This window comes from Pezoporus flaviventris, unplaced genomic scaffold (genome assembly GCF_033815535.1).
Source record: "Pezoporus flaviventris isolate CSIRO_AGI_PZ_B2104156 unplaced genomic scaffold, CSIRO_AGI_Pfla_v1 ptg000002l, whole genome shotgun sequence".
NCBI classification, from domain to species: domain Eukaryota; kingdom Metazoa; phylum Chordata; class Aves; order Psittaciformes; family Psittacidae; genus Pezoporus; species Pezoporus flaviventris.
Window position 1 is genome coordinate 46228651 of NW_026892550.1, and position 1153433 is coordinate 47382083.

Consider the following 1153433-nt stretch of genomic DNA (forward strand, 5'->3'; position numbering starts at 1 on the left):
ACAGTAAATCTGGGGCAAGACGTAAGGTTTAGTTTGTACTATGGGTTTTTTTTTTTTAAAGGATAGCATGCAGAAAGTAGTGTCCACCATAGTTCAGATCTTGTGTTACAAGAACTTATCAAATGTTTCTGGAATCCTGATGTTAAAACCATGTGCACGTTCACAGGTAAAAGTAATTTTTCTCATGTTGCTGCCTCTACTCAAAAAATTATAGATGGTGTTCAAAGGCACCCAGGAAGGAAAGTGGATAGTTTTGGTGGGGAGTTTTCTGTAATGCAGCTTGAGAAATTCAAATCCATCTTTGGATTTTATGACATATGACCTTCAGAATATGCTTGACTTTCTTATTTCCTTTCCTCTTGAGGAAAGAGACTCAGGGTTTTTGTGTGTAATCAAAGTGTACTGTATTTGTGGTGAGGACTGTTCTGCTATTGCTATATGCATTTTGTGCTGTTTCTGCCACAATGAAATCTTAATCTTGTTAAAATTCCCAATATAACACTAATAATTACTATTAAATAAAGACGCAATAGGAAAATATGTACAGCTTTTACAGGTGGCAGCTTAACCACAGTGTTAAATAACTAGCAATCCCTGCACAAATTCTCTTTCACAAAGAATTAAGTCATGTTTCTGTTAAACCACTAAATTTAACAGTCTTTCTGCTAACTTTTTCATATAAGTAGAAGGATCTAATGTGTCAAGTTTTCCCCTGCTTGAGCCATGGGCTCACAGAGCAACAATAATTCTATTTTCCAACACTAAGCTTTTCAAACTATCCCTTCCACTGCCTGCAGTAGTAAAGATTGAGCTGATTCTGGTCTTGCGTGATACAAAGCAAATAGACAGCATGTGGTATTTCTGGTTCAGTGACGACTTCTGACTGGCCTTTATTTCAGTGTCACAGTTGAAACTCCCTCTTCTCAGCAGCAGTGAAGATGTAGAATGAGATCAATTAAAATGGTTTGCTCTTGGTTGGGTTTTTCACTCCATATAGCATCCAGAACAGCCTGTCCTTCAGCTGCATGACAGTAAAAGGCTACATGAAGAGCTACTCGTATTCAAACTGTGACTTCACCATGCTCTGCCACTGCCCTGCTGCCTTACTTTCATCAAAGCTTTTCAACAGATTCCTCTCCACTATAGCTCATCATGTTCTCAGAGCTAGTTTTCCAGCCTTCATGACTTCTCCTCTGTGCACACCTTCCCCAGTGACTGGTGTATTTGGGATGGTGGCTTCTTCACAGAATATAACACGCCCTTGTTCTGGTTTTATTTTGGCCTGAACCTGTGGCTAGAATGAGCCAAAAGTCATTAATGGTTATTGGCAAAGGAGCTAGGATATGATGGACAGACATCAGACAGAAAACACACACACCGTCCTTCATCAATTGTGAGGAGTGCTGTCTCTGTATTTGCTGTTCATACCCTACCCAAGCTCTTTCATCTGACTAAACACTTCCCATGCTGAAGCGACTCCTATCCTGCTGCCACTCAAAGGTCCACAGGCAGAAAGTGTAGCTGTGGCTGCAGGTGACAATGTATTTCCTTTTTGTCCTGGTTCACCTACTGGCTTTCTCCACAGTTTTGTGACTTGCTTTTTACTTGGCGTAATTGTGAGGTTGCTTTGGCAGACAGTGCCTTGCGTCTCTTTTAGCCTCTTAGAGCACTTGAAAGGAAAGGAAAGAAGGGGTAAAGGGAAGACAGCAGCAAGAGCCATGATTGTGAAATGTGGTGAATAAAAGAAGTAGTATAATAAAGACAGGGAGCTGGGTGCTTACAGAGGCAGGGAAGGATTTGTCATTAAAAGAATTTGGCTTGATACTTAATACTCACTGGGCTGATTTAGCAAGAGAAGGGAGAGTTTATTCCCTGGTTTCCTTTTTACCTAGATAAAATTGAAAAGGTGTTTACATATATAGCTCAAAGCATGGAATTCTCTCCTGCGACAAATACATGAATGACTTGACACCATTCCTCTTTCTGATTTCGTTTTCTTAAAGTTTTGCTGTTTTGGGTTTTGTTTCTTTTATCCCTGTTCAGATTATGCCCAAGAAGTCTTACTGCTATTAAGGTACTTGTCCTCCCTCCAGTAGCATAACAGCTTCTAAGCAAGGTACATAACAGGCTGGTTCAGGCAACACAGGAGATGTATAAACAGGAGTTTAAATAGGAGCAAAATAAATGTACATTAACAGCAGTCCCTGCTAATTCACTCAGATAACATTGGTTTCTTTAAGGGTTGACTTGACCTCATAACCACTTTCTGAGTTTTGTGTAGTGGGGCTAAAAGATAATACATAAGCATGCAAGTATACTCAATAATAATGTAATTTTAAAAGAGCAAAAAGCTTTGAAATTCTTGCTATGTACTACACAAAATATTTCTGATTTCTTCTGCCCAACAGAATAACTCTTGATTCTGGTCTGTTTTTTGTTCCTTTTGTGATAAGACATTTAAGACTAAAACATGTACTGTCTGTTGCAAATCAGTAAGCATTTAATGTTCTCCTTATCTGTATAATGGCCAAATGAAATCACTTTTTACCTATTTATCTGCATGTACACACACACACTCTTGAAGATATTCACACATTCACATGTTTAAGCTGGAAATGCAGAATGAAGGAAACTGGGGAAAAAACATGTAATACTTTGCATTTAAAGAAATGAACAATTAGTTCATTGGTTTGGTCCTCAAACTAGTCCATCAAGTAGAAACAAGATTATCCCCATTATTCAGAAGTGGTGACAGAGTGTACGTGTCACTAAAGGTGTGACAGGACAGATGGAATCAATGTCTGGGCCACCACTTGGAATTCAAATGGCCCTGTTAACTTGGTCCTCTTTCATAATACAGAGAACAACCTTAAAGCTGGCAGTAGGCTAAAGCTGTCATTTAAAGGTTATTTGGTGGTCACTGAAGCAAGTCATTTCCTAATGGACAGATGTCCTCTTAACTAAAGCCCTCCCAGATGACTTCTTGTTTGAAGCTATGCCAGGTAAGGCAAAGACTGAGTAGACATGTAAACTGAAGCAACTTCTCAGAGCTAGTAGCTTTTGCTGAGAGCCTGGGCACCAACTCAGTAGCAGAGGAACGTTTGCTTGTTGCACAGGATCTCTTGGTAGGTCTGTCAGTCAATTGTTATATATCAGCACTTTAAGAATGCATTGTCTGGGGATGGGGGAGGGAAAGCAATTCAAACTGAGGGTTATTTGTCAGTTTGTGTTTTTAAAATTGGGGAAACTCAGTGTTATTTAGATTGAAATCGCATTGCTCTATAAGTTAGGGGGTGGAGGCTTCATAAATTAGGAGGTTGATAGTCTTACTACCATGAAAGCAAGAAAGCAAGGCCAGCCAAGTTATAAAGTTAGGCAGATCTTCTCACAACCTACATCATAATAATCATAAGTAACAAGAATTAAACTATTCTAAATGATAATGTTTTTTTCATCATCACACGTAAATTAGGATATGATCTGGGAATGGCATCCTTACAGGGAGATCCTGTTTCCTCTGAAGTGTCTCTCTGCAGGGAGCTGCCTATACTGATCCAGTTGCCGTATGTGTTTTTTTTTCTTTTAGCGTTCTAGTACTGAGGGTGTTACGGGGTCCTGCATTTCATCCATAATGTTACTGTTTGGTGACAAGTCAGAACTTGCAAATATTGTTTGAAGAGAGAAAAAAGAGTGTGCTTCCATACAGCCATCAAAGAAATATGGAGATTCACAGAATTACTGTTAATTTTCCTGTCACAAGCACTCACTTAAAAAAATGACCACAAAGACTTGAAGAAGATGACAATGCTGCAATGAAAATGAAAACAAATGGCATTAAAATTCCAGAAATAGAAACCAATCTTAGCAATAGTAGGTGGGTCTTCTTGGCCTTTCTCCCATGTTCAGATGGTATCAATAACAATTTGGGGGTGACTGTTACATATTTATGATTAATGGTTCTCTCCTGTAACAGATGATCAGTTCTTTTTAATCCCACTTCTTCAAGCAATAATATTAAACTGTCTTATGGAAGAGAGGGGAGTAAATTAGAAGCAAGTAAAAGAAATGTTATTTTTCATGGCCAGTTGGCACTGCTGGAATTCGCTGATACAGAAGGTCACCGAACTTAATGTTGCTTTTTTTTTAATTATTCTTTTCTTTTTTTCCCTTTTCTCTTTTCGTTTTCTTTTTTTTTTCCTTCTCTTCTCTTTATCTTCTTTTCTCTTTTCCTTTTCTTTTCTTTTCCTTTCCTTTTTTTTTTCTTTTTTCCTTTCCTTTCCTTTTCTTTTTTTTTATTTTCTTTTCCTTTCCTTTTTCCTTTCCTTTCCTTTCTTCTCTTCTCTTTTCTATTTATTTTAATTTTAGGGTAACTCTATGGCTGTTAATGAGATTTATAACTATGCAAGTTATGATGAAAAGGTTAATTGAATATTGAACTTCAAGATAAGAGGTGATGGCTTACTCCAGTCAGGAAGGAATTTCCCCTATCTCCCTTTCCCGCTGTGCACAGCACAGACCAATGGGATGGGTGCATACTGGTTTATTGTTTGTTTGGTTTTTTTTTCTCCTGAAGTAATAACTTATGGGCCTTCACAAAAAATGTGTTGGAACAAATGGACCAGTGGACTAGCCTAGGGTGTAACCTCATTTCATCTCATCTAAACTTTTTTTCAGTTTAAGCAATATACATGAATCACCGTCCCTGGAAGTGTTCAAAAACCATGCAGATGAGGCCCTCAGTGCTATGGTTTAATAGTGGTCTTGGCAGTCTCAGGGTAATGGTTGGACCTGATAACCTTAAAGATCTTTTCCAACCTAGTTGATTCTATGAATATAAAGTATCAAATTCTGATGTGCAAAAGGCATGTTTAATGCTCATGTGTGGGAACAGTAAATACCTGCTATGTAGTTTAGGACTGGTGTTGTAAGGCTCAGCTGTTCTGTTTATCTCCCAACACAGAAGGTTGTAAGCGAGACTGTATTAACACTATATTAATTTCTTTAAATACCTGAGTGATCTCCTGGGACTTCAAACTGACCAAATCAAAAGTTGACTTCTGCACAGTCACATATCTTTGTATGGCCAACCAGATGGAAAAGGAGGCATAGCATTGTTGAAGTTCAGGCTTTAGATAAATGAAAGGCATGTGGGACTTTGATATTTAGCTATCTTACTTCTATAGATACAATCTCGGGTCCCAAGCTGACTTGCTTTAGCTAGCAGAGTGCTCTGCGTGGGTGTGAGGATATAAACATTAGATGGACACTTCCTCCTCCACCCCCCTGCTGCATCTGTTTTGCAAGAACATCTTGGCCGCTCCTCTAGGGATTGCATTAATATGCAACACTGTAATAGAATCATAGAATAATTAGGGTTGGAAAGGACCTTAAGATCATCTAGTTCCAACCCCCCTGCCGTGGACAGGGACACCTTATGCTAAATCACATCACCCAAGGCCTCGTCCAACCGGGTCTTGAACACTGCCAGGGATGGAGCATTCACAACCTCCCTGGGCAACCTATTCCAGTGCCTCACCACCCTAACAGGAAAGAATTTCCTTCTTATATCCAATCTAAACTTCCCCTGTTTAAGTTTTAACCCGTTATCCCTTGTCCTATCACTACAGTCTCTAATGAAGAGTCCCTCTCCAGCATCCCTATAGGCCCCCTTCAGATACTGGAAGGCTGCTATGAGGTCTCCATGCAGCCTTCTCTTCTCCAGGCTGAACAGCCCCAACTTTCTCAGCCTGTCTTCATACGGGAGGTGCTCCAGTGCCCTGATCATCTTCGTGGCCCTCCCTTGGACTTGTTCCAACAGTTCCATGTCCTTTTTATGTCGAGGACACCAGAACTGCACACAATACTCCAAGTGAGGTCTCGCAAGAGCAGAGTAGAGGGGCAGGATCACCTCCTTTGACCTGCTGGTCACGCTCCTTTTGATGCAGCCCAGGATGCGCTTGGCTTTCTGGGTTGCAAGCGCACACTGAAGCCCTCTCATGTTCATTTTCTCATCAACCAACACCCCCAAGTCCTTCTCTGCAGGGCTGCTCTGAATCTCTTCTCTGCCCAACCTGTAGCTGTGCCTGGGATTGCTCCGACCCAGGTGCAGGACCTTGCACTTGTTATGGTCAAACTTCATGAGGTTGGCATCGGCCCACCTCACAAGTGTGTCATGGTACCTCTGGACGGCATTCCTTCCCTCCAGGGTATCAACTGAACCACACAGCTTGGTGTCATCGGCAAACTTGCTGAGAGTGCACTCGATCCCACTGTCCGTGTCAGTGACAAAGATGTTAAACAAGACCGGTCCCAACACCAATCCCTGAGGGACACCACTCGTTACTGGTCTCCTGCTGGATAGCTGATCAGTGGAAACATAAGGTACATCAACCATTAACTGCATTTTAGTTAGACTGCTAGAAAAAAGACAACTACTCCCTGTTATTAGAAACATTGTTTGGTCAATGGTGGGGTTTCTTCCATAGATACTCATGGTGGAGCTGAAGTGTTGAGGTAACTGAGGACATCTTGGGAGGGATGGTGGAAATCTGTGAGACTAAGTTTCCAAAGTGCCTGAGGCAGCAATAACTGAAGTTCCGAGAATGGTGCTCAAGGCTTACTAGAGAGCCCTGCATTCCCCCAGTTTCCACGGTACCTGTAACTCCTGTTCTGGAATTCTTCCTTCTCCATCCTTCCCCCTAACTTTCTGCAAATGCTTAGCATATGTTGAATAGAAAAAGACCATTATCCCTTTTCAACATTTTTCTCTGATACCATGAACAAACCACATAGCATAGGAATTTTTTTCAGTATTTAAATAAATGACATCAGGTTTTGTTTTTATTTGAATTGAGGAGAATGAAAGTGAGGAAGTGCAAATGATTTTATCTCCATGGCAGATGTATATTAAGTCAATAATGTGTTCATTATTTAAAGTAAGTTTATTTGAATTTACTTTTTAAATTTGTTTCAGTTGTCTTCCTCTCAAATTTTCACGTAGTGTTTTTCACCACTGGAATCCTTATTCAGAGTTACACTCGGAAAGCATTTTTTATTAGAGGGTATTTGTGAGGTACAAACTCTTCACTGTGCCTCCTCCTGGCCTTTAAATATATCTACAGGCTTAAGCAAAGATTTCCATTTGTCACATTCCAGTGTGGCCAGTGTAAGGTACTGGATGCTGTAAAGAGTTAGTAAGAATAGCTGGTTTCTAAATAGGAGCTCAAATTCTTAGCATTATCTAAACTGAGGATTAAAAAGTTATAGTTTTCCACAGGTTTCCATTACATTTCCTATTCAGCCTACTGTGCATTGTACATTATTAAACAGTACTGCTCTGACATGCCCCCCAAAGCAGCAAATTAACATTTCTTGTGAACTCTGTTCTTTTGTGGAAAAGTAATAATGACTCAAGCAGCTCCAAAAGTTTCTCAGATGAATCAGAATTTATTACTCGTAAAATGAATGCCCATTACACTTTCTGATACTGTGCATAAATTGTCATTTAGAGAAAAAAGAAGGGCCTTTTTTAGTGTTATGGGTAACAAATCTGTGACTTGCGTGGAGAATATGAACACATGCAACATATGAGTGACATAATTTGTGAGACTTTTGCTTCACTTTGCTCATCAGCTATTGTTCTCTTTATGGACCTTTACTTTTGACTCTTAAAGTAAATTTTACTTTAGTTGTGATTTGTAGTAAACTTAGTAAAGTTTAGTTGTGATTTGTTTCTCTCAGAAGAGAGAAAGCCCATTCTAGTCAGTGAAAAGATGAGCCCTGCCTTGTGCTTTGGATCTGGTTCAAAGCTTTTTGAGTTACCACTTTTAGGGAAGTACTCATGTGCCAACGTCCAACCTAATCAAAGTTGAAATTGCTGCTGGTGTGTTGTTGTTTTGTAGGTTTGGCTGTTGTGTTTTTTTTGTTTGGGTTTTTTGTTTGTTTGCTTTGGTTTGGTTTTCTTTGGAGGAGGGAATGGTGTTGGGGTTTTGTTCGGTTTGTTTTGTTTTTTTTTGTTTGCTTTGGGTTTTTCTGTTTGTTTTACCGATTCAGTTTTCTTCCTCCTTAAGGCTGACTTAGTTTGTCTTTTCTGAAAAATCTTGTTTCTTCCTCGTGAACGAAATACTTACATTTTCTAGGTATACAGGTGTGCCTGCTAACTAGACTCTTGGCTCAAAGAAGACATGCGATCAGGAGAATTATGCAAGGCAGATGTGGTGAACTTAATCTAACTACAGTAACTAAGGAGATGCCTTAAGAAAGGATTCTTTCTGAAGAAAAAGGGTTGCTCAACATCCATTTAAGCTTCTAAAAGGACTCCTAGGTCTTATCAATGACTTTTGTGAATTTAGGATATAACCGCTATGTTGGAGCAACTCTGATTTCTGCATTATGTCTCTAGTGTGACTAGAAAAAAACAAAGAAGAAAGTGTATTAAGACATAAAGTGGGGATTTAGACTAGTCTATAGGAACATACTTAACGTTTCTGGGCAATTCTCTGCCTGTGCAATGGGGATAATGTATTTAACTACAGCACAAGAAGTCTGAGGATTAATCGGTTAATGAATTCCTTGTACCCTGAGCTTAAAAAGTGTGCTCTAAATGTTTTCCCATAGAAATTTCTCCACTACCTGAAAAGAGAGGAAGAAAAAAGCCAGTTCACTGCTTTAAAGAATTGTGAGAATTCTATCAAGAACACAGATAATTAAAATAATATTAATAGATTTTTAGGTCTTCATATTCCCCTTGAGGCCAGGTGTCCCTGTTTTTTATCTTTTTTTTTTCTTTTCCCCTTCAAGCAATGTCCCTGACTCAGTTGTCAAAGACCGAGAAGCAGAAGTGCCCACCTAGCTTTGAACTTGATACCTGCAGTGGAGTTACAAGGTTAAATAAATGGGGTGGTTGTCGTGTTGGTCTTTCTTCCTTTTTTTTTTTTTTTTTAAGCTGAGCATAACAGTTCAAAAAGATCATCTTCCCCCCGCCCTTTCCTCCCCTAATGTATTTTTAGGCTGTATGCACTCCTGCCTATGTCTCTTCCTTAGTCCCAGTTGAAGATTTCAAGGGAAATGAGAGCTCTATTTTGTTTCTCCCTTGTATTGCAGATAGGGGGAGGAGGTGGTTATTAGAGAGAAGCGCTCTCTCTCGCTCGTTCTCTCCGTCTCTCCCTCTCTGGCTGATAGCACTTATCTCTCGCGCTCTCTCCTTCTCCTAGGTGATCCATTTCTAGGCAACGTGCTGGCTGCTGTCGGAGCTGCCAGCTCTCTCCGCATCCCACCAGCAAAGCAAGCTCCAAAAGCAACCAGCAGACCATCATCTGCTCCTTTCCTCTCCTCGCTCCGGTCACTCCTCCTTTCGCTCCTGCCCTGTCCAGCCACTACCTCCCGCGACAGAGACAGCACGCTGGGCTTCCTTTGCAGATTGCCTTTTTTATTTTTTCTTCCCCTCCAGTTGTGGGAAGCAATTTTTCTAAGAGAAGGGTGTGGGGGGGAAACCTCTGCATTACTATCTGCATTACCTTGAAGTTCAGTTTGTTTTTTGGCCTCCGGGGGGGCTTTTCCTGCAGGAATCTGGTTGCTGGAAGCGGGATCGGCTGCTCTCCCGGTTGCCCGCTCCTCCCCCCTCGCTGAGGGCGAGCTCTTTGCTGCGGGCTCCCGGGGCTTCTCCGGGATTTGTGTGTGTGCTTCTGTGTGCGTGTCTGCGCGCGTGTGTGTGTGTGTGAGCGTGTGCGTGGCGTGGGTTGGAAGTTGCTGTGCAGCAGCCGGGACCGAGCGGATCCCTGGACCCGGCGGAAGGATGGGGATTGTCTGACCAGCAGCAGCGGCTGCTGCCCGCGGCGGCGCCCGGGCTGGATGGATTTGCTGCCGGCGCTCCCAGCAACTCCGGTGCTGCCCAGGAGCCCCTCCAAGTGAGGCAGGGGTTCGCCGAAGAGCGAGGCGCTCCCAGCCCCGACCTCGCTCCCTGCCCAGCCGCTGCTCTGCGCCGGCCACCGGGATTTACACGCTTCTCCGGCGGCACCTCAAACTCTTGGGTTTCCTGCGCCGCGCTATCTTCCGCGGTGGCACCGCTTGGTGAAGAGATCTGTTGTTACAAAGCCTGGACCTCCAGAGGAGATGGAAGTTTTCTCCCTCATCCTGGTCGTGTCCGTCTGTTGGACTCGAACCTGGAAAGCGGCGATTGCAGATTCAATCATTCATATCGGTAAGGGGGTGCTGTGACTGCTAGCGCTGCTGGACACTTTTCCAGCTTTCCTTTGCAACCTTCCCTCTCTTGGCAGGCTTCCCCTTCCCTCCCCCGCAGCCCCCGCTCTCTTTTATCCCTTGCTTTTTTTTCTGTTTGTTCTTCTAATTGCTTTCCACCAGGATCTTGGCCGTCCTCTTTTCCCCTACCGCTCTGTGTAAAGGTTTCTTGTCGGCGGGGTATGTGCGTGCTTTAGACCTTGAGGTTTTGCGCAGCTGTTGGTCTGGGGGGGAGGGGGACAGAGCTCAGGCACTTCCCCGGTCCCTCCTGCAGCCCCTCAGCTCCAGCTTGTCTTCCTCCTCCTCCGGCTCGCCCTGAAGCAGGGGAGACCCCAAGCCTTCCCGTATTGAAAAGCCTCCCCCTTGCCTTTCTTAATCCCCCATCCCGCCTTCCTCTGTCGCGGCGGAACAGGTGGTTTGGCAGTGTGAGCGCTTCCCCTCCCGCAGGCGGACAGGGGCGTGGGGCTTCGGCCACCGCACACCTCCCTCCCGAGCCGCTACCCCGCCGGCCAGGTGGCTGCCTCCCGGGGCCGCGGCGCCGGGGAAGGGTAGCGGTCTACCCTGGCGCCGGCGGGTGCAGGGGGGCAGCTGGAGTAATGCTGTGCACAGCGCTGCCCGCGCCCCCAGCCCGGTTTCTTCCCGCCGCCCGTCTCTGTTTTCTCTCGCCATGATCCGGAGTCACCTCCGGCCCGGCAGCCCTCCTCCCCGGCGAGCGTATCCCTGGTAAGCGCCGGGCCCCGCCACCGAGTGGCGGTTTGTTCCCAAGACTGGCGAGAGCCGGTCGCCCCCCTGCGCCGGCCGGGGATGCGCGGGGAGGGGAGGCAGAGGAGGGGAGAGCGCTTCCCCCTCGGCCGCTTGCCTATCTGCAGGCACCGCACGCAGGCGGAGCGGGAGCTTGGAATCGCCGGGAGGTTGGGGGGGGCTGCCCCGGGGAAGGTGCATTTGGGGGCAGGGTCCCGTCAGCGTTTTGGGGAGGTCCCCGGGGAGGTGCCAGCCCCACTATGGGGCAGCTGCCGCTCCCCCCGGGGTTGGCTTTATAAATATGTCTGCCAGTGCCTGCCTTGGGGATGGGTAGCGACTTTCTGTGGAAGGGAACGCGGGAAGAACGTTTGTAAAGCCCGGCTGCCAAGAGCTTTCCTGCAGGACACCGATATTTGGGCAGCGATGTGCCAGCCCCTCGTGTAGCTTCCCCCACCCCCCTTCGTGTAGTCCATGGGCTACCGCTCCGTTTAGGTACTGCAACTTTATAGGGGTCAGTCCTTAGGGCTTGTGTGCGACTGAAGCATCAGCTGCTGCTTAGGGGAGGCAGTGCCTTACGCCCTCCTTTTAAAGGGAGAATGACTTGTTTTAAAAAATTCTTCCCAGTTGTAGACTGTTCAAGCGGCACTAGGTTACGTCTTAGGATTTCTTTCTTAAGAGCTTGTAACACACTGCTCAGGTATTAGGGTTTTGGGGGAAATTTAGACTGTAGCAGATAAGGAATTTCTTTGCAAATCCCCTGTCTCCCAGTCCCTGGCACCGGGAGTGGTGCTGGGCAGGCTCTATGCCTCTGCACCGGCATCGGGGGAGGCGATGGCTTTTCTGTTTTCCTCTTAATGACAATTTCGTTTATTTCACTTGTGGTGCACCCGTCGTACGGAAACATCACTAATGTTTTTTTTTTTTATATAACGCTGTCAGTGATTAGATTCTTCAACACAGTAAATCCTTACTGAAAGCAAAATAAAATACCAAAGTAGTTGCTTCACCCACGATTAATTTGTCTTGAGAGACAATTAGTACAGTTGACAACGGGATTACCTCTTTTTATAGACTGGTTTATGTCGCCATGAAAATGGCAAACTGTTAATTGTTACATGGAACTTCAAAGCTACTAAAATGAATAACTGAGAATAAATGACCTGAAATTAGAAGTATTTTAACACTAAATGGTTAGTCAGCTAAGCATTCCAACATGTACAGCTGTCAGATGAGAATGTGGCCCCTAGTAACACCACTGTATTTTGTGACCTGGCTGTTCTGACCCCTTTTTGTTTTCTTTCAGTTGTGCAGAGTAAACTTATGTGTAAAATATTTAGATATAAATAATAAACTGTATTTATTTATATGAGTTAGCAAAAGCAGTAACAGGGTACTCTGTGAACACATCAACTACAGGAGAATTCATAAAGCCACATAAAAAACTAAAATGCTCGGTTCAGGGGAAAAGAAATACTATGAGAGGTAGTACTGATGCCTTAGACAACAAACGGAATAAATGCATTCTCTTTTTCTCATACAGTGCTAAGTTATTCAAGTGGAAAATATTTTCCCATGTTTGGGAGGGGCAGATGATTGTAAAGAAAACCCTGTGTTACCTGTGTGAACCCTTTTTTTGATAGCATGTACTTTTCCAGTATAATACTCTATCTGTCTTGCCTATGTAGTGGTTGGTGTGTTTCTTGTATCAAAGTATGCTATCAACCATCTCTTAGACAATGACAGAAAATGTTACTATTCAGTGAGTAGAGATTAGCAATGTGTTGATGGCAGTGGGAGGGGTATGGTGGTGACTGGTATTTATCTATGATATGCTTGTTCATATTCCTGTCTTGTGAATGGTTACAGCTGCTGCTTTTGATCATTAGAGCAGGTCTGTGTGTATGGAAATGTGCACATTTGAAAATAAACATTTTCCTATAGCATATTTTGAACATTGGTATGGTTGCTTATATAGTATGTATGTTTCTGCTGCCCTGCTATTATAAATAGGAGCTGGCAGTTCAGAAAGACTACATTAAGCACTCGCGTGAAAATGTTAAAATGAATCGACTCCACCGTAATTTTCCTTACTCCTATACAAAAAAGGGGCAGGGTTATCATGTCAGAACTGTGCAATTCTGTATTATACTGCTTTCTCTCAGCCCATGCATTGATTGAGTAATTTCATCAGCTCCACATTACTTGATTGCTTAGAAGTTTCCTAATGATCTGTATGCTGTAGGAAGAATCTGAAAGTCGTGAGTGGAATGGCAATGATTTTGTGTTTTATGAGGCTATTCAAAAAGTCGCTCTGATTTATGTAGCTCGAAAGCTCCAAAGTCTCTGAGATTAGCCACGCTGCCTGATATTTTCTTCATACATCAGTCGTCCCACACTCCTCACTCCCTAAACAGGGGTTTAGAACAGTGCTTTAATTAAGCAGGGATTGGGTGACATTCCTTGTCAACTGCACAATTTGTACACACTTTTTATCCTCTGCAGCTGATGGTCTCATGCTTTTATGTTTCTTACTTTGTTCTCATTTTTTTCCTCTTGACATGTACATAGTAATACATCTGTATGTGCATATGGATTTCCTATTTTGCCTATAGAAACATATATGCAAATACGTGTGCATTAGGTGCAGGAAAATCACCTAGGATAGCAGTCACACAGAACAGGTACAAGAGGTTTTGCTGAAAAAAATACACTAAAGTATTTTTAAAGGCTAATTCAGTCCTGTGCAGTTGCATACTGCTCCTAGCTTTTTTATTTTCAATGGTAAGCTCAGACATATATTATATAGCTATATATACTATGTGTGCTTTTACATATATTTATACATATTCTTTTGATATATATTTTTATATATACACTATGTTTTTATTTTTTTTTCTGAGAGAGAAGGCTAGATCTGCTCTTCACTTGCACATCTCAGCTTTTAGACTTTGGAGGCCTGGACTGCTGCATTGCCTGTGTTAGAAAAGTTCCCAGCATTGCTGTGTCCTGAGTTTTGGCTTATATTTCAAAGCTGTTCTATACCATAATAATAATATCAGGGCAGTTCCACCATGAGGTCTTACTCCTGTTGATATTGGTAGTGTATTTAAAATGTCTTTTTTTTTTTTTGGTAGGGGAAAGGGATTCTTCTAGCTTGGTGGTATGAACATCCACATTTCTCCTTGTAAGCTGGTGTACTACAGTGCGGTTCGGCTTGTATTGTGCATTGGTAATAGGAGTTTAATTTGCCGTGTTATTGGTAAAGCCTCATTGGAAGATGTTGTAGTGTATGGCACTGTGCATTACAGTATTCTTATATGCAGTTTGTAAAGTGCAGGACAAGCGAGCAAAACTTATTAAAAAAACCCAAATAACTAGCCATGTATCTATAGTGTCTACAGATGAGGGTTCAGGGCTCTGTCTTCCCTGCTGTAGAACCTGCCAAGGTTACTTGCTTATTTTAAACATACAATGAAGACCTGGAGTACAGCATGCTGTGGCTTAGCAGCCAGTGGGTTTTGTTAATAGCTATGTTCTACCTAAATGCTTGGCATGCATGAAGTACTTGGTGTTTCTATGTGCACTATTTCTCAGACTCTCCCAGGTGCTTAAATTTGTGATAGTATTTCAGGCCCTGTAACATGTTTTAGTGCTAGTTACTCTGCAGCTAGAGAGGGATAATTTTGCCTGCCATAGATTACGGCTTGCTATCCTCCAAAGGCATATTTGCCATTAGATGTCACTGCTTTCTGGAGTGTTTCTTAGTGATCTCCAGGGCCTGATCCAGAGCCTGTCATAATCCAGGTGAGTCGCTTAGTTGACTTCAGAAGATTTTAAACTGAGCCTGTGGATTGCTGACTACAGCAGGCAGCTCCTTTTCATGTTCTTAAATAATTCTTAGTGTTATTTCAAGTTCTTTGTCCTTAATAAAGGGGGGGGTGGGGGAAGGGAAGGCAACGATCCATTTTCAGGTGGTGTCCTAACAAATGCCCGCCATGGCAGTAACTGCTGCTGCTGTGTGCTTTCAGATGAGTACTTATGGATGCACAGAGTCTTTATTCTCACAATGCCATCTTTGAAAAAACACACTGGAGAAAAATCTTTTTAAGACTGTGACTACATAAACCTACCAACTAAGGTTCATTTAACTTAATGAACAAAGGCATTAAGTATGGTTCTCTTCCACTCCCTGGCCTTGTAAAGCAAGTGGTATTGGCAGGAGATGACTTTTGTAAGCCATTAGGTTACTCCCTAGATATAGTCTTGCATTTACTTTTCTTTCATGTGATATATAGGTATCTATAATCTGCCATGACAGTCTGTTTTTTGCTGAAATTTACTGGGGGCTTTTGCCTTTTGAGGTTTGTATTTTTGCTCTTTGTTGCTGCCACTCCATTGCCTGTTCTTTTGTCAGTATGCTAACAATGGTTTTAAACATAGTTTATGTGAAAGAGTAGTTCTATTTGGCTATGTGTTTCTAGCTATTTTTTCTAATTACCTGAATTCTATATGATAGCATACACTGTCTCCACACTCTCCAGTTTGTGGTTTACATCATCAGTGTTTAAAACATTTATTACACACAAACAATTACTGTTTGGACTTAAGAACAATCATTGGGAAAAGGAAACAATGTTTATAAAATGATCTGTAATTTGAGGAAATAAGAGAAAATAATCAAATTCAGAAACTAAATTACAATACATGATAGCTTAGTGTGTGGAAAATCTTGATTTCAGGTGGTACACTGGTAATGAAGCAAATTAGTGTACCTTTCTGCATCTATAAACTCAGATGTAACTTTTTTTTTTAATAAGATTTGAATTACTCCAGAAGGAGTAATTTATTATCTGTGTTGGTGACATTGGAAGAAAACTTTGATTTCAGTGGCAGGCTTGGCATGTCTGTGGAAACCTGAATGGCTTCATACCTGAATGGCCTTACAGTTCAGTTCATGGCTCTGGTGATGCTGACACTCATCTCTGAGAGTCCCAGATACACTCATTTGTTTGTGTTATCTAGAAGTGCCAAGAGGCAAGCATGACAATCACAGTAAAGCATAATGTGCAGTTTGCCAGCAAACTGTCATAGTGGGTAGGAATTGGGCATGAAAGCTCATGCTTCTCTGGGGCATTTTGTGTCCTAAACTGACTGGCAATGGGCTTCTTACTGGGCTTCTTGGATAGAGATGCAATTCCTCTGCTGCTGTGATGTTACTTTATCTTCCTCCACAATCTGTTATGTCCATTAGTAAGAAGGAGTTGACCTGTTGCTAGTAGTTACCAAAATGAGCTATATTGGCCTTTCTCAGAGTACTGTTGACCATGGTTTCTTTGCTGATCCAGGCTAGCAGACAATTGGAGATGGTGCAATACTAAGATGATGCAATGTGATACTTGGCACATAATATGTGCTAAATGAATATCCAGTAAGTGTGGTGCTGTTCTAGTTAAACCATCCTTGACACCAGGTAAGGAGGACCTGGGCAAAATCATCTGGGTGTGGTTCTTAGGTGGCTTGTGCATTTGAAGCAGCATGCAGAGAAGAGGAAGTGCTGTTGTCTGATGTTACAAAGTAGAATTTAATTGTGTATTCTTGATGTAATAATTTAAACATAGAGACTAACGTGAAAGTGTTTAGAGGAAGAGTGGATGAGGAAAAGGTATCTTTTCTGCCATATCTTTCTGTACTTTGGTCTCTTCCCATGAGCACCAGTACAGCAATTTCCTCTGCTGTTCTTCATTACAGGAGTGAGGCTTTGGTTTCTAGGTATTGTTGGCTGAGCAGTTGTGAAAGATGGTGGAGTAAGGGAAAGAATCTCTTGTATCTGCAGCCACTATAATTAATAATGGTTTATGTGACTTAGAGAGTTATAACTGATCTGTATAACAGGAAGGACACAGGCTGAAATTGGAGGTTAGTAGATAAAATGTACTGGTGTTTGGATGACAGTTATGAAACTTGGCAAGGGAACAGGCTTGAAATTGTGCAGTGCTGTAATTTTGTAAGGTTTGGAATTTATACCCTAGTTTCAGTGATAATATACTTAATTCAGAGGAGGAGCTATTTCGAATTGTATTGTACCACAGAGTGCACTTCAGCTGAAGTCTTGTTCCTGCTTTGGTCTGGGGTAACCACATCAGCTTAAGGAAGGGCTATGCTGTGAGCTCCAAGTGTTGCACTAAAAGAACAAAACAAACGCAACACATAAAAAGTGACACTTAATGAGAAAGGATAATACATTAACTACAGCATTTCTCTGTAGCATTACAGTGGAAGAGGCGGTACAGGAACATACATTGTAGTTTTAGTCAACTGTAAACGGAAGGATTTGTAAGTACAGGGTTAGATTTAAAGTAGATTTCTATTGCACACTTTAGGTCTGGAATGGTGGGGGATGAGGGTAGAAAAAGAGATAAAAGGAAAAAAAGTTCTCTGAAAGTTTTGCTGGGTTTATCTGACCAGCTATGCTCAAGAGGAAATTGAAAGAGAAAATTAGTAAAAATGCAAGGAGGGGAGGAAAATAAGATATCAAAGGAAAGAGCCAGTAGTTCTTTGTTTCTGTTTCTCTAGGAGCTGTGTAATGTTCCTGTAAGTGCTATGCTAGATGGAAAAATTCTGACCCAGGAAGGGGAAAATGTGACGATACAGAATTTAAATGAAGAATTATATATGTATTTTAACCTATTAGATAACACTCTGTGCTGAAATGCTAATTATTCCTAATTGTTATATTTACTTTACTCATGAATAAAATATCACATATCTAATAAAATATGCAGTGAAAATCACTGTAAAATCCCTCTTGGAGTCTTTCATGCAGATTTAAAGGATTTAATCTCTTTATTTCTTCATTGCTTTTTAAATCATTAACTTTCTATAATCAGTTGGATTGCTAAGGCCAATATCCAGTGAACCTAACGATAATTGCTTGTTTTGCAGCATGATTTTTTGTTAGACCAACCATATCTTTCTCAGAGGCTTAAATTGAGTTGGTGATTTCATTATAATAATTCACTTGTGATAAATCAAAATCAAATAGCACCACTCCGGTGCTGTGGAAGGTAGCTCTGGATGAGAACCTCAGAGAGAGCAGAGGATGACATAGCAGCAGACCTGAATGCCAGGCCTGAATTTGCTATGCTTTCTTTTAACATATATGTCATTCACAAATGAGCACTCTCAGAAATCTGCTTTAAATAGAGAAATGAAAATGTGCACAGGACAGCCTTCCCTGCCATGGGACTCTGCCTGAAAGCCTGCGTTCAGGACCTGGACCTGATGACAGACAGTAACTTAATTTGGTTTTAAAGCATGCAGGAGCACAAGTCTGACTGACTGCCAGTTGAGCTTAGGCGTCTGAGCTATTGATATGTTTTGAGGATGGCAGTTGTCTTTCTGAGGTGACAAGACTATTGCAGAGTTACCTCACTGACAGCAATGAGTACTAAAAGTGGTCTGGTAGGATACCATCGGTTGAAAGCATGCCATGGGGACATCTGCAGACCAAACACTATTAAGCAAGGATATTTGTTGATGTGTAGACTTTGCATTTTTTCAGTCTTTCTAATGTCCAGCTTAAATGTTTCAGAATGTTTTTAAACCATTTCATGTACTGGAGAGTTGTTAAAGGGAAAAAGCAAGTGGAAAAGATCTGGTTCTCACTCAGAGAAGCCACTATAGTGTACTGGCACTGTACAGCCAGTATATGGTACAGACTGTGTGTTAAGTGGCAGGTGGAAGGCAACAGCTCTAATTGGTCATATTAAAATACACATACTCCCCTCTTTCATTATTTTTATCCATTTCTTCCTCTCTTACATTCCAAGTTCATGACAAGAAGTTGTGATGGTTGCTGTGTTCTATACTGTTAAATACCTGGTTTTCTTTTTGGTTTTGTTTGTTTTTTTTTTTTTTTTCCCCAGTCAGAAAGAATAAAGTTAAACATACTATAACACAAATATCTGTTATTTGGACAGAAAAGGCTGCTTTTATTTCTCTGGAATTCCACTTATTTGACCTCTTTTGAGACAAATGTACCTCCAAAAGTTGGTTATCATGCTTAAGGCTAGTCTTTCTTCACTTCTCCCTTTTGTGAGCATATAGACCCAAGCAGTATTGCAGTATATCCACTAATGTATTTGCCATAATGATTTTTTAAATTTACTGCTCAGGTACTACCTAAGTTTCCAGGTCCATGCTACAGGTTAATACAAGCAGTGGGGTGTGTATTAACATATGCATACACAATGTATAAACACACACTTTTTTAGAAATCAGAGGGTTTATTCTTTTTGAAAATACTTCACTGAATTTTCTTTGATTTGGGATGACATTGGTTTGTGCCTTAAGTAACAACACAGAGATTTGGGAGGCTTTTTACTTACAGGCAGGAAGTTATAGCATGAATACAAATAATGAAGTGGCTCCCCACTGTGCTAGAAGCTGCACAAATGTGGAACAAGAAGCTGGCTGTCAGAAGATTTGATGATGAAGTAAGAGAGGGCTTGGATCTCTCTGACTCAGTTTGTACACGAGGAGACAAAGTTGCAAATCTTTTTGTGTCTTCTGGCAGATGGAGTCATTCATTCACATTCTTGAATGATCTCTCTGGCTATGAAGGCCTGAAAGCATGCAGGTATGTCTGCAGGGATGTCCTGAGAGGGCAGGTGCCATACTTCCTGATTTGGGTCATGTGATAATAGAAGTTACAGTGCTGTGAGGTGAGAGACTTGATGGGAAATAAAGGCCAGCAATATGTGTATAATCATTACCTTTAATGCTTTATTGCCAATAACATTGGTTAAATTGGCAAAATAAAAACAGTCATTATCTCATTAGCTGCTGACATATTAGTCTCTGATTTTACTTAGTACAGAAACTAATGCATAGGTATGCACGTGCATGTTTACTTTCTGTTTCTTTTGTTTGGACATACATTTCATAGTACAGTTTTGCAAGACATGACATCTAGGTAGAAAGAAAAGAACCCTTTGTGAGAAAGTGGAACAATGTATGTTGCAAAATGTCTTACTTTATTTAAAAGAGATCTTTAAATATAATCAGTGATTCTGAAAGCATCTACAGCCTTGTTAGCTAGCCTCATGGAGCTACTGAAATGTTATTGAGACAATATAGAGAAACTATTTTCTAAGTCCTTGGAGTAGGTCTCCTGTTACATAATAAGATTGCATCTGGGAGATACATGAGAGTCACCCATCTGTTTGGAAAAATTTCTCTCATTTTGCCATGCTGCAAACGATATAGGGATTATGTCAAATGAAATGGCTGAGGGGAGTGGGCAGGACAAAAGCACATACTGTGTACAATGTCTTTTTTAGACAGGGAAATGATCAGCTGTGCTTGGTGTCGCCATCACATAGGGTGGTGTCTTAGGAATATCGTTGATGCTGTGTCTAGCTGAAGGGGAAAAGTTTGCAGGTAAAGGATAGCATGAGTTGGCAGGCATTAAAGCATTGTTGGTGGTTTCTTTGCAGCATAGAGGCTCTGGGAGCAGGAGTACTGTGGGGAAGGTTCTGTTGGTGCCTTCTACATGGGAGGTTTGGAAGGGGATGGGTGGTTGTGGTTAGCAGTGGTGGGAGTTGGTTGAGTGGTGAAGGGGTGCAGGAAACTTTTGGAGGGGGCTAGCCCAAGAGGTGGGCCAAGCTAACTTTGTAAAAATACAGGATAATTCTAGGGAATAGCATGCAGTTTTACATTTATGTGGGCTGGAGGCTGGGCTTTCAACACTTGGGACAGGCCGTGAAGAACAGTTACATATGTATGCATATGAGGGAAGTTGGGAAATCCAAAGATGCGAGGCACTGGAATGTCCAAAAATATTATAGATTAGAAAATTGGATTGTTTCTTCCCACCCAGCCTCTATAGTTGTACTGTAAAGCATTCAATTTCTGTGGCAGACTTTTTTCTCTTTAGCTGATAATTGTGCCTGGTTACTTTGCAGAAATAAAGATCCATTTTATTTTTGTATTGCGTAGTGCTGTTGTACACAAACAATGAGTACTGAATTATTATCTTCCACCCCTCTCCTCCCAGGATAGCTCTGAGCATACTGTACTTTCCTGTGCCTTAGCATTTTCCCTCCAGTTAAATAATCTTCCTTTGCTTTCTCTGTGCAGCAGTTTATTGCTGGTTTGTACTGTGCCTCTGTGTAAACTCAGCTTCTGTGGCTGGAGAGTGGGAGGAAGGGACGCACACAGCCACAGCTTCTGCTCCATTGACTTTTGACCTAATTTAGGAAGGAAAGAGAGGGAAAATAATGCAGTGTGCGTTTGGATTCAAAGCCTGCTGTGTCCTTTTGTGGATTGAGGGAGAGCTCTAGCTTTCCCTCATCTGATCATTTGAAATAGCTGCATAGCTTGCACTGAAAGTTAGATCTCTCTTCAGTGAAGCTCTAGAGTGGTCTTATCTTGTGCTTATCTTAACCCATGTTCTCATTTGAGCTGTTGAGGCTGAAGTCTGGTTTTCTGTCAACATTGGTCCTGTCCAACCCTCATTTAGTGCAGTAAAGGGGCAGCCACTGATTTGTATTTCCACTAACTGAGACACACTAAGAGTGGGGATAATACATTTTAGAATTTTTTTTGAGATCTTTTGAAATCTTGGTGATCTTTAGTAACAGGGCTGAATCGTGTATGGGAGGAGGAGGTAAATGTTCCTCAGGGGAAGGCAGATAAAGATGAAAAAAAAGTCTCACCTCAGTGCACAGCAAGATCATGGAATAAATCCTGCAAACTGTGCTAAGGCCCATGGAAAATAAGGAGGTGATTGGTGACAGCCAGCATGGTTTCACTAAGGGTAAATCATGGCTGACTAAGTTGGCAGCCTTCTAATAACAGGGTGACAGCATTGGTGGATAAGGTAAGAGTAACTGATGTCATCTACCAGTACCTGTGGAAGGCATTTGACACTGTCCTGCACAACATCCTTGTCTCTAAATTGGAGAGGCATGGATCTGATGGATGGACAACTCTTTGGATAAGGAATTGGCTGGGTGGTTGCACCCAAAAAGTTGCAGTCAATGACTCCGTGTGGAGACCAGTGATGAGTGTTGTTCTTCAAGGGTCGGTGTTGGGACTGTCACTGTTCAACATCTTTGTTGGCAACATGGACAGTGGGATTGAGTGTGTCCTCATGCCCTCAGCAAGTTTGCCAGTGACACCAAGCTGCATGGTGCGGCTGACACACTGGAGGGACGGGATGTCATCCAGAGAGACCTTGACTGGCAAGAGAGGTGAGCCTGTGCCAACCTCATGAAATTCAACAAGGCCCAGTGCAAGGTATACCTGGGTTGGGGCAATCCCCAGCACAAATACAAGCTGGGTGGCGAATGAATTGAGAACAGCTGTGAGAAGGGCTTGGGGGTATTGTTTGTTTGAGAAGCTCAACATGATCTGGCAGTGTGCACTCACAGCCTGGAAAGCCAACCGTATGCTGGAGTGCATCAAAAGGAGCATGACCAGAAAGGAGCTTCTCCCCCTCTACTCTGCTGTTGTGAGACCCCACCTGGGGTACTGCATTCAGCTCAGGCCACCAACACAAGAGGGATGTGGACCTGTTAGAGCAAGTCCAGAGGGCCATGAAGATGATCTGAGGGCTGGAACACCTTTCCTATGAAGACTGGCTGAGAGAGTTGGGCTTGTTCAGCACGGAGAATAGAATGCTCCAGGGAGACCTTATAATGGTAACTAAAGGGGCCCTACAAGAGATCTGGAGAGGGAAGATACTAGAAGGGCATAGAGTGACAGGGACTGGGGGAATGGATTTAAACTGGCAGAGGACAGATGTAGTTTAGATATTAGGAAACAGTTCTTTACTGTAAGGGTGGTGAGGCACTGGCACAGGTCACCCAGAGAAGTTGTGGCTGCCCCATCCCTGGCAGTGTTCAAGGCCAGGTTGGATGAGCTTTGAGCAACCTGGTCTAGTGCAAGGTGTCCCTGCCCATGGCAGGGGAGTTGGAACTAGCTGAGCTTTAAGGTCCCTTCCAACCTGAACCATTTTGTGAATCTGTGACAATGCATTTGGAAACTGCTGAAAATCGTCTTCTGCAGGATTTAGAAATTAAAAACAAGAAAACAAACAAAAAAAACCCCACCATAAAACAAACCCAATAAAAAACCCCAAGAAAACACAGCAAACAAAAAGTTGTTCAGTAAAGTACTGGGGCACAGGGGGGTTAGCTTATTTTTTCTTTTTTTTTTACATATGTTCACCCCCATTTTTTTATAAGACTGCCAAATGTCCTGGGCTAGAATTAATTGGCTTTTTGTGTTGTGTCAACTAAGCATTACAACTATTTTCAGAAAATTCTAGGTTTATAGTCTCCCATGCAGAACATGAAAGGGAGAGAGAGGCTAACTTTTTATAAACAAGGTCCTTGTATCATTTTGTGCTACTAACTGGAGGTAACAAAGTATTGAAATTATTGGTGTTGGTGCTTTGGAAGCTGTTAAAGTTCTCCCTGTAACCCCTATCCCTTCATTCTGCCTAGTCCCCTCTTTAGAACAAGAGTGTGCTGTTTCTTTCCCTCTCACCTCCAGGCATTTGTAATGAATAATTAAATATTTGCTACTTAGGAATAACCAGCATCCAGATTTCTTGAGGCAGCTTGAGGACCAAGTGCCATAGAGAGGTATTTTGTTTTTAGCATTGTGTTAGCAATGCAACAGAGGTTATGGGTTGCAGTTCATTTCACAGACTCCCCCTGACTATTCTGGGTTTGAAGGTATTTTGTAATTTTTAATAAAAATGGCCACTTTTCATTATGGTTTGAAGTCAGTGACCAGCAGCAGATGTAGACGTAAGCTTTGAAATGGCTTTTTTTATGAAAGGGTTTGAGAAGTATGTGTTAGAGCAGTTTCATTAAAATTCCAAAGTGTTAACTTAAATGTAATAATGCTCTGACAAAGTGCTACTACCATCTGCTAGTGAGGATTAGTACTATTTAAATATCACCATAATTCCCAGAACAAGTGAAGGAATCATGGTGTGGAGGAAAGTCTAACTCTAAGGAAGTCCCTCTCCAGCATCTTTGCGGGCCCCCTTCATATACTGGGAGGCTGCTATGAGGTCACTGTTAAGATTCTCATCTCCAGGCTGAACAGCCCCAACTTCCTCAGCCTGTCTTCATACGGGAGGTGCTCCAGTCCCCTGATCATCCTTGTGGCCCTCCTCTGGACTTGTTCCAACAGTTCCATGTCCCTTTTATGTTGAGGACACCAGAGCTGTACACAGTGCTCCAGGTGGGATTCCACAAGAGCAGAGCAGAAGGGCTGGGTCACCTCCTTCAACCTGCTGGTCACGCTCCTTTTGATGCAGCCCAGCATACGGTTGGCTTTCTGGGCTGCAAGTGCCATGGCACTTGGATGCTGGAGAGGGACTATTCATCAGGGACTGAGCGGTAGGACAATGGGTAATGGGTTCAGACTTAAACAGGGGAAGTTCAGGTTAAATATAAAAAAGAAACTCTTTACTGTGAGGGTAGTGTGGCACTGGAACAGGTTGGTCGAGGACGTGGTAAATGCCCCATCCCTGGCAGTGTTCCAGGCCAGGTTGGACAGAGCCTTGTGCAACATGGTCTAGTGTGAGGCGTCCCTGCCTGTGAAACTAGATGATCTTAAGGTCCTTTCCAACCCTAACTCTTCAATGATTCTATCTTGCACAATATTTAAAGGAAAGAGCAAGAGGTGAAATCTAGTCATGCCAGACTACATGTAGCTGTTGATTGCCTAGTTTAGGAAGGATTTTTTGAGATCCATATTAGACGATGTATTTTATAAAAATTCCACTTGAGGAAAAAAGGCCAACCAGAACCATTTGGTGTATTTCTCTTTTCTTTCCTAAAAAGGATTCACTGAGTTATTTATTCACAGTCTTTTGTGGTCTATAGCTAATATTCTTAACTATCTCTGCAGAGAAATCAATCATGTCTCTCATATGCCTTTAGCATATAATTTTCATCAGTATTTCTTGGTGGTATACAGGTTGTGTGTGTGTACGTTTGCTTATTGATACAATGGCTAGTGGTCCATGTAGCTAAGATACACTAAGACCAACTCTCCTGGATGATATGCCAGTTCTATCTTTTATTATTCTTTTTTATTATTTTTCCATTCTGGAAGTACAAGGGGAACTGATAGCCTATTTGAAGAGTCAGGTCTCTTTTACTTGCTACTTTTAAGAGTAAAGATCTTCACCTCTTCCAGACTGCCCCTCAGGACCCCATGCTGTTTTCCTTGTTTTTCACATAGGCTGATTATTCAGAAAGTTACTTGCTTGAAACTAGTCACTCTAAAGCCAGGGTGAATTAAAGATTTCTTGGCTGCCTGTTGCTCAATACAAGCAACTATGTTTTCTTCTGCTATCACTGAGAGGTATTTTGGTTTATCTGATGTAAGAGAGGGCACACAGAGAGCCACCTTCTGTTGTGTTAGCAAGCATCTGTCTGAGGTATGGGGAGCAGCGACTGTTTGTACTCTGAGAATAAGGCCTTATTTTAAGGGTATTCTTGTCTTACTCTTGCTTTTTGCTTAGACAGGTTTTTGTTTCCTTTTATATCTGGTGCGTACAGAGAAGTAAGAACAGATGGATTTTTCCACACATTTACAGTGAATAGTAGGCTGATGAAATAGAATTGGCCAGTCCACAGTCGTCAGTCAGTAAACCTACCCCTTTGAGGGATCTCCATTTATCATGACTGGGTACTGGGTAATCTCTGCCATGACTATAGCATGGTGACCCTGCATAAGAACAAAGTCAGATGTATTCCCACATAAATTTCCTTGCTTGTCTCCTCATACTTAGTTGTTTATCTTCCCTCATAAAAACTGCTTTAGTGTACTGACGGATTCAAAGCATACATGAATATGTGCTTCATAAAGAGGCAACTTGTCATAGGGCTAGGGTGGGCAATTTCCATCTCATGAATCCCTTATTTTCTGTAAGGACTCAGAGCTGTTTCCAGCAGTTATTTCTTTACTGATTTTTCTCATTCTCAGCACTTTGATGAAAAATGGGATGGGTTTCACCAGGAGCAAGGGAAGGAAACTCTTGGCCTACTAACACCAGAGAGTAAGGGGAAAGGGAAGGGAGAGAGTGGTTTGGTTGTGGCTCCATGATGAGTATAAAAACGGTGATATGCTACACAGGGCATGTGTCAATTATCTGCTTCTTCCCTTAGAATCTTTGGGTCTAAACACTTTTTCTAAAACTGTCGGGGGCTTAAATGAGACAAAACTGAGTGTGAGTTAGCCCAAGAATATTCTCATGCAGTTTGCTGAGGAGACACTCATGGTAGCTAAGCCAGCTCGTAGCTTTGTGTCAAGCTGCATGTTATACAGGGTAGGTGTAATGTTGCCCACCTTTCATTACCCTCTTAATTAAATAAGTTAGGACATGCTTCTGGCCACCTCTGCCCATCCTGCTTTGTGTATGCTACTGCCTACCTTTCTCATTCACAGCAAGCTTCTTTTATCTCGTCGCATCCCAGGTTTGCCCTTATACTTCTATCAGAGAAGTCACTTTGAGGGGACAGTTACAGCTTTACTTGCATGCCAGCAGTTTCTTATGCTTATAAAATGCTAAGGAGTGAAGCCAAACAACTGGAGAGTTTTTCTGGCTCTTGGCAGGTAGCTATCACAAGCAGTTGTTAATCTCTCTCACTGTGTCTTGGGCCAGTCCCTCCAGACTGAATTTGATACCTGCAGTGACATTTATCATCACATTATCGGTTGATACCCTGGAGGGAAGGAATGCCATCCAGAGGGACCTTGACATGCTTGTGAGGTGAGCTGATGCCAACCTCATGAAGTTTAACCATGCCAAGTGCAAGGTCCTACACCTGGGTCAGAGCAATCCCAGGCACAGCTACAGGTTGGGCAGAGAAGAGATTCAAAGCAGCCCTGCGGAGAAGGACTTGGGGGTGTTGGCTGATGAGAAAACGAACATGAGCTGGCTTCAGTGTGCGCTGGCAGCCCAGAAAGCCAACTGCATCCTGGGCTGCATCAAAAGGAGTGTGACCAGCAGGTCAAAGGAGGTGATCCTGCCCCTCTACTCTGCTCTTGTGAGACCTCACCTGGAGTATTGTGTGCAGTTCTGGTGTCCTCAACATAAAAAGGACATGGAACTGTTGGAACAAGTCCAGAGGAGGGCCACGAGGATGATCAGGGAACTGGAGCACCTCCCGTATGAAGACAGGCTGAGGAAGTTGGGGCTGTTCAGCCTGGAGAAGAGAAGGCTGCGTGGAGACCTCATAGCAGCCTTCCAGTATCTGAAGGGGGCCTATAGGGATGCTGGAGAGGGGCTCTTCATTAGAGACTGCAGTGACAGGACAAGGGGTAACAGGTTAAAACTTAAACAGGGGAAGTTTAGGTTGGATATAAGAAGGAAATTCTTTCCTGTGAGGGTGGTGAGGCACTGGAATGGGTTGCCCAGGGAGGTTGTGAATGCTCCATCCCTGGCAGTGTTCAAGACCAGGTTGGATGAGGCCTTGGGTGATATGGTTTAGTGTTAGGTGTCCCTGCCCACGGCATGGGGGTTGGAACTAGATGATCTTAAGGTCCTTTCCAACCCTAATTATTCTATGATTCTATGATTATCTAAGTTGCAGACAGTACCTTTGGATCTTTAAGGTAATGTGACTATGTGTTTGTGGATTGGCATGTAAGTATATTTATGTTGGGATCTGGAAGGTGGGAAACGGAGAAGTTTCTGGGACATGAGCTTTTGAGGCAAGAGCTGTCACTGAAATTTGTAGCAGATAGGCAAGAGAAGTGTACCTTGTGTTCCCTGGTGCTATTCATCCAATAGTATTGCCTAGTATCCATGTTGTGGTAATAGTGCCTGCGATCATGGACCTGTTTTATGTGCTGTCTGTGTACATAGTAACAAGCAGTCTGTGGTGAAGTTTCTGTAATCTTTTCTTGTTGTTTCTTGTCAGCTTCATTTACTTCCTCGCATGCCCCAGGACAAAGCTATTGTATTCATGTTTCCAGAAAGGCAAAGGAAAGCTTCAATAATACTTTTAGCCTGAAAATATTTGGGCAGTGTTTTTGCTTCTGTTACCTCTTACTTTTACCCATCTGTGCCAACAGATTACATTTATTAGCACAACATGGTAAGTATTTTGGCTTCAAAAAATAAGATCCTATTTAAATTGCATATTTATTGGTCTGCTCCTTGTAAAAAGAGGGTTTTCAGGTTCTTGTTGTCATCATTTCGATAGTATATTACAATGCCTTTAAATGGTACTGGTTTAGTTCCTAGGCCTAACTTGCCTTAGCACAGTACCAAGATCACTTTTCCTTGGCCTTCTGTTCACTGTGCAGTCTGTATTAAACTGCTTTTATACACCATCAGAAGTGAAGAGCAGATAGGGAAGTTCTGTTTTTTTCCTAACTGATGATCAGAAATAGTACAGCCAAGAAGTTTATGCAGTGGCACAACAAATGCTTTTGCATGCATTTGTTTTTTGTTATGCAAAACAATATTTCTGCCTTCACCTGCTGACCACCGAGGCTGCTGACTCAATGCAGCCTTTAAATTTTCTCAGACTTTAAATTTTTAAGACTCTATAAAGAGTAAAAAAAAATTGCCATAGTCTCAACTCGCCTTCTGAGCAACCCAGACCATAGTGTGCATTTGAACATGTTGCTGGATTTGGATGGAACTATATTCCTGTATTATTTCTTTTCAAGGTAATAGCTCCTACTGGAATGGTCATCAGGATAAAGACTGCTGGCCATGCTGCTTTTTCTCATTTCTAACTGGAATATGACAAAAGGGTTTCCAAAGTTGACTGACACTTTTTCAAGCAGGGCATATAATTCGTAGCTGACATTATTTTCACAGCCCCTGAGGGCTGTGACTGTGTGGCCACTAACAGTCTGACAGACATCGGTATGTGTGGATAGAACGTTTTTTAGGAGATGGGGGGGAAGGAAAGATTTCCAATATCAGATGTTAGAAAAAGCTGCCAGAGCCATTTAAAAGAAAAAAAAATGGGCTATAACTCTCTTCTTACAGATGATTATTTTAGAGTAAAACATAATGTTCTCTGTTGTAGAACATTTGGAGAAATAACATGTCTACCATTAGGCCTGAAATCTGTTCGCTGTGTTTTCAGACTCTGTCTTGCTTGACTTCTGAAGTCAATATGAATCATTCCATTGGCTTTATTGGACTTTGAATCACATCTTCAGTGTTTATGTGATTCCTTCTTGTCCTTTTATCCTTCCTTTCTCCCTTCCATCAACTACTTCCTTGCCTTTTTTTATTTCAAAGTCATTAGTAGCTGCCAATACTTATAAGCAGCCTTTCACTAATGCATGTGGAGTATTTACACTTGTGTGAATTGAGGGAGACTGATTAGGAAAATCTTCACATTACCAGATTTAAACATAGAAAGGAAATCCCAATGACACATTTCTGTTACTGTCATAATCTTTTGTATTGTTTTAAGGTATTTTTGTCTTGAGGCAAAAACCTTATGCAGAAGCTAGTTAGTTTTCAGTGGGCTTAATAGTTTTCTGAAGCATTGTCATGGTTTAAGCCCAGCTGGCAACCCAGAACCACGCAGCCGCTCACTCACTCCCCCCCTTCCTCCCCCTGCTCCTGGAGGGATGGGGAGGAGAATCGAAAGAATGTAATTCCCATGGGTTGAGATAAGAGCAGTCCAGTAACTAAGGCATAAAACAAAACTACTACTGCTACCACCAATAATAATAATGATAAGGGAAATAACAAGGCAAGAGGATACAGCCGCTCAGCACCCACCGACCGATACCCAGCCCGACCTGAGCAGTGATCTAGCCCTTCTGGGTAACTGCCCCCAGTTTATATACTAGGCATGACATGCTGTGGTATGGAATACCTCTTTCGCTAGTTTGGGTCAGGTGTCCTGTCTGCTTTCTTCTGGCTTCCCCTTTGCCCTGGCAGAGCATGAGACTCAGAAAGTCCTTGGTCAGAGTAAACATTACTGAGCAACAACTAAAAACATTGGTGTTATCAGCTCTGTTCCCAAGCTGAAAGTCAAAAACACAGCACTGCACTGCTACTAAGAGGGAGAAAAATGACTTCTACTGCTGAACCCAGGACAAGCATCGATTGCTGTCAAGTACTAAAGACAGGACAAGATGGACCATTGGTCTACACTCATGTCTATCCAGGACAACCGCTGTACATCTGCTACTCCATGTTTTGTTCTTATTGCCACTAGTAGGAAAGGAGACAAAACCCACTTTTATAATTAATGAATAAGGTTAGAATTTGTGAAAGGTGGATTCAGTTTTGGACTCTTTTCTGACCTTGAAGAAGGCATACAATGCTTGAAGCATCTAAGCTGTCAGAATGAAACCATCAGAGCTCCTTATGAGCTAGTGTTGTACCCTGTTCAGCTGTTGACTTGTTGAACCTGTTTTCCATGTGGATAGTTATACCCCCTTATTGAACAAGTTTTGTCTTGTCTGGTGTGTTTGCAGTCTTCAGGTAGAGCTCTGTATCATGCTGTGTTGTATCTGCATGGCCAATCACAGCGATACCATTTCAGCTGAAAGCTTTAAAATTTACTGTACAACTTTAGTTCTAAAAATGTATTTTTTGCATCAGTGACTGGAAAAGCTATGTTGTTTCAAGAATGCAAAATTTGGATGCAGGCAATGAGCTTGTTCTATGATGTTATGCTTCCAAGATGATTGTGAGTGATGGAGCTGGTCTGTTAGCTCAGGTATACTGGAGGGTGGAAAGTACTGATGTGAATTGCTACTGTTATGGGAAGAAATGGGGGGTTAGGGTGCAAGTTTCAAATACATATTTGTATGTTGAAATCAGTCAAACTCTAGCTTGTGTAAAAGTAGTTGTGACAGTGTTTCAGATGGCACTGTAAATACATTGCCAGGTGTAGGAAAGTACCCGTTTCTCTTTTACATATTCATATCCATAGTTGCAGACAAATGTTATTCTGAAGGAATTGCTCTGTTTTGCATTTGCTGCAGTATTTTCAATTACAATCTGGAATATCCAGTTTGAAAACCTAAAGCTGAAAATTGTAAATTATTTTCTGAATTACCAGGGGGTTATTTGTGGCTTTGCTTGGGTTTGGTTCCCCTACCTGTTCACCCCACTGGGGATACAGTACTCCAGCATTGTAAATGCACCAAATAGCCGGCTAATTAAAACCCTGTCATATATTCTCCAATGCAAAGTAAGCATTAGTGGGCAGAAGTGCACATCTGTTCTTGAACTTCTGGTTATATTCCAGGTGAGCTTTACAAGCTTCTTTTGTTTCACACCTTTCTTCTTAGTAAGATCATAGAATCAATGGATCATAGAATTGTTAGGGTAGGAAAGGACCTTAAGATCATCTAGTTCCAACCCCCCTGCCATGGGCAGGGAGACCTCATACTAAGCCATGTCACCCAAGGCTCAGTCCAGCCTGGCCTTGAACACTGCCAGGGATAGAGCATTCACAACTTCCCGGGGCAACCCATTCCAGTGCCTCACCACCCTTAGAGGAAAGAACTTCTTCCTTATATCCAATCTAAACTTCCCCTGTATAAGTTTTAACCCGTTACCCCCTTGTCCTGTCACTACAGTCCCTAATGAAGAGTACATCCCCAGCATCCTTATAAGCCCCCTTCAGATACTGGAAGGCTGCTATGAGGTCTCCACGCAGCCTTCTCTTCTCCAAGCTGAACAGCCCTAACTTCCTCAGCCTGTCTTCATACGGGAGGTGCTCCAGTTCCCTGATCATCCTCGTGGCCCTTCTCTGGACTTGTTCCAACAGTTCCATGTCCTTTTTATGTTGAGGACACCAGAACTGCACACAACACTCCAAGTGAGGTCTCACAAGAGCAGAGTAGAGGGGCAGGATCACCTCCTTTGACCTGCTGGTCACACTCCTTTTGATGCAGCCCAGGATACAGTTGGCTTTCTGGGCTGCAAGCGCACACTGAAGCCGGCTCATGTTCATTTTCTCATCGACCAACATCCCCAAGTCCTTCTGCACAGGGCTGCTCTGAATCTCTTCTCTGCCCAGCTTGTAGTTGTGCCTGGGATTGCTCTGACCCAGGTGTAGGACCTTGCACTTGGCATGGTTAAACTTCATGAGGTTGGCATCAGCCCACCTCACAAGTGTGTCAGGGTCCCTCTGGATGGCATTCCTTCCCTCCAGGGTATCAACTGAACCACACAGCTTGGTGTCATCAGCAAACTTCCTGAGGGCACACTCAATCCCACTGTCCATGTCACTGAGAAAATGTTGAACAAGACCGGTCCCAGCACTGATCCCTGAGGGACACGACTCGTTACTGGTCTCCAGCTGAACATTGAGCCATTGACCACAGCTCTTTGCATGCAGCCATTCGGCCAGTGGTCCATCTATCAGACTGGTGTTTCTCAAAGATGCTGTCTTTAAAAGCAGAAGTATTTTTGGGAACTATATTCCCTTTGGAAATATTAAGAGAAGATGCTGTAATAGTCAGCACAAATAGCTTACTACAAACATTATGTGTTTTTTGAAGGCAGGGCACCACTAAATAGATAATCATAGATAATAGACTAGCTGACTTTCATCAACTGATGTAAGTAATCTGTGGGGTTATTGCTTATGCTCATTTTCCAGATTTTTTCTTTTTTTTTTTTCTGTGGGGGAAATCAGTTCAAAGTTGGCATAATTAACAAGCAAAAGAGGTGAGCCATGTAGCCTGAGCAGAGAAGAAAACATGTATTCTTCCACTCAACAAGACGCATCCAAGGAGGGTGTTTTCTCTGCATATAGTTACTTGTGTGCTGTCAGTTGATCAGCTTCACCATCTCTGTGATTCAGATAATCTCCACTATTACATTCTGAAGGATGTCCTACTGTCCTGGTTTTTGCTTGGAGTTTCTATAATTTGGGGTTCACCTTTGTCATCTGGTTGTCCTAGTGTGTGTGTCAGGATCTCCAGTTGTATCTCTTACGGACAGCAAGCTCCCCTTAACATTCTTTCCCTCTTCCATCTGTGGTTACCTTGTACAGATGGAACCAGTGACTGAGGGGTAGAAGTATAGAGAGTATCATATATTAATCCCTTTATTTGTACACTGAAGTCCATGGGTTTGCAGTGTCGTATACTTAAAATATTTGAAGGGATTAATCTTGAATATGCTTTCAAAAGTTCATGTACCTGACAGTGTATTTTAAAGTAGTTCAGAGTCTTCCTTTGGAAGGCATGTTAAAATAATGAATATTTTATGGTATTTCATGTCAGGCCAAGCAGTGTAAAACTAGGATTTTTTGAGGTTACCCAACAATTGTAAGTCTTAAATGTTACGCATGATTTGACATTTTAGGAATATTCAGATTGTTTATTATGATGGCTGGATTAGTCAAATCCTATTTCAGATACTCATAGCAAGAAATGTTAGCACTCACTGTAGAACTTTAGCTTTAGGTGTATCTTCTGAGCAAACAAGGTCAATGACTAGAACACTTGAGAAGCAAGAATAATGCTGTGGTTAAAGTACTTTCACTGGGGAGATTCACGTGTTTTTTTTGACATTTCCACAAATTCTTGGGTGTCATTGGGCAAGTCATCTGTCTTGTTTTATTGTATGAATAACAGTCAGTAGTGCTGGCACTGTCCCTATCTTCAATTATTATTTGCAATAATTAGGGTTTATAAGAGAACATGGAAAAGTTGGGGCATCCTGAACAGATAAATGTTATCTGGAGCTTCAAAACAAACAAAAGCCTATGCCTTGAGCTTTTCCGTGTCACTTTGAGACACACTCAGGATGTTCTGTTCCCTGTGAATGATATGATCTGTAATATGTAACTAATGTGGTATTGCCAGATCTTGACAAGGTGATGACAGCATCTATATAAAATGTTTTACTGTGGCAGTGGGAATACTTCCTAGACTATTTATACACATATTTACTTACATAGTCACATGCGACTGCATGCTTTACTATTTTGTTCCCCCAACAATATTCAGAGGGAAAATTTACTCGCATCATTACTGGAAATGGAATATTGCTTCTATTTCAACAACTGATTCACAATAGTAATTTGAAGAATTTCCCCATTTCTGATTAAAGTTTTGTTACAGAACCATGGCTGACCTACTTACTAATATTAAAAGTGAGAGGAGTTATATGTGAAGAAAAAAAATCCCATACCTTAATCTTTTCTGTTTATTAAAGACAAATTGCTTTGGTGGGCATCGGTTACTTTTATAGTTTAATGAAAACTTCCTTGTAAGATTTATTTATTTTTAATACTGTGTTGTTTAAAAATGATACCTCAACCCAGACTTTGGCTATATGGGTATCTGTTATACAAATTAATAATGTTAAGACTGTTGTTATTGCAGAGGGTAAACAATTCTTTCTGGCTACAGCTGTGTATTTTTCCTGCATACCAGATATTTTTCCTTCTGTTCCAATATGCGTATGTAGCTCTTCTTCTATGGATAATTCTGCATTCATTTGTATAATCTTAGTGTTTTGTGATAGATTAAGGAGTTTGTATTTCTTCTAATTTTCCTCTTCCTTAGTCATATTGTAACTATGTAGAACAATAACTAAGACAAGAGGGAAGAAGTGTAGTGTGTTGATTGTTCTTTAAACCCATAGCTGCCTATTAAAAGGGACAGTCAGCTATAAACTCTTTATCAGATCAACAGTGTTTATTTTTGAAGGGGGTTGTATGTGTAAAAGCAGATAGGTGGTAGCATTAGTGGGTAACTTGGCCTTCTGTGTGTAACCCACTGGCTTTAGTAGTGTTTTGCTGATACTCTTTAACTAAACTTAAGGCAATATCCAGTTCTGTAGGAAGCAAGTAATTTGGTTTCTGGACCACAGCAGTTCTTAAAACTTCCTACAAGACTCTCTGTCAACTTTACCAATCCACTTTGCTCTGAATGGAAAAAAGATGTATGTTTTGTTACATAAAAATGTAGGAGAAATACATTCCCTGGACTCTGAAGAGGAAGTAAATGGGTGTCCTAGATGAAATTAGCCTATGTTTTAACATTTTAAGCCATTCTGGAATTCTACTGTGAGTTGTTAGATTAGCTGGTTGGAATTGTGCTGGAGGATGATAAATTTTAGTCATTAGCACATTAGAAATGTGAAAAAAAAAAAAGAAACACACTTCCATTAACAGGGCTGATGGACCACTCAAAGTAGCTGGAAACTCATTAGGTGATGTATTTCCATCAACAGCAATTGCAGCAATTGAAAAACACTTAAGGAGTTAGAGACTTCAGATTATGATTCAGACACTTGCCTTCAGTAAGACATTTATTTTTGTGGTAGCTGTTGTGCTTAGAAACACTTCTTCAAATGCTACAGAGACCTACTCTGCGGTTTACCTAATTCCCATGTCGTTGTGCAGCTATTTGACATCTGCAAAAGGCAAAAGAATTTAAGGTTATGAAGAGTGAAAAGACAAATACAATTTGCAGAATTGTTTGCTTGATTTGTGTGTTTTACCAAACATGAGATTGTTGTGGAAAACGATAAATACATGACAAGAATACATTTGTTTGATATGTACTTCTAAAATATGAATATAATTGCATTTTAGTACCTGTTTGCCACAGTATTTGCTGCCTGTGATAGCTTCTGGGCTACTTGCAGTCAAATATGAGCAAAATCTGACTCCATGGCCCCTTGACTTCCAGCTGCTGGTGTGAACACCTTCTGTCTGGCAGGTAATGGCCTTCAAAAGATTTCTCTGCAGCAGAAATAAAGAAAAGCCATAAGGGCTCTAGTTGTTCTCTCCCTCCTCTGTACAGCCTTTTGGAAGATAGCACGCTCTTAATCACAGCTGACAGGCCACTGCTGCCTTTTCACTCTGTTGTGATGTTTTCCAAGGAGAATTGCTGGTCTTCAAGTAAATGGTAGCTGAGGACTGAGAGAGGGATCAGGTTATCAGAATGTGTTCTTGGACTCAAGAAAGTCTGTGGTTTCTTCAGAATAATTTCTTTGCTCAGTTCCTCAGGAGGCAACAGCTATGAGGTAGCCTTCTAGAGTCAGTGGATTTTTGGACTTCTTGAAAACCAAATTAAACTCTTCATGCATATTTCATGAATGCTTCTGTGAAGAAACTGCTTCAGTGTCCACAGCATATGCCAAACTACAGGCTCTTTCTTTTCTATGTATATGTACAAAGTCACTTAATAATTCCCTGATCAGTCACTGAACAGATGCAGTGGTTTAGGATGAAGACACCTGGCTCAGCTACTCAGCAGAGTTTGGTATCCCATTAGCCTCCAAGTCACACCTGAGGTAAATCTAGGTTCCGTCATCTTATTTCCAGTTCCTACTGTTAACTGATGACCTTTTTACAAGAACTGGTGGCATGTAGGGAAGGAGTATGTGTTACTTCAGTTTGTGTGACCAGCTAGTCCAGTCCCTCAGTTTAGCAGAGACAGAAGCAAATATGGCTCCCCTATAATTAAGTGATAAGAAGTCAGTTGAAATATAAATAATACTAACTTTATATATTATTATTAATATATTAATATTATACATATTATATATAATATATAATATATTATATATATTATATAATATATATAATAATATAATTATATAATATATTATATATTAATATTATATGTATTAATATATAATATTAACAATAGTAATCTAATGTATTTGCTAACCCAAGTAATACAGGGGAACCTCACAGAAAAGGACTTCACTTAAATTTCCTGGTGGTGATGAACTTTCTTGCTCAGGTTGGTCCTTTTCCACTGTTTTGTTGACTGAGCTGGTGTTGATCTAATGGCCTGGGAACTAAGTTTAGTTTGTAATGAGGAGGCTGGGGCCGATTCTTTGTGATCCTTTCTGGCCTTGGAAAAGAGTATTCAGGCTGGATCTTTCACAATACTGATGGAAAAGAATCTGTATATGAGAATGTTTCCCATGATTCCAATAATATAAAACTGTAAGAAACTTTCATTATTCGCATAAAAGTAACTTGGGTTAATTAAAAGAGAATGATCATACACTTTGAGTTACCAGAAGTTTAGGGGTTTGTTTCTGTTGTGTTTTAACTTTAATTGCAAGCATGTATTTTACTTGCACTAGTCTGGATAAAAAGTAATATACCTCTCTCCTGGGGGAAACAAAAAAACCCAACAAATTTCATTCCAGTTCCTCAAACCCCTCTCTCATCATTACTGGTGTTGCTTAGAAAGGTCTTCTACTACTAGTGCAGCTGACTTAGACAGAAGTGCCTACAGTATAGGAAACATGCGCATCATCCTGTATTTGGCTTTAGAAACTAATTTTTATCAGAGGATGTCAAAAAGGGCATGGATTGTCTCATCTTGAACAGTCCCTTTCTGTGTAATTTTCATCAGTTTAAGAAATATGATCCCTTTTGTCTCTCAACTTAATGTTCAGCAGTATTAATTTTGGAACAGACTGAGCCATGTATGCATATGCAGAATACTTTTCAGATAACTTCAGCAGGTTTTAATTTACTGACATGCAAATTGAATTTAATATGATTATAAATTTAAATACAAAACAAATACATTTTCCGTAATAATGTATATATAAAAAAATAATGAAAAGCTTTATATGCATCATGTTACTTTTGTCTTTAAACTGCAGACTCTAGTTTTTGATGCGTCATGAATTGACAAAATGGTTGAGAAGAAGGCAAACAGATTCTGCTGAATTAAACAGGAAATTAAATGTACTGTGTATAAGAAGCATAAATTATATGAAGACAATTGATTTTCAGTCAGCAAGGCTGTGTTTTGCTTTGTTTCTGTACAGTACTGTTTGTTTCCAGGTGGGAAATGCACCCTATCTGAGAAGAGGAAAAGTAGCATTTTTACCTTACTGTGCCACATTTGCTGATGCAGAGTAAAAGCAAAACAATTACAGCAAGCTAAAATTCCTGGCGGAGGAAAGCGTTAGGTGTGGAGAAACGGCATGGGAGAAGACAGCTTTAAATTGCTTTTTGAGGATCTTGCTAGTCAAGAATTGCTTAAGAAGTTCTTGTGTATCTGAAGTGAATAAACCATGGTCTATGAATTTCAGTGAGCAGTTGGTGTAAACAAAGCTTGCAATTGTCACACCAGTAGCTTATCCCACAAACATGACTTTTTTTCAGAGGACAGTTCCATGCTGTGGGTGAAAGTAGCTCTCCAGAGACTTGAAACTGTGTGAACCATCTGAACTGTCTCAGCAAACTCACTTAAAGTATGCCAAATCTCACCAGTGCTGCTTGGTTGTAAGGATGACAAGGCTCTGAAGGACTTGTCACACCACCTGTAATGATTTGTGACTTGGGTTCATAGGTTCCCTGGTGAAAGGACCAGATTGAACACACACATGCTCATTTGTGATTAACAATAACATGTAATCAGCAAGAACTGATATCAAATTCCTGAGCTTCTGGTCTTGATCACTGTCCTCTCAGTGCTGCAGAAAGAAATAGGTGTTTCCAGCAACAGGAGGTGACCCTGCCTCTGGCGAAAATGAGAGCCCTTTCAGCACAGCCGTCAGCAACCTTTTCCCAGCCTGAAGGGTTAGCAAAAGCAATCTTGTATTTATATCTGGATTCTCAGCAGGGAGCGCGGGTCATGTGATGAGCTGGTGTTCTTTGTCTAGTGACTGGCAATTTCTTACAGGATTCAGTGTTTCACCCTGGCCTGTTCAATGAGGGGAGCTTTCAAGGTTCCTGAGTTTGGGCGGCATTCAAAGCCAGGGGTGCACGCTTGAGCTCTGTCAAGATTCAAGGCCAGGGATGAATGCATGGTCACACTTGTACAACTTTGCCTTGTTACCTTATTATAGTGCATGTACTTCTGTGTTTGACAGCTTGAAGCAAGCGTGATTAGAGCTTAAATATTTTGCTAAGCATCCTTACTCTTTTTACACGGGATTGCTGTCCCCAGTGGAACACCACAGTAATTCACTACTTAGGATTCTCTCTGTGAGCCAACAGCTGGTGGAGGGCTAGTTACATGTAAGCAATTGATAACTAAGGAAATCAAATGCTATTATAATTATTTAATGCTGCTTAAAACAAGACTTTTAATAGATTAGTAAGTATAAAGTATATAACTTTCTTGTATCAAAACAGTAATGTGTTTTGATTCATATATATGCAATTCTGTTGGTGTGTGACAGTCCCTCCAATAGCATGTCCTGGTTTGGTTGGATTTTCTTATAACAATATTAAACAGGCCACTATAAATCCACTTTAACAGGTCTCCAAAGCCTAGCAGCATTGTCCCAGGGCTTGGCTATAGGGCAAGCAACAGCAACATGGGTAATGATGCTTTACTATATTGTTTTGCTCTCTGAGTTGGCAAGGGACTCTCAGGTTAAGCACGCAGTTGCAGATATTGCTAGTATTAGGACCATTAGTATTAGGAACATTGAGAGCTAGTCATGTAAATGTGCAGTTTTATTGTTTCTGATGGATAGGAATGAAACAGTCTATATTTGAACTTCAGAACTGGGAACCATATGGGCTTGTGCAGAAATCATATCAGTTACACATTATGAGAGTCAGAATATTCTGCTTTCTGGTGGGTACTCGTGGTATCTGCTTAAAAATGTATAATCCAGCTTTATTTTAGAGCTCTAAATTTTGCTTTAATTAGAAGTGACTTGCATGTCAGTGGACAGTAAAATTAATAAAGTTGTTTTACTAAAGATAAGTTTTCTAGTTTCATCTTCATCCTTTTCACTTAGAAACCTTATATGCACTCGATTCTGTTCTTTTAATTTAATTTGTTTATATGCCTACCTTCCCTATACCAAAATTGCCTCTTTTTGAATGCCACGCCTTTGACTTTTATACTGGAGTTTCAAAGATACATGCACAACTTAACAGAAATCTTAATTTCTGTTCACCTTTTGTTTCTTGCTTGCTGATTCATATTATAACGAAAATGAAGATTTTTACTTCCTCTTCTACAGTCATTAAGTGGATGCTGCCCAGGAGAAATTAGTTTGCTGTTGTTGAATTTTTTGACCCCCTTCTCTACAGACATTAACTGCCTGGCTTTTGTAACACATGACTGGTATCTCCTTTGTTTCATTAATACTTCTACAAAGTAATTTCATAATGAGATCAGGGACTGGTTAATTTATAATCCTACTGCTGAGGAGGTTACAGTTTATTACATTAATAGAATAAGTGTTTGCTGCTAAACCACTGAGATCTGCTTAATAAAATAGATGATCTCATGAGGGAAGAAATTTTTCCAGCCATTTAGAAGAATATGTTGAAAATAGTGATCGTGGGCAGCAACCTAGGGATAGGATGGAATCCAAACATCTATTCTGAGCTCAAAGGAGTAGACGAAGATGAGATTTTATGTGTGAATTGAAATCAGGGAGGCTGAAACCTAGAGAATGGTGCTGTCTATTGCTACCAGAGCTTCCTAACCCTTTATGATTTTTCTGTGCCTTATTTTCTTTCTTGATTAACTGTGGATGGCGTGCATGCTAGCACTAAACATGGCACCTTAGTCTATCGGCAGCCATCAGTGAGGCTTTCTCTGGCTATTCCCACAGTCTCAGAAACTGGCATGCTGCAACTCAACCTGAGCAGAAAACGTGATGTACATTACAATGCCTCAGCAGCCTGGCTGCCTTGTGGTTTAATTTCTGGGGCGAGTGGTGGTGACATATAATCCAAGTGTGTGTTTCAGCTCTCTTTTTCATGATGAAGTTGAATGGAATAGATTTATTTATTTATTTATTAGATCATTGCTGATATTTAGATATTTATTAGATCATTGCTGATATTTACTGGTATTTATTACATCATTACAGTTCGCTACTGATAAACTATATTTACAGAAGTTTATATTTGCAACACAAAACTAAACAATTTAGGAAAGCGTGTAATGTACTTGCTGTCATTCTTTCATATTTTTATTTTAAATTAGGCAAAAATTTAGCTTTCAGAAAACTTAATTACAAGGAAGAAACCTAAAATGACTGTAGGAATGATAAAAGCTTTCAGAGAGCTCTACAGAGGAGGAATACTCCAAAGATGGCTCTTTCAAAGAAACAGATTTAGTGTGGGTTTTTTTTTTTAGTATTAATGTACATGTTTGTGTGAAATCTCAGACCACTTGTTATCTTGACAGACGGATTTTGGGTTTATGTTGAAATAATTTTATCAATAGTCAAAGTCAGTCTTTGGAAAAAGTCTTTGAGCTTATCACCCATACAGCAAAAGTTCTTCACTGTCTTGATTTTTGGACAGAAAAGGAAGATAGTATTATAAGAAGGCATCTGCCAGTTAAAAGGAAAACCAAGGAATATAAACCATGCATGAAAAAGAAGTTAAAAGGAACTGAGAATATAAAGCATAGATTTAAAAGATTAAAATTATGGACTCTGTAATAAGAAATAATTGGGGTCTAGCATAAAAAAAAATAATCCTGTAAATTGATAGCATTTTAGAGATTTGAGGAAAAAGTAAGTTCACTGTGTTCATAAATTACAAAGCCCTTCTTCAGTAATAATCGTAATCAATAGACATTATTTGTCTTATAATATCTTACCTCTTTACTGAAAACTGAAGTAATGAGTATTGACATTTCCAGGGACTTCTGAAAGTACGTCTGCCTTTAGTATGCTAGTGTGATCTTAAGTGGTGTTACTATTTTTCCTCTAATAAAAATCTGGACGTAGAAGCTATATTTTTCTTTTTAGTATTCCTAAATATTTGAAGTATTGTGCTTATGAGTGGGTGTATGCCTTATGAAATACTCCAGCAAAAGTTACTGAGAGACAAAAGTAACATTTCTGTATGTTCACACTTCATGACATCATCTCCAGAATGCTCTTAGGCTTCCACATTCAGAGAGCATAATCATAGTGCCTTAAGCCTATCCTAGTTAGGTCTTCCATTTGTCCAGTACGTGTAACCTTCTCCTGCAGCATATTCAAGAATGTAGTTTGAGCTTTTTTTGTACAAGCTGTAAGTCAGTGAAACTTAGGACAGTTGAAAGTATCTCCTCACGTTTTGTACAGCTTTTGACAGATGTGGACTGAGCTTAAAACTGCTTTCAATAGCTTATGCTGTTGCTGTGTTCATTTATTCTTAAATCAGGATACTCGCATGCAGTCAGTGGAGCCTAGCCCATAGCTGAATAGCCATAGCATGGAACCCAGACTTGGTCTGACAGTATGGATATTGGGCTTGTTCGGTGTCAAATCACTTTGCAGCCAGGCTTGTAAGGGGAGGAACAAGGTATGGCAGGCTTTCAACAGCCAAAATCTGCTTATGCATGGACCAGATGTTCAGATCTGTTCTTAGGCATTCAGAGCTCTCCTCTCCTCTCTTTTTCTGACCCACGTAATGAGGAAGTACTCAAGGAAATGAGAAGGCTCACCCATGCCTTGGACTTAGCGTAAGCCATGGATTTACAGCAGCATTTATGGTGCTGGCAAAGATGAAGTTGGGCTTGTTCGGATTTGTAACGCAGACAGACACATTCCTAGCACTAACAGTGTCTAATGTACTCTCAGGAGTCCACAAGGGTTTAATTTCGCTCTGGCTGAAGTCAGTAATTAAACTTTCTCTTCAATTATAAAGTAGAGTGGGAAGAGAACTGGAGTGAAATATATTTTCATATTTGATTCTAAATGCTGCTTGGATATTTCTGTTACCAGTAGCTTTGCCATGCTTAGTTTCATATTACCAATAAGAATAACATATTCACATTCTGTAGAATAGAACTCAAAAATATTTTCTTTCTGGTCACCAGTTGTCTTTGTCAAAGTCTCTGTGAGGTGATTATATTACTTAGTAAAAAAGAATTTTTAAATCTGAATTTGAAAAGTTCATTTTTGCTTTCTTAAAAGATTTGGCTAGACGTTCATCTACAAATGACACATTTTTCTGAATCACAGAGCCATTTTATTGTACATTCAGAGTAGCCAAATCAATAGGATTTAACTATTTATATAGAGTATACCTGATTATTTACTCTTGCAGTGTTAGAAATCTAGACTAACTCTAGAATGCTGTTAAATCAATGAACAGTTGCAGCTACTGGAATTAGTAGTAGTACTGTAGCACTTTGAGACTCTGGTCTTTACCTTCTTTACCTTCTACTGTGTTACTACTAAACTGGTAAAGGAAAAAGATAGCTAGAAATTCTAAAGTGCCTACAGTGTGAATACAAGATGAGACAACAGCTGGATGTAGGCAGTGAAAGAAAGGCAGTGCTAGTGTAGTGTATCCTGAGCTGACATTGATGTGAACAGAGATGTTCACGCATGAAGGACTGAACACATTATCTGTGAGAGATGTTCTTCTCCCAGCAACTTATTTTACCCATTAAAAGTCTCTAAAGTAATTTTAAACCCTATATCAGTGCTCCCCAAATGTAACTGAAGTAGTTTTATAATGGTGCCAAGCCTCCAACTCATCTCGGATTCACTTTAGTGGAAGGTTGTTGTGCTCTTTTGGTTTCGTCTGCTATGCCCGCCCACCCAAGTCAGCCTCCCAAGCATGTGTACGTGTGTGTGTGTGCCTTTTTTTAACTCAAGTAATGTCTTCCAGAATGTCAGCATCAAATAATAGAGATATTATTTTGACAGAAGCTCAGGAATGCTGTGACTGGAAGGGGTATGTCCTTCACAGTCAAATCATGGAAACTTTACCTTCAAACTGATGTTCTTCTGGAGGCAGGCCAAGAAGAGTGCAGTGCTTTACAAGCCAGTATGAAAAAGGAATATAGTAGTGAGGAAGAAGGGATTTAGGACATACAAGTTGTATGACTATCTAGCTGTGTTGGTTTTTTTTTTTTTTTTAAATCTGATTTTGCTATTTTAGTTTCTAAACTGTGCTATGTCAAAACCTGGTAAGTAATTACAATTAACAGTGTGTAGGGGTTTTTTGCTGTTGTTTTGTTGTTCTTTTGTTATGATAAAACTGGGTTGGCTGCAGTGACTGATTTTTACCAATTCTGTAAGTTTCAGTGAGTCTGTTAGCTTACTGCGTTACTTTCTAAAAAAATAAAAAAATGAAAAATGCTAATATTGCAGTCTGTCATTAACCTTCCTTTCAATACAGCTGCTGAGTTCAAGTGAAACACCAGTGTGGAGAATGGAGGATGGACTTTAATACTGCAAGGTGATTTTCTCATGTAGAAAGAAGGGACAAGCATGGGAACTTTGCATGGTGCTATAGCGTATTTTCTTCATTGTTCATTAGTTCAACAGTCCTTGTGGACTCTGTCAATAGCTAATCAATGCCAATTTTCTCTGCTTCATCTTTTGAGATACTAACATGTTGATCAGGTTCAGGAACTCCCGGTACCAACTTTCTGACCTCTGTAGCACATCTACCAAAAGTACTGAAGCATTCATTTGGATATTTTGTTCTTCTTTCCTTCACCAAAGTTTTGGCTACAAGTCCTAAGCAAAACAGAAAAACATTATGGCAGAATGTTGGAGCACAATTGCTTATGACCAGTAAGCTTAAAAACCTTTTCATAATTTGATGCTGATGACATTTCCACAGGCACCAAGTCCTCTGTGGTGCCGCAATTTCTACTACTTGTCGCAGGCAAATCTGCTTTGGCTTGCAGAGTCTCCCAAGGCTGCTGAGTCTTTCAGATGGAGACCCTCTTGTCTATAAAGCTGAGTCCTCAGAGTTCTCTTTTCCATTGCCATTTGGCATCATAATTGTTTTTTATTATCAACTAGTAACCTAACTCCACTGTAGAAGGTAGGATGAAAAAGGCTGGCCTTGAAAAAGTTCAGAAATCTAAAGATGAGCAAAGCTGGACTCACACATGTCTTAATGGTCTGGACTACAGTGCCTACTCAGCTCAGTGGACTTGGCAGGTGGGAATTGACATTCTTAGTTTAGGCATATTCCTGCTGATGGATATTATGAATGTTCTGGTGCTGCAGAATGAATTCTTTCTTTCCAACAGTGAATTTCTGCACTGTTTGGATCTGTGATATGCAAGAAAGACTGAAGTTCCTTTTTTTTTAACTCTCTTTTAAATTAAAAATTCAGACCTTGATGTACTATGGAACTGATTGACCGTGGAACCCTGATATACCAGTTTTGGTTTTGTACTTTAATTATACCCAGCTGTTATCTATGGTTTTATCCTTCATAAGCTTCTTGGAGTAAAGGTCATTGTTACATGTTTGCACTGTAAGTAGTACAACTGACTAACAAAGCACCGACATAAAGATGTTATTCAAGTAACACTTGAATAAGTGTGAAAGGAATCAAATTTCAATCTTTAGAAATTTGTCCTATTGTTTAATTAAAGAGATAGGGTTGGAAAAAAGAAAAAAGCTGTCTCTATTATGAATTCACTACTTCATCTTCAATGGGAGGAATGAAACAGCATTTTGGTCACATCTTTGAAAAATCCAGCAAATTAAATAGAAGCAAGTCCTAAAGATTTGTTTGCAATTGGGAAAATATAAGTCTCTAATTAAACAAAAAGACTTGCTGTTTTAATAAAAATCATTGTCTCAGGCCAACTTTGTGGGCAATGAAACAAAACTGTAAGTCATCAATCTCTCTTCCTCTTTGCTATTAGCTATAATTTTCTTCCCTCCATTCTGGTTGTCTTCTTTCCCATAAGCTGTTAATACAGGTGCAGTTGGGTGATGATTTCTATTAGAAATGTTATTCAGCACTACTCTGCTTCTTTTTGGGACGAATGAAAGGCTCCACTTGGTCTCAAATGTTTAATTCTCTGATTTGAGACTAAGTGGAGCCTTTCATTCTCTGATCCTGTCATAGCAGTGTCCTCAACTGCTGCAGCAATTTTGGTGTCTAACAGAAAATATTACCATCTTCAAAGCAAAAGATACCAAAGTGCTTTCAGTCAGATTGATGTAAGAGGTAGACACTGGCACTAGAGGGCTTGAACAGAGAAGCAACAAGAATTATATGTAGCTCCCTAATTGAAAGAATTGTACAAAGAAGAGAGGACTTACTATTCTGCTAGTTTTCTAGGCTCGGTGCTGATTTATTTTACAAGTTTAAACTTTCTACTACAAGTCTGAGTGGGCTAGCCATCTGAACACTAGGTGGCTAGACTTATGCCTGGGATATTTTTCCTGCCTGTGTCCTCTCATTCACACTAAAGGAAAATACAAATGAATAGGTTTTGGGTTTTATGACCATGGGACTCTTTTGGAGGGTTGCTTGGAAGAGACAGGACCAACCTTACTAAACTGGGAAAAAGCACCTCTGCCATAAGGCTGACCAGCTTGATAAGGAGCACCTTCAACTAGAAGCATGATCTTGGGCAGCCAGCACTAGGTGGCCATGTTTGAGCAGGGCAGTTGGGCCAAATAGTCTCCATAGGTATCTCCCAGCCTCAGCCATTCTGTGATCTTCTTTAACCTTTATATTCAAGTTCCTTCGATTAAAACTGAGCAACTTTGTTAAACAGTTGTGCCTGAGATGATTATTTCCTGTAGATCAACAGGAATTAACTGTTGTAACTGTGTGGCATTTTAAGGGTGACTGGTGACCACAGACAGAGTATTTCTGTTCCGCCAAATATTTAAAATGGTCTTAACACCATGGTTGGAAACTGGCTTTAATCTGTAACTGCTGGTTCTCTGGACTGTTGCAGGCCTTCTAAGCCATTTTCTTTGGGACTTTGGTTTTTTGGGGGTGTTGTTTGGCTGCAAGGAGGTTAAGTAGATAACCTTAGAAAACCACTTTGATTTTAGCAAGTAGCTGTCTTTGTATATGATAAATAAATTTTTCTGAGAGGGGATTTAAAGAAGGTATGGTAAACCTTTGTGTCCTTATAAATTCAAAATTTGAGAGAAGCGCAAAAGTGAGAGGAAGATACAGTGACTGAACAGACTTTTAGGCTTAAGCATGGGGGAAAAACAAATAGGAAGACAGCAAAGGACAGTCAGTGGAGGGGGCAGATAAGACCCATGGTCACATCAGCAGAATTAAGAGTTTGTGTAGAGGCGGATGATTACACATACAATAATCGTGTTTGTTTTCTTAATAAAGTTAACAGGAACTTTCTAAAGGTGTGGAGAAAGTGGCTGTTTTTTTGTGGTTTTGGGGATTTTTTTGTGTGTTTTTTTTTTTTGTTTGTTTTTTGGTTTTGGGTTGTTTTTTTTTGTTTGTGGTTTTTTGGGTTGTTTTTTTTTTTTAAACTTCTCTGCATAACCTGTGCCATGAAGCCATGAACCCCTTTTCCTTCTAGCTGTAGATGTGACTTTCCTGGAGGAAGAGCAAGATTTGAACCTCAGTTTGTCAAATGCCGATAGACCTATTAGTCATTTATTTTCTGTGCTGACTCATTAGGTGACCCAGTCTTACCTTTTCATGCTCATCTTACACAACAAATTAAAACTGAATCCATTACCCAGAAGCAAAATGCGACTGAAAGCTACTGACAGGCTTTCCTTTCAATTGAGCCTTAAAGTTTATCAGCTTTCTTCAGGCCTGGCTTTCTGAAGGCAGATTTTAAGATGTAAATCTGGAATGTTTCTCCGTCCATTAGGTGTAAATCAGAGCTATAGTGAGCTTGCATACCTGTTGAAATGCTTTATAGTTCTGCTATAGAAATGTTTGAATTGCCATGCACTACACTTCACTTACTCATAACAAACTTCATTAGAATAGCCACAGTACTGAGATCTCTCTCTAAGGGTAACCTAATGATATAAACATGCAGCAACTGCTGCTTGATCGGAGTAGAATTAGTCTATGTTCTGCTCAGTGGCACAGCAGATCCCTGGTGCTGTGCGATTAAATGCTGTTTAACCAGGTGATAAATAAATGTGAAATTCTGAATTCTGATCCCTTTTAATGCAGCAGATTAAAATGGGAAACAAATTCTAATAAATTTCATTTTAAAATTTTAATTTGTTTAAAGTTTTATCTTGCTTTTCAGTCAGGGCCTCCCTTCTCCCGACATGAGCAAAAATATATTTATTTATTTATAATTTTACAAATGTTTTCTATTCTGCCATACTTCTTTTCTGATTTGAGAGTGACTGTAGACTTTTCAAGAATTTCTTCACCGTTTGCTTCCATCTTTCCTGTGGAAATTTGGGGACAGGCTTAGCCATAACACGAGAGAACATATTTTGTGTTTCAGCTGTTTTTTCCAGCTCTTGACACCTGGTGCAGGTCAATGCAAATAACATGATATTGCTGTTTAAATCTGTCAGCAACCTTCAGAACAGTGGCCCACTTACCCTTAACTTCATGTTGTCCATTCTTATCTCTGATCTAAATAAGGAGAACAACCCAAACAGTTTATAGAGTTGCACTAAAGTCTCAAAAATAGAAACATTTGATGTTTGTTGCAGCTGACGAGGAACTGATGGGCAAGGATATTGCTTATGGCTGCCAAGGCTACTGATCTCTCTGTTTAGCTGTGTGTAGGTTTAAGACATGGATTGTTAGTTGACACTTGTAATAGACACCAAGATTAATATATATTTCATTAAATGAAATTTAAAAGTTCTGAAATACATTGATGTTAATTTGGGTCCTGCTCCACATCAGGAGGAGAGAACCAGGAAGTACTGAAAAATGGAATTTCAAAAAACTTTCAGATAGTTTCTTTCATATCTTGAACTTTCTAACAAATCAAGAGTGGGAATTACTGTGTAGAACATTTCTCTGAGAGCCTTCATCTTCATCATACTTAAAGAAAAATCCCAAACTATTAAGTATGGATATAACGACTGCTTTGTTAGGGAACAATGTCCTTTAAAGTTCTGAACAAAAGCTTTTATCTGGTAGCAGAATTTTGCTTCTAATAGGTATCAGGAAGACACTTCGCTTGTAGGTCTGTTTGTCCATATGCAGATGTTCCATAAGCTTTTATGAAAATTACATTTGTGTAGTGTCATTGGTAATCACAGGAGTTCAGATTGTTTTCCAAGGTGTCCCCAGTATGTAAGCACAAAATTCCAATGCTGTACAAATAGCATGGGGCTTACTGGTTTTACAGACATATTTGTTGTAAGCAATCTTGTCAAACAGATAAAAAATTATCCAATAATATGAAAAACTAATAGGCCTTGACTGTAGCTTGAAAAAGTGCTGATCCTAGTAAGGATCTAAATCGTTCGTGATTCAGTTGGATCAGCAGTGAAGGATTTTGTGTCTTTGGCTCCATTCCAAATCAAAGGGTTGGATTTTTGAAAGTGAAGGAATTGGTTTTACATGTGACTTACATTCCCGTTTGTTTTGTATTTTTCCTAAGGTGGTAAATGTTTCGGTTGCCCAACTCAATGCATCCTGCTTTTCAGGAGGGCTAACCATCTGCCTTCTGGGTTTGGGCAGAATCATTAGTCCCTTCCAGAAGTACTGACTTTAATCTTTTACTTAGTTCTTAAGCCAGCTAATTATTTAGTGGGAAACTGTAATGTAACAATACTTATACCAGAAAACCAGAATGGTAAACTGATTGTAATACAAAAAGAAAACAAATATAGCAGTGAAGAAGGCAGAAATGTAAGCTGACCTGACCCCAGTAGGCTGCAAGCCAATATGGGAGAAACTGTACAAATCTGAGTAGCCTCAAGAAGTGTAAGTATGATCCTGGCCTTGTTAGTAAGCCAAACTGAGAACAGTTGAAAGAGGAATTGGGTAGTAGTAAGCAGACTAACCCCTCTCCAATACTTAAAACTATTACTTCATTATTTTAGGGTGCTATAACAATTGTTTACTTGATTTCTTTTAATGTGTTTTAGGTTGTAACGGGCCAATAAAAGCTATCCTTTTCCAGGGTATTTACAAAGTTTAGAAAAGCATTTTGTATTACTACTTTAAGTGGAACTAATAATGGAATTGAAACTAATAATGTTCATGGAAGTCATCACCAAAGTGCCCGTTGACTTTAGTGTGTATGATCCATACCTAATAAGTCTGCAAGACAGGATCTGCATTTTAGATATAGCTTTTATGTTGAGGTCATACAAGTTACTTGTCTATGTGAGTGGAATATGTAGATAAAGTTCACACAAATAACACCCATCAGCTAATATAGTTTCAAAAGTCAAGCATTCATGACGCTAGACAAATACTCTCCTTGTGTACCTACATTAATAGTCCTTATTTACATTTTTTTTTTTTTTTCTCTTTACAGCTTCTAACTCACAGTGCTTTGGATAGACTGAATGGATTCCCTCTGTGAGCAACTTTGATACTTTGCTTTTACCTTGAGATTCAGTGTGTATTCCTATATCTTATTTGCTGTATTCCATTTTAATTCTTTCTGAAGTCAGAATTACTCATTTTCTCATGAGCTTTTCCATGGCACTCATTGCCATAGTATCTGAGTGCATCACAAACATTAATGAATTTATTTTCACAACAGTGACTTCCCTTGACTTCAGTCCTTGTTGCAAGTGCTCAGCATTTCTGCAAATCAGACCCTAGGGTCTCCAGGCAGGCAACCAGAAAATGAGAGCATGCAATTGCTGACTGTCTGTGAAAGCCCACTATATCTGGGTTTTCCTCAGATGGGATTCTTAGGTATTTGCTGAAAGCACTGTTAGTGAGACTGGGGATTGTTTGGTTGCATTCCAGGCTCTGCTATGGAATATACTCCATTTACTCCAAATTATGCCATGTCTGTGATTCCACTTTTCTCCTTCCATGTTCTAGGCTCTTTCTCTTTACTTACTGAGACCTTATTTTCATTACTCAGACTTCTTGCCAGCAAGTCCCTCTCTCCCTCCTGCTGTTGTATGAGTCAGTCTCTCCGCACCTCCCTCCCCACCCAAGCCCTGATTCTCATCGAGATTCCTGTACCATTCTCACTGTCTTGTGGATCCAGATCTAGACTTAGTCTCCTTCCTGTTCCATTGTCTCATTCCACCATCACCCCACCTCCCCAGTGGTGCTAGGTTTAGTTCAGATATTTGTTGTTTTCCTTTGTATCAATTCAATTTCTTCCCCTTAGTTTCTCCTTTTTTTTTTGCAAAGCAAATCCAGATTCCAGCTCTACCAATTTTCTACATTTTCTTACATCCTACCGTTCATATTCTTGTTCATTGCAGTCCTCATCCAAAGTGTTATTTCATTCCTGCTTTCTCTGCTTCTCCCAGTTTCTCTTCTGGGACTTTCCCAACCAACTTTTCCTTGAATTTTAAACATTATACACCCCACCTTTCTCCCTTCAACCTCCCAATGCCAGTTTCCTCCTTTTATTCACTTTTCTTACCTGCCTATGACTATCAGTCCCTTTTCTCCTCCCTCATATTTTCTCCTTATTCTCCCATGCCCCTCCTTGAAGTCTGTTTTGTCCCCCTTTTGTATTCTTGTCATGAACGTTCCTTTGCTATGCTCTGTCCCCCTTTTCCAAGAAATTCGGGAAAAGTACTAGAGAAATGAGCTGCATGTTCTCTGCTCCAATTCATGGGCTTGATTTGCCTGCAGTCTACCAAAGCTGCAGCTTGAGGGACAGTCTCGGTCAGTCTAGGGCTGGAGCTCACCGGTGTGGACTAGGTAGTGAATTCAGATCAGAAGAGATCTTGTGGATCAGATGTCTGTTTACATGCTGTTATCAGAAGCCCATAAGGGTGGCTGTGGCATACCTTGGAAATGAAATGTGGGGGGACTGGGAAAGGATGCTGAAATGGCAACATGAGGAATACTATCTCTTCTACAACACTGGTTCAGTTGCCTTTGTTTGAAAAAGATAAATTAGACAGATACTCACTAGAGGGGAAAAAAAAGTGCTCGGGTGACTTCTGTGTACACAGAGAGCTACTCCATCTGTGGCACACATTTCCTAGGTTCTCAGTATTTTAGTTAATACAGACCAGTATAAGGGAATGCGAAACACTTGTTTTTTTCCTTTTCTATTGCATAGCCACAACAATTTTATACTACTTATTGAGAGGTGAATTCTTTTAAATATAAATTCTTTACAGAGAGAATTTTAGGGAAATAGTTTTAATTTTGATACGCTGTTGCAGGGTATAAAGAAAAGTGGAAAACTAGGACTGGAATGGGTTTCAAGAGGTAATACTAGTGCCCTAAGTCATTTTATGTGTATTGTTCCAAGCATATATCTATCTTGCCTGTTCTAATTACAGACTTTCCACATCTTACCAGGCAATTTGTCACAGTCTGTTATTCTTTTCACTGTTTGAAAGTTTCCATTATGTTTAATATGCATTGTTCTTGCTGCAAGTTGAATCCATTAACAAACATGGAAAATAGGCTATTCCCATCCTCTTTGTTAGCAGCTTTTTATGTACCCGTGGATTATCATCTTGCATCTCCTCTAGCTTATCTGTAGCCTGTCCTCAATGCTGCTACACATTATTTTGTTAATCGCTGAGATCTCAGATGAAGGAATTTTGTCCTGGCTTCCTAAGTGCTATTTGTTGAAGCTTATCTAAAATTCTGAAAAGGCACATACTAAACACAGGCAGTCAGATGCATAGATTTGAAGGGCTGAAAATAGCCCCCCCTTGTTTACCTGGAAGAAAATTTCTCTACTACATTTCTGTCAGATCTCTATGGACTCTTTTCATACCCAGCTTGTCCCTTACACACTTTTTTTCCATTGTGTATTGTAGATTTTTCAGTGACTTTTTGTCTGCCTTAAATTGAGACTGTCAAGGTGATGCTACTTACGTAACTGCATAGTGAATTCAATCCATTTTAGAAATAAGTGGGAACTAAGTTCTTGTTTAGACAAAACACTTCTACATCTTAAAAAAAAAACAAACAGTTGTTAAGAAAGTATCTATTTATATGTGTGAGATTTAGACAAATTGGTTATGGTTTGGCAATCAAACCACAGAGGATATAACCTGTTTAGCCCCTTTAAATTTTTTGACCAATGTGAGGAACCAGTAAGAACACAGTTAAATTTTAACATGTGGCTTTGGTGTCTAAGCGCGACTGTCTTTTCAGTTGCTTTGCCCAGTAGCATGAACCTGCTGCACTTACTTTCAGTGCTGCCCATCCTGTGAGCTGAGCTTGTTGCCCTGTTTACATGGCAAGAGGCATATTTAAATTGTTTTATTTCTTCCTTATCTATATTTTAATTAGGTTCCCTGTCTTGGTAGCCTTGGGGTTCACCCCACCCCCGCTACCCCCCCGCCACTGAAGCACAGTAAAGAAGCATGAGCTTGAGTATAAGCAGATATATGCAGGAGAGGAGGACAGGAATAAGCTTGGGGTGCAATGAGAGAGCAGTTGAACTTGTGCGTATTATTTGTCAGAGCCTGGGCTTGAACTTGTTCACAGATGACAGTGAGGATTGGTGGAACCTCCTCTAGCATAGACATCTCATGTACTTCTAGAGACTGTCCAGAGAGAAGGTCTCAGTGTGCTTGTTAGCAGATACTTAATAAACTTATTATATTAATCTAATTATACAATCAGGTTTGGTTTGATTTGTTGTGTTTTTTTTAGATACATGGCAACCTATGCTCTGGGAATGCAGCAAAGTTGCATAGATTGTCATTTGATTTCTTTATTTGATGCAAGGCACATGATAAAAAAGGCAGTGGAACTGAAAGCAAAATGGTCTAGAAAACCTCACTGTAGAAACCCAGCATGTGCTGAATATGCAGGTAGTCATGAAATCTTAAACTTTCATGCTTGTTCTTTTCTGGCTCCCTCAGTTGATGTACATGGTATTTCACTTGAGGAAGTTCTGGGTGGTCACTGAATTAATTGTATCACTGAAAATGTGTTTCATAGAGATATATAGTGGGTTCTAAGATACTGTTTTCTAACTAGCTGGCTACAATTAGTTGACTCATGGGCAGTTTTACCTTTAATTGCTGCCCCTCTGTTCCTTATGTATAATACGGACCACCTTGTTTTACAGAAGAGTTATGAAGTTCGATTAATTATGTTTGTTTAAAAGAGGAGCACACTAAGATAATACAATAAGAGAACCATAGAAAGCCCATGGGGAATGTAATAATTCTGTATTCAGTGCAGGGTTTGGATCACGTCCAGTAAATACACTGTGGGATTACACTCTGGGTAGTGAATGTGGAAAGAAAAGATGAGTAACTATAGAGTACTATCCATACCCTGCTTTGAACAAAAGAGGTGTCCTGTAGAAATATAGTATTTGAATGTAAATAGGGGACACGCCATATGCATACAAGGATGTCAGGGAGATTTTGTTTAGACAGGCTTATTTCTGGAATCTTCCACTGTCTGAGGTACTGAATTTGTCACTGCTGTATTCTGTGCAGGGTTGTAAAATTCGTGATACCTGCATTTTATAGGATGCCTAGCTTTAGCCTATTGCTGTAAAAAGCATACTGGGAATTTTCTGGAAGGAAAGCAAATACTGGGATAATAATGAGATAATATATAAAAGAGTAGGTCATGCATGTGAAGAAATAGTGTTACGTAGTAAATGAAATGCAAACATATGAAATTAATTATGTCAGAGAGTAATTAGGAATCGTTATTGAATTTCTAGGCCTAATTTTAGTAAAAGTAATAAGGCGATTTTGGTAAGTGCTTGACCAGTTAAGACAACGAATGTGGCATACTCCAGGGGAGATCAGAAACACAAAAGAAATGTGTTATTTCAGCTACCTATGATTGCTATCTCCCGATGTCATTTGGGTAGTAGTTGTCAAGTAATTTCAGACTAAACTTTTTAAAGACTATAAATGACTTTTCATTGTGGAAGCTAATCAGAGAATCAATAGAGGGGTGGTTTATTGACATAGTGTTATTACCAAAGTACCCATTCTGTAACAACATGCTTAATTTCAACATCCTTTTAGAAACAGCATTAAGTCAGAAGAACAAATACAGCAGTACTTAATTCCGCAAATGGGAATTTTAGAGAAATAAGGATGTTTGTTAAAAAGAAATTGAGAGGCAGCTAAAAAATCGTCTTTACAGATGGCATAGGTATTGTTTCAAACCACTTTATCTGAAGCTAAAAAAAAATGTGAAATGCATTGAAGCATTTTAGAAAGATCAAATTAAAAAAGTGTCATTGTGAAACACTGAGATTAGAGAGATTACTAAATAAAGATATGTTCTTCGCAAAATTGAATCCCCCTTCAAATGTAAAAAAAAAAGAATATAAAATCTGTTAGGTTAAATGTAAAAAAATACATCAAGGCAGAACAAACCTGATTGAGGAGGAACTTCCAAAGCCTTTTCTCTAGCTCATCAGGAAGGGTGGGTCTGTCAGGCAGTTTGTAAGGCTGATCAGAGTGTAAGAAGCTGCAGCACAACGCGCACACACAATAAGGATTTGTTGCAGTAACAGTGAATGCAGATTCACGCATGGAGATTGTAATTCAGTAGAAGAGTCAGCAGAGCAAACTGACAGAAGAAGGACTAAATATTGGTTAAAAATACCTGAACCTGATGGCATTTGCCCAAGAGTTCTAGAGAGCCTTTAAGGATGAAGTAGTTAAATTGAACTGTATTTACTGTGTTGCCTCTTGCCTAACACTCCTTGATACCAAAGAGTTGGAATAAGATTCATGTGATGTCAAGGTATAAAACAGTGTCTTGAGAGTATCCTGGGAACTACTAACCAGTAAACCCACATTCAGTAAATTGACAGAAACTATAACAAGGCATAGTTACTGGGCATATAAATAAATATATGTTGGGGAAGAGACAACATGGCTTATTTAGTCATTCCTCACTGCTAGAGTTCACTGTGGAGGCTACAGCAGCCCTGTTGATACAATCTGCTGAAGTTTCCAGGGAGTATTTGAAAAGGTTTCTCAGCAAAAATGCTGTTTAAAATAATCAGCTATGAAAGAAAATGAGAGGTACTCATCCTGGAGAAATATCTAAAGAAAACCCCAAACACTCAAACCAACAGTGTGAGAATTAGCATTCAGTTTTCTTAATGGAGAAGATGTCAGGATTTTGCACGGGGGTCTGAATATTCTGGATGATTTGGTTTATATTGACTAATAATGAAGTCCTCATGAGACTGCTGAGCTAGTCAGGATGAGAAAAAGCAACTTGTAAGAGCGGCAAAAAAGATGAATTTCAGTCTAAGTAAATGTAAGTAAAAAAATCGCAGTTGCAATTGTACACAGTGATGGGAACTAATTAACTACTGCATTTTAAGAATGAGATATAGGTGTTGCAATGAATAATTCTAGGTCATTAGAAATTTTGGGGAAAAGAGGGAACATCTTTCCCCCCACTAAATAATTTATGTAGCTTTGTATCCATTCACTGTATGCTCATGTCTTGAAGTCTGTCTTATATATTAGAACTTGTAAAGGTGAGAAGAAGAATGACAAAGTTTATTAAAGAATTGCTTTCTCTGAAGTGGCAATTGAATAATCAAGGACTCTTGAGACTAGAAAAAGATGACTAAAGGATATATGACAGGAATCCAGAAATTATTGTCAGTCTGAGGGAAGACGAATGGAGAATTATTATTTACAATTTCTTTCTCCACAAGAACAATAGGGCATCAAATGAAGCTAGCCAAAGGCAGTCTCAAAACAAGCAAGAGAAGGTGCTCCTCAGAAGACATAATTAAGCTGTGCAAAACTCTACTGTTGGGTCTTAGGAATGCTGAGTGGTTTTCTGAAAATGCAAATGCACAAAATCAGGGAAAGATATTTCAGAGGGCTGTTAGATGTAAATGTACCACCACTGATGGAGAAAGCTCCTAAGCAGTAGATTGCTGATGGTAAGGAGCTTCAGAATGGTCACGCAACTATGGAAAAGGGGGGATACAAAGTGTGGATTTCTGATGAAAGGACTCAAGTAATAACAGTGGGGAAGGATGGGAAGGTGTGAATATGGTTTATGAGAAAGGGTGGATGCAGAGAGGAAGGAAGCTGCAGGTGGCTGAAAGAGCAAGAATGGGAATTTGAAGCCCATGCTGCATAGCACTGATCTCATTTAGAAAAGGAGCGTCATGAAAACCGGAAGAGAATGGCAGAGAGGAAGAGCTGATAATGCATATATTTTGTGTGTATAGCAATATTTCTTGGATTGAGTGTTAGAAAGCATATTGATCCTAATCTTAGAGTGTATGTTAGTTGATTTAAAATGCTTGATTTTTTTTTTTTTTAAACAATAATTATATATAAGATATGTCTGTAGGCCATTGTGTTTAAAGAAAGTAACATATGAAAGTTTGAAAATCAGAACTCTGTTGAGATATAAACTGTTGAGATATAAAAGTTCTTTAGTACATAAATGTTCTTTCATGTATGATAATGAAATTGGGATCATCAGCTAGCTTAAACTCATGGAACCTATACTGTAATTTAATTCCTGGTCTTGTTACAGATGTCTCTTAAATAAGTAGTATATATATTAGTTTGGTTTTATGTTTGTTCGTTCTGTAATTCATTAGTTCTTTCTTTTGTCAGAGTGAAGTTTAGCTTGGCAGGATCAATAGAAACATCAAAATCTTCCAGGTATCCAAGCAAAAGAAAATAGAAATTAATTTCTGTGAACTGCACCATTTAATTGTCTTTAAAAAAAAAAAACAAACCCCAAAACCAAACCAAACAAAACAAACAACACCCCCCCAAACCCCACAAACAAACAAACCAACAAAAAACCTCCAAATAAACAAACAAACAAAAAAGCCCCAACAAACCAAAAACCAACTCTCTAGTGAATGCAGTGATACTATAAGCTTTTCAAAGAGTTGATGACAGAGAGGCTCAGGAAAGGCCGCTGAGTATGAGGTAAGCGGTGATGTTTTGCATTAGGCTGAGACATAAAATTAGAGCTGATAAACACAGCGCTTTCAAAGGCATGTTAAAGTTAAGCTCAAAGTCATAGCTAATAAAAGAGGCAGGGAAGAGGACATTTTGCTTACTGAGTAACTTCTTTTTTACCCAAATCACTGGTTAATTCTTAATATAGTTATTTCTAATACCTAGTTAATTCAGACATGCAAAATACTTCCCAATTACATATTTCATACAAATCAGAAATTATCCAGTAAAATGTCAGTTCCAGGAGTGCTGCTAAATCATGTTCATTGCTCTATAACATCTGCTACTGAAAGACAAGGATTTTGTGGGGTACAGTTTTGCTAGATTTATTTGTCTCTTTCAGATGTAAAAGAGGATTAGCTTCCCTTTGAAAGCTGATTCCTTTGATTACTAGCATGCATGATTTCATTTCCAACCTAATATTCTATGCAGAATGCATTGCACATGACTCCTAAGTAGTTCTGTTATTTATTTGTCCCACTGCAGTGGGACCTGGTTCAGAATGAAAATCCTCTGTTATGTGTTGGACAGGTATTAAAGTGTGAAAACACAGAAAACCAGAATGTTTACCTGATGACTGCTTTTTTTTTTTCTCCAGTTAGCTCAGTCTCAGTGTTACTAATTGGATTACATGTGAAAATGCAAGTAACCGTGGGGTTTCAAGGTTTGCATGAAGCGTGACCATTTTGCATTATTTTTTCCAAACTAGAGAGAGTTCTCGCTGAGGGTTAGGAGAGGCTTAGGCTGTCATTCAAATGGACTTTGATTGGGATTTTGGATCAGCCTAACAAAGTTGTCTGGTAGCTGGTAGTTACCTGCCTCTCTAAATGCTTGCAGCTACTCTAGAACCTTGGGAGGTTCAGGGAGTTTGAGGTTTCCTTGAGGCATGCAAAAACATCTTTTTCTTCTTTCACTGGCTGTATGAAGATTGTTTCTTGCTTCAGAGCTGGCATGTGATATGGAGGTAATCTGTTCCCCTTTTTAGGGCTAAGATTAGGAGAATCCTCTTGTTGACTTTAAGGCGTCCTTGAGGCTGTCAATGAAAGCTGATGCCATGTCATGTAGTTTGCAGGTAACTAATTTCTGTGTCATACAGAACCTTTCAGAAGACCATTTGGTGACTGTTACTTCCTCAGATACACCTTAATAATAGTCCAATTTTTAAGGTCTGATTTTGTGGCCAAATGTGGTGAGTTATTTGATTTGACACTGGTAAATGTACAGAGAACTTAGGTCTTGCCTGACTGGGTTTTCTTACATTTCATTTTTAAATGCATTCTGAATCAAAGCAGAATGCTGGTTTTCTGCAGATGGAGCCTTTTCTGTCTGTCATATTTGTATTTTTTATATTTTCTGTGTGAAGCTAAGGCCTTTCAATGTGTTTAGGCGTTTTACATTGGGCTTGTGGTGTTACTTCTGTTATCAATCATTTCTAGAAATCTTTTTTTATTTGTTGTTCTATGAAATGCTCAAACTGCTTATCTGCAGCAGTTTTATCTGTCTGGCATGGTCTGTTCGTCTAGGAGCACTTATCAGTGGTAGAAAGAACATTGCCTAAGAGCAGTTATCAGTGATAAAAGGACTTCTGCAGAAAAGAAAGGGATATTTTGCAATGAGTTGGAGAGATATTCAGGAGTATGTTTTATATTTGTTACTCTGGGGGCCTGATGCAATTTTTATTGAAATAGTGACTTCAGATGGGTAGTGTTTGGTGTCAGCCATAAAAGGTTTGTCAGAAAATAGCGAACTGAGTTTGAGCTGCATTTTAGGTAAGAACTGTAAGCTTCCTTAGAGACTGAGCTACCATTTCTAGTATACGCTGGGCCGTTTAAGTAACTTCGCGTGTCGGATGCCTGAAGAATAATCAAGTTGTTTCATCCAATTTAGATTAGGGTTTTTTCCTTTATTTTAAGCAATTTGTTGTAATGAACTGGGTAAAGGCAGAGGCACATTTTAGGTCCCCACACCTGTTTGAAGAATTTATATCCTCTGTGCGGTATTGCTGAGAATTGACTAATCTAGTCTTTTATTGCCCTGAATTGCTGACAGGGAATGCTACTATGCGTGCTCACATGCTGCCATCCTTCATTTGGTGAATACTAACAAAACAACAAAGTGCTAATATAATCAAATAGAGTAATGTATAGGTCTCTTGATTGATAGTTTGGTAATGCTTTCAGTTGGTAACTCTGCAGGGTTCCTCCCCCCGCCCTGGGCCCTGCTGATCTCAAATGCACTTGAGTCATCAGGAGAATGCTCAGTGAGGTCATCAAAATACAACTATTGGGAGGGGAATATTATTTTCCAAATAATTTGAAATGATGTGTCTGGAGATGTTACTGTTACCAGGTAACTTGAATATTTAATTTGAACCCTTTAAGTGTGGTATTTATGCAGATGTGTGTTTTGCAAATGAATTTGGTGGTTTTTTCTTTCCTTATGATTCCTGTGATTCTTTTACCTTCAGCTGTGATACAGAATTTTTTTTTTTTTTCACATAAATGGATGTTTCTTCAACCACTTCTGAAATGTAGAGGGTTCCACTTTATTTCAGTTCATTTTGTTTTTATCCATTTCATAAGGACGATATATATACAAGCATGCACAGTAAAGAGCATTTTTTGTGTGCATGTTCTGGTGTCAAGTGACAGTTACATGAAGACTTCTGTGAATGCTATTAGAATAAAGATAAGATTCTAAATGTACCTATCTTTATACACGTGAAATGTTAGACCAGTCATAGATTTCAGTGTCTTCATTTATGTAAACAGAGACATATTTGCAACAGAAAAAAAGTATTTTCATTATGTAATCTTATGGCAAGTAACAATAAACTTCTCTGATATTTCCAGTGGAAATCTTAATTCCTTTGGAGATCGATAGACACAATGCTAAAAAAGACTGACGAATCCTAATTACAGTTCTTTCATAGTTAAAACTTTCAGCTGTGCACTGAATAATAAAATGTTATTCAGCATTCCTTCTTACTGAAGACCTAAACTTGAAAGATTCATTAATGTTTTCTATAATTATATGTGCTTTCAATAAAAATTTGGTTTTACTTGATATAATTACCATTTGCATGTAGTAATTGAAATAAATTTGCTTATGTAAATCAGAATACTTCTTAGCATATAAGCTACTTTTAATAGCCATGTAATTTTATAAAGTTCTTTATTCCTTTAAACCAGATCTTGTTTCCTAATTTGCATATGCCTAACATGGAAATTACTTGTGTTTCCCATATCTCACTAATGTTTTACTTAGTTTTAATTGCTCAACTTCTTTGCAGATTCTTTGAATGGGAGAGTTATACTGTCTTTCACACTTCTGGCATATAGCATTTTATTTTATGAGCCTCTGCATAATAAGGAGACTTCCACTGAATCATGATTTGAAAAGCAGATTAAATGGCAAACCTTGCACTTCTCCTCTTTCCTTCTGACAGTGTCCTTCCAGTAGCAGAGGCAATGGCTTTAGGCATAATTCACACACCTTCCAGTAGTCCTTCTAATTACACAAATGAAGATTAAAGAAAAAAAACAAAAGCTGCTTCTTTTCCAAATTCTCCCCCAACCATGTAGCTCTGTGTGCACAGCAGTGCACTAAAACCAATGGGGTCAACTTCTTATTGCTTTTTTTTCTTTTTATTCATGAATCTCTAGTGCTGCTAATACAGTCTGCCAGTATAGTTGTTTGTAGATGGAATTTGTTGCTTACTGGTGCTGTAGGAAAGAAACTGGGAGGAGACCTTTGCTGAAAAGGAACTTTGAATATTTCGTCATTACCATTCCCTTGCTAATTCTTTCTTACTCAATTCTAAGTTTTATGGTCTTGTTTGACATTTTTGGCAGCTCTGTTAATTAAGCAGAAGTTATCCCTGATTAATGTACTCTAAGCTGCTTGTGAAGTGCTGTAAATAATGTGGTGATTAATTGCTGTATCCAAATACAGTCATCCCTTAGCATACTTTGCAGATGGATTATTTTGGTGAAATGGTGTCCTATTCTCATGCATATTTGAGACACTGATTGCAGAAAAACTTATCACTTAGTTTTCCTGTTTTGTTCCAAATAATTTATGCCTTTTGATCATTAGGACAATCAGTATAAAGAAGCCATTTTGAACATACAGATGTTTTACTTCCCGTGGGTTCTCTGTGAGACCATATACTGCAATTGAAAGAGAATAACATAAAATGACCAAGCTCTGGAATTTTCAACTTTGTTCAGCTCTTATAATAAAGTTTACTAACCATGCACAAATAAAATACACTCCTTGGAGGATAAGGAAAATATTTTAATCTCAGTTAGCAAAACAACTGTGCTTTTCCTGTTCTTTCTTGCAAGTAAGGCACAAAATACGTAGACAGAAATGTGATGTGGTTTTTTTCTTTTTTTTTAAGTTGGTAATGTCCAATTTGTGCTAGAGAAAAGGCTGAATATAATGAACAAAAATCTTATATTAATATTTCTGAATAAATCATCTTTATTTGTTATTCTGATTTTAAACTTCTTAACTGGAAGAAACTAGTAGTGCTAAAATCAGCAGCTTTTCAGAATTCAGAATTCCTTCCCTTTCAGAAGAGGAATTCTCTGTGCCACAACAGCAGAACTGTTCTACTTACTTTTTAGATCTGCTTAACTAATTTTGCTTCAGAAATCATTGACAGAAAGCCAATTATTTCTTCCCACACCTGTGAATAGAGCATTTTAAAATGTGTCTGTATACATGGCATACACGCACAAAACAATCTGTGGGAAAGGGGTGGCACTTGGCAATACAGACAAAGCCCTGGCTTGAAATCAGAGATCTAACAGGATAGTTGGACATTTTCATGCAGATAACTAATTAGAGTAACCTGCTACAATGACTTCTGTACAGGGGTGGACACTTTATTGGTCATGGTTCTGTACTGGCTGTGAAGGCCTGCTTGTTTGCTTCATAGTGCACTGGATCAAACTCTGGCCATGTTTCAAGGACTGCAGCAGTGAAACAATGTGGTTCAGAAATTTTGGACTGTTACTCTGCGTGAGAAAAGGTGTTTGGCCAGATGGGATCTCACTGAAGGGCAAGTCTGTGGGTTTATTACAGAGGAGGGGGTAATAATGACTGCTGTTTATAGGAAATTTCTAGTCTCAAATGCTTTGAATATCACCTTGCAATTGATCTTACTTCCCACTTCTCAGCTAGGACTGAGTCATGAGCAGTTTGTAGTAATATAATAAAATCAAACTTGCATACTAAGCCCCCTCAAAAAGTCTTTTGGTTTGTTTAGGAGTAATTTAAGATTATTACTTTAGCTTGTTGTATAAATATTAGGACTATCCCATCATTTTAAATAAGTTTTTGAAAATTCTTAATCTCCTAACCTCAATTTCCCCCTCAATTTTTCTAGAAACCTAGATGGTAAATCTAAGTGCCATCTCTGTTAAGAGCCTTGCTTATTCAGCAAGAAATTGCATCATCCCTCGTCCAAACTGTGGGCTTCTTTGTTTCTACATGGTCTTAATGACAACAGTGGGATTCTATGCTGATACGAAGAAATGGCTGACAGTCTCAGCCATTGCCTTTGAGCATGGTGTTGAAGAAGTATGCCTAATTTTACCCCATTAATAAAGTTGTCTTGTTTCTAACATAAAACCAGTATTGAACTCATTCTTTGGCTCCACCCTCCCGCCCCCCCAAAAAAAACAAAACAACAAACAAAACAAACAAGCAAAAAACAATTAAAATACTGACCTCTCTTTGTGATTCAATAGCAAAAATCTTAAAGATGATTGACTCTCAATTTGACAACTGACTTCACAGTCCAAATTTGTATCATAATCTTATTTTCCAGCAAAAGAAGAGAAATGTATTTTTGTAATTTGATGAGCAGAGGAAAATGATCTGCTGGCGTGTCCTTTTTTTATAAGTGGTGATATTTCTTTTCTTTACCACTTGGTATTGCATTTGTATTGATGTGTAAAATGCATTACTTGGAGAATGGAAAAGTTAAATTTTCCTACATTTGCAAGCACGTAAAACGGGAAAAAAGGTAGCATGGAAAGCTAGGGAATTCTCATTTTAGTTATCTGTAGGAAAAATTAGATGTTGTGGCATTTTAAACAGCTGCAATTATTATTGATAATTCTAGCTGAACTATTCTTATCTTTAGTCTAATTATGTTAACATACTTTTTGTTAGACAGTGTATGCTGAAGGGTAAACTAATTTCCATTGAAGTCAGTAGGAGCTGGAAAAGATCCCAGTCCTGCAAAGACTCATATATCATGCTTATGTTCAAGTACATTGGAAACTCAGGCATCTACACATGTAGAAAATGATACACATACAAAAGTCTTTGCAGAATGGAAATTAGGACACTTGGAAATTCATGACAGAGTCGGTGTGCTGATCCCAACCTTTCTTTCCTTTCTGTACATTGGAGAAAGTATGCTAGTGCTGCTCTGAAAGTTTTTCACCCCATTTGAATAGAATTTACAACAGATATTAGTAAATGCATAATTACATAAAGAAGGTAAAAAAAAAAAATACTCCATCAAGTATTTCCTGAATTGATGCCAGCAATGTAAAGCTCTTTAACCATTCTAGAATCTGCCCTATATTTAAAAGTACCCTTATACAATATTTATTTTAGATGTTTATAGTGGACTAATGCACTTCTGTTCATAAAGTGTAAACAGATAACCCTGAGAGCACTATGAACGAAGTACAGAAAAATAACATATATATAGGGGTACATTTATTTATATGCTTTTCTAAGCCTCAGGAATATTTTCCTATGCTTTTTACATGCACAATTTAGATCAGTAATTTATGAAAACATCAAATATAGCATACATTCAGACTGCAAACCCAGCTGCTAATAATAAGGGCAGTATATTTGCAAACAAGCACTCAACTAAAAGAATTTTCCTGACTTCAGAGACACCCTGCTCTTTCTAATAGGAATTAAAAACCAGTTCAATACAAGTTCAACTGGTAGGTATTTTTCACCAGTTCTCTGTTGGTATTGACCACTTTTCCAATTAGTGCTTCACTTGTGACCATAGGACAAAATGCTGTTGCTTTGTCAGCCTGTATATAAGAAAGCAGAGAAAAATCCTATGAGTGCTTCTCTTCCCCTTCCTAAGAGAGATACATTGTCAAATACATCCTAGAAGTGAGCCAATGAAATTGAAGTCTAAAAGCACTTCAGTCATTTCTCAGGCTCTGGTTCTCACAAATAATGTCACATGCTACTGAAAGTTTGAGAGAACTGAAATGTGAAAAACTCACTGAGAAGATGTCTTTTGGCTGAGGACAAATCCATAAGAGCAATTATTAAACTATGGTGTCACATTTAGTGGGCAGGGAGATAACAGATGAACTATGAAGAATGACTTAGTGATTTTTAAGACTGTACCAAGGAGAAAAGGGCATGAAAGGACTTGCGGTACATTATATATGATTTCTGTACTGAAATGAACAAGAAGAAATTATGTGAATGCAGCTGATAGCTACTAACTGTGAAATAACACAGGTAAGGCTAAATGAGTAGGAAAAAACAATTCAGAGTGCAGATCTGGTGGTGCTTGAAGAAAATACGTTGTCCTCTAATCCCAGTGCCATTCAGAAATGAACAATATTACACCACTGCAGGAGGGAGGCTATACATAAAACCAGCTTGTCTGTCTTGTGGTGGTGAGTTACACCTTAGCAAGATGTATCGTGTCACTGTACTTATATTGGATGTAATGGGGTAATAAGGAATATGGTATTTTGAAGATGTTAAAGTTGCCAGTTGATCTCTTGTCTCGAGATACGTGCTATCAAGAAATAGAAGAAGCTGATTTAGGTTTTCTAGTTTTGGTTTTTGTTTTGTTTAGGGTTTGTGCATGTGCATGTGGGGTGATTTTGTTTATCTTTAATAAAGCTAGTATTTGATGATCTTAGTTTCGGTGCTCTGTGTTGATGTGTACCTTATATATGTCCTTGCAAGGTTGGGGTTAAACTCCTCCTGATGCAGTGGTGTAGATTCTTCCAATTAATGGCATAATTATATTAAATATGGTCTTCTGCCATCTTGAGGAGCCAGAATTGCAAGCCTATTAAGCTTTTTAATTAACTGCTAAAAAAAAATGTAGTATTTTTAAGTGAATCAATGCAGTGTACTCCAAACTATAGCATATACTTTCCTAAAAGCGAGGGTGGAACACATCTTTCTTTGCCAAGTGTTCTAATTTGTGGTCTAAAATGCAGCAGATATACTGTCAAATATCTATATATATGTTTTTAATGGTCATCCAGAATGAAGTGTTCTATGCTCACCTTTAAGAAATTTAGAATTCAAGGTCAAGTTAATTTTAAAACACAGTATGGAAGTAAATTTTTACTGAAGCAACTTTTATGAAGTTGACACCTTTTATAGTGGCCTTTGTAAATTGAAAGAATGTAAATTACACATTTCTGAGGGCATAAAAGTTATGACCAAACTGCATTTACTGGAATAAGGACACTTAGTTTCTCTTGCAGATGGGAATTTACATTTTGCATTACACTTTTGGAGAGTTGGTAAAATCCAATTTCAAGTCATATTTAACAGTTTTGTACCTATTTTTCTACATAATGGGCAGGTTAGTACAGCCTGTAGGAAAAATAAACTCCAGTGACACATGTAGAATCGTTCTGTTGTGGTGGAAGAAATCTACTTTCCATAGTCAGCAAAAAAAATAGACATAAAACTGGAATTAAATATGTGCTTTTAAATATCTGGTTAAAACAGTTCTGTATCTTATTTTTACCTTTAGGTAAACCACTACCCAAACATTCCCCAGGTATCCTTAAGAAATAAAGGATCAGATCATAATCACCTGGCTTACTTTAAATTTTAAGCAGCTGATCTGAATCATTGAGTTGTTATTTTGAAGTAAGTGGGATTATGTGCTTAAAATTAAAAATGTGTTTACATTCTTTGTAGTGGAATCATTTTCATTTGCAAGAACATTGAAGGCTTCCAACTTTTAAAGACAAAAGTTCATATCCATTATGTACGTCTGCTACACAAGTATGAAAAAAAATTACCATAGCTGCAACGTTGGGTAACATTTTCAAATTTACATGAGAAATTTCTAATGTAATATTCAGTTTGTATGCTCAGACTGGGCATCATATGAGGAGAAAAAGGTATCAGTAGTTGTGTGAGGAGTAATGTTCTCAATTCAAAGTATTGCAGTCAATGAGAATTTGTCTTTCTGTATCTGCAGTGTACAGCTTTCATGTTACTGTTCTGTCTGTGGTGGATTGGATGGCTGCCCCTAGTGGGATAGAACAGGGAGAGAAAACAAGAAAACATGGGTCAAGATAAAAACAGGGAGATCGCTTACCTGTTGTGTCATGGGCAAAACAGACATGACTTGGGGGAAAACAGTTTAATGTTTTACCATTTAAAATTAGAGTAGGATTGTGTGAAACACAAACTGAAACACCTTCTCTCCCACCCTCCCGTCTTTTTCGGCTCAACTTCACTCCGTCATTCCCAGCTCCTCTATCTGCTTCCCCTTGACTGGTGCCAGGAGATGGGGAATGGGGGTTGCAGTCAGTGTATAACAGCTCCTCTCTTCTGCTTCTTCCTCCTCACACTTTTCCCGTACTTCAGTATGGATTCTCTAGAGGCTGCAGTTCTTCAGGATAAACCTGCTCCAGTGCGGGCTTTCCATGGGCCTCAGCATGGATATCTGCTCAGCTGCCTGCAGCACCTCCTCCTCCTCTTTCTTCACTGTCCCTGGTGTTTGCATGGCTGTTTCTCACACATTTTTTCTTCCCTAACCTTTCTCGACCAACTGTTACACAGGGTTTTTACCCTTTCTCAAACACACTTTTTCTGAGGCACCACCACCTTGGTTCTGGGTCCCAGTCGTGCCCTGTGGTGGGTCAGTTAGAACTGTCTGGAACTGTTTCCGGCTGCTCCTAACAGGGGCCACCCTGCAGATGCTGCATCCAACCCCTTCTGTCATCTGCTAGTAGTTTGACTTTCATTAGTTTTGTTACAGAGTTCTTCATTAAGATGATCCTCATCCTAAGCGTTCGTATACAGTGGGGAGCAAACTCAGTCTTTCAGAGCATGATTTGACAACAGCGAAAGCAAGTTGATAGTGTGTTAAAAAACCCCAAACCTCTTTATTTCTTTGATTCTTTTGCATAATCACATATTGACAGAAGTGGGGAAAAAAACCTTTTTTTCTTAGGTGTTTTGGACATCAGGAAGGAAACCAGTGAGTATTTTTGAGAGAAGGTAAAAAGATTTTCCTGTGTTTTTGGAAAGGAAAGAACAGTATTGTGTCATTTGGGTGTCACTGGCTCCTCAGAGTATGGAAGAAAGCATCACCAGTGAATTGACCAAAGCAGTAATTATCACACATATATATTTGAGGTAACTGTTAATATTTCCATATTCAACAAATTGAATACTTTGTAAAGCTCTACTTTTATCTTAAGGTGATGTTAATACTTGTGAAATTTTCCTCCAGGTCTTCTTGCCTATTCAGTGCTTTGCCCAGGAAAGGCTGAGGTGAGATATTATGTAGGTATTTATTTACAGAAAAGATCAGGACCATCAATACAACAGATGCTTTATGATTAGCATATTAATAGCTGTAGATAGATATGGTTAATAGGACACAATCTGATTTTGAAGCTGAATGTCTGAATGCCAGAGATGGTGCTGCTTCTGGGCCTCAGCAGGGCTATAGCAATACTGGCTGTTTCTTGAGGACAAAAGGATGTTGAGGGGTTTATGTGAAAAAAAACCTTTATATTTTGCAAACATTAACTACCTAGAGTTATGAATGTACCAAGATTGTTATTTCCTGAGCTAAACTGTTTTTTTTAAGTAATTGGCAATAAGTGAATTATTAATCGTTAGCTCTAGAAATGAACTTTTTCCCTCCACTGTAAGCACTTATAGCACTGACTAAAACACAGTTAAGATTGAAGAACTTTTACCTTAAAATAACTGCTGTTATTGAAATAATAACATTATTTCCAGTAAATCAAATGCCATACAAAATTAAGAATCATAGCCTGTCATTTCTTCTTTGAGAAGTCATTAATATGGATTTATTATGGTAAGTAATGAGATTTCTCTCCCCACCATTGGACAGCTGGACATAGAATGGACAGCAGTTTCTGTACACAGAGTACAGCAAAGCATAGGTCAGAGTACTGCTTGGTATTCTAGTCTTAGGTGGGAAGGGCTGACAATGCTTTTGGCTAGATGCACAGGGTGCAGTGGAAAATAATGTGCAAAAATGTGCTGGCATTCCAAAATGTGTTTAGGTTTTTTAACATTCTCCCATCACCATCAGAGAGCTCTAGCATGTTTATTTCTAGACAGAAGACAAAATGCTTCTGTTTTAATCCTGAAATTCATGATTCTTCCATTTTGTGTCTGAAGGCAAAAAAATGAGAACTGAGTGCCAACCTTATTAATTTATTTGTGAAATTGTGCAGTAGATTAATATCTTTGTTTCTTATACTGGGATATTTAAAAAAATCAATTTTACTAAAGAAAAGTAATCCTATATAACAAACTAATTATATCAGTATCGTTATTCTCTCTGATGTAAAGCAGAGTATAAACAACATAATTTTTTAATGGATATTTTATGGACAGATTCTGTATTAATCTTTATGCTCATCAGAATTCATCTGTTATGCATTTCTAATATATATATATTAAATGCTCTTTAGTCATGAATTTTTAAATGTGTCTGCATATAAGTTCTAACATAGGAGGGGAGGTGTCAGTATAGGGAGAAGAGAGATACTGGAGAAGTACGGTTATGGATAAATCACTAAAAGCACTTTGTTATATGTCTATGATATGGGACTGCTTTCATAGCTCAGACTGTGTCCAACATGTTTGAGGCTGTGTTAGTTTTTTATTTTTTTTTCTTATTGTAATGAAGATGTAAAATTTGTGACTGTAACTTTGAATTCTTTCCATTAATTATGGCTTTCTAGTTATGGCTTCCTACTCTTTATTTTTTGAACTGGAAGCCCTTCCCCACGATCTGGATGGAAAAAATAGGTTAAATTTAACAGATCAGTTTTTGACAGGTTTTTCATCTGTTGAGTCAAGCATTCAGCCAGAATTCCTAGTACTTGTGACACTACTGCCAAGTAGGGTTGACTGATAAGTACAGGATCTACTTAAACAGTTCAGGCTGTGGGATGTCTTTGGCAACGGGATCTTCTGTGTCAGCAAAAAAAGGGAACATTTCCCAAAGACAGTATTTCTTCACCTGCATTCAGCTATAGCTTATAATTTGTATCACTTAAATACAGTCACTGTATCTGTGTAATATCCATGATGCTATGTAGGCTTGCACAACTTATTTTAATGGGTTTTTGTGTGGTTTTAATAGAGAATAGAAAATGCTTCTCTGTAGCTTCTTGCCCTTAGCATTCTTCGAAAATTCCCTTCCCCCAATAGTAGTTTTAGGAAAAGGTGGTTTTTTAATTTTTGTTTTTTTTCACCTGGACCAAGACAGTGTCTCGCTATGAATTTAATCATACCTTAAAATGCCTAAATACCAATTTCAGAGGCAAAATTAGCTCAGATATTATTACAGAATAATTTGATTCAGGAAACTGGTCATCTGCTTAGAAAAAAATATTGTATCTTAGGAAGGACAGAATGTGCTTAAGATGTTAAAATCCTCATAAAAAAGCTGTTTCTTTCCTGATGATAGTTTTATATAGAAGATAACAGTATGAGATCTGTGATGATCATGTATTAATAATGAAGAGTAAACAGCTGTTCTGCAAAATGGACTTCATGTGAAATGTTGGATTTGTTTAAGGAAAGAAAAGAGGGTTAGATCCTCATCTAATAAATCATTATAGCTCCATAAAAAGCAGTAATGTATATGCTGAGAAAAATAATTCTGTATCTGTGGAGGTCTTTTTAGCATATTGCAGAATAGCAGTAGCATTAAATGGTCAAAATATAATATTATATAACACAACCAGACTTATTTTTATATATGAAATTGTAAAGTATTTAATTATGTGTCGTCTTACTGCTTGATGTGCAGTTGTCCTTACTTCTTAATTAATTTCTTTTGACATGGGTGGGCAGAAGAGCCAGGGAAGTTAAGTCTGAAGTCAAGGCTATTTGTTACTTCAGAGTACTTGTTCAGCAGTTGGTAGTGGCTTGTTTTAATGTACTTACTCCATTTTAGATATTTGCTTGACTGGTACATCTAAAGCTCACACAGTGTGACCCTTATGTATTGTGCTGAGCCCTCCTTTCCTTTTTGGTAGTAAGAGACAGCTTGGAAGTCTTCGGTTTGGCCCTAATTAGTGAAAGACTGTATTTGTTAATGGTATATTTCGACTGAAGGTTTGTATTTCTGCTTCTCAAGGGCTGTTCTTACTTGTATCTGGAAATGTTTTTTAACCTACATAGCTTGGCATCATTGCTGATATATTGTCCTCTAGCTGTATCAGCTACCATTTATTAGTTGTTGGAAACAAATGCAATTCCTGTAATAACCGAATAAATAAAGCCCTACAGCTACTTTCAGGCCATCTCAGCATAATAATTTTGGCTAAAATACAAGATGAATTAATGCTGATTGAATTTAATTATGACTGTACAAGACCTAATCTGCAAGGGCAGAATGACTAAGCAAAGAAGCAAGGTGCCACCACTGCTGTGGCTGGCTTTATGGGGGTATTTTATGTGTGGTGTGTAAAGCTGCAAGTATACGTACATTAATGGAGCTGTGTATGAACTAAAATATACTTTGATTTATTATGTTAGATGGGAAAGAGCAAATTTTGGTCAAAGCGCCCCAATCCGTCAAATCACTGCTCAATTGTTTGCTTGGTGGAATTCTACTGACCCAGAAAGTGGTATTTTTGCCATGTCCACTCTTCAGCTGTATTAGATGTGCATGAAATATATATATATATATAATTTACCTGTTTAGAGTGTTAAGAAGATTACTTCCTTCACATAAAGAATGAAAATAATTCCTTTTTCTTTACAGAGTACGGTAAGTTTTGTGCTTGGGAAGAGAAACGATATCATTTGTACACAAATTATTTCAGTACAGCTTATGAACTTAAAGCCTTTAAACATAGTCATTCAATCATGTTAGTACTATTGAGGATTTTGAATGTGGCCTTCTTAAACTTGGGGGCTGGGGATCACATAATACACGTGTACGAATGCAGTGGGTATTCTTGTCTGTTCTTTTCACACACCCTTGAATTTAGGAGTGGGATGACATTATAGCCTTATGTTCTGCTTAATTGTAAACATCCCAGGAGCAGAAGCAAAACTGAAGGTTACTGTGGCTTTATTATGAAGTACAGTATAATTTAAAATATTATGTAAATGAAGATACTTCAGTTTTAGTGTGTCATTGAAGTCCAGGTATCCAATAAGGCTACCTTCAGTGCAAGCACAGACTAGGCAGTGGAGGAGAGTTAAATGCAGGAGGCAGGGGCGGTGCTAGGGGAGGGGAGAAAGGAAGGGAGAGAAAATTCAGTAGATGTAACAATGGAAAAAAAGAAATCTCCAGAGATATCTATGGTAACAGTTTTAAAAGTAGCCTTTATCTGGATGTGCTGGACACCATCTGTATGGTTTTGGAATGAATTCTCAGGCTCAGCCAGCTGAAGGGTATGCTATCCTCTGCTAGTCCTTCTTTTCTGCCTTTCTGTTTGTACCTCAAGCCAGGTAATGTGGTTTCTTTTCTGCTGACACACACATATCCACATGCACCAGGTTCATTTTTAGCTTGCTTCTCTGTCACCAGCTCTGTATCTTGCCTGGTATGCATTAAGCATCCCACTTACATGTAACTGTAGATTAAATCAAACCTTGCAACTCTGTATCTTGTTTCATAGTTTGGGGTTTTTTACTCCTGTTTTGGTAAATAAGACTTAACCAATGTCTCAGTTCCTATCTGTACAGAAGCCCCCAGTTGTTATGAAACATGCATGGTAAATAAGCTTACTTCTGCTAGGTGTATTCCTGTTAGACTGAGATCCATATATTCATGATTGCTTGTCATGATCAGGTCACAATTGTTAAGATCCACAGTCATGGCAGGATTAGAGACTAAATTTAAATGCCAACTCAAATAAGCATTTTTTCAGCATCTGTTAGGTTGTGTGTGCTCTTGTCTTTTTATTTCTTCAGAAAGTTTATGGAAACAGCACATTAAAATATCATTGAAAATATTACTTACTTTCTGGTGGAATGAATAACTTAAAATGTAGAAATTGGCAATAGGGCAGTGGTGATTTATGCCAGTGGCAAAGTCTTGTCAGAGGAAATCTGACTAGGCAAAGACTTAGTGTATGTTAACTTGCAAGTAGATGCAAAAATCTTTACAGAAGCTGTGTCTTCATAACTTATCTCTGCTAATAATATTATTTGTCTTCCTGAAACACCACCATACTACAGATCTTACGGAATATATGACATATTGAGGTGAAGAAGGTTTGCATGGATTGAATTTTGTGATTAATCAGGCAAGATGACAGTTTCAGTTTTCTTCCTGTTGCTGTTCTCCCCAAAATAAATATACACATTAGCTTGAATGAGATTGTCATTCACAGCCATTGCTAAAGTGCATGGAAAGAATATATTCTAAGCGATTCTGCATATTTTCAGGGCAAGGCTGCTGTCTACCAGCACTGTATTGAAAGGTAGTTGTGGCAGTTGTTCTGTTTGTGACTCATGTGCCCCAGTGTATAAATCATGAGCTACTGCTAGTAAAGTGCACCCTCACTCTGAGATCTGTAGTAATGTTCCCCCTTCCTGACGGCCACTTGCGCAATGGCTCCCCATCCATAGAAGACCCGTCGTAAACATTCTTTCCTGTTGTATCTACTCAACATGCAGTTAAACCCTTCGGCTCTTTAACAGAGAATGCCTATGCCTACACTCTCTTAGCAGAGTCAGTGCCAAATTAACCATGCTGTCTTTATCTTCAAAGTATTATGAATTGCCCTGTATCACAGGTAACTGCATCCAAGCATGTGTTGAGTTCTTTGAGGGTACTGTAATTGAATTAGCAAAATTCATGCTTGATTAATTCATCATCGTAATCAGGTTACTAAACAATTTATAATGCTCCTAACTCTGAGGGAATGATAAATAGCTTTTTATGAAGTATTAAAGAGTAGCTGACCCTGCTTTGGGCAGGAGGTTGGACCCGATGACCTGCTGAGGTCCCTTTGAACCCAAATTGCTCTATGATTCTATGAAAAGCTATTAGCATACATTTCCAAATGTCATGGGCAGATCTTCAGCTGGCTGATTCAGAAGACTTCCTTCAGAAAAAATAAACCCAGGTCACCTCACACTTACTCTGAATTTTTATGTCACTAAGGATTTTTTTTTTTCTTTTAATTTTAGCTAGCAAATTTTAATTGTTAAACTATGTCCTGATGAATACACCTTTCACCTGGGCCCTTAAATTATGCTGTAAATATTAGTTATGCCTCAGGATTCTTTGCAGTATTATAAAGTACTGTAGACTCCAGTTGTAAGATAATCAACTGGGGAAAGAATACAGGATTCCTAAACCTTAATTTCCATCTCTAGTACCTCTTATGAGTTAACTACAATTTTGCAACACCAGCCCTCATACTGGTGTACTGATGTGCTGTGCATCAGGATATGTTCACAACCATCTTTATTCAAAATTTGCATTAGATGTATAATGATATAAAAAAAACCACAACCCAAAAAACTTCATGCCACAGGCACAGCAGCTTTTCCAAATGTGAAAATTGTGTAACTCTGTCATACACTATGATATTCAATATAGTAATTCATGATACACAACATTGGCATATGTGAAAGCTCTGGAAAAAAATATTCAGGAGAAGGGCAAAGACATACTCCTTACATTCTGCTTGTGCTAGTTTTGTATTTTCCGTGTCAAAATTGACTTTGCAGACCTAGAAAGAACGTTTGATGTTTAAAACACACAGTGTGTCAGAAGAACAGCCTTAAGACAGAAATGCAAAAGCAAAAGAAGGATCATTCTCTGTTTGCCCTTTGCATTCATCAACATCTTTGTCTTGTTCTGACTGCCAGCAAAAGTTATGGATAAAATAGCATCAAGATGAAACAAAGCTTTTATGAGTCTAGCTGTCATCCATAACCAGTATCACCTCCTGCAAATTACTATGAGTTTTAGATAACCAATCTGTTTGAATACCTTGTTAGGAGGAGCTGAATGAGCCAGATGGCTTTTATGTCACCTTATAACTACTCACAGCTCAGCCTTAAGTTTTGCCCCTTTGCATCTGAAAAAATTAAAAGTTTACTAACTGTGGCATATGGAGTAGGGATTTTCTAGTCTGCAGGCAGTTTGTTACCTTGGTTCTTAATGAAATGCACTTTGATATGTTACTGTCATCTTTGCCTAAGTCTACACTATGGCTAACTCCAATGAGATACAAAGTTTCTGTTGTCCTCATTCATCCTACAGCATGTAGTGTTTATCCTTGGTAATCTCTGCATCCGTTAATAGTAATGTTTATTTCTGGTCATTTTTTAATTTTTTTGTTTGTTTGGGTTTGAAGGGTTTTTTTTCCTTGTTTTTGGTGCAGATTAACTGAAATAATGTGAAGCCTGTGTTGCAGTCTTCTCAAGTTGTATTTTTGAAACAAGAGAACAAGGGCAGGTGTTACATGATATGGGATTTGGTATAAAGATGCATTAGGGTGTTTGGAGTTACAGAGTTTTCTGGGAAACTGATGGAAAAAATATTCCAGGTGTATGGGGGGGGGATCAAATGAGGTGAAATCTTGTCCATAACAGCATACAAGATACTATTGTATCTGGAGCAAAATTGCCTCAGAACGAGCTGGTTCACTTGCCTGTAAAGACCATTTTTAACTGTGGAAAATTAAAGGACCAGGACTCAGGAGCTGAATTTCATAACAACACAGTCACAATTGATAATGTAAGCTTGATAATAGGCAGAAAACCTAATGAGTTTTCCAAGCTCAGTTGAATGCATCTCAAAAATTTAAATGGGGTAAATGTGTAGGATGGAAATAGGTGGCATCTTCCACCTAACATAATGGTGCTCCTAAGAAGTCAGCCTTTTTTTCTGAAGACATTGGAGAAGAGAAAGGAATAGGAGCTTTTATTAACTCCAGTTGCCAATATGGTATATCACAGAGTACGAGAAAAAAAATTACAGAAGAGGAAAAAAAAATGACAGTACTTTTTTCTTTCTATAGAAAGTGTAAAGAATATTCTTCTGCTACACCTTATTATATAAAAAGTTAAAACGGACCCTTTTTGCTGATTTATTCTGAAGTTTACACTGCAAGCAATGAGATTTGCTTCTATTAGGGGAAGCTTAGCGCTTAATAGCTTACTTTAAACATTTTACTGTTCTTTAAATATCCATTTGCTGTTTAAAAGAAAGCCCTGTGTCACTAGATTTTCTCACAGCATCTCTAAAAATACCAGTGCTTTAATTAATTCCATTTCCACGAACTTCTTTATAGTGTGTTGTTGGGTTTTGTAGCTTTGAAATCTTGGTGGAGAAAAAAAAAATAGTAAAAATAATGTATTTTAATGTTTTCCTCACTTCTTGCTTACTAAAGCTAAAAGCCATGTGAGAATATGTGTTTTGTACCTGGAAGATCATGTTTGTTTATTTTCCTTTTCAGTTTTGTTCTGGGTTTTAGTAGTTAGTGAAGTCAAACTAGTTAGTAGCAACAGAAATTGGTCTCACTTTTATGAAATAAACTCTTCATTTCAATAACAGTTACAGACCTTTCCCTTTAGCATAATTTTTCTTAGTTCTAAATATTGTTTCGTATGTTATATTTGCTGTTGTTGAAGTCCTGGAAAGTTGACTTCTACATTTCTTTCTGCTGTTAAGATAGCAGAATTCTTGCAGATTTTTTCTCTTCTGTGAGGGAGTGGGAAGAATTAGAAATCTGAAAAATATCATTTACATTCATACATAGAAGTGTGCATTTTTTAAATTTTATTTTTTGCTTCCTAGGGAATTAATTATGTCTGTTCCATTGAGAACACTTGTCAACTTAAGGCTCTTAAAGTTTTACAGTCAAGTAATTAACAAGAGGCTTGGATACTGTCAGCTATGTTACCAGTTTTATGATGAATCTTACTTAGTATAAAATTACCTTGCACCATTCCTAGCCGCATCGCTGCTGCAGGAATTTATCCACTTTACAATCAGAAAAAGTAAGCGTGGCTTGCTCCTAGTAGAACAGAACAGTTTTTATAATAACTTGGAAATTTTTCATAACTGTTAAATTTGCAGCAGCTGGTCTTCATCTACCTGTTGGATGCGATGTGGTAGAAAGGCCTTGCTGAAGGTACCTCCCTGCTATAACTTACTTCCAACTCCTATTCAGAAAGTAAGAGACCATCTGAAAAGTGGGTGTTGCTGCATGAAGGGGGAAAGTGATGGAAACATGCTGGTCAAATGGTACACACCATTTCTTGTTAAGTACCTGTAAAGCAATTTCTGCTTTGTAGAAATGGAGGAGGATCCTTTGAGATAAGGCTTAGGGTTGGTTTTGTGTTTTTTTTTTATGGTGACTTCTCTGTGAGGACATAGTTTCTGCTGGTGTAGAAGGGTTGAAGGTATAATGTGAATACACCTCTGAGTCAGCTCATTTATATGAGCATTGTCACAGCTTATTTATGGTGAGTTTTATTATGCTATTTATTTCACTGTCTGAGAGATAAATCCTTTGGTGAAGGCTCCAGAGGAAGGCAAGTTTTGGGGAAAAAAATCAGCTGTCTCTGAGCCTCAGTTGAGTATGTGAAACCCCCTCTTTTTCTAATAAAAGACCTTATACTGCCTATGTTGTATATATATGAATATTACCAGAAGTCCTAACTACTGTGTTAGCATGTATGAAGCAGATGCTTAACTCTGTTGTACGTATTTAGTGGTATTCTGGTCTGAGTCCAAACTGTTTCTTGAAATCAGTCTATTGAAATCTTGCTTACTGACCTCTTTGCTACAAAATGTGAGCTTAGTTATTATATAATTTATTCTCTAGTTGTATTGTTATTTGTGAGGCAAAATAAGACTTGGTGGGACAATGGCTTTTTGACTTTACGCCAAGGTCATGTAAATCACTCCAGCTGTCACTCTGTAATCCGTATGACCAAAAGGCTGTACTGATTGACTTGAAGCACTTTGGTAAATGGCACAACTGGTCCTTAAATTGAGAGGAGTAGGGAGGCACTTTCACAGAAGATGCATTTGGCCTTGCCACATTGGAATCGTAGATAAGCCAAGCTTATTTGCTTTTTCTTGCTGTTTCCCCTGTCTTCCCTGCCTGTGCCAGAAACATTCAGGTGCCAAATTTGCCATTTGTGCCCATCCATTAACTGTAAAATTTACCTCAGCTGTATAATTAACATCGATACCTAGATTACAGCTGAATTAAGTTTAAATTCTTACAGGAGTTTAATCACTTACACAAAGCTATTTTGGCTCAGTTTGTTTTTTTGCCTTTTTTAAGTGACCTGAAAAAGGACCTCTCCCATTTTGGTCCAGGCATTCAAATTAAGTCTACACACTTTAAGTGCCCTTTTTTTTAATTCTTTTTATTTTTTTTTCTTTTATTTTTTTTTCCGTATGGCAAGAATTGTGTCTAATTTATTCCTCTTTAAATAAGCCACAGTCACCCAAATGAGTCAGTTTGTTACTTCTTTCAAACCCTAGGCCAGTGGTTTAAGTTTCCAAGTTAGTTGTTCTATCTGGACCTTGTCTTATATCTTGCAAGGGCAGGTAGTGCAATGCTAGGAACATGGGTTGGAGTCCAAACCAACATCTTTTTTGCCTTGCTCTTCTGATTCATCACATAGTGATTACAGTTCCCTAAAGACATGGAGAAGAAAACCTAGTTCCCTTCCAGTAGTATTTTTAAACAGTGTGACATAATGCTTCCTTTCTTCTAAAGGGGCACTAAAAAAAACCATGTAGACAGTATTTGCTATCAAATACCTTTTCCTAGAGCTATTTGATATATAGTTATATATATATATAGTTAGTATACTACCTCATGAAACATTTTTGGTTAGGAGAACTATTGACTACAAATTCAATTCTGATCTGCTCCAACCTGTCCTCAGACAAGTTTGCTAAAACCTCTTCTGTCTTCAGTTTTATACATGAAATTTGAAAAAAACAAAGAAATTTCCCAGCAGGACTCCAGTTGGATTAAGAACAGACTTAAGTGAAATTAAATGAGATTTTTGTATACTGCCATTGTTGATCATAATACAGTGAGGTTAATTTTACTTAGTGGTACGGTGAAAGTAACATATGTCATCTTCTGAGAATGAAAAACGTGTATTGATCTGACTGGGGCTTTCAAAAGTTTCTTTCAGAACGAAATTATAGTTTTGCCTATATTTGCTCCAATCTCTTGTTTTTCTCTTGTTACCAGAACCGGATATTCTTTATCATTTTTTTTTTCTCCCACTGCTTTGTACAGAAGAAACAAATCACACTTACATGTGTATCAGGTTATTATTAGAATGATTTTTCTGTTTAATCGATACAATTTTGTCCTTGGTAACAGAGCTGGGATTTAGATTGTTTTCTGATAAACAGAAAATTTTTGCTGGAAATCAGTTTTTTGCATTACTTGCCTTGTAGAAGTGTGGAAAATAAATACTGTGTAGAAAAAGATGGCCCTAGTAGTTGCTGCAAGGGATCCCTCTGGGGATACTTTTCTCTGAGTAGAATCCCAGTCTGGAAAGTAAGTGGGCCTAAGTAATATGCAACCAAGCATATTGCCCTAGAGTGAAAGTAAGACTTATTCTCACTTCTACCTCTTTTTTATGTGTCTAATTCAGCAGTGTTTAAGCAACTGTCCAATTTTAAGTACATGAACAGTCAAATTGATTTTACAGGCTGAAGTACCTTAAACTCTTGAGTAACATGCTTGTGCTTTTATTCCTTTTGAGAAAAGGGTGTTTGGGGCAGCAAAATAATTATAATTGTCTTCTAAGGAATTGCAGGCATTCCTTCCAGGAGAATATTCATAAGAATTACATTTCTTGCCTTGAAGTGAGAGTTGTTATTGGCAAGTAGTGTTTGATGTTAGAAATGATTATATTTTATAGAAGTAATTAAGGAATATTTGTTTACATATTTTTCTTACTTTTTAATTTTCCTTTTTACCAAGCAAGCATGATGATATTGTGACATGTTTTAGCTACTGCACTTCAGTTGCCTTATAAAGCAAGGATTCTGCAAGGTCAATGCTGTCTAGTGATTTCTAGTGGGAATAGTGTTCGTCAAGTGTCAGAGAAGATGGTTCTGGGTTTTAGGTTTCTTTGGAGTTTGTTTTTTTTTTGGGGGGGTGGAGGAAGAGAAGACTTCTTGCGTGATTCCTTGAAAAATGTGAGACTTTCAAGCAAGTGGGAATAAGGAGGATTTGAAGTCAATAGGAATATCACAGGATGTAAAATCAGTACACTTCTGTGTTTGTGGAGGGGCATGTTCTGTGTGTTGCTGCAAAGAAGCCAATGTTAAGACAAGACATTCATTCATACTTCTGTAAACATTATTGGTTTGTTTTCTGTAATATATTGAATCACTGAATACTGGTTTAATATAGAATAGCCTTTTTCTTTTTTTGTCATAGTATGAAATAATGTATATCATATATAACTAACCTTAAAGCACTGAAAAAAACCCAAGTGATTTGGTGTATTTCAGGAATAACTCATGTCAACACTAATTAAAGTTTGAGAACAATCTTAGTATTTTTGCATTTGAATAACGGGGGGTGTACTGTCTTCCTGCAGAATATCCACATATGCACTCTGGGGAATTCTGTGGATATAGTGTTCACTTGTGCATTATTGGAAGCAGCTCTGAAAAAACTCACTATTGTAGTAGGTGGATCTAAATATTAGAAAGAGGCAAAAGCCAGTTTTAGTTAAAATGAAGATTTAAAAATTTACTTCCTGTCTTTTTATTCCTGTAGGTTCTTCCTGTATCCCACAAGAAAAAAAAAAAAAGTTGTATTTTGGGGTGAAATACAAGTGCTCTTTTTTTTCTTTTTTCCTCCTTCTTCTTCAGTTTACTTGTTTTACGGACCTTTCAAGTAAGTAGATGTATTCGTGTGTGTGAGTTAGACTGTTTATTTCCCAAGAGTGGGCAGGGTACCTTGCGTGTGAGAGTTAGTAGGAAACAACCTGCTGCTTGTATTTGCTGGTGATTCAGGTGTTTTCTACATATAACATTAAGGATGCTTTTTGTAAATTGTCTTTCCAAACTAAATAATGCTAAAGAAATGATCAGCTTTCTTCTCCTATTTTGATGGTAGTATAATCAAATACATTAGTCCCTGAATCAATTGTTCAGACATCTGAAAAGACTGCTTCATTAGCAGTACAAGAGTTATAAACAATCATGCAGAAAGGATTTTGTCGCTGTGCTTCCTAAGAAGTTTCTGTGTATCTCTTTGGTTTCATGATGTAGAATTACAAAATCACTCAGTTCATAAGAGATCTCAGGAAGTCCCTAGTTCAAGTCTCTGCTCAAATCAGAGTCAGCATTAAATTCAAACCGTGTTGTTCAGGGCTCTCAAGTGTCTGAGGACATACCTTCCACAACCTCTCTGGATTCTGATATTTTATTATACTCATGGTGAAACTCTTTTTTTTTTTTTTTTTAATTTTTATTTTATTCCCCCCCCCTTTATCCAGTTGGAGACACTCGTTTATGGCTGTTGTCCCTCAAGTTTCCACTCTGCACCACGATGAATAATGTGACTCAGTATCCTCCTTGTAGGTAGTGGGGGTCTGACAGTAAGTCTCCAGAGAGCCTGACAAATCCAAGGTTGAACAAATCCTGTTTTCTCTAGCCCTGGACCATCTTGGTGGATCTCCAGTGGATTCATTGGAGTTTACCATAATCTTTCTTGTTATAGCCCAGTAGGCTGTCAGCCTTTATTTATTCCAGAGTCTGATGCTGACTCAGCCAAACATCCACGAGGCCCCCTAGATCCTTATCCACAAAGCTCCCAACCAGGGCCCCAGCAGTACTAATGGAAAGGGTTAGTTCATGCCAGGTGCAGGAATTTGTCTTTGTTGAATTTCATAAGGTTTCTCATGCAATATGTATTTATATAACAATAGTGAATTGTTTAGTTAATTTGTACTTTGTTGTACAGTGTCTTACAATCTGTTTTCAAAAAAAAAAAAACAAACCATAGAAAGGTAGATCACGAAAAAGCTCAGGAAGTTATTAAATTCTTTCTATCTGCTTGGTGCAGGATTATGATGCTATTGTACGCTGATGCTGAGACATACCACACATCTTTTTTTTTTAAATTTCATGCATTAACTGTAAAAAGCATTTACAGTCCTGCATATTAAGTATTATCGCTATGAGGAAAGAGAAACAATGTCTTAGTTGATAAGACATTCACTTGCAAATTACACCTTTCCTGGGTCTATTATCTACTTTGAACAGGTAGATATTTCTTTCCTGTTTTTTTTTACCCCCTGCCAATAAAGTTGTCGGGGCATGACATTTCTCATGACATTTCTACTGAACACATAGTAGCATCTTCTTGCTTTAAAACTTAGTAGAGTATTGAACCTTGATTTGAATGTAATATTTATGTACTCGTGACTTACATGTTGGGATACAGGGTAACACAGAAAAATAAATAATGGCTCTAACTTGCATGAAAGAACACACCCTTATGCAGGTCATGGTTATATTGACATTTAGAAAAACAACAGAAAAATCAGAAATTTCTTCTTTTAATTGACACTGTGGGACACTGTTTTAGGCAACATTTGCAAAAGGTGGTTGCCACTGTGAATAAAATCTTTATTTGCTGTAGAGCCTGTGCTTTTAGGTCATTCATACTGAGTACCATTTTAAAGCAGGTTCTACAAATAACAGTTTTTCTCAAGTTTCTGCTTGGCTTCAGCAATCATTGGCATAACCATTTTTTTGTTTTTCTTTGGCTTTTCTTTCCATTTCAAAGAATATCGAAGGTGCTAAATCATTCTTACAGTGATTAATATCCTTTGAAGTACTAGTTTTTTTACAGAAATAAGTGACCAGATATCTTTGCACACTTGGAAATCCTTGTACTACTGTGTGTAACTACTCTTGTTTGCCTTCTGTCTTTTCTGTCGTTGTTGGAGATTGTGCAAACATGGTACAATGTACTTGTGACAGATTCCATCATGTTGTAAGACTTGGAGGAACCGATCTGCCTTGCAGAATATCTAAGGATCTGAGTCTTCCATGTAAGTGGCTATATCATCCTAGAAATGCTGATATTCTGATATTCACGGAACTGCTCACTGCTAACATATAAGACTCTCTGAAGATGGAACAGTCACTCAGAAAATGAGTGTTACTCTTTCTGAAGGAGAAAATCTTACCTGTAATGGCTGTAGCGCTTGGTTTTCTTACTGTAACCTGGTTTCTTATTATTTGTTCCTACTTTATCTAAAGTGGTGGGTTTTGTTATCATTTTATAGGACACTTTTAAACCCACTCAGGAGGAGGGGAGGTGCTCATAAAGGATTATGGTTTGAATCAATTTTCAGGTCAGGAGTTAATTCAGAAGCCTTAGACAGAGCTCACAATAGCTATCACCTGTAAGCCAGTATGTCTAAATTGACTTTCTTTGGTTTACAAGGCAGTCTTTTTCTGAGAGCTTTGAAATGTTGAGTAAGTGAGGGGGATGTGTTATTCACTCTACCAGTGCTGTATTGACTCAGCAGTATTGCCTTATTTACACAGTGGGCAATTTCAGTTCATTATCCATAACAAGCTTGTGTTTACGCTCTTCTTCCTAGTTAGATATTTTTCTACATTAGATATTTTTGGTACATATTGGCATTTTCAAATTAAAAGGTCTATTTTTGACAGATTGGAAAATGTGTGTAATTTCTTAGCAGTTTTGTTCCCCACTCTTCCTCTTCTGACTGTGTAATTTTTTATTTATTTTCTTTTTAAGCAAGTAGTCATCTTTCTTGTGTTGAAAAGGGAAACAAATAGCAATATGCATTACAGCAGTTGATCACCAAAACAAAATGTAATTTCAGTATGCGGGAACTCAGGAAGGGAGAAATCCTCTGTCTGTATTTCATTCCAGCAGGTGGGAATTCCCTTTCTGGGAGTGCAAAAGCTAGAAATACCAATGCTGGGTACACTTTTTCCACACTCCGTAATTCCTTCCCCCTTCTGACCTGCTCCAAATTTCCAGGGATTGTCCAGGTTATAGGACATTTAAATGACTGTTTATATCCCTATATACATGTTGTACTTAATTAACCTTGTGCATTGAACCAGTTTCTGGCTTGTAGAAGAATCAGCTGCTTTCTGAGACAAAATGGTCAAACAGTGTCACTGTTGATAGTAAAAAAAGGCCCAGAGCAGCCAAATGACTCAGAGCCAGACTTGTCTTTTCCAAAAAAAAATACTTTGTGTCAAAGGTATTAGCACTTACTGATTCTCACTAGATGGAAATGGGAGTGATTGATTAACATAATGTATTTCCCTACAGAGGTGAGTAAGGTTTGGCGTCTTGAAGACCTTAAAATGATGATGTTTAGTACTTTTGATGTATGTGAAAATAGAGGGGAATTTTACAAGTTATCCCAAGAAAATAAAGAGCATGCAAAATATCTGCAAGCAAGATTTGTAGCTTGTTAAACCTGTAGGCTTTGATTTTTAAAATTACTCTTGCAAGCTGTACCATTTTTTTTTTTTTTTTTTTTCAGTCCTACCCCTGGCTTAGAGCTGGTTGCTCAGGACTGTATCCAGTTGGGTTTTGAATATCAGCAAGGATGGAGACTCCACTACCTCCCTAGGCAACCTATGCACAGAGGTTTCAATGACCCAGCAGTGGGCGAGTGTTTTTTATGTTTAAATAAGGTTTCCTGTATTTCATTTTGTGCACATTGCCTTTGGACCTTTCTCTGGTTACTACTGCGAAGAGTCTGGCTCAATCCTTTCACCACTCAACATCCATGTGAATCCCCCTGAGCTTTCTCTTGAGGTCCGTTGCTGGACTCTCTCCAGTATGCCTGTGTTTCTTGCACTGGGAAGTGCAGAACTGCACCAAGCATTCCAGGTGTGGTTTCACCAGTGTTCAGCAGAGACAGCAAGGCTTTTACCTCCCTTGACAGGCTGTCAGTAAACCTACCTCATGTAGCCCAAGATTCTTGGCATGACTGGGTCCTTAGAAAAGGACTGATATAACAAACAAAAATGCCTCAATACACTACTGCTAGCACTTATTGCCTGATTTTCTTTTTGCATTCTGCTTTGAGTTCTCTGTTGAGAAAATGTCATGCTAGGGGTTCTCCTTATGGCACTTGCAAGGTTAAGGGCAGACTGGTGATTTCCCTTCCTCAAGCAGACTTTAACAGAGTAGTGGTAATAGAAAAGAAGCTTCAATTTTTTTTAACAGTGATGGCTTAATAAAAGCTTGGGTTGTTTCAGGAACCATCTAGCTGTTCAAGGTGTCCTTTTTACTTAATTCTGCCAGAGTGTGAAAGTACCTTTTTGTGTGAAAGTGATTCTCTTTGAACTGAAAGATGATCAGCTTTAGGTTAATTAAATCTTTAAAAAATCTTCAAAAGATATTCCTGTCAAATAAGTCGATGCAGTTCACAGAGCATTGTACTTGTATTTGACATGTACTTCCACTTTGTCATAGTTCTAAATTGGCTGTTGTCATTACAAATAATGAGTTTGGGAAAAGCTAATGTAGAGGTTTGCCCAATTTACTGTTGTATGCTAATGTGAGAAGCTCTAATTTTATTTACATAGATCTTGATTTATAGATCTACTTACAGTTTGCTACACAAAACGGGAAATTTTGTTGTTTGACATGAATTGTGAATTGAGAAGGCTTGTGAAGGATGTCTCTGTGGGAATCCAAAATACTCTAGAACAAGAAAATCAATTAACATTGAAATGAAGAAATAATTACAGAACTTCCTATCATAAATACACAATAATTTTCATTGCTCTTTACCATAGAAGTATCTATTTGTGCTTGAGTAAATATAATGTCTACTCTTTCCCCTAAAAAAATTTGTTGTTTGTTCACTTGGAAGGAAAATATTAAAAGAAAAATGTGATGTGAAGTTTGTTTGTCTTGGTTTGCTGTTGCAACGTGGTTACAACACTGGAGAAAATTGTCTTCTATTTTCCTCTGATTTTATTTAATTAATTTAATTTTTATAAAACAGTATTTTAATATTTGACTTTTAAAACTATTTTAGTATTTAATTACATAATCCTTGTTTCACCACTATATGTAACTTCCATAAATTTCTAAATTCTATCTACAGAACATCTATAAATTTCATACTATATATATATGCACAATGTGTGTACACTTGTCCTGGTTTCAGCTGTAGCAATTACTATTTTATTCCTTCCTAGTAGCTGGTGCAGTGCTGTGTTTTGGCTTTAGTCTGAGAGCAATGCTGATAACACACTGATGTTTCAGTTGTTGCTTACTCTAGTTAAGAGCTTTTCAGTCTCTCATGCTCTGCCAGTGAGTAGGGGCACAAGAAGCTTGGAGGAAGGAGAGACAGGACACCTAGCCAAAGGACAGACTAGCCAAAGGGGTAGTCCATACCATGGCACATCATGCCTAGTATATAAACTAGGGGGAGTCACCCAGGAGGCCCAGATCGCTGCTCAGGTCAGGCTGGGTACCAATTGGTTGGTGGTGAGCAATTGTATTGTGCATCAGTTCTGTTTATTGTTTTATTTCCTTCTCCTTTTTAGTTTTATATTCTCTCCCCTTGATATTTCCCTTATTATTGGTGGTAACAGTAGTAGTTTTGTATGGTATCTTAGTTATTGGACTGTTTTTATCTCAACCCTTGGGGTTTATATTCTTTTGATTCTCCTCCTCACCCTACTTGGAATCGGGGGGAAAGAGAGGTTAGGGAGCAGCTGTGTGGTTCTGAGTTACTGACTGGGCTTAAACCACGACAACATTATATTTAGTCCCTATGTATATTAACCTGTAAATTCTACAGGAAGTGCAATAGGGTGGTAAATCTTCCAAGCACCAGTAAGAGTTTCGGGCAGTTATTTTTCAGAACATAGTTTTTCTCATTGTTAGATCTTTGAAAGAGTAATTAACCTAACTGATTTCTTCTGCACTTTTCTCCCTTTCTCAAACTATTTTTATGGAGGTACTGGTCAAGTTAACACTGAGACTTAGATCTACTTAACGTACTGTGAATTACTGTCAGATTTTGCCCTGGGTTATACTAAGGCTTCATGTCACAAGTTATCAGAGTGTGTGTCATGACATGATTGTTGTGGAATGGGTGATTGTTGGACTGGGTTAGGTTCTGTGAGGAAGACCCACTAAGATGATGCTATTTTTGTGAAGTCTTAACACTTTCTGTATTCAAACTATATTTTGTTTAGAAGTTTGCTTCTGTTTTAGTTTTGGAATCCTGGGGATAGCATGTTCAGTGTTTGAGTCCTGCAAAAAAAAAAACAAACCCAAAAAAACAACCAAACCAAACTGAAAAAAAAAAAAAAAAAGGAAAGAAGTCTCCTTTTGTGCCTTATTGTAAATAATCCTTCCTTCACCTTTACTGGGTTAGTGTTATTTCTGTGCAAGAGAAAAACTTTAGCTTTTAACCAGCATTTTCTGTGGAGTTCAGTCTTCCGACCTCTACACTTTTAGGACAGAGTATGTGTATTGAAACACAGTGATTGTAACTTCTGGATAAATTGGGCAATCAAATTGAATATTCTGAAACAGAAATTTGGATAAAGCTTCTCACACTATGCTGCCTTACATTCTTTAGTGTTCTGTCCTTGTAATTGGTGAGAAGAAAGGAAATTTATAAATATGTGCTCATTCATATGGCATTAATTTAAATTCAAGCATATGGTGCCAAAAAGGTAACATCTTGCTTAAAGTTCAGGTTTACTTACTAATGTAAATGAAAATACTGGTATGAAAAGTGGCTGTAAAACTAGAGTTTTATAAATGATCTTATTATACCTAGTGTATCCAAAGAAATGACACAGATAAAAGGTTGCTTCTGACATATTTTATGAGACTGTATTCTGAACCTCAATGGCGTATTTAAGTTGTCTTGGTAAATTACATTTCCATTAGTATAGTACTGGTAACATTGAAAATATATCTCACTATTGTGATCATAAATCAAGAAAGCAGTATTACTAAATGCAGGTGCTTAAATATTGCAGTGGAACTATTTGCTTATTGAATGTTTTATGGTTCATATTTGACTGGCTATTAGATTACATTACAGCAATTGTACATATAAAGCAGTTGGAGGATATCTATAAATGTGCAGCTTTCATTAAAGGAAGCATTTTCATTAAAGATTGTTTTTTTTTAATACAGGGCTACTGCTTTCTAGGGTTAGCCATATTAATTTTTTTTCTAATATCTGTGGTTCTTCTTGCATTTCCACTTAAGTTTTATTAGCTGTGAGGCTATAATTGGATATTTTATGTATTGAGATTGTGCAACTTGATGATTTTTTCCATTTCCCATCTTACTCCATGTTTGTTCATATTCTCAACCCACCATAATGATAGTCTGACAAACTGCTCTTCCTCCTGAACAGCCAATATATGGCTTTAAATTAGGCCAGGAATATATACACAGCCATACAGATCTTAGACTAAGCCTTCATAAAGCATGATCACCACTGCAGAAGGAGGCAAGAGTTGTAATACATATATGGGAGTAGAGAAGTGAAAAAGATGTAGGTGAGAGTGAAAAGAGGAATTGATGGGTGGGAAGTGGAGTATTGAATGACTTAGCTGCTTATCTCTTCCTTTAATTGACATCTTGGAGGTATTCTGACTATATAGTAAATTGATATTCTTCTGTAAGAAGCAGGGTTTCTACTTACATGTAATGAACTTACAGACTGTTAGATCTGCAGATAAGGAAGACATGGTAGGTAAATGAGATAGGTACAGAATGAGGCTTGTCACAAATGTGCTGATGATCATAATTATGAAAATAAAAGGAAATAACCATAACTCAAACATTAAATGACAAACATTAAATTGCATTATTTTCAGTATTGCCTGTTCATGTTTTGCTTGCGTACATTATTATGTGTTTTAGTTTGATGTATTAGCTACAGGATATCCTCAACATCTTGTATAGGTCATGACAGACTGAAGCAGATGAATGGGACAGATTGAGAATGAAAGGTTGTGATGACAATAAAGCACTGATCGTAGATCTCAGCTCAGCATCATGTTGAGGCAGACACTTATTTAGAAAGCAAATAAGTCTTTAAAGTAATTGCAGATGATTATTTTTTGTAATATATGATACTTGTCAAATGGTCTTTGAGTGATTCAATGCTTGTTTTTTTTCATAGTTCAGTAAAAGCATTAGGTGATGATTTTAATCCTGACTGCCAAAATACAAAAGCAAACTATAATTTTAACTTCAGAGAATACTTTCCATATTTGTTTATATTTGTCTTATCTAATAATGTGAACAATAGAATATATGAAGCATCATTCATGCCTGTATTATTATAACATACCTGAATGTGGAGGTCTGGGTACTCAGTTGTAGCAGATCGTTTCAGTGTATCATTAGACAGTAATAAAATCTGGAGCTTCTGAAGTGCAAGTGATATATTTTTCATGACTAACAGGCTAGCAAACAGAGTGTGTAATGATTCATATAGGCAAGGATAAAGCTACATTTTATTATGCAGAAAAAATTAATTTAGAAAAGCTTACACAAGTTGTCAAAACCCCTACAATGAAGGGTTAACAGCTCCTACTCATCTGTGATGAAGTCTATTCTAAAGACCTCATTAAAGAAGGAAACTACAGATGGCAGATAATGATAACTGTGAAACAGGTTTCCTCAGGGGCACTTGAAAACTTTGTCGTTTTCATTTTTTTATCAGGGAAAGTGATGGTCAGTGTCACCAAAATTCATTTTGGTATTTTTTGCCTTTCTTTACAATTTCTATGCTTGGTTGTAGGATTTTTTTGAGGGGTGGGGTGGGTTGTTTTATGTTTGGTTTTTGTTTGTTTGATTTTGTTTCTTAACTGGTAGGTCCTATAAAATTGAATCCCTTCCCCAATAAAATTACTATCATTATACAGCTATTGATATTTCAAAGGAAAATAAGTTTCCAAATAGTTTACTGAAGCTCATTAGGAGATTAAAAAAACCGATGTCTAGAGTGAAAGAAGAGAAAAAAAAAAAATCATGCACCAAATCACAATATTTTTATTAGATGAAAAGTCAGAGTTTTGTCATTTATGCTTTCTGAAATTGACTAGTAATTCCTTATAATAGAAGGAATTTTATAAGAATTTTACCTGTACAGAAATTGTGGTATGCCAAATTAGAAGTGTAGGGGCTTGTCAAAAGGATTGTGTATAGGAGTAGGTTGTTTATTTTGAGCTCTAAGGACTTTACTGAGACCTTCATATATGAGTCACATGGTCTCTGTCTATGACGCCACAATGCTTTTAAGGTCTATTACTGCCAGTTTAACATGAAAGGGGGTGCTGGCTTGCAGACTTGCTGCTTTGGAACAGGTTTTTCTGCTTCTGTGGAGTGACCATCTGGGTGTGCACAGGCAGTTGTAGAAACTCATGGGATTTGTGTAGGGCTTCTGGTTTGAGATGCCAGTGGTTCTTAGGTGCAGCCCTCCATATTCATAGTTTAGAATATTTGACTGTTTTTTTTATTCCTACTGCTTCTCTGATTTACCCAGTTCTCTTCACTCTAAGCCCTTCTGAGGGTATTATGCTACATACTGAAAGTATGATTTGAGAATGGAGGAAAAGAGATCTGACTGATCCTTCTGTGCTTGACAAAGGATGGTACTTTTTATGTTGCAGGGCCTGAAGGTGACAGGACAGTCTTGTAGTGGTCATGCAACATATTTCTCTTGGGAGACAAAACAATTTTGAAATTAAATAATATTTTAAGGTTTTAATTAAGGCTGAGTTTTTCTCTTCAATTGTCATTTGCTGCTGAAGTATTTCCTAATGCAGATTAAAAAAAAAGAAAACTTGCAGATTGTATTGGAAACTTAGATGTAGCAGGAGGCAGTGCAGAAGTAGGAAAGCAAAGGTTGAGAACACCAGTACATAGAGAACAACTCTTGTATCTTGGGGGCTGATGTGATGTGTAGTGCCTAACATAGCTTATAGTCAGCTGGGCTTTGTTAGAGGAACCACGCTTAATGAAGTCTTTAACTCACAAATAGGCTGAACTCAGTGTTGTCTCAGCAATGAAGAGATGCTTTAGATCTCTCTATCTCGTACATTAAAGATGCACTTACCCTGTTATGAATGCAGACAGGCAACTTGTAAGTATGTGGAGAATAATTATAGCAGCTTTAAAAAAAGAGAAAAATTACGTTCCGATTATACTCGTGTAGTCAGCTTTGTAGTGGAGAAGAAATGAAACAACTGGGACTGAGATGAAATAGTACAAGTCCAGTTAAGTGAAACTGTCAAATTATAAAATTGTCTGCAGTACACATCTGTACTTAATTTAATACATATTTGCAAGTATTTTGCTGTGGTATTTTTATTACAGCTTACAACTGAAACCAAGCAAAATTCTGAAGAGAAACTAGAAGCTGTTACTTTAAAATCTTTTGTTAATGCTGTAATACTAGTTATAATGGAAATGATAACTGAGAGATTGTTATAGGTTGTTTGGATTTAATTTGGATTTTAAATTGTGGAATTATCTATAAAATGCAGTTATAATTAATTCATTAGTAGCCATCTTATTTCAGTTTTTCCCTGGGAATAGATTAGCCATCTATAGCTTTTTCTTAAATCACTGTGTGGCCCATGGCATCACTTTAAAATGCCCCAAAGTTTTCAGGCAGTGAGAAATTTGAAGTCAACTGGCAAATTACTGACTACTGATGGGTTCTTGTAGTTTTTCTAAATGGGCTGTCAGAAGAAAGGGCAAAACATTATATGGCAGTGGTTCCTCATGCAATTCCCAGAGCAGCCATGGTGTCTAAACTGAAAATCTGACAGCCATGTACCTCAGTTCTCTGAGGCATTTTCCATGGCTGAAATTAGGTTTAAGGTTTCAGTTTAGTTCCCTAATACTAGTTAATATTTATGCATTTAGTATTGTAGTATAAACTTAGAGAGAGTCTCCAATCTGAATGAAACTGAAGCTTGAGTTAAGGCAATGCTTCCCTGACTAGGAGTTGCTCTAGATTGACGTGTCTGGTACATTTCAGCATTTCACAGAAAAGCGCTGTGAGTATTGCCAAGAGTGAAAATTATTTTTATTGCATACATCATTATTAAATTTATAACTGGTTTTGGTATTTTCTAACCTCTTTTCAGACAAGGCATGTTAACGCTGCTTGTTCATACAGAAAGCTTTCCATACTTTGTTTATGTATAAAAGTGAAGTCGTATTTAGAAACAAGTGACTCTATAGATGTGTGAAAAATTTGCAAGTGCATGCAGTACGTGCGTGTGTGTTAAAAGAAAATACTGTACAAGGGAGTGCATGACAGTGGTGCATCGTACTAAGTTTCATTGACAAAACTCATATCTGTACATTCTTATTGTCATTTTGCAGATTTCTATTTAACAGTAAGTAAGCAGTCATAGTAGTTCAAAATTAAATAGGAGTCATTTGGGAGTTTAGTGATTCAGAGGGGTGACCTTGCTTCTTTCCATTGTTGTGTTTAGGTTTGGGTTGGTTTTTTTTCCATAATTATTTTTCAAAAAAAAGCACTCTGATTGGGAACAGTGTTCTGACATTGCTGTGTCAAAAAAAAAGCCAACAGGATGCTGGGTTGCATGAGCAAGGTCATCACTGTCTGAGATGAAGAAGTCATCGTCCCTTGGCTTTTGTCAGGCCATGCCTGGAATATTGTGTTTAGTTTTGGACCCCACTATACAAAAGAGGTTTGAACAAGCTGGAGAGGGTTCAGAGAAGGGCCTCAGAGATGACAAAAGGATGGGAAGCATGCCATGTGAGGAAAGGCTGAGAGAACTGAGTTTGTCTAGCCTAGAGAAAAGCAGGCTCAGGGGAGACTCTATCAGCATGTCCCAGTATTTAAAGGGTAGCTACAAAGAAGGTGGAGACTTCCTTTTTACAAGGAGTCGTATGGAAAAGATGCGAGGTAATGAGTACAAGTTACTCCCAGGGGGATTATGTTTGGACACTAGAGGAAGACTTTTCACAATGCGAACAATCAGCCATTGGAATATTCTCCCTAGGGAAGTGGTGGGTTCCCCAGCATTGGGTTCAGCTGGACAGGATGCAGGGACATCTTTTCTATACATCTTGTCTAGACTGCCAAGAAAGGTTGGACCAGCTGATCCTGAGGTCTCTTCCAACCTGGTATTCTATGAATATCCTGTGATATGGTTATTGTTGCATAACTGCTTTTCCCATTCTGGCGGAAGAAAAAGAAAGTTACGGTATTCATTGCTTAGCCTAGGTTAGCCAGAATAGTTACTTCACAGAGCAGACCTCAGTATTAATGATACTTATATAAAACTAGAATTTTATTAATATATTGAAGGTGTCTAGAAACAGTAGGTTGTAATAGATTTCAGCTTATTCCTCAAAAAGTGGGGTTGGAATAGAGCAAATGAAAATTATTCCAAATATTTCATAGGCAATTTCATAAAGGTGGACTAACTTTCATATTTGCAACAGACCGAGAATCTCAGTATTTCCCTTTTTCACATTATGACTATTTTTAATAATAAATAAGTGAATTTAAAATATCTTTTTGGTTATATCTAGCTATCTTAGTCCAAATATTTTTTCTTCCCTTCAAGCTAAATGGCACTGAATAGAGACCTGACCACTTGTGAGTGTTTTGAGTATATCATAAAATTTTGCTTCCCTTTTAGCCAACAGCTCTAAACCATCTTTTTGCTTTGGTGGATATTTTCTGGGGATGACTCATCCCAAAATTCCGTTTAAAAATCTCTGAGGAATCTCACATTCTTTTTTGCCTGGGATATTTGAACTTTTGCAGCTGTGAAGAGTAATAGAACCAATATAAAAATTAAGCTGATTGAATGAACCAGAAGGGAACAGCACAGGTCTCTTTCCAGCTATTCTGTGTAGGCTGAGACTGGACTTAAACATACAGTTCTTTTGTGCTACTTCTATTCTGCCACCTCATTATTTTTTGTTTGGGAGTTACGAATAAGTACATCCTGTATGGAGGTAAAGATCTTTTCTGCAGTATCACGAAAAGCTGTTATATTGTTGAGGCACATATTTGTGATCACAGCTTAAATACATGTCCTTCTCTAACTTCAGAAATTCAGCTTACAAGGCCATGAGAGTGATATTTGCTTCCTTCTGTCAGAAAATAAAATGTTGCTTGGACATGGGTAGACTTTTTAATAAAATGCTATCAATCTTACTTGAAGAGCTTAAATACTTCAAAGAAAGGCCTTAAGCTTCTGTGGTTCCTATCTGAAGAATCAGCATTCAATAAATTTTCAAAGTAATTTAGGGAAGTTTGAGGTACCTAACAGTGTAGGTTTAGGCATGTGTTTATTGCCCTTTTTCTTTATATGTTTTTTCCACTCTAGTTACTTTTGATCTCAACTTGTGCACTCTTCATCTATTAGGTTGCTTTTGCTCTCCAGTGAAGGCCATTGTTATGGTTGAAAGTCTGCGCGGTGATGCCACTGTTCTGATCTTTGACACTGGGTGGGTGTAGTAATGTCAGGGTAAAAGTTTCCATGGTGTTTTTATAGCAGGTACCTGACACCTTGAACTGATTCAGACTTTCAAAAAGAATGTTTTCTTTTCAGAGACACTTCATTTAAAAAATTACATGATTTGTGTGAATGCAATTTTGACAATTTTCAATAGCAAAAAATTTCAAATGAGTTAAGAATGTCTATTAAGAGAGAAAGGATAATTTCCTTTGATAAAACATTTCATATTATAATGCCAGAAACTGTAGCATATCCAGCCTAAAATGAAATAAAAATGTTCTATTAAAAATGTTGGAATGAAATGAACTGTAAATACACAGAAGGGGCAGTAGTTTTGTTGGAGTCAAAACAGCAAAACTGAAATGTTGGGATATTCTTCTAAAGGCAGCTTTCTAACAAAGCTGCTGTTGGATTCTTGCTTTAGTCTTTCCACTCATAGGTAGGAATAGGAGTTCACTCTAACATGAGTAGAAGGGACCAGTCTGCTGCTGTGATGATTGGCCTATCCAAATTTTAAAGGTTTTGCAAATGATTTTATGCTAATACCTGGGATTTTTTTTGGATGCATGCATCAGTCTTAAATAACAGAACGGATGAATGCAATAGAAAATTATTTTTCTTGACTATAGCCTTCATTTATTCAAGGCTTTGAAGTTATGTTTGGACTGCAGATTGGAGCAGGGTAGCAGAAGAGAATCAGGATTATTTTGAATGTAGTTTTAAAAAGAAAAATCCAGGGCTTCAAGTTTTGTTTCTGTGTGGGGTGTTTTTGTTGTTTTTTTTTAAAAAGCCCGGAACAACAACACAAAGAAGAAGGAAACTAGGAATTTTGTTACTTACTTATTGCTCAGTATTTTGTGGCTACATTGAGACATCAAGCATTCTGATGTGATGAATTTATTGTAAAATATCGTTAAACTATGTGGTGTATAAAGCTGGTGCATTACTACAGTGTTTGCAGAATTGTAAGAGAGGACCTCTTCTTTTAAGGATGGACTTCTCAGTTTCACTGGGGGAAGTGTAGGCTCATTTTGTTTCTTATAAAAATTATTTGAATGTTGCAGGTACTTGCTAATGAATTACTTGGTTGTTTTTGAAATAAAGTGCTGAATGTGAGAATACTGAGATGTAGATCTCTGCTTCTACCTTGTTGATAATAAAATCCTTTATTTAGCTTTTACAAAAATATTTTATTTGTACTTTTCACATCACAAGTTTATAACTAGTTAAACAAGTTGGGTTTTTTTTTGTGAAAATTTGAGTTATTGAAAACTAATGTTATGGGAATGTGGAGAAAGCTGATGACCTCAAACTGTGGTCTGTCCAACCACTTTTAAAGGTACTGCTAAAAAAAGAAGCAATGGATAAAGCAGCGAGTACAATACTGCATGAAAATTTAGAGTGCTAGTCTTGGCTTTGAACAAAGCAAAGCCGATACTTGCTTAGTCACAGAATAAGGTAAACTTAAGCATGGTTTCCATGAACAAGAGGGCAACATAAAGTGCCTTGCAGATCCTTGTGGACTGCCTCCTGATATCCCCATTGTTTTTGCCAGAAAAAATGCAATGTCACATTCTCCTGCGCTGGAATGGAGCTTCTAACTCTGCTTCACTACTAATGTAGTCAGTGAAAGCTGCAGAACAGGCTTTTCCAATTATAGGTTTCTGGTACCTGAGGTAAGTAGGAATGCATGTGATAGTATACACATTATTAAACTATTTTAACAATTTTGTAAATGCATTTTTCCAGGTGTGATTCCAGAGGTACTGGCTTGTACATGTGTGTGTGTGTATGACCTTTCATTTTAGGATATCAGTGTCGTTTATCATTATACTTGCAGCATCAGTAAAAATCCATTTAAGTGCTGTATATTATCTACATTTTAAAAATGGCTGAACTACCTTGAAGTGATATGATTCTCATTATCACTGGTTAACATACATTCCAGGAAATATATATAGTAAAGTTCATTGACAAGTGCTAGTCCTTTTTCTCAGGAGAAATAACAGTTCAGAAAACAACAGCAGCAGTGTAACGGAAATCTAGTGGTTTGTCCAAATGCAAGTCCAGGATGGAAAAAGTGGTTTGGATACTTCCATGGAGGTATCTGTGACATACATATATAGGGATGTAAATTGATTATGGGTGATTTGGAATCAGAATTTGGCAGTATTGAGTAAGAATAGGGAAGATTGACTTGCAACAGGTTGGCTCTTATATTATCTAATAATTGTCAGGTTTGCAGTCTTTTGGGGTTTGTAAGATGTCAATAGAATTAAAAGAAAGTGGGGAGGGGGGAGCAGGAGAAGAAGAAAGAGCCTGGTTTTTGTGTGATGAATTTTTAGAATGTATAAAAGAACAGATATTTATGAAAGAACAGGTATTTATGATCCTGACTGTATTAATAAGTGGGACGTATAAAAACTCCATATTGCATGTTTAAGCTGTTGGCTACTTCATTTATATGTGGAAAAAGAGGATTCTTTTTTCTTTAGCTGAAAGTAATGATGCCCAAGGCCCTCCCTCCTCCTTCTTTCAAAGAGGTTTTTTTTTCTTCTTAAGTTTTCACTTAGGTCAGTAAAACCTGCATTAATACATGACTGGAAATGACTTATAAAATTATCTTTGTTTAACCTTGTAGGAGAGCAGTTTGTCTTTGCATGCAAACCGTATTCCTCTTCTCCTGTCGACAGTTCTTGCCTCTTTCATGACCCAAAATGAATACCAATGAAACTGGGGTGACTGACAACAGTTTCTCAATGGAGGATGCAGTAGCTTTTTGCTTTCAAATAGGAATCTAAATACACACTTTTAAAGACTCCTAGGCTTCTTACTCTGTTATTTCTTCAGATTCTGTTATTTATGTTATTTTATAAATAACTCAAATTATAAATGTAACCAGTGAAATAATGGATTATAATCCATGTGAAATTAAAATGCATTAATTCTGTTAAATTAACTCAGCTGCTCAGCAAAATATGTAGGGTTCTGTGAGAAAGTGCTATGGCAAAGGATCTTTTCATGCTGAAAAGACAAAGAGCTAGGTAAAGGATAAAAGGATAACACACCAAGGTCTGAAATTAAAAGGTGATAATATTAATGGAGTTTGGACGGAACTTGAGATTTGGAAAACATGCTAATAGTTTTCAGTTTTGAGGAGATTATGGGCATTTAAAAAGCATGATGAGCTAGAATAAAAGAAAAATCTTTGCAGAATACTAAGTGAACTACTACTATGTTCTAAGGATTATGAAATTACCATCATTGTCTTTGTAAATGAAAAAATTCAGCCCAATACCAAGTGTAATTTCAGTAACAAACTTCTATATGTATTAGATTAAAGATTTATTTTGGAAGTCATGGCTTTACTATGTTAAGGGAAAAGCAAGTGAATAGAGACATTTTTTTCCTTCCCAAATTGACAAGGCCTTGGTCAATCACAATTTCTTCTTTTTCCTCAGGGAAATACTAGGTGGGCTGTGTCTGCCTGTATGTACTCGTGTAGTCTCTGTCTGGTGAGACATGGATTGTAAAGACATGGGGGTGTGGATTTTTTTCCTTCTTTTTCTCCCCCCCTTCTCCCTCCCCCCCCTTTTTTTTCCTCTCTTTTTTTTTCTTTTTTTTTTTCTGAAGCACAGTTTAGTTGGGGAAGTTGTAACACCATGGCAAAATAAAATTTGACATTTGCAAACTTTGGTGGAAACTGCAGCCACTCTTAAGCATCCCCACACCCACCACCCCTTTATATCTCTGTGGGACCAGAGAAAGTGGTGGGTCAAATGGACTTCCAAGTTCGTGCACTGCTGCACACTACACCACCAGACTGTAACTGTTCACCTCTACCCAAATCTCCTCTTTCCGTTTCAGGGTCAGTTTCTTTATACTTGCTTTTGACAATGCTGCTTATGATGTCATTGCTTTTTTCACTAAAACTATATCCTGCTGTAGGTGTGTGTGTATGGGGAAGGGATGCTTGATCATGCATGGGTAAAGGGTCTTAGTGTCTTAGATTTGCATCAGTCTTGATTATCAGTCCTCAGACTGCAATTATAAAAATGGGCTTAGCTGACAAAGCTGATGGGGTAATTCCTACCAGCCTAGTTTCCTGAGGTGACATTAAGCTGTTTTTTTGGCTAAATGCTATCCAGCAAAAATAATTTCATGTATCTGGTATATGACACAGTAAATCCTAAAATGCATTGTCATGCTATCTGTCAGAAGCTCTTCATGATATTGGGCTTTGAAGATTAAGAGTTTGGTAGATTACTGAAATTCAGAAGTTCTAGAACTAGAAATAAAACCAAACATAACTTGGCAAGTAACTGGAAAATTGATTCCAGTACCTGACTTTCTGACTATACAAATTCAAGCTTTCATTATTTCACTGTGTTAGAGTTCTGAGAGAAAGTAACTGAACTTCTGGGATGTCTGAAACACTTTTATTAGAGTATAAGAATGTCCTTTTATTACAAAGGACAAGTTTAAGATGCTATTTTTTAGAGGGATAATATGTGCCATCCCACAACGTAAGACTTTTCCCATCTCCTGTGATTACTTATTTCTAGTACCAAAGGAAGAATGAAGGGCTTTGCCATCAGTGCAGCCTAACAAGGGGAGACTCTATCACCTCATGATTGTTTTCTGTGTACCTTAAAAAAAAAAACAAAGCCTGGTCACATTATCTTTGGATTGTTTCAGTGAGGAGAAATTGTTGATGAAGGATGATATTGCTGCTGCAATCGCGGTTAAGTACAAAGGATGTATTAAGTCCAATCTCTCCATGTATTAGTGAAATCAGGTAAGAGGGAGCTTCTTTGTTGACATCAGTCAACATTTTTCAGGAAGCATTTGTCTTAAAATTTACAAACATTCTCTTCCTATACTTTTTGGTAGGTTTTTGGGTTTTTTTTCTGTTGTTTTTTCATTTTGTTTTCCTTCTAAGTTTCCTTTCACATATACATCATGCTTTAGGTCTCTGGGCAGTTTCACCTTTCCCTTAGTTTGTGATACTAATAGTTGTCTAGTTCTACATCGTCTTTAGAGTTGATAGAGTCCTAATAGTTGTTAGAGCTCTACATAGTCTCAGGCATCTCCTTCCACAGTGGGTCTTACTGGTATATTAAATTAGGTTGAAAATTACTCTTCTGTTATGGTACACAATATTAGGCTTTTGGTTTGAGTATTTTTCATTCCTTTCTTTAGGCTGAACAGCCTTCCTTGTACACTGTTTAGGTTATGCTACAGTGCAAGCACAGCTTAGTAACTTTAGGTAAGAAATTCAAAATAGTTAAGGTATTAGGAATGGTATCTCCCCTGTATGACCCCCCTTTTTTACCTCTCCTTTTTAAATTTCTTTTAGTCATGCAGGTTTTATCCTGTTTATCCCATGGATTCAGTGTCATACAATTTATTCTGTCTACAGTTCTGCTATGGGCTCTGTGCTTGACCATAAAGAATATGCGTATAATCTGTCTTGGTCCCCTCGTATAAACAGGATCAGAACTCATCATCTTATACAAGATGTCTATGTTGGACATAAACAAACCTCAGAATGGAAATATAGGGCTTTGATTCTTGCCAGTGTCTGACACCTATGTAATGATCTTGCAGCAGTTTATTGAACTACTAATATAATAACACTGCTCAGAAGTAAAATGTGACAAACATAGTGTTTTATAGAAATACACTCTTTAAACGAGAGTAATTTTGAGTTTTACGAGACATCACCGTTAATTTGTAGTTTCTAGTAGTGCCTAGAATGTGCTAGATTCAAATCTAGCAGGAAGAATTTAAGTCTTAAAGGAGGGGATCCCCCTCCCCCCCAAAAAAGGTGGGGAGCGCTTGTGCTGTAAAGAGAGATGACATGCTAATAGTGAGGCCTGGTAAGAATATAAAGGTTTCACTCTCATAATCCACCAGCTACCCCTAACATTATTAGTTTACGTGGGGCTTGTGGTTGGGTTAGGGTTTTTTGGAGTTAGACTAGTTATTGTGACAAAGTTAGCTGTTATTGATGTGAATGAATTGTTCCGGTGAAGGACAGGGAGTCATTATAAGTAGCCATATGAATAGTCTTCCTCCTTTATCAGTTACCTGAATTGTGTATGATTCACTAACTTCAATTCCGATCTATCTGAAAAGGATTCATAATCCTTTTGAAAAAGAAAGCTTGAATATCACTGGATTACTCCATCTGTACGATGCGCACTTAAACATGAATAGAAATGAGTCACTAATACAAATACATAATTGTCCCAATTAGGTGGCTGTGCATGGCTATGCTTGCCTGCTTGCCTCCCCTCAAATGATGGATTTCCTGAACAAAGAGGCATTTTGTTAATTTGATGACTATACTTACAAACCAACTGTTGTCAGTTTTTTATTGAGCTGTTTTCAGTGAAGGATAGGGTATTGTGCTTAGTGATTTGTCAAGTACTTAAAAGAATGATGGCTGCATGCAGTGAGGTAAGTAAAGGATGCATGTTAGCAGCAAAATCAGCAAAACAGAGTGTGAAAAATTTCATGTTTGTTCTTTCTACATAACATTAATTCTGTAAGTGAACATCTACTCAGGATTCCCTGCAGCTGCAGTGCTCTCTGAGGAATAAATAAAAGCAGCATGTGAATAATTTTGTCTTCTTCTTCCCCACCTGGTTATTCCATGTGTTGGTTTTGCTGCAGGAACTGTGATTGCCTACGACTTTAATTTTTTTATTTCTCAGAAAAGCCTAGCTGAGACTGAGATGGATTGGGATTTTAAACTTCTCTGCTTTCTCTTTGATACTCATTTTGGTTATCCTGGTATTTGACCTTGTTTGTGGCAGGAACTGTTACTGCTTATGTTACTGCAGCTCACCCTTGATATTAAAGTGGTCTAAATGAACTAAAAATTAAAGTAAAGCCAGAATTCTGATTATTCCCCTTCTCACCCTTCTACCCCCAAGTAGGAAGCTCTGATTGGATTTCCTTTGCATATCACCTACCTGGGAGAGGATCATTCATCATAAATACGGTTTAGTAAAAGACTTTTTGCAGCCAGCTGAAAGGGCAACTTCTGTGTTTAAGCCCAAGGGAACTTAAATCTCAGTCTTTCTGTTGATGATCTAGAAGAGCAACAGCAGCAAAACAGCTTGCCATCTTGGCAATGAGAGAGAACTTGACACATGACTTGAAAAGCTCCTGCTGTAGGAAGAACAGTTTAAATGTCCTCACTCATCAATCCTGTATTTAACTCAATGCTTTTGGAGATTGTTAGCAGGAATTGGTTGTGTCATTTGCACATAAAAGATTCCTAGTGTGGGAGTCACTGTTCTCTCAGTGCTTAGAACCAGAGGAAGGAGAGAGAAAGCTGGTTTTCCTCAAATCTTAGACTATTTACCATGAGTTTATCCAATGTATGGTTTTAGTCACATTTATTGAAGCTATTACATAGAAGATTCTTTTAAGCTAGCTGTAAATAGCCTATTGTGTCCCAGGCTACTTACTGGAAGTGAATGAATGTCTAATAACTTCTTTCAGTCCCTGGGTGCGGGTCTCTACAGTCATGTGGGATCTCAAATGGAAGTTGTCTGTGTAAGTGTGCAGATTTGCTGCCACTGGTCTCGTGCCTTGGTTTGTCCATTCACGTTTCTGAGGTGGAAGTACAATTGAAATCCGTATTTCTAACAGTTGTCTTCTGAACCTGGCATGTGTTTGAACAGAGTTGTTTCTCTGATGTCAAAGAGGCAAAAAGGGAAGTAAACCAAAGTGATTTGAGGGTTGGCTGCCCAGGCGAGTTTTCATAAGAAGAAATTGAAGCTTTGTGCTGCAGTTGGACAAGCAGCAATACTGGAGAACTGCTAAATCTTATCAAACATTTTAATGGTCACCAGACCTTCCAAAGCTGTGAAAGCAATCTGGGAAGATTACTAGATATTTAGCACAATTTTCTTAATATCAGGCTTCCCTCGTGGGAAGTGTCAGTCTTTCTGAGTGTTGCAGTTGGCCTTGTTGAGAACAGTCGCAAAACTGTAAAAATGAGGATGATCAATATTTTTATTAACCTATTTTGACTATAGAACTAGATTTGGACTATAGTCAAGATTAAGTTTAAGTATCCAGTATAGTAATGAATCCATAAAGTTTCTCCTTACCGTACTCTCAGCACAGAAAAAAAAACAAACACAACAGTAAGCCATGTCAAACTTGACAGTTTATTTTCAGGAATGGAGCTCCTGCCAGTTTTAGACAATCCTAAGTAGATGAGTTAAAGGCACTTGCTTGCCAACAGAAATTGGAAAGAAGTGACCAAGTAGTTGATGTGCATTAAATGAATATATGCTAATTCTACACAGGGGATGTAGAGATGGCTCTGCTTCATTGCACATGCCTAGCTTTTCTTTAGTGGCTGGCTTTTAGTTTGCTTGTTAACCTAATTCTCTAGTTCTAAAAAAAAAAAATAAAGAAGAAAAAAACCCTCAGACATATTGAAGTAGATATTTTGCTGCAGTGCTTGCACCTGTCACCAAAGCCTTTACACAGCTACATCCATTTGGTTTTAAGTATTGCTCTGGGTTTTTCTTTTCCCATTAGATGAAACAAAAGTGTTACACCTTGCTTAGATCTCATTAGTTTGCAGTGGCAATGTTCAAGAATATTGCCAAGAGCAGTTTATTTACTCAAACTTCTATTTCCTTCTTATTTAAAAAAAAAAAAAAAGAAAAAAAAAAGGGAACTTAGATGACAAATTGATGGCAACTAGTTCCCTGAATGAGCGCTGAAGACCTGTGAATATACCAAATATAATTAAGCCTGCAAATGCAGATACAACATAGGTACACTTCACAGCCTGTTTGTAGTAGCATAGTGAGAACTAAAACACTGACACAATATCCTGGAATACATATATTGCACTTGTTGCAGTGTAGATCTGCAGTTCATTAATGTGTGCTGCAGCCTCCTAATTTCAGTGATCTCAGAGTTGATTCTAGACATCTTCCTGAATCTAATTCTGTTGGTGGGTGGTTTGGTTTTAGTTTTGTTTATTGGTTCCTCCCTCCCCTCCATCCCCCCAGTGTGTCTGCTCTTAGGGTGATTTTGTTTAATGTGAAGACAAACCTTGGTGTGACTTTTTTTTCTTAAGAATTAAAATCCTGAGGACAAAACAAAGAGAGGACTTAATACAGTTGCATAAATATTGTAGCATTTGCTTTGTTTTGTAAGCTTATTTTCTACTCATGCCAAAAGGAATATGTGTGTGCACCTCTGTTTATATGTATATAAATCAAATACATTTTTACTGATTGTAATTTGTCTTGAGCCAAGTCTTGCTGGCTAAGGGTCAGATAAAAATGTAATCTGAACAGTTGACATGTGCTACTCACAAGAGCTCAGAAAAGCTGATTATATGTGCTGTTTGGACACCTGTTTAGGAAATAATTAGTCTCTTTATCAGATAATAAATTAGATTCTTGTCTTTCACTTTAGTAAAGCGGGATAAAATTGCACTTTATATTTCTTAATGCAGTCGGGCACCAAGGCCCCAAATTGCACAGAAAAACAGTGAGGCTAGTAGTATCTATCTCATATATAGCTAGAGGTTTATTGAATTTAGTGTAAAAAGAGTTAAAAGGTATTATTCCCCCATTATATTAGTATTCTTAAGAAAACAGCAGGTAGCACAGCTAATGTCAACAATTTAGGGGCTTTCGAGCTATAAACATCAGAGGCAGTTCTGAACAATCTCATAAAACACAATGTCATTGCTATTCCTCATACAGTATTTGGATTCTCCTTTCAGTGTCAGGATCATTAGGAAACTATGAAGCAATCAAGTAATATAAGCTCAGTAAATGACTCATTCAGTTTCTGTGCTTATAGTGGATAGTGGATGTGTGAAAGTCTGGTGGCTAAGTAGAGCCTGCAGTGCATGGTGAGTAGTCTTCCTGTGAAGACTACGGGGTTCTGAAAACTAGGTATGTGTCAGCTGAGCATGGAAAAGCATGTGCACCCTCATTTAGCTTTGCATTTTTTCATTCAAATGTAATCACAAAGCAGTCTGTAGCTTTAGGACAAGATGTCACTGTGTGAGAAGAACCCAAAAGAGCAAAGAAATTTAGAAATATAGTAATCCATAGTAAATAAGGCTGCCCCCTGCCTTCTGCCTTTTTTATTAGAGCTGTGCCTGTTTTTCCTCCTCTGCATTGTAGACTTTCCAGTCTGCACCTGAATATTTAATTCAGAATTAATCTGCGCACATTAAGAATGCTGTGTTCCATGCTAGAAAGGAGAAAGGGATGCTGAAAGAAGTGATACTAACTCAGGTCTTCAGGTGCTAAGAGTCATTTTTGTGATGTGAATAGGAAACAATGTTTCCGAGAATGACAGTATTATGGTGGAGATGGATTGCTTTAGTTTAGGGAAGCAGACATCTTGTGCAGTTAGGGTTCCTAAGCCTAAGAATTAATTTAAGCATGAGAGAAAGAAATATATCTTCCTGATGTCTATGTAGGTGAAAATGTGACAGCAGAGCTGAAAATTATATAGCCACCTCAAAGACTTGACTAAAAATGTGAATTCTAGAGGTTAGGCGTTTTGTCCAAGAGAAGGTGAGAATTTTAGTATCTTATTCACGCTCAACTCACCATGGAAGAGTTAGAATGAAATAGATGATCTTTGGAAATAAATTTCTCCAGAACAGCTCTTCTGACATGATTAAATTCCCAACAATTCTTTGCAATCATTTAATTTTTAATTCCAAGGAAGAGACTAACAGTGACAGTTATCAGTTTATTTTCTTTGATTGCATTGAATTTTGTATTTCTCTCTAAAGGATTAAAAAGGAGTCCGTGGCACATTAACAACTGATTTTCCGAGCTCCCTACAACTTTAGTCACTAAACTCCACCAGGTTAAATGAAAGAGTTAGAAAGTTACGAAACAGATGATGACCTCAGCATATACTTAGTTTAGCAGAGGAGTTTAAGGTTGTCAGAGGTGAGACACATGCCAGACAGTTTTAGCAGCTTCTCAGTAGTTTCTTGTAACTCTGGACACACTTCCAGCAGCAGTCTGCTTATTGCAGAGGTCATTTTTGACTTACATTTACTGGATTACTGAAAATTATCACTGGAGCAAGTGTCTCACACAAATGCCTGTCCTTTTTTTGATTTGTTCAAAGCATATTCTTTTTATTCTCTCAAGGATACTACTTTACACCAAAAGTCGTACCTGGCTTTTTAATTCTAACTCTTGCACTTTAACAGGGTTTTATTTCCTTAATGCTACAAGTAGTCATTAAGAGTAACTGCTTATCTTGAGAATGCTGTATCACCATGTATCCTTATTTTGGGGATCCTTGGAGTTTTAACTAGTTGCATTAGTGTCATGACCATTCCCGGATCTGTATCCTTGACATGATATTGAATTGCTTACAAGATAATTTTTATTTAGGTACAAGCTGAGCACCCTCAAATGAGCAAGTCTCGAGGTACGCAATAAAAACAAGGGAGCACAGCAGCAGGGGAGCACAGCAGCAGGGGAGAATTATTGCTACACTGACAACAGAAGGTCACTGATGCGGTGTTGGTTCTTAGGTGTTCAGTGATGCTTGGATGGATGTCCTGTTTGTTGTAGATTGGTAATGAGAGGCATTATGATTCTGAGTTGCTAATCCAACAGGTACGACTGCAGAACAGCCAAGGAAACTGTGTGACTATGTCTTAGTATTTCTTGTAGAGGGGCTGCTATGGTCAGATTTTTCATGAAATGTATGTTACATAGAATGGAAATAACATGATATTAAGCCAAGTACTGTAATTCCTTCTTAAAGAGGCAAACAACCTCTACTACAGACTCCTATGCAGAATCACTGTTCAGCTTTTTAAAATACTTGCTTGGAGTTTTTGAGATCCAGGTGATACAGGAGTGTCCAGCTGCTTGAAAACCTGAAAATAAAATCAATGGATAAACTGATCAATCTATTTTTATTATTCATGAACTTTAAAAAAGCGAAGTAGAAGACAGAAAATCTGATTGATCTCATTTTCTGTTTTCTGAGCATTTTATAAATTCTTATTAATCTAGTTATTTAATAATTTCTAGCCAAATGGTAGGCTGCTGAGAGGCAGTTTTGTAGATTCGTCTGAAAATAGGCTTTAGACTGGGGTCAAATACAAGTTTGTAACTTGCTGCGATATTTTATGCTTGCATTAGTCACTCTCTCTACCGCCTCCCTACAGATTTCTTCAATTGCAGCACATATTTAAAAAAAATAGAGTTCTCACTTCCTCACTTCTGGATACAACCAGCCTCATATATAGGGAAAGCTAATCTGGGATTCAGGAATGGGTAAAGTTGGGGCTCCAAGCCATTCAGAGAAAGCTCAAAGTGTGGGTAAAATGTGATGCGTAGATATCACTGAAACATCAGAGGAGAGATTAAGGCACCCATTTGCTGAAAGGGGCAGCAGGGTGACTCTGGCTTTTCTGTAGTGTTGAAGGCATGAGAGGAAATTGCAGAAGAGCCTAGTCTGTAAAAGAGATTTTAGAGCTTTGATTAAAAGAGGAGCTGGAGAATACTCTGTGCACAACTTTTATATAGTTAAATAGGATTTATATTATTCATCAATGATGGTGTTACAGTTAAACCGCAAAGGTATTTTCTGTAGTTCTTCTCTCATCATTAGTAATTAGAATGATGTTTGCTTGTCAATGTAAGTCATCTTCTCACTAATTAGCACACTACTCTGGTGCAATTTGTTCACAGAAGCTAAAGAAGTAGAACTGCATCCATGACTCATCCAAAAATGCAACATGGCTGAGAAAATAGGAGGTCTGTACCAAGATTTAATCTGTTAGAAGAAACAGGTTAGTTCATAAAGGAAAAGGTTTAAGTGACTAAGACCCCAATAATTTAGTCTAATGGAAATCACAGGCAAGGCTGTACTGATTTCAGAGTCATTGGCTAGCCTTTGAAAATCAGTTGTGATGTTAGAAATCTTAACTTCAGGCATTAGGATATTTTTCCTTCGTTATTACAAATAACTGACTATAGTAATGACCTTCCAGTAGGAGTATGTATTTTGATTGGGCGTTATGGTGATATGTATTCATATTCATGGAATGTCATAGGCAGTAGAAAGAGGACTGGTCTGTTTGCTGTTGTGGTTTGAAACTTCTGTGAGATCTGGAAATCTCATTGTTGTATATTTTCAATATACTGCTTCTTCTAACAAAACCCGTTTGTATCCCAGTTCTTTCCATACTTTGATTTTCCTTCAGCAGAAACCATCTTCGTCAGAGTGGTGTGGAGTAAACTGCTTTTAAGAAAAGGGGTTTTGTTCTATCCTTACTGCTTTTTCTTCATATTTCAACTTTCTTTCTCCTTGGAAGGTTGCTCCTCTGAGAGTTGAGATGCACATTATTTGTAATGCTGCTACATTATCTGTTGCTGTGTTTTTTGGTGAAAGGGCTGGGAGCACAGACTTTGTAATGAAATCTTCAAGGTGGCAGGGGGAATGACAGTGGAGATAAACAAATGCCAAAAATTGTACTTAAACTATAATTTTTTCAGCTTCTTAATTGTTGAGATCTTAGTCTTTTACCCTTTGGGAGCAAGTGCTTTCACTTGTTACTCAGTTGTCACAAAATCTTATGGCTACTGATATGTTGTGTCTGAGAGTGCAGCAGAGCCTGTGAGACCCGGATGCCAGACTAAGAGAAAAAGCAAAAGAGGGAGCCAAGTCTTTTTGATTGTCTGGCTGTCGAGGTCTTGTTTTTGTATCTCACACCATGATCTGTGCCCTTGATACTACATTCCTTCTTCCCCAGTAGACAAATGTGACTTAAAAATCTGGAAGGAATGCATATTTCAAAAGTAAAAAGCCTTCTTAGCAACAACTAGCCTTTTTTTTTGTGAAGAATCTGAGGGAAGGGAGGAAAAGAAGGCAAGAGGAACCAGCAATGCCTGTGTGCCTGTACCCATTTAGTGGATGTGGTCACTTCAGTTTCTATCCCAACCTTTTTTCTTCTTCTTTTCTTCTTCTTCTTTTTTCTTTTTCTTTTTTCTTCTTCTTTTTTCTTCTTTTTTCTTCTTCCTTTTCTTCTTTTTTTCTTTTTTTTTTTCTTTTTTCTTCTTTTTTCTTCTTTCTTCTTCTTCTTTCTTCTTCTTTCTTTAAAAAAAAATTAAATAAAATCTCTAAATGAAATAATTGAAATCTCAAGTTCTGAACAATTATGAAAATTCTGTGCTGGATGTTTGACCAGAAGGCTGCTGACCAGAAAGGAAATGAGCAATTGATGTTTATCTGTGGTGTTAAGGAGAGCTCTGAAAAAAATAGGTCTAATGGATGTAATTTTGAACATAGCAAGAATTATGAATTTCACTTACCCTGAAGAAATCCCTAACCCTTGTTTGTGTTCTTCCAATTAAAGCCAGAGGGGAAGAATTTTTGCAAGCAAATAGAAGAGGTAGTGTGGCGTTTGGGGCAAGAAGGAGTATTTTCCTTGAACAAGAAGAAATATATTCCAAGGATGGAGTAGAAAATTGAATATTTAAAAATATAAGCTCCTGAGGTGTTTCTTTGCTTTCTTAATTTTCCTCTTGAAGGTAGAAAGGGTAGTAAAGCTTATAAAACAAAAGTTAATATCCATGGAAAGATATCTAAAGCTTAGAGAGTAATTTCATACAGCGTGTGAAGCAATACATCAGTTGCTAGTAGCAACTGCTGTAAAATACTTTCAGTTGTAACTCCCACATTTATAGTTTTTCTTAACATTCCCTTTCTAAAATAATTTTCTGAGGATTTTCCTTTCACTCTTCACCCAAACAAAAGAAAATGTGAAAAATCTTATCTATATTATTTTTCTACATTTTTTATAGAGAAAATTATTTCTCATTTGAACAAGATGTATTTCAAATTGAAGGTATTTTATTTTTCCAATATAAATCCTAGATGTGGCAATTACAAGCCTTGAGTGGTTGTATGAAGATTAAGATTAGTTCTTTTCTTGCTTTGAAATCTTTCAATGTTATTGAGACAATTATCATATGACTTTTGTGGAAGCTTTTTCGTCTTTAATCAGATCAAATGTTGGTCTTAGATGTTTTAAGAGATCTCTAAAGCATTTGTAAGTATGTTGACGGTATTTGGATTGTGTAAATAAGTGAATTTCTGATGTTTTTTCCCTGGGGGTGATTTCAGGGTAAGGGAGGAAGTTTATTAAGTCATTCTGCTTCTGGCGTACAATGTGGTTATTGTCAGTCTTAGGGTCCTGAGCCATTGTGTCAATGCCCAGGAAATAAATGTTTCATGATCACTGTATCCTCACCCCAAAGGAGGTTTTATTTTGTAAAATCATAATAAATAGGATTGGAAATTACATGAAGAGGTCAGGCACTCATCCCTCCTGAATCTTAACACAAAAGTTGTTGCATTTTTATGTTAGTTAGATAAGGTGAGTTGGAAATAAATACAAATAGAAAACTGAGGGGAATTCCTTATGGATTTTCTTAAACCCAGTGAAAACCCTTCACAGTTCTGTCCTCAGAAGTCAGGAAAGCCAGAATTGTTTTCTTTCATGCATAATGGCTATTTTTACCATTTCCTGAATTAATTCTGTTGTCAGAGAATATGGACACTCCAAGTGTGTAACCACACAAATACAAATTGGAACCTGTCAGGCAGAAACTTTATTTACTGTGGTCACTTGCAGTGTGAGAACGCTGAGACAGTGTCTCCCTGTACGCCACCCTGTCCTCTGCCAGGGGGGATTGGTCTGCACAGACTCAACCTATAGATGGTTTCAGAAAAAAAAAAAAAGAAAGAGGTGAGAAAAAGAGTCGTATTGGTGTGAACAAAGCCAAGTACCCCTCCCTGGGAAGGATGGACTCGAGTAGCTTGTGAACTGCCACAGTTCAAAGAAGGAATCAAACAGTACATAATGTTACAAAGTGGGGATATGGCTCTTGCTGGAACCTACAGTAGCGGCACACCCAGGATTACATTAGCTCAGTGGTGGGGAGCTGGAAACCCTCACGGGCTGTTTGCTTTTAGTCAAAAGGAATGGTACTTCAGTAAAGAGAATATCTTAGCAAGACATCCCAAATATTAAATATCACTAATTTTACCACCGCACTGTCTTTCCTTCAGCCTAAACTCACAGATCAGGCTTTCTAGGTCTTACTGTCCTCACTATGTCCTAGTTTTGTTAGGTTTTTTGTTAGGTTTTTTTTTTTTCTTTTTACAGAAGACCAACTTATTGTTCATCACTGAACTTAAATTTTTCTTTAAGTGATGTGTGCAAATTGGAACACACTTCTGCAGCTTCCTTGGAAGTGCTGCAGAGAGTGAAATAATTAACTGATGTCGTGTATGGGCTAAACACCACTTTGTACAAACACTGTGATGTTTATCTTTCCCAGTAAAAACGTAAGTATTTACTTACGTTGAGTTTGCAATCCATTATGATACGTAAATTGTGTTCTGCAAAAACATTACCTCACTTTTCATTTTTCATCTTCTATTATAGAAAATATCCTGCACCCAATGGAGCAGTAGTCTTTTAAGAGTTCATATGTTTATAATTATGCTAAACAATTAAGAGCTCATATGACTCTTCTGCTTTCAAGATTAGAGCCTTGCTTTCTATGTGTTACCCTCTTTTAACATAGGAAATGATGTTGTGTTTCTGTAGTGGCTCCCATCACAGACCTTAACACATTTTACAAGCATTAACTAGCAAACCTCAGCACTGATTATTTTTCATAGAGATTCTAGGTCCTATGGGGAAATGGTTTCTTTATTATGAGTGCAGGCAGGTCAAACCATTTCCCATATGTTGTCTAGCATTAGTCAGTGATCTGTAAAGTTGAACACCATTTTTACCCGCAGTGAAGCTAATGAGATTAGTTGTAGGAAACAATCTTTCTTAGTTGAAAAGATCATACCTCTGTAAGGGCTTGTGGAACAGTTGAAATCCAAATACAGAGGATTGTGTGATCGTTATCTTGGTACTGTTAATCACATAATTACTAATGTCTGGTTTCTCAGAATCTACCTTCTGAACATCTTGGATTAGCAAAGAAGATACGGGATTAACAAATGAAAACCCCAACCCTCTCAAAAAATGTCTCCGGGGGGTGGGGGGGAAGAGGGGAGGGCAGGGAGGGAGGGAGGGAATAAGGGGTGGGTTGATCCTGATTTTTTTTTTTTTTTTATTATCACTTTATTTTTTTTTAAGAACTGTGGAGGGAATTTTGTGGGTTTTGTTGCTGTTGGTTGTTGTCTTTTGTTTGGGTTTTTCCGTTTGTTTTCTTTTCTTTTTCCTAAAGGTTCTTCTAATGTCAAAGCATGAAAGGCCACCATAATGGCATAATTAATGTGCCAAGTGACTTACATGGGATGGGCTTCATCTAGGAAAACTAAAATGTTGTTATTCTGTCAGAGATATAAAATTTCTTGTAAAATTTTTTCATCCTATTTTATTATAAACTGTTCCTCTACCCCAAAAATGTTGTGGAATTTATAGTAGGTCTGTTGTATCTTCAGCTGGCATTTGTGTCATCAGACTTTTTTCACCAGTGATGGAAATTTCAACTGCTTGAGTAGTGCAAAAGGCAATAAATATTGAACCTGCATTAAGTTTTACTTTTTTGTTGCCACTATGCAGCTTCTCTCCAAAAAAGATGCAAAAGAGTCCAAGTGTTGCAGAGGTCTAGCTGTGGGTTCTCCTGAAGTCAGTTGAGAGCAGTCTGTTTGATACTAAGATTGAAATCTTCTAGATGTCATCTTGGGAGTCATCACTGCATTTCTTCAAATGCATTTTCTTTTCAACGTAGCAGGGATTCATGCAATGACAGGATAATGAATTGAAACAATAGATTGTATTTTAATAATACTTGACCCAGAATGCACCAGAGAGATGCTTCTTGCTCAGTGAAGCGTGGCACTCTGATCCCAGTCTTTTTTCTAATTTAGAAAGCAGTGGCACTGACGTAGCAGGACTGTAATTTAAACACTTAGAATACCAAGATCTGATGATATAAATCCGGCAAAATATAAGTGATACCGAAAGCATGCCGGTTCAGACTGCATCTACTTTCTTCTAATCAAGTTCTGCCATGAGGTGTATTTTAACCTTCTTAGTTTCTTTATGTAATGTTTAATTCAGGCCTTAATCTTTGTTAATGTTGGACTTTTTTTTTTTACTGTTGCTATTTTATTGCAAAATCCTGCGCATAACATTGCATTAGACCCTGTTCATGTAGCTAGGTAGGGTGCTGCCCTATGCTATTCACAGTCTAGGTAAATTTAGAAAGACATTCAAGAATCGGCTGGAAAGAATATGTTGTTTGCTGGTGCCTCAGTCCATGAGTACAGCAAAGTATTTCTTGTAGTTGCTCATTATTATCAATTGCAAGGGGACTAATTTGTTGTTTGCTCAAATATTATCAGTTGAGCAGTGAAATGCTTTGAAAAAGTAAATATTATACAGTTGAAGTTTGACAATGCAGCTGATAATGCACAGATTACTTCTGAAAGAAGCTATCTACAGTGTAATAGGAAAAAAAATGTTTCTTGGTAATTGCCTTTTTCATATACTGCATGCTGTGACAAAATCAGTGAAACAAGGAGTTATTGTTACCACCAGTGTATTGTTAAATCCCAAATACCAAGTATCAGAAATTTTCTTTCCTTGGGAATTCCACAAAAGCTTCCAAATTTCAGGAGGCACTTCATTTTATTGGCCTTCAATGTAAGGAAGTATTGAAGCAAGGTATGGCAAGGTGGGTTACCTCTGAACTTACAATAGGGAACTAACAGGGGCTAATTTCAGCTAAAAAAAAAAGAAAATACAAGGAAAGTACTACTTATTTTGTATGTTAGCAGAAGAGTTCCGATTTCCTCTTTAGAGATGATGCAAATTTTATTTATGAAGATACACATGCTGGATGAGCAGTTTATTTTCCAGTATTCTGAAGTACGTCTTTAATGCTCTACTACTTAAAAATAGGATGTTTTTCTCTAATATATACAGAAATCTGTGATTGAAAAAAAATCACATTAGGGGGCACATTAGATCAGAGGCTTCATTACAGATTCTATGGTTGTCTTTAAGTGTTATGCACATATGCATCATTCCAGCTTAAAAAAAACACAACAAAACCAACAAAAAACAACCAACCAACCAAAAAAAAGAACCAAACCACAAACACCAAAAAAAAAAACCCCAAAAAAACCCCAAACAGAAAAAAAAGAGAACTGAAAAAAAAAAGGTGAGAGATTTCATGTAGTTGTATGTAGTAGTTATAAAATGGTTGATTTTTGCTTGTTCTTCCAGTGAACATGTCACCTAATGTGCTACATGCACTTTACCTTCTCTCCCCCAGTTAACTTTCATGATATAGAAATCTTTGTTTTTTCAGTTTTAGGATAGGCTTTTTGAGATACTGTGATCACAGCTGCATGCAGTATTCAGTAAGTAGCTATACCAAGGATTTGAATATGAAAATATCCACTGGACTTTTTTCATAGAGATTCTAGGTCTCCTTAGGGGCAATGGTTTCTCTGTTATGAGTGCAAACAGGTCAAACAGTTTCCCGTGTGTTGTCTAGCCTTAGTCAGTGATCTATGAAGTTTAACATAGTTTTTACTCCCAGTGAAGCTAACGAGATTAGTCATAGAAAACAATCTTTTTTAGCTGAAACATATTTTATTCCCTCCTCTTGCCTGAAAAATTTAGTGAGCTGCTCTATTCACAGAACTTGCCACAATATTGTGTATTGGGAGGTTCCACAGAGCTTTTAGGAAGAAGTTATGTAACTTTCCCCCAGACGTTTTCCTATGATTTCCTTAAGTATGTGCGATTTACTGTATCAATTCCTGCCTGAAACACAGGAGCAGAAAATATGCATTCACTGTCTAAATGTATTTGCAGAAGTGTACTAAATATTGTGATGGCAGAGTTTCACTCTAAAGCTGGCTCCACATCAAACAGTTTTAGGGATTGATTAAAAAATGAAGGTATATTGAAATAATAAGTGGAAACTTACCATGATAGATTAGTACATGGGAGAGTAGTTGATGTGTACAGTTGAGATCAAAGTATTTGATTTGCTAAAAGACTCAGTGTTTTCTAAAACAGCTTGAAATAATTTTTTCTGTGTGTTTACAGCAAAGAAAGGTGACCTGCCAAGGTGGAGAAAATAACCAAGGGAGCAACTATTTCAGATTTGATTTTAACAGATAGTGAGGCTAGAGCTCAGAGTCTGAAAGCAGAAGGCCATTAGGATGAAACTGTTCTGAAAGCATACTTCAAAGTACCACTTGAACCACTGAGTACCATCTTTCTGACTATAAGAAAAAGAAGGAATGATAGGAGAAAATCAGTGGCAATGAGCATTAAAAGGTAGACTTCAGCCAACTTATAATTAGATAGAAGTTGTCATTTAAGGGGTAAAGGTCTTGGGAAAGGTTCCTTAAAGAGGCAATATCAAAAGCACAACACAAAATTATTTTGATGTGAAACACAGATAGGAAGTATATTAAGAGAAAAATATATTTTAATGAGACCTTTCTAAAATCAGGGAGAACTATAGTGTAAGTGGTAAAATAGCACCATCTTGCTAGTGGCACATACAAAAGGGTGACACAAACACATAGGGACAAATTAAAAAAGAAACAGAAATTTTCAGTGACTAAAGGACACTAAAAGGCCATAAAAGTTTTCTGTTTGCCATATTAGGTGTTAAAATAAAACAAAAGAAAACAATCCATTGTTTAATTTGAAAAAAAATAATGGATTGCTGAAATGAAGCTAAAATGCTCCTTTTTCTTTTGTGTTTCAGGCCTTTTAAGGAAACTTACTTATAACAGTTTAACATAATTAAAAAGCATCAGTAGGATGGGAATACAGGCCATAATAGGAAAAGCATGAGTCGAAGAATATTTATCCCAGCTTGGTGTATTTAAGTCAGCTAGGTCTGATGAGGTTTACCTACAATCCCTCAGGAACTAACCAAATCAATGGCTCAGAAACCAGTGGTGTTTGTCTTTGAGAGCTCATAGAGGATAGGTTGGCCCCAGAGGGCTGAAGAAGGGCAAACATAGTAATTAATATTTCAAAAGAGGAAAAGCAAGCGTGACTGATCTAACAGTCTTTCTTTCCTGACTTCAAAAGTTGAAAAGAGGCTAGAGCAAATTAACAAACAACTGGTTCTAAGAACTTAGAGTACAACAATAAGCCAATATGGTTTTACAAAGAAAAAATAACATCAAAACAATGTGTGTTTCTTCCATGTAGGAAAGCTTGCCTAGCACATGCAATATGACAAGTTCCTTGGTAGCCTAGCACATGACTTTAAAAAAAAATTGTAAATAACGCAAATGCTAGAGGATTCTAAGATAATTATGTCTTATTGGTAACCCTGTTTACAGTAGTCCTCTTGACATTTTTGGTGAGGGAGAATGGTGAGATGAGTTATTGGAGGTACTTTCTAGCAGTATGTTTCTTTGTTTCTTGTTTCTAACTTGTAAAAACAAAGCAGAAGATAGTAGTGTCTCATTCTAAGGGTAATGCATTGTCCTGAATTTTTATTCCTACTCCTTGATGATGTGAGTTAATCCTTGTGTACAGATCATTGTAGCTGGAATTGGCATGGGGGCAGGAGCATACTGTTGCTGAGTACCTCAGAAGGATCACTATGAAGGTGTAGCAGAAGAAAAACATACGCAATCTGCTTCAAGTTCAGTTAAAGCATGGCTTTTTCTGTTCAGTTAACTTCCTGTTGTAATGACAATTCTGTTTGGCCCTGCAGCAGTTGGAATCTAATTGTATTCCCAAGGAAGAGAAACCTGATTTTTTTTTCCTGTAATTCACAGAAGAGCACATTTTTCTAACTGCAACTTATATTTTAATTTTCTCTGCATTTTTGCTTTGACATTATGCTTCAATTTCTTTCTCTTCATAGAGTGATAATGAGAAGTAGCAAGGATCATTGTATGTAAAATTAGAATGCAACATTTTGCTGGTGATTTTTGAGGACCTGCATAGCTTACCTCTCACCCCAGCCGACAGGGTTCTGGATCTGTGAGAAAGAGCAGGGAGGGAGCTAGACATGCTGAATATTTATTGGATATGGTGAAAATGAAAAAGTAGAGATCTCTTCTGGAGGTGGAAATAGTTTACTGCAATTCGCCAAATAAGGAAGCCAAAATCTGACCAAGACCTGAATCGTAGAATCATCAAATAGTTTGGGTTAGAAGGGACCTTCAGAGGTCATATAGTCTGACACCCCAGCAGTGAGCGGGCTTATCTTGAATGAGATCAAGGCAGCCAGGCAAATAGTTCATTACCACTGCTACTCACAGTCCAGTTTAGATGCAACCTCTCTGGTTTGGTTTTATGGAAGTGCATAATGGTATTTATCTTACCTCTTGGGGGAAGTGTAAAGATTATTATCCTAAAAAGGGCATTGTGACTAAGAAGCTTCAGTAAAAGGAGTCTTTGCTAGAAAAAAGAAACCTGCCAGCACATCTTCATGAACTGTCGAGTGTATCTGGTCTAAAGAGTAGAATTAGAGAACACAAAACATAGAAATTATGTAGGCGTTTTTTCACACTCCTTCAGAAGTTTGTTTACTACAATCAAATAGGTATGTGTATACATGTGCAAATACATTCAGAGGTGTATGTATACATACATGTGTGTACATACATACATTTTTTGTGTGTATATATATCTATAGCTGCACACGCATAGAGGGTGTGAGATAAAAAGAAAGAAAACCAGAAAATACATATTAATGGTGCTTCAGCATCAGTTTCCTGCACTTAAAAATAAAGCATCCAGAAAGGGCTTAAAGCTTCAGTAAAGGCCTAGATTGAAAAAGTAAAAAATGTTACATGAAATTAAAGTAAATTCAAGAAATGATATAATAATTGCAAAGAAATTTCAGAAATGTTAATTTTAATGGGCAAAGAGTGATAGAAGTTGTTGTGGAACAGACAGGTAGCATATAGTAGTTTCCTGAACTCTCCACTCAGTGCTGGAAAATAAGAGGTGGTGAAGAAACCAGGTTAGAATGCTACAAATTGCAGCGCAATATACCCAGACAGCAGAATTACTAGTTTATTTTGAATGAAATTTGAAAGACATGTATTAATGACTATGCTCCCTAAGGATCATTAAGGCAGAAGCAATGAAGAAGTTAGAATAATCCTTTATGATTATGCTCATCTACATGATTGGCACAGCAGGCAAACAAAAACAACAAATAACTGATCTATGTAAATGCCCAGAAGAAATATGCATACTTTGACACTGCTGAAAAAGCACTGAGTCTAACCCAAAACATTATAAATGCAGAAAAGCAGGAAGAAAGTGCTTTCTACTTTTGCCTTTTTCAGAGTTGAGGCAAACGTCCTAGTAGCAGAAGATAAACTGCTGTAAGTCATTTGGATAGCTTTATGTGAACCTTTAGAGAAAACAAAATGAAAAATCCTTATAAGGTTTTTCTGTTTGTTTTGGGTTTTGTTTGTTTTTTGTTTTGACATTGTTTTGTTTTAATGTCAATTCAGTGGCCTGTGAGGCTCTGACTTTAAGTTAAGCTTTTTGGAAAAGTTATGAAGAGCATGGAAGTTGTGTTCCCTTCTGGTAACATTTGATACACATTTACACTACAGAAATAACATATCCTTTGGTAAATGAATTTGTTTTAGTTTGGCACCCACCCCAGTAATTCGTTTCTGAAATAGCTACCTGAAACACGGCAAAAGTTGTTTACTTTATTTTAACAATAACCTTCATTCACATGGTCATTCAGGCACCCTTTATCTCCTGTCCTTTCTCAAGGACTTACGTTTTGTCCTGCAATTAAATACCTCACCCTTTGGATACTTCAGTTCCCTCAGTCATTTTTGGCTGTGTTCAAGGCTCTGGTAACCTTTTGCTGTAGTTAGCCAGATAGTTGACATATTGTTCATATAGTAGATGACTGTCTTTCTCTGGTAAGTTGTATATATTTCCATTGTTGCAGTAAAGGTAACTGTTTTTATTTTGTTCTTATGTTTATCAGTGTTGCAAGAGAAGTATTTTCCACTTGGCAGGGCATTTCTCAAGCAGTACTATAGGTTTGACAGTTCCCAAGACTATTGGCCCTGAGATTGGCAGTCACTGTGCAAGGAAGACTGACCTCAGGAGACTGAAAACTCTATAGCTTTTTAAAAAGTTTTCAGAAGTATCTTTTGCATTAAGGAAACTCTGCCTGAATGTTTGTTTAAATGGATTTTCCAGTAGGAATAAACCTTTAAAGTTTTCAAATGACTGTGAGGGCTTTCTCCTTTGGAAGACAGAATTCAAGATAGCTTTTGCTGGCAAAACCATTTTGAAGATTAGGATTTTTTCCAGTAACAAGTGGCGTCCCTCAGGGATTGGTGTTGGGGCTGGTCTTGTTCAACATCTTTGTCGCTGACATGGACAGTGGGATTGAGTGCGCCCTCAGCTGGAGGGAAGGAATGACACCCAGAGGGACCTTGACACGCTTGTGAGGTGGGCTGATGCCAACCTCATGAAGTTTAACCATGCCAAGTGCAAGGTCCTACATCTGGGTCAGAGCAATACCAGGCGCAGCTACAGGTTGGGCGGAGAAGAGATTCAAAGCAGCCCTGCTGAGAAAGACTTGGGGGTGGTGGTTGATGAGAAAATGAAAAGAGCTGGCTTCAGTGTGCACTCGCAGCCCAGAAAGCCAACCGTATCCTGGGCTGCATCCAAAGGAGCGTGACCAGCAGGTCGAAGGAGGTGATCCTGCCCCTCTACTCTGCTCTTGTGAGACCTCACCTGGAGTACTGTGTGCAGTTCTGGTGTGCTCAAAATAAAAAGGACATGGAACTGTTGGAACAAGTCCAGAGGAGGGCCACGAGGATGATCAGGGGACTGGAGCACCTCCCATATGAAGATAGGCTGAGAAAGTTGGGGCTGTTCAGCCTGGAGAAGAGAAGGCTGCGTGGAGACCTCATTGCAGCCTTCCAGTATCTGAAGGGGGCCTGTAAGGATGCTGAGGAGGGGCTCTTCATTAGGGACTGTATTGGTAGGACAAGGGATAGCGGGTTAAAACTTAAACAGGGGAAGTTTAGATTGGATATAAGGAGGAAGTGCTTTACTATGAGTGTGGTGAGGCACTGGAATGTGTTGCCCAAGAAGTTATGAATGCTTCATCCCTGACAGTGTTCAAGGCCAGGTTGGACAGAGCCTTGGGTGACTAGTTTAGTAGGTGTCCCTGCCCATTGCAGGGGGGTTGGAACTAGATGATCTTAAGGTCCTTTCCAACCCTAACTATTCTATGATTCTATGATTTTTCATTTGAAAAGTCAAATTAAGGCTTGCAATTCAAAGGACCATAGGGAGTTTCCTCTTCCTGTGCTTTTGCTCTCAGGCAAGATAGCACACAGAAGAGCTATTGCAGAAATCAGTAGGGGATCTGGATTATTAGTCAGTATTTCATACGTGTGACTTGTTGTTTTTCTTTTTAATTTTATTTTGTTTTTTACTTTAAGACCTATTGCTAGGTAACTCCACTCAACCAACATGGTTAAAAAAATAAAGAATCAACTGTCTTCCTGCTCCTCTCAATAACCAGTTCCTAGAAGATGAGTAGGAAAGGTGTGATTTCTGATCCTCATTCCACTGACGTGGTGGGAGTCTTACCGTGAATTAGGGTGAGACAAAATTCCATTTGTGAAATCATTGTTTGCCTCCTAAAATATAATAACGCTGGTCTTCTGAAAGTAATGATGATAGCTTTGTGTGAATGAGAGCAGGGCAAATAAAAAGCAGAGTAGAATCTTGTCCAGGCTCTGAATTACTCTTTTAGATGTTGGAAGTGTTGGACAATTGTTTTGAGCTGGTCATACTTGATTTCTCTTGGTTCTGTTATTTATATGTAAAAGTTTATCTCTTTGGTTCATGGAAAGTTAAGAATGTAGGTGTTGCATGAGGTCTGCATTTATTCCAATGAGCACCTGAGGCCTTAGTTGCTTGCACATGCATCTTGTACAGCCAAGATATTCAGTTTTGTTATACTCTTTGTATATTTATTACTTAAAGAAGATTCACAGACTTCTGAATGGCTAAAAAGCCATGCTTCTGGATAACCCAGTCTTATATTATTGACACATATGTGGCAAGTATACTTTGCCCTGCATTTTTTTTTTCGCTTGTCTTCCACAACTGCATCATAGAATCATAGAATCAACTAAGATGAAAAAGACCTCTAAGATCATCAAGTCCAGCCATTAAACCAGGACTGCCAAGACCACCACTAAACTGTGTCACTGAGGGCCTCATCTGCATGGTTTCTGAACACTTACAGGGATGGTGATTACACCACTTTCCTTGGAAGCCTGTTCCAATATATGATTACCCTCTCTGTAATACTTCCAATACCTGATTACCCCTCTGAAGAACTTTTATTGTTCTCGTCCTTGAAATTAATTACACTGTTATCTCTTGGTTTATATCACTAAACTTTGTTAAACAAAGGGATTCTCCAGAAAGGAGAGCAATACGTACAGGGGTGCATCACTTGTTTACAGAGCCTGACACTCTCTAACTGAGCTACCTTAAAGTATTCAAAAATAGAAACTCATAACTTGAAAAACCAAGAAGGTATCAAAAGCAATAAAATATTAAAAGAATTATCACTGAAGTAAAGTAATTCACAGCCTGAATTAGAACTATTGCTTCCTTCTTCATAGTCTTTGGTTATCTTGGCCCTTGAATTCAAAGTGACACTGATGATGCCAGCTCTATGCTGCTTGAGTTCTGCTTTGCTCTATGGAAGAGGTGTCTCCACCTACCATATAAATTTAGCATGCTTCACTAAGATACAAGCTGCCAGGCTTTAGTTAATTTACTTTGGTTCTCCTTCAGAGGGTTCATATTCTTTGCATTTTAAGTTTCCTTGATAATAGGATGCTTCTGACTTGAAGTTGCATGGCACCTTTCCATATCATTTGTGCCAGCACATTTCTGTATTCCTACCTGCTCAGTCAAGGTTGAAACACCCTAACATTTCTGTCACAAAAAACCTGGACCAGAAAACTTTGTTTTATATAATGCCAGTGCTTTAAGGAATAGATCTTACCTACAGCTAATGATCATCTGCCATTGCAGACAATTTGAATTTTAATCGGCATCAGATTGCAGGATATTTATGTATTTTTAGTTGACAAAGTGAGCTATGTATGCACATGTAACATACTCTTAGGAACAAACTGTACTGGCCCTTGAACAAAACAAGTAATCAGGTACTCAAATTATGTGTTTCTTTTTTTGTGCACCACACTCTCCCGTGTGAACATGTACCCAGAAGGTACTGTTGACTCATGGTTTTAGAATTACACTGGAGCTCCTTAAATCTGTTTCCCACTGGGCCACTTACGTGTTTTATGACCTTTGGCAAATCATATAATTTTTCTCTCTTTCTTCTTTTTAAAATTTATCTCCTGTGATGGAAAGAGAGGTTTAGCAGGGATGTCCAGGCAAGTGTAATGTATTTCAACCCCATGATTGTGCCATCTAATATTTCTCAAGTCAGTATTGCAATTAATCAATTCCTTTTTGTTTTCTGGTGATTCTTTAAAGTCACAACTATGTAGCATGCACATAAAATTAACTGGTTTGTAATTTTAATGCATCACGGACATTGTGCTCATCTCTGTGCTGTCACACCTAAGGCTAAGTCTGCATTTTCAAGATACAAACTAAAAAGTCTGAGACAAGACCAAGATAAAGAAGTGGTGGTGGTGTTTCAAATAATGACTGCTGATCCATAGTCTGTCATCCAAATCTAATGGATACATTATATTATATTTGGTCTCATTAATATATTCTTTGTAATTCTTAAATAGTACTAAATCAGTCATGAAGATTATAAATTGTGAAAATGAAATGCACTAATGTAGTGGTTTAAATTTTCATAGGAGTTTGAGTACTTGCATGACCTTTCTAAGATAAAATAAGCTTTCTAGGAGAAAGAGAAATCTATCAATCTGCTGGGTGCAGCTAACAGGTAACTTGGCATTTGTGGGCCACCTTATGCATTCAGATGTTGATAGGTGAGCTCTGTAGATGCATAGTCATGTCTACTACTGAGTTTCTAGCAATGCACCTTGGGTTTTTTTCTGCAGATAAAATGCTTGTGGCTGAGGAACCTGTATTAGGTGGAGGCTATTTTGATACTGCCCTGAACTCAGTATGAAAGAAAAAGAGCTGTGTTTTTAAATCAAGGGAACTGACCTATAATTCACTTAATGAAGTTCTACTGATGGAAAAAGGGATTCAGTTTTAGCATGAACCAAGCAGTCTAGGTAACAAACCACTATCAGTGACTCATGCAAGTACTTAATATCTATTGTTAAACTCTAAGCTGGGACTGTGGAAGCTTCTAGAAACAGCAGAGTGTAACTTCAGAACAGTTTCTCTTGTGAATCTAATAGGAGAGTGCCTGCAGAATCAGTCACAGTACTTACCCTTACATATTGTGGGATGTTACTGTATTTCACGAGGTCTTTACATATTCTCAATTTTACTTGTTTTCATGACATTCACTATCTTTTTTTTTTTTTGCATAGCATTAAGCCTCCTGATAATTAAAAGTCTGCCAAGAATTTTGTGATGGATTTTCTTATGAACTGTCACACATGCAGTTCAGTAATTGTTTCTTACTTAAGATCACAACTAAAGAGTATATACATAAAGTGATCATGTTCAGCTTTTCTAGCTGTGTACACAGAGGCAATAGCCATGAGCATCTCAATTTATACATATATGCATGCATTTATACGATTGTTAGTTTGTATTCTTTTCATATTTTACATCCATTTATGTGTTAGAATATGTATGTGATTAAAAATCCAAACAACAGTGGACCTAATTAGTGTTGTAACAAAAAAAAATTTGGTGTAAATCATAGAATGATAGAATGGTTTGTGTTGGAAGGGACCTTAAAGATCATACAGTTCCATGGGCAGGGACACCTTCCATATCTTTGTTTTCTAGCACCCAAAGTTACAAATTTAGATATGGATCAGCACAAACATCAGAGCATTTTAGAAAGTTAAAATCTGTTGATGATCAGTGTGGTCTTTTTTGTGATATTATTGAACTCTTGAGAGAGTAAAGTGCCACTTAACTATCCCTAATTGCCAAGACTTCCGTTTTGATGAAAAGTGCAGTGTGTTTTGAGGCATTAGGGTAGCCTAATATTTGCCATTCTGAGTGATGTTTTCTAGAGAGGACTCTAAGAAGGCTATATAACATCTCTTGCTGCTTAGATACTGTACACACAGCTGTCTTTGTATATCTGGCTTTTTCAGTGTCAGTTTTTCAACAAAGGAAGTTTTGGGGAATTTAAAGCTGCATTTTATTAAAATGATGTACAGGTGTAAATATCTTCATGGCTTTCTGCACAGAATAATACTCCTTTTCTAGCACAGACCAGGTTACTAGATATTTGCCAAAAATCCCTTACATGTTAAATAATGTTGGGGTTTTCTGGTGGTTTGTTGGCATTTTTGAGGGTGTTTTTCTGCTAGTAAAATAGCTGGTTTACATAGATTATAGGTTTCAGTTAAGATTTTCTGGTATGTTATATTCTGGCCCAGGCATCAACCAGTTGCTTAGGGAAGGAAGCCTTGCATAGAGAAAGGAAACATAAACTCTTTGCAGACTGTTCTTTGAACAAGCGTTATAAAACTGTTAGGAGAGGCATTATTCAATGTCTGTCAGAATTAAGATGCAGCTTTATAGGAGAAGAATGTTGGCTTAAACTTAAGAGCTATTTTCGGTCCCCAGGCAAATCAGTTTCTCTTTTATTTTATATTTTAATGGTACCCCTTAGGTTGCATTTCTTAATAGCACATTCTCTGCAGAAGTTGCTTTTTAATGCCAATGCAAATGCAATGATAAAAAAATGGGATGTCGTTCTTCAAAGAAGCAATACCATATAAAATGCATTAGGTAATCTGACTCCCTTTTTTCATTCTCTATATAAGTTTTCTTTAGATATTTTTTCTGATTGCTCTTGAGGTGTCATGAAGAGCCCAGAGGCCTGAGAAACACTAGGTTTTGGACAAAAAGTTTAAAAATGGTCCTAATTGTTGTAAAATTATGTGCTGATTTCCCAACATTGAAAACTACAGTTAAAAATATAAAAGTTAAATAAAGCAGCAAATACATATTTTATAAGATTATCTTGAGAGAGAAAATAGAAAAGGCCCATTCATGCAGTTAATGTACTAAATTTGAGGAGCTGTGAATAAGGAGCTAGTTCCATTTGGCCAAACCACACTGAAGAAAAAGCTCAGTATTTGTATGATTCCTGCCTAGTTTAGTACACAGTAAATGTTTTATTTTGCTTTTAAAATACATAATAAAATGTAACTATTTAAAAATCTACAGAGGAAATGTAGCTAAATTAATGATCAATGTTTATTTCTATATTGTTTATTAATGTTGAATTTGTTTCTATTAAATTTTGCCAACAGTCTTCTCAAGCGATTTCCTTAAAGTTTCATATTAAAGTATCTATAACATTTTAATACACTTTTAAGGGAAGAAATGCATATAAATATCAGTGTACATTTGAGAAACTGTTGAGAAACTGCTGTCTAAAGGAGTGAAATGTTGGGTCACAGACCTTCTTTTGTTTCCCAGTTGCATCCATTTCTTCCCTCAGAACTTTGTATCTTCTACCTATCAAAATCATGTCATCTCATTTCACTCCTTGTTGACCAGGCATTAGGGGTGGATAGGTTTTTACCTTTAGTATGTTAGTGTTTGAAAAGTTTGTTTTTCTGCCTCCAGCTCCTCCAATTTTTTCATAACGTGATTTACCAGGAGCTCAGGCATCTGAGATTATATGTCATTACTTAATTTGGTGAAAATCAGCTGATAACTACCCAGTTTAATGTCATTTTCATTCATAGTTACTTTGGTCTGAGTATTGAGAGATGTCTGAGCTAAAAGTGCGGAGAAAGGTCTTTGTGCTTTAGGGCCTTCAAGCATATCCAGGCCTGAAACCCCAAAGCAAGTGCAGTGTCTTTTTGGTCCTGTGATTATGTATATTGCATGGTGGACAAAATCTCTCAGTCAAGACCACTCCATTGGTTAAAATCTGTTGGAATACTGGACAGATATGTTTTTGGTTCTCTTTTCCTTCTCACATAACAAGCCTCCATTTCTACACTCAGATACAGATTTTAATTATAATTATATCAACATATATATATATATGGTGGTAACTACTGTTTATGGAAGAAGTTCTTGAAATTTCAGGAGTAACTTGAGAGCTCATCTAGAACATGGGGCATTAATCCAGAAATAAAAGAAAAAAAAAGTAATTTAGACAAATGAGTAAAATATTTTCTGCCTGCCATTATCCTTTCAGAAAAGAAAAATAGACCAAGTCAAATATGAGCTTCTCAATATGGTAATATAGGCAACATTTCCAAAGTCCCCTTATGAAATATGCAGTGGCCACAGTTCCTTCTAGCTGCAAGTAATTACTGCTCTGAGATTTTTTCCTCTAGTTTAAGAAAGAAGAAATTATGGTAAGCAAATACAGTGAGAAGCATGCGATGGGAGAAAAAAAAGTTGAGAAAGAACATGATAAGGTTGATCTATAATTGCCAAAGCTTTTTCCAAAAGAATTTTCTTCCAGAAATTAAGTTTTCTTTCTCTTGAATCAGTAGATTTGAGTTTCTCAAAGGTACCTTGGTTTCCCTCGAGCAGCCAGATTGTAGCACTCTCTTTTAGCTTTATTGTTGCCTATAGCCATCCTCTTTTAATGAACAGTTTAAAATCTTGGGCATGAGTTGAACAGTTAGGTCTTTGAAGCCTATCGAGTCTAGAACTCAGCTGTCGAAGAGCTGTTTCTATTGTGTCCAAGACAGATCTAGAAAGTGAAATACAGGTGGGGGAGTGAGCAGTTAAAAACAGTTCCCTGATGCTTTCTTACACCTGTTTGGTTTGGGTTTCATTATTTATTTATTTATTTATTAAATAAGTAAGAATTAAACCTGAACAAGAGGTACTCATGAAGTTTTGCTAAGTGCAACTCAAATGCTGCAGCATCCTCTTCAATGTCTGAAATACTGATGGGTTGAAGAGTTCAGGTTCACACTTGCATATAGTATTTTTGAGTGTTAACCCTGAATTTAATTTCTGACAGCCTTAAATGCCTTAATGGAATACAGACATAAGAGCCGAGACTACTTGCTTTTAACAGCTCATCCTAGGAGGCACAAAAGCCTTGAGTGATGCGTGTAGAAAAATACTCAAAAGGATGAGCCAGTTTTGTTTCCTGCCATTCTTTTGAAGGGAAAGGAAAAGTGTGTTACTATGTAGTACTGTGTCCTTAGGGCTGCATCATTCTGTGATGACATTAAGCCTGATCTGAATCCAAAGACTGGTGATAAAAGCGGTTAAAAAAATCCAAACCTAAAACCAACCCCTAAAAAGCCCCAAATGACCCCCCAAAAACCCAAAACAAAATATTAGGTGGTCAGACTGAGAGAAAGAGCTGAAAATAACTTTAAACCAAAGGAGGGGAATGTAGAGTTTCTATGCTGTTTTTCTTGGGTTTGTTTATTATTTTTTATATTTCTTCTTCTTTATTGTGTAGCCCAGAAGGTTTAGGTGTTTTTTTTGTTTTGTTTTTTGTTTTTTTTTTTCTTCTACTAGTTTTATTAGTTCTTTTGCAGGAGATCTTCCCAGTGCTCATAGCTTCTTTGGCACTTAATCACAAGGATTTCCTTCCAACTGCTTTGCCAGATGTCCGTTAAATACATGTTCACCAAAACAGAATATCTAAGAAACTTGAGCAAAAGTCACTTTCTTGCTGTTAAGTCAAATATCATTTCTTCATGGTTTTAAAGATACATTTCTTATCAGATTTCCAATGTATATTCATCTAAGAAAAAAAAAAATCTTGCAGGCCTTTTGAGCATCTTTCCAGAGACACTTATTACTGATTTACTTTAAAATATGAAAAGATACTTCCCATTTCTGTATATCACTCAGGTATCTGTGTAAAAAAAAACCAAGAAGATCTTTGCCGAGGGATTTTCTCACCTTGCAAGTACCATTAAGGTCACATCTGAAATAAGCAGACTTGGCCCCTGGAGTTCTCAAAGATTGGGTAGACAAGAATCAGGCATTTTAATACATTAAAAAACTCCTTTATTTTAGAGTTGGTTTTTTTGTTTGTTTTTAGTCTGCAATTGAAGAAAATAATAAATGAAAGGGAAAAGCATTTTGAGGTAACCAGTAGGGAATATCACGTTCACTTGTGATGTGAAGGATCCAGCTCCAAATCAGGACTGAGTCTTTAGATCTGTCTCAAGCAGAATTTTCATCCGGGGCTTCAGAAGCTTTCGTAAGTGATCATTGTCCAAGCAAAGACATTGAATCTGAAGGACTGGCCCTATTTGGGAAAAACATGTTCTTGAAAAACTTTGAAATACAGCAGGAGAATACTGTAGACACAACTATGTTAATCATAGCGGCTGATAGCATTTGAATGTCATTGTTTCTCATGTGAAGTATTAAATCCAGGGAACTGTTGCTTTCAGATCCACTTAGCAGATTAAATCTGGTTGGTATTTCAAAGTATTTGTTGGATTTCCAGGTTAGAGTGCAGCATGAGGCATTAAAAAGAATTGAACACTTATATCTTGGCTTGCAGGAAAGCAAGGTGCTTTGCTGTTAAGACTCTGGATGCCAGCTTCCTCCTGTCCTCTTGTCATGGAGGAGAGCATCTGGGACATTGAAGTGGGCGTACTGCTGGCATAAAATCGTGGCAGAAGCCAGGTTCCCCTCATTAGTCTTAGTGGGACTGGTAGAGGAGGTGTTAATGCTGTTCAAGTTTACCTTCCGGGTGGAGAAGTTGCAGGTGCCCTTTGCTCTGTATGCCCACCTTCTGTGGTGCTCTGCCAGAGCTTCATGTCAGCCCTGGGATAGTTACGGGATTTCTAGTATGATGCTCAAAAGTTATCTGCATACCAGGTCTGTGAAGCTTTCAGATATTTTTTGTGGTCTTCCAGAAAATTGTGTGTTTCCATGTCCATTCTTATAATGGAATAGCAGATCATCTCCCAGCTCTGCTGGGACTGGGAAGAAATGAGCTTCAAGACACAGCTCTACAAAGTCGCTATCTTATTTATTCTGTTGGTATTTTTTGAAAGCTCTCAAAAACATTCTCATGGTTTTTCTCAACTCCAAATTTAGTTTGTCAGTGTAGCTGTACTGAAAATGAATGGGAAAAAAAAGAAAAAAATAAATAAAGAACCAAGCCAAAACATAAGAGATCAGGAAACCTGTACAGCAGAAAGGCAATGAGTATGTGTATAGAAAACATGAGAGTCCTGTTTGTTTCACACTGACACTCTGAACTATTCCTTGAAGAAAGGTTTAGCAACTGTCACTATCATTTGAGTCAGTTTCCTGACATTTTGCTGGAGGAGCTAAGAAAATAGATCTCAGTTATAACTCTCTAGCTTTTATTTTGTTCTGGGGTAGTAGAAGCAGTATCATCAAGGTCTCTGGCCTGCACCCAACACCGCCTTTTTTCCTACTGTAAAGTTTGGACGTGAATTTTTTATTTGTTGTTAAAATTTACAGACATCCAACAATGCTAATGCTTCTTCAGGAATAAGTAGGTCTCCTCACCTGCAAAGTCTAGTGCAGTATTTCATAAGATTTTAATTCTTTTTCCCCAGCACTCTTCCTTATTCCCATGAAACACTGTTGACATCAGTAAGCCAGCTAAATAGAATATGTACTTTTGGTTTTACAGTTCCAGTTATGACAGGGAAAAGCACCATCTTGTTTGGATCAGGGAGCAAGTGCAAGGGCCACAGCGTACCACTGAACAGTAGAGAAAAACATTTTTCTCTTCCTAATCCCCATGGGCAGCTTTGCTCTTTCAGTGCTCCCATGCTACACAGAGTTCCAGCTATTTTTTTTTTTTACCCTCTTGTTTTTCACACAATCCAACAAAAAACAGCCACAGGGAAATGTTTTACAATATTCATGTATAATTATTGCAGATCCATAGAAGAATTTATATAGAAAGAAAAGCTGACTTCCTTTTTTTTTTTTTTTTTTATTTTGGGTAATTTATTTCTCATTAGAAGGAAATGTTCAGGTGTCAAGATCAAATTTTACTTACTGTTCAGGTGCCAGTTGTTTGTCTTGCTGCCTGAGACTGTAAGCTGTAGTTTTGAGCTTTGGAGCTGAGAATTCATCACAGTAATATTTACTACCAATTAGACATGTTAATTACAAAACCACATAAGTTTGGTAGGATACAGGCATTTTTGCTTTATGATGCATATCTTCACACCGAATGAATTTTCTTAGATTTGTGTTAATACAGTTAATAAGATAGGAATTAAATACATGCAGACTATTGTTTCTGTGTGATTGTTTGGTGTTACAGAAATTCTGTATTGCTCTTTCTTTTTTGCTTTTCCTGTTCATCTGTATTTCAGGCTTCTCAGACAAAAATCATTAGCTAATTCTCAAAGTGAGTTGCTTCAATTTCCTTCTCTAATTGCCGACCACCCTTTAAGCAAATTTCTTTGTGACCGATACAACCCACCTGACAGCTAACGTGAACAGATGTCCAAAATTTTACCTATAATAGCAGACAGTGATCATCCTTAATCACTTACTGGTGTTGATGATAAGCCATTTTTGTTTGGAAAGAGAAAAAAGGGAAGAAGAGATTTGTCTGCTGTTTGTTAGGCTGACTTTAAGATGATCTTTATTACTGGAATTTTCCACCTCTTGATTTGTTGGTTCAGAGCATAATATCTGTTACCAGTGACAGAGCAGTTAACAAGCTGGTAAAGCCAGTTGAATATTTGGCTTCCCTAAAATGGGATTTCTGTTCCCACCTGAAGACAGTTTTGAGAGGCAAGCATTCTTAACTTTAAGAAGATGTGTGCTAATATATAATTGTAATACAGTGGTCTATTTTTTTAGTTGGTAAAAATGTTGAGAAAAAGAATTGGACAGAGAGATGGGTGGCTTAAGGTCAAGCTGACCGTGGTTGTACGTCACCTGAAGCTGTACGTGCCCCTGACATAAGTACTTTTTTATTAAATGCAGTTGTAAGGGCTGCTGGTTCTAACACCCAGTGGCAGGCAATTAGAAGAGAGAGCTGACAGCAGGATTGATTGAGCATGCAGTGAAATAGCTCTTTTAATTCTCAAAAAAGCTTGTCTGCCCACCAGGCCCATCTCTAGAGGTTCGTGTGTTGTCTATCAGCCATAACATTAAATGTTATGGTACCAGTGCAGGGTTACATTCTTGATCTATTCTTGGACCAACTGAGCAACAAAAGCGTTCAAGAGAAGAAAGAAACATTCTCAAAGCATTAGTAGTTGTGGCAGTGCTCAGGTAAGACGAGTACCCAAGTTCTTTCTGGTTTATGATTGAGAGCTTTTATTAATTTGTTTGTTTGTTTATTTCTTAATAAGATAAGAGACCAAAATTATGACATTAGCTTGCTAGTGAAGTCAATGTAGGAGTGTTTCTAGGGAGAAGGCTATTCATGAGCTGGATTATCCAACCATAGCCATTCTTAAATTGTTTTTATGTGTTATGGTGAGGATTTACACATTAATCTAGGCTATAAGGTGAGAGAAATAGATATCCTCATGACATTCTGAACTGAAGTCTATAAATATTTTACTATAAAGTTTTTCTATAAAACCTTTTTTTTAATATACACCCTTTAAAGAGCTAATGAAATGTGAGCAAATCCTACAGTTTTCCTCTCCTTGGGACTGCACATATTCTGCGATGCAGAAAGGGACATTAGTTGTGTTTTATGCTAGTTATTTTGTGTTTGGTAGGTAGCAGGTGTTTGCTTTACTCTTGTCTGAATTATGTGTTAATGGGAAAGACACATGCCACAACAGTACAGTTAACTGGAAAATAAAGGGCTTTGTATTGCCTTAATAAAGTGTATGAGGGAAATCTGAAGTGCTGTGATTTTTTTTCATGCTGTAACTGGCAGTGGGTGAGCTGCCCTGAAATTCTGTGGATTGGTTAATACCCACATGAGTAGGGCAGGTCTTCTGGCTTTACTTTTCTGGGTATTTTTTAGGGTTATTTTATTTTTCCAAATAGAAGCTGGAATTCTGTATAGTTAGATATTGCAAATTTGGTGCTCAGTTTATTGTAGGTGAGTGAAGATAACTTGATGTTATTGAAACATTTTGCAGGAGAAGGTAGTCATAAATTTTGTGTAGTTAAAGAACAGTGAAAACACGCTGTGCATTATTTCCCATTGTTATAGAGAACCAATATAAACAACTAAATTCAAAGGACAGATCTTTAGCTACTCTTCCCTCTTTTTGATAATTAAAAAAAAATGCCATCAGGGCTTCATAGATCATATTAAGTCCCCCAAAATTTGACCACAATCAGATCTGAATAACTGATGTTGGCTAATCTGTGTTTCATTTGTATTTGGATTTAAACAAACTGTGAACAATATACCCCAGGTGATCACACAAGTTGTAATTCAAGATCCTTGAGTTTTTAGGTAGCTCAATGGTAGACTAATTATGTCTGGCCACATTACACTATGTAGCAAAACTTGTCATATCTAAGTGTGCTGGTCTAATGAAAGTAACAACATGGAAGTATTCACCATTTTTCTTTACTGAAGCTGGGTAACATTGAATGTCTGATTGCTTGTGCCTTGCTGTTTTTTCTTTTCTTTTAACTTTGATTCCCCTTTAACCTTACTGTGACATTTACAGTGCAATTCTTTGTGCCTTTATAACAGGTGTTTATAAGCTTTGGTGGAAAGTAGTAACCTAAAGGGATGTTGATAATTCAAAATCTTGTCATTTTCCATGGTTTCAGAAACTGCATCTGATTCTGGGTCACCCTGCCAATTTTGTTGTGTTCTTATAAATGCAATTTCATCTCGTTTATCTCCGTTGCTGTGTTGTTTCAAATAGTAATATACCAATGAAAATGAAAGCTGACTTCCTGACTATAAAAAGAAGTGTAACAATTACTGTATAATGAAGCATATGTGTAGTTCATAAAGTTAATGTAAGGAATAAAAGAATATCTGATTTCTTTGTTTCCCATCAGTACTTTTAGATAGAGCTAATGTGTTTGTAACACTGATAAAGTGGCACTCACCTCTTCAAATGAACATTGTCCTTTTTGACTAAAGAAAACCTATTCAATACAGTGTGTTCATAAATGAGTAATTATGAGTAAAGATCTTCAGATTGTAATAACGTTCTTTGAACTGGTCATCTGAAAAGAGAGAACTGTTGGCCCCTTTGTCTGGAAACACGAACCTTTATTTCTTGAGCTAGAAGGCAAGCCTGGTAATTTAGACTGCAGTTTCAGAATCATAAAACGACTTTGAGATTTACTGGATAGAGAAACATGTGCCATGTCAGTTGAACTTGTACTTGTTCACCTTAATGCAGAAGCCTTGCAAGTCTCAGTCTGATCCTGTTCTGTAGAAAGAGAGTAGTTTTGTAAGGGTTGAAAGATATTCCTAACCCAGAGCAGTTCACAGTCATTTGAGGCTTGGTAAATTGCAGTCAGCATCAGGATGGCTTTCATTTAGAGTAAAGAATTTAAAAAATAAATAAAGAAATAAATCAGAGTTAATAGTTTCTACAGAAACCAGTCAATTGCAAGATGTATCATTTTTTATAAGAAACTGGTAGTGATGAAAACCACATAGAAGCCAGGTGGCATTGAAACAGAAATGTCCCAATTGGAGAGGAGCTAGCATCAGAAACTGGCTTAGTTTCTTCATGCTTAGCAACTGGCCTGAATGATTGCAAAGTTTATTCTTTGACATAATCCAAATCTACTCTTGGCCAGTCTCCTTCACCTGTACATTCCTCTGATCTGTGAGCCCTTTTCTGGGACTGACGTGTGTCTACTTTTCATAGCCTTGACCTTTCATTCTTCTGAGTGGAGAAACCTTGCTTCAGTTCCTTGAAACCCCTCCATGCCCTGCTGTTGCAGAGCACAGATCTTGCAGTTGTTAGGCTTAGTGTTAGTCAGGCAAGAAAAAAATCCCCCAAAGGTGCCAGAGTTCTCTAGGCTTTGTTCAGTAACATTTTTACACAAGATCTTCCCATCTTGATACCTGTCAGTTTGTTTCAGATGTTCTGCATTTCCTTTGTAAGACAAAGTAAGTTTTTAAGTAAGAGGTGCATGAGATGGTCTTAGTACTGCCACACCTACTTTGGCCAGTGATGCAAAAAGGATAAAGATAAAAACCCAAAGGAGTCTAGCACTGTGTAGATATACCCCAGAATCTGTCTTGACATGGAGGAATCAAAGCAGCAGTGAGCAAGCTCTGCCATGAAACAGAAATACATCTCTTGTAGCTACTCAGGCTTGGCTGGAACAGTGTTAAGGCAAATCAAAGCAAACGGAGGGTGAAAAATGAGCCTAAATCAAATGAAAGAGATTAAATTTTGTAATTCAGTCCTTACTGGAAGACAGCTGTGTAGGAAAAGAAAGTTTCTAAAAAGTAGGCTCTGCAGAGCTTACACACAAGAATTCTTTCACACAAGAATTACTTATGTTCATAACTTTGACTGTGCCAGCACAGAGAGGCCTTTGACAAAAAAAAAAATAAACAAACATTCGCATGCAGTACTGATCAGAGCAATACTGGTTTTACTGAGACTGCTACATGAAGTAAAGTACATGTTATTCTTTCTTATCAGGAAATAAAATGGTGAGTTTGGGTTCATGCTTGTGAGACATAGGGCAGAGCAAGGGAAGTGTTTCAGGTTTCAAGTATGAGGGATTTTGGAGAATAGCAACAAAAATATTTGCAGATAAAGGTATTTTATAAGGAAAAATGCAGACAGTGTCCATACAGCATGATGCAATGCTCCAGAAATTATTTGGTAAATGAGGTAATTCGAGTACTAGAAGCCTTACACATGATTCAATATTTCTTTGGGTTAATCTATCTGGGGAAGTATATGCTCTGAGTTACTACCTTGTGCAGAGGCTATACACTGACTGACTTGCTGCTAATTTCCATTTGTTAGTATCTTAGAAGTAGACCAGAAGGCTGTAGGTCCTTGGTTGCAAAGATTAGTATTAATAGGCTTTCAATGAAGTTAGTAGCTGTTAAGTTAGAGGGGAATCTAAAAGCTTGTCATCAAAGGCAAGTTCATTTTGTAACATTAATGGTACCTGGTTTTGTGTGTATATACATATATATGTGTGTGTGTGTGTGACATTTTCAACAAAATCATTTGTTCCTGAGTGCGTGGAGGCAAATTTTCATGTAATGCAGGGTGTCCAAGCTGATGAAATAAAATAAATTCTATTATAGCAGTATGCCCCCAGGAAGGAAAACCTGAATTTTTTAAGCTTTTCTGTCTGCTGGAGAGGTGAGTTGGGAGGTGGTAAAGATCTATCTTGTTGATACTTTGATTTTGTAGACAGTAGAGAATGAAACTTTTCATAAACTTGGGGTGAAAAATTCCTGCTTGGAATCAATGTTTCTAAAGCAGTGCCAGAATGCTGCCTCTTGGTAACCAGAAATAACAGTGAGTACTAACCTACAATGGATTAAGAAAAGTCACTGAGTACATTTCTAATGACAGCAACAGAATACTGTCTATTTTCAGGATTACATGAAATTGTGCCTGATGGGCAGGCTTCAGTGTTAGATGAGTGCTTTGAGCAATTTTGTCATCAGCTGTTTGCTGTGTGCTGTTCTTTCCCATGTTAACTTCATTAATGTCTGACACATTGAGGAGAATTGCATTGACTGATATGCAGTAACAGCCTGATTCAATGCCCAGTGAAGCTAATGGATGTCTTTAAAGAGGCATAAGTTAATTTTTAGATTCCAGATGCTCTTCATTGCCTATTTTAATTAACACCATTGTTCTCAGAAAAGAGAGATGACATCTCTGAAATAATGGCCTATCTGCAAACAGATAGAAAATTTTCCTTTGCACTGAAACTGTTACATTTCAGTCCTGATGTTGTATTAGTATTCAATTTAATAAAGCCAGACTAAGTCAAATGATGTAAAATATTATTTTGAAATCCTTTTAGAATAAGTCATGACAATGTCTAGAATCAATCATGGCAGTCAGGTGAAGTTCCGAATGACTGGAAAAAGGGAAATATAACCCCCATTGTCAAGAAGGGGAAAATGGATGACCCAGGGAACTACAGACCAGTCAGTCTCACCTCTGTGCCTGGCAAAATCTTGGAGCAGATTCTCCTGGAAGGCACGCTAAGGCACATGAAAATCAACAAGGTGCTTGGTGGCAGCCAGCATGGCTTCACGAAGGGGAAATCCTGCCTGACCAATTTGGTGGCCTTCTGTGATGGGGCTACAGAACTGATGGACAGGGGTAGAGCAGCTGATGTCATCTACCTGGACTTGTGCAAAGTGTTTGATGCTGTCCCTCATGACATCCTTGTCTCTAAATTGGAGAGACATCAATTTGATGGATGGACCACTCGGTGGATAAAGAACTGGCTGGATGGCTACATGAAAAGAGTTGTGGTCAATGGCTCAATGTCCAGCTGGAGACCAGTAACGAGTGGTGTCCCTCAGGGATCGGTGTTGGGACCGGTCTTGTTCAACATCTTTGTGGGTGACATGGACAGTGGGATTGAGTGCGCCCTCAGCAAGTTTGCCGATGACACCAAGCTGTGTGGTTTGGTTGATACGCTGGAGGGAAGGAATGCCATCCAGAGGGACCTCGACACGCTTGTGAGGTGGGCTGATGCCAACCTCATGAAGTTTAACCATGACAAGTGCAAGGTCCTACACTTGGGTTGGAGCAATCCCAGGCACAGCTACAGGTGGGGCAGGGAAGAGATTCAGAGCTGCCCTGCAGAGAAGGATTTGGGGGTTTTGGTTGATGAGAAAATGAACATGAGCCGGCTTCAGTGTGCGCTCACAGCCCAGAAAGCCAACTGTATCCTGGGCAGCATCAAAAGGAGCGTGACCAGCAGGTTGAAGGAGGAGATCCTGCCCCTCTACTCTGCTGTCGTTGAGACCTCACTTGGAGTATTGTGTGCAGTTCTGGTGTCCTCAACATAAAAAGGACATGGAACTGTTGGGACAAGTCCAGAGAAGGGCCATGCGGATGATCAGAGGACTGGAGCACCTCCTGTATGAAGACAGGCTGAGAAAGTTGGGGCTGTTCAGCCTGGAGAAGAGAAGCTGCGTGGAGACCTCATAGCAGCCTTCCAGTATCTGAAGGGGGCCTGTAAGGATGCTGAGGAGGGTCTCTTCATTAGGGACTGTAGTGATAGGACAAGGGGTAACAAGTTAAAACTTAAACAGGGGAAGTTTAGGTTGGATATAAGGAGGAAATTCTTTACTGTGAGTGTGGTGAGGCACTGGAATGTGTTGCCCAAGAAGTTATGAATGCTTCATCCCTGGCACTGTTCAAGGCCAGGTTGGACAGAGCCTTGGGTGACTAGTTTAGTAGGTGTCCCTGCCCATTGCAGGGGGGTTGGAACTAGATGATCTTAAGGTCCTTTCCAGTCCTAACTATTCTATGATTCTAAGTAAAAATGTATACTGCATATTCCTAAGTATTTATATATAATGTGTTTCATTATTAATACCTAATACTGGAATCATTGAAATAACCTGTAGCATTAGGTTAGCAATGCTGCAGGATGTCATAACAACTTTTACAGGTAAAAAACATCTTCTGATAAAACGGCAAGAATGCAATCTCTAGAAGTTCATGTATGGGGCAAGTCTGGTCTAGTGCACCTCTAAAAGAGAATACTGATAATTATGCTAAAGCTTTTCTGTTTTAGCTATTGGATCATAAGAGCAAGCAAATGTTCCAGAGAAGGATCCAGGCTAAGGTTTCCTGATGTTCTGAATTTTCAGTTGTATAGATTCATTTGCATTCCCTTAGAATATGGACATTTACTGATTTTTGTTAGTCAAATCTGAGGTCAAGGCAAATTCTACCTTAGCGCTCTAATGGTGATGGGTAGTACTTAGCCCAAACCACAGTACTGTCAAAAGATTGCACAGTTCTTCATGTACTTATCTTCCTACAAACCCTATGAAATTGGGAAGTGACTATTATCAGAAGCATTTGGAAAAAATGTTTTTTCCTTTCAAAAAATAGGGCCAAAATATAAATTATGACCTATTCTGCTCTTATTTCCTTTTGCAAGCAGCCAGTGATAATTCAGTCATGTTGATTTAAATCTGATATAAGCTTCTGAATTGAGTTAATTTATAAAAACAGAGCTTTCTCCTTAAGCTTGCACTCCTTTCCTGTAATCTCCATTTACTTCACCTACTTGTTTGTGTTTAGGGTGCGAGAAAGTGGATGTAGGAGTGCAGCAACTAGGGCATGTCATGGAAAATGGATAGATATGGAACTCTAAGGTAATACTACAACTAGAAACCAAGGAAACTGAAATCACAGATTTTTTTTTTAAATAGCTTTTGTTTTGAAGAAGTCACTCTAAATGTGTAACTGAGAGTAAAAGTTTGGGATGAAAAATAGAAAACGTACAAAAGTGATTAGACTTGTCTCCTTTTCCTATTTCATTTTCAAGCATTGTGTTTATATTCTAAAGGCAGACTAGGATTTATAGGTATGATTGAAAAACATATTCCTGAGAGCGACTGCAAGGGAATGCAAAAGCTTAGCGGATGAAGTCAAGAATAGATGGGAGATAGTGTGGTAAATGGAGCAGAGAAAAAAAAAAATAATTGGAGCTAAGACTGAAAGGGAAAGAGAGCAGGTGAGAAGAGAGTGCAAAAAAAGACCCAGGCATTAGTAAACACGCTACAGAAAACCAAGATTAAGAAGGAATTAATGAGATTTTTGAAGAGGACCCACACTTGATTGTGTCCTAGGCTGAGGTCACATAACAAGTTTCTTTCAGAAACATTTCCCACGGGTATTATTTGGTAATCAACCCTATTACCCAGTTGGCAAGTTAAAGGTGAAGAATGTGGGTGGTGAAAAATTACCAAGGGAGATGTGTTATTTCCAAACTCTGCAGATGGAGCATCCAAGAAATTTCGGTATATTTTGCTCAATGATCCTTTAAAAATACATGGAGTTTTTGTTGTTTCTTTGCTGGGGGAGTTTGTTAGTTTGTTTGGTTGGTTTTTAATCATTCACAGTGGGGCATGATCAGGGCAGAATGCACTGTCCAGTCTTTTAATACCACTTGAAACTTTTGTCAAAGAACTCAACCTTGGCAAGCCATTTCATTTTACCTTATTTCTTCATGTATTTGTAGAGTTTGAAGTTAAATGGTACTACTCAGTAATCAAGCAAATCTTTCATACTTAAGTGTTGTTATCAGAAGCAGCATTAGGCTGGGAAGCAGTGGCAAAGTTTAAAAATGATTCAGTGTGTAACCTGCGGATCAGGGGTAGCCTGTAACCTTAAGTACTTAAGTACTGTAATCTTAAGTGCACATCTCCTTCTTTCCCTCCTCCTAAGGGTTTATGCTGTTTATTCAATTTCTGGATGTCACTTTTAGGATATCTTGCCGTTTAGAAAATAATACTCTGTTGTTTGCAGGTGTCTAAGCTTTCCTGAAACTGATTGATTGATAGGCCTCTGGGTTGGTTTTTTTTTATCCCACTCTGCCTAACGTCATTTATTTCTTGTTTGATTCCCTGTCATTGCAGTAAGCTATCTCTTTAGATACCTCTCTTCTTCCTAAAGCTTGAGGGTTAAAAAGAGTAATGCAATGCAGTCTATTTGATTGATAAAGAATAGATATCACAGTCTTTCCTATTTTGTCTAGCAGGGTTACTTTCTGTCACTTGACAGCCTCTCCCTGTAGGTAGTAGTTTCAGTCTTCTTTCAAATGTGTGTAGGCCAGAGCCCTAGCAACTTATGTTTTGATTTTATTCATAGTGGCTGCAGCATCTCTTGAGGAAGTTCCTTCACTTGACCGTAGGAAAGGCAAGAGATGGAATTCCCTACATTTTCCCTAAGGGGAAGCCTGAAGGGAACGAGTTTGCAGTGTGCATACATTTTATTGTTGTTGTTTAAGCTCAAGGATAGTTGCCAGTTTAATCTGTTTTGAAAATTAAATAAAACTGGAGCTGCCTTCTGGATTTTCATTGACTTTTAAGGTCCTTGCTCCAGAAGTTCTGAGCTTGAGTCTATGTCAGGTCTCAAGCTTTTCTGGGGGGACAGTTCACCCACATGTTCATTTACCAGTAGGAAAAAAAAAACCATCTGAATAAGATCCAGACCTTACTGAAGTCCTAGACAGTGTTTTTTTTCTCAGGAAATGTGTCCATTTGTGACATTGCAGCTAAAATACTTTCCTAGAAGGTAACACCTTTTTCCTTTCTTTCACTTCATCATTTCTAAATCTTTTTACAAAATAAACCAATTTTTATTAGCATTTACTAAGATTGATTTAATTTTTCTAACATTTTATTGTGACTTACAGAATTATTTCTTTACCTGGATATGAAAAAAAAAATGCAGAAAAGATAGAATTTTTCATTGAAAGTGGTAGAACAGAAATTGTCTCAAATACCTGCAGTGCATTCAGACTTTACCCATATCTGGATCCCAACTTGCACGTCTCGTGTAAAGTTGTCTAACTCAACACAAACTCTGCCTGCCTGCAAACACAGAGCTGGCTTAGGCTGAGTTATTGGTCAAATGGCTGGTTAGGCTGCCTGTCTTCAAAAAGAACATGATTAAATTTTGGGAGGCTTCTCCCTTCAGTACCTGATCGTTGTAAAGCAATAATGAGATATGTGCGCTTCATTAATACATGTATATGTGTGTGTACGGCAGCACACATGCATGCATTGGAGAGGTGTGTTCTCCCAGCAGAGGCCTTCTTTGAAACTCTCTGATCCTTGTAGTGAGAAGGAATGCAGTGAATTTGCCTAACAGATTGGTTTAGTTTCAAAAGGAGAAAAACACTTCCTGCTTCCCAAGGGGTGATTTTTGGAGTCCTTTCATGGAAAAAAAAAAAAAAAAAAATTAAACATGCATGTGTTTCTTTTAAAGAGTAACTCCGGCAGATGCAGCATGTTTTGCAGCATATTCTTCTTGAATCCAATGGGATGAGTGTAAATTGCCAACAACAGCAACAAAAGATTGTGGTGGGGGGAGGCAGAGGGAGAAACAGAAAATGTGTTGACAGTGGATCTGACCGACACAGTCCAAAACAATAGGAGGCATGTTTAGCATGACTGGCTCTATTCATTCTCCTGTCAGTACTTGGCATGCCTGCCTCTCAAAGGCAGCAAAGCTACAGGAAGTGTCTCTTCCTCACACAATATATAGAGAAATTTTCTTGACACTGTATTCCTCAGCTGCAAATGGGTGGTCCTAGTGGGTTTTTGATAAGCATGCAGCTTTAACAGGTTTGGTAACAATAGTTATGATGCTAAATAATAGTATGCATGGATGAGAAAAGTTTATAATATAAATCAGCCTAGTGAATGTTGACTGGGTAAGCTTTTCGCTCATGTTATACAGCACAGTATTTGAGCCTGCTGAAATATGTAGGAAAATGAGTCTTCGTAACCTATAAATGCCATTTTTCTGGTTTAGATTACCTAGGGTGGCGCGTGATCAGCTGCTCTTCAGTAATGTGTGTACCTTGCAGCTGACTTGCAGCTTGTGCCACATTTTCCTTCAAGTACAACCTCAGGCCACTATTTAATCACCTGCCAAGCCCTTTAAGTTGGCAAGGGAGATGCTTGAAAACGACATGTAAAAAGTGAACCTCCAGTTACTCTATATTTGCAGTACTTTAGCACAGTATTTCACTTGCACAATAGTACTCTGTTGTAGAGCAACCGCAGCCACTTCAGGCTGCCTGGATAATTCCTCCAACCCCACTGCAAATCCATGGGAAGTAATGCAAAGACAGAAACTCTTTTTCAGTAATTTGCTTGCCATTTTTTTATTAGTATCATCGACAGCTTCCAGAGCTGCTCTTTTCACATGGACTCCTGTTTGTATGATTTGCAATTAAAAAGGAAAATATATTTGATATATATTCATATATATATAAACCAAATATATATTAAAGTATCTTCAATTCATTTATAGTGCAACTTAAACTAATGAACATATGAAGATTCCCGATGGAGGGTTTCAGTCTATATCTTCTGGTGATTTGTTGCTTCCTACAGTAAGAGCAAGCTCTTAGCGTTGGTTTCCCATGCTTGATAAAAACCTTTCTGTCTGTTTATTATCCATACCCTACAAGCATTGAGTCTCCCATACTTGATGAGAATCTGGTTTTGAATATTGGGTTTTTTTTAAAGATCATGCTATGTGCTCAAGTTGTGCAGAGATATCGAGCAGACCTGCATGCATTGATAATCTGTTCAGGAATGTGGGTCAAATGTCAAGGTCTTCCTGAAATCCACAGAGGTTTTTGAGACTTCTCAGGAAATGTTTCACAAATAATCTTTCTGAAAATTAGTTCTAGTTTCTGAAAGAAGAACTTGATTATATCCCTACCAGGACTGTTTCAGTACATGAAGAGCGTAAGTAGGTGAAAGGCAAGTTAGCTTCTCTGCAGTGATTATCATGATTGCTCTCCTGCTTGCTGCTGAAAAAAACCTTTTACAGGCTTCCTTTTTATTGAAATGGTAATAAATATTTTCTTGAAAAACACAAACACTATTTCCAGTATCTGAGGGTAACCTGGTACTTCTGTTTGCAGTAGAACCATCATGCAGTTGTTGAAATTCGGTTCTACTCCCTTTTACTTTAAGAAGATGATCAAGATTTTGATATGATTACTAAAAACTGAGTATGGTGTTTGATAGTGAAAAGTCAGTAAAAAGTAGCCCAAGATATTTTCATTTATCGTTTAAATGGGAGTGGAGTTGCAGATTGTAATTGATTCTTCAAGTGTTTTTGGTAACATAGGCTGTGAAATATACTGTCAATGAAAGATGCGTGGATAGCTGTTTACTGCTGGATTCTTAGAAAAAATAATCTCATTATGGGAATTTATTAGAAAATATTGCCCCTTTTGCATTTAAGCAGTGATTATGGCTCCTTATTCACTCTTAATTATTATTTGATGATCTTATTTTACATAAATCTCTTACTGTGAATTCATGTATTTGTTTTGTTCCTGTAATTCTCTCTAACTCTTCTGCACAATTCTGAGAATAAAGTAACCTAATAAAACAAGTACAAAAACTTCAGGTAGTATGCAAATTTATATTTGTAATATGGTAAATGGACTCTTCAACAGTCATATGGAACAGGAAGTTGGAAGAATTTATGTGTGGAAATGTAGGTGAAAATTTTAAGGTTTTATAATGACTTAGTGGCATAAGAACTGACCCAAAAGCTTTTTGTCAGATTTGCTACTTTTTTACTTTTGGGTCCTTACTCTTTGATGGTGCAACCATCTCTGAAAAAAATGAAGCTTGAGACATGGACTCATATATCATGTACTATATACACTGAGGAATGGTAAAGGAATAGTTAGTCTTTGTTAGCGTTGTCATTTTTAAATATTCCAGTATAAAGCCTATAAACCTCAAAAGACCTACTTGGCCAGTTTGTATTTCATTTTTGAAGGATCTGCCTTCACTTTGAAAATGCAATGTGCCATTTTCTCTTGGGGGAAACACTCTTTTGCTTCTTCACTTTGAGAGTATGCATGTGTGAGTATTCACAGCGGATAATTCTATACAGTGTTCCCCTTCTGTGAGCTTGTATATGTGTTTTAATTTTCTAATCTAAGTTTCCATGAGTTTCATATTGCAGGGTGGCTTATTGGAGATGCAGATATAATAGTGTTACCTTTTAGAGTGATGTTTTCATTTATATAGAGATATTCCCTGCCACTTTATGTAAGGATGATCGATTGAGAGATTTTTTTTTAAGTCATTAGAAGAGTCAATGAGAGATTATTGAGAGATTTTTTTTAAAGTTATTAGAAAAGCAAAATATGGTAAGTCATTTATCTTTGAACCTGATTAATAGTTCCTTTCCAATTGTCTATACATATGTATTCAGACACAGAGAAAGAAGATACTAAAAGCAGAAATAGATACAAAAAGCTTCTGAGAATAGGTTAACTATTCCAAAGCCAGCTTATGTGAGGTGGAATAGCCAGGTTACCCAGGTATGGAACTTCAGGGTAAAATCCTGGGGCTTAGATCAGAAACATACATGGTCTGCAGGTGTTTATTGTGTTTATGTTTATTTGTTCTGAGATGAAAACTGAAACTTCAGCCACAATGCATCTTGGTTTCTATAAACATAACTGATGACAAAGGTGTGCTTTCAGTCTGGCTCTTTCCTGAGTTGTGAGAAGCAGAGAAGGATAGTACAAAGGTCTTTTGGGATTTACAGCCTTGAATCTTCTACAGGACTGAGATGCATGAATTCTCTTACCTGTGAAATACAGTGGAATGGGGGGGGGGGTTGTGCCCTGCAATTTCCTTTTGTGTGCTGGGACATTATCAAAGAAATTGTAAAAAGTGCCTCCAGATCTCTTAATCAGTTTTATTCTGTCTCAGGAGTTTAAACTATGATGTCCCATGAAAATGTCCTGACCACCATCACAGTGTCCCTGTAGCAGAACATATTTACAGCACTGGTGAAGATGTTCTGTAGTCCAGAAAATTGTTGAAAGCCTAATGATTCAAACCCCAGGAAAGTGAAGAAGGGATTGGAAGAGATGTAGCATGGGAAATAATTAGTTCAATAGAGAAATACCTACTTTTAAAAATGAGGGATTTGGAGTCATGCCTACAGCTGTGATTTACGTCCTAGAACTGCTTTTTCTGTTGCTATCAAATATAGGATATTTAGATATCCTCTTTTTGCTTGGAAACAGGCCAACAGTTTAAATATAAAAAAAAATATCTTCTAAGAAACTAGCTGTGTTTGAAACAGTCTGCTGGGGAATTCCTGTAGGAATGATTAATTTTGCAGGGTTTTAACTGACCACTAGTAAGGAAATCAAGTACCAGGAGTTAATTGGTGGAAGAAGCATGTATATTATGTAGAATTCTAGTGTAAGTCTTGTGGAGAAATTTGGAAAATTAATTCAACATTCTGCCAGATAAAATGGGTCAAAATATACTCAAGGTATTCTGTATAAATTGCTAATACTACAGTACTAGTTAATTAAAATGATGCAGTAATAATTAAGTGATACAGTAATAATGAGATTCAAAACCTATAGACAAATTTTAAAGTTTTATTGTCTAATCATGTGATAAGCCTTCAGGCAAAGTCAGTGTAAGAATAGTTTACTCATCTTTTCCCAAATCACAGAAGGACTTGATTAAGGCAGAAGTAACTGGAAAATGGAGCTAAATATATCCACTGAAGTATTAAAGTGCAAAGGGCAGAATCTGGATTCTAGGGTTGAATGTAACGTGTCCTGCTTTGTAAAATAATTTCCTACTCTCATGTAATGAACTTCATATTTCCTGCGTACAGCAATTACTGGGGTTGTTTTCTCAAAGTTGCAGAAGTAGTTTATATGAAATGTCTTTTAAACCAGTGACCAGGGAGAGTTGCTAATACAAAAAGTATGAATGTTATGCTTCTCACATGGATCTTCCTGTGCATTCGTCACTTAAGTATTTATCAAATGTGACAGAAAATAAAATGCACATTCTTTACAGGTACAGTTCTGCTGACTCAGAGAAAAAAAACTCTTGATCTGTTCCCAGGATGTTGGCAGCAGGAACTGGTTTAAGTTATACTAGTGCTTTGCCAAAAAGTGATTATATTTTTTTATGATAGTGGTGTGTTTGCTTGTTCTTTTTCATTGCTTTTGTAAATTAATAAGAAAATTTTCTCAAAATGGCTGGCTACAACTAGCTGCTGTCAGAGTGCTTCTTTCTCACATTGGTTGACTCCTCACAAACTGGAATTGATCCATAGAGATCATGCAGTAATAACAGGTTTTATCCTTCCACAAGTATCACTTCTGGATATTTTTTTGATTAATTTTCCAGTCTCTACATGTTACATTTGAATGTGGTTAATGACAGAATTTTTTTCTTGTTTTCTGTGTGCAATTTTAACTTTTATTTTCTTTAGCTACTTTCCAGATTGCATTTGTTTTCTTTCTAATTTAATTTAATTCTAATTTAGATCAGATCTTAAAACTTAAAGCCTTTGCCTAAACTACTGGATATCGAGTCCATTCAAGTTAGAATGATTTTCAAGACATTACACGCAACATTTTTGTCACCTTTAGCTTACAATCACTTCACTTAAAAAAAAAACAAACAAAAACCAACCAACCAACCAACCAAACAAACAAAAAAGAAAACAAACCAAAATCTACAACTACTCCTCCAAACAAAAAACCTGCCACCTCTCTTTTCATCTGAAATTTTCAGGTAAAGCAGGATCTACAATAACAGCATACTTTCTGTTATTATAATATCAGTGTTCTAAGATTATGGTATGTGTTAAGTGATGGGAATAGAGACAGGTACTTTGAATTGTAATTTTTTATTAGATTCTTCTAATTTTGACAGGTGACTAATTACTGAATATCTGAGCAAGTCCCCGCACAAATGCTTAATATTCCTTATTCTAAAAAATGGGAATATAATTACTCGCTTGCGTATGGCTTTTTATAAGTTGTTCTTGACAGGGAATAACTTAAACCAAATGCATGCTTCTAGATTTCATTTAAAAAAGAAAAGGCTAGTTTCTCAAAAATATTTGTGTATTTGGGGTTATTTGAGTTACTTGAATTTATAACAAATCTGGAGCTGGAGGTTGACATCAGGCTTCATTTATTTCTTCTATGGTTATTTCTTTAAATTGTAAACGGGTAGGTTTGCAGCCTGAGGTTTGTAAATAACCTATTGCATGGCACTATCTTAGGAAGTCCTCTAAAAATGTGGGAAAGAGGAAGGGAATTTTGAGTTGAAAGAGGTGTCTGACACATCCAGAGTTTATGGAAATAGCTCAGCTGCTGCCTTAATCTTACCTTTTTACTTTGCCTTCTTAGAGCACAAAAATTATAGAAGCTGATGGAAGAAACAGCTGTTCTTCATTCCTCATGCAGTTTCTGTCTTAGAATCAGAAATTATGACTTGATTAAAAAAAAAAAAATTACAGACATATATTGCACCCTAGAAACTACTCTTTAGCAGAACTTGACTACATTTAATTGACTTGCAGTGAGGCTTTGGGAAATGTAAATTCACAGGCATTTCATATTACAACGTTATGATTTTCAAAGAGCTTTATATTGCTGAAGAACTGTAGCGCTATTAAAAACAAAGTGTGAAATCAAATTGCAGCAGAGAATGCTAGGAATTTAAGTTGGGCATTTTTGGTTTTATTTCTTGTATCTCATGTAGAATGACATTAAGCTTTCCTTATTCTCCACTTCTTTTACCCTTTCTGAAATAGAAGCATCATTACCAGAATTTATTGGGTGAATTTTTTGAAAAAAATAAGGTTTAATTCAGCTTATCTGTGAGTTATATTCTGAGAGTCTGGGTTTTTTTATACACACTTGTTAATGCCAAGTTGTGAATGTAGAAGTTATTCTCTCTAACCATGAGTAAGAACTACGAAGATGATATTGCACTATCCTCTATAAAGAATAGCAAGGAATTAAGGTATTCAGCATCTATGATCATGAAGTCACTTGGAGCCCGTAGTCCTGAATATTTGGAGACCAAATTTTGGAGCAACATGGGTTGTTCTTTTACCAAAATGGTGTAATACAGATTTAACAATTGAGGGGAGTGGCACTAGTTTAACAAAACCTGTACTGAGAAGTAAATAATAAACATGCTAATAGAAATGGGGTCATTTATATGCTTTTGAGAAAGTGGCTGTTTCTGAAGGCATTTTTGTATGCATGTTTGTGTTGAAATTGGACACCAATGGCTTCCAGATTTGTTACCCTCTGTGTAACATAAGAATGAAAGAGACTACATATGTTAATTTTCAACTGAAATCTAAATTGCACTCTACAGGACAGTCCTGCCTTGGCAAGAAAATGGGCTAGATGACTATGAGACTGATTTGTTTGGTTTCTTCCAGCTCAGACACTCTAAAAGCATGTTTGTGTGTAGACTTGCTGAATGCCTATCCTCCATCAGAATAAAGACCTGCTGTAAAGAATAGAAAAGCTGTTTAAGAAAAGGATTAATTTCAAAGTCAGCCTTTGCATTTTTAGGTAGACACATAAACCATTTTTTTGCTGCTGCTTTCCTCCCTGTTATTTAATTCCTGACTCTGGCATTCATAACACTGCACATGGTATCAGATTTTTAAAAGCAATATATTTAACAGGGATCTGTCTGTGATACCTGGGGCGTAGATAAAGCTGGACGGAGCTTTGAGCAACGTGGTCTAGTGGAAGGTGTCCCTGCCAATGGCCAGGGGTTTGGAAATAGATGATCTTTAAAGGTCCCTTCCAACCCATAATTCTATGAGTCTATGATATGCTTACTCAGCACCTCTTAATCTTATTTTTTTATATTGGATAGGAGGCTGGATTTATATACTGTGTGGTACTCAAGAAATAACTTCTTATTCCAGTGATACCCTCCTGATGGCAATCTTTAGTGTCAACACCTGTATTTCAGTGTTGTAAACCAGGCTGCTTCTACTGCATGAAAAGGTTCAACTAATTGAAGCAAAAGGCTCGTGTAAATTTCGAAGTGAAATAGAAAAGGAAAAAAAACAACAAAAAACCTGTAAAAACAAACAAAAAAATCCCCAGAAATATGCCCTCCAGAAAAATCTCACACTGTAATCTTTGCACTTTTACATCTGTGTGTGTATGTAGGCATACGTTTGTGTGTTAACATCTCTCGCATATTGGTAATCTTGTTCTTCAAAGTTCAACTGCTAATGGAGCAAGGTGCCACAGCAGCTCTTTGTCATAAAGAAATGGTCTGGCAGCAGTCTTCCACTGTCTCTACCTAGCAGTCTACGTCATTTGATTAATTAAAGCATTAGTTTGTCTTTCAAAAGCTACAATGCAAACTTGCATGTAGATGCAGAGCAGTGAGTGTGAGATCAGAGGCAATAAGCAATGACAAATGCTTAACAACAATTTAGGGGGCTTTTAGGATGCAGTCATCCTTGCTGACATTGCTGTGAGAGGTATTCTTGAATTCATAGGCAGGGGCTAATAAAAGTCATGAAATGGTATATGGAGTGTTTGCTTTGGTTCTAAAACAGCTCTGAATGTACATCATAAGGTTTATTTTAAATCTTTTTTTAAAGAATGCAGATACTATTCTGCAAATTTATGATAATCACACTAACTTTCTCTATGTGATATTAATGTGGCAATAATATCTACCAAACCAGATGCTTTTCACAGCTAGACCCCAACTTGATAGTTATGGATATGACAGAAAACATGAAAACTTCTCATTATTGTCAGCTCATTTGTTGCATAATGAATGTGAAGTTATTATCACTGTAGTTAATCACCACATCAAGTTTATAGTGGAACAGTGTGAAGAAGATGTCTTAATTCTTATCCTGTGAAAGGTACATTGTGTATAAAATGTACTGTTTATATGATGATAATATTGTGCTCTGCTGCATCTACAGAAGAAAATAGCAGTCTCCAGTGCCACAACAGGTGTCTGTGCAGTACTTTTCAATTTTCAGAAACAAATTCTTTGTGGCTCTGCAATTTGTGCAATCAGTTGTCTATAAAAATGCAAGATGTATGTTGATTGTTATTCCTTTGATATAATAGTTTTTACACTCCTTTTCTGCTGAAGGATCGCTTAAGTTAATGATACTGTAGAACAATTGAGAAGGGATTTTATTATTTACCAGGAGTTTTTTTCTATAATTGACTTTTATTGGTTGCATTACTGTGAGACTGGGACATTAAAAAAAAACCATGCTTCAGCAGAAGAATGGAGAGACTTTTCTGTGTTTAGGTGATAGCAGCACTTTTCTTACTTCCATTTTATTTGAAACAGACTTTGCCTCTAGCAGTTTGCCAGATTAAAAAAGCTCTGAAATTTCTCATTCACCTCTTTGTTTCAAATATTTTAAGTTAGAAAACAAAAAACAACAAAGGGAAGGAATTGCTGTATCATTTACATGATGTTCCAGACATATAACTCCACTGAGAACAGGGGGTTAATCGTTTAAAAAGGGAACAGAAATTGTATATTTTTATGGTGTAGCTCCCAGAGTGAGCAGAGATACCTTCTGAATTGGCTAAAGTAAGTGGTGCCATAGAAAGGTGGCAGCACTATATTAAGTTCAGCAAAGAGTATCACTTTAAGGTGTGACTTGAGAGAGGTATATTCATATTCCTACAAATGCATGCAATGCATTTGCTGAACTGAGGTGTGAATGGGAAAACATGATGGAAGACTCCTTCATTCTCCAGTCCAGCCTTTTAACCTTTGATTAAATTGTTCTGTCCAACTAAAAAGGTAGCTACTCCTATTCCTTAAATACCAGTAATGTACTACTTGTTTGTATATGCCCCCCAGAGTGCAGAACGTGATGGCAAGATTTGCAGGGAGGATGGCTTCCCTGGAAAATAATGTAGATTTTTTTTTTAATTTATTTATATTTTGGGGTGGGGTTTTCTTTTTCGTGTGTTCTGATTACAGTCACACTGATTAAGTGTGGACTATGTATTTATTAATTTTGCTAAGTTTTTGTTTAGATTTAAAATGGATGTAGTTATGGTTGATTAAAGAATGTGTTTTAGAGATAGCAACTAGTATGCAAACATATGTAATGTGTGGTCAACCACTGTCAGTGATCTTGGGGAAACTGTCATTGCTCATTGTATGGCTGGGAAAAACATCAATTCTTATCTAACAGAAGCAGACCTTTACAAAAGACTACTGAAAAAAAAAAAAAGTACAGTAAGCCTGTAGTAGTAGAGTTGATCCTGCTCCTCTGCTCTTGTGAGACCCCACTTTAACTGCTGTGTGAAGTTCTGATGTCCCCAACATAAGAAGGACATGGAGCTGTTGGAGCAACTCCAGAGAAGGGCCATGAGAATGATAAGGGGGCTGGAAATCTTGCCTTTACCATTTGGTGGGCAAGGGAACATGACTTTCTCTGCAGAAGGAGCTAGCACAGATGCTCCTCAGCCTATCCTGCTGTCTCTTTCCTTGTTATCATGGGAGCTGTGAAAGTCTTGAAAAATTAAAATGAACAAACAAAGAGTGTTTTCAAAAATTTCAGCTTGGCCTAGATCCACACTGGTGCTAAGAATTTTGTGCTGCAGAATAGGGAGTCTCTAGGGAGCAAAAACATAAGTCTGATGACTTTAGATGCAAGGGACTGGCTTTGCCCTGAGCTACACCACATTGGCCCTGTGTGAGCTGGCCATGGTCTGCAAAGGCTGGTGGGGTTCAACTCCCAAGCCCTGTGCCATGCCTGGCTCTCAGTGTGATATGTGACATAGCTGAGGACTCATCTAGTGGAAACTCCCTCCTAATACAAAGGATTTCCACTCTCTTTGTGCTGCAGTGACAAAATCAAGCTTACTGTGCCCTGTAGGGTTTCTAAAACTTACACAACTTACAAGAGAAAGGATAAGCATGCTGATGTTTTCCCTTCATTGAAAAAATCAGGATACGATCGCATATACTCAATTGTCGATAGAGAAACTTAACAGCAGCTCTAAATGTGTCACAAGAGAAATTTATGGTCTAGCTCTACTAATGCATGCTGAATGCCATGATAATGGGAGTTGCTTGCGCAAGGAAAGGTCTCTGTATATGACCTTCTAAATTCCTGCATGAGCCAGACTCTCAAATGTGTCAACTCTCTCTTGTTCTCATTGACAATAATTCTGTTATAATATAATTTGCCTTCTAAAGCTGTATGTGCATATTCATTCATTCAGACACGATAGTATGTGGTATAGCCAGGCATTTCCCATTAGTTAATAATTAATGTATTCTATAAAAATTTTCCCAACTAGACACTCATAAGACCTAGAAATAACATGGCATTTTATTCTACAGTGTATCTAAAATATCAGTCGCATTGATTTAAGCCCCAGAAATTAATGTCTCCTAACCTTACTTCATACTGGGTAGCTAGACCTGTGATGGTGTGCTCGTAGCCTTGAAGGACGTCTCAGATCAGATTTGCCCTGAGGACTCAAACCCCCCAGCTTCCAGTTCTGAGTGTTAACAGTGTGGCTATCCTTCTCCCAGCAGGTGCATTAAGTTTATCATTCAGAACAATAATGCAATAACAGCAGTTGTGAAAATACGGTGGAATTGGATTCAGACACTAGAACAGGCTGGCAGTATCAGTAGAACAAAGAATTTTCATAGAATTATCAGCTGCCAAGAACATCAGATAGTTGCTCAAAAAGTTACTGTGTTTTACACTTCCTCATTTACTTCCTTTTCTCTCCAAACATACATGGAATTGTGAACTAGTAAATTACTAGGCAAAGTGTATCTTACTTTTGTTGGTGAGATGTGTGTGTAATGTTCTAACGTGAAACGCAAACTTACTTAAATTGAACTGTGACCTCAGTTCGCAATAGCATTTGGTCCACGTACTCTGTCTCCTCTTTGAAACAAGGTGCTTAATTTCCTGAGACTAATATGGGGCACTGAGGTCCAGAAACATCGCACTTTCATCGATAATCAAATTACAATACTTGAAAACACTGCAAGTTGTGGACTTTGTCCTTTCTCACTCAGTAGAAAGATGAACATTGGTTTAAATCTCTTCACACTTCATCCTTCCAGTGACAACACATTTCCCATTTTCACATTTTGTGGGACAGTTTCACTAGACTGCAAATTACTCTAGGCGTAGCTGAAAATATTTAATTTGGGTTATATTTTTGTATGCATGGGTCAGCAGGACAAGTGATCTTTGTGAAAAGCCTTTCTGATGAGGTCACTGGTACTTGGTGGACATATTGAGCGTTTGTATGATTTGGTCTGTATCCATTTAAATTGACAGATTTCTGGTTGACATGGTCAAATGCAGATGAGATAGTTAATTAAGCACAAAGAATTCTCTTCTGAGCTAGAGGACATTATTGATGTGCTGAGGGTTTTTAAAAAGCCAGTAGAGAATTACATTTGTGCTGTCCTCATCCAGATTCTGAAATAAAGCTGAAAGTAACGACATGCTAATAAAACAGGAGGGGGAAGCTAGCGCAAAGTATTTGCTGTGTCAGCATGTCAACTCCTGACACAATCATGTGAATACTCGTTGAGTATAGTTAGAAATGACATGTTTAGTGCAAGGCCTGTTTCAGCTGAGGTGAGCAGTGGGGGTAGAAATGAACAGTATCTATTTTGTATGATTTTGAAGACTCCCACTGTAAATAGTTTTGTCGCATCATTTTCTAGAGAGTGAGTGTCTTACAATATCTGTAGGAATAATTTGCTTCTTCTACTCAACTGTTCATTACATTCTGATCTCTTAGAGACAAAAGTTTTCATTTTGGACACATGCTCCAAATAAATTTGCAGTCATTCCATTTCTCTCATTTTGCAGCTGTACATGAGGAAAAGAGAGAGTAAGAGCTCTCACTATGGGAATAATTGTAAAGTGTGATACCTTTATTTGTTCAGCTGTGCAAGGCTGAGAAAGGGGAGCAAAAGCATAGGAGTTTATTAGGGATATCTATGTGTGAAACAAAGTTTCTCAGGAGATTCCTCTGTTAAGAAACTAGGTGCTGGACTGGCAAGTGTGCTGTCTTGGGAGCAGTTCTCTGCTGCCTGGTGGAAGGGCTACGTGGCCGAATAGGATTTTTTGTGATAGAACATGCAAAAGGAACAGTACATACCTTGTACTTTTCTGTATCCTCTACTCAGTAAATGACCTAGATTATTTTGGGGGCAAAGCCAGACTGAAGATGGCATTTCCAAGCTGTAGAATAAGAAGCTGTACTCCGCGGTATTGGCTGGAATGTCTTTGTTTTGCCATGCTGTTCTGCAACACAGACAGCATCTGTCCTGTGCATGTGCATGAAACCTGTGCATGTTCACTTCCTTCCAGTGCGGCATTTGTTACAGAATTGCTCCACAGGGATAGAATTTGACTAATTACTATCATTATTATCCACTTTTATTTTTTTTCTTCTTAGTTTTAACAGCCTTTCATTTTAGCAGCCTGTAAAATTGTTGCTTCAGATGTTTATTTACAGTGTTTGCTGGGCTATGTTGTCATCAGCATGTGTGGTTTTGGTTTGAACAGTTCCATGTGATTAGAAAGAAACATTTTAAGGAATATAATTGGACAAAGTCTTTTGTACCATTAAGTGCTACATGGATACACAAATAGTCATCTTTGTGGATAAGACATGGTTTGCAGTACCTTGTGTCTTTGCATACCAGAAGTATTCTCAGACATTTGCAGCTCTGCATTATGGAGTGAAATAAAACAAGGAAAATAGAAAGGTGGGCAAGAGAGAGAATGAATATGTTCAGCTGAGATTTGCACAGAGATGACAGGTGAATGAGGTGGAGAGGTAAAGAACAGCTATTCCAGATGGCAGCAGCTTCAGGAGGGAAAATGCTAGAGTCAGAGCGGTCAGATTGTAGGAAGAGATGATGCTCATGTAGGATGAGTGGTGCTGGCAGGGAGATGAGTGTTAGAGGTCAGTGGGAAAAACATGGTAAATACTGTGCATGAAGTTTATTTCTTTTAAAGTAGACACTTCCTATAAATTTATCTTTTTTTCAGTTCTTTTCAGCACTGATTGCAGGTATTTTCTTGAAATCATCAGTGATCAGCATTTTCTATTATCTTTGGCTGCCTCACCACTTACGCTGCCTTAGTTGAGTTTTGTGTTGACAGCAGACACTCAAGTATAAATAAACCTGAAAACTGGAGAAATTTCATAATGATTAAATACAGTTTTCAGAAGTCTGTTTTTGAAGCATCCCTTCTGTCTTTTCTGTCTGGAAATGAAAGCTTTAAAGGTGCTTGAAAATCTAATAGCCCTGATTTGAGGGTTTGAAACAATTAACATTCTTCATAAGATTATAACAGTGTAATACGAGCCATTTCTGCGTAAATAGTTCATAGAAGAAGCAAATGTAAAATAATATGAAATTAGTGATGCTGAAAGAGCACTATAGTTTCAAGAGAGAAAAAAAAACCTAGAATTTCTGGATTAGCCTTGGAGTTCTTTCTCAGCACACCTGTCTGTGTATGGACACCCTCACTCTGCCAACTCCTCCTAAGTTTAAAAGTTTCCAGTTTCTGATGAATCATAGAATGGGTTGGAAAGGACCACAAGATCATCTAGTTTCAGCACCCCTGCCATGGGCAGGGAGGCCTCACACTAGACCATGTCACCCAAGGCTCTGTCCAACCTGGCCTTGAACACTGCCAGAGATGGAGAATTTACCACTTCTTTAGGCACCCTGTTCCAGTGCCTCACCACCCTCACAGTAAAGAACTTTTTTCTTATATCTAACCTGAACTTTCCCTATCTAAGTTTGAACCCATTGCCTCTTGTCCTATTGCTACAGTCCATGATGAAGAGTCCCTTTCTGGCATCCCTGTAGGCCCCTTCTGATATTGGAAGGCTGCTATGATCATGATTGTCAGTTGTAACTCATTTCCTGAGTGTTGCTATCATTTTAGGCTTATTCTCAACTCATTTAAACTTTATATTTTTTAATTGTCACTTGGCATGATATTAAATATATATCCTATATAAGATACATACATATCACCTATAAATAATATTTATATCAAATATATATCCCTAGTAGCAGTCATTCAGTATACTAAATGGCACTGTTGGAATGGTAATTAGTTCTCATTTCTTAGCCATGTTCCTACACAGATAACTTGTTTTGTGTTTAATTAGATTTACCCAATATTTCTAGCTGGAGTCTATGCATCTGTTCAACTTATATCTTAATTTACATAAAAATGTAGAAATTCTGTATATTGTGAAGCTCTGTGTTGAGACAACTGCTTTTCACGAGTGAGTGAAAGGATGATGTTATAGTGTAAAATGTCTTAAATGCTTATGATGAACGCATGGGACACTGCAGGTGAAAGGTGCAATGTGATTTTTTTTGTGTTTTGTTTTTTTTGTTTTGTTTTGTTTTGTTTTTTTAATTTCCCCAGGGGCAATTTTTGATGAATCTGCCAAAAAAGATGAGGAAGTTTTTCGAATGGCAGTTGCTGATCTCAACCAAAATGATGAAATCTTACAAACGGAGAAAATCACGTGTTCAGTGACATTTGTGGATGGCAACAATCCATTTCAGGCGGTTCAAGAAGGTAGGACATCTAAACAGATTTTTCTGCTGTTGTTTCTGCAGAGACATGCAAAATGCTACCTAGCTTTATAAGGAATTTGTAAGTTTTGCTGGCTTCTTTATATATAGGAGATAAAATATTGCATATAATATGATTTAGCCATTGTGGTTTGTGTTGCTATAGTGAGTTCAAGCTATAAACTTGGATTTTATCCATTTTGTAAGCAAAAGTTCTTGATAAAGTGGTAGAGAACTCAGACAATTTGCCTACTCCTTCCTTCTTTTGCAGGCTGCTTTGAAGTTACTGTCAAACCAATAGTCTTTAATTTATGATGTCTTATGCTAGCTTTCAGTTTAATTTCATATATCTAGCAGCACCTAGTTGGAAAACATAGGTTGTTGTGTGGATAACCTTTTCAGCACATGCACCTGAAAAAGATAGCTGTTTTGTAAGATGGATTAGAGACTCAAAAAGCGACCTGTGTCCAATATGATTTCGTACTCAGTCCATCCTTTGTCATTCTCCAATTATTGGTCAAGAGATGAGGATGTTGCTCTGGGCTCCTGTGATAGCAGTAGGATGATAACGGGACTCAATATTTGAAATCCCTCTGAGCTGGATTAGCAAATCACTGGTGTGACTGAGCAGTTTTCATACAACTAAGACAGCTGTATGAAGTCTTTAGAAATATGGATTCAAATTTATTTTCTAAACATTCATTATTTCTTTATTGTTCTGGCACACTAATTTCTGTCTGAGATGGTTGATGCTTATTGTAGGCATATTATTAAACTTTTCTTAATGAGAAAACAAAATTTTGATGCCTTTTTATATCCTTGTTGGCTCTGTATTGACACTTGATGTGGATCTTGAGATTGAGGCAGCAAACACGCACAGTTGCTCTGATACTTGTGAAATCAAAGGTTAGTACCTACTTGGCTTCAGTGGACTGTTTACAAGGCAATGTTAATGACAAAGACTTTAATACTTGATGACTACTTTTTATAGTGACAGTCTTAATTTTTGCGAATTTAAGATTTTTTTGGTTTGTTAAATTTTACAAGTGGATAGACCTATATGATGAGAAGATTGCAGTCTGGGCTTGACATAAGGGTGAGGCAGAAAAAGTTGGAATTTTGAAAATATTCCAGTCAGAATCAAATCTATTTTAATCTTAAAAGACCAACATAAAAACTGAAGCTATTCGATACTTCTAGAATCCAGAGGTAGAAAATGGGTGAGGTCAGTCTTTTTTAGATGATTTCTGAACTGTTAGTATTTAAGCTTTTTTCCAGTTCATCCAGGATGGATAATGTTAGCTGATGCCCTGTGATTAACAGTGATTAACACTGAAATTTATAAATTTATTTCCTTTATCACTGTGGTAGAGCAGTTGCAAAATTCTTCACAGAATGACATTTTAAGCAGCTTACTTATTTCTAACTTAAAGAAAACAGGAGCATCTAGTGAAGTAGAACATTCCAAATGAGTTAATGACCCAATATTTCAATAGCTAATTACTTATTTTTTGCAAAATTTGTGTATGTAATTTCTTGGCAAATATCTTGGTATAGTCAATATTTGAAATGTGAATCAAGTAGCTTTGATATAAATTTTATTACCATGTGTTGGAAAAAAAAAAGATTTTTTGTGATATTGATGAGCTCAAGAAAATATTTGCCAGTAAAACCTGTTTCTTGTAAATGCATGTCATGGCTAGCAAAGCCTCATAATTGCTATTGTTTAAGTGCCCTGTGTTTTGTTCAGCATAATTTGAGTGAAGAACAAAGGCTGCATCTTTTGCATGCATGTATCTGTGAATTTTTGCTTGTTAAAGTGTTTTACCACGGTTAATGTTTCTTTTAATTTGTTTTAAATGAATATAGGCATAAGCTGCACTATATATAACGTTTCAATTACAGTTTTCTCCGTTTCTTCTTTCTTCCACATCTTCATGTCCCTTGCCCCTGGTTTTTAACTGTGTTTCTTACAAGTGTTAATAGCAGAGAAGGGGACCTCTATAACTGTTGCCACATATTTCATGGTTTATCCCTTGGGAAAACACTTTGCTAAAATGCACTACACTAAACACCAGAAAAAAAGATCATTTAAAGACTCAAACCATTTCTGTATTCTATTTCTAGAACAAGTACTAGAATGAGGCTAAATCTCATGTTCTTGAGTGTGTGGTTTTCAGAATGCCAAAACTTACCATTTCCACGCCAGCATGATCCTTTTATTGAGAGCATAACATTAATATGAGTCTGAGGTACCTTTGTCTCTTCTATCAAAGTAGTGCCTAATGTGTAAAACCCATATTATTTATTTATTATATTCTACTCTTTATTTATTTAGATTGTTTTTAATGTAAACTGTAAACTGCTTGGAGTTTATTTTGGTTTAGTTCACAATTTATTTATTTTTTTGTGTGTGTGTGGTTATGGCACTTTTCATCTTGTCTAAATTGCAGAACAGCCTTTAAAAAAAGAGCTTTCAATATTTGGTAAAATGTTAATTTGAAGTATTAAATCCATAATAACAACTTAGAATCAGTCCAAATTTGTCTGAAATATGTCCCTTTTAGTGAATAGGTTCTTAAAAAACTTGCCTAGGATTTTAAATTTTTAAAAAAACAAGCAGTCATAAGCAAAGATCTGAAAGAACAAGACATTAGGTACAGGAGATGTATTTACAAATTTATTTTTCATAATAATCCACTAATGGACCTCATGTATCATTGCTACCTTTTGTTTCATTTTATTAGCAAAATTAGGAAGTAACTCCCAAACAGTGTAAACAGGAACACTCAGATACTTAATATTGATTTTGGAATTTAAAGATAATTAATTTGAAAGGATTGACTGCCTTGTGGTACTTGCTGTTCTTCCCTCTAAATCTGTTTTTATAAATTATTACTGTGCCCTGAAATGTCTTCCATTTGTATCTGAGGGCATCTCATTAACAGTTCTGATTGGCGCACTAAGGCAGTATTGCAAAGCTGAGTGGTTTTATCCTAGAAGAGCTGTGAATGACTTGCGCCATAATATCATTGGAAGTGCCCTGAGGGACGATTTATAGGAATGTTCTGGTGCATGGAAATAGGAGGTGAAATTTAGTTTCCTTAAGTTAGGGAGACTTTTCTCCCCTTCACTGTATGTTCTGTCAGAAAGGGCCAACAGTGAGCCTAGTGCTTTACTGTGCAGCTCATGCTTGAATGTCAACTTCGTGGGGTGTTACAGGCACCCATCAGGATGTGATAAGTTTGAGGTTGCCCCATGAGGTGGGAGGCATGTCCAGGGCAAGCCTGGCTGGTAGGTCAGCATAAGGACCAGTGAGGTGCAGCCCAGTTGCTGGGATGTGTCACAGTGGCATGCATCTGTGGAGATTTCCAACAGAGCATGTTCCTTTGTCTCTTCCTCTTTTCTCAGTGCAAAATACTTCACAATAATTGCAATACTCTTGTATGTGATGTCTCAAAATATTTGTGGGCCTGTGTTACTGTGAGAGGAAGAATATTGTAGCTGTTTTTTTTTGCTGTGGCCCCATAAGATGCTACAAAGGGAAAGCAGGAATTGGAAGTTTTCTTTGTATAGAGAGTGATGGAGGTAGGGATAGTCAGGTTTCGCATGGTAGCAAGTCAGTATTTTAGCCCTAAGAAACAATGAATTTTGATGCCAGAACCATACTGGTGGCAATAATATACATTAGTGTAAACTACTTCCTTTCTTGTGAGACTTCAAATAGGGTGGGACATGCTTTCAAACAGGTTAGAGTTTGACAATATACTTAAAGTGTAATTATTTTTGAAAAGTCATGTTTCTGTATTTCTTTTTAATGGACAGTTTGGGGTTTTTTTGGTTCACTGGAAAATTTGGTCAAAATTGTTACATCACTTCTTTTTTGTGTGTCAGAATGTCATTGTGCTCTTTTATCTCTCATTTTCATTATTCTTGTGCTTACCTCAATACACTAATAATTAAAGCCTAAATTTTGTGTTTGAAATCCTGCTATTTCCTCCAAGCCTTAATTTATTAGTAATATGATCATACGATGGATGGATGGCTAATGTGAAATATGCAATAGCTTGTGCATTTTTGTGGTATTCTCTGCTGAGTTATCTTGGTAGACAGACCACTAAGTATCTGTTTCAAACAACTGCTAATGATTCCCTAAACCTTTCTTGTCATCTAAACATTTTCCACGAAGTCTTGCATATACTTGTAATACTGATTTACTTATATTTGGGGAAAGGTGTTTTCCATTGTCTGCTGGTTTTATTGTCTGCTGTAATTCCTATCCTAAGGCAAATAGACTGAGGGGGAGCTTTGTTAACTGGAACCAGAGGTAATACTTTTGCTCATGCTGATACGCCTCCTCAGGCAGCACAGTTTCTACAGCTCTCATGCTGCCATTTCCACTTGCACACCAAGAGTTACAGAGCAAACTCTGCAGTGCTTGAGGCATCTGCAGCATCTGGAGGGTTGCTGGAGCTCAGCAAGACCCATTTCCAAAGATGTGCAGGGATGTGCAGGGTCTTTGGAGATTCATTGCCAATGTTTTAAGCCTTATAACAAACACTTTACCTGATGCTCATATCTTTTTATCTTGCTTCTTTCTCCTATCTCCTTTTTTTTTAATGTCATATTTTGCCTATCTTAAATAATATTTTTAGTAACCCAGTGTTTTCCTACTATAGGCAACCTATAGCGCATGACAGGTAGATTTGACTGATGCTGTTTGAAGTCCACTTTGTTTGACAGGTTTTCCTATTGTAATCATACATATATGGGGGAGTATTTCTATTTTTTTTAAACCAACCTTTTTGTCATTCATGTTAGTCACCAGAGTATGCTTACAGACACCAACTCAAGCCTTCGTAATGGCTTTTGAAAGCTTATTGTGATCAGTGAAGTAAATAAGGCAGTGAGTCATAACTAAATGGGATTCAGCTGTAGAGCAGCAGAGGTTTGTAGGGCAGCAATAAGTATGAAGGTCACATGCAGGATTTTATTCAAGCAAAGGTTTATGGTCGGGAATTATGGCCTGATGGGTACATCTGCTTTGGTCTTTGGGACTAGATGAATGTAATAAGATTGTCTTTTCCAGTTTCTCTGATTGCTGTAGAGACCTGTTTAAATCCACAGATTTCATGGACTACTAAACTTTCTTTCACTTTGTGTCAGTTATTTCTTCATATTTCTCAGCCTTTCTCGTGCTGTTTATTAACCAGTACATGTTAGGTTTGAGATGAAACCTTTACAGGCTTGCACTTCTTCACTGCCCTTCTGTTTCATTTCAGGTTTGCTTTCTTATTTCCCAATAAAATGGATTTTGATGTGAAATGATATTGCTAATACTGAGGAGGAAAAAATCATTTTCAACCAGGATTTGAACTATAAAAAGTTAAGGGAGAAAAGGAGGAGAAGCATTCAAAAAGTAATACAGCATTCCATTGTAAGATCAGAAACTGCTGGAAATGTTTGCAATTGCAAATTGATTGTATCATTAGTACTTCAGAAAATATGGCAAGATACCTCTTTTGAATTACCTATCCTCTGTGTATCCACATAACGTACCACCATTAGTGGTGCTGTGCCTTGTTCTTAAATACTGGGTGAGAAGCCTGTACTCACACAGGCTTTGTTCTCATTTTAGTCCTGCTAACCCCACAAAATCAATCAGATCTCCAATTTGCATAAATGCACCATGGGAGTCCAAGTGTTGGCGGCTTAAGAAAAAACGTTTTACAACACTGGTGATAGCATCATGACAGTTGGGAAGACAGTGGTTGCATGGAAGAAGATCAGGGAGAGGGAAAGATTGAACATTGAACTAGAAGAGGGCTGTGTAATAGAGGCTTAGTTTAAGAGAAGCAGGATGCGTATATAACACATTTTTAGCAAGAATTTCAAAGCTATTGTGACCTTCCTTTGCCTGGATGCCATATACCCAGAACATACTGTGAACTATAAAAGGGGATCAGTTTCATTTTGAGAAAGGCCTCATACTGTTGCAGCAGTTACAGTAATTGCAAGGCTTCTACCACTCTCCAGTCTTTGAATTTTGGGTTCTAATGTTTTCTGCTTCCTAATTTTTTCTATAGTAATGCTTTCTCCAAGTGCAAGACAACTTACATTACCTTTATTTCCAGTTTGAAAGCAAAATCTGGCAGCTCTAAGCTGCACTAGACTTCCAGGTGCTTGAGGACAAAAAAAACAAAAAAACAAAAAAACTTTTATTTTCATCTCCGAAAGATTCTCCTAAATCTATATAAATAAATAAAAATCAGTCCATCAAGAATGGATTTCTCTAGGGTAGTTTAAGCAATGTGAAATAGATGGTTTGAGGAAAAAAGGTGTAAACCTCAGCAGTCCTTATTCTCAAAAGGCAAATCTAAAATATTTAAACTACTGATATTAGTGCAATTGAAGAGCCTTTTCTGAAATATGCTTTCCAAATTACTGAGCCAAAGCGGGGGAAAAGAGGCTTTCTACAGTGCAGGCTAGAGCAAGAACCTGCCATCTTTTAGTTACTGTTATCCACGTCACCTCACAGAGTACCTAAAACCCACCGAACATACGCTTTATGCCTGCTTCATGTCTTTGTTGTGGTTTAAGGAAAGAATATTAGTGTTTCTATGGAAACCACTTTTCTTCAGGTGACCAGGAAACCCAGGAGCATCCCAGTGTTCTACTTGGCTGCATCACAGCTTTCAGGTGCAGTGATACGGCTGAAGGTACTTATGTGGGCACCACACATGAAACCAAGGAATAGTGTTTCAGAGTTTGGGTTACCTACCCCACCACTACCTTTCTGCAGCCTTTTTTTTCCTTCTGCTTTCTCATGACTTTAAAACAGCAAGAGTGATTTTCTTAACACTGGATGCCATTTGCCATTGCCAAAGTTTGGCTCAGCATTGCCAAGTTATGGCAGATTTTGACATTTGTATCAGAGCTTCCACTTTCAGGTGACAGACATGACTTTTAAAAGGCTTGAAACCATTTTTTTCTCAGGCTTTTGCTTAAAAAGCATGTGACTGTGAGGCAGGCTGTTAAGCTCTTTAGCTCTTTTAAAAGGTGAATCAAATAAATAAATGGACAAGTGGGATGCCCTTTGATGATAGGGTGTAGAGTGCATTTTATCACGTTAATATAAGGGTAGCTACATAGGCTGATATTGTGCAGTACTTGCGCTTTAAATCCAGATTGGGTCATTTCTGATTTTGCAATATGCACATTTCCACTTGCAGTTCACAAGTACCCAATATACATTTTCATACGTTAGACACAGTGCTTCAGTCTGTTGTGTTAATGTACTCTGACACACTGCTAGTGGCTTACTTTTAAGGGAGCTACGCAAATTATGATGTGATTAAATAGTATCAGTAGTGCATTTAAATGTTTAAAGCCGCTGTGCCAGAAGGCTTTTGGGGTATTTTAACAAACAGAAGTATAAAGGCAAAATAAATGAGAGAAGCTTCATCTTCCTAGATGCCAATTATTTAGCTAGCACCCTAGGCTGTAAGTCCCCCAAAGTAATCTCCTTAAATAAATAATGGACACCCTATCTGGATTTCTGCCTCATCTTTTTGTGAAGCAGTGTCCACTAAAATCACTGCAGCAGTCAATCATCACTATCCAACCAGAAATGTATATTCCTAGACATGAGGATACATATTTCAGCCCGCAACCTTGCAGCAGGTTGTGGTAACTACCAAGCAATAAACTGCTGCATTCAATTGTTTTCTGTTTGGTGTAGTCCTCCTGTGCTATCTCATTAAACTGCGTTAATCTGGGGTTTTGCTTTTTCTCACTAAATTCTCTGAATTAAGTGTAAGTCACCAAGTCTTTGTTTCACTTAACAGTTTAGGTAGAAATATGTATCCAGCTGTGTACAAATCTATATTTGCTCCATGCATCTGTATCGGTGTTTGTCTAAAAGTCGATGCAATTAATTAAATGTTATTATTTTAATTAATTAATTGCATAAGTAATTAATTATTTCCTTTAAGACTTCCTTGCTCTTCTTCCTTCCCTTCTCAAATACTTTTTGTTTCATTTACAAGATTTTTTTGCTGCTGTAATGTGTTAGCTCTCTGGGCACAGGCTGTGTTCTTAGTAAGTACACTGATGTGTATTTGAGGCAATTGGGTATTTATGTGATGCAAATAATTTTTAACATACTCCTCTCTCTATGTATATAATCAGACACGAAGTGTACTTTATGGAGGACAGTAGTGTTTTAAAATCTAATTCTGATAATGAGGAAATGAGCCATGACACTCTGGAGGTGAAGCCTGAAGTGAATTATGAAGGTCATTCTCTTAGATGGGGAAATTAATTATATTTTAGCCTGGTTCCCTGTTACTTAGACCCTTTATATTGTACACTACCAAGTAATTTTGACTAAATATCAATTTGTGAAAAATTATCTGAGCAAAAGAGAGCAGTTACAAGGACAGATTTTGAAACTAGGCAGAGTTTTATTAAAACACTAATCATATCAGAATACCATAACCTTTCATGTTCTCTTTTTGAAAGGATGTCTGCTGTGGGATTTTAATACTTATTCTATTTGACTGTCGGTGTGCCTTTGGCTTCTGTGATTACTGGCCCTTTTAAAACTTTTTTTTTTTTTCCTTAAAATCCATTCTTTTGCAATTCTTCATTGTGTAGTCTGAGAGTACTGAGGTGAGCCAAGCCACTTTGAAGGATGCAGTTGTTAAGCAGAGCACTCACGGAGGGAGATGCAACTGGTAGTTCTAATGATAATCAGAAAACATTTACTCTAAGCCTGAAATAGACATAGGAGCCTTGCAGAGCCTCTCATGTGCTGTTGACACACAAGAGAAAGTTTGGCTTTGGGAGAACTAACAACTGGGACTTAGCTTCATGTGTAATTAAAGCACCTGCCTAAAAGCTTTCCTGAGCCAGGATATACTTAAGCAATCCCAAATCAGTGACTTAATTTTATTTGGCAGCTGATATTCTTTATTTTGTTTACTTTAAGGGCATATTTTCTCCAGAAACTTATAGATCATAACAGCATTTTTGCATCCTACACCTCTGCCCAAATGACTGTGTCAGGTGGCTGTAGGTCCTCTGCTATTGCTGGAAGCAGAAAATGTGTCTGCAGGTCATGGCTATGCCTGGTGATATCTGGAAAAAAAGTCTGACGTCACAACAAATCTTCCAGGGTGCCAGGCCACAAACAGTTGAGTAAGTAAAAGCCCACAGAGGTTTTGCTTCTGACGTTATGTTTTATGACAAGAGGGTTATGATGTACTGGGCTCAGTCATCACAAAATACTGGAGAGATGTGTTCAGAAATTGCAGTTTAATGTTGCAGGTAACCAATTTATGTTCACCCCATCCCTCTGTGACCTGGTGCAGGAAAGAAGCCAGCAAGAAGCTACTTTCTTTTTCAAAAAAGTTACATCTCTTTAGTACCAAGCTGTGGCTCAGCAGCAAGCCTTATGAGAGCCAGCCCTTGCAAAGGGCAGAGCAAGGGAGTGAGTGAGCATAATCCCCCCTTCCAGGTGCAGCCAGATGTTGGGCCAGCTTTGCTGTAATGTTGGGTGCCAGAAGCTGAATGCAAACAGTTGTTAATTGGTCAAATACAGGAGCAGCCAGCTGCCCTAAGAGAAGAGACACTTGCATTTCTGAGAAGCTGTTTCAGTGAAAAGGGGTGCCAAAACTTTGTTTCCTGAAACAGAGAAGAGGAATGTTCGGATAAGATGAGATCCACTCAGACTACTGGAAGGAGTTTAAAAAGCAAGTTTTGTAGTTTGTAACAGCTAGCATGCTCTCTAATGGGTTCAGTTTGAAATGTGGTCTTGTCAAGACACTGGTAAAAAGGCTTGGTAGTTCTAATTGAAACATATGAAATTTGAGTTTATTCCCAAGGTCTTTCCTAATTCTAATTATCTGATCGAAGCAAGGAAAAGAGAGTAAATGTGCACACATGAAAGATGAACACAACTTCCACTTGTTTTTCTTGCCTTTCCAGTATTTTCTCTGTTTTTAATAGATTTTTCATCTTAATTTGCCACTGATGGATCAAATATTGATCCAGAATAATTCTCTTCTGTATGCTTGGCTCGTTGAGTTCCACACATCATGGAATGCAAATTACTTCTTCTGATGAGAGGAGGAGACAGTTTAGATGCCTGTGCAGCACGGGAGCAAGTACTACCTTGCCTGTCTTAGTTGTTAGAAAGACACAGTGACATTGATTTAGAATAGCAGTAACTGAGTAAGACAAACCTCTGAAAACAGTAACTTAAAACGTTTTGAAGTAATTTTCTTTGTGGTAGTTCACTTAATGGCATTAAAAAATGTACTGTTCTGCCTTATCTTTATCTTGAAAAAATATATAACTATTCAAAGCAAAACTTTGCTTTGTAGTTTTTGCTAGTAACAACTACTTCCTTAGAGGCAAATTATATCTTTAAAAAAACAGATAACAGTATTATATTGATAGTTCACTGAAATCCTGTAGTTGGAACATTTATTTCATTGACAAAATATTTGGAGGAGTAACCTTTTAAAAGTAGGCCAGCATCCAGTGAAGCCCCATGCACAGGTATTGCTTGGCCGCATAAGTTACATTCGATTCACAATTTTTTAAGCATAAAACATACTTTTTATGTTTTATACTTCCAAGAGCCTTGGAAGAAATCAACATTTTGTTATTTATATTGCAGTACAACCTTAAGAATTTATGCAATGCTGTTTTATTTCTTTCTCTTTGCATAGGATCTCTTAACCCCCATCAATTTGTGCCTGAAAATACATTATTAAGATATATTGTGAAGGGTTTTCTTATGTCAGAAGAGCGGATAAGCAATCATAATGCATGTAAGGTGTTATTTAAACCTTCTGTCAGCTGAGCCTTAAGGTCAATAAGGCTTGCTTGGAGTTGGTTCTGATTCTTCGCAGACAAAATGCCATGAAAAATAAATTGGCAGGTTGTGATGTTATGTAGCATCAAAATTTTAAGAATTGGTTTATTCATATAAAAAGCAGATGTAACAAGTGGGGTTGGGTATCCACTTACGGATGTAACAAGTGGGGTTGGGTATGGCTAGTCTCCATTCCTCCTTCTTTCAATAAATTTAGGTAGCACTGTAATCCTAAAACTCCTAAAACTAGAATTTGAGCACAACTGGTTCCAAAGCTCAGATCACTTTTTTAAATGAAATGTAGCTGCTAAATGTATTTAACCATTTGATCATGCCTTTGAATTTTTAACCCTGACTTCTGTGTCAAGTCCCTAGTCTAGGTTGATAGATGAAATAGATGTGCCAGTTCACATACATTTCACCTCTCTCTTTGGGTGATTTTCTGCTCTTCAGGTACTCATTTCATGTGTAATCTAACTTTATGAGGAAGTTAGATGCTGCTATGAATCAGCAGATGTTGTTTTCTTATCTGAAACTGAAGATGTAATTTATGTTACAAAATTAAAAAAAAAGTTCAAAACTGGATAAGTGATTTTACATTTGATGTAATAATGAAAAGCAGAATTTTTAGTAGTTTTTCTAGATGTGAATGCTTTTTGTATTGCTAAACTATAGTATCATTTTTCACAAACAAATTCTAGAGAACTGTTTGAGCTTTCCTTTAAGGGATAGACTGTGATGTAGACTATAACTCCTTTTTCCTTGCCCAGTTTGTTCCTGTTGGCTATTTCTGGCTGATTATTGGTTATTTCTGACAGTGCTTGTTTTTATCTGGCCAATTCTGATGACATTAATGTACGAGAAACTCAGCTTTAGCTCACATTATGAAAGAACAAAACTTCCAGACTCTAAACTACCTCTGAAAATCAATATGGTTGCTCATTCTTGGATGCGTCAGGCTCAGCAAATCTCTCTAATTCGGTTCAGATTTCTCAGCTTCAGTGAGATCAGTTGTACAATGGCAAGTTGGAAAACATTACATGTAAAAAAATCCCTGAACTCAACAAGGTGCATGTTATAGTGATTTTATTCTAAATTAAGGCTGAAAATAACAGAAACAAAATGGAATCATTGTAACTTATTAGCACACTGTAGTATTTCTCGCTGCATATGATCTCGGTTGCTGCCACTCCTCAGAAGCATTTATTTCAGATTTCAGCTCAGGTTCTTCACAATGCAAAGGGACGTTCAATCTTAATAAAAGTAGCTGAAATTCTTAAATTTCCTATAAGGTCTGTCAAAAAGCAACAGAAGCAAAGAAGCAAATGAGATATATTGCCATCATATTTTTTCAGAGAAGATTTCCCTGTCACAAATTGACAAATTGCGCTGTGCCACTGATGTGTAGGAAAATAATGAGGGATGGTACAAAGTAAAAAATGTGCAAGTAACATTTAAAGATTTATTAGTGCCTTTCCAAACATGCCTAATATCATGCATGTGAATGCAGTGATGTTAATTCCAGAGATTTTGAAAAACTATCCAAAAGTCAAATGCAAGAAGTTCATGGTGGCTTTTAAATGCTTTTTAAAAGATTCAGAAGTGAAATAAACAAAAAAAGGTAGGTGGTCATGTAGTGTAGCGCAATAAAAATGGCTTGAACTGTTCCTTTCCTGTAACCTCCTCAGGTTGTGAACATTACTGGTAATACAGGGCCACTTGTGAAGCAGTGCAGGATTCATAGTAAGACGCGTATATGTATTATATACTTTTATAAACAGAGCCTGTACGTTTTTGGGAAAGAAACATTCCAGCAAGAGTTTTGAATGCAGGCTTTGGTGGTGGCATCTCTGCATTACAGGAGATCTCTACTTGCTACCCATTTGCAGGACTACAGAGTGAATGAAGGTTCTCTTATCTAGAAAGTTGTCACTTTCTCCAGCTTTTCAAATTGTTTTGTTTCTTGAGGTGAATTAGGCTGGCCATTTTGATTTCAAAAGACAAGTGGAATTCTTTACACACACACACTACTCTTTCAGACTTTGCAGAGTTGGAGAGCTTTAGAAGTACTGGGGTGTCTATGTGTGGCTACTGAAGAGGTTAACAGACTTTTCAATTAAGTTAGAAGAGTTAGTACTAAATAGTTCTCTCTCCTCTGTAGAGTCCTGTATTCTATAAGGACAACAGAAAAGATGGAGAAACATTTGTGCATACAAAAAAATATCCATGCTATCTCTTTCTGTTTCTTTGTAAAACCTGAAGAAGAAAGGATTGCAGCCTCTGAGGGTCTCAGTTGTGGTGCACAGAAGAGCACACAAAATTAACCAAATTTATTTTAACTGTAAATATTGCACGCAAGAGTAAATTGTATCATTCAAAGTCTAAAATGCATTTGTGTATCTGGTTCTTTTGTAATGAGAAATGAAACAAGCATTTAGAAAGATGTGAAATGCACTTACTTGTCATGAATTGAATAATTTAAGTCTAATGTGGCTGACTGACCCAGATCTCTTTTTTTTTTTTTTTTTTGCCTCGCAATTTCTACTGAGGATTCTGAAATTCTGTTAATAAGAGTTGAAAAGCTGTCTCCCAAGGGGCCGTGTTATACCTTTTTAATTGGTGTATTGATGACAGAAATGGGAATGAAGGGTTTAAGCCTAATTCTCTAGCTCTCACTTTCAAAATAGGAATTGAGTCGAAACTTTCACCTGTAACCTCTGTTGAACTCTGCAGAAGGCCTGAAAAGTGACATTGCAAGAAGGAACGGGTTTGCAGTTTTTGGTTAATATAAGTAATCTGAGGATATTTCTTCAAATCAGTCATCTGTATTGGTATTTATGCCTAGGAATGCATTATTAGAAAAGAAAGTACTGCAATTAGGAAAAAAAATCAACCCAAAACAAAACAAAAAACCACCGAACAAGTGAACAATTTTGGGTAGAAACATGTGTGGATATGTACAAGATATTAACTTGTAATAAAATTCTTACGGTTACCAAGGCTACAAGAACATACATGATGTCATCTTAAAATGCATCAATAATCTTTTCCATTAAAGCTATCATTGTAGGAGCATTTGAAATGGACATTTCCTAAAGCTTTACCTGGCATAAAAATTACTTGGCAGAAGTTATCTGTCATGCAGAGCCATTGCATCTGGCAGCTGGAATATGCATCTACATAGACTAGATTGCCATTTTAGAAGTACCAGAGCTTTGGGAAAGTAAAATGATTCCCAGGTTGTCTATTATACTTGGATGAAATGGAACTTTGAAATGTTTACTTGCTTTTAGTAACTTGTCTGTTAGTTCTCCTAGAGCTTGCTCAGTCTGATTATTTCTCAAATAGTTATTTTATCTCCAGATTAAGTTAAATTTAATAATAAGATTTCATATCTTGACTGTTGCTATAGAGTTATATAAAGCAGAAGTATGTAAGTGTAAGTGTAAATGTAAATGGCCTATTCTATGAGGTTTACCTTTGCTGTTTCCGGGCTGCCACTTGAAACAATTGAAACAAGTTTTGTCTTTCTGTATAGTGTGCTCTAGAATTCACTATATTTGGAAGGTGCACATGTTCCTTGGCTGGGTTCCTTATGGCAGACGTCCTCCTTACAGATCTGTATGGCTGTGGTCATATGGACTGGAAACAAGAAATCTGCAGTGGGCCAAAGAGGGACGAAGGTTACATTGTACCCAGAGAAATTTATCTGTGTTAAGTTAGGATATGAATTAAAAGGGGAATAACTATTTCTGATCAAATGTTTTTGTGCTCTCTTCCAGTCTGCAGAAGCTATTGACTGTGAATTTCCACAAAGTACTTACTTAATAATAGCTATTTTTCAACAAATTTCTATGCAGGTAGAACCTGAGGAACTCAAATTGCAGACTACCTGATACAAAGAATTCACCATAATGTGCAGGGGGGGAAAACAACCAAGCAAAAAATCCTTTACTGTTTAGTACGCTTTGCTTTGGTTTGTTTGTTGCTTAATATTCTTCTGTGCGTAAACAACTTACTTGGTTTGCAGAACATGGAGGAAGAGGGTCAGGAGGGAGAAGAAAAGAACTTATTAGTGCTCCTGGAGGTAGAATTTTCCAGAATTTTGTTTTAGTGTTTTATTTAGCTCTCTACCTATGCAACATGAGGTTTTGGATAGTATTTAGTTTTCTGCAAAATATGTAACTTATATAAGATTTCATTAAAGGCAGACTGTCTTGTGATCTTACTAGGAGCTGCTCTAGAAACAATTGTCATTTCATGCAGTTTGCCTCTGCAGGTAAAATAGTAATTTATATAAAGCCTAATTTTGCAATTTTCTAAAATAATTATAAAATATGTATTTTCCAATGAGTGTACCTGCGCTGTATCTCAGTCTTAGACAGTTATCAGAATGATTGGTACCAGTTATACCCTGTCTTCTAATTCTTTATCACCTCTATAATTTTTCATTATTCTGGTTTTTGGTGGTTGATACCATAGTGAGAGACCTACACTTACCACGTTACCCTCCTTCAGTATTGAAATAATAACATTTTTAGTGTTACAGAAAATCTCCACTGTCTCAAGTTTTATTTTAAAATTTAGTACCAGCATATTAGAAATAATTTCTTCAGTTTTTAGGATTCTTGGATTATAGACATTTAGCTTTACTTATTTGAAAACATTTTTTCTTGATGAATGAGATTACTTCCAGAAAGTGATGTAAACAGATAACTGAAAATGCATCCTTTTATGACTGGTAGAGCTGTTTTTCCTCACTATCTCTCTTTGCAGCAGGCAGCAGCCCAGCCTTCCTGTGTGATTACAGCATCAGCATTTGGGTTATTCTGAAGGGCTGTCCATATTGTGTAACGATGATCCGTCAGAAAAAAACAAGGCTGCAATAATGCAATGCAGATGTCCAAATAGAAGAGAGATGTGCTTCCCAGACTGAGCTGATACCACTTGCCATTCACAAGTTTTGGAGGCTTCTGAGATTGCCATTTAGCATAATGTGTGATGTTGGAGGCTGAGAAATCCTGGGACGGGGTAGAGGAGGTGTTTCAGAGGACGATAATTGCTATCACTTGAAAGGCACCATCCCTTAGCATCATGAATCTGTTCCATTCCTTTCACCCACTTCCTGTGGCATCACCTTCTGCTTGTTTTCAATAGCTGTTCAAACAAATTAAATCTGTTTATTCCAACTAAAAGTCTGAATACAGGGTATTCAGGAATAGACAAACCCACATTTATTGCCTGATTCACTTTTTGCTCCTTGCTCTGCGTTATTGTAAGATGGCAAGAGTGCTTCATGTTTTATTTGGTTAATATAATGTATATTCAATTTGCATTTTTAATGTTTCTGAAGGTGAAGGATATCAACTTCAGCAGCGCTGAACATGGTGATGTAATTGCTTGTAGGGCAGTCCTAAGATTTTCAGAAATGGCTTTGTTGGGAAATCTTTCAGAACCTCAAACAAGCATACCAATCAAAAGCTCACCTGTATTAAAACTGTCACGCATACTCCATGAAATAGTAGAAAGTTACAGCTGTGCAGCTATCTTGGTGTTGCCTGTTCATTTCACTTCAGATGTTTGCAGGTGGACAAAGAAAATCTTCAGGGATAAATAGAGGCTACCAAGGTATGCTAAACACTAATGAATGCTTACTTTAATTTCTCCATTACTGGAAATGAGTGAGGCTATAATTTTGAAGTTATTACTTGTGTACCTGAGAAATAGAGAAACAAACAAACAAAAAAAGGCTTTTATTAAAGGGAGTATATAAAGCTTGTGATAGTGAAATTTATGTCTCTTAATCCAGTGTTTGACTGCAGGTTCTGGGCTTCTAAAACAGCATTTTTCACCCGATGGATTACATGTTATGAAAGATACCAGAAATAAATTAGACTTCTGGACTTCTGATGGCTAGTGTATGCCTTTTGCATTGTTGTCCCTGACTTAGAGGTGGAATTATATCATGCAAAAGGATCTGCATTCTGCAAATTAGATGCTGAGATGATAATGTTTTCAACCACCTAATAATGTTCTGAAGTGCAAACGCAGATAGAAAAATCTCTTTAATCAAGTTAAAGTAATTAAGATTGGTCCAAAGAGGCTATTTAGCTATACTGTGTAATTGTACCGCTCATCTTTTATAAAGCAGTGATTGCCAGACATCACTTAAAAAAATAAATTAGGTACTGTTTTGACAATGTTACTTCACTATGGGTAAGCTCATGCTTTTTTGTATTAAAGTTTGTTATAAGTTTAAGCAAACAGAGCCTCTGTTTGCTTAAAAAGCTATATGTCAACAAAGCTGGTGTCCTTGTACATACATACAGAAGCACTTTATATGCCTTCCTCTTCCAAGCTCGTTTTTGATCCATTTTATAGTTCTATGCTATCACATAATACATATATTTTACTTTTTTTTTCTTTTCTGTAAAGATTAAATTATTTTGAAGGGTTCCCAAAATACAAGATTTTAGTGTGAAGTTGATAGTTGCAACATGGATATGAAAATAGCCCGAGTGTCTAAGACAAAATTTTTGACCTGTGGTGGGCTAATATTCCCAAGATTCCTCTCCTGCCTGTTCCTATGATGATATAACTTCTTTATTATTTTTGTCCTTCTGGTGTATTGTTTACCATTTGGAAGCCAGGATTATGACTACACTGTTATCTGAAGTTGACAAAGATATTCTGTACAATGTGAAGGAGGATGGCATTTTGTTCATTAACTTTCTCTTCATTAGGCAGGTATTTAGGGTGCTTAACTCTGTAATGCATTTGACATAAGAATTGCCAAAAAGAAATGGTGGGTGTGTTGTGACTCACCAGATCAAACGTCCTTGGCACCTCCTACCACCCAAAATATACACATAACATTGGTCAGGGGGTGATTTCATTAAAAATACTGATTTAAAATTAGGTCACTATAATTTCAGCAGCATCAAGACATAGCATTTGTAAGACAGTTTAATCCTGTATGAATTATTGTTTAGATAAAGGTTATTAATTACCAACTTCCATTCTGTTAATGGCAACATTCCAAGAAAGCACTCAGAGGCTTCCCTGTTCTCCCATCTATCCGTTGTAGTGAGTTGGAGTCAACTCAAGTATTTCGTTTTAGAGTAGAAAACGTCAAAAAAAAAATTGTCTGCCAGGCTTTTAAATTCTATCAGTTATTCTTTCTGTTAATAAAATGCAGATCTGCAGCATAATTTTTAATGTCCAGTTTAGGTAGAGAGGGAGCAGAGAAAATTGATTGGGAATTGTATTAGTAGTATTGTATCATCTCACCTACTAGCAATGATAAAATTATTATTACAGGTACATTCGTTAATAAAGTCCAGTCAGAACTGTCTCCAGTTGTGGCTGCTTTATTAAGTCACTGGTCTCTTTGGAATGTTGCTTAATTTTTATTGCCTATTCAGTTATAATTTCTTCTACCCATCACTCTTTCCTTTTGTTTCCCGCAAGAATATTTGTCATTGCAAGACATTACCAGAGTGTAATGTATTTTTCTCTACTAATTAGTTACCAAGGCCCATTGGAAATTGTAACAGCATATACAATGCAATAACCTATTCACAGATAAGAGAAAATCAAGGGAGAACAAATTTACGTTTATTACACTTAATGCTGTTTGGCACTTTTAATTTTTTCATGTGATAGGCTTCCAGATGGAGATCTGTCAGAGACCGTGTAATTTGTTTGTGTATACTGCAGTGCAGGGTTGTGAAGGAAAAGCAGGCCGCTTCATCAAATGACTCCACAGCAGAAGTGGTAACTTCCTCTTGCCATCTCCTGCATAGCACCAGAAGCCCTGGGAAGAGCATCCACTGGCTAAATAAGCACATAATCCCCAAAGAATGGGAACTTGAGTCCAGGGTCGAAATACACAGAGCTGCTTTAAATGTGCAATTCTTTTATTTTTAATTTTACTGAACAACAAGAGGCCTGAAGGGCCATGCAGAAATGGTTAAATACTTGAGCAAAGGAGTTTATTTGTAATTAAAGAATAATTCCAGTCTAAGGCATTTGGTTTAAAAATTGCATTAGTGAATGTCATGGTCATATTTGAAACAAGTAGCAGAGTCCTGCATAATATTTTGGTAAAAGGCAGATGGTGTTAGGCTCATTCATTCATGGGATAGTTTTTTTTACCCCTGAGATTACCCTGCACAGTTATAACCAAAGAGCTCTCTGATAAATTGTCTAGGTACAAATACAGTTTTACAGGAGATTTTATTATTTAGAAACATTTTTACAAGAAAATGTTGTAAGGCCTCCAGCAGAAGCTCTTAAAGCAAGAAGCTTTAACATTATGTGTTATTAAAAAAAACTATAACCTGTAGAGAGAAACATCTAAAGAGTGGTTACTGAGAATTGTCTTTGAAGCTGTCCAGATAATCTTGGCACCAAATAATTTCTTGCCTTTTTGTGCGTATTTTATTTCTGTGTTTTTGTTTAAGATATAAGCAAGTATTTATACACCAAAATGCATATAGATAAAACATGAGATTGGAGCAAACAGGAGGCTTAGCAACCTTTTGTAATGTTTCATACATGTGTTATGTGTATTAAGACATTAATTACCAATCTGTCATAGATCAGTAGTGCATTAAGCCATTTTTCCAACTTAGGTGTTTACTTTCACTATGTTAATAGGCCAAATCAGCAAATGAGAAAGCACGTTGGGATAAAGAGGAGAGTAACTGGCATGTGGCTTGTTGGCCTTGATGCAGAGCATGTGACAACAGGTTAGCTCCAACAGGAGGGAGACCAACTGTTGATAGTCTTTTCTGCCCATGGTGGTATGTTTTGCTCAACTGATGCTTGCAGATCATAACAGTGTGATTCAGAAAACTGGGGTGTCATACCTGGAAAGTTATAGAAGTCCCCAACACTGTTATTCACTTAGGAATCTTTGAAACTAGTTTGAGTGTGTTCAACAGAGAATAACAGGAATTTATTTATTTCCATAAGAAATTGTAGGGCAAGAGATGGGAACTCATCTGAGGGATAGTTCTATATGTACTTTCACTGTAGGTCCACATACTGAATAAGCCCCATGCCCCTGGGAAAGAACTGAACCCAAAGCTTGAGATATGTAACAACTTTCTGTGAATGACTGACATTCAGGATATCATTAAATGTAACTGCAGGCAACTTTCTGTTATCTCACTCTTCCAGTGCAACAGTTTTAGGCTAGAGGAACGTATTTTATGACATCTTCTCACCTCATGATACTCCTACACTGAAGGAGCTGCTGTTTCCTTTCATCTCATCACTTCATTCATTGCTTTATGTGGTTGTAGGAAGACTACATTCAGCTTGGTACACATGTACCTGGCAGCAAAGGGCAAGCATCTGAGGATACAAAGAGCTGCTGGAAACTGAAGAGGTCCGTAGTATTCTCCCTGTGGGGAGAGAGAAGGGAAAAAAAAAGCTGTGACGTACTATTTACAAAAAAGTGGAAGGGACAGGGAAGAGGTACTCACAATCAAATGTCTTGATTCCAGCAATAGAAGGAAGAGGAGGTATAAAATGGTGACTGATGAGAAACTGTTAAGAATACTTAACATATTTCCACTTTTAAAAACAAGTAATGTTTTTCTTCCCTCCACTAAGGTAAAATGTCCAGTGTCCTGATGTAGGTACACCATGCTGCTGAGATTAGCATTCCTGGGAAGGAGGTAATTTTTTATGCCTTCAAACCAATGCGAATCTAGATTTCCTTCCAAAGTATTGTAGGGATAGATGCCTCAGCTCTACACCGTATCAGTAGCAGATGTGCACACAGGAGCAGTGCTTGGCAATACCTGTATTTGCTGCACATAGCTCCCTGATCTTGCTTCCCAAGCTCCTCTTTGTGGTTGTTGAGCAAAGCATTCAGTGACAAGTCTCCACAAGCTGCTGTCTTGTTCTTTTTCCTCCAGACTGGTTGTTCTTGCCTGCTCTGGACTTTCCATACTTGTTGATTCAGTTAGCTCTGTTTCTTTCTTTCTCTCTACCTATCGCTGTTTCTCACTTTCTCTCTACCTGTCATACTGTCTCTGGAATTAAAGAGCAAAAAAAAAAAAAAATGTTTGAAGGGGTAAATTGAGCTCATCTTATCTAACTCCATATGTGATTAGATAGGATAAGAATTATGCTTCCTGAAGTCTGTAAAGCATTACTATATATTATCAAATAGTGTCTTTGTTTTCATCCACAAGTGGATGGATATTTACTTTGAAAACTGATCCCTGAACCGGTTTGGTTGGGTTCTTTTTTTTCACTCTATGAGGTTTAGGTTGTATTTGAGCTCCTATTTGATAAGACAAGCTATGCAGAGAGAAGCACATCATGTGGGCTTTATTGATGTGTAAAAACTGGTTTCTTCCTTTTCTGCTTGTGGTATAATGGTCAAAGGGGAATTTGTTAATGGTTTCAGAAGAATGATATTGCTGGGTTAGTAACAGGGGCGTGAAGTAGAAAACATTTTTTTGCCTGGCTAAATGGCCAGCTTTCATGCTTGGTCCACTAATGTTCTGTTCCACTAATACCTATTGGGGAATTCAACAACTACTTTATTAGGAGAATCATAAAATTGTACTCAGCCTACCCAGCCTACCCCATCAAACTTGTTTGATGAGATGTTAATGTGCATGTGCTTGTTCTCATTGTCTGGTTTGTTGTTAAGATGATCATCCTCTCCTCTCATAATTACTGTAAGTGGAAACAATGAGTCTTTGCATCTGCACTGATAAGTTTTCACGGTGATTTTATAAGTCTAATTTGACCGTCTATTTTGGAGTGTAGGGATTTCTTAATTAAACACAGCTAGGCTTCAGCATATGTTTTATATTCCTTGTCAGAGACAGCATCAAGCACTGTTACAGGCATGTAGAACAATTGATGCTTAATTGTGGAATGAGATAAACACGCATAAAATCCCATTTCTATTGTTATTGATCTCCCATATACTTCAATGGGATAATTTATGCCTACATATAGATGAGTAGGTCAATTGGAGAGCAATTTACACTTTTTTCTGAGGTATCAGATCTTGCCAGAGGAGCCAACAGACTGCAGATATCAACTATTCCTCCCTTTAGCATGGTAATAAGAAAATCTTCGTTAATGGACTTGCTGGATTTATTCTTTATTGGCTATTGCCATCAGTCTGGAAGCACGAATAGAGATAGTTGCATGATGCCAGACTTCATTTAAGCAAGCTAACAGTAATACTTAAAATAGAGCAGGAAGACTTATTCAGTCCCAGTTTGGTGTGTGACTTGAAATCCCTTTCTGAAATACATCTATTTTGTATATGCAGGTTTTTTTTGTTAGTTAGTCTATTGAAGAGTGGCTGTGTTTCTAAAATGTGATAAGCGCTCACAGCACTGCTTAAATAAGATTGTGGCAGTGTTATATTTGGAGCAGAAAAACCTAGGGCACAGTGCTGTGATGGGTATGGATTTCACAGTTGCGGGGGTTCTGAAGGGAAGAGCTTTCATTTCTGTTCTGCTCTTATACTTGGCAGCTTTTAGCGTTATGCCTATTAACTTTTATGGATGTCATACATTTTTATGTTAATGGTGCAGCTTTGAGTATAGTGAGAAGCTCAACTTCTGTTCATCAAACTAGTGTACAAGCAAAATTATGACTCTTCAGAACGGTTAAAAAGCTGATTTTATTATTTATTGTCAATCTATTGCGTGTTTTTAAGGTAAGAATGGATTTTTTTTTTTTTTTTAGTGTCTCAGGACTTGCAGAACTTTGCACCTGTTTAGTAGAAGGATTTATGCTTAATTTTATTTTTAGTAGGTGTCAGCACTAGCAATTTCAATTTCGCTGAGGCTTGTGCCAGGTTTCACAGTAAGGTAGTTGAAAAGCACCTGTGTTTCTGTGGAGCTTACTTTCATCACTGTATAATGAGTATTCTAGCAGTTGTGTGTAAAGTCCCACACCCAAAGAGTATAAAGCCTTGTTTTCTTTTCTTCACTACAGCTAGAGGTAAGTTTCTGATTTCATACAAAATCTTGTGTGATTTGTGGAAGGAAAACATCATTTGTACTGTAGGCTGATGTAGCCCAGAAATAATTGAGAGCCAATCTGTATTAGAAATCTTCCCAAAAAATGAGGTAGCCAGTGAACCGTGCAGAGAAAGAAAAATGAGTCCACCTCTGTTCTGCTGGGGAAGCTCCTTGCACAAAGGAAAGCACACCAGCAGAAGGAGGCTTTTGTAAGTCTTTTGTCCTTTTCTGTGTGGCTACCTTTGGCAGAAGTTTCTTCCACTGACCTGTACCGTTTCCTCACTTAGCAGCTTTGTTTCTTCCACTGTTCTTCTGGTACCAAAAACCTAGACACTGTGCTTTTGTTCTGAGTAGGCTTAGGGTTTCTTGCATTTTTTTATTTATTCATTTATTTATTTATTTATTTTTGTCCAGAGAGAAAAAGGAGACAGATGTAAATTTTTGTTATAATTTCTTTACCTACCTGAAAAGATGCTAAGAAGAAACAATGTTTGTTTTTTCCCTTGTTTGGTTGCATATCCAGCCTCACTGCTAGGAAAAGCATCCTTATTTACAAGTAGATTTCCATCGGATTCAAGAAAGTACAGAGTGGAATGCAGTCCATTGTAAAATTCAGTTATAAAGTACTGTAGCAGTATTTCAGTTTAATGTTTTGCAAGTGCAAGTTACACTCACAAAGTCAGTATTTGTTATAGGCTACTTGCTGGTTTATCTTGCCCATTTAACTTTAGATAGTCCACCTATGTTTCTTGTGTGACCCTTGTTAAATCACTTAAACACAACTTCCTTGAGATGGAGAAAGTTAAATAGCGACAGTAGAAATAGTTCCTTAGGTTTTACAAAATGTTGGTAACTGCTGAATATGGTGATGTTGATCCGAAGCTACTTTTCCTTTTATTATATAGTGACCTAATCTAGCAATGGACCTCAACTAAATTGCCCTTTCTTTTTTTTTTAATATATGTGTGTGTTAATCTGGACTTACTATAAATTAAACTCATGAGAAAATTCAGTATTATTTCCAAATGTTGGCTTCTCATTTGATTACATACTTGCAATAGGGTGTAAGATTTTTATTTTTATTTTTGTTTTCCTCTTTTCCCACAAACCAGAGCAGTAGTTGCTATTTCTCCATGTCCTTCTAATCAGCGTGGATTTTGTTTGTTTTTTTTCCCTTTTTTTTTTTCAATTTACAAACCATAGTTTAAAATCATTCCATATGGACCTTTCATAGCAATATGGCATTTTTTTTTCATAATACAAATTCTAACCAAATATATGGTAAATAGCAGCATTGCCAGCATCCCAGCTAAAGATGGCCCTCATCCAAGATAAGAGATTTTGTTCATTTGAGCAGTGTAGAATTTTGGAAGTTCATATTTGTACAGCTGAGCTATATAACCTGACCAAAAATCTTATAGATGCCATTCAATGTACTCAGTGTTGCAAAATGTTATCTGTGGCTTATTTAACCATTTATATCTTTAAGTTTACTATATGTATGGCTGTGATTGTCCAGTGATTTACAGTACCTATATGCATCTCCACATAATAAACAAGGGAATGTTAGGATTATTTATGTGAGATAGCAGAAGCAGAAAAGAAGGCAGTGCTTCTCTGAAATCTTTCAGAATTAATTATTTGCAAAATCTGGATGGAAAACAGTACCAGATTAAAATGACAGTATTTTCTGATCCACTTGGCATAATTTATGAAGGACCATACACAGGTGGTAATTAGGAGAAAATCAGCCCCTGTCAGCCAGGGTGGAAATATCAAAGTTGAGCAGCAGATCCAGTGAAAAAATGTCTGGTATTTCTGCCAAGTAGGATTTAATTTTTATCTGATGTCATATTTGTCTGTGACTTCCAAAAGGAGAGCAATGATGTTGTTACGAACACTGATGGGGCATAAGGAAGACGGGATAAGCACTGCTGAGCTGCATGACTAGGTCAAAATAACTCAGTAAATTTAGTTTCCCTTTGGTAATACATTCAATAAACTTATTAAGTGCAGTTAGAGCAAAGGAAAAACAGGAATTATATATAAAAATAACAGGAATGAATGGAGTTTAGTCATGACCTGGTACCATAGATATGAGAGGCCTGAGATTAAAGGATTCTTTTTTGAGAGCATATCTAATCAGTGTGGTGAATATTAGTCAGTGAATTTCTCTTCACTTTGAACCAGGGCCATGTAATTTATTCCTGGAATTATTGCAGTAGTACTAGTCTCAATTAGTACTAATCCCTCTCCTTTGGGATATAATGCAAAAAGTGAATTTTTCAAGAGGGTACTTTTAAGTGTTAGTTATTTTTACATAGTCTTCGCTGTTTATTATTATCGTTTGTTTCTTGCCCATTATTCATTAAGAAATACAAATTATAAAGGAAAAATATTCCTCAATATTCAGAAGCATTAACAGATCTCAGGTGCAATATGAAAAGTAAAATGTGTAAAATCTGTATCATGATTCATATAACTTAGGTGTACTGTAGAATATATCTATTGTACCATCACAAATTACTGTTAGATATTTGTTAAGGATAGTGATAAAGGCTCAGATCCACTAAGGTATTTAGCTTCCTAATTTCTGCTAATATTCTTTGAGGATATTGGAATGAGAGCTAGGCCTTTGAAAATCAGTGCCATAACTTCTTCTGAGGTAGTTATGCATAAATTACATTTACTTCTGTTGAGTGGCATCTTTTTAACGTGATATACAGACAGATCAAGGAGATGCAGTTCATGTACAGTATAAAAAAAGTGGAGAATTTAACAATATTTTTGTTAATTCTCTTACTGATTAAGTTGCTTAGGCTAGGAAAATAAGAAAGGTGTTGAATCCAGAGAAGTTTAATTTAGAACATCAGGAATACTGTATAGACTGTAGGATATATTGCTCAACAAGAAATTACTGAAAGAGAAAAGCAAAGGCTCATTAAATATAGTTAGGTGATGATTTTGCCTCCTCCTTCCTTCTCACTCAGAAAAATCACATTTTCTTCAAAAGGAAAAAAAGCAATCTGGTATGAGAGCCAGTAAGGTAATGCGCTTTCTCTACTCTGTGTCTAATAGGTTCTCATTAGCCATCCCATTTGGCAGTCTGCACGTAGACTTCAGATTAGTTTGCTTTGCAGTCATTGAAACATTAGTTAGGAGCTGTTTGCTATCAAATAAATTAGTAAAGTGACTTACTTGTCTAGTTTGTCTGTTAAGTAGGAATCTGAATATTTTTCTATTATTAGAGGCTGCTGTAATAATTTACATATATATATGTAAATAAGCCATATTTATTTTAGATTTTATATTTTCTCTACCTGAAGAAGTTTTCTGATGTGGGCTGTCATAAGCAGCTGAGCATTTCAGCTATCCAGAGTTGAATCCTACATCAAGTGTAGGATGGGTGAAAAACTCAGTTCGAGATTTTCAAATCAGAGCATAACTGGCTCTGTTTCTTTCTTTTTTTTAGTTTCCAGCTCCTACAACCATACATGTAGTGAATCCAGTACTGAGGAGTAAATTTCTAGCCAGCTTTTCCTCCCAGCACTGTACAGCAAAATACCTTTTTTTTTTTTTTAAGTGAATTATAAAGAATTTTATATATATATATCAATATTCACACACCTTATAAATCTGCACTTTTCATGGATATGTTTTTGTATAGTATAGTGACCATGCTGGTCCAGGACTAAAACTGTAAAGGACAAAAAAGATACAAATTAAAAGCTAGAGAGGAGCTAAGAAGTTTTGAATTTGACTGCTGACAGAAATAATCAACATTAGTTCAGGGCTCCATAAGAATCCTTGTGCTGAACACTTGAAAATCTCACAGTACCTTTATTTTCTTACAAAAGCAAGCTTGGCAATCACAGTTATCTGTAGGGAAAGCACTTTAAAGCATTTCTTCCAGTTGGTGAGATTGGAGGTGGGGTGCGTTGATTTTTTTTTTAAATTGATTCTATATTCCAGTGATTGAAAACTCTTTCCGAATAATTGGAAATATCTGTGTTTTACTGCAGCGTTTAATATTCTGTTTATCTCCACATGCACAAACTTTCTAGCTTCTCTCACACTGCCTAGCCAACTGGTCCTCTCAACATGAATTGAAGCCCCATTAGTTCTAGCACAAATACCTATATGCTTGCAGGAGGTTTGTAAATAATGTTATTATTTGCTGCCTCTGACATGAGGGGCAAGCGGTCAAGTGCAAGCTAATATTTTTGCATATGTTGGTATTACAAAGTTCGTTCAAGCTTTCATACAAGGTAGGATGCGAAGGATCACTCACGAGGATCACTCGTTGGTGAACCGAGTGTTTCTTAGTGCTTTGCACAGGTTGCAGTTTTGTGCACTAACACACGTCCTTTCCAGATTGTAGTTTTTTTTCCTCTGCCCTGGCACAGCAAGCTGCTTTATGTCCTGTCATTCCATATCCATTGCACCCTTCAAGTCGGGGGAGGGGTTGCATTTCTTTCCCTTGTTTCCTCAAGTCAAAGTCTGTTACCCCGCTACTCAAAGATTGCATGAGGATGAAGCTCAGCAGAGGCTATGAGAGCTCCTCATACTGAATTAATATCACTCACTGAGCTCTGTGCCATCATAGCTGTTTGAATTTGCTGTTTTAAAGCTAAATGTTCCATTGTAGGAGGATCTCAGAAGTCCAGCTTCCTAACTGCTGCATGCCAGCATAAAGGCCTTTGACCAGTATCTGATTAAAAAGACTTAAAATAGGTTATTTGATCAGACACATTCAGAATGAAGGGAGAAAAATGTAACCTTTGGAAAGGCCTAAAGACCTCCACTTCAGTCAGAGTGCAGCATTGGGATATCTGTACATAAGCTCTGCAAATGTGGCTTTAAGATATGATACTAATCAAGTTAAGTAAGCTAGGAGGAGGCAGAAAAAATCTCCCAGGTGTCTTTTTGTAAATTGTGCTAACATAAAGGAGATACCACTCACCAGATTTAGAGGTTGGCAGGAATTTTCTCTCTCAGGTCAGGTCAACAGGATACTTCAGAAATTATTTTAGGAAAGAATAATCTTTCCCCTTCTGTGTTGCACTTTGTTGTGCAGTTAGCCAGCTCAGCATCAAGGAAGTAAACTGAGGTGAAAGTAGTATTTCTACAGAATAAAAGGGATTACGCCCCCATTCTTTCCAGTGTTGCACCATTTGTGTGCATTCTGTGGTGTCCAGTTGAAAAATTATTTGTTCTTTCGGCAAGTACTGATTGCGTCTGTCAACAATACAGATGTGGTGACAGCAGGAGAAATGATACAGATTTTAAGTGCTTGACAGGATGGTTATCCCGGCATCCAGGCAAGCAGGTGCAAAGCATGTCAGCTCATAGATGAGTTAACCTCCTCCCCTGCTTTTTGCATTTTTTTCACACTTGCATTAGCGTGTTGCTTAGGAAAGTGTTTACTCACATATGGGACTCATGTTGAGATGAGAACAAGAACCACAAACAAAATTGATGGGCCCATAATTATAGAATAATTTCTCTACATCTGGGTTGCTACTGTGTTATCACTGGCAGAAAAGGGATAGGCTGCTGGGGCCATTGTTCATCCAGTTTTAATGCAGGAGTGAAAGGGACTAGTGGTAGATGATCAACTTGAATGTCCTTTGATTTTCCAGCTCCCTGTTCCTAGGACTGTGGTCCCAACTCAGCTAATAATATTATTTTGTATATGTGAAGAATCAAAATTGTCTTACTGTTTAGAAAAGGAGATACAGTTTTATTGACTTTCTAGGTGGCCTCATGGGAAGCTCACTAAGTCCAGTGGGTCAAATGGGGTAGGGGGGGGGGGGGGATATAATACAGATGATATACCATTATGTTGCCATGAATTGCTTTCAAAATTAGCTCTATCGTAACAAGATTGTGTCAGGGAAATAAGCATGTCACTTTTTGTAATATAGTCTGAAAAAATGAAAATTTCAGAGCCAATTGTGTTCTAGATATCATGTGCCAGAAAATTAAGATGTTTTTATGAAAGCTTGAAGAAGACATTTACTTTCTATTGCAATGTCTTGCTTCTTCTAGAGTCCACTTAAGGTCAATAGCTAACACTCTGTAAACAGGATTATTATCTTAGAAACTTTATTTTACTGTACCTTGTTGCTAATGGCCAAGTTCAGTGAACCACAATCCTTAAAACAATTTGAGTAACAGAATCAAAAGGAGTGTTTCATTTCAGTGTCACTGATTATTTCTGGTGACAGGTTTTAAGCAGACCAAAAGAAGATGGAAGTAGGAATTGAGATTATGTTGAAAGAGGGGAGTAAGTCTGTGCTCTGTCCCCTTCCCAAATCAAGGCCAGTTGATTAACACAGCAGTGCTGAAACCTTTTTGGACAAATGTCAACAAATCAGGATACAGGGCTTGTTCTGCCTGTAGTCTAAATGGGTAATAACTCCCAAGTGCCTTGAAGCCAGACAGCTTTTCAATCCCCAATCTGAATTACTGCTGCAATTTTAACCTGGTTACGTGAATAAATCATTCTAAAAAAATAAAAGTAAGAGGATATTGAACATCCTAAGTATTTATGACCTGTGGTTACACTGGTGCTGGACACAGTGCAAGAAAACCAATTTCCAGGGGTGGCCTACTTCATACATCACTAGTCAAGTATGCTAAAGTGCTGATAGCTAGGAACACCTAACTATGCATGATTAGACCACAGTGGCAGCACACATTTTTTCCTTTTATGTTCCTTGGCTTGAAATTTAGAGGACACATCACTCTTCAGCTTAAAAGATCAGAGGTCAAGAAGTTTCAATCTCATCCTTCTCACATCACAACCTTAATTTCATTTTTCTGCCCAAAACACTAGTTAGATCCATGATTAGATGCTGTGGTGAAAAGCACTAAAATACCTGTTTCTTTTGTTTGCCATCTATCTCAACTAACTAAATACAAAATACAAACTAAATGTGAGAAAGGCCTAAATAAGAACAAGTCATTACAACTATGTCTCCTTTTTCTCTGTTGGATGTAAAGCAGACTAGAACTAAGGGGAGTGACTCAGTAGACTATCCAGGTGTTTGGATTATCTTGCATAGGTGTGGTGGTGGCACAGATCAGGAAGTCTGAAGCATAAACAACTGCAAAGATGAGATTGCAGCGCCATGCCTTAGGCCAGTGGCTGTAATACTGAATCCATGCCCTAATGGCATCCTCTCAAACATTTTGATCATGGTAAGTTGCATTACTGGGTGGTAAGCAGGTGAGAAAAAGTTTTGCCAAGACTCAATATAAATTCTTTAATCATGGTGATCGCTTATTGACTTGTAGGTAAGAATTATATCTCAAACTGAGAAGAATGCTTGCATTGATTAATTACTGTTGGGTTTTTTTGTCCTTGTCCAGTGCCTAAGAAGGGATCAGTCATGGTTGGATTATCAGCCAAGTCACCTAGGTCAGGATCTTTGAGTTTCATGCTTCTAGTAGCCAAGATTTGCAGTTTTGTCCAGCAGTATATCAGCTGACTTGTTAAAAATACATATTTAATATTTCCTACCAGTATGGCCCAGACCAGTGCATTACATGCTCATATCATCATTAAAATTGTGAAGAAGGGATAGGAAATCCCCCTAAATTTGATGGCAGTCCCTTTGTGCAAGTGTAAATGAATGCAAAAACTGCCAGGTAATAAATAAGAAGGTCTTGCAGTCATTTCTCAGATCTATTTGAGGAGTTGGTTATTACCTGAGAAGGTGGTTCTGTGTTATCTCAATCTGGCCTGGGAGTGCTGGGATAAATGAGGTTGTTTGTTTTAACAGCTTCCCCCCTCTCTCCACTCCTGGCCACATGCTTATTCTCCTCTCTGAATGATTTCAATTGGTCACTTACTCCCTTGGCAAGGCAATTCAGTTTACTGATCTAGGAGAAAGCAAACGGCCAAAAAGAAGCAAGTGTCCTGTTCAGTGGAAATACAACCATGAGTAGGAGTCCAGGAGACTGGGATTTGGTAAGTGCCTGTTTTCATAAGCAGCAGCTTGTTGGATCAGCTTTCATGTGAAACTTCATGCTCAGACCAGATTCAGGAGTCACAGCTTCATCACACCCTGGGTGCTCAGCAGAGGTCTTCCTCCTGGAAGTGAAGTGCTGCCCAGGCTTCTATAAAAATAATTTTTATTAGCTCTTGCTTACCTTTTAAAAAATAATTTAAGAAAATCTCTACATGATGATGAGATTTACTAAACTCTGGATGTGACTGTAATCCCATGAAATATTTTGGACATAGGGAATCATGTACATTAATTCAGTTGGTATGGGGTCATACTTCTTGGGATAGGAGGTTTTATTTACATGTTTATGGGGAAGACCAACAGCACTGTTGATTCTTAAATCTGCTTTGGTCTTCATACTTGAGAAAATCAATAGCATCAACACGTGCAAAGAAATTTTCTTTAACAGGTTAATGGTGTACAATAAATGTACAATTTTCTATAACAGGACGTGCTGCTGAGTTTTTGCTCTCTTCTGATCTGTTAAAGGTGTGGTGAAGACAAGCTATCATCATCCATTTAGTATAGTCTCCTTTGTTCTTTTGCACTTTGCAGCAATGAAGATGGGCAAAACAAAATCAGCCTGTAATACAAGGACCTGTTTTTGTGTTCAATAATGTCTGCTTACTAACAAAAAATAAGCAAGACCTATCTTTCAGGATACATAATAAATACTAGAAGAAAACAACAGTTGTCCAAAGCAATTGGGTAGATACTGCATGGTCAAGATCCCTGAAGCTTCTGTCACTGGCTAACTGGTTTGATAGACCAATAGGCTGATGCAGACTGGTGGACTGTGTTATTAAAGACTTCAACAATGCAGTTTCCATATGGGTTTTAAGATTCACTTAGGGAAAAATGTACTTGAATGCATTTTTATGTAATTGTAAATTATTCATTTTAGCAAATTTGTAATCTCCTTCTCTTCATGACAGTGACCTCTCTATTCCCTTCATACACACAGCTGAATTCTTCTTTTCTTTGCCCTCATCTCTGTCCGGTTTTTATTGCTGAAAATGTAGCAGGCATATCAGTGCTTTGTCACTGCCCTCTGAGACCCAGAATTGTATAATGGAAAACAAGGTAATGCCATGGATGAATTTAATTTCAATTTATTAATATACATATGAATACTATGAATTATTTGAAATTAGATCAAGCTCTTAAAGAGGCGAGTAGAACACAATTTGTACCAAGGAGAATATGAATCAAAATCCTATTTATTTTTTTCTTTTTTTAATTATAATTAAATAATAATTTTGGGGAAGTACAGAAAGTTGGCCAGAAATGCCACTTGATTAGCATTTTTTTTTCAATATTTTCACATACAAAGCTGAGCAAGCAGTTCAGATATTTGTGGGGATAAACGAACTTTGCTGAACTTCTTCAAACAAACTCTATCCTCTTTTCCTTATACACTAGTTCTAGCACTCAACTTTGCTAGTGTATTAGTATGTTTCTAATGACAGTAATGATCTGTGAAGAATGCGACTTTAAATTGCTATACTTAATTATAGCTATTTTCCCCCTCTCTGCTCTCCTGCAAAATTGTTTCCTTTTTTATTTAATAGCCAGCGATCAAATGATTTAATGAAATGTTCTGTGGAGAGTTTCTACTGAAAGCAGATTTGACACCTCTGATAGTTCAAGGGGTTTTGGCTCATTTCTTAGGACAAATGGCTTTAGAGCCATCCAGGGCTTTATTATCAAGTTCCTCTTGTAATCTAACTTTTGGATACTGTTTTTAGAAATGCAGTCCCTTCAAAATTGTGTTCATTACTATTTAAAGCCTACTTTTCAAATGATCTAATGAAATTATTTTTGGAGGTCCACAGTGATGTAAAGCAGTTTCTCGTGATAGACTTCAGCTACCTTTAGATTGAGCTATAAAATGTTACATTAGTTACTAGGTTTCAGGAAGCACTGTCTCCATCCAAGAGATCTTATTAAGATGTATGGACCATATTAGCACCTGGATTAGCTGCCAGTGCTCTGAGTAAATATATTTGAAAGAACAAGGAGGCTAGTGTCTTTTCTCTGAATTCCTCTTGGCCATCATCTCAGGTGTCAGTAAATTGAATATAGAAATTTGTGGTAGATATGCACTATTCCTTCTGCAAGTGAATGTTTCTTTTGCCTGTAGGGCACAATGTGAAGCCTACTGTCTTGCTCAGGGGACATGTCGCTTGATGACAGCCAAAGCGGGGTATATTTATATTCTTTTAAATTCTAACTTCAAAATGCTTTTGAATTTTCACTCCAGACAAGGGTGGGAAGAAGTTTAGGGCAGGATGGCAGGGGAATCAGAATTGCTATGAGTGGATTAGAATAAAGCTGCTGAAATGAAAGAAAAAAAAGTATGCTAACTTATGCCTCCTGTTGTCACATTATGATCAAAATAAGTTATACAGAAGATAGAAGTTTGTGCTGAAGTTATTGTAGCAGACGGCAGCATCTTTCGAGTGTATGTATGAGCTTGTGAACTACTAGAACATCTCTCCGAGGGCAGAGGTATTGGCAAAAGAAGTGTACATTGCTCTCTTTATCCTTTTCCAGTCCATTAGTGCACCAGTGTAATGAAGTTTAAGTGAGGTAGTTTGTTAAGATGGAAGCTCTGCCTTGGTGCTAACCCATAGCGTAGAGGAGGTTATGCACTGCAGTGTCAAAGAAAAATCAGTGCTAATAGAGTAACGTAATTAAAATTAATTGGGTATGAATCTGTCTCTTAAATGTAAGATTGATGTAGGTTATTTTCAGCTGGTGTTTTGCTTAAGGTTAAACTCAGTTTGCTCAAGATACTCTATGTTCTTTCTTTACTTGTCTTATTGATATACTTGTTGAAGTATGGTGAAATGTTTCAAATATTTGGAGAACTTGGAGTTGGGAAAGACGTACCAGTCCACCTAAGTCTGTTCTTCTTCTAGATCTCATTACCATCTATTCACTCCCTCATTCCTCAGCATGTATGTTAATTGATGTCACAATAAGGATTGTGCTTATGAGACAAAAAAAAAAAAAAAAAAAGATTACATGTGGCAGGACATGCTGCATGTTATGTATTACCTGAACATAAAATCTGGGCTTTTCTCATCCAGTGACATTTTCAGCACTGCCTCAACCTTGATATGGTAGCTGCAGATTATGGCAGTTCTGGTGTCCTCAACACAGGACGCCAGAAGGGGGACATGGAATTTACATGGTGTAAGGGTGAGGCTTTCCTGCCCATGGCAGGGGTATTAGAACTAAATGATTTTAAGGTCTTCTCCAACCCTAACTATTCTATGATTCTATGAAAGCGTATTTTCCATATCATTCCATGCAACTGGCAAATGTATGCCAATGAGAGATGAAAAATGGGTATTCTGCTATGTCTTTTGTGGAACAGTAATTTAGCTGCTTACCTGGGTTTTGTGTTGTCTTTGGGTAAAGCCTACAGAATGTGCTATTTATTTGTGGATAGAGAAAGAAAAAGGAAAGGTAACAAATATAGTTGTCTGTATTCTTGTTGAAAATGGTATAGCACTGATTCATGTTATCATTCCATTTTTACTGTAATGCATTCCAGGGAAGATCAAATTGCCTCTATTCATGTCACTGTCACCACAACTCTGGAGCAGTACCTGTTTGTACCATGGACTGTATAATTTGCCACAAAACATTAGCTAGTTTTACTGCATAGTTGACACTTTCAGAAGTAGAAAAATAAAAAAACAAATGGCAAAATCATGGCAGCCCCCAGTGCATCTCTTGCTTATTCTTGTACAAAGCACTTGCACCTTAAAGAGCTGTAAATTAGATTGCAGAGAATTTTTTGGGTTGCAACTCAAGTTAAATGCCTTCAATTATTAAAAGACATGCCACTACAATCAAGTGTGCATTGCCTCAGAGAAAAAGAGCTAAAAAATTTTAAAACCCTCAGATGTAAAACACATGCTCAAATGTTGCTTTCCTCCAGAATTTAAGCAAACATTGTGACTCAAAAACTGAATTTGCACATATCTACTTTCCTGCTGCCCCCCTTCTTTTAGCTGATTTCTAATATAATTATGATATTTTGTTGCTATTTTGAGACTACCCCAGGGAAGTGAATAAGTTCTTACTTTTGAGAAAGTCTGGTGATTAAAGCACCTGCTTTTCTTCGTGTGTGTTTGTGGCCCCAGGGGTACGCGCTATGAACGTGTTCATTCTTCAATATGGTATTTTCCTCACAAGGTGTAATAGTTTGCTAGGATTTTGCTAGTATGAGCTAGCACTAGTACGTTTTTTTCTTGGACACCTGTAAGCTGCTGGAGATACCTCTCAGTTTTCTACTGAAAACCAATGAATCATTAACACCACAGAAGAGATCTGTAATAAATTCTGATTAATCTGTAACACACCACCACTCTAACATTCTTTGTTAATAGAATTTTCAATAAGATTAATATTTGAATTACAAGGATTTTGATCAATTCCATCTGTAAAAGATGTACATGCAGGTGGCATTGCCATTTGGGAGTATTTAGTTGGCAGAAACTATAGGGGAGCAGTCCCATCTTGACATCTCTGTCCGGAGTCTGCAGGAATCTGTTTGTTCCTGTAATGGTTTTACTCAGCTTCTCTTACAAACTAAATATAGTGACCAGTCACTACTGCCAAGATGTTTTCCCTACCTACTCTTTTCACAGACTGATGCTTGCATTTTATTCCTTTCTAGGCAGATACTTTCAGCTCCTTAGCAGACTGATTGAAAGAGGGTCAAGTGGGAAGTGTGGATCTGGACCGCGTTTTGGTGTTGTAGTGTATAACCTACTGTGCCAGAGGCTGAATCTGAAAGTAAGGGAGTATCTCTGATGTACTCCAACAGTTCCCTTGTAGGATTTGCTGTCCTGAACAGGTTTTGTTTAAAATTTTGTATCTGATGCATGTTTCGTCCGAATTTTCAGTGTCTTCAATGAGACAGAACCTCAAAATAGTAATTCCCATATCTCTAAACATTTAAAAAAAGCCTGTGCTCTAAATCCTTGGGTTATTTTTATGAAACCTGGAAAAATAAAAGTTCTTCTAGTTCTGCAGGAAACGGAGAGCTTCAGTAAAAGCTTTCAGGTGATGGTAAATAGCCTTAATTTTTGAAAGTATTCATACTGCAAGAACTCTGTAAGCATAACACCAAGCCTCCCGTAAGACAGCAGAAGGTAAAAGCCCAAAGATTCCTCAAAAACTGCTATGGATCTGTCTGGAAAATTTATGGATTTGGGCAGCATTTACATAATACACTAATAAAATTATTTTGAGAGATTATAAAATAGATCATATATAAGGTAGTTCCATGTTTGTATATACCTCTCCTTTATTTAACAAACACTTTGGTTATTTAACAGAGAAAACTCAATTGTACTTACCAAACAGCTTTTTGATGTATTTTGTGTATTGGTATATTTACCAAATATAAAAGGGATGATGTTTCATACTGTATTTCTTGAAGCGCAAATAAAGTTCTAGAGAACACCTTGCTATAAAGGCACACAAAAGGAAATTTCATCAAACTGCTTGATAAACTAGAGCAGTTTTTAATTATGCAAAGTAAGATGTTACTACTGCTGAAATTACGAGAGGGAACAAGCATTACTGACACGAAAGGTCCAGTGGGTTCTACTTAATAACAATAAGTCATTAAGGAGACCGGCGCTGAGCAGAACAGGGAGAGTGTCTCAGAAATTAGAACTTACTGTACACAGGCCCATATTTAGAAAGCTAGCTCTCCAGTGAGCATACATAATAAATATTAAATAGATGACTGCAGTTCCTACATGCAAGAGTCATAAATTTAGGAGGCTTCCTGGCAGAGTTGTGGTATCTATGGGAGAGAGGGTGCAAGCAGAAATGCAAGTTTAAGTTTGTGTGTGGGTAATAAAGCTCTCAGTCTTCAGATGAGAGCTCATGAGTTCATACTTTGTGTGGTAGAAAAGTCTCACAAATATTTGGCATTCTGTAGATGTGATAAGACTGAGTGAGCTGCATCTTCTAGGTGGGTTTGCCTACTCTTCTCTGTAGCAAGTGTCCTGAAAGACAAAAATAGCTTTAAATCCAAAAGCCAGACTCACCTTGAGTATAAATTATAGCTATTACTACTTTGAGGCAGAAAAAAAATCAAACACTCAAAATAGCTATGTAAACTGAAACTGATGTTAAAAAGTTAAAAATTTTATTCTGCCCAACTTTCTTCCACTTGCAGTCTTCACATTTGTTCCCTGCTGCCACCACAGCATTTATTCCAGACTTTGTTGCACCCCATCAATTCTGTGGCTGATGAGCAATGCTTATGCCATCTCTTTGGGGTCTCCAGATAATGGCTTTTATCCGTTACCTCTGAGGCCTGACTGTGTGTCAGCTTCTCACTTCTCAGTCATTTCTGCTGTCTAGGCTCATGTCCCTTTGGTAAGCTTCCATTCCCAGTTTTCCTTCTTCCTCCCTTCTTTTCACTCTCCTTGCATCTTGGCCACAAGGAAATACTTCCTGTTCCAAGAATCTTCACCATGACCCAATATGCAACAGCAGGACAAAGCAAATAACAGCTTTCTCCCCAGTGTGCACCCCCAATGTATGTTATAACATACTTTATATAATATACATTATATAGTATATGGCTAAAATAAAACAGATGGTTATCACAGCAAGACATTGCACATTTGTAGGAGAATGCAAATACATTAGAAAATCAGCAGAAGTTTGAAAGTGCTGGATGTGCTGTGAAGACTGAATAAAATGCAGATGATAAAGTACACAGCTTTTATTCACTAACAGCCAATTTATGGAAATACTAAAGTCAATGGCAAAGCTTCCTTTTATTTCATTAGAACTGGATTTGGCTCTAGTTACTTTTGCTTAAAACACCCTTAGGAATAAAAAGAATAATTAGAATTGCAGTGAAAAGGATATTGCAGTGGATTCAAAAGAGAAAATATCAATAAAGTGGAAATGTATTTAGCATTATGATATATGGTCTTGTTAACATCAGACCTGAAATACTATGCGTTATTTTGGCTAATATCAGCAAGTAGAAAAGCAGGACCATACATGGGTGGTGATTGGATCAATGCAGATAACAAAGATTTGTTTTATAAAAATCAGTGCAAAGATAAAACTTAGGATGAGGGCTAAGAGACTGAAAGATGACCTCTCTTTTTTTTTTTTTTCTCTCTACACACATTAAGTATTATATACTGCAAAATAATATGAAATACCACTTGTTCTTTCCTACTTACAGGAAAGACCTGTAATTGTAATTCACAGTCACAGCTGGAGGCAGTAGAAGTTTGGGCTAGGTATATGATGGGCTTTATTTTTCTTAGTTCTTAAACATCAGAACAGTTTGTCATACAGTGCTCAGGCATTCACATGTGACTAGCAAAGAATGACTTTTAAAGGAAGATGTCTTCTCTCTATATTCCTGGTAAAAGATACAAATAAAAGTACTCTCTCTTCCTTCTGCTATATTTTGCCTACCTTCATCTTTATATCAGAGCTGTTCTTTTGTGTGACTGTAGTTTTTTTGGAAGTCTTAAGTGTATTCAGAGGTTTCAGAGCTGACATTTGAGGGTTCAAATGTGTTCAAATGCAATTTAGCAATGCTAAACGGAACCAAAAGAATTTAGACAATTCATTAATTACAACAACAGGACTCTCCCATGGGGTCATTTGATGGCATTGGTAATGGCAAGTCTTTAGGAAAAGAATCAACACGTATTTTGGGTTGTCCTGCCACCTTCCTGCTACAGCTGCTTCTTTGTGTTTGGCAGGGTGGGCTTCCATGAAGTTGGCTAATCTGTTTTTAAATGCACATATGCTTGCATAAGTAGCCTGTAAAAAGACCCCCACCTCAAACTAAAACCAAAAAACCCGACATTTTTATTGCACACATAATTTCCAAGAATTCCTTTCTCACCTCAGTTTCTGTGGCATGAATTTCCAAGACAGCAAAACTTAGTCATTTTAAGTGGAGGTGCCAAACAACCTCTCTCTACCTAAAATACCATCAGAAAAAAAATATGTGAGTGTACTTCATAGTTACATGAAGCAAGATGGATCAGAAATTCAGCTGTAAATTGTTCAGGGTCAACTTTAAAATCTACATGCATGTATTTTGCAGATGAAATTGAGGTCTTACAGACACACAGGTGTACTCATTATGGGCTAAGCAGACTGATGTTCCAGAGACATGAATCTACCAAGTATGTATCTATTTATCTTTCACCTTGGATAGACAATTCTGGTTTAATTTTTCCTTATTTGCTCTTTCACAAAACACAATTCTGAAAATGGAGGTTTAGTGATACTGTAAGTAGCTGTGCTCATTTTTAGTTAATTAAATGAAATTCTAGGATGCTGCCTGGCTTTAAGGAAAGCATAGTTCATGAAAGTTATTTTCTTTCATGTATCGTGATATTAGTCTGGTATATGTTTACATGCATTTAATTTTCAACTGCAAGATTATTTTGATCATTTAATCTTTCAGTAGCATGGGAAGGGCCATTCATCTTCATACTACTTTATTTAAACAATAAAATAATGAAGCTTCTTACATGAATAGCACTGACAATCAGATCCAGTAAGAAAAGCACAAAGAAGAACTAATGGCCAGGCTGAAAACATAGTTGATTCTTTCCTCTGCACTTTTAATTAGAAATGTATACATTTCCACAGGTTCAGTTTACTTCATAAAATGAATCATCTCTCTCAAGTTCACTTTCATAGTTGTGTTTTTTTTTTCTCAATGCAGTCTAGTTTTCCATGCATTTTTTCACACACTCCTGTAGATCCAAGGCTGTTTTTCACATTTTATGTATTTTTGTTTGGTTAGGTTTTTTGTACACAAAACCCTATATGGAACTTTTAAAAGTAGAAATACTTAAACATCAAGCCTTGGGCTGTATGGACATAACTTTCCACTCACTACTTTGGTGCTGGTCACCACTGTACCCAAAGCTCAACAAACAGGGTGGAACATTTCCCTTTTTGCCAGTTCAGGAGACTCTGATTTCCAGGGCTTTGTCTCCTCGCTAGTTTGCTCAAGAGATAAATTATGTTTTGCTGTTTATTCTTTTCAGTGCAGGTATATCCAACTATTTTACAAAAGCTGAACATCTAGTCCACTGCAATTATGGCAAATAGTTTTTGATTTTGTTATTTTGAAATGGGATGCTATGTATGTCACATTTGGACAGCTACTAACAATCATGGACCTATGACTGTGTCTGACACGCAAAGACTGTGCTTTCTTTGGTGCTTGGCCTTCAAATTGTGTATTGGGTGTAGGTGTCTTGTACATTTGTTTTGTCTTTGCTTCTCACCATCCTAGTCTATTTTTGATTGGTAGTAAATTAAATGACTCTTCCCCCAGTCAAGTCTTTTTTACTTACGATGCTAACTGGTAAGCTATCTCCCTGTCTTTATCTCAACCCATGAGCTTTTTAGTCTCATTTTCTCCCCCTGTTCTATTGAGGAAGGAGAGTGAGTGAGCAGCTGGGTTTGCATGTGGCAGCCAGCCAAGGTAAAATCCACCACAGGTTGTAAAGTTAGTTATTTTTAGAATGGCACAGTTTTCTCTTTGAGGGAGTAAAGAAGTACAGGGTACTGGGAAAATATGCAGAGATCATGGAGGAATGCACCTTCCCTATCCAGCCTGGGGGCCTGATCACTGGGAACTGCAGCAGGTGTGTTGCAGAGCTGCATGACTAATATGGTAGGGTCTGAATTTGTTTTATGATAGAAAAGGATTCGTTAAACATTATTTTCTAATGAAGCAATGTGGAAACTCCAGACTGTTTCTTTGAATATTAGCTACGGAAACTGTAATTGCAGCTATAATGAACTTATAATGTCTCTGCTTGTCTGAAGATAGAATAACAAAAACTTCAGTAGAAAAGCTTCTGGGAACTATTTTTAATCTGTAGTCAAGAGGCAACTGTAGTTTGGGGGGGGTTCAGGAACATCTGGATACAGATGAATCTGTATAGTACCATTGGGAATTATTCTATTCACCTGTTCCTGAACTCCTACAAGTTTTTTCTTATTTTCCAAACAAACTGGAACAGAGTAGATAGATACCTAGAGAGATATTAATATCGGTTGCTTTGCCCAGTCATGCAAAGTATGAAGTAAGGAGGGAAGGGGGAGATGGGACAGTTTTCTGACTTCCAGGTTTGTGCTTTCTCCAGTTAGATCTTTTGGCAATAAATAATTAGTAAAAGCAGAAATATTTGCTATCAAGCACTACTGATGTGCCTCACAGAGCAAGAAAAACAGAATTTGTGAATGCTGAAGAATTGCACTAATTTTTCCTCTTTTTCATATTCCCCCTGCCCCGACTGTAATGGTGTGTGTTAAAAACTTGTTATTCCAGCCTATAGAAGTGAAATGTGCCACTTGAAATGGCCGTAGTTCTGTATGTTAAGTGTCTTTAATTTTCTTTCTTTATCTCTGGCTTTCTCAAGTGCTTGTTACAAATTAGAATAATATCCTTACTCCTTTTTCTTTATTGTATTCTCTTTTTTTCTGCACTTTATAGCAACTGCTCATGAAGGCATGTTTTTCAAATACCTTTCCGCATTTTACTTTCTAATTACATGACAAAGGTGGAGTTATTGATGCTGTAATAAACTATCTGACTGAGTTGGCTGGAGGGAATTCCATTTTTGCTTAACTTCTAACATTTATCAAACCCTAAACTGCTAAAAATTAAATTGGGCCCTTAGAGATAACACTTCCTTACCAGTGTTGTGTTGAATCTGACACCAACATCCAGGGGTTATATTCAGTATTGCTTGATTGGCATAAGTAAAAATCAAACTAAAAATTGCATCACATTTCTAAAACACGAGATTTTATCTTTGCTTATAGGCATTGCTTTTGCCTCATTATAAATTAAAATTATAACTAGATGCATCAGTATTCCGTACAAATGATGCCTAATATTATCAACTGTCAGGTCTAGCAGATATCAAAGGCAATTCTTGGCCCATGTTGCCTTGACAACACATCTTAGTTTTGGTCTTCTTTGTCAATCCAAATTCTTGAGTTCATAGAATTTAATTAAGCTGCCTTTTTTTTTTTTTTTTTTCTTTTTTGCCTGAATAGGAATCATTCAGGGATGTCACCGAATTTGAAACACATTCAAAGAAAACAATTAAGAAGTGGATGCTATAACAATTTTTTACATTATACGCTAGAATCTGTATGTATTTTACCTTATCATCTGCTTTGCTATGAAGTTCCAGTGTGCAGGGCTATCGCCTAATTGAGACCCACTGGCCCATTCACTGCAGTTGTTTCTCCCCCTGTCCCACAGTCATTTCTCTAGAGTCAGTGCTGGAGGTTGTGAGAGGTTGTTACTGCAGTTTAACCAGACACCTTTCTTTGAGGAGCTCTCACTGAACTATAGAACTGTGCTTTTTGGAAGGCACTGAGCTTAATGTTTCTAATGCTGCAGAGCTGATGTCAGCCCATGATAAGGTGCTTCAGTGGTTCATTGCCTCCAGTGTTAAAAATACCCTCCTTATTTTTAGACTGTATTAATCTTACTTCAGGTTTTGGCCATTCATTTGTGATTCTTCCATTATCAAATTTTTCTGCTTCATGTAGTTCTTAAGGACTGTAATCAAGTCACTTCTTCATGTTCCTCTAGATCAGTGAAACACATTACTGCTCATTTTTTACGGCATACTTTCCTGGTTCTTTAGGCTCAGGGTTTGACATTGCTGTTTGAATCTTCAGTCTTCAAGAATTTTTCTGAAGTATGAACAGCCAGGCAGGACCCAGCAGTCCAGTAGCACTTTGATTCAGCGATGGATTCAGCGGTACCAGGGCCCTCCTGAGCCTACGCAGTATTTACTTACCTGTACACATCCAAGGTCATTTTTTGATCTACACCATAGTAGAGACTTGCTCAGGTTCATCCTGACTAGGTGCTGTAACTTGTAAATCTTCATCTTCAGACACTGTTCCCTAGGAGAGTGTCAGCATTCAGTAAATCTACTCTTTGCTCTTGACTCCTGGGAACATGAGAGTATAATAGTCTACATGAAAACCAACCAAACAAAAAAAAAAAACAACAGATGGTTTAGTTCAAAGCTGTCATTACAAAATTAAATTACATCTCAACTTTGTATGAGAAGAGAAGAAAAATCAGACTTTGGTATTTGTTTTGACTCCTATCTGTACAGAATGTTTTCCTCTAATTTACTTGAAATTCTGGGTTTACTGTCACTCAAAGTCACTATCTATCTGTTGGTCTGCTGCTTAGTAAAAGGGTAGTAAAAGTGACACATCATCAATCAATCTGGAGTATAAGTGATCTTTTAATACAGTTTTGTTTTCAAAATAGATAAGTGTTGAATGACAAAGCAAAGGACTTGTCTATGTAACATCTTGGTTATTGTCTGTTTCTAGCAATTTCCTTTCTGCTGGAAATTCAAACTTCCCATCTTTCTGATGCAACGCAGCCCACTTGCTACTGTTGTAGCACAAAGCTGTATTTGTTACTGCATTCATGCCTCTAAATTACTCACTTTAATAAATACCTGATAGATCATGTTACAGTTTCTGAAGGACCTCTTAAAGTTTAATTTCACCATTTTCATGAATATACATTTCAGGTGGAAATTTTTTCAAGAAGGTGTTTTGTACTCATTTCTTCAGTTCTATTCAGAGAGCAAATGGACAAGTACCTTTATGGTGTGTTATTTAATCATTGCCACTTAGAATGGGAATGCACATTCATTTTTTGGCTTCAAGAAGATGAAATAAAGAGGTTAAAAATTATTACAATTGTTTACCTACTTTTATCTGTGTTTAAAGAAATATACCAGTTGTGTTATTCACATAACTCCCAACAGTTTATATGTTTCCTGTAGCCATTTTGATCTGGATGGAGCCAGGGTTTTTTACTTCTTTCCTCTTTTATGCTGATATTGGTTTTATGGGTTTGTTTGCAATAGCACCAAAGGTCCCCAGTCAAAATGAGCTGTCATTATCTGTTCTGTGCTTATCTGCCTTTGCCTATGAATAGGCCATCTCATCTTGTACTCCCATTAAAAGGAAAACACAGTAATTAGGACTGAAAAAAAAAGAAGGGACAAATGACAAAGTTGAGCATAACAAAATATGACCATGATTTAAGATAGCTTTATAGTTTCAAAGTATTGCTTTACATGTGTCAATAAAAAAATTATACCAGTTTTCCACAAGTGGCACTCAGCTTGGCCATAATTTATTCAGTAATAGCTCTTATGAATCATAGTCAAGAATTAATCCTGAAGAGAGATTTATTGGAGAAAAGGGCAAATTGCATAGAAGAGCAAGGTACCCAATTGAAATAAATAAACAAAGTCAAAACCAAACAAAAAAAAACACCAAACACCAACTTGTGCAGTACACAACTGCCTTAGAAACAGCTTGCTTCCCCCCCCCCCCCCCCCCACTACATACTTTACTCACTATGCCAGATTAATTTGGCCTGCAAGGGTGAGACAGCTGCCACTGTAAACTCTATCTCAGCATAGGGAAAGCTGCCCTTGGCACAGCAGACTAGGGGGATTCTGTAGGACAGGGGACAGCTTGTTGCATTCGTGTGCACAGAATTTCCTATATTCAAAGCTTCTTGTTTTACTCCCAAACTTCTCTCTTGCAATTTTAAAAAGCAAATATTTGCTTAAAATATAATTTTTTTAAAATGCACATATCTTTAAAAAGCTTTCTGCTTTTCCTCTACAAATATAGCTGTTCCACAGAATTAAGCTTCTTCCTGACATATGTATGATTTTTATCTTTAGCTTAGGAAGTATTGTGACAGACTTGAAAGCATGTTTAAGATACTTTTGTGGAGCACAGGTCGTCTCTGAACTCTGAGATATTTGGAGCAATTTTCGGTTTGCAAGGAATAGTTATAAGAAGGCTCTATCTTAGAAACTGGGTTCAAGTAGCCCAGTGTAGATTTCAGGGAGCAAGGAAACTATTAGTGGCGATTCACTTTTCTGAACTGGGAGTCTGAGGAAGTCTCAGATTTTAGGTTGAAAGAAGTATTAATAAAGTTTGTCTCCCTTTCTCCTCTCATCCTTCTCTTCAAAGGTACTATTTAACTTTGCAGCAAAGGGCCCTAGTTCAGGTTGTGGAGCTAGTCCATGGGTGATAACTTCTTGTTATTGGTGATGAAGAGTGATACCCAGGTGGTGAAGGGCTAGAGAAATCTTCCCAGACTGGCTTCTCTGGTGGTCCTCCTCTACTCCACAGCAGGCAATGCATATTGGTTTTGCAAATGCATTGGTCAGTGAACTCAAAATTAGGGGGAAAAGCAGAGCAATAGTGGAGCCCGGCTTTGTCCTTAAAATTAGGCGATGCATGTTGCACTGTTTTTTTTTTTATATTTGTTTTAATAGCTGTGCACATTTTTCTTTGTTACTTAGATACTGAGAAAACGTTCTGTATGTGAAAAAAGGTGGCCTTTAGTCTGCACAAAAGGGTTAAGACCTGCACCCTGTTGCAAAATTGGGATTGTGCCAAAAGTATGCCCAATATCCTGATTGGAGCTAAGAAGAAACTGGTAGCACCATCACAGAAAAATGCTAGAACTAGTCAGAGTTACAGACTTTTAATCAGCAACTAGTATTTCTGCACATGGTTCTTCTGCATATGCCTTTTCACTCTGTGCAGCTCAAGTAATAGTTGTTCATATTTATGCAACTTCATGAAGCATCATACAACTTTCAGCTGAGAAAACGCACAAAACAGAAGCAAAGAGGCAGTCTCAAACTGCCAGGATATAAAAAGGAGCTGAATACATTTTAGCGTAGGTTTTTAAAGAAATAAAATGTTAACGTGAGAAAGTAAAATGCCATGACACTGCACCTTGTATTCACACATGCTAAAGGCAAACCATGCCTGGCCATGGAGTTCTTCACTCGAGGACTCCTACCTTTGTGATCAGTTTTTTGCAACAGTTCCAGAGTCAACTTTACAGTCACGTAACAGCTTGGAAAATCTTCAGAGACTCAAGTAAAGGGCGATGAAAAATACTACTGTACAGTGGCAGTGCATATCTTTCCTTTTTTCAGTGGCTTTTCACTTTCTGCATAAAGCAACAGCTAAACCTAACTTTTAGGGTTAGGTTTAGTGGAGAGTCCCATAATTTTTTGCCATTTTTTGAAAGTTTATTAACTACAATGTGACAATAAACTAAATCAATTGAAACCTGAATAGTTACCTACAGACAGACTCTATTCTTGTAATGAAACAGGAAGCCTTCAGTTTTGTCATACCCACTAAGCAACTTAGCAAAGAAAATCACAAGTTACTGTTGTTGTGCAGCTTCACCTTAAGACCTGTTTTCCTAATGATTTTGTGCTATGCTGTAGAACATCTTGTAAGATCAAAAGCAGCTTCCGTATTTCCTGAGAACTCAATCTATCTCCTATTATTAAGAAAATAACCTTTCTCAGCAACTTTTTTTGGCACATTGGTGGTGTGTTCTTTCTCTTAGTTGCGAAATACATCAGATTGCCATGCACAATTTACCCAACAGTTTCCCCCATACGTATGTTGTACAGACTGTTACGTCCTGAAGATATTAGATTTTGCCTCAATTTTTATTTAGCGGGGGAGTAATAACCTGCCATGATCTTGGATTTGTATAAAGTAAAATTTTGAATAATAAGTTGTATAAGCAGAGGTGGAATAGATCTTTGATACTTTTCATGGGTCCTCTAGGAAACAATAGTGAATGTCCCGTCATGTTGATTGATTATTTCTTTGAAATGTTCTGTATATTCTGTGCTGCCAATGCAGTATAATTTAGAGAGCTGCCATTTAAATCCACATATCTTACTGTGATATTAAGTGTATTTAAACCCCATAAAATGCTTTCTAATTTATTTTTCATTTAGTCCATTTAATAAAATAGCAATAATGTTCTTTCAAGTGAAGGTTATGGAAGGAAAATTGCTTCTACTTTTAAAATATACTCCTCAATTTGCTGTACCATTTATTGCACTGCAGAAGTCATTTACCCTCTGGAACATTCACTTAGAATAAAATTATTGCTTAATTTTAAAAAAAAAAGAAAACATGGGAGATTGGTCATGTTCTTCGTAACTTTAAATGAAATTTTGTACATTGTTAATGCTTCACAGTTATGCCTAGCAATAAATGTGAAATTTAATTTATCCTTGGTATTGTTTTTGATGTTGCTTTCTGGAAGCTTTGTCATCTTCTGCAGTCTTTGGAGAGGTATTAAAGAATGACAAAAACTGTTACAGTGGTGATGCTTAAGTTATCTTAAAGTGTTTCATCATCCACTGCTGTTGCTCTCAGGTTTCTTCTTGTTACAGAAGCCAGTTTTAATATAGCCTATATTGGCTTTGAAGATGTATGGGGGAGGCACACTTGGTTCACCAGTGCTGCTGGGAGGTCATGCGTTTCTGATGTTCCCGTATGCTTGGAAGGCATCTAGGAAGAAAGGTGATATTAGCTCTAAGCCTCTTGAGTCCAAGCACCATTTCTGTGTCAGGAACCTTCTGTTTTTTTCTCTTCTTGCATCTCTCTGTGCCAGCCTTTCCTTCAAGTCAATATTGCATTCAGAGGGTGAAGGTGCAAGACTGAGAAGTGGATCTGTAACCATGACATTTGAGAATTTAATTTATTTCTTTAATATTTCTTATAAAGTATTCACAATTTACAAGAAACAATATGTGTTTTCTAAACTGCCAGCCCTAGAGAGTACCTCTGGGAGCGGTAAATCAGGCTATGCTGCAACTTTAATGATGTTGCTGTGCTTAAAAGTTATTTTTCATTGTATAATTGCCCCCCACTTACACCTGTGCAGTCACGTTATTTTCAGTCAATGAGTAGTTGTAGCTGTTTGGAGCTGCTGATTTGTTACATAAAAGCACAGCTAAAATCACTAGTTTGCCTTTGTTGTCCTGCAAACTATGGCCTTGGTTTATGCATCCTTGTGGAACAGTTTTACTGCTGTCTAGGTGAGCACTACACTTGCCACAGTATTTTATGGATGAAAAAAAAAAAAACAGTTCTTCCCCCACACATCCTGGAGAAAGATACTTGCTAGATCAGTTCAGTTCAGGGATGTGAGGAAACAGAAATTACTCCTTTAGGGCTTTCAGCTTGGATTTAAGATGTTAGTCTCAGGCTACTTGCTATTGTCTTTGATCAGTTCTTTTCTTGAATCTCTGAGATTTATGTCTGAGGCTCTTAATACCTTCACATATATCTGTTTAGTCCCAAAGATGTACATGTTGGTCCAAGAGAGTTCAGGAGTATGGAGCTTGATTGGCTGCTTCGCTCTTAGGTAACTTGGGATTCTTACAACTTTTATTGCAACTAAGAACTGTCTGTCTTAATTTCCAAAAGAGCAAATTAATCAATTTGTCACACTTTTTCCAATCTGAAACATGATTATTCTTTCACAGGTATTAAATACTAGTAATGATTCTAATAATTTCTACTTATTTAGTTACAAGAATTGATGGTACTATGTGGGTTTCACTTAGGAAAGTTATCAGTCGTCCTTACAGTTGTCCTATTATTTGTTTATCTTGCATCTAAATGTTTTGTCATTCATAGAATGGCTCCTAAATATTTTTTCTCAATATAATATCCTGCCAGGCATTAGAGCAAGTAAAACTTGTAAGATGTAGATAACTGGCTTAATAGTGCCTTAACAAAGTAATTCTGCTGCAATAGCAGAAAGTAACCACACATGCTGCCTAGAATAAAGATAATGTGATTTTATTTTTTTTTCCTGTACATGGCCATGTATGTTGGTGGAGGTCATGTGCTTAGCAAGTATGTGAAAGAGGGTGGGAAGTCACATAGTAGTCAAATGTAACCACAGAGAGGTTTTGGTCAATCTGGCTAAACAAATATATTGGATTACTTTGTTATGGAAGTTTGTGTTAAGATGGAGCAAATGTGATCTAAGAAGCAGAAAAGTACTGGGTTATGCATGAAGTGAAAATGAGAAAATAGTAACTAGTAGCAAAAACATACATATGAAGGAGCCACTGTTTGGCTCTCATGTGGTGTGTATGGTTGACCTTAAATCTCTACCTGGGTAATGAATATTTGAAATGCAGAGCCTTTCTTCATATTCTGATGAAATATTTTATTAAAGAGATATTTTTTTTTTAAAAACCCACCTGTGATTTTCAAATTGTTTCCAAAGGACTGAGCACATTGTGAAAGCCACTGCTTTAGCCCCACAGTGTGAAAAGGCGCCTTTGAAAATGTCTTAGAATGATGATGAAAAAGAGGAGGATCCTTTATCTTTGTGTGGGAATATAATGCAGAAGTGTTGTAGCAAGTGTATCTATAATTACTCGTGATGGTAAGACAAATGCCTAGATTTAAGTCTTTAGAATACCTTACTGAACTTACATACAGTCAGAAACACCTACAAATCTACTTTCAGGATGACAGTGTGGCTTGTGCTGTAGGGTAGGTAAGAACATATTGTTTTAAATATTTCTTCCAGTTTTAAAATTAACATTATTGCATTTTGGCAACACTTAAGACAGCTTGTTCTGTTGTTCCTAAATTATTCATGAACTTGCTGTAATACCTTTCACTTTGTTTGTGGTGCCATTGCAAGCTCCACAGATGGGCTCAGATTTAATTTAATGAGAATTTCCTGCATGTACAGAGCAGTGTGGGTGTCTGTTTAGAGATGCACAGAATTGTGTGGGTTTAAAAGCATGATGATTTGTTCTTTTGGCATTTGAAAATTAATGTTTAATTCCCAGGCTCTTAATGGGTTTTACTAGGCAAGTCTGAGCACTTTGGTAGGGTCTGCATGAACACTTGATTTCATATGGCTTGTGAACAGAAGTTTCTTCTAAACTGTCTTGAAGGGGAATTAGGCATTAGCTGGAGTCAGAACTGTAGATAGACTAGATTGGCACTTGCTCACTTCCTCTTGTCAACCTATTAATCCCACATGTCCATTTGCCCATCTTACCCCCTCTCTCCCTGCCCTGCCTTTGCAGTCCATTCTTACACACAGTGAAATCTCCATGTATTTCCCAGAAGGGGATTTTGGTTAAGCTAACCTTTGCTTTACTGAACCAAAAGGCATCATGGGAATTTTCTCCTTTTTTTTTTTTTTTCTTGAAGCCTAAGTACTTACAAAATGTAAGAAAAACAGTTTGTGGGAGATGCCACTTGTTTAATTTATTCAGCTCTTAAAATCTGCAATCTAGCTGCCTCAGGTCTCCTGGCTTTTATGAGGTATTTACGATTGTTTGTTTGACAAATTACATTTATGGTGTTTTCAAGTTTACTTGGATTCCTGGAATTAATGCCGTCTTTTCTTGAGGATTGGAGTGGGCCAGCACTTCTGGAGATTGCAATCACAGTCCCTGGGGATAATTTCATATTGCACAGTAGTAGTTAGTGCTCTTGAGTCTTTTGAAAGGATGATAAGGATGCTGCACCCTGCCCTCTTCAGCTTGAGAAAAAGTTATCTTGGAGATATTCTGGTGTTTTGAAAAACATGAAGACAGTGTATCTGAGTTAAAGTAGAGGTGGGTAGGAAATTACTTTGCACACCCCTGGTCCCCATAAGAAGTATTGCAAGAGGAGGCTTGCCTTCCTTTATCAATAACAGTCCAAGTAGTGGTTGAGGTATTGGTAGGATCTATAACAGCCTCTTTCTTTGAAAGATAGTTTTGTGAGAAACAATTAACACATTGATAGCAGTGTTGTTTGTTTCTTCATGTCCTTTTAAACTGTTTAATTTTCACCTGGCATTGGTTGTCATTTCAAAGTTGCTAAAACAGAGCTCTCTCCATTAGCACAGGGTACAGCCTTCCTAGTCCCTTGGGCAGTATCATGTCTTTTCTATTTGGCCTATAACCTTGATCTCATTCTCAGTTTTGATTACCTTTTGTATCCTGGCATCTGCTTTCTTCTTACATGATGTTGGTTTTATGTGACAGCTCTACCATACAGCTTTTGTTAGCCATGTGCAAATCTTAAAAGTCGTAACATTTCATATCCCAGTAATGCAATATTCTGTTTTCTGGTCTTGGCAGATGCCATATTTTTTTGATCCATATCTATTCAGAGCTGCTGTCAAAATATTTTTCTTAACCTGTGACTTAGAGCATTTTGCATGCTCTTAGCTAACATGTCTCATGGCCCTCCCTTTCTCTATCATGCAGAATAAGATGCTTATTTTTGTCAGTTAATGATGCTGAAGGCCTTTCCCAGCCTATGTTTTTTTTGTGTGATATCACGCCATTTCAGACAGACCAGAATTTTTTCACCTATGTTAGTATGCTGGTATGCTTCCTCCTTCCCTGCTTAGGAACTACTTGCATCGACACAGTAAAACAGCCACCAACTTGTTTCTCCATTATATCTTATTTTAATACACCCTTTGTCTCTAGAAGAAGTTTCACAACAGTCAGGTGACTGGTGAGCTTGTCATGCTGACTACCAATAACTTGCTGTTTTCAGGTTGTACCTTCTTCTCTCCATCAGTTGTCTTGTGCCTTGTACTTGGACCAGCAGGTCTTTAGGACAGAGACTGCCCTTTTCATTCTGTGTTTGCAGTCTGACAGGGACTCAGGAAACTCTCCAGTTAGTATGAGAGGATAAGAAAAAAAAAAATGCTACAATTACAGGAATTATGTATATTGAGAAGCACTAATGTCCAAGTTGGTAGTTATAGAATGGCTACTTTTAATAGAAGAACCATGCCTCTAAAGTCTGTTATTTCTGAGGAATTAGTAATTTTTCTCTTTGTCTTTTCTCCTTTTCACACACCACCATTGCTTTAAAATGTTCTTATCTGTATCTACTAAGAGGATTGTTTATTTGCCTTATTTATCTACATGCTGAACTTCTACGGGAAAAGGAAGAATTACGAAAAAACCTAAAATGTTGGATAGATTTCTAAAATTTGAGATGAACCCTATGAAGTGAATTCTGAAACTGAAGAAAAAAAGCTTACAAAGTTTAGAAATTGCTATAAAGGAAGTTCCACATAATTTTGCCTTGAACTATGAAAATCTGTATAAAATTTACAGCTTTGTAGTCAATATAACTTAACAGAACCAGGCATCTGTTGAAAATTTGTTTGCTTACACACTTGGGAAATAGTTGAGTAAAACTCACTGTTCTGGCTAATCTGATAAAATGTTTTACTTGTAATAATATCCACTTAGGATAGAAGAAAACAGGGTATAATTCAGGCAAATTAAATTTGTCTTCCAAATGTAAATATCAATGCAGCTGAACTTTTTCAGTTTTTTACTTTCTGGCCTTTCTAAGTGAGACCTCTCCAGGCATCCTGGAGCCTTAGGAGCCAAGCACTGATGATACAGTTCTCCACCCTGCGGGGATTTATTGATGAGCATCATCTGTGATCTGAATCCTCCTTGAGCATTCCTCTTTTGCAGTGCCATCTTCTTCTTCCACTTTTTCAAGTTTCAATAATTTGCGGCAGCATTGCTGCTTTCATTACTTTTTGGAAACAGAACTACAGCGATATTTCTAATCTATCAAGTGTAATGTCATTTTCCAGTGTTCTCCAGCTGGTTTTTGGTTCCTGGTTTGTCTTGGGTTCTTTTTAATGCTCTTTTTGCTCTTCACCACCACTGAGTAGTTACGCAACTTGCTCTACAAGGTAAAGCAACTGGCCTGTTGAGGCAAAGATCCTGCTTGAACCAGTGACTAACATTTGATGAGTTACAGGTAAACAGGGCAGGAAAACATACATCATATCTTGCTGAAGGTCTGAAGCTATTTCTAGAAGTATTCTTTTGTGATCTCTGTGGTGAAGTCCTAACACCCAAGAGTGTGACATTGCCTCTTCACTCCAGCTTTCTTGCTATAAATGAGAAAAACTGTTTTCAACTTTTATACATGTTACCAATTAAAGACTCACAATATAAATATCTTCTGCAGAAAACAAATTGAAAGTGAAGTAAATCTTATCTCAGTGTACTTGTAAAACAAACTATTGTATTTTATCTTAGTAATTTCTCCTTACATTTCCTATACCAGTGAAGTAGCTTGAAGTTATTAAAATGACTGTGCTACTGTGCTTGCAGTTATATTTTTGGTAGTATGAAATTGCATTTCTACTTGAGGCCTAGTTTTAGCAGTAGATCATATGAAAATCTGGCTGTTATATTTGTCATCATGTTAGTAAACAGGTATGGATTTGTAATTATACCCATGTCCAGTACTTCTGTTTCCCTGCCACACATACAGCATTGCAATCTGTAATATTTCCATTTGAAATATGGCTGGCAAAAACATGGGAAAATTATTTATCCCAATGTATATAAATTACTAAGCATTTTCATCCCCGTTCATTCATTCCATTATAGTGATAATTATAATAGTTTAAAAATTACTTAAATTAATAGGACTTGTTTGTGCTGATTGCTGGCACCTGCTCTTTAATGCAGCATCTCCATAGCCATGCTTCAGCTGAAGGGTGAAGGACTGGTATACATTGAGAGCAAAGGTGTGCTCACTTAATGCAATGTAGAGACAGGTGGCCTGCAGTTGCTTCCTTTTTTCCCCCTAATACTAAGGCTGAAATGACCTGTAATTTCAGGCTGAGCAGCAGTATGAACTTCACTAGATCAGCTCTGTTGGTGGGACCTAGTGCTGTGACATCACCTAGATCTCCTTTCACTGTCTTCCTTCCATCTTCCTGAAATACTTCTTTAAGTCCACATTTTGGTATTGGAATGGTAAAGCTGAATCTTAAATGGGGCAAAAGATATAGCTCATCATTTCTGAAATATTCTGAGCTCTGCATTAGTCAGTGAGGGCTCACATGTATATGTGCATGAAGCTCACTTTCTTTGAAATTTACCCTTCTATATATTACAGTGTTTAGTAGCTAAATTTGAAGCAGTGAATTTGGTTCAGACTATTTCAGAGTCCCTCGGGATGCACTTAAGAAATAGCAGATAAGTAATACCCGGGCTTTCTAGACATATTTAGGCTGAAGAAATGAAGATTTGGTATAAAGCGGTACTGGACTAGAAGCAAAGATGCACTCCTGTACGTATTTACTGACTTGTTACTCTTCTGAGTATTTCTGGAAAAGTCAGTCACTCTGGCCAAAGGGGGTGGGGAGAACTAGGACATGATTCATTTAGGTGTGTGATCTTTACGGTCTCTTCCAACCCAAACCATTCTATGATTCTGTGAGGTTTCAGAAAGCTCATTTGAATTTCTTGGGCATCTCCTGTCACAACACGTCCTTTCAGAAAAGAGTGCAGGGACTGTAGTGTTGGTCTGCAGTTAAATATTTAGTCACGAACAGCCTTCCCCTGTGAGATGCACTTTTCAGATTCTCGGTTCTGGGAGTGCTAGTGTGGGTCATCCCTTCCATTCTCTTTAATCACTGCTTATCCTAGGCTGCACATGCTGTATTTGCAGAACAAAAGCTTTTGTCCATATTTGACTGGAACAAAATGGAGGGTTAAGCATGGGAGATTGAATTTTCAGAAGCATACAAGTAATCTAGAAGCAGTTTCTTGGAAAAATCAATGGGAGTTGTGCTCCCGTGTCATATTGGTATTTTTGAAAATCCCAGTAAAACATTGAAGGCTTTGTAAAAAGTAAACATTCTCAGAGTCACTTAATGAATCTTAATGAAGGTGTAGAAAGAGAGACTCTCTTGGCATCTGTATTTTGCATTTTCCTGCATGCAATCAATTAACTTCAGTATACTCATGTGACCAAATTCACCCATTGTTTAGCTCGTGCGTTATTTGATTCTGTGGTGCATGCTGCAGTAGTTAGTTTTATCCAAATGAAGGAATGATAAACATAGGCTATTCTTGAGTCCTCAAGGCTTGGTTTATGTTTTGGTCTTCTTGCTATGTTGTTAGCTAGAAAGCAATCTTTTCTTATGAGAACCACATTCAAACCTTACCCTACTCATGCTGGAAAGTTCATTGGAAAGATCATAATTCTTTCCTATATAGAACTTTCTGGGGATGAAATAACAGTAAGGAGGAAAAAAAAATATTTTAAAACTGCTTTATAGTGTTGCTGTTAATGTCTTAGTACTTACTTTGTATTTGAAACCCAGGATAGGGGATTATTGGCTCTACAAAATAACATACTGGGTTTGGGGATTATTGTTTTTCTTGTGCTTTTGGAGAGTGGATGGATGGATGGAAATGGATGGAAAAAGCTGCATGATTTTTAAAAATTGCAGTGCAATTGAGAGCTTGACCCTAATTTTCCAGACAGTGGAAGGTTTGAGCAAAATCATCTTGAAGGAAAGATAGTGTGGATTTGAATCAACAATATTGATAGAAAGTGCAAGCATTGCTAGGTTCAGTAGAGAAAGGATTGTGCATTTATTGCTTAAAGAAGAACTATTCACTGACAACTCCTTGATTCCAGCCACTTCCCCAACAAACGCTCTCTCAGCTCTCTCCCCATCCACGTACATCCTAAAGCTCAGTTTGAAAGAGAATCCTGTACAAGCTGTCTTCTGATTCTTTTCCTTCTTCCCACTCCTATTTTCTTCCTGTGCCATTAGATTAGAGCAACAACTGACCAACCAAACTAAAAGGAAACCAAACAAAGCAGTCATTTTGCAGGGTTAGAGGGATGAGTCATGAAGTCAGAAACTTATGAAGTGAAGCCCTGGTAATGAATAGTGTAAGTGGAGTTGTATAAAAGCAAGGAAATTATTTTCCTTTTAAATAATAAGAAATTCAAAGGATTTAATTTTAAATTTCCTCCTGGATTTGACAGTGACCAAGAGTTTTCTTGTAGTACCAGTTCTGCTTCCGTTCTCACTAGCTACTCTGCTTCTGAGAGGCTCCTACCATCAGTATTTGCTGTTGGTAGCAGAACTAGCTATCAAAATGGGCTAGCACATATAACAATCTTTCTGCAGTGCCCTAGCACCTAATTTGGGGATTTCTTCGATGAATTAAAAAAGAATAGAAATTTTGCTGGCAATTGTGAGAAAACAAATATCGTGTAGTTTACAGGTAAAAGTGGAATTAGATCCCTTATGGAAGGAATGAATTAATTTATTTTCAAGACTAATGCATGTCGGTTTCCATTTAATTGAAAATAATACTTCCAGTGCAAAGATCACGTCTGAGCTCTGGTTATAATATGTTAATGATATAAAACCATCCAGACTAAAGCACTTTAGAGACTCCATTTTCTAAGCTGTGGTACACTATGGTAGTGCCAAGTAGTAAAAAGATAAATCAACTGCAGTTTTTCATCCTGCAAAGGTTTGTGCACAGCACATCCAGTATTTTGATAAACAGTAGCTAATTGATCAGAAAAGATCTAATAAGACTTCTAAATCCCAACAGAAATCTGACCTCTGTCGCATTCATTGTTTGCCGTCATTTTGAACGAAATAAAATTAGGCTGTGCCGTGAACATAATTTTCAAAAACATTACATACATTTATTTTGTGACCTGCTGATTTTGATCTGGGAAAAAACAGTTTTCTTTAGCTACTGCTTATCAAGTTTTAGGGACATGTATGTGGGTTTGGTATGTTGCACCAAGTAGTTGTTTTCTAGAACAGAGGTGCAAAAAAGCAGCGTTGGTGGATTGTGAAAAATGATTAATGAAGTCCTACTGTGTGATAGGTCTCACAGGCTGAAAGCTGGGTATAGATGTCAGTTGTGTATTTTGCACCTTTTCCAAACAGAAAGCAGGAGGATGCTTATTCTCTTTCTGAAAGGTTCTGGGCACAAGAACTGCATCTTCTGTTCGTTGCATATCCTCCTCCGTTAGCAGGCTATCCTTAACAATGAGGCCAGAGCCAACAGCTTCAGACAGAATGTGATTGTTCATTGTTTCTTAAATTTAGGACCTGTGTGTATATGAAGGCTGGAGCTGATGACAGACATCAGCCCTAGCTGAACCACCTGTCTGTGTTCACATAAACAATAGACATGCTAGGAGGATTATGAGATTAATGTTTCTACCATGTGCTCTCTAATTCTTCAGTATTTATTTAAAATGCGCTAAGCAGTGCTTATTTTATGGTTGAACAGTTGTAGCAGTGTGTTGGAAGTTACATCTGTTGCTGGCTATTTAACCCCAGACATTATGGAAAGTAGAGTGTGTCATACCTGTCACAAAAGTACAACAGCAAAGACAAGACCAAGCACCAAACCTTTTATATTATAATTGTTATTACCAGTACATTCCGCAGTCAGTATCAGTGGCCTAGATTAACACAGGGTGAGAGATAAGCTCTTTTGAATTGATGCTAGCAAAGTACTGGGGAATTCAGAGTAGCACATTCTCCAGGTATTGCTTATTCCATGATACCAAAGTGCTTGTCTATTGTGTTTTTATATTACCCATTTCCCAGTGATTGATTTTTAGAGTAACAGAGTATATTCCTTTCATATAGTAAAGAGCTTAAATATGTGCATGGATATTATACAACAAAAAGCAGCAGACTTTTCTACAAAAAACAGCTGAATGATGTAAATAGTTTTGGGGTTTTGGGGTTGTTTTTTTTTCTTTGATTAAGAATCACTTACTGAAGTAATTGTTTATACACACTGTACAATTCAAAGATTCTCTCTGCTCAAGAAGGCTGACATATATCAGACAGGGGACAAGTCAAGTAGTGTTTCTTAAGATCAATATTTATCAGCAAAAGCAATGATTATGAATTATTTTCCTTCTCAGTTATTATTGAGAGTTTCTATTTTATCAATTTCAATGAGGACTAGTAGCAAAGAGGGGAGGAAATGAACCAGACTGTATTTATTCTGTGGGAATGTGCAATTTCAATCTGGTCTTTCAAAAAAATGTGAAAAGCTTGCATTAAAGAAATCACAGAAATGTGCTGTGAACACAAGAGCCATAACAACCAGTCAAGAGCACCCCCTCTGCTTGCTTATATACTTCTCAAATCTTTTGCCATTCTCCAGAAGGATGCCATTTCTCTGGTCTCCAGGCTAAACCTGCTTTATTGCTTGTGTGATCTGGGCATGGGACTTGGTTTGTATTCATCTGAGGTTAGAGATCCTTCCCAGTTCAATTTGTTTTCTGTTTAAATTATTTAGAAGTGCTGGTAGTTGTCTGTGTTGATCTGAAGTGTGTATCACCTTTTTGTCAGACAGTCATCCCAGAAAGTTTCTAATTCTTGCAGTTCAAATTCACAATATCATTTGGAATAAGTTTGGGAAAAGAAAAATTGTTGCTTCTGCTTTTAAGTTCAAACCAGAACTTCTTGCAGGAATACTCCTGCCAGTTTTGGGTGTGTTAAGTCTTCCCATCAAAAGTAAAGGCCCAAAAGTACAGATATAGAAAGCCAGGATGCAAATTCCCGCCCTACCTGATTCAAACCCTGATCTCAAATATGCCATATTACTGCTTTGTGTTCTTCGAAATCCTCTAATTTATAAGTGTGCCACATTGCATTGGAAATTCAGTACTCATTAGATCTGGATTTTGAGCCTTGCTGTCCTGTGCTGTAGGTGACTGACATTAAATAATGTTTACTTATTTGTAATAGTGCCAGGCAGAGGAAAAAGTCCATCTCTACAGCAAGGCAGCAGCTCAGACACTGTCCTCTGTTGAAGGAGATGTAGGTTCAAGTGAAGCCAAAATTGGTCTATTCAGGGCCTTGTCTTGGGATCTCCCAGGAGAGCATGGGATGATTGGCAGGTCTGCTTAGCAGTATGGCTTTGCTCTTTTTTGCTTTATTCAAGCAAGAAAAAAAACCTTCATGCACACATAGGAACTTCGATAGCCTTTTAGCTTTTGTGCTGAGCAGTGGAGACTCTCACAGCACAGAAGTAGAGTGGCACAGCTCATCATCCCAAACTGCTAAACCTCATTTATCAGCAAGGAGGCTTTACACTGAAAACTGCTATTGTCAAAATAATTCCATACAAACAGTAATAGTCTCAAAGACTAAAACTTTTCCCCTCAAATCATCATTGAAATTGCAATGAAAAAAAAGCCTATGGGATATATTAGATACATAATTTGATTTATAGGTATATATAACAGAGGTCTAAAGAAACAATTCAGAGCACCTCTGAAGTTGAATAGAGAATAACACCCTTTGTTGCTTTCTTGAACCTTCCCACAGTGCTCAGTGGGAGGCATATAATTCCCTTTTAGACTGCAGGAAATTCTGCTGCATAGCAAGCTGAGGGATTATTTATGAAAATTTTTAATTACGTGAACAGTTCCTTATAGCTCTCCTTTATCTCTCTAGTTCTATTCTTAGCAGAAATTTACAAAATGCAATTCTCTACCTTCAAAGGAAATAGATTTGAAACATTATATACAATTTCTGGAAAGACAGTGCTTGGAACCCTTCCTTCAGATCGGATTTACTTAAGGATGTGCGCTCTGTTTTAACCGCTTTTTTCACTTACACTGTGTAGATGCCTTGCTAGCAATGTCATTTAAAATAACCAACAGCCATCACTTGGATCTAGCTAAATACTGCTAAGGATTCTGGGAGTGCTAGTCTTGGGGGCCATAGTCAGAGGTATCTCAAATGGCACATCACTTACCTTGAGCAGGATGCTACTAGAAATACTGCTAATAGTACTTGGGAGTCACTGAAACACTCTCAGCAACATTTGTTTTGTTGTTTTTCTTTGTGTTGTTCTTTCCACCTTGCACGAATTGTACAGGGGAACGTGTCGCATGTAACGGTGTCCCTGAGGTGAACATGAAGACCAACTGCTAGTTTGTATTCTCTGGGATGTCAGAAATGGCCCATCTTATTAAGCAGTTTTTTATTTTGACTTTTGCGTACTGAAACAAAATATCTTTGGAAATTTCTGAAGTGAAAAATGTTCACTCCTTCTCCAGTGCCACACTGAAGGATGTAGTTCAAACTGATTAGAGAGCTCAGAAATGAAGTGACTATATGTCACAGCATACATTTGCAGAGAGAACAAGCAAAACAAAGGGGAAAATAGGTAATGAAAATGAAGTAGAAGCGAGTGCCGTTTTTGTAATGTAATGTAATGGACTATGCATGCACACCAGTTTTTCTCAGACATTTAATTTTTCATAACTCATGTTTCTACATATTGCTTCTTTTAATGTTATTTTAATGTTCCACATTAAAAACCCTGCACATCCAAGAAGATGTCATACTCTCCATATTGAATGAAGAACACTCAAAAGTGACCCGGTATAAAATGGTCACGTTGCTCCGAAAGACTGAAATTAAGGGTCAGTGTGGTTTGAATTGGTTTGCACAAGGACACACTGGATCAGTGGAATCAAAGGACAAGTCTTTCAAGTTTTGCTTTCACAGGAGAGAGTAAATATGTCACAGCCTGAATCCCGCCATTCATAAAGAGCTATGAGAAATCAAGGCAAGTTTGGATGCCAGTTAATTAAAATATAAAAAGGAAAGTAATTATGAAATGTAAATAGCCTAATGAAGTGAAAATTGGAGGATGCATGGCTTTTGAGTTAATAAAACTGGAAATTTTGAACATTATTTTTTTTGTACTACATTAAGCCTTAAATCATATGCATTTGACTGGCTTAGCTTTGCTCAAAGATGTACTAGTCCCAGTAAAAAATAACCTGCCTGTTATTACTGTATTTTTATACACTTCTATATCGTTAGAAACCCTTTGCACGTGAGATTTCCCAGAAGTAAAATAAACGAGTTTAGTATTTGAATTACTAATTAAATGAAAGAGGATAAGTGGAATTTCTCTGAGCAACTTAGATTGAAAAATTCTCTAGGTTTACAATATAACTTTTAAGTCTTCATGGCTGTGGAATTTCAGTACTAAAAGTATTATGCAACTTTTTAAAATATAAAATATTTATAGTAAAGAAAAACTTCAATATTTAATAGGAAAGTTCTCGTAGTAGTTGTTCTTGCAATTTTTTAAAGTGGAGATAATTCTGTATAACATGGCATAGCTAAAAATAAGGCATATTTTAAAGCTGTAGTCTGTTGAATCAAGAAATTTAGATGCTAATGGTAGAAAAACAAAGGATGTGTGTGATGGTTTGCTGATGGAGACTGAAGTAATCAGTAACTTGTCTCTGTCCCTTCTTCCCTTCACACCCTGACCTATGCATTGCTCTCCTGTTTTGCTCAGCTCTTTCTGTGGCACCTCTTTATCTGTGTCTCTGCTAGCACAGCTTTGTGTGCTGGGGGAACACAGGTTCCCCCAGCCTGTGCTCCGAGCTGCCCCCAGGCTGTATGAATGTAGTAAGCTCGGTCCTGAACCTGAGCTAGATAGCCCGTCTCTTTGAACAGATTGTTTCCTCGATCTCAGGCTTTGCTAAAGGCAGCCTCTCACTCTTTTGTGGGGGCAAACAAATGCCTGTCTAAAAAAATACAGTCTACTCTTTTATGTGTCTGTGCTACAAGCTGAGTCACTCTGAATTTGCTCCCTTGTCTTTAGTTTTATACTGAGTGATGCTGGGTTCGCTGACACTGAGTTTGCACACATTATAAACTCTTTCTTGGATTGTTTCTTCCTAGCATTAAGTATGTGTATATGGTTGGTGGAATACATCTTTGTGTTTGAAGACCTTTGCTATTTCTAGCTGTTGTAATCTGTTGTGGGTTTTTTTAATTTTCTCAACTGTATCATTGAAAAATCATCTTATTTCTTGAAATGCATATCTAGTTGCTAGAAGTTAAGATTTTCATACTAGCAGAATACATTCACAGTATAGTGAATTAGCTCCACTCTGAAAAATACTGTTAAAACATCCCAGTTCTAGCTGGGCTCTGTGTATAAACTTATTTCTTCTTCTGCAGTATGTGTGTGTGATATTTCAGTTGTGCCTAATTTCGGTGATCTAATATGGAGAAATACATTCCCTTGGTTAAGATCTGTCTGCAGGTAAGCTCAGTAGTCTTTTTTAGCATTGGAACTAGACGATCTTAAGGTCCTTTCCAACCCTAACTATTCTGTGATTCTATGATCACCATAATGAACATTTCAGCTTTCAGTCAGCCATAAGACCTATTGTGTGGATGTTCATCTGAATCTTACTATTGGAAAGATCGCTTCAATTTCAAAATGCAAAGTGAGCATATCATTGCGGTGATTTACAACAAAGTCATGGGGTAAATGTTTAAGATGGAACACAGCATTAGGCTTTTGGTACACAGCATTAGACAATTTACCTAAGTGATCTGCAAAAGGTATTTTTGCAGTAAAATTTTGAAATAAAATAGTAACTAGATGCAACATTCAGTGCTAAGTAGTAATTCTGTAATATCTTAAAAGCTGTGATCATACATTGAAGAGGCTGTAGCAGCTGCAGGTTTCTAGGAATTGTGTGGTGACAGTGGAGGTTTAAATGGTCAGGTGAACATTGGGCAATATTCATCTTGCTAGGGAAACAAACTATTACAATGACCCGATGAAGATTTACTACTTGATAATGTGATGACATTGTTAAAGCACCTCTGAATCTGTGAAGTCCTGACTCATTGTGTGAAACTGCCCACTGTTTGAGACTTCTTTTCCTGTGGATAAAAAGAAGATGACAGACAGCAGTCTTCTATTCCAGGCATTTTATTTTGCCTATTCTTTCTGGGAAATATAAGTGGCTTAGGATAGGATCTTAAAAACAAACAAACAATTCTGAATTCATAGAGGCCAAAATCAATGGCCTGTTTTTCTGTATGGGAGGGATGGAGGGGCCAGCAAGATGTCTGGAACAGGAGCCCTGAGGAAGTGAATTAATTTTGAACGTCTGGACATTTATGCAGGTGATTGTTTTGAAATGTATAAGTGTTAGATAATTAACACTCAGATTATTAATATGATCTCTGCCACCCTACCATCTGGATGTCTCCCAAATGCTAATGAATGCATCCATGCAGCATGGTAGTTAAAGAAAAAAAAAAAGAAATTATCTCCAGTTTTCAGGCAGAGAATAAATTTTGAGTATTGCTGCATTCCCAAATTTGCCAAAGACAGTAGAGAAATTATCTGTGATTTGCCTAAAGTGAAAAAAATAGGAAATATGTGACAAGGCTGGGAATTAAACCCACAACATTTGGGTTCTGGGGAGGACCTTACCTCTGTCTTCCTCAAGAAGTTTTGAGAACTATAAAAGCATTCTGTCATCCCACACTTTTCATCTAGAGGTATCAGAGGGTATTTAACATTGCTAATGTGAATTCTAATTCATGTAAATTACTTCACAAGTGTGGCACATTTCTACCCAAACAGTTTTTATTTCACTGAGTACTTAGCATTTAGTTCAGCTCTGAAGGATGATGCATGCTAAAACATACCTGAGATAATATGAAAACAGCAGTATTTTATGGAAGTGATACAGGAATAATATGTAAGTAATAGTGCTCTGGTGATAGTGATACATAACAGCCACTTGTTTTTCTTCTAGTGAAGTGAATACAAGCTAAACATGTTCATTTTATGCTACTAAAAACTCAAACGACACCATGATTGTTTTAGTCTTTCCTTCTTATTTTCCACATACTTCTGGTTGGTAAGTGGTATGTTAACCTCATTCAGAGGATTCCCCAGTTCCTATCCAAAAGAGGAAGCAAGGATTTAATCAGCCCTGTCCTCATTAAAATCTTTCTAATGTAATCTGTTGTTCTCAAAAAGCTTAGCCTCAAATCTACCGAATGTATTTTAATTATGTTCTAGATGGATTGTGTCTGGAACCACGTGGTTGCTGAAGCAAATTAATCCATTACATCAGCCAGTTGAAATTCTGTCTGTGTGAGAATATTTATGAAAGATTCACAGAAGATTCACGGACTGGCTAGATACTCAATACAGTTTTTGGGACAGTGGTTTCTTATGCTATTAAAAAAAAAAGAAGAAAGAAAAAAGAAATAAAGACAGCATATGCTTCAGTGATGCATACTTTTAGCTCACAGAAATAGATACTAGGAATGATACTTAACACAGGTGCCCTCAGCAGCGAAGCTATATTCATTTATCTAATTCTATCTAAAAATCTCTATAATGCGTAATAGAATTGCTACAATTAGGAATTTACTACGAAAAGCATGCAATAAACAGTAGCTGCAGTATATGATGTTAATCAAAAAAATAAATTTTCGGTTAAAGTGTGCTACCCTCGAAGAGTTCATTTTCCACTGCAAATGAACACTTCCTGTTTAATAAACAAACATTAAACAACCAGGGAAGTCATTGTGTTGTGTGTTGACCAATTCATTAATAATTTTTTAAGTCTTGCTAAATAGTTTATTGTCTTAAAATACCCTTAATAACCTCAATTAGCTTTGAAGTGTATCTTTTTTCTCTCTGACTATGCCTGTAATTTTGAGCCCGAGAGGGTTTTCTAGTCTTCAGTTGTGTTTGTTCACCATTTCAAACTAAAATCTAGCCCCAGGCCTTCTCTAACTGCCTGTATCCATGAAAGAAATCTGGAACATGGTCACCACTTTTCTTTCTCCTCCCACGTGGACCCCTTGGGTTAATGGGAATCTGTAAAACTGGTGGACCTGTTGGTGTTTGGTCAAAAAAAAAGTATGGTTGTGGTCTCTGTCTTGTGGGTCTTTGTGAGGAATGATGGTGAGCTCACAGTTAGACTGAGATTTTTAAAGAAAAATATTTGAGTAAATAGACTGACATTGAAAAATGTTGAGCATTCAACAGCTCATGGGTTGTTACTCTATACTTGAAAGTCAGGCCTATTCTTTTGGCAGCTAAGTATGTATTTAGGCACTCATCTACAGGGTATAATTTTCTGGAAACCAGAATGAGATTCTCAAGGAATCTGAAATACCGAACCTCATTCCAGTAACTGTTCTTAATCTATTATCATCTTCAAGTCTTGGAATAGGAATGTCATCTAAGAAAATTCAAGGCAGGGGAAAAGAGGATAAGAGGAAAAGTCACACTTAGAGATGTAGTGAAAGGAGGAAATACTTCACACTCATTATTTGTGCTCATGCTTTACTATATATCTTTCTTCTCATTCCTTCTTGTCCATTTATGGGAGCAGGATGTTTCCAGACAACGAGGGTGCTGTAGGAATATGAAGTAGCAAGACCATTCAAGACACTGTTAAAGTTCATTTGAGAGGCTTAGTTACCTCATTCTGAGCATGCTCAAAGTAGACACATCCATTTCCTTATTAGTTAGGGAATGCTTACGCAAGAGAGAGTTTTCCCCAGCTTCAGATAGCTTAAGAGCCCTGGTCCCCTGTGGCCCTGCAAATAGTACTGAAAGCTCAACAGAATTTGGCATTTAAATGCACTTTGGCCTGTGCTTAGTGCAGCTTAGTGCTATGGAATAGCACAGACAGAAAGCTCAGCTGCAGAAACAGTGTCTTGCTACTCTGTTTTTCTTTTTTCCAGCATTAAAGTGTCAGGAGATTCTGTACATGGACTCATGGCTAACTGATCATTTGTTTTCCATAGCTTTCATATTCCTGTGGCTTGCAAAGTTAGACCTTCAGAGTTAGACCTTGCAAAGTTAGAGCTCAGAACTCTCCTCTTGGAACTGATGTTTGTGAATGTTCCCAGTGATGTCATGTGAAGAGGTGAAGGGTTTCTTGTAAAACTGGCATCCTCAGCATTTCGTATTGTCTGCGCTCTTTTTCTCTTTTTTCTTTTTCTTTTTCTCTTTTTTCTTTTTCTTTTTTCTTTTTCTTTTCCCTTTTTCTTTTTCTCTTTTTTTTCTTTTTCTCTTTTTCCTTTTCTTTTTCTTTCTTCTTTTTTTTTTTCTTTTCTTTTTATTCTTATTTTAATTATTATTATTATTGTTATTTTCTTCCTGGTAAAGAAAAATCATGTGCTTGATAGGATAAATGACTCCATTTTCATTAATACTTTTCTTTTTTTTTCCTGTCTGTAAAATACTTTGGAGTCAAAAAGCTGATTATCTCCTTAATAATCATGGGTAAGATTTTTAAAGTAGGCTTAAATATATTAGAGAGACAGAAGTGGAAATAGCTCATAGCCATACCTCCAAACATATTCCCATGCCTGAAGTCATCTATAGCGGGGGCATTTCAGTTCTAAATATAAACAATTTCTATGTTGTGTTCTGTCATACTTAATGAGAGAAATTACAGCTGTGACTTGAAAGAAGCCACTTATGAGATACATAAACTCAATTGCAAGATAATTTTTATACTTCCAAATACTTGTATGAACATACTGCTCTAACCTTACCATTGCTTTGCTATGGAGTGGGTAAAAGAATGAAAATATAAATTATAAAAGTTAATAACAGTGTATATGGTCTTACAAACGTTGCTCAAAATTCATACTTAAGGTTACTGTTTAAGTTGTATTCATTTATTGAATTGATTCTTTCAAACCAACTCAGCTTTGCTTTGACATTCACATTTGAAAAATGAACCCCATTTAATACTACAAAATCTTACATGATTTGGCATTAACAGCAAATGTTATTTCATATCAGTTACATTGTGTACAGCCTTTAGATTGCTAAATTAGGGAGGAGCTCGAGGTCTGTGTTGAAAACATGAAATTGATGACATTTAAATTGTTAGCTCTTTCTTAGGTGCACCTTTCTAGACGTCTGAAGTTTACAAGCTTTTTCTATACCATGTGTAAGCTTTCTGTGTCTTTGCTCTGATTTAAAGAGAAAGTGTTTTTTCTGATGCACATTAGCATTGTCCTCGGTGAGGTTGTCTTACATTGCAAGACAACAATCTGTTACAGTAAATTCAAATTAATTAGAAGTCAGTGAAATTGTTTGAGCATAAATTTTCCTTAGCATTTCTAATATCCTTTCACCCATCCGTTTCTGTGAAAAATGCTGGAGAAGGCTTATAGGGGGGCATGTATAGTGCTTGTCTGTGTATTATCAAACTTTATTTTTTTTTAATTCAAAATGTTTTGCCTGCAGGCTGCTCAATATGTTTTTTGACCTGTTTTCTCAGCTGATGGTTGCACCTTCAATCATAGGAAAATTGATTAAATATGTTCTCAAAACTGAGAAGAAAAACCCCACAGTTAAATATTTTAAAAATACATATATTAAATCTATGCACCAAATAAAGGTTACTTATCTGCTGTGGAAGCATTTTTCTAGCAAGATCTTCAGACTGAACTGATGTCTACAAAATCAATAAGTACTTTTAACTATAATCAAGTCTTGAAAAATATTGGTCTTTTTTCTATACAGAAATATGTCCTATTGCCATAAATATGTTTGAGAAAATGAAACCTTCCTCCCTCAGCTTGAGGAAAAGAAACTTATTTGGATTATAGCTTCTTTGAAAAAGGCTTGAATAGCCTTTTAATGCTGGCAGTATTAAAATCAGTTACTGATTTAATTCTTGGAATATGATTACAATTTTTTTCTCTTTACTCAGATTAAAGGGGAGGGAAATTAAATGTTTCCTTTAAGGCAAAAAAAAATATACAAAACACTAGCCTTTCTCTTGACTTCAGAGACAAATGCATTGTGTGTGATATTTGCTGACTTTACAGCTTCAGATCTCGTATATTTGAAGTCTCTGACTTACTGGAAATTTGTTATTCAGGAGCTGAGTAAAACTTAAAGAGGTGTTGAATGATGAATGATTACAGATTGCCCAAAGAAGTGGTAAATGGTCCATCTCTGTCAGTGTTCAAGGCCAGGTTGGATGGAGTCTTGGCTGACATGGTGTAGTGTGAGGTGTCCCTGCCTATGGCAGGGGGGTTGGAGACAGATGATCTTTCAACCCTAACCATTCTATGATTCTGTGAATAGTAGTACAGTTCTTTTGCACAGCAAAGCAGGAGGGTGTTGCATGATGCTTTTTTTTTTTCTTTAATGAATGGATCAGGTATTTTTCCTGACTGATACCTTTCAAAACAAGGGTTTGTTTTTTTTTCAAAACAAGTAGTTTCTACCTGCTTGTCTAAATGAAAATGTGAATGCTTTTGTTAAATCTGGAAGGCAAAGGAAAAAAGAAAAGGGTGATGAACTGAAAGGAGGTCAACCCCATAAAACTTGGTGGAAAAGGAGTACTTTATAGTATTGCTGTTTTAGAACTAAATTTTCATTTTATCACAAAGGTCTGATACACTTAAGAAAAAATATAGACTATATATAGACTGGAAGAGAAGCTAATGCATAGTCTAGATTTGTTTTGAGGAACGTAAATGTAAAATAGTTCTACAGTTAAATATTTTGGGAACTGCTGACATAATCAGTGCATCTAATTTATGCAACACTTTCCTTTAAAAATGTGCATTTGAGTCATTTTTTATTTCTGTTATTTTGGCATAACTACAGAACAAGTCCATTTTTTTCTTAGCTGACATCAATAATTAGGCAAAAGGTTCCTTATTTAAAGCAAAGTTATTTCCAGCAACTTTCCCAGTTAAATGGTCCCCAGCTCTCTCAACTATGCATGATTCTCACCCTAAGAAATTTACATTTGTTGGAATGAGTCCTTGGTGTCACCTGGATCGGAGCACTGATAAATCTTTGAAGGGTAAACTGTCATTTGAAATCTGGAAGAGTATTCTGTGGAATTCTGTTAGATGGGAGAATGTTCTTGGGTTCTTCAAAATCTTTTATGAAAAAAAAAAGAAAGAGGTGATATAATGTATTAATTTCACCCCAATTGATCTGTTGTGTGATGTGATTCTCATCCACTAAGGTGTGTTGCCTTGTGTCAAAGTTAAATGTAAGGTAAATTACTAAAATACTGTGAGTGGCAATCATTTTGGGGGGGGAACTATTAGCATCAAAAACTATATTGGATGAGGTATTAATGCATGTGTTCTCTCTTTTGATCTTTCTAGATGTTGTAGCACTAGCCATGGTGTTTGCAATATTTCTGTTTAATTTTTTTTTATTAAGTTTACAAAGCTGGATGTAAGCATTGAAGGTTCTCAATGGAATTAAATATTGAAGCACCCTGAAGCTAACTTTTAGTGCTGCAAAATGAGAAAATGGAGATAAGAAGGAAACAACATGCTCAGCATGTAAATTTAGGTTTCCAAGTAATAGGATTTGGCTGGGAACCAGTTTGTTGTAATTTTTTCTTTTTCCCTTTTTTTTTTTTTCTCTCCTCGCCTGTAGTGTTTAAAGCAGTAAGAATGTGCCAAGGAGTATTAGGTTTTTATAGCAGTGCTATACCACTGGAAACAGGAAACTAACTCAGCAGGATAGCTTTGAGTATTGTGTGCAAGGTTTCTGGACATTTCTTGAATGGGAATTGCGTGGCTAACAAACTGCTTTTGTCATTTGTTTGGAACAGATGGTATCTGCTGCAGTCTCATTACTGTCTTCCAGTTATATGCATGGAGGAATTCAGTGGGAATTTTGGCCTGTTTATCCTATGTAGATCTGTTTGAGGCATGTGTGACCTTCCTATCTCTGGTTTCCTACTGAGTCCACGGTTTGGTTGTTGACTCAAAAAGCTTTTGATAACAAGCCCAGTTATCTCAAATCACATATCTGAATAACCGTGAAGCATTTCTGCTCAAGATATCACATTCCCCATGCAACGTGAAAGAATTATATTCCCTCTGATTGCCTGATAGCACTGAAGAGCTTCACTACCACCCTTCCTACATCTCTTCTTTCTATGAAAGTTTCCACATCTCAGAATCACGTGAAGGCTTTGGACAACTTTTGTCCAACCTCTGCTACATTTGTGTATTAATATCCATTATAATCTACTTTATTCTAGCTGCTTCTTCTGTTTGTGATTCATATTCTTTCTGGAATTTTTACGATAAATTTCAGAACAAAAATTGAGTTTTATATTTAGAACTTGTAGCTTACCATGGAAAGTGCTGTGATTATCCAACTGAGTAGTGCAATAATGAAAATTCAGTGTCAGTATTCAGTATTGGTACTACAAATTGAATTTTCTGTTGGTTAAACACAATTGAGAAACACATTTTTAAGAAAAAGAAACTGTGGGAATAAACAGTGGGTTGAACGGAAATTTAGTGTTGTGTTGGACTGCTAGTACAATTTATATCTGTGAATTTATTTCCAAAGCAAATGGATAAATTCTGGTCTCACTTCAGCTTTACTTATTCCAGACACTAATTTCTGAGATTGGCATCAGAGGTAATAATTGTGAGTATAGGATTTTGTGTACACACTTCTAGATCTTACTTGTAGCTCTTCATTGCTTGTGCATGAGTTGTTTCCTTTGTTAATATTCTTAGAGATAGAAATAAAATCAAAATAAGTAAACTGAAAGACAAATATCCAACCGAATACAGCAACAAAAACACTGTTATGAATCTTAATTACTGCTTTTCTTTTACTTTTTTCTACAAAATCAACAAACCATTAAAACAGACAAAAATAGGACCAGGCAGTATTGACAGTGGTTTCTGCTGAGACTGAGTTAATTTTGGCAGTAAAACTACTCTTTTTCAATCCTTGAGAAGACAGCCTTGTGTTTCTTCTCATTATGCATCATTTCCATTGGACAAGAATCTGAGCCAAGATCCTCAATTTCTCTGTCATGTTCCAGGGAGAGTGAGAATTGGATGCTTAACTTCTGAGGTGATGAATATGATACCCATCCTAAAAGCAAGAGTGCCTGGAGTTCTTTTATATAGACTGCTTAGGCAAAACCAGTTTCCTTCCCTGTCCTTTTTCTTCTTAATCTTTGAAAGAGATGTCTATGAATATTTGGTTAGAGTCTTATCTACAGTGCAGTAAGGAGCAGAAAACAAAGAGGGCATTCTGATTTCAGGCATATTCAGTGCACCTGAAGTCTAAAATGCCATTCTCTCTGCATGAGTGTAAGTTTCACTGGCTGAGTGATAATTAGATTCAGTCTCTTGTAAGGGGTTTGAGGAAGGTAATTTTGTCTTTAATTTCTAGCAGTAACAAAAAGAGCAAGAGGCATAAGAAAACAGTTTTTATGGCAATACAATGTAACAACACTCTGATGAAAGAGCTGATCTGCATTTGTGCTTGCTATTGCAGAGTCCAGTGAATGTTACACATTCATTTTAATGTTGATAAATGTAAAAAGGACTACACAAAATCTACCCTTCCTTATGAATTATTTTACAGGTTCATAAATCTGTTTTGATATTATTACTTTGTAGTAAGATATAGGTGTATTGGTGTATTGCCCTTAAAAAAATGTGTGTTAAGATTCAGACAAGGAGACTGCTTACTTAATTACTGTCAGGGGAAAAAAAGACTCAAGAAAATTGATCTCATTTATTGCCAATTAAAATAGATGTTCAGTGATAAAAACACAAATTAAAAAACTGCCTCCCACTCTTTCTCAGATTCAAATTCAGTCCTTCATATCAGATTCCCCTACTCTCTTCGCCACCCTGAGTCATACAGGGGGATGCGGGTTAGCGGGGTATCTTGCAGTACCTTGCTCTTTAGTAACTATGAAAAGGTTTTTCCTTATGGAAAACATTTTGCTTCCTAAATGTCTTCCACAGCCTATTAGCTCCTGGAAATCCCCTTCAGAATCTGACATGACAGAAGCTGTGATGAACTGTCATGGTTTTGCATTTGAACTTGAAAAGGATGAATTTGAGCATCATGTTGTTTAATGAAGCAAATCTTTTTCCAATAGGTGTTTCAGATTTTCATCATATCTTACCTGCTATTTCTGCTTTTGCCTTCCGAGTTCCCTCTAGAAGGGAATGTTTGTGGATTGATCAGTTCCCTTCTTTCCCTTCTTTCCCTACAAGCTGTCATTTTCTTTGACACTGACTTTTATCTCTAAGTCAGCATGGCATGAACTAGTTTATATAAGAATATAAGTTCATATAAGGATATAGCTTTGGAGTCCTGATTTTAAAAAAAAAAAAAAATCCCAAAGAAAGGCTGCCTGTTTTTTTTTGTTTGTTTGTTTGGTTTTGTTTGTTTTTTTGTTTTTGTTTTTTGTTTTTGTTTGTTTGTTTTTGTTAAATTTTGCTATTGCAGTTCAAATAGTGGAAATGTTCAGGTTGCCTATTTATAGGATTTTTTCTTACATTTGTCCAAGTAAAACAATTTCTGACGTAGTAGTATTTTCTACTGACATTCTCTATTCTTTTTTTATTTTTCTTAAGTCATCTATTTCTAGTATGAAATTAGATGAGTATTTCAAGAAGTAATAATTTGAAAGTTAGAATTAATCCAGAGCTCTGGATCTAAATTCAGAATTTCATGCTACTTCAATTTCGAAGAGATAATTAGGCAATCCTTATCTCATATGTCTTAGTCTGACATATTTTCTGCAAGTCAGTTCATGAAGAAAGTAAATGGTCATTTTGGCTTCATTAGAAAAATATAACTATATACAATTTTTTATGATCTCAGTATAGGTTGTCAGGTTCTCGTGGTGAGAAGACACCACATTTTTTTCTTTGAGATCCTTCCAAAGGCTTCAGTTCAGAATTGTCATCTTTACCCTCTCTGTCTCAAGCGAGCAAGCTTTTATATTTCCCGTGCATCAAAGACATTTTATAGTGTCAGCTGTAGAGACTATGTCAACAGCCTTGATTTGCTTTCCCCACAGAAAGTTACCCATTGATTTTTTTTCATGTTGACTCATAGGTCTGAAATGAACTGGCTTACATGCCACGTAAGCTTGCTTGCCTTGAAATCCATCCCACTAGTACCCTCTAGCTTCTTGAACTGTTGAAATTTAATGTCTAATAAGCATTAATGTTTAATAGCTATGACCTCAGAATTAATTAAATTCAGTTGTCATTACCTTATTTTTTATGGGAGCATATTTTAAGCTTGTGTTAAAAATCCAGGACTTGATTTTTCTTTCCGAAAACATTGTCATAAATAGAAATATTTTCAACAAAAAGGGAAATCTAGGTGTATTAAGTGGCACATACTGCTTTTTTTATTTTTTTATTTAGTATGATGTTATGACTAATGCTTCACTTTGAAACTAAGCACAAAGGGGAAAAAAAGCCTTTTTATTTTCCTGTAGAAGCAGATAGCATGGAAGGCTGTATAGACCAATTGTTTCACTGTTTTCTCTATACAGTTAGTGTAACCTCCCACCCTCCCTAAAGAAAGAAAAAAGAAAAGAAACCCCAAAAAAACCCTCAAACCCTCCCCTCCAAACAAGAAAACAAAAAAAAAAAGTCTTCCAAACGATTATAAAATATGAAACGCCAGTGTTGATTTACTCTGTATTCTGGGCTTCCCGGGGTCACCTCAGTTGTGTCAGAGTTGTCTGTCTGAAAGAGTTTTGAGACTCCGAGATTTAGCATTCGTATGCGAAATGATATTTCCTTTCTTTCAGCTGCATGACTTGGAAGATCAGAAGTCTTGTGCTGGTATGGTAGAAAGTGACTTTTACTTCATTCTATTTTCTTTTTTCTCCTGTGCCCATGCAATGCAAAACACATGCAGCCTTCGGACTGTCTATATAAATTAGATCAATCTGTATTGAGGTAACATACATGCTTACTGTATGCAAACTTGTACTGATTTTCTTCTAATCTGTCATTTTCTCCAAAATTTTTGTTGAGTTCTGATAGATAAGAAACTATTTCTAAAGAAGACCTTTAGAAATGGGTTGAAGGGGTTACTAAATTCTTTTGTCATTGTTCTCCAAGAGGAACGACACAACTTTCTATTAAAATATTTTAAAAAACGACTATCTTTCTCTAAGTGCCTGTTGTGTGTGTTGTGTGTGAACACCCGTTTCTGGTCCTATGTACATTTGCTTCCTTTCCCTTAAAGAAAAAAAAAAGTGAAAAAGAAAATTGCTGTAAATCTCCATGTGGTATTAAAGCACCACTTGGCTCACACTGATTACGATAAATTAAATATAAAGGTAATCAACCTCAGCGTTTAGCATGCGATATGGAAATCTGTGATTTCCATTGATTGCGGTGAAATTATACGTATGCTATTTATGCAATATGCGAATAATGCAAAAATACTTTTTACCACTGGCATTAGTATATTTTGCAATTAGGCTGTATCTTTAGTCCTAGGAGGGTACAGAGCAGTTCACAAATTATGACTCTTGTACAGCAACAGCGATTAAATGCATACTTAACTTGAAGCACTTAAACAGTTTCTGTGAAATCAGTGTAATTACAACTGAAAAATTGCATGGGATTTGAGTATGTCAGTACCCACAGTATACAGCCAGTGCTATCTATCTTGCATGTACTGGTAATCTTGTTGACACCCAGCTGCCATCGGGGGGAGTCGAGTTGTATGTGCTAGTACTTCTGGTTCTTTGCAAACTAATTGAACACACTTCTTAAAAACTTCTGTCTCTGAGAATGAAGATGTTTCAGTAGTAGTCATCTTGGCTTTTTCATCAGTTTTGCTTCCTCTTGTTAAACTGAAGAATTGGCTTCGTGGCTGGCTTCACCAAGATCTTACCCAGCTGTTAATAAACACATGTACGTTTTTCAAAGTATGTGTTTTGTTAAATGAATATGAAAAAGTGAGGGGAAAATGTGTCTTTTCCACTCTACTAAACTAATGAAGTATGTGGACTTTAGGTTGTGACAATATTGCTCATTCCTGGAGGAATAGCATTCCTTTACAGCAAGTTAAGTAATTGTGCCACATTGATGTTCTCTTGTCATTTTAAAGTGACGTTTTAGTTTAGTTGCAAATCTGTCACTGTAACTCTAGTAAGTTATTTAATTGCTGATATAAAAGCTTCTCTGCTTATGTATGTTTTTCATTTCTTTCAAAAAACATTTTCCTCTTACAGATAATAACTCAGCAGGTAGATTGCTCTGAGGTCTAAAACAAGTGCATCTTTAAATAAGGATAACAAAATTCTAAGAGCAACAAAATGAGTGAAGCTAAGCATTAACTGTAGGAAAACGGAGAGGAATGTCAAAATGCCCAGTTGCTGTAGCCACTTAGAGAACCCTCTAGACAGCTAAAGAATTGGGGAAGCGAATATAAATTGGGGAAAATAAGAATAAGATACTACAACCACAAAAGAAGTCTTGTCAAGAAGAAATTTTACAGAATATGGTAAAACCAACTTAAACATGCATAATTCCTTCCAGCCCCCCAGTTCTAAATTGCTTTGCAGACTAGTGATGACACTGCCAAAAAGACATCCATACATGGAAAGTGGCAGCTTTCTAAGACACTGATAGAAGAAACAAGTAGTTTTTGAACAAAACAGAAAATTGAGTAAAGTCGCTAACCCATTTCCTGCATATGAACTCCAGACAGTCCAAACAGTCTGAGTTTGGAGTTAAAAATATTGCTGAAGGATTTTGCTACTCAAATATTGCATCATAAAAGCATGAAGTGACTAAGTATGTGCTTTCTGGTTTGTACTATTGTGACATAGAAGCTTGAAATCAAAATGTAAAAGTGAAGTATTGGAATGTAATTTAATATTTTTCTTCCTTGAATTAAAGCTAATTAATTTGACTTTGATACAAACTTTATTTCCAGTTTTGAATATTAATAATGTAATAAATTTAAATACAGGCATGTACCTTGTGGGGGAAAAAAAATCAAGAGCAAAAGAAAAGTCATTTAACTAATCAAAATTATGTAGAAATTTGGAGCATGTTTAATTCTGGTTTTACACTTTGAATGCTTTCCTTGTGACATCTTGTTATGAAAGTGCTCTTAGAAATTTCTTTGGAAGAATGATGGAGTGACCTCTCTCAGCTTTTTGCACGTTGCACTTATCATTTATAAATTTAAATCAACTGGTCAGAGTTATACCCTTCTGCAAAGGACTGCTGGTCTTAATGCTTGTATTGGTGAAGTTATGGGTCATTAAAGTATGCTTAAATCTTGGATTAGAATCTGAATTTGGGAATTCAGCTACTGAACAGGTCTATTGAAGAGTCTTGGAAACCTGCTAGAATTAAGGTGGTGGTTAGCATCTGAACCATGCTTTACTTCACATGCCTAATAATTATAGTCTAATGATTTAGACTATAATTAAAACAAAGGTTAGGGGTGGTTTGAGAAAACAGCTACTGAAGACCTTTGATTGTTGATTTTCTTCAGGCTTTCAGAACTAAAGTCTCTGCTTTTGTAAAGTTAAGACCTCTTCACCTTATGGTTGGGGCTGCAGTTAGGAGCAGGATTCCAGCAATTCCCGGTAGAAGCACTGTATTTCTTTTTGTGCTGTGCCAGTGCCCCAGATTTTGGATGACAGCTGGTATGAGGAGGAGCAATAGCTGACTTCTGCTCTCACTATGTAAGAAAAGTATGATGCATTGTTCTGGCTCAAATTTCCAGTAAAAGTAAGGGATTTGGAAAGTAAGAACTTAAAGGTATTGACAACTATGAAATAAAGGAATACCTACAGGACTACCTGCTGCTGGTTCTGTTTGATGATAAAACTAGAGGTCAGGTTAGGTTTTAGGAAGAAAGAATTGAAAAACTCAGTTTATTGCAGGTTTTTTGCAGGGTCTTGGAGAATAACACAAATGACAGAATTTTAATTTTGTTGTCATTTTGGTTCATTGCCATTTTGTTAAGCTTGCATTAGAATTACAGGAAGAAAAGGCTTAAAACAGTCATGTAGTAGTCATGTAGGATGAAGATGGATATAAAAGCAGATTACATAACTTTATTTTGGTGCACAAGTGTGGACAGTGGACTATGATTAAATACAGAATTATGGTTAGTGTCAGAACACAGGAAATCAGTGAATGAAGTGCTCTCTTTACTGCAAGACTATCCAAAGCATTGGGTCCCAGTCCTTGTATTGGAGGAACAAGTATCTTATATTTCTAAATCAGGGTTGGAGATTGGGATATTAAAAAAACTAGTAGGCCAGTTTATTGAGCAATCCTGGAGCAATGTAAGCATGGTGTGGTGAAAGTGTGGTCTGGAGAACTTCAGTTAAAGCCAAAGTTATAGTTAAAACTCAGAAGAGCAAATGTTTATGGACTCAGTGAGTATTTCAGGAAAGAGTAATGTTCCACTAAGCAAATGTGGAATAAAAAACATGTCCTCATTAATTTTTTCTTCCAGAAGCCAGCATCTCCCCAAGCAGAGGTAAGCATTTAAATTCTAACAATGACTCGGTCAAAGATTAAATAGTACCTAAAGACTGATTAAAAGCTAGATAACTAAGTAGTTCAGTACAGTGGTCGAACTAAAAATGTATTAATTCTACCTTAAAAAAAAAGTATGATTATAAGCCTAGAACTTGGATATAGACCTGAAAAAATGTAGAGACAAGTGACTGTTTCGACTCCCCCATGAAAAACAATATTATGCACATACTGTTAAGGTACACCTTAACATAACATACTTCATGTCTTGCAACTGTATCACTTTTTAACTGTACATGTTAGCATTCATCATCAGGTGGATGCCAGAAAAGGAGTGGAGAAAGGATTGATGCTGCATGTATATGTAAGTAGCAAAGGCGACAGAAACAGAAGTGTAGGTGAAGCTGAGAGTTTGTGCTTTAAGCCATTATACTTGGAAGAAGACCCCAGTGTATGAAGACAATTGTTCTTTGCACAGTGCCTTGGTAGCAAATGCGGTGGGACTTCTTTTTTTTCAATTCAAAAATGAAATATGTTGCTATAGTTGCCAGACCTTTGATCACTCTTCACTGTGATCATTTCTGGGCTCACAGAGCTCCTACACAGATGGTAAAATAGGGTGATGTTGTATGTCTCTGAAATGACAACATTTCTCATGGTAGAAAGAAGCACGATGTGCCTCTGTGAGGGATATCTGCATTGCTCTTGCGAAGCGTTAGTTTACAGGTAATGCTTTGGACCTCTTTTTTTTTACTTCTTTGGGAATTGGTGTACACATAGGAAGGGAAAATATACACCAGCATTGTCTGAAGGGGTATGATTTAAATAGAGACATTGTAAGTTACAAACATGACATCTGTCTTTCTTGGCAAGAGAACTGAGAACCTGGAATGAGAATGTTTTCGAACTATGGGAATTCATTTCAGAACAAGGTCAGAGACATAAAAGCAAATTACATGGGCTAGTCTGAACATTATTTTTCATTAAAAATCAGTGCCCAAGCTTACTGTTAGATGCATTATTATGACCATATGTTAGGACTAAAGAAAAACAAAATGCATTTGGAAGATGCCATTGATCTTTAATGAGCATGCTGTCTGTGACTTAATGAAGCATACAGGTTGTCCAGCTCATGAAGTGGAAGGGATTTTCATTCGGGACATGTTGACATGGCAAATGCTTGGTATGTTTTAGCCTTCTCATTGTCATTTTTACAGTATGGTTTCCTGCATCACTGAAGATGCTTCGACCTTTATAATGCAGCAAAATGACAACTGGAAGTTGAAAAGAATTTCCAGTGAAAGGAAGAATTGACTCACTGTGGCTGCATTGCCTGTTTGATAATTCATTTTAAACTGAATTTAAGTCTTGTTGTGTGAGAATGAGGTATAATTGCTAATCTTGTGTGTAACATAATGGTATAATCTCTTCATGCTATATGCTTTTTTAAAATAATTTCTTCTAGAATGATGGGTGCCAAAATGCATGTGGAATCTGGAAGTTGGTATTTAGGTTTATCAAGTTTTTGAATAATTTAATGTCATTGAATTCAGGAAGTTCAATTTCCAGAATTTCTAGAATTCCAGAATTCATACAGATTTCACTGTGAATGCTCAAGCACATGGAACATGTCTGAAAGAGAAAAAGCTGCAATTGATTACCCAGCTGTTTAGGATTGTCTCGAAGGCCAGCTTGGTTACTCCTGTTCCTTGCTACTCACAGGCAAGGGTGGGAGAAGTGATATGCTGTGGGCCCTGAAGGGAATGGACATCAGGGTAAGAAAGCACTGAAATAATGACCAAAAATGGAAAAAGAAGAGTTTTATACCTTGTGTTTGGGGGTTCACCAGCCTGTTGCTTTTGGCAGTGAGAGGTTGGGTAGTGTAGGCCTCTCTCTTGGCCCTACACAGGCATGTCATGGTATTTCAGGTATCTTGCACCTTTTCGCATGCCAGCCAACATGCAGAATAAATGGCAGAAGCTATTACAAGTAGTCCTAAATTTTTGCATTGTCTTAATTATTTCATGTGTAAACATATAATCCACAGTAAAAGTGCCTTAGGGAACTGAAATTGAATTCAAGTACATGTAATTGTTAAGCATCTTTTCTTTACTGGGCACAGAAGTGCCTGAGACATCCTATATCTTAGCTAATATGATGTTTCCAGCAGCTTAAGATTTTTCATATATATGTGTGTGTATTTATATATGTGCCTTTCTGTTCCCTTTCCTTTCTCCACTGCCTAATTTAAGTCACCTACTTCTTGAATATTAAATTTTTGGGAGTTGCGCAGTGTGTTTGGTTTAATCATTATATTAATCATGAAGTTGAGTATACAGCCTTTCAGACAAGCCTCAGTTTTTTTCCAACCTAACGTCAAAACCCTGAAAATGATGAAAAGAATTGACAAAAAAGCAGAACTCACTTGTAAGCAACATACAAGTGTCATTGATTTTAGGCATTATTTATGACAGCAGGCAGTCCCTTTCTGAAGAGGTGCTGTATTAAGAATTCATTCCTTTATATTGTTAGATCAGAAAAATTAAGAGAAGGTACTGTACAATATATATTCAGGTAGTATAAAAAATCAGCACTGAAATGACAACCAAGGCTAAGTTCTGTTTTCAAAACCAGGAGGTCTTATAGGTGTGTAAGACAAATTGAAAGTGAAATCCAAACCCCTAAGCCATTGAAAACTCTTCTTAGCCTTACGATAAACTCAAGCAAAGGGACTATTCATGTATGTCAAGCTGGGCATATGCATAATTCTTTTTGCAGACTCAAGGCCTAAATTTGTTACTTTAAATAGCACTGGCCTGTTTTACATGCACAGTTTAAACTGACTCTTTCTTCGAATCCCCACACAGCAGGAGCTTGAGCAACTCCGTGCAGTCCAGGTGCATAAGTTGCCTCCTCTGTGAAGCAGGAAAATAGAATTGATAATAGGCAAGAACTGGTAAAGGGAGTTAAAAAATTAAACATGATGACTCTGCTTGGAAAAATACCTTCTAGATTTTAAAACATGTTTTGATCTTTGAAAAACAAATGCCAATAATCTGAAAATTAAAGGCTTGACCTCCAGTTGCAGAGAAACTCCAGCTCCCATTGACGTTTGCATCTCTTCTCACCCTATTGAAAAGAAGCCTATAGTCAAATCATTAACTGCTCTTATAAATTGTACATACAGATATTAACACAAGGCCTTTTAATGTTTTTATTTTTGAAAGGAAAAACTGTGTCCAATTTTTCTTGTTGCTTTAATCACTGGCACATCATGTTAATCTCATGTTTGTTCAGCTGTCACCTAAATACCTGAGCTGTTTTACCTCACTTCAGGGTAACATTGTACCTGACAACTTAAAGATCAAATGGCTAGCCTATAGGGATGCTCATTATGTCCCTTTAGCTATTGGTCATTGCAAATATTTGGAAAAGCTGTTTGCAGTCCACAGAACCGCTAATAATAATCAAGTATGTGTTTAGAGGAGGGCAAGACTCTAATTCCATTTTGCTGGGGGAGAACTGTGTTGAATATAAGTGGTGGGCCTTGGCAAAACTCCTGCTGGGGAGGCCAAGGGCTCTCCGTTGACTTCTAGTGTTTATATCAGAGGTTGTGTTGGTATGGTGGTGAGGGTGAGGCTAGCTCAGTTTCATGACGTGGTTTTGGAGCCCTCAGCTTCAGAAGCTTGAAGTAAACAAATCTGTAAGTCTGGCTGTACAGGTGCTTTTTAATGCTTCCAACTTAAAAATAGTTTGAGCTTACTGCTAAACTCTTTAAGAAATATCTGCAGGGAGGGAGCTGCCCTTTGCATGTTAAATGCAGTGTGGCCACTTCTCCCCATTACCTTTTGTATGGGGTGATGCAGACACGGAATCCCAATTTGCCTTAGTTTTGCCCATTTCTTTTTGATTTTGTTTTTTTCCCCCCACTGCTGTCCTTTTATGCAAAGTCTGGCACAGTTTGAGCACAGGAAGAGCTTTCCTCCTATAGAGGAGAGGCAGGGAAGAGTATTGCTGCACTTGGTATACATCATCTGCATAGCTTCTCAATGGATAAGTCATAATCCAACATTCATATTGACTGTTGATGTGTTGATACTGTCCTTGCGATACTGTGGATTCTCGTAAGTTAATGAAAGATGAAGAGAGGAATGCCAGGATTTCCTTGGATCTCAATCCTGTATATATATGTGTGTGTGCCTCTCTGTTACAGTGATGGGCTCTTTTCAGTCATATTCCACACTCTTCTGCTAAAAGCTGCTAAAATGCGTAATGATCACATTTCAAAACTTGCCATTATTTTTAAAACATTTTGAGACTGAAAAAGAAAAGGTGCTTGAGAACACCTAATACTGCTATGGCTGTGTGTAAATTTTTTATATCATAAAAATCATCTCACTGTTTAGAATTGAAACTATTTAAAGCCACATAACATTTTGTAGATGTGTTGAAATAACTGTCAGACAGAATCTATGCAGATTAAACTGCTCAGTGGTAATGTGTAATTTTGGTGGTGATCCTGGTTATCAGTAAACTAGCAAGTCACTTGCAATTAGTTCGCAATTCTGCACGCTCTTCATCATTGTTCTGTTCCACGCACAAGCCTCAGGCCAGTTCTGTGACCAGAAATTTGAACACCGTCCTGTTTTTCTAGCATGATGAATAACTGAACCTGATTTCATTTTTTTAATACATATTGAACCGCTCTGCACGAGACCGCAGTTCTGACTAGCTCATTGGAACAGACCACGATATGTAGATAATATTGTTTTCTGACTGTAGTGTTATCGCTGCGCTTAGGTTTTACACAAATAATAAGGCGAGTCCTGCCCTAAGGAGCTTGTGATCTTATTAACTACACTAAATCTTAGTAACAGGGTGGTAGGAGGTCCATTTGGCAATGAAGAACTAACTCAAGAAATATAGCAATAACTGTGTTAGCCAAACCTTATAGAGCCAGCCATTCAAAGAAAGGGAAATTGTATATAATGTAATTAACTACTCCACACAGTACTTACCTTGAAGCTCTTTTTTTTTTTTTTAAGTCATACTGTGGTTTGAAGGATCATGATGTAAGCTAGTATAGCTTTCTGAGGCATAATTTAAGCAATTTAAATTTGATAATGCAGTTGTGAATTATGGGGCATTTATCACCTTTCTCCATCTGTATTGTATCTGGAACTGGATAATGCAATTCAAAAGGATGTTTTGACTTTATCAGTTTTATTTCCACATTGAAAATTGTTTTGATTGGTTTGCAGGGAAGAGAAAAAACCTTGATAGTGTACAACAGTTTGTGTTCCTTAGAGAAAAACTCACCAAAACCAAAGACAATAAATTATTGGGCAAAGGTTGTCTGTCTTTGAATCATACATAAACTCTCTTGCTATCTCCAGAAAAGATCAAACTGACAATTTTACAGTAAATACAGTGAAAGCTTTGTCATTAAAGCTTATCACTGTTCTATAGTATGATGGAGAGAGACATTAGATTCCTGTCTCATCATAATGATACCAGAAAGTAACTATTCTAGTCTGACATACCATTCTGAGAATGAATTAGCAGGATATCTTTTAGACTGCATAGTGACTGTTTTGCCAAAAAAAAAACATTTTGGTTTAGTTTGGTTGCAAGCTATTTGTCTTCTGTGTTAATGTTACAAATCAGCAAAGTCCACCTGAATTTTACTTGCACAGTTAAAAATCCCAGACAGCATACATTTGTTTTAAGAGAAGCCTGCAAATTTTTTCTCATTTTGGCCTATCTTTGTCTCCCCTTGTTTAGGAAACAAAGCCTTTATCATACACTTCTTGTGGTGCTGTTTATCTATTGTTTATTGCTTGGGTTTTCTCCTTCTGTCTTTTTTTTCACCCTATATCTACTGATTTTATACTTTTTTGTGTCACCACTGTTCTTTGGTGGAGCCATTTTTTAATATTTTTATGCTCATGAAAAATGAAACCAGGCTTAAGGTTCTGTAAAAAATGTTATTATTCTTACATGTAATATAAAAACATAGAATTAGTATTTTAAATGAAAGTTAAATTTAGAAATAACTTTGCTGTTGGTTGGGCCAGTGGAGCATGTGTATGTCACAAAATCATATGCTCCATCCCCTTAGGGAAGCATTGGAAAGACAGCTGTTTTAAACATCCTTGAGAATATTGTCCCTTCCTTCCCATGGACTACTGCTAGCCAATTTGTTCTTTGAAGGTGGAGGATGGCAATAGCTGAAGCTGTAGCTTGCTTCTTTCTGATGAAATAACAGCAAATTTGGCACACCTCACATTAGAATCATATTAAAGCATATACTTAATAGCAGCTCACAGTAGTTACAACAAAGCCCCCTAATCAACCAAAATGTCAGTGGAAGATGCAGAACTAATTTCGTCCTGAGAACCAAAAGGCCATCCCCCAATAAAACCTACTTAATCTCTGCAGCATTTGAAGCAGGTGCAGAGTTATTGCTGTTGTGTAGGTGGAGTGTGAAGCATGGGGGAGGGCATGTGATTTACCTGGCATCTCACAGCAGCCAGCACTTCAGCTGCAGACATGCTGAGGAGTCCTTTCCCACACAGTAAACAGCAACTCTGATTTTGAATCAAATGGGAGGAGCCTGATATTGCCAAAAAATACGATCTTGTGGAAGATGCGAGTGGGAAAGTGGCAATAATGTATGCTGCAGTACGTGGCTTACTCAAGTTTAAAAGAAACATGATAGAAATCAAATAAGAAAAACTAGTCAAGCGTATTCTCTTTCTCAGCATATGCTCTTAGTAAAGTGGGTTTGCAAGGTCACTGCTAAAGTAGCATCACTTCACAGTCTAAACAGAAAGTGCCCTCTGTCACCTTTTATCAAAAGTTCACCCTAGGAATCCTAGGCACTTTAATGTCCTTAACAGTTCATAATATAATCAATGAAATTTGATCTTTTTTCCCCCTTTTTGGTAGCTGGAGGGTCACATGTGGTTATTTGAATAGAATGTGGCAAGTTAATCTGAGACCTAAGACAAACAAGCGAAAGAAAATATCTGTATTGCTGGCAGCATCCCATAAAAGTGGTAGCCATGAGCATTTAGTTACGGGTTTTTCTCATATAAGTCATGCATAACGTACAGTAGCTCTTACTAAAGCCAATGAAAGCATGAAGAGACACTGCTAGAAAAGATTAAGTAATATGCTGCAAGGAATGGAGCTTCTGAATAAGAAGCAAATGTCTAGAGTAGATAATGATAATCTATTTGCATTCTTTATGATGCATTTTAATCTTCGAAGATTGGTTTATAACCTGTAGTCTGGTCTTCAATGACCTTTCAGCCTTATTTTTGTCTCTCAGCATTTTGATCTGTTTTTTCATTTCTTTATTGGTACTGCTAAGTTGGTAGAGATCAGTGTTGTTTACTACTTTCATTTTAAGCTGGGTATTTCCAAATGTCTGGAAGGGCTGCAACATCTTAAAGGCTGGGGAAGAAAAACATATTAAAGACTGCACACTTCTAATTTTGCTCATTCTTTATCCTTTTATATGGGAAATTACACAGCCTGTTCAAAAGCAGCCTATTCTCAGCACCAGATCAAATTTAAAGTGTCAACACAGTTTGTATGCTTTCAGTTTCTATTTTTGATCTGCCCAGCCTCTCATTGTAGGATCATGGCTACAGGCCAACAGATCTGCAATTCCAAATTCCTGCACTTCTTGATAGTTTTTTTTTCCTACTCTTTTTCTGCGAAATTCTTCTTCATAAAGAAGACCAGAAAAAAAAAAAACAAAACGTTAAACAGTGTAAGGGGTGCTTCAGTGGCCCACAGGTATAGCTGTGGTGCTTTGCAGAGTTGAAGCATATGTGCTACAAAACACGTTGATAATTTTTGTAGACTTCACCTATGCCTGAAATGTGTAACAGCATATGGGGGAGACTGTGTACATTCACCAGTTGATACAAAGGGTTTTATTTTAAATTCAGTGTGCAAGGTAGTTGTCTAAGCCCTTCCAAAATAAATTCAAAGGTTGATACTTTCCAAGGGTAGTTCATCCTATTTTAACACAGATGAACTCAACAGCCTTTTGGAGCTACCTCTTTCCTTCCATTGACTAAAAAAGAGTATTTGTGAGTGAACTTAGATTTAAACAACTAACACTTAAGCATGTAACTAAACTGTTTAAATCTGGCTAAAATGAGTACAACAAAGTATGGCTTTGGTCCCCCATCCTCTTTTTTAGAGGCTTCCTTTGACATGATGCTCCTGTCCTGAATGCCAGAGTCCAACTAGCACAAATAGCATTTGTGTCATACTTGCCACCTCAGCCCTTTCGAGGAGACAAATAGTATACAGTTCAATTTTTATGGGGGGTTATTAATTGACTTTGGACTGTATAGCATTAAGTATGATTCTTCAATCATCTCCTCTGAAAAGTAGACAACTTTTTTGTTTATCAACAATGCTTTTGGCACTTGATAACATACTAAGGGATTTTTTTAATCTTAAATTTTATCCTTCTGAGACTTTTAATTCATGGGAATATGATCAGAAATCTACTGGGAAAAAGTTTTCTGATAGCTCCTTAAAATCATAAGTGAAGCAGAAAACTTGAGTTTTCAATTGCGTTTATAATCTTGTTGCTTCAAATCTTAATTCACTTGGGAAAATCAGGCAGAGGAGAAAAAAAAACAACAACCTCTAAAGCAAAACTTTTAAAATTTCAAAAATGGGTAATTTGTGGTCTGTGATGTTCCTCATTTTAGTTGAACCAGTCTCTTCATCTCTTGTATGTAATCACACCTCAAGTTTTGCATTTTCAACTTTTGCTGCAGGTCCATTAAAAACAACAGAAGGAATGCATTTTCCTCTCTCATTCTATGTGTATTATTTTAGAGCTAGAAGATAGCTAGCTCTCTTTTTAAAAGTAGTTATGTCTAGTTTACCAGCTCATGCTGGTATATACTGTTTAATTCAAGGCAAGGTAACTGTTGCACTTAGTATACAGACTTCACTTAGCCCGTACTTAGTCTTCAAAGTAGGTTTATAGGTTTATATTTAAATTCCTAGCAGTCTGTGACTTTGATCAAATGAGTTACTGTGGTTGTTCTCATCTGGTTGTTTATTTTAACCCCATAGGTATCAGAAAGTAAACAAGGATACTGTATTTAAATTTGGACTGTATTACTGTACAGTAATGGTCCAATGCCTGACAATTTAGGTAAGAGTGAGGTTACTGTTTAGTTAAACAACACAGTTCTATTGATGTGTATATCTGTACTATCTGTAAAATTTAGCAATAATCAGATATAAGTTACTTCACTTATTTTTATGTTTTTTTTCCTGATCTTCCCAGTCAATCTCACTTATCTGTACTGTTTTCACAAGTACTTATAAGGTGGGTTGGTATGTAATATGGTGTAACCTACTTGTCATATGCTTTTTGTTGTTAGGCAAGTATATGTTTCTGGGACGCTTGCTTGAAAGAAAAAGAAGTTGGCCAATCTTCATAATATATATTTTGGAGCATTTCACAAGTTATTTCATACTGATGGGAGTCCAGATAAGCATCCAGCAGTGTCCTGATTCCACAGTGTGCATAAGCCTTCCCTTCCTGCCTGTGTTGCTATTACACACTAGTTGCTTTTCACAGAATTCCTAAGGGTATGGCCCAGATCCAGTTTGCATGGATGCCATCCCAGGTGATCAGGAATCCATGTCATACATCATACAAGAATGGAAAAGCAGCTCAAGAGACTGTACAGGTATTATCACCATCATGAATGGAAAACATCCTCTTGTGGTTTCTAAATTAGGTGACATTGGTGATATTAGAATATCCTTTAAATATTGACTAGTCCAAGTAATTTCACTGTGACTGTATATATGATAAGGAAGAACTGTAGTACTGCCAAGTGCTCAATGGTGATCATCAGTTAACAGCTTCTGGTGCTTTAGACAATTTATAAACAATGAGATTATGAACTTAAGGAGCTGAATAAAGCATTATCAATGGATATATTTTGTGCTGCAGGTTTAGCAGATGTTTTACTAGCAAGAGTGTGATAAGGCTAAGAAGGATAAGATTGCCATTCCTGCTCTGCTATTTGTACTGCTATAAGCACAGAAAGAATATGATTTTTGTGGGGTTTATTTTTTGTAAGACAAAAGATTTAATGAAACAAAAAATGTTTTACAAAAATATGTATTTGGTGCACTAATTTAGCTCAAATTAATTAAGCCTTAGTTTCTCACTTTTCTGCCCAGCCAAGATAATACCCTACTGATGATCTCATTTATTTAGTATTATTTGATCAATATAAAATAACCCCTGGCTCTGAGACTAGTGCTGATAGTATCTCAGAGCTGATGCTTAGACTCTTGTATGTTTATGACTGGTTTTTTTTCAAGAGAATAATAGTCTAATCCTGGGTGGATTTCCCTGTAGGACAGGTTTTAGAGACATATAAATAAAATGAAGTTTGCACTGGAAAAACTCTGTTGCATCCAGCAGACAGATTTGTCTTTCCCATAGCTTCAGTTTGTCCTTGCTGAGGAATTTGTTAGGGAGATTTACTTTTCTCTTGGAGCAGATAAGATTTATGTACACAAATGTATGGCCATACATCCTGCAGACATGTACCTTTAAGAGTAATGCAGAATGCTGCTAATCAGAGAAGTTTTGCTACCAGAATATCTCTCTTTTCCCAGGTTCAAGCTTTTTGTATGCATGTGCAGTGACAGCATACTCTATTCCTAGGCTGCAGTGGTCTGTGATCCTCTGACAGTGAAACTCACTGTTGCCACTGCTAAATAGTTCACATCAGACTTACTCACTGAGTTTCTTCAAGAAAAATTATTTACATCAATTCCTAAAGAGCTTAAAGTCCAAGCAGGAAATAAGGTGCTATTCAGAAGGGCATTCAGCATTCAGCAAACTCAATCAAAATATGCCAAAATCAGGAAAAAGTTTAGGTAAACGTTACCAGGAAGCCTGAGACTGAAAGTTCGGGGGGTTTTGTAGTAACTGATTACGTAAGTTTTTATGCATTCAGCTCACCTTCATTTACATAGTGCCATGAAGTTTTTTACTGTTTCTACATCACTGCTTGAAGGTCAATAAAAAGATCAGATAAAAGATGACTTTTACTTACCTTTATCTCCAGACAGATTATGTAAATCTGACATTAAGATAGCTTTCTGATAGAATATCCAAATATTCAGCCAAATTTCTTAATATTCTTTGTGTTGGGAGCTTCCTAGTTCTTTCAATTTCAGATTTCTTTATATAGTGGTCAGTCCAACAGAAAACTGAAAAACAGAAGCACATTTGAGACAAACGTTCTTCATTCAGCAACAGCAGTGAAAAATACCCATTGAAAAGGCTGTGTTAACAAATAATACTATAGAAAAATATTTAGCTGCAAGCTATGTATTATATATCAGATTTTAGAAAAAGAAGTGTTTCAGAAAACAAAGTGTTGTAATTGAAAATAACTGAAATGAAAAATACATGTGTATATAACACACTGAGCAGCCAGGAAGGGAGAAATTAGTAGCTCGTTCACTCTTGCAAACTTACTAGGGTGAAATTAATTGATCCCATTAGAGGGAGAAAAGCATTTAAATAAACATCACTGAGATCAGAATTTTACTTGTTTGTAGTTCCCCTGTATCTGCACTCCTCCCTGCCCTCTCTTTCTGTCAGGGTTTCACTCTGTTCCACGATAGCTACATTAAGGGATGTGATGCAGGTTTACATAGGAGAAAATGATTATGTTCATAGATTATTTGTGCTCTGCAATTATTTCTTAGCAGGCACTTTCACTTTTCACATAGGAAGCCTGCTTTGGCTATTAGTGACATTAGGTTTAACTGTTGTGTATTCTTCAATTGACTAATACCAGATTAATATATCTCTGCCAGATAGAATTCGACATAAATTGCACAGTTGTGACTTTGCTGCTTTTCCTTATAGCAGTCTAAAATAAAAATCCACTTAGATTTGTAAGTCGGTTTATTTTAAAAAATCCTCTAATATAACTAATACTCTCTGACTTCCGCTATCCCAGATGTGCCTCCTGCCCCTGGATGCAGTCCAAGGCTGCTTGTCACTTATTCAGGCAGTTTGTAGCACATTTAAACCCTTTCTTTTAAATGCACAGACTTCTCCTAAATTAGGTAACTAAGATCCTCATTTTAGTAAAACCAGTGTAAATACAGAGAGACAGATTCCGTACAGGTATTTTTTGGATTTCATAGTTCAATGACTATCATAAAAAAAAAAAAAAAGGTAGCCTGTGCCTGTAGTGTTTACTCTGCTGTTTTTCTCATTTGGCAGAAGGGGTTTAGAGCAGATGCAGCAACTAAACCTATACTTTTAACTCATTTTAAGAGTGACATATTTTACAAATTTTTTGTTTCAGACTTGTAAAAGCCTTTATAAGCATCTATACCAAATTTTGTATGCACCCTATATACAAAGTATTAAAGTACCATATAAAATACTACAAATTCTGCACAAATATCTTGCAGCTAACAGAATACTCACCTTGTCTGCTATTTCATATTATTAGTCCTTTCTAGTAACACTGTACGTCTGAAACCTACGTGTGATTGTCTTAGACTGTCAATGCCAGTTTGACAGAATTCATTGTAATTGTTACAGATCAGTCAACCAATGTACATTCTTACTCTAAGCAGACTGAATGTTGAATAGAGCCATATTTCTCTGTGCCTAATCTTGGTTACACTGATAGAAATTTTGATGGTGAAATTATTGTATAGTGCTGTGTAATGTGCACATAGTACATATTTGGTAGAAATGTAACATATCCTCTGATGACAAGGTAACAAAATGCTCTTGGAAATCTTGGTGCAAACTGGAAAGGATGTGGCATTAAATAATTCTGGTCTCTAGATGAGCAAGCAACTTGTATTAATGGAGGGAAGGAATCACATGAAATGGAAGGCAAAGTACCAGAAAACAAATGGACACATGAATTCAGAAGCTCATTGCTGTACATGCCATATAACTAAAAATGAGCTGTAGGGAGAGGAATCAGTGAGCTGTAATACGTGTGGTCAAGGTGAGACATGTTAGACACTACACCGAATCTGCATGGAAAACTATTGGAATGATATTTAATTGGAACATTTTTATCTCTTTATAACTGGATGGCTGTGTACCTATCTTCTGAGAACTCAAAAAGATTTTTAGCAGCTCTTAAAAATATGGTGGTAGCTATAAGTCTGGAAAAACTTCTTGAAAAGTTTGGTTTTTTTTTCATTCAGGCTGTATCTTGAATACTGGTAAACGGACAAATTTGTGGAAAGAGCTATAATATCAGTAAACTTGGTTTATTGACTTGCTTTAAATAGCTGCACAATAATGATACAAAAACTCTGATGCATTAAGAAGCTCTAATCAGAGGTAACTAGTCAGGGACCTCCTGCATTCCCCAGAAGTTAGACTTCATTGTCACTACTCCAGCAGAAACATCTGCGTAGTTTTTAGGAACTATAAGAACCTTAAGATGCATTAATAAAGGAGGAGAGACAAGTGCTGAAAACATTATAAAGCTATTGCATGTATCACCGGTGTAGTATTTTGTGGAACATGATGTTCACTGTGCCCCATTTTAGACAAACCTGTATCTACTAGGGTAAGCATGTAGGAGATGTGGATTATAGGTGGTGGAAATCTACTAAATGCTCTTATTTTTATCTTAGCAAACATCATGGCTTATTAAAAGAGATTGTTAAGGCTTTCTGCCCTTTAAGCTTTGAGAGGGACTGAATGAATTAGTATTTAGTATCAAAATCATGATTTCCAAGGAGAAAGCCTTGCAATGAAATATCATTTGGATTCCAGAAAACCTGGACCTTAAAAAATTGACAGTCAGTGCTGAGCATGAGCTACATAAGCTCTCATTATAATTTGGTGTCACTCACTTCAGGTGCCTTATCACTTTCAAGTTGGCTGAACGCAAGATGTGAATTTAGGCAGCTTTTTTTTTTCCCTGTAGGCGTCATGTAGTCTCCCTTAATTTTAATAGTATTAATGCTACTTTTCATTTGTGCTCCTATTTATCCTCACTTCTGTTAAGAAATTTGAAGCATCACAATAAAGACTAGTTATATTTCAGCTTGTGTATTGTTATAGTTAAATATATTAATCAGAGACTTGTTAGAGGACGTAGCAGTGACATATTTATTGAAGTTACAAATGCTCTTCTCTTCTCCCAGAGCAACAAATACCCATTTCAAAAGTTTTAGAATTGTAAAACTGCAGAACATCAGCCATTGGTTTGTAATTCAGGAAATCATAAACACTAAGACAATCCTATATCTTCTGTAAATCTGCCCTTGGGACAGATTACCGTGACTTCCACACAGCCACCTTAGGAATTAATTTGACCTGTAATATTCAGAGCATTAAAAATATTTAACCTCTTCTTCACTATCTACTAGTTTTGGGAAATGTCCTGTGTTGTAAGATCCCACATTCCATTTAATTTTACCACTACCTGAGGGAGCTGGCTTTTTAATTACACTTCTGGCTAAGAGGACACGAACAGAATGGAACTAGATAAACGATATTTCCTGGAAAATCAATGGGCTAATTTTAGAGAAAAAGCAAAGCTCCCTTTCATTTCTGCTTGAAAGTCAAATATACTGCCCTTACAAGATACGACTCTTGCTTATAGATAAGGTTCCTTCCTTCATTTATGAGTGACATTAATCAAGATGCTGTAAGACATGGCAACAGAATACAAAGGTCAGGGAAAGAAGACGTCCCGGTTTTAATTTTGAAATCAGCCATGGGCTCAGTCAGGGTTCATATGTGAAACCTTTGTATTTTCCGGATGGGGCAAAATTAATTCCTAATTTTATAGAAGAATATTAGAATATTCAGAAAGACAAATAAAGTTTTGTGCCATATTGTAGAATGCTTTACTTTTATGGATTTAAAATAAAAATAAAACCAAACCACAAAACAAACAAAAAAATCCCACTAAAAAAAGAACAAACCCCAAACAAAAAGCCCCAACCAACCAAAAAAACAAACCCAACATGAACTCTTTCATCAGATTTTAGAAATGTTTGATTGTAGCCTTCCTCTGAATAAAATCTCCTATTGCTGTGAGTTTCTTCTGGCTAAGTGTCAATATTGATTATGTATAAAGTGAAGATCATCCCCCTTCTAGTAAGATCTAGTTGATGTGATTTCTGAGGGTAGTGTCGCTATTAAATGTATTACGATTTGAAGTTTCATGGTACAGCTCATAATGATTTCTCTAACTCTTCACCATCTTGCATAGCTTCAATAGCTCTTCAGTTTTCCTGTTTGAAGACTTACCACTCAGTTAATCAGAAAAGTGTGTTAAGTTGCTGCAGCTGAGGTTTTTAGGGAGTTTTTTTTAGCTGAATTGATATGAAACAAACTAAAATAGAACATGGAGAAATTCCCAGATCAAGTACTTGGATCAAACATATTTGAACCTTTAGAAGCATCTTATTACTGCTTCTGATTTTATCTGTAATGATAGGTTCTCAGCTTTCTAGAATGTTACATGCAATGAAAGCTGCTGTTCAGGTCATTGTGTGAGTTAGGCAGAAGAAGTTTCTGTGTTTCTGGCTTCATGTACTCCACCCCTACAAAGCCTGACTAGCAGCCCTCAGGGTATGGTGCTCTTACAACTCTCCTAATCAGATACCATTACCTTTAATCTGTGATGTATCCTATACCTTTGTCAGTTCTTCTAGTGAATTTGGATCCTCTAATTCAGAATTAGTTCTGGCAATATGTCCTTTGGTTTGTAGTCTAGTCTCTCACAGCCTCCTTATGTATGCCTATTACAAGAATACTGCTGCTCATCAGAGTGTATAAGAAGGAAGCAAGCAACGAATTTGCAAAAGAAATGGTAAGTCTGAGGCATCAGCAGCCAAAATCAACACATTAAATGTGATTGGGGTTTATTTTTTTCTTTTTCAGGACAGACTCTACCTTCTCTGGGTTTCATTTTTCCCATCTTTAAACTTGTCATTGTAACGCTTTTCAGCTTGCAGAGGAACAGTGTTAAGTTTAATTAAATTTAATGAACAGCTCTGTAATCCTCCTGTGACATTCACTACAGGAACATCTTGTATCATTATTTATTTTCTGAATGTTTTTACCTGGTTAAAGGGAGGGAAAGTAAACAAATAGCATGTACAGAAGGAAAAAAAAAAGATGGTCAGTAGAAGGGTAAAATTATACAAAGAAAAATGGTAAGAAGTAAATGAGATTTTTAAATAGAAATTGTGAGAATAGCTTACAAAACATAAGATAATGAAGAGAAAACTGTATCCAAGTGTTCTTTTATGCAGCATATGCATTTTGTTTGGTAATACATCTTAATATATGCCTAGTATGCATATCTTCCATATTAGAAATATAGATTAATTATAACTGCATTATATGTATGTTATCTTTTATCTGCCATATCTGAAGCAATTTAATAGTAAATGAAAAATGGTTTGTTTTTTTTTCTGTGTGTGTGTCTGTTTTTTGTTTTGGGGGGTTTTGTTTTGTTATTTAGGTTGGGGGTTTTGGGTGGGTTTTTTTGTTTTTTGTTTTTTTTTTGGTTTGTTTGTTTGTTTGTTTTTGTTTATTTGGTTGGTTGGTTTTGTTTGTCTTTCCCTCAAGGTTTATTTTCCTATTTCTGTTACTCTTCCTTGTTTGGAATGACTTTCTTTGTTATTTATTTCAGAAACCCAGTTAACATTTTTGTCATTCTTTGTATTTTTTGTGGATGACTTGCAAAATTAGTATTTGGAATTCTTTGAGTGCAGTTCACTCCCTGACAGTTTTTCTTTTTTTTTTATAAGCTTTGTATGATGTGATGATGTGTCACGGTTTATCAACTTCCTAAGAACACAGATGTTAGAAGTCATGACTTGCAGTGTTTTTATATAAATCTGTCTTATAATGTCTCCTGAAAGATTTCTGTCTCTTAACTAAAGCTATGATTCTAACAATAAACATTTTGGAAAGTCAGAAATTCACCACATACTTGTTTCCTAATCCGGTAGGAAGGTTAGTCATACTTCCTGCATCTGAATGCTTTTTGGGAATGCATTAATGAGTGTGCAGAGGTGTGAAGATCCACAGCGTGTGGTTATCTAAACTGCTAGTGTTATTTCTGCTTGTTTTCAGGCCACTGGATGGAATACGTTTTGAAGTTTTGCCCATGGGAACCAACTTGTTTGACTTCATACTTATGGAGGGAAATGCTGTACTGTTTTTGCAGCTGTTTATTTTCTGATGATCTCACACTTTATATTCTTGACAGTTCTAGGCTGGTCTTGTACACAGGAGAGGTTATACTAAATGTGATGAAAGCATGTGTTTCTGAGTAAATATCTAGACTGAAGTTCTGCAATGCTCGAGATTTGCTTTTCATCCAGAATGCGCTACCCAGGTCCTTGTGTGGCCATGAGTAAGGGATCAGTAAGGGCTCCTCAGGCTTTAAAGAATGTACAAAGAGTTCTTTCTAGTCATCAAAATATCTTACATGTTGCTCAAGAGAACATGTGGACATTATTTCCTTTTTTAAAAAAAGAACCGAGAGATGGATGGAAACTGAAAATGGAGAGCAGAGCTTCCTGGGATAAACCAGGAACATGCTAGCTCTGTTGATATTTCTCCATAAGGTGACAAGATGATCTGTGTAGGTCTGCAGAAGTCTATAGGACAGCAGACGGAAAAATAGCTATGAAGGTGAGTTCAGAAATATTACATGTAAAAGGTCTGGTGGTGAGAAAATAATAATGTATTGTATACCTAATCTACATAATCTCATAAACAGAATTCTGTCTTGGATGAATTAAGAGGCCCCAAAGAAGATAGTCAGAAATGGGAAAGCATTCGAGACATTTGGTCCAGGCCTTCACTTTGGGTTTTGAACCTGACCCCGATGTGTGTCATTAGCTCTTGAAGCTTTTTCCAGTATTGTTTGTTGCAAGATGGAGATCACAAAGTATGTTTCAGATAGTAGCATGAAAATTTGTGCTTTCTGCAGCAGACTGGAAAGGGTACTAAGGGGTCAACAGCTATAGAGAAGGCAAACATTTATCAGTAAAATGAGGGTACAGTAGCAAACAGAAGCCTTCTTGCTCCAGGAGTGAGGTCGTGCTGTAAGAGAGACTTGAGAGACTTTAGTTAAATGCTAATTGAAGTTCTGGTTTGTCAAAGGGAAAATAAGTTGACAGGAGAAAGCAGGAAGGTTTTTAGGAACCAGAAACAGTATTAGTCCAGTAGGAACCATGAAGTTGTATTTGCAAAAGAAGACAGGGCATGTATTAGCAGCTATTATAGAATCTTGACACTGACCCTTTTAACTGGCATCAGGGGACATCTGAAGAGTGTGGTTTGAAGGTCACCCAGTCATGACAAGCGTTTCATAATATTTGTTAAATGGTGTATAATATGAGAAACAAATTTTCCACAGTGGCTTTTTTCAATGATCGTGGGGGAGAGAACAACTGTGGCATTAATTGTAGTTAGTAAGATTCATGCTAATGCGATAGAGCATGCATATACACCCATATAAATACATACCATACAAATTGTTGGCAAGTTATCTGAGCTTTCGTCACTTATGTGAAGAAAGGCCCTACTTTAATAGATGCGCAGTGAGACATGGTTGCCATGGGAACTGCTACTCTACGTGTTGTGAGAATGTGCTTATTATTAAAGTTGCACTCATATTGAGATTTTAAAACAGGCTTTTTTATTCTAATTGGGCTGGTTGTATGTACTGCCCAGCTAAAAATCAACTCAGAACAAGTAAGTGTTTTTATTATTAGATGATTATCGGATCCAGAAACAAGAAGAAAACTGCTTTCTGTCAGGGCAAGGGGAGAGAGGAGAGCCACTGAGCCTTTGTCTCATTAATTTGCAGGAAAAGAAGAGTAGATTGCACTTAGCACGTGAAGATATTGTCTGTTTGCTTTGGTAAACCTTACTGGAAACTTGATAGGTTAAATTTTAATACAATGCTTCTGTAGGCTGTCATGAGAAAAAAATTGAGTATGGTTTTATTAGAGAGATTTTTCTGATCTTATTTTCACAAGCTTTTGGACAGACCTTAAACAGAAAAATCTGTTTCAAATAAATGAATTATTATGCTGAATTTTCAGGAAAACCTTGGAAGCTTTAGAGGAGAATGATCAAGAGACTTGAGATTTTGTATTAGTGGGATGATTATGACAATTATGAATGCGTTATTCTAAAGGGACAGTAATCTTTTGTTGAAACTCTCTTCTGGTAAGTGTCCAGAATGTAATTTGTTTGGCTTACTGGGAGCTCTCTAAAAACTAATTGTTGCTATCAGAATGCATTCCTTAAATTGATACAGTGAAGTTTTTAATAAAACTTTTATTGTTTATAAATAAGTAAAATCTTCTTTCTGCTTTCTCAAAGGTGTGTCTTCCTAACTATTTTATGTGTTTGTGTATTTTAAATTTAGTTGTGTACAAATGTTTCAACCTTAGTTGACATGCAGGTTCTAGACTGGGACTGTAAATAGAGAGACAACATAATAGATATGTGTGCGTATATTTGAAAGTAAATAAAACAATTTTGAAATTCATTGTGGATTTTTTTAATAGTTCTGCATGGCTAAGTAAGGACATTTTGGGGACTTTCTGTAGTAAATTTTTGTAATACTTCATTCATGTGGTACTTTCTTTTGGATTCTTTTCTTTATCAGAGGTTTACACTCTAAGAAATTAAATCCTAGTAACAGAACTGGAGGCAATTAATTACTCTGTAGTTGTAACGTTTTCCAGCAGTGAAGATGGTTTGGCTGTAGTTTCAGTCTTCTTGCAGTAACTTGTTTCAATAGCACAGACCCTCTTAACTAAGAATGAAGTAGTAAAAACAATGAGGTTTTAAGGAACCTGTTAAAGGAGCTGAGATGAATGAGAATCAATTGGGCTTCTTGGAAAGCAGACTTTGGGTATTTTTTTTTTTGACAGCATAAGGCAGTTACAGGTTACAAATATGCTCGGAAGTAGTCTGTTAGGCACTTGTGAATGCCTTCAAATAATTCAGCCAATGGGAGACAAGATGTAATTTCCTTTCTGTTAAAAACAGAGCATCTTGAAGCTGATTATGATAGATTTCAACATTTTGTCTTCCTCCTCTGCTCTGTGTTGGTTGCTCAGTGGCTTCCTAGTCAAGATTTCCATTAGGAGATCTGGTAGGCATGACTACAAGAAATATTTTGTGCCTTTTTAAAACAGAGTCTCATAGAGGCAGGATACTGATGAATGAGTCCTGAGCTGGGCAGCCTGAAGAGGGGAAAGGTAAAGGTGTAAGAGAATGTGGTGGTTCACTTTTCAAAGCAAAGTTGACATTTGTCTTGGAAGTTTTGCTGGACAGTTATTAAAATATTAAGGATATAGGGATCACAGACTAAAATTACACATATAAGATATGACTCTAGCAAAATGAGATCATAATTATTTTCTGTGAGAGGTTATCTTATTAAGAAAAATAAGTCTCTCTAATCTGAATCTTAAACACACAAGGATGTCAGTAGAGTCATACACCTGGCTGAGCCCTGTGCACTTTGCCATTCCAAGGCTTAGTGAATTTCCTTTAGGAAATATTGGTGTGATATTATGAAGTGATAAAAAATCAATGAGGCAATGATTTCCCAGTCAGATGGAGTGCTTTGTTGTTAAATTAATCCTTTCACTTGGGGCTGCAAGGACTAAAAAAGTTGGAAAATGTTGATGAGTGACTTGATGGAGATTTACTTGCTGTGTTATTCCAGAGAAGGCTAAAATGAATCTGCAAGCGATGTTTTCGACTACAGTAGGGTACCTGCAATTATTCACTTCCCCACTCATGGAAGACATTATTGATTAAATTCCAAAGCCTATTTACTGCAGTGGTGCAGCTGAACTTATTCTTGTGTTGAGATTCTGCATTTACAGGGTGCACTTAAAGTTGTTTGCTTGGCTGTGTTGTTTGGGTTTTTTTCTAATGAACAATAGATTTGGAATGTGTTCACTATTAAGAGAGCTTCCCTCTGATTTATTGGTATTTTGTTTCAGGAAGATAAAGTGCTAGATTCAGGTTTAAGAGGTAAATAAGAAGTAGGTCTGTTTGCAGTGGAAGAATTATTTCCTGTATCTTCTGGTAAGATGGATAAAACTGAGCATAAGGTAGACAGGAATTCCTCAGTTTTCCATGTCATTTGTGTGATTTGCTGTCAGTTATGACACTTAGAAAATTACGAAAATATCATTAAAATGCTGTACTGAAAGTTTCAGAACAATCTGAGTATCATTGGCTTTCTCTCAAAAGTGAGAGTATTAAAGGCTTTGTCATAAAAATTAATGGGAAGTAATGTAAAAATGAAGCATGTTGATGTTATCCTGGAAACAAAGGAGAAACTGTTGAAGTCTGACTGTCAAATTAAAAAAAAAAAAAAGTTATTTTGTTTTCAGTTATTTTATCAGTAGAAAGAGAGAAAAATCTTTAAAATCCTGCTCTCCAATAAGTGTTGAAAAGAAGTGATTCAGAGCAGCCCTGTGAAGAAGGATTTTGGGGTGCTGATCAATGAGAAGCTGAACATGAGCTGGCAGTGTGCACTCACAGCCCACAGTATCACAGTATGCTAGAGATTGGAAGGGACCTCGAAAGATCATCTAGTCCGATCCCCCTGCCAGAGCAGGAACACCTAGATAAGGTTACACAGGAATGTGTCCAGGTGGGTTTTGAATGTCTCCAGGGAGGGAGACTCCACAACCTCCCTGGGCAGCCTGTTCCAGTGCTCTGTCACCCTCACTGAGAAGAAGTTTCTTCTCAAGTTTAAGTGGAACCTCTTGTGTTCCAGCTTGTACCCATTACCCCTTGTCCTATCATTGTTTGCCACTGAGTAGAGCCTGGCTCCATCCTCATGACACTCCCCCTTTATATATTTATAGACACTTATAAGGTCACCTCTCAGTCTCCTCTTCTCCAAACTATAGAGACCCAGCTCCCTCAGTCTTTCCTCATAAGGGAGATGCTCCACTCCCTTAATCATCTTCGTTGCCCTGCGCTGGACTCTCTCCAGCAGCTCCCTGTCCTTCTTGAACTGAGGGGCCCAGAACTGGACACAATACTCCAGATGTGGTCTCACCAGGGCAGAGTAGAGGGGAAGGAGGACCTCTCTCGACCTACTAACCACCCCCCTTCTAATACACCCCAGGATGCCATTGGCCTTCTTAGCCACAAGGGCACAGTGTTGGCTCATGGTCATCCTGTCGTCCACTAGGACCCCCAGGTCCCTCTCCCCTACACTGCTCTCTAACAGGTCGTTCCCCAACCTATACTGGAACCTGGGGTTGTTCCTGCCCAGATGCAGGACTCTACACTTTCCCTTGTTATATTTCATCAAGTTATTCCCTGCCCAACTCTCCAGCCTGTCCAGGTCTCGCTGGATGGCAGCACAGCCTTCTGGCGTGTCAGCCACTCCTCCCAGCTTAGTGTCATCAGCAAACTTGCTGATAGTACACTCAATTCCCTCATCTAAATCGTTGATGAATATATTAAATAATACTGGTCCCAGTACTGACCCTTGAGGCACTCCACTAGTTACAGGCCTCCAACTGGACTCCGCCCCATAGATTACAACTCTCTGGCTTCTCTCCTTCAGCCAGTTCACAGTCCACCTCACTACCTGATCATCCAGACCACACTTCCTCAATTTAGCTGTGAGGATGCTGTGGGAGACTGTGTCAAATGCTTTGCTGAAGTCAAGGTAGACCACATCCACCGCTCTGCCATCATCCATCCACTGTGTTATTTCCTCATAAAAGGCTAAGAGATTGGTCAAGCATGACTTCCCCTTGGTGAAGCCATGTTGGCTGCCCCTCATAACCCTCTTATCCTTGATATGCCTTAAGATGGCACCAAGGATAAGGTGTTCCATCACTTTCCCAGGGATGGAGGTGAGGCTGACTGGTCTATAGTTACCCAGGTCCTCCAGAAAGCCAACCGTATCCTGGGCTGCATCAAAAAGATGCAGCCTTTGACCAGAAGTTTGTCCTTCTACTCTGATCTCGCAAGACCCCGCTTGGAGTATTGTGTACAGTTCTGGTGTCCTCAACATAAAAAGGACATGGAACTGTTGGAACAAGTCCAGAGGAAGGCCAAGAGGATGATCAGGGGATTGAAGCACCTTCTGTATGAAGACAGGCTGAGAACATTGTGACTGTTCAGCCTGTAGAGAGAAGGCTGCATAGAGACCTCATAGCAGCCTTCCAGTATCTGAAGGGGGCCTACAAGAATGCTGGGGAGATACCCTTCATCAGGGACTGTAGTGATAGGACAAGAGGTAACGGGTTCATACTTCAACAGGAGAAGTTCATGCTAGGTATAAGGAAGACATTCTTTACTGTGAGGGTGGTGACGCACTGGCAGAGGTTGCCCAAAGTGGTAAATTCTCCATCCCTGGCAGTGTTCAAGGTCTTGGGCGACATGGTCTAGTGTGAAGTGTCCCTGTGCATGGCACAGCAGATTGGAACTAGATGATCTTAATGACTTTTCCAGCCCTAACCATTTTATGATTCTAAAAAGTCTGGTATATCAAAAATTTAGTATCAGTAGAAAAATGTCTTTGGTCAGGAAGTAGTCTCTTCAGATAAGTTACAACAGGCACTATCATCACACATTAGTTTTTATCAGCAGACATCGAGCCATTTTCTGTGAATCTGTTTTGTTCTCTGCCTGTATGTTGGCCATTACCTCTTCAATTTAACACACAAAAGCAATTCAGATGCGTACCCCTGCACACGTACAGATAAGGTGAAGAAAATGACAAAGGCTAGATGACCGTGGCCACCTTAAATAGCCCATGAACTCTGCAGTTCTTACCATGAAAAGAGTAATTTTAAAAGTTTAAGTCTATAGTAATGTATTACTGAGACTCAGTGGGAGAAAACTGATAGTTTGAGGAGGAAACTGAACCTTGGTTTGTCTTGTATGACTCCTTTTTCTGCTGAGTTATTAGGTAATTTAGAGGAATAGTGACATTCTTTCCTTTTTTTAGGTAGAAAGTAGTTTAAACACCTGACTGGTAGAAAGTTAGTCTTTTGGAACCTAAAATTCTTTGCATCTCTCATAATCCTGGGAGTGAAGCTCAGATTCTACTGATTATTTAACTTGTCTTGAGATTAAGTATATTGAAATCATGTTCAAATCACTACTTTTGTTTCTAAACCCAACTTTGATGGAATTAGATTTTATTTTCCTTAGGTTTTTTTTTGGCTGCCATAGCCAGTGTCCTAACTACATGTTGGCTGTTTCTGATCCTGTTTTGGAGCCACCTAAATTTTCACCAGAGTCTAGGCAGGAGATTAGTATGGGTGGCACTCACCTCCACAAATTCAAATTTCCTTGGTTGGTCTAGCTCTGTGTTCTCAAAGCTTACTGACATTGCCAGCTGTGTAAGCCTCGGGAACCTATGGAAGTGGAGTAACTAGTGTTTATCAAGATAGGCTTGTTAATGGGCTTGTTTCCTGTCTTCTGCTACTTCCTTCAGATAGGAAAGGGTGACTTTAGGAAAAGTTAGAGATTAATAAGGAAAAAAAAAAACCCACAACAAAACAATAGAGCTTTGAAAAAGTTAAGCGTTTTTAAAAAACAACCACCCCAAACCTGTCTGACAGTAGCTTTTCCTGTCTTAGCCAATGCTTGTGAATTACTGCACTAGGCTAAAAGACAGGAACAATTTTTTTTTCCACAAATCTACCTGGTTTTCTCCTGTAAAAGTGACTGAGGTACAACATGCACACTTTTTGTTTTAACCTAGCGTGGGGTTAAATGTGTAAACAGTCTGCTTGCAGTAACAGAGTGTCCTGGGTTCAGCAGTAGCAGTCATTTTTCTCCTTCTTAGTAGCTGGTGCAGTGCAGTGTTTTGACTTTCGGCCTGGGAACAGAGCTGATAGTGATGTTTTGGTTTGGCCAAGGACTTTGTGAGCCTCATGCTCTGCCAGGGAGGAGGGGAAGCCGGGAGGAAGTAGAGACAGGACACCTGACCCAAACTGACCAAAGAGGTATTCCATACCACAGCACGTCATGCCCAGGAGGTAACTGGGATTTAGCCGGAAGGGCTGGGAGACTGCAGGGTTGGAGGAGGTATCGGTCAGAGCTTGGTCGGGCTGGGGGGGGCGAGTTATCGGTCGGCTGGTGCTGAGGTGTTGTATTCTCATCCCTTGTTATTTCCTTTATCATTATTATCATTGGTGGTAGCAGCAGTGATTTGTGTTATACCTTAGTTACTAAACTGTTCTTATCTCAACCCATGGGAGTTGCATTCTTTTCGATTCTCCTCTCCGTCCCTCTGGGAGTAAGGGGAGGGAAAGAAGGAGGGGAGTGAGTGAACGAGTTACCTGACTGGGTTTAAACCACGACACAGAGGTAAATTAGTTTCTGTTCGATTCAATCATCTGCTAGTGACAATGTTGGGTTAAGAACTGTAAAGGTTTGTAAAAAAAGTAACATTGCTGGTAGTCATCACTTCTTTCTTCGGGAAATTTCAACTCCTTTGTGCTATAACTGAGACATCTTAACCCAAGCCTTTTCATGGTATTATGGTCTCAAACTTGAAAGCCATCAGCTGCATCTGTAAAATGCTTAATGTGGAAAACTTGTCTTGCAGTTGTTTTCATATTCTTGTAATTTAGAAATCATTGTTATCCATTTCAGCAACTGAAGTCTAGCTATCAAAGAGCTTTTTTTTTGATGAAGGAACAGCTGAACAATTATTACTTGCCAGTAGTGTTTTAGTGCTGCTGACCCTCTTAGAAAACAAATGAGCTAATAAACCCAGTTTGAAAATACTTTATATTTTGCCTTACTATAAGACAGAAAGCCTGTTTTATTGGCTTTTCTGTCTTATAGTAAGACTTCTTTCACAAATGTGTGGGATAATATCAATAGCAAGGGGAACACTGTTAAGTGTTGATGGTGTGGTTAACTGGTAGATTTTGCTGCTTGGGAGGTTTTAGATGATAACTTACAAAGTGTTAAGTTAGACTTTAGTGTTTCTGAGTTTTAAGGGCAACTGCAAATGAGACTATATATTCTCTCCTCCTTTGTGTTCATAAACCATACTGAAGTAAGATGCAGATACCACCCACTATCTGAGAAACTACAACCCAAAATGAATTGGAAGTTTACTTCAACATGTCATTTGGGGATCTCTGTTACAGAGTAATGGCTGGGGAGCTGGAAATAGCCATCAGTCTGTAACATTAATAAGAAATCTGAGCTCTGAAAAACCTCTTTAGACTGTCTTAAAAAATGAAATACTAATTGTAAGTTTTCAAGTATAGCTGTGATATATGAATTTAATTTGTTCATGCAGTGATAAGAATAGACTCAGAAAAGAATCACAGGCATTTTGGGTACTAATTACATATATTTTTAAAATGTTTATTTTGAAAGAGCTGCTGATATGATAAGAAGTTAAATCCCTGTTGGTGTTGAACAAGTAATATGACAGATGTTGAAATAAATAAATTGCTCCTGAGATTTAGTAAAACTCATGAGCACATGTTGAACATAGAAGCAGCATTCTCATCGGTTATGTATTAAAGTACTTAGACAGGGTCTTACTTTCAAAAAGGTATGTTGCTATTCTGAATCTCTGAAGTGTTTCTGCCACTTTCAGCAGCGCAACTTGTGTATCTGTCAATCTCATAGAAAAAAATATTCTGCTTGCCTAAAGGCTTTGAAGATCTGAAGTTCAAGTTGAAAATAAAGGAAGGGTATTAATTTCTGGCTGGAAAGCAGGACTTTTTTTACTCTTGTTGTATTTACATCCTTTCTTAACTGATTATTGATTCTGGAAGAATCCCGAGATATTTCTTTATATTTTAGACTGCATAAATGCCTGGGGCTGTGCTGAAGAAAGCATCATTTATTATAAAATTTATTTCATCTGAATATTCTTTTTTTGAAAGGCAGACACATAATGGGAAAAAAAGAGCCTTGTAGGCAAATCTGTTACCTGTCTACAGCATTTAAAGGAATGGCTTTTCAGAGGAAAAGGCACATTTCAGTATCCATCTGGATATTGAGGAAACGTGGCGATTTGAGATCTCAGTTATAGTCTTTGTAGTTTCTTAAAGCTGCTAGAAGTACATCTGTACTTGGATCTCAGTTCAGCTGCCTTTGAAGAGATTACACATCTCAAATTGTATATTTTTTAAGTGCATAAACTGGTTTGACTTTGCATAAGGGTATCTGTATGTGCAGTAAAGAAACTTAGAAGTTCTCATGATGCAAAAAGTTACTTCTGCTTTCTGAAAAAAATCCAAGAAGCTGATGAAGAGCTAGTTCAAGCTGAAAGTGTAGTTTTATATTTATTCAGATGGTATTATATTTATTTTCTAGCTTTGAACTTGTTTTCTGCATTTCAGTCTTCAGATCATTCAGACTTTCATTTCAGGACATAATGAAATAAGATACTTCTGCATGAAATATTTAAAGCAGTAACTTCCCAAATACAAGGATATATTAATGCACAGAATTAGACTTGCTCTTTCTCAGTAAGAGGAACTTAAGTATCCTGTGAATGTGCCAAGAAATGAGATTTATATTACAGCCTGCGAGTACCCCAAGAGTTTTGGTGTGCAATGGTAGATAGGTTTATGGGGCAGAAGGGCAATGGAATACTGAAGACTAAAATAAAAAAACACAAAGAAGAGACAGACGATTTCAAACAAATCCAACCAGATGCTCTAAAGATCTAACCAGTTTTCAACAGAGGATGTGGATCATAAGGAAGCGGAAAAAAAGCTCTTCTAAAGTGCTTATATTTAAATGTTTCACTAACATCTGGGTTTAGTTAGTTAACTGTTAAAAATGCTTCTGAGATTACTTTTTCAGCAAATAGCAATCAGGGCAAGGTGACAAACAACATTATAAGCTCTGATATTTTACTTAAATTGCTGAAAGGCAGCAGTCTTCCAGTGCTGGTGAGGAGTATCAGTCCTTTGTGGCAAATCATTTTAGAAAGAAAGTTCCATATCTTAATAAATGCTGAAGTTTGAGGATCAGTATTGCAATATACATGAGCCTAAGCCATGTTTAGATATTTAAGTGGTTTTGCTGTTTGTTTGGGTTTGTTGGTTTGGGTTTTTTTCTTTTTTCCCAGTGCAGCAGTCAAGATATTTTTTTTCCTGGCTTAGGCTGGATCTAGACACTTTTGTCAAAATGAGAATTTTACCGCTATAGTATTGATTTATCTGTACACTGTAACCAATTCTGCATGCATCTTTCCTGTAACTTCTTCAAGAACTACTATTTCAACTGTGTCTCATCCAGGGATCCAGGGTCTTGCTCCAATACAGCCCAGCTACATGACCTGGGCTCAGATGTCTGAGAAAATTGTAAAGTTATGAGACAGAACTGTGAGAAATCCTGTCAGAAAAATAGTAATAATAAAAGTTAAAATTACAGTTAGAGTTAGAATTGTAGAGACAAGGATTGTTGGTACCTCAGAGAATCGAGAGGAAAAGAGCCAATGTGGAAAAGTATAAAAAACTAAAACTAAAGAAAATGGAGAGGCTGGCTGGAGGTCAGCAGATGTAGCTGTGAACCAGGCAGGACCTTGGAGATAGCAGAGGTGGTGGATGATGGCAGCTTGGCTGCATGGGGAATCTGTTCCAGGAAGATTCAAAGGCCAACTCATTTCCTTTGGGTTTGGATCTCCCTGGCCATCAGAAGTCCTTTGAGTCTTTTATCAAGGTAGTGACTTTAGTCACTACTAACTCTTAAACTTGCTGGTTTGTGTGTGTGCTCATCAATAAATAATTGCTTTATATTTGTAAGCTGTGTGTATACTGTTGGTGCAATCTCTTTGCACATGTCCAAATAAACTGACACAAAAGAAGGCTGTCAACACTCTCACCCAACCAACCGACAAGGCAATTCCAACAAGGGGTCTAGGTATATAAAGAAAAACAAAACCAAAACAAACTGAAAAATCTAATCCACTTTTTCAGCTCAGTATTTCCCATGATTCTTTTTCTTTCCTTCCTCAGTGATACACAGATAGTTCATCTGAAGAGGGAAAAAAGTATTTCAGGGCTCTTGAAATGCAGTTGCATTCTTACTTGACGTTAAAGATGTGGTTCCAAAGACAAACCGTACCATTGCTGATGACTCTCAAAGTATTTTGTATTAGCTACAATTTATCTTGCTATTGTTTCAATAACAATTGTAGATGGAGTACAGTTAATCAATATTTCCCCAGCAATTCAGGGTTGCATAAGGTGTTTGGGAGATGCATTTTGATATTTCAGATTATATGTGTTTTGCATAATTTCTTGGTTTATAATTATTTCAAGTCTTAATATCTGTTAATCCAACTTAATTTGTATCCTGACTTTCAATATGAAAAGCTTAAATCACAGTTTTGATAGCTGCTTAGGACAAGAGTTAACATTCTGTTTGGTTTATTTTCTTATCTCTAATTTGGTTTTGCATTTTGATTTCTCTTTTTTTTTTTTCTGAAAATGCAACTTAGTTATGAAGAGACTTATAAAAGTCTTAGATGATAAAATATGTATCACTGGAGATCATATTTTCTGCTTTGAAATCTGTGTACTTCCTATGTTAGTTAAATCCACCCTCATTATATCTTTTGGATAATAGATTCTTTCATGTCCTTCTTCACCCAGCCCCTTCTCCTTTCTTCCTCTCTCTCTAATGTAATGTTCTCATTGAAATTAAACCTTATGCAGTAATAAACCTTTTCAAGACATAATTGCTAAAATGTACATATTAAGATATTAGATTTATTGACAAGAATTAATCCAGTCAAAAAAGGGTGATAATGATATCTTTTTGAAGACCACAGTTAATGTATATGGAAACCAGTATTTTATTTACCTCATGGTATGTTAAAATACTTTGTGAGCAACACAAGGTGAATGGTTTGGGCCTGATTGTCATTGTAAAAGCTGAAATTAGTGTACACCATCAATTTAACTAATAAAAACGATATTATTGGATGCAGGCAGCTGGTTGGACTTCTAAGACACGAACAGAAAAATATTTTGTTTGGTCTGTAAATTCAAAGTTTTCTTAAAAGTGCTGCTACTTGGTGCATCCCTGAAAAACAAAGAGCCAGGTAGAAGCAAGACAACTCCACATGGTATCTTTGTAGACACCGACACAAAACCATAAAAGACAGAAATAAATAGAGAAGTATCATTGGGCATGGAAAATACACCAGTTCCAAGAGCAGAAATGTTTGTGTTTTGGTTTGTTTTTTTTTAAAAAAGAGAAGATGAATTTTCAAGTTAACAGCCATGTTTTGGGACAGAATCATGATGAAACAGTAGCACTTTTGGCCATTAAAGAATGCTAAAGCCTTACTATAGTGGCGTTGAGAAGGCTGGAGCCAAGAAAGGGGGCAAGACAGGGTTAAGGGAGAAAGTAAAGAAACTATAGGATAAAGATTTCAAACCAATGTAGTTGTAAAGCCTTACTATAGTGGCATTGAGAAGGCTGGAGCCAAGAAAGGGGGCAAGGCAGGGTTAAGGGAGGAAAGTAAAGAAGCAAAAGCATAGGATAAAGATTTCAAACCGATGTAGTTGTAAAGCTACTGGCAAGTGATTGTGGCAGAGCCGCGGATGGAGAGAAGGGTAGTCAAGAAATGTAGTAAATGCTGTGGGGCAGTGGTACTCTTAAGTCCTATATGAAAGCTTCTTGGACTTCTGTAATTTTAAGCTAGTGCTGTGTTCATTGCAAGTGTAGAACATCTTTAAAGCAGGATTTATGCCTGTGTTAGCAGAATTAACTCAGTGGCTAGATGCAAATCTGTTCTACTCTGGACTTTAAAAAATGCAGCTTATTGAATACATAGAACTAGACAGAATAATGAAGAAAGAAAAATGTCAAATGCAAAGATGAAGGGCTTTTCCTGGAGTTGAGCTAAAGGTCTCTGTGTGTGTGAATCTGATGAAGAGGAAGCATATTCAGAGTGAAGACAAGAAATAAGCAACCTTTTAAATCTAAGGATACGCAACACCACAAAAACCAAACAAACCCTACTGGGAGGGTTAGATTTTCAAGTAGCCCTACATTGGTTTACATTCCTATCAGAAGCTAAGCTTCATTTATGTCCAGTGTTGAAGTTTTAAACCTGGGTTTTTCAGTAAGGGACCTGAAGAGTTAATGTTTAAGACCTACTTTTTCAGCAAGAAATTATCGATCCTGTTTCAATTTTGTGGGCTATTTTTAATGAAGCACTGCTGCTAGAAGCAATGTATACATATAAGCTTTCTGCTTCTCTTTTCAGAACACGATAAATTGGAAGTGGTTGAGCAGACTCTGGTCCATATATTTGCTTCCTGCTTGCTTGCTTCTGTCACATACCATCCATCTGGGAAGCTTCAGAGAGCATTCTCAGCATAGTGTGCTTATAGGAATAGGAAAATGCTTAGTAGATAATTGAGTCCTCATGCTAGAACTGATAGGCAACTTGAAATAAAGTGACTACAAGAAGTTAATATAAAGGTTTATGACTGACTGCAGCTTACAAGCAACTCTTCGTCTATGAAATATTAGTAACTACAACAATGCACAGCTTAAAATGGTCTCAGACAAATGTGATAGTTTCATAGACAAATTGAAACAACATAAAACTGTGCTGCTATGATTTAGGGGGACTAAGAAAAAAGGACCATAGACAATTATGTTCTGAATTGTTCTGCTTTCAACTTCTATTGGTATCTACATTTTTATTCAATTGAGCAAGTGTCAGCTAAATGTTCTATCAATGGCTTACAATGGTGATTCATACAGTCTCCTTCACAAGAAGAAATCAAGTGATTTTAAAAGATGAAGCTGTTAAAGTGATTTTTCCATAGCACAGTAGTTGATAAGTGTGTTTTTATGTGTATATGTGGCTGGTCACAGCCAGACTTGGTAGTGTGACAGAGGGTCTCCTAAGTAATTAACTTGCAGATTTCCTCCAAGTAAAAGCAGGTGATGAGAGATTCCCTCAAACATTTCTCAGAGGGTTTTACAAGGTGAAGTTAAGCATGTGTGTGTGTGTGTGTGTGTGTGTGTACAAGACTGAGATTCCCAATGCCAATTTAGGGAAGAAGTAAAATTGAGACTTCGTGATCTCAACCGTAGGTTTAGACAGACAGAATAGGACAGCACAGACATAGGTGTTAAGGTTGTATCTTCACTTTTGCAATGTTACTGTCATAAGTATAATTAGTCTATTTAGTACATGGATATAAGGTGAGCACTCAAGATGGTGAGGATATTAAAAAAAAGTCCTCGGGACAAAAGCCCTCCAAGGAGATGCATTCAGTTGAATTTGAAATGCTATTCTCCTCCTGTCCTAGATCATGGTCTGCCAGCTTGGGTTCTGTAATGGGTTTTCTAAGTCATGGCTCAAGGGCCATCAGGTTGCTTCTATATCTGCTAATTGCAGGGGCTAATAACTAAAGCTCACCTGAAATGTCTTTTGATAGTTTGCTAATTTATTTATGATCTATTTATGATATAGCAGAGGAACACCTGCTCTGGGCAGCTTACTTTCTTTTTTCCCTGATGCTGTGGAAGAGTATGTGGTTAGTCCTTGTCCATCAGGAAAGAGCAGTATTGCTGGTCTGCTGGTCTGCTGTATTGCAGGACATGCTTGCAGCACAGATGTCTCTGCTTCTGTTATGGCCTGCTAAAGCGGACAAAGGAGCTGCTATTTATTTTTTTGTAATTTGCTAGCTTGAGTGAGTTCAGACCTATGTATTCTTGTGCACCTAGCATGCAATCATCTTTCTTAGGGGGGCTCTGATGAGGGTGGCCATTAGTGAGTCATCTTCCTGCCTGGCCAAATCTTTCACTAGCGGGAAATCTTCTTTTAAAAGTTTCTGGGAAGAATCTGGGCAGGGCCCAGAAACTGTTATTGTTGCATGCAGCTCTTTGAGACCAGGCACATAATTGCTGAGAGCATCACAGAAAGTACCACTGCCATTGAGTGATCAATAACAGCAGAGTCCGGACTGAATTTAGCACTTTCCAGCTGGTCATAGTCAAGAAATGGAATTGCTAGAGTAACTATCTTACGCAAAAATATCAGGGTTTATGTCTTTGCATTTTGCTTATATATAAAAGTGTTGCATGAATGTATTGGTTGTCACTAAAACTATGAGCTTTATTCTTAACTATATAGTAGCTGAGCCTGTATTTCATATTAAAAGGTAAAAAAAATAAACTTCAGTAGAAAGCCTATACTCATGATCAACAATAGATTTTTACTGGAATGCTTAATTGCATTCTCTGTGCCAGTATTTGAAATTGTTTGAGTTTAGATTATAGCATGATATAACTTGACATTGGTAACTCTGTGGAAATTTTAACTATGTAAATGCATATGCATGAAAATCTGCTCAAGTGATTTTCTATTCACTGCAATATGCTTTGGATGATCAATCATTAATAATAATAATAACAACCCAATAGTTTATGCCCTTCTTCAGTTTTCAGGGATTGCAATGGCACCTGTGGGATTTTACCATGTACCTCTGAAATGAGTAGCAAAACTGCTGTTGACTTTGGAGGTGACCCTGTTAGTATTTACAGCATGCCTGCTGCTTCTGGGCATCACAGATAGTATACCCACATTGAGCCTGGAAAGATCCTCTTTGACTTCATTTGGGTTTGGACAATGTCCCACCTTCAAAACTGTTGGTTAATCCCAGTGGCTGGAGGTCACAAGAGGGGAAAAGGTTTATACAGTGTTAATACAAGATGGATTTGAACTCTAGGGTCATGCCCCTGAAATTGCTTCCTATAGCAGAATCTGTGTGCGTATATGGTGATCTTGAAAGCTGGGCTAGATGTGGATGTGAATGACCACCAGTTCTCTATTATTATAGCTTATTTGGAGTGCCTTCTAGTAGGCCAACAAATCTTTGGCAGACATATCTGTACTTGTTTTTAGACATTACTGAGCTTTGAGTTTCTCTGATAATTCTTCTCCATCCCCAGTGTTTTAAATATTTGAAGGCTTTATGTGACTAAGAATACAGTGCTGCAGAGCCCAGGCTATATTTCAATGTATGCTATAATCCCTACAGATTTTTAGAAATATTAAGTGAAAAATCAGTCAAAATAAAGTTGAAGGAAAATGAATTGGTGCTAATGAATACAGGAGGAAGAAAATTATATAAACTATAAATTGTATAAAGTTAATTGAGAATTAAGGACTTGCAGTGGTATTTATGCATGCTCTTTCTTTGTTGTATGAAAAGACATTCAATTTTCAATGTATTGCATGTGACAGTTTATGGCAGGTGTGTTATTTTGTACAGCAGGATAATATGATTCACTGAGCTATTTGCAAAGGATGGGATGAAATAATAATAGGAAATAATGGGTGATTAATTGTCAGCTCAAATTCAGCCTTAGATCTTGATGTAATTTTCTCATTTGGATACATGGAAATTTTGAAACTTGCCCACTTTCCTAGGGTGATAAAAGCAGCATTGCAATTGGGCCTTTTTCTCATACTTTCCTGTAAGATGAAATTTGACTACTTTCACTACTTTCTTATTTCTAAGTCAGAACATTTTGTTGTACACGTATCTTCCTTCCCATCAGCATGTAGCCGAAGTCCTGGAAACTGATCCCCTCAGTGAAGTATCAGCTAAATTACCTGGTCAGTAGCACAGAGCTGCTTATGATGTGGACATGTAATACAGGCTCCTTCCCCCAGTAACCATCTCAGTTTACAGGTAATCTATGGCAAGTGGGGAGAGGGCAGGATTTCACATCTGGAAATGAAATTGAACAACTGTATGGAACACCTGCACTCATCCACTGGCCTGACAGAGTCACAAGAGGTACACTGTCTTCTGGGAGCTAAGGTCTAAGAGGGTGCCACAACTTGTCAGGAGCACAGACTACTATCCATTGCGTCTCTTTCATGTGGGCATGAATTACAGCATAAGCCAGAGCCTGGGCAGAATCAAGGAAAACTGCAAAGCCCCGGGGGTGCAAAAGATAAATATCAGTGCCCAAGTTATCTTTTCTTCCATTTTATCAGTTAGAAGAAAGGGTGCAGCCAGAAATAGACATAAAATAAAGACCAACTTCTGGTTCGTGGCTGCTGCTGTCATGAGGGTTTTGGCTTTTATGACAATGGGACATTCTTCAATGACTATAGCCTCTTACGGGGGGGGGGGGGGGGGGGGGGATGGGATGGGATCTACCTTTCTATAAGGGGCAAGTCATTATCCTGCTCTACTCAGCTTTTGTCAGGCCACACCTGCCTGACCCTTGTGTGCAGTTTTGGTCCCCACTATGCAAACCATATATAGACAGGCTGGAGAGGGTCCAGAGAAGGGCCCCAAAGATGATCCAAGGAATGGGAAGCCTGCTGTGCGAGAAAAAGCTGAGAGAACTGTGTTTGTTCAGTGAAGAGAAAATGAAGTTCAGGGAAGACCTTATCACCATGTCCCAGTTCTTAAAGGGAAGAAGATGGAGACTTCCTTTTTACAAGGAATCACATGGAAAAGACAAGGGGTAATAGGTACAAGTTACTTATGATGAGATACAGGTTGGACACTAGGGCAAAATTCGTTGCAATGAGCCATTGGAATAATTTCCCTAGGGAAGTGGTAGATTCCCCAGTGTTGAATACTTTCAAGATTCTGGTGGACAGGATGCTGGGACATTTTGATTTGAATGTTCTTTTTGCCAGGAAATGTTGGACCAGATGATCCTTTAGGTTCCTTCCAGCCTGGTATTCTGTGAAGCTCTGAAACATCTGTATTTACAGAAGTTTTGCACACATCCCACCCCCACACTCCCCTCACCCCCCATCCTTTTCTTTTCAAGTGGGTTGCTATTAGGATGTTCTGACATGGCTTGCAGCCTTTGTTAGGAAACAGTTTCTCTTCAGGATTTGCTTTGTGAGGAACAGTAAGATGCATAATGGTTTGGAAGTCTAAGCCTGGAAGGAGCTGGAGGCCTTGAATGTCTCCTGTTGAGGTACAGAAGCTGCTGCAAAGGGGGTGTCACAAAGGCAATGTTAGTTTAATTTGTAAATGGGCTGAGAAGGAATCTTAATACTGAGTATGATTAAATTAAATCAGTGTACAAAAAAAACTTACAAAAGAAAACAACAAAAACTGATGTACTGACGATGAGATCTGATTTCACATTAGGACTGTATGGATAAGTACTACTGAACTTGGTAGGAGAGTAGAAGATCTGTCATGGGAGGTCTCTATCTTTACGTTAGTACAGCATAATGAAAACTAAACATCTGGGCTTAGGGTGCCCAAGTCCTAGGAGGCAATCTTAGCCTTTTTCTTACCACTGGGAGAGCATTTCTCTCCTCTCTGGGTGTTTGGATGCCTTCTGAAAATTTTGCATTGCCAAGTCTGATTCCCTGTCACTTCTTAGAAAAAGCTTCGCTCTGCTTTTTCTTGTCTTTCTCTTCATTCCTTGACATTGCTTAGATCCTGAAGTATTTGTGAAGATCTAATTCCTGTTCAACTGAGAGTGTTTGAAGTAAGCATATGTATATTTAGAATTTACTGATACTTCTTTGAAGAACTGTCCTTGCACTCTTTGAATAGTTCTAATGAGTTTCCTTAGTTTGATTTAGAAACATAACACAGCGCAATGCTATTGTAAAAACTTCAGGTGTGTTTCATAATACATCTCATATAAATATTTGATGCTGCAAAAGAAATAAGAGAAAGTCTGGATCTGGGGGATTTATTTTGTGAGTGAGCTGGCAGACAAAAAACAAACTGAGAACAAAACCAAGCTATACCCTACTATTTGGTGTGACAAATATTGTTTAAAGAAGTGTGACACCAACCAGATGCACTGCAGATAATAGGCTTAGTATAGGAAATAATTCTTTATTTTACATGAGGCTGACTCAGCACTTTATTAAAATCTGGGACCTATCACTCAGTTAATGCAATTAATTAAGAAAATCACTTTCAGATACTGCCTCGGGGAGGGGGGGGGGGGGGGGGGGAATGTCCCTGGTCCTTTTTTCTTTTTCTTCTTAAGCCTTCATTCAAGTGAAGGGCTTGGAATTGAGCACAAAGGCATCGACACAAGAAAACCTAACTATCTTTCATCTATAGTTCTTAGGTAAATGTGTTAGGAAATCTTTGGTGTGTGTTGTCCTTATTTTCTCATTTCACTGTGCATTGGATCACCAGGTAGAATGGAAGTCCTTAAAACATGCTAGTGGCAACAAAAGGGCTACATGTCAGAATTGAGTACATCGGTTCTTCTCCTGGATTTGACCTCTCTTCAGTCTTCATCTGAATACTGTATTAGTAGAAAATACTGACTCTAGTTACAGAAATACTTCTGACTGACAGTGAACAAAAAAAAAATTAGTCAGTTTTCTTCAAAATTGCATGGAATGTCTGATAAATATCAGCTGTGGTTTTTAGAAGTACCATCCCTGAAACTCTTCATAGTCTGAGAACTTGATAAAAAATAAATCATTTTCCTTATATTCTGCCCTGTGACATTTTTCCTTTTGGAAAAGGACGTGTAGTGGCTTTTTCAGGTTTTGTGGGATGATGGGGTTTAGGTAAGTTTTGGTTCTTTTTTTCTCTTCTCTCTAGCTAGGAAGAATAGTCACAGCCAGGTGAAGTAGGGGTAAATTTGTAATTCACTAGTTAGCCTGTGGTTGTACTCAGTGCAGATACTCTCAGTTCTTTACTCCATTGCAGAGAGATACTTTCTAATTATGGTAAGAATCCTTAGAAGAGAGGAAGTAATGTGATATGCAATAGTTCCTTGCCTATTTATATGCAAACTTATCCTATCTAGAGAAGTCCCAAAAGTATTACCAACAATATATATTCACTTTATTCTTTTTACTTGAGGAATAATATATGAAAATCAAATAATTTGCAATTTATGTTATGAGTGATTTGTCCACTTCTGTTTTAGTGTTTTCTGCATTAATTTTGTTTCTTTGCTTGATTGTTAAACTTGTTTTGCTATTCTGGCGAAATTGTTCAGGGAGAATATAAGACATGTTGATGCCATTTGTTTAGTGTTGAATTTTTGTCTTCAGAGGTAATAGATTGGAAGAACAGAAGTAATAGACAGGGAGAACCAAAAAACATTTCAGAATGTAAGAAAATACATAATTATAAATATCACTTCCTCTAGGTGGATTTGCAGGCATTTGCCTTCGTTACTAAGCTTAGAGGAGACTTTCTTTTAGAGGAGATGTCCCGGAAGTGCTCAGCATCTGCAGTTCAGAGGTGATGGGTAACGAGTACGCTTACACATTGAAGCCAGGGGAGTTATCTAATAATGTTAGTGTTCAACTCCTGTGAGTTTTTTCCACTGAAAAGGCATTCACCAAGAATTTGAGACCAGTGTCATAGTGCCTAAGTAATGTATGTAAATCTGCATAGTTACCTCTATGCTTGTGTGCATTCTCAGACCTATTGGTGAGCCACAGTGACTGCTTACAGGCAAAGAAAGTGTTTTGTGCTATGTGTGGGGAAGACAGTGTTTTTCCCATGCAATTGCCAGTTCTAGCTGGGAACGTGGGTATATAATATCTGAAAAAATGCTGTTCATTCAGTGTCAAATCATCAGCTATACACCTGCAAAAAATGTCTCACTCTAGTTTTGTTGAGTAAATGTCCCTGATTATTCCCAAAACATGTGAAAAAGTGGAATTGCTACTTTTCTTGAGGATAGGGTCTCTGTAGTTTTTATTGATTTTTTCTTTAGTATTACTTTTTTAACTTTATTAGTTTAAATATTATTAAATAATATTTATTATTTAATATGTTTTTCTAGTAAGCAAAAGCAAAAATTGCTGTGTGCTTTTGAGCTAGTTAAGTGTTTGTGGCAGTAAGAGAAGCTCCCATTTGGGAACAAGGGTATTTAGGAATTGTCGATTTTGTTTTCTGACTTAAAATTCTTTGTTGAGTGATGGTGGAGGAAAAAAAGCCACACACAAAAGAACCATTAAAGGCCAAACAAGACAGGGTTGCAATAAAGCAAATAAAGCTGCTTAGCTTATATTAACCAAATACCATAGGGAGCAGCTGCGAATGAACTGTACAACTTATTCAACTATAAATACTCTGAAGGGGTTTCTGTTGAGTGTTTTGCTTATCTGGAGAAATATGTCCCAGGAAAAAAGAATCCTAAAATTCAGAAAACTGCACCAGCATCTGTGAGTTCATGTTTGCATATATAACTTGTGAGCAAGAACAAAGATACATGCAAATAAATTGTGCGTTTTATAGTTCAGGAGTCAGTGAGGAAAATGGTCTGAAAGATTAGGCATTAGCTAATATATGAGAGATGTGGCAAACCTAGCTACATCACAGATTAAAAAATATTAACAATTTGCCTGCATTTTATTAGTGCTGTTGCTACTAACTGCTCTGAGAGGGATGGTGTTGAGGCAGTACTGAAGGAAGAGTAAGAAGAAAGCAAGATCAAGGGAGGGTGGAGGAGATGAAGGACAGGAGAGGTGGATGTTGGAGAGGAAAGGAACATCCAGACAAGGTGGAAACAAAAGGATAGGGCCATGAAGGAAAGGAAAAAACAGGCCCTATAGGGTTTGTTATGGAGAAGTGGTGGTGGCTGGGAGAAACAGTGGATGACACTGATGGGGAGGATGGAAACTGGAAGCCAGAGAGTTGAATTTAGGATGTTAATCTTAGAATCATTTAGGCTGGAAAAGATCCTTATGATCATTGAGTACAACTGTTAACTTAGCACTGCCAAGTCCAACACCAAGCCATGTTCCACTTCTTTTAAATACCTCCAGTGATGGTGACTCAACTGCTTCCATGGGCAGCCTGTTCCAGTGCTTGATAACATTTTCAAGTGAAGAAGGTTTTCCTAATATCCAATATAAACCTCCCCTGGTGCAGCTTGAGGCTGTCTCCTCTTGTATAGCTCACTGTTTGGGAAAAGAGACCAACACCCACCTTGCTACAACCTCCTTTCAGGTAGTTGTATAGAGCGATAAGGTTTCCCCTCAGCCTCCCTAGGCATTTGTATCTAAACGCATCTAAGCCATCTTTGGGAGGATATTTTGCTTTCTATTTTAGCATTATTTTTATTATTAAAACTTCTGAAGCATCTAGGGAGGGGAGAGGCGGCAGGAAAAAACAGGCCATTCAGATCCAGAGTGTGGCTGGCATGCTGACCTCAGGGTACCACAGAGCAGGACCCAGCAGGTACTTAGTAAAGGGGCAAGTTGTTTTTTCACTTCCACAAAGAGGATGTGCCAGGGGGAGTGTTATCTACACAGCATCACTTCTTCACAGAAAGAGGAAAACCTGCTCTGTTGGTACGGTATGGTAGGGCTCAGGCTTCATCACAGCAGAGGGAGAGACATGTCAGTCTTCATATTGCTTTCTTCATATTGCAGCTGGAGCAGATTGCCCTGTATTATTCCACACTGAGGATGTGCATCTCTCATGTTCAGATACACCTTCAAGCTTGCAGCACTCCTTCCTCACACCATCCCTTGCCCCCACCCCCTTAACTTATAAATCTAGGCTAGCAGCTCTCCAATGCAGATAGTCTTTATCTGTGGTCATGACCCAGAGGCTCATTTTTTCTGCTGCATGCTAGCATCCAAAGGGTAGGAATTCTCTGCTTTTGGTGTCTGATGGTCTGCTTGAAAAAATTCAGATGTATGGTACTGTCTTGGGGGGCTCCCAGGGTAATAGGCTCATCATTATTTCAGGTGTATGGAGCCGCTTTCCTTAATGCTTGCAATGAAAAGCATTACAGTATTTTGGATACAATTGTTGGCTTCTTTCTTGGTTGATGGGGTTCTGCCTGGCCATTCATGGAAGCTGTGGCCAGCTTGACACAAAACCATAGGCTAGCCTTTTCTCATGGCATTGATGCTAATGAAGTTCTGTAGGACCTGAGCACGGTCGCATGGGTCAGGCTCTGTGAAACTGCGTATTACTCCTGTTCATATTGGATTACCATGTTACAGAATTCCTGCAAGGTGATGTGATTCCTCAGATGCTTTGACTGATACTGGTACTCTTGAAAAAAGAATTAATGAGAAGTAGAAAAGGGAAAGTAAAGGTCTTCAAGCATGCAGTGATACTTTTGAGAAACATTAACATGTGTGGGACTGGCTATCCCTAGATCTTTTCAACCATGAGCCTCTTCATTTCTAAAGTTGGCATTTTAGATCCTGAAGCACTTCAAAAGAGCTTTTCTGAAAAGGATGAAACATTTCTGCCCTTAGACAAGTGAACTTTTATCACATTGAACAACATCCCTGGCCACCAGAGGTGCTGTACAAGTTCAGTTAACCATGACTCTCTAAACAGAAATTTCTGTGATCAGATCTCTTGATTTATAGCCAGGTTTAGAAATTTAAAAAAAAAGGTTGTATAGGAAATCACTTATAACTCTTCTTTTTTTTTTTTTTTTTTTGTTTTGTTTAAGTGACAGATTAATTTTCCTACCTTGCCTTTCTGGAATAGATGGGAACAATCCCAATCAAAACTCTTGTCAGGTTAACATCAACAAATAGCATTTCCTCCTTCCCCACCAAGAACAGCAGCAGTGCTCTCCTTTCTGCAAAGTCATTAGACAGAAAGGGAATTTTCTTCCTTCTCTTGTCTATGAGAAAGAGAGGTAGGGGAAACCCAAGTGTTCTGCAGAAGCTGGACACCAATTATATTTGTCTAAGTAATCAGCAGAGAACAAATTTATCCTTCTTAAACGGAGACCCATATGCTCACTGACTGTAGACATACTGTACAGGCTGCTGGTTTTCATGCGCTGTACTAGGGGCTAAAGAAGGCTGGAAGGAATAAATGTGTTGGCAATATTAAACCTTCTATTGTATTAGCAGAAGGCATTTGTGATCACTGAAGCTGTCAGGATTTACTGCAACAAACTGAAACATTCACCCAGAATGATCTGTGACCTAATGATTGTATAAATGTCTTATCAACCAATACAGATGCTTTGCAGGTTTAGATATTGCTGTATTAGATGCTGCTGAGTCACATAGAGACATTATTTCCTTTCTTATTGTTAAACTTTCTGCTGAGCAGTGATGGCTTGAAATTACATGTGAAAGCTGAAGGACAAGGCTTAGATAAATACATATCCTGGAAATAGCAAGCATGCTCCAAATGTTTTTCAGTAATGTGAAAACTTTCTTTGCTATGTAGTTTGGTACTTGTAAGAAAATACATTGTATCTTCACTTTGTAAAATGCTGCATGTTATTCAGAGATACTGGGTGTTTGAGAAATTAAGTAGTTCTAGAAAAGCAAAGATATATGGATTTTGAGGAAAATCAACTGTTTCGAGAAGTGCTTCAACATGTAGAGGAATGTGTGTTGGACTTGTGGCTTTAAGTGCTACTGAGGCTTGCCTCTTAAAGCTTTTTAGATGTGAGGGTTACAGAATGCTGAATAATATTAGGGAAATTTTCAATCAGTTTTTCACTAAACTTTAGATTTCTGGAATAGCACAAAATATCTTGGTATTTACTTGCTCATCAAAGTATCTGTCATAACAAATGCAACTGTTACTTGCCTGTATTTGTGGGAGCATGAAGAGAATTTTAGAATGTGTTTTTAATCAAATATGTTTCTGTTCCGTATGTCAATAGCATCTGTATGTTGATAATTAATGCTAATTCAGGTGTCTCAGGACAAAGCTGATCTTTGTAGTTCTAAACATCTTGGAATTTATTAACTGATGTGACTGTCATAAAGCACTATTAAGCAGGAATTTATTAAACTACTAACAAACGCTTAATACCTCAAAGGGGACTGTCAGAGGGGTGCTATTATCTAACCATGTCTAGACTACTTGTCAGACTAGCAGAGGAATTGTCAAGTCTGTTATTTTTGGTTAGGATTAAAAGAAATTACTTGAACTAGAAAGTGAAGTTTGTAATATCCAAAAATAGCAGGTAATCAGCATATGTTTTATCTGTGAATATGACCTCTTTTTGTCATACGTACAATGTATGAGTTCTGTGAGGTTAACTTTAATCAAAGATGCTGTGGGAATCATAGTGTATTACCACTGAGCAGTACTGAGTAGTACAGCTATTTTTATGTATTTATTGTTAGTTTTTTGAAACTAGCTTGAGTTTAGATTGGCAATAATATAAAAAAAAAAGTAAAATTTCTGAAATGACCTTTCCTGAGTGACTATAGTCAAGTCCCAAAGTTTGCCAAAGTCATTATGAGTGTCTCCTTTGATCCCTGTGACCTTTGGATTGGCTTGTAAGCATTTCATGTTTTCCTCTAATTTCTCTCTTGGTTTTTTTTTGACATAGTGACATACTTGGGACATATCCTGAAGTGCTCTGGGAACTGAATTGTTTTACTTCTGAAAAATTTATCTTTACTGGATATGTGTTTGGATGCTCATTCATTGCTCTGAAGAAGTATTTAAGCATCAGGACATTACCTAGCTCCAACAGACATGAGTAACTAAGGTAGCTTGTCTCAGTCAGGTTTTTGCTGTAAACATTTGCTATCTATTTAAAAAATATCATCGTTATCATGACCAAAAAAAATAAATAAACAGTATTTTAAGCTGTTAAAACTGGCTGATGTTTTCTTACACTGAAGTAAATCACAGTGATCAAAATTCAATTACAAAAAAGGAAAAAGTCCTATTCACCAAATGCTTTCTTTGTGCAAACAGCAGTATTGCTCACAATTAGTGTTCACTCCAGGTTTACTATTTTGAATATCAGGAAAAGTTAATTATATCTCTGTACCCAGCAAGGCATCATGTTTGCTGAAATTCTGTGCTATTTAGCACACAAATTACAGTAAAGAGCTTGTGGGTTCACTGCGTATTTTTCTACCAGAAAGTATGTTTCTCTCACAGTTGGACCTGATTGAATTCCTTTTATAGGACTACAGGGAACGCTGGATGGGGGATGTTAGAATCATGTTTGGTTTAGACCTATATTTTGTCTTTAGATCTGTACATTGGGTTTCCACAGAAACTTTTATGTGTCCACTGGTAATAATAGAAAATCTCTACATGATACTATAGCTTCAGGTGGATTAGGATATGGTTACCTAAGAGACTGCTTCTTTTGCACAGCCATGTTTCTACAGCTGTTAACAGCACTTAGCAGAGATTGTGAATGGGAAATAGAAGTCAAGAATGTATCAGCTTTTGCCTTCCCACTTGGTTTGCAATGTCAGCATTTGCTGGTGGCTTCTTTCTTACCATCTGTGAGTGTATGTAGGTCTCATGCTTTCTTCTTGTGGCGTCCAGATATGGAATCGGCATCTGGAGTGGCTGATCTAATCTCTAATTAAAATAAAAACCGATGCAAACTGCTAAGACAACCCTGCAGCACATTTCTCACTTCAGTTTTGACGAATTTAGTATGGTTTTTTGTTTTAATATTTTTAAGAGGAGTGTGTCTGTCACTGTTCTTCTCTGCATCCAAGGAGTAAGCTTCAAAAACTCCGAAGGAAAAGGCACAGTTATTAAAATAAGTAGTAAATAAGTAGTTAGTGTCTACCAAGTTTTGGTAGCATCTACCAAGTTCTGCTTAGCATCCTTTAATACTTCGAGGCACATATAAATACTGTATTATTCACTGTCACTGTACACCTTCCTACTGGAGAAGAAGGATTTGTCCCCATGCATTTGCCTGCTGTGTTGATTGAATTCAGATACTCATTCAGATAAGAGGTGTGCTTAGGAGCTGCAAAACATAGGCTTTGGCTGCTTGTTTCCAGCTGTGGCATCTGGGTGATTGGCTCTGTCCTCCTCTCCGACCTCTAGTCCAGCTCTGCTGCTCAGAACTGTAGCAGCTGTGAAATTATCCATAGGGGCTGAGGAAAGGGTTAGATGGCTGCTGGGTAATTATGCAGATGTGACTTTCGGGAATCTAGCTCCCTGTTTGGTGTCTGGGAACATGCAGCAAAACAGCATTCTGATTTTTTTTCACAGTCTCTCTGTAGACCATGCATTTGTAACAGTTTTAAAAGACAGCCTATGTGTGTTTTCTCAGAACATAGAAATAAGCTTTCATACTCTGGCCCCTAAGCCAGTATATCCTCTTCTACTACTACTGCAGAGTGCTTTTTTGTTTTATTAAAAAAAAAAAAAAAAAGAAAACAAGCTTTGTTTTTTCCCCCAAATAAAAGCATTATATTATATTATTGGGACAGTGAAAAATTAATCAAGGCCAGTAAGATGGTATTTTATACTATTAACAGAATAGGGGTCTGCACCAAACCTCAGAACAGAGAAGTAGTCCATAACCAGATGGGACTTTGCCTGACTCTGTCATTTTTATAGCAGGATTTGCAACCCCTAACCAGCTGTCAGCAGGGCCCACACGTCAATATCTGATTCCTTTCTGCCCTGGTATCAGTGGGTGCCGAGGGCTTGCTCTCTGCCGGGCCCTGCAGCTCATGCTTTTCTCCTACTGAGATCTGGAGTGTGCTGCACAAGGAAAAGAGGGTTTTAAGATAGAAGTCTTGCAGAGCTTACAGATCCAGCACAGGCTGAAGTCCCTCTGTTGTACAGTCCCAGCTGTCTGGGATTTTAAGTCTAGAAATGTTAGGGGATTAATTGAGGTGATCCTTCATGAAATATTTGAGAAGCCTGGGCCAGGTAGTAAACTTGAGATCAAGATAATGGTGTGGTGTTTTGTGACGACTGCTCTATCCGGTGCTAACAGACAGCTCTAGTAGTTACCCCTCGTGCCTCAGTGCCGGTTTACTTTGGCGCCATGTGGTGTTAAAGAATAAGTATTACTTATGTCAGATGTATCCTTGTGTGGAGTCTCTTACAAATAACTTAAGCCAGCTCTTCGGTACCCCTCCAATGAGTTACACCTCACTTACAATTAGATCCACCGCTGTGTATTTACATGGCAAATTACAAGGTGACAAATAATTCAGAATAATTTGCCAGTTACAGACAGAGCTGTAACTGTCAATAGTCAATAACACAAAACCAGTTAGCTTGAGTACCAGTAGTGATGTAGCTGTGTCAGCTACAGAGCCCGCTGCAGCCCAAAATGCTAGTGAGGTTAGGAGTAGAGGTGTCAAAATCCTGCTCTGCACAGGAGAGCAACTGTAGGAGGGAGCCCACAGGAGGAGTTGCCCTGTGTTTGTTGAGACACATAAATATTCACAGGAGAAGTGGTGAGTGTGTTGCTCCTCATCAAAAAGTTTCTGTTTAAAAGTCAAACAACAATAAAATTTGGCATGCTGTCAGAACTTGATCTTATGATGGCAATATTATAATGATGTTGACTTTTAATTAAATGAAGTTGACATATTTTAAGTCTGCAGATTAACCATCTGTTGCTGCATTAATGAATAGCCTTCATGGCATCAGATCAGGACCCATGTTTTGTTTTGGGTTGGTTTTTTTTCTGATTTCCCCAGATAGCATTCTGAAACATATATTTGTTGATTAAAGCATGAAATATTGGCCAGAATCAATTTGGAGTAGGCATTTGCCTACTGCTGGGAAATGAACCTTGTGCACAGGATTGTATTTTCTGTATTTCTGAACTCCTTCTAGGTTAAAATGTTTCTGAGCAAGATTGTTTGGTAGTTGTCTTTACTACTTCTCCATGCCAAATACCTTCCTTTGAACACCTTCTGATTTATGGTTTGTGAGAAATCCCTGTGAAAGTACATATCTTCTTCATAGACATTAAACTTGGAAGCTCTGGTTTTCTTTATGAAGGTGGGATGTTTCACAAGTCTGTGTTAACTTAAGCAAAATATCTTCATGTATGTTTTGTATATTGAATTTTATCTTCAGCACCAGACATATTGTGCATAAAACAAATATTATTTTGTAAAAATGACTCCTACAACCAGCAGCTAAGCAATATGTTTAGTTCTATAATGACAAAGAAAGTAGCTATAAAGATGTTATGCCATAATTTGCAGCTGCATCTTGTTTTGCTTTAGGTGTTTATACTGCTCATTACTGATATGAATTTACTGTTTATAAAACAAATGAATTTTACTATAACTTAATCTAGATGAACAATGTTTGTCCTCTATCACCCTTCTGTAGGGAGCTGTTTGGATATTGGATGTGCTTCCTGACTTAATTTCAGAATGTCTTGTGGTTTGGTTTTTTTGTAGATTCTTGCTGTTTTCATCTTGTACTGAGATCCTTTTGTGAACACCAGTTAAGATGTCTTCCTTTCTCTGAATGCTGGCAATCATTCAGTTTTCTCTTGAGGGGGAGTATAAAATGATGACAGTGGTCAATCTGGTTTTTATGGAGCACTTTACTCTTACTGGTGACTGTGGACATAGGTATAGACAAGTTTTCTGTGAACAGCAGGTGAAGCACAAGTGGTCTCTTAGATAAGACTGTTATTGTTGGTCCCATGCAGAAAGCAGACCATGTTGTCAGCTGGAAAGAACAGGTCTGGTACTCGATTTTGCAGTGTATTTTTTCCAGCCTTGTGTTACAGATCTTAGGCCTTGTGTTATCCTCAAAAAAAATTGTTTGGCTAATCAGAGTTGAGTTTTGTTTTGTTTGTTCATTTTATTTTTGTCTCATACTTTAAGGAAGTATGGTAGCTGTCAGGAGCACATGAATAGCTTGATACACATCATGAATTCTTTTTATCATGCAGGGTGAGGAGATTCTTCAATAAGGAAGACTCTTGTGTTTATTACATGAAGAATGGAAGTAGAAAAGGTGAAAGCAATAATAGAAAAGGTGACAGCAATATTACATACTTTCTGATGTTAAAAGAAGTAGCAGAAAAAGTGATATTAAGCTAAAGTCCCTTTTGATGCTGGGAACCTTGCCTATTAAAACATCAGATGAACGCTATCAAGTTGATCCCACTACGCAGATCCTGTCCATGATGAGGTTTTTTGGCTTTGTGATATTTTGAGGTTTCATAGGATTTTCTTAAAAGTAAAGAAACTTATTCATAGTTCTGCTGTAGGGTAAAGGAATGTTATGTGTAGGTATGCTGCTTAATCTAAAGGTAAGACATAGTATATATAGATTATGTCATGCATATGGACTATGTGGGAACCACATACAGGCTTCTCCATTGCAAATTCATCAGCTAAGTTCATGTAGCAGCCACTGAGATCTGCTGAAAGTAGCATGTTCTTATGTGTCTCCACAGGAACCAGTTAAAGACAATCATAGTATATTCTCAGGTTATACAGTGGTTACTCACGCTAACATATGGGTCTCCATAAGCAAGTCCTGTGGTTGTACTCTCCCTAGGTTCTCTCTGAAATCACTGACTCCTCATTATAATATCTTCTGCAGCAGCACGCTACAAATTCCTAGCTGGTTTGCGAAATGGACAGATTTAGCTAAGGTACCCTGGAGCAGCCATTTGTGTGCCATGGTGTTTGCCAATGAAAACCTCATAGTGTGGTCCAGGCATTTTCCCTGATGCATGAAATAACTGAATGATGAGCAGCTTTGATAGATGTCCGGTTTTACTGAAACCACCTCTGCAGCAAGGGTCACAGTGTGACTCCTGAGATTAGGGACAGAGCGAGGAAGAGCCCTGTGCCTGAAATGCTGATCATTCAGAATCCTTAAAAGTCAGATGCTGTCTGAGTCAAGATAGATGTCTGGCAAAATAATGTGGAAGTAAAGGCAACCCTATCTAGGGCTTTAAATTCAACAGTGCCATTTTAATGTTAATTTTTCATTTTAAAAAACAGCCTTTGAAAACATCATCTTCTATATATCTACAGGGATATGGCATGATATCTCCCATTAATTTGATTAATTCCACATTTAATAACGTTCTACTGCAAACAGAACTCACCAGTTAACTGCTGGATTTATTCTAACACTTGAAGAAAAAAAAAAGCCCTCTTGAGTGTATAAGAAAAATATTAGAGAGGTTTCTTTTCAAGAAGGGGAAAAGAGGTTTGCACTTTTGTTAGTATAAACATTATTAGGCTTTGATACACACATTTTTCATGCCTAATAACTGATTGATATCATTCATCTGTATAATTTGAATCATTGTTATCCTGAAGGGAATTGCCTGATTAAAAATATTTATCTCTTGAGAAGATGAAAGAATGCCAACGTATAAAAGATTAGCAAGTCAAATTTTCTGAAGTCTATGCGAAACCAGAAAGTAAAAGGTTTTCTTTTCCTCTTGCAGCAGCAGAGGGTGAGGAGCTAGCCTCCCCCTCCCTGTATTTGCCTTGTTTTGAAAGAAAGAAGCTTAAGCTACTTTGTGAGCACTTCTAGTTCTTGAGATGTTCCTAGTAAACAAGCTGTCAATACTGATCAATCCAAATGCCAGTTCAGCTGTGAAAGGGTTTATGCCTCAGCTACTATTAATGACTTGTGATAGAAATTGTTAATATTCTTGTAGGTTTTCCTTCTCATTGCTACCACCTGCTCAGACACATTATGGCAATTCCTCTGGAAGCAAGGACTTCACCCTGTGTCTGTCTGTCACTCTCTCTAATTCCCTCCCTTCAACTCTTGAATACCAGTTCATTTAAATAGACTGCCAGCTGCACAAGGGAGCTGGCCTGTAGCTACAGCTCGTATCTCTTTGGAGGCAGTTCAACCTAGTCTGCTGCTGTGTGGTTTGACAACCTGAAGCTATGAGAAAGATCTGTGGAAAATTAATTCGGTTTCCACCAAGAAGGCAAGGTCAAGCTTCAGAGCCCTAATGCTTTGGTAATGGGCTCTACAGCCAGCTGAAGGTCAGCAGCTGTTGTGAGTAGTGGCAAAAGTGAGCGTAGCTCTGTCCAGGCTGTGTTGGTCGCACTGTGTTGCAGGTGCCAAGGTGATGGTACACTAAAGCAACCTGTGGAGGCAAAGCAGTGGAGGTTGCTAGGGAAACCTGATTTCTTGAATCAGAATGAACATAGAGTATGAAATACCAACATAAATACGGTTATGCTTCATTTTTTGAGGATGAAAAAAAAAAGTTGGCAAACATTATTGTTTCTGTCTACTCTGGAAATTCTGTTAATTTTAGTATGATGAGATCTTGTTGACAGAGCTTATATTCAGATGTTGTGTAGCTCCTGTGTACAAACATGGAAACCTAGAGAACAGAGCACACTGGTTTATGGTTAAAATCATAGAATCATTTAGATTGGAGAAGACCTTTAAGACCATTGAGTCCAACTGTTAGCCTAGCACTGCCAAGTCCACCACTAAACCATGTCCCTAAGTACCACATCTACAGGTTGTTTAAATACCTCCAAGGATGGTGACTCAACCACTTCCCTCGGCAGCCTGATTCAATGCTTCACAACCCCTTTGGTGAAGAGATTTTTCCTAATATCTAATCTAAACTCCCCATAGTGCAACTTGAGGCCGTTTCCTCTCATTCAGTCACCTGTTCCTTGGGAGACTGACAGCAACCATGCTACAACCTCCTTTCAGGTAGTTGTAGAGAGCCATTAGGTATCCCCTGGGCTTCCTTTTTTCCAGACTAACAACCCCATCTCCCTCGGCATTTCCTCATAAGACTTATTCTCCAGGCCCTTCACCAGCTTCATTGCCCTTTTCTGGACCCACTCCAGCATCTCACTACCTCTCTTGTAGTGAGAAACCTAAAACTGAGCACAGTATTCAAGGTGCGGCCTCACCAGTGCCAAGTACAGGGGGCTGATCACTTCTCCAGTTCTGTCGGCCACGCTATTCCTGATACAAGCCAGAATACCATTGGCCTTGGCCACCTGGGCACACTGCTGGCTCATATTTAGCTGGCTGTTGACCACCCACCCCCAGGTCCTTTTCCACCAGGCAGCTTTCCAGACACTCTTCTCCAAGACCTGAATCATTGTGTGAGGTTCTTGTGGCCCAAGTGCAGGACCTGGCACTTTACCTTATTGAACCTCACTCATGCAATTGACCTTGGCCTATCTATCCAGCCTTTCCAGATCCTCTGTAAAGCCTTCCTACCCTCAAGCAGATTAACCTTCCAGCCAAAAATGTGTGAGGCCTCCAAAATGGCTAGGTTAAGACTCCACATACAGCACATTTTTTGTTACTTTAGCTTGTGCTGGTAAGTGATGAATTATTGATTTATGGGCGGGGAAACATATTGGAAAGTGATATTTTGTAGTCAAAATTCACCAGCTAGTAATAATATTTTGGTGAATAAACGTGACAATGGAAGTATGAAAGTTGATCCAGAAAGGTTACGTTAAATCTGTTGAAGTAGTATCTATCAGTATGGAGGTGTGCTGGTTCAGTGTTATACCTTATTTAAAGTATACAACATTGTTGCATCCTTGTGTGTGACCTTTTTTTTTTTTCTTTAAGCCTGGGGTTCTGTTTTGCTTTAACAAAAAATGTCAGGGTTGATCTGCAGACTTCTGGTCAGAAAGCAAAACATGTTGGGGGGAAATAATATAAAGTGCTGCAAAATTTGGTGGACATAGGTGGATGCAAACTCTGCTCATAGACTGTATTCTCTGCTTGTTTGAGCTTGTTTTTCCTAGCAGCTCCCTTTTCCAGTGACTGAAGCAAGAGGAAAAAAGTGGTAGGAGTGTGCTAGCATGGTGTGAATGTGAAGCCTTAGCAAATAACCCCTGCCCCAAGAAGGGCAGTTTTCATCTGGGAAAGAGCCCTGACTTAAATAAGGGCTATAGTACATGTGACAACAATTATCATTTGATTGTATGATTGTCTGGCCTCAATTTCTTCTATGCCCCTTTTATCTTCATATGATGGAAGCTCAGCATGAAAGGAAATAATGTAATGGGAAGTTGCTGCTGCAAGACTTTGACAGCCAGAAGAATTTAGATAAATCCTTCTTGTAACCAGGCAGAAATAAAGGTGATGCAGAACTACATTTCTAAATGGGGAGAGCTATAAGGAAAGTTCAGACTCTTATTTTAAAATGTAGGATTGGAATAAAAATTGAAATTCTAAGTAAATTAAGACAAGCTAGCACTAGCGAGATTCTACTACACTAAAGCTAGTGGATGTGAATGTACTGACTCAGGTAGTTTTGCCCTGTTCTCATTGATGAAACGTAGACATGCATGAAGTGGATCAAAGTCTGCTGTCACAAATGTGAATATTAAACTAAATCTATGTAACATTAAAAAAAAAAACAAAACCAAAAAAAAACAGCAAACCAAAAAACACTACTCCAGGACTGAACTGTGGTAAATAAAGGTGATCAGGCACTGTATTATGAAAGCTTACAGTACTGGCTAACAGGGTTGATAGATGAGCACAGTACTTCCATGTTTGTCTCTGTAAGGAGCATAAACAAGAATTTGAAATGCTGCAGATGGAATTCTGAAGCTGGGGATCTGTTACCATTTTCACTGTTAAGTGTGTGTAAATACGAAGAGGACTTGTTGCCAATACATCCATCATTCCATTTTCTTCCAGAGATAATTGTCTTAAAATAGATGATATTACAGTGCAGTCCTTGACTTTTATTTTTTAAAATTATTATTATTCACTTTGATTGGGAAATCAATCAAAGCATGCAGGTCTTGCACTTTAATAAAAAAGGCTGTCTCTAATGCCAGCTTTCTTCTGCTACATGGCTTTTGGTCTCTGGGTTTGTAAAGAGTTACACAGATATCAAATGCAAACTCAGAATAGCATGAAACATGTCTGGTTTGCCTATTACTGAAGTTTTCCTTTCAGAATGTAATATATCTATCTGCCTGATGTTTTTTTTTCAGAATTGCCACTGGCAAATGTGGACCTCCATGACCCGAATGAATATATCAAAGTCTTGCTTAGTGCATGACTTCAGCTGAGCACAGCTTGGTCAAAAGGTAGAAGGGTGTAATGAGAAGTACATCAAGCCATGGAAAAGAAATCACATGGAAGTGATTTGGGTTGGAGTTTCAATATACGTAAACTCTATCTTAATAGCATTGCTCAGTGTTTCTTAGCTACATGGGCTTCTCTTTCGCACTGTATCCAAGCCACAAGGATTTCTCTGTCCACATGACGTATCACATGGTAAAACCTTTTTTCCACTTCTAACTCAGGATTTCAAAAGCATTCATCATTTCTGACAATGGCAGCTATTTGGTTAGTAGTTGTGTATAATTGGAGCTGAGCTTGATTGATTGTCTTGTATTAAGTGTGTAGGAATCATGCTTTGGTTAATATTACTGATATGAAATTTCATTCCAGTTTGCTGTAATTTACAGTTTATCATTCCAAATTCATCCTTCTAATGTAAAACTCAAATGAAAACTGACAGTTCTTCACACAGTGCTTCTTCAGAAACTATCACTTGGTGAATACCATTATCAGCAGAAATTTAGGTTGTTGAGTTATTAATAGAAGTTTCCTAATATTATTTAAAATAGCCTGCAGATGTAATTACGTTGGCTTAAACAGTATGTAAATAAATAACCATGGTTCTCTTTGTAAAGGAAGAAGGCTTTTTACAGAAACATTAAAAAAAATACCTTAGATGTAGAAGTTGCTAATGGTATTTCTTGCTTCTGACAGACTGACAACTGCTCAACCAACTCTTGCAAATCTGTGCAATCTGTTCATTATCTGCTAATAATTACGTATTAACCTGTGTGGTCTACGTCACTAAACTTTAGCCTATTGCAGGCAAAGGGAGGAGAACACAAAACTCTTTTCTGCAAACTAAGAGCTATAGTTTTAAAAGCATTAATCTGAAACATCCTGAATATGAAATGCAGAATGGGAATTACAGCTTTCTTTAAAAAGATATCATGGCCTAGATCTTCCGTCGTCTTTCATGCTGCTTTGCGCTGTTCCAGCAGATAGAAGCAGCAGGGCAGCTGGCACAGCTTATTGCCCAGAAACTGTGCTGGAGGGAAGAAAATCCCTTGGTGGCATTGTGCCAGGAGAACTATTTTATTTCACTCCTCTTTGCAGCCTGCAATATGAAATATGTGTCAGAGGGCACCTTAGGGAGCAGGGAAAGGGAAAAATAAAACAAACCTAGAGTAAATCCGAGAGTCTGGAAGGGCTCTATCACAGTTGAGCACAATTTAAAGCAGCTTTGTGGTGGCCCCAGTGATTTGACGATAAAAGGACAAGGGGAAGGCCAAGGTATTGCCCCCAGCATGTCAACAGGATCAGGATAAGTGCTACTGTGAAACATTCATCTTGAATTTACTAAACGTTGGTGTAGAAAGACAGCATGCATAAACTGTAAAGACAAAATTGATAGAGTATGTCTACAAAGTTTGAAAAATAGGGATAAAAGTTCCATTCCTGTTTCTCAGTGTGAATTAGGGTTATGGCTAATTTCAGAAATAATTCAAGTGGACTAGATGAGAACAGGAAAACTGTGTGCCTTCTACTGTCAGCCAGCCTGATGTGTGAAGGATACAACAAAAATTGACAGAAATTGCTCATAATCTCATAGGAGCCCTATTGCTGCACCTTGTGGTATATTTCCATTTTTAGAGTAAAAGGATATTGAGCGGTATTGAAAAGTTAAATTTCAACACAACTTCAGAAAGAGAAGGTCAAGCTTGCAGCCAGCTGATCTGGTTAAATTTAGTTGCCAAGGCAACAGTTACAAACTGATATGAAATTTGACAGAAATCTTTCTGCAATGTATATGCATTCATGTAAGTACAAATTGTGTCAGAGAATATGAATGTAAAATGGTAAAAATCAAATATTTGGAAGATAAGAGATAACAGAATTAAGCTGCTTCTATTGGTAATCCATTACCTTTTTGTATATAGTTATATTGTAAAACAGTTTTTCCTCTGGGCTCACACATTATTTTTTCAGAAGTCTTACATTGTGAGGAAATTGTCAGTTGTTGGTGCATTGTACTTGTACTTTTAATCCTCCCCATTGTGTATCTAAATGTTGTATTTAGTGCACTTCTTTGCAGTTTCTCACTAAATACTCTGCATCAACAGAATCAGTGTCATATTGGGAGTTTTATATTAGAGGGCCATGGTTGTGAAGTGCTGCATAAACTTTAATGAATTTATCCTAACCATACCCAAAAGGAAGTTATTGCTTTATCTCCATTTTAAAGATACACAATTGACTCTTCAGATTATGACCAAAATTGTCAAGCAAATATTTATTTCAAGAGGCATGATTCAGAAGTATCAAGTTTTTATGTCACTGCTTCCATTCAGAACCCCACTTCAGTCAAGTATAGTTGCAGTTTGAATGCTTAACACTTTTGCAAATCTGGCCTCAGGTGTCGCCCACTGTGAATGCAGGAAATGAAAGACACAATTAGTAGCCATCTGTGAAATGTTTGCCCAGCATCAGAGTGGATCTCGATGGCAGAGATAGGGATGGAATCCAGTTCTCTAGAGTAGCATTCAGTTGTCTTCACCATCAAACCCTCATTTCTCTTCCGTCTGTCTCCAACTCCATTTATTAACTCCTTGCAGCACTGGCAGCAAATGAGGCATGGACAGCAACCTTCACTACTGGGTCCTGATTCGTCCATGTGAAATGGTCCCATACTACACACTGGATGAAGCCTGTGATTCCACGAGAGGAATAAAAAGTATCTTTGTGAAATTAAAAACTGATAGTGTAGAGAGAACTGAATACAGACATTTTGCCTGGGTTTTGAGTACCTAACATTACATCCTTAATATTCTTCTACTTCAGGTCTTTTGAGTGTGAAATACTTTATACATATGTGTTTGTGCATTTGTGCGCTTGTGTATTTAAATAATCTCTGTAGTAATGCCAACTATTTCTAAAATCATCTGCAACTTAGATACACGTTTGAAATATTAGGCTTATATGTGAGTTTGGGAAGAAGTTGAGATTATTAGTTAGCAGTTGTATTTTAAGCTTTGATTTAAGAGTAGAAATTAACAGTTCCTAATCTGGAAAATGCAGACCAGAAAGAGAAAAGGAATCGATGCACCTTGGGAGTTAATTCAAAACAGAATGTCAAAATGATAGTACCAAGGAAAAATGTTTCAAAAACAGAGCTGAAGAGTGAATTCTTCTGCTAAATACCTGGAAGGTAATTTGAATATAGAAAGTCAGTAGTTTCATATTGTTTACTGTATGAAGCATGCCTTAGTTTCACAGATTTACTCTTCTACATGAGACAATTTGCTCTGTTGCAGTGCCCATCAGGGAGCATTAAGGTCTGGATGTAAGAGACAAAGATGTGGGGATTTGGTATCCTTCAAGTTTGCCGAGGACCTGATAATAATAGGTTCTATGTCAAGAAAGTGTCAGGAAAACAGCTTTAATCTCAGACACTCAGATTGCTGCTTAATCTAAATCAGTTTGCCAAATACATTTTCATCAAGATTTAGAACTTGAAAACAACCCCATAGATTTTCTAGTCAGTAGGATGTTTGGAACTATTACACTGGCTATCACTTAAGACTTCCTGTAGTAAATTTCTTCCTGGAGCAACTTGGTCATTTCTACAGATATATCTATAAAGACAATGTAATAGTGACAGAAAGCACCATTAGGAGTATCTGTGAGTAAGTAGGATGAACACAGCATTGTTATATTTAGTTGGCACATCTTGGGATCAGTAAGATTAAATGCTTTACAGGAAAGTTCTCCGTACTGTAAATTTTATAGTTGGATTCTGAATATTTGAGTTTCAAAGAACAGTTTTGACTTACATTTTTCATTGTCTGTATCCTCTGTTTGGCTGGAAAAAATGGGGGAGGAAAACCCTAGAGGTAAGAGATTCATATGTGCTGAAGTATGAATTACTGTTCATGTAACGTGAATTGTCTGTTGAACTGAAGTGACTTACATTTTTGTCTCATGATTCCTGAGGGTAATTGCCATTTCAAGTGGTAGACAAGTAAAGTAATAGTATAAAGCTCTCTGGGGAAAAAAAATAGTATTGATTCACTCTTGTTTGGAATTAATATAATGGGTTTTTTTCCATATCTGCACATGCATTTGTTGGTGACCTACAGAATACCTGGGAGCTGGTACCAGAGAGTAAAAACAGCAGAACTGGAGCTTATATGTTAAATCTTTAATAACACTTTAAACCTTAGGCAGAAACCACATATAATCAGCAAAATGACCTGAAGTTTTGACATTATCAAACCTGAATTAATCTAACTAAATCAGAATACTTCTGGGTAGTTTGGCTACAGAATAACTCTATTTACTACTAGTAGTCTGTGTAGTGCTTCTATGGGATTTCGTAAGTTTAGCAAGGTTTAGCCACGACTTCTGGTATCATCATGGGCACTGCTATAAATAATGCGAGATGTCCTATTCCTTTTCATTTTATAGTGTAATGGGGCTTAAAAGTACTGTGCTATTTGCACTCTTGTACTTACAGTGAGAGGTGAAGCTAAAGAAATGAGCAAACCATTTTAAAATCTGTTTTTAAATTAAACATCTTCAACAAATTCCAGTATGAGTAATTTAAACCATTTTCCTGGAATTCTGGTATGACCTGTACAATGCACCTTTGTTTAGGGATTTCTTTTTAATTTAATTTGGAATGAATCTAAGAGTCTTGATGAAGTAATAAGACTATTTTGACAAATCTCAAGAAAACCTGACCTGAATTAATGTTTTATTCTGGAGACAAATAAAAGTAATTTCTCGTATGTTGTGGGAGCTCAGGATGTTTTTGAACTTAGATGAATTAAAACTGATAAATCAGTCTTATTAAATGCATGCAGTGCTTGGATAGATCAGTTTCTTCTATAGTTTCCATTATGCAAGGCACTGTATGAACACTACTATTTTGTTACAGGAGTCCATAATTTATCCCAGAAGTGATTAATTCATCGTGTTAGGCAGCAAGCCACTAGAAGACTTAGGTTTTTTCTGTACTGCAAGCGTTGGACATTAGAGTTACACACTTGCCATATGTAGCTGCATAGTGTACCGTGATTTTTGCTGTATGTTCTATTTAAGGTATACAGGCTAACCGAAACTTTTAAGTTCACATAGGAGCATGAAAAATGCCCCTTTGCAATCCTAACTCCTAACTTGTTAGCTTAGAACACTTATTGACTAATGCCTTCGGATACTGAAGAATCACTGTCCTGGGTTCAACAGCACAGGACAATCGTTTAAAAATGTATAGCTGGGGAACCTCTGTCACTACTGGATATTAGAGTCTATCCCATGCTCATAATCACCACCTTGGGAAAATGCCCAAGAAAAAGCACTTTGGCTGTTTCTGCTGTGCAGTTATTTTATGAAATGCTATAAAAGCTGCTAAGGATTTTTACCAGTCATCACCATCCACCAATTTTGAAAATGCATCTATTATGACTTCAGGGTCCGTGGGCACATCTGTACTGCACTGATAGGTTTTCTTAGGGATTCATTTTCCCTGGCTGGTGCCTAGTGGTGACCATAGGGTGTCCTATCTCGTGCATGTGGGTGGAACCTCAGGAGCACCCCCCCTCCAAAGTGTGTGCAGACAGTCTGGATGACTTGCACCTCACAGGGACCTACTTGGAATGACCTGGTTCTGCCAACACATCTCTCTAAGGGACATACGGCGTGACCCATTGTTCCGGGTTTGGCTGTAAAAATTGTTCTTCCCCTTCTTGGTAATTGGTGCAGCGCTGTGTTTTTGACTTTAGTCTGAGAACAATGCTGATAACACTGATGTTTTGTTGCTAAGTAATGCTTATTCCGATCAAGGATTTTTCAGTCTCATGCTCTGCCAGTGAGGAAAGGCACAGGAAGCTGGAATGAAGCAGAGACAGGACACCTGACCCAAACTAGCCAAAAGGGTATTCCATACCACAGTACGTCACGCTAGTATATGAACTGGGTGGAGTTACCTGGAAGGCCCAGATAGATGCTTGGGTTGGGCTGGGTATCAGTCAGCAGGTGGTGAGCAATTGTATTGTGCATCACTTGTGTTGATTGTTTTCCTCTCCTTTTCCCCTTTTAGTTTTATATTCTCTCCTCTTATTTCCCTCATCATTACTATTATTGGTGGTAGCAGAAGTAGTTTTGTGTTATGCCTTAGTTACTGGACTGTTCTTATCTCAGCCTATAGGAGTTATATTCTTTCGATTCTCTTCCCCATCCCTCCAGGAGTGGGAAGAGAAGAAAGTGGGGAGTGAGTGAGCGGCTGTGTGGTTCTAAGTTACTGGCTGTGCTTAAACCATGACATCCATACCATCCATCTCCCACTGCTGCTGGGATGCTTCCATGTATGGTGTGCTTCTTTGGAGAGCTGCTCTGTCCAAAGCTTAAGAAAAGTCATCAAACTTCATGCATATCTGTACAAATTGCAAGCTTCCCTAAACCAGGTCTTTAAACAACCTTAGAAATGTCATACAGCTGGTGGAAAGCCTCTTTCTGAAGAGAATGTGTTTCATTCCATCTGTGGACCAGCAGCTGCCAAAATATGTTCACCTGGTCTTCTCTAGAGCTGTGAGGTAGCCAGAAGGAATCCACAGTGAGCTACAAGGGTTTACCAGGATCATACCTTTTTTGCTCACCGTGAATGAAGGGGGAAGGCCTGTGTCAATAGTCTCCGTTAGGGAACCTACACCAGCCCTTTAAGGAGTAGGATCACAATGTCACTGAATAAGTTTCTGGATTGCTTTATATTATGAATAAGTTGACTCTAGGTAAGGGATCCTGAAAGAGGACTGCAGGATAAAGTTAAGAGGCAGTGACTATGCAAGGGCTGTTCCCTGAGCCAAACCTCACGTAAGTGCTTTGTCTTCCAGACTGGCATATGGTTTAAAAAAAAAATAAAAATGAAAAAGCTGAGGAATACTGGTGAGTGACAGCCTTTTTCATCTTTTGTTTCCAAAATGTTGCATATTGAGAGCAAGGGTTTATCCTGACATCATCTCTTTTCACTCTAGTGCAGGAGACTAAAGAAAATGTAATGTTTCCTTATTGTGCAGTCCTGGCTTGCTGTGACTCAGGGTGGACTTTAATCTGGAAATAAAATATGGAGAGCTACATCCTAGGCAACAAATGCTTCAGAGGATGTTTCAGACTGCATAGGATACAAAGGGTGTCAATAACAGGAACATCAAGATTGTCATGCCCTTCTAGAGTGGTAGCTGCAGGCTGAGAGCCCTCAGCATCTGAACTGCCACTGGGACATAACACTGTGGCTCTCTGGCTACTAAAGGTCAGGACTGGAAAATCAGCCATTATCTCCTCTTCCACTACAACTGTACTTGCTCCCAGAATACGTCCTGAACTCTCTGAATCTGAGTTTAGCTGCGTGATCATGGCTTGTCATGATGCCACACACAGGTGAGCAGGGATGAGTTGTGCGATAGCAAACATGTTCTGAGTGCATGGCTCATATTTTGTTATCTTCCTTTTTGTGAGTTATTTGCCCATCCATGGACTTAGCCTCTAGTATAGAAGTAAATCTGAAAAAAATCTTGAGGGATCTTTTTCTCTGGCTAAGTGCTCTCTTTTGGAATAATATCAGTTTGTATTGGCCATAGTAAATAAAGGTGGCCTGCATAAAAATATTTCTTAGCAGTCTTTTGAATATTGTGTACTAGTCCAGTAAGAAGAATAAAAAATAATTTTATCTACGTAATCTGGCTGTGCCCTGAGTAAAATAACCCAGTGTCTCTGCATAGGGACTTACCTTTCTTTAAATGTTCTCTTTTGTATCTGTTTGTTTGTTCTCTCAGTAGAAGGGTTAATCCATGCAGTGCTGCTGAATGTAGAATCTCTTTCAAGGTGAAGTAGTCCCTTTGCAAGGCCAGTACAGTTTGCTTGCAGCTAGCGAGATATTTTTTAATACTTGATAAAGAGGTGTTTCTGGATTTATTGCCCTGTATTCAAGTGTGGTGGCACCACAATGGGACTTCACAACTGCAGGAGTTTCCAGTAGGGACTTGGCCTGGCAGACAGGGGACTACAAACATTCAGGAGAGAAAATGAAGAATGAATTCTGGGTCCAGACTATGTGGTGGCACCATGGGTAGGGAAATATTTAGATAGCATATGGATACCACTGTACACATGCCCTGTGGTGAATGAGTATGTGGGCAGCCTGCTTATTGCGCCCCTACTCCGCCATTCCTCCTTCAGCACCTTCATTGTGGCCCTGGGCTGCCAACTTGAGTGGGAGAGGCTGGGGAAGGTGTGTGAAAGAGGCAGGGACTTCAGTTCTGGGCCCCTCAGTTCAAGAAGGACAGGGAGCTGCTGGAGAGAGTCCAGCGCAGGGCAACTAAGATGATTAAGGGAGTGGAGCATCTCCCTTATGAGGAAAGACTGAGGGAGCTGGGTCTCTATAGTTTGGAGAAGAGGAGACTGAGGGGTGACCTTATCAGTGTCTATAAATATATAAAGGGGGAGTGTCACGAGGATGGAGCCAGGCTCTACTCAGTGGCAAACAATGATAGGACAAGGGGTAATGGGTACAAACTGGAACACAAGAGGTTCCACTTAAACTTGAGAAGAAACTTCTCAGTGAGGGTGACGGAACACTGGAACAGGCTGCCCAGGGAGGTTGTGGAGTCTCCTTCCCTGGAGACATTCAAAACCTGCCTGGACACATTCCTGTGTAACATTATCTAGGTGTTCCTGCTCCAGCAGGGGGATTGGACTAGATGATCTTTCGAGGTCCCTTCCAATCTCTAACATACTGTGATACTGTGTGACTTCCTAGGAAGTCCAGCAGGGCAGTCTTGTGTTAGAATGAAGTATTCACCCTGACACAGGCTTACATGGGCTGAAGCTGTCCTATGATTTTAGGAGAAATTACTTTTGTCTGTGTGTTTGTAAGGATTTAAGGGGGAAGGGTACAAGCAGTCCTCTTCCCTCCTTTATGCTGCTGGGCTGTAAATCCCTGGCTTTAAATTCATTTTTTGTTCTTCAGTGTTTCTCCATTTCTCCATGAGAATGTTTCTGGCAGTTCTTTAAGTGTCTGTTAAAGGTGTCTTAACATTAGCTGGATCAGATGGACTAGAAAATTCTCTACATATCCTCTAACATATTCTTTTCATTCTGTGTCTTACACACTTGAAATTGATGTTGCTTACATTAATTCCTTCTACTGCTTGTGATTTCTTTTTACTCTATCTTTTTCCTATTTGCATTTGATTTTGTGACTTGGATTTCTGGCTTGTACACCAGCCTCAAGCTATTGTTTTATGCTTTAGTTATTGCAGTCTAGTTTCTGTTTTCTGATGTGCTTCTTTCACATGCTTAAAGTTAACAGAGAACTCACAACGTAGCCTAGGTGGCATCTGATGCTGTACTCCTAATTAATGTCTGTTATATCCCTCAGTCTCTTGAGAAGATCAGTCTTTTGATCCTATGCTAAGCTAAAAGCTCTTCCTGCTTCAGGGCAAGCTGAAACTGTTACCTATACTGAGGGGTGTGATTGCACTGTGATCTGGCATGCATACAGCTGTGACCTCTTTCTCTGCATCTCCCTCTGCAGCATCCCCAGCAGCAGCACCACTGCCTCGGGTGCAGAGGTGTGGCACTGGGGCTTTGGCCATCCCCACCAGCCTAGTGAGCACACACAGGTAGCTCCCTGCTGCAGTGGGGAGGGATGGATCTCCATGGGAGGTCCTAAGAATGGAGCCCAAAGGAGGTGTGAGATGAGCTCACAGCTACTGCCCCTGACAGAGTGCATCTCCTTCCATAGCTGAGCTGAGCACTTTCAACTAGGAACAGGAATAACTCAGAAATGTGAAATCCGTGATAATTTAGGTATTGTTCCCTTTTTCCTTTTTTTTTCTTTCCCTTCTTTTTTTATGGTGGGAAGGATAAGAGGATATGCAGATAATAATGTTTTTTTGAGAGATAACTGTGCTGTCCAGAATGCAAATGCTAGTGGGTATTTGTTTTTTTTTTCTTTCGTACTCATCTTGCTGTATTTTGATGTACTACAACAGCTTCCAGTACCCAAGATGTTGTAAGCGCTTAACAAGCTCATGACTTGCTATGCTAAAAGTGAATGAACAAACAGAAATTGTGATTATTGGGTTAGTCCCTTTCTTATACAAAACATCAAAAACAATCAGTTGGCTGAAACAATTTGGTTTATTTTAAACAAGCTGTTGGCTCTCTTTTTAGTAATTTGCTGTTTCTTTGATAAATTAAACTTAGCTAAAAGAAGCTAGGAGAGAAAAGTTTTAAATAATGAGCAGGTTTTCTCATTATTCCACAGTGGATTCGGGTAGTAATTATTATTGTTTCTATTAATTGTTTTTTAAAGGAATTTAGAAATATTATTAGAGACTTCTTGACATTTATTCAAAGAAGTGGGTTGAACAGATTGGTCTTATTCTACCTAACAGACAAAAACCCCATGTCAACATCACTGACTAATGCAGAAATGGAAGTCCCTGGCTCTGAGCTGATTTGGGGTTTTGTTTCCTACATATCCATTGCTGTGATACCAAAATAAAATGTTAATTAGTACACATATTTTAGTCAAGGGGAAAAAAAAAATGACTTTTTAATTGCATTAAAATGTTACAGCAGTGTGCTTTAAGTTTTAGAGTCTGACAGATTAACAGCATTAGATTAATACCTGGTTACAGTAATTGGATATTGGTAACAGTGTTGTTAGCAGAGAGATCCTATTAACTTGTTTATGGAGCTGCCTTACACAGCTAATCCAATTTGGAGCTTAGCATTAATTATAGCAATGTGGAGATGAATGGATATTGGGTGCAGCACCTTTCTGCAGGGAAGATAGTTCTGGTGAGATAGTGCTAGTTAAGTTGCATGGATCACCAAGAAATGTCTGAGTTTGATAAGAGCATACTTAGAGAAAGCTAATTTGTGCAATCATTGTGCCTGGAGATCAGGTTTGCCAATATGTCTGGAAAGGAGCAGGCTCCAAAGGAATGTCCTTGTTCCTTGCCACAAGGTGAAAGAGGAGGTGATTATGATTTGCATCTGTGGGAATGCAATGCAAAGGTTTGTTTGCACGCTTTTATTCTGTGTTTGCATACAGTGTGCTCTAGGTGTTTACTTATCTGTATGGGCAGAAACGTACAGCCTCACAAAAGGTCTTGCCATTGGGACGTGTGACTATAATAGTTTGGCTGAATTTGAGAGCAGAAGGAAGGAAAAGAGCCCCTTAGCCTGTCATGCATGATATGTACATACAAAATTTGGTTGACCTTCTACTAAAGTTGCTGAACTGGTTGACACAAGTAAAACCAGGGCAAAACTGGGTAACTTCCTTTGCAGTCCACCTGAATGTAAATGAACTGTGTTGATGACTGTGGGATTAGCTTACTTTCCACTCTTGTATCCTCTCTTCTACATGAATCTGTAGCCTACATGTTAGTGAATATGGCTATAAAACTGTTATTCTGATTGTACCACAGTCAAACCAAAATAGAAAGTTCAAATACTATAAAGTGTGGTTTAAAATGTAGTGTTGCCCATGTGGGTTGTTTTATTGTTGGTTGGGTTTTGGTTTTGCTTTTTTTTATGCAAGTATGGTTGTGTTTCTTGCTTGAGTGAATTTTGCTCAGGTGGTTTGTTTTTTACAGAGCCTCTTTCTAGGTGAAAGCTTACAGCAGACTGATTATTCATTGGAAAGATTTGCTCATCGTATTAAGTGAGGTAAAATGTTTTCCCTGAAAATTACAGGATGAACAGAAAGGTGGCCATAATTAAAATTGCATTTCTATTTTCTGTGTGGCATCTAGTGATGAAAAGGATCTTAACCAAAATCCATATGTAAAGATTTTTATAGAAGAATTTACTAGCTCGTAAAATAGTACTGATTTTCACATGCAGTGTGCTTACAATGCATACATGAAGTTGATAGTCAAGTAAATTGCTAAGGTTACAGCCTTTCTGGTTTCTCCCTTATTTCTTTTTGCCCCTAAACATGGCCTCTCACTCAAGTCCTCCACAGAGAGTTGTTTCCGTCTAAACCAAGTGTTCCATTTTTCTCCAGTACTTTTCCTACAGCATCTCCTTATACTTAGTATTTCAGAGCTGACAGAATTGGGTATTCATGGAAAACATATGCAAGATTCACCAGGCAAGGATTTTAAATTTCACAAGGTGAAATTATAGCACTTTTGAAGTCAGTGACAAAACTCCCTTCAACTACAGCAGGACCTAGATTTTATCCTCAATTTCTAGGCCCAAATAAGCATTTCAGATATGAAATTACCTGCTTTGGAGTTAGCAGTAAAAAAATGACAAGCAGAAATAATGGCTGTTCCAGAAAAAGAGTTAGCAATTAGATAACGATGAATTAAAAACTGTGTTGTGTATTCTTACCTGCTTGCCAAGGTCATACTATGTTTTCAGCTTCCAGGCTGGTACTGATATATGATAGGTCCATGCAATGGCATGTAACCCACTTTACATTGCAAAACACAAATGCAAAAATGGTGTCATCATGTTCTGTCTATCTAGTGCTAATGTGGAGTGACCAGGTTATTGGAATTAAAATCTGTTTCTGTCCTTTTATAATCAGACAAGCAAGTTTAATGATTTTATGTCAATGTTGAGTGAAGCAGAAATGCAGGGTTTAGTCAAAGTGACTTGGAGGACATGCTTTCTTTTTCCCTTTTTTTTTCCTCCTCTGTCCAAAACTGTTATGCACATGGAGCAGACTACCAAGTAAACATACGTATTTCAACTATCCATGCCAAGCTCTCAAAGCATGAAAGCACAGGTACAGTTTAATTAAATTTATCCAAGAAATCCCCTGGCTAAAAAAAATAAATAGATAAATATACAACGCTAATGAGACTGTTCTTCTCCCCATTAATATCAGTGGAAGTGTGTGTTTATGGACTTAGAAAGACACCCCTCTGCCAATGTCTATAATGATCAGTTTGTATTCAGGACTCACAGACATGTTTCATCTGATTGATCTCTTAAAGTGTTCTTTTTGGAGGGATGAAATGTTTGTCAGAAATCTTCAAAGTCTGAATGACTCTGATTTACAATACTCAAAGAACTTTTGTTTATTAAATTGAACTTGTCACTACTACTTAGATCATGCTTTCCTCTTTTCCCTTTTAGACTTTGTTGTTGAACAGGAGAAATAATGTGATTTGAAATGAGATTGCGATGTATAATGTAGTGGTAATAGCTCATTTCAGCAGTACAGACAAGCTCATTTCTATCCAGGATGGAGGCAGCAAATAACTGTATTTCCCTGCAAGCTCCCTCTTGGGCAGCTAGAGAAGCCTGTTTGATGCCAGGTTTTCTGTGAAGTGCTAACCACAACTCAGAGAGAATATCCTTTCATGATAATGTCCTGCTCAGGCAGGAGCTAAGCATGTGAGATCTGTTTCTGTGAGTTATGTGATAGGACTTCTCATGAGCTGTCACGGTGACCTACACAGCAGCAATGACTCAAATGTCAACAAGATTAGGCATCAAAGGAGCTTCATCCTGGCCTTTTTGTTTGCTATTGCAGATTTATATATGTAACGCATCTGTATGGGACTGTCGTACATTGGCTGTCAGCCACCTTGGCAAGCAGTCTTTGTAATGCAGATGGTATGCATAGAATATATGGGGGATGACCACTTCAGAGGTACAATGAATAGGGGAAACCCATCTTGCTTGAAGACATATTGCTTGAAGTAGATACATGTGATCTGTGCCATACAGGTGGTGGTCCTCAAAATGAATGGAGTCAGCACACATACAGTGCCACAGGAGCCTTAAAAAAAGAAAAAACTAGAAAACTTTTTAAAGAGATAAAAGTGAATTTCCAGAACATAATCTTAGCTTTGCTATATAAAAAATAAAGCCTGCTAGACCTTTCTTGAGCTTGGGATGTACTACTTAGGTAAGAGGGAGTATAATAGGTCATTTGCCATGAATCCACTTGGAAGTGTATCACTGCGTGCTGGCACAAACTCACTGCCCTTCCCTTCAGTCTAGTTATAATTATGGAGTCTGTAATGCCAATGGGCCTCACTACATTAGGGGTCTGTCTCAAGTTCTGTTTAAGCAGTTGTGTGGACTTTGGCTGCAGGTTCTCTTTAGTTTTGGTGATAGCTACATGGGGGGCCTGTAGGGATGCTGGAGAGGGACTCTTCACTAGAGACTGTAGTGACAGGACAAGGGGTAATGGGTTAAAACTTAAACAGGGGAAGTTTAGGTTGGATATAAGAAGGAAATTCTTTCCTGTTAGGGTGGTGAGGCACTGGAATGGGCTGCCCAGGGAGGTTGCGAATGCTCCATCCCTGGCAGTGTTCAAGGCCAGGTTGGACGAGGCCTTGGGTGATATGATTTAGCGTAAGGTGTCCCTGCCCACAGCAGAGGGGTTGGAATTAGATGATCTTAAGGTCCTTTCCAACCCTAACAATTCTATGATTCTATTCTATGATAAAATATAAGAGCAAATTTTACTATTATGTTAAATTACATTTTAAACCTAATGCAGATAATGTGCTAAAGTCACAGTTACAACACATTGTAAATGAGTTCAGTAATTATGGTCTACAGAAGCAATTCTGCAGAAGGGTTGTTTGGCTTTCTATACAAAAATTTAGCGAAGGTTTGTCTTATGAACATTGAGAGAGACTGAGGAAAGTATCTGGTATTGGAGTGTCTAATTCGTGTATATATCTTGGTTTCAGTTCGTGGGAGAGGGAATGGGCACATTCCCTTCTTGGTGTTTGCGTAAAATCACTTTCACCCTTTAGGAATCAGGTGCTCCTCAACAGTTTTTGCCTACAGATATGGTTAATAGGCTCTCTCTATTAGCCATATTACTCTCTTAATTGGTGGAAGTTACAGTAAAATTTGTGGTATTTCAGAAGACTTCCTAATGACCCTCCTCAGCTACAAATGTCTTTCTGTATACTAGGAGTACAAATGACTTTCTGTGTACTAGGAAGAGATTATGAAAAGATGAAAATTGTTATTTAAAAGGAGGCAATAAAAAGGGAGCAGATATACCATTCTCATCTGTATTATGCCATTGTTTGGGGGAGTGGTGTGTAGGGGGGGGTTGTGTTTTTTGTTTTTTATTTTTAATAATTTCTGTCTTCTTGTTCAGATATCTGTGTCTTTTTTTGATAGAGGGAGCCTTTTTATTTTGCCAAAACATACTAATTTAACATTGCTGTGGTCTTGCTCCAGAACTGTGGATTCTGGGACAATAGCATGAACCAATAATAATGATGCTGAGAGTTGGTCCAGATGTTTATCCTGAGGTTAAAAATCATATCAGCAACGCAACCGGACATGATTTGCTTTGTCTTCTTCCTCCTAAAGCAATAACATATATTTTGACAAGTCAGAATGGTGAGCAAAGGATTTTCTTAGTCACTCTCTTAACCCATTCAGCATCCCTTTTGCTCATCCATATAGCTTCACCTTGCAAACTGGCATCAAACAAAAGAAATTTGGGAAGCCTTTATTTCATGAACCATTTTGTGAATATAAAATGAAAGCCTTTTCTAGTAAGCGTTCATATCTGAATTCATGAAATATAGCATGAGTTTTGTCTTTTTTTCCTTAACTGCATTTGGGATATTGGTAGCATTTATTAGGAAGACTGTTGTGGAGTTCTGTAGCTGACTTTCTATAGAAATTTTGGGGTTTTTAGAAGAAAAAATAATCTCCCCAAACCATCATTGGCCATTTACAAAACATGGCTGAATTGAAATGTTTGTCCAGAGACAACATAGCTGGCAGCTGCCTGAGGCTTAATTGCTCTTTCTGCAATTGACTGGCCGTTTCCATTTTGCAAAGAAAATGTCATTCTTCTTTGCATAAACCATCAAGAGAGCAGATTGCAGGAGTAATGTTGTTTTCACTCTCCACCCTTCCCACTGCCCCTGGAAAGTGGGTGCTATACAGAAAATCATTGTCTTCCCATTTGCATGAAGATCCCACTCCTTAAAGGTGCTGATGCTCTCCTGAATGTTACTCAGTGGTAGCAATGTCCATGTGACATCAGAGAGGACTGCTGACATGAGACAGTTCTTGAGAGGTACTTGATGTCATCTCCTGCAGGATAGCTCTAAAATGCATGAGGGATGAAATCCTTTCTTACTAATTATAGCAATAACATTTTTTTTCCTCGTGTTTTTCTGTTTTGTAGGCTGTAGGTTATGAGAGTGAATTGTTTAAAGGAGCACCTTATCAGAACAGTATCTTCGCTACCAAAATATGCTTGGTTTACTCTCATATGTAAATGATTGATTTAATTATAACTTACCCTTAAAATAAGAAAGGGGGGAAAAAGAAAAAAAAAAAAAAAAAGTAGGACCTCCCACCTTCTAAAAAGAGCAGTTTCAAAACTGTGAGTGGATAAAAATGGTACTCTATTAAAATATGTATGCAGCATTTTCTTCTTTTGCCCACAATGTCTTGTCATTAAATACTTAGAATGACCTGAAATGTATTTAAGCAGATAAGAAACAACAATCCCTGCCGTTTTTTGAGAAATTCAGGTACCGTAATTTGGTACGCAGGAAGTATATAGACACTATGTGTCTTGAAGTAAAGATCATTTTAAACCTGCATACCTGCATATATCATGCTTTGTTTTTTTCTGAGTTACACTTTGGTTTGCATTAGTAAAATTGGTCCTGAATCAGGAAATGATAAATTCATGGTTTTCCTTTCCATTAAGTTAGGAAAAAAAAAAAAAAAAGAAAAAAAAAAGGAAGAGAAAAAGATTAATGTTGTACAATACTGGCTATAAAACTTCCCAGAATTATTCCTGTATGAAGTGAAGCAACTTAAGTTTGCAAAAACATAGCTTCTCATCCAAGGTTAAAGAAAAGCAGAAATCTCTCACCTCTGGAGTTATGGATATTATTACATGGTTACCACTATAATTATAGAAGGTGCTTCCTAGAAAACATACCTATGTTTTCTAGAGCTAAGATGTTTCAGTCAATTCTTCCTCTATTATTAATGTCTTTGGATATAAGTTGCATCGAAACATGAAGCCTAATATGACAATGTTTCTTTAAATTAACAATATAGCAAAGATTTTTTAAATAGTTTTGTGAAAGAGTATAAAAATGCTAGGATTTGGGTTTTAAGGAAGAGATCTTAAAAATATGAATACATTAAATATAGACATTTATTAGTATGATCTCTAGAGTAAGCAACACTGGCTTATTCGTGCATATTGAATATATCTGTATCTAGAAACAACAGTGAGTTAAGCAGGCTTAGGGTCAAGTGGATCGAGAGCAAAACTGACAAAAAATTCACTGAAATTTTAAAAATTATTCTTTAAACTTCAGTATTGCTATTAAAAATAAATAAATAAATGCTTTTTCAACTGGTTCTGACCTAAAAGACAGTCTGATTTACAAGCGGTAAATAAGAGGGAGACACATTAGATGGGCAATAGCTGAAATCAGTAGCAGAAATAAGAAATCTTCCTTCAAGTCTTGTGAAACAGGTAGATTCCGCAGGGCTGAGATCTTTGTAAACCCATGCTACTTCCTTTCCACTTGTTAAATTTTCTTTGCTCTTTGGGTTGGTTTTTGTTAGCTTAAAGATAAATGGCTTTCAGGCCTAAACTAATGTATCTGCCTCTGTGGAGAAAGCAGTTTCTGAAAAGAACACTGTCTAGTTGCCATGTGCTGTTATTTCAGTTACTGTCACTATTGCTTGAAGTGTTATGACCAGCAGCTAACTGGTGATCATCAGTCTAGAATTTAAGGTCTTATGCATTCTCCTTTCAGAAGAATTCATGGGGAAATTGTTCTACCTTTCATCATGGCATTTGATTAATGCAGTTTAAGCCTGATTTTTTGGCCCTGGTATTGCCTTCTTAAAAAGGGTCACAATTAATGTGCTGTTTCAGAAGAGGGCTTTTATATTATTGTTATTGCACATAAACTTGTGGTGGAATCCAGCTGAAAATTTTTGAAGCGTATTAACCAAAGTTGTTAAGAGCCACGCAGACTACATGCCCTAGCTTCTAGGAAATGATCAATAAAATACAAATATTTTGGGGAGCGTCCCTGCAATTCTGTGATTAGGCTGACTTCCATAGCTATAAAATTCTTCTATTTGGTTTTATGAGTTTTATAACTAAGCAGATTGGCTTCTCTGGCTTATATGGCTGTTGCATATTTCAGCCAAATTTCTGCCTTTTTGAATCCACTTTTTAAAAGCTATACTTGCTGCAATTTCTTCTAAGAGAAAGTTCTGATAAGGAGGTGACCCCTTTGGCTTTAGATCCTTTTCCTTGGCCATGTATTTACTATTTTCAGAAGGAATTTAAAGTATCCAACCAGAAAGAAGGTGGGAGTAGGGTCAATTTCCAAATTAATTTTAGCCCATACGATAACATCTACAACCCTGGAGCTGAAGGCCCATATGTCACCAATTCTCCTTTTTTCACAGCTGGCTATATGCAACAGGAAGGTTTCTAAGTAGGCTTTTATCATAGCTGACTTGGTTTCCTGATGGAGAAAGCATGTCAGAAAAACATATTAAAAGGTTATCAAAGCACACGACAGGGCCACTTTATGTGGACACCAGTGGCTGGCCCTAAGAAGGAAATGGCAGGATAAGCACAGGTGGCTTTTGAGCTGTGATGAGACTCTCTTGCCTCCTTGGTCAGCATGCTTCTGAAAGTGGTGTCTGAAAGTTGGACGTTTAGTTTTAGTTCAGAGAAATGGCAAATTAAAGTGAAGGCAGTAGAAATATTTGTTTGTTTACAAAATAGTTTTTTAATTTATTAAAAAAAACCAAACAACAAAACAACCATCCAATCTTTATATATTTTTAATTTGGAAAAAGTCAAATTAATAGCAGTTTTAATAACTGAAACATAATATCATTTAATTCCAGATTAGGAGGGCTATTTATTTTCTCCCTTTTTCTTTACTTTTTTTCCCCCACTACAATAAATGGGAAAAGAACCACAGACTGACCTAAAATCATACACACAAATTGTTAAGTATTTTTGGCTTATATCAGTAAAGCAAATAAATGTATTTGTTCATCCCTATCTAATCCAATGTCCTTGTAAACCTATACATAACCTTTGACTTTTATGCTTCTGTGTTCTCACTGAGAAGAAACAGAACAGTTTGTTGTTTAGCAGATGAAGTGGTTTGGAGTCAGTTATGCTAGAAGAATGTTTTGAAGACAAACTGTGCAGCTAGGAGTAGACTATTGAAAGGAAGCCCTTGAGAGCATGCTGAAGTATCCCCTCCCCTTTGCTAAAGCTGCACATTCCCTTTTATGTCAAAGGGATATTTCTTTTAATGTTGAAAACAAAGTTCAAATTAATTAAAAAAAAAATAGAGATGCATTTTAAAATCACTTTGCAAAGCTTCAGTTGTCTAGAGCAGGGGGGAAGAGAAGCTGAGAGAGCTGTAGCATTAATTTGTTCTTTCTCCTCCTTAGGCTTCCTTTGTTACCTGTGGTAAATTGCTTAATCCCAAGAAGCTGGAGTTTCTGTTTCTTAAAATGGGGATAACATCCTCACACTTCATGGAAACTAAGAAACAGAATTTATTCATATCTGCAGAATGTATTGAGATTCCTATAAATTAGGCATTATAAAAATGCAAAGTATTTTTTCTTGCTAGCAATTTAAATATGAGTGCAGCATTAAAATTTAGCTTAACATTTTCCTTTAAAAAGAGGAGCCTTCTCTGCAGGGATCTTAACTCATTCTTACTGAGGTGTTTGTACTCAAGTACCTTAAGTCCTGCAAAACATTTTTGCATGAGATTGATACTGGCTAACCAGTTACCTGACTTGGGTGCATTGGTGTATGGCCAGGAACTTGGGTTCTGCTTCACTTGAAGTAGGCAGCCTAAATGCATTGCAACTTCCTATAATTTTTCATGTGTTTCCCCCTTTCTATTTGCATTTCAAATTTCAGCACATCAATTTGACAGAAATTCTCCAAACTGTTGTGCAAACAGGTTTAGGCCTCTGATGTTTATTTTTACTTTTATTGTTCCAGCTTAAAGAAATGGTAAGCAAATAGATGACCTGATAAAATTTTGTTGATGATTTTGCTTATATTTTTGTATTCACTTATAAAGCAATCTTGAGACATGCAGAGGTTATTCTGGCATAATGTAGAATTTAAAATCAAGCTTTACTCTATCATTTGAGGTCAAGTCCTTAGCAGCAATAGAGTCCTGCTGCAGTGGTGTGTTTACTTCATTTCATCATTGTTTTCAGAGGTATGACTAGCGTGCCTTCCAGAAAAGACAGAAATAGCTGTGAAGATGTAGCCCAATACATAAAGCTCTGTTCCCAGAAAGAGGCCAGCAGTTCTCTTGTTGCTTCTGCTGTTCACAGAGATGGGATGAATGATGTGTACCTTGGATTCTTCCTTTTCTTTATGTACCAAGTTACCTCTTTCTTTCTGTCCCTTTGAATTTTGCAGTATTTCTCAGGCATTTGTTCCATTTTAAGAGAAAATGCACTGAGGGACCCAGTTTAGATTTTTGTATTGACCAAAAGTGAAAAAAAAACAGGAGGTTTGAATTGCTTCTGGTAGGGAAGAGTTCAGCCGACAGTTCTTTAGCTGCTAGCAATAGCGCAAAGCTGCATATTTCTTTTTTTCTCCTACTGTGTTTCTTCTGCTCTACTTTGCACTTAATTGGGTGTTGTGAGCTTATGTCAGGTGTGTGCTGAGCTACTTACAATATATAAGTGCAGTGGCATCTAGCTTACAAAGACTAACTGGCCTTATTCTGTAGGAGTGCCGTGGTGTTCAGGTTGGCCAATATTGCAGTGCCTGTAGTTGTGTGCAATGAAAAAATGTAACACAGTATGATTTTCATAATATTTCTAGGCACTTGCAGACACTTTGGCATATAAGCATCTGGGCAGGAGTTTTTTTTAACCTGGTGTTTAAAGCTTATCAAGATGATAGCTAAAATATGAGTGGATCTTCTGTGTATAGATCTTCAGTTATTCTGCATGAGGAAACAGTATGTGTGCACGTTCGCACAAATTGTGGGTGCAAACTGAGAAAGTGGTATCACACAAACTTGTGCACGTAACCACTAGGCTTCTGGTCTTTTTAGCTAGCTTTTGAGTCTCAGAGGTAGTTTGCATGAAGAACTTGACTGTCATAGGGGTCTATCACCAATGTATTACCCACACATAGGGTGCCAGATGTAAAAATGTTGAAGCAGCAGGGTGGGTTTTTCTTTAGGATTGTGGCTTAATGATGGAGGTTCATTTACAGCTCATCAAGAGATCTTGATCTGTACTAGGCTTTGATTATGAGCTAAGTGCTGAATGTGATACAGACAAAAATGCTATTATCTAAACTTAGCCAGGTGTGCTTCATGCACATTTTCTCTGAAGTCTACTGCATTTTAAACCATATGGTCATTCACATTAATCTTAAAACACATAATTGTAAAAATGCTGGAAGTGAAAGATTTAAAAAGAAACCATAATTGGAAAATATCACAGCAAAACAGGTATTAAAACTAAAGGTGAGCTTCCTATAACTTACAGGCTATGATAAAGTGGAAATACAGTGCCATCTGAAATCAACTGGTCCATTAAAAATGCTAAAGCCTACTTTATACTGTATGATAAAACATCTTAAGCTTCAAACTCATTAGCCGCATGTTTGCTTGGAGCAAAACCAGTTTTATCTACTGAATAAACATAGCAGATACTGTGGAGTGGGATAGATTTTTATTATATCTTACATTGGGCAACTTGCGAATCTGGGAGGTCTGTTTTCCAAGTAGTAAACTCCTTTCCTAGCCAGTACTTTTGATGGTCTTTTAAGATCTCAGGGCCTTTGGATCTTGCTAGCTCACTATGACTGCAGCAAGCATGAATGTTTCACAGTGTATGCAAGCATTCAGTGCATTGTCAATCTACTTGGGAAAAAATGTTGCAGAGCATGGCTTTTTTGAGCAGCACACCTTCTCTTATTTGAGGAGTCAGAGATTGAAAGCTTGCTTTCTTCTGAATTTCAGTCCATCAAAGGAAACAGAAGAGTTTCACTATGGGCAGGAGATTTCCTTCTAATGCTACCGAACAATGCACTTCCTGATTTCTGTAGCTTCAATGCGAAACAGTTACAATAATGCTGGCAAGTGAGGGAGTGGTAAATGTACTTGTTCTTGAACATCAGCTGGAGTTTGAGGAAAGTTTCAGTAAGATCTTAGAATGCTGTACGTAGCACTTCTCCACTGTTTGCCCTTTATTTATTTTTAAAGGCATTCAAAAAAATCCTTTTTTCATTAAGTGTCTTTAGCATACCTAGTGTTACTTCTGGCCTTAAAACACTTGCTAGTAAAAAACCTTCATCTCTAAAACTATCGACAAATGCTGTAGAGTGAGAGTAGAGTGTGCAACACAGAGCTTTCCCTTTTATTTTCTAAAAGCATGTATGCAGTTGTGCGCATATGTGATCAGCGGGAGTTTTGACTTGATTCTATGCAGATTTCATTACTGACCCTTTCTGGTGTGATAGATTAATTTTGGTAGAGCTTGAGTTGTTTGTATAGCCTTTGTTCCCAGGACACAGCATTCTTGTCTACATGGGCAGGCACTGTAGGTTTTAATGGGATTAATAATGACTTTTCACTGTAAAATAGTTGCCAGTTCTCTTTATAGGTGACTCAAAGTATTAAAAAAAACAGCTGGATTAAACCAGCATCAGCTTGCATATCAAACCCGGTGATCTTCACCTGTCTAACTCTTTCCAGTGTTCATTTACGTAATTATGTCAAAGGAAAACCTGACTTTCACTCACAATCAATTTGAACATTAATTGTACATGAATGCAATCATATTTTTTTTTTTTTTTTTTTTTTTTTTTGGTGACTGGAGAGATTAATTGGTAATGCATAAGTGAACAGTGATAAGAAAGATGAGCAAAATAGGGAATTTGCCCCTGGAGGGAAAGTGTGAAAATAGGTATGTCTCTTGCCAAGTTTCACTCTTCTTTGGTTCGTGAGGTTAATGACTATATGCTAGAGATTTGCTCTGGGTTACTGAAATTACAGGCAAAAGTCTCAAGTGCAAGAAGGGTCAGAAAGGGAATCTTCTTCAAGCAAAACTGCTCTTTGATTTCAGTCAATGCCAGAAGAGACATCTTTGCTCAGTGGCTGGAATATATTATCCTTTTCAAAAGACCGGTTGAAAGGGATTCAATAGATAAACTAATCTTAAATCAAAAGCTGTGTGATAGTACATTAATCTCCCCTTGTCTGACACTGTCCACCTAGGAAAAAGAATTTGAACCACCTACACAAGCTTCAAGGAGAGAGAAAGACAGTACATGCCTGAGGGCAAGATCATCAGGGACAGCTGAGAAGAAGCCCAAGTCTTGAGCCACTCGACTTTGTGAAGTCCCACAAAGCAGTAACAAATGCACTTAAAACAGCTTCAGTTAAAAGAAGCACCATGAGGGTGTATATTTCTAAAATCAGCTTTCCCCAGACAGTGCTTTCCTTACTGAGTGAAATTAATTTCTTCATGTCTACTTTCTTTCCTCTGGTCCTCAGTAAGGGAAGTGGCGTATGCTGTGTGAGAAGTTTACATCCATCCACATTTTATGGTTGGGAATCACTCTTGGAGGTGAGTTGGTGATTTTTTTCTCTCTTTTCAGGTGGTTCTTACTGAAACATAGATTTGCAAAGTTTAAAGACCACAACATACCCTGCTTGGCATTTCTGCACATAACCTGTACTGTGCATGTCTCAGATATAACCGGAGCTCTGTACTTGCCAGTTGAATAAATTACACTACTTAAAGGCAATTTGTCTCTCAGAACTCATCGACCCAATTGGCTTAAAAGTGAAGAAGGGAGAATCAGGGGTATGGTTTAGGAAGTCGGAGGCAGATAAATTATGGAATTCTACTTCTGACTTGGTTTGTTAAGCTGCAATTTTTATGTGGCATTGAGCAGACTGTTTCTCATTACTTGTCGATTATTCCTAATGTGGGAATGGATGTAGCAGGAACCCCTTCCTGGGAGATTCCTGGTAAATGGGGAATCTCTTTTTAAACATCTCATTATGTATTCTGTAAAAAATGACAGCTCTCTCTTGTTTTCTACCTGGTTTTGATTAATATCTTGGCAGCTCAAGCTCAGTCACATTTGTAAAGCAGAATAGTAATCCCAAATTTAATACAGGCATTACAAACACATGGTGTGTTTGTGACTCTGTGGTGTTACATCTCAGATCTCCAATCTCTCTCTTTTCTTATAAGGCCCTGACTTGTTTTTTGTATGAAAGATGAAATAATGCAGCTGTTACAGAAGCAGATCACCTATGAAACAGTTTCCAGCAGGCAGCATCTAAGAAAATTTGCAAGCACAAGCAGTACTTAATGCAATCAGCTGAATTGTTTTAACTTCTGTAAACATGTTATCTCTTATTAGTGCTTTAAGCTCACTGGATGTTGTCTGTGCATTTATTTCCATACTATGAAAATAAGAAGCCCTTTCCTCCAAAAAGCAGTTATTAGAATTTTTGCACCTTGTCTTAATTTGAGCGATAATTAGTAGCCATAATCAAATGTTTAACTAAGGCATGTACCCAGACCCTAATATTGGCTATCAAGAACCAGGATAAAATCCTGTCCAAGGCGATATATTTTTCTAAAGATATATAGCATGTAAAATGCAGTGCTAGTATATAGCATTAATCAAGATGTCCCAGCTTCTGAAATGAGCTCATGTCAGGGAGCATATATCGATGCTCTGGCTGATAATAGCCTTGCTAATTTATGACAGAGTACCATGTCTGTAATAATAAAAAATCTCTTCCTTGTTCTCTTTTGATATTTTCCCATTGATGCATGTCATTTCTTGAACAGGATAAAACAGCTCTGTCAGAACATATAATATCTCTGTTCTATAAATGCAGAATATGCTATTATACAGAAGGAAACTGTTATAATGTGCTTTGTAAGCGAGATAATATAAACAGCTTTGTATTGTGGTTAGGTTTGGGTAATGAAATAATTTATACAGTCAAATCTTCCCCTCCTTTGTTTTGAAAGAGGCTTTTTAGAAAAATATGCAAAAGGTTTAGTTCATCTAAAAATGAATTTCTGACTTCAAGAATGTAGAAGTTTTTGTTTCAAATCAGTAAATTGATCTATTGGTAAAATCACAATTTTGCAAATCACAACAGATTATAATAATGGCTTGTTGGTAGTAAATCTCTCTTGGAAGGAATTCTTTATCTGAATCTTAAGCTGCTTTGTTCTCAGTTTAGACTTATCCATTATATGAGTGGAGCCTTTTTTATCAGTGAAACAATTACTGAAAGCCCTTTGAATAGTCTGATTCTGAAAATATAATTCACTATGCCTAATTAGAAGATATTTAATAAGTTTATTCCTAGTAAGTTCTACTACTTGTAATTTGAGTGCTAGCTTTTCATTTTTACTAGCTTTTTAGAGTTTACTAGTTTTGAAAAATCTGTAAGTATTGCACAATATATGGAAAGTCACATTTATGTACTTACAGTGTTTGTATTCACAGTGTGCAAGAAAAAAATTGCTATCCAAGTTGCATACCATAAGATGGTTTGAAGAGGTTAAGATATAAACTATTGATATATCTCATCTATTTTTAAGAGAAATCAAAGGGTAGTCCCTGAGAATTCTTGCCCAAAAAACTGGGTTGCTTTTCAAGGCTGTTTCGGCACTGGGGGAAGTGCAGTTGGATGGGCTAGTGTTGCTTCCTGTGAAGATGTAGAGTAGCTCTGAAATTTGAGCATGCTCAAATACTTTGCTTTAAGCCTTCAAGTTAAAAAGGTCTCTGAAGTACACCAGGCAGTTCACGCCGACTTCAGCTTTAAGTTTAGGAGATAAAAAATACTTCTCTTAGTACTGAAAAATGATAGAGTATTTTCATGCTGAACTTTCACAGATGTGTAGTGCCTCACTTCCTATATACATAATTTTCCAATATGTGTGAAGAATATGGCACAGGATGGTCATAAGACACTGTTTCAGTCAGAAGCTACTGGTGGAATCTCAAATTTATTGATCTTGCTCACCCACTTCATTGTATCATTACTCTTTCTTAAAGGCTTGGCAAATGTCCTGCCCACTGGATGTGGATGCATGCCCAGAGATTCAAATGCTTTTCTTCACATCTTCCTTTCCTACTTTGTGGTCCAAACATGATTAACAGTTTTTTAACCTGTTGGGGAAGTCTCAAAGGACTTCTTCCAACCCTCTGACACAAAGACATTTCTTGCGTCCCCTTCTTAAATAATTAATGAGCACAGTGCTGAAGGGATGAGTGTCCATGCTGAAGATGGTGTCCTCTGCAACACAGACTTGTGGTATGCTCCACCTGTTCTGGAAAGCATCAAAAATCTCTACTGGGTATTTTGTTCTGTCACTGGCATGGACTTCCCAGGGAAACTGGACAAAGGGAAAATTAGGTCTTTCCAGTAAAAAGATGGAGACAGTAATAGAAAAGATTCAAGCATTCTTAAGTAGTCTGAATAAATCGCTCTTTGAAATACAGGGCCATCTTTCTGTCCATCTACCTCTCTGTGAAATTTCCTATCAGTATGGTATTAAGGGGCTGTTTGAAAGCCATCATAAATTTTAGGATGTCATCTAACAAGCCAATCTAAAGAAGTCAAAGTTCCCTAAAGTTTTCCTCTAGCCGTTTTATTCTTCTCCCTTCCTGTCATGTGCTATGACTGTTGGCCTCCATCAGCAAGAGGTGCTGTTTTTGTTATTGTCCCTGAATGTGTCAGCATGAGGATCAAAGTTTATTTTTCTACAGGTAGTACAGAAGATAGCCCATATTACCATTGCTGGTAATACACACAGACACACAAAAATATTTGTATGTAATCATAACGTCAGTGAAATTTGCCCATAATGGCTATAGGAAATGTAATGCTAGAAACTTTATTCACAGGGGTCCAACAGACTAGAAGCCTTCTGAAGCTTAGTGGTCCAAGAGACTAGTGAGTGTTCTCTCTGTCTGAAGTAAAGCTTCCTAATCTGCTCTTACCAGTATGAGAACTATCATCAGAAGCATTATTGGTACATACCATATTTCTATATGAAAATTTAATAATTTCCTGTATGAGTTACATGGACAAAAAATGCCTGTGCATTTGTGGAAAGTTCATGTCTTTTGACATGAAAATTCTCATATGATAATGCTGTAAAAATGGAAGGCTCTTATAAAGAAAGATAAGAGTTAAGAAGGCTTGAGTATAAGAACCAGCAGATTATTTTAAAAGTTATTTTAATTACAGAATAGAAAGCATACTGCATAATGAAAGGAATTTGCTGAAATTGTTATAGACTTCAAAGGCCTAACATTTTTTTACAGAAAGCTGTTTTGTAAAAGGTGCTTAATAAGCCCATCAACTTCTACTGGGAAAAATGCATGTTGAGTAACGTCATAATTAAGAGGCTTCTGGAAGGTAAACATAGAACTGACCTCACTCACACCACTGGAGAAGGAGGCTTGAAGAGCTTTAGTGAGACTGTGGGCTGGAAGGGTACTTCAGGAAAAGGAGTGCTGACACACTGATTGGTGCTTGATTTTTAGTACCTAGGAGGTCTGACTGCTATCCTGGCTTTGCTTTAGACTTCCCAGGTAATCAGTTGTTGCATGATGCATGTGAGCAGCCTAAGGAAAAGGGATTAGATGACTTCTTTCATGTGAGTTCTCAAGTATGAAGTTGCATTCCTTCCTGTTTTGTAAACCTTGTATTATTTTCACTGTGCTGTGCTTCCTAGCTCCTTAATCAGCATGCTGCGTGGGGCATTTTTCTCTTGGTAGGTCTACAGTTAAGTCCCCATCTAGCAGACGAGCAAGAATAAACCAAGAGCTGTCCTTTCCTCACTGCGAATTCCCAGCATTAGGCTATTGTTTATGCAAGAGGGAGTAAGAACAGCATCACTATAGGCTCTTCCACTCTTTGCTGTGTTTTGCTATGAAACTGTAAAAATGGACATTATATAGACTTGGGCAATAGGTAGGTACCTTACAAGGAGACAGCTTTGACTGATAGACTGTGTCATTTCAAGGTGCCTCACATTATGGAAGATGCACTGTGACAAGGATTGACACCATTTCAGCTTCCTTCTGCTGGTGAGCTTTTGGCAGTTGTATGATCAATCTGCAGACTTTAGACTGTTTCTTGCTGAGATTGTAGTGTCAGTGGAATAATGGAATCTGCTGATTTTTGGGGAAGGGTACCCTGAATGTTGTCTGTGCTCTGTGACACAGTCATTGGGAAGTTAAAGATGCACAAGTCCTTCATTGGGTTTGATCTCTCATTCCCAAAGGAAGCAGTGCAGTTCGTTTTGTTCCTCTCTGCTGTGTCCCACAGCTGCTGATGAACATTCAGCTCATCGCTGGTTAAAAGTATGTAAAGAAAAATGCCTTAAAGCAAAACACATTGATTCACAGTACAAGAATAAAATTCATTATAAGAAAGCACTGAATTTTTTTTTCCTCTTTGAGTGAGGATTAGACACAGAGGGAAGTATTCAGATCAGTAATTAGAAAAATGGAATTCATGGTAAACAAAAACAAGACAAATGCAGAAGCCAAATCCATAGCCACTTGAAGAGGAATGGAAGATGGCAGTCTTTTCCCTTTAAAATATTCAAGCCCACTTTTTAAAAGAACAGTGTCAGTGGGAAAAACTGGGAACATCTTATTCAAGCCTATGAGCTATCTGGGCGGTTACAGTGGCGGTTACAGTGGCAGATACAGCTTCAGTCAAAAGGGAGGAACCTGAGTTTCCTGTCCTGTGAAAGCACCCTAACTATTGGCAGTGAGAACAGCACTGACCAGCATCATCTGTGACAGTTTGCAATCAAACCTCTAATATTAAAATCTGGTGTCCAACTATCATTCAGGTAGCATCTAATTTCAGAAGTGAAAAAAAATTTCCTCAAACAACCTAGTTGATGAAAAGCATTCATGTTTTCTTGGTTCCACAGTCCTCAGTGAAGGAGAGTAGACAGAGGTTCCCAGCTTATGCCATGCCACCTTTTATCCAGCTCTTAAGCTGGGTATGAAGCTGGGAGCTAATTGAACTAATCCTCCATGGTGTCTGATTGATAGGCATCCTTTGATAAGGAGCCTGCAAGAGATTTGTGCACTTCAGTATTCTTTAATTTTGAGGATTTCACTGGGGCTTACATTATACACAGAGAGTTGCAGCTCTGCCTGCTCCTTTTAAAGAGCCAGACCTCTTCTGTCCACCCAGTTTGAACAGCCTTGACAGGACTTGTGTTGAGTGAATAAGATATTTGAATGCTGAGATCTCAAAAGCTTATGTAGGGCAACAAGATACTTCAAAGGTCTGAAACAGTCTGGTTTTGAAACTAGCATTTTTTTGCCTCTTTCTAGCTGTCAGCTAAACAATAGTGATGCAATTCTAGACATGCTGTGTAAGTATTTTTCTATAAGCAAAAATAGTATTGTGAAACCTTGGAAGAATAGAAGATTAATTGTTTTTCCTCCTTTTTCCTGTATTGCCTTGTGCTGTATTGTTTTGAACATTGTTTTTTTTCTTAGTAGATCAGTCTGAGACGATGGAGTGCCTTTGTGCCAATAAAGATCAGCTGGTTTTGTCTTTTCTGCCTAAGACATATGGAGTCTGAAAGGAGCTGTATACAGAGATCAATAGTGGACCATTAAGAAGATGAAAATGTGGAAGGGGCAGCAATGGACTGGGACTTGAAAATCTCTTTTCTAATCCTGGTGCTGCCAGTGGCTGGATGATTTACTTATTGTCTCTTTCCCTTACTTCCATCACATATAAAATGATTATATTGGTGCTTTTGCAACAACGACTATTAAGCTTATTCCTATGACTGTGCAGTGCTAAGGGAATAGTGCGTTATTTCACGCCCAGCATTATAGGAACCCAGACAGTACGGCTTCTTGCCTGCAATTAAGCTAGATACTATATCCAAGACAAGGGGCTGCCATTTTCTGTGTAGAAATTGCTGACCTGCTCAGAGTAGGCTGTCATATGTCCATGTGGCACTACATTGGTAGAAAAACATTGGACAGGATGTAAGGGATATTAGTAAGAGTATAAACACTTTCCTCTCTCTTCCAGATCATTGTATATGGCATTTCATTTCCAGAGAAAAATACTTGTATTTTTAGTGGATGTCAAGAGGTAAAGCTCAGTGGAGATCTGGTGATTTACAAAGGCTAAACAATTTGGTCCCATATTTTTTTCTGCCTAATCCTAATTAAATGTGAAACAGTGGTTTGATTCTGTTTCCTTACTGAATGTTGACTGATGCTGCAGTGCCTTATCTCTGATTTTATAGCTACTAGCCTTTTCTGCCAGCAACTCTTTTCCAGATAAATGTGGGGAATTTTTATTGACAGCTTATTTTAACAGATCTTATGATGAAGGATGTTTCTGTTGCAGAAGTAGAGAGCAGCTGTGAGATGGGTTTTACTGGCTATGATCCAATTTATCTAAGTTGTCTCCTTTGCTGTGACTCATCAAGTACTAGAAAAAGTAGATGCGAAATGGGAAGGGGAATAAAAAAACAAACCCACCTCAGAGTGAAAAGGCACTTTATGTCATGGTGTTGTGTATTAAAGCAGGGCAAGAAGAGCAGACTCATGGTGCCAGAATCACTTCTCTTTTAGGTAAAGCTGTGTGCAGTGAAGGTCCTGTCTAAAATCGCAGATGAATTACTACATTGAGTTCAGGTGTGGATCTTGAAAAAGGATTGCAGTCATAACACCAAAGACAGCCAGCATTTGGAACACTTGTCCTTTCTAGGTAATAGTTAGTTTACACGTGTACTATATCTTCCTGCCTAGAAAATGTCACAGCACAAGTTTGAGCTAGTTGTCCCATTATACACAGAGCCTTAAGATTAAAAGACTGACTCACCAGCTGTATCTGATGATAAGAGTTAATGATTTGCTTTGCTTTCCTGCCCTTTGCCATCTCCTCAGCTGCATGAAGGGAAAGGAGGAGGTTATTTAAAGCAACCCATTGAAGAGTTATGCATTTGCAGTAGGTGCAGAATGGGAGAGGAACAGAAATAGGCCATTTTGGAAAGTACAGCCTTTGTAAATATGTGTTTCTTGAAGCTGTTGTGGTGCTACAGGCAACAGTAAACAGTAGCAGAAAAATGGTCAGGGAGTAACAGTTTGACAGTTTATTTTGCTAGCTGAGTTAAAATTAACTCATTTCAGCTGTACAGTCTTCTTGAGAAACAGTAAGTAGATAATAGTACATACAGTGTGTGTGTTTGTAATTTTTTATATATACATACAGGTGCATATTTTAAATGTTATATAACTTCTATATAGAATATTACTGTTAAGCCTATTTAATTTCATAAGATTATGAATTATATTCCTTATAAGTGGATGTGGCCAATGCTTATAACTGTGTCTGATACCTAATAACTCATTTTTCAGTGTGGTGAAAACCTGTGATTTAATATTTCCAAAGGAAACAACTCAAAGCCTATTGGTATAATGAGAAAACATGGATTTCTATGGGCTCCATCTCAGTCTCTAAACAATTAGTTCAAGTCTGGAGTTTCTAATGGGAGAAGGTTGCTCTAATGAAGGAGAAAAAGCAGATGAATGCTGTTTCAATGGAAACTTCTTGCAATAGAATGGATAACCTTAAATAACTCATTTCTAATATCTGCCTTGTTTTTATGCTTTAAGCACTAGAGTTTTTGTTATTACAGTTTTTTGTTATTTGACCTAATATTATTTTCTTCATTTTCCATTAGCAGCAAATATGGTAGGAATCTGGAAGGACAATAGGCTTCTGAGCAATTTACCAAATTTAATACACATCTTTTCAGATTTTACCTTAATTACATCCTAATCACTCATTTTAGGTGTTAATTCAAAGCCTATTTATTTTATTCTGATTAGTTGCAGATAATTCTTTAGTGACTGTGGCTATGAAAAAATAGCTTAAAAATTTTCTTATCTCTGTAAAAAAAAAAAATAAAATGCAGTATGAGCAGCTTAAAAAGTTCTTCAATTTTTTGTACCTTCTTTGACCTGAAAGAAGGGTACCTTCTTTTCCCTTCCCACAGCAGTATAAGGTATCCCAATGTACAGCAAAAACTGAAAAATTTATCAAGCTTTAAAGATGCACACAAACCCCCATAATCAGAACAGTAATTTCTTTTGGATTACATGTTAAACCAGTATCTTTTGGAGTGTGTTAGCTCAGTACATAAGGGTTTTGAAGTTGACACTGGCTATTAACATCTGTGATCGTTTCATTGTTCCAATTTTAATAGCCTTTGTAAAGAAACAAGAGGTTGAATTATTTCTGGTAGAAATAGGAATAAAATACTTTTGAAGTCCTAAAGTTCTCATTCATTTCTAGAGATTTCTGTTTACATCATGGTCTTTGGGGGTTTGATTACTTTTTTTGCTGCAAACTGTTAAATGCCAGCAAAACATAAAGGCTAGGTCAAGATTGAGTCTTTTCTTAAATCTCTCAGTAATGCATCTTTCATTATTTTAGTGACAGTGGGGTCTTTGTTGTCATGGTTGCACCATTAAACAGAACTGTCTCACATATGACACTCTTCTAGGGTAGTGAAACTAAGATAAACCTTTTCTATAATTAGTTACGATTTTATTTATTTTGAAAATTTATAATGATTGTTCACCTGAAAATGGTAAACTGTTTAAAGGTGCTTTGCCACACTTGATCCTTTTTAGTTTGTCATGGATAAGATATAGTGGGTAAATGTACTTAATTTTATGAAACCATAGTAAAGGCTTCAAATTAGTAACGTACAAGAAATAACCTACTGAGGAAAGAGAGTGGTAGTAACAGCCACTATTTTATTTGTCCCTTGAAAGGTATGAAACGATTACCTCTGTGATGGCAGAAATTCATCAAAAGTTGATAGCTAGCACCCAGCTTTGTGTGCTTGAAAGATTTATAAACTGGGGAAAGAAGCAATTGTCCTTTTTAGATATTTGGAGAGGTGACCCTTGAATTTGCAAGGTTTGTGAAGAAGTTGCTTAAGTATTGCTGTATGACTGATTAATCCCCCAATTAATAACATTTATACTGAAATGGCTTCTTATATCAGTAATGGCACCAAATGACCTTGGCACATTTATGCATAAAACAGCTTACTATATATAGCAATGATATTAAGGAGTTTTTGCAATTTGAAATTAAATAGCTTAAGGAGGCTTTTGTACCCTTATTGACTGTTTAAGCATCAAAGATATTCTACAGCATGTTTTCATACTTTCAGCAGTTATCCTTGAATTTACATGTTCAGACTGCTTGTAACACAGAGTAGGCTTTAATTAAGGTATTCCTAGAATTCTCTGAGTTAGACTTAAAGGCAAGTTTCCATAACGGGGAAAACAAAACCAATAAAAAGCCCAAAACAGTTTCCTGGTTTGTTTTTGTGGTTTTGAAAAATCCTGTGTGATATATTGATTTCTGTAATCATCACTGAGAAACAAGTTTCTTCTGGAAGCTTTCTGTACCTACTGTTTTACAGAGGGATTTTTTTTTTTTAGGAACCTTTTTAATTAGCCTGAACACATATTTCATGAAAGAAAACTGTAGTAAAAGTAGAAGGCTGTTAAAGTGTATTTTGCTGCAAACTTGAATTTTAGTAGAATTTTTAGTACTTGAATTTTATTAGGAAGAGAAGTGTGGATATATTGTAGGTGAGTTTTTCACAAATGGTAACATGTCAACCTGAAAGCTTTTTCCTTTTTTTTTTTCCCCCACTTTTTTTTTTTCCTTCTTTCTCCTGGAGTGGTGATTTTTATTTTCACAATATTGTTTCCACTTGATTGGCTATTAAATACTGCAGCTCCTCAAAATCTGATCCACAGTTCAGACTTATGCCTGGAAAGAAGACTAAATGGCTATTAAATCAGGCTTCAACTCGGGTTATCCATGTAGTTACAGGTTCTGTTTAGTTGCCCTTAGAAGATTCAGATCATGAGCTGTCTGCTAGATTGGGATAACAGAGTTCAGCCATTTTGACTGTTAAAATCGTAGCATTTTTTAACCCACTGAGGAGCTGTTTTAGCTTTGTGTTTCATTTTGACTGAAACTTTAAAAAGGATGAAAGTGGGAGAAATTACTAGAGAAATGCTACAGACCATCTTACTGGGGACTTCTGAGGTTCTTAGAAATGTCACACTTCCTTTTCTTCAGTCATCCCATCAGTATCTGAAAGGAGTTGCATGCAGTCATCTTCCATTCAGACAATATATTATGCACATACGATGTGTTCCATCAAAAATGTTCAGAATTACTCTCATAACTCTGAGGATTTTTTTAAATATGCTTTTATCATAGAATGGTTTGGGTTGGAAGAGACCTTAAAGGTCATCTAGGTCCACCCCCTGCCATGGGCAGGGACACCTTGCGCTAGACCATGATGCTCAAAGCCCCATCCAACCTGCCCTGGAACACTTCCTGGGATGGGGCATCCACAGCTTCTCTGGGCAACCTGTTCCAGTGTCTCACCACCCTCCCAGTAAAGAACTTCTGATAGCTGATCTAAATCTACCCTCTTTCAGTTCAAAACCCTTGCCTCAGTCCTATCACTTCTTGCTCTTATAAAAAGCCCCTGTCCAGCTTTCTTGTAGGCTCCCTTTAGGTACTGGAAGGCTGCTTCAGTGTCTCCCAGGAGCCTTCTCTTCTCCAGGCTGAACAACCCCAACTGTCTCAGCCTGTCTTCATAGGAGAGGTGCTCCAGCTCTCTCATCATCTTCATGGCCCTCCTCTGGACTTGCTCCAACGAGTCAGGTCCATGTGCTACTTATGTTGGTGGCTGGATGCAGTACTGCATGTGTCCGTCTCCAGTTTAGAGACAAGGATGTTGTGAGGAACAATGTCAAATGCTGTGCACAAGTCCAGGCACTGTTCTTCCCTTACCCACCAATGCTGTAACGACATCATAGAAGGCCACCGAATTTGTTAGGCATGATTTGCCTTTAAGTGAAGTCATGTTGGCTTTCACCAGACACCTCCTTATTGTCCATGTGCCTTAGCATAGTTTGCAGGAGAATCTACTCGGTCATCTTGCCTGGCACAGAGGTGAGAATGACGGGCCAATAGTTCCTTACTTTTTTTCCATTTTAAAAATGGGGGTTATATTTTCCCTTTTCCAGTCAGCAGGAACTTCACCAGACTGCCACAACTTCTCAAATATGCTGGATAATGGCTTGGCAACTTCATCCACCAGTTACCTTAGCACCCATGGATGCATCTCATCAGGTTCCAAGGACTTTTGCACATTCAGCCTCCTTAGATGTTCTTGAACTTGATCGTCTCCTACAGCAGGTGTTTCTTCATTCTCCCAGTCCTTGCCTTTGCCTTCTGTGACTTGGACAGTATGGCTGGAGCTTTTGCCAGTGAAAACTGAAGCAAAAGAGTCATTGAGTACGTTGGCCTTTTCCATATCCAAGGTAAAGAGGTCTTCTGTTTCCTTCTGGAGAGTGCCCAGATTATCCCTTATCTTCCTTTGTATCCCTTATCTTCACTGATGTACCTATAGAAGTTTTTAAATCATAGAATCATAAAATTGTTAGGGTTGGAAAGGACCTTAAGATCATCTAGTTCCGACCCCCCTGCCATGGGCAGGGACACCTCACACTAAACCATGTCACCCAAGACTCTGTCCAACCTGGCCTTGAACACCACCAGGGATGGAGCATTAACAGCTTCCCTGGGCAGCCCATTCCAGTGCCTCTCCACCCTTACAGTAAAGAACTTCCTCCTCATATCCAATCTAAACTTCCCCCGTTTATATTTTAACCCGTTACCCCTTGTCCTATCACTACAGTCCCTAATGAAGAGCCCCTCTCCAGCATCCCTATAGGCCCCCTTCAGATACTGGAAGGCTGCTATGGGATCTCCATGCAGCCTTCTCTTTTCCAGGCTGAACAGCCCCAACTTTCTCAGCCCGTCTTCATACGGGAGGTGCTCCAGTCCCCTGATCATCCTCGTGGCCCTTCTCTGGACTTGTTTCAACAGCTCCATGTCCTTTTTATGTTGAGGACACCAGAACTGCACACAACACTCCAGGTGAGGTCTCACAAGAGCAGAGTAAAGGGTCAGGATCACCTCCTTTGACCTGCTGGTCACGCTCCTTCTGATGCAGCCCAGGATATAGCTGGCTTTCTGGGCTGCAAGCGCCCGCTGCCAGCTCATGTTCATTTTCTCATCGACCAACACCCCCAAGTCCTTCTCCGCAGGGCTGCTCTGAATCTCTTTGCCCAGCCTGTAGCTGTGCCTGGGATTGCTCCAACCCAGGTGTAGGACCTTGCACTCGGCATGGTTAAACTTCATGAGGTTGGCATCAGCCAACCTCACAAGTGTGTCGAGGTCCCTCTGGATGGCATTCCTTCCCTCCAGGGTATCAACCGAACCACACAGCTTGGTGTCATCGGCAAACTTGCTGAGGGCACACTCAATCCCACTGTCCGTGTCAGCGACAAAGATGTTAAACAAGACCGGTCCCAACACTGATACCTGAGGAACACCCCTCGTTACTGGTCTCCAGCCGGACATTGAGCCATTGGCCACAATTCTTTTCGTGCGACCATCCAGCCAGTTCTTTATCCACCGAGTGGTCCATCCATCAAATTGATGTCTCTCCAATTTAGAGACAAGGATGTCGTGTGGGACAGTGTCGAACGCTCTGCACAAGTCCAGGCAGATGACATCAACTGCTCTATCCCTGTCCATCAGTTCTGTAGCCCCATCATAGAAGGCCACCAAATTGGTCAGGCAAGATTTCCCCTTAGTGAAGCCCTGCTGGCTGTCACCAAGCACCTTGTTGGTTTTCATGTGCCTTAGCATGCCATCCAGGAGAATCTGCTCCAAGATTTTGCCAGGCACAGAGGTGAGACTGACTGGTCTGTAATTCCCTGGGTCATCCATTTTCCCCTTCTTGACAATGGGGGTTATATTTCCCTTTTTCCAGTCATCGGGAACTTCACCTGACTGCCATGATTTCTCAAATATGATGGCCAGTGGCTTAGCAACTTCATTTGCCAGCTCCTTCAGGACCCGCAGATGGATTTCATCAGGTCCCATGGTCTTGCGTATGTTCAGGTTCTTAAGATGGTCTCGAAGCAGATCCTCTCCTACAGTGGGCCTGGAGTCTTTGTTTTCTTGTTGCCCTTGACATCCCTGGCCAGGTTTAATTTTGTTAGGCCTTTAGGTTTTCTAATCTGAGACCTGGCTGCTTGTACAATTTCTCTGTATTGCTCCTAGGCTACCTGTCCTTGTTTCCACCAACCGTAGGCTTCCTTTTTGTGTCTGAGCTTGTCCAGGAGCTCCTTGTTCATCCATTCAGACTTCCTGGCATTCTTGCCTGACTTCCTGTTTGTTGGGATGCCTCGCTCCTAGGCTTGAAGGAGGTGATTTTTATGCCACAAAGTGCACAGTCTGCTATTAAGCAGGCTTCCAGGGAGTGTACAGATTTGTCTCAGGTAATTAGGGGATTAAGAACTCACCAGAAGTAGATTTTGTTTGTTTGCCTGGTTGTTTATTTATAGGAGCCTAAAACTGTTCAGATAAGCTGAAGCTTCAGCCTTGGCACATGTCAACTTTTTAATTATTCTTCTGTTAAGTAAATTCTTTCTTAATCCCCTTTTGCTGTTCTGTATTCTTCATGTATTCTTTCTTGGTCATAGAAACCTTACAATTTTTAGCTCTGCATAGTCTGTTTTTCACCTTATTCGGAATAGAATCATGGAATCATTTAGGCTGGAAAAGACCTTTAAGATCATCAAGTCCAACCCTTAACCCAGCACTGCCAAGTCCACCACTAAACCGCATCCCTTAAATGCCGCATCTGCATGTCTTTTAACCTTAAGATTTCTTTGGATTATAATGAACGTGTTGGACTTGTTTCATAAAATCAATAAATAAGATATGGATCAGTAATAAAAGCCATTTCAGTGTTTCCCTCCCTCCCCATCTTGGGAATAGTCCGTGCTTTCTTTTGGTAAATTAAATGGTCTGCCTATTTCATGGTAAACTTAGAAGAATATATGGACAGAATGAAAGAGGTGACTAACACTGCTGATAAAAATCTGAAAAAATAAATGCAAATGGCAGTCCTTTTTTAAAAAGTTTTTTTAAAAAACCTGGCCAAATCAACTATATCAGAAGGTTGTTAAAAGCAAGCAAACTTTTCCTTCCCCATGAAGTCTCAAAATACAGGATAACAGAATAAATGCATAGTATTGGCTAATACACACCTGATTGGAAGTTTTAAAAAGATGTGAGTCGGGGTCCTGGGTGTCTCTGTCCAACTTCAAAAGCAAAATTCTCTTCACTTGTTTCTCATCTGAAATTGTGAAAGAAAATATGTTCTTGCTACTAAAATACTCCTAGAATTAAGTAATATTTGTGCATTATTTTCACAACATAAACCACTATTTGAGGCTCGAATACTATTTGTATTTCTAATTATTTTGTGATTCTCACTGTTTTCCATATTTTCACACCTCCAAGAATAGAAAAATACAACTTCTGTCATGTGCTAAAATTTTGGTATCTGTTGACAGCATTGCAAGAGGAGACAAAAGCATTTTTTTACTACAGGTTGCTGTTGTCACAGGAAGAAGCTTAGTTTACATTCACTTGAATAAATTATCAAGATCATAAGTTATTTTGTTAGTATTCAAATGCCTGATTATTTTATATTCTAATACTTGACTGTGATAAATATGTTGCTGTGCTGTCAGGTTTCTTGTGTTAACAGAGGAGTTTGAGCACACTGAGCACACAGCTGCTCAGTGGCTGGCAGTCTTAAGAGGGTTTATGAGCACATATTCATACAGTGCTCTTACTGTTGAGCCCCTGCGACCCATGCACAAGTAGGAAGTGAAGATAGAGGGCATGCAGTTAAAAATGTTTATTGCTTTGTTAGTTTTTCTTCTTTCTGAATTCTTCAGCAAGTTGAACATCTTCTAGGACTATGCCCCAGGTTTGGTATAAATCTTTAGTATGTGGTAAGAAGATGAGAATAATCCTAAAGAGTGATTTGCTGGGGTGAATATCCAGATCTCTGTCTGTTAGTTACCCATCCTCTGCGCCGGTCTGCTTTGAATTATACTCAGGCTTCTTTCACCCAGGTTGTACTGTGCACCTATCGTATACTGCCCCTGCTGTGGGGTTTCTTCTCCCCAGGGAATCATTGGTTTATGAAACCAGGGAGACACATTGTTTTGTCTTGCATTGCATCTGCTGATGCCTCACAGGTTGTTTTTTCCACAGAATTTTTGGTTTTGCTTCCGTTTGTTCACTGGAATGATCCTTGCTCACAGAACAAGGAACACAGATTCTTTTCTTTAAATAAGCAGTTTGGACCATCCCGTTTCACCCTGGAAGGAAAATTCTGGCTCTCCATGCACTTTCCAGGGAGGATTCATCTTAAATACCTGCTCTTGTTGTTGGGCAGAGGTGGACATCACTATGGGCCGAGTTTTTGTTCCTTTTCTTTTCCCAGGGTCTAGCTCGTAAAAGACTTCTGAAATTGACAGAGTGACTCTGGGACCAAGGAATTGTTTCCCTGGTATATGATCATGGTGATCAGCTTCCAGTAGAGGAGAGATCAGTGTTGTGATTTTAGTTTTCTGTTCTTGAATGAGTATGGATGTTGTTTTGTTTCTTTTTACCCTCAAGAAATATTTTTCAATACATAATCATGCGTGATCTCCCTCCAAAGCCTTGGAGGACAGTTTAGGTCCCTGTAGCCCCTATCAGCTACTGAGAGGCACATTGGTTAGTTTCAGATGATTGAAGAAAATTTCCCTCAGTGTGGCATGTTGCTTTGCTGTGCGCTGGTATGAAAGGCAAGGTTTGATGGGAATTTCAGCAAAATGGAGATGGGAAGGTGCAAACAGTTTTTACCAAATGTTGTCCACTAGTTCTAAGGACAATTGTTTTGCCATTGAGATGCATCAGAATGAAGTAAATATGCAGAATGGTGGGTGGAACAACCGTGGCTGCAAAGAACAGAGATCCTCTTCTGTGAAGCATCTTATTTATTAGTATGCAGATATTTTAATCTGAGGGCATCCAGAGGTTCCTTTACCCATGATGAATGGTGAAAAAGGAAAGGTTTCTCCATGCTGAGAGTTTGATCCTTCCATTGCCTTTGGCCCTTGTTCTGAAAAATATAAAATGCTTAGCATATTTTCATTTGCCAATAAGGCAGCATGTACCTAAGGTTAAGTATGCAATTAGATCTTCTCTAATAAATGTGCCCTTTGTCAATGCATCCTTTTACTCTCTGGAATCTAATAAAAGCATGTATTTTCCTAAAATTTGCAATAAACGACCTTTAACAGTTCAATAGATCAAATGATGCTGCCTCCTCCACTGTGTTCAAAGCAAGTTAAACACAATGTATTCAGTCAGCAAATGGTGGGCTGTGTAGCCATGTAGAGCCTCAAAAGCATAACCAGTTACTAGAGGTTCTTTTGTTCATGATCTTTCTTCAAGGTAAATATACAAAGGAGATGATGGGCTGGATTCTCTGCCTTCAGGAGGGCCAGGAATCAGATTTCAAGCTGCAGTGAAATACTGGAAACCACACTCACCTGCACGAGCCATGGAGCTGGCTTCAGCTCCTAGCGTTACAGTTTTTCTCTAACCTGTTCATAATGTGGCTTTTACTGTAGTTTCCAGGTCTCACACTCGAAATACAGCTTAATTTTAAATCTTTGCATTTCCAATTTTCCAGTCTTTTGTGACCGTGTTCTCCTAGATATTTATGTGTAATTTGCTGACGGGAGCGTGGTTTGTGACTCAGAACTGCTTGTTTGCTCTGATTTGCAGTTGAACAGGACACCATATAATGACACCAGTATTTCCATTCAGTATGTGAGATGTGAAATCCCTGACACCTGATATAAATTGTATGCAACTCTCCACTGAAGACTAAGTATCGCTTTTTTTTATCCCCTCTGATTTAACTTCTTGTCTAAAACTTGCATGCTTTAGCCACAGCATTTGCAGCTTGTTTTTATTAGGAGTGTTGCATGTGTCATTTGGAGCAGTGACATGCTCCAAGGTACTGTATGTGAAACTGTCCATTTGGTTACACATTCCAAAGTTAGTCTTGGATCTTTTCAGTTGTTTCCTTGGAACACCTGGGAATAGTCTAACTAAAAGTTACCAAAATGCTCTTTTCTTAAGAAATGATGAGCAAAATAAGCTGAAAATAAATAAATAATCCTTTTGAAATCAGTGGGAATGTCCACCCTCTTGCTGCCTGTGATTTAAAACAGAAGTATGTATTGCTGAAACACAATATTCTGGTTTGTGTCCTTCCTTAGCTCCCAGCAGAGGGAAAAAGAAAGGAGGGGGAGGAGAGTGAGGGAATTGGGTCCTTATGACTTCTGTTGTTGTACAGTAAATACAAACTCATTGATTCTAAAATGCTGTAAGCACCCCCATATTCTGTAAGCGCATGTTTCTCTCTAGAAGCAGGCTACATTTAAAAGAATAGTGAGGTTCAAATTTCCACATCCAAGTTGTAGTATTTCTTTTTGAAGTTTTACCTTTCATTTTTGTTCATTTTAGCTTGGTACTAGAGAAAGTAAAATGTAAATGTGCACTTCTGGGATCACTGGCAGCGATGTGATTTAATCTTAAACAGAATATGTACATACATAGAAGTTCAGCTGCTTTTAATACTGATATTAAGAGTCAATATCTATTTTTGGCACTAGGCAGACCACTACCGTGAAATAAATTGTGAAAGTAACAAGTACACCGTAGCTGTGTTGTCAAAAGAAAAATGTCTTTGGATGAAAGCATGTAAGGTTGGTGTAGTTGATATAGCTCATGAATGATAATTATAGGTAATTAGTCCCTTGAATATTTAGCATCAAGGTAGTTAACGAAAAGGTCTTAGTGTTTTGCAATGCAGCTAAAGAGTCTGAAACAAATCTGGTGTATCCTAATAGATTCTGTCTCTGAGTGTGGTGAAAAGGTTGTGTTGTGATTGCTAATCCAAACCGCATTTCTTGCAGGCAAAGGGACTAAACTGACTTGGTTCTTTTGAAGAAATTCATCTTCTGAGCTGATGCCGCACGACTGCAGATAGTAAAGCACTAGATCTTAAAGACAGATACGACCATGCAGTGCTCTTGCATGAGGGTTGATTCCCTAGCTGTACTCATTTCTTATAGCCTGGAGAAAGGGAAAGCAGTGTGACAGAACATGGCATCTTCCTAAACAACTGCATCAGTAGAAACCCCCTGCAGAATTTTAAGTCATTCGTCATTTTCCCGCCCTTATCCCTCCTTGCTGTGCTGATAAAATACTTTGCATCCATTATTAAAACACATCTTTCTGTATTAGAATGGCCCTGCAGCCAAAGTTGTTCTCTGCTTTGCTGTGTGAGGCCAGAAACTGTGCAAACTTCTAATTTAATGTGCTTTCTGACAGTCTGATATTGTCAGACTGCTTTTGGCAACTAACTTTCTTTTTTCCATTGTTCTTGTGAATCAAAAATCTGCAAGTTAAAATGAGGTGACATATTTGGGTTTGGTTTGCATAAAATTGAACCAAAAGACTTAGATAAACTTTGTTACAATGAAATGCAAGACTATAATAATGGGTGCCCAAAGCAAGCCACCCAGTGTTACTTCTAACACGATGCAAGTTATAGACTTAGTAAAAATGTTGCCTGTGCCCTGCCATGCTGTATCTGGTATACAACATCATACATCTTACTTTAGCTCAGTCTTAAGATTGGTTGCTATTTAAAGTGAGTACGATGCTCAAGATTTATTTAGTTTTTGTGTGAATCTAAACAGAGTGGGCTCAATGTGTGACCATCTGTCTAAAGGAAGAAAAAATTACATTAGAGGTGTCATATGTATTTTTAAGTCTTATTGAAGGCTTCTGGTGGTATGAAATGACATATGAGATTAGTATATAAAGGAATAAATTGAAAGGGAGAGTGTGAGCAAGGTCCTCAAGGACTAACCCAGTATTTCTCATATAAAAGACTTGTTTACGTCGCTGGTTTTGTTGTATCTGAAAACAGCAAAGATAAGACAAAAAGGTAAATCTCTGAATATTGATGAATTCTTCCCTGGAATGGTGTTAGCCTCTGACAATAGGGGTTGTCATACCGTGTTGCAGTGGTAATTTTGGAGAATACGCAGACCTTGTAGGAATTACTTTGGGTTCTGCTTTGGTCTGTTTCATACACACTTGCTTTTAGTGTCTTTCTTTAAGTGGGACAGGCTAAAATCTCCTAACAACCTGCCATGAGCACAGTCAACTGTGACTTTCCATAAACCTGATGGTGGCAGAGTTGTTTGTGCTGGTATCACAGGTATTCTGTCCCCATGTAGGGTGACTCCATCAGCCCCGTTGTCAGGAAATCCTCTCTCTGTCACTGATGGAAGCCCTGAGAATTAACATGCTACAAAGAAATTTATATATACCCATTTACAAATGTTTCCTTTTATACTCAGAAGGAGGGAGCAAGAGAGATTTAGGAGCATTTTCAATACTTTTCAAAGGAGGTCTTGAGGGAGTAAAAAATGATTTAGTTGAAGTTTTGCAAAACAAATACTGTTGCCTTTTGGGTGTTTGAGTACAAAAGAATTAAAACCAACTCGCTGTTTCCATTAAACAGCCAATGAAAGGCAACAATCCTACCTACCAGTAAACTCTAAATGCTTTTTCAGTTACAAATTTCCAAATCCTTTGTTGCCAGGCTGTCACAAGGGTCTATCCTGCTGCCATAAGTGTGTGGGGAATTCATAGAGCTAATTCCCATAACACTAGGAGGAATTTTGCATGTAAATCTTCCGCAAGATTTCATATGTACTTGATTGAGACATTGCATTGTATCTTACCAACAATCTACAGGCTTAAGTTTTTATTAGTATTCTCTAATGACAGAGCATGACAAAACACTTAATGGTGACACAATGGCTCATTCACAGCTGTTACAGTCTATTGTGCTGTATGGCATAATTGGGGAATGTGTTAACCCGTTGATGGTCTACTCTGTGGAGTAGAGCCATACTGTGGTAACATGGCTTATTGACATGCTAAACCATGGCAGCACTTGCTACATGCTAACAGTCAAACATCTCCAAATGTTCAACAAGCTGCAACATATGTTGCACATATGCAACAGAAGATAGAATCATAGAATCGTTAGGGTTGGAAAGGACCTTAAGATCATCTAGCCCCAACCCCCTGCCATGGGCAGGGACACCTCACACTAAACCATATCACCCAAGGCTCTGTCCAACCTGGCCTTGAACACTGCCAGGGATGGAGCACTAACAGCTTCCCTGGGCAACCCATTCCAGTGCTTCACCCCCCTCACAGTAAAGAACTTCTTCCTTATATCCAGTCTAAACTTCCCCTGTTTAAATTTGAACCCATTACCCCTTGTCCTGTCACTGCAGTCTCTAATGAAGAGTCCCTCCCCAGCATCCCTATAGCCCCCTTCAGATGCTGGAAGGCTGCTATGAGGTCTCCACGCAGCCTTCTCTTCTCCAGGCTGAACAGCCCCAACTTCCTCAGCTTAACTTCATACAGGAGGTGCTCCAGTCCCCTGATCATCCTCATGGCCCTTCTCTGGACTTGTTTCAACAGCTCCATGTCCTTTTTATGTTGAGGACACCAGAACTGCACACAGTACTCCAGGGGAGGTCTCACGAGAGCAGAATAGAGGGGCAGGATCACCTCCTTCGACCTGCTGGTCATGCTCCTTTTAATGCAGCCCAGGATATGGTTGGCTTTCTGGACTGCGAAAGATGTCTTATAACAGCTACTGATAGACAGTAGACTTCACAAGACAAAAAGTCTTCACAAGAGTTGTCCAGTGGGTGCTCTTACACACCAGTAACCTCAAAGTGTCAGCCCTGTGTTTTGTCTTGGGGGACAGTGGAAGACACACACTCTCCTGATTCTGCAGCACTGTGTTATGTTATGGAAATACACTTTTCCCCTTGGTGTTGATTTCAGCCCTGTCTTACCTAAAGGCAGAAAACTGTGTTTTCATGAATTGGAAGTCATCTTTGGTGAATTGTAGTTATCTTTACATGCAAAGGTATGTAAATATTCATTTAGGCTAAAATGAACATGGTCATCCTTGAGATCTGACATTCACTCGGGGAAATGGCAGGTTTCACCACCTGTATAATTGACTTTAGCTACAGAATAACTAGTCGAAACCAATGATGCTTCCAGGTTATCATTACTAGGTTTCAACTTTGCACATTTAAATATAAATTTAAATGGTATCTTCTCATATAGAAAGAAAGAGTTAAGAATGCTATGGTAAAAGAGCAATGTTGAGTGTCCCAGAGCACTGTGTAACCAGAGTAAACAAGGGATCATGTTAATTCTGGAAACTTGAGAATATGGGAGAAGCAAGAGGAGAAACCCACACAGTGCTTTGAGACTCTTTTTTCCTGGCATATGGTGCGCAAAAATGTTGATAATAGACCTCTTATCATGTATTGGGCATCTCAAAGTGGTTTAGCACTGGGATAGGGTTCCAAAAGTCTGGAGCAGATGTAAGCAGACAGGCTTTCAGAGGGAGTTTTCTGAAAAGGTCAAATTCAGACAATGGGTTAGGGGTAAATAATTTAATATATAGAAGCACAAATTGTGTGACAATCTAGTTGGTGGCATCATTAACTTCCAACATCAAATGTCTTTGGTAAATGATTAAACAGCAAAGCATAGAGGCAAGTGTATTTTGCTGGTATGTATTTCCAGATTTGAATAATTCAATAATCTTGACATGAAAAATAAAAACAGAGTTTGTCTGTCTCACACAAGTTTGAAACTCGAACGTGCAGCAGCCTTCCAAAGAAGCATGTTAGAAATTGAGAAGCTTATTCAGAGCTTGGGCTGCCAACTGAATCTGCAGTAGGCAGGAATTTCACAGGGACAGCTTGTTTTGCAAAGTATCCTGCTGTTGCTTTCTTTTCTGGGATGGAAATAACCAAGACTAGATTTCCAACCCTACTCCCATATTTTTGAGCTTCAGATAGAAACAGAAAATGCGAAGGAGTACAGAATTATGTATTCTCTTAAGGTAATAAGGCTTACACGCGTAGTAAGAAAGGATGTGCACATGGTATGTGTAAACAAATGCTGGTAATATGCGAGCCTACAGCCTCAGGCCTGTTTGCTAGCACCTGAAAATGAATTGTCACAAGCACTCAAAAGTGGCTTATGTTCAAAGATAACTGTGTACAGTGAGATATATGTACTTTATACTGCACTGTATGTATAGAAACATAGAGTCATTTAGGTTGGAAAAGACCTTTAAGATAATTGAGTCCAACTGTTGGTATATTGAATAAATGCAGTACATAAGTAAAGACTGTCCAGCAGTATGGAATCCAGTTTGGCCATTTCCCAGCTCTGAAACCCTTGCTCTGTCACACTTAACCACCTATCAGCAGTTGTCTTTGCTAAGATTCCCCCTTCTCACTGCCAGAGCTACGCCCTTCTGAAGACACTACCTTTTGCTCTTCACTGAGCATGCATGAGGCCAGGGGATAGTAATGGATGTATCAGCCTGTCTTCCCCTGGAGGATCAAAGCTAACCTGATTCAGCACAAATATTTGCTAAGTTAATTAAATGACTTTTTTAATCTCAGAGTAATATCAAGTTAGGTTTGGGTTGATTCTTGTAATATTTAAGTGGATGGACCAGCTCCTGCTTTTTTCTTACAGTTTCTAGTTTTGTCATAGTGAAGCTGTCTGGTAAAAAAATGACTTTTCAGTCAATTATTCATATATTTTTTATGATACTCTTATAGATTTATGTATGGGCTGTGCTATATTTCTGGAATGACAAAGTAGCTTTGTCTACCTGAGCCCATGTAGGGTGCAGCCCATGGAGCATCTCTGTAGTAGAGAAATGGTTACTGGAATTTGTTCATAAATCTTGCATAGTTTCTATTTCATTTTCACTGAGCTGATCAATAACAGTCTCTCATTTCTCTCATGCTTCCTGACGTCTTTAGGAAGAGACAATGTTGTCAAAATCACAAAAGAACATACTTCAACTTACATCACCCTGGTGTAACAGATTGGAAAATTGAGATCTCTCTCAAAATGTTCTTCAGATCATCTCCTAAAGATTACCTTCCTAAAGTTTTCGTAGATTTTACATTTTTTTATCTGGGTGATTGAAAGTGGAACGTGTTTTTTTCTGTCTCCTCGAAGACTTTGAAATTGATATGACATATATTTATAAAGTTTCTGTAACACAGAAACTTTAAAAAAAAATTTGTCCCTACAGCTGGTGGCTCATAAGCCTACTCTAGGAATCAGTCTGACAAATGGAAGATTTAGGGAATTTCTTTTCCCCCAGCTCTTTTAGTTTTTGTTTCTTAAAGGAATATTATTGAGTTTTTAGAAGCAGAGTTTCAGGACTAACTAAATTTATGAGAGAATGATAACAGTACCAGCAAAAGTCAAGTCCATCTCTTCTACAGCTCACTGTTTTTCCATCTACACTACCTGTTCCCCCACCTCACCCAGCTTCTTTGTCGAGGGAAAAAAAGCATGTCTGGGTCCAGAGTTCTGTTTTGGTTACAGGCAGAGCACACTACATTAGTTCATAGCCTACTTAAAGTGTTAGTAAGGTTGAATGGCTGATTTACATTTTTCATACATGTGGCTTAGAACTGAACACTTCTTTTTCCTCTCTTTAATCAATGTCCTAAATTGCTCTGAAGTAAAAGTCAAAGGTAATTGTCCTGTAAGTGCTTCTGAGTAGGCTTTTGTATGTGATCAAAGCTTTTGATTGCCTTTTGTCAATCAGCTCATATTTAAAGGTATAGACATATTTCAAATGAAGTATTTCATGCCTCCTTGAGCATACGCATTATATTTTGCTCTCCTGTCCCCCTTTTCCCTCCCTCTTCCCCCTCTCCTTCTGTGATTTTTGAAGTGAATTTCTTGCCAGGAGGATTATTTCATTTGAATAATAAGTTGCTGACACTGTACATGATAGGAGGCCCCACATCACCACATCAGACAAACAGTGGTCTTTCTGGACTTACGACAGTACTCCACCTTGTTTTCACATTCATGCAAAATTACGTGATTGCTTTAATGTAATTGTAAAAAAACCCCAAAACCCTAATTTTGCTTCAGTAGCTATTTCAAAAGGAATTTATTCAATAGATGATGAGTACTTATATTTTTCCCTAGTTGGGATTTTCCTTTAAAATATTGTTCGCTTAGTATCATCATATTGCAATTACTGTTAAGCTTTCATTGCTTCCTTTCTTTTGAGGAGATGCAGCAACTTTTCTGTAAAAAGAGTGGACAAAAGTTGATTTAAAGCAAACTACAGTTGTTCTCTCCTAAACAATAGCCAGAGTTTGGCAATTTTCTCCATTATCTTTTTCTGACACTTTGGGCCTTAACGAGGACAAATGATGAAGAGGAGCAAAGTTCTTTTCTCTCTTGTGATGTTTAATTTCTAGATTATTGCAAAGATTGGAAAGATCTGTTAAGAGATAATCTGAGTCAATATTAGTATAATAATCATCAGTAAGATTTCAAGGAAGTCTTGGAATATATAACTTAGTACTGAATACGTTGGCTTATTTCTTAAACAGAAACAGCATTAATATAAACAATATGCTGCATAGTCCACCATCTGAGATATATACTCACACACATATTTTGTATTTATTAAAAAAAATTTCTTGGCAAATGATAGGTGCTGTATGTCTCCCTTTACCGGTATACTCAAGCCAATGAATATTTGTTTTCTCACTTGAGAAATATATCCAGAAATTTTAGACATTTGTAAACATAACCAAGAGAGGAAGATTGAAGGCCATACTGGAAACACTGTAATTTTCACTTCTTATTTTAAAAGTAGAAGCACTTGATGTGGGCAATTTTCAAAGTGCTGAGAGGAATGTCTTATCTTGGTATTTAACAGAATCTGTTGATGATCTGTATCTCCCAGTTCTCTTCCGAAAATCTACCTCATTGTGCTGTACAAGTAGAAATATACATAGTGACCTGCATCAGTGGAAAAGTGATTGATTACAGTCTGTCCTATTGCTTATTTAACCTGTGTAAAAATAACCAGAGTGGATCTCTGTCTTGTACAGTATCCTCAGCTCATGACATACATAATGTTGCATTTGGATAATGGCAGAGCTGGAAATCGGCTTCCATTGCAACCTTTGGCAGAGCAGCTCACCAGCAGTAGTGTGAATGCAGTCGCATTTCCATCCCCTCTTTCTGGCATTCCATGCATTGCGCCGCATGATACTATCTGAGAAATGCACTTTTTCAAAATGTGTTATGTTTGCAAGATTTTTGGCAACATATTATTGGACTTACAATGCACTTTTTGAATGAAGATCAAAATTATTTGTATGATATTAGCGTATTACTTTGAATAACTTACTAAATGTTAGAAATACAGTGAAGGTAACTTTTATCCATAAAGTTAATGATTAGTTGTAATTTTTATTCTTTCAAAACCAATTATGCAGACTTACAAGCTAGGTTTGAATCAACTGTTAGATATGTCCCCTGTGAAATATGGGCAAATCTGCTGAAATTACCAAACTTAGACAAATTAAGTATAAATTATATAAATAGTCATGCTGCTTTAAACAGTTATCTGCTATTTCTAAAATATAAAATGTTTTTATCTTTGTATAAAAATATAAAATCTTGCCTGTATTTTCAGGCAGGATTGCTATATGCAGTGTTTGTGTTAATCATCATTGAACACTTCTGTTATTAATAGGATTTCTAATGTGGTAACATGGAACCCTGAGTTCTTAATTTTGCTTTCCTCAAAATTTTCCTATGTTCTTACTTGACAGTGGGTCTTAATTTGAAAAGGTGAATGAGGAAAAGTTATCTGCAGACTTTTAACTTATTAAAGTCTTGAGTCAAGTCTATCTTCAAGCTGCATCTTGTAATCTAGAGGTATCTTCTAATGTGAGCATGGAAATAGTGTAGCATAAACTGGCATCAGTGTATAAGTGTTTTCCTGCAAAATATGATGTCGTTGTTCACCTAAGTACGTGTAGTATCTGCTGTAAAAGATTGTGATGAGGAGATGGTGATGACAAAGTTGATCTTCAATCGAGGTGATTGAAGGGAAGAAGGTGAGAGTGGAGGAAGGTGGTTTAGTTTTTATCTTTTTCTCACCATCCCATCTTGTGTGGCCATGATGGTGACTAGTAAATAATCTTCCTGTCCTTATCTCATCTCAGAAGGTTTTTCATCTTAGTTTGTCCCCCTGGCTTGCTGAGGAGGGAGAGTTATAGAGCGACTGGGTGGGCAGTTGGTCAAGGTCAGCCCAGCACATACAAAGAAAATGAAGATGTAACATCAAGTCTGAAGTATATTTAACCCCATAGTAAGGCCAGCAAACAGACCTTTCTGCAGAGGACAACATTTAATCTGAAAACAGTTTTTCCACGAGCATACTTGCTGAAATTCCTAATAAGAGATGAAGGAGCAGGAGTCAGTATTCAGACTACCTAAGCTTGTCTTTTTCAGTTCTTCACTGAACTGACAAGAATAAATTGTCTTTCAAATTCCAAACTCTGTTTAAACTGTAGGCTATGTTAAGATCGTAGTTTTGCTAATTACATGAATTCAGCAGTTTACCAGAATCAGAATGTCCCCGCTTAATTCGTCCACACTTTATCATGACTAACTAGTTACAAATTTATTGTTTACTTGCCAATCAAAACATTTTTTTCATTGTTGACAGCATTGCATATATGTAATATTTTTCCTACACAGTAGCTTGTACTGCTGCATTTTATCTAGTTACTGTATCAATTTGAGTTGTAATGGAAAACACTGGCATTACTAAGTTTTATCTCTAAGCAGTTACAAGTTTTGAGAGATTGTTCACCTGTAAATGCATGTGCATGGGAATACTGAGCCTAATTCTCCAGGTGTATAAGCATTTACTGGTTTTGTAAGTTTGATCAAACAGAAGCTGCCATCTTCAGTACTAATTAGCATGGTCAAGAAATTAAAATTTAGCAGTGGGAAATGCTAGTTCAGGACAGTAATAATTAATCTGAAGTTGTCTGTCTCAATTTGTAGCAGTTCATGGATTTATGATGCTCTTGAACCAGGCTAGTTGATAGTAGCTTTTGGATTTATGAAATGCTGAGGAACAGATTTGTTCCTTTTTCTTGGGTTCAGAAGAATAAATGGCTTGCAATTTACCTTTTACCTGCCAACTTCTGAATAGTGTGAATAGTGGTGGTGGTTTGTTTTTTTTTTTCTAATTGCCTTTTTTAGTCCTACACGTGCCTGAAACTTTTTTTTCCTGTCACTGTAGGTTTACAGGATTGACTTCTGCTTGTAGATTTTTCCCTCAACTGTTTGTGATCCTGGCTTGCTTACAGACTGGACTCCTAAAGTGAAAATGAATTCAATCCTTCGGGCTTTATAAAAACAGCTGAGTTGTGTACAGTCCACTTACTAGTTTCATCTATTTTGTTAGCCACAGGAAATTTCTGGTACAAATAGTCTAACCAGAAGCATTTGTCTTCCCTTGAACTTGATGTTGCTTATTATGTTCTAGTTTCCAGTTGGTGTGTTTTAGACAGGGTAAAGATACTGTTGCTTATTATTCCATCTGCATGGTTAGGTCTATGTAAATAAACAGTGACAATGCTAACAGTGTGGAATCCCTAAGAAGTTCATGATCTTTCTGGATCAGCTAGCAAATAATGCTTGCTTACAACTGTCACAAGCAGGCTGTAAGTGCATAGGAAAACAAACTATATCTTGGGTGTCTGAGACCTTTTTCTTCTTTCTGAAGCTGATTAAATAATGTGACTGCATGCATACATACATAATAAGCATCTGCGTGGTTGGACTGCCAGAAACAAACACATTTATCACCATTGCTGGGACTTGTGTCATGCAAATGCCTTGTCTAAGTCAGATACAGTGGCAGCCCTGTGACAGTTTTAACAAGATTAGATGACCTCCAGAAAAAGCTTTGCAAAGCACTACAGATAATACTATGCAAATTGACAAGCAGCACAGACAAAAAGCTTAATAATTACTCCTTCTCCTTTTAAAACATTTTTCTCTTTCAGAGGCCAAGCCAGGTTAATTTATAGAGTCCAAAAGTGTCTGTTACACACACTATAGTTGTTTTTCAGAAAATGAAGGAAAAAACCCAAGCGGTTTAAATTGGGAAAAGTGATCAGTGCAGATCATGTTAACAGGTCTTCTCTGAGCCTCAAAGGTCAGGGAATTTCAGCTTGCATTTGGCCAAGCTCCAACAGAACCAGCACTGAGAGTTAATATGACCCTGCTGGGTTAGAAAATTATTTAAAAGGACCAAAAAATGCCCAACAAACCACTGAAAAGTAATTGCTCTAGCAATGATACAGTCCTACACTGAAGGATTTCTTCTGCATATAGTCAGTGACATCTAATTTATGGGTCGTAGTTCCTGTAGACTTGTCTCACAAATGCTTTCTGGCAGCACAACTGTTCTCATCAGAGTACTTCATCCTACTGAGGTGTTTGCAGAATTGTGCCTATTGGGTTGAACTTGGATCAAACATTAAAACTTTACTGAAAAATCTAATCCCTTTCCTTAAGCCTACAGGCAACAAAGTGATTAACTTTATTAGTCCTGCCAGCTTCAAGTAATTAATTATATGCAAGTTTCAACATCTTAAGAGGATCCATACTAGAGCAAGTACAGCTTGTGTAAGGTGGACTTGAGCTTGTGGGGTAATTGGTTATACTTCACGAGATCAGTGTGAATTGTAAATCCACTGCAGAATATGGGATACTGAAAGTTGGGGTCTTTTAAGAAGGACACAGGCATGGTTGCATTCTGCTGCAGAGGAAAGAGTGGGGAGCTGGGTGCTGTTGAGTTTTTAATTTGGGTGTGGATTTTGCTGTCAAATACCTTCTAATCATCCTCATCCACCTCCTAGAGTACACTTGGAGCACCCTGACTAGATTTCTTTCAAGCGAGTTTCCAATGCAGATCTAGCACCTTCACTGCAGGACATGCAGTCCACAAGTTAATCACCACCCAAAACATGGGAAGTGCGGACACTGTCAAATGTGTCTCTGCTCTCCAAGTTGGCGCTTGCTGCGCCTTGCTTATAGCTAGTGGGGGCTATTCTCTGAGATACACTGGGAGCTGGAAACTGTGCTCTGGAAGCTGTGCCCATTTGCGTAACTGCTTTTCTTAACATGGACTTATTAGTGTTACTGCATTGGCCATCTATAAGGCTTTCCAGGGTCAGTCAGCTGTAATACTGGCGACGCTGTGAGCATGTCAGATTGTGGCTTTCTAGACCATGACTAAGCATGTACGGCAGGTGAGCGTATAAATTCCTTAATGTCTAAGGCAGAAGATTTCTCACCAGCCTGAAAGACAGTCAATAGCCAGCTCAGAAGTAAGTTTAGTAGTGGCTTAGGACAAGATTCTTCTGTGACATTTTGAGAACTTCTCTTGGAGTCACCTTTAGAAATGAGGCCTTAATGGCTCAGTCCTTGACACAGTTTTGAGAAACCCTTGCATGAAAGTGGTATGAGCAATAGAGATATTGATAAGTAAAAAGAGAGCTACTGATGCATTTTTATGTAAGACTCTTGAGGCAGTGCAAAAGTACGTGTAATATCATGTAGGTGAATGCTTAAAATTATTAAACTCTGTTAACCTTCATGTAATTTCCAACACAGCTGTAAAATCCATTTTGCAGTATTTTTGTTAAAGATTAACAGGTTGTTAATTATGGATCATGATTTTAAATTTTCTGTGTTGGGTTGTTCTTGTTCTATAGAACAATGAATCTTGCACCTTGAAGATGTGTACGTTGTTGCTTGTGTGATAGTAAAAATAAACAGATCAAACTTCAGAAAATATAAGCCAGTTGATGTAAGAATCAGTTTGAAAAAACAACCAACCAAACCAACCTACCATCAAACAAACAAACCAACAAAAAACCAACCCTCCCCTATGTGCAACACTGCATGGGTTGCTAAATGTATTGCAGTTTTATTTACTGTGTTATAAAGCGTCAGCTTGGTCACTGCCAGAGACAATTTGTTGCATTAGTTCATTCAATAGATGATCTTTTGTCACAAATCCTCTGTTTCTTTGAGATCAATAGGATGGCAGGACTGCCTTCTGCTTCTGAGTTTTGTCATGTTCTGTAACAGAATGACTCATTTATAAATATGCATTTTTTTCATGTTAAGGAAACTGATAATTTAAAAATTGGCCTTTTCCTCACCTGTGCAAATGTAAGAAGAAAGCATCATCTGCTAAAATTAATTTAGGGTTAAAATACAAATAATCCTCTGATATCTGAAATTTCATTGCTCTCAGAAGAGAAAATACTTTTCAGTTCATGAACCCCAGCAAGCTATGCAACTGTTTACTTCTCCCCATCCCCTTTTATTCCCTTGATTAGATATCAATTTATAGGAGTTTCAACAAAAAGACTACCCAAGGGAAATTAGTCTGTGAAGTCCATTTGAACACTGTAGAGTTCAAATACCCTTTCTACTGAGCAAACAAGAAGAGGAATAATGAATATTAAACAAGTATGTCCTCATTACAGTATGACACCTGAGAGTGTGTAGCTATAGTCCACAGGACATTGGCATTGTAGATCTGTGTCTTTTTCTAATACGAAAGGGTCAGGTCCTCCAGCACATGTGAATCATCGTTGCTATAGTCACTCTTCTTATTTTCATGTAAGCTAAACATTATAATTTTTCATTCACATATAATAACCATAATTTCAAACAAAAAGTCCTCCTCAGTCTTAGTTTTGAAAAGAATATTTACTGTTATCACAGTAAATTCAGGTCCAGGTATTAACTATAGGCTCCCAGTGGTAATACTTTATAGCAAGATATTCTCCAGAATAGAATGAACCCAAATTATCTCAACTATCTGTTATTTGGCCCAGTTGCATATTTAGAATCCTTTAAATAATAGCTGATAACTTATACAACTTGAGCACATACATTTTGTACACAAAAGATGGTTACTTCTTTGTACACATATACTTATGTTGTCCATCTTCTTGCCAAATGATCTAGATACTTAAAGTCTGTGTAAGTTTTAAACAAAATTCCAAAGCAATTGGACAAATTCAGGGAAGAGACAATCCCTGGAAAACCATTAAGTAGGATGATGAGCTCCAGTTTTAGCCAACAGTAGCTGAAGGCTGGGCAAATATACTGTTGGGGTGTTTACTTTCTCATTATCCTGTGTCCTGGGCTTTCTCTGGATCTTGTTGCTGGAAGAGTACATTTTAAGTCAAGCAAGGGCAGCCCCAGTTTACATCAAAAAAATCCATTTAGAAAATCTACTGAAACCAGTATGCTATCATGCATTATCTAAAATATCTGACACTTGGATGATTCCTGATTATCTTGTATGCTCATGAAATTATAAGATTTCATTTGTACTTTGAAGGAAGAAATATTTCCGATTCAGTTGATAAATTTAATGTAAAATTTGAAAAGTAAGCCCTGCCTGATAGTATTCTCCAAGTACTAAAGATCATGTAAGAAAACATTTATCTTGGACCCAAGGTTTGTTATATTTTATAAGTCAGTGGAGTACAAATACCGAAGGAAAAATACCCCCCCCCCCCCCATCCAAAATTCCCCAGGCTTTTCTAGTATGATGCATGAATTGGACTACAGTGAAGTTGAGGGCAGGTGTACAGTTCAGTTGTTAGCATATGGCCAGCTGGACCCTTTGACTTTATTGTGCACATTAAATAAGCATGTTCATGAGTTAATTTTAAACAGATGAGTTTGTAGCATAAAATGTACATGACTTGGAAAATATGGCCATAAATGTCTAAAATGCCTGTTTCCAAGATTGCAGTGAAATGGGTTTTGTTAGTAACTGATGAAAGCAGACTGTTCTATGAATATAAATTCCTTTAAATGTTCTGGAGAGTTTGCAGTCAGAAGATAATTTTGCATTTTTACTGGCTTCATTAAACGTCATCTTCAACTGGGAATCATAAATATTTTCCAGATTGATAGTTCTACTCTCTGCAACGTAAACACTCTCTGCTTGGTGTTAAGTCCTTCCAATGTTGAATAAGAAACTTGCCTTCAGCACTGATAAATATTTTCTAGTTTGGAAGCTGAATAGACTGGTTAATAGAGATATTATTTTGACACATTACCTCATGATAGGTATTTGGACTATGCTTTTTTGATTCTGACCTGGTTGGTTTGGTTTTGTTGGTTTGTTGGTTTGTTTTTTTTTTCCCTGTGGTTGTTTAAATCCTCACCTCTCTGTTTCCTTGCATATTTGGCAGTTGTTTATCTATGCAAAACCCAGTCACCCAGATGCTTGCACTCATCTGCTGCATGTTGCCATGCGCAAAGGGGAAAGAAGTGGCAAGAACTACATGTTTTCAACATGATAGTGCTCTAGAAAGATCTAAAACCACGAGCAATTTTAGACAGATTTTTAACATACAGGTCATACTAGAGTCCTAGCTGGTCAATTCTTGACATCCAGCTCACTTCATTGCTTGAAAGTTATCCTTTGTGGTGATCTTTGTCACACTCTTTGCATTTTTGCACTTCTTTTCTTCCTTTTTTCCTTCCTTCTCTTTCCTTCCTTACTTCCATGTCATTTTTATATAGCTGCTTTTTCTAGCTGGAGTGGAGTTGTACAGACAAGGCAGAATTTTGCAGCTGTATTTCATCTCTTGACAAGTCCATCACTTACACAGTGACTGGAGCTTGAATTTTCTATCAAACTCTCCTCTGTGCCCAAGCCTTGTGTGCTGTTGGGGAATGCAAGCAAACAGGTAGGCAGCTAATGATCAGATCAGATGCTGCATCTTGTCTCCCTTGTAGCAATGAATGCCTTTTGTTGCACCAGTACTTAAAACTGGCAGCACCCCAACAAAATCTCCAGCAAGCCTTTCCACTCTGTGGTAATTGTCAGCCAGCTTTGGCTAGAGAGCCTGAGGAATTGAGTTATTCCCAGGATGATATTTCTAAAAAATATGTTTTATATTGACTTATTACAATGCAGTTTCTAGCAGTGGTACATTTTAAAATACCCATATGATGGCTCTGGGGTCTGGTCATGTGTCTCGGTGTGTAAGTAAAACTTCAATCCTCCTTCTTAGAGTTAGATGATAAATCTTTCTGTTTGCTTATAAAAATTCAAATCTCTGTGTTAGTGAGAAACCAAGCACTTTCTACGAGTACTCCACGAGCTTATTTTAAATAAAACATCCATAATTGTTAATAAAAAGAGCTGGGAAAAAAGAGTATCTTGCATAAGCTGGAAATAGTGATTTGTTCTGGCAGTTATGTGCTGAATTCAAGTGAGTAATGCAGACAAGATGCGGGCATGGCTGTGGTCCCTGATCTGTTCTTCTCACCTGACATGGACAGTCCATATATTCTTGAGTAGGTCAGATCAAACTATTACGTTAGTAATAGAGCATATAAATGTAATGTAAAAACGTAATATAAACAAGAAAAGCCTGGAAGTTTATTTCGTATGACCACTGAAGCTTTGTCCCAGGTGTAACATAACAGTGTATTAAAGTCTGCTCACAACTGAGATGAGGAGAGATGACATGCAGCGTGGTTGTTCTCTAGGGAGACAGAGGTGAAAAACCTTCACTTATTTTTTGTGCTTTTCTAAATGAAATCTTAGGAACCCTTGACATCTATGGCTAAAAAGGCATTTTGTGGCTCCTTGTGGGTATTGAAAACAATAAATGCTGAATAGGCAACGGCATGTAGTGGCATAATCTGAAAGTTGAAATTGTTTTTGAGAAAAAATTCTGCAGCTTTTACTGCCACCACTGAAAGATAAATGGCACCTGAAAATAATTTTGCCTTGCTTTTGATGTCTTAGTAATAACAAGGTTTTTAATGCCTTAATAATACAAATGTAGCCATACTACATTGGTATTTCATATTGTTTGGCCACTGCTTAGCTAGTGGGTATGAAGAAAAGAGCACCACAAGAATTTATAAGGCAAATAGTGATTTTCCTGTAACTGCAGTAAATCTAGTCCCATAATGTCTGATTTATTTGTCTATGGAAGATACCATATTTCAGAATGAAAAAGAATTTACAAGGGCTGTGTCCTTTTAGACAATTAATAGTTTTCATGACTTGTCATACCTTGACTTGACTATCTAAATGCCCTCTACTCTAGCAAGTGAGAATTTTTGAAAACAGTTTTTTAATGCTGGTTTGTATTTTTCATTGGAAGTGGAACGAAAGCAAGGATTTTTCTGTTGCTAAAAGCTGAGATTCTTGGTTTTTTTCTGCTTTCAGCTCCTGACAACTGGCTGAATGTACGCATGCAATGCTTCATTTCTCAGGAATTTTCCATATCATAGGCAGAGGTGTTTGGGAGATAAATACTTATCTCAGGGATGTTTTTCAATGATCATAACTGGCCTGATAGCCTCATATGTATGTCTGGGTTTTTTTAAGCTGGTTGCAACTAATTACTCATAACTCAATGCATATACAAATATGTGTAACAATGTACGCAGCTGGGAAATCTGCAAAAATAAAAAAAACCACACTGGCTATCACTGATTTTGGACAATAGAGGAAAGAGCTAAGGCTGTATGACTGTAGATACTAATTAATTTCTTCATTTTCAAAAGTCCATTTATTGAAAAATAATTTTACGTAATAACTTGATAGCCATAACTCAATGAAGTTTTGCTTTTGTCATTATCTCATTTGCTCAATTTACTTATTTACCTTCTGCAGAAAATTCCTTCATATCATACAGGTTATAATATCAGCCGGGATATGTAAGTCAAATATTTAGTCTAATCCCAACCAGAAACTTCTAATAGCTGGTCATACCCAGTATCAGCCAGAAGTGTTCAGACATATACGTGTATGCAAGCTGTTTCTTTCTGCTGCTCAGTAGTATTACAAGTTGCACAAACTTCTAAATCTAAGTCAGGTTTCAACTAAAGTAACATCTTTCCCTTGATAAACCTTATTTGTTCAGAATAGTTTTAGAAGGGTAGAGGTTTGGAATGATTAGTCTGCAGAGATATTTTTCCATTCCTGTACTTTTGTTTCTTCTTTGTTGCTCTGTTGCGCTTCCCTTCATCTTAAGGAGAAGGCCAAGTTTAAAACCTGACTCAAATGTTTATACTGGGTTTCAGAGGGGCTTTAAGAAATCCTAACCAACTCATGACAAATTTTTGTATTTCTGTGCACAGTCTTAATATTCAAAATGGCTCTGAGAAGGTGGAAGAATCACTACTTTGCCAAGAGCTCTTGCCAGGAGCTAATGTTTTCTCTGTAGATTTGTACCCTATGTATCTAGTGGGGAAGTAGTATAATTAAGATACAGAAATTAACATCAGGAAGATTTAAAATCTGGGCCCAATGAGAACTGAAAGTTGAGGAGAAAGAAATAACCAGGTCTTATTTGCAGGTTCTTAAAGGATAAAGCTTATAGTACTTTATAAGCAAGACTGCATTGTGTTTGTGCATCTGAATATAGCTTCTGCTGCAAAGAAAATGTGTAATGATTAGACTGCTGTGGGCTAGATTCATTAAAGGGATTAGCTTGTGCTCTGGCATATGTATTTATGTAGCTATATGGGTTATACATGTATATAGATCTATTCCCACACAGAAGCCTTTGATAGCTTTAACTTCAGATTGATAGGCAACATAGCCCACCAACGCAACCTGTAAGGAGAGGGGAAAAAAGAAAAGCTGTTCTTTCCTGTATTCCTCAGTCTATGTTGTATTCATTAATTATGTCTTTTAATTAATAATTACTCTCTCCATGTGTTGTACAGAAACTTTGAATCTCCTTTTATTCCTTATGATAGGGAAGGAGTTCAGACTTTGCCAGTTTTCTGAATGATTTTTTCTGATGATAGCTGAAGCTGTTATCAATGACATGATGTCTTCTCCAGCATGTTATTTTTCAGAGTTTGTAAACTTACAGACTTTGTAACTTCCAGACTTGTTTTTTGAGACAGGACCACAGATGGAATTTGCAAAAGAAAACTGTCTTTAGCTGCAGTGTTCTAAAAATGTCAGTGTATCATGTGAGTGATCCTTTGTTCTCAATTTGCTTGTATTTACATCAAATTTTTCCACTCTGCTTTCAATACAGTCTGAGGATATGTATTGTGTTAATGGTGACACAGGGATAGTTTATTTAACATCAATCAATGAACTGCTGAGATTGAAATGGACAGCTGAGATTGGTGGGTAGTGCCAGTGCTTTACCAGGACAGCTCTTACTGTGGTGATGCCTCAGAAATCCTTCAGTCCAAATATGACTCCCCTTTAAAAGTTCTCCCTTCCTATTCCATTTCTATTTTGCTTTACAGAAGATATTCTCCTAACATTCTCAGAACCTTATTTTTTTCAGAAGAATGGGGCTGTAGCCATCTATTGAAGGATTGTTCCCTAGTGGCTAATCTAATAAAATGTTTTTTTTTCTGGAAATGTCACATATAAATAAAGGCCAAAGATCATTTGGCATCTCTGCCAGACCCCCTCCATCATGCTACGCTTACTGTCATAAGACGTTTGGTTTCATAAGAGAGAAGCTGTGCCAAGTATTCCTAATAGAAAATGAGTACCAGTCAAAACTGCTTTGGCTTTGACTGCAAAACCTGCAGTTTGGGATGGGGTCATAAAAAACATCCAAATATGCATCAGAAGTCAGCAGCCAGTATTGCTCCCATGCTGTCTGTGGAATGGGTGGGCTTTCCCTCAGGTTACCAGTGCTCTATTTACATTACTCTCCTTGCATTTGCCAGGGGTCCTCTGCTATTGGAAGTCAGCATATGGGCTTCTGCCATGGCCATAACCTAGTCTCCTTTCCAAACACAGGGGAAGGCTGGGAGACTGCTACATCAAGGACACAGGGTTTTCTCTAATGAATGGAACACTTGCTTTTTAAGATTACTGGAGTTTATGGAATTAAGGAGCATAGCAAGGTTGGCATCTTGAGTCACATTTTAATTTAAACTATGATGAGGGAATTATACTGATCGAGTGTAATCAGCTTGCTTATATATTCTGTGACACATGGAATTACATGTTATCTGGGCTGGGGTAGATTGGTATGTCACTCTGGGGTCCTTTTTCTTACCCACCGGTTTATACACATACTACATGTGAAGACAGCAGATGAATAACATGTTCTTTAGTCTAACCGTATATTTGCTCTACCTAATTTTTCTTGCTCTTTCCAGGTCTCAAACTCCTCTCTCCCCTTGATTAGTAACCATGGTGCTTGTAATGTGCAGCAATTATATATTGGAATGTATGAGCATAGTGTAATTTATGCACAAGTAATTACTTAAATGACTCTTCATTATATCGCAATCAAATCCTAGATGCTCTGGTATAGATGTTACATATCCGATCTCAGCATGCTACTTAAAGTCTTCTGAGTCCAATTCTGAGATGATGTAAATCAGTGCAGCTGATCTACGCAGCTCCAGTGCTTTGAGAAGGGCTGCATAGGCTAGTGAAAACTGATTTACAGCTATAAAAGAAAAGAAATTGAACCTAAAAACTAACACAGAAAGGTAGGTCTGAGTGAGGCTAAAGTATCTCGAGAACAATAGTCTCCATAACAATTGTATTCTTGCTTCTCTGAAAGCCTGTTGAGATAATTTTCTGCATTGTTACTTTAGCCACTGAGTTAACCATGAAGTGGTGAGTGATGCTTTTGTCAATTTAAACTGTATTGGGTGTTTGCATTGTTTGGTGGGGAGGAGGGATTGCTGGCTGGCAGAAGACCTTAGCCATCTGGTAGACCCAATTTATTTTTCAATCTTGTTTAAGCTATATAATAGCAAAGTTGCCTTTGACTGTTCTCTCGACAATTTTAGGCAAATCTGAGAATAGCTCATTTGGAGGAATGCAATATGAGATATATAACTGATGCTTCAAAATGTCTTAATGAAATTAGCATGTCTACATCATACTATAGGGTAATGATGAGTGTTTGTAGAGATAGATGCTTTAATTCAAAGCATTATAATTGATTGCACTCTGAGTAATGTGGAGACAACCTCATTTCCTCTGTAATTCAGAGTCAAATCTAAAAACGCCTGAATCTTCTGATGATGCACAGAAAGGTTACTGTCCACCATGAAGGTTTTGTGCAGGCAATATTTCTGCATTTTACACTGCATAGCTATGTTTTCTGTGGTTTGAGAAAAGGAAAACCCTTTTTGCCGATTCCAGTTTTCTTTATAGTCAGAGATTTGCATAGAACGCATTTGGTTCTATCAAGTCTATGGAAAGTAATTCCAGGAAAGTCTAAAAATCATTCGGCTATGGTACTTAATGTGGTCAGCAGGAAGTGCCTGTGAGAATCCATCCATCTTTCTGGTTCAACTGCTTTGTCATTAGATAAACAGCATGGTATCTGTGTTTCACAAAAGTATTTCTTCCAGCAAGAAACTGTTTCCTGCTTTGTATGAAATAGTTCAGTGCTAAATGTCTTTATGTCTTTGCAATTCCACCTCCTGCCCTCCTTTCTATTTATTATGAGACAATAGCAAACTGATCTCAATTTGTGTGTGAAGAGGTGATACCACATATGAAACATTTTAATGTGTACCCTCGGCTAAATTTGTTTATATTAGAGCTGCTACTTCTTTGATTTGATTTTATTAGTTGTCTAGTCTGTGGGAGATTACTCAGGCTTTATTTACCTGTTAGCATGCATGTGAACTTCTAAGCTATAGCTGCATCTTGCTCTGTGTCTAAATAATAAATTTAAACTAGGTGCTGACAGAAACATACTTTTCATAAAAGTTTACTTTCAATTCCTACATTGAGACTACAAAAACAGGCATAAAAAATGAGAGGTTTGATAAGATGCTTGGTTTATTTCCATTCCCCCCTACTTTCCGGATGTTTTCTATGTCAAATATCTTGTTTACATACAATAGTGTACTGTTTCCCATTACTTAGAGGACTGGTTTGGTAAATAAGCTTTTGTTCTATGAAAACACTTTAATTGTTGGTAAATGACCTGCTAACCTTCTGTTCATCACAGAAAGGACCTGTCAAAAAACACTGTGGTCTAGAAGAGATTGTATAAAAATGGCATCAGAGTGGCATGCATCTTGAACAAAACTTCAGCAGCAATTTTAATGATGACTGGAGAGACAGTACTGCCACAGTAGTGTAGTGCTGCAGTTGGATTACTAACCCCAAACTTAGTTATTTCATTTCAAAAACAAAGCTTTATATGAAGAAAGGCACTTGCTATTATTTCGTTACCATGACTTTTAGATTACCTAATCTGCAGATTGTCTTGAGTCTTTACTTAAATTTGGATGCAGAGATCTGAAAGGTAGGTTACCCAGAACTGGTGACTAGCTTGAATTATAAAAACACAGATTTTAATTCCTCAAGAAGAAAGGGTGTACATCACATACATGACATTTGAAAGCTGTTTCCCTTTTTTACAATACACAATCTTACAATTTCAGACTCTACAGGGTTTATTTATGTAAAGGATTATCCATTTGTCACTAGTTCTTAGCATATTTAGCACGTATTACCACACTTGGAAAGACAGTGTATATCTGAGGCAAAGATTTTTTCGGTTTTGAGGATGTATCTTTCTAGTAAATGAATATATGATCACCTCTTACGGGACTACTAGGTCATTATTTTCGCCTGCCAAGGAAGCAGGACTACTGAAAGAGCACAGTTTTCCATAGTCTTTAGCCTGAAGTAGCTGGCATGTTGACGGATGAAGGCCACACCTCTGGCTTTTCTATTTTCCTTGTGATAGTTAAATGAAAGCTAATATGGGGCTGTCTTCCTGGGTAAAATCCTGCTGTCATGTACACTGATCAACTAAGATTGTTATGCGCTGAAAGGTATTAAAAAAAGCATTTGTACAACAGATACATGTTCCCATACAAATGCAATTGGTGAGAAGTGATCATTCACGAAAGCAGACTACAGTGGCACAATTGTTGCTCACAGCCATTTCTCTTCTAAACATACATCATCAAGGCCAGAGTGTCCCTTTTCCTTTCCTTTTTTTTTTTTCTTTCTTTTCTGGATTACCTGTTTTGCTAAAAGAAAAAAAAATGAAAGAAGAACAGCTTTAAAAAAGGGTGTATTTCTTGGGTTATTTTGAAACTTTGAAACTGGATTAGAAATACATAAACCATGAAAATTAGTCTTTTGAAATGTGTGCCTGGGGTCAAACTTGTGACTACTGAAAAAGCATATATTAGCTTTACTTGCATCCCAGCTGAGCCTGGGGGGGGGGGGCAGGGTGGTGTTGGGGGTGGAATGGGGGCAGAAAACAGTATTCTTTTGTTAAAAATTATATAAAAATACAGCAACTTCATGGTCTTTATTTCAGATATGGGCCAGATGTTGATTTTACAGTCCTACCTTTCATTCTTATGTGATGCTCCAGTGTAGTAAATAGGTCACATTTCTGTAAATTCATCTTAGTCCTATTTGTATTCCTTTGTGTCTCTTTCTAAATACTCACGTGAGTGTAGGGATTGGTGTTTCAGATCTGCTGTGTCACTTTGCCTACTTTGTGGGCATGATGAAGGTAATTAAGTCTATAATAATAATAACAGTATGTATTTAGAACCAGTGACTTTTTATTGATGGTAAAATACACAAGTAAAAAGACCTTCTGTGCTTATGAGGAAAATCTGAGCTGAAGAGTTCTTTGTGAAGTTTGTAATTTTGAGGGGTTTTGTCTCTAGTTTAAAGTTGTTCTCTTTCTGGATTCCTTGATTTTAATCTTGGCAAGAAACAAACCATTTCTTCTGGGGTAAGTATATAATTGTATCTTGTACTGAGGCATTCAGGAGTTTCATTTATTTACTTATGGAAAGTGTCTGTCATTAATTTACCCTTGTCTAACAGGGACAGTGGATGTTTCATCAAGTAAAGCCCAAGAGTCTATGTGGAGGATGAGAATGAAAAAAAAAAACAAAAGCATGAGCTCCTTTGTACTATATTTTGCCAGTCGAGTAGTTACTTTCAGAAGTCACCATATTGAACTGGAAAGAGCAATGAATTTCCATTCTTTTTTGGAGATGAAAAGACGGAGGAAAGAAAACCTTTCATGTTATCATGAGCTGTCATTAAAGATAAATTTTGTACTAAGGAACACAAATATGAGTGGCATGATTTGGGTACTTTCAATGTTGGTGAGAAGGATTATCTGAAATATATAACTAATTAAAACTGAGAATTTAATGATTAGATTTAATTAAGCAAAACTGCATCCAGTTTTGACAACCTGCAAAACCAAGTTCTCGCAAATTATCATTTTTGTGTTTCTTTATTTCAGTTCACAAACTGGCAAATTGACTAGAGAAATAATTTGCATTGACATTAGAAACCAATTAAGCATTACCAGTAATTTCACATTAAACAAACCATATTTGACAAACTGACAAATTATAACTCTAAGGCCAAGATTTACATGGCTACATTGATTTTGACTGAGCAAGCATCTAAATTATTCTTTTTTTATCTACCCCATAGTTCTTTTATTTGAAAATTGCATAGAATTAGCATTTACTTTTATTTCTTACTTACTAAAAAGCTTGTGTTAAAGTGCTGAGGTCTTGAAAAGGTCTGTTGAGATCTGTTTTAATTCGTAAGTACTAAATTATTCTTGAAGTGTTAGGGTTTCAGGTATTATCACAGTAACGCATCCTTGTCCCAGAGGACCCACAGTTGGTATGTTATAATGATCCACTTTAGGTATCCATCGTAATCTTTGTTTTCTACAGATACAATGTTGGCTTAGCCTTCTACTGTAGCAATGCGAAACCTACAGAGATGGCAAAAAATGAAAATATTTGAATGCCTTTATCAACATTAACCCTAATAATGCAATTCAGCAAGCTATTTTCTGTAGCCCTGAGCTTCACCAGGAAGCTCATGGAAACACTGAGAAACGCACAGAGCTCTTGAGGATCTTGAGTTACTCCAGGGATAACAGTTTGTCCTGGGTTCAGCAAACCACGACACAGTTATTTGTTGAAAACGTGATTCTGCTTATTTAACTTTAAAAAGCTTCACTTCATGACTACAGAAAGTATTACTCTAATTTGCTCCATGAAGTTGTGTGTCCTGTCTTCCAAGGTATCAGAAAAAGATCTGGTATTTCAGAGGTGTTCTGTTCTCTTAAATAATGTTAAGCTTTGCAAAACCAACCATCTTTCCATAGAATTCTCAGATAATACTGTTTTCTATTATGCTGATAAAAACACTTACTGGGGCTAGGACCAAGGGAGGCAGAATGTGGCAAGGCTGTTAGCAGCTCTAGAAGAGCCAAGTAACAGTCGTCTTGGCATAAGAAATAAGCTATCATAGGGAGAATAAAAAAGCTGGGGCTTTTTGGAGAAGAAAATGCTGTGCTGAGGATATGACTGAGATGAACAAAATCATAAAGTAGAACAGGACTGCATGTGCCAAAACTATGAGAAAACCATTTACAATGTAGAAGATAAAGTACTTGTTTTGTTTGTTTTCTTTAATAATGGTATTACACTTCTGGAATTTGTTGCCAGAGCAGAAAATGCAGATGGACAAGAGTGGGAGGTTCACAGAGGATTAGTCAAACCTGTGGGCAGAAGGTTCATAGCAGACATCATGGAGAATTGGGTAGGGAAGACTTTTCCATCCAACATTCCTGGGTGAGTGACAGGAGTTGCCTGGGAAAGGGCAAACTGCAGATAATCTGCTCCCAAATAGCTTTTTACTACTGCCTGGGTTAGAGAGACAGGGTAGATCAGTGTACTCAGTTTAATTTGTGGTAGGGCTATCACTGGTCAAAAGAGAAGGCCCAAAGGATATTTCTTACCCTCTTGAATAAATCTGCAAAATACCCACAACGTGTTGTAGGAGTTGCTGAATTTGAAAGATAATTTCTTTGAGCTATTTGCCTGTCTCATGGTTTTCTTTTGCCTTTATCACTTTTAACATGTGCTCTCTTCTCATACATACACCAAAAGAAAATCTCCAGCAGACTTCATTCACTCCCTCGCTTCCCCCCCAACTTTTCCCTTGTGTATGTTTACCCAGTTATAGTTCTGTAACAGAAGGGAATGTGTATTGCATATACATGTATTTGAATCTTGCACAGTTCTGAATCATTTCATAATTTTGTGGTAAAATCTGTGAAGCATTATTCCAGACAAATCATAAACTCCAGAAGTCCTGCCTGCTGCCAACCCAACACTGAACACTACCAGGTTGTATGCTGTCCATCTAGCTGTTTAACACGGCTGGACAGTAGCTTTGGAGGAAACCCAAACCACATCCATTTCATTATGTTTTCCCCTGTTCTTGCTGCTACTGACTTCCAATATGAAATGTATTCTTCAGTTAGAAATGCAAGTGGATGTTAGTTATGGTTCTCTGGTGGTGTGATTATGGAAATAAAACTAACAAAAGCTAGTCTACACCTACACTCCACTGTGGTCGTCCTGTTTTGGTAACACAGTGCAAATAGTGGGCTTCAGTTGACTAAAAGTCTCTGTATAGTTTTCCTTCAAGTCTGCAGGAAAGTTCAAATGAACCAAATGCACAGCTCTGGTAGACAATAAGATAAAGGATTTGGATTCTATGTAAGTGGTAATTCAAGAAGCATTATGCAGTTTAGTTTGCATTGACCAGTGCTTGCAGAATATTGATTATCCAACTTCAGGATGACATGATTAAAAAATACCTTGCTACAAAATGAAATACGACACACTCACAAGGGGTATAAAATCTAATAAAATCTAATTCTAAGATCTAGAGAGGAATTCCATGGATAGGAGAATAACAAGAAATAAACAAATAGCTTAAAAGCTAAATTAAATGAAGTTTAATGAATCTTTAAGAAGAATAGTGTAGTTAGTAAAAGACATGATCTTATCAAAGATCAAACCGTATAGTGGATAAATGACAAGTTTACAGCTTTGCATTGGATAGGCAAGACCGCATTCATTTATATAACTCGGTGCTGCCCTTACTTCCGTCTCTGTACATTTGTCAGGAGGGCATAGAGAGAATTGTTTTATTGAGTTGTTGAGTGAAGCCCTTGCTCACTGAAGTTATTCCATTCAGTACTAATATAAGTGAGAAGCAAGTTTTGTAGTATGTCTTTTGTAGCATTGGATGAATACTGCGTATGTGTTCCCAGAATGTTCTTGTAGACTAGAATGCTAAACTTTTTCCTTCAAATACAGGGATAGAGGTGTGTTTTACGTACTGCAGGCACACCCAAAGATTTTTCCAGCAACCTGAAAATGTTACCAAGTTCATAAATGAGCATGGTATTACTATTCCTTTATCCAGTCTAACCAGGATACTTCATGCATAGTGTTTATCTGTGTAAGAAAGAGTTAGGCTTGTAGTACAGAGAAGGACAAAAATCAGTAAATGAATATTTTTTTCCATGCAGAATCTTGCTTAAGGGGCATGACCCCAAATTTCTGTCTGTGACCTCTAATGCTGTAACACTGTAAGTGACATTTGCATCTCACGATTGCTTCTATATTTTTGTCTCTTTGTCCTCAAATCTCCATCAAGGATAGAATAAATTGAATATAAAGACTGCACACTGTCAATATAACGTAGTGATGTAAATACAACTTGCATAGTTTTTCTGGGGATAAGCAGTGTTGACGTGGTGTAGGAATTTTGTGAAACATCCTAATCCAGTTCATCCCTGAGCCTCTCTAGAGAGATTAAAATATCCCATTACCTTTACATACTCCCTTTCATTAGGATTAGAGTCACGTTCCTCCAATGAAAAAGAATGGTGTCATGTCATTCATGTTGACATGAGCAACAAACATGATAACCAAACAAAGCAAGCAGCAAATACTCAGTGTTCTATAAAAGACCTCTGTATAGAAGTTTATTTCAGAGCAACTAAAATCCTACTTAAAATGAATGTAGAGGAAATTAAAATAGAATCTAATCTGGAGCCCGCTAAAATTAACAGAAGAGTTTGTGCCTGTTGCAGTTCTGTGTGGTAATGGATACATTCAGAGAAACTGTGATCTGCTCACAAATATTTTTCTAAAGAGATGAATAATATGCATTTGCTTTGAATTATTCACTCTGACCCAAGGTTGGGTGATTCTCATGAAACTGTGCATAACAATTATTGGTAGATCCTGAAGGCAGATTTTACCGAGAGATTTCTGAAGAGGTTTTGAAATCATAAATAGTCCCGTAGAGATCAGCTCTTGCATACCTTCACTGACAAGCTAGAAAGCTTTGACAATAGTCAGAACTAATTAAGGGCATAATTACTGATGAATGGCAAGACATTTCACTTACAATTTAAAGTATGTTTCCTACATCAGCCTGAATATTTTAACTGTTGTGTATAATTTAATAAAGAATTAAATCCCTCCTGACAGATTCTAGAGAATCATAAAAAGAATCTGTAGAAAGTTTATCTCAATTTAATAATTCAGTTCTGGTGTCTGTAAAAGCTTTTTTGCCTCTCCACAGAACCCTGCTGTTTTATTATAGGACTATTTCATATGGCATTCATCAGCTAAATTTAAAGTAAATGTTAAAGTATAATATCAAGTGGACTACTATAAAAAAGTGAAAGAAGCTATACAAATAGGAATATTTGTAGGAGAAGGACCTGAGGAGAAGAATTTGGGGGTGTTGTTTGGGACGAAGCTCAACGTGACCTCGCAGTGTGTGCTTACAGTTCAAAAAGCCAGCTGTATGCAGGGCTGCATCAAACGGAACATTGCCAGCAGGTTGAGGGAGGTGATCTTCCCCCTCTATTCTGCTCTCATGAGACTCCACTTGCAGTACTGCATTCAGCTCTGGGGATCTAACACAAGAGGGATGTGGAGTCCAGAGGAAGGCCACAAAGATGATTAGAGGGCTGGAGCACCTCTCCTATGAAGACAGGCTGAGACAGTTGGGGTTGTTCAGCCTGGAGAAGAGAAGGCTCTATGGAGTCCTTATAGTAGCCTTCCAGTACCTGAAGGGAGCCTACAAGAAAGCTGGAGAGAGCTTTTTATAAGAGCAAATAGCGTCAAGACAAGGAGGAATGGCTTTAAACTGAAAGAGGATAGATCCAGATTAGATATTAGGAAGAAGTTCTTTACTGTGGGGGTGGTGAGACACTGGAACAAGTTGCCCAGAGAAGTGGATGCCGCATCCCTGGAAGTGTTTAAGGCCAGGTTGGATGGGGCTTTGAGCAATCTGGTCTAGTGGAACGTGCCCCTGCACCAATCATTGTAGAAATCATTATGTTTACTTCACAGGTAAATGATGTTGGAGAAGTTCATAATACAAAGAGATTCTTTGTGCTGTGTCCTTAAATACAGTATGTCTCTAATCCATTAAAATAATCCAGTACTGCTTTCTATGCCAGTAGAAGCAATACTGGATTATTTTAATGGATAAGAGATAAAAAAGTTTAAAGGAAGATAAAGCTGAGACCCGAAAGTAATAATACAGCCTACTGTATTATTACAGGGAAAGGGGGAAAAATACAGATTTAAGAAAATTATTTGTAGGTAATACAGTCTGCATAGAATACTACATAGCAGCAGAGGAAGCACATCTTGATATGGTGTTCTAAATAGACAATTATGCTTATAATCCATTTTAAATTTTTTTGGCACAAATTGAAGAAATAATAAAATTGCAGTTGGAGTAATTTGTGCACTTCCAGTGACCTTATAATAAGAAGACATTGCTGAGATTAGGTTGCAGCAGAGACCTCTAATTTACTGTCTGCAAGATGTGAAAGATTAGTCAAATTTGATCTGTGAAGCTCTGGGGCAGCTAGAATAAGGGGGTTATCAAGGTGTATAAAACCCGGTGAGAGCGGGAACAGGATTGATGCTAATATGCTGTTATTAGAGATAAGTAATTTAAACCATCAAGATGTCTAAGATTTTGTAAAGTGAGAAGAGATTAATTAGTAAGAAATTGAATCACTTTCTCTATGAAGAGAGCAAGTGAAAAACAGACCCAGTGTTCTGAGTTCAGTAAATTGGTCCAGAAGGGAGCCGAGCAAGATTCTGAAAAAGTTAGCTTATGGACAAAGTTGGGTTTGTACAGCCTTGTTTTCTACTTACCAAGGTTAAAGCTAGAGCTGATACCTAGCCATCACCGTTGCCCAATTGATGGAAATAGCTCTTGTACTTGGGGATGAGGGGCGTATACCCACTTACCTAAACACCTTTTCTTTCCCAGGTAAGACAACACTGATTTTTGCCCTTCCATGAATGATGATGGTGAAGGAGTGCCTACATGTGTGAATGGGTTGCAGTGGTCATTAGTCCATTTGCTGTTTCCAGCTCTGTCTGTTGAAGATGTCTTTCTGTCAGTGGAAAACAGTTGCTAAAACATTCCCAGACATTATTTTCTCCTATTGGATAATATATAAGGTAGAGAGACTGTCATGTCTTCTTAAAGATCACAGTGCCATAAACAGCACCTACTCACAGGCTATTCAACATTTCCAGCTGTTAAAAAATGTAGATGTATAAAGGCAAAGAATTCTCCAGGTGCTGTTGGGTAATAAAACTGGCAGTAATGCCATTACTGGCAATGTTGCTTTGTCAGAAAGAGCTGTTCTCTCAAAGGAAGCTGCACTAGACTGTTCTGCAGATCTTGTGGGTGATTCATCTCTAATTCAGTTGGCAAAATAGTTATGGGTATGGTAGTGAAATCATCAAGGGCTCACCTGCTCTTCTAGGCAACTACAGAGAGATAATAATGAAATATCATTGGCTTAGGTGTCATTACACTTATCTTTGAGATCCCTTTCAGCATTTATCAATTTTATGGCAATTGCAGGCTTTTTTTTTTTTTCTCTTGCTTTTTGTCAGGCTTCATTCATTTGTATTATTTTTTCTCATTGGAGAGCTGTGTAATTTTTCCCAAAGCAGAGCTATGCGTCTTCCAGCAGTAATAAAATTCTTGTCTCTTTTCATTGCAGCTTGTCTCCAGAGCAGGGCCTTCTGGCATACTCTGCAGCACAGGAGATAAAATAATCAATAAGCCCGGATCTGAAAATGAAATGCAACATTTGTTTTGTTACTGAGCTCTGCATGGCCTAAAACAGATGGCTTTGTGATGATGCTTTTAGTGTGCTCATAAGGATTTTTTGAGTCATGTATGATTTTTATTTTGAAAATACAAATTGAATGCATGGTTACTAGAACAATGACTTGACATCTATTATCCTCCTTCACAGATCAAGAGCTGTAAGTGATGTACAATTAGAGCAATGCTTAATAGAACTCTTGAAATTAAACAAAACTGTAGTATATTGAGTGCACAAAGCTCTCACTATTTTACATTGAAAAATATTTTGGTCTTTGTCATTGCTTGTATGGCTGCTTCCATATGTTAGCTTGTGCTTCTCAGCTTATACAGTGGCAGATAGTAAGTGTATGCGTATCAATATGGTTAGTAAACATTATTTATCTGATAGTGGCAGGTGCAAGACAAAATGTGGGATTTGTGTGGATTTATCCTTTCTATATTCTTCTGATTAATTTTTCTTGCCAGAGTATATTAGAATTCAGTTTCTGTCAGATATAGTGTGATAGTTTAAAAAGAAGAAAGAGCATCTTTGTACTGCTGCATAACCAAAGAGGTAGTGTTCGACTACGTAAGAGGTATCTCTTATCTGGGTTGAGATTTACTCCATTATTACTGGCATTCAGGAACAGTAATGTTACAGCAGTCTTCTAGGTAATGTCATTTTTAAGGTGGATAAAAGGAATAGCAGAACACATTAGTGAGTGAGTGCTATTTGATATTCTCAATTGGTAAGAAACTGTATCCACAAAGAGCATCCCCTCATACATCCATGTATATCTGCAGTCAAGTAAGTCCTGATGTCTCTTACTCAGTTGTAGGGCAGCACTTAGCTGCAATGCTCCTAGCTCAGGCAGATGGCCATTGTCCTTTTATTAGGACACTGACAGAGGCAGCCGGCAGAAATGTGGTAGCCAATACACATGGGCTTAAACAGTCCAAAGAGATTTGAACCTCTTCTATAGCCTGAGATATGTCTCAAAAAAATTTGCAATATCCACAGTACAGTGTAGGAAGCTTAAATGCATGTGCAGAATTCATTCTTCTCTGACATCATCATATAGAGTTATTATGGTCAAATAAAAAATTAGTATCAGCAATCTATAATTACTGTACATAGGATAGAATGCGTTTTGATCAGTCAGCTAGTGAAAACTTACTGCATTAACAAATGTAAAGGGTTCTAAACAAAACTGTTCAAGTTTTTTGTAAACTTTGGCAGAGTCAGAGAAACTTTGTTTGCCAGCTTCTTAGGATCAGTGTAACTTCACTTTTGTTGAATCTAAATGAAACAATTGGTGAAGAAACCTTTCTAAAACTTACAATCTTGATCTTCTGAAGACGAAAGATCTTTCAGAAAGCCATCGGTCAACTGATCAGTCAGTTACCTTCAGGAAGCCATGGAAGTGCTCTGGTTCCATCCATCGCCAAGGGTTTAATTTCCCCGAGAGGAAAGAGATGCTCTAATTGCAATATGTGGGAGGTAATGAGTGTGCTAGCATTTGGCCAGAAACCAAAAGTGCTATTGATTTGGAATGGATATTCCTTCTAGAGGCACCCAAAGAGCACTCTAAAGTGGTTGAATACCCACTTTTTAAAAACACAGTATCCTCAACAGCAGTCAGTCAGATCATGTCAGGACTTGGAGGAGGAAGAGGGGGGATTTGCATCAGGCTAATCACATTTCAGTATTTAGGGATATCTTTTTGATTTATTTTTTTTTCAACTTCACCTCAACCTAAACATCAAATCTAGAGTGTAGGCTGGCAATACAGACAGTATGCCTTAGAGTTTGAATGGAGATAAAACACAAATGGGACAGTGAGAATTTGCAGGGAGAGGTACAAGTGTGTTACTCCCAGTTTGTAAAACTGGCCACCTTTTTTGTGTCCTGAAGTACGAAGCAGTTTTTAATGTTGCCTTCTGTGCCACTAAATTGAGCAATTTCCTGGAATTACAGTGAAATTGATTAATTTATTGCAGGGGTGTGAAGTAAACACCAACAAAACAAAGGCATCTCCTTGAAACATTTTATGTTTGCTGTAAGCGTTCCTAAGAGGCTTTTATCATAACTGTTGCATCATGAAATTTATTTTGCATGCTCAATGAACTAGAATTTCTTTGGTAGGAGGGATTTTGTTTCAAATTTTACAGCTGAACCATTTCCCAAATATTATTTTCTGTAATGTTGCTGCTTCATCTCACTGATGTGGAGATGTTGTCTGCTGATAGTCATTCATCTTATATGCGCTCCACAGGTCACTAGCATTCATTTTTGTTACCAGAAAATAATGCATGTAGTCCTAGAAGTAGTATGTGTAACTACAGTAAAAGCATTTTCTATTCAGAACTCTTGACTTCTGACTTTGTGAATCAATGGACTATGATAGCTCTAGATATGTTCTCAAACCTAATACTCAAACCACCATAAACCATTAACAGAGTTGCATTTGAACATATTGTAATGGTTCTGCCATTTACTATAACCTCACAAGATCATGTCTTGTAAATCACAGAAAAACTGGGAGTTAGACTATTTAATTGAATAAACACAATAAAACAAATTGTAGGTTCCACTGACATCCACTGGAACAATACTGGAAATGCACATCTTTTCTCCATGCAGTGGAGGCAGTTGAGCCTTAGGGATTCACCTGTGAAAGATTATGAGAAATATTCATAGTTCTGCTCACTTTAACGGCTTTGTGAGGAAAAAAAAAAAAACAAAAAACCCTCAAACAAACAACAAAAAAAAACCAACCAAACCAACAAACCAAACCAACCAAAAAAAAAAAAAAACCACTAAAATTTGCAAGCAACAGAGATTTAAGCAGTACTCTGTGTTATCTTGGCCATATTCATTTCTCTGTCCAGCAGAGGCTGTGTAGACTTGCTATACAAACACAAGATATAAAGCCTTGTATTTTTTCCAGTGAAAATTCAGGAGAGCATAGCCCTAAATGTAGAATAGGTTCATTAAGTTTGGTTTTAACATTTAGAAAAGCAGAGGATTTATTTCCATTGCTAAAAAAGCAGCTCTGATTACTTTGTGAAACTCTGCAATTATGAATGCAAGATCTCTGTTGATAAAAATTTTCTTAATTTAAAAGAGCTAAAACGTCAGATGCTGAGTACCTTTAAAGTGTTTTCCAACCTTTGGAATATGAGAGCTGTCCTCTTTCATTATGACATTTGAGTCAAACCCCAAAAGAAAGGTCACTTCTGTGGGCCTGGGAGTTTAATGATTTGCAGATCAAATGGCAATGCAGCTGGTTGCTAACCAGGTCGTCTTTCTTTTCATACTACCACAACTTTTAGTGCTCATCTGACTTGCTAGCTACAAAACAGTATTCCTGAGCAAGCACGTTTTCTGTCCCGTCCCCCCCCCCCCTTTTTTTTCACTTGAGTTTTAATCATATGTGTGTACTAAGCCAATTCAAGTACCAGTGGAAATGATTTCTGGTTTTGACTATGAGTATCACTGTTGATCTTGTTTTACAACAGAGGACAGAACCTTCACAGTAATACTCAATACTCTCTCTGCTAATTTGTAAACATTTTCACTAGTCTTTGTAAGGCCATACAATTAAGTTCTCCAAGTTCATCGCGTCAAGGAATATTCTTTGTGTCTCCAGAAAGGCCAGTTGCAGTCGTTAAGTATCTTGATGGCCGTTCTTCACTTGCATCTCCATTTCATAGAAATCTTCAGGAGTTATTGCAAAGATAAAAATTTATCTAGAAGGATTTCAGCTTCTTTATCTGCCGTAGCTGTTAGATATAGTGAATTGGTAAAGTACACCTATGAGAGAATGCCTTCGGCATTCTTGTGGTGTTGGCAATCTCGTGCCACTAAAAGAAAAGATATCTCTTCAGTTATCCATCAAGAAATCAATGGAGAGCCACAGTCTTGCCAATGTGGATCCATGTTGTGTACTAGCTGTGAGTTTCAACCGTAGGAATTACCTTATTGATGTTACATCATTATGGAGCTTTTTTATCGATAACGCATCTTCCAAGAGATATGAAGTCGTTATGTTAGATCAAATAAGTTGCTTAAAAAAAATAATTCAGGGCCTGATGAAAGTGCATTTAGAGTGCTTTTTATTTTATTTTGGTTTTCAGTACAATTGCCTAAAGACTTGATTATTGACTGTGTTAGATAATCTGTACTTTGCAGCCTTCTTCCTCTCCTCCTCCCCCTGATCCATTACTGGTTTCATACGTTAACATATTAGAAATATTTTTTTAGGACCGCTAACTGTGAGTATAGCTTCTAGTCTCATCATACTTTTGAAGAGAGAGAAAACGATAACCTCCTTCTGGTTATCATTTATGATGGAATTGCGGGAGATGGTCTGAAAAACTCTGCAGCCACAGGAGAACATCTTCATTCTTGTCTTCAGCTCATCAAAGCTGATGTTATAAAAAATGTCTTCCAATAGCCTAGCTTATGGAATGTCAACAAGATCTTTGGATAAATGAAGATGAAACTACCTTGCCTTATCTGGCTTCTACTTCAGGCAGAACAAAGGCAGTGAAGAATGTACAACTGCACCATTCTTAAATTATCTTTTTATTTATGCTGCTTATGCTGCAAAATGAGGCGAATGTGCTGTCTTGATACTTTATCTTCCATTGCAGGGGGCATAGAGTTAAAGCAAAAACAAAACAAGCTAGTGAGATTTTTCTTTGTGACAATTTAGTGTAAACTGCCTTCCTGACTCTGTTAACAGAATCAGAATTTTCCTACATAATGACAGTTTTTCTGAACCAAATCCGCTCAGACTTTTATTCTCAACAAATATCTTGGAAGAGATGCTAATACATATCTAATTAATTACTCTTTTAATTAACTGACTTTGAAAAGTTGAAAATAATTATTTCAGAAGCACTTGAAACTACAGGCAAAAGCAACTGTCCTATAACTGTGAAGAAATAGTTTAGCTTGCTGCAGAATTTTTACAAATGAACGTAAATCTGCAAAGGCATATCAAGATAAACAGAAGGATCTCTCTTGGGACAGATTCTGCGCTGGAGACAAAGCCTCACTGCCACTGTTTTCAGACCACCAATACAAGTGATTATTTTTTTCAGGTTCTGCTCAGGACTTGGTCTTCATGTTGCATGTTATAGGGGAGGGGGAGCAGTTTCTTTCAGTTTTTTCCAAACTTTCTTAATATTTTGTTTTGGATGAAATTCTGATAGAATGTCATATTGACTCTTCATTTCTTTTGCCATAAGCTAATCCAATATCTAACCCAGAACAAAATTCAAAACAGAATAAAACCAAACACACAAATCTTATAACTACCTCCACAATTGTCTGGAAAAACAAGCACAAAATTATTTCTTTTTTTAAGGTTTTCTTATCTTTAAAAAGGCAGGGTATGTGAGTAAAATTAGAGATTTACTGCAATGTATTATTGATTTCGCAGTTGCTTCTTGACTTTATTCAGAATACTGTTTTGGGGGAGCAATGGAGAATGAAGGAATAAAAAAGAAACAACAAATGTATGGGCTTTCCCTCATAGGCATGCAGCTGCTTCTTGGCTGAAGCACAAAAAGCTGTGTGTTAATAGCATATAGCAACAGTGTAAGGTTGGAAATAAAGAATAATATCATGCCTAATGAAAACGGCCAAGGCAATTTGTGCAGGTAGGATGCAATTACCCAAATTGGAATACAGCCAGACATGAAAGCATCATACTTTCTGTTTCAGCAAATGTAGTGACTACTTATAACAAGCAGGAATTCTTTCAAGACATTCGCACATCTAAACCCTAGTATATTACATGCAAATGTAAGGGATTTCTGTATTGCTGCCTCAACTGCTGATGTATTTTTGTGATTTTAACACACTTAAGCAGAAGAGCTAGGCAGTTATTCCCCTGAATCTTAAAACAAACAAGCAAGCAAACAAAAAAATCCACTTCTGTGATATGTTATTCTAGATGTTTTGTTGCTCAAAGTCTTAGAAGGATTTATATAGCTCAGGCACATTTAAATACATGACCACCAGATTTGCTTTTAAAAAAGGCATTGCTGTAAAAGTATGTTCAGATCAAAACCAGAATGTTTCTTTATACCTCAGTCTTGTTGCAGTTCTTTTCTGAAGAGCCCAAACAGTATATAAATACTGAGCAAATTATTCTAGTCAGTATTTTTCTGAAGGTTACTGTCGCAGATGATAATAATGCAGTAGTCATTTGAGGTCGAGTTTGGAATTGATATGGGAAGTGATGTGGTTGAAGACTTCACCTCCAGTATTACAGCGAGTTACACTTACCAAAATCCGTATGCTCTTGAGCCATAAAAAAAGAAACACTGAAGTTATGTTAGACCAGGTTAGGAAAGCCAAGGGCCAGTTAGAATTAAACTTGGCTAGGGATGTTAAGGATAACAGAAAGGGATTCTACAGGTACATAGAAAATAAAAAACAGACTAGGGACAATGTAGGTCCCCTCAGGAAGCTCTCATGTGAACTGGCTACACAGGGTTTGGGGAAGGCTGAGGTTCTGAATGACTTCTTTGCTTCGGTCTTCACTGGCAAAGGCTCTGACCAAACCACCCAAGACTTGGAAGGCAGATACAGGGACTGTGAGAATGAAGACCTTGCGCCCACTGTAGGAGAGGATCTGGTTCAAGATCATCTTAAAAACCTGAATGTGCACAAGTCCGTGGGACCTGATGAAATCCATCCACGGATCCTGAAGGAGCTGGTGAATGAAGTTGCTAACCCACTGTCCATCATATTTGAAAAATCATGGCAGTCAGGTGAAGTTCCCGATGACTGGAAAAAGGGAAATATAACCCCCATTGTCAAGAAGGGGAAAAATGGATGACCTGGGGAATTACAGACCAGTCAGTCTCACCTCTGTGCCTGGCAAAATCCTGGAGCAGATTCTCCTGGAAGGCATGCTAAGGCACATGAAAATCAACAAGGTGCTTGGTGACAGCCAGCAGGGCTTCACTAAGGGGAAATCCTGCCTGACCAATTTGGTGGCCTTCTATGATGGGGCTACAGAACTGATGGACAGGGGTAGAGCAGTTGATGTCATCTACCTGGACTTGTGCAAAGCGTTCAACACTGTCCCACACGACATCCTTGTCTCTAAATTGGAGAGACATCAATTTGATGGATGGACCACTCGGTGGATAAAGAACTGGCTGGATGGCCGCACACAGAGTTGTGGTCAATGGCTCAGTGTCCGGCTGGAGACCAGTAACGAGTGGTGTCCCTCAGGGGTGGGTGTTGGGACCATTTTGTTTAACATCTTTGTCGCTGACATGGACAGTGGGATTGAGTGCGCCCTCAGCAAGTTTGCCGATGACACCAAGCTGTGTGGTTCAGTTGATACCCTGGAGGGAAGGAATGCCATCCAGAGGGACCTCGACACGCTTGTGAGGTTGGCTGATGCCAACCACGTGAAGTTTAACCATGCTGAGTGCAAGGTCCTACACCTGAGTTGTAGCAATCCCAGGCACAGCTACAGGTTGGGCAGAGAAGAGATTCAGAGCAGCCCTGCAGAGAAGGACTTGGGGTTGCTGGTCAATGAGAAAATGAACATGAGCTGGCTTCAGTGTGCGCTTGCAGCCCAGAAAGCCAACCGTATCCTGGGCTGCATCAGAAGGAGTGTGACCAGCAGGTCAAAGGAGGTGATCCTGCCCCTTTACTCTGCTCTTGTGAGACCTCACCTGGAGTATTGTGTGCACTTCTGGTGTCCTCAACATAAAAAGGACATGGAACTGTAGGAACAAGTCCAGAGAAGGGCCACGAGGATGATCAGGGGACTGGAGCACCTCCTGTATGAAGACAGGCTGAGGAAGTTGGGGCTGTTCAGCCTGGAGAAGAGAAGGCTGCGTGGAGACCTCATAGCAGCCTTCCAGTATCTGAAGGGGGCCTATAGGGATGCTGGGGATGGACTCTTCATTAGGGACTGCAGTGATAGGACAAGGGGTAACGGGTTAAAACTGAAACAGGGGAAGTTTAGATTGGATATAAGGAGGAAATTCTTTCCTGTTAGGGTGTTGGGGCACTGGAGTGGGTTGCCCAGGGAAGCTGTTTATGCTCCATCCCTGGTGGTGTTCAAGGCCAGGTTGGACAGAGTCTTGGGTGATATGGTTTAGTGTTAGGTGTCCCTGCCCGTGGCAGGGGGGTTGAAACTAGATGATCTTAAGGTCCTTTCCAACCCTAAGTATTCTATGATTCAGTGTGAGAAGGAAGTTTTCCACTTTTGTTATGTTTACTAAATCTATGTGCTTTAGTGATTTCTGATAGCTGCATACTTTCCATGTGCTTTAGTAAATCCATAGATTTACTACATCTATGTGCTTTAGTGATTTCTGTTAGCTGCATACTTTCCATGAGTTTCTTCTCTGGTTCACTTTGTGCTACTTTTCACAGTGTATCCCAGTCTGCATCATTAACAAATGAATGTGAAGCTGAAGCCCAAGTTGATTTCACATATGACTGAGGGCTGGAAAAAAACATACAAATCGTATATTTTCATATTCTTTATGTGGGCTTATTTGGGCTTGCTTAGATCCACTTCTGAATATTGCTTCATGAACAAGTGTTCTGGTTTATAAAATTAAAAAATCTTCTGTAGTCTTAGGCTTGCTTTGAAGTTTAATTGAAACAAGTGGGACCTATACATTGTTGCCTTACATAAGTGCATTCCTACCATCATGATTCTGAACCTACACAGATTCCAGTAGTGCAGCTTCAGTTATTTTGCATGTTTTCAGGCATATAATTAGTGTGGCAGGAAGAAAGAGACTGAACTTTTTGTCTTTTAGTAAAGACTTACTTTGGATTGGTTTGACTGAGCTTGAGAGTTTGATGGTGAAATGGCACTTTGGAGAAATGCCATATAAAAATAAATCATTACGAAATAAGCTTAATTTGTCCTTATCTGTGCCTCTTTAATCGTATTATGAAAGACTAATTAGTGCTAATGCATATTTTGGAACTTTTGAAATGGTGGGTTTTCCCCTACTCATCATGCATTTAAAGTTCACATTCATCTGACATCATTTTTGCGTAACTAAAAGATAATATGGCAAATGTACATTTTGAATTTTCTTGTGTAACATCCATTCATGGTATCATTCAGATGTTGACTCTTTCTGAGACTAATCAAGGTGATTTCATTAGCAGTACTCATTTGTTGAAGAGGGGGAAAAAAGAATGAATTTACCTTAAGTTGACATTTGAGCCTTAGTGCAGTTCTCAGATCTTTGTTGTCATTGTTGTCCTTAATTATGAAGTGCTGGTTCCAAACAACAGACAAAGCAGGCAGTAGCATTAAAGACAGCAGCAGATTGACTAGGCTGCTGAAGCCAAAGGAGACAAGTTTTGGATGTTTCAAGCAGGCAACCAACCTGAATGTTGCCTTTGGCTAGCCCTTTGCACCCGCCAATGTCCTGTGCAGCAACAGAGAGCAGTCTTCCACTTTCCACTCTTTTTCAATTGGCTTGTCCTGCCTGTCCTATTGTAGCCTAGCAGCAGACTCTCACCATTTCCCTTCCCATGCTAGAAAGCTATGGATGTGCTAAAGCTGACTTAATGGGAAAAATAAGAAGCAGGGCAGGCAGAAATAGTGTCAATGTAGACAAAGGTGTAGAGGATACTGACTTGTCTCCAGGCACAGGTCAACTGACATGTCAGCCATTGTGTACTCCAGTGAGTCTCCAAAAATCAGGGCCACTGAATAAAAGCAAACTTTGGGAATGGCCCCTGGAACTTCTTAACCTCTGCACAATGACCGGGTATCACTGCTAGCTGGTGTGGTGACTGTTTCATATCCTACTGTGGGCATAACCTAGGAGAAGAAAAATTACACAAAAGTGGCTGGGGAAAGAGAGAAAGAGGAAGACATCTCAAGTTAGAAGGGAAGATGACTTTTGCAGTAGTGGGGTAGTACCATTTTTCATTATCCAGACCTTCCCCAAACCAGTCTGTAAGATATTTTACACCCCCAACATTGCCTCCCTGATCTCAATGACCATTTGAGTAATCCTCTGAATTCAGAGCATCCTGAGCAGAGCATCTGAATTCAGAAAGCATCCTGACCAGCTCAATATTTACTCCTGTATAGTTGTAATAACATTTTGTTTGCTTGATTGTAGTTATGTAGGGTATATTTTAAGCATTTAAATAATATTTTCCTGAAACAGATGATTTCTTTTTTAGTATTCAAGCACATTATATTGTTTAACTGTCTAGTTCTCATTTAAATCAAAGGGAATTAGATATCTAAGCACGTTTGAAGATTTGAAGTTAAATCTAGAAAGATTTTTGAAAATGTAGGGCTCTGTGGTACTTTAATATAGGAGATAACAGAAATCCAAATGCCGAAAGTGTATAGGCTGGGTAATTAATTTGCATCAGATGACCATTTTCAGAAATAAGTGACAAATTTAGAGCTGAAGAGGTTGAAAACTGTACCCACATCCTTAGTGTTCTGGATGGGGGAATTGAGGTCACGACACTGCTAGAGCTTCACACATATAGCAAAACAGACAGGTCTGAAGACTTTCTTATTCTTTCTGCAATATCCTTATGGTCTCTCAAATACTATGTATAATACTATGAAATTTCCCTTTCTAAAATTAGTATCTAGAATAAATTTCAAATTATTTTCTTTTTAATCTTTTTTGATCATAAAACATTTACCATGTTACCATAATGTTCATTAAAAGAATATGTAAGGGTTTGAGGAAATTTTTGGGGAAAAATAATTTTTAAAAAGGTAAGGATAATAATATCTTTGAAAATACAATTTATGAAGGAGTAGCAATGAAGATCACTGGGATTGTGAAAAACCCTTGTGAGTTAATATTCCACTTCTCTAAAGAAACCAATCTAAATAAAAAGTAGAGTTGGAAAGAATTGAAAAGCACAGAAATAATTTGTCTACAGATTCAGGTAAATCTGTTATTTCAAACTTAAGTTCCTTTTTCCCATTCAATTTTCTTATGCACAGACCTTTTTCTATACTGTGATCATCTTATAAAAAGATTCATGATTAGGATATAGAAAACATGGAGGCTTTGATTTATCAGCTAAAGCTTATAGTGAAGGCAGTTCCATAGCAAACCGGTATGAGGCGGTATCAGTATACTGGACTACAGGAGCCCTTTTTACTCATCATTGCCTAAAAACTTCTGGCCTTTGATGTTGCCTTACTTATGTGCTTGGAAGCCATTATTAAGAAATTTTCAAACTGTTCCAGACACATATAACTCCTCCAACAAATTGGTACTGTGTTACTGGGTAGTAGTCAGTCTTTACATTTTGAGATATCTAAGAAAAAGGGATACACCAGTAGGAGTGTCTTGACCCCAAGTTATGCACATACCTACCTGTTGTGGCACATGATCTTTTAAGGAAACAGTAACATAGTTTATGCAGCATGGTCTGGGGTCACAGAGTGGCAAGACACAAGTTTTAGTTCTAAAAAAAGGCAGATCATCTCTATTATTCTGTAATCTTGCTGTGCAGAAGAATTCTTCTGCCAGGGATTGGACATCCTTAAACATAAATCTTTGTAACTGCTTGAAAATATGGTCAATGGACACTCTAGATGCCACTGTATTTTATTGTAATGCTTGTATCATAATGCTCATCAATGACATTTCTTTTAAAAATATTTTTATAGTCTTTTGGAGTGGAAGCAAAAGACGGTTCACAACTGTTTCTAAATCCTACATTTCCCTCCTCCTCTTTCCCTTTGTAAAGCAGTAGTCAGACATTGGAACAGCTTGAAAGTGTTCCCAGTCAAGCCTAATACAATCAAGGTAGCATCAACTAACAGGGAAATGGTTTCAAATGTTATTTCCATAAAGTAAGCATCTGTTGTTGTGCCTCAGGTTTTGGCACAGACACAGGAAAAATGATCAATAGTGGAAGTTATCTGTAACTGACCTGATGTGTGAATGGAAGGCACCTCACCAAAAAGAGGTTGCTGTAGCACTAATTACGTACCCCAAGGGAAATTCTGCAGACGTTTAGAAAAAAAAAAACAACAGCACGAATAGCATTCCATATAGCCTGCCACCTGAACAACACCAGTGGTAAACTCAAACATATTTCAAATAGAATTGAAAACAAAGCAACCAAACAACAAAATTGCTAGTATTGCTAGTAATGGGTCATACTCCAAGATGTTTTGTAGCATTGTAGGATTTACTAGAGTTTTTTGGGGCCCTGAGTATAGATTGGTTTTCTGTGCCGTATGTGTTATTATTCTCATCCTCGCTGGTTACAGCATGCATGTAATTTTTTTTTTGTTTGATTTTCAAGTATGAGTTTCAACAACAGGCTTAAATTATTGTTTTGAACTAGGATAAATTGGTATAGTTCTATTAAAATCAGTAAAGCTACAGTGATTGATATCAGTTTTGTTTCTCAGCGGGGTTTTTTTGATGGTCTGATGAACTTGTTCCTACGATAATTAAGTGAAGGATGATAGCTACAAGCTGATATAGAAGCATTTGATTGCTGCTGCAGAACAGACTCTTCCAGAAGTAATTTTTCAAGTTAATGCATTGCATCTAATACACATACAAGTTTCCTCACATGCAAACTTTCCCTTAAATTCCAAAACACTTGGATATTATTAAGACGTAATACTAAATAGTTGAACTGCTTGCCTATTCAGCTTTTTGAAATGTAGCATTCACCAAGTTGCCCGAGTACCTTTCACAGATGCTGAAAAAACTAATGCATTAAGTCGTAGAAAATCCTGTTAAGCAGGTAGGTGTTACTGTTTATGGATTAGTGACATGGCATAACCCAGGTTTCTCAGCAAGGCATGTGCAACACTCTGTATTGGGATTGATGAGAATCTCTGCTCCCAGATGCAACTGGTTCCTGTGCAAAATCATTAAGATCCAAGTTTTGCTAGTCTTGGTAAAGTATGAAAGACACAGTCCCACATCACTGTTAAGGTAACTCCTGAGCTGACTCACATATTTGTATGCATATTTGCCTCAAATGCACATCAAAGTGCTAAGCTTGTGCAGAATCACGAGATTTTGTTTTCCCAGTGTCTTGCTGACTTATTGTGCATCTTTCTCCCGAGTTAATATGTACTGCATGTCAGACTGTGATACTTGGGAGTGGCAAAATGGACAAGTTCTGTTACTTCCCTTGTGTGTCAATGCAGGCTAGGAAAATAGCAATCCCATTTTGTGCAGCTGCTGCAATGCACAGCAGAAACTATGTATTTCTAATGGGCCTGCATCTCACACAACCACACAATACCCATTTTAGTATAAACCAAAAAGCACAAGCCCTAACTGAGGGTGTTTGGGCAAGCCTGCGAACAACCCAAAATACTATTCCCAAGAAGTATAAAATTCTCCTATGCATAGTAGTAAGATGCTGATTCCAGAAATCAGTGTCAGCCCCAGAGCATACTGAGAAAATCATGCAAGAAAGAAACCAGGAAAAGTCTTTGAAATACAGCCAAGTGCATGAGAGAGATGCCTATTGCTAAGGGACAATGAAGACTAGCAACCTTCTGACATATACATTTCTATTTTATTTTCCTCCTCTTTCTACTGGCATTTTTCCATATTTGGACAAACCTCTTGCCTCACATGTATTAAGTCCTGTTCAAGTGGCCTGTGGCTCCCACTTTATAAAGAAAACTGACTGCAGTGACTTCTGTTTAACTTCTAAACTTATCTTTTTAATGGAAAATTCCCTTTCTAACCTCCCCCCCCCCCGCAGTTGTCTTTCAGACACTTCTTGCTATAGGAAAAGTAATCCTGTACATGACCTTCATGATGTTCTTTATTTCCTACATAGATGTTGAGGATTATCTGGCTGGGCTGTTCTCTCCTTATTAATTTCTTTTGTCATCTTGTCCATTCTTCGGGTGTTATCTGTTCTTCTGAAGTTTCTCACTGGTGTCCATCATGTTCACTGAAGGAGCAATAAGAAAAGATGTAGTGAAAATAGCAGTGTAACTTACATATTTCAGCTCTTTTTTTTAGACTAATGCTAAATGAATAGTGTTATGGCCTTCCTTGTCTCTTCTACCCACTGTTTCATACCTTGTATTTATTAAGACTGTATGATTCAATAACAGATAAAATATATACCTTCTTAGATTTGAAAATATTAATATCTTTATTTGAAAATATTAATATTTGACTCTCAATCATGATGGAGGACTCTGTTCCTTTTATATTTTTTGCTTATTATTAACTCTCCCTCGCCATCTTTCTTCAATACAAAGGCAGGCAGATGTCTGCTGACAGCTGTATTTAGAAATTAAAATGCTTTCCAGATTTGAATCCAGGATCTAGAATTTTAAGATCAATGCACAGATACTGTGGAGGTGAAAACTGTTGTATTCAACTGGGTTTCATCTCAGTACTACATTGATTTATCATTCCAGTCAGTGTTTCATCATGTTCCTTTCCTAGGAAAATAGCAGCAGGCAAAATTGCGTTGGTTCACAGAAGCTCAGCAAGCTGATATTTATTTTTGAGAAGATGCCATATTTTCAAGAAATACAATACAAATATATCTGACTGATGGTGTAGTAATCCTTATCTCTGAAGAAGTCCACCCAGGAGAAATGTTAAACTGGCTTCATATGTTTTCAGCATTAATTAGCATTCTGGATAGATAACTAGGTGTTTGAGCCCTTAGGTTGCACCAACACAGCATCGTATTTCAGAGCTGTGTAAGCACAGTAAAATTTCTAATCATGTGTTTTGTGCCTCTACCTCTGGCTCTTGTAGTCAAATATCTGTCAAACAAGTCAGTCAAAAAAGTTAAACATATTTGTAAAGGCTTAAAGCTATTTTCCCAAGTGAGACCATGAATCTTATGGTGTAGAATTTCAGATCAGGGAGAGATTTTATATTATTATTACCTACCTGTTGCAGTATTTGTGCTGCAGCATCTAGGTTGAAAAGAGGCTCCTGCATTCCTCATTGTGACTATGGGGGGAAAAACTTGTTCTTGATTGTAATTTCAGGCTATCTTGTGAGAAATAAAAAATTGTTCCTCAGGTGGTTTGGCCCCAGCCAGCAGCCAAGCACCCTCCCCCCTGCTCATTTATTTCCCTCTCCCACAGGCTAGGGGGAAAATAGAAAGGTGAGAAGACTGAGGGACTGAGATAAAGTTGGTTTATTAAGTGAAAAATAAAAGCTATGAGTGAAAAATAAGGGAAAGAAAATGAGGAATTTGTTGTCTCTTCCCATTGGCAGGCAGCTGTCTAGCCACTTCCTGGAAAGCAGGACCTAAGCAAGAGTTGCTAGTGGAAAAGCATGCTGTACCACAAACATCCTGAATTCTTCTACCTTCATAGACTTATAGAATAGTTTGGGTTCGAAGGGACCTTCAAAGGTCATCTAGTCCACCTCCCCCCCTGCAACGAGCAGGGACATCTTCGTCCAGATCACTTTGCCCAGAACCACATCCAGCCTGCCCTTGAATGTCACAAGGGATGACACATCTCTGGTCAACCCGTGCCAGTGTTCCACCACCCTCACTGCAAAGAACTTCTTCCTCACATCCGACCTGAATCTCCCCTTTTCCAGTTGAAAACCATCACTTCTTGTCCTATCACAGCAGGCCCCTCTAAAACGTCTCTCCCTATCTTTCTTATAGGCCCCCCCCCCCCCCCCCCAAGAACTGAAAGGCTGCAATAAGGTCTCACTGGAGTTTCCTCCAGGCTCAACAGCCCCAACCCTTCCTTGAGCTTTTATGGCTGACTACATCATACAGTATGGAATAGCCCTTTGGTCAGTTGTGGTGAACTGAATTCCCTCCCAGCTTCTTGTCCATCCCAAGTCTACTAACCAGGGTGTCAGAGTGGGAAAAACAGGAAGCCTTGAACCTGCTCAAGCACTGCTCAGCAATGACTAAACCAGTGGCGTGTTACCAGTGCTGTTTTAGCCACAAATGCAGAACACAGCACCACACCATTCAGACTGCTACAAAGACTGTTAATTCCATTCCAGCCAGTTCCAGCCCACTTTGTAATCTCCTGATGAGGAGCTGTTGTGCCTTTCTTTTGGGAGACCAGCAGCAGTAGGCAGTTTTTCTCTTCATTTAACCCATCTCAAAAGCATGCATCATCCTGGCAGCGAAAGGTCAAAATTGGTGAGGATCACTTTAGGTCAGCCACTGCTAGTGGGCAGTGCTTGACTTCCAAACAGTCCCCACCTTCCTTTCAACCCATGTCTAATCAGAGCGCTCCTTGATGTAATGGCAAGGCTTTTAACTGCCCTCAAATTCGAGCATTGCCTTAAAACTCACCACTCGACCCTGAGTGTATTACTGTTGTACCTTGTGTCACAGCTTATTGAGCCACAAAGTAATTCTGCATGCATCACCACTCCTCTCATACCAAAAATGCTTCACATTCAGGGATGGGATTATGGTAAAGGTGGAGTGTGTGCTTCAGGAACAAAGGTCCTAAAGGCTAAGAAATAGATTAGTAAAAGCTATAAAAGCAGCTGACATATTATATACATTATGCAACGTTTTTGTGATGTATTTGAAATTCTTGTGGGAAAATTAGCCCCTAAACTGTAGTCCGTTTTTAAACAGTTTTGTTTCTGATAGTATATTTTAAATTCTATTTAAACAATTTATGATATGCCTGCAAGATAAAACAGCTTTAATCACTGAAGAGTTTTCTTCTCTTGAACCTATTAAAATTTCAAGTATTAAACATTCCGAGACCCTGAGCCTTTTGATACATTATTTTACATAAACAAACAGCCGTTGTGCCATGATGAAATAATTTTGAATATGTTGCATTCAATTCTTAGATTCCCTAGTTGCTCAAATAGGATTCTTCAGTTTGCAGGATTGTCTGGTTCTACATTTTGTGTGATGCACTAAATGATTAATATGTTCTTCAGATTAAAAACCAATCCCACTCTGAAGAACTTCCCCCCCACTCCTCCTCCATTTGCTGAAAGTAATCAACCCATGTCTTTCCTTTTCAAAGTAATTGAAGCACTTTTAATGTGAAAGTCTAGATTGTCTCTACACTGCCTCTTCAATTCTCCCACGCTACTTCTTCCCCTTTCCTAGCACTTTCCAATAGCTTCATTGCCTTTTGTTTTCAGTCTAACACCCTCTGTTTCATCTTAATTTTAGCTTGTCTGAATGCCAGCTCTTATTCTTTCTTCCTGATGTTGCTTTGCCTGCTAGGTTTTCAGTTGCTGTGATTTCACATGATCTAGTCTTCTTCTGTACACCATTTATCTTTTTCTTCATTATTTTCCAGTACTGTCTCCTCTTACTTGCTCTTCCAATATGTGTATCTTTCTTAGTCCTATTTCTTTCCTAAATTCACTTTCATATGTGTTTCAAGCCCGCTTCATTGATAACTTTTCCTCATTTTCCCACTGTTCATCCTCTATGCCATGTTTTCTTCTCACCCATATCTCTTCCTCCCTTGTGACTTCAGAACACTTTGGCTGGACCTAAAAGAGGATGCTGGCCAAGAGGAAGGTTTGCTACGCCAGCTTCCAACCTCTGTGTTCAAAATGAAAGTTTGATTTTTTAATTTATTTTTCCTCTTCTAAGTAAAAGAGTGCTTGCTCCATAGTAGAGGTCTGGGCATCAACCAAAGATTTTTACATTTCTCAGTTTTCAGCGGCTAAGAAGCATGTCCTTTTTTGTGTGTGTGTGAACTATTACTTAGAAAAAAAACAGGAAAACATCAAATAAGAACTTTTTAGAATCTGATTACAGTAAGCAAGGAATTTTCCTCAAGAAAAAATAAATTACATCAATAACAGATATTTTGGGCAAATGGAGGCCACCAGGCCAACATTTGCTTTTGTTTCTATTTAGTGCACTCATTAAATATAGATTTAGGTTGCATGAGCTGCTCAGAAAACATAAAATATTTACCTGTTACTCTGATTTTAATTTGTGGTCACAGGCCCCATGTGTGTAGTGGGAAGTGGTATTACAGTATTTGTTCTGAAGACCTGATAGAAGATGTGATGATAGACAGCTCTCATGCTCTGAAATTCTTCCTAAAAATGGCACTGGAATTCTAACCATAGCCTGTGACATTTCTACGTGGGCAAAAGTCTGCCTGCATGAAAAAACACACAAGCATAACGAATTTGTGACTCTGATTAATTGCACAAAAATCTTTATTACATCCAACAAGTACCTGCCATAGTGGCTGAATTTCATCTGGTGTTACGATTCTTTGTAGGGCTGTATGTGGAAAGCCAAGGATTTTTCAGCAGCATCCCCCAAAGAGTTACGGGCTTTTCTTTACAGGGCTGTAAAATGCCTTTCAGTCTAAGGACAGAAATACATCGTCAAATGGTGTATACTGTTGTTCTGAGTATTTCAGTTTTCCCTTGGATTGTTTGAAGAGAACAGAAAGTTTAATTTCCCTTCTCCGGCTATCATAATCCAGCCAAATAATTGTGTAAGCAGATGGCCAAGACTAGAAGACGTTGGCTTGGCTGAAGTGGTGGGAGAAGTAGCTCAAATGGTAATGAGCTGGGGACCAGGAAATGAGGCAGCATTATAAAGCAAGATTAGGTAATTCCTGTTATTAGTGATGGCCAGATGGATTAAAGTTAAGTAGCCAAAGATAGCTGCTGAAGTTTGAAGCTGAAGTTTGAAGTTTATGCTCCACGAAGCTGAAGTTCACAGTTAAGTTTAATTTGAACAGGCAGAGCAACACAGATGATAGAGAAGGCCATGGTGGGAGGAGCTATAATAACCTCAATTTATACTGATGAAGGCATAAATAGGAATTTTAGCTATACGGAAAGCAGGAGAAAAGGGAAGTTCATGGATGATTCTTAGTAGAAACATGCAGTACTGGCTATCTCTTCTACAAAGTACCTTCCTTGAAACTACCTTTTTTCCTGCTTTCTTTATCAGAAAATACCAGTCCAACCAATCCTCAGTGAAAAGACAGCTAAACTGAGAAGGGGCTTTGGAAAATATAAAAAAAAAAAAAAAGTTTCTTTTTGCCGAAAAGACATGAAATCTTTTGCTATGTTAAGCTCAAACTTGATAGCAATTCTTCCAGGAAGAAGCATCAGAGAGATGGTCTCAGTATTATCAGTCCTGCATATTCAAACATAGTTCTAACGTGGGCACAATGAGGGCATTTTCTCCCTCTCCACTGACATGTAGTCTATTTTCAAGATCCTGTCTGCAGTTATTATTTTGAATGCTTTCTTTCACTTTAAAAAAAGTTTTGCTTAGATCTGCATGTGATCCAGCCTTAAAGAACTACACAGTGTTGAAAAGCTTGTGGTAAAATTACCTGGTTGTAAATTTCCTCACAAGTTTGATTCTGTATCAATAACAAAGTTGAAATTTAAGTATAATTATGGAGCCTAACTAAGGGCATACTTAGAACACCCACATATCTGTTGAATTGTCCAAACAGTTTAGAGATGTATTTAGATACATCCTGAGCTGTGTTATCTTTTTAATAGAACTGAATAGCTTTAAATGCAGACTAGTCTACTGAGGCAGCTGGTTAATGTGCCTTTGTCATGTTCAACTTTTCAAGGATCATATTTCAAAGAGAGTTTATTTTTAAATTGCATTTTAGTCTGCAGTTTAGAAAAAAAATCAGCAAATGGAGCTAAGTAAATGCAGTCACTTTTATCCTGTCAGTATTAATTTTCCACACAATATTTGGAATGATTTCATATTCTGTTTAAATTAAATACTTTGAGTTCTCTCAGTGAAAACATAGCACATCTTTTGAATATATGCATTGCCCTCTTTGCCTCTGTGTACTGCCACTGCCTGTACTTGCTTCAAAAAGTTGTATCTAAGCATAAAGCTGACTCTGAGTGTGAGCAGGTTTTTGCTTTTAATTCCTCCACAGCGAGGGCTGGAGAGGCAATAATAGCTGCGAATACTGCAGCTCATTCCTGCAGTAGCTTTAATTTTGAAAGTGGAAATGGCAAGTATGGTTGTCTCTTTGTTATGTGCAAGACAGATGAATATAGGATCTTGTTCAATAAGGTAGTTGAATGAATTACACAAATTCCAGGAGCTTGAATTCCTCTAAAATATAAAAGGAATTGGATTATGCGTATTATATTTTCCATAGCTAAAGATAGCATAGTTGGTGTCTCAGGAAACTATCTTCCTGTTTTGATGTGTGTACATTTTAACTAGTCTGCATCATGACAGTGCTAACTGTCATACTTGGAGCTTTTTATATTCTACAGAAGAAAGCAAAGAAGATGCTGCTTTTTTTTCTTTATTTGTTTGTCTTGTTTTGTGCTACATAAAATGAGGCTGGAAAAAGAGAAATAAAAGCAGGCAGATTTTGATTTTGTCTTTAATCAGCAAGGAAGCTATTTTAACAAAAAAAAAAAACACCACTCAACTTGTAGGGTCGTGCTTCTTGTGGAGTCAGCGCTTTATTGAGTAATGCTGTGATGCAACTGCCAAAGGTTGGGGAAGCTTCTTGGGTATTTCTTCAATGTAGCAGCAAGGGCAGCCCTTTCACCCGGCATCTCAGGCTTGTCCAAATCACATTTAGTGTAAGCTGGAGTGCATGTCTAACAGGGAAGAAGATCTTGTTTGAGAATATGATGAATGTCTCTAAGATTCATTTGCCGTATCTGTAGAAAAGAAGCAATTCAAACATGATGTTAGGGCACTATAAAATGAATGGCATTGCCGTCCTCTGCAGGCTGACCACAGGCAAAGATGCTGTTTACACAGGAATATTTATGTATTGCGTTTTCTTTTGCTGTCGGTAACATTTTCTGAGAAGAACATTTTTCTCTTTCTCCTTTTGCCATTATATAACTTGGATGGTTCTAAGAGATGAAGTTCAGTTTTCCCACATGCATTTTGTCCTGGTTTATATTGAGGAATAGCCAGGGTAGTTTAAATGAATTTCATTAGCACGAACATAAACTGAATTTTTTGATTTGGACTTGGATGAACCAAAATTTGTCTATGACTGAGATTCACCGAATTAGTTACTGTAGACAGATTTGGGTTCTTTTAGCAAGTCAAAGTATTAAAAAAAGAGGCAATTAGTAAATACTGTGGTGTGTAGGGTATTACTACATCTAAAAATATCATGAGTGATGTCATCAGTGTACACTAGATAGATCTTGTATCTGTCACAATAGATGTAAAATTGCAAGTCCCTCATGGCAGATTGATGGTGATCAGTCTGGGGTAATAAGATTTTATTTTTTTTTCAGTATATTGGAGAAAACCTACGAAGGTAACACTGGGAAGGAATGCTGCTCATACTGATATTTGGGTATTTGCTGTAACGTTTTGGATCCTGACTATTATCTACCAATGAAATACATATTCAAACACACCCAGGTCTTGTACTGTTTCACGCAGCATTTCCAACCTCTATTTGTAATAAACTAAACTAACACTTGAGTTTTACTTTCATATCCAGATCGTGGATATGCTAGGCAGGACTCAAACTGAAACTGGAGCACAAACTGGATTGCTTCTCATGCAAAGTGCTTTTCACTGACTTTTGCAAGCAAAATTTAACCACATAAGAGGTTGTCTTGATTAAAGAAACTGATTAGATATTTCTGGGTTCATTTTAACTCTTCTTCAAAGTAATTTACACATTAGCTGTATTTACATATTAGCTATGGAAAAAAATTGTTTACAGATTAAGACTACTACTTGTAGTCTGAGGTCTGGTCTGTACTTCATGCATTATGTCCTCATGGGATATGTTATGGAGTTTATAGATGAGAAAAATATCTTCATATAGACACAACAAAAAGTGCCTTTGCTTGTATATTTAATCTTGAGGTGCTGGTGTAAGTTATACCAGTAAGATACATGATCTTGCTTTAAAGATTCATTAAAGGTACATAATGATATAATGAGATTTTATGAATGGAATTTAAGAATTAATCTGTGAGAAGGAGGTCTTTTCCAGATGCCTAGATATAATACAAGACTCACAAGACATCTTCCATTTGTCCTCTTCCATATTGTTCAGGGAAAAGTGACATATGATTGTAATAAGAGCCATAAGATCATGGAATTTTTAGCCTCTGGTGGATAGATCCTCATCTCCCACCAAATTTCTCAGAAAAATATATGCAACTCCAACCTTAATGATATTTTTGAGCCTTCAACACCACAACAATAAGAGCTTCCTAAACACATTGATTATAAACCAGATGTGTATCTCTTAAGCTGCTGATACTGAATTTCAGAGATGCCTCTCCTAATTTTTTATGTTGTGGTTTTTTTTTTTCGCATAGGAAGAAAGGACAAACTGTACTGACACAGAATTTTAATATAAAAAACTGCCTATATCACCTTTTGTTCTGTGGGAGCAAAGTTATCACTTCCCTGAGGGGATGGCTCTTGAGAACATGATCATGTGCTTAATTACTGCTGAATCTGGACACCTCAACAATAGCTTTATATATTATTTTATTCCAGCAATATTTGACAAAACCATGTAAAGCTATTTATAGTGGGAACTTAAGGTGCTTTGCTACCATACAAATGCTGTCGTTAAGTAATTCTTAAATACAATTTCTATATTTTTTTTTAAGGGAAAAATGTGTATGCAATAGTACATTCAGTACACGATATGACTGACTGTACAGAGTCAGAAGTTTCTGTATATTAAATGCGGTGGGTTTACTTCATTTACAGGAACTCAAAATCTCTTAAATGACCCATTTAAGTAAAAAAAAAAAGAAAGTGAAGAAATTAGAAAATTAATTGCATAATATATTACTGTGATGTTGCTGTAATGTCTATTCAGGATGTATAGTTCTGAAGAAGCTATCACATTGTTTTTCCCTGGTTTTTGAAAAGCAAAAGAATTGATTGCCCTAAGGTAAGCCCATGGTATTGCCATCCTAATATTAATATTTCCATTTACAGACTTCATAATAGAATACTGTTGTATAACCTGCTGTGCATTCAAGCAAGAAGAGAATGTATCATGTAATGTGACTGAAATAGTTTTAAGTAATTTTACATGGATTTTTTTTATGGACTGTTGATTTTTCCTGTTGTGCTCTCCAGTATCCATCAATTTCTTGTGAAGCAAATGACAACTGCATGTGGGTTCAGAATTCAAATTAAGCCCTAATTCTGTCCCTTTTTTAGCTCAACTATTTTGCTTTTCATTCTTTTCCCCTTCCTTTCTACTATGTGCCCTAGAAGGGGGCAAAGATATGGTCAGATTTGGTGCCCTGGATGGCTTTATGTTTGGCTGAGGACTGGAAGCAGTCATCTCTGAAAACGCTCTTTCTAATCATTTGGAAACTCACTGTAACATCCCTTTGGTAGAAAATTGAGCAGGCTTCACAAGGAGAGTTATCTGTGTAGATTCCCTCGCCTGAAATTTCCTTTAGGTCTTCCCAATATAATCTTAAATATATATGTATGCTTTACCAATACCTGTGATAGCTTTCAGTGAGCTAATTGAGCATAGAAAGGATATAGCTCTGTGCAGGTTAGTTAAACACATTTCTATTTCTTACCTTATAGTCTATGCTGAAGGGTTCAATGGTTGAAATGGTTCTGTTGCCTGACCTAGCTTAAGCCTGATGCCTTCTGTAGTCTTGAGACAAAGACATTTGTTGTTTGGGGGGTTTTGCTGTTCTAGAGAAGGGATTATAACAAAAGACTTTGTCATACACAGACTTTGAGAATGTATATGCAGACAAAATTTGTTTACTAGTCCTTTAAGGCTAATACTAAAAGAAAGAAATGTGCTAAGCTGCATCACATTAAACTGTAAAAAAAAAAAAAAGAAGAAAAAAAGTGATCCAAAATAGAAGAGTAAAAATTGTTTCTTTTCTGGTGCTGCAGTTTCAGATATTAAGATACCAGCATCATGTGCTTTAAAGTTTGCTACAGTCCTGTGAGAGAGAGAGAAGTGAGTTTTGGAGAGATGTTGGTGTGTGGCTCTGTTTAGCGAGCAAGTCTGCACTTTGGTATTTATTGTTAAGCAATACTGAAGTACACATTTCTACAGTAAATCATAGTTATTCCTTTATTTACTTCTTTAAAGAGTTCATTCATTGGTGGTTTTAAATGGTGCCGTATTTGGCTAAGGTGGTTAAATATCTGAAGGGGTGGCTAATATGCATTTCCATAAGTAGGGATAGAATATATGAAAAGATAAATATAAGCAGGAAGTGTATACACATGATAAATATGTCAGTTTACTGCCAGAATTAAAACTTAAAAAAAAAACGGAACCTATGCTTGATTTATTAGCTTTTGAGAACTAATTTTGTGGAAATCAGCATTTCCACACTAACTCATCAGAAATGCTTGTTCTGTAGCATAGGGTAGTAGTTGTAGCACTGTAGATGAAGGATACTCAGAAGATGGAGACTATCACTGTTGCGATACTCCACATCTTGCTGTAATTCTGACATCTCCCTGATCTAGGCAAGACGAACTGATATGGTAGCATGTTAATGATGTCTTTGATTTATGGTTAGGCTGTCTCAGTATTTCATGATGCTGTTTCATTCGAATGCAGCCCTGCTGTGCTTTTGTGATACCCAAATAGGCAACAAATATTTACCAAAGAACAAAAGTGCATGTAGAAATTACTTGAGTAATGCATGACTTGCACCACTAACACCGTAGTGATAGCTTTTAATGCTTCTTATTACCAAACCACACTAGTTACATGTTTTAATCTCTTTCTTGGAAGTTTGGTGTTTTTTTTTTCTCTAAGCACAACAGAAAGGATGAATCCTCCAGTCCCATTGCCCCCGGTATAAGTGGCATAACTGCTTGCCCTGTTCTCACTCTTCCCTCAGCATTTGCTAATGGCCAGTTGGAGACAAGATGTTGTGCTAGGTGGTCTTGTTGGTCTGAACCAATGTAACTGTTACGATACTCACAGGGGCTGCTTTTCTGGGGTAATGTCCAGACTGATAACAGTTGTCTTTATTGTGAATGTTTTTCTCAATGTCTGTCAATAATGTCTGTGGGCTTAACTGCATAGACCCTGTTCCTCTGTGTTCCGGTATAGTCCTCACTTCCACAGAGGTAAAACTGATCAGTAGACTTTTGTACCGAGTAGTTCACAGGTTGGCATTTCTCTTGTGTCCAAGAAAGTTTGTGTTAGCTTATCAGTATTTCAGAGGCAGACAGATGAAGTGATGGCATTTCCCAGAGCTGTGGTAGGCTTTCTCATGGGAATGCCGTTTTTAGTCCAGGTGATGAAAATGGCATACATCTGTCATAGGTACAGAATAATTTTGGGACTGACTTCTGGGGAGAATGTAGTGTATTTTATCGCCATGTCATTTCCTGAAACAGTCAGTGTAATTGTCCAAGGTGAAATTGCTTCTTTCCTGTGTGTCTTGTTCAATGGGGTTTTTTATTGTTTTCCCTGAGATAGTTAGAAGAGAACCAGCTTAGAAGTGAATTCATTTTGCCTGTAAAGATACTGAGGAGGACTTAGTGGGAAAGTTTCTACCTGTATTGTTGTCAGGCTGTTCCTTTGGGTAGAAAAAAGGGTTAGTGGAAAGGATATATAAGTCAGATAGATCATGAATTGGTTTATGTACTGATAGGACAGAAATATTGAGCAGTGGCCTCTTGGTAGGTAATACTGAAGTCTTGAGTGGTAATGGTGCTTTTTCTTCAGTATGTATCTTGATTTTGAAGCAGTTAATAATTTTGTTCTTTGTAATGTGAATGGCTTTCACTAGTAAAATCCAATCAGCAGCAAAATAAGCCTGGCATATTAGCCATTTTTTGACATATTGTTTTCTTCTAATATGCTGAAGTATGTGAGGGTTTATTGTCTGATTTTATTTCTTTTTTGAGTGGGTCAGGTGAAGAAAGTATTTTTCTGTTTTTCTGGAGCTCTGCTGCATATTTAGAATTGTTTAGATGGTCAGAGATTTGCAAAGGGTAATCTTTTAATGATGAGATATTTGTCGTTAGGAAGGAGACACTGCTTCCCTCTTGAACTAATTATGTTAATCGCATAATATCTAGACTAATTATTCTCATTAATATTTAAACTGTCATTTGTTGTTGTCATTGTTAGGGTTTATTAAGAGTTTTTACGTTTTATTTTGTCTATTCAGAAATGCTGCTTCTCCTTATTTATAAGCCTTGCTTCACTAAAACATTTTCTGCTTGTATTTGGTAGGTCTATTAAAAAGTAAACAGGCTGTGATTTTTGTCATTTCTCAATCTTTCAAGTAAATTACAGCATGGAGATTTTTTTAGTATTCTACTGACAAACAGTTTTCTTTTTGTTTCTCATCAGTTTACATTTTGAACTTTCCAGATTATCAGTGTCTTCTACATAAATTGTGGACAGTATAAAAGAGAGTATTGCAGTAAAAGTTCATTAGTGTTGTATGCAATACAAAGCCATTTCCCTTCTATGCAAGACAGTACTCCTTGATGTTCTCTGGTCTTTCTGCTCTTTGTTTTGAGATTGTTTTCCTCCTGTACACAGAATTTTTAGTTTTAGAGTAAAAATATTTTAAAAAACCCAACCAAAATCCCACCCTCCAAATAATGGAGAAACTCTTTTCTGATCATGTGTGGAGACTGTATACCCACGTAGCCAATGCTTTTAAATGGTGATTATTTATGGTGATTTAAGCTAACCCGTTTTAGCTACATTAAAATGGAGTAGGAACATTCCCGTGGTTTTGTAAGCTGAGAAAGCAGTAAGAACAAGGAAATAGTCATACCTTTTATGGGACAGTTACATTTTAATCCAAGTATAAAAGTACTGGGAAATGTTGGCTAGACAATGCTTGTAATCAAACACTGACCAATAAGGACAAAAAGAAAATGTAAATAAATATATATATTATTATTTATATTTTTATATATTTTTTTATTTATATTTATACATATATATTATCATTATTTGTCCTGTGCATTAAATGAGAATTGTATCTTTGGTAAAAAGCCAGCATGTGGTCAGGCAGTTTAAGAGCCTGTTACACTACATGTGCAGAAAGAAGGGATGAGTAGCATATCTATTCATGGACGTTCTGTAGGCAAGTAGTGAAAAATCCATTCAGCAAAGTTCTGGATACCTTGTCCATATATAATATATCTGTAAAAATTTTGCCATCTCTTTTATCTCCCAGAAAGTATAGGAAGCCCTGAGGATGAGTTAAAATTAATCTTTTACTTTGCAGATGGCTAGCTGGATCTAAATGATAATGCTATACTCTGTAAATGGATGTTTCTGGGGGTGGAAGTGAATAATGGTATTTGTCTTAACCTCACATTGGCTATGAGTAAGGATTTTCAGCAAAAAGTTTACTTGAAACTGCTCTCTTGTCATAAGACTTTGAATTCAGAATGTAAAGACAGATAAGTAAAGCACAGACATATGTAAAACACAGATAAGTAAAACACAGTTTATGATGGCAATTCAGTTTATCCCTCAAAATACCTATGATTAGATATAGTTTTGGACTAGTTGTCCTGTGCTTGTCTATCAGATTAAGTGCAGAGGATTCAAGGAGTGTACTTCTCATCATGAGTAATGCGTCGTAGATGCTTTATTGTCCTAGCGGTCATTGGTAAGTCAAGCACATTGAAGAGGTAGCTTTGTCCAAAAATTACTTCTTCATGCTATGCATAGTGAAATACATCCTGGGAACTAACTTTCAACTAGACTGTAGCAAACTATTTTTTTCCCATGTTTTATGAATGTATGTTAAGTTACATTTTCACTTCATTCAGCAAAGGGAAGACCTAAGCATGGTTTCATTCCCATTGATTTACCACTATGCATTCCCTAAATTATTGCTTCAGGTGATAATACTTTTTTCAGTATGTTATAGGAGGGAGGTGTATTGCACATGAACACTGCTAACTCTGTTTAGCTGCCATATGCTTACTGAAAAAAAAGGTATGTCACTAATATTACTCAATACTTTGAAGATATTATTAAGCATGTAGACGGAAATTATTTGGTTCAAATTTGTGCTGAAGGTTCAGATAATACATAACAAATAAAAAAGTGAAAGCTTTGGCATGAACTTTCTTCAATGATATTTAAAGATAAAGGTATTAGAGGAAAAGTCCTCCTATAGGTTACTAAAAACTGGGAAATAAACTGTAGGAATGCTTTGACATTTTTCACTGACTACTGAGAACATCAGTAGTCTGAGAGGGATTTTTATTTTCATAAGTTCTCTGAAAAAATGGATGCATCCTAGGATGAGCCTAGGGAAGTGCTTGCCCCCCTGTACTCGGCACTGCTGAGGCTGCACCTCGAATACTGTGTTCAGTTCTGGGCCCTTCACTACAAGAAAGACATTGAAGTGCTGGAGTGTGTCCAGAGAAGGGCAACAAAGCTGGTGAAGGGTCTAGAGAATAAGTCTCATGGGGAGTGGCTGAGAGTACTGGGGTTGTTTAGTCTGGAGAAGAGGAGGTTCAGGGGAGACCTTATCTCTCTCTACAGCTGTCTGAAATGAGGTTGTTGCATGGTAGGTTTTGCAGCATAGTGGAGTCAGTTTCTTCTCCCAAGTAGCAAGTGATAGGATGAGAGGAAACAGCCTCAAGTTGCACCAGGGGAGGTTTAGATTTGATACTAAGAAAGATTTCTTCACTGAAAGGGTTGTCAAATATTGGAACAGGCTGCCCAGGGAAGTGGTTGAGTCACCATCCCCGGGGGCATTTAAAAGATGTGTAGATGTGGCACTTAGGAACATGGTTTAGTGGTGGACTTTGCAGTGTTAGGTTAATGGTTATGGTTGGACAGGATGACCTTAAAGGTCTTTGCTAACTCAAACAATTTTATGATTCTATGATCTTTCTTTATATCCTCCTTAGGAGGAGGATATAAACCTGGAGGTTTTCCACACCTATCAGGAAAATGCCCTGAGCAACCTGATCTAATTTTGAATTTAACCTGCTTCAGCAGGGGGTTGGAGTAAGTTAACTTAAAAAGTCTCTTCCAACATATATTTTTCTGCTTTTCTGTGGTTGTTAGAACTGAGTGAAGTTTCTTTCAGGATAATATAAAGATCTGTTATATAGCCCTGAGACTGATCTGTTTTGGCACAGGAGTGAGTGGTGAGAGTATATAATTAATTTCTAGAGCAAGTTTTTATTACCATTCTTAAATTCATAATCAGGGAATTATACTTAGGGACAATTAGGGGGGTGGGATGGTTTAAGGCTAAAACAGCAGGACTCTAGGATATGATGAAATAGCTGTCTCTAGTGACTGGATTCTTTGCCTCCTGTCATTTGTTTCCTTTTTGCCAACCCAGTGGAATTTGGAATGATGACAACTGTTTATTTTCTTTTGTTTACAACTCTGACATGTTAATATATTTTCTGGTTGCATCTAATGTGCAACTATACAGTATTCCTAAAATTAATATCTTTCAGGTAACTGTTCATCAAACTGCTTACAGAATAGTTAATGAATGACCCTATCTAAGCTTTCATAATGTCTTTAACAGGTGGTTTACAAGGAGGTCAAGGATTGTATTGCGCCTTTATAGAGCGATCTCAAGAATGTGACTTGCTACTTTTGTTGCCTAACAAAAGAGGTTGGAGGAAATGAACTTTTGGTTAACCTTAAAAATATTTATCTACTGTTGCAAAGAAGAATGTAAACACCATTCACAGTTCCCCTTGTTTTATCAGCCTAGAAATGCTGTCTGGCTTGTTACCAATTAATAAGTGGGGAAGGTATGTTAGAGCATTTTTTTTAAGATAGTATTTCAGAGCAGTTAAGAAGATCCCTGATTTTATTAGTCTGTGGTATTCACAGCTCTAAGTTAGAGTTACATCTCCAGGTTTTAAAACATAAAGCTAGTCATCCAGATGAGGCACCCTGTTGCCACCATTGATCTCGTTTGCACAGAAGCTGTAAGACTGCTCCAGAATGAACTTCTGTAATTCCCTGTATGAGGGGAGTAGAGCCTGTATTTCACAGAAGCCTCAGGAGCTGCATTTTATAGCAAGGGTGCCACATTCAGTGAAGCACGTGGGTGTACCTTTGCACAATTTTTCCTTCTTTCCTTCTCTGACTAGTGCAACCTCTTCATAAGTTTTTAGTAGGAGAAAAGAAGGTATGTACTAGCAACAAGACTTGCTTAAGTACATTGTCCCTAGTTTGCTGGATTTATTCCAGAAAAACAGCTCAGTTAGTGGTCTAGTAAATTGTATGGTTGATTTAATCAGTTTAATGTAAGTTTGAAGATTCCTTTGTTGTATACTTCCATCAACTAATCTTCTATACAAAGGATATAGAAGAGAGGAACTAAAAGGACTGTCCATATGAAAAATATGAATATATTTGGCAAGGTGAAAGAATTTGTTTTATTTAACTTTAGGAAACTTAAGGGTTAGAGTTAGGGTTAGGGTAACCCTAACTGTTTATGATTCTATCTATATGAGAAAATGGTTTTAAAGAATTGTTGAAAAATAAACAAACTATGGTCTTTTATGTCTCACCATGACCAGAATAGACCAATTTATTTGGCCTGCAAAAAGCCATTATGTGTTCTGGAAAGAAGAAAAGTACTGTCTTGGTGTGCAGTATATAGTTTTGGAGTAGCAAATGAGGTGACAGTGTAGGCAGTTACCAATTTTGTAATGTCTAGAGTTGGCCATTTAGTATTTCCTGTGTTTTCTGGAATCTCTTCTTAATGTGTGACAGCAACAGGCACATAGACCTGGGTAAGAGCAGGGCAGAAATGTTGGAGGAGAATGCTGCTGTAGGTTGGCAGCAAGAGTACCTAAGTAGCGGTCACTGTATATTCAAATGTTTTAATTGCTATACCTAAATGTGATTGTTTAAGGTGCAAAGGCACATTGTTTTGCTAGATTTGTATTGTGATGATGGCAGTATGTGTGCAGCTGCAGCACCTGTTTCTGCAGTGTGAGGAACTTAAAGAAGAAAGTCCCCTTTTATTTTTTTATTATTTTGTTTTGGTTTTTGAAAGTACTGTGTGAAGCTGTAATACCTAAGCTGGACATCTATCTCACAACTGTTAAACTGTTGCAGAGTCTAGTGAAGGTATGATTCCTTCATGTGCTATTTAATCAGCTGGTGGGTGGCTGGACATTAATTACCGTTATTGTAAGATGGGGGGAGATCAGAAGTGGATAACAGTATAAAACTACACTGTTTACTGGTACCTTTTCCAAGTTTAAAGCAGTGTAATTAGAAGAATACCTCAGAGGGGAATGGGAAAATCTTTTACTTGCTTTCGCTGATAAAGTTTTGCAGTGCTCAGTGTTTTCTGAAGTTGGGATCCTAGTTTGAAGGGAAAAAGAATACTGTTTTCATTTATATTGGCTTTGTAATGAAATACCTGTGGCATTCCCAGGTAATACTGAGACCTGTAAAAGCCAGTGCTTTAGTGTGAGCCCATCTCACAGGTGTGAGCCTCATTGATTGATATAGAGGTAAAAGTTAATTAGTGTTTTTCATTGCTTCACTCAGAGTAAAGAGCACAGGGAACTCTGGAGAGCTACTTTTTCAGAAGTGGAGTATTTTGTGCTTTCTGAAGGCAAAGCTTCCTTATGAAGTCTCATGTTGGGCAAATAACAAAAATACGTTTGATAAAAATGTCTGAAGTCAGCAGAAAGCAAAGAGCAGCTTCAGTTGATTTTTGAGAAATACAAGTGTGTAATACTTCACTTGGCTAAAAAAAAGCTATTTTGGTTTGTTTTCAAGCACAAATAAAACTTTGAGTGTATATATAATTTTTCCAATAGGTTGAGGACCAGGAAAATCCAGAGTTGTAGTCTGACAGTATTTTGAGACTTTTTTCCCCCATTACAAAGTGAGGATTTGACTCTTTAGTCTGCAAGTGTTGTCTTATATAAATCCTTTTTAATACACAATATATTGACATGATAAGGGAGAGTGACTCTTTTGAAATGCTTCATAATAGTTCAGTTTAGACACTTGACCCTGGTGAAGGCTTCATTGTACCAGAACCTTTAGAATTATAAAATATTTGCAGAAGGAGGGAAAAACCTTTAGATCATAAAATCTGGTTTTCTGCTGTCTCTCAGGCAGAGGATATGTCTGATATTAAACTGCTCTTCAACTTGATCTTAGCCAAAGGGGGTTATTTAAGCTTTGTAATAACTCACATTTTGGAGTTTTCACTGTGGTATGAACACATCATTGTGGCCATCTGTAATAATTTCATTACAGGTAGCTTTCTGAATCACAGATAAGTGTCTTACAACTGTTTTTATTTGTAAGAAAATTCTGAGAGAAAATTATTGTATTGCGCATGAAAGAGAAAATGGCATTTCAGAAGATAGATGCCTCCTTTCAGGCTTGATTTTGTTTATATTTGTGAACCATAAAAGTAACTTTTATTCAAACAAATATTGAGACAAAGGAACAATGACATTGTGGTAATGAGAAAAAGAGAAAAGTGTGTTTTATGGAATAATGTGTAGTAAGACCTCATATAGCACATATTTGCTAACTGAGGAATGTATGGAAACCAGTCAGTTCCAAATACTACTGCTCCCTCCCCTACACCCTCCCTCCTTCCCCCTGCTTTGTTAAATTATGCAGTTAAAACATTAATTGCCATATCAAGGCCCATTGGTTTATACCTTCTGCTTATGTCTTTACATCCTTTGAGGGGAACGAGGCTACTTATTGCTGAGAGAGTCATTCACATTGTAATAAAATGTAGTGGTGCATATGTAACCTTATATCCTAAGGTGAAAAGCATGTGCTTGTCTCATTTTCCTGTTGCATTTTTTCTACATAATTTCAAGTTGGCTGAGATCAAAGCTTAATGTATAGTCAGTCACAACTGAGAAACTGATGTTGAACTATTGGGATACACCACAGGAGGTATTCAGAGAGTTTTGGTGCTGTTGGAGAAAGAAAAGAAAGGGGAAGGTACACGGGGATATTGTCATTGTTATAATACAGGCATTTAAATAAAATGTAACATCTGGCTCATTGCCAAGCAGTTCATTGGGCAGATGTGGGATTATTTTAGCACTGCAGTTATGCCAAGTCGTATTATTTTTTCATACTCTATTTAATTACCAAACGGGAACATTTGTGAGAACTTTACTATATTAACTTTTGGGTGAACATGGATTTTTAGGATAGTTTGCAGGTTCCAACCATTTTTTTACTCTGCAGTGTGTACAGTTTTGCAGCATCACTACTGTGTAGTGTTTCTAAATAAAATCAAATCACTATATTTCCCTATTTGTGAGTATAGTAGTAAGAAATCCTTTTTAAAAAAATGTAAATGGGGATTTTGTGAGCCTTTTGTCTGTGTGAGCCTGCAGTAACACATCTCTCTCTGACCTTCCCAAAAATTGGAGTTCTGCTGCAAGCTGTGCCTGAGCTTGTGTTATGGCCTCATGGATTTCTATAGTAAAAAAGCACAATTATTTCTGATGCAGAATGGCAGAATCTCGCCACTAGAAATTAAACTAGTATCATCTCCTCTTTGCTTGCTAAGATATTCCCTTTGACATTGATCTTTACACTTTAGCTGTAGCAAAAAAAATGGCAAAGTGTACGGCAGGAGGGAATGTCCCTCGGCAGCTGTGGGGCAAACCTGGACCTGTGATGTGCATTTAAGAGCTGAGTTCAGAACTGAGGTGCTCTATTTCAACACCACCCCCACCCCCCTCCCCAGATGTGGTGACTGGGTGCTTTGTTGAACTGTGAATGTTATTCTAAAATCTGTAGGGAAGGGATAGCAGCAGCATCTCTGTCAGTGGCAAGTCAGCTTAAGTGATCTGGTTTTCTGGGCTCAGTATCGTATAGAACACAAGACCAGTTCTCTCTGTGGTTAAAATTGTTTGTGGGAATCCATTGATGTATTTCAGATTGCCTGGTAACTGCAGGAAGGCTGAAAATAATTAATTCTCTAGGGCTTTTACTTTGCTTCTGTCAACACCGACCATCCCACTTCCAGTCTCACAGCCACAATAACCAGATGTCTTGCCAAACCAAGCTGTCAGAATAGCTTGTTTTGAATTTCAGTTGGTTGCATAAGGTGGAACAGCTGTAGATCATTTATGAAGGCAGGATGATGCAAAGATTTGCTTTAGAACCATATTTTTCTGGTCCTTATCTTACCTTTGCATCATCCTTTCCAAACCATGCATCATGCACTTGGTCACATGCAAGTTCTGGGGAATTTGATGGATGGGATGTCAGTGGCATAGGTATAAAGGAGGTGGAGATTTGAAGGGGACCCGTACTGAGATCTAACAAGGCTAGGCAAAAATGTTATAACTCCAATGCTGTAGTAAAGGTCCAGCAAGCAAGGTGGTTTGAGGACACTTTGGCATGTGATGATGGTTGGGTTTTAGTTGTTTGATTTTTTATTTTTTTTCCCCTAAAATAATCTGAATGGCTTTTCATGCATTGTCTTATTAAATGGGCAAGCTTGTCCTTCAAAGTTCAGGAAGTCGCACTGCTTTTTAGCAAGAATCTGTCTTCAGAACAGGGCTGGCTGCTAACAAATAGTAGAAGATAGGAAAAAAGTAAGAGCAGATGAGAAATGAGTAGCTGTATCTAAATTTGTTTGAAAGTCAGCGTCGGTGGTCTAATCTGAACTGGAGGGCACAAAAAGTCTCTTGAGCCATTTTGGTGGCTTTCAGCTCAAATGTCAAATGTCAAAAAGGGAAATAACAAGGGGAGAGAATACAACTGCTCACCACCCGCCAACTGATACCCAGCCTGACCCGAGCAGTGATCTAGCCCTTCTGGGTAACCGCCCCGTTTATATACTGGGCATGATGTGCCGTGGTATGGAATACCTCTTTGGTAAGTTTGGGTCAGGTTTCCTGTCTCTGCTTCCTCTCAACTTCCCCTCCTCTTGACAGAGCATGAGATTCACAAAGTCCTTGCTCAGACTAAACATTACTGAGCAGCAACTAAAACCATCGGTGTTATCAGCTATGTTTCCAGGCTGAAAGTCAAAAACACAGCACTGCACCAGCTACTGAAGGAGAAAAATGACTGCTACTGCTGAACCCAGGACATCTATGCAGTGAACTGGTTCCACAAGATTCTTGTTAATTTGAATTCTGTCTGATTTCAAACCCTGTTATTCATGTCTCATAAGGCTTCATAAGATCCAAATCAGAAGATGCATTTAGAGCCAGGAATTAAAATGTAATGCCTTTTCTTTTAAAAAATGGAGAAAGACTGGGCGTGATAACTTTTCCTTTACTCTGGCTCTCAAGGATGTTGTGTTTCGTGAATATTTTGAATGAAGGGCATTTTTTTTTTTTAACTAATTTTCGCTCACTTTTAGCAGCTGTATCTTTAATACCAAAAATAAATTACTTGAAAAACTGCAGCGAAAACTGAAAACAGGGTTTGGGCATTTAGTTTGCATCAGTGAGCTATAGATCTCTTTCAGCAGCTCAATACCAGCTGAATGCTGCAGGTAGTAAAATATGGCAAAAAAGAATCAGCAGTGAGTATGAGAGAGGGGTTTGGTAAAAAGATTTGACTTGTTGTCCTCAGTAACATAAACCTTAGCTCAACTGTATTAGTTGTTCTGTATTTTACTTAGCATGTATATTCATATTGAACACCATATTTGATTTATTGACCACTTCCAATTAGCTTAACTCATGCTTGTCCTTCACTGTTTGAATAAAGTGTATTGAACAAATATGTTTTGTTCCCATCACTTTTAGTGATGTTAATAGGATATTATTATCATGTTCACATTCCTTTCTGTCATGTATATGTATCATGTATATGTTTCTTTTGGAGTATATTTCTTTTGTGAAACAGCAAAGGGACAGGGGACTAAACATACCAAGTTCTTGTTGCTAGCCTAAGGTTTGCTGCAGTTAAATGAAAGAAGCCTTTTTATAGACATTTCAATTGAATATAAAAATCCATAGTGGCAGTATACAAATGCAGTCGGGTTCAGTTGAGGCTTTGTGACTTACTTTTCAATCACAGCACTATTAAAAAGATGGTCACTTAAAAAACAGATTACCTGAGCTCTGCAATTTTTAGGCACAGAGTTTAAATAGAACAGGATTATTGAGGACAATACAATCATGTTGTCAAAAAATGTGAGAGCTGTAAACAAGATGAAGGATTATACATTTATTCACGCACTGTTTCTCACTTCAGTGGGGGTTGTTTGGGGAAAAGTCCATAAAATCACTTCAGAGAGTGTCTAAAGAAACAAAAGAAGTCTATAGGCAATGGGACTCATTGCTCCAGGAATCTTTTGTTGGCAACAAGTTAAAGTGAGTTCAAAATCTGGATTTTTTCACTCTTACCTTGGTATACTCCCTGCTGTCTGTGAGGGAAGAAGCACAAAGAAAAAGCAGATAAATCTGCCCATTAGGTAGTGAAATGGTGGGTAAGTTAATGCTTTTATCCAATTTATATGCCATAACCAGATCCAAACTGTGTAGCATACTTTTCAGAGTAGTGTGCTAATGCCTCTTTAAAATCCTTTCAAAAATCTAGCTGGAGACAAATGAGACACAAGGTAAAATGGCAGGCTCTCAACCAGCTAGTGTGCTGAACAGATATTGCACGTTTGTGTGAATTTATCAGAACAGTAAGAACAAGAATTTGTTAATTGGAAGGTATGTGTGTGTGTTGTGTCATAATATGTATTATATAGGATGATGTATGCATAGCAGTGTTAGGTTTACAGTTAGACTTAAAAGTCTTTTCCAACCTACACGATTTTATGATTCTGTTCTATATTGAGTCTGGTCCTTAAGCCTTGTTCAGCGTAGATGGTGCCTTGCCTTATGAATAGCCTGGTTATCACCCCAAGGGAAAAGTAATGCTGTTTGTCAGTGTGGCAAAATCTAGTTCCTTGAATCCAAACTGGTGACATATCTTGTTTACTTTATCACTGCTTCCTTTTGTAATCGATCTGAAAGTTCAGCTGCTGCAGCAAAGTGACAAATGGTTGGTGGCCTGTATCTGTAGAAACTATCTGGGAGGCTTTGTAAAGGTTGGTGAGGCTATAGCTGGTAAAGATGTAATCTCATGAATGGCAGAGCAATTGCAATCTGAGAGGTAGAATGGAGATCTTTAAGAAAATAAAAGAAAGATTGGAGAGTGCTTGATGAAGTCAGATAAAGCTGTGATTTATTTCAAATGGAAAAGATGCTGACCTTAGTGTTTGGCTGCAGGTTTGCTGAAGCATTTTCAAACAAACACCAATGGATTTTTTTCCTCTGGAGCCTGGTGTTTCTTGAGGTGTGTCTGAAACATACTGGATAGTTCTTCCTTACTGCCCTCTTACAACATTTAGAGGAAAGGTAACCGTGGGTGTAGTCACGATTGCGTTTTAATTTCACCCTCGGTTCTCCAGTTCTTTTAAGAAATAGCTTTTATATAAATAGATAGTGTTCTATGTGTTTAGAAAAGTTGCATGAAAAAATTGTCCTTAACTTTTAAAAACAAAGGAGATGGCCTGAGTTCAGCGGCTCTAAGTGCTAAGAGGATGTTAAAAAGCCCCAAACAAAGCAAAAAAAAAGTTACACCGCCACCTCGCCTCCCCCACTTCCACTCAAAAAAGCTGTATGTTGTTGATCCTTAACTGAGGAGGGAATTATGGAGCAGTGTATTTAAATGATTCTACCTAAATAGTATAAAGGCAGGGTTAAGAAAGAAGCCTAAGACAGAAAGAAGACTGAAGTTAAGTCCCCGGTAGGATGAGTGATCTTTACAAAACAGAGCTGTTTTGAAAGCATTCAAGGAGAACACAGAAGATGTTCCAAAGCTATCAAGAGGTGCTGTTTGGAGTGTTTCTCTAAGGCTCCTGTCTGAAGCCTAGTTCCCAGATGAGTTTCTCCCTTCTCCCTAGAGAAGCTGCAGGAGAGGTTAGTGGCCTTGTACTGTGACAGCCTCTGTGTGTTAACAGTCATCACTGAGTGTGGAAGGTCAAGGTCAGTCCCACTGGGAAGTGATAGCCATAAAACCAATTTAAGTGGGCTTTAAGCACTTTAAAAACTCTCACAGAGGTCTCCTGTGGTTTACTCATTTAAACCAATATTACATGCTGATTTTCCTCTGTGGCACTGGGATAAGGGATCATCATTGATATCTTTCTAGGTATTTAGATTAGGCACTGTTTGAAAATTTCCAAAGTATTATGTAGTTACCATTGCTTTGAAGATGGCACATTCCTGTATATAACTCTGACTGTGTGCTGTGCATTTGATCGTTTTGAAGATTAGCATGGAGATGGGCTTTTCAAACAATGTATAGGCTGAACAGGTTTTTAAATCTATTTCAAATGTATCTCTGTTCAGACCAAAATGAAATCCCGCACATTCCAGGAAGACTACATGGACTTTTCAGATTTTTAAATTGCACGGAAATTATTTATAATTTTTAGAAAATAAAATCTTATGTAAAAATAGAACTCTCTTCCATGTAAAACTAAATTAAATAGATAAACCTTTCTACCAGAATAGGGCAAAGAAAAACCACGGTTTATTCATGTGGCAAGCTGCTATTATTTTACACTGATGAAAGTAAAACTACATGTGAACTAACAGCTGCTCTCAGACAGATTGTTGCATCTCACAATCTGCTAAGGCAGCACAGCTGGAGAAATCTGCAGAACGTTTTTATCTGTAAATCAAACATAAACTAGGAAAACATTAAGTACTGTAAATGTAATAACATCAATGTTTACAAAGGGTTTTCTCATGCTGTACATAGGGGAAGTTACGTCTGGTTTTAGACTGTCCTCTAAAAAAACATTCGGCCAACTCATAATTTTCAAGGTACTCATTCATACCTCAAGCACTTTCCTGTCTGTTGCTACCTTACAGGTGTTTTACAGGGCTTGTACAGGCTTATATTTTGTCTGACAGAATATGAATGTGAATATAATTTTGACTGAAATTGTTTTGTGTCCTCCCTTTGAGTAAGATGTAGATCCACAGATGGGCAACAGGCACTCAGAGAAATCCTCATGTCAACACAAAGAGAAGTTACTTTTGACTCAGGGAAGGAGTCAGATCTGTCAAACAGATTTGGTGCTTGTTTTGTGGTTTGAGAAGGCAAACTTTTTTCTTTCTTCTTGTGCATAGTTCAGACCTTTAAGGAAAGCCATGGAGGTTGGATCTGTTTCTAAAGGGATGAGAAAGAGTTACACCTCAAGCATTCTTAATGTTAGAAGTGACATCTTCTGCCTTAATAATCAAATAATAAATAAATAAATAAAACCTGCAAATTACTCAGTTATAAATTGGGAAATACAAGCCTATAGTGCCTATCTGAGTATTTTCTTGGCCTCCTCCCCAAAAAAATAATTTACCAACAGAAAAAGGTAAAACTGTTGCTCATTGGCCTTGACCATGGCAGTATATGAGCATGACCATTTTGACTGTCAGGTGCTAGCTGGTAAGCTGAGCCAAGAATCAGCATGGGAAATGATGAAAAGGGAGCCGTCTGACATGGTTAGTTAAATGTATAAACTTCAGAGGCTGTTAGGCTACTGGTTGAAAGTGACATCAGTGTATTAAGCCTTTGCGCACTGGGGATTTAAGGTATAAATGTTTGTGGAATTGCTGAAGACTGAATAGACTAAAGAATACAGACATATCAGTCCTGAAAAAAATCCAAAACACTTAGCTTCTTATCTGAGCTGGAATCTTCATCATGTTATGCCATAGCAGAAGAGCACAGCCACATTTGTATGTAAGAAATGTATAGTGAAAGATAGAAAAGAAAGCTATAGAAGAAATGTAAAGTGGTATATTTGAAATGCTGTAAAACATTGCATTGTTTACAGCTAAGAACTTGTGCAAGGTAATTGGTTATGCTTAAATATTTACATAACTTCTAGCAGCAGTTAAGAGTTTTGACTGGAAAAAAATTATCTTTCAAGCACTTTTAAAGATTTACCTTTGGTTATATATATATCTATTTATTTTTTTCCTTAATATACCAGGTAACTTTCCCTCTCTTTAACTTCAAATGCTTGTTTTCCTTTCATAGATCAGTGCTCTAAGTGCCTGTAAGTGCTGAAAGGGCCTGATTCAGCACAGCATCCTAACAGGAACATGTAAGCTTTGCTGCATCAGGAATATTGCATAGAGAACTACAATTCTATTTAGTTCAAATAGTTCAGAAATGATTATCTAAAGTCAGTGCCTGATGCTCAGGGCCAGTTCTATCCCTTGAACCAGAAATTATTTCTTTTCACATTACGGTGTGAAAAAGTTGCATTTGCTCTTAGCGGTTTGATAAGTAGCCATGGTACTGTGGCATTTCATTCACTTCTGTGTCCTTTGATTGTTTTGATGTGTTTGATTAGTTATAAATAGCATTTATTTATGCTTATGGTAACTTCCTCCAGGCTAAGTGGAGAAGGGCAAAATTCTGCTCTTCTGTGGAAGAGCATGTGTCCATTAATGTGAGTCTCCTGATTGCATATGTATACTGGAATGTAGCTTTTAGGTAACAGAGGTACGTCAAGAAATTTTGCAAGTGAAGGAAAACTTACTAATGGGATGAAAGTTAAAGTGTCTCCTTCTGTGGTGAAGAGTGTGGTTTTTTTTTCTGGATGTCTTTGATGTGTCATTAGGGTCTTTGTTCTTTTTGAACTTCTGTAGCTTGCAATGAAAGTTTTACTTTTATTACTTAAATACTGCTTTAATTTCCTGTTAAAACAAAATGAGTATAGCTGTAATGAAGCATTATCTGCAAAGACTGATTTTGAGTTTTAAATTCCTTTTTTTGGAGGCACTAGAATTTATTGTTTATTTTACCGTGCCATGCTTTTATCTACATAAAAAACTATCTGAACTTATTTTGTATTCAAGCATTGCTGAATTCCTGAATAAGAGGCTAACTTTGTTATTAAAGAGGACAGCTGAAGCACATAAATAAGAAACCTAGAAAGGCAACCAAAAAGGAAAAATATTAGCAGTTTCTGTAGGCACATTAAACAAGATGCAAATAAATTGCTTTGTTTTCTCCTCACATAGATTAGAGCTTTCACTTCTAAGAGTATGCAAATACAAGATGAAACAAACAAGCAATAATTGTGGAGTATATAAAAGCCATTTAAGTGTCCTAAACTTGTCTTATGATACCGATGTGTCCCTAAACTCTACTTTTATGTCAGATAATTCCACCCAACTCTGACTTACAAAAGTGGCTAGAAAAATTTGATTTAATGAACTAGACTTGTTAAACTAAAATTATTTAAACTATTTACATTGCATTGGCTGTACTAATTGTAGCTCTGAACTCCCAGAAATGGTAATGAAGCCCCACACTGCTTTTACTAGGAATTCTGACATTGTTATAGCTTGTGTTGCTTATCAGCTGTCTTAGTTACTGAGAGTGCAATATATATTCATCCCATTAATTCTAGGGAAGGAGAAAGGGGCAAGGATGTCTGATAGAGAAGCGGCTTTCTGCCATAAGAGAGAAGTGAAAGGTGCAATTTTTTGTGAATCAGTCAGATAAGTAGTTGGCAAATGCAGATTTCAAGTTGAGCGTTTAGAGTGTGGGTTGTTTTGTTGGTGGTTTTTGTGTTGGTTGAGGGTTTTTTTAATTTGACCTTGCAATTGGGTTTATGCTGCTTGAAATAACATTCCAGTTATTTAACTCAAGCATTTCAGTACCTTACACACTATTCTCCTGCACTGGAAAATTGACAGCTGTACCATCCTCCTTTACATTTCAGAATAAGAACAATAGATACATTATTTTTAAAACAACCCATTTAATGCAGATTATTCCTGGAGGATGAAAGTAATCCTGTTGAAATTGCAGAGACATGCTTGATCAGAAAGGGAAAATAGAACAAAATAATTTTTCATTACACTGGCCTTTGCTTTTAAGGTGACATTTTATTTCAAGACAAAAATTGAAGACTATTAGATTAAAAGAGTAACTGGCTTATTTTGGTACTGACAGGGAAAGCAAAGCCATTTCAGAAGTTAAAATTGAAGATATATAACAATTAACGGTGAGATGACTTTTGACATCTTGCTCAGGCACATGTGTACTAAAAAGCATTTATAGTAATTATTATTACATTCTGACTTCATTTTGAAGGGTGTATTTTCTTCACAGCCTGCTTCATGTTCTGATGCAAGACGGATAATTTTTCCAATCAAATTTTACAGGGGAAAACGAAGGGTTCTTTTAAAAAAACTGAACTGGAATAAATAATCTTGTGAGATTTAAATGAGCTGAAGCTACCTGAAAAGGGCACAATGTAGTTAAGCCTAAAAATATTTTTTTAAAAAAGTTCAGAACAATTTTTCTCTATTTACTATCCCAATGCACAGAAAGAAAATCACGGATATACATTTTGTATATGTCTGTTGGGGGCTGGACTAGATGATTTCTGGAAGTTAATTCCAACTCTTAACAATTCTGTGATTCTGTAAAATTAAATAGTTTTGAGACATTTCTAGGGGAAACATGCCATAACACAGCACTAGTACAAACTAAAAACATGAATTTGTTCTAAAAGCAGAGCCACGTATTGATTTGAAGTTTTCAGAATGCGAGAAAATACTCAATAGAAGTAAATGATGCATCTTTTACATCTGGTTTGTGCAAGTAAAAAACAAAAGAGAAATTATTCTACACATAGAATTAAGTTTTTAAAAGTTTAGCTCTACATCAGTGAGTCTTCTTGAAGAAGAAGACTGAGTGAAGTCTTAAGACTTCATTGCTTCAAATGAAAACAGTAGTGGTTTTACCTCTTTTTAACAGATCATGAAATGACTCAGGAACTTGTCTGTGTCTCAAACCAATAGGATCAGAATGCAAAACACTATAAGGGGTTCAGTTTCTAGGTATTGTGTACAAAGGGAATGAGTGAATCGCTAGTCATTGTTATCCAGTTGAAGCTTCAGGTGATTTTCAGAAGGCAGTGTGTGATGTGATTCTCTACAGCTTTCTTTTAGTGGGGGTGAATTCTTTGTGGTCCCACAAGGCTAGTTTTAGAGAATAGACAGCAACAGAATGGTAAAAGACATTGTAAGAGCTGGGTGTGCACTACATGTCTTGCTTACAAGAGCATAAAATGTACGGTGCTAACAGAGTCTTGCAAGTAACTGCAGGCAAACCTGATTTAAAATTTCATACCTAGGAAGGAGACACGAGCATCTGGGTTTGGTTTTGAAAGAATGTATTAAGCCAGAGTGAGAGTAAAAAACCAAGAGCAATAATAGCAACCTTTGGATAAAATATAGTAGTGTAATTAGAGGACATGGATTACAAACATACAACACTAAAAAGTAAGAGAGAAAAAGAGCTCATAAGCCCTGCAGAGGCAGTGTTGGCATAATGGTAGGTACAGACATCATGTTTTATCATGGTTAATGTTCTAGATAGATAGAAACAAATTGTAAGCTGTAAAGACAACGACAGAGTGCCTCCATTAGTTTTGTGATTACTATTTGTTTTCAGACAGATGGAGTATTATTATTAAGAGTTTGGACTTCCCAGTTTAGACCTTCCTCAACAAACCAAATATGTGTAGAGGTTGGTGCATTGCTGGTTTGCTTTGTTTTTAGTAAAAACTGGAAAGTAAAATGCATTTTCAACCTGTTTCACCTTCTTCCCCATCTTCCCCAACTCTGCCAGAAAACAGGAAACCTGACCACCTCAAGGAGGTCCTTATACTAATGATATTCTGTGCTTCCTTCATTGGAGAATCATACCTAGTCAAAGAAATTCAGAAGGAAGATAGACACTTTATAATTCCCTCTTATTCTTTTTTCCCTCTCATTACCCATTATAGTCATTCCCTTTAATTAATTTTCTTTATTTTTTAGTATCTGTCTGTCTTAAGACAATGGCTGTCCACAAAAGATTGCAGTGTTAGATGAATCTGCTAGATTATATTATGTTTTTTTGCTCACATCAAGTTTTATACCAATGCATAATATTTTTATTTGGAGTAAGCATCTGGTATAAAGCCAGGAAGACAGCCAAAACAAGTGTCATTTTAATAGGGTATCAAAGCAGTTTCTTCTAAGATTGCTTTTCTTATTTTCTATCATCTCTTATTTTGATTCCATTCTTTTAGTGCCTATTTCTTTGTTGTCTTCAGTGCTGAAAATAAGGTAAACATTCAAGATAAACTCTTAAAGACTTCTTGCTGCTGTGGATGTTCAAAAAGCAATCTGAATTTACAGTTGCCATCAAAAAAATACTGTATAATGACAACAAAGACCTCATACTATGCTTCATAGGCTTTATGTAGCCAATGTTTAACAAGCACTTTGAATATCAAGCATTCCTTATATCCTTAGGGCCTCCTAGTTTCTTCCTGTGACACATTTTATTATATGAACTGTTAGAAAGCACAGTGTTCTGTTCAAGGACTTGCCTTTTTTGTCTTCTTTGCAAGTATGCTGTATGCTGTACTCAGCTCTCATATGATTGAAAGAGGAATAATGATATTATAAGAAAGTAGCCATATATGGTTAATTGTCTGATCAAATTTCAAAAGAAGGAGCAAGCTGGTTCTCTCTGTATCCCAAAAATATAATTGGGAATATCTTAGAATGCAATTCACTCAGCAGGGCAATGTCGTGTACTTCACTTTTGCCTTCTCCCAAAATTGTGCAGTGGCATCCTGTGTGATTTACTTTTGTTTCATTAGAACCAGACTTATTGGAGTTGGGGTATCAGTGAGACATCTCTGATGAGACTGATTTGGCATAATGAGAGTGACTGGAGATGACTGTGGCCTAATTGGGACATTTTTACAAGGAATTCCACTTAATGAAGATGAATTCAACAAGTGCCAAAGAGTAAAAGCGCTGTTAACCAAGTCTTAAATAAGCATGAAATTTTAGACTTTGGCTATTTAATCTCGTTTCCAGATAAAGCTTAAAGGAAATAATGGGTGATTTTTGTATTTATTATTTTGGTTTCATTTACTTTCTTGAATGTGTGTATATGTATATATGCATGTGTGTGTGTGTGTATATATATCCGTTTGTAAGTTTTTTAAATATCCAGTTGCCTCACTCAGGAAAATAGCTGTCCCCTGAAGACTCTGAGTTTGTAAGATTATAGGGTTTCTTATATATTTATTGAAAAATGTAATTAGTGCTGAATGACTGAGGCATATTTATAGTTTGTTGAGTTCAAGTGCACTTACCAAAAAACACAAAAGAGTCCATCATTTATCAAATGCTGGCCAGAAGCTCCAGCTGTCATAAAGCACATAGGAATAAGACAAAACTGGTCATAATTATGAGATACTTCCACTTCTTTAGACCTTGTGTAGTTTATCTATCTTGTGTAGATCTGTAGTTTAACCAGGCTTCTTTGGGTATTTTCAGAACAATCCAACGTCATCCCCCCCCTCAATGGAAGCAGTGGGCATAATCTGTTCATGCCCTAAATAGAAGAATGGCAAGAACCTCAGCAAAGCAGTGAGTAGGTGGAAGTGCAGGATGTTAAGAGAGTTGTCCTGAAAATCATATAAATAGTTAATATGGTGTATGTTTATTTGAATATATTAATAGTTTGGCAGCACCACTGAAAGCTTTGGCTCTCTATTAAGAAAAAGCTACTAAGCTTTGATCTGAGTATTGAGGTGTATTAAGGTTACATGGCAAGGTTTTGGTAATGGGGAGAGCTATAAGGTTGGCTTCTATGAGAAGCTGCTAGAAGCTTCCTGATGTTCAATAGAGCCGGTGCCAGCCGGATCCAAGATGCACCTGCCACGGGCCAAGGCTGAGCCCATCAGCAACAGTGGTAGAGCCTCTGGGATAACATATTCAGAGGGGGAAAAAAAGATCACTGCAAAGAAAAAACTGCTGACAGAGAGAGGAGTGCAAGAACAGCCCTGCAGGGCACCAAGGTCACTGCAGAAGGAAGAGAGGAGGTGCTCCAGGTGCTGAGGCTGATTCCCCTGCAGCCCACGGTGCAGACTGGTGAGGCAGGCTGTCCCTCTGCAGCCTATGGAGGACCCCAGACTGGAGCTGAAGATACCCAAAGGACGTTATGACCCCGTGGGAAGCCTGTGCTGGAGCAGGCTTCTGGCATGATCTGTGTCCCCGTGGAGACAGTAGCCCATGCTGGTTTGCTGGCAGGACTTGTGACTCTATGTGCTGGAGCTATCTGTTCCTGAAGGGCTGCACCCCATGGAAGGGGTACACACTGGAGCAGTTCATGATCCCATGGGAAGGACTCACATTAGAGAAGCTCATGGAGGACTGACTCCTGTGGGAGGGACCCCAGACTGGAGCAGGGGAAGAGTGTGAGGAGTCTCCTCCTGAGGAGGAAGGGGCAGCAGAGACAACGTGTGATGAGCTGACCACAGCCTCCATTTCCCATTCTCTTGTGTTGCTGAGAGAGAGGAGGTAAAGCATTCAGGAATGAAGATAAGCCTGGGAGGAATGGAGAGGTGGGGAGAAGGTGTTTTTTACTATTTGGTTTTATTTCTCATTATTCTGCTCTGATTTGACTGGTAATAAATAAAATCAATTTCACTGAGTCTGTTTCGCCCATGAGGGTAATTGGTGAATGATCGCTTCCTGTCCTTATGCAGCCCATGAGCCTTTCATTATATTTTCTCTCTCCTGTCCAGCTCAGGAAGAGAGTGATAGAGCGGCTTTGATGCACACCTGGTATCCAGCCAGGATCAGCCCCCCCTTCCTAAGGGCACCATAAGACCTATGGGAACAGTGCTATGGACATATCTGTGCAGTTTTGCTATACTTTGCACCTCTTTTTCCATAGAGTAACACCAAGATAAAGGTAGTTGAAAGCCTCTCTCTCAAATTAAAAATGTTTGTGTTATAATGTTGCAGGAACAGCTGTCTGGTTTCATCTCTTGTTAATAACTGGACTAAACTCTAGCTCTTTTTAACTTTGGCAGCATCATTAGTTGCTAGTTTCTTCTAAAATGTGATGGGCACTGTTGATGTAGTTGATGATATACTTTTACAGACAAACTCATAGAATAGAAAGGATTCATGACTTCATGTGTATTTTTCTGTTTGTATCAGAAAATTCCTCTGTCTTTGGACCTTCAAGTTTAAGTCATTCAGACCTTTCTAGAGAAATTTAGTAGGACGGCAATAATGTAATTTCTCTAGATGCTGAAGTGAAAAAATTGTAGCACGTCTGATTGAGGAAGTGCCATTGCAGAGATACAGAGTATGGGTGAGTGGTTGCCTCTGGCAATCAGGACCCTTGCTTGGTACCTATGAGCTACGGGATGATGCTCAGCATGGAGGACGAGCACCTAAGCCACTGCCGCTGGTGGTTGATTTTGTGTGTAAAAGACCTTCATGTTGGTGACCATTTGTTGTTAGATCAGTGGCAAATATTTGTTGTGAGATGTTGCATGTTCCAGGGAAACATACACAGTTTGAAACTGAAGGGAATGAGGGGTGGTGGAGGGAATAAGGCAAAAAGGTATGTATGAGTTCTCCTCTGGTCAAGGACTGACTTGACTGTTCCTATGGCAACAGAGCTAGGTGCTCTCCTTAGGCAGCTGCTGATTGCACTGTGAATTTTATTTGCATTCATGATTAAGGAGGAGCATGAAAGGACTGAGGTAAAGAATTAAAAAAGCAATAAAAGGATAAAAGACTTCTCAATCAGTACTTTTCAGAAACTTTAATTAAAAAAGTGTAAGGGGGGGAGGGGAAGAAACAGATGAAAAATGATGGTAAAATTAAAAAAAATTTAATGGGTGATTTACTGTTTCCAGAGGTATTGGAAGGATTGCTAGCATGGCCGCTGAACAACTTACATTTTGTAGTTTTATACCATGTAAAAAGTGGAAGATTTCTTCATTATAGGGAGTGCTACTGTGCTACAGTATTAAAAAAATTCTGAAACTGTACTTAAGTCAAGGATTTACGTTACATTAAAACATCTTGGTTTTTTTAAACCTGACCCTACTTTTCATAAGTCTGCTCTGATAATGCATGTCACCCTGGCTTTTTAGTTTGTTTTATTGTGTCTTGCATTACTTTTATCAGTTGTTGGAGACTTCTATATGATAAATACATGCCAAGTATGTACAACGTGTTTGTATGTGTATAATACGTATGCATTTATTACACCAAGGTAAAGAGGATGAGGATGCCACTGAAATTCAGAATGAATGGCAGTTTACGTAAGTCTTCCACCCTTAATAATTTATGTACAACTTGGTCAAATTTTTGATGTTACTGAAACAAAATTCAGGATTTGGTCTTTCAGGCATAGTTTGGAGTAGGTGATTGTGAACGTTTTTGCATTCCTTCTAATAAAATAAAACCTTATAAGAGTCTGACAGTAAGCAAACAGCCCCTTGCTTTCCAAGAAAAGGGAGGCTGTTGATAAGAATAGCATTTACGGTGAAGCTGGGTTTAGCCATTGCCTTCAGGAGAAGTTTTCTCTATGAATCTTTATTATCTTGCAAGTGCTGCAACCCAGTCATGAAAAATTGCATTTTTCATGACAATGGATATGTTTGTATGAAATCACCAAGACCACCAAGTTAAACAATGGTAAAACACTGCAATAGTATATAATAATACAGCTAGTTAATACACTGATTATTACTGAACTGCTATAGGATTTATCATGTCCAGATACAGAAATCTGACTCTAAACAGTTTTGTTGTCCAATTTTTGCCTTTGTCTATAAATCTCTCTCTAGCCAAATACTTTCCAGATTGCAGTTATTGTTGTGGCTTTGTGTGCCATGGACTAAACCAATGTGACGCCAGGGAAGTAAGACATTTCTCATTCTGAACCAAATACATGTGAAGAATCAGATAGTCAAGCAGTGAGGGAGCCTGCGAGTATTCATACACAAAGGCAGGGAAATTTGGGCTTTTGTGCCCGTATTTTGCACCAAGTTGAGATGACTGTGTCCATGGATACTGTTTATGGTCTTGTCTGTATTTCTAGCCTGCTCTGTATGGTAAGCACTATCCGTTAGAAGGAGCTGGTTTTAGATAGCAAGCTGTGCCTGTAGCAGTTGTGGCTGTTTGGTTAAGTGATCATGGTTAACAGGTAATCATCATGTCTGATACACTGCAGCGTGTTTTTAAGCTTATTTGCCAGCTGGTGGAAATATTCTTTGGAATTATGTATGGCAAAGGAGACTTAGGGTAACAGAAATAAACATACGCATCTAACCTCTAGGTAAAAATACACAAATACAGTTTCTTAGAGTTTTTGAAAGCTTTGAAGTTACTATCGTGTTTCAAAATTAAAAGTGATGCATTTTGATATTAGCTGTCAGAACGAGGAGTGTATAAGTATGAAAAACTGGTTGCTAATATTAAATCCTCATACTTGAAAAGAGGTACGTATAAGGACTGAACAAAACAAACCAAAATATATAGCTTTCTATTGGGAGATACTTGTCTTTTAACAGGCAGTTATAAAGTAAAATGGTTCACCTCTAGAAATTCTTTCAAAAATGGGTTGGGGTTTGAATCAGCCTCTCTTTTCAACACTAAACAATCTGAGCTTTTAAAATAACTGGATTTGGTGTAGTCATCCCACCTATTGAATGCCTCTTGCCCTCCTCCACTAGTATTTAAAGTTTTGATCCTGCAAGTTTTAATATTTTGTTGTTGAACCACTTGCTTGTCTATTATGTCTAAAGATGACTCAGGCTTTTAAAGGGTACTCAGCAGGGAATACTGAGGAAAATGGGTATTGAGAAGATGAGTGAGAAAACACTGCAGAGGGTATCATTTATCACTGCTGAAACTCATTACTGATGTGGAAGAGATCTGTGAAGAGCTGAGCATTTCTACTAGGAAATGTCAGCATCATGTTTAAGTGAGATTTGTAATAATACACTTGATGAAAACAAATGTTTACCACTACTGTGCTGTGTAAAACTGATGCTACAAGGAACCAGGCTACAAATATGCCCATAGCAGTGACCCCTGTGTCCCCAGTCTGATCCCTTCAGGTATCGGGCATTCATCTTGTGTGGATGCATGAGCCACAGTCCCTCAGGAATGCCTGCTCCACCATGGAGCAACTTCTAACCCTCCTGCTCCAACCTTCACCTTCTCTGCTGATTTCCTCACCCCTTCCTCCTCCCCATGCTCCCTCCTCTCTCCCATGTTTTCTGCCCTTTTCTAAACACACTTTCCCTGAGGCACTGCCACCTCAGCTGCGGGTCCCAGCCGTGCCCTGTGGTGGGTGGTTGGAACTGGCTGTGTCTGGCAGTTCCTCATAGGGGCCACCCTGCAGCCCCTGCTGCTAGTGCCTTGTGACATGCACTCATTGTATTTTTAGGTATGTATTTTTAGATACAGTTGCTCTCACCTGCACTGCACAAAGCATGCAGAGTGGTAGATCCTGGCAATACAGCTTTCATCAGTCCAAGGAGAATATTAGTAATGAGAAGTTGTCCATGTTAAAAAGACAACAGATATCTTTCTGGATCTGTCTTTTTAGTTTACTGTCATTTTTCATTCTAGGAATCAAGGAATCACAGAATGGTTTGGGTTGGAAGGGACCTTGAAGCTCATCCAGTTCCAACCCCACTGCCATGAGCAGGGACACCTTCCACTAGACCAGGTTGCCCCAAGCCTCGTCCAGCCTGGCCTTGAACACTGCCAGGGGGAAAGCAGACATATATTCTCTGGGCAACCTGTGGCATGGCCTCACCGCCCTCACAGTGAAGAATTTCTTCCTAATATCTAGTTTAAATTACCTTCTTTCAGTTTGAAGCCATTCCCCCTTGTCCTGTCACTACATGTCCTTGTAAAAAGTCCCTCCAGATTTCTTGTAGGTCCCCTTTAGGTATTGGAAGTATAATGGGAAGCTGCTGTGTCAGGAAATGAGCTCAGCTGTGCAAGTTTCCATGGAGTACCACATAGTTCATGAAGATAATCTGATTTTTTTTCCCTGTATTTTCCACCTAAATCAAAGTTGTATAGGAAAATACTAAACTAATGTGACTGCCAGGTAAGCTGAAGAATAAGCACAGACTACCTTATAAATAAGGCATTTAAGGAAATGTTTCCCATTCCTGAATAAGGAATCTTGTAGATGTATTAGTTTCTGAAGTGAGCATAGATGTTTTCTAGGCTTTAAATGAATTTAAATTGATGTGGTCTGAATGATTTGCGATGTACATTTGCATGCATGAATGTGATAAAAATAACCAAATAGAGCACATAAATGCTTGAGTAATGCATGTTGTAATTGTAATGCCTAGCTTTAGCACTCACAAAATGATTGCAATATACATGAACAACGGAAGGACATATTTTAAAATTTGTGGCCAAAATGGACCACAGTCAAATTTGAGCTAGCTCTAAAGCGTTTGGAAAAAGTTCAGGTAGTTGGCAAGCCATGAGCTGGCTGGTAATGAATGCAGATACACTGCCATCTTCTTTTGGGCATGTGGATGTTTCTTTCCGTACATTGATTTTAGTGAACTTTCGGGATAATATATGTGTTTACTCGGTTATATTCCTGTCAGTTCCCCTCCCCTGTTCCCAAATTCTCTATATAAGGGAAAAATATTTGTCATTCTGTCAAGGAGCCCATTACATATTTCACATCATGGTGGGTGTGGTGTGCTGTTTGAAAATTGCGTTCTGATGACAGCACACGTTGGCTTGGCAGCAACAGGTTTTTAATTTAATTTCTTCCATGCTAGATGCTATGAGAGTGTATAATCTAGATGCCCCTTCTCCTAGGAAATCACTTATTCTGAAAAGTTAACATTTCTCCTGTGCTGTAAATATAAGGTGTGTTGACAAATCATTGCATCTGATGAACAAGGTTGTCTCTGACATCTGCGAGTCATTAGCAAGCCCCAGTCTTGAGGTCTCTGGTTCCAATGCTTCCCCCCCCCGCCTTGCTTCTCTTCTCCCATTAAATTGACAAATGTGATGTAATGGGAAACTAATGCCTCTAACACAGCAGCTTGCACTTAAATTATAATGGATTGATTGGCCTATGCTCAGGCCAACAGCCATTCTTACAAGTTCCTATTTTTTGTGGGTTTTGCCCAGATAAGTTGGGACGGCATTCATAACCAATACATGATTTTTTTTGTTGTTTCTCTTTCCCCCCCCTCCTCTTTAAAAATAAGCTAAAAATCAGTGCAGTTTTCTGTTATTTTTGAAGGGATGCAGTATCTCCACTTTTGCTTTCTGTCTGATGTTGCCACTGTAGTACTTGTGGTCAAACATCAGTCAGTTTCCCACAGGGAAGATTTTGCTCTTGAAGCTGAACTTGGCACAACACAGCCAATCACCCCACAGCCAGTGAGCTTGCAAGAGTAGTTACTGTCTGTGTTTGCTCTGCAGGGGGCTGTTATCTAGTGAGATCACCTTTGCACATCACTGCTCTGTAGCACCAAAAATAATTTATAACTAGAAGACCTATTTCTATGTTCACTTCTGGCTAAAAACAACATAGTATCTTGTGAATGTGTTTAGTGTTTGGTTTTTGTGGGTTTTTTTTTGACAGCTTCTTAACACTTTCCAGCTGATGACTCATGCACTTCCCTATTTCCAGGCTATTTAGTCAATGTGATGGCTCTCGGGTAGCTGCTGATATGGGCTGTCATTGTGATCTGACATTTCTTTGGTGGAGCTAAAAGGAAGTCTGCTTCTGTAAAGGTGATGAAATCTGGACCCGCTGCTTGCTTTTCTTACAAATCTGAGAATATTGATTCCTCCAAAACCTATCTACAAATGCTGAAGGGGGTGGAACAAAATAAACATTTTCTTCCCCACTCCACTTTTTTTCTCATCTGTGTTTCTCTTAACCTGCTGAAGTTGTTTAGATGAATGGATCTCTACAATTTATATAAGTCTTCGAGAGAAACAATATGAAGCAAAAAGCGTGGCAGTACCTTGCAATCATAAGAAACTATGGAAAAAAAAAAACACAAAACTCTTCTTCTTGTAAGGTGGGGTTTTGTTTGTTTTTTGGTTTTTTGTTTGTTTATACGTATATATTTATGTAAAATATAACTGTGTTCAGGCTAGGGACATTCCCAAGCCACTTAGGAACATAAATATCCCTTGTGGTAGGGTTAATTTTGGCAGACGTGAAGAAAGATGCCATTCTGAGGTTTGATATCCAGGCTTTCATTTGATGAAAGAAGGATGACAAATAAAGTAAGGGGAAAAGAAAATTGTAATTAAATGTGATGTTTTAAGGATGGTCAGATGGCTTAGATCCTAGAAGTGTCTCAGCAACCTGAAATGGCCTGTGTGTGGTAGGTAAAGAGGAAAGCATCCCTGATGATATCCCCTGCTTCCTGAGGGATAGCCAGGAGTTGTGCAACCTCTTTGTTAGGATTAGAAGTGATGTTGCCCCCGGCAATCTAATATCATTCTTCTGATGTTACATAGTGCTTTTCTTAACCTCAGAGTGCTGAACAGTACATCTCGATACAGAGCAGTGCTATCAGGTGGGTTTAGTAGTTCTCTTATCTTTCTAGGAAGTGTTATGGGATAAGGCAACTTTCCCCTAGGAAAAGAAATAGAGGGCAAATAAAAGCATAGTTGATTATTTTAAAAACAATTCCATAGCAGCATAGGTTGCCATTTGCTTATACTAGCTTTGAATTTGACCGAGTTTTTCTAATCAGAACCAATTCATTATTGCTAATGGGAATTACGCTGACACATTTTTTCCATTATATGTAAAAATTGAGCTGTTGTGCGTGCTGCAGCAGAACTTCTTTGGAAATATTTATGTAGGTGCACAATGGATAATTTTTTTTTTGCCCCAGAGTAACCAGAGAGGTTAACATGTAGACAGAGTGTAGAATATTTGCCTTCTTATTTCTGTTTTCAGTTATTTTTAGATCAGCATCTGTAACTTTTGGTTTCCCCTTGTGCCACATGAATGCCATGAACATTATTTCTAGCTTATTGTGGGACAACCTTGTTTCAGTCTTTACTGTTGCAGCATTTTTAGTTCATAAAGATAAATACTTATCAGTCCTTCGAACTTTGTTCTTTTTCACTTGCACTCTTTTAGTAGATATAGACAAGTTTTCAAGGCTGGTCACTGTGATTTTTGTGGTTTTATTGTTTTTGACAGCAAAGCTTTTATATGTATTGGATTTGTTCAGATGCAAAGCAGTAGAGATTACAGAAATATCAAAATACGTGGATGAGGTAAATTGTTTCCCATGTAACTCTTAAGTTCAATATTTGTTACCACCGTCTCATGAATAAAGCCATGTGTGCTCATTTGTGTTCCCTGCTTTTAAAAGTTCATCTTCCTCATAAACTTCATCTATCTCATAAAGCCAACAAATTTCAATTTCGGAAAGAATAAAAGCAAAGCAGAGTTAAAGGAAGTACAGGGTAGACTCCTCTGTCTAAAAATAAGGCTTTTCATCTTTGTTTTTTTTGTTTTTTTTTTAGCATGGTGAGAAGTTTTTCTATAAGATAGTTTTTGGGATGGGAGCAAAAGGTTTGAGGGGTTTGAAGCTAACGCATAATACTTTGAAACGTTTTATGTATTTAGTTTCTTTTTTGACTGTGAGAGTGGTAAAGCACTGGAACAGGCTGCCCAAGGAAGTTGTGAATACTCCATTTCTGGCAGTGTTCAAGACCAGGCTGGACAGAGCCTTGGGCAGCCTCGTCTAGTGTCCGGTGTCTCTACCCATAGCAGGGGGGTTGGAACTAGATGATCCTAAGGTCCTTTCCGACCCTAACCATTCTGTGATTCTGTGATTCTATAATTTTACTGACTTGTTTGCATTTCCTCTTTGCCTGGCAGGTTTTCACTTGGGTTGGGTTTTGGTTTTTTGTTTTGTGTTGGTTGGCTTGGTTTATTTGATTGTTTTTTTTTTTAATTTGAATAAGATGAAGAAGTGAGGTCTTTAGGAAATTCCTCATAAGTACTACTCTCTCTGGCAATCTAAAAAATGGCAAAATATTGCTTAAACATCAAATCTTGCCATGTACTTATTTTGATTTTATATTGCTTTTTACTGTAAATTAAATATTGCACATTTGTCTTTCAAATCTATATAAAGTATCACCACATGATTCTTTATTTTGCTGGATCTGAAGATTCTGTATCAGGGATTTTTGTGCATTGATTTCAGGGGGACATCTCCTTTACATTTGAAAAGAAGATTATGAGACTGTGGCACAGAGAGTTTGTTACTGGGTACTAGGATAGAGTGTAAGTTTTTGATCTGTCAAATGCTCTGTGATCATCTGCAGTACAGGGGACATGTTACCTTACTGTTCTCACAGGTCATCCCAGGATAAGATTAAATACATGAATTGCAATGGTAGCAATGTGCATTTACCCTATCTTACCTGAGTGCCATGGCATTTGTCATTAAGTGGAGCAAGGCAATTGTAAATTCCTTTCCTTTAAAATGCTTCCTGGATATGTATTCGATATATCTTCTCAGCAGTGTACTAAAGACAGCTTGGATGATGTGGGATTTCATGCCTGTGTGCAATGAGACTTCTTGGTTTGGCTGCTGAAAATAGATTAAAAGAATAAAACAAGAAAAAAGCTTTATTCCAGTAGACGAGAAATATCTGTTCTACCTGAAGCAAAGTGGTTTTTGTGACGTTTTTGTAAGAAGCAGGAAGGGAGGTGAGAGTCTAGAGTCACAGAATTCCTAAGGCAGGAGATCTTCTTCTTTTACATGATAGCTGAGGGATTCATGCAAGCAGTCGGGATATAGGAGCACAGGTTTTTTTTTCTGCCACAAAAGAACTGAACTTGTATCTCTTGATAATCACTTTTCTATAAGGACAGAGTGTTTGATGTGAGAGTAGTAAGCTGCTGGACCCCTGGGTTACAGTCCTTGTTCAATTACATGTTTGACAGCCTACGCAAAGTGAAATGGTCTGAGAGGCAGTCTGGAGCTTCGCCACCCAGCATATTCCTGTTCAAGTAGCAACTGACTCCCTTGGTCTGGGGCATATGCAGTGGTGGTGTTATGTAAAGAAGAAAACTGGGTCTAAATCCTGCACATCCTGAATGATTGCCTTAATCACTTTGTGTTGATTATGTGTGTGGGCATTGCTCACAAGTGGTAGGTCTTTCCAAGTAAGAGGGGCTTAATATTAATGAGAAAAGAAATAATTTCCTAGTACTGCAGGCCCTCAAGGAATACCTGCAGTTGGGCTGCAAGGGCTATATCCCATAAAGGAAAAGTAATTTAGCAGTGTGGCTGAGCAAGTGGGTAAAGAGCCCAGATTCACATGAATCAATTTAATTCTGGAATTTGAAGACATCAGCAGCCTTCTGGATAAAAAACTGGTGACCTTTGCTTGCAGAGACAACTGTTGGTAAGAGTTATGCAGAGGTACTGTCTTAGGTCTTCTAAAACACTGTGCCTGTTACATGATAGTTAAAAACCTACTGCAGCCTGTCTATGCTGGTGTGTTACCCATCCTGCTGGGTACATCACTACCACAACTCTAGTGGTAGTAATAGATTTTCTGAAAAGTTTAAGTCAAGGCTTTGTATTCAATTCCACCTTCTGTCATAAAGCCTTAAATGGATCTGTACTGATTGACCTGAGTTGATAAAATTCATAATGCAACTGTTATGAACTGTAATATTTCTCCTTTTAATATTCTTTTACAGGGTAGATGCATGGCATACAATGTAAACACAATACTACAGTCTGCATTGGACTGTTTGGAATTTTTTTCCCTGTAATTTAGATTGCTTTGGTGTGTGTTAGTTCAGTTTAGTTTGTAAGACTTGGTCTTTAGTTTGTTTAAATTGCAGCAATTTATGGTGTATCTGACAGTGACTCCTTCCTGTTCATATCATCTTGGAAAGCTAAGTGGTATTGTAGATGGAAATTACAGGGTGAAAATCTAGAAAGGTAGAGTGCCCCTTGTCTGGTGCTTTAAGTAAACGTGGAAGGAAGTGTGGCCATCTGTAACTAGAGGCAAAGTCGGTCAAAATGCAAACTTTGCTGGGCAGGCAGTTCCTCCTCACTCACAGATGTCTGCCTTCGCACTGCCAGGCTGTCTGTGTGTAAAGGTTTCTGTGGTTTAGTTTGTCCAGACTTACTTAACACCATAAGGCTGTGCTATTTAAAAATCCCTTCACTTGAAGTAGTCAGGCTTCCGACTCGTAGAATTGCTAATCCTCTTTATTTCAGCTACGGGAAAGTGGTCATAGCCTGTACTTTAAAACAGTTGCCCTGCTAATTTTACCATTCTTCACATAGGAAGCGTCCTCTATAAAGTGTATTGCTTTGTCTAATCTGTTTTTTGTAACAACAGTACTGTTAACAATTCCCTTTGCAGTTGTACCTATTAAAAATAGAACAATGGTATTGGGCTGCTGGAACAGTATTATGTGCTACGGTCATCCTTCATGAAAGGAGGAAAAACTTTACAAGTATCAGTAGTCCCTAGCTCTGCAGCAGGGTGTGCTAGTATGTATCCCTGAGCCTGTGACAGCATCCTATTAACAGCAAAAAGGCAATAACCGAAGGCAGTGGGCAAGTTTACATATTCTGCAGCCAGAGGGGTTGCTATTTCTGTTATATATATATTCCCAGGTATAAGAAATCTGCATGTGAAGAAAGCTGTCCTTTAGCTTATAGAAACAGGAGATACAGTGACATCTCAGTACATATGTGATTGCGAGGCAGTAGGATATATTCAGTTGGAGACTGTGTTGCAGAAATAACCATGGCCTGAACAGCACATGTTGTCTTGGAGAAACAGCTGAATCAGATCCTAGAAAAGGTGATGTATGAGGATGGTTTGAGATCTGCAGCCCTTTGGAACATCCACCCACCTCATAGGAGCTCTTATGATATATTTCATTGTTGTTCTCCAGTGAAATATGCAGATCTGGCTTTTGGTGATAGATTTGAACACCTTCCTGAGAATCTATACATGGAAATACAAGGGAACTGATCTCCCAGGCTCCTCTGTGGAAGGAGGACTTCCAATAGAGGACTTTACTGCAAATCACAATATAGACAGAGGAATATCTATATAGTTAATTATAGCAAACATCAAAAACAAAGTTAACACACAAGTTCCATGGTGAAACTGTGGCTGAAGTTTGTTCCATTGGAGAGGGTAGGAACCCATTTTGTCAAAAATGGATACTAGGATGGAAGAGCTTCATATACATCTGTTCAAGGCCATATACCTGTATCTCCTTTGAAGTGAAAGAAAGTCTTGGGAAAACAAGGCCTCTCACAATGGAGCTGGGATAAGGCATGTTGATGATGCGAGACCTGGGGGGCATTCCCCAGGCATTTAATGGAGTTATAATCACAATTTTAGATTGCCACCAAAACCTCAGAATCTTAGGATGCCTTAAGTGCTGACTGGCACCAACCAGTCCAAAAAACATGAGGTTATAAGGAAAAAAAGTGTTTCCCACTGGAAGAAGCTGTTGAGGCTGTTAAATTAGTAGAAAAATTGCTTTAAGCAGGGGTTTTACTGCATTTCGAGAACCATGTTCTTATTTTTCATACAGAGACTTGAGGCCTTGGTGCATTTTGGTGTTAATTTGATGTTGCTGTTGTTGGGGTTTTGTTGGTTTTTTTTTGGTTTGGTTTTGTTTTGTTTTAAATATTCCACCAGGTCCCATTGTTTGCAAATCTTAGAGAGGAATGAAGATACTGGGATTACTCTTGGTCATTATTTTAACACTTTGGTTTTGGCTCTAGAAATGGCACTCATACTGATAGTAAGACGATTCAGGGTTGGTTTGGTTTTTTTTCCTCTCCCTTTTCTGCATCCCCCTTTTTTTCTTACTTTGCAAAGTGTAATTTGACAGTCCTTATATGTGTTTCAGACTTCTGTGCATATCATCTTATTCTGGGGTATTTGACATTGCTCATCTGCCTTCATAGAAAATAACGAGGAATGAAAGCTGCATTAGTTCAAATATCAATTTCAGTCTAGAAAAGGCTTTCATTTTCTATTGTGGGGACAAAATCACTGCATTTTTGGTCATCTTTTGTACTAATACTAAATATGCATCTGTGTTAATTGAAGCTTTATGAAGCACTGACCTTAGACTTTTTCTGTGGTTGGATGACTTAAAGGCTTAGAAATGCAGGGAGCTTCCATAAATTATGGAGACTAGGTTCTTAATGATGAAAGCTGTCTTTTGCATCTGGCCCATGCAGCTTGTCCTGGAATATTGCTGTGCACAAGGAGAAGTTGGTGAGCCTTGTAATATCGTCTGTGTATACATATGCGTTTGTGTGTATGGGTGCTGCAGACATACCAAAGAAGAAAATGCATGAATCCAATTCCTAAGAAAAAAACAAAAGCAAAAAAAACCACCCAAAATAAAATTTCTGATGTATTGACTACATTCCTCTTAAAGATTATCAGAATCAAAAGCAGCAAGGAGGAGAGAATGAGAGAAAAATACAGGCTAACTAACAGTGCCTTGGTATATAGAAGCCTGAAATTCCCCTGCTAACAAAAGGAAATAATTGATTGTATGAAATGTGAGAAATGGCAAAGTTTACTTGGCTCTCTCCTCACTAATGCATTAGCGAAAACCAGGCTCTTGGAAAAGTCAGAAAACTTCACACCTTTCAAAACTGGTGAAATGAGATCAGGGCTATTTGCTAAGCTTAAGCCTCCTGTTTTATACAAGTTCTGCAGAAGAGAAGTTACACACAATGGAATAACGTACTATAATTATGCAAACTCATGCGTTACAGTGCATTTTGAAATTATTTACTCTTGGCAGCTAGTCAGCTGTAATTAAATTTCTGAAAGCTGACCTTCTTCCTTCTTTCCATGGAACACCTCTTGCAGCACACTAATGAGATGCAGTGGGAAAGGAAGGCATTGTCTTTTCTTTGATCAGACCTACCCAGTGGCAGAAAGAACATGTAGGCATTACTGCAGTGCCCTTGGCAGTGCTCACGTTATGAAGGAAGTCATACTTTACACAGTCCCAAAGAAACAATTTGGAAATTTCAGCATTTTTCTATTGTGCACACAGGATTCAAACAGCAGACTTAGGCATTTTGAGTGCCGCTTACATATATATATGGACCAGCCTTTTACTGCTTACCTAAGTGCTGGGCAGAAAAAGACACTTGTGTTTTGTAACCCCAGCTTTTCAGATGTGCTGCTTTATCTGTTATGTACTTCAGATATTTTGGTAAAATGGGAATAACTATTCTTCCTTGCTTTCATAAAGGATTAGACATGCCTGTATGAAAAGAATACTATTTATGTCAGTTCTTTTCTCTATTTTTGCCTCTTTGCTCTCCTACAGCATGATAGCTGTAGTACTGAAGATCAGCTGGGGGTAGCTAGCGCTCTGGTTTAATGTCAGTTTCAGGGCATCATTGCAAGCTATGTAAGCTAAATGATGGTGGGTCGTTTTTCCAAATGGGCGCAGGACTCAGTACTGGAGCTAAACACATAGGTGTGATGCCTCAGAGGAGTCTGACATCTGAAGCAAACAACCCCGAGTTTTATGCTTCTCCTGTGATGTTGCATAGAAAAAATTATGCTATTTGCAATGCACAGCCACGAGCTCTCTGTATACACTATAAGCCTGATTCTTCCCTCATTCACATCCAGTAGTGACAGACCAACTCACTTGAAACTTGTGAACCATGATACCAGTGCAAAATGAATAAATGCACCAAGAAGGCAGAATTCTGTAGTGAAGTCAGTACTCTTGTTGTATGGAGTTGTATGGAGTTATTGTGGCAGTGCCTTTTATGAAAAAGTTGGAGAAAGGGGAGAAAATCACTTCAGTCACTCTATGAAATGCTTCGTCCGCAGGATTAACACTGCAATAAAGGGATGAAGTTCCTGGTATCTGGAGTAACTCGGTGAGCACTGGTGCTTAGATCCAAAAACAGTTAAAAGATTTAACAGAGATAGGAAAAAAATTGTAACTTCATTTGAGGGAAAAGCAAGCAAGTAGACTCAGCAGTTCAACTGCTTCACTCCACATGGTGTTCCTGCACATAGTGCTGCTTCCTTGCACTATATAGGCTGTGGAAAACTGTATCTGCTTCAGTTTTGGAGCTGAGATCATTGTTTTTTTCTTCCCACATGGTTTTGTGCTTGTTATGGAGAGATGCAGTTCTGAAATGCTATTTATAGGCAAAGGGAAGCTTTTCCTCTGATTCCAAGTAGGATTTGAGTCAGCTGATTTCTGGTAGTTGATTGGGTATGCCTTTTGTTGGAACATGTCTCTTCATTGTCAGAGGTGGGTTTTCAATCTGGCAATTCTGTTTTACCATGGTGTACATGGTTTAGAACAACTGCTGCTTCCAGTTAAGGTTAAGTGTTTATTGCTACTCAAATACTACTTATTCAAAACATATATTTTCCATTTTTGATTTATGCAAATTTCTTTTCCTATGACATTGGAAAAAGGCAAAAGAAAATCAAAGCTGCATTGCATTCTTTTCCTGGCATCTCTCGCAACCAGTCCAAGTAATCTCAGTAAAAGGTTACAACTGGCACCAAAGGAACACTGCACCATTATTATTCCTGGAGAAAGAGAGCAAAATCAGACTCTCAGACTTAGGCACATTTTGCCTTCTCTCTCCTCTTCACTCCCTGCTTCACTCACTGATGCTGCTGTCAAGCCCTGCTGCTGCTTTGCCTATAACGTGCACCAATTTGAATTTTCTTCAGTGTCCTTTTAACTGACACATTTACTGTCAATGCATTGGCTATCTACCACATCAGCTGTTACAGTATCAGAGTCACTGGCCTCCTTGCTGTATCTTTTGCTCTCTTCCATTAATCCCATATTACAGCAACTGCATTCTCCTCCTTGATGTCTAAACTGATTTATTACTTTTCAGCTGCAAATCTCACTGCCTCATCACTTGCCATCTGACATTTAACATCCTTTTCCATGATTTGAAAGCCCTGATTACATCGCTTTTACTCATATTCCTTTATTGTTCCTTGCAAAAGCCCATGGCTTCTCTTTTTTGCTGTCCCCATGATTTCCACTAGTAATGCTTTAGCGTGTCTCAATGCATATATTCACTATATGAGAATTGTGCCCTCAACCCTTTTTAAATGTGTTTCTCTGGGTTTCACCATCTTACCTCAATACTTCATGATTTTCCTTCAGTTGAAGACTGTCATTTTCCCTGTGAAATTATTACTCTTTTATTGAATACTTCTATTTGTAATACATTCACCATGTCTTCTGGCATTTCGTGTTCTCCAGAAAGACTTTGTCTCCCACCTACAGCTCTGCTTTTATTTACCTCATTCACCCCCCCTCCATTAGGTACCTGCTGGTGTCTCAATATTGTGGCACTTGCCCACCATCCCCCGTAATCAATAGTGCTCTTGCTCTGGGGTCCCTATGCATCTGGAGCTCTTTGTCACTTAGTTCCATTGTTGTAGGTCACGTTGCCTAGCCTTTCAAATCTTTACTTTTCATGAAGCTTAGTTATATTGAGCTCAGAACATAAAACACTTTCAATGGCAAGCTAATGCTCAAAACAAACAATGAAAAGCTGCAACAAAAGACTTTGTTTTCAGTCTTTATGCATGTTTTAGCTTGGCATAGAAAACAATTTCCTTGCTTTGCTTTCTGACCTTGGGCAAGTAATTCCCCTTGGGCATCTGGGTTTTTTCTTCTGTGAAATAGAGATGAAGATGCTGAGCTTCTTTGAAAAGCATTTTCAGAGCTACAAATAAAAAAAAACATTCTATAAAAAGTAGTTGTTATTATTATTCTTATCATGATTGTTATTCTGTGTGTCAGTGAAATAAGCACAATGTCTATTCTTAGCAAATAGTGATGGTGATAGTTGTTTTGACTCGTCTAAGGCTTTCTTGAGTGGCTAAGTTGCTAATGGAACTGATGTTCTATACTCCTACAGACTTCTCAGTTTTTTCACAAGCATGTATTTTTTGCAGCTGATGTACTGTCTTTCTTGCCTTTTTTATTCTCTTACAAAGCTTTTCTTATCTTGATGTGGAGTCTTGTTTCCTTCTTTCTTGGCAAATGCAAGGTCTGGCCTTAGTATTGTTTGCTCTTCAAATTGCTCTGAACCACTTGTCTAGTAGAATTGTCTCTTTTTTCTTAAAGAAAAAGAAGGAAAGAAAAATAAGGGGGGGGGGGGGGAAGAATTAAATGTGTGCCTTTTTTGGTTTATGGAAACACTTTTCTCTCTACAATGCCACATTAAAAAAAAAAAATTAAAAAAATATTCCACTGTCCCCTTAGCAGAACATTCCCTGAAATTTTGCCATTTGCACTGTAGGAAAGAAAGCACTCTCAGGTTGCTGCTCACAGATTTCTTTTCCTTTGGGGGATGGTCTTATTTTGAGTGTATTTCTTCTGTAATATCTATGCTTGGGAAAATGCCAAGCTCATCCAGGGCAGCGCAGGCAGCTCTTTCCATTGTAGGGCTTCCAATTAAACTAATGCTACCAGCTGTGTGTTCTTTTGTCTGCTCTGGACTAGGTTGTGGTATTGTGCTTTGCACTGCATCTCTCCAGCAGAGCCTGTTGTCTCCGTATTAATTGTTTGGGCAAGAAAGGGGGGGCTATGAAACATGAACACTCAGAAAAGAGGGGTTGTAAAGGAACTTTCAGGCAATATGAGTTAAGCTGAGAAATGGGCCTTCTAACCTTGGGAAAAATGTTTAAGGAGAAAACAGAGATGTAATCCTTTCTATTTACATCATGCAAAAGTGTTTCACAAAGGTGTCAAAGATTCATAATCACCAAAGTATAAGAGAAATCAGATTATTCATCCAGAATTAGTCACACGATAAAGTAATGGCAGAGGTGGGACCAGGATATGAGCCTTCAGATTCTCAGTCTAGTGCCAAATCATCTGCACCTTGTTGTTTCTTGATACTGGAGGAGATAGGGTGAAGCAAATATTTGGGGTTTTGTTTTGTTTTTTTTTTAAGAGATGGAGGAGGAAACATGAAGAGGGAGCGCAAGATGCTTTGCTTGGTTGGAGCAAGCAGTAAGGGCAGAGTGAGAATAGGCAATGGGAGGATGAAAGACAGTGTTCTGCAATGCTCAGGGGAAGAAAAAGCAGATAGGAAGTTAAAGTTAGATCCAAGATAGAAAGGCTGGAAGGGAAAACTGCCTGACAATCTGACTGATAGGTGGCAAGGAAAGTGTAATTTTTGTCAAATGGCATAAAGTTCATTGCTTTATTCTCTTAACAAGACTGTTGCCCTAACTTGTTTTCAGCAAGTCCATAAAATAAGAATTATTGAAGCTCAAGGTTTAAACAGGTTTTGTTGTTGGTATTTTTTCCCCAACACTTATACACAGACTTTCAGAGAACACTGAACTAGAGTAAATCCCTATGATTTTATCAGGATGTTATCTTTTGCTAAAATTGTCTCTAATTTTATATTAAGCTGCTTTAAGACGCAGCCTTTTTGTTTCCATATAATTGTTGCTATGCAGCAATTGTCTGCTCTGCAGCAAGCAAGCTAGCTATTAAAAAGGGTATCAGACACTATGTGCAGCTTAATAACTTCTCGAATGGTGCTGGGTAGGGATGCGAAAATACTCAGCAACAGTGCAAGGGCAAGGATGAGCAAAGTAAGGGATGGAGGAAGTTGCACAGTACTAAAGTAGTATCTGCTTCATCATTAAATAGGTAATCAAGTGTAATCTACCTGTGGTTACAAATGAAATTAAAAGTCTTCATTTTGCTGAATGGGTGAATGGAAATTGCTCATGCAATACTTTGAGCAAGGATTCTGGCAGGTGTGGTTTGGTTTGAGTCAGTGAGGGGTCAGCACAAGAAAAGGGAGGATTTTAGAGTAATTCTTGGAATCTAGGCGCTTATTTCTTTGCATTCCTTATTTTTCAATGGGCTACATTAATTTCACAGATAGACATCCTTGTTGGGATGCCAGGATCCTAGAGGTCAGTTTTGTGATGCGCCTCTAGCCCTTCGTCCAGTGACTGTCACGGCCTGGCTTTAATTGATTTAATCTCATTCTTTCCCTGCACCTCTTCACCCATTAGCACTCATATCAGAGTCTTCTACAACAGTGCTAGCAAGGCACAGTGTCCTCTGGCCAGATCTATCAACACTCCATCCTCTTTTTACTTTTCAACCACAGACAACCTGAAAAGCTGTAGCATTTGGGGGGGGGGGGAGCATATTAATATTCACATGCTAGAGGAGATGGCAGCTAAAGCCATTCTTTAGATGCAGATTTGTGTCTGTGTAACTTCTTTAAAATGCTGGAAGTTTTGTAATGTTTTCCAAAGCAGTTCAGGCTTCTTGAAAGGCTAGGAGCCATCCCTCCTCTGAGACAAAACGTGGCTGCTTTTGTTGAATATTGAGTGAAACAAGATTTGAAAAATATAAGACATTTTACTGCTGTTTCTTTGCCTGCTGTGGTAATCTGCCAAGATACGTGCCCTCTGTGCGCCTCTGTAGTATTGAACAGAAGAGCTGAAGGTTGGCTTGCATGGAGCTAAAAAAAAAATACATCTGGACTTTTGTCCAAAAAGAAAACTTTCAAAGCCTTCAATTTGGTGGCCTTTGCAAGCTGTGTTTCTTTCAAGCTCTCTCACTGCATCCTGCAAAAGAAGGTGTCAAAATACCTTTTGTGTATAAATCATGCCTCCCTTCAAACTTCTAGTTTATGTTTTCAATGCTCAGATGAATTATTAAATTTTAATGTGATGGATTTAACATTACCATAATTGACAAAGCCTGCATACAGAAAGAAATCTGACCCAGAAAAGACTCTCACAAAATGATTTCCAGTAAAAACATCCAAAGGTTGTTGTGGTGCAACAGTGATGCAAATGTGCTCTCTGGCAATATTTGTTACTCTTAGATATCAGAAGTTTGGATTATTTTTCCCAAACAAAGAAGTCACAAGGCTTAGGAAGCACAGCTGTTAAGACTCAAACACAAGTTTGTTTTACAGTCAGGACAAACTAAAATCCTTTAAAGGTTAATTGCAAGTGAACTTAAAATACTGTTAATAGTCTGAGTTGCGGAAATGTAGTGGAGGGGAAGGGGAGATTGGCTAATGTTTACAGAGAAGATGTAAATGAAGTGGTTTTCTATAACCTTATCAAGAAAAGGAACAAGATAGACTCTATTATCTTCACTGCAGAGGAGAATATTCTTTAAATCCAATCAATAATGCTCCCCACCCCCCATCTTCCCCTTATTTCCTTCTGAATAATTTTCAGGATATATTAAAAATGTGCTGCCACTCATCTCAAAATAATTCAGTTCTAAGACTGGGATAAACCATTGTGTTATAAAGGAAAAATAATTTGCAAGAATGGAATCGCAATCCAGAAGTGACTAAAAAGATTTATTGAAAATTGGAGGCTAAGCTCACTTAATCATGGATCTCATAATCACACTTTATCCTTACTTCTTGCATCTGAGATTATGAACACCAAACAAAAGGACCTGTAGTTTATTTGTTTAAACTTCTTGTAAATTTTATGGAATCATAGAATAGTTAGGGTTGGTAAGGACCTTAACATCATCTAGTTCCAAGCCCCCTGTCATGGGCAGGGACACCTCACACTAAAACATGTCACCCAAGGCTCTGTCCAAACTGGCCTTGAGCACTGCCAGTCTTTTCATGTCTTTTTTTTCATGTGAATACATTCTCTTTCTACAGTAAATTCATGAAAGTTTTGGGACTGTTGTTTTAAGGTGGCAAAGACCAGAAAATTTCATTCTGATTAGCATGGCCACTTCATAAAGAGGGAGCTTGAAAGAAATCCAGACTTTAACCTTATTCCTTACCTTTTGCAACAGGTAATTTGAATGCTAGAGTCCCTCAGTCTTCACTAGCATCCCGAAACTAAGAAAGGATTTGAGGAGCAGCCAGCAGCATATTATTCTGAAAGTAAACAAGAACTAATAGCTTGTATTTTCAAAGCTGCATAGAAGTTCTGATTGCCTAATGTCCATTTAAAGATGCTGAAGTCACCTGCTATTGTTTTTTTTCCCCTTGAATTACCTGTTTATCCTGATTTGGATGTGGATTAGTCCAAATGGGGTGACTCACCTTCTACAGAAATCGAGGGAAAACTAATTTGCCCCAATCATATGGAACCCTCCTGGTTTCAGAGTCCTTGGAGCACTTCCAAAAGACAGAGCACAGGTACCGGGAAAAAACTGTTTATAAATTCTCACTCTCCATCTGAAACAGAAATATCAGTGAAGAGAGGGTTGGTTTTGTTTGTTTGTTTTTTTTCTTCACATTCAGCTAAGTATTTCTGAGGCAATTCTCTATGGGGTAATATGCGGAAAAAATCCAGGAGTAGTGAGGTTGAAATGATGCCAGCTTTGGAAAGGACATCCAGGGGATGTCCTTGGGGTGTCTAAGTCAGGCCCATGGGACCAGGACTCTGGGAAGATGGTTTAGATCTAGTTTCTGTTCATTCAACATATACTCAAACAACAGTACAGTTCTGGAAGGAGCCTGGTAGTTTTTAAATTGTAGAAGATGAAAAGGACCCTAAAATACATCCCTGATTATTCAAAGGGATAGAGTATGGAACTCTGTCTGGGGACAGGTAAGCAGTTAACAGAGAGTTTGTGGGTCAGGGTTAAAGGGAAAACAGCTATGGGAGACATTACTGTGGGGATCTGTTACAGACCGCTTGATCAAGGAGAACCTGCGGATGAAGCACTCCATAGACAGAGGAAAAGCCTCACACTCACAGGCATTTGTTCTCATGGGTGACTTCAACACCCCTCACATCTGCTGGAAGGACGGTACGGCCCGGCACAAGCAACCAGGAGGTTCCTCGATTGTGTAGAAGACAACTTCCTTCTGCAAGTAACAGAGGAGCCGACAAGGAGAGGTGCCGTGCTTGACCTCGTGCTCACCAACAGGGAAGGGTTCGTTGGAAATGTGACGCTCCAGGGCAGCCTTGGATGCAGCGATCATGAAATGGTCGAATTTGAGATCCTCAGGACAGTGAGAAGAGCGTGCAGCAAGCTCACTGCCCTGGACTTCAAGAGAGCAGACTTTGGCCTCTTCAGAAACCTGCTTAGGAAAGTTCCATGGGATAGAGCCCTAGAGGGCAGGGGGGCCCAAGACTGTTCGCTGATATTCAAGGATCACCTGGTACAAGCTCAGGAGAGTTGCATCCCAACTAGAAGGAAGTCCAGCAGGAGGGCCAGGAGACCTCCTTGGATGGATAAGGAGCTCCTGAGGAAAATTCAAATGAAAAAAGAGGCTTATAGTAAGTGGAAGCAAGGACAGGTGGCATGGGAAGAGTACAGGGATGTTGTCTGGGAAGCTAGGGACCAGGTTTGGAAAGCTAAGGCCCAGTTAGAATTAAACTTGGCTAGGGATATTAAAGATAACAGGAAGGGATTCTACAAGTACATAGAAAATAAAAAACAGACTAGGGACAACATAGGCCCCCTCAGGAAGCTCTCAGGAGAACTGGCTACACAGGATTTGGAGAAGGCTGAGGTTCTGAATGACTTCTTTGCCTCGGTCTTCACTGGCAAAGGCTCTGACAGCACCACCCAAGTCTTGGAAGGCAGATGCAGGGACTGTGAGAATGAAGACCTTGTGCCCACTGCAGAAGAGGAACTGGTTCGAGACCAACTTAAAAATCTGAACGTGCACAGGTCCATGGGTCCTGATGAGATCCATCTGTGGGTCCTGAAGGAGCTGGCGAATGCAGTTGCGAAGCCACTGGCCATCATATTTGAGAAATCATGGCAGTCAGGTGAAGTTCCCAATGACTGGAAAAAGGGAAATATAACCCCCATTGTCAAGAAGGGGAAAATGGATGACCTGGGGAATTACAGACCAGTCAGTCTCACCTCTATGCCTGGCAAAATCTTGGAGCAGATTCTCCTGGAAGGCATGCTAAGGCACATGAAAATCAACAAGGTGCTTGGTGACAGCCAGCAGGGCTTCACTAAGGGGAAATCCTGCCTGACCAATTTGGTGGCCTTCTATGATGGGGCTACAGAACTGATGGACAGGGGTAGAGCAGTTAATGTCATCTACCTGGACTTGTGCAAAGCGTTCGACACTGTCCCACACGACATCCTTGTCTCTAAATTGGAGAGACATCAATTTGATGGATGGACCACTCGGTGGATAAAGAACTGGCTGGATGGCCACACACAAAGAGTTGTGGTCAATGGCTCAATGTCCGGCTGGAGACCAGTAACGAGTGGTGTCCCTCAGGGATCGGTGTTGGGACCGGTCTTGTTCAACATCTTCATCGCTGACATGGACATTGGGATTGAGTGTGCCCTCAGCAAGTTTGCCGATGACACCAAGCTGTGTGGTTCAGTTGATACCCTGGAGGGAAGGAATGCCATCCAGAGGGACCTTGACACGCTTGTGAGGTGGGCTGATGCCAACCTCATGAAGTTTAACCACGCTAAGTGCAAGGTCCTACACCTGGGTTGGAGCAATCCCCGGAACAGCTACAGGTTGGGCAGGGAAGATATTCAGAGCAGCCCTGCAGAGAAGGACTTGGGGTTGCTGGTCAATGAGAAAATGAACATGAGCTGGCAGCATGCGCTTGCAGCCCAAAAAGCCAACCATATCCTGCGCTGCATCAAAAGGAGCGTGACCAGCAGGTCGAGGGAGGTGATCCTGCCCCTCTACTCCGCTCTTGTGAGACCTCACTTGGAGTACTGTGTGCAGTTCTGGTGTCCTCAACATAAAAAGGACATGGAACTGCTGGAAGTCCAGAGAAGGGCCACGAGGATGATCAGGGGACTGGAGTACCTCCTGTATGAAGACAGGCTGAGGAAGTTGGGGCTGTTCAGCCTGGAGAAGAGAAGGCTGCGTGGAGACCTCATAGCAGCCTTCCAGTATCTGAAGGGGGCCTATAGGGATGCTGGGGATGGGCTTTTCATTAGTGACTGTAGTGACAGGACAAGGGGTAACGGGTTAAAACTTAAACAGGGGAAGTTTAGATTGGATATAAGAAGGAAATTCTTTCCTGTTAGGGTGGTGAGGCACTGGAATGGGTTGCCCAGGGAGGTTGTGAATGCTCCATTCCTGGCAGTGTTCAAGACCAGGTTGGACGAAGCCTTGGGTGATATGGTTTAGTGTGAGGTGTCCCTGCCCATGCAGAGGGGTTGGAACTTGGTGATCTTAAGGTCCTTTCCAACCCTAACTATTCTATGATTCTCTGATACTAGCCACTCTTTATGTACAGTATTTAGCATTTTCAAATAAATAATATTAAGATTTGGTCTGACTGTGTTTACCCTGGAATTAAATGGGAGGAAATTAGGGCTGTTACTGAAGTCTCCTGAGATCTTATGCTAAATTTTTTGGTTGCCTTATTTTCAATTTGTGGTGTATGAGGGTGGTTTGTAATGATTTATTATCAGGAAGAAAAAGGGAAAAATCAGTAAAAAAAATGTTCACATTTGTAGAAATAAATCTCAGTAGTTCTTTTTGGTGCCTCTTATTTATTCCTGCATCTGTTTTTAAATTTGCTCTTTTATATATAATTTTTTTTTCTAAATTACAGCAAGTAGTTATTTAAGAACATACCTTTGTTTCCATTTCACAGAGAACAAGTTTTAAAGACACATTTGTAACCATAGCCATTTAAAATCTGCTTTCCTAAAAGTGCTTATACAGGCTGATAGCCTAGAAGTAAATTATTTATTTCAAGTTGAATTGTCTATGCTCTTATTTTAAAAAATACCATACTGAGCACAGAAATAAGGAGTTTATTTTCTTCAGATGCTGTGCCAAAGTAACCTGTGAGACTGTACTCTAAAACATGGCTCTTTGTGCTACTGTGATCAGCCCATCAGTGCTGGAAATTCAGTAACTTTGCATTTGGAGAAAGGCATGATAAGCTGAAGGGTTAAATGTAGTGCAGGGTGCACACCAGTGTGTGCTATACGTGCTATGTGCTACATGTGCTGTGTATATCTACAGTGGAGAAACATTTTAAATTATCAAAAGGAGCATGACCAGCAGGTTGAAGGAGGTGATCCTGCCCCTCTACTCCGCTCTTGTGAGATCTCACTTGGAGTATTGTGTGCAGTTCTGGTGTCCTCAACATAAAAAGGACATGGAACTGCTGGAACAAGTCCAGAGAAGGGCCACGAGGATGATCAGGGGACTGGAGCACCTCCTGTATGAAGACAGGCTGAGGAAGTTGGGTCTGTTCAACCTGGAGAAGAGAAGGCTACGTGGGGACCTCATAGCAGCCTTCCAGTATCTGAAGGGGGCCTCTAAGGATGCTGGGGAGGGACTCCTCATTAGGGACTGTAGTGGTAGGACAAGGGGTAACAGGTTCAAACTTAAAGAGGGGAAGTTTAGATTGGATATAAGAAGGAAATTCTTTCCTGTTAGGGTGGTGAAGCACTGGAATGGGTTGCCCAAGGAAGTTGTGAATGCTCCATCCCTGGCAGTGTTCAAGACCAGGTTGGATGAAGTCTTGGGTGACAAGGTTTAGCGTAAGGTGTCCCTGCCCATGGCAGTGTGGTTGGAAGTAGATTCTCTTAAGGTTGTTTCCAACCCAGACCGTTCTATGATTCTATCCTATTTTATAGACATTCTAGATAATCTGTCCGTGCAATGTGTAAAATTCTGTGATCAGTTTTATTCCTTTAGCCAGTGAGATCCAGTTTTTAACAGCAGCTTCTATCTTTTGGTTATGAGAATGACTGAATATCTGGACAACTTATGTATAAACATAGCTTGTAGTGTGGAACAGTAGTGTTTTATAAGCACTGTCACTAATATTCTGTTCCTTCTTTTTTAAACTTGCAATGTTTTGTTGAACTTGCAAAGCTGTGTACAAGTCCGTTTGAATTTGACATTTCTACTGTCCTGACTGAATAGACACAGTAATATTTTCCTTATTGTAGTTGATGGCAAACTAATATTCCTTGATTGTATTGGCAGTAGACTGCATACCTGCTTGGAAATACAGTCTCTAAGGAGGTCATAGTAAATGAAATTCCAGTAGAGTTTTGAATGCAAGATAGCATTTAAGTACTTTTACATATATATGCCTGTGTGTGGATTTTTTTAATGTAGATGGGACAAAATAAACTTGGATATCTCAGGCTCAAGAAGAGAATGCAAACAGGATTTCAAATATGTTTGAACTAGAGCTTTTAGCCAATTGATAAGATACAGTCAAAAATTTTGGATCACTTGGAAAAGGATTTAATAGAGCTTTAATTTGTAAGGGTGGAAAAAAAGGGTTAAGAAAACATCTAAACCTTAGTCTTATGCTTTTTAGCAATCAGCTCTTCTGCTTAAGCCAATGGAAGTTCTGCTTGGCTAAGGAATCTATAAATATTATACATGATAGTTTGACATGTTGTACAGGCTTTACTTTGTATGTGTTTATATTGTAGAAATTATATTTCTGTTCAAAGAATAATCCAGTCATACTGAGTCAGACGCAAACTCTGCAGCTCATGCACTCATTTTCTAGAAAGGCCTGCCTCTGGGATAACAGTCCTTTTTCCAGGAGCTAACTCTGTGTGTTAAATAGCCGCTAAATGTGCAGGAATAAGGTCTATTTGTGAGCGTAATGAAGTGCATATTGTCCCAGGCCAGCACACACGATTCTCATAAGCATAACATGGAAGAAAGAACCACACGGGCAACTTCAATCCTGAGGCTATTGTAACAAATGTGGTGCAGTGTCAAGAGAAAAGATTTTAATCCTTTATTCAGTTTGTTTGCCAGTATTAGCATTTGGCCCTGTGGAGGTATATGTTCCATGCTGCTTTCTTCCCCTTCATATTTCAATAACAATTTTCACAAAACACATTTTTCCCACGTCAAAACATTATGGGGAACGTACTGGTTATGCTTAGTCTGAAAGCATGCCTGGAAATTTAGGCATTTTCAAGCAATTTTTGTAACAAAGTTTGACTCTGCTATATTTTTAAAGGTCGTGTTTGACACACTAAGGTTACACTGCATATTTGTTTTTAACAGGTGGTATCAGGGCTTGTAGACTTAAATTTGCATTGATTTAAAAGCAGACTTTTGCAAAACCTAACATTGATTTTATTTGTCTATTGCTGCATAGTTATAATCTATTGACATATAGCTACAGGTATTTATTGGTGGATATGTTGATATATCACTAAAAATAATTTGCTTCGCAAGCAGTAGCATACTCACTGGGATGTGCAACCTAGATATTGCAGGGCTTGGTGCAGGAGAACCACATAAAGAAAAAGATTCAGCATCTCCCTACAAAGATAACTTGACAAGCCTTTTATCTTTGTTGAAAGTGATGATGAAGAATGTACCAAGCAGCATAAAAGATGAATACTTAATAAGATTGTTTTGAAATGTTCTGAATTTTAGTAACTTGTGAGATACTGGTAATTTTTTTGACCAATTACCAGCAATCTTGGTACTTCTCTGAAAAAAGACACTTGTGTTTGTCGAAAATATATTCCTTTCAACCTGAAGCTGAGAAGCTGGCCCAGAAGCTGAGCTATATTCAAAGCATATACAGAGGGAACACTTTATCCTAAGCCATAACACTTTGAAACCTCTCTGTGGAAACACTTGCCCTCCATATTTATCTGCATGAAGGAATTCAGAAGTGTTTCCATCAGACAGAGCCTCAACAGCATCTGCATGCTATGGGGGTCCACCGCGGCATGTTCCAAATCCCTGTATCTCAGAAAGAATAATGCACTGGCATTAGAACGTAGTTCTCTGCATTCATGAACTCCTGTGCTTTTCTTTGGCTATAAAGTCATTCTCCACATATGCCTGAATTCCTCACACTGTAAATATTCCCATTGAAATCAATAAGTGTTTGTGAAGTAAAACATTAGTCACAGTAAGAGCCATATGATATGAAGCAACAGGTCTGGCACTAAAATATGTTTTCATATTTTTAGGGGAATATATTCTCACATGTGGGTTTCTTGGTTTTGCCTGCACCTGTTGTGTGCTCAGAATATTCCTGCAAAATAAGTAATTGCACATTTTAGTATTAGATATTAATATGTAAATACATATTACTCTTTACTGTCCCATTACCTAATTTACATGTAGAAATGCAAGTTAACTGCAGGTGTAGCTTTGCCAGTGGCAAATTGAGTATTTCAAAATTTAGTCTTAGGTGTGTTCTGGGGAATTATGGTACAAGCCTGTGCTGTTTCTTCATTTGAGTTCTCAAGTCTGTTAGAAACACAATATGAACACTCGACTGTGCTTTATTTCACAGGGCAATCCTTCAAAATTGCAGACCTAATCATTATTAATTAAGTTGATAATTAGTAATTGCATTAACTTTAACAATTATAAACACCTTTGGTATTAATGTGGATATCATTAGTATTGTACTTCAGACTGCTGTTATTTGTGTGTTATTTTTGCGTAAACAATTCCATGCTTTTCTTACAGAAGTGAGGAGAGTAAATGTATAGAAATTGTTTACTGAATTTTGAAAACAGCTATATATAAGACTAGATTTGGGGATTTTTTCATTTGTTTATTTTAAGAAAAAGAATAAGTTAGAAAAGATTATCAAATAGATCCCCTAAAACCCAGAAGCAACTCAGTTTTTCTTGGACAAGTTAATGTCTGTAATCTTATTCAGTTGTCTTCAGACAGCAAGCCTGAGCTGTTCTTTCGTCAATTTTTCTCTGTATAATGAAAAGATCCTATTCGTGGAGTTGTTGTGCTAGACTTTGAAGAGTGTTTATCTCCTTGGGTGGTCATGCTAATTCAGCAGCTGGAATCAGTTCTTAATGTTCCTCACAAGGCCCAAAGGTGGGTCTTGTTTTCAAGTGGTAATTGGTTTCTAGGCAAGATGGACATGGCAGTCTTCCAGCTTTCGCCACAAGACAGCTGAAATTGAATCAAGAAGCTTCATAATTTTAATGAATTTCAGGTCTGATTTACTCACTGTGTAAAATTTGATCCATATTTCACTTGATTGAACCTGTTGTGTTTCAGTTCCCAGTGTCTGTGTTTCAGCAGCAAAATAGGCCCTATGCACTGAACCTCTCTCACCTCAAATATTGCTGTGTTTTCTTACAGCCTGCGACCTGATGAACCAAGGCATCCTGGCTCTTGTTAGCTCCATTGGCTGTACGTCAGCAGGATCCCTGCAGTCTCTGGCAGATGCCATGCACATCCCTCACCTCTTCATCCAGCGCTCAACAGCAGGAACGCCAAGGAGTGGTTGCGGGCTCATCAGAAGCAACCGCAATGATGACTACACGCTCTCCGTCCGCCCCCCTGTCTACCTAAATGATGTCATCTTCAGAGTGGTCACAGAATATGCCTGGCAGAAATTCATTGTTTTTTATGATAGTGACTATGGTAAGTATTTATTTAGCAGGGTGACTTTTATTAAATCCATAATTCTGTTGAAAGCAGTCACATTACATTTTTATAGTCTTCCAATAAATTATGTTTTGCTTGTGAACATTTACGGTTCTGTCAGCTTTTCATAACACCTCAGAGAAATCTATTTCTAAAATCCATCAACATTTACGGGTTTACTTGATAATTTCTTTGTTAGAGTTAGCTGATATATGGAGAACTTACCTGGCTTTCTATTCTGCCAGTGTTTATGAAGCATAGAAGTACAGGTAGAGAGTGCTTGGTTCTGTAGGACAAAGAACCTGAAGAGGAGGGACTGGAGAAGACAAGACAACGTTCCTTCTATTTTGAGTTCATTCAGTGCTCCTAAAAGTGATGAGCTGATGGTTGTGTGATAGGGTAAGTGTGACACACATGGTGGCATCACAAGGCTGTGCTGTCCAGCCTGGTAACTCAGCCAAGTTCGGTACAGGTATTTTCTAAGGCTGAGAGGAGAGCTTAACGGATTTCTCTAGTGTAGGTGCATTATCTAACAAATGGTCTTGTTTTCTATGGAAAATTGCTTTGAAACCAAACCTGTTTTCTTCAGATGCATCCATAATTCATGAGTAACCATGACTGGTTTGGATGAACATTTTATAACTTATTTTCAAAGTTAAATATTTAAGTTATGGAAAAATGCTCACTTCAGCAACTTGCTGTGCATAATATCTGGTTCATTCAGGTCAGATGTTATTGATTTTTCTGTTCCCTGGCTGCATAATAAATTCTTAAATTAGAAAGATAGAAAATGATGAATAGGAGAACTCCTATTTATAACTAAGCAGCACCTAAAAGCACCAGCTATAGGATAAAGAACACACACCAAAAAAACCCATCCGAAAAGCTTGCAGCAGATTATTTTTGTTCCTGTTTTATGAGTTCCTGTGTTTAAGTACTAGTGTACTTATGAAGACCATAATCTTGCCAGCTAAAAGATATCTTTTTGCATATATTTTTGAGTTTAAACCTCCCCAGTATGATTCTGGTTTTGAATAATTATATCTGCAAACATTAGTTTTAAGTTATCCAAATTTCATTATTTAATTTGAGAATGAAGTTCAGACATCATGTCATTTTGTCCTTGATTTCTGGATAAGAATCTCACTAGCATGTGACTTACGTAAAATGGATGCCTGCCTGCAAAGGGTAAGTTTCAGACCAGTAGCTCATTCAGTGACATATCACCTTCAGACATGACATGTAGCAGATACTTTCTACCAGCCCTTATGGTGTTCTGACTTCAGCAGTCTACAAGTAATGCCATACTAGTCAAAATATATAGGTAATCTGAATCGAATCAGTGGACATCATCATGTACATCAGGAAAGGGTGTAAAAAAAAATATCTGCATTTAGTAGATGTTGATCAGTCTATCCCCTTTCTAACCATTTGTGTGGTTTGGGTATTTTGGGTGGGGTTTTTGTATTTATTTGGGGGTTTTCTGTTGTCTGTTTTGTTTTGTTTGTGTGTGTGCATAGTTTGGGGCTAATACCACAAAATAGCATTGACATACAACCTGAGTTTCAAGTTAAGCTAACAACTTTGAATAGGGCTATTATATTTCTTTAAATTGTGATAAATCCTTGACTTCATCAGCCATCTGAGGGCAGCAAGAAGTTTCTATATTTTCTTTTTGATTCCTGCAGGGTTTTTTATAAAATTTTGTTGCTGATTTCACTGACTGTCTCCTCCTCCACTTGTAATAAGGAACAAGAGAGCAGAAGTTTCAGAGCACCATCTCTAACCCAAGGCCTCTCTTGTTCTTTCCATTACCCTGAGAATTGTTCTCTGTCTCTCCAATTCCTCTCCTTGCTCACAGTGAAATGCCTCTTTAATTCCTTACTACCCTGTTTCAGGTGAAATCATTAGGTTTGACACAGTATTTTGCCTGTTCTTAATTCTCTTAGCCAGTTTTTGATCTATGGGAGTAGTTTTCCTCATACCCATGATGGCATTATTTTCTTAGCAGTGCCTAGAGATCAATCTTGCCATCAGTTTGTTGTAAATCTTAAAAAATTACGTCACTTTCTCCCTTTTTCCCCCTATTTCATTAATATACTCAAAGCATTTCCAGTCTGGTAGCAGTGCACATTTTTCCAGGTTCTGTATTGACTGAAGAGGGTCTTGCACAGAGGGAGGGGTGGAAAAATTTTGGGGCATGAAAATAGAAGCTGGAATCACTTGTTAGTGGATTATAGAGTGGAGAAGTCTGAATTCAGTATTCACCCTGCTTTGTCCAAGAGTTTGGACTAGGCAACCTCCTGAATTTCCATCCAGCTCTAATTAGTCTATGATTCTGTAATGTTTGGGGGCATTACTATCAGCTTCTGTGCCTGTTCTAGAAACCAAGACTGGACATGCAGACATGGGATGGAAGTCCAGGGGCAAGCCATCCTGTCTGTCACTGTCAGTGCAGGTAAGGGTGGTTGTTAATTTCCTCTGGAAGATCCTAGCTTCATTTGTCAGCTTTCTTAAGAGGATCTGCTGCAGGGAGAGATTTATTTATTTTCTCAGCTCACACAGACCTGAAATCAAAATATAGTTGGAAGCTTTGCTCAGTTTAACTGCTCGCAGCAGTTAGTATTAGACACTTTAATGTAACATTTAGTATTAAACATTAAAGTTAGGTGGGAGACCAACACTTGCATTAGAATTAAATTCATATTAGGGAGGGATTATTAGTATGTTCTTCACAGTCCTCTGCAGACCTGATGCTTGTGCAAACAGAGCTATTTCTTGCCCTGCTGGTCTTTTTATTTGTATGTGTGCTTTCCTTCCTAAGGTGTGTATTATAATATTAAGTGGTGTCTCCATAGCAGTAAATGACACTTGAGAAGTAATGGGAATGTAGATTCTGATATGTGTTAATCCATATTTTTTCCTCTTGTAATTTTTTTTTTTATTTTGTAAGCTAAAAACATGAAAATGCTATTAGACTGGTTCCAACAACCAGCAGAATTCTAATACTCCTTTCTGAGAAATTATGTTGTATAACGATTTAATGTAACAATTTATAACAAAATTCCTCAGTTGTATTACTGAAATTATTTCCAGTAATAATTTCATTCTGTGAAATAAAAATGCCTTTCATATTAAGAAAAATGAATCCTACAGTAAAATTTGGCTTATATCCAAAGTAAATACTATGCTAAACCAGATTCCTTGATCATTTAAAAGAGGCTGCAACCATTTATGTGTCAATTTATCAATATCATAGTTTTATTAGTGGAATTAATTTTGATTTTATCTTGCAGTCTATCATAGATTCCTTGTCATTATCAGAGAGTTGGAGAATTGTTTATAATTGGAAGTGTGTCTTTCTGCATGGCTGAGAGATATTTCTTTAATGCTATCCTTTTTAAAACTCTCAAATTCTTTCTTGGCTATAAATAGACAAGTATATTCAGTTTTAACATTTTAATACTTCCAACTAAATGCTAGAAGATTCAAGTCTACTTATAGGTTCTTTACCAACAAAGAAAGTTAAAGTCTTTGAAGGAAGTAATTCTTTCATTAAGTCATAACCAGTTGGGCACTGAAGAAGTGATGTAGAAATAATTGACATCTGTAGTCAATTGATGGGTTTTTTCCAAGTAAAATTGTAGGTAAGCTGACTATTCTAACACAAAACAAAAGGAACCTTGATAATAATAATAAAAACATTTTGTTGCTGTTACTTAATTAGGCTGAGTAACTAGTGAAATATTTTAGTAAAACCATAGTCTTATGTCAGTGGTAGAGCATGGCCAGTAACAAATGTGAGGCTAAAAACTAATAACATTTAATGAGTGAAAAGGTGAGAAAGAGAACACTAACTTGTTTATTTTATTTACTACGATTGCATCTTTAGCGTATAAACACAAATGAACTTGTGAAAATCAGAATGAGGTGTATTGTCTTTTCCCCCCTTTCTTGTTCTCTCCTGTGGTGATGTAGATCAAACTCCCAGTGAAAATATTGCAGTCAGTTTTCTTGTATTCAGTGTGTTTTGTTCCTCGAGGTAAAACAAATTAAAGGCCTGCCTAGGACATGAAATCTGATTTTGTTTAAGAAAATTTCATATGAGAATATTAAAAGTGTTCAAGGACAATTCTGTGCTTCTTCAAATTCCATTAAGCCTTCTCACAGAGTTAAAAAGTATGTGGCATGAAATGCAGCAAAATTATGCGGTAGATTGATGCCGTTCTCAACCTGCTATTAAAATTACAATCCACGCAATATCTACAAGCCACATTTAGTTCATTTCAGCGGCCAAATTGGCTCTTACTCTCTTCATTCTTGACTGCTCAGCTCAAACCGTACAATCATGTGATGCAGAGGTAGCTGTGCATCTCCTGCTTAAAAGCCAGTGTGGAGACTGGGGAGTCCTTCCACTCAGTCTCCGAACTCTTCCTTAGGACCATCAGCACTCTCTTCAGTGAAGGCATTTTCAGATTGGACAGCTTAAGTATTTAACTTATACCACTGGAAATTGCAGAGTTTAGGTTTGTAAAAAGAGCCAATGACATCTGTAAACATTTTGAGCGAGCTTTGCCAGTCTATATTACATTTTTACTTTATGATTTCAAGTTCAAAGAAATTAAAGCACAGTTTGAAAAAGCCTCATCCGTGGGCTGGCATTTGTCAAGGGTCAGTCCCCGAACAGTAATGTGAAAAAATACCTTTAGACATTCAATTGCAGAGGAAAACGAAAGTTATTTGAGATGTGGATGTGTGAGCCAGGGCTATATAAGCAGTGTAATTGACCTAGAATCCCAGCATACTGTTGGTTTTTATCTCTGTGGTGTATCAACAAGGGGCAAGCTTTTGCAATTTCTGTCTTAGTCTTCAGGCAGTTTTCAGTTCACTGCATTTTCCAGGAATGCGTAGGTACTTTTCTGTAGTGGTAAATTTGTTATGAAGAAACCAGTCAATCATTGCAAGAACATAATTGTGAATTTAGTGCAATTTACAGTGTTGGTATCTCTGCATCTCTAAGATGAAAGGGAGAAACTCTAGCTGTTTGAAAACATGAATTTTTAATCTTTTGTTGGTTGCAGAGGAGATAGAAAAATGCTGCACTTTCTCTAGAAAGGCTGGGGGAATTAGACTGTTTCTGGTGAATGATTTTTGTCTTATTTCCTATTCTCTTTTGTAGTAATGGCAGTAATACCTTAAAACCCCTCTGTATTTTATATATATGAAAAAAAAAGTTATGAAACCCCACTTCTCTGTCCAATTTCTGGCCTAACCTCATGTTTTTCGGCCTAGTGTGCCTTTGATATGCAACCATCAGTTAATTTATGTGCTATTTACTTATTCTGGGACTAAGCTATCTTTGCTTACAATTTTTTGACCTTCTTGCTAATACTATGCGTATTTGGCAATGGATATTTGCCATTCTCTTAAGTGGAAATTTAACTTTTATAAAGAAAAGAAACATAACCAGCATTAAGGCTATGAAGGGAATTTGCTTTGTGAGGGATTCCGATAGCAAATGGAGGTTGAAGTAGTGATTGAAGAATTCACTGAAAGGAAAGGGAGGAGGTTAGCACTAGGAAGGGGTTTAGAATGCATGTGTCTCTCAAAACTTGCTCATGGAACTCGCCTTCTGCCCCTCAGCATACACAGTGGTTTCAGATTATTCATGCACCAGTAAAGGATGAGGGCAGTGGTGTAAGGTACCTGGTCACATCACTAAAAAAATGTCTCAAGCTCAACCTGAGGGAGTATTTTGGAGAAAAGCACAAAATACAATCTGAAGGACGAGGGCAGTGAGATCTGTATTTCTGAGGATTCCAGCCTGAGTAAAGGTGTCTGTGAAACTAAGAAGATAGAAGAGACCATTTTCCCCATCCCTGCCCCAGGAAGGTGGTGGTTTTCAAATGGATTACATATAGTGCTATAGGATTAAGAGTATTGTTCTTTAGTAATCCTGGAAAAGAGATTTTACCTGAAACTCAAAAGGCTGAGCTGCTTGCAGAGAGGCTGCCTCCTGTTTAGTAAGAGGGCTGATGTTCTAAGATGGTGCCCATCTGTACTTATGGGCTCTAAACTCCTAGTATCTCCTTTAAAAAATACGTAGAATAAGTAATTGGTGGATAAGGGAAGAGCAGCTGATGTTACCTACCTGGTCTTGTGCAAGGCATTTGACACTGTGCTGCACGACATCCTTGTCTCTTAATTGGAGAGGCATGGATGTGATGGATGGACCACTTGGTGGATAAGGTATTGGCTGGATGGCTGCACTTAGAGAGTTACAGTCAACAACAAGGCTTCAGGGAGACCTTTAGAGCAGCATTCCAGTACATAAAGGAGGCCTACAAGGAAGCTGGAGAGGGGCTTTTTATAGGAGCAAGTAGTGATAAAACACAGAGGAATGGTTTTAATCTGACAGAGGGTAGGTTTAGATTAGATATTAGGAAGAAGTTCTTTACTGTGGAGGGTGCCCAGAGAAGTTGTGAATGTTCCATCCCTGGCAGTGTTTAAGTCCAGGCTGGACAGGGCTTTAAGCAGCCTGGTCTAGTGGAAGGTGTCCCTGTCCATGGCAGTGGGGTTAGAACTAGATGATCTTTAAGGTCCCTTTCAACCCAAACCATTCTATGATACTAAGTACTTCCACTGACACTTTCCTGCACACACATTTTCCATATATATGATTGACCACTGACAAAGATGTGTTTGAAACCATAAAATTTTCAAATAATTTAAAGTCTTAATGCAAATTTAATAAAAATTTATAAAAGAATCATGATCTCTTTAATCGATTGCAAATGCTTATAATTACCCTGGGGCTGTTTTCAGCTGCCTAATGACTGTAATATTCTCAAGTCTGTCTCCAGACAGTCTTAAAACTGTTTATTACTCATCTGGCTCTTTGCCAACTTCCCATACTCATTTACTTCACTGTGCCTCAGTAAACATATAATTAATTGAAGCTTATTATCAAACTTTTTTTTTTATTAGTATTTATTATGTCATCCATATAGGGAAAGGAATATGTATTTTTTGTTTTTGTAACTTCAATGTGTCTCTTAGCTGCTAACTTGTGATGTAATTGTTTGTGAAACCTTTATAGCAACTTGCTTTTGCTGGCTGACATTACCACTGGAAATTGAATACATGTTTTGGTTGACCCTAGAATTATCCAACTTCTGAGATAACTGAACTGTTCTATAAATATCTCTAATGGAACCATGGCCATGTTTCTGCTTTTTAACCACATAATAGTTGGGGAAATGCATTCCAGAATACAAGTGAATATATAGAAAGGTAAGAGTGTTTGTCATTTGTTCATACTGCTGTCTTTAAGGATGGAATGGATAAAGTATTCAAAGGCTTAGCCTGACAGCTCTCTGTGTTGTGTTAGTAAGGAGGTAGACCAAATTTTTTATTATATCTAGAATTACAGTCCTGAGGTCAAAATAAAACTGTAGATGTTCTAATACCTGTGTAATGGGTAATTGCTATAAAGGAGGTGCTGTCTCAAGGTTTTGCAGAGAGATGAGATTTCTTTCATATATGCACAGTCTGCAAATGTCAGATGAAAAGTGACTTATTTGAAGATTTTTGAACACCTTGTACTGAGCTCCACTAGAGATTGCTAATTAGTTTTCAACTCTCAAGGCATTGTTTTAAAATCTTCTTAGAAGTATTAAAATGGATTTTGTAAGTGATATTTTGGCAGCTAAATAAATTAACAGTTATCAAATGAAGAAACTATTGAACAAAGTACTTTGCATGTTTAATGGAAGAAATTATACCTCCATTGGCAAAAAGGCATGAGTTAGGCATAATAGCATCATAAATACCAGGTAGTATCATAAATTTAAAAAGAAAATTTCTCTCTGAGAGTTCTAACAGGTCAAGAAAAAGAGGAAGCACAGACAGGAAAAAGCTAGAAAATATTTATTACAGTATTTCTCAATCTTAGTTTCAACGCAGCTTTTGTAGCTTATGTTCTTCACAGCATCAGTCCACTCATATTCCTGTTTCTTTAGTATAAACTTTTAATCAGCTGAAAACATTGTGGAGCAAAAGGACACACAGAGACCAATTTGTCTGAAGTAAGATTATAACACTCATAGTAACACTGGGTTTATTACCAGAATGTCTGCAAGAACAGTAGGTCCGCGAGTGCTCAGTTTGGCAGCACATATACTAAATTGGAACAACACTTACTTCACTGTTCCTTGCCACCTCCTTGGAAGGGGGTATATAGCTCCTCATGCTTATGAAAACCAACAGGGAGCAGTGGTGATTGCAGGGAGAGTTGATGTATCATGCAGACAGAAGTATAGATTACTTGTTATTAAATAAAGGTATATATCTAGGCAGAAGTATAGAGCTCTGTTGTACAGTCGTATAGGATTTAAGTACAATTTTTCAAGTTTGGTGTGATTTTAAAGAGAGTAAATGCTGAAGGTAAACGGCACAGCATTCTAAATCATTATCATTGGAGGCACTTGGCAGGGAAAATTTATCTCTCTGCAAGAGGTTGTTTTGCTCAAAGACAACTCCTAGAAACCTTTTGGAAATCCCTGTTGCAAACTATAGTAAAGAAGAAATTGAATGAAGACATGGAAAGCAGGTTACACAGTCAAAATTGTGTGATTATAGAACATATTGCCTTGTCAACCTTCACGAGTGAGGGGTAATCACAGTCTGACTCCCTATTTCCAAGAAGCTAAGGTAGCAGCTGATACTCTTAAGGGTTAGTTCTAGCTTCAATTTGATTTATCATTTTCATCCTTTGGGGTTTGTTTTTTTTTCCTTCTTTCCAGTTAAAAACAAGGAAGTCAAAGGAACAGTCGTGTGTCAATCACCAGTAAGGTTGGAAACTTAGTCCTGCATGATTTGAAAACTGTCTCCCCCAAACATTGATTCAGCTACTTGAGACAATCTGTATTGATTTTTCATATTTAAAGGGTAATCTCTAATAACTGACATATGGCATGAAACAAAAAGCTAATGTAAATGACAGTTGGATGATCCATTAAAATAAGGATTAAATAGATATTTCAGTAGTGCCACCATAGTTCATAGCAAACAAAATTAAAGTTACTTGGATTTATTATGGTTTGGAATAGAACAATGTAAAATATATTTTTCTTCCTTTTTCTCAGTCGGATGATGTTAAGAAATTTGAGAAAATTTGTTTTCTCTCTCTTTTTTTTTATGTGTGAAATTTCAGAAAATTGCAAGCAAGGGATGTGAAAACCCATCATTCTTACCATCTACAAACTCAGTTTCCCCCAGGAAATGTCATCCCCACTCGTTAGGTTCCAGAAATTTTAATTATATGAAGATTTCATACATAATTAAACATTTGAGCTTGAATTTACATGTAAGTTTGAACTCCTGCTATACTCTCTGAACCTAGATTTTCCAGCTGAAACAGTTCAGGTAACTGCTCCCTCTCAATTCCCACATGTTAATATGAAAGCTATGTAGATTTGGGATTTTTTTTAATGTTTTTGTTTTGCTTTGGAGAATCACTGATTTACATATAAGCTGACTAATGAGAAGGAATCCCACTGCTGTGAAAGCAGTATGGACTGTTATTGAGTCATCGTGCTAAATTGTTGTTTTTCTGAGTGTCGATCTTAACAGTGTTAATAAATATCAACATGTGCGCAGGAATGCAAACACTTTGCTCAAGGCTTTAAACAGAGCACTGGCACTGTCAGAATCTGGCTGGAGCTGAGCATCTCCCTTGCGTACAGTGCATTTTCATAATTAACAATTGCTGTCATGTTAACCATCATTGTGTAAGGAAGAATCACTGTGCTAGACTTACAAAGCTTCCTTGATAAGAATTTGAACAGTGTCATTTGTTATACAATGCCTTTTCTCATCGACTGTGCAAATAAAGTGTTCTTTTGTATAAATCAGCCAGTGAATATTTATGACAGGTGCATTCACCTTTACTGCCGCAGCTGAATCATCTGGATACTGTGAGGAAAATGTTCACGGATCTGAAATGGTATCAGATGGAGGATGAGCTAATGACTGTAAACCAGGTTTGAGATAATCAAAGTGCTGAGTAGAGTGCCTTGTAATTTAGATGAAATACAGTGATAGAGGTGGATGGATTAATTCGTTACTGCTGGTGAAGAGTGCCCTCTTTTTCTTCTTCTGGCCATAATGTGATTTGAAAATTTTTTACAAACTTTGCATCTACTTCTAACTTTTAGATTTCTCATTTTTAATCAGAGTATAAGAGGTACCCAGCATGTGAGTTTATTTAAGATTTGCTGCTCTTTTTGTACAGGTTATAAAATCTGTATGTGTATATATATATATATATATATATATATACTGTTTTTTCTATATGACATGTCTGAACCCCAGCATATTTTGTTCTAGGCTATCCTGATCATTAGGCTTTCCCCAAGATGGATTTAGGGGACTTGCTCCCTCTGAATTTTTATATTCCTCTGCATAGAAACAGAGATGGCAAAGGAAAGTTAGGTTGGACCAGAGAGAAGAAATGCGAGGAAAATCTGATCCAGTGATCAAAAAGAAACCCTTGTGGAAGAACTACTTTTAGGGGTTTTTTATGCTAAGATGAGGCCATGGAAGTCATATATGCCAGTTAAAGACTTCGATGAAAAGAGAGCAAAGACATAATTTCGCCTGTAATCCAGTATTGAGGAAAGCTGCAGATTTTAAATCCTCCCAATCTGAAAATACTGGCTTCTTTTCCCTGCCACCTGACTCTGCATATTTTCTGCCGCACAGCTGCTGAGCTTTCCAGTAAATGGTGCAAATGTTTGTCTTAGGTGAGGTTTGAGTGTTGCTGCTGGGTTGGTCATTTAAGGAGATTTAGGTATAGGTCCTGCAGCCTGTGAAGGATGCTTGGGTCTGCCCTGAGTATGCTCGGCAGCAGCATTTAAGATACTTGTTTCTTGTGGTTTCTCCAATATTGAAAAGTTGCTTGATGAAAAGGCAGTGTGACTTTAGATGCTTGCGTTTGATTTGACTTATACTTTATTTCCTAAGTTCTTTCTTAGGTTAGTTCCATAATAACTAACACAGGAATGGTAAATTTGTAGTAAAGCTGGCACCTGACTCAGATCTCAGTTTGCCTAGTATTATGCTGAGTACCTGCATTTGAATGTATCAGTCGGGTCTTGAGACCTTAGGAGGCCTTGTGCTCACCCATGCAGGATGCTCTTTTCACGCACCTTAGCTGTGGCTGCAGCCAGTCTGATGCATCCAGTGTTGAACCTTTTGTGCACCAGCAGTCTAGACCATAAAGCCTTCATACAGACCTCTGCCTTGTTGTGGCATAGTTATGTATGGGTAGTCAGGGAAGGTAATTTCCAACAAGATCTTTGATTTGCTTGCCTTGCCCTTTGTTTCTTACACTTTCCAAGCCAACTTCACAGTCACTTAAATCAGCCACAATTTTGGTTCAGAAGAGAATGTTTGTAATGTTTCTTTTAAATTTTCAGTCTGTTTTAGCCCTGTAGCTGATGCTGAGTACCTGACTGCAGAATGGTATTATGTTCTTGTGCACACACGTGTAGAGTGAAAGTGATGGCTTTACAGTGAGAAAAAAAAAAGAAAACATAATACTAATCAGTAGCAACAGTGAGTTGGGAGGGGACTTTAGCAACTTTGGCTCTCGCATTCGTCTGTTCTGTATGGTAACTTTGGCTTTCATCAGCAAGGAGTATAATTAATACTGGTGATAATGGGCAGCTCTTCTGTGTTTCTGGAAATGACTGTGACTCATCTGATTTAAATAGAAAATAGAAATGCGTCTTCTGGCTGGGCAGCAGGTTGGCGAGCAAATTCAGGGCGAGAAACACCTGTGTTCCAGACATGAACAGTCCTGTGTCTCCACAGCAGAGCCATCTGTGACACAGGTTGCTTGCCAGATTTTTCTGCAGAAGGAGTTTATCTATTAGAAAGATGATTCCACAGTGCACTGTGGATATGTGCCACTTTCAGACAATCCACACAGGAAAGATAATGCTGCCCATTCAGTGGCAGCATCTGTTCTTTGGCATACACTTTGAATATGATCATTGCTAGTGACTTGCTGCTGAAATATTGGAAGCACTATCATGATTTAAATAGCATTTAAATAGCAGAATGTTTTATATGTGCTCTCTGCTGGTTCATAGCAGCAGGTGAGCATTCCAATACCTCCATTCTTCTACTGGATAAGATGGGGTAGACATGAAATGTGCATTTATTCCTGCCCACAGCTTTGTGTTGTATCAGTGCCAAAGACAGAAGTAGTAAAAAAGTTTTATGAATGGTCTGATACCTTTTCCATTAGAATTGTGTCCATTTCCTAAAATTGTATTATACTGATACCATACTGTTGGTATCAGTGATAATAAATGCAGAACTATATAATAGTATCAGACCTCTGTCCCTTTTGCCCCTTCATTTGGTGAAGATTCAGTATCATTGTTGCATTGTTTATATTTGCAGATATTTGTGGAAAACAAAGCCATTTGATCCCATAATCTGTCTTCTAGGACAACAGAGATTATGCAGAATATCAAACAATAACGCCAGTCTGCTTATAAATTAAGGTCAAATGATCCTGTTTTGAAAGGACACATAAAACTTGGGATTTTGACTCCAGTTGAACAGTTTGACCCAGGTTTTTTTTTCTATTTGTCTAGATGTTGAGTGACTGAGTAGTGAGCCTCAGGAACATTAGAATGAAGGGGTTAAAGTGGAAAGAAGTTATTTTGTCATTTGCATAAATCTAGGCGTATTTGTAGCAGTTCAAATAATCTTGTTGGTATTTAAAGTGCCAAAAAAATCTAACATCTCTGATTAGACTGAATTTAATTTTCCTGATTTAGATATTAAATAGAAGCTGTAATTAGTATGTGATTCTCTTATGGAACTTTATTTTTAGGGTTAGCATGTATTTTATTCATGTTTAAACTATTCTTCAAGTGTTCAGTAATACTGGTATTTCAGCAGTGTCTGAAGAATGGGGTTGCAGTGCTGAGTGCCTAAAATATCTTAAATACCTAAAATACCATTTCTTTCCAGTTCATGGCATTTTAGAGCACTTAGATAAGAGACCCAACTTTCTGATTGTCGCAGTCCAACTTCCAAGGCTAACCCTGTTGTTAGTTTTTGTTAACTGCTTGATTATAAGGTCTTACATGGTTATTTCTCTGTAATTTGAAGTATCTCAGTAATCTGGTGTTGGAGGAGGATGGCTGTCTAACACTCTCTAGTAAGTACATCTCTCCTGGGGAGACAGGAAGAGTGTCTTCTGTGGAGACTGAACTTAGTTTTCCTTATGGAACTGTTTGTGCCTGGAAATCAGCTAATCAGAGTGTGAATGTCTAAGCCTCAGATCTTTTTGATAGGACTGGTTGGACTTCTGTGAAACACAGAACTACCCAGATATCTTATTTTGCCTTAACCTGATGTCAAATGCTAAGATCACTGGTGTTTGTCAGAACCTTTAAACTTTCAGAGTATGTTGGGCCCCCCCAAATCTTCAAATGTGTAACTTCATAAAAAGAGTATTCATTGGGCTTGGAAAAGTGGAAAGCTTAAATTTAGTTCTGGTGCAGTTTTTCCAGCAAAGGTGGCAGAAAGATATAACTTGGGTATTTTAATTATTTCCTCTGGTCTTAAAATGATCTTTAGCTCTCCTAAAAGCTGTTACCTGTCAGTGTACCCTCGAGAAGGTAGATACTGCAATCCTGATAAAGTAAACAATAGCTACATGCTCCCCTGTTCTCTGTGGCTTGTCTTGGGGTTACCCTGAGCTGTTATCACAATGTACCAGTGCTGTGTCTCTTGTATCACCTGCAAAATAGACCACCCTAAGGGCTAGCCAGAAGCTCTTTCCTGATAGAGTTTATGGCTGTTCATGTAATAGCTCTTCTAGGGCTTACAGTCTATTGTGCTTAAGCATTCCTCCAGTCTACTTTCAGTCTGATTTTCCAGATTTTGCTGTCCTCTCACATCATATACCAACTGCATCTAAGGTGTTTTCAGTAGTATGAACCCTTTTGAGGTTCTTCATTCCATGTTTATTCATTCTATATTAGGATTAAATAGAGCCTCCCTCCCCAAGTATAAGGGCAGGGAGTAGGAAAGATGATAGGTGAGAATAAAAGATCTCAGAGTAGCCAAGCCATTATGAATATCTAGTTGGAAGCTTTCTCAGATATAAGATGTTTCATGAAGAAAGATGCATAATCAGCTTGTGGCCTCAGATCTGACCATTCCCCTGGAAGGCAAGGGACTGGCAGGGCACCAAGGATGTAGGAAGGAAGCAGAGCAGGAACTGCAACCCCCCAGGGATGGGATTGACCACCACACACCTAGGAGAGACAAGATTTAGTATTCTAATGTGAAAAATACTTTTTGGGGGAGTTTTAACCACAAATGCCCCTAAACCCTGAGAAACCTTTCTTGCCAAAGAAATGTTTCTTGAGGAATTTCTTTCTGTAGTGGGTTACTGGTTTCCTTCTTCTCACTCCCTTCTCCACCCCCCCCCCCACCCCCCCCCCCATAACTAGTGCCTGTATCAGAGAGTGTCTGTTTTGTTGGCTCTAAGGCTGTATCTTGCTCCTGTAAATGAGATTGGATGGGTGTGTGGGAGGCTGGCATGCCAGCAGAGAAAGAAGGATGTCCTGCTGAATGTCTCCTGGGAGAGCAGGTCTGAGCAAGTGCTGGGGAGAGGAGTCGTATCAGGGAACTGGTGACTTAGCTTCAGAGAAAACATTGAGAAGCTGCAGTGGTGTGTAGGGGTCAGACAGTGAGGACTTCCTGAGGTTGGAGGGATTTTCCTGAGGTCAAGGAGACCCTGCTCTGCCTTACAAAGTCATTGAATGATTTTAAATCTAAGCTTCCAGTTTGGGGTTTTAGATAAAGCCATTCAAAAGAGCAGTGTAAAAAAAAAAAAAAAAAAAAGAGCTTTTTCTTTGCTCTTGTGGAATTCACTACTGGAAAAGGCCTTTCAAAGGGCCAGCATCACAGTGTAAGGATACCTAGCCATTTCAGTTTGGGGGACATCAAAGATATTACAAGCTGCGTGGTGAATACAGTATTTTGCTGATCAATTCTTCCAAGTTATTTTTAAAGAAGGATTTATTCAGAATTAGCCAGAAAGCTCTATTAGGGCAGTTTGATATGGAAGGATTTTTAAAATTCCACCAGCAGTGGCAGTACCACATGAGTCCAGGCAGTACCACTGCAACTATTCTATCTGGGTTTTGGTTTGGTTTTGAAGGAAATAAATAGCTGTGCAATTTAGAACAACATTAAGACTTTTGGGTAAGTGGACAGCCCCAAGCTTCACTCAGATACATTAAACTACATAATGTTGCATAAAATAATCTGCTTTCTACCTTTCTCCCCCCCCAACAACCCTCACTAGAAGGAAGCACTGTCATCATACAGTCACCATAACTTCACTGCTCATTATGGATTTTAACATGGAAGTCAGTCCTTTAAGAAAAATAAAGAACAAGCGTGGTGATTGAAAGAACGAATTAAGAAACATGCTAGAAACATTTGTAGGCTTGTTTTCTCGTGGTTCCTTTGCACAATAGCTGATGTGTGCCCATTATTTCTCCTCTTTTGGTGCTTTAAAAAATGCTGTGAACATAGCACAGGAGGAGCTCCAGTGAATATTAAGTTAAAGCATAAAGGGGTCTGTCTACCTGACACTGAACAAAACACTTACATGAGATGAATCGAACAATTGTTTCTGTCTTTTTTCCACATACTAATTAGCATCTTGTTTGGCTTTTGATTTGCCTAGATATCCGTGGAATACAAGAGTTTTTGGACAAAGTATCTCAACAGGGAATGGATGTAGCATTGCAGAAAGTAGAAAACAACATCAATAAAATGATCACGGGGCTCTTTGCCACTATGCGAATAGAAGAACTGAACCGCTACCGAGACACTCTGAGACGGGCTATTCTTATAATGAACCCCTCGACAGCCAAATCATTCATAACAGAGGTATGTGTTTATCACTGGTAACTTCTTGTTTTGATGACCAAGATTCCAGCTGTTTGTCAAAAGATTCAGTTTATTTGGCTTCATAAAAACAATCAAAACAACCCCAAACAAACAAACAAAAACTCCAACTAAGAATGTAAATATTTTCATTTCAAAGACCATCATGCAAGGGTGTGTTTTCATGCTCAACAGTGTGCACACTGAATAGTATAGCTGCATTCTGCATGAGCAAAAGCATCTAGGAAACATGAAGCAGAATCTGCAGTCCAACTTCTGCTGAACCTTATTGATATTATATTGCTATTTCTTTGCTCATTGTGTCTCTCACTACAAAACCTTTAAAAATGACAATTTTATTATTATTTATATGAATATATGTCATATGTCTTTGTAGATAAAATGTGTCTACCCAATTGGCATTCCAATTTTTACTTAGATAATATTTGATAATGATCTATTATGTACCACTGAGTAGTGGAATTTATGAAGAGCTGGATCTGAATGAAGAACTTAAGACGATAGGCTTACAGTTGTGCTTATGTATTTAAACAAAAACTGCAAACAATATGGACAGAATTTTTAAATCCTCTTCAGGATTTAGTGACAGAAAACTTTCATATCACATTTGATTGCAACATGTCATTTTTTTATTAGTGGCATAGTTCTTTTTACACAGCACTGTGCTGTTTCTGTTATGGTTTTCAACATGTGTGTATACACTTCATCATCAAACACTGGTTAAAAATGTATTTGTTTTCTGTTCCATAGAAATACACTTCATCTCTGCAATAATTTTTCTTTGGATTTATTTGTAACTTGCATTACTTTTCTTTTATGCTTTCCTATTGCCAAGGTCTTCAGAAATTGAGGCTTAAAAACTATGTTGCCTCAAGTGAATGTCTTTTAGGAACATTAGTTAATAGAGGGCTTTTTTTGTTTCTTTTTGATTTTTTTTTCCTATTATTTATTTGGCAAGGGAGTCTGCTGTCCTTATTACACACTGTAGCTTGCTAATTCTGAGAAATGAGGGGTTGCAGCTCTAGCCAAATGTCTGCAGTGCATTCTAAGATACAAACAGTTTGTGGGCATGTTTTAGATTATTCTGCACTGTTTTCATCACCCAAGTCACAAGTGGTTTATTTTACCATAAGATACTTCACATTACAACCTCAGAGCAGCAGGGTTCAGGGCTCTAACTACAATAACTTAAAGCACCAACTCCTGTTGTTCCTCAAGAAAAATGCTATTTAAAAAAAAAAACAACACTTTATCGTTTATTTTTACACATTCAAGCATAGTAACAAAGTCATTGTCATCTTTTGAAGTATGTTGTCAAGAAAGTAAATAGTTTCTTTCAGAACTGTCACTTTGGCATTAGCCACTCAAATCCTCTCTCCCCCCCAAAAAACACCAACAAACCCTCCAGTTAATCCAAACCCACAATCCCTCTCCCCAGCTAAATATCCAAAACCACCCCCCCACCCCCCCCCCCAAAAAACAAAACAAACAAAACACTCTCAATGTTTCTCCTTTCCTGGAGACTGTAAGACTCCAGGAAAGGTCATTATCTTCTTTTGTGAGTGAGGCTCAAAGAGAGTGTCTAACATCAGTTACAGTTTTTGCCAGCATTTATTTGAAGCAAGATGTGTGACTAGTAAAGCTGACACCAGGAACCTCTCAATAGAAAGAGCTACTCAAATAGGTATATGATTACTGCCTTACTATATTTCTGTTGGTGGTGTGGAATGAACTACTCAACTGCACTCAGTCAGTGTCTGTGCAAGGAGAAACTTGCTGGGATAGTTTTGCCACGGGATATTAAAAATTGTTGTTTTGCAGTTGAACCAGCAGCTGTACTTTATAGACAAACAAGTTCTAAAGCCTATGGACTGACAATGGGTTAAGATATTCCAAAACAGCTCAAGTGTAGACATGCTTATTCCAAAGACTGTGCCTTGTGCATTGTTAGTTTAACTTGGAAATTCAGTTTAGATAGATTTAGATGATAGATTTAGAAGAAGTTTATAAGAAGCAACTGCTTACGTAGACAAGCTCTTGGGTTTTTTGTGGCCTTTCTGCCCAGGAGATGCTTTTGGCTGTCTAGTTGGATTCAGCTGTCGGTGTCTTTCCCCAGACCTCACATGGTCTTTGCTGCTTTGGTCGCTCTTAGATGGCTGATTTGGCTGAACCCCCTCATTGTTTAGCTGAGAAGAGGGTTTATTCACTCTGCAACAGCTGTAGTAAGCATAGGCTTGATTACTATGCAAGTAACAACTTTTCCAGAGTAAATAGTCAGATACTGGCCTGTGTAAATAGGCAGTCTGTAAATTTGAGATTCCTTGCAGTAGAATTTATCTCTGCTCTGACTCTGAAATTCTTATTTTTAAGTAAGAATACTGGGTTTAATTTAATAGTGTTTTTTAAGTAGCATTTCTTTTTTATGTTAGATCACTTCTTTCTTTCCAGCTTTTGCATCTCTAGAGCTCGCAGAGATGAGATCTATACTTATATACTCAAGAAAATGGGGATTAAGATGTAAATACGCTGTTCTGGCTGTAGAGATAAAACCCACCTTCTCTTTAACCATTATGTATTAATTTACCCTCTGTAGAGTGTTGAAAGGCAGGAAGAATTGAGAGCAGGTATCACAGCATCTCTCCTCACTGACTATAGGATTAATGTAAAGTGAGAGACAGGATCCAGCCAAATTCCCTGATGTCCTTCATTGCTTTGAGCTGGGGATGAAGGGGCAAAAGGGGAAAGCTCTGCTGAAATAGTGACATTTAGTGGGAGTAAGGAGTGTGGATGTATGGAGATGGAGGAGATTGGGACCTCTTCCCAGATCAGTTTGTGGCAGCATCTGGGAAAATGCTTTGCCAGGAATATATTGGTGGCTTATGATTTTTTTTTATTTTTTTATTTTATTTTTTTTTTTTCAGTAGGTTGAGATCTTTCTGTACCCTCAAATAATCACCCAGGTCCCACAGATGAAGCAAAATATTCCCACTGAAACTTTTGTGATTACTGAAAAGCACTTTGGAGTCAACCATCTTGCACAAAAATTGCTATGCTGTCTGACAGCACTGGTGACTGGTGTGAACAGTATGCCTCTTGTTTTTTTGGTTTGGGGTGGTTGTTTTTTTTTTTTGCACATGTTCTTCTGATCTCTGATGAGCTTGCAGGATATGAAGACAAATAGAGAAAAAGGAATAGGATGTCCTTGCCAGCTCAGCACTGGAGCAAAAATCCAGGGTCAAGTGACAGAATACAAAAGTATTAAAATTCACCTGGTGCTTTAGCAAAAGAGCAGGGACCCTTTTGTCCAAGAAAGTCTCTATCACCTTGTTAGTCTTGTCAGAAAGGCATCTCAAAACACTAGAAAAGGTTTAGGAAAGGGCAGAGAGAAACCACCTCTGTGCTCAGACTGCCTTGCAAAGCAAGGATTTCTAAAGCTAAGGATGAGAAGGCTGGGTAGTAAGAGGAACAGGCCAGGAAACTCAGGTTGCAGCAGAGATTCTGGGGACAGCAAAATGACTTAGAGAAGCAAGACTTTAGGAAGCAAGACAGGTATTCTCACTTGGGTCAGTATGCTGTCAGGACATCTCTGTTTACAACTTTATTTCTGTTTAGCTAAGGAAACTACCTTATGAGCTATGTGCAGAAATATGAATGTGATGTTTTGTGCAAAGACTGCAGGAGCAGATAACAAGACGACAAGGGATGCTGAAGCTGATTCAGTTTCTTAGATACAGAGGAAAATAATGTTGATTAGCAGAACACTGTACACATTGAAAATCCAGTAAGCTGTGGGCAGAAGAGCTTTAGCATCAGCCAGGGGTTTTGCTGGAGTTTTGACAGGCAAGCTCTGTAAGGCCTTGGTCTAGGTGCTGGAGACAGTGCCACCTGCAGCTGTCAGTTCTTCCCCTTAACAGAGGGATTCCCACGCCAGCAGCAAGCTTGGCAGATGTGACTGTACACCTTGATGCCCCTTGCTAAAGTCCTTGGTTCTGTTGCAGGGGCAGTGACCTCTTAAAGAAAGGGGTGAGAACACTTTTTAACTGCAGCACCAAGATTCAGCAGCTTGTCAGGCAGAAATTTCAGAGCATTGGCAATGTATATAACCATCAAAGGTGTTGTGAGGACTTGAAAATTTCAAGCCATCAATGCAGTGGGCATTGTCAGTTCCCAGACTGGAGAGAGTGCTGCACACTATATGTTTGTGTAATTAAAAAATATTAGTTTTTAATTATTCCAAAGGCTTCATTCTGCAATCAGCTTGAAACTGCTGAGCCCCATAATGTCAGGACTTCATGCGTGCAAGTGATTATGCTAGAGATATTGGCAATGTTTACTGTTAAACAGGTACTTAAAATTAAGCTACCATGCATCACAGAGCTAGGTTATAATTATTTAAAATGTATTAAAATTCAACAAAACTAGCAGCTGCCAAATCTGAGAGTTTTAGCAATAAGTCCGGCATGTTGACCTGTGAGTATGCAGACATGCTTATTGTACCAACCTATGTAGGTGCCATTTTATTTGTCTATATTAATTTTCAAAGAAAATTAAAATCATGTAGCTTTTAGGTATTAGTAAGAACTGCTGCACATGATTCTGGTGAATTGAAATGTTTGGGTTTTTTTCTAACCCAGGCTGATGTGGGACCGTACTAAAATAGGTTATCTTGAATGAAGAGAAGCTACACTACTGCTTCATGAATAAAAGAACTCTTTATAAATTAAATATTAAAATGTACAGGGAAAATAGAATGAAGAATGTAAATGAAGTACTGAGGAGTTCTTGCAATGTAGTGGGCAAGTGAAAAAGAGAAGGTGAATGTTTTAGGAGCAAATGTAATTTAAAAATGCCTTATGTTATTGAACCTTCACCATGTTTTTTCTAATGGTTACCATGAATAGAATGTGGAGTAAGACTTATTCTGTGCTATAAGATTATTCGTGGTGGCACATGTCCTGGTATTTATTATATTTTATCACTATTTCTCTATTGAAAATAACAGGTCATTTTAAACCTAAGTATTTGAAAAAGTATATATTTTTTTTCTTTTTCATAAAGTGACATGGTTATTATTTTACCAGATTTTAGCTTTAGATGTGATCATGCAGCAAATCACAGATTGTGACAGGGATTTGCTTTAGTGTTACATAGCACTTCACATAGGCTTATTTTGTTAAACAACTTATTTGCTGTGAATTAGGAAAGTTTACTCAACTTCTTCTCCACAAGGTTTATTCAGCCTTTGTGTGTCCAGAGTTCATGGAAGCTCAGTCTTTTTTACTCGTTGTTTGTTTTGTTATACCTTATTCTATGACACTGTGCTCATTGGGTTTTAAATGTATCCTAAGGAATGTTACGCTGACATTTAACTGTTTTTTTCTTCTCTTTTTATTAATAAAGAAAATTTAGTTTTAGTTAAAAGCATGATCTATAGCCATGTATATATAAACGTGTGTACACAGGTGAATGCAGCTGAGAGTAGGAGTTAGGAATCCAATGCACCTGGGTGCTACTTCCACTGAAACCTATAGCAAAAATTCTGTAGTTTCCACTAGAACTAGATGGTTTTTGTTTAGTGGTTTTTGTTCAGATGTGAACAGATAACATACATAGAGAGGTGGAAGACTCCAGATAGATACCAAGTCCATATAACCATCCCTAGATAAAAGGTAGAGCCTTTGTATAGTGCATATGAGATAAATAGTAACATTATTTTGTGTACATCCATATGTTTCCTGCAAAAGTAAAAGCATATTCATCTACCATCTAAAACCCACCCTGGTTTTTATGGTTTTTTTTAATGAGCTGTACTGCCTGAAGGATTTCTTCTTCTCAAGCAGCTTGGAGATAGAGCAAGAAAGAATTTGTCAATTGAATTCAGCAGTGATGAACTGATCCAGTGATAGACTGGAAAAGCTACCACAGGTCTCATAGTAAGCATGCTGTATATCCCATTAGATGACTTGATGACTTAGCACATTTGTATGTACATCATAATTTTCTGGGCACTGCTGAATATGGCAGTGGCTGGTAGTTAGCTGATGCTAATAGTAATGGAAAAGGTAATTTTTCCATGATGCAGATATTAATTATTATTTCCCTCAGAGATTTTCAGCATTTTCTTTGTAAAAATTTATTTGTGATCTCTGGGAATTTCTAAACAATCCTATTTACATAAAATGCAAGTCTGAAGTCTCTAAAGGCGAGAGTTGTTCAAGCAGTTTTCTTTGATAGAAGTGAGGAAGGTGAAGGATCAGCAACACCCATATGAACTTGCTTAATGCTATTTTTACCTCCTTTGCCTGTCATCTTATCATACCTATATATATTGGTTATATTGGGATTTACGTAGGAGAGCTGGTCTTCAGAGGCTAAAAACAAATCTTGCACTGTTTATGACTGTTTGCTTCTTTGTCTTTCTTATAAGTAAGCTGAATGCTCTGATCTTTAAGGTTGTCTTTCTCACCAGTTGTTTTTTTGAAAAGCATCTGAGCTTTGTAGACCTGCACACTCCTGTAGACCATACTTGCTTTTTCCATAGCTGGAATAAATCCCATTTGGCATACTCCACTGTTATTTGTTGTTGTTAATGATAATATATATAATGAAATATATTTTCTTTTTTTTGTCTTTCTCCAGCCTTAAAAACAGAATTTATAGCTGCAAACTGAGCTAGAGGCTTAAAAGGCTTTTTACTTCATAGGATCTTCCAAATCTCTAGTAAAGGGATGCTTAGAAAACTTGTTCAGAATGCTGAACAAGTTGAAACTTTGAGCTTTAAATGTAGCAAAAGAGTCTTTTTGAGTTCTTTCAAACTGCAAGAATTGAAGCGGGGTCTTGGAGGACTCTAGATTCTACCTTTCAGAAAAAAGTCTGAGAAAGTTCTTGAATTTACCAGTTAGTCAAATTCCCTGACTTTTTATGCTCTTGCAGCCATGAGTGTAGGCCATCCAGCTGATGGCTGAACGATGAAATGAAAATTCATGCAGTTTTCCTACGCTTGATGAATGGTGTGATGGTATCAATTCTATATGCACTCACTTACCATAGGGTACAAGTGTGAAGATAAAGCATTTTAGTTACAGAAAAAATGAAAGTGGAAAGTAAGTCTCACTGGTGAAATAAATCAGCTTCAAAGGGATTTGTATCAAATGTGTCATTACTGTGTCTGTAGCCTAAAGCAACCCTTTTGGTTCCTGTATTTTCAGGGAAGTATCAGTAGGAGAGTGAAATCCAGGTTCACAATGTAGTGTTTGGGTTCTTGGGGCAAAATACTGTGCTTGCTGTTGCTAGGGTAGTTTATTTTAGTATCTAAAATTAAGAGGAAACATAATGGGAAATCTGTCCCAACACAGAGGGTCGAGAACTAAAAGAACAGGGACTGGTGGCCATCTGCATGTCCTATGCACTGTTATGAATTTTGGAACTAGGGTTGTACCTTGCTGTTCCTGAAAAGCAAGGTTGTGTATTAGTAGTCAGGAGCTCAGGTGGGACATTTGTGTTGGCTGCATATTGGTTTTGTCTTTTAATTAAGGTTTTACAATATCAGCAGCTGAGGAGAAGCAGGATATGGGCATGCTCATCTTGCAATACGCTTGCAGTGTGAAAAGTGAGACAAATGCCTGTATGATGTTACAAGCCTGGTGGTAGCAATATACCCTGCGGCTCTTACCATGACTGTCTGTGATTTTACATCCTTTACTATGGTGCTGATAGTCTGAGACCCTTATTGAACTTTGAGTCCAAAGCCAATATGAACTGGAGCATTTGTGTGGTCTACAACATAAGAAAGTCACAGCATATCTCTGCATTTTTCTTCTTTCTGGATTTTCTTCATTTTGGCTTCATGGTGTCTAGGCATTTACTATAAATGGATATTCACATTATGCTGGTTTCTAGCCTATGCCGGAGGGTAGCACAGTTGTGAGATGTGAATCAGTTCTACCTCTGTTGTCAACAGCAAAAGCTGTAGTGTGTTATTTTGTTTTGACCAGTATTCTAGATTTCTTCTCTTCTTCAAATTTTGGAGCTATCTAGTGAGCTTTTAAGTATCCTCTTCTATCCTTAATTCTCTTTCTATCACAATCTGTAACTTGGAATGCAGCAGATTAAGGGGTCTAAGTGCAACTCTTTAGTTTCACTACATTTTTATACAAAATTTATTACAAATATTTATGAAAATTATAGTTAAGTTCTTAGTGTGTTTATCTGAGACAAGAGGAGCTTTAGTGATTAAGTACCGAGTAGATATATTATGTGCTTTATGAGAATGTCATAATATTTGCTGTTGTGCAGACAGTTGTTGGATTATGCTTTCCTATAAATTTCTTTCTGCTGCTCATGGCTTTTAACAGCACAGTCATTGGCATTCTTTTCTTTGGGATCTTGCTGGGTATGCTCTTTTCTGGACTAAAACAAATAACTGAGGGGCTGGCCTCCCATGATCTTTAGAGATGTAATAATTCTTTTCTTCTTCTATTTGTGTTGGTTATTCTTAGTCCTGGTTGCTTAAATTGCTATCAAAGTTAATTATATTCCCCTGTTATACCAGCTATTTGAATTGGATCTGATACTCTTGGTTATTGTTTGTTCTTCCTCCCTGCATTTATAGCTTCACTATAAACACCTCTGTTGTGTTCCTCTTGAGAGACAAATGTCTTCCCATACAGAGCAAATTGCTTCAACCAGCCAAACAGAATTAAAAAGAAAATAAAACACATTAATGAAACAAAGCTATCATATACACATTAGTAGAGACAGTACTGTATTAAAGTGCATATTTTCTACTGGACTCAGGGTGGCTGATTCATATAGTTGTTACAAAAAGTCCACTCCGAATATCTGCAAAACTAATATGCAATTGACTGCCACAGAGTAAGTGTCTTCTTGAAGTAAAATGACAGCTAGAGAGGATTAACTTAAAGGGGAGATAAGATCTGACAAAACTGTTTCTAATCCAATTCTTCCTCCAAAGTCATGTTGCCTAACTGGCAGAACTGTTCTGCCTCCTTCCTTCACACCAGTAAATAAATAGACATATAGCCAGTGCATTAGCTTACCTACGTTTCCCTAAAATAGAACCGATTTCCTAGCTAACATGAAAATCTAGTATTGAATGTTTCTAATCGTGAAGCACAATTAACTGAATCCTAATCAATATATGAATTGTTTTGCCCATCTGTTAGAATGAAATGAGGAGAACTAATAGTTGTTTCTTCTATTTTAAAAACATTCCCTGTGGCACTGATGAATCTCCCTTATTAGTTTGCTCAAAAGTAAAATAGACCTTTATACCCTATCACCCCTTCCATAATGTTTGTTGGGAGTTTGCTTATGAAATTTAGCTGAGCAGTCTCTGCTTTTCTTCTTGTTTCAGTATGTGTGTTGTAATTTTATTCTGGCTGTAATGTTTGTTGCCATGCATGCTTCAGTAATCTTCATGTCAACTTAAATTCTTCTTTAAAAATTTGGTCAACAAAATTGGACAATTATCTGCAAAAATATTAACACTTCAATAAAAATGCTTAGTATACCATTAGAGAAAATTGCTGTAACGCTGGGTACCTCAAGATTCACCTTGCTTTTGTGGACACTTCATAATCAGCAGTCAGATTTTTGAAGACTCTTGTAAGACAATTTATTCTATTTTAGAAGTACTTAGCAGACAGAAGCTGACTTTGTAGTCTCCACAGAGCTTAAGGAGTTGCAGACTGCAGCAAGTTGGGTGATGTGGTCTAGGGTGAGGTGTCCCTTCCATGGCAGGGGGGTTGGAACTAGATGATCTTAAGGTCCTTTCCAGCTGTAACTATTCTATGATTCAGTGATTCTATGATATCAGGGGCTGATTTTAGCTTTAGGCATTATTTGTTTCTTACCTCCCTACATAATTTTTCCCTAGTTAGGACTTTTAGTACTTACCTTATTTATAAATGGTTTCAAAAGATATTTTTTTTTTTTTATTGTCCTGGATGCTCTGATTTCAAATGGAAAATTAATTAATGGCTATGACTAATCTCAAAATTTCCATAAATGAAAATAACAGCTGCTTCTGCTGATTTTGAGAATGGATGTAAAAAGTCTTGCTTTGATTTTGAAAAGACATGTTATCTACTGGTTGCCTATGTCATCCATTCTAAAACCTCATCTTTTAATAAGAGTCCTAAGCTATCTTGGTAGGGTTCACTCATTTTATCTCTACTTACAAGTGACAAGGCAGTCTGTGCTGCTAAAGCTGGTTGCTGAAGGGTTGGGCTAGATGATCGTTAAAGGTCCCTTCTAACCCAAACCATTCTGTGATTCTACAATTTTCTGAAACAAAAACTGAAAATTGATACCATACTCCATAGTGTTAGGGTTTCTTGAAATGTAATCTTGAGAATCACATGAGATTTGCTTGGGAAGGGAGTCAACATTTATCTTAAGGTAGATAAAATTTTTATCTTACAGAATTTCCTGTATTTCAGAAGAAATAAAGAATGAGAAGCAATAGGAGTTTATGCTGTCAGCACAATTTAAGAAGCAGTGGCTGGACATGAAAACACAAGGAGAAAGAAAAAAAGGAAAGGGAAATTTGATGATGCTAGTGGCCTACTTTGTTTAAAAGGGGAACAAAGGCTGTTTTGTTTGGTCTTTTGTGTTTTATCTGTCTTATGAGCCAGCATTCCTGTTCAGTTAGATGGACACAAATTCAGAATAGATTAAATGAAGAAATACATTTTTGCAAGCTTTCTTCAGGAAATCAGTAAATAAAACATCCTTAAAGAGTGCTTTGCATGAGACATTCATTTAGTTATAAAGACACCAGGGGCACCTTTTGACTCCTTCTGAGGTATTTGGAGACAGGCCACAAGAAGGGCCTTCAGGCAGTGCCAGCTTGCTTTAGCTTAGGGAAGTAAATTGACTCTCATTATGTGGCTGGACATTTCTCTGTGGGATTATAATGGAAAAAAGTCTCGTAAGTTATTGCATCTCTTGTTCACCATTTTGCATTGAGAAGAAATGAGATATGCTGAAAGGAAATAGGTGAAGGGAAAGGGAAGTGGATGATTCAAGCTTTCTCCAGTTTCAGTCAACCAATGGTGAAAGCAGCTTCTTACAAGCTTTAATTTAAACAGAGAGTTTCAAAAGTAACATACTTGGCACTTTGAGATGCTCTGAGGAATGAAAGCTTTTCATGTGTGATCTCACAGCTCATGTTTGAATTGCCTGGATGTGTACTAACAAAGAGAGATAATGCGTCCTTGCAGTTCAGAGGTAGGTATGTTTTTCATAAATAAATACTGGATACTGAAATTTTCCATTCTCGGGAGAGAGGAGCTGTTGGGTCTGCAGAATTCCTGCTTCAATGAGAACCCTGCAGCTGGGGCCTATGGCATCTCCAGCATCCCCAGGTGATAGCATGGTAGAGACATTCTTCATGAAAGCCCCAGGGTATTTTGTGTCAGAACTCTTCCAGGTGCTTTGATGTTCTGTCAAAAGCAAAATATAACTTTGTCTCTCTAGCTGTTGAAATTTGTGTGAGCTCTTCACACCTGAGCTGTACAGTAGCTCCTAGTCCCCTTCAGAGTGTGATTCAATTTGTCAGTCAGTGACCATAAAGCATTCTGTGGTTTATAAAATATTTGAGTAATTTTTGCCTTCTCAATGAAGGTCTGTTTCTATGAATGCTCTGCTGGTTTGGTCTCAGACAGGTAGTTTGGAGGGTAGGTGGTATATGCTCAGCACTTCATCAGTGTGATTATCTCTCAGATTCTAAATTGGGCAGCTTTGAAGAACCAGTGTATGATAACCATCAGCCAGGTTTGAACTGTGCACCTTAGAGGTAAGAGCATGAGCTAGTATTGGAAAAGCCAAGTCACAGGTCTGTGCATATTCTGCAGATCAGCACAGAAATGTACCTGCAAAGTATAGGTGGTTAAAATGTATGCCTAAAATGTGTAAATTACACCACACTTCATACCCTCTGTTAAATATTTGGCACATCCTCATGATAGCACTGTAAATGTGAATCTGATTTGTGCTGTTATTTTTTATTTATTTTAAATTAATAATTATGAAATAAGACTGTTTTGTTTATATTCTATTTCACAGATATTTGTCTAACACATACACAGCCAAAAAGTATGCTCATATTGCACAAATCATGCCAGCAGTATACTGCTGTTGGAATCAATATTTAAGGAATAAAGCTTGCAGTTTCTGTTCAGTAAATAAGTTAAATGTTGGAAAAACTTCAATGACTTCAAGAGTTCAGATCCTGACTGAGGCCAGCTACAAGGTTTTTTCCACCAAAAAATTTCAAGTTTCCTGTGGTCTGTGGTTCCAAGATAGACATACTACCTGAGAGCCTAGGCTCTGAAATCTCTTTCATAGAATTTCAAAACTGGGGTTTCATTCCAAGCTGGAATAAACCCAGATTTTCAAATATCTGTATCCTCTGCAGAGTTATATGACCTTTTTTTGTGCTGCTCTTCTCCTGACTAGCTTTTAAATTTACTTCCAAGCCGAGTGCTTTACATTTCAGCCTGGCATATTATGCTCATGGGTCTTTCATTATAAGGAGAGCATTACTGTCTTTGCTGTTAAAACATCCGTGTTAGGGCATCCATATTGCCAACTGCTAATGTTGGCTGAAAGTACTTTTTCGTTGTCTAGTTCATCAGTCTCTATTTTGATCTTGTTTAGGTAGTGGCTTCCAGCCTGCCATTACTAAGGATGCTAATTAGTATTGCAAGAGTGAATCCAAGCAGACTGTCAAGCCAGTGTTCAAAGAGGACGCAGAAAACCAAGCACTGTCTTAAAGCTAGCTGATGGACTTATGCATGCTAAAGTGTGCAGCTGGAGTGTGCAGCTACCACACACGAATTGAATGAGGGAAAAGACAGAACAGGGTGAGAGATCCCATAATGTACTTTCACTTTCCCATTCCAGCTGTCTGGTCACACCTCAAGTGCAGAAAAAGACAAACCGCTCAGACTAAAAGGACAAAACCCCTACCTTTGCTGTTGCCTATGTGCCTGAACCACCGCATGAAACTTGGTGGACCACATCAAGTACTGCTGACAGATCCAAAAATCAGTATTTTCATCTGACTTCTGTCCATTATCAGAGGAAAATGATATTAATATCTGATTTCTTACAGCTATGCTGCCACAAGCAACATTATTTATAATATACATAGGTATATATGCTAATAGTAGAGAAGTTAAGTGAAAGAACTATTAATGAAATACAGGGTCAGTTCTGATAACTTACAGATGCTTTTATTTGTGCTTTTTTTTTTTTTTAAATCTCATGTCGGAGAGACATGAGATTTATTTTCAGAAAACAGTATTAACATATTAAATTAACTGAATTTTTATTGGAATCCAAATTTAATCTTAATCTCAAATAGTTGTTTCTGTTCACTATCCTCATTATATAAAGCAGCCAAATCAGAGGCTTACAAATATATTGTCTGTCTCTGTCAGTGCAGTGTTGTTCCCTGAGGTATCAATGCTAAAAAGACGTGTATATTCAAAGTTTTTTGATACTTCTAATGTATGTTACAAAAAAATAAGGAAAAAAGGTGTGTCTCAATTGCATAAGGCTTGCCTTTGGGAGAAGAACAGAGGCATAGAATTACCCTGGGAGAAATTGTTGAAGCTGCTTTCAGTTTTGGCAAATGCTTTGACTGGATTTTAAAATAAATTTCACAGCATTAAATTTGTTGAGTTCAAATATACATGTACATAGTAAGAGTGAGAAATACAATTTTAAGCCTGGTACAAATGTGCATCCTGTCACAGGACTGGGAGGTAATATTGCTTGATACGAAAAGCTACTTTTCTGATTGAGGCACTCTGTTGCAGAAAGATTTGAGAAAGTGAAGAGTTTATGAAGGGTAAAGAAAACTAATGGTTGTTGAGGATCAGTAAAAGTGAATAGATTCAAAATAAACATATTTCCATAGTTTGCTTTCATTCTGAACACTTGATATAGTTTATACTTTAATACAATTAATATAGTTTTCACTTGGAAGCATTTTATTCTTTCAGCTACTCTTTTGTATATATTTGCTTCTTTTTAAGGTAAGTCTCACTATAGTGAATTTTCCCTTTACCACAATATATTATGAAATTCTTTTAATGTTTAACCTGATAAATCTTCCACTGAGCAAGATATTCAAGATGCCCCATACATCAATTGTGACTTAAAATTAGATGTATCGCTTCATCCTTCTTGCCTTGTTGACTTTCCAAGATTTGCATGGAAATGTACATATAACATGGCCGTATCGGACTCCTTTTGTATATCAAATTTAGGGAAGACTTTTGCCACCTCCTATTCTTAGGAATACAGTTTGTCTGTCTTTAACTCTTAGTCTTAAGTGATTACTGTTTGATTTCACATTGCTTTGGACAGATAGATCCTTCTGCACATGGCTGCCTTCTCTCCCATTGTCACTAGTGCCCATATGGACCACAGCCAACAGCTTGCTCGCTTTGTGGTGTCCACTGCATACTGTCAGAGGGAAAGTCAACATACAACTTCCATTTATTTTGACAATAAAATTTTCCATATCTTGCCCCTTGTGATTACACGACATCCTGCTTTTCATGGGGTTACTGAGTCAGATCCTCCTTTGTGCGATGATCTGGTGGTGTTCGTAGTCTCATTTGTAGTGTTTGCTGGTATTTTTACCTTGCCAGGATTTAATGTACTGATGACTTCGGATGCCCTTCTTCCTTAGGAGCACACAGCCTGGTAGGGTGAAAACATAACTGTTTTATGATGTCCCTGCAAACTTTATCAATATTCTGCTTTGTCTTTTTGAATTTATCCAGTTCAGTCAATCTGACCTCAAGACAGAGTGTTTGGGATTTGAAGATGATGAGCTGTCTGCCTTCTGCACACATTTCTTGCTTGCCCGAGGCAATCATATCTGCTGCACTCAGTAAGACTAAACTGGGACTTTTAGCTTCTAGTTGCTTGAAGATTTTTGGTTTTCTTTGTTTTATCAACCTATCAAATTTGTTTTCATATTCCTCAAGAGTCATGGTAGAGAACTGTGTAACCTCTGCACAGCTCATAGTTCTACTTCCAGTGCAGCCTACTTCTCCTTTACTATGTTGACTTGAATTCATTCTGCTGTTTGCTTAGTCCTGCACCTCTACTTGCTAAGGTTTTCCCTTCTTGTCCTGGTGGGTTTTGCTGTTTTGATTTCATTTTCTATGATACGCTAACATACCGGATTTTCAGCAAGGAGAATTCATCACTTTTGCTAGAAAATGCAGCGCTTGGTGAAAGTTTATTCTGAGGCAGAAGACAGTTCACGAACTTAAGACGTAGGGAGTATTAGAAGATGTTTTTCACAAGAGCATATTTCTCACTAAAGCATACCTGTACAAATAAATATAATTTTTCTACTTTTCCGCAAATAATGTGTTTCTCACAAAATGTGTCACTGATTCCTTTTGTATGACTTTTAACTGAATTTCCTGATGGTGTTTATTTGTTCAAGGAGCTCATATCTCACATGATAACTGTAGGGTGGATTTGTTTGGTACAAGTCACTGCTGTTACTGTATTTTGTTCAAAATGTACAGATTGATCCTTCCATCACATTTCTGTGCATTCTGCACATGGATGTTTAATTTTTTTCTACATTAGTGATAGGTATTATTTTTTTCCATACTCTTAATTTCCTATAAAGTTCTCAATTTATTAATGGTAATAAAGGTATAAATATGTATTCACATCATCCTTTCAGCACATGGTAATTTTAAAATATGAAAAACCTTACTAAGAATTTAATGGTAATAGTTATTAATTGACAGAATTTATCAAAATCAGTAAGTCCTTGTCTCTCAAATGTAATTATTGTGGTGAGTTTTATCAAATAGTTTTTAGTAACCCAAAATTTCATCCTATGGATGACTCCAACAGTATGGATGCTGGTGATTTGCTATTGGACATAATTATTTCCTGCCATTTTCTCTATGTATGTAATGTCCGGAAAATTTAGGATGTGGTCTGTATTGGTGACTCACAGTTTTACGCTCTCCCTGGATCTTTGTCCAACTTAAATACATCCGCTGTCTTTCAGACATCTGTTCAATGTCTAATCACCCAAACTTGAGCAAGTTTTAATGTTTATTTGTTTAATCATTCTGGGCAAGCTGTTACCTTCTCATCTGTCCGTTATGGCTCGATTTTGCCCTTTCTCAGGATCTTCACATCTGTCTCGTGTTTAACCATAGCTGCTTCTGTCTAGAAAGTAACTTTGAATGCAGACTTTCTCAGTAGAAGGTGCACAGGTACGGCATGTACCTTGCAATTGCTCTTTCTTTTGATAAATACAATCAAACCCAGCTTGAAGCTATTCAAAGTACTGATGAAAGGTTATTTTTCCAGCTTGTTGCTCTAATCATCCACCTGTTCTTGGGCCTGCCTTCTTAGTGGTGTAGAACACAAAGCTTTTACTTTTTCTCAGAGCTTTTTTTGAAGTATTGAATGTTGCCTTTTGTATTTTAGATGGTGTTCAGGTGTCAGCTCTTGTTTGCTTTGCCCATCTATTGTTCATTGCTTTCTTTCTCAGTGATCTTGCTTCTGCAGTGACTTTCCCTTGCACATGGAAAGAGCACACTACTAATGCATATTAAACCAATTCACTATCCTGCTTCAAATCTTTCCTACGTACTTTCTGTCACCTTGCCTATGATTAACTTGACAATATAAAGGCAGCTGTTATGTTGAGACAGCTGAGTACTGTAGTGACTAATATTCCCTTGCTTCTTTGAACTCCTCATCCACCTGTCTACTTATCTGCCTGTCTACTACATAACCTACCTAGCTTCTTTTTACACTTCAGATGCTAACTTTCAGAAGGCAGGTTCTCTCTCTTGTCTTTCTGCATATACCCAGATGGGCTTTGACCTGTGGGACTTCCTTGTGCAATGTGCAGTGCTGTTAAGAATGTACTTGTGCTGAGGGCCCATACTAACCTAATTTCCCGACTGCTGTGGTCCTACCTCTTCTCTGTCCCTAATTGCATATTGCAGCTCCTTTGTGCCAACTCTCACTAGTTAGATTTTTTGCATAGTTGTTCCAAAGTGCTATGATTCTGTGATTCTAACTCAGCAGATAATTATCCACTTTTTTTGGTAAGGTGGCTACAATGTTACTTTCTATTAACAGTCTTCAAATAGATGAAAAGCCTCTCTTTTTTTACTGCTTCTGTTCCACCAATTAAAGCTTGAAATGTGAAGGGTGTTTCCTACTGCTGTCATAAAGCCATGAAATAATAAGAATATTTAATGTAGCTCTAGTCTGAATTGCTTGGTACAAAAAATTATTAACGTGTATGTAGAATTCACAAACTAAATTGTTCTGAAAACCCTGGAAATAAAATAGATGGTGAAAAACCATCTCAGGTACACAAAATATGACAAACACCCTTATATTTAGAAGTGAAAGGAAATGTCAATAAAACTAGCAGATTAAATTCTTATACTATTGTGAAGAATTAGATTTCATTTCCCATATTTAATGCATTCAGATATTTTGTAACATGAAGACTACTACTTGAAAGAGCTGAGTAATACTGAATGCAGAAGAACATGCAGTTGTAGTGACTGCACCATGCAATTTGCATCTTTTCTGATTTACTAAGGTTTTGGTCATTGACACTTACCTGGTACCTGACTGGTTCATAATTACTCGTCTTCCAGTAGCATACTCTGACACTCTGATACCTCTGGGGTGGGATTTTAGCTACAGAAGATGCTGTATGTTATAATTTTATAACCAATATTTGTAGCTTAGTCCTGCTGAGTGCCTACTTGTATTAGTGACTGTAAAAGCATAGGAGGGATAAAATTCTTCTGCTTTAAGACTTAGTTCAGTACTTCAATCTAAATCATAGTTTGCTTTATTTGTACACATCAGATTATTATATATATATATGAACTGCTATTCAGTGTTCACATTCTAATTTAATTTCTTGAGCTGTTTTACAGCCATAGCCACTGAGGTGCAAAATTATCGTCTAAATCTTCCCTCTATCCATTGTGATTACTGAAAGGAAAAAAGCCCGCCACAAATATTTGTTCAGATTAAATCCTAGGTGTTTTTCATAAACCAAGCTATCATAGAAAATTTCTTAAGTTATTGGTAAAGTAACAACATTTAATTTTCTTCAGTTTGAACACATTGGTTACATGTGAGTTTCTCTCTATTGTTAGTCTCCCAAGGATAGTTGCATACATTTTGATGTATCTAGTGCAACATTACCTCCACATTTGGCCTTCTGCAGACACACATTTTTGGAAAGAGAAATTAGCCTTTTGTGATCTCACTTTTAACATTTTCTAGGAATTAGTGTGTTCTTCAATACCTTTATATTCCTATAAAGAGACAACAATGCATCTCTGACTCTAAGGTTGTGTTTCTTTCCCTTTTGCATCCCAGATGAATTGTATTTGACATTTCTAGTTTTGGTGATGATGGAACCACGGATCTTTCATTTATTTAAAGATCACATTATCCACAGCAATTAATTCCTCATAGAATGTCAGGAACACTGTTTTGTATGATAAGTGGAAAACATTTTTCCTTGGTTAACGAGCAACAAATGTTGCTGGTAATGTAGAATGCAGGGGCATCATTTAATTACAGTCTTCAAATCTGTTTTGAGGCATACATTTATTTGATCTTTGTTAAACTTTCTGTATTGTTTCCGTCTCACAAACAAGGTGAAACTGGCATAATAAGACTGTACGGAAAATTTTCAGAAGTGGTGAGATGTTAAATGACGTTAAGTCTCACTCCAGGTGTGACAGGCATTTATGCTTGTAAACTTCAGCAATGCTGATGTTGACTTACCATCTCAAATACCGAAGTCACTCTAAGGGACAAGTTAATCAGAGGTGAAAGTCGGTATCACACAATGCCTGAGTATACATGCCAAAGCACGGGACCATATTCCTGTTTCCACTGGTGCAGTGGAGAATCTTTCATTTGTCTGAATATGTTATTTGCCTATATGTATATATAATCCCCAAACAGTTTTTGAAATTATTTTTACATAACGTACCTTTTTTAATTAACAATTTAGTGTTTTCAAGTTATATCAGTTTTGATTATGTTAAAGTAGTTTATTTCTGTAGGACAGTACATAGTGAGGTTAACATATCAACTAAGAACTACTTACCAGTATGAGAAAGAGACTGGAAGGTGGCCTAAAACGTAAATCTTTATTGCCTAAATTAAAAATAACAGAAAATTCACAGTTAATAAATAAGAGGTCATTTGCTTTTTTGTTTATATGGCCTTAGTGACGTCAAGTCATGCATAACTTAGAAAAAACAGCAAGCAGAGTTCATTCAGGTAGCATGTGTGGTCTCAAAATAGGCTGTCTCCTTACCAGAAAAACAATTATTTCAAGGACATGGTGTTGAACTGGCTTTCCTAAAGATGCTTGCCATGATCTTCAATGACAAGAGAGCATGTGCTGCTTTTGCTGTTGCAAACTGGAAGCTGTGTTAACCTGTGCCCACTCACCCTGAAGAAGCAACTGCTATTTCTGGAACCAGTTGTGCCATTTAGTATGTGACACAGGGAACCCTTGTGCTGGGGAGGTTATTCAGACAGTGTCCATCTCTTGGAGAGTTTGATTCATTGTGTCCTGTGACACTGGAACTTGGTTTCTTGTCTGTGTAGCGCTAAGCACATGCCTGATAAAGTTTTTCATTTTACATAGTGATTTCACAATGTCTATCTTTCTTTTTTGAAGCAATTAGATGTAAAATAAGAAAATATTCTATATTAATGAGTGCTGATATCCATTGCCCTGTAATTATAAATAAATGTATGCCTCAAAATAGATTGATTTAAAGACTGTATTTTTAGTAAAATTACCTTCCATACCCATGTCTCTTTACATTTTCAGAATAATTCACATTTTTTAATAGTTTAATTAAGAAATCCAGTGTTTTGCATTGCTGTTGTAGCAGCTTTCTCGCTGTGTAATAGGGACTGATTTTGGAGGCATTAGGAAAAAGACGGTAAAAAAAAGTGCAAGAAGAAATGATGCAGCTTAGAATATGCAAAGTTCATTATAAAAGCAGCAAACATGAGATTCCCACTGTTTTAACTATGGTAGCTCAGAATTGTATCAAATTACCTTGTCTCAGTCCTTGAACCGGTAAAAGACCTCACGATTACAACAGTAAATTGTGTCCATCATCCTGTATTAGATGAAAATAATCTCTTCACTGGAGCTGAGACTTCCAAATTTTTGTTTGGAGACTGCAGAGTGGATGTGGAAAACTATTAAATGAAAAAATCATTTCAATTTTTCATTTTTTTATGAGTAAGGAATAATATCAAAGAGAGATTTGTTCATAAGTAAGAAATAGTTGTGGAGATGATTACTCTGATGACAGCTCTCAGGCTGTGTTTGATACCTCATGCATGCTTTCCTGCAGTTTTCTTTGCTGAAGCTCGTTCCTTGTCACTAAGTTGCTGGAGCTTTTGTTTCTTTTTTTTTTATGCTTAGACATGAAATAAAAACATACACAATTAAATAGTGAGTAAATGTAAAATGGTCCTTTTTTAATATGAATTCGTAATGTCCTAGAATCCTAGAATGGTTAGAGTTGGAAGGGACCTTAAAGATCATGTATTTCCAACCCCTCTGCCATGCTCAGAGACACCTTCCACTAGACCAGGTTGCTCAAAGCCCCGTCCAGCCTGGCTTTGAACACTGCCAGGGAATTGGACAGCCACAGATTCAATGGGCAAACCTGTTCAGTGTCTCACCAGCCTCATAGTAAAGAATTTATTCCTAACATCTAATCTAAATTTACCCTTTTTCAGTTTAAAACCATTCTTCCTTGTTCTACCACTACATGCCCTTGTAAAAAGTTCCTCTCCAGATTTCTTACAGGTCCCATTTAGGCACTGGAAGGCTGATCTAAGGTCTCCCTGGAGCCTTATCTTCTCCAGGTTGAACAAGCCTATCTTCGTAGATGTGCTTCAGCCCTCTGATCATCTTCATGGCCCTCCTCTGGACTCAATCAAGCAAGCCCACATTGCTCATGTGTTTGGAGCCCCAGAGCTGGATGCAGGTGGAGTCTTGCAAGAGTGAAATAGAGGGAGAGAATCACCTACCTCAATCTTCTGGAAATACTCCTTTTGATGCAGCCCAGCATATGGTTGGCTTTCTGGGCTGAGAAGCAGTGTATGCTTGCAAGTTGAGCTTCTTGTCAGCCCACACTCCCAAGTCTTTCTCCTCAGGGCTGCTCTCAATCCAGTCTCTGCCCAGCCTGTAGCTGTGCTTGGAATTGCCCCTACCCAGGTGCAGAACTTTGCACTTGGCTTTGTGCCTAACTTTCTCTACTGTAATTCTAATAATTGTCCTTTTTCCTTCATATAATAGAACAGCAACAATAATTAAACCTTATTAAATGTCGAAGGTGACACTTAAAGAAGTACTAAAATGTACATCCCTGAGATGAGGTCTACTGTTTTGAGTAGTATTATGTAGCAGAAATCAGAAATATTCTGATTGGTTCAAGCTGTGGAAGAAAAATATGTTGATTCAAACTGATATTTGACATCAAATTCTGAGAACCTAAGAGAATTAGACATCAAATTGCCTTTAAAATTGGGAGTTTACCAGTCAGCACTTGGAGTTCCCAGAAGAAACTGTTTTTCACAGTCAGAAATGGCCAGGACTTCAGTCACACGTTATATTTGTATGATTTTATGTACATTATTTGAAATCAGTTTAGAAAAGATTTAGGACTATGAGCAGACTCATTTAAAAACACCAGACACAATTCAACAAGCTTTCACATTGCAACAGGAAGATCAAGATAGGTCATGCTTTTAATTTCAGAAGCAGAAAAGGACAAGATATATTCCTGCATTTGGCTCAGAGAGCAATGAGGTTTCCAATATCAGTGTTAAGGGAACTGCTACTCTGCAAGACAGACAAGGAAGTAAGCTTTCAATCTAAATTTAGATAGTCATGGTAGGCTACTGATGTTATGAAATGGCAATGCTCCATCAAGCTATTCATATAGACTGAGTTAAATCATCTAGTTTCAGAATCTGTAGGCAAAATGACTTGAGATGCATGCCAACATTCAGTTTAAATTCTTAAATATATTAAGCATTTTAAATGTTACCATTAAATCTATATTGATATCTGAAAATCAATTGCTGACATACAGGGAGGTTAAACATTTATAATTCTCTTTGATTTTTTTACCCACAGTTTTCCTCAGAAGAAATTTATATGTAGACCTTTTTGAATCCCAGCGGGTGAGGTAGTGTTCAAGTGTGCACTTGTGTATTGCTTTGCCTGCACTCTTTTAAAAAGGTTAGCTTTATGGTATTATATTTTGGTGTCCATAAAGTATCACACAATCCCATAGGTTTCTCTTAGACTTAAAGATATTCCTGTGTTTTATTTGGTGTATTTCTTTTTTATGTAATACGTATATTTATAACAAAATCATTATTGACAACTCATGTAATGTAGGCATGAAATCCATGTGGTCAGAAGTATCAAGTCATAAGGATGTATGGTCAAACTGCTACTATATTATATTGGCATACTGATGAAATAACAGTACAATATGTATGGAAATAGCAGAGACTGGAAAGAGAAAACATGCTCCTCAAGTAATAATAGGCAAGTTCAATAGGCAAATTGCTCATTCAGAATATCTGAAAGATAATTCAGTTGCAACTTTAAGCATTTATAAAGAAGGGAATATTTTCAACTTTAGCTGTAAAGGGACTTGATCAGAAGAGATAATTTTTGAGACCTCTAAACTTTAATGAGCTTCAATTAAAAGCTAGTATTTGAAAGTTTCTTTTGGAATGTAAAGTTAGGAAAAGAAACCTTTCTTGAACATTTTCTTTTCATGATGCTAAAATACAACTAAAAGTATAAATACAACACCATACTAGTAATAATACATTTACAGGCATAAAAGTATGAATTCATAGCAATAGCAGTATCTAGAGGTTTGAATGTGGATGAAATGAGAAAGTAAATTTTTTCTGATATTTCTGAAGAGAAAGCGTATTACAACTAGCACACTGTTATAAATTGTTCACACTCAGAGGAGTATTTGTAATGTAGGTAATTGCTTTAGTGTTTGGGGCAGGAGGCTGGTAACAGATGAATTTTCGATGGGTTGTGCCTATGGAATACATTTGAGGCAGACATGAGCTTTCTTTGTTTGCATTTAGAGTGGGTAGGACACTAACTGAGTTCAGATGGTATAATGTTGAATATCACTTAATTATCTTTGCTGACAGGAAGGTTATATGAATATGGAGTGTGTACTGCTTCTGACTTTCATTCAGGTCAGAGTGTGGGTGGGGCAAGCTCATGTTTGTTCAAAATATGTTGTGCAAATGCACAACCTGAAATTAATCAAAATACCATTTGGAAATACTTTTAGAGGGCACGTGGCTTTGGGTCACTGAGGTTATGATCAGATTAAGTGGATCTTTGGGTAGTTTTCTTACCTTAGAGAGATAAAACTTGAACAAATTCCTCCAGGTTTTTAAATCTCTCTTCTGCTTACAACCAGTGTATTTATAATGGAAATTTCAGTGGTGTTTTTCAGGAATAGAACACTTCACAAGTCTTGATTTTCATAATGAATATTCATCCATATTTACAGAAAGGAATATAGTCTTGGGAGGTAATGTGTTATAATAGAAAGGAGAGCATGGAAATCTAATTGCATAATTAGAAGGTTTTATACTTAATGGACTGTACCACAATTTCATTTAATGTATTTATTTCTATTGCCTAATAAGTACCGTTATTCACCCTCACTCCCCAGATCACTTCACTATCTTGAAACAATGCTGTAAATCCAGTCTGGGAAATTAGATAATACAGAAAGAAGTAGAAGACTCTTTTAGAGTACATTTGCTCTACTAGGCACCCTTTTAAAATGTTTAAATATGTTTTCAAGCTGTTCTCAGGAATCTTTTTTTTTTCTCATCTTAGGAGCCATGGTCTACTGTCTTCTCATCTCTTTGTCAAAATTACTTGTTTGTGGGGGTTTTTTCTTGACTTTTCAGTATTAATATTTTAAAGAGAGACATTTGGAGGAGAGAAGGAAGGTCACAAACTATTCAATAAAGCTTAGGAAAACAAATCAGTTTCAAGGCTACAGAGAACACAAACCATGTGCTATAGTTAAAGCCTTTAAAATTATAAAGTAGATAAATTGGATTTTTACGGAAATTTCACAGAAAGGCTCACATTCCCAAACACCAGTATAATACCTGAATTGAGGTGAAATCCGCCTGAGATTTGCAGACTTTAAAATTCAGCACTTTCATTTTATGCCATTGAGCAAAAAACCTATTTTTTTTATTCACATTGCATAAATAACAAAATGAAATTTTACCCTCTGCTGACTGGCAATACTTTGCATTAGCAGGGGTGAAGTCATTGGAGAAGCATTACAGTTTTGCTGTATTTCAGGGTCTGCTGATGTTTTCATTTACAAGCCCTGGCTCTCAGGGTTATGTAAAACCAGAAGTTAAAATTTATTTTCAAGGAAAATTGGAAACTTCTGTTATCATGGAAGCAAGAGGTTTTAAAATAAAATAGAGAAAAGAAACCTTGAAGATACATGATGACCTGTTGTATTAATTGTAGGAGTCACTAATCTAAATTCCTAAGCCTGATAATGACTGGCTCTATAAAGGTGATCAAGTCCGTTCACTTCTTGGTGACTGCCACACCTTCTTTTTGAAGTTCAGGTACTTGAGAAAGGATCCTTATGCTATGGATTTTAGTCACTTGGTTTAGTTTAGCCCAGGTAAGATGACCTAATAACAAAGCTGTTCAGTGCTGAGAAATGCAGCAGCATGTTTATGTTTTCAAGGGTAATTGAAGGTCTGGAAGGTAGATTCATCTTAAATGACATTTGCTTGAGTAATTTCAAGTTGGACTGATTCCAACGCCAACAAAGGCTGGACCCTCAGCTGTATCTGCTACTAAATAAGCTATGTTGGTGTAGGTGACTTAGGGATCTCAGTCCCAAATTTTTATCATGCGGGATAAACTAGATCAAGATTAATGCAAAAACCTGTTTTGCATTCTAGCAAAGTGTCCTTGTCTTACATTCTACTTTTGGGTGTTTGAAAGATACAAATGTGAAATATAATTTGTCTTGTAATAGCTTACCTGACACCTTTTTCTCACGCAGTTCCAAAGATCTGTGCTCCAAATGAGGCAATTCAGGGGATATATCATCTTTGTATCTTCAGATTCCTAAACAGCATTTGGAACAGTCACGGAAAAAAAAAACTATTTAAACTTTATAGTCAGAACTGTGTGTGTAGTCAAGATGCACCAGTAAATACTACTGAATAGCTGCCTTAACAAAGCTTAAGTCAACACTGTAATTCAGGAACTTTTCCATCATCTTCACAAACTCCTAGAGGAATGTCTCATTAGCCTAGTGTCTGAAAAATGTTATTTTCTAAAGTGTAAAAAGCATTTGAAATATTTACTTGGTGATTCAGGCTAAAATGCTGCAGTGAGGGAAGTCCTTTCCATTTTTTTTCTCTTCATTTCTTTTTGAGTAGCATGGCTTCTACGTTAAAGTGCAAGCAAAAAAAGAAAGTGGAAAAAAGAAGGGATTCTTAGGCCCTGTTCTGGTATTCCTGTTGTGTTTCTATTTTGTACATCAAGAACACAGGGCTCATGCTCGTATAAGCAACTGAAAGGTCCTCTCAGAAATAGTAATAAGAAGAACACAAATAGACAATCTTAGGATTTTAGAGGAAATGTGTATTTGGAGTTCAAACCTGAGTAACTGGTAGAGACAGTCTCAGCAGCTTATGTGTTTTTCTATATAATGCTCTTTCCATCTTAAGAAAATACTGAGCTGCAGTACTGGAAGGTCCAGCTAAAGAAAAGCCCTGCTGTGCCTTTATCTGAAAGATGGCTGCTAACAGCAGAGAGAAGAGCTAAGCAAGGTCTTCTGGGTCTTCCCTCTCTTTTAACCTGAATGTAGCTAGCACAGTGAGCTACAAGAAATGGTCATGACATGCTCAGACACTGTGGGAGAAGAGACATGGGCATGATGCTGTGATGGTACAGGAGTCTGCTGTACTTGCCTAAAGGACATGCTAAGATGCTCCTAGCAAGTTATAATCACTCTCAAAGGCTTTTGTTTGTTGTTTGTTGTGGTGGGGGTCGTTTGGGGAAGGGTGTGGGGGAGTTGGACTACAAACTAAATCAGCATTTGTTTCTTACAGATATAAAGTACTGTGTATAGGCTATTAGAATTTCCTCCTGTCTTTTATGCTGTCAAAGGAAAGGTCATTCTATTGCATCTGTGCCCACTAAAGGTAGAGAAGAACGAAGCAGTGCAGAGGTCCTCCTTTCTTCTTTTATCTTATCTTGGCTGTGTTCAAGGAACAGAGGGCTATGAACTGAAACAGTCCCTTCAGAATGAGTCCTTTGCTCTTCTCCTTTCTTCTCTGTGTCTTCCATTTTCCATCCCCTGCATCAGCAGATTGTCTAATCTGACCTTTTGTGCTAGGTAATAAAAAATATTTTTCTTAGTAATTGGATCAGTTGTTAACTGTTGTTTTTTGGTTCCTTCTGGCAAGTGTAGTTATACAAAAGTAAAACGCTGTGTAGTTATGCTGTTTATTTCTGCATGTGATATAAATTTTGACCAATATTGATATTATATGCATGTTGAATACCCTGGAAAGATCCTGTAAATTAGCAATGAGTGTCATGTAAAGAAGCTTTCATTAATGGTAGCTCAGAGAAAACAGAAAAAAAGAAACATGCAAACCCAATTGATATTATATGCATGTTGAATACCCTGGAAAGATCCTGTAAATTAGCAATGAGTGTCATGTAAAGAAGCTTTCATTAATGGTAGCTCAGAGAAAACAGAAAAAAAGAAACATGCAAACCCAGAGCAAGAAATTAATTCTTTACCAGTAATCACATAGGAAGTTTTTTGAAGCTGAAAGCTAGAGAGATATTTTTATTAACACATTTTTTTTAAAAGCAACACTCCTGTATTTTTATCGTATAGATTGTATCTTACCTCAGAAAAAATTCCATAGTAAGTATTCGAAAAAAAAAGATGCTATACTATATAGAATCTTCACTATTAAAATGTCAAAAATTGCCAACCAAAGCAATAGCTTTGCATGGACTATGGGTGTATATATAGCTATTTTTCTTCATAAACACAGCAGATGAATTTAGGAGAAGTCAGATATGTAACTGATTTGCACCCTGAAGAATACTGCTGAACCATATATTGCAATCACAGATAACACTTGATTTATAGTGAAATCTGGAAAAAAAAAAAAAATGCAGAAGCAACATGTTCTGCCCCTGGGGAAGGTTTTCAGCTTGGCTTTATTATGATTTACAATTTAAGCCTGGTGTTTTATTGGCAGAGCTGGACAGTGGAGGGGGAAAGAACTGAACGAGCAATCAGGTGCCCTGAGGAGACCAAAACTACCTCTTATTTTTTCATATTCCACTCAAATAATTTTAGAGACTAAGATATAAAGATAACAATGTAGATGCAAATGACCATTCAGAAAGTTGAGATTTACGTTGCTCTTTGAATTAATCCTGTCCTTAGGCATTTTAAGAAAGATTTTATCTACAGAATTGTTCCACATTCCACAAGGGGAAAAAAATCATCTTTTGCATAGATTTGAATATAATGGATTTTTACTAAGATCAGAACATCAGGTTCATATAATTGTCTTTTTCAATAGTCAGTAAGCTGGGAACAATTATATTGTTACGATATAAATCCAAGGGCCTGAGGAATTAGGTAATGGGTTTTCATGAGGTTTCCTTATTTCAGGAAGAGGCAATTCAGGTAATGCAAACAGCTAAATGTATTTGCCAAACAAAAAAAAAAAAAAACATAATCTGGTAAACTAAATATTTTTGAACATATTTTGAAAAATAGTTGGTTGTCAGATTCTCAGGAAAGAAATGCCAAAATGAATACATCTTCCTCTGAGATCTCCTGGCTTCACTTGCAGCATCCCACCTAAGCAATGACTAAAATTATTATCCAGAAATTGGCAATACCTTACAAGAAAATATTAGCAGAAATCAAAATATATCTAGTAAACACCTGATGAGAGAATAGGATCAAATCTCTTTGAAATATTACACCAGTGGAATCAGAGTAATGAAAAGTACGTAGACTACAGAATGAATTGTTGCATTAAACCATCTGAAATAGTTGTATGCAAAAAATTGCAACCTAATTTGACAATGTGTAACCCCTTAAACATTGATACAAATAATTATTACTTTTAGAAAATGAGCATTATGACTATCACCATCCTCAGGCTACCATTCTAGTCCTACATGGTTTATTTCTTACTGTCCCTTTGTAAATTCTATATTACGATCATGATGGAGAGAACAGGAGCAGGGTTTGGGAATTTCTATTTAGTTTTTTTTGTTGGCTTTGATGTTGGGTTTTTTTGGTTGCTTGGTTTTGTGCCCTTTTTTGTTTGCTTGTTTGTTTGCTTGTGTTTGATTTGGGTGGTTTTGTTGTGGGGTTTTTTTGTTGTCATTGTTGATTTAGAAAAATCTAGGATACAGCATGAAAAAGTACACAAGCAAGAGATCTACCCCAGAGGCAGTCAAGTGTCTACACAGTACAATATGATGTGCATGACATAACTATGATACTGTCCTGGGATACTGTGCATAGCATGCCACCCCCCCACCCCCCCCCCCCCCCATTCATCTGCCCTTATCTCCCTCTACTTGGACATCAGTTTAGTAAAGTGAATGCAAGAACCTTCGCTTGTTAACTGAAGTGCCCTTTTCACTATTCTGAGTTTCTGTCTGATTAACCAAGGAATTTGCCAGGATTTGTCAGGAGCCTACAGAAATGACACCATTGTCTTGTCTTCTTTTTCCCCATACTTTCTTATTTAATTTTACAGCTACAGTTAAAGCTGAGAAATACTTTTAGGAGACAAGTTCTGTGTTTTTTCCTCTTCTCATTTATATCTGAGGCCACTCTGCTTAGTTTTACTTTTATATTAAATTTCTTTTATTCAGTGGTGACTGAATATCTAAGAGGGGAAGGGGACAGAGTAATCTGTATGAGATTTTTTTAAGTTTTTTTTCTATCTGTACAGTTGCTCCAGGAAAGCTGTTCCAGAATTATTTCTCTACAATCCACTTTTCCACTTGGAATAGAATCTTTTATTCTATTACAATTAATTATCTCTGAAAGCAAAGGTTTCTGATGAAACCAGAGATGATAACACATAGATCTTGGGCTTACCTCTCAGAGCCATGCTGAGGTATACTGTCTATTGTGCATTTTATAAACATTGGACCCAATGCTAGTTGAATTTCAGGCATAAATACACTGAGTCTTATTTTCCTGGACATCACTTTTGTTCTTTGATGGTTGTTTCATTCCACTGAGCTGGGTCATGGCATCTTAAAAGGAGAGGAACTTTAATTTTGGGTCAGTTTAGGACTTTGGTTATGGAAACAAAATTTGAGTCTTAGAGCTTATGAGAGACTAATGCCTGTACATAATGCAACTTAATCAGTGGAAGTGCACATGAAGCTATCCCTTCCTGTATGATGTCAGTTCCAAACTTTTCCTATGATTTCCGTAATACTGCTTTTCTAAACTGTCTTCCTCTTTTTGTGATTTATAGCTTTAATAGTAAGTACTTGTGCTGTTAAACTGCTCCTTCCCATTCTCATACTCATGTGGAGCATTACAGAAGCTGATACTGGTCTCGTGAAATCAAGTAACTCTTTCCACTCAGCTTTCTAAGCCTTTTAGAAAAGTGCTTCCCAGCTTGCTTTTACTGCAACTCCTAGGAATTGCTGAATTTAAGTTCTTGGGAATATGGGAACAGACTTTCACAATTGCTTTAAAATGGCAAGGCAACAGAGCTTCTGAGATCCCCTGTCCTTAAAGTATAAACAACCAGCACATGAGGAAATGGGAGAATAAACCCTTTGAAAGTTTTTGTTTGCTAGCCCTTTCTTCAAAATGCTAATAGCTTATAGCTTCTAATAATAGAAGGTCTGATCCTACAAATCGCTGTAAATTCAAACTGCAGACAGTGGGAATTGTTCGCATATACGCTTCACAGCACCTCATTAGCTGGTGTTACAGCAGCTCTGCTATTGCTTATTTAAACTGTCTCCTCTTAGACACTCTCCTGGACATAGTATGTGGGCATTCAGAAGAAAATATTTGCTAATTAATGAGCCAGGGAAGTGAAAGAAATCACTGCTGCTACAGAGGGTTCCTCCTTATTTCTCAGGATAGTAATTTTATAGCTTGCTGGCATTTATGATTCAAACAGTGTACTAAGAAAGAGGTGGGAAAGAATGGGAATTGAGGTGAATTTTCATAAGCATACATTAGAAGCAGAAATTTTGCTGGTCTCTGGAAGTTGCATGACCTATTATTATCCCCATCTTGCAGTTCTGTTTGTTTTCCTGGTGTCTTAAACCAGTTTAGTTTCAATATGGATTGCATCAGCAGCCTTATTAGGAATGCACCAGACGGGCAAATGAGGCTCCAAGGTCATAGAATCATAGAACGTAATCCTAGATCGGTTTAGGTTGGAAGGAATTTTTAAAGATAATCTAGTTTCAGCCCTCTTGCCATGGGCAGAGACACCTTCCACTAGACCAGGTTGCTCTCTTAGAGACCGTAATAAAAATTATAAGTAAATGTTTTAAAGCAAATATGCAGCGTTGTTTAGGGAATGGTTTTGGTTTGTTTTGTTGTGTTTTTTTTTTTTTTTTTGCAGAAAAGGTTATAGTTATGCTGAGATTTTTGACAACAGGTAGTTATCAACATCCTGTCCTTGTCCTTCTCTTCTGCTTAATTTACTGCCAGCTTTAACTTCTATACAAGATGCAAAAATGACATAGTCCCTGCACTGTGACAGCCTTTTAACCTTAAAAATCCAGGTAATATGTAATGCAGGAGATTTAAATCAGTCACCAAGCAGGCTGCACTCTGCAGTGACACGTGTCTGATGCTATTAACTGACCAAAGAGAAAGGAGCTCCTCAGCTGTCATTTTGTGCAACAAATTTGACACATCATCTGGTTCTTGGAAAATACAAACAGTGCCGAGGGAAGGCAGTTGAGTCTGCAGGTTCTCGCTGCCCTAGCACCCTCCCTCTCCTTCGCCCTCCCAAGGGAGGACCGTGTTTCCACAGAGACCCTGTAGCCCACAGACGGACAAAGCCACGCTCTGGGGGTTTTGCACTGTAGGACCAGCAGTGGTTCTGTTTTCACAGACAAAGTAAAAGAAACCATGGATTTGAGAGGAGAGGTGGATCACTGGTACATTTTGTTCTTTTTCCACATTACAGTGCTGCTGGCTAGAGCTTCAAGAGCAGCATTTCTCGGCGCTGATGTTTGAGGGTGGGGTGGAGGGGGTGGTGTCAATTCAATGCTGTTTACAGGAATTGCAAGTAGGTACCCTGGCACAGAACAGTGTTCCAATTGCAACACTGCAAGACTGTCTTAAAATAAATAAATAAAAAAAGAAAAACATTCTTCAGGTATGAGTTTAATGCTGATTTATCTATTTTAATGAGGGGTGACAGATCTTATACTCTGGCTCTTCACACAGTCTGCCAGGTAGCGCTTATGCTGTAATTTTCACAGGGTGAAGAGACTTGCCCTCTGTATATACTTTGTAAAACAAGCCAGAAAAATAATATCTCTGCTCCTCATTTTGTCCTTGTGGGTGTTTTCTTTTTGTAAACCTGAGGCATCAGAGATGTTTCCCTGGCAATGGTGTGTCCCATTTCAAGTAGGATTTTATACAGGTTCTTCACAGTGAGTGAGGCAGCCTGTTGTGGTGATGGGGATTTGGGAACATATCCATTTCTATAAAGAAAGAGGGGGGGAAAAAACTATACCTGAAATATCTTCATTACCAGTGTCTGCACAGCAGACTAATGATCAAGAAAATTGGATGTATTCCATCTCTTGTCTCAGCTGTGAAAGCTGAGGTATAGGGATATACTTGAAAAAGCTCTCGTTTATTCCAGATGGACATACTTATCTATTACTGGGTTCCTGCTTTTGATAGATGCCACTTTTAAATGGCACAATGTCTTTAAGATACAATAGAAATGTGTGGGATTTTATGTATATATGTCTATAACATATATATATACTGAACTGGCCTTGTCAGCTCTTTCATTTACTCTTGACCAATGCAGTCTTTGTCTACTGACCTGCAAGCACCTCTTGTGCAGGGAAAAGAAGTAAAAATTTAACCACAACAACAAAGAATGATTGCTTAGAAATTCCACATAAAGAGTTCTGTAATCTTTTAAACCTGACTCAGTTCTTCTGACTGTTCACCAAAGTAGGACAAGAAAGGAGACACTTTAGGAGGGGGCTTTCTGACAGGTGAACAGACTGGGTTCATGGGCAAGTGTCATTACTGTGGCAGAGCAGCCAGATAGCATCTTCCCTATTTCATAGTTGTCAGTTAGTAGTTTCATAGAAAGACTGGGTCTGTATTTGGAGGTTTAATGAACTGCAGTCAACAGGATGTGTGTATGTAAGGAGTGAATAGGAACTTTCCGCTGGCTGCCAGAAGTGTCCTTTTTGCCACAGAAAAAGGGCTTGTTACAGGCTTTTATCAAGTTGTCGTGAACGCTGGAGCCAAAGCACAACAAATGTTTTCATAACTACTATAGCAAGTAAACTTACAGATCCTTAAGCATTTGAGTTGTACCTGGTATTATTTATATAAGATTTAGGATTCTTAAATAACCTCATAGTTGCCATACGATTATTTCTGTATTTCTGCACTGAATACCAACTATGTGTTTTACATATAATGGGTAGCGTACATTGTAAATTAATATGGACAGCAGGCTCTACAGAATATGGAGCATAATCTATTCCTATCCTGAACTGGAACTATTAATTACGTAAAATAATAATGTCATAGTAACACGTTCAGTGTGTATATATTTTGCAGGAGACAAAAATGAAGGAGAGAAATAAAAATGTGGTTATTGCCTTGACATTTTGTTAATGCAATTTTATTCTGAGCTGGAGTTCAGGAAGAGCACAGCAAGGGAAACTAATAGAAAATGGGAAAGAAAAGAGCAAAGGTTGGAAGGTGCAAGGGGGAGCTTTGATGAGCCACACAATTATGCTCATCTCCTGCATTGAGCTTCCCCTGCTTGCCTGCCTGTTTCTGACAGCATCAGCTCTGAGGTGGGGGGAGAGCATCGCTGCAAGTGGCTAAAGGCATCCACTTAATAAACATCACCATAAGCACAGACATCTACATTTTTGTGCGTGTCACTGTGGACTGTCTAATGGCATTGTTTCGAATAACAAACCTGTGGGAATTATTACATGTGAGTAGATCATGTAAGGGGAGGCCGGTCCTACTCCCTCTTACTTGGTCAGTGTCACAGATGCCACCTATCTTGCTTTCTTATGAGTCTTTGCTTCCTTTGCTCGTATTTGATTTTAGGCTAGCTGAGGAGTGGGGGGGGGGGCACTTGGTCATTTTGTGGGTGTACTGGCTACACATCCAATGTTTTCCAGTTTCCTTATTATAAGTTTAGATGTTTAGTATGCACATGAAGACAAGTGCACATGTTCTTGCATGTAGTTATGGAACTAAGTATGCATTTCATACTAATTAATTTCTTGTTTTGAAGGTAGTTTTTTCTAAGATGCCCTTTGAAAGCATACATGCGAAGATCTCGGCATGGCCATCCTTGATTCAAGTTGTGGGAAATCATACATTTTGGTGTTATGAAACTTTCACTTTGGATATATAAAATTTGTTGTGAAAGTGCAGCATGCTGGTTCTAGCAAAGAAGAGAAGTGTTTAGCAACAGGTAGCCTTGTGATTATAAAAGAGCAACTGGGCCAAGGCAAAAGTCATTTTACATACTTAACGGGGGTTTATTTTAGCCAAGAGGTTTATTTTGGGCCAAGAGGGGTGTCCGTCTTTCTTGTTTTCTCTTCTTGTTTTAAACTGTCAGAACAGTTAAAATAAAACTCCCAAGATAATTTATTCTTATATTTGGATTAACCAACTGCCACAACAATTCAGTGGGGCTATAGAGTATATATGGGACCCTATGTATAACTCATTTTGGCTCAGAGCCCCAGAGACACTTTTGAATAGGATATATGGATGCATGTAAGATTTTTGCTTTTTTGTGCTTCATTCAAATAGTTCTTCGTTCAATTACTTTTTTTTTAGAATTATTCTGACTTTTCTCCATTTCAGCTGCAAGTATGTCATAGAAATTAGATTGGTTAGCATAAAATGCGCCTTTATATACATATCTGCAGAGCTACTTCTTCCCCTGTAGCTCAAAAGTTTTCTCCAAAAGCTGCAAAATTAAGATAGCATAGTTACAATTTTTCCTGGGAAAAGCTCAGTTTCTCAACATTACCTAAAAGCATAACAACTTCAGTCTGTATATCAAGACACTTCTTCAGACATAGTTTTGCAGGATGTGTGTGCGTATTGCCTGTAAGAAGGAATCAGTTTCTGGCAACATATTCATATGCTTTTTTAATGAACATAGTTAGCTTTAATATGTTTGTGTTTAGTTGGTATAACTTAGGTATCTCTCTGCAGCCTTTTCTTTTTTTTTCAGTGCTGGTTAACTACTGGTCCTCGTAAGTGCTCAGGGCTTCTAACATTGAAGCCGTTGCTGTGTGTTCAGCAGTATGCCCCTGTGGATTCTCCTGCAGGGCTAGTCTGAGAAGCAATTTTCATGGTGAAAGAAAACCTAGAAATAAAGCTCTGTTTTTTTCTTATTTTTCAGAGTGCTTTTCAGTAGGTGGAAATATGAGGAGGTAAACCACAAACAGTCCTAAGTTTGATGAAAATAAGTTCTGGGGGCATGACCAGCTAGTTGAACAGTCTTTAATCTCAAAAACACCTAAGAATCAGTTTTCAATAACTGTTGTAATATTCCTAGGTTCGTGCAAAATCACAAATGCTACAAGAATAGTTGTGTCTTCTCAGGGTGTGCTTTAAAACCTTAATTCAGTCAAATCCTGGAAACTGAAAATCAACTACTGTTGAAGAAAACTCTTTTTCAAAACTCTGTGGAATAATTTGAATTTAGTTCCATTTACTGTTTGGTTCAGTCAGACTGCCAGTTTGTTACATGAAAGCATCTTCGTTGCTGTAATTACTTTATACATGTTTTTTAATGAATACAGATTTTAAAGGCAGTGGATTTGTGAAAAGAACCATAATGAAGCATTTTAGTAGAAGAACTGTTAATTGTATGTTCATTGGAATCACTAGTGTTATGTGAAAGTGGTAACTAAACAAGAAATAAATAAAAACCCTCTCTATTGTCCAAAAAGTTAATGGTTTCATCACAAATACTATGTGCAGTGGCTTAGTCTTGGTTAAACTTGCATCTGTAACTCATTCGTATTTGAAATGAAAGTTTTCTCATAAAGTTATTTATAGTTGAGTTGTAGATTCGTTGGTAAAATTTCATGCTTTCTCTAAATTAAAAGGAAAACTGTCTTATTAATGGGAGTGAAATGAGGCTGGCTGTTCTGGTTGATGTGCTAATATGCTGTTAAAAAAAAGAAAAGGAAAAAAGAGCAAGAGAGAATTAATTTCTTGTTATGATAAATTGTTAATTTGAAAGCAAGACAGATTATACCAGTTCCATAATTAACTGTAAATGCTTCACCCCAAGGACTTTTAGTACAGTAACTGATTTAATAGAAAGGATTGAATAACTGCAAGTAAATCAACAGGTCTTAAATTGCTTGTGCCCAAACTTCTGTTTTCCCAAGCATTGCCATGGTACATCACTAATTAATCTTCTCTGAAGGAGAAGGTGTACTCTTGATTTATTTTGTAAGATCTAAAATGGTATATTGATACCGTTAAGGGCTCTGATGCGCAACTTTCTGCAACCCATGGGCTAAGGACTTTGCTTGTTTAAATCAAAATTCACACAGAGCTTCGTATCTCATTGAGAAATGGTTCACAGGGAATATGCTAGTCTATCTGGGGGCTTAATTTCAAGCTATTTGTGGTCACTGTAAGAATGCTGCCTTTTTCACTGTAGCACTTATAGGTGATCTGGTTTAAATACAGCAAGTTTCTATGATTTATGAGTTGGAAGAGGGTGAGGTGGCATATTGTATCAATGCACTGCACTGCAAAAATTTGGTGCTTCAGTAGGAAATTGGATAAATCAAGAAAAACCACAAACCTAATAAAATGAGACATGGGCACATAGGGATGTGTATGCCTCGGACTGATTTCTATACCTTTATTTATTTAAAATAAGCTTGGTAGAGGTTCACTTTTTTTTTTGTTAGTATTTGGTGCATGCTTTACCTACCTTAATTACAGAGCCTGAGATGCTTTAAGAAACTCATTTGTTGTAGTCCCCTCTTTCATTGGTCATTGCATTGGTATTCATCTATGAATGACATCTAAGAAAAGACATGTTAACACAAGAAAGGTGAGTTTCCCTCTATCTTAGTGTGGGAAGATATTCACTGTCACAAAAGCCAGGGCATATAAGAGCCCTTCACACTGAAACTCTGTTGGTTTTGGTTGGTGTTTTGATGGATTTTTTTAATTATTTGCAAAAATAGGGTTGGGTTTTTTTTTTAAGTATCTCTGTATGATTATTTTTCAGAGATGCTTTCTCTCCATTCCCATAAGCAAGTTGCTTCTGCCCCAGTAAATCCCTAATATCATCCTATTATTCTGGGAATGAAGTGGTATCACAGTATCACAGTATGCTAGAGATTGGAAGGGACCTCAATAGATCATGTAGTCCAATCCCCCTGCCGGAGCAGGAACACCTAGATAAGGTTACACAGGAATGTGTCCAGGTGGGTTTTGAATGTCTCCAGGGAAGGAGACCACAACCTCTCTGGGCAGCCTGTTCCAGTGCTCTGTCACCCTCACTGAGAAGTTTCTTCTCAAGTTTAAGTGGAACCTCTTGTGTTCCAGTTTGTACCCATTACCCCTTGTCCTATCATTGTTTGACACTGAGTAGAGCCTGGCTCCATCCTCGTGACACTCCCCCTTTATATATTTATAGACACTAATAAGGTCACCCCTCAGTCTCCTCTTCTCTAAACTATAGAGACCCAGCTCCCTCAGTCTTTCCTCATAAGGGAGATGCTTAATCATCTTCGTTGCCCTGCGCTGGACTCTCTCCAGCAGGTCCCTGTCCTTCTTGAACTGAGGGGCCCAGAACTGGACACAATATTCCAGATGCGGTCTCACCAGGGCAGAGTAGAGGGGAAGGAGGACCTCTCTCGACCTACTAACCACCGCCCTTCTAATACACCCCAGGATGCCATTGGCCTTCTTGGCCACAAGGGCACAATGTTGGCTCATGGTCATCCTGTCGTCCACTAGGACCCCCAGGTCCCTCTCCCCTACACTGCTCTCTAACAGGTCGTTCCCCAACCTATACTGGAACCTGGGGTTGTTCCTGCCCAGATGCAGGACTCTACACTTTCCCTTGTTATATTTCATCAAGTTATTCCCTGCCCAACTCTCCAGCCTATCCAGGTCTCGCTGGATGGCAGCACAGCCTTCTGGCGTGTCAGCCACTCCTCCCAGCTTAGTGTCATCAGCAAACTTGCTGATAGTACACTCAATTCCCTCATCTAAATCGTTGATGAATATATTAAATAATACTGGTCCCAGTACTGACCCTTGAGGCACTCCACTAGTTACAGGTCTCCAACTAGACTCCGCCCCATAGACTACAACTCTCTGGCTTCTCTCCTTCAGCCAGTTCAGTATTAGGCAGCACTGGCAAATAACAGCAATTGGCTGAAAAGTCAGCTTCCAGTGTATGAAGCAAGGTCAAAGATCCTGAGGCTGAAGATGAGGATTTGTTCCTACCTTTAAGATTGAGGGAGCAAACAGACCTTTGGGGGAAGCATTTCCTTGCACCTACTTTCCACAATATAGTATGTATATATATCAAAAAAATACAAAATCTTATCTCATTTAGCTCTTCATAATAAAGTTTAGGTATCTAAGCTCAGCAAGTATAGATTGGCTGACTTCTGCTGACTTAGCTCTTTTTAGGGAGATCAGAAGCTCAGATGGCAAAGCAGTATCTTATCGGACCTGATTTACAGCACAGTACTGTGGAAAATAGGAGTCAATTGTTTAAATGAACATCACGCAGCAGTTTTCCGGGTTATGTAAGGATGAAGGCTGAATCAGTTTATATTGGCTTCATTATCTCACTAGGTGACACAAATCCTTCGCTGCTGAGTTTTGGACACCAACATAAATAATGCACAAAAATAATCTAAGCTCTTTTACTATGATTTTCTGTGCTGTCATAGAAACAGCACCATTTGTTTTAGAATGAATAAAAGCTTCTTAGAATTATCTTTGTCAGGGTTATAATTTGGGATTAAATTTAATGTGGCCATCTATCCTTTTCTGCTGTTTTTATATTGTCTTTGAGAGAAGAGGAAGGTAGAGGGCTGGAAAAAAAAAGGATACAGACTGAAAGATTTGTGTTCCCTTCCTGAGATTGAAATACAATTCAAAATAATCCAAGTAGGTGTAAACTGCAAATGATTCTTCTTTCTCTGAGGCTTTTTGTTGTCTGACGTTCCGTGCTCTACGATTCAATATCCATGGAATTTTCCTGACATTTCCTTTTCTTTAGGAGGGTGTCATTTTTGCTTTATTTTATAGGCCACATTTTAAAAATCAGATATATTTTTTTGGATGTATTCTTTCATATCTGTAGTGGCATTTACTATACACACTGAGTAATAGTATTTCAGTAGTGCCTTTCCAGAACAGGTATCCAGGGTTTGTTGGTGTGCATATTTAATGCAGAGGTAGTGTGATGACTGTGTGTTCATTTTCATCCTCTTCCTTTTTCTTATGGCTTCCTTCATGTTTCCTCCATGCTTACACATCAGAGGTGGTAAAAATCCAGTTAAAGCGCTTAAGTTTACAAAGCTTTCCAGAGTAAAATGTAAAAAATGTGTTACAATTGTATCAATGTTGGTCACTGTGTTACCTGATTGAGTGCTTCTGTAGGTGCATTCATACTAGCACCGCCACATGCTCTAATATAGACAGACCTCAGGCAGTGTTCATACAGCATTAATAAGGTCTGAATGCTACTTATGTGCTCACTTGCACCCACCAGCTCAGATGCAACAGTGCTGGGAAACTGGATATTATTTTTGCTAGTGTGAATGTAGCTAGATAATGCTGCTGCTTGGCTCATATAACTGGTAGGCAGTACATTCTGTGTTACTTTTCATGCAGGAAACTGCTTTCAGAAAATTTAGTCCTTTTTTTAAAAAATTTTTTTCCACCTCACCATTATTATAATTTGTTTGTAGTAATGTGTTTTCTAGCTGAGTCTAGGACCAGAATCCCATTGAGGACAAAAATGTATTAAAAATTAATAAAAACTATTCCCTCTTATGCTATGTTCCATGAACCTGTTGTAGCACATTTCACAATTCTTCAATATGTTCTACCCCTGGAAAGGAGGGTGCAGCTGTACGTTTTCCCTCTTCTTTGCCGTTTATATGTGCCCTGATCAGGAAGGGAATGATTGCGACAACATCTGAAGTGAGTGCAGTGGACCTAGCACCCCTATGTAGACCCTTTTTGAGTGGCAGTTGCAAGTGGTGTAAAGCCCAGGCTCCATGCCTCAGTGTGAAAGAGCACCCATAGCTAATATGCAGCAGAACTGGTGCACGTTCTCCATGCCTGCATGCATGCACCAAAACATATCGGCAAAGCACTGCCCCGTCTCTGTCTCAAGCGCAACAGATGGGAACTTGTTGCATATGAAATATGGGCTTGTTTATAAGATCATGGAGTGACACCTTACTGTGATTTTAATTTGCCCCTAGGACCAGAGAAAGAGCAGGGGAAAAAAAAAAAGAAAAAAAAAAGTTACCATGATATTTTTACTTGTAGTACTTAGACTTACAGGTCTGATTAACATAGCATTATGTTTTCAGTGCCTCTATGTCCCCGAATAAGTATGCACTTGCAAAAAAATCATCATCAGGTTTCAAGGAGCACACATCCATAAACTGAACAAAGCGTCAGAGACCACCGAAAGAGGTAGTCTCTGCATTTTTTTCCCACTAGGAGATGACAAATACATTTGTATTTTAAAAGCCTTTTAAACAACTGAAACAGCTGTGGGTGGCTGTGGGGAGTCTTGGTGCATGTATAAGGGTATGCTACAAATGGAGTGGGTGCTGGAACGTAATGAAAAGCCTGGTGCCTCCAAAAAAAGGCTTTGTGCTTATAACAAGAAATACTCCAAGACGACAACCCTATTTTAGTTGAATTAGGTGAAGAAGTATGACTCTTCATTCCTTTCCCCATATCCCTCCTTACACTGAACCAAAGCAGGAGTTCTTGTCATGCTACTTCTAATCCTGGCTACTCTCAGATCAAATTTGATTTTGGGGTTGGAATGAAATATGCAGAACTGTATCTTCCAAGTTTTCTGTTGCATTTGTAAAGTAAAGGCAAATATTATAATCCTTGCTTCAAAATGTCAATGTATAATCATAAGAACAGTGATAACTTCTTGCTAGGAGGAGTATCTCATTTGTTTCAGTTATTGCTCTGTCATGTGCCAGAATGCTATTGTTAGATATCATACAAGTGCAAAACGGTAGTGATAAAAATATCTTTTATTGCCATAAATGTAAAACAAAAAACAAAGAAACAAAAAGTCATCTATTGCTATTGTAATGTACACTCAGGAAGATTCATATTTTGACAGAAATATGATGCTGCTCTGCTTTTATCTTCTTTTGCTCAAGGGAGAGTGAAATAGATACATAGCAAGCAATTGTGATAGCCTCTCTTCCATTTTGGAGACGTTATCATGTGCAGAGGGTCAGGGATCAAAGTCTGAATCTTCTTCTGTGGAAGAAATTTTCTGTGATGTTTATGAGGAAAACTTTCTGTGTTCCAGGAAAGGGTTGGTTTGGGAAAGAAATTTAGGGACTGGATTGTAATTCATGTCAAGGACATTTTCACATGTACAAAGATACATTTCTGATCCCTCAGAAAAAGCTGACAACATCTAGGATGAGACAAGATGTGGTGCATGCATATATGTATATATGAATTGTGTGTGGTAGGACAAGAGGAAAATAAGCTTGTTTTGTTCAGTTGGCACAATGTTAGGTTTTCAGATAGCTGTAGTTTGTAGCCTATGTTGCAAGCATCAAACATAACAGTAATGAAGTTTTGTAACATGCTACCAGAACACCAGTGCAGAAAATGATCTGAACTTGAATTTCTCATGGTTCCTTAGAGCTTTTGTCTCTCACTGAGCTTTAATCCATATCTGTCACTCATGAACATGCATACCTATAAAAAGTCCATCCCTTCTCCAAATTTGTTTGATTGCAGCTATATTACTTTTCTTTCTCTTTTTTTTTAAATAATCATCTTGATTCCTCTAGATATTATTCTTAGTGTGCACATAAGAAAAATTTCATAAAAAGTCATGCAGAAAGGCACCACCTATGCAAGTGGCAAGAAGTGGGAGCAAGTGTGTCACAGCATCCCTTGCTGCTCTTGCTCTAACAGCCAGGGAGAAGGCTCAGTAGGGGAGCAGCAGCCAAAAATGCTGAAAAAAGAGGTGAGGAATACCCAGAATAAAGCAATAAAATACCCAGCAAAGGCTCTGCTAGTGTAGTTTTCCTCTGCCTCTGAAATCTTTGTTCTCATCCTGATAGTGCTTCAGTGATGGAGATCAAACGTGGCATTGGCAGATGAGAAAGCATGGTGACTCAAGGCAGAGATCTGGGGCTGACAAGGACATAAGTTCCATCCTTAGAGTAGGCAGTGCCATTCATCACATAGAGGGAATATGACATCTCTGAAAGCAGCTGTAGAAATGCATTCAGATGCAGTTAGTTAGCAGTGTCTGAGCAGTTATGTTTAATTGCACTGCAGTGTTCAGTGGTCATGTTTGCTTCTTGCGTGCATTTGAGGTTCCTGTATGGGGAAAGAATGGGGGACATCCTGTTCCTGACTCAGCTTCGAGAAATGGCTCAGGAAGTTGTGTGAAATTTGACACAGCTCTACCTGGCAGTGGCAGCCTGTAAGTAAGTTGGGATTTGATTGCACTTGAGAGGGGTCATAATTACACTCACACATTCAGAATTTTCTTATGTGAGCAGCAAACTTCACTGTAATTTATTTCTTCATGACAGATGTGTATTTCTCCTATTTCCTGCATCACGCCAAATAATGACCTTCCTAAAATGTTGTGATTTTATCTATTTTTTCCTTTACTTTCTCCCTTTCTTCCTTTTTCTTCTTTTTCTTGCTTTTTATTCTTCTAAGTGGCTCAGCTTTGCACTCTATATACATGCGGGCCTACTTCTGATGTACTTGCTCCCAGCTGAAAGTAAGTCTTATAGCCAACTTGGTTTTCCTATCAATCAGTTTGGAGAGAATAATGTTCTATCTTGTTCATCATTCTTGTGTAAAGCTCGGCTATCACTTCAAGGATTGTCTGGCTATTGGTTCTGTCAGTTTGCTTCTATCACTGTCCAAAAGCAAAGACCATGTGGCCATAATATTAATAGTCGAAATAGGAGAGATATATCGCTGCTCTGGTTCAGGTTAGTCAAAAAGGATGATTGAAAGAACGCTACAAAAATGCAGTGCTTAAAGGTAAAAAGATGTTTGACAGTACTAGTGGGAAAAAGAAATGTGATTCTAGAAAAATTATGACATTCTGTAATGTGCCTTTCATAATTTACATCAAGGTACCTGTGCCTGTAATCTCTTATACATATGAATTATTTTCCTCATATGAATAATTTCAACTAATTACACTGACTTTAGAGAGACTGTTACCATAAGAATGAGCCAAGTTACTGATGTTTATCCAACTAAACTAAGCAAATAAACAAACAAACAAAAAAATGTGTTTAGCCTCCTTTTCAAGAAAAACATACAGTTGGAATCTGGGCTTAGACTTGGATGGTCTTCAGTATTTGTTTTTGCAAAAGTTAGAAAGGTCTTCATTTTTTTTTTATAGCTCATTTGGCTAAGGCTATCATCACTTTCACAAACTTAAAATGCAGAACTAATTGTATTTTTAACAAAGTGCATGCTGCTTTTCCTTTTCTGGAATGCACAAATCCTGTTAAAGTTCTCCCACCCTTTTCACTTTTCTCCATCACATCTTTCCAATTTATTTTTAAGAGATGGTAGCAAGGATCTAATTTAAGCCTCTTTGTTCAGTGAGCAAAAAGAAATGGGTAGCTGTTCCACAATGAAAATTTGAGATACAGTTCTTAGCAAGTTAATCTCTATAAATTATTAAAGAACTGTATGGAATGGCTCAAATTACACTATATATGCTAAATGCTGATACTTTTCTGGTTTTCTTATGATTGCAGTCTTTGCCTCTTCTAGAATACTTTTGCGTTTCCTTTTCAGTACCTTAGAGCAGAAGTGGTTTCGAATATCTACCCATACTTGATGGCTAGAAAGTTTCATCTTCTGTAAAGGAATAAGTGCCAGTTGTGCTATTCTTTCACTGATAAAAGTTCTTTCTGTTCTTTTAGGATCTGACCCATATTAGAGCTGAGCTACTGCCCCAGCCACAGCTGTCTTTCAGGTGTGCCTGAGTCTGCAGTTCTGGCATGTTTGTATCCCCAGTATCTGTCCCTCAGAAAAACAGATGCTTCTTGAATGCTTTGGATCAAGATGCAATTACTTTCAAACCAATATCAAACAACAATGAAAAAAAAAAGCACATCTTTTCTTTTAGGGGCTGGAATAGAATTTAACCGGTATCAGTTTCACTGAGTTGTTGTACTTATGTTAGCTTAACCATTAGCAGCTATAGGAACATGGTAATACACAGAGTACTTTGTATTCACCTTGAACCTTATTTTCCTAATAACTTCTAATGTTATATATGAAAGATTTCAGATCTAAGGTATACAAAAAGATTTCTGGCCAGCAGTTTCTTGGAAATAAGCTGAAGCTGAACTGTGTTGCATGTTCGGACACTCAACATGGTAGGACAGACATTGCTTCTCATAAATATGTTACGGTAATATTAGAAATATTTAAATTCTGACTTAGGCTCATGCAGTTGACTGGTTGAAAGTAGGGTAATACCAGAATTTCCCAAAATATAGTGGTACTTTATTAGGAGAATTTAGAACCATTATGGAAAAAGCTGCTGTTTCTATCCATGTCCTCTCTAAGACTCAGTGAGTCCTGATGCAGATCTGGGCTTGTGATGCATTTAGACCTTTAGTAAAAGTGATCCATTTTATTCATCTGTTGTGAAGCACAAAAACCAAAATGGCTGATGGGCTTCACATTTGATATTGCAATTTGGTGGTCAGAATATTTTCAATATGTATAGAATAGATTTTTGTCTTGCTACACTTGCTTTTGAAAGGATTTTTTTTTCATAGGGAGCTTCAAGGCTGCAACCAACTAGAACTCTATTAAACTGCTCTTGATTCTTGAACTCCTATTACCAGAAATAATGCTTTCAGCCTGCATACTTGGAGAGAAACTGAATGCTAAGTTTATGTGCAAGTCAGAAATACAGGCTATTTTGCTTGAACCGCTGCCACTGTTGTTCTCTACAGATACGTGAAGTGACAGGAGAGGCACCAGCATAAAGGCGAAGAGCAAAAAAAAGAGCTGATGGCTTTAGTGATATTTTGTCACTTGAATGATTACTTTTGTTAATAACACCTGTGATAGGAAAATTAAATCCTTTATTTCAATTACGTCAGTTTGATGCTTGGCAAAAAAAATGTTTTTAAGGTGGGGAGGGAAGAAAAAGAAAGAGCAGCACAGTTATCTTCTGTTCTGTATGATATTTAACATTTTCCATGCTACACATTCAGACTAGATGTGTTAGGTTTTCTAACACATGCAGAAGGATTTGAAACCTTATTTCCCTATCACTAATAAAATAAACAACATTCTGCCAATATAATCAGGGATGGATTTTCAAGGCACTCACATTTAAAAACCTGAATGGAATGGGCAAGTTTTCAAAAGCACTCAGCATCCTGTAGCCCCTACAGGGGGGGCTACATTTGAGGAAAATCTGGCCAATTTACGGATGCAGAGCTATTCAGAGGGTCTGGCCCTAAAATATTCCCTTTATACTCTTGGAAAAAGAAAGTGAACTAAGCTTTGCATTTTCAATTTGAAGATATAAAACCATCCTACATGTTTAGTAGTTCTTAGAATTTTTCAGAACTTTAAAAACAGTAGCACCCATACCAAGTAACAGAAAGCATCCACAAAACTCAGGTTAAAGGAATTTTTAATGGAAATTGGCTGCTCTTAAGAAAACTGCTGTTTTGTCTTAGGTTTTTTTGTTTGCTTACTTTTAAACAGTGTATTTTTTCACACTATCAAATCGCTTTCTGACACAGTTACCCTGTTCTTGTATTGCTTGTATTGCTATTCTCCACCTCTTTCCTTCAAGTTCTTCCTTAAACCCCATATTTTTCACCCTTTTCCTGACAGTGGTTTCCATCCTAATTAACTATTCTTCTTCTCATTTAAACTATTGGAAAGCAAGAGTAACTGCACTACAATCTGTAGAATTACTCAGGTGTAAAATCAGTTATGGATGAGAAGGGCAAGGTTATTTAAAATACTACCCTTACATGATTCCTTTACATGTTTCATTTGGATCAATGTCCTTTTGCTGAGCTGTCAACCCATACTAATGCATACTGGGAAGGAATCTTGTTCCTCACAAGTGTATTTTTCTTTACTCTTAACCGTTCACTGCTTACTAAAGAGATAATTTTATCTGGTTAATCATGCTTCCCAATTAGAAACATTATATATATATTTCCAAATTGGCAACGGGTTTAAAGAAATAGTAAATATGAATTTGCATATTTTATATGAGATACAGAAAGAGCAAATGTTGAAAATATGACAGATACCATTTTATCATCTGTATTTTTTTTCCTGCAGCCTCCAAAGCTCTCTTCAGTTGAAGCCTAATTACCTAAAACATACATTAAGAATGATCCATTGTCAAACTGACATTCCTTTTTTCTTTACAATTTAAAGCCTAAAGGTAATGGCTGTTTGAGTGTCTCATGTCATGTTAACAGGTTGAAAGATTTCTTCCTATTAGTAAGGCTTGGCAGAAACCTGTTGCTGCCCATCAAGTATGCAAAGGGTTAAATGTAGGAATTGAACTTCTAATTCTGCTTAGAAAAATAACTTATGAATAAGAGCAGAATAAATATAAATCTATGGAAAACCTTCATTAAACCTCATCTTTCCCTGTTGAAAAATTCTCTTCTTGGTGGAGCTGCTTACAGAAAAGTCAAAATCAGCAAGGCAATTATTTTTCCTCTGTTGCAGGTCTTGTCAACAGCCTTCACTCTACAGTGGATTCTCTGAAAGGTTAACTCCTGAACGTGTTCAAGTGTGGGAGATAGCAAAGTGTTTAAAAAAATAGCACGGCTGGGAAAAATCTCTGACTCCAGCTCTTAATTCATACAGAGGAGGAAATTTTGAGACTTCAGCATAGATTTAGGCTTCTTTGGTTTGATTCTTCACAATCAGTGATGATGACAACAAGTTTGATTGAAAGCCTATGTACAAACCCAAATACTCAAAGTTTTCTGCTTGGATTTCAAACTTCCAAACGGAATTCAGCTTTAAAAAAAAGAAACCCAAGCAAACAAAAAAAAAACCAGCAAAATGTCAGCAAAGGAAAACAACCACCACTACCACCACAACAACAGAAAAACAAATTGTCAACAAAAAACCAACCACCAAAACAAAACAAAAAACAGATAAAGATCAGGAGATCATCAGGTATCAATTTAGTACTATCGCTATGAATAAAATCTACTTAAGAAAGCAATGTACAGGTAATTGTACAACAGTAATGAATCTGAATTTCTGAGTTTACTTGAGGGGTTTGAATGACTTTGTACTTTGAAATAAGCAGTTTCTAAGTGCATACGTTATTGTTCATACTTATACTACATTATAGTTACATTATGTGTTATATATGTTTTCATAGAATCTTAGAATAGTTAGGGTAGGAAAGGACCTTAGGATCATCTAGTTCCAACCTCCCTGCCATGGGCAGGGACACCTTCCACTAAACCATGTCACCCAAGGCTCTGTCCAGTCTGGACTTGAACACCGCCAGGGATGGAGCATTCACAGCTTCCCTGGGCAACCCATTCCAGTGCCTCACCACCCTAACAGTAAAGAACTTCTTCCTTATATCCAATCTAAACTTTCCCTGTTTAAATTTGAACATTCCTTCCCTCCAGCGTATCAACCGAACCACACAGCTTGGTGTCAGCAGCAAACTTGCGCATTCAATCCCACTGTCCATGTCAGCTATGAAGATGTTAAACAAGACCGGTCCCAACACCGATCCCTGAGGAACACCACTCATTACTGTTCTCCAGCCGGACATTGAGCCATTGACCACAACTCTTTGTGTGTGGCCATCCAGCCAGTTCTTTATCCACCGAGTGGTCCATCCATCAAATTGATGTCTCTCCAATTTAGAGACAAGGATGTCATGTGGGACAGTGTTGAACGCTTTACACAAGTCCAGGTAGATGACATCAACTGCTCTACCCCTGTCCATCAGTTCTGTAGCCCCATCATAGAAGGCCACCAAATTGGCCAGGCAGGATTTCCCCTTAGTGAAGCCCTGCTGGCTGTCACCAAGCACCTTGTTGATTTTCATGTGCCTTAGCATGTCTTCCAGGAGAATCTGCTCCAAGATTTTGCCAGGCACAGAGATGAGACTGACTGGTCTGTAATTCCCCGGGTCATCCATTTTCCCCTTCTTGACAATGGGGGTTATATTTCCCTTTTTCCAGTCATTGGGAACTTCACCTGACTGCCATGATTTTTCAAATATGATGGCTAGCGGCTTAGCAACTTCATTTGCCAGCTCCTTTAGGACCCGCAGATGGAGTTCATCAGGTCCCATAGACTTTTGCACGTTCAGGTTCTTAAGATGGTCTCAAACCAGATCCTCTCCTGCAGTGGGCCTAGGGTCTTCATTCTCACAGTCCCCACATCTGCCTTCCAAGTCTTGGGTGGTTTGGTCAGCGCCTTTGCCAGTGAAGACTGAGGCAAAGAAGTCATTCAGAACCTCAGCCTTCTCCAAATCCTGTGTAGCCAGTTCTCCTGAGAGCTTCCTGAGGGGGCCCACGTTACCTCTAGTCTGTCTTTTATTTGCAATGTACGTATAGAATCCCTTCCTGTTATCCTTAACATCCCTAGCCAAGTTTAATTCTAACTGGGCCTTAGCTTTCCTAACCTGGTCCCTACCTTCCTGGACAATATCCCTGATTTCTTCCCAGGCCGCCTGTCCTTGCTTCTACGCTTTATAAGCCTCTTTTTTTCCCTCAAAGTTTCCTCAGGAGCTTGTTATCCATCCAAGGAGGTCTCCTGGCCCTCCTGCTGCACTTCCTTCTAGTTGGGATGCAACACTCCTGAGCCTGTAGCAGGTGATCCTTGAATATCAACCAACAGTTTTGGGCACCCCTGCCCTCTAGGGCTGTATCCCATGGAACCTTCCTAAGCAGGTTCCTGAAGAGGCCAGAGTCTGCTCTCTTGAAGTCCAGGGCAGTGAGCTTGCTGCACACTCTTCTCACTGTCCTGAGGATCTCAAACTCAACCATCTCATGATTGCTACAACCAAGGCTGCCCTGGAGCATCACATATCCAGCCAGCCCTTCCCTGTTGGTCAAGCACGGCACCTCTCCTTGTTGGCTTCTCTATTACTTGCAGAGGGAAATTATCTTCCACACAATTGAGGAACCTCCTGGATTGCTTGTGCCGGGCCGTACTGTCCCTCCAATAGCTATCAAGGTGGTTGAAGTCCCCCATGAGGACATATATATATATATATATATATATGTTATAGTTACATTATATGTTATGGTACATCATGTTATAGCACATTATTTTCATTGAGAATAGTATTCTTTTGTTTCCTAGCAACTCTCTTCCAGTGCAGCAGTGTAATATGCTCATGGTCCTGAGGTGAAGCCAAGTAGTTTCAGAGCAGATCTGTGGTGGGGTTTTGGTTTTGGTTTGGGTCTTTTTATTTTTTCAGAATGGATATTAGAAATACTTTCTAAAAGATAATTGGATTATAAATCAAAAAATAAATTTGGAAATAGCAGAAAAGTGACTCTAAGAACAGAATAATCCTTAAAATGAAAGATGCTTAAATTATTTATTGGTATTGTTTTAACATTATTATTATTGTTTTAAACCTATAGTCTACTGGCTGACCTCAGAGGAAGATGTATGGCTTCAGGGTCCTATAAAATAAATACATTAGCTTTTCTCAATAATGAAGGAAATGAAAAATTCAAAAGGGACATTTCTACCAGACAGAACATTTTTTGGGTGTTTTATCCTCAGTACAAGCCTATGGTCATACTCACTGAAGTATTAATGCTGTGTTTATTCACTTTTATTTAACATTTAACCGTTTACTTGTTTTCTTTAGCATGGGGCTGATTTCTTTACTTGAACTGCCTCAATCTCTTACAGTCTTAGGGCAAGGGAGATGAAGTCTTCCCTGGAGCTTTACTTGTTTCAGATATAATTAGAATGGCAAGCCAACTCAATATAAAACTAATTATTTAGGGGAATAACAGAATTCTTTTGTTTAAAATCACCTTTTGAAATAAATCTGAAAAAAGGGAAAACTGATCAGTACTTCAACTATTTCTTTTTCAAGAAATGCTCTCTATGAGACAAGCAAATGAAGCCATGTCAGTCATTTCATCTGTCCTTAGGAGGAACCTAGAAAACATCTTTCCCCCCAAGTGCTATAGAAGCGTGCTTTTATTGTTGGTAACTAGATGACTAGTGGCCTAGGGATTTTTCTGTCAGGTTTCACCCAATGTATTCAGCTTTTTGTTTAGAAGGAACTTGAGGGAAAGGAATGACAGAAAGAGACAATTCTCCATAAGAATAAAAATAGGTACTGCCATGCGTGGTCTTTTTCCCTCTCAAGAGTCAAAATGGATAGAGATTAAAATTAGATTCCAAAAATATTGCCTTCAGTGAAGAGAGATTTTTATGAGCTTTAGTTTCTGGTGTGCAAGAATGAGCTTTATAAATCAGCAACTGATTTCCCTACTGAGAAGCTCAAAGGCTAAGAGCAGAGACACAGAAGAGGTCTTGCTGTGGCACCAGCAGGAAGAAATGGTGTAGATACCCTGACAAAATGGTGATGATTTAGTGAACTAGCAGCTAGAAATAAAAAACAAGGGGGAAGGGGAGGAAGAAAGAGAGGCGGGCATGGGCAGAAGTAGACACACACAATTAAAAACTTGGAGACAAGCTCAGGATTTCCATGCACGGGTCCTGCAGTGCTTGTTTAGCTCAGTATGACATACTAAATAGCATTTAGCCCAGCGCAACATACTCAAGAATTTACCTTTCCAAACTTAAAGTTAGTTAAGGTAGCCTTCAGTTTATCCCCTAACATTCTTACTACTACCCATACAATAGCTATTTAATAGTCTAACTTTTCATATTTTGCTTTGCTTGAGAAGCTGTCAGTACTACACAAGACTGCTCTAGGTACCCAAACTAGTCAAATCGCATCTCTTCAGTTAAAGAAAATGTTAAGAAATGGCATCTGACTTCTATTTGTTTTATAGTTTGATGGTTGGCATTTGTTTTGTTTTGTTTGCGAGGGGAAGGGGTTCTGTCTCACATATATGTACAGGAAGCCTGGTTTTTATCATATCTTAGTGATCAGCAAATTTCTTTGTCCCTGGAAGAGAAAGTTAGGTTGAGTTATATATTCAGCTATAAAACAGCAGTGGTGACTCCAAGAGGTTGGTCTGGGAAAAGACATCATCAACAAATCTAGTGCTATTGGAACAAAGTAATTTACCAGTCTTCCAGCTGGAAGAGTGGAGTTCAGATTAGAAGACCACATAAATGGGGCATATTGTAGACAGAGGATGTTTAAAAGAGGTTAGCATGGAGTTTGTGTCCCAGCTGAACTCTGGGTAAAGCTAACTTTCTGAATCACTTTCTAAATTATGTCAATACTAGCCATTTCCAAAGCAAAGGATTATACAATGCCATCTGTTGGCTTTTGTGGGAAGAAGACCTCATCAAATGGTGATGGTCCAGCAGAAAGAGGTTCATAGTCACTACCACAGGAAGGCCAGCCAAGGCAGCTGGGTGGCTTGTTGTAAAGCAGTCCCAGCTGTAGCAAACATAAAACTGGAACCCAGGAGCTCTCCCCTATGTAGCAGATACTTGAGATGGCCAGATTTTGTGTGGATCTTTTTATGCATGCAACGTTACTGCTCATTAGATGTTTGCAAGACTTGTCTGACTTGTTGCACGTGTGTGGAGATTAATTTTGCAAATGCAGAAGTTTCCTTTGTAAGGGTTCTGATCTCTGTCTTGTAGGTTGGCCCACACCTGTGGGTCCATATGTATGAGAAAGAAGGCATGTAGAGAACCTTTTATATCATTTTCCATTAATTTATATGCCCTTTTGGTTGGGAAACTGTTTTTCTTGCCTGCTTATTATTGCACAGATGAAAAGCTTGCATTCTGGCACTACTGTTGGTTTATTTGTTTGTCTTGCATTTATCCCATTCAAAGGTTAAAATGTAGAATGTTGAAATAGTTGTGATAAATTGCCAGGCTCTTCCAAAGATTCAGAAGTTCTGGAGTTACTGCCAGTGACAGATGGTTTGTCCTTGCTCATCACTTGTCTCCTTGACAGCATTTTTTTTTTCTCTCTGCAAAATCTCCTTTGGTGTGTAGTTGAATTCTTTAAAAAAAGAGAATTATTTTCTGCTTCATCCATGTTCTTGCTCATCAGTTCAATAGCATCTGTGTTTGACTAAGCGGAACACCTTCCTCATGAAGCAGAAGTTTCATTTACTTTTAGGGTGTTAGGAGAACTGCTGGAGTTTGACATGAACACATTTCTGAAGTTACAAAGATGTTAAGAATGGTCTTTTATATCTGTTGCTGTGGATTTCTATGATGGCGTATGAATGGCACTGCGTACTCAACGGGCTGAATCATTTGCTGCAAGACTTATGCAACCAATGACACAATGTTTTCAAATACTCCGATGTGAACTCTGAGCAGTGGTTGAGTGGATAGAGAGTGAATTTCTTTTTCAGTCTTTCTGCAGTTTTATGAAGTCTATTTGAGAACTGGCCTGCTAACTTGCTGCTTTGATTCTTAGTACTGGAGAATTACATGATATCACATTAAAAACAGCTAAATGCTAACAGCCTAGAGATGAGAAAATGCTGAATTCAGAAAAAAAGTTGTTCTCTGAAGTTGTTAGCTATATTGGCTGTCCTCTGCTTATTCTTTGACACCAATTTAGTTGTGTAAGACAGGAATGTTTGCGTTGCTATGGGCATTAAACTGCAAGATGCAAGCTCCCCTGTTCACAATCGCATTCATCTGGTTACGTATATTCCTGCACAGTGAAGGTAATCAATGGCACAACAGAAATGCCATCTCAAGAGCATAAATGTATATTTTTAGTATTGTTTCAAATATTTACTGTTTCAGAAAAAAAAAAAACAGCCTGAACTGCACAACAGTTGATACGGGATTCATAAGTTTTTGCTTCTTTTAAGTAGTTCTAGCGTGATTCATCACAATTAAGAAAGCAAAATATATTTGGAAGCACAAAAACAGACATTTTGGCTTGCTCAAAAAATGTTTCAGTGTCTTATTTCCAAAGATGGCTGTAAGAGAATACCTGAGGGAGAGCAGATACGTTTAGCTTGAGAGAGCTTTCTGCATTGAATATAGCTTTGTGTGTTTAGTAACCCACAGCTGAATTCTTGTACGATTTCCCCTAGAGGAAGTGTGAAGAGGATTTGTCAAGTATGTGAATGGTTTTCTTTGTTTTGGGAAGGGTCAACTACCCTCAATTTAATATCTCAAGGATTTTGGTGTTTGAATGCACGCTCATTTTTCTCAGTTTTAGCTTAAGAGATGAGCTGTCTGAGCAATACGTTTACCTGCCTTCTATCTTATATGAAAATTTCCAATCTGTCCCTTGCCTTTCAGGAGCACACAGAGCTGCTTCCTGTTGCAGGGCCAGCAGAACCAGTAGATGAATCTGAAACTTGCTTTGTATTCACGTGCTTTGGGTCTTGAAGCCCCTACTTCCTACACACCCCCATCAAATTGCTTTACTGCTTCTAATGTACAGGCTATCAGATTCTTTTCATTACTACCCTTATGCCTTTGCAAGCATTATTTTGTACATTCATTATTCCCTGGCACAGATCAGAAGTTCATGCCAGCTCACTTGATATGCCTGTAAATGTGAATTTCAACTAGAAAAAGATTGTCACTCACATAACTAATACGTGTTTTAACTTTCTGATCATATTAGTCATAGAAACTTTCTACACAACTGTATTATATATTTTTATTGAAGCTGTGTTACATTCATTTTTAGGTTATGATCCATTTTAGGCAGAACCAGCAGTGTTCTTTTGTGGTTGGTTTTGGTTTTTTTTTCTTTACTTTAATCATCTTGTTTGCTGTCATCCCTTCCAAGTGAATATGCAGTGGCTTTTTTAAGTAAACAAAACAGCAGATTCAGTAGGCAGACAAGGGCATTGGGGAGTATTGTGTCATGTAAAGGCTTACTATGTCTAAGTAATGACTGCTTTACTGACGAATAATTGGATCTAGGCTGTGTCGCTGCTGGCTTTAGGTATTTTTATATGTTTATGTATTTGGACTGATATTCTCAAACCTGTAAACTCATGCTTAATAACTGCTGATCAAGAGTATCTTCTGACTGTAAGATTATGCATATGATTACTGTTAGTGTTTGAAGAAAACTTTAGGATTGAATGACCTTTTCCTTTGCAAGCATCAAAAGCGAAGGTTTACATAGCATTGTAATTATTTCCTGTAAAACAGTGTAGGTGTCTGTGCATTCTTTTGCCCTGAAAATCATAGAAAGTACAATTGGAAAACATCATGAGCCTATTAATGATGATAATAATAGTATAAGCAATTAATGCAGACATAGAGTGTGCACTGCCTAACTTCAGTGTCACTTACAATGGACAATGTAGGCCATACAGGGAGAAGAGATGTTCAGAAGTGAGGGAACTGAGATGGAGCACCATGATCCTGTTGAAATGGACAGCTTTTTTAAGAGTGCTATCAGTGGGGCTAGGATTTCATCAAGTAAGACCAAACTACCTAAGGGTGAAAAGATGGCCTTGAAATCTAAATCTAATGATGAGTCCCGCTTTAGATATAGATCTATATTTCATCAAATAAAATAAAATGTGAAAATTTGCAAAACCCCTAGCAACTTTCTCAGGGCATCATTTGTCATCTTTTTAAGCAACCACTGTCAATAGTAACACAAGCTTTGGATGGACAGACTAAGGAAAATGCCAGAAAGCAGCTTTTTTCAGGCAGACTGAAAGAGAAAGTGAATTCTTAAACCAGGGGCTATTCCTGGCCCACCTAAACTTAGAATATCTTAATTTGAATGTCTCTGAGTGCATTACAAGTTCATCTCAATTAGATATAAGCTTTTTGAAAATGGCTTTAGTATCAACTAGATTCATGAATGCATAAACTTTAATGTATAAAACATGATCTTTCTGCTGAGGAGTTTCAAGTGAAGCTAAAAAATAAATGCATTTTGTTTTATTGTTTGCAAGTTGTGAATAAATCCGTCACAGGTAGCCTGACATGTTTGAAATCAAGAGTGACTTGTGAGACCAGTAAGCTCTTTTCACAGTCTGGCTGAAGCAGTGTATGAGTTTGACACTTAGAACCCTGCTCCTTTAAAAAAAGCCTTGTTTGATTGAAATTTGAGAGCCTGAACAAGGAAGATACACAGAACCAAGTATTTCTAAAGAAGCTAAATTAACTGAAACCAAAGTTTTAATGGAAGATAAAGTGCATTAAATGTGATCAGCTGAAACTTCAGACACAAAGAAGAAGTCTTTTACTCTGTTATTTAAAAAAAAAAACAAAACAGAAAATGTGAATTTTCATTTTGTCGATTCCTTCATTCTGAAGTTTATGTTGACTGCCATTCTGAAACAAGGAAAGAGCTTAGGAACGCTTTGTGGAAAATAATTATCTTTGTCATTCCCCTAACACCACTAGAAGCCTTGACTCTGAGGGCATCCCTCTGGCAGGCTGCCTTGGAGCCACAGGAATCTTAGGAGACCTCATCTTGAGCAAAAGTAGTTAAGGCAGGGCAAGTATTGCTAGTGGGACATCTTGGAGCCAGAAGTTAGGAAGGACTAGGCTGCTAGGAACCTGACAAGAAGCCAGAAAATATGTCAGATGTTCTGTTTTGGGAGGGGTTTTGAAGTTTGCTTTTGTTTTATTGTGTTTTAATTCTGATTGCTTTCAGCAGAAATGTATGTAGATTGACTGACAGAATTGTCTGCTTCATTATCATATGGAAAATTTAAATGGCTTCCCTTGTGTTGTAGATGGGATAAACTTCCTATGCTTGGGAACTTTATATAAGCAGCAAATGCTTCCCTGAGAACTTTGTTACTATCCAGTCCATTTTTAAACTTTCTGGGTTCCTGAATGTGTTTGTCTTCCAACTGGCTTGATATGAGACATCTGATTAGAAGAGCCATGCTCCAGTTTAACCATCCTGGCTGAGCCTTTTGTAATGCCTCTCATTACTTACTCAGTGATCTTACTCAGAAACTTACTCAGTTTCTGTCCTTTTCTATATGTACAGTATGGACACCAGTTTCTCCAGATCAGAGTTTCCAATCTTGCCTATCATTCTACTGAATAAGCAGTGACCCCCAATTTTAATTGCCTCTCAATTAATAAAGAAGGTTATCAGTACGGGATCTTTTGCTGCTCTTAAGATTTGTGGTCAGATAAATTGTTTTCCTTTGGACATGTGTCCTGGGTTCAGCAGTAGCAGACATTTTTATCCTTCTTAGTAGCTGGTGCAGTGCTGTGGTTTTGACTTTCAGCCTGGGAACAGTGCTGATAACACCAATGGTTTTTAGTTGTTGCTAAGTAATGTTTACTCCAATCAAGGACTTTCTGAGTCTTATGCTCTGACAGGGAGGAGGCAAAGCCAGGAGGAAGCAGAGACAGGACACCTGACCCAGACTAGCCAAAGGGGTATTCCATACTGCAGCACGTCATGCCCAGTATATAAACTGGGGGCAGTTACCCACAAGGGGTAGATCACTGCTCTAGTAGGGCTGGGTATCGATCAGCAGGTGGTGAGCGGTTGTATTCTCTCCCCTTGTTATTTCGCTTATCATTATTATTACTGGTGGTAGCAGTAGTGATTTGTGTTATACCTTAGTTACTGGACTGTTCTTACCTCAGCCCGTGGGAGTTACATTCTTTCAATTCTCCTCCCCATCCCTCTGGGATGCAGGTGGGGGAGTGAGCGAGTGGCTGCGTGGTTCTGAATTACTGCCTGGGCTTAAACCACGACAACATGGCACAATATAAATTGCAATCACCCTTGGAAACTGCTGTTCGTGTTGGTCAACATTAGAAGCCAAATATGACTGCTGTGCAATGGTCCAAGTAATAACACTCAGCCCTAGTCCTCTATTTTACTTTAAAACATTGTAAGTCCCAAACCTTTTTTCAATTTTTCATTTTTTTATGTGTGGGATTCAATGCACTTTTAAGAGTCCAGTACTTTTGAATTGTGACTCAAGGTGAACATGGTGATTATACAAATAAAACAGGATTAATTTGGGTTTAAAACTATTTCAAGGTCAATGATAATTTAATTTAATTTAAAAAAAAGAAAAAAAAAGTAAAGGTGTCCAGCTTTCCCTGTAGTCTTTCTCTGGCCTCCTTCCTGTCGATGATTTCTTTCCTAGCTAATGAAAGCAGACCAAATGTATTTTTCCCTGCTTACTGTTTCCACGGTGAAGGTGAATCAAACATGACTCGCCACAAAACCGTAGTGGATTCAAGGAGGGAAAGAATAGGGCTGAGTGAAAGATGAGTTAGGAAGTACACTTTAAGTCCAGCATGGAGACAACCCCTGGAAATAATTTTCAGCAAAGGAAAGATCATGTGTGGGAGGAGGATTAGAGGCCCTCTGTGCATGGATCCTGTGGAAGGTGGTCATTCATCATTCCTGTGAAAGCCCTCTTTTTCAAGAGGACCCTTTCCTCCCAGCAGTTTTGCATTTCTGTGAACCCTACCATTTATGGCGTGGGTTTATTTGGGTTGGGTTTTTTAATTCTCAGGCTTTGAGGGTAGCTATACACTGAAAACACCTTAGGGGCATGAACTACAGAAATCTAACAAGAGTTGCTTGATATTAATTTTCTGCCTTCCTCTCTGTTGCTCCCTCTCAACACATAATGCTAAGGCAACAACAATTTCATTTTCTCCTCATTCAACTGAAACACATTCTTTTCTTTGATGCCAGCAAGGAAATGTATTTTCCAAGTTTAATTAGCAAGTCAAACAATAACACACATGCTTCTGCAGAATTTCTTAAAGGTTCTTCAGCCTCAGTTGAGTAACAGGTCTTAGAGAGCATGTGCTTCATGTTTTGTCATTTGCAGAGAGCATCCACTTAATTTTTTTCCTGGCTTTCACAAGCAAGCTGACTGATAGCTGGTTTGTTCTCTATTTCAGGTCGTGGAGACTAATTTGGTTGCTTTCGACTGTCACTGGATCATTATAAATGAGGTAACTGTCAAGTGAACATTGTTGTGCACCATTAATCCTGTACGAATGTTTCTGAAGAAAAAAAAAAAAGAAAATTAAATGGAAATTCTATTTTTTAAACTGTGAAATAGGTTCTTCCATGAATGCTTGTCAGCTAAAATATGGCAAGTCAGTATATGAAGTAACTTTCTATATAAGACATTGAACAACACAGTTCATATATTTGAGGACATTCACGTTTTCCATTTGTTTTATGAAAAGCAGAACCCTTGAATTCCCTGGGGAATCTCTGTTGGAGAAAATAAAAAATGAAACTGCTTTCTAAGCATTGTTATTTGCACATTGCAGCAGATTAAATGGCAGCACAATCAAAGTGGTTACCACTTAATTGCCTTCTTCATTCCAAAACTCTTCCTCTGGGCTGTGGTCCCATCATTTAGGAGAGCTGAATGATGTATGCAGAGAACCATACATTGTCCCTTATTAGTTTTATAGTCTTATATGTGAAATGGGTGAAAGCCACAATTAACTTCATTCTGACAAACTGCTGTAAACTCTAGTCATTAAAATCTCTGTATTTCGTTTAGTCATTCCTGCTATCTGTTTTAAAGAATGTGAACATGCTTAATGCCATCTCCGCTTAATCTGCTTCTGGACGTAAATCCATATTCCCACTTAAGTAACTTACTTTTAACACGTGTTTCAAAATGTTAATAATCTCAATATTTTGCAAACACAGAAATGAGATTAGCAATAAATAAGATTTGTAGGTAAGGTTATGGAAAGTATCATGCTTTGTCCTGTTTTTCCTTATCATTATGTTCAAATTACAACAGAAGCTTGAATATTTCCTGAATGGTGAAAGTTGCATAACATTGCTTGCTTATGGCAACATCTTACCAGTTCAGTAATGAGGTTACAGCGCCCCCACGAAATCAGTGCAAGATTTGGAAATGCAGTTATTTAGGGGCCCCTTACTGTGTGGTGCGTAACATAGCTATCTTTATATTCAAGTCCATTTGATGTGGTTGTCCATTTGCTGTTGATGACCTCAGAGCTATGTCCATTTTGTTGCTTACATGAATCTTTGACAATTTAGCTATCTCTGTGTGTGTGCCCGTTTTGGCTAAATTAGACTCGTGACTAAGTAATTGTAACACTGCTTCTCTGGCCTCCTAATTTGAAAATTTTAGATGATTTATTACAGTCAAAATGCATTGTTTGGCAAAATCCACATATGGTTCAAATAATTGATATACCAAAATAGGATTGAATTGATTTCCTTTTCCATCACTGTGCTAAGGGGATACAACACACTTACAGAGTATAGTGATAAAGAAGGAAATACCACCTTCAGTTTTGTGATCAGGAATCTGCTTAGGCTTTTCGAGGTAACATCTGTTACTTTAATTGCTCACTCTAAATGCTATAATGCCTGGAAAGAGTTCCTTAATTTTTACAGTCCCATTAGTTGCTATTTAATGTAACACAGCAGATTTGCTTGAAGACTGTGTATCATAATAGCAATGCGTGTGTAGGGGGAGGGGAGTTGTTCCTATAAAATGAAAGGATTCATAATTTTCTAAAGCAGAATACATTGTATTAGACCTTTGCAAATAACACAAATCTCCTCTGATCAGTGCAGTCAGCTGAGGAAGATAATTATTCCTGTTTCTTCAGGACCTTAAAGCAGATGGTGCAATTCTTTATTTAAAATTTGCAGGAATCATAGATTTGAATGTAGTCATGATCAAATATGCCTTAAGAAATATTACAATGGATTTCTAACACTCTGTCTGTTTCTGCTTGTTTCTTTTTCTCTTCACAATAGTAAATATAACCTCAAAATACCAAGATAGTAAAATTATATATGTACTATGACTCTTAAATCACAAGTGTACAGTAAGCTTAGATTTTATTTAATAGAACTAAAAAAAGGCGCATTTGTATGATTTTCAGCACTTTCTTTTGCTCTTTTTAAATGAAATGAATGTCCTTTTTATTTTAAATTCATGTGTCTCGAGTGTTTTCCTTCATTAAACAGTCAGGGTCATCTTCCTATGCCCATTGCTGCCGCCAGTTCTCTATTACTATTGTTTACTCAAGGACAGCCCAAAATACATTGCACTGCCTACAGCTACCATACAGGAAGTGAAAATATTAATGCTACTCTACAAAGGATTGGTTGGATTTCATCTGCAATAATGTGCACAATTATGACCAGCTGTATTAAAATTACAATGGAACTGGTGCACAAAAAAGCTGATTTGTGTGAGAAAAGACTGAAAAGGTTGGCTTGATTAGCCTATGAAAACAAAGACTGAAAGAGGGTACGCTCTCTGTTTATAAACACAGAGAGAGAGTGAATAAATGCATCATTGTCAAGGTCCAGAGGACAAGGTTGGCACAAAAACAAATGAGTTCAACTTGACCACGAATAAATTCAGATCAAAAGTTAGTAAAAGGTTTCTAATTACCAGATATATCAGTCTCGAAAAACTCATTCTTTGAGGGAAAAAACAAAACAAAAACCAAAAACAAAACAAAAAAAACCCAAACCAAGCAAACAAAAAAAAAAAACCAACAAACTTTTTTAAAGAAAAGTTTATGGAAAAAGATCCAACAAGTTTGCCCATCATAGCAAAGAGATGACTGGGAGACACACAGGGTTGTATTCAAAGGCTGCTTTCAGATGAACACGTTTTTTCTAGGGGAGGGCTGGTCCTTGGCTGATGAATTCATCTAGTTCCACCATGTTTCAGCCCAATGCGCTCCACCATGAAGAAGAGCATAAAGCTTAATTATCTTTTAAGCCCAAGAAGCTAGATCAGGTCCTAAAATCACAACTCGGTTCTAGGAGCTCACATAATTCTACATTTTAATATGGATAATAGAATAATAATAGCATTATAGGTTCATTTGAACCCTTACATTTTCCAGTGGTGATGGCAGGTCAGGTGTGAAATGCCACTCTCTCTGGTGCAGATTGATAATCAAGCTGCCAGCTCTTTCTTTTTCAAAGGTGAGAGCCAATGGACAGACTGGCTTAGTCCTGTTATCTCCAAACTCCTGGATTTTCTTCCTCTGTGAAAGCTAAAAACTGATTTCTCCTTGTCCTATCAATTATTCTTCTTTTTTTTTTGCATCATACTCTCCAGAACCTAAGGAAAATAAAGGAGATGTAGAGAGCAAATTATTATGAAGTTCAAGATCTCCCTTTACTTGTCTTGGAACTTCATCTAGTTATGCCTTTCCCATGGCTACTTCTCTTTGGAAAGTGATGAGAAATTCAGGAAGGGCATAACACAAGTGTGCTTTAGCATGGGCAGTGGCAGCCCATGAGCCATCCTCAAAAGGGTGTACAGTGCCCACCCTTTCCTGCTGTGCCTCTTGCTCTCTGCTGCTGGCTTTTGGAGGAAGAAACACTCCTCTCTTGAGTGTCTTGAAGAATGTGATGAAGACATGGCATGTACTGAAAAATAGGACACGTCCAGTATATGATAAAAATACTTGGACCCAAGTTAAGATGTCTCCATAAGCAACTGCTGCCTTTGTCTGGTGCTTATTACAAGACTTAATACATTCTTTCCCTGCATGTCTCTGTCTACTTGTGCAGTTGCTCTGTGGTGAATGGTCTCTGCCTATGCTGCTTATCTTAAAATAATGAGAGAATGAAAACTGAACAGCAGTGTATATTAGGTCTTGCTTACAATTGGAGTCTCTGCCTGATATTTGGTGTGATCCTCTTCAGTTGCTTTTCCTAATTCATCTGTAAAGACCTATTAATTTAAAATAGCACTTCTTTCCTTATTTATTTTCCTACTCAGATGAAATGTACATCTAATTTCATCTTTGTTCCATTTGAAATAGAACTACCTCCCCTTTAGTCCAAGTTCAGACCAGCAAAAGAAAGCTTTGAAACTATATATTGAACTTCTGATAAAAAAAAAAAAAAAAAAACAAAACCACATAACCTAACCTAAAATTTATACAGGTGACAATTCAGTTCAGCTTGGCCAACTCTGTAATATATTTTTACATTTGGTTCTTGTGTAACAGATCATCTGCCATTATTATATCATTATACTGTATCCTCCTTTGAAATGAAAATGAAAATTGTTTCCTCTCATACAATGGTTGCTTTATATAGTTTTCTTAAGTCAGATCCAAAATTCAAGAATGAGAGATGATGTTGGAGAGTCATTATATAAAAAGCTTGTCACTCAGTCAATGCCAAGTATTAAAAAAATGACAAAGAAAGATATAGCAAATTACTCATGTTGAATTTTTCTTTGCATGGCATTGCTTTGTTGTTAACCTAAAATCTGAATATATGATATGATCAGTGGCATTCACAGCATTTTAAAATAATAGCTGTCATTAATCTATTGATGTATATACCTCCTTGGCAACCAGACAAAAATCTCTTTGGTGTTTTGATTCTGTTATTAGCTCCCAAGTGATGTGTAAAACTATGAGGTAGCAACCTAAAGGTTAAAATGAGAACACTCTAATTAAAATGTACCAAAAATGCTGAGTATAGAAAAAAAAAAATACACTTTTGAGGCAGAAAAGATAAATGTTTGAGCAGCTGAAAGTCAAAATCCCTTTTAAAGTATTACTTAGCAATATAACATGGCCATGCAAGTATCAGGCTTTACATTACTAGAACAAGTCTAATAGTCTTGCTGTTACAGTTTGGGAATGGTGTATAATGAAACCAAACTTTTTTTAAATCCTCTGAGAAAGGATATCATTTAAAATCAGGACAAGAAGTTTCTTGAGCTCTCCTCTCGGATTATATTGAAAATTACATGCATTTTGCTAAAACAGCATTTTTTTTTTTGTTTGGTTTGTTTTTTTTACCTTGCAGTTAGTGAAATGATACAGACTAAATGAAAAGACGGCTTTTTAAGCTGAGAGTGAACCATTATCTGTGGTACATTAAGAATTAATTGACCAGAAATGCAAGATATTACACTGGACACAGCTGTTGCCATGTGGTTTTTTTGTTTGTAGAAAAATCTATATTTCATAAATGACATTAACAACAGATTAATTCAGAAACTATGACAATCTGTGAAGAAGAATAAAATACTTGTAGTCAGGAGAGGAGAAGTTAAAATTTTCATCTCATGCATTTTTCTTCCAAACTTTAATGGGATCACCAAGATTTAATTTCAATACCAGTATGTCCAAAGAAGTTGCTTCAAAATAATTAATTTAAAGAATGTTAACTGAAGCCAAAATTACCAAGATAGTTGCCTTAACATTTCAGGAACTGCTTTTTTGAAAAGCTTAGCTTCCTTTTCACAAGAAAAATTCCATAATTTGAGTTCAAGTCTATCTCCTGGTATCTCCTAAGGACTTGATTATGGGCATAGATCAGGAGGCTAGAGGCATTTAGATACAGTCATAACAGCTAATGGCATTTAGTTACAGGTATAACAGTGCAAACTTGATGTATCCTTTAAAAAATGAAAAGCTATAAATACACAAATGAGAATCAGAAATGCTCAATAAACTGTGGCTGTAAACAAGGGTATGTTAAATGCAAGGCTCCTTGAGCACCTCCCTTACTTGGAGAGACAAGGGGGCGGAGGGTATCCAGAAATTTAAGCATCTAAAAAGTTCAGGGCATCAGCCTCTGTAGTTAAGACAGATTATGGGCAAGCAGTTCAGCATGATGAAAAATTCTAGTTAAAAAGATTGAGCAATTTTGTAGATTATTTCTCTTGCTTTACAGAAAAATACACATAATTGCCTTGAAAGCTACTAGTTGACCCTATTTGAGTCACCAGAAAAATGCTGTTTAACTAAAGTTCAAGTTCTTATGTGAAGATTAGAGTCAGTTGCTGTAGCTTGTGACACCACACTCTTCTCACTCTGTGTTCCCCGAGGGCCTCATCATTCAATGGTGTAAAGGACCATGTTCCCAAACTACAAGAATTTATACTGTGTTAAAACTGGGTTTTTTTGCTTTCCCTAACCTGCCTTAAAGTTAATATTTTAAGGTTAATATTTCACATATTGGTGTATTTAATTAGGGTTTTGTTTTTTCTTTAAGATATGTCCATAGAGATGAGTGTTCAGCTGTAAGCCTTCATAGGTGCTCCATGGAGTAAAAAGTTGGGTTTAAATTAAGTCATGCTATAAACAAGCATGTACACACAGAGAATTATCTGATGCATTTTCTTTACCCTTTTGGTAAATCATGTTTGCTAACTTGCACATTGTTCATAGATTGTTGATACTTGTTTTCCAGGAAATGAACAATTAAGGCCTGAATAATTGTCTGTACCTTCACAGGTCCTAAGTAATGCTACACTTAGAAATACATCATGACTTCCTACTGATTTACACTGCCAAGGGTGCTGTGAAACACTTTTACTTAAAAGATCAAAGGTAAAAGGAGAGGGAGAGAAAACCCAAAATGAAACAACTAAGCCCAGTTACGTCTACAGAGATTTGGTAAAGTTTGGGCACAGTACATTTTAAACTTGGCAACTGTTGTAAGGGTGTTAAGTCAGTTGTTTTAATGAGCATGCATATGTTCTTTTTGAGGTTATGGCAAAGCTGGACAATATCTGCGTAGCAATCACATGCCTCTTAGTCCTATCAGTTATTTTTTTTTGTTTATACTCTGTTGGTAATATTTCTGATTTTAACTTTTATGTATATTCTCTCTCTTGCCTTATCTTCCAGGAAATAAATGACGTAGATGTGCAGGAGCTTGTGAGAAGGTCAATTGGAAGGTTAACAATTATTCGACAAACATTTCCAGTCCCCCAAAACATAAGTCAGCGCTGTTTCCGTGGGAACCACAGAATATCTTCATCACTGTGTGATCCGAAGGACCCTTTCTCCCAAAGCATGGAGGTAGTTCATGTACCTGTCTATTCCCACCCAGGAACTGTCTTTCTAGATCAGATCAAGGTTTTCCCTCAGGGGCTTAGTGTAATTCAATGTTTATTTTTATGGTCTTTCTGACATATAGTTTAATGGCTCACGGCATGGCAAGAAAATACTTGGGCAGTGGGTGAGTGAGACTGATTGCCTATAACAAGTCCCCTACTCCACAACAATTGAGAAAAAAGTTCCCAAAAGCCACCTAATCTCCAGGCAGTAAGATAGTTGTTTTGTTGTCCTGTTAAATTTTACTTTTTTGCCATCTCTCTGAGGAGAATTTCATTTCCATGGCCAATGTCTCATGTCTTCTCCAAACCTCAAAAGTGTTGTGAATAGGAGACCCTTCCCGGGAGCACCTACATCATCTCTTGCAAGTGTCTTGGTTTACGCGCTTAGATCTATGCCTATGTTCCAAAAGAGGCCTTCTTTTCAGTTTTTTTATTTGTTAGTTACAAATCACAATTAAACTCTAACAGCCTTCCTACCACATGAAATTAGCAACAAGATCATGGTCACTGGCCTCCTGGCTTCACACAGTTTTCCAGGAGCAGCTCCTCTCTCTCTCTCATGTATCTGGTTAGTCTTCATCATGACAAAGCTATGGCAAATCAGGAATCTGAAATTGGCTTAAAATACTGATTCTACTTTTGGGTTTTTTTTGCATAGTCATTTATGAAGTTGTGAAAAGATGGCTGCATTGGCAGCTGTGCAGGAGGAGCGTATCTGACTTAGCAGCAAAAGAGCAGTCATCTTGTGATGCTAAAATTAATGAGTGAAGGAAAACACTGGGAGAAAAATAGGGAGGTATTAAAGATTGTCTTTGCTTAAAATAAATACACGCGAGAGGAAAAAGAGAAGTGTGACTGGTCTTGCTCTGTTTTAGGTTAGCTGTAAGAGCTTTTGTCTCATAATTTTTCACAAAGCATCCAATAAACAGCTATTGATGACATGAATAGCTGGCTGTAGCATACTGCATGGTGTTCCCATTAGAGTTCTTAAAATAAAGGGCCACGAGGATGATCAGGGGACTGGAGCACCTCCCGTATGAAGACAGGCTGAGGAAGTTGGGGCTGTTCAGCCTGGAGAAGAGAAGGCTGTGTGGAGACCTCATAGCAGCCTTCCAGTATCTGAAGGGGGCCTATAGGGATGCTGGAGAGGGACTCTTCATTAGAGACTGTAGTGACAGGACAAGGGGTAACGGGTTAAAACTTAAACAGGGGAAGTTTAGGTTGGATATAAGAAGGAAATTCTTTCCTGTTAGGGTGGTGAGGCACTGGAATGGGTTGCCCAGGGAGGTTGTGAATGCTCCATCCCTTGCAGTGTTCAAGGCCAGGTTGGACGAGGCCTTGGGTGATATGATTTAGTGTAGGGTGTCCCTGCCCACGGCAGGGGTTTGGAACTAGATGATCTTAAGGTCCTTTCCAACCCTAACGATTCTATGATTCTGTGATTCTATGTAAGGTCAATAGATGCACAGGATATTTCTAGAGGTTATTTAAGAAATGTGAAATTCTTTAGGTTCTACCATTCTGTTACGGCGCGTGGTCCTACTAACTACAGCAAGGCAGAAAATAAGAATCATGTATCAATAGGAGGCTTCATATTCAATGTATTTTTCTCTTCAACTTCACTTTCATTTTCAGTTCAGTAGTGAACTGACTCTAGGGAAAAAAGGGTTCTAGAAACCAAAGTTTATTCTCTACAAATTGGCAAAATCCATTTAATATGTTAGCTTGGACCTTATACCTTAACCTATGCCTCTTTATCAACCTATAGCTTGGAGAGCTATAATAATTCTGTTGAAAGCTTTCACAACATTCTGGTTCAAAGGAATGATGGAAGCTTGACTGGTTTAAGTGTTCTACACAGCTGAGTTGCTTTTTTCATATTTTCCCTGAGATGGCTGCACTTCATTAGTGGCTGAGGGACACAACACTAAGAAACGAAAGGAAGAAAAACTCTGACACAGTTTCCCTTGTGTGTTCATGTGATGCACAGACCATTGAGTAGCTGTGGGGTTTGTTTGCTGCTTCTTTGTTCTCCCCAACAATATTATAAATTAACTTCCATTCCAGTGGGGATTTGAAACAGTTCATAAATTGAAATTTCCAATGCTTTTTTTTTGTGCCATCGAAGTGTAACTAATCAGATATATTCTCTGGAAATTCTGAGGGTGAATTTCTTGATTTTTATTCTTACTGCCCCCGAAGTCCATGTGAATAATTAATATTTTCAGCATCTTTATTAAAACACTGAAAAACATTTTGGTGAAGAACTCTCCTTGTGTCAACTGTCCTAGTTGAAACAACAATTTCTATAAATTTGTATCATTTTGGAGGCAGAAAGTTAAAACCTGGATTCACGTAAGTATTTAGTACCATAACTCTTTTGTTTAAAAACTCAGTGCAATGGTCTAGGCATACATAAAGTAAATGCCATTAGTCCAGATTAATGACTCATACTTACTCTGATTGCTAAATACCTTTCTTCTACACTTTGGAAAAAAAAAAAAATCACATCCGAATGTTTAATTACACCCACAGGAGGTTATGCAGTTATATACTGCTTGCTAATGGAAGTGTCCAGCCATTAGTTTAAGATCAAATAAAGGACCAGTAATCAATACCAGGCAATGTATTAAACGTCCCAGTAAATTTACTTGGAACATGAATAAAAGTGTAAAATGATTTGAAATTACAGCTCCACTCTGTGCATCAGGACAGCTACTAATGAAGCGTACTTCTGGTAGTGATAGGGAAGGGTGATTTTGAGTAGTAGAAATTAATTTTAATGTTTTTATCATTGCATTATCCGTGACTGATTGCTGTAAATGTTAAGATGAACTGTTAGTGAAGGAATAACGATGCTTAATAATTGCTGAACTCTGTACTCCTGAGCCCTGTTAATACTTAATGAAGACCCAGCTATATTACTCTAAGACTAGTGAATGCATCCTTCCTCATGAACTGTGACAATAATCTTCTATTCCCATGATATCAGGTTATGGAAGCTACCTTGAAAGAACTGTCATTTTGTTGAGAAATGATGACTTGGCATCTGTAGCCCATCATCTACCAATTTAGTCTCATTAGTGACCTTATTGTCTCTGCTCTCTAGAGGTGGTTTGTTTGGGTTATTTTGTTTGGGATTTTTTTGTTGTTGTTGTTTGTTTTGTGGTTGTTTTTTTTTTTTAATCTTGTTTTGGTTTCATTTTTTTCCTTTGGCAAAGGCTTATGTAAAATAAACTTGGCTCACAGCATAGTAATAATTTTTTCAGTCTCCTCTGAATGTCCCTGTGCTGCTGACTTCTTTGGGGATATACAGTTTTAGCTGAAACGCTTTGAGTTCTTGGTAGGTTTGCAATACACAGAAAAATAATCCAAGTTATTTTCAAAATGCTTGATTAATCTGAACCCTGATCCTCAATGCATGCTTTTAATCCTGTCATGCACAGAGGTGCCTAGCCTGTGCATCTGCAGAATGTAAATTAGTTCCTCAGTGAATACTGAAATGGAAATATTCACAGCCATTGGAGTCATGGGAGAGCCTTGAGTAAGAATAAAGAAGCATGTTTGAGAAAGAGGGGATAAAGAATCATTGCCTTTTAAAGGAAAAGGGAAGTAGAAATCAAAATTTCTGTGCATTTATGGTACTGCCAATGAAGTTGTAAAGGCAATGGATGATCCAGGGATTTTACCAGGAGGGATATCAGCACACTATTAGATCTTCTTCAATAAAGTGTGGAATTAAAAATGTCCCAGGAAATTCTAGCAAGGTAAGGAGCAAGACAACATCTTTCCTGAATGCAAGGCAGGGAAGGAGTCTGTCACAAAACCTTCCTAAGAACTGTACAGATCAGATTGAGGATGACACAGGCAAAGACAGTATAAAGATGGAATTTCCATAAGAAAATAAAAACATACAAAATATATGGAAACAAGAAATTAGGCAGAAAGAAAGGCTTCTTTTTTTTCTTTTTTTTTTCCCCCTTTTTTTCTTTTCTCCTCCTTTATTTTAAGGTGATGGGTGGATTTGCAAATCAGTGTCTCAGATCTTCTGCATTATTGTGCTTCCTTCCCCTCCCAGTAGCTGCAGGACTTCCCCAGTCTTTGGATATTTTTGAGAGGCAGAATAGGGGTATTTTCCACAATGCTGGTGTACTTTCCTTTTGACAGCTTCCTTCTTTTAAGGTTTTGAGCAGACCATCTGTATGGAGAAACCTTTACATGGAGCAGTCAGCATATTCCACAATCTTGGAAATGTCTGTTGTCTTGTCTGTGACTGATGGAGTCAAAAACCCAGCAACCTTGCCTCAGTCTGCAAATTGCTGCTGGCTAATTGATTTTCAGGCACTAGGTATATTCTACAGTCTCTTTCATAGTGAAGCTGAGTAATCTGAGTTTCCCTCAATAACTTAAGGCTCCATGGCTTCAAATGACCAATAGGTTATCTAAAAATAATATTCCCAAAGGTCCTTGCATTTCTGAGTATCATTTCTCTTCCCAAGAACCTCTCTGTTCAGGAGAGCTGAGGTTTCTCCTTATGATAGTGACTGAAATGTTCCTGCCATTTGACGACAGAAATGTCTGAAATACAGCTGTACTGTAAACTACTTGTTTCAGAAGTGTTCATGAATTCTAAGCTTCTGTTCTTTTACATTAAAATGTATCTTTCACATCTGACTTTGTACTATGTGTTTTTAAAAGCACATGTATAGAAATCATACATGGGTAAGTGGGTACACAAATAGTTTCTTTTCTTGAGTTCAACTGTTATCTCTTTAATGCCAAACTGGAACTTCCTCGCACAGTATGTGTTTAACTATGCTCACTGTGAAACGTGTACACATTTACTCAGTAAGAGTTTTGTCCTGCAAGGAATCAACAGCCATTGCCAAATACTCTGACAGGAATCACTATAAATTGCAGAATCAACATGCAACTGCACACTGAGAAAGATTTCATCGGGTCATATTTCATTTCAGAAATTGTCTCAATCAGAACTGATTTTAAAAACCGGGGGAAAAAAAAAGCATGATGAAATGATTTATTTTAAATTTTTAGTTTCTGTTTTTCAAATGAATAAAACAATCTTGAAGAAAATTTGATGCTGTCCAAATATCTAGTGGCTGAAAATTGAAAGTTGCAGGTAACTGATTAAAAATAAAAGAAAGTCTGTTTACTTTCACGAGTAGGGCTTTAAATCCTGCAAATGGAGCTGTGCCAGTGATTGGGCTGCCTGTATTTCATATGTATGTAGTTGTTCCTTCAGATCACTTGTAGTGTGACAGCCTTTAGCTGCAGTTCCTAAAGGAGCTGAAGATATGGCTTATTGACTCTTATAATTTCTTCTTAATATCAAATAAGTCATTTAATTACCAGGATGTTATGGGCAAAGCAAAATAAATGACAAATTCTGGCTGCTGACAGGAGACCAAAAATAATAATGCTAATTCTCCCATTCTAATATCTTTGCAGATTTCAAACCTGTATATATACGACACCGTCCTCCTGTTGGCGAATGCTTTTCATAAGAAGCTGGAAGACAGGAAGTGGCACAGCATGGCCAGCCTCACCTGCATCAGGAAGAATTCTAAACCCTGGCAAGGAGGACGATCAATGTTGGAAACCATCAAGAAGGTACGTCTTCTTTGTATTTCCTCGTCTTTGATTTCTAAAATAGTTGTATTAGGCAGTACTCCCTTCTGAAGTGCGTACTGTTCTTGCCAGTACTAGCAGTGTCTTTTCAAAGCAATAGTTTTGATATATGTACAGTTTCTGAATTAAAATCATAGAATCATAGAATGGTTTGGGTTGGAAGGGGCCTTAAAGCTCATTTAGTTCCAGCCCTACTGCCATGGAAAGGGACATCTTCCACTAGACCAGGTTGCTCAAAGCCCTGTCCAGCCTAGCCTTTAACACTGCTGGGGATGCGGCAACCTCAGCTTCTCTGGGCAACTTGTTCCAAGTTCCTCACCACCCTCATAATAAAGAATTTTCTTTCTAATACCTAATCTAAATCTACCCTCTTTCAGTTTAAAGCAGTTCCCTTGTGCTGTCACTACATGGCCTTTCCATCTTTCATATAGGCTTTCTTTAGGTACTGGAAGACTGTTATAAGATCTTGTTGGAGAGACTTATCATTTACATTGTAAATCAAAAAAAAAAAACCCAGAGTAGTATATATATATATATATATACACACATATATGTGTGTGTGTATAACGGTGCTTTATCTATGGCTTTCATTAAAAAGAAATAGAAAAGAATTTAAAATATAATGTTATTTCAAGAAATTGCCATTCTGTATTAGGTCTTTAACCATCCCAGAAGTTATGATTATGCAGGCAAAATGGAAGGCTCCGTTAAACCCTGCTTATTTTTTCCCCAGTCCTGAGTCAATCTGCGCTAGGTCCAAAATAACAGTTCAAGGCTTTCTTTGATGGCTGTCTCTGGTTTCCATTCTAACAATTTGAAGTCATGAGACTGCAAGGATAATCCAGCACACATTTCAGGGGCAAGATACAGCTTTCAGGGACTCTAAACTGTATTGCTTTTAACCTATCAGCACAATTTCAAATTCACATTTGACATTTCCCTGTATTTTAAGCTATGTTTCAGGCAAGGCTGGTTTTGGAACTTTTCTTCTCAAATTACATTTTGTAAATACTATTGCAAACTTTTTCATTAATAAACTAAAAGCTACTTCTACTTACTGAATTCCAAATAGGACGCTCGAGCCATAGAAGTAAAGATACCCACTTCCCCTTTAGAATTAGAATTTAGTATCTGAGCTGGAGTTCCAGGCAAAGTCTAGTAGCCATACTAGCATCTCTAAAATTAGAAGTGCTCCACCATTGAAAGAGCTGCTGACTGTTTTACATTATGATTATTTGCTTGTTTCTGTTGATTTTGGATGTGAGACTGACCATAATCTCCTGCATAAACATCATTTATGCTCTTTCTTACTACTATCTCATCTCTTTGCATGTCAGAGTTTATTCCTTTCATTGTCATATCATTCTATCTATCCAGTTTATCGTCTTCCTCCTAAAATGATGTGATTAATAAAACAAACTCCTTCCATGATCTTTCACAGAAGAGCTGCACTATGTTAAAGATCAATTTATGTAGTAGCTCTTAACCCTGAAACATAAAGAGATATGGCCAAAAGGAATATGAAAGCATTCAAGAAAGCAGGAACAAGTGTAAATGCTAGGGTTGTGGTTAGCTTGCTAAAAAAAATTCATCAGTCAAATGCCGATAAAATCCCTGACAGAAGTAGCTAACCAGGCTCGTATCCTGTTGCTTTTGAGTTTCCCCTCTATTTGAATGAGATGGCTTTGATAAGAAGCTTCTGTAGAAGAACTTCAGTATCACAGCTGCCTATTTTGAACTTAAAAAGCTGACATTCATGAATGTCTGACGAGGTACAAAAGGAAAAATAAAAACTAAGGGAATTAAAAAGTTTTTCTTGAAAACATGACAGTTTTCCTTCACTTTGAAAGAAAATATGAAAAAGTTACCATTTAAATAGTTAAATTAAATAGTTTATGAATAAAAGGTTCTGTGTTTTCATTTTTAGATCACTCTTTCAAGAATGTAGTGTAAAAATATACTGTTAGTTCAGGGTGAAGATACAACCTGAGATTTATTAAATGCTCCTGGAAAAAGGATTTCTATCCTCTGCAAAACTTTAACCCTATCACAGAGCTGGAATCACTGTCTTGTCCCATATTATATCTCTCCTCAATGTAGTTTCAGTAGGTGTTGTATTGTAGCCAAGTATGGTGTTCGTAAGGAAAGAGTTAAGGAAGAGATGCCTAATTCCAGCCTGCCAGCCTTAGAAAGGGACTAGCTGCTCTCCTGGCAGCAGTGGAAGTGATGTTGCCATCTACTGCTTCACACAACTGAGCTCTTACTGTCTTGCTGCTAATAAAAAAAAAAAAAAAAATAAGGAAGCAGGAAAAACTAGTTCTGGAAGAAGGTTTTCTAGGACACCCCCCCCCCCCCCCAAAAAAAAAAACAAACCCCACAAAAAAAAACCACCTATCCCCTGGAATCAGAGATACAGAAACGGGAATATTTGGCTGTGTTTTAGCTGCAGAGGGAATCTCTCTCTGATTTCTGGAAGGGAAAATAAGCGAAGAGATGGGAAATCTCTATAAAGCTACACACTGAAGACGTGAAGGTAACAGAAAGGGATGCTGGTGTTCTACCAGTGGCAGCACTTGTTAAAAATAGGAGAACTCTGGTGGTAAATAAACTAATTTCTTTATGATTAATAAACCAATAGGCAAGAGTAGGGAATGAGGGGAAATTAGATTTTCAACTATTTCTTGAAATGGCAAAATAGCTGTCTGAATCATTTCCTATTGTCTTTTGTTACTTTTCACTCTTGAACATTTGATTCCTGCATTACTATTTCTACAAACAACTCCAAAAGCTGTTCTGTCTGTGTGAATTCAACCCACTACAATTGTTAAAATCAATATCTGTTTCTACCCATTTTGGAACTGGATAAATAGTTAAATTCATAAGGAAATACAATCCTTCTAATGAATTTGGCCAGCTTTAGCCATTAGTTCTAAATTCACTTTTGTAATAGGAACTATCCCCAAACACATGCTCACTTGTTTATTTCTAAGTAAAGCTATTTCACAGTGAGATAAATAAGTATTACTAGAAAAAAATTCTACTGTTGGAAAAATTAATCTTCCCAAATAGCTGGAGAATAAATGTAAGTAGTATTATATGGAGGATCAACTCAGAAGAATGACAACAAGTTACTGCATATATCTTCTCTCACGCTTACCTGATCTCTTCCCAGTCATATTTGTTTAGCTCACTGACAAGCAACAAATTTTTACTGCTAGCAGCAACACAGAGCTTATTCCTTTGTGCAAAATGAGCTGTACCTCATGCTGTTTCATGAATCGTAGGTGGAATTGTCAAATAGTTCTGGTCTCAGAAATGTCAGTGATGTTCAGTGGTGACACATCAAAAAGATGCTGAATTGTTTTTCAGGTGGTAGATTAGACTTTCCTCCCTAGCAGCTGAAAATGGTGTGTTGAGTTTAAAACTCAACAATGTTTTTGATGTCAGTTTTTTTTCAGGAATAAAATGTGAAGCTCATATTTAATGACTGTAGCATTTTTGTCTGCCTGCAATCACCTTTTTTTCTGTAATTGCAAAATAGCTAATCTATTTTAATTAAAAAAAAAAACACAAAAAAAAACCAAACCAACAAACCCAAAACAAAGCAAAACAAAACAAGCCAGGAACTGTCAGAGCAAATACAGTATTTTGTGACTGATGATTGAGAAGCTGACATTCCCAAGTGAGGTTCTGACTGCTGGGTAAATAGTGTTTTCTTCACAGACTTGCAATATAGTGGTGCCTAAGCGTATATAAACTGTAGTTTATCTTGCCAGTCTAGATGGGACTCAAGTAGGCTTTAACTATATTGCCAAGCTTTATAGCAGCTCTTCAAAGCCCAAAGCACTGATCAGAAATGTAAGTAAAACATTTTTGTCCTAACAACTGGCATTTCACTCTTCAGTTTTAAATGTGTCAGGAAATCACATGGTTGCAGCTCAGTCTTAGAGGAATCTGAGAGGAGATAATAAACATGCCTTCCTTTTGCCCCGATTGCATTGTTTCTGTAAGTTATATGGAATTCAACATTTATTTGACCCTTGCCCATTATCATAATTAACACAAAAAATACTTGGACAAATCTCCTCAGGAAGTTACTGGATTAGTAGCTGTCATACAGATGTCCATTTCCTTTGTGATCTCCTTCACTGTGCATTAGCAGAGGGATAAAATACATGCCATAAATGCAGTATGTGTTTTAGAGGGATCCATGATGTGAAAGACTATGCAAAAAAGTTGGAGCAGTGTCCTGAAACTCTTCCTAGGCAGTCCATCAGTCCTAAACAATAGAACAGGCTCATGTAAACCTTGTGAAAAGGCAGTGTGGGACAATTACGGCTATTAGAGAGCAATAGCAAGATTGCCTGGCTTACAGGAGCAGCAAGATATGTTCCCAGGTAGGGAGGAGGCATCAGGAACTCCAAGAAGTTTCCTATCCGATTTAGTTTTGTTGTTGGTATTATATGAGTGGTTCTTTACTGTTCTGTCTTTCTGTCTCTTCCCTTTCCAAACAAAGAGTATTCCCATCTAATCTGAGCTCTTATTACACTATTTGCAAATGTACACACTCTAGGAAAGTAAGTTCTGTTTAAAGACATTCTTACATGAGAAGTTTTCAAAGCATGATAAAATTGCAACATAGGGGAATGAGAAAAATTGTTATTATGGGTAATACTGGATTTCAGACAAATAAAATTAACTAACAGAGCTTCTATCTTGCCCCGATATTTGCAGCCATTTAAAAAATCAAGGTAAATAAACTTACACACAATGGTTTTGGGTAGAGATTCAGTTTCAAAATATGGTAGGCAAGTCAGTTTACCTGTTCTATCTGTTAAGGGCTATGTATTAACAGAGACAAAAGTGTTTTCATTAGGAGTGGATTGCATTTGTTCAAATGTAACTGAGGTAAATGCGTCTTCATTATTTTTATCATACCTGTTCAAGCAAGGACAAAGGTTATAAAAATGAAATTAGAAGTTGACTAAAATTTTAAATTGCTTAGGTCTCAAAAAATCACTTATATTTTAGACATGATTCTATTTTCATGTCCCATAAATTATTGGGAGCATTCTCAGAAGTCACTTTATATTGAAAGTTCCCAATTTAAAACTACTTTCTCACAAAATAAGAAAGAAAAATGCTTTCTGCACTTTCTGTTTTACAAAGCATCTACCTTAGAATTTTTTTTTTTTTTTTTTTTTGCTGATGTTCAGTGTTTCCTTTCTTTTATCATTTGGTTCCAGAGTTTTGCTTTCCTTTTTCCAGACATTGCTTGTGGCTCACTAGAATCATAGAATCATAGAATCATCGAAGAGTTAGGGTTGGAAAGGACCTTAAGATCATCAAGTTCCAGCCCCCCTGCCGTGGGCAGGGACACCTTACGCTAAATCATATCACCCAAGGCCTCGTGCAACCTGATCTTGAACACTGCAAGGGATGGAGCATTCACAACCTCCCTGGGCAACCTATTCCAGTGCCTCACCACCCTAACAGGAAAGAATTTCCTTCTTATATCCAACCTAAACTTCCCCTGTTTAAGTTTTAACCCGTTACCCCTTGTCCTATCACTATAGTAATGAAGAGTACCTCTCCAGCATCCCTATAGGCCTCCTTCAGATACTGGAAGGCTGCTATGAGGTCTCCACACAGCCTTCTCTTCTCCAGGCTGAACAGCCCCAACTTCCTCAGCCTGTCTTCATATGGGAGGAGCTCCAGTCCCCTGATCATCCTTGTGGCCCTTCTCTGGACTTGTTCCAACAGTTCCATGTCCTTTTTATGTTGAGGACACCAGAACTGCACACAGTACTCCAGGTGAGGTCGCACAAGAGCAGAGTAGAGGGGCAGGATCACCTCCTTCGACCTGCTGGTCACGCTCCTTTTGATGCAGCCCAGGATACGGTTGGCTTTCTGGGCTGCAAGCACACACTGAAGCCGGCTCATGTTCATTTTCTCATCAACCAATATACCCAAGTCCTTCTCTGCAGGGCTGCTCTGAATCTCTTCTCTGCCCAACCTGTAGCTGTGCCTGGGATTGCTCTGACCCAGGTGTAGGACCTTGAACTTGCCATGGTTAAACTTCATGAGGTTGGCATCAGCCCACCTCACAAGCGTGTCAAGGTCCCTCTGGATGGCATTCCTTCCCTCCAGGGTATCAACTGAACCACATAGCTTGGTGTCATTGGCAAACTTGCTGAGGGCGCACTCAATCCCACTGTCCATGTCAGCGATGAAGATGTTGAACAAGACCGGTCCCAACACCAATCCCTGAGGGACGCCACTCGTTACTGGTCTCCAGCTGGACATTGAGCCATTGAACACAACTCTGTGTGCGGCTGTCCAGCCAGTTCTATATCCACCGAGTGGTCCATCCATCAAATTGATGTCTCTCCAATTTAGAGACAAGGATGTTGTGTGGGACAGTGTCAAAACGCTTTACACAAGTCCAGGTAGATGACATCAACTGCTCTACCCCTGTCCATCAGTTCTGTAGCCCCATCATAGAAGGCCACCAAATTGGTCAGGCAGGATTTCCCCTTAGTGAAGCCCTGCTGGCTGTCACCAAGCACCTTGTTGATTTTCATGTGCCTTAGCATGCCATCCAGGAGAATCTGCTCCAAGATTTTGCCAGGCACAGAGGTGAGACTGACTGGTCTGTAATTCCCCAGGTCATCCATTTTCCCCTTCTTGACAATGGGGGTTATATTTCCCTTTTTCCAGTCATCGGGAACTTCACCTGACTGCCATGATTTCTCAAATATGATGGCCAATGGCTTTGCAACTTCATTCACCAGCTCCTTCAGGACCCACGGATGGATCTCATCAGGACCCATGGACTTGTGCACATTCAGCTTTTTAAGATGGTCTTGAACCATTTCCTCTCCTGCAGTGGGCCCAAGGTCTTCATTCTCACAGTCCCTGCATCTGCCTTCCAAGACTTGGGTGGTGCTGTCAGAGCCTTTGCCAGTAAAGACCGAGGCAAAGAAGTCATTCAGAACCTCAGCCTTCTCCAAATCCTGTGTAGCCAGTTCTCCTGAGAGCTTCCGGAGGGGGCCTACATTCTCCCTAGTCTGTTTTTTATTTGCTATGTGCCTGTAGAATCCCTTCCTGTTATCTTTAATACCTCTAGCTAATTTTAATTCTAACTGGGCCTTAGCTTTCCTAACCTGGCCCCTAGCTTCCTGGACAACATCCCTGTACTCTTCCCAGGCTGCCTGTCCTTGCTTCCACTTATTATAAGCCTCTTTTTTTATTTGAATTTTCCTCAGGAGCTCCTTATCCATCCAAGGAGGTCTCCTGGCGCTCCTGCTGCACTTCCTTCTTGACCAGTCTGGCAAGCCTCCTACCAAAACAGCTCTTTCCCTTCCTTATCATCAGACCAGCTCCACCTGCCCCCACTAGACCTGGCCTACAAGCTTGGGTCCCGTGTTCAAGACACCCAAACCCCTGACTATGACACCACCCTTTTAACCAGTTATTAACCTGGCTAATCCTCCTAGCTTTTTTTAGGTCTTCCCCTGTACCCTGGAGAATTGATGAAAAGACCACCTGAGCTCCAGAGCCCCTAACCACCTTCCCCAGGGCTCTGAAATTATTCTAGAAATTATTGTGCAGTTTAGGTGGTCTATAGTAGCTTAATATTCATACTTTACCTACGTGAGAACCAAGAGTTTAATTCACATTATGGGGAAAAAAGTAACACAGGAAATATGAATTATAATATATAAAAGCAGTATATGGTAAGGGGTCAGGGTGGTGCAGGACTAGGAATAGGTGTATGCTATCATTGAGATCAAGTCAGCCAGATGGAGGCTTTCAGAGGTCAGATGGGGATCCCAAGCTTTGCAGATGTGTGCTGCTTTGCAGGCATTTCTACATCATATGTACCATGAAATTCTGGCTTTGTTAATCAAAAAGCCAGATGAGACCGCATAAGAAAAAAAGATATGCGGAACAGGTTTTTATTTCTGGTTCACGAATAGGATGTAGTCATATTTAAGTTAACAGAAAAGGTTTATATTTGTGAAACTCCGTTATTTGCCTAAGGATAGGTTGAAATGATTTTGCAGGTAAACACAAGCTCACTCTGTCTTTACGCTGAACCTGCTAGAGGTGTGATAACCGCAATCTAAAAGCCATGAAGGTGTGATTATTACAGGATTCTGCTCAAGCATAATAAGTAACCTCAGTGTCATACTAACAATAAGGATGCGTGTCAAAATTGTCTGGCTGGCTCTCACTGAGGGCAAAATGACCCAAAGTCTACAAAAGACTGTGCAAGTGCACCCTTAATCAAGGTGCTGTTTTTCTTTAATAAAAAATAAAAATAAAAAAATTCTTCTACTGCATTCAAAAAGCAAAGATTATTGAAAAGGTTAAAAAAGATTAAATATATATATGCACAAAGTATTATCTTATTTTTAACTGAAAATGGCACTTCATGAAATATTTCTGTATTATTCCCTGATAACAGTACTCTCTAGTAGTTGCTAGTAAATTTTAAAGGTATTATCTCAGTGATCAACTTCCTTATATTTATTATAGGATGCTTTATAAAAGGATGACAACATTTTTTTTGTTCGTAATAATCAGCAATGAAGATGCAAATTTGGTACTCCTTCCTGGATTTTTTCCAAAATAAAGATGTGAGAATAGAGCTTTTAAAATCATGATTCAGCAAGGCTCATGTGCTAGGTAGCTTGTACATAAAGCATTCCTTTTCCTTTTTTTTTTTTTCAGTTCAAATAATAAAGCTCTTAACTGAAGAATAAATCATAGCTACAAAACTCTTGCCTCATGTTTTAAAGAAAAGCTGTCCATTTCATATGGATTTACACCAGGGGCAGATATTTTTTCTTGTACATACTTAAAATATTGTTCAAGTTATTTTGAGGGAGTGGGTTAAACATCTAATTTTCCCTGAATCTGAGTAATTTTTTTTAAGGCTAAGGGTTTTCACTGCGTCTCTGTTCAATTTAAAGTTTAGGTCATCACAGTTCTTATACAAAGATGAAATGAGTGTCGTGTTGAATCAACCCTGGAATATGTTTTGAGTATTGCTGTAGCATTTATAGTCTTTTCAACTCATGATTCTTTACAGTAAATATTCACTGGTTTTTTTCTTCAGTATTTTAACCCCTTCTGACAAAAATGTAAAAAGTAAAAGCAAGCTTGAAAATTTGCTCCATTGTGTTGCTTATCTCATCCATTCTTAGCAGTAGAGGTTTGGAGGAAAACAGAAAAATCACTATTTTCAGCTAGGCAGGCGCCTCATTTATTCAGATCACTTATGTTGGGCTCGCAAAATGCCTAACTTCATGCAGAACTCAACCTGATCTTATGTGGAAATCTCTTGTATGAGAAACATTTTGAGCGGGGGAAGGGAGGGATGCAAAAATAAACAAAAGTATTTTTTGTGCAATTTCTTTTGTTTGTCATTAGTTTTACATTCACATCCACTCAAATTAGTCACAAAACTTTTTTTTTAATGGGGCTAGAATGTCTGTACTTACACACTGACAGGTTAAAGGACAAAAACTGGGAGTGCACACGAAGACTGTTGCTTGCATTACATCTGCTTACCACTGCTGAGTTTGAGTCTTCTGTGAAGAACTTAAATGATACAGAAACAATTCAGACTTCAAAATTTTTTCAGGAAATGTGTTCTTGAGAACACTGTACTGATTCTAGTAGTTGTGAATGTATACTTCATACTCAGTGCACAAATGCCTTGGATAACAAAATAACAAAAGGTTATTATAATTGTTTACTTCTGAGTTTTCAATCCATTCTTTTTTTTTTTTTTTTTCCAATAGGGTGGAGTGAATGGCTTGACTGGAGAACTGGAATTTGCAGAAAATGGGGGGAATCCCAATGTGCATTTTGAAATTCTGGGGACAAATTATGGGGAAGATCTTGGCAGAGGCATCCGCAAGGTGAGGATACATATGTTCAAACAAGAGACTGTTTTTACTGATCTTTTAAAAAGCTTTCTTGTGTTCCATCACAGAGCAAACAGAAAACTGTTTGACAGCAGATAATATATTGTGTGTCATTAAGAGGAGTAAGAAATTGGAAAATAGTCTTGAATTTCTAGATATACAGCGATTTTATTATTGCAAAGAGGCCTTGCGGTAGGTTGTGTTGATCAAGGTATTCATTGTAAGACTGAATGTGTTCAGCTGTTGGTTGACTGTCCCAAAAGAGCAGTGAAAGCTGTTGGTTTGTAACCCTTGCAACCCATTTCCAAAATAGCAAATTTTACATTAAATTATGTTTAGGGTGCCCACATTGGCTCTATGGTCAAAGTGGGCTATGTAGCCATTAGATGATTAAAATTCATAGGTCAGAAAATCTATCATTACATAGATAAAATTTCTGTACCCTCTTGTCTTCATGAAATAAATACTCAGTGTTTTAGTAAAAATTAACTTTTATGGAATAAGTGCAATGTTATGTATTCAGCTGCCAGACACAGTCCAAATACTTGGACTGAGCTTGTTTGAGGAAATGTCGAACTTCTCCAGCAAAATTACCTTTTTCAGTTTTGATAGTCTATAAAAATAAAGTCCTGTGCAAGGAATGGTGGAAGCAAGTTTCTATTTGCAATTCATATGCTTAACTTTGGATAACTGCCCATCTGGGATGGCAAAAGTAGCAAAAATCATATGGTACCTCTTAGGAAAATAAAAGACTAATAGGCTTTTCCAGGAGCAACTCTTCTTCAAACACAGATCTCCTGAAAGATAATATAAGGATCTCTTCATTTAGTGTATCAAATCACACTGGTTTTTATATGTGAGGAAGCTGAAGTGATTGTCTAAAAGCAAATGACAGAGAAAGTTATTTTAAGATGTGTAAGCTGTTTCCATGTGTCAGCATTGCCATGTAATGAAGGACATCATTTATCTGCATACAACAGATAAATTTTTCTGCAGCAACAGATAATGCTCTGGAAGAAGGAAGAGATAAAGAGGAAGTTTAAAAGTGTCTCTAAACTTCTGAAATGTCTCCTCCTCTATTTACTGTAATTGTTATTCCGTTCCTGCTCTTTCGACTGTTGTTAATACCTTGATGTACGCACATGCCTATAGTTATGTCACCTTGAGCAGAGATTGTGAGAGATGCTTTAGAAACTAAACAGAACTGGATCTTGTTGATATTTGGAGGTGCGCTTCACAAAGTCTTTAGGTGACCAGAATGTTGGATGAGTCCTTATTCCTTCACCTGTAAATTCAGCCTTTTTCAACATATTTTGACTTTTTATTTTCCGTGCTATGTGTCAAGGAGCTATTTGTTCTTAAGATCAACAAAGTAGTCCTTCTTAAGACAAATCTGTATCCCTTCATTTAATTTAATTGGTTGACTTTGGCTGGTTTTTGACGTTATGCCTGTCTGGGTGAATGCCTGACTGAAGCATAAAGTTGTGTTCTTTCATTTCACAAAAAGGTAGAAGAGAAATAGATACCCACATAAAGGTCTTAGAAATATAAATGTGCAAAAAGACTTCTGATCCTTTCTGACTCTTTTCTGATGGTATAATTTACATTTATAATGCAGATTTAAACTATGGTACAGTTTGCTTTTAAAGAAGAGGTTAAGGACCATGGGCACACATAAATTGTGTGAAACAATGAGATAGTGCAAACAGGCTTTTTGAACCTTCCTTGTTTACCCTTTATCTTAGTTCAAGGACAAGCAGACATTCACTGCCTTTGAAAAGAAATAGAATTTTAGTTGGTAAAGGAGAACAGAGTTTCACATGGAATGTAGTTAGACCATGAAACTCAGTGTTGCAAGACACACTTCAGGAGAAAAGCAAACCTGGAAAGATGCTGAAAGTATGCAATTGTTTTTGTGTTTACCAAGATAATTGTTTAAAATTAAATATAGAGATTATAAGGAAACTTCTCTGTTGAAGGTAGCATTATAAATACTATCCATAGAGTTTTGTGATGTGCTGTGGCTGGTTAAAAAGAAGAAAGTGTCCAGAGCAGAACAGATCTAATCTGTTCTGATTTATTTTGTAAACAGCATTCAGTGATCCACAGGAAGCTTTACAGTGAGTTCTGCTGTAGAGAAAGGAATGTTCTTCAGAAAGATAGAATCATAGAATCATAGAATAATTAGGGTTGGAAAGGACCTTAAGATCATCTAGTTCCGACCCCCCTGCCGTGGGAAGGGACACCTTATGCTAAACCCTATCACCCAAGGCCTCGTCCAACCTGGTCTTGAACACTGCAAGGGATGGAGCATTCACAACCTCCCTGGGCAACCTATTCCAGTGCCTCACCACCCTAACAGGAAAGAATTTCCTTCTTATATCCAACCTAAACTTCCCCTGTTTAAGTTTTCACCCGTTACCCTTGTCGTATCACTACAGTCTTTAATGAAGAGTATCTCTCCAGCATCCCTATAGGCCTTCTTCAGACACTGGAAGGCTGCTATGAGGTCTCCACGCAGCCTTCTCTTCTCCAGGCTGAACAGCCTCAACTTCCTCAGCCTGTCTTCATACGGGAGGTGCTCCAGTCCCCTGATCATCCTTGTGGCCCTTCTCTGGACTTGTTCCAACAGTTCCATGTCCTTTTTATGTTGAGGATACTGGAACTGCACACAATACTCCAGGTGAGGTCTCACAAGAGCAGAGTAGAGGGGCAGGATCACCTCCTTCGACCTGCTGGTCACGCTCCTTTTGATGCAGCCCAGGATACGGTTGGCTTTCTGGGCTGCAAGCACACACTGAAGCCGGCTCATGTTCATTTTCTCATCAACCAATATACCCAAGTTCTTCTCTGCCCAACCTGTAGCTGTGCCTGGGATTGCTCTGACCCAGGTGTAGGACCTTGAACTTGCCATGGTTAAACTTCATGAGGTTGGCATCAGCCCACCTCACAAGCGTGTCAAGGTCCCTCTGGATGGCATTCCTTCCCTCCAGCATATCAACCGAATCACACAGCTTGGCGTCATCAGCAAACTTGCTGAGGGCACACTCAATCCCACTGTCCATGTCAGCAACGAAGATGTTGAACAAGACCGGTCCCAACACCGATCCCTGAGGGACACCACTCATTACTGTTCTCCAGCCGGACATTGAGCCATTGACCACAACTCTTTGTGTGCGGCCGTCTAGCCAGTTCTTTATCCACCAAGTGGTCCATCCATCAAATTGATGTCTCTCCAATTTAGAGACAAGGATGTTGTGTGGGACAGTGTCAAAAACTTTGCACAAGTCCAGGTAGATGACATCAACTGCTCTACCCCTGTCCATCAGTTCTGTAGCCCCATCATAGAAGGCCACCAAATTGGTCAGGCAGGATTTCCCCTTAGTGAAGCCATGCAGGCTGTCACCAAGCACCTTGTTGATTTTCATGTGCCTTAGCCTTCCTTCCAGGAGAATCTGCTCCAGGATTTTGCCAGGCACAGAGGTGAGACTGACTGGTCTGTAATTCCCCAGGTCATCCATTTTCCCCTTCTTGACAATGGGGGTTATATTTCCCTTTTTCCAGTCATCGGGAACTTCACCTGACTGCCATGATTTTTCAAATATGATGACCAGTGGCTTCGCAACTTCATTTGCCAGCTCCTTCAGGACCCACAGATGGATTTCATCAGGACCCATGGACTTGTGCACATTCAGATTTTTAAGATGTTCTCAAACCAGTTGCTCTCCTACAGTGGGCGCAAGGTCTTCATTCTCACAGTCCCTGCATCTGCCTTCCAAGACTTGGGTGGTGCGGTCAGAGCCTTTGCCAGTGAAGACCAAGGCAAAGAAGTCATTCAGAACCTCAGCCTTCTCCAAATCCTGTGTAGCCAGTTCTCCTGAGAGCTTCCGGAGGGGGCCTACATTCTCCCTAGTCTGTTTTTTATTTGCTGTGTACCTGAAGAATCCCTTTCTGTTATCTTTAATAACTCTAGCTAAGTTTAATTCTAACTGGGCCTTAGCTTTCCTAACCTGGTCCCTAGCTTCCCGGACAACATCCCTGTACTCTTCCCAGGCTGCCTGTCCTAGCTTCCACTTATTATAAGCCTCTTTTTTTATTTGAATTTTCCTCAGGAGCTCCTTATCCATCCAAGGAGGTCTCCTGGCCCTCCTGCTGCACTTCCTTCTGGTTGGGATGCAGCACTCCTGAGCTTGTCGCAGGTGATCCTTGAATATCAACCAATAGTCTTGGGCACCCCTGCCCTCTAGGGCTGTATCCCATGGAACCTTCCTAAGCAGATTCCTGAAGAAGCCAAAGTCTGCTCTTTTGAAGTCCAGGGCAGTGAGCTTGCTGCACACTCTTCTCACTGTCCTGAGGATCTCAAATTCGAGCATCTCGTGATCGCTGCATCCAAGGCTGCCTTGGGGAGTCACATTTCCAATGAGCCGTTCCCTGTTGGTGAGCACGAGGTCAAGCATGGCACCTCTCCTTATCGGCTCCCCTATTACTTGCAGAAGGAAGTTGTCTTTTACACAATCGAGGAACCTCCTGGATTACTTGTGCTGGGCCGTACCGTCCTTCCCACAGATGTCAGGGTGGTTGAAGTCACCCATGAGAACAAGGGCCTGCGAGCGTGAGGCTTTTCCTATCTGTCTATGGAGTGCTTCATCCGCAGGTTCTCCTTGATCAGGCGGTCTGTAACAGATCCCCACATAATGTCTCCCATAGCGGTTTTCCCTTTAACCCTGACCCACAAACTCTCTGTTGACTGCTTACCTGTCCCCAGACAGAGTTCCATACTCTCCAGCCTATCCCTAACATAAAGGGCAAGTCCCCCTCCCCGCCTGCCAGGCCTGTCTTTTCTAAAGAGCCTGTAACCTTCCGTTCCAACACTCCAGTCATAGGAGCCATCCCACCATGTTTCTGTGATGCCTATTATATCATACCCCTGTAGACGTGCACACATCTCTAATTCCTCTTGTTTGTTCCCCATGCTACTTGGATTTGTATTGAGGCATCTGAGCCGAGCTCCAACTGAAGCCGGCTCATTGGCTGGAGTGACTGGGATATCTCTGCATTGCTCCGAGCTTTTATTATAGGTTCTGGCAACTGACTGGGTGTGTTGGGATGGAATGATGCCCCCCTCCCCCAACACATCTAGTTTAAAGCCTCCTTGACCAGTCTGGCAAGCCTCCTAACAAAACTGCTCTTTCCCTTCTTTATCAGACCAGCTCCACCAGCCCCCACTAGAGCTGGCCTACAAGCTTGGGTCCCGTGTTCAAGACACCCAAACCCGTGACTATGACACCACCCTTTTAACCAGTTATTAACCTGGCTAATCCTCCTAGCTTTTTTTAGGTCCTCCCCTGTACCCTTGAGAATTGATGAAAAGACCACCTGAGCTCCAGAGCCCCTAACCACCTCCCCCAGGGCTCTGTAGTCCCTCTTTATGCTCCCCAGGCTACTACTATCTATATCCCTAGCACCCACATGTATCACCAGGAGTGGGTAATAGTCCGTGGGACTTACTAGAGCAGGCAGCCTCTCTGCCACATCCCTGATCCGTGCCCCCGGTAGGCAACACACCTCCCTTGAGAAGGGGTCTGGATGGCAGACAAGTGCTTCTGTCCCTTTCAGTGTAGAGTCCCCTACTACTACGACCTGCCGCTTTTTCCTAGCGGCACCAGTAGAGATCTTCTTTAGCAGTGCATCAGCCGGCTGTTTCTGCCTCGAGTGCGCTTCCTCATTAGCCCCCTGCAGGACAGCAAAGCGGTTCTGCGTGGGGACAGGGGATTTAGGGGGAAGCCCCTTGCTTTTGGTTGTCCTTTTCCTCCTTTTTTTTTTTGGTGTTTTTTTGTTTTGTTTTGTTTTTTTTTTGTCACTAATTCCCCGCTTCCCAGGTTAAGGGCCTCCTTCTTTCCTTCATGAGGCAGAGGTGAAGCTCGAGGCCCCTGCACAGTTTGGGCCGGGAGCAAGCATTCCTGCTTCCTCTCAGCTTCCCTGACATCTCGCAGCCTATTAACAGCATCCCGCAGCTCAGCCCCTGCTGCAGGAGCACCTCCACCAGGGAGCACCGAGCGCAGCCCTGCCCATTGCGCACCCTTCCCTCCCAAGCCCAGTGCAGGCACTCTCTACACCCCGAGCTCTGCACTGCAGCCTCCCCTCTCACCGGCTCTGTCTGGGTGCCTCCGCTGCCACCGCCGGGGCAGCCAGAGCAGAGCTCCCGGACCGGGCCCTGCTCACACGCCGAGCGCTCCCCTGCCCGTGCAAACCGCCTCCACCCGCTCTGTTCGCCGCGCTCCCTGGGGCAGGTTTTTACCCAGTCAGGGCAGGTGCCGCCCCTCCTGGCTCCGCCCCCTGTGGGTCAGCTGAGCTGCCGGCTCCCGGGCAGGTCCTGTGGAGGCCTTGAGGCTCCCTCGGCGGCTCTTGCCGCTCTGAGCTGAGGCTCCTGGACGCTGATGTCCCCCGCCCGTTCCGGTGTTGAAGGCGTCCTCTCTCGAGCTACTCACCTCAGCAATTGACCAAGAATTGGCCAATTGAAGATACTTCTGTATATATTGTGAGAATGTGGTAATTGTTCTCAGAAGCACCTTTCAAAGAAAATTAAAAATAGTTCCAATTAAATATTGTATTTTTTACACTAAATTGAATAGTAGAAGGATTTAAAATAAATATATTTCCAATCAATGTCACAAAGAAAAAAAAAAAAAAAAAACAAACACCACCACCACCAAAGCAAACAAAAAAAAAAACAAAACCAAAACCCACACACACACACAAAAAAAACCCAAAACAACAAACCAAAAGGCTGGGGTTCCTAAAACATTAACCTTAGATACAGAGAAGAAAATTTGTAAGGTTAAAATGCCATATGTTGGTTTTACTCTTTTGACAAAATGTCACACATTCTATCTTTGATTAGGTTTTACTTCCCAGAGTATGAGCCACTAGTGTTGAAAGCAAATCATAATAATTACAGGAGTCAGATATATTTTTGTTAGCTACACCAATTAAAGTGCATTTCAGGTTTTCATGTAGTTAGTGGTCTGACTAAAGAACTGCCTAACCATTTTTATTTCTCAGCTCTAGTGGAAGTAGCTGCAATTAGCAGACTGACTGAAGTTTCTAAACAAATGCATCTTCCCTAATGAACATGTTTCTGAGTACTTTTATATGAGGTAATGAAGGGTGAAATCCTGACAAAAGGTCTATTGAAGTCACTGGGACCGGATGTTCACACAAAGTGTGTAAAGAATTTTATTTATTTTATTCCCCTGAGGAACAATCAACTGATTTTAGTTAATGCAAGTCAAATATTTAAATGCACTCGAATTTCTCAAGAGTCCAAATTCTACCGGAAGTCAGTTCTATTTGGGTTTTGGAGTCATTTGCTCACTTTTAAAAAGTTTACTTACATTCAAGCGTTAATATTGCTGGGACTCAAAAAACCAAACCGTTTAAGAAACACCATGAATTCATGTTCATGTTTGTTTTTACTGGCCAAATTAAGCCAATGAGTCTAGCAGAAACTGTCTCAAGTCCTCTCCTTTATCTTTCATGGGCTCCTGGAAAGCAGGGGAGCATTCATTCAGAAGTTCATTGAGTTGGGTCCTTCATTTAGTGACGAGTGAGCAAATTCAGGAGTGCCAATGATACAAGTTTTATACTGTTACGTCTGCAAATGAACCGGGTACCTGGAATAATCCAGTCAAATGGTTGCCAGATCCTGATGTTATTGACACGAGTGGTGTTACCATCCCAAAGGAACTGCAGAAAAACTCTTGCTTTTACACATCATGCTGTGGTTTGCTTTTGTGCAGATACAGTTATATTCAGTGGGAGACATGGGTGTATTTCTGACATTTCTCTGTTGGCATTTGTCTATTGGTATTTGACATTTGAGTATGTATTCTTTGACATTTAAATTTCAGTGTGATACTTTTATCTATATTGTTGAAATAAAAGCTGCCATTCCTGTGAATAACCATCCAACAAACAAATGAACAAAGGGAGCTGATAGCTCAGAGGAGTACTGTTTTATATCTTCGTGGTGTAGAAAACAGCACTGTGGAAATAAAGTGGTTTTCATGTTTCTTGCAGTGCTCCTTGTAATTCAGAATGGGCTCATCCTCAAAGGCTCTGTGCTACACCTTTTGAAGTTTAGGGGACTTTCTTCCTGTTCCCGCACTGTTTTTTTCTGCCGCGTGTGGGCATTTGGAGTTTGTGGTGCATTTTGCTCTGCCTCTACAACCCTGTTAGCATACACCCACCTCCTGTGCATTTCTCTTCTCTTCTGAAGATGGTTTCTGTCATTTCCTCCCAGTGGGGGAATGAGATGACATGCCACCCTCTCACATCTCTTCCTTTCTGCACCAGGATATCCATGTCAAAGCTTTCTTTGCATTCAGGACATCTATTAATGACTTGGAGAAAGGATAGAGCTGTGGGCATGCAGGGAAACAGATACTCTGGATGGAGGACCCAAGTAACTCAGGATGCTTCAACCCCTCTACATTTGTCCAGTAAGGTTGTAGGGCTCTGTCCTAAAGTATTTTAATTTGATGACCTAAAGAGGAAATTGTATCTACTTTAATCTGAGGGATATCTGTAGCGCAAAGCATTTCATATGAAATGTGACTGAAAGTTTTGGCTAAAGCCTGCCTCCTTCTACCAGTGTGAATGGCAGGGGCTTCCCTGTGGAGTCAATGCATGCAGATTTTTATTTCACAGGTTGTTAAAGGTTACGTGGAATATTCTCTAATTGTGTTATTTGTTCAGATATAGGGAAACTGTACTGCATTTTTTGTTTTCATTCTAGTAAAATAATCTCTACTTCCACTCCACCTGAGAGCAGCGTTGATTACATTAATACTGGCATTGCTTTGTTATCCAGTATATATTTTTTCCTTACATTTGCATCAGGAAGCAACATATATTCCATGTGTATATTTTGATCTTGGGGAAGTTTCTGTCTCTTACAAAGTTAGAACTTTTTTTTGCATCTTCTGTCTTTTATTCCCTTTTGCCTCATTGGGTAAAAAGAGAAGTTATACAGTTCTGCTGACGTTTATTAACTAATGCTGTATAGTAACCCAAAGTGGGTTTCTTCTTGGTTAGCTTCTTGGTTAGGTACTTGAGGTAAATGATAGGTTCACCTGTTCTTTTTGTGCTCATGATTATGAGAGAGCTCTGTAATGTGATTTTAAAAATGTGTATATATCAGCACCACGTACTTTAAGCTGTGATCCATTTCAGCTGTTTCTAAAGGCTGACATGCAATATATGATGTGTCTGAAAGATATACTTGCAATTTACAGAGACATTATTGATGGTGTATTTTCTAGTGAGTTGAAAATAGATGTTGCTTTGTCTGACTGCTTTGCCTCTAGTGTTGATAGAAAAGGTGGGCCTGGCACAGTGCTATCATAATACTCTCTCAGAAGCAACTTTAAATACATGAGCAGTCTGCTAGAAATTAGACTAACTACTTAGTGCTAAAGGTAAAAAGGTAATTAAATACCTTGGTGAGCTGGGACCTTTTGTTCCAGTTCAGGACAGTACTTAAATCTGCTTTAACCTGCTGAAGATTACCATTTCCTTTATTTATCTATGCAATAGATAAAGATATTTAGCTATGCAATAGATAAAGATGCAGTGACAGATTCTTTGCTTTTCTGTCAGCTTCTGCAAACCTTTTGTGAAATTTCAATGAAATTTAATTTGTCTGGAAAGTGGTGGGAGTTTGCATGTTATCACAATGAAACTAGTGTTAGTAGAGAACTGTGATTTACTTGAAACTGCACTTCTGTTTAGCATAAAAGTCAAACTAAATGTATATTTGAGTCTAATGGAAAATGGAAAAAATGCTTCTATCCGTAACTAACATATTTCTGAAGTTTAAAAAGTTTCCCTCTCTGTGCTTTTGAATAAAGCATTTTCTTTTAAAACCTGAGGCTGCAGAAAGAGAGACAGACTGACTCAAAGTAATCAGTGGTGTACTATCTGGAGAAATTTGGACTATCTGAATCAGGTGAGGGCAGGGGAGGAGTCTAAATCATTTTGCTGGACTGTCCAAATGCCTGCCCTGACCCCAGGCTGTTTCTGTTGAAACAGTGCAATTGAGACCTATTTCTCCTTGTCTCGTATTTCTTGTATTGTCTTGTCTTTCTCCATGTCTGCTGAACTCTGGTGTACTCAGGCATTTGAACATAGCAGGACCTGTTGTAAAACAGAAAGGGGATTTCAGGCTTTAAGACAAGTGGGTGTCTAGATTTCCTGGTCTAAAATAATAAGGTAAAGTGCTTGGGTTAAAATTCAGCTCAAATAACTAAGATACAGTTTTGTCCAGTTTTCAGCATGCAGATTGGATGGCTTTTAGCAGTGACATTTATAGGGATAAAGGAGTGGGATTTGAATCCCCAAAACATCTTTAAAGCCTCTGAGTAACTGCAGCACTCTGGAGTAAAGTGGTGTTTGCTCCTGCGTTGGGAACAGTGTGGGGGAAGGGAAAATGTGGGACAGGAGGGGAGAGTGCAATGGGACCCCGAGGATGTCAAACAAAAATTCCCCGTGGGACCTTGGTGCTCTATAGTATTTCTCTTGGCAATTTTGGCAGGGATGAGTCCATCTCTGTCAGAAATCTGCTCAGAATTTCCATTCTTGTCAAAACTGATATGAATGTTCTTACTGAAAACTGCATTCAGTGGAGTTGGGAACTGCCTGTTTTGACTGATTGCTTTCATTAGAAAGAGACAAATCTTTTTATGTGCTTTAAATTATATAGTTTCATGTATTTTATTCATTTTCGTTCATTGGGAAAGAGGTTACATTTTACCTATCTCCTGTTGAAAATGCAGTCGTCTTGACAGCAAAGAACAAGAGAAATATTTTCCACTCTCAAACTTGTGTTTTTAATTTCCTTTCATATCTTGCTATTACAATGGAAACTTAAGAAAGATCAGTAAAAAGAATAATAAAAAATAAAAGCTAGGAATTGTATCAGTAACTCCTGTTTTCTGTTGATGCTGCTAGGCAAGTGCTTAACCACAGAGGCTCCTCTGTCATTAATCTAGACTTCAAAATGGGCATAAGAGCAAAGAATGATACAGAGCTTCATTCATTTCTTTTTCACAGCAGAGATGTTTTTGTCCTGAAAAAAAAATTGAATAGCAGAAATAGCATGTTGGGTTTTTAATAACTACAGTGGGAAAAAGAATTTGGATTTGAAAGTTTGTCAGGTTAATGTAGCACGTGAAAACTTGATCTGTTAGACATTTTTCCTTCATTTTGGGGTTTCTGTCTTCCTCTTGAACTGCCTGTTTTTCCAAATTGGTATTTGCAAAGAGTAACCCTTTACAGTTTTCAATGTAATTGATTGAGCCATTTATTAAACACCTTTGCTATGGTTATATTGCTTTTTCTTCTGCTTGAGTAGCTGTGAAAGCCTCACGGTGAGCACGGATCTGCAGAACTGGCTGGAAAGTTGTGGTGAATTTTTATCCTCAGATACTTCAGCTGAGAAAATTAGCTTTGTAATTCACTTCATACATCTGAAATGCTTGGGATCTTTGAAGAGCCTCAAAACTGGCATTTGGAATAATGTCAGCAGGAACTGTATATGATTTAATAATGGACTTAATGCTTCATTGACCTCTTGGGCAGTAATGCTTCTATGCGATTTTGGAAATCCCATTAGGGACTTCCCTTCACCTTTAAGGGAACGCTCAGTGGGTGCTCTTTCAAGACTGTGGTTCATCATCCTTGAAATTAATAAGATAAAACCCTTAGCTCAACTTGGCATTACTTGTTTTAAGGTGGGAATTCTTAATGAATTACAGATAACTCTCAGAATTAAAGTTTTCAAAAGTTTCCTAATCTTGTCTTTTGCTCTTTAGAGTTGATTTGGTTTTGATCAAAGCTATCATCTGATGAAAATTGCTTCAATTCACAAATACTTGTAACTGGAAAAAACATGTCTTTTCCATGATTAGGAAGAATTAGTAAGTGCCTTTAACCCTCAATTAATCCAAAAGAGGGAGGTATTCTATGTTTGGACGGAAATTGGATATCCTAGTCAAAAAAATAAATAGTAATTAGAAAACCATGTAGACAGGAGAGTGTTTCTTTTAACAGGAGGCATGAAGAGTTGGTAGTAGGAAATGAGTCATTTAGCTCTAGCTTTTGAGGGTGGCGAAGGGAATTGTTCAGTCATCAGATTTAAGAACTCATATGCACAGGCTTGAGAAGTGTGATACATCTCAGTGTTATAACACAGATCTTAGTCCATAGTAAGTGGAAGTAGATCTATACAGATTTCACAAGATTTGATAAATTGCTGTTTTCTACAAGAACCACAAGCCAAGACTGACACAATTAGATGGCCTTCTGTGCCCTCCCAAACATGTCTCCCCACGATAATGAATCATGGAATTGTAGGACAGCCCAGTTTGGAATGCAAAGATAATTTCATCCAACCTTTCAATTAATTGCTTCTAATTTGCATATATTGTAGGGGACTTCTCCTTGAAGGCTGATGATTATCAGATTAGCCCCTATGGTACATCTGAAAGGTCTGGAAGACTGATTATGAACAAAACTTGCTGGTACCACTTTTGAAGTAGGGAGAACTGGCTTTCACAGTAAGATCTCTTTGTTCCAAGCTAGCCTTTTATCAGGAAAATAAGAAAATGTGTCATATTAGACACTGAATATTCATATATAGCAGAATTGAAAGCAAGTTGGTTTAAGTTTTGTTTGATTGTGGGAGGCAGGGGAGAGCTTGATGATTTGTGGGGGTTTTTTGGTTTGGGGATTTTTGTGTTTCGTTGTTGTTGTTGTTTTGATGTTGTGTTTGTTTAGTTTTATTAGGTTTTGTTTGTGGAAAGACTGTATTTCATTAAGCAGATGCCGAATGGGATTTTGTTGACAGTAGTAGTCAGTATTTTCCTGCAGTGGGTAAGTGGCACTGATAAGCTCAATGTCCTCTGCCTCTGTGGCCATAGGCTATTCACTGTCACTTTCTACCAAAGCAGGGAGAACTCCAAAACAAAGATTCAGTACCTTTAGTCCTCCCTCCACGCTCTGTGGGACCTAGAGGAGCCAGCCAAGTCATAAGCTGAATGGGAAACTGGTAATTGAACTCAATGAAAATGCAGGGCATGTGGAGCTCCATTGAGAATACCCTCTATATGTCTGCATATCTCTCTATACATATATATGTGTAATATCAACTCAATGAAAATGCAGGACCTGTGGAGCTCCACTGAGAATACCCTCTATATGTCTGCGTATCTCTCTGTACATATATATGTGTACTATGTACCTCCGCTGAGGGTGGAAAAAATCACTGCTTTCCACTGTTGTTAGCACAACACGGCTTAATCTACAGTAAATCTTTGTTTGTTGTGGTGTTTTTAAGACAGATAAGAAACTAATCATGATATTTGAGAAGACAAAGGGAAACATCCCAGTGATTTCAACTTGGATTCTGTATCTTTGTTTATAACATACTGTAGTTTCCAGCTAAATTATTCAGCTCATCTATTTCAAAATATGGTAGAGTTTACGATGCATAAATTGTCATTTGTAAAGTAAAAGTTTTGAATTATGTTTTCTTATCTGCCAAAAGACCTTCAGAAGTAGAAGTGATATGTAATTCTATCTCAATATTGCATTTATGGCAATGCTGAGATATGTTTCCCATAAAGTGGTTATAGCTGTATCCTGCAATTAAAAGAATCTTAAAAGTGATTCCCAGAGACAAAAAGTTACTGCTGTGTGACTGGTAAGGGCCACCTCCTTGCACCTCTTGAGTTCTTTACAAATAGTAAAGATGAGGATGATGAAGCTTTTGATGACTTCATAATATTTATAGTTCTTTCATAGTGTTGAAATATTTTTATGATTCAGCCTTAAAACTACAGTGCTCAGATTTTTGCCAGATCTAAAGCTATGATATAATGCCTTAATCAAAGGGTAAGTTACAATAAAAATTAATAAGAAGTGCTCTTGTCCTGGTGAATTCCTGCTTTAAAATGCACAGCAGAAGTAATAAAAAAAGTGATATTTATTAAGTCTCAAATACTTTACATTTTTTATCTCGGTAAACAATTCCATTTCACAGAACGTCTTCTTCTGAAAAATAAAGCTTTTCAGGAAATTGTAAGCACTAACAAGGCTTTGAAACTCTCTAAGCTAGAAATAAATGGGGGAAATACTGTTTTAGGAATTTGGTAAGGTGTGTCTGGCACCTGTGGGAGATGTCTGGTAGAAAATAATCTCACTGTTACTTTCAGTACTACTAATCTCCATTCCTCAAAAACCTGTGAAAATTATTATGGCAGTTTTTTCCTCTAGTATAGTTGTGGAGAGGATATTTTTCAGGTGTGAAGAAAAGGATAGGATGGGATAAATTGCAGAAGTTCTGCTGAAATTTCAGCTCAAATTAACTTTAATTTTGGTCATATATGTAAAGCATATTATGACTTGAGAAAGTAAAGTATAGTGTAATGTGTCAAAATTTTTATGCTTGATTTGAAACAAATATAAATTGAAGTTGATAATGTTTGGATTTAAACTAAGAACTTAGTAGCTGTAACTAATATTTGCAGACAGCAGAAATACAGAGTACAGTGCATGGAAATTAAGCCCTGTGTTTTTTCTGTGGACTTATACAACATTTCTGTTTAGGAGAGATGCATAAAGAAGTCAAAGCAAAACAAGAGATCAGGAGCCAAGCCATGACAAGAACAAGAAATAAGGGTGGTTTTGGTATGGCTGGGCCATTGACCATTTCAGGAGTATCCCTATGTTAATGCTTGTGTTGCCAGAGTTCTCTCTTCTGTTACTGCCACACTGTTCTCCTGTGCTAACTGTGCTACCCTTTTTGTGTATTATCTTCGGCAGCTTTCTCTGCTTCCAGTTGCATTTACCTGCGGCTTTTTTTTTTTTTTTTTTACTCATTGTGTTTCTTCCATCTCTGTTTCTTCATGGTGTTTGTTAAGCTCAGATCTAATCTCACTTTGCTGAGTTTTCCTGATCTATGTTGAACCAGGCTGCTTCAACACCTTATCTAGTCATAAATCTACTAGTCTGAAATGCTGGATTTGCTTGTTGTTTTTTTTTTTTTAAATACACTTTTATAATAACTAACGTGCTTATGGCTCATAAAAATCTGATTTAAAGTATGCATTCTGGTGGAGTGCCTTTATAATGAACTTTAAGTGGTTTATATGAATATTTTTATGCAGTATGCTGTTTGTATACGCCTTTACAGATTTTGCCTTATAACTTGATTGCTTTTTAAAATAATAGATTATATTTTAAATTCTTAACACTGTTGTTTTGAATCAGTTTGGCTCTAGGATGTTACAGGACTCTAAACTTATTAGTATTCTGCATTATTACTCAGGTACTTTTAGCTCTCTAAATTTATTAACTACTGAGAAAATGTGTGATTTCCCCATTGAATGTGCATGTCTGTGATCTCATTAGTCAGTTTATTTTAAGCTGTGTATTATATCCCTTGAGTCAAATATTTGGCATAAACATAAGAAGTATGAAAATAAATATTTTAGTTAGGATCTAGTTAAATATCATATATCCATGATTAAACGACACTTACCACACACTGGAACAGTGTCAATTAATGCAATTTAAAAAATATATTTATTAAGTTCTTGAAGGGAATATCAGTCCCACTCATGCCACAGAGGTTAAACAGTTTTATAAACTCTTTTTCTTTGTATCCATTCCTGTATGCTTTAAGAGTTGTCTTCATCTTCCTGTTCATCTTTGTTCTGTAGCAGCTGCCTTGCCCTGCAACTGCTGGACCAACCATCCAGACCTACTGCTAGGTGTATATTTCTGGCTGCTGCATTCTGTTTTTTTCCTGAGATTCCAAGTTCTGCTTCTGATGTTGGAGACTGCATGAGCCTGCTTTTTCTTGCAAAGTGTGTCACAAGTAACGTTGCATTAGCAAAGAATAATGTCAGAGAATTTCCGCGCTTTGCTGCAGGGACGTAGGCAATGGCATAAAGTGCATGGGAGGTTCATCTGCACACTGGAAGAACCTGCTCAGAAAAGATTACAGGAGGGGTAGTCCAAGAGGAGGCATTAGAAAATTAGAGAGGGAGTTGAGGGCAGTTTTGTTCACACAGTGGTTTTTAGCTAATGATGGAGGTCTGTGGCTGTAATTCTACAAAATTAATTCCAGAATGAGGCTCCAGCCTAGAAAATGAAGTGCCACATGGATGGATTTTATTGTTATCCCTGTAACAGTCTGTTGCAGAGGGAGTAACAGGTATTGTGGATTTTCTATTCTACAGTGGTAATTATACATGGAAATACTTTACACAAACTCTAATCTATGGTACCTCAATATTCAGTATGTCTGGAAGCAAAAAAGTTGTAAAGTACAGCCTTTTGGTCAGTGTATACTAAGGTGAATTATATTTCCCCAATATTTTGTGACCTATCTGTTCACAAATTACCTTTTCAAATATGTTTGAAAGACTGGAATAATTCACAGCTAGTTTCTACAGTAAAGTTATAATGAGTCTCTTGATACGCTTGATTCTGGATAGTTAAATTGATTTCTCTGTTTGGCCTTGGGGCTTGTTGTACACTGAACAGCGTGTGGAAAGCTATTGTCCTCTCATGCTACTAACTTTACTGCTGAAGACCTTGCACCCTGCTTGCTTTTAGCTTTGCCACTTATTGTGTCTGCAGGAAAGCAAATATGACAAGACCAGCTAAGTGATGGATATCTTCCCACATGAGAATACAATCTTTATGTCGCTTTGTGACTGTAGGCTACCAACAGATTGCATTAAGCAGGGATTGATGCACTGAATACAAATGTTTTTAGCATCTTTATGTACTGAAGCATTTCTGTTCAGTCCAAAGGGGAATGAATTTCACATCAAACTGATTTCATGGCAGAGATTTTCATGCTGCTTTTAAAATTTAGGAGGGGGTGTGTGAAGACAAACATGATAAAAAATTTTAATGAGTAATTCTGATCTATTTCTCATAGTGTATTGCATCCCCTTTTGTTTAATGTGTTCAGTATGTAACATCATACTCCATATTTATTACAGATCAATTCCTCCAAAATCTTTTTGGTTCCAGTTGTATATTCCTTCTAAGTTTTATCAGGCTCTTTTTCTAACAGATTTGTAACATTTAAATAGTCAGTCAGTCCATTAGTCATTAGAAGCTGCTTTCCAGTTTGTTGTGCCACTTTAGCATATTGCATAAGCAAATCATTTCTGCAGGAAAAAAATAAAACATCTATAAAGAAAATACATAATGTTATGATACTTTGTTAAATAAATGTTTGTCCTCATTATTATTTTTTACTTTCTTATTCATTCCATTTGTCTTAGAAAGAGAGGAAAAAAAACATATATAAGTGTCTGGTCTGTTTAAAACCATTTTTAAAAAAGGACTTAAAAACTATTCTAAACCTTCAAAGACCAGTGATAAAATGAAGTAAAAATGTATTTCCCTGCCCCTTTCCCATTTCCCTTTGCTTTCCTTTTCCCCATGTCTTTTGAAAGGTGTCTTGCCAAGTGCAATGTTAATGATCCATAATTATGTGCCAGATTGGCCAGGTTCTATGATCAGTGTGATCTCTCTTAAATCCTGTTGAACATAAACCCCAAAATCTTTCTGTAGAAGACAGAATATTTTCTTGTGGATTACATCTATCCACTGAAAGGTTACATGTTCAGGTGCTGATTATTGTCTTAGCTCGGCAAAAAAGTAATCTTCACCCAGGTGTGAAAAAGAGAAAGGTCCTGGCTTTTTGCCAGCTGTATTTTAAGAGCTGTGGGGTAGCTGTGGACTCAGAATTGCAGGAGGCTGTTGACTGTTGCAGTCCTTTGGAGACCACAAATAGCATCTTATGGCAGCTATTTTAACGAAAGATTTTGGATTAGGACAATTTAAACTTCTCAACCTGAAAGTCTTGAGATAAATTTGGAAAAAAAAAAAAAAAAAGGATATTCTGACTTCTTAAAAACAAATCAGTCACCCTGAACTGTATAGCACAGCTGCTTGCCTGTAACAAGGTCATTAAAAGCTAGGAACAAAAGCAGCCCTCTAACTTGTCATTCTGAATTTTGAACAAAAAGAAAGTGTGGGATGTGTGGGATGGAGCTAGGCAGTTAAGTCCACACGTTCTGGAGAAATCAGCTAAAACTGTAAATAAAACTTACACACTGCAAGGAACCTCACCAGAGAGCACAGGTGTTTCTTAATATTCTGCTTTGAAAATTGAAATAAAGAAAACAGTAAAATTTTATTTCAGAAGTACTCATGGTTTTACCCATAGCCTTGTTTTCTACTTTTTTTTCAGTTCTAAACACAACAGTACACTTACTGAAGGGTGGGAGGATGTTTGTTAAAAATAATACAGCATCAGCTGAATGCTCCACAGAATTTAAAATTAAATGTCTGCAGAGATTATTTGCTATCATGCTTGCTATAAAGATATATGGCTCTTTTGTGGGAACTTCTGATAATTTCAGATATTTCACTGCCCTCTCTCGGTGAGAGTTAAAACTGGTCTCTTTCTCACAAACCTCAACCCAAGAGCAAAAAGGATTTTTCCTTTGGTGCAAGTGTTATTTGCTAGGAAATACTAGCAAGTCGGACATTGTGATTGTGATGGTTGTACAGTTTATCTCAGTTTGAAGTTTGTAATTGAACTCACTGGTTTGATCTATGAAGTGGACATATGCATATAGCATATGTCGACCTTGTTCAGACATCATGGCAATATATCCTTTTCCATAACTGTATAGAAATATTTTTAAAACACTTTTTAAAAAGTCTGTGTATTGTGAACAGTGAAAAAGCTAATGATATTCTAATTGCTTGCTGGAATAATGAGCTTGTCACTACTTTATTAGAACTTATCTGGTTTAGACAGCTAACTCAGGTGCATATGTTTAGTAATCTCCCTCTAAAACATGTAGAGAGGGTGGTGCTTCTCTAGAAGGCAGTTCAAAACTGCAAAAGGTATCTGAAGATATTAGCTAGCTGATTTCACAGTTCAGCTTTAAAGCCTATAAATATCTTTCCTCCTCAGATATCAGTGAAAAGAAGATTCCGTTTGCAAGCTCCCTAATTTACCCCTGAACCAACACTTCTTGCCTGGTGTTTTGGGGAACTCAGAAGTTATACATAAAGCCTTAAACCACAACCAATTTCCTAACTGCATGCTATTATGAAAGGTTTCATGAAACACATCACAAAAATATGAGCTTTGATTTCTGTGCCATGATTAAATCTGATTAAATTAAATCAAGGACTGTAGTTAAACTTCAGTTTAGTTTAACTTAAAAGTAGTAAGGCAAGTTCTTCAATGATGGCATTATTGGTTCAGAAAGACTGTGAACTTATACTGCAGGAGGAACTATAATTTCAAAATGCCACAGATTTCGTATATATAGCTTCCAACTCCCAAAGGGATCATTTTTGATTAAAGTTACGGTTTGCCGTATATTTCAGGAGGTCTATGTTATGGCAGTATTTATGAAGGAGTGAATGGGCAAAAATAAACTAACATGTCTTGTCTTTTGCCCATGTGTTTTTTTCAAGCCAAAGTAAAAGAAAACAGAAATCTGGTACATGTCCAGAGCCATGTAAGTAGTTCAGGGTCTGTTCTGTTGCCAAAGCACAGACATGCTGCTTTGCACTGAGAAACATTTAAAACACAATTTGTTGTCATTGGCAGTGTAGCAAAGTTATTAATCTCTGTTAGATGGTTTTATACAGAGCAATGACTTGTCCTGTACCAAATGTAAATTTGGCAAGTGCCTTGTACTGATCTGCATGGTTTGAAAGGCGTAGACATGTCAGTAATAGAAAGTTTTAGCTAAACCAAGAGTGCAGCAACTTCCAAATAAAAGGCTTAAAGGGAGGCAAATGGTGACGGAAAGACAGGGAGAGCCTGAAGATGCTTACAAAGAGAAGGGATTTGCATGTTTACTGCCTGAAGTTGCTATTACCCTCCAAGTTACCATGCAGGATGTCTCCCAACAAAAGTTTCCTTTTTTCCTTTCCTGTCTAGCACTTAGGCAGCATCATGACCTGACTTTTTACCAGAAGGTTGCCAGGAACTCTGCAGATCATCCAGCCTATTGTTTGCTGTCCTGCTTGTGATCCACATCCAGCAGTGTCCCTTTCTGATCACCGAGTGGGAAGCGGGTGGGCTTTTCTGGGATGTGGCGGTATCAGCAGGTCTGACTTTATAATGATGAAGGTCATTCTTTGTACGCATTCTTTATACGAATTCTCTTGACTCCCCAGCAATTTAGCCAATCAATCTATAAGGAGCTTCTGCAAATGTCACCTTGCAAACTGACTACATGTTTTGGCAGGAAATTAGAAGGAGCAAAAACAATTCAAGAACCAGGTTGAGAGCTGGTTATTAATTTTTTGCCTGTGTCTTTACTGAAAGGGGAAACAATCATATCTCTTTCAGCACAGCAGAAAAGGAGGAATCATAGCATGTTTTAAAAATGCAATATATTTTGATGCAACAGGCTCAGTACACAGTGTTGAGAAGTGCCTCAGGTCTGCCACACAGTTCCCTGCCTTCTTTATTGTGTAGCTGTTATTTCAAGTCAGTCTTGTGGGATATGTCCAATCCTAGAAGGCAGGTTCACAATTAGCTGGTATTCTCTAATGACTATTTCTGCATTAGTAAAAAGACCAACATTTTAACTTGGAAATACAAACCTGGCTGGCTGCTGCATTTCTCCACGTAGCCTGTGTACAGGATTTGAGTAGATTTGGACAGTCATTACTTGAAGTTGAGTTTTAGGCTGAGAATTGGTGCAAATTAGAGACATAAGTGTAGGACAAGCAAGTAGGAGATTGAGGTGGGTGCTAGGGAGAAGCCCTTCAATTATGTGGAACGGCAAGGCATCTCTTTTCTTATTTGTCCTGGTTTAACCCCAGCCAGCAGTTAAGTACCACAGTCTCTTCCTCAATCTCTCCTCACCCATTCACCTTCAACGCCCTAGGGGGATGGGTGATATAACAGCAAGGATGTTCATTTTCCTGTGCCCCTGTCAATGTGGGAACAAAGAGTTTTGAGGAAGAAACACTGTTTTGGGAGAAGTGTGGGAAGGGATGAAGTGTGGGAATGAATATGTCTGCTTTCAATGCTGACTTTCCATGTTACTTCTTTTGACTTGTTTTTGCTGTCAAAAGTTTCCAAGTGCATATGTTCAGTGTGAAATGCCAAAAGCTGCTTACAGATATCTCCTCTGCTCCCCTTTACAGTTAGAAAATCACTGTCCAGCTTTTACTAATGACTTCCTAATAAGTTGAAAAACTAATCAGGAAGAAACATTTAGTTTTTTCTTTTTACCACTGTCCTCAGACTTTTCCCCATAATTCAACTAATGAAAAGAATCTTCAATGCAGTGCCTGCTTGTAATTTTGACTTAAATAATTTATTATTTGTATATCTTATTTATCTAGAAATAGTGATCATGCCTTTAAATTGCACCCCTCAAGCACAGAGCACTAGGGAGACCTGAAATAGCTGAGAAATTATTTTGGCTGAGTTCAGCTTCATTTTAAGTTGACAGAGAAGCTCATTAACGTGTATGTGCATCTACACATGTACATATAGGTGGATGCACACAAAGGTAGTGGCCTGCAGTTTTCCTATAAAGCCCTAGGCCATAGAGCTCTCTGTGTGAAAATAGATTTCAGGATGTTCAGAAATCCTGAATGCCCCAAAATAGGATCAGGATGTTCAGAAATCCTGAATGCCCCAAAGGTGAGATGGACTTCTGACTCCAAGTCTTTCTATTTATAAAGCCCTGAGGCTTTTACCTCCTGGTGATCATACATCTTTTGGAAATCTCTATTTCAGAGGGCACTTAAGTTCCTGGGACGGATTGCTTGCTGCAAAAGACTCAAGTTTGCTTGCAGACAATAGCACATTTTATTGGGTTTTCTCTGGTTTCATTCCTATTGTTTCTGTTGAGTCCTCTTTGAACAGAGTGTTGCCCTACCTGCTCTTATCCCAAGTGCTGATAGGAAATGCAGAGCTTTGCTATGACAGTTTTCTTTATAGCAATAATGAATACATTATGCCAGAGACCATCTTAGGAAATTGTGCCTGGGGTTTAACTTCAGAGGTTGATAGCTTTACAGGGAGCCATTTTACTTCTTGGTTTCTCTTTTCTTCTTAACCTCCAGCACTTTTGTCTTTACCTTCTTTACTCTTGGTATTTTTGTCATCAGTTTTTTTCCTTCTTTTTGCCCCTCCCTAACATGATGATAGATAGAGAGACTCAGGGAAGCTATCAATTACATTTTCTTCTTGTTCTGCCAAATGACTCACTCACCAGACTTTTATCACTCGAATGTAAGTGTGTAATGAGCCAAGCGACTTGGATGGGGAATTAGAAGAGGGTCACTTGCCATTTATTTTTGGTTTTAGGCTTTGATGGAGCAGTTCATTAGAGCTACCATGAGTCCTGACAACAGATTTATGAGGAGGAGATGATTTTATTTTATGATCTTATGTCAGGCTCTGGTCTCTGGTCATGATTGGATATCACTTACTATGGTCCTTTCTATCTTGTTTCAGATTTGCTTTTTCTGCCATGCAGCAGAATGTTTAGTGTTCAAATTTTGTTCCTGATGTTTGATCATTAGTGGATTTGTTAGACTGCATGCACTGTCTGAGGCATGTTGGATTGATTTTTCTATTGACTTCAGTTTTTCTTTGTGATAGATCATCTTCGTGGTAAGCTGTTTGTATTTTCCTGTAGCTAGATAAAATTCTTCACATACAAATACATATATATGTGTGCTTTTTGCTGGAATGCTTAATTTTTTTTATTCAAATGAGACTAAATTATATTCAGAAACTTCAGAAAAACTGATTGAAAACCCTCAGATATGTTAGACTCCTTTTGGATGTAAATTTACATTTATGAACTTTTAGGATACTTAAAAAATGGTGTGGTGGAATGTGCACGAAATAAAAAAGCCCACGTAGCCAAAGTTCCCATTCTTTCTGGTGGTAGGATCTTTACATAATTAACACATCAGTAACTAAAAAAACAAAAAGAAAAAGCTGCATATGGTAATCATAAAACTATGAGATTGTGAGATGGAACAGTACACTGTAAAAGCAATTTTAGCTGCATTTTTAAGTGTGTGTGTAATGTAAATACATATATGTTAATTTTATTTACATAATTGTTCCTCAGAGGGGAAAATACCATCTCACACTAAAAGCACACTTGATGAAAACACTAGAAGCATGGAGAGTTGTTTTTTGCTTTGTTGGGGTTAGACATCTAAATTTACAATGTTAATGGAAGCTAAGAGTCTTAAGCATCACAGAAGATGAAAGCACTTAGATTTATATGGCCAATTAAAGAATTAAGTTCCTAAGTTTAGGTGCAGAAGTAATAACATTTAAGGAATTTATACAACTTTGCAGGTAATTAATCCATTTAACAAGTTGTTCAGAATTAAGCTCCAAGGATGATTTATCCATGTGAATTTCAGGCATTATGCCTTAATTTGTGATTGCTTGGTTACTTGTCTGGGGTGTTTTTCTAACCATGAAAAAATGTCCGCTTAAAAACAAATGTACTTTCTGGTAGCAAAGCTATTTCCTGTGAATTTGAGTGCCTAACTTACCACCATCTTCAGTTGCCTCACTAGATGAAAGCTGGTGTAGTATGTCAGAAAAACCAGGGCAAAACTGTAGCCCCTAGTCTCAAAGATCATATAGAGTTTTACTCCTTGAGGTAGCAATTTGCTCTCCCCCTGCATGTTTTCTCCAGTAAAGAGACATGGTGTGCGGAGAGCATGAGCAATTCAGTCCTGTAAAGTTTTCTGCTCATTTTGACTGCTTTGGGTACTGGGACTTGTGCCACTCTTCACACAGCTCTTTGTGATTGAAGGGCCTGGGCACAAACAATTAACTTGAACCGTTCATATTGGACCTGTCTGAACTGGCTGACTCCTGTCCCTCACAAAACTTAAGCAGGGAAACAGAAGGATAGGGTCAGTTAATCACCATGACCATCTCTCACCGCTGCAAGTCCTCTCATCTTCTCCTGCATTTGGTCTACCCAAGCAGGACTTGCTGCCAACAGTGTGCCTAGTATGTGGCATTTAAAACGTCAGTGAAACACCTTTAAGAGGTCAATGTTTTCAGACAGAAATGTGGTTGTTAGGGGAGCAGTGTGCTTTTTTTCTTTTCTTCCAATTTTAATTTCAAAATCCTTTAAGTTCAGTCACACACACTGTTAGAACAGGGGATAAGAGAAATTAGTTCAACCTATTTTAAATTCTACATTTAATTCAAGGTCCTAAATTAATGCGCAGTATAAACTACATTTTAGGAGCTTACTGACTTTTCAACACAAGCATTTTTTTCTTTGCTGAATATTACTGCTTCCCCCCGCTTCATTTTGTTACTAAAACCAGTCGGGTTAGGACCATATGTTTTGAAGAGACTTAGTAGGACTGTTGAAGATTTTTCCTAGAAAGAAGTATAATTCTAGATACCGTGTTGGAGTGAGTAAATGTAGCAATTGCTACCCACGTACTGTTCTTTGGCGAGCAGGGCCTACACAATTACAGCTGAGCAACTGAAAATAAGATTGTGCAGTTTGGAGGTATATATCTGCCTTCATTTTGCAACTTCCCTCTTTCAGAAAAGCTATCACAAAACTTCAGAGGTTTTGAGAGTGGGTTTTGGAAGCTCCCAAGACAATATGGTTAAAACTTTACAACTTCTGTTCAAATTAGACGTCATCTGCAGCTTGTGAGGCTGATGTTTGCTAGTGGCTCACCACAATGGTGCTACTGTGCTCAGTCAATGAGTAATTGTGCCATTATAAGGCAAAACCCAGGATATCTTCCTGAATTTTGCAGCCTACTTAACAGCAAAAATCATTTAAATGGTCATAATTATCAGACAAATTCTTCATTCCTGTTGATGCTGGGAAGAGAGTATCTGTGTGCTCACTGCTGGACTGGCTCTGTCTTTCGGAGCGGCAGCTTGATTGCGCTTCCCTTCTCAAGGGCCATCGTCAGACTGTCTGTATTGATTTGCATTAAAGATGCATTTTGCTTACCAGAGATTCCCAGCATGATCTGTGAGCATATCATAGCTTCTAATCAGTCCTATTCTTGTCCTTCTATTGTGCTACAATTTTTATGCAGCTGAACACTTCTATAGAAATCTTTTTTCTTATTGTTATTCTTCTGAAGGAACTGAGCTGATTGCCTAACCTATCTTGCCTGTTAATTAGTTGTTACCTGTTAGGTTTGTAAAACCTTTGGTAACTGGCAGAGGTGGCCAGCTATACAACTACACCATTCATGGGACGTAAAGAACAGGGCAAGACATCTGCTCTATATACGGAGAGAAAACTGGAAAATTTGTAAGTCTACAGTGTGGTGTTAGTAACTACACAGCAGTCTCAAGGCAAGGAGGTATCAAATGGTGTAAGAAACTTCCTCATCATCAGGTTGAGATAATACTCCAGTCTGGAATGGAGACATTTTCTATTTCTACTTTGATTCTAAAAAAATGGGAACTTAGAAATTCCTTAGATATCTATCTGAATTCTTTGTCATCCATTTTCATATTTACTCCTTTGAATTATTTAGCAGAAGGTGCATTTTGCTGTTCATCAATTTTCTTAGATCATGTATGAATATGTCAAACAGCACAGATCCCAGGAGATTAGTACAGATGCCAGGATATTAGTAATATCATGCTAATATGAAATTGTTCCTATTTGCTTAAGGGTTTTGTCCTTTAACACTGTATCTAAGAAAAGACTTTCCCTTACATGCCATGACAGCTTCTGCTATTTGTGACTTTAATTTATAACAGGCATGTTGTTTTCCACCATAATTCTGTATTTAGCAACACAGTTGATAATTTTATTCAACCTCTCCTGGTTTCCCGGAGGCCGGGTAATGCTTGTACCTGTGAACAGTGCATGTTTTTTTCACTCCAAGTCTTGGAATGAAAGAAGAAAACTTTAGCCATAAATCTTGGGCATTCAGTAATCAGCCTCTCCCACAGCTGGAGCTGTCATACCAAACGCATATTTTTGGAAATGTTGTTTGAAATCACTACTGAATTTCAGTTTTCTCTCTTGTGAATCCAGAAGCTTACCTGGAACATGAGTTCTGCAATATAGCACATTCTATACCTGCATAAGTATACTCACAGTCCTGAATTTTTTTTGTTAAATGGAATACCCTAAAGTAAAAGTAATGTAAATAAGAAGTAATGTGCATTCCAGTTGTGCGAAGGCTCTGAATCCATACAATATTAATGAAGGTTTTGATTAATACTTCCACATAAACTAAAGGAGATGGAGTAAAGACTTTTCTAGTAGCTCCCCTACCCCTGTTTCTGCATTTTAATGAAAGATTTGTTAATATTTAAAATGCATTTAAAGCCTCAAGTGCATAGGAAAGCTATGTAGTTAAAAAAAAGGGACATTTTATTAGGCAGAGCTATTTGAACAAAAGGATAAATCTCAGACTAATAATGCCGATGACAAACTCTGAGCTTGTAACATAATTGAAGATTTTAAAATGTATTTTTCATTTTCATTGTGTACCAAAAGGAAAAATGTCATCAGCCAAATACTTTGCTATTACTTAGACGCTGCAGACAATTCGCTGCTGATTTATTCACAGATACTTTATTTAAAAGTATATCTTTTGTTAAATATTGAAACATGGCACTTGTGGGCTACTGGTGGGCCGTGGGACTAAAATAAATCAAGTAATGTGTTCCTGTTAACTGAATGAAGTATTTTAATAAGCAAGCCTGATTCATGTAGACACCTTCCGTTCAGCTGACTTGAATTTTGTGTTGTATAAGAAGGAACTATGCTTAATATGGTTTCAGTCATAATTTTTTCTAACATATTACTTCATAGGAGGAAAAGAATACAGTCATTTCACATTTGATGCTTAGTGTGAAAAGTTCATGGAAAAAAAAATCTCAGGTAGAGAAACAAAACCTATTTTCTAACTGATGAGTGCATCCAGTCACAGAATGCCTTAAACTCCTTTGTCTTGTATTTGAAGTAGATGTTTCTCACTTTTTAACAGCCAGAAGCCAACCCTTTTGTACTGTAAGGTCATAAAGTGAGGTATAAAGTGCATCATGTTGTACTCTGATGGTCAACTGCAGTTTGCTTAGCAAACATTGCATGGGAATATGATGGCTTGATACATCGATATGAGCCAAAGGTCTGTCTTTAAAGTTTGTATCATTACAATTACCTTTGCCTTATAAAAACTGGTGAAGTTAGGTGGCCTTGCAAAGTCTCTTCCACTTCCTTCTTCAATTATTTCTTCTTTACCTCCCTCAATGTCTAGCCAGGGAATAATCTTTCTATCTCTTTCTTTTTCTTCTGGTTACTGACAACCTGGCCTCTTCCTTTTACCTACTTCCTGGACTTTGAGTTCCGCCTATTTGACATGGGTAGAAGAAAGGTAGGATAAATTTGTCTCTGTGGATACCATATTCCCGAGTCCACTTGACCTATGCACTGTGTCTTGCTTGTTCCGTGCTTATTCCAGATTAAATTGAAACTACAAATCTGTGGACACTGCTAGAGATATTCAGGGGTATTTTACAGGACAAAAAGCTGTATGTTTTGTTCTCTGGATATAAAGTGAAATGTTTTACCCAGTAAGCATTGATCTAATGGGACACTGATTTCAGCTAATACTCTCTCTTTGTGGAGCTTCCATTAAAATCAGACCTAGATTGTGGAAATTTGAGTATCTGTCTGGAAATGTGCATACTCTAAATCTGTGGCCGTGTTTGTAAGCACAGGTCTTTGACTTTCTCATGTTCATGAAATGTGTATTAATATATCTGTATGTGTATGTGCATGGACATGTGCATTCATGTAAACTTCTGTTAAAATGTTTTTTAAAGATTGATTTTTGCCTCTAATTCTTAATTTTAAGGCTCAGTTGTAGCATGTCAAGAAACACGAAGGCATGGTGGGAAGTAGGTGTGTAACAGTGTAATTCCTTTTATGTATGTTCATTCATTTATCTTCATTTATGCTAGTGGTTGAAATCAGTGAAACTACTTACATAAGTGTAAGATTCGGCTTCAGGCTTTTAGCGCTATATTTATGATTGTCTGAAGTCAAATGCTTTAAACCAAAACCTTAAGCACTTGATACTGCTTTATGATGGAATATAGTTATTAACTGTATTTGCTTTACTCTATCAAAGATCTTCATCCCTCTGTAAGTGTATCTGATAGATTGCAAAATTTGATGTTCCACAGCGCCTAATTTCTTACTATGTGGTTTTATCTTCACTTATTCTTTCTTGTTGCTCTACACCAATGCATTCATCTGTGTGAACAAGCGCACGTTTGTGGTTAGCAGTTATTGTCCTACTGGTAAAAATAGCAGGATTTAATTCTGAGCACTGAAAATCACTTGTGAACTGTGTAAAGAATAATTACTGTGCAATAATTGTTTTACTAGTAAAATATTCAGAAGGTAATCCATGTACTGTGCTGATTTCCTGTACACAAAGCTGGAGTAAGGGCAAGGTGAGAGAGGACACCAGCTAAACAGCAGATATTCTTGAGCTCCACCAGATGCACGCTTTGCTGGTACTACTGCCAAAAAGAAGGATTGCTGGCAGCAGGGTAGTAGTGACTAGTTAAGAGACTGAAGAAGAGGGGCAGGAACATAATAGGTGCAGCCATAGCTCTGTCCAGAAGCCTTGAAATGATACCCAAAAATACATAATCTACAAGTTGAAAAAGAAAGCCCAAAACATCAACACCACCACTCCCCCCCCAAAAACCTAACAGGTTCCTGGAAGATACTTTACAATAGGATTAGGCAAGATTCTCCTAGACAAGACAGGGATGTTACATTTCAACATGTGAGAAATGCTGCAATCCTAGCTTTCTAATGCTGCAGCCAAGGTTGCCTGCTAGCTCTTCAGGTTATTGTGGAGTGCAAAGCAATGGGATAGCCCTGTCTTTTTGCAGCATTTTTGGTGGTTCCTGTCAGCTTCTGGTATGGTGGAGTGGAGCAGCCTGCCGTGCTGTGATTTCTTCTTTGTTCCAAGGCATTCTGATGTTGCACAGGCAAATTCATTGCTATGTTTTTACTGTATATGTGATTCTTCTGTCATTTTCCTCTTACGCTATCTTTCCCTTAGCTGTGGTCTGAATTAGTTTGTGTTTCATTTTGAGTCATCTTTTTTGTACAGGAAACTCTCCTCACTGCATGGCATTTATGGCTAATCATGAAATCACAGTGTTTCTTTCTCCATTAGAGTTGAAAAGATGGGTTTTATAGCCTCGTTTTGGATTGCTGTTAAATATCTTATGTTGCCTGTTTACTGTAAAAACCCTTTTATTTGTCTGAGCGTAGATGAATAATTGTATATATTTTCTTTAAATGGTTTGGGATGAAAACACTTCATTGTGAGACAGAACTGCAGTTGCATAACTTGGCTTACAGTTATTGGTTCTATAAATCTAAAATCTGTCCTTTTACAGTGCTTTTTCTACCACAGACTCCATGAAGTTTTACACTTATTAAGTAAGAGGCAGCCTGAATCCATGAAATACATATAATGTAAATGTTTTCCTTGTGCATGGGGAAGAGACAGAATGTCAGTGTCAGCTTTTCTTTCAGCTTACAGAAATTACAACCATTTGATGGGTTTCTAGCAGCCTGTGAAAGAGAGGTTGGTGTTCTCCACCTACGTGAAAAGAGAAAAGCAAACTTTTTTTTCATCAGAAACTACTACCTTATCTTTTCATGGACAGTAAGTTCTAGGGAAGGTGTAAGACACAGAAGCTGTCTCTTCATTCCAGTAAGCCTGATGCACTTACTGAGACAAGCTTGTGCCCAGCTCTGTTGAAATTCTGAAGATGTAAACCCCTTGCTGTGCTTAGGTCATTCGTTCTAAATCTTGTTAGAACATAGCCTCCTCCCACTTGCAAAAGAGAAAAATATGTTGTTGATACACTGAAGAAATCTTATGTTCAAAAATAAGATGCAAACTTCTGTAGAAAAGTAATTCAACACGATAAAAGCCAAAAAGTGTAAGTGCACAGTTCAAAGTGAAGTGCACTGTTCAAAGTGTGTCCTTGCAAATTTAGTGCTGGAAATTATACTTGAAATTTCTCCAAACAGCATCATTTGGAGACCAACCTTTTGTTTCCTGATGCGGTTGGGTTTTCTTCATGTATCCCCCACCCAAGCACAGAACTGACTGGTATTATTCAGAATGGGAGAGCTTCATGCCTCCAAACTTGATCTGCAATGACTGCCAGAAGAAATGCAAGCAAAATGCAAACAGCTAGACTAATGACCAAGTTACCTGTCATCACGGTTTTAGCATTATAAGCCTGTTTGATTAGATCATTAATTTGAAAATGTCAGGTTCTGGCTAAAATTAACAGGCTTACTTTTCCAAGGGCAGAGCTGTGTTAAAAGACCTCAAGAGCAAAGTTGGAAATAGAAGGAAAGGTCAGTGTTTACTTAAGAAAAAAGATAAATCAGCATAGTGAACTGAAAAGTCTTGCACTTTAAATTTAGTCAAACAGACTTTGAGAGGAGGGAGAAAAGGGGATTGCAGTGCTGACATCCAGTCTTTTGCGTATATATATATATATATATATGGTATATATCTACTTCAGGCTTTTTCTCAGAAATCAAATAAAAGATGGAAATAACTACCTTTCACTATCTGCAATCAAAGTGGGCAACATTTGACTTGATGTTATTTTTTGGAAAAAGAGAGAAACAGCTATTTAAAGGTAATAGTGCTTAGACGTGCTTAGCCACTTCCGTACCCATCTACCAAAAATACATATTAGTTACTTTCTTGTAAAGCTATCTAACAAAAGTATAAACTTCAGCGCAGTCATTTAATTGTGTCTGTATTTCTTTTATTTTCATCTGTTTGTGTGTGTCATGGTATTGCGCTCCACTTCCTTATATGGTGATCAAATAGCTTTATGTTAGTGAAATGTGTGATATAAGCTAAGGAATTTTTTCCTTCATTGTTTTTCTTTCTGAGTAATTTACAGTTTTCAGAGAATGGAATAACTGGCAGGGCAGGCAAGGTATATAATTTTTTTCATTCACTGGAAAATTTAGTAAGGTAGAGTTTTTCTGAAGTATATCTTTGGCCAACAAGTAATTTTTTTAAAAGTCTTTTAGAAGCATTGGGTTTCTCATATTTAATTCACAGTCAGTTGATACTGAAACTTGAGTATTAAGGGAACATATACATTTTGGAAGCTTCAAAGGCACCTTTATCTGCATTCTGTCAAACTTTGGTCTTGGAAAATGTGGCTGTTGCTTTTGGTATAATTTCTGGCTCTTTTTCTTGGTGATGAAAAAAAGTGTCTTGGCTTATAAAAATATTTTCAGACGATAGCAGGAATAATAAATGTTACAGGGATCTGACAATTTGCAAATTATAAGCATGACTGCAAAATATTTGGGCCCATGTCCTATGTATACGTAAGAGAAGGTCACAAATTTCATATGTGCTGCCTGCTAAGACAGCATCCTTACAGATCATTACAGCACATCCTTACAGAAATAAAAATGCACTTAATGAACAATAAAATAAGAAGCAAATAATAGCCTTATTTAATGATCTGCTTAATGCTGGTTTTATAGTCTTATAATACTTTTGCACAGGTATGGCTCCTGAAGGTTCTACCTGCATCCTCTTTGAAATTCATTCCCTTATTTAAAAAAAAACAAAATTATTAACATTTTCCCATTTGAGGAGAACATTTTCCCATTGGCTCATAAATCCCCATTCCAAGATCTGTAACCCATGGCTCCATATGTAAAAGGGGACTTCTGGAGAGGTGTACAGCACACTGGAGAGAATAAGTGTTACTTATTTATTTGTGGAGTGTAGAGAAGGCAAGAGGAAGGGGGGTTGAAAAGGGAAGGAGATTTTTCCCTGGGCAGTTCACCTTTTTCAGTGAAAAGAAACAAAGCTTATTTATTTATTTATTAGATGCTTCATGTTTTACAGTTTTTGAAGGCAGAAGGCTGTTCATGGGGGATTTAAGTTGCAAATATGGATGTTGGAAGTAAATATGTACAGGGGCAGATCCAAGGCAAACAGTTAATGCCATGCTTAAATTCATCTCTTCTAAAGACAGTAGAGCAATGGAGCATGTATTTAGTTGTTTGAAATGTGTCCAGGTTCCAAAAGGATTAAGCAGGCTTATGTGGTATTTGCTGTCCGGCATAAAGCTAGTTTCCTAAATAAAGTTGGTGGACGAGGTTTGAACATCAATGATGTTCATTTAACAATCCTGTGTGATACAGCATGTAGGTCTTTTGGTTTTGTAGGACAAGAACTGCTGTACAAAGTCAGACTAAAAATCAGCTTAGCCCTATAACCTGTTTTTGACAATGGCGGTAGTCACTACCAAGGGAAAAGTATTAGAAAAAGTTGCTGTGCATTCCTGCATTCTGGCTTTGTGCTCTGTAGATATTTCAGGCAATCACACAGGGCTGGCAAATACTTATTTACTCTAGCTGTCTTAGTGTTGGTAAATGACCTTACACGTACTTAAGTGTCATTAAGAGCATGAAAACGAATTTCTTCTGGAAGATGCTGATTGTCTGTTTTTAATATTGTCAGTATGAAACAAGTTAACCATTCTCCATCCAGTGCCAACTAATGAACTCCTGTGGATTTAGTTAGGGTAATTGACTTCTGAGTCCAAATAAATATTATCACTGGTATGATTCCTAGGTTACCGTTTTCTAATCATCTCGATCTGAAAAGTGCTTGAGTCTTTTGGCACTTTATTTATAAGTACAGGCTAAAATTCCTGTGACATCCATAACATTTTGGTATATAGAAGCCAAGCCTAACCATGTGCTTTTAATATGTTCCTAAATAATATCCATTGCTTTCTGTAGGGATGGAGAGATTGTGTCTATCAGACAGCAGGAAATAAGAAAGGAAAGAGGAAGTGATAAAAAGAATTAATGAAAGCTAGGGTTATAGTCACAAAGAAGGTAGAAATAATATTGGCATATTAGAAAAGAACTTAGAATAAACAAAACAGAGCAGAATCAAACAAGACTAAGTTAAAAAATTCACTAATTAACTTAGTGCCCCAAACAGAGTGGCTTAGAATAATTTTTAGAACAGATACTTCTAAACTTCATTTTGAGATGAGCTCTAGGTAATTTAAACTTCTATCACAGCATGCATGTAACACACAAAAGTATGCATTGATTTTGTTAGCAACTTTATTACAGCAGAATAATTTGGAGAAAGATTATTAGAAAATGTTATTGAAACATATTGTAACAACATGTATGTTACAATCATGGCAGATCTGTGTATTAGTCAACTGAAAATCCTGAAGTCAATGATAATTAGGTCAGAAAAAAATAAAAATATAGTAAATTTTAGTGTTTTAAGGAGAAGGTGAAATGAAAATGGACATGAAATATGCTGCTGTTCCTTTTCTGCGCCTGTCATTTTCTCTTGATAGTTCTCAGGTGAAGTAATTTAATTCAGTGTTGTGCCTGTTGAGAAAACACTTTAAATGTGTCCTTTTTGAAAAATATGTCTATAGCCTCTATTATGATCTTATGACACACTTTGAAATGGATTTAGCACTCTCACTTTTAAAGATGCTTTAAGGCTCTTTTCAAATCCTTAAAAGCGGAGTCTGCAGATTGAGGACAGTGCTATCAAGAGTGGGAGTAAATCAGAGAAACTCCCAGGATGGGAAATTCTCCCAAGAAACACTTCATGTGACAGGTTTAAGCTCCATAATGTTTTTTACATTCAGGTATAAATCCTTTTATAATGAAGAGGAGAAAGGATAGCAGTAGTTTTGATATCAGATTTCCCCTATAAAATCATATTTTTACCTACATCCAGATCCAATTGCAAAAAATACTACTGCCTGAAAATCCACTAAAAAGCTGACTTTTAATAGATGCCCTAGCATTTCATTTTATCTCGTAGCATCACTTGTTATGTTGAAAGAGACCAGAAAGCACATCAAAGAAATTATATAAACGAATGTATCATATGATATGCATTCACCTGAAAATGTTCGTGACAGTAGCCTTTATTTTGTTCCTCTAGTCCCAGCACCATAATAAGATTACCGGTGCAAGTAAGGGTTGGCAAGATCAAGTTCTATTATTATTCTAGAATAGAGATTGCTCAGTTGTTGTGAAATTAACATCCGTATCAGCAAATTATACAGAGCTGGAAAAGCTGCATCTCATTTACATATAAACTGTGTTTACTTTTCCAAGCAAAATAAATACTTCTAGGGTCAGACACTCTCATGATAGAAATTGTCATTGTCCCAATTCCAATTTACATCACTGAGGATTTGCTCCACTGCCAACAATAGAGTTAAGTAAATTAATGAATTTAATTCTTATCTGAATTCATTTAATAATAGCATGTCCACAGTTCATAAACTAATCCTTCACCTCCAGGATAGCTGTGGGCACTGTTATAAACAACATTTTAGCCCCTCCACTACAGGATTTTCTTTAAAAGTGTGCAGTCAGGAAAACTTTCAGTTCTCTTGACGAGCTGCCTATCCATTTTGTTATTGTCATTGCTTTCCCTCAGGCCAAGAAGTTTGCGCTTGCAGCTTGATCAAATTACATGCTTTTCCTTGATATAAACATGTAAAACATCATGGTGCTTGGCTCAGGAAATGATAACAAATTACAGAATGTCCCTTATTTACGTCACTGATTCTAATCTGGTCCAAGCAACTAGTGACTGACTGTCATCCCTAAATAACCCTTGTGAAATTGGAGAGTCTTATTCATTTTAATTTTATAAATAAAGTACTTTTTGAATGTGAATGAGAAAAATCTACGAATTCACATATGGTGTAACTGAGCTGCAGCTGAGCTGGAGTGGAAAAGGAAAAGGAAAATATTTCCAGCAGATGCTGAACTGTAAGCCACCAATGGATTGACAGTGACATCTCAAAACTATTGAGGCTGCTCCTCCTTGTATTTTAATTCAGCAGATGGGAGCTTTAGTTCTTCTCCCAGTCATCATTATAATAATACTATTAGTACTCATTAGGTATCTAAAGACAACAGCAATAATCATAATGCCACCACATAATGAAAGGTAGTAATTTAAATAAAAAAGCCTATTATTAATTACTTCTAATAATGAGAAATAGAGAAATGTTTCATGCCAATAATACTTTTCTCCACCCACTTTAAGAAGCTCCAAAAAGGGAGAAATAAACCCAGTGGATCCTCGTTGCTTTTTACATCAGGCTTTGAAGTAAGACTGTTGAGTCTAATCACACAAATCAGTTGTGTCTCAAAAATACAGTCAGGATAGAGTATGAGGTCTGGCTTGAATGATTTAGTGTGTCCATATCAAGAAAACAGAAACATTTTTCTTTTGGGGAAGTAAAGCCACCTTCGGTTTTACTTAGGTTTCAGTTCTTTGATTCTACACTTTCTTGGTATTTGTGGTATCAAATTTCTTGCATGACTGCTCACTTGGTGCTGGGTTATGAATTTCTTCAGTCTTACGTATACTGATCACTGAATTTTTCTTCATCAATATTATTATTTTTAGGGTGTGTAGGACAGAGTTTAGTCAATATCACTGTGTTAAAGTAGAAGCACTATCTAAAATTCTGATGATTTATTGGGTTTCACATTAAAATTAATCACCTTGATATGATTAATAATCTTTGATGATCACATAGAAGTATCCCAGGTAATTCAGTATATAAATGAAATAGTTCATATTGTATCATTATTACTGAGAATGCTTACCACTTGAGATTTCATTTATGATGATAGACCATAATCATGCAAAGTGAGGTATCTGATTTCTTGCCAAAATTAGAATGGTCTCTGAAAACTTTCACAGATCTCCTTGGTCTCCACAGCAATTTATGACATTTATTTTAAAGTACAGATATAACAGGCATCAGTTTGTATAGCTCAGGAATTCGTAAGTTAAGCACATTTACATCCTATTTCAGTTTGTGTCACTGAACTGAAATTCCTCTCACAAGTCCTCTTTGATTTACCCTTTTAAAATATCATTGCATTATTTAACATAGCACTTAAGCTAGTCTCATATTACAGATATGTTTTTGTGTATTTAGTAAATCAGCATTGACGGTAGCAAGCATTTAACTTAGTCATGTTTGTGATATCAGATATTGACATAGTGCAAAGAAAATTAAATGCACTGTTCTCATTTATAGCAGTGGGAACTGAATTTACAAAGTGGAGAAGTCTATTCTTGCATTAATTCTGCAGGCCAGCTCACATACTGTGTTAATGGAATTCTATCTGTGTTATCTACTAGTTTTCAGCCTCTCTTGAAAGTAATCTGGCATTTGACTTGTGTTTTCCATAGCATCAGCTGCCTGTCAGCACATGATAATACATGCAGTTTTGAGAGCCACAGGGTTGAAACAAAAATATCATGAAATAGTGTGTTTGGTGTTGTCACGAGTGCTATATGCAGTAAATGTGAATAGAATCTGTTTGAATATTTGCTTGAGTCAGCTTGATAGGAGACAGTTTGTACTGGAAGGTAGTGAGTTCAATATAACATTTGTTAATGTATATGCAAAGCAAAGAAGTGCTCAAGACTCTGGGCAATCAGCTCAGGGCTGATTTTGTGCCAGAGGGAGTGCTGGAGTGTCACAAATTTCAAAAAAGAAGGAAAATTAAAATTTTGGTTCAAAAATGGGTTCTGGGGTCTCATTCTGAACTGTCCCAGTTTAATCTTAGGCCTTCAATTATCTAACCAAGTACTTGTATCACTTTGGTATTCATTAAAGTTTATTTCTTCTAAATTATGGTAGGCATTTATGAAACTATACTCCTTAGCAAGGTAAGGTAGCTAATCTATCCTGACCTGGAGAATAAGAACTCAGGGACTAAATTCAGTGCCCACTCAAATTATTGGAAACCCTAGATATGACTTGAATGCAGACCAAGATGATGTAATAGTTGGTAATGGCTGCAGTCAGTAGGGATCACTCAGTTTATATTTGGCAATGAGATCCTTGTATGTTGGAAAGCATTAAGAGAAGAATTTTTCAAAAGTACTGATTTTTTTTTCCTCTTTTTTCTTTTCTTTTGAATCTTAGCACTGCCAATATGTTCTTACTGAATGGTGTTTTGTCACTTGGAATGATAAAAGCCATATGGAAGAATTGTTAGAACTTTGTCTACATTGTACTACAGTTCTCACCAGCATTGACCATGGCTATTTGAATTGCTGCTGTTTTATATGAACACTGCATCAAGGAAGAAATTCAGCACTTATATTCCTCTTATGAAATATAATTCCTATATTATGAAATATATGGTTTTAAAGGCATATTCCAGATGAAGGGAAATTTATTCTCATTACAGCTGTCAACATTTTACCTTTGACAGTATACATTTTTGGAGGTTTACTATATTCCTACGATTGGAAAAGTAGGAGTGTGAGGTGGAAAGGGAGCAGTGATTCTTTAATATGGCGTTAATGATAACCTACCCCTTAAGATTTTGAATGGGTCATAAAAAGGCAGATTGTGATCAAAGGAGGTAATGAAGATTTATGAAAAGATAATTTTTATTGAATTTTTATTGAATTTATTGGATCCAGAACTGATTGGCCAGGGCCCTTGTCTATTTTTGTGTCTTTCCTTGAGGGTTTCTTTTTGGGTTTTTTTTTTGCATTTTCCTCTTTTGCAGTGATACATCTTTATGTCTGATTCTACTCATTTGGACATGATATTGGATATGTGCAATGGGAAGCTCTGCATTACCTTAAGTTTCTCTCACATATCCCATTTGGGACTATAGGCATAGCACGTGCAGAATCTTCTGTGCTGCAAAAGAGACTTCATGTTCATCTTGTCTGTATTTTGGAGGAAGGTAACAGTAGCTTCACTACAGGAAAAATCCTAACTCCTCTTTCAATTTATGCTTTGTATTTGCAGTTTCCTTGTGCTTATGAGCTTTGCTGGGTTTATGTCATTGGAATGAGGCAAAGAAAAAAAAGTAAATTGCGTTATCCATAAACCTTAAGGAGATACCTGATATGGCAGCAATAAGTTTTAAGAGTTCTCTGAGAACTAGCTAATTTACATGTCATGCAACCTGGCTTTGAGTCAGAAGAGTTGGTTTTGGGGTTTATTTTCCTCTGTGCATTCTTTACCCTTGCAGATGAACTTGGATTATACATATTTTGGCAGCTGCAACAAAATCTTTTCTGTCATCTTGTGGCTTTCTGTAGTTTTCTGTCGTTGCGCTGCTTCAGTGTTGCAGAGAAAGTGAATAGCAAATGCATTTGCTTGGCATAAGAACAAAAGCAAATCCCAGAAGCCTGCTATTGAAATCTAGATTTTAGAACTGCAGGTCTTGTGCTGTAATAATGAGAGGGTTTACAAAATTGTTAACAGAAATATTCAGGAGCGAGCTTTTCTGTACTCCAGCTAATCCCACCCTTTGTGGTCCCACTGCACACCCGTCACTTCCTACAGAATTTCACTCTTTGCTTGTTAACTTATTTCCTAAATTCTAACATTATTCTGAAAGGTTTTCCTGTTTTGTCCCAGAATGCTAGGACTAAGAGATGCAGGGATTAAAAACAATATATGACTCCAAAATTAATATTTGAAGATATTATTTTGATTTCATGCAGTTTTGTAGCCTACGTGAGCTGCTAGAAATGCTGGTGCTGTTGCCATGTCCATGGCAGAGCCCAGAAGTGGGGATGTGTGGGGATGTTTTGAAGTCATCTATCATAGCTCATCTTCCCTCTTTAGCTAAGAATTCTCTGCTAAGTAGTTGCACCGCAGAGTCCTTTCCTAATAAATGATCCAGTAAAGAGTTTCGGACATTCAGTCAAAAAGCTTAATGCTGAGTGATTGTCTAAGGCTTTACCATTTTTATTTTTTTTTAATTAATTGTCAAGTACCTAAAGCTATGAACCAATCACCAAGAGCTGGGGCAGTTCATTCCGTGGGACGGGTTACTCACAGTGACTTTTTCAGACACATTCCATAAGAATAGCAAAATAAAAATGGGTCTGAGCATCTAAGCTGGAGCACTGTTATCTGGAGACGCCTGAAGTCAGTAGATTTTCATCAGTTTTGTGGGTCTTTGATTTAGGACTTGAGTGAAAGATTTAGTTGTTCGCAAAATTGTTCTTTAATATGATTTCTGTACTAGCTAAAGGACAGAAAAGGTACCATTTCTTGAACTTTTTCTTTTGTTCTGCTACATTTAAAGAAGAGTGTGGTGGTGTTTTTTAAGGTGCTAGTTCAAATTATGATATGTACCTATGATTGATTTCAAAATGGGAGAGTTTGAACTGAAATAAAACAGCCTGATGCCTCGAAAAGTTACAAATCACTGAGATCAAGCCTACCTTTGAAAAGTCAGGTTTATTCTGTTCAGAGAGTTATTCTTCCTTAGGTATTTTACTTGTGAACCCTGTGCTATACTAAACAAAAAGGAAAAAAGAGCTTTTTGCTTTAAAGAGCAAACAGCCATTCCTGATGCTCAGAGAATTGTTTCATCAAAGAAGAAACAGAAGAAACCAAACCCATATATTTTATATGGGTGCTGTAGGTTTTGGTTGTTTTGTTTTTTAATGACTGATTGTAAGAAGCCATTATCTAATCTGTCAGAAGCAGCTTCATGAAATCCACAGAAATTTCAGGTTTTCAGTGCTAGTGCTAATACCTTAAAAAGTGCCTTTTCTGGTGTAATTGAAAACAATCTCTAAAAAGCCTGCTAAATTTTAAAGTCCTAATCCTAGTGTTCTGAGCTACAAATTAAGACTTCTATCCCATTCTGTCAAGAAAGTCATATCATCAGGATTTTAAAATTTGTCCAAAGTAGAATTTTCCAAGATGATCTTTGTAGGACAGTTTGAAAGTGAACATATTTGCCTAGCTCTAAAATGCTTTAGCTAGCACAAGCAAACTTTTCACAGACTGTTTCCTTGCTGAACTGAACTTTCTGTCACAAACAGCATTAAAAGTAGGTTATGGCACCTTCAGTTGTTGTTTTTTTTTTTTAATTTTGAGAATACTTTTTTTTCTGCAGCCTTCCTTTTGCAGAGTTGGAAAAATTTTGTCCTAGTTTAAAAAGAAACAGAAAAAAAGGTCAACCAAAGACAAAACCTGGAACTTTTCCATCTAGAAAGTGTGAAACAAGTAGAACAAATAGAAAAATAGTGGGAGAGGAATTTGGTAGAAGTTATGGTGAAACACTACCTACTGTTTTATCACTTAAAGAAAAATATTTAAAGCATTTCCAATGTTGAATACTACTCAGAAATTAGAAAATGATCAATTTATTTTACCACAAGCTCTTGTATTTCAAATTATATGTGTGTAAGAGTTATGACAGAGTTTATTTTACCCGTAACTGACATCTGTTATAAAAAATCATCCTATGTAGTTCAAATTGCCAGTATTAAACAAATGATAAAAGGATGCTTCATAGCTGAAATCATAGGGTGACCTTAATAATTACTGCTTAAGCTTCCATCTATTATACCTATCACGTAATACATCAGTTTTTGCTGTGATTCTGTATTACAGCTGCTGTTAGTTCTGAGGTCTATTTATATGCATGAACAATGGCTTATTTTCCTTTTAAATATTTTTATGAATCTTCTTCAAGAAACTACACAACCACCATTGTTAAAATTTGCAGATAACTAAAGGAGCAGTTGTCTACTGTAAAAAGCAGACTTGATTGATTGATAAAATGGAATTTGAAAAGTCAGTCATATAAGGAAAGAGGACTTTTTGGATGGAAAATACAGACAGAAATTGCTTGGATGAAGGACGGGCTTTAAAAAGTACACCATTTTAATTCGCTCTACTTACAGAAGTTTTCTTCCCTTCACGTCAACTGCCTGTGAAGCATGTGGACACGATGTCCTGCCTTGGTCCCCAGAAATGGAAAGGGTTGTCTTTCACTTCTCTGCTAAATTATGCCTGGCATCTCACTGCTGTCTGACTGGAAACCTGAATCATGTCCTTCCATTCTTACTCTGAATTTTAGGTTTGTTAACCGTGGTGACTATATGGCCTTTGAGTAATGACATCTACAATGATTTTCCTTTCTTGGGAAAATCATACTTTTCAGAGACACAAAAGCTGTTTCTTTTAACAAAACCCCTTTGGCCCTTTGTTCCCAGTGTTTGGTCACTCTAACAGCAAAGAATTGCTTTTGCTGCAACCTGTGACTGTTGTTTTCATTCTTCCATTGTGTACCACCACCAAACAGTTTGGCTCCATCTTCTCTGTAACCCGCTCTGCCATCAGTTATAAACAATGAATGATCATGGGGAGGCCTTCTTTCAGTGACTACATATCCTTAAGACTCCTAGATGCACATCACTTCACCTGCAGACAGATGACAGTGGGCTAATAAGCAACTAAGTTGTGCACTCCCTCCAAAAAAACTGGTCATTGCGTTTTGGTCTAGAGTTTAGTAATCTTGGCAAGTAATCCTATCTTGGTGTTGAGGTTGAAGAGGTCATCTTCAGGATTGTCAGGCAGGCTATATTGTGTAAGGAGTTTCTATTTATCTAGGCCATGATTTTACCTTCCCTAACTGTGCTTTTGGCCTTTTGGTTTACTTTATTTTGTTCTACAACTCCTTTTTGACCTATCTCCATCATAAGTAATCTATTATAACCAAGGACAGTCAGGTTATAGGGAGCTGTCTGTAGGGACAGTTGGAAAAGGTTATATCTTTTATAAGGCCAAATAATACAGTTGGAGAGAAAACAAGAAAGCTTTTTTGTCTCAGAGGACTTTCATTAGTTTTCTAAGCCCAAAGCTTGTTCTCTCCTCTGACTATATCTCTTGGTCTAATAAAAGATATTATTTCTCTCTACAAGCCTAGCTTGTTCACAGAATTACACCAGCACAGCTACAATGACACTTCTATATAGGCAGGGAGACAGAAGCCTACATAATTCAAAATAATGTGTATATGTTAAGGTTATCTGTTCAATATCATTATTCTGAGCATAGTGATAATTACCACAGATATAGACTGGGCTGATTAGAGATTTTTTTTTCCAAAAGAGAGATGACCCTGATAGCTATCTGGATGATGTCAGTGCATTAAATGTAGTAATAGACTTGGTGGAGTGGCTTATACCTTGTTTTCACCAGGAAAATAGCAAATAGGAAGTAACTGCAAAGAAATACTAAGGAAATTCTCTTAGCTACTGAAATGAAATAATTCTGAATTCTGTTAGGTGGGGAGAAGGACATTGGTGAATATACTGCAGTTTAATATATTGTTAATAGTACTCTGAGTTCTCAAATCTGTCTTAAAAAAAAAAAGGCAAAACAACTAGACAGACTGGTTTGGGTGCCATGGGTTTGGACTTACCACTGCTTGTTTGCCTAAGGACTTAGTTTTGATTGTTCAAGGATTTAAAATTCGCTAAAAACTCAGAATAAGAGTTTCTGAGAGTAGGACTATCACGTGCTGGGTAATGTTTAACTGAATTACTGTTAATGCTTACTTTAGAAAGTCTGTGGTCTGTATTTTCATGGGTTCTAAAGGTGGTAAGAATTAAATTGATAAATGCAGATGTTCGTTCAAGAAACCTGATAGTCCAGTCACAAGACAGAGATGTTCTGTAAGTGTAATTTGTCCAGCCAAATAAACAAGCATAGCTTTCTGGATGCTCTGGAGAAACTGCCTGTAATCTCCATAACAGGAGCTATTACAGGATATTATTCCATGAATAAATTTGTGTATGAAAAATAGATGAAGTATTTACTTAGTTTTAGTGCATCTTGCAGAGAGGCATTTTACCTTTCCTATAACAGTACAAATTCTCACTTTAATGAGGGTTTTAATGCAATGAAAAGTGAGCTGAGCATAAATCCCAGGTGTTGTACTAAAAATGGAGACGTATTCAGGACGGATTCTAGGAAGAAATATAGTTGCACTTACAGATGTAGAGCTAGGGTTGGATCCTCAGCAAGACTAATGAGGCTTATTTTTACTAAAATACTCTGACTTACACCAACCAGGAGTATGCCTTATATTCAGGTTCACATTTGCAAAACATGATTGCATATTAGGAGTGCAATGAAGTGCAGGTTAAATGAATAATAAATAGCTATGTCAAGACAGTTAATGAAAAGTGTCTAGAGTGAAGTGTTTAAATCAGAACTAATGCTGACAGACTTATAGCTTCATCTCTGCTTTAAACAATGGATAGATGCCACACCAGGTAATAGGCTCCTTTAATTTTTTTTTTTCAGTCAGCCTGATGTAGTGGATTTAAAGGGATTGCACAGATGGAGGTTAGTCTGACAGCAAAATTTTAAAAGACCATGATATGATTATATGATTCTATGAAATGAAAAATACCCCAAAACTATAATAAATAGAGAAAGTTCGTGTTAAAGTCTGAAATCATAGTAATAATTTCTTCTAAGTTTGTGTAAACCGATAAACTTCTCTGTCATGACTGTAATGGAGATGAACACCGATGAGCGTAGTGCAGGCACTGGACACTTGAAAGAGTGCTCTTTCAAGCAACCACTCTTAGCCCTGGAGATATTTATACCTTCTCTAGTGTGGCTGTTAACCTTAGGTCCTACTGATTGGAAGGTAATTAGTGTCCCCATTGAAAAGCTTCAAGTGTGCAATGGAAGATAATGAATGCAGTGATACCCACAAGCTTTTGAGAAACAGGAGTCCAGGATTCTGTTCCTGGGCTCTGTCTAACAACTGGAGGGATATTACTATTTTTAAGTCACCTTTCCAACTGAAGAAATTTCTCTTTTCTCTTGGGAAGGAGATTAACATGCTTACTTTCATCAGCATAACATAAAGGCTGGCATTCTGGCATATTCATGGATAGGTCAAACAGAAAGATATTTCACAGACATTTCCAACCCCTCTGTAATTGGTTATACATATAAGGCACTATAAGGCAGGCACCATAAACAAGGTATAGCTGACCCTTGGGGGGAAATGGGGACAAAATACTTGATTTTGGCTGTAGCTTTAATGATAATTATGATTACAGTAAAAAGCTCCATGACATAAGTTACTAATGTGTACAGTAATGTAGTTCCTACCTCAGATTGTTTACAGTCATACCAAGTTGATGCTGTTGAAAATGGGAAGCAGTGCAAGCAATCAGGGCAAGCACAATAGCTGTAATGTGCTCAAGAAGGTAATTTGAGCTCAATTCGATTTGTTAATATAATCTTTAATATAACTGATTCATTACTATAATCCCTACATATTTTTCCCTTCTTAAAAGTAGTAAACCTTTTCAAACGCAAAGATGATTTTAAAACTCATCTTATTCCTTAAAATTAAATCCTATAAACACTGTAGTGATGAGCACAGTATAACTTCTTACCTGGTTAAATAATTATAGCCATATATGCTCCAATAAGTTCTTAGAAGGATTTTTGCAATATTAAACTAAGAAAAATCTCAATGGTTTAAGGTTCTTTGTTTCTTTACACAATCTCAGCATTGTGTATGCTAAACAGGATCTATTGTGGGAATGTAGCACACTAACAAATATAATTCCCATCATTTGCAAGATAGGTTTATAATGTGTTTCTGTAGTTTTAGTTACTGAGATATATTGCTAATTGACTTTTGTGGCAAATTCCAGTGTTATTAAAACAGTGATTTTCATTTCTAATAAAAATGTGCTTTACTGATTCAGCTGTTCTAGAAAGGGCTTATTAGAATTGTCAATTCATCTTTTAAACTAATGGTTTACTATTTTCCACAAGGATTCTTTATTTAAGCCTTCAGGTATTCTACTACATATCATTTGCCATTTAAATGTTTATGATGTTCTCACAAGCTTATTTACCATAATAAGAGGAAATAGATGCACTGTATGGAGCAATGAGTTTGTAAAACAACTCCCACTGTCAGCCATTCTGCTCTCCAAAGCAATCTACTAAAAATGTTTTGTCATGGTAGGCAAAACTCAGCTTTTTCATTCCAAAAATTCTTTAGCCTCCAGTTTTGTCCAGTTGATGGTAAAGCAGGAGAGATATGGGGGGTTTTAGTAGCACTTTTCCTCAGAAACTTTTTGTCTAATTGTCAGAGTAGTCTTTTTAGAATCATAGAATCGTTTATGTAGGAAAAGAACTTTATGAACATCCAGTCCAACCATAAATTGTCATGGACAGCTAATTCCCAGAGAAACCAGGAACATTCATGTGCTTAAATACTAAATAGCAATGACTATGTCCTCCCAAAGATGGAAAAGTAAGAAAAATAATGTTTCAGTGTTTGTGGATCATATTAAAAGCGCAAAAAAGGATCCTGTGGTAACTTTTTTTCCTGGCTGTTGGATTTTATATACTCACCATATTAAAGTTGCTTTTGTTGCAAGCACCTCAGGGTTTGCTTATTGCAGATCTGGAGATACTGGTAGGTTATGCATCACAAAGAGTCATAGCTTGCCTCTGTAATGTTATTTTATTGTGGTGCTTTTAAAATTTTCATTCGTAAATAATAGGCATATAGAAATGTTCCACTTCTTTACAAAATCTTAAACTACTTAGCTGAGCCAGTCTTTAATAAGCAACCTTTTTCCCCACCCTTATTTTGGCATATGAAATATATGCTCACTCGTGCCTCTGTTTCTCTAATACAAAATCACCCACTTCTGTATGTGGCCCCATTGAACTAGCTACTAATAGATCCTGCTGGGGTTTAGATACTCTTCTGTTGAGCACTGATGAGTAGTAAATACAGTGGATTTCAAACTTGCCTTAAACCATGTATGTTGTGTAACGCACACAAGTGTAACATAAACATTTTAAACAGGTTTTGTACAGTCTGGTTCTCAGCTGTGATTACTATACAGCATCACCCCCAGCAAAAGACACTGCAATCAGAATTACACTTTTCCTGGTAACCAGATGATGACGCCTCTAAAGTGTCAGTGGGGGCATCATCAGAAGGCCATAGAAGCACAGGTCTGATGTAGCAGATGTCCTGCGCTATATAGAAAAAAAGAAGCTGAATGTATGTGTTGTCTGTACTGAAGGTGAGTTTATAGTGCTAGTAAGTAGAGAAGAAATTGCTTTTGATCATTATCAGTATAACATTTGGTTATCAACATAGTAGTTCTGTCAGGGCCTCTAGCACAGAAATAATTTCAGTAACAGTTTATTGATGCTAAAAAAGCCTGTGCTTTGGACCTAAGGCTAGATCATCTGGAAGCAAAAATCTTTGAAAGGATTATCTGGATCCTATGGAAGGAAGGACCTGGACCCTGTGGAGGGAGGGACCTCTGGCATGAAACAGATCATGATCTAGTTCTTCAGAGATTTCCCAGTGCATGTTGCACTAGCATGTATGAGTAGAAGATGCTCTCATCAGATCCTTCTTCCTTTGTAACATATTTAAGAAGGAGCTGGCAAATTTGCCTGTGCTGAACAACAGAGAGTGTAAGCTACTTTGATGTTGTGTAGCTTCTAGACAGGTACAAATACGCTTCAAGACAGGTATATCATCTGTACTGAGCAGTGGTGCATGTTCTCACACTACCTGCATACTAATTCCTTTGCTTCTCATGTTGGTGATGAGAGGGTGAATATATCTGAGAAGACAGGCACCCACATTCTTTGAGATAAAAATAGTATCTTATCACTCATGCCTCCCTTTGACTTTGTGTCTAGGATTTGGAAGGAGTGTTTTCATGCCAGTACATCAGTGCCTTGAGTAAGGCAGGGATGTGTTTTTCTGTCTGTTTCTTCTTCTGTGTTTCACGCTGAAGTTAAGATTATGTAGCGATGCCAAATATGCTAAGTGTAAGTATATATTTAAAAATGAGGGTGTCCTCTTTCAAAAGGCTTTCAGAACATGTATTTCGATGGTATGTAGATCCTGGGAACTTTTCACAACCTTTACCCAGGTGCTGTGAATGCAACTCTTGTTTTTCATGCATAAGAAAAACTACAGCAACAGCACTGCTCAAAGAACATTAAGTAGTTAAATAAATAAATACATATGCTTTTGAGTTAAGTAGTGGTGGAGTATTGCTTCATTTAAAATCCTTTTGCCTGCCAAAAAAAAAGGAGATTCCCATATGTTGTATCTCAAAAAATATACTTCATAACATTGTGCTTCCAGAACTGACTCCTGGACTGCTAGTTCTGTGGTTATATTCAAGGGGAGGTTTTCATTGCAGAAAAAAAGCCAAGATGCTTCTTAATCGTGCCTGCTCACAGAGCTGACTGCAATGCAGCGTGGAGGTACCCAAGTAGCTCAGCACTGGCAGTGGTCAGCTGCAGAAGCAGGGTGTTCAGCATAAGACAATTTACTCTGAAGGATTCACTTATGTGGTTTACTGGACTAGGTTTGTTCAGAATCCTGCTTCATAAACCCACTTCTCTCCAAGTGAAATGGTACTGGGTTTGTTCTATACTATGACAATTTTGATTTATTTCTACAATGCTGCCCCCAGAATTTTTGAGCCCTACAGCAGCACAAACGGTTTTGGTGGATATTCCACTTTGTCAAAACCTTTCTGGAAAATCAAATCCCCCAAAAGCACCTTACTAAGCTGAAGCAAAAGCTGGAAGTCTGTTGAAGGATGTTTGTATACTCCCAGGGAACTGATGAAAAGCTGAAACATGCGATGCATGTTTTGTTGCTACCTGTAGAGAGGAAACTTCACTCAACCCAATGGAAAACAACATTTTTCATTGTTTGTCTCTGATCAGAATCAATTGAAGGTTTTACTATGATACAAAAATCTTGCATGTTGTGATCTAATAGGAACTGGAGTATTCAAAGTAAACTTTGAATATTTTTTCTCTTTGATTTCATAAATATGCAGTAGTGTCCCAGCATGAAAAGGGCCAAGTTCAGTTATAAATCCTGATCTTTAAATTCTTTTTTTAGACCTTACATAATTGAGATAAAAGACATCCTTTTAGACATTTAATATGCTTAATGAGAAAGGAGGCAAATTAGCAATTAAAAATCAAAGGGACTGCATTTAAACTGCACACAAACCTGAACTTCGTATTTTTAATTTCCATGAAATAATTCAGACATCAGTGAGCACACTTTCAGTGTAAAATGAAAGTGATATTCGTGAGTTTTACCCTGGTAGTATGAAGAACCCTGATAGTCTAAAGGAGGGTTTGCCTCCTAAAGAGAAAAGAAAGAGGGTGAACATATGCTTTGGGAAAAGATTATTGCTTTCTCTCTCTTTTTTTTTTTGGAGGAAGAAGAGTCTATTTATGTCATTTTAAGTTAAATTAGTTATGTCACCTTATTAACTATAACAAGGTGATGATGTAGACTCTAGAAAGTAAAATACTCTGTTAAAAAAAAATCATAGAAACCTAGATGTTAGACTTAATGACTAATACCTGTCTTCAGTGAAGCTTTTCTTTCCCTTCCCAACTTCCTGTCATTCACAGTGTATTCTGGGTAAGATATAGACAAGTTTAATCAGTTAATTAATTCTGAAAAGCAAATGTGTTTCTCATCTCAAGTGGTTACTGGCATCTCTGTAGATGTTGACCAGAATCCCCAGCCACTAATAAGATGCTGTTGTCAGCTGTTGCACTTTTGCCTCAAATATCAGCAAAAGAACAAAAGCCACCTTCTCACAAAGGTCATTTTGGCATTCCAGCAATGCCAGCAGGTGCCAGTAGTCTGCATGCGTGTGTTTTCTCTGTGCTCTGTGGTTCTGGTACAACACAAATGAAGAAGGATGAATACTTTCCCTGTGAATGTTTGCTGCTGCGCAATCCGAAGAACCACTGGGATTTCCAGTGGAGCTTTTCCTGCACATCAATCCACACTGAAGTGACTGAATGACAAAGGTGTGATGTCTGCATTGGGTCAAAGAACAGGATTTTCAGAGTATTTGACATTAATTGAAATACGGAGTCAGTGGGAAAGAGATCATTATCTGGCTCATTATTATCCTTGTCTGGTTCCTTGGAGTTTTATAAGGATTTCAGGGGATGGGAGTGAAAAAGAATTATGGAAGGTGAAAGCAAGAGAAGCAGGGATATATAGTAATGCATTTTGTTATGTCCCATCTCTCTCAAAACAAGAGAGAGAGGAGTTGAGGGGAAGTTTCCTGAGAGGACTACCTGGGAGAAAAGAAGATCCACGGGCTAAAGAGAAAGGACCCAAAGTGATTTGAAAGATGAGCCAAAGCTGGATGAAGTGAAAAGTGAGGTCCCTTTACCAACACAAACTAAACAAAACAAAAAAAAGGTAAGACAGGAAAAAGGAACAGGAAACAACAGGGGGAAGATCAAGGGACAGAAAAGCAAAAAGGAAAGAAAGTATGCTGAAATTACACAGAGAAATGGCAAAAGGCATGGCAATATAGGAAAGAGCAGGATAACTACAGGTTAGGGAACTGCAGGGAGTATTGAGTTCACAGAGAGGACTAAAGAAGGAAAAAAGGGTGTTTTCTAATGATAAAAGAGAAGACACTTAAGAGTGGGAAATAATAGATTAAAGCCACCAAATTTCAAATGAAAGGGAAAGTAGTAATACAGAAAGTAAGTTAGAGATGAAGAGGGAAAAAAGTGAGGGACCATTAGAATGACACCGCTGGCTTGGGTAGATGGCTCATTATATTTGAGATGTGATGATTTACTATATTTTCCAGAAATCATACCATTAGAGTTTGTCTGGAAGCTTCTAAGCATGAGCTTCATGAGCAGAGCACACAGTGTGAGAACAGCTATGCAGTCTACACTTTTTTCCCCGTACATTTAACATTCGTCAGTGGTCTAAACATCCAATTATAGCTTCTGGCACCAATCTGGGTGCATGAGTCCTTGAGAAAATGTTGAGTCAAAAGCTGGCTGGCAAACAAACAGCAGGTTACCAGCAGGTAACTTTCCATTTGCTTCTGTATTTCAATTCAGTAAGAAAAAGAAATTTGGGCAGTCCCCAAAGCAAAACACTTTATTAACTGTGTGCAGCATTATTCTGCCGTGTGCTTTGGCTTTTAGGAAAGAAATTCTCACTTAGGTCACTTGCACTTGTGGCTATGATCATTTACTAAAACAAACAGACTACCTTGACTGCTGCAATTATAATCCTTAATTCACAGGATATAAACCTACACTTTGGTATTCACATTCTCATAACATAACTTGAAAACAACAGATTGAGTCTAGGAACAGGTCATTGTTCTAGTCCAGAGACAAATTAAAGCAATAAAACATACTGTACAAAATAATTAACTGAATGCACAGAACTCTATAGGTTTCAACACAGAATGTAGGAGAAACAAGTGTTGCTATACATTATCCAATTTGTTGAACACAGTATTTTCTATTGATTTTAATAACTTATTACTTTCTGACTATTGCCTAGGCTTCCGTGAAGGGAGAAGTTAAGCACAGAAGGCTTTCCTGATAATCAGTCGTCTTAGGAAGCTGCTGTGAAGAGCATAACTGATCCTTGTTTCTTTAACCAAGCCCAGGAGTACAAAGGCCTTCAATTAACCCCTGTCAGTATTTTTGCAGGGTTGTTTGACCAACTATTGAGTGATGGTTCAGGAGCTAAACTGAAAAGACTCTAACCAGGTTACAGAGTGATTGACTAAATTTTATGTAACTGACAGCATCAGAATGAGAACCAAAACATACCTTTTCTGGCGTTCCTTCTGTGAGATTAATCTGTAGAATTAGTCTCTTGATTTCCCAGTCATTGTTGGGCATATTGTTGGACAGTAACTGACAAGAGGCACCAGGAAAACTCTGTGCAAAGCTATTTCTGTGATGTCCTGCTTGAATTTTGCCTAGACTGTTGTCCTAGCAAATTTTTAAGTGCTTAATAGACACATAAACAAAAAACCAAAGCCTTTTTCTTCATTATTTTTTGTTGTTTATCCCATTTTGAGTCTTCGCAGCACCCCTGGAAGTCAGAATGTCCTATCTGAGTGATGCTTCATGACAGCTTCATGGTGTCTTTTCCAGTTGTGTGAATTTATTATGCTTTGGAATGGAAAAGGACATTATTAATGCGTTTCTTCAGTGAAGACGTATCTTGGAAAAAGTCAGTTCCTAAAGCTGGTTGGACCTGGGTGAAAATTGAGAAGGGAGTTTCTGAAGAACATATGGGTACTACAGGGGAGGAGGCTGGTATTTCTGTGACTCTTATGAACTGCTAATGGAGCAGCTCCTCAACAGCGCTCTTTGGTGGGCATTTCCACTCAAAATGTTTGGTCAGGCTTTGTGCAATAAAACCAAGAAAGATGAGTGATAGTGATCCTGGTGTCCTGATCAATTCCAGTTGCAGATATAATGGTGTTTTATCTTTCAGATTTCCTTTGCAACTTCCTAAAATGTCTCTTGATTGTTTTGTAGTGTTGCTGTGACGCAGTCTGAGTTCAGAGGTGGTTGTGTTGCAGTGCTGGATGAACTGCTTCCTGTACCTTTTATATATTAATAGAAGTAACATTCTCTAGTGAGAAGCACTTAAGTAATGCATTCATTATCAGTATTCTGATTTTACTTATTTACTGTGATTGTTCTCAACTGTGATCACACCAAGCCAGTGTATTTTTTCCTGATCAATTGTCAGTTTTAATCTGCATTACATTCTGCTAGAAAAGAAGCGAAAGCTGTCACGTACTCAGCAGAATTCACTGATTTCATGGTAGGGGAGAAAATCTGACTGTAAGCTCTGTTGTACAGGCATTATAGATTTTGCTGTTCTAAATTCCTTATAAATCAATGTCTGGAAATTGCAGATATACATAAACCAGATTTTGCCCATTTTAATATTGGTATACAAATTGCAGACCTTCCATAATGCATAGTTCATATAGGCAAAAATTTCTAATGAAGTCAGGAGGCCAGTTTTTGGCTCTGCCAGCAAAACAAGCAAACCCCATTCTAATAATGATGGTGGAAAGGATAACAAGCTGGGAGGTGAGATGATCAGAAAAAGATTGTAAATGCGGTATCCAAGGAAGCAGAACATTGACGACTTTTCCACCTTCATAGTTTTTTACCTGAATGTAGCAGAGTGAATGCTGTCGTCAGAATAAATAAAAGAAGTTGCAATGGAAGGAAAAAGCACTATCGCTAACAAAATTCATGTGGTATGAAGATGGCAAGTACTGTGCTCAGTAGAGAGTTCCCTTCACCCATATTGTTCTACACAAATCTAGCAGAATTAATATGAGATTCTGTCATTGCCTGATCTATTCTTTCATTTCAAGTATCAGAGAGGGAAGAAAAGAAAAAGGAAGTAAATGCAGAAGTAGCCAGTGTTTTGTAGAAGTGGTTTAAATGAGAGGTAGAGCTCCAGGTAGCTTCATATCACCCCCATCTTGCTGTTTCAGCAATAGTTACATTTGCTTCTTGCTGCAATGACAAGCTTAAATTGTCATCAATAAATGTTGATTTGTTTTCACCTCATAATAGTAAGCAGCTCCACTCAAAATCAATGTCAACTTTATTGGCAAGGCACTGCACATTTGTCTTTGCCATGGCTGTGCTGTATAAAGGAACAACTGAATTGAAAATTAAATGAACAATAATTGAAAATAAAATGTGCCTTTTTAAAGGAAAATTGGTGCTATGCTAAATTTCCAGGAATCAGTTATGTTGGGTTTGTTTCTTTTTTCTTTAAAAAGATAGAATGTGTTGGGCTAAAAAGTTAGTTATACAAATATGTGCACATTAATGTACATAATTAGAAATGGACTTTAACCTCCAAAGGATACAAAGGCTTTTCAGTAACTTTCTAGGGTTTTCAATTTGGCACAAGCTGTACAGTTTCTGTGGTAATCATACTTCCAACGCATTTGGATATGCTAATTGGATCTAAGTTCTAATTAGTTTCTTTCTGTGGCTAAGAATGCCACTGAGTAAATTTAATGCACTTTGTTCTGAACTTGGTGCTGTTTTCAATACTTTTCAGTACAGAAAATGTAGACTATCAGGTGATTTCCTTTATTGGATGGTAATGGTTTATCACAATCAGCATCCAGTGCACACACTTCAAATACATGCACTATATTTCACTGCATTATTACAGGTAACAAGCTTCAGCAATTTTGTTGTTCAACTCCGAGTGTGGAGGACTTTGCTCACAGGAGTGATGAGGACGTGGAATATGTCAGCAGTCTATCCATACTTCTGTGAACATCTAGACATACTATGGAGGTATAGAAGAAGCAGTTAGGGCTACTGTAAATTGATGTGGGTCTTTGTGATCAGATGGGGACATGAAATGAGGAAACCAAGCAGTGAATGTTTATGTTTTATTTAGAAATAGCTATTGGAAAGATGAGTAATCGCAAGAGATGAATATGATGCCTTATACTTTAGCTCCTCCTTGTATCCTATTGCTACTTCCAGTGATTTCTGCTGCAGTTCTGAATCCAGTACATCCTTATTACTTGAGATTAAAACTAAGCTCAGCATTACCCTTGCTCATTCCTGAAAAATAGTATAACCTTACCTTCAGGGTGGCAAGAATTAGGACAGCTCTGAGCACTTCTGAAAATGTCAGAGAGAAATTATAATATGGGTTTAAGGTCATCTTCTATTGGGAAACATAGAATCATTTAGGTTGGAAAAAAAACTTTAAGATCATCAAACTTAACCTTTATCATCACAGAAAGGTTTGGATTTTTTCCTTTTTGAGGCACCCATTTCTTAAGGAGGACTCTTCAAATAATTGATATTAATATATTGAAATGAAATAGTTTAGAAGTTACTCTAAGATAGCCTGGTGGGTGTAATGAAGAAAACAAGTATTTCAAATGGTCCATTCCTTAAATTGTTATATGTGTGCACCTGGAGTTTGTTCCTTGGTTTTTGCTCACTTCAAAAGATCTATGAAACACGTATACAAATGCCTTTCCCATGAAGGAACAATAATGCTTTCTGTAAATTTTTGTTTGGTCATGGTCAGGAAAGATACTGCTGTTCTTTCACAGGCCCCTTCAGCTGATTAAGGCACCCTGCCATTTCAGTGATTGTGCATTAAAGTACAGTAATGTTTTAGATGTTTTACAGTTCATATTTCTTGCAGGTTATAGGGTTGAATTATCTGAAAGACGAGTCTTACTAAAGGCCACTGAGCAAAGCAGTAACCTGCTCATGTTAATCTTGGTATTAATCTTCGTAAATCTTTTATGCCTTTAAATATGGACATGAAAACTGCATGGGTTTAAAGGCTTAAGTCAGCTGCCCAAGTCAGAAGATGAGCATCCCTTCATAGATTTCATGCACAAACAACACGAGGTAATTCAGAGCAAGCACTGGAACCTCCAGGTGCCTACCTCTGACTATAGCAGGTTTACATGGGTAATCAGTTTACATGACATTGTTGAGACCTTGCTCCAAAGTCCATTCATTGTCCTTCTGTTGAGTTTTGGTTTTAATACTGGTAGTTGTACAGGCCAGATGAATGTGCTAATGAATTACAAAAATGAAATCAGTAGTGTTCATATATGGTGCTAAAGGATGAGTGGTTGGTTTGTTTGTTTCTCCAAGATAACCGTCTACCATCATGTAAAAATGTAGGCAAGTTATATTTTCAGACAAGCTAAATTACAGGTCAGTGTCAAGTAAATTCATATTGAAAGGCAGTTAGTCCTAGACAGATCCCTGAGAAAAAGCTTCTGTCCACAGAAGTCCAAGAAATACAATAGCACCAGTGCAAAGCATCCCATAGCTGAACTTCTTTTGCATTATCTGTTGCAGTCCTTTCTCAATACTGCTATGTGCCTTTCCAATGGTCTTTTCCTCAATCAACTTAAAATATGATTTTTAACCTGTCTAGAAATCACTGCTGTTTCATTATCAATGAGTAGTATGAGATTTAATTAAAACTAGCGTAATTCCTTTCAACAGTTCTGCTAGGAAACATGGACTAAGGAGACAGTGTGCTAAAATTATGGTAGCTATTATTTCTCCAATTAGTGTAGTAGTGAAAGGTGGAAGTATTGTTACAGCCATACTACTTTTTAAATGTTTTTCGTTAATATAGAAGTCCTCCCTAAGCTTTTCTAATGCAATACATATACCCCAAAACCCTGGATGCTGTCATCCGCTGCACATTGGTATTTAAAAAAGCACAAACTGATATCCTTAATTGCTTAATTTGCAATTTAAATATGAACCTGCACAAGCCTGACTTTCCCTCCCCTTGATTCCAGAAGGTGTTCTGTTTATTTCATGCATTCCTGCTTAAAGCCACATAAAAGGAATGACTGGCAAACTTTTATGGGCAATGACAGAATGATTTCTGCTTTCTTTCAGCTTGGCTGCTGGAATCCCATCACTGGTCTGAATGGGTCACTAACAGACAGAAAGTTGGAGAATAACATGCGAGGAGTGGTTCTGCGTGTGGTGACTGTGCTGGTAAGCAGGTCCTCATACTTTGCACTAGTAGGAATGTATTTTCTTCCTCTTACCTTTTTATTAAGTACACCATTTTGCCAGGAACTTAGTGCTCTAGTGTCTGATTTTACCTTGTTAACACCAAAGCAATGGAGAAATTTCTGCAAAATAAAGTTATCTGTCAGTAAAGTTCATTTAAAGTGAATCAAACACGTTAAAACCCATTTCTTCCACAAACACATGCTAAATTAGATAACACAATAGTATCAACTGATAAAGGGCAACTTCAAGTGCCCTTTTCGCTAAAGTTACCTAGCTGAAGCTCTAAATGATTCATAAGATATAGCTGCCTTCCAATTACCTTCCCAAAGTGAGTGCAGTCTGACACAAATTGCCAGACTTGGAAATATTCAAGGTCAGCTTAGGGTGAGTAGCATTGTACGATAAAACTTCTCCTGTTCCATCCTAGCTCTTCTTCAGCCAGGCTCTTCCCCTGTGCAAACACCTTGCATTAAGCAGCTGCAGTGAAGTTTTAGGTTTAAAGCAGAACAACATCTACCAGAACAGGAAGGTATTTTGTGTTAGGAGGCCAGTGTATTTCCTGTCATAAATTTTGGCTGCTTGAGCAGAAGGAGTGGAAAAAGAAGGGGGAGAGAAGTGAGGGGGGGGGGGGGGCAGGAAAGGGATAGAGAGATGAGTAGGAGATGTATAGATCTTTTTGAGCCAATGCCCAAACACAAAGTTGACCCAGGGTTGCAGAACTGTAAAGGTTATATTGAACTATTTCCATCTTCCTACTATCTGCTCATTTTTTTAATTACCAATTTAGTGTTTGAGGGCCTGACAGCCAGCTTGCTTATCAAAAACAAGGCACAGTTTGTATTGCTGACATTGCCTGATGAAAGAAAAGTCTCAGAGAGGGGTAGAAAGTGAAATCACCAGAACGTGTCAGTGACAGAGCAGTTCTTTACTCTTCCAATTATTTTGTGGGTCTTTAAAACCTATTACCTGTCAGGGTGTCCGGTCTGTTCTGGCTCTTAGTACACTAGAGAAATTCCTGTGATAACATCTAAAGAACAAAAAAAAAAAAAAAGCAACAAAACAAATCAAACAACAATCACCAAGTAAGATGTATGAATGCATAGAAAAAGGCAAAGCAGTACGGTGAGGGGTTTCTAATTTAATTGCATGTTCATCAAAATAGCATTATGGTGGCTATGGCTGGTCTTTGTGTTCTGCCTGATGTTCATTGAATCAGTATAATTTTATGTTGACAAAAATGATCAGAGGATTTTGTCTAGCAAAATAATTTCAAATTAGAGCCTTGGGGTTTGTTTTTTTTGTGGTTTTGTTTGTTTGCTTGGTTGGTTTTTTATTATCTCTTATTCTATCTCTCCCCACTCTATTCCTCTGACTTCATCCTCAGTTATCTTGGGTTGCCAGAAAGCATTCTTCTTTCAAGTCATTATAGCATGAATATTTAGCAACTTGCAAAAATACAAAAATGTCATTAATCATGCTGGTAGAATTCTATATTAATAATAAAAATAGAAGGTGGACATTTAAAGTTCAGCACACAGCACATGGCCGTTCAGTCTTCTCATTGCAGGCCTCCTGTTGTCTCATGTGAGCACACAAAAACTGTTTAGTTTTATTAACAGTTTTAAAACACAGCTGGTGATAATTTCCATGCACAACTAGTGAAAAACACAATTAGTCTGAATTTTGTTAAAATATTTGTTAAAATCTGCTAACTTATTTTGCTACCTGGCTCTAGTTATATGTTGGATGTGCACGGAAGGCGATGTATGAGAAAGATGCAAATTATTCACATTGGCTTCATAACATAAAACTTCCTTTATTCATTTAAAATTGTAGAGTTTTGCAAGGCTGGTCAGTGCTATCTAGGCAAAACCACCTGTGAACTACACTACAAATCAAGGTTCATTTGATTTTGCTCAGCAAAGATGAGAGGCAAGGATTTTGTAAACTGGATAAAAAAGGGAGGAAGCAGATGGTTATTTAAACTTATGAGCTAATAACAGTATTTTTCACAAGCGGTTCCTTTGACTGATGATACTTTCCCTCGAATGCCAGAAATCAGGAAGATAAAATATCATTTCTACCTCATCCACAAACTGTAATGGCTGAGAGGAAGGCAGGCAGGCATGCAGACAGACACTGACATAAAATCAAGGTACTAACCAAAAGCCTGAGAAGTTGAACAGTGCAGGTGCCAGGATTGCAAAGTGCTAATTATTTCTAACCTCTTCTAATCTTTGGATATCCACAGATGTTGCTGCCACTCCTGTGGGTGACAGAGATTTAGGGTGCTTACCCTCTAGCAGTTTCTCTTACTGCTCTTAATATGCATAAGTAAGGGTTATTCATGAGGATATGGTGGCTTCTAAATAGGTTTCATTAGCATATCATTACTTCAAACTTATATGTTGCTATAGGATAAATTTAGAAAGCATTTGCTTGTTACTAATTATAGATTGGTTCCCATCTTTATTCACATAGCTTATTACAATGGTGCAATTATGTTATTTTTCCTGGAATAGAATGAATAAATAGGTACGATATTTGAATTTGAGTAGAGTCTTGGCTGGGATGCTGTAACACCTGAAATGAAGCAAAGCTATAAAAAAAAAGTACTAATACTTGTTTTATCTCTTTATAAAATTAGATTTTTAATCTCCCTATTTGTTGTTATTCAATTTATAAAAACTTGGTTACTAGAAATACTTGGGCAGTAAAGACACTGACTAGAATTTCATTAAGCCCTATTCATTTTACAGCTATTATCAAAGGACATCTCCTTTTAATGCCATTAATTTTGCAAAATTAAACTTGCAAGTTTTACTTTGGACAGATCAACAGAACTCTTTCATGTAAATCAAGACCGTACTAATAGGTGGAAGTGTTCATCTGATTTCGTATCTTCTGGATAGGGCAAAACTGAAGATTTATATTTAACCTCTTCACTGAAAATGTGCAATTCTTGCAGGAGGGATTTCACCCATCATCTTTGCTCTACCAATGATCTTTATCAGACTTCCTTTTCCATCATTTTCCAAGTTCTTCAATTAAGTCAGTACATCTCTGTTAAAACTGAAGAATCTATTCTTGACTATGTTAGTAGTTGTTACTAATTCTGCCAGTTTCTAACAGTATGGTCTTGTCATGGTTTAAACCCAGTCAGGTAACTCGTTCACTCACTCCCCCCCCTTCTTTCCCTCCCCCTACTCCCGGAGGGATGGAGAGGAGAATCGAAAAGGATGCAACTCCCACGGGTTGAGATAAGAACAGTTTAGTAACTAAGGTATAACATAAATCACTACTGCTACCACCAATGATAATAATGATAAAGGAAATAACAAGGGAAGAGAATACATCACCTCAGCACCAGCCGACCGATAACGCGCCCCCCCCCCCCAGCCCGACCAAGCACCGACCCATACCTCCTCCAACCCTGCAGTCTCCCAGCCCTTCCGGCTAACTCCCAGTTACATCCTGGGCATGACGTGCTGTGGTATGGAATAGCTCTTTGGTCAGTTTGGGTCAGGTGTCCTGTCTCTGCTTCCTCCCGGCTTCCCCTCCTCCCTGGCAGAGCATGAGGCTCACAAAGTCCTTGGACAAACCAAAACATCCTTGTTATCAGCTCTGTTCCCGAGCCGAAAGTCAAAACAGTGCACTGCACCAGCTACCAAGAAGGAGAAAAATGACTGCTACTGCTGAACCCAGGACAGGTCTTGATCTGGGAAAAGAAGGCAGCTTGTGTTAAAATTAAATAATGATACCTTTGAATATGAATAGGTTTTCCTTTTCATTGAGATTTCAGAAGTTAACATTAATTTGTTATTTTTTTTCTGTTAACATTTCAAACCTCTTGTGTCTTTCTAGATACGAACCCTTCTCTTCCAATTTCATTTTGTTATGCCTTCAGGTTGAAAAGGACACATTCTAAAAATTGCAGTAGAATTTGAGAGGATAGCACCTGAGTTATACTGTATTATACTTACTATGAAATGAAACATTCTGCAGTCCAAAAATGATAAATTATTGTGATTAATTTCCCTAAAGCAGTCCTTCAAAAAACAAGTGCCGAAGAATTCCCATCATCTGCATCCATCTACTAATCCTTGTCCTAGATAAATTTAATAATTATGGGCTACATATCTGCAGATTTAAAACAAAATCTCTTTGTGAATATGACAGAATATTGTATGTCCCCAGATTGGAAATCTCTGGTTGCTTTTGACAGTGAATCCTGGCTCCTCTGAAATTAATTGGAATACTCTCCTTTGCACAAATAGGAATAAGAAATAGTTCTTTGAGTTTTATTCTAAGGGGAGCTATAGTCATGCTTGTGTACATGTGATTCAGCATTTTAACTTGACTTGGATTAGTACCACACTTTCTACACTTCTAGAAAAGTTTTGTCTTGTCATTCTTAAATATCAAATGTCTGTCTCGGGCTCTTCCCCAGATGTAGTTGAAGTTTAAAATTCATGTTTGACAAGTTACTTTTAAGTTCAAGTGACCTGCTGGTGAATTTCTGAAATATATTGTGAGTTTCTGAAACACAGCTCGATCAAAGGTCAGCATAATAACCCCAAATGAATTCAGTATCTTGACTGAACAATGGTCCAAGAACAAATTTAGCTAAATATCCATTTTGTCTATTTCAGCTTATCTTCTTTTTCAGCTGCTCTTTTTTATTGAAAGGGAGCTAGAATACAGCACATATTATATCATTTTAGTAACAGTGGCAATTAATGAATTATTCATATGAATGTTAAGCCATCAGAAATGGGATGAGATTTGGCCTGTTTGACAATGAAAAGGCCAGCAGGTATTCACAAAATCATGTTTCTAAAAAAGCCCCTGTTGTGTGAAAAAGGAAAAAGCTTGAAATTCCATGTTTTAAGGAATTAACACCTTGATTGAAAAGTACAGATCCTTTCCTGAAAGCACATAAGGTAGAACTTGCTAATAGTGCAAAATATATTTGTGACTTTACATGAAAATTCAATACAGTTCCCAAACAGGAGTCATTTATTTTCATATCTGGACGGTTCTGCAAATGGAGGCAGGATGAAGGGAAGAAAAATAGTAGCAATACTGAATTATGCTTTGCCATACATCCCTATGTGCCATTTCTTGAGAGTTATTGCCTGGGTTACTTGTACAGAGCTAGGTGGACCAGAGACAGTTTGGTCACCCTTGCCTCTGCGTGCACACTGTGGGACATGGTACAGTCCCCTTTCACTGTGGGACATGGAGAGGGCTGGCAGAAGGGCAGCCAAGCATAGCAAAAGAATAAAATAAAGTGTTATTTACACTAGGGAAAATGTTACCATATATGGGCTAGTTTAATTCTCAATGGTTGGCATTAAATGCATGAGCATTTGTTGCCCAGATTAGGAAAGAAACAAACCTGAAAGCAGACAGTATCTTTAGGGACATGAGCTGGCCAGAGGTCTGCATCTCCCGGCCCTTTTTCTATTGAACTTACCACTTGGAGAAGATGAAAAGTAAGATATGAAGCTGAGTCTTGGCTTTGAAAGCTGTCTTTGGGATTTGACTTCCAACACGGGTTTAAACAAAATTTTAAATGTCGTTTCCAAAAAGCTGAAGTAGCTTTCAGAGTGATAGGAAAAGGAGACATATAAGAAAGATCTAAAAATCCCAGTGTTTAAACATATAGAGAGGAACAAACAGGGTAAAAATAAATGGCAGGACAAAACTATTGGTGAATGATTGTAAAATAAAGATCAACTGAAGCAAAGATTATGTGTTGGATACCTCAGAAAATACTGAGGTAGTATTCTGTAATAGTGCACAATCAGAATAGTCTGATACATAATGCCTCTTCCATTTTCTCCCAGTTTTTGGTGCTCACTTTTCTCATGTGGTCCTGATCACTTTCCCCACTTTCACAATTGAATGGTGTGTACTTCTGTGAATAATTCTTCATTCTGTAATGCTTCCCTTTCTATGCACCTGTGCCTGCAGTCTTCTAAAGAATAATTCTTGTTAAGGTATGCATTATGTTAAATTATATGTTGTTCTGTGTTTCAACATTATTGCCTTATTGGACTATAGTGCACCATCGTACATTTTCTGCAGCAGCAGAAGTTCCTTAGGAGGTGGTAAGGTTAAGAGACATTACATGATTATCTTCAGTAGCTGCAGTATTTGTGGTTTGAGCAAACATATTTCACTTTTTTACCTGTAAGGGATGAATTCATCTTTGGCTATTCACACACCAGATGGCTGTTAACACAACAGAGCTGGAATGGCAAGGCTGTGGCTGATGCAGTTTCTTCTATCTGGATTCTGTCATAAAATCTCTATATACACTAAATCAGTAATGTTTTTAATGTACACCGTGTGCTGTAGTTAAAATATTTCACAAATACTTCAAGTTTTAGAACATTCTATTTCTAGTTGTAAAGAATGCAAAATTTCCTAGGCAGCAACAAATCCCTGTGTCTTAATTCCTCTTCCTTATTGCTGCTATTATCCGTCTTTGAAAGAATGTTGGAAAGAATGGAACTTTTATAGGTAAACATGTCGAGAAAAATGCTCAGTGAAGTGGTGGGAAATGATAGCAACAGTGGTAGAGGAGTTAATTTCATTGGTAAATGAACAAAATCATCAGGAGTAATGATGCATGACAGGATTAGGCTCACTATTTACTATTCTTCATACATACCCTGGCTGTTGACATGAAAGCTGTCATTCAGTATGAGAGATGTATGAGGAGACTAGCTTTCACTCACAGAAGAGTATTGGAACATCTTTGGTATTGGAATATCTTTTCATGGGGCAGATTTTCCAATTTGGAAACCTGAATTCATGTTTCAGGGCATGATTCTGGGCAAGCATTTATTGAGACTGAAATTCTGACATTAAAAAAATTATTCATTTTTGCAGGATTCTATAGTTTGCTTATTCCTAATGTAAGGAGGACTTTTTTAATGGCCTGGGATGTATACTGACAATATGAATCAGTTTTAGTCTCCTTAAAAGTTATTGTCATATCTTTAAAACTTAAAAAATCAAACTTAATTGCTCTTTGTTTGGTCAAAAGTTTTCTCAATGATTTTAAGGATAAGCAAACTTAATAGTAACAGCAATTTTTTTCCCATCACAAGGTACATGTAGCTCTCAGAGCTCCTATTACTCTTTCTAGTGATAGGAATACTTAGGCGATCAGTTGTAAGAAGGCTGTGGAGTCTGCTTTGTCAGAGGTCAGTCCAAAAAGAGTAGATTCATGTTTGTCTTGCTTAGTCTAGGTACTTTCATCCTGAGTCAGAGAAAGGGAACAGGGTTTTAGAGATTCTTTCTAGCTTGCATTTCCATAATACCGTATCTATTTCTAGGCAAATAAAATGTTACTGGAGTAAAGGAACATAGTAGTATGTATAGAGAATTACAATCTAAGGAGAGGGGTTTGCAGGAGCAGTTTGCATTGACCTAACTCTCCTTGGAAACTTTAGTCAGAATTATTTGTAATTAAGGGCTGTTTTTTTTAATTACAGAGCTTGCAGAAAATGCACTAGTCCTCTTATCCCCCGACTCTATATAATGTGTTTTATACCGCTTCTTAAGTAAAGATTTCATCTGACGAACACAATGGTTAGAAACAATTTAATTGTTAAAAGAAAAAAGGCACTTTTCTTGCATTTCTAAGGCTGATTATTATCTCACGCTCTTCACATAAAGACTTTCATTTCTGAAATTAAGGAAAGACAACTAGACTTCAGTTGAGCTAGCTATTGTTAGAAAGCAAGGATATACTAGCTCTATGGTGAGCCAACTTTTTCACCACCCTCATTGTAAAAAATTTCTTCCTTATACCTAGTCTGAATCTACCCTCTTTTAGTTTAAAACCACTATCCCTTGACCTATCACAACAGGCCCTACTAAAAAGTTTGTTCTATCATGTCAGAGAAAGTGGCAGTATCAAAGCAACAAAGCAGATGGGAGTGGAATTTGCGCATTTCTTTCTTGGTGACTAAGAACAATGACCCATAAACAGAAGTGGAAGAAAGTAAGGTTCCTAAAGTGCCTCCTGCCCTCAGCCATCTGCCCTGCTTCTCTTCTGAGGGTTGTCAGCCCCATTTAGATTTACTCTACTAGGCAGAAAATGGGGGCAGGAGCCATTTCAGCTCCCTTGCAGCTAATCAATGTTGATAACTGAGCACCATAATTGGCACAACTGCACCCATCAGGGCAGAGTGTGCCTTGATTAAGTATTCCTTGCTTTGCCAGAGATTTAGTTTTGATATAGCCTCCTCCCTTTAATTTTCCCATTCTGTTTTCCTCTATCTGCAAGCATTTGCATTTATATTTGGGTTTCTTTTGGAAAACACTGATTTTTTTTCTCAGGTGCTACTGTTCCATGGTAAGATTTCCTCAAAATATGAATAATTAAAATAACTATTATAACAGAATCTGATATCCCTTGATAGAGGCAGAGCCTATCTTTCCATCACTTTCCCCGTATCATACCTGTACACAGGCCAAACTGAAATTGCTACTGACTGGGCACAGGTTACTTTTAATAGCTGGTTTATGTCCCTTTGAGCTACCTAGCTTGTATTAGAACAGATAGGTCATAATCCTTATAGCTATTCATACTGGACATGCCTACTTTGATTGTTAGTTTTACATGCTTTAATTTCAGAATCTGCTGGGAAACCCAGCCCCTTTTGCTTTCAATTAATACTTCCAATCCATTTTTCTAAAGTAGCAGGTGCTATATACTAGATGAGGTGAATGTCGAGGAATTCAAATGTTTTGGAACCTGGCAGGGGCCACAGTCTGACAGCAAGGTAGGTCAAACACAAAATCTGGTAGGACCAGCCTAACTCACCTGTATGTCAAAGGCTACCTCTCAAGGCTCCTTAGCTCTTCTCCTCTCACTGACCCTTACACATCTGCTCTGTGGGCGTGTTTGTGTTCCAGAATGATCATATAGTTCACAGAGCACACAGGAAAATTGACTTTTAGCCATAAAGTGTTTCTTACTCTGATTGTAATTATCCATACTATGCAAGACAGAAAAGGAGGTGAACTGCCTGACAGTGCAATGTCATGAAGTACTATGTGAATTCGTTATGAATAGGAGCTCTTGTATGGCGGCTGGAAGAAGTATAATGCAGCTCCCAGCAGGTTTATATACCCATACTACATTTTTGCTAATTCCAGGATCTGAGCTAGCTATGTTATAGCTAGTGTTGTGATGTTTAGACATACCCTGAAACACTCCGTTTCCAGTCTCAATCCATATTCCTATCCTATAACTATAGTGGTTCAGAAAGAGCTATTAGGTGCATGAAGTTATTGTGAATTAAAATCAATACACAAAGCTTGGCCACATCTTAATTGACCATTGCCATAGATTGCTTTGAAAGAAGCCTTAGCCCTATTGCAGAGCAATTGGAAGCCTTGGGGAGGTGGGCTAACATTTTGTTTTGGTTGTTTCTTCCAAATAGTACTAAACTAAATAGCATAATAAATTCATAAGCCACCATTCCATTCAGGAGAAAAAATATTGTTTAAAGTACTGTAACTAAAAGCACAAACTCACGTCTTGTTGAAGATGACAGTAAAGGTGTCATTTAAAAAAATGAAAGACTAAGCACATGCATAAGGATAGTGGTAAACAAAGGCCAAATGTAAAATATCTTTCCTTTAATATTGTATTCAGCTTCTGGGACATGAGCTAGCTTCTTGCTGCAGACAAGGAGACTTTTCTGTTAGTACAACTGACTTTCTAATCATTATATTTGAGAAGCACAGGATCTGAGAACAGTGTTTTTCAATATCGTTACACAGCCCGTTGACACAATAGGATATTGAATGAGAAGCATACCTTAATTATCCAAGATTTTGTAGGTTTGAAACCTTCATCTTTGTTTTAGTGCTGTTTGGGGTGGGGATTGTGTTATGTTTTGCAGCAACTTTTATAACCGTTGCTAATGGGAGAATTTCTGTAATGAGAGAATGAAATGTTTCAATTAAAATTTGGTCATTGATTCTAACATGAAGTAATGTACATTGCTGTTCAATTAAAAATAACAAGCTGTTGTTCTGTTTCCAGCCAAATAAAATCCGCAAAACAGTGGTCAATAAAGCACTTGAGGAAAATAAGTGTTGGGGGCTACATATTTCACTAAAATCTTTTGGGGAAAGAAATGCAAAGTAGCTAACAATTAAAAGCAAGGGTTTAATTATTTTATGAGTCAAGGAAAATGTAATTATGCCTAGCAACAAGACAGTAGCATCCTGTGCTTGAAAATGTTTTGGTTATGGTTTATGAGACATTGCTTCTTGTTGGTTATAATGGCTCTGCTTGGTTATCCAGCAGCCATTGGAAGGGAATTGAGAGAACCACTAATGAGAGTCAATTTCAGTTTTGGGAGCAGTTTCTTAATATTTGCAGGTGATAGGAGTTTTAAAGAGTCACAGTGAATGTTTATATCATGCAATTGCCAAGTCTCTTGGCAACTGGGCTATGTGAATCACTTAATGTGTCTGTCCACTGTTCCTAGTCAGTGCTGAGCACAGATTGACAGTCTTGCCCACAACTGAGCTTCATTTCTTGCTTCTGTATTTTAACACTTTCTTTCTACTTTCAGTGGAGAAGGGAGGATTTAATGAATACAGGGTCCCTTTAATGAATGCAGAATGTCAATATTAAAGTATTATATTCCATTGTGTTCAGAAATTTCTGATGAGTGGACACAGAGGTCATTTTCATATGTTTTGTGAATTCTAATGACCCATATAATTACCTAATTTCAAAACTCTCTTCCAAACATAGTTGGAGCACATACGGCCACCCGTCTGCAGTTTTAGAGTCAAGGCCCAACATGTGTTGTAAATCCCGGCAGTGATCAATTTCTCTGATCTGAAATGCCAGTAACTTTTTGTTCGCTTAATAATTTCTGTATAGCCTCTTGGCTAGGAAGTTTTTTCTGCCTGTGCTAAGGAGAAAAGAGGATTCAGATGTGCCAGAGAATAATCCTAAATGTTCTGTTTTGCTTTCCCATTTATAAAGTATGTGCCAGAATATTTTTTTTTTTAGCATTTTTATCATTAAAGCAAGCATCAAACTCATAAATGAGTGCAGCAGAGCAGTGTGCCATGGTTTTGTATAGTTTCTAACCTGAAATAAGTCTCAGCTTAAAGCCACAGCATCCACCCTTGTAATTACAGAGAAAATCTGCCCTGTTGCCCATTCAGGGATCTCCTGACGTTATGGTGTGCTCATAAAATCATTAACAGCTGCATTGAGACCACCACAGGCCACTGAATGCAACATTTTCTTCTCTCACATATTTAGTTAGTGCTTTGTTGAAGATTTAAATGATGCTTTTTATCTTCTTTCAAGAGAGTTTTCTGTGATTTGTCCAAAAAGAGAGAATCTACGAAAAAAAAATACCAGAACCTCCAAAACCTGATTTTCATTGAAGAAATAAAAGATGACTCTCAAAGCTTGAAATTTAAAGCTACTATTCCAATAGCTTCCACAAATCATCCTGAATAGAGACTCTGGGTTTAGGGATATGTTTTTTCCCTATGTGTAAGTTGTCCCTGAATGCTTACACATTCTTGCTTTCCCTCTTGCTTTCCCTCCTTGCCTCCTCTAAGGCCAGAATTTATTGCTTGACTTTATCACCCACCTCTGTAGCACACTTACAAATCAATGAATCTCTTTGATTGTCTAATTAATTAGCATAAGTTAAACTCAGAGTAATTGTTCTTTTCTGCTATTTAGCTGAAGTATTGCTCCTTCTATTTCCAAAGGTGAAGGTCCTCTCAGCCCAAAAGCTTTTCTCTTCTTCCTTATTTTTAACTTTATTAGGTGGTTTAGTAAAGGGTATTAAAAGATTACTTGAGATCAGCTACTGAATCCAAATTATTGAGGCATGTCTGCAAATTTCATCAGAGTAAATAAAAACTCTATTTTCTTCTTACAATCTTAGACTCTTGAAGTGCTTACAAAACCTGCTGTTACTTCATGTGCACCAGAACCTAAGTCCTAAATTGCATGAGAAGGTAGCTAGGAGATCTGGTGGAAAGATGATGTGTGGCTTTTCAGTGTGTAACTTCTTCCTTGAAAGGTTTTATACACCTAGTGATAATGAGTACATGAATGGAGATGAGTGTTTTTGTGAGTTGCTTCTCCAATGTACTTGTACTATCACGTCATTTTTTTCCCAACACTTTCAGGTTTTTATGCCATGTTGCTTTAACTTGGGTCTGCCTTTAGGCTTCTTAATATAGTGGGAGTCAGCTAGTATTTTGCAGCTTCTCTTGCTCAGGGGGTAGTCATCTCTTGAACCAGATTTTGCATTCTTACAGTTTTAAAAAGCAATATTCACAGCTTCACCCAGTATCAGGGGGAACCTTATTCTCTACAGCTACCTGAAAGGAGGTTGTAGTGAAGTGGGGTTGGTTTCTTCTCCCAGGTAACAAGTGACAGGACAAGAGGTAATGGCCTCAAGCTGCGTGCGCCAGAGAAGATTTAGACTGGATGTTAGGAAAAATTTCTTCACTGAAAGAGTAATAGGTAATCAGAACAGGATGCCCAGGGAAGCAGCGGAATCACTGACCCTGAAAGTGTTCAAAAACAGTGTAGATGAGGCTCTCAGTGGCATTGTTTAGTAATGTCTTGGCAGTCCTGGGATAAAGGTTGGACTTGATCTTAAAGGTCTTTTCCAACCTAGTTGATTCTATGATTCTAATATAAACTTTACCTCCTTGCTACTGATTTTCATTTTGTTGCAGGCTGTGTGGTGCTTATCTGTCTACCAGGGTTAACCCACAATACTGTGTGAAATCCTTTTGATCCACATCAAGTCTTAAATCTATCCTCTCTTATCAGGGCAGCACATCTTCAATCCTGAAAAGAAAGCAGCCAGTGAGAACTGTGCAGCTGTTCTGAGAAGGAACCCTTATCATGGGCTTAGTAATGCTACATTCAGTTGACAAGGAAGCACACTGAGGGTAAAGTAGAAGGAAAGTAGCTTCTCTATTAGAAGGATCTCCACTGAGGTTGGATGCAAAGCCATCCCCTAAATACATCTGACAGCTGTGGAGCCCAGTGAGGCAGATCATCCATCTAGCAAAATCAAGAAGTTAAGGGAGAGCAATCCATTCATTTCCTTTTTTTTCTTCCTTCCTTTCTTCAGTCATGCAGATTGTGACATCTTTGCTTTTCCAGACTTCCTGGACTTTACAGGCTGTAAAGTCTGCTCTTGCCTCACAGAGGCTCATCAGTCCCCTATAGAAGTGCTCCAAAAGTGGAAGAAAAGGAGAAGCAGGAACAGTGGACTTCCTTAGGTGACTTCACTGCATCCAGGAATAACTTAGGTTTGAAGGGACCCTTGGGTGGCATCTGTGTGAAGCAGGGTTAGTGTTAGAGCAGGTTATTCAGGACTGTCCAGCTGAGTTTTGAGTATCTGCAAGGATCGTGATTGTATGGCTTCTCTGAGCTAGACCTGCTTATATAGTCTTAATTACCACTTGCCTTGGAGAGAGAATGTATCTGGATTTTCTTGAATTTGTTGGGATAGAATGGAAGCTTCATCATCCAGGTGAATTTTGCCACCTCCAAATTCATCAGTTAGCTTGGCATTTTTTGACACCTATTTTCTATAAGCTTATGTTTTGTTCTTATTATTTTTCTGTTCAGTATGTGAGAAATGTATAGGCTGGGTTTGTTTTGCACATTTTCTTTCGACAAGATCTGCCTTCTTAAGGATGGAGACAATCATTTTAACACCAATATTGAGGGCACGTATATGGCTTTCCATAGGAGCTCCCTTAGCACCCTCTTAGTGTACAAAAGGACAACAGACATAGCTTTAGCCTGCAGCATTTAAAGGGGGAAAAAATAAAAATAAATATTTTTGTCCTCTTTCAGTGCCTTTTGAGAAATGGAAACAGTTACAAAAAAAAAAAAACCACAAATGCATAGCAATAGATCTGTTTTGTTTGGGTTGGAATATGATTAAATATTTTGCTGCTCCAGGCTTCAACAGAAATTGAGAAGTATTAGTTGGTTTGCATAAAGCCATTTGACTATTTATATTTCATTAAATCTATAGCACACTGGACATTGGGGCTTTTTTGGCAAATCTCTTATCAGTAAACAGTATTACATAGTTTAATAAAAGACTGAAATTAGTCATGACAAGCTGCATTTTAAAGAGTGCTTTAAATCAGTACAATTAGAAATTGCTTTGTAACTAACTGAATAAAAATTCAGTTTATGAGCAATTATTTTCTAATAACTTAGAAGTGATAGGAATAAATCCTTTCTAATATGAAAATTATCAACTCCCAAAATACCCTTTGTACACACAAATCTTGAGACTTCTGTGCATAGTGTGCTTAGATTGATAAATTACAATTTTCTTATTTTTTTGTGGAAACTTTTTCAGTAGTTTTGAGTCTGTATGAAGGGAATCTCTCATCAAAGTGAGCAGCAAAGCTCAATTCGTTCTGTGTTTTCATTTAGGAGAGGCTTTCATCAATTTAGTCTTAATTTCATCAATATAGTTGAAACCCAGGCACTGGAAAGCTACTTAAAAAAAAAAATCACATGCACTTGCTGTCCTTCATTTTTATTCCATTTGGCTGATTTTGGATAATTTATAAGAAAGAAATTCTGAGAACTGGGAAATAATAGCTTGAGACAGTCAACCCCTTCCTGCTTTTTTGTTTATTGTTTTTTTAATTTGTTTATTTGGGTTTTGTTTTATTTGGGGGGGGGGGGGGGGGTCGTTTGGGGGTGGTTTGAGGGATTTTTTCTGGTTTTTCTGCAGACAGATAAGAGCCTCCTGCCAGTGCAGTCTGGTCGCATGCTTGCTTCTTTGGCAGCATCCTCAGCATGTGGCTGTCTTCATGAACTTAAGCATTTAGAAATGGTGCTTTCTTATTCCAAGAACATCCTGCCTGAATTTCAGTATTTGTTCACACAGACTGACATCCTACCAAACTAAAAATATTTAGGTACAATGCTTCAGGAGATACAATTAAAGTTTGGGCCACAAATACTACAGGAAAACAAATCTGTTTTCTGTATGCTTGTGGATTATGCAGACTGGGAGAAATTGGTCAGGAAGTGATTTAATGTGCTTGTCATGGCCAAGCCACAATGAGTTAGAACTAACTTTTTGCACTACACAATAGATGTTTCTGATAAACTCATACTAAATTACAGCACCATTTAAGGAATTAAAAGGCAAAAATGTAGCGTAGTTAAAAAAAATTGGTGTTACAGTTCCATCATCGTTTTTGGAGGGATTTGATGATTTTGCTCTTACTTGGGTAGATCACAGGTGTTCTCAGAGAAAATGAAGAACAGAAATAAGATTCATCTATGGCAAATATTTTTTTTTGTCTTCAGAAGCATGATGTCTTTTTGTGTTTCATTAAAAAGCAAAGGAGAATATCTGCTAATTAAATACTCAATATAGAAAGTGTAATAGTGGAGGAGGGAAGATAAAATTAGCCAAGAAGTAATTTCTTTCTGAAAATTTTATTAGAAATATTAATTAAAAATAAATATTAATAAAAATTAGCCAAAAATAATTTATTTCTGAAAATTTTAATTGAAATACTAATTAAAAAAAAAAAGAGAAAATAAGATGTTGGGGGAAAGGAAAAGAAAAGCATATTGTTAGGAAGTCTTACCAGCCAATTCCAACTTTCAGTATCTATTTGTATCCTTTATGATGATCATCCCCCACAGGGGACATGGACTCTCCTGGTGTCCCTCCCCATGGCAGGGGGGTTGGAATTAGACGATCTTAAGATCCTTTCCAACCCTAACTATTCCATGATTCTATGATCTTTTGATGAATATTCACCAGTTGTTCTCATATACAAACTTAAGTCCCAGAATTGATTCTCCCTAAACTAATCAAATGGATGCTGTTTGGATAGAACTGTTTAAAATCAACCATTCTATATTCACATTACAGAGTAAGGACAAGAGAAATGCATGTTTCTCTGGTATGGACTATTTTTTCATGTTTTTCATTCCTGAGAGCATGAATTACTTACTAGTTGTGTTTGCCGGATACAGTGTTTGTCCAGCCAGAGGCACCCACATATGGGATGTAATTTCTTTACTAACAGTTAGCTCCTTTGTTTTCCATTTAGGAAGAGCCCTTTGTCATGGTGTCTGAAAATGTTCTGGGAAAACCGAAGAAGTATCAAGGCTTCTCAATAGATGTGTTGGAAGCCTTGGCTACTTACCTTGGCTTTAAATACGAAATTTACGTTGCACCGGATCACAAGTATGGGAGTCCTCAGGATGATGGGTCATGGAATGGACTGATAGGAGAACTTGTATTTAAGGTAAGGTTATTAATAACTTACTAAATACAGTCATGTGATAAAGCTAAATAATACATGCTGTATTTTTGCACCAGTCAGTAACATTTTTTAGTGAGTCATTGATAACACTTTGTTCGCTGTGTGTTGCCAGCATCTGATAATGTGCCCCGGTGCATTGAGCGGTAAAGAAAAAGCTAGAAATAGTGCTTGCTGGTAACTATTTAAGAAGCAGGGCAATCTCTTTTTTTCCAACCGAAGTACAGCAGTGTGAAATTTGAATATAGTCAAATAATGGGATGCAGAGCATCCTAATTAATTTGGCAAGACCTGACACAAATGAGTTGAAGAGTCTGTTTGAAAGAGGAAATATTGGTGTTGCAGTAATTAGTGATACATTACATAAATAATGTATAGCACTTAGAAAAATGGTGTGATGAATAGATGAAGTATGTAATCAACAGTAAATGTTTTATTGATATATAATAACACTTACATTATGTAGATGTATGAATCAAGAGTAGTATATTCTCTATTCTGTAATTAATAAACCATTTAGTCTACTTAATTTTACATTAAATGTTCAATATTGTATCATAAATAAATTAAACCAAGTAAACGTGCCAATTTTTTTCCCACTCTTCACATCTTACCTGCTTGCAGTTTCTCACATTGGGAGGAAAAAAGCTATGTAGACTTTATTCTGCTGATGTCTTATTTGTGCCATGAACATACATATTTTCTGTGCTCTTAGTTAACCTGTAGAGGCAGCTTTTACAGCTATAGAGACCTACATTTCTTGGTGTTCCTTAAATACCTGCAGGAGATATTAACTAAAATAACTTATTGGCTGTTTATGGAAGTGCTTTTCCAAATCTGCAGGTGGAATTTAAGAACAGTGTGGTCAGATACAGGACCTAATTGTTCAATGCTTCAGATAAAAGCAAAATGCTGGAAAATAAGTCTTGTGGTAAAGGGGGGGGGAAGGAAAAAAAATCAAAAAAGGGAAAAAAAAAAATCCCTGTGGAAAAAAATAAATAGCAATAGCTTTAACCTGTTTTGCCTTCCTGAGCAGTAGGAAGCCTGTTGAAATGGAAAAGAACCACACATGCCATATCTGTAGCACAATTCATAATCTACACTGTTACTGTAACAATAAACTTAATTTGCCATCTCCCTATGGCCTTACAAAGCTGTGATTATAGCTGATAAGCTGGAGCCACTTAGAAAACTGTATTTTCCTTCCTCTTCTAAACTTTACCAGCAGAAAATCCTTCATCTAATCGTGAGGCATAACACAACAATTACCTGTTGATTTATTTTTACCATTTTTTCTGCTCCTTTTATCTGATGTTATACTATACCCTACTCTCAGTACTATAGTACTCAGCAAAGGACTCAGCAGGCCACTGCATTACACAGGCTGGAGGGGTCTTAGTACTAGATGGCTCTAGAGATGAAAGTGGGCCTGGAACATTTTTTATTTATTTGATATCCATGATTCATAAGACAGAACTTGTAACAACTGAAATCAAATGGTTCACTGAAAAGTATATATGGCATTCTTGTCCACTTAGTAGACATGGACTCAAATAACTCTAATAACACACTTAAGGTGGTAGCCACTTAGAACTGTAAGTAGATGTCATAAGGGGAACAGATTTGCCAGTCTGCTAAAGTATTGCTGTAAATGAGTCTTAATTTATATGGAATCTTTCTGTACAATTAGATAGTACGAAGAGTTAATGGAATTGCTTTTGGAATTCAGAAAATGCGTTTTCCCAATCTGTGTCAGTGTACAATTTTTTATCTTCCTTATCCCCTATATAATTAGCAGTAAAGATTCACTGTGACCTTCTCTCCTGTTCTCTGTGTGTCCTAAGGCAAGAGGGAACCTCTGGGCGAGCAGCCAGTGTATATCTACCCCTTACCAAGTGCAAGCTGTTGTTGAAAGGCTGCCTTCTGATTTCCTCTAAACTGCGTTCTGCTCCCGGAACTCAAATCTGCTTGGCTACTTTGCAAGGGGGAGCAAAAGAATGGAGAATAGTTTTAAAATAGCAGTATAACCTGTTTAAAACAGAAGGTTTCATTGTTTTCCCGACCAAGTATTGCATTATAATCTGTCCAACACATGGAGGAAGTCCAGAACCAGAGGGAGTGCTCTTTGTGTGTTAATGTGTGAGCCAGAAGCTATGTATTTCTGCAAAAGACAAGACCCACTTAAGGGTAATGGAAACTGGCCACCTTTTATTTCTAAGTGCATAGAAACGTAGAATTGCTTAGATTGGAAAAAACCATTAAGATCATCAAGTCCAACCTTTAAACCAGCACTGCCAAGTCCAACACTAAACCATGTCCCTAAGTGCCACGTGTATACGTTTTAAATACCTCCAGGGATGGTGAGTAAACCACTTCCTTGGGCAGCCTGTTCCAATGCTTGACAGCCCTATCAGTGAAGAAATTTTTTTGAATATCCAATCTAAACCTTCTCTGGCACAGCTTGAGGCCATTTCCTTTTGTCCTATCACTTGTTACTTGGCAGAAGAGACTGGCACCCCCTTCACTACGACCTTCTTTCAGGTAGTTGTAGAGAGCATCTCACTGAGAAGGATGTCTGTGGCCACTACAGACAGTGTGCCATACGAAATGGAAGTTGCTGTAACAAGCACATAATTTCTGTGTTCAAGATCAATACATGCTGATTGCATTAACCTGATTCAGCATTCAGCAGGCTCCAGTGCAGGTCCTGGTATCAGTGAGAGCAGTCTCAGGCTGCTCTTATCTGCAGCAGCCCTGCTTGAGCTGCAGTGCAGAGCAGAAACCCTGTGGTGCCAAGGACATGCCCTAGGTCCACAGCTGGCCTCGTGAACATGACGTTTCAAGTTCACTCTGTTCCAGATTTGAAGACAAGGTCCCTGTTGGCTGCTAAAATAGGAGCTGGAATCAGCAGATCAAAGCAACTAGTCTTTGAATTTGGAAACAGATTCAGGTCTCTCCTTTGATTGTCAAGATCTGTATTAGGTACACCCTTGCTCCATAGCTTGACACCTTCTGCTGTCAAAATAAACTGAATGTAGCCATGCTATGGAAATCTCTGCTGAGTGCCTGAGCCAGGACGTCTATAGAGGATAAATTCTCTTTGTGTGAAGAACATGGTGCTTTTGCCCTTCTACTGTCAAATGACCAGGCCTTTCAATGAATCCCACAGAGCTTCGGCTCACAAGCAGGATCAGTTCAGAGAGCAGCAGCTTTCTGTGGACATGCTAAAACCATCTCAGGGGAGCAACACCCTATTGCAAATCTTTCTCTTGCTGTTAATTATCTGTGTCTTTTCACAGTGCTTCCCTTAGTTGCCCTCAAGTGCACATCAGCAGAGGGATGAGCCTGTGTGAAAGGCAAGAGAAGTGGCTAATGTCACTTCTGGGAGAGGACAGTAGGTTTTCTTTCCAGCACGGCTCTGAACTTCCTGGGGATTTTCACATCCATCAACCATTATTTCCCACATTTCACCATGCTACCTTGATTGCTAGGATTTTATGTTTTTTTCCATCGAAGAGCCATCAGGAAGCAACTAGCATAGGGAAAAATGCCTGATTCCACTTCGGCCCATCAGAAAAGGAAAACTAAATACATACCTAAATACTTTTAAGAGAAACTGCAAGTCAACTAGAAACCTCTTTTGAGACGCTTTTAACACATATTCCTAAGGGGAGTGTCATAGGAAGGGAAAAAGCAAATAGGGAGGAAAAAGTGAGAGTTATAAATAATATCTGTGTAAAAGGGCAGCTATTTGTATGTCTGTTTGTCAACTTGAGCAAACATTTTTCTCTGATTAATTTTTGCACGTTCATATTAATAACTGAGTAACGTGGGTTTATTGCTTCTGTCATTCTTTGAAACTTGATTTAATATTTAAAATGGATAAAATGATAGGCTCGTAGGAGAAGTTTAAAGTAGATTCATTTATTTTTCCTGTTCTTGATCACAAACCACAAGAATCATCATAGGATTGCTTTGTATGTGTCTGAGATGTGCTTGCTAAGCAATAGCATAGGGTCATTTCAGGGATTTCAGGCATTGCTAATCAGCTGGTTCTATGACACCAGTAACAATACTATCAGACCCATTTGTCAGACATTTATTTTAGATTTTCCAGTTCTGGTAATGTTGCTCTACAATGACCTCAAGAGAACTGCTGTTAAGGAACATAAATTCTTAAGTCAGTCACATAAAGAAAAATAATGCCCTCTGCTGTTTTTATTCAGTCAGTCATTTTCAGAAGTCACAATTTCATTCATCAGGAATGTGTTAAACAGACATCTAAGATGATGATAGTTGGTTTTGGTACTGCAAAAACCTAGCGAGTGAAGAGTTTTACATGTTTATCATTCAGATTGGCAGCTTTAAATCTAAATATTGACATAATTGCATGTGTTTGCCTTTCTATCTTAGAAGCACTAAGTGAACCTTGACTACTTGAAATGGATGTCTTCTCTGATCCAATTTGACATGTTAATGACAAGCGTTTAATTTTTTCATCTTACAATTTTAATACAAGTTGACAGAATCTATATATGACGAAGAATGCTCACCATCAGTAGATCAACTGTTAAGTTAGGCTTAACCTTGGTTTTGTGCTAAGCATAGTTTTCTGGTATACTGGTGTTTGATTCCATTTAGTAATTTAAGATTATGAGTTGTCATATTTCAGTGTAAATTTTTTTCTTTTTTCAACAGTTAAACCCAGGAGGAGTGAGAAGTCAGGACTTTACTCTTTCCTTTTAATTTTGTACTATACTTCCCCTCTTTAATTGAAAGATATAATTATATCATGATTGCTGCTGCAGTATGACAAAGGAAATGCAACATTTCCATTAGGACAACGTTGATCCTCTGTCATAGCTGGCTGATAACCAGAGTAGAACCATAATGCTGAGGAATTTGGAGAGACTGTTGCCCAGAGTAAAATAGAAGCAGTATTTCCACAAATGCCACACACTGTGCTTTTTCATGCAATGTACTTCAGTGTATTTCATGGATAAATATATTTGTCCTTTTTTTAAAAAAGGAAAAAAAAGGCAAAAGAAAATTCTATTAATCATGACATGGTCTAGTGTGAGGCATCCCTTAGGAAGGTGAGAACTAGATGGTCCTTTCCAACCTTAACTATTCTATGATTCTCTGATTATATGATTCAATCCTATAGTAATCCATTATTTGGTAAAAGTATCTTTACTTATTTTATATTGTTTTTCAGTGGAAAATCTTTAAACATCTTACAAATACAACTTGCACTTCACAATAATCTAGTGTGGTAGGGAAGTATTTTGGTAACATGCTGGTAATTAACAACATAGCTGAAGTTAAACTGCATGGGAAAAGTCTAGGTATGTCTTCCTTTAACCCTGAATTCCTGTTTCACTTTTTGATATATATTCAGGAAAAAAACAAAAACAAATCAACCCTATTCAGTAAATACAACCGTATTTTCCTGTTTGACAGCTTTTGGTGTGGAGCATTGGACTTCTACATTTGTAAATTATCTTTAAAATAAATTTATATTCACATTTTTTTCCATGGATAATTCTGATGATTTTTTTACTTGGATTACTGACTGAGTTTGCTGCTGCCCATAGGCAAAGGGCAGTTAAATCATCACTCACAAAAAAATTGCTAGGAAGGGACATGAAGTGAATTCATGAAGCCATGCTTTCAGCTGTGCACATCAACACAGGTTCACTTAAGACTCCAGAGAATCTAGCCCACAAATTAAAGCTGAAGCTCTAATTTATGGCTTTCAAGCAAATCAGTATTTTCAAACACTTTTTTGTCCAAATCATCGGGCCTCCAGCTATCTTCTGCCACTTTCTGAAGCAAGTGGACAATTAATATAAAGTTAATGTCATTGAAACGGAAGTCTTAAGTGCGCTGTGATTAAAAGTGTGTTTGTACCATAGGCAGCAAAGTGTTTTGCAGATGGCAATAAAAGAGCCCAGATGATTTGCAAATTTAGTTCTAATCAGTTTCAGCTGCCATACCTTACCACTTAATATTTCACATCACATTTCTAAGGAGCTAGTAATCTCTGCATTCTTTGGGCAAGAAGAAAGAAGTTCAAGAGGGTTAATAAAATTTGACACAGTACTTTCAAGCCTTAGTGCTCTTCTCACCCCCTTCTGAAGGACCACACACTGCTTTAGGCAGAGTAGAAATGGATTAAATCAAACTACTAGCATCTTAAAGCATTTTAAGTACTCTTTTTCATATTAAAATGTATAGAATTTACAGTCTTTGTTTAGTATTTGGGCTTTTAAAAATTATGTTAATGTGTCTGTCTTAAATATTCTTTCTTGTTTTCACTGCATTTATCATTGTACCTGTGGAAAGTAAAATAGCACCTGCTGTGGTTGTGCCTGATGTCTTTGGAGACCTAATACCCAGGCAGGCTGTGAAATACAATGATTAGATCAAGGAATTTTATTCATCCTCTTCTCATCTGAAATGGGTTCTTTAAATTACAAAAAAAAAAAGCCCTAAATGGCACAAAGGGAGTTCAAGGTAGCTGCAGAGCACATTGGCAAAGGAATTGCTTAGCAGGAGGATATAAAGGAATTAATAGCAAAGGAACTGTTAGAACATCTGCTTTTCTGCACTTCAGGCTGCAGCCAAAATTGATGTTTTTCAGAATTTCAAATTCCCCCAGTGCAGTGGTCCTTTGTCATAATCATCATGGCACCAAAATGTTGTATGTCATGTGGTTCTGTCAGGCAACTCATTTCCTGTGATTGGAAATACTATACACAAGGTCTGCCTTTTGCCACAATGACAGTGATGGCTTCAGTAAGCCTGGCTGAGAAGAATGACCAGAAACAGATTTCCTCCAGCTATTATCTGTATTTGAACTGTTCTGATTCCTTGGAAAATAACAACATGGAAAGCTAATGTGTCCAAGTCCACTAAGTGAGGTGTGCTTACAAACAGATGTGGTACAGCTATTCTGTTCAAGCCTCAGTCACATTTCTGTTTTCATATATACTATATTTAAGACACTGGCCTTGGCATTTGCTTCTGTATAACTTGCTTAAATCACAGAGGAATGCAGATCCTTTCTATAGCTTCTACTTATGCATGTTGTTCTCTCTCCTTCTTTTCTCAGAGAGCTGACATAGGGATCTCTGCTCTAACCATCACTCCTGACAGGGAAAATGTAGTGGACTTCACAACACGTTACATGGACTACTCGGTGGGTGTGCTGCTTCGAAAGGCAGAGAAGACAGTGGACATGTTTGCCTGCTTGGCACCATTTGACCTCTCCCTGTGGGCATGCATAGCTGGCACTGTGCTCTTAGTAGGGCTACTGGTCTACCTCTTGAACTGGCTCAACCCCCCACGCCTTCAGATGGGATCCATGACCTCCACAACCCTCTATAACTCCATGTGGTTTGTCTACGGATCCTTTGTGCAACAAGGTAAGAGACAGAGGGAGATTCCGCCTCTGAGAGAAAACATTGCAGTAGAGACATTCCTCTTCCTGACTCCCTCTCACAGCCCAGAGAGGCTGGAAGCACTGGAAAGCCTTCTGCTATAAGGCTTCTAAGACATTTGTCTCCCCAGTGTGGGAACTGTGAGACGTCGTTACATGCTAGCTTATTTTGATTTGTAGTTGTCTATTACTACAATTAGGAAAAAGATGATTTTCCTCTGGAAAAAAAAAAAAAAAAGCATTTTGCATATACTGAAGAATTATTGTGAGTGCTGTGTTCTTGTACAGTCAGACAGAAAATGGGTATTTAGCTTTTGAACTAAGTTTAGACTAGTCACCAGTGCAAAATGGTCTTATTGTAGCTGATAATCTTTCCTCTTTCTTCTGCTATATCTCAGTTTTCCCATATAATGTTCAGACTTAATCTTCTCTGGCCTTCCTGGATGCTTTCTCAATACCCTCTAGCAGCTGGTGTAGCCCAGGCTATTCTCCAATTCTGCTTATATTCCCAAATTCTTCACAATCTACCTGTTCTGGCAGAGCTATAACCATGAATCCTAAAGACATCAGGGACTACAGATCTTGGTGTGGTACATACTACTTAGAATTCTGCTCTACAAATCAGAGTTGTAATGCAAAGTGGAATACAAAAACACAGGTTCATATGAGAACAAAGAAGATTTAGGTAATAACACTGGACAACAAAACAGAATTAATACCTTCTGGCATATCCTCTTGAAGTTGTTCATCAGTCACTACTGGCACTGCAGGTACACCTATTTGTAATTGCATGGAACATCTGCTCTGCAAAGAGCCATGGCTGCTGCAGCCTCAACACTCCCACTTAGTTTTTTGGATTTTAACATGAATTTGGATGGAATGCTGTAAGTAAAAGCACCATTTTAGATAGCACTGGCAACATATAATGCAGAAATTACATTATGCCTTGTTAGAAAGAATCAGATGACATCTGTAAAAGCTAAAGGCATGCGTGAAAATCAAGTATGAAACTCATAGAACAGAAAAAAAAGCTAAATTAACACCACCATCCAAAAAAAAAGAAGAAAACCTGAAGTTTAGAATTTCCACAAGAGATATGATTTTAAACACATTGATCTAGAGACCTTACTTTTAAAAATATCATTTGCTTTTAGCAATGATGGTGATCTGAGGAAAGCTGAAGAGATTGTTTCATGTTTGTTGTGGAATTATTTTTTTATAAGAAAACCAAATACTTCAGAGCCAGCTGAGAGCTACACAAGCTTTTTGAATGTATGTGGGTGGATTTATAAAGTTTTCTTTCTGTCCAAAATATCCCCAGTGTAATTGTTTACAGAATCCAACTGTGAAATTGCAGTTGGCCTGTTACAGAACTAGACTCATTACATCTGTCTGCCTGTTAGGTTAAAACTTGTGAATTAGTTTCTTTACTGCATGATTGCAACTAATTTTACATAGGTTTATTTCTTGGCATTAGCCATAGCCTCGCTGCTGTACTCCCAACATCATTAGTCCCCAAAAGCCTCATAGGAGACTGCCCAGCGAAGGTTTAAAGGAGGCAAAGCTAGTTTAATCACACACTTCACTCCCGTGAGTTACTATCTGTATTGTTTGGCTTGTATCTATCCAAGTAAACCTGCGTTGCCTGGTGTCCCAAAGTTTCCTAAGTCATAGGTCCAGAGTAGTAGCTGTCAAGGGAGCCCTTCAATAGTTCTCAATTTGCTACAAAGATTTCTTTGACCAGTAAGTAAAAATGAATGCTTGAGGGGGGCTTAGAGAGAAGCCTTGAATTAAGCATGAAGATAAGGGAGAAAACAGATTAAAGGAAGTGGGACCAGATAACAAGAAAAAGGCAGAATTTACTGGAAAAAAGAATAGTAATTTGTTCAAGGAGATCTGTATCCACTCCCCATGGTAAGTGGGTCAGGAGGTGCAACTCATTATTGGTAAAACCTGATGGCAGGACCTGGAAGCTGGGAGCACCAAAACTGTTGTGGGACTTCAGACATTCAGGGAACCTGGAAAGTGAGAGGCATTTATTCACAAGAGAGATCTTATCACCCTAGCAAGTGGGTTTTCAGCACAACTGTTTAGAATCCACTAGAATAATATATTTTCTTGGTTCCTACTGAGAGAGGGGAAGCTGTAGATATATCTCTCCTTCAAACAACAAGCAGGACAGCCTTTAATTTACTAGAAGGAAAAATTACTCAAATTAAATAGGGTTGGTACCAAAATACATGAAAGTCACAGACGAATTTAAACATAAAGACTCAGAAGACCTCAGAAATCCAGTGCAAAAAGAGAGATCCATTTGTAATGTCAGCCTGTATTTCACATTTGATTTGAATATGACAAAAATGTTATTAGCTGAAGCATTATTGTTTACTAACCCTTGTGAAGACAGACAAATGAAAGTAATTTCCATTGACAGGCTAACTGGCTATTGTGGTAATTTTGCTTCTGCTTTCACTCATCATCTCTTCATTCAGCAGAAAAACTGCAGGTTTTATTTGTTTTGGAATAGCAAATCTGTTGCTGTTAATTATGATTGGCATATCTTAAGTGTGGCAGCATGGGACATTTCATATACTGTCATGTTCATTTAAGTCTTTTAGCTTCTGATTTAAAACATGACAAGGTACTCATTTCTGTGATCAAAATATGCAACCAGTGATGCTTTTGTGTCCTGTGCTGACAGAAACAAAGCAGCATGAACCAAGGATTGCTAGTGCTTCGATATCACTGGATTCTTTGTTTGGGACTGGCAAGCACATTTGGGCGTTGTCTTCTCTTTCTGTTCCCTAGCTAGAGGAAAGATTTGCAAGCACAGAAGCTGGCTCCAGGCCTACCATGGCTCTGAAGACAAAAGATGCTTTTGGTGCAAAAATGTAGATCTATAAGAAAACTCACAACCTCTTTTGATTAAAATGGAAAGGACTCCTTTTGCTTGTTTCTTCTGAAAGAGTTAAAAATTCTGCAGATTTTAGCAGGTAGCTCCAGTCCACTATGTCACTTCATATTTTCTTTCAGCCTTGACTCTGATGTTCTGATCAAATTCTATTAACAAGTTTTAACCTTTGTAATTTTTGAAACCAGAGAAAAATACTGTGTCATTGGCTGTAGACTGGAGTCAGCACAAACTAGTCCAATAGTTTTTTTCAGGCAGATCTACAATTACTGTCATACTCAGTTGTAAAATTGAAGTATTTTTAATGGTTTCCTTGAAGGTAGACTGAAGCTTAATTTCACTGCTGCTTATATCATTTAAACTTAGGTCTTGAACTTGGCCTTCAAATTTTTTTCCCATGTTGGAGTGACCAGTCTAGGTACCATTTTGAGACTCTCATAACACTAAGGTGTATTTTCTCTCAATTGCCCTTTTAATTTTATGTTCATTCATTACAGAGATGAGTGTGTATGTATTTATATACATTATTTTTGTATTTGTAAGATACGTGTTATTTTTTATTAGAAGAGACAATTCTGAAGATAGAGGTACAATATAACTGGAGAGGCTCAGTTTATATAAAGTATATAAACTGATAAGTGGTGGGGGGGTTCTTTTGCTCAAGCACTTCATTTAAATAAAATATAATAATTAGTGCATTGAAATGCTTCGTCTTACTACCCAATACACCTGTTTAATTTGCAATATAGTGTGACCACTAAGAAGGGAAGGACTTTTTTGTGATCTTGGCCATGCAGCACTGGGGATTATCTTGAAAATAAATGTTTCTGACTTGGAACTATTCATTTAGACATGAGTAGTTTAGATATCCTCTGTTACCTATGAATTAGTTGGTTATGTCTAAAGATGAAGCAAATTCGTAGACTTAGACTGGAGGATTTCAGTTATGTTGAAATTTAGTGTCATGGCTTTTGAATTTGTTCTTTTCCACTTGCTCATCTTAGAAAACTAAGTGTCAAAAGCTCTGTATTTTGCCTCTTTTCAAAATTATCTTTTGCCAGTTGGACAGGAAATTTTAAGGCTTCCTTTTCAGTGGGTTTCCTTTCTCTCCCTCTCCGTATTTCCCCTTGGCTTCTCAGTCTACTCCTCACAGGTTTTGCTCTCTGCCTGCTCACACTGCAGCTGATGGTCACCATTGCTGTAACATTCTTCTTGGGACCCTACTGGTTCTATTGCTTCTGTTCTTCACTGTTGACTTGGCTCTTCCTCAGGCCTCTATTATTATATATACAACAAAGCTCAGCCAAGTGCAAAGTCCTACCCCTGAGGAGTAACAATCCCATGCACCACTGCATGCTGGGGCCCACCCGGCTGACTGAGCGCTGGCGTTCAATGGGGCAGTATATCCCTATCATATATTTGTATCCTTGGCGATATTCAAAAGCCGTCTGGTCATGGTCCTGGGCAACTGGCTCTAAGAGGCCATGCTTGGGCTGGGGGACAAGATGACTTTCAGAGGTCGTCTACCTCAACCGGTTGTCTCAGTGTTGTATTATATAGTCTTTGGTCAACTTTTGTGCTATTCTATTCAGTTGTGATTTTATTTCTCTTCAGCCCTGGTACTGTTGCGATTCCCCCAAATTTTGCCCTCATTAGAACATGCCAGTGTTGGAAATCTGCCGTATGAACAGGGACCAAAGAACTGTCTCAGAGGGAAAATTTGGTTTACTAAAAACTTCATCAAGATTAACTGAATCAACACACTGCAATGGCACAATGTCTATTTATACTTGCTGAGAACCTAGTTTAATCTCCTGAAGGTTTTCTATTAGCTTCCTACTACTTTATGGGCTCTTGTTATGAAATACTCTACAGAGCACTCTGCTCTCACCACTACTGAAGAAAACTAATGATTTAAGAAACATAAGATCAGGATTTAGAGTTAGTCCAAACCCTTTTGGTATAATAGATCGTTTATGGAGACAGGTGAAATGCTGCATACTTTTTATCAAGAACTTGCAGAGGCATGTTCTGGAGCATTTTATTTTGAGAGCAGCCTCTCAAATTTTGCTTCAGAATGTAGTGATAAGCTTACTTAGTTTAATAGGATTCAACTGAACATAGACAAAATAGTTATGTAGAAAATTACAATGTTTTCTATTTCATATGAAAGACAATAGAAAGACTGTCTATTATCCCACTCTGTGCATTTTGCTTTGTATTTTGATGTAAGAGAAGGTATTTCTCACTGGTCTGGTAGGATTAGGCAGGTAAAGATGCAAGGCTGTGTTTAACTTAGAAATGTCCATAAGAAAGGGTACACCAAGCAGATGATATTTTTTGGTTTCTTTGCTATAACAGGAAGTATTTTTAAAATGACTGAATCATTCAAAATTTAATCACTTCTCAGTGACTGCAACAAAACAGACATTCATTAAAGTTTTATAAATAGGATTTGACCATAGGATAATAGGTTTTTGAAGTATTACCTGCAAAAGTATTTTCTTCTTCAGAGATCTTAATACTCTTGCTTAATCTAGCAGAGTTATGAAATGAATGATGTGAAAGCATCACTGGTGGGCCTTTTTTATATCCCCCTACATTTTGGTTAGTTTAAAATGCTGGTCACAACTGGAGGTTTTGGTTAGTCTTCAGTGGTGTCTGTAACGGCCATTATGTTCATAATGCCCAGTAAATGAGCAAATCTTACTGTTTGCCTTGTTTAAATTACATTTCATAAGAGCAATAAAATAGGCTCCAAGCCTTGGTGCTTCCAAATTATTATAATACTTCTCAGATGGTTAAAGCCGCTCAGAATTCTCAGTCTGTTCTTTGTATTGCCACCCAAGGTGTGATATAATCCTCCTGAAATCCTCTGCTTGAAGTGTACTGTTGCTTCATAAATTACTCTATCTTGCTTATCTCGCTCTCGGCATATCCCTATCAGCAGGAAACCATTATGCTGTAGCAACATGTTTTCTTAGTGACATTTTCTCTTAATTAACTTTACACCAATCTCTATGTATTTAATACTGAGAGGAAAAATTTAAAAGCATTTAAAAAAAAAAGAAGTATTAGAAATCAATTATATCTTCACATGGTGAAACCTAATTAATTTTTTTTTTTAATTTTAGAAAATCAGAAAAGATCAAGTATAAAGGCTTTAGGACTAAGACCTAGTTCCTAATTTGGATTCTGCCCCTGATCTTCTGGCTGGTCATAGAAAATTCATTAAATATCTTGTATGAAAGTTCTCAGTGGTAAAATGGAGATATTGCCTATCTTCCTTCATAAAAACATGTTTCATATCTTCTGATGCAAAGCAAAACTTAAATGCCATTCTCATTAATTAACAATTTTAATTGCTCTTCAAGCTAATGCCATGTCTTCACATATTCCTGTAACAAGGTGAACAGAATTGCTGAGCCTAAAATGCACAACATTATACTGGGAAAATGAAAAGTCAAATACCACACAAGTTAGGAAACAAACCATTCTCCATGTTTTTTCTAGCATATAATCACCAGAAGTATTTGTGACATTCAAGTTCCACCTTTAAACATGAAACCCCCAAACTCAGGTCGAAGGAGGTGATCCCGCCCCTCTACTCTGCTCCCATGAGACCCTACTTGGACTACTGTGTGCAGTTCTGGTGTCCTCAACATAAGAAGGAAATGGAGCTGTTGAAACAAGTCCAGAGGAGGGCCATAAGGATGAAAAGGGGGCTGGAGCAACTCCTGCATGAAGACAGGTTGAGAAAGTTGAGTTGTTCAGCCTGGAGAAGAGAAGGCTGCGTGGAGACCTCATAGCAGCCTTCCAGTGTCTGAAGCGGGCCTACAAGGATGCCAGAGAGGGACTCTTCATCAGGGACTGTAGCAATAGGACAAGAGGGAATGGGTTTTAACTTGAGCAGCGGATGTTCAGGCTAGATATAAGGAAGAAGCTCTTTACTGTAAGGGTGGTGAGGCACTGGAACAGTTGCCCAAAGATGTGATAAATGCCCCATCCCTGGCAGTGTTCAAGGCCAGGTTTCATAGAGCCTTGGGCAACAGGCATCCCTGGCCATGGCATGGGGGCTTGGAACTAGATGCTCTTAAGGTCCTTTCCAACCGTAACCATTCTATGATTCTATGTTGCTATGAAATTCACATTTTATTATATTAAATCTAGGCTTATGTATTAGTCTGTACACGTACCTTCATAAAGTCATCTCCCTGAAAAAGTTACTGCAGCCCTGGGGGTACCCATGCTCCTTTACCTCATGTCTCAATGGTTTGGCCAGCATAAAAAATAACTAAATTTTGACAGTTGTGTACTATGTCTCAGATGTGTTTGGTAACAAGTGATCGCTGACAACGTATACTGAGAATTATTGTCATGAATATAGTACACATTTGCAAACATTGGATGCAGCTTTATGCGCATACCACTTCTGGAGGTTTATTTGATTGTCTCTTTTTGAACATATAATTCCAAGAAATAAGCATGCTCCGAGTAAAATGTTCAGTAGTGTGGGCATTTGTTTGCAACAATGTGATATCGCTAGCATTAAACTGCCAGGGGATATGCTTGGATTTTCCCCTAAATTGAAGTTAAGAATCAGGCAGTTCTCAGAGGCATCTAAAATAATGATTTCAGTATCCTGTGTGCACCTGCTTGCTTGAGTAATAGCACTGGGTACATGAGGCAGTATATTTAGAGATGTTCTGTCTGACACACCTTCTGTGAGGAGGAGGAAAATGGATGGTGGTGTGAAAGCTCAAAAAACATCTTCATTCCCCTTGGACTAGCTCCAAGACTGATTAATTGACTACGAGAAGGTAATGTCTGTCTGGCTATAGTATAAATGCTGATCAAGACCAAATGAGACAAAAGGGAAAGTAGAATTGGATGTGTATAGCATCTGTCCATCCTTCTGTGTTCTTTCAAAAGCATCCTAAGGTGAATATTTTACTTGGAACAGTTTCTTTAATTGTTATGATTTTTAATAAGACTTTATACTACATTTGGGTAAAGAATGAATAAATTAGATTAATCAGTTTTGGTTGTAGGATTCCCCTGTGTATAATGTAGATTTAATTGAGGAAATGAGTAAGAACAATTTAGCCAGGAACTGAATGTTTCTTGCATGAAAAAGGACTGTAACCCACATTTTAATCTGCAAAGATGTTAAGAAGCAAGCTTTGCTTGTCCTGCTATTTGATTTTTCTGCAGAGAAGCTTATACTTAAATTGGCAATTTTGGCTGTTTAGGATAGGGAGGAAGTGAGAAACGAGTTTTAGCTTTATTAAAAATACTCCCCCTCTGTTTGGATGACAGCAATTTCACCTGCAAAAAGATCAGCCTTTTTCAGCAGAGGATATCCAAGGCACCAGATGAACATGGGTTTAGAGGGGAACCCATGGTAGTTTCCATTGCTCTTTTGGTCTGTGGGGAGCCCCTCCTCTGCAACAGCTGTGCCATGGCTGTATCCACCCATGAGGGCTGCTCTTTATAACACCAACTGGTGGGTAGGTGTCAGGAAAATTGCCTGCAAACTGTAAAGGGATGAGTAGCAAAGAGGGTTTGAAGCTGCTCAAGTCTCCCTTCTCCAGCTGTTTTTTATCTCAGACCTCTTGTAAGATTAAAATGTGTATAAAAGAAGTAGGCCAAATTTAATACTGAAAGGAAGCAAATAATGATACCAAATAATAGTTTAAGTTTACCATCCTGTTGATTTCCCCCATTGCTGCAATGAATGTCCATTCTCAGCAAATATGAGAGGCTGGGGTGGGGGGTATTTCTTTTTTCTTTTAGTCAGCTTCCCAGCATACAAATTATGGGGACTGCCTTCATCACAGCAGCATCGTGCGGTAGGAACCTTCTGTTGCTTAATTACTTTCCCACTGTCAACAGAGGGAGGAGAGATCATAAAGTAGGACTTTACCTTTTCAGTGCTTTTGAAGTTACTGAGATGTTATTTGGTTAAAAATCTGTGATACTTCGTCTACCAGACAAAAACTGATGTGAAGGAACATGTGTAGTTTTAACTGAAGACTGCTTCCCTCACACTAGGATAGAGTAAAGATAACAATGAAGGGGAAAGAGAAAGTCTTCTGCAAACAGGCTGCTAAGGAATGGTGATAATAAATCTGTTGAGTGGGAGTGTTCATTGTTCATGCTCAAATATACTTGCTAATAGAACATTTTTAGGTACAAGCATGTATTCTGTTCTTACAATACCCTCTTTCATTTCTACATCTATCCCCCAGGAGGAAAATCCTCACTATCCAATAAAGTCATCTTTTAAGTTGCTTTTCACTTCTAACAAATCTGAGTCAAGATCTTAAGCTGGGTGATAGCTGATTTGCAGTAAAAAACAGGTTATTCAACTTCCAGATGTAAGCATTTGTATTAGTGATTTTCATCAATAAATGACATTATAGCATTATTCTCAGTGGAACTTAAAAGGATGAGGGGATTTTTCTTTCCTCTGTTCTCTATGAACTGTCACAGTACTACTTTAGGTCATCTGAGTTTTAGAGATCACTTTGATAACAACATCACAGGATGTACCTGAAGTGGAATTTTAGTCTAAATCCTAAAATGTGTTATTTAGGAACGTAATGAGAACTCTTGCATTAGTGATGATTGAATTATGCGAGGTTAGGAGTTCATTGCAGAGGAGCACTCTGAAAATTAAAGGATAACAGGAATTAGTGACATGAAAACTGAGCTAATGTATCTGAGATGTCTGTGATTCACTTGCCTCTAAAGTAGTCAGGTACCACTCTGTGATGATGTATGCTTGGAGATCTTGCAAGAACAGATTTTTAAAGCATTTCATAATACTTTCAAAATACTTTCAAAATACTTTGAAAGCAAAAAACCTGTCTTTCAGTATGTGGTCTGTTTTTAAAAATTCCCTTCATTTCCAAAATCTGGCATCACAGAGTTACATAGATGTGAAAAAAAAATTAATAAATGATGGGAGATGATGGGGGAAGCTCCTGCCAAAAGACGCGGAGGCTTTACTGAAATTATTGTTTGTCCTTATGGTCTCACAGAATTGTCTTTTGTTTTGCTTGGTTCATAGTTGCTCAGTTTCAGCCAAAGGGGACTCTTTCTCCCTCTTGTTCATAATGTCCTCCCTGACAGGCGCTTAGCTAAAGCAGCATTCTAATACCTCATTAATGACATTGTTGAGTTTATTGTTAATTGTTTGTACAGATGGCCTGTTTTCAGTCCATTGTGCACAGTTCTTTTTGACATCCCAGAAGGTACTACATATTATGCTGTCAGTAGTCTATGGAAAGGCCACCACTATGTTACAGTTAGCTTCCTAGCTACTTATGAGTATGCACCACAGATGATAATTGTGGTTGATCATTTCAGGCATTAGAGCATTCATATCCAGACATTTGTAAAAGGGAGATTGGGTCTCAGCACCTCTGGAAATCTAATCGGAAGGTTGCCAGTGTTCAAGGTTAGTTATTCAGATTGGGTGCCAATATTCTCTAAAATAATAGTAAGCGTATATCATTTTGATGTATTCACAGTGGCTGCAAATAGTGCCTTTCTATGGGCATGCAATCAGGTGCAGTCTTAAATCTTATATCACAGTGCTGTAGAAGAGCATCCCTGGCAGCTTCTTGTGTTTGCTACCCGCGCACTTTGAGCTCTAGTCTGTGTTTGCCTCTGCCTGTGTGTGTGTTTGTAATTATATCATGTGAAATTATTGTCCTATGTTGTAAAAGTGGCAATAAAACATTATCTGGTCAGAGCTGCTTTTGAGCAAACAGCTGTTGGTAAAATTGCTAGGCTTATTGCACAATTATTTATCATTATGTAATTGAATGGTACTGTATTTGGTAACCCCAAAATTAAATTTGAAACCCTGCTGAGTCTTCTGATAAAACAGTGCATTTCAGCAGCATTAGCATGACAGATTTTGGCCAATTTATTCATTAGAGGTGCGCAGCAAGCCTCACAGTTCCAATCTGGTCATACTTAGAGCAATCAAAAGGTTTACTTTCAAATATCAAGACTTGCATGATATTTCAGCGTCTGGAAATGTGTAGTATAGGTATAGTAATGTTTAATCTAAGAACTCTCGGTAGACACCTCCATTTTCAAACTTCAGCTGCAGTCATTCTTTTGTAATGACAGCAGAAGAGAAAAATAAAATATACTTTTATGATACATTTTCCAGAACTTCTGGAAACACTGTCTCGCATAACTGGGTTGCACAAGTCACTACAGTGTATTGGCATTAAATTACTGCACACTATCATTTGTAACATTTTATCCGTGATGTACTTTGATTTGATTTTCAACTGAAAACCTCTTCTTTTGCTAATTCCACAGAAAGATGGAATTTGACCACAGCAAAGTTGCTGATATCTAAAATAAGTAATTTCTTTTGTGGGTCTAGGCTTAAAAGCTAGAAATTAATTCCTATAGCTCTTAAAGATTTATACTGTAAATACTATATGACAGAAATGCAAATCTGATTAAAGTATGTTGTTGAAGTACCACCGATACCAGAAGAAGCTAGACCACTGCCATTTGCTATTTGGTGGTATGACATGCTTCCCTTCCCATCTTTTACCCTCATTGTCACTGTTTCAGCAAGATGGGTGGAAAGAAACAACTTATTGTTGAGAAGGGAATTATAAATATACTATAACTAATATGTTATGCTAACATCATTTTAATCAGGTAATTATTAAAGGACTGTTTGGCCTTTAAGGACATTGATTTAATGGGAATTAATTTAATGATTGAACACTGTTTGTGTAACATTATCATTGCTAGTGATGCAGAAAATTGGAATCTCAGCTCAGCTGAAAAGAGGTTAGACTTTCCATTATCACATTAGATCCCCTTTCTTCTGGAATGCATTTATTATACTTTTTTTATACTTTCAGTATATATTTAAATGTTTGTGTTTTATCTAAAATTTCCTGAGTAGAAAAAATAAGTAAAAATGTTCATCATTGTACTGTTCTCATTTTTAATCAGAGGCTTGCATTTCTGTTTAATATAACCTTAAACAAAGTCCATTAAATTTGGGGTTTGACATGCTATTGCTTCTCCCATGAAGCAATTTTTCTGTTTTCATTTTCTGCTTTCTTCTCTCTGCAAACCTGATCATTAGGTTTAGGATGAATAGGGGTTTGGTTTATGGAATGGTTTTACAGCTATAAAAAGGCAGCTTTTAGAAGCAGTGGCAGAGCACAGTGTTATCTAGATTATTCTGAGGCTGAATCCTGCATTGTCTAGACATAATTTAGGAGTGATTTAAAAGAGGCTTTGACCCATTTGTTTTCAAAATGGAAATAGTGAACATTATAGAAAGCCTGTATTCAGTACCTGAGGGTTAAGACAGAGTTAAAGCTGACCTTTATAGATACAACTCCCATTTATCTAAACGGATGTTGTATCTGGCTGCCCTCCTTGATTTGCCCTTAGTAGTGCTATTGTCACAAATTATTTTTCAACTTTATAGAGCCTCTAACTACTGTTGTGTGCAAATTAGATCCAGGGAGAAAAGGAGGGCTCTGCATAAACAAGTGATTGGAAGCATGTAGTGAGTAGCTGTGTCTGACAGACTTCTGCAGATAGTTTAATTTTGAAACAAAATTTTAATCAAGGATGTCTATGACAGTTCCTGCTGTATCTTGGCAGAGTTTTACAAGGGAATCTGGTGGCCAAATGATTAGCTCTCTGTCACTAGATTGAAGTGGTTACAGTACAAACAGCAAGGTGAGAAGGCTTGGTGTTTAAAGACAGATAGAGAAATAATTTGACAATAGAAGTAGCAGAAACTCAGACTTACAAACAGTCTGTAGGTTGCTAACCCAACGGTGAGCCAGCACAGTAGTAGGCTGAAATGCTTTTCACCGGGTAGCACTACCCTTTCCCTTGGTGCTAGAGCATTTTCTAGCTCGAGAAAGGAGACTTTCAAAGAACAGGATCTGACGTTTCAAGCAAAATAATTTGTGAGTAGTCATTTAGGCCATCTTTTGGATATATCTGTTTGTCCATCAGGTTATGTGTCAAGGCTCTCTGACCAGATTTATCAGATGCGTACACTGGGCTGCAATTTGATGAGGGCTTAGTGGCAGTGCCCCTGGTCCTTGATTAGACCCAGCATTTGAAATCTCAGCATGGGTAATCTCTTCCTATTAATGAGGAAACAGCTGAGCAATGAGCCTTAGTATGAAAGCCAAATGCCAAAGGCACATCCAAACAGATGCACAGCAGTAGCAAATGGAGGATTTTCAGAGGGAGTCTGCAAGATATGAAATACAACTTTGAGGTGATTACTGGCCAGCAGTAACCAAGAGTAACAAGGTAGCATGGCAGTCTCAGGTTGGAGCTAGCTCATGTCTGCCCTCCTTGGGAGGAGGTTGGAGGGAGCCTAAATCTACCTGTACAAGGTTGTGCATATACCATCAGGTTAGCTGCCTTTCACAGTTGTTGATAAGGATCTATAAGAATCTATAAGAATGTATAAGATGCATTCAAAGTACTTTACAGATTTCAGATGACTGTGAGTGATTTGAAATAAGCCTGAAGGTGAAGAAAGATCATCTCAGATATTCTCCCTGTCACATAAAGGGGAGAAATAAATGAGGAGAGCTTTCTTTTGTGAATCATTGCTTCCCTTCTGGGAGGGCAATGAGGGCAGTTCTTCCCACCCAGCTGAAAGGAAACAATCTTCCAGAGAGCAAGCGTAATGAGATTAGTCAGGGGATCATTACAATAACAACAACAAATGAGAGAGAAGTGATTGTTTAGTTCAGAAGACATCAAAGGGGAAAAAAAAATTAATTAGGGCACCAAATGACAAAGTGAACACATTCTTTGATCGCCTATAGACCAGTACAAGGAATCTGAGTAATAAACAAGAATAGCTGGAATTGCTCACAAGTATAAATTTGGTCTTTATGGTGTTACTGAAATCTTATAGGAACATATGACACTATGAAGTACTGAAAGACAGATGGTCAAGGTGGGCAAAAGGGGAAGAGTGTCACTATGTCAAAACGGCATTAGGTTTTTAAGAGGTATTGAGAAAGATTAGATCTTGATTTCTTGTGGAACTGTGTGCTAATGGCTGGAGCACAAAATGAGATGGAAGTCAATGTCTGCTGCAGACCACCAAATCACACTGGAGTAGCAGATGATTGGCTTCTGTAGTGCATATCTGTAATGTGTAAGGGAAGATGTTAGATATAATAGGAGCATTTAGTCTGAATTATGTATGTTTCATGTCTCAGGCTGCCCAAGTTGAAGCATTTTGAATGCACATATAGAGCAGGAGGAAAGAGAAAGGAACATTAATGGCACCAAAGAGTTAGAAGCTACAAACTTCAAGAAGAATGCCATGGGGAGCAAGTGTACACAGAGGCAAGTCAGAATTGAGGACAACAGGGAGGACGGTTTGAAAATGTTATTAGGAGCTAAAGAAACCTTAATGATAATGGTTCATTAGGTGAAGGTGATACCATTCAAAATAGTTGTTCCAGTAAGGCAATTAATATTTCTCTTCTGTGTTTGTTAAAAGCAAGTTAAATACTTTTCATGTCAATAGCAACCCAAGAGAATGTTAAATGACAGTTTCTAACATCAGACATTTTCAAGGCAGCAAATCCAAACAAATTTCGCCCAAGCATTTTTAAAGAGCTTGTTAAGGAGCTTCCAGGACCTCTATTTCTAATCTGACTCCTGGAGTCTTGTGCAGATTTTAGAAAGCTGACCAAAATATATTATGTAAAACCTAAAGACCAAACTAAACCTTCAATTCAATTGTTTCTTCCATCTTAATATATGGATGCAACAAATTGAAAGACTTCACAAGCATAGACTTAACAGTTCCAAAAGATATCACCATTAAAAAGTTTGATATTGAAGATACGTATTTATACAAACTATTAGTATTTCTTAAAATGAACAATAACAGTCCTTCTTGTCAAAATCATCCAGATGAGGAGGAGGAAGGCTGTAGAAATAACGGGAAAAAGGAAGCCAAAGCATGTCCCTGGTAAGTGCAGCAGTGGCATACAGAAAAATGTTTTATGATGTATTGCTAAGAGCCACACCCAAGTCAGGGATTGAACAGTACCTAAAGACAGGTAATACTGCTAGAAGCTGATGACAGAGGATGTACAAGGAGATTTTCAGTATAGACAAAGACAGGGTAAGTCTGGTTTGTCCCTTAAGCACAGTGTTTGAAAGATAAAGGACTTGCTTTCAGAAGAAAGAATAGGCCAGCTATAAACACAGAAGAGCTCTAATACTGTTGGAGTAGGCATATGAAAGTATCTCCTCTATCAATTATATTCTAGGAAGATAGACATCAAAAAATTATCTAGTATTTCAGATTTTAAGATTAATGAATACCAACATTTCCATGAATTTACAATGGGTCCATTAAAATATTTTTATGGTAAACAGAAGAGAATATAAACATTTCTAAGCATTTAAACATTCTTAAATGTTTCAAATATCTTTTGAGGTGTTTTTTCTTTCTAATTTACTTCATGTTTATTTTTAGAAAACTAATGTGAAAATATCTTTACAATGAAACCCCACACTACACAATTCTTCTACTATTTATAAAATAAATAAATAAATAGTTGCTTGATTTTTTGGCTTTTATGGAACCTTTTGTAATTACTTCAGAGAAAAAAAATGGTTCCACTCCAATCCTATTACTTCTAGTGAATGAAAAAAGCAATTCCTATAACTTATTACCTAATGTATTTGTAGTATTCTCACAGTACTAATAGTAATGGTAATAATAATACCTAGATACATTTTTCTCTCTTTAGGAAGTTAAGACCTGAAGAAATGTTTCATGTGTGATACAAAATACCTGAAAATCTCTCTTCATATGTAAGTTAAAAATAATTAAAAACAAACAAACAAAACATTAAAGAAAATAACAACAACAACAAAACACCTATGCTTTAATAAAGACAAAATGCTAGGGAGAAACAGGTGGCGTGGAGAATAAAAGCAATAGCTGGCTTTTGAGCTTGTACAGACCTTGTCCAGGGCTGCCAGCCCTGCCTCATGCTCAGTTCCTTCTCTATTCTCAAACCACTGCAATCTGCCAATACTTGCAAGGCTAGGGAATTCAACCTCTGATTTACAGGCTTATTTGAAAGGCATTACCAATTCAAGGGATTGTATTTTCCTGTTGAAGGATACATGTCATGCTTGCTGTGGTCACTTCAGCACACAATGTAACCTTACAAACTCAGGTTATGACATGCCGGCTTGTATGTTATGGAAATCAATGTACTTTGCAATGTTTAAGAATGGAAAAGTATGGGTGAAAAAAAAGAAAAGAAAGGAATATAAATTCATGGTAAGAGATTTTCTGAGAACTTGCAAACTGTATTTGTTTCACAGCAGGTAGAAATAGGTACAGGCTTCATTGACTGCGAAGTACTTTTTCTTGTCCTATACTGACTTGAACATTTCCAATTGAAAACAGGAAAAATGTTATATTATCAAGAAAGGTGTTAACAGAATAGTAGCAAAAGCTAATGCCCTGAAAGATTCTGCCTTTCAAGAGCTCTGCTTTGCAGAGTTTTGTAAAGATAACAGAGCTCAGTCAAACTTTAGGTTTTGTTTCTTGTGGCAGAAATAGCTGAAATATAAAACGCCTTTGCCTCTTTGTTGATATAAGCTGCTCCCCTCACACCAACTCTCTATTAATGTCCTTTTAACAAAGAAAACATAAGACGTACATTGATCTAAACTGTTTGCAACAGAGTTCTACACTTTGTATTTGTGCAAATGGAAATTGCAGATGCACAGCATAATTGATGTGACTGTTCTAACAAGCTAAAGGCTAAACAGCAGCCAACTCTCGGTCCTTTGTGTTTTTTTCCAAAGGCCAATAATTCACTGACCGTGGACAGAATTTTTGCAGGAGAAAACAAAAACAAAGTCTGTCCCCAAATAACCCACCCTATTATTTCTTCACCTTCCTTTTCGAGACACAATTAAGATCTTTTCTTTTAAGTTTGACAGTCTTAGAGTTCCTCAACAAGACCATCACAATTAATATGTTTTTCACAATTCTCAAAATCATATGAGAAAAAAATCTAGCTAAAATTCCTTCTGCAGAAATTCAGCTCACTGCAGACCTCTAGCAGAAACTAATGCAGATTGAATGATTGAAATTTGACAAAGTTATTCACAACTGAGATACATTGATGGTAAGCATTGGTGACAAATAAAGTTTTGTCAGTAATGAAAACTTAGTCTTCGGTATTTCCAGGGCAGCTGTGGTTATCACAAATAGAAATTGCAAGCCATGATTCTTGTAGTTTCCTTCCTGTAGGAAAAGGGCAGAGCCTTCTCATCCAAGCCTGTCTTTCACAGATGGAATAGTTGCAGCAGACTCCCAGTTCAGCTCTCAAATCTGCCCAGAAACCTCATTTAGTACGGTTTCCAAATTCAGGACATAGAATAATAGTTTATGGCTTTTCTCTCTGTGTTCAGTTGTTTTGAAAGTGTATTTCAATAATTAATCCTCAGGAGCCATTTTTTTTCTCAGTAATCAATTCCAAGTTTTCTCAGCATTGTAGGCTCTATGCTGCTGAGCTATTTGCTTTAGCAATAGTAAGAAAATTATTCTTGAGCTGTTAAGAAATTAATTTTATTTATAAATATTGTGCATTCCCAGTGAAGTTTTTAAATTTATATTAAATCAGAGCAAGACCTAATCTTACCCATTTACTGCCTGGATGACTAGTAACAAAAATTGCATTAGTTTTCAGCAAGATGGCTGTCACCAGGCTTGATCTCAGAAACGACAACTGTAGTTAAAACTTCTCCAAGAAACATTTCACCATTTCTTTTTGTCCATTAAAAAGTTTTTTTCCATTTCTATCTGAAACACTGTTATAGGTCTGGACTACACAGATGGAATTAACTTTAATTTAGTCCAGAATTATGGACTATATGTCCATAATTAGTCCAGAATTATATTTTACGAAGGTTTCACCAGGCTGTGGTCCTCAGTTTGCATGTTTTGCTCCTTTTCCTGTTATTTCATTCCTCCTTCTTACCTGTAATCCTCTCTTGTGATTTTTAACTTGAAGAAACCTTCAAATTTACTACTAACAAGGTATTACAAATCTGCATGGGAATCGTATAGGTTAACGTTTTATCTCCTAAGGTGGGTTTTTCCTGATATTTAGGTCTGTCGTAATTACATGTTATATTGTTTGCATTTTCAAGACAATGCCTTATTTTTCTTACCTTCTAATATTTAGCTTGAAGCGCTTGGAAAGAAATAAGAATAAACAAAAATTCATAAGGTAAGTTGCAGTCTAAGCCTGTCATCTGATGTAGGCCAGCTTAAATGGGTCTAGGATTCATGAAGGAGAGCTGCACTAGATGAGAGTGGGAGTACTGAAAGTAATTTCTTTCACTGTCACTTCTACTGTAATTCAAGTCTTTCAGAAAACTCCCAATAAGATTGATTTTTGCTGGTTCGGTTTACTCTGGAAAATATCTTTTCCTTCCAATCAGAAAATTTGAAAGGCAGATTAGGTTTTTAAATTAGTGGTAGTACACATCAAAAGTGCCAGCTGAATTTTACTAGGAGCTGTACCCACAACATAGGTGATCGACAGGTAGTGGCATTTTGTGCCACATTATACCCTTCTGCCAGTGTGTTGGAAGGTCAAGTCTAAAGAATAATACAGCCTCTGTATTCATTTGAGGTCTGTCTCTCAAGAGGACAAAGCAACTCCAGGACTGCTGAGTGTCTTCTCTGATTTCCATTAGTTTCATGAGTAAAGCTGAGTACTTTTAATGTGTTGCTCAGCATGCTACAACAATAGTGGTTTTAGTGTAACCACAACCAGCATGTTAAATTCCATTGACAAATTTTACTATTGGAATAAGGTGTCAAAGGACAGACTTTACTCTGGCCACCAACGTGTGTTTACGTGGCATCTGGTGCCTCCCTTTGCTGTTAGGGGTTATTAAACTGCAGCTATGATATGAAAGACAGTAGCCAGGAAAGGCTTGTTTCATCTTCTTGGCTTCCTCCGTCCTTGCATTGTGTGTCCTATGCATAGTCCCCCATAACTAGAATATTCTGTCATCCAAAAAGACGTCTGTGCACCTGAAACTTATACCAGATATTGGCAAGGAAAGCTCAGGCAGTTTTCCATGCATGTCCCTTCTGCATACTAATTTACGGTCAACGGTAGTGACTGTTAAGTCTGTAGCTCTTTTTCATGGTAATGTTAATGAAAAACCATTGAACGTTGCTCTCCTGAATAACTTGGTACTCTTTGGCACTGAGAAAACATGTAAAATTGGACTGAGAGAAAACTCTGGAAAGTTTTATCCATTGAAACAAAATTGGGGGGAGTGAAGAGGTTTCTTAAGGTGAGCTGTCAGGGTGCAGTGAGTGTCTTAGCAAACAGTACAATAGAACAAGACTATATCACATTAAGTCTCCTAATAGATGCCAAAGAAATAATGCCATGGCACTAAGAGGTCTCCTTTGATTTTTCTTTCTTTCTTTCTTTCTTTGATTCTTTCACAGGAGAGGTGGAGTACACTGCCTGTACTGCTTAAAAATCATGATTCTATGCAGTTGCAGTGTCAGTTCTGCTTTAGAAATGGTGGTTTAAAAAGTGTCAGTGCAAACATTATGGAGTACAGGCAGGAGTGATTAATTATTTTGATACGCATTTTTCATGTACTTGAATGCAAGCATTGTACTTAAGCTTCATTTATTGACTGTTGATATGCAAGGCACAACTGTGAATTAGGAACAAGACTTCAGAGACACCTGGATGAAGTAAAAGCCCTTGGGATGACAAACATTTACGTTTTTTAAAGTCTATTGTTAATATATGCATTAAAAAAGAAAAGGTAGCAGTAAATACTGGGGATAACCTTACCAGTGTGTGGGAAAACTACGCTGTATGAACTGTAGGGGGATGCTGTGACTGGGGGGTCTGTGATGGCTTTCATGGTCACTTGTTGCAGATCATCCTAACTTGAAAAACAGAAAGCAGGTGTGTGACTTTCAGCTGTCCTCTCTTTTCTGACATTTCATTTAAATAAGAAAATGGGAGAATTAAATTTTACACATTAAGCTGAAACATGCAAATGCAAGGATGTCCGGGAGATTGTTGACTTCTTCTCTATCACTCTACCCATCTCAGTTCAATATGAAGATTATATGTAGGGATTGGCACCTGGAAGTTAAAAGGACCAACAGACTTTTCAGATAAATTGATATAGCTGTCTTCACTTTTAATTTTATTAAAATTCATTTTTAAATTAAGTATTCCAAAGATATTGCAAAAACTCTTATAAAGTAGAAATATTCTTTTAAAAATAATTTAAGATTTATGTAGGAGTGAAAACCACATCTTCAGATGTTGACACTAATATTCATCTTTGAAAGTCTTTATATTGGAATAATATCTCCTGATCTGACCAATAGATTATTTCAAAAAAATACATGGCATCTTAGGACTTAAATTTATTTCTGACTGAACAGGTCTAAAATAGATTCTGTCTTTGCAGTTCTTAAAAGGGAAAGGGTTTCAATACTTATATACAAAAAAAATGGAGTCAATTATTATTTCACATACAATACAACTCCACATCACTGAAGTAGGAAGAAAGCTTCAAATTTGTTTACTGTATGGTGATGCAGAGTTCCCAGTGCTTTGTTATAAGTAAGACAAACTTTGAACCAAACAATAAGGTGATCCTTCATATTCAAGCATTGATTAAATATCTAGTTTGTGTATATGATTGAAATTTACTTGTACTTGGAATAAGAATAATTGTCATTTACACCAACTTGCTGGGGAAACGTGGAGGAGTATTTGCATAAGTGAAATTCAGCACAGAATACTCAGATGATTGAATCCATAACAAACTGCTTTTGCTCAAATCCCAGATATTGTACCATTGTAAGATTTTGCATCTAAGAAAGCTACCTCAACAATAATGACATCTTTTCAAATTGCTGAGTACAGGGTGAGAGGAAAAGGGGTGAAGTTTTAAGCAGTTGACTGGGGGTGTTTGCTGCATTCACCTGTCCCCCACCTAGTTACTTGTAGCTGTGACAAAGCTTACACTGCAGACAAAATGGGTGGTTTTAGAACAATGAATTTTCCTTCATCTAAAAATCTGTTATTTGTATGTTTTCAACTGAAAGAGTTGTTTCAAAACTCTGAACTAGTGTGTTTTGGGAGCAGCAGTTTGAACAAAAAATAATGCTTTTCATGGCTTGCTAAACTTGGCTCTGGTCACGTAAGTGGTGATGTGCAGCTCCTCGTAGGTTTAATTACTGCTAATGTTTTGTTTAAATGGCAGTTGGATTTTTAAAGGAAAGCAACTATGGGAATACAAAACAATTTTGCATTCCTCAATACATGTGATTAGTTTTTTGCATGTCCAAGTTCACTTACAGTAAGTTGTACACATACACATACACTTCTCATGAGCATATGCCTGCCTACAGAACTGTGAAAAGTAATTATATTTCAATGGGGTTTTTCTAACTTTATGTTCCTTAGTTCACAAAAATTCTTAATTAATGTTTGTAGATAAAATCTCTGAGGAAAGAATGTTGTAAGAATTTACTTTTGCTGGTTTTGTTCTTATATCTTGAAGTCTATTTCCGTTACTGGACAGAACTGGCAGATGAATTGTGATTAACAGCACAATAGCAAAAGAAGTTAAATACAGCTGACACTGTGGACTTCCTTCAGTACTTTTCATTGCATAGAAAGTGTAGCTCCCTGTTGACCTTGAGGCCTAGTTCTCCAGAGCAAGGCATGAGCAATAAGGATCTGGGTTTCCTACTGCCAAATGAAAACTCTTGCTTTTCCTTCTTCCCCACAGGAGGAGAGGTTCCATACACAACCCTAGCAACCCGACTGATGATGGGAGCTTGGTGGCTTTTTGCATTGATTGTCATCTCCTCTTACACAGCAAACCTAGCAGCTTTCCTCACCATCACACGCATTGAGAACTCCATCCAGTAAGTTGATAAATGAACTGAAGGAAAGGAGGGTGAACATATGTATGCTTATAGAGGGGTATATATGTTCTACTTAAGTGTGAGAAAAGGAAGAAATTTTTATCATCCTGACAGGTAGTTTGGAAGCTAAAAAAAGATAACAATATGCCATAGACTGCCAGTCTCCCTGGAGACACTTTGTCTATAGGATCAGAATTGTTGGCCTCTGGCAGATACTCTTCTGCGGCACTTGTACATTCATATGCATGCATATTTTGAAAGAAGCAATTGGGTTTGGGATAAGGGGTGTATCAGTACTTGAAATGGGAAAGTTGCGTGCTGTGTGTTTTCAGGTTATGCTTTCCTTTGAAATGCTTTGAAAATATACCCAAACCATAATACTTGCACACTGACACTTTAATGAGGAGGAGCTCAATGCTTCTTCAAGATATGGGGAATAGTCAGTCAAAGCTGAATTTTCCTTTTCTTGCCAAGGCAAAGATGTGTTAATAGCAACACACAATGAAAAATAACTTCTGGTCACTTTGCTCCTTCTGTTCCCAAGTGCTTTCTTACTACACTAATGGATCATATTGTTCTCTTTTTCCATCTATTGGTTCTTTTGCTTCATGCCTGCCTAACATGAATGTCCTTGTCTGGAGAACTGTTTTCCTGTCACTCCTTCTAGCCCTTTTTCCACATCATCTCATCTTTCTGTACCACAGGAACCTTTCTAGGTCTCCTACTCTTTCTCTCTCTACCCCTTTTTCTCCAGTCTCCTCTCAGCAAGCTGCGTGCTGACATCCTCATTCCTACTGCTCCAGTGACCTCCCCCACCCCTAAATCCTTTCTCCTGGGTAAAAGCAGAGATTATAAAATACAGTGAAACATTAGCTAATCAAGTACTTCAAGGGCTGGGCTCTCTAGTTCATAGAAGGTTTTTAATCTTGAGGCTACATATCCATGAAAGTGCATGCAAGTGACAAGGTTAGCCTTTCCCATAAATCCTTCTTTGCAAAAATGGTAGCATGACTTTAAAGAAGAGAAGTATGAGATTTTGTACATGCAAAATAAATAATTATGATATATTCAGTCATTCAGTTTGTCCTTACAAATATGAGCTATGCCTCTGCATCCTGCTTTGAAATTATGTCCCTTCTAGTTTTGAAGTAGTCCAGGAAAATGCTCAAAATACTGTGACAAATGTCTGAGTTGTATTATCATGTGTACAAAAGAATAAAATATACCCAAACTATAATTTAATACATCTCAGCTTTTTCTTGAAGTTTATTATGATGTCACCAGAAAACCCTCAGTGGAATTCTGATGTTATTATGTATAGTTGGGACTACATTGGTCTTTGTGCTGTATTATTTATGGCAAAGTCACTGGAAATGTTTTATTCAGTAGAAAATGTTGCAGCTGGAAAGCTCCTGGAATGAAAGAACAAAGACATTTTTCAGCAACACTTTCAGCTCAAAAATAGAGTAATTAGATGTGTTAAGTATCCATTAGGGAATGAAGTTACCCTAACTACAGTGGGAGTGTAAAACTTTAGTTTACAAAACTGCCAAAATTGGACCTCAAACCAGCACATAAGAGGGAGGCTGTTTGTTTACCATGCTGAATTATTGCAAACTGGGAAACATGAATAAGCAATAAAGAAAAAAGCTGATGCCTTTTTTTTCTTTTTCTCTTTTTTTAACAGATCAGATTGTACCTTGGGGAGTTTTGAAGGCCAGAATGGAAATGAGTTTATGTAGTTACAGCTTTACTGCTTTACTAGCAGATTCTGCTTATAGTGCTATCCAGACAGGTTCAGAGAAGTCAGAAAAATGAAAGAAATTTAAGTCAGTGGGTTTGCACACGTGTAACAAGTAGTTAATTGGTTTTCATTTCCAATTTCTAGCTAGCATCAGATATTACAGTGTGTTGCTGAAGGCATGGTCCTTGTGATATCTTTTACAGAAGATAGGAGGATTCAAGTAGCCCACAGCACATTTCATTTCCATGAAACATTTTGGTAGTTACTGCATTTCGGTTTTTGGATGTGTAGCCAGAGCTCTTGCAGCTTGCTTTTCTTGACTGGTATGAATGTTGGGCCATTCATCCTAGTCAGTGTCTCAAGGTATCTAGAAGCCTGTTTTGAGAAGAAAAGCATAATAAGGTTTTGTTAGTGTGCTAGAGAGGACTAGTGAAATGCTTCCTTTCCCTATTAGTGTCTCCTAGTAGATCTTTGATGTATAACCTCTCTTGAAGTTGATGGCATTTGTTCTCTGCTTTACTGATTAATTTGGATCAAATTGCTACAATTTCTAATGAACTTAGAAGACTATTAGTCTCCTTTTGCAGACAAATTGCTACTATTCATAGCTTTGGGAGCTCAGCTTCTCATCTTCAGGCAGTGTCAGGAGTGGAGGCACTGAAGTCATGGAGTAGTTCCTAGATGCATCTTTTGTTCACACTTGCCCCACATTGCAGATGACATTTAAATCAAGACAGTCAGCATTTCAAATGACAAAACATTGTGGCAGCAAAGAAAGCATAACTTCTATGATCCTTAGATCTTTAGATCACTGTCTCAAATGCAACATGAATGAATAGTAATTAAGAGTGGCTTTTCTCAGTAAATGCAGATAAATTTGGAGGTCTTGAGCTAGCTCCAGCACGACCTCAGCAGCAATCTGCCCTTCCAGGTAACTCCCTCAACTTTGTATACTGGGCATGACGTGCTGTGGTATGGAATACCCCTTTGGTTAGTTTGGGTCAGGTGTCCTGTCTATTCTTCCTCCCAGCTTCCTGTACACCTCCTCACTGGCAGAGCATGAGACTGAAAAGTCCTTGATCAGGGTAAGCAACAACTAAAACATCAACATGTTACCAGCATTGTTCTCAGACTAAAGCCAAAACACAGCACCGTATACCAGCTACTGGGAAGTAAATTAATGCCATCCCAGCTGAAACCAGGACACCATGATTCACTTGAAGTTATCATGACCCCAGGGCTCTAAAATGCTCAATAAAACTGACGAGTTTTCTGCAAGGATGGTTACACAAGAATGCAGTAATTGCAGTAGATATTTCCTTGCACAGAAAATCAGAATGTTCTTAAACCTTTCCTTTAATCTGATTAAACCAGATCTTCAAACTGGCTAGCAAGCAGTATTACTAGATTTTGACACAGCTGTCACTGCCAACAGTCAAATCTCACTTAGTGTGCCCTGTTCCCTAAACCTGGCTGTGAATTAATCCTTCATGTCCTAGAAAAAAATGGGGGGGGGGGGGTGTCAGGAAGCATTGGAAAGCTCTATCTGAATTAGTCATAAATAAAGACTTGAATGTAAGCCATGACATCAGTTATTTTCTCCTAAAATTTAGTGACTACTTCATGCAGACAGTTTTGTGCAACAGCCAAGACTAACAACACAGCTAGCCTAAATCATTCTGTAATCCAGATCTACAGAGATACTTTGATGCCCAAGCCTCTGACCTCTGTGGTATTTAACCACCTAAAAAGGAATTTGGTTATTCCTTTATGGAGCTGACCTTCTGCTTTTCTACATTTTTTGTGTACTTTTTAAATGCTTTTGGCTGACATATAAGAAAAACATGTTACCAATTCTAAGCCTAGGATTTGAATTACAGAAGAGGGTATGCTTTGGGGAAAGAAACACATGCAACATATGTTTTTTTTTCATTTGAGTTGAAAGCAGAGATAATTTTTTAAATTATAAAGTCATTTATTTGTGCTAAGCCAGAAAATGAAAGTGACCTGACAACTGCTGCCTGAATAAGGTGTAGAATACTAAACAAAATCAACAAAGGCTGAAAAATACATGTATCTGTTAATAATTCATTCTCAATTGACTTAGTTCATCTTCAGAATAGCCCTTTATTGCAGTTAGTCTGTACAGGATAGTATTAGTATCATCTCAGTAACTGCAATGAGAAAAAAACTTAAAGACCAGACAACATTTTTGCCCACAGTGCTTCATGACTGATAACCAAAAATAAGGTGAACTGCTACTTGACTGCATGGTCACTTCCTTAGAAGTAGGATTTGTCTATAGGCAAACTCATTTACAGGTATTTTATTCTATAACAATTTTTTTCAACTCTATCTTCTTTTTTTATTTTTAAACAACTTTTGTCATTCATTACCTTATTGCTTCAAAATTAGAAATTCAAAGAGATAAATGTTTTAAAATGTGGGATTATAACTCTCTAACTCATGTTAGATGTGTGCTTTGCTTTGCAGGTGGTTACACTGAGATCAGTAAAACTATCACAAAATTAAATTCCCATCCAGTATGGATAACAGTGTCAGAAATTGGGCATCAACAGATACCCCATAGGAATTAGCCAGCCTGACAAATACTTTATCCTTATTTTGAGATCTTGTGTGGCAGCTGTGTAGTGAGACTGGGTGATCTAGTGAGGCTGTGGGTTTATGTCTCCACTAAATGTATTTGTCTGAACAGAGAATGAGTTGTTTAATCCAGGAATAAAGGTACATCGAACAATGTGTAACCTACAAACCAGGCTGGAGGCAAAGCAGTTATAAAAATTCTTTCTGCTGGAAAGGAACCTCAATGGTTTAATAATTTTATTAGTTCTGTCAAGGTTTGTAATGTCTCTTTGTTTTGCTGTACCTTGGCTGCAGGGTTGTGAATGTCATACCAGTAGTCTGCAGAGTTGCAGGTTATAAAAAACAGTTTCTGAAAGAGGTCATATATATTATGATCCCATTCGACGTGTTTGTGTGAGGGGATAAGTCACTAATGTGATAGGTTGTTCCCATTTTTGCAGTTTGCCTACTGAGCAGCATGCATACACGTACACCTCGAAGGCTCCAAAACTTCTTTGTTGCTCCTCAGCATAGGGTCAGGCAAACCAAAACTTGAGTTTACTGCTGACAGTGTTTGGCACATCTGTAGAGTTTATACTCGTACTTGGCTTGCTCTTGTCCTCTTTACATCATGTTCTCAGCATAGAGCAGCACCTGCAATTGTGAAAAGATGCAGAGCAGGGCAACTGAGATAAAACCTATGTTTTAGGACAGCACACCAAACAGCAAAGAAACGCAGGCTAGTTAATGCCAGACTTGGCAGCTACAACATGCCTTCCTGAAGGCATTGACATAATTCTTCTCCTTGTTATTTCCTGGCTGGTGATGCCTTTGTGTCTTGCTTGCTTCTCACACTGCTTATAATATGCTTCCCATACCTGATTGTAGCACACTTTTGGACTAACAGCTCGTCTTGTGTTGGTTTGCCTTTCTAAAAATAGCAAGATTGGTTTTATAGCCACAAGATATACAGAGGAACTGTTTTTGTTTTGTGTTCTTTCTAACTGTACTGTTTTGTGGCAGCAGATACATGTCATTTATATACCAGTTAGAAACAATATTTCACAAAAAATGCAGTGTTGCTTGTTATATTAGAAATGATATGGCTTGTAAAGTAATGACTGCAATTTCACTAGGTGTTTTCACTAGAAATTGGGGACTCAGTAAATACTTTTTGTAGACTTTTCTAACAGTTTGTATGACAACACAGCAATTACAGGGCATGACAGTATGCACCTTGTGACATGCACCTTCATTGCACTTCTAAGCACCGCCAGGACATACAGAAGTGAATTGGCAGCAGCAGCACAGAATTGATGAATATAGAATGTTGTATTTAGCTAGTGGATTTCATGAATGATGCTTTTGATAGATGATTTACTGTCAATGCAACAGTAATACACTTGCTTCTACACAACACTTTGCCTAATGGTGAAACAGAGAGAAATCCTCACAATGCCCATCACTGTCAACCAGGGTGCCTTTCTATAGAGCTGCACCCCAGCCTGGACTGTTGCAGGAGGTTATTTCTCCACAGGAGTACATGGCTTTGTATTTTGTCATTGCTGAATTTTACACTACTCCTGTCAGCCCATCCCTCCAGCCTTTCTAGGTCCATCTGGATGATAGCTTGTCCTGGAGCAATCAGCTGGTCTCCCAGCTCATGTCATCTGCCAACTTGACAACAGGGTAAGGTCAGGTCTCAAGTTAGATATCTGTGGTACTTGTTACCAGCTTCCAGGTGAACTACCCTGTGAGCCTGATTATCCAACCAGGAATTTATTCATCTTGTTTCCTACCCAGCCAGACCTAATCACTTAATTTGGATGCCTGAATATTATGGGAGACAGTATTGAAAGCCTTGCTGAAGTCAAGGTAAACTGCAGCCATTCCTCTGGTCTTGTCCACAAACTAAGTCATTTTATTATTGAAAGCAATCAGATTGGTCAGGCACGACTTACCTTTGGTAAATCAATGCTGACTACTCCCAGTCAGCTGCTTCTCCTTCAGAGAGAGGACTTGAGAGGACTCAACCAATGCTGACACTCTTGAGAGGACTCACCCAGTACTGTTGGATAGCCCACCTGAATTCCATGAATCATCTTTTTTATCTTTTTTTTAATATAGTCTGGACATTTCTTTTCTCCAGTGGTCAGGGATCTCCCCTGATCTCCTCCACCTTTCAAAAATTAAAGCAAGAAGTCTTGTAAGGACATTGGCCAGCTCTCTCAGCACACTTTGATGCAGCCTGCCAGGTCCATGGACTTCTATGGGTCTAGTGCTCTCAACCAATCCCTGTCTTTTCTGGTTGGCATTTACTTGACCACCTACTGCTGTTTGTTCATTGCCTCCTTGAACGCTGCCTCTAGTCACAGGGACCTGGGAGACCTTGTTGGGGAAGAGCAAGGCAAAGAAGGCAATGAGCATCTCAACCATAGCTGTGTCTGCTGTACCCCTCAACAGGTCCACACTTCCCTTACCCAGGCTTTTAGTTCTGTGAAAGCTGGTCTTGTTACCCGTGAAGTCCCTCAAGAGCATCCACTCTGAGTATCTGCTTTCCTAATATTATCAATATCTTACCAGGAAGCATTTCTAAATTCTACCATTATAGCCAGTCCATACTTCTACTTTCCATACATTGTTTGGTAAGATGAAAGCCTTTTTTAAATTCTTAGGGTTTTCACTAATTTCAAAGTCTAGTAGATGATTGACTTGCTTTCCCTCGAGAAACCTACCTGATAGTCATATCTAATTTTCACGACTGATCTTTAAAATGGTATCAATACTTATTTCAGTTTATTTACTAAATCTAAGTATAACTTCTTAGTAGTTTACTTTCAGTAATTCCTCTGATTACAACTACATCCTTTTAAAAATATTTACTGCTTCCTTTTCATACACTAGCTGTAATGAGGTTTCAGAGTTTTGCTAACAACTCAGTCATTTCATATTTGATCTTTCAGAACTCATAGGTGTTTATCTGGGCTTGATAATTTTATTTTTTTACTTTTCAGTTAAAAATTAGCGATAATACTTACTCTCCTCATACCTTAGTCCATTAAAGTCTCACATTTTTCTTCCTAAAAAAAGGGCATGTCTCAGTCCTCTGGTAGAATACCAGTATACTTGGTTTCAGGAAAAGTTTCATCTAGCCGCTTACCTTTGATGATCCCATATGTGTAGATTCTTTGAAGGTTCTCTGCTGCTTATGTTCTTGAAGAGGAATGCCGTATTGTTGGAGAAAGAGGAGAGGACTGTGGGGAGTTTAATACCATTAGCTGTTTACTCTTCAAAATTTAATTTATCCCTTCCTTATATTTGCTATATGTTATCTGCTTAGAATTTAGCTCTTGTTCAATGTTCTTCTAAGCCCACATATCTGAATTTTAAAGGATTTCTTTTTGACTCAACTAACCTCTAAACCCTTGCCATTGAGCTCTATTGATTTCTTCTGTTCCTGTTTTCTGTTGTGTTCAGAGGCATACATATCCTTTGAGATTTGATTACTGTTTTCTTTAGTGCCATCCCTGGAACATCTAAGAATTCCTCCCCCACCCCACCCCTATAGGGCCATTTTCACTAGCCTCTTTATTTACACGTTTTAGAAACACAACTTGGAATTGGATGATTTTTCTGCATTTGTGCTTGCACTTTCTGTGGCTGCAGTGAGCTTTTACAATTTGCTATTTCTTACTTCAACACAGCATTCAGCCCCTTGATTTGTCCTTTGGTGTCATCCACTACATTTAAACAGTTTATACAAAGTTAATTTGAGCCAGGAAAACTGTAATGGATTTTAGGCATAGATGTTTTCAAGTAGTTATTTTGAAACCTTAATGAATGTAATTAAAGAACCAAAGGTACTTGAGAGCAATTCTATAGGACAGGAAAATAAAGGCCAAGAGGTAAAAACACTTCAAAGGGTTCTAAAATGCATTTTTAAGTCCAAAGTAGGATTGACAAAACCATATTTGGGGTGCTGTAGTAACTTCTAAACCAATTAAATATTCTTACTTATAGGCAATGCGTAAGACCAGATAATATGTAAAGTAGAACAAATTTACTGGTCTAAATAACATGTACTGTGATGAAAAGGCAGTTCACAAAACCACAACATAAATCTTCTTGCTGCTGAAAATAGTGTAGGATGTGACCTGTGTTGTGGGTGCACAGTTCAGTGCAGGAATACCACAAAAAAGCTGCTCTTCATTGTGTAACCCAGTAGCACTTAGAAGTACTCAGAGCCAGGTGCTTTGTGCTAGATTTGGGGAGTTCTGGTGCTAATACTCCTGCTCCCCAGCAGCCAGGTGTGTGGTGGTACTGCAGGCTCATAAGGGATTATTCAATTCCTGCTGAACTTGCTGTGTATGGCTGGAGGGACTGCAATGCTCCCTCCTCTCCTTCGCCCCTGCTCAAAGGAGTTTGGCATTTGACAAGATCCTCTTATTCCTGTTTTTCTCTCTCCATCCATTTTCACTTTTTCCACCCCTTTCTTTCACCTCATATTTCTCCTTGTGTCTTAAACCATACAATTTTTAAGCCTCACTTTGTCTTTTAAGAAAAAAGAAAAAAAAAACATTCCAAACCATCAAACAAAAGAAACTAGAAACTGGCTTGACATCTGTCTTCCAATGTATTGCCCTTTGCTTGCCTGCAGCTCCTGCCTCTTGAAAATGTGGCTTCAAGTCCCCTGTGTCTCTTTTCTTCACCCACAATTAAGGTCTCTCCAGGATCTCTCAAGGCAGACGGATATTCCTTACGGCACTGTGTTGGACTCTGCAGTCTATGAGCATGTCCGAGTGAAAGGGATGAATCCTTTTGAGAGGGACAGCATGTATTCCCAAATGTGGCGGATGATTAACAGAAGTAACGGTTCAGAGAACAATGTCTTGGAGTCAACTGCAGGTATCCAAAAGGTACTGGTATGATTTATTTTTGTCTTCCCATTGGAGATGATCTGCTTTAACACCACATTTGCTTAGTTGTTGCTTTTAACTATAAGGGATGCATTTGCACCCAGATAGTGATCATGCCTGGTACCAATTTCTGCAAGCCGATTGCATCAGCACAGAGGATTGTGACTTCTCAGTATGTAGTTGCTTTCAACAAGATTTTAAAATATAAGCACCTAGACTGTTTGCTCTGAAAAGGATTTATAGGTATAAGAGATGAATGCATTTGTCAGAATGCAGAATGGGAATAGGATCACTGGACTATAACCCCAGAAGTTATGTGGCAATGTACTGTACAAAGCTTAAAGCACTTTTAATACAAGACATTGATTAACTTTCTTTTGTAGACACCTGGCACTGAAAATCTTGGCTTTCAGTTGGAGCGCTGTGTCCTGTATGTTTTGAGAGAGTCAGGCAAAAAAAGATGATCTGGCTTTAAAGAAGAGACTCCCAGCTATCCTCTGTAGTTACCCTCATTGAGAGCCAGAGACAATTTGTATAGGCACATTTGTGAATGCAATAGTTCCCTCCCAGTGTTTTGGTTGACATCTACAGCTTTTATAAGAACACTAGTCCATGAAAGGGTGTGGTATGAAAGTGAATATGGGTTTATGAGTGACTGTATACAAACTTTTTCTCTACTGTTGTATTTTTGCAGAGACAGTTTTAAATAAAATCTGAGTGATATCATATTTTCTAGACCTTAAACTTCAAACTTTGAAGGTTGATTAGAGCAAATATCCATGAAGCATGTGTTCACTTGTTCTAAGCTTGGCTTAGCAACTTCTGAAAATCCAAACACTGCCTTTTGTCTCCACCAATATCCATTTGCCAGGAAAACCTATAATTTCTGGTGTTTTCACACTGGACGCAAACATCTGAGAGAAAAGAGTATCTTAAAAAGAATGATGAAATCATTGATAGTCTCTTGATAATAAAAGAACTACAAAATAACAGAGATCTTTTTGAGTCTTAAAAATCACTAACCCACCCTCTGTATAACTGAGATCATATTTATCCTCTGAAGGACTAAACAGAATGAAAGAAGATGCAAGAGAGGCCTTGGGGAACCGTACTTTTGAAACCCCTTTAGATAAAGTCATAAGCTGAAAAAGCAAGGAAAAGAAAAGACAGTTTGAAGATTTATTGGCTAGAGGAAATTGCTTTTTTTGAGAAAATATATTTTAGCTCAGTTTGGAAGAGGCTGATAAAGCTGAGGTTTGCCTTTTGTATATATATATTAAAAAAAAAACTGGCCTCTTTCTGGTTTGCCTTCCCAAATTATACTCAGGATTTCAGAAAAATAAAAAAACAGAGCATGTCAAGCACACCTATGCTGACTAATGGCTTTCAGCTGAAAATTCAACCAGTGTAACATGGTGGCAGATAATTTCAGATTACAGTCTTTGATGTCTCACTCCTAGAAACATGGCAGTTGCTGTCCTAAAGCCTACAGTACCAGAAATATCTGAGTTATTTAATTTCCCATGCCTCTGCTTCCCAAGAATAAGCAGTGGAAATGATGGTGTTGAAAAGCCAAGCTGCAGCCTGTGAGCAAACCACCCACCCTTCAATTTTAAAATATCAGAGAGCTCAGGCCTGATTCTAATGAACATATACTTCTACCTATGTGTGCAGTTTCCTCTCGTTCTTTCACCTTAAAGGAAGAAACAACAGAAAAGGATTATTTGTCACTTGCTGTTCAAACAGAAGCTTTTGGGAGATCACATTTGAGCTGATAGGGAAGAAAGCTGGATGAAGAATGTGATATTAAAAGCTATTATTAGACAAGAAAAAATATTTAAAAAAGGTATCTGATAAAAGGCAGAGGTTATAATCTCTGTGACGTGCTTCAGAAAAATACACATTTCAGAAGAAAGAATCCCTTTAGCTTATTTATCTACTTCGTAATGTTCTTCAGGGTCTTGAATGAATTTAAGTGGCCACATCAGAGCTATTATCCAGATTATAACACTGGACAAGCTGAGCCAACAGGTCTCCCTCTGTGCTTTGTTTTGTTTCTACCATTAATCAGCACTAAAGCATGACTGAACAGCAGTTTATTCAAGTTCTCTGAGGCCATTACCTTGGAGTTCCTAGAGTGCCAAGTGAGGGCTGAGACTTAAGTGCTTCCAAATGAGTCTGTAGAAAGGGATTTCCACTAGGCTGTCTAATAACCATGAAGGGACTGTGATAGGAGAGACCGCCATGGAAGAGAGATGTGCAGAAAGGATGTTATGGATGCAGTAGCCATGGTTTTCTTTAACAATAGTCCCTGCTGCACCCTCTCCAATGTTAAATGAGATTTTCAAGTAAACATCACAGAAGAGGCTTTGCCAAATGTCTTAAAAGTTCTTCAGTGTTGTCTTGATTTTATTCCACAAATTACAGTGGTACTGCTTTTATTTTAAGGAATGTAGCAGTTTAATAGTGATGTATATATAAACAGGAGGAAGGGGAGTGGGATCAGCTGCTGATTTACTCACTGCATCATCCCACTTGCTCAGCAGGACTGTGTGCTCTCTGTACCAGTGACTGCATGGGGAATAGCACCTCTGTGAGTGAAAATACAATACAGCCAAATGACAGTGATTCTGTAGTCCCATTTTGCATCAGGCAATCTACTGCTTTGACCTGCTTTTCCTGGCAGGAGGGCAGGGCAGGCAAGAGAAATAAGATGGGAAGATCGTTTCATTGTAAGTTTTCAAGTTTTGATATTTATTGGTTCTGTTCTTCTCATAAATCAGCTGCATACATACATATCTGTGCTCCTATTCCATCCATAGTGAACAGCTGTATACACCATCAGGTCTGGTTAGAGAGCAGCTGGGTAGATTTACCCTGAAGAGAGAACAGAGATACATTAAACAGGAGATAGCCTGAAAAGTGCAGGCACTTTAGATATTTTCTGCCACTTATTGTCTCTTAAATTTCTCAAAAGGCAACAAAAAGCAGCTGAAGATCTGAATTGAAGGTAGAGAGGCATTTAGTTGTTTTCCTCCTCAGCCAAATCAAACCGGATGGGGAGGGTAGATGTATTTCTATATATGCTTGGATTACTATGAAGAATAGTCACTTTTATCTTTTTTCCTTAGTATTCCTAAGTGTTTCGTGGTTTTCGAATTGATTTTCCTTTTTTGCATAGGTTATGAAGTATGCATCTCATTCTGTCAAAGGAATCTCTATTTTCATGGAAGTTATTTATTCAGAGAGGATTTACAGAGGCCTAAGTCATGCCTGCTTAAACATTCATTGAGGACTCCAAGAAAAATCATTTAGGCTTAAACATATCACATTACATACCTCTTTATGTCTTCTTGAAAAGCACATTACCCTGCTTAATCCTTTACAAGCACTACAGGCTTTCCTATCCTTGGAACTATTCCCATTTAAAGTATAATGAAGCACTTCCATTGTGCCCCTGTCTGCTCTTTATTCCCTAGAATATAATATTGCCTAATGCCCTATCCTACCCACCTTGTTCCTCTGAACGTGATACCATAGCCTACAGCGTCTGCATTTTTCTTAGCAGTACAAAGTGGAAAATTCTTTTCCCAGGCTGCATCGTCAGAATCTGAATGCATTTGAAACCTCTGTCTGTTTAACTGCAAAACATTTAGCCGGTAGGAAACTTGCAAGTGGCTGTCAGGTGAAATAATGCTTCTGGATGGTGCATTAAAAGAAACTCCTCTTAGGCTCTCATATTTCCTCTTCAGCTTGCACATGATATCAAAAGGAATTTGGTCTTGAGATTTTGTTTTTGTTATGATCCTACTTTCATTGCCAGTGGAAACATTCTAGCAACTGCCACGCCTGTTTATTTTCCCTGGACATGAGGAGGGCCATGATCAGGGGATGATCAGGGGGCTGGGGCACCTCCCATATGATGACAGACTGAGAAAGTTGGGGCTGTTCAGCCTGGAGAAGAGACCTCATAGCAGCCTCCTGATATCTGAAGGTGGCCCACAAGGGTGCTTGAGAGGGTCTCATTATCTCTTTATCAGGGACTGTAGCAGTAGGACAGGGGGTAACAGGTTCAAATTTAAACAGGGGAAGCTCAGGATAGATATATAGAAGTTCTTTACTGTGAGGGTGATGAGGCACTGGAATGGATTGCCTGAAGAAGTAGTAAATGCTCCATCTCTGGCAGTGTTCAAGGCCAGGTTGGACAGAGACTTGGGCGACATGGTCTAGCATGAGGTGTCCCTACCCATGGCAGGAGGGCTGGAACCAGATGATCTTAGCCCAAATCATATGATTCTATGACACTGGGGATGGCACTTTTATCTTCCTGAGAATATTGTAATAGTAATAAGACTGTTTAATCTACCTATGAAAAGACCATAACAAAGCTTTGCTAAGCTGATTTGTCTGAGGAAGAAGGGGGTAATAATGATTTACAATTCTGTGCTAGAACAAGTTGTTAATAACTGGACATGGTTATTCTTAATTTGTTTTCAGCAACAGCAACAGCATGAAGGTTGGCCAAAAGATGTGCCAAAAAATTAACTAATTATTTACTCACAGATTTGCCATTAGAATCATGTTTTAGTGGCGGATATGCTGATCACACCACAAAAATACCTCGTTAATATGTGCAAGTCCATACATCTTCATTGTGGACATTTCTGCCTATGGAGTTGGCCAATAAAACGACACTGAAACCAAGAGCTAACTGAAACAGACTTCTTGCGTATTGGACCTGTACCAATAGCAGTTTGACAGTGGCTAAGAAAGGCGTAGGAAGCAAAAAAAAAAGACAAGAGCACATAAAAATTCTGTGGTTATACTCCATTCCCCTTATATTTTAACTCACTACAAGGGGGTCAGCTATGCTTTGCAGCTGTTGGTTAGCAAACTAATTATCAACCCAGACACTGGTTCCCTGGTTCCCCTATGCCTCTGGAGGTAATGCTTCCTGGGCAGATGAGATGTTCTGCTGCTGCTTTACAAGTAATAAGGTTCAGCAGTATTCTTAAGACCTTGACATGTTCAGCCCCACAGCTGAAAGTGCAATTTATCTATTTTGCAATTACTGTCTCCTCTACAGTCCATGACTTGGAGCTGACAGGTGCCTGAGGGTACAAAATGCACCTACTGTCCTCACTTTGTATTATCATGGATGGTCTGGCTATTTATTTTTATTTTTTCCTATAATCCCGTTTATCTTTGCTTCCAAATCTAGGGCTTGCAGCAGTGCAAAACTTTATAGAGTCCTGACCAGAAAGCCCTGCAAGTGCGCTATGAGGCTACTTTCAGGCATTATCAAAAGCTTAATAGTTGCCTGTTTAGGTTAGGGGGCCTGTGTGTGGATGTATAATAACTGATACATGACATTTTACAGAGCATGAGGAAGATTCTGTGCGTAGCTTTAAAAATGAGATGTAAAACTGTTTTCCCGCTGCCTCATTTTCTCGGAATTCAAGGTAGGCTCAACAAAAGGCTTGCTCTCCCTCATGAACACTCCTAAGCATATGCTAAAGTTTGATCCAGCTTTAACTTTCTAGAGTTTTTACAGGTTTTATCTCGAGTAGAGCACCTGTAAAAGTTATTTTCTGCAGTTTGGCTTTACTCAAATGAAAATGTAAGTCAAAATTTGAGTCAGCCTATATATCGAGTATTGGATCTGCACAGACATGTGTTCACCCAACTACTAAGCAAGCCAACTACTGCTATATTCCTTTTGTCTCCAAAGTTTCCTGAAAATTTTATCTGAGTTCATCTTCTCCTGTTTCATCTTACATGCTCCCAAATGCACCTTCCCCCTTTTGCTCTCATTGAAATGCTGTCCAAGTTGCTCATGACTTCTGTTCAAACGTCAGTCTGCATATGCCTGCCAGTCACTTCAACAGCCTCAGATGTCACTGACTGATGTCCTGCTGCGGTGCCATGCCATTCTGCTTTCCACGACTGTCTTTGCTTGCTTGCTCTCTTATCTCTGTATTATTTTGGAGAATTTTCCAGAACTGTTTTCCAATTTTTGTGGGCTACATCCAAGACCATAGCCCTTTTTATCTGTATCTCATCTCTGAATATTGTCAAGTCCAAACAAATCCAACTAATGGCTCCAGGGAGCCAACTTACAGTTCTGCTTCTCTTCCGCTAAAGTGAGCTCCTTTTATCTGAAATTAAATTTATATGCTTTCCTTTACTGTCTTTCCATGTCTGACCACGAACTTAGTTCAACATACAACCTGCAGTAGCTGACTTCATCATCTTTTTCTTTCCTGTAGCTTTCTATTGCTTAAGCTTGCGTGTCTATTTCTATTCTTCATTGTAAGAGTGGTGAGACACTGGCACAGGTTGCCCAGAAACACTGTGGCTGCCCCATCCCTGGCAACATTCAAGGCCAGAGTGGATGGGGCTTTGAGCAACCTGGTCTAGTGGAAGGTGTCCCTGTCCATGGCAGGGGGTTGGAACTGGATGAGCTGGACTGGAAGGTCCCTTCCAACCCAAACCATTCTATGATTCTATGATTTAAGGTTTGCATATTTACCTTCCATAACATGTCTATTATTTACCCATACAACCTCCAGTCCATCGCTTCAGTAGTTTGCTGTGTTACTTTCCAGGACATTATAAAGCACTCTTTTTACACTTAGTGCTCTTGGAAACGCTCCTGGGGAGAAAAAAAAAAAAAAAAAAAAAGAAAAAATAGTTTCCTTTAGTTTTAAGGCCCTTCATGGTCGATTCTGACTCCCCCTGTAGCTTTCTCATTTCTGAATTAGAAATCATTTGTATGAGCTTCCAGTACAACTCCTTTTTGAAGCAAGCATCTTAATGCTTTCTCCAAGGATTTTTCTGTAAAGTATGAAGTTTTCTGTCAATACAGTAGTCTTGTCTTTTCTTCAAACTCCTTAACACTCTCCTTTGTTATTACACTAACGAAAACCTTGACAACTAGGTCTCTGGGGTGTTACGAGCACTACCCATCAACTGAGCAGCACTGTCTTGTTGTTTCTTTATGTTTTCTTCCTCTTCATTTGGCTTACTTTATAGCTAGCAAATAAGAGGGGAGACAGGAACTCATGCTGTAGTCATCTAAATATCATCATAGATGTGACATGAGTAAAAACTAAAGAACTACTATATCCAAGAATGAACTAATTGACACAGCCATTATCAGATGAGGAGTCTTTCTCAGAAAACAACCTCTCTGTGTCTGACCTTTCAGCCTTCATCCTCAAAGGAGAGCTACAGCCTAACTTCAAAAGATGAGCATGGGAGTTAAAGTTCTTAAAAGTCTGATACCGTATAAAAAAGTAGGGAGGAAAAAAAGAGATTTTATTGAGCAGTCAGTCCTTATTGTCTCTCATTTTCTCCAGCTTCAGTGGTGCCAACTACATATTTCTCTTGAATTGCCTCTTTGATTAATGTAATTGCATTAATTTCAGAGACAGTTTTCTAATCTTGAAGTTTTCTGCTTCTTTTCAGAAGTTTGTTTGCCTGAAAGCTTGGTTATTTAGGGGTTCCCCCACAGATACATCCTTTCTTTCAAAGGTAATTCTTTCTTAAAACCTTGGTTCACTTAGATCCTTAAACTGTCATGGCTACAACTATACTCCCATCATGTGCAGCTTTAGATGCCTAATTTAGGTGCTCACGTTTCTTTCCTACCTATTTTAGACAGCCAGTTTTCTTCTCTAGAGCATGATTGGGAGTGCCTAAGCTGGGAATTTGTTTTTTTTGGCAGCTTATTTTGTACAGTACCTACCAAAATAAGATCATATTGCATGACTAGAAATGGCAATAAGTAAAAAGAAATAGCAAAATATACTAATTTTGCTTGAATCCTGTAGAATTGCATTCTGCAGAGAGCTGAATCCATACTTTTCAGCTTGCAAAAGGACAGCTAACAGCCCTTTGAGGAGTAAGCATGGGATGGAGTAGTCCCCACAGGGGTCCCCACCCTTCATCCTGATGTCCAAATGCAAAGCGAAGTACTTCATGCCTGTTGTTTTAACAAGGCAAAACAGTCCACAGAGGAAAACTGATTCCTTTGTTGGTGGAGATTTCACTTGAGGTTTCTGTTGTGTAGAAGTGGACTACTTAGAGTGGTGTCATGCGAGAAAAACCTCACACGTATTTCTGGCCTCATGGTAGGAAACCAGATCTGTAGAAGTGTGAGGCTAGCTGCCACTGTAAGGCATGTGGTGTATTACCAAACATGTAGTCTAAAACAACCCTCATGCACATGCAAAAAGTAGTATTAATTTTGTGTTCATTATCCCTCTGTCTCTAGCTGCAGAAATAGCAAATAGGAGTTTCCCTTTTTCTTTTATTTTTCTTTCTTTTTTTCTGGAGAATTTTGGATAGTTCTGATAAGTGGGGAAGGCAGGACCACAACACCATGCTCTGATAGCAAGTGTAGCTGAACAACAGAATGCAGAATGACTGCTTATGGCTACATATATGAGGAGTGTGTATCTGGCGATGCTTAGTTTATCCCCCTTATATCTCCTTGTGCTTTTTTATAGTAGTGTGCAGCTTTGGGAATTGCTGCCAGAGTAGTATGTATCCCCGCTTGTTTCTGTGCCCATATCACATCTGAATACCATAATCCCGAGCTTTATATATGAGCAACTTTAAATTTCTGAATACTAAGCAGCATGAGTGTTGCTTTCATTTGCACTGGCAAGTGATGAATTGTAGAAATTCCAAGCTCCCTCCTAAAGCTGGTATTTTAGGGGATGAGAAATTTTGGAAGAGAGCAGGCAGTAAGAAAACTGACAGTTATGTGATAATTTAAGAAAAAGAGTGCATTTTCAGTCTGTGATTGTAAAAGCTGAGCATGAGTATGTCAGAGTAATCCTCAAAGGAAATTTTTTTGCTGGTATTATTTGTTGCTGAAGTTTTCTCAGCTGGCCACACTCAATATTTGGGAGGCACTTGTTAGAAAGAGTAGCATAAACAGGAAAGGATGCTGAACTCGCCCCTACAAACAAGTAGCTTAATTTTTGCATATTTGGATCTAACAGAGCAATGCTGTTGTCATATTCCATTTAAAAAAAAAAAAAAGGCTCCTGCGTGTTTAGTATTTGACAAGTGCATTTATTATGCATTAGCTCAGGAGAGGTCTGAAAGAGAAACAGCTCTCATGGGTGCTGTTACTAACCATCTCATGAGTCAAATACAGACTTTAGTAAAGAGTGCAAAACAGGAGATGTCCTTATGGATGCACTCACAGCAAAATTAAAGTTCTGCTGCATATTACTCTCTCAAAACTGGAATGAGATTATGTTCTCCATTCTGATTACCAGCTGCAGAGGACAGGAAGGGTTTGGGACAGGAAGATTCTTTGAGGCAGAGAGGTACTGAGGAGGCAGTTTTGTTGCATGTCAGTTGTCATATGGGCACTACTGCTAGAGTGACAGTGGTTCTGATGCGGCATCTTACAGTGAAAGCATGTTGGATTATATAGTGAAAAAGAAATAGGGGAAATCTCTGCTAGATAATAAACTTCTTTCAACCCATAAATCTACTTCTAATGCAATTGCTAAAATTGTATGTACTGCCTCCATAGGCTCTTCCGTCTGTGGCATTACCTCAGACAAAAGAGTCTGACCAGCAGCTTTAAAAGACTAAAACATGGAGAGGAATGAGCAAGCTGTGCTGTGACGCTAGAGTAGTGAGCCTCACCTTGTATGTCGGCAGCTTGTGGAGGGGTACACCCTTGTTTGGATTTTTGAGTAGCAGGTACTTTACTTCAGGTTTTGTCACTGCAGGGTGACTTTGAGCTCAGCACTCACTGCTTTGCTCTGTTAAAGCCTGGTGTCTTCAGAAAGGAGGTGTGCTGCTTGCATGTCATTCCGTTTTGGCAAGTGGTCATTTATTTTGATTTAGCAGGAATTGGAATGAATATGATATAACAAGTCCTGTTACGTTTTTGGCATCTGAGATTGTGGGCCATTTCTGTGCAACCTATGAGGAAGAAGGTTGCGATGAGTAAAACATCCTTCTGGAATTATTTTTTGTTACTTCTTTGGGTGACTTCTTCCAGCAAATTTCCTATGGAGGGCGAAGGAGAGTTTTGAACTAGTTTAACAACCACACAATTTCTTTTGTGCCCAAATCTAGTTCCATATCTGTTTTCAAGACTATCAGTGGAAAACGTCTGTCAAAAATTGCTGCCTCAGGGAGAAATAGGAATTCGGATTATATCCCCTCCTTTGTCGATTCCTTCTGTCCTCCTTGGTTTTTTCACTCACTCATGCAAAGGCAGTAGTAAACCCACAGCTCCCTCACCAAACACCCTCTGTGGCTCATGTCGCTTTCCACAACAGAGACATATGTCCATGCTTTGATTCCTCATTTTAGTTTCTCATTATCCTAAGAAAGAAAAACTCTGTAGAGTGCCTGACAGAGAAGAGTTGTTTGGCATTTAGACCATTCTGGTTTGGCTACAGGGGACACAAAAGGTATTAGGCAGCTGTTATTCTGGTCCTGTGAGTTCTTATTTCTCCATTTTATCTCCATTAACTTACTGTTTGTCCTACAGAGGTTCTGTAACATTTCCAGATTCATGAAGATGCTGGGGACTGCACAGACTCCTACCCAGATACAGCAACCTTGGCACATTCTTTTCCTTCTGAATTCTCTCTTCACTTTGTTCCCTCACCCTTACTTTTTCATTTTTCTGCTTTTGACACTCTGTCCCTTCTGTTTGGATACCAGCTACTCCAACTGTTCCCCAGCAATCTGAGCATTTCTTCTTTCCAGCCTTTGCCTCTCTGTGCAGTCACACATCCCCTTTGCTATCTCCATCCGCTTACATTGTTTCTCTGTGCAATGAATTCTGTGAATTTCAATTTGCAATCAGATGAAGCTTTCCAAAACTCTGTCTCTTTGAAGCCCAGTTGCAGACTTACAGTGTGGTGGGCTGCACTGGGGACATATCACAGATCAGGGGAAATGCAGACTCTAATGATAGATAGATGGAAACAGGAGAGCATACTCTTGCTTTAGGCACAGAACTTGGTAATGTATTCACTTTCTTGCTTTAATGTTTCCAGCTAGTATTTTTGTGTATTAACATATTTTAATAATACCCAAATACATTGAGATGCATTAAGAAATGCAAATTACGGGATTAACTGTAAGGTTGTTTAAAGGATATATGCAACAGAAAAGAGATATGAATAGACGTACTGGACTATGAGGCTGCAAGTCTAAAATGGTAGAGAGGTATAAGAAGTAACAGAGATCTCATATTTTTTTTTAAGCTGCTATGCCAATCATTCCTAAAAGTTTGACAGATGTATATAATTTCTGGTAAATAACTTGTTACTAAACAAGAAAAAAGTCTATTCTAGAGACAAGCAAAGGCAGTGAGTAGATCTGTAGCACTGTCAGACATTTGATAGTCCGTCATTAAATCATTAAGAATTTTTAAATTCTAATACTCATATAGATGCAGATAATAGGAGAGAAAAAGAGGATAGCTCAAGGGGAACCTGCAGCTGCTCTGATAGCAAATTTTTAGACTATCGTCCTTAAGTAATCAGTGCATTAACAAGCATATTGGTAGACAATGAAATGCTAGTGAAGAAATAAGGATGCTGTAGGAAAATTAAGTTGTAAACTAAAAAGCACTGGCAGAATACTTAGGAGAATCAACCTACGTCTCTAACATTTAGAAGTATCAAGTATCTAAGTATCAGAAGCTCTAACTAAAACAAATGATCGCCCTTATGGTCATCCTAGACTCAAAACAAGGAGGAGAAAATCCAGTGTGGTCCAAGATATCATCTAGAGATATAAAGCATGGAAAAGACTAATTTTCAAATACAAAAGAGGAACCCAAAATTTTACCTATGCATCCTGGCTGCTTTTTGACATTGTCCTCAGTCATCTGATTATACATAGTCAGAAATATTCTAGTAAAACTGCTTTTTATTGGAATATACTAATTTCTTGAACCCCAAGTGTTTTGAGGAAAAAAAGATGTTTATGTTGTGTTTAAGGAGGGAGAAAGGAGGAAGAGAACTAGTTTGAAGCACCAGATTTGGTGGTTCAAACTGGATAATTCTTACACAAAAATAACTGGTGTCCTACTCAGCAGAGTGCCAGAACATATGATTTAACTTTTGTGAGCTTAAACCAGGCTCATGCCAACAAAGTCCTGAGGTTGGGATGTAAGGGATTATTTCTTCAAAGGACAATTATCAGAAGCAGAAAGTCTCCAGATGGATGCTGCCAGGCTGCACTAAGGTCTGGTGTCAGGACATGATCTTTACCTCTTGCGGATGCTTTGCTCTCTAGCCTTATCCACTTGCCTCCTCCAGAGCAGTGTGAAATGAAAATGTGCGGCTTTAACTCCCACTGAATATTTCAGGGAGGGTTCAAATCCCATTCAGCAGTTTCCCACAGCTTTCTTCCCAATATCTGTGCAGGGCTCTGAAATCTAGGAGAGGAGTGCTTTGAACTAAAATGGGACTCTGCATGCAAGTCATGGCTGTGAATACAGGCTGTGGATGGCTCCTGGGGTGGACCAGAGAGTAGCCTGGGAAGACATTATTTGGGCTCTGCCTCCTGACATTGTCTCTCTGACCTCTTCTGTGGGAGTTCCGAAGAGCTTTTCTAAACATTACCTGCACAGTTTGTTCGGCTCCTTCAGGTTTTGCATGGTTATACTCAGCAACGTGGCAGCCCCAGCTGAGTAGAGGGTCAGATGGATGTAGAAAAATAGTTTTCTCTCTCCTGTTCCTCAGACCTGCAAGACTGGGATGTGTCAGTGGTGTACTTGCATAGGCAGTGACAAGTGAAAATGATAAGAAAACTTTTCGTTTTCTGGCATTAGCATGGCACCTTTCATAAGCAACAAAATTCTTTGAAAGCCAAATAAGGTAACGTGTTTTCTAAACAGTATATTATGGTGCCTCATGCTATTGTCCTTTTCTGACCTGATTCAAGCAACTGAGATGTTTTCTGAGTGATATTATTGGAAAGAAATATAGATGGAGTGAACTTTCCAGTCATCAGCTTAAAAATTTAGAAGAAAGAGGAGGACAATAAAGGAGGTATGCCAGGTAGGTAAGCTGGCTTTCTTAAAGAGTGTCAACTGAAAATAAAGCAAAAATTCTTGTGTTAAATAAGCAGACTCTTTCCTTAGGCTGAAGAGTAATGATAATTGTGGTTTTTCCACCATTTTCTTCTCTTTAGTTAAATTGCCAGCAACTAGCTTTTGTCTCTGTATTTGATTTAGGTGGCAGAGTTGTCCAGTTTGAAAATGTGACTACAATAAATCAGTTTCTTTTCAATAGCCCAGGAGGCGAGGATTAGAGTGCCATGTGGAGTATTTTAAGAAACATTTTAACCAGGCTGTAATCACATTTCATTCTTCTATCAGTTTGCATAAAATAGCCAATCTAGATAGAATGCATAACTCCCTCACTGAGATTGCAATGGCAGGAGAGGGTTATTTACCATTCCTGGCCCTAAAGCTTTCCCACTGCACGGGGGTTGATTGGTGTTTATGGCTGTTTGCAGAATGGCTAGTTAATCAGATGAACCAGACCCTATTCCCTGCTGAATATAACAGAGGGAGGGATATAAATACCAGAGACTGTGTCAAGATGGGTGGAAAAGACAATGCGTCTGTAATGAAAAAAACAGTAGATAAACAGCTGTATTATACAAGTCTGTAAGTACCAAGGGGTTTTGGTCACAACATCATTCAAAGAGTGGAAGCTTTGGTTGTTTTATCACTCTGACCTCAGGATGGGATTTCGTTGTAATTCTGTCGTGGTGTAACCCCAGCTGGCAACTAAGCCCCACGCAGCCCCTCACTCATTTCACCCTGGTATGATGGGGGAAAGAATCAGAAGGGTAAAAGTGAGAAAAAGAGAGTTCAGTAGGTAAAACAAAAACCTTGCACACAAGCAAAGCAGAGCAAGGGATTTGTTCACCACTTGGCAGGTGTTCAGCCATCTCCAGGAAAGCAGGGATCCACTGTGCATAATTGTTACTTGGGAAGACAAACGCCATCCCTCCAAATGTCCCCTCACTTTCTCCTTTCCCCCCCACCTTTATATGCTGAGCATGCCATTATACGGTCAGTTGGTGTCAACTGTCCCAGTTGTGTCCCCTCCCAACTCCTTACACACCCCCAGCCTACTCACTGGTGGGGTGTGGTGAGAAGCGGAAAGTGCCTTGACTCTGTGTAAGCACTGCTCAGCAACATCCCTGTGTTATCAACACTGTTCCCAGCAAAAACCCAAAACGTGGCCCCATACCAAGTACTGTGAAGAAAATTAACTCTACCCCAACCAAACCCAACGTAAATACCTTTCTAGAAAGAGCTCTCAACCTGTGAGTAAACACGACATGGCACCTGCCTATTAGAAAGTCTTGTCCCTAACTGGGATAAAAATTCCCATGAAACCTCAGAATTTCTCATCAATCTTCCACAAAGCAGTGGCTGCAGTTCCTGAATATTCTTTTGAATAAGAGATGGATGTCCAGGACACCTTCTTGTGATTGATCCAAGGTACTGAAACAGTTTGAATTTGTGACCTCTGGGAGACACTAAAAAATAATGTGTGTCCTGCAGCATGGAGAAATGGCACCAGCTACCTTCTTACGTTGCAGGTGGTCAGAAGATGACGCAGCCAAATTTGAAAGCATCTGCCCTTTGTTTCATGTGTGGCAGGAGTTTTGAGCATGGCTGTGTTGTACTGTGACACAGATATGCAATGGGGAATCTACTGGACTGGGCCTCTCAACAGGCAGTGGTTCCCTGTCACCTCATTCATGGGTCTTCATTGAGTGTTGGTGTGAGAGAGTACACCTGCTTTTACATCCTTTATAGAGGAACGGCACACAGCTACTGCTTGATCAAAAGCAGAATTTGGCATAGAAAAAATCAGGATCTTCAGAATCAAATTTTGGCCTCAAGTGCTAAAATTTTCCTCAAGGCTTGCCTTTAAACACAAGTTGCTATATGAATCACTCCTGAAGTCCCAAAAGTTGCAGTTCACAGCATAGTGTGGAGACTACACTCAATAATTTAGGTGCAGATCAGGCAGGTGTAAACAGCAAAGGTAGGAATAATCTATCACAAAAGGAAAATGTGAGCATTGGTTAATGAATGTTTACAAGATGCTTTCAGTCCTCCAGATGATGCTGTTAATAAATTGAACATCTTTGCTCATGCTATAGTTGTGCTGAAAGCTAAGTGAGGGAGATGGTTTTCTTTAAATGGTAAAGTGTTCTTGGTTAGCTTGATCATGAAATCACTTTGGATTCAACAAAGTGAGCAGCAGATGGAACACAACAAAGGGAGCAGAACAACAAAAAATAAAACATGGTATGAGATCATGGAAGAGAATCAAAGTACACAAACCTCAAAGTAAATCATAAGAGCTCATATCAAAATTCTGTCTAAAATAATGACATACAAAATACATTTTGGAATTACAGTTGTGGAAAATACTCAGGGTATTGTTTTTTCTTCCCATATCTGCCAATAATTTAGACCTTGATTTAGACAACTGTGCTTCTGAATATATCCTTTAGCACCGTGGTGTTGAAAGTCTCTCCACATTAGGAGACATAATAGCAGCTTTGCAAAATTAAAGTGAAGTTTACTGGAGTGAAAACGTCAACCAAGCATGTAACTCGGTATCATGTAAATTCTTGGTATATGATGGATCTTACTACCCTTCTTGCCATGCCCCTCTACCCCTGAACTAACATCCCACTTATCAAAATCTTGCATCGCCCAATTCAGCCTCTCATCAACTGGAGTTTCCACCCATTTCTCCACCTTCCTAGAACATTCCAGCAATGGTTTGCCCTGTCTTTCTACAACACCCTTTCTCATATCTTCAGAGTTAGTTGCCCCCTACATTCAACATGAGAAATCATTAGCTCAAATTTGCCATCCTTTGGAAACAGTCAGTGGTAGACTTTGGCTCTGTATTTGCATCCACCAATTTGGAAGCTGACTTGAGTGTTCCAGATCTCATGAACCAAATAACATGGAGGGGAAATCTCATAAGAGCAAGAATTATTTTACGTATCCCTATGTAACATCCAGATCCATTCCTAGCTGAACAACAACAAATTGTACCCACATAACAGAGAAACTTGCAGAAGGTTTGTTTGAATTTCTTTCTACCAGTGGTCCTAGGCCTGGTGGAGTTTCTTCAGTCCCCATAGAGTTTTACATGGTACGCCTTTTGACAGCTACTGTGTCAAATTCTATTGTATCCTTTCATGATTTACACTGCACACATTCTGTATGTGTTTCAGTATGTTTTAGTTATTACTACTCTATAAAATCTGTAAGCTGTGACATGTTTCCAAAACCCCGTGACAGGTTTTATGTACATTATGTGACTGTGGTTTTGATTTAATCTTTATCATATTATACTCAATTTGTAGATTTATTTATTTTTTATTATGCTCCTGCCATATTTTATGCTCATACAGGCATTTTAGCTCTCAGTTTATTCAGCTCGTCCATTGCTAGACCTAGGTTCTGCTATGAGCATGTGCCCTGTGTAGGTAAAGTCTGCTGAACTATTAGCTGCCAAAAGTAGATGCCTGTACTGGGTCTCAGATTCCCACTGAACTTGCATTATTGGGCTCTAAATAACTTGAAATACAACAAAAAGAATAAACACAGCTAAACAGCATTTAAAAGAGACAGGATAAAATATTATTTTGGTTTTATCTTCTTCAGCTACAATAAAATACACTCTTCATAGATATGTCATACCTAAGATAAAGGAGAATATATTTTCTTGGCATTGTATTTACTCAACTCTCATATACATCTTATAAATTAAACACCATCTAAAATTGAACATGAATCATACAGCAACAAAGATACTACGTTGGACTTGATGTAGATGTCCATCAGTTGGAATTATGCTCTCCATTTGTGTCTGAAGGGATCATATTTTCAGAAGAAGAACCCATATGTGTGCACTTCTATTGCATACAATTTTTTAATTTAACAGAGCACAGAAGGGATATGTATCTATACACAGAGCACTGCACAGCTGCATAGCTCTTGCGTGGGCTCTGTTGCAGATGCAGACACACAGCTGCTTTTCCTGAAAACTTGGTCAGGCATATATCACCAATTTGTGAGAAGCTGTGTAGCATCCTATAATATCTCCCCAGACAAATGAAGAATAAAATCCTGTTCATTTTTTTCCATTTTAAAATCCATAAGGATTGAAGGAATGAGGAGTATGCCAATAGAATAGGGCCAATAGAATAGGCCTGGGCAACCAAATGTGGTTTTTTGCCTTGGCACACACTTAAGACCCTTTCTCACTGTGCTGGCAGCTCACATGTTCCCAGGTACAGTGAAGTACTGTGGCTTCTCTCTACGTCTTCCAAAGCCAGATAAAAACTGCAGTTCTTCCCTGCATTTAATATATGTGTGTCCAATGTACTATCCTCTCATGGCATAGTTCTGTAAAAGAGAAGCTATTTTTAAGTTAGGTTATTATATAAATGTAACTAACAAGTAACCATCAGTTTAGATATTAATTCTTCTTCTAGTCAAGGTTGTTCTGTTTTTCAGTAACATAAAAGGACAACACTGAATGAGATTACATTTCCAAACAAGGTAGTGGCATTTTTCAAGCCATCCCCACACAGATGCTGGGTGATACCTACCACACATTGCTAGAATATCAAGTTGATAATTTTATGATGCTGTTGCTTGTGGTTTTAATTTACTTTCCCCTTGTTTGATGCTAACTAATGAAATTATTACATTCACTCAAGTAAGATGTTTACTGGTGTATGTGGTTAGCTGGGCACTTAGTTGTCCGTGCTGAATGCTCAAATACCTGATTTGCAAGTGCATTTTGTAACTAAGAAAATCTCACCTGTTGTTCCCAATTCTAGGTGAAATGCTACTTCATTTTAAGATGGCAAATCAGCAGATTGCATTGTTGAAAAACACTGTACCATCAGTTTTTTCTATTCCATATATGTTTTAACCCTACTTTTCTCATTATTTGTCTCAAAGATGCCTTGGCATTTTTATTAATGTGGTAGGGCTAGAAAAAGTACTTGACTTTAACCCAATTGTATTATATTTTTCAAAAGAACACCAGTGACACAGGGCATGCACATCAAACTCAAATTAAGAAAATGAATAAGACTGGCTGATTAATTGCACTGTATGTTAACAAAGCACCTATTCTTCTTGTTTCTGATAAAAGCTTTTGCAACATATTTTCTCCAAACTGAGAGACACTATAAGGAATAGAGTTGTTTTTCAACAATTTTTATTTTTTAATTGATTTTTGGCTACTTTTTCTTAGTTCTTGTACATTATTTTCTGGCATCTGAGCTGTTGTGCGGGCAGGGCAGGATGAATCAGAAACAAATATAATAAGAGTCTGTGACTTATATTTTATTTGTTATCTACAAAGATGTGCAAAATGAATGTTATAACCTTAGATAAGTGCAAATACCTGCACAGGTTGTAGCCAGAGGTTAACTAAATTGTGTACACTTTAAGGCAAAGTCTGTAAGTACTTCACTCTGTAAGGATGCAAAAGCCAAACCTATCACCTGGAACTAGGTTGTGATAAACATACAAAAGTAAAAAGTGCTCAGATGCATTAGCTTCACTGGTTTGGGTGCTGTCTGACCTTGAAACTCCTGGACACCATTTACATCTCCATTTACTTTGATGCGTAAAGAACTCAGGTGCCTGCACCTTTACCTGCATGTGCTCTGCTTCGCAGAGGATTAGTTGAGTGTTTTAAATGACCGTAACAGTATTCTTGGTATGAATTGTTTTGTATGAGGGATTTGACTTCCTAGGTAGTGGCCACAAAACTCTGAGTGTTCTTAATAATGCGCTGACCTGGGGATACAGGAACATATATATTTGTGCAGCATCCAAAATCTGTGCTGCGTGCTCAAAAGGGACCGATCCACCTGCAAAAGACTTGGTGGAGCTTAAAATGGTTGCTTAGGTGGAAATACCATAGGGCAGAAATTTCTCTGTGAAGCTTATCTGGAGTACTTTGCTGGAAACCGTTTGAGGTGCCAGTCTGTGCAACAACCTGAACTAACAGCCTGAAAGAAATACTTAGAGACACCCTGTCCTGGCTCTTACGAATTCTCAGAGAAAGGGGATGCCAGGTATCACTGATAGGTAAAAATCTTAATAGGCTAGGACAAATCTCAGTTTCTTTCCACAGTTACATGAACCGCTGTACTTAACTGGAAGATTGACTGCTAGAGAAGAAGATTGATAGCTTTGTGCAGGTTTTCCAGATGAAGCAGCTTTCAAGATCACCAAATTCTATATGAAAGCAAAATGATGTGGAAGCACTTAGCCTTGTGATCTAAACCTGTTCCTTCATGCCCCAGCCCAAGTTTGTGAGATACAGTGGAGGTTGCCAGGAGTTAGTGCTTTTTGCCTTCTGCATTGTACCAAAATAAGGGGAAACTTGCTAAATTGTGCAGTACAATTTCAGAGTGAGGAAATAAGAGGGACTGAGAAGCATTTCTTCTGAAGCGTTGAAGTACCATTGTCTAGGTTTGCAGTGTCAAGCTGGCTCCATGCAAACCCGGGCAGGAAATGCTTATCAGAGAGAAGTATAAAATGGTTCAAGAGAAGATAGTTAAATTCTTTTACATAAGTAGTGGGACATTCTGAATCCTATTACTACTATGAAAGTGGTCAGAGCTTTTGTACAAGGAATATGAAACACGGGAAGTCAATGTCTTTAATTTCTAAAATGAAATGTATTGTTTGAAATGAGCTTTTACTGGAGGATTTTTCAGTAATGTTGGTAGTTTTACAAAGAATTTTCTGTGGTTAAACTTCTTTTTCAGATGATGAATGCTTTTGATGAGTAGTTTTTTGACTTTTTATCATTTTTCTATCCTTGCAGTTGGTATGCAATAGGTATTTCTTTGAATAAGGAATGCTACCCAAGAATTGCAATTAGATTGACTCTGCTTCTCTTCTAAGGAACAGGACAAGAACCCTTCAGTTAGTGTCCTGTTGGATAGATTTAACTTAAAGAAGGATGCTGCTTCTCTAAATTCACCTGGGTTTATCTTCTTCGTGAGACTTCAATTTTGCTTTGCCACCCAAATGAAGAAGATTGATCTGTGCATATTTCCTTATGTAAATACTTTTACTGAGATTAGCTGCCACAAGGATACAAATATATCAGAAGATGGGGGTCAGACTTTTGGTTTAAATTTGCCTCACTATTGAGATTGCCACTTGGCCACCACAGATCTAAGTTCTTGAGGAACCTGAAGTGCTTCCATATGATTCCTGTATATGACCTTCACTGGGGTACCTGTACAATAGTCTCTATTACTGTTTGCAGCACTTAGTTGTCATTAAAAAAAGAGAAACTGGCATTAAAAAAAAAAAAGAAATCTTGCCTTTCAAAGGTCTGCTTTGCTGAGATGTTTTTTTTAATGATTTTTTTTTTCTCCTGCTTCTTATTCCATCTGCAATCAGTGTTAGCTGTAATGAACCTGTGGTTCAGCTGCATGTCAGTGATCAGCGTGATCTGCTGCCTTTTTCATGCTTTTCTGTGATTACCTGGAGAAACAGCTGGCTCTGTTCTCCCACCTCCCTCAGAAATTGTGCCTTTGATTGGCCTCCTCTCTGTCTTGCTCTGCATCTTTTCTTTCTTGTAGCTTACAAGATGCATTTAATTACAGTGCAAGATGTGATTGCACTGAACACTAGGAAAATTCTAAAACAAAGGCACCCTCTCATTACAGAGCTGTCATACCTTTGTAATTCTTCTAATTCCAGATGAATTATTCAAAGTCTGCTGAGTGTGTCAGGCAAACACGTGATCATGAGGCTTTTCTCAAGAAGCTGGTGGCAGGGTACATATGAGGAATTAATGCTTTTCCTGGTGAAGCTTTGTCTGAGCAAATAGGCATGGAACTGAAGCTGATATGACAATGTAATGAAAGATAAACTTCATACTGAAGAAGAGATGAGGCTGGGATTTCTAACCTCTTCTTTCTTCCCCTAAGCTTTCTCGTGTTTCATTTCCTGCTGCCGTGCACTCCTGGGCACCAGCTTAATAATGCTTTTAGAAATTACTTTGCACTATTCTATTTTAATAAGTACAAAGAATAAGTTTCGATGTTTGTCAGATAGTGCCCCTTGAATTTAAAAAGCTTTCTATACACCCTGCAAAATGACATCCTAAGGGGTTATTATTATTTAATTAGATGTTTGCCTTGATGACTGAATAGAAGTTTATGTGTATAGGTATATTCATTCTGTGCTTTAATACCACCATGGGAATTCAGCTCCTGTCATGCACCGCAGAGAGCTGTCGGTCAGATTTGTATTCTGTCTCCGTGATCGCGTGACTGCATTTCACTCTGAAGTTACACAGGTCAGCCACAAGTGCTGGCCTGCAAAGGTGTGTGGGGCAAGAAGCTCCAAAATGGTACTTCAAAACTACAGAAAGTTTAGGTTTGAGAGAACTGTAAATTAGGGGGGTTTATGCAACAAAGCTGAAATGTGAGATTTTGTTTCATTGGGATCCAAATAGGAGTTAGCCAGAATTGTGCCTTTTGTGAACAAAACCACGGCTTGAAATCTTTGTCCCTGGAGGAAAACGAATCAGCAAATGGGAATTTCTCAAAAGGCAGAAGATCTGAATTCTGCTTCATTCTGATAAACAGCAACTTCACTGGCCTCTTGTAAGAGGATTATTGAGATACATGTGTTTCTATTCCCTTCTGCTGAAAAAAAAATACCTCTGTTGTGAATGCTGTCAAGTTGTTTGGCAACATCTGACAACACAGAAATCAAGATTAAAGCTTCCACCACAAGTTTTATCTTTGCCTTTTCCTATTTTGAAGTACAATATCCACATTATGTATATTAGCTCTCACTTGAATATTTGTAAATGTTCATTCAATCTTGTTCCCTCTGCTTCATTCCACATGTAATAGCAGTCTTAGCCAGGCTGGTTTGCAGAACGGAGTACAGCCCTCTGCAGGCTGCAGCTACTCCATGCTTGTTGAATATTCAAAGATTATGTCAGAAATATAGTTTCTGTATTTATATATGCTAAAGCCTCAGGTCCACACTGATAGTCATAGGGCTAGCAGCATCGAATGGTATTTTTCCCCTGTGTAGTCAGTGCAGTGGAATGGTCCGTACTGGAGAACGTAAGTGCTGTCTGGAGTAGGTGATTAATCAGTGTCCTTGACAAGTTTTAGGTCAGAGCTGGGGTTGCTGCTGCTATGCTGTTCATGTGTTCTTGGCTAAAATACAACTGACAGCTTTGTGAGCAGGGAAAGGTATACAGCAGACAGAGGGAAAGGATGGCACCTGATTCTAGTGGAAATGAATAGAAAAAAGCATCAGCACTCTGCCACCCGAGTGTAGGCACGGGGTATTCAGAAAATGTGCTTCATTTGCTTCATTAGCATGATTAATAATTTTCTCCTAGGAAATTAATATCATTTTAACCAGTTGAAACTTAAGATTTCCCTGGTCTTAAAAGTTGCACTGTTTTTATAACTGGTATGATTAAATATTTGAGAGGTCTCAAGGAAAAAAAAAGGAGCCAGCTTTGTTTAACCTACAGCCTATTGTGTATATTTTTTTCTTTCATGAGGATTCTTTGTATTTCATTTAAAGACGAATTTAAAATACAGAAAAGATATTGTCAAAAAATTCAAGTATGAAATGTTGCAGTAGTTGATGTTCACTTACAGTTATTTTTTTCTGAACTTTATAATTTTCTAGACCTAGAAATGTGGGTTTGGAATGCTGGAATTGTACATAAGTACATTATTCAGTGTACTCTGCATGAATGGATTAACTGTAAGAAGAAATATTATCCACATCCTTGTTGGCATAAAATATGTGCATATGCAACAGTGTAATGGCTTTAAATGATTTCCTGGTATAACTTAACTGGGTTTTGGTGGAATCATCAAAGGTGAATTTTGACTAATATATACAGGCAGGGCTTCAGTAAATAAAAATCTCATAAATGTGCAGTGATAGAAAAAATTGCTGGTGGCCCCTATTCTATGTAACAACTCTTTTTACAGTAACTCCATTGGAATTGCTCACAAAACCGAAGTCAAGCATTTCTGTCTGGTACCGTACCTCCCAGTTTCACTTAATGACCGGTGTGGCACATGAGTTCAAAATACCATGGTGAACAACCAAGAGGTTCGATTTTGTCTGTAATTTTTATTGTTATATAGGGTTTTTTTTTCATTTTTTCTATGGTTATAGTAATCAGATACTCCAAAAACCTTTTTAGCCTCTGTCATACTGATAGGCAGGATGCCACATGGAAGGAGACTGAAGTGTCAGCTCTCCGTGCCCTGGTGGACTGGAAAGCTGGGGTTGCTGCTAAATGATAATACGCTGCCCTCCTACAAATGCTTCCCTGGTGATCCTGGGCTGCACGGTGGTATGTGAACAGCATGCAGATTTGTCACCATCCGGAAATGTTATTATCTCAACACAAAATTTAAATCTGCTATGTGGAAATGTAGAATCAGGGATGCAGATCTTTGGCAAGTAGTAAGATGCGTATTACAAAGAACCATTTCTTTTCCCAAGGAGCTTTTGCTTTCATTTATTCCCCATAATGGACTGCCTGTAAGCTCCTTAACTTTTTCTTATAATGCAGAGCTAGACTTTTTGCTATTCGTTTTGAGGGCTGAAGTGGAAGTCTTCACCACAGCTATTGCAATGCTACAAAATACGTGCTTCTCATAGTAAAAGGGAGAGAAGGAAGGATGTGGGGGCTTGACATTTTGTTCTGAAATTCCCTTCTCCTTTCACAAGGAGCATCATCCCCCCTTTTCATAGTATAGTTACCCCATATTTGTAGGTACAAATGTGTGAAATGTCATCAGGGCTCCAGACATGCTATACTCTAGCAAAATTATATTCTTAAATCTTTAGGCAAAACCCCACCTTAAGCTGCGTGAAAGATCGATGGGCAGACAGTTTAGACTGTGAATCTCAGCAGAAGGGTATGCTAGAAAGGGAATCATGTGCCCCCTGAGCTGCCAGATAACTAATTCTCTCTTAGTGAGACAGGTGTTTTTCTCGTGCATAAAAATTAAGAATTGGAGGTAGTTCAAAAGTAGTGTCACTGCTAATGGGAGGACTGAAATGAGAGATTTGGAAGAAAAGATTAAAGAAAGCTCAGCTAAGTAACAGAAAGTTTCATCAGGAATTGTAAAGTGTCAGCCCGAAAGTGAGAGTATTTAGAACTGAAAAAGGAAAAATATCATGAAAGTTATTTTTTATAAGAAGTAGTACAAATAAATACACTGAATAGCAACTAAAACTGTCAGACTGAGGAGCAGTTCCATAAAGAAAGTGACTGCAAGCACAACAGTTGCATCTTAGGTTTGCTCCATGGATTTGAATTCCCTAGATTTGTAAATAGATAGGGCAAAATACTAAAAATGATATATTTTATGGCATGGAACAATCACATAACGAATGTAAATGGCTGGAATTATCCTTTCTGGCTCTTCAATCCCTTTCCTGCCCCATGTGCTTTAACAGAAGCTCACTGTGATTTTATCTATGAAACACAATATCTTTGTGGGAACCTGAACTGTGATGTTACCGGGTCTGCTCTAAGGATCTTTTATACACCACTTCATCACAGATATTATTGTCAGTAAATGCCTTTACCACTTTTATATATTCTCACTGTGAGTTGTTTTACAGCCAAGCAGACAAATCAAGAGAATTTTTCCTGACCAGTTGAGCAGCTGATAAGTCTCTTTACACGTATTTAGGTAAATTCAGTGCCCTAGGATGCTAAAAGGGTGGGTTAGGACAAAAGCAGGTTTCAAAACATAACCCTCCGCTCTTGCCGTCACCTCAAAGGTTATCTCCCTGCATGTAAAATTACTTGTCTTTTTGAACCCCAATTTTCCTTAATGCCTTTGTTTGAAAGGTCCATCTGATCCTCCTCAGGATTCATTTCCCCTCTTCTGAGCTTTTTTTTCCTATTTCCCTCCCTTGCTGTCTGCACATCATGATTCTTTTTCAGGCTGAGTCACTATCCTTTTCAATGCTCCTAGGAAGGGCTTTTCTTCTTAGTTGTGTTACCAATTTCTCAGCCAAGTGGTGCCTGTAGGAAGATCAGAATAACCTAAGCTAGGAAGAGCTCTGTGAATTGCAGTGCCTGTTAGACAAGCATACAAGTCGGATTGTTTGTTAACAGCAAGTTCACTTCTATCCCTTATTTGCTGGCCTTTTAGATAGACCTAAACCGCCTCTGAGAGGCCAAAAAAAAAACCCCAACTATTGACCACTTTCAGACCCAGAAGATTAAACTGACCCAATCCTGCATTGGTGTGTGTGTATTTTGAAAAGAATTTTCTTTATCTTGCCATTCCTGTGGAGTCCGCAGATAATAGTGCTCCCTTTCTGCTCCAAAATCTGCACAAATCCTCCCTGTATCATGCCTATGAATGGAAAACAAAAATACTCCTTTCCCAGGCCTGCAGTGAAAAGGAAAGTGTCCCAAATGCAATTTGTTCGTTGTGCACTACATCTTGTGAGCAAGCAGCCGGTGTGCCTTGCTTCAGTAACTTTTATATGTAAACAGTCTTTAAAAACATAATCTACATTGTCAAAGACTAATCTAAATGATGTACTGACATTGCTTATTTTGATATGCTGAGTTGGTTTTAAATTCTCTCTGGATTGCCTGGCCCCAGATGTCCTTTTTGCATTTTGTTTACTTTTCACTTAGCTGTCACATATTTATTCCCTTTAGATGTACAAAGTCAATGGGTTCAGTCTAGTTTTACAGCTTAGCTGGCTAATATGGCATCAGGAAAGCACTGAGTGAAGCCAAGCAGAGGGTCAAGAAAGAAACAATGTGGTTCTGCAGGTCTGACATAGAGACCAGCAGAACAGAAAACTGTAAAAGATCTGGTAGAGCAACTAGAATTTATTATTTCTTTCGGAAAAAAGCATGATTTGACTGGAAAGTAGAAATCCACTGAAATAGGGAAGGATTTGTTTAGACTGAATTTCTGTTTTAAAAGCTTGCTTATGAATAAATGCTGCAATTACACTATGCTGAAATACATCCTGTTTAAATGAAAAGAAAAATCTGGATTTGTTTCAAATGTGAACAGGTAGCAAAATGTTCCTTTAAAAGCTTTTCAATACAAGAAGTTGTTCTGTGTATATATCTCAGTAAAACATTTAAAATTGCTTCCATGAACTTGCTGTACAGAAAGTCCATGTACAAAAAGACATGCGAAAATCCTTCATGCTGAGAAAAATAATTCCAGAAAATACAGTTGTCGTGATCTTGCCCACAATCATTCATAGAGCCCAAGAGAGAAATTCATGACACTTCTGGCAACCTGAAGCATGACTGAAACGTGGGTCATTTTGAATGGTGGTCTTCCATCTGGATAGCCATGCCTACCGTCCCACTGTTCTCCCCAATGTGAATATCTACCTTCCTCTATATGGTTAGGTTTACAGCTGAAAGAAAAAAGCTTTAAGGGAGATTTTGGTGGAATTTAGCATTGATAGAAGGAGCCTGATGTTTCCTTTGTTTCTTGAAGAATGATAGCACAGATCTGCATGGCGCTATTTCACTGACGCCTTGTTGTTTTCAGATCACATTCTGCAGAAGTGCTTGGCCAAAGCAGCTCTGCAGCACTTTTTGTGCTGACAGCTGTTGGGCACCCAAACTTCACTTCTTTTAAAGAAGAGACTGTGCAGAAACTGCCGTGTTCTTAGATACACCAACCTCCTTTTAGACTGGACAGTCCATAGTCTGAGCTCTTCTTCTGTTTACTACAGGTGAAACATGGGAACTATGCCTTTGTATGGGATGCAGCGGTACTGGAGTATGTGGCCATCAATGACGCAGACTGCTCTTTTTACACGGTCGGGAACACTGTGGCAGACAGAGGATATGGGATCGCACTGCAGCACGGCAGCCCCTACCGAGATGTCTTCTCACAAAGGTAAGGGGCTTGGAGAAGGAGGAGCAGGTCCTAAGGGATGGTCTTTCTTAGCTCTGGAAGCTTCTTTTAATTTAATTTTCCACAAAGGGAAACATCTTGTGCTTGCAATCCATTTCATTTCTTACATAGGCATTCATTTCCTCAGAGACATAGGATTAGTCACTTTTCTAGAAACTGCATTAAAAATACTTTGTACTGCTCTAATTTGAATTGTTCTTGTTTCATTTGGAAAACATTAATGAGCTAGGCTAAACTTCATTAGCAGGAAAATGAGGAAAGAGTTGAATCATTTGTTATAGAGGGACAGCATAATTCAACAGAAGCTGTTTCTTAAAGAAAAAAGTAAATTGGGACGCTGATAGGAAACCTGAAGGGGATGTACAAGAAAAATCTGATGTTTCAGTGAAAAGACCCCTACTAGTACCCAAAAGTTTAGATGCTTATCCCACTCCTAATCTGTCTCTTGGGCTACCACAGTGAGATCTCAAGATGTTTCTGGTATTGTGTTTCTACGAGGTTATTTATTGTGCCTTTGCAATATTTGTGTATCACTCCGGTATTGATTCCTAAATCAGGATGTCTGTGAAATGTGAAAAACAAACATTTAAAAAGTGTCATATCTCCAGTCTGTTTTTTACAAAATGTGGGCTAATCTCATGATCATTTTCCATTCTGCACCTGTTCTCTCAACCCAGTTTCTAATGGTTTGTGTTAGAGGCATGTAACAAAATTTGACAGTTGCTGTGATGCAATTTCTTTTTTGTGTGGTTGCTATAATAAACATGAACCATCTTAAGAATATGCTTCATTCAGGCTATTGCATTTGCCTTCAGTACACAAGATGAAGTAGAGGGAAAGCAGTCAATAAGTAACAGTATGCAGACTCAAAGGATCCACTGCTCACACATACTGCATGAAGAGAGAAGGCTCGAATTCTTTGTTCTATGTTGGGAGTGGTTTGGTTGAATTTTGTGGTGATGTAGTAACATAATACAAACTCTCATAGGATCAATGAAAAAAATAATTTTTATGAAACATATATAATATATATGTTACAATTAGCTTTATAGGCAATTATTTACTGAATACTTTAATACTTTTATATGCCAGCTATGATCAGGCTGGCTCTGCTAAAAATCTCTGTCTCTGTAATGTTCAGGGTCTCCATGCAAAACAAAGGAGTAAAATTTCTTCCCATAATCATTCTAAAAAGTGCTTTCAGAGATCTCCGGTGCTGGTGAAGGTGTTAAGTCAGACCCTTCAGAGTGTGACCTGTGTAAGCCTGAGTACAAAAATCTGAACACACAGGGGAGTTTCATAGGCTGTGACTTTATTACTAAATACAGCAAGCCTGCCAAGTGGCAGAGCATGGCTCATGTCCACGCAGATAAGCATTCTTCATCCCTGCCACCACTGCTCTCCAAGTGAAGGTGAATGCATCCAAACCACCCCTTAGGGACTGCTTCTGGCATCATTTATATACTTGTTATTGTTCTCAGTACATGGGGGAAATGGTTATGGCTGGTTCTGGTAAGCAGTTACCTTCTTTGTCATAGAATTCGGTACCTGGAGAGGCTAGGTTACATCTTCTGATGCACTGTTTTGGGGAACTACTTGATCATTGGTCTGTGCAGGCCTGACATTTCCAAGTACAATTTTGGTTTGTAACAAAATTTCAGCATGTCAGTGCATTATTGTATCTTGAAGCTGTAGGAAAGCAGAAAGAAGCATAAAAAATTGCACATATATAGCTCTCTTTATCTGAAGATCTTCAAGGAATATTTAAATATTAGCATCTCTCAGTGGAAAGTAAATGTCATTTCCATTTAATGCTTAGGGAGGCCATAGCATAAGGAGACTTAAATGAATTCCCAAGGCCAGATGCTTTCCCTGGTGGAATTGGGGATCATAGGCATTTAGAGTTCCTCATTTTCCATTTCCTGCTATAGTTATCAGAATTCAGGTGGATAAAGAAAGAGATTATTTGTGAGATATTGGGCCACAGCAGGGTCTGGATGGATACACAAAACTTAGCGCTGATGAGAAAGTAACTCATAACATTATCAAGAGTAATGGTTGAACAGAGAAACTGGAATTTGCTACTTACTGGAGAATTTAGAGAGCCCAAGATATATATTCTGAAAATGTGTGCGCTACCACTTAAATCTTTATTTCCGTATTATAAAAGCATATTATATTGCACTTCTAATTATGTCCATAGAGATTTACGGTCTGAAGCTGTGAAACACCATATAAGAAACACATGAAAGAGCATTCTTACAAGGTAGCTTACAAGGTTTTGTTCCAAAAACCCTTCAGTACTGTTCCCTATGATTACTTCCATGTGGTTTTCACAAATCATCCTTAACTTTTCTTCCTAATGAAAAATATGAACAACCTTCAGCTGCTGCAGCCTGCATGCTAAATAAAGGGGGAAACAGATTTCACTATATAGGACTCGCAAATGTTCACATGAATATTTCACATTCTTTAATGCAGTAGGGAACTGGTTTGAAATATATTGGCATTTCCTGATCTTTCCCAAAATAAATATATTCATGTGAAAATACAGGGCTTCTCTTTTATGAAATTTCGTATAAACCCGTAAGCTGTACAGTATTAAATCCCTAGGGTGCTGCTGTAAAAGGTCTGGCAAGCTTACTGAAGATTTTGGTCTCAGCGCAGGAAGCATGGGCATGAGCTTAAGGCTTTTCATTACCTTTTCCAAACATTCAGGCAACTCCCAGAGAAGCAGGAAAAGCGATAGAGAGGTATAAGCACCCACCGTGTATCTACAGTGCTATGGGGTGTGAGCTGTAGTTGGGATAACACTGTAGTGAAGTTGCTTAAGCATTCAGGATTTCCAAAAACAGTTTTATGTTTGGGATGTCTGCTATGTTGTTCTCCAGGGGATTAATACATACAAAATGCTGTTGCCTTTGGGGACTGCAATAGTATTCACCTCTGTTAAGTATTCAAGTCTCTATGGGAGTTTACCCGTCAGTTAGGCTACTTAAGAAAGGTATTAAACCTGCAATCAGTTTGAGATTCAGGGATGCCATCAAAACACTTCCATTGCCTTGCAAAAATTAAGTTCCCTCATGGTATTTCCTCCCATAACTCATGGTGATGGCGTGCCCCTTTATACCACAGGCAGTTTAAGTGGTGCGAAAAAAGAAGCCTGAAACAACTGAGAACATGGGGAGAACCAAAGCTGTGGTGATGGTCCCAGTGGCCATCTACCTGTGTAGTACCTGTGTTAGGGATGTGGGACTGCAGCTGATGACCTCCTGGTTGTCTGGTACCCACCACACTGAAGAAGAACACAAGATGCGGTACCCTGAGCATGCTGTGGAGCCAGTGCTGACAGCCACCCTGCTCCCAGCCTCAAAGTGTTGCTGCTGGCTAGAACTCATGTATTTGCGTGTCCTACCAGTACAGAATGAGCCTCCAGTTACCAAGGAACCAGAAAGTGAAAATGCTCATAAGGCTACAGCTAAATTAACACCAAAGGTTCAATATATACGTGATTTTAAATTGATACAATTAAGCAAGTATGGTAAAAGAATATACTGCCATTGAGGTACATTTGCTTGTATTGGTTCATATTCTGTTTATAATTTTACAAGTGTAAGGTGATGTCTGTACCCTTTAGAGAGAAGAGTGAGTGCTCCCACATATTTGAAGTGATTCAATTTAAAATCAGAATTATTCTTACAAGTTTTGGTATAGTGAAATATTAGTGGAGTGTGCGGCAAAATGCACATCACTTAGAAACTCCGCATACATTTGCTGGGCTTTAAAGAAATTAATTCTAGCCATATCACAGAAGATGAAACCCTGTTCATGATTATTCTTCCCAAGGAAAATCAAGAAAATTAGACTCAAGCAAATCTATCATTTTGGGGATGAACAAGATGTTTTTGATGAGAAAAGTTATACCTTTCAAAGTGCAATATCAGTATGCCTTCAGAAAAGCATTTTGTGCAGGTACAGTTTAGTGAAGAAGGGTAACAAACTGAAAGCACTGTAAAGAATCCGGTCTTTGCGCCCTTTCTTCTTCACATGCAGAAAATCTCCTCTAGGCCACAACGAAGACATAAGCAGCAGTGAGTGGTCTGAATGCAGAATGAGACTGGCTTCTTGCTGTATTGGCATGGCAAAGTGGCCAGCTGGGATCCCACTGTCCAGCCTGTGACCACTGACTAGTGCTCTCTCTGAAAACAGACACTTCAAGTCCATCCTGAAAATAGACGTGTGACTGTAGCACAGCAATATAGAAAATAATGTGGGTAACATCTGAATGATGGACCTGTCACAACATCCTGATGATTTTATTCACGTTGCAGATCTTAAGGAACATGTCTGGCTATGCCATTACGCAGCCAGCTGATATGCCCAGGTAGATTGCTGTCCCCTTTTCTTTGCCACTAAGACTTAACCTTCTGAGCACCAGCAGCATCCAGGCAGAGTGTCAGTTTTCTCTCAGTATGTATTTTTCTTTCCAGGTAATGACAGGGGCTGTAATAATGGAACTGCCAAATTTACTAGGAGAGTTCGAAGAGGATGTGTCACTTAGTTCATGAGGAACTGCATACTGACACTAAATTTGACACCTGTTAGGAAGTCTTTTCAGCCCTAAACTCTGAAACTTCCATTGCACCCCTGGGAGGTATAAATTTAATTGCAGCCTTCTTTCAGAGTGTTTCATAGGATGTCTGTGCTTCCTACAGTGCAGGAGCAATGGCTTGGGCACTGCACTGGTAGCTGGCTTTGGTGGGGGTCAAGGAGGAGGCAGCAGCAAAGCGCTTGGATCCTGCTTATGTCCCTGCTGCTTCTGCTGGTTCTCTCTTCTTCTGCACTACAGTCCTGGCCACGCAGTGCGTTAGAGGCAGAGGGAGAGGAAACACTAAGTTCACACTTATCAGAGGCCAGCAGCCAAATCTCCAGTTAACTAACTAGAAGCTGTCAACACCCAGTACTATTGAAAAAGCAAGCTGTAGTTGTTTTGCCTTCCTCATCTCCCAGTGAGAATGTAATTCATGTGCATTCTGCCCCTAAGACTTCACTTTGAAATAAAAGGAAACAGTGACAATATTAAAAAAAAAAAAGGGCAAGATAGCCCTCAGAGCTCACAGAATGGGACTCTTGCTTGTTGTCCATCAGTTGAGTTGCCCCAAATGGCATTCACCCTGCCCAAGTACGAGCTTACGGACACTTAAAGTTGTCTGTGTGCCAAAAGAAGCAGCAGCAGTTGCATACCTCATCTGTGAGAGGTGGGGCATGTGATGGAATAATGTATGGAAGGTACAACTACCATATGGCTTCAGCAGAAGCTATTGAATTTGGTATAAATCACAAAAGGTAGCAAAGAATTTGTGTTACTGCTAGAGAAGCCAGTCACGTCTTTCTGTCCTGGAGGTTGGAGGGAAGAAATAGATACTTATAGTTATTTCCATATGGCAACCCCGAAGACACCTCACTAGCATCAAGTGTTGCCCTTTCAGATGTCCAAAGCTTTGGAGGCAAAGAAGAGAGCCGTCGTGTAGCATTTCAGACTTTCCCTTGCGAATCAGAAGCTATATGCTTTAAATAAATGGTATGGATTTTCTCTTGTCCTTTTTTTATCTCATCAGCAAAACCCTGAGTTTTAGAAAGTTCCTGCCCTCAGTCATAAATATATGTTCTTCCTGTCTCCTTGCTATTAATTCTCTCTCCTGAGATTTTCTTTCAGTGTCTTGGAGGTCAATGACATCCAAAGACTCCCGTGCAAAGAAAATTACTTCCTTCCTAACTACTTTGATTTCTTTTTCTGAGTCCTTGGGACTGTGTACTCCTTTCTTTGAGGGGATTCGCCCCCAGCCTGGGTTTTAGGGATTTTGGTGTTTTTTTTTTCTCAATGAAAACCCAAGAGGGAGTGTTCCTTACTCACTGATTTATCTTTTACCAGCTATGGGGAAAATCAGTGTTTTGGGTAACATCCTAACCCTGCAGAGGACTGACAATAATGGTCTAGTTGGATTTTTCATTATTAAATACAGTGATCATCTGCAGAATGGTGGATGCATTATTAAGAGCTCAACTTCACTTTGCTTTGGTTATTTGCTTAGAATTTAAATACTGTTCTGAGCTGTATATATAACATTCTGAAAAACACAGGAGAGAAGCCAGTAAAATCCCCACCCAATGAATCTTTTTCTTATTATTCCAGAAAATAAGAAAACTGCAGGTTGGGAGAATTATTGAACTTGAAGCAAACTCCTGAATTTAAGTAAAAAACTTTAATTCTTAGAAGCTGCCTTTAGATCATGTCACAAGTTCATGTAACTCAAATTACATTAGTGAGAGGAAAAAAATAATCAAAATTAATTCCAGATTTCTGAGCAATCTGTCATGAGTATCCAGTCCTAACTGATTCAGATATAGGCACTGTTAATAAAAGCCTTAACTTCAGAGTAGCACATAATAAAAAGACAGTTTCTTAGATAACCAGGATCCTAAATAAATACCCTGTAGTAACATACCAATGTAATATTTCTTGGCTATCTAAAATAACACAGTTTATCCTTTTTTTTTTTCTGTCTACTTTACATTCAAAGGGGTGCAACTGGGAACTGCACAGGCCATAGGCCTCAAAGCACATCCACCTTCCCTTTTCCTGACTGAAGACCTCAAATATGATCTGTAACTGGCCTTCATGCCAGGAAACTCACCTTGTGGAAGTGCTTCTCAGACAGACAGCTGCCTGCTTCTGCATTCTGCAGAGTTCATTCCCAGGATGCCAAATCCAGGCTGAAGTCCTGTAACCTCCAATGGATTATGAGAAAACACGTAGCTTCATTCTGATTTTTAATAGTGGTATCCATTACTTCACATAAAGCCCTAGCAGAACGTTTTGTCCCACCACTATTCTCTCTTCTTCTTTCCACTAAGCCCACAACTGTCTGATCTAAGCTTACAGTGTCCTGTAATCCTGTATGAGCACATTGCCAATAGTTTTCCCTAAGGATGTCCTTTTGCATCCAGTTCCCACTAATGGCCTAATGCAGAGCTGGAGGTTTTGAAGATTCCTGCACTGACATCAGAATTGTTTCTCACTTTACTATCCATTCACATCTCACTGGCTAGCAGGGGCCGCTGGCTGTAGGACGACAGAGAAGCTGTGGCTTCCACACGTTGTGTTACAAGGGCAGGACAAATGGGTTTATTGACTGCCAGTGGTGTGCATCTGGTGCTTGCAGGTCTCACAGTAAATTCATGGTTAGAAGTTGAGAGAGATGGAGATGCTACAGAAACACAGACTTCAGCAACTTTTTAATCTGTTGTAATATTAACTGATGAGGTGGGTTAAAAGTTTCCACAGCAGGTCCAAAGTTTGTAACATGCACATAATGGAGAATTAATTCATGAAAACATATAAAGGCAGCAGGCAGATTAGTGGACTTTTTAAATATACCATAATATATTAATTGATGGGGTAAGTTGAATGATCCTGAAGTAGCAGCACTGGGATGAAACATGAGACAGAAAATCATAAGGGAAAGGCGTTTGATCTTCTTGCATTTATATAGCATAGAGCTATGAGAATCAGAGGGTTGCCTGCTGGCTTCACGATGGGACGGCATCTCTGCGTCCAAATGATACTGTGGTGATGGAGTTGTTGCACAATGGAAGAGGTGCCATGAAAAAGACAGCTTCATGTCTTCTCTTTTTCCTAAACAATGGAATGATTAGGAATAAAATCACTTTCAGAAAGGGTACTGCATTCAATGTTTCAGAAAGGCAAGCCAGGTGAGCTGTTTATGCATGTTAATTACCCATCATTGCCCATGAACCACCCCAATGAAAGCAGTCTTAACTGACTGTAATGTGAAAATTGCCAGTAGATATCACTTTGAAAGCTATTTCTTACTGCTTTCTATCCACTTTACAGCTTTAGGCACCTCAGACTTGGTATGTAAAATGACCATATTATACCACAACATGCGTGCAGTACATGTGTGCAGTGTTGCTCATCCAACTATGTGGAAGCAGCATTTATTTTAAGCTTTGTTGTTCGTCTGCTTTAAAGTTTTATAGAGTGAGTAAGTGCATGGCTGCAGAATTTGAAACTGCTTGGTTATAAATCTAGTGACAGTAAAGCTGGAAGTCTCAGTGAGTGGCTTCCCTCCAAGCACTTGCCTTTTTATGAATTCCTAAAGAAGAGATTAGGTTTACAGTTAGCATATATGTTCCCGTAGTACATTCTTTGCTTTCTGGCTACCTTATCTTACATTTGTATGCATTAGTCTTGAGAGGAACAGGTTTAACTTCTCACTCTGACTCAGTTGGGCAGTAGCATTGCCTTTTAAGTGGGGTGGAAAATGAGTGCAAAGCTTTCCCTGGACATAGGAAAGAGCTGGGCATGCAGCTGTCTTGATAACTGAACATAATAACCACAAATAAAGGTTAAGCTTGCCTACCTCATACCAGCACTACCTGCCAGAGATTCTCGACTCTTGACCTAAGTTGTTCAAAACACTGATCAACCTACTTCAGTTAAAATGAGCAAAAGCAGCAAAACAGGGGAGAGTAATAGATCTTTTCTAACCCATTTTGTTGGGTTAAAAGGTAATTAACCTTTAGCTGTACCATAAAGATAGTCTTCAGCTGGTCCTATTTTTCAGATAAAAATGAAAGACTTTTGTCTAAAAATAAAGTTTGTTTTCAAAGTTGAAATATGCTCTGTTGAATAGTGAACTTGATGATGTGACAACTGGAGGGATTTATCCATTCCTGAGATAAGAATTTTGCTTCCATCCATGGAACTGCGCAACAGTGGTTACCTCAGCCTACCATAAAACACCTGTATGTTATTTATCACTCATCCTTGAATCATCAGTAGGTGAAGAAAGGTGCTAGCCTTTACTTTATGACTTCAGTAAAGATCAGAGATAGGGAAGGGGAAAAAAGAGTGTGTGGAAAGTCCCTAGGACATAGAGCCAAGGAATACTGGTAGCAGGGTTTCTAGCAGAGGTGTCCTGCTGAAATTGGATGCAAACAAGAGGAAAAGCTAGTTGCATGGACAGAGGGAATGAGATGAGAGGCACTGAGGACAGGGAGGATCTGGGTGCTTGGGAATGATTGGGGGGGGGTGAATAAGTGGAGCCTTCCTTATTGCTCAGCTCGATTCATGCAGGGAGGAGATTAGCAAAGTGAGAAGTCGAAGGAAACTACTCAGAGAAGCTCTCTGCGGTGTCTCAGAGCAAACCCTTGGGGTAGGCTGCATCCCAGAGCAATCTGGTGGAGATCGGGAGGAGAAGTCAGACAGTGTCTGCAGCAGGATCACCAGTATATCTAAACACAGACTGGATTAGTGAAGATGGAAGGTGAAGATGGTGTGGGGAAGCCTTTACTCTCTGATGTATGGGACCTCAGTATCCTTGGGATAAAAATGCTCTGGAGATATCACGAGGTCTTAAGGACCTCTGCACAAATCCCCAAGAAGACTTGGTGGTGACAAGGCAACCAAGGCAGTAAGCTGCAGAGAGGCTCAAGACTTTTTATCTGGCATGGTGTAAACCGTAAGTGGCTTTGGAAAACTTCTGTGCTATGTGCTTCAGTTACCATGCGGCCTGAGTGGGCTCCACCAGAGCCTGCAAAGGTCCGAGTGGTGGGAAGCGAGCATGTAGGCAACTGGAGCACACATCCAGATGCTGCAGGCATTACAGTGCCTCTGCCCAATCCAGGCAGAGAAATAGCTCACAGACTTAGTCTTTAGCCTTGTCCTGGTTCAGAACAGGCTCCCAGACAAGCTCAGCTTGGCTCTGTATTTTTGCAGGGTCAAAACAGATAGAAACATTTGCTAACATGAACCAGCTGGATATGTTGGGGGCTCCTGTTTGCACAATGTGGTTTAGTGCCAATTAGGTTAGGTTAGCCCAAAACAAAGCAGGGCCCTGATCCCAGCTGTCATAGCTTCAATGGCTTTTCTGAACACCAAGGGTCTTTCCAGAGCCAGGGTTTTTATTTAAACATGACTTCATTCTGCTTTACGACTAAGTGCAGGCAGAAAGAAAGGACATGGCCAAGGAAAAACTGCTTGCCACTTTATTCATAACACATTTTTGCAAAGTGCATTTGGTAATTTGCCATTGTAACCACCTGCACGTAGAGCTTTCAGTGCAGAGCTCTGACACTGTATTTAGTTCATACTTTGACTGCTCAGCTAAAACTTCCATTTGTATGCATTTATTCTGCTTCACACATTATGTTATCAGTCACTTTCAATATTTCAAAGTCACAGCAGTTTTTTTTCTGACATAGATTTGTCAGAATGAACTGCCTTGATTGCTATTATTATAGACGGCAGTTCCTGACTAAGGGAAAAGACTTACATAGAACCAGAATATTTAAACTGCTGAATAAAACAATAGATAATGCAGAATAAAATTAGAGCAGATGAACAGAAATAGATGCTTTAAATGACCAGCCAAGTAAATAAAAAAAAAAAATTAAGTTCATGTGCAAGGTGTTAAAAATGGCTCTTTTCTGCTGCTAGTAGTAAGTCAGTAAAGTATGTCATACTTGGACTTCTGTTAATCAAATACTTTATCATATTCCTCTAATGATCCCTCTGAATAGAAAGATTTTAATAATCAGTCCATTATAGTCACAGCACAATATGACAAGGGGCTTTGGCCTAGCTCGAGAGGGTGCTTACACTCCTGATTTAAGTCCTGGTGGTAGTAATTTGTCATGGCACATAAGCACATCTCTCTCTCGCATGTGCTTAATAGCATGCAGGGACCTTGCTAGTTCACTCTAAAAGCCCTTACAGTTTAGGACTGAACCGGGGGGAAACACACTTGTTTGGAAATGTAATGGTCCTTTTATGCTTACTTTAACTTAAAAATCCTTTTACTTATGTTTGCTACTGTTGTCTTCAGCTGAAAGAAGAGTATAACAATAGGCGAATTTCCAAAGCACTGAACAAAATCTGCCACTTTAACTACCTGGCTTTGTAGATAACTACATACTACAGCTGCTCCCACCAGTGTAGAAGGGTTTTAACTAGTAACAAGCACAAAAGGGCAAAATAACTGTACTGGCTGCGGTTTACCGGTGCGATGCCTAAACATGACCAAAGAGATCATCAATAATTCCAAAGACATCAGATTTCTATAGAAAGCCCATATGACAGATACGCTGTTGTTTTAGGTTTGTTTAGCTTTTTTAATTAAAAATTTGAATTTTTTAAATTTAAAAAACAATTTCCAGTAATTTACAGTAATATTGGGAGAGAAAAGTAGCAGAGTAGTAAGCATGGATTTGCAGCTTTGAGAGAAGGGACTAGAAGTTCCTGTCCCAGGACTGATTTTTTTGGCTTCGGTTAGAGTATTCCATGTGCAGAACTGAGCCTTGAGTTAATTGAAAAGTAGGCACTCTATTTTTAATGTTGCCTTGTTGTATTAATTTCCTTGGGTTTGGAGGGACTTTAATTAATTAGTAGTGGATCTTCAGATCGTGGAATTATGCCAGATTTATGCTGGTTTAGCTGATGGGAGAATTTAATCCTATAAATATGTCTTTGGCATAATTTAGATGTAAGACTCAAGATTAACATAAATTCCCTGTTTCATGGGGATGTTCGTTTCTTTTTTTGCCTGCAAAGTACTATGCGAAGCTACAGAAGTGTGTCAACTCTGACAGTCACACTTGTGCAGCAGTCAGGGCTTTCAAAAAGCCGTCAGGGTTCACGCAGCATCAAATTCATCTGCATTCTTCCACCATTTTATATAAATCTGGAGAAAACTGTAAATTCCGTAGGAAAAAAAAAGCAATTGAAAATGAAGCATGGTTAATACTCAGAAGAAGTGAAGGTTTGCTGATCATCTTTATGTCCTTCCTAAATTAGAAACACCTAAAATGCTCATTTTTCATTTTTCTTAGGCGACATGGTTTAGTGTGAGGTGTCCCTGCCCATGGCAGAGGGGCTGGAACTAGATGATCTTAAGGTCCTTTCCAACCCAAAATATTCTATGATTCTATGATTCTTGAGTAGCAGTCTTGCTCCAAGTTAAACATATAAGGCCTCTTGAAAATAACGGGTCTTAGAAAGAGCCTCTGACTGGTTTTTAAAACAAGAAGAAATACGTCCATGGTTATATATATATAAGTAAGTCACTGTGCTTGCAGCAGCATTTATATTTTATTCTCACCCCTAAAAAGAAATGTGTGTGTGTGTGGCTGGGCCAGTAGCAGACAGCAGACAAATAATGCATAACAATACCCTCTCCTTCTGCTTACAAGTGAAGGGGCTGTCGCTCCAACTTGCAGTGGGAAACTGAGCTTGGGGAGATAAGTAATGCATCTAAGGTAACTCCACAAATCACTTGGCCAGCTAGCACACCTTTTCTCCCCATTTCCCAGCTTTTCCTTCTTTATTCCTAGCACAGGCCACACAGATAAAATGCTTACTTGCTCTGAGGCCTTTATTGTAGAAGAAATCCAGGGTGGTTTCGGTGGGGAGGTGGGGGGTGGTGGTAAGGCCTGAGGTTAGGAGAAACAGCCTCACTGCTTCCACCAAGAGCGGCAATAGCTGAGATTAAGGGAGACTGCAGGCTGCAGAGCCAGCGCAGCCACAGCATCCTTCCTCTCCCTCCTGCCAGCTTTATTTCAAATTACCTGATGCCTTGGCACCACCAGCTGCGTCCGTTTTTCTGCCCAAAGCGCTTTCCTACTGCTGCTTCAATTAACACCAACCCTTTTAGCTGCTCCAGTGTTGTATAGAAACCTGTTGTCCCTTGCGCTGCCAGACAGGGAATGTGGTCTGCAGCAGGGCCCGTGGGGTGCAGGGGAGCATTTCCCATTGTGGCTGGGCAAAGTCAGGGTTGAGACAGCATAGAGAGGGCTGCCCCTTTGGGGTGATGGTCTCAAAACCACCTCAATAACACAGCTATTGTCTGGGATCAGAACTGTTGTTCATTTTTGTTCATCTGTATTTCCTTTTTTCTCCAGGTTTTAGGAAGTGTGAGTGGTTTGTTTGTTCATTGACCAATACTGTCGTCTTTTTGCTTGTGTTTGAAATAAAGCCTGGGTAAGCAACTGTCACCAGGAGACTTCTGTCCCAGGCTGGCAGGACTGGGAGCAGACCATGCTGTGCTCCTTTCAGCCTGTTGCAATTCAAGATGATTCCCACAGTGCTGTATTTCAGGTTCAATTCTGAAGATCTGCTTGCTCCCAGAGAAGCTTTCTCATCCCCCACAGGCACTTGCATACACGCTTGTATCTTTTTCCAGAATTGAGGAAAAAGTAGAGCTGCCAGCCCTTCATCTTGTCTAGGCAACAATAAGCTGCTTGCTAAAATGTTTAAATGTTTCAGCCCTTTAGATCACTAATATACATCCAACTGATCCTTTACAGCTGGAATCACAGGGATGAATCTTAATAGCAATGGTGTGGGTTATCTCTGTGTAAATAGCACAGTATCTTTATTCAGCAGGAGAAATACTGCAGGTCTGCACTGATATATTGATCTGGATAAACAGGATAGTTTATTCCTAACTGGAGGCACCTTCTCAGTTTGTGATGCTTGCAGGTAAACCTGATGATTTACTGTTGTGGATATGGCAATATACATAATGTGCTCCCTACAAACCAAAGTCTTTTTCTCCGTAGGCCTGATTCTGACTTCATGAGCCTCCTGCTGTACTGCAAATACCATTGCGAACATTGCATCTGGGCAAGAAAGTCCCTCATTTCTGTTTGCTGTTCTTTCTGGCAGTCTACTTTGCTTTCATTTGGGGTGTTAGTAATGCTTGCCTTGAGTCATAGTGCTTTGACAGCAGGGTTGCAGGAAGATTTCTTGGCAACATTTGCTTTTCTAGAGAATTGTTTCCTGGCTGGAGGCTTATTACCCCCTCTGAACTTGGGCTTTCTTTCAGAGAAATTTCAGCTAAGTTTTTGGGCTTGGTTTGAATGAAATTGAGTTGAATGAATTTGTGGTTGAATGAGGAAATACTCAAGGATTATTTTTTAACTCAAAATAGGGAACAAATTATGAAATCATGAGGCATTTGCTCAAGGCCTTTTCAATCAGAACTGCTGTTTTTAGCACACCATTTCTCCTGTGTTACACTGCTCCACAATAACACTATAGTTAGCTAAATTAGCTAACTATTAGCTAGATACTCATGTCATTAGACACTCTTAAACTGAAATCTTTGTTAAAGTTGAAAGAAACTCATTATTTGATAGAAATAGAAAAAATTGCTTATTATAACTCCAGAATCAGTCATCATAAAATGAGGAAAGCCTGGATTAAGGTTTCACATCAAAGAAACCTGAAGGTAAAGGATACAATTAATTCAGACAGCCAACTCCATATCAGCCCTGTAATGATGCCATGTAGTTAACCTATGCTTATAATTAAGGCATTTTCTTAATTATTACTACCTCAGTAGATAAAAACAAAAACAAGTGTGCTCATTTCTTTTGTTTTCAGTTTTGTAAGAACATGTTAGATTTTTGTCTTCAGGTGATTACTTTTTGGCAGGGATGTGAAGGGCAGTAAACTGAAAGCTTAGGAAGTTGAAAATGTGTGGAAGGAGGGTGCCTAATCCTGATTCATGCTCTGTAAATCTTCCTCTGGCTTTTCCTACATCAGTGTGCAATCCTGTGTGGACCAGGATTCTGGACTAGGTGTTGTAATGGCTTTTCCATCCCTATTGTTTGCAAATCTGTTTACTTCATTGTAAACAGCTCTTCCCCTGCTATCAGCCTGCTGGCTTTCTCCTTCAAGCTTATAGTTTGCTACTTTGCAGCATCTCTCCTTCATGTTCAGGGCACTTAGGTCACCCTCAGCAACATATGTGAATGCTCCAGCCTGGGACGTGGATAGCTCCAGGACATACGGGGGATCCTCCAGGTAGCTCGCTTGTCCATATCATGAGACCACAACCAACTTCCCATGATCTATTCTACTTCATTACACTGCTTACTGAATTTTGCTGGCAGTATTGTCTTTCATACTCTTGGGACCAGCATCAGTTGTCATGGCAATTACTGTCAGATGGTTGCAACTTGTATGCTTGAAGGAAGAGCGTAGGAAAGCTGATGACCAGAACAAGCAGCAGTTCAAAGAAGCATAAAATAGCAGTTACTAATACTGCTTGGTGACCAAAATGTTTGGGGCTGTAATGGTTGGTAGTTTGACTTCAGTCAATATCCTATGTGTCTTTCATATTAACTCCTAGGTGAATATCATTGGTTTGGTTTTTAATAATGATGACGACATTTGAAACAACTCATGAAGGAAATAGGTCATTCTCTATGAAGTCATTCTTCAAATAGTTATAGTAGTCGTATGTCTGCCCATCTTGCATGTGATTTAGCCATTTTATGCTAAGAAATAGTTTACAAAAGAGCTCCCCATGTTTGAAAAAGCATGGACTATCTTTAATATCTTTTAGCCTCCCCACAATGCTTAGCCCCAGCTCCCCTGATGCTCTAGGGAAGAAAGACTGCAGGAGTAGAAGCTAACTACACATATCCTGACATCTGACTGTGTTACATTGTGGATAGGGCCCACAGGCTATTATTTCCATCTCAGTGCTTTTGAACATCAGGCCTGCCTATTGACACTTCTAACATGGGTGAGTTGGTTTGTTTATAGTTTTGTATGAAGCTAATGAAGAACTAAGTCTGAAAACTTCTTTGCGTAAGGTTGAAGAATATCCACACATGATAACAGCGTGCCATTACCACTAACTCAGTGATGGATTATTTTTACCAGATAATAAACACAAAATAGAAGGCTTCATACCCTCAGCGACTAAACCTGTCTACCCACTAAATTTTGATTGTAATGACTAAGGAAGTTGAAATCCTTGTAAACAGACATAAATTGATAGAAGAAATGCAAGATAAAGAAAATTACGTAAACTTGCCAAGTGCTCATAAGAATAACCTATCAATGCTCTTTTCTGTAAAACAATGACAGAGAAAATTAATAGAGTGGGGCCTTGAAGCAGTATTACAATATATATCTATTCAAATATGCTCTCCTGAGACCTTTTTTTCTTAAAATAAAGCATCCCCTTCCATGCAAAACAAGTCTGGCAAGGAGGAGAGAAGCGCGTATTGAATTTGCTCATCTCATAGCTGTATAGATAGGATCAAATTCATTTCTGTCAAAATTTGGAGAAAATGCTTCACAGCCTTTTCAAGTCAAATGCACCTAATAGGACAAAATTATGTCTCTGGAATATCTTGGTATGAATTTATTGTTTTGCTGAGCAACCTAACACAAACAGAGATGTTTTGAAATATCCCAGGCTGCTTGATGGTTGGTTTATGTTTAGAAAAAAAAGGAGAAGGATCTTTACCTTATTGACTGCAGAAGTCTGGGCCAGCATCGTCTACTTCTCTATTGAGTCTGGCTTTCATAATGGAGGGAAATGAGGAGTCTTCGCACACAAGTCGTCACATATGTGTTTCAGCTTTGCTGCAGGGAGGCTGTCACATGCTTGCTGAGTTCACACAGCCACTTTTCCATTGCCTTTCTTAACCACAAGTTTTGGAAAACAGTGAGGGCTTTTCCCTCATGTTGGGTAGCGTTTAAAAACATCTCAACAGGGGATGTATCAATATTGATCTTGTGCTGGAGACTGCATTTCTTGATGCTTCACTCTTTTGTAATGAACACCTCTAAAGGAAAAAATGGGATAATAATACTCATTCCACCAGGGTTTCAAGGGAATGGAAGCAGGTTTCTTGTCACACTTGACAGTTTTCTGATTGATGGCATTTAGGAGGATTTGAAATAGGATTAAAGCTTCATGATGCTGGTTTATTTCAAGAACATGACATGTTCGATATGATAATAAAGTGGGGATTTTCTTCTGGTTTTTGTTTTTTTTTTTAGGTTTGGGATTGTTTGAGATGAAATTATGGATAAAATGAGGGCTGAAGTCAGCTGCACATGTTTCTGAGGTGGTCAGACAGAAGCTGACAGGAGCCGTTATAAAACTTGACATCAAAACTAAAAGGAAACTTAATACTGTAATGGTACATTTTGTATGGAAGGCCAAGACTCTTAACAGTGTTGGAAGGCATTTTGCCCTAACATGCTTTAATACCATAGTTGCATATTGAGAATTATCATCAGGAGAAGGCACTAAAAATAGTGGTTTGAGATTACAGATATTTAGAGAGCTGGTGAAGTGAGAGTTAATCTTTTATTTCTTTGTGGACACATAATGAATGAGAGGAAAGAAAATGTTTCCTAGTATCACATGTTAGCACAGAGTAAAGAGTGTAAAATCCTCACAGAAAGGAAGAGTGGTCCCTGAACCATCCGTCCATCCAACCCTTGGATTTAACCTTCAGCTCACTAGTATATATGTTTTACCCACTAATAATAAAACCAGAGTAATAGAGTTATAAGCCCTCAGTACTAAAAGTTGGTTACTGTAAATAAATCTCTGCTGCACCAGGAAGCCTTAAGCGTATTTTTAATAAGAAAACCTTAACTTTTGAGTAGTCTTCAGGCTCTCACCAGAGTGAAGTTATCATTATTAATACTCCCTGTGGAGTTCTGAAATAACTTTGCATTTACTTAACTTAACTTTACATTAACTTAACTTAATATGCTCCCTTACAATAACATTGTAAGTAAGCTTGGTTGGTATTAATAAAATTATTGGTTCATTGCTATTATGTAGACGTTTTTATTTAGAAAGGCCACTTACTGTAGGCCATTGAAAGCTATACTGCTTCCAAAGCAGGCTGTTGGCAGCTTGCACTGCACAAGGGTCTCCTGGGGTTACTTTACCTTAGGTGCTCTGAAATGCCTCTGACGTCATCTTTGGGCAGAGATCTCTCTCACATTTTGGCTATAGAAGGAACTAGGTTTGGGACTTAGAGCTGGACAAGCCGGGTGCCCCATGCCAGGTTTCACTGGCAGGCCCACAGAGGTGGAGCACCAAGGGGCACTGGCAAGGAGGAAGGCAGAGCAGAGAGGGGGATGAGTGGTGGGATGAAAAGTCTGATGTCTTTCATCTACCATATGTCTTCCTTATCACTGGGGGAATACCAACAGGGCATGCCAAAACCCATTACTCTTGCACTGGGATGCTTGTTTTAGATCCGCAGTGCAAGATCTTCATTTGTGTGATAGAAGACCCAAGTGACAAAGCTACAGGCAATTTGCTTTTATTGTTTTTATATGACCATAAGAATCAAAGGGATCTGCTGGGTCACTAAATCCATTATCTTGTTATTCATAGGCAAGCATACCATATGGGTCCTTTCGTAACTTCATCAAGTGCCATCTCAATACTAGTCCTGGGGATTTCTGTTCACTCTAGTGTTTTCTCCTGGAAGATCTGTTGTTTTTATGGTACTCTTCCTGCTGGGAAGCCTTTCCTCCTTCGTGTGCATTCTTTACAGTCCAGAGTTCTTCATAGCCGGTGTGTAACTGTTTGCTTTTGTTAACATTGTCTTTTCCCTCACATTGCTTTTCTCTGTCACTGTTTCTGCCTTCATTCACTCTCAGTTCTCCTATTTTCCATGCATGTCAAAGAGGCTTTTATTCTCTTGAGATAAGGTATCTGTTCCCCTGTTCATCCGTGTATCTATCTGCACTGGTTCTGGTTGCTTGGAGGTGGCTAAGGGCAGCTGTGCAGTGTGTCAGATAAGGTCGCACGTGTACCTTCCACCATTTGAATCAGAAATACCTTTCTTGGTGTATTCTAGCAAAGCATTTCTCCATTGTGCAACTTCATGGTGCTGAAGGTCACTAGTCACTGTTACACCCCAACCTTTGTTGTCCTCATTCATATCCAAGCGATGAATTACTAGCTGGTATGGTGCTAGCATTCCTTATCAGCTGTGCCCTTCAACCTTCAGGATGGTAAATAACTTTTACTGAAACCTCAGTAAAAAATGTTAAATTTAGGAGGCATAGATTTGGGGGTGGTGATTTTTTTGTTGCTGTTGTTCTTGAACTGAAGATGGCCTTTGGTAGGAAAATCCCAGTCATGTAGGTAAGTAGCAGTGTAGTAATACCAGCTTGCTCATTCGTGTAGGAATAGGCCTGAAGCAAATGTATTACTGTAGTTCAGGAAAAAAAAAAGCTTTATTTAGTTATTCTTTTTTTTTTTTTAGGAGAGAGCTCAGTTCTGTTCACTTTTCTCACACCTACACTTCTTCAGCATGAAGTGAATGGTAGCACAGGAGAAAATGCTATTGTTGTAAACTAAAGCTCAGAGTTCTTCCAAGCAAGTCTCTGTTCTTTGCAAACTTAGAGAATAATAAATGCAGATTGCATCAGAGATGTAGCTGATGATAATAGCATAATGCATGGTCTCTGATTATTCATTGTAGTAGAACAATTACAGGAATCTTGAATTTTTCTATTGCGCCACTGAGATTTACTACACTTTGTTGTAAAAAAATAGTATAGGACAGAGTTTTTTTTTTCTTTTTCGTATAGTCAGAGGTGATATTTGTGATTGCAAGGAGCCTGGTTTCATATAAGAGCTGTGAGACAAGAAAAATAAATTGCCTTAGTGCTCTTCACCTGGGTCCTTTACCTCTTAGCAAAACTGGGCTTGCTTTTGAGTCTCCAGCAAAAGCCAGGCTCCAGTGCGTTTCCCATTGATTGAAATTTATTGTGAGCATTTTGAACTACAGCTACAGTTATCTCTGCTTGATAGATAAATTCATTATGCTTTCTGATGGATTTTTACATGTTAACATATAAAATAGTGTTGTTATTTGACAGGCACAGGCTATTGGAAAGTAATAAATGCAATCAAAAAAGAGACACTTTCTTCCTTAACCACTTCCTTTGGAACAACAGCTGCATGTTTTCATTCCAATAATGGGAAGTTTTCAATGCAGGTATACTGCTATACCTGTAGGAGAAATTTGATCTGTGGTCACTAAGAAATAGTTCATTTTTGGCTAGTACTAGTAAAATAATTGCAGTGTCAGTTCTGTTCCTGAATTACTTGTGATAAATATACTTTTGGATTAGGCAGTCTGCACTGTGAAATAATGAGAAATGTCAGGTTTTGGTTAAAAAATGAGCAGTGAAATATCTCTGCAGGTTATTATCACTTTGAGGGATTGTGGTTCCTCTCTATTATGCCCTCCACTATTGTTGAATTGTCCAATTTAAGTGAATAACAGCACATTTTTTCTAGAAACTGTTGGTGGGAGCCAAGAAAATAAAATGCAATAGAGGGATCTATTACATAAAGGATACCTGTATATAATAGCCATTGGCAAAGTTGAGAGCCAGTAGCCAGGATCCAAATTCACCGAATGGAGAGGTTTTTCTCTTTTGTTTCTCAAAAGTCTGAGCTACCTATACTGAGTATCTCAGTCCTACCAGAAAATGCATGCTTTTGTATTGCCCTTGCCAATATTGTTAACATGGCAGTCGCTTAGGTTGGACGCCTCCTACCTTCATTAAAACTCCTAAAGCTGCTATTTAAATCTTTCATAATTGTGCATGAGTAACTATGGAAAGCATTTAAGTTTGTGCACTGTCACATTTGTAAAAAGGAGAGACATATTTTACTTTTTCAGAATTCACATTTTTCCATATGTCCTGCAAAATCAGCTTTAATTTCTGTCCCTTTTTAGAATGCATTAATGCATCACCTTCCATATTGACTGGATAACAGGCAGGGATATTAAGGAATTTTGCAAGTCCTTTCACACCTGTTTTCAGTCATTGACTAGATCCCTGAGGATTGGCTCATTGCAGCAAACTTTGGGATATTTTTGTTTGTGCAATTTGTTACTGAAACAACTAAGTATTTGCTGAAGTTGATATTTGCCTTTGACAGCCACTTCTTTATTCACTGTAAATATGCTCAAATTTCACTTTTAGGTAGTGGTCTGCAGGCTCTGGTCATCTTGCAGTTAAAACTTTTGTATGTCAGCCTGCACAGAGGATGTTTGTAAAAAAAATTGTTCCTGTTTCTTTATTCCTTCAAGATTTCTTGCCATTCGGTACAGAACTGGCCCAGCATGCTGAGCATCCTTTCTGTGGGGAAAAAAAAGAGTCAGATTCTGCAAAAAGTCCCTGTTGGAAAGTAGACCAAATAAGGGCTGTACTGCCATGAGGTATCTGTGGAGCTCCTCTTCTGTCTCAGCAACACCTCGCATATTCCTTCTCTTGCCCCAGTTTTGCAAGGTCTGATTGGGCTGAATTACCCATATGATCCAGTGGAAACACAAAACTCATATCTTTACAGGCTTCAACAGCTTTAGGCCAGTTATGATTACATATTTATATGAAGCATAACAGGGAGCTTTAAGACAGGAAGCTCTGTTTGTAATGATAGCTGTCCTATAAACTATAGAATTTGTTAAAATATCCTAAGTAATTAAATAATTATGCAGAGTAGACAGATTTCATTGCTTAGGTCCCAGCTGCCATTATGGCTCATGAAGCCAGAATATTTCTAAATGAGGAACAATCTTCCTTTCCCTTTTTTATGTGTAAGACAGGCCAAACTGTCACGCGTAATTCATCTTTAATAGAAATATATTTACATGTTTTCATTTTGTGAGTGAATTTAGGATTTGGTCTGTGCAGGGAGAAGAAAGGAAATCAACAACTCTGTTCTGGGCTAAGATCTTCTTGTGCTTGTGCCAAGTCTTATTATGGAGCAATTTTTTTATGGCCACATTTCAAAGCCTTGCGTAACGGAGATTATGATAAAAAATGTTCCAAGGGTCTACATCCATAACAGTGCTGGGTGTCGCTATTGTACAGAATTTAATTTTCCCTCATCAAATTGCATATTGCTGCAGTATGTTGTGTCTGTCTTTTTGATTTACATAAACAAATTTCAGAGTAGCTGGACTACTCTGGCATGATGAGATGAACATGAAATATCACCCACCACCTTGAATACTCCACTTTTCCTTTTTGTTGTTATTCCTTACAGGTAATGCTACTGCGCTGTTAAATAGGTTTTCATTCATTCCCAGTCCCTTTCGTTCTACTTTACTTAATGAACCATGTCAGCAAGTAGATCCCAGTTTAGAACAAAACAAAGTAAAATTGATTTTCCTGGTTGTATTAAATTTGTTTTACAAGATGAAAGCTACCAGTCTGATTCTTAGCTGGAGTGGCAAAGGCTGCACCAGTACTTGGTTAGAGCTGTGGCAGCTGAGACCCTTGGAGATGAAGGGGGCAGGTTAGCAGGTTTGCGTGCTTTATCCCTGCAAGAAAGAGGGCAGGAAATTTCCCCTTGCATGCTTTCTCTGACTGGGGCAGAGGCAGCTCTGCAATTGAAGAAGACCCTGCCCTTAACACAGGAACAGGAGATGGAGATGGAAAAGGCTCGTTAGGTCACTCAGTTCATTTCCCTGACAAAGCAGATCTGTCCTCTGCCTTTCCCAGTGCTCCGTCTGTCCTCTGCATTTCCCTGTGCTCCTGCTGTCTTGCGTATTTTCGAAGTAAAATGAAGCAAGTATTTTATCTAGTCATTAACAAGGAAAACTTAATTCTCCTGTGGCATTCCTGTCTTTCTTGTTGCAGGAAACATTATATTATTGGTTTATCCACATTTCAGTGCTTTGTACTCCTTAATGGTAGTTTTTTTAGGCAAAGCCTATCTAATTTATATTAGATGAGCACTATCCATTTGTATGGTGCCCATCACTGTGGTGTCTTAGCACCGGAGTGACAGCTTTCTTTTCCCTTCCTGTGTGCACAGTGGGTTGGCATGATTTATGATTGTCAGCTGTATCCTTAATACTTACGCTTGTGTGTGCAGATGTGTTTGTTTAAATAAGTTACAGCATTTTACAAAGCTTGCTGATTTTAGCCTATATCAGCATTTTCCAGTGCGAGATAAGACAGGCCTTTCTATCATTTCCCAAATTCTCAGCTTTTTAAAAAAGAGAAATACGAGCAACTAAGCAACCACCGCAAGAGCGACTGGGCACTGCGGTTACAGACAAATCCAGCCTTTCCATGCCTGTGACTGATGCAATTTGCCCACCACCATCTGCCAGCAATTTTGTACCTTGCTTCTTGGTCTGGTCTGTGTGAGATCCCAGCAAAAGCAAAGCACCCATGAGCCAGGGCATTCCTACCCTGGAAGCCCTATAATTTAAGGTTTGTGATGAGCTGATGTTGCTTTGAGTCCCTCCCAGCTTTCTTCTTCCCGGATCAAGGCTCCTCAGCCAGCAGCAATGCGGGACGGAGCTGATGGCTGCTGTGTTTATTCCTCTGTCGTTTCTGCTAGTGGTTAATAAGAACACCTCACACTGCTAACAGTTTAAATGTGCTGCCTTGCTTCAGCTCTAATCTTCCCACTGTTGAAAACCATCCCCAATTAGGGCAGAGGAAGATTTTTCCAACCTACTGAGATTTGTTGATGTAATGTTTACCGTCAATGTGCAGCCTCCTTTGGCTCATCACACATAAAAACATCTCTGATTTTCTGCAAAATATCTGTTTTCTCTGAGAAGTTAATTACTGTTTTCAAACCAACTGAAATGAGACCTAATGATTGCCTTCTCTTAATTTTTGACAAGTGATGGCTTGATTGGAACTAACCTTATATAGCTTCAAATGAGAAATTTAGTTGTGATACATTTCCATTTCATCAATTCCTCCAAAGGCAGTGCCAGAGACCAGTTTAATTTCTGGACCTTTAACAACAAGGAAATTGCAAGACCAGAGCAATGTAAAAAGAGGTATTTTGAAAACTCTCAGCAGATGATGCTCAAGTCTTCAGCTGAAGCAGCTAACCTGCATGCCTGGCATCCAGGTAACTAATAGCAGGGCGAGACAAGTGGGTTTGACACGTGGCGGTACTGAAGAAAGCAGCAGTCAGGAGTGACACTGATGGAACCTGAGGCTGCATATATTAGCTAAGCCAAGTTTTCAAGGTGGTGACTTCTGTTGTTGTTGCTGTTAAGATGACTGAGCAAGGGAAATGAGGTCGCTTTCCTTGCCCCGGTGCCAGATGATTGATGCGCAAGTAGCTGCCTGAATTCAGAAATGTTTCGCCCCATTGGGCACACTTACACCTCCCTGTGCTCACCAGGTCAGCTTCATCTGAGCAGGGATTTATTCTGCCTCATTCAGCACATCCCCACAGTGTCCTGGCCTTGTCTCCCTCCAGCCCTGCTCTCTGGGCTGCAGCCACCATCCTTCCCCAAGTGGAGGAACAGGGAGCTGAGCCTGGGTCCCTCCTCGCCTCCCTTGTTTCCGGTAAATCAGTGCATGGAGCCTTGTCTTCACAGTTGCACCATTGCTCAGCTTTGCGCTGCTGTTGCACAGAGAAGCATTTTATGGGCTGGTTCATTTTCAGCAACAGGAGCTGTTTTCTGTTTCAAAGGGTGATTTCAGAAGTTTCAGTTATTTTCCTGGGCATGGCAAATATTTCTAGCTATTCATCCAGAAAGCCATCAGTTGCTCTATTACTTCTTTTTCTTTCCTTCAGCTTCTTGGTAGAAGGCTTCCATTTTATTTTGTCTTTATTTTCCTTATTGTTTGTCTTGCACATGGCCTTAATAATTGATTAAATTACACATCCTTTGTCCCACCAAAGTTTTTCAAACCCAACAGGATTAGGCCTTTAGTGAGTTATTACAGAAGCAAAGCCTCTACCTCACAGTAAGCCATTTCCTGCCTTTCTATGTTTTCCTACCAGAAACAATGAAAAAAGCCACAAGAGACAGAAATAATGCAGTCTTATTTAGTGAGCAGCAAACGTAGAGTCTGTGTTATTTACACTTTATCATATTAAACTGAACTGAATATTTGCTTGACATCTACCTTTGTGTACCAGGCCTTATTCTGATGGCAGAAAGCAAATGAAAAAACAAAAAAAAACAGCAACAAAAAAAAACCAACAAAAAAAAAACACAGAAAGAACTGGAAATTAGGAGAATAACAGGGATTCAGAAATTGGTTGGACCTAGGCAGCAGTGTTTGTCCGGATTGTACTTATCTTTGCTAAAAGTCTGGTGGTGGCTTTCCACTGAGCTCTCCACAACACACATTTTGGTTTGAGTAAGAAAGCTCTAATGAGTGCAGACTTCCGTTCTTCACCTACAAAACTATAGGTCCCTTTGGATGCAAAATGTGTGTTCTTTCTTTCCTCCCAGTCTCTGTAGCTGGGTTTTCCATCATCTACCAGTCTGCCAGTGGACCGAAAAGTTGTTTCTTCCTGAAGTTTCCCAGCAGGTTATTCTCTTCTACCAGAGAGTGTGCCCCTGCCTATACTGCTTCACCTGGGGAGGTTGCTTACCTGTAAAGTCAAGGTGACGAAGTACCTCTTCCCAAGCTGTGATTAGTCTTTCCTCCTCTGCTTTACTACCTCAGCCTGCCACCCAGCTGCAGTTCCTCAAGCAGATTACTGATGGCCACCACAATGACTGCTGTCCTGGGCTGGAGAAGGAGCAGCTGGAGCCTAGATGATCAGGGAAGCAGAGAGCATTTCACAGCTTGTAGCTTTATAGGGGGACATTTTAAGTCATTTGAAGAGGAATCAGGGAGGAGAAGCAGCAAAGGGGCAGAAAAATTTTATAGAAACCTGTATCCTAAGGTTCTTTCCAACCCTAACTATTCTATGATTCTATGTTTAGCCTTCTTTTCTAGCTCAAACCATAAGGGGAGGTATTTGATCATATTAGGTTGTATTTAAATCACAAGGTTATTGTCAAATCTTTTTGTGACTGATGCCACCAGGAGAGCGTATATTTAATGTAATGTGGGATTCTGATTCTTAACATAATTTTACAATTTCACTGATTTTCCCTTTCTTTCCCAGGGTTTGCTCTCTGTCTTTCTACTGGGTGTTTATGTAATGCTTGAAATTTTGACAAGCCCTTGCACATTTGATCCATGAAGATGTATTCTCTTCCCCATCAGCAAACACAGCTGTTGGCTGCAAACTAGGCAGGTTCTGCCATAGATAAATCTGCAGGTTTTCTCCCCATTGTCTGCTGCACGAAGGTCTCCAATGAGAAACATCACTCACCTCTAAATCAAAACTGACCACTCTCCCTAACAACTGCAGATAGAGCCCGCTTCAGCTTTGCATCTCCCTTGTTGCCTGCGGAGGCAGAGATTTTATTGACACCTCCACATGTCCCTGCACACTGATGAGCACAGAGCATCTGCATTGCAGTTTCTTCATCCCTGGGACGCTGCAAATCCCTGCAGTTCTTGATGGATGGGTGGTGGTGGGTGCCCACCCCACAGGGTGGAAGCAAGAGGTCCACACAGGCTTTCCATCTGTGAATGAGCCACTAGCTCCAGGGGTAACTTTTTGGACTGGACCCTTTTCGGTATCCCTTCTACACTGGCATGGTGTTCCCAGTGTTCCTATAGTTCCCTGTTCTCCTGCTATTTAACTGCTCTTTTCTCCTTCCCTTCCCTGCAACTGGTAGATGTACCAGTTCCCCATCTGCCTCAAGATGCTATTATGATTTCGGAGAGGTGGGACAGGGAAAAGGAAGCACCGATGAAACTCCAGGCAGATCCTGCATGTCTTGGGCTATTTCTCCTGGTTTCGTCAGCCCTGCAGCTACTCACGTGTCTCTGCCCTGCTGCCTCCCTCCTCACAGTGGTTTGATATTTTCTCCTCTGGCCCAAAGGGTTTTTCTCTTTGTAATTCACTTTTCACTTCAAACCTCGTGAAGGAGAGACAGCATGCCTCTGAGCTCGGACTGAATGGTGCACAAGGCTTTGAATCTCTAACAAGCAGCTGGCTGCAGCTCTGAATATGATCTGATAGGGAGAAACATGCCCAACAAACTCCTGCCACATTCACTTGAAGCAGGAAAGATTTGTATGTACATGCTTTCGCTGAAAGACTGTATTATGCAGAGCATGCAAAATATCAACTGCTATCCATTTTTAGAGCCATTGTTAAACAGAAAATTAGCATCGTGGAAGAGACAGTGGGAGATTTCTCATTCTCCCCTCCTCTCCCTCCCCTGGTACAGTGTCTTTATTCTGTTTTCTGTAGTTCTCTTTGTCTTACTGGCATACTGGTCTTCCAACCATCCTTTGTTTCATTTATATTGAAATCAGCTGGCAGAAGACGAAGTTCACAGCATATATTTAGAGCCAGTGTTTTTGAGACCAGTAATTATTGTTTTCCTCCATCTTTCCCAGGAAGCCTCTAGTGATTTGTTTTCAGGTTCATTTCACGAGTGCTTACTGTCATTTACTCTGAACTCTGGTCTTTTCCTTTCTCTGCCTGTCCTTCAAAACGTTGACCACATGCTGGCTCTGCTTTGCATTTCTGTATCTGAGTTTGTATTTTAATATTCATTAGGTATTTGTACTGACAAGCCCATCAATACATTAAATTAGTATATATGCAGCTAACAAGTATGGTACATGCTTAACTGACTTATAACAACATTAAAACAGACAGACACAACAGATTGTCTCAGCAGGGTTTAATAAACTGTACTTATCCACAGTCCCTCTGAAAAACAGACACACAACTGCAATGTACAGTGCTCCTGGAATAATAAGATAAACAGTAAACGTGCTAAGCTAAACATGTTTTGTTCTTCTGATGAGAAAATTAAACTTTCTTCTGTCATAGAAGGCTGTTTCTGTGGCTTCTATTCTTTGAAACAATTAGGTTTTCAGTTATAAAGGACCGTGCATTTTAATTACACAAAATATTTAATGAATATCAAATAATGCTGGAGTTGATAAAAGGAATGCAGTTATGCATTATTCTACTCATTCTCATGCAATGCTTTGAAGGTACTGAAATTTCTGCAAGTAATTAGTATCATCATTAGAATATAATTTTTTTTTCTTCTAATTAATGCTAATGTGATTAAAATGGGAGCTTTTTTTGGATAAGAAGTATTATCTGTTCTCTATGGGAGTCAGAAAGTAACTCTTCTAAAACAGACAGAAGAAAACAGGCAGAAAATAATGTTAGCTGAGGGGGGAAGAGAGCTTCTCAGTTTGTTCCTTTGCAAATGTGACTTATCTCTCATCCAGAAGTTTCCAGAAGGAATATCCTGCCTTGCCTCTTGGAGAGAGCACAGACCCTCTATTGCATTATAGAGATGTCTTTTAATTGTTTTAATAGAAAATGTAATAGATATTACTTATATATCCTGTTTCTTTACTTAAAAATTGTGTGATTAAAAATGCACAAAAATGCTAGAATAGAAAACAGCCACTTAAAAAACACAAGTGGAATGGGTTTTGAAAAAGTATTTATCTAATCTTTTTCAGCTTTGTCCTGAAACATGTCCTCATGCAGTTAACTTTGCTGAGGTGAATCATTCTTTAACTTCAACAGAGTTACTAAAGAAGCCTCTTACCCTGCATTAGGGCATTAGCAGTGCTCACACTCCCAGGAGTTTAATCCACAGTGGTCCCCCTCCAAGCACTTTATTTACATCAGGCCTAAGTCCCAAGAATGGGTATAGCTCCTGCCGTGCCAGGATGCAGTTGGGAAGAGTTCTGCGGCAGGTTTAGGGCTTCAGAGAATCCCCTAACCAGCACTGCCCTTCATGTTGCTTTTGATGGCCCATCAGTCAGCTCCAGCAACCAGGGAGCTCAGAGCACATAAGCGGGGCAGAATGCTGCCAAAAGGGAAGCCAGGGTTAATGTACTTACTCACATGAGAATAAACATGGGGAGCATTTAAGTATGGTCCATGTAGCATCAGTCTCTAGACAGCAAGTTACAAAGGCACTAGAGCTGCCAGCATACTCCATTAGAGCACGCAGAGTCGCCCCAAGAATCTGGAGATTCCTTAACAACATGTTTAAACATCCTTTTAATTTTTCTTTTTTATCTGTTTTGACTTGATCTGTATGTATCTGGTGGTGGTGGAGAGTTGTTGGCTTGTTCACTGTTTAAAACATTTAAACTTGCTTAATTATTTCTCTTCATTAATAAACAGTGTTATAAAGCATCAGAGAAACTGGCACTGGGTGCAGCAGCAGTACCTCAGCAATTTCAGGTGATTCTTTAAAATCAGGTTTTGCACATTTTCGTGAGGAAAAATCATTGGGAGTCATTTGAGCTATTCTTGCCTGGATAATGCCACTGGGATAAGTTTGAAGCATCTTCACCTATAGAGAGAATGTTAGATAATCACAGGTAATCTCTCGTAGCCTTGATCAGACTGCATATTCTGGAAGGTCAGAGGCCTTCCTTTGTGTTTGCATTTGTTTATAGTTTCTTGAAAGGAGACAAGAGACCTTCAGTGTCAACATTCTCCCCAGACATGTTTCTTTAGGGCCTCCCCAGAGCCCTGCACCACCTCTCCTTTCCAGGTTACATCCAGCCTCGCTGGCACCCAAAGCCAGAGCTGTGGTGGTAGGACACTGCCAATGTGAGGTGGGAGACCCCAAGAGAAAATTGGTAGCTTGTTAGGGATGCCTGTGCATTTTAACTGATAATATCCCCACACAAGAACATAAAGGTATGTTGCAATTACCATTGCTTTTATGAACTCTTAAGAGCATCCCGGTTTTTTCTCCTTTTTTTTCTTACAGATAGTCTGCAAATTTATAGGCAGGCAGCACCTAAAAGTCTAAGCTCTGGGGCAGGCAGTAATTTTCTTTCTCATAAACAGGCTCTTTTACAGACCAGCCTCCATGAAAGATGCACAGGTCTGGCAGTGCTGGTGCTTTCAGTTCATTAGAAGATGGGTTTCATTTCTGATGTGGCATTACAAATCACCCCGAAAGATAAAAGGGATTAAGAGATGGCTGTTTATTTATTTTATTATTCTTTTAAAATGCTAGTATATCAAAATTAAATAAGACACGTAAGTGGGGAAACTGTTTGTCCCAGAAATGGAGGGGTCTGAGAGCTAAACAAAGCCAAGATATGTTGCAAACATCTCTGATTCACGCTTGCTCCAGGAGCTTACACTTAAATGCAAACAAGGTGGCATCAAACTTTTGGCAGTAAGAGATGGGAGTTCCCAGGAATACTGCTGTATATCTCAGAGCTGCTGGAACATGTCTTAATCCCTTTTATTGGGTGCTTAGCCAATAACCACCCAGTTTGGTAACTGTCCCATCTCAGCTATCAGACAGCTATTGCAAAAGCAAATTCATAAACAAACACCTTCAGGAACATGCATTTGTTGACACACATTGCTGGGTGGTCCCGCTGGGGCAGCAGGGACACACTGTGTGTGTCCTTGGTTCCTTGGTTTTCCTTGGTTCCTCTGCAGCAATTTGGAGGCAGCAAACGGGCTGAGCAGTGCTCCCTTCAGCTGTGTCTGATCTGCATTGCAATTTTTCTGTTTGAAAGAGGTCTAAAAGCTTCCGTAAAAATGGAAAACACTCATTCCTCATTTTCCAACCAGCAGAAGGTGACAAACGGTGTGTGCTGGGGAGGGCAGTCTAGCGAGAGATTTCACTTTCTGGTGTTGAAGCTTTTCCCACCAGTGATCTGGTGAGGTTGGCTTACTGCTACAGAGATGTCATTTTCCAGAGGGGAGCTTCTCACTTGCAATTTTTTAGCTAGCACCTAGAACTGATTTTATTTATTTTTACTGTTAACATCAAACCTATGTTCTTGCTGTCTTTCAGTCTGCGGAATTAGAGCTGTGTTTTACTATTGTCTTTAAGCAAAACCTTGCATTGCTTCTGGTATTGCTTTTAAAAGCTAATAGCATCAGAAACTTGAGTTTACTATAGTCATTAATTTACTTTCCTCCCAACAACCTTGGTCTTTCTGGTAGATATGTACTGTGTATTTTGCTGTTATGCTATTTTTTTCTATAAAGCTTTAAAAAGTGATTTAGGAGGAAGAACTGTACCATATTATTTAAGTAAATGGGGCTTTAGGACTGCCATTTATTCCTCCAGTGAGCTATAATCACCCTGACCGGGTAACAGAGCCTGTCTCATTGGGACTGGGGTGCTCAGTAATGAATCTTGAATCTGTTTTATCTTTGAATGAGTCCAGATGCTTTGTTAGATACCAGTTCTGTTCTCCCTCCTTCTCCTTTTTTTTCAATCTCCTTTTTTTTTTAATGTCAGAATGAATTGATCCCAGGCTGCTCCTCTGTACTCTGACACTTCTGAATATGGAAGTGTCACTGTAAAATGAACCATAGCAAATTCTTAATAAGCTACCTTCAGAGAGAGTTATAGTTTTTGACATTTAGTTATAGATTTATCCCTTGTGCAGGAAGCCTCATTCATTTCATGCATGCTAACCATGGTGAGAAAAAGTCATTACTAAGTATTTTTCATACTTTGGTCTATTGAACAGCCACATCACATACACTGCCAGTCTCTAGCAGGCAGCAAGAATGGGAAATGGAAGGAAGGGCAGAAGAAATGGAGACACTGTGAGACCTGTGAACCAAACTCCTTTCAAATAGTTTTAGGGTTCCTGTACCATTGTATGGGGTTGGTATCAATGCTTCATACTCGGAAAGCTGCTGACAGTTACACAGGCTTATTGACCCAGGTTTGGTTAGGGCTCTACACTGGTTTCTATGCACCCAACCCTAAAAGCAGCTATTTCTGATGGTAATAAATAATAATTTTTATGTAAATTTAAATGTTATATATTAAATTAATTGGAGTTTTATAGTGTATGTTATCATTTTAATAAATTAATGGTAAAAAAGAAGTAACATAATGACCCCTATGAAATTTAGCACTTCAATTTGCTGATATTGTGTTATTCTCACCTGTTTATTTAGAATAACCAAACTGAATATAACCTATAAACAAAATGCATTAACTCACCTAGCAAATCTCACTTTTAATAGAATGGTGAGGTGCTAAATTTCTGCTTTTTAAAAAATCCCCAATATTCCAGTTTCTGAGATAAATGCATACGGGTCTGGAAACAACAATGTTACATTCACCTGTGCTGGTTTTTTAAGTGATACTAGGTACATCAATTTTAAATTAATGTTTTGGACCTGATAAAAAAAACAAAACCTGCTTACTATTTTGTTCCCTTTTGTACATGCAGCAGTAAGTATGTCGGAGTAACTAAAACCCATCTGAAAGGGGAAAGAGCTGCTCTTTATCTGAAGAGTATGATTGGAAAAGCATGACTATTTTCTTCCAGTAAGAAGCTTACAAACATATTCAGAAGGTTCACTGCCCAGTGTAATGTTAACTGTGCTCACTTTTTGTTCCTAGCAGTGAGCAAATCTTAAAAAATTGCAAAATCTCTGTTCCAGCTTAACTAGTATTAGAGGAATGGCAGTGACTTCAGACAGTAGTGTTTTTTTGCAAGATACACAGGCTGGTTTTTAGTGTTGTTATCAACTCTCTCTCTCTTCTCCAAAGACATTTTACTTTGTTCTGGATTTTCATAATCAGGTGTAGCAGGGTATTTGCAGAAGTGGCACAGAAGCTTATGTGAGATAAAATAGTAATCCTGCAAAATGAAGGAGAGATCCAAAACACACCAAACTCAATTATTCTGCAAGTAATAGAGGAGCCGACGGGAGAAGTGCCATGCTTGACCTCGTGCTCACCAACCAAAAAGGGCTCGTTGGAAATGTGACGCTCCAGGGCAGCCTTGGATGCAGCGATCATGAGATGGTTGAGTTTGAGATCCTCAGGACAGTGAAAAGAGCGTGCAGCAAGCTCACTGCCCTGGACTTCAAGAGAGCAGACTCTGGCCTCTTCAGGAACCTGCTTAGGAAGGTTCCGTGGGATATAGCCCTAGAGGGCAGGGGTGCCCAAGACTCTTGGTTGATATTCAAGGGTCACCTGCTACAAGCTCAGGAGCGTTGCATCCCAACTAGAAGGAAGTGCAGCAGGAGGGACAGGAGAACTCCATGGATGGATAAGGAGCTGCTGAGGAAACTTTGAAGGAAAAAAAAAGGCTTATAAAGCGTAGAAGCAAGGACAGGTGGCCTGGGAAGAATACAGTGATGTTGTCCAGGAAGCTAGGGATGAGGTTAAGAAAGCTAAGGACCAGTTTGAATTAAACTTGGGTAGGGATGTTAAGGATAACAGGAAGGGATTCTGTAGGTACATTGCGAATAAAAGACAGACTAGGGACAACGTGGGCACTCTCTAGAAGCTATTAGGAGAACTGGCTACACAGGATTTGGAGAAGGCTGAGGTTCTCAATGACTTCTTTGCCTCAGTCTTCACTGGCAAAGGCTCTGACCAAACCACCCAAGTCTTGGAAGGCAGACACACAGGGACTGTGAGAATGAAGACCCTAGGCCCACTGCAGGAGAGGATCTGGTTTGAGACCATCTTAACCTGAACGTGCACAAGTCCATGGGACCTGATGAAATTCACCTGCGGGTCCTGAAGGAGCTGGTGAATGAAGTTGCTAAGCCACTGTCCATCATATTTGAGAAATCATGGCAGTCAGGTGAAGTTCCTGACGACTGGAAAAAGGGAAATATAACCCCCATTTTCAAGAAGGGGAAAATGGATGACCCGGGGAATTACAGACCAGTCAGTCTCACCTCTGTGCCTGGCAAAATCTTGGAGCAGATTCTCCTGGAAGGCACGCTAAGGCACATGAAAATCAACAAGGTGCTTGGTGACAGCCAGCAGGGCTTCACTAAGGGGAAATCCTGCCTGACCAATTTGGTGGCCTTCTATGATGGGGCTACAGAACTGATGGACAGGGGTAGAGCAGTTGATGTCATCTACCTGGACTTCTGTAAAGCGTTCGACACTGTCCCACACGACATCCTTGTCTCTAAATTGGAGAGACATCAATTTGATGGATGGACCACTCGGTGGATAAAGAACTGGCTGGATGGCTGCACGCAAAGAGTTGTGGTCAGCGGCTCAATGTCCGGCTGGAGACCAGTAACGAGTGGTGTCCTCAGGGATCAGTGCTGGGACCGGTCTTGTTCAACATCTTTGTCGCTGACATGGACAGTGGGATTGAGTGCGCCCTCAGCAAGTTTGCCGATGACACCAAGCTGTGTGGTTCGGTTGATACGCTGGAGGGAAGGAATGCCATCCAGAGGGACCTTGACACACTTGTGAGGTGGGCTGATGCCAACCTCATGAAGTTTAACCATGGCAAGTGCAAGGTCCTACACCTGCATCGGAGCAATCCCAGGCACAGCTACAGGCTGGGCAGAGAAGAGATTCAGAGCAGCCCTGTGGAGAAGGACTTGGGGGTGTTGGTCAATGAGAAAATGAACATGAGCCGGCTTCAGTGTGCGCTTGCAGCCCAGAAAGCCAACTGTATCCTGGGCTGCATCAAAAGGAGCGTGACCAGCAGGTCAAAGGAGGTGATCCTGCCCCTCTATTCTCTTGAGACCTCACTTGTAGTATTGTGTGCAGTTCTGGTGTCCTCAACATAAAAAGGACATGGAACTGTTGGAACAAGTCCAGAGAAGGGCCACGAGGATGACTGGGGGGCTGGAGCACCTCCCGTATGAAGACAGGCTGAGAAAGTTGGGGCTGTTCAGCCTGGAGAAGAGAAGGCTGCGTGAAGACCTCATAGCAGCCTTCCAGTATCTGAAGGGGGCCTATAGGGATGCTGGGGAGGGACTCTTCATTAGGGGCTGTAGTGACAGGACAAGGGGTAACGGGTTAAAACTTAAACAGGGGAAGTTTAGACTGGATATAAGGAGGAAGTTCTTTACTGTAAGGGTGGTGAGGCACTGGAATAGGTTGCCCAGGGAAGCTGTGAATGCTCCATCCCTGGCACTGTTCAAGGCCAGGTTGGACAGAGCCTTGGGTGACATAGTTTAGTGTGAAGTGTCCCTGCCCATGGCAGGGGGTTGGAACTTGATGTTCTTAAGGTCCTTTCCAATGCTAACTATTCTATGATTCTATGATTCCCTTCCAGGAATGTAATAGACATTGGCTTAGTTCCCCATCACCTATCAGATTGTTCGCTGATTTCTTTTCCCTTTAGGAGAGAAGATGAGTTCCTGAAAATGAAGCAGAAAGTGCAGCTGTGCACACATGAGGGCAGCATGCCTGATATATGCCTGCTGGGGGCTGAACCCCATTCCAGCTCTGGTTTACAAACTGAAACTACCACCCATACAATTCTGAGTCTTTGCTCCTCTGCAGGCACAGTGGACATCATCATGACACCCACACAGACTGATTTTGGGGGCAGCTTGAGCCCCAGGTGTCTAATCAATACCTACTGTGTTTACGCAAAGGTGCAAGTAATATTGCCAGTGGTCGCAGCAGTTTGCATCTCCATACAGACTGGACTGAAATGGTCCAAGTCCTGGGTAGCGGGGTAAGAGGGCAGAGTAGCGTGGTGGTATCTGATAGAGTGCTCAATGAGCAGCTGGGGAGGCTAGCTGCAATCCTGCAGGCTCATAAACCCATGTACCTGCTCTATAGGAGCAAGCAGATGCCCAACGTCTGCCAGGGATGGCCTCAACAGCACCAGACCTTGAAAATTTAACCATAAAAGTTAAGTAGGTGTGTTACGCATCCCCCAGACAAAGATAAGGCACTGAAACACACAGCTGAGTTGAATTTTGAAAAAGGGAAAACCTCCTAATTGCATAATTAAACTGTTGTAAGAGATGAAAGGGCAACACTGTGCAAAGCATGGCTGAGCAAAAAAAAAAAAAAATTGATTAAATGCTTATCTACCTGATAAATAAGACTGAATGATCCATAAAGTGCCTCTCTGTGTTGCAGGGAAATGCAGGTTTATTAATACCAAGAAAGACATAAACATTAATGTCACTGAATTAGGAATAAATAGAGAATTGTCATCAATATGAGACCACATTTTTTAATGCTACTTTCTAGGCTGTTAGTGGTGTCCTGGCATGAATTCCTCATTTGACCCTGTGTGCTATTTTTATGCAATTCTGTGAGACAATTTGGAGTAGTTACAGTAATGTTCAGGTAGATACTGATTTTACTGGCCTGTTGGGTAGCTCAGTTCCAACTAAAATCAGTTGCTAGGTTTTTATCAACTTCACTCAGACATGACTTACTAGACAGGATCCAGATCTGCACTTGTGTGTATTTATTGTACCCTAAGTTATGCGGTTCACTGAACAGAGATGCACTTAAGATGCTTGTCCTACGTCTCACAGGAGTGGGTTAGAGCAAAACTTTGATCTGTTTAAGGGGAAGAGTTCTGCCAAAATGTGATGTATTGTGCAGAAGCTGTTATGAGGCTGGACGCATTAGGAGAAGTCTCAGCAAAGAGAGAGATTTGAAGCAGGATTCTTTTAAGAGATCAAACATCATTAAAAAAATTTATGTGAGTCTCTGGATTTTAATGCTGCAGTGTGTGTGGCTGTGTGTTGAGATGTCCCTTTTCTATGTTAGAAAAAGGTGAGCACCCAGCTCTAGGGCACTCAGAATTCCGAGTGATTAGTTTGGGCGCTAAAAGGGAGGAGGAAAGTTTTGGGACAGTCTTCCTTTCTGGTGACCTCCATTCTTCATTCCCCATTCATATTCACTCTCTTGTTTAACAAGCAAAGGTAATTTTTTCCATATGCGGGTCCAGGGAGCATCCGTCTTTTTGTCTGGGGACTCTGTTATTACCTAATGCAAAGAATATTCAATAAGTACGTTTCAACAGATAACAGTTGTGGTTTATTCTAAAGTATTAAACCAAACCAAACCAAAAAAATCCTAAATGCTTTATCAGATGCATTATTTAAAGAAGCTGCATGTTTCCAGCTACGGGAATTGGGTGCTCACTTCTCTGCCAGCCTGTGCAGACTGATGCCTTTCTCCACCTTCTTAAAATACCTAATTATGTCGCAGGCAGCTACCTTGTTCTGTTCAGTCTTGTATTCTGCCACATTACCATTGGAAGCAGAAAGAACTAATCAAATAAGTATACTAAATTACTGTTGTCTCATTCATTTATTCTCTGTCCAATTTCACTGCATATTCTCTTTTAGGCAGGGGATAGCTAGAGGAAGGCAAACCCTGTTCTTTCATGGGTTCTCAGGGGCTTAGGCTGCCATTAGGACTACTGCAGTTATATATAGGTTATTTTTCAGTTCCATCTATGTTCTCAGATTGAAATCTATTCCCTCGGCATATACTGTCCTCTACTTAAAGGCATCAGAGGAACCCAAACTTTAATCCTCCTTCATTCCCACTTTGTTTCAGCATATTGAAATTTCAGCTGTAAAAGAACTCTGGGATTCTTTAATAAAGACATATTGTGTCAAACCAAACTCAGCAGCCTGTCCCTGATGCTGGTCATGCTTGCAGTTTACCAAGCATATGAAAACCTGGTGTCTGATGCTCTGTGAAGAAAAGAAATTGTAGGCAGCAGCAGACATCGCATTTCCCTGCCACCTCACATTAGCCCGGGGTGGGACAATGAATGGCACCCTCTGAAAGGAAGGGTCCTTTAGGCAGTGAGCAGGCTCCCTTTAGCTTGTGGGCATTCTCTTTCTGCCTCAAGTCTGAAAAATGGGCAGTTCATTATATTTTAAGCCTTTCTTGGGATATCAGGAACAGAAGGTAGATGACACCCATTGAGACTTCAGGACTCAGGGATCCACACATTGTGTAAAATAAAGTTCTGAAAACTATATAATTTATCAGGCAGATGTAATTCCATCAAGGGGTTCTGGAGACAGTGCAAACCACATCATCCAATTATAGCCCGGAAATTCAGTTACTGTGCCTGCAGGAGTAAATACTGCTTTTATACCCTATAGTGTGATTCTGCAAATCTTGTTTGGATGGAAGCAGTGCTGCCCTCTTCCTACTCAACGCAGATGCAGAAGTATTTGTGGGATGAATTTTGGTGGAGTACATAAAGTATTAAAAATATAACTCACTGATGCCACAAAAAGCTAAGGTGAATGGAGTGCAGTTTGTTTCTTCATGAGCTCTTTATTTCAGTTCCATGGTAACAGGTTTAGTACTCAGTTAGCCGTAATCCAAGCAACATGGCCACAAAAGCAGGAGAGGTCAGATAACAGTATGCTGGCTTTGGTACAAAATACTAGAGCTTCACTAGTCTAAGTAAACATTTGTGTTTGATTAGGCTTTACTTATCCTACTATAGAGAGACTTTATTGAAATAGAAAAGATTATACAGATTGGATTTATCTCAATCTGAAGGACTTTTCTTCACAGCTTCCCTGGGCAACCCATTCCAGTGCCTCACCACCCTTACAGTAAAGAACTTCTTCCTTATGTCCAATCTAAACTTCCCCTGTTCAAGTTTTAACCCTTTACCCCTTCTCCTGTCACTACAGTCCCTAATGAAGAGTCTCTCCCCAGCATCCTGTCAGTACTGGCACCTGAGTGAAAGGCAGTGAGACTGAGCTTATAATATCTGTGTCTTCATGTGAGCTGTCTCCACCCCAGCCAGGGCATTTAAGGTCCTTTAGTATTTGCCTTAAGACCAGGAAACAGTCGAGAGGTCAAGGCCAGATTTTTCCCTTTTCTCGTCAGAGAGATGCACTTCAGAACCCCCCATCATTCTGATTTTTATGGATACCCCACAGAGCTTTCAGATGTATCCCACTGCAGGAAAAGAATAATAAAAGCCCTGTATCAGCTGTGGTACTAAGCCACAGCAGCACAGTTGGCCCATCAGGCCCCACACAGTTTTCTTATGCTGCCTCTGTATTTAGCTACATGGGATAAATAAAATAGATGGGGTTTAGTTCTAGCTGGCTTGTGTGTAGCTTTTCAGATGTCAGTTTGCATTCCAGACTGAGCTTTTGTGGTTGTGTATTGAGCTTTTAGAAGAAATAATATTTTTATCCCTGAATATACAGGAAATATACTCATCTTACTCAGAAAGATGAGTACCATGTTCTTACTTAACTTAAAGGTCACTCTAAAGTGAAATAAACTGCACGGAAATGAGACCTTTTTATATTTTAATTCGCAATATTTATGTGAGGTACTACAGGTTTCATCTCAGCTGAGAACATATAAAACTACAGGCAGACTTAGCAGTCTGCACTCTCACTTGAATTCATTGCAAGTGAAAGGTGCACACTGCCTTGCCATACTAACTGCGGATGGATTGGTACTAGTGGATAGATGTGACCCATCAGCCATTCGCAGACCCTGAGCTGTCAAGTGTGTCCTGAGAGCAAGCAGTAGTTCCTTCATAAACAACAGAGGCCCCTTCACACTGTGCCCTGGGGTCAGCTCCTGCCTCTGCGCCAGCAGTGTAGCTTCATGCTGGCTCTGGGCATCATCTGGGAAGAGAGTGAGTTTGCAAACTGGGGTGCCCATTTGCTGAAAACAAAACTGTAAGAGAAAAGGCTTCTTTAGGCTCTGCATCTTGCCTTCCCCCTTACATCAACTGTGATAAAAGCTGTAAAAGACCAGGGAAGAGGAAATGGCAAGCTGTTCTTTGTGTTAGCACTGAACATCCTACTTCTTCAGATGGGGATGGGCCCTCACCTTCTGAACGAAGTCATTTTAGGACTTCACAGAGCTCCAAATACAACCTGTGGGCAGAGAGACTGCTGCTTTTGGAAAGCTGTCTTGATTGTTAAATGCCCTCTTAAAATGCAAAGTTCGTCCCAAACAAAAGATTTCATAAAAGATCGTTTTTCTTTTACGGCACTTTTTACAACCACTGCAGTGTGTGGTACCTTCAACAGTTTTACAGCCCCCTTGCCATTGCCTTGAGTTTACTGGCCGTAGTAATATTTATAGACAGTGCAGACGTGCTGTAAACATAGAGTCTACTAGCCAGCATCAAGGATGATTCACTGAACTGATATTTTTATGTGATGAGATTTCCTAGTAAAACAGAACACATACTGTTTATTATTCACAATTCTGCACGCTCTGAAACATTCTGGTCAGCCTTCTTTATTTCATTAAAACTCCATTTGGAAGGATTCTTGCTTTTCAGTATTTGAGCTTTCCTGTTATTTTGAAATAAATAGTTCAGTTCAATTTTCCCTTTTACAAGGATGGATCTCTCTTAGAGCAGGTGTAGCTCTCCCACCCCATCCTCCCATGGAGAAGGCTAATCTGAATTTCTAAGATGAGGATGTAGGAAGAAGGAGCAGAACTCACACATTTTACATGACAAGGCGAAAAGTTTAATAAACAAACAGCAGAATGGAGCATAACTTCCCCTCTGGCACTATCTCAGATGCTCATCTCTCTCAGCCAGGACTAGCAGGATGGATGGAAAGAAGTGTGCAGAAGGAGAGTAGGACTATTGTGCAAAGGACTAGGTGATGAAGGACAGAGAAGTGGCAGAGGGAGATAAAGGAAGAGGGCTCTTTTATTGTTTGGTGATTTAACCAGTCTCCTCTGCAGTCTCTAAGTGCTGCAGTGCCATGCTCAATATTTTATTCCTTTAAATTCTGCCCCAGTCAAGGCAAGCCATATCCATCTTCCCCAGCTCCTCTTCTGCCTTTCCCTTTGTTAGCAGCCTCTGTTAGTGCAGAGGTGTGGCTGCAGGAACAGAAGTAGAAGCACCTAGGATGAAATGCTGTTTTCCTTCAGTATTTCTGGGGCAGCTGCAGAAAACCTCACTTAGGACCCGCCACATACAGATGTTTGCTCATTTATTAATGTTTTTCTTGTCTCATGGCCCTTTGGAAAGTGTAATGTCCGCCTGCATAAGATTGCAGGAAGATCTGCAGATCAAGACCAGCCCCACTTCTGGTTATTTTATTTTTGTGTATGGTTGTCACTTCTGGCCTGTATGGAAATGTCCTGTACGTCAGAAGCAAGGCTTGTCCTGGTGCACTGCTCCTGGAGAAACAGGACTTTCTCCAAAACACTTCAGATAGAGAATAATTTCACTTTCACATGGATAAAATGGACTAAGTTCTTTCCGTCCTTCTTTCCTTCCCATATCAAGCATCCCTCTGCCTCTGTCAAAACCTAATCACAAGTGGAGATGTCTCCCACAGAGGATCTCTTTATAACCATAGCAACTCCATCAGCAGCTCATGGTCACATTGCAGAGCTGCTTGTAGGGAACAACAGCTTTCCTTGCTCAAAGGGAGCACCTGCAACTGCATTTACCCTTTCTGTAATGAAAGCAGGAGAAAAGCACATCCAAGGCTCAACTTTACTTTGTCTTAGAAATGCGGTGACTCTAAAAATCAGACAGACTGGAAGAGTGGTTAGAATAATATAAATGAGTGGGGAAACGCAATTTCCAAACACAGCAGTTACATTGCAAAAGAAGCTGATGATTTATGTGCATTAGCAAAGTGCTTTGACTGTCTTTTCAAATGACATTAATATTGTTATTGCTCTTGCAGTGGCTAAGAACCCTTTATTGCATTTGTTTCCCTTTTAAAAAGTGATGCTTAAGGCTGTTTACCAGAACAGTGGCGATGTGTATCATCGCTATTGTTGTGACAATAAATAGTTTGGTGAGGTGTGTTGGTTTATTTAAGCATTGACTGCTCTTGTATTAGCTCTCTGAAAATTAACTTTAAAATGATATTGCTGGGTCCAGTGTTTATTGTTTCAAAAATTTTCAAATCAGAGGTATTCACTTTTCAAACAGGAATATTTCTTTGCTACCCTAGCCACCAGCTCCGCCAGCTCAGTTCTAACTTGGCATTACAGGTAATAAGAGTTCCCCCAAGCTGCAGTTTGCTTTGAATGACTCGGTGCACTCTCCTTTTCTTTTGGCATGTACTGGGGCCCCACATTCAGGTTTTTACAATCCACCTTCACCTAAACAACTGTGCATGTAAAGATTATTTCTGAGCAAGATGAATTCCATGTTCCTACTTAACTTGGTTCACTCTGCATTGGAATGAACTTCATGGAAACGAGACCTTTGTAGTCACTGTGTCTTGGTTTTGCAGTTTGCCTTAACCCAAATTAACCCTCATAGAAACTGTGACATTTTTGAGACGATTTCAGGAGGGGAAACAAGGCAAGAAGAGGCAAAATATGCTGGAACAATGACATAAATTTCATTCTCTTTCAGAAATAGGACCCCAAAATGAATGACAAATACTGACATCAAAATGTTAATAATAGTTTTTCTACTCAAAAGTAATTTTATATCTAGCTGTCTTTCATTTCACTTTAAAAAAAAATGGAAGTTCTCTTAGGTGCATAAGTCTGAAACAAAACATTTTACTCTCGGCCAGATGAAATACTTTGTTAGAAAGGAAATAATCTTTTTCTATTACAAACTGCCCCAAAAATTAATTATTTGGAGAGTCCTAAGGAGAAACAAATGGGAATTGAATATGCAAGTTGGATGCTACTGAGCAGGCAAAAAAGGACTTGTTTCTGTATGCAACACTGGTGAGGTTTTTATTGGTCATTAATACTAAGTTCATTTCTGGTATAAATACGTCATAAAAATTCAGAGCTATAAATGCAGGCTGGAATCTGAGAAAAATGGCTTATTATGAAAGATGCTAGAAGCTCAAGCTGTTCAGCTTATCAAAATCAGAGAGAAAAGGTGATCAATTGTGGTGTGATTATAGTGTGAGTACATTGGAAGGAAATTTTGATAACAGAGTACTCTTAAGCGAGAAGAAAAAAAGCATTGCAAAGTCTAAAGGTTGGAGTTTGAAGCCATGTGAACTCAGTCATGAGTTAAAGCTGAGATTTGGGTTTTATTTTTGTGTTTATATTTTTCTTTTAAACACTAGTAATTAAGTTTTGGAACAATTCCATTGGCAGGGAAGGAAGGCATGAAAGATTTTCTATTAGAGATTTTAAATCTTATCTTGAAGAAAGATGTGCCTTTGCTCTAGCACCAGCTGGGCTTGTGGTGGGAGCTGTAGGTGGAATTGTCTCTCTCTCCCTCCCTTCAGCAGGAGACCATACTGTCATGATGATCCTTTCTGGCCTCCATAGCCTCAAAGTTTGTTAGCATATTCTATTTTCTAAAATCAGCATTGATTATTGTCAAAACTTACATTTTTGCCTAAAGAAAGAATGTCCGGACTTGATGCATGACGTAAGAGTCTGTCTTCTCAATTTTGGAGATATGTGTTTTTAAGTTATTCTAGGACAGAAAGAAAGGAAGTAATTTACATCAACATTATACAGACCTAATTTTAATTTCCAAGGTTTGAACCCAGATTTCTAGAATTGAGAGTCAAGCTTTGATGTATCCCTTAGGCAAAGTTCTTCTGCAGAAACACTTTCCATAATGATATTTATGGATCAAGACAGGAGAGTAGATATAGCCTATTGGTTATTCATTGCATATAAATGAGGACATAGAAACTCTGAGAAGAATTACACTTTTGTAGAGGAAAATGTATTTTTCCCTGGCAGCTCAGAATAAAAGATCTATTTGTACTTTGCATTATTTTGCCTCCTCTTCAACTAAGTTGCAAATCAGGGTCTCCTGTAGGAGACAACAGTGCAGCTGTTCCCTGGCAAAGAATCTGTATTGCTTGGCTATTACTTCTGAATCTTTAACCCAGAGCCAGCTCTTCTACAGGTGATAATGTTCAGAAATATTACACCTATCCCTAGGAAAAAAAATGCTGTGAGAAAGCCCTGACTGCAAGAGCATGAAGAAAAACAGGAACTGCAAGTATGAGCAGTTCTGTTTGAACAGAAAGAGGAATTGCAAGTGTGAGCATTCCCATTTTAACCGACGTTCCACAAGCCATCATGATAAATAAAATATTGAGTTAAAATTATCACAAATTGAGCCAAATGACCTTTTTGGATATGAGTAATTATGTATGCCAGGCTAGGCGCTGAAAATACAATTTGTAGGTTTTATTTTACCATTGCAGCACTATATTTTCAAGGATTTTCTTTCTCAGCTTTCATAGCTCGAATTGTTATTCACATATGTGTGTAGTTTTTCTGCACAAAGTAGATCAGCTACTGGCAGCACTTGAATTAATTGTGGCCTATATATTTGTACCATGAGCAATAAATCCTGCCTTCATTGTCACATTTGACACTGTGCATTGTGTAGGATCATAATATTTAGAGTGCATCTGGAATATTTAGATTTCCTATTTATGCTGCACTATATGTAGCTTTTACCAAAAAGAATTGTGAACAGATGTTAGGCAGGTAAATTAATACCTTTTTCCTCTTTGTTTGTTTGCGTCACAGATAAGAGAATTACAACTACTTTCCCGAGCAGTGCTTAGGATGAAAAATCTTATTATAGCTTGTCCATATCAAGAATGGGTCCATAGTGGGTGATGCATTCTTGACAGAAAAGGAAGTGTTCTTGTCATAACTCATCTTGTGAACTTGATGTGGACCACTGAGAGGAAAACCTAATTAATGAAAATTGAGTGGAAGAAGACCTTTGGTCCTAACTCTTCTTGTTAGGTTCAAGAGGTGCTCTTCCGCTACACAGCACCGCATGCCAGGTGGGAAATGCTTTTGTGAGCTAGGCAACCCTACTTCAGATCTTCCACAAATCTGAAATCCACCAGCAAGTTTCCATGAGTCTCACTGGTCTTTGGGCAGCCTTTCTGACAGTCACCTTGGTGTCCAAATTCAATGATCCTTTCTTCTTCTAGTGGCACACCAGGGAGTATACTTCAGTCTAGCTCCTTGCGTATTTAAGAAAAGTGTATCAGTGTGGATTACTAAGCCTGACTAGAGGCCTCCTGAAAAATATACTTTTGGCCTCTTTCAGACTTCAGTTACTCCTGTGGCACTCTACAGTGACACTTTGAGGGCTTCAAGAGCACATCTGGCATCACCAGTGCTGGGACCATCTATCCAGCATCTTCTGACTGGCATACCCCTAAAAGATTAGATCTGTGCTTCAGACCCTCTCCACTTTGACAGATAGTTTTCAGGGGCTATTGGGGGAAACAAAAAATACTTTCCAGCTGCAAGGAGAAGTAATGTCATAGAACACCTCCAACTTCATGTTTGGGATATTACAGATAATACAGAAAGTTGTGGCTCTGCCCCTTAGCAGTGGTGTTCTTTTCTGCGCACTTACATGCAAGCAAGCACACAGGATGTGTTGTCTGCCAGCTAAAGGACATCTGAGTCTGCTGGAAACAGACAACTTTGTGGTGACGCTAGTTATAAGGTGAGCTAGTGGCAACATAACATCTTTCAAACCTATGGAGTGCTATGAATCTTCAAGTAGCTTCCTATTTTTAAGTCACTTCAGTGTTCAGTGGTGAGATTTTGGTCTTTATAGAAGAGTATGCCTCTTTCATACACTGCCCTTGAACCTTTCAGGAGTAACTGTGGATCAGAAAGACCTCCCACATAAAGAGTTCAACTTAAGGCTCACATGCATCTTTCATCCTGTATGTCTTTGGTAGTCTTATAAGATGGCCTTAAGTCTCAAAGTTAACCTGATGCTCTCCAAGTCGCTTCTCCTAAGTAAGAGAAAAATACTTTTGTGCAAGATCCGAAAAGGACAGATTTTATATTCCCATCTAAAAGGGTAATGCTATTAGAGAATTTAATTGATTATTTACAGCACTGCATGAAAAAATGTAGCAAGAAATGCTTTTAATGATATTTCTGTTAGGACACAACCTGTGTAAAATACTGATATATCTTCAGAATCTGTTACAGTTCTCCGTGGCCAGAGCCACTCAAGCATCCAGCATCCTTGATGAATTTCCAAACATGTGAAGCAACAACTTTGTTCTAAGTTATGTGATTTCAGCTGATGTGATTTTTCAGAATTAACATCAAGAGTGGTTTCCCCACTGGACAGTGCAGTGCAATATCCCGTATTAGCTAAGTGATACCTACCTACATCAAGGAGGGTTGTGGAGTTTTACTGTCCTTTGGGTTTGGTTTGGTTTTTTTTTCTGTTTTGCTGAAGACAGAAAAATGATTGCAGAACAAAAAGATTATTTACCAGTAGCTCCTTTTCAGCAGTCTCTATGGAGCAGACATCCACAGTATTCCACCACATTTGGCTTTACCTTGGAAACAGACAGAATAATAGAACCACAGGGGATGGGAGCAGGGACAGAAGCAGCCAGTAATGCACTGCATGCTGCTTCAGGGCAGCGTGATTTTTGAGTGCAAAGAGGTTGCTTTGGGCTTCAGCTGAGGCACCAAATCTCACAAGGGTGAGTGGGTGCAGTAAGGCTTCCTTGGGGATGAATAACCCCTTTTTGGCTCAGATACAGTTTCCTGGAATCACCTGGATGCATGGGGAGCAGAAGGCAGAGGATCATGTCTTCCACCTCTGCAAATTTGTCTGTTGTATATACAGAGAAGACAGAGCAATGCCTGCCATAGCAAAAACCCAACCAACCACCCACCCAAAAAAGACTGAGCAAAATATCCATTGCTATTGATTTACCTTGTTGAATATCATGGGATATTTCATGCCACAGCGTAGGAGCTCTGCAAAATGAATCTGCAATCCTGGGAGGGGAAAAGGATGTTTTTTATCCACTAGTAAAATTCTGAAATAGAGTAAATACAACTTGTGAGGGGTTAGATGTTCAGTGCAGCGTGAGAACTGCAGTCCTATTTTAAGTACATCCTCCATTAGAGGATGTCTTGAGAAAAAATACCTTCCCATTAGAGGACAAACCTCTCTGTAATTAAGATAATTATTTTTTCTATAGTTGTCTTTTATCTTACATTTCAAGCTAGTTTTTTTCTTTTCAACTATTATGTTTTTGAAATTAAACATGTTAGGAAATCTTTTACAAGGTGCTAATAAGAAAATCTGAGCAGCTGCAGGCTGCTGAAATGAGTCAGCTGAGGGGTGTTTTTGCTCAATTTAGCCCAGTGGGAACAGATAATAATCTAGTGAACAAGAAAGACTCTATCTTTGAAAGGCTATGGTCTCCCTCCTTAACAAAGTGGCTGTGCTGGAGACCTTTTCTGAACAGCATTTTATCAGATGCAAACCATAAAGGCATCAAGCTAAGCGTCGTATCTGTGGCTGCATCACTCCTATCATTGCACAGTGGGTACTGAATGCTGGGGGGAAATCTGACACCGAGTACAGCTCATATGGCTGCTCTTCCCACCTTGTAACCAAGAGGGAGCTGCGGAGTCATCTTCTATTTTCTATCAAGGTCTGTCATGACCTGGAGCTCATGTTGTACAAGCACTATGAGGCTGGGAAATCTCTCTGCGCCCCTCAAAAGCTTCATGCGTGCTCCATATAAATCTCTCCTCTAAACCATGGTAACCTAATTAAGAGCTTTCTGTACCTTATCATACTTGATGGCTCCTGAGGTGAGGGCTTCATACCCCATTTGCTGGTCATAGCATTTCAGCAGGGTGGGATGCAGTGCTGTACAGGTTAAGAAGTGCTGTTGTAAGTAATTACAAGAGGGAAAATAGCTTTGCTGCTTGACTGCCATGTATGGTATTACATGCTCCATAAAGATGATGGAATTTGCTTGCTACCCTGCTCTAACACAGCTGTGTGTGTACGCCTGGTGAGCTCAGTGCCCACGCTGAGATCTCGCATTGTCCCAGAGCAAAAAGTGCTAGTGTAAGAAACATTCATCTCTCTTTGAACAGCATCCGCACATGAGAAAATGTTGCAACATGTGCTCCTTGTGCACATGCTTTTGAGGTGCCGGTGTTCCCCAAGCCTGCTGGCAGTCCACCAGAATATTGCTGCAATATAGTGACATACCAGATAGAGTCAGATATTAATATAGTGACGTCTAAGATGAAATTCAGGAGGCATTCAGTGATGGGCAGGGCTTGTCCTGGTGGTTAGAGATGGACTGGGTGGACCTTTACCAGCCACTGCTAGTAATGTGGCAAGAAAGGTAAAATTGCTCAAACCTATTGTCTATTCTTGCAAAATCCTGAGATGCTGAAGTTATTTAGCTGCTTTGGAAAATGTCTGAAACAGTCAGCTTGGGAGGTAATGTACTGATGTTATAAACTGTGTGTTGGTATGAAAAGAAATTAAATTCATTACATTTTAAGGCCCCATGACTAACAAGATTTGGGCTAATTTTCCATGTCTTTATGGAGCACACAAATGAGCACTGTCTGCAGTGCCACTTATCAGGTAACTCTGTTTTTCAATCAGACTGTCATAAAAGCTCTCATACATGATTTATTGAGATAGAAGGCAGGGAGACCATAAAATTAGCTTGTTGACTTTCCTTGGCTACTTACCCATGTTGCCTCTCTGCTAAAAATTTAGTTGTAGAGAGCAGCCTCCCACAAGGCACAGAAGGTCACAATCTCCTTGACAGATGCTAAATACCCATAGACCCTGGTTAGGGAGAGATTTGCCATTGACTCTGCCAGCACCATTCCTCCTTAGTGCACCAATCATACCAGCATGGGGACATCTCCCTGTAGCTGATGGAGACTTCACCACAGTTAGTGCTGCAGATCCCAGTCCCCCACCAGGACTTCCTTCCTCTGCTGCAGATGGCCTGTTAACTGTTCTGTCTCAGCTTCAGCCACCCAGTTATCTCTATCAGCCTAATTGCTTCCTGTTGGCTGCACTGCTACTTGTCAGGTATTTGCGGTCTCTGCTCATTGTCCCATCTCTACCTCTCTTTCCTAAAGGTATGATTGCTTGTTTAGTCTCAGATCATAACCCTTTATGCTCTGGCTTTGCATATGACCTATTCTGCCTCCTTTTTAATCTGTGATACTATATGTAAAACAGAGGTCAAGTAATATTAAAAGGTAAACAGAAGTGTATTAAATCCCCTCATTTTCAGGCTGAAAAGAAATAGTGAAGGTGGAAAGGACTGCATGCCCCAAAGTTATGAACCGGACCCCAAAAGAACAGATATTAGCTTTTCAAAAGGGATGCATTTAAAGAAAAGGAAGTGCATCTTTCACATCTTTGAGTGACGCTGGGGCGGTGCTACCCCATAGCAAAGCAGACTGCAAGTAGTGAACAGGTAACGAAATGCAAACCTGAAATTTTCACTGACCTTTCTCAGTGTGTACTTTAGGGACAAGTCTCTATCACAAGAGCTGGAAACACTGCCTATGCAGAGGATCAGCATGTGCGAGGAGCGTGGAAGTTTCTCCATATGTTTTCTAGACATAAGATTTCAAGCAACCCTGTGATCTTAAATATCTCCCTTGCAAGCAGAGCCCTCTTTCCCCAGACTGCAAAATCTAAGCAGGTAAATGAGGCTGACGCATCCAAGAAGCCACTGTAATTCGGCCACTTATCCAGTAAAGTCTCTTCCTAGTCCCAGGGCCATGGGCAGGACTGGGAAGACAGGTAATACTGCCAAATGCAAAACAGGCTCATGTCCTCTGAAAATAAAACAAATTACAAAAGAGAAACCTGAAAACGTAATATGTCCCAAAAATTATTTAAAATTAAATGTGAATCTCTTTTTCTACTGAACCCTCCCATCCTCCCATGGAATTTATTCTTTGCTTGATTTATTTAAGAAAAAGAAACAAAGAACAAGCAGTAACTCTGAACTTCATTCTTAACTCTAAGGGATTTCACCTGGAACCTGATTAAACTCAAAGCTTGCACTAAAAATAAGTTTAAAAAATCCGTAGTGTATCATGTTAAATATTAATTCAGTTTGCAAATATGTGCACAGTCTTTGGGAGCTCATCTATCAGGAAAAGAAGTAAAACCTGACTTCTCTTGTAGATGTGAACAAGAACTGACTGTTTTGCTACTATTACTGCTCTACAGTAAAATGAATGTAAGAAAATTAGCCAGTATAAGTATTTATTTACCTGCAAAAGCTTTCTGTGCTGGGCTGCCTGGCCTGGCTTTCCCCTCTAACAGCAGAGAGCATTAAAACAAAATATATCTTCCTCTCCTGTTACATTAGTATTGCTGCCTCACTGTGCTGGCTTCTGTTTCCAGCAAGGGGAACAATCTCTGCTGTCCTATTCTGCAACTGGTTCCGTTTAATTTTGTCCCATTCACCTGTAGTTGGAATTTTACAATCAAAAGACACAGGCCATGACTGGAGGCTCCCAGAGTAACGGGGGTGTGTTTATTTCCACAGCTGGGGTATGGCTTCATGCTCAATGTGTTGCTGGTTGGAATTTCTGGCAGCAATACTCTGCTCATCCTAAGAGGTGGGAATTGAGAGAAGATAGGTGCTAGGAGGTAGAGGGTTTGGTCTGACTTCTGAAAAGCAGTCAGTGCTGCTGCCAGCCCTCTGTAATCTTTCTAATGAGTTCAAAATGCTTTTCTTGAGCAGGCAGTGTGGGTGAGCTTTGCCTTTCTGAATCTGTGTCCTCCCTGTGCCAGAGAGGGTGATGAGTGGCTCTGGTCCAACAGCAATACAGCTGAAGGTGGCCCTCTCCAGCAGAGAAATGCTGTGCTGATGTTTAATTCTTGTTTTTTGAAGGGCTTGCTGGAAAGCAAAAATGACATTTCAGAAGGAGGGGGAAGGAAGAAGAAACCTAAGCTTTGGTATCTGCTTTTTCCAGAGGCTTACAGCTCTCCTTAATGCAGACAGGTTCCTGTATCTATCTTCTTGCACCCTGCAGTAGCTTCCTAAACTACAGATTTACTTGCAGGGACAAGAGTCTTTTATCAGTGTCTCTGGCATGACTTCTCTACCTGATAATCCCCGTTAGAAAGGAGATCCGGCTTCCAGTCCTTGCTTTGAATTGCGCAAACAGGGTAGGAAGCCAGTTTGCCTACGTCCTGCATGTGTGTCTTTTGCTCTGAGAAATTTGGCCAGAATACCTAATTTGACCTGAAGCCCAACCAAAAAGGGAGGGTTGGGGAAAAAAAAAAAAAAAAAAACCAAACTCAAAAATCTTCATGTTTTATAATTGAAATGAGAATTACAAACTAGTCTAAACAAAAAAAAGGCAAACCTCATTGGAATTTTCTCAGCCCTAACTATCCATATGAAAATCTCCATGGAAATCTCCCTTTATCATCACTATCTCCACAGTCAATAACAGCCATATCTGAATGTTCCTGGAGTTGTAGGCTTAACCAGTTAACCAGTTCTTAGAGCTTGGATGCATCTTTGTGAGGTCTGACCCAAATCAGGTGAAGAAATTGTAGCTGAGGACAGCACCTTCGGCAAGGTGTGAATGGTGCCGTAAAGGACTGGGAAATGTTACAGCTCTGCTTGGGAATGTAAGGAAGGTTCTCAGTCCCTTTCTATCACTCCTTTATGTGCACTGGTGCTGCTCTAACCCCTCCAGAGCTGGGGAGCGTCTGAGGTACTGCCCCGCTTCTGTGACGGCCACGTCCTTTCCAGCTCCCGTCACCTCGGGGTTCCCCTCTGGGCTAAGCCTGCCCAGAGCTCAGCCCTGCTGGTAACCCTGAGGCTGTGCCCGTGCTCGGGAAATGCCTACAACCAGCCAGGGAGAGGCTGCGCGGCAGCACAAGCCTTCAGAAGCTGTCATTGGTGTAGAGGCTGAGCAATAAAGTCAGCCGACTGCTTGCTCAGGAAGTCATGGCTAATACACTCGCATGTCTTTGGCCTTTTCCACCTGTCATGTAGCCTGCCAAACTGTTCTTTTTCCTTCCCTCCTCTTTCCCTCCTCCTTCTCTTAGGAAAACAAATAAATATACCCACTGCAAATGGAACAGAAAGAGCAGAGACTGGGTTCAGCCACTGCTTCCACCTCTCATCTGATGCTTGATCTTGCTGTGACTGCTTCACCGCTTCTGCCTCAGCTTTCTCCTCTGTAAAAGCAAAGTCGTAATATTTGCTGTTAATGAAAATACTGCTAAGATTAGGTACTTCTAGAAAATTAACGTAGCACGTTTCTGAAATTTGTCTGAAGTTATGACATCTTGCTTATTGAAATTCTCCTGTGGGAGAGGAGAGACAAATATTTTGAAAAGTGTAGAAGTTAATGTGATTAATGTGATGCCAGGATCTTATTTTCAGGCTGCTCTGTTTTACCTTCTCTCCATTCCCTGTCTGGGGGCTGTGTTACATCTCTGCTCCTAGCAGTTGCAGGCAGCTGCTGGTTGCAGGGGGAGGACTCCTGTGGCATTATTTATGGCAGCTCTCAGTGAAAGGACAGTGATTTACTGTACATCATCTTCTGCAGCTGTGAATCTGCAGCGTGGCAGCAGGGCCGTTTAGTGGCATCCTAATTTTCAGTCTGACACAGAGGTAAGGAAAGGTAAACTGGCTGGGTGAAAATAAAAACCTTTTAATATACTCCTTTGCCCTCCCACAAATGAACTTTTACTTTCTGGAATTGGAAATTGGAATTGGGAATATCCCAGCATTCATGCTCCCTTTTCTCCCACCAGAAGGCTTTTCAAGAGAAGCTGAGATAGTCTCAATTCTTCCTTTAAACTTGGGAGGCTTTAATTTGTTTGTATGTCTCCCATTCTCTTATGTCTCTCCTCCAAACTCCACTTGTGACTGCAGCAGACCTTGCTAGGGAGAATCTCTGGAGGGACCTGGTTGTCACCAAACCTGCCCTATGCTCTAAGCTGAGCAACATGAGTGGGGCAGCAGCAGGAGATCTCATCCAGCTCTCGGATCTGCCCCTGCCAGCAGAAAAGAAGGAGCTTGCTTTTCTGTGCTATCAAAAAGGAGCTGCAGAATTTGACCTTGTGCCCTTGGTCTTGAAAAAGATATGTACAGATCGTCTGAGCAGGCTCCCACTTATCCAAATTGAATCTTGGTGTCAAGTCACTTGGTTTTGACCTATGCTATATAAGTGTTGAATCTCCTACAAAGCCATTGGAGTTTTGCAGAGGGGAGTTGATAGGAGTGCTTGGGAACACCTTGTGTTTTATCCCTGGGGTTCTTTATTTTGGTCACAATTTATCTGGCACAAACCACAGGAAAATTGAGTATGTTTTGTGATGTTACATTACTAACCCTGGCATTGCTTTCTGTCAGTACTAGTGAGCCATGCCAGTCTGCTGTGGCATGGTGTCATGAGAGTATGAGCAAGCCCAGCAACCCCTGTAGGAAGCTGCTCCATGGGCTGTACCTACCTATCAAAGAAGGAGGAAAGGCAGAAGGAGAGAAAGGTTCACTTATTTGCTCCCAAGGTTCCTCCTCTGAGTTTTGGATGGTAGAAATTCCATAACTACAAGTAGGATTGATAATTTCATAAAAGAAGTGACAGTAGGTACAATAACAGAGGGTAAGTGTGCCTGTTATTCAGTCTGGATGGCTATGAAAGATTCTTGCTTTAAGGCATCTCCTGTAATTGCAGATTTCATTGGTTAAGCTGTAAAACACTTTAAGGGTACAAGTGAAGCTTGCATAGCAGTGACAACACACATATGTTTTGTATGTCTCCTATTCCCCTGAGCTGAATGGACTACAATCTTCAGGTCAGTTGTCAATAGATTGGTGAGAAAGGGGGGTGGGGGGGAACCATACCTCTGAAAACATGGAAAACCCCCAAACATTTAGAAATAATTAGGATCTCTAAGACTGAAAAACTAAATATTTACAGAATCACAGATCACAGAATAGTTAGGGTTGGAAAGGACCTTAAGATCATCTAGTTCCAACCCCCCTGCCATGGGCAGGGACACCTCACACTAAACCATGTCACTTAAATCATGTTGATTACTTTTAAAAATAGAATGTAAGAAAATTACTTGGTTTACCCATGTGGACTTTGATAATGAAGACATGCAGTGAAAGAAGGCAGAAAATCATGAAAATCACTAAACTTTGCCACAATGTCAAATGCCTTAAAATCTTTCTGGAGTTAAAAAAAGCCCGCCAGATTGTACTAGTGCTCAGTCAGGAAGCTGATGAGAATATGTTTTTATTTTTTAATGTTAGTTAAGAAATTAAGCTTGAGATTTCTCCTTTATACCTTCCCTGTTTAGATTGTTTCTAACTTACACTTCTGTATGTTTGCTGTTGAATGTAATCATTGGACACTCCAATATGAAATATTAGAAATATAGGGCACAAGAGGGATATATTCTTGTGGGTGGCAAGAACTTAATCTTATGCTGCTTACTGTCTTATTTACCCTTCTTACTCTATGGAAAAGTCTCAGTTCTGACTTGGATGGATTAGTTGGAAAGAAAAGCAGTTATTTTCTCCTTCTTCTGCCTGGGCTGAAATTTCAGACAGAAGGCTTAGGTACACTAGGTACACCAGTGGCATTGCTTTGTGTATATTTTACCTAAGAAACTTGGTTTGCACAGAACATGAATAGCATGGGCCTAGATTTGAGGGGGGGGGGGGAAAGTATCAGGTGAAATGCAAAGCTTCAGATCCTCCTGCCAATTCCTTCTGCTCTGCTTCCTCCAGCAGCAGGAAAAGTAATGGTAGGTCTGGTTGCAGTGTCTTGTTCCAAAGCACTAAAAACCCCAGAGGCTGAAAGAAATGCTGTTACAGATGTTAACAGGATCAGCCTTTGCTTATTGTAATGCAAGAAGGACCAGAGGACCCGTTTAGGCTAAGTCTGGGATACAAGCTTAGCTGGCTGTGGCTCTTGCAAAACTGCAGCATTACCAGGGAGATGACTTTATTAACAGAACAAACACTGGGTCCTCCTGCAGATTGTTACCTGGATTGAATGGCACTGGGCACTTTTCTATAGTACAGAAGTGTCACGTAGCATGATCCTGTGAGTAAACACTGTGCTGATTCCTATCATGCAAAGTCGACTTCAGCACCTCAGGACATACACTGCAGTGGAAGGAGGGCAATAAACTAGGAATTATTAAGTTTTGTAACCCCAGTAGCTAGCAGGGTGTCTGTGCCAGGCTTCTTCACCTCTCTGTATTGCTGGTAGTGCCTTCAAGGGCACTGAAAGATGCTCTGTCTTCAAAATCTATCAGTAAGCTCTAGTGTCGGCAGAAAACCTATGTGCGCAGGGTTGGCAGTCTGGCACACTGATGTGTTATTAAAGGTAATCACTAAGTCTGGTGAAAACAAGTGGCTAGGCCAACCCCTAGCTTATCTCCCCACACACAGGAGCAACACCGTTGCAAAAGGCAGTAGCAACACATGGCATCGATTAGGGCTGCGCACAAAGTGTAGCGCAGGACTCAGGCAGCTTCTTTGCTTGCAGAGTTGTACTACTTCATCTTTTGTCATTTCCAACCTGAGGAGGTTGGAAGATCTGAATGCTCATCACGGTAGAGAAATTTATGATCTCGTGTGCCTTGGAGGAAGGCTTACCTGATGCAGCTTGGAAGAGAGAGCAGGCAGAACTAGCTCCAGGCCAGACCAGGTGCCCTAGGCAGTATTTCCACAGGCACCCACCTCTGGCAGAAATACTTGTAACTTGGGCCAGCCTTGTGTCAAGAGTGTGGTTTGACACACATTTAGCCTGAAGAGCAAGGGGAGCATTTCTCAAATCGCAAGATTTAGTGTAAGAAATCTCTTTTTTTTATAAGTATGGTCAAATTCACTCTTAGGTGCCTCCTGTATATTTGACAGGGGCTTTCATAATTTCCTAGGCAGAACTGTGGCAATTCCTTAGGCTTCCCTAGATAGCCACTATCCGGCTGTATGTATTTGAAGAGTATTCATTAGTGTGATCTGAAAAAGGCTTTAAAGAAAGAACGTATTTTGAAGGTGTCTCTAGAGATGATTCTTCTTGAAATGCTTTTAGTTGGGAGAACAAATTAAAGTAATGAATTAAATTCTGAAGGACTAATATATCATATGGGATACCTTAAGCATTTTCACTTTCAGTGTCCAAAGGATTGTTTGGAGATGGCTCTCGGGATAACATTAATCTCTAAGGTTGGTTAGTGTAGTGTTCATGTTCAGAAGTGCTGTGTTCAAACCCCAATACGTATAAAACCCTGGATGGGAATGGATCTGAGAAGTTTTCATTGCTGTAACCAAGTACCTAGGAGATAAAAACCTTTGAGATATTTTTAAATGTCAGATTTCAGGCGCAAAGCATATTACTGTGATTTGATCTTCAGACTTTGTGTTTACCTGCTTCTATGAACAGCTCTGTTTACCTTGGAGATAACTTTAAACTATTGATTTGAGTTCTTTATGATCCAACTGATGATATTTAAATTAAGCTGTATAAATCATTCATTTAAGCACTATCTAAAAGAAAATTTTGAAGGTTTTGGTTTTCCTTTCCAAGGGCTTAAAGAAAAACAAACACTGGACAAACAGTTTAAAAACCCAAGAGAATCATCAGCTGTGTATTGTCATTTTTACTTATGTAAATAGCAAATAAATGTCAAATATGCAAGCATCACCTAGATCTCTTTCTCTAAAAAGAGCTATTCTAGACTGTCAAATAATGGGACTTAATGCGACTGATGTGTCTTCTGTTTCTCAAAATAAGGATGTAGGTAGTTTGTATAAGAATGAGGCTTTGCACTGCCTGAAGCATGACTCCAAGCAAAGATGATCATTTCCAGATGCTTACCCTAAAATGAAACATCTTTTCTTGTATTTAATAACCCAAATATCACAGTATGCTTAAGGACGATGCTGACATTTTCAAAGACCACCCAAGGTGTTCCCTTCCTGACTGCAGATATGCTCTGGGTCTCCGTGGGATTTACTGTCTTTTCTGCTTTCTTGTGTCTTTTTGGCTTGCTTTCATTCTGCCTGTTACCAATTTGTTGGAGTCCAGCTTCAATATTAGCAAACACTATATTATCATAGCTGTAATGAGTGCTTGACTTTTAAAGGTAACATAAACATATACAATATTTAAAAAACTAAATTTCACTAGTTACCACAACTGTCAAGATTAATCATGTTAGTAATTTGATTTCTCATGTAATTGCTTCTTAGCTGAAGATGAGGCTTGCATATTCATTCAGCGCTAGGTCAAGTTCAGTGAACTCATTTATTTATCCTCCTAATAGGACATCAGAAGACTGTCTAAACAGATGAAAGTTATCCCTTATGATATAACTTTTTCTTAAAAATATCTTTTTCCTGAAAAGACAAACACTTTAATATTTCATTTTGGTGTTTTCTTAATGGAAACTTCATTGTTTAACTTAGCACTTTATGCTCAGAAAAATCTGCGACTTAACTAGGTTAAATAGTAATTGACCCAAAGAACTTACCTGTTTGCATTTCGCTTTTGAAAAAAACAATCACAAAATCAAACTAAAGTACTTTTTTCAATTGTTTGCTTTCCCCCACTAAGCAGGACAGCAGTTCTTTCTGTGGCTTGTTACCACAGGGCTTCTCAGGCAGGGGGCAGCTGCAAGTGACACTGGAGCACATGTTTGGTCGGGTGAGGTTTTGGGGAGGAGATGTGTAAGAAGTGCTGACTGAAAAGGCACTTTCCAAGCTTTCTATTTTTGCCTAATCTGGGTATTCTGTCCCGATGCAGGAAAATGTCACTTCTGTCACAGCCTCACCAGAAAGGCTGGGTTCCCAAGTGTGCCCTGTGTTAGTCTCTACTGTCTGTAAGTTAATGAAACTCACACTGACGTTTCCCAATTCTGTGTGAAATTGACAATTATTTCAGCTCTGAAAAGAAATATTGATTTGCTTATGTGCAACTTGGGACCTGAAGTTGTATGTATGTAATCATACTGTCCCCTCATATGGTCAAAATGTCATTTAGGACTGCCTCTGGTGTTGCACAAGAATTAATGTAGGGGGGTGTTTGAAGAAAGTGTGGTTTTAGGAAGAAGCACTGTCTCCATTATCACGTGCAACACCACAGTTGATCTTTGGATCTCAGATCCAATGTCAGCGTGGATCCAATGGAAGTATGGCAGTTAGCCAGACAGCCTTTTGGGGTGCAAACCAAGGAGTAGAGGTAAAGAGCTGCCCCAGTTGCTTTGTTTTTCTACAGACTCCAAGAGCTTTCCCTGCCTTTATGTGCTTTTGGTATATGGTAATAAAGCAAGAGGAAAATCAGGACCCAGACATTCACATGGCCATGAAGTACTGGTTTTTTTATAAAGCTTAGTAACTGTCATTTTTCAAGTAATTTTCTAAAAGAGGACTAGAATATGGGTAGTGCACAGGAACCAATACACCTTGAAAGTACATTTATTCATTTTAATAAGGCTGGCAGTGTACCATGAGTCACCATAATGAATTAATTTGGTGTTTACCATAACAGCACTGAGCCTAATGAACTCGTGATATTTATGTAACTGTCTGTAGATGTTCTCTTGTCACTCAGGATTTATAAATGTGTACTACTACTCTTATCGCCGCTTTCTCCTGTGCAGGGAAGATCTGCGTAGTGAAATGCCAGTTAAGCTCACCTCAACTTTTTCTATATTAAAATTAAAATTCAACTGAAAATCTTGAATAATTTGATTTCTGCTTTCATCTAGGTTTCTGAATTGTTAGTATTCAGCAAAACTATGCGGCTTGCTTGAATAGAGCTATTGCAGAGCTGTCCTTATAAAGTTCCACCACAGTTGTATGATAAATATAGTTACTATCTCATTTTTTATTACTGCAGATGCTATTTCATTTAAATTTGGCCTTCTGTATTTGAGAGTGTCCATGTAAGTTTAACAGATCTAAGTAGTTCACTAATTTGAACAAAGTGGTACTGATTTGTGGGATCCAAGTGACGAGTGCTGCAACTTCTGAAGCTGATGGTTCTTTGCTGAGCAAAACAGGTGGTCTGCTACTTTCTCTCTTTTCATATTGTTTCATATGCAAATCCATAATGCTGAACAGCAGGTCTGGTTTACTACTGCTTCTTCTCTCATATCTAGAAGGTGAGATGCTTATCCTTGTTTCTGTGCACTGACTTCCTGGCAACAGCAGTGTGATGCCGAGCACTCCTGAAGGGCAGATCAGAAGGTGACCACCTGCCTACCCTCATGGGGCACAAGTTAGTTGGATTTAAATCTGCTTGGAGTCCCTGCCAGAAAACAGGCTTCACAGCTGGACCCAAGGGCACTCTTTTGCTGGGTTAAGTGGTGGGAATGGGTGGAGAGGGAGCACAACTTTGTCTAATCTGGCAGCCCAGGCTGTGTTTGGCTGGCATGAAAAATTTCCTCTCATGGAGCCCATGATTGGCAGCTCATTAAAACACTGGCTTAAAAAAAAAAAAAGAAAGAAAAGAAAATCACACAGAAAACAGTCTCTTCAAAACCAGCAATTCTGTTTACAGATACCAAGACTGGTAGTCGAAGGAAGAACTGGAATAGCAATGATCTAACCCCGGGTGCTTTGCTCACTTGCAAGCATTGCCTCAGTCTGCTCAGGAGTAGGCACTGCTTCCCTCTTTCTTTCATCTTGGGACAGCTACTTCTGTCCTAAACCTCTTCATGCCTCCTTCACCTCTGGGCTCTACTTTTCAATGATCTGGTGTCCCTTTTAATTTTAGGCTTAGGTTTAGGGATAGCTAACTGGGTAGTGCAGCTGGTGCTGGGCAAGCAGCTCATTCTGAATGACCACCTTCCCACCAGCTCTTTCAACACTTCCGAGTTTTATTTCCAACCATTCCCTATCTCTTTATTATGTCTGTTTGAGCAAGACAAAATCACACAGGAATATTTGCCTCCTGTTGGTGAACACAGATATATCCTTCACTCTGCTCAGCAGCTTCATAACAGTCCATGGCTGCAATATGACGCAAATGTGATTTGTTGGGCAGCTGGAGAATGACAGTATTTGTTGGCACTGGGGTTAGCATCAACATGTGTCTCCCACAAGTCCCCAAGGATAAGATCAAAATAATGAAAACTCATCAGACAATGAAGTGCTGCAGATGGGGAAGGAGGTGACAGGGATCACCAAGAGCCTCCTGTTTGCCTCCATCCTTATTTCGTGTTTTCCTCTTCCCCAAGCAGGAGGCACCAAGCTGGGCTGGGCAGTGGCCATCCCTCTCCACCACTAAATCTGGTGGCACCTGCAAAAGCTGCTCTGCAGCATAGGAAGTAGGCCTGCTTTCCAAAAGCTAAAGACTGCTCAGGGAGATGAAATAGGAGTTGGCATCACTCCTATTCCACTCCTCGAAAAAAGAAAGATTTGGGCAGTCACTTCACTGAAACAAAAGAAACCAAACAACTCTTCCTTGTGGGTTCCTACCTGTCTGCTTTGATAACTGAAGGATGGTCATAAATCAGCTTAGTTTCATCTTGGTTTATGAGAGGCAAAACAAATTCTCTGAAGACTTCATATCAGATTTTTGTTAGAAAGGCTCCAGTGTGCAGGTTTTGCCCAAGGAATTTGACTCATGGCTAGCTACTGGAGAAGTTACCTGAGCTCTTTCAAGTGGCTGACCCTACCCGCAGGCACTGAGCACTCTCAAATGTGACCTGTGCAAGCTACCCAGAAGCCAGCAACCAAACCAGGGCCTTGGCTCTAGCCCCCAGTGCACAGCACACTGAGGTACACAAATGGCTTTTTATTTACTTCCTTGCTTACTTTTTCTTCCCCTTTCAACAGGGCATTCATTGCATGGCTCTACACATCTCCTCTCTGCAGCAACCTGATCCTGGAGACTAGAAACAGAGTAGCATTTTATCATCTCCTCTTCCTTCGTCAGTGCCGATGGTGAAGCTAACCCTCTGCATAACGTGTTCCTGGTGCAGGAAACCAATATTGAGCAACTGTTGGCATTTCAGAGACCATGTATTAGCATTTTTGATCTCATTCTAAATGGCCTGTCATGTCTCTGGCTCGCTACTCAGAAAAACTAAAACAAGATCAAAATACAGTGTTGTCAGAGATGTCTCAGGTTTGTAGCATTTGTGACAGCTTGGTATCATAGAAACACAGACTGGTTTGGGTTGGAAGAGACCTTAAAATAATCTAGTTCCAACCCCCCTGCCATGGGCAGGGACACTTCCCACTAGACCAGTTTGCTCAAGGCCGCATGCAGCCTGGCCTCGAACATCATAGTAAGTTGTTGGTTTTTTTTATCTATGGGTGTTTTGCAGGAGTAATTGCAGTTCACTGCCAGCAGCAAAGTACATAGTAACCAAATCCAGCCCTTTTCACATCGATTCAGTAGGATTTGTTCACGTGACTGGCAGATTTGGAAACCACAGGCGGTTTAGTTTTCTATGCTTAGATCCACTAGACATCACTTGGCACTGTGAATTAAGGGCCAAATTAGTTAAAGTGCATGCAGACGTTTTCTTTTGTGCAGCTCAGTAACTTCACATCATTGCCTTGAAAAATGTTATTGTAACATTTTTCTCTGTTTTCCTGCCAGAGAAAAATATATTAAGACCTGCACTCTATCCATAAGCAAGTTTTAAAGGTCATGTTTTTTTCACACAAATCAGATCATTTCAATATATAGGCTTCTTTTGTATGCTTTTTCAAGACTGGTATTTCAGAACAACAGGAACTCAAGCACCCTACTTACTACTTTCCACCACTCTTACTACTGGCTTATGTGTTGCAATACAGCCAATACAGCAGGCTCAAACCAGCTAAGGTTGTCGAGAAAAAGTTCAGTTGTAAAAATCAGGGACCTGTGAGAAGAGGCACTTGCTGGAAGTATAGCATTTATCACATCATTATCATTCAGAGCAGTTAGTTAATGCATTATTATTTTAGTCATTTATTAAATTTGAAAATCAAATACCGAACTGATTGTAGTGTCTGCCGCCCAACAGGTATCTGATTAGAGTGCGTGAGGGCACCCACCGGGAACTGCAGCAAAAACACGCATTCTTATGGAAAGAGTGCCATCGTGTGGGAAGCTCCTGCAGCACCCGAGTATAGCAGTGCCTGTGTGCTTGCGAGAAGCCTCCCTTCATCATGTTGTTTTTCATGGAATTTCAATAAAAGTACGATTTTAATTTGTGAAAGTGTGCTAAAAAAATAGGAAGTTTTATAACTAGAAACATGTTGATAGTGTTAGATCTTCTTAATATGTTAACTATTCTTTTGGTTCCATGAACAGGTAAATTTAGAAACAAAGTGTTAGTACTAAAAGTCTAACAGAAGGAGGATCTCCTTTCTGCTCTCTGAAGTTAATATAGTTATATATTCATGCTCTTATAATTTCTTTTGATATGTATTTTATCTCTCAACATCTGTTTTCAGTTTTACAAGGCTTCATTCTGAGCTTTCCATTCCTCAAGCTTTTCCATGAGTTTATACAATTACTGTCTCTGGTTTCTGCTTCTTTTTTATGTTTTCCTTTAAATAATTGAACTTATATGTCACATCCGTAAAGAAGATTGCCGATAATTAGCAGGAGTACAATTAGGAATAAATCTCTGCTAAGGAACAAGCCAAAGTTCAGTGTCTTTATGTAAATGCCAATTGTTAAAAAGATGTCTTGTGTAATCAGGAATTATACTGACAAGTGAAGAATCATTTAATTAATGAGAATGGAGCAATCATTTGGATGGCTCATTCTACTACTGCCTGAATAAAAGAGAGAAAATAGCCCTGCTCAGGGATTAGATCTGCTGCTGGAAGAAATAAACCCAGCAATGTTGTTCTGTTACTGACTTGGTTAGATAGTACAGTAATTCCTAAATATAAAAACACATATGCCAAATGTTTGGATTGGGCATCTAAAATTCATCTTCTATTATTCCACAAGAATTTATACAAGAGAATTCTGTTTATGCTGGCTATCTGCTGCACCTGCTAACCTGACAGGCTATAATGTTTGAGCCAAAATACTTACATAAGTCCTACTGCAGGATGCTAGGGCAGCAAGAACCAGAATTATGGTGGGTTATGTCTGTAAGCACTGTATGCCATCACAGAGAGAAGCATATGGACTGTGTTTGCAGCTGCAGAGGAGTAGTTATGATAGAAAAGGGCCTCTGGAGGTCTCCAGCCCAGCCCTTTGCTCAAACCAGGTCTAGTTACATCAGTTTGTTCTGGGCCTTACACAGTGGGCTTTTGAATACTGCCAAGATAGAGATGCTACAAATTCTCTGTTCCAGTGTTTGACCTCTTTCATTTTCCTTTCATATAGTCAGACTTGCTCATGTTCCAGTTTATCCCAGTTACATCTCTTCTTATCACTGGGTCTGACTCTGGCTTCTCCACACACTCCCAGTAGGCAGCAATGACAAGAATCCTGTGGATGGTCCCTGTGCCTCCAAAGCTCCTCTGAACATGGAAGTCTAGCTATTCTGTTTCTTGCAACAGAATAGAGTCCCCCTGTCCTTGACTTATCCTTGCCTCCTCAGGAAGCTTTGGAATGGGGCTTCCCTAAGTTGGCATTGGGTTTGGAATAATTTGAAATATAGCCCAGGCAACTCTGACCTTGTTTGCCATTCTTCAGAGCTGGACCTTCAGTGACATGCTTACTAACATAAGGTATTACACAGCACTGCTCAGCAATAACTAAACTATCTCTGTGTTATCAACAGTTGCTGGCACAAATCCAAAAGATGGCCTCATACCAGCTACTATGAAGAAAATTAACCTTTCCCCAGCCAAAACCAGCACAGGATGTGCCATAGAAAATTTAGTGGCTTCATTGACGCTACCTGGTCAAGTCCTATTAGACATTGAATGACCTCTGTATAGAGCAGTTGCCCTGTGCTTCCCAGGTGCATTCAAAGTCCCTTTCTTGCTACAGTATTTTTCTGCGGTTGAGGTAGACCACTGCACTGAGCTCTTATGGTAGCCCTGAGTCAATGGAACAGCTTTTCTTCCCCCTTCAATGCAGTAAAGTCTGTGGTAGCAACATCCCTGATCTCTGCTGCTTTGTGTGCACTTGATTTTTTGCATGCTGTGTCAAACAATTGCACAAGTAATTGTTTGTCTTCCAACACTGAAATGAAAAACAAATTTATTACATGAAGGAAAACACTCCCTTTGTTTTAATGTTTTTAAGTGCAATCACTGAAATTTTTATTTGGTTAACCAGAGGCACCCAGCTGCTGCTCTAGTCATTGCTGGATGTTTGGGGATAAACAAACTAAATACGAAGATCTTCCTCCAAACAAAATTCTCATTTCTCAAGCTGTTCATCCCACAGGAAGTCTAGCTAAGTACACAAACCTTTCAAGCTTCCCAGTAAATCTTTGGCAGTCACTGGGTATGTAGGTGCAATGAGTGAGTTCTGCAGCAAAGAACCTTCCTATGAAAATTACTTACCAGCAGGTCACATACTCCTATTGAGCAAAATTATTTTAAGTTGTCACGGTTCTGCTCTCTCTCCAAAGCAGCAAGTAGGCAATCTGAGAAAGATCAGTAGAGAAGGTAGAATCATAGAATAGTTTGGGTTGCAAGGGACCTTCTAGCCCAACCCCCTTGCAATATGCTGGGACCTCTTGAACTAGATCAGGTTTCTCAGAACTACACCCAGCCTGGCCTTGAATGTCTCCAGGGATGGAGACAGCCCTCAAAATACTGAGGAAGCTAGACTCGTGGTGGACTTCTCCCAGTTTTCCTGTGGAAAGAATGCCATGTCCTTTCCAAAATCTCTTTTGGAAAGAGAAATTTTGCAAAGAGATTTTTGGAAATCTCTTTTGAAAAGTGAGCCTCTCTTCTAGGTCTAGAAGGACCTGTTCCACTTGCAGGTGCCACCCTAATGCTTCTAGTGATCCTTCAATGGTTGGGGCACCTTTTCCTCTATAGGCTGCCGGAGCTAACAGCCACATTTGTAGTTTTGCAATATATTCTGCCACTACTGATTTGACCCAAGTTAATGCATTAACATGCCACCGTAGCAATTGTTTTGCAGTTTGTGTATTGTCTTTTTGAATCTTAAATAATTCAGCAGAAAGAATAGCTGCTCTACCGGATATGGGAAAATTTGCATCAACAGTGGAAACAGACTCTTGAATCTTTGCAAATAAGGATTTCCAATCTTCCTGAGGATCGTAACAGTCACTAAGGTTGGCATGAGGAGTTGCTTGAGAACCATCCAGTTGTCTAGCAGCAATAGAAAGCTGACTTATGGCAATGGTTGGACCCAAGAATCCTTTTATTAAATCCAGATAATGATCACACTTAAGAACATGAATATTTTGTCAATCATTGTTAAAGCATTAATACAATTTCAGCATGTTCAATGAGTTTTGATATTTCAGGAAAGAAATCATCAGGAAGTTTTTCAATGCTAGACAAAGATGTTATAATTACAGGATCCATATATAAACAAGAGACAATACAGAATATTGTGTCACAAGGCACAGCATTTAGCAACATCAAATACAGATGTAAATATACCTTGGTTCTGAGCTCCCATGGAGGTCCACCACCTCTCTGGGTAGCCTGTGCCAGTGTTGTACGACCACTCTACCCGCATTGTCCTGTCATACATCTGAACTGTATTTTCCTTTTTTTTTTAATTAAAATATCTCTTATGCAGTCATTAAAATCCAAAAAGCATATTGTTAAATATCTAATGCAGTCAAAAATCAATTGGCATAGTCTGTAGTGAAAACCAGTAAAGAAAATATGGTATATTAAGTAAGTAAAGCATTTTTATCAAAGGTCCTAAAAGAAGGAAAGAGAAACTTATTTGTGCTTTCCTGTATCTTGAGTGGAGCATAGATGCCCATATGCTCCATTTTACAGGCTGCCCAATATTCAAGCTTTCTTTTCCAGCTAAATCAGTCTGTCTGGATTCATCAGCTGCTTGGATTTCCAAGACATAAGGAAAGGTTATGAGCCGCTGGATTACATCTTTGCACTCTCAAGTGCTACCTCCGCTGCCCCACTGTAACCCCTGACTCTGTGCTTTCTCCTCAAGGATTTTGGAGCTGCAGCAGAATGGCGACATGGACATACTGAAGCATAAATGGTGGCCGAAGAATAGTCAATGTGATCTTTACTCATCTGTGGATACCAAACAGAAAGGAGGTGCCCTGGACATAAAAAGTTTTGCAGGTGTTTTCTGCATCCTCGCTGCTGGGATTGTCCTATCCTGTTTCATTGCAATGTTGGAAACATGGTGGAATAAAAGGAAAGGCTCCCGGGTTCCATCAAAAGAGGTATTAGACCCTCCATTTCTCCTGGGGAGTTTTCATGCACCCTAAAGATTGCTGCCTTGACATTATAGTATTAGAGAGGGTGGGGAATCAAATTCAGAGATATTTCCTTAGCTTCCTGATTTTTTAAGGTAAATGTTGTTCCTCAAAATCTCTACCTATTCTAAGAAAAACTTGAATGAAAAAAAAATTGTATGTTGATGATGTATAAATATGCAACTATTCTGAGTAAAACGCAACTGTTACTTGCAGAATAGCACATTATTAATACATCATTGTTTCATTCATTATTCCCACTGGTGAAAGCTAACTCTCACCAGAAAGTTCAAAGGTTTCTTAGCTTCTCCTTGAAAAATATATCCCCTAAGCTCAGTGGCTGAGTCTTTCAAAATAGACTTGCAAAGTTTAGCCCTTTAATCAGCTTCTTAAATAAGCTTGTCCCCATTTCAGAAATGTTAACCTCTTGAGGCTTCCGTGAACTTCAGCTCTTGTTATTTCATCTGAAGTCCAGGGAAGCAAGAGCACATTAGATTTTCCACATTCAGGCCAAACTTATCTCTGAAATCTACTACAGACTTGTTTCAGGAAACCTTGGACAAAGGCCACGGGGAGATATGTTATTTTACACCAGAGATGAGTTTGCTTCTACACCTGCACGTGTAATGCTTTCCTTCCCGTGGCAATCTACTTGTCCCTTTACCAGCCATCTGAGCCTTACTGAAGTCTTACAACAAAGTTTTAGCTTCACAATTAAGTCTTTAGTTCTACAAAATACTAGGAAGATGTTGGAAAAAAGTTACAAAAAAGTACTTGGCAGCCATGCCCAAAGCTGAACCTAAAACTGAGCTTTAATATAGCACTAGCAATTACATCTTTTCTATCCATATAGCTTGTGGGGTATTGCTGTTAATTTGTGTGCAGTGGTCTCACCTTCTCTGCAGTTTCTCCATTGTGTTTATTCCTGCTTAACCTAATGCTGTGTAATCAGGCAGGATTAATTACACTACCTTATTAGACAGCATTGGCACTGCTGATGTTAGATGTTAGAATGTTTAAACTTTTCTTGCCTGTCTTAATTCCCAAGCTTTTTTTTTTTTTATTCAAGATCTGGACCAGACTATTATTAAAAGAAAAATTAAAAAACAGAAAGAAAAGAAAATTTCTAGTGTTTAAATTTGGTTTCTCAGGAATGAAAGTCATAAAGTTTCAACTGGTTAATTATTTTAAAAACTAAAATATACTTGATTGCTCTGTACCCAAACTTTCAGAACTTCTTCATATTTATCTGGTGCAAAACAAAAATGAGTAACAAAGGAAAAGAAAAAAAACAACATGGATATTGTACGTAAAATTTCCTGGTTTGATTTTCAAATGCAGAGAAATTCAGGTGTATACTTTCCACAAATGGTATAATTTGGCCTCCTTGATCTTTGTTAAATGGTCATTAGCTTAGCATTTAAAATTGCATCTCAACACTAAATTGAAAAGCTTGGCTCAAAACTGAGTTTAACGTGGATGTGTGTGCTGAATGTCCCCACTATCTAAGATGTGGGGGTCATTCAGCAAAGAAATACATCTTAACTAACTTTCTTAAAATTCATTTTAGCTTCCATGAAATCCATTGGCTCTTCCAGGCCACTAGTCCAGAATCGGGGGTCAGATTGGGCCAGTTTGTGGTCCGCAAGCCAACCCTTTTTCCTGGTGGCTGCCAACTTGTGCTCCAGAATGCAAGCATTTATACTGAAACAAATTGTCTTATGGTTGCGAAGATAACATTTCGGTCGCGTACCAGAAGTAACCCATTCAGTGATGTCTGCCTGAGTCTGCAGACAGCCTTAAACAGTAGCTCTGAGAGAAGTATCAACCGCCCCAGTAATCTCAATGGGATGTTGACTCTGAAGCCTGATGATAATTTAAATGTGAAAACTGCTGAATATTTCACTACTGATCAGACGAGAGAGAAGAGGAAAGATCATATTATGGAGATATGCACAATCTTACTGTGAGTGGGTCTCATTTTGGTGTATCAGTTGGGTGGAGATCGGGTTGTGGGCTAAGCATGGGAGAATATCACCGCTTATATATTTTCACTGGTCTGACCCTAGCCCCAAATGCATGTCTGTAAAAGAAAGATGAATATTTTGAGTAACTTATAGAGGCTCAGAAGTGATGAAAATCCAATCTTTTCATGATTGGCATTTTAAATTAGAAACTGTTTCTTTATTTTTCTCTTCCAAAATTAAAACCAAATAAAACAACAACAAGAAACCACAAAGATATTTATGAAATTTTTTAAAAAGGAAAAATATTTAGGACTGTACCTCAAAGACATAGTCATGACTTCCACGTGTTGGAGAGAGCCTCTGTATATTTCTTTATCTTCTGATGTGGCCTCAGTTCTCCTGCATTTGTATGCAGCTCCAAAGTTTTTAAGAGAGAGCGTTTGGTGAATGCGTTTGGTTTTGATGTCACCTGTGTAGTTGTTATGTGCATCCATGTCTATGTCCACATATGAATAAACTATAGACAGAAAGCTAAGTCCAAGAAATGAGCACTGCATTTTTTCCTTCCCATGAGGAGCTCAAACCAAAGCCTCCATGGTCAGTGATCATCCAGTCCCTGGAAGATCCCTGATGCCCCATTCCCTGCCCCTCTTCCCTTAGTTTGTCAGCCTGCCCTACTCTCAGAAGATAAAATCCCAGAGCAGAGCTGGCCTGTCAGTCTCCTTCCAGTCAGACTCTGTGTTTGGTGTGGTACCAGTGCAAATATTCAGTGATCCATATTGCTAAGTAGATGAACTCCTGCAGTTTGTTCTAGGTGTGGACTCTTTCAGAGTACTTGTCTTCATTCCTAAACAAAGGAGGGATCTCAAGCCCTTACATTATTCTAGGAGTTCTGCCATTGATTCAGGGAGCTCTGGATCAAGCCAGTCAGTGAATTGCAGTAATCAAGGCTGGAAGTCATCAGTGCACATCTATCGGCTGCCTAATTATCCTCTGTGAGGTCCTAGAGTGTGAGATATTTCTAGTGGCCTGGAAGAGCCAGTAGATTTCACAGAGATTAAGGTAAATTTTAAGGTTAGTTGAAATTGATTTTTGTTCTGAATTAGCTGCACTGACTAGACTGAGGGAATACCCCTGCTTGTGTACACTTAATGCCACTTTGAATTAAGCTTTGCAGTTCAGTGGAAATATGTATGTGCAGTGCAGGTGATTTACTATGTCACCCAGGACTTTCTCCTCTTTCTTAACTTCCACGCTTTTAAATTCTCAATTATAACAACCAAACCTGTTTAATTGAGTTCTCTGGGAGGAGAGATTTAAGAAGGAAAGGGGACAGAGGTAAGAGGAGGGGTGATAAAATAAATACCCCAGGTTGCCTTCTCACCCCCAAGAGCGTAATTCCATTAGAATCAATGGAATTGCTTCTTTATAGGTAAGGGGAGAATTAATCTCTCTGTTGGCACCTTAGTTAAAAATTGCCTGGTGTACTTCTTTCTGTGTGATGTCAATGAGTCAATATAGTGCTTGTTTTTTTGTCTGTAAGTTCAGCTTTTCTACACCACAATTTATATTATAAAGGCAAAAAGCAACATGAGATGTCTTTAGCCTTTCCATAAGCCCTGAGAGGATGGTAAAGACAGCAACCTCATCCCTCGGAGCCTCCCATGTTGACATCCAAATTTAGTCCTCATTGCCAAGTTGAAGAACTGGCATCATCCCTGACATTCGAGATCATGCTTTGCTTTCATGGCAGAAAGTTTACTGTTACTCAGCTGTTGCTAGTCCAGTCCAAGCTCTAGCTCCAAGCCTGGCTTTTCCTGACAGAAACCCAGCAGTAGCACATGGAGTCTTGTTGTTGGGATTCAGAGTTTGAAGGCAGCTGTGGTATAAGTTTGGCTTAGCCCACACAGCTTCAGGCAGTGGGGGTGTTTGCTGGTGACACTCAGAGATGCCATCAGCCAAGAGCCAGTTGTAGTTAATTGTGTGTTGTGCTTCCTGAGCATTTCTGATTGCACTGTGAAGCTTCAGCCCAGCACAAATGGCAATGGTGAGTGGTGCTTCTTGTTTTTCTTATTCCCCAGGATGACAAGGAGATCGACCTGGAGCACCTCCACAGGCGAGTGAACAGCCTCTGCACAGACGACGACAGTCCCCATAAACAGTTCTCCACCTCGTCGATTGACTTGACCCCGCTGGACATTGACACTTTACCCACACGTCAGGCACTGGAGCAAATCAGTGACTTCAGAAACACTCACATCACCACAACCACCTTCATACCAGAACAGATCCAGACTCTGAGCCGCACGCTGTCTGCTAAAGCCGCTTCGGGTTTCTCCTTCGGCAGCGTGCCCGAGCACCGAACTGGCCCTTTCAGGCACAGAGCACCCAACGGTGGCTTTTTCAGAAGCCCCATCAAAACAATGTCATCTATCCCTTACCAACCAACTCCTACCCTGGGGCTGAATATCGGTAGTGACCCAGACCGAGGCACCTCCATCTGAGCATCAGACCAAGTTTCTTCACCGTTTCTTTTTTAGGACTCCCTTTGCAAGGAGCAGCTGTAATATCATGGGACTAACATGGATGTAACCTTTTTTCTTTTCCTTTTTTTTTTTTGTTTGTTTTGAGTTTTTTTTTCTTTAATTTGTTTGGGAGTTGTTTTCTGTTTGGGGTTTTGTTTTGGGAATTTTTTTAATTTTGTTTGAGAATGAGGATTATTAGTAACAACTCTTCCTCCTCCTCTTCTCTGCTTTCTCAGTCTGGTCTCCTCTATCTCCCCTTATTCTCTTTACTACTTGAACCACTTATTCTGTGGTTTATCGCCGCATTAGGTTTTGGTTACTTCACGCTTTTCATATACTTTAAATATAGGAAACATGGAGCAATTTGTGCATAGAAAAACCCTGAGGATTACTTTACAGAAGGGCATTCGCTCCTCCTCCCCCACCGCCTTTTCTTACTATAATTGCAATAACTGAAGTCCTTTCCATGTATTCTGCTGCATCCAGTCAGAGCTCCACTGCTGTGTGTCCTTTTAACTGTGGACCAAAGGCAAACCCTGCAGTTTAAAAAAATCAAAAAATTTTAAAAAAAGGAAAAAAAAAAAGAAAAAAAAATAAAACAAAACAAGTTAAAAGACCATTCAGACCCCATAATACCAGAATGCAATTTTGTAGGATTACAAAAAGCCATTACTATGCCAGTAAAGACTACAGTTAAATCTACTTTTGCACTGCAACAGTGCATATGACCTTTATGTGATTGTACAGTGTTAAAAGTTTTTCTTATGTACAGTAAACTGTATCATATGGCAGAAGCCTCTCTTATGTTAAATAAATTAGTATCTCATACATATATATATACATATATACACACAGGTATGTATATATATATACATGTATATATAGCTAAAAAATGGCAGCCGTTGCTATTGCGATTCATTTAATAAAGCTTTAGTAAAAATGTGTTGTATACAAGAAAGATGTACAGTGCAGGGGGTCTTTTCATTTAGAAAAGACAGGTTGCTTTAACGTTATTCTGACTTGCATCATTTGCCAACAAAGCATATTTTATACTTTTTTATTAGAACATCTGGGGCAATTTAACATTTGTACCTAGATGTAACTCCTTCGGTTAGGTTTTGCATTGGCTATTGAGCATTCTATAAGGCTAACCTTGATACTTTTAATTAATTAGACAAGTGGAACTCTCTCTTAGGTATACCATGTTCATGAACAACTAATATAGCTCTAGAGAAGTTTAAACATAGATCAAAGGTTAATAAATTATTTTCCAGATCAGTACAGTTGATCAATACAATAATGATGTTAGTGGAGAGAAAAAAAGCCCTCAAGAAGTACGGATGTGGCCTTAATTATAATCACATATTGTTCTAAGGAAAAAAAAACATATGAACAGGCGCTCATTTTAACCCTTTGTATGTTAAGTTAGATGTAGAGGAGCTACGTATTTTTTACATTAGTGCCAACTGTATAGAACAAGAGAAAGAACAGCAGTGAGAGCAAAACCAGTGCCCACTTTGGCACCAGCTTTTTAAAGTAACACTGTTACCTGTTAGAAACGTAGGAAGAGCTTTCAATTTGTAATCCTTAAAACTAAAAATGCAGTTAAGTAGAAAGCAAGCAGTTTATCCTGTGAGCTTTTTTTTTTGGTTTGGTTTGGTTTTTAATGCAACCATACACTTATTTTAACCTAACTCATTCTTTGGCTAGAATTAATAGGAATCAGCCTATGTGATTTGCTTTAGGATAAATTAAAAGGTATATTCTTCAGATCTATTCTATTTTGATGCTAATTCTGTTCTGGGGGAGCATCTTGTACTGTCACTGTTTTTTGTACTAAATCTTCAAATATTGTCTACTGTGTAAGGCAGAACAAATTCTTATCATGCAAAAGGCCATTTTGTTTCCAGGGTAGCAAGTGTCTAAAAGCATGCACAACTTGCTTCCCCCTTGTAACATTCATGAACTCATCCACATTTCTGAGTAAAATAATAATAATAAAAAAGTAAAAAAAAAAAAAGATAATTTCTTTCCAAGAAGCTACGTAGGGACATACCAGATGTTGCAGTGATTTTAGCTATTAAAAAAACAAACTGTTAACCATGTACTATATTTAAAATAGGCCTATTTTGATGTGTTGCCTATTATACAGATACACAAAACACTTTTTGGAGGCCTCAGTTACAAGTGGCAGAGCTTTCTGTGTATAATTTGTCTAAATAATTTGTCTAATAAAATTGTTTTATAAACTTGTGTTTCCTCCTGTTTAATCCTGAGTGCTCTGGGATTTTCAGTGCACAGCAAGGTGTCCACTTGTGGATGTTTTTGCCACACCATTACTGAAAGGGATTTAGCCCAGGGAGATGGGATGAGCTTGCCAGGCTGCCATGTCACTGTCAGCTCAGTGTACAGCATCCATGTAACTCACCAAGCTTTGCCATGTTTATCAGCATCAGGCTTAGAGTTCAGAAAATGTATATGGACAGCATTTGGGAGAATGATTTTAGAGTTCATTGGCACTGACATGTACACAACATGATCTGTAGAAATACTGCATCCCACCTCCAATTTTTTTAGTGTTATCTGCAAATTTTGTTGGAACATGGTTATTATTTTCATAGAATCACATTCTGCCATCTGTATTTGCACAGAAGCTAGTTTGCTCTGATACTGGACCTATGCTGTCTTTAAATTTGACAAAAGTTTTAGTGTGAGAGAATTTAGCCCGTATTTCATTACGGCCTTCTCAATCCTTACATTTCATTAACATAGAATCATAGAATAGTTAGGGTTGGAAAGGACCTTAAGATCATCTAGTTCCAACCCCCCTGCCATGGGCAGAGACACCTCACACTAAACCATGTCACCCAAGGCTCTGTCCAACCTGGCCTTGAGCACCACCAGGGATGGAGCATTCACAACGTCCCTGGGCAACCCATTCCAGTGCCTCACCACCCTTACAGTAAAGAACTTCTTCCTTATACCAAATCTAAACTTCCCCTGTTTAAGTTTTAACCCGCTACCCCTTTTCTTATCACTACAGCCCCTAATGAAGAGTCCCTCTCCAGCATCCTTACAGGCTCCCTTCAAATACTGGAAAGCTGCTATGTGGTCTCCACGCAGCTTCTCTTCTCCAGGCTGAACAGCCCCAACTTCCTCAGCCTATCTTCATACGGGAGGTGCTCCAGTCCCCTGATCATCCTTGTGGCCCTTCTCTGGACTTGTTCCAACAGTTCTATGTCCTTTTTATGTTGAGGACACCAGAACTGCACACAATACTCCAGGTGAGGTCTCACAAGAACAGAGTAGAGGGGCAGGATCACCTCCTTTGACCTGCTGGTCACACTCCTTTTGATGCAGCCCAGGATATGGTTGGCTTTCTGGGCTGTGAGAGCACACTGAAGCCGGCTCATGTTCATTTTCTCATCAACCAACACCCCCAAGTCCTTCTCTACAGGACTGCTCTGAATCTCTCCTCTGCCCAACCTGTAGCTTTGCCTGGGATTGCTCCGACCCGTGTTAAACTTAATGGCCTAGTCATTAGTAAGCCTCCAATATCATCAGCCATGATGATTTAACTTGCAGCATCCAGAGTTCGTCTTTAACAGACAAACTTAAAGACAAATAGTTTATCTTTCGTTTTGGCTCTTTACCTTTGGTATATTTCATTCACAATGACATCTTACAGTTTTCTGTCAAGCTTAGCAGGCATTCAGGGGATTTCATTTTATAGTTTCAGAAATACATTGGAAGGAGTCCTCAGCTCATTGCTATGTTAAAAAAAAATTATATCTGAATCCAGATAACTTAAAAATCTTAAAGGAAGTTAGATTATTGAAAGTGACTTGAGGTTAAACTGTAAAGTTTCCTAGTGCAGTAATGCCAGTAGGCTTGTATGTCAGTGGGTACTAACTGCCTAGCAACAGGGTGCTAGAAGCTTTTATAATCAGGCTACTTTTATTATTTCATAACATTTCAGCCAAGAGACAAGCTCTGCTTATTTTCTGAGGCAGAGCTGTGGCAAACTGAGGCACTGACCCTACAAGCCCTTATGCACATTACAGGGGATCTAGTAGGGGTTCCCTTCGTCACAGAGATGTTTGCATAATCAGGGTCCTAGTTTTAGGCTACCCCTGATCTGTAAAGTAGTCATGACCTCTTGGGAAGAGCTGTCTTGCTAGCATCAGATGTCATTCATCAGATGTCTGGCATTGTCCCTGTCACTTACTCACAGACACACCTCTCTAAACCTACAAGGTTTTACATGTACTATGTATTTTCTCTCTATAACAGAGTACATAAAGGTGAAACCTATGTGGTGCTTCCCTTTCTTTAAATAAAAATCCAGTGAAGTAATGGTGTTAAAGACCGTCAAGTATGTCTACTGCTGTAGCTCCACTGGAAATACAAGCCAGCTGTATGTAAACATGAGTTATTTGCCTGGCAGTTCCAGTCATACATTTTGATGCACCAGCTACAAACAGAAAGCAAGCAGTGGAAGAAAACTTACTTATCCCATTCCAAAGAATCACTTATTAAGCTGTTTCTGTTGACCAACAGTGAAATACCTGGAGACAATAAATAGTCCTGCTGCCCCAATCAAGTGAATTACTGTAGCTGTGATTGTAGCTGTCACTGACTCATCAGTTGCAGCATAGCCAGAGCCAGTCTCTTGGGTTTCCCTCCTGTCCTCCCAAAACTACACGCTAGTATTGTTCCCCTAAATAGATCACATTTTTAGGGATCTATTTTTATCCCTCATGTAGGATGCTATGAAGTGATGAGAACGTGAAGCTGGCCTTTCTGTGAACACTCATTGTAGTAGGGTCAATAGGGCATACTCAAGGTTAATACCCCTTTTAAGTTTAATTTCTCAAATCTGCACAAATGTGATGACATGAAAAGTAAACCAGCTTGCTGGGTGTAGGTAATAAAAAAAATAAACAAAATAGAGTCTCTGAAACAACAAAGGCATCAATAGCCTACACAGCCCTGCTTTACCAATTTAAATCTCAGTCCCAATACCCATGTTTCCTCTTCACTGCAGAGCTGTTTTGGAATAAATCAACTATCTGCTCCTCAGTATGGGTCACAGACAAAGTTTTTGATAAACACTAGGACATGAACACACACTCGTGTGTCACGTCAAGACCAGTGGGCAACTGCAAATGCACCATCACAACATATCAGCTTGTCATGTCTCACTGCAGGCATGAGGTCAGAAATAGAATCCACCAAAGGATGGTCAGCGCAGGCAAAGTGATTCACAGGCTAATGAATTCCTAACCAAAAAACTGTACCAATACCCCATATTACAGGAGCCATGAGTTTCATTTAAAAAAAAAAATTACCTTTCAAGAGGTATAATTATAAATTTTCTATCTTTCAAGACTTACAAAATCTGCCCCCCCCCCCCATTCCGTTCCTCACAGTGGCATGACACTTTGTGTGTACTACAGTATTTATTTCTGTAAAATTCGTCAGAAAGTAGGAAAGTATTACAGCTGGAAAACTGAACGGTCAATTCATTAACTACTGTGCTCCAGGTCACGCAGGAAATTTGAAACAGAAACAAGAATTCAGCATAACAGAACCAGTTCGCTGCTCTGTGGAGAAGAATAAATCTTTCTGCCCTGAATGCTCAAGACAAAGACTTTGAAGATAGTGGGGCAAGAGAGGCAAGCAGAGAGCCAAGAGAGGGTTGCACTGCCCAATGGGTTGGCAGTGGGAAGAGGCAAGGGTTGTCCTGTTCACAGGCCAGAGATACACTTTCAACACTGCTCCATCTGCCCCAGCAGTCATTTCAGATCAGCCTTGGCCCCTTAAAAACTGCAGCAGGGGCTGTTACATACCTACCTGAGGCTCATAAGCAGGTCTACAGAGATGGGAATGTAGATGACACATTTCTCCCTAGCCCCTCCAGAAGTGGTGTGTGAGCCCAGCAGCAGTTGGAGAGTGCCATGTATCAGGGCAGGAGGCCTTTGCATGCCTGGTTAGCCTCCCACAACAGTGAGCTTTTCCCAGACGTGCTGGCAGTGCTGCCCAAAGCAGGGCACATGTGAACAGGCACAGTGGCCATATGAGCCCCAGTACAAATTCCAGGGATCCATAACTACCATACCAGTAGGAAATGAAAGCTACCTGCAACCGAGCAAGTACATGACACCCCCTCCCCACAACATGACAGCTCAGTGGTCCTGGAGATAATTCTACCAGCACTAGTAAGGCCATTTGTTTTGATGTTGCAAGTGGGTGATGCGCCAACACTACATGGGATACGGGACTGCTGCAGAGCACTAAAGCAAACATTAACAACAAACAGCTTTATTTTCAAATCCAGCTATCAGCCATTAAAAGACTTCCCCTTCCCAAATCAAAATAAAGAGCTGAAGGCAAACCCATTAACTGACTTGGAGGGGGGCGGTGCACTTGCATGTCTGTAGGAGACAGTCATTTAGCTCCTCTAGTAACCACGGAGCTACAGGTGCTTCCGAGCATTGCCCTCCTGCTCCATGCCACAGCCAGTCCAGCCTCACAGGGTGTGCAAACTGGCTGCTCAGGTACAGCTGCTGCCCAGGAGTACCACACAGATTTCTTTTCACATTCCTGTATGTGGGCTGTATATTACAGCCCACCAGGTGAGTGCTCTGTAGCTGGGCTCCCCCAGTTCTGTTTCAGCTCCTTCCACTTCCACCTCCATTTGACCCTCAGCCCCGGAGTCAGTGGAGGTCATGGAGAGCAGGAAAAGAGAGGGAAGGGGTGCTTATTTTCAGGGCAAAGATGCTCCCACACTGATTTGGGGTTCACATCTGGTTGCCCACCAGGACAGCAGAGCTTTGCCTGCCTTTCCCCTCCCTGCAGGGGTGTGGCAGTACCATTGCTATAGGGGGGTGCAGGGTCCCAGTCTCCCACACTGGTACATGACCGTCAATGGGACATAACTGGGAAATGTAGCAAGCCAGGGAGGTTGAAAGCAGACCCTTCCTTCTCAGCAGTCCCTTCTAATTACTCAGGCTTTCTTGCTAGCTCTCTTGACTGTGTGTGGGGCACATCATCAGGTGTATCAAAGCCCTCTCTGCAAACATCCATGTGAACCAGCCTCTTACCATATCATAGAATGGTTTGGGTTGGAAGGGACCTTAATGACCATCTAGTTCCGACACCCCCCTGCCATGGGCAGGGACACCTTCCACTAGACCAGGCTGCTCAAAACCCTGGCCTTGAACACTGCCAGGGATGGAGTAGCCACAAATTCTCTGCATAGAAAATTGCCCCACCTTGAATCTTAACCTTGGTTGGCACTGAAAGAAAGGCTCAGAGGTGTCTTTTATTCCCCTTACTCAAATACAGAGGGACCCTCCTTTCGGCACCCAGAAGATGCTGTGGCAAGGGAGCCTGGTATGAAGGTGGTGTTATATGACTGCTAGACATTACAAAGCACAGCTGGGAAAAACAAACCAACCCTTTTCATGGGCTGTTTGTGTTATATTTGACTTGCTCTGCCAGTCCAGATTGTGTCCCTGCCAAGTGCCAGGAAAGAAATAAAGAGCAGGGTGGGAGGTGGGCAGCTCTGTGAGTGCATTGTAGGCCTGCCACCGCTGGTAAGCTCGCCCCTCTCCCCCACTGGCCAGGGACATGCCTCTTCACACACACAATGGGGAGGTCTTGTTTGGTTTTGAATATTGCCTGCGTATGAATATTCACTGTGGACCACAGCAAGAGTAATCACAGCTGACCCATGTTGTTACTAATTAATTCTTTTGCTTACACACAGGGGAACAGGAGGAAGAAAGCAAATACTGTGAACAAAGCTAATAATGCGGTTACTTGCTACTCCTGCTATCTGACACGTTTTTAAGACACAGTCTCTGCGGAATGACAGTGAACACAGGGAGAAATTGATGTAGTGTAACAGAAAAGCATGTTTCTTTATGAAATACTGCTCAGGCAACACTGGAATGGTTTGTCTTGCTCTAACTTTTACAGGCCTTTCTGAGTAATCTCTGCTGTTGCTTGAACCGGTTTTACATCTCTGCAGGTGTCGGAGATCACAGGTGAAGTTTTGTTCTCTTCCCCTGCTCTGACAAAACAGAATCTCCTGAAACACTTTATATGATAGAAAATAATCCTATTAGACTCTCTACACAGTACAGAAGGGGTAGCTGATGTGGGGCACAGGGAGGTTTGTTTTTCCTGCATCAAGATGGAAGATAGGTAGATGTAGAGCTGATATACCTGGAAATCTGATGTTTGAAAGACATATTTACTGTCTCCAATAAATACCACTGTTATCTTCAGTTTTAAAGGCTTGTTGTATCATCTGGCAAATGTAGGCCTATTCATGTGCATATTAGGCCTGTTATATATTATATGAGTTCTTTGAAAGAGAAAACTTATTCCCATAAATATTTCTTCCATAAATATTGACACATGCAAAAAGCTCTCCTTCTCAAACTTACAGCCAGTGGGCTGTTCCCATGACATATAGTGATCTGCTGGCGTAATAATAAAATTAACCTGGCCATATAATGAACCAGCAGGTGCAGTGGTTTTGCACAGGTCTCCATTCAGTGCCCCACAGTCCTTCTTCCTGAGTGAATGGTGGCCAAAAAAAGGGGAAAAGCTGGGAAAACCCCTGCTGGTGGCCCTGGTGACTCAGCTGCTGTAGTCAGAATCCCCCAGTACAGCAAACTTCTGTCTACACCTAGCTGGGTTTTCCCCTGATGGAGAGTTTCGGCTTTATTCTGGTTAATTCAGTGGTGTTTGGTTCAGTGCTTTTTTTAATGTCAAACAGACATGGAAGAACCAAATTTGCCCTTGTCTCTTAGCCTGGCTTGAATTTACCGCTTGCTCTGTGCCTCACACATCTGCTGTCTCGGCTGACCACCGCTCTTACTCGCTGGTAGCTTCACCTGGCTCCTGACCGGTGCTGACGGCCTCGCACAGGTGAGCTGCACTCGCCGTAGGGAGGGAAGGGAAACGGAGGGAGGAAGCCGGGGGTCAGCCGGCGGGGCCCGGCAGCCATCGTTAACCCTCAGCTGCGCGGGGGCAGCAGAGAGGTTGATTTTGGCGGGGGGGAGCGGCGGGCCTGCTCTGCCCGCTGCCGCCCGGATGGTGGCGCTGCGGCACCGCCTCAGGCTCCCGCGCGGTCGCTCCGGCGCTCGAGTCCAGCTCAGGGGGACTGGGGCTCCTTGTCCCGTCGGCTTCTCGGCTGTCCCCCGCCAGGAACTCCCCATCTGCCCTCAGGGTGCGGCCGTCGAGGGGAGCCGCTGAAGGGGAGAGGCATTGAGGGTGCAGCCGTTGTTGCGGGGTCGATGCATTCAGGCGGTTCGCGTGGAGCCGTGCGCGGCCACGGTGGTCCCGTGGCGGCCGGGGGAGCCCCATTTCCCGGGAGACGGGTCGGGCCGCGCCGCTATGCCGCCGGGATAATGGCGGGGGCCAGCGCCGTGTCACCTCTTGTGTGCACTTTCCAAAGAGGAGCCCGGGCGTGGCGAATGGGACACAGACCGCCATTGTGCCGGCGACACTTTAATCGCCCACACCTACAATATTCAACCTGTTGCCGGCAGAGGGGCAGCCCCGGGGCGCACACCCCACCCGAGGGGCTCGGGGAAAGGGGGAGAACGGGGACGGGCCGGTGGGCTTCACCACTGTCTCACCAGGGCAGGGGGCTGGGGGGGGCATCTGATGGTGCACGGCCTGGGCACTGCAAACCTCCAGGCGCATTGAAGCGGGTGCCCTGACCAAGGCAGACCTGTCTTGCTGTGAAAGAGATTCATGTTTGTCCATGCCGCAGCCTGCAGCAGGCATGGAGGAACCACCGGAGACACCAGGATCTTGTTTAGCAAAGCAGCTCTTGCTGGATGTTGCTTGCATGCTGCCTTCGAGGCAAGACGTGGTCTCCTCATGCTCTCACTGGGATGCAAATGCACACAGGTCTGCCTCAAAACTAATGTGTAGTGGCATGGATGCAGCAGCTGTGCTGAAGCAAGAGGTGGGGTTTTGTGCTCGTAAATGAGGGAGGTGGGATGGTGACTGCTTCTGCCATTCCTCCTGCCAAAGCCGAGTGCTTGGGTGCTGAAACGGAACACTTGTGCAACCCACACAAGGGATGTCACATGCACTGTGAGAGCTGTACAGTCAGGTTAGTGGAAACGGGGGTTCCTGGCCTCCGCAGGCCCTCAGCTGTCTCTAATCTCGCTTCCTGCCTTAGCGTATCTCTTGCACACTGAAGGAGAACATTAGGCTTCACCCTGTGGAAATTCCTAAAACTTTCATGGAGCTCAAGACAATCTGCTTGCACAGTAAATAGAAATGCTTAGTCTATAGCAAGTCTCTCTCCAGATCCGGAGCAATCACATCCTGCAGCTTGGGGGTATGCCAGAGGTACAGATCGTGCCACAGGCAGGGTTTAGCAAGTCTGCTGCTGCAGAGGACTGCTTCCAAAGAGTTACAGCACTGCAACTGAGCACCCGTTGCCTCTGAACACAGCCAAAGAGGACACCTGTAGCAGGCACTACAAAGAAAACAAAGGAGAAAAGGAATTACTCTGGTTCTACTTTCTTAACAAGTTTTCAAAATTTCTTAAAACACCCTAATTTACAAGGTAGCAGGCCAGATGAAGATGTCCTCAGAGGGGTTTGCTTTTCACAGCCTTTCACAGGCACAGTTCCTGAAAGTTCAATTGGTTCTGTGTTGTGCTGGAAATTGAGTGTTCCTAGAAGTCCTTGTGCTCTTTACCGTCAGGGATTAAATAGAAGGATTTCCTGTGCATGGCAAGGTAGTATATTTTTTCTTGGCTGACAAGCGTTTCTTTCGTGGGGAAGTACTGTCCGCTCTGGGGATTGGATGGCAGGTGCAGATCAGCACCAGGCTGGGTCCATTCACTTGTGTTTCTCCCCTTAGGACCACTGCTCTCTGCATTGTTTTGGCTTCTGCAACTGTAAATATTTACTCTTTGCACTGTAGAGGCCACCCCTCCTCAGGAGACCAGCAAAGGTTCAAATTCCAGGCTGGCATTTCCACTACTAAGAAACCTTCAGGGCTGCCTGATTGCCAAGAGATTCGTAGGTTATGGATGTAAGAACACAATGTTAAACGCCCAGTACAATTGAAGCACCCCCCATACTCCCAGGTTACTGCTCTAGTAGTGCTGTTGTTGAGAGTCAATGCAGACAGTTTAAAATGTCAGATTTTTTCCTGTTTTCCTCTTGCTTACTTGTCAGCTGTTGTTTTTTTTCCCACTTGTCCACTGAAATATGTTACTACTGTGCCACAAAGAGTTTGCAACCTAATCTTTTAGTTTATACTTTTTGACTAGAAAAGACAAAATCTAGTACCAGCTATTCTACATGCTTAGAAATCTGGAGTACTTACACCCCCTGAGATCTTGAGCAAGAGACATTGGGAACAAGTGGAGGTGACCATATATGATTTGAAGGGAATGTATTGTCTTAGTGGATGGATGGATGGATGGATGGATGGATGGATGGATGATCAATTCTCCGATGTTAAACCAGATGAAGTGTTGTTCTTGTGCTGTAAAACTGTTGATGGCACTGGTCATTTTCTTGGTTAAGTGATTTGTATCAGTAAAATGTATTAAGCAACAGCCTAATGAAAGCATGCTGGTCAACTCTTGGTTTTAAAGCACCTTTTAAGGAGGGACAGTTAGTAGTGTTCTGTTGTTGCTCATTTAAAGAGTTGCTCATTTAACATCGCTATTAGGAGACAATAGTGGCTGGTGGATACAGAAGGTATAAAGCCTCTGACACAGGTCCCTTGGGTCTGATACCAGTGTTTCCATTGCATTAAAGTAGTTCTGAACTGCAAGCAAAAGCTTCCAATTCTGTGCAGGGTATAATTATTTTTAAGTCATTAACTAGTTCTTCTTTTCCCAAGAGCTTAGTTCTGGGGTATACTTGGTAATGCAGATCCTAAAAGCTGCCTGCCTAAGCTGTTTCCAGCTCTTGTGGTTACAGTTTCTGTCAGAAGCAGTAGCCAAGCAAATGCAAACCTCTGTGCCCCTGCGATCAGAGCTCCCAAGTTCAGTACAGGACAAAACTGTTTGCTGCCTGCCAAAGCATGCTCTGTGATTGCCTGGGACCAGGGCAGTGCTTACCAGACCATGGTGACAGCCCAGCAAACCCCTGCGTGGTGGTTTTGGTGGTTTGCATTTGGTTTTCTGGAGGCCTGTTGTTGCAAGTGTCCTGCAGCTGAGTAGTGTCTCAGCTTGCCAGAGCTCTGTGGGACTGAGGTATTTGGCAATTTTAGTAGAAACTCCTTTCCAAGCTGAGTGGAAAAACAAGAAAGTGCTTAAAATAAAGTGACTAAATGATATTGTTATTAGTGATGCTTCCTTGAATATGAAGGGTCTTATTTTTCCATTATGAGCATAAATTCAATTCTCAGAAACAGTTTCAGCCATTTAAATAAAAGGACAAAGTGTATGTAGGTATAAATTCCATAGATAAGATTTCCAAATATATTACAAAGCTGAATTAATTATGCCTTACAATGACCCCAGGAGGTGGGCAAGTATTGTTACAGCAGTGCTTTGCCTTTCTCTTGGAGGCAGTGGGAGTACTTGTGCTAGAATTAACTGTACAGAGCAGAAAGTGTCTGCTGGTTAGCCTCAGTGTGCAGGTCTGTGTTGGGTCTTCATGCGGCTAACCATCACCAGGAAATGGGAGTTGGTTGTATAGACCCTCAAAAAGTTGAAGTGAGTGACGTTGGGTAGTTGGAATGATGTGCGAGGAACATTGCTCTGCAGAAATGGGGGCACATCTGCTTCAGCAGCATGGTGGTCCTAGTTATTCATGGGTGGAAAGGGGGCAGGTTTCACTAATTCTCGAGTCCATTGTGATGTTCCAAGTACCTGGGCTTTTGCATTCCTTGTGGTTGGCACTTCTCACGTGTATTTAGAACATACTTGACAGTAAAGCATCAGGCACTGAGCACAGAAGGAGTCTTAAGAAAGACTTGCTGCTGGACCCTCCTCTGCTTTAACCTCACCTGCTCTAAATAATGTAAATATGAATACTTTATTTGGGTGAATATTCTGATGGTGCGGTTGATGACACTGAAAACTATTAGGCTGTGCATGGGTCTGTATGTGCCTCTGATAGCTCACTGTTGTAGCTTTTAGATGGGGTGATAGGGTTTGTCATCCAGGGTGCAGGTCAGTTATGAGGTAGGCAGGAATGGACCTCCCCTCCTCTTGCTGGAGGCCTGGGCAGGTGGCGGTTGAGATTCAGTGAGGATTACCTGACCTCGGTGAGTGACACAAGTTTGTCTCTACTTGTGCATTTAACTGCCTGAAGACCAGATCAAAGGCCAGGGGAGGCAAGGAGCGGGTTCCCCCTGCTTTTCAAAATGAAGGGAGGAAATGAGAGAACAAGTGGAGAAAGTGGGGCAAGGGAAGAGGGAGAATAAAACACTTCCTAAGGGGTAATGGTGCCGGCAGAGCAGCCTGCTGATCTCTAAATGGGATTGAATGAGCAATTAGATTGTTGAGCACAATTAAGCTGAGGGCTGACCCGTGTGCTTTGTGTGCTTTGCAAATGTCTCTGGCCATAATGATAGAGGAGGCTTTTTGCAGGTCTATTCTCCCCCCACACCTTTTGTAACCCATCTTTCTGTAACACTAATATGTGCCTGACCCCGAGCTGTTGCCTCAGCCCTTAACCAGACTAAGGGGGGAGCAGGGGAAAATCTGCATAAAGATACGGGGATAAGTTCAGTTTGTTTTCCTCTGAAAGCTTTGACACTTTCTTAGAGAAAGCAGATTCATTTTCAAGGCTTTCTACATTCCTGCTATTGTACAGTAAGTGTTTCAGACCGGTGTGCTTGTGTTTCCGACTCCCGTGAAGTTCCCTTTGCGGCAGGGCGTGCCTCGAACCGCTTCAAAAGAACCAACTTCTACAAAAGAAAAAAAGAAACTCAAGTAGGCTTGAACATACAAAGAGAGGGAGAAAGGGAAGAGAAAAGGGCCGGGCAGTGCTGAATACAAAATGAGTTCAGCCAGCCGCAGGAGTTCTTCATCACTTACATTTATCTTATTCTGGGAGAGCAGAGCTAAACCCAGCACTAACATAAAACTACCCCTTGCCTTTGACTCAGAGTTCGTGTGCACATATGGGTGTACACAGGGCAAGGGGGGGTCAATGAAATATATTTTTCCCCCCTCTGAGTAGTGATGTTGGTGGGGAAAATGGTTTTCTGTGCATGCCTTTTCAAAGGCAAACTATCAAGTGAGTCTTGGATGCCTCCAGTTTCAAAGCATGTGCTCACAGAACACACACTTGGAAAATAAGCAGCCAGTAGTGTTTCTCAACTGGGCTGAGGAGCATGCCAGGGTATAGGCTGAGCTTCCCCTGTGCTCCATAAAATCACTACGTTCCTGTTAAGGGAAGCCTCCAGCACCTGCTGTGAGTGGATCTACCCAGAGATCAGGGCGCCTCCTGGGCACCAGTTGCCCCACATCCACAGGGGATGCTAATGGGATGCCGCTCTCCTCCTCCCTGCCCGGGGTTTTGGCCAGGTAGCCCTGAAAAGCAGGTGGCTTGTAGGCTGGAGGACTGGGTCTGTGTCAGCCTCATAATCAGGAGCAAGGCATTCGAGGCTTCAGCACCGCTGTCCCTATGCCTCAAGCTCACTAAGCTTCTGAGAGTGCGTGGCAGCAGCTGCTACTTGGCAAAGCTCCCACTCAGCTCCAAGCATTGTCCCGTGGTCCTTGCATCGAGTGGGTCAAAGCTGCAGTGCCCAGCACTGGGAAGAGGGATGAGGCAAGTACAGCAGACTCCTCACAAAGCAAGCCTGGATCACCAGGACCCAGTCAGGGAATGTGCAGTGCCTGGGGACAGAAAGACAAGTCGAAGGGTTAGGTATTTAGCTAGCAAACAGAACCGTTCAGCACGGTGGAAAGAGGATTTCTTATTTTATTTAAATTATCAAAGCATCTCTGTGTGTGCAGTAATAGGAGCTTATAAAAGCTGCTGCTGGATATGAACAGACGGCCTGCCAATGTCACAGATAATATACGGAAACAAGGCATAAACTCCTGCTGCTGCTTATCTTTCTTGCTAAGTAAACGTTTTCATTTTGATCAGAATTTGACAACTTTTTTTTTGCGGTGGGGGGGTCCAGCAGCATAATTGCAAGCAGAAAAGAACAGCGAAGGCTAGCTTCGGTTTCCCTTCATAGAAAGCGGACCCCGAGCACCCGGTCGAACACATCCAGCTGTTGGTGGAAGGTGGGTCCCAGCCTCGGAGGCGCTCAGAGCGGCTCAGCCAGCTCCGCACACTCACGAGGTTGCTCATTTTATGTCACGGCCGCACGGCTCTGAGCTGCTGCGCTCCTTCCTCGGCTTGCCAGTTACTCACGTTTGAAAAAACGTATCTACCTCATACTGTGCCCATCACTTTGTTCTCAATATGCCTATTCACACGGTAAATCTCCGCTCTTCCCCGAGAGCGGGCGGCGGCGGGGAGGCTGCGCGGAAGAGGAGTTAAGATGCGTACACGGAGTTGCTTCCCTCTCCGCCACCTTTGGGGAGCCATTGTCGGCCGAACAAAAGGACTTGCTTGCGGGGAGACCGGGACCCCCCGAAACCGGGGCAGCTCCCGGTGCGGTGCAAATGTGTTGTCCCGGCTGCGGATCCCGGCTGCTCGTCTGTCCCCGGTGAACCGCTTACTCTGACCGAGGGTGCACACGTGTTCGCGCCGTACATAACCCCCCGCGAAGCGGCGCAGCGTGCCGCCCGGGGGACGGGCTGCCTGGGCACCCCGCGGCAGCGGCCCGGGCAGCGCTGCGCTCCACCAACTCGGGAAAAGCCGCGGCTGCCGGGGCGAGTCGGGACACCCGGACGCGCCCGGAGGGAGGGCATTCACCGGAGCCCTCGGGCGGGAAGGGACGCTGGTGCCCATCTTGCCCGGCGCGACGGAGCGTCCTCGGCGGTGGCAGTGCGGGGAGGACGCGCTGCCACCAGCACCGGTTCCCGGTGCCCGGTGCGGGACGCATCGCTGCCAGTGCGCTTCGGGACACGCACACACGCACACACGCACACACGCACACACGCACACACATACACACACACACACACACACATACACACACACACGCACACACATACACACACACACATACACACACACATACACGCACACACATGCACGCACGCACGCGCGCACACACACCCCCTTCCCCGAACGCTGTTGCGTGCGGGGCGTCCGCCAGGCTCGCGCCTGCCCGGGCGGGGCGAGACCGCGCGTGCCGCCGGCCGAGGCTCACCCCCGTCGCCATGCCCACACCCCCCCTCCGTCCCCAACCTCCGCTCTCCCGCCCCGCGCGCCATTGGCTCACCGCACGCGCCGGCCCCCGCGCGCGCGCCATTGGCCGCGCCGACACGCGACCGGCGCGAGTGGAGGGCGGGCTGCGGGAGGGGTGGGGCGCGAGGGAGGAGAAAGAGGGGGGTGAGGGGGGAACGCGGGGGGGGGACCCCGGCGCGTGCCGCTCCTTAAAGGGGGGCGCGGCACCCGGCCGACACCGGAGACGTCGGGGCGCCACGCGCGAGGCGGCCTGCCACGCCGCGAGCCGCCCCCGCTACACCCCCCCCCCCCTCCCGCCCCGCATGTGCGCGCGGCGCCCGCGCTGAGAGCCATGAGCCTGCCGCGGGGCGCGTGGGCCGAGGACGCGCGGGAGCGCGGGGCGCCAGAGCCGGCGTCGGAGCCCGGCGGGTGCGGGTTCGGCGCGGGCTGGCTGGGCGTGTGCTGCGCCGCGCGCCTGCCCGCCGCCTCGCCGCGCTACCTGATGCCCTCCGCCGAGGAGGAGGAGGAGGACGCGGCCGAGCTGGTGGGCGGCGCGGCGCGGGGCGGCGGGAGCAGCCCCGGCGTGGCGCGCGGGGCAGCGGCGGCAGTGGGTGGCGGGCGGCCGCGGGGCGGCGGCGGACCCGGTCTGCGGGCGCAGGTGAGCGGCGTGCAGAAGCAGCGGCGGCTGGCGGCCAACGCGCGGGAGCGGCGGCGGATGCACGGGCTGAACCACGCCTTCGACCAGCTGCGCAATGTCATCCCCTCCTTCAACAACGACAAGAAGCTCTCCAAGTACGAGACGCTGCAGATGGCGCAGATCTACATCAGCGCCCTAGCCGAGCTGCTGCACAGCCCCGCAGGCACCCCTGACACCCCCGGCAAACCCGAGCACCGCGGGGCTCCCTTCGAGCCGCCCTGCGCTGCCGGGGCCGGGCCGCCGCCGGCACAGCCGCCGGGGCCCCCCAGAGCCTCGCCTCCCGGTCACGGCAGGACTCGCTTTCCCCCTCCGCCGTCAGCGGGTGGGTACTCGGTGCAGCTCGACCCGCTGCACTTCCCCTCCTTTAGCGACGGCGCCCTGCTGGGACAGAGAGCCCCTTCCCCCGCCCTCCTCATGCCTCAACCCGGGCAGCCGCCGCAGGAGAGGAGCAAAACGTCGCCCCGGTCCCACAGGAGCGACGGGGAGTTCTCCCCCCGCTCCCACTACAGCGACTCGGACGAGGCCAGCTAGGGCAGGGGCGCCGACCCCAGCACCTCCCGGGCGCCCCTCTGGGCACGGACTCCGCCGCGCGGTGGAGCGGCCATCCAGGAGGCATCGGCTGCCTTCGGGCACTGTGAGATGCTCCCGGCTTGTCCGTCCAGGGAAGTGGCTGTTAGCGAGTGACTGTGCCCGCCCTGTCTGTCAGGGTTGGTTGATTTTCTCGTTTTGTTTTCCTTTCTCGTTTCAAGTTTTAGTTACCGCTTTTAAAGTTTCTTTTGCCTAGAAGTCGTTGCCGTTCCCTCCTGCCAACACGCCACCTTGCAGCGCGGAGCTTGGCTTGCACCGCCGGCGAGCAGGTGATGCTCAAGGAGAATTTAATCTGGCCCCTCTGCCGCTGCCCGGCGGACGGCGATGTCGCCGTCCCCCTCCCTTCAGGACAGCGGTCCTGCCCTGAGTCGTATCGCTGTGGAAGCACATGCACACACACACACAAATAACGCACCGTCGTGTCCTGAAAATAGCGGAGAAAAGATGGAAATTCCTTAGCGCACCACGTCGGCGTCTTTTGGGGGGAAACTCCGCGCAAGCACTTTATCAGCGGCTGGAGATGCGGTTTCAAGAGGACTGAATGACTGAATGCCAATCCGAGACCGATATTTAATTAAGCCACTTAATCCCAACCCTCTCTTAAAAACGAAAACAGTTTTGTCGTGTCAAACTTTTATGTCCGTTTTACTTTGCTTTTGTGATAAATAGGAAACGTATTTATTATGGAGTGTTCGCTACTATTTCTGCTTCCCCTTAAAAAAAAAAAAAAAATCCCCACCTTTTCTACGACAAGAATCGTTTATTTTCATTTTAGCAAAGCCAGCTGCCATTGTTTTATGTATTTTAATTTTTTTTTTTTTTTGAGATCAAATAAACCTGGAAATAAATTTAAAAACACAAAACCAGCCTGCAAGCGCGGTCGGGTTCAGCTTTTCTCCTCGCACGCCCGAAGCTGGGCCGGTGTCAGAACCGGGCGGATATGCCCCGGGGCAGACTTGCCGCTCCGTCTCCGGGCAAAGGGGCCGTGGGGTCTGTGTCCCGCAACAAGTGCGGGGCTCGGGGCTCTGGGCTGTCTCCGCACCGTCGCCGCTCGAGTCCTATCGTTCCCTTCTCCCCGCCCTTCCTCGGTCGGGACATGAGCCGGTCGCCCCACTGAGTCTCGTCTGTCCCGCGGGGGTCAGCGTAAGCCCTTGGAAAAGGGTTAGGAAAGCCGGCATGATTTGGGGGACACGCGAGCAGCGCGGTGGGTCCCGGGGGGAGCAGGATGTGGCCCCTGGGCTGGGGTTAAACCCCGGGGGGGGTGGAGGTGGTGGTGGTGATTCTTTGCCCAGCCTGCCCGTGGCACCGGACCAGGGGCTAAACGGAGCCGTGGCGAGGTCCCGCTGGGTTCAGCAGGTGACACCGGGGAGGTGGGGATTGTCCAGGGAGCGGAGCCCTCGAGAGCGTCGCTTTCTCCAGCAGAGACAGGGCACCTGCCCCCAGTAACCCGGCGGCCGCCCGGCCCTGCCGCCGCCGCCGCCCCGTACCTGCCGAAACTGAGACGGCGTACGGCCCCGTAGGGTGGAAAGGTCACCCTACTGATGGGTAGGGTCAGTTTCCCTCCTAAACCCCACCAGCTTTCCCCAGGTGGGTCACCTTTGGCTTACAGTATTTATTTATGGGCTCTGGGAGCCGGTCTCACTTTACATAGGGAGCACGTGTGGGCTCCTAGCACTGGAGTGATGCGGCGGAGCACAGTATCACTGGTTTGGGGTGCTGTGCTCCAGCCACAGCGCAGCACTCCCTGACCGAAGGTCTTTATCTTCTTCTTTTTCTTTTTAACACTTCTTTGAAAGAGATACCCCGCCGCATTTCCATGTTAAGGTTCAGCTATAGCGTTTGCATAACAACCGCCTGGCAGCCCCCCTCTCTTCCACTCCGTTAACAAGCTGTAATGTATAGCTGCAGGTTGCTATAATCTCATTAATATTTTGGAAACTTGAATATTGAGTATTTCAGACTGCTCATTCCCCATATGCCGGGCCACTCCCGCTATGCTGGCTGGTTCCTTTCTCTCCATTATTAGCAATTAGCTCCTACCTTCCAAAGTCAGATCCAAGTATCCAAGATACTAGCGAAGGAATCAACTATGTGTTGCAAGCTAAGCATGCTTAATATCTCCCAAACAAACAAAGAGACAACATTTCTTTAAGTAATGAAGATGGATAAATCGCTTTATTGAGCCCACGACAGTGTTTGTTTTGTACAGACCAGCGCAAAGTTTTTTAACAAGAGCGGGGACGCGCTCCAGCTCCTGGAAGCGGTTTCGCCCCCTTTGCTTCGTGGGGTTTTATCGTTTTAAACGGGCTTTTATTTGAAAGGGCGAGTCAGATGCGCACTATCCGAGCGTTAAATTTTGGCTGAACGCTAAATATCCTCCGGAGTGTGCGAAACCATCGCAGAGGGGGAGGTCTTTTGGGGAGTGGGGGTCCGCCTTTGTGAGAGGCGCACGGCAGCTCTGCTGCCTTCCGAGCCGCATCCGCGGGGTCTGGTGCGGGGCTCTACCCGCCCGGTTCGGCGGCGGCGTTCGCGCGGGGGTTTCAGGGGTCGAGGCGTGGTGGTGCCAGGTTTGCCAGGGCGCATCGCTGCCTTGCAGTTCCCTGGCTGCTGTTTGCTCAACCTCTGGCCTCGGGGAGGGAGGAGGGAGGGAAGGGGAGAAAGGGTTAAACCCGAAGAGGGGAGACCAGAAAAGCGCAAGGACCACGGAGGAGGGGGTAGGGGGGAGCTGGTCGTGGGGCCAGTGTTTCTTAATTAGAGCGGGGCGGACAATGCGATGGGGCGGACAATGGGGGGGGGGGGGGGGCGCTGGGGGACGGGAGGGAGGGGGGTCTGGCCTCGCTCCCGGCCGCGGTGCGCCGTGTCTGGAGTGGAGCACGCGTTGTCAGCTGGTGAGCGCAGCGGCCTTTCAGGCGGCTCCCCAGGGAACTGCGCGCCCGCGGTGAGCTCCATCGTCACCCCTCCCCTCCATCATCATCATCATCGGCCTCCTCCTCCTCCGCCGCGGCCCCCCACCCCAGCCGAGCACAACAGCCAGCATTCAAGCCCCCTTTCCTCCCTCCTCTCGCACAACAGCAGCGCAGTGGCAGCCACGCCACCTCCCAGCAACCGGCAGCACGCGAGGGCACCGCCGGGGCACCTGAAAGAGTCAAAGCCAAAGAAAGGGAAGACAAAGGAGGAGAAAGGGATACGCAGGAACGGCCCAGCGTGTCTGCTCCTACAGCGCGGAGAGAGGCAGGCGCCCACCGAGGACGGGCCAGCCCACGCGGAGCCCCGCACGCACGGGCTCGCAAACGCGTGCACACGCTCACGGGGGTCCGAGCCGCTGCAGCAGGGATGGAGACATGCAGTCACACCACCCCCCCCCCCCCCCCCCCCCCCGCTTCCTACGCGCAAGAGTTAGGACGCCGGCAGCGTCCCGGCCCCTATCCTCCCCACAGACCCGGGCACCTCCCGGCTGTGGTCCCCCCGACACAGGTGACCCCACTTCTGACACTCCCACCCGTGGGCACCTCTGTGTCCGTGAGGAGCCCTCCTTGTGTCTCTCATCCCCGTCGCATGTGCCCGGGACGTGCCTGGCCCCGGCAGAGAAAAATGCTGGAAAGGGATGGGGGGCGCCTCGCTTGTGGGTGAGGAGGGGATCCCGCATCCCGACGTGGGGAGCATCCCCTCGCGAGCAGATCAGCCCCGCGCCGCTCAGCCTGGGGCGCAGAGCGGCCGGCGCACCCCAGGGGCAAGTCGTGCGGCCCTGGCACTGGCCAAGTACAAGAGCCTTTACCCGGAGCTGGGTGTACACCGAAACCGGGGCCTGAACGGCGGTGTGCATCTGACAGCGCTCCGAGAGCGGAGGTCTGGCCCCGGAAACACATACGCTGCCTTTTTGTCACCCCCCCGTTTGACTTGAGGCTGACTCTCCAGAAGCCCTTTTTCCCGAGCTAGTGCCCAGCCCGGGGAGCTGGATGGTGGATGCCCCCCCTTCTGCCGTCGTTGGCCACGTCCAGGCTGCCCGGCGCGGGAGGACGCAGAGGCCCCTTCTGAAGTGCTATCGAATGGCACAGGATGCCTTTGGGAGCCCGGCCAAGGCGTGTCAAAGACGGTTTGAGCTGCGAGGCATTTAAAAGCTACAATGGGTGGCTTTCTGGCGTGTGCTCCTCTCCCTCCCCGCTTCGGACCGGGAGGAGGAAGAAGGCGATTTTAGCGAGCTACTGCAGGGATGGGTAGGATCCTCCCCTGGCGCCGCAGCCCGCTGCCGCAGCTGGGAGCTTCCATGTGGGCGCCAGGCTCCCCTGCCGGTTCCCGCTGCCCTCCGAACCCCAGCTCGGTTTAACCGAGGATGTTCGAGGTGTGTGTGAGGGGTGTCGACCCGCCGCACCATCTTCAGCACGGCGGGTACCGGGGCTGGCCATGAGACCTTGTGCCGAGATGGGGATGGGCTCTGTAGCGCTGCCAGGGAAAGCGAGATTTGGGAGAGGGAGAGCAAATCCACTCCGTTTACGAAGGGCTTTCGTATTTCTCCCAAACTTGTTTCCCTGTTCTCCCCCACCCTCCCTCCTTCGCCCTATTCTGCCCTCTCGTTATCTCCCCTCTGCTCCAATCTTCTCTTTCTTTCCCGGTCCCTTTTTGGGAGACACCCGCCCCCTTCCTCCGCTCCCTCGCTCTGTACCGGGGCAGCAGCCCCGCAGAGGCATGCTGCTGCCGCCGCCGGGGTGCCCGGGAGAGCGGCGGGCGAGCGGGACCGCTGCACTTTTATGGGGCGGTTAATCAGCTGCACATCAGCGAGACAGCGCATCAGCCCATCTGCTTAATATATATTCAGGAGGGCTCCAGCCCTTTTGAAGTCTAATTTCTTCCCCGGGAGAACGCGCCGGGTAATTTACCATCGTTTCACAGGCAGGGCAGCCAGCGGGTTAACCTTTTCCCCAAGCGCTGCCGCTGCGCGTTTTCCTCCCGAGCGATCAGCTTTTAATGCCTCGTCGCCTCACCGCAAACTTGTGAAAGTGCTTCTTAAACGGTACGTGACGCGCTGAAACTCGACACCCAGCCCACCGGCGCGGTGTTCGAAAGATCAGTTTGCGGCAAGCAAAAGCCCTCGATCCCACCGGCCCCGCACGTATCATGTCACCTCCATCTACCCGCTAATATTTTTATGTTTCAAGTTCTTTGGTTTTGGGTGGGTTATTTTCGTTCCCAACCAATGCTCAGCACCGCACTCTTTTATCCAGAGGCAGAAGCAAGAGGTGTATAGGGTGGCAAGCGAGCAGCGCATCACGCATGCCCTTGCGCGGAGGTGCGGGAGGAATTCCTCTCGACGAGCTCCCCGGAGCTGCGGGACCCCGCCATCACTGGTGACAGCTGTGCTGGCTCTACCCCGCCCGGGGGGTGCCCGGTCCCTCTACCCCACCAGGGGCTGATTCGTGTGGGCGCAGCCTGCTCCCAGTCCCCGGGAACTCTCGAGGACGCATCACGAAACCGACCCATCGGAGCTCCCGGAACTCCGGGCAAAGCGTTTCACTGTGCGAGTGTCTGAACTGGCACCGCCAAGCCGGGAGACAGACACACTGACGAAGCACTTCACTACCGCACGTCCCCCTCCCAGGTGTAAAGTCTTCTTTTTGAAACAAGCCTGAGGGCGTTTAGCAACATCACCTGCTTGCTATAAAACCCCACAGCAATGCTCAGGGACCTGTGCGGGAGCCATCGCCGTGTCCTCAGTTCCCCACGTGCACATCCTTATCTACTGTCAATATTTTCATCCTGCCCGAAGAGGGATTCTGCTCCTCCCGGCTCCGCGGCGGCATCCCGCGGCTCCCCGGGCAGCGGCAGCCACCGCTTCCCCTTGCGCGCAGTGTGAGGAGGCCGACTTTTCTATTTAATTAGTTCTTTATTAAATCCTCCAGCCCAGCTTCTGAAAGAGCCGTGAGCGGTAACGTGTCCTGCAACACCTTTTATCTAAGGCCCCCTTTTTAAAACGGGTCTGTGTGGTCGTGCATTCCCTGTTTTTCACCGTAGAAAGGTCAGTCCTTATGCAAGAGTTTTTTGCAGGGACGCATTCAGCTGACGAACTGCTGGTTTGCACTGAAGTGTGATGCGGGTGCCCCAGAGCAAGAGCTGGGAGCCGGGGGAACAGGATGGATCCCTGTCAGTGGGAGCAGGGCCCTTCTGCACTCCTTCTTAAAAAAAGCAGTGGAAAGCAGGATAAGTACTTCCGTACAACGGGATTTCTTTGGGTTTCCGTTGCTGTGGGCAAAAGTATCATTTTAATGTGTCACATACTCTTTTGTTATTATTTTTCTCATGCAAGTACTAATGAACTGAACTAAGGGCCAGTGTTATATGAAGGTCCCCTAAAATGCTGACTCTTAGCAAGCTGTGATGATGTGTAGGATGACTGTACTATGTACTCAACCCTACAGAAATAGTAGAGTTGAGAGCTTGACTAAATCTGATGGAGGTGCTGCTTATATAGTACTCGGTACCTAAGCTGCTCTTCAGTGTCCTGAGGAGGTATTAGCTTGCCTGTGGAGAAGAATCTGAGGCCAAGCAATATTAATCGACTTGCTGAAGACAACAGGCGCCCAGGGCCAAGACAAGGCACAAGTGCAGACTTTGTACCACTGCTGCCTTCTAGTACCATATGCTTTCTTCCAGTAGCTTCAAAACCATTTCCACTTGCAAGACTTTGTTCAAAGCAAAAGATACTCAGTTTGGGGCTGGCTTTTCACCAGTGGAAAGATGGGTCACGGTACCCCTTGACAGGGTCATCCTCTCCCATCATCCAGGGAAGCAAGATGCAGAGCAGCTGCCTTGTCCCAGGTGTAGCCTGTTATTTAAGGTAGGTTGGAAGGTAGGAGAGGTGGAGTTTTCTGTTGCAGGGTAAAGCTGAGCAACACCTTGGAGGGATGGCAACTGGGTGCAGATTTCTGCCAACATAATCATTCTCCGGACCCATAGGTTGTTCCCTCATGAAGTTTGATGAAGAGTTCCTGGAGGTGAACCAGCTGAAACTGGGCTGTGCAAATTGCTCCTGTTCAAGCTTCCTGTCTGATGTGGGTGAGAGTATGGGCCTGAGGTAGTTTTCTTTACTGTCTATGTGAGAAGATAAGGTACAGTCTGATGTGCAGCTCATGCAATACCCACCAGCGTTGGTTGCCTCTCAGGTAGGAAGAATATCTGTTGTTATTCTGAAATTACCAGTGTTGTGATATTTGTAGTGAAGCTGTGATCAGTCCAGTCAGACTTGCATTGTCACCTTACAGTACTTATCACAATGTCTTGCAAAAATACTCTCACAGGAGACTTACATATGAATTTTCTCTGGTCATGAAGACTTCTGGATGAAGTCACTTATACCTCTGTTACTTGGCTAGTGAAGCATCCAAATAACCCTCTTCTCTACCTTGCAGTCAGGTGATTTTCTCTCTGCATTGCAACATATCCTGAAAGCTTTTTGTTTAAAAAGGCCTGAATAACTGAAGGTGCTATAAGGGTGGAAACTGGGACCCGTGGGCTCTGAATTACCATTTCCTGTTAAGAAGGGTAGTGAAAGCTCAAAAGTGTTGCTGGCTGTAACTTCGGGGCTAGAAAGTAATGGGATTGCTTCATTTCGCTGCTGCTGCCTGTGACTGTTGACTCTATCCCTGACACCCACAGGGAACTGGCGTAACCAGCATTCAAAGCTGAAGCTGCAGGAGTGATGCATATTTTAAGGAAAGGCAGTTTTAATTGGTTTCGTTAGCTGCTCCTACAAAGGCTGGTAGGTATCATTGCAATGAGCTCATTTCTCAGCTGGTCTCCTTTAGGGCTGTGAAGACTGTGCTGTGGTTTTAATGGCACTTTCACAACCTTGGCCTGCAGGTCTGGGCTGCTCCAGGGGCCAGGTCATGATTTGGTGTGCCTTAAGCTGTTATGAGGAGCTGGCAGCATGCTAGGGAGCTCTAGTGCTGCCACAGACTGCACTGTGCGGCTGTGAGGCTTGGGTGATACCCCAGGGTGTAGCCACAGCTATCCCTAGGGCTGCATCTGTGACACCTCTGCAGTTGGAGCTTTCGGTGGCAGCCACCAAGAACAACCTCCGCAGTGCTGGAGGGTCCCTGGCTGTACCTGTGTGTGGCTATGCAGCTACAGGGCTGTGTGTAGGGGGGTATTAACCCCTATGTATCCCTGGAGAATACTTCTATCTTTGGTTTCCTTTTGTTTTCTGAGTAATCCAGAAGAGTAAATAGAAGAGCATCATTCTGGCCCTACTGAAAACAGTGGGTCAAAAATTACCATAGAGAATCTGTGGTCATAATTGTAAGTGTCCTTAAAACAAGGAGCAAGAAAAGTTATTCCCAGAAATAGGAAACATTAAAGTATCTAAAGCCAGGCTTTTCGTTTTCAAAAGTGGCTGAATGTTCAGAGGGGTTTAGCTCTTACTCGCATGAATACTGAAGTGATACCTCTGGGTGCGTTTTGCAGTTGTATTTATAATACCTACACACCTTAACAACATTGGGGGAGTTGATGTAGAGACTTGACCTGGAGATTCCTGAAATAGATGATGGGGCAGCATCAGGGTCTGTGCAGAGGGCTGGCAGGTGAGACCTTCAGAGTTTGCAGGAAATACTGGGAACAAATAGCTGGTTGTCTTCCTTGGCAGCTCTTAAATTTGTTTATTCAAATAAAAAACACCCATTACATTATCAGAGTTGATTATTTTTTTTTTTTTTGTGGATCCTTTCAGTTTTCAAAACCTAAAATTTGAGAAATGTAAATGCAAACCATCAAGTCAAGGTGTCTCTGACAGGAAAAATTACTGGGGCAATTCTGAGCGATGCTGTGCCTCAGTCTGCATTTCCTGCAAATCTTAAGATTCCTCAAATGGTAAGATGAAGCCATGTGGTTCTGATAATTAAATGCATTTTTGCGTTTTGTTTAATTTGTTTTGAAGAGACTGGCTTTTTGGTGAAACTACTTGAGTGTTCACCTTTTTGGACAGAAAATGTATTCTCTCAGAAAAATCTTCAGTTGGAGCAAGAATTGTTTTATTTTACTAATGGGCAGCATCAGATACCTTCACCAGCTTTAAATATTTTCATTTCTTCCTCTGACTTCAGTTTCAATTTTTGATGATACTTAACTGATTTCTGTGACGTGTCAGCATCTGGCCCCTACTAAGCGGTTTAAGGACACCAGCTCTACTTCAGTGGCTTTTTGAAAAGTTATTGGAAGAAGTGCAGTGTCAGCAGATCCGTTTCAGCTTTTCTTTTGCTGTTTGAGATTTCCCTTCAGGATCGCATTATCTGGGAAAAATAGGTATCAGTGGCGACCATCCTTCAGGAATACTAGGTTACAAAATCGGTGCTAGGAAATTGCTATCTCTGAAGGGGACAGTGTGCCCAAAATGTAAACTTGTGAGGAGTCACCGTTTCCGTTTTCACAGAGTCAATCTGAAGGAAGAATAGTTTGCCCAAACAAAACTGTATTTAACTAAGCTTTTGTATTGTAAATAGTAGGACGCAGTGATGTTTAACAAAATAACCTTTGAAGTTGCCTATAAACTGCTCTTTAGATTAACTTAAAATTTTAGGTTTACACACCCTGCAATAAACTTCTTTTTTATCATTAACGTTTTATGGCAACTGAACTTCACGGCTCTTGAGCCCGCCTAATAATAACTGCCGCGATAACCGCTCCAAGGCAGGTGTTCCGAAGGATGCCCCGGACCAGAAGCAGCGCCAGCGGGAAGCTTGGCTAGGGGCTTAGGACCGGTAGGAGCAGCGCCCGCCGGGCCCCCGCTGCCGCCCGGGGCTGGCTCTCAGCTTCCCGGTGCGGACGCCGGTGGCAGCGCCGCTGGAGCCTTTGCCCGAAGGGATGCTTCCTGCAGCGGTTGCTCTGCCCGGGCCGCCACCTAAGCACCACTGGGGTGGCTCCATCCGGTCCCCGTCCCGGTCTCCGTTCCCCCCGCCGCCGCCACCTCCCCGCGGCCGGGCCGTGCGGCGGGCTCTGTCCATGGTAGCGCTCCTGCTACTGTGCTCCCGTGCTGCGGTTCAGAGACCCTTTGGGGGGTTGTGGTGCCTTTCCTTTCTTCCCTCCTTTCCTTTCCTTCCCTTTCCCCCCTCCTTTCCTCCATTTATCCTTGACTGACTCCAGTTTTGTTCCCTCAGTTTAGTCCCTTCCTGCTAATACCAACCCCCACAAAAAAATCTCCACCGAAACACCCCAGCCAAAAGCTTTTCACCCTGCCCTGCTCAATTCAGTGTGTATATTTTAATCTATACAGCATCCATAGCCATAAGACCAGAGTAATATGTGAAATGTGAAGCTTGGTTCATTACACAGGTGCTACAGTAGTGATTTCTTCTGGGGTCTACAGATTCTCTTTTGTATAAACTGTGCAAGATGATAATGATATAACTGAAAACAGACAATATTGATCCAATCTCAATTTATGAGCTTCAATGGAAACAAAATATTGAAGAAAAATGCTCAGAATGAAATGTACAGAGAAAAAAAATCTTACCATACTGTTCTAAGAATCAATCTTAAAACTGTTGAGTCTTCAGGGATGCTGTCCATTGAGAGATCTGTGGTTTGGTGATTTAATTTAACAGTACTGTTAATCCAGAGAAAAGTACCATGTCAGAGTAAATCCTTTGGGTTGCTGAGTGGATGATCTTTGGCATATACATGAGAGATACAAGGAGTGGACAAGACAGGTGACTGCAGTAAGTAATTATTTGTGGTGGCATGAACCATATTTTCAGAGTACAGAGCTGACAGACCCAATGTGTCAAGATAAAATTCAGTGCACACACCCCAGACTAAAAAGAAGAGCATGTATTTGAAATCACTGCAAGTCTCTCTTTGCTCTTCTTTGCCTCAGTCTGCTAGCTGATATAACACAGCAGCTCCCCTAAGTTCAGTTAGGAGACATGAGCAGGTGGCACAAATCAAGGGACAGACTGTTTCAGTATCTCCATGTCTAGCTCTGGCATGCCACACTGCCCTGGCAGGGGTAAGCTATGGAACTACACTCATGGCCTTTGCACCCTTCCTCCTTTTCTCATCAGTCTCTGAAGCCTCAGTGAAGGATGCAACTGGCCAATGCAAAGTATTTGCCCCAAATATCACCCACAATTTTTGCATAACTTGACCCTTCTTTAAAGTTCTCAACATTTGAGGTCTTGGTCTTTTAAAAACTTACTTATTAGCTTAGTTTAACACAAGGAAGCAATCTCTCTCCAGAGCTCATAGTCTCTTGTCCTTCTCTCTGTTTACACAGCCCAAGTAGATTTATACTGGCAGGTGCCTCTCCCTGAATTGCCTCTGTGTAGGGAGAATCAGTTTGTGGCTGGCAGGAGAAGATTTGTTTCCTTCTGAGCTGGCTTTGCCTCCAGGATGCTAACCTGTCCTCTGCTGTGGCAGGGTCTCTCTCCGAGAAGCAAACAGGATGAAAAACTGTGTAGGAGATTGGTAAATTGTGTGGGGAAAAGAAGTAAGATGGAGATGTGGATACTTACTGCTGGTTGAAATAAACCCAAAATATAGTAAAAGCAAAGATTAGAAAAACCTCGTTCCTCCAGAACTGTAATCAGTTTGAATCTGAAATACTCAGAGCATTAAAAAACACATCCCAAACCCCACAAATATGGTATTGGAAGGTAGGCGTTTCTTTCCTATGAAATAAACAGTAGCAGAAACGTGTGTCTTGGATCTACAGTGAAACAAGAACTTTTCATCCTTCCAGGAACTGTAGTTCCAATTTCCTTCTCTCGCCTTGCACCAGTGCAGGAATTGGAAGCTGAGGGAGGATCCTTGTTTATCCTTCTCTGTGTAGTTTTGCTTTGCTCAGGCATGGCTGAAAATGGAATCTATTTTATTATTGTTGTTTGTATTGTGACCACATGCTCTTGTAAGCAGGTGAGCGCTGGAACGATAAGGGTGTAGCTCTTTATTACTGTAAGTCATCTTTATGCTCATAAATAAGCCTTTGGAATTGAATGGGATTACTTAACTGTGCAGGAGTGCACAGGATGTGCCCATAAACTGAACTAAAACAAGCAATCCAACATAATTAAAATGAGGATCCCATGCACAGAGGAAAAGCCCTTGTTGTTGATGTTACAGAGCACTGTTAAAACAGTTAACACTGTTAAAACAGCATGTTTCATGTTGGTGCTTGAAGATTCTGTATGTATTTCTAGCTTTGGTGATTTTACGTGGGCAACTTTAGGGGCAGCAAAGTCCTGCTCACACAAAGGTGTGTGTGTTTTAGCTGGTGTCGTACAGGTCTCTCATTTAGGACTCTAATGTGATCAGTTGAATAGGGGTCGTAAGTTCTGACTTTGAATGTCTTGTAATCATTTATGCACTTCATGTATGAATGTATCTGAAAGAAATTAGAGCAGGTGAAGTGATGGGCTCAGCACCTTGAAGGTCTCTGTCACACTGCACAAATGCAAAATTGTGGTGTGTTTTGAGAGAACCTTGTAAAAGTTAATCTTTGCCATTTAGGTTTCTGAAAACTTGATGATCTTCTGGGTCATAAAACACATCTCTCCCCTTATAACAGAAATAGATCCCTTGCTACATTCATACTTTCATTTCAGGATCAAAGTACTTATTTCCAGGGGCATTTCTGTTGTTTGGGTCATGTGGGACAGATCCCTGCTTAGAAGAAGAAGAAAGTAAAATAGGAAAGTTCATCTCCTTTACTTAGAAATATATGTCCCTCTGGTTTCTGTAGCAGACACAACTGGTAATTTGCCAGTATAGCAGTTTCTTCTGGCATGGGAAATGCCCATCAAAAGGGCAAGAACTGCTGCTACAGCTCTGTGTGAATCTTCTACTAGAGGGATTCAAAATGATGGTGTTTGTAGTGGGTGTTTGCCCTTTGCTGTGCAGCCATAAGGGGTGTTTCAAAAGCCCTCTGCAAAAATAAATACCTGTTCAGTCAGCGGATGGGGACTGGGAGGGTAGGCAGAGTCTGGTATGCAGTAGTGAGCTCAGCGTGCTTCTGGGCCTGTTCTGAAGACCCAGGTAGCTGCATGTGTGTGTGCGTGCTGTTGTTCAGCCTGAAAAGAGGTGGTAGTTGGTTTCTAAGAAAAGGTGATAAATTTGGTAACCGAAGAGCAGTTTTATTTGATATTGATAGCACTGAAAGGTTTAGTCCTGCTTATAACCTGGAGGTGCACTGTGACAATAGAAGTCAATGAGTTGGCTAAATATTTTTCCTGCACAGGGAGCTGGTGTTCAGGTTTCTTTGGCTGTGAGTTTAGCCACCTAATTTTTATCCAGGTTGGGATAGTTAGTTCTGTTTCATTTCAAAATGGAAATGATGTTTTCTGAAGGGGCAATAAAACCGGAGTGCACACGACAGGGTGTGTGCCTGACTGCCTTATTAACGTCTCTTGGCCAGGTGGCATGAAGCCATATGAGTGCAGCATAAATGTCTTGTAGCATTTCAGTGGCACCATAACCCGTATTTTATGGCTGAAATAAAACACACAGAAAGGACTTCCTTTTGAAGCTTTGTGTAGAACTTGTGCCACGGAACAGGATAAAAATTGAGTTTCTTAATAGGTTACTTTTGGTTTTCAGATAATTTGTCAATAGTGTGAATATATAAAAGCCATGAACCTTGCATAAACCACAAAGGTGAATACAACTTTTCAAAACGTCTTTTGGTCTTATGAGTGGGAATTGTTTAAGTGCCGAGTCTAAAAACCATTTTATAAAAGCCTCCTGAGAGGATTAGAGCATTAAATTTCTCAGTTGTTTTGTCAGTATTTAGTGTTTTGATGCAAAGAAGATAAAGGTTTCACTGTTGGATTTAACTCAAAATGAAACAACTATGCACTTTCTTGGGTGCAAGATTTTCCTACAAAAACACTTTGATTGTTTGCTAGCTTAAGATAGATATGACTTTTTGGTTTAATATATTGCCATTATGATGGTATTACCCCTTTCTCTTTCCCCAGTGTCTCTCTTCCTTATTTTTAACTCAGAATGTGGGATTTGGACTGACATAAAGTTGCCTATCCTGAAATCCTTCTAAAAGCTTACTTTCTTGCTCTTTCATTTCATGCAGTAGTCTGATAGTTAGTTGGTAGTTATGTAGTTGGAATGGGGTAACTCTGAAATGTTTGGACTCTGTTTATGTCCTCATGCCTCATCTTAAATTTTCATGTGCTTCCCAATATCTTCCTTTAAAAAATGTTCAGGCTCTCTTTATCTGCCATATACGTCTGCCATCTTTCATTGGCCTGTTTACTTCACCTGTTGCTGCAGGAAGCTTTCTACCTTCTTCCTGTTCTTTTCATCTCAGCAGGGATCAACCCCATTTTCTTTACTTTTCTTGTATTTCATAGCATTTGTCATCCAAAAATTACAACTCCTATTATGTACTTGGATGAAGCAAGCCTAAGTATCCTGCTGAGTTGTGTTTGGAATGAACATCTTCATTTTGGATATGGGGGACCCAATTCAGAGATGCTTGTCTAAGCTCTGTGATATAGCCAGGAATAAACCAGTGCCTCCTGACTACTCACAGTTAAACATCCTACCACTGCATGCTAGTCTCTGGAAGCAGAAAAGGTCAGAAGTTAGGTGTTGCCTCTTAGTGAGACCCCAGTAATACTATTTTGGCTGGTGGTATCCAGAACACAGTGTCAGATGCTTGGGTTCCGCTGGCCACTCTCCATCTCTTTGACTCTCTTGTCCTGGTAACCTTCTCAAGTGCCCCTTTGTTCAATTTCTAACTTTAAACAATTAAACCGTTTTTAAAAATTAGATCACTTTGTGGGGAAAAAATGTTGCTTTGTGATGTGTTTTGCAAACTGTTTGCAGAAAACCTCCTGCGCTCAAGTAACTTTTCTTGAGGTGTAGATAGATTTTGCAGGCTTCCAGGAACCTGTAGCTCTGTCACAGGTACTGAGGCTTGAAGGTCCTCTGCCCTCAGAAGTCAGCCGTGATAAAGAACGACTTAGACCTTCCACTGGGTATGGCTGCAGAGGAAGCCCCCAGCGTCAGGACCATCATTGACCCAGGACAGCAAAAGTGTCAGAAATAGCACAAGGGATGATTTGGGGGTCTTGGATTATCTTGAGGGAGCCTGAAAGAACAGTGATTTGAAGTAGTGGCAGTGTCTGGATGTAGCATGATTTGCCTAGAGCCTGGGACTCTGCAGGGCAGCTACTGTCAGAAGCTGCAATTTCTCTCCTTGCACAGGCATCACACAAAACAGATTTCATTTCTGAAGCTCTGAGGTGGCACGTTGCAAACCACGTCTCTGAATTTCCAGTGAATGGGCACTGGAACAAAATCAAGTCTCAAAGCATTGATCTTCCAGGCAGCTTGACTAATTCCCTTCTCTTGAAAGGCAGAGGACTTGCCACCAGCTGACTGTGTTAGTGAAAACACTGCTAATACTCAAAGTCTGATTCTGCCCTCTGCTAAGGGCATCGCAGACAATCAGGTCCCAAATTAACTGTAAGCAAGAGTCTTCTATTACTTGTCAGTGGGCATGAATTTGGCTTTCCCTTGGAGAGTGTATGCTCAAAATTGACGGTTCTTACATTTTGCATGCATTTTAATAATTATTAGCGTCATGTTTTGCTTTTCACTTGTTAGGTTTGTAATCACGTTCTTTTTGTCAGCAAGATTACAGTATGTGATGTGTTTATATACATATAAGCAATTTGAATGGGCTTTGTAGTTATTTGCATGATATATGTCAGCGGGTGAACTGTAGAAACGTGCCATCTTAACTTTTTTAACCATCAACAAAACCAACAACACATGCTTTGCTGTTTTGGCTCATAAAATCCTAACTGGATGGGTATTGTGTGAACAATATGGAGTTCATCAGCACAACTCTATAGGCAAAAGCCCACTTCAGTCGGTTTAAATGAGGCTGATGTGCATTCATTGCTCATACAGTGCCTGAATGCTCTTGGTTACAGCTGTAGCCAAAGTTTTGGTACCTCTTTGAAGCCATAAGAAATGTGTGCAACTTCAGCTTGAAAAAGCAAAATGGATGCCCAATGTTTGAATTTCATGGCATGCTTAGTCTGGACCATGTATACTTTTCTTTTGTTGTTTGCTTTTAATGTTCACCTGCAGTTTGGGCAGCTTCAGCTTCCTTGTGCAGGTAATGAGGAACACACTTAGGGCAAGCCGAGAGCCAGAACGTGGACTCCAATGTCCCAAAATGCCTGAACAAAATGGCTGCTAGTGCAAAGCAATGGAAGCAAGGAGGAGGCCAGGTCTTGGTTTAGATGCTGAGCTGGAAAATTAAATTAAAAATGAGTCTTTAGAAGTCGGGGCCATCACAGGGAAGTCAAAATGAGCATCCCCTGACCCAGCTTTTGTTGCTGTGCAGGGAAGCGGAAGCTTGTCCCTGCATGGAGGGCTGTGAGTGCCCGTGAGATGGCTCTGCTTCATAGACTTTTGTAAGTTGTCACTTGCTGGTTGGGGCAAAGATCACTTTTTGACACTTGTGCATTGGCTGTCAAAATATGATAATATGAGTGATAAGTGGGTGAGAGTGTTTTGCTGAGCCACGAGAGGCAGGGAATTCAAGTGGCATTTGTGGATGCTTGGAAGACACCCTCAGAGACAGGGATGACATAGGCTGGTACTTGAAAATGGGAGAAGTGTTTCAGAAACTGGTCAAGGCATTTGCAGTGATTTTTATGCTGTTCCAGATGGTCTGTGCATTTTTTCGGTAGATAAGGCTAGGCATAATGAATTTTTCTATATAACAAATGCTACAAAAATGACCTGCAAATAAGTAATATACCTCATGATAGCTTGAACTTTCACCTTGCTACACTTTTATTTCCTCCCATTTCTTTATTTCAAACATGTAATTGATATCAAGTCCTGTAAACCAAGCTGCTGGAATAAACTAGAAAATGGCATAGACTAGGCAGGAGAAATAGGGTGGGAGGGATTTGGCTGCAGGTTATCAGCCATTAATTATTCATTTTGTAAACAATGAGGGAGTGTAAAAGCAGCCGGGACAGGTAGGTAGAGGATTAGGTTGTAAGATAATAGAGATAGAGGAAAATAAGGAAAAAATCCTTAGCAAACAAACCTGAATGTTATGAGTAACTGTCACAAGCCTTCCTATACCACAAAAGAAAACACCAGTGAATTATTAATCATTTTCATTAAAGTACTTGTGCCAGTATTTGATGACGGAGTTGGATATGATGAATATGACTTCAAACGTCAGAGTTTTATCAAAAACTCAAGAGAAAAGATATTACTTAGGGAAACAATTGCAAACATTTTTTTTACCTCAAGTTTGAGTAAAACCATGTCACAAATCTCAGCTGGTTAGAGCAAAAAATACTTAGGATTTTATTTACTTTTTATTGTTACTATTATTTCCCTTTTTTTAAAGTCTGAGTTTGGCAGGAGGAGGAAGTAGCGAGTAGAAAAACCAGTGTGGTCGTGTGAGTTTCTAGTCTGTGGTTTTCTTTCCAGTGTGCCTGAGACTACTTGCGTGCTCCCAGTAGCTTGTACACATATCAGTCTTATGTGGCATCCTATCAGTGAGTATTCATGCAGAAATGATTGTGTTGAAGTTTTCTCAGCAAGAAGGAATTGGAAAAGCAAGAAACGTGTGTAGACATCACATTGTATCTGCACAAGCTACTCTTTATCCTGAAACCTCTTACAGAAATTCTCCAAGCAAGCATGTAATTATACCTTAATCCAAATACTACTTAAGAAAGGCAAAGGCCTGTTTTTCCAGGAAAAAGTAATTGCTATAAATGGCATGGAGTGACACTTGCTGCCTGTATGAGAAGTGAGATGCCTTCCAGGAATCTGTTTTCTCATGCACAATTTAACTCCTAGGGAGATTATATTTGGACTGCCTCCTAGGGCTGCTGCTGTACATTGGGTCCTGGCTTGGCTGAGGCAAGCTGTCAGGTCAGAGGAGTGCTGTTTCCTGCTCAGGAGGTAAGGGAGCTCTGTAGAATGACCCTCTGCCCAGACGGTTGGGGAGCACCATGCTCCCTGCCCATGCATTCTGACCTGTGCACCCACATTTTGTTTTCGCCAGGGAAAAGAGGTTGGGACAAGAGAGGTAGATGCTGCTGTGAAGCTGGGGTATGCTGTACTTTGCATGTTCAGGTCCCATGTTGTACATGGAGCTACTGAAATCCACTGCCTGCTGATGCCCAGCCTCCCCTGTGACTCCTTCCCATTGAGCTCTGCTTCCCCAGGCCACAAAAGCTGGGGGCATCATGTAGCTGCAACAGCTTCTTCTCAGGTCCCTCCCCTCTGCTGTGATGGATCCTGCAAGGAATTAATTGGGATGGAATGGAAGAAATGTCCCCTCCACCGTGGCTCCTACCATCCCACATGCCCAAGAGAAGGCTCTGCTTGACATCTGTACACCCCTGGCAGGGGGACCGCAGGCACAGCAGGGGACAACACATAAAATGTCTTGAAGACTTGCTTTTTTTCTCCCTGGTGGTGGTTTTCTTTTTTCATCTGATGGCCAGCAAAGCATAAACCAACATAGTAGAGGGTGATGGGAGAAGTGAAGATCATTTCCATAATGCTTCACAGAGAAGAGGGCTTGAAGAGTTGGAGCATGCTCCTGCACTACTCCATACAACTCCTGGCCCCAGAGGACCATGTTGTGGAAGCTGTTTCATAAGGTGACATATGGACCCTGAGTTCAGGTGATATCATTCAGTGGTTTTGTAGTATTTTCAACAACAAGAAGGTCTTGCCATATTGCAACCATGTTTCCTTCTCTTTTTAACCTATTTGATTACCCATGCCACTTCAGATCAATAGGACATCAGCAAGTCATGACCCAAGCTTTACTTGTAAAGAGAGTACTGGTGCTGTAGGAAGTGGCAGAGTTTGTGTGTGATGCTGATTTTTCCCTGTATCTCCATCGTACTTGGGTCAAGCCCTGCCTGATGTTAAAGCTGCATGGAGATTACTCCCTCTGCTGCAATAAGGTGATTTCTGTTTAAACAATCAGTTGTTACTAATGCTACATTCTGAGAACTGTGAATCAAGTTATGTAGCGGCTGCAAGGTTTTTGTTTTGCCTGTAATCATGGTAGCTTGATAATGCTTCTGAAACAGCTGAACAGAGCCTGTGATCACTGCAAGAGCTCTGAAGTGTGCATGAGCCCCAAGAATAAGTGTTTGTGACCTGAAATGAACTGTGTGTGTTGGCACCAGGGCTGAAAGAAGCACTGACTTCAGTCGGGTGTCAAGACTATGGAGATTTCTCTGCCCACACTTCACCCATATGGGATTTTCAGGCATAAAGGACAAACTGCATCTTTGAGGAGTTGTGTTTTCATCAGAAGACCAGAGTTGGGACTCCGCTCCATTGAGAGCTGGGTGTGTACTTGTGGGTCTCTTCTGGCAGGCAGAGTCAGAGCTGGCATGTGGGGCATACGTTGCATTTGGCTTTCTTCCCCACGAAGGAACACCTAAAATCATGCTTGCACTTTAAATTGGTAAAAAATATCATTGAGTGACCAATGGATATGGAACAAAATCTTGGAAGTCAGAGCCTTGTTTAAGAAAGAAGCAATGTCCTACACAGTCCTTGTTCATCTGAATCAGGATCTGTCCCTATATAGCACACCCCCCCCCCCCCCAGTTTATCCACCACTTTTGGTTTTGTTTAATGATTTTTATCTAGACAATAAGCCAGCTCCCTGGGGGGTGATTAACAGAGCCACATTCTGCATTTATATTGCTTCCATAGCCCATCTCAAGTATTCCTTGTGTTGGACAGCGGGGATGAGCTCTCACAGTTGCCACAGTAAGCACTGGGAGCTTCTGTCCCTTCGCACTTGCAAGGTGAAAGCACAAATAGGAAAGTTGGGCCAAATGACAAAGCTGGTTTCTACTCGGGCCATTCTGCCTTCCACTGTTTTGCTTGATCTCTTACAGTCTCTTACCTTTAAAAAGCACTGTATTTAGCATCTGAAATAGTTCCAAAACTGCTTGGTATATGTATACCACTCATAAATTATGTCTAATGCATGACAACAAGGGCTTAGCTACTGAGAAAGCTGATCAAAATACTTTCACATCCCAATCTTTTTGGCAGTTCAGCAGTTTTCAGTGTCCGTTTCCCCATGTGTCTCTATAAATCAATTTTCTGTGCTCTTTTATTCCTCCTTAGTTCATACACTATATTAACTTTAACACCAAAATAAAAACGTGACAACAAGAATGTTTAATGCTTGTTTTTGCATCTATATTCCTGTGCAAGTTTGTTACAGGCATGTTTTCTACTTCTTCGTGATGATAGTTCAGCGCTAGCAAAAAGGGAGGGTGGATAATGTGACACGCATTTTACTTTCAGCAAGCTTGTTATACCAGCTCTGAATTTTTCATGAAGGCTTCAGTAACCTGTAGCCGAAGCTCGGGGGGTTTCTACCACAAAGAGGTGGATCGGCTTAGCTCTCACTTCCCATCTGGCACAGGGTGACAGGGACAGTCGGGGGCTGAAGGAAACCTGAAGAAGAAAAAAGTTCATGTGGGACATCCATTGTGATGCATGAAAAGCTAAACATGTGCCTCTTGTATGGACGCAGCTTTGAAACACTTACTTATCTCTGGCTTCAGATTATATTTAGCCAGGGTGTTTCACTTTAGTCACCGGCACAGCTGTCCTGTCTGTAAATAATACTGCAGATAGACTCCCTCAAACCTTTATTTTGCCCGCACTTTCAGCATCTCTTGACAGCTTGTACCACAAATTCTGTGCCTGCTGCCTAGCTAAAGTGCGGCTTTAATTAGAGTCTGTATCACAAAAGAATTGCTTGTCAGTTTATTGATTTTTGTTTGTTCTTTTTTTCTAAATAATAAAAAATAAAGCCTAAGCCAGAGGAAGTGATCTGATTTTTCTTTTACATCCATTTAGCCAAAAGCAACCCAAAAGGGGTCTCTCTAGAGTTAAATTCATGTCTAAAACCACTCTGAAAACAAAGCTGTGTGTTCTGCAGGCTCCCAGCAGTTGATTCCCAAAAGCCATGTAACCCCTGTGTAAGGGAGTGGAGCATCCCTCTGCACACTCATGTACAAGAAAGTAACCATCTATGATGTATTTTATAGACAATGTTAAAGTTGGGAAGACAACTATTTCAATAGTTATGGGATGCCAGGGTAATTTTTGTCATGAAAACTGACTTCCTAAGGCTTGTTTTAGTGTCTCTAAATGCTTGTGAGATCTTTTTAGTCTTATTTACGTGACCACGGGGTATTCTTTTGCACAAAATGTCAGTATTGGTTAATTAGTTAATTTGCTGGGTAACTGCTGTTGTGAGCGTATATACTGACCTACTTGAATACATGGCTCAGTTGGCCCCTTACCTTACTGTATGCAGTTTCTCTCCTACTCTGTACATAAAGCAGCTATTTTTATTTCTTTTGCAGGGATTTTTTTCAGTCTTGAGTGCTTCACAGGTACAAGTTTAGCTCTAAGACTACTCTTTGGGATAAGGCAGTAGGATGGAGTGTTTGGGGTTTCTGGGGGGGATGCACTCAGGAAGAGAAATATTGAGGCTCTGCCTAAAGTCTGGACCAACCAAGATCCTGTGGCAGGCATCACCGTTATTGCTGCTTCAGCTCCAGCTTTTCAGAAGTCAGGTTTTCCAAGAGGGATGGGAATCACATCCCACCTGTGAAGAACTTGGCCATGTTCCTTGCCCACCAGTGTTAAGCACGTCTATAGCAAAGGACACATCTACAGTCTAGGGAGGGCTCTCTGTGGTGCTTGCTCTAAAGTGCAAGGCCACTCTGCCACCCCTTGACTGCTCGCTAGACCACTTGTGATTTCTGCAACCCTTGAGACAGGCAGCAGCCCTTCTTGCTACACAATCCTCTTTTGCTCCCCAAAAGAAAATGGTCCATGCTAACATAACTAGAGAGATTCGCATTATGTTTGTAACAGCAACTTCAGCTCTAGTATTTCCTGAATTTTTGGGCTGTGATATTGCACCCTCAAATGCCTTTATTGTGATTCCTATGTTTAATTTTTTGAAGTTGTTAGTAACTAGAATTTCTGTTGTGTCTTCGTATTGACATCTATGCTGGTCATCAACACGACTAGATCCTTTTGTGACTTGAGCTAAGGGGTTACAGGTAACAGTAGTTAGGTTTCAAGCTGTTGTTACTGATGGTTAAAAGTCCATTCTTCTCTCAAGGTTCACAGGTCATTACCTCCCCCAGGGAACTGTTGAGGCTCGTGAGCCCAAAGCTCTTTTCCAGGTCTTCAAGTGCCTTGCAGTGGCGCAGCCTCTCCCATGCTTTACCTGCTTCCCTTTTCCCGTTTCACTGCTGTCCCAGATGTCCTTATTGCTGTCCTGCCTGTTTTTTTGAGAGGCATGAGTGTGAGCAAGTGTGGTCTCCTTGCCCTGAGCTCCTCTGTTCAGGGCTGCAGCTGCAGGGGAACTTCTTCAGGAATACTTGGTCCCAATAGCTGTGGGATGCAGCATCCTTTCAGTAGCTCAGAGAGTGCCTCTGTCAACAACTTGAATTTTTGCAAGCAGAGTTTTTCAGTAGTTTATAATTTGGACAAGTCAGGTGGGCTTTTGTATGTATGGCAAGAAATGCTACAACTGAAGACGCTTGTTGAATAGCAAGGCTGAATTGCCTTGCTATTTTTCCAGCTGTTGCCAGATATCCCACTTGGGATTGTGGCTTTTCCAAAGGTAGAGAAGTGAACAAAATTGTGATGCATAATACTAAAACAGAGCCTAGCTGAAGTCTTTAACCTTTTCTTCTAAAAAATGGGAAGTCTCCCTAAATATGTTAAATTGCTTGGCTTTTGATAGCTTCAGACCATGGAATTTATTCAACAGCTACCTGGCACTTGCCTGTCGTTACAGCCGCTTTGCTTTTTTAGTGAAATTGGATTTCTTGATATTGGGTTTTCTTTTCTATGTATGTATTTTTGAGAGGGGAATAAATAGCAAGTACATTCACCAGCCCTTCTGGCTGTGAGGGTCATGCAGTGATGTGCAGAAGCCTCTGGGCAGAACTGTGCATAAGACCTATTAAGCGTGGCATGAAACAGCACCAGTCGTGGGCCCTTCCTAGGAAGCATCCATCCTTCCCTCTCGGTGGGACTGTTTGGATTTAGTTAAACAAAGGGAGCTGCTTCCCTGTGGTTTGGTTTCTCGCTCCTCCCTGTGAGGAGCTTCCCGGGGAGCCTGGCGGAGCCGGGCAGGCAGAGGCAGCCGCAGGCACGCCGGGGAGCCGATGACACGGTGGTATGCGCGGCGCACGGGGCTGCCGAGACCTGCGCTGCCGGGACGCAGGAGGGCAGAGCCATTCAGGCAAAGCTGCCCTGCCGCTGTCAGCGCAGCAGGGTTTCTACACGGGAAAAGCTCCCGGTGCCAGGAAACAACCACGTTTTCGGCACACGTGTGGTGTGCGTGCGCACGTAGGCAGCGGCGCGGTGTTACTGAGTGTCAGCGGTAAACAACCCCCTGCCAGATAACAGACCTTATCAAAGTTATCAGTCAATCTCGAGATGCCAAGGCACGGTCTTCCCAAGGAGCCTCTTCTGACAGATAAATGTGTGTGTACTTGGATTGCAAGCTGTTTGTCGCTGTTCAGGTAGCAGGTTTAAGATAGGCGCTTAACGTTGAAACCCACATCTGCGAGTGGCAATGGGGCTTTTACCACCAAATATCTTTCCTACCTGCCTCACTTTGCTCTATCTTTCTCAACCAGCCAAAGTGTACTCTTGAAGCTCCCATAAGCAGTCACATCAGTTTCATGTGAGTGGATGCTTTTTATGAAACACTTTACATTTACGATAAGGAAAATGCCTTTTGGTAACATCCTCCTATCTATATTTGATCATGAGAAGTAACATGGCAGGCACCACAAAAAATGAACCCTGTGATTTTAAAGCTGGACCCAAACCCCAAAATCCCACATTTAAGATGCCTGGAGTGAAATATTTTGTTGTTCTGAGCTGCATTTGTCAGCGAGATATTAAATAATCAATGCCAGGTTCAGCTTTTGTCTCTGAAGGTCAGTGGATGTAACCTGTTCCCCGTAAATTCACAGTTTATGAGGCAGTGGTGATCTCTGCACAAGTGGGAGATGACTTTTGAACTCACGCAGCCTCAGACAGGAGGAACATTACACTTTATGAGCATGTTCAGAGTCTGTTAAGGCTGTTCAGAGGCTGAAAAGTCTTCCCTCATAAATCACGTAACTGGCTTAAAAGAGACAGCTCTGTTCATCTTTAGGCAAACAAACCCGCCTTACAGACACATCCCCTACATATAGTCCTACTGGAGAAAAATAACAAGTGCTACCATAAATGTTATTTTCTTTGCCCTTTTCCGTGGGGGGTTATTATTGGAGAGGGAAGCCACAGCAATCTATACCAATGCTTTTCTTTTCCATGTTGCTGCATAGTCCTAATGAGAAATAACCCAGGAAGGGGAAAGAAAATGCAATGATTTCAGAGGCTTTGCAGCTCACCGGTGATGGTTATGTGTGTTTCTCCTGCCCTGTAAGAGTCAGAAGCTTGCCTCTCCCCATGGGCTGTGAGGAGTCTGTATGCACAGAGGATGCCCTGTGCTAGACCACTTCTCTGAACCCATTTCTAATTACACAATGACCCAGACAACCCAAGATATCTCTTGCAAAAAAAGCAAAGAATGGGGGTCTTGCCTGGAAGAGAAGACAGTGTGAGGTGTCTGAAACCAGTGTTGTTTTCCCCCACCACCCAGTAGGAGCAGCTCAGTGGGCTTGTCTGCTGGTTTTCACCTGTATTTTACCTTCAGTTCAACACCCTCAGAGCCCAGGGAAGGTTATGTCAGGCTAGAGGAAGCCAGGAAAAGCAGACATGCAGCTCTTCTGCCTCCTTCCAAATGCCGATAGATCGGGGAAGAGTGAAGCTTCTGCATGTGTTTTGCATTATTTGGGGCAGGCAGAACAAAAGGTTGCTGTATGTCCATTGGCATTTTCTATGTAAAGGTGACTTCTGCAGGAAAAGAGAATTGAAAATGACTCTAGCATCCTCCCCTCACAAAGTGCTTGAGCCTGTGCCTGAGCCTGGCTGTCAGGAGCAGGCTCAAGAGTGAGCAAGCACAACAACATTCAGCCCATGTGTGTGCCATGCTTTCTGAACACCTGTTATTTTGCATTTCTTACATTTTCTTCTCATTATTTAGGGCCAACCATGTTCATACTTACAGGTATTTTGGAATATTTCTGTTAAAGCAAGCAAAGAATCCTGTTGCATGCATTTTGCTAATTATAAAAGGAAATAAAGTGACACAAAACAAATAACAGTTCTCCCCCTCAACTCAAAGCCAGCAGTTAACTACAGGGTAAATGAGATCAGACAGGACTACTACTACCACTGGCTGAATGGACAGCTTTACATAACCATAGTTAGGTTATTCTTTCTTTACACAGTTGTTAGCAGTCAGATACATATTTAATGGGGTTTCATTATATCCTATAAATGCTGGCACTGGAATACTTTCCCCAGGGCATTCTCTGAATAAAAGAAAGGAGAAAATGACGAATGCACTTAGCACATGTGCCCACAACTTCATGATAAAAGCCAGCATTTCCCCATACAACACCTGTTGTTGTAGCTGGGTTAATTACCTTTCATTGTAATCAACTGCCTGAAATATTTATCACGGTGCCTGTAATTTCCCAAATCTGAAAGTGACACCCATAAAAACAACAACACTGACTCTAATATTTCAGGTATGAAATTCTGTGGGCTCCACTTTTGTTTTGTTTTGGATCCCTTGTGGGGTATAGTTAATTCTCATCAGAAACTCCCATTAATGCAAAACTTTTTGTTTAGTAAAAGTGAATCTTCTCTGATGTTACACCAAAACAAAGAACTACTGCTTATGGTAGTGTTTCTATAGCATTATGGTTGCTAACATAGAATAGCATAATGCCTCCTTCCTAGATTCCATTTTCAATCTCCCCTCTCTTGCCTTCTAAATTACAGGATCTGTAAATCACATGGACCTGTGGTGTGGCCCTTATGAATAATGGAGACTATTTTCTCTGAGATGAGACTGATTTTCTCTATTCCCTTTCTGTTTTTTACTTTTGAGAAGTTTGCAGAAAGGAAAGAGGTGTGAATGGAGGAGCCCATTGATAAGTATTTGGGGTAGGTTTGTGGAAATCTGTCCTGCAAACCACCTGGCTGTACCCTGACTGCTCCTGTTGAAGGTGATGGAACTGCACTAATATAAAATGACTGTCCTCAAATCCAATTTCTTAGCAGTTCCACAAAGTCATTCACAAAGTGAGTCTTGTGTTAAAACTTGAGCAACCTGAGAGAATCCCCAGTTATTCTAATCTAGATCTTAATCAAAGACCAAGGGTGGTGACATCCTGGTACTCAGCAACGACTAAGTTCCTGCAGTGCAAGGAGATGGTTTAGCTTCACAGTCTTCCCCTAAATCCTTTATTCCCAATCCTTTTATATCCCAATAACATTAATTTTTCTCAAGTAAAGCTGAGGAATGCTGTCTTTCCCCTACTTCTGTGCCAATGACACCTAGAGAAGTCTCACTAACACAGAGAAAGAAATAGTTACCTTTGCAAAGCTGGTAGAAGTGGAAGAAAAGCAAAGCAGATCTGCATGGCATGTCCTGTCTCCTACAGTTTTCCCTTCCCATAGCTTTGAAGTGTGGACTACAGTTAAAGCTAAGAGAGTATATGTGAAATAGCCAAAGCAAAATGAGAAGGAAATCTATACTCTGGACTCTTGGGAAATAATCCACTTTCTAATTGCATTAGACTCTAAGGAAATCCTAAGTGCTCCAAAGAAAGCTGTGAGGTTAAATGGTCTTGGCACATGTAAATGATACTGGTGCGAGTGTCTGATAGGGTGCTTAATAAATGTGGTGCTTCTGCACCATTTAGCATCCAACACGTGTAGGAGTTGGGTCTTTTCCACCATGTCACATCTTTTAAGGATTATTCTCTTTGGCAGAGTCCTGTTGGCCAGGGCATGACTAAAACTGACTGATGCTGAAAAGCTCCTGTACGTACCAGCACCACGGTGTTTCACTCACCTCTGATGCTTAGAGCTCTTCTCCCAATTGGGTACATCTCAGTGTACCAAGCTGGCAGTAATACCATTCTCTTCTGCTGTAAGTTGTCTTTGAGTCTGGTGCATGAGGGAGGGCACGATCTTTTGGCTGGACAGGAGCTGCCAGGAGGTTAGTGAGTTTTGGATGCTGGGGAACTGTGGCGTGAATAGGGTCTGCTGCATGGACCCCTGTGATTCTGCACTCTTGCATGGCTTTGCTTCACTGGAGCTTTTAAAGTAAGATGCTAAGCTTGAATGACTGCTGGCAAGTTAACAGAAGCCTTTCTAGAGGGTAAGAGCATATGAATGGTGTAGCAGGAAACAGATAAGCCTTTTTGGTACCCTTCTGGCAGCAGATGAGCAAAATGGCACGAAATGAAGTCAGGTACCTGTTTGGACGCTATAATGATCATCTCAAACAGGTGTATCCTTTCTAGTTTATCCTGATGAATGAATGCTTTTACCACCCCTCACAGTAATTTTACCACTCCATCACAGTAATTTTTTGGTAGCCTTCTTTGATTAAAAAGTAGAAGAGGTGAAGTTCTTTGGGAGTCATGCTCTATGGAAGTATTCTGGTAATGAGATAATCTTTAACTGCAATGAACAGGTTTTCAAGACCTGACTGGGTAAAGGCCCAAGTAACCTGGTCTGATCTCCTAACTGACCCTCATCTGAGGTTGGACTATACAGCTTTTGCTGTCCCTTCCACCCAAATTACACTGTGATTTGAAGTCAGGGAGTTTGTCTGTAACTACACTCTTAAGTTGAGTGGTAAACGCATCTTAATAAATGCTTAACCAATGTTAACCGATGTTAACCAATGGTAGTACTTCCTTACTACTGCATTTGTGATAAAGAAGGTGTGAGGTTTCCTAGAGAGTGACAGCATCCCAAATGGTGGAAGCTGTAGTACTCCCAAGATGACTCTAATTTTTGTCACTGACTCTCTTGGTTTACAAATAAAGTTATTTTATTTGAATCTAAATTTCACTCTTTTTTTTTTCCCCTTTTTTTCCCTTATCCAGGCTGATAGTTGTTAAAAGTAATGTGCTGGAAAACTCCCACTTTAAATATCAGCCCCCTTGGTGTGTGTGGGGGTAAGCTTTCACAAACTTTCAGTTGTTCTCTTGCACTTTTTCTTCATTTCCCTTTTCAGGTGTAGCCCCAGATGCTTACAAGCCTCTAGCTTGCTTATTTGCTTTGGGAAAATTACAGTCTGCATGACTATTGTATTTTGCCCAGTATAGCTCTCAGATTAGAGGAGAGTGTTGTTAGTTGGCTATTCAAGGCTTTAAACTCTGGGCAATTTAAAGAGAGTCATTGCAGATGAGCTGTCCATCAACAAGATTGTTATTCGTAGATCTAATGTCATATCTATGTATAACAAGATTTTGATTGACAGGAAAGTTTGTTTCAGAGGGAGCAAAGGTCAACGTTTTGCTGACAGCTTGACAATGGAAATATTGCATCATCAGTGTATTTTATGGAGAGATACATACATCTATATAAATGTAACATATGATGGTGAAACACTGGCACAAGATGAAGCTCTGAGCTGGGGTGAAGTTATGGAATACTTGGAAACAAAGAGTTAGCTGTGCTTTATCCATCTTTTTAAGCAATAGACTTAAAACATCTGTGGGTATGGCTTGTGACCACCTCATGTAGAAGTGCCTTCTCTGCAGGGCACTGTGGCTGAGTGGACAAGATGTTAATTGATTTTGTCAGTGACTTCCTTGGGGGACCTTGAACAAATGACTGCACCTGTGCATCAGTTTCCCCTCCATTTAAAAGGGAGAAAGCATTTTGTCTGCCTTGAGTTTTAGGGATTAGAAAGTCCCGAAGTAGTTTCAGCTACAAAAGAATTAGTTGAAAAAGACCCCTCTGGAAGATGCATAAAAGATACCAGTAACTGAAAAACCAGATGTTCAGAATATTGGTCCTTGTGGTAGACCTCTCCCAGTCCCTCTCTTGCTTGGGTGGGAGAAGTGCCTCTTTCATTTCTTCTTTGAATCTCTCTGCTGTACTTTGTCAGGTGAGTTCATTTTCTCTTGTCCCAGACAGTCAAAGAACTGGCGTTTTGTTATTTTACCTATGCAGATTTTTTTTCATTTAAAGTACATTAAACTAAAAAATAGACTGTTATTTATTGCTTTAACAAAATTGAGCTACCACAGTTGTGAGTTGAGCTACCATATTTGCTTTTTCCTGTCCAGTAGCTCTCAAGATTCCCTTTTTCCAGTCTCTGCTCTGATGCAGCTATTTTTGATGTTCTTTTTCACTGCAGCCCATCAGTTTTCATCTTCACACTTACCTGTGCTATAAACCCAAAGAGACTGAAAACTGGCAAAACAGAAATTCAAAGGACAAAGTTCTTCAAGCATCCTCCTTGCATGCAGCCGAAGTGTTTAGTTAACATTTGAATTAGATGCTGAAGGTCAACAAATCCAGGCCCTGCCAGAGCAAGTGAGTCACTGGAAGTGTAGCTGTGAGCTCTCACTGCTGCCCCAGTCCCTTTGTTCACACGAGGATATCACAAAAGGCATCATCTCCTCTGCATCAGGTTTCTTTGCCACACTTCACCAGTTACCCATGCCCTTTAATCCCTAATATGTGGACTGCTTCTCCAGTATTCAGGGTACTTTTCCATGCTGGGCGATAATTCCTGTCTTCTCCCATATCTGCAAAACTCTGGACCCTGGGCTACCCGAAGCAGCTTCATTTTCAGAGTATCTCATTCCATAAAATAGTAGGAGGAGGCACGATTAAAAAATAGAAACAATGATAATGCAGTGAAGTAGCTTCCAAGAAGTGTTACTCATCAAGTACTTCATTACTTTAATAATGGATAAATGATTTATGGTGGGGATGGACTTTTCATTAGGGACTGTAGTGACAGGACAAGGGGTAATGGGTTAAAACTTAAACAGGGGAAGTTTAGATTGGATATAAGGAAGAAGTTCTTTACTGTAAGGGTGGTGAGGCCCTGGAATGGGTTGCCCAGGGAAGCTGTGAATGCTCCATCCCTGGCAATGTTCAAGGCCAGGTTGGACAGAGCCTTGGGTGACATGGTTTAGTGTGAGGTGTCCCTGCCCATGGCAGGGGGGGTTGGAACTTGATGATCTTAAGGTCCTTTCCAACCCTAACTATTCTATGGTTCTATGAATTTCAATTTTTTTAAACCTAAACTTCAACTTTTTTTTTTTTAACCTAAAAATAACCATCACCTTATCTAGTTGAAATAAAAATTTCTAACATTGCTAGCAGGAATGGTAATTTTTGCACATAGCTTTGTAAGCTATTCATTTTTTGCTAACATTTCTTTATTTCTTACTGGACTCGCAAGTACTACTGCTCCTGTTCTGTATAAGCAGAAAAGTTGTGCCATTCATGCCTGATGGATACTGATGCAAGCAAACTAGGCAGAAGCTATGTTATTCCTCTCCTCTTGATAAGAAAAGCCAATGACCCACCTTTTTAAAGGTTTCTTGTTTTTATTAATATTTCCCATAGTATTTTTTTGTCATTTTGGCAAATTAAATATGTAAACCCATAGTGTTTGTCCCCAAGACAGGATATTCTGCTCTGCCATTCTGGCTGGGGTATTTCAGTTTGGATTCCTGTTTCAAACTTCACTCACGGTGCAGCTGCCTCATCCAGAGCATGCTGGCCTGCAAACACTGCCCAGTGAGGGCAGAAGTGACTATGGTGAGAGTAACTGTGTCTATGCAGAAATGCATTTGAGGAAAGAGAAACAGCACAAAGGAAGTGTACTTCCTGGGAGGCTTTAGTTGACTCAGTAAGACTTCCTTCATCACTTTGAACTTCCTATACGTGAAGTATCTGCCAAGTACATCTTCTTGGTGGGGACAAATAATACAGTGCCTTGTTTGTTCTGGTTTTAATGATTTAACACTTCCATCTCTAAAGGACAACTTATCTATGGAGTTTGTAAACCATGTGAATAAGTGATGTCTGGCAATTTAGCTAACTTTTTATGGGTGTACCCATAAAACCTTTCATGGGTGAACAAGGGATGAACGATGTCAGTAAGATTCTCTTCCTCCTGATTCACCCAAACTGGCCCCTGAGAAGACTCTGCCTACTACAATTTAATGGTCTAATCTGCCTGGCTTTGTAATGCAGCAGCACTACCTGGCCAAGGGAGCATTTCACCTTTGTATGCTGCATTTCAGGGCTCAATTGAAGGCATAGAGGTTTTTTAGCAACCAGTTCCTTCTCAGATCCCCCTCCAGTGCAGGGCTGTTGCAGGTGATCTGTGTGTCTGTAGCAGTAACAGGCAGAAATGCTGTGTACTGAGAGGCTGCTGTCTCTCTGTACATCCCTGAGCATGGCATGCCTGCTCTCCCTGAAGGATGGGGTTTGCCCATTAGGATAACAGGCCAGCAACAGGCTGCCTTTCCAGCAGTGGTCTATGTGTTGGGCAGCATTGGTTGATTAATGTGCATAGCTGTGGCCCTTGATACAAGAAGGTGCATATTGGATGAGTGTATATTGAAAGCAGGGATCCAGCAGCTTTCAGTATAGCAGTGGTTAGCAGAGGGATTGCCTTGCAGCTTCCTTCAGGTGGCTCAGAGCAGGCTGGAGCACAAATGCTTCCCTCTGCAGCTTGCGTTTTTCCCAGTCCTGGCTCTCTGGTTATATTACCAAGGTTCAGCATTCAATGAAGCCTGAGCCACTGATGCAGACTGGGGAGCAGGCGTGTGCACGATGCCGGGTGCGGGCAACATTAACCAGCTTTTGAGCCAACATAACTTTGTTGCTCTTAAATGTGTTTTTCTTAAACCTTGTAGAGTTTTGTTTTTTTTTTGGTTTTTTTTGTTTGTTTTTTACTTTGTTTTACTCCAGTGTGATTGCACTGGTTCAGTCCTCCATGTGCACACTGAAACACTGCTATAAACACGCTTTATTCCTCTTCCAGTGTAACAGCAGAAAAAGCTGGGCAAGCACCCAGCTGGTCCCGTTGTTAGGCTACCCAGCTGCACCAGGGCAAGGGCAGCCCCACATCTGTCGTGTGCCAGGGGGATGCACTGCCAGAAACTGGAGCTTATTTCTCTGCCAAGAGGAGCAGGAACAGGGCCAGCGCGCCATGAGCCCACGCTATTCTGTGAGCTCACACAGGCAGAGAAAGCTGACAGGCAGCTCTAATCCACTCTGCTGGTACCCGTAAATGACAGAGCGTCAGCAAAGGAAGGAAAAAAAACCCTAATAATTGAAGTTACACCACAAGCAGCAGGGTTGGTTCCTGAGGAACCATAAGGAAGGGCTCCATTAGGACCATGTGTGTGCCTCTTAGCTTAGTGTTAGCAGATTTTGCCCATATTTATATTTATGTCACCTTCTCTCTGCAGAGGGAGATAATATGCCCTGAAATGATATATGTTACAGATACAATACAGGAGGACACAGAGTCTACACCAGGGGTGTAACATAGACATGTTTGTCGTGGGTTTTCTTTGATTTTATCATATAGGGGCAGGCATGAGCCTCCCATGTGTTTATATTCCTAAATGGTTTGCAAAAGATTTACTTTCAGGAACTTCCAGTTTTCACCCTCAGATTCAATTTATAAGGCAGTAACACGTTGAAGTTACATTGATGTCATTTTTTGGTGGCAAGTGAGGGGATGCAACAGAAGAAACATAAAGGTCAAATGTGCTTTGGGTAAACGATTGCCACTTTCTGTATGATTGCACTATCCCAGGCACTATGGACCCTGACCCAGCTGACTTCAGCTATTAAACCATAATGTTAGTAACAGTCATTGCAATCTGTGGTTTGCTGTTGCGATGCCTGCTTGTCCACTGGCACAAGCTTTCAAGGAGTGAAAGGGAGGGCTTTCTGACAAACACACTTATGCCCAAGTTCAAATTTACTATTTTTATCTTCAAAGCCCAAACCAGAGTAGGGAAGGGACTGCCTCACGCCTGGGAGATCATGACCTCCCATGACAGCTACATGCTTCCAAAACAATGGATCTGTCAGCCACAACAGAGACACTTGGAAGTGTGGGAGACAAAGATCTCTAGGCAACTTGGCCCACGATTATGGAATGCCTGGAGGAGATCAAAACCACCACAAAACTTGCCACCTTCAAATCAAATTTAAAGACCATGGCTTTTTATTTGTGCTTCCCCCCAGTACACCGTCCCCTCAGAGAAAAGAAGAAAGTCAGTGTAAAAACACGTGCTTGTAGGGGTGTGGAGGCAGGAGGTAAGATGGAAATGTGTATCTGTTTAGCTGTTTACTTGTATGGGAGGTGCTCAGGGTCCACAAGAAACAGTCTGGTATAAATGTTCAGCCACCTGAGCATAGTTGGAAATAACGGTGGAACTTATTACAGTGACATTTACAGAGATGTGTGTTTGCCAGTTTTCTTACCAAATGCTGTGTACAGATCCTTGTGACACTATCTTAGAAGACAGATGCTAAGTGTAGGATGAGCACTAAAAATGAAGGCAGTTCTGAAATAAACGCCTGGCAAAAGATGAGGATCAAGAGAATACCCCTGCTCAGCTTCATGTCTCTGCTTCTAAGGATGTATGTGATTAAATAGGAACAGGCTTGTAGATGTAACATCTACATTTCTGAATGCTTCCCAGGAGGTCCACTCTCAGGAACACTTGACATTTCTCCTACATAAATTAAATTGAAGTGATGTCTATGTAATTTAGGATTACAGAATTAGAGGCACCTCCCAGTGCCTCTCAAGAAAACTGCTGGCATTTTGTTGATACTAGTAAGTATTTCTAATATGAAACATGCCCTTTAGTGGGAATAACATTATTGTGTATATGAAGAATAACACTGGATGCACAGATGTTCCTGGAAATGAATTAATGTTTTTCTTTGTAGTTAGAAGAGAAGTAAGTAGAGAACAGTTATGTTCCTTAGCTAGTGAGTGTCTTACTAGTACTTTCCAGTCCTCAGTTTGCTATACAATATTTTAATCCTTAATACAGGCATTCTTCTTCAATATGTTTTGACTGACTTATTTAATATTTCATAAGCCTCATTTGAGTCACTTTGTAATTATTTAGAGACTTTATTTTGCTTGATTTTTTTAATGTATTCTGAAAATACATTGACAGCCATCAGAATTATTTCACATTGTAACACCTATTCTTTATATTCACACTTTTTGCCTAAACACTGCATTCATAGAATAGAATTACAGAATCATTTAGGCAGGAAATACCCTTGACCCCATTGAGGACAACTGTAAACTCATTAAGCAGGGTTCAGAGACAGCTTATTGTTTCATTATAAATTACCTACTTATACTCAAAGCATGAATTAGTCACGTAAATAATAGCTGACAGTAATACCAGTACTTCACATCTTATCCCAAGCAGCAACAGCTATCTTGTGCTCTTTCCCATGGACGCAGGAGTAGGAAGTCCTGTGGTCATTACGTTTCTCTTTCCGGTGTAGCTAGTCCTTTCCTCTTAGCCCAAATCCCTTTTATAACCCTTTTCCTGAAAACTTGGCAGATGCCTGAAGGTGACTGGGGGAGGCACTGGAGGCAGAGAATTGAGAGGGCATTTTGTAGGGGTGTAAATGCAAATACAGGCAACTCTTTCAGCAAGAAGCACCAACTGAAGATGGGTGTCCCATATGTAAGAGGAGGGGGGTGTTGCAGAAGCAGTGCAGATTAGTAGTGAGAGATGGGGAGAGAAAAGAAAAGAAACCACCTTGTCTGCAAGACCCCTGTCGTCCCTGGAGCCTTTCCCTGGAGCACCCATATCCACCTCCTGGCTCTGCTCCAAGACACTTGCTCTGGCCCATTCTCCAGAGCTGCTGAGATGCCTTGATCCATCCAGCTTGACCTGTAGTGTCAGCTGCTCTCTTCTCCAATTAAAAACCTGTCTCTTATTTCAATGCAACTGTTTGTTTGCTCATAGGAAATAAAAGCTGCTCAAGGTCAACTGTTCAAGACAGAGTATTAAACTAAACAGTGCTCTAGACAGAACAACTAAACTAGTACAGATCCACAGACGTATCAAGGGAACAGCTTCATTTACCTACAGATTTACACATCTTGCACTTATAACAAGCTACCAGTAAGCAGTAATTTTGTCTCATTAATCTCTTTTCCAAGACAATGCTCTTTTATATCCTAAACAATTTCTCCTAGTACAAACCGTGGTGATACCATTGTATATGATTTAATTTCAGAGGGCTTGGTAGTAAATTTTTTTTGGCATGGGAAGAAAAAAAAATCCCATTCTGTTGATAAGCAGCAAAAATGGGAAGAGCTAAGCATTAAGGAGCCACGCTGCAATAAACAGGTGGCATACACTGAGTATATTGCTTCTTCTATATTAATCAAGCTTTCCTTTTTTGATAAACCTGTTTTTTTACTGATCTAATTTGTTAAGATGTTTTCAAATTTCAGGTAGATTATCCCAGGCAGGTGAAACAATTTTCACCTTCCAAAAAGCAACAGTAAAGTAAAGGTATTAATTTAAATTTTCTTATTGGTGCTGTTGTTTTAAAGGTGGGAACTAAAGACCAGAACTGGGGAAAAAAGTATTTTCTTTATAATTTGGTCAGTTTTGAATATTGTTTCCCAAGGGAACGACACTAACTGAGCATTTTCTACCCAGTAACCTTACTTACGTATTGGTTTGTTAGATGGTAACACAAGCAGGAAGAGAAAGCAATAGTGTTGGTTCCTTTTTTGTTCTTCTTGTGTCTTGGCATGCAATGCAATGCTGGGTTCGATGTTTCAGGTTCAGTTTTTCTTCTTATTGTTAGTTTTCATTGTTTTGTTTTTTTTTTAAGACCAGTCAGTTGTTGTCGGCAGCTTCCCGGTCTTCCAGCCACAAGGCTCAGCTAAAGTGTGCAGGTTACTGCTCTGTGGAGTCTTTTTTCCTCCAGGGTACTCACAGGGGATGCACTGCAGAATCAGATCAGGGTTTGTGACAGTTGTGGTGCTTGAATTTCAAACAGGGCAACCATCCTTGAAGATGTGGGAGGCAGAGGTGATTTGTTAGCCTTTGCTTCAACACTGGGCTTTAACTGGCCCCAGTACAGGAAAACTATGCTCAAGAGAGCACCAGTGGGGAGGTAGCGTCCAATCCCTTGACCTGGGAATTCTCTGAATAGAATCTGAAAATTGCAAAAGGTCTTCAATATGATGGTTTCTTGGGAAACATCTTGATTTTAACTTGTAGTCCTGGGGAATAAAAATTAGGTCTTTTCTTGCTATGATAGTTGGTTTGAGATAAACATGACATCCTCAGAGCTCTGCTGAGAATGCACAGGAAGAATAACTTCAACACCATTTAAAACTTGATTCAATAAACCAAATAGAATGGTTTTTGAAAGCAATCTGGCATTACTAAATAAGATGCATTTTGCAGTTTAAGGTACTTTTTTCCTGCTGATCTCTTTGTGGTTTTCTGTTCTCACTCTTTGTCTGGAAAGATAGCTTCTGAGGAAAGTGTGTGCGTGTTTATGTCAGTGTGGCTATTGAAATTTGCTACTGATGACTTCTTTCAAAAGTATTTTTGTGCTTTTATAAGCCCACTTTTTGAAAATAGCCTCCTTGGAAATTGCCAAGGAGCACCACGCTTACTTTATTTGTTGTGTTTAAAACCTGGATAAAATACATGGATGACTGTCTTTTGGCATGATCTATGGAGATCTCTCTTTCTAGCTTTCTGATTCTTTTTCCTCTTAGACTGCAGCTAAATTAGTATCTTCCTCAAAAAGAGAAATATTTATATATTAATAAAGCTGATTATATTTTTTAATTGCTGTGTGTAGAAAATTAGTGAACATCTTTTACACAGGTAAACTGTTTTACAGTTTTCATTAGCCACCACACTATAGTTACATCTCTCTCTTGCCAGACATCTGCAATGTGCTTTGCTGAATTACAGACAAATCTTGGAGTCTTCAGCTATGCAGAATGTGCTAAATCTCAAAAAAAATGTTTTGTGGTCAGAATTTTACCTGATAGACCTCTATAAATCAAAAGGTTTAACTGAATGTGAAATATTTACTTATGGAAAAGCATGAGATTTTCCCAACCTGTCCCCTGATATTTGTATTCCTGTAGGTGATTTTGGATGGAGTTCACTAGCTGGGCTTCAAACACTATGTGACTGAAGGCATTTTTAAAATGGGGGGGGGCAGAAGCACGTCTCTCTGTCCACACAAACAGCAGTGTTTCCCCTTTAATCCTCTTTGTGTGGCTAATCCCAATCCATGTGTGATGGCTGGGCACTGGAGCTGGCGGACCACTGGCAGATGCTTTTTGCTCATTTGCCTGTTTTTGCCACATGGTGTTTTCTTTTTCCAGAGGAAAACAAACTCCTGTTGGTTCCAAAATGCCTACTTTGTATGAGGACAGCCCTCTTTCCTTTTTATCTCTGAAGAGCCCCAGAGCAAGGGAATTGTTTGGATGCACAAAGCATTTCTTTTACAGGACAGAAATGCTTTTGCTTGTAGGCTGTGATGCAATTCAGCTTTCTGCAGTATTAGTTTCCGCTCTTTTTGTTTTTCACTGTCAGCAAGTGTTACCGTGTATACTACACTGCATTTTCCTGTCTGTGACTAAGGATTTCTGTGCTGGCTGAGGATGGAAATAATAGCAAAAAAGGTCGTGGTGGCCGTGGGCCTTGTTCTTTTCAAAAAGCCCACTCCCATGGCAACAAGGCCTATTAGAAGGTAGCAGTCTTGTCACCACAACTTTAAGTCCTAATAATTCAAGCAAAAAGATAAAACGAGATGTGGCAACTTTATCTTGCTCAATCTCTTACATAAAGTCATTTCTCAGAAACTTGATCAGTGGTAGAGACAACAAGCGTTTAAAGGGGAGAGGCTTTGAGAGGAGAAAAATCCATTCACATCCGAGTTTTGAAAGATGAGTGAAAGATGGAAGAAAACATGATATTACAGCAATCTCTCTGCTTCTCCTGCATAGCGAACAATTGACCCTAAGTTTAGGATTTTGAGACATTTATTTTTCATAGGCCAGCTGGAGATGTGAAATTTGCCTCCTATTTGAAATAACATTTGCTTTATGAAATAATTGATTACAAACATTTCTGCAAAATAAAAGAGAAAAGGAAAATGAAAATGAAAAATAAAAATAAAACAAATGGTTGGACTATTCTTGAAAAGCAGTTATATTTTGTTCAAAGACAGTTTTTAAAAGTGGCCTATGCTTAAAAGGTATGTTGTTTCCTAAAGTTTGGCAACGTGCCTGAGCAGAAGTTAAGACAGGGATGCTGCTTTGATACAAGATAAACTGGAATTTAATTTTTGATGTGAAATCCATCACAGGCCACCATTAACATTAAAGTTATTGGGACTAATGTGTGTGGCGTTGAACCTGGGGTGTTTTGGGAACAAGAGTGAGACTCTCTTGTCCCAGGGAAGGTGGGGGAATCTTGCCATATCACACTCAGGGACTCACCTATGTGAGGTTTGCAGGTCCATTGCTTTAACAGAGCTGCCTGGTATCCAACTTAATTGCAGGTCTGATAGGTTGCTCAGAGTACTGCAGTCAGCTTCCAAAGTAGAAAACAGGCTTGTGGAGCAAGCAGCTGAGAAACGACAAAATAAGCCGAACAGGAGAATGACTTGGCAAGCACAGAAGTAAAGGCTTCTGAAATTGTGACCAGTTAGGTAAATGAACTAACATGTGAGTGTCTGATATGGAAAAGGGTGTTGCAGGTAATAAAAATAATCACAAAGTCAAATGGTTTCCTTTTCACACTGGAGCTCTCCTTTTTGGGACTGGGCACATCCTTGTATGAGGCCAAGTTACTCTGAGACTGGATCTCCTTTCAGAGATAAGAGCAGAGTAATTTGTTTCCCTTTGATGGGAACATGGGTTAAAACATTCTTTGCCAGTACTTAGATCTTTCTTTGTTCTTTTGTTGGTATAATCAGAAAGAGGACTAAAATACCTTTTAGCCAATAATAAAGAAATCCACCAGCTTCTGAAGTTCAGTTTTTCTTCCCTTGTGAGGATAATATTGTTACAGTATTTTGTGTTCTAATGCACACAGATTTCAGTGCCCTCACAAAATGTGAGTGTATGTTAAGTCCTTTCATAAATGAACAGGTAGCTTCAACCTTGGTTGTTTTAGAGATGTTGATGTTCTGTGGATCAAGTTCTATTTTTTACCAGTTATTTCTGAGCAGTTATTCTGGATATTAATTACAGTGTATTAAACTTGCCCAAACCTGTTAAAATTTGGGTGGTTTTTTTTCAGTAAATTTGGGTCTAGCACCTGATTTGATATCCATATCAGTTTGTTCTAGTGACTCAAGTGAAAACCTCATAATAGCCTTTGTGAGAAAAATCAGATTAAGCTTTGCGCTTGAGGGAATGGATCTCTTTGTACCTAAACAATGTTAATGTTAGCATGATTTTAGACATTATGTTCCCAAACCATGCTGATGTGTGAGCATGCACAGCAACCTAAAAATATCTAATACTTTTCCGTATGTGGCATTAGGGTATATCTTTTACTTCTGCTTTGTTTTGCTGCTGCCTCTGGGTCATGAGCTATTCCTTTGGGTTGAATATCTTATATAAAATGTTTAAAAATGTCTTTGTGACTGTGAAAAAGGCAGAAAGAGAACTAAAGGGCATACAGCTTGTGTTTGCAGTGGATACTCTTTGAGCTGGATTGTTAAAAGTTGAACAAATACATTCAGGCATCAGCTCAAAAGAAGCCCACCTAGTTTGGGTAGCTGTATTGCACACCAGTGAATAGAAAACTAAATTAGGTAGTTTAGTAGCAAAAGTAATTTAAAAAATTATTTGAAATGAAATTTAATTTGTTGTTACAGGTATGGGGTATTTCTAGAGGCAGAGCTGAGGGAATGATGTAAAGACACAAAATACTTGTAGTTGCCAAGCAATTGCTAACATCAAAATGCTTCATTCCTGGACTATTGCTTTCCAGTCCCTGTGAGTTTTTTCTCCAAAGAGCTTACGATGCTCGTGTACTGAGCATGTTTTTTCTTGGAGCAGGGCAGTGAAAGAGTTATATAGCGTGTGAAGAGGGAAGTGAGTCCAGTAAAGGTAAGGCTTTTGTTGTTTTCTTGCCTTGTGTCTACTAAAGTAACATGGAAGATTCAGCTCTTGCTGCTTACAGCGTGCACCCTTAATGGCCTACCTGTAATTTTGGCAGTGCCGAATAGGGATGTAGAAAACAGATGGGCGAACATTGAGAACTGCAGTCCTTATTACAGTACAGTAGGGCTGGTACCTGGTGGAATAATGCGTCTGGGGAAGAAGATTTTGGCCATCTGCCTGACCTAACTGCTCACAGTTCCAGATACAGCGCTGCTGTGTGTGCTGATCTCAAGTGTACAGCATCCCATAGTGCAACTTGTATGGCTTGAGTGTGCAGATATCCCTGCAGATATTGCATAAGATATACATGCACATGTGCCTGCTTGGAGAATCTGACACAGAAATTGATAAACTGTCAGGACAGTAAAGAACACTGAGTAATTCTTTGAACTAATGTGTGTTGTTCCTGGCTAGGGCACTTCTGTAAAATGACATAGAAATCTGCAAGTTTTGTAGTGGTTTTAGTAGTGATGGGGAACATGCTGACTTGCTAGAGGCTGTGCTGTTTATAAATAGGCATGGAATCAGGGATTTAAAAGGCTATATAAATTGTTTTCTGCCTTGCATAGATGGAGGTACAAGATTTTAGCACAGATCACTAAGTCACTTGGGCAGCGGACCTGCACGAGGCTCCTCCACCACAATGTTGCATTTCCCTTACCACTGAATTCTCTGGTATTTCCTTATACATTATTCTTTTGTAGGTTTTGTTGTTGTTTTTCTAAACTCAACAGGAGATCACAAAAATACAAACGCCCATGCACAAGGTAGGACTTGAGTTACCATCTCACCCTGGAGAGTAATACTGCTTTCTGGTTTTACGTGTCTCCCATGTATGAGGATTTTCACGTGATGCTGCTTAAACAGAGCAACCAAGAGGCAGGAACAATGTCCCTCTATACGCCGTCGGGCCTGCATTGTTCTGCACATAGCCTGTTGATGAACGTGAGATGGCAAAGTCATCGTCATTAGGCGGAATTTAATAGTGAATCAAAGTTCAACGGGAGAATAGGCTGATCTCAGCTTTAGCCTCCCTTGGGTCCTGCTGAAAGATTAGAGGGAAAGAGCAGGGCCTTGCTAAGTTGAATGTATCAGATTGTTTTTCAGGAATAGTTATGTGTGTTGTAAACCCCTGAGAACCACCCTGTTTAACTCTTTGGAAAAACAAATCCCACAAAGGCTGCGGAAGAGGGGTGGGAAAGGACCTGTGAAGGAGGGAAAGGTGATGCTTGATTTTATTTCTCTGCTTTTTTCTTTTTTTTTTTTTTCAGAAAGAATCATTTCACTACTCAGAAATTCCAGTTTGTGTAAATTAAGCTATAATCTTCCTTAAGAAACAAAATCACTAAGCTTTATCGCACCCAGCACAGGCAGGATACTGGAAGACTGAAAATATAATGTCTTGTTTTCAGTGTACTTCTGCCATCACAAATCCTTCGCATTTTTTGTGGAAGACTTTTGTAAATCGTTTGTCAATAACCTCTCAAAATGCTGTACATGGGCTATGTGACAGTTGTCACCATGGGGCAGTGAAGGAGTTAATGCAGAGTGTGAAGAGGGGGAGTGACCCTAGGAAAACTCACCTACCAGCACCTGTATTTCAGGATCAGACAAAGCTACCAGTAAGAAAGCAAAATGCGTTAGGTGATCTTCCTCCCGTGGTCCCTGCAGTGTCACTGGGCACTGTCTCCTCGCCTCTTATTTCCAGCTTCCTTTCAGTCAAGGCACTCTGTGAAAAGACAGATGATGGCAGCTCGGCATATCGGAGCCTAGTGATCAGCTGGGTTGTCCCAGCAGCTTTATTCTTTTGTTAATGCCTTGGGATGTGTTATGTAGCAGTGATAAAATCACTACAAAGAAAGCTAAACATCAACCAGAGAGATCTCCACGTAGATACGAAAGTAAAACACCAGTGAAATAGGCAAAACTGGCCCTGGGGCCCCTTTTTATCTGTGCTTCCCCAGGACCCTGACTCCACTGGGCTGTGCTAGGGGTTGTCTCCAATAGCACCTTGCACTTTTACCACGTTCCTTGCAGCAATCTGGGCAGCTTCTTATAATCCAATAAACCTAAGTCTGAAGTCTCTCCAGGGTTGTTTCTGTGGTTTGCTTTCTTAGGGGAAGTAGAAGCTCTTGAGGGTGAGAGGATGTTTTGGGGTGTTTTCTTTTTTGGAAAGTCTATTGCTTTATGTTCAGAAACTAGGTAGGATTGGCACCCATTTCGGGTTTTGAGGATGCTTAGCCTGAGTCGGTTTATGTTGTAGCTGCCACTGCTTTGCAGTGCTGCATTGTGTCTCATACTGTTGGTATTTTTTTTGACACCAGGCATTTTTGTCAATTCACATTACTGCAGAACTCAGAATGTTGTGTAGCATTAAAAAGCTGTGGGTTTTTTCCCATTTGTTTTCCAAGCCTCTGCTCCAAAATTCATGTGAATGCCCAACAATCTCTGCTCTAGACCCTCCCATCCTCCCTCCCAAGGCAGCTTCAGCTTTGTCACCAGAGGAAACTCACTAAGTAAAAAATTATACACTGAAGAGACTTTTGCTTTCAAGTCCCTTGTTTTTGTTGGAATGGAGTCCCAGTATTTGAGATGGGCTGAATCTAGCCAAATTACTGGTCAGGGTGAGGACATTATCCCCTTCTGTAACATTTGTGGCTCAGTGCCAAACACAGACATCCTCACCGCATGCAAGCTAGGACTTCTCTGCCCACTAGCTGCTTCGTTTCCTGATGAGTGTCGATCTCCACTCTCCTGTAAGTATTCCCAACAATTCCAAAATCTCAGGTTTTCAGCTCAACATTTTTAAAAACTAAAACCCAACCAACCAACCAGCAACCACCAAAACGCCAACAGCTTTTTGGTACATTCCAAATGTTTTGAGGGTCTTCATAAAATTCAGATTAATTGACCCCAAGGTCTTTGGTACACTGGAGGTATGTCTGTTGATTCAACCAGCACTGCTTGTACTGCATGGGGTGTCTGCCTGAATGTCACAGTGGGTTTTAGCTCAAAATGTTGGCAGATCATGTTCTCTGAGTCAAAGCCACATCTCACAAATTACCTCTAACTTACAGAAGTCAAAGTACACTCACCTGGGAAAAGGGTTTGAACCAAACATTTTAGAATAAGAGACCCAGGATACAAAGGCCACCACAAATAATTGCAACATTAGTAGACAGAAAACTCTAGCTAACCATCCTGCCCAGAGAGGCATGATTTTGAACGCTGATCAAGGCTATTTTGTCTGCTGACCACTTACAGTTTTGAGAGGTAGACTCATGGGAGTCTAACTAAAGCACTAACTCACCATGACTGACCCCAGTGTATCGGCCTTTCACACTACATGACTCTGCGCCAGCGAGCTTGAGTTTACTGATGTGTTTCAGACTAATTAAGGTTGGTTTTCTTTAGCATTTCTAATGAAATCCTACCTCCCCAGAAGTATGTGCACACACAAAAAAGAGACCCCAAATGAAAACCAAAATGAAACAAGAAGAGCTATACAATAGTGACAAACTATTTTCTTTCTTTGCTTTATTAACCTGCATAAATGTCAAGCCTCTCCTAAATAGCCTTGGGCAGTACAGATATTTTTTGCTAATACAAAGATGAGAAAAAAAGAATGCTCCTTTTTTCCTCAGAAGAAACACTGCCTCTGCAGTGTGTGTGGCTTTCCAAATTAAACCTTAAAAGAGAATATTAAAAGGGGTCAAAGCATTTATGGAAACATAAAGACTTTGGGGACAGTTGATGTTTAAAGAGACCCTTCCATCAGTCCAAGAAGCATTTAGTTTATTTTTCTATCAAGTAAGCTAGCCGGCAGAATGCAAAATGAAAATATCCTCATACAAAAATACACTAATTCCCTGACAAGATTTTAATCCCCCCTCCTGTATCTGCTGTCATTAACAAAATATTCTAAAAAGAGGGGAGAGGAAATTTAATATGTGGATTGCTTCATTTAAGAAATCATCTCTCTCCAAAGTTTTGATTGTTTTTATTTAAGCCTCTATTAGGAAAGCAGGCAGCAGGGGAGCCTTTCAGACACAACGAGTGTGATGAGCAACAGCAAGCAGAGAGATGCTGTCCTTGAAGTGGGATTGTCACACATACTTGTTTAAATGCAATTGCAAAGCCTCCTTCAAAAATGGTCTTAGGGCTACCCTCCCTGACCCAGAGAGCTCTTGGCAATTTGAGAGAGGAGCTGGGGACCAAGGCGGGTGCTTGTGCTGGCTCTGTGCATGCAACCTAGGAAGAAACTCAAGACCTGTGCCAGAGTCCTGGGTTGTGAATGCTTTCAAGGACATTTTGGGCCCGTAACATCAAAAAGGAAAGGTTTCTTGACCTGTAGATGTCAGTGTTGTGTACTTGCACCTGACACCATACTTGCGAAATTCAACTCTTCCATCTAGGAAGAGTCCTCAAAAAAGCCATTTAGGTAGATGTAAAAATAGGCAAACTTTCCACTATGTGTGCGTGTATGTATACATTTACATGTGTAGACACAGTATAGAAAAAGCATAGCTATATATTGTATATTTATTGCCATTTGCTCATTACCTATCGTGAACAAGTCTTCCTTAGTATGTAGCTACTTACCATACTTAAAGTACCAATATAAACAATTAGGCTGGTGATATTGTATGCAAATGTATATGCTGTATATTTCTAAAGCCAGAATTGCATTTATACACTTGGTATCACTGGAAGCTTCTTATTTTTTATAGTATTTGGAATTCTACTATAGGATGCCAGGACATGCATGCATTCTCTCTTTCCTTCCCTATCCCTGTACATATATTGTAAATCAGTGGTGGGGGAGGAAGGGAATAATAGTGGTCCCACCATGGCATATGAGTTCTCAGTTCATGAAAAGTGCACTAGACATTGCCTGTAAATACAGTCCCTTAGAGTTTCAGAACAGAGAATAAAAATCTAAAAGAGTAAAAATGAAAATTTGTCCCGCTTGTTGCAGTGAAACCAGAGAGTTATAAAGGACCTCTGAACAATATTGGGTTTGGGGTAGCACAATCACATCACAAAAGATTTACCTTCACTCTGCAAACTCAATATAGGGCAATAACAATCTATTACAAGCAGAGCAATACAACGTCAAAGGAATATTTAAAAGAACGAGACAGAACCTTTAAATCACCAAAATTGAGTTAGGGTCTCCCGAAGGAAATACCCTGGGGACAATTCCTTGCAGGATTTTCAAGAGGTGTTGTTCATTTACCAAAAGTTATATTTAATGTATATCTCAAACATAACCAGTAACCTGGCTTCTTCTAAAACCCTAGAGGGCAGTAAGCAAAAGGCAGCAGTCCCCAGGGAATAATTAGGGTGGCAAAATAACAGCAACTGTTGAGTACAAGCACGTCCGTGTGTCACCTAGGTCAACGTAAGTGATTCTGTTGTAAAGCTTCTGCCTCTGTATCAGCTGTGGAAGCAAGACACAGAATATCTATCATATACACCATCCCCTAAGTGAGCAAATCAGCCTGCAGAAGAAGGAGATGGGATATGTGCCATGTTTCTCTGATAGTCTAAAGATAGAAGTGATAAAACCAGCAGATATAGTGAAGGATGGAGACTTTAGCAACATAACTCTACAGGTACAATTCTGGTTGATATTCCTTCTTCAGCTGCTATTCATTCTTGCCATAAGTAAAGATTCATAAACAGTTATAACTTGGTAAACTGTTGAAAATAGCCAACACTGATGTTGCATCAAATACCCCTATTTTCTAACACGTAACTTCTAAAAGTATCTCCTTGCTACCTATTCTGCACAGTGCAATACTTTGTGGCTAGAACTAAGGACATGTTGCTGCAGAGTGATGGAGTTAACCTGACTTGCAAGAGAAGCTGATGCTGGCTGTAGCAGCTGTGCCAATCCCGTGGGCACTGCAGGGCACTGCAGGAGTCATGCCAGTACAGCTGCAGTTGCCTGTGCTGTCTGTGGGCTAACAGGTTGCCCAGAAAAGCTGTGGCTGCCCCATTCCTGGCAGTGTTCAAGGCCAGGCTGGACAGGGCTTGGAGCAACCTGGCCTAGTGGAAGGTGTCCCTGCCCATGGTAGGGGCGTTGGAACTGGATGAGCTACAAGGTCCCTTCCAAACCAAACTACTCTATGATTCTACGAATTAAGAGAAAGCACTTTTACGAAGGAGGCACTAAGCTCTACATAGCCAACTGCCAGGATAACTAGTTGCTGATATTTCGAAAACATTCAGCAAAGAAAATCAGATTCAAGAAGGTGAGCACAACAAAACAACATTCTCCACCTATGTCCCACTGGTACCTTTGCTGTAAAATGTAACAGAGTATGTACAGAGCCATTAAGGAAGCAAAATAGGAATTATTGTGCACCAACATTTCAGGAGAATTCAATTCCAATTAATGGAAGGGGCAGTTTGGTAGTTAACGAAACTGCCTTCAAATCAAAGGTAATTCAGAGCAGGTCACGGGATTGGGTTAACTGCAAAAAGCCTCTTGCTTAAATCCCCAGGTGATACCTGACACACCCAAGCATTAACTTTTTAGATGGGAGTACAGAAGATAAGCTCAGAGTCACACAGTGGTCTCTTTGCATTTGGCCAAAGAACCAGGCTTAAAAATACAACCAGGCTGTCCTGGACAGAACGTGAAATGCTTAAATGTCAGAATAGTATTGTTAAGGCTCTATCTGTATGCATAGCAACTATCATGTGTACAGCAGAGAATAGGGCTTGCTTCATGAAGGCCAGCAGGAATAAAAGCCGATATCCTGTTTTAACTATTCCCAGGTGGCTTTGGGAAAAAAAATTCTTTAGCAATTAAAATGTTGTTGACCTCAGTGACATGTGTCTCGTGTCTCTCAAAACCAACAGTAAATATACAAAATGTTTATGTAAATACATATATGTTTAGTGCAAGTACTGGTCAACAGAAGAAACATGAATAGTTGATGAAAAATGTTCTGCCTTTTCAAAAGGGTATTGAGAGAGAGTTAATAACTTCTATTTTTTTCCATGTTCTTCAAAGGGCCTATTGTAGGACAGTGGGCCACATAATCCCATGTTTTTACACTGCAATGCATAGGAGAGGGGTGGGGAGTGCAAGAAGGCAGGTTGTTCCCAGATGTCTGTGAAAGAGCTAGGTACCACTGTAATACATATGTTTAGGTAATACAACAAGTGTTTTCTGTCCTGAAAAATGGCCTCGGCATGCCAGGAAAAACATTCTGTGGTGCATATTCATGCCTTCTGACCTAGGTACTCTAGGAAAACTGAGACATCTCTCCACTTCCATGGGTGGGGGTATCTGTGCCTGTGCCCTGTTTCATGACATCGGTATTAGAGCCCTGGTAGCTGCTGCATGGGGTTTCTGTATAACATAGGAAGCACTGGTCATGTTGCTGCAAAATTAACTTGTAATTACCTCTCTGAGCTGAGCAGTCCCATGCACAATGACAGTGCAGTTGTACACCCGTTCAGCCTGAAGTAGAACTCCTCTGGGTACCCCTGCAGTCAAATTTATCATTGCAGTGAAGCAGTATCTTTCCCTCTGTAAGCTGGCTTCTGGAGCATATTTCTCCCTAGACGGTCATTTCCATTTGTGGAATCACATGAATGTAAGAGGAATTCCAGGAACTGGTACCGAAAAAGCTTGGCATATCTAAAGGAAAGCATTTTAAGTATTAAAAGAACATTAAGTGGAAAGGGACACAATTAATTTCACTGCTATGCACAGGAGTTTTCTAAGAAGGAGCTTGGGGGAGGAGGAGTTCAGAAGCATAGTTCCCTTAAATTCCTTTAAGAAAATGAGTTTTGCCCTCATCATCTATTTATAGGAATGTGTCTGCAGTGAGACAAGGAAGAGGAACAAAAAAGTACCACTCCAGCAGCAAGAAGGGAACACGGGAATAGGCATGAAGTTAGTGCTGTTAGGGCAGTCTGGAGCAGCTCTGGTAGCACTTCCCATTAGGGGTCTGGAGCCTCCTGGAAAGTAACTCAGGAAAGAGATGTGGCAGGAGGTGTGACAGGAAAGGGGATTTCCTCATCATTAAGAAAGAAAAGTTAAACTTCTCAGAAAAATTACTTAAGTGAGTGAGGTCTGCTCTCTCTTTGTTCCTTTTTAGCAGCAACCTTTATTTCTGCAGTGTTTAGCAGAGACAAGGACATCTTCATATCTCCCAGGGCAGGAGTTAAAAATAAGAAGTGTCCCTGCCCATCGCAGGGAGGTTGGGACCAGATGATTTGTAAGGTCTTTTTCAACCCAGACTACTCAGTGATTCTATAAAATGTTCTGCAGCTGACTTTCTATATGTATGATTAGTATGTGTGAAATACCTGTTGGACTTTCCCTGATTGTATGCTTTTGTTTTGCCTATTTTTTTCATGTGATGGCTACATAACTTTAAATACATTTTGCATTTCTTTAAAAGAAGATGAATTTCATTTTTCCTATTTTTCTCTGCTTGCTGTCATCAAACCCCATGTGACTATATTCACTCTGCAGAACTTCAACATCTAGATGCACCTGCTTATAGGAGACATATTTTGCAATCAATCTGTAAGGTACCAAATGTAAGATGTTGCAAGATGGATGTCACCCCTGCAGCCTTCACTTCAGATAGGGTGGATGTCAGTTATAGGAATAATCTCTGGAAACTGACTCGAACCTGAGAGTCTTCCAAGTCTGAAGTTGTGTGTGAGCTATTTCAGAGACAAGTTTTAAATGTTTTCTGTGAAATTTCAGCATTGTCAGGACCATTATTCCAACTCTGCTAATGATGTTCAAATTATATGAGGCTTAGTTCACAGAAAACATTACTAAATCCATGGGAAATCGTTGCAAAGGAAGGTATTCCTAACTGAGAGTGAGTCTGGCAGAGTGTGGGTCCATAGTAGCATGTATTTGTGCAGTAGATGTATTCAGACTTAACATGTTTTCATGAATAAGTTATCAGGTATGATTGTAGGAGCAAGAAGGCAAATCTGGATCCATCCAAACCTGAAAATAAAATAAATCAATATTTTTTTTCTTTTTTCCTTTTTTTTTTTTTTTCCCTAAGAATTAAGTTTGTAAGTTATGCTGCAAAATCTAGGCAACACATCTGTCTTCTCTTCTTGCAGTACTGTCTCTGTGGACTCGGTTGAAGTAGGTCAGCCCAGTATAACCAAGACCGAGAGAAAGGAAAAAGTTTTGTACTTTGTCCTGAATTGAGGATACAGGGCAATGATGAGGATGCACAAAAGGAGCTGGCACCAAGTGAATCGGTCTAGGTCAGTCCTAAGCTGCTAAGAGAGAAAGGAGAGGGGTATTACTTCAGTAGCCAGACATTAAGTATTGCTCAAAAGAGAAATATCTCCATTCTGTTTGTTTACCCAAATCTCTTGTCTGTTGCTCCTGTCATCAGTAATTTTGAAGCTTAATCCTTTTGTCCACTAGAAACAGGTTCCTTTAGGAGCCCCATAAAGTTGGAGATTCAACCTCAAGTAGATTATTGAAGATAAAGTGTTTCTCTACCAACATTAAAGAAGTCCCTGCTGATTGGGACTGTTGGCAGGAACTGCTTTCCCCGGCAAATAAAAGGTATGTTAACAGAACCCCTCCAGACCTTAGAAAGCAGTAGGTGGGTAGGTCTTCCCATCTATAAATTCTCATGGTGCTTTTGTTTTCACTTCTGTGATGCAAATAGTTTCCCCTCTCTAATTTCTCAGCTAATTAGCTTATCTCTTCCATGCAGGTTGGGGGAATGAAAACAGCTCCTGCTGGAGCTCTCTGATGTTCAGACAGACATCTTGAGAACACAGATCAAACTGATAGTGGGCTATTTTATAGGGTCTTAAAAGCCACTAAGAAACTAGCAAGGCCCATTAGACTTTCTGTCATGCATATGATGAGAAAAATATACCAGCATAAAATCCACTTTATTGTCCTGTCATGACAGCAGCAGCTATTGTGCTGGGAAGCTTTTTGGATGGTAGCTCTACCTTAGTGTTTCTGTTCTGCTGGCTGGTGGGGTTTTGGGGACAGTATCCAAACAGAGGGGCTTTGTGATAGGCTATCAGTGACCCATAAGGAGTATAACACACAACCTGCTGGTTTGACAAGAAGGCAAAGCTCAATAAAAGGAGAATGACCTCTTTCAGTTTCCCATTTCAAGTCTTAACAGTTACTTCCTTGCACAAAGATTGGTTTGGAGAGCTGGTACCAGTTATATTAAAGGCTCTTTTCATCATAGGCAGAGTTCAGCTGGTTTTCCTTAGGGGCCTTTACACTTTCCTCTCTGATATCTAAACAGACAGGAAAAAATATTGCACTTTAACCAGGGTCCACATTCATTTTGTATTGCAAATATTTTACATCTATTAAACTAGAAACTAATGGCAAATGACACTTTTTGCTTAGGTTCTGTCTTATAGTCTCAGTAATCTATAATGAAAACAAGTGATTACTCATTCTTTTGTCTTCATCTCATTGCTGAATTATCATTTGTCCTATAACAATAACTACTCTGCAGTTACATTATAATTTAGGGAACCTGGAAGAACTCATAGAACTTCACAATCTGTGCCTGGAAGACTAATTCAGGCAGATCTTTCCCAGAGATCCCTGTGCGAGGGACTGTGGTCTCTTGTCACCGCAGTCTGACTGACAGTGCATGGAGAAATTCAGTAGTCAGCAAGGAGTTACCTGTGCTGAGTTTCGCTAGAGCACTGAGTTGGCCCTTTCTCTACTCCTCTAAAAGAGGGTATGTGGAGCACAAGCTCTCAGAACTTTTCCAACGCCAACCATTCTATGATTCTATGAATTACCATTCTAATTCCTTCTGCTAACATTTTTTAAAATTTACTTTTGTTTTGGCTTGTGTTCGGAAATGCCAGGTTGATTTTAGGAAAGTGGCCAGCTTGGTGAATATGGATGATGTTTTATCTTACTGAGTAAGCCTCTTTTGGAAGAACTGTTTCCTTTTAGCCCTTCCCTTCTTAAGATGGTGTATGCTAGCAAGTGTCTTAGTTCCTCTTCAGTGAAGCATCATGTTTATGTGAATTCACGTGTTATAACCTCTGAGCATGGCTGTTGTAAGACACTATTTCTATTTCTGTTCATTCAGGATGGACTGTGATTTTTTGGGGGGAGTCCTAACTGAATTTCTGTCCCTAAAAGACCCTAGCCAAGAAAATACTTGGGTATACTAGACATGGTGTGTACAGACCTAATAGTGTGCTCAGAAAGGGCTTGGTGGCATGATCAGTGACTGACAGCTGCTTCTTACTCTTAATTGCTTATTTTCCGGACAGGTTTCCACACTATTGCACAACCTCTCCTGCCACCTCTCCTCCTGTGTTTACACTATTGTGACAGAGGAGACTTGCATGAAGCCTCCTTGCAGAGCTATTTTGTTTTATTGCAGGTGCTGGCCAAAGATGATAGCTGGCAGGTGCTGGCCAAAGATGATAGCTGATAGGTGATGTGCTTTTTTCCCTAACAACCTCAAGATGATATTGTGGCAGTGTTCATGGATCTTACTAGTCTTGTAATTCTGGGACTGAATTTGGCAATGTGACCTACTGCTGCACTACACTTCCAGTATGTCTCTGGAATATGTTTTAATATGGAGTTTATTCACTGGCGCTTAGGTTGTCTCCCTGTTAAAACTGTGTTCTGCACTTAGTAAAGATATTCACTGCCTGCTTACATTTATGAGGAAAGTGAGATAAGTCTTTTGGAAGTTATTTTTCAATTAATTTTCCAAGAATTTCTGTTAAAGATAGTGGTGATTTTGCTCCATGTTAAACTGTTGCTTTGTTCTGACTGCACTTTGTAATAGAATAAGTGCATATTTCTAATTTACCCTCACCTTAAAACTTACTGAAATTTATGCTATTACATTTAAGAACTCTTTAAAAATGTTTAACACATTTCTCTAGTTGTCTGAGTCCAATTCATAATGGTAATCTTCAAGGGTATCTCTGAAAGATACTATTAAATGACTGCCAGCTCCCCTTATTCTCAGACTAAAGCAGAGAAAACCACCAGCCCTTACTTACTGTTTTCTGCTGCAGTTTTTATCTAGAAATGCTAGATATGCAATGGTACTTTCCCCCCAAAAACAAAACCAGCAAAATAAGAACAAAGGAACAGCACTCAGACTTCTTGCTTTGAGACTGTATTTGTGAAACTGAGTGCTCTTTGGTCAGCAAGTGTATCTGTGGTACAAACACAGGAGCACGTATCTTCTGTAGCCTCTGCTCCACCAGCCTACTCCATCTGCGAGGGCAAGCAGAGCAATGAGAAATCCTGGGAATCCAAGCCCTTCTGTCTGAAAGCTGCCATTGCTTTTACATTCACTGTTTTCTTGCCAGAGTATGTATGGGGTTTTGGTTAAACTGTTACCTGTGAACAGGCATTTTTCTCACTTAAGCAGTGATGAATTCTGCCATTGATAAAGCCAGCTTATCATGGAAGCAAAACTGCTGACTCCGATAATCAATCACAGCTGCTGAAATTAATCCATGCATAAAAGCTGAGCTTCAGCTTTTAACGATGCACTGGCTATGATCTCTGATTTTAATTTTCATTTCTTAGTTCTAGAAATAGAAAACTCATATATGAAAATCTTCACATTACTGCTTAGGCCATTCCCGAGGTTTTAAAAGGTGATCTTGGTTATTTCACATACACTGTTTCCTACACATACACTTCACAACACACTGCTTTACACTGAATTCTAAACAGTCCCCAGCAAGAGTTTCAGACAAATCAATAAGACACATAAACAATCAAGGCAGAAGGTGATCTCATTATCAAAAGATACAGGTTTGTGTGCAAGCAGCGTGAGGTAAATCTTGTTTGTTTTGATCAGAAATGTACATTACTCTTAGTCCATTTTTAAACTTTGCTTTATTGTAACCTACATTATCCATGGTGGGCTTTTTTATTTACACACCCTGAAACTTTCCTTATGACTTAAAAGCAAACTTTTCTTTCTGATTCGAGCTGCTGGTAGCAGGCTCTGTGAGGGTGAGAATTAATGCCGACCGCCCTGTCCCCTGCCAGGCTGCGCTGACTCCCTCTGCCGTCCCTGCAACCTCTCCCATGCTGCTAAGGTCCATGTCAGACAGAGCCCCCTGTCATGTTCCCCTTTCACTCGCTGCTTTCTTCTGAGAGCTGTCACCACCCCCTGGAAGCACATCTTCAGTGTAGACACAAGGCTCCTACCAGCCCTGGCGGCAGGCTGGAGATGTGAAAGAAAAATTTATGTCTGGTAGGACTTGGGTTGCATCGGGCACGTTCGAATTGCGGATTACTGCAAGACATGCTGTCCTTGCGCTGCGTATGGGAATTGAGCCTGCCTGAGAGTGAGTGCAGAAGCTGCTAGCAGCACGTCCTTCCCTCTCTCATTGAGACTGCAGTTCACTGGGATATGTTTGAAAAGTCTTTGGGAGAAGTTCCCTCGAATGCCAATAGGCAGGACTGTCACCTGCAGGGTAATTTTGAATTGCTTTGCCTCAGTTATCAATGGCAATTCTGTTAACATATCCCTCTTAATCTATTAAGAGGAATTTGAAGTGTAAGCAGCCAAGAATGGGAAAAGCAGTAAGTGCTGGAGGGAGATCACATGTATATCTGGGTTTCTGTCCTTTGGCATATGCTTACCTTTGCTTTCTTTAACTGTTTCTGTTCTGCTTTTTAAAAAGGCCAAATTATGGCCTTAGCACTTAACATTTCCTGGGTAGTAGTAGTGGGTGCTGGCAGTGGAGGCTGCAGGGGTGGCCTCTATGGGGAGAGGCCAGGGCCTGACCTATGCTGGACACGGCTGGTGCCAGCCAGCTTCAACAGACCACTGCTGAAGGGAAAATGTATTTAGAAAGGGCAAAATGCTGCTCAGGAGTAAGAAAAAAACATGACAAACAGCCCTGAAGGTAAAAGAAGGAGGGGGAGGAGGTGCTGCAAACACTGGGGCAAAGACCCCTCTCCTGCAGGCCACGGAGGGCCCAGGGCAGAGCAGGTTTGTCCTGCAGGGCTGCAGCCTGTGGAGAACCCACCCTGGAGAAGGCGATAAGTGGGAGGAGGAAGGAGCTCAGAGAGGGGCTGTTACCACTGACTACAGTCCCCAGATCCATCCCCCTCTCTGCTCAGGGGAGAGGGCTGGGGAGGTAGAGGAGTCAGGAAGTCATGAAGAAGTGAAGCTGATGCAGAGAGAATGGGGAGGAGAGAAGGTATTGTTTTAATTTCATCTTTGTTTCTCACCATCCAAGTCTATTTTAAGTGGTAGTAAATTAACTTACCCCAAGTCAACTCTGTTGGCAGCTGTTAGGTGATCTCCCTGTCTTTATCTCAGCCCATGGCCTTTTCTGTCTTATTGTCAACCCCTGTCCTCTTGGGGGTGTCTGTGGGCTGGGTGGGTGTCTGTCAGCCAACCCATCACACAATATACAGATTTGGAAGGCAGGGGTGAAACTATTCATGTCAGCTGTTCACAAGGTATTAGTCACGACAAAAGCACATACAAGTTACAGCAGTACTGAAAAAAAAAGCAAAGTGCAACAGTCCCCAAAAAAGTACTGTGAAAAAAATCCCCAGGTTAAGAAACTGTGTCATATTTCATCCTAACCTTGACCAAATGCACAGCTTTCTCATCCCTTTTCTTTCCCCAAACTTTCCTCCAGACAAAGTGTAATGGCTTTATTTTTGGTTTAAGATTGAACAACCTTTTCAAATGGCTGTCATTGGAGGATATTTAAATTCCAGCCTCACCATATGCTGTCAGTTCAGGACTGCTGCCAATAAACATGGAAGAACCTTGTATGAACTGAATGTTTCTCAACTTGATTAGAGTAATTCACATTTGGACCCTTTCCCTGCCCACACACCTCTGTGCCCTGAATCTGTATTTCCTTGCCAAGACATGTAAGCCTCTGATCTTTTTTCTCAACTAAATTTCCAGCCTCCAAATAGAAAACAATATAAAGATTGTACTGTTAGCCTGCATTACCCCTCTTATCCCTTCATGTCATGACTGGATTTAGCCAAGTTTTAGACTCAAAGCAGAAGCCTCTTGATTTGAGGAGCAGGGAACCTAGTGGTAAGTTTGTCTACCTAAAGCATCCCCTTTGATAGCATTCACTTTTCTTGCACTGCTTTCCAGTGCCAATCTTCTGGGTGTGATTCAAATCAGTTCTTCCAAACATCTGCGTTTGAGGTGAGCTTTGAGATTTGGATTGCTGTCTGGACTGTAGGTAACTTCATTGGTATGTTGGTGCATTTCTATTCTTGAACAAGGTGTGCAGCTGTTGTAGTTTCTCAATGTGTAAATAACACAGGATGTATAGCACATCAGATGGATTCATACTTGTCCACTTCAGTTTAAAGAAAATTGTCTTGTATGACATGTTAGTTCTAATTTTAATACATCAAATCACCCTACAGATAAAAATGGATTATTTCTATGAAAATCTTTTTCATCTCTTTTACCAATTTCAGTTTGGATCCTATGAGCCTACAGTGGGAGAGGTCCTTACAGAAATGGCAGTGTTTTTCCTAAGCATGTACTTTCACAAATTAATTAATATAGCATCTGTTGTAATAGGCAAAAGAATTTGAGTTTCAGTGACTTGAGTTAAATACTGGTGAAAAATATTGTGTTTACCTTCTCTTGCTGACTTACGTGAAAATCACTAACTGTGCTTTTGTAGCTGTGCACAGTAAATCCTACTGAATTTTCTTCTTGAAAAAACAAAGCTCTGTGGTTATTTAGCCTTACAATCCCTGTTGAAATTAACAGAAACATGGCCAGAAAGTTTAAATGTTGAGCTAATAACATGCTCTTGGTTTTCAAGGTATGTACTTGGTTTAAGATTCAAAAGTTCTTCCTTGTGTTGTGAAATCAAAAGGTTTTAGACACAAAACAGTCTAAAAGTGGCCACACCAGAAGGTGACATGAGTGGGAGCTTATCCCCTACCAAACACAATGTTATTTTAAGGCTGAGTCCAGTATCCCACCCTGGTCCAGCTAAGAGGCTGCTCTGGAGAGAGGCAGTTTCTTATCTGCCACTTCCAAGAAAACTCTGTTGTTCTGTTAGGAAATACCTGTCAGCTGTTACTTTTCAGGCTGTTAGAAAAACAATACTATTTTTTCCTCCCAGGTTCCCAATGAAATATTCGCTCCATAGAACAGTTAGGGTTGGAAAGGACCTTAAGATCATCAAATTCCAACCCCCCTGCCATGGGCAGACACACCTCACACTAAACCATGTCACCCAAGGCTCTGTCCAACCTGGCCTTGAACACCACCAGGGATGGAGCATTCACAACTTCCCTGGGCAACCCATTCCAGTGCCTCACCACCCTTACAGGAAAGAATTTCTTCCTTATATCCAATCTAAACTTCCCCTGTTTAAGTTTTAACCCTTTACCCCTTGTCCTATCACTACAGTCCCTAATGAATAGTCCATCCCCAGCATCCCTATAGCTCCCCTACAGATACTGGAAGGCTGCTATGAGGTCTATTCATTTCTTGAATTGCAGATAATTACACCAATCAGACACATCTTAACAGCTTTACTTTTCTTGGAATAATAGTCTTCTGAAAAGTAACTTTTTATAGCCTGGAACGGGAAACTGTTGAAACAAAAAATGGGGTGGTTTTTGAGACAACACTGACTTCTCTTTCACATTAGAGTTTCTGCCTAAAGTGTTTCTTAGCCTTCTTACTCTTCCTCCCTATTTCTCTTTTAAAACTATATAATAACATCTCATACTTTTCCCCTCAACCTTTTTGTTTATGTTTAAAAGTAATCTTTAAAACTAGCAACTTCATACAATTTATAGATCCATGTAAAACAGGCTAGTTTTGACATTTGTTGTAATGTGGCCTGGGGGAGACTTATGTTTGGTTGATTCATTTAGATTATTCTGTCTTGACAACTGGAAGTCTCCCAGTCAGTAGGATTTCAGCATCATTTTGTTATGCTTCTCAATGCTTTCCTTTGGAATTTGGAACCAGATTTTGGTACTGTGATTACTGTTCGTTAATGCCATGGGCTGGTGGGTGGTAGGTATTTCCAGTGTTAGGAACTATTAAAAGCACTAGCTCCCTGTGTTTCAAGTGGCATGAGCTTAAGCTTAGTCCTAACTGCTATGGCAGAAAGGCTAGGACCTGTTGGAGCAGTCTGGGTAATGCCCTGATTCTGCAAGCTCCTCACATCTTCCAGTTTTCAGTACTGCTTATGTGATACAGGTGCCCCTATTTCTCCAGTTTCTTAGCTTCTAGCAGGCACCAAGTGGGCTTATTAATTGTTCCTCCTTTGTATTTTAGTGTAGATCTAAGTTCTAATTGATGACAAATTGAGGGCTTCTTTCAGTAAGTTATTGACAAAAGTCTTCAACAGCAGCAGCACACATCTTGGAACAAAGCAGTGCAAAACATTGAGTATACGCTCCACTAAAAACACCACTTCAGTAATAAGTGCACAAATATTGAACAACCTGGTAGCCAGGTGGTCATCACTTAACAAAGTTTATAATATACCTAGATAATTGGGAGTAAAAGCCAAAAAGGAAGAAAGATACAGGAGGGTGAGGAAATCCTATTGTTATAATGTAGGTGTCAGAGCGGCTTCTGCATGAGGAATGACTGAGGAGGATTGGACTCTTCAGCATGAGACAGAGGGTACTTAGTGGAAGGATAGCAGAGATCAACAAAATAAGGATCAGTATGGAGAGAATGGACAGGGATGTGCTATTCTTTGTTTCATCTAATATAAAATACGGGGCGCTCAGATGACGTGAGGAAGAACCAGGGTCAAAATGCACGCAAGGATGTTGTTTCTTCACCCCAACATGAAGTAGCTGCATGAAATTCCTTCCCAAAGGATGTTGTGGATTTAAAAAAGTTTACATGGGTTCAAGAGGAAAACAGAGAAATATTTGAAAGAAATATCCATGAAGGATTAGTCAATAAGGCAAACCACATCACTGTCAAGACATTTTCTGAGCTGAAAGGAGTCTGAAATAGCAGCTAAGGAAAGTGTCATATACTTTGCCCCTTTCTTAGGCACCTGAATCTGGCCACTATCAGAGACACTGGCCTAGAAGGGCCCTTGGGCTGAGTCAGCATTGCATTTCCTGCATTCTCCAACCAAACCTGACATCAGTCATGTTAAAACTCTGATATATCAAGATCACCTTCATATTTTGCTCTGGACCATGGCAGAGGACTTCCTCTCTTTAGACCATGGATGAAGCAAGTTTTCTATCCCACCCGTTAAGTCCCAGTGAAAGATGGAGCCCACTTTGCATCCCCACCAGGATGGAAGCTCTAGGGGAAAAGTTTGCTATTTTCATCATATAGACTTACCTAACAGAGCACATATATTAGCATACATGAAATGTTTCAGTATAGATTAGTGCAATGTATTGTCAAATATTTTACTCGTGTGAAATGCCCCAAAAGATGGAATGATTTTATTTACCACCCAGATCAATTTCCAAGAGATGCGTAATGTGGAGTCTCAAAAATTGCCTTCTTCATAAAAGGCAAAGCTGACAGATGCAGGTTTTGTGGCTTTAAATTAAAAAACCTTGTAAAGATATATATATATATAAATAAAAGAGAACACAATGCTCTAAAACAAAAGCAAATAAAAATTCAATCGGCCTTCATATACTGGTTTTTGTACTCAGAAAGCAAGGTTTAATAAAATTCTTTAATTTTATGGCAGAAGACATGTCAAGTGCAGTTTACATTTCTCAGCCAATAATCATATTTTCTTGCAAGTGGCTGATATATTTATTTTTTAGAGACAGACACAACAAATAATAAGGGTTTTTATTTGAGACGAGAAACAAGCATTTTTATCAAGATGAAAGGGTTATAATAAATTTATGAGACCTCACATACAGCTATAATATAATAAATTAGGAGGATTAATGGAATTGTGGGCTACAGTAACCCTCACTAGTAGAATGCCTATTTTATGGAGCTTGATAATATAGTTTATCATTGACTCCATGGGAATTCCCACAATATATTAGCTGTGGTGTAACAATAAAGCACACACAGTAAGAGGCATGTCTCTTTTGACACACATTCTCTTCCCACACTTATTTTACCCGGGAAACAACTCCAGTGCAGTTTAATTAAACTGCACTGCAATGAATTAGTCCAGGTCTTAGCCCCCTGACAGTGAGGAGCCTGGCATTACCACAGGGGGCTGTCCCCCCGTGACACCAGAGACTGCAGAAAACCTGGGAAAAAAAGTGTAGGGTCTCTCAAGTGACACTGTCACTGTGCAAGGCCTTAGCTGTCAATCACAGGGCCTGAAAAAATGGTTAGACCCCTTTGCATTCAACTTTATGTGCCTACATTTGTTCACTTTGATCTGACCTTTAGGAGGAGACCAGAAAGCAACATGAAGAGGCATTTAGAAGACCTCCCCATTTATGAAGAAGGTGGACTTTGGTGGCAGATAAAAACCCGCGCCATGAATGTTGAGCTGAGGAGACTCTTAGTTATTTGCATGATTTTTAAAGTTTTCAGGAATAGGACCTAAACAAAACCAGGATTCTACAAAAAAGCATTTTTTGGTTAAGGGGCTGTGGTCCAGACAAGTGTCAAAATCTGAATCCAAGTGGGAAATGTTTAGGTTACATGAGCAGATGAGAATCATGTTTCTACAGCCTTTGGGATTCCTTGGTGTTAGGTAGATCATTGGACTGCCTGAGTCTGCATTTCTTTGAAACAGAGCATAGCTTTATATAGAAAAAAAATAAAACTCCCTCTGTATTTAGACATTACCAGGAACAGGAAGGTCATGAGAGTCTTCGGGAACTCTGTGACTGGTTACTACTATTGCATTTGAAATAGGGACATCTAACTTTGTGGGTGAGTTTGTCTATATTACGTATGTTATATGACACTAGTGGATGGTGTAATGGCTTGTATTAAATCAACTGAAAAGCAATCTGTCACCAAATTCTGGTTCCCCAAGAGGTGCTCACAGGGAGTGATCAAGTCCTCTTAACTGGAATACACAGAGGTCTCCAGTCTCCCAACAAATGACATTTTCTACTCCTTTAATCGATGCTTTGTGTCTTGAATCTGTCACTAGTATATTAAAACAACCATAAGTTGGTATACTCTTCAAAGAAAGGTAGTTGATAATGATTTTTAAAACAAAAAATTGAATTGTGTAATTCTCATCATCTTGGAGGGGCATTTAACACAGACAACAGTATTTCCCTAGAGCCAAATGGAACATATAGAAAGGTAATTCCCAATAAAACAGCAAAATAGTCTTCCATTATTTATACCTATGCCTGTATGGAACCTTTCATTAATTCATGAGACTATTTAGGAATAGAAAAGAAGAATTTAATCTTTCAAACACGCATTTTTAGTGAGAGTACCTTGCCAGCCTAACACTTTTTTGAACACACATGCCACACCACAGAGGAATTCATTAGACAATGGCAATTAGATCTCCAATCATTTGGCACTGCTGGAATTACTGCACTCTATTTAAATGCCAGACATGGTACCTTAGTGATTGGTTCATCCTGTCGCCACATTTCCATCAGCTACTGAGCCTGAGAAATGACAGTCACATTAGATGTCATGTAAAGCATCTGACCTTGCTCTCCTAGCACTTGATCTTTGCACTTCATGTGGACATTTATCATTGTCTTGCAAAGACAGAACTCAGGTGGTTCAGATTTACCACTGTTTTTTATGTTATAAAGGCATTATAACATTCCCTTAACCTTATCCTTCTATCGCAGGAGGGATAGAAATACGATTTTGCTACTAGCTGGCCAGGTGAATTTACTCAGAGGAGGGAGAGAGGAACAGGTTTGTGTGTGTCAAAAGACTAGAAAGAAGAGGTGTTTAGTCTCGGAGGACATACTCTTCAGCTCAAGTTTCGTGATGCTCATCGCCGCTTTGCTAGTAGAGTCGAAGACTTTTAGTAATCAATTTTCACTGCTTTGTTCTTTTTATGACACAGGGAATGCAGAGGTCAGAGATTTTCAAGTGGAATAAACATAGCAGATAACAGTAGCCATAGCTGCAAAACAATGGTCCCTCAGCTTCAAAAGAAACACAAAATCCCATCTGTAACTAGTAAACTTTCCATTAAATGTCTTTCAATATTGCAAATAATTGCTGTGTCAGCAGTTATATTCTCAGATATGCACGTGAGGTTTCAGGACGATTTCAGTTTTGTCCCTGTGAAGAATTCGACCCAGTGTGCTGTTCTCCAAAGGGATCCAGTAGAAAACTCCTTTTTTTGTATTCTAAAGTCTCATAAGGAAGCTAGTTGTGACTTTCTCGGGTATGGGTCTAAGTTTGCAGGTTTCTCTGTGTAGCAGAAATGGATTAATGCAAACTGTGGGTCTGAAAGTTATGGCTAATGCCCATCTCTGTAGATAAGCGGACTGGATACCTAAACTGGTGGTAAAAGTTCGCATCAATTCAGAGTGCAAGTTTGGGGCATACCTCATCTTTTAACACTTGAAAGGATAAACTGAAATATCTTTTGAAAATAAGGTCTGCAAAATTGGGCTGATTTCACTTTAGGCATGGAATTTTTTTTTTTCCAGGGATTTTACCTGGGATTCTCCCTCATCAGTGTAACTCACAAGTGGATTTTTTAGAGGCAGACAAGAAAAGGTAACATTTACAGGCATCACTTTGTCTGACTACCCACTCTTATTTTAAAGTTTTTCATGACCACATTTTTTATCCCAGCTATTAATGTCATTTTGTCTTAGTAGTTAAAACAGATTTTGCTGTAATTACAGAAAAAAAACCAAAGAGAGGTAAAAGGATACAGAGTGGCTGTAAAATTCCAACTATTCAGAGTTTGTTTCTAGCGCCTATTTTCACCCATCTTTCTTAAAATACGTACTGATTAATAAAATTACTGTTCAGGAACAAGGTATTTTACTGGGAAATCCTAAGTTATTATTGTTGGGTTTTAGTTAGGCAGAGATATGACATTTTTTCCACTGATTTCATTCCCTTGACCCTTCCCAACTGGTGATGGTTGTCACCCAAATGTGGCAGTCTCTTAGGCCAAGGCTGGGAGCTTTTCTGGTTTCATTCAAAACTGATTCTGTAAGGTTAGGTGTTGTGAAAATAAATATTCTGATTATAGGTTTTAAATGTTGTCTCTAATCTCAGTGGTTAGAACTGTAAACCACAAATCAGTGAATAAACCCAAACTCCAGCATATTGCCTTACTGTGGGAATAGACATACATTCTGACTTCTGTGAGAGGCACGGCAGACTCCATCCAAGTATGCAAGAACAAAAGGAATGCTATTTTGTCTTGTGGCTCACCACCACAGTTGTCAGCTAAAACCTAGCTGCAGCTTTTTTATTACTGCTACCAAATCCAAAGAAGTATGAAGCTTTTTCCTACGCTGAGCTGTAAAAATTAAGTGAATAAAACCAACCTTGTAGCAACAAAATGTACAAATTTGATCTAGGAGTTCTTAAGAGAGCTTATATGATGCTTGACTTTCTTACCACAGCTCTTCTTGCCACTGTGGGCATGTCGATGGGATAATCGGTTCTAATGTGAATTATGCACCCAGTGCTAAAGGTGAGGGTGAGAGTCAAGGTCAATGATCTGACAGTGGTGCCCACAGCAAAGGGAATTTTTGTGGCTCAGTATTCTCAGTGAGGAAAGGAGCACTATGTTCCACTGAAAATCCCTTACTTTCTAATTTGACTTCTGACTAGATCTAGTTTCTGCCTTAAAAACTTTATTAATTAATTTCTGTGATTTGGAATTGTAGAACAAATACGTCAGCATGTCTGATCACATCGTTTTTCTTAGCAGCACAACTGTAAAGTAAACCTAGAATTCTATTTGAAAGGGTCAAACCATCTATATTTTATGGTTTAGCTTTCAGAATAACGCAGTTTCAACCAGAAATGCAATCCATAAATTTCAGTGCAAAGACACAATATTTGGCACATTTTCATTGCATTTTGTGTGGATGAAGTCTTGCTGTGTCTGAATGTACATAAGCAATGTCTGAAATTCACAGCTGTGGGGCTTTTTTCTTAATCACTGCTTTCCTGGATAGCAGGTGTTTTAAGAGGCTATAGAAATAAATCTATTTGCAGAGGATATAGAAATAAATCTATGGCTTACCAGCTATGCTAATATAATTCTTAACGTCTGAGGACATTAAGCTACAGTTGAATTTGAAGGCCATGTTGATTCTGTGTACCTGAGCTTGAGACTAAACGTAGTTGCTGTTCAGTAGCTGGGCCTCCTGCAGAGTATCTTGACATCAGAGACAAACTAGCTAAGTCATAATTAGCCCCAAGCTTGTTTGGTGTAAATTGTAAACAATATATCAAGTTGACTAATTGTAATGAGTCTAACTACCAGACACTGAACCTTAGGGATTGGCGCGCCTTGTCGCCACATTAGGTCTTGATACGGCATCTGAGAGAAGAGCAGTGCACAGTCTGTGCGCCAGGAATCCCAGCACTTGAACCCGGCGCTGCTTGGGGACATCCATCACTGTCTGCAGCAGGCAGGAGTCAGGTGCCTCTGCTTCTCCGGGGTTTGCACAAACACAGCAACTCAGCTGCAGGATTTCTCACATTAATCTGTGCAATTTGGGAGACTCCTTCAAAGGTAAAAAGGTTGAAAGCCAGCAGAGAAATTGTCAAAAGTTACAGGCTCTGTGTTGCCACTTTTGGTGATCCAAGCTGTCTTCTGAGACACACAGTTTGATTCTTCCTATTCTACTTCAAAATGTTCAAGCATCTTGAAGCTGACACATCTAATCTGTAGGAGCTCACTAAATATTTATTATTTACTGGAAAGACTGTCCCTGACATCACATAATACCAAACAGCACTAAGCTGGGTGGGAAAGAGTTCATGCATTTTAACAAACAACAAAACCCCTTGGACTAGTAATTCTGCCTGACTGATACAGATTCACTGTACTCCCACATCACCACATGTGACTTTTTTCCAAAGTTGGAGGTTCAAAGGCTGTGTAATAGGCACAAATGAGAAATGGCACAGGTTTGTCTATGGGTGTCTGCTCTATCACAGTATCAACACAATAAAGGACTAGATCAAAGATTCCTAATGGGAAAGATTTTGATTAGCTCATATTAACTCTGAACATAAGAAATATATACATATACCTATATCTTTGGGAATGTGTAGTGACATAAAAGAACAAAGATGAATGGACTTGCAAACCAGCAGGCTATTTCAAGATAAGAAAAATAATCCTTATGTTCTTTTGTGAGCTCTTGGTGAGTTTAGCAGCCTACTTTTCTTAGCAAGCTATTTTTCTCTGTTTATCCTTACTGAGAGAATTTTTCCCTGTTCCTCAACCAAATTTGCTCTTCTAAGTACTTTGGGTCTGAAAGAAAAAGAAAAATTGAGGAAAATATTTTAGGAGCAAAGAGTGTACATAACATTTGATACTGAACTATGGTGCAAAGATGCAAAAATATTTCAGAATTCAACTAATGTACACACTAGGGCATAAAATGCCTGCTTGCAAGAATTAAGGGTTCTTTCACTACTCAGTTACAGGTCTTACTTTATTGGAAAATTAAAATGTTTATTGTGTTATTTCTGGCTCTCAGAACAGTAGGCATAACTTTTTTTGCCACCTATGCAGACACAGATCCTGACTAAGTCATCTTAATTGCAATTCTGAGTAGACTTTCTCTCAGAGCCAGGGAGAAGCACCAATGAAATAGTTTCTCAGTCTCAAAAGTGAACAAAAGAAATGCTGTCTTCAGTCTCATAAGGACCCATCATGAAAAGAGAAGACCTTTTGTCTTCTTCCCTTTAAAATACGTTTAGTGCATCAAGGCTGAGCAAGTTAGAGAGAACAGCCAGCTGCCTACCACCCCGGTGCAGAATCCACTCCTCTCATCAGAGCTGCTGTAGCCCTGCAGGGTCATCAGGAGGAGTGAGCAGTGCAAATGTATTCCAGCCATTAGTCATCTAGTCAGTTATTATCCTAAGCCCAGAAGAGAAGTTTTGAGTTTTACTTCCTGGCTTTTAGCAGTAGAACCACACTGGGAAAAAGTATGTGTGAGAGTCTATTTGCCAATGTCCTTTTTCAAAAGGACCTTACCCTTGTGGCTACTCTTCTGAAGGACAGTGGTGACTGTGTTTGACAGGCTGGTTTTTGTAAATTATTTGTTGTGTTTGTGGCATCTGTGCAAACTGTATAAACTAGCATTTCAACTATATTAGATTATCTTTAGCCTGCAATACCTCTTCTAATCACTTTCTAGTGTAGTTACCTCTCTCCTTTGACCCTTCATTAATCTGATGGTGTTAATCGTTTATAAACTCAGGTGTTCCTGGATTTCTCACAGATTATTTTAAACACTGAAGCTAAAAACACCTCAGATCACAATGGCGAGCTTCTAGCTTTGTACTTTATGAGACTGAGGAAGCTATGCATCCCACAAGCTCTGGAGTGACTGCTTTCTGAAGCAAACAGACTTTACAGGCCAGTTCACAAACACCAGACAACCAAAACAGAGTAATTGTGTCACAAACTGATACTGTCCATGTCAGCCAGCCTGTGAGATAAAAAGCGGTTTCTACCAAGTGAGACTCACTGTCCCCTGGAATCTGAAACCCAACTGTGCTGATTTAGCTGGTTTATTTTAGCGCAATGGGAAGAACAGCGAGTCTTTGTCATAATGACAAAGGTATAATTTTTGCTTGTCACCAAATCCTTCCCAAAAAGAGAGCACCAAAGATGTCATGCTGTACCTTTCAGTTTGTGACAACAATAGTGTCCCTGTGGTCCCCAGCATCCCAGGAAAGATATTCCCCATCTTGAAGGGATTCAAGATTCTAAACATGGATGCACCTGGCACCAGGTCAGAAGTTTTGTTAGCTCAGAAGGATGTTCAGAGCTGCTCATGCCCCACACTTAACATGGTCTCAACACTCCATCTGATTTGCAGGAATATGCTTTGGAATTAGCTACAACTAACCTTGCTGTGCCACAGGATGATGACAATAAATAACCTTATCACCCCTGTGCTGAGCTGATAAGGGATCAGCCGGGCTCTGCCAGGCACACGCAAGTTGGTGCACTTTGGAATCGCCGTTCAGTACCTGTATTACAGAACCTGCTGTTTGCCAACAGGGTGTGCTCCCCTGAGGCGAGTCCACCGAAGAGATGCATAAAGCAATTAAGAAGATTGTTATTCTAAAGGGCCATATCAGCTTACCCTTTTTATTATATTGCTCTCCCCTGGAAAGCTATCACAGGGGTCCAGGGAATCAAGCAATAAAAAGCCACACCTTCATTAAGCCTGCATAGCCTCAGTTTGTAGCAGCCTTATTTTTGGCTAGTGTTTTTATACCTCAGAAAGCAAGTCACGTGGTTTCCCCATGGTTAACATAGAAAGTCAAAGGAAGAGTTTTTAATTTCGGCCAACCACTATTTTAGTTATACTGAAATCAGATTGTGTGATTGAGTTTGCATGAAAAAAGGGAATACATCTAAACCACAAAAACATAGCTGGGGTATGTCTGCTTTTTACAACAGGGCTGGTGGAGGTAGCAGTTGAAGGCAAAAGTGTAATTTTGTGGCCCATATGAAACCTGTATTACATGTGAGACTATCCTTTGCCCCACCTACTGTGGGATGGTGGGGATCCAGCCCTTCATTCCTGCCTGACACTACATCTTCACTGGCCATTTGGTCAAGGTGAAATCCCTTGCCTTGATTTGAAAGGCTCTTCCTGTTTATTTGGTTGGTTTGGGCTTTTTATCTACCGGTAATGCTATTTTAGTAACACAGTTTTACCATATCTTGAGACAATCGGACTTCCCTCTGGTTTAAATGACTTAATTGATGATGTGGCTATTTTATAGACTGTTACTGTGCTTTGGAACTGGTCACTGTGGGTACACCTCAATTAGCTTTATCTCTTTGGGGACCAGATTTGCCAGGTTTACCACTTTGGGTATTTTACCTAAGACATTTTGTGCTCTCCTATGAAAATGCAAGGAATAAAATTGACATACTGGGACTGAAAAGTTACATAGACATGTACAGATTCTGGAGTGTAAATGTATGTACACTGATGTTTGTTTCAGTCTTGAGCCCATATTAGGATTTGAATTTAAATACAATGATAATGAAACAGTTGGTGAAGTAATTTTAAGTGTCAAATGAGGATAAGTGAACTATGTACAGATTTTTTTTTAGTCACTGGAAACAGAACACACATCAAACGTAAGTTTAGGTATCATGCTATAGCAGAATGAATCACAGTATCCGTACTTTTTAAATGATGATTTAAACATTTTCACAGCTATATTCTTGTAAAAGTTTCATTTAACCATGGCTTAAAGAATGCAGTTACTTGGAAAAATTAATATATTTTTTAAACAGCCCTGCACTAAGATCTGACTGTGCAACCAGAATGAAAATAAATGACAGCAACATCTGTATTTCCCTAAATGTTCAAGGGAAGTTTAACTCTGAAATAATTTCTTTTGTTAACACTAAGATCCTGATTTGACTTGTAAGATTTGGTAACTTATGCTTTGTTGTAGCCATTGCTATAGGAATCTGATAAAATTCAAACTGATATCCCAATATTTGAATTTGCCTCTCTGTATCAAGCACAACATTTTGTCACAACCTGCTTTTCTATTCTTTCTTACAGAAAACCTGTTCTTTTAGTTTGCTGTTTTCTTGGGTTTCGGTGGTATATCCTTCAATTTCAAATGAGAACTAAGCCTAGCAGCACGTGTTATATCATCGGTATACCTTACTGCTGGAAGAAAACACAGCTAAAATAGTCTTGATGGAAAATTCATTGTAACATGTATAGTTGTGTCCACTAGGTAGCAATTACTGACATCAGGCAACTAGGAGTGGTGGTTTGGCTGTCAGTGATGTGAACTATCCAGGGAAGAGAGAACAGTGTTTTTCTAATGAAGTATTTCTATGATTATGCTAATTCTGCTTAGCATCTCTGTGGTTCAGATGTGGTGCCCACACCTTGCTGGCTGTTAGCAAACCCTCTTGCTGTCACTACTTCCTTGGAAGGCTGTTGCTCCTCCCAACCTCTGTGATATCTGCTCCTGAACCAGCTTATGCTATTTCTGTGGGGAAGCAGTTTTCTGTTGTTTGGGTTCATCAAAGAACATACTGGTTAGCAGGAGTTATTATATCTAGGTGTCCCAATTTATAGATTTGTTACATGGCTGGGTAAGAAATGCCTCATTAATAGTCATTTACTTTGAACTCACCCTTTACTTATTCCAAGGGGAAATGGTAGTAAAAATATCTGTTTCAAGCACCATGACTAGCTGACTCACTTCCAGGTATTAATAACAGACACAGATGAAGAAAAGCACATCATCTACTTGCATGAAGATTAAATGTGAAACAGGATTTTTTTTTCCCCACCCTGCCATCCATTTAGGTCTCAGTCAGATTAGTGAACTGAACTGGCTCACCTTACACCTCTGAGCTCCTAGGAAAACCTTGGTGCCAGAGGGAGGAAACATGCGGCCAGTTTTGGGGACACAGTAATATTTGGCTAACTGGTCCAGCCTTTTATTTGCTTCTGATCTATTCAACTTGCTGCTGCTAGTCAGATGTTTGTTACTGCTCTGTTTAAGAGAAAGATCTGACACTCCGTTAAACAGTTTAAATTTGGGTGTCATTTTTTTGGAGATGCAAAAGTTGTTTTGTCAAAGCATATCTTGTCTCTTGCACTTGACTGGCCAGTTAAGAAATTTGACTTGCAAGAGGTAAAACTCTTTCTTTCAGTTTTCCTGACTTGCTTCATGTTGTTTGTATCTTATCATATAGCTCATTATTAGGTCTTAATTAGACCAGACACTGACTACTCATTGCAGGGGGATTGGACAAGATGACCTTTGAAAGTCCCTTCCAACCCAAACTATTCTATGATTCTATGACCACTCTGTGGTGTCAACAGACTGGGGGATGATTATACCCTTAAGCCTTTTTTTGGCATTATCGTACCAGCAAAGTTTTTGAAGTGGCAATAGGGGGAGTAGGTTGGTTTGAAAGGGGTGTGTGTATGAAGGAAAATCGTAAGTAAAATGTATGTTAAAATAAAACTGGAATACTAGTCCTACAGATGTTCAAAACCATAAATTTATCTAGTCCTGTTCAAAATCTGAATTAATGTCCATACAACAGGACCAAACACAGAATTAACATGTAAATAAATCTCAAACCAAAATCCATATGACATGCAACAGCACCGGGCAATCATCATCAAGAACATCTGGGTAATGAGCAAGGAGGAACAGAGGGGCAGGCTGAATTAATTCCTCTCTTCATCCTTAAAGGTAACCAGAAGTCTTGAGCAGATTTGCCATTTTTATCTGGCATCTCCTGGACAGAAGCATGTGCTATGCAACACACATCCAAGGGGAGCCTGAGACATCCGACCTTCATGTGTGTGCTAAATTGAGGAAGAACTGTAACTAGTGCATGCATGCTTTGTCATCAGTCTGTGCATGTGTAAAAGCCACTGGTGTGAAATTTGCATTCAGAACAAGAGGCTCACACTAAGTGGGGCAGCCTGTAAAAACCTAGACAAAAGGCCAGAGTCTTTGTATCCCACCTGGAGAAAATCTCCATGTGGAGAAAGCAAGCGTGTCTGGGAAATATGGACGGTCCTGCTCTTGCCACTGTTTGGGCAAGCATTTCTGTGACCCTTTAGGGATAAACTGTGCCTAAGAAGATGCTGTTATCTTTAATGAAACTTAAACCTATGCTTCCACTATTAGATTATTCCTAGAGTGCTGCAGCCTCAGGGACTGAAGCTGATGAGACTGATGTCCCTGATCATACCATGGAGCTTGGTTTAAACCTAGGTTGCAAACAGCACTGCCTCAAACCCAAGCTTTTTAGAAACTGCTTTCCCTAGGGAATATATTTTACGATGTAAAAATAAAAAAAGACCATGTAGTCTTTGCTAGATGATCTAGATATATACAATAGTTCAATGTTAAACGACCTAAATAAAATAAAGCTGGGTCCTTGATCTGTTCTGAATGGAACAAAGAAAGGGCAAGAGAATAAACTTTTTTTTTTTTTTTAATGTGGACACATCATAGATATGAGAAGCATTCAACCAGCAGGATCATGAGTAGCATGTATGACCGTATAATAGCCTGGTAAAATAAATAAAGGTGGATAACATCCTGTTTCATTTATGATGTACTGTACTGTAGAAGAGTGGCGCTTTCTTTAGTTTGAGTTCCAACAGGGCAAATTAAGTATCCTATTTGCACTTCATTTAATGAGATACAGATTGTAAGAATGTGGTGTGCGGAGGTAGTCACCTCTTCTCAAGTGCTTTGGTTTCCATGTGGAAATAGCAGAAAGTGCTTGTGTGTTTGCTTACTAGCATTCATTTGTGAGTATGTGTGTGAGAGATGGTACACCTTACTAGGGATGCTTACAAAATTATGGCTGTGATTCTCTGAGAAAGTATTAAGAACAGGCTTGGGTTTACCATGCCAAACAAACAGAGATAAGCACCATGAATGTACCAAAAAGTTACAGAAAGAATATAAAATCATGATAGACTTTATAATTTTCTAATCACAGGGACTCTCCAAAGAACTGTAAAGCAAGGGAAAAATTTTTTGTCAAATGTCTTTAACTGCAGGAGTGATAGGCACCAGTGTTTCACTGTGGTACATTTACCTGCTGTAAAACTTACCTCCAAATTAATAGCAAAAATACCCTTCTTCTTTTCCTTTCCCACTTAAAAATAAACAAAATGTATGATTTTTAAGGACTATGTTTTGAAATACCTACTTCAAATCAACACTCACAAGTATTTATAGTCAGTCTCAGCTTCTTCACTACTGATTTTCACTGCAAGTTAAGGAAATCGAAAGTTCCTGCACTAGTAGCTATTCATAAAAGTCACATTTTCACAGCTCTTTTGTGTGAAAAAAAACACAAAGTATTTATGAATTTTAACAAATGTAAATTCAAAGAATTTGTGCATCAGACTAGGTTGATTCTAAGCTCTCTTTTCTAAATACATGTTAGGTCGCGTTTCTCAAATGTATTCAGCCATGTGATATGTAGTACCAGCTCATTCATATCAGATGAAGTGTGACTGGAAATAAAGCTGGATCTTTTTAAGAAGACACAGTCCTTGGTTCCATATTTCCAAACCAAAATAGCCATGTTCATTGTATTTTTCCCTACATTTCATTACTGCTCTTCTTCCTTCTAAGTGCAGACTAATGTAAAGACAATCGCTAAAGAAGCAGCAATCATAATACCCTATACTAACTAAATTCAGACTTACGGCTACCCACAGGAGAAATACATGACAGATCCATTGTTCTGTATTAGCAGGATATTGTCCCAGTATATGAACACATGAAAACTTTGAAGGCTTTGAATATTTAAGGCAAGACACTAGTGGCTCATCCCAGTGGGAACCACAGAAAAGGGGAACCTGATTAAATTTAATGTCATTGTCACTTTTTTTTCCATTGCTAAGAATTATATAGGTAGCCATAGCTACCACACTGTTCAGACACCATGACCACAATATTCTCCCTCAGAGGTTGGCGTCAAGGGCTGAATTATTCACTTCAAGAATGTGATTCATTACTAGATGTGATTCTTGCAGATTAAAAGATTTGTCAGTATATAAAATACATGTACATATTCTAGCATCTTATTTTAAAAATCAGTGGTATGCCCTCACTAACCTTAAAAGACACCAATTTTTATTAGTACAGTTTAAGTTTCGAGCATATCTGCCCCTGCCCCATTCAGAAAGCCCTGAAGTAACTGAGCAGCTTTTTACTGGTTACTGTACAAGAAATTCTGAAGTTGAAAACTAAGGCAGGAATATGTAAAAGGCTACTTAGATACCCTGCAATTAAAATGTTTTAAAACTAGTTTCTTAGAAATGTTTGCCTACTTGAACTGTCCCCTTATCTATTGTTTATTCTGTCAAATGAAGCCTCAAATAAATATTCTGCTTAACTGTGGAAAGCGCGTAACTCTCTTTCTTCACTGCTGTTTTGTTGCTAACTCCCATCTTCCCCAGACTTACCTCACAGTGTTATTCCTAAGTTGGATAGACTAATTAGACTCATTTCCATCCCAAATAACTTCTGTGAGCATGCCTCATTTACCACTCACTGAGATACATGAATAAAGAAATGTCTCTATCTATGAGGATCTGCTCAGTGTAAACCGGCTGGTTCCTCATATACATGTTTAGAGAACAACATTTTTTCCTGTATATGATACCAGTAACTGCTTTTATCATTTTTCTTTTTACTCACAGGGAAAATTGAGTTCTAAAATAAATCTCCAGCTCACAGGGTTGACAAAGTTTAATACCGCAGCAATCCTTTCACACATGTCGATTACTCTGACTCAATACCACAGTTTTGCTGAGTTTAGGGATGCAACAATGCTGAGCATGAGACAGGCCGGACCATTAACATTAATGCAACTTGATCTCAACTGGGAAGCTGATGACAGGCAAAGTGGCAGAAAGCTCTATTCTATCCCCCTAATTGTTTCCAGTGTGTAGTGTATGGCAGGATTACTGGGAAGAGCCAGTAGGTGAGTAGAGAACTAACTGCCCTGGCTCTGAGTGATTTTCTCAAATCCTTCAAGCACCTGGATCTCTTCTTAGAATCTGTGGAAGCTGCACAGGATGCTCACTGAAAATAAAGGCATGAAGCTACACAAGTCCCATAGAGCCAGAGGCAAAATCTGAGAGCCAAGAGGAGAAATACAGATGCAATTACAGAATAATTGTAAACTGGTGCACTCACCAAAATTCCCTTCAATGAATGAAAGAAGTTAAATGAAAATGAAGAAAATGTGCTAGTCACAGAGTGGCAATTATGTTATCCTAGACAGAAGTAAGCATTTATTATTATTTTCAGAAGTGTTTTTTTTCAAATCAATCATACTATTTTGTTGTCCAGAAATACTTCATTATCCTAATTTGAATTCAAGAAAGGGCTTTCTGAATAATACAGGCAGGCATTTTTGAGTAGTTAATGTTCTAAGTTAGCAAAAGGTAATCTAACTATTGTAGCTTGTAACTTGGCAAAGGCCCTTGCTCAAATTGGGCATCTTCTTGTCCTGTGAGCAGTTCTTTGAAATTAAGGTACCTACTCACAGCAGAACTGATGTGTCAGAAACAGAGTGGCCAGCAGGACTAAGGAAGTGATTGATCCTCTGCACTCAGCACTTGGTGACGCTGCACCTTGAATACTGCTTTCAGTTTTGGGCCCGTCACTACAAGAAAGATATTGAGGTGCTGGAACATTACCAAAGACGGGCAACAAAGCTGGTGAAGGACCTGGAGCACAAGTCTGATGAGGAGAAACTGAGGGAACTGGGGGTGTTTAGGCTGGAGAAAAGGAGGGTCAGGGGAGTCCTCCTCTCTTCCTATAACTACAAAGAAGGAGATTGTAGTGAGGGGGTGTCGGTATTTTCTCCCAAGAGCAAGCACTAGGACAAGAGGAAATGGTCTCAAGCTGTGCCAGGGGAGATTTAGATGGGATATTAGGAAAAATTTCTTCACCAAAAGGGTTGTCAAGCATTGAATCAGGCTGCCCAGGGAAGTGGTTGAGTCACCATCCCTGGAGGTATTTAAAAGACACGGAGATGTGGCACACAGCAGCATGGTTTAGTGGTGGACTTGGCAGTGCCAGGTTAACTGTTGGACTCAATCATTTTAACAGTCTTTTCCAACCTCAACAATTCTATGATTCTAATGATCAGTAAGTCAGATCACCAGACCCTCCATTTAATAAGACAACAAGCACCACACAGCTCTAGTCTCTTTAGAAGCTGTAGCCAGTGTGGCTTCTGATTGCCATGCCATTTTCCTAGAGGTAACCCAAATCCCACCGTTAAAGCCTGAATTTGTGCCAGCACGAGGGAGTAGCGCCATGAACAACTGTGACCTCCTAGAGAGGTGTGCAGTACTGCTGGAGCATGGTGTGCCCAGCGCCAGTGCTCTGTCTTGGTCCTTCACGTGAGATAGTGTGCCCTGCCCCAGGCACTGGTGGTGGTGGGATTGCTACTGGCCCATCATCCCCTGCTTCCCTCCTTGCAGGGGGATGCTTGCACTCTGGAAGCCACTCTCAACAACAGAAGCGAGATAACCAGAAAGTAAATATTGCCCCAATGTAGTTTTAAGTCAATATTTTGAGCTGCTGCCTAGCCTATTTGATGACAGCCAGAGCTGGAGGTCACCTACCTGTCGACGATGGCACCAGGAGAACAGGAGGCAGAGTCAACAATCTTCCTTGCCACTGTTCAGCTAGGTTTGTTTGCTGATTGAGTATGTCAGTCACAAAACTCATCCTGTTCTCTTCACTGTGAGCTTTTTGCTGGTACAGAAAAGAGGGACACAGAAATCCCCCAATTCTTCTTACTGATAACTCCTATTTTTAATCCTTTTGAAAAGGGTTTTGCCTCTCAGAAATTTCTGGGAGATACAAGAGAGAAATCCGGAAGGTTTGCCATAGAACCTGAATGGTATCAGGATTTGGTGCTAAACACTGAAGCTTGTGTCCACTACACAAGCGAGAACTGACTCAGAGGCCAGCCGTATAAAGCAGGTGGAAAGAAGGGAGGGCTGCTCTGCTCCGCAAAGGAAGCCTGGCATCTAGTGGACATTTAGCTGTTACATCACTTCCAGCTTTTTGGTTAGTAGAGCGAAAGGCTACCTATCCCCCACCCCAAAACTGGTCCTGACCCTAAGTTCGTGTCCTTGACTGCAAGTTGTAGTGAGCTTTAGTTCTAATCGTGGTTAAAAATTCATGCCAACTTTTAAATTTGACTCCTGCCTCTTAAAAAGGCGCAGTCAACTGTATTCTAAATAGCTCTTCTTTAAACTTGCTTTTGTGCCATGCATCATATTTTCTGTGTTTTTTCTCTGCAATGAATGTAAACATGGAAAAAACAATATCAGAAGATATGTGAGGAAGTCATTCTGAATACATGCTCAGAATGAGAGATGAAAGGTATAATATCCATAAAATACTATGGGAAGAGCCCACATTACAGCATTTAATCTAAGATTCTCTTTTATTATTTGTTCCAACAAGATGCAAACCCTCCTAAATTTTTTCTTCCCTTACATTCTGAATTCAGTGTGAGCACATATTACTCTCTTTGAGTATCGAGCCGACATTTAAGTGAGGTGTATTTCTTTTTATTTTCTTTAATATTCTTATACAGAGTTTCTAAGAGGCAAAGGTGTAAGTATGCGTTATGCTGTACAGTTGCTTTAACTAGATTTTGTTCCTTTCATGTACAGCAATATTTTTTGGTACTAACTCATGCTAAGTTATATCTTACCATGCACTTGGACCTATTAAAAATGACATTATTAATTTTGAAAGACAGTAATATGCAACATTAACAGGTTCCTTCCAACCCAAATTACTCTGATTCTCTGATCCATGTAATAATTAAATAGGTTTATATTTATTAAGTAAAATTGTATTATATGGGGTTTAAAAGTACTTCAGGGGAAAACTAAAATGCATTATTACTCCTAACTAATTCAGTAAGACTGCTACTACAACTGATGGACGTAAGTCTCTGGAAAGTCTTAGCAAGAATAAAAGGTACGTCTTTAACTGACCTTGAGAGTATTCCTGATCCCAGTGGCCCCCTGGTGGCCATCAGAACGGCCTTGCTTCAGGTTCCACATCGGCAACATCCCTCATCCCTCTCTCCCTGCTTTGGCTCTTGGCGACCAGATTTCTCTCGAAAATGAAAGTTGCTAGTGGACCAATAGATAGCACAGAAGTCATCTTTTGCTACAGACAGCAGTGGAGAGAGATTTCTCCTTACTGACGCTCAAGGCATTATTAATTGAGCAGTAATGGAATTCTTGACATGCAGATGACAGAGCCTTGCTCTGGTAGAAAATTCAGCCATGACTAGATTGTTTCACGAAACAGCCATAGGGAAGACAAAGGCCTAAGAATATGCATTTTATTATTTTTATTATAAATGAGAAATGTGCTTGAAATCAAATTGTTTAGAAAACTAAGACAGAAATGACAGAAATGTTAATGACTTTGTTTGAAAGATGAGCTGTCAGCATAGCAGTGAGTTAGAAAATAAGGCACCACGGTACTTGCTAGGGAATACTTAGAAAATATCCTCTTGGCTTTTGCTATGCAAGCAATACAATGTGTTTATTTGTGTTTAATGTTCTGTGCCAATTAAGAGGCACATTTGATTTCATCCCAAAAGGTTTATTCTGTTTTAATTGAAAATCTCAACAAAGGCTTAAATGCGAAGCATGTCTTCAGAAGCACTTGTCCTGCCCTCCAAAAAGAAGTGAATATAAAGTCAGAAACTGAAAAAAACTCTGGAGATTAATTCTTTGTGGTACTGAGCTCCTTTTGTGCTAGTTCTCACTATGAAAAAGGGACCTTTTATAAACATGTGGTACAGGAACAAACCATGGCGAACATTGCATTTATATGGGGTCATGTCCATTAGCCAATAGGTGCTTTATGGATTGCTGTATCATCTTGGTTTCGCCATCTCTGGGGCAGGAGACGCATTAGCTCCATGACCTCTGTGCTCCAGCTCTTGGCTTTGCTGGGATCACAGGAGAAGGACAGAAGACTACCCTGTGTCTGTGCTGGCTATAGTTGTCTGTCTTTTTGATGTTCATCAGAAAGTGGGGTCGGCAGCAGGGAAAAGAGAAGTCTTGTTAGCCCCAGCCCTTAGCAAACCAGCAAATATCTGACCTCAGCAACGGCTGCAGTTACTCTAAGGGGCTGTGAAGTCTTCCTGCAAAGCCATGGCTGTCTTTCCTTTTGTCCCTATGCTATAGAGAGGCTGATAGCATGGAGGGAAGAAGAGGCAGGCCGCTAAAAGCATTGGTATCTATGTCTAAGAGCTGTAGTTCAGTTCATCGTAGCTTGAGAACCAGAGTCCTTATTCAGCATTTGTCTCTTCTTTTTGTTCTCACCTCAGAAGCAGGAGCTGGGAATTTGCGCAGTTTCTTACTTCCCTAAAAATCTAATTGCAACCCATATTGTAAACAGACTCAAACATTGGGTTTTGTCATTTGAAGTATATACAAAGAAAACTGTAATGTGTTAAATGCAGCTGGAAGGGGCTGCAGATCATCCCGTCCTTTCTTTGCCTGAAGGCAGGATCAACTATGTTAGCTTTGACAGATGTTTGCCTACTTGTTTCTTAAGAGTTTCTACTGATGATGAATTCACAACCTCACCAGATGTTATACTCCAGTGTTTAATTATCTCTTGGGTTTGAAAGAATTTCTTAAGCCTAATGCAATCACTACTTGTTCTGTTTTTCACGAAAATAGGGGACAGATGTTTCTCTGCCTCTTGCAGTTCCTTTCCATGTACTTGCAGGCATGTTCTCCTCAGCATTCCCTGCTTTAAATTCAGCATGTCCCGTTTATTCGATCTTTCTTGATTAGATGATCTAGAGAAATGAGAATAAACAGAAGTCTTTTCTGAACTATACCCAATTTGACCACAACAAAAATAGTTATATGTCCCAAACTATGTCCCAGACTGGACACAGTGCACTTGCCTTACCAGGCATTAGGTATGACAGTTCTACTCAAAAGAAGAATGGTTTTGGAATGTCCTTGTTTTCATACAGGCAAAAATGGTGCTTCCATTTTTCATAGTTGTACGACCTGTCATCACTTCTAGGTCTTCTTCTCCAGAATGGTCACACAGGCATTCTTTTTTCCCCTCAGTTGTATTTGTGCAGCTTTTTTTATTGTTCTGTGCTTCTTGCTGTTGCGTAACGTGATTATTTTCAAACAATTTCTTTAATTTGCAAGATCACTTTGAATCTTAATCTTGACCTCCAGCATGCTTACAGTCCCATCTCAGTTTGGTGTCACTTCAAATTTGCTATGTACAGTGTATATCCCTTGACCTGGGTTGTAAATACAAGGACTGGACAGAAGCCATGTGATTGATACATTTTTCTGTGCTGACCATTCACTATTATGCCATTAACCAATGCTAGAGTTTAATCTGGATCATGTTTCTATGGCTAATGAGTATCACAGACTCATAGAATGGTTTGGGTTGCAAGGGCCCTTAAAGATCATCTAGTATGCTACATGATACCCCAAATTATGGGTAAGTCATAAAGACACACTGTGAAAAGCTTTACTGAAGTCAGCATATATAACACTTGCTGTTTTCCCTGTATTCATAAGTCTTCCTGCTCTGATTCAAAAGAAGTTAAATTGGTTTGACATTGCTTTTTCTCAAATCCATGCTGGCTGTCACTCCTTAGCAGGGGGTGTGGGTGTGCATTAAGTGCTTGTAACTTCTTGGCATTTTGTTAGCATAATCATTCCCTCTCATAAAGTTTTTCAAGCTTCAGCTGGTCACGTTGTAGCCCTTTCACTTTAGAGTAAATAGAAAATCTTGCTATGCAGATATCAACAGGAAACCATCATCCTTTCCCCAAATGCGTGAAGCTTTTACTGTGTGTAACTAGTTAAAAGACAGTCTAATAACAGTAATCGTTACTTGCAAAGTTTAGTATATGAACAATTTCAATTGAAAAGCAGTTACTATTTAACAAATGTTATGTAAATCCCAGTGTAAGTATGTGAGCTTTTCTAAATCCCAAAGTTTTAAACGCATCTTCTTAATAAGACTATCAAGTGTGGCAACAAGACATAAAAATATTTTTGTTGAGATTTGTTTTTAGAAATAAGGTTTCTTTTCCTGGAAAGCAAAATAAAATGCAACACAGTATATTTATCCCATTACAAAAACAGAAATGAAGGAAGAAACACTGATCCTAGGAGTGGAAGCGCACCTGTATTTAATCTTTTCCTGTATGCAAAGTAAGGTATTTATTCAAACCTTTACTCAAGATTTTAAATACCAAAAATTGTTATAACAGATTGTAGTAAGTTATAAAGAAACTTGAAGAAAGTATAAAAAATAATGCAAATAACTATTTTTCTGCTAGAAAAAGAACTGATCTAAATGTATTTATGCTGGAGAGGGACTCTTCATCAGGGACTATAGCAACAGGACAAAGGACAGTGGGTTTAAACTTAAACAGAGGAAGTTCAGGTTACATATAAGGAAGAAGTTCTTCACTGTGAGGGTGGTGAGGCACTGGAACGGGTTGCCCAAAGAAGTGTTAAATGCTCCATCCCTGTCAGTGTTCAAGGCCAGGTTGGATGGAGCCTTGGGCAACATGGTCTGGTGTGAAGTGTCCTTGCTCATGGCAGGGGAGTTGGAACTGGATGATCTTAAGGTCCTTTTCAACCTTTACCATTCTATGATTCTATTTAGAGTTAGCTGTTTTTTTTTTTATCCAGTGCAGGGAAGCTTCTTCTAGCACCCTTAGAATTTAAAAAGCATAAACTGAAGGAAGGAGTATAAAATAACAGATAAATGTTTCTAATAGAAGACAGTATATGCCTTGCTTCAGTTTCTTTGAGATATTAACAGTACATGACAAAACTCTGTTACTGCTTATGCACTAATAATCTGCCAGTGAATAAATTTGCTTAAGGCCAAATTCTGTCTTGAAAGATACTCTTTCTGAAGTACAGTTCAGTCCTCCTCTCTCTCAAAAGCAGCTGGGAAAAAAAAAGCTGGATCATGTTTTACGAATACAATTTGTAAAGAAAGAAGGTTGTTTATGCAAATGTGTGTTTATTTATGTGTGTATTTATTTATGCAAGCCCCTGTGACATTGCTTTGGTGAACTACAGGTACAGTTACATGAATGCTGGGCCAAAGAACTTTCATTCGCTGTTAAATTTTACTCTCTCAGTTTATGTCCTACACAATGTCAAAATCTCAGCAGTACAGGATGTTACATCAGTGTAGCCTGATAGCAGGAAGCCAAAAAGTAAGCATGGGAGCATACACTGAAAACTTACTCGTTTCCCTTGAGTCAGAAGGACTAAAATATTTGTTGGCATGCACTTTCAAACTTATGCTCCTCACCAAATTGTTTCTTGAAACAAAAAAGTGGTTAGTCTGTGATTTGCAAGCAATATGGGAGGTCTCAGCTGTGGGTGATCAGCCCAAGATCCTTGAGAATGATGCATGTTCATACACCTCTGAACCTAAGTTCCCTTTAAAGTCCTAAGGACTGGCAAAACGATGTCCACAGGATTGCTATCACCTTTAAAACACAGTTTCTCATACTGAAGAATTTGCTTCTAAAGCCTTGTTAGGATTATTTCTTCAGTTGTCAGCTACTGACTTTGGGCTGTTATTGATAGCCTTAACATACTAGTAGTTTCCCTGGTAACATACAAACTCTTAGATATAGTGTAAAGAGAAATAAAAAATGTGTTTATAAACAATGGGAACTGTCTTGCTGAAGAACTGTATCTAACTTATAAACTGGGCATTTTTTTGCAACGTAACTTAGCAAATGAAGAAGGTGCTGTGTAAAAAAAGTATCTTCAAAAAGGTTCTAAGGTCCTTCAAAAGGTTTCTACAGCTCTCGTTCTGGGTCCATTCTCAGCTTTACAGAGAGCTTAAGCTCATTGCTATGGCATCCTGTGGTCATCTGGTGGACTCAAACCCTAAGCACATCCCTGGGATTTTTTAGGTATGTCATGTTCTAGCAACCTAACAATTTAGGAACTGTTCTAGCAGGTTCAGTCATCTACAGATCTGTATTACAAGAAACTCCCCCAGTTATTAAAGCAGGTTCTGTCATACAAGGATTTATAAAGTCAGAAATGTCTCCAGTTTTTAAACAACATCTTAACCTTAGAATAATCTCCCATATATAATCCAGTGTGCTTCGGCACCAGTGCTGTTCTAAAAATAACTGTAAGGCTTACTATTATACTGTGTATTTCACTAGTTAATAACACCAGCAACTACCAATATAAGACCTGTATGCCCCTTCTACTGTTCCAAAGGTCATACGTTCAACAGTTCAGGCAAAACTAATTTGAATGAAGCTGCATTTTCTTCAAATGTATTTAACTCCTTAATTATTAAATAAACAGCAACTGCAGCTTTCCTTTCTAGCAGAATTTTCTGAGCCAATATTGATTCTAAGTCCTTAGTCCTTAGGATACACAGGATGCCACTAAGTCAGGGGTGTTGAAGGAAGTACAAATTGTGCAACAGATGATTATCCTTGACTATGCCCTATCAAGGATGTTTTAAATTATATAGTCTGCAGTCCTGAGGTGAACTCTGCACAGGTGATCTGCTGTGCCCAAATGCAAGTACAGCAGAAGCAGAATGAAATGTGAAACTCCCTGATTGTTCCAATGAAACTGATATTCCAGCCTCCGACGGATTTATCTACAACTCAGTAGGTCCTTGTAAGGAGCAGACCTGGACAGAAGGAAGTTCTCTGGTATAAACCATAGTTTTAAAAAGTATTTCATGAAATGGAGCTTTTAATCAAGCCAGCTCAGACTAATCTGCTTGCATTTCTTATAATAACAGGAGGAAATGTTAACTGCAATATAACAAGGTCCACACCTTTAAGAGGTACATAAAATGGAAGTGGTACCAATCTTTGTAGCTGCCACTCAATACAACTGCTACTCCAGCAGATATGGGAAGCAGTAAAGCTCTGTGTTGGTTTGGTTTGTTGTTCCTCACCCCCCAACGGAATCCCCTACTTAAGCAATTATTCCAGTGCTGGTATTGCACATGGTTTAATTACTTTAGGATCACGAAAAGACTTTGAGAAAATATACACCACTTTAATATTCACATTTTTTTTGTAAGCAAACAATTTATAAATGTCCGTATTTACTTATTTCATAAGTGGAAAGTATTTCTGGGAAGTGACTAGTAGAAATCCACTCCTTGTACAATCAGCAATAGATTGCACATTACTCCTTTGCATCAGTACTATCTAGCATCTTCAGGAGAAGTTCCTGCTTTTTGCAGGAAAGTTTATAAGAATCATATTATGTATGAAGAGCATCATACAGAAACAATGAGTTTATAAAAAGCATATTACATACGAGGAACAAGATACAGAAAGCAATAAGCAAAGGCTCCTGCAATGCAGGAACATTAATAGGTGATACCTGGCCAAAGAATTCCCCTGATACAAGCAAGGTCTTGTGTCCCTCCCAGGGCCGTGCACATAAACGCCAGAGGTTATGCCTGCAGGACAGCTTGATAGTGCAAATACCCTAGTTCACATTCCTAACCGTGGTAAGCTATCAAGTGTTGATACAACTTCTCAGCACCTGAACAATATAGACATGTCCTTTGGGCTCTTCTCTGAGACTGCTTTCTGAGACTAGCCCCTGGTTGCTTCCAAATACATACCCAACCCATTCTCTCATCAAAATGGTCAGTTTGGACAGAAAAACAAAGAAGCAAAAAAAATCAGTTTGAGTGGGAATGCCTAAGAATTAAAGTCTCCTAAGAGCTTAGTGAAAATTTAGCACCTGCCTTCTGTAATTATTATAATAAATAATTTCACAAATGTCAAAATGGCATCTTCAAATTACTGTAATCTACTGCAGGAGACCGTTTGGCTGCTGTAACATGTAGCCCAGTTTCCTATGGAGGACAAGCTTCCGATCAGGCAAACTCTTCCTTCTCCACACAAAAACTTTTGCAATGGACATCCAAATTTCAACCAAATCTGAAAGAGAAGCAGAAGTCCTCATAATAAGAAATAGTTCCTTGGAAGGAATAGTTTCCTTGAAATGTGTAGAGGGTAAGGCAAAACATTTTTGTTCCACAGTCAGCTGCTCAGCATATATAGCATGTGCTATGGTGAGGCAGCTCTCTGCTAGGTGAGGGTATTGTGCGGCACTTAAATGGGGAGCTGGGACACTACAAACAGCAAGAGAGGAGGATCTGAAGGACACAGACCCAAACTAATATGAAACCAAGCTTCATTAACTCAAGCAAGCTTCATTAACTGTTGCCAATAAACCTGTTTACCTTCTCACGGAGCCATTGCAAGGTAAATCAATGGTGTCCAAAGGAGCAGGACTACTTAAAATGCATGTAAGTCTGCGGAAGGAGGTCACTGCAGGATGAAACTGTGGAAAGTTGTGCTTATTAGGCTTCAGTATGCTGTCATTTCCATCTCTAGAGAAATAACCACCATCTTTACTCATGCAGAATCCATTTATTCTATGATTAAGTACTGAATCATATTGCATATGCATATTGTTTCTGGAGCATCATGTTGGAAAACACAAAATAAACTTTTTTAATCAGTGACGCATTATATATATATACATGCAGTTTCTGACAAGACACAGCTACCTGACAGCTAGCCAGTTTCTAAGACATGTTTAGCTTGATTTTTGAGATAGCTTTTGCCCAAGTAAATGAAATGGGTAACAAGTACAATGCCCTAAATTCTGGTCAGTTTTTTTTCCGTCTTGTTTCTTGATCAAATACATGTAAAACCAAGAAGAGTGACTGACTACTTCAGAGAAGTGTAGGAAATTAGAATAACTAAAACATGTTTATTTTTTTTACAAGTAAAACAATTATTTTTTTTTCTGTAAGATTAGTCTTGAAATAATAGTGCTTGAAATAAACTATATCAAATGGCCGCAGGTGAGAAAAAGAAAAGATACTGGAATAACACTTTCCTAGTAAACATGAACCACTTCTACAGTATCTTCAGACACACAAAAAAATGAGACTCATATAAAGAAATACCAATACAAAACCAGTCTTATCCTCTTATTCTTCCCCAAAGGGTGTTATTTTTTATTGTCTGCTGAACAGAATAAGCTGTCTATTCAATGGACAATAAAAAGTAACACCTTCTTGGATAAGAGAAAAGAGACAGCTCTGGGACAGTTCTGACCTGAGGCCTTGCTCTGTAATCACTGTGCAGCTCACACATCAAAATAGTTTGGATATTCATATATTTAGGTATGGTGAGGTTGCTACAGCAACGTCAGGTACTACGCACACCTCCCAGCACTCCTCCAGCTGCAGCTGAACTAGTTTCAACATTTTATTAGATTTTTTATTTCATTTTTTTTTTTTAATTTATGATCAAGTAGAAACCCATCTGCATTTGACAGCTCGTCTTGTTGCTTACAATTTATAACAAAGCAGAAAACCTTCCCACCAATCCTATACGGTATCTGGGGGCAAGCCCCAACAGATGTGCTATGAGAATCTGTGTATTTTACAGACTCTGTTGATTTTATACCACAGTATGACTTTGGTGTGTTCTCACACTGTAGTTAATGCAGACTTTCCCTCTGTCACTTTTTTATTTTATTTAATACAAAATAGCACCCTTACCAATACCTCTTGAAGTGACAGGGCACAGAAAAGGCATGAATCAAAGATGAAAGAACAACAGTTGAAACAAAAGAGACTTGTTAGGAACAGCTATAGACATATTTTGTTTAGGCTTATTGTTTACTAATGAACATCAATTTTACTAATGCCTTGTCAGTTTGTAAAATCCAACATAAAATGTGACTCTTAGTATCTGGACAGATTTTAACTCCTATTATCAAACTCTCAATATTGAATTTACTTTTACTGCAGATAACACAAATTCAATTTGCATCAATTCCAGAAAAAGTAATTTTAATCTAATATTTTTGTTTTCCTTTGCTCCTCTCGTGTTTGGGCCATTATTATGTATCACTGTTCTATAAACCTTCCTAATTATCTCTGAAGGCCTACACACCACCTGGTACGCTTCTCTTTATCACTGGCATAGCAACAAAACTGTAGCTTAAGTAAAAACAAGTCGAATTTAACAGCTCTAATGTTGCATGTAAAGCAATTCTGTACATAAATAGATTCTTTTCAAATTTCTGCTATCATTCTTCCAAAAAAATCTCACAAATCTGCCTTCAAAACAATAGCAGACAGCAATCTGTCAGTTCTCCAAGAAAGCATGAGCTAACTGGTGTCATTAGCACCTCAGAAAAGACATTTTGCTTGCCTTGCTTGCCAGGAATTCAGGATAGCTTGTTTATAGTACTAATACCTACCCAATTACCTAGACTTTTCAAGTTCAAAGCACTGTAAAAAACCTGAAATAATCTGCTGCAGCATTTTCTAGGTTCATGCTAATTCCTGTTAACACAATGCTTTTAAAATCTAACATGTTCTGGAGTGCTGAATTTAAGCCTTTCCATTTTCACTGTTTCTTAGCTTGTACTTGCTTTCTGTCCCAGGTTCTGGAATTCATGTCCTTCCCCCTTGTCCTGAGTTCAGCAGTAGCAGTCATTTTTCTCCTTCTTAGTAGCTGGTGCAGTGCTGTGTTTTTGACTTTTGGCCCTGGGAACAGCACTGATAACACCGATGTTTTTAGTTACTGTTCAAATGTTTACTCTGACCAAGGACTCTGTGAGTTTCATGCTCTGTCAGGGAGGAGGGGAAGCCGGGAGGAAGCAGGGACATGACACCTGACCCAAACTGACCAAAGAGGTATTCCATACCACAGCACGTCATGCCCAGGATGTAACTGGGAGTTACATGGAAGGGCTGGTTCACTGCTCGGTCAGGCTGGGTATTGACAGGTAGTATTGTATTCTCTTCCCTTGTTATTTCCCTTATCATTATTATTATTGGTGGTAGCGGCAGTGGTTTGGGTTGTACCTTAAGTACTGGGCTGCTCTTACCTCAACCCGTGGGAGATACATTCTTTCGATTCTCCTCCCTGTCCCCCTGGGAGCTGGGGTGGGGTGGGGAAGAAAGAGGGGGAGTGACCAAGAGGGCTGCACGGCTGACTTATGGCCTGGGCTTAAACCACGACACCCCTCCACCTCCTCAAGACTGGTGGTCCTGACTGCCTTGTTGAGTCACGAATACAGACTTACCTGACTCTATGCTCTCCTTTACACCTGCTTTCTTTGATTTAATCTTTCTTTTCTCAGCTCTTCTATTACTCCTTAACTTTTTCAGCTTCACAGTCTGTCTCTGCACATTTACCATTGTTGTTTGACCATGTCTTCTAAATCAGTCAAGCAACGTGGCTTACAATTTATCACACATGTATTTTATTGGAGAGTTATAGAAAGGTTTGGGTTGGAAGGGACACTAAAGATCACCTAGTTCCTAGTTCATGGTCCACCCTTGTTCCTCCTATAACCCGTAGCTTCTGAGGCACCTACAAACTGCTTTATCCCATTTTGGGGGATAACTTGCCTTTCAAGTGGGTGGAATTTCAAGCTTGTAGTAACCCAGCCCCTGCTGACAGGCAGATCCCTCTTCCCTTTTCTGACTGACCTGCCGCTTCCATTATTTATCTTAGATATGAGCTGCATAGCAGAATTCTCCTATGTGAGCCCTAGAACAGTTGCCTTTTTATGTCCAAAGCTGAGGCGCTCATCCTTCTCCAGCACAATTCAGCTCTCCTCAGGCTCTCTGCACCATCTACTGTTAGACCATCAGCCACATTTGTAAATCCACCTGTACCTTGACATCCATCTCTGCTGGGAGATGATCCGTCTTCCCTTCAATTTACATGTTCAGCTGCAATTTATTATATGAGTTTGGGATTAACACCAATGAAGCTTTCAACCAATTTCAACTCATCTGCTATCCAAATGTTAGATTAGTATCCGATATGGACGCAAGACATCTTCACCGAAGCTTGATTTGGAAAGGGGTTCCTCCAAATCCTTTTGCTCTTTAAAGCTTATCTTTAAGGAGTTTATTTTCTTGCTCTCGCACAGACCAAAATGACAAACTGTTCTGACACAGCACTGAGGCTGGAGTAAGAGGAGACACCATTGATAAACATGAGAGATGAGTTTGTTGCTTAGGTATGGGAGGCAGATTAGCTTTTTGAAGCCTATACCACTTCTCCTTGCCATTTGCCTAACAGAAAGGTCAAGAAGGTTGGAGTCAGGCACAAATGAGTTGAACCAGCTGCTAGTTCTGGGTAAAGGCAACTGTCAAGCACCACAATGTACTGTAAAAGGCACAGCAGCAAAGGGAGCACCAAACAACATCCATGAGAGTCACCTCAAGAACACCAAACTTTATTATAATGATGATGATGATGATGATTGATGATTCAGTATGAGGTAGCCAAGACTTAGATTTTCTGACTACTGCTGATAGAAATTGATTTTGATAGAAATTTCCAGGTAGAAGTAACATGTAGGTGGCATTTCTGGAAATACCTGGATCACCTCCAGCTTTCAGGCTGTAGCAGGTTTGCCAGACAACAGTCAGCCCTCCCTCCATGCAGCCTGGTAGTAACGCTGACAGCAACACACAATGGGTGTGCTACGTTTGGGCTACTTAAATTTAAATGGCAAATACTCTCAATGGTGAGGGAGCACCCCATATGCCTCATGCTACAGTGCTGGTGTGACAGATGAGGAAGTAGCTTTTTCCGGTTAGCTAGCACCACCTCTTCAAGATGCTTTTAATAGCTGTCGCACCTGGCTCCCCAGTAGAATATTTCTTCATTTCAGCCAGGCCTTGAAACACTTTATTTCACAGGTGGCTGATATCTGAAGGACAGCCATGTAAAGGTAGTTTCAGCATGTCTCCTCTCTGCCATCTTCAATACCTAAGGACACCATTTCACAGAATGGTTTGGGTTGGAAGGGACCTTAAGATCACCCAGTTCCAGCCCCTCACTATGGGCAGGCCACCTTACACTAGACCAGGTTGCTTTAAGACCTGTCTAGCCTGGCCTTGAACACTGCCAGATTCAGCCCTGGCAGTGTTCTCAGCACAATGCCAGCTCACCCCATAGGCCTTTGCCTGCTCAGCCCATCCTGTCTTTGCACAGACACCATGCAGCATCAGCTAAAAGCCAGTCAGGCACAGTGTATTGACCCAAGGCATCAGCAGGTGGTCGTGTACTTCCATCTACCCTGCCAAAGGGACACAATCATGGGCACACGCTGAGGCACTGAGCCTGAAAACTGCGGCAAATCCTGTGTTTTATGGCTCCAGAACTTTCCAGAAGTGATCTCTCCGCAGCCCCGCCCCACACCTTTCACCCTGGGTGGTTGGGGGTGCTAGAGCAACACTACTATGTACCAAGCTGGCATTCACGCCCCCAAAGAGGCCAGAAGCTGTACACCTGCCTTTCTGGCGAGCCGCCGGTGGAAGCCAACCCCCACGGGGCGAGAGCACCCACCCACGGAAGTCAGGCCCCCGTGAGGCGGCACCTTCCGGGCCTCCGGTGAGGCTCCAGCCGCCGGCCGGCAACTCATGCCCTTCTCGAACGAAAAAGCGCGAAAGCGCAGAGGCTCGCGCGCTCAGTCCAGGCGAGCTGATTGGCTGCCAGGCGGTGACGCTATAGCTGAGCGCCGTTGCGGGGCGCGTGAAAAGGAACCGGCTGTTGCTACTGGCATCAGACGCTGCCGGTGCAGTGCTCCGGGGCGCCCATGTAGCCTCTTTACCGGCAACCTGGTGCCTCGGGGGCCGGCGCGCCTTTCTCTGCCCGCCCGCAGCCTCACGGTGTCGGCTCCGGTGCGCGGCAGGTGCGTGCGGGGCCTCTCGTTAGGGTCCAGAGGGTTCAGGCTGCCGGGGGAGGGGGGGAAAGCAGCGGTGGGCAGTAGGGGGCAGGAGGAGTGTGGCGGGCAAGGGTGAGCATCAGCGGGCAGGAGTGAGCGGCGGTGGGCAGCAGCAGGCAGGAGGAGGGTGATGGGCAAGGGTGAGCATCAGCGGGCAGGGGTGAGCGGCGGTGGGCAGCAGCAGGCAGGAGGAGGGTGGTGGGCAAGGGTGAGCATCAGCGGGCAGGGGTGAGCGGCGGTGGGCAGCAGCAGGCAGGAGGAGGGTGGTGGGCAAGGGTGGGCATCAGCGGGCAGGAGTGAGCGGCGGTGGGCAGCAGCAGGCAGGAGGAGGGTGGTGGGCAAGGGTGGGCATCAGCGGGCAGGGGTGAGCGGCGGTGGGCAGCAGCAGGCAGGAGGAGGGTGGTGGGCAAGGGTGAGCATCAGCGGGCAGGGGTGAGCATCAGCGGGCAGGAGGAGGATGGTGGTCAAGGGTGAGCATCAGCGGGCAGGAGGAGGATGGCGGGCAGGGGTGAGCATCAGCGGGCAGTGACGGGCAGGGGTGAGTATCAGCGGGCAGGAGGAGGATCGTGGTCAAGGGTGAGCATCAGCGGGCAGGGGTGAGTGGCAGGCAGGGGTGAGCATCAGCGAGCAGGAGGAGGATGGTGGTCAAGGGTGAGCATCAGCGGGCAGGGGTGAGCAGCGGTGGGCAGTGGCGGGCAAGGGTGACCATCAGCGGGCAGGAGGAGTGTGGCGGGCAAGGGTGAACATTTTCGAGAAGGCGTAAACGGCAGCAGGTAGGGAATAGAGATCGGTGGGCACTGATAGGCATCGCGGGCAGGGGTGAGCAGCGGTTGGCAGGCGCGAGCAGCGGTTGCCAGGCGCGTTCCAGGTGCCTGGTAGCATGGGTGGGTGCCGTTTCCATGGGGATGCGGGCACACGTTCGAGAACGCCTGGCCGGAGGGGCCGCCAGGTGCTCTCGCGGCTGCCCGACACCTCGCCGGCTGCTTCTCGAGCTGCACCTGATGAGCCTGGCCGCTTCTTCCTGGCTTTTCCTACAGAAACTGCCCAGCCCGTATGGCCTTCTGCAAACGGGCCTGAGAGGTGAAAATGAGTTTATACAATTTGGACCGCTTTCGCTTTGAGCGGAAGAGAAAAGCCACCGATCAGTGTCCTTCGGCAGCCAAGGTGTCAGCAGGTGACTCTGCTGCAGCGAGCAGTGCTGCTGGAGGTGATGAGACTGAAGTTACAGATGACAGCAGCGAGTGGAATCCTCCAGCTCTGGATGTGACAGGGAAATCTGGTGAGTCGGGTGTTTTGCATGTTGTGTAAGAGCAGTGTAAGTACATCATTACTAGAAATAAATGTAATTTATTTTGTAAATAGTATGTTCTTTTCTATGCATATGTATGTCACAGCAGTTTTCACAAAAACATCCTTATTTGTAACAGTGCTTGCTGTAATTGAACCTGTGCATTTACAGTCAAGTCAGAAACACTCCGATAACTAAAGCTGAAGTGATTTTTTTTCAGTTGAACAAACCAACAATTTAAATGTTTCAACTGCATAATACTTTCCTTTTTATTAATTATCTTTATTGATACTTATTTTACACTAACTCAGGGTTTTCAAAGTATAAAAAAAAACCCTTTTAGTTGTCTGATAAACCTAACACTACATAGGCATACCTTTTTCACTAGAGTTCTAGGTTAATGCAGTGTGGAATATCACAGATAAAACTGGAAAGAAAACAGTTTATTTTTGGTTGGGCCTGGTTTTGTAAGGAGCTGAGCAAGCTACTGCTGATTCTCACAAGCTGACTGCATTAATAGTTTTGTAGCTGTGTTTTTTTTCTGGAAGTAGCTTGTCATTTTCATGGAACAATGAGAACTGAAAAACTTGCTTATGTAGTAATTTATTGGTTTGCTTGGCTGATACACTAGAGATGTGCTGTTTCTGTTTGGAACTGTCAGTTATTACTAATAAACTATAATGGCTGTCAACTGTGTAATCACATTCACCAGTAGTTTTCCTGTTACTGAAGGAGTAAGAATAGAAGAACAAAAATTGTTTGCTGCTGATTATTTTATACATTTTGGATGTTCCATGTAGCTTCTGATGTAGATGTCAACATACCAGTGTTATTGGAGAGATCAGACATGCTTTGACTATCTGTTTAGTAATGGAGCAACAGTATCAGTTGGTATTAACATGAGCATGAGTTGTGGCTTCTGCATGTGTGTGCTTTGTAATAGACTGCATGAAAAACTGGTACTCTGAGGAAGTGCACTTCGGAACAGGTGTCATCTCCCTGTTTGTGGTAAGTCACCCATCTTGTGTGGTGTAGAAGCCACCAGATGTGGATACCCTTCTTGAACTGTGAACATAGATGTGAAGTAGTGGATGGTGCTGTTGGTTTTATGGCTTATTTATTCTTGTGATTTATTTTTTTAATATTGCATCTTTTCCTCTAATATGCTTGTGAACTTGTCTTTGTCAGGGGAAGCGTGTGGGTAGGACTGAGGAAGAGAAGGGAAGACATATGCAATTTGGAGGCATGAGTATGAGTATAGGTAGTCAATAAAAGCAAAGATAAAGGGCAGTCTAAAAGAGGAACTGCTGTGGAAGTCTAATTGTGAGGAAAACTAGTGGAAGATCAAGTTAGCTACCAGTTAAGCAGAGTACAGTAGATGTGCAGGCAAAATTACAGCAAGTAGCTGACTTAAATAGGAATCCATGGACACAGATCCTGATGTTGGACTGGGGTGCTAATTAACATTTTAAATTGAGATGTAGTCACTAGTACTTTGCATAATGTTTTGTCGTTCACAGATACTGAATGTTTAAAGAAGATGGAGTGGTTTGGTGGCGTCTTTTTCCACTTACTTATATGTCATTATGTAACCCATTGGAAGGAATTAACTGTTTAAAAAGCCAGATAACACTTTCTACAAGTTAAGCGAAATTAAACCATTCAGATTTCATCTGCAGGATATGAGGCATTTAGATGTAAAAGAGGAGACTAGGTTTGATTAAGAGATGCTTGTCCTCGTTTCCAAATTAGCAACAGGAAGACAAGTTTTCTTGCTTTGGTTCAAACAAAACAGACTGGGTTTTTTTCTTCTTGAATTATAGTGGAAGATGTACAGAGATCTCCAGTTTATGGCACTCTCTGATTTGCTGCTAAATACATAACTCATAGTTCTTTATTTACTGTAGAAATACTTATAATGCTTTTTATACTCATAGAAACAAAAAATAGCATAAAATAGCTGATTTTTTTTTTTTTTTTGTCCTGTTTCATTTGTTATCATGTAATCGTATTGTATGCGTAAAAAGAATTTCAAAATCAGATCTTTTTCCTTCAGGAGTGCAAACGGTTCAGTGTAATTTCCTAGGGATGTTTTTAGGTGTCTGTTTTGTCAAGTATCCTGAAATACATGTCAACAAAAAGATACTGTTATTTTCAGTCATCCTGGAAAAAACAGCCAGGTGATGTCTGTTCTGTGTCATGAAACACCATTATCTTTTCAGATAAATTTGTTTTGTTTTCCCAGAACAAACAATACTGGTAAATTGTTCTGCACCCTGGGTGTAAATGTATGTAATGCTTCTTGTTGTTTTGTATTGAACATGTTTACCTTATACTTTAATAAGCAATTTGTTGTATGATGAGTAAGAATTGATTGTCTTTATACACTTGCATATTCAAAACTGCACAGGCTTGCAGTGACCTTGCAGCCAAGTTGTAGGTGGTGATTCTGAACAGTTAACTCTGAGGGGTAGAAACCAACTATGGGGGCAATTACAAAGTTGTATCTGAAAGATACCTCTGTAAACAGTTGGGAAGTGTGTTGAAGTGTTGTGCTGTAATTTTCTTTAAAAATAAATTAAAAAATAGTATTTTTTACTAAATAATACATACATTTGGCTTGTATTAGTCTGTTAGAAAACAGGTTATCTTCTTAATTTGCAATTAGATGCTTATAATTATGTAAATAGCTTGGTGTACTGAGACTATTCCAATTGTAGAAATGGAGCAGAACTGTATTAGAACTATACAAATTAGAATAACTTTGATCATGAATTTCAAAATGAGATTTGTATTCAAAAAACATGCTTTACAAAGCTTTGACAGTTGTAATTGAAATTGTAATTGAAATGAAATGAGTGTATATAATCCCGTTACTCATGTTTGATCGTGTTGTTACCTTCTCTGTACTATTCAAATATATAACCCGAATGACTGGATTTCCAGGTTAAGATGTTGAGGGTGTCGCATCATTCACTTGCACTGGGACTGCTGCTTTTATTATTGCCTGGTGTAATTTTCTTAATGAATTGAGGAAGTCCTGTCTTTTGCTTATGTAACAGTTTGTACAGTATTATTCTACTTAAAGCATATTTGGAAAAAAGCAATGGCTGCATTACCTAGTGAACTCTTCCGAGGGTTCATGGGAGGGTATGTTGAAAGTAATCATCACTTTAAAATGGTGTCTTTAAGAAGCACCTTAGGGTAACACTATATTTAGAATTATTTTGGCAATTGAAAAAGAATTCCCTTTGAAAATGGAATATTAATTTTCTTGTAGACTTGAACAGCATGCATTTGATAGTGTTTTCTAAAACTTGGGGGAAATTACTTTCCATTTGACAGTGTTTGTTGTGCAATGTTAGTAAATGTGGTAAGCCTCTAAGTATTATCCAAGTTTTGTTTTTACTTGGGAGAGAAGAGGCTGGCTTTCTCAGACTATGAGGTATGGTTTGTGTAGGAGGCTATATTTAGAATTATAGAGCATATGGGTCAGTGTATTGTGGCTCTGCTCTAGGTATATGCTTCCCAAAAGACTGTAGTGAGCCTGATTTTAAAAAGGGAATAAACAATAAAATTCAAGGTGAAGGTTTTTCAAGAGTAGTTGAAGCTCTGCATTTAATGACTAAACAAAACAAATTATTTGCTCTAACATTATAAAACTGGTTGCATTTGAGCACCTTTATCCATAATTTAACACTCCATATAATCAAAGGCAGTGTGCTCTAGTTATTCTCATGGAATCTTTTTGTGTGAGAAAACCAAAACCAACTTACTTTTGCTGTTGTTTACAGCTCCAGTTTAGGGGTACTTTTGTGTTTCCTTAGTAGAGCCAAACACTAGTTTTATGACTGTGGGCATTCCTTAATAGTCCTTTGTAATTGCCTATAATCAAGAAATTGTGCCTTCAATAATTGCATGCTGTGGAAATAACTGTTTAGTCTGCTACTACTGTACAAGGGTATAATTTGCTCTGAATACGAGGACTCCATATTACATATGGGATTTCTGTTCTTCTCCCCTTCCTTCCCCATTAATAAGGGGTTCTGTTCAGTGGAATAAGTGGAAAGAGGGTGAATGCTTTTTCCAGGCAACTCAGCATTTCATAGGTGTAGGAATTAGGAGTTGTCATGAAGACTGGGTAATTATGTAAAAATAAAACAAGGAGTTGGCAAGTGAAACACTTAAATACTCTTATCTAAATCTCTCCTAAGGATTAGATAGTAAAGAATAAAATTATTTTAAGGACTATGTTGTTTCTGTAAACTTTCCTTGTTTGTGTTTGGTGGTTTTATTGCCTTAAAAAAAATCCTCAAACAACTAAAACCAACCAGCCAAATAAAAAACCCCAACAAATCCAACAATCTTCTTAGCAAAGCTGTCGTAAGTACATGTCATTTCCACCTTGTGCTGCTTGCAGAAGGAATATATTTGAAATATAATTTAGCCTAGAAAGCAAAGATCGTGAAAACTGGATTGATCAATTTTGTTAATTCAGCTGAGATTTGAACATCTCATGTTTCTTATAGGCGTGTTTTGATATTTCCATTTACAGCTTTTTATGCATCTTGCATTTTTGTCCTATTGTGATAACCCTTTCTTGGCTAGCTGAACTTCATAATCTTCAGAATTTTTCTGCTTTATTTGTCTTTGCTAGACAGGAATTACTGAAATAAATTTCCATTCATCTGTATGTTTAAATGTAATAAAAACATTTGCTATATTTCCCAAGGTTTCTCTTGCTCTTCTCCTGTATTAAACAGTTTTCAGATAAAGCAAAGCAACTCTATCAAGGACAACACCTCTTCTTCCAGACATGCATAGAATAAGGTACTGCTGAGGAACTTCCTAATGAACACGTTGGTCTTGGTTACAGGGAGGCCTGGCTTGGGACAATGTGTTACTGCTTTGTAAGCAGAAATTTTTAGGCCTTCTGAAGTTTACATGTGTATGGGCTTTTCAAGATGACAAGATTACTTCGCAAAGTGAGACTATGTGTTAAAAATCATTACAATAATCCTCTGTCATGTTTTCAAACATTAGAAAATTTTAACAATTAAAATTGAGGCCTTCCATCCCAGATGAAGGAATTGGACACCATGTAGCTCATTTCTGCATTTGTTTATTAGATTAATTTATTCTAGCCTCTTCTGTGTCTGGTCTCTGCTGGCAAATCATCTTTGAAAACTGGCGTTATGCTTTATAGTAGCCTGTCTCAACAAGTTTCTGCCTTAGTGGACAAAGGCAAAAGAAATTATCTTTATTTCCAGCTGAAATTACGGTTCCAGAGTTGGCAGCTGAGAAAGTACCACTGGTACTTGGATTATAGGCACATAGGCTTTAAGAAAGGATTGATGCGCTAGAACAGAGCAGATGCCCATGATGCTATATTTGCATTATGGGTATGAGAAGTCCTTTTACATGAAGACTTAACGCTGACAGATACATCATTAAAACTCTCCTGGGAGTTTTGTAGCTGACTTTCCTAAACCTTCCGTGTGTAGCTGGTTTGGTCTCTTCTTATTCATGATGCAAATCTCTTTGATGTGGGAAGTGAGTGGAGTCTATTTTTATGCATCAAAATCGGAGTATATTGCTGTCATTCTTCGCTGAGGCTTTTAATAACCATAGCTATTCTTTCTCTAATTCTTTTCCCTCTTGTTCTGTGTTAATACCCATCTTCTTGCAGTGCAAATTAGACACTATCAACAATGGAGAGCTCCTGTTTATTCAATACCAGCCACAGAGGTGGGATCAGTCTTTGCACAGGGGCATGGTGGTGGGTGGGGGAAGCCTGAATAGCCCAGGTGGGGTAATGGCCCCTTCCCTGGCTTCTTCCAAGCCTGTCATAGGAGAGCCCACAGCCTTATGATTTGGATAAGGATGCTTCCCACTGTTGCGCAGTAACAGTAAGGCTTTTGGGAGCACTGTTGAGACTGAGGGGGGGTTGCTGCCTTAGGGGTATGCAAGATGCATAGTAGGAGCTGCGTGGGTTTGTACAAAGCTTACTATGGGATGCTTAATGGAAGGAGCTGAAGGTGGGAAAGTGGAAGGATCAGAGTATTTTGAAGAGCAAGTGGGGAAAATAGAAGGATAATGGGGGTTAGCTGCATGTAAATAAGTCGGTGTACTCACCCGGCCATGCGCTGTTCATGTTCATCCTTATTAAAATCATATTCTGTCTGCTTTCCTGGGTAAGGGGAATCTTTTCTGTGGATAAGGACTAGGATAAGGGGACCTCTGGATAAGGACCAAGGGTCACCTGGGCCCATATGCCTGGAGTGCCAGCAGCTGGAGCACCACAGTGAGTGGAAAGTCATGTGACAGCCAGCATGGGACATGGAGGCCTGTGTTATCTATGGTACCACCCTGCTGTATGTCCCCTGTGAAGGCAGTGGGGATACCAGGGGTATAACAGCTAGCGGGTGCAGCAGCCTGGGAAGCCGGGGAGGGACCAGAGGGTCTCAGTTGCTAATTTATGCATGGGTCAGCCCAAAATGAGGAGCCCAGTGCCAGCCACAAGGTAGAGGGTGGAGAGATCCATGGCATGTGTCTGTGAGCCTGATGCAAGGGGGGCTAGGCTGACAACCGGAGTGTGGTGCAGGCCCTGTGGGCTGACAGCTGATGAGGAGACTGAGGCTCCATCCTGGGGGGACTGGGTATCTAAAGCCAGCGATCGGAAGGTTCTTCGTGTGTGCTTGCAGCCAGAAGGGGAGCAGGAGGCGGCCGTCATTTGTGTGCCCTGGTTCTGGAGCAGTCAAGTGACTTCAGGCAGGGTGGCAGCAGCAGCAGATAGGAGATACAACTTGGTGGTCCCCAGGGAAGCAGATTCTTCTTTGGCACTAAAGAAAGGCAAACCCCTTATTAAACCTGGTCAGTAAGAAATATGGAATTGCCAGATAATAGAGTTTTTTAGATAGAAATTAAAACATGGGCTTCTCTGGTGAAATAGGATGCTGAAACAAGACAATTCTTGTTGTAAATAACTCTGACAGACTGTGATGGTCTTTCATGAATTAAAAGCTGAGATGACAATAATGATGTACTCTTCTTGATTTTGCCGTTTCCAAACTGGAATGGAGACATTAATGGACTAATGCCTGGTTACTTTTCTGCATGGGTGTTAAAGAAGCTTGAGTTACGCTCACTCCCATCCCTGTAACAAGTGTTAAGCTCCATTTTTGGGTTCTTCCATTTCACTAGTGCGCCATGTTTTTTAGTTTGTTGGGTACCTTTCTCTTTCAAAGCCAGTGTTACTGGTAGTTTCCCATGTCAGCAGATTGCTTGTACTTTTAGGAGTTATCTTTGCTTCCATCAAATGCTGTCACAGTGGGTTATTTTAAATTTATTTTCTGCAAGATTACTTTCATGTGGAAAGTGCTTTCTGCAGCTGTCACATTCTCTGCTCCATGTGTTCTTCCTCTCTTCAGTCATATGCCTCTGGGGTCCGTAATTTGTCTGGTCTTAAACAGAATTACTCAGCTTGCCAACTGTTCTTTCTTTCCAGCACTGGCTGTAAAAATGGTAAAGTGGTAGAAAGGAATGAAGTCTTGACTGTATGGGGCTGCTGCACTGGGTCAGGCTAAGTACAGTTCTTGGCTCATGCCTTTTACAAAACACCTTGAATGCTTTTCTTCAATTACTGACATGAGAGTGTCACTTAAGAGGTGATAGTAGTGTCACAGTGTTTAGTTCTCTTTAATGCAGGTTTAGAGACAGAAGAGCTAGAAGCTGTGTGTTCAAGTCCACATTTATCAACTAAATTGTATTTTTTCCTTACAGTTTTGTGAAGATTGTATCAGGACAGTTCTAGCCTCCATAGGCTTGCCCAGGCTTATATGGGAGCATCAAGAGTTTTAGTTGAATACACCTTGAAATACACCATGCACATGGTTAGAGCATACTGTGCCTTAGCTGCATTTGGTACTCTACTGAAAGAGGCCAAAGTCTAATAAAGCGTAGTTTTTTTGATTTTGTTTACTGTATTCCAGTTCTCTCTGTGCTTCAGGTTCAAGACCTGTGTGGTCATGTTTTCTTCATCTAGATACGTGCATGGAGTTGGTGCAGGTGTAGCTGATGTTAGGGGACTTAACCATTTGTTATTCATAACTAACTAATTCAGGGATTATATGAATAGACTGCTTATGCTTTTGTTTGTCTTACAAGCATGTTCGAAATGGAAAAGTTAATACATGCTAAGGCACACATAATAGGTCAATTTTGCTAGTGTCATTGAAAGTAGTATATGATTCATGAGGTGTCTTCAGAGGGACATAGTTTGATTACATGCAGATTCTGTATATGCTGATGCTTCGTGTATAACACAAAGCATCCTTCCATATGCCAAGTTTCCTTGTTAAGAATCATCTAGAGCATAATGTGGAAAAGACTGGCTAAATAGATTATATCGCTATAGGAGCTGCAACTTACCTGTCAGGTGCCTCAGCGTAGCTTCCTAGTTTTCTGCAGTATAATGCTGATGTCTTGATAGTTTTTTGAAAGGGAACAAGGAGACCATGAATCAGCCATCAGATCACCAGTATGTTTCTATCTGTGCCCTGATCAGCCTGGAAGCATTTCAGAGGATTTTGTTGATTATTAATTTTTCCAAAAGTAAAAATGTATTTATGAGTAGTTGTTAACATAAAATTCATGATCTAGTAAACTTTGCAGTATAAAAATTATTTGTTTGATGTAAGAGGGCTGAGGATCTTTTGCCAGGTAAGTTAATACTTAAAGGAATACAGCTTACAGGAATTTTCCAAGCATGAGGGTGCGAGTTCTGCTTAAATGGTTGCTGTGTATAAGGAAGAAATCATAGCTGTCTAATGCTGTAAATACAGATAAATATTTGAAGTCGTGAGTTATATGTCATTGTCTCCAATCTTTTCTCCTTTTGAAATGGCTTCCACAGGACACTTGGCCATCCCTGAAACTCCTGAAGACAAGAGGCCAAAGAGCGAGCCCTATTTCAAGCACCAAAGAGGGGTACAGATTATAGAGGTATTTCCAGACAGCGAAGGTGAACTACCAAGAAGCTTCAGCACTGCAAAAGAAGATGGAGCTCCAAGGAGAGATGCAGCTGTAATGTATGCATTAATTCAGTTTTCTGTAATGTTTGTGCAACCTGATACAATGCTCTAAATTGAAATACTAAATTGAAAATCAGAGGCTAGGTTCTAGTTTACTGGTCGGTGATTCACCTGCCCTAACTAAACTTAACTGGAATCCCAGAGAAGAAGAATCCAGCTCTTAAGCCATTTTCTCAAAGACACTTGAAAAGGAGGAGTTCTCTAATACTGAATATGTGTGATGTTCATTGTATGCCTGTGCATTTGACCCTCTGAAATCCTCTTAATGGTACTAGAAAGCTTAAGCATAAAATACTTGCTTTATTAGTTTTAAACCATACTGGAGTTGCTTTTAGCTTGTTTCATTTTTTTATGAAACCATAATGAACAGGAAAGTAAGTAAAGCTTCAGTGTGAAGTATAAGAGGTAAAGTTAAGTGTTGATTGCTTGATGTATTTGCTACGCTTAGTGAAAACTGTTTTTTTTTATGATTTGGAAATTTATATGGTTGAATTATCTAGAAGAGCAGAGAATAGTGCTAGAGTCACTTTTGTGGATGCTAAAAAGGCAGCATTGAGAGTGCAGGAGAGACAAGATGTAGACATTTTCTGCAACCAGCTGGAACAGTTTGAAGAAATGCCTGCTTCATTGCTCGCTAGTTATATGTCTGTGTGACTGATTCGTGCTAATTGCCTGTGCCCCTTAAATGTTCTTGTGCTATGCAAAACAAGATGGCTTAATCTGCATTTTGATAGCCTAGCTGAACTCACCTGTGGAAAGCTTTTAGGGAAATAGTAGCCTAAACAGGCATAGTCTCTTGTGAGATTTTCAGCCCTCAGAGCATGGAGTTGCTGGAGCAGAAATTCTTGTATTTTTTTATATGCACCTTCCCCAGAGTTTCAACCTATGTGAGATACTTTGTAAGAAAAAGCAAAAATAGTTAGCAGAGTGAACTCCTTTTTCTGTATATGGCTTAAGTTATTGGTTCTGCAAGGATACAGACATGGAAAGATGGTTGCATGCACCGAATTGGCTTGTGTGCAGTGCTGTGTGAACATAGTTACACTGCTTCTGGGATCACCCTGAGTTGGAAGCACAAGTGTTTTTTACCATATGGTAGTGACACTAATAATCTGTGCAGGATCCAACTTGCAGAGCCACAGCTTGCTATTTCTAAACTGTATTTTGATTACCAAGGGTGAGAGATGGAGAGTAAAGTGGCTCCTAGTGGGAGAGATGAGCGTAAGTTACATCCTTTTGTACTTATCTTTATTCCTATGTAGCCACTGGTCTCATGCCCCACGCAGCCTAGTGCCTGACACTTTGGCATGGTGTGTTGGCTTGGGTGCTAATCAATGTGTGCTGAACCCACTAAGCTGTCTCACAAGTGATATTCAGTTGAGCTAATAAAGCTAATAATTTGAGAGCGTGGCAGGAGTTAGGTTGGATCTGGCCAGGCTTATGAGCTCTGGCTTGAGCTGAACTTAGCCTGGCTTTGCACGGAATTGGTCAATGGAGTGTCCTTGAACTGGGCATTTTGGTGCATGTGTTACCTAATATTTGGGAGTTTTGTGAATTTTTATCTTTTTGCAGGGTATTCCAGCCCCTACTTATCCTGAATCAGGGACACTTATTTCTTCAGAAAGCAGAACGTTTAGAGCAAAAAGCACAACTTTCCTAAAGGAAATGTGCTGCAAGCTTTACTACCAGAGTCACTGTCTGGGCTGTTGGAAAAAAGCAGAACTCTCACACAAGTTTTTGTGGATTGGGGTTATACTCATTTAACAGTTAAATGAGTGTTCCTTCTTGCTTAGTAAGAATGTGATTATGATTATACAGAGAGAGCAAGACTTCTGATGTGCACAACTCTGGCTTTGTTGACAAGTATCTAGATATCGATCCCCCATAGGAAATGACAGGGCAGTTGCAATGTTGAAATGTGTTTACTGCGAACAAAGGTCTGTACATTATCATATATGATTTATTTTGTCCTGAATTGGAGATACTACTTTGAGTACAAGTTGATTCAGTGTTACTGAATGCATCTAAACACATTTTGAGAGATCCCATTGGTTCTGGTTTATGGTAATGTTCTGGTAGGGTAAAACATCCGTAACCAAAAATAAATTTTAATTCTTTCTCTTTCCCCGTACATCATAGCTCTGATGATAGCTCTGAACAGTCTGATGAAGAATCTGAACTGTTGCAGTTGGCTTGCGCTGGGGATCCGCTGTCAGCTGTGAAGAAGGGTGTGGAGGAGAACATCAGAGCTGCAAAGCTGCAAACACTGGAGGACTTTTTTCCTGGAAAAAATGACCAAGGATTACAAGATGTAATAATGTTATTTTGCTTTATTTTCATGACTATTCTGTAGGCAGGTTTCTTAAGCATCTGGTTTTACTGTAGGGAACAGCCTTGTGCTTGATAGTCGTATGTAGTGCTGATGGCATTTATTCTCAGGAGAGTGTAAGATAGCTCCTGTATCAGCAGAACTTTGTAGTACATAGAGGCTGTGCAAATTTTGGTCCGCAGTTACATATCCACAACATTTTTGAAAGAAGACAGAGAACTATTAGGCAAGTCTCTTGTTCCTTCATGAAGGATCTGGAACAGTCTGTCCTGACAAACCCTATACAACTGGTGAAGGTGATTAAGGAAAAATCATGAGCCTTTTGAAAAGGAAATTTTTTTATTATAGCAGAATAGTGAGATGCCATTTACAAATGTGGACAGATAATTGTGAGTCAGGATTCATCATAACTTCATTTTTTGTGTTTTCTTCGTATTTGTAACTTTTAGGCCATTTGCTTCTGTTGCGGTTTTCTTGCTTGCAAAAAGCATTCTGAAAGTCTCAACATCCAAACAATTTGTAGAAGTTACCTATTTTCAGTTTACACTTGGAGAGAGAGAGAATCTAAGACTGCAAGGAAGCAGAGATAAACTTTGAAGCATGTTTTAAGTTTTGTGCGTGTACTGTCAGGAAATTGTCCGATGTGACGTAAGTCACAGACATAGGTACACAGACATGAGTTAAGAAATTAGTTTTTTGGGTTGTCTGGTTTTGCAATAGTAACATAGATTGGCTTTTGACAAAGAGCTTTTAAGTAAACCTGCATGGTGTGTTTGAAGTAGGGAAAAAAGTGGTAATAAAATGGGATTGTGTTTAAAATGTTTTCCAGTAGGTTTTTTCAAAAGTATTTCCAAATACAGCTTATGTGATCAGTCTAGCTAACTTGGTAATGTAAATTTTGTGCTTGAATTTTATGATGCATGTATTTTTGAGGTGTTTTTCTTAAAGTGTATTTCAATACACTTTAATACACACTGATTTATCATTGTCCTCCTGTGTTCAACTGGATTAAAGCTCATCACTTAGCAGTTGTCTTTTTTTTTTTTTTCAGTTGTTAGAATCAGCACACACAGTGAATGAAGCTGCTGGTTTGCAATTCAGTTATGAAGGTATGTTTAACAACAACAAAAAACCAAAACCAAATTTTAGGAGCTGTAGCTAATTCAATAAAGTAAACTTTGCTGGTAGGTATTTAAAAAGTGGTAAAGCATATGCTAAAAGTTATGCAATTTTTTTTTTTATTGCAATCACAAAACTGAAATGACAGGCTTTGCAAACTGAAAGATGAAAAGATGTGGACCAAAATCCAAAAAATAGAACAAAAAAGGGGAGTTTGTTCCGTGAAGCCCAGGATTGCTTTACATGTGTGTCATGAAGTAAATTCTGTTCCTGCTGGTTCCTTCCTTGCCCAGAAGTTGAGGCAAATGGTAATGGGCTAGCAATAGTAATTCTGAATGTTGTAGGTAAGAAATGTGGTGATATGGAAAAAATATACCAAGTATGTAGCCACTCATAACTGTTTCTGTCAAGGCCCATCACAATTTTCTCTTCATGTTGACTTCAGCACTTGCTTGTAATTCTCAGTAAGAGCCATTAGTCTTAAACATTAGACAAATCCCCATGGTTCTCTAGCAAAACATGTCCCAAACCATGCCTTTGAGCCCTCAGAGCTTATTTAGGATTTTTTATTCTGCATCTGAATTTATGCAGTCTCATGCTGTTATCAAAAAAGCCCACAAAACAACAAAAAAAGACAAAAAAACCCAACACTTGATGTGTGAGTTTGTAGGAAATGGTAAGCATGTAAAAGGGTCGTAATTCTTGAGCTTTGGTTTTGCTTCTTGACATCGCCTAAATCCAGGGTTAAATCTCTTGCCTTTATATTAATCTTTCTGACTGATGTCCTGGGGTAGGTGGGGGAAAAACGGAAGGTTGGTATGAATATTAACATCATTATAAAAAGCTGAAGATTCCAAATGCAGTTCAGTTGTTGCACAGTTTTCCTGAGATATCTTCATGGTTTGGAGATGATTGAAAAGCTAATTATGATCACTCTTGATTACTTTAGTTGTTCTAAAGTGGTTAATGTGGCTTTTCATGCAGTATCCTATGGATTTTGAAGCAACATGTCTAGGATGCTCATGTGCTCAGGGAGAACAATTTTAATCTCTCTAAATTAGAAGATCTATTGCTAATCAGTTCCCCATTGTACTTGCCATATTTTCATCTTCTGATATTTATATACAACTTCAAGGATTTTTTTTAAAACAATTATCAGAAAGCTTTTTTTTACGCAGCCAGACCAACATTTTGAGATTTTCAGATGATCAGATTCTATAAATGGGACTTCTTGGATGCTGGTAATAGAAAACAAAAGCTAGCATATTTTTGAGGGACACACTAGTTTTGAGTGCTGCTGCTCCTGGAATCCCTTCCTGGAAAACTATGACTACTTTTCAAGGGTTTTGATTAATATTAACCCAATTTAAGCAAGTATATACACTTAAACTTTGTTGAAGTCCACAGTGTTTGAACCAAAACACTTTAATTTGTGTTATATAGGCCTTGCCTTTTGGCCATTTTTGTGTTGATCTAAGAATGCTATTTCACATACTTTCAATATGAGCCCACAGAAGAATCTTGGCAGCAAAATTCTCACTAATCACAGCTGTTGTATAAAATGGTTAGGAGTAAGCATGCCTGAAAGGGATGGTATAAATCACATTGTTTTGGACACATTTTTAAAAATCAAGACACTACTGAACATCTGCTTATCTGTGTCAGTTTGTGATATGCTTAACATGTTGTGAAGCATGGACTCAGAGAGGTCAGGGACAACACACTGTTTCGTGAAGCATGGCTTTGCTAAAAAAGCATGGCTGAGTCATCCTCAAATTTTTCTGTCCTTTCAAAATGACAAAAATCTGTATTTATAGCATGAATTCAGTAGTTGTATGTAGCTAAAACGACACATTGCAGATGACTTAGATATACGACTGATAGGTATGTGACACTGAAAATAGGTATGTGAATGAGAGATGTGAAGTTATATTGATGCTTGCTGCTTGTGATTTGTTTCTGGTGGTGTTTTCTGTACATCTTGAAAACCATGAAATCACTGAGGGTGCTTCTGAGCTGAAGCCTCGGGTAAACCTGTCTGATATTCACTGCTTTTTAAACAGGTAGAAATGACTGTTTTGTAATATAAGAATGTCATAGTAATAAGGCTTTTTTTGCAGTGGTAGCAACAAATACCAGTGGAAGTACTTGCAAATGTTTCTCTAAATTTTGAAACCCTGGAGCTGCTTTTCTTGTTGCTCATTAATCATAAAATTTCTGGAGAGAACAAGAATTCCTCTGGAAGGCCTGATGTGCTCTGCCTCCATGCCAGGGATTGTTCCCATCTAGCAGTGACAGAGTTTCTTCATCTCCTCAGCTGTATGCTCTCTTAACACATGAAGGAGTAATTGAGTGTACCTTGCAGAAGTGAATGTTTTCAGAAAGTTGGGATTTTTCATCATTTACAAATGTGGGGGTTTCAGAAGACCACAGGTTGATTTCTAATGAATTCTGTATTGATTGTCCAGGCGATCTTCAGGATTGGGAGCATGCTCTGTGTGCATGTGCTTGTTCACTGGTCACCTTTGGCAGTCTGGGAGGGAAGGGTGGCATGCTGGTGCAGGCAGCTCTGCAGGCAGTTATTCTTCTAAAAAAGACTTAATTTGCAGTATAATAATTTACAGTAACTTGGTTTGGTAGCAAAGCTAATGTGCAGAGATAATGGTAATGTGTTCATGAACTGCGCACAGCAGAGTCAGAAAACACACCTGACTGGGCAGGTCTTAATGCTGAGATGATAATCTCTTGATAATCAGCAGGGACCAAAGATATTCAGAAGGTTCTGGCTCATATGAACTATTCATAAGTATCATAGTTATCATCGATACTTGCTTATCACTGACTTAATATGCATAGTTTTCTTTCAGACATTTGGTATAGTGTTGAAAATTGTTTGGTGATAACCTCTCTGATATGCAGCTGAGCCAGAAATCAGTCATCAGCACTTCCAGATTGGCAGTAATGTATATATTCCAACTTGTGATTGGGGTTCAACCTTCATTAAATACCAACTTTCCAAAAGCAGTCAGCTTCAAAAAATACAGACCTTTATGCAACTTATGTGTAAAACACTTGGCAACTATTAAAAAAAACAAAATAAGCAAAGCTATTTCAGTTGTAATGTATGAGAAGTAATTGCTTGATTAATTGCCAAGCTACTAAAGAAAACTTAGGAGGTAAATAAACATGTATTTTCAAGCAGCTGCTTTGCTTGAAGTTTCAATGTATGTGTGGACTGTAATAGGAAACTATTATGGAGACTGGTAAATGTCTTGTGCAGTCAATAAGTAGCCGCTATAGTGTTGGTTTGAATGATCCTGCTGTTTTGGGGTAAACTTAATGAAAGTAATTAATTCTTCCTTTCTGCCTCAACTCTTTTTAAAGCTGCTTCTCACAAAAGGAAACATAATGATAGTCCCCCAACTTCTAGAAAGACGACTGAACAAGTCACAAAAAAGATAAAGACAGATTACGTAAGTACTGTTTTTTCACTCTGTGCATTGTAAAATAAATGAAATTACCTGACTTGGTCAGTGACGGTGGTAACATGAACTTGGTGTGTTTCATCAGAAAGTCTAATCAAATTCAATTTTTGCCATCTGAATGAAGTTTTCCTGTGTTATTCTCCTTGGGAATTCGGAATGGAATGATCTGTTTTGTTCTCTAGTGTTTGTGGATTTGTATCCCAGTATCCTGTTTGCTGCTTTTGTGGAAGTGGTTACAAAGGAAGCTTTACTGAGTTATTACCCAGTCACCCTAGCAAACAGTGCTTCAATGGACCTGGGTTTATGCAGTGGTTTGATTTCTGTGCTTTAACAGTTCTGTTACAGTTAAAAGGGTAAGGATTGGGAAAAAGTGAAGCTGAAACATGGGGTTTTAGAGTTTGTGAATTGTAGTGAGCAAACACACAGAGTTGGTTGTTAGGTTGGTTTTTTTTCCCCCTTGCTTTTGCTTTTTCTCTGGTTCCTAAGGTTGTTCCTCAGGCTAGAGCATACCTTGCCAGCTACTTTACCGTACTGCAGCTGTACTGTTAATGATACCATACTCTCACTGAGGAAAGGAACATTGTCCTCTGTTACTAGGAGTGCTTCTGGGTGATCTGGTTTGTGCTCTTTCAGCAAATAGCATCATTCAGCGAAGTAAATATTGATCAAGCCTGTTGGCATCTCTGCTGTAGATAAGTAGATCTGTAACCAGTTTGCATTCAAAGCTCTGTGAAGAAACTTGTGTAATTCTTTGTGGCGAATACATAACAGAGCGTCTTGTGGCATGTAGCACTTTGGCACTGGTTCATGAAAGAACTCCCTATTTGCAGGCTGATAGTAGCTGTTAGTGAAGCTGTTGTTGATGAAAACTTTTGCCAGTTTTTGATGTGACTCCATGGTGCTGTGGCATAGTATTTGTGGATTTTTTTTACTTGTACACGTTCATATAAACACACCATTTGACACATTTATAGACTCTGGTGGGTTAAATACTGCATGCTTAGTAATCTAACCTAAAGGGATTGTTAACCCTGCCATCTTCTGCCTTAAATATCATCCAGAATCACTGTTAACTTTTTACTTGAAATAAATGCAGACTAGATAGTTCCAAATTATTTATATTTTGGTATGTAACTTTGCACTGTGTATGTTTATCGAGTAAAGAATGACAGCCTTTCAAGACTGAAGACATTTTCCATGCTTATGAAAGTTTTGGTCTTCTATCAGCTACGGACAAGGAATCACTTCCACAAATCAGATTTGTCTTAAGTGCTTTTGTAATTCAGAATGGCTTTTTAAGGATAAGCAACGTTGATTATGTTTGATTGGTTTTAACTGTGGAGGTTTTGTTTGGTTTTTTGTTTTGCTTGTTTCTAGGCTTATAATTTACATTAAATCTAATAGATTTATTTTTTAATGTAGCCGGATAAGGCAGATCCATGGGAGGGGCAAGAGGTGATGTTGAAGAAGCTGCAAGATATATTCCCTATATTGGATGAAGAGGTGAGCTCATCTCTCATGATGGCACATCAGGTTTTGACTTCTTGAGAAAATTGCAGCTGTTTATAATCGAAACTAAACAGGGCTAACACCAGCAGCACTCTTGAAAAGAGCTAACGGTAGGAAGGTGTTCACTGCTGCTGCTTCTGGAATGTAATTTGCCCTGAACTGAGAGCAGTTGGATGTAATCAGAATATGGAACTTCTCATCCTACTTTTGGTCCTGTGACAGGCCTGGCATAGTGCAAAAATGCATGAGGAAATAATCCCTCTCTCTCGCATTCTCCCTTGGATGACTAAATATACTGTGTGCTTTGTACTAGTTTAGTACCTGATAATACTCAGCAACTGGTCAGGTCATTTTAGTTCTAGGGTTTTTTTGGAAGCAAAACTCGTTTATATGTGTTCTTACCCTTTTGAAAAGTGGAGTGCAGCTCTGCCTAAACTGAGTGTGTAAGGATAAACTGTTTTCTCCTTTTGATTTCCTTTTATTTTGAATCATCTGATTTATAGGGGTTGTCTTTGCCTTATGCAGTTAAAATTGGTAGTGCCTTAATGTCATGCACAGAAAACCAGTTTTTGCTTGTCACAATACAAAATTTCTCTTACTAGGAACTGAGAGAGGTACTACAGGAACATGACTGGCTGTTTCATGATGCACTGGAGACCCTGAGAGCATTTGCAGAAGATGAGCGTAAGGACAGATTGATAATCCATTTTATGTCAGGATAAAAGAAAAAGACTTGTAATACAAATAATTTCTAATGTCCATCAGTGACAGCCCTGACATCAGTATGCCTAGAAACTTGCACTGATACTTGAAATTAGTATTACGAGGAGGATAAGAGTTTTAAATGTCATGATTATTATATCTTTTGTTCTGTAAGTAGAGATAAATATCTTTGCCTCGCTAATACAGATTTGCGTAAGAAGTTGTAATTACCTATGGGTATATCATAAAATATGTTTTGAAATGTCTCAAAGCTGACATCTGCTCCCCTCCTGCTTGTTGAAAATTAAGCACTGTTTTTTAACTGGAGTAATTTGTAAATCGGTGATTGTCAATAACTGCATAGGTGACAAGTGACATATGCCATTTTATCCTTTTAAAATACATTATAGGAGAGGAAAATACTAGAAATAGGCCTTAAATTATGCAACCAATTTACAAATACCAGTGCATTAAATGTAGTAGGGAGCAAGAACTGTGATTCCAGGTAAATCTGTGAATTACAACTTAAGTAATATTTAATGAGTTGATTACTTTTCAGTGTTAAATGGCTGTCAGAAATGTGTATGTTTTGCTGTATCAGCTACTTAAGTATTCTTGGGATAGGATTGGATTCTTTACAAGTGGAGAGAGTTATCAGTTTGCATGAGGCTGGCTCCTTGCTGCTGCTTCTAAGAAGGTACACATCAGGGTTGGAGTCAGTCAGCAGCGAGCTGGGATTGGGCAGAAGAAAAATGTTGCAAATGCTTTCTTCTAAAGAAGAATGCTGTACTGAGATGTATTAAACTGGGAAAAATACCCAATTTTAGTGTTGAAAGTAGGTTTATTTTATGAAATCAACATAATTAAACTCTCTGCAGTTGGGTGGAGTGGGACCAGTATCTCATCCCAGTGATACATCAGAGTTCTTAACTATCTGCTATTACCTCAGAGCTTCTGCAGCTCACACATACTATGTTGTGTTGATCACCTGTATTTTAAGATAGCTGCTTAAAACCTTCTTCTGTTTGAGTAGTGTACAAGTTAGGATGGCTCATCTTACACTCACAGTTGGTACTATTTACATGTTTTAGACAGACTTCCATGGTGTTAGCTACTCGTTTCTCTTAGTAACACCTGCTGTTGACATGCTGTGTATTCAATCCTCGAACTGTGTGTTATATCTGTATAGGTTTATTTTGGAAGAACAGTATGTTTTAATTTGCTCTTAAACAGTATGCATTGACTTGTTGCTTTCTATATTGCATTCACAGACGTAGAATTTTCTCTCCACCATGACAATTCTTACTGGACCAAAACCTCCGACAAGAGCAGAAGTGGTAAGTGTAAAGAGAAGCTGAAGAATAAATCTCCCAGAGAAATGGAGAGCAGCTTTCAGGAAAAGGCCAAAGGCCAAATGAACTTTTGGAGTACTGAAACAGACTCAGAGGACACATCAGCTTCTGAAGATGGTGATAGCGTCTTTGATGAGGACTACCACAGCAGCAACGAAGTGGTGGAGGATTGCTACAGAGAGAAAATCCTCAGCTTCCTGCAGGATGCTTCCATGAGTGAACTGATTTTGATTCCCCAGTGTTCTCAGAAAACAGCTCAGAAGATAATAATGCTCCGGCCCTTTAACAGCTGGGAGGCTCTGGTAGGTCTGCATTCTTCTTTTTCTATCCCCAGCTTGCCTAGAGTCAAGGTGGCTTCAGCCTAGGGAGGCTTAGATGGGTGGCCTTATCCTGATTAGGCTAAAATGCTATGTTCCTCCTAAGCCAATAGCGTTTCAAATAGTGTCATATGACCTGATTTTGAATGAATTAAGGGGTGATTTTTCTGGAAAACTCAAGCTGATTGGCTGACTTTACTGCCACTCACTCTGTTGCATAGAAAGTTGGTTGATTTCACTGCAGAAGAAGAAATTAGAGCTTTCACTTGGAAAGGAGGTGTTTGCTAGTTTCTACTGAGCTCTTAGAGCTGAAAACCTATGCAGGAGGCAAGAACGTGGCAGGACCTTTACTGCAGACACTTGAACAGCAACAGCTTCCAGAGTAGCTCCATGATTGAAGGTGCCAGCATGGATATTTTCAGTTGCATACAAGAAAAAGTCATTTTGGGGGGCAGAGGGTGTTTGGTCATTTTTCTTTAATCTACTGCAGCTTAGTCTCTAGCATGGTTTTGCTAGCTGAGCAATGCAGCCATTTTTAGTGGAGCAAGCTGCTGTGATTTTATTAATACAAGGTAAAGCATCAGAAGGCTAATCCACAACAGAGGGAAAAACGGTATCTCTTGGTAAGTAGATTATCTGCTGTCATAGGGATGTTACTTTCACATGTTTCCCATGGTTTGTTTGTTGCCTTTACATTTCGTGAAACTTCAGTTAAGTGCCAGCCATCAGACCCCGGTAAGAGCAGCGTTGGTAAGAACTTTTGACATGCATTACAGCAGATTTTCTTGGTTTAATTTATTAGTGCTTTGGATTTTAAAGCAGTAACTGTGCATAGGCCATTTTACAGAGTAATTGATACGTTTTGTTATCAGTTTGTGTTCCGAAACCTCTCATACTGATGTATGCAAGATTTGCTTGTATTTTTTCCAGAGCGGAACAGAACTTCTTCAGTATGTGTAAAACAATAACATTTATTATTCTGTGTGTGAAATGTTTTACCACAAAATAGTTAATTATACTGGACAGATTTTTAAGGAAAACAAAATGATCTTTGTATGTTGTGTGGCAAGGGGGGGAGACAAGAGGAGGATAGATGGAAAAAAATAACAAGGTGCAGGTATGCTGCAAAAGAAATCCGTTTTGCCCCAAGCCTTTGGCTTCTCACAGAACATCTGTCATGTGGCTATTACTTTCTAAACTTGTTGGATTTTGCCTGAGCTTAAGTCTTTGCAGAAATATTTGCTACAGGGCTGTTCTCCTTTTCTGTTTAAATATTTAATGGAAAAAAAGCTGCATGGGCCTGTTTCTGTTCAAAATTTGCCTTTCATAAAGATTCCTGCTGTCAGCAACCACATATTTATATAGTATTGTGAATACTTGCCCAGAGTAGAAGCAGTTTGCAGCAGATTTTAGCAGACATTTTGTATCAGTGTGGATTTAATTGTTTGTAAAGATTTAGTAGCTCAGTGACCTAGTGTTTTTCCTACTAATTAAAAGGAGTGGTAGAATAATGGAGGGAGTTGATTCGGTTTCAGCATTAAAGAAATTGGCTTGTTTTTAAGGTTTCTTTGTACTGTAATGGTGTATTTTAGAATACAATGTAAAGCACTAGAAGTTGTTACCACTTATGCATTATTAAAATTGAGAAAGATTGTAAGGCTCTCAGCAGATATGGAAATTGGATGTCTTATTCCAGGAATACGTAAATTAAAATGGCTTTTTTATTGTAGACAACCTTTTTAAGTTAGACTTGTTCATCATATTCTGTATACTGCAATAGTATATGAGTGAGGAGATAGAAACTCAAGGAAAAGTAGTTTTGGCATTTTTATCATCTCATTTTGTTTGGCTGCAAATGTGCAAACTGCTTTGAAAACTGAACTAGCAGGAAATCCAAAAGCACTTCTCACCAAAGCAAACCTAAGGGAAGCAGCCCATGCAGCAGGTTAGAAATGGAGGCTGCTTAAAGTGGAGGTGGAGTTTGTTGGTTGAGGCTGACTTTCACCCTTAGGGAGTAAAGTGGAATCAAAAAAATTGCCTTAAAGTGGTGTAAAGTAAGCCTGAGCAGGGTGTGCTGGCATGGTGGTTATGCACTGAGGAGCGCTGCTGCAGCCCTGAGCTCCACTGGACCTTCCATAACACATGCTGTGAAAGTCCATTGTCTGTGATGGTCTCATTGCTGTGTCCTGCATGACAGGGCAACATCGTGTGTTTGACATCTAAACCATTTGCTGAAATTTTTCTTGCTTTAACTTTGAGACTAGTGTTACTGTGATGACATGAAACAATACAATTTCTGTTCATAACAGATGGCTTCATTCTCCACACCTTCATTTATAGATTACAGGATTTATATTCATGCCAACCAAAGCTTTAGGCATCAAAACAAATGTTGAAATTTTTTAATAACCTATTAAAAATCACATTCCTTATGTCTCTGTTATATCTAAATAGAGGTGTTTATTTAGAAGGCTTCATTGCGAGTGTTGACGTGTACCTTGGCCTGGTGTAATCTATGAGTGTTGGTAAACTGGGTTTTCTTTAAAATGGAACAAAACCGCAAATAAAAGAAAACCCCCAAACTATAACAGGAGGCTTTCAGTAGAGGGCACCATTTCGTTATTTTTTTTCTCTTCCTCTGCTTTTACTCTGCAATGTGGCAAAATTGATCAGTTACTTAACACGTCTAGGTTTTTAAGGGAAAGGATTCTAGGGAGATATGCACCTGTGATGTTAATGCTAAAATTAAACACATCCCTAATTTAAATTTAAGAAAAATATGTGTGGAAGTTACTTCTGTTTTAACGAAAGAATGGCAAATCCAAAGGACCTGCTGTTCTTCAATTCTTTAAAACCATTAATAAGAAAGATATCTGTTCTTTACAGTGAAATAACTTTATGCAGAAATATGCATGAAAATACTATAATTACCAATATGACCACAGTTACTGCAGGACTAAATTTATTAGAAGGTTTTGCACTTTCTGCAGACAGCCTTACATGGAATCAAGGAGAAGCTGATGGGCCTGAAGGGTGTGTTTTGACACAACTTCAGGGTGCCTGGCTCTAAAAACAGAGAATATCCATATTGTAGTGAAGATAATGAAGCTTAGGGGAGGAAAATACAAAGTAGTGTGGCCTTGAGGAAACAAGTGGTAGAAGTAAGGCTTCTCTGTCAAAATTAATAAGGCTTTATAGTTGAAAAGGGGAAAAAAAGGTACATTTAAGTATTAATTAAAGATGCAGTGTCACATGATAGGCTTGTATTTGGCACCAGGTTGTGAGAATGAGACTTGTAAGTAGCAATTCTCATAACAACTAAGAAGCTGGGAGCTCTTGGAGAGCTTGTGTTCATGATTAATGTAGGAAAGATTGTGACATGGAGATATTATTTAAAAGAAAATAAAAGTTGATGATAGATTATATACATACTCTAAAAAGCCTCTGGTCTTGGTAGACTGAAAGTATGGAGCAACAGAGGAAGTTAGCCTTGGTCAAGGTGGGAACATGTGTGTAAGGAATATTTGAAGTTTTGAGAGGAGGTCAGGGTGCCATCGCTGTCCTGAATTGCCTGCTGCTGCAATAGCTGTGGATTTTCACCGTAGCAGCTTTGTTGCTATTATCAGAGTTCATAGTGTCTATTTTTTTATTATTATTATTTTGCAGCTTGCAAAAATGAATAAGACTGCTGGTTTGACTGAAGACATAGTGTGGAACTGCAAAACACTGCTGAAGGAGAGGGACGTGGTTCTAAAGCTCATGAATAAATGTGAAGACATTTCAAAGAAACTGACAGAACAAGTGACCAGGCTTCCTGTAGATAGAGCAAGAGGATGGAACATTGCTCAACCTTCCATTCTGAATAAGAGGTATCTCTCCCTTTTTTATTCTTGCAAGGGTGTCAGGTAATAAGATAAACTTTTGAAGACTGGGACTTTCAAAACTGCGGTCTCTGAAAGTAGAGTTGCAAATGTTTGACACTTAGCAGCCCTCAGTGAGCTAGACAGTGATGTGCAAGACTTGAGGGAATCCAACAGCTGTTTTTAAGTGTATCGGGAAAGCTGGTGAGGTTTTAGAACAATGCTCAATGCCTTGTTTTACTTGCTCCAGTTTTTTTGTGAATGTAGAAGTCAACTTTGAGTGATGGGATCATGAGTTGTCAACTTACTCCAAACCAAAGACCAAAAAAAATTGCTTTTATAATGGGGGAACTTATGTTCAAAGATGCTAAATCAAAATTTATCTGAGCTAACTTGTAAAGTTTATCAGCTGGGCTTAAGACCTCGGTCAGGAAGTTCAGATATACAAAATTACCTGGAACCCTGTATCCAGTGGGACAGGCACCAGGGATGTAATAGAGGGAAGGATTTATTTTAGAGAGGTAAATTTGTAAGGTTTTCCAAATGAATATTGGGAATAAAGAGAGTGCTTAGGAGGAACGGAGGTGGATATGGTGGGGGAACATTAACCTAAGGGCTGGAAAGCATAGGTTTGAAGTGCGAATGGCTGGAGTAGCAACCTGGATTAGGCTTGGAGGCTGTTAGTGGTAAATAGCAAAAGGATTTTCAGCTGGGTCAAAATGAAACTGAGAGGAAGACGGAACTGTTTGGTGGGAGCTTATTAGTGATCTTTGGCAAAAAATGGTGAACTAGGTGACTTGCTGTTGAGTGTGTTTTGTAGGTTGTGTTTGGTTCCAGCACCACTAGTAATTGTACAACAGAGCAAATTTAGTGATGCAACTGCTAAATGCCGCTTAATCTTTTTGTGTATTTTAAAAATTACCAGTTTTGTAACTGATTTTAACTGGTCATGGATCACTGATTTTTGAAGAAACGTAGTATTGTAACATTAATTTTGATAATTTAAGATGTTGAAAATTCAGATAAACTGCTTACAAGGATCAGAGATACTCTTTGGTATTCAGGTGACTGATTAAAGTTTGTGGTTTTCACTACATGAGGAGATCTAGAGTGACTTAAAATATAGGCAGTATTCTGTGATTAACAGAATTGTAAAGCTGTGTTTTATGGAGAAACAAATGAGAAATCATGCTTAATATGTCACCATCTTTTAACAGTTTTGTTCTCAAGCCATATCAGAAGATTGGTTTGAACTGGCTAGCACTACTGCATAAACACAGATTGAATGGCATATTGGCTGATGAAATGGTAAGTCTACACCCTATTTAAGAATCATTGAAAACTTTGCAAAAATGAGTTTGTTGAATTCTTTAATTTCCTGGAAACCACAAACAGATTCTAAGTAACTTGTTTTAGCTAATATAACTTAAATTGCAAACAGTTTCTCCAAATGTTTAGAAGCTGCTGAGCTCTTACTTTCAATTTGAAAGCCAAAGGTAGCCTGGGCACTAGTAAGTACGAGATGCACAGTGTCTTCTGATGCAGTGGAAGTAGTTTCTACCACAGTAGGTTATCCTCAAATCCACCGATTTTAATAGCTCCTTGCCCATAAATACAATTCACTCTGTTTGTCCAGCATTTAGTTGTAGTGAGCCCCTAACTTCTACACTTCTCCATCAGTTTCAAAACAGGTAGTTAACAATATAGGAAAAAAAAAAGTGGATAGAAATGTTTTCTGCTTCTTCAGCATTTCAGCAATCTCTTGTCATTATACTCCCTAGAAGTTTTGAAATAAAAGAGAAAAAATTACTGGTTTGAGGTTTTGTCTGGTGCTGATGCCACTAGTAATTGTATAGCAGAACAAACCTGGTAAGGCAGCTACTGGTTGTGTTGGCAGTTGCTTTTAATCCTGGCTTCTGTTCATCTTGTGAAGAGCCACAAGTGAATGGACGGGTTTGCTTCACTAAGATGTAAGCGTTATTTCTCAACTTCTATATGTTTCATATTTGTAAGAACTACCTTATGTATATATTTTGCGGTAGATAAGGAAAATTTTTAAATCCATGATATGGAAGACAGGAAAGTGGGTACTGGCAGAAACATAAGCTTATCTTGAATTCGATTTCCGTGTTAGATTCCACTTCAGAAATAGCTGGAATAGCCTTTGTACAACTGGCTCAAATAGAAAAAAGCAGTTAGTTTCCAAGTAATTTTGTTGCAGCACTGTTTCAGGAAAGTGACTTTTTTAAGAAGATTTGAGGTATGAACTTGAATAAAATAAAAAACTTCATAAATGGAAAAAATGAATCTCTGATGCTCAAATGCTGAGCTGAAAAGATAAGTGAGTTTGACTGCAATTTTACTTAAGAAGGAATTGTCTTTTGCAACACAATGTGGCTAAACAGAAGAATTTTTCTGTGTATATCTGTAATCTCTAGTTAACATCAACTACACTGTAATTGTCTTCTGAGAACAAAACACTGTTATGTTCTACAGATTGTAAATTTTGTTTACATGGATTTGTTTCCTCTTAGGGCTTAGGAAAGACAATTCAAGCTATTGCATTTCTAGCTTATCTTTACCAAAAGGGCAGTAAGGGTCCGCATTTGATTGTTGTGCCGGCTTCAACTTTAGGTAAGTTACAAGCTTCAAAATTACTTGTTTGTTTAAAAAATAAAAAATCATGGACAGACTGAAACAAAGCTAATTTTGTAAAGGAAAACTTGATTTTCTTATGATGTTACTCAGCTCCTTAAGTAACTTGAACTGGAATGCAAACCATACTGAAGGCATGCTTGTTCTGAATTAATTAGGCCTAACATGGAATTTTTTCAATATGGCATGTATGCTTCCCAAAAAAAGTCAACCTGCTTGTTGAAATTTGTCTCTTTTAGCAAAGTAGTCTTTTTACTTACTAAACGTTGGCTGAAATTCCTAGTCTTCACGCTGTGCTTACAATTAGGTTTCATGGCATTTGAGACATTCAGTATCTTTTTTCTTCAGAATGTGTCAAAGCAGATCAATATCCTAAACTGATGAGGCTGTCTTTTAGGTATGTATTTTAATTGTTCAGTGGCCTCAGTCAAAAGCAGACAGAATATGGTAGAATAAAATATGTCAGAAAAGCTGGTGAGTTTGGAGAAACTAGTTCTGTATGGAATTTAACCTGGTTTTGTTGAATGATTATAGAAAGGAGAAAGTAGCAAGTTTAATTTAGACAGAAAATGCTGCTTTTCATAGAAAATGCATATTTGGACTTCAAAAATTCCTCTTAACACATAGAAAAACATTGTTGTTTCAGCATCAGTTTAAAATTGCCATTTTCAGGGTGCTTTTAAAATGCACTAAAACCCATTTTTTAAAATAACTCTTAAAAATGCACGTTACTTAAATCCTGAGGTGTACATAAATGTGTAAATGAAGGTGCTTTTCTGAAGTGAATTGCAGAGGCTCGTGAATTGTAGTGGCAGATTGGCTTAAGCCATCCATTTTGGGGGTGCCTGGGAAGTGCCATCTGCCTGAGCTTTCCTGACAGTTCCCTGGAGGTGTCTCCTCAGCCCCAATCTGGGCCAAGTGGCATTTAACAGAGACTCCCTCCTGGTGTTTTTGGGTCAGCCCTCGTGTTGGCTGTCAAGCAGCTTCCCCTTGAGCATGGTAACATCACGGGTAGCCGCTCTGCTGGCGGCACACCTAGAGCTGGGTTGGGCTGTCAAGCTTCCTTGCCTGTTCCCAGAGGCACTGATTCTCCTGATGAAACGCTTCTGGGTGCGAGTACCAACAAATGAATTGATTTGCCCTCTGAGCAATTAACTGTCTAGGGAAGAAATGGGGCTGAAAAGTTAAGTGTTGTGTTATTTTTACATGGTGGTTACAGACCATGCAGAGTCTGTTTCTGTAGGACTTTAAAGTGCAAGCTGGTTAAGCAAAAGTTACTTAAAGCACTGTTGTGGGTTGTTTAATTCTCCTAAGTATTACTAGATTTTCCAGCATTGGGACGGAAAGTTTCTTGACATTCAGTAGAATTTAAAGGGATCTGCTTTAAAATCAGATATTTGGTTTAATGCTGAGGTGGGTCTGAAGTTATGTAAGTCATAATAAAGTATAAATTATTTGTTTTCTGATTATTTTAATGATGTTTTACAGATAACTGGATAAGAGAAATTCATCTGTGGTGTCCTGATCTGAAAGTCCTTGTTTACTATGGTGAGGAATCCAGTTTAGAAATGAATCCAAAAATACAGTTGCTTTCATGGTCACCCTAAGAAAAGGGGAATTGCTCATGGAAGCATTGTTTTAAGACAGTTCTTTTAAATACACGTATTTATTGCTGAATGTGTTTCTGCATACTGTTGTACATTTTTTATGTAAATTAATATATGTAATTGTACCCATTTTATACTTTGTTCTTTTATAGGATGCCAAGAAGACAGGAAACGTCTCAGAGGGGAAATAAGTCATAAAATGGTTGATTTTAATGTGATTGTAACTACGTAAGTACAGCAATTAAATAGCAAATGAGATTTAGTTAGCTCCTACTGACCTCTAGTGGTACAGCACAACAAGCAATGTTAGGAGTTAGGTGTGGGAAAGGAACTTATTTTTGTTTTCAGGGATAACTAGGATTTTATTAATGTGTGAAAGATACTATGTAGTAGAGGCTTTAGATACTATCTCTCAAGACATACTGATAGATAACATATTACTGTGTAATAGATTTGCACAGTTTGAGGGAAAGTGTTACTGAGAGTACTGGCTCATACACTAAATTTGTCAGTAGTAAACTGTTATGGTTGGTTACTTCTAGGCAGTTTTACTTACTGCCCTTCTTGTATTCTCTCCATAACTCTCCACAGTTTTAGAGTTTCTGATTTGATTATCATAAGAGTATGTCCATGGTAAATTTACATTTAATGTATCTTTTATGATGTCTTTCTCTGACAGATACAACTCTGCCATTAGCAGCTCAGATGATAGAGGACTATTTCGCAGACTGAAACTTAACTATGCAATTTTTGATGAAGGTCATATGCTCAAGAACATGAACTCTGCACGCTACCAGCACCTTATGACAATTAATGTAAGAGGTTTAGTTATATTGGGTTAGAGGGAGCAACTGCTATTTTTTCTGTTTTGTGTTTACAGGCTGGGGCAAAATGAGTATTAACTGTAAAGTTCATATACACATAATGTTCCAGAATCTGCAGTATGCAAGTGGATATAAGTGTTGGTGTGGTCTCAAGAGTGGATTCTGTGGTGGTGTTCTGGGTTCCCATAGCTGAACCCGAGACAGCTGTGAACTCTTTCAGGGATATAAGCTCCCAAAGAAATGTACTAAATTCCCTATAGCGTCATTACAGTGACAGTTCAGTTTCAATATTGAGTGATTTCCCAGTTTTATCTCACTGTAAAAGTAAACTAAAGATGGTAAAAATGCTATTCTGGTGAGTTGTGCTGAAACACTGTAGTATTTAAGGACCTGCTCTGGTTGGACTGTGCAGGAAAAGCTAGCTTTAAAATAATTTTTTCTTGTAGCTTGTGGCCTGAGTCAGCATTTTGAAAAAGAGCAAACTTGAGTATAGCTCTTTCTCCAATTACTGTGATTTAGCACTGTTAGTATCTGTACAATAATAACATACATATGATCACCTACTTATGACTTGCTTTTCAAGATCGTATTTTCATCAAAAGCCTTTTTAAGAAGCTGATCCTTAAGCAATTAAACTATCGCTCATACTTGCAATTCAAAACTAGTGCATAAGTAATGTATGACATAGAAATATGATGTACGAGCAATAATTAGCCAGTTACTTAAAATAAAACAAACTGTGAATAAACAAGCCAAACAAGAAAAATCCTAATAAACCCAGGAAGGCTTTTCTTAAATCTGGATTAGGCTCTTGAGTAGTCTGAAACTGATGTGTGCTCAATTCCCCACAGATCTGTAAATAGCTTTTTTTGTTTTAACCAAGAAATTATTGCATGAGACTTAAATATTTATTGAGTTTATATAGCTATAATTTAAACCAAGCTCTTTTTATCACTTCTCCATAGCTGTGTTGTTTCTGCCAATATTAACATTTAAGCTGTTCAACTGATGTTTCTCACTGCTGTTTTCCACTTCGAACAAACAGGCACAGCATCGCTTACTTCTGACTGGGACTCCGGTTCAAAATAATCTACTGGAATTGATGTCCCTCTTGAATTTTGTCATGCCACATATGTTCAGCAGTAGCACAGCTGAAATCCGAAGGATGTTCTCTTCAAAAACAGTAAGTAGTACATATGCTTCCCTTGAAAATAACTTTTTCTTTTTTTTTTTGCTAGAGCACTGCTCTTGCTGCATAACTCATACTGGTATCTTAGGAAATGGGTAATGTGATGGTAAAAGTCTAGAACATGAAGCAATGAAATGAACTATATAAAGAAATAATGTGTTATATAACAGGGCATCTCAAAATGCTAATGGTCCTGTTAGATCTGTCTGTTCCGGCTGGGTTTTTTCAATGAGTTAGAATAGTTAAGGTAGTGTTGTTACAGCTGAAAACTTCACACTCTAATTAAATCCTTGCAATGTTTTCCTTAGAAGAATGTTGAAGAACAAAACACATATGAAAAAGAGAGGATTGCACATGCAAAGCAGATAATAAAACCATTCATCTTGCGAAGAGTAAAGGATGAGGTAATGTTTTATCTTTAAAATAATGGTTTCATGTTATCAAAAATCTTTTGAGACTAACGATAAAATTTAGGGTCAAATTTTGTCGATGCTAGTTTTAGCTTTTTACCTAGAGAGAGTAAGAAACTTGAGCTGTCTTACATCTTTCATGAGTTTGCAGGAAAAAATGTGACCTGCTGCAGCTTTGAGTTTTGATACTTACTTGCTGTCTACAGTTAAGAATTCTAGTTGGGAAAGATCTCTGAAAGATGATTTGGCACACTGAGAAGTGAGAAATCCTCCACATTAACCACAAAAATATTTGTGACTTCATAGTAATGTCATTTTATTTTAACTGAAAGGATTAAGGTAGTGAATATGCCTATACGTATTTGTATGTATGTATGACTAGAAATGTGTGGTACAAGTTACTTCGCTGTCATCAAATTTTTTCTTTTTTTCATTCTAAAATCCAAAACCTTTTTGGATTCTTCTGTTTAGAATTGCATATATAAAAGCAAGGGAAAACTGAATAGTGACCTGAAAAGTGTTTCTGTGTATATGCATGCTTCAGTAGTCGGTAGTTTGAAGAGAATATCTCTGATTAGCAGAGGAGTAGGTTCCAGGTATTGCATGTATTATTATTTCATGAAGTTTTCGAATGTGCTGGTCATGTTACTTGTTGGGGGCTGGTGGGTGTGATGTATAATCCACATCAAGTTCTGGATAAGTCAAACTGCTGACTCAGTGAAGTTGCAGCCAATTAAAGGAGTTGGGACGGGGAGAATGAACAGAGTAGCTAAAAGCAGGCTTGTAAGGTAGTACAGAGTTACTGACTGTTCTCTACAGTACTGTTTTTTACCTGGTATGCTTTTATTTTGTCAGGTCCTTAAACAACTACCTCCCAAAAAAGAATTCACTGAATTTTGTGCCATGTCTGAGAAACAGGAACAACTATACTGTGATCTCCTAAAAAAGTTGAAGAAAAATATTAAGAAGGATGGTATGTGACAGTCTCATTTCCTTTTACTGGATTTTTTTCCATGTCTGGAATGTCAAATGTGACTACAAAGCCCTTGCTTTGTAGAAATGTCTTGATACTCATAAACTGATTGTATCCGTCCTGTGGATTTTTCTTAAGTTCAAGTTATAGATGAAATGTCAAATTCAGCTATTACAAGTAAAGTTCTGAGAGCTAGAGATGTGTCAGATAGGAATCTGTGTACCTCTCTGAATATTCCTTATTTCTTTGGTAACAGAGAAAAAGTCTGATATGGGAAATGTGATGATGCAACTTAGAAAAATGGCTAATCACCCTCTCTTACATCGCCAGTATTACACAAATGACAAGCTCAGGAAAATGTCCAAGCTTATGCTCAAGGTAAGATGATGACATTCCAAAGCTGTCTTTTATTTCTCACAATTTTTAATGCAACTTAAATAGATTTTTTTTTTTTTTTGGTCAGTCCTCTGGTCAAAGATGTGTCTTTGCAAAACTTAATTCATTATTGCTGTTTTTTTTTTTTCTCTGCATCTATCCAATATTCTAATAAAGCTCTGTATGTGTTTAACACTGATTTTTGCATCAGATATTAGAATGGAGAGAACAGCTATGGGACTGCAGTCCTCTCCTTTTCATTAGTTCCCCCTTAACACCTCTTCCTTCCATCCCAAAATTTAAAATCAAAGTAGTTATCTTGGGTGGGCATTTGACTTTACTAGTATTTTCTGATTAGCAAGAAATCCAAGCTGTACAGAACTGAAATAGGGAAGGCATGACTATTGAATGGTTGAGGACTTTGTTTTGTTTTTAATTTGGCTCGAGTTAATTCCTGGGGAGTTTAGGGAAAAATGTTTCTTCTTTCTAAAGTATAAAAAAAGAATGAAATCAGAATGTGCAACAAGGGCTTTAAGAAAGTTGCAGCTAGCTTTGAATGTCTTCGGCTTTGTTTTAAGATAAAGCCAGCCAAGGCTGGGGGGAAAGGAAAAAGTGGCGCATTGGGTTGTGAAAGACTTTTGTCCCTTTTTACTCCTGCTCATACCATTGTACCCTCCAGATACGGCTTTTCTTCTCCTCTTTCTTCCAGGCATGACATACCTCTACCCACCCTACATCTTGGGCTGGGCTTCCCATGTCTTCTGCCATCTATCCAAGGATTGGACCTTCCTTTTAGGGAATATGTCATCAGGGGAAGAGCTCTGATACGGGGGTGAAAGGTCGTAGGGCTTGATGGGAACTAGGTAATTGCTATGGAGGTTATACATACATCTTAGTTTTTGGTAGTGCAAGTTCTTATAAACGCTGAATTGCAAAATAATGGTCCTCTACTATAAACCTGGGGTTTCAGAGTTCATCTTCTGTTGCTTGCATGAGCCATGCCTTGGCCGTTGTCCATGTCTAGGTGTGCTACTTTGGTTTTTGGTTTGGTTTTGGGTTTTTTCTCAGAGATTCTGGATGTTGTTGTGTGGTGGTCTTGATTTTTCTCGTCTGTTTGCACGATTGTGTGTTACATTATTTCGTTTCATTTCTACTAACAGGAACCCACACATCATGATGCTAACCCTTACCTTATCTTTGAAGATATGACGGTAATGACGGATTTCGAGCTGCATTTGCTTTGTGAGCAATACTCTCACGTCAATAACTTCAAGTTAGACATGGACCTGATCTTGGATTCTGGAAAGTTTAATGCGCTGGACCACATTCTCTCTGACCTTAAAGAGAAGGTTGGTGCTGAAGATGTCTGAAACATCTTTTCATGTCCATCTGAAGGGTGGCTGTAAATAACTGGTCAAATTAACATCTGCTAGCTGTATATGCAACCCAGTTGCTTTTCTGTGGAGTATTACAATGTGTTTTAGTGCATATGCAGCATTGCAAAGCAATGCTTACAGCTTTTAATGTGCAGTCCTGCCTATGCATATCCCTTTAGAGACAGCTGAAATAAGCTTTCCCATTTTCCCAAGTTTCAGAATAGTCATCCCAAATTAACACTACTTCTCAATCTACATAGGTAGAGCATTATTTTCACAGCTCATTAACTTTGACCTTTTGTCATTCGAGTAAGTCTGTATTACATTAAAATAATCATACATGTGTTAAGCAAGTGTAAAGATAAGATGAGGTCACTGCTTTGACTCACAGATTCAGGCTGGCTTATGTTACAAATAAGCATGTACCATAGTACTTCAGAGTATCCTGAATTTGCACAAGGGTTTGCTGTGCATCTGTTTGATTATTTCAAAATAATTATGATTATTTCAAAATTTATGCAAAAGGGTGCTGCTAGTCAATACTGTATGGAATATAGCTTAAATTTAAGTTTTTAGTGAAAATATTTTCTTGATGTTTATAGAGTGAGTAGATCTGTCATTTATGCATGTGACATGTGATTTCTAGATTGCTTGAGTCACCTAAGTGCAAAGTATCTGGAAAACAAATTGCGCTGATAAAAGATGGGTTAATGCAGCAGCAGTACTGGATATGATACCTTCACTGAAAGTTAGTCCTGACTTGTTGCATTTCAGCATAGCCTTTTAGTTCAGAAAATAGGGATTCAAACCAAAATCAACTATGCATACATATTTGCACTAATAAGGTATTTGTGTAGTTTGTTATCTGTAATTGATGTGTTTTAAAACTTCTGTTTCACTTTGTTATTTCCAGGGAGACAGAGTTGTATTGTTTAGCCAATTTACTATGATACTGGATATCTTAGAAGTTTTCCTCAAGCAAAAGGAACATAGATACCTAAGATTGGATGGAAAAACACAGATTTCTGACCGGTATGTGACTTTTTTTGCTGAAGATGAAAGGGAAAAAAATAGATGTGTGAATGGGGAGGGGAGGGAAGAGAAGGGTGTGTGACTTAAAACCTTTGCTTTGGTTTTGCAATGTGTAAAATTTTGTGGTCACTGGCCATTAACTATAGAAGGGGTTATATATAACAAGGGATTGTGCTTGATTTCAGATCGCCTTAGTAAGGATGAGGCAGAAAGGTGAGTTTTAAATGGTTGGGTTACAGTCTCGGCCACCAAAATTCAGAACTTTAGTCTTCAGCAGTTCATGGCATGTATGATTTGCTTCTGTACAGCATGCCATAACAAAAGCTCACTTGTAGCTATCCCTTGGAAGTATAGTGTATACCTGTTACAATAGGCATACAAACCCGTTTGTTTCTCTAGGACAAACCATTTACTCTGTCCTTTGCAGCTAAAAGTAGTGCAGTGCTTTTCTTTGAGGTGTGCTGTTTTTCTGCTGCTTCCTGATTTTTTTTTTTTAAATGTTTCTTAGATGCTCTTTTCTTCATTTCATAAAACCCTTGTTACTCCTTGTTACTGCTGTGGTATTACTTCCTACTTACATCTGATGTCTGTTACTTCCCTTGTATATGCAATTAGTACAGAAGACAGTCATGAAGCTAAATTCCTCCCCTCTCGCCATTTGCTTCATGTATTTCAACCTTCCCTTGTCCTCCAGCTTGCTCTTTGTGTTCTGTGGTCATTTTTCCAACCCTCTTTTCATTCTCTGCTATTGATCTGTTATTCTGAGTATGTTTCTCTGGTCACTGCTGAGGACTATTGGTACCCTTTTTCCTTCTGCATAACATCTGTACTTTTGGGCTGCTTTGCAATGCTACTCTCCTCCCTTTCAGAAGATCATCATCCTAACTACTCGACTCTGGAGCCAGTGTAGTGGTTTCTCTGGCCTCATATATGTTTTCTTGTGTTCTGCAGGATACGTCTAATAGATGAGTTCAATAACAATAACGACATATTTGTATTCCTCCTGTCAACCAAAGCTGGTGGATTGGGAATTAATCTGACCTCGGCAAATGTTGTTATTCTTCATGACATTGACTGCAACCCATACAATGACAAACAAGCAGAGGACCGATGCCATAGAGTGGGACAGACAAGGTAAGACTTTTTAATTGTAATGCTTGACTTTTCTTGGAGGCAAGTTCTCAAAGGAAGCTAAGAGAACAATATTTAATGATTAAAAAGGCATTTTTAAGCAGAGATTTATGTAAAACGGCTCTGGATTGTGCGGGAGCTAGGTAATTGTGTCTCAGCATGTGTTGTGGCCAGAATAAACTTTATTTACATTCTCTCCTTATTTTTTCTCCAGTTCTCCTGACTCACAAATTCTCTATAATCCTCAAATTTGTGGTGGTAAGAACTATTTCAAGGCAGATCTGAGGTCTTTGAAACTGTTTGGCACTGCTCGTTGTTCTCTTTGGGAGACTTCTAAGCTCTGAAGAGTGAAACCATGGACTATTTTAGAGTCCTCTGTCAGAATAAGCTGATGTGAGAAATAAAACACATTTAATAACTAGTATTTGTGTAGTATAGCATGAGAGGGAAGTTGTTTCTGTTAATAGAAATTTTGGTGACAGCCCAGACTTATGGTGGCTGGAGTCCAGGAGAAAACAAGTTTTCTGGCAGTGCAGAGCACAATTGGTCCAGACAGAAAAAACAGGAGCTTTTTCTATTGCCCTTTTGTTCATTTCCTCCTTGTTTTAAACTGAGCTGAGCAAAGGCATAGCACCCCTTCCTCTTACACTAATCCAAAGAAACTGTAAAAATTGATTCATCCTATTTTGTGGTTTTCAGGGAAGTGAAAGTCATAAAGCTAATCAGTAGGGGGACTGTTGAAGAATACATGCTCAAAATCAGTGAGGAAAAACTGAAGTTACAACAAGATATGACTGCAGCAGATTCAGGTAAGTCTATTTCACGTAGTGATGCCCGCTTAAGTGAATTAAGGTTGTTGCAATGTTATTATTCTGAGAAGGAGAGGGGAAGAAAAAGTTTTTGATGCTGACAAGCCTTTTTTTTTTGCCCCAAGTCAAATAAACTAGAAAGATGCATTTGTGCTGATGATTGTGCAGTTTGACAGGCAATCCCTCTGAGTTTGACCCACAAATCAATGACAGACTCTTATAAGTAGAGGATTTCATACAGGCTTGGGGATCTAGACTTTTGTGTGTGTGAATCATTTTGAGCTCTGCTAACCCTTGTTCCTATTTCCTAGGAGAAGAAGGAGCCATTCCAGCAGATATAGCCACGCTATTGAAAGCTTCATTAGGTTTCTAAATATGCTGTGAAATTTGAGGAAGAAGGCAATATTTTACTCCATGGACTCTACATTTCTGAATAACTTGACTCTTACTTACTTTTATAACTTTTGGTAGCTTATTATAATTATTTCATGTTGATGAAAATTTTTAACCCCAGTAGCATTTTTTTAATGCTTAAGAACATTGTGCCAAATGTGCCAACATTGGATGCTGAAAAAACATCTTTTACAGATTTTCAGAATGGGACCTGTGTAGTCATCATTTCAATAAATCTGCTACTGTTTAAAATCTGTCAGTATTTTTATAATTATTTCTACCTCCAAATACATATATTTAAACTGTCAGTTGCACTGGATTACACGTATAGATTTTTTTATGTGCCTTATTTGACAATGCTCGAGTCTGTTCCAGCTAGACACGAGTCGTTTGATGTACCATTCTGTCTTTGTATCAGCTAGCTCAAATAAAATTACACAGGTTAACCAAATGTTTCATTTTGTGGTTACTGGGGGAAGGGGAGAGGGAGAATAATTTGTATTTATAAAGCAAATAGCTTTCAAACTAGCTGAAATGTTCCATTTGAACTGATTTGGCTTTATCCATCAGTAATTAATTACTAATGTTTCATCATTCTCCAATCACAGTTGTTTTAATGATGCTGATGATAAAAGCAGAATTCCTGCCGAATGGACTTTCCATCCAGGTTGCAGGGTTTTTTGTAAGTCCTTGGTGTAGATACCAGATCTGTGTTCTGACAGCAAAGTGCCTTAAACACAAAGCGTATTTCTTGCTCTTCTCTGGAAATTTCAATGAATTTTTAATTCATCTCAGTGAAATGAAGAGCTTCAGTGCTATCGGTGGTGAGGTGTGCCTTCAGCCAAAGTTTATAATCTCCTGGCAAGGATGCGATTTGAGGAGGTAGGAGAGAAGGATGTCCATTTCCTTGGACAGTGGAAGAGACTGAAATTCAGTCTTTTGAACCCAGGAGTATTTAAGACTGCTGCTTTTTTTAGAAGCTGGGGAAGGCAAAGTGTGGGGAAGTTCTTATTGTCACGGCTCTCTGTTAAAGCCTCAGCTGCTGTGTGCTCTGTGCAGAGCTCAGTAGTTTGTGTGGTGTTGCGATGTGATACGTGCATATAATCGGTTAATGTAGTCCGGCTGAGCAGTGGTTACTCCTTAAACAATCTCTTAAGGGGTCTTAAGAGATTGTAGAGTCACCATACTTGGAGATACTCAAAAGCTGCCTGGACACAGTCTTGCACAGCTGGCTGTAGGTGGCCCTGCTTTAGTAGGGAGTTCAGATCAGATGCCATTGAGAGGTCCCTTCAGCCTCAACTGTTCTCTGGTTCTTTGTCCGCATGGAAAGATGTATAGGAGAAAAAAGAAATAATGCAGCTGTCTGAAGTCTGTTGAAGAAGAGAGTGGGAGCTGAAGAAGGAGAAACCTCGAGAGAGGCAGAACAAAGCATGCAAGGAATTGGAAAGGAGGTGAAGATGCCACATTGGAATGAGCAGAAGACTGGACCTTGCTTTCAGTTGTGCTATTACCTGTTTGTCTCTGAACTGTTAGTGGTTGGTTGGTGTTACTTATATGATTCAATGAAATAATATGGTGAGAGGGAAAAGCAAGTGTGAAGGGAAATACTTTCCCAACAGTGGCCATTTTCAGCCAAGAGGATTGCCCAAGTTTTGTTGTGGCTTATCTGCTTACACCACACAGTGGGGTCCTCTTGCAAGCACTTGTCTCCCCTTGAGTTTGTATAAACCACTTGCATCTACAACCCTCCTCCTTCCCAGGGTTTCCACCTACCCGTTTACCCCAGTGCCAGAACAACAAACCATTCATTCATTCTAAACCTGGTTTCCACCACTGCCCCCCACCAATTTGTCTTCTTAGTGGAAGAGATAGCTGCTGAACGTTTTGCAGCTGGTGTGCTTATGGAGAACCGGCACTGGTGTGAGTACCAGCTCAGCTGTGCCACTGCTTTTTGTTTGATTGGGGCTTTTGGTGGTTGGTTGTTTTTTTCAGTGGCACAGCACGTGTTTCAGAGAGGCTAAAGAAAGTGCTTTAAGAAGCTTGAAGTTTGTTGGCTAAGGAGGTCTTGGGGTTTTTTATCCTCTCTGTTAATTACCCTGCTTTCCTCCAGAGCAGGAGTCTGCAACAAACTGAGTATTGTTGAGATTGCATCTCTTCAGGAAGGCTTATTCATCTTGTCTTCTTTTGAGATCCCACAGGACATAAATCTGGTTGATGAAATACTTTATTTGTGGGGGGAATGTGGTTGAAACCATACCTCTTCCTCAGGCTTTACTCTACTAAATCAGCTTTTTAGTCTCTTATAAATGGATACAAGTAGTAGATTTTGATTTGGCGTAGCCTACCCATCTGAAATTAATTTAAATGATTCTCAAATCAATAACTTAGGATGTTTGTCATGTTGAAAACTAAACATGCATTTGTATTTTCCAGTCTAAAAAGCTGATCTACATTATGGTCTTGGGTCTTTTCTGGATCCAGGCTGCAATGGCTGGAAGTGCTTGCACTCTGTCCCTGAGAGCCAGCAGCCTGGGGTAGTTGTCTGCCAGGTCAGGTTTGCAGGACAGAAGTGTCGTACTGCACACATCCCAGTAGAAATCTGCCCATGTTACCTGGTGGAAACGGGAGAGAAAGCAGTAAATTTTAGTTGCTAATCTCAAAAGATGTAACTGCTGCTGGTAGTGTCAGCAAATTGCAGAAATGAAACGTGGATTGATCTGATTTGTTTAAGGGTTTTTTTAAGCCTATAATTATAGAATGTGTAATTAGGTTGCAGTGCAAGGCTTGATTTAAATAAAAATTGGTTAAATAAAGCCCTTGTTATGAATATTACTTGCATTATAATATTAATCTTCCCTGCTGAAACTGTGCTGCAGAGAAGTGTTTTGATTAGTTTCCAGTTTGAGCAGTTTTGGGTAAAAAAGCAGATTACATTTTCACATTTCTAAACTCCCATCTGTATTGACTAGTACAAAGGCATTTATAATGTTTTTTGTCAACATACTTCTAAACTGCTTTAGAAAATGCAGAACCTAGTCCTGGTTTGCCTCACTTCTCTAATAGTACAGAAAACAGTTTTCACTTTGCAATTCAGTGACCAATGGTGTACTGGTAATAACAAAGAGTTACAAGAGTGAGGGGAATTGTTTCATTGGCTGGAATGAAACCCAGAGATTCAGCAATAGTCAATGCATTTATTTTTCTGGCAACCTGATTGGAATAGAGAAATGAAAACTGTACTTACAGACTTCCCTACCAGCCAAGTGTTATCCCCTAAGAAAGTATCCAAGTCTTTCAGTAACTCGGGTGCTTTGTTTGTGAGGATATCGTCAAATGCTTGTTTCTGGGGGATAAACAAAACACAAAGATGCACAACAATGCAGAAGGACAGCAGTTCACAAAAGTGAATTTTGGGGGTTTCTTACTTGTGAAAAAGGAAGCCAACATCTGAAAAAGGGAACAATGAAATCGTTTGGTCTGACCCAAACTTCAGAAGATGGCCAGTTCTCTTTGGAAGAAGGAATGTGTTAACATCCAAGTCAGGATTAATACAGCAAACTGCAATTATTTAAGGTAAGTAAAGAAATACAGAGGCTACACTGGGATACATGCAATGGGGCACTGTAGAATTTAGGAAAGCTAATAAATTGCCCATGAAGTGGTTTAGACGCCCAAAACACAGTGAGCCATGACTTAAGCCCCAGTTGCTTCGTTATTGCACAGCTGAGAGCTCCTGGATGCTAAGACACAAGGTGTGGGATGATGCTGCTCATTTACCTGTGCTAACAGGCATCCAGTTGCACTAGGATGGGAGCCCTGCCATATATTTGGGAAGAATCCATCTATAAAACAGACTCTCAATGTCTCATGGTCTTTTTGGGGACTCTTGGATGCTATGCTTTCTAGTGCACAGGGTCTCAGATTTCCAGAATCCCTTAAGCTCAGTCCTTGTGTGCTGTCAGATGCTGGTCAGTTATCAGCCATTCTCATGGGAGATGTATAACATGGGTTTTGAGCTTTTGCTGGGTTTATCTCTGGACTTTGCTGTTAGCAGGTTATTCTGCTTTTTTTTTGTCTTCAGAGCAATGAGATTTGAGGTGGTTAAAATATGTTTTTAAAGGCTGAAGTCTCCACCGAAGCGTATGGGCCTTATTACTTCTGTGTTAATGGATGAAGGATGAGGTTGTGTATAGTGGTGTTTCTCTGCTACCTGTTCCCCACAGCAGGAATTTTAAGGCTGCTTTTAAAGGGTTAGCTGTTTCTTTTAGAGAGGGAAACTGGTTAATTCTAGTAAATTCTACTAGTAATTTTAATGCTAGTACTTCTAGTAAATGCTCCATCCCTGGTGGTGTTCAAGGTCAGGTTGGGCAAAGCCTTGGGTGACATGGTCTAGTGTGAAGTGTCACCGCAGGTGTGATCGTGACAATAATGACCTCTCCCAACTACAGAAGTATGCAGTCAACCAGTGACACTGGTGGGGACAGGACCAGGATCCACCTTCTAGAGTGGCAGGACCTCTTGTCTCAACCCTGGAGCTCTCCAGTAAGGCAAGACAAAGCTACTGCAGTGCCAGCTATACTTTTTAATGAGGGGTGTAGGTGAAGGGAAACTGTTCCTGGCACAAAGGGAGCTTTCACAGGCAGCATCCACCTCTGCTCCCTTTACCTTGCTTAGTTTTTTCTGCTGGCCAGGTAGCATAACGCATCCTTTCATCTTTCTCTGAGGGATGTGTGTTCCTGTAAACACTTGTCCTGGACAAGTTTTCTGACTCGTGTGTGTAAATTACTTCTATCTGCCTTTATGAGGCCATGAGACGGGACTTCTACCACAAGGTGGTAGCAGTGGATCCGGGAGGAGAGAGGGAGAACAGCTAACAGCCAAATCGATTCCCAGCAAGTAAGCTTCTTGGTCTTCCTCGGCCCCGAAACACTTGCATGCATACGTGCGTACAGGTATATAAGGGCTTCCTGAGAACTCCCTCCTCTTCTAAATTAGCCAATGGTGACACGATCTGGGTCATTATTTAGGGGAAGTGCTTCACCATGAGCTGGGACGCACGCAAGCTTACGATGGGAGTTTCCCTGTAAAGGAGTAGCAGTAGTGCTGCTTCTACACTAGCATGTTAGCAATAGTGTGGTTGTTCCTAAATCATCAAAAATCATGAGTCAGCCTCCCCTCCCCATATTAGGAAACTTCAGGAAATCACTAGGAAATTAAGCAATTCATATTTTTGAACACTAAACCCTCAAAATACTCTCAGATTTTCACCTGCAAGATTTCAGAGCGCTTCATATTGTTTCACTATTTATTATTGGTTTGGGGCAACATTTTGTGGTTTCTGAAATCACAGAATGGTTTGGTTTGGAAGAGACCTTAAACCTCATCCAGTTCCAACCCCCTGCCACGGGCAGGGACACCTTCCACTGGACCAGGTTGCTCAAAGCCCTGTCCAACCTGGCCTTGAACACTGCCAGGGATGGGGTATCCACAGCTTCTTTGGGCAACCTGTGCCAGGGCCTCACCCACCCTCATAGCGAAGAATTTTTCCCTAATATCTAACCTAAATCTACCCTTAACTTCGAACAAATAGAAGGTGGCTGCACCCATAGTAAATGGTGGGACCTGTTGTTACGCTTTCCTAAAAGCATCAAGTCCTCTGCTCAGGTCAGAGCCATTGTAAGACAGGAGTTAACTCACCCATCACCCTCTTCCCCCAGCAGCTGATCTGCATGCTTGCACTTGGGGCTGTGGTGAGAGAAACTGGACTGATGTCAAAAAACAATCCCAAATGCTGTAGGACTTGCCCATAACTGTGTGTTGAAGCAGCTGTAGCAGCGTGTTAGCCTGGTTTCAGTATATGCAGAAGCACTGCATAAGGACCAGTGAGGGGCCACGAGGGTCTGAAGAGCAAGGCTGCAGCGACAGTGAGGGATGTGGTACCTCCCCTCTTTAGCAGCACCCATTACTAGTAATTGAAAAGCATTTGTCCCTGGCAGCTGATGTTATTGAAGACTGATGATTATTAAATTCCATAAGAAATCAAGGTGCAGAAGCACAGAAAGAAGATGGGCTGGAGCTGTTAATCTTGTTGAGTTAGCAGAAAGAGAAATATTCAGTCTTAGTCTGCTTGCAACATGATACAGGTATTGCATGGTGTTGGCTGGGGTGGTGTCTGGTCTTTCCCCTTTGAAGTGCAGTTTAATGTATGCACATATGGTGCCCTTGATGGCCTTATTTCCACCAAAGGTGGAAAAAAATCTGAAGGAGAAGGTGGGAGGGAGCAGAAGGCCTTGGCTGGATTATCCTTAAGGAAGAAATACAGAGCTCCTCCAGCTCAGCTTTGCTGAGATGAGGTGATGGACCCAGGGGCTGACACACAGTGTCTCCGGAGGAGATTCTCAGGTATGGAGTCGTGCCCTATGTGGTATTTTTATTTAAACTAGTGATTGTCTTACTCTCACGTCTTGGTTTTTCTCTGCCCAAGGGAACAGTGTCATGAAATCATCAATGGTGTCCACAATGGCATCAGCAAGCGCCTGTTCCACAGGTGTCTGACCTGCCAGACCTGTGGGAAGCAAGCATATGAAGGGACCTTAGAGGTAGCCTCAACAGGAATTTCTGATACCTCAAAGGTAAACTCTGTTTTTTGTGAACATTTCCATATACATACATGCTCTCTAGGGGGCATTTGATGCTAACAACATGCATTTGACTCCTTGCTTCCAGGTTCAATCTCATCTACCCTTGCCTTTTTCCCCCCTCCAACTTCACACAGCCATCCAAGGTAGTGGGTTGTTCTTTTCATCACTTGAACCTCCAGCCTGACTTCTGCTTCTTCATCCTTCTCTCTGCCTTCCACTATCCCAGCACATTCAGTGCGGCTCAGCACTAACTCCTTTCTGTTAATCTTTCCCTATCCCAGCTTTCAATGTCCTTCTCCATCTCATGGTCTTTCCCTCTTAGTCAATACAATCTCCTGCTTCTGTGAAAGTCTGCTTCTCTTTCCCTCTCTCCTGCTCATTCAGCCCCATTTAGAATCTTCTTGCTGCACCCTGCTTGCTTTTGATCACTTCATTGTAATCAGACACCTTAGCCTAACTTTGTCTTGTTTACAAATCTGGTTTCCTCCCCTGTTGTCCTGTGGCTTGCCTGCAATCCTCTTAATGATGCTACTTTTTTCCCTCACTATCATTTCACAGACCTGTGTTCATGCTTTCACCTCTGTGCATGTTCAAGTCATCTTTCCATTCTCTTCTTTTAGACTCACTTGGAAGCTCTGTGTTTCCCATAAACCATGTACCCGTCCTCTTCCAAGTCATCTCCCATATTGAAACAATATGCTCTTGAAGGTGAGAGGTGTGCTTCCCTTTTTGGGCATCAAATTCCATGAGCCTTCAGTAAAAAGTTGTTGGTGATGAGCACTGAAAAATGCTATTTCTTAATTTTAAAGGATTGGTGACATATATGCAGACTTAATGGCAGGACTAGCAAGTCTGACTATGAAGCTGAATAGACTTCTTTCCCTTTCCATGCATGCTCTTTGTCTTGCCGTAGCTGACAGTGTGACCAACACTGTCAGGAGACTACAGTGGTCTGAATGTGCTCCAGAACCCTGGCTTTTGTGGCTGTTGCAAGGTAATAGTAATGCCCAAGTCAGAAATCCAGACTGTAAAAAGAGCACAGGTCCAGATCAGCATCCCGTCAGGAGGTGGGGAGGGAGGCAGTGTGAGTGGAAGGCAGGCTTTCTCATCTGTTTCCATTACCATGTGGATGCTCATCATTCTCTTCTCTTGCAAGTAGTAGATTGTATCAGGGTTGGAGGAAACCAGCAGGACATGTTGTGCACTGAAGAATAACCCTGTGCACTTCTGCTTGTTTCCTTAGTTGCAAAATGTGGGATATTTTGAGAGGTGGGTTATGTCTCTTTGCTCAGAGTATGAAAAAGCAGGAGAGTACTCATTTCCCAGCCCCAGTCAGCAGTTTGCTGACATTCAGCACACCATGAACACATCTGCCTTCAGCCAGACCAGTTTTGCAGATGGTTTTGAATGACAGCTTGTTGACCTAAAGCAAGCCCTGACTACTCTCTTTGATTACTTGCATTATTAAGTCTTATATCACTTTATCTACCCAGTCGAATACTTCCCTAACATGTAAGTATTTAAAGATACAAATGATGTCACCATCTGATCTAATCTCTCTGCCAGCTCAGAATTGCTGCCTAAATCTGCTTCAGACTGCTCTGTCCGCTGACTGTGATCATCTCTAATGCTTCCAAAATCTCCTTCTCCTGCTCTCTCTGGTATAGCCTGGCAGCTCAAAGTTTAACTCCAGGGGAAACTGCCCCAAGAGCCTCAGGGAAGCCACAGTTTGTATTGTTCATGACACATGAATAAAGCTCATTGTCTGGAGAAGTAAGCCCACACCCCAGGTATTATATGCAGAGAGGAAACTCAATCAGGCCTAAAGGGGAATTTCTGAGTTCTTCTGTAGACACTTTACACACAGTGCAGATACGGAGCTGAGCCACCTGAGTTTGGCTCTGAACAGCATAGCATTTCACAATATGGGTTGTTACTTTGAACCTGGTTTTGTCTGTTTTTTTACTTTCTGCATGACCTTTGGGTGACTCCAAACCCTGTCTAGCAAGGCGCCTTGCTCTACTTTTTCTTTCTGACCTTGGAACTGCAAGGGGATGTAGCCCGAGATCTCATCAGGATTGCAACAGCAGCCCCAACCCAGTGAACAAAATTAGCACCAACTTATGGTAAGGAAGGCTGTTGAACATGGACATGACACCACACAATGCTTTTTAAAACCATCACTCTTTGTGTGGCACCTCTGAAAGCATCTTATATGATATGTTGCTTTTCTGTGGTCAGCATTTGGTGCTGACAAACTAAAGATGCAACAAGAATCTGATAACTATTAGCTGTTCGTGCCTGGGAAAAGCCCTAGTACCATTATTGCCACGTTGGTGTTGACTTCTACTTCATTGGGCTTGCCAAGCTGTTGGTTTGTTTCTATTTTTGCTGTGAGTGTATTTTCCCTGAGCTTTAAAGGTGAGTGCAAAACAGAGCAAGAAAATAGTCAAATGTGTTACCTGATTCTCTGGCAAGGTATCTTGCTATTGCCAGGCTCTGGTGAATGGTAACTCCGTCTACTTCCAGAATAGGGATTTTGCCGAATGGAATACCTTTGAAGAGAAAGCAAAAAACAACCAAAAGTTAAATCACAGCCTTTAATGGTGGGAATCTGTAATAGCTGCACTTCTACCACTTAAGCACTGTTACAGCACTTAACAGTATTTCTGTATGGAAATGCATGCACTAAAATGAAAAGAACCAAGGTTGAGCATATAACCAGTTCACACTGCGAGAAGGCAACTATAGAGTAAAAACCAAGTACTGCATTTCCTATTTCCTAGGCTTGTGCTGTAAAGGCTGAATGTGCTCCTACATATCCTAAATTCTTTATGCAGGGAAACTTTTCAGTAGAATCTTGGTTTTTCCTTCACTTCCCTGCTTTTTCCTCCCCAGGAGAGTGACTGCTAAGGTTAAGCAAAGTACTACTGAAGATTTGCATGGTCCAGATGGGGTATGAAGTAAAAGACTGGGTAAAGACTATGGAGGTGCTTTTTCATTTACACTTGTTTTAAATTCAGCAGCAGTGATTCAGAGAAGTATCTGTACTTCAGAACTTACATTGTGACAAGATATTTCACTTGACAGTCATCACCAAGAGACAAATATATCCTTCATATTGAACCACAAATGTTAAGATACTCAAATTTAATTGACTTGGCTTGAATGGAGAAGTCACGGGGGAGAAGCCTCACAGAGAAGAAGCCTCCAGACTTCAAGATTAGGGGAAGACAAACTAAGCAGCTGTCATGGATATATGTAAGATCATGGATAGAGTTTGAGATAAGAAATCAGTCATACATTTCAGTTATTAATTTAGTAACATAATGTACATGAAAACTTGGACTGCTGTTTTTGCTGCGCTTTGGAGAAGCTGCTGGTGTGGTATCAAATGGGGATGGAACATCTGAGCAAAGCTTAAACTGGGAAAAACTGTAGTGTTTAAGGCAGTGAAATCTGCTCATGGGAACCTGGTGCTGTTCACCAGAGGAACTTTAAATCTCTGCATTTCAAGGAAAGTTACTTCATACATTCCAAGTACGTGACTGCGAGTGCTGGTCACAGCCTAATGCTTTGTACCTGATTTTCATCTGGATTACACTTTATGTATGTTCATCCTAAGACTGTAAAAGGACAGTAGCAGAAAAATGAGCATGTTGACCATTGGAAATGTGCAAAGAACTTTCCAGGAAAACTGTCTTTACGGGACAGATGGAATGACACTTCTATTCCCCGAGTGGTTTTTAGTTCTTAGTGAAAAGTAATAAATAATGAAGCCTCATGTATCTGTATTGTGTCTAGCAAGCTGACTTCATCAATGATGAACACTGCCACGCGGCTCTGTCGTTTAGCATGCAGTGTGTGAATCACATCAGTTACAAGATCTTAGATGCCAAATCTGTATCTGCAAAATGAATTTGGCAGCTGCATAAGAAATCCAGGACTCTTTTGTGCAATTTTTTTCCCCTTGCATCTGAACACACTACTCGTGATGCCTTTTATCCCTCTTCAGTTCAGCACACTGTGAAGATTAAATTTTGATACTGATGACTAGAAGAAGCAAGAGAGCTCAAAGAGCATTAGCTGCTGTACCCCAGGGAGAAGATGTGTACTGCTACTTGTTATTGAAACAATAATAGACATATTGCACAGAAGACTTCATATGTTTATTATCTAGCGAGCAGCAAGGCCCTGGCAAGTCCATGTATTGCTTCACTGAGAATCCAGAGAGAAAATGATGCATTGCTGAAGGCTAAACTGAAAAGCTTTCTGGTTGTGAAAATGAGATGAGCCTTGGTTCTGTCCTGTGGATTAATGGTGCAGAATGCCCTAAGCATCACTGCCCCCAAAGCCGCAAAGCTGTGATGGAACATTTGCTTATGCAGGATACCACCACATCTTTCAAGCAAGTGTGAGTAGAGGGGATGAGAGCGTGTGTGACTGCTGGAGGTGCCAGCATGGCAGCCTACAGCCACCTTCGGATCCCCGGACTACATAGGGCTGTACACCAATGTCTGGCAGGAGGTAACAGCAAAAGCGCATCCAGCTCAGGAGCAATAGCAGCCACCCCTGACAGAGTTAACCAGCCTTTTCAGAGGCCTCCATAGGAGTGCCACAGGCCGATGTAGCTTTGGCTAGGTCAACTAAGCCAGTGACTAAGCCATCCTCTGTGGCAATAACTGTCTAAATGACGATTGATGCTCAGGTTGGGAAACTATGGTTGCTTCATCTAGAAACTGAATAGAACATTTCTGCTGTGTTTATATATAGGGGAAAGTCTAAAAGCCACAACTCTGTCTGATGTTTCACTTTATCAGTTGCAACAAGAAAAATGAAAGATGGTTTGTTTGTGTAGATACATTACTGCTTAAGAAATCTTTAGAGCAAAAGGAGGGAGGCATCTTTTTGACAGTTGAAGAATATGGATTAAGGTGTGAAAGGCAGCTGGGTTGCAGGGTGGTTGTAATCTCTCATATTCTGTTTCTCAGGAATCTGACCATTTCTGGATTCACTTTTTTTTTTTCCTAGTAGTCGACCGAATTAAAGAGAATTGCTATTCATTCCTTGAAAACTTGAGTAGTGCCTACAAAATGCTTCTTCCTCAGTGCTGAGCTATTTTCGTTAAGATCTTGTTACTCTTTCCTGTAAAACAAACTGAGTTTACAGTTAAAAATACAAATACAGCTTTGTTTTGTGTGCATTACAAATACTCATACACTTGCATGATTCATAATGGAAGTCTAAAATTAATAAATGAGAGTGTACTTTATTGCAAATTGTCCCATGCGACTTACATTTCCAAAAGGCGTTATGCTTTGATTTATAAGGAAGCTTGGGTTTTTTTTTGCTAAGAGGCAACATACCTATCACCATCATTACTAAACAATGGATTATCTTAAGCATAAGAGAGGTAAATGGGAGATGTTTCTTCTTTTCTTGTGTGTTCAGAATGCCATTTGATTTTTTTCTTATAAAGAAAAGGGGGAAAAAATTGTGATTTCAACATAAGCCAGTGCTTATGCGCGCTTGTGCTGCGCAGATCATTGTAAAAAACATTGTTTTTTCTTGGGTTCAGGGTGCACTGTTCTTGCACACCAGAAAGCACAGCAGATACCCAGGCTGCTTTATAGCTGAAGAAAATAGCAAAGAACAGTCAAGGAGCAGAAAATATTTATAGTACATCTCTTCTCTCTTAGGCAAAAAGGTATAATGACTTATAAAGTTGCATTTTCAGTCTGGAAAAGTTAGGGAAGGGAAGGAATCTCTTTGCCTTTGAAGCTTTATTACCCAACCTTCATGTATCAAGACCGAAGTTTTTAGTAACCTGCAGTGAAGTATCTCTTTGCTCTTGTAACTCAGAAGAACAACTTCCTATATTGATAAATTCATAGCAAAACCAGAAGATTAATTGATTCCCTGTGAAAACTTGATACTTCCTTTGCCAAGTGGAGAAGAGGGGGGTGGATTTATATCACACAGTTCATCCTAAGGCAGGATGCGAAGAGCCTTCAGGATGGATGGGTGCAGTTTGACTGCTGGAGGCAAGGTCAGGGTTTAACAAATGCCCTCGATGTGACCTGTAAACATCTTGCCTGTAGCCCATTTCTTGAAGCCACGGCCATCTACACAAGGCCTCCTTGTGCACAACAGAAAGCCATATCTCTGTACATAAATTTGAGCCGTGTTACCCTTAAACTCATTGATATAGGCTTCTGTGGCTTGCTTTGAGTCTCCTGTGGTGCTTTTCACCCCAGCTCTGCTCACTGACAGCATATGTTCAAAAACCCTCTGGGCATGGCCAAATGTGCTGTGTGTATAAGCATTGTACCAAAACTGCTAATTTTTACATGGTTTTGATGAAAGAGACGGTTTGTGTGACTCCAGATGAGCAAAGCATATAGGTTCTTTCCTGCCAGGCTCCTGCTTTAGGCAAGCAAGTGAAAGAGGTGCTGCACGAAACTGGAGTGTGAGAGGGATCTCAACTGGGGACAATGAGGTTCTGGGGGCAAGTCATGAAACAACATGTATCAGAAAGCAGTCATGAATGAACAGTTAAGCCAGAGTAGTGCAGACTGGAAGGACATGCATGTCACTTGGCTAGTGTTTCTTTAATCTTGGTCGGTTAGAGGGCTGCTTCATGCTTACGTCAGTTTATACCCTTGTGTATCCATATGGATGTCATTTCCATGGTTTTCAAAACAGTGTTGTCTTGCAGAGTTTCTGACTCCCATGTGAGCAAATATATTTTGAGAAGGAAAACTAGAAAAAATCTGTTGCTGTCATTGTACAAACAGCGTCATTTCTCAGGCATGCATGAAATATATGACCTTTCCCTTTCAGTTTCTGCTTGCTTTGCTGCTCCTCTGAAGTAGAAGGTGCTATGAAGGCTTGTGTTGATTTCCAGATTTAAATTGAAAACTCACTGAAAAGTGGAACAGGGTTTTTAACAAGAATGAGGTTTGGATAACTAATGTTAGTTATCCAAAAAAAGCTAGTTAGCAACTTCAAGTTGAACTTCATGAGCAAACTCTTACTTTTCCTGTTGTCTTGGTTATCCAACGGTTTTAACGTTGAATGCTGGCATGAAATCTGCACAGGCTTTACACTGTCCATGAAGAAAACATTGATGCAGAGGGTGAGCGTAAGTCATCAGACCAATATGCAGTTTCTCTTCTCATTTTAGGAAGGACCCACTGAAGGACCTGTGAGGTGTTCAGGATTTGGATGAATTCCTTTTTATGCTACTTTAGTTTTGGTTGGCTTTTGTGAATAAAACTGTGATTTTATATAGTCTGCTGAACAGGTGAGATGAGGCCCAATGTGTGTTAAATGCAAGGACACCTGTGTAAATTGTCTCCATCCCATTAAGTCCCTAAGGGCTGTGATAACTGTTCCCATCCTGGCATGCCTATAGGTTCTCACTCGTGTTGTTCAGGCCTTCCCTTTGGCCATGAGCTCTTTGCTCATCCTCCTGGGCATGACTTAGTGGATGGTGCTCATGTGGGCCAGTTTATCCGTCAAGGACATGGAGGGGAAACACAACACAGCTGTGCACAGTTTTGTCCTAGCCTGGCAGCTAGGCTGGTGGGCTGTTGGTTTGGAGAAACTAGCACTTGGTGCTGTACTATGTTTTTCACTGCTGTCCTCCCCTAGCCAGTGAGGAGCCCCTATGCAGATACAATTTTAGTTTTCTCCTTCCTTTAGCTCTTTCTTCCTTTTCCATTCAACTGCATTATTATTCTTCTTCCCATCTCTGTTCTTTCTTCTCCATGCTTATTCTGACTCAGCTTTGCTTCCAGAAGTGAGTTTAGGTTCCCCTGTTTCCCTCAAGCTGACCCATTCTTCCCCATGCTTCCTCCTGCCTCTACTGAAACCATCCACAACCTTTATGCTAAACAGTCTGTGTTTAAGCATTTAATTGCTCCTCGAAACCTGAATAATTAATGGCTTTGCTGTCAGGAAGCTTAGATGGGTGCAATAGTAAGGCAGCAGGTTTGGTCAAAGATGAGGGAAAAGAAATGTCACAGCCATGCTTTTCTTACTATGATATCTCTGCCTAAACAAGTTCTCCTTTGCCTTGAAAATTAACAGTAACTGCTTTTCCTTTTCATTCATATTTAATTGGATCGTGAGAAACAAATACAAGAAAAAAGCCAAAACAAAGAACAAAACACATCGCACTCTTCTGTCTAGGTCAAAATTAAACTTCCAGCAGCTGCAAGTCTTATTTCTGCTTTATTTATTGATGTTATGTTATACATTTATTTTCTGGTTTATATAGTATGATGATTTGGCTGGGAGGTGATACTTGTTGCAAAGCCTTACTTTAGTTTTGTGAAAATCGATGAAGCAAACTTACCCTCTGTGCAGAGACCTTGTATACTTAGGCAAATTTGAATTCTCTGGTTTGTTCCCTTAATATCTCAAAAAACATGAAATGCTCTCCTTATCCAAACTTCTGCCTTAAGTAATTTTTATTTTATCTTACTTCATCATACTTGAAGTTATTAAAAAGAGGGACATTGTACTTGTAGGCTCTAAAGTCAGAACTGGGTTTAGATCTTTCATAGGCAAGTAGGTAAATGCAAACATGGTGTATGCACGTGTGCATAGCAATTTGTCAGATATTTCTTACTCTCACTTCAATATATAATTATGTAATTAGTTTAATTAATTGGACCGATTTTTAATTATTTTTGAGGGTTGCAAAATAAGTGGCGTACCAAACTGTTACTACATTAGCTGCCATTACATCAAATACAGCTGTAATTCCCATTATCATTGCTAAACACCCTTTTGCTCCCACCAAAATAACACTGGCTGGAATCTGCTACTCCTTTTCTTTTTGAAGTAAACCCAGTCCAGGCAAAAATGGGGAAAAAAAGCTTGAGCTTCGTAAGAAAGATCTGAATGCATAATATGAATGATAGTAGTATAGAAGATCTCTCAGCAGAGTGAACTATGCTTCTGGTATATGCAATGGCTTGGATGGATCGCCTCATTTCATATTTACTGTTGAACACAACAGTAATTGAGGTTTTTGTTTGGCAAGGATCCTGCTATCTACTTTCCTGAGGACTGTTTGTTTTTTTTCCTTTTCAGCCCCTGAAGCACATTTTGACAATTCAGGATAGTAGGGAATGCAAGTGGTTTGTTTCCTTTACAGGGCATGGTTCATCTCTGCTGCATGCAATATTGTTGTGGTATTAAGACACAAACCCTATACAGCCTAGTCCCTACCTAGGAGGTAACCATTTCTTGTGTCTAGTCATAGCCTGCCAAGTCAGTGTTTAGGTAGCTTGTGGCAGACTAGGGCAGTGTCTATTGGTTGTCTTGTACCCTGTAAGGCTGTTTACTGCGAAGCCCTATTGCTGCCTTTTATTCAGAGTTTTGCTGAATGATTTTCCTGTGGGAGATTACTTTGTCTGGAGGTACCGTGACTAATGATTGCTTCACAAAGGAGGAGACAGTCGTCAGTTAGTTGATCTCCAGGCGATTTCCTTAGCAGCATTACATTGTTAATCATGCAAACAAGATATCTTTACTCTTGTTTTAGTTGAGGAACCTCTTAACTTGCATACTGTCTACAGTGCGGATGCCACTGGTGGCAAATGCTATCATTACATTGGGGCTTGAGCTAGGATTCAGGGAGCCTTCCAGAAGCAGAAGTTTAGCATCCTGGTATGAGATGTGATAGCACTTTCAGGCATGCATTCAACCATTTCTTTGTAGGTGTATGTTTTCCCAGTCAGTTATTAGGATACATTTCAGTTCCCATCCACTGACTGCCTGGGTGTCTACAGAAGCCTGAAATTCAAACAACTCCTAGGCCAACATAAATTTTGCACAGATGATTTCACAAACCTGAGGGCAGCAGCTCCCACATTTTACTAAACTCCTTATCTGCTTTGGCATTTCATCTAGGGATCAGTCATAGTAGAAGCTCTTGCGAAAGGCCATTATGCAGAGAAAATGAAAAATCTCACTTAACCCTTGGTAAACCTGCTGACAAACTGTTCACAGAAAGAAACAAAGACACCCAAGGGTTAAATGACTTATCCAACACTCATTAGTGCAGCAGATACAGCTACAAACTCTGTGTCTCAGTATTTCTAGGGTGCCTCTGATCCCAGTGTTTTCATAGCCATACACTGTAGTGAAAAGTGCTGTACATATAAAGCTTCACTTGGAGGTTTATGATGTGAGCACATAGGAAGGATTTTTGCACTGGCTCAGATGTTAAGGACATCATCATTATTCAAAGAGAGATGCAATACCTTCTCCTTTTCTGACAGATCTGCTGTTAGAACATCTTGTCCTAGGATATTAATGCCTCTGTAGCCTTTAAGTGACTATGTATGCTTTGCCTTTTTAATTTGTCTTACTTCAAAATCAGTATGCAAAACTCTACATAGAATTATATTTTGCTAATATTATCTGAACCTTGGTTCAGAACATAAATGGGTGTATGTATATGTGTGAATACGTGTGTAGTCAAGTATGAATAAGGTCTATGTAGAGCTGTCAGCTCACTTTCACAAGTGAATTCTTGATCTCACTTTTAGGTTCTACCCTGCTTCCCTGAGAATTGTAGGGAGAGAAATAAGCTATACCACATGGTCAACAGGCTTAAGCTCTTACAGAAAAGAGTTTTCTGAAGTCAGTCATCCCTAACTGAAAAATAATACTGTTTCCACTGCTTCATTTACACTCCTCTCTGTGGATTGTTAGTCAGTGTTTTCCAGATTTGACACCATGGGTGGCTTCAGCTGCCACCTGGAGAGCAGTGGTGCTTGAGTATTTGTCATTCAGGTCAGTGTGAACATTATGGGAAAAGACCAAATTTAACTGCACCCTACAAGAATTTGGTAGCCCACTGGCTGGGCTTATTAAACAAAGTGAAAACCTATCAAGACACAATGCTTGATTAACAGGAATCACCTCGTGCATTAGTTGTGTCTTTTCTTCAAACTAAAGGTTCTTCATTCTGGATGTGAAAAGTCATAGCCTGCTAGTAAAATACAGGTCAAATCCATGAAATGAAGACACAGATAGCTCTGATTTCATATTCTCAGTCTCCAAACTCGATCTGCTTCATTTGAACTGAGGCTCATTTAATGAACAGAAATAACAAACAGCTTTAATAGCTGAAGAGAGGTTACTTTGACTAAAAACCATGAGATGGATGGGGTATAGCAGCATGCAAAAGTACTCTCAGAAGGTCTGGTAGGGCTTGTTCTTAGGAACGATTGTTTTCTAGCACCTCTTTTGACCCTTTTGTTTTCTCTTTGCTGTATTGATTTCTTTCTTTGTTTTCTATCATCACTTTCTCTCTCTGAAGACTTTTCTGGTTGCAAAGAGGTGTCCTTCTTGACACTTATTTCCAATGTGGTTTTCTAAAACCAAGGTGCAGGCTGCAGTGTGATATTTCAGACCAAATCCTCCTAAGTAGCTGAGAAGATTAGCATGCATCTGGTTAGCTTTAGACAGACAAAAGTTGAACTGAATTGATAAGCAGTAAAAGCCCAGCTGGTTGACAGCAGGTAAGTCACTTTAGATTGTCTAAAGATTTGGATTTGGACTTGTGTGACAACATCAGAAATGACATTTGGCTGTGTAGACAATAAAATGCCCATATAATTAATTAAAGAAAGGAATTACATGTATTTCTGCTTGTGAAACATACAAATACCTCTTCATTTGCTATGCTTTTTGACAGCATTTGTGCTTTGGGCATAAGATGTCATGCTACTTACTTGGTTTGATTTTGGGCCAGTCTGCTGCTTCTATCCTGTGGTCTTCATACTTCTTGCCTGAATAAGCAAACAGGTAGCGGCTGATTTCTGCTCGTCCTCGCAGATTGAAGTATGTCAGCTTGTACTGAGGCATGCTGGATCCCTGAAAGGGAAGGCACCGTGTTGTTTTAGAAATGAGTAACTCAACTCCTATTTGCAAAACGGCACCGTATGCTTGTTTTTGAGACACATGCTTGTACAATGCAAAGGACATATTACAGTAAGACATCATGTGTTGTACTTTGCAATCGTTGCATTAGTCACGCCTTTTTGTTCTGCATTTGTCAACCACAATATTCGGACGTGAACAGTGGCAGTTAAACCTGCAGTTCCTCCTTGGGTATCTCCAAAGATGGTTTGAAGCTTTTGGACATAATTAAGAACTTTCAGCTTTCTTTTATTTTTCTTGTGACTCCAAATTTGGGCCATTTTTATAAAGTTGTAGAGTGCAAATCTAAAATCACATATTGTAACAGAAAATAGCTGTTGTCTTGAGTATTAATTTTGCTCAAACCTGCCTTGCTCAGCCTCTGTTGAGGCTATAGAGACCTTCATCCAAGACCAGATCATAGGAATTGCCATACTGCTGTGATTTTTCTCATTAACTATTACCCTAGTTGGATAGGCAATCAAACCAAGTTATTTTAGAAGAAAAAATTGATGTGAAAACCAGTCAACATGGTTGCTTTGGAGAAATGGTCATCAAATTCTCAGTTTCTTGTATAGAAGCCAAAAGAAAACCTGAAATGACTTTGCTGGGTTTTCATATGATTTTTTTTCCCCTATAGTTCTACTTAGGAATCATTTAACAGGAAAGCACTATTTGGCTCTTGGTGTAACAGGCAACAAAAGAAAATGTTCATGAGTTTGACTGTACAACAACAATGATGCAGGAAAGATAAACAGCTATGTCTTCTTTAAACCAAAGTAGACTTTTAAACTCTGCACACACAGCACCTTAACTAGAGAGATCTATGAGCTCAGATGAGATGTAAATGTACTGTCTAAAGGAAACTAAAACAACCATCCACCTCCTCACTGAAAGCAAAACCCTGTCTCATTTTGGCCTTAAAGTAGACCTTGCATGTCGTTTACCATCGTTTTATATCCATCAGATTCAGAGTGTTAGTAATAAAGCACGCAACACGGATCATCAGCTCCAGGAAAGAAAGGAAACTTTTTCAATGAGTAAGTGCTACTATGTAACCTTGCAATAGAAACAACCCCCTATTTAGTCATCTTGCGTTTGAAAACATATGCTTGAGGGCAGATGTATCATCAGCTTTCACTTTAGAGGCTTTTTGTTCAGAAACTGAAAAAGTTTGCACTTAACTCTTGCTGAGGAGAGCAAACTGCCTTTGCCACTTTCTCCCCAAAAGTCAAAAACATCTATTTTCCATCCTCGGAGTAGCAAAGGCAAAAAAGAAGTATCTACAGCAAATGAACACACTGGAGACTGCTTAATTCAGAATGAAAGTTACCTGTTCCCCTACCACACACGGCAGGGTCAGAGGAGATTAGTAAATGGAGATTTTTCACAGCTGATGGCCCAGCAAAGAAGCAGAATAATCGATGGAGATATCTACAAATGCTTCAAAACAAGGACATCACTACAATTATTATTTTTCCTTTTTCTTTTCTTTAAAGTCAAGCAAGTGCATTCCTTTGCACTGTATAAAAAAGGGAAGCCACAGGCAAAATTAGTTACATTAGGATGTGATTTGTTTTCTAGATATATTAGCCACCAGTTTGTGTGTTGTTTGGTAAACATAGTTTGCAGATTACAAGTGTAATCTTCCTGTCTCTAAAGAGAGAAATTTTGCAATTCCAAATTTTTCAAGCAAGTTTTAGCTAAGTGGCAAAACTTTGTTATTCTATTTTCAAATTCGGTGCCCAGATTTATTACTACTTATGCTTTATTGTACTTGCATGATAAAACTATGTATTATTATACTTTATCATTTATTTATGCAGGATGAGTTTGAATTATATGCCTACAAAGTTAATGTTAGAAGAGAGGATGAGTTTGTAGATTTTTTTTCTCCCACCATTCATCCCTAGTTCTGACTGTGTGGTCATTTGAGAGCAAGGAATGGCATTTTTAAAAGAGCATGTGTTATCTGAGATTCAAGTTAGGCATGACTTAATGTTTGGGAGTCAAAGGGGAGAAAAAAAACACTTGGTTCTTACTTTTGTTTTTAGAGGCAAGCAAATACTACTGATTCAATTTGCATTTGGAGAGGACGTGACCTTTAACATGCAGAACCCACAGTGTGTGCTTTCCTTCTTTGACAAACAGCCATGGAAGTTCATTAGCAGAAAGTTGTTGACACCTGAAAGGCATTTAGAAGCACAAAAATAAAAGGTCTCAAGGTAGAGGCATAAGGAAGGCAGTGGACAGCTACATACACAGGGAGCTGGAGGTGACTGAAGCGTAACATTTCTGGTAATGAGTATTTTGAAAGACTCTAGTTCTTACTGTGGGAGAACTTTGTATATGAAGACATGTATAATCAGGAGTAGTGAGATGATGTAAAGAAAAGGGAATTTTGGCTGAAGATCAGGCGGTCTTTCTGGCTGTTGTAGTAGACGGTGGAATATTTTGGTCTGTCAAGGAAGCAGTGGGAACTATTGTTTGAAACTTTTAAAGCAAAGCTAAACAAATTTCTAATGAATACGCCATAAAGAGTAATCAAATATTTGCAGTGCTGATGCACATTTAAGCTTATGGATTTTTTTCTGTCTGTGAACAAAAAGTCCTACAAGGAGTTTACCAAAAATACTTGACATTTGAAAGGTCTCTATAGCTTTATTGTAAGCATGTTTTTGTAAATGTTTGTAGGTTTTATTTTTTATTTGTATTTATTGTGAAATGTCAGGAGTAGCGCTTCCTAAACAATTACAGATACTTTTCTAAATGAAAGAAATGGTTGTGTTGGGGATAGCTTTTGGCCAAACATACAAATTCAGTTGGTGTTTTTTTCTCCTTATGCCCCTTTACTTTGTTTCCCAGTGTGTTTTGTAAATGAATGGATCATAAGGAACAAATTAAACCCATTTAAAAAAACATCCAAAATCATTCAATAATTGAAAAATGTCACTTCTAGGGGAAAAAAAATAAATCTGTTCTGAGACTTTCAGTTTGTGCTTTAGAGATTTCTTTTTTTTGGGGGGGGGGGGAGACCTGTGGAAACCTCAGCCCCAATTTTATGACATACTTTAATGACTACTTTCAAAGCAGTGTACTCAACTAATCTAAATTTGCTATTAAATTAGATTTAATACTTTAAAGTTGTTGACCTGCTTAGCTGATTTTCTAGCTTTCCTCTGCAGCTTTCTTAAAGCCAGCTTAACTGGCTTTAACATACCTTTAAACAGAAGATTATTGTAGCTTGTGATTTCATTCAACTTTTGGAGCCACTCCGTGACAAAATGAAACAGGAAAAGAGAAGGTCAAATATGTGTAAAAGGTGGCACCCTCTGTGTTACTCATGAGTCAAAATTCAGGTTGAAGTTACAAGTGTCTCAGACCTCTTAGAACAGATTTCAAATAATTTCTGTTCATGTCTTTATGGAGATACTATATAACCTGCTGCATTTGGGATACTTTCATCAATTTCAAATCAATTTGAAAACTTTAAGCAAGATTAGGGTGAAAAAACGGAGCCCAGGAAGGAACCAGCATCATTCTCTGAGAACTAAAATGCTGAACTTCAGATAGCACTAATGCAGAAGAGAAAAAGCATTGGCAGACTGGAAACTATGAATGTACCAGGGCAATATAAAAGCAAGCAGTCCTGGTGCCTGCAAGCTGTGCAATACTTTAGCTTTCACTGGATGACAGCCTATGTGTCCCTGCTCTGTTTTAAAGGGTAAATCACAAGTGCGCTGCCTGCATTTTGCTTCCTCAAGGGGAGTTTATGGTGTGTGCCCAGTGCAACTGGAGCACACTGCTTCTGCCAGACAGCGTGCAATTCTGCATTCCCATCCCAAGTCTTTGCCCCATGAAAGCTGGACTTTGTAGAAGAACAGGGTTTATTTCTGTTTTGGAAAATTCAGCCCTCAAAGTAGTACATGGAAATATTACTCAGGCTATTAACAGACACTGAAACCTGGATGCAGATATTCAGTACGTGAATTCAGAAAACAAAAGAAGAAGAAAGCAAAAGGCAGGACTTTCTTTAATTTTCTTGGATAAGGTTATTAATACTTGAGGGTACAGGCAGCAGAGAGCTTTTCCTTGAGCTGGGAGCAGAGGAGGAGAAACCAGCTAATTTGAGCTATTTGTTCATATCCACCCAAAGTCTGACAAAGGACCCTGTGATTCAAAGTCCCCTTTAATAGTACTTTGCGCTGTGAGAAATTAAGGGTTTCCTTGCCTTAAGGTTTCATCATTGATAGAAGATTTGAAAAAGCCCAGCTGTTTTCTCTAGCAAGCAAGGCCAGTAGGGTTGGGTTAGGGTTCACCTGTGTGTCTCTAAAAACCTGGAACTCAAGCCGTCTGCCTGGAAGAGATGATGCATAGCACTGTGTGTGTACTTTTTTAATATAGAATGTGAGGGTTCTTCATTAGTTTAGGAGTCACTTATGGAAAGCACTGCAGCTAGCACCTGAAACAGCATTGCCCTGGCCATGAGCCTGCCAAAAAAGGGGAGCTGGATGTCTCAGCTGCCTAGTGTCATAATCCTGACTTGAATTGCAACCAGACCAAAATGTGGACCTCGAGGGAGCTCCATTTTCTTTCTGTGTGCTAATACAACTTTGGGCTGCATTCGTGAACTTGGGGCCTGTGGTCGGCAACCAGGAGAATGTGCTGGACCTTGGATCTACCGGTGGAAATCCAGTGCTTGCTGTAGGGCCTTTTCTGATGAGAAAGGTGAAGAAGTCCCTCCAAGGACTAATGAGCGATGATCTGGTCAATAGATACCTCTGTGGATTTTATTACAAGATTCAGCTGTCATGCCAGTTTGGAGTGTTTGGGCTGCTGGAGCTGATGTTATACTATTGTTTTATAAAATCATGAAAATGGAATGTATAATAACAGATCATCTTCCACTCACATAAGCCTAAAGGTCTCTTACTGCCAAGAAGCATCCTGCTTTATGAAGTGTGAAACAGAGTTCATGCCCTCTCTAAGCAATAATCTAGCCAAAGCTGAAAAGCTTAGTGAACATTTCTTTTTGTTCTAAGTGCTGCTTTTAAAGCAGTTACTGTTTCTATACAAGGTGTTTCTGCAAATAGATGCATACCCAACAGCCTGAGTTGGGTATCCTGCTTGGGTGGAGAGGGAGCTGCAAGCTCAGGCAATTCATGTATTTACTCGTCTATTTCTGTGACAGGGCCTGGGAGTGTTACAGTCCATTAGGAAGCTCATTTTAGAAAGGGAAAGAAGAAAAGGTGGATGCTGTAGGGTTTGGTTTTTTTCTTTGTATATACAGACAAAAGAGTCTTTACACATTATGGGAGAGTTTTTCCTTAGGCTATTAGCTCAGGATTTTTGATTCTGATCCTTAGGGATTGGGGAGAGTTGTGTTACTTTACACAGTACCAAAGAGAAAATTTTAACCAGGAGAGAGACTTATTTTGTCTTATTTAACCTGAGAAACATTAGGAATATAAAGGTCTGTTTTGCCTGTCTTGTTTATTGTTTTTCTCGGATATGTGAATTCCTCATCCCTGTAATTGAAAAGCCAAGTATTAAAGCAGATTTCTCCTTCCTCAGTTAAAAAAAACCAACAAAGATGTTTCCCTGTCCAAGTGAGTCTTCCTGACTTCATTTTTTTTAATTTTCAGTTTTCAGAGGAAGGAAGCAGAAAGATAAGATTTAAAAGTTAAAATAGTAGGAGACAAGTGAAGGAAAGCTTCCACAGCCATAACTTTGTGAAACTTGCCATTTTAGCAAGCTAGCAAAGAGAGAAAACGTCAATGTCCAATACTTCTTCCTTTCTATTTAACCTAACATAACGGTCAGAAAGGTTTGGGGAAAGGCATGCTTAGTCATCTTTTCCTGCTTGAGCAATGCCAAAAAGTGCTGCTGGGAAAGCAGCCTTGCCCTGTTTGCAGGGCATGGTTCAGCTCTCGTGGCTGCTGATCAAATCGGTTACTGCAGGAATACCTTAGATTTTTTCTCTGGGGTGAAAAGTTATTCTCTCTAAAGACTCTCTGGGTTTATATTTTAGACCTAACCCCAGGGCTGAAATTCAACACAGAAATAACCTCATATTGGCCCTTTTTGGAGAGAAAAGAGTTTGATGTTAAGAAATCCATCCATGTCAGCAAGAACTAGCCATGGGCTTGCTGTTGCACCCTTCTGATTCCTCGCTTGTTAGGAAGGTTGGTGACTGTCAGGTGATGTCACTGGCTTAGTCCAAGCAGTTTATCTGGATGTAAGTAACACTAAGACAAATAACTTTTGCCTTTCCCTGGTAAAAAATAAGGGATACAGTAGGTATCTTATGTGGTATAGTCTCTGAATAGGGTAGCTAGTGACTTTGGGATTCTCATTAAGAAACAGAATTGAAGAATCAGGATGGTGCTCTCTTTTGCACAGCAGAAAGTAGAAAGGCTTATTTTCCCTTTCTCAAGCATAACCTTCTTCTTTTAACATGGAGTCAAAAATATCAGAGGCTTAAGAGATATTTTCAGCCTTTGAAAACAAAAAATGATCTTTTTTTTTTGTTTCTGTTTCTTTTCTTGCAAAAAAGAGTTTATATTAATTCTGTTTTTATTGAAGAAAATAAGAAATGTTCTGCCCCCCTTTTGAGGGGAGATGGATTGTATTAATTTAAGACTTCAAATCTTCCAACAGAAGATTTCCAAAGCAGTTTGTGTTTTGACAGTGAATAAATTGAAAAGCTTTAGTAATTCTATCTAATTCTGGTCGGCTCTCAGTCTGAGATAAACTTTTTATGAAAAGTAATGTTCTCTTTTTCCTGCTCTGCCCCAGTTATAGAACAACATCTTTTTAATTTGATCCCTTCTTTTTCTATGCCAGATAACAGTCTGGACCTTGGAGAGAAAAGGAAAAAAAGTCTGTATTCTCTTTTCTGTTTAATACACAAATAATCTGAAGTAAATGCTTATGCAATTTGCTGTAAGGTTGAGTTTTGAAATAACAGATCTCAGATGTAATGGTTGTGGCCTGATACTTCTAAGCACGACTTTCAAGATTAGATATGTGCACGGCTTAAAGCATGTGTATGGGGGGTTTTAGTGGGATTTTGCATGTCTTTACCCAGTTACTTGCAACTTGTGGTGCAAATCAGCCTCCTACCATGAGAAGAGGTTTTCAAGGAATTGCTGTGGATTACTGAGAAGCATTAATGATATGAGTATGACAAGTGACCTGATGAGTAAGCTCTACTGAATGAGCAGGGCCTTTTGAAATCCCGATCTGTGAATGTGTGGGTTTAAAAAAGAGGGTGTGACGACCTTAGAGCAATTATCTCAGAGCTATAGAAAAATCCTCAGAGAAGACAGGGGGAAAAAACCACATTTGGGTTAAAGAGGAGGATTAGAAATAGACTTATTCTGAGAGATGTTTTTGAAGGTGAGAGTCCCTTGTGGCTGGACAGTGAATGGGTGGTTGCTGTCAAGACTGCTGCAGGAAGGAGACCACCAGGGTCATTTGGGTTTCTTCAAGCTGACTTCATAGCTGCTGCTCTTCATGTGAGTGCCCATCAGGCAGCTGCAGTCAAAACGACAAGGATTCAGACATTTGAAGTTTACCCCAGCCATTTGAACTGAAATAAGTGAGGGAGAGCTTTCACGTCAGCAGGGACATGGAGGCAGAGAGGCTGTGACAGGCAGGGCTTTGTTGGGCTGCCTCGCATGCCAGGCTCTTCCGTTTAGGGCCTGAGCATCTTTGATGACTTTACTTTCTGTCTGATCCTCAGTCTTTTGATTTGCAGCTACTTGGCCTCAGTTTTGTGTAAATAAGTTTTACAGTTGTTCTGTGCAGCCTCAAAAGCTGCAGTGAACTTCAAATGAATAAATTGCACACCTCAGTCTGTGAAACACTGGTAAATAAAATTGCAAGAGGAGAGAACTCAAAGATGCAGACTAAGGAGCAGTTAGGATAATATTTCAGGAGAGACTATTTAAGTCTTTTATTTTCTCATCAGGTGTTTTAATAACTCCCTGAAGTCTTTTGTGGTAGACCAAAAGCCTAAATAATCTTAACTCTTGATGACACCAGTCATTCCCATAAAACTCATGTCTTGCATCTCCCTCTGTAGTCTTCAGATAAACTGGCACCGCCTCACAACGTTCCTCCAAAGCAAAGAATGCAGCTGCGAGTGATGTTGCTGTGTGTTAAGTGGCTGCTGGTTTTGCCAACTTGCACCTTTCCTTGGATGCGAAAAAAATTAGCTCTTTTCCTATCTCATCTCAGCTATGTGCATGTGTGTATGCACAAGGGGAATACCAACACTAAATCCTTCCTCCTGTTAGTCTAAACTACTTTGCTATGAACTGTTGCAGGTTGTGAGTCTGCTATACAACTTGTCACAAATATGCAAAATTACAGACATGAAAGAAAAAGAATTAGGTAGGTTTTTCAGCACAACATGTGTTCCCTGTAGCCAGAACAAGGCAAGATGGTGTTTACTTTGCAGAGTTCTCCAGCATCCCTCACCAGCTCTCCTGGTCACACATTCCTGATGTCCCCCTGCTCTGCTCTGCCCAGGAGGCAACAGCACAGTGGGGTGTGGCACAGACCTCATATGTTTTCAGGTATTTTGAAGTTGTTTTCACAGCCAAAATGAGCCTGAGGAGACCCAGGACCTCTCTAAAGTGCACTTCAGACATAGCCAGTTGCCTTGAGGGTACTAGCACTGGTAAGTGTGGACCTACAGCCCTGAGCACAACCTGGCTAGAAGCCTAGGGAGTGCCTAGATTTGGCCATAAGTAGTAAACGTCCAAGATCCCATGAGCTATGGGTACAGACTGCTTGGTATGTAGAGCCATAACCTATGTATCCATACTTAAGAAGAAAGTACTTTTTGAGCACCGGTTTACAGCGCATTTTGCCTTTGCTCATGGAAACACTGGGCAGACTCTGGCTCCAGGGCAGTGCCCATTGCTGTGGGTTCCCCACCCTGCCCCAGAGTACCCTGGCACACACACAAAAAATGCTTGTTTACCTGAGGTATATGGTTACAGAGGCCAGTCTCCGGTGTCCCATATTTGTTCTTTCCTGTTGTCAAACATCAAACCATCCTTTCTGAATACCTTTCTTTGTTCTCCTTCTCTCTTTGCCACCTGTTACCCAAATCCAAAGTGTAGATGTATCTGTCTGGTATCACTGAACGTCCCTGTTTTGTCTCCTATCCCGCTTCATGCTCATGCTTTACTGAGTCATTCCAGCAAAGTTTTTAGTTACTTTTGAAGAAGTGCAAAATGGAGGTTGTTTGGTTTTGGCTTCCACCCCTCCCCCCCCCCCCCTTGTTCATTGTTCTAGCTTATTTTATTGGAGTTTTAACAGATTGGCTCTAGATAAGCGAGGTTTCCCAAGATGATGGCACTTTAAAATATGTATGTGAGATTTGGCAGATCCTTTTTTGGTTTTTCTTCTCTCCCTGCCCCTCCTTGGACTACCTGACAAAAGGGTAAAAAAAATCACCTGAGATTCGCAGCATATATGCTGATGTGAATAAGCAAAGCTTTTAGTGGCATGGGATGCCACTTGCTAAGCCAACACCAGCAATACGTCAGTGGCTCCTAGGCGGTGTAATTACTTGTTAGTGAGATTTTGATCAAAGGTATTTTGAAAGTGAGCACTGTCTTCAATTACTTCTGCTTTCTAACTGCTTAAAAGAAGGTGATGTACGGCAGACAGCAACTAGAAACCTTAAAACCCCTAGAGCAGCAGAGTATGTTTTTCAGTAACACAGAAACGTGCTGCGTTGAAGGTGACTGGTTGACATGCTTGCGTGTGCACAAACCCAGAAGTCTAAGAATTGCTTTGTGTATATTTTTGGTTTAAAATTTGGAGAGCTTCAGTCTTATTTCTATCCAAATAGATTTGATTGTGTCTGGGTGTGTGTGCATCTGCAGCACGGACTTATTCACACTATGTATGCATCTTTAGGGAGAGGTGGGTTCTGTTTTGGATTAAAAAAAACAAAGGAATAAACAAAAGTAAACTTACAAAAGACCTCTGCATCTATTGCAGCTTTTGAGTATGAAAGAACTGGCATTTATGGACAGCTCTAAGAAGCATAGAAGTCCAGGGAAAATACTTTATAGCTGTGGCTTGTTTGCTTGGATAGTTTGAAATGGGCAATGAATAAAAGATGGCTTTTAACAGATATGTGTGCAGGAGGATTATGCACACAAGCAAATGGTGGCAGTTAGAATTTAGAGGTAAAAAAAATCATGAACAGTTACTCAGCATATCATTTTCATGTAAAAGGCTAAAATCAACAGCAAAAAACCCCTGTGAGTTTTGGTAAGGCAAAAAATGGACCAAGCGGAAGCAGACTCCAGAGGTTTCCCTCTATAGGATAATGGTGGGAATTAGGACAAGAATATGTTAATCCATTGGTGAACCAAATGACAGGAATTTAGAAAATGAACAGAAGAGCACATAAAAATGACCTGGAGGAATTGTTTGGTGCTGCTTAATATAAATCTAATTCCTCTGACATTACCCTAGATTCAGCTTGCTTATGTAAGTGAATGTATGTAACTCAGCCTTTACATCTAATAGAATATTGCTTTGAAATGGTTTTTCACTGAAAACTCCCTGCAGAATGCCAGGAGCTTCCCCACACCAACTGCTATGTTGATGAGGTTGTCTTTTTGGAAAGTGTCTCTCTGACATGTACGCTGATTATCAAAGCAGCTCAGTACTGATAGCATCAGGCGCTGGTGAGAAACAGGTCTTGCTGTAACAATCAGCAAGTGATCTACCTTTTTGCCTCTAGAAAAACAGTTCATAATTTATGAAGTCTGATCTTAACAGTGCATGCGATTGTACAGATGTCTCAAGTACAGCAGGCGCTTTAAAGATGCTTGTAAGTAGCAAAGAATGTACACAGATGGGGTACTTGAGTTACATTTACAGCCATTGTGTAGAGCTCATGGTTATCCCTCTTTATGTCAGTAGCACTAGTGTGTTGGATAAACCAAGCAAAACTCTAAAAATGAAATACTCTGAGTACTTGTTCTACATGTAGCACAATTGGATGAGACTAACCCCCACGCAGCTGGTATAACAGCAGCCCTAGGGAGGGCAGAGTAGGATTAGAAGAAAAGAGAAACAGAGGAGCCAGGCTGCAGCAGTAAGAAAAGCTGAAACAGAACTCACTCTGGTGCAGTGATACGTGGTTCCTTCCTCAGTGCACAGGAGTCCTTCTGAGCGCTGGCCCTGGTGGAAAAGGCTCATATATGCTGTTTATTAATATGCAAACCACTCCCCGTGACATGCTATCATGACTCCCTCTCTCCCCCCTCTCACATGCACAGACACACACACAAAGCAAATGCATCATTCCCTCAGATAACAGCAAGCTTTGTGACTTTTTGGACTAAGTACGGCAAATTCGGTACTAGTGTTTTTCAGCTTCTGTTTAAGGGAAAGAAATACTTTTTAAAAAAACGTTTTAAAAAGAAGATAATAATAATAAAAAAAGAGATACTGAGGAGCTGATTCAGATGATGGGTGTTTTGGGGATGTTTTCAAATGTAAAAAGGGTGGAGCAAGCCAAGAAATGTCTGTAGTGTGAGACTATTTCTAACTAATGTGAAACCTTACAGTATCTGATTTAATTATAGAGCAATGCCTTAAATAACTGCAACCTCATTAAAACAGAGGAATCAGAAATGAAAACAACCAAAAAAAGAAAATATCACTTCCAAGTCTTTGTCATACAGAACAAAATGATTTACGGTGGTTTTTTTTTTTTTTCTGTTATCAGTAAAGGAAAGGAAAGAGGATTTAAGCAAACTCTGTCCATGAGTAATGCACATTATTAGTTAGAACTCTGTGATGTTAGCGATTCCTATCTATCATAGACGTTGTGCTTTTTCTTTTTAAAATTCGTTTGTACTTCGACTTTAAGAAAGTCCATTCAATGTTGCTGTGATTTGCTTCCTCCTCTATGCGCAACCAGAACACGGCAGTATTGGAGCAAAGCTTTCTGGTGAGATAGGTCAGATGTGTACCCCAAAAATGTGCTTTGTGGCCTCATTCACTTTGTATAAATAAACAGTTGCAGGCATTCTTCGGGAGTGCAGAGAGCAGCTTTACCCAAAGGAGTCTTCCCTGGAATGAGGTGCCAGATCCCTGTAGCTCACACCATTAATCACTTGCTGCAGGTCAACTCATTTCCATGCAGTTCATGTTTTACCCTGATGTCAATAGCTGAGTTTTCAACCAGCAACCTCTACAGCTAAGATAAAGTTTACAAAAATCTCTGAAGCGTCTTCTAATTGGGACTGGTGTAATCTGAGTTGTGAGCCAGATTACTGGGGTTTACCTTAACAGTGGCACTTCCTTGCATTTGGACTTGCCTTGGCTGCAGAATTATGCTTTAACATTCCTTTTCTTCAGTATGTCATTGAAGTGGCGGTTTTTGAGTATATCCAAAAAGGGAAGTTTCAAGTGTTTAACTAAAATTATATTTCACCAGTTTTTAATTGTTGACTGTACAGAAAGCATCCTCTATGGGGTATGACAGTTCCTTCAGGTGCATACAAACTTGAGAATTTTTTCTGATTTCATTAGCAGAAAACTGAAGCAATATTTATGATTCTCAAAAACTTTGCTCTTGGAGACAAGTAAATGGACTATGAAACAAACTTATTTTACAAATACCAAGATTTTGAGCCACTAAGAAGTTTAATTTATTTTAAGTTGGAGTAGAATGTGGAATATACTGTGGGATCCGGTTCTCAAGCTTCTAGAACAGACAGCAGTTTACTCCTACCTTGGCAAGGTCACCATACACAGTAAAGCATCAGTAAGAACATTGGTAATCTAGCTTTTACTTTTGATGTGAGGTGGCTAATGAATTGAAACTTGTACCTTCACTCCAAGAGCTCCCTTTCTAGTATGAAGCACGTATGAAGCACAAGCATTTCTTTGTGCTACAATTACACCTCAAATGTCTGGCAAGGCAGCAAAAAGCCCCTTTTCCCTTTGCCTGTAGGAAACCTTTAATGTGAATCAGGCAAAAGAGCAAAAGGGCATTTCAACCTATGGCAGGACTGCCCTGGGAATAAATTTTTAACTTCCTATTTTGAATGTGTTAGTCCCTGCCCAGTGGAAGCCATGCTCAGGCCATGTATTGTGGGCAGGTGCTATTCCCTCCCCTTGCCACTGCTCTGAGCACCTGAGGGTCTGGCAGCGAGTATAGTCATACAAACAGTGGGATTTAGGGAGGCTGTGCTCATAGCACCTATTACCCAAGAGCATAGCTCTTTACAAGATCAGGAGGTAGGTTTCTTCTCCTAAAGAAAAAGTAATTCTTCCTTTCTGCCCGTTTCCGCTCAATGCGCACGTACACAATAAAATCCTGCACTTCCCAAAATGGGGAGTGATTCATGCCTGCAAGTTTAAAATAATGAAGTTAGTAATGCGCTGAACTGATTTAACCTTAGCTCACTCGTTGATGGTTAATCTCTCAATTTCTGTTGCCCTTTCAGCCTGCAACAGCTGTTGATGGCATGAAAAATTGGCTGAACTGCAGACAAGCTGGGGCTGTGTATGTTTGTTGTATGAAGCTCTTGGAGAGAAGCAGAAGACACCTTAGTAAAACTTCTGGAAGCTTTAGGGCTGTGAGAACAAACCAGTCAACATCATAATGCATTAAATAAAGCTTCTATGAAACCTGGGTGGGGAGAAATCCATTCAGGTCACAGGTCTTCCCCTTGGACGGCAGCAGAGTCATCTTCATGGGAGGATCTTCGGTTAAACACCCGCAACTCAGTTTGCATTTTGACAGTTTGCCTCTTGGTCATGGATCAACATCTACTTTTCTTGCAGCTGCCCAAGCCCATGGACAGCTCTGTTGCATGGTGTGTCTAGAGGTTGCGTGGACTCACCAGGTCAGTGAAAGGATGTTTTCTGTGCATTGTATACAGGGACACAAAGACATTAACTAAATGGCACGTTTTCTATCTTGGTCAGAATGGAGGCTCTCTTAGTTTGAAAGCCCTGGATAAATGCAGAGGAAGTCGCATGGATTAAAATTAAATCCAAGATTTAGTTCAGCAGATGTCCCTTTCAGAGCGTTCACAGGCTATTACGGGATCAGTACGGTACAGGGCAGATCTCTTGCCCTGTGATTCCCTAAGCATTGTGGGATCATTCTGGCTGTTGACTCACAGCCAGCCCTTCCCCGCCTCTTCTTTCCCAGCTCCTGCACTAACCCTGCACTCCAGTTAATAGTTAAGCAGAAGTTTTGAAATGAGACACAGCATCTCATGCTTTTGAACTTGCTTTGTTATAAGCCCCTTAGGTGAGCGAGCTTGCTTACTGTGTGTGCCAGTAGAAACATCTGTAGCGGAAGTGTTTCCTGATGGCTTGCTTTGGGAAGACTGGGGTCCAGCTCCACCTGAGCTGAAATGGGAGTAAGTACATGACTGTCCTGCAGGCTTTCCCCTACTGGGAGGGAAATCCCAACCAGGCTTTTACAGTGAACCAACTTCCGCACTGCACATCACCATCTTATCGAGGCTGGTAACCTGTCATTAGTGCTTCTACTTGTGTGTCCAGGAGAATAAACCTACTCAAGCCGAAAGTTTCACATAAATTTAGGTACAGCTGTCATGTTCACTTCCTTAGTAATTTTCTCACCCTATCCCTGACTTCTGTTTTTTTATTTTTTATTTTTATTACAATATTACAGTGCTATTACAGATTTGACAAAATAAATATTTAGTATAAGATATAGGAAGTGAATAACAGCTGTCATAATTTTTAAGCCCCTTAAAATGAGGGATATTAGGCCTGTATTTAGAAACCTGCAAATGCAGCAAAGGTGCTTGATCTTTTATGTTTATAAAAGAGGTGGTGAATGCTCCATCCCTGGCAGTGTTCAAGGCCAGGTTGGACAGAGCCTTGGGTGACATGGTCTGAGGTGAAGCATCTCTGCACATGGCAGAGGGGTTGGAATTAGAAGATCCTAAGGTACTTTCCAACCCAAACCATTCTATGATTCTATGTAATAAATCTCAGCAGTTTGCCTTCTCTTTTGGAAAGCAGTAAATTCAGACAAAGAAACCAGCTTCAGACAGCCCTAATGTTTGGCAATTGCAACTTAAGTTTACAAACAGTTTTGCTCAAAGAAATGCTGGGAGGTATTGAAAGGCCTTTTTTTTTTTTTTTTTTTTTTTTAAGTTGACATGTTAAAAATTTTTATTGTGAGTCAGTGCTCTTGGTGCTTTTCTCGAATTTGAAATCTAACCATAAAAAAGTGAGTGTGCTTTAATAACACCATCTGTGGGAATATAACCGTGTTCTAACATTTGCAGTTTGCTTTGTTTACTATATTCTGTATTCAGAAGGGTCACAAATACATTTGAAAGAAATTATCCATTCTTAGTCACAGGTCCTTCCAGTGTTACTATAGCTCTAGTAAAAGGCAACGTTTAATGACCAATGAGATTATTAAATAAGCAATAATGAGATTTGATTTTGAAGCAGAGAAGCTTAGAGAAGTAATCAACTACAGAGAAGCCTGCAGTTTTGGGGTTTTGAATTTAGATAATAACTTCTTTTGCTTCTGCTCCTGGCAGCAGGGAGCTTTTGTGCATAGAAGAGTGGAAAGCATCAGTTGAAAGATTCATCTTCAATTTGCTACTTGGGGAGCATAAGCAGTGAAAAGCAGACTGTTAGACACAGTTCTTCATGTTCAGAAGTGGTCTCTTGGCTTTATTCATAAGAAGTAGGGAAGTTCATGGGTGCTAGTGGTTGTGTATGAAAGACCCTGATGCAAAACTTGTTGAAGCTCGCTAAGGACTTGTGCTAACTTCAGCAGGCTCTTGTCTTAGCTGCTGGTTTTGCATTTGAGAATCTGGACAAGGCCATAATGGCTCACTTAGATGAAGCACTTGGAATTACTTTTTCCAGTGCCATTGCTTCAGCATTTCATGCAAGTAATGCTTGGTCCTGAGTTAGCTAGCAGACTGTTTACTTTCTTTATCTTAGCCCTCTTACTTACGAGAAACTGGCCAAGGTAATGAAAACTTTGTTACCCTATAAAATGTATTATCCTAAAGCTTCTCTGCCTTTGCAGAGGAGCAATGACATAAGGAGTTACATGCATACAGGATATTTAAGCACAAATTCTTGATGAATTGCCAGAGAATCCATCTATTCAGAAGATGCAGTTCACCGTAGACACAGAGTAGAGGTCCTTGGTGTGTCAGCTGACAGCTAACCCATGCTCTTTTGTGGTCTTTGTTTTCCCTTACATCTTGCAGAAATTCCTTCATGAAACATTAAAAACCACATAGCCAAGTCAAGGCCAGTCAGCTGCTTTTCTTATTTCAATTAATGTTTTGTTATCGGTCTACCAAAGTGAAGTAAGAGTTAATAATCTGTGTACAAGTGAGATTTGTTCCTCATTTCATGCATGTGATCGAAGTGTTGCCTGTTCATGTTTGAATAGTTAAATCACAAGGTTTGTCCCCTTGTGGGCCCTTGCAATTGTATCACATTGCAGGAGCAACTACGTAAAGCAATCAGATGTGCTTTATGAGTCTGAGAATAATCTGTGATTCACAGAAGTAGGCCAATGCAATTAGTGAAATGTTAAGCCTTGTAATGGAATGTAACATGTGCTTGTCTGCCTGATTCCATCTGCATCAGTTTCAGCCTGGATAACATTTCACAAATATGTTACTTAAAAAGCAAATATCAAAAGCTTTCAAAGAGAAGCCTTCTTAAAAACATTAGGCTGCTTCATCTCATGAATGAGTATCAGATTGTCTTGCTAGGAAGCCCCCAGGAGTCCTGAGCAGGCGAAGCACCTGGGCAAGGAGGGCACACTCCCCGTTAATACATATGCACTGAAAGGCTGAAAGGGGAGAAATCCTTCACTTCAACCTTTTGCTATGTGAGTTTCCCCAAAAAAATCATCTCCAATGCCATCCTCTGTGATTCAACAAAATGAATCTTTCTGTATCACAATCAATTTCAAGGAAACTAACATGGATTAGGAATAGGGTTTGAAAAATGTGTGGGATTTTTTGGTTTTGGGTTGGGTTTTTTTTTGGTTGGTTTATTGGTTGTTTTCTAAATTTTCCAGGTTATTACTGTAGAAGACCTCTTTCTTTGCATTGTCTTTTGGGTCAATACAGTGTTCAGACCCGTGGGTATATCTTTCAGGGTACTTTCTTCCAGTTGCTTGAAGCTCTGGGTGCAAAACTACAGGTAACCCTGCGTGGTAGGCAGCTGTGTTCCTGATTTGCCCATAGAAGGGGAAGAAACACAAAGCTAAGTGCATGGACTTGGATGCCATTTCTAAATCTAGCCATAAATATTATAGTGCTTTATCTCTGTCTTCTGCTTGTCTGCAGTTGTTGAGGCCCAGAGGTTTTAGGTGTATTAAGGCCATGTCTTTTGTTTAGTGACTTAAAGCAGAATGGAAAGGGAGCTAGCATTCGTTTGACGTTAGACAGGTGTAAACTCCAAAGCTAAACAAAAATTAACAAATACCAGGCGTGATTAGAATAAGTATCAGTCTAGAATGGGGAAAGCTCTGCAGGGAGAGCAACAGGGGTTGCCTTTAGCTTCAGACACTCCTCTCTCAGCTCCAGAGAATAGAGGGATGTCTGCCCTTTCCCTTTTTCTTAGGTGCCAGAGAGACTAAAATAGCCTTGTCAGCATGGTGCATGGGAAGATGCTTGGTAAAAATGTCATTTCCACCAGAAGCTGTCCTCTATGTTCCTACTCTGATAACCAGATGTAGAGGTAATCATGAAAAATACAATTATGAAAGCGCAGATTGAAACACTCTCTTTACACTTCTTCTGTAGAGGCAAAATGGAAGAAACACTATATTTTCTGGTAACATGCTCATTTTAGCTTTGGGGAGATATTGGGTGCTGTTATTAAATGCCTTGGATACATTTGGGTAGAAAACATGAGTCCATCACCAGCAAACAGCCAGAGATATTTGCTCATAATGGTACAGTTCCCAAAGTGACGGAGATGACACGGATCAAAGTGACTTTTCTGGAGGAAGTAACTTTTGGGTAAAATGATCTTACATGAAACCAATTCAATAGCTGTTTTCTGTCAGTGCAAAAGTATTCATCAACTTCAGTGATTTGAGCTTCAATTCCTATGAAGACCAGAGCTTGCCTTGTTGGGATTCCTGGATTTGTCATGCTTTCTCCTCAGCATAACTGAAAGTGATGTGAAATGCCTCCAGCTCTCCACAGATGATCTTTGCCAGGTCAGTATCAGTACTTTTATTGCCTCACCAAAGTCAGAATATGTTCCACCTGTTTCCTTTGCATAAGTCTGAAATTATCAAGATTCCTGTCTGGTGAGTTGTTACCAAGAGGTTTCTGGTTTTGAATGCTTGGTCCTCCATCAATCATGATACTGTGAAAATGTTTATTTCTGCCCACCCTCCTCCTCCCAGTTTTCTTTTCAGGAGATGCAGATAGCATAGCAGACTCTGAAAAACAGTAAGACTTTCAAATGGCCAATGTCCTTTAGTTATTTGTTCCTCTCCTTTTTTGCATAAACTGTGTGCTTTTAAGGAGTGAAAATCAGAAGCGAGCCTCCTGTTTCTGACAGATGCTGCCGTATAACTGACTTCACACATCCAGCAAATACTGTGAGGACTGTAAAGCGGATGCATATACTTTGCTCTTAAATTTTTAGCACAGAAAGTGTTAGTGAAAAACTGCAGTGGTATTCACACAGCAGCTTGATCTTTGTGTTCCGGTGCATGTAATGGAGTGTTACTATTGCACTACTTACAGGGTTAGACAAGTACAATTGGCACTTCACCAGAAAACTGTCTGGGCTTGGGTGCAAGTTGTGTTTGAAAATCCTTTGGTAACAGGAAAAATGAAAGTTAAAAGTGCACCATGTGAAAAGAACGAGTTCTGCAATGTTGTAGACATTGGTGGTTTTGTCATTGTCTACTGTGGGAAGGAAAAATACTGGGACATCGATGTAAAACATCTGATTTACTCCTACATAGTTTGGACCATTCCATCTATTCTCATAAAATAATAGGAAAACATAAATTTCTTGAACTACAGCTATTTTGATCTCTTATCCAAAATATTTGCTGTAATCCTGAGGCTTTTGCAACATCATCTTTATCTGTGTATGTTTCTTAGCAAAAACAGATTTTTCCAAGAGCATTAAGTACCTAAGTGGTTCTTTTCTCCATGGTAGTTATTTTTTGCTTAGTTTTGTTTTTTACTGTTTTGATAACTAAGATAATCTCTAACCTACAAATTCTTGTGGAATTCTAACCTATTTAGAAGTGTCTTACTGCATGGCACATGGATTGACATATTATGGTATTTTATTATAAGCATTAAAATCATGGATATACTGCTACCCGTTAGTGACAGAGGCTCCTCCAAGCCCTATATGTGTTAAATAATCAGGGCACTTCTGCAGAGGACTGAAATTGAGACAGGATAATGTATCTGTCTGTTTCCTCTTTTAGTGTTTAGCTTTTCTGGAAGTCTGTGGTGAAACCACTCACCCGTTCAGACAATGTGCCCTTTTGTTCCCACTGATTCAGACAGTGGCAGGAAGAAGGGAAGGAAAGCAGGTTGCAACATGGGCTTAGAGGAGCTGACTGTGTTGTTAGGGTGGGGTTGAATATCAGATGTACACCAGACTGGATGCAGTCCCAAAGGTAAAGCAGGGGTATTTGTCCAGCCCTGTTAGGCTGTTTGTCAGGCAGTTTGCCTGCAAACAGCTTTCTCACCTCTTTATCAATCTCTTGACCTGTTTCAATGAGCAATTAGGGAGCTTTTGCTTATGCAGGTGGTGTCCTGAGTTCGTTAGAAGTCATGCAAGTCATCCTTGTCTCATTTTGATTTCAGTCTCCCTGTCGAGATTCTTCTTTCTCCTCAGGCATCAAATACCAGTTGCTCAGACATGGCATGAGATCCCTTCTTGGGGTGGCAGTTGGAGCTGGAGAAACTGTCTACACTAACAGCCAAGTGGGAGATATTTGAGAGCTCACAGGCTGAGTGTCGTGTCCTGCACAGATCCTTGCAAGAAAGCTTGCGGCCTTGGTGCATGCCTGAAAGTGAGAGAAAGACACAGCACTTAGTTGGGTACTGCTATCTCTTCTCAGATATAATTTTCTCCCTCTCTTTTACCGATTGCAGCATTCCCAGATATGAGATGATACTGTATCATTTCCTTTGGTGCTGAGTGTGAAAAGCAGAGTCTCCTTTAAGTGGTGAACATTATCTGCTTCTCACTGAAGAACACACAATCCTGACAAATGGATTTCCTGTCTTCAGGCAATAGAAAAACATTGAAGAATAAGTTCACCATGCTGCACACAACTCTTCTTCCATACTCAGGACCCTACTGAGTACTTTCTGCTTTGAAATTTCCACTTTTGTTAAGCTGGTAAACTCACTAAGTTCCTTTTAATTGGAGCCAGATTCTGCTACTATACAGTTTTTCAGTAGTACATGTCTGTTTTCCTCTAAAGAATCAGCAAAATCTTTTTTTTTTACCACAGTATTGAAAGAAATGGAAGTAGCTCTGTATTCTTCATAGCTAATAAAATAATTTGCGAACTTTTGAAAGCTGTTGAGTTCAAGTAACTGAAATTAAAGTTGTACATTTAAGGAAGGCTATATATAAAAGACAAAGAGTGTTACCTGCTAACCCTTTGCAGTGCTGATTTCTTACCATTGTAAGAGTAATTCTGGCCAGAAAGGTGAGAAGAGTCCATAGATGATAAAATCCAAGTAGGGAGGTAAGGATCTGTTTTCTGAGTTGTCTGTGGAGATTTCTCTCCCTAGTGGAAGCTGAAGGAAGGGTGACATTTGTCTTTCCAACCTGAGATGGATCAGGGAATTCAGGACACTGCATGAGACACAGAACAGTGCTCTGGAATGAAAGTACAGTAAGTTTCTCAAGGAGTAGCTATATGTGCATGTTAGTGTTTGAAAAAAGAGAATTTTGTCACCTGTAGAAGCACAATTGTTGATTTAGTTACTCAGTGGTGCAGGAATGTATTTGCATTCTTCGGGGGGGTGGGGGGTGTGTGTGTGTAAAAATTGCTGTCATGCATCCTTCAGTTTATCATAGTTTACACTTTCTCACAGGTTTATTTTATGTAGGTCCTTGTACTCCTAAGCAAAGAACTGAACCAAAAGCAATCATAGGCAATGCAAGGATTATTTATCTCTTTTAGCACAATGAGTTGCTGGAAAGAGGATTTGCCCTTTGTATGACTTTGGTTGCAAACACTTTAGGGGACCACTAATGCTGCAGATGATGAGTTTGTTCCATTGCTGAAGCTGTCTTTGACCTCATTTCCTCATGTTACCCACCAACTAGAGGCAAATCAATAGGAACTATTTGCAGTTACTTGTAGCCCAATAAAAAACACAGATAATGCAAAAATTGATGTTATATGTACAAGAACATAGTAATGATTTTTTTTCTGTGTGTGTATTGTTGCTGCAGATTATGGTGTTAATGTTAGAGTTTGAGTTGGAAGGGACCTCTTGAGAAGTCCAAGTCCAGCCCCCCTGCTCAAGCAGGGTAGCTAGAGCCAGTTGCTCAGGACCAGTTGGCTTTTACTATCTCCACAACCTCTCTGAGCAGCCTGTTCTTGTTTTTTACTCCCTTTGCAGTAAAACAAAAAGTGTATTCTTGTGCTCAGATGGAATTTCATGTGCTTTAATAATATATCCATTGCCTTTTGTCCTGTCCGTGGGCACTACTCAGCAGAGTCTGGCTCCCTTATCTTTACCCCCCTGCCCTTGGGTGTTTATATACATTGATACATTTATATACAGCAAAGAACTTTATTCTGGAAAGAATAAGAATATTTCTATACAGCAAAGAACTTGTACATTTAGACTTGGCAGTCCTGGGGTAACAGTTGGACTTGAGGATCTTAAAGGTCTTTTCCAACCTACTTGATTCTATGATTTCATGACAAGATCCCTGGAACCTTCCCTTCTCCAGGCTGAATTTCCCCAGCTCTCTCTACCTCTCCATGCACAGAAGATGCTCTAGTTCCTAAGTAAGTGACTGGCCTCACTTCAGTAAGTCCAAATCTTTTTTCTGCTGGGGTGCTTGGAAATGTGTCTGGAGCTGGTGAAGGTACACTCACAAGCAGTGAGAACATAAAACTGTGGATTTGTGCTATCCTCTGGGAAAAATTTTGCTACCAAATTATGAAAATTCAGTACTTATTCCAGGAAGGTGTTGCACAATCTCAGTATCTGTAGCACTTGATGTGAACTCTTATCACTAAGCAAAAGACTTTCAAATTGTACACAGCAGAAACTTGAAAACAACCTAGCCTCTTCATGATTTAGTCTTAAAACCACTTATTCCTTAGCAGCATCCTTGCAGTGGCCAAATGGTAATGTTAATTTTTAACAAACTAAGTAAAGAAGTCTGGTCACAGATGTGAAAGTCACTGATGTTATGATCTCTCGCTATTGTTCTCCTCTTCCGCACTGGGAAACAGTCATGAAAGTGGTCTCTTTTCTGAATTTGAAATCAGTGACTATCCTTGCGGTCGCAGGATGGGAGGGTTATTTAGCAAGTCCTGAATCACTCTTTGTTTCTGAAATAGTGAAGGCAGAAGCCTGGAAGCAAAGTTCCATGTTCTTATGGATGACATAAACACAGAATTTAATTCTCAGTTTATGAGTACTGCTTACAATCACCGTGACTTATAGAAGTTTATGAAAGTGCTGTTGTAAGTAGATTTGCCAGAAGAAATATTTTACCTAATTCTTAGAGACGGGTATCCTTCAGGCAAAGAGAGCAGACTGCTGAATAAGTAATCCAGCTGTATTTGACCTCTGTGCCTCAGAAAATTACTGGAAATTGATATTTCAATAAAAATATCTCCTAGTACCACATAGTTAAAGTCATAAAGTCAATAGAAACTATCAATAATTTTGTGAGGCCATGTGTTTATTTGTACTATGTAGATCCTCATTCCAGAAGAGTCATAGATTACATCCTCCAGAAGATTACGACTTATCAAATTGGCATATCTAATCTTGGTTTTCAGAGTGAGACGTGTTCCTTTGGATCCTATTTTCCAATGCTTTCCAGCTTTTAGTACACTTTTATCATGGAAATTTTGCTGCCCTCCCACTCTGGGAGCCCATGTGGTAAGTAGGGATCTACTCAATGTGCCCAACATGTCAGCCCATTGGAGAATTGGATCAGAGGCTGTATGTGAGCTGCTGGAACATGTCCTTTGAAGGCAGGTTCCCTAGCAGCAGTCAAGCATTGCAGTGTGCTTGTTGCATTCACAGGGGCATATCTGCCACAAGTCATGTTCCCTGTCATGTGACCTCAACTTATGAAAACCCTGTTAAACTATAAAACTTGACAGAGTAAACTATAAATAAACTATAAATAATTTGGAAACTTGTGCTTTGGTGAATGATCCAGTTTTCTGTAAACATCCACTCAAATTTTCAAGTTGCTTGGAAAATGAAGTAATTATTGCAAAGCAACAAAAAGCCTCATTGTGGCTTAAATTTTTCACAAGTCCAGCATGTTATAATTGTGTTCCATGCTTAGTTTCAGTTTCTAAAATATTTCACTACACTAAAGGTGTTTCAGCTTTCAGTTCTAAGGAGGCTGTGCTCTTCTGCAGGGAAGTATGAGCGTACTGGCATCTTCTGCAGGGAAGTATGAGCGTACTGGTGATGCTGAGGATGGATTTATGTATGGCACTTCTCTCCTTGTCAAAGGCTGTGGAAGCAGGGCTTTTAGGCAGGCAGGAAATGCCCTCTGGCTGGTACAATTGATCATACCACTTTGGATGATCAGGTGAAATGCATTCATGGCATTAGTTTATGTCCAATATATTGTTTTTTAAAAAATGAAACTGTTCAATATACATACTGTGTGGGGTTAGTGCAAAATACCCTGACTGCCTGCAATCTCTTGAATCTCAACATGATACATTTTATAAGTAACATATAAAATGACTAGGCAATCAAACAATTAATTGATTTTATAATGAAGCATGAAAATCTAGTAGACTTTGAGATAGATTTGAGAGAAGCTGGTGTCTGATCTGATTAAGATCAATGTTATTTTCTGCTTGTCGGAGCCCATGGGCTGCTGGTGAAGAAGTAATTAGTCTTAGTTTAGTGGGCACGGAACAGTTCGACAGATTTTGCTTAGTGATACTTGAATGACAGCACAGTCTTAGGGATCATCAATGCAATTGTTTTGATGTGGCATGACTTATATCATGGGGAGAAAAATGAGACTGCAAAAAAGTGGATGCTTTATGTTTCGATCACAGAATAAGTTCTTTGCTGAGCTGGAATGGGGAATCCATTGTGTCCTTATGGGTAGACATATGAGAGTACATTGTTGAAATGGTAGACATCAGTAGACTCCAAATTTCTTTGGTTTTAAATCATTTCAATGCACAGCGGGTCCACAAAAATTCAAGATGCCCAACTGCTTTTGCTCTGGCATGTGTTTGTTTTGTTTGTTTTGTTTTCTCTATGGTGCTTTCCATGTGAATAGTGACCTCAGAAAGATGAGTTTGTGAGGCTTCTCTACCTGGCAGGTGTTTTGCATCTAGATGTTGCCCCACGGAGTTGAGTTTGCACAATCACGATGAAGTTGAGTCATGTGTTTAAAAGATTTGTTGGATTTATAGAGTGATACAGAGAAATGTCATCTTATGGAAGTTGCAATTGTATCACTGGGTAACAGCCTGGATGAGGAAATGTTCTTTACCTTGGAGTACAAGTGTTAAAAGTGTTAATAGAAGAATTTCTAGGAGAGTAATAATTACACTCACATGATGCATGTTACAAAAATCTCTGACTGAAGGAGACTATTATGAAAGCTAAGCAGAATTTGGAATTGCCCTGCACAAGAAAGTCTGGTATTTACACACAGAGCTTTGCTGATATGAAATGCTCATGTTTCAAGACTTTTTCCCAGTGAATCAAAGTCCTTAAAAATCAGGGATTTACAAATGTAGAAATGCTTTCAGTGTCAACAAAATATTTTAATACTTCAGAGTTCATAAATAGCACATGACTTGAGTTAGTGAAATCTCCTAAGGCACTTTAATTTCAGTACTTACCCAGATTTTCCTATTTTGAGTGGCCTGGAGGGGAAAAGTGTCCTTAAAAAAAAATAAAAAGGCCTTTATAGATAAGCTTACCTTACTAAAATAATTTTTCTCTTTATAACCCACTTTTGTGTGACTTCCATGTATCAATCAGTTCAGATAGAGAGAAACTTGCAATGTCATCTCTGAATGAGAATATAAGTCAATATATTTCCTCTGGAGTAAAGGGAGAGGTAGTTTGTTTTGTTAACTGCCAGAAAGTAAATCATGCCAGCTAGCTCAGCAAAATTAAATACACTTACTTCTGGAGAAGCCAACCTGAAGTGAAATTGTGGTTGTGTTTTTTAACTTTTCTTGTCTGTTATTTTTTTTGTTTTGTTTGGTGTTATTTATTTATGTTTCTTATTCTAAATTAAACCAGAAAAATTCCCATAAAATCTGTGCTTCCCTGGAAAATTTATTGAAAATGCATTACTGTTTGAAATAACCTCATTAGTTCTGTGATTGCACAGCATTGAAGATGTATTTAGTCTTTTACTGAGTTCTTGTTTTTAGCAAAACTTTGTTGAGTAAAGTTAACACCCATCTGCAATATCACACTGATTCTTTTTCATTGTATTACTGACTTTCTATGTTATAACTAAGATGCAGTAGTAAATGTTTTAAATTTTTAGCCACAGTAGGAAAGGGAAAAATCAGCAGCATGTTAGGTATAGAAAATATTTGTGAATACATCTGGGAAGATAGCTTAAGAGAGTCCTTAAGCAGGTGAGTCAAAAGGGAAAAAGTACTTATAGAATCAAATATGGTTGCAAAAATTAATCAATTTTAAATAATTTCTAGCATCCTTTGTTTTCTGTAAGATGTTCCTTCATGTTCATAAATTCTGCTTTTATACTTCTCACCAAAATCTACCAAAATATCCTTTCCCCCAGAATAGTGATAGGGTTTAGCAGTGCCTTTTTTAACTTCCATTAACCACAAAATTTATTTGTCAGTATAAGGACCTGTGAAAAACAGATTTTTGGAAACTAAATCTATACCCCAGGCTAACCTTGCCAGGTACCTACTTCTCATATCTTAAAGCCAAAGTTTTTTGGAAGATATTTTTGTAGCAGCATTGGTAAACCTAAAATTATCTGCTCTCAGGCAACCTGGTTGTTAAGTGTGCTGAGTTACCACTTTAAAACAAAAATACTTTATAGCCATTAAAGAAAATTTTATAAAAAAAATAATTTCTAAGTTTTCAAAGTTTTGGCTCTAGTGCATCTTTTAACGAGCCAACTATTAAACCTGGTCAGTGGCTGTAATTTTTATGCCACAAAGGAAAAAAGCAAACAAATGTGCCTTCATCAAGGCAATTTGACTTTATTTACTTTATTCTTCTTCTCAGTTCTGCCTGAGATGCATTTTGCCTACAGGCTTTTCATGAGATGTATGACATCATGAGGAAATACCACGTCCAGAAGCAATCATATGATATCGACTTATGCTTACATTTCCTTTCCAGATGTGACCACTTCAATTAGGTGGATGTGGAGCAGCTGTGGGAACAGATGAAAGAGTTTTGAATCCTTTGGAGAAAGCAGGAGGCTCTCCAGGTGGCACAGAGGCAGTGGTGATCTAGATGTGGGGAAATGCTTCTGCTGGGAAGGGAATGTAGAAATTGTTATACATGCCAAAACTGTCAAGACTAATAATTAGTATTAGCAGTAAGTTATGCTGTTATCATCAGATCACAGTGAAATAGTGACAGCAAATTTAACGAGATGTTTATGTAGTTAATCCTTCAGTTGACGGATGGTTTATAAAGTGCTACAATGGTAAGGAAAATGTCATGCCTTCAATGAGGAGACTCAAATGAAATACAAAAAAGTTGGTGCATGGGTAAAATTGAGGCTGTACAATTTTGCACAGTGACACACTATGCACCGTGTTACATTCCTGTTAGAACAAAACAGTATCAGGGAGGTCTGAAGTGGGAGGCACTGAAAGAAACGAGAAGCAGGGAGATAGTACACCCTCAGTTGCATCTTGGGCAGTGATGCCCAGAAACAGCTGGGCTGGAGGTACCTGTTCCACTGAAAGGTCGGCTCTGAAAGATGGCACCCTTGAGAAGGATGAGTCTGTGTGCTGTTGTCTTGGCTCTGTGGTTGAACAAAGCCAGGGATTGGCTTTGGCAGGCAAGGCAAGATGGTGGAGAATGGCATGCTGGTTTTCCAGGCCAAGATATATATCTCAAAGAAATCTCTGGTCAAGCAAGAAGGACAGACGGAGGTTAGGTTTGTTCTCAGTCTTGTCACGTCTGTATTTTTCTTTTCTAACTTTGTTTCATACTCATAATCCAAAATTTAAACCTTGACCCTATTGAGTAAATTTGATGTTTTTCCTTTTTTTTTCCCCAGCATTTAAAGTCAGGTCAGCTGACTCATGGGTTAGGCTTTCTCAATCCCCAGGGCATGTGTTTCCCACACCACTCGCTGGTATGAAAGCTGCTTTGGGGTTTACTGGTATTAGTTACACAGTGTGAAACAACTCCCAACAGGAGTCAAGGCAGTCAGCCGCTGAAAGAAGTTTTCTGGTTGTTGGGAAGCTGAAGCCCACATGGGCAAAAATTGCTGGAAGCTCCAACATGAGCCACTTGAGCAGCCCTTTTCTGGTTAGTATGTTTTTTAGCTAGTATGAAGCAAGTTAGCTAGTCTCTCCCAAGCAGAGGAAGGAACCATAAGCTGCACCCAGCAGCAGACAATGGAAACAGATTCTCAAAGGCCTGGATCAGATCCCTGCCCAAACTGGGACTACTGCAGCAGACCTGGTTATTGCAATCTACTGTGTTATAATTAACAGAGGAGCTGCATCTTCTAGCCTACTTTGGCTACAAATTACCATGTGTGAATATGCATTAAGAAGATCTACATATGTGATAGCCCAGGAGCAAAGGCAAGAGCAACTCCTGTTGCTGAGTGGAGTGAGGAACTGACAAGGCTGTGGTAATGCTATCAGGTGCTATTGCTAATGCATTCTGAGAGGCATTTCCATGGCCAGATGAGTAGGTCACAGACATCCAGCTGCCTGCCCAAGAATACATTTCTTCACCACCCAATGTTGCAGATATCTCGACAGCCTAGAATATTTTGGTCAAATCTCCATTTATCAGCCCTTGCTGCTGTTTAAACTCTCAAATCATTTTGGATGCAAGCAGTTTGGTCACATAAACATACATCCTCAGCTATCATCTATGTGATCATTATGTGGTATTTGGCCAAGTGAAAAACTGGATCTTACAAATATATGTGAGAATATTTTCAGTCTCTATATAGTTATTCACAATTCTACATTTCTATTTCATAGGCAGAGAGAGATTGCCTTCTGCTTGGCTTTTTTATTTTTACAATTCCTTTGTGTAATGACTTACTTCTATCTCCAGCCTACCAGCCCAGCCAACTGGTGATTTATCTCCTCTTTTCACTTCTTCCTCCCTCTTTGCCTACCTAGTAGCCTTTTTCTGGCTAGCTTTTCAAAGGCTTAATCTGCTGGTCTTTTTGTCTGGTACTTCAGTTCCTTCTAGTTATTTTTTCTATTCCTGATCCTGGAGCCATGACCCTCTTCTGAAGAACTCAGCTGTTTGTGGTCCAAGACATTGCTGTGATTTAACACAGCTGCAAAACCTTGGCTTGGACTTCTGAGAAAGTTGCTTAGAAGTGAGAAAGTACAAAGACTAGAGCCATGCAAGATAAGAAAGGTAACTGCAGGCAGGGGTAAGATTAGCAGCTCAGAGGGTCAAGGAAATAAACCCCACAGTGATGTGAAGAGGTATAAAACTGAAGAAGGCAATGGGGAAGTTTGAAGTTGGTAGTTCAGTGATATAAATTAATGATTTCTTCCCAGAAATAGCTCTCATTGGCAATGTGAAAACAGGATAAGGCTGTGGTTTTAATGCAAGTGAAGATCAATGCTATAAACCAATTTCTGTTCCTGCTACCCTAACATGAATATGTAAGCCCAAATGAAGCTTGTGATTTAACAGCAGAATTTAATTCCATGATTCAAGGGAAGTGATTTGTTACTGAGGTCCCAATGGCTAAGGGAGAAACCAATAGGAGGAATAAAAATACTGAATGACTGCATGAACAGCTTCTGCTGAGAAGCAATTTATATTCCCCCGTCGTATCATACCAAGTCCAAATTTGCCATCATGTGACTTTACCAGATTGAGGTGGATGGAGTGACATTTTAATTTAATTTTATTTTATTAACAGAAAAAAACCCATGAAAAATCTTGCCAGTTGAGCACAGGACTTTTTCCCCTCCTTGACTTACGAAGCTATACCATTGCTGTGATGTTGCATGAGATGTCATAGTCTGCTTTCTTGGCATTAGCTGTTGAGTTCTGACAGAGCTGCAACACTGAACTAAATAGTGTAGCTGGACAGATATGACAACATTAAACATACCTGAGAGCTCACAAATCTATGCTGTCTGCCTGACAGAATCTGCATTAGGTTGCTTTGGTTCTTCTGAAGCAAATTCAGTAAGTTCTTCTTGTATTGACTTGGTTATAGCTCTAATCCAAAATTTGCTGTAATACCTATGCATAAAATTGTGTTTTAAAAATCCCACTCTATTTTAAATGTTTAGAAGAATATGAACCCCCTTTCAGATAAACCTGAAATGGTCCTCAAAGGAGCCCTGTGTAATTCACCACATCTCCTGACAAAAATCTCCTTTTAGCCTGTTTTAATACCATATACTATCTGCTTCTCTCTCTCTGCCCTGCAGTTTTGAGCTTTGGGGAATCCGAGCATCTATCCCACTGTGGGAAACCACTGAGGGCCGATAGCTGTTTTTACATTCTGGCTATCCCTTATTCACTGTGTGTTTTGGGGAAAAAAGTTTAACTCATTACAAAGCTTTCTTCATGATTATAGAGGAAGCAAAGCTTTGTCTCCTCAGAGAATTTGTTTCTCCTTGTGTTTTGGTTTCTGTGAGAAATACACGACAGCAGCTTTGGCAGTACCTGTGCTTACTTATCCCTGTTGCAGAGGGAAGGAGGACACCTGCTGGTCGCAGGAGCCCGGACACTGGAGTTCCATACCAACTTCCTTTCTGGTATTCATCAAGTCTCTTAATTTGTATGCCCTGCTCTTAGGAAAGGGCCTTCATTTTAAATACTGGATTTCAGTGAAGTACTGGATTTTCCGTAATACCTATTTTGCTGAAGAAGGTAAGTGCACCCTGGTGACTTCTGTACCAGATGGGATAGGGATTACAGGAACTCGTGGCATTAGGCAGAGAAAAGCCCAGATATGAGCTCAGTCCATGACAAGAGATTTACAGGCCAGGGATTGTATGGTGAATGGAAGAACATCTGAAAACTAGTCTCAGACTCTCATGTCAGATTGTCACCCAGAAGGTATTACTGATGGCTTATTTTCAGAGCTGAGACAGAATTCAAGTTCCTTCTCAGTATAAGTGTATTATTATGCACCTACTTCAATTATCCACACTATTGCTTCTGTTTTCCAAGGTAGGAAAACAATGGGTTTTGTATTTGCCACTGAAGATATTTAAGATAAGAAGAAGATACTTAAGAAAAAAAAAAAACATTTTAAAGTAATTTGTAGTTTATATTCCATTTTATCTTGGGTCAGCTTTTGTTTTAGGACAATATTATGTGAAGGACAATTCAAAATACAGGGTTATTGGACCTAAAATGGCTGCAGAAATTGTTATGTATTGGTCTTTGCATCACAGTACATCTTGAGAGCTTCTGAAATTCATTACTATTTTATACCCTTAATTTTAATGGAAACTGGATTTTAGTTACCCTAAATGGATGGGAATGCATTGCAATGAAGATACCTGCAGAGCTGGAACTGGCCTCTGCTCACTGAGGTGCTGTCTGTCAGGGCAAAGCTCAAGGTCACATCACACGTGCTTCCATCACCACACTCTGCAAAGTGCCATAGTTAGGACATGGTAGGCCATTCCCTGCAAGCATTTTGCCTGGTACATGAAAAACTGATGTCACCTTATCACCAGGGATTGTCAGAGCTCTGTTAGGTGCTGTGCTGGATCCCCTGGAGCCAGCACTTAACAGGGTAGAGCATTTTCTGCTAAGTGTTTGGGGCTGGGACATCTGGGCAGTAGCATGGATGTTGCCTAACATGTATCCCTTCTGGATTTTAAGGATTGTTTCTTTGGCTCTTCAAGGTCATGCTGCTCACAGTTACTTTATATCCAACAATATTCTTCCCTCCTTTAGCATATAGAAACTGAAGACCTATGAGGTCTTCCCTGTTTTAGCATGTCTCTTTTCAAAACAGTGTTGTAATTAGGGAGCCAGTAACAAGTTTGGGTTTCTGTTTTTTAACCTCATTACAAAGAGTCCTTTTAAGCATTGATAAGACCCTGATGAATTCAGCTTTCACGATTAAATTCTCCAGGCTGGCTTTTTAGGCAAAAGGATTTTATTTTAAGCATTTAAAGTGTGAAAATGTTTCTGTTTATAGAAATAAGTCACCTTTGACCAGAAATGGAAAATTTCAGTATGGAAGATAATAGTACAACATGAAATATCTGTGTAGCTGTCACTGCAATGACTTTTGCAGCAGAAGTTGTGACTTTCAGCATTTTTCCATCAGTTCTTGAGAAAACTTTGTGATTGAATGAAGCCAGAGGAAAACTTCTGAGTTACTAAAAAATCAGTGTCTTTTCCATGGAAAATTCTTGTATCACAAGTGTGTTTCTCAACCAAAAAGAGAGTTAAAAGTAAAAATATTGAATTTTGTCTGCTGAAATTTTGTCAAACAACCATAATTTGGAGTTGGTTTACAGGATTGGTGGCACAGCAGAGATGTTGATCTGAGGACTCTGTTCCAGGACAGGTCCATTTCTGTTTCAGTTCAAACAGTCTATCTAGAGGGTACATAGCAGTGCCAGAAGCACCATCTAAGAGCCAGGATTCCTGTCTCCCAGGTGAATGTCTCCCCAGTGGACTGTGGAGTTGAATTCCTCTTCTTTTGCCCGGTGGCCCTTTGACATTTGCATTTTTTCCTCTGCCATTGTCAGTCTCCAACAGACATAACATTCCTTGGATGTGGCTTGGTGCTGAAGTCCGTCTCCTGGGAGGCAAGAGTTCCAAAGGCCACAAAGACCAGAAAAGTTGTGGCTAAAAATTCCTGTACCCAAGACAGTGAATGCCCTCACCTGAGGAACAAGACTGAGAGTGGATCTTGGCTGGGTTGTTCTTTCCACAGAAAGGACCCTAGGAAAGGGTGAACCTGGGATGAAAAGTCAAGGCTGAGTCCTGGTAACTCATTCTTGCTAGTGGAGTAAGGAGACAGGACGGATGTCAGAGGAGCACCATTTAATGCAATTAAAATATTTCAGCTGCCATGTGAATTACGTGAGACTTTTCAGAGTTCTCAGAAGCTCAGTAGGACGATGTTGAGTGTTGCATTGCAGTTTATAACAATCCCAAGATTAATTCCTGAATCAACCTTGTAGCTACTTTAAACCATCAGACCATATGGGCTGCTGAATAAATCCATTTTGCTCATTGGCATATGATTCTGTTCTCACCCTTTATTTTACTCTTCCTTGTTCTACAGCTCAAAGCACATTTACAAATATGCTTCTGTGCCATCCCAAAATGCACATGTGACTGTAGATTATCCATCTATCTTTGAAAACCTAACCTTTCTTTTGGTCCAACAGCAAATCTGGAAGGGGCTTTGGATGCTATTTCTTTTCCTTTTAAAGCTAGAACATGCCAGTTCAGTGGCCATGTACTTCTCTTTCATTAAATTCTCTTCTTTCTGCCAGTTTTTTTGTTGTAACGGGGTTTTCTAATAATCATGCTGTATTTGCCTTGGTTTGCACTCTTTAGTGATTGTAGTATCAGTGGCCGAAAGTATGGCCATAATCCCTTAAAGGGGCTGAGATCCCTGACATGACTGTGAGAGAAGGGCAGTGTGAAACTTGCTCCCACATCACTGAATGCGTAGCCTGGAGGAGATTTTTGGTGTGACTCTGCTTTTGTTGCTGTTCTAGATAATAATCCTTAAGGCACAGTGAATTTAGCCTGCTTTGTTACCCTGTATTGCTAATGTTGGCAGATTTTCAAGGAGCTTCTGTCTTTGTGCCTGGATGTTTACAGTCAATCTCTCCTCTCTCCCTGTCTGATGGATATAGCACTCAAGCATTGCCAGGAGTGGGGCTATGGGTTGTGAAGGCACCTCATGTTGAGGCTGGTGTCCCAAGGAGCTGGCTCATGAAAATGCCTGCCCTGGGCATGGCAGGTCTGCAAGATCTGTGATAAAGTCTTCATCACCAGTGGTAACTGGACAAATACTAGCAGACCTTTCCCAACCAGTGCTGAATCCAGGATTCAGCACCAGTTCCAGCTGTTGACAATTATACTCTCCTTGTAGCTTCACTTAGATGTGGTGTTTGTCACAACAAATCTAACCTGTTAAACAGACACTGCTTTTTGACCCAGCGGGGATACCTTCAGTGGCAGATAAAAGGATTTCAGTGTACAGTAGATAATGTCCTTCAATTTGTTAAATTTCCCAACTGCTTTGGGAGCCTGTGGGATGGAAGGTGTCATAGACATGTAAAGTGCTATTATTCATCCTAAACTGCTCTGCTCCATTTTCTTTTTTTTTTCTTTTTCTTCTTTTTTAAAGTATACTTTCTCCTCCATTTTGTTCAGTGATCTGTTGTTTTCTTTAATTCTTCACATGGAGCTACTGCCATTAGTTCCTCAGCCTAGGATCTTGACCTTACCTACTTCTTTAGTTACTTGAGTGATCCGTTTCCAGTGACTAAAGTACTGATTTTCAGTGCTTTTTATTCAAACACATAATGAGTTTAAGCATGCAAATGCAGTTCATAATGCTCAGTGAGTCCAAATACTTTGTCTGGTTTTATTCACTTGAATGATTAACTGTATTTTCCTATGTCCCAGGATTAATTACAAACAGCTGAAATAGAAAGGCCTGATGAAGAACTAATCCTGGTGTAAGCGCAGGGAAGAGAGATGTGTGAAACAGGAGCCCAATAAGCTGCTAGCTGGAGGCTTAATTGCACCTAAACTCTGTCATTCATGAAGCCAACTCAAATCATCAACCAAAACCCTGTCAGTCTAAACACATCTGAAACTTGCAGAAGTTTGCTTTAGTTGGCATTTAACTTTCCCTTCATATTCGATTCTTAGCTTTAATTCGAATACCTCACACAAAATGGGGTTCATTTTGAGTCCAGCTCTGCAAGGTATTGTGTGTGGTGGCCTGACCTCAGAGAAGTTTCAGCTCCAGCTTGCAGATGTAGGAGTGAACAACAACACGAGCAAAGCAAGCAGTTCCTCAGAAAGTACATCTGAAGAGTTCATCAGGTCTCTCGTTTCAGAGAGCAGCATTTCACATTTCTGTAATTAGAGGAAAAAAGGGAACCCATCTGTGGATATTAGAGGGCTGATCATTACTCATGTGACCTCTGTTGCCTTAACAAAAATTTAAAATGTATTAGTGATAAAATACGTTATCAGCCAAGAAATTATGAATCTACAGGTTCTGAGACTGCAAAGACAGTGTATAATACTTCTGAAACTGCGTATAAATTGTCCTCTGAAATCCAGTTTTTATGGAAAAAGTTGCAAGGTTAGCAAATACTTGATGTCTTGTGATACATATAGGACATCAATCATATTTTTAAGGGCGATAAAGGTAATCTAATGCATCATATCATTTAGGTAATAGATGCAATGAACGAAGAAGGAAAAAGCTATGTAACTGTTATGATGTCTGAAATATGTATCATTTGGTGGGTTAGAGCTTGGAGCATATAAAGCAAAGGAAAGAAAAATGCAGCTTGCTTCCAAACGTATCTGCAACTCCCAGATCACAGAGATCAAGTCAAAAGGCTGACCTGAAAAATAAAGCATGATAAACCAAGGTACAATTGACTGTGAGAGACAGCAGCTAATACCGATACTGTGTTTTACTTATCATCTTCACAGGAGGGAAGTTGACTTGATTTGTGAAGTCAGATAACTGAAAGGAAATAAGGTGGTTCAATAAGGAATGAAAGCCAAGGATGAAGTAATAATGATCAACAGACAGTACCAATGTCTGAACATTTGTTTGACGATGATATAATAATTTTGGCTTTTATAGTACAATGCATAACAGCATATTGTATTTTCACTGAAGCACTTTTATTTTTCCTGTTCTGGCAGATTATTCATTTTATGATAACATGTCCATCGCGTCTTTAGTATATTAAATGCCAAAGCAAGCTCTTTTTTGAGATCTAGGCCTGCAGTTTAGGATGTTCTGCTGTATTCTTCAGCATTTTGCAGATTATCTGTGGGGTATATGTTTGCCATATTTGTAAGTTTTATGTCTGTAGTTTCTTTCCTATCATCTTTAAAAACATCAGTTAAAAGAGCTAATCTGGGGGCAGAAATATTGTTAAGCTGTGACCACTGTCATGTCCCAGATACAGGAGGAGTACCATGTTTAATTTGCTATTTCTACTCCACACTCTACTACTTTGAGCCCTTTTTCTCCAGACAAAGCTCAGTCTCACAAATCCTCTCCATTCATGTCTTTTAAAAGAGGAGCGCTGAAATCAGTCATGTTGAAAATATTGTCAATGCATTGGAAAGAAAAAATAGGGATAAAAATGTATCTGTTTTTGTGATGTCTTTCTGGCCAGACTGCAAGAGAAAGAGGCTGTTGGAGAGCATGCCTGCCATCAGATCCCTGCTCTTTTCATCACGTTTCAGTGCCTCTGGAGAGCTCAGCTTTACAAACATGACACCAACAAGATGCTGTAAGTAAGAAATTTCCTGTGCCCCAATTGGTGCCCTTCACTTTACTTTTTGTGGTTATTCAAGTGTCTCCAGGACAGCAGATGCTTGAATGTTGAGGCACATGCTGCAGATGAAATTTTGATAACTCCAGGGTGAGTTTCTGTTTTTATACCCAGTCCCTGCTCCTTGACAGTCCCGCAAGAAACTCAGCTGAGGGCTCAGACGTGTGGCTGCTCCCATTGGCAGCAGGGCAGAGCCACCCTAACCTAGCCTTGGGGGTTCGTGGGCCTTAGGGATGGAGCACAGGGCATGCAAAGTGAAAGCCAGAGCTGGGTTTGACCAGCCAGGAGAGGCGGGGGGGTGAACGGGGTGGCGGGGGGGGGGGGGGGGGCGGGGGGCTTGGCTGTTGTTTTCAGCCACCTAGAGGGGGGTTATGGGGAAGGCAGAGCCAGGCTCCTGGCAGCAAAAGCATAAGAGGACAGTGGTGTGACTCGCTGTGAGGGACATGCAAGATTCACCCTCCCTCCCTGGCTGCCCACCCAAGACTGCAGGGAGCAGGTACGGAGCAGACAGAGTGCCAGGGCACTGACTGCCTGAGGATGCCCAGCCTCGGTGGTGGTACCCTTGGGGGCTTGAGGTGCTGCTGGGTTGTGCTGGGCAGAAGTAGCCAGCTGGGATGCCCTGGAAACAAACTCCTCTGGGTATTCCTCCTTAAAAAAAATATAAAATATATGCAATAATAACAAAACAAAAAGGGTGTTGTGGGATTTTTTTTTTTTTAAGTAATCTTTTTGCACTTGAAACATTTGTGGTGGGACCAGTCAGGCTGAATAACGGGATCAGTGATTTGCTGTTGGTTAGTGCTGCGGTTCAATATGCTCCCAGAGCTGTCAGGCTGGGAGCAGAGGAGGGCTTGCTTGCGAGTGGCTTTTTAAACCCTGGGATTTCAGATGCTCCTCGTCATGAGTTGCAGCTCGGCAGTCCTGCACAGAGCAGATGTACGGAGGGAAGGGAGATGCTTACGGCTGAACCCAAAAAGTACGTGCCAGGAGGAAGGATTCAGAGAGTGGGAGCTGGGCAGGGAGAAGGGAAGGGTACATTTCTCTTCTGCTTTGTTTTCTAAAGAGTGGTTTAAATTAATTTCTTCTCCTTTAAAAGGAAAAAAAAATCTTATTGGAGCTGTTTTGATGTAATGAATTTTGATTTATTTATTTCTGTAGCTGACCCAGCTCTCCCCAAAGGAAAATGTTTTATTTGTGCTGGTTTTTTTGATTTTCAGGATAGATTTGGAGTTTTTAGCTGATGGGAAAAACTGGCTATGCAGGGGAGGGTGTAGCAGGTAATTGCTTATGGTGGTACTTGTTGTATCATCAAGATCTAGCTGATTAAACCTTAGTGTGACATGGTCATTAACAGCAGAAAAATTTAAATGGAAAGTAAATACAAATGAAATCCTAAAGCAGATTTCAGAATTGTTATCCTTTTGTGGAGCTTATTAATGTAATAGAAAGAGACCTAAATAAAGTGCAATTGTAAGGTTTGACAGTTGTTTATATATTTACCTAGGATTGTTTGAAAGCATTCATAAAGAAAAGAGGATTTTCTTGTGCATTACAAATTAGTTAAGATGATTTGGGGTAGAAGACTGAGATAGATCAGCAAGCTAAATATGAAGAATTTGTGTACCCCTGTCCTTACCCCCCTCTCCACCATGTATGCTCTGACCTTATAGCACTGCAATACTTTGTATAGATTTTAGGATAGAAGATTTCCTCCTAAATCTCTGATAACTTGCCTGGAATTAATTTTTTTAGCCAGCCAAAGCCTGGCATTCAAAGAAGTCTACCAAGAGTACTTGTTTCTTTTTTTAATCTTAAGAGTGGGGGAGAAAGGATTATGGGAATGGTATGGGAGAAACTTAAGGTTGGGAGGGAAGCTGTGGATATCATCTCATTGCAACAGGTCATTGTCCTGGAATAAATCAAAATGAAAAAGAGTCAGGCAAGCTTTTTGTAGAGATGGCTTAAGTGGCAAGTGAACAGGACTTTAAGCACATATCCCACAACTCCAAATTACTTAAATGTACTGAGTGTGTTCTGGAAGTGCTAAAGATCTTCACTTTTAATTAATTTTTTTTCTACTTTTACATCTTTCCCAGGGTGGCTCTGAGGGTTATATTTTTGCTGTTAAACATTCTCTAAACTTTCCTAGGAAGCCCAAATTGTATTCTCTATCATTATTTACTTCCCAAATTTTGAACTAGTTCACATTCTCTGTTGCTTTCTCTTGCCATAAACTTAGCTTTAAAAAACATGCATATGTCTAAATATACCTCAGTAAGCTATCAATAGGTTTAAAGTTGAAATCTTTCTGACATTGTCTGACTGCTTTCAGAGGTTGCAAATTATGCCCCCCAGGATGTCCTGTACTTCCAGTGTGCTGGGGTGCCAGCCTGCAGAGAGAGTGTGACTGCTGAAGATGCCCTGCTTAATCCAGCAGTCCTTAGCCAAGCACAGTTTGAAGCAGAATTCATTGCACATGCTAGACTGGGCCCAGAATAGAAGCGTGTCTCTCCATATCGTTGCAGGTGATTAAATGAGGCTGATAAGATTCCTGAACCACCACAGCATGACAAAGCAATGTTACTGAGATGAATCAGCTTTTGGTATCAATGTACCCAAGAGTTTCTCAGTAATGTAAGCATAACAAGAAACACAGAATTGTAAGACACTGCAGCTCAATACAAGCAAACTCTCCAAGTCCTCAAAAGTGGGAAATCTTAGTATACTGGTGCAATTGAATTGAAGGAGTTATTCATAATGCAGCTGAGAGGCAACCATCAGGCTGACTTGCACAAACAGATTGCACTCTACTAGAGCACTTAGAAGTATGGCCACTAGACACTGTAAGAATTCTGTGATGAGGACAGATGTCACCCTGGGAAACACAACTAAAAAGATCTTCAAATGCCATATGTAGCTTCTTCATATAGTCTCTGCTGTCAAAAAAAGCTGAAGAAATAAGCCGATGGACTTCTCTGATGTTTGCCATGCAAATGCACAAGAGCAGTGTGAGGGGTTGGCATATTTAACCGGCAGCAGAGGATGCAGACCAGACTTGAATGCCAGGTGGGATATGTGCCTGATGCCTCTGGAAATTTACAAACTGCCATCAGGATAGCTGTGCTACCAATGAAATGACTGGCTAAATGAAACCAAGTCCACACTGACTGGATAGTAAACATTTGAACACCTACAGATAGTCCAGTGCTAATAGAACAACAGGAAGAAGCATGCTTTATTTGTGCCCTGTTAAGCTAGTACTGCCTGCAAAAGGACTTAATCTCAAGTGAGAAGAAAATTTTATTTTATTTTTTAAATTATAACAACAAAACTAACAGTGACAAACTGCTGTTAAAATTCAATGCAAGTTTGCAATTAACAGAAACCATTTGTTTTCAATGCACTCTTTAGTTATGGAGAAATCTTAAATGAGTATCTCTCTTACCCCCTAAGCTGTTGTAAGCAGATTTTCTCTTCATTTTTCCATGGAGAAATGCTCTTTAATGTGAGTTGTGTGGACTACAAAAGGCCCCATGTGGGCTTAAATCTAGTATGAACATGACTTGAAACACACACAGTGCTTTGTTAGACTTTTGTTTGTTTTCTGAGATTCTCCAGTGCACATTACTTTACTGGCTTGCTTATATGCTATTTAAAAATAAAGGTTCAGAAGGAGCTAGTTCTTGTCTGAGATGAGAGCTAGGGCTCTGCAGGAAAAAATACTTGTGTGGATTGCTGAGGCTTTCTGACTTGGCACAGTAAAAACAGGTTTGAACCTAACTGGGTTGTGGGCTTTTCTTTTTGTGAAATGGCACTTTCTTCTTAACTCAGAAAAGTAAGCTGCCTTGTGCTGAGATTTTCTCTTCTGGTAGTTCATCATGGTTCGAAGCTGATGATACAGAAGCAACATAGGAGTTGCTTCAAATGCATCCCATATCTGGAGATTATTGTGAGGATGAGAGGAAGATAATGTTTCCTAATGCAGAGGTGCTGAAAATTCTGTTACTTTTCATAGTCTTGAAAAATAGTCCACAGAATTAAAACAAGACACCACATAAAAACAGCTACGTCAGTCCTATTTTCAGTGTGCTACACATGGCAGTGGAGAGGGAAAGGATGAAGCTTCTTCACTGCTATATCATAGTTGCCTTGATGCTTCCCCAGATCAAAGTAAAGGCACTTGCTTTTGTGTGAGATATTGCTTCTTTCTCCAAGATGAGCACTGCCATAAGATAATTAAGTTTTCTGATACTGAAATTACTTTTAATATACACACCTATTCCCACCAAATGTACCAAGGCATGCTCTTTTATTTTAGCCTTTTATGAATCTGAGTCTTTTGGTTGCTGAAATTTCTTTCCAATTATGCCCGTATTACAGCTCCTTATTAGTTTGCCAGTGCTGCTTCAACCTTCCTCTGAAATAAGTCTTCAGTACTGCAGTAGCTTGGTAATTGTAAATTGAGCTGCCAGTTTCACTTGTTCGTTGCACGTTGGTCTGTTTGTTCCTTTAGTAATGCTAAATCCACAAGCACTTCACCCTCCAGGTGACTAGAATGGCAATGATATCCTTCCTGGGTGAGAGCTTGTTTTATTCTTGTTTTGGAGAGTTAAGGGCGGTTACTTTACCGCCAAATGCTTTCACTTGGCAATAAAGAGCTGCCTTTCAATGCAGAGATGGGATCTTGAATACCTCTGTTTCCTTCTCTTCCCAGTTATCTCCATCATCTTCATTACCTGTAGTGGCTAGGTGCTTTTTTCTAAACAGAGTATTTAGAGTACGTAATGGGAATCTGTCAGACTGAAATACGTAGGCTATTAGACTAAACAGTGTTTCAGTGATCCAGTTAAATTCTTTAAAATAAATCATAAAATATTTCAAAGCCAGGTTTTCATGACACTTAAGCACCTACAGTGCAATAAACACCAAGGATTACTTTCAGCAACACAGGAGAAGGGTAGCTGTATTGCTACAGCTACAATCAATAGGTGTGAAGTGCCTAAAAACCTCTGGAAATCTGTGTTTTCATGTGGGACTCGAAGCCACGGTAGGAAAACTGTTACAAGTGAAGTGGAGCACTTGCCACAGCCTTCCTATTCAATATGGTCCCTAATTGAAATTAGTCTGTGCTGTCTGCGTGCAAAACATGCTTATAGATTCATTTGACTTTTGTTGTCTGTCCCCAGTTCCTTGTGAAGATAAAAGAAAGTAAGTAGGAAGATTTTCAATATACTAAGACAGCATACCTGTCCTCAAATCACTGAAATAAGATTTCATTTTACTTATGGCCTAAACCCCTTTGGTTTTTTAACTGTATGTTTAGGAGGGTTTTATTGCTGGCATCATGGAATATTTTAGGTTGAAAGGGTGGTTGTCAAGTCTCACCTCCTGCTCCAAACAGTGCTAACTTCAATGTTTTGTAATTCTCTATGGATGAAGACTATGCAGCCTCTCTGGGCTCCTGTTTCTGTGCTTCACTAATCTCATTGAAAACTCTGCCTGATGCGACTGTGTCTGTTGCCTCTTGTTTGTTCACTGTGCACCCCTGGGAAGAGTCTGGCCCTGCCTTCTGCGCATCGCCCTTCCATGCACAGAGGAATATTAAATAAAAGCAAGCAGATATTACATGGAAATAATCCTCAGCTTAGTGTGATTAGATATTTCTTTGATCTAAACAGAACCTGAATGCTACAGTGCTCATACTAATATCGCAAACATGCTTGAACTTAACAGATTGAGGATGTACTCTTCCTGTATTCCCCATGTTCTTCCCCTAAAAGCATCTGTTGCCAGACACTGTCAGGTGTAAGATACAGGAATTGGTGGGCTTCTGATCTGACTACTTCTAGCAGTTTTCATGTTCCTAAATGTACATGATAGAATGATGCAAATGGCATCAAGAAGCTGGGGAGTTGCTTTAAATTGCTCTCCACCCTCATCCTACTACCCATGGCCAAAATCTCTTGTTGAAATAGGGAAAAAATCCTAGTTGGTGAAGAATATCTCTTGTTTCAGGCCTTCAATTAAAGATATATACTGCAGAAGAAAAATCAGCTTGCTTATAAATAGGGAAATGTAGGGAGTGAGATGGGTTCTCTGCTAGAACTGCAGGTCTTTAAGGTCAGAGAGTAAAAATTGTAAATAAAATTTACCGAAATGTAGTTAATAGAGCAAATGTATTTCCACTATTACCACTGCAGCTCATCACTCACCACACTTCTTCAGAGATGACAATAGAAGAAAATATAAAGCAGAGAAACCAGCAGAAACCAAATTGCCATATTGATGAAAAATATTAGCTATGTGTATTGTTAAAAGTAGCATTAGCAAGACTACATAGGATTACTATAAGTTATTAACATCTTGCCTTAACTAGTTTATTAGGATGGATGTTTTCATTTTGTAATCACCCTTTGAAAAGCCGATGTCGGCTGCTGATTTTTTTCTTTTTCCACAATCCTTAAAAATAAGCGTATGTTTTCATGGGATCTATTTAAAATGCAGGCCCACCTCTCAGAACAGTTTCCACACAGGGGTCTTTTGGCAGCAGCTGAGAGGGTCTCCCCAGGAAGCAGAACAGACAGCAATGAAAAGACTATTCACATTTTGACTAAATCCATAAAGCCAGAGGTGGCCAGTGAAGGAATTATAGAATCATAGAATCAACCAGGTTGGAGAAGACCTTTAAGATCATTAAATCCAACCCTTACCCCAGCACTGCCAAGGCCCACCACTAACCCATGGCACTGAAGGCCTCATCTACACGGCGTGTGAACACTTCCAGGGACGGTGACTCCAGCACTGTCCTGGGCAGCCTGTTCCAATGCCTGAGCACCCTCTGGGGAAGGAATTGTTCCTCATCTCCATCTAAACCTCCCCGGTGCAGCTTGAGCCCATTTCATCTTGTCCCATCCCTTGTTCCTTGGGAGCAGAGACCAGCCCCTTCCTGGCTCCATCCTCCTGTCAGGAAGTTGTAGGGTGTGATAAGGTCCCCCCTGAGCCTTCCCTTCTCCAGAATAACCCCCCCCAGGTCCCTCAGCCATTCTCCATCACACTTGTGCTCCAGGCCCTACACCAGCTGCATTGCCCTTCTCTGGCCCGCTGCAGCACCTCAATGTCTCTCCCTTAGTGAGGGGCCTAGAGCTGAACACAGGATTAGAGGTGTGGCCTCACCACTGCCCATTGCAGGGGGACAATCCCTGCCCTGGCCCTGCTGCCACACTGGTACTGGCTCAGGCCAGGACGCTGGCGGCTTCCTGGCTGCCTGGGAACAAGCTGCTCATGTTCAGCTCCATCAAACAGCACCCCCAGCTCCTTCCCCATGAGCAGTTTCCAGGCGCCCTTCCCCAGCCTGAGGTGTTGCAGGAGGTTGTTGTGGCCCAAGTGCAGGCCCTTAGCCTTGTTGAACCTCATCCCACTAGCCACAGCCCACGGAATTGCTCTCAGTTATCAACAGTAAGGAAGAAAATATCCTTTATATATATATATTTATATATATATAAAGTTTAGATGCCCAGAAGCCAGATATATGTTCAAGCTCTTTGAAACCTTAGGGTGGGATGTTATATCTGCTGCCAGAGACTGGAATTCCAAAATGTGGTAACATGGTGCCAACATCTGTGGATAGGCTAGCGTGCTCCTGTTAAAAACAGCAAAGTGAGCATCACCCAGAAGTTGTGCTTGCTGTGCCTGAAGCCTGGGACTGCAGGAGTGGGAGAGGGCTTGATCTGAGCAGGTAATGGGTGCTGCAGCACTGTTGCCATCAGCAAACAGTGGCAGCTCGTGAAATTGTTCCTGATGCATGGCACAGTGGGCAGGCTAGACTGGTAGCATCCTGGCTGGAGGCATCCATGACTGGTGAAATGGGAGCAGTAGTCACCTGGCAGCCTGGGATGAGATAGACCAGGACGAGCTATAGAAGCTGAAAGGAGGTGGAGAGGAGAAGGCAGCTCAGGAGAAGAGTCCAGGTTATGCCAAAGTGCTACAGTGCCAGTGAGTTCAGAGCACTCTCACTACTGAGTGGTAAGCATAGAATAAAGGGATTTATTTGTTTGGGGTGAACTTTGTGTGATTATTAAGGAACTGCAGTTAGCACTAAGATGCTCTGAGGGAGAAAAATTACCTAGGAAAATGTGATGTGTTAGAAGATGAAAATGTAAGTATTTACTGTAGTGTATAAATGATTTCTCCCTGAAGACTGCAGAATATCTTATGTTGAAGGAAGTAACTCTGATGCCATGTTTTGACTACACATGATTTTATTTAATATTCTTTAATCCTTTAAAAATATGAGATTTCTGCCTACTTTGTTGTTGCATTGCGTTAGCAGTCATCCGTTCTCTCATGGCCGAATGGATATGCATTGATGTAGTGTTAGTATTGATTTGATCTGTTGAGCGTGCTGCCTGCCTAAGCATGCATAGCTTGTGTTGTAATTTGAGGTGCATTTGGACATAGCATCAGATATTTCTGAAGGCATTTATGGCCCACTATACCTTCTGATAGTGGGCTTTTGTTTGACTGTCTTTTCAAAAATGCTTAAGTCATGGTTGAATTTGTTTTTTTTTTTTAAGTTTTGCACTCTCAGGTTAGATTTGGATGTGTTTAAATGAACATAAAGTTTCTGTAGAGGAAGATGTTGTGAAGACTTGGTGAGTGCTATTTGCCTTGATTATAAAAGTATACCAGTATTGCAACAGAAATGCCTTCAGGAAGCATACCTTTGGTATTTTGCTTTAAAACTCTCAGGTCTTATAATAAAAATCTGTTGCCTCAAAGTTTTATTAACTCAGATTAATCTGGCAGGGAAAAATATGTGCTAGCTACTTGCCAGTGCTTTCCCACAAAAAACAAGAGAGTAACACAGTGTTCCTCCCAAGGTCGGGTTGTGCAGACACAGTCACTAGAGTAACTTGAAAAAATTGTAGTAAACCCTTGCAGTAAACCCTTGCATTTATTAATTCCTGCCCAAGTGGTGTAACTAGTGCTTGAGGTGGAACACAAGCCAGATTGTTTTACAGCTGCGCTTATTTTCATGTTTATTGTTTACTTTTTATTGTATTATTCTCATGTGAATAATTTTTATTTTAATGTCTTATTAATCATAAAACATATTAGTGATTGATAACCCTTACTTTCATTGACTTATAAGGCTGGATATGCAGACATCTTGTTGAGTACCTTGTTGAGTAACCAATATAATGAGTTCATATATATGAATATTCTCCTGATACTGAAAACTTTATCAGGTTTTGATGGTTTTCTTTTGGATTTTTTAAGAGATTTTTCTACCAATTAGCTATGTACCATTAGATTGCTTGCAACTATGAGAAGTTTAAGCACAGATACTGAGGACCTGAAAGAAAGCATCCTGTCAACAAAGCAGGGGCTGTGCTAAACATGTGAAGTGAAGCATACATACCCCAAGTGAGTCTTGAAGGCAAGTATTGAAAGCTTTTTTCAACTGGCTGTTCATTTCAGTAACAGTCCAGAAGCACTTGCTGGAATGGAATTAACTAGATACATATCTTATTATAGAAAAATATTCTTTTTTCCAGAAACTTATGACCTCTGACTGGATAAACACCCGCCTAAATCTGGAGCAGACGCCTGACTTTGGTACCCGGCTGCCTTTGCTGTTTGTCCTGTTGTACACAGCACTGGCAGTTCCTGTACTTGTTTGTCACTTTTGGATAAACCGCATCAAATTTACAGTTCCATTTGCTTAACCAACTGTTTTCTTAATTAAATGCATATGTGTTTGAGTGCCCCTGGTTTTGGCATGTGAACTGATTGGAATGAGCTGTGAAAGGAGAGTGTCATCCAGAGACTGGTAAGAAAAGTGGCTTTTCCACGTGTGGATGATCACCATTTTGACTTGACTTTCTGAGGACCAAATTCATATGTACTTACAGTGCCATGTTGTAATGCAGTACTTTTAACCAGAACAAGCACAGATGTTGGTTTGTTTTTAGCTGGGGTTTGTTTGTTTATTTTAATACCCAAAGATACTGATATTTTCCACAAATTTTCATTTTAAATATATTTTAAAAAAGTCTGACCATCAGTAGTCACCACATAGCAATAGTCTTCTATTTGCTGATTCAAGAGTTCCTATGTACAATATAATCACTAAGCCCCAAATAATGTCATTTCAAACCAGATGGTGCTTCATACTGAATTACCTCTTACACTGACCATCACAGAAATTACAAGGAACTTGGCAAGTACTACCAACTATCTGGCACATGCAGGTTGTTCCTACCTCATCATACCTAAGTATTATTTACTATTATTCTTTATACAGTTACACTTGGAAATTTCAGACTTAAATGTTTTATACAGTAAAATCAAACTTCTACGTTGTAAATCAATGTAGCAGGTCAGCCCAAGGGGGGCTGCTATGCTGTTAATTCACTCCCTTGTTAGTGTGCATTAATCCCGCATGTAAGCAAGCCCTTACTTAAGCTCATTTCAGTGTCATTTCCATAAGATGAGCTTGCATCCATGACCAAAATCAGAGTGTAAGTAAAGCTTTAGATACTCTTATATCCACCTAATACCAGTCATACAACCCTTTCTGAATTCGATCCAGTATTTTCTACCCCTGAACACTGAAGGGAGCCTGCACTTGCCCTCCTTTTTTAACCACTTTTTTTTGTCTTCTGCATTGCAATCTTTATTAAGCTTACTAGCTGGAAAACAGAAACAGATGGCTCTAATTACTTGGACATCATTTTGTCAGTAAAAATCAAATTACAAAAGCTTTCACAGAGTAACTTTCCTCATCTGTTAAGTTTTCCGTCTTTATTTTGGGAGAAATAGACCAAGTTTATTTTTATATCTGGTGCCTGCATCCGTTGCCAGCTAGTTGAGGGACAGCTGTTAATTGTTTATTCTCTATTTGCCTGCAGATCTCTTGGTTTCCCTGACAGGAAAGTCCTCCAAGCTGCCATGTAGGTGACAGCATTTTGATGTTGTAGTCACATCACATATAAGGGTAAAGCCACATCATGATTTATGAGAGTTGTCAAGTCCAACATCTTATAGAGCCAAAACTCAAGTGACTGTAGCATTAATTTAAAAGGAGCCAAACAAAGTGAGTACAGAATAGGCAAGGATGCCAGAAGCTGGCCCTGCTGCAATTACTGACATCTTCATGGGCTGCTTGTTTACATTTGTGGTTTTTGAGTGAAACAGTATAAATTCTCTTTGATAAAAGAAATAATTTAATTAAACTAGTGGAAATTTTCTAAATAAAACAGGCTAAACAGGTACAAATAGCTTCAAAGTAATCAAAGTTGAGGTTTTCTGTTGGAATATATATATGTATGCGCATAGGTGTGCACATTTATCATCTTAGATCCATATTAGTGTTATAAATGGTTTTCTGTCTTTATCAGATTGCCACATTTCATGTAGCTGGGTGCTTGACACATCCTACTGTCTCAGGCTAACACCAACAGAGTGAATAAGGAGCTGTCTTTTCATTCGGATCTTAAAGTTGTTCTTACTACTATTAATATTGCCACAAAAGGGAATAGTATTTTATGGACTCTTCTGAAGGCAAGATCCCTTCTTCAAAGCCTCTGTAATCCAAGCATTCCTCACTTTAGCTTCTCACTGAGATTGAAGGCTCTGTGTAGCACCGAGTACTTACTGCCTTCCAAATTCCACTCTGTAAGCATTAGTAGTTTATATTTCATCCAATATCACCAGCAAACTGTAATCTAAGTTTACAAATGTGTCACATGAGGCATTTTCAGCTTTTGACATAGTTCATCACCCTTAACTGAATTAACAAAGCCAAAACATCCAAGTCAGCATCTCTTCCGCAGAGAGATAAGGCGAGACACCTTTGGGTGTGAAATTCATAGTGCATTTCTGAAATGAGTTTCTGCAACAGTGAGTACCCATATGGTGAAGTAAACCATAATACATAAAACAGGGAAGTCCTACTTGCCCTGAATTAGATCTGTGTAATATTCCTATATAATAACCCTCTATACAGAAGAATATAGAGGTATTTAGGTGTAAATCCTGAGCATACCCAACAGATAAGCTGGAAAGGAAGAAAAGAAAAAGGATCCTTTCCATTTCTCCCCAGTTTAGGCACCTTGGTATGCATTGCCAGAAATGAGGCAGGGTTCTGATTCAGTGCACGCACACTGCTAAGATTACGTTTGAGGGATAAGGAAAGGAGTTTAATGTTGTTAATTTCTGTGCCCAGGCAGTCCTGCTCTGAAAGCATGGTGCAGCCTGTGCTTGGTGCCACTGAATGGCCACAGCTGCATTTCCTTGCAGGACCTCCCTGTGCACTGCCTGCTCTGACACTACCTCTTGCACCTTCTTCAAGGGTAAATGCTACACAGGGTGACATTTTTTCTTGCTGCCTAATTGCTGGGAACAGCAGTGGCAGCCTCCTGGTGCAGCCAGCATCAGCAGACGCTCCCCTTTCTTTCTTTCTACTTCTAAAGTGATGTTAACTTTGTTGAGGTGTCATGTTGGTGGTAGCCACCCTATGATGGGTAGAGCCCGTCAGACTGACGAGAAGGCTTGAAGGCAGCTTTCTGCTTTGAAGACATAGCTTTTGTACCATTTCCTACATCTTTTCAGCCCCAGGAGCTTTTCTGTCAGTGTTTCTGCTCCAGACCCACTGTTCTGTGGATGCTCGGGCTGTGTTATGCATCTCACCCAGTGCTCCCCATCTCTGAACACAACCCACCCTGGGGAGCACCCCCAGCGGGGTTGTACAGCTGAGGGGATAATGTCCAAAGATAGAACTGTTGTACAAGGAGGGAGCTGTAGTGTATGCACTTCATAAATGAATGAGGAATAATAAAAGGCAGAAAGGAGAAGCAGCAGTATGGGAGGTAAGGAGCTAGCAGCAGGGAAAAAGAAAGGCTATTCTCACCATTTTCAAATGACTGCTTGAATTCTACCAATGGGGTGATAATTAGTATCTTGAACCTGTTCTGTCACCCAGCTCCTCTCTCACAGACCAAAATCAGCTTTGTCTGACACTTGGAACATTACTGAGCCGTGCACCAGAAAACTGCAGTAATGAGAAGCAGGTCTTAGCTGTGACAAGTTGCCTGCGTGAGCACTCTGCATGGCTTAGCTGCTTTTGCCTTGATCAATAAGCATCTCCATCAGGCAATTCAAACTCTTCTTGTTGATAATGCTAATGAGAGCTGTGTGGATTAGCTGTAGGCTGCCCTTCTGCTGAGTTTAGCCAGTGATAAATCTGAATTTGTTTAAAAAGAAGAGAGTTAGTGGGGGTTTATTCATGTGCTGGAGATAAAGGGCAGTGAAAGAGGTGTTAAGACTATTTAATGTATTTGTGCTTACACAGGCAATGCTACACTGCTGTTTGACCTCTGGTCTCCTACCTTTCCCATGGGGAATTCCCAGGTTTTGAAGCACTGTAAATTAGTGGATAGGGAGTTTGGGGAGACCCAGAGGACTTAATGTTTGTTAAGAGTGGGATTTGGTATTAGTGCTCCTAATAATACCAAACTCTGACGGGCAATTCCTTTTTGAACTGAAGTTTGTGTTGTCAGGTAGCTCTGAGCCCTCAAAGTGCAGCAGTTACCATGAGTGAGTTTTATGCTAGTATGTCTGTGCCCTTTCCACATCATCATTGTAACTTCCTTAGTGTTCTTCCCCAGTCTGTTTCCCCTGTTGTGCTTTTTAATATATGTATTGTTAAAGTAATGAAAGTTATTCGAGGAAACTTGATGCTAGGGGCTGTAAAAAGAACTCAGAGGTGTATATTTGATTTGCATGAACTGGGGAAGTGAATGCTCTGCCTTACTTCAACAGGCTGAGCAAGTGTCTCCTGGAATAAGTGTCCTGAATGGGCTAAGCTTTCCTTTTCCTCTGTTTTCCATTCAGGGTTTCAACATGGGCACCCAGCCACACACTGTGACCAAGGCAGAGATCCCTGACTATGTTCTTTACACTGTAGGAACATGCGTGCTCATTATTGGCTCCATTGGCATCATTGGAAACCTTCTAGTCCTCTATGCGTTTTACAGGTACAAAAATTCCTTTTACAGTTCATATGACTGGTTTTAAGGTTCACATCTTGCAAGAAGAGTTAAATACTTTTAATGATAGAAACCACAGTTTCTTAGTTACAGGCTTCCTCACTCACCCTTTAGAATGTGTGGAAATACTTGACAAAAACTGATACTCCTGGAAGGACCAGATGTCCTGGAAGGACCAAGAAAACATGTGTGCTACATGAGATGAACTCATGCCATCAGTGTATTTCCTGCTTCAGGCTGATCATAGGATTTCTGTCAGTTTGTTTGCTCACTTGGCTTGTGCCAGTGTAATAGACAGCCAAAGCTACTGCAGCTGGAGTATGCAAAAATCTAATGAAAAAAAAATAGGCACCTTCTGTCTTACACTGTGATGCTGGCTTTCAAAATCCTCCTCGCTCACTGCTTACTGTCATCATACATGTTTTATGCAGAGGGGGCTCACAGTGCTAGAAACACTGGTGGTGTTATGAACCAAGCATTGTTTTTTTTTATTCTTAAATGTTTATGACAAATAGTTTAGTTATTTTGAATAACTGGCTTTTAATATGAGGTAGAGAAGAAATGGGATCCCCTGCAACTGTAGATAACGTCATGATTTTTGAAATGCAGTGCAAGCTCTGTTTTTCTTGAAATTTCTTTGTTTAGCTGCTGCAATCAAAGCATTAAATTGTCAAAGAAGGAAAATCTCCATAGGCAAAGGTGTGAACTCTCTCACCTAGTTGATGCAGTAGACCCAAGGTTTTGTTAGAATTGCAGCAGCACTGAGATGGCTTTTTCAATTTCTTTTTCAGTATTACTTTATCTGCATGAGGAAAGAAATTAATGTTATCTGCAAATAGTGGTATTTTAAAGCACATCAGAAAGTCCTCAGTTGTTAAACTTTCTACACTAAAGGAGGTGTTTGAGGGAGAAGAAACAAGTCTTTAAGATTACTGCATGCAGTTTGTAAGAATAGAATTATTTATAAATCCTGCTTCTTCCCTATATCTCAAAGAGTATGCCAAATTGCCTCTTTTTGCATTATATGTACCAACTCTGTGAAAAGCCCTGAATTCATAGGCTAGATATCAGAGCACTTTACTTCACCATGCAACTAATACAGAGGTTGACATTGAAGGACTACTAGTTCACTGTTACGCCTTCTCAGTATATCCTTCAAAAGTGACAGTCTTAAGGTAGATTTGGGTGACATGAACTCACAGACTCACAGATTAACTTAACTTTCCTAGTGGGACATAATATTCAATCAGAGCAACAAGGGCATATTCAACCAAATAACCCTAAGTAAAAGTGAGAGGTTCTTTATTATGCTACCAGTATCCGTATTCCTCTTGGCCAGAGCCAAGGGTAACCTTGAATACCAGCAAAAAGTTTCCAAGGTGGTTGTGACTCCAGATATCTGTATGAAGTGAGGCTACATGAAGTGGTGAGATGTGGGGAAAAAAACCCTGGAAGTGATGTTTATTTTCTTTGGATAAATTTTGCTTGCAGACTGGCTGCTGCTTTCACACTCTGTTCTGGAATTCAATGCTGCCTGCGATCTGCAGCTGAGAGCTTTTGTTCTCCCTTACAAGATGTATATGAGAAGTATTTATTTCAAATCTCTGTGCATGCTTTGCTTGTGTTGCATCACTTTGCAAAGGGTCATTTAATCAGTGGTAATGTGGTGATTCCTGAGGTCAGCAGCTTTTAAAAATTCACCTAAAGGAGGTTCTTTGGCTCTGTAACTGCTTCAGATCCTGGTCTTGTGTAGTGCCAGACACTTGCAGTATTACTGCACTTATAGGGAAGTGCTCTTGTCCTGAACAAATTAATATTTTTCAAGATAGCTAGAATTCTCCTCATTTTCAAGTAGAAACAACCTATTTTATCCCACCTGCTTTTGTCAGTTGTCATTTTGAAATAACTACATCTGTGGCTGCAGTAATTGCTTGACGATTAACAATTGGCTGACTGTAAGTAACCACTGGATAGTATTTGTTCATGCTAGTAAGCCAAGTTATAAAGTTAACTGTTCACTTTGTCTATTTAAAATCATGTTATTTCTCATGTTTTTAAGCAACAAGAAGCTGAGGACACCCCAAAACTACTTTATAATGAATTTGGCTGTGAGTGACTTCCTGATGTCAGCTTCTCAGGCACCCATGTGCTTTGTCAACAGCTTGCATAGAGAGTGGATACTTGGAGATATAGGTACTTTTCAACATTAATTTGTTTCTCACCAGCTCTATACTGCCTGCAGCCCATTTTAGCTATTACAACCTTGACTTGTGCTGTGGAGACAGTAGCACAAGGCTCTTGAGTGACATCAGTCAGCATGATAGCGCATGTTTTGCGTTACATATGTCATTCTTTGCTCTTACTTATTTTGGAAAGAAAGGAATCAAGATCAACATGTAATCATCTTACCCTTTAGCTCGTATGGGCAAATGCAATGACTGTAGATGGGTAGAAAAGTTTTATTAAGTTGTAATTATTTTTTGCTGTATTAGTTTAAGAGGGAGTTATTTTTATTTAGAAATATATGCCGATATCCACTAGCATGCTTCTAGGAATCTCACATTTAATTAAGAGAATTAACTAACAAGAGTCAGTTGAGGACTCTGCAAATTTAAGCTCCTTTCTTTCCAACTGTAAAAAAACAAAAGTGATGCATGCTCAAATTATAGTTGAAATGTGAGTATAGCAAGTTCTTCAGAAGTCTCAATGCTCTGCTTAGTGCTGCTGATCACATCATTGGGTGAAAATTTGCACCAAATAGTGGTTGTGTATTGGTGGAGCAAGCCCAGAGACCATGTATTATTTAGTGGCGCAGAAGGGACTCTTCTGCAATTTGAGGATGTTTTTAGTTCTGTTCGTGCCCTTAGATAAGATCACTGTAAAATCATGCTGCTACAAAGTGAAGCAATTGATTTGGGTTGAGTGGCATTCGGTCCTTTATTGCAGGTTATTTATAAAAACTTTAGAAGAAGTCTGCTTTAAGGTTGAATCTAGTGTTTTGACTGCCTCCTATTACCAGTGGGCTGTTGTCTATATCCACATGGGTTGACACAAGATCTCAAAAAATGAATGATCATTTGACACAGGCTTCTGAATCAAATTAGGCGCAGTCTAACTCTACAATATTTCATCTGCTAGTGCAACGCGTGAATGCAAAAAAGGAGAAAAAACCCTGCTTCATTTAAAAACTGACAGTTTTTTTAAAAGTGCTCCAGCTGGTCTTTTAACCATCAGATTTAAACCACTTCTACATTTTTAAGCCATATAAACCAAAGCCATTGTTTTAAACACTCATCTGTCATTAGCAGACAGATGTCTGCTGCAGCCTGGTAAGATCAATATACTGGGCAATAATCCAGGAAAATGTAACTTTAATTAGATTGGATTTTATTTGAGGCAGTTTTCCATTAACAAAAGATTCCCAGTTGCAGCCCACAGGGGAGAGTAGGACTTGTTAAATACATATATTTGTATTTTATTAGTATTTGTGGGTTTTCTAATGAGCTTTTAATAACCATGAAATTGTGAGACTAAGAAAAACCTACTAATGGGAGAGAAGTACTGAGCCAGGAAAAAACTTGGGAGGTTTTTCATGTCAGACTCTGAGAGAAAACATGCATCTGTTTTACGAAAATCACTGACATTGCCGTTTTCTGCTTCAGGCTGTGACTTGTACGCTTTCTGTGGGGCACTCTTCGGAATAACTTCAATGATGACTTTATTAGCTATTTCTGTTGACCGCTACCTTGTGATCACTAAGCCCCTGCAATCCATACAGTGGAGCTCAAAGAAACGCACCATGCAGATCATCGCTGTTGTGTGGCTGTACTCACTGGCATGGAGTGTGGCTCCGCTCCTCGGGTGGAGTATGTTGTCCGCTCTCTCTCTCTTCTAGTATTCCCTGTGTGGCCTCTTTTAGCCTTGCTTGGGGTACAAATGAGATCTTTAATAAATTCTTGGGAGGATGCCTAGCCACTGCCTCATGGTTTGTTGTCATACCAAATATTTGTATATGTTGCAGAGCAGATAGCCTCCTCCCCTTACACCAGGTTGCATTCAAGCAGAACAAACTGCAGATGGAGTATTAGGTGTATATGAGAGTCTGGCAGTCAGGAGCTCCTCTCCACACATGCACTCACATTCCGAGATCACACATATAATATGGCCAACCCAGCTCTTGCAGACTATGTATATAGTACAGGGTTTATTTTAAGCGCTCAGTTGTTGGATCAGCAACTGCGCAAGCTTTGGGTGTATGTGTGAATAATGTATTCCATATATTTCATAGGTTCCTATGTGCCTGAGGGGTTGATGATATCCTGTACATGGGACTATGTAACCTACTCCCCTGCAAACCGAAGTTACACCATGATTTTATGTTGCTGCGTGTTTTTTATTCCCCTGATAATAATATTCCATTGTTATTTATCTATGTTCCTGGCCATAAGACGTACTGGCAGGTAAGCAATGTAGCTGAAATAACTAAATTTCCCTTTTCTTGTATTAGAACACTTTCTCGATTTCTTCAGCTGCAGAAAAATCTGAATTAAAAATTAATCCTAAATGAAACTGGAAATTAAGTGGCAGATCATTAACAACTGTGACTAGACAAATATTTTCCTCAATATAAAAGCTGGAATGGGTGTGTGTATTTTGGCGTAGGGGAAGAAGTCTCTGGTGTTTCTAATCTTATCACAATGTGCAGTAGTTAATAATACATCAGATATTTTGATAGTTTGGATTATTTGTATCTCAGATTTGCGATACAAGGAACATGGTCCTTGTGCATTCCAGCACAGTTTTCAGCATGTAGCAATGGGGGCATCATCTGCCTTTGAGCTGCCTTGTAAACATAACATTTCCTCATACTTTTTGTCAGTTTTATTTAAGGCAGGCATCCCAGAAAACCTTGTGATTCACTCAAGCATTACAACTGTACACACAATATCTGGCTGTGCTTGCTAGTACACTTTCTTTTTTCTTTCCCAGATTCTTGGTCTAGATTTGAAATAAAAAAAAAATCATCAGTTTTAGATCTGTAAAATAACTTCATTTTGGTTAGTTATTTCCCTTGTAATAAGCACATGACTTATCTCTAGTCTGATCCAATACCGGATGGGATTGCGAATCCTTCCCACTGCTTTCAGTGTCACCAGCACTGATGGCTTTCCTCTGTGCCTAGGCACTTATTGAAGTTGTTTGGCTTCACCAGGCTAAATTCCATTTAAACAAACATGTTTAGCTATATGCCTAAATTGAACTTCTTACTGAACTTTATATTTTGTCCTTAGTCTTGGCTTTTAAGAATGAATCTTAAAAACAATGGTGTCTTGTACACTGATGAAGCACCAATGGCCACAGGATTTTTCTGTGCCTTTTGCTCACTAATACAGTACACTCACTTTATGAGTATGTTCATACTGCACCAGGAAACAGTTTGTTACCCTGCTGGCTAATAATCCCTGACATATATATCTTCATTTAAAAACATTGATATATAAAAATTGTTATTTCTATGCTAAACCATATGAAACAATCTTTCTAATAAATTGGGAGGGTGTTCGTCAGATATGAGAAGATAATTTGATTGGGCCTTTTTTTAGCAAAAACATTAGGACAACCTATTGTACTCTGCTCTGAAAAGACTCTTCTTCAGTGAATGAATCTGCAGGGAATGTCTCTGTAAGCGTTTGGGGCCAGGTTCCTCAGATTAGTCAGGCTGTTCCAGCACATATTACTTCACGAGCTGAATTTCTGCAAGCTGTTACTCCTTTGAAAAGCAAAAGCCATAAGATTTGATTTTTGCATCCAGCTGTGCCTTTGCTTGCTCCATTGAGAGCAATGTAGGGAAAGGGGTGCCAATTTCTTTACCCTCCCAAACTGAAACCCTCCTTGTGATAGGATAAGGACACGGCAGTTCTGTGCTGTAGTCCCAGGGGTTCTTCTGGCACAATTCCACAGTTACACACACAAACAAAGCTCAGACAAAATGCCTGGGACCATTTCACTACATGAACTACCAGAGTTTTTAAATATCAGAGGACAAAAGAAGAGGTAGAGGAGGGAAAGATGAAATCTGCTTCACTTTGCATATTGCTGAGAACATATTAGAGATGTTGCACCTCACTTTTTTACTCTCCTGCTGATGTGTTTGTATTCTTTTTCCCTCACAGAGATGTTCAAAAGCTAGGGTCCTGCAGCAGGAAATCCTACCTCTCTCAATCCATGAAGAATGAATGGAAACTGGCAAAAATTGCTTTTGTGGTCATCATTGTGTTTGTCTTGTCCTGGTCTCCATATGCTTGTGTCACCTTGATTGCCTGGGCAGGGTAAGTGGAAACATCCAAAGATGCATGGGTTATGCTGAAACATGAATATAATTACTACTGTACCCACAAGAAGCAGATCTCCCTTTGAAAGGCTTTTAAATAGTTATTATATTACAGGTGATATTGCATTCTTCACTATATTCTTGTCCATAAAGATAGAAAAGGGGTTATTTTTCTTTGTATTTTAAAACTATTATGACTTTCTATCTGCATTTTGGCATACGTTGTTTCCTCTCCCCCAAGATACTTTCTTTGTATGAATTGGAGGACTTATCTCTTCTAATACCTGTTCTCTCAAGAAGCTTCCTCCATACACTGCTGGCTCTGACAAAGGTCAGAAGATAAGTTATATTCCCTCATATTCACCCCTGAGCTCCCATCTTCCTCCAGCTGCTTGCTGCTCTCTGCTCCAAAGGGACATGTTTTCTTGCCAGTGCACATTCTTGATTTCAAGGTCAGATCGGACAGGGCTTGGAGCAACCTTGTCTAGTGAAAGATGTCCCTGCCCTTGGCGGAGGTTGGAACTGAATTATCTTTAAAGGTCCCTTCTAACCCAAACTATTTTGTGATTCTGTATTAGTTGTAATTATCCACTGCTGACACTGATCAGACATGATTGGCTGTGGGTTAAGAAGAAAATATTGGTTCCAAATAATTTCTAGTCCTCTCTTCCTTCTGCAGTGTTTGCAACTAAATCATTGACAACCTTTGCTGTGCAGCACAGATGTTATTGCTGAAAGACTTTTAGGTTTGATCTTGTTTCCTTTTTTTATTGCCATTCACTTTTTCCAGATGGCCACAGTAGGCTTAATTTAGGGTGGTGTTGTTTCTTTTTTTTAATTTTATTTTACTTTTTTTTTCCTCTGGTGTAGAAACAGGGAAGGTGATTCTACATGTTCCTGGTTACCCTCAAATAGATAACTAATTATTTGCAAATGTTCCATTTTCCCCAGATAAATGAAATCATAGTATGTGCTGTCAAATGCAAGCCTTTCTTCTGAGCAAGGAATGCATGTGAATGAATTAACATTTAGTACGCAGCACAAAAATCATCAAAAAGAGTAATAAATATGTTTTAATAATTTGATATCAATCCATGGCATAGCTGTGTGTAATGTTTTTGCTTTGTTTTAGTCGAGCCAACACCCTAACACCGTATTCCAAATCTGTGCCAGCAGTTATTGCCAAAGCTTCTGCAATCTACAACCCCATCATATATGCAATAATTCACCCAAGATACAGGTACAGTAAACATATAATTATGTCTGTAACTGTACTTACAGTTGTGGTTTTTACAATAAATGAACTACACTCATTCCTGCACCCTTATCCCATGCAGTGTGTGCTCCTGCCCTGATCACCCCATGATGGGATCCAGATAATTAGAGCCTTCACTGCATCCATCTGGTACAGGGCAAGCTGCACAGCATATGGAGCTCCAGATGTGGCCTCGGAGGTGGCCAACAGGGGAGAGCAGTCCCTGTCTTCACCTTTCTTCCCCCTCACAACCCTGCTTTGTCCTGTGGGGCTGCACAACACTGTGACTGACATAAGAAGGAGCTGATACTCAGGGACATCTTTTGCCATATCAAGGACAGCCGCAAAAGGTTTCTCCAGATAATAGGTCCCAACCAGCAGGGTTCAAAATCCTGTCATCACCAATTTAAGCAACTGTATATGTTCAAGGTTTGGTTTTCTGAAGCACTTCAGTTGTTCTCTTTACACCAGCTTCAGTACAAATGTGAATAAGTTGTTGGTCTTTGGGAGAAGCTCTGTAAGAAGCAAACAGCATTTTCATAGCAGTTCTGTGCAAAGTTGAGAGCTGTAGGAAGCTGGTAATCCAGGTAGAGCTCCATGCAAATGAGCAAGTTTTCCAAATATACTGAAAATACTGCCTTTTCATTATCAGGCTTGCTAACTTTGGTCAAGTATTTGCCTTTGAAAAACAAAGCAAACATTTCTGAAATACTCTGTGGAAAGAAGCATTTTCTGAAGGCTGGCTTCATATTTGTTTAATTTAGTTGGTTCAGGGAAAAGAATCTCAATTCTTGGCTTTTTCAAAAATTAGCTTTGACTTAAAAAAGTTCTGCACTACACTAAAGGGGTTCAATGGGCAAAATGTTGATCACTTCTCTGAAACACCTGAATGGATTTTGCAGACATAAAATATTTCTGACCCTATGCCTACATAAACAAATTATAGTATAATTCTACTTATTATTACAGATATCAATTACTGTGTATTTTAAAACAGAACACTGCCAACCCAGCACAGTTTCACTAACAAATACTCAAGCACTATTCAGACTCAATAAGCTGCATGGGTAGCCAACTTTTCTTGCCTTTTTAGTTCCTTCTCAAGCCACTGACAGCCAGTGAATGAGTTTCTGAGCTGAAAGCTATGAATTCTGCATTTTTATCCAGGCCCTTTCTGACTGCAGCAACGTAAGGAACAGAGTATGAAGATAACTTGTTCCCACAGAGTAGATGATTAGAAAGGTAATGATGCATTGTAAAAAGATTTCCATACTGTCTCTCTGATGGGAAATCTACAGAAATAGGTGAATAGAATGATAATTTAATATACCATAACAGACACTTCTCTAAAGAATCAGAAACCTTTCCCTTTGCAGAAGAAAGTCTATTATAATCTCCTTTAATAACTTCTCTAGAGCACCCCAATTGGTCTCCAGAGACCAGATCAGCCTTCCCTGACATTTGAGGAAAGCATGAGAAGGAGCCACCTTGCATTTTAGAAAGGTCACCTGCTCTTTGTGCAAGTTAGGACCTGCAGGCATACAGAGCATGGACACATCTAAAATGATTATGTTCTCAGTCATGTGGTCCTAGAAGGGGTTACAAAGGACTTAACAAAGTATTTTTGCAAGGGAATAATCTGGTGTGGTGTTCTTCTGAATGATTTCAAACAAGGACAAACTTACCTTGCACTTCCCAGACACTATGCAAGCTAAAACTTCTTTTTTGTAGTCGATGTTTTATTTAGACATGTCCTGCCAGCTTCAGCTGAGAAACATGTTCAGGTCCTGGCAAAGTGAGTCACTTCTGTTAAAACTTCTAAAACACTTGGTTTCCAAAAATCTGGTGAAATTTGGGGGTTTTAGAGGGTTGTTTCTGAGCGTTTCGTTTGTTTGGTTAGTGTAAGGAAAGAGAGATGACTCCATTGTGTTCTCAGCCCTATCTCCAGCATTAGGTGGGCTGCTAAATGTTTTTTTCTTTCCCACCTTCGCAACCCACAGCAGGGCACTCCAAAGAAGCTATACCTCATGTATATAGCTCAGAGCTTGGACCTTCCAGAGCTGTACATAACGTGTACACAGTGAAACATACTATATAAGCATCTTGCTTTTTATATAATAATGAACTGCTATTCAGCATATCTCTAGATTTTTCTGCAAGTCTTTCAAAGTGTATCTTCCACAAAAGGATGCTACATTGAGTATGGATGAAATATGGCTATGCCACCGCGGTAAATGTGATAAATGTACGAATGCCACTAGATGGCAGGGTTAGTCGTCGGTATGAGGTTTGTTTCACCCAGGAAGTGGAAAAGCTGTTGAGTTATATAGCCCGAGAACTAGGATTTGGCAGCTGGAAACTGAGTTTAGTGTTTTGAATGTCTAATAAATGACAGTGAGGTTGTAAGAACAGTTAAAGGTTCTCAGAAAGCTGGTGGAAATACACCCAGAAATAATGAAAACATATATAATGCTTGAAAATGCCTGTTATCATAACTAACATCATTTTACATCCTCCAAGAACCTGAGCTTATCTTAGTTTCTGAAGGATCCAGGGAATTTTAATTTAGAACAGGAGAAGGACGAGTCTCTTATGGCTTGCAGAAGTTGATGAGAAGTTTTGCATTGCTGGCTGACCCATTTTGAACCTGGTATTATTTTTTCTGATCCAAAGCTATTATGTTGAGTGATTCCTTATATTATTTCTGCAAGGTCAAGTGAGTGTTTTCAAAGCAGATACCATAGAGCAAACTACTTCAATTAGTCTTTTTCCTATCACCAGCATTGGCTTTTCCAAGTAAAGCTGAAAAAGGCTGGAGTCCACAAGATTTCAGACACTCTTGAAAAGTGTTTTGTTTTACTTTTTCCCTGCTTCCTAATTTGTATTTCTAAATATATCAACAAGAGAAGTGTTTACGGAGTTCTTGTGAAGGCTTTTCATAGACCTGAGAGTATTCAAGTCAGGAAAAGCAGTATTGTTGGGTCCCTTGTGATCAATTAAACATGCAGTTTTAAAACTGAAAAAGCAGCTACAGTACACCAGAAACTGAGCTGGTGACAATATGTTGGCAGGACCAATTTTGCTTGAACAGTAAATAATGAATATGTATGTAGAGATCAGTGTTTTTGGGTATTTTCCAAATTTTCTAATAATTCATGTTATGAGTTGAAAGTAATTTATTTAATGATGGATAAATCAGGGCCAAGACTTAAGGGTTCATGCAGGGGATGAATTACCATTTTGCATTGGTACTACCAAAACAAATTAAATCTATGTTATTTTCCAGATCTTTCTAGAAGGAGGCATCTAGAAATCAGGACCTAAAGAATTCAGATATGGCCCAAACCAAAAAAATGTACAGCTACAACAGCAAGGGGCTTTTTTGCACAGAGAATTGCTGTCACTGCATCTTAACACCCCAACAAATCAGAGAAGTCTTTTTGTGGGGTTTCCTTACCCTAAGGAATGAAAAATAAAAGTAAATTACAAAGGTGTAACAGAAAATGTAACAATGACCTTTGTGCTAGCACTTGGCTTTTAAGAACTGGTCTAGAGGTTAATTGTTGTATACCCCTGCCAACCCCCTTCGCCACCAGGATAAAGAAGAAAAATACTTCTCTTCCTGATAACTGCCACTAGAAATAATAAATACGAATAAGTAAGGAAATGTGCACAGATTTTTAATTCAGGAAATGCTGTTTTGGGTGGGAATAAAGTTTTTACTCCTTAAACAATCTCTATGAGAGAGACTGTCACTTCGCTGTGTTAGTCATTGCAGAAACTTTCTTAGATTTTGGAAGTTTTAGGTTTTGTAGTCATTTGTTCATAGCAAGCAGGGAAATTCTGCACCTTTGTGTTTCCAATTTGCTCCCAAGGGAAACACAATTATACAAAAATTACTTGTTCTAAAGTGCTCCATCATAAACAGCTGAATAATCATAAATATTTTTTATTTGTATTATTTTATCAAAAATGTGTTTGAAATTACTGCATATTTCAGTTTTGCTTACTTTTATTTCAAAGGATTATAAAGATACCATTAAATAAGCACCTCAGTTTATACCTACTTTATACTTCACACATACAGTATTAAAACACATTTCAAAACCTGTTATTTCATTCCAGCCCACAAAATGTCCCTCAACAGTCCTCCCAAATATTAGTAAAACTGAAACTCTGGTCCCTCAAGGCATCAATAATGTTCTTATATTGTCTTTGAAAATTCATCATTAGATATAAATTTCCTGAACCTTCAGCGTGCAGAGGTCTCTGCATGAAATCCTTCTTAATAAACAGGATGGTATGTTTTACACAAACCTGAAGTTCTTGAATACTTTACAGCCCTAGGTAGGCTGTGGCTGACATCAAAAGTTACAGCTATGTCTTAGGGAAGTGGTTGAGCTTCTCAGCTGGGGATAAAAGCTGTCAGCTGCTTTTTCAGCACCAGCCTGAGGTCTTCAATATGAAAATGAGCTTACTGGGGCTTGGCATTTTCTCATGTCCTGCAAACCCCTGCTGATTCTCAAAACTTCTTATTTTCTGCACAAGACTAGCTCCCTTTTTTATCCAGCACCATGTGGGCAGCCTTCTACACCTCCAAGCAGCTGGCAGGCATCTCAGCAGAATCAGGAACAATGGTGTGACAGGAAGCTTTCTTCAGTCCTCGTCTCCACTGTAGGCACAGAATTGCAGTTCAGTTGCCTTTGAAGTTATAAGTAAGGACACACAAGAGTCTGGTATACTGAGAATCATGATGATGGCAAGTATTGGGGTTTGTGGGGTTTGGTGGTGGTGGTGGGTTTGTTTTTGACTGACAAACTAGTGACCCCATAATCAGGTCCCTGAGACTTGAATGTGTAGGATCTTTTCTGAGAACAGAAATGATGACTTAAAATGTACTAATTATTCAACAAACCCGATAACTATAGAAGCAAAGATTCTGCAATATATATCCGCTTGACTTGCATCTCAGTGTGAAGTCAGTATTCAAACATATTCCACTGATCCTTAAGTCCTGTGCATCAGTTGTTTTCCATACACCTTGTTGCTGACTTGCTTCTTGGCTCGCTCATTTAGCTTTGTGCCAGTATTAACTTCATCTGTTGGGCTGAAATAATGGACTGGGAGGCACTGGGGAGGTGTCATACCAAACCAGCACTGTGGCTAGCATCACCCTGCATCACAGTCCTTGGTGGCAGCAAGGAGCAAGTCCAGCTGGCATTGCACGGGGAGGCTCTTGGGCTCTTCTGTGCCATATGGGGCCAGGGGTGGGGTCAGGAGAAATAGACCTTTAATATCATAACTGAGATTATTATTTAATGAATAAGGAAGGTTTAAAATTCTTTGGGGCCTAGATCATCCTTCTCCCCTGTGCTTGTAAGGAGTGTTAATTCCTAATAGGACCTGCCATGATAAAAATAAATAGCAATATCTGGTTCTTCTGCCCCTTTCTCCCTTTGTTTTTTTCCCTTGTCCTGTGCCTTTGCACAGTGAAGAACTTCATACCAGCTAACCGGAAAGTTTTCTGGGCTAACCTTGTAATTAAATCAGAAGCAATCATATTCTTTAATATATTTTCAATTCTTATTACTTATCCATGCAGCTCTTCCATACGTGTTTTGACCTGAGGCCCAGAAGGCACCTGCTATTTTTCTTTCAGCCTATTAAGTAGTTTCCACTAGATATACCACACTTTTTCCATGTAGTCTTTAGGACCTCCTCAATTAAAACAGAAGAGGTGCTGAGGTTATGGAAAGAGATGGTACTTTCACCGTGTGATTTTTTCAAAGCCGTCTCATCAGTGTGCCATCTGTTTTGTTTCTTGTCCCATATTCCTTCAGAAAAACCATCCACAACGCTGTTCCCTGCTTGAGGTTCCTAATACGAATATCGAAGAATGACCTCCTGAGAGGCTCCATAAATGAGTCATCTTTCAGGACCTCTCTCTCCAGCCATCAGTCTCTTGCTGGCAGGACCAAGAGCACTTGTGTTTCATCAGTTTCCACTGGAGAAACTGTAAGTCTTTTCTTGTTTCCGTAAAGGAAAGTGAGTATAATGTTTCTCCGACTCCCAAAATAAGTGAGTCTACAAATACATATTCAAAATTAGAGAATGGAAAAGGGGGGAGGGAGAGGCAGCACATCTGCATGGTTCAGATGCTCACTGGGAGCATGGATGTCCCAGTTAAGCCTTTAATGTGAATTTAAAAGAGCCGTTATCAGGCACGCCCCATGTCACCAGCCACTTCCTATAATTCAGTATCTGAGGAAGCTGAAGGAGGGGAAAACAGTCTCCCTTCCAAAGTTTTTAAACCTATAGAAAAGCTGTCTTACTAGTTTAAAGGAAGTCCATTTCCTGCAGGACAGAAAATCTTTTGATTTGTTTCCCTGGATTTTAACCATGAGGAGTGGAAGACTCCTGCACCCAGTGCAAGGTGGGGTGTTTTGTAAGGCTGGTGATTCAAGTAGTTAGAAATAAAAGGAGTGTTTTCATAGCCCCTCTTGGTATGACTCCCTCTGTCGTTATAAGCCACAAGAAGCCAGCCTTGCCCTCAGAGGTGCTGGGAAGCTGGCTCTGGGGAGAGATGTCTGCCATTGCTGGGGCTGGGGATCAGCACTGCTCCACACTCAGCTTGGGTGTAAGAAACCTTTCAGAGCAATGGCTGCAGTCCGTAACCTTTCACAAAGGTATAAATCACTGTGACAGACTGAGTGTCAAACTCTTGGCTCCCCCCTTGAGCCAGGTGGCAGCTGTCTAAGTGAGGATGGGGCTCTGTTATTTGCATGCTTTCAGGGTGCTGCTGCTGAAAGTCAAGCCATGGAGCTGCATTTCAGTAAGACTGTAATGACAGTGAGTATTTTCAGCTAGACTGAGGTCCTTAATGTAGAAATGGACCACCAGGAAAGTGCACCAGCCTCAGATAAGATAATTTAGCATTGAATTTTCTGCTGGAGAATGGAAGTTTTGTTCAGGTAGCAGCACCAGGGAGATTTCTGAACTTGTTCATGGCAGACAGACTGTAAAGCAAATGCACCTGAGCAAAAAATGCAGTGTTCACTGGGAAACCAAGCAGTCCCAGCCAATGCGAGCACTATGCGCAGAGTGCTGACGTGAAATTCAGGCCTCCTAGCTGAGAAATCCAAAAACAGAATGAAAAACACCCTCAAACCCAACAACAAATGAAAAAAACACTTTAAGTGCCTGAAGGGAAGGCTCACTGCCTGAGCCCTAATGAATCAAAGTCTGTCCCATTATGAAAGACAGGTTACTTCGCAGTCCCTGCTGCTGCTTCCGCTCTTGCACATTAACCATGCAGCCGTATCAGGCAGACTTCCAGTTAAAGTGACTAGCTGTGCTTTACTGAGTAGCCTCAGCCATACAGCTTGTGAAGTTGTGAACCGTTTGCGGGCAAGGATCCTCCTCCACTTTGTGGCTGTATGTCACATATCACAGCAACGTTCCTAGCTATCACTAAACAGCCTATGGATTACTGCCTTACAGACAGGTATAATGATGATTAAACATCATGAAATTACTTAAGTGGGGTGTGTTTTGTCACTCAAAATTAAAAGGTGTTTAAATACCATGCAGTGGATAAGCTAGTTCTCAGGAGAGACCTTGTCTTTTTCTATGGTGTTTCATAAAATGCATCTATCATAAAATTTCTTTTAAATAAAACAATAAAAGGAAGTGTGAAAGGCCTTTCTTAGCCCAAGCAAAGCCTTTTTTGGAGTACTGTTGTTCATCTTTGAGCCAAAGTGTGCTTGAAGTGTGTGATAGGACTCCTGTGGAGTGTGACACTACTGTACTGCACAGCATGAGGATCCCAAGTCATATAATAGTTTGGGTTGGAAGGACCTTCAAAGGTCATCTAGCCCAAACCCCCTGCAATGAGCATGTACATCTTCAATTAAATCAGGTTTCCCAGAACCACGTCCAGCCTGGCTTTAATTTGCTTGCCTAGGCTCTCATAGTCTTCAGGGCACAGGAAGCGCTTTCATATTTATCTCTGTATTACGGCAAAAACCTTAATAACATAGAAAAAAAAGAGTGACTCACTTTGTATGGGCTATGAAATTTAGCATTTGTCTTGGCTCTAAATAATAATAAATTTATCATATATATATTTAAATAGATTAAGTGCTCTAACGAAATAAATGAATATTTCTCTTGCAATGTAAATTAAAGTTAGATAATCTATCCTGCTGACTTAATTCCATTCACAGACCACTGATTACACAATGATGCATGACAGTATCAACTGTGATGATTCAGTAAACTGTAAAATACCCAGATCATCCTTGAAATATGAGGTTAGTATATGCAACATGCCAATATCCTACTTTTAGAAAAAGAGTGTGTGTGCATATACATATATGTATTATATATATGTATTTTGCTTGAGCAAACACAGCACACAAACGTATCTGATTCCCCTTAAGATCATGGGTACTACTTGTCTGTTTACACTTGTGCTTCAGCCCCCCTCTACTCGGCACTTGTGAGGCCTCACCTAGAACACTCTTTTCAGTTCTGAGCCTCTCACTACAAGAGAGACATGGAGATGCTGGAGGGGGTCCAGAGAAGGGCAACAAAGCTGGTGAAAGGTCTGGAACACAAGCCTGATGAGGAATGGCTGTAGGAACTGGGGATGTTTAGTCAGGAGAAAAAGAAAGCTCAGGGGGACCTTATCTTTGTCTACAACTACCTGAAAGGAGGATGGAACGAGGAGATGGCTGGTCTCTTCTCCCAAGTAACAAGCGATAGGACAAGAGGAAATGGCCTCAAGCTGCTCCAGGGGAGGTTTAAGCTGGATATTAGGAAAAATTTCTTCACCAGAAGGGTGCTCAGGCATTGGACCAGGCTGCCCAGGGAAGTGGTGGAATCACTGTTCCTGGAAGTGTTCAAAATCCATGTAGATGAGACCCTCAGTGACACGGTCTAATGGTGGACTTGGCAGTCCTGGGTAACAGCTGGACTTGATGATCTTAAAGGTATTTTCCAATCTAGCTGATTCTATTCTATAATTCTATGATTCATCCACTGGTTGTAGAGAGCAGGTCTAGTGACATGGAAATGTGTTGGCATAGTTTAAGACAGGGATGGCTCCTTGTCTACTTATTTCCAACTTCTTTTTTGCCCCTTTCATCTTTTAAATTGCCTTGACTTAAATTTATTCCTTCACTTTCTCCCCATTAATCCACTGTTTGATGTCAAATGAGGTAATTTCAGTTGTATCACCTACCTTAATCCAAGAAGCTTTCTGTTCTTCACTGTTGGTCACTACTTGGTTTTGGTTCATTTGGGTTAGCAGATTATTGTGTGTATTTAATTGGGGGTGCTGTTTAAAGACATGGTATAATGTGGATAAGAGGCTTCAGTCTTTGGCACAGCTTTGGCTTAGGATTCTCAAATAATGCTGTTAGTAAAGTACGGCACTGTGTTGTGAGTGGATGCAGCCAAAGGTAGTTGTTCTTGGGGTAACCAACAGCTCAGTGCAGTTATACAGATTTTAGCTGAAACAGCAGCTGCTGAAATAAAAGCTAAGCTCAACAACTCTCGCATGGCAACAGGACTGAGTGAAAGTTTGGAATGCTCCCCTAAAGTATTGATGAGCAGGAATGGCACCAGCAACACTGTAAAAGATGCACCTGTTGCCACCAACACTTCCCTCTGTATGTTATGTCCTTAGTGTAGGGAGACAATGCTTTTACAAGTCATATAAAGTTGTATTTACAGTTTAATTCTACAAGGGAGAAGAAATAAAAAGGTGGCAATACATAGATGCATGAGCAAGGTGATGCAGTGGAATTATGCACTAGCTTCCCACTTGTGTGGAAGCCTGTCTGTCCCTCTGTCCATCCATCCATATCTAAAAGCTGGTGTGGAAAGTAGTGGAACGGTTTCATCACTGATATTCAATTAAAAAAGTCACCACAAAGTTAAGGATGATAGATGGCCTCTTCCCAAGCCTGTAAATAGAATGGCATGGTTGCAATGTCATGATAGTGCTACATTTACTGGCATGCTATCAGAAAATCAGCACAGAACCCACTCATTGTGACCCATCCGCTAATGATGGTACAAAGAAGAAGCGAGGTCATGGGGCTTAAGAAGCCCTGGGTGTTCTGGGTATCCAGTTAGGATATATACAAATGTGGATTTGGTCCTGTCCATGTCCATGGTTTTGTACCAGCTGATGGTCATGCAGACTGCCATAAGCCAAACAGATTGGTTGTACTTGCTCTCATCTTTAGACTTAAGGCACTATGCAGCTATAAGCGTAGCACAAACAATGAGATAAAAAAGGGTGTAAAACATATTGGTGAAAAGAGAATAACTAATTTTTCATTATTTCAAAGTTTTGTTTTGGTTCAGAAAAATAGTCCAGGGTAAGTGGCAAGATTAAAAATCAAGCCTCTCCCCAGGGCAGTTTTGAGGGTGAGACCTGTGTTAGAACAGCTTTAGTTTCCTATAGGTGTGCATGGTTTCTGATAGAGTTGGAGAACTTTTAGAATTTGAGAAAGGATGTACCTGTCTGAAATTCTTCATCATTTATTATTAGACCTGGAGTGATGTAGAACTTGACCCTGTAGAGCAAGCTCGTAAGAAGCTGCAGCCATGCCGAAGTCACTCTTTCTCAAGTCCAAGACAGGAGAAGAGAGATCTGCTCCCAAAGACCTGCAGCTACAATGCAGCAACTGCAGAAAAGGTAAGGAAAAAAGTCTCTGCTGGGGACTCTCCATTTTAGTGTTAATCTTGCTACAGCACATAATCTCTGAAATAATAATCCAATCTTTATAACCACCTGTTTCTTCTGAAGGCTTTATTTATCCTGATTCTGATGTCCTCTTCGTCATTGCCTTTATTTCTTTTTTTGTACCTAAAGAGAATGCCAATAATGCCTTATTCATTTTTTTTCACTAATATGTTGCCTGTTTTTGGAAAGCCAGCATTGACTCATAGCTCTAAAGCTGCGTTGAAGCACAGTCAGTGGCATCAAATGCAGGAAGTTGAATGCCTCTTTTCCTGTTTATCTAACCCAGTTCTGCTTCCTCACATCCTGACCCTTGTGTCCACATTGTGGTAACCTCCTTTTACTACAAAGCCAGGGCTGCAAAAGAGTTTGACATGATAGAGGCCACTTTTTTCCTTCCTTCAGAAAAAAAAAACATTAAAATGTTTTATTTCTGTTGAAGGGGAAGTCTCGAAAGAAACTCCCATTTCTCCCTAAGGGTGGGAGAGTCTCGCAGCTGCCACCCTTCCCTCACTGAAAGAGGAGATGGTGAATACTCAGTGCATCTTCTGTGGATGCATCATGCTCGTTGCCCAAACTGTTGAAGTTTTGGACAAAGAAAACTTTGTTGCATAAGGAACCTCTGAGGATGGAAGCAATAGGTCACCCATGAGTCAGCATCTGCCAGAACCGTAACCCCAGTTTCAAAATGATTATTTGTATGGGTGGCACAATGTCAAGCATATATCAGTGCTGTTTTTCCAAGCAGGCTTACAATCCTCTGTGTGTGGCTGGACTGAGTAGCACCCACTTTTTGGTGAAGGCACCTTTTCATGGGGCTACTCTGTTGTGTGTATCCAAACATCCATACCTTGGTCAGCTACAGCATCTGCTTCTGTCCCTTCTGCTCCCTTCTAGCTCTGATGCTAATTGTCTGGAGATAGCATAGTTTAAAGCAGGAACTGTTCTGGAAATTTACAGCCAGCCGATGAACTGGTTCCTGCATGCATCTTTCCTGTCTTCTTTCATGTGTCTCCTTAAGATCAAGTCCTGAGAAACCTTGGTCTTTCCCTGCAACTGTTGTGAATAGTACTGATGGAAAACCAAGGAATTCAAATGTAGTGGCAGGCAACATGGAATCAAATCTTCTGCCCACTTCTGCTGTCCTCCATCACTAGCCCAGCGTGTCCAAGGTGGTAGCTAAGTATCAAAGACAAGAGGTTGTCTTCAGGTTCTGGAGAACCACCAGCTTTCAGTCTCATAAGGAAGGAGAAGGAAAATAAATCTGAGGTGGTCTGCATAAAGGTATTCAGCAATTAAGAAAATGACCCTGGATTCTGGAATTTGTCAGCTGCATAGCCCACAAGAAGGCTCAGATGCTATAATTTGTCCTTGAAAGACATCTGTTGAATTATTTTGATAAATACAAAAGTATTTTAAACAAAAATACTTTCAGGTTGAGGCTTTCAGTGTTGTTCACCAAGATGTGTAGAATTCATTTACATTGAATATTCAAAGCATCATTTGCTTTTCTTAGCAAAGATTCCTGCGTGGCGTGAAGGTCCTTTGTGTGTTAGCTAAATGCAATGCATCAACATTAATTCTATCAGAATAAATTTTTATTTGTCAAGATCAGTTAGAGTGTTTCATTATGTGGCCACCCATTTATCCTCAAAAAAAACCCAACCCCACTGTGTTTTTAGATATTTAAGGTTTTAATAGCATTACTGAATTGTCTATGATTGGATTCCAATTATAGCACTTTCAAAAATGCTCAGTTATGGAAATACAAGTGTGAATTTGGTGCAGGGTCACCTAACTTTCTGATTTAACAAAATAGATAAATTATGTACGTCTGAATTCTTTTCACTGACTGAGATCAAAACTCCTTAATGCACAGCTGCAGATGGGTTGTCAAAAAAGAAAAGGCATCCCTCAAGTGAAAGTTAAAAAGCCAATCAGTGTCCCTGGCTTGGTGCTTTGCATAGCACAAAACACATGGGACTGTTTTCTGTGCTGCCACAGAGATATGCTCTAACCCCATGACTTACTGAAGTTAGTTAGGATGGTAGCAGACCTGATGTAGACTGACATCTGGAAACCTGGTGTGGCAGTGAAGAGGCCTTTTTGGAAGCATTAAAATGCAGGCATGTATTATGAGTGGAAGATAGGTTTGAATACTTGATTTCAAAAGAGAGTTGCCAAGTGTGCTCTCTGCATCCAGGATTCCTGCCAAAGGAATTACCTGGCATGAAAACTAAAAAAACTTGGAAGTGGTGTCCATATTCAAAAGAAACTCTTCCTTCTGCTGTGGTGAAGACCGCACTTGAAGCAGGGAGGACTGGTTTTAGGTTTTTCATTCTATAATTAACTTTGATTTGGAAGAATGGACTGTTCTTGTCTTTCAGGTTGATTTAAACTGCTGGTTTTAGCACATTGTTCTTCCCTCCACTTGGATAAGTAGAGTGGCTGGAGAAATCTTCATCAATAGGAATCAGTGAATGATTGCTGCTTGTGGAGTAAATTTACATAATCCTTCAGAATATACTAGTGTCTTATTCTATACCCAGACTGACAGAGAAACAGAGGGGAAGAGAGAGAGACTAAAAAAATCTCTTGTGGTTTGTTGTTTTTTTTTAACAACATAATTTGTATGAAAAACAAATATGTTTTGTTCTCTGTCTGTAAAATCAGACTGACTTGTGCTATGCAATAAGATATTCTGCTAAACTACTTACTGAGATAATGACCCCTAAATCTTAAAAACCAAAACCAGCCACTATACTCCCTCTCCCTCCCCCCCTTTCCCTTTTTGATTTAAGGATTTCCCAGTATAAAGGCAGTATCACAGGCCATGGACTACGTGGAGACAGAGGAGCCAAATTATAGCTCCTGCTGGCTGTAATCATGCCAGAGACCAATCTAACATTTTAAAAAGATGTTTTAGCACCAAATCTCTATAAATCCATGGGAATTACATGCCTGAATGCTTCAAGAAGACTAAAGTGGAATTAATGAGGTTTATGACTAGAACAGAAATATCTGCAATAGAGGAAAAATATTTACAAAACTATTATGGGAAGCTCAACCTATGGAGAGACTCAGTGTAGCTAGTTAATACGCCTTACAAGTGTATGAAGAGAAATGAATAGAACTGTTACTCTGATAGAAGCTTCATAGCAATCTGGGTAAAACTTTGTTGTATGCTGAATTCCATTAGTCTTCATGAGAATTCACATAGTAATGAGGTAAAAACTGCATTTTATGTTAAATGTTGATTTTCTCCAGGAAGGAGGGACCTCTAGCTTTTCTCTGTATGTAGCATTTTATAACCTGAACTGTCATTTTCTATAGCAAGCCAAAATTGATCACTCATGCCTTCCATTGCCAATGTATTTAAATACTAACCAATACTTTAAAAGCTTATTTAGTTTACTCTGGATTTGCGTACTGTGCACAAAGAGTTATGGAAAGGTCACGGGGGAGTTGCCATCAGGGCGAAGTAGGAAATTAAGTTTTCTCAAAGAAGGCAGATGGGAAGTGTTTAGCAAAGCAAAATAGCAGTTGCTGGTTTTCTCTTCTTTGCTGGTGGAAGTACTATCCAGTACATGCAAAGCCACTGACTGCCCTGAGACAATAACAGGAGCCGTTTGGGGATACCATGACAGAGGTTGTCACAAGGATGATGAAAGTGTAGGCAAATGAAGAATACAGTGTGCTTGAGTCTTACCTGAGATCCCTCCAATGAGACACAGAGAGAAGTGCAATTATCTGGTACCTTGAGATGTGTTAAAAGGGAGAAGTGCTTTTTTGAAACATAAAATAAGTCAGATATAGGAATGGGCTTTTCTTTTCCTTCTTCTCTTTTCGGTCTCTGATGATATTTAGGCATGTTTTCTTTTGCCTCATTTAACATTCTGCTTTCCAAGCTGTAGATGTTAACACACCTGATTTTCTCTCTTTCTAGTAAGTGATTCAAGTGTTTAGAAAATATGACTGGTGACTCAAAAAATGGCTAGTGGTAATGAACATTTCTGCTACTGGTTTCTGTAGTCATATGCTGTATGACAACACTAAAACTTATGTCTCAATTCCAGGTTTCACTCTCCTCCAGCTGTTTGGAGAAGGTGCTTAGGCAGCCAGTCCTACAGGGTCTCCCTGCAACACTTGTGAGCAGCTCCCTAAAAGCAGCCTCTCTGCCTGTTGGTCTGAATAGCAGCAGTGTGAGTGGAGGAGAGGGCTCAGGTACTCCACAGACAGCAGCTCAAGAAAGTCAAGTGAACGGAGTCCTGGGCTCCATCATTAGCAATGCAGTCCCTCGCATCATCATCATTCCTACCTCAGAGACAAACCTATTTCGAGAGGAACTGGAAGAGGAAGAGACTGAATTATTCCACTTTCATGACAAAAAGGGCAATCTGCTGGACTTGGAAGGGCTTAGCTCATCCATGGAGTTCCTTGAAGCTGTTGAGAAATTTCTATCATAAGTTTCTCAAAAGAAAACTTTCCAGTAATTATTTTCTTGGCATCTTCTCCACTTAATTATACCAAATAACCAAAGCCTTGTAGGTTAGATCATCAGACTTGCTGTATGTTTATACAGTAGTCACTAGGCAGCCTTCAGATTTATCTTTGTCCAGACCAGCTCAGGCATGGAAACAGGCTTTCTTTCAGATTATGCTGCAGGAAATGAGCAGCGGAAGATCTGGCAACATGATCGATTGACACTGGTCTTGCTGTCTGCCTGCTTCATAGGGCCCTGACTTGTAACCACAGATGAAGGTGCCAGCAGAAGGAAAACTGACTGAGCAACAGCAGGGGCAGCTGCTGAATGTTTCTGCTACCTGCACATGAAGTGGCATTACTGTTTTGGCCGTTGTCTTTTGGATGGTGATGGGAAGAGCCACAGGACCACAGTTTCCACCAGCCGCAGCAGTAACGCAGGTGGCTCAATGATCTGAACTAAATTTTAATCAAATTATTTTCAGTGTGACTTCTGTTGTGTTTTGTTTTTTAAATAGGCAGCTTGCTAAAAAATAAACAAACGGATGGGGTAACCGGGAAGTGACTGCTTGCCTCTGAAGTTTAGTGCTAGAAGTCTGGATTTTACCTCAGCATCAGTGTGATTACCTGAATGTTGAAACACCAGGTGCTGTATGCTAAAACATACGCTACTACCTATAGAAGCATTTAGAGCACCTTCAGAGTTACAGTCTTGATTAGATATATGTAGATCCTAATTAGTCTGTGATTAAAAGGGTGAATGTTCACAGCTGGCTTGAGAAGTCATTGATAAAAATAAAGCCTTGGCTGCTATGTATAACTTCTTTCTTCAGAGGAGATTCTTCTCCTCTCCTCTAAAATGACACAGTGGATGTCTTCTCCTACTGGTCACTTACCAGAGGATTTCAGAGCAGGTAAAACATCGTCCCGGGGAGAAAACATAGTACTGTGGTGTTTGCTACAGGATTTATACTTGCACCGTTATCTGTGGTTACTGACTGTGTTATTTCATCTGTGCTTCACTTTATGGCTTAGGCTCATAAGAGCCTCCTAGCATTTTATTCCTAACTGTATTCTTGATTTCATTATTCATTTTCCCATTTCTCCACTTCCTTTCAGTCTCTGACTTTAAAATGTAGACAACTTGAACTATATTTTTCTCCACATTGTATTAGTATAACTTAGTAGAAAGCAGGCATTTATCTGGGTATAATAGTGCAAATATTTGGTCTCTGGTGAGTCCAGTCACATTCAGATATCTCACAAGACAGTGAGAGTTTATGTTTGTAGTCCTGATTTATTCCCTTGACTGTATCCTAGATTGTGCAGAGACCACTGAGAGCATTTCCAATTCTTGTGTATGCACTGGCTGGTCTTGAGAAGTAATTTCTCTCTTCCTGTTCTACTGATGCAAAAAACAGATGGAAAATAGAAAGCATAGAAATATATTCTTTAAATTATTTTTTTATTACAAAAGTTAACACAAATCCTGTTTGCAACTAGCTAGACAGGAACACTACTGAAGAACAAGCTAAAACCCAAAGCAGTACAAGAGAGAGAGGAATACCTCACTTGCGGATCTGAGGTTTTGGGGGGTGTGAGCACAGCAGACCTTTGAGACACTTGCTTTTGGTACAGGCTGTACTTTTTTCTTTAGGGCTAAAAAAACCCCACTGGTAGGTTACAAAGCTGATAGCTGAGTTTGGCTGCCTATTGCAATGCTAACACTCTATGCTGCTATTATTTGAGGTACCTTCCTGTCTAGAGACCCTCACCAGAAACAAGGCCAATGTTCCTCCTTACCTTGTAGAGGAGGGGTGAAAGTGGTGGTGGAGCCACATCACATATATGTTTGCCTCTGTGCTGGCTTGGTGCTGGGAGCCAGGGCTCAGCCGGAGCAGCACCACGTTGTGGTACCTGCAGCAGGGCTGCCAAAGGCTATGCCCACCCAGTGCTGGGTTTTCTACTGGGGCCAGGAATGACAAGGTCATTCCTTATGTCAACTGTGCAGTCAGTGACCTTGCCACTTCTTGCATTTAATATCCTCTGCTGCTGTACCTCCTTTCTTCTCGAGCCAGATGTTGGGAAGCAAGTGTTCTTATAAGGCTTCCAAGTCTTAAACCTGACTTTTACTGTTGCAATTACTCTAAATAACAATAAGAAAATGTATTTGGTGTTCCAAGATATAAAAACATGCCCTGGAGCAGATTTTGCACTCAGATGTTGATAGATTTGTACTGGTATGACTGTAGCAGGATATTGCTATAGTTTCAGACAGGATGAAGAAAGTAAGACCTAAAGTAACAGTCAACAAATTCCTCTGTATCCAGACAAAACATTGCATTCTACTTGTTAGGCTGAAAGATGACTTTCCAGTGATCTCTTGGTATGTGCTGGTACTAATAAAGGGTATCAGAAAACTAGGGGGCTTGAGATACGTGCAAAGAAGTGTTTTACACTGTTAATGTCATATACTATTAGTACCATTGCTTCTAAAGCTAATGTCAAGATTACTGTTTACATCAAGTGATATAGGCTAGAATGACAAATGAGATAGCAGTAGAGAGATAAAACATAATGTTGTATGGAATATCAGATAGACTTACTACATTCACTGTGAGACTTCTGCAGAAACACCAGTCACAGAGTAAATGAGTCTTAAATTTACTACCACAATGCAGGAAAAATTTGCAAACTTCTCTGTTGCCACAATAGAATAGATGGCACATAAAATTGTACAATGTTAACTGTTGCTTCCCATTTCATAAAGGAATGTATTGATTCACTCAAATGGAATAAAAAGTCTTAGGCATTAAACTAAAGTATTCATTGCTTGTTTTTCTTGTTTAATCATTAATTTCAGGAGGCAGGAGGAGAAAAGGCAAAGATGAATCAAAGCTGTTGAAAACTGTGTCATGATCCAGTGAATAGTGAGTTACATATGTAACCTTATTTTCAAGTCATTGAGATGTTCTCATACACAACCAGGCACTCTCCTCCTTGAGTGCAGAGCATCTAAAATGAGAGTTCACTGATTTGGTAAAAATCTGAAGTTGATCAGCAGCTTTTGAAATACGATGACTTCAACTGGGATGTCAGGAATCGGGTGAACAAAACTGAAAAAAACTAACCAAAGTCAATACAGTAGAACTGTGACAGCAGTCTTTGATCTTTGTCCTATATCTGAATGACAGTTAACCAACAGTTGTTTGTTTATGCTAAATCTTTGTATAACAGCACAGTTATGGGATATTTCCAGTTTTCATGCGTAGCAGAAGATTCAGACCACAAGTGTAAGCATTTTCTTTTTCCCTGGACAATGAATTTATTTATTTTTTTATAGCTAACTCAATGGTTACATAAAGGTTTCAAACAAGAATTAAAAAAAAAAAACAAACTCACTTGAATCTTAATGAATTTTGCTGCCTTGGGTTGGTATGAAGCATGACTTGATAGCACTTTCTTCCCGAAAGCTCATTCAGTTGCCAGACATCCATCCATTTCTCTCCTTTCAGGAGATACCCCTGAATAAGAAAACCCTTCCACTTTGCTGTCTCAAAAAGGTTTATGCTGTGATGTACAAAACAGGAAAATACTGGGAGGCCAATACCCTCTTTTGTAATTTCCTCACTTTTATTTTCCCCCCCCCTCTTTTTTTACAGCTGCTCTTTACTGATTTCTTGCATATTCTTGATATTTTTTGTCTGGGTCTTTCACAAATACATGAAAGCCATGTAGGCTAGTAAGGAAGCTAGAAACTTAGGTTTGTATTGTGCAGTGTTTTAAGTGTCGACTCCTCTTGCATAGTATATCAAAACTGACCATAATAATTTGGTTCAAAAGTGCATGTACTGGATAACTGCAAGATGAAGTCAGACAAGATGAATGCAGCTGAGTCATATCAGCACCAGCTGATGATCATTTCTTGCTTTGCACCTCGTCCGTAGCCTCAGACTATACATCAATGTTCTGTCTGCACACCTTGAATGGATAGGTATATAAGTGGAGATTTTGGTGCTGGGATACTTTTGTTGCACCTGTCACTTTTACGTGCGTATGAACACCATACCTTCTAAGAACTTGGATGTCTGTCCATATATTTTACTTGCTTTATGATGTGCATGGGTAGCACTCATGCCTGCACTCTGGTTGCACTTGTCAGAGCTGCAGGTTAGTAGCACAACATGAAAAGTTTAACTGTGAAATGTCAAATGTCAGGTGTAAATCCACCATTACTAATTCTCCCCTGTGCCAGTATGGGATCTGCATGCCAGCAATCCTGGTGCCAATACTTCATGGTAGAATTTCCTGAGAGAAAATTTCTGTAGGGGATGGAATCTTATACAATATATTGACATTTTTATCCTGAAAATTTTACTCTTTATTTGTGGCTATACATCATGTAGGCATTTTTATTTAAAAAGTCAGTTGTGTTCTTACCTGAAAGCAAAGCTTCAGAAGACCCTTGTCATCTTCAGGACCTTGTGCTGGATGGAATGAGCCAAAGATATGGGCAGAAACATGTGAGGAGATGGGGTGCTTGCCATGCATGGTCCTCAGTGTGATGTACCACAGCCCTTTTCCTCCGTGAAGAGGAGCAGGTCTCCTTCCCATATAACGGTCAGGATCATGTTCTAGTGGATGCACGTGAAAATGATGTTGATGGTTTTCCGTAAATTCATAGGTAACTAACTGTGAGTAGATTTTCATGGGGACAACAGAGGATGCCTCCCTAGAGTTTCTCCTTCCAAATTTCAGGTCCCTTTCCATTATAAGCAGGTGGTAAAGCCCCACAAAGGAACAGATGGATGTGTTTAATGTTCACAACTAATTTTCCACAGGCATGCTCTTGGAAACAAATGATCCCTATTTCCTGAGATGGAGAAAAGAAATTCCAGCCCAGAGCAGACTACAAGTGTGGAAAATGTGAGGCTGAACACATTCGAGTTTGGTAAATGTAAACCAAATGAAAACAGAAGCTTATAGTGGAAATTGTTGAGCCACCAGGAGTGCAGAGAAATGGCCAACTCCATCTTCATAAAAAATGTTAAAAGCTCTATCCAGACGATTAATACACCCAGGCCTTTTCGTCTAACCCTATCTACGGGAAACTTAACTCAGAGCTACCAGCAGCTTTGTCACGTTTGGGTCACCCTCATCAGACTCAGCTGTCTGGGGACCAGCCTGTGAAGGAAAAGTGAATGAAAAGGTTCTCTTACAAGAGCAAACTTTATTTGCCTTGTTAAACCCAGCAGAAAAAGACAGAGGGGGATATGACTACTATCTTCACATGTGTCTGGGGAGGAAAACCGGCTGTACAAGCAAAGTGTCTATTTTTGGCACAGGAATAAGTTACCGTAAACTTTGTGAATTAATGTATTCTGAAAATTATGTGGGGTTTTAAGTGCTGGGTTTTTTTTTTGAGCCTGGGGCATGTGCATTGTGAACACAAAGGAAACAATTGCATTTTGTACCAGATTCAAGCCTCATATGAGCAGCGCCATCTGGCCAGCTATAGCCGCAGTGACAGCAATCATCATCCAGTCTCAGACACTGATTGCTTCAATAGATTTACAAGTACTTCTTTTAAAGTGCAAATTCACACAGAAACGAATCCTGGTATTAAAACTGTGATTAATAATTTGCTAGACAATTTTAAATAGACTGAGGTTGTTTGAGTCTCAGTGACTCAAACATGAGTGACTGTCAGGAGAGTGCACGAGGCAGGAGTCTTGCTGGAGAATGCAGCAAATTTCCTGACAATGTACAATCATCAGGCAAATAACTGCTTTTGATTTGATGAGGGGAAGTTTGCAAGTGACCCATAGAATCTCTGTCATTCTTTTTGCAAATTTAGTGGAAAAATTGCCTGGTATTTTGCAACGTGGACATAACTTGAGCTCCAGCTGCCTGGAAGGGCTGAGCCTGCATTTTGTTATATTTTGGTCCTCGCTGTCACACTGCCTAAAAGCCACACTCTTTTCTGGGGCTGGGAGTTGAGCTTACTTGGCCTTCTCTCCTGGCCCCAGGTTGTGTTTACAATTGCAGTATAGCGTAAGACCTTATTTTTCAGCATCAGAGAACCCAGGGGCAAGTGCCGACGCCCCTGATAGGCCCCTGGGGCTCTCCGCTACATGCCTTTTCTTTCCAGCCTTTAGTCTACCAGATGTGCTGGTCTGTGAGGCCAAGAGAAGGAGGCAAGTGAGAAGAAGTCTTCTGTGTTTTTTCCATGGTTTCACTATCTTGCCTATTTTGGAGTGACTGCTTTTTCTTTCTTTCTTTCTTATTTTCTCATGGATGCCTTGCATGCGTCCCTGCTGGCATAGGGTGCTTACTCAGAAAGCCTTTAGTTTTGTGCTGGTCTGGATTTACTTTTCCTGCATGATGACTTTTCCTGGAACAGCTTCTGAGAACTGCTGGAAGTGCCTGGCTGATGGGCCTTCACAGTTGGATTGTCCTGCCACACTCTGGTGCTGCTGATGCATCTAGACATTTGCTATTGGATGAAGGTTCCTGTCCAGCAAGACTTAGCAACTAAGACTTCCAGAGGAGAAACTCCCATGGCATGTTTCCATTTTGACCGAGGTGCTGTTTCCAAACATGTGTAAGAGAAGGGCTGAAAATGGAAAATTTGGAGGATGGTTTAACCATTCCATAAAGTCTGCTGGTTTGAATCTGTCTTCTTCACATGCTTCTGTTTCAGTAAGGGCTGTTGTGCAATGGAACTTTCACTCGTGTTAGAATACTGAAACTCTGCTACCACAGCTCTGCAGAGAAGTCAGTGGTCTCAAAAACCCAAGGGAAAAAAAGGGATAAAATCAACCTGTAGATGGGAATCAATGCACTGTCTAGGTAAAAGGCAGGTAAAAAAGAATTCTCCTCCACTGTGGTCCTAAAGTCCAGACCTGGACTCCAGCGGACACAGAGGAGCTCAGGATGGGTAATTTCAAACACTCCAACAAGCCAGACTCTAAAATAATAGACCGTGTAAAAAGCAGAGGACTACCACAGTGAATTTTCATGAGTCTTGTGCTTGTTTTCAAGCTTTGCCCTCCAGCCTGAACAGACAGAAACTCTTTTTTGTTCACAGAAAAATTAACAATAAAAATCATACAGACCGAGGATCTGGCTGACTTAATATCCTGACTCTTACCGTGACCAGCAACAAGTGCCTAGGAAGAGAAGCAAAACAGGTACAAATACTTCCCTGTTGTGCTCTCCCACCCTTTAGCAGTTCTGTGCCAGAAATGATATGTAATAAGCTTTCACAGACCTCTTTTTCTTTCACGGATTTATGGAATCGCTTCTGGGACTCATGTGCAAGCTTAACTACCAAAGCATCCTGCAGGCTCTGTGGTTTATTGAAATTCATGTACAATTGAAATGTACATGAAAAAGAGCCTCCCTTTGCTTGTTTTGAGGCAACATCTGGTAATTGCATTTGGTGCCCTCCAGTTTTCATAGGGTGTGAGAGAACAGATGATCACTGCCTGGTGGGCACCTTCGCTGCAGCCCCCCTGAGGCTGCACAGTCTCCACCGGTGGTCTCCTCTCTCAGCTGAGGGGTCCTGCCCTGTTGATCTGAACCCAGGAAGTCCATCCCATTGGCACAGCAGTGCAGGGAAGCCACTGGGTACCATGGGAAGACTGCAAAGCTGCTTTAGTTGCTCATCCTGGGAGGAGGTCCTGGGTTGTTTGTTCTTGCACCTAGATGCCCTGATCTGGAGCCTTGCTCCCTTCTCTCCCACCCCCGTGTGCCCCTGCCCTCCCTCTTCTCTTCCAGCAGCAGCATTGCTGGGAAGCTGGGAAAAAGCCTGAAAAACTTGGAGCAGGAATGTAATGTGCTTGCAGTTAAAGAGTGTCTGCAAAATATTTACAGACTATCGAAGCAGTTGGCAAGCACTTTCAGGAATAACTTATCAAGAGGCTGTCTTCCAGCTCTTCTGGGAGGAAGGAAAACTTAATTATCCTCATTTAACATTAGCAGAGACTGGGACGAAGCAGGACAGTGTGCCCAGCATTGTGGCAGTCTCCTCCTCGCCCCAGCCCAAGCCCACACATCAGACCCTTCACCCTCCCTGACTGCAGTATGTGGTCAAAATCACTGAAATACTTGGGTTTCAGCTGTGGGTATTACATCAAAGAACAAACCAAACCCCTAGATCTAAACAATGCAATAACCGTGATGTTGGATCTCAACTGGGATCCAAATTTTGCCATTTAATATTTCTACCCCTATACCATGGTGAATTTCAATGATGGATTCAAATGCACAGCTGGAATAGTTACCAAAATGTACACCTGGGACCCATTCTGGGACACATTACTAAATAGCAGGCACTAGAATAATATTATCCTCATTCATTAAGCTGGCATGCCTCATGGCAGTAAGCAGAAATCAATATTAAAAAGGTATATTTAAAGGCAGGGTTTCCCAGCCTTCTCTGCCAGAGGATATAACAGTTTTTAATAACCGATTTAGAACAAGCATTGCCCACACTTCTATCCCAGCCTGTAGGATGCTTTCTTTTTGGCACAGTAACTGAACTTTCTAGTCTCAATGTTACAAAACATTGGCAAATGACAGTGAAAGTCCAAGCGTAGTGAGTGTGCTGCATGGGACATCCTGTTAGAAAGTCAGTATTATGCTTATATTGTCTTTGAAGGGAAACACCTGAGGGTGGCATAAGGTTGAGGATGCACAGCACATCTGACTAATGTCCTCATACGGGCATGGCAAAGCACGAGGAACACTGTCATCCCCAGCACCCATCCTGCCTCTGCCAGCACAGCATGACCTGTCATAGCCACCACTGCAGGCAGTCATCGCCTCCCGTAGGCTCACAAACAGGGGGACAAGGAAAAGCTTTGGTCTAGTTTTGGTGCCCCAAACCCCTGAATGCCAGAGGGTAAGTGGCTATAAGCCCTGGCTGGATTTCTGCAGTGCAGAGTAAGTGGGAGCATGGAGTGCCTCAGCAGGAGGTATTATAGAGTCATAGAATTATAGAGTATCTCAAGTTGGAAGGGACCCATTAGGATCACTGAGTCCAGCTCCCTGCTCTTGTCTCCCTGGAGCTGGGTCAGGGAGAAAGTGACATCTTCTGGTCCATTCAGGTCAGCTAATAACTTGGGTGAATATATTTCCTCTGTCTGTCTGCTGCGGCTTAGGGAGAGACCAGTATTGCTTCAGCATGCATGACCCTTGTTTCCCTTTGCCAATGCAGTTTGCAGGGCTCACCCAAACACAAGCGAGTGAGTCAAGTCTTTCCTCCCACAGGCTGGACAGAGAGAAAGGCAGGGGGAGGCTGCTCTATTTTTAGCTGCCTGAGACACACAGACCTCATGGTGATGGGGGTAGATTATTACATAAGAAGTCAAACTAAGACTTGCTATTTAAGTCCATCTGGCCTCTTCCTTATCTCAAGTGCTGTACTAGCAGTTCCCGCTCTGAATGCCCGTAATCAAAATAGAACACTTCTTCCTGGAATTCATTACATCAATTTAACGAGCAGCTTTTCTCTGTATGCTGTTCCTCCTGGCTAATGCTTACAGCTAGGTGCTGCTGCGGTAGCTATATTGGCATGCCCGGCTCGGTTGTGGCCCCACAAGCAAAACTATGGGGTGAGCTTAAGAGGGTCATTAACCCCCAAGGAAGAGGGGCTTGCTTTTGAGCAGGCTGTCAAATACTGTGGTTACTACCTCCACCCTGCTGCTGCAACCCCTCTCGAGGGAAAGGAGTTTGCACAGAAAATGAACCTAAAAAAGTCTCCTGTAGCCAGTATGTCCTAGATGCTTTCATGCTGTTATAACCCAAAAATGCACCCACCTATGCATCACCCAGCTGTTCACAAAGGCAGACCAAGGCAGGCAGGCAGGATTTTGGGCGTAGTCTCTTTCACAACAAGGGTATTTCGGGTGTATTTAAAATTCCTTATGACTGATTTAGGGATCTTGTATTGTGTCTGACCTCCTGGCTATGCCCCATTAAGCCACTCTCTACGCAAAGTTTGCCATGGGTGTCTCCACACCTACTTCATTGGGTTTTTTGCCAGTAAAAACATGTTTTCCCAGTTCCACCAGCAGCAAAAGAGGGGAGCAGTGAAAGCAAGGAGGCTAGTTTGTAGGTAAAGGACAAGGGAAGCGGTAAGGCCCTTTAGTGGCATTGTCCCAGGAAAAGCCATGTTACTGCAATTTGAAGCAGCAATATCTTTAAAAAATATAACCTTTCATCTCCATGCTGCTGTAACACACTCAGAGGAAACAAGCCCATTAAAACCAAGGCGGAGGCCTGCAGCTCCTGGGAATGTCCTGTGCCACATGCCACAGGGGTCCTTCTAGATTTCAGGTGATGCAGGGGCTATATCAAGCTCCAGGCCACCGGGGTGAATGGAAACACTTCTCATCACATCAATAAGGAAGGGATAGACTCCAGCCCTCTAAACACAAGCAATTAGTTGGTAGTCTGGGGAGAAACCAAAACTGCTCGCTGCAAAGGTTTCTGTTGTGCTACCCATGAACTGCGATAGATCTGAAAAAAAAGTGGACTCAAGGTCTGTCTATTTTTATACAGCAGAGTGAAAGTGTTGGGTATCTGTGGCAATATTTAGTCCGAAGGAAAGTGAAATTGAATCTGAGTGACATAATGAGAGAGCGCCTGGCAAAGCCCGTTCCAAAAGAAAAGCAGCAGGGATCACTGCCTTCTAAAATGTCATTTTTAATATGAATATGCAACAGAGCTGAAAGCTATGGTATAGCTAAAAGCCATTCTATAGTGGAGGCACATTGTGGGGGGAGAGACAGAGGTGTTGGCATTTTAAAGCATGAAATGTATGGGGCAAGAAGTAAGAGAAAATTTTAGTGGAAACTTGGAAGAGTTGCAGGGAGTACAGCAACGAGCAGCAATACAGTGGGGAAGAAGCGAGCGCAGAATAAAGGCAGACAGGATGAAAACTGCCTAAAGCTGGCACAGCAAGGTAACCTGAAACATAATTCAGTCAACATTCAGTCATAATTCCAGCTCTTGAGCCTTTCTTTGAGACACTTTTCTGCTACAAGTCCGCCACTGTGGCAGGTGCCTCAAGTTAACATAAGGCAACACCACTGATTTTGCTCCTCCTTACAAAATGGGGCAGGGAGGGGCACTTCTGCAAAGAAAGGGTTTTAAGAAGCAGCTCTGAGTCAGGTAATGCTTCTTTTTTGTTTCCCTGAGTTCCTACAGCAAATAAATAATGAAATATTCAGTGTGAATGAAATAAGATGTGAGGAGTGAGAGAGAAATCCTTCAGATGTGCTGCAAAGAAAGATTCAAAAGAACAGGCAAATTTGAGGGGGGCAGATAATGTTATTGCAGACACCATCCCTTCAGCAGTCTGAAGACATGCCTGACACTGTGGCTGTTAAATGCCGTGCACATTTTATATATATATATATTTATATTTATATACACACACACACATGTATATATGTACATGCTCAACTGGTACAATTTTTGGAGGGACTGATTTTTCCCTGGAGCTCTGTTCAGCTGAGCAGCATGCTGTAGGTTGTTTTTATTGTGGCCTGCTGGTTGTCACAGCCCCACTGCCCTGGCATCCCGTCCTCAATGGCCCAATGCAGGCAGCAAGGGGAGCTTGAAGGAGCAGGAGCCTCTGCTCTTCCCGCATTTACACAGGCTCTGATCCATGCTGTGTTTTGTGCCTTCCTCCTCCTGGCATAGATTTTCCTCCCTGAGGCCCAGCAAAAACAATGCAAATAGGTTGCAGGGCTATTTTCCCAGGAGAAAATCTTCAGTGCACATCTCTAGTTGAGGTTCTCTCTGTACAAGAGACATCTACGGGGTTCCTCAGCTACTTTTATTAGCACAGGAGATACTGAAGAGTTGTAGTGGTTTTCTAAACCTCAGGTAAGCCATAACTGTGAGGTCTGGAAAAAAATCTGTAGCACTGTATTCCAGGCTGTTCTGTAGCTCTTGGTGCTTTGTTACACTTGGACATTATTTATTTACATCCGCATTCAAAAATGCTTGGTGTTGGCTACCATGTGAAATTAAGATACTGGAGCTGCAGGTGACAGGTCAGTTGAATTTCTTCTGCAAAATCACTGCTGCTGCTAACATTTGCTGCAGTCAGCAAGAAGTGCAGAGCTGGCTTCTAACCACACTTGCTACAAAGCAGCTTGGGAGAAAATCATCACAAAAAAACTATTAAATGCTTTAAAAAAGGAAAAATACCTTTTTCTTTTTTTTTTTTTTTTCTTTTTTCCTGCTGTGGCTTTGAAAGCTTGCCTTTGAAATACTAATAGTAATAGAGGAAGCCAATAACAGTAACTGTGAGTTGTACAGTTGAATTAAGCTTTTAATCAGGATGCTCCTTGGTTCTCATGCTCTGCAACCCAGTAATCGATGTGCTTTCCCAAGGCTGCCTTGCCACTTACAATGCCGTTACTATACTTTTGCTGGCATTAATACGTAGTTGCAACCATACCAATGGGAAGCATGCTGGCAATGATGAGGAGGGCAGATGAAGGAGATAGATAGACAAAATCTATAAAAAGACAGAAAAGTTACTCTGATGTTCTATTTGTCTGCTATCAAGAGCCTATTCTTCAGAGCAGTAAAAAGAAAATCTCTGTCTGATCAGTATTCATGGCCACCCATGGCTACAAGATAATGGATGAGATAGCAGCAGGAGTTGCCATTAAAGCTGTAGGTGTAGAACATGTAACCATTAATAACGGTTACTCATTTTTCCACTAATTGCTTTCAGGACCTTTCCTTGGACAGACTGCAGCTCACCATTAGTTGTGTGTAGAGATACAAAGGAGCTTATCAAGAGAAGAACTATGTGCTAATTGAAGAACAACCAGTCTTCTAAACCCAGATATTTTTGAAGTGATGCTTTGTCACTTTATTCCTAATTTCATGTGCTCTGACCTGCAGGAGAACCAATAGTGGCCATGCACCAAAATGCAAAGTGAACACAAGAAAAGGTTGAAATCAAATTGCTGGGTTTGGGGTTTGTGCTAAACTCTTTCAGGAGGTTTTGTTGTTTGCTTGTTGGGATTTTCTTTTCTTTTATATATATATATATATATATATATATAAGCTAATATTTAAGCATTGTGCCCAAAGAGAAGCCCTGTTTCCTTGGGGATTAGCAGAGCCCCCTTCTTTTCCATTTTTACCTGGTAAAAATGGAAACATTGCTCCAAGAATGCCTTAGGGTCCCATCTGTTACCTAAAGCTGAGAGATGGAGGAACTGGAGGCCAAAGTTTGAATTCAGCTTCCTGTGAGAAAGCAGAGCTAAGATTCCTTAAACATGTTAAACCTTTGCTTTATATGGATTTTTTGTCTCTCAGTTCTCATGAAATACTTCTAAAAGAAGCATTTACATCTTGAAAGCATTCTTCCTTGGTTTCCATGCTTCCTCACTGAAGGTAACAGAGTCAACTGTGCATCTATGGCTTGGCAGTTCTCCCTTTTTTTCATTTTCCCTTTTGCTGTTTTCCAATGCTTCCCTGTACGTAGCCAAATTTTGAAAAGCTGCAGCATAACAAAGCAAACTGATGGAAATGGATCTCTGGGCCATGTAGCAGGGCAAAGAATGTGAGCAGGAATGCAACAGAAAATCCAGCCTTTTCTGCTTTGGTGGAAATCAAAGTTTGATCGAGAGCAAATTGAAAGGCAGTCTTAAAATGCTGATGGCCTCACATGATTCAAGCAGCTGAACTAAGCTGCCTGGTTTCATTTTTGCAGTATATTATATACAGCACTGAATACTCAGTCGCTATTTGCCTAATGGAAAAGAAAATGGAGAACACATGGGCCGGATTAATAAGGGAAAAATTGAACTGTTTTGTCTTTTTCTTCTACTGGCTTGCTTCCACTTACTTTGATGGAGTTATTAATGATTTCTGCTGCCATGCAACATATATAGCTAGGAGGACTAAGGTAAAAGAACAGCAGGCATTTCAAGGGCACAGGACAGGGAGAAGAGCTTAAAAACAATAGTAGGTGGAAATGCATTCACTGAAATTGTGCCTGCTTTTTCCTACCATAAGCTAGAAATGAGCACCCTTTTCTGCTATTTGGCAGGGGAGACCCTGGAGCCTCTCTGGAGAAGTGTTCCAGGGCACCTGGCTGCTAAGGAGAAGCTGTACATTACAGGGAAGGGAGCTCTGGATGGAGGCATTTCTTTCATCTAAACAGCAAAATAGAAAACCTACACTGTATGTTTCAGTTTTGGTTTGCTCAGCAAAGACAGAGCTTGACTCATGGGTTTTCAATTGCCATTGATGGGTAAATAAGAATGATCCCAGCCTGGCTGAATCATTTGTAATATTTTTTTCCAGTTCACTTGATCTGGAAATGAGTGAGATGCAATAAATAGAAGCCATGAGTTTATCATTCACAGAGTAGCTTTTCCTAGTAGAACCATTCTTTAAATCAGCAGGACTGTCAACTCCCTGACACGGCTAGGCTGTAAATACTCAGTTATCGCTTCACTCAGCGTTCAGTGATGTGCTGAGAAAGGAATGACCGGAAGCTTTCCCAGAAATACACTACATTGAGGATTCATTTGTTAGAGCTGTGCCAATGCATGGCTCTGCCAGCCATGTACCTCCATTGAAATGTCTCCACTGCTTTATTCTCAGAATCTGCATTCTGACATATGAATTCTGTATCTTTCTTTCTTTGCCGTCAAGATCTATAGTCCTAGGATAAAGTTTACGGGATGCTGTGTGCAACAGTACAAGGCAAAGACAAATTTGCTCTCTTTCCTTTCCAGCTAGTCTCAGAGCTCTTCTCTTACGCTTTAAAAAACATGTTGGGTTATTTATTTTTCTTTTTTTTTACTGTTTTTGTTGGTTAAAAAGAAAAGATTTCTAAGGCTTTATCCACTATTTCTAACTCTTTGGGAATTAGCCTGGGTACTGGCCATTTGTGATGCATGTGACTGTGTGACTGGTCCTCTTTGTTTGGACTGGTGTCTGAGGATTAAGAGATTTGGGAAAACTCATTCACTCTTTCATTCTTTTGTGATCCTCTCAGTTGCTTTGGCTGGTTTTCTGTCTGCCCAAAGTGGTGAGATGGAATCAAAGATTTATGACTCTACGCCATGCTCCTCACAAACATCTAAATTTGTCACTTGACAGGAACCAGCAGGACTCCTATACAATGAGCTTGCACCCAATCTGTTGGGTTTTTTTTGTTTCATACCATAATACTGATGTTGAGTGCTTCATATCATCTGAAAAGCCTGACTCCAAACTTTTTTCTACTGTGCTATTGTACAGCTGCTAAATAGGCCCTGTCAATAAACACAATTGTATACCTGTTGCTGAAAGTGGTCACTGTTAAATTCATGATGGCTTCTTCTTCAAACTAGTTAAAAGAGAAGTTTCTATTCTTGGGCTCATTATGCATCCACAGTCAGAAGTCCATTTCTTCTACTGAAGATCAGTAGAAATTACTTCTTCCACCTCCAGCGTTTTTTTATTATCAGATGCTGTTAGGAGTTCACAGCAAATGTAGTCAACTTGTAGGTTGTGTGTTACTGTGTCTAAGGCTGTGATTTGCTTTCTATGCAAGTAAACCTCCTTGCACAAATATCCTTTACAGGAATTGGTTACCAGGTTGCTGGGAAAGTGACAAATTGGTGGGGGTTTGTGCTTTGTCAGCAGATGTGAATTCCCTGAGGTTCAGTCTCCTTCCCCACCGACATGATGGCAGCAAAGTGGTTTCAGTAGCTATTCCTCACTGATGTAGTTGTGGAAAAGCAAGCCCTTGGGCATAAACTGCAGCTTTGCCACTGGCCCTCTCCTCCCAGGGCCACCCGTGGGTGGAGAGGCCTCTTGGGTACCCTTTAACGTCTTCTCAACTGTGATTTGGGAAAACACTAGGTGTCATCAGTGAGGTTTCATTTCCCAGCAGTAACATCTGCATTTGAGAGCCCACAGCAATGCTGTTGATAAAGTAGCTGCCCAGGATCTTGACGCATTCTTATAGGAAAGCCAGGAAGAGTTTCTGAAATCCCTGTCCCAGACAAGTCTAGCCAAGAGTTCAGGTTGTCCAGTAATAACCATGTCAGGATTAGGTTTGATTTTCAAGCGCATAAAAGGCTATTTTGTAAAGCCTACTTTTATGAAGATAAAAACATTATTAAAATACCAAGTGAAACAGATTTTTTCATTTATTTGTTTTCTAGTTATCAGTTAGATCTTATTGAGGATTTCTCTCTGCATGATTCTTTTGCAGTACTGTGTTCCTAAAATGAAATGAGAATTACCTTCTTGTTCAGAGAGGCTATTTTCTGTCATTGAGATGTGAATAGCAGTGTACCTGCACAGCTCAGCCTCCTGATCCAAGAGGAACTTTCTGTCCCTAAAGAGGGCAGGAAACATACTAAAAAACTGATTTAAAGAAACCCTCAAACAAACATAAAAATTACAGGGAGAACAGAGACAAACACAAGGAGCTGAAGCTGCCCCAGCAATTTTCAAAGAAGTCAAAACCCTTCAGGCTGGAAAAATCTCCTTTTGTCTCTTCACTCTCTTCACTGTCCCCTGCCGAGTCCTCCAAACTCCAGAGAAGAAAAGGGACTTTTTTTGACCACAAGCTGGCAGACACTTTTTTTCATTATAGATAATGATCCTTTTGCTTCTTCTCTCCCTCCTGGTCATCTCCGGTGCTAAGATTACAAGGAGGGAAGTGGCAGCCAGAAAGAGACAAACGACAGAAAAAGTCCTTTTACCTCTTCGCCTCTTCTTTTCCTAGTCCTGTATGTGTATCATTAATACTAAATAGCAGAGATTTTTCAGTATGCTCTTAGGTAGCTAGGATTTTTATTTATTTATTTTGGAGACCCACTCTCTGAGCTGCTGGGAATGAGGAAGTTTCATCTGTTTGTGTTTAGGGATTAAACTCACCACAGATGCTCCAAATGCTCAATTACGTTCTTGCAGGTGTCAGCTGTAGTGGCACTAGAGACTTCCAAATCCTGGCACCCACAGAGTCTAGCCATCATTTAGGCTCAAAAACCTCCATAACAACACATTTGACAAGACAGTGTGCACTCTGGGCTAGAGGAAAAAAACCCTTTTGCCACCTCTACCAGCTTCAGCAATATTTCAGACTCCCACTATTAGAGTGCCTCAAATGTTACATCTATAAAACTAAGACCTACATTTAAACTAAATTCTAATCTAGCATCTATTAAACTAAAGCAGACTCTCTTTCCAGTCTGAGAAATAAATGTATGGCCTAGCCCCTCTTATCTGACTGGCGCAAATCCTGGATTACGCAGTAAAAATACACTTAACTCCTGAAGAAAAAACAAGAAGCCAGTCAGGAAATTGCAGCACATGAGGAATTAGCTGTAAGTAGAGGAGATGGCAACATCTGTGGGAGAAAATGCTGCCATAAATAGAAATTGCCAAAATAAATCTTGGGGAATTACAAATGACAACAAAACTTTCTATCATGGTTAAGCAGAGAAACAGGTTTTGAGCAGAACCTGTTAGGAGAGGGACCATCACATAGAACAGTTCTAGCTGATGTGATCGTGTGTCATGCTCTGCAGTTAGCATTGTTTCTGTAGCTCCTTCCCAAATAAAATGTTTTTTTAAACAGCAGTTTTTCTTTCCCATCTGATGGAGCAAAAGATTTTCCCCCACAGTCTGCTTCACTTCCCCAGCCTGAATGACCCTAGGTGATAATTCTCAGCCATGTGTGCTGCCAAGTGATGGCTGTGCTTCACCAAGCCAGAGGGAATGTGGGCAGTGTGGTTCCCAAGATGAATGCAACTAAACACCAAACAAATTTTGGGACAAGGTAAGTGATTCTGGAGAAGGGTGGATTGGAACAAACATGTTCACGTTTTGTCCTTTGTTGTAAGGCTGGCAATTTTTTTTCAGTTCATTGGCTATATCTCTGCCTCTGAGTCAGCTCTCAAAATAGTCCTTAACTAACAACATGCCTGACAAATCCCTCTTAAAACAAGAGATGCACAAAAACTGTTGTGGACCTATGGGATGCATTAGTTCAGCTGGGTTTTTTTTTTGTTCTCCTTTAAATTTAACTGGAATAAATCTTTTTGTTTCTATTGCTCTGACATCTCTACCTACTGGGATGACAGAATTGCCTGTCACTTAGAGGCTGCAGCTAGAGAGCAACAGACAGTGGAATGAATCCAACAAATTCACCTCCAAGCACCATGATGTCTTTTCCTCCACCTCCACATTCAGCACAAAGGTACAAGGCTTTGTTTCTCTGATTCTCATCTGCTTCCCCATCTTCAGTCTATTTCATTTTCCCCAGCATTTAAAAACAAGACAGAAAAAAACCTAAAAGCCCTCTGGCATGATCCTCCTCCTTTCTCACAATTTTTCTAGTAAGCAATCCCTCCTTCTAAAGTAGGAAGTGTTTGCTTCGTTTGCATTGTTCCTCTGCTCCTGCTGAGATATGCTAGGGTTGTTCCTTTAGGTGTAGCTTTACTCATCTGCAGGGGGGAAAAAAACAGTTAGTTGCCTTTAAAGGTGCTCAAGATCCATTTCTGAGGAACATCTGTGGGAAAAAGGAGGATTTTGTTCAATCCTTTTTTTTTCACCAGACACTAGGACTGGTGGTGAGACCTTGGGAAGAGACCACTGTCCTTTGGAAGAGGGCTCATAACTTGACATCAGCAGAGTAATTCCACCCAGTCCCCTTTGTATCTTAAACCAAATACTTTTTTCCTTGCTTTTAGTATAAGACCTCAGGGAATTTATGCACATATACGTACATGGCTGCAACATATCTTTGAGTGAGACTGAAAGACGAGGGCAAGCAAAGACACACGGTAAACACTCAGAGCGTAGTAGATGCTTTTTAAAGCACCTAGGATCTACAGCTATCCTTCCATTAAATCTCTTTCATCTCTTGGATAGGCTATTATTAGAATAAAGGTACACAAAGTCTTCTGAGTCCATTATGTAAAGGCTGCTAATAAATCTTATTTGGTTCCTTGCTGGTCAATGCCATTTCTCAGTAGAGCAATTTCATTAATGCCCTGGTGGTTGCTGACCATGCCTATGGCAGTCTAAAGTGGGAGCAAAATGCTGCCCTTCTGCTGTGGAATCATTTGGCATTCACTGTGGGGATGTGTCCAAATGAACACGCAGGCAGCAAATGGAGACTCACAACCACTGCATACGCATATGCTTAGATCAAGAAGCAAAAGTACTCCCAGTTTGTATATAAATAGAATTGCATATAAAATCCCAACACCATTACCTTGCACAAATTGTGTATGCCAATCATTCTAAAAATTCTTTCCAAGCAAGCAAATCCTCCATAAATCTCAGAGATAATCAAATACAATGTCTAGCAGACACTTTACACCTTTGATGACCTCATCAAAGCATGCCAGTGCTTTGCCAAAATCCATGACTCTGTTTGCAAAGTTTAGCTGTTCCAGAAACTTTGTGTACCCAATGCAATGTTACTTTTATTAAAACTCCTGCTTGTTATAGTTCCTCCTTTAAATTTAGCTAGGGTCAAGTCAGGTTTCTAGCCATTGGAATAAAGTTGAATGTGAAGAAAGACCACTACTGGAATAACATCCTGTACCTTGTCCTTACCTAGAGAAATCAATACTTCCCAAAGATATGTGAAGAGGAAAAAGTGATAAACTAATAAAGTCCTGATATTTTAAATGTTTCAAGGATTAAAGATTATGTTCTGTATTACTAATCTTTTAGACACAGTGAAAACATAAGATTAGTCAAAGCCATTCCACTCTTAAAATAGTTCTTCTTCCAAACCTAATTAATGAATATAAAGGGCAAGTGTGTATTATTATTCCTGATAATGGATGCGATAGATTCTAGGTTTATCTATGCCTGCAGTCTGAATGATATCAAAGCACCTCACAAAGCTATTAGTCAGACTTTTTGTCTTCATCTTAACAATCCCAGTTCAGCGATGAGTAATTATATCTTTCCACTGGGAAGTTGCAAGGCTCCGTGAAGAGGCGCTCCTGGTTTTGCTCCTAAAGAGCAAACCCACATCACAGCTTGCAGTAGACACCCACCCTTTGTCTGTCTCAACACATAAAGGCAGATTTTTAAGAGAGCAAAACTCTTCCTGTGGTTGAAGGGACGTAGTCACAGTTCACAAGCTATATCCAGCTGTGAAGATGTTGGCCAGCAGTCATCAAGGGCACAGGACAAAATGAACATCCAAAACTGTTTTCCAGGTTCAGAACTTTTTCTTTCTGATTAAGCATGAGGAGGCAGCAGTAAGTTTGATGTGCCAGGCTGTTCTTCTTTGGAGAAAACTGAACATGTTTCAGAAACAACGCTTAAGAACTTTGTCTGAGGGTAAGATGAGGATCTACCTGTATTCAAGCAGGTGGAAAATTCATTGGCAATTAATTTTCTTTAAATTTGATTTTTCCTACAGCAGGCTAACTTGAGTTACAAAGCCTTGTTCACATCTTTCCTATTCTGCTCATACCACACTGTCTTTGCAAACAAGACCAAATACCAAACTGAAAAAACAGTGAGGTTTCCTTGTCCCAGCTGCTCTGAAGTTTAGTCCAGGGTTTTAGTCCTGCAAGGCTGCCAACGTCCAGCCTTAATTTATTCCATGCTCTCTCTTTGTTAAGAATGCCCCCTAGTTATTTATCATCAAAAAGAAGAAACCAGATTTTTTGCATTAGTACAGCCAATGAGATATGTAATACTTTCCGTTTCAAGACTTACCCAGAGTAACTGCATGAAGCCCTCCTACGTCCCCGTACATCCCTTTGTTACAAAGACTCATGGGTTTCTTTGAAATTTCCCATTTGGGAGTTGCTTACCAACTTTCCATTTTTTTGTAGGCATCCCCATTTCCTGCAGTTTGTTTAATAGCTTCCCAAGCGGTCCTAGATCTGATGCCTTCCTGAAGCGCAGTGCGATAAAATCTACTTCATTTCCGTAGTCTAGAAAAGGGATTGCTCTATCCAGGAGAGCTATGGAGTGAGTCCTACAGCACCTGTTTTTAGCCAATATGCTTCATTTTGGCCTGCCTTTCATTCACTTTTCTATCTACCTTCATCACATGAAAACGTTCTTTACAGTCCTGTATATTTCTGGGCTTGCAACAGCTATGTATGGCTGTTAAACTCAACTTTTTCCCCAGGCATTTGCTCTTAAGTCAGACCTTACTAATGCCATCTCAAGCAACTGATGACAGTCTCCTGCTAGAGATGCTCCCAAGTTTGGTAGTTACAGTTTGGCATGCCCACCTTGCCCAAGGCTTCTTGAGCCCCAGTAGGTGGCTGACCCCAGTAATGCAGAGACCTGCCCAGCCCCTGGATCAGTGGTGCAGCTATGCAGGGATTAAGGCATTTCTGACACAGCTTATTGATTTCCTAGGAAATCACTCATCAGGTTAGCCAGAACATGCAAGTTGTGCAGATGGACTGCCCAAATCATTGCAGGGATCAGTGAGGCAGGGTGAGGGAAGTGATGCAAAAATCTGGCTAGACAGACCCAAAAAAAAAAAGAAAAAACATAAGCCCACACCCTCTGTCTGGTGATCCTGATGACTGAACAACAGTGGAAACATGTTTATTTGCCAAAAAGAGAGCTTCTCTCCTCCTTAAAAGGAGCTGTGTACATTCATTCCTCTCTTTGTGGTCCCCCTGAAGGGCTGCATCTGCAGTGACAGGAGTGAAAGGCTGGTCGAAATTCGTCACTGGAATGAAAGCCAGTTTCCTGCCATTGCTCATCCTTTACCTCTTCCTTTCTTGCTGAATAGATAAGGAGGTGGTTCAGCCCAGAAGGGTTTGTTTGCTTTATAAGGTATTTCAAGCAGAATGCCCGAGGCTGTAAGGTTACTGCTTGTCGTGGGACAGGGTGTATTGTTTTCAGCAGTTAAGTTCTGATTTGTGCAAGAAGGAAAAAAGTAATTTCTCATGCTCTTTTCCCTCTCATAAATAGAGCTGGTTAGAAGCCTTTTTATTTTGCAGAAGTTTTGGTGAGACACAGAAAATGTGTTCTGTGCTCTCTGTTTGCAATCAGCTCCTCTCATCTCTTCATTTTGTACATCTCTTCATCTCTTCTACAGCAGCTATTTTGAAATAAGTCTGCCTAGTCTGCTCCTAGCACATATTTTGGCTTATGGCATTTTAAAGTGGTTTATGGTATGTATGTACTGTATACACAGTGTGTTATTTTCTTATATCATTTTTTTTCATTCTTCTGCTCTTCCTGTCAGCTAAACAGAGACAACTGAATCTGGATGTGAATTTTATGGGTGGAGAGGGAAGGAAAAGAGGAGGTGGAGGGGGAAGGAGCAGCAAATTATTTTGCAAAAAGCCTCTGGGCCAGAGCCATGCTTTTGTTTGAAAACATAGATATATGCCCAGTGACTGCTAGTGGTAAAAATAACGTGATGGTAATAACCTATGAGAAGGCCTAAATTACAGGTCACGTAACTATTAATGAAAAGCTCCTATGGCTCCTAAGCGCTCTTTTGCAACATGTTTGGTTCATGCTGTCTCAGTCCACAGTTTGTGGGATGAGGGAAACAAGCTCACAGAGGCTCATTTGTATGTGCCCCTGCCTTCCCAGGAAATTGTCATTAGTCCACTGGGAAACAGAAATTGAAGATAGGTGAGCGTTGTCCTGCTAGAGCTGGCCTGGTGGGGTGGGAATGGGAGAGCAACCTGCCCTGGGGAGGGCCAGGCTCCACGCTTAGTGTCTGAATTGTGCCTCACAGAGGGAAGCTTCTCAATGAGGTTTTTCCCTGCCAGGCTAGGAGGGGTGGAAACCCTGCCCACAAAAGTAAGGTGAAAATATTTTTATAGCCGCTTGTGCTTGTACTTCCCTGGATTATTCAGATACTCCAATGATGAATGCAGTAACGCTTGCGAGTTACTCAGCTACTACGGTGTTGCAAGCTATATGAGGTAATACAGAAATATTTCATTCATTTCCAGAGGCCAGCTTGCTGGCCCTTTTCCAGCAGCACTGTAAACTTGTAAAACTGATGGATCAGTTTCCCAAGGGTCTTTATTACCAAGACTTCTGACTTCTCAGCAACTGGAACAGCCTTGTAAACTATTCAGACCATGCAAGATACTTAAAAATAAGCTTACAGTTAGTGTTCCCTAGGGTTTTGTGCTGGGCTTCTTTTCCCAAAGACTCTTTTCTGTCATATTTAGCACGAGCACTGGATGCAAATCTCTAGGGGCTTATCTCTGTCAACAGGAAAAGGGCGCTTTTGAATGACAGTAAGTGCTACTGCTCTCTTCCTCAAAGGCAAAATACTGCAATGAGTGTAAGTTATGTCTCAGGTCAGTTTGAAAAATCCTAGCCTTTGGGATGACCTGGATCTGGTTCCAATGAGGCTGAGCATAAATGTGTATAACTGAGCTTCAAACATAATTCTGCAAACAAATTAAACTCTGTGGAACACTGATAATTGTACTTTTGCCATATAAAATCTGAACTGGTGCATGCCCCCGTCTCTCTCAGCTGTTTTGCTTTGGTGTCTGTGTCCATCTATGTCATTCACGCAACCAGTTCCCAAGTGAAGCAGTCTTCTGTTCGCTGATGTGCGGAGCACAGATCAGGTACATCATCATTACACATGGATTACCTTTAGAGCACTTTCGGTTTTGAAAGTTGAAATGATATTTATACATAATAACATGTACATAACACAATACTGTACTGACAACTCTTCTTTTAACCAAAAAGGTTAACAAAGGAGCATTGCTCGTGCATGCTTCTGGGTGATAAAAGCTGTGCCCTTCCCCTTCAGTTTCAGGCAAATAAAATGGGAGCAGAAAAACAACTTTGTTCCCCAGCCCTGCCCCCGGGGTGTATAAATAGCAGGCGTCCCTGTGCCCGGGTGGCTGCTGAAGTGCCTCTCATTCCAGAGATCTTTGGCCACCCTCTTATCAAAACAGAAAGGCTGACTTCACTCCTGCTCTCCCCTGATTGATGTCGTGTTGGAAACAGGTAACCGGACAGCTTCCATTGTCCTGGAATTAGCCACCTACTTCCAGAGGTCAAACAAACAGGCTGAAGGTCCAGAGACTCACTTCAGCTAATTGCTGCCAAAATTCCTTCCCCACAAAATCAGCAGGGGCTGGAGCAGTCCCGGGTGACAAGTGTTCTCCAGAGAGATGGACAGAAACCATCCCAGGCGGGCTAACAAGGGGTATTGAGCTACAAGGGCTGGGAAGAGGTGAAATGCGAGACAAAGCCCAGTGCCAATTTTAAACTTAGGAGCTGGAGCCACAGAAAGTTTCTACTTGATTTTAATAGGCTTTGAAGTTTCAGTCAAACTGATGATAAAGCAGAGCAGTAGCATTAGGACGCGGCTGTATGAGCACGTTCCTCGTGCTCAAGAAGCTCAGTTTTACACTGGGCACTGGCCCTTTATTTGCTGAAAGTTTTCTATTGGTATCAACATTTCCTACCAGCTTTCTGCTTCTATATTTTCAGAGTTTAGAGGTGATGGGTTGTGGCTAAAACTTTTAACTCTTCCCCCTCACATTTTCACTTATTTTCCCCTTCCACCAGCTTTCTAACTGTTGTTTTAATTAGTCTCCAGTATGTTTTTATTATGTAGCACAGACACCACAGCTACTGCTCTGCAGCCTGAGTTAGGCATTTGACATGTGCACTGTGTGAAGGGTAATTGGTACCACCCTCTTGTCACTGTCATATTTTCTTTAAAATGGAAGCTTAGAAATGAGGGGATTGTATCACTGTGCTTTGGAGAACTGTCTTCATACAAAGAGAAGGAAAGTGCAGGCCTGTGCCCAGCTAATACATTGCAGGCACTTCACACTCCTCCAAAGTACTGTCAGCTCCTGCTTATCCCTAGATTGATTAACCTGACTACATGTCCCACCTGTAGCTGCACAGATGCTTTGGACTGCACAAGGCAGCACGTAAAGACAACTGCATTAAGTCCTGCTTCACTTGCAGTTGTTCATATAGTGTCTATCCTCTACAGGAGCTGGCTGGTATGTTTTCCCATAGGTGGATACAATAAATTAACTCTTAGAGAATAACCCAGATACCCACAGTTTTGATTTATCCATGTTAGACCACCACCTTGCTGACAAAAAGCATTGATACTTGCCTCCCAACAGCAGATTTTTCTTTCTTTTCCTCTTTCCTTAATCTGTGTAAAAGAGTTTTTTTGCTCTTGCTTTAACAGCCTAAAACCTACTTTAAAATACTGTTTTCACTATCTTTCTTTTGTTCCTTGTCCAGTTTTGAAACAAATGGGTCTCTGAACAGCCTGATCTAGTTGAAGATGTCCCTGGATGGACTAGATGACCTTTGAAGGTCCCTTCCAACCCAAGCTATTCTACGATTCTACAAAACAGCTGCTAAGTTCCCTGCTTCTGCTGTCTTGCCAATATTGGCATGATAATGTTTTGTGTCTAAGACATTGTGAAACTCCTCTATATTTTAATACTGGTGCTCTCTGTTTCCTCCTTTCCATTTTCCTTCTTCAGACCTCTGAGTGGCCTGTGACTCCTGCTGGATCCTGGCTCTGGTCTGAACATCTCTACAGTTACTTGCAGTACATTTGTGGTTTCCTCTCAGCAAGCCTTCTTGGGCTTGCCAATACAGCTCGTGTCAGACTAACCTCATAGCTTTCTTCATTGCAGCAATTATAAACAAAAGGAATGTGTTAGATCCCATTTGTCTGGGCTTTAGGACGGCATCTGGTGTCCTGATCCAATCCTTATGCTGCTGAAGGCCATCATTTTTACACAAGGTGAGCAGGTAACACTGCAAAGAAAGTACCAGGCAGAAAGGTAGTTAATGGATTTTATATATGTGTATATATATATATAAAAAAGATATGGTTATAAAATTAAAAGGTCTTGGATTCATTCCTTCTTATTATTTTCATCAGTAAACTAGGCACAAAGACTACAAATTTGCTCATGACACTTGTGGATGATAAAAAGTTGGGAGGCACTATCAAGAGGGAGGAAGATCTAAAAAAATGTTATGGCAAGAATAAAAACTCAATGAAGTTAAATTCGAAAGTATATATGACATAGGCACACTTATGGAGATTACTCATCAGTAAGTTGAAAATGAAAGTATTAAGAAATGAATCAACTTGGCAACTCTCTGCTACTTCTGGAGCACTGATACAATTTTCTTCAGAGAAGAACAAAGTGTCATTCTAGGACATGTCAAACAACGATGTTTCCAGTGGAAACACTAAATCCATTACAGAAGATGACATCGGTAAGGTGTCCTCAGGACGCTAGATATGATTTTGATGTGTCATGTCCAAGGAAAATACAAATCTGAACAGGTGTTAAAGAAAGGCTTCTGAGATTGCCAGGACTTCTGTGATCTTTCCTTACAAATGGAAGCAAGGCAAGCTCAACTTGTCCAGTCCAAGAAAATGAAGGTTGACAGGGGATATGGTTTCCATCTAAAAATACCCAGGAGTGAAACAGTGGTGAGGGGGAAAAACTATTTAAACTTGTCTGTGACTAAACTTAGTCTGGAAATAAGATGCAAGTTGCTGGCCATTAAAACAAACAGAGGCAAGGGCAGCCTTCTTACGGGAACAGCTGGGGCCAGAAATGTAAATTCAGTTGGGAAGATGCAAATTTAATTGGGAAAAAAACACTGTAGCACCTCAGGAGGGAAAGGCTCAGGTTCGGGCTGGTGACACTTCATGTTTGTGTGGCTCCTGCGTCTACCCAGGGGGTACACAGGGAGGTCACTCTTAGGCCAGTTACGGATGCAGGATGCTCTTAGGTGCCTATCGTCCCTTCCGTCCCTCCTGCTCATTTTAATTTATGTGTGGCATGTTAGCCAAAAATACTAGCACAATGCAGGTTTTATTCTTCTGACAATAATACCCAGATACTATGTAGCAGTCAGCCTGGCAAAGCCAACAAGGAACTGGCTTTTTCTCAAATAAATCATTGTAATGTAATTCACACAGAAATATGCCACTGGTGTGTGCAAATTTGGTTCAAAATCTTAAAATGTATAAATATAAGCTTCCCTGGTGTTTTGTTTTATTTGTTTTTTTTTCTCCTCATTCCCTTCTGTCAGTAAGGATTAAATGTGTTTTATTTACTGTGGGAATAGCTATTAGCTGCTTTAAAATATATATATATATATATTTTTTTTTTTCCTGCAGGCAGCAGCTAAAATAAGATTTCCCTGACGTGTTCTCAGATATTATGGTTGGTTTCTGTATTTTTTTTACCAGAGAAATGTAACTCTAGAGGTGGTTAAAAAGGGCTAGAGAGGTTTCTCTGCATGCAGAGGTTTTTGTATGGTTTTACCTAATTAGTTATAAAATCCAGGTCAGTTAAGTCAAGATAACAGGAAAGCTATGTTGATTTTTCTTTTTTTTTCCTTAGTTTTTTTCCATATGCTTATAAATGTATTGTTAGATCTGTTGATGCTGTGAGATTTCACTGGTTTGGGCAATGTTCAGTCTTGTGCCAGTTCAATTATGTGAACTGGCTGAAGTGATTTGGTTTGGTGAAGATGACACAGGGCTGTAGTGGCTGAGCCCCAAAAGGCATCTTCTGTATGCCAATGTTTGAACCGCTGAACAGACCCGTCTTCTGAAAAGGCTGTGTGAATTACTGGCGACAGCAGGAATCACACAGGGAAACTTCCCTCCTGCGACTCCTGTCCAAACCCCTGTGCCAGGCTGCTCCCAACCTGTCAGGCAAAGCTCTCTTCATGCCACAGCTTGCACCCACTCCCTCCCTCGCTAAGGCAATATATTACATAAAAGATTATAGGTGAAGCTGCACCTCTTCTCCCATGGCATTAATATAAATAACTGCAAGGATCACTCTGAAAGTTTGGCTGTTTACTTGCCAAACACTACTTAATTGGTGTTTGCGGCATATGTCAAATGTAGCTCAAAGAACTCACTCAGCAAGACATTCCTACACAGCTGATGGACTGTAATTAAACCACACCAAGCCACGGATTTCTGCATTAACTGTTCCCTGCCATAAAGGAAAAGGAAATTTAAGCAGACAGCTCACTTCAAGAGGCACGAGTGGATGGCTGAAGGCGTTACTCCTGTAATGTGCTTGGCTCTGTCAAGAATGGTAAATATGAAGTCTGGGGGTGTTTTCACTTTTTCCTTCCCATGCATCGTTGTAGTTGAAGAAGCCGAAAGGGCTTTGTCAGCCTGGAGTAGGGTAATCCAGTAGTTAGGAGCTGCATAGGAATTTGGAAGAACTGGTTTCAATTCTTTGACAGTTGATTCCTCACATGTATAAATGTTTATTGCCTCTGGTTACCATCTGTAAAATGAAGCTAATGCTTCACAGCGGGGCTGAGGATGAAGCTTTCCAGGCTGTGACATACTGAGAAGCTTCACATTGGTTTCACTCCTGAAAACAGGCCATGTTTAACACTTAAGTATGTAACCTGGAGTGTCTCAAAAGGCTCTTGTGTTGTCCAGAATTGAAAGATTTAGTTGCTGCTTCACTGATTTGGACTTTGCCAGGAGGAAATGTTTAACTTGTACCATGGGCTGTGGCTTCCACATTGGTGGTCCTTGTTTTACCTGAGAAGGAGGGAATAAACCAGATTTGCCTAGTTTACAGCTTCTCAATGAATAAGCAGGCTCCAGATGCTTCCACTCAGTCACTACAAAGGAGTCCAGTAATAACATCATACACTTATTTCCTTTGTTTACACAATTTACCAAGATTCTGGGGGACATTATAAATAAAGAGTATTTTATTAGTAAATATTATTTTTTCTTTAAAAAAGAAAAAGCACCAATAAAGCTCAAATAAATTGATAAGCTTAAAAGGAAGAAATCAGGATCATAAAAAGGCCATAAATTAATTTATAGCAGTAAAAGCTTTAATGGATAACAGTCTAAAGTGGGAAGACCAATGCTGGTAATGTTTCAATCTGATGAAAGCTACAGGCTTAAAACCTGGCCTGACCACTGACACAGTGAGTGAACTGCAGGCAGAGAGGACAGCAGGTGCAGAAGCACTAATGCAAGAAAACATGCCTGTGGCAAACAGACTGATGAAAAGTGAAGATGGTCAGCATAGCCACAGGAAGAACAGAGCTCTAAAAGGAGGAAAAAAAGAGGTGACAAGTAAGAGCAAACTCGACCGTGGGGTTTTTTTAGCTGATACATCTGCCCCAAAATGAATTGTGTGAGTGTAGCTGCCCAGCTAGCTGGATGCTGACCCCCTGGCTGGCTGCTCTGTGTCCCAGCGCTGGCTCCTCCTGCACAAGGAAGTTTTTCATCTAACCCGAGTTATTGTGGTGGACAGGATGTATGAGAGAGGATGTAATTCAGCAGTGGGTATCTTTCCAAACCAGGACAGGAAAAAGAAAGAAAAAACACAACAAAAACAACGCAAAACCCCAGCAAACAAACAAGCCACAAAAAAACCTCAAACAACCCCCCCCAAAACCACAACCAACCAAACCACAAAACACCAGCAAATAGAAAAAAGAAAGTGCTTCTCTGTGATACCAGTTTGGGGCAGTTTGGGCTTCACCATGACAGAAGCATAACAGCTTGCTCTGTCAAAAGCTGACTGCAGCTCCTGCTTCTCAGAAACACTTAGAACTATCTAATTTATTTCATTGTTTGGCCAGAAAGCTCTTTCAGCATGGGAAAAAAGCTGTTAGGCTATAGAAGATATTCCCATTACCCTCTTTAGAGAGAGGGTTACTTTGCACTGAACTCCAGCTATATGCTGACTGTAAATATTTGCGTTAGCTTTACCTCTGGAAAAAAAAGCAAAAGTGAAAGTAGCAGTGTCGTAAAAGCACAGCTCCTAGTTCAGTGCTGTAGCACGCAGCTAATGTTAGATTAACTGCTGCTTAATTGAGAATAATTTCACTGTGCATTGTTAATATGTTCATAATTTATGGGCTGCTTTTTCCGTTTACGAGTGCCTTTTTGTACTTCAGGACCGCAGGTGATAATCTTTGTCAGAGTTCTGCAGTGCCCATTATCTGGTACCTAAGGCATTTCATTAGCATTTAAACAAGACTTAAGTGCCTGAGTAATTTTGAGATCGGCTGTATCTGCATGGCTAACTGACTACTGCATTTAATTAATTTCCAGACTTGTTTCCTTGTTCAGAGGGAAAAATGCAAGCTCTGTCTAAAATCCTGTGCTGGTAAGAAGAACAGGCAGGCCACAGTTCTGGCTGCTCCTGAGGATTCTTGCTCAGCTTGCTATCTCTTGTTTCACTATTCAACTCTAATGAAAAGCTTCTTCTCAAAGAGGAGCATATTTGAAAAGTGACCAAGAATTGAGGGATCTCAAACTAATGAGTTGCCTCTAATTCTGTGCCCTAATTCTGTGCCCTGTCTATGGAGGCAGATTCATTTGTTACGAACTGATCACGCCGCAGTAAAGTGGTGACGGACTTAAGGCTGAGACTGGCAGCTTTGAGCTGGGAGTGGTGCTGGCCTGGGTGCAATGGGTGCGTATGGTGCAGAGTGCACGCGGGCTTGCCAAGGGTGAAACTTGCTTCAGCGCAAAGCAGCAAAAGTCTCTCTGCAAGTTCTACGTCAATCCTGATGAGTTAATATAACGTGGTCTTGAGATGCTGCATGTACAGATACCTTGGGCAAGCTGCTACTTCAAGAAAAGCTGAAGGCTTTTGGAGAACTGAAGTGGAAAAGGATGTTTTTCCCTAGCGTGGCTAAATGCAAAATGAAGCAAACCATGGGCTGTGCACTCTGGTGAGCTGAGAGCAGATTGCTACCCAGGCAATCAGCATAGAGACACGCTGACCGTGGAGATGTCACGTGAGTCATGTTGGAGAGTGGGGTCCTGGAGCTTTTTCTACTCTAATAAATAAAACAGCATGGGAGTGACCTAAGGGCCCTGTGACACAATGAGAAATCCCTAGGTTGGGGAATTTTTACCTCCATGAATTAGAATCATGTGAGAGAGTCTGTGTGTGTAATGGGGATTTTCAGTTTTGCCTGATTAGAGATACTTAATAGGAAAAAAGCAGAGTAAAGAAGAAAGATTTCTGAAAGAGTGGTTTGGCTTCACTAGTGTGGGATTTAGATGCTTTTATTTTTGTGATGTGCTTTGAGATGTGTTTGTCCTGGTCATGGCAACTGAGAAGACACACAGCTCAGAGGGACAATGTTAAAACACCCCTGGTTAAGGTTCACCTAAACGGGGCTCGGAGGACTGGACAGGCCCTGGTTTCATGCACACCCAGGCACCTGGGGCTTCAGTCTCAAGCCCCAGCATAGCATCGGTACCCTGTGTAGCATGGGCAAAACGCTGTCAAACGTGGCCTCTGGGCTGCGCAGGTGGCAGCAAAAGCAAGGGACAGTGCCTCTCACCTAGATGGGGACAGAGGTCTGAGGCAGGGCCATCTATGATAAGGACTGCATGCTGTGTTGGCTGGTGATAAACACGAATATAAAGCTTTCTTCTGCACTGTTTCTCCACAGTAAATCCATGCTTAAATAGGGGATTGAAATCCTTTGAATTGTAGTGCTGATGGCACTGTTAACTAGATGCATGTTTCTTTCAGAACATTTCTACTTGTAGTAACTTTTAGTACACATGAAGTATGACACAAACCTCACCTAGCTGTGAGATACAGCTACGCTAAACTGAAGTGCTATTGCTTCATCTTCACCCAATTCCTCTGTTCTGCGAGGCAGCAGCTGCTCTCACAGTGAGTCTGTCCTCTGTCCTGCTCAGCGAGCTTCTGGATTGTCAAATCGATGGTCTGTGTTCAATAATTCTCCTGCTCTCATGCAAGCATGTCATATAACATAATCTGATCGAGCATCACCTTAGAAACAGTTTGACTTCCTGCACCTGCTCCTAGGAAGAGGCTGTGCCAGAAAGCTCCTTTTCCTCCCTGCTCGTGGACCTCTTCTAATCTCCTAGCTGAATTTATTCATGGCCACTTTATACGCATCTGTTCTTGCGCCAGCACTTTTAGGTTGAACAGCTAGCTCTTCCTCCTCGCTGCAGTTCCCCACCTTGATGTGCTTCAGGAGGTGAGTTTATCACTGTCAGTCCTCATGTTACCCCCCACATTAAACCGAACTCTCTTTTTCTAAGGTCTGCTCTGCTGCGGGCTGCCCTTGCAGCTGTAGCCGCCGATTACTGAAAAGATCGTGCATCTGACGCAGCGGGGGGGTGTCTAGGGGGGCACTCTGTGGGTTGAGCTCCTTCCCTCCCTCCTTCGCCCAGCACAGCAGCCTCTTTACTCGGACCTGGGACCGGAGCGGCACCCGGTGAGCACCACCCCTTTCCTGCTCGCCCTCGCGTTCACAGGTGCGCCTTGAGTTACTTGTGTGTAGCGCGCAGCCGGAGAAAAACGTACATTTATTTCCCTGTTAAAACTGAATCAATAACCTGACCAGGGCCGCCCGGGAGCGCCACTTCAGGGCCTTCCCCGCTCTGCCCTGCTCTCCTGTCCTGTCCCGTCGCTGCGGGGCCGGGCCGGGCCGGGCCGGGCTGGGCTGGGCAGGGCTGGGGGAGGAGCGGCTGGAGACGGAAGTGAAAACAAGACCGGGGGGACGGAGCCACCGCCTGCCAGACGCGCAGCGGGTGTCCTCGGTTCTTCGCGCCCTGCATCGCACCGACGGGGTGAGTGTGGAATAAGGAGTCGGCAGGTTGGACGGGGTTTCTGCAGCCCCACGGTGCTTATCTCAATTTACTTTCTTTTTAATGCAGTTTTTTTTCAAAGCGGGTTTGTCGCGGGCTGTAGCTGTCGGTGGAGTGCCGCGGGCAGCGCCCGATCCCGAGGACAGCGGCTCGGGATCCCGCGGGGAGCCCTGCCCTGCGGCCGTGGGGTACCTGTGTGGTTACTTGCTCTGGGCCGAGTAGGCTGGGGCTTTGGGGTGCCTGCTCCACAGGCTTTGCGACCCGATGGGGAGCCAACGGGGCTGTGGGGCGCTCTGGACCGAGATCGGGGCTGTGGGGCACTTTGGACCTGTGTGGGGCGTTCTGGTCTCCAGCCTGCGGTGGCCGTGAGGCTTCTCGTCCCGGACCGCTTAGAGGCTTCGGTGGAGAAGCTGTGCAAAGGGGGTGCCGGGGGGTACGGGCTTTTGTGCTGGCGCCCCTCCGTCAGGCGGGTAGAGGGGCCCCGCTGGCCACTACTGCGATCTGCTGGCCACTCCTGGGCCCCTGCGGCTCAGTGCCCTGACGGGAGAGCGTTTCTGCCTGCGTTTTGAAATTCCCCCTTCCAGAAGTAGAACCCCCAAGCGTTTGATCATCTAAATGAAAGTTGCACAACTTCACCCCTTGGCTGGTTGGTTTGCGCAATGCAAGTGGGGTTGGTGGGTTTGCAATGCTTTCTTTTGACGTGTTGCTTTAGCATGTTTTAAGAAATCTGTTAAACTTTGAGTGGGTCTCTTTTGTTTGCCATGCCTTCCCTGGTGTGTGTGTAAGCCTGGAGATGCAGACATGGCAGAATAGAGGGGTTAGAAAGGAAACATGAGTGATGCTGAGTGTGATGCGCGGTATTTCAGCCTGCAGTCTCTTCCCCCCTGTTTGTAGTTGCTACAAGTGGAAAAGAACAGTAGTATTTTCTAATGGAGTTTAATCTTTTCCTAGGTCTGTTATTGTAATTAGCTGTTAATTAAAAAAAAGAGTGAAAAGCTGCACAAGTGCTGCCTGTGCCAGTGAACTGCTTGTGTGCTGGTCACGAGCTGGGGTTTGCTTTTCTCTAGTCTCTAATTTATAGTGACCTGTCACTGCCATGGATTTCATTTAGAGGGAATGAAAAGAATTTGTGTTTTTACATGGAAAGAAATCTGTGATTAATTAAAGTCCTCTTTTTATAAGGGATTTGGTGCGCACAGCTATTAAATGACTTGTAGCCTAGCTTTAGTGTTGAGCGAGCCCCCTAGGAATCCTAGCTGAAACTTGGTGGAGGCTTTTTGTTTCTTTTCTTCCTCTTCAGCCACATAAAAGCTCAGCAGCTGTGTGTTTCCCCTCTGTACATTGGTGCTTGTTTAGACTTTTAAGAGGTGGGTTTATTGGGCACCTAGGGTCAGAGCTGTCCTTTTGCTGGATGCCAACAGGCACATCAGGAATTGGCTGAATACCCACTCTGAATTCAGTTTCCTAATATATATATTGCTCTGCCTAATGTCAACAGCCGTGTTCTGGTTACCTGAGTGGCCATTGGTGGGAAGGAAGTTTACCGTTTGATTTGGAAACTTATCTGAGCAATGAATCTCTGTTACTGCTGGGTTTCTAAGGGGGCGACGTTAAATGTCTGTTCGTGCACTGACAGAGGCTGCATGACAGACCTGCTCTGATGGTCTGTGAGGGTGGGCTGGTGGAGCCCAATGGGGTTTGCAGCCCGCTTGCTTCTGCTTGACCAAAGGTCCACCTTAAATGTCCCTATATGAGTATGGAATCAGGCTGTACCCCGGTGTAGTCTTACAACAGCTCACCCTGGTGTGCTCCTGCCTGGCTTCAACCACACAAAAATAGATGACATCCACTACCTAAGATGTCATTGTAACATTACTTATCCGAGGCGAAACTGAAGCCCTTATCTTTGATGCTGAACAGCAATTAAGTGCCTCAGCTGCCTTTTAAAGGTAGTTTAAAAGGAGGGAAATGCCTGGGTTTTGCTTCCTCAGTACCAAGTTGTGGCTGTGGGTATTTCACTTTAGTTCATGGCTTTCATTTGAGGGTTGGTTTTAAGATCCATTTTGTCTGTTACATTGTTCTACCAATATGAAGCTAATACTATAAAAATAAAGAAGTCACAGGGTTTTTATTTTCTTCTGATTAACTTCAAAACTGCGATGTTTTGAAACTGTCAGGACATAATATGTTTAGAAACAAGCTTCGAGCTGATGACATAAAAGCATATGATATTCATTTTGTTAGAAATGAATGTGCCAGTAGTGCAAATTTCTTCCGTACTTGGATTTAAGGGATACTATCAATTCATGCTTGTTTCATTGAACTTTTTTAATATGAACTTCAGTGCTGGGCGTCCCCCCACTTTCCCCCCCATGTTAGCGTTAGGGAGAAGTAGTTGTCAAGGTGTCTGATGCTGGGAAGTTCTCAAAGTCCCAAGTCTATGTTACGTTCCCTAGTTACATTGCTTCCTAAGCTATGGAGGAAAACAACATATGAGGAATAAAAGCACAAGTAATGACTAACTGATGTGTATTTATTGGCTGTTTTCATACTACGAGGGGGAAAAGATAAAGAAGGCTTTCAAAATGGTAGACAGTGCCTTTTGGTTTTTTAGTCTTTAAATTAGAACTCTAATACTCTTCCACAGGCATCAATTCTTTGGATTTGATTCTTGAAAACTAAACAACATGAGCAACTACAGCGTGTCTTTGGTCGGCCCGGCTCCCTGGGGTTTCAGGCTTCAAGGGGGCAAGGATTTCAATGTGCCTCTATCTATCTCTCGGGTAAGTGCATGTGTCTCTTTGCCTGCATGTGGGTATCTGTTATGCTGTGGCCAGCCTGCAGCCTTCAGGCATAAGTATGCAAAGCCATTAGAGTTGCTAGGGTTCAGCTTGCCCTGTGGCATGGAGGGCTGTTTTTGGGGGGGTGGAGGGGAAGATGCTGGGAAAATAAATCAGTGTTGTCCAAAGGCTCCAGCAAAATTACTTTAGGAAGGATGTGTTTGCTTGGAATGGTCATTTTATCTGCATTTATTTATGCAACAAGAAAAGAAGCCACCTTTTAATTCCCACCCAGAAAACACCAATGCAGAGGCTGGAGGCTGGCAAGAAACAAGAAACTTTCTGTGCTGGGCTGAGTCTGTGCAGTTCAGATAGGAAGCAGTGGGGGAAAATCACTCAGGTTACCCTTGTTTATTCAGCAGCTTTTAGCAGCTTGAGGATCTCCTGGTGTCTGTGCTTGCAAATCCCACTATTTACAATAAAAAGGCACTTAAATGGCAGTAGCTGTAAATAGCAGTTCATCAGTATGTGCCTGAGTGAAAGTGACAGTTTCTCATGAGTGTTTTATAGTGTATGTGTACTGAACTGGTATTCAAAGGATTTGAGGAACTAAATCAAAACAAATGTGATTTTTGTACCCAGGCACTATCTGACTAGTTTCCTACTTTAAAGCCACTTTTTCAAGGAAGGCTGGTCTTTCAGTACAGGCTGAGTTTCAAAGTCTTCCTTATACAGCTGAAGCACTTCACGTATGAAATACAGGGATGAACAGTATTGAATTTATAGGATCATTGGAAATCTCTGGGTAAAGAAACTGGCTCCTGATGGCTCGGTACTCTGGCACCTTTAAATTTGGTTTGCAGTGTGGAAGCATTTATGTACAATGGCCTCTTGTCTGTTGACAGCTCTCCTCTGCCTCCTGCATATTCATATAGTTTAGTGACAAAGATGAATTATTTTTACACCTGTTGGGACTGCAGAACTGATACTGCCCTGGAAGATGGAGCAGGTTTCTATTTGGGTTTAGGCATCATGGGAATATTTTTAGCTAATCTCAACTAGCAATTCAAACCCTGCCAGTTCATTTAAACTTGGCTTATTTTATCCACTGGTGGATTATGCTGATGAAGTTAAAATACGGTTTGGCTCTACTGAATTACTTATATATGGCTAAAATGGACTGGAGAGCTGTAGAAATATCTGTGTACAGATGAATACAGATGATATCTGTGCCAGAAAGGGGTTGAGAAGCAGTTTATTCCCAAATTCCATGGATTTTCAAGCTAAACTGTACTTCAGTTTCGTGTTCAGTAGCTGGTTGCTCCTACAGTAATGAGAAATTTGAGCTAGGGTTGTGGATAATGCTCTTCTGATTCGATGGTAGAAGTGCTGTCATAACAAGGATTTGAAAACGCATAGGCTCGTGCCTACATAGGGTATTTGTACATGGTACTGATTAGCAGTTAAGTGCTTGGAGGCAGTAAACCGTAGTAAACAGCTAGTTTTAGGGAAGGGGAATACTTGTTTTTTGTAGGAGCCTTTGCAGTCCTGGAGATCTACTATACAGTCTCGCTGTTAAGCAGCCTTCCTCTAAAGAGGAAACGTATGTTGAAATTAGTCTAGACTACTACTTTATTGCAGGAATCAAATATGCTGTCGCATGGAGTAACCTAGGGGAATTGGCGTAAATAGCTACATATAAAAGCCTCAGTTATGGGACTCCCTAATGACAAATGTCAGCGCCCGCAAAAGCAGAATGTAATGAAAGATGTGGACTGGGTGGTTTTAGGACTTTAATTTGTGCATGGGATGGGAAAGCACAATATCCAGTTCAGCTATTGTACCTTAGCCCTGCTCCACAGCTGAATTGTTTCTTACTTGCAGTTATGTGTGTAAGAGTATGCAAATATTAGACTGCCAAAAAAAATGGTGTGTGTTTTGTTTTCTGTCCTTTGGATTAAAAAAGTGCTTAGTTCTGGTATGCCAATCCAGCTTTGGCCTGATAGCTGGAAGAATTCAATGCTGTGTTCCTGGTACGCTAGAACAGTGCGTACCATTCACACCCCTCCAGCCCTTCTTTTCCTGATGAAGCATAAATGACTTCCTGTGTCCGAGGGCTGCTAATTAAATTATTTTAGCAAAACAGTAATGAGAAACCAGAATTATGTTCTTTGGCAAGGAGGACTTCTTCAGTTTTGTTTTGTTGTTAGTTTGTCCTCTAGATGCTGAGGATGAATCTGGCTGCGCTGCTGAGGACCAATTTCCTGCTTTAGTTTAAACTCCTTGAAATTAAGTTCAACTGAAGTACAATGTACAAAACACAGAAAATAAACAGCTTTAGAAACCAGTGTATCTGAAAAGCTAATCACTTTTTACTAATGATTTGAGCAATTTAAGATCTCATGTGGTTCTTTGGAGAAAGTTTTTTAGTAAGTTAGGTAGCTTTGTGCAGAATGCAGTTTTAATGAGTGTATTCCTTGTTGCTTCTGTAAGGTAAACCAAGCCTGGTTTGGGTTCTTCAGTTGAAATTCTTAATGTCAGCCAAGGTGTAGCAGGTTAACATTAATGCAGGGGTAGCAGTAGCATTTGATTTTTCATGAGCTAGTATGTTGTAGACTGGTTGCAGCATAACCAATAGCAACAGTTGTTGCAAGGTTACATCAGTCACTTTATATAGCTCTCTTAGTGCTTTGTAGTTGCTGTGTATACTTATACAGCTGTACACATTTCATGGTAAGTAATATATGTGATGTTGGGTATATAGCCTTATAGTTAGTGGCATAAATCTCCACAACAAAAATGCTGCAGTGCCTTTTATATATACTTGAATCTGGTTGGACGTCAGCAGGGTGGCTTTTCACAGTCCTTCTCCTTACCTTGCGAAGGCACCTGTCTGAGCCCTGCAGAGCCATTATGCAGGTCAGGAATTCAACACTGGGAAGCTGATGTGGGGCGGAAGTGGTGGTTGTAGTGTGATGGTGGGTATGGATCTGACTGAAGAGGGCTCAGTGGGAAGGAAGCTGCTGTGAATGTAAAACGATTATATATTTACTCTTCAACCAGGAATAAAGGGTGGGCTGAGGTAGTAGATCTATATCTTTTATTAATGGGTAAGTGTTAAAAGTACCTCAGGCCACCACATGTAACTGTACTGTAGGGCTTCCAGGTGGTTTATTCTGTGGTGGTAGAATCATAGAATCATAGAATGGTTAGGGTTGGAAAGGACCTTTAGATCATCTAGTTCCAACCCCCCTGCCATGGGCAGGGACACCTCACACTAAACCATCTCACCCAAGGCTTTGTCCAACCTGGTCTTGAACCCTGCCAGGGATGGAGCATTCACAACCTCCCTGGGCAACCTATTCCAGTGCCTCACCACCCTAACATGGAAGAATTTCCTCCTTATCTAAACTTCCTTATCCTCCAATCCAAACTTCCCCTGTTTATACCCCTTGTCCTGTCACTACAGTCTCTAATGAAGAGTCCCTCCCCAGCATCCCTATAGGCCCCCTTCAGATACTGGAAGGCTGCTATGAGGTCTCCACGCAGCCTTCTCTTCTCCAGGCTGAACAGCCCCAAATTCCTCAGCCCGTCTTCATACGGGAGGTGCTCCAGTCCCCTGATCATCCTTGTGGCCCTTCTCTGGACTTGTTCCAACAGTTCCATGTCCTTTTTATGTTGAGGACACCAGAACTGCACCCAGTACTCCAAGTGTGGTCTCATGAGAGCAGAGTAGAGGGGCAGGTTCACCTCCTTTGACCTGCTGGTCACGCTCCTTTTGATGCAGCCCAGAATACGGTTGGCTTTCTGGGCTGCAAGCTCGCACTGAAGCCGGCTCATGTTCATTTTCTCATCAGCCAACACCCCCAAGTCCTTCTCCGCAGGGCTGCTCTGAATCTCTTCTCTGCCCAGCCTGTAGCTGTGCCTGGGATTGCTCCGACCCAGGTATAGGACCTTGCACTTGCCATGGTTAAACTTCATGAGGTTGGCATCAGGGACCTCACAAGTGTGTCGAGGTCCCTCTGGATGGCATTCCTTCCCTCCAGGGTATCAACCGAACCACACAGCTTGGTGTCATCGGCAAACTTGCTGAGGGCGCACTCAATCCCACTGTCCATGTCAGTGATGAAGATGTTAAACAAGACCAGTCCCAACACCGATCCCTGAGGGACACCACTCGTTACTGGTCTCCAGCTGGACACTGAGCCGTTGACCACAACTGTTTGTGTGCGGCCATCCAGCCAGTTCTTTATCCACCGAGTGGTCCATCCATCAAATTAATGTCTCTCCAATTTAGAGACAAGGATGTCGTGTGGGACAGTGTCGAACGCTTTACACAAGTCCAGGTAGATGACATCAACTGCTCTACCCCTGTCCATCAGTTCTGTAGCCCCATCATAGAAGGCCACCAAATTGGTCAGGCAGGATTTCCCCTTAGTGAAGCCCTGCTGGCTGTCACCAAGCACCTTGTTGATTTTCATGTGCCTTAGCATGCCTTCCAGGAGAATCTGCTCCAAGATTTTGCCAGGCAAAGAGGTGAGACTGACTGCTCTGTAATTCCCCGGGTCATCCATTTTCCCCTTCTTGACAATGGGGGTTATATTTTCCTTTTTCCAGTCATCAGGAACTTCACCTGACTGCCATGATTTCTCAAATATGATGGCCAATGGCTTTGCAACTTCATTTGCCAGCTCCTTCAGGACCCGCGGATGGATCTCATCAGGACCCATGGACTTGTGCACATTCAGATTTTTAAGATGGTCTCGAACCAGATCCTCTCCTGCAGTGGGCGCAAGGTTTTCATTCTCACAGTCCCTGCATCTGCCTTCCAAGACTTGGGTGGTTTGGTCAGAGCCTTTGCCAGTGAAGACCAAGGCAAAGAAGTCATTCAGAACCTCAGTCTTCTCCAAATCCTGTGTAGCCAGTTCTCCTGAGAGCTTCCTGAGGGGCCTTCATTCTCCCTAGTCTGTTTTTTATTTGCTATGTACTTGTAGAATCCCTTCCTATTATCCTTAACATCCCTAGCCAAGTTTAATTCAACTGGGCTTTGGCTTTCCTAACCTGGTCCCTAGCTTCCCAGACAACATCCCTGTACTCTTCCCAGGCTGCCTGTCCTTGCTTCCACTTTTTATAAGCCTGTTTTTTCATTTGAATTTTCCTCAGTAGCTCTTTATCCATCCAAGGAGGTCTCCTGGCCTTTCTTGAGCTACTCACCTCAGCAAATGACCTGTCTGGTACTTGTAGAACAGGAGATAGTGCAGTCTCAAAACAGTACTTGTCTCTGGTTGATGGCAGTATTTACCGCTAGAAACAAGGAAATACTGAAGTGAAACCTTTGAGCGGTAATGTAGCCTGTGTACATTATGTATCTTTCCACCTAATGCAAGCACATAGGATGTTTTCTTTTATTGAAAAGTTATTTTTTTGTTTAATCCTCATGGCAACTCAAGTCAACTTCCTTCAGAAAATGTTTTGCTGTATGTCTTTCTCTTCATGCAAAAATGAAATGGAATATGTCTTCTTGAAATGCTTGACCTGACTGACAGCTCTGTTTTTAATACTGCAACTTCTTTAAGTGCGTTTTCCCCCCAGCTTCTTACTGCTTTACTGGTCACTTTGCCTCTTAGAGCAACAACAAAAAAACCCAACCCAACCAACCAACCAGAACCCAAAGAAACAAAGAAAACCCAAACAACAAAAAACAAACCACAAGACAACCCACCCCAGCAAAACAAACAGAAATCCGAAACCTTAGGAATAACCCTTTCTTTTTGCAATTTTGAAGTTTTCAGTATTTCATCTTTTTCAAGTGTGTTTTTCTGTGGTATAGGTGTTGCAAGCTCATAGTTGATGGGAGACTCACAATAATGACTGTCAGCAAGCAGTACCACCATGGAGTAGGTGGATGAGCAGCCCACCTTGGGATGAAGTAGGGAGTACATGTGCATTCAGCTATGCATCAATGCATCAACTGCTTGGTATTCATCCCATGTGAACATACTGAAGTATCTTCATGCTGATATTAGGAGGTCACTGTCAGAGAAGTTGTCTCCTTTTCTCTCCTGCTTTCCTTCCTTCCTGCTCAGGTACATACACGGTTACCCAGCAAGCTGTGCCCATGGGTGGAGCATGTATGATTGTTTTTGCACAGTGTTTGCTTATTCAGGGGCTTGGCCTTGGCCACCTTAATATTTGGAAGCAAGCTGTTTTAAAGGTATTAACATGTGTGAAAATAATGTCAATGAGAAGATAATAAAGGAAAATGGTGCATTTAATGCGCCTAGAGCATGTCAGCTTTGATTGACTGGACTCTGGCTGAGACTGTTGCCCTTGTGTTTGCAGGAATTATTAAGCCAAGTGTGTAATTTCAAGTAAAATCTTGGTTTTTTTTTTTTTTTTGTAAGTATGAAATAAGTTATTGAAGGGGGGAAGGGGAGGGTGGGGATGGATTTCGGAAATGGTCTTTCAAGCAGGCATGTGAAATAGGAGAGAAGAACTGGAACAACTGATGGCCTGGCCAGTGATGATTGTGTCAGTAACTTTATGCTCCATCCTGGAAGTTACTGACTAAGCTCTTACTGGCAGCTGCTGCCATTGCTGTGTGGGTTTGATCTGCTACCGAGTTGTGATGGTTTGCACAAAATACAGCTGAAGATGTATTCCACTACTGCAACTGCCTGGCACAGGGTCAAAGGTACAGGCAGAGGTCACGGCACTTACCTGCTGATCCTGCACCTAGGTCAATAAATGCTGTGTTTTACGGGACCTGTCTGTACTTATGAAATAAATGGGATTAGCCAAGGCGTACATGAAGAAGCGTTATTCTGTTTTGTTTAATTCTGTTTACAAGATGAGGTTTACTGCAAAAATATTGAGAATGACGGGTGAGCTACCAGTGCCAAAGTCTGCATCCTCTCTGCACAGAGTCCTGAAGGAGCAGAGTTTTTCCTTTAAGTGAAATATGAACAATTGTAAAGCTCCCAGATGCACAAGTGGTTTAATGTGAGTGTTTTCTAAAAGTCCTAAGAGTGCTAGTTAGTGCTTCAGAGCTTGTGTAGTTGCCTGCAAGCAACATCCTTCTTTAGGGCTCCTCAGTTTAACTTGAAGATGGAAAGAGAGATCAGTTGGCACATTGTTTCCTGACTGCCTCTTTTCCCACCACTGTTTAACCTCTTGTGCTGAAAAACTGGGGGAAGGGCTGTTGTTTCCCCAGACCATTTGTTTCTCTTCGCTTGTCTATTCTGCTGTGCAGTTTAAAGCAAGGCAGATCATCACTGGAGTGAGGGTGGGAAAAAGAGGGAGGTATGGGGGAGAAGAGGCTGAAGAAAAGTGTCTGCATTTCATCTGTTCATGACTTTATTTGTCAGAGAACCTCCTCAAACCATGGAGGAAGCTAACTTATTTTAAAATAGTTCCTCTACTGATGTCCTTGCCCCAAAAGTGAATCTGGCTGTATTGAGGGGTGAAAAGGAACCAAAGAGCTTGTAGCTGAAGGATATTTGATTGTATGTGTGAACATGTTCTTTTTACATTAAAAAATGCTTGTAACTCTTTTTTTCCCCTTGGAAGTGACTGTTTAGTTACAGTATGAGAAGTACAAGCTAAATACTTCGTGATGGAAAAACTAAACTATTTGTTTGCAGTGTCTGCTTCTCAAAGACAGATGTAGTGGAAAAAATAAACTCTGATTAGATGTTCAGAGCAGATGCAAAATTGGCAGTTCTTCCAGAGGCCAAAAAGCAGGACCATTTATTGAATAGTAACTGCAAAGAAATTAGGCATGTTTTCTTTGCAAGTATCTGGCCCTGGAGGCCTGACAACTTCTGTCGACTTCCTCACCGTTTGGAGATGCTATTTTTAGTGTAACTGTTTTTCTCATTATTCATTGGCTGATGGCTATCAAAAGGCATTGTGAGAAGAGACATGGTGTTGAAAGGTTTGATTCTTTAGCTTTGGTATGGAGCCAGGAGATAACATTGTTGGCTTTTTTTTTTTTCCCTCCATTTGTTTTGACTTTTAAGAATAGATTTCGTATGTTATCAATATAAGTGTGAGAGAAAACTCTCTTGTGTGCCTAAAGCAGTGGAAATATGGAAGAGGTGATATTCCTCCTGCCAGTGGTCAAAAAGAAGAAAAATGGAGGCTGAGGCCTGTTTGAACAGATACGAGAAGCAGAAGTACATTTACTTTCATAGCTGGCTCTTGCAAGAATAGAATCAAAGAAAAAGATGCCATGCAGAAGGCCAGTGTTACACGAGGCTTCGAATGACTCAAGTCTTCAGGGAAGTAAAAGTAGGGAAAATGTGACAGAAGTATCTGTTTAGGTTCTTTAACAATAAGAGGTCCTCAAGGTAAATTTGTGGAGAGCTGTGCTGTCTCTTGGAAGAGTTGACATGGGTGGAAGAAAAGGTCTATGATCTTCAGGCACAGAGTCCTTTGAGGGCTTCAGTTAGCAAATTGATGTGTGTTGCATTTGGGAGTTGGTGTGCTTTGCCTTTCTTGTGTTTAGAAGTTTATGGTGTCCTGCTGCTCTGATGTGTGCTGCTGAAGGCAGAGCTGATAGGTAAGAGGCTGAGTGTCACTAACTTTGCTAGTCTGGTTTAAATGCAGACAAGCTATTGCTGTAGATGTGATAGCAGGTGATTGTGAGCTCTATGTGTCTAGATTAGGGCTATGATGGTTTTAGCAGACAAGTTTGCTGGTAGATCAGGTTTGTAATTTCATTTGCTTCTATGAACTGATCTTGATTTCGAGTTTTCTTCAGGAGCGTGATCACGCTCGTAATGCTGTGCTGTCGCAATTCAGTCCCATCTTCTGAAAAGGAGTAAAAAAAACCCAGAAGGCATTAGGAGCTTGTGCTGTGATTGTGCTGCAAGAGCAGCCTCTCTAATTACTCGCTTAAAACTAGATAAACACTGAAATGGAGTTCAGGGAAGAGTAGGAATGGGCAACAGAGGAAGAAGGAAACAAAATGTGGATGCTGTTTGGTTCGGTACAGCTGTGAGTAGGGGCAGGTGCTATCTGTGACTGACTGCTACTCAAGCACAGGCCAGCTGCAAATGGCCGTGGCCACTAAACACTTCTGCAGAACAGACCTAAGGTTTCAAGTATGGGAATGTAAGCCACCCTTAACGGACAGGCTGTAAAAGCCTGATTTTAGTGACTCACATAACACTGCATGGGGGTATTCCCATCCTCTTTTTTCCATTTCTCAGCTTCATTCATCACTTGCCTTTCAACGCTGTCAGTTAATGAGATGGTGTTCCACATACAGTAGCATTTTATCTTTTGTCACTTTGTGACACCAGTGCAGTTCCCACCACACAGTCCTTTGTGTATGCTGGCCCAAGTAGAGAGGTAGTAGGGGGACAAACTAACATGTTAGAAATTGAAGACTGTATCATGATGCACACCCTCAAAGCACATGAATAGGTGCTACACCAATGGAATAAACTATATACCAAAACTACTGAGTAAGCAGCCACAGAGGACAAAGAGACTTCTGCTGTCAGTTACTTTATTTTTACTTAACAAGGAAAATAGTAGTCTTCAGTGTTTTATGATACCGAAAACTTGGAGTGAAATTAATAATTCTGTGCAGCTTGGTGGCTTCTGCCTATGTACTATTGAGCTTCAAGATATACCAAGTGTTGAGTCCCCACTTAAAATGGGAAGATGCTATACATCACTCGAGATTGGTGTTTCTTCTTTTAGTGTAGACCAGAAAATTTTGAATGGAATAGTTCATAATATTTTTTTTATTGTGGATTATTATTATAGCTTTCTCATTCTGAGTTAGTCTTGCATTAGAAACCTCAGCTTAAATAGTTAAGCTTAGTAGAAGCAAGAGAAAATAGCATGTATGTAGTTGAACGTATGAACTCTTGCAATTGCTGTCAGCTGTGCTTGTAACAAAGCCCTGAAGTGTAATGCCTTGTGCAAAGTCCCATAGGATAAGAAGTGGATCTTGCCAGATCTTTAGTAGTCCTGTTGGAAAGGTCAAATGGTTTGCATGTTAACTGGATATGAAAGAAGTTTGACTTACCCTGGCCTATATTAAGGGATGACCTAATGCGGTATCTAGTTCTTTCCCTAACAAGTGATTGAACAATCTGAAGTGCTGAGCACAGGAAGGTACCAGAAACATTTATTTTGTGTTAATTATTTCATACCTCTGGGAGGTTTGAATAGTTATTTATATATGCTAGATCTGGATTAATGTAGAGTCCATAAATTTCAGAAAGGTAAAACTCCCTGGCTTCTAAGCTTTTGTGTTTATGAATGTAATTGGCTGAAGTGTGTCTCTTAAGTGTGGTGTTGTATTGGTTATAATAACATTTGAGATTTTTAACAAGGAGTTCTGTAGAGTGAAGGCAGAATACTGTAAATACGAAAAATGAAGTTATACATAAAGATGTATTTTTTTAATTAAGAAGACTATCACCCTGGTGGGAATTCTAGCTATAGAACATTTTTTTGTTTAGAGCCCTTAAAAGAAAGGCAGCTTTGCTCTGCAAATACTCCCTCTGCCAAACAGAGCAGCCTATTCTCAAGGTTTTTCCTATTACGTGTTATTAAAGCTTTTTCTTTCTAATGTACATATGATACATGACTAGCCAGGCATAGTTTCTACTCCGATGCTGCTAGTAAGTGAAACTTTTCTTATCAAGTAAGAGGTCAAAATTGTTGGTTTTTTTTTGGGAGGGAGAGTGAGGACTTTTTGCCAGTGATTTCTGCCTCTTCTCTTTTTGGTTCTAGACTTAGCCTGGTGTTGTGGAAGACACGGAAAGGTAGACTAATGGGATTGCTTGCTTCCAACTTGCTCATGTGTCTCAGCAATTCCTTCTATGCTGTTCTGGTTTTCTTCACCATATGCCTTTAAAAGGAAAAGCCAACAAAAAAAACCCCAAACAATGGAGATCTACAAGCCAGAGAACTTGTGGAAGTTAGGTTGGGCTTACTTTTATTAGATCAGTAGGGAAATGGAAGGCTTGTAAAGCTTTAAGACATTTTGATAAACTCTTGTTTCCTTCTGGCTTTCTGCAGCATCTGGTCAGGTCACAGTGTTTTGAGTCCAGACTGAGTAAGAGTGTTCTCTGCTTAGTGTCTAAGGTGGTTTGCTAGCAATTATTCAGGAATGAAAAGGCATCCCCACAAATATGTACTCTGATAAACAGAATATAATGCAACCTCAGAGGACAGTTAACTAGTACCTTGTACTTTCTATGGCTTGATCAAGTGCAATGTAGATAGTGATCAGGGGATGCAATCAACCTTGCAAAGGAAGCAGTAGTGGTTGGAGAGTAGGCATCATTGCATCCTATCTGGCAGCCTGAGTTCTTGTTCTTTTTAAATTTTTTCCTAATGCGCAGAGGGGAGTGTTTGTGATGGTGGTGGGGGTAACCCAGAACACTGGTAGTTTACTAAAATGGGAATAAGCTCCATAAGAAAAGCTAATGCTTTTCTTGTACACGAATTAGCAACCACCCTTCTGTCAGTGGTAGTCATTGGCTGAAGAAGGCTGGCAGAAGAAAATGTGTGCTTGTATCTGCATGTCAGAGCTCAAAGTAACTCTATGGATGAAACTCTTTCTCTCAGTGCCCTAAGCAGGGATAGTAGGTGCAGCTGGTGCAGCTCACTTAGCTCAACAAGAGCTGGGGCTGCTGTCACAGTGGTAGGGGCACATACCTGGGGACAGTACAATTTGAAGTACCAAAGCCAGACTTGCTAGGACATGTCTGTCAGTGTACTAAGCTGTGAAAACTGCCACTGAATGCTTATTAAATTACAGCTTTTGTCAGCTATGGATGCAGTCTATTCTCTCCACTTTCCAGCTGTCGTATTTTGGCAACTGGCTACAAGCAAAAGTCATTGTAGCAGGGGCTGACATGAATTTTCTTTGAGAGCATACTCAAGTTTGTAAATTAAATTATCTTGCTATTGTGTGAGCATAATTCTGTAAATGCAAAGAACCCAAGCCTTGGCACTGCAAAAACACTTGCAGAAGTATAATTTTAGGCATACAAGTTGCATCCATGAGATGACTCTTGCTTAAGGCTCAGCCTATGGAGATGTACATTGCTGTTCAGCATCCTGCAGTGCGGGGTCTTCAGACTGTTGTTACCAGAAGGAAAGAAATACTGACTTGCTTGGAGGAGACCTTTCCAGACGACTTTCTGCTTTCTCTCAAAGATTCATTAGCCGGTGACTGTTAGCCAAAACACCTTGAGGTGCGCACTTAGATCTTGGAGACTTGCCCAGTGTCTGTCTGTTCCAGAGAGAACGTGATACTCTCAGGCTGGTTGAGTATCTCCTCCGCGAGAGCGTTTTCTTCCGTTGACACATCTACACTTGGACTTTAAAATGTAGAAACTGCTGATTATTAAAACTTCAAATAATGTTAATTTGTTTTGATACCTGACATGATGAAAACTGCTGTTGTTGCAGTTGACAGCCCAGATCAGCTTATAGCTCTGTGATGGGTGCTGTGGAATTAAATAACTAGAAATAGCTCACAGGAAACTCTGATTACAGCAGTTGAAGTAAGGATTTAGAGCAAACCAGTCAGTGTTGATGCTTTACTTTGTAAACTTGTGCTGTTGGAGAAGGCTAAACTACTGGGTTTCTTTCCCCCTGCTTCCTCCTTGCAAGTGTAAGCACAATTTTGGCATGGTGATGGAGGCAGTGTAAGTACATGGTTCTGGATGCTTTAAGCCATTGACGTCAACTGGCTCCTGACCTCATCAGCAGGACAGAGTGCCTCGAGTGCTTTTAGTAACTCTGAATGCCTCCCCTTGTCACTCACTTGCCATGTGCGCAACTCTGTACTTGGTTTTATTGCATATCCCAATCCACGCCTGTTCAGTTAGCTCAGTGATTCCCATTCCTGCTCTCTGACTTCTGTTGCTCTCTTTAGCAAAGAATGTATCCCCAGGGTACCAAATGAGGATTTGTAGAGATTCTCCTGTTCTGCTTTGCTCTGCTGATGATTGCCTTGTATAAGTCACCCTTTGTCCTACAGCATGGACTTTTTACTTCTGTAGGAATATGGGGGAGAGGTGAGAACTCACAAGGGGGAATCCCTCATGGAAAAAAAATATTGTTCAGAATGAGGGGGTAAAGATAAGCTTTGTGGAATGCGTAACTGCTGTGCTTCAGAGGGGTGCCATGCAAGTATTTTAGACTTGGATGCAATGACATTTATGTAATATTAGTATCAATTCTGGGAAATGTAATACATAACAATAGGCATTAAGAGTTAGGAAATACCTAAGATTGCTAACTACTCAAGTTGAATCAAGAGTTGGTTTTCTAGTGCCGTTTTTTTGAGTTTATGCCAAATAGATTTGAGTCTTTCAATTTGTCACCTCTTTTAACATAAAGAGGTAGGTAGTTTTGCAAGAACATAATTTGTACTGGCATCAGTTTCCCTCCCCTTGCTTTCCTTAGCCCGAGGAAGTCTTTCTTACTGCTGAAATAAGTCTACCAGGTGTTTTTTGCTGTTAGTTATGATTTAAGAGGACTGCTGTTCAGAAACCATTATTATTTGTGGCATTAACAGAGCTTAGGGGTCAAAGAAGTGTATGATGGGATAAGAATGAAGGGAATCATAAGAGCTAGGTGGAGAAAAAACACAAGCCCCCAAACTACAAAACCCACAAAACTATTAAAATCAAGTATATACGATACTTGTCAGAAATCTCTAAATGACAAATGATGAAAGGTTTGGACTCTCTATACTGCATGGTGTAAGTTTATAGGGATATTTTGCTTTTGTTTTGAACTAAGTACTGCATAAAAGTCTGTAACCATCCTTTGCCTTCTAATTTTCTCTTATTGTGCCAGTCCTTGCCAGACTGTAGCACTCCTGGTTTTGCTGTGCCTAGCAATGGGCTTCTGTTAATCAGAAAAATGAGGCTGTATGGCATCTCTTTTGCATTATTGATTCAGTTGCAGGAAATACTTTAGCATCAAGAAACAAGCTGCTCTTTTATGCATCAGAGAGCACCTTGGATGCCACTGGATTCTTAGACAAGCATAGATGTTGTCAGCAGCATGTGCACCCTTTGGGTTGCCAGTGCAAAAAGCACTACTGACTTCTTCAGGGAAAATACTGTAGCTAGGGTTACATGAGAGGTGATCAGGTGGGTCTAGAAGTGTCTTCTGACTTTTCTGACAGGCATGTGACCACCCTGGTTGTGTAGACTTAACTATATATTTCAGTTTCATGAAGTCCTACGCATGGGGCTGTCTTTTGGAGCCTGCCACAACAATCCTATTGGTCTCCCAGGTTCATGGCAAGAGTAGCAGCTGTATTCCTTCAGCCACTTCAGGCCATTCTGGTTCAGGAGAGCACAGAGGGTTTAGATTTCATTTGCCCGAGGTTGTAAAAATGTGATAGAGCTAAATGGCTTTGTAAAGAAAGCAGTAGCTTCCTTGGGTTGATCTCTGTTCAGCAGTAAATGGAGTCTAAAAGCAAAGTGTTGGTTAAAATTCACCTGAAAGATACTGTTTCAACTGTTACCCATCCCTTTCATTCATGCTGGGAGGAGGAGTAAAGTTATTGAAAGGCTTGAACTAAAATGGACTCAAAATCTAAGTAATCAGAGGGGCCACACTGCAGTTACAGCAGAGCCGGGTTTGTTTTGCCAATTCTCCTGTAAAGGGGAAGAAGTGCTCAGAGTCTGCTACCTCACCAGTAACCCTAGCTGGACATTACTTGGGACCACCCATCGCTATCTTTGACCTCTTTTGCTGTTTTCCTGCATGCTGGAGTGATATTCCCAAAGCAGCCCTTTGAAGGGAAGGTCTGTGGGAAGATTGCTATGGTTGAGATTGTAGAGGAAATTCAAGTTACTCCTGCTGGTGCCATACTTGAGTGTCGCCGTGAGCTTTTGGGAGGGCAGTGTTGCAGGGGTGCTGTTAAGCCCCCAGTTCTTTGCATTGGTGTGCTTTTATCAAAATTTGGTTTTGATTTAAATCGCCAAAATAATTCTTCAGTGTTGCATTGAAGGGTCAAGGAAAGTAAGCTGAATGACCCAGCGAAACCTCAGAGTGTATCTTGGCATTAAAATTGTGAGATTAAAAAGCGCTCCTTATTTCTAGGGCCTGACTCACATTTTTTGAATGTGTGAGGGTGGCAGTGCTAGCTCCTATGGTCAAGTAGCATTATAAATATTTCAGGACTGTAGGGCACAGAGCTGTGCCAAATATTTTTCTCATGTTTGGGTTTTTTCCTGATTCCCAAACCAAATTGTTGCAGATCTCGTATAACCCGGTTTGTGTGTGTAATTAAATGGACAACATGTTAAATCTCCCATGTTTCTGACAATGGTGCGTCAAATCCAAGTATTTAAATTGATTACATAGTGACAGAAGTGTTGCTGACTGTCTAAAAGCTGTTTTATTGAGACACAGTGTATGCGTTTTCAAGTATATGTGGTGGGGAAAGTGAATTGCAAAGCAGCTGGCTGGCTAGAGACCTTCAGAAATAAACAGCACATGGCATGTGTAGTAGAATTTGACCCTGTTAGGAAAATAAGTAGGGCAGAATGGCTGGTTATTAATGGTGGCTCCAGCTTCTGGTGGCAACATAGGCAAGGCAAAAGAATGGCAGGGGGGGAAATCAAGTGGGATTTGAATAATTCTTCCTGCCTGCCAGGAAGCCCTAGATGCCGTGAAGCTCATTTAGCCAGGTCATAAATGAATTCTCCTCTGACAGATTGCTCTCTGGGGGAAGTATTTTTCCATTAGTTTTCATGAAGCATTACAAGCTGCCACGAGTCCAGAGCATTAAAGGGTGGAGGGGGCTTTCAGCGGAGGTGTGTGGGAATGTCTTGCTCGGGACTTCAGCAGACACTGGGATGCGGTGTGCTGCATGCAAGGAGTTGGCACGTCACCCGCTGTGCCATGGGGTCACCGCCGAGTGGCGTGGGGAGGAGCAGGTGGCTGGGAGTTGTTGGCTTCATGAATTTCTCCCCAGAAATGCTGACAAGGTCCCTTCGTGCTTTAGCATAACAACTGAACTGATAATTTGCTTTCTCTGATTACCAGACGTGTGGGTGTGAACAGGCTGCCCAGTGTGCTGTTCTGTGCAGCGGTGAAATAATGAGGTTGAGCACTGTGGATGGAAAGGGGTGGGTCTTTTCTGCCTGCGTTATATACAGATGAGAAAAGATGGAGGATAAATACATATGTTTATTTGTCTGATACGAGTATGCTCAATCCAGACTTCTGTGCTATGTGGAATAAGCCCTTTACCAGATGAAGCTTTGGGCTCTCTTTGTGCTTCAAGAATTCTAGGTTTCTTTTAATCTGAAGATTCTAACCTGTCTCTGCTAAAGGGAGACAATCCTTTAGCCAGTGAAAAATGTGTATTACTATGGAAAGACGTTTTGCTTGTTGTGTTTGGTGCTGCTTTAACAAGTGTGTGTCGTGAGGGAGATTGTTGGAAGTAGAAGATGGAGTGTGGCAGGCAAGATCTTGAGGAAATGTTGGAATAAGTAGATATGCAGATAATAGTAACTTAACCTCTCTTGAAGAAGTTTAGGAAATTTATTGCTTGATTTATAAATTTGTTATGCTTCTAAAAGTCACTGAAACATAACAATGCTCAAAGAAGGTATAGGAAAGATCTGTGTCATGTTGCATAAATAGCTAGACTGGGTCCTTGTAAACAGCCGTTGTAAACTGTATGGGACTGTAATATAGGTAAACTCATGATTTCTTTTTCTGCAGAGGAGGAAGAATGATGTTTACAGTGTGTACCTTATGTGTCTTATGATGTGTCTCCATATGCTATTGATTAAAATGAGGTAACAGAGCAGAATGTAACAATGTGTAAGCGCAGTACTCCACAGTTATCATTGGGACATAATTTTGATTGGCCATCTGTGTGTCCAGCACATTTAATTTGAAAACTGAATTTCAGTGTAAGAATGGGCTTTATATTGTAAGTTAAACTAGCTTTTGGATTTTCAACTAACACGTTGTGGAGGAAAACAATAAAGAGGAATGAATACAATCCCCTTAAGTGAAACTAACCTTAATTTCTTTTCCTTTCTTGATTTACTTCACTCTCTATATACATGAATATGACAGCTGGCATGATGCCTCCTTTTTGAATTGTGCTGTTTAGCATTTCTGGCAGCTGGATATGTGTGGAAAGCTGTATAGTGACAAATCGGTTTCTCATACCTTTTGTAGTCTGGTTTTCATCAGATGGAAAAATGTTAATACCCCCTGAACTTTCCTCCTTTGGCTCACACGGACAGCAATTTACTTGAGCATTTCCTGTATGTTGTCTTTGGGTATGGAGCTCGTGCTTTCTATCTCTGCTGAGTTGCAGAGCTACATCAGGATGCTGCCTTGTCCCCAGGTTTCTTGGAGCATTTCTGAGGACACCCTGGACTCGCATGCTGCAGTCAATTGGGATGGTGCAAACTTATGGAAGCGAATTTATCCTCAGTCTGAAACAGTATCTGAAGTGAACCTTGGAGAAATACTTCACTTTGTGTATTTGTTGCCATGCTGTTGATGTTTCCTGCATGTCTTAACAGAATTTCATAAGTTTCCTGGTCAAGCAGAAGTCTGCCTACAAAGAGTTACTGCTTAGAAAAGAAAAGCTTAGACAATCCTGACTTTTCCGTATGCTAAAATGTATTTTGATGCTAGTAAATGAATATTTTCAGAAGTGATGAATAGAACCTTTGTTTTCAAGGGATTTTTCCTTGGTTTTGTTAGTGTGTTTTGGCTTCAGAAATGTACAAATGAAGAATATGGCATAGAGCAGATTTGTCTGTTAACTGAATATTTTGTGTTTATTCAGGCTGCCTGAGGAATTTTGTGTTGTTTGTGGGCAAATAACTGTTTCTAGTCAACTCTGCCCAGAGTGCTTTAGTATTTAAGCAGGTGCGGAATTTTGACCTCTTGGACATGCAGGTATTGTGATCCATACACCGCACTGTGGAATAGGTTGCCTACTGTAAGCAATCACCATAATGATTTTACTTTCTACTCCCTTTCTGCTCTACTTGGGCACTTAATAGTAGTTCTGCAAGCATAAATAGTTCACCTTAACAGTTTACAGTTACAGCTTTCTGATCATGCCAATATACAGACTTCCAGCAATACAAAGAGCTTTTCTGGAGACGGAGCTGTGAGAAGCACTGAAATGCTCCTTGGAGGCCCTACCTTCAGTGCATGGGTGGATGCTATAGTGATGACAATGCCTGGAGGAAAAAGCATGCAAGCCTCTTTTTCTGACAGCAGATAGTCTTGTCTAAACGTTTTACTTGACTAACTCGCTTTAACAGTGTAGCTGTTAAAAATGCAGTGTTGAGGCCAGAACATCAATGTTTTGCTGGTTTTCACTTGATAAATATTTCTTTACTGGAGCTTCTTTATCCTAATTCCCCCTTCTTGCTTGAAAAGCTACTATTTTCTTTTTTTTTTTTTTTTTTTTGCTTTATAGCAAAGCTGAAACAAGAAGGTGGTTTTTGTCCCTGTGAATATGCCTAGTTCTTCAATTTTATCCTTCCATTTCACTGCCGGTTTTGAATACTACCAAAACTGTAATTTGGCCCTCTTGTCTCCTCTCCTCCAGTTCTAAGACTTGGAGCAATCCTCAGACCTCAAATATTTTCACATTGGAAAAAAAGAAAGTCTTAGGTTATTTGAGCCAGGCTACAAGAAAATAATACAAATATGGAAGAACCAAAGCACAGTCACACCCTTGAAGGGAGGATGTGATGTTGTCTTTGAACAAGCTCTTCCTCATCAGCAGTTCACTGGAAAAATTACTTTGGCTCTCCTTAGAAAGTGTTTTGAGTTGTTAATGGACTTTGAAGCTTTCTTTAGGACAGTATTTTCTTTTGTCAAGAGTGTCTTGAAGTTCTTCAAAAGCCAATTTGTAAGTTATTGCAAGGATTAAACAGACTCATGTTGACATAAGTAAGCTTTTATGTTTATTAGGTTTTAATGTAGACATAAAAAACACGTATGTGCAGGTCTCTCTGCATGTTTTATTTTAGTGCTACAGAACGCCGAGGAAAGAGATGTTGCAACACTAAGTTTTGTTAAAAGTACAAGCTGACCTGTTGCCAGCAGGCACTGGAAAGTTGTCATGCAAAGCCTTGCTGAAGGAGAAATCAGAAGTGGTTTCCTTAGTACAGCTTTTTATTGATGCATACCAGCCCTGAAACAGGGGTGGTAACACTTCTGCAGGGATCAGGCCTTTAAGAACTAGCACAGCACTATTGCCAAAATCTCCAGGATATATATAACTATATATATAGTTATATATATAACTGAGCATTGCTGTTCAGCTGGGAGCAGATTTGGGTCTCTGCAAGCACCCACTGCAACCCTTGGTCCAGGATCAAAAACTTACTCCTGGATCAAAAGCTTGCTCCCAAGAAAAGCAATCTCTGCACTGACACCTTCCCGGGGAAGGTGTGGCTCAGGCCATGTCCTGTAGGGCAGCTTCATTCATGCAGTGGTTCACTGTGGCCTGACCCTTCTCCTACCTGGAAGCATCACAAAAAAATGGTGATAGTTAAACTGTGCTTGAATTTACTAGGAAAACCAACTTGGTTTGTATTTTAAATCCCCTTCCATTGCTGAGGCCTCAAACAACGAGTGATATGTTATATTGTCAAACTAAATATCACTTACAAATGAGTTGGCAAAGGTCTCCTTTTTGTTTTCTCATTGTGGTTGTTATAGTCTAGATACATCACTTGATATCTAGCACATGAAGCAGCAGTAGTCAGCAATGCTTCAGTGCTTTGTTCTGTTTTCACGTTGCCCTTCAATGTGAAGTCTGCGTGTGGGTAATGCCATTGCTATGGGACAGCCTGTCCCTTGCCCTTCCTGGCCCGGTTTTCTGTGCAGCATGCCACGTACATGCTACTGGTATGGATGTCCCCAGACCTCCAGGCACAGTGCTAGTCCTGTCCCTGCCCTCTTGCATTTTCATGTATCTCCGGCTGAGGCTGGCCTAGGAATGCACCCGAGACCTTTGGTTTTTGCTAAGTATACTTCAAGCAGATACCGGGATGCTTTTTATATTTCTATGTTAAAACGAGGCTTTTGTTCACACTTGGAAGCAGTGAAGACAGAGGCTGTAAATTGAATGTGGAGTCTGTAAATCCTAGTTAAATTCAGCTGCAAGCTGAGTTCGTTTCACTTATTCGCTGTAAATTTGATTATTTTTCAATCTGAGACCCTTTGCCAAGTGCATATGGCATTTTTCACTGCCATGGGATACTTCTGCACATCTGGATTTGGCAGAAGCATTGGCTAAATCCTGTAATTCTTAAAACTCTGGAGCTGTGGCCCTCTGTCTGCTCTGTTTTACCAGAGAGCAAAGCCTGTAATATAATCTATAGGCAGCATATTGAAGTGACGTGCCAGCTTGATGTGCCATGGTTTTAAATAACTTGCATTCATTCCCCCCCCCCAAGTACTAGATGAAAGTTTAGACCCTTGCTGAGGAGCCCACACCACGGTTGAAGCTTGCTGTTCAACACGTACACTCTGGGGTGGCTGTGTCCATTTTGGAGGCTTTCCCCTACTACTTGCTCTTCCATTTCTTTTTTAGTCAGACTTCTATTGTAGTTTGTGGGATTTTTTTTTTTTTTTTTTTAAACCAAATTAAAGTGACAACTCTGGAAGCAAAGCTTTCATGTCATTTCCTATGCCATATTTGTCTGCAGGTGAATGACTGTGAGCCTTACATTCTAGCTCCTTACAACCCTACTGTCTTTGGTACCACTAAATTCGGCTAGAGTGATTTTATTTTTCCTTGCAAATGTTTCATGTAGGTGAAGCAGCATTCGACCAAAATTAGATTTTTGGGCAACCATACTAAAATGTCATAACTGGGTGATATTTAAAATTAGAAAACAGTATTTAGAAGTATTTAGTTATGCAGAATTAAACCAGAAGACTCTTATGCTAATGAAGTTATTGTTGCATCAACCAAAAAAGATCAGGTGAGTTGGAGAAATAAAAGAACTTCTTCATTGGAGGACAGTGTCATTGAGCTGTGTGACTAGTACTAATTTTGTCATGTGATATGTCCCTGAAACTAAGGGGAGCTTGCCTGGGATTGCCTTTGTAATGATATGTATTTATGTGGTTCACAGTGTTACTCAAAATTCTTTTCTAATCTTGGGTGTTCCCTCCAGCGTTGCAAGTTCTGCTTTTATGGTTCAGTGAGCTCCTCAGCCCCATCTCCAGTAACCTGGAGTAGGAAGGCACAGTCTTAAGCATGGACTTAAGCCAGTATTGCTTCAACCCTGCCATTCCCCTGACCTCATGTACCACCCTCAGCCCCTGTGCTATCACCGCTGCTCATCCATTCGCATGCTGTGTGTATCCTAAAAATTTGGCTTCCATGAGAGCTACCTGTAACTGCAGACACTGTGTTACTGAAGTGTCAAGTTTAATTATATGAACTGAAAGCTAGAGCAGACTGTGTTTTGGTGAGGTTTTCTTAATCTCCCTCTAGGGACATAGGATTTTTCCCACCTGTGCTGGGAAATTAACTTTCACTTTTGACCTGTGCTGGATTCAGTGATATAAAGGGAGATGCTACGTAGCATATCTGACTATTAACATTTGATTTACAAATACTAGCCTCCTCTGGTACCTTCCTTTTCTTTACTTTCTTGTGCACCTTTATATGCAGTGATCTGGGTCACCCTCTTTTCTCTGAGCTGTAATTGGCAGACTCTGATGAATGTGACAAGTTACTTTGTTTTCCAGCAGATTGCACTTGATGGCTGCTGTTGTTCCACTCTGCTCCTTATGCTGTTGTGTTGCTACACCAGTCTTGTACTCCTCAAGATGATGAAAACCAGCCTGCCTGTGTCTCCTCTGTAACAGGGAGAGGAATGACAGCTCTTTTATGTTCAGTGAGCACTGTGGTTAGTGTTTAGGAAGTGCATGTGACAGTAATAGAGAAGCAGGGAGGTCTGGTGTAACCTTAGGCAGGTTAATCACTATACATATTGACATTTGAATGCAAACTTTCAGCAGCACCAGTATTTTCATATGTCTGCTTAGTATTTCTTTTGTTTTTTTTTTTTCATTAATATCTTGGTGTAGTCTGGAAGAAGAAAGAAAGATTGTGTTCTGTTTTAAGCTTTGTTTATTCAGAACAGATTCCAACCCCCCCCCCCTCAATTTAATAGGAATGTGGAAGAACTCTTTCTCCCCTGGTACGTGTCTTGTGCTGCTGTCATTTTAATTTTACATACTTTCAGTTCTCAAAGGTTTGAGCTTCCTCATTCTAGTTAAGCAATGTGGGTTGAAGAAGTGAACTGCTTGCTTGTGCATCTGAAGAGCTTGGAATGTAACTTCTTCAGCAGTTGACTTAGTGGTTTCATGCTCTTCAATATGAGTCATTACTAGAAAATACAGCTCTACCAGTGCTGGTCTTTCCCTTGGCACATTTAGTTTGTTTAGTTAATGAGAGGAACACTTCAGAGGTAATTAAACACTTTCTGAAGTTCATGTTAAGAAGCTCCTATAAATAGGAGGCTGATGTCCTCCAGATGCTCTGTGGTGGCAGAATACCCAGAGGCACCGAGAGTGGCTGGGCTGTTGGCTTCTGAACAGGGCCTGTCCCCTTGTGAAGGCTTTTGTTCTGGAGACAACATCCACATCTGGGAACTAGTGGAGCAAACACCTGGGATAGACCCTTTGAAGTCACCAGGTGACTGGTCCTAATGTGGGATGGGAATTATTTTTGTGACTCTGACACAGGGTTGCATTAGGCCCATGACTCTTCATCAGGCTAACAAATATCTGTTCATTGCTGCATAAGTGACTTCTTACACTAGCAGTGATAGTGGAAGCTCACACATGTGCGCATATAGACAAGGGAGTGTGGGACTGACCCTATTGCTATGGCTCCAGCCAATGAGCATCCCAGTGAGAGTGCTGAAGTACCGTTATCCTCTACATCTGTTTACTGTGTTCATACCTTTATTTAGAAACGTTTGCAAGACTGATTTCTCCCTTTCCCTTCCCACCAGTCCTGGTTTGGATGCTGCTATTTCACAGTCTTCAGGAATACGTGCAGCGACATGCTGCACTTGCTGTGTGGTGCTGGAGGAAACTGCCGTTCACACCATTTTACTGGTGTGAACACCGAGCCTTTTTGTATCAAGCTCTTCAGAAGTGCTGTCGTTAATGCAGTTCCTGTCTCCAGATTATGGAGTGGGGTAGAAGGCTTTTGAGGTGGTCCTCATATTGGGGGGAAGGATGGTTAAGTGTGAAATTAAATGGTTGATACTAGATCAGTAAGGGTGTGTTGTCACCAAAGTGTCTTGCTAATATAAACTCTGCAGAAATCTTCAGTTTGGCATCACTGTCTCATGGAGGGTGCTCAGACCTGTGCACTCTGTATTTTGGTAATGACTTTTCTCACATCCTTCCCTCAGAACAGACTGCCAGTTGCATGAGTTTTCTTGTGGTAAGGAACTGAACTCCAGGTTAAAACCACAAATGCTTCAAGTAATATATGTATTGTAATGAGGATCTTCAGTGTCTTCGTTTAACCTGATCACCTTTCCAGGTCACAGGTGTCCTTTTGTGAATGGGAAAAGAGAAAAAAACATAAAGCAATGCTAAACTAGTACTCCCCTCCCCTCATTTGTAAATGAGACTGAAGGTTTGCTTCTGGGAAGATGTTTTAGTTCCAGGGTTTCCAGCTTCATTAATTTTCCTGCTCTGGTCATGCTGATTATTTTTTTTTTTTTTTTTTTTTTTCCTTCTCGCTTGTATGGTTTGCTTTCATTCTTTGTCACTGTACTTAAAAAGCAGTGCAAAAGGTACTCCTGTAATCTGCATGAGCATTTGGATAACAGTTCTTTTCTGTGAGAGGCTGTATTTTATCTAAGGTGGAATATTTGCCGTGTTGAACTACCAAATCCTAACTTTGTTAGTGCATTCTTCATTTTCTGGTCATGAAGACCTTGTGGAAGCCGAGTTCTCTTGCCCATGTGGCTGTTGTTTGAGTTGGTGACTTGTAGCATAGTTCACAGAGATCGGAATACTATGGTGTACAAAAAGGTATTGAATCCTTCTCCAGTAAGTGCCTGAAGAGGTTTAAGGACAATCTTATTGGAAAGCTGGAGGGAAAAGGAAAAGCATCTCCAACTACACTGTAGGCCTCTCTTGTTCAGTACTTGTTTCTCACTATAACCAATTGCAAGACTCCTACTGATATTAATAATAGTTTAACTTGCGTATGATCTGGGTCAACTTGAATTATTTTTATGTAAGTGCAATAAAACTTCAAAGTCAAAATTATTTTAATATGCATAAATTCTATTATCGAATTCAAGTAACAATAGACCTTACTGTTTTTTGTACCCATGTCAGCGCTAATGCCTTTCTTAAAAATCCTTAATGCAGTGTGCTCTTGTTTTTATTAATGCATGAAACCACTATATTCTCAGCATACCTAAATATACTTTGGATGCTATAATTGTGCTAAGTTCCCGTTTAAATCTAACAGAGAAAACATACCTGTGCTCCCTTGAAAAGCGAACCTTTTAGTGGATTAGAGATATGGGCTGTAACTGAACACCAAGTAGCGAGAGGTGTAAAACGCTTCCAGACTCTTCAGTCACTGTAAGACCCTGTCAGGGATGTACGTGTAAATCTAGGGCTTCTCTGGTAAGCTGCGTAATTATAAGATACCTGATGCCTTCTAATAGGTGGCTGGTGAGGTATGTATGGGTGAAACTGTAAAGAAAGGCATGATGGATAGCTGTGTGAAGAGCTCAGATCCTTCTGTACCTTTTCTGTTGTCCCACTGAGCCCGTTTTTCTTTTGGAAGCTGGTTGAATAAAAATGATGTATTTATGAGGAATAAACCTTTCCCCTAAAATAGGTTTGTTAAACAGGCAGTAAATGTGCAAACAATGCCTTTTAGGACTGGAATGAGGTGAACCCTTGATCTCACCAGCTCATATGACTTAAGGACATTGCTTGCCAAAGGTCACTGGCTGCCTGTTTAAGCCTCACATGTGTGGTTATTCCTGCCTCCCCCTGCAGAGACAGGACTGGGGATGGCATTGCTGTTTGATGATTGATGAAGTATGTCTTGAATGGTGGTCTTGGGTGGGAAGTCATTGGACCCTTCTTGCTCTGGTGGCCAGCCTGATCCTGTGATGGCCTTTGAATAATGCGTCTTATCCTGCCTGCTGATGTTTGGGGAGGGAGGGAGCTGACTAAAAGATGCTCGATTTTGTCTTGAAGAGTTCTGCTTCACAAACATCCAGTGCATCACTGCTCAAGGAAGTTTTATGCCCTGTGAAGTGAGTTGTATACTCATGTGTCTGGTCAAATTCTGGCTTAGACCATTAGTGACAGCTGATGGATGTATCTTGCTGTTAGCTGAGGGGGAAGGAGCAGGTGCTGCGGGGTCTTATAGTGATGTCCTGCTCTGTCGTCTTCCCTACCTTGGGCAATAGGCCCTGGCATCTCCTGCATGGTACTGACCTTGCCAGCAATCCCAGCTGTAGTAAGCCTCCAAGCGGAAAGAAGCATGAAGGTGTAGTAACCCTGCCAGGACAGTTATGCTGTCTTGCTTTCCAAGATATTTCTTGGATATTCTCACTTCCTTATTTTGGGCAGATAAAGAGTTTTTCATAGCTTTCAAGAGGCTGTGTTAGTTGTTGAGTTCCAACTGATGTGGAGAATCTCTTTTGAGGATAAGCTATCAGCAGTGAATGTCCCTGATGGTTTATTCTGGTACCTTTTCAGTTTGAAAACTTTGCTCTTCATCTGGTACAGTTGATGCAGAATTCAAGCGAAAGCAAGCTGAAAAAAACCCAATTAAATACAGATTTTTATGTGTTTAACACTTTGGAAGAGTTTTATAAATCAGTATTTCCAGCAGTTCTAGAAGTAATATGTTTACTTCTAGAAATTATTTGAAATCTAGCAAAATCTAGTCTTCCTACAGTAATTTTTTTTCTTGTTGGGTACCCAATGAAAAAGAAAACAACAAACAAGTGTTAAGTGACATGTTTAAAAAAAAAAAAAACTGCACAGATTTAACAGGCATAAAGGTAGGCTCTGTCATCATGTTTATCAAAAGCATTCTGCTTGAGTGATGGTCAGGCTTTTATTCTTAAATAGCTTTGGAGCATTCAGGAGACTGTATGTAGGTTTTAGAGGTTAGAAGAGTGTAAATCACATGGAGGCCAGTGACATCTGTGCAAGTGATCAATATTTTGTATTGTTATCAGGATTAATAAAACCAAACCTAATCTGTAGGCTTTCCATACCACCTGCCTTGGATTGAGTTGGAGAAATGATTGGATATTGGGTTGTGGTGTTGTGTTGTTTAACCTGGAATAGCTTTGTCTGTAACCAGCAGTGCGTATTAGATTTTACTTCACAGTTTTAGAGCAGTGTTGGTATTAGTCCTAAATTTTCAGACTGTAAATTATTTTTATTTCCTTAGATGTGAAAATGAAGCAGAGTTTACAATGAATATTTAGGGTGGATTTTGTGTGTATATGTGTCTTAATTTTGCAATGTCCTGATTTTAGTTTTGGTAGTATAGAGTTCAGAGATCTTGACATACAAAGTGGGGGGGGTGGGGGGGGGGGTGGTGGTGAAGGAGAAAAAAGAGACAATAAATAAAAAGATACCAGAGACCTAAGATGACTACTAGGCTCCATTTTACAAGACTCTTCTGCAAGTCCAGGCTTTGAATGGCTGGACTCTTTCCACTGTGTAGTGGTAGGCTGAGAGCCAATGATAGGCTGTTGCAAGGTGTAAATTTGAAGGGTTGAGTTTTCTTCATCGTTTTTTCAGAGGTAGTTGATAACCAGCCTTATACATTGTTCAGTTGTGTTACAACTTTTGGATCTCAGTATGTCCAAGTAAGAAAAAACATGCTGCAGTATTTAGACAACAACTCAGACTTTAAGTTATGATTAGCAATTGCAGGTTTCTAGCAAAACTCAGAAGACTGTTAAAATAGAGGAGTAAGAAATTTAGACAGAATTTATAGTGGAAACAAGCACAGTATCATTTTCCTTTCTGGAGCTTTAGTAAGGAAATTTTGTGTGGGTTTATATTCAATCCTAAATGCCTGCAGTGCATTTAGGAATCATATGGTAAAGTGAATTTACTTAAATTGAGGGTCTTCATTTTGCAGCCTGAGTATTTGTCCTCAATAGTTTCCTATTTTCTCAGGACAGCTTCAAACAAAGCTGATAATCTTCATATGGTCTTAAAGGCACAGATCCCCAGGAGAGAGGAGAAATGCCTTTTAATTTATATAGGGGGGTGTGTGTGTAAAATAAATATTTATACATAAATACTTAAAGAATGCATGTGTATAACACCATCTGTAGTAATAGATCTAGTGTTTTACATACATGTATAAATAAATGTATATATAAAACCCCACACCTGGGACTGTATAAACAAGTGATATAAAAGTGATGCTTAAAGTCAAATAAACTGAAACTGTGTGTATAAATTAAAAATGGAAAATTAAATTTGATTTTTTTAAATGTTTATTAGTTTGCAATAAATATTTTTGTCTTAGCTATAAACAGCTATATGAATTTATTAAACAATGTGCAGCTCCTTTAAAACTTGTTTCTTGTTTTCTGAAGGTGTTTTTTATTGTACATTTTTTCCTGCAGTGTTTCATACTTTGGGGTTTTAGCCAGTAAATGTCTAGCTTAAAATAAATGTCTGCTGTAATGTTCCCTTGACACATAAAAGGCAATATATCCACTTGGATTTACTAAAATCTTCTATTTGTTTTATTTCTTTGTGCCAGAAGTTTGTGTTGCTAAATAAAGGTACATACATAGAGGACTATGCTTCATTGAGCTAGAGTAGGTCTCAGCACTACCAGTGTATTATTATATATACTAATTAGTTTAATTGTTACTTTCCATGCACTTCAGAGCATGCTTATTTTCCTGAAATGGGTTGTCTTTCACATGTTTAAGGTTGCCTTTTTCTTCCATATCAACAAAGTGCCATAAGCACTAGTGCCTTTATACTTAAAATGTGAACCCTCTATTGGTGTAGCATGGTTGAGTGGGAGAAGCTTCTGTATCTTGATGCTTTTCTTCTTCACTTTCTTCTTGGGTGTTGAACTGAATGCTCAAAGGAGAGCTGGCAGAAGTGCAGCTCTGAGTCTCCAGCCTTTGTGTCTGTGGTGGCTCTCCTGGCTGCACTTGGGTTTCATCTTGAAAATGGACTTCTGCAGTTCTTGCAGATTACCAGTTTGGGATGGCATTCAGGTGAGCTGTGTTCCCTGGGCAGATGACTTGTGCCAATAAGCAATACCTGCGGTGCCTGAACTTGTCTCCATTTTCCTCTTACGTGTTGCAGCTTATCATTATCTCAATTCTTTGAAACAAGCATGTTGTTTCCTACATGTTTATACATGCCTGGCTTGTTTCTGGATAGGAGAAAGTGAAAGAGCAGCTGGTGTACCTTTGGGGATTCAATTCGTAGTAGCGTTTTCTTGCCACTGGCTGTTAGTTTCTGTTAGGTGAGTTTCTGGTTCACAGTTCCCCACATAACTCTCTTTTGGCTTTGCTTTCATATGTGGGATTGCTTCATTAGTTGAATTTCCTTCTCAGTGCTGTCATATATGAGACTCTTTTCCTGTGAGAGGGACTCCAAACCCCCCCCCCCCCCAAGTGGAATGCCTTTAAATTACACAGTATAGAATAGCACTCTGTTTGTATTCCTAAATTGAATGCTCTGGGAAACAGAGTGATTTCATCATGTTTGATGTGGGAAAGGTATATCCCATTAAGAGGGACTAAATCATAGACCATGAAAACAAAATTACATATGTTGGGCTACTAAGATTATTAAGGAGATGGATGTTCAGTTAGTTGAACTAATTTTATCATCTGTAAATGAATAAAAAATAACCCTTCATGGGAAGGGAGGAAGTACACCATTATATACTCTGCGGAATTCTTCATCTTTATGGCCTTTCAGTATGGAAATTAATTTCCGCTTTGGAAGAAGCTGAGCCTCTTTTGTGCCCATTCACACTTAAGCTCCATTAAAGGAAACTAACTCTGCTTTGGTTTAGGTTTGTTCAGGAGGCTTCAGCAATAAAACTTAACCAACTAACTTTTTCCAAACTGTTTATTCCAAATGAGGCAGGCACTTGAAACTTCTGTTCTGACACAAATCACTCTGCTCCTAAGGCAATGCCAAGTCAGCAGTCCCAAGTAATTTTGTGCTTTGGTTGTGCAGTTAATTTGTGTTGGCCATCCAGAAAAACCCAACCCTAGGACTGGAGGAGAGACTTGCAGCTCCCAAAAGCTTTAAGCAGTCACACAAAGTCTGTGTTGTGTTTCTAGCTACATTTTCAATTTCCTCTTTCTGTCTCTCTGAGAAATTAAGTAGGCAGTAATTTTTACCCACTGGCATATAGTTTCCTAGGGAGAAACCTGGATTAATTGTGTAAACACTCTGAACAGAAGAATAATCTTCAGAGAGAGGACAGTTAAAATAAATCGGGTTCTAAGGCAGGCTGGCAGCATGAGAACACAACTGAGCGCCTTCAGGGAAGGCTTAGTAAAAGCTACTAATTTAGGGTCTTAAATATCTGCAGACATTCTGGCACTTGGCTGTAAATCATTTTCCATCCCTTCAGTGTTTGGAAAGCATGTATTTTTTGGAATTGCCCATGTTCTTCTTGCAGATCCAGTTATAGCCACAATGTCAAAATTATTTTGCCTTAGTCCTTTTGTCAACTTCCTTTTTGACATTGTGACATTATTTCTTCTCCAAAACAGAATGTTAGTTGTCTTCTGTTATTCAGGAAGTATTGCCCATTCCATCACAGTGGCAATATTTTCACCTCTTTTTTTTTCTTTTCAATGCTTCAAGTGGCTTGGAAAAACAAGACGAGATGCTTAGTCTTGTTAGATGCCAATAGAGCTACACTTGCAAAGAGTAGTTTCTTTATGCCTTGTGCGAGGTGAGAATGAATTTTGACTCATTTTAATAATCCTGTAAACCCAGTGGGTATTTTGACATTTAAACTTGTCTGTCAGCACCTGAATAAAATGTTTAAGATATGTAAAATGCATTAATTGTATCAGAATTTATTGCTATATGTATAGTTAACTGTTTCCCTTTCACACTGCCAAGTTCAAAAGCTGGGGTCATCCTTTCTAGGAACTGTTACTGAACTTGCAGTAATGATGAGGTGGTGGTGTTCTGTGAAAAATAAAAGCTGAAGGCATCTTCTGTGAAGTTGTTTCTGCTTCCTTACATCCTGCAGCAGTTGTAAGGGAATGGGGAGAGGTAGCAAAGACAAAACCTGCTCATAGAAGAGCAGAGCTGCAAGGCAACCATGATCAGTCAAGCCATGACAAGTGAGAGATGGCACAAGTTAATAAGCCTTTTGGCATCAGCATGTGGAAACTGTTTTTACTTACTAACAGCCTGTTCTGGGCCAAGTGAGGGAAGCTGAGGGCTGCTGCTTCGGCTTTACTCCGCTGCCATTCAAAGTGATTTGTTTACTGCTAGTTGATTGAAAAATAAAGGAGCACATTTCCAAAAGGGCTGGACATTGTGCAGTTACCCTATTGTGTAAGCTTAATTTGTATTTTTGAATCTTTTTCTTCATCAAGCCAATTGTGTGTCAGAGTGATTTATGCTATGTGGTGCCTTTCCTGGTTTTAGCAGCCAAAGCTCCATGTTTGGTACACGAAAGGATGAAGTGAGTGATGTGTGTGTCACAGTTTGAAGTGTGAAAGAAATTTAAGTTGTATGTTTTATGTGGAGGGCATTAGCTAAATATTAAAGGTTGAAATACAGTAAGAGAAACTTTTAAGAAGAAAAAAGGGGGTTGAAACTAATTGTCTTTTCCCTAAAATGTGAACCCACAGCCGTGCTCATCTAAGACTTCAAACTTCGTGTTGTTTTTGTTTTGACGTAATTTCTGAAGGTGGGGCTACAGGCATATGCGGCTCAACCATGTTAAAATCTATGTTGTTGTCAGGGTTACTGCTGAGGATGAGTAGCAGACCTGAGAATGAAATGTGAGAGATGGTTTTGTGGGTTCTTTGCTAAATGCTTGTGGGATTTTTCTCATGCTTATCCGTGGGCTATGATTAGTCAAAGCATTGGTTTAGGTCTTCATCAGCCAACCCACTACCGCACAGCAGCAAGCGAGCTGCTGTGCATGGAGGGAAGAGATGACGCAAAGTGGGAGAACCTGGGAGGAAAGGCCAGGAGGCATGGGTAGCCCTCTTGCTGAGGAGCCCTCTTGCCAGGACTGGAGTTGTATCTGCTCTTGGGACCACAGCCAGACCAAGAAGTAGGGTTGGTACTTTGCCTTGTTTTTTTTTTCCCTTACACATTGTCTTTAATGGTTATTGGCATGCTGTGCACACTTTAGGTTACAGCTGTATAAATCAGTCAGGAAGCACCTTCAAAGTTATGGAGAGTAAAAGGAGGGAAATGAAACTTAATCTAATTTTGATCCCTGCTTGATTTGGGGAAAATCTTTTAGCTTATTTGTAGGACTGCCTCATAACCCCTTTTATAGCTGGTTGTGTCAGTGGTTTCCACTGCAAACCCTGCATTAACATTCTTATAGCTCAGCTGTATAAATTTGATCTGGACTTTAAAATTGGTATGTACATTCTTGATTTGGAAGCAAGTATCGAGGCTGGTGGTCTAATCTGTTGGCTATGTGAACAATATTGCTGTAGTAAAGGCTGTGAGGAATATGATACAGCTCTTAGTTTCCATTGAGTGCAGAGGAAGCTTATTTGCTACAAAGAGCAGGTGCTCCCATGGCTTCTGCCCCCCGGTGCAGAAGCAGTAAACTGGACCCTAAGTGTCTCAAACCTGTTAGGAGTCTGGAGCATAAGCTGGGCTTTTGCTTCTTTCCCAGCAGGGAAGGTGGTGAGGAAGGGTTTTGTCTAGCCACCCCATTAAAGTGTGCTGGGGCACAACAGTACCGTATTTGTGCTCATGGTGTTCAGGTGTCAGATCCCAGCACCCAGTGCTGCTGCTCCTGTGAGTTGCATGGTGCTGGGGCCACCTATCCAGAAGGAGTCGGGTCAGATGTGCACAATTCATGTGAGGGAGCTGGTGCAGCTACAGAATATAAGCATGCCCTCCCCATACCATTTTGGAGTAAGCGTCTGTTCTCCAGAAATACAGTAAGGACTTCCTATAGAATCATAGAACGGTTAGGGTTGGAAAGGGCATTAAGATCTTGCTCTCTTCTCTTGCAGTGTTTCCCCAAAGAGGTACTTTTTAGTGTAATTTGAGCTCTAAGTACATTTGAGAGCATGCCATTAAAATACTGGCTATTGTGCAAGGTGGTACTTTGGTCAGGTGAAATGAGGCTAGGGATACAAACAAGGTAGTAACAGTTAATGAGTGTCAATATTAGCATAAAGTGCATTATAGCAGGGAGATAAAGCTCTTGTGGTTTGAAAGTCTGTGTGAAAGAGCAGAGGGTTATTTGATAAAACAGGTTGTCTGATTGCTTATTTTGTGATTCTGCAAAGTTCTCTTGTAATGGTCTTTCTGTACATGGATATGTTGTGTACTTATTTAAAACACTTTGTTATAGGGGAGGATAGTGCTGAAAGAGGAGCAATAGTGGTAATGATACAAAGATCATTGTCTGGTTGACTTCTGCTTCAATTATGCATGTTTTTAAACTGAATTGCTATACCCAGCCCAGTATTGTAAGTGCTCAAGGGATAAAATTCAAGCTGGAGGGATGTCAGGTAGCCCAGGGAGTTTTAAATTGGGAGCAATGAATTATGTTCCCAGAGAAAGTTGTAGATGACATTGAAGGATGTTTGTGTGATGCGGAGAACATTATTTACTGTGAGGCTATGAAATACTTTCTTTGGGAAAGTAATTGTGATGCACTGTCGCATGACCTGTTTGCAGCTAGGATTGATTCAAGGCAGGCATTGTGGAAAAGATAAAAGACAGCTTCCATCTCTTGCCAAATAGGCCTTTGTTCTATGAGTAACTGCAATTTAAGTATTTCATTTATTACTGCATAAAAGCTAAATAATGACAGTTCAAAGAAGAGATGCTTGTCAAGTTTTCTTTGCTTGTAATGCGAGTAGAAATAGACTGTTATGTGTTAATTAGAAATTAATTAAGCTGCGAATTACATTGATTTAGAGATAGATGCACATGTATGTGCACACATGTGATTTTCCTGGAAAGGATCTTCCAAAATTAAAGCAGTCTAAAACTTATCTCAAGAAAACAGTTGTATACCAGTATGCCTTGGGTTGTTTGCTTTTAAAAACCTGAGGCATAGATTGCTTATAGTAATCTATGCTGAGATTACTTTTTATACCATTGCTTTTAAAGTTCATCCTGGATCAAGAGCTGCTTTATTTTTGATTGTCTTCATTAAAAATGTTCTTTAGGGCAATATTTGCAGGTTTGGAATTCTGATGTTTAAAACAAGACCAACAAAAAAGTAATTTTTTGGGGGGGGTGGGTGTCAAAACTGAAAAGTGAGATTAGATGGGTGATTTTACTTATGTTCATTAGGAAGTGTCCTGCGCATCTCTGGATGGCATAGGCTGGCTTTTGGCTTTCAGCCATGAACCTGATGGGGCTGAAATGAGGTTTGCTTCTGGAGGCTGTGGGAGTGATTGGCCTCAGCAGGTGCTTGATAGTGAAATCTGTCTTGCTTGACTACCCCTCTGCCTCCAAATGAGCTTCCCAGAGTACAGAGACATGGAATTGAGTAGGAGGAAATGTCTCTGGTTTGGCAATTTTGTAGCTTTGAAGTCTGCTGTGTAACATCAAAACAAAGTCCCCTTCTTTAGCAGCTGTAATTCATGCTTGATTTTTAAAACTTGCCTCATGCTGTAAATACAGAATTAAGATAGATCCATCAAAGATCTGAAGAATCTTTGTGGTGCTGAGAAGTTAGTTTGATTCGTAGGTAGCCAGTTGTGTAATTTTAATGCTGTATTCTTCTGTGCATATGACTTGTTGCATTGAATACATTTATTTGCACGTATGCATTCAATAAAGGTGTATTTTTAAGGCTATGCTTTTTTCCTATTTGTAATTAAGTGTTAAAGGTTGTTTCTTTTGCCTAATTGGTTTACTAGTTTTTTGGTATTTAAGCATAGGAAATACTGTAGTTCAGTGGTGACTGATGCCAGATAATTTCATTAAGCTAAGGTTAAATTTGCAGTTTAAGAACAAAATTGCTCATAGGGGGCAGGGGGAGGGGAGGGGGAATCAGTACAAAATAGTAAGGATTTATAAATGCCATTTAAAAATTTCTTGTATAGCTTAGCACATATGTATTTTTGTATCTCCTGCATCTATGGAATTTTTCAAAATCTAGAAGGGGAAAAGAAAGATAAATGGAGATTCCATTGTGACAAGGAATATGGGGAAGCTTTCTTTTAGCTTTGGTTGAATCAATTTGGAATATGTATGCAGTTTTGCTTATGTAATTCCTGGTACATATATGAACCTATTTATTGTAATGGTAATGCACATTTGCAGAATCTAGAAAGTGTCAAAACTGAGACTTCCAGACTACATACATCTGCAGTCTGGAAAAGATCCTTAATAATTTCAAATGTTCTCATTCTTCCTGCTTTATGAATTGTAGATACTTGCTTATTTTTATATACCTGTTCTTGTGATTATTTTCCTCTTGCATCTGGTGAAACTCTGCCCTTGTACCTTCAGTCCACTTCATTATAGGTGCTTCACAAGCTAAGGATGATGACTGGTACTCTCAGGGAAGACTTGTGCTTTGGCTGAGATTTCCTAGAACTATCAAGTTCACCTCTCTTGGTTAGTCAGACCTCTTGTTCAAAATCAGTAGGTGTTACTTAGAAGTCTTATCCACTGTATCTAGAAAAGTAGATTACTGCTATGGCATCCCTCTTCACACCCTTGTCCAGTAATTTATTCAGATGGGTCTGTGACAGCCTCGCCTACCAGGCAGATTCAATCCCCTGCCTACACAGCAGGTCTCATGGATGCAGCCAGGGCCTTGTCATGCTTCTCAGGACCTGTCTGCTCTTTCCCTCATCTCTAGGGTGCGCTTTCTGGACATAGTTCTATGGGATTTTCAGCCTGGGGTTTTGCTAAAATGATCTTATAGCTGCCTGCCATGTGTGCTTGCAAAAACCTTCATTCCCAGTAGGCAACAGTTTAAGGCTGACCTCTTGAAAGTCAGGCAGTTAGTTGTAAGTTGTGTGTTGGCCACCAGAATTGAGGAAAAAAAACAAATGACAATTGTGGATGGGTTGTTTGTTCATTTTTAATTTATCAGTTTGTTTTATTTTACACTTCTGTGGATGGTAAACCCATCCCTCCATGAAAATAGTTACCCTGAAGGCTGGTTTTAAAGTCTTACTGCTGAATGTGTAGATTGCATGTGAGCATCATGCATATTTACATACATTCAGAGAAAGGTGAAATTTATTCACTTGGGGAGTCCAGTCACAAAGCACAGTGATCCATTTGACCTTTGGCTTTTAGCACCCTTACGTTCCTTTTCCTTTTCCAGACCTTGCTGACAAATGTCAGCATGCTGTAATGTGTCGGTTTAGGGATCTGTTTATGGCAGGTTTCCCCCCCATGCAAAGGTTTGAGGAGCTTCCCTATAAATAGCTATGTTGGTCATAGCTTTCTATATGCCTGTGGGTTTCCTGATCTGTGTTTTATAGCAGCTGGGTCTCTTTGCTCGGAATTTGGGTATGAACACCAAATTTTGGAGGAATTTTGGTTTTGTTGTTGCAGCCTGTTATAAAAGGGTGCACTATACAAGTTGTAATTCTTACGAATTTAGCAAGACAAAGAGATAAAAGTCTTCCTTCTGCCTCCCTTTGAGAAGTCACTTGCTAGAGTGCAATTGTGGCCCAAGGAGAGCTCCACTTTTGGAAATAAAGATGAAGTAATTCTGCTGTTTGCTACACCTCCCTAAAACCATAGCAATTTCTTCAAGGAACACACTCATGTTTGCAGGCAAAGGAAAGAGTTGTGAAGTTTTGCATGCACAGCACAGGCAGCTATGGCTTTTCTGCTGTAACACAGGAAATACATCTGGAAACAAAGAGGGAATTTGCACCATTCAGGACTGCTCTTAGCAGCCACCTATAAAATGCAGATTGAGGACCAGGGATATAAATCAGTTCATAGATCTTACCATATGTTGCTTTATTTCTGCTCTATTTCAGTTCTTTGGGATGAAGCTAGTTGAAGTTCAGTGGCATAAAATTAAAAGATTACTTTTTTTTGTTCAATTTGGGTCAATAATGTGAACTTTTACAAAGGTTTTTGTTGCAAGATCATTTTGTTCATGTCCATAGGCAGTTAAACTGAAGTTTGGCAGTGACTTTAATCAAAGAGGTAGATTGCTCCACAAGCCTTTCTTATTCTGGTGTGAATATACTAAGGGTCACTGGGGCAATAAACCTACTGAGAGAAAGGCAAAACTAAGTAACAGGTCTGTGTGATGTTGAACTTCTGACTTCCTATATAGTTGCTGCTGGGGAAAAGTCAGCTTCACTATTAGTAAAGTCATCTGTGCACATAACCAGTCATTGACAGATGAAATTTCAAGGAGTTGTTTATACGGAAAATATAGAATGGGGAAAGTCTTCATCTCTCCTCTTGTGATCAAAGTTTCATATATGAAGAGATCAGAGGCTGGAACTTGGCATCCAGGAAACTGTGTGTTCCTATTTCTGCTTGCGTCTTTTGGTGACTGTACACATCTTCCAGTAGAAGTAGTGGCTGATTTTGAAAAACAGGCAATACTGTGCAGTACTTTTCCTGTCATTCAAGTGCCAATGTCTGTTGTGTCACTGGAAAGACAGATAGTGCAGCAACTGTCACAGGGACATACTCACAAAGGAGAAAAGAGAACTCCCCCCCCCCCCCCCCCCCCCCATGAAACAGTACTGTGAATAAGATACTGTGGTCCTGTGTTCAGAGGACACAGACATAAACTATCCTACGTTCTCATTTACTGTTCTTGTGATATTTCAGCTTAATGATGGTGGCAAGGCAGCCCGAGCGCACGTGGGGATAGGTGATGTAGTTCTCACCATTGATGGGATAAGCACAGACGGGATGACTCATCTAGAAGCACAAAACAAGATCAAGGCATGTACAGGCAATTTGAACATGACTCTGCAAAGGTAAGATACCTGTTTAAAAAAAAAAAGAAAGGGAATTAATAGTCTTTTTAACAGTTGTTTGGAGGATAAAACTATGTAAGTGATTTGGCGAAGTGCATGGAGTTAAATGCTCACAATTGAAGGATATGCTTCTGTAGCTTGAAATGTGTCTTGATTTATTTCATTTTAGAAAACATGTGAGTCAAAATCTCTTTTCCAACCTTCTGTCAATGCAGTCTAGTTCCTCTTCCTTTTGAGCTTCAGTTTTGTTAACACTTATTTAATTAAAAACAGATCTTATCTTTTTCCCTCCCCTTCCCCTGACTGACTGGGGGTACTTCTTTTTTTGGTCAAGTGGTTCATAGTCTCTTTTACTGGCAAACAGAATGATGGATTTGGACAGTTAACCCCTGAGTTACATGGATTAGAACACTGCTGTTTAAGAGTCATAAAGAGATGTTTTCCAAAGCAATACTACTGTTTCACAAAGTAACAGCCTTCGTTTGCTAATTACGGTGTCTACTATAGCAGTTACAGCCTGGTCCAGCCTCATTCCTGAAACTTACAGTTTATTGAATATCAGCATACTTCTGTTAGCCCAGGATTATGTTTTGGGAGGGGTTGGAAGAAGGGCAGGATGCTCATGTGTGGGTTACTGGAACTGAAGCAGGAAGAGCAGCAGTGCAAGCAAGAAATTCCTTCAAGCTCTCAAGAGTCTCTCAGAGCTAACTATTGGCTTTTATTCGAAGACTGCTATTTTTACTTAATGAAGTGAGTGAGCATCCTGGAGGAGGAATGGCCTCTGAAGCCATCACATAATGAGAACCATCTTTTCTTGTTATCAAAGGAAACAACAGCACTTGCACCCTGTGATTGCTGTTTGTGCCTGCCTTCAGCAGTGCAAAGTTCCTCAATGAGTATTGGTTGACTATAACAGTGTTTCTTCACCAGTTACTGTATTTCCTGGTAAATAATTGTGCCTTTAACGAAAGGGCTGCCTCTTTCTGAGACTTCATTGGTACAAGAGTTAAAGAGGTAACATGGTTGTAGGTCTGACAAACACCCAGCTCTCCAGGGTGGTGGTGCTTGTTCCCAGTCCTAAGTGATGTGTAGTTGAACAGTTATGTGAGTGCTGTTTTCTGTAAGAGGCTACAGTTCAGCCCTACTTGTTGATTCTTGTTTTTCCTGTTGTCCTTCTGTCCTTTGATACTTAGCTAGCCTTAATAAGGGATTCCCTTTGTTTAGTCTGTGAGGAAAGGATCATCTTGTGGTGCGGTTCATGCCTAGGGCATCTTCTTGAGTGAAACTTGAAAGGTGGCATTAAAAGTTTCTTGATGAAAAAGGTATTATACCAGATCATATATGCATAGTATCTAGTGTGTCATTTGCTCTTCTGTCTCCTGACGAGGCAAGCAGGTCGTTTAGAAATGCACTTTCCAGGAGCCCACTGAATCACTCCAGCAGGCAGCTGGGAGTGTGGGGATTTGGCCCACTTTCTCCTGTCACCACAGATTGATGGGCAGGGTTAATATCAGATACAGGAAAGGAATAGCAGGTGTGTCTCAGTCAGGCAATAACTTGTCTGAGACTGCTTCTGGTTGAGTGCAGGGATGAATGGCTTGAAAATAGAATTAATCATGAGTTAGCCTGGTCCCTTCCTGTTCTCACCCTTCCTGCCCAGTGCAGCATCTGACTCACCAGCGTCTGCTACCTGACAGCTGAGGGCTAAGTCAGGATCAGACTAGCAGAGATCAAAGAAATAGCATCTGGGGGTGGGACAGATGTCCTCTCTTGCAGCTCTGCCAGTCTGCAGTCCCATTGTCTCAGCTGTTTCGAATTCTGTCTGGATCCCATGAAACCAAAGCTGTGGACAGTGCTCTCCTGGCTCCTCTGCCTGTGAAAACTTCCTTGTGCAGATTGCTCTTGAGCAGGAGGTTTGCTTTGATTGTTTATTTGTTCTTTATAGCCTGGAAGAAAGTGCTTCTTGGAGTCAGACTGGCTCATGCCAATTGCAGAGGCTGGCTGCCCATGGGAAGGATGACTTGAGAGTATAAACAGGGTGGCAAGATAAGCCATTTTAATATTGAGGGACCTCCTTAATTATGTTCTTCTGTTCCTGCCTCTTCTCCCAAAACAAATCCAAGCTAAAATATTTGGCTGTTATTGTTCACATGCAAGATGAGAGATGCTGTCAATGTGAAACAGTGTTGGCCTTCAAATTATGAGTTGATGCCATAGGTATGAAAATCTAAGGCATATCTTATATGGGTTTCACTGCTTTTAATGATCTTTAGGGATTTTTACACTTTTCTGAGCTTTTATCTATTTCCTCATGGACTACTGATAGTTTGAGCTACAATGTAAGAATGTTGAAGTTAGTCTTGAAAGAATACATATATTCTTAGACACTGCCCAATTTGATGCTGCTTTAAGGGAATACAATGATCAGTTGGTTAGTGGTGTTACCTAGAGGTCCAAGAATATTGGAAGGGCCTTATGGCTTGAGCTAATGGCTTTTGCACTGTGAGCATGTCCATGTGGCTTTTTATGAAAGATGTAAAAGAACTCAGTTTAATCAGTCAGGGGAACCAGAATGTAGTTTGTAAGTTCAATCTGGTACATGTTTAGTGGTAGCACAGGGTAACCTTTATTCATGACAAATTGTAGAAGTACTGTGCAGCCATCTGCGGATGCCTGTTTTAATCTTTATCAGTTATAATTTGCCACATACTCATGTGGAATATGTAGAAAATTAATATAGACAAGTATAATGTGAAGATAATATGGGTTAAAAATACTGGGTATGCCATCAACCTCACGGCATGTCAAGAGAAGTGGCTGGCTTTGCTGTTTGCTGGGGACGGATTAACCAAAACAATCAGTAGTTATTTGAAAAAGAAACGGTCTTGCTGTGGCTTTTTAGGATTTTGTGTGTGTGTTGTGAGGATAAGAGTTGGTAGTTGGTAGGAAAGCAGTGGTGCATCCTAGGGATTAGTAAGCTGTTGAACCTGAGTGGGTCCCATTTGAGGTTGATAGGCTCCAGCATCCCAGTTGGCACAGTGGCCAGCGCATGGCAACAGCTTTTAAAAGATATGAAAGAAACTTCATACGTCTACATGGCAAAACAAAAAGAGGCAATTCTTCATGATCAGCTTCCTTATTATAAATATTTTAACTTGATAAGCTTTTGTAGCTCTGGTCAGGCTTTCACTTGACTTCCTCTATTCTTTACGTACAAACTGGAAAAAATAAGAGACACAAAATAAGGGGCAAGTAACTGCTTTACTGGGAGTTTGGAAGGGATATTGAAAGCAATGTCTTTAAAAACTGTACTTACAGGTTGTAAGCAGAATATTTATGGAGGCAGATGTGTATGTACCTTTTGTGGAAAACCAGTTTAGATGTTTTGTAACTTTTAAAGAAGGTTTGCAAAATATTTGAAGGGAGAATAAAATCTCCCTTTTTTTTCCCATGTAAGGCAATGTTACAGCTTGGTTTTTTAAATACTGAATTGTTCTCTGCCCCTTAAAGACCTGCAGCTGTCACAATTGCAAGTCCACCTTGCTTGGATATTGCTTAAATACAAATAGATAAAATAGGTGTAGTAGGTGCCTAATAACTCACATGTGTTGGGAAGCATTTCCAGGTATATGTCTTTAAAATTACTCCTGTAAACAAGTCTCACTGTTTAGTATGAAGGTTCTATTTTCTTAAATTATGAAATAATATTCTAATTTTGGCATGTTTTGGCATTTTTTTATATTAGATATGGCCCAAAAATATGGGGTTTGTTTTTTGTAACCTGTGATTTTAGCCTCTTGATAGTGGGCTGAGGGGTTTTTTTTTGTTGTTGTTTTAGTTTAGGGCTTTATGTTGTTGTTTCCCCTCCCTTGGGAAATTCTTTTTGCATGCATCCCTTCTGCCCTGAGATCTTGCTCTTTTGCACCCCAATATTTTATTTTCAGTTAAAGCCATTTCCTGGTTCCCAGGAGGTCAGATGGAAACCAGATGCTTGCTTTTTGGATGTATTTTCAACTTCAGTAACTCAGTATGGGCTTCCATAAATAAATCTGTAAGTTGCTGAACAGCTAAGAGCCACCACCTATTTTTTAAATATTATCTTTGGGGACTGTTTCTCCAGACTTCTGACTTAATGATTCTTCGGAAGTGATAAAGATGCAGAATTGTTTCTACTGGTGCATTAGATCATGATACCCATGAAACTTCTGGGAAAAGTGTCAGTGAGCAACCAGGGATAAAAATAATACAGAAAAGCCTAAAAAGTTGATTTGGTTTTGTAATATACAGCTTACCTCTTTCTTAAAATAGATCTGCACAACTATGGTGTGTTTTTTAAGGAAATTTCTTTCATCTATCCCTATGAATTTAGCCATTTAGGGGTAAAAGGCATTGGGATCATTTGGCTTGGGAAGTGAAAGGAGGATTCTGAAGGGTGTTTACCTCTTGATATGTTATGGTGCTTCAGAAATCTTTCTTGGTACAGTTGGTAGGCAGTGAGCTGTTGCCACAATTCTGCATCCAGCTCTTCAGTGGATGTTTTAATGGCTTAAAAGCACAGGGTTGCCCAAGTGTCACAGGTGAGACCAGGGCCTGCTGGGTATTTTTGATGTCCACGTTGAGAAGACTCGGAGCCAAAATTCTTAAGAGCCTTAAGGCTGGGTTCTGCAGTTGGTAAACCTAAATGTTAAAAACCACGACACTTATTTTATCTTCTTCCCTCAATGTGAATCTTTATCATATCATTCTCTCTCATGTTTTTTGGTTTTTCTTTCAGGAAACAAAGTCTAGACTTCTAGCTGAAGAGCAGCTGAAATTCTCATGATTTGAGGTGGGGTAATAGGGAAAAAATGTTACGGATCATTTGATTTCTATTTTCCAAGGTCATTTTTAAAGTTATCCAACTCAGAAAGGGCTTTCTGCAGCAAGACTAGCTCATATGCTTTTTACTATTTTTATTGTTCCCAGTCTTGCTTTTATTAGAAAACAATATAATGATATTACCATTTATTGTATTTAGAGTCCTGCTCTGCTTTGGAATTGCAAAGGAGGAAGAGCATTTGGTGTGCGAGGAATGTGTGTTCTGACAAAATGGATGCTTTTGTTCCCTTTTTGAAGATGGGGAAGTGAGGCACTTTATAGACTAGGTTTTAAGAGACTCAAGTCCTTTGTTCCTCAGGTGTTGATGCATTTCTGTAGTGTAGGTTACCTGTAATCTATTTAGTTTCTCAAAAATAAAAACCAGCAGTGCAGGAAATGGCACCATGGAACCCAAGAGCCAGCCTTGGTCACTGTTACAGGGAAATATGAAGACCTGAAGTTCATTGCCTCTGTAGAAAAGAGCATAACTGCTAAATTAAATGGCAGGTGAGTCCGTAATAAAAATAAAAGAAGAGGAGCAAGCAGAATACAAGTATAGAAAGGATTTCTATATAAATATGTATATATAAATATATATAAACTATTAACAATACAGGCTTCATGATGGTTAAAACTCATGCTTTCAGGTTTGAGTCATGGGTTTCTTGGGGCAGATATCTTGTTTCCATAAACCATATAAGGATGAGCTTTAAGAAAGCTATGATAAGAATGCATTTGGAAGTCTGATTTTTCTCCAACTTTGGTTTACGAGTCATCATCATTTCCCTTACATAGGCATTTTGACTTCAGTTTTGTTCTTTAGTGATTTGCTTTTTCTAGCACATAGAAGAAGGTTGATTGTCCTGTGCCAGTTGAACAGAGGCAATAAATGGGTTGAAAGCATCACAGCTTCAGAGTTTTTTTTTTTCTAAATCTGGAAGTAATTTTATTTTTTGCTGGAATTCTTTTTTTTTTTCCCCTATAATATTAATTCTTACATAATTTTAACAGGGACATCAAAACTGAGTGTTGGATGATTAAGGAAATAAGCACCATTATCCCTTTTTAACAGAGTTGAGACACAAAGATTGCAAAACTCAATAGAAGTCATATGGCTAGGAGTATATAAACAAACTATATACTGACAGTTTAGCTGCTAGTCAAAACTTTAGGCAACTTACTCCTCAATGCTAGAGTTTTACTCTCAGTCATTAATACTAGCTTTCAGTAATAATGCCTGAAAAGAAACTGGCTGAAAAATAATGCCTCCCAAACAGAGTGTCACTTCTCTCCTTTGTCAATGTCTCTAAACTTTGAGGTGGTGGCTGTTCCGGGTAGCTCGCTCAGTGGAGCCCCATATAGCCCTGTGAGACTTTAAACATTCCTGTTGAACTTTCTGTATTAACCACACACTCTTCTGAAAGTTGCAGTAGAAAACACTTAACCCACTTCTGATCTGTTGCTGATCTAAATGGTCATGGCCTCCTCCCTGCCAAATGCCAGCATCTCAGTGACTTGAAGACTTAAAACTCCCAGGTGAAATTTTAGGGGAAAAAAAGAATCAGTTTTCAAAGTCTTAGGTAGCCTGGAAGCTCAAAGAAGTAGAGGTTTGGGCAATGAATCTGACCAGCTTAATGATTGATGCAGGTATGGATCTGTTTTGCTCTGTATATTACAATTCTTGTTTTATTATATTTTCATAGAATCATAGAATAGTTAGGGTTGGAAAGGACCTTAAGATCATCTAGTTCCAACCTCCCTGCCATGGGCAAGGGCACCTTATGCTAAATCATATCACCCAAGGCCTCGTCCAACCTGGTCTTGAACACCTCCAGGGATGGAGCATTCACAACCTCTCTGGGCAATCTATTCCAGTGCCTCACCACCCTAACAGGGAAGAATTTCCTCCTTGTATACAATCTAAACTTCCCCTGTTTATACCCCTTGTCCTGTCACTACAGTCTCTAATGAAGAGTCCCTCCCCAGCATCCCTATAGGCCCCCTTCAGATATTGGAAGGCTGCTATGAGGTCTCCACGCAGCCTTCTCTTCTCCAGGCTGAACAGACCCAAATTCCTCAGCCTGTCTTCATACGGGAGGTGCTCCAGTCCCCTGATCATCCTCGTGGCCCTTCTCTGGACTTGTTCCAACAGTTCCATGTCGTTTTTATGCTGAGGACACCAGAACTGCACACAATACTCCAGGTGAGATCTCATGAGAGCAGAGTAGAGGGGCAGGATCTCACCTCCTTCGACCTGCTGGTCATGTTTCTTTTGATGCAGCCCAGGATACGGTTGACTTTCTGGGCTGCCAGCACACACTGCAGCTGGTTCATGTTCATTTTCTCATCGACCAACACCCCCAAGTCCTTCTCCGCAGGGCAGCTCTGAGTCTCTTCCCTGCCCAACCTGTACCTGTGCCTGGGATTGCTCCGACCCAGGTGTAGGACCTTGCACTTGCCATGGTTAAACTTCATGTGGCTGGCATCAGCCCACCTCACAAGCGTGTCGAGGTCCCTCTGGATGGCATTCCTTCCCTCCAGGGTATCAACCGAACCACACAGCTTGGTGTCATCGGCAAACTTGCTGAGGGCGCACTCAATCCCACTGTCCATGTCAGCGACAAAGATGTTGAACAAGACTGGTCCCAACACCGATCCCTGAGGACACCACTCGTTACTGGTCTCCAGCTGGACATTGAGCCATTGACCCCAACTGTTTGTGTGCAGCCATCCAGCCAGTTCTTTATCCACCGAGTGGTCCATCCATCAAATTGATGTCTCTCCAATTTAGAGACAAGGATGCTGTGTGGGACAGTGTCGAACGCTTTACACAAGTCCAGGTAGATGACATCAACTGCTCTACCCCTGTCCATCAGTTCTGTAGCCCCATCATAGAAGGCCACCAAATTGGTCAGGCAGGATTTGGCCTTAGTGAAACCCTGCTGGCTGTCACCAAGCACCTTGTTGATTTTCATGTGCCTTAGCATGCCTTCCAGGAGAATCTGCTCCAAGATTTTGCCAGGCACAGAGGTGAGACTGACTGGTCTGTAATTCCCCGGGTCATCCATTTTCCCCTTCTTGACAATGGGGGTTATATTTCCCTTTTTCCAGTCATCAGGAACTTCACCTGACTGCCATGATTTCTCAAATATGATGGCCAATGGCTTCGCAACTTCATTCGCCAGCTCCTTCAGGACCCGCAGATGGATCTCATCAGGACCCATGGACTTGTGCACGTTCAGATTTTTAAGATGGTCTCGAACCATATCCTCTCCTGCAGTGGGCCCAAGGTTTTCATTCTCACAGTCCCTGCATCTGCCTTCCAAGACTTGGGTGGTTTGGTCAGAGCCTTTGCCAGTGAAGACCGAGGCAAAGAAGTCATTCAGAACCTCAGCCTTCTCCAAATCCTGTGTAGCCAGTTCTCCTGAGAGCTTCCTGAGGGGCCTACATTCTCCCTAGTCTGTTTTTTATTTGCTATGTACTTGTAGAATCCCTTCCTGTTATCTTTAATGCCTCTAGCTAAGTTTAATTCTAACTGGGTTTTTCCTAACCTGGTCCCTAGCTTCCCAGACAACATCCCTGTACTCTTCCCATGCCACCTGTCCTTGCTTCCACTTTTTATAAGCCTGTTTTTTTCATTTGAATTTTCCTCGGTAGCTCCTTATCCATCCAAGGAGGTCTCCTGGCCCTCCTGCTTCACTTCCTTCTGGTTGGGATGCAACACTCCTCAGCTTGTTGCAGGTGATCCTTGAATATCACCCAAGAGTCTTGGGCCCCCCTGCTCTCTAGGGCTGTATCCCATAGAACCTTACTAAGCAGGTTCCTGAAGAGGCCAAAGTCTGCTTTTTTGAATTCCAGGGCAGTGAGCTTGCTGCATGCTCTTCTCACTGTCCTGAGGATTTTTTGGAACTCTGTGTTCCCAAAGAAGCATTCAGGTTACAAAACCAGGCATGAAGAAATAGGAAAATGTGGTAATGGGGAAGTCTTCATTAAAACCAAAACTATATCACTTAAGGCTGCAGACGAGGGCTTTCATGACTAGGCAAGGAAAGTAGTAAGGTGAAGTAAGTAATGTGGCTCTCAGAGTGTATTATTGATTGAAATATATGATCACTTGTTCTGCAGTCCCCCTCATGATCTCTAAAATCTCCATTTCAGCAGCACTTAACTCACATGTGTTCAGAAGGTTTTCCTGAGGGTGTGGAAGGGCAGGAGAGACTTGTCAGTGGGGCTGTAGAGATGTGTATATTTGTACTGGGGTTTGGCACTGGAAGCAGTTTTCAGTACGAAAGTGTAATGGAATGTGTGCATGTGGTGTGGGGCTGCTTGCCCTGTCAGACCCTCATCCTGCTACTTTGGGGTTCGCTCTGTGGCATGGGGATGAGGAGACAATCCACACAGACCTGTTGCTTGCCCAGCCTGCTGCACTCAATGGCGGCTGATGGAAATGCTCGGTATGTAGCTCATTGAGGAGGAGGTGATCCAATGTTGTGTGCCTTGCAGCATGAGAATTCCCAGGTGCTTTTGCCAGCCTGACCTTTAGGCCTGTAAGGAACCTCACTTCAGGACCAATGCTGTTGTCTGATTTACAGTAAGTGGATGCTGCTGAGAAAGCCACTTCTTGTATGCAAATTTGAAGAATCTGTCTGAGCCTTTGGAGGTGAATCCTGTCAACTCTGTGCAGGTTCTTCAAATTCCTGCGAGCTCTGTGAAGGCCAGCTTCAGGATGTGGAGGTGAGGCATTGCTGGTCTGGAGTCTGGCTGTTTCACCTCTCTTGGCTCTGCTGGTGTTGGTGCTGTGTAGAAGACTTCCTTCTCTTATCAGAGTGCGGGCTGGTGCCTTCTCTGACCACATCTGAAGCTGCAACTGCTGCTGTGTGCCCAGGTGCAGGGTGACAGCTGACCTAAACCCTTCCAAGCTCGTACCCTTGCATCTTAACAAGAGCTTTCCTAAAGCTGTGAAAGGGTTTTGCCTGTGGCTTTTAATGCTGTACATTGCAGTGTAAGCAACTGAGTCATCTTCAGTTCTCCTGTTTTATCTGGCTGTGAAATTAAGCAGCATTGGGTAAAACTTCATCCAAAGAATTCAAAGCTAATGAATGATGCTGGTTTCTTCTTTGCATACAAAGGTGTCTTGGTATAAAAGCATACGGGGTTGTTCGGGTTTTTTGTTAATTGGAAGCAAGGTAGAAAGTTTTTGCTCCTAATTCAGCTGCTGAACAGGTTTTGCTAGCTAAGCCATGCCTTTGGAAAGCCTGCCCGCAAACTGAATAAATGGAAGGGTACAGCTCTTGCTTCCAGCTGGAATACAGAATCTTCTGTTGCATACAGCCCTTTGCTGCACGACAGCTAGCAATTAGGTGAACCACAAAACATGCTGCAGCTCAGTGAACCTGACAAACTGAAGACTTGCCTGGAGGTTCAAAGGAGAATTGCTAGGATGAAGATGGAAGTTTGCAGCCTAAAAATGGAATTCAGTGACTTTGCAGGATCATACCTCCCCATCTGCCAGGAAAATGGGTGGGAGTAAGCAATAGTTAAGTAATAGCAGCTTTCTTCACATTGTGTTCTTTAGAGCCTTCCATGGGGATTCTAAGAGCTGCAAAAGATGAGGATTTGTAAAGGTGGTTCAGTTTCTTGAGGTTGATACAATATATAACATAGGAATACAAATATATATAGTGGACAATGTCAGATGCTGATCTTGGATCGTTACTTACTGTGTGTCAAAATATTTCATTCAACTTTAAAGACTTTTTTTACTTCAATTTCCCTCTACCCCATGATTTATACCACCACAGAAGAAAAAAAGGGAGGAGGGAGGCAAATAAAATGAAACAAAGGAGCAGCCCTGGAATTAAGTATTTAATTTGGTGAGGCTTAAAGAAGAAACATGAAATGTGTGTGTGTTTTGTGAGGGTTTTTTTTGTTGTTATTTGTTTTTCTATTTTATGTTCAGTTTGCCCCCAGAGAAATGCAGAATAGAATCTCTGAGTTACAGCATTTGTGGCAAATTTACCATTATGCTTTTGAGGGTTTGTCTGAGTGTAGTGTTTTGGTGGGCTGAACCAGAGGGCACTCAGATTATTTCAAAACTCCATGTTGTATGAAAATAAGGAGGCCAGCATCAAGTAATTTCCTCTTGGAAGCTGGGTACCTATAAGTTCAATTTGGGATAAATTTTCAGGATTCCTGCCCTCATAGTTCAGGTCCTCAATGGAACAAGGGTTGGCCAGTTGAGAGGTTGCTTGGGAGGATAGCTCAGATGTCATAGATATATAGAGCCTTATAAGCTGCTGGATGGGAAATGAGTTGGGGTGTCATTATTTGAAGGGTAGTGAGTGCTTGCGGGAGGAGGTTTGCAAGTCTTGTGTAATCCGAGAGTCCGTCGCTGAAAATGCAGGGAGAAAGAGTTGGATCCCATAAGTCCCCACCTGTTTGCAGTGGATCAAGTGGTAACTAAAGGGCCTAACCAGTGAGAAATGTCTGTGCCTTTGCTTTGTACAAGTTGTTGCATAGCACTGACATCTGACAAATACACCAGAATCTAATTCTGAGCTTTGTCTCTTAATTTTTACTTTTTAAATTGCTTGCTTTCAGAGAGAAGTGAAGATTTTTTTAGTATTATTTTTTTTTTCAAATAATGAAAAGGGTTTTGCTGACCCTATAAATGTTTGCTGTAAGGTCCAAAACTATGCATATCTTTCTGATATGTTGGGACTAGCGAAAGAATAGATGTTTATCATCTGTTGTTATTACATGGACTGTATTCTTTAATTCCCACATTTAAGACATGAAAATAATTGCTTTCTGCTATAGTTCTGCTATAAGGATTAAACAACTCTGATGGTAACTAGTGTTCCTAGGGGTTTGATTATTGCCTAACAGTAATCTGCAAGATGCAAATGTTTCAAGTTAGTTTTGCTCATCTTTTAAGTTGATTTACATTCCCAGTGTTGAAAAGCTTTTTCACTGCTGTTGAAGAGTGGAAGAAGAACATGCAATGCATGCTCAAACATACCCACTTTGAAGAGGTGTAATTCTTCCTTAAGCAATCTTTAATTCTACTTATCATTATATACATGTATTTTAGGAATGTGGGAACAGAACTAAGCCAGTAGGTATTATGGAAGCCTAAAAAAATCTCTTAAAAACCACAGAAGCTAATTTTGCTGACTGTTGGTATCTATGTGATGTGCAATAAGACTATTTAACAGAAAGAAGTGCCAACTTCCTACATGAGGGGAAGATTTCAGCTGACAGTGCAATACCAAATCAGTCTTTCTGTAGTCATATCCCCGTGCTTTGGGCCACACCACTGTTCTGAAGACCTGTAGCAGCCATAGAAGTTTGTTCCATGTGCTTTTTGTTTTTCCTTATCTCTCTTGCTTACACAAATGATGCTGAAAGGCGTGCTGGGGTTCTTCAGGGAATGTGGGGTGCATGTGTGGTGTCAGTTTATGGGTTTAAATGGGTGATAGGAAAGCAGTATTGTTTGCTCTTAGAGTGAGTTCCTGGTTATGTCTTGCTTTTTAGTTATTCTGAGGAAAGGGATCATAGCTGTGTTTCAGGAAGTTCTTTTGGTAACTTTCTTCCTCCCATTCAGAAATAATCCTCAAAGGGGAATGTAGTTTTGTTTTGTTTTCTTTAATGAGTTATAGCAAGCCACCAGAAAAGTGATATTATTAGGATTTTGTTGTATTTTGTTTCATTTGAAGTGATTTTCATGGAGTATTATTCCCCAGGAGGCCTTTGATGCCATTCTGGATATAATTTCCTTATTTTCTAATAGACTTCCATGGTATTCAAGGTGACAGTCACTGATACTCCATAAGCACTGCAGCATCATTTATATTTTTTTGCTTCCCTGATAATATTATCTACTATGTAAGTGTAGATCCAAGAGTTTCAACATGTGATTCTGCTGTTATTTCAGTGTTAGAAGTTATTCATATTTCAATATGAATAGCAAAGAGCTCTGTCTATATACTGATTTTTACATCCCTACTAGCTGCCTCACATTTTCTGATAGGACGTGTTTTGGCCTGACAATGAATAAGATGTGTTTCAGTGGATATGTTCTGGTCAGAACAGTAAGCCTGAACAACAAAGAATGAATTGAAAAACTGTAGGGATTGCTTTGTCTTAGAGGAGTGTACTGGATCAGTGAGCCTGTTAGTCTGGTATCCAGACCCGTTGTGGCTGGTATCTGGTGATTCAGCAGAGGAGGGGGGTGAGAACTAAACTATACCTTAGTAACCCCTTCATGGTGAAAACCTGGGTGCTTACACAAGAGATGTGGGTTTGATTATCATAAACACTTGTAACTAATAATTAAATTGGTATCTTATGGGCGTTGTTTCATATATCTAGCAACAATACTCTCATCCCAGAGAGTCTTAACAAGATGAAGATGTGCTGTGTGCGGATGGAAAGTATTTTCTCACATTGATACTTTGCTTTTTAATTGCCCTTCCCTCCAGCTTTGTGCACAGTGTATCCCCACTTGCACCTAATGCACAGTGAGTTGTTCAGAAAAAAAGTTCAGTTTTCTTTACCCACTTCTATATGCCATTCCCGCTTTTGGCGGGATCTGTACCAGATCTGAGCCTCTGTCAACTCTGTGGTTCAAGACTTGAAAGTCTGAAGGATTCACCTGACAAATCAGTTTAGTCACAACTGAATCCTTATTCCCACCAGAAAAAAAAAAAGGTACTTTGTGCACATGATCAACTGCAAAGCCATTGTGTCATCACTGAGATGCAGCAATTTCTGGTCTTGAAAGGACTTTGGTTCCCAGCTGGGGTAGAGCCCTGGAGGACATGCTTCCCTCCTTTACTTCCTATGTTTGAGCCTCTGCCCAAAAAGCACTTGGAAAGAAAAAGTTTCCTTCCTTCCTGTAATAAGTAGGGAGGTTTGGAAGACAGTACCTCGACTTGGTAAATGTTTTTAATTGCATTTTAACCTGCTGCATTTGTTTGGTGTTTGCTCCACAGTCCTCTGTCTTGATACCACCGGCTACCACTTGACACCACTGTCTTGACACCAGTGGTACTGGTGGCTACTGGTCAGGTCCTTGCTGTCGCCAACTGCGGGGAAGCTAATTAATATAAGGGAAGAGTTTGATGCTGCCAATTTCAGAGAGCTCTAAGAAGTGGGAATCTAGATATAAAGGTGAAAACAGATGTCAGAGCAGGAGGGAAACAATTCTGAGAAAGAATAATAAGTTTCAAAGAATGAGGAAACTTTTACGGAAAGATAAGGTAACTTTCAGGAGAAGTTGTGTCACATCCTCAGCACCGAGATCTTAGTGATGGCTCGTATCACTGAATGACCATCTCTTCTGCAAAAATACAAGATGATGAAGACTTGCCTTTGCTTCTGATCCATGAAAGTGTAAAACCAAAAGCAGTAAATGTATAGGGATGAAAAAAAGTTTATTACAAACATATCAAGAACACTTTGGCTAGTAATTTGCCCACTTAAAAATTTAGGCAGGTGTGGGGGAGTCTTGCCTGCCTGAACCAGAGCTGAACCTGGTTTCATTTATTTATTTTTTTACTTAATGATAACTACTTCTCTTATAAACTGTGCAAATTATTCTGATTCTTGCCTATTTTTTCAGTTTAGGCTGAATTGCACTTGATGCTAACAAAGTGTTTGGTGCATACTTTAGAAAATGTTGGCACAAAATTAGGGTTTAGCTTTTTTCCAGCATTCTTGTAGACTGTGTAAACTGAGCACAGTCTGTTAAAATGAAATTTGCAAATGATTTCAGTCTCTTACATTTAAACTCACAACAGATTTATATGCCTCCATATTTTGGGATCTTTGATATTCCTCGTAATGCTTTACAACTTTCAAGGTTCTAATGTCTGCTGAATTATGGCACAGCTTTGTTTTCCTCACATTCCTAACTCTTACCAAGAAACAATTAAAATACTACTTTAAAAAACCCAAACCAAATCAACAAACAAAAAACCTCAGAAGGTTTGCTAAGTTATTTTTATGTGGATGTAGCTGAGCACAAAATCTTCCAAAATAAAAAAAAAAGAGAAGTTTTGAGAGATTACAAGCCTTTGCCTGATACACAAACCCTATAGAAAGTTAATGTCTGCGGGTGAGACTGTTGAAGTTGTTGTTTGTTGCTTATTGCTTGGAACAGTTTTCACTAGGCAATTAAACGGTTTTCTGAGTGGCAGTTGTTTGGGGGTGGGGGAGCTTGCTTTTTTGGCCTAGTCTGTTGTTTGTGTTTAAGCTGTGACTGATTGCTGCTATACAAGAGAGAGCATCTTGGCAGAAGGGAATGAATTATGGAAATAATGTGAGCATCAGTAGAGGGAACTTTTAATGCTCAATATCTTTTGGAGGGGAAAAATGACCAAACCCAGAGTAGTTAGTCTACTGACCATGTAGTATCCTTTTTGACTACTAAGCTTCCATGCAAAAAATGGAATGTGGAATACATTCTTAAAATATATTACAGAGTTTAGGAAGCCAAAGTTTTAATGAGCACAGTGACTTCAGAGGTAGCTAATGCTTCTCAATTACTAACAGATTATTTTTCCTTCCTTTACATACAAAGCCACTCCCCATGAGCAGAATGAGTTTTAGTGACACATGGAGTCACTAAAATACACGCACTGGGCTAAGTATAATATATAATAGTTTTTGCAAGCACAAAAATGTGTAATATTTTCCATTCAAGGCCTTTCAAGTACTGCAGTTTATAAGTGTGCCTGCTGTTACGAGTCATCTTGGAGTCCCCTTGCCAAAAGAGTTGCCAGTTATCTCCTTTCCAAGTTTTGGAAGGAAGGTGATGGGTTGACAAGTCAGAAATTTTCCACAAAGTCTTGTTAACCCATAAGAGATCGCCCTGTTAGCGTGACAGCTAAGTGAATGCTGGGGCTAGTATTTGTGCGTTACATCTCTTGGAGATGCCTACACAGGAGCAACATTGAATAGCTTAATTACAAAGAGAGTATGGGATTTTTGTATCTCTAACTCTTGCCTAAAGAAGCAGAAAGCTTTTAGTGCAATTTGAGCAAGTTGGAGCAAGGGCAGACTTAAGTTCTTCCCCTTGTGGCCAGGCTGCTAGACTAAGGTGGCACAGTGCTGTGAATGGATATCTTGGGCTCATGTGGAAGTTTTAACAAAATCAAGTTTCAGCACAGCTCAGGCAAACATTGTCATTAAAAAAACAAACAGGAAAAAAAGTATTAAATCTCAGTTATCACATCACAGGTATTTTGGTAGGAAATGGGACTGAGGAGAGCTACGTGTGTCATGTAGTGAAAATTGTTTCCAGGACTTCCTAATGAATGAAATCCATGGGTCACCAAATGGTTCTTCCTTACGTTAGCTGTAAAAGTATTATAGTGGTACACAATGTAGTTGTTGCAATTTATAAGCAGAATTTGTTCTTTACTAATTCTATCATGCAGAATGCATAAAGGTAAGTGGAGGTAGCATGCCAGTGATAAAATAATTAATAATATACTAATTCAATGTTGCTGTGATAATTTCAAAGTGTGGGGGGGGAAGTAGTTGGAGAAATCAGAACTATGTATTTTTGAATCGTGAAGTGGTATAATCTGGTAGATTTAGGAGAATGCATTCCTAACTTACATGTTGGTTTGTTTTTACATTAGAAATTAAAAATGCATTTTGGAATAAAATACTTATTAAATTTTAAATTTCTTTTCATGTGGTGAAAAAACCAGTTCTTCGTTTAATGAGAGCCTTAATCTGCTGGTAAAGATAATGGAGCCTAAGGCATTTAAGAGCTTTCCTGGAGAAACATAATACCTTGCAGGGCTGGACCTGAATTGTTTCTGCCATAAGCCAGTAATTAGCAAACACAGCACATATTTGATCAAGATTTGAATAAAGGACACTGCTAAAACTGTGCCTTTTGTTTTTCTTTTCTTTCTTTACAAAAGAGAGATGAAGGAGGCTATGTGGCTTTGTGGATATAATTTTATGACAAACTTTTGTTTTAAAAATACATCTTTAATTTTGATCATGGATATTTTTTTTTTTGGATGAGGTGGATTTTATCCCCTTTTTCTTTCCCCAGTGCATGAGCACTAGAGAATGTCTCCTTATTAAGATATCATGAATAGCTGCACACTGTGGGTGGGGCCAAAAGGAAGTGTGGGTGAGCTGGAGTAATTGTGAACATTAGATATTGACTCTTCATTACCCCTATTCATTGTATAATTTGCCCAAATGATTTCATTCTTAAAAAATGCTAAGAATTCATCTGCTCCTTCTTCTGATGCACCATGGTCTTGCTGTTTTCTTTTTTTTAAACACCACAGAAGACTCACAATGAGTCACCAAATCATTGCATTACCTCTTGACATCTTCAGCATTCTTCCTTTTTTCTCTGTCTGTCTGGCAGTCTGAGTGGGGTACTTTTGTTTGTGGGGGAGAGTTATGTTTTTTTTTTGTTTGGTTTTTGTTTTGTTTTTAAATTGATCTTCCTACAGTCCATCTGTCAGACTTTGCTACTATTACCCAGTTAGGTAAAAATGTGAGAATGAATTGTAGAACCTTTTAGGTTGAAAAAGACCTTTCAGACCTAGTCCAACTGTTGATACTGAAGACTCAGTATATGTAATTAGTGGCCTAATACTATTCCCTGCTTTATATCACTGTAGGTTGCTAATGGTCAGGCAGGGGAAGCAAAAGGAAAAACTGGTAGAAAGGGGAACAAACTGGTAGAAGTGGGCAGGACCCGGAAGATGATGGTCATGATAGATATGGTAGTCTTTCAGTGTGGTATTAGGGAGCTCTTGTAGTTGCAATCATTTCTAACTCTCTTCACCTCTAGGGCTGGTCAAGCCTATAGGAAAGGCTTGGATAGGCAAGGACCAGCACTGTTGAGAGCTCTCCAACGATCAGGCTTTGTGCAGCCTTCAGGAGTCAAGATGACCATGGACTATCACATATGGAGATTGAAGGTGGCCAAACTTTGTTGGCTTCCAAAGTATGGTACTCAACCAAAGCTCTGTGAGATTACATAGAATGTTTTTCAGGACTGTGAAGAAATGCTTTCCATTGTTGCATGAGACTGCAGAAATCTTAACCGTTCCACAGCTCATTGATGTTGTTTTTCCCTCATTTGTGGATGTTTCCTCTTGGAGATAGGAGTTGGCCCAGGACAAATAATGCTGGTCCCTGGTCTGCTTAACATAAATGCATTATTAAGAAAAGATGTCTGGACAGTTGAGCTTTTCATCTTTGTCCAAAGAGATCACTCAAGAAGCACAATTTACAGTGTGGAGACCAGTGTTCAATTTACAGTGTGGAGACCAGTGTTTCACATTGTGTATTTCCTAGCTCCAAGACAAATGGATGCCAAAAAGACGTGGTAGAAAGTAGCTGGGTCCTATGACTTTCCCCTCTTCTGAAAAACGTCTTCAAGCAGTAGACTATGGAGTTGCAGTCCTCGTCATGGCCTACCAGGACAGCATCTTCTAGTAAAACAGCATCCATATAACAATAGTTTTCAGGATCGAATTAGTGTATAACTGTTTGGAATGAGTGTTTTCTGCAGTCAGTAGCTATGCTTTCAGAGTTCTTGTATTTCAGGTAACTAATTTAAATGTTCTCCCCAGTGCTGCTCTCCATTTTCTTGCTATTACCTGTGAGAGAGTTTGTAGGTATCTTCTGTATGACTGGTGGTGATTCACCATTCACAGTCTCAGGTGAAACTTTTCTACCTATTCCTGGTTTGATCTGTGCAACTCATCCAGTATCCCTTTGAAGTTAGGGGGCTCACTGTCTAGTCACCACTAGCTGTGGTGCTGTTGACCTGCCCATTTATTTTAAGCTGCATCCATAATTATTGAGTGAAAGATTCATGGAAACAATGTGAAGCTGGCCAGTTTATCTTCACTTCTTAAAATAACACAGATACCTCAGAGAGTGGCATGATCTTTAGTGACATTTTAATTCTGTTGGCACACTCTGAAATAGCCAGCTGGGGCATCATAGGCAGACTTCAGTTTTGAAGCCTTGCAGATACCATCTAAATGCCAAACTTTTGAGCAGCAAAATAATGCATTTATATATAGATTAAACATGCAGTAATCAAAGTGCCTCACAACGCATGCCAGTAATTGTGAACAGCTGCATTAAACAGCTGTTAAAACTACTCCATGCCCCAGAATGCATGTATTTTGTCCAGATATTACTCATGGGTATATCTGTATGTTTGTTTTGAGAATACAGATAATCATTTGGAATGCATTCATCTGAGGAGATTGGTCCTTGATTGTATCCTGTCAAGAGAGTAGAAAGTATAAGCAGGCTCAGACATTTAAAAAAGTAATCCAGCTCCAGTCTCACACAGCAAATGAACAGTATCCTGCTCCAAGGATCTTTGCTGTGTTGTCTGAAAACAAGCATTGCTTTAATAAAGTTATATAGTGTTTGTGTGTATGGTGTCTAGTACTTTGCAGTGCTACCTCCTCACAGGCTTTAGGTGTACCTGCAGAATAAGCAGTGCTGAGATAGAAATACCTAATCCTCTCTTTCAGCTTGATTGCTATTCACTGTATACTGTGTTTGGCTGCTCATTATTCTGAAGGGGAAAAAATGCTTTAGCCAAATCTTTAGCTATTTTACAAGGGAGTAGGCAAGAGTATTGAAGGGCAAGGTACCTGGATGTGTCAACATGAGCTGTCCATTGCCGTGTGTTAGAACAACTCTGACTCTTTTCCATGGAAACTAGGCTCTGTGAGGCATTTATCAGAAGAGGTAATGGTAAGTTTAGATATGGAAGAATCACTTTTTTTTTTTTCTTGGAAGGATTGCTCCTCTCTTAGCAGGTACTAAATTACTTCTCAAGTTTTGCTCACTTTAATTTTATGTCACCTATACTAGTTGTGTTAGAGCAAGACTGGCCCTGTGTGGGCAGCCTGAAAATGTTACATTCAATTCACTGAGAAAGTGAGACCCATTAAGTGGTATGTACCGCAACTTAATCCAGTAACTGGACAGGATTTTATGTGGTATGAGGGCATGAAATACTCAAAGCTCTCCTGTCCAAGTGATTGAACACAAAATTGAGAGGTGTCAGCTCTTAATTGCAAAAATCTCTTAGTGTTTTGGGTAGCATCTTTTTGTTAAGAAATACATAGCATTACTGCCTGCAAAATGTGTGGCAAATTTCTCATATGGCTGAGATGATAGAGGTAGTTTGATCACTTTCTTTGTGTGTTTGTTTTCCTACAAATTCCTTTATTTTACATTTCCTTGTATAACCCAAGGTATTTGTTTTGTACTTGTTATTTTAATTTAAAAGCATTAAACATAGGATGATTTAGAGGTTAGAAAATTGAAGGTGACTTAATGGTTATGGTGTAACAAACCAGTGGCAAAATGGAGAAAGTCTTGGAGGTGCTTTAGCCTCCTCTAGTATGCCGGTGTGTAGCTATAAAAGTAATTGTTAGCAACAGCTAATGTTATTCTGTACCTGTTGGTGAGGCATGTTTTGTGCCAGTGAGTGTTTGAGGACTGGAACGTGAAGATGTAGAAATTCTTTCACCATGATGGAAACCAGTCTTGTCATCATAGTTGTCCTCATGCTGTTTGTGTTATGTGTTCCCTTTGGGTTTTTATTACAAGATGTCTCCAGCAGCCTCCAGTTCAACTGCAGAAAGTTATGTCATGCAGAGGAGACCAAGTGTAAAGCTGTCAAGGTCTCAGGATAGAAAATACAGGGGAAACCTGTGCCTCTGCGTGAGAAGCTTCACTTTGGAAGCCTCATGTGCTTCATGTGCGCCGTAATTTCCAGAGGAATACAGCAGCACAGATCTGATTTGACTGTGTTATTAATTTACAAACAGCCTGATTAAAATCTCCTTGAGGCAGTCATGACTGTACTGTTTGTAGTGATTTGAAACACTGATAAATTTATCCCCCCCCCCCCCCCCCCCTCCCCGTAGTTACGTGAAGGTAAGTGTTAATAGGAAGATAACCAGAAAAGCAAGACAATTATAACCCCTTGCAAATATTAAGCAAAACTTTCTGGCTGCTGCTTTTGAGTCTGCAATGCTAGTGTGAAGTCAAGTGTCCATTGAACTCAGTAATTTCCTAAGACTGCCAGAAGGACAGCGAACTTGAAGAATAGCAGTTTGACCCAGGTCCAAAAGTTTTCTGATCAAATAGTTTCTAAAGCCCTGTTGATTTACTTCCCAGAACCTGAAAGTAGCCTTGGGATTTGGCAGTCGCTCGGTAGTCATGCGTGAGCGGTGGTGCTTTCTGCGCTCCCGGCCAAGTCTAGATAAATGGAAAATCTTGCACTCAGGAAAGTTGAAACATTTCTTAGTTTATGACTGTTCTTACCTGTGAACTTGAGTAGTGTGTGAATATATTTGAGAGTGAAACTTTTGTCCCCTTTCCCAGAAGATGGGGGGGGGGTGTGTGGGGGGTGTGTATTTGATACATAATCTGGATTGAGTGACATGTCTAATGGCATTTATTTAAAATCTTTTGAAAGTTGACTTAATATTGCTTCTGTTATCCCAGTATTAAGAATGGGTTCTCTCATCTATGGGTTCCCTATGGCTCAAAATCTGGTAATGTACACGCAGTTTACCTGACTTAGTGATGCCCAAGCCCATCATACTTCAGTCCACTGTGTAATCTGTGTCATTTTTCCCTTTGTAAACACTCATCTGGTTGTTTGGGTGCCGCAAGTGATGTTACTTTTCTCTATTTACACTTTTGTTTTTCAAATACACAATGTGCCCTGCACCTGTTGCTTTCCTTTGACAAACACGTCTCTCCGAGGTGCATGGTTTATGATGCTAACTTGCAGGCATTCCTCAGTTATAAAAGGATATGTGATGATCTGTCAAGGGACAGTTATCTCTAAATGGATTAAAAGAAGTTTACACAGTTTAAATGTGAACTCTGCCCTTCATATGCTGAAAATAGTTCCAAGATAGCTTAAACTAGCTAAATAGTATATTTAGTACTTATACAGGTAACTGTCTTCTTGATTTCAGATAGTTAATTTTGCACCTCTGTGAATGTGCGTTGTAAAGACTAGAAAAAAACCTAAGGTAAATGGGTGAACTGACTGGTGGTGTTAGATAAACTGTTCCTAAGCATCAACTCACAAGAAAAAAGAGACATGCTGTAAATAAAACCTGTCCTCTGCCATGCAAGATATCTCTCAGCTGTTGAGAATCAAAATTGTAGTGTCCCTGATGCGTCGATAAGGCTTTTGCTACCTTTTCCTCTAGTCAAGAGTGGGATGAAACTATATTAATGTTTGGCTGTTTGGAAAATAAAGGTCTTACTGAAAGATAGCGGTACTATCATGAAAGCGTAACAGCATGAGAAAAATGGGATGTTTGGTAATGCTGGGAAAAGCACGCAGGTTTTCAGGAATACAGGTCTGAAACAAGGATAAATACAAGTTGAGAGCCATTACTAAGCAAGTTTACCTAGATAGGTATCTGTTACATCACCTAATAGAAAGGTAAATGGTAGTGGCAGAGTTAGACATCTATTAATAGCTGAATTGCACAGCTGCACTGTTTCTGGGCTCTTTTTTTTCCACCCAGTTTTGCAAAAAAAATACTGCTTTTGAGAAATTCCAGGGTATTGTCAGTAGAAAGTCATGTCTGTGGCACAGAACCACAAAACCCCATGAGGTAATAAAAACACACATTGTGCCTGTCAAACATTGCTCACTTACTTGAGTCTTGCATTACAGCTGAAGTCATGTTTGCAGCATTGTGAAAAATCTCAACAGGTTTTGTGACCATCAGATGTTTTGCGTCTGTTTTGCATCAGTGATTAGTTGCCCAGAAAAGCAGTTAATTGCTTCATATGCTGTGAGCGTGCTGTGAATGTTATTCCCTAAGTATTTAAGCCCAGAAGGATAAAAGCTACTTTTTCTAAAGCTAGACTGTGGGAAGGGGAAACTCTGGATCAGCTGGATCAGGCTGAGTCAGATGGGCTTATTAATGTGTCTCTTCTTTCACCATTGTTGCAAGGGACAGAATTACAGTGCTCTGCTTTATGCACCTTTACTTAATCAGTGTTAGCATTTCCAGTAAATTGGTTCCTTGTCTGATTTGTTGACTACAGGAATTAACTATTTGAGATCACTGCTGCTTTTTGAGTTTTTCATGCTTAGCTTTTGCAGGAAACAAAATGACTTCCAGTTGGAGCTTGTACTCTGGCAGCTGCTCTTTTGATGGCTTCCCCTTAAAGGTGTGGTGAGGCCTGTTGGCCAGGCTAACTTGAGGTCTTCTAGATGCAATAGTTGGAGGTTTTCTTCTAAGACTTTTTTCAAATTGAAGTTGTTAGATATCCAAAGCTATAGTAGACAGCGGTTTCGAGACAGTTCTAACTCTTCTCAGCACATTAGACCTGCTATACGTGCTGCTAAGACAGTGAACTTAAATACACAAGCATATAAACAATACAGGGAAATGATAAAGGTCAACAAAAGTGAGGACCTGTAGTAGAAAAGTTAACTTCTTCTGGCAAGTGCGTGTTCATTAAATGGATCCTGTAATAATTTAGTAAAATGGTTTATAGTGCTTCAGCTCTGCTGTTCACAGCCACCACCACCTGTGGTAGTGTCCCCTTTGGGGACAGCCTGGGGGCCACCCCTCTAAACATTTCTGCTGCAGTGAAGACTGGTGCAGGTATGTGCTGGCTGCAGTATCCCTGCAGTGGAAATGCCTGTGGTTGTCCTGGTGGTAGTTTGCCAGTCAGGCCCTGGGCTCATGCACTTCGAGGGCAGATGTTCATTCCTCACTACTGGGGTGGTGTGGGGAGGGAGGAAAGCGGTGTCTGAGGAGCCAAATGGGAAAGAAAACTTGCTCATTTGGTGGTGGGTCATACTTGGGAGTTAGACAAATGCTTAATAGTGTTCCTGACCTTAAAAAGAAGAATTAAAACCACAGCATATCCTATGAAAACCAATGGAATTCATCCTTTTAGATGCAGGTAGCATCATGCTTCTTTATTGGTGACCTCTGGCTTTTCTGGACCATCTCCGAGCTCAGCAATTTTCATGACAGTCATGCAGTTGCAGCAGGTTCTCTACAAGTCCACATAGTTGAGATGATGTGCAGCTCTGAATGCCGCAGGTGGAAATTCAGAAGTTATAGTCTTAGGTTGCTCATACTGTTCCCATATCATCATTAAGTCATGAAGAAGTGGGAAGTGTGAGAAAGCAGCTGGGATTTGGCCAGAACTGCCTACGTAGTGCTTCTGGGCTCTGTATGGGTGACACCACTTCCCCCCATCCTAGTGACCTAGTGAGGGACATGGGTCTTCTTTGGTATTGTTGCCTGACACCTCAGAAACAGTTCTTGTCTTATTTGGTTAACTACATTTCCCATTTTTTCATGTAGCCATGGATAGGTGAGCTGCTTCAGGGAGGAGGGATATGCTTAGCTCCTGTAAGACATAAAATGTAATAATCTAACATCTCTCTAAATGGCCAGATTCTTTATTTGAGAGAAAAAGAGTTGTACAAACACTTGTTCATAAGCACGTGCTTAAGGGGGAAGGAGGTAAAAATCCATAATAAGGATATGTTTGGGACTGGGGAACTGTGTCATGCAATCCCAGTTAAAATAGATATGACTGCACTTTTAAGCTTATTTGTGCTGTGTTTTAAATAAAGGAGGTAATCTCTGGAAGTGCTTAAGGCCAGGTTGGATGGGGCTTTGAGCAGCCTGGTCTAGTGGAAGGTGTTCCTGCCCATGGCAGTAGTGCTGGAACTGGATGATCTTTAAGATCTCTTCCAACCCAGACCATTCTGTGATTCTAATGTAAACATTGTGGAAAGCACTGGAAAAAAAGAAAATTAGTGGTCAGTTTTCAATCTCCTAAATTATTGCCTAGATTTGATGACAGACTGAAAATATGAAGTTGCCTTTGAAGGACTAAGTCCAAAAGTCATTTAGGCTTCTGCTTTTTATTAAGCTGACAATTTTTATAAGGTAGCTTGCTGTGTTAGAATTAGTATCTAGTAAGCACTTCTAAAGAATACCAAATGTATAAATTTCACTTTATTAAAAGCCCGGGTATAGCTGTTTTGTCTTGTTTCTTGCACATAACAGTTAAGCAGATACTGTTATGTAGCAAGACAGCTTTAGGAAAACTTTTATCAATGAAAACATTCAGGTTATAACTGATGAAAACAACCTCCATCACTGAAAGTAATGTAAAGGAGCGCTTGCATACAAGCCGTTATTTTTCCTGTGGCTTGTGAGTAACCAAGGATTGGCGAGGTGGGATTCCTGCTTGCCAAACTTGATCATATAGACATACCGAGCTACCATTTGTATATAGGCTGCTTTTTAACTTTTCTAGGACAACTGGCAGCCATACAGCATTGCAAGGCACTGGCCGTACTTGGAGTGCTTCACCTGTTTAGGCTCTGATCAGGGGAGTCATGGGTAGAGTACAGACTGAGTTGCTCCCCATGTCCAGTGCTGGCCATATGCATGGGCTCTCCAGGTTTCTAAGCCTTCTTCCTCATGGGAGTAAGAAGCATGTTTTAAAAAGTCTGGCAATCAGAAGGTGAGATGAATTCTCCCATTATTTTTTCCTTAGCTTTTTATTTGTTTTTTGGTTTTGTTTTAATAGAATAAAATATTATCTGCCTGCACTTAAACTCTCTTTACAAATGCATTTGGTAAAGTTGCCACAGACTACAGGAATGAGACTATGAGCAGTGGCCTTTGGGTGGTCTTGAAAACAACTAATCCTTTGTGGGTAGAAATACCAAAGCAGAGGGCAGCTTGTTTCTCTCCTAAAATGTCAGCAATGTTTATTTTAACACATAATGGTGAAATCCTGAGCCTTATTTAAATTTAAGAGGGGGGCATAAGTTTGATTTGGCTAAATATCAAATAGTCAGTGAGCAAGAACATAGTTTTTCTTGCTTTTACCTGATGTAGTGCTTTATCATAATCTGGTGTGCTGGGGAGTACGAGGATGTAAAGGTGTTATATAGCGTATAACAACAGTACATATAACAATGGTAAAATGCCGACATGCACATGAAGTTGGTTCTCCCTCTTGAAAATTATTGAGAATGTAGAATTTGTTGAAGGTGATTCATGAGCTAATACTCCCAGGCTAAATATAATGAAGGTGTGAAGTATTATCTCGAGGTATTATTCTGTCCAGAAATAAATCCCGATGTTCTGGGCATACTTCATTAAACATACCTCATCAAAGAGCATCAAACCCAAAAGTTATAAAATGGTTTAAGTGGCTCATCTGACTGAAGAGATCCTTTTCTGAAATGTCACATAGAAATAGAGCATCTACAGAAACTCTCTTCAATATTTGGTTAATGCTGAGACAAGTGTGCCTTGCACTGTTTGCATTTTAATGTTTGAATTATCGCAAGTTTACGGTATGTGTTTTGTAGGGTAAGAGAGAGAGAATGTTTTTTTTTTTTTATGTAAGAATTAGTTTGCAGCATAGGATGCTTGTACCAAGACTCCTGGAGATGTATGGTATCTGAGATACAATTATGCATCCCGTCTTCTCTGCTGTATCACTGATTTGAAGTTGCTATTTGGTTCCTTCAGGCGGCAGTCAGTGCTGATGTCTGCATTGTTTGATTGTAATTAACTTTCCCATATTTGTCATAATTTGGTATGTTCAGCTAAATGAAAACTACCATAGTAAACTAGAAGAAAGAGAATGACTTAATAAATAAAATGTTGACAGTCATTTGCTTGGATGTTAGCAAGCATGATGACTGGAGTATTGATTTGAAAATACTGCTGTGTTTCTTAAGGCAAAAGAAAAAGTCATCTCATTTTTGCAGTGACTGCAACAGATTCCAGCTCTTACTGAGCAGTACTTAATGATAATTTTGCTGCCTCTGCTTTGCCTTGCATTGGCAGAAGTTTGCAGTCTCAAGGCCATAGGTGCTTGTCCTGGCAAGATTGCTGAAGTGCTGATTTACTGACTGGTGTTGCCTGGGGCAATGTGTATGTTTCTATAAAACTGTGGGAAATGTAGTTGTATGTTATATTACCGTATGTAAAGCAGTCATTTCTAATGCTGTGTAAGCTGCAACAAGAAGCAAGCTGAAGAATGTTTTCACTTTTCTGTTTTGCTTTTCTGTTGAGCCAGAGCAAGGTTGGTAAGAAATGAATTACATGTGTGACAGAGAAGGGCCTTTGGGTCTAAGGAAAAAAAAAGAAGTATTTGGATTGGGGTTTTTTTTCTGGGCTTTAAATTACATCTGCACTTGTTTTTGTTCAGATAACCCCTGGTGAAAGTCATGGCTTGTTATATATGTTAAACGTTTTCTGCTTGTCATCTTATTTCCAGGAGTTGGCTAATTTATGAAAAGCAGTTTCATTTAGCTTTCTCCCCTGACAACTCACTGCTCTCTAGAAAAAAAATGAAGCAAACAAACAGAACTGTAGGCTACAATGGCAAAATCACTAAAAGATCAAGTTTTGGGAAGGAAAATCTAACCAATGGTTTTTGAGGGCATAGATTCTGCTGCCAAAGCCAAAGGTTTAGGGTTGGACTTGATGATCTTTTCCAACCTGAAGGTTTCTGTGAAGGTCTTGCAGCTTTTTGTTGTATCTTACACCAGAGTCTGAGCAATTCTGTTCAGTTTCTTGTGTACTTTTTTTATTTTTTTAATATGGGTGAAATACTTGGAATGAATAAAAGGGGAATTTAAAGAATGAATAGTTTTTGCTGGGCATATTGCTTCCAGTGAAGAGCAGACCAATTCATTTTCCTAATAAGGCTGTGCTGGATGTTGGAATGTTTTGAATTGCATTAAATGTCATGAAAAGCATTCATTGGAGAGGAATGGCTTGTGGTATGTTTACAGAGCAAATTTGATCACATTTGGTCAAAATGAACTGTTTACACAGGCTAAATATAGCACTTTTTTTCCTCAAAAAAGAATAAATGACTTTGATGTAGAAGCCTGTGCAAAAACTTCATGCACTTTCATTTTCAGTGTTAGGCCTTCAGTAAGTGTTGGCTGCTGCTTTTATTTTTGTCTATAATAATTCATATGAAGCTTGAAACTGTAACCATTTGTCAAGGTCTTTTGTATAAGTTGTTTATAATAAGCATTTACACAGAGCATTTATGTCTTTGCTTTGTTTGTATGCAGTTGAAAATAGTGCATAAACTAATATACTGAACTGTTAGTTTTAAATCATTCAGAAAATATCCTGCTTTTTTTTAGTAAGTAGTAACGGAGCAAGTGTGTCATCTCATTGTGAATGCCTTTGTCATCAGTTATTATACATTCAGTGTGACCAAGCCAGCATGAAATCCTAATATGTTTAATTGCTAGGTGACAAGCAATGTGCTAACAGCTAAGAAAATATGCAAGATTATGCAGTTTAATTATTTTTTTTTCCTATGCAGTTTGATAGTATCTATCAAAACCTTAAGGGAAATAGCCCTGAAGGAAGTATTTTCTTTAATGACTGTTGGGTGTGTTTTGCTCTGGAGCTTGAAGTGAGCATTTCCTTTTGTACTGTCTTGTCTAACAGCGATGCACTTTTCACATTCAGAACTTGGTGGCTCAGTTTGCTGGGTGAGCATTTTCTTTATATGATACAGGATAAATCACAGATTTCAGTCTGATTATGATCTGAAGTCAAGAAAGCCAAATTAAACTGTTTGAAGTATGTCTGGAACACACAAATTAATGTCCTTGTTTCAAGTATTTAGGGGAAATAAAGTAACGTTACGTTCTCTGACTCCAGTGTTAAAAGAACATTGGGAGCATTTCAACCTCTTTTTTCCCACCCTTCTCTTTGTGTGATACTTCTGAAGATGAATTTTGAAGAGTATGTCTTCAGATCATCTGGACATAGTGGTTTGAAATATATTTTTCTCAGTGCTGTATTGATGCATGCAGAGCAATTTCATCCATTGCAAACTCAAATTTGATTTTGTAAAAACAAAATAATATTTAAGTATGTTCCTTTTATGAAACTAAAACTTCAAGGTCCAGCATTAAGCAAAGAGATTTTTTTTCCTCAAGCATGAAATATGGTCATTGACTTGAATAATGAATGCCTTTCTACTTCTTACTTTTAGATCAGCTTAATAAATACACAGAATGTTCCAAGTTATTGTATTAAAAAACATGTCTTAAAATATGGAGCGAGATGCATGTTTCCTTCTAACTTGAAAGAAAAGTTTCCGTATGTATTGGCACTTTCTTCTTCTTGCTTGCTTTTGTTGCTGCAAATTGACAACTCTGCAATTAGGAGTGATTAATGATGCACCCTCGTGCTTTGGAGGGCTGGAGGTCAGCCTTCATATAGGCTGCATACCCTGTGGGAAAGGGGAGAACAGACCTGTTCCTCAGTGCAGACAAAACCCCCTCACTGTTGATGTGGACATAATGTGTGTCAGCAGCAATGCAAAACTGGTGAAGGCAAAGTGAAGAAGCTGATCTTCTCATGGTGGATTTTTTTTTTCCTTTTCCTCAAAATATAGCGTGTAGTTTTTAATGTATCTTCCTTTTTGTAAATTAGCTACTGACCCTGCAACACGATTGCTGTTTTTGGAATCTGAGCTCTCTGTGTTTTTCTGGTGGAAATAGGAAAGCTGATAGGTTTATACAATAGAGGTGTTTTAAATTGTAACATGTTAGCTGATCTCCAATTAAACAAACGTGTTTCTTTCCCTGGCAGTTTATCTTCTGGAACTGGGATTCCAGCTTCAGTTCTTCAGAACCCTTTTTAGAAGACTTGTCGGAAGCTGTAGTTGTTCATGCAGGATGATTTCTGGTTCTTGGATCATTAAGGATGCCAGCTCTTATGAGCAGTTACCAAATATGGCCAGAAATGTTTTGAAATGTGGCAAGAAGGCGATTTTCTACCAAAAGAGCATGAAAAGATTCAAGTGTATCAGCAGCAATATTTGCAGAAAATGTTAGTGTGTCAGGTTTTTTGCTGGTTGGTTTATTTATTTTGTGTTTAATTTTGTGTATGTATGTATTTTTGCATATAAGTGTATGCAAATCTGAAAAAAAACCAAACCCAACCCAACTATCAAGTGAGATGCCTTTATCAGTAACATTTTGTAGGTTCACTTCAGGTATAACAGAATCTGTCAATTCTTTATCATATTAATCCTTTCCATTGTGATACTTCCTTTCCTTCCCACCACCCCATAGTAGTTTCAATGCACCTATTGTTTGGAAGAAATTTTTTTGTTGTGTACTGTGGAGTTCAAGTGACATTAACCTTACCCTTGAAGGCCAAAGACTGTGCAAAAACTTTCTGTGTTATTTAATTTCCCAAGTCCTTCAGAAGGATTTTTGTTGTTGTTCTAAAATGAAGCCATCTGATATAAGCCTGAATAAAGGTTATGCACTGTTTAAAATGCAATTTACTTGACTAGAGCTTTTGAGTTACATGACATAGCATCTTACGAAAAAAAAGGAAAACAATAAGCAAATTAGTCTTCTAACTGGTGATGAGGTATTATGAATTTATAAATAAAATATTACTTGACGATAGATGCTAGTGTTCCTAACACTGTATCTGGATAAATTAATTCAGTTTGGTTTTGCCTTTTCCTCATATTAACAACAATGTTGTAGGTTTTACTTGAATACTTCTGTTTCCTTTAGAGGAAACAAAATGTGATGTTTTATATATCTGTGATGACAGGATGATTTGGAAGAGAGAAATGCTTAAACATTAAAGAACTTATATGTATGTTTTTACACTTATACGTATGTTTTTTTCTGTTACAGAGTGTCTTCTGTGCAAAAACCCGACATTGTTCAGGTACCAAAGGTATGTATAGCACAACCAAGAAATGCAGCATGTGGTACTGTTACCCATCTGTCACGCCCTGTTCTTGATAATCAGTCATTCAAACTTTCCTTTCAATATAACATGCTTGATTTCCATGTCTTCCATTAAAAGCATTGCAGCATTTGAATCTGAGTGATCCCTGCCCACCCCCCAAAAAAGGAAAGACGTAATTAAAAGACCTGACAGATGATTATTGAAAAAGAAGAAAAGAAAAAGATATTGTTCAAGTTCTTCCTTTATCCTTAAGGGAGAAACGTTAGTAGGTTTTTTTAGGGATGGGTTTTGCTGTTTTTTTGTTTGTTTGTTTTTTTTTGGTGTTGTGGTTTTTTTGTTTGTTTGTTTGGGTTTGGTTTTGGTTAGTTTTTTTGGGGGTGTTTTTGCTTTTTTTTTTTTTGCTTTTTTGGGGGGTGGGGATTTTTTTTGTTTGGCTGGGGATTTTTCAGTGAGGACTGAAATCTTCTTTTGTGTTTGGAGAAAGCTTATCTAAATATTAGGGTTTGAAAGAACAGTTTCCCTCACTTTGCTTAAAACCCTGGGAAATTATTTGTGCTTCTAATGTTTTGTTCTCAAGCAAATCCACCTTTTGGATAAGAAGGCTGTTTGCAAACCTGAAATTGCTTACAAATGGCCTGTACATGAAAATCTTGTCCAGCGGACATAAATAATTTATAGTATACTCTTGCATTGCTGACTGTGATTTGAAAGGCCAGTTTGGGAACCACCATGGTAAACCATAGCTCCCAGAAAAAAAAGTGCGTTTTTTTGCATGTTTTGATCTGACAGGGGTATATGAAGACATTGAGGTCCATTGAGGGAGTGCAACTGGAGAGGCTCGCTGAGTCTTGAAGCACTGGCCCACTAATAAGTGAGCTCTGGGGCTCTGGTTCCACTCTTAAGGGCCGTATGAACAGATAAATACGTAGTGTGTGTGTACACACACCCATGTTTGTTTATGGGGAACGTACATATCTCAGGTTGGGTTTGGGAAGTAGAATGTGGATTTTATAAAAAGCTGCTAATTTTTTCCGCATGAGTTTACCCGATGGTTTTTACAGTGGAGTGGTTCTTCAGTTCCTCTTGAATTTGATTTGTGGGGTGTCTGTTTTGGATGAGAAGAGTTATCATCATGGGACTGCATATTGACTGTGCATGCTTGGATCATTCCCTTTCCTAAACGCATGGCTTGTTTTCTTCCATACAATTCATGGCTGCAGTCTCAGTAAAGCTTGCTTCTGTGCTTCTTGGTTTCAGGCTAGGTGGGTTTTCTCCCATGAGAGCAGTCAATATGCCTGCTGAGGAATGTGCATGTGTTTGGCGTGGTTTTGTGTGTTTCTTTTTTGTTTTTCATCTTGCATAGGGAGAACCTAAAGAAGTAGTTAAGCCTGTGCCCATTGCCTCTGCTGTTGCACCCAAAGTCACTCCCACGGCAAGTGTGGCTTACAATAAGACACCGAGGCCATTTGGAGCCGTAACCTCTTCCAAAATCACCTCCATCCCATCACCATCCTCCGCCTTCACCCCGGCCCAGGCAGCTGCTGCCCCAGCCCCGTTCGCTGTGCCCGGACTGCATGTTAATTCCAAGCCTAATGCTGAGCAGTGCTCACCGGTGCTGAGCGCTGCTAAACCTGCAGTTAATGTCCCACGGCAGCCTGCCACGCACAATGCCGGCCCGAGCGCCTCTGCTGGCGACGGCACCCAGGATGTAGCCGAGGGGCAACGACGAGGATTCAGAGAAAACCAGGGGGAGAGTAAACAGCAAAATGGGTAGGTGGGATTTCTTTTTGCTGTGAGGGTCTTTCCTCACAGGAAAAAAGCTGGGCTTGTTTAAGGGCTAAGTCAAACACAGCTTGGAGGAGGAGTCGCTTTGTCCTCAGACGCGAATCTCTGAGGGAAGGACTTGTGTTTTAAAAGGGATGCTTTGAGGGGTAAAAGTGGTGGTTTTTCTCCGGAGTGACATACCAATTTACAGAGTGTCACAGCTAAATTGAATCGGGACCACAAAATGCTTTATATAATGGGTTGTATCACTGTGTGTTCTGGACCTTACAACAAGCCCAGTGTTAATTTCAATGTCTGTATCTCACTGTGCATTTTGACTCTTGATACAGTGACTAAAAGCAGCAGGCACACAAAAATGCAAGAGTCGTCTGTCAGTAGGTGCTGTGATGGCCAGGAATGAGATACTCTGAAAGGACCCAGCAGGACCAGTGGAGAGAGGTCCCAGAAGGGAGGCAGAGGGACAGATGTCACGTCGCTTCTCCGCACAAATATGCGAGAACGTGAGAAATTTTTAAGGTGCATTCAAGGAAGCCAGCAGGTTTAGGCAGATTTTTTGTAGCATTGTAATATTTCAACTCTAAATAGTGCCTTTATCCTAAAAAAGAAATATAGTTTTAAAATTTTAGTAACTTTCATATTCAAATAATTGTTTATGTTAAAGCGATAGTGGAGACCTAACATTTAAGGGACTGTAAGGCTGCATGAAAGGCTTACACAGTATAGTGTGTAGCATCTAGACAAGTAAACAAAGATTAGTAGATTAAACTGAGCCCAGTGGCAATCCTGTGCACTCAGACATGCAGTGCCACCCTGTTTCAGCATCATGCTTTTGGCAGGGGACACCTTGGGCTCTCCCAGAAATTCTTGGGCAGGGCTTGGGAACTGTAGTGCCTTAGGGACTGGTTCCCAGTGGCTGCTGTGCTGTGGGGAGAGGAGGAGGCTGGGCAGGAGTGGTCCCATGCCAGTTGGCCTCTGTGCCCAGCAGCAGTGTCAAGCAGATTAAGTAATAAAAAGGGCTGGAGGGGAACTATAGGTTTCTCTTCAATCTTGAGAATGTAAAACCTGGGCATAAAACCTAAAAGCTGTCATTACTGTTTCCCGTCCCTCAAAAGAAAGTGGCTGTAGGAAAAGACTTAGTGCTTCTCTTGTCTGATATTCTCTCAGTAGGTGAAGTATATAAAGAACCCTACAGAAAGGTAAACATCCACATCAACTGAAATACAGCATAAATTGCAGTTTCAGTTGAGCGTCTCATGGGAGGGGAAACTTCTTTAGGTACCTATTCCCTTTATATTGTGGTACGAATGTTTTCCATATGTGGACTTGTATAATGCAGTCCATATGCATTTTATAATCGCGCTGTTGCCATGGTAACTTCCAGCCCTTTCTTAAACAGGTGGTGGCAGGAGTCCACACCACTGCATAGAAGTGGGATGAAATTGGGAAAACCCAAGGACTTGCTTGATGCTGGTCGACTTGTTGAATTCACTTTGGCAAACCATTTCTTTATCTTTCCAGGAATGTTGTTGTATCAAATGACTGTATGAGTATTTAAAAGCAGTAATTAGCACTGAAAAAAGAGGAACAATAGCAGTAAAACTAAATCTCCTGGAGGGAAGTGCTGGAAGTCTGGAGTAAGCACTTGACAGTCAAGATAGAATGACTGGATGAGAGCTGTTTCGTGCCCTACCTTATGGTTATGAGATGACTAATACCAGCTGAAGAGTATCACAGCTGACAGATGAAGAAATCCCTATTTTGCCACTAACCTTCCAGATCTACTTTGGGAAAGTTTGAAAACGTTCAGAACTGTAAAAATCTACTTTATTTTGCCATCTTTCTTGCGATAGTGTATTTGAGCTTATCAAACTAAGGCAGAAAACAATAACCCCTAAAGTGATTATATTGGTCTGCCATTACACTACTTATTTTACTTGGAAAAAATCGCATTTCTACAATGATGTCTATCTCCCTCTCCGTTTAAAATGGAATCAGTGACATTTATGAAATATCAGAAACATTGAAGTTTGGAATAATTGAGCAGTCTGAAATAAATTCCATTTTGCTTCTGTGTTTTATATTATTAATTTTCTCAAAAGAGAAAAAGTGCGTGTGTGGGGAAGTTTGTATCTTGTTCATAGCTCTGCTGAGCAAATACAGTTCTTCTGACATGCACCTTGTACTCGGAATTTCCCCTCTTCCTTCTGGCTTCCGTCAACCTGTATTCAGGATATAAACTATTTGTCCTCACTTCAGGCTGAGGAGGGAAGTTTTGTTTCCCTTGTTTAGTCCTGGCTTAGAAAGAAAGCAGTTTGCCTTCATTAGGCTGTATGCAATTATGCTTTATTCAAGACCTTCTTGCCAACTCTTGCATGAAAAAGTGCCTGCTGCTTAGAACAGGTAAGAGGTTGACAGATTTCACTCGGTTTAAGCTCAGCTGGGCTGATTTTTTTTCCCTTGTAGGTTCTCTTGATGGTTTTAAGTTTGACTTACCTGGTATATGGCCTTACCAGATCTTGGATTTGGAAACTCCTGTAATATTTCAAGGAGCAAAGAATGTGTTAACACATCAAATACTTTTTTTTTCCCTTGCAGATAACAACAATGATAAAGTTAGTATCGACAGCACTCAAGTTGAATTATGGTCATTTTTCCTGTTGGTATAACCAGCATGTATTGTTGTTTTGAAAAATTATAACTCTTAAATTTCATATTTAAGTTTTGCGCAACAGCTTCAGCTCTTCTTTGTAACTTCTTAGTGCAGTAAATGATTTTGTCTGCATTGGACATGATGTGATCTTGCTTTTTTCTCAGTGTGTTACATTTTGCAGCTTTTGAAAAATTCTTATTATCATTTTTATTATTTTTGTGTGGTGTTTGTGTGTATTGATAATTTCTTGGTGCAGTTACAGCTAATTGGTGTTGGTAATACAACTAGTTAATGGTGAAGTAACCTATAAAAACAACTATGGTGTGAGGACTATGGAATGAAGGGATAGTGAATTTATACAACAAAAATAAAAGTAACATTCATATACATCCGTATGTGATTTGTACGTATTAGGGATGATAAAAATGATTGAAGGTTTTACTGGCTTGTCTTTTCTCCCTTCGCCTGAAAGGCGAGTTAAGGCAGAGCCTTTTCTCATTGACTTTTCCTTTGTCTTTGGCACCACCTTGTGGCCTCAACGAGTCACTCTTGTTAGTAGAGTCTTAAAGAAGGACCGGTAGGATCCTCAGAGAGTCAGCGGGCTATTTTGTTTGTAATAGTACTTTCAAAAAATGTGAAAGACTACTTATTTCACTGTGGCATTTGCTAGAATGCAGTCAACTGCATGTAAATAATTACATTTCCATGTAGTTCCACACCTTTAATTACTGCTTTAATGTTCACATTTTATTTTTGCTATTAAATGCTTTTAATAATGTTTGATGCTTTTCTTCAGTTTTCTCTGTACTTCTTGTACTCCAGCCTGGAAATACCACTGTCCTTCTTTCTGTACCTCTCTCTTTTAGTAACTTTGATATATGCATACTTCACTGATAGTATATGTCAGTAAATTAAATCTTTCAATATAATTTTGTGTGATACCTTTCATAATATAAAGAAATATACTTTTCTTTATATACAAAAGAATAATTCCAGTATTAATTATTCTTTTAAGCTTAAGCATTTACTCACGCATTTCATCGAGTGGGCCTAATTCTTACTTTTTGACAATTAATAATTTACATCATTCTCATTAATATTTTCCATCTTTCTTCACCATAAATACTTTGGACATTAAGAGTAAAGTGGGGAAGTAGTGGCAAAAATGAAAGCAACTTTTAAAGTTTTGTTGGGTTATTTAAAATTACTATGGCTAAGGAGCTAGTTTTGCACAATTGATCTCCTGTAAATTATGCAATAGTAGATCTACATTTAGAGAGTCTTAAAGATTAATGCTTTGGAATAAACGAATGTAGCATTTAGAAATAATATACATATAGTATGGATCTTCTGTTCCCTTTTCCTAAATTGATCAGTGCCATTACATGTTCTTTACATTGGTTACTGAAAACAAAGCATTCAAATCCTGTCTTCTTGCAAGTCTGCTGGTGCAGGGACTGATATTAGCATGTAGGTTGCTGTGGGAGAAGTTTCCAGATGAAGCATTCCCTCACTTTTTTGACTTCCAGAGAGGTTATTGAACATCAGTATCTCCACGTTATGCTCCAAAATGTCATTCCTACTCTTCTAAATGGCCTGAGCCTCATCCAGTCTTTGCCAAGTGCAGAAAACTTGCACACAGTGTGTGCTTGGCCTTTTGTGAGCCAAGGGGAGAACTTGTCACAGGGCACCTGATCTGAAATAAGTAGACTACCCTGCTTTGCCAAAAGAGATTCTCCCCTCATACCAGTGAGGAAATTGATGCAAGTTTAAGTATGGGAATTCTGTGCTGCAGTTTTGGTAGTAGAATGAGAATATCTCTATTGAATTTCAGTGCCCTTTCCCACAAAACTAATTCAATAGAATAATTAGCTGCACTTCTGTTTCAAGTTTCTGACATTATTTCTTGTGTTTTGTTTTTTTTCTCCTTTTCCTGTTTATGCTGGGAAAACTTTTTCTTGCTGTCTTACTCTATCATCTCCAAGGAAAACTCCACCTAAACGGTAAACATCTAAACATGTATATGTCTTGATAATAAAAACTTCTTTTACTGTTTCAGATGTTCTGACAGTGAAACAAGGGAAAATGTTTCAGTTCAGTAAGAGTAATTATAAAGCTGTGTTTGATTCAGAGAATTGAATTGATGTTCAGGTGTGCCTGTAAAGCTCACTGCGGCACATCTGCATCCAAACACAGAAGCTGCCTTTTAATGCTGTGAGAAGTCACAGTTCTGCCTGTCTTCGTAGCTGCACCAACTCAGGTGGTCTCTGAAGCTGTTCACTCATTGCTCTCTCCTCTCCTTGCCACAGTCCCCCGCGGAAGCACATTGTGGATACCTACACAGAGTTTTACCACACACCCACCCACAGCGATGCCAGCAAGAAGCGACTGATTGAAGACACCGAAGACTGGCATCCCCGGACAGGCACCACCCAGTCCCGCTCTTTCCGCATCCTTGCCCAAATCACTGGCACTGATCATAGTGAGTAGTTTGGTGTAAGCCAAGTAAAATTAATGGCTTTGGACAGATAGATGTTTTTAATAGCTGGGGGTGGGAATTAGTAAAAGGATTCAGTCACATTTCTTTCATTTTTCCTCTTTCATAATACATTCAGTAGGCAGAATTTTGGTTGTTTCTTTCCCGCCTGTCCTGTTCATATTTAATACTCCAGAAAAGTTAAGGTATTTTCAGGCACATAGAAAATATTTGACAGTCATACCAAAGGTGTGTGATCTGCAATGCTTTAGTCAATCAGAAGCATAAATCCATAGTTCCTCAGTTTATTCCCAGGTTATGTTTTCATCCTCTGCTTATGCTATAGTTTGATTACATATACTGTCAACTGGAACAAGTGATTCATTTCCAGTCATATAATTTTATGATAAAACTTCGATTTCATATTATGCTGTCAGTTACAATTCATTGGCTAAGATCTGTAATGTTGTGTAAAAGCCATCAGAAGAGTACCATCAGGAGACTTGAGCTCAGTCATGTTCAGATTGAAGCAGTTCATGTAGAGGTGATTATTTCATTCTGCTTTTCACAGCTAGTGCTACAATAAAGAAGGCAGTGAGGAAATTTGAACCCTTCCCTGGGGGCAGGTTTGATTAAATCGACTACTGATTCCCTGGCAGAATTACTCTAGAAGCCAATGATAACCTCTTCCCAAGCAAAGATTATTATTCATCTGTGATAAATATTCTGAACTTGGACAGTTACCTTGGTGGGTCACAGCCTGGCTGCAAACAGACGTTTGGATTATCACCTGTTATAAATGCACTGGCTGTTTGTCCAAAAGAAGTGCCTCCCAACTTCCATTCCTCTTCCCCTTCTTAACGTGCCTTTCTCAATGCCACCATGGAGAATGGGCCAAGAGAAAGGGCAGAGACCAGCAGAGCCACCTTTCAGCAATACTGCTGGCAAAGGGGCTTCCCCCACATAGCTCATTTCCATTGGGGTGTAGTTAGAATCTAGGAGTCCTAATAAGCCTTTTTGTGATTTCCTGTTGTGAATACATTGGCACAGGGGAGGATCTCAGTGTATGGTGGTACAGTGCCATTAGTGCTTTAGAAAGTAAAAACTTTCTGTTTTCTTGCAGTGAAGGAACCAGAACATGAAGCTTCGAAGAAGACTAAGTGAGTTGATGTTTTACATTTTTATTACTTTAATACTTTGCACGTCTTGATTTTTAACTGATAGTGTTTGGTGCATTTGTGTGACATCTGGTGTTTTTAAAGCATTGCTGCTTTTTTTGCCTTCTACTTCAGCATGTAAAAATCAAGAGTTTTTTCTGCATAGACAGATCTCTTAAAATCTGTTGCTGCAGTCCAGTAGTAGTGTTTGTGCAGGAGTTTGAGATTTTCCATAAGCTTGGACTGATTTGGTTTTCTGTACAAGGTCAGCTTGTCAATTGTGTTTTCTTTTTCCTAAATCTAACCAGACATTTTTGATTTGCCAGTGTGGATCAAATTGCAAGGCATAGCTGGAAAGTATTATCCTTCTGGACTGCAAATAAGGGTCAGCTGTCTCTTTGCTTTGGGATAAGTGTTGTTCAAAATGAGGACCAACCAGTGGCTAAATCTAGTCAGTGGGAGATTTTGTGCTGACTTTGTTTAACACTGGATCCAGATTTTTGACAGATAGGAAGGCAATGTGCAGATAGGATTAGTGCATGGAGATTGCATGCTCGCTTGTGAAACTGCTAAAGGTAATCTTTCTTCCTTTCTTATTTTTCTTCTATCACTTCTTTCCACAGGGAAAAGGTTCCCATCCACGTCTTTAGTCCCAAATATACAAAATTACGTGACTGGCACCATGAAGTCTCAGCACGTGTTCTTAATGTCCAGTGATTTTACCCAAGTTGCAAAAGCATAACACAAATACTTCCTTCTTTCCTTTTTTTCCTTCTGCTTTGCAAAAAAGGAAAAAAAAAAAGAAAAAGAAATCTTATTTCATTAGCCTTACTGCAAGAGAAATTCTGTCCTTTTCTATACTTTTCTAACACTTTCCTACTGATGTATAAGAAATGAGATTAAAATGTTCTTGTGATAATCAATAGTTGACAAAAAAACCTCATTTAAAACCGAACAACTTGGGTGCCTCAATCTCCCAACGTAGGGGATTAGGTAGGTGGCTGTTGCAGTTCTTTTGTTGCCTCGAAGGAGTCATTTGCATTGCTGAGTTTGTGTTACTGTAGGTTGTTAGGAAGAAAGTTATGAACAGAAGAATAAGAAATTGCATTACTTTGATTTTGGGTCTGGGGGAAGAAGACGAAGAAAGACTGTATGCACTTATTTCAGACTACCAGGATAATTATCTTGGATTTCACTAGACATTTAGCTGGTCAATTTTAGAGTGGTTGTAAATGTTTTACCAAGTATAACAAGAAGATGGGCTGCTTTTAAGCAAATAAATAAATAAATCCACTGTTGCAAATCCAAGTGCGAGCTCAATATAAAGATTCTGCTGCTTAGACTAGTAATATGTTCATATTGTGGAAAACTTAGAAAAAATTAAGCAGAATGTTGCTGTGTACCTGTAAAAGCTTCAAAACATCCTCTAACCAGAACACGATGGTAGTATTTATTTATTACAGTGTGAAGCTCATAGGCTTTTTTTTTGTTTATAAAAGCTTCATGGCCCTATGGTTCTCCTGTAAAATAATGTATTATAGTAGCTACACATTCATTAATTTATGCTTTTTGAAGCTTGAAGAGTATTTTAATAAAAGTTGCTTTTATCTTAGATCTGTCTGCTTTTCTTTTGAGTCTCTCCGACTCCTTGAATATTCCTCTCATGCACGGAGCTGTAACTTCATTGCACTTTCATAGATTATATTATTAAGAGAAACAGTTAAAATCCCTGCTGCGTAGTAGAAACAACCTGCACTGTAAAAAAATATCACAGTAGTAGAATGGGGTTTGTGTGTTGTCAAAATCGACACGTTTGTAGGTGTCAGTCAAATGAAGGACCTTTGGGTGGTTACAGGAGCAAGAAATTTGCCTAGTAAAACTCAGTCTTTTGCAGCGCTTATTGAATCAGAAGTTTTAAAGCTCAGAAGTCAATTGTAAAGCACATATAAAAGCTGAGTCTTTCCTAACTGCTTAATAAGAACCACTACAACGGCTTGTAGTTTGTGCAGCTGACCTACACTCTTTTCTGATGTGCAGCTGACCTACACGCTTGGTCCTGTGAACAAATTGATGTCCATTGCAAATGCTTCTGCAGATCTGGTGGGGTAAACTTTTTTATTGCACAACAGTGAAATAGGAGACCCTTGGAAGCATGTAAAGCTTGTGTTTCCTTTTCAGATGGTTTATACTGCTATACAGTACAGTAGTAGTTATCATATTTGTCATTTTATCCTTAGGAAAAGCCAAACAGAAAATGGAGACTTCAGGTAATATCCAAGTTATCTAACACTAACAGTCACTGATCTGGATGCATAACACTGCACAGCATAAAGTACAATTAGATTTGCACTGGTAATGATGGACCAATGCGTATCACATTTTGCACACCTTTTGGGTTAACTAATTAGGGACAGTAGGGGAAAATATTAATTTCAATAATTTCACTAAAGACTGTTTTAATGAGAAGTGCCAATTATTTATTCCCCTCCCCCCCCCAGCTTGTTAGTGAGAACTGTTACTAAACGCAAGTGTATTTCTGAGTGCACATGTAGAATCATAGAATAGTTAGGGTTGGAAAGGACCTTAAGATTATCTAGTTCCATCTCCCCTGCCATGGGCAGAGACACCTCACACTAAACCATGTCATCCAAGGCCCCGTCCAACCTGGTCTTGAGCACTACCAGGGATGGAGCATTCACAGCCTCCCTGGGCAACCTATTCCAGTGCCTCGCTACCCTAACAGGAAAGAATTTCCTCCTTATATCCAATCTAAGTGTCCCCTGTCTAAGTTTTAACCCATTACCCCTTGTCCTATCACTACAGTCCGTAATGAAGAGTCCCTCCCCAGCATCTTTATAGCCCCCCTTCACAATATAATAATTTTATAGCACACTGCTTATTAAAGTAGGAAGGTGAAGTAGTGTATTAAAATAGTTTTGCTGGTTTTAATTTTTTTTTATGAATGGAACAGAAGATGGGCGTTTTAGAGGACATCAGTACAATGAAAACTATGCGAGATTATTGCTTAGGCTCTCCCTAGTGTTTTCTTCATAAGGGTAGAATGATTTGGCCTTCCAGTGTTTTTGTATTTTGGAGATGTCCCCAGGTAATGAGAAACATCTTCACATTATTATTTAACTTACCATTATGTCTGTCTATCTCGCCAGCTCTTATCCCTTTGAAGGGTGAATTGCTTTAGTGAGAAATAGAACGAATCTGAAGTATAGAAGCCTCTGTTCTGTTCAGATTTAAAAATAGATAGTCATAGAGCCTAGCTGTTGAGGATATGAATAGTGTGAGAAAGGTGGGAAAATTATTTGTTGCCTATAAATTCATATCAAGAACTCATTAGTTCAAAAAATGTTTTATGAACATATGAAATGAAGAATTCAATTTAGGGTTTTAAAGATATCATCTCTTCTCCTAATATCTCCATTGCAGAACACTTGTTGATGTTAAATTTTGGACTTCATTACTGTTTCCAAAACAATGGAAAGCGTGTCCATTTGCATGTGGCTAACATGTCCTTGCTCATGTCCAATTCCCAGCGTAGATCTCATCTTTGAAAAAAAAAGCATTCTGAGAGGTTTTAATATAAATAAGCTTAAATTTAAGGGATTACCTAGAAGGATGAATATGACAAGCAATGACATAGAAACTTCTCTTCCATCAGTAATCTAGAGACGAATACCCCAATTTAATAATATTTCAACTTTTTGTGTGGATAAACCAGATTTTTCTTTACAGGAGCTGGAAGGACAGGAAATAGGAATAGAAAGTCCTCACTGAAATGTGTAAATTACAACTCTTTAAACCAGTTACTTAAAGCTTAGAAAGGCAAAATCTAGCCTTTGTGTAAAGTTTATCTATGTGCTTAAATAACTGATTAGTTCTAAAACATACTTGGAAATAGGGTGACACAGAATTAGATGTTCACTTTTAATCATTTCCTTTTGAGCAACTAGGTACAGATTTGGATTTGGCCTTGAACTGCTGAGTCAGTTCATTGTCCTGGGTGAAGATGTGCCTGGATTTTCCAGATTTGTAGTTTATTTAATCCATAGCCAGTGGAAAATACTTGTCCCACTCTTGTTCAGTCCTGAAACAACCTGTCTTAAAGGATGTATTTTTCTTTTTTTCTCCCCATGACATAAATATCTCTAAAGCATTCCTCAGTTCAAGAAGGACAGGGAGCTGCTGGAGAGAGTCCAGCGAAGGGCAACAAAGATGATTAGGGGAGTGGAGCATCTCCCTTATGAGGAAAGACTGAGGGAGCTGGGTCTCTATAGTTTGGAGAAGAGGAGACTGAGGGGTGACCTTATCAGTGTCTATAAATATATAAAGGGGGAGTGTCACGAGGGTGGAGCCAGGCTCTACTCAGTGGCAAACAATGATAGGACAAGGGGTAATGGGTACAAACTGGAACACAAGAGGTTCCACTTAAACTTGAGAAGAAACTTCTTCTCAGTGAGGGTGACGGAACACTGGAACAGGCTGCCCAGGGAGGTTGTGGAGTCTCCTTCCCTGGAGACATTCAAAACCCGCCTGGACACATTCCTGTGTAACATTATCTAGGTGTTCCTGCTCCGGCAGGGGGATTGGACTGGATGATCTTTCGAGGTCCCTTCCAATCTCTAGCATACTGTGATACTGTAAAGCATACCTGCAGATCTGCCTAATAGAGCAGGAGTCCAGGATACTTGTATTAATCTGAATAAAAACTCCATAGCTACCTTTGGAGAGGCCACCTGTATCAGAGTTTCCATCTACACCTTTACCGCCTATGAGGTCTGTCCTCTGGTCGTTCCTAAGTCTGTTCAATGATTTTCAGCACTTAAGATTCCATATGTCATTAAGATACTTAATTCTGCGTTCTTATACATGGACATACATGGACATACATGGACATACATGGACATACATGGACATACATGGACATACATGGACATACATGGACATACATGGACATACATGGACATACATGGACATACATGGCAGCAACACCTACTCCTGTGGCTAATCTAGTCTGCTCAAAACTTGTGGTTGTGATTGCTCTCTATCTAGTAGTTTGCTTCTATTTTTGTGTATCACAGTGAGATGTGCTTTTCTTCAATTAGAAGGCTTTAAGGCAATGTTTTCTATATATATATATTTTTCTATCACAACTGAAAGGAAGGATATGAAAAAATAAATATATAGTCTAACCTCCACAAAGCTAACGCCCTAAAAAAGTTGCAGCAAAAAGCATAACTTGGGGAGTGAATTCTACTAGCACTTTGGTCTGTTTCTTTTCCATTATTTCCTAGAAGTTTTTCCATCATGTAGCCCAATACTAAATATATATATGTTCCATATTTTTAAAGGCAAATACTATTTGGCCTTCTGAGTTTATAAGCAGCAGGACACTTCTTAACCTTCATTAAAACCGTGACACTTCCTAAGTGTATTGTGCATCATTTTACCCCCTGTTTGTGTATTGCTACAAAATCCACTTTTTTCTTAAAAAAAAAAAAAAAAAAAATTACTAACACTTACATGCATAGTCCCTCCTGTTCAGCACGGTATTTCAATGTGGATTAAAAATCTCTTTTCTCTGTGTCTCTCTTTTGGTTTTATTGTTGTGAATGGAGTGAAAATGGTGCTAGACCAGAACCTGCAGCCACTCTTTTGCCACTAGCAGAGTCCTTCTCTGGCAATGTTTGCTCTTCCAGCCTTTCAGAACACATTGCTGCAGCAACTCCTGGGAGGTAAATCATTCAGATTCGGTTAACGATCTACCTATGTGTTGCTTCAGCCTAGGTTTGCCTGTTTTAGGGCAGGGAGGGTCTGTCATTCACTTAAAATAAACTTTGTTAATCTACTGTGATTAGGGATTTTCCTGGAAGTGGAGGGGGGGAAGGAGGGTAGGAGGGGGAAGGAGAAGAGAAATGAAATGAAACTGAGCAGATTTATGAACAGTCGTGTGGGTACCAGTATAAATAAAACACGGTATGTAGTGTGTGTTGCTGTGTTGTCAGTGGGTGTCCACTCTGTCACCTGGATGGAGTAACTTTTCAATGATCTCAACAACTCAAAAGTGAATTGAGTTTTCTTCAAAACACAGAAAAATGCTTTTAAAACTATAAAAATATTTTTTTAAAGTAGATAATTTTGTTCATAACACTATGCTGTGTGCTGTGATGCAATCAGAAAAAAATCGGATGATTATCTGGCAAATTCTCTGTCATTGGCCTAGCTTCACCACCACTTATCTTGGCAGATTGATGGTGGTTTGGAGGTCATTTGTGGGTACTAGACAGTGACAATTTTTGATATTAGACAGAAACAGTAAGTTGGAAGGGTTTGATGCCATTATTAAAGGTCAGTAACATTTTCTGATGATTTGTGTTTCATAGTGCAGGGGAGTTTTTTGAATTCCAGGTAGCTAGAGTTCATTACACATACACAAGCACAAAGTTAAAGCACAAAACAAAGCTGCTGCTCTGAAAATGAGAATTGAATGAACAATGCCTGGTCCTGCCAGGCCCCTAGACAGAAGTATTTTTTACAGATAGTCAAAAAAGTAGATAATGGTATTTTCTACTCAAGAATGGCAGAAATCAGAGCAGCTTATGCAAAGCTGTAGAAGGAAGCATTAGCATTAAGTGTGGGAAGGAGAACATAAATTATATAACAAAGCTATGTAGTCTTGCTAATCTCCTGAAATTAGAGGTATCAGCATAACAACCATATTTGACGTTTATTTTTTGTTACTGAGGCCATGTCACTGCATTTACAACATGTTTTCATGTGGGAAATGCACCCAGAGCTGATCTCCAAAGTCCTTCATTTTTTGTTGTTTTTGTTTTGCTTTATTTTTATAAAATAGCAGCTATGGAGCAATTGGTGTGTGCTATGTTAGACCTTTGGTATAGCACAGTTACCCATCCAAAGGTCAGTAGACTGGCTTTTGCTGCTAAAGCCCCACGTGTTATCAATGACTGGCATGGGTCTTATTTTCCTACTGGTCTCCATCTCATTTTGGCTGAAGCTCTGATTTGTACCACCCAGTACTGAACCACCAAGAAAGAAAAGAACTTGCTGTGAAATGTATGAAGGATCTGGATTTGATTACTAGTTTAAAGTTAGGTTCATTACTTATAAGGTAGACTTCATAATATAAAGTGTAATGCTTTTTTATTGTAGCTTTAGTTCTTTAATGAAAGCCTAAACTGGTTATAAGGCAATATAGCCATCTACCGTAATTTATGGTGTATTAGTACTCAATTTCATATATGCAGTGTCCCCCTATTAGTTTAACAGTAAAATATTTTAAAACAATTGCAGCCTTTCCACAAAGTTGCAAAAAGTCATCTTAAAAAGTCATCCTGGCAAATTTAGATCATATAAACCACAGAATCTGGCACTTCCTGAGACATACATAACTAATATAAGGCAGCTCCAGTGCCAGCTAGTCTTTACATTGCTCTTTTATATACACACTTTTTACAGTCATACAGACTACTTTTTTCTTTTAATGGAATTATTCATGATAGTCATAAATACAAAGACAGTATTAAGTAGTAGGTATTAATCCTGATTTTGGTTGTGTATTTTCTGATTAGTGGACAACCAAGAATATTCTCTGCAGAAATAATAACTTCCGAGAGTGATTTCTTGCTCCTAACTACTGCCAAAGCAAGATTAACATGAAAATACAAGGAGTATGTATGTATGAATAAGATTTGGAGTCAGCTTCCTCTCACTTTGGAGCATATACCCAGTATGATTTATTCCCCTTCTCCTTGCCTTTGTCAGGGCCCTTTTTTGTAACTTAACAAAGCTTCACAAAGATGCTGTGTAAAGTTTTGGAGAACTTGAGGGCAACTCCAGGAAATATAATCTGTGCATACCCCTGTTTTGTCATGAATTGTTGTAACTGCTGCTGTATTCTCCTCAGCTCAGCCAGATCTTCCTTTTGGCAGGTTTGGCATTTCTACATTGATTTTAAATAACTTCCCTTGACTGCAAAAGAGAATTTGCAAAACCAGGAGCTGCTCATTTAATTGGTCAGTGAGCGTCAGGTTGGGTCTCAGACCGACCGAACTAAAACTGTCAGATCTTTTATGGTTGTCTTTGTTTGGTGATAAGCAGGAGGAAGTAAAATATGGGGGGGGGGGGGGTACTGCTTTCCTGGGGTGAATGCTGTTTCTCCTTCCGCTTGCTTTTACTTTACTGAACTTTTGTTTGAGAACACTTTGGAAGCCTTGGCCAAATGAGCATTTAACCCCCCTGCAATTGTTCAGGCTAAATACCAGTAGCCAAGTAGCCACAGTGTCTAAAGTGTAATCTACTTATACTAGGGAGAGTTTCTGTTATCTGTTTTTTTGAGTAACTACTTTAAACTAGCCAAATAGTTTGGTTTTGTGGTTAAACAAGCCTGCTTCTAAGCTTTCAAGCTTCAGCTGTAAAAATGCCCCAGAGAACCAGTTTCAGCATGGTCTGATTCCTAGGGGATGAGTATTTGTTTCCTGGGGAATTAAAAAACAGCCTTCATAGATTACTCACTCTTCTTACAGAAGATGCAAGAACACTGACTACAAAGGATTGTCCATTACTGATAGGTATCTTTAGCAAATGAGAGATTTCTTCTCCATGTGTCGTCTTGTTATAATTACTGTGAAATTAACATCAACTAGGGAAATAACTGTGGAGTTTCCTGCTCTGGAGGCAGCAAGCTTTTTGACGCCTGACAAAGCACCTCTCCCTGCAAAGTGCACCGTGGCCACGCAGACCTCCGAGCTCCCAGTACCTACCACTGTAGCTGTGGGACTGCCTCTTGCAGCCCCAACTATGGAAACAGCCCTTGAGCTGCCTTCTGCTATAGCCAGGTACATCTGAGCCTGCTCTGTTAAAAGGCATGATGAGAAACTAATTTTACATATGGTTTTACTTGATTTTTTTCATGCTGCTGCTGTCAAGATGGAGCAGCTTGCAGGTGTCTCCTGACCCTCATGTGGCTCTTGAAACCTGAACAGCATTTAGAAATTAAAGGAGGTTTTAGACAAAATGTAAAAAAAAATACTTAAAAATAAAATGGCTGTTAGATAGAGGTGGATAAACCAGTAAGGGGTAGATTTGGTTCAAAGGTAACATTGTAGTCAGAAGTTGGTGACATGGGCTGAATATAGTGTCGAAGTGTGGAGAAAGGTTTGAGGGGGGAAGGCACATCAGAATGTGCATAATGTGTGATGCTTTGGTATTCCACGTTTTGTTCTATCAGCTTTCAAAGGTTAGTCACCCATGCCATAAAAAGTGTATTTTTGGATTGCCTACTAGCCTGAAGTTTTTGGAGGAGAATACAAGCATTAACTTGTGTAATGATGGGACATCCAGAGTATAGTGTTTACCAATAGGTAAAGAAAACACTTCTTTCAGTACTTAACACTTTGGGATGTTAAACCACACCTGGGTTGGTTTTTTTCTGTTGTTGTTTTGGTTTGTTTTTTTGTGGGTAAAGAGGGCTTTTGAAAGTCCTTAAATGAACTCCTCCTGAGCTTTAGTTAGCAGTGCGAAAGGTATAATGAGGGCTTGATTAATGACTTTTCTTCTCTTGCTGCTTTTGGGCAGGCATGAAGCATCTCTGCTTACTTGTGAAACAAATTCTTTCAGTAAAATTTCAAGCTACCAGTCTAAATCGTCTGTAAATCATACAAGGTAAATATTTTAAGGTATATCTACAGCAGACCACTAGGTGTAGGCAAGGTTTTCAGGCAGCATTTTTGCATTTAAATCTGAGAAGTAGTATATGGTTGTGTGTTTTGTTGATTTCTGAAATGATTAAAAAAATATACACACCAATTCTATGGATAATATTGACATTTTAAAGTAATTTACCACTGTAGAAATTACTTTGGGTCCACTCTGGTTTTCCCTTTTCATGTACTTTTTCCCCTTTTCGTATTCCTTCCAACTTAGATAATAAGCAGGGAAAATTAAAAGGGGGTGAGGAGTACACTGAATTTGTACAGGTGGCTAAAAACAGGCCTGATGAAATTGTATTAGCAAATATTCCAAAGCCTTCAATGTTTATTATTTATTATGAAAAAAAGAATTTAAATGATTTTCAGGGGTCTTTCTGTCAGCACCATGGAGACTCATATGGATCCACATGGAGTGTCCTGGGTCCTGGTTCAGTGGGAATGACCTAGGGGTGTGAGGCAGAGTCTGGAATGGGGAATTTGAATGCTGATACATGCTGAATGCTGGCTTGGTGAGGGGAAAGTTTTGTTTGTGGGTGAAATCAGAATTGCTTTTTCTACATTAGTATTCAAGTAGTTAATATATTGCCTGACGTGTCTGTGAGCTGGGAACCTACATTCGCATAACTTTCCAACTGTTAATATGGTCTGGTATTGTGCCTCTGTCAATCTTTCCTGCTTTCTCTGTTTTCTCCTCTGTTGGTTCAAAGCTTCTGTGCTGAAAAAGTACTGCTGGAAAATCCTTTGGGAAGTCTGTCCGAGTTGGGACCTACTACTCTTCCCGTTCTTTCTCCTTTCAAGCAGAGATCAACAGTTAAGAGTATGGCTGCTGCTGCCGTGTCTGCTGCCATTGCTGTCCGGGCCAGGTAGACATCAGTTCTAAAAGGAACATTTTATAGCTTGGTTTAAGAAAGTTCAAGATCACACAAGAATAATGGGTCCCTCGCGGGGCTGCGAAATCAACTTTTTTCAATAGCATGGTGGGCAAGCTGTTGGAGTATGTCCAAGGCTCCCATGCCATTTTCTTAGCTTAGTTCCACACTGTTGCTCTGAACCTGGGTGAGTAATTCTACCTTTCTGATCTTCATTATTTCTGTTTCACGGTTCAGTCAGTAAACTAACTGTAAATAACAGCTGTGTTACATGAGTGACAGAGAATAATTATATCTTTGAGTAACTTTTAGGTGCTCTCTGAGTTCCATCTACGTCTTTACTGCACTGCTGATTATGAAGGCTTACTTAAACCAGTGGTTTCAAGTTCTTCTCTCATGCATTCATATCTGTAAAAAATTTTTGAGCCTGTAATATATGTATATTTATGTATTTCTAAATTATATAAATGTCCTAATGTTCTGATACATATACTGATATCATAAAACATACACAAACCCATAAATCAATATAGGATGAGAAAGAGATGAAGTAAATGCTATTTTCAAAATCTTTTCTATTTTACTTCATTAATGGTAAAAATAAAATAAGAAAACCTCACACACCAGTGGGTTGTCTTGTGCATCCTCTGTAGCATGTAACCTCCACTTTGGGGATTGTTTATTTAGACATAACTTCTATACCAGTTATCCTAGGTTCAGTGTCTTCATACTGCTACATAATTTACAGGCTTTTCCTGAGGGTTTAGGGGTTTTCAGTGGTCCCAGCCAATTTGAACTTGTTTGATCACCTAGCTTGTTTACGTGGTCTTTCTAAATGCTTGCTAGACTCTCCGAACCTAGTGTCTACCGCTCACTCTTGGATGCCCTGCTCATCACGCCTGTCGCTAAGCCTCCTTTGCAGGCCATGAGGCCCTCCAGGAAGTCCATGAGTGCTCTGGAGTTGCCAAAGAGCAGCAGGTATTATCTGAGTGCGGTGCATGGTTGGCACTTAGGACACGCAGGAAACTGGCTTCTATTTCAAAGCCTTTTTCTGTTGCCTGCACACTTGAAGTAGTCTGCCTGTTGTGGTATTTGGCATGAGGTCACCAACCCCAAATCCTACTCGTTTCACCACTTTGCAGAACTAATCTGCACCCCGGTCCTGCTGATGGAGTTCGTGTAAGTCCACCGTACTAAGCAAAGACTTCCTCCCTGGTACTGGGGGCATGCACTGATACGCATGGTGCTGTTCGTGTTGCACCACAAACCTCTGAGGGAGGCACTGTCACTCTGAAGAGCTGACTAGAGAAGAAACAAGATATTCTGGCTTGAAACCTCTATCCAAGTGAATTATTTGCAACAGTTCCTTGAGCCAGTAAGTGACACAGTAGGCTCCAACAGTGCTGCAGGAACAAAGGGCTGCTATTTTTCAAAGCTTACTTTTAATGTATAAAATAACTGGCATGTGGTGCAGCAAATAACTATTGAAAATATATTTGCTGTCTAGGCCTTTTGTTTTAGTGCTGATTCTGTCCAGTGCACAGGACTTTCTGTTCTTGTTTCCTGACCGCAGCTGTGTTAACACTCACTTCTGTGGAAAGCTGCTTTTATGTAACTGACTTCAGCGTCGAAGTTGGAAATGTATTTCTTGAGTTGTTTTTTTTACAGGAAAGTACCTATTAAATTGTGCTAAGGAAGAAATAATTGTGGGGTTTCATGTACGTATTTGTATTTTAACAAGAGTAAAACTCTTCTAGACATAAGGCCCAGTTCTAAGTAGAGCTGAGATTCACTTGATGTAGGAACTTGTATTGAGTAAGATGTATTTATTATTTCCATCCTGTTTCATGGCTTCTAAGGTGACCTCAGTCACTAGAAAAGGCTAAAGTACCCCTAGCCTCGGGGAGCAAAAAATGGTACTTATTAGTCACAATCTTACATTTTATTAAAGTTTCTAACATTGTGGCATATCCACTTTTAAAAGAAAAAACTATTAACAGAATTATAGTACTGTAACACGACCTTAAATCTTAGTTTACTTTTTGCTGCTAAATGATACTTACCAGGAAGTCTTTTTAGGTATGTATCCAAAGGGAAAACCTCTCCAGGAGTTCTGATACTTGCGCACTACGGATGAAGTCCAGGATGTGCTGCCAGACTTTACTATTTAGCTTTGGTGTTTGTTTGCTGATACTTTAGTAGGGCAAATAATCGTGGTGAAAATGAACTTCCTGACTTCCTTTTTCTTTTTTTCCTTCACTCACTAATATGCATTGGTTTTGGCATAAATGAAGGTAGATTGGTACAAGAATGGGAATCTTTTCGTTCTTTACTCTGAAATTGACTTTATGTTTGCCATTGTCTGCTCCTCATACAAGGAGAAACCCTCCTGGTTTTGAAGTTTTATTTTTTGGAGATGCAAGCACTTATTTCTGCCAGAAAGTTGAGATTCCCAAACTAGCTGCATTCAGTTGCTGTTCCTTGGTACATGGGACTGTCTGTTGGGAAAAGCAGCAAGCAGTGGAGAACTTCTTTCATCCTGCCATAATTAAATTGCAGCCTTGGAGGTTTTTCTTTGTTTTGCTCTTACAACTGGCAGAGCTGCATAGAAATGTGCTGGGAGCCAGGGGGTATACAGGGAGTACAGAAGCCATGTAAGCCTGCCCAGATGACCTTATCAGTATTGGATGTATCAAGATCCAGGTTGAACGGCTTGAAATAAATATCTGTAGATTATTAGGGGGAATGTTAAATGTTATTTCTAAACATACTAATTTTCTCTTAAACCATTTCAATAGCCAGGTTATTCTGGTTCAGGTTGCTGCGTGCAGGCTGTGGAATAAAGCAATACAGGAAGTATACGATTTTCAGGCTGTTAGGCACTTCCAAATAGGATAAGGCCTGGAATTTGGGAAATGTGATGTAGCAGTACCATTAGTCTGAGAATGCTTTGCATAAACTGTATTTTGCAGGATTTTTCCCTGAATAACTGCTGTTGGTCTGAAGTTATCATCCAGCATACCAGGGTAATGATTTCTGTTTTCCTTATTATCATCCTGAGCCAGTTGCCAGTTGATGGAACCGTAGAAATGAAGCTTTGTGCTGCCTAGTGAATAAGGGAGCACAACCTTTATTGTGTGGCTTGAGAAACATATAGGAAAAGGAGACAAAAGATAATTTATGCGTACAATTTACTGTCAGTAAGCACGTAAGTACAGTAAGTTCAACAAAGATCAAGCAAAATTAATCAATTCTGCTAGAAAAAAAAAGACAAATATAACAGATTTGAAAGAAATGTAGCCAATGAGTGTGTGAAACTAGGTATTAAAATGTCTTTGCACTAGTGTGCATCTCATGACGTGTTCTAATATGTACATGAATGTCATGCTAAAGTTTTACATGGCAGCTCACTTCATCCCACAACACAGTACTTGATAAGAAAGAACTGAAATCTTATGTCCCGTAAGTACAGAAATGAGTATACAACATTGTGTAGTAGAATCACTTGTTAAAAAAACAATTGGCTCCACAATGTGAGGCAAGTAAATTAGCTGAAAACAACTTTGGGGTTTGTGTTCTGGATCTATCTTGTATAACTTTCATGAAAAGGTAATGGGTCTATTTTACCAAGGTAGCTTTGCATTATCTCTGGGGAATATCTCAAGAAGGTTGTAGCTATAGTAAAAGCAGGGGTTTGATTTTGTTCTGCAACAGGGTTGTTACTCCAGAAATATTTCCCTTTTATTCTTGTCTCTTCACTGTTTCTGTTCCAGAAAGCTGGCTGTCTTAAACTGCTCTGCATTGGTTAGCTGTGAGAGAACTTAACCTTCTTTTCTGCCTTAATATCTGTTATTAACTAGTCTGAAGTGTGCTGAACATCCACACATTTTCACTGCCTACCAAACTCCTCAGAAATGGTCTTTTTTTCTTGGTATAGAATCAACTAGGTTGGAAGAGACCTTTAAGATCATCAAGTCCAACTGTTACTCCAGCACTGCCAGTCCACTGCTAAACCATGTCATTAAGAGCCTCGCCTACATGGCTTTTGAATACTTCCAGGGGCAGTGATGCATATCTTGCTTCTCTCCACAACTCAAGGAAATGTGTAGCTTTGTCGTATAACAGCCATGCAGTCTTTCACTAAGTTTTCATCCTGATGTCAAGCCTTAAGTTTATAGAGGTCCATGTTTTATAACAACATATATGCAGCAGAGAGAATGATGTATTTAATATCCAAGAATTGGGGTCTGCCATAAAATCAAATCACATGGCAAAAATGATGTAAAATTTTGGGAGACGCTAGCGAGAATGGGCATTGACGTGGCTTTTGCTTTATCTTCTTGACACTGTGCCATATACAATTACTTGAAAAGAGGATGGTCTGGCCCTGTGAGATAAACAGTGATGCTGACTCTGGGAGAATTCTTGTTCTGAAAGATGCTTTGAATTGTTTCTATGTAGAGCACTGCTTGTGGAAGGGTTACATAGTCCATTACTGTAACTCGATATGGAAATACCTCCACCCAGATGGCTTTCTCTCCCCTTTATTATTTTATTTTGCATTTTTGTCTTTCTTGGAAGTTGTTGGAACACTGCTAGGTTAACATGAAACGTAAACACCATTTTAGAAAGCTGACTGAGACCGTGGGTTTGCACTAGGGGTGGGAACAAGCTCAGCACTCAGTATTTTCTGTCTTCTGTTTCTCTGTTATTACATCAGAACACCCTTGTATAAAAGGCATATGTATTTGCCCTATTTGTGGGGTTTTGTTCTCATTCTCATACCTTTTTCTGGCCTCCTGTACCTGTCTTCAGCTAATGTGTGTTTTGATACTGGACAAAATACATCGTGTGATGTGTATGACTTAACACATCTTAAACCAAGAAATTTTGATCTGAGATTCGAGTTTATCTCAGCTGTGCTAATACCTTGCTGTAAAGCTCTGCAGAATCATCTGCTTGACAGTTTACTTGGTCTTAGGGCAGACAGATCATTCTTTGAAGTTGCAGTTTCTTTAATACAAATGTTTCAAAAAATTCTCTTTCTCCCCCCCCTTCCCCTCCTTCAGTGCTATACCAAGTACTATGAATATGTTAGAAGCCGTTTATTCAGGTTTCAGCAGCGTGCTCTATGCCTGCGTGGAGTTAACAGACAACAGGCAGCTGTGTGTAAGGCAAGGGAAGTCTTACATTTTTTGTCACACTGTTTTGGTTTTAGAAGCCATAAAGCAGAATCAAGGCTACCACATTCCACTTGGTTGTGCCAGAAACCAAGAAGAGTGATTTGCTCACACCTTTTTTTTTGTCATGAAATTTTTAATACTCTTAAGGGAAAATAACCTCACAGAATTCCTGGCTATCAGAAGAAAGCATTTACAGACTTTCTCTTAGATACTCCGTGACCTCTTCTGTCAGCAAGCTTCCTTAGATCGCAGAGTTCCTGACTCACACAGTCATCGTGGACAAGTGGGAGTTAAAAGTATCATTTATAATCCAGAGATGTAGTAGGAAAATACTGATCTACTAGACTGAGGTTGTGGCTCAAGTGATGATGATTACAGATGGATAACCTGGTATTTTGGGCTTCCATGAGAAAAAAGGTCCACCTAGACCTTTTTGAATCTGCTTGGGAAAGTCTGAGAGACTTGGCCTTTGTCAGCATTTTAGAGGTGTTAGAAGTTACACTACAAAAAACTGTATTCATTTTTAGATAGGACCATAGCTTCTCCTTTGGCTAATAACAACATGATACATAGTCACCTTCTCTAAAGCATGTGTAAAGAAATTCTAGGCAGCCTTATACAGGAGTTCCCATGGAAGGATGGAGGGAGTTCAGGCATCTATAGCCCCAGACCATGTGATTTTCTTCTGCTGGATTGTAGGGGAAGCAGGGCATCAAAACCTCTGACTACGTTCAGAAAGGTTTTCCAGTGCAAATTCCTTAAAATGCATTTGAAATGTGTTCATCCTTGTCTTGAAGCACCTGATTTTGAGAAGAAAGCAGCTGTGGTATGGAGGCAAATATCCCAGAGTGGTCTCTGAAAAACTGGTGCTCATTTCACATGTCAACTGGACCTGCTTCTTTCTCTGCAGGTTTCTTGCCTCTATAGCATCCATGAAGTTCTCGGTGCCATGTCCAGCAATGGGACAGTCATCTGGCATGTCTTTTCCTCCCTGTCCTCCTACCAAAAGCCAGGGTGTAATACAGTGGTTTATATACAGTGTAAAACAACAGAGGAATTATTACTTGCTTTGTAGTCTTTTTTTCCACAGTACTTTTGTTGATCAGGAGGGGCAAGTCTGAGGAGCCTGTTGTGAGCTCTGGATAAAGTTTGCACTGGCAGTGGAGCCCTGTGTGTGTCCCCAGGTCTCAGACCGGCATACCAGGAAGTTCTTTATTTTCTGTACCTGTCCTTACTCTGATAGAATGGGGCTGCACTCTGCGGTAGGAATTGTTCATGGAAGTTCAGGAGATGTGTCATGTACTAGCCAGCATGTATCAAAGGCAGAGAGGAGTCTTTGGCTTGTTCCTTTGCTGGACTTTGTCTTTCTTAAAAGGAATGTGGCTCTTGGTTACATTAGTTTTCATCATGGAAACCTTTCATTTTTGCTATAAGTATTCATCAGGTGGAAGAGTAATAACAGTTATGAAACAGAGGTAAAAGGTTAAAGCTAGAGTTAGAAGGTAGGCATGTCATTAATAATAGTAGACGTGTTTTGACATCAAAATGTGCTTGACCTGAACCTGGCCTATGAGTGTCATCTGTGAAGTCTGAGAAAGCTATTCGTGTGAAACTTGGTAAATACATAAGGTTTATCATTCCTCCTTCAGCTTTCTAGTGATGACACTGTAAAACAGATGGGAGCTCTCTTCCATGACCCATTCATTTTCTTAAATTTCTGTATATTTTTTTTTCTCTTCAAACTATGTATTTTCTAGGTAATGAATCTTGTACAATATCCTAGTGAATTACAAAAATACTAGCTGGGCTAATTGTGGGTATTTTACAGCCGCTTTGTAGAGGGTAAGGTAAGTGTGCTTCTGAAAAGACAGCTATATTTATAAAGTGGGTAAAAATAATTGGAGTTTGAGTGTTTTTCAGTGTAGAAGAACATAAAGTAAAATGTTGAGGAATTAATCTTGAAGCATGAATTTGAAGAAGCTTAGCATTAGCAAGGGTGCAGCCGCTTGTTTGAAAGCGAGACGAAGATGCATTTCCCTCTCTCAATGGAGAACACTGCATGTGCACTCCCAGGCAATTGTGTGATTAGAGGCTGTAATGCAGGAAAACAGTGCATGAGCACCTCAGCCATTTCTACATTTTTTCTATCCTTCTCCTGCCTAAACGATACTCTTTTTACTTGTCTTGCATCCATTTTTGCTTGTTGAGTAGCTTCTTCTGTGTAAAGGCAGAAGCCCTGGCAGCAGGGTTTTCTTATTTAGGACAGATTATTTATGATTTACGTGTTCCAGACAAAGGCAGTTAAAGAGATGCTATGTTTGAAAAGTGGTTTGATAAGTGGATGCATCGTTTGGATGGAGAAGGAGGAAACTTTTTAGGATCAACAGTGTTTTGAGGAATTCTCTAAGTTGTAATGGGGCTTGGACCTGAAGCATCAAACATAGGTTATGTGTCAGATGTACTCAACAGTACAGAAGGGCGCTTCTGTGACACTGAAGTTACAGCCTTGTACTTTTTTCGTAGTGGAAGCCAGTCCTAAACTGCCTTGTCATCTTCACCCACTGAGCTGCTTCCTCACATCAGAGAATGTCTTCCTATCCTTTTTCTGTCAGTCTGCAACAGTGCTTTTATGCAGTGTATCTCTGCTGCCTCAGAATTTTGTTAAAAGACCTGGATCCTAAGCTTTTAAGGAGCCTAAAGTGTACCTTGAGTGCCTCTGTTTTCACAAATGTCTTTAAATATCTTTTAAAATGTAACAGAATGCAAAGTCTCACTTTGTGCTTCACTGGGTTTGTGCACACTGCATATAGCAAATCCATCAATGTCAGGCAAGCTTCCACTGTTCCCAAAAGCCTACAAATGCAATAGCTGTTACTCATTAAACTGAACATTCATATATATTCTCTAAACTGTGAATATGTTTTTTCATCCATTACCAAGAAAAAATTCTAAATGCATCAATTATTAACCCTGTAAATCTAGACACAAAAAATCAGGGTTATGAACTTGCTTTTTGACCTCTCAGTGTGTTCAAGTTCTTGCATGTCATATGGGCAGGGCAATATTGTGCTGGTGTAATACTTGTAAAGCAAAAATAGCTCAAGGATTTTTACTTTATGAACTTGGCACAGTCTGTAATTCTGTGAATGACCCTGGTGAAATATGCACGATGCACATGTGCCGTAAATTGTTTTTTCTTAAATACAGGAAAGAATGCAAGGCTTCTAATGTGTTGGCTGATGTGTTTCCAGATTGCACAAAATATGTATTTAGAATTGTGCTTTGGCTGTATTGCACAACATTATTGAGTTAACTTCTTGTTTTTGTGATCTTCTTGGTTTGCAAATGACCTTCATTAGCAATTACTCTTCTACTTCTAAGGTTTTCAATAAAAATTTTTGTTTTCAGCTTCTGAAAGGCAAATATCCATTATACCAATACTATTACAGTGCATAAAAAATTGTTATGGATAACTTTCTCATTCTTGAACAGCCTCTGGAAATGAGAAATGAAAATTTTTCTGGCAGGCAATGTAATTAGTGGCCATATACATTCTACATGAATTGTGATTAAGTACAGTTTTCATCATCCATGGTTTATAAATAGCTGAAAGAGTTCTGCTAACCCTGAAAATGTAAAAGCAACTGTAAGCTGCTCTAAAGAGGCAATATAAAAGATTGTTTAATGAATGAAGAAACTTGCAGCTCTTTTAAAATACTTAATTTTTTGGAGGCACAGTGGCGCATAGAAGAAAATTGCATTTAATTAAAGCACTTTTAGATAGATAATTTTATTAAGATCTACAAGTATAATCTGACTGAGTATTTGTCTACTCTCCAAGAAAAAAAGAAGTATTGAAAAAGTCTAGGAGTGTACAAACTTTACAGTAAGGGATCTGCTTTAACTTGTGTCATGCCAACAATTATTGTATATGGAAATTGTGAAGGGATTTAGTTGTCTATATTGAATTTTGGCAGGAATTACTCAAATGTGCAGTTCTTGGGGGTCAGAAAAAGCTTAAAAATGCAGCTTCCCCAGCATTGTCCTGGGATGATCACCCCAGCATTGGTGGTGGCAGAGTAGTGAGTGCAGCTCTGTTGCACCAGGGTGTTGCTCCGCATCTCCAGTTCATTGATTCTCTTGGTCTAGCAGGAAATGCATTTTATTTTCTCCTCTTCATTTCTGAACAGTGATTCCGTGGAGGCTGCCCAGCCTGCTGCTTTTACGGCATCCTCGTCAGCGAACATGCTTGCCCACCAAGAAAACATGGACACGAGATCTGCTACTGCCAGCACTGCATCTGCTGCCGGTCTCAAGCCAACAGGAGCCCCAGGTGCTGCCAAGTACTCGGGCTTGCAGCCTGCAAGCCAAGCAGGTAAATTCCAGGGAGGCTTTTTCTTGTTCACTTAAAGAGGCTTGGATAGCTCAGGAAAAAATATTTCACCTTGGGTGTAAAAGCAACAGTCTTCAAATGGCTGCATGTGTGTTTTGAGTACAAGCCAGTTTGTTTAGGAGAGAGGAGAAGAAACCCAAATTTAGCAGTTTTAGTAAACCACTAGCCCTTTGTAAGTTACCTCATAGATGTAATTGGTTTCACAAACAAGCAAAGTCAGATGTCCGTGACCTCTATCAAAAGCATATATGTCAGTCAAACATATATGTGTGTATATATACATATACGTACACAGACCCCTCAGTTTCAACTTGGCACTTCCCATGTGACCTCAAATTTCATGCTGTTTCAGGGGTGGGAATATCAACAGACAAGTGTTTTCCAAGTGATCTTTCCTGAAGTTAATTGCAAAAAATCAAATCAAAACAAAAAAAAAACCACCCAAACCAAAACTAAAACATTAGAGTGGTCATGTATCTGATATTTGTAGGGTTTATGTGAGAAGAGTGCCAGAGTATTGCATAGGTTTGTGATAGGAGATTTGTTTAAATAGGTTTTCGTGCAAGTACAATGTACATAGCTACCTACAGGCTTTGAATGTAGCTTGGTGATTCTTTGCCCCTTTAAACCCACACCAAAATGTCTTATGCCTGGAAAGCATGCCGTTTCCGTCATGAATTTCAAAGGATCTGGGAAATCTGTACTGCTAATTAAGCTTTAACTGTCATTCTTGTAAGAATGAGATTAATATCCTTGATACTCTTTCTGACTTTTTTTAGTTCTACTGTTAAGGGTTTTCTGTCTTTAGAAGTGTATTTTAAAAGTATATCCAGTCCAGAAAGGGAACTGCAGAGGCCCTAGCTTAAAAGTAAATATAAAACATATGGCGTTAACGCCGTGTGTTTTGTAACGGCTTTGGCACATCTGGCTCAATTACTGTTGTGCTTGGTAACAAATATATGTATTTTATTTGGATATGCAGTTCTGCTACCAAGCCTCAAGATGGCAATACACTGTCATTTCTGTACTTCCCTGTCAAATACCGAGTATATTCTTAAGGTCAAAGTAAAGATATATTTAAATTTAGATCGTTTTAAGTCTAGCATTGTTTCACTTCTGTGAGTTAGATATCATTAGAGGAAAAAAACCTCAACTTTTTGAAAGTTACATTTTTCATAGTAGGTGTACTTAAGGCAAATGCTTGTGGAAATATGATAATTTGAAGTTTTGTAAGTGACTGAGTGTGCTTCATCTTTGATGTAATTCTCTGAGTGATAATTTTATTTCACTTGCACAGAAATCACCTGTCAGCTTGGGGTTTTGGTAGTACTACAGCCATTTTCAGTGTGTTTGTAGGTGTGTCATTGTTAAAACCTACTAGCATGCCTTAGTACTAATACAAGTCTAATGTTTGAAACAGACTTTTTAAGTGGCAGACACATGAAGGATTTTAGATTTTTAATTTAGGATTAATTCATCCAATTACAGTTGATTTCATACTTCTCCAAAAATCTGTGCCCATGCTCTTGGATAATGGTAAAAATCTCTTCACAAAGAGGTACTAAGTCGGTAGATGAGGGGGGAAGCCAGGCAGAGAGTTTCTGAGGCTTATGTTGCAGAACACCTTACCAGAAAACTTTGGAAATTTATACTGGTGCAAAAGCAAGTGGAAGGCAATGGTCGTGAGGATGTCAGCTCTACACTACCTTGCTGTAGGGTCCTGAGATGCACTGCTTAACTTCCAAAGGAGCAAAGTCATTACCTCCTCCAAAAATATTCGGGGATCCAGAAGTAAAAACTGTAGGAGAAAGAGTCATTGAAAACTCTTACGTTTCTTAAAATAGTAAAGTATGGGGAGCAAAACACAACAGAGAGAATGGCAGTGCCCAGGAGTTAACAGGGGCAGGAGAAGATAGGATGTCAAGGATGCCAGAGGAGCTCTATTAGCATTTGCATCTCAGGAGTGTGAGGAGTCACGCACTGCCCCAGGAAGCTGGTCCCAGATGAGGAGCTGCTTGCTGCAACAGTGAGGAAAAGCAGGCTGTTTGGAGATGTCAAAATAATCTTGGGTTTTGTTCATCTTTTGAATTATGTGACTTCATCAGTCTGAAGGCAGCTTCGTCTTACAGCGGAGTTTGCAAATGAGTAAAGAAATGACAGACCTAGTGTGCCTGCTAGCCTGATTTCTGACTTGAAAGAAAATGTTTTGTGATTTGATTAAAATTCCAACAGTTGCCAAGGTGCCGGAGGCTTGTCCAGAGGTTATCTGACAGGTTTCACTGAAGGTCTGCCCTGTAAACCTGCCCTAGGCTCACCTCAGGTTTAATATGCCATGCATTACCCATGTCATTCAAGAAGTCGGTAACGCAAAACTAGAAGATAGGAGAGACTTGAGCATGGTTACAGCAGAGATGGACTCAGCATCTATTTCTCAGGCCTATATTTTACAAAAATAAAAGCATTTGGTGTACGTGAGTTTGCTCAGAATGGCTGAACCCAGCAGTCCGACAGGTAAAACTGTTGCAATAGTTGAGTGTTGATAAAATTAGTCAGATGTTGAAGAAAAAGAAAGACTAGAACTGTTTCTGCTGTTTGTTTGCAGTCTGTGAGCATAAAGTTTTCTTTAAATTGCCAGTGCTTCACAAGCCAAACAAAATTTGGCTTCATAGGTCTTATGCCTGACAAAATTTTAAACAAACCCCCCAAGATTTCATAGTTGCAGTCCAGCTTAGGAAATAATTAGAAAGAAAACATAATATCATGTAAATGTGTATATCAGCATGCTATTAATAGCATGCTTATTTGTAGTGCAGTTTTGTAGCTCTAATAGCGCTCACCCTTCTAATGAATATTGTATGTAACACCAAGTTGTTTCCATAGCAAAGCAGGCATGTCGCAGGATTTTGTTTGTCTGGGGAAGCTGTAATCGGCTGTTTGATGGCGTGGCATGGATATTACCAGTGATTTTATTTATTAAGAAATCTAACTACACAGATAAGTCATTTGGTCAGACAGCATCTTTTTGTTTATTGGCTGGAATCTCCCTTTCTTGTGTAGGCCACCAGAGAATACCCTTATGGTTGATTTATTTATTTATTTAATTAATTAATTAAAAGTAGCATGGTTTCTTGTTTTGGTTTTGGTGGGTTTTGGTTGGGTTTTCGAGATTGTTCAGAGATGCTTAAAGGTGTCAGAGGGTTTCTGTTGGAACTGAACGCCTCTATTTCATGACCTAGCAAGAAAATGGTGTAGGGGAAAAAGATGGTCTGAAATAAATAGCTGAGATTGTGAGCCTGGAGGTGCTTCAAGTACTGGGTTTCTCTGTAGAGAAGTCAGTCGTGATCCAAGAGATCTCGCAGTGATAGAACCCTTAGAGCTGAAGTATCCTCATCTGCTGCTGCACTCGTGGGTTACCCACAAATATACTACGCTAGTCACCCACTGTGAAGGTAACAGAGGTTTTATTCTCCTCTGGAATAGAATCCTGGTATTACAGGATTCCTGAGTGGTTTGGTAGAGAAAATGAGGGGTGATTGCCTTTTGTTTTCTTTTAAGGCATGGGTAAGAAGGTGGATAAGCAGGATAAAAGCCTGGCTTGTCAACAAATGAACAAATAAAGTCTCACCTTTGGCACACAGGATGCACGAGGAGTTGAAGATGGGGAGCATGTGAGGGGTGCAGCAGTGCCATTAGCCTGGAGAGTGGTTTCCAGATAACTCATTTGCTACCAGCCTCTCTTGTCTGTGCTGTTGATTTTTTCAGCTGTTGAAAAGAAGTCTCATTGTGGCTGTTACTGTGTGTTAAGTGTACAGGCTAGAATTTATAACAGTTCTTACTTCATTTCTGTTGAGCTGTGATGCTCTGTTCACCCACCAAAGGGAAAAGCTTTTTACCAGATTATATCCAATTTAAAAAGAACCTACTCAGAACATCCTAGCTACATCACAGCGAGTCATTCTACTATTTGATAGCTATTACCCTCTGCTTATGTAGCATAGCTCACCCCAAGGAACCCCAAAGCATTTTCCAGTCCTGGTACCATGTGCAAGCACATGATGCACACACAGGAATGGTGTTTGCCCACCACTGCTACGCAGTCACTTCTTGGGTGAAAGGTAACAGCTGCTTGTCAGCACGCTGTAATACTCCATGGCATCTTGAAAGGAAGTGAATAGCACCGTGGCAAATTGAAACTGCTGGGATAATTGAAGAAAGTATAATTATGCAGTAAATGCAGTGACACAAACTGGAGTTTGGCCAGGAGATGAACTGTTCTTGCAAAAAGAGCAGCAGGATCTGCGATGATCAGAAGTGGCCAGGACTTACAGTGTTGCATTTCTCACACAAAAATGCCCCCACTTTGTGGCATCTTCAAAAGGCTTTTGTTGGCAGGGGAGCTGCTGGTGCAGTGGGACCAGAGAGGCTGGGTACCAGGCATGACACTGCAGTGTGCTCCATGCAAGAGCTCAGCAGGCAGCATCCTGCTTCACTCTTGGGGGTCTGTTTGGATCGTGGGTATCTCATGGTGAACTGGTACAGCTGGTGACCAGAAAAGCTGGTTTGCTTCTTGGAGAGGAGGGCTTATTGTAATTGATGACCTTTGTTCCCCCTAGGCATAGACAGCTGAGTTACAAAGATGGGATGGGGGTGGGTTGTGTTAGAAGTGTCTGAAGCTTGCAATTTTAAGTGACCAGTTACTTGCCTGTGCCAGTTTCCATATTCCCAGGGTTTCTCTCAGCCTGATACCACTGGGATATATAATCCCCTTCCAGTAGAGCTGCTTGGGAATGTCAGCATATTCTGTAATACCCACAACTGTCAGTTGCCTAATCCCGAGCCAGCACATGTGTTAAGCACATGCTTCCTTCAGCAGAGGGAACGCATTTGGAAGCTGACTGTAAGCATAGAAAAATTCTGCTCTTTCCTTGCAGTTGTGTTTGATATACTTGCGTTTACCATCTCTGCATGCTGCTTTGCTGTATTTTTTTTTATATATATTCTATTTCCTTGATAATATTAGCAGTATAAAGCAGAAGAAAATATAAGCCTTCTCCTAGGTGTGATTTGACATCTTCTCCTACATATACTGACAGTTTGGGTCTTTGTCTCCTTCCTTGCCACTTATTCTGTAAAGGTTTGTTAAGGAAAATGGGATAAAAATCCAGAATGTATCAGGTGGGGGAGGCTGGCCATCAGGTCAAACAGTATGAAGCTGGGGAGAGGGAGGAAGGCACTGAGATTTATTGTAAGTAGCCAGTAAGCCTTTGCTGGAAGTCCATAAAGGATGGACTGCAGCACTTTCTGTCCTGGTCACCTTTGATTTTCTGTGTTTCATTTTTAATTACCCCAGCCCCTATCTCAGTTCTGTTGACCTTACAGGCCACCTTAACTGGGTAAGTTAAGTTGATGGCCCATCAGTCTTTTGTGGGGAAAAGGCAACTGAATTATTGTATCAGCATCACCTTGTTCATAACCTCCTCCAATTTTGTTTTCTAGTATACTCTCATCCCAATTTTTTTTCTTTGTCGAACAGGAAATTAAAGGCAGGGCTAATGATTACAGGGGTTTAAGGAACTATGTGCCCATTGAGGACAATGGTGTGATCTTGGGGAAGAAACTGGAGTAGCAAGTTGTCAAGCCAAGTACTTATATATACTTATACTGCTAGACACAGTCTCAAAATATGAATAGTTCCAGTACTTTTCATCGAAAAAGATTGTTAAAGATTGCTCCTTCCGTGATGCAATTACCATTCATAGAAGCAGAAAGCCTTGTCCATAAAAGTGGTATGATTGACAGGTCAAAACAAACAAGCTTCCTGGTCCTGGTATATGAACTGTTATTCTTATTAATTTTTCATCTAATCTAAGTGATTATATCATTATGTGACAGCGAACCACAAGAATTTATTCTTATGAGTTATGTTAAGTCACCTAGCCAAGCAAAACCCATTGTGAAACCAGAGTAATTTATAAATGTCAGCCTTAATTTGATGGTAGTATGAAACTGTAACTACTGCAGACATGGTGAAAAAATGATTATGTGTCTGAAACTTAAATGTTTATATGCAAGAAGTAAATAGTGATGATGCAAAAATGGACCACCCACTTCTTGAAGGCTGAATGACCTGGTGTACCTCACTACAGGATTTGCTGAACAGAAACTCGGCTTTGTGTTACAAATAAGACCTTTGACAATTTCCATGTGATTTGATGTTGCTGAATTCATATGCTATTGCACCAAGCTGTGTACTTAAACTAATTGCATACATAAATCAGATCGACGCATGTTCCTTTCTCTAGTTATTTGAACAGAGGTGAAGAGATTGTTTCTCTCTGTGATTATTTCACACCCATTGAGTGGGAACATTTACTAACTTTCAAAATTAGATGCTCATCACCTTTGATTTCTTACAAAGCTACTAGCCCACTGGGCTGACTTGCCAGCTCAGTTCACCTCCATTCGCTAGTGCCAACTCAGAGCAGTAATGTGTTCTGTTCAGATGTACAGGTGTAAAACATCCAAGAATTATGCCTAATATTTGTTCAACAAATGAAAAGTCAATATTCCTCTGGTAAATGCATTCTTATCAGTATTCAATGTTAAACATCAGCTCCATGAAACAGGCAGATAATCTGTATATGAATGAGACTGGGCAGTCCTGCTCTCCGCAGGCATAGTCAAGCTGTCGCAGTCAGAAGAGGAGCTTAAAAGCAAGGGAGGCAAAATGTTACCTGCAGAATGCCACCAAATGGGTTTCTACATCCTCACTCCAGAGAAATGAAACACTATTGTACAGATCTTCATTTTCTCTTCCTCTTCAAGGCACGTTTTCTGTAAAAGCGACTCCAGTTGTGGCAAATTTGTGATGGTATGTGATGTAACAAATCACATGGACATAGGCTGAAGAGAGCCAAACCCACCATACTCATTTTAATTAAGATGCTTTACAGCTAATTCAGCCGGAGCCTTTCCAGTTGAAAGGCTGATTGCTGCCACAGGAACTAGTCCCTTCAGTTGCAGGAGTTGTTGAAATTGGGTCCGGGTGGCACCTGTTGTGATTTTCCACGGGGCACATACCAGCCTTCGTCAGCATTTAAAGACATGATAATGGTTTAATCCTTCCTGTTCTGCTTTTAATCAGTGGCAGGGGTTTAGCGCTGACGGTACTTCCAAAACTCCGTAAGAAACAAAAGGAAAACGCTGAACACAGAGGTTTTTGGGGTGGGTGGGTGGATTTTGTGGTTTTGTTTTTTTTTTAACTTCCCTCTTGCTTGTCCTGTAGCTTTCTCCATTGAACTTCTGCGATTTCATATGGGCCTGGGAGTGGATGGGGTGTTACATACAGCTAATGTAACAAGCTGACAGCCGAGCTTTTCAGACACATTGCTTCATCCGGCCATCTGTTTGGTTTGGAGGGAAGGAAGAGGAAGATTTCTTACTCTACAGATATATTAAGAGAAGTCAGAAAATTGGATGTATGAAGCTTTATATTTTCCATTTATAATACAGTAGTTTGATAGCAGTGTATAAATCACTGAGTTAGAACACTTTAAAATGAAGTTCTGGCACTCCCACCGCTTAAAGTAGCATTGTTATTTATAGATATTACATGAAGTCTGATGTTATGTTTAAGTGAGCATTAAACAGTTCAGGCTGTTGTATTGTTGCTATGCACCAGAGAACCTCTGTCAAAGTGACTTTGGCACCACCACGTATCTGCCTTTCTCCCTTTGTCTTCCAAACCTTTTGCCAGTGTTTGCAGTTATCCATGTGCTCAGTGATGGAACAGCCTATTGTTAGTTCCACGAGGGCAAAGTCACACTGGGATTTTTGAAAAAGAAAAAAAGGCAGTTCTTTACCTTGCCTAAAACTTTGTTAAATATTAAACTAGCCATACCAAGGAGTTTAGTGAAAGCAAACACTGAGGGTTTGCTTAACTTAAACCTAATAAAGTAGAAAGTTAATAGTCAGGTACAGAATGTTTTCTGTTTTAGAAAAGCCAGCTATGACAATGCACAAGAGCGAATCAACTGAGTAATTGAAGGTTTAATTAAGGAGTGTGAAGGTGAAGTGAAGCCTGGAAACCTCTGAAATTTGTCCACTAAGCTCTTCTCATGACTTGTGGAGAACCCAAATGTCTTTGGCACTTGGGGTAGAATAGCTCCTGATGGGGTGTATAATTCATACAAATTATTTATTGTATTTAATTATCATAATTTGTAATTCTTCTGAGCACTCACAAAAGTTGCTGTGCTCTGTCCTGTTTCAAGCAACAGAGGTAGTGCCCAGAAAATATGTGGTTCTGAGATTGTGTCATAAGGCAGCTGGAGTGGTTTCCTTTTCCATCCCCATGCAGTCATCATTTTCAATTAAAAATGTGTGTGCACCCCCCCAGACTGTAGGTACCAAGTCACAACCCTGTTCCCCCCCCCCCAGCACTCTTTGCAGAACAGAGCTGCTGATGGGATCCAAAATCATATATGTAAAATGTAAAAAGCAAAGTATAAAGCATAAACCACAGGAGAGCTCAGACTGATTGCCAAGAGTTGAGAAGTCTTTGCTTAGATTGGGTGTAATAACATGTACCTACCTTGTTATTACTGGTATGCCCTGGTAAAAGCCTCTCATTGTGAGAAAAAACACTTGCATAATTTTTCCAGGCCTCATATTTTTCTTTAAATCGTGTGGTTGCGTTTCAGTCTGAAAGGTTTCCAAGGGAATAGGGAGGAGAAAGGAGAGGAGGAGAATGTCCCCTTCCTCTCTGCCGGCAGAAAAAGTATCTTGTCCAGTACAGGAGTGTTAAACTTGCTGTTTAAGTCACAGGGATATTTGGGAACCATCACTGTTCATTCTAAACAAGAAAACAGACCTAATATATGAAATTCTGTAGCTACAAGAGGTGGATTATTGTTGGAAAAGAATACTGAGGATTCATACAGATTTTAAGTAGGGAACTACTGGGGGGGGGGGGGGGGGGGGGGGTGTTAAAGAAAAGAAAAACAACAAACAAGCTGACAAAACAAAAGCCCTAAATGCCATCACAAACAAAAAATTCTCCGTGGGTTGCAGTGGAAGTAATGAGATTTTGGTAGAATCACTAGAGTGTTAAAGGCACGTTTGTGGTCTGTGCAAAGACATAAGTGGGCAATAAAAGCTGTCCTCCAACTGGTGTTCAGATGGGAATGAGGAAGATAAAAGACTGAGGCAAGTCAGCCCGGGAGAAAGGGAGAATGATCTATGGTGAAAAGAAGTCTAGCAGAACTACTGCTGAAGGTTTACAAAGAAAGGCACGTAATAAATGTGGTGAAATAGTTAGCGTACTTCACCGGTGTATTTTCTTCAATAAGAATATGGATCTAAAGGCAGTGGAACCAAACTGACTCCTCTTCTTTAAAATGAAAAAATCTGAACTGAAAGAAACTTGAGTCCGCTTCAGAACAAGAAGAGGGGGGAATAATACTGCGCAAGACCAGTAAGGTCTTCATGTTAATACTAACAAAGAGAAAAATATCCCTTGAGAGAAAAGGGGTATATTTTGCTGTGGGGACAAATTATGAGCGTGGGCCCGGAGCTTCCTGGCTTGACACTTGCCTCAGGAGATGGAAGAAGAAAGTGCTTAATAAAATTCTTTAAAATCTTACTTTTCAAGGATTTTTGAGCCGAAAGCAACCTTTTCTGTCTCAGATCCCAGATAGATTAGCTACTGTTCCCATTCTAGAATGATAGGGTCTCTTCTAATGATCTGTGACTGGTTTCTTCTCCCAAATAACAAGTGAGAGGACAAAAGGTAATGGCCTCAAGCTGCACCAGGGGAGGTTTAGATTGGATATTAGGAAAAATTTCTTCACTGAAAGGGTGGTCAGGCATTGGAACAGGCTGCCCAGGGCAGTGGTGGAATCACTGCATCTGGAATTGTTCAAAAACCATGTAGATGAGGCCCTTGGTGACATGATTTAGTGGTGGACCTGGCAGTCCTGGTGTAACATTTGGATTTGATGATCTTAAAGTTCTTTTCCAATCTAGTTGATTCTCTGATTCTATTACTGTATGATAGTAGACCAAATGGTGACATAAATCTGCAAATGACAGTCAAAAAGCCCTTTACAGTGTAGCCTTTGTCTGGGATCCAGAAATATTCTGACCAATATAGAAGTATCTGAAAGCTTAGGGCTTATTTGTTATTCTCCTTATTCTGTTTGCATTGTGCCTGTGATCCCATGGGAGTCCTGCATCTGCTGAAGCAGATGAACTTAAGTTCGCCAGTTCCAGTGGAAGTAGAGTGGGTCTTTTTGCCTTCACTGCTTCTCAGTGTTAAAAGCCCAGCTTGTTCTTGCTTAGGCCACAACTCTTGCTTAACACAGTACTAATTTGTGTGGTTTATATTATGGTTCGCTTAAAAGAGTATATTTGTTTTAACATAGGATCATTAGTAGACCAGAATTATTCCCCATACAGATGGACCAGCTCCTTCTCTCCTTTTTAGTGCTTTGAATATGCACTGAAGTCAGAAATGACTTATCTCAGAACTCTGTAGAGAAAGTTTATGTAGAAAATTCTGCTCCTGGACAGTTGTAACTTTAAAGTTGGGTAGTGCTGAGAAAAGCATCATTCATAAAAACAGCCTTACTGAAAGCTGTAATGAGACCAAAGAAAAGGGAACAGTTGTGGTGTTTGTACTTTGTGTGTGTGTGTGTGTGTGTGTGCTTTGAGCAAGCAGAAGGTTGGGTTTTTTTTAACTTCACAGTGCAAACGACCTTACTGATGTGTCTGAATGGGCTTTGGGATTCAGCAGATAAACAGAAATTAGCGATATACTAGAAGCTGGACTGCAGTTTGATTTATGGCAAAAGCAGTCTTCAAACAGATTTGGTTTTAGTGTGTATTTTTGTCTTCTCATGAAATGGGACCTGAAAATTAGAAAGCCATATGTGATCACAGAGGAGGAAAGTGCAATTAATCAAAACCACTTTTGTTCAGATCTTCAAAGCCTTTCAGCCACCTTTTCCATTTTTATCTGTTCCTGTGTTTTCAGTTTAGCAGGAATTTATAATCTAAAATGACCTACAGTAGCAGAGTGACTTGTTCAAGATCAAATGCTAAAACATTCCTAAGTACTTTATCTTCAGGAATGCTGAATGTTTCTAGAACCAAGATATTTTTTTAAAGTTATTGCATATTAATTAATTATATTTTAAATATAATAAATAACCTTATATTAAAAAAAAACACAGCACCCACAATAAAACAAAATAAAACCAAAACAAACAAAAAAAAAAACAACACAAACAAAACACCTCCTCCCCTCCCTCAAAAAACCCAAAACAAAACAACACTAAACCTCAAAAGCCACCCCCCCCAATGAGCTGGTATACTTTTTGCTACTTCAGATACTGAAAAGGATCCAAAAATGTCGCTCTTGAAATGACCTGATTTGAGAAAATTTGACGAACCAAGCAGTTAGACAAAAAAGGTATCTGACTATATAGCTGCTTCATACAGAGAAAGAGTAAGCAAAAGTAGTATATTGAGCCCATATCAGTGGATTAATACCAAGCGTAATTATAGAACAAAAGCATTGGTATTAAAAAAAGATTTCTCTTCCAGCTGTGTTGCCTTAGCCTACAAATGTGCATAAGTAAAGGGGTGTTTTGTTAACTAAAGTTCATTGTATTGTTTTGATTAAATTGTGTAGTCTGCGGCTGTCTTACTTGTGTAAATAGCAAAGGATTGGCATTTCTATAGAATTTTCTGTGTATTTGCTGTCACTTAAATTTATCTTCTCTGTGAATTAGTGTGCCACTTCCGTTTGAGCAGGGAAGGCAGTGTTTCACCTCCAAGGTATTTGCAACTTTTCTGTGGGGTGGAGGTTTGTCAGCATTACGTTAAGGGAGATAATGACAGTTTTTCATGTTTTCCCTGAAACATGATATGAAAGGTGAAAGAGGAAGACTACCAAAAAGGTTAACAGCCTCATACAAACTGTTCGTTTTTTTTTTTGCAAAGCTACTGAATGCTGAATACATCCTGAATGCTCTTGTTTTGAAGAGCTGTATCATTGCAACAGAAGCATCATCCTGTTATCATCCGATATCTCTGTCATTGCCTGAATTTCCACTCGGATCTTAATTTTGCTTTTTGCTTTACAAGGTTTAGTATGACTGCACTAATGTCAGGACACAGAGTAAACATGGTTTCTCTTGCCTGTGGTTCCAAACAAAAGGTTATGGAAATGTGAGGGGATTTTAGCATACTTGAAAAAGAAAAAGCTACTCCACAGAAATAACTGCTCCCATAAAACCGTGTTGCTGTAGCTTTTCTGTTACCAAGGTGCATATATCAATAGTGGAGAAAGAAAAGCAGAGGGATGTTTCTTCATTACCCATGGCAACAGTATCATCTGCGCCTTTCATTTTTGTAAATGCATTTTTCGTACTCCATAAAAGCTTGTGACTATTCTATGACTCTGAAAACCTGAGCACAAATGGAAGTCTGTCGATGTATACATTTCTGAAAAGTCAGGTTTTTATTTGAGTCATAACTTTTATAAGAGGATGTGAACATGGCCTTTGGCGTGCTTAAGAATCGCAATATCTAGTGACCTAGACTGGTGTTTAGATTCACCTTAGAAATATGTTTTCCTTATACAGTACTGCATTTTAAGTTCCTGAACATGTTGTATTGAATGTGTACTTTTGTTTAATCTGTTAGTAATGACGTACGATCTATTGCACTTACTGTAAAATGTTTTGAGTAGGTATGTCATGTTCTCCTGTCTCTGTTCAAACACTGATACTCTTGGCGTCAGCTTTTGTATCTGAAGCAAAATAATACCTTCATGGGTTCTATGTTCTTTTGCCTAATTTCTTCAGTATGTTGAAATTTGTCCACTCCTTCTACAAGTTAGCCAAAATTACGCTGTGTTATTTCACAGACATTTCATAAAGTAGGTTGGGACTTACTTGGTGAGGGAGGGGGGGAAATAAGTGCTTTTTTATTTTGTTCCTTTAAGTAGGCAGGTATACAGTGGACAAAGATGTTAGACAAATGTTGATGGTTGCTTGTATTTCAAGATAGTTTACTTGGTATTGAAAGATGGTCTTCTTTCCCCAGCTTCTGCCAGTGGATGGACATCAAATAGTGTTAAACCACCTGGAACGGCTGCCCCTAGTGAAAAACCTGCACCGGCACCTCCGCTAAACGAGCAAGACACGTTGGTTCAGAGGGCAGAGCATATTCCAGCAGGAAAGCGTACTCCTATGTGTGCACACTGTAATCAAGTCATTAGGTTTGTATCTGTGTGCTGGGTATACTCTTTGCTGGGTAAAAAAAGCTGTCTGGGTGGCCAGGCCCAAAAATTGGTGGTGAATGGAGTTAAATCCTGTTGATGGCTGGTCACAAGTGGTGTTCCCTAGGGCTCAGTAGTGGGGCCAGCTCCGTTCAATATCTTCATCAATGATCTGGATGAGGGGATTGAGGGCACCGTCACCAAGTTTGCAGACTACACCAAATTGGGTGGGAATGCTGATCTACCTGAACTTAGAAAGGCTCTGCAGAGGGGTCTGGACAGGCTGGGTTGATGAGCAAAAACCAATTGTAAGAGGCTCAACAACGCTCAGTTCTGGGTCCTGCGCCTGGGTCACAACAACCACATGTGACGCTGCAGGCTATGTCCCATATTTGTAATGCACAGAACAGAAGAGCCTGCACCGTGTTTCACCATGGTTAAAGAAACTTGTTTGATTAGAAAACGTGAGTTTGAAAAAATGAGTAGCTGTATAAATTTCATCAGTATTATAGAAAATAAGCCTTTCCACCACGGGTTTTTGCAGCCTTTTGAGCTCTGGCCTGGATTCTGCATCAGAAGATGCAGCTAACTCAAATTACTTGATCTCTAGGGGTCAGCTGAGTCCAGCTTGTTTATTTCCATTAGATTTCTGTTCTGATAGGTCACTACCAGTTCAGCTAAAATTGGGTTAATGTTAGAGGATGCTTTACTAACCGATCTGTGATCTTTTGGAGGATTTTTTCCTACTTCTGTTGTATATGTCAAGGAAATAAAAATACATGACCTGAATCCCCTTGAAGGAACAGAAGAGACTATTCAAATTCCTAACATAGGTACAAATTTTTTACTTCATTGCAAAATGGAAGATTAATATCAGAAAGGTCCACACTTTGGGGATGAGATTGATCTGCTTCATTGAACAGCTTGGCCTCTATAACCATTCTGTCTGTCTGCTATTCTGACCTTTTTGTTCCCTGGGCTTTGGATTTGTGTGTAGTAAATAATAAGCAAGCGACCATGCACTGTCCTTTTTGTTACTATCACTTCAGTTTAAAATTCAGACTGAACAGAGTAAATACATTACATGCTGAATCTTTCATGCAGGAAGCTTCACTGCTTTTTGTAGTGCCTTTGTGGTTTAGCAAGGTTTGCTGAAGCTCTGTGCTGCAGGGTCTCAGAGCACAGTCAGCAGATTGTTCTTGAGCAGCCAGCATTTCCTCTCAGCCCTTAAATCACTTGCTGCTACTCTCTGCTTTTCCACCTTGATCACCATTAAAAATGGGATTAGCTGCCAGTAGGGTAGTGTACTGGTCCGGGGAGCAGCTTTTGCTCCTTTGTGTATGCTTGAGGAGAACTACTTCATAGAATCATAGAATACCAGACTGGAAGGGATGTCAAGGATTATCTGGTCCAACCTTTCTTGACAAAGCCTGGCCCAGACTAGATGTCCCAGCAACCTGTCCAGCCAAATCTTAAACTTGTCCAATGTCAGGGAGTCCACCACTTCCATGGGGAGATTATTCCAGTGGCTGATCTTATTGTGAAAAATTTTCCCCTGGTGTCCAACAAAAATCTCCCTGGGAGTAATTTGTACCCATTGCCCCTCATCGTTTCCATGTGACTCTTTGTAAAAATGGGTTCTCCATCTTCTTTTAGCCACCCTTTAAATACTGAAAGTATTAAGTACTTGACAGTACTTAAGCCACTGTCACCTATTGTAAGTGATACCTCTTCATGAATAGTAACTGATACTCATGTCTAACTTCTTTGTAATCTGCTGGTGATGTTTAAATCCTTATATTTTTTTCATATGTTAAATGCCACTTCAATTATTAAAAGCAAGCATTATTGCATTTGAGGATGAGTTGATGTGCATTAATGTTAAACATGCCTTGTATTCACAGCATACAGTGGATTTGGAATATTGCAATGGCATTTTGAATTCAAGTTTTAGAATAATTACAGTTCATGCCCTCAGGTAATACTACCACTATGAAAAGGTAGGAGGAGGATCAAGCGACATTGCATTGTTCATCTGTTTTGAAGCCAAAATGCATTGTGGAGTTGGTTACTTTACACTCAGGCACAGAATAACCACGGTTGCTCAAGCCAAAACCATTTATTAGAGACATCTTATAACTTTTTAATATATCTTTAATTATTCATGCAGTGATGGTCTGAATATTCCATTTTTTTCCCAAAGCTTCTGTAAGTAAGCTTTTCTTTCCATGTGTAAATGAATCAAAGCTAGAGGCAAACTAAATTTCCCATGATCTACTTGCTGTGATGGTCTGATAAACTTCTGACATTTCCTGATGAAGACTTCTGGTTCCCGGGCAGTCTTACCAAGTGCTGCAGTGCAGAGCTGGCTCTTCCTTTGAAGTCCAGATATGTTTTCCCTGAATCTCCACTGAGAACGTACTTGTTGGCATGTCTGCTTGTGAATGATGAGTTGGCCATGTCATCTTTTCATACAGCTTAATTGTTTTTAAAGGGAAAAGGGAAAAAGTACGAATGGTGGTTCACTTCAGCATCTCCTATACAAAAATTATTATTCTGGCATTTTCAAGTGAGGAGAAAAAGAAACTTCCCAGAATGTAGACTGCTGTATGGTTAACTGTCAAGCGATTGGTCTACTTAGCAGATGTGAGGATCCTTTTGATCTCTCTACCACTAAATTTCAGTTCTGGCTTGCTATCATAATAAAAGCCACATGGGAAGTTAGATTATTGACCTACTAACACATCATGACCATACTGATGAAGTTGTATTTAGCTACAAGTGTAAAGATAGAGAAATTGTGATTATATTCCCTGTATGTTACTTCTTCCTGCTGGCCCCTATATCATTTCTCCATGCAGAACCCAGATGTTTTAGGTGGCTAATCCCAAACCCAACAAACAAAAAAACCTTACTGTTTGCTTCCTTCTGTGAGTTTGGTTCATGTGGTCTAGATGGTAATGCCAGAAATTTGTTCAGAAATGCTTAGCATGTCAAAGTAGCCTGGGATAGAAGCACATTCATAGCCAACTTTTGCCTCTTTGATCATTGTATATCTTTGGATGGAAGCAACATGAGTTTTTAGCACCACCTTTAAAAAATACGTTCTAGTTGACAGAGGCATGGGGCAATTTTTATTGTTTTAAATGGGGAAGGAAGGATGCAGCCATCTTCCTAACATTTCAAAGCCTAGCTACTTGCTGTTAGTTGCCTAAGAGTGGGCATGCATCCCTCTTACTCAAATCAGACCTTTAAACACCTTTTCAAATGAATACAGCAAATTAATACCTTTCATTACTGAAAGCTATCGTTTTGATCACAAAAATATGCAAAGACCAGGAACACCTCCAAGTTCTGAATATCACATTTTGGTGTATTTCATGTGGCAGGTGTTTATTTTTTTCTTTCTTCCATGTGCTTTGGGGCAGCTTTTAAGTCACTGGTGTCATTAAGCTGCAGCGATGGCTTGACATATTTAAAATACTGCCTGATTAAAAGCAAAATTGTATTTAGAAAGCCTTCTTCTAGACGTGTGTGTAGGGAGCCAGCGCACTAATGGAACACCTTGGAGACATTGTGCAGGGCATGGCCACAGCTGTTTGGGGACTTTGGGAAAGAAACTCTGTAGATGCACTCTCAGGCTGTTCCCCGTCCGTCTGCGTTCCTGCGCGCTGTCCTGAATGGCTAACCTCAACATGTCAGAGCTGTAAACTCTGGAGGGCTAAATGCAGCAGATGTTGTAAAAATTCCTTCCTCTCCTGTTGCTAGTGTGCTTTCTTTCCATTGCAGAGGTAACTGAGCCTATTGTTTCAGTGCAGATGGCCAGAAACTCAATCCTACCTGGAGCCGGGAGAGCCTCTTCGGTGTCAGCCCTGTGTTAATGAATCTGTTAAATTAGCCTGTGCTGACACGGCGCACTGAGAGCACTTTGTTGTACATAAGGGCTTGTATTGTTTGATCAGTACATAACTGAAAGGGCATTGATGTAAAAAGGTGCTTGTAGAGCAGTGAGAGGGTATCGGGTTAGGTCAGTGTTTGCACTGCTTAAGCATCCGCTGGGAGTGGGGGCCAGAGAGCTGCACTCGACCCTAGCTCCCTCCTTAAAGGGCTATGAGCTGCTCTCTGGGAGACTTTTTCACTGCTTTCTCTCCCATATCAGAGGTGAATAGAAGAAACTATTTCAGATTAAATATGGTCATCATCTCAGATGGTGTGTGAGTTGTCCGAAAACTGTTTGAGTCCCTTATCTTTGACTTCTCATCCTGTTGAAAATCCATAGCAGCTCCAGAGAAAATGTGGAAGAGAAACAAAAATAATTACCCCGTACTCTTGATGGAGTTGCCCTCTGTCCTCTGCCCACTAGAGTCAATATAACCCTGGAAGCAGATTTTGAGGGTTTTTTTTTCTTCTCTATTATTATTGCTTTGTTCACATGAAAATCTTATCTTACACAAAAAATGTTCTTGTAGCTTACTCAATTTCCAAAGAAATGCTTAGCAACAGCTTGGTCGTATTAGTACTTCCTGCAGTGAAGTATTAGATTGAAAAAGAAAAAAAAAGATGTGTTACTGAAAAGATATCATCTTTATTGGTCTTCAAAAATGGGAAATCTGGTGGGTGAGATGAACTTGAATCCCAAAGTTCACCTGAAACCTAAAGTTTGAAAGGTTGAGTATTGGTGGGACCTTAGGCACCTCATTAAATATGTTCATTAAAGAAATTAGCATGCAAAATATGTTTTCAGATGAACACAGAGTGATATATGCCTGGGGTTTATGAGTTACAAACTGCGAATTTTTTGTTGACTAAGAAAAAGACAGTTCATCTTGTCTGTTAACCTTGTTGCATTAGCCACACAAACGCTATTAAAAGCATCATTATTTTGTGTTTGCAAATAATAGCGGAGACTCTGTATTTGGAAAATATGATCCTTTTTAACTATCTTCTGACAGAAAAGAAAAAAAATAAACACCAATAACTGGGATAGGTTATCCTGTAACAAATTTGTTGGATAAGGACGGTGATTGAATTTTTGCCTCATGAGAAACTGATGTTATCAGCTCTTAATGGAGGCAAGTCTACGTACATTTGTGTGCTTGATACAAATGCAAGCTGAAAGAGAGTGGATCATAGCACTGTGTCATATATCTCTTTGCAAGAGATGGAAATAATTGGGAACACAAGAAACATCCTTCTTGTTCTCCTTTTCCCTAACAGCCACTTCAGCATGGTATTTAATGTGGTTTTAAAATAAGATTTCTGAAATGCAATGAAGTGAAGAGAATTCATATTTATTGTGGTCAGGTGTTTCTGGGAGATGGTTCAATGGGAATAAATACAGTCCAACACTTGATGCTTATTCGGAACCTGTAGAGGGAAAGCGGGATGAACTGGTTTATGTTTGCAAACTGTGTAGTAATGGCACAAAAGTGTCATAGCTTAAGCCTATTAACAGCTTTTGCAGGAGCCAGCCCAGGGGCATTAGCTGACAAAATCTCTTCTTTCTAATCAGAGGACCCTTCTTGGTGGCTTTGGGGAAGTCATGGCATCCAGAGGAGTTTAATTGTGCTCATTGCAAAACGTCCATGGCTTACATTGGTTTTGTGGAAGAGAAGGGGATGCTTTATTGTGAGGTCTGCTATGAGAAGTTCTTCGCCCCTGAGTGTTCAAAGTGCCAAAGGAAGATTCTTGGGGTAAGTGACCAGCAAGTGACCCACTTCTCAGTGGGAACAATAACCACAATGTTCATTGCTTCTCTGTAGTGAAATTCCCCTTTATCTGACACAGTCTGCATTTTTCCAGACATACTCTGACATACCTTTTCAGCTCCCATCACACACAGAATATGTTTTTGGCTCTTCCAGTGTTGTGCCTTTTTGGTCTCTTTGAGAAGCTGCAGTCTTCTTGGCTCTTCAGGTTCAGCTCCTGTTTTCGTGAAGCTGTTCTGCAGCTGTTGTGATTTACTGGATTTTCTTGAGAAAAATTTAATTGGCAGCTCTTTATAGAATTGGGGAGGGGCAGGGTGTGTGTGTAATAAATAATGCTCTTTAGCTGAACTGAACACTGTAGAACTTGCTGGTTGGCTAGATGTGAAGTACTGAACTATTCCCAGGGGTAATGTAGATAGAAAGACATGTTATCAACACCAATATTGCTAATTTGAGCCCGCCAGCTGATTGTTCACTGCTCTACTGCAGACAGCAATGTCTCTGGACTCTTGTCCAGGGCCCTCCAGGGCTCTGACAGCACAGTTCTCAAGTCATATTTGGCACTATTGCACCTTCCAGTACAACACAGAGTGATCGTAATTTTCTACATGATGTTTTCTGTTAACTATTCACAGACTTGAGGAGACATCAGAGACGCTGCTTTTCTTATTTCAGGGGACTGTTGTGGGTGAGATTCTAACTAAAATGGAAAGGGTGAACAAATGAGCTGTTAAATCTGTCCAACTCTACATTGAATCTTCCAAAAAATGAAAGGTTGCTTATGACAAACAAGGGGATGTACTGTAAATAAAGCACTTTGTTAAGTTTAACATCAGCAGAAATTGCATGCACAACCCATTTTCAAAGTAGCAGTAGGAAACAAAATATTCTTGAGACGAATCAAGTGTGGAGGCATGGTCACCACAGTCTAGTCATCACTTCAAAATAATGTGTTAATAACACGTTTTCTAATCCCCACAGGAAGTAATAAATGCTTTGAAACAAACTTGGCACGTTTCCTGCTTTGTGTGTGTGGCCTGTCATAACCCCATCCGCAATAATGTCTTCCACTTAGAAGATGGCGATCCCTACTGTGAGACGGGTAAGAAGCAGCACAACCCAAGTTTACTGCATCTGTGTGGGGAAGGAGAGCTCAATAAGGTTGGAAAAGAATAACAATTCCTTTTTCTTAAGCGTCACTTCAGAAGCAGCTCTCCAGAAAATTTGTGTAACTCTCATATGTCAATTCAAAGCAGCATCAAACACTGTAGACACTTCCAAGATCGCAGGAGAAGTTGGTGAGAATTTTTTCACTGGCTTCAGCAGGAACAGACTTCTTGTCACTGGTTTTACTGGTTGTTCCTGTTAAGCCCTCAGCGGTCAGTACCAGTGATACAGCAGTGTTAATTTTGGGGTGACTTTCTGGTTGACTTTAAAATAATATGGAATTTATGTAAATCTCCTTATTTACTAAACCAGCAAATGCCAGTGGAGTAATGTGTTTTATTCTGAATAGCTTTATTCACAGCTGGGAGGGACTTCCAAGAGCAAGCAGTCTGCCCAGGAAGTTTTTTGCAGGATCAGGGATAACATCTGTTGAACATAAACTTGGCACGAAAAAAACAGGCTGTTGAGGGAAAAATACAGTGATATGATTATAGCACTTGAAAGCCTGATGAGCAATATTACATGAAAGATGCGGCTTAGAAGTTCAGAGGGACTCTGGTTTGGTTTTTAGCACTTCCAGCTAATCATATCTTTTTATTAGTATGAAGTTTTTTATTTTTGTTGTTTTCCTCCTTTGCTTAAAACTTTCCATGTATCCTTCTGGGGTTGGAAGGAAAAAGATAGTATTTGTAAAACAATTCCCACAAAATTGAAAAGAAAGAAAATTGTATCAAAATTGTCTATTTTCACACTGCATGATATTTACATCTGTGTTAGAACCATCAGTCAAACCTTTTCTGTTTTTCCTGTAGTTTTAACTAGAGGTGGAAGTGGATTGACCAGGAAAAGATTTAGCATAACATCCTGGCAACTGGTTTAGAGCTAAGATTTCCTTCTGGATTGATCCCACAGTTGCTCACAGTGGGTGCCATGGAGAGTTCTAGGTATAGAAAGGATAAGGAAAGCAGGCAAAATTCATCTAAAATTTATCTGTCAGAGTGGCTGTAATAAGGTGTTGGCAGATACAGAAGGACGCAGTGGGTTATTGCCAATTCAGTGACATGAGTAGGGTAATGTATTGCTCCTATTCAATTCATGGAGCAGCAGAGGAAACAGATACATGAGCAGCATCCTCCAGTGTGACAGCACGGTGAAATTTCATCCTGGAGCAATCCGAAGCCCTTAATCTTACAACCATTTGATGATTCAAAAATAGTACTGAAGGAATCAATAACTCCCCTTGGGGTGGAAAGCTCGTGACCAAGTTTGTTCTGCTAATACCGAATTCTTGTTCCTGCCACCAAATGACCTGTATGTTGTGTGGTGCATTGATTTGTGCTACTGTTACCACTTCCTTGCTCAAATGCACACTTTTATATACTGTGAGCACTTTTCTATACTGTGAGGAAACCAGGATAAAAATATCAAGAATACTATGCTTCTCACAAAGTTTATTTCTGAGATAGAAAGTTTCTATCACAACTTAATGTAGGTACATTCTGTGAAGTGTTATTGGCAGTGACACATTGTAATGGCCATGGCTTTCTAACTAGATGTTAATTTGAGAGATATTTGTTCTTCAAAGACTTCCAGTCTAGCTGGAGCTAAGAGTCTGTGACTAATTTTAAAGGAATAAGGAGTAAATGCCATTGCCAACTTTCCTTCCTAGTCAAAGGAATGTTCTAATTTTAAATCTATGTTTGAAATTATAACAGCATTAGCTATTAGTATTAAGGGGGGGGTTAATCTGCAAAATGTTCTGCGTTTGGATGTCAATGCTAAATTAAAGTGCAGATATCTACAACTTTGAACTTTAAGTGCAGAGTTAGTAATCTAGTTTTGAAAATGCTGTGTGCGGGAAGCATTGGTATGTGACTGCATGAGAAGTCTGCTTTGGAAGGCTTCTATGGTATCACAATTCAAGCATGCAAAGGAAAGCTGATGCCCTTCAGTCTGCCTTATCTATTGCCCTTTCTTCAGAAGAAAAGCCAATAACCTTATCAACACAAGCCACAGCCAACTTACAAAGGGCTTTAACTACTGGCACTAGGAAAATATCACTGAAAGATTCTGTATGAACACAGATGCAAAGAGCTGAAACAGTGTGGTCATGAGACTGTCCTTCAGGGTGTTTGCACCCTGATGTGTCCTACCATTTCACATTTATGTCGTCTGTCTCCTGCTTAAACACTTGCAAATTCATTCCAGTAGCACAAATTAAGGAAGGTAATCAAGGAAGCTGTTTCTTGCCACTGGCTGCCATTGAGGGCTTTGCTTTTCCAGAACACTTGTGTTCCCCATTCTTCTGAGATGCCTCCTATGGTTATGCTTTTTGAGATCATCATACAAAACACTGTCTTACTGAACAAAAAGAGGACTTTTTTCTTGGGCTTGACACATGATAAAGCCTCTGTTGGCTCTGCTGAAGTAGGCACTAGAGCTTCAGCACATCTGTATAATCTGGTAGAGAAACAAAATCTCCTTGTACCCTGGGTGCCGCTCCTAATAAGTCTCCTTGAAAACAATCCCTGGTATCTAATTTCCCTGTCAAAGGCAGACTGTTACTATTAAGGATGGAGTCCAAAGCTTCATTATGGTTGCCACTCTGTTCTTAAGTTCATCTTATGAAGATGTAATGTTGCATGACATTATGTATTTGCCATGGTAGCGTGCCAGTTCCAAATTCTTTCATTTTATAGCACTCATGCTGTTGTCTTCTGTGCAGGAGCATAGCATTTTCTTCTTAGAATGGGATGTTTGAGAGTTGAAATAAGTAGAAAAGACCAGAAAACCTGGTCTTTTTTTAGGTCTGCACTGGCAGACAGCAAAGGGCTGTGGTGACTTGGAGCCCCTGAGATGGCTCTATGCACAGAAAAGTGAGTGCCACACACTGAGGTCATGGGGATGGGTATGGATGTCAGTGCCTCCCACCCAACTTTATACATGCATTTTATCTTGCTAGTCTGCCCTGCTCTCTCTTTTTCAAGCTCTGCAATCAGTGAGGAATATCAACAATTCGATGCCCTTTGTTTTGGTCCCCGTTCCCTGAGACTGCTGGAGGACTTTTTCTCTGCTGGCTCCAGGGCAGCCTCCAGCACCACCAAGTCAATCTTGTGACTGAAAATGCGTGGTGCAAATACACTTCAGTGATGGCAGTCACTAAGAACCACCCTAACACCTTTACTGATACTTTTTGTTAGAGGCCTCTGGTTTGGTTTGGGTTTGGTTTTTTTTTGGGGGAGTATTTGGTTGGTTGATTGGTTGGGGTTTTTCAAAGCCGTAATAAACTTCATCGACTAGAAAACTGTTCTGACTTGATCTGCATTACTAGACTGTTTAGGACAGAAGCCTAATGATTACATGATTGTGTGTGGTGCATTCTGGGGCAAATATTGTGCCAGAATGTAGGCAGGCTCTCATTACTTGCTGAGGTCTGTCCTGTGAACAGCCAGGGCATGCTTTCAAGACAGAGCTGGAGAGAATGTAAGGAGCACACAGAGCCCACACAAGTGCGCTTGCATTTGTGTGGCACACAAATTTCCCACCTTGAGTATGCTATTGATCTCAAGGAAATGAAACACCAGGAAGATGGAAGCATTGCTCACTTGAAAGGGTAAGGAGGGAGCTGAGAACTGAATTAGCAAGGAAAGGAGGGCATCCTGGTCTCTCGATCTAGGAACTCTTTACTCAGGGTACCCAGAATTACAAAACTCAACTAGTGTAAACCCACTGCCATTGAAAGAAAAGCACAATGGTTTCAGAGGGTCAGTCTTGTTTTTCTGCAGATGCTTCAGCTTTAAAATGTGATTGTATTTGTTCACAGATTATTATGCCCTCTTCGGTACTATGTGCCATGGCTGTGAATTCCCCATTGAAGCTGGAGACAGGTTTCTTGAAGCTCTGGGCCACACTTGGCATGACACTTGCTTTGTATGCTCAGTAAGTAAAACTAATGTACATTTCAAACAAACCCCTGGCAGCAGTGCTTGTGCTAACCTGACCAATGTGGGAGTTAACAGCTATAGGCTCTTTCAATCCTCTGAGTCCAAACAAAAAGCACTTTCCCAGTTATTTGGAAGGTGTGTTGCTATTGTGAGCCTCTGGCACCAGTCCAGAGGATTTGGCCTGTGTTGCAGCCATGTGTCCTGGCATTTAACCCTTTATTTAACCCTTCCTCATGGCAAGCTCTGAAGGCCATACAGGAACAGGCTGTTTTGATATGAAGACACTATAGCCGAAGTATCACCTGCTAATATTGTATGACCAAAAAAACCGCCTAAAACCCCCAGACCTAATGATTGGTTTCTTTTTAAATGCTGAACCTAACTCTGCTCCCAGTTAAGAGCTTGCTGACTTAAAGAAAGAAGGGTTATGCTGACATCGACCATTAGCATTTCGTCAAAAAGAGTGTCCCTAAGAAAAAGTTAATAATTCTTATTCTTTGAACGTATTTGTGTACAGGCCATGGTTTAGCATTCTGAAAAATGTATGGTGTAATTCCTTCCTCTGAATTGGGTGATCTTTTCTCTTTTTTTATCCCATTTCAGGTATGTAATGACAGTTTGGAGGGTCAGACTTTCTTCTCCAAGAAGGACAAGCCACTGTGCAAGAAACACGCTCACTCTATCAACATCTGATGCATGTAGCTCATCTTGTGTAACAAATGTACTGAGCAGAAAGAAAGGTTAAAATGTCCATGTTCAGTAATGGGTCAAAATTATTTATATATGATTTTCTAGAATGGAAAAAAAATGTAAAAACTTGTGGAGGGTGTTGTACACAAATTTAAAATGTTTATCAATTATATGGGTTTCCTTCATAAAAAGATAGGAATCAGGGAATTGCATCCAAGCCAAACGATTGGAGTGCCTTTACCTCTACATTTGGCACATTAGTGTATTGGTTTCATGATGTTATGACCACATTTTGTATCTGCTTCGGTATAAGAAGTGAAGCATCTGTAAAAATAAATACTGGTATTAGAAGTCTTGGGTTTTCTGCTATTCAACAGATAAAAGGAGATTGGCTTCAGCAGTTCAGATCACTTTACTACAATGTTATTTGCAGTGTGTCTAGAAGTGTTGCAGCTAAACTCCATTAAAAGGAATTCAAAGCAACGTGAATATTACACAGACTATGTAGTTCAACTAATATTTTTAGCTGATACTCATATACATGATGAAGTCTCCTGCACATGTACCTGTGCCTTTGCAGTTAAATTTCTCATGAATCTGCAAAGGACAGAGATTTTTACAAAGCAGTTACATGGAGTGGTGTCCATGCTGGTGAACAAGAATAGTTTAGAAGATGCTACTTAGAATAAATCATAAATGGGATACTCTTCCATCTTCCTTAACTACCAGAACACTAGCCAAAATTCTGGTATTCTGGTGTACTACCAGAATACTAGCCAAAAAAAAACCCTGCTAGTGAAGGTATGTTTGACAGGATTCAAATGTCAGAGCAGATCTTAAAAATAAGCAGGGAGTTACACTCTTATGTTCGCAGTTCAGATTTTAGATAGTTTTAAGTGCCTTGGAAAGGGGAAATTGCACTGAATCTGCAGGCAACAGGTTTATATTCAGAATGTGAGACTCTGGTGTTGAATGAGGGAAACTGCTGAAGTGCAACTGAGGACATTGTTTTTCTCTCAGTACATTCTTTACCATGTAGCTCATGAATATGTGTATTGGTGATGTGCCAGGTAGTATGCCGAAAACTTGCTTTCTTGCTCAGCTGTTATGATTTTTTTTTATTAGTTTAGGTTCTATTTGTCTTTCTTCCTTCATGTGTAGGGAATATATTGTTGACTAATATAATACTGAGTTAGGCAGCTCAGTATCTCTCAGTTCTTGCAAGGGAGCAGAGAGACAATGCTGTCATCATGCATTTACTGCAAGCCAGGAGATGTAGCCGTTTCTGTGGCTTGGTACGGATTTTGCCTCCATACAGAGAGTCAGTGCAAGACCTGTGCACCAGCTAAGTCCCTCTTAGGGACAGGGATGGTGTTGGTAGGGAATAGATAGGGAAGAGGTGGTGACCCTTGGCGTGGGGTGAATGTCACACCAGCAAAGTTGCACAACAGGGAAGGGGGCCCTCTCGGGGCCAGATCTGATTCCTGAAGGAAACTGAATTTACTTGCTATTTAATTCAACTGGGATATCACAGCTGAATCATTAGTCTTTAGTGTTCTTTCCAGTAGACATTAAAAGTAACCATTTGCAGATTTTGTTGTTTTGGGGTTGGCTTTTTTTGTTGCTGTTTTTTACTAATACAGAAAACAGGTTTATGCATAAAACCATGCGGAAAATCACAAGGAATTGCCATGGTTGAGTAAAGCAATTGTAACAAGGAACATCAACAAAGGGGGGGGGGGGGGAGGGGGGCACTAAAATTCCTGTGCTAAAATATGAAAAGGTATTTTGCTTTCTCATTAATTCAGTGAGACGGGTTCACATTGTGGGGCTGTTTCAGTTTATTTTCTGAAGTTGTTTTTTCTTCAATACTACCACGTGTCTCTTTAACTTCTGGTGGTACGGAAGAAATGGCATACGGCTGTTTAAAATGTTTACACTCTTGCAGATGTGTTCTTTCGTGAGTTTGGCTGAAAATCAGAGGGGTAGAAACAGACTGGACAAGATACAGTAATATATGAGCCAGGTTGCTTTTGAAATTAGGTGAAATGGGGAGAAATGAGACTTAGAGGGTAGGTTTCAGCGGAACTATATTGCACATGCATGAGGAAAGAGAATGAGAATGCACAGGATAAGGCGTTCAATTATTTCTGCAATAAAAACCTTTCTATTTTAAAGTAGGGTAAAAACTTCTCATTTTGTCATTGTCCTTAAGATCAAATTGAATTTTGTTTAGTTCCATAATTTTAATTGGAATTATACTTCTTAATCTATAAACTCTAGGGATTGAAATTTTGCAGTCATGAATGAATTTGAGGACACAAGCCTGGAAGGCTCCAATAGTACTGCTTCATTTAGCTGCTTTGCCTTTTAATTTCTGCTTTTATCTATTCGTTTAAAATCTAAAAGGAAGCATAGAGTCGCTGATACGTAATAATATTTAATGGCTCTACCAAATTATATAAATCAACTAAAAGGGACATAATTTTTAGTGTTATTTTAATAAGTGAGATTTTAGTAGAGCACTTTATAATAATGCCATATATCTCACTGAATATTTATTATCTGTTTTTTGTTTAGGACTATTTCATAGTAGCATCTTTGGGTTTTGTTTTATTTGTAAGCCTGCATATTTACCTCTAGAATTTGCTGGGGGGTGTGTGTGTGTATGTGTTCATATATACCTCTCTATACATGCACGCATATGCATATACATTGGGAGATATTTATATATATGCACATACACATGTCTTTAACTGCAGAATTGACATAGCAAAAAATCAGCACCCTTCTATCACCATTTGAGGATTTAGTGAGATTCCCAACTACTTTTCATACAACACATGTATAGCATTCATGTTTTGAGGGACTGTTGGAAAGTCAGGAGAGATAACCTAACTTCTGTAGTTTTCTGCATGCATTTTCAGTCAGTAATTATTTTTCTTCCAAAAAATTATTTTTTTTTCTGCCTGTAAGAATACTGGGTTTAACTCCATTTGAAGGTAGAAAGTCTGTATAAATTAATAATTGAATCATCACAACATTTTTGGTATATTGTAGCTAAATAATTCAGAATTATATGTAAATATAAATGCTTAATATAACAATGCAATAAACTTGAAAGCAACAGTGAGCCGAAATGTTTTTCAATGTGTGTTGATCTCTTCAATTGAATACCTGTTTCTTCATGGAGTGACTTGCATCATCTAGCCATACAAGTGGCTTCGCAAACAAGAGTAAGAAGGGGAGCTATGTGAATTCACAGATTACTGGTTTGAATTTAATTTGTTTTATTCTCATTATTTTATGCTAAACCACCAGTTGTAAAGTCCTGGTGATTTCCTTTCTTGTGTTTAATAACCTTGAGCATCAATTTTGGCTGTTCACATCTGCAAATTTAATTATAATTAAAAACCAAACAAACCCAACACAAACCTCCAAACTCCCTGTTCTCAGTTGTTTTGTGGTTACTGGATGTTTTCTTTTCCTGAATCATAGGTAGTAAAGGAAAGTTATGATTGTACACATGAATAGGTATTATTTGTGTTGCTTGTTCTTCAGATTTTTTGGGGTGTAATGGAAGTTTGCTTTACAGTAAAGGACCTGGAGGTCCTGATGGACACCAAGTTGACCATGAGCCAGTGATGTCCTCTTTGTGGCAAGAAAGACCACCAGCCTCCTGGCGTCCATTAGGTGGAGCGTTATCAACAGTGTGAGGGAGGTGATCATCCTTCTTTGCTCATCCTTGATGAGACACATTTGAAATGCTGGGTCCAGTGCTGGTCTCACCGGTACAAGAGAGATGTGGATATATGGGAGTGACGAACGAGGGCTTGGAACATTTGTCACACATGGAGGAGCTGAGGGCTGATACTGTTCAGGCTGGAGAAGAGAAGGCTCAGGGGACCTCTCATACATGTGCACAAATACTTGGAGGGGAGAGTAAAGAAGATGGAGCCAGACATGGCAAAGTGGTACTTAGTGACAGGACAACTGTGAGGATGGTCAAACATTGGCACAGGTTGCTCAGTTTCTGTCCCTGGAGATACTTGGAACCCCAGTGGACATGGCCTTTGGACTAGCCAAGGTCCCTTCGTCTCCGAACACCTGATACAACCTCAGTGAGTCTCTAATTCTCTTCCATGCCGTCTTCCATTCTTAAGATAGAGTGGAAGATGGAAATATGATAGTGAGCACTGTAGAACATGGAACAATGTAGAACTCAATATTAGCCAATTACTATTTATTTACTGTTGTTGCTTCATTCTACTGACTGGCTTGGAATACTTTGCAGTGCTTGTTCGGAAATGGTTAATATTTTCCTAAGTTGAGACTGTTCAAGGAAATACTGCCTACTCTGGCAAGCAATATCCAATACTGTAGCTAGCCTTGGCACACAGCAGTCTCTGCTTTCACCACGGGATACTTAACTGTCTACTATAACTTGGCCAATTACTTCATGATAATACCAGCCTGGTAAGGCTCTCCTTAGCTGAGTATCTCTTAACTATGCAAATGCACCGTTGTTTTCTACCTTTATTTACACAAGTAAAGGAAAACATTGCACACAGCTCTATAAAATTTAGAGGCAACTTTACAGAAAGCTTGCCTCCCCTTCAGTGTTTAGGCTATGAACGAGACAAATGCACGTCTATTTGCAAACAGTATATTAAGCTCCAGAAGCCAAACTTTTAAAGGCATCAAGTCTGTATTTGACATTTTAATGGCAAAGGTTTGGTTTCTATCAATCGCAACGTCATGTAACATTAAAAAAAAAAAAAAAAAGAGTTCTGTCATTCATTCATTAAGATGCTGTAATCCAGTGTAAGATTTATAGGCTTAAAGCTCAACGGTGTGTTTTCACAATAAATCCACTTTCACTGCTCAGCACAGAACAAATCTCTCTGTCACTCAAAATGTTTGCTGGTCAGAATGCCCTGTATGAGATCTTCAAAGGGTTTCTCACAAAATTGCATATAAATCCTTTTACCAGTAAAGGCTTAATTTAGGTTCAAGTTTTATTTTCTTGGGACATTGGTTAATATCTTGCGCTCAGACAAGATCTTGGTTATATCAGAAACACATAGGGCCTAATTTATTATTAGCAGGCTGGTGTTAATTAGGGGGAATTACCAGAAATAGTTTGCTTGATGGAAATTTATTATGGGATCACACTTTACTGATGGCAAAATAGGAGTCACTGAAAGAGTGCAGCTCCTTCTCATAACCAACTAATTAATAAGGTGCCAAAATTCCTCTGAGAAGGGTTTGGTCCTAACTATGGGAACCTCACAGAGAAAGTGGTTCCTATGCAGTATTTAAAATTTAAAAGGGGAAAAGAGAGAGGAGGAAAAGCTGCCCAGCAGAAGTCTCAAAAGTGGTGTGGCTTTCTCTTGAATTTACAAAAGAAAATATTTAGCTGTGTGTCCAAGCTCATTAAAGAATTGCTTTTCCCAGACAGAAAAACAACAGCTAGTTTATAATCTCATTTGGTGTGCTTGAACTTGGTTTTCAGTTTTACTTGTGCATACTGCACACTACAGCCTGTAACTTTATGAATTGGGCTTATAATGAGCTTTTATATTGCTCTTTATTGCTTGCCTGAAGGTCTTTTTCATTATTGTTTACCATGAAAGTTGAGGTTGGCATAGATAGGAAACTTGCATCAATGACCAAAAAATAGGGCAAAGTGTTCACATCTCTGATGAGCCCAAATCTAGCAGGCTCATGAAAGTTTGTCTTGGGTCAGAATGGCATGCTGTAATAAGATGGAGTGCAAGCAAAAGTGTGACTAAAGAAATTTAAAATAACCATTCTAAAATTTACATATGGCTGATTTGGAAAAAATATTTTCCATAAAATCTATTTTTTCCCCAAATATTTAGTAATAAAACACTTTTGTATTTGCACTAGAAATACCTTAAACTTTTTAAAAATATCTGTTGTTTTGAGTATGTTTTGAAAGCTTTCTTCTTATACTGAAATGAAGGATTGTGTCATTGTGCTCTAAGTAATATTCACACTTTCCATGGAATCACAGTTATTTCCTTTCCAGCACGCATGCCTTTGCTTTGCTTTTTCTTACTGCTGGGCAGTGCCATTGTTTGTTTTAAAGCATGTCAATACGAGATAATCCTGTCAGGTGTGTCCCTTATTTCTCTTTGTGATGCATCAATGAAATGTCAAATGTTCCTTTGGTAAATATAAACTTGCACTGAGTTTTGGCATGTTTTACAAAGTGTCAAGTTTTCCCACCCAGAAGTTTCCACTGGAAAAATAACTCAAGATACTAGACCAAAGCGGTAATTATATCCCACATAAACTCTTTCTTTCCCTTGAACTCCATTAAGTAGAAGGGAAACACATGAAAAAAAATGTAGGGCCAAAATCATTGATAACCTAAGCAGATACAGCCTCACTGATTTCAACTTATTCCCCTCCAAATTAAACATGACTGGTATCAAAGCTGTATTTAAGCTTCTGCTGCCATTCACCCAGTGACTGAGATCAGAATAAAACTAAGGATCTGAGTGTCACAAATCTACTTGAAGGAATGCTCTCATTTGGTAGATGACAAAACACACGAGTAGCATGTCTACGCAGAGAAGGAGCATCACTACAAGAAGTAAAAATCCTTCCTAACTACTTCGTTTCTCAAATCTCAGATGTTCAGTTCTCTGCATGAACAATAACAGGTTGGGTATGAAAGTGGAAATCTTTCCATGATACTAATCTGCATACTCAAGCACCTTGCTGGTTAGATTGAATTTAATTAAATTTTTACGCATTTCTACTCAAATGTAACATAAAATTTTTGACCCTGTGCTTGGATCAGTATTCTCTAAGAATTAAAAAGATGGTAAATTCATAAATAACTTGGCTCTGCATGAAAGATGAGCTATTGGCATTTTCACTGAGTGAAAATTAGATTTGACCGAATCAGAATTCTGTAAACCCTTCAAAGTGTCCATTAGGGGTGGATTGAGAATTACTCAGATCTCTCAAAAATTAATGGAGTGCTTGGTTTTTCAAATTGACTTCCATTACTGAAAGTGTTGATCATGACATATAAAAGCAATCACCTTTTCCTGATGCATGCAAAGAAATTATATTTTATAGGGAAGGATTTTATAGATATATATATTAATATAGGGCATGTTTTTCTTTGTATGTGCCTGGCCTCTGCTTGTTGGAGGCAGGTAAGTATTATGAAATAAAGCAATTTCATATTTATAGCACCTAGGGCCCAATCTTGGACTTACACTTGGATTTAATCAACCCCAGTGAAATTAATCTGCTGTGTGACTTTTTTTTCCCCATGTGGTACCCACTGACAAGCAATAAAGGACTGCTGGGACATTCTGACCAGTGGTATGTGGAGAAGCAAATAGGTTGGGCTTTCTCTGAAATAATTCAGTGTATATCAATGAAAATAAAATGATATTACAAGAAGGCTTCAAATTTGTCTTTGAATCTTGCATATTCCTCATTTCTTTACATATTTTCCCGAGTATGTGTCTGTTCAAGTGCTTTTCCCCCTGTTTTAACAGAAGTCATGTCATAGTTGGCTAGAAGCTCCTGCAAAATCTGGAGAGATGTTAGGTTTTGGTGCTTTCCTTTTTATTTATTCCAAGTAGATGTCTGTTGTGGTGTTATGGTTTAACCCCAGGTGGTAAGTACCATGCATGACTCGGTGGAGATTGGTTTCTAGGGATGTGCTGGTCAAGCCTATGGTACATCCCCCCCAAAAAGTCAGCAATAGCCTATTTTCTTGCTTTTAAAGTTTGACTTTTACAAGTTTTTATAGCTTTGGTACAGTTTTCCTGATACCACATCTTCTAGGCAGTAACATCATTGTAATAGGAGAATTCTGTATTTTTCTGCTTAATGGCAATTAGCTGTCAAGGATTGTGGTGCATTGTGGGAGCACTGGATCACTAGCTAAACAATGTTCTGCCACTGTGAAACTGCGAGTCATAATTTGGAATGACACAATGGATGCAAACAGTTAAACGAAAATCAATACATGGGAGCTGTGGATTACCACCACATCTGTATCCAGGCTCCAGCTCCTTTCCTTGGGTAGGTCCTGCGCTACAGAGGTCTTGTCAGAAGCAGCCAGCCAAGCCAGAGATTCATGAAAGCATGGTCTGAAATAAGGGGAAGATCTGGAGATGGCAAGGTAAAACAGCAAGCAGGAGACAAGGATGCTTTGAAGCAGAATGCAGACCTAGTGGCTTCATGGGAGGGGATTTTCTTCCCTTCCTATTCTACATTTATATTCATCATCAAACTGTACACATTTTTCTTCTCCTTTTTTTTTTTTTTTTTTCCTTGAGGTCAAATAGCTTTTTCATCTTTATGGTGTACTTGAGAGCACAAAGAAATCCTTTTCTTTCATCAGATGATCCTGGGCTACCCAGAGGTTGAAGCAAGTGTTGTTTAACATTATCAGAGCCAGCTGCTGCTTCAAATTACACCGTCCCATCCTGTGCTGTCTGGAGGCAGCAGCCCTATCTCAAATTCCCTCTGGACTTTGTTTCTCTGAACTTCTTCCAGCTCCTGGCATAACCACCTCTGCTAAAGTCCATGTAGAGATTCTGCAGAGCAGTTCCACGGGACTGTGAGTGGGAAATGCACCTCGAGCTGCTGCAGCCCTTGTGTACCACCAGAATTTGTGGGGGAAGAAAGGGACTGGAAAATCTCATCTAATCATTAAAAGTAAGCTTTTTACCCGCTGCTGTGTGCAAAGTTGGAGCTGCTGTTTTCCACATGCTGTTTAAAATGCTGCATGAGGGAGCACTGAGAGTCTATGCTAACCCATGCCCCAGTGCAAGGGGCATCCAGCTGCTCTGGGAGCTGACAAATTTCTGGTAGCTCTTTGCTTGGCTCTTGGCTAAACATATCCATCGCTCCTTCTGGTCCGTGGGTTATGAACCTTGTCCAGCACTACCTCAGTGCACAGACTTCATATCCTCCTCCATGTCAGCCGGAGATGAATAACTACATGAGGATCCACAGTCTGATACCCCGCTGTGTCATTTTTGTCAGTGCTACCTTGTTTGGAGTTCCTGTCCATCTGGACCTCCCTACTTACATACTACTAGGTACCAGCTACAATTTGACCAAGCAATGTCTGGTCAATGAGGATGCTGGAGGAGTGAAATGCCTCGCCTTTCTCTCACAGTCCTGGGCATCCCCTGGTTTGGCCAGGCTGGTGCTCTGGACCACGGATGGAGGAAGCCTTCAGGAGCTGCTCCTTTTCTCTCATTCAGGATTCTTTCTCCTGGTGCCTGTCCAGCCCCAGCTGGCTCTCATGAAGCAGGGTAGGAATGGTACCCCAAAGAGCACACGGCATGAACCTGCAGCATGTTTTAATGCACAAAACATTTTCAGTGTTTGGGGGTAAAAGACAGCTTAGCCCAGAGAAATGTATTTAATGACTCAAGTGTTCAGCCATCAGTGGGTTCTCTGTTACTCTCAATAAACTTGGCAATATGATTGTTTAAATGAGCACAACACACCCTATGGTGAAGACTCTTTTTGTTATTGTACATTGTTTGACGCTTCAAATAATAATTTTAAAACAAGGGAGGGGGGAGAATAAATTTTTCTTTTGATGAATCAGCTTTTGAGGGCATTGTTCATCTCAGTCCCAGTATAATTGAAAATTAGGATGTGCATCTCATTCAAAATGTGCCAAGAGCAGTGGCGATGGTACCTTTAGGAGGTGCTCTCATTTCATTGAGTTGAACCATAATGAATGAGAGTGGATTCTTGTGGAAACCGGAGCATACAGCGGGGTAACTGAAGGTTTTAGCTGAAGAGGACTGAATTGGTGTTCCAGAGTTCAAGGATTCCAGATGAGAGAAAACAAGAGACAAATAGAGAACTCACACCTGGTTTGTTAATATAGGAAAATACAGAGATAGTAAAGGATACAGTAAAGGATACTTCTGATGTTTGGTTATCTTACCAACCCCAAGGAACCTGTGAAGATAATCAGGAAACCAGCAGTGTGAGGTGGCAGGCTCAATCTTAGCGAGCGTCCCCGTAGAGGCAACATTGACATGGGTGGCATGGGGTTCTGCCTCCCCTGCACTGCATGAGGCTCGGGCTTTTATACTGATAAAAATGCACACTCATTCTGATGCAGGGGGCCAGCCTACGTTGGAAGAAGTGGCCAGCAATATCTAGAAAGGTCTCCAAGGGTTGAGACTTTTCCAGGGATTTCTAAAGCGGAACTTTCTGGGTAGGAACCAAAGCTGGACTTTTAAGGGAGCAGCCAAAGCAGGACTCTCTGGCAAGGAGCCAAAGCGGACAAACAGTACTTTTCTATCTTTGTGTGTTTCACCACAGACCATTATCTGTTGTCCCTGATACAATTGGCATCATCTTTTAAATCTTACAGATGTTCTTTAAATGGAGTGTAACCTGTACAGCAAAGGCACATGCTGGTATGGTGTTTATATCAATGCTCTGGTCCGGTTCAAAGCTCAAATTATTCCGAGGTTTGCAGTGTAATAATAAATCCCAGGGAAGATTTATTAGCAAGCGAAGACCAGGCACAGCAGTCAATGATATAACCTGACTAGTGCAATATCTATATGGCTTGTATGTGTTCATGCACGCAGAAACGAAGGCTCTATAGTGAAAGATAACATTGAACATCCTCTAAATCTTCCTCCTCTAGGAATGCATCAAACTACACAACAAATGGCATATGAGGAAAAGGACTTTGCTATAGGTAGAAAGAGATTAGTAAAAGGGCACATCAAGGTCCTCTAATGAGCAGAAATGAAGTTGCTTTAATTTCTACCAGAGATTTCGGGCAAGCTCAATTCAAATAGTGATATTGATACACTAGGCGTAGACTGAAAAAGCTAAAGCAAAACTTGTATAGCTGAAGTAAAGGCTAATATACAGCTTTTCTTGCTAATGGAAATTCTAAGTAAGGTAAAAGTAACTAAATACTTCTGGGGTTAGTTTAATAAAAACCATCCTGGTACGCTACTTAGACTCCTAACAGCTGGCCAGAGATGATGCATCGAAGACAGCAAATGGAGACAAAGAAAGAATTGATGATACTGGAGAACTGATGCTGGCCACTCAAGCAGGATCAAAAAGGAGATTGTTTTCAGGTGAGGTAAGCTAAATATTTTGCTTTTAAAAAAAAAATTCCTCCCCCCATACACACAGAGCTTAGACAGAAGCATTTGCTTCACCTTTCTTATAAATTAGTCAGAGATATTAAGCAAACTGTTTATTATTGTGGTAATTCCAATCAGTCTGGTTTTAATTATCTTTCTTTTGTTATGGTTGTCATAAGTATAATATGCATATATATGCAAAGAATAGAAAAACTTATTCTCTGACTCAGGAAGATGTTGAACACAAAACACAGCCTGCAGCAATTCTCTCATTCTTGATCACTGGCTCTGGACAGAGCAGCTCCATTGCAACACTCTATGTACAACCTTTTGACCTGGGATCTGGACCCAGGGAATTGACCCAGGGAAAAGCCAGAGACTGCAGGTTGCACACCACTTGCTGAAAACACAATACTCAGTGCCTGGAACCCAGCAAAGCCCTGATGCACGTGCTTCTTCTTAAACATGTAAGAAGTCCCCTTGAAGAGAACTACTTTATTAGGCTTTGACTTCAAGCAGTGTGTCACAGGCATCCTTACAATAATATTTGTAAGGCAAGTTTATCAATGTTTATATTCCTAGAGTTTTTTAGCAAAATTATTATTGTTGTGAAATTGAGCAGGCTACTTCTCTTCCTTGCAGACCCAGGCAATATGTGCACTTTCTAAGCCCCTTACATTCGTCACTTCGAATAGAGGGTGAGTTTTATCAAAATTATTCGCAACACCATTATTATTCCACATGTAGAACGTAACAAGTCAAAGTGAACTTGAATCAGTGCAATTACATATGCGAGTCTAGTTACCATGTGAATCTTCTTCTAAAAGTTACAGCAGCCTAAGAGCCAGCAGTGGCAATCTTTAATTCTGGACCTGTGACATATTTGGTATTTGATATGTTGTATGTTTGCATAGCTAAACATAGCTGCAGTCTTTGGGACTGTGCTGTCCTGATGCTTCCCGGGTCCGTATCTACATGCTGTCCACCCTATGGTGTAACAAAACTATCCTCAAGTCAGCATCATTGACCTCTTCTTATTGCGCAGAGGGCTAAGGTGCCAAACCTAAAGCATGTCACTGCTCCAGAGCTGGGCAGAAACAAGTTAACAGGGAAGTTTTGTGCTAGAACTAGACAAGGAAATAGATATTTATAGATGCTGTGAAGACAAAAGAGGTCATCTGAAGTTGGTCAGGTTGGAGTCTGGTACAGATACAGCAGCCAAGAGGGGAACCGTGCCCTGGCAGTGCAGGGCTCAGTGACAATCATCCCTGGGGTTGGCCTAGATGGCTGCAACTGGTAACCACTGCACCTTCTTATGAGAAAGCAGCTGCTGTTTTCCTAGGGGATATCTTAAAGCACCCTGTGTTTTGACAGAGATTCCCTGCTCATGTTGGAGAGGGTTTCCATGCCTCACATCCTTGCCTTTATGCATCAGTCTGCCCGTGGCAGGAACGTTTCCCTTCTGCAATGCCATGGAGGATCCAAAAGCAGTGCTGTGGAAATGAGTCCAACAAAATGTCAACATGAGCTGTATTCAGACTGTGCCAAGCAGCCATTTACCTGTTGGGATTACAGCTGATAGACCACCTTCATGTGGGAGAGTTGGCTTTAACTTTTAAAACTCCACGTGAGAATTACTCTGTGTGCAAGAAACATGTTGCCTGTAGCTTTACAAGTGAGCCCCAGGTGCCCCCAATACACCAGAGTACAATAAGAAACAAACGGTTTACAGAAGAATTTAATTCAGTGGCAAATAACTCTAATGAAACAGATACCCAAGAGCTTGCTGGGGTAACTTGGCAACTTTGGTGTAAAGAGATGGATATCTGCAAAGAAACTAGGTTTTGTAGCTGTGGTAGCTTATTCATGTCCGAGGTAGGATCAGCCACCATCACGTTTATCACATGCTTGCATTTCAGAGATGTTTCAGACTGCCTTTGCTGTTTCATAGGGCACCTGGTTCTTCTCCTCCCTGGAAAAAGTGCAAGGATGCATGCAGCACCCTGTAAAAGGGAGAGGAGACAGCAGAGGTTTGCACCATCACACAGCTCTCATTACAGATGCTGTCCAAGCCTCCCAAACTCCTCTTCAGAAATAAGATAGCATTACAGTGCATTTGCACAGAGGGAATACCTAGCAAGAACTGAAGTGAAATGATTGAACTGTAAAGGCTGGAGACTTGAAAAAACAAAAAACTAAAACCCAAGCAGACCAAAAGACAGCAACAAAAGCCATAGAATTCAAACAGGTTTGGTGATTCCTTTAAGAGACTGCAGGTAAAGTTACTACAGAAAAATATATTTTGTCACATTTGCTCAGAATTTGAAGCCTCTGTAATATATGCCGTTTGTGTAACTTATAATCATCAGAGCCATTCCCAGCAGATTTCACCTGTAGTATAATTAATGTATGGCTCTTATGCGTAGCTAAAATTACCCTTCCTAAATAAGTTTCAGCAGGGATTACAGCCCTTGTTACAAGAATAGCTCATGCTGGCATGTGGTGTGAGTTTACCCAAGTGGACCGAGATGAAGGGAAGTGTTACCTCAGATCTTGATATGATTATTTGCCCATCTGTGTAGTCCTTCTTCGAATATTGCCAAGATAGGAAATATAACATGGCTTCAAAATGTCAAAGTCTTTAATTAAAAAGTAAGCAAACCACTGAAATCTGAAGCTAATATCACGGGGAGAAAAAAAATAGGGACGAAAGCATAGGTAAGGAGTTCAGTATTAGTCAAATGCCAAAACTCAATCTCTGAGGGTATTTTGTGGGAAGCGATTAAAGTGATGGCTGCACTGCTTGCTTGCTGGGTGCTGCGATTACCTGCAGGGTTAGGAGTGGTCTGTTTGGGTTTTGTTTTTTTTTTCTGAAACACTAAGATTGAGAAACTGGAACCAGAGAAGTGGTTGGGATGCGCACAGCAGCTCCTGGGGCTCTGTGTCTGCCCATCTTTGGCAGAAAAAGAGACAAAAAGGAGCACTCCTCACCACAGCCTGTCTGGGCTGCAGAAGCTGAAACCAAAACCTCATGTGTTGTATTGCCAGCGTGCTCCCACCCTTACAAAACATTCTGAACTACAGAAAGCAGGGTGGATGAGAGAAGCCTGGTTATGATTGCCGTTTCATCGATGAGCATTTCAGTCCTGTTCTCTTGGCTGCATCCTGGTCTGCTGAGGTAGGGCAGGAGCCAGCCTTCCTCCCCTGCACCTGCAGTGCCTCCTGCACCTTGCACCATGGCGGCTGTTCCTGCCTGCAGCTCTGGGCCAAAGAAAATATGCTCCAAAAAAGCAGGAAGGTTAGCTCATCTGTTGCTTCTAGCCTGCAGTCTTTGTTCACAATGGCTACTATATTGGGAGTTTTCCTGGAATACATAGTTACAAACAGTAATGGGAGTTCTCAGAAATATCATTTCAACTCTGTGTGCTTGTAACAGATGCCAGGGCATTCAGGCTCTGATCGCAGTTTCCAACCTTGCCCTCATCTTTGTGGCACTCGGCTTCCTTCCTCCCCACAGACAAAAGATGTTGGCCTATAAAATGCTGGGGACAGCAATCTGGCAGAAGAATAAGGCTTGTCATATGCGTTTCAACACTTGTCAGATCTCCCAGGAGATGCTCATTAGCCAGCTTGAAGTAACTGCGTTTACATCCAACACCAAGGGACAAATGTGCCCTTGAAGTGATCAGCCTGTAAACATTCCATGCTGGTCCAAAGGAAAGGATGATCTTTATTTTTATTTTTTCTATGGAGAATGACAAATAAAATGGATTTGACAGGAATTTTTCCTGAAAGCAAATCTCTTAACAGAGAAAAAATTCTTAAATTCAAGGCCAGGTTGGATGAAGCCTTGGGTGAGATGGTTTAGTGTGAGGTGTCCCTGCCCATGGCAGGGGGGATGGAACTAGATGATCTTAAGCTCCTTTCCAACCCTAACTATTCTATGATTCTATGATTTAGAAAATGTCATTGGCTGTTGGAGAATAAAGAAATGTGAATCGAAAGGGATATCATACTTCAATTTTAACTAGCGGTTTGCAGTCGCTTTCTTTGGATATCCTCTTTCCTAGCTGATATTTCCTCTGATTTATTCCACTGCCAAAGTGGATCATTTTGGTGAGTTTTATGTAAGTCCACTTGGCTGGTTTATAGCTCTCTGCATGTTTCAATATATTCCACTGTTAAAATTTTTAAAAGTAGGTGGGGAAAGAGGAAATTTCTGGTTAATATATAACAATTTCTGAAGTCAATGTGCCTGGACTCAATTTTTCAGGGCATTTTTCCAGACATCTAATGATGCCAGAAAATAAAAATAGCCAACTAGCAGGACCCTTCCTACAAACTGCTCTGCAACCCAGCAGAAGTTTCATGGCCCTAATCAAGTCCTTTTCTATCCTCACTGGGGAGAAACTGAGAAAAAAAGCCCTATCACAGGCAGGCAGAAAAAATAGAAGTGCTGTATAAAACTGTAACAGATGACCAAGTCTATTACAACAGGAAGAGCTGAAATGAATTTGTGATGTTTTTGATAACATCAGAACAATCATGGTTGACCAAATTGCTTTGCTGAGTTTTGCTTGCAAAAATACTGCAAACTTCAGCTGAGCATTTGTATTCATTTACAGTTGGCCACAGGAAGGGCAGCAATCTCAGCACAGACACCAAGCTGGTGCTATTACTGTTGCTGCTGCACATGCTGTGGACAGAGGTACCTCTTGAATAAGTGTATGCACTCCCAGGGGGGTTCAGGTAAGCTCACATCCAACTGATGAGAGCAAAATGCTGGATTTGAAAAAAAACATCCCCAAAACTACTCATTTTCAAGCCATTTTCATATTTGGAATCATAAATAAGAAAAGCCTCACACTGATAGTAGTACAAGTAATGACAAATTAAGTGGGTGAAAAATGGGAATAGAAGACCATTTTTCACTTCTTTTTAGGTCTCCAGCTTTGTGAGAGGATGTACATCTTAAAAAGACTTAGCTTGTGGGTTTGTCCACAAGACTTATTGCACTGCATTTAATAAATTTCTGTCTTACTGGGGCATTGTGTTACCCAGAGCTGTTGTGTAGTCTCTGCACTTTCTAAGACCTAGCTGAAGACAGACCTGAGCAACTTGGTGTGACTCCACTTGGAGCAGGAGTTTGGGCTAGATAACTTCCCAGGTCCCTCCCAAACTAAACTATCCTGTGACCTTCTCAAGCAGACAAAGGAGGATGATTTTTATTTCACACTTTTAGGCATAATTTTTTGCATTTGTGTGCGAGAAATGCTTTTCTTAATGGAAACCAAGGACTTAACTGGATTCATATATAATTTTACACACTTTCCATGAAATGTTGCTGAAAATATCATATCAAACCACCTTCTATTTCATTAGTAGTCTTGTATGATTTTAGGTGTGAATGAAAATATTACAAAATGTGGAAGTTAAATAAATGACGAAACACAAGAGCAGTTAATGACTGAGTAGCTTGGCAGGATAATGTGAACTATATTAGCTTAGTAGGTTGAGCTATGCATATTACTGATAATACTCTATACACAATCAACATAATGGGCCTTGCATTTATTGCTATAGCAGAAGAGCTGATCTAGAATAACTCTGGGAGGACCTCATTCATCCCACCTATGATTTATGCCAGCTGCCAAATGTTCCCTATGAAATTCCTTCTCATGTCTTTATTCTTATTCTTGGTTTGGCTGATAAGGCAATATCTGTGCTGCTATTCCCTATTATAAGATTTTTTTCTGTCAATTACTTTGTGTTATTAATACTTAGACGTGTTTCTGATAATATATCTGAAGAAAAATGGATGTGTAAGAGACTAATATCTTATGCTTGTGCTATTCTAACATTTCAAACTCTTTAGTAAAATAGTATTTTGATTGGCTAAAGCTGTTAGAATAAGCATAGGGAAGAGGCTCTATATTCTTGCTTCCGTGAGTGCATACATGTTGTTTTAACCTGACTGCAGCCCTATATAGTAATGTTCACGGAAAACTCCGCAAAGCTAATGTGCCTCATATTAGCTTAGCAGCTGAAAGATGAGTAAATTCAACAGCAAGAGAAAAATGAAATTAGATAAAGGGAAAAATCAGACATGTATTTAGTGATCCAAAGTCACTTAGACCTCAGCTGTTTTGGGTTTGAACACAAGAAAATAAACCTACATGGGCTTTATGCAAAATCTCTTCCATCTGGTTCAAAAGGGAAGCCAAACTCTTTGTCGTCTGGTTAGCTATGAATTTTTCAAACATGTTTTTCATAGATCCATCCTGAGTTTATTGCGACGTCTTCCAGAGGTCACAGTAGAAGTCACTGTAAATAGATTGAATTACCGTTCCTGTACAAAGACAGGAGTGTACACAGTCACTGGAGTAGCCCCAGTCTACTGACTTTCCAACCTTTTGTGGCTGTTTCAAATAGCAAAGTGAAAATCTTCATCTGCATTTCTTTTGCCTTTGGATTTTTCCAAGCAAGTCATCAATTTCCTCTTCACCTTCACAGGGCTATCCAAATCCTCTTGATACATGATTCTGACTTTCTTTTTATAATACTGATACTAAAAAGATCCAAACTAAGGTAAAGTTAGAGTGACTTCCGGAGATGCTTTCTGTCTGCGGGGTCCTTAAAAAGCCAGATGACTTGAGAATAACATTAAAGAAGAGCCCTTTGTCATTGTCTGAGAGGTTAAATCTAATGGACTGTAATTCAAATGTGGCAGTGAGATTAGTGAATTGTGGGCTGTTGGCGTTTAGTAGAGCGTGTGAAATTTTGATAAAAGATTAACAGTCTTTACAAGGAAGATGTGAAGCAGAGAAGATGGACTAGGAAGCTTAAAGGAAAGAATAATTTGGATTCTTACTGTTTTCCAATAATTATTTAAGGCTCAGGGTGTCTCCTCTCTCTTCTGGCCACATTAAGAGATCGTAGAGCAAATACACTCAAAAGTTTGAAGCATGTGTTAGTGCAACTAGGCTTATGTATAGTACTAAAGTGTTATGATTTAGAAAGAGGTAGACCTAGGTTTAGTCACAGAACAGTGTCTGGAATTGCTGGTAGCACTAGATAGAATGTTTACTTTTGAGGAAGAATTTACAATAGTTGTAATTTTAATTACAGCTATTACTATTTAATTACTGGGATTAGAATTTTGCCTTACAAATTAACTGCACAAGAGATGGAGAAATACATGTTAATACAGATTAATACAGATTAATACACGTTATTAGTTTTTTTAATGATAAATCAGTTCTGAGGTAAAATAAAAAACACCTGTTTCTAGGTTTGATTTCTGTCTTTTCCAGAACTGGAAAAAAAAAATCTCTGTCCACAGCTCTTCAGTCCTCAGATGAAACTGCTTTTGGGACTGTGAGATGCTCCTTTGCATTTGCCTGTGGACAGAAACTTGCTCTAGTGCTCAAGGTGAAAATAATGGAGAAAAGGAAAGTGACTTTTTATAGGTGAATCAGGTTTCTTAAAGTAATATTAGAATGTATTCCAAAGTTTTAAATTTTAGAGAAAGTTGAAACAATTACATTTTTGACGAGATACGGTCAGAATGTGGACTGACTGTGTCATATCCCTGCCAAATTATCAAGTGGGTTCTAACTTCCACATCAAGTGTGCTTGTGGATATCAGTACGGGGGTAATACATGCATATATGTATGTGTGCACATGAAATGTCCTGTATACTTTATCATGGGTTATGCCCAGCACATTCACTTGATTATTCAGTAAGGACACACACTACCAAGTTCTTGGACCTTTTTCTTTGTAAAAGCTTTGATACTTTTTGGCACTGGTTCATGTAGTCAGTAGAGTACATTTAATGGGCCAAAGGCATTTTTATTGCCCTTTAAAATGTTTAATAGAGTTTCTGTATAATTTCTCAACATGTTCTATTTGTTTATTTCTGTATAATTTTGGTATAAAGAGGTAACGTTGTGGTGTTAGATTTTATTACCTTGGCCCTGTCATCATTAAAGATGTATCAATCCTTCCATTATGTACCCATATTTTAGGAGCTTATATGCTGTGCATGGAACTTGTTCTCGGTGGGTGTCCTGATACAAATACTCCAGTAAGATGAGAATCATGATTTTTTTTAATTAAGCTTAAAAGACATTGGTTTGGCAAATTTAAATAGCACAAAATCTGTTTTGAGATATTTTTTCAGACGTGAAATAGAAAAAAATACAGTTTTTATTCTAACAGTTAAGGAGTTAAGGGATTGCTCCAGCACTTCTCAGACACTTCATTATCTTAGTTGTAACAGGATATAGTTTGAAATGATAATGAAGGTTCAGGCTCCAAAAGAGACATTCAGTTCCTGAATACCTTAGCCTTACTTTTACCATTATGTAAGAAATGCAAGGGGTCTGGGCACTAAATAAAAAGGAATAGTTTTTTCATATGAAACAGATGAAAACTGAAGTGCATAGAATCTGGATTTTCTCATCTACTACAAATGGGGAAAAGAGTACATACTTGGTCTTTTGAGTTTAAAAATAACAGCAACGCGTTATTCAAAAGCATATGCATTGCATGTGTTTTTGTTTACAGCTTTGATTATTCCTTTGTTTTTATATGTGGGTATTTTGCTACTTGAATATTCTGATTTGTACTTGATTCAATCTAGATTTTTGAAGAGGATTAATCAGTAATTAGGATTTGGTTATAAAATCCAGGATAAGGAGCTGCACTGAAGTGCTGGTTGCTTGTATGCAGAAGTCAGACATCATTATCTGAATTTTGTAAGTATAGAGGTCTTATTAATTCAGTGAATGTGAGCGTAGTAGACCACCTTCTAGGCATCTGGTGGGTGGCAATGCAGGAGCTTTTTTACTGCCTGAGTTCCAGTCTGTTGCTCCATAGAAAGAAACAGTTCATGGTTAAAACAACTTAGAGTCGGGTTTCATTTCTGACTCTGCTGAGCTTTACTCTTCAGTAGGAAAGGGACAGCTATAGCAAAAAACTCCTCAGCATTTGGAATCTCTTTCTCACCGCTGTGTGTATTTTGCAAGGATATTTTTTTCGTTTTTGGCAAAGAAGACATAGCAAGAAGCCAGCAGCACTGTTATCCTGTACTCTATGACTCCTCCTCCCAAATGGCGCTGAGAAGCTGGAGTTCTGCAGATAGAGAAAAACAACAGATTTGAAGTTTGACCCTAGATTCTTCCACCTTTTCCCATTATCATATGCAGAATACAAAGGTTCAAACAGATGCTAGTAAGATCAGTGGTTAAGTCCAGTGCTACACCAAACTGATAAATACAGCAGCTGTATTACAGAACCCAGAGCATTATTAATAATCAGGGCCAATATCTGGGTACTGGTGTTCAAATAGTCCAAAGGTTCTCGAGACTTCAAGGCAGAGTCAAAAGCCAGTTTTCTTTTCAGTTTCTCCAGACAAAGCCCACCAGTGATTTCAAGTTCAGTGCTATTCCCAAATACAGAATAATGCATTAGAAAGGTCCAGTGCTTGGAAATGGGATCATCACCAAAGATATATTCACTAATGTTCTGACCTTATGAAAAATGGCTCCACTTTGTTGGAACAAAATAGTCAATATATGTCCATAACAATTTAGAGGCCTTCTAAAATTATTCCAGAATTGTCAGTGCATTTCATTAATGTACACACAGCATGTATAAAATTAATGAACTTGTATATATACAGATAGATACGTATATATAGATTATCCAAGAAGTTGGGAGGTAAAATGTGTAGGAGGATGCTATATCTTTCCCAGTTTGCAGAATGAAGCATCACTTGCACATCTGTTCTAGGAGAAGCTGATGAAAAATAACTAGATTGCAGTCATTTACTCATACTACATGATATACTAAACTGATGGGAGATGAGTAAGTACAGCACCAACTGCTTTTTTCCCTATTAAGGATTTACTCTTTCCATCTTCGATCAAACACCATCTCCCCCTGGAGTGGCATGGAGACTGGCTTCACATGAGAATTAGCTTCCCCATAAAGCCATGAGGCAGTGCACAGCCAAGAAGCAGGTCAGAAGCTCCTGTTTGTCACTGGTTTCCCTGTCTCAGGAACAGCTATAATCTTTGTCTGCCCTTGCATGTTTGGGATCTGCAGTGTGGAATATAATGGTTCATAAATCACAGCATATCAACTTGCTGATTGTTCAACAGCAGGTCCCAAAAGTCATGTGCTGCTGATGAAGAGCCAGTCTGAGCTTGGGCAAGTGAAAGAAGCCATCGGGTTCCTGCTGACATTTGGAATCTGCCATCTCAGAAACTGTCATTTTTAATGCATGACTGAAAGCCTTATTTCAATTAGGGGGCTGTGCCATTGGCTACCAGCTGTGATGCTGTGGAGTTTGCTGTGACAGGGTACTCCCTTTTCCCAGACCAGAGTCTCCACTCAGTCTCTTGATAGTCTGCCAAGCCTTGCAACTGGAATGTGTGAAGTTCAGCTTAGAAACAGTTTCTTTCCATCATTCGTGCCTGTTTTGATCTAGTATGTGAAACAGGTTTCTACTGTTATATGATTCTCGTTCATTCTTGGCAGATTCAAATTCATTATATAATCTAGTGGCATCAGATGACTGCCTAGGAGTGAACAGCAGATGCATCTCCTGAGATACAGATTTCCTTGCTATAGCCATGCGTTGGTGACTTGATAGCCACCACTATATGACCGGAATGGTGGCAACAAAGGCATTATGAATTTGATAAAACCAAAACCGGATGTAAAGGACTCTGAAGTAGTGTGATAGCGAACTGGCCTCCCACACCTGAAGAATGATGGGGAAAGCATTTGTCCTGGCACAACCCCACGGTTTTAGTAATCCTTTCCTGCGTAAGCACAACTCAGGACTATCCTACCTGAGGATAGCCATAGCTGTTGTCAGTGTTAGTCTGGCTTCTCCATTACATGCTGCTGTGCTGTGAGCAGACTCTGTCAGGCTGATGTACCGCTAAAGCATGTTAAACAACCTCTCTTGTGGCTAATCTACCAAGGATGACCATGGATCCAAGCTAATGGATGAGGCCCTTTCTTTTGTGGGGCTTTCAGACTGCAGTCTGCATTTTCATTCCTGCTGTTGGCATAATGAAAAAGAAGTTACAGGTGGCAATGCTCATGGAGGTGCCAACTGCTGTACACTTCAGAAACTTGGAAAGAACTTCTGAGAAAATGGACATGATGTATTTTCCATCTTTTTTTTAAATAATAATCTACAAAAGACAGCTGTCTGCTCCTGCTACCAGCAAGCAATACTGTGGCAAAGGCTATTAAACAGCTTAGGACTCTCCATCCAAAAGTGCTCCAAAAAAGCTGGCTAAGCTACTACTAGACTCTGGAGGTACCTGACCCCTCCAGGAGCTTTCCTGCTTGGTGTTAAGCTCTCCAGGTGCCTAGAGTTGTACCTCTGAACATTTCACCCTAATCTTCACAGGACTGAGCAACCTAGCTGCTAGCATGAAAGTCAAAACCATCAAGGTCTTTAAACAGTGCATTTTCCCCCTGATGTACTCAGGAGCAGTTGATCTTGTGGCATTGGAGTCCCCAGAACAGAGCATAATAATTGTGCAAGCCAATCCAAGGTGGTACATAAGTCTGAATGGAGCTAGCGGATTTTGCCATCAGTGGTGGTACCTAGTCCCATAAATGGTGACTCCCTAAAAAAAAACCAAAACAACAACCAAACAATAAAAAGCCCCACTAGTGGATTTACCTAGTTGCAGGCATTCTCAGAAAATGCCTGATAACGTACTGAAAGGATTAGGTTCCTCAAAAAATGAACTCACAGATGCCAGTGCCTTTTAAAACATAGCTGGAAGAAGAGGATTTCCATAATAGTATCCTAGTGAGATTATTCATCAAGTGAGAGGATGCTTTTGTTTTTCCTAAACTGAAGGGAATTCAAGGTCAGGATGTCCCATCTCTGAAAAGCGTTCCAGAGCCCCTGCTATAGGTCTTTATGTTTTGGTTTGGTTTAATTCCAGATTCACTGGCCCAGATGAGATGTGTGACTTCATAGTCCATAGAGCAGAGCTTCAACAGGTAAAGGGTCTTGGGTTCTTATCTCATTATCCCAGATCATTTGTGTATTTCAGAGCAACCTGTCCTTGGACAAGTTGTATGGGTGAGTCCTTCAATGCAAGCCTAGATTTTCTTCCTTCCCTGTCCAATCTACCTTCAGTTGTTGAATGAGAGGAGTCCTGCTTAAGACTATTACCTTTTAGGTAAAGAATTATGAGTGGTATGAGACAGCACCATCCTCTGATCTTCTTCCCTCTGTTGGGTCCCAGCTGCCTTTACTCCTGCTCTGACACCCCAAACTCTCTTGCTTCATGCAGGGAGGTACTGGTGCTACTGCACTTAATACAGGGCTTGTTGTCTTTCACTGTGTTGCCAGTTATCTAGCTCAGCTAGTAAAGGTCTGTCCCTGACTAGCATCTTGGGATAGATATCCTAAAGCCTTATTGGGTGAAACCATGGTGAGAAGAAAGGGTCTTTCTTCTTAGTCCATCATTGTATTTTGCAGAGGTGGGCATAAATTAACTCTAAGCTTTGTATACCAATGTTTATCAACAGTTCTGCAAGCAGTGTGTTACAGTTTAAACTACAGACAGTTTTATAACCAATCCTCACTAAATTATTTGCAGGTTTCTCTTGTTGATTGTCAGTTGGCAAGCAGTTTTCCAAACCTGACTAATACATTATATGCACTATCTTGAGGATAATAAATGGAAGAACATCTGTGCCTAATACTTTTCTGCCTTTCAGAAATTCTCCAAATTCCACAGATGGGAAATGAGATCCTTCATAAGCGAATAGTGCTTTTAAATTTCTTTCAAAGCTAAAGAGGTTAATAACCCGACAACCACAAGAAAATCACTTGGAAGATAAGGCTCCTTTGGCTATTAGATGAAGTAGTTAAATTTAGTAATAGTGGTTGCTGTATAGAAGATCCCAACGTATCAGTCATGGAAATCTAAACGTGATACTGGTACATATTGTGTTAGATGTTTGGATATGCATGTAGCAACTACCAGAGGGTTTTATAGTTCTCAGCTGGTGATTATCACTCTGGTTACTAGGGGTGCTTAAGAGTTTTCATTTCCAATAACTGCAATTATCAAGAGTGTCAAAAGCAAGTTGAACAAACCTGGGTTGGCAGCATGAGGGAGGGACACATATTAGGAATGACTATTATAAATTTTATAAACCACAGCCAGCTAATTCATCGCAAATTGAAAAGCAGAAGGAGATATTTGGATCTTGAATTCTGTGCTAGGTGTGGGTCACTTCTTGCCTTGAGACAGAGAACGTGTAAAGGGTGCTTTGAATTGTTTTGAAGGCCGTATGCTAAGATTACTTATTAATAATTGATTTTTTTTTCAATTTTATTTCCCAGGTAACAGTTGCTGAGTCATAAAGTGGAGCAGAAAAAGCAATATGCCACAACACTTGCATAGTCCAGCTTGTGCTCTCTACCATATGTGAAAGACAGCAA

At 39.3% G+C, this 1153433-nt stretch overlaps 6 protein-coding genes and 2 long non-coding RNA genes across 17 annotated transcripts; 5 read left to right on the forward strand and 3 right to left on the reverse strand.

Annotated features, from left to right (window-relative positions):
* Window positions 1–9501: 9501 nt before the first annotated feature.
* GRID2 (glutamate ionotropic receptor delta type subunit 2) lies at window positions 9502–739017 on the forward strand. 2 transcript variants are annotated; one of them, XR_009747555.1, is made up of 18 exons: window positions 9502–10198; window positions 155604–155759; window positions 432545–432829; window positions 448626–448831; window positions 506635–506688; window positions 513373–513546; window positions 519054–519215; window positions 529049–529168; window positions 584541–584642; window positions 600819–601016; window positions 608149–608461; window positions 630287–630425; window positions 639473–639668; window positions 666520–666686; window positions 732003–732243; window positions 733847–734242; window positions 735048–735305; window positions 736325–736456. XR_009747555.1 is itself a non-coding variant. In XM_061477352.1 (16 exons), the coding sequence occupies exons 1-16, from the start codon at window positions 10111–10113 to the stop codon at window positions 736745–736747; spliced, it is 3024 nt and encodes a 1007-aa protein (XP_061333336.1). In that variant the 5' UTR covers window positions 9502–10110; the 3' UTR covers window positions 736748–739017. The 2 variants fall into 2 exon arrangements, 1 of the variants encoding a protein (XP_061333336.1); XM_061477352.1 differs by lacking the exons at window positions 733847–734242; window positions 735048–735305 and having other exon boundaries at window positions 736325–739017.
* Window positions 739018–753427: 14410 nt separating this feature from the next.
* Window positions 753428–754426, forward strand: ATOH1 (atonal bHLH transcription factor 1). The gene has a single exon (XM_061477455.1). The coding sequence runs from the start codon at window positions 753428–753430 to the stop codon at window positions 754301–754303; it is 876 nt and encodes a 291-aa protein (XP_061333439.1). The 3' UTR covers window positions 754304–754426.
* Window positions 754427–844002: 89576 nt separating this feature from the next.
* Window positions 844003–881380, forward strand: SMARCAD1 (SWI/SNF-related, matrix-associated actin-dependent regulator of chromatin, subfamily a, containing DEAD/H box 1). The gene is made up of 23 exons (XM_061477490.1): window positions 844003–844381; window positions 853305–853479; window positions 855634–855793; window positions 856863–856920; window positions 860315–860403; window positions 861838–861918; window positions 862527–862608; window positions 863898–864280; window positions 867962–868164; window positions 869373–869463; window positions 870690–870789; window positions 872299–872358; window positions 872570–872645; window positions 873097–873232; window positions 874287–874424; window positions 874739–874834; window positions 875696–875813; window positions 876070–876191; window positions 877349–877537; window positions 878478–878596; window positions 879548–879730; window positions 880427–880536; window positions 880848–881380. The coding sequence occupies exons 1-23, from the start codon at window positions 844189–844191 to the stop codon at window positions 880907–880909; spliced, it is 3024 nt and encodes a 1007-aa protein (XP_061333474.1). The 5' UTR covers window positions 844003–844188; the 3' UTR covers window positions 880910–881380.
* Window positions 881381–883063: 1683 nt separating this feature from the next.
* On the reverse strand, window positions 883064–910833 carry HPGDS (hematopoietic prostaglandin D synthase). The gene is made up of 6 exons (XM_061477467.1): window positions 910680–910833; window positions 899330–899471; window positions 890033–890125; window positions 887385–887494; window positions 884174–884272; window positions 883064–883541 (listed from the first exon to the last, which is right to left on the reverse strand). The coding sequence occupies exons 1-6, from the start codon at window positions 910755–910757 to the stop codon at window positions 883377–883379; spliced, it is 687 nt and encodes a 228-aa protein (XP_061333451.1). The 5' UTR covers window positions 910758–910833; the 3' UTR covers window positions 883064–883376.
* LOC133281665 (melanopsin-like) lies at window positions 905497–976644 on the forward strand. Of its 2 annotated transcripts, XM_061477438.1 has the most exons (15): window positions 905497–905754; window positions 917623–917778; window positions 921525–921604; window positions 935362–935478; window positions 949417–949559; window positions 951631–951764; window positions 953234–953437; window positions 953860–954031; window positions 955745–955900; window positions 957035–957142; window positions 962998–963172; window positions 965383–965469; window positions 967722–967868; window positions 971990–973309; window positions 975259–976644. In XM_061477438.1, the coding sequence occupies exons 5-14, from the start codon at window positions 949426–949428 to the stop codon at window positions 972377–972379; spliced, it is 1707 nt and encodes a 568-aa protein (XP_061333422.1). In that variant the 5' UTR covers window positions 905497–905754; window positions 917623–917778; window positions 921525–921604; window positions 935362–935478; window positions 949417–949425; the 3' UTR covers window positions 972380–973309; window positions 975259–976644. The 2 variants fall into 2 exon arrangements, with proteins under 2 accessions (XP_061333422.1, XP_061333431.1); XM_061477447.1 differs by lacking the exon at window positions 965383–965469.
* Window positions 976645–1007694: 31050 nt separating this feature from the next.
* Window positions 1007695–1131921, forward strand: PDLIM5 (PDZ and LIM domain 5). 8 transcript variants are annotated; one of them, XM_061477367.1, is made up of 18 exons: window positions 1007695–1007828; window positions 1044888–1045039; window positions 1075671–1075713; window positions 1077092–1077498; window positions 1082473–1082645; window positions 1083763–1083799; window positions 1086034–1086063; window positions 1089427–1089543; window positions 1092475–1092666; window positions 1093406–1093492; window positions 1094247–1094402; window positions 1095255–1095386; window positions 1103782–1103966; window positions 1117098–1117272; window positions 1122785–1122965; window positions 1123962–1124082; window positions 1127971–1128086; window positions 1128695–1131921. In XM_061477367.1, the coding sequence occupies exons 1-18, from the start codon at window positions 1007733–1007735 to the stop codon at window positions 1128782–1128784; spliced, it is 2490 nt and encodes an 829-aa protein (XP_061333351.1). In that variant the 5' UTR covers window positions 1007695–1007732; the 3' UTR covers window positions 1128785–1131921. The 8 variants fall into 8 exon arrangements, with proteins under 8 accessions (XP_061333351.1, XP_061333376.1, XP_061333360.1 ...); XM_061477392.1 differs by having other exon boundaries at window positions 1077383–1077498; XM_061477376.1 differs by lacking the exon at window positions 1092475–1092666.
* LOC133281719 (uncharacterized) lies at window positions 1080010–1082589 on the reverse strand. The gene is made up of 2 exons (XR_009747577.1): window positions 1082471–1082589; window positions 1080010–1080141 (listed from the first exon to the last, which is right to left on the reverse strand). It is a non-coding gene; the product is annotated as an uncharacterized LOC133281719 (long non-coding RNA).
* LOC133281712 (uncharacterized) lies at window positions 1087923–1088700 on the reverse strand. The gene is made up of 2 exons (XR_009747576.1): window positions 1088460–1088700; window positions 1087923–1087967 (listed from the first exon to the last, which is right to left on the reverse strand). It is a non-coding gene; the product is annotated as an uncharacterized LOC133281712 (long non-coding RNA).
* Window positions 1131922–1153433: the final 21512 nt, after the last annotated feature.

What these genes read in the sequence shown, in the direction of transcription:
- HPGDS (XM_061477467.1), bottom strand. Translation starts at nt 910,757, where the DNA reads ATGAGCCTTTTCCACCAGGGCCAGCGCTCAGAAGGACTCCTGTGCACT. An exon ending in CCACGTATCACTGCACCAGA is followed by an intron (nt 899,472 to 910,679) that starts GTGAGTTCTGTT and finishes CTTCCCTTTCAG; the next exon opens with GGATCCAGCATGCCTCAGTA. An exon ending in AGAAAAACCAAGACGTGAGA is followed by an intron (nt 884,273 to 887,384) that starts GTAAGACAATCA and finishes TTTATCCCCCAG; the next exon opens with AAACAAGCATTTGACGATAT.
- PDLIM5 (XM_061477367.1), top strand. Translation starts at nt 1,007,733, where the DNA reads ATGAGCAACTACAGCGTGTCTTTGGTCGGCCCGGCTCCCTGGGGTTTC. An exon ending in TGCCTCTATCTATCTCTCGG is followed by an intron (nt 1,007,829 to 1,044,887) that starts GTAAGTGCATGT and finishes GTGATATTTCAG; the next exon opens with CTTAATGATGGTGGCAAGGC. An exon ending in GCAGCCTGCAAGCCAAGCAG is followed by an intron (nt 1,103,967 to 1,117,097) that starts GTAAATTCCAGG and finishes TTCTTTCCCCAG; the next exon opens with CTTCTGCCAGTGGATGGACA.
- LOC133281665 (XM_061477438.1), top strand. Translation starts at nt 949,426, where the DNA reads ATGGGCACCCAGCCACACACTGTGACCAAGGCAGAGATCCCTGACTAT. An exon ending in GGCTCCGCTCCTCGGGTGGA is followed by an intron (nt 953,438 to 953,859) that starts GTATGTTGTCCG and finishes TATATTTCATAG; the next exon opens with GTTCCTATGTGCCTGAGGGG. An exon ending in ATAATTCACCCAAGATACAG is followed by an intron (nt 957,143 to 962,997) that starts GTACAGTAAACA and finishes ATATTCCTTCAG; the next exon opens with AAAAACCATCCACAACGCTG.
- GRID2 (XM_061477352.1), top strand. Translation starts at nt 10,111, where the DNA reads ATGGAAGTTTTCTCCCTCATCCTGGTCGTGTCCGTCTGTTGGACTCGA. An exon ending in CGCATTGAGAACTCCATCCA is followed by an intron (nt 630,426 to 639,472) that starts GTAAGTTGATAA and finishes CCCACAATTAAG; the next exon opens with GTCTCTCCAGGATCTCTCAA. An exon ending in CCCGGGTTCCATCAAAAGAG is followed by an intron (nt 732,244 to 736,324) that starts GTATTAGACCCT and finishes CTTATTCCCCAG; the next exon opens with GATGACAAGGAGATCGACCT.
- ATOH1 (XM_061477455.1), top strand. Translation starts at nt 753,428, where the DNA reads ATGAGCCTGCCGCGGGGCGCGTGGGCCGAGGACGCGCGGGAGCGCGGG.
- SMARCAD1 (XM_061477490.1), top strand. Translation starts at nt 844,189, where the DNA reads ATGAGTTTATACAATTTGGACCGCTTTCGCTTTGAGCGGAAGAGAAAA. An exon ending in AAAAGATAAAGACAGATTAC is followed by an intron (nt 860,404 to 861,837) that starts GTAAGTACTGTT and finishes TTTTTAATGTAG; the next exon opens with CCGGATAAGGCAGATCCATG. An exon ending in CCTTCCATTCTGAATAAGAG is followed by an intron (nt 868,165 to 869,372) that starts GTATCTCTCCCT and finishes ATCTTTTAACAG; the next exon opens with TTTTGTTCTCAAGCCATATC.